Source organism: Scyliorhinus torazame, chromosome 2 (assembly GCF_047496885.1).
Source record: "Scyliorhinus torazame isolate Kashiwa2021f chromosome 2, sScyTor2.1, whole genome shotgun sequence".
Classification (NCBI taxonomy): Eukaryota; Metazoa; Chordata; class Chondrichthyes; order Carcharhiniformes; family Scyliorhinidae; genus Scyliorhinus; species Scyliorhinus torazame.
The window spans coordinates 99866712-100989572 of record NC_092708.1 but is presented as its reverse complement, the minus strand read 5'-3'; the positions used below and the strand labels follow the sequence as shown (position 1 = coordinate 100989572).

At 48.5% G+C, this 1122861-nt stretch overlaps 4 protein-coding genes across 17 annotated transcripts; 3 read left to right on the top strand and 1 right to left on the bottom strand.

The window, feature by feature from the left end:
* Window positions 1-93239: 93239 nt before the first annotated feature.
* c2h7orf57 (chromosome 2 C7orf57 homolog) lies at window positions 93240-349882 on the top strand. Of its 5 annotated transcripts, none has more exons than XM_072475015.1 (9): window positions 93240-93388; window positions 180167-180232; window positions 197192-197374; window positions 202708-202807; window positions 214334-214487; window positions 222666-222802; window positions 270529-270644; window positions 275422-275572; window positions 349473-349882. In XM_072475015.1, exons 2-9 carry the CDS (start codon window positions 180202-180204, stop codon window positions 349531-349533), a joined length of 933 nt encoding a protein of 310 aa, XP_072331116.1. In that variant the 5' UTR covers window positions 93240-93388; window positions 180167-180201; the 3' UTR covers window positions 349534-349882. The 5 variants fall into 5 exon arrangements, with proteins under 5 accessions (XP_072331116.1, XP_072331099.1, XP_072331131.1 ...); XM_072474998.1 differs by having other exon boundaries at window positions 270523-270644; XM_072475006.1 differs by lacking the exon at window positions 93240-93388 and adding an exon at window positions 116028-116046 and having other exon boundaries at window positions 270523-270644.
* A 63423-nt stretch (window positions 349883-413305) lies between these two features.
* Window positions 413306-437412, top strand: LOC140390080 (uridine phosphorylase 2-like). Of its 3 annotated transcripts, none has more exons than XM_072474970.1 (8): window positions 413306-413421; window positions 413561-413652; window positions 413856-413973; window positions 422953-423111; window positions 428695-428809; window positions 432022-432231; window positions 432503-432649; window positions 434835-437412. In XM_072474970.1, exons 2-8 carry the CDS (start codon window positions 413591-413593, stop codon window positions 434981-434983), a joined length of 960 nt encoding a protein of 319 aa, XP_072331071.1. In that variant the 5' UTR covers window positions 413306-413421; window positions 413561-413590; the 3' UTR covers window positions 434984-437412. The 3 variants fall into 3 exon arrangements, with proteins under 3 accessions (XP_072331071.1, XP_072331080.1, XP_072331087.1); XM_072474979.1 differs by having other exon boundaries at window positions 413313-413384; XM_072474986.1 differs by lacking the exons at window positions 413306-413421; window positions 413561-413652; window positions 413856-413973 and adding an exon at window positions 414365-414454.
* On the bottom strand, window positions 434830-736380 carry LOC140390043 (coiled-coil domain-containing protein 148-like). 8 transcript variants are annotated; one of them, XM_072474916.1, is made up of 16 exons: window positions 736241-736380; window positions 716703-716762; window positions 706442-706563; window positions 641970-642073; window positions 594518-594600; window positions 589340-589503; window positions 578973-579068; window positions 572625-572788; window positions 547395-547533; window positions 537248-537454; window positions 509824-509964; window positions 495804-495922; window positions 491156-491273; window positions 489000-489140; window positions 459571-459728; window positions 434830-434965 (listed from the first exon to the last, which is right to left on the bottom strand). In XM_072474916.1, exons 2-15 carry the CDS (start codon window positions 716755-716757, stop codon window positions 459582-459584), a joined length of 1800 nt encoding a protein of 599 aa, XP_072331017.1. In that variant the 5' UTR covers window positions 716758-716762; window positions 736241-736380; the 3' UTR covers window positions 434830-434965; window positions 459571-459581. The 8 variants fall into 8 exon arrangements, with proteins under 8 accessions (XP_072331017.1, XP_072331000.1, XP_072331031.1 ...); XM_072474899.1 differs by lacking the exon at window positions 434830-434965 and adding an exon at window positions 437632-440347; XM_072474930.1 differs by lacking the exon at window positions 434830-434965 and adding an exon at window positions 437632-440209.
* A 113-nt stretch (window positions 736381-736493) lies between these two features.
* Window positions 736494-1064568, top strand: pkp4 (plakophilin 4). Its single transcript, XM_072474888.1, is given in 23 exon segments — window positions 736494-736680; window positions 818520-818651; window positions 852949-853061; window positions 868288-868325; window positions 891835-891960; window positions 892123-892319; window positions 895571-896141; window positions 926557-926748; window positions 939488-939704; window positions 950916-951048; window positions 962665-962878; window positions 976639-976822; window positions 977790-977907; window positions 982873-983044; window positions 983047-983063; window positions 990262-990435; window positions 1003135-1003285; window positions 1011237-1011432; window positions 1012946-1013030; window positions 1013121-1013247; window positions 1046441-1046572; window positions 1048048-1048121; window positions 1063600-1064568. Coding segments are annotated over 22 exon segments (3531 nt in total). The 5' UTR covers window positions 736494-736680; window positions 818520-818600; the 3' UTR covers window positions 1063849-1064568.
* Window positions 1064569-1122861: the final 58293 nt, after the last annotated feature.

The following is a 1122861-nucleotide window of genomic DNA, read 5'->3' as shown; positions in this document are numbered from 1 at the left end:
AATCACTGGAAGTCGGAAACAAAAACATAAAAAGCTGGGAAACTACTCATCAGAAAAATCAGCATCTGTGTAAAGAACAGATAAGTTAACATTTCAGCTACAGCCATTTTGTTTTAAAAAGGATTTTTCATTTTAAGAAATAAGGCAAATATCCTTTTTGGCAGAAATCCAGTCATATTTATGCAATCAAGGGCAGCATGGTGGCTAGTGGTTCGTGCTGCTTCCTCACGGCGCCAAGGTTCCAGGTTCGATCCCGGCTCTGGGTCACTGTCCGTGTGGAGTTTGCACATTCTCCCCGTGTTTGTGTGGGGTTTCGCCCCCACAACCCAAAAGATGTGCAAGGTAGGTTTATTGGCCATGCTAAATTGCCCCTTAATTGGTAAAAATGAATTGGATAATCTAGATTTTTTAAAATCTATATATACAATCAAGACACTGCTTTGGGGAAAAGTGCAAGGTTGAATGCGCTTCCTCTGAGGATCCCTCCTCCTCCTCAGAAGCAACTAGCCGCCTGTATTTCCAGCTCTTTGCTCTTTTGCCTGCATGATCTGCATGAGAGAACAGATAGATTGAGGCATTATGGGCTTCCCATTGCAACAATCTAATCATGCCGACTGTGGAGCTCCATGTGTCCAGTGGTGGGAACATGAGTACCATTACTTGTGTGTTCCAGATGCACCCTTCGGCCCTGTACATGTCCACACACCACCTTGAAGGTGTACTCCTAGCTCACCATCAATGATGCATCAGCCACCATTCTGCCCCACCAGCTCCAAGGTCTCCTTTTTACGGGCGTCAGATTGGACAGAAATGATGCCCAGTCAGCGTTTTGGCTCATTCCTTTTTGGATTAGGCTGTCTTCACCTGCTGATTACCACCTACCCCTCCCCTCAGCTAATGAATCAATACTCCTCCATGTTGAACACCAATTGGAAGAAGAACTGACATTGGCAAGAGCACAGAATGTACTCTTGGTGGGGAGGCGTCAATGTCCATCACCAAGTGTGGTTCAATGTCAAATGTTCTTTTTCACAGAAATCCAGTCATATTTATACAATCAATGTCTGGATTGTGGTCTGTGTTAGCTCAGCATTTTCCTTCAGTTATCAATTTATAATTACATCATTTTAAGGTGTGGCATTGATTTTTCTTTTACTCTCCTCTCAAACAGTTTGCTTTTGAGACACAATGTAGAGGAAGAAGGGGCAGAGACACACTTGGTCCCTACAGCAGGTGTAGGTGTGGAGATATAACTGATTCATTTTATTTGCATAATAATAGTTTCTTTGTCTCACTTCCTTCTCTCATTGCCAGTGAGGTCCTCATTTGAAGATGTACCCAAAAGAAAGAAGTCTTGGGCCTTTCAGAGAGAGGCACTGGACAAAGGCACGAAACAAACAGTGAATCCATTTAGACAACCTGAAAAGGAACCGTCAAGTCTTGGCTGAGAGTTCTCCATACATAGAAGCTAGGAGCAGGAGGAGGCCTTTTGGCCCTTCAAGCCTGCTCCGTCATTCATCACCATCATGGCTGATCATCCAACTCAATAGCCTAATCCTGCTTTCTCCCCATAGCCTTTGATCCCGTTCTCCTCAAGTGTTATATCCAGTCGCCTCTTGAATATATTCAAAGTTTTAGCATCAACTACTTCCTGTGGTAATGAATTCCACAGGCTCACCACTCTTTGAGTGAAGAAATGTCTCCTGATCTCTGTCAGAAATGGTTTACCCTGAATCCTCAGACTGTGACCCCTCGTTTTGGACACACCCATCATTGGTAACATCTTCCCTGCATCTACCCTGTCTAGTCCTGTTAGAATTTATAAGTCTCTATGAGATTCCCCTCTCATTCTTCCGAACTCCAGCCAGAACAATCCCAACTTAGTCAATCTCTCCTCATATGACAGTCCCGCCATCCCTGGAATCAGTCTGGTAAACTTTCGTTGCACTCCCTCGAGAGCAAGAACATCCTTCCTCAGAGAAGGAGATCAAAACTGTACACAATACTCCAAGTGTGGCCTCACCAAGGCACTGTGCAATTGCAGCAACACACCCCTGCTTCTATACTCGAAACCTCTTGCAATGAAGCCCAACATACCATTAGCCTTCTTTACCGCCTGCTGCACCTGCATGCTTACCTTCAGCGACTGGTGCACAAGGACACCCAGGTCCCGTTGCACACACTCCCCTCTCCCAATTTACAACCATTCAGGTAGTAATCTGCCTTCTTGTTTTTGCTTCCAAAGTGAATACCCTCACACTTATCCAAATTATACTGCCATTGATTTGTCCACTCGCCCAACCTGTCCAGATCTTGCTGTAGGATCCCTGCATCCTCGTTGCAATTCACCCTCCCACCTAATTTGGTATCATCTGCGAACTTTGAGATGTTACATTTTGTTCCCTCATCCAAATCATTAATAAATATTGTGAATAGCTGAGGTTCCAGCACCGATCCCTGTCGTACCCCACTAGTTACTGCTTGCCAATTTGAAAAGGACCCATTAATCCCTACTCCTTGTTTCCTCTCTGCCAACCAGTTTTCTATCCACCTCAATACATTTCCCCAATGAAAATGAAATGAAATGAGAATCGCTTATTGTCACAAGTAGGCTTCAAATGAAGTTACTGTGAAAAGCCCCTAGTCGCCACATTCCGGCACCTGTTCGGGGAGGCTGTTACAGGAATCGAACCGTGCTGCTGGCCTGCCTTGGTCTGCTTTCAAAGCCAGCGATTTAGCCTGCTAAACAGCCCCATTTACAATCCCATGCGCTTTAATTTTGCAGAATAATCTCTTATGCGGGACTTTGTCAAACGCCTTCTGAAAGTCCAAATATACCACATCGACAAGGGGCAATTTAGCGTGGCCGATCCACCTACCCTGCACATCTTTTGGGTTGTGGGGGCAAAACCCACGCAAACACCTGGAGAATGTGCAAACTCCACATGGGCAGTGACCCAGAGCCAGAATCGAATCTGGGATCTCAGCGCTGTGAACCCAGCAGTGCTAACCCACTGCGCCACCATGCTGCCCTGATGGTCTAGAATGTCCTATGACCTTTATGGCAAGGATCCTTTCTGAAGCAGAATGCAACTACACCCAGATTGCGAAGGCGGGCTTAGCAGTTATATTCAGTGTGAGGAAATTCCGCCATGTTGCTAACTTTTGGTTGGCTCTTAAATGTTGCTCGTTGTGTCTTTACTTAATTTGCTCTGTTTCTATAACCTTTGCTCTAGAGTCGCCAGGTATCTTTATGATACCACCACGAGGTTCAAGTTCAAGTGCTGATCAATAACTCAATACACCAGTTAGTATGTTTCAAATCAAAACACATTTATTATACACAGTCAATCACTACTCATGTATAAAACTCTACTTACTAGCCTATCTCTAACTCTAAAAGGCCTATACTTAGCTTTGGAACAGGCCCACCACGTCAGGGGAACAAATGGCCTTTCATTCGATTCTGAATCTGCAGGCTTCAACGCTGGTATAGACTGGTAGCTAGGAGCGCCTATCTCGTAGCGTGCGTTGACTGGAGACTTACTTGGTTGGTGCAGCTACTAGGCGGGTCACGGTCAAGGGTTGTTTCGAGCTGCTGAGAGACCCTGCCAAGAAGGACGATTTGAACTTGGGGACTCTATTTTATAGTCCCCAGGGGCTTCACGCCCTTTTGGACGCAAATGCCAGAATACCGGCCTCTTTCGGCTCCTGCATTCCCGGCTCCCCTGCAACCCCAAATATTGCGAACCCCCAGCCCGGTTTGACCCTGGATCCTACCACCCTCGAAACCGTCCTCGCTACGCCCTTCCAAAATTCCTCCAGTGCTGGGCATGCCCAGAACATATGGGTGTGGTTTGCTGGGCTCCCTGAGCACCTAACACACCTGTCCTCACCCCCAAAAAACCGTCTCATCCTTGTCTCGGTCATGTGTACCCTGTGCAGCACCTTAAACAGTATGAGGCTGAGCCTCGCACACGAAGAGGAAGAGTTCACCCTCCCAAGGGCATCTGCCCACGTCCCCTCCTCGATCTCCTCCCCCAACTCCTCCTCCCACTTACCTTTCATCTCCTCCACCGAGGCCTTCTCCTCCTCCTGCATCACCTGGTATGTTGCGGAGATCTTCCCCTCTCCACCCCACACCCCCAAGAGCACCCTGTCCTGTACCGTGCGTGGCAGCAGCAGCGGGAATTCCACCACTTGCCGCCTGGCAAATGCCCTTACCTGTAGATACCTGAAGGTGTTCCCCGGGGGGAGCCCATACTTCTACTCCAGTTCACCCAGGCTCGGGAACTTCCCATCCACAAACAGGTCCCCCAACCTTCTTGTCCCTGCCCTGTGCCACCCCGAAAACCTGCCATCTATTTTCTCTGGGACAAACCGGTGGTTCCCCTGTATCGGAGTCCACACCGAGACTCCCACTTCCCTCCTGTGCCGCCTCCATTGCCCCCAGATTTTGAGGGTAGCCGCCACCACCGGGCTCGTGGTATACCTCATTGGAGAGAGCGGCAGCGGCGCTGTTGCCAGCGCCTCCAGATCCGTACCCTCACAGGACGCCGTCTCCAGCCTCTTCCATGCAGCCCCCTCCCCCTCCATCACCCACCATCACACCATCACTGTATTGGCGGCCCAGTAGTACCCACAGAGGTTGGGCAGTGCCAGCCCCCCCCATTCCTACTCCACTCCAGGAACACCCTTCTCACCCTCGGAGTCCCTCGCGCCCACACAAACCCCGTTATGCTCCTGTTGACCCGGCTAAAGAAGGCCTTCGGGATAAGAATGGGGAGGCACTGGAACAGGAACAAAAGCCTTGGGAGCACCGTCATCTTGACTGACTGATAGGGTGGATGTAGGGAAGTTGTTTCCATTAGCAGGGGAGACTAGGACCCGGGGGCACAGCCTTAGAATAAAAGGGAGTCACTTTAGAACAGAGATGAGGAGAAATTTCTTCAGCCAGAGAGTGGTGGGTCTGTGCAATTCATTGCCACAGAGGGCGGCGGAGGCCGGGACGTTGAGTGTCTTTAAGACAGAAGTTGATAAATTCTTGATTTCTCAAGGAATTAATGGCTATGGAGAGAGATCGGGTAACTGGAGTTAAAATCAGCCATGATTGAATGGTGGAGTGGACTTGATGGGCCGAATGGCCTTACTTCCACTCCTATGTCTTATGGTCTTATGGTCTTATGACTGCACCCTACCAGCGGCAACGCGTCCCACCTCTTAAATTCCTCCTCCATTTGCTCCACCAGCCTCATGAAATTAAGTCTATGCAGGGCCCCCCAGCTCCTGGCCACCTGGACCCCCAGATACCTGAAGCTCCTCTCCGCCCTTTTTAGTGGGAGCTCGCCAATCCCCCTCTCCTGGTCCCCTGGGTGAACCACAAACAACTCGCTCTTCCCTATGTTGAGCTTGTACCCTGAGAAATCCCCGAACTCCCTGAGGATCCTCATTACCACCGGAATTCTCCCCACCGGGTCCGGCACATATAGCAGCAAGTCGTCCGCATAGAGCGACACCCTATGCTCCTCCCCATCCCGCACCTGTCGTGCTGGGTGTTCTGGTTCACAAACAAGCCAACAATACTGGAAGTGGTGTAACGCTATTTTATTAACTGTTCAACTATGCTAACATACTGTAAAGGTGGGTATAAGCAATACCAGCTTAACTGTGGACCCTTTCCTATCACTAGCTATGGTGAGGCACTCAGCACATGGTGAATGTCTGTGATGCAGGCTGTGAGCTCTGTGCTCTGAGCTGGCTGCTGCTAGAATGAGCGGGAACTCTCCTGTCCTCTGTCTTTATACTGCTTGTGCTCTCACTGGTCATTAGCTGCGGTGTTATGTATGCTGGTTGATCCTACTGCATGTCCATCAGTGTGTGTATGTGATTGCACCAGAATGTACTGATGTATATTATGACATCCCCTTTTTTACAAAGAACATGTGCCTATGTGAGAATAAATAACGTGTAATGAGTGTATCTGATCATGTGTGTGCAGTATTTACATAACTATGTGCATGAGGCTAGTCTATATACACGGGAAGGTGCCTGGTGCAGAGAAAAGAAAAACAAGGTTTTACACCAACAACAAAACTAATAACGAATGCTATAAACAAACTACTGAAATGCTGAAACAGGATGAAAGAACAAAGCATTGAGTCCAACATTGTAAGGCTCATAAATCAAGTCTCTGATGTGGGCGACGAATTCGGGTTGACCGCTTCAAGGGTGGGTCAGGAGCCACCGGCTGAGAATCGGGCCTGGCGACGGCCAAGTGAGGAGGATGCAGAGTATCCGGAAGCTCTAGAAAGTCCAGGTCGGGGACAACAGGAGGGCGTGGCACCGGTGGAGGATCGCTTAGCGAGCGTGGAACCAGACGAAGGGCACGCCGATTGCAGCGGCGAATGGAGTCATCAGGCAGACGAACCAGGAATGAACGGGGAGCCACCAGCCGAAGAACCACAGCAGTCGCAGACCAGCCACCCTCCGGAAGATGGATTCGGACGTTGTCACCTGGCGCCAGAGCAGGAAGATCAGTCGCCCGAGCGTCATGCGCCACCTTGTGCTGCGCGCGAGACTGTTGCATCCGATGAACGACCGGAGCATGGTCGAGGTCTGGGACGTGAATGGACGGTACAGTGGTCCTGAGGGTGCGACCCATCAGCAGCTGGGCTGGTGACAGGCCCATGGACAGTGGAGCCGAGCGATAGGCCAGCAAGGCTAGGCAGAAGTCGGATCCTGCATCAGCAGCCTTGCAGAGGAGCCCTTTTCTGCTTTGCCATTTGACTGGCGGTGCAGGGGACTGGACGTCACGTGTACAAAGTTGTACCTGCTGGCGAAGTTAGACCATTCCTGGCTCGCGAAGCAGGGGCCATTGTCTGACATCACAGTGAGTGGGATGCCGTGACGAGCAAAGGACTCTTTGCAGGCACGGATAACAGCCAATGACGTGATGTCGTGCAGGCGTACAACCTCGGGATAGCGGGAAAAATAATCAACTATGAGAACATAGTCCCTGCCGAGCATATGGAACAGGTCCACGCCTACCTTAGACCGAGGGGACGTGACCAACACATGGGGCTGAAGGGTCTCCCGTGGTTTGGCCGGCTGGAACCACTGACAGGTGGGGCAATTGGTGCGTCGGATCCACTCCAGGAGCTATAACAGAACCAGTGACATTAGGGACCTAGAAAGCTCGAAAAATATTCTCCAGCTCATATTGTCCCTCTTTCCATATGAAAGTGAAGTCTGATGAACATAAAGAGGAGTGCAGACTGAGCTGCGGAGGAATTTCTCCACTTGGAGGGTGGTGAATCTTTGGAATTCTCTACCCCGACGACTGCGGAAACTCAATTGCTGAAATCAGTGGATTTCTGGATACTAATGATATCAAGGGACAGTGGGGAAAGTGATGTACAGGCAGATGATCAGCTAGGGTCAGTTTGAATGGCAGAGCAGGTTCAATGGGCTAAATGGCCTTCTCCTGCCTGCCCCTGTGGGAGACCATTTTGTGAAGGTAGCTTGCCATGCCATTTACGGAACATGTGACGATGTGGTGGGCGATGAAAGCATGTTGTTGATCATGCATGATGTTACAAATTCAGCTGTGACAAAAATAATCAAGGCAAAGTTGATTCTGGGGACATATTCTTCCGTAATGAAAGACTTTTCTTGGTTGCCATTTTATTTTGTACCTCGACCCTCCTTTTACGGATGTAATGCGGAGGAACAAACATGGCTGCCAGCCACCAACCAGAATTGGCTGACCCCGGATTGACACGTGGTTACTGTGCCTAACTACAAAACTCCTTTTATTGCCAATGTTTTCCGTTCTGGAAACTGAGGAAATCCCATCTCTCAGCAAACAATGAAGTTCCTCAATCATGTAAAAGGTAAGTTTGCCGGTGTGATGGGAAGAGAGAATGTTGCCTAACGCAATCTCCTGAAGCCTTCAGTGTTGACTTTGAGGGAATCAGAAAGGAATTTACTAAGTTTATTTTTTCCCCAGAGGGAATCAGAAAGGAATTTACGGAGTTTATTTTTTCCCAGAGAGTGTTTCCCTTTGGTTTTTGCTTGCCTCAGGTCATTAGATGATTAAGGGGTAAATTGTGTATGTAGTTACACCTATCTGGATGAGGTAAGCTTTTCTTTTGTAGCATTGTAAATGATTAAAGAGGCAATGGGGATGGTCTTTGACTGCTGACACATTTCTAATGTGATGTGCACTGTCGTCTCTTTGGTAGTTATTTAAGTCTAGTCTGTGCTACTTGGATTTCTTTCCAACCCCAGAGGTCAGCATTGCAGCATGCCCGAGATAAAGCACGATCTTTGCTGTTTCCAATATCAGCCGATGTTTGTTTTTCCATCTCCTTTGGCAAGAGGAGTATTTGGCAATGACTCCTGCAGCAGTCAGGTTTGCTACCTCCCACTATAAGGGGGCAGATTGCTGGAAGGAGGGCATACAACAAACAACTGGCAAGCTGACCTGCTTGGCATCCCACCACATTTATTTCTTTTCCTCTCAAAGCATCAGCTTGAAATGATCCCTAATGGTAATAAAGGCAGCTTGGTGCAAAAAGATATTAAAAAGCAACTGGCACCAAGGCTCACAAAAGCTGAAGGGAAGCTCAAAAGAAAATGATAAGTCTGTTAAAATCTGTAGGCCTTTTAAAGGCCTGCCTAAATTAAAAATAAAAGCAAAATGCTGCAAATCTGAAATAAAAGCAGAAAACGCTGGATTATTTTCTGTTTTATTTCTGAATGAATGTTGTGTATTGCTGACAAAAAAGAGACAAGCTTTCAAAGTTTTTAACCTTGCACTCTTCAGGACAGATGCAAGAATACCAAATTTCAAGGGGAGAAGCAATTTATACAGCGTGAGAAAAGGGTGCTGATTAGTTGCCGCTAAAAATGCTGTGTAAATTGAACCTTCCAATATAAAGGTGGAAACCAATCTAGAATGCCAGAAAATAGATAGACTTGCAAAGTAAGAACAAATTTCAACATTGCAGTGAGCACATGTTGTACTTTAGGGCCGCTGATGAGTTACAGTTTTGCTTCCAACTATTCCAGATTTTATCATTTGAGTGCATATATGTCTGTGCAACAATTGGGAGGGAGATTTCCCATAAGAATCTGAAGAAGCGGATTTGTGGAATGATATTTGGGGTGCTTCTCCAGCCTTTTTATGAAGCACACCTTTCAGTTTCAAGGAGACAAACATCTCTATGATTCTCAAATTCTGGTCATGCGACTGTGAAGAAACTTTTACACGTACGTCAGTAGCCAGCTTCTCGTAATCCTCCATTAGCTGCTCATTTTCCTGGTTAACGGCCAGAACTTTGCAGATTCTATTGGCTGCCGTTTCCGCCTGGAGAGAGGAGAAAACAAAAAGGACACAAATCTTGGTTCACACACAGGACATTAAAAAAAATCCCTCTGGTCTGGTTTTCATACTTCATGATCATTAAGAAGACAAGTATTTTCATTGCAACTAGTGAGGCTTCTACAACACCAGAAATCTCCTTTAGCAGTGCAAGCATAGAATGAGGAAGTTAAACTTGCAGAAGTCGGATCCTGCATCAGCAGCCTTGCAGAGGAGCCCTTTTCTGCTTTGCCATTTGACTGGCGGTGCAGGGGACTGGACGTCACGTGTACAAAGTTGTACCTGCTGGCGAAGTTAGACCATTCCTGGCTCGCGAAGCAGGGGTCATTGTCTGACATCACAGTGAGTGGGATGCCGTGACGAGCAAAGGACTCTTTGCAGGCACGGATAACAGCCAATGACGTGATGTCGTGCAGGCGTACAACCTCGGGATAGCTGGAAAAATAATCAACTATGAGAACATAGTCCCTGCCGAGCATATGGAACAGGTCCACGCCTACCTTAGACCGAGGGGACGTGACCAACACATGGGGCTGAAGGGTCTCCCGTGGTTTGGCCGGCTGGAAGCACTGACAGGTGGGGCAATTGAGCACAGTGTTGGCAATGTCCTCATTTATGCCAGGCCAGTAGACAGCCTCTCGGGCCCTCCGTCGGCACTTCTTTACGCCGAGATGACCCTCGTGCAGCTGCTCTAAAACCAGGTGATGCATGCTGTGTGGGATCACGATGCAGTCCAGCTTCAGGAGGACGCCATCAACGACTGCCAGATCGTCTTGAATATTATAGAACTGTGGGCATTGTCCATTGAGCCATCCGTCAGTCACCTGACGCATCACACGATGTAGCAGGGGGTCAGCCGCAGTCTCACGGCGAATGTGGGTTCGGCGTTCATCCGTGGCCGGCAGATTGGCAGCCGTGAAGGCCACATGGGCGTCTACTTGGCAAACGAACCCCTCTGGGTCGGACGGAGTGGTGACTGCCCTGGACAGAGCGTCGGCTATGATCAGCTCCTTTCCCGGTGTGTACACGAACTGGAAATCGTATCTCCGGAGCTTGATCAGAATGCATTGTAGGCGAGGGGTCATGTCATTGAAGTTTTTTTGGAAGATGCCGACCAGCGGGCGATGGTCGGTCTCCAAAGTGAACTGGGGAAGGCCATACATGTAGTCATGGAACTTGTCGACACAGGTCAACAGGCCTAGGCACTCCTTCTCAATTTGCGCATAGCACTGCTCTGTGGGGGTCATGGCCCGTGACGCATAGGCAACAGGGGCCCATGACGAGGCGTCATCTCATTGCAGGAGCACCGCCCCAATGCCAGATTGGCTAGCGTCCATTGATATTTTTGTCTCCCTTGCAGGATCGAAAAACGCCAATACCGGAGCGGTGGTCAGCTTGACCTTGAGCTCATCCCATTCACGCTGGTGTGGGAAGCCACTGGAAGTCCGTCGTCTTCCTAACTCGGTTGCTGAGAGCCGTGGTGTGGAAAGCGAGGTTAGGGATGAACTTTCCTAGGAAGTTGACCATTCCTAAGAACCGGAGCACCGCCTTCTTATCTGCCGGCTTCTGCATGGCCGTGATGGCTGCCACCTTGTCCGCATCCGGCCACATACCCAACCGGGAGATGTGGTCTCCCAAAAACTTGAGTTCGATCTGGCCGAAAGAACATTTGGCTCTGTTGAGGCGCAGGCCTTGGTCCCGTATTCGCTTAAAAATGCACTGGAGGCGACTGATATGCTCCTGCGGGGTGGTGGACCAGACGATGATGTCGTCCACATAGACGCGCACACCCTCAATGCCCTCCATCATCTGCTCCATGATGCGGTGGAACACTTCAGATGCTGATATGATTCCAAATGGCATTCTATTGTAGCAGTACCTGCCAAATGGGGTGTTGAAAGTACACAGCTTTCTGCTGGACTTGTCCAATTGACTCTGCCAGAAGCCCTTTGATGCATCCAGCTTGGTGAATATGTTGGCTCGAGCCATCTTGCACGTGATCACCTCACGCTTGGGGATAGGGTAATGCTCCCACATGATGTTACGATTTAAATCCCTTGGGTAGATGCAGATCCGGAGCTCGCCGGAAGGCTTCTTGACGCACACCATGGAACTGACTCAGTCGGTTGGTCCGTCACTCTGGAAAGCACTCCTTGGTCCTGGAGGTCCTGCAGCTGCTGCTTGCGGCGGTCCTTGAGGGGAGCTGGGACTCTGCGAGGTGCATGAACCACAGGCGTGGCGTCCTGTTTGAGCAGGATTTTGTATGTGTAGGGAAGTGTGCCCATGCCTTCGAAGACATCTCGGTGTTGAGTGATGATGGCACTTAGTTGCGCCCTGAAGTCCGCATCCTGGAAGTCAGACGTGTCCTCTGGAGAGAGGGAATGTACGCGCTGCATGAGGTTGAGGAGCTTGCACTCCTGTGCGCCTAGCAGGGAATCCTTTGAGGAGCCCACGATCTCGAAGGGTAGGGTGACTTTTCGCGAGTTGTGCGTCACCTCGAGTTGGCATGACCTGGTGGCGGGGATGACGTTACCATTATAGTCGACCAGTTGGCAATTGGATGAAAGTTTGTTGGATCGACCCCCAGGGTTTGAAATGCTGACCATGCGAGGATATTGGCGGAAGCACCAGTGTCCAGACGGAATCTGATCTGGGATCGGTTGACCATCAGGGTGGCACACCACTCGTCGTCCGGATCAATGCTGTGCACCAACAGTGGCTGGTGCTTTCGATTCGGGGACAGCCTGTTCTTGGTTAGGACAGCGACTCGAAAAGGCTCCCTGTCCTGGGTGTCACTGGTTGGCATGAAGTCAGGATCGGACTCGGTGAAGGTGGGTTGGATTGCCCGAACATTCCTGCGAGGCTGGTTAAATCGTTGCGAGTTGGCAGGCTGGGCTGCTCGGCAGCAGGCAGCATAGTGGCCAGGCCTGCCACAGCGTAGGCACTGTCACGATTTTGCAGGGCGTTGCCGCTTTAAGTGGGCGGAGCCACATTTGCCGCACATCATGACGTCAGTGCATTTGTTGCGCCACCGCGCATGCGAGGTACGGTCTTGCGTGGTGCGGGTCTGCGCATCACGTTCCTCCACGTCACCGTCCCCTCGTTTGGCACATACAAGCGCGGGAGGCCTCGGAAAGCGCGCAAAATGGCCGCCCTCCTCCAGACTGCGGCCCGGGAGGTGTTCGATCGTTTGGACCCGTTCAGCCTCATGGGGCCCTTGCCGCGCTGTTTCAGCTGCCTGTATGTAGGAGTACCGGCTAGTGGCATTCTCAGCAGGACACAGGTCTCGATGGCAGTCGCTAGGGTTAGTTGCTTAACTTTGAGGAGCTGCTGACGCAGGGTGTCCGACGTGACCCCAAAACAATCTGGTCGCGTATCATGGAGTCGGAGGTGGGCCCGTAGCCACAGGATTGCACGAGGATGTGGAGGTGTGTTAAATAGGATTGGAAAGTCTCGTCCTTACCCTGCAAGTGCTGCAGGAACAGGTACCTTTCGAAGTTTTCGTTGACTTCAACACTGAAGTGTGTGTCGAATTTGAGGAGCACCGTCTTGTACTTAGTCTTGTCCTCGTCGTCTGCGAATGTCAGGGAGTTAAAGATGTGGATGGCATGTTGCCCTGCCGTGGAGAGAAGAGGGGCTATCTTCCTGGTGTCCAATGCATTCTCCCTGTCCGTGGCCTCGAGGAAGAGCTGGAAGCGCTGTTTAAATAGCTTCCAATTTACCCCGAGATTGCCAGCGATGCGGAGCAGCGGCGGCGGGTTGATGTTCTCCATGCTGTAGGATGCCGGAATGCTGAGAAGTTGCAGGTAGGTCTCACTAGTGCTAGATTGCGGCCACTCCTTGTACCATGTCGTGTTGGGTGTTCTGGTTCACAAACAAGCCAACAATGCTGGAAGTGGTGTAACGCTATTTTATTAACTGTTCAACTATGCTAACATACTGTAAACGTGGGTATAAGCAATACCAGCTTAACTGTGGACCCTTTCCTATCACTAGCTATGGTGAGGCACTCAGCACATGGTGAATGTCTGTGATGCAGGCTGTGAGCTCTGTGCTCTGAGCTGGCTGCTGCTAGAATGAGCGGGAACTCTCCTGTCCCCTGTCTTTATAGTGCTTGTGCTCTCACTGGTGATTGGCTGCGGTGTTATGTATGCTGGTTGGTCCTACTGCATGTCCATCAGTGTGTGTATGTGACTGCACCATAATGTACTGATATATATTATAACAGCACCAACCCCCTCCAGTTCCTCGACTCCCTCAGTGCCATAGCCAGGCATTCAATCGCCAGTGCGAAGAGCAGGGGGGACAGGAGACACCCCTGCCTCCTCCCTCGACCCCCTCTTGTTCGTGGCCACACTCGCCATCAGGACCTCATACAACAGCCTAACCCACCTGACGAACCCCTCCCCAAACCCGAACCTCTTCAGCACCTCCCACAAGTACCCCCACTCTACCCTATCGAAGGCCTTCTCAGCGTCCATCGCCACCACTATCTCCCCCTCCCTCGTTGGCATCATAATAATGTTCAGGAGCCTCCGCACATTCGCGTTCAACTGTCTCCCCTTCACGAACCCCGTCTGGTCTTCGTGGATAACCTGCGGCACCCAATCCTCAATTCTCGTGGCTAAGACCTTCGCCAGCACCTTGGCATCTACATTTAACAACGAAATCGGCCTGTAAGACCCACACTGCAGAGGATCCTTGTCCCGCTTCAGGATCAAGGAGATCAGTGCCTGGGACATCGTCCCTTGCCTCATTGAAGGTCCTAACCAGCAACTGGCCCAACAGGTCCACATATTTTTTGTAGAATTCGACCGGGAAACCATCCGGCCCCGGGGTGCCTTCCCCGCCTGCATGCTCCCTATCCCTTTGGCCAGCTCCTCCAGCCCAATCGGGGCCCCTAATCCCGCCACCAGTCCCTCCTCCACCTTCGGGAACCTCAATTGGTCCAGAAAGCGGCCCATCCCTCCCTCCTTCAGTGGGGGCTCGGACCGATACAGTTCCTCATAAAAGTCCCTGAAGACCCCATTGATGCCAACCCCACTCCGCACTACACTCCCTCCCCTATCCTTAACTCCCCCGATCTCCCTAGCTGCGTCCCGTTCCGAAGCTGATGCGCCAGCATCCGGCTTGCCTTTTCCTCATATTCATAAACCGCCCCCTGGGCCTTCCTCCACTGCGCCTCCGCCTTCCTGGTGGTCAACAGGTCGAATTTGGCCTGGAGGCTACGCCTCTCCCTCAACAGTCCCTCCTCCGGCACCTCCGCGTACCTCCTGTCTACCCTCACCATCTCCCTACTCATAATAAAAAAGTTGATCCGGGAATAAGCCTTATTGACATGTGAGAAGAATGAAAATTCCCTAGCCTCCGGCCTTGCACATCTCCAAGGGTCCACCTCTCCCATCTGGTCCATAAACCCCCTCAGCACATTAGCCGCCGCCGGCCTCCGACCCGTCCAAGACCTGGAGCGGATCAGTGCCGGATCCAACACCGTGTTAAAGTACCCCCCCCCATTATCAGGCCCCCCACTTCTAAGTCCGGGATCCGACCCAACATGCGCCGCATAAAACTCGCATCGTCCCAGTTTGGGGCGTACACGTTGACCAGCACCACCCTCTCCCCTTGCAGCTTACCACTTACCATTACGTACCTGCCACCATTGTCTGTCACAATGCTCGACGCCTCGAACGACACCCTCTTTCCCACCAAGATCGCCACCCCCCGATTTTTGGCATCCAGCCCTGAATGAAACACCTGACCTACCCACCCCTACCTCAATCTTACCTGGTCTGCCACCTTCAGGTGTGTCTCCTGGAGCATGACCACATCTGCCTTCAGCCACTTCAAGTGTGCGAACACCCAGGCCCGCTTAACCGGCCTGTTCAGTCCCCTTACGTTCCAAGTTATCAGCCGGATCAGGGGGCTACCCCCCGCACCCCACGCCCGGCCCGTTCCCCACGGCGGCAGACCCCCATCCCAACCCCCTCTACTCGCTCCAGCTCCCCCTTGACCAACCACTCCTAGCTGCTTTGCGCCCCCCATTGCACTCCCGCAAGTCAGCTGACTCCTGCTGACCCCGGCCACTCCCGCCTCTCCTTTGACTCCTCCCATTGTGGGACTTCCTCTCCCCCTCCATTACCCACCAGCAGGCTCTTCGCCTCCCCCTTCCATCCCAAGCACGGGAAAAAAAAACGCGCTTCCCCGCCCCGGCCCCACCCCCTCCAGCCTTCGGCGTGGGAAAAAGCCCGCACTATCCACCTGCCCGGCCCCGCCTCCTTTGGCGCAGCTCCTTTTACAGGCCCAGTCCCCTCACCCCCGACTTCAGCCTCACCCTCCCCCGCGGGGCCTCTTCCCCCCTACCGACCATCCACCCCCTACTCCGTTTACTTGCCCCCCTCCAAGAGCCCACCCGACAGACCCAACCAAAACAGTGCCCAACCCACCCTAACCACCCACACCGAATCAAAAAGAAACAAGAACAAAGAACCCCCCCTTAAAATGTGACACAGCAACACAATCCCCGACCATCCCCACGCCCGACCCCCCATCCCGACCCTCAGTTTGTGTCCAGCTTCTCGGCCTGAACAAAGGCCCACGCCTCCTCCGGGGACTCAAAATAATGGTGCCGGTCCTTGTAGGTGACCCACAGTCGCGCCGGCTGCAGCATGCCAAACTTCACCCCCTTCCTGTGCAGCACCGCCTTCGCCCGGTTGTACCCGGCCCTCTTCTTCGCCACCTCCGCGCTCCAGTCCTGATATATTTGAACCTCCGCGTTCTCCCATCTGCTGCTCCTCTCTTTCTTGGCCCCTGAGTATGCACTCCCAATCAGCGAACCGATAAAACCGCACCAGCACCGCCCGCGGCGGCTCGTTAGCCCTGGGCCTCCTCGCCAGCACTCTATGGGCCCCTTCCAGCTCCAGAGGCCCCTGGAAGGACCCTGCTCCCAACAGCGAGTTTAACATGGTGACCACATAGTCCCCCACGTTCAACCCCTCCAGCCCCTCCGGGAGGCCCAGGATCCGCAGATTCTTTCGCCTCGACCGGTTCTCCATCTCCTCGAACCGTTCCTGCCATTTCTTGTGGAGCGCCTCGTGCGCCTCCACCTTTACCGCTAGGCCCAAGATCTCGTCCTCGTTATCAGAGATCTTTTGTCGGACCTCGCGGATCGCCACTCCCTGGGCCGTCTGGGTCTCCAGCAGCTTATCAATAGAAGCCTTCATCGGCTCCAGCAGGTCCGCTTTGAGCTCCCTGAAGCAGCGCTGGATAACCTCCTGCTGCTCCTGCGCCCATTGCATCCACGTTGCCTGATCCCCGCCTACTGCCATCTTGCTCTTCTTCCCTCGCATTTTCTTTGGGTTCACCTCCACTTTTTTAGTCGTCCCGTTCCTGGTCCAAGCCATACACTGTCAGGGGAATGTTGCAGTCTTCTTCCCACACCGGGAAATGTCGAAAAAATGCCGTTGGGGGCCCTGAAAAGAGCCCAAAAGTCCGTTCCAAGCGGGAGCTGCCGAACGTGCGACTTAGCTCTGCATCGCCGCAATCGGAAGCTGTCATTACTGGGCCTGTTAAGGGAAGATAAGCCCATACCGCCCATTGCATCGGCAAGGGTGTAGCGTTGTGCCCGGCTGTTGCCAGCTTACCACTGTGCTTTCCAGCACCGGCCTGGGATGCAAATTTAAAATGCAGATGTACTAAGTCGCCTGCCCCGACTGTAGCCATCTGGGATGGCCACTTCCCGATCACAAAATGGACACTTTGCAAAGATTGCACGGAAAATGGTCAATACTGAGAAAACAAGCAGGTTCAGAGCATGTCTGTATATTGGAGCCGCAGCTCCCAGACAAGACCAAAACTGTAGGCCCATTGGCATACTAATGCCCATCTCCGGGAACAAAAGACTAACATTTGAGTAACCGATACTAAGGCAGACACCCCGGCGCCAGAGGAGACCGAAACAAAGCAGGCCAACGGCCCCCTAGGACACGCCCGGCCATCAGGGCACCCACCCCCTTATTGGACAAGATCAATATGAATGATCAAGAAAGGCCCAATTGATTGGGGCCAAGTTCAAGGCCCGCCCAAAAGAGCACGAAGCCCCTTTGGGTATAAGAAGGAGCCCCCAAGAGAGAATCGTTCTCTTGGACCTGGCTCTCACCGAGGAGAGACCTGTCCACCAGCTGTACCAGAAGCAAGTAAGTCCAAGGTCAACGCTCGCTACCAGACAGACGACCTTAGCTGTTCTCCTTTATCAGTTCGACCCCAGCAGCCTCAGAACCGAACAACGGCCATTGTTCTTCTGACTGAGTAGGCGCCCGAAGCTAAGTATAGGCTTCAGCAGTAGTGATAGTTTAGTCTGTAGAGTTTTGTGCATGAGTAGATTTAACTGTGTGTGTAAATAAATAAGCATTGACTTTGAACTAATTGACTGGTGTATCGAGTCTTTGATCAGTATTCGGTTTTGAACCTTGTGGCGGTATCAAAAGATACCTGCCGACTCTGGAGCAAACGTAATTAGAATTAAGGAAGGCGACCATATTGACCGGCATATTCAGAGCCAAGCAAAGAGAGCAACATTTACTGGCGACCTCTGACGGGACTCGACCTAGAAGTGGCCTAGTCACTCCGAGAGAACCCAAATTTGAATTGGAGTCCAATTGGAAACAGAAAAACCACAAGTGTGAGAACGATACTGATCAAACCTCCGAGATTCGGAAGTGTGTTAATGCATGCATACTAACAGGGATATAAGGTAAACCTGAGAGATTTTGTTGCGTAAAACTGTCGGGAGTTTTGTAGGCCAGAAAATAGAGTAAGCTTTACATCACCACTTTATCACCCACTGTTCCAAATTCTGGAGAGAACCCAGAGATAGAGAGAAAATGGCAATGAAGGCAATGGAATGCCTTATGAACCCCCAAGAATTCGAGGTCGCAGCGACTAGTAGAGTAGGACAGTGTCCCATATGGGAAGAAGAGATCAGGAAATATCTCAAAGGGACAGGATGGCCCCTTTGGAATGAATTCTGCACCAATGACAAAACAGGTTCTGGGAGTATAGGACATACTTGGTGGGAGAACCTGTCAGAGATTCATAAGAAGAGCTTGGGGAAAGCTCACAAGCTGATGGCAATCGTGTCCTGCTTGGCACAATTGCGAGGCACAGAGGAGGTCGTTAGGGCGCTCCATAGAGAGATTGAGGAGAGAGACAGAAATAGTGAGGGAGATGTGAGCGAATTTGAGAAGGAGAATAAGGAGTTAAGAGAACAGTTAGCAGCGAGGGACAGAGAGGTGGATGATGCCAAGTGGGCACACCAGTCTTGTCTCGCCCATTTGAGTAGTTTTCAGAGCCAGTACGATAAGGCCTACCAGGACACGCAACGCGCGGTCTTGGTAAGACAAGAAACCGAGCAACAGGTAGAGCAATTGCAGAAACAGTGCAATGATTTAAAAGCAGCCCTCCGAGCGCTCCACACTTCCACGACGGAACAAAGGCAGAGCTCCGTAGATCACGCAAAGTGCCGGAAGCAAATTGCAGAATCGCAATCTCTGCTTTCTGTCCAGAGTGGGTTTTAAAGTACATTTGGACCCCAGTTAAACAAGAAAAACAGCCCCGATTGGCAGGAGTTAAATGAAACTGCCCACAGATACGTACATGGGACATGTACGCAAGTAAAACCCCAAAAGAGAAAAGCACCCCAACCCCCGACTGAACAGGCAGAACACACCCCCATGAATCCTGTAACCACACACCGCAGGGCCGCAGCAGAAGGAAACGCAGATTTCCTATGCACAACCCCATTAACCGTGACCCAATTACGGGACGCGTGTGGAAAAATTACACCGTTCCTTCCCACATCAGACCCCCACCAGTTTTTTGCTAGAGTTAAACAGCAGGCTACCATGTACAGCCTGGACAAAAAGGAGCAAGTGAAGCTCACAGTTTTAAGCCTCGACCCTTCAGTCGTGGCAGCCCTTCCCGACCCACAGAATGTAGGAGGAGGCACACTCCAAGAAATGCACACAGCGATCCTGGATGCGATCGGCTATAACAGAGGAGACCCCGTGGAAGGCCTAAACAAGTGTAGGCAAAATAAAACAGAGCACCCCACAGCATTTGCTGGACACTTGTGGATACATTTCACAGCAGTATTTGGAGAGTTAGCCCGTGCCCATTTGTCCGCGGATAATATGGCCAAATGGACTTGAATCCTAGTCTCTCTTGCGACAGAGGCAGAACAGAGAGCTTGCGCAAATTACGACCCCTCAGACAAGGCCCACAACGAGAAATGAGTTTTGAAAAGATTGTCCCGCTCTTGGGAACAATCCGTCCAAGGCAAAACCGCATTTGCAAAACCAGAGGAAGAGTAGGCAGACATGTATCCAGTTAGGACACACCAGAACCCCGCATCGATAAATAAGGGCAGGAACAGCCCACCGCAGCCTAAATCCCAGGAATGCTACAATTGTGGACAATTAGGACACTATGCACGAGAGTGCAACGCGCCCCAAAAGCAGCAGAGAAACCAACAGACAGGCACCCTAAATAAGAATAGGGCAAAGCCAATCCATAGTGTTAGCGCCCGTTCAGAGAACGCAGACATGAACGGCACCGACTGACGGTGTTCGGGCTCCCCAACTTGGGTCTGCGACACCCTTTGGGACAAGTCCGATAGACCGGTAGTAGCAGGCAAAGTCCGGGGACACCCCGTAGAATTTCTTTGGGACACAGGAGGGCCCCGCACCTCGCTCAATTCCTCCACGATGTTTCAGCGAGACACGTGGCCCACAACAGACACCATCACACTCAGCGGCTTTACAGGCCATTTACAACAAGGACACATCACAGCCCCTGTAGTGATACAAATAGGGAACATTATGAATAAACACCCCGTAGTTTTGGTCGATCTACCCCAGACAGCTGAACACATCCTAGGAATCAACTTTCTGAGCTCCCATACCTCTCATTTGATCCGGTAAATAAATGTGTATGGAGAATGGCAAAGGCAGCACGAGCCCCCGCCACGCTCACAGTTGGAGAGTATGCTAACAGAATCAGCGCAGTAGGAGACTTCTGGTTCGACCCTCGAGCCATTAGTCAGGACAAATAGGTTAGGGAAGTCCTGCAGCAACACAAAGCAGCATTTGCACAGCACAAGCACGACTGTGGCAAGATAGCTGGCTTGGTGAACATTACAGGTCCCGACCCCAGACCCCAAAAGCAGTACGGTTTTCCCCAAGAAGCAGAGGGAGAGATCTCCAAAGTAATAGAGAGTCTGCTTGATCAAGGCGTACTCCGATCAGTAGCCTCCACAAATAACGCACCAATTTGGCCCGTCAGGAAACCCAATGGATCAAGGCGACTGACCATTGATTACCGGGAATTGAACAAAGTAACCCCAGTAGCAGCTCCCACCATAGCCACGAGTCCCGAGACCATGCTCAAACAGGGACTCCAGTCAAATTTTTTTAGGTTTTGGACATTAGCAACGGCTTTGGTCCATTCCATTGGATAAAGCGTGCCAATTCAAATTCGCCTTTACATTCCAGGGACAACAATATACGTGGACGTGCCTTCCACAACTCTCCCTCCATTTTCCACTGACAGCTGGCAAATGGACTCGCAAAATTTTCCCGACCCGATTGTCTGGTCCAGTATGTAGATGATTTGCTACTACAGACAGACACAAAAGGAGAGCACATTTCACTTCTCGCCGAACTCCTAGGACTCCTAAAATAGATTGGATGTAAAGTCAACCCCAAGAAGGCCCAGATTTTGCAGGAAAAAGTGATTTACTTGGGTACAGTAATCACTCATGGTAAACGCGAGATCGAGCAACAGAGACTTGACTCGATCGTCAAATTGTCCCTTCCCCATAATGTCTCAGCCCTCCGGTCATTTCTAGGACTGGTTGGCTACTGCCGAAACCATATCGACGGTTTCGCCACAAAAACAGCGCCCCTATCCGACCTTGTCAAGAAACAGGCACCTTGGGAATGGCTTCCACAACACACGGATGCCGTGGATGCTTTAAAGAGAGCCCTCAGCATTACAGGTCCCAGATCCACTTTCCCCATACGCAATCGAAGTAGCAAGCACCGACCGAACCCTTTCGGCCGTGCTCCTCCAGGAATGCCATGACCGATTAGGCCCCGTGGCATACGCCTCACGTGTGTTAGATCCCGTCGAGCAAGGATTTTCTGCCTGCGAAAGGCACCTGCTCGCAGTTTTTTGGGCAGTACAGTACTTCGCCTACATTACAGGACTCAACCCCATCACCATACTCACTGAACACACCCCAACACAGCTATTATTAGACGGTCGACTTAAAGATGGCACAGTCAGCCAAATCCACGCAGCCTGTTGGACCCTTCCTTTACAGGGATGGGACATTACAGTTAAAAGAACCAAGACCCACACTTTCCTAGCCGACAATTTGCAATATGCAGGTACCCCACATGAGTGTGAGATTATTACCACAAACCATAATTCAGGCCCATTTATAAGTCAGCTCCCAGGAAAGCAGGTAATATACCCAGGAGACCCCAACCCACAGACATGTGCGCACCCCTGAAAATTTATGTGGATGGCTCCTCCACAGTTTTGAATGGAAAGAGAATCACCGGTTGCCGCATTTATGTAGAGGACGTGCAGGGAGGCGCCCTAGAAGAGATTTCATTAAAGTTGCCAGGGCATCTAGGCTCGCAGGCAGCAGAACTGGCAGCCATAGCGTATATTGTAGATCACCCCAACTCGATTCCGACCCCTGCAGACATATATTCGGACAGTTTGTATGTCTGTAATAGTTTAACATAATTCCTACCCCTGTGGGGAACTAGAGGATTCATTTCCGCAGACGGAAAGCCACTATCCTCAGTCCCATTACTCTGGCATATCCTAGAGACAGCTAAAGTTTAGAATGTCCTATGACCTTTATCTCAAGGATCCTTTCTGAAGCAGAATGCAACTACACCCAGATTGCGAAGGCGGGCTTAGCGGTTATATTCAGTGTGAGGAAATTCCGCCAGTATGTATACAGTAGAAGATTTGACATAGTGACTTACTACAAGCCATTACTGGGCCTGTTAAGGGAGGATAAGCCCATACCGCCCATTGCCTCGGCAAGGGTTGTGCCCTGCTGTTGCCAGCTTACCACTGTGCTTTCCAGCACCGGCCTGGGATGCAAATTTAAAATGCAGATGTATTAAGTCGCCTGCCCCGACCCAAGAGCCGGTACCTCAGGAGATCATTTTATCCCTAAACCTGCTAGACACGATACCAGTGCCCATGGGGCACATCAGCAGCTGGGCACAAAGAAAACTTATTATTTCAAAGATCAAACAAATGATACAGTCTTGCCGATGTTACGAACAGTCTGAACAGCTGAGGCCGTTCTTCCCTTGTCAAGACACGTTGACATGTGAAGACGGCATGATTCTGTGGGGATCACGGGTGGTCGTCCAGCCTCAGGCCAGGGTGTCCCTCCTTTAAGAGTTAGAATCACCCACCCATGGCAGACAAAGACAAAGTTGTTGGCGCATGGTTACGTCTGGTGGCCAGGCATTGACAAAGCCATTAAGAACCAGCAGCACGGTGGCACAGTGGTTAGCACTGCTGACTCACGGCGGCGAGGTCCCAGGTTCGATCCCGGCTCTGGGTCACTATCCGTGTGGAGTTTGCACATTCTTCCCGTGTTTGCGTGGGTTTCGCCCCCACAACCCAAAAGATGTGCAGAGTAGGTGGATTGGTCATGCTAAATTCACCCTTAATTGGAAAAAAATGAATTCGGTATTCTAAATTTATATTAAAAAAAGAACCAGTACGAAAGTGCCAAATGCAGCAAACTTTGCTGCCTTCTGCCACCCTTCGCCCCTGGGAATTGCCAGATTGTCTGTGGACCAGGGTACATGTTGATTATGCGGGCCCGTCCCTGGGCAAGATGTTTTTGGCTCTGGTAGATGCCCACTCAAAGTGGCTATCAGTTCAAGAGATGGGGACCACAACCTCGGCGGCCACGGTCGATGCCTTGTGCCGGGTGTTTGCCATTCATTGTTTCGGACAATGGCACCCACTTCACCGTCAATGATTTACAGTGTTTTATGAGAACAAATGTCATACGACACACGAGGACAGCCCCCTGCCACCTAGTGTTGAACGGTCTGGTTGAGAGGGCTGTCAAACTTTTAAGAATGCCATGAAAAAGTAATCCTATAAACCACTTCACCAGAGGTTGGCTAATTTTTTGTTGTTGTACAACTCAACCCCTCATCCAACCACATGGGTCCCAACCGCTGAGCTGCTCATAGGCCGTCAGTTGAGAACCCAACTGGATCATATATTTCCAAATTTGGCAGGAAAGGTGGAGGCACGTCAGGCCTCCCAGAAGAGTCTGCTGTCAGAGCAGAGAGGTGTCAAGTCATTCTGGGCAGGGCACCCAGTTTTGGTCCAGAATTTTGCTGCCGGTTCGCCTTGGTTGGAGGACAGGTTGTGGCCCAGTGGCCCAGTCAGGGCTGGTGTCTTATGATGTCACTGTTAATGGCAAGACAGTCAAAAAGCATGTCAACCATGTGAAGAGTCAAGGGATGGCGACCCCCAATGTGGAGTCAACAAGTTCAGCGAGCTTGAATACTCTTGTAACTCAGTCTGGCCAAGGGGAGTCTGGGACTCCTGTTTCTGTTCAACCTGCTTCGATTGTCGAAGCCAGTGAGGCAAGTTAACCTGTCGTCGAAGTGTGCCCTTCTGAAGTGACATTGACTGTGGATCACTGGATCACCCAGGAGTGCCGAGCCTGTGGCTGGGCTATGGAGGTCCAGGAGGACCTGGGGTTCTCCCGACCAATTGACTTTTTGGTGGACACTCTTTCAGTGGTTGTTCTTGTTAACCTTTGTAACGTTTGTACATTGTTTTGGGGTAGTATGTTAAGGGACCTAAGAGGGGAAGGGATGTGGTAGCATGGTCCCTTTTAGGGGGCTGGCTCCACGGACCACGTGATCAGCTCAGGGTCAATCGCGGGGCAGCGTGCAAATCCGGGCCAATGGGGCGTTTGCGCAGGCACTGGGAGCAGGACCCTGTGAAGTGTGGACCAGGGAGCTGAAGTGTAAAGACCTATTGTATTATTCTGTGCCTGTTAGCTAACTGCCTTTGCCTTTCATCAATAAACCCCTTTGTTTGCCACTGGAAGCCTCCAGTGTATGTCTTAAGCTACCACATCCAGCTAGGAAGAACTATTGGAGTCTCCAGGTGCTTCCCCTCCCAGCTTTGCCACTGCTGCATAGAGCTCATGGACAAGGCAATTGCGTGCATCTTCAGCAATCACTGACTGGTCTGCTGGATCTCCATGAGGGTGACCAACCTCTCGGTGTAAGAAGCCAATCACAGACATGCCAGAGACATGGCAGCACGCACGACCTGCATGGACTCCTCCATCATCTGCACGTATAATCTCTGACAGCTCTGTCAAATTTTCCCTTACCTCATGCTGCAGTTGCAACATTTGATGTGTTACTAGTGATTTCAGAGGTACCCCCTAACCTTCTACAGTCCTAACCTTCTACAATCCTTTGACTGTAATTGGCCTCGACTCTCTGAGCCTCCATTAGCTGCTCTGCAGTGCTCCCAGGTTGTGTGTCCAAAGCTATGTATAAAAGGGTACCCACTGCTTTGGGAGAAAGTGCAAGGTTGAATGTGCTTCCTCTGAGGATCCCTCTTCCTCCTCCGAAGCAACCAGCCGCCTGTATTTCCAGCTCTTTGCTCTTTTGCCTGCATGATCTGCATGAGAGAACAGATAGATTGAGGCATTATGTGCTTCCCATTGCATCAATCTAACCATGTCATGTGGAGCTCCATGTGTCCAGTGGTGGGAACATGAGTACCATTACTTGTGTGTTCCAGATGCACCCTTCGGGCCCTGTACACGTGCACACACCACCTTGAAGGTGTACTCCTAGCTCACCATCAATGATGCATCAGCCACCATTCTGCCCCACCAGCTCCAAGGTCTCCTTTTTACGGGCGTCAGATTGGACAGAAATGATGCCCAGTCAGCGTTTTGGCTCATTCCTTTTTGGATTAGGCTGTCTTCACCTGCTGATTACCACCTACCCCTCCCCTCAGCTAATGAATCAATACTCCTCCATGTTGAACACCAATTGGAAGAAGAACTGACATTGGCAAGAGCACAGAATGTACTCTTGGTGGGGAGGCGTCAATGTCCATCACCAAGTGTGGTTCAATGTCAAATGTTCTTTTTCACAGAAATCCAGTCATATTTATACAATCAATGTCTTGATTGTGGGGCAAAATTCTCCGTTATCAGCGCAAAGTCCGCCGATCGGCGCAAGAAACGGCGCAAATCCGACTTGCGTCACGTCGGAAAAATGGGTCGAAAGTCTCCGGCCCGAAATGGGCTAGCAGCGACGTAACGGGATCCGCGCTTGCGCACGTGGTTCACCCCGTGCAGCGTCATACGCGCCACACGGCGTGGCGGCTCATAAGGCCGCGCTGCTCCCCCCCCACCCGACCAGAACACCCGACCGGAACACCCGACTGGATGGCTGGCCGCCGCTCAGCCCCGAGGTTCGAGTCACGGGATGTGGAGGCGCTCCTGGACGCAGTGGAGCAGAGGAGGGACGCCCTGTATCCCGGGCACGGCCGCAGAGTTGCCCCACGCCACAGCCGGCGCCGGTGGAGGGAAGTGGCAGAGGCCGCCACCGCTGCGGCCCTGACACCACGGACAGGCACCCAGTGCCACAAGAAGGTGAACAACCTCGTCAGAGTAGGCAGAGTGAGCCTCCCAATATCCCCCCTCCCCCATATCCCCATATATCCCCTCCCCCATATCCACCATATCCCCCTCCCCCATACCCCCCTACCCCATATCCCCCATATTCCCCCTCCCCATATCCCCCATATCCCCCTCCCCATATCCCCCTGACCCACATCCACCTCCCCCATATCCCCCTCCCCATATCCCCCTCCCCATATCCCCCATATCCCCCCTCCCCCATATCCCCCCTTCCCCATATCCCCCCTCCCCATATCCCCCCTCCCCCATATCCCCCATATCCCCCCTCCCCATATCCCCACTCTCCCATATCCCCCATATCCCCCCTCCCCCATATCCCCCATATCCCCCTCCCCCATATCCCCCCTCCCCATATCACCCCTCCTCCATATCCCCCCTCCCCATATCCCCCTCCCCATATCCCCCCTCCCCATATCCCCCCTCCCCCATATCCCCATATCCCCCTCCCCCATATCCCCCCTCCCCCATATCCTCCTCCCCCATATCCCCCTCCCCCATAACCCCCCTATCCCCCCTCCCCATATCCCCCTCCCCATATCCCCCCTCCGCCATATCCCCCATATCCCCCCTCCCCCATATCCCCCATATCCCCCTCCCCCATATCCCCCATATCCCCCTCCCCATATCCCCCCTCCCCCATATCCCCCTTCCCCCATATCCCCCTCCCCCATATCCCCCCTCCCCCATATCCCCCCTCCCCATAACCCCCCCTCCCCATATCCCCCCTCCCCATATTCCCCCTCCCCCATATCCCCCATATCCCCCCTTCCCCATATCCCCCTCCCTCATATCCCCCTCCCCCTTTTCCCCCAATCCCAATATCCCCCATATCCCCCTCCCCCATATCCCCCTCCCCCATATCCCCCCTCCCCATATACCCCATATCCCCCCTCCCCCATATCCCCCATATCCCCCCTCCCCCATATCCCCCCTACCCCATATCCCCCATATCCCCCTTCCCCATATCCCCACTCCCCCACATCCCCCATATCCCCCCTCCCCCATATCCCCCCTCCCCATATACCCCCTTTCCCCATATCCCCCATATCCCCCTCCCCATATCCCCCTCCCCCATATCACCCCTCCCCATATCCCCCATATCCCTCCCTCCCCCATATCCCCCTCCCCCATATCCCCCATAACCCCCCTCCCCATATCCCCCCTCCCCCATATCCCCCCTCCCCATATCCCCCATATCCCCTATATCCCCCCTCCCCCATATCCCCCATATCCCCCCTCCCCATATCCTGCCTCCCCATATCCCCACTCCCCCATAGCCCCCTCCCCCATATCCCCTCTCCCCCATATCCCCCCTCCCCATAACCCCCTTCCCCATATCCCCCCTCCCCATATTCCCCCTCCCCCAAATCCCCCCTCCCCCATATCCCCCTCCCTCATACCCCCTCCCCCATATCCCCCCTTCCCAATATCCCCCATATCCCCCCTCCCCCATATCCCCCCACCCCCATATCCCCCCTCCCCCATATCCCCCCTCCCCCATATCCCCCATATCCCCCTCCCCATATCCCCATATCCACCCTCCCCCATATCCCCCACCCCCCATATCCCCCCTCCCCCATATCCCCCCTCCCCCATATCCCCCATATCCCCCCTCCCCATATCCCCCCTCCCCATATCCCCACTCCCCCACATCCCCATATCCCCCCTCCCCATATCCCCCCTCCCCATATCCCCCCTTTCCCCATTTCCCCCATATCCCCCCTCCCCCATATCCCCCCTCCCCCATATCCCCCCTCCCCATAACCCCCCTCCCCCATATCCCACCTCCCCCATATCCCCCTCCCCCATATCCCCCTCTCCCCATATCCCCCCTCCCCATATCTCCCATATGCCCCCTCCCCCATATCCCCCCTCCCCCATATCCCCCCTCCCCCATATCCCCCATATCCCCCTCCCCATATCCCCATATCCACCCTCCCCCATATCCCCCACCCCCCATATCCCCCTCCCCCATATCCCCCTCCCCATACCCCTCCCCCATATCCCCCCTCCTCCATATCCCCCCTCCCCATATCCCCCCTCCCCCATTTCCCCCATATCCCCCCTCCCATATCCACCCTCCCCATATCCTCCATATCCTCCCTCCCCATATCCCCCTCCCCATATCCCCCCATATCCCCCCTCCCCCATATCCCCCTCCCCATACCCCCCATATCCCCCTCCCCATATCCCCCTTCCCCCATATCCCCCTCCCCATTTTCTATATCCCCCTCTCCTCCATATCCCTCATATCACCCCTCCCCATATCCCCCATATCTCCCCTCCCCATATCACCCTCCCCCATATCCCCCCTCCCCCATATCCCCCCTCCCCATATCCCCCCTCCCCATGTCCACCCTCCCCCATATCCCCCATATCCCCCTCCCCCATATCCCCCCTCCCCCATATCCCCCTCCCCATATCCCCCATATCCCCCCTCCCCATATCCCCCCTCCCCATATCCCCCTCCCCATATCCCCCCTCCCCATATCGCCCCTCCCCCATATCCCCCCTCCCCCATATCCCCCCTCCCCAATATCCCCCATATCCCCCCTCCCCATATCCCCCCTCCCCCATATCCCCCCTCCCCCATATCCCCCATGTCCCCCCCTCCCCCATACCCCCCTCCCCCATACCACCCACTCCCCCATATCCCCCCACCCCCATATCACCCTCCCCATATCCCCATAGTCCCCTCCCCATATCCCCCTCCCCATATCCCCCCTCCCCCATATCCACCCTCCCCCATATCCTCCATATCCCCCTCCCCATGTCCCCCTCCCCCATATCCCCCCTCCCCATATCCCCCATATCCCCCCTCCCCCATATCCCCCTTCCCCCATATCCCCCTCCCCATCCCCCATATCCCCCTCTCCTCCATATCCCCCTCCCCATCCCCCATATCCCCCTCTCCTCCATATCCCTCATATCCCCCCACCCCATATCCCCCATATCTCCCCTCCTCATAACCCCCATATCCCCCCTCCCCATATCCCCCATATCTCCCCTCCCCATAACCCCCATATCCCCCCTCCCCCATATACCCCGTATCCCCCCTCCCCCATATCCCCCATATACCCTCCTCCCCATATCCCCCCTCCCCCATGTCCCCCTCCCCCATATCCCCCATATCCCCCTCCCCCATATCCCCCCTCCCCCATATCCCCCATATTCCCCCTCCCCATATCCCCCATATCCCCCTCCCCATATCCCCCTGACCCACATCCACCTCCCCATATCCCCCTCCCCATATCCCCCTCCCCCATATCCCCCATATCCCCCCTCCCCCATATCCCCCCTCCCCCATATCCCCCCTCCCCATATCCCCCCTCCCCCATATCCCCCATATCCCCCCTCCCCATATCCCCACTCTCCCATATCCCCCATATCCCCCCTCTCCCATATCCCCCATATCCCCCTCCCCATATCCCCCTCCCCCATATCCCCCATATCCCCCCTCCCCCATATCCCCCTCCCCATATCCCCCCTCCCCATATCCCCCCTCCCCCATATCCCCCATATCCCCCCTCCCCATATCCCCACTCTCCCATATCCCCCATATCCCCCCTCCCCATATCCCCCATATCCCCCTCCCCCATAGCCCCCTCCCCATATCCCCCCTCCCCCATATCCCCCTCCCCATATCCCCCTCCCCCATAGTCCCCTCCCCATATCCCCCCTCCCCCATATCCCCATATCCCCCTCCCCCATATCCCCCCTCCCCCATATCCCCCTCCCCCATATCCCCCTCCCCATAACCCCCATATCCCCCCTCCCCATATCCCCCTCCCCATATCCCCCCTCCGCCATATCCCCCATATCCCCCTCCCCATATCACCCATATCCCCCTCCCCATATCCCCCATATCCCCCTCTCCATATCCCCCTCCCCATATCCCCCCTCCCCATAACCCCCCCTCCCCATATCCCCCTCCCCATATTCCCCCTCCCCATATCCCCCATATCCCCCCTTCCCCCATATCCCCCTCCCTCATATCCCCCCTCCCCCATATCCCCCAATCCCAATATCCCCCGTATACACCCTCCCCCATATCCCCCCTCCCCATATACCCCATATCCCCCCTCCCCCATATCCCCCATATCCCCCTCCCCATATCCCCATATCCCCCCTCCCCCATATCCCCCCTCCCCCATATCCCCCCTACCCCATATCCCCCATATCCCCCCTCCCCATATCCCCCTCCCCATATCCCCACTCCACCACATCCCCCATATCCCCCCTCCCCCATATCCCCCCTCCCCATATACCCCCTTTCCCCATTTGCCCCATATCCCCCTCCCCATATCCCCCCTCCCCATATCCCCCCTCCCCATATCCCCCCTCCCCCATATCCCCCCTCCCCCATATCCCCACTCCCCCATATCCCCCTCCTCCCTATATCCCCCTCCCCCATATCACCCCTCCCCATATCCCCCATATACCCCCTCCCCCATATCCCCCCTCTCCCATACCCCCCTCCCCATACCCCCTCCCCCATATCCCCCTCCCCCATAATCCCCTCCCCATATCCCCCCTCCTCCATATCCCCCTCCCCCGTATCCCCCCTCCCCCATTTCCCCCATATCCCCCCTCCCATATCCCCCCTCCACCATATTCCCCCTCCCCATATCCCCCCTCCCCCATATCCCCCTCCCCCATATCCTCCATATCCCCCTCCCCATATCCCCCTTCCCCCATATCCCCCCATGTCCCCCTCCCCCATATCCCCCATATCCCCCCTCCCCATATCCCCCCTCCCCATACCCCCCATATCCCCCCTCCCCCATATCCCCCTTCCCCCATATCCCCCTCCCCATATCCCCATAACTCCCATCCCCATATCCCCCCTCCCCCATATCCCCCATATCCCCCCTCCCCCATATCCCCCATATCCCCCCTCCCCATATCCCCCCTCCCCATGTCCCCCCTCCCCCATATCCCCCGTATCCCCCCTCCCCATATCCCCCCTCCCCATTTCCCCCATATCCCCCCTCCCCATATCCCCCCTCCCCCATATCCCCCCTCCCCCATATCCCCCCTCCCCCATATCCCCCTCCCCATATCCCCATATCCCCCTCCCCCATATCCCCCCTCCCCCATATCCCCCATATCCCCCCTCCCCATATCCCCCCTCCCCCATACCCCCCCCATATCCCCCACATCCCCCCTCCCCCATATCCCCCTCCTCCATACCCCCCACTCCCCCATATCCCCCCACCCCCATATCCCCCTCCCCATATCCCCCATATCCCCCTCCCCATATCCCGCCTCCCCATATCCCCCCTCCCCCATATCCCCCCTCTCCCATATCCTCCATATCCCCCTCCCCATATCCCCCTCCCCCATATCCCCCTCCCCATGTCCCCCTCCCCCATTTCCCCCATATCCCCCTCCCCATATCCCCCCTCCCCATATCCCCCTTCCCCATATCCCCCTCTCCTCCATATCCCTCATATCCCCCCTCCCCATATCCCCATATCTCCCCTCCCCATAACCCCCATATCCCCCCTCCCCCATATCCCCCCTCCCCCATATCCCCATATACCCCCCTCCCCATATCCCCCCTCCCCATATCCCCCTCCCCATATCCCCCCTCCCCCATATCCCCCTCCTCATATCTCACTTCCCCATATCCCCCGTCCCCCATATCCCCCCTCCCCCATATCCCCCATATCCACCCTCCCTCATATCCCCCCTCCCCCATATCCCCCTCCCCATATCCCCCATATCCCCCTCCCCATATCCCCCCTCCCCCATATCCCCCTCCCCATATCCCCCTCCCCCATATCCCCCATATCCCCCTCCCCCATATCCCCCCTCCCCCATATCCCCCCTCCCCATATCCCCCCTCCCCCATATCCCCCCTCCCCATATCCCCACTCTCCCATATCCCCCATATCCCCCCTCCCCATATCCCCCATATCCCCCACCCCAAAATGTCATGGACTCAGAGTGGGACGAAGTGCACGACAACGCCACTGCTGTCACCAACACCCTCCACCATCGCAGAAACACTCACTTCGGTTGGGCACTTTATTGATGAGGCGTCTGGTACACTCACTGGTGCGCACAACACAGCCGTCCCGGTACAGCAGGTGGAGGTAGGAGCAGCAGAGGGGCTGGGCGGTCGGAGGGCAGCCCAGCCCAAGCGAACATCTGCCGCCCAGATGGATCCTGGGTTCCTGGAGTTACCACACCCACACATAGATCCGATGCAACCACCGACCCGGAGACGAGCGAAGAGGGTGACGGCCGGCTTGCGGCGGCTGCAGTCGCAGGTGGAGGAGTCTACCCGCGTCCAGGAGCTGGAATTGGTGCCGGTCATACGTGCCACCCAGGCCGACACCGCACAGGTGGCGTCCGCGGTGGAGGCAATGGGTGCGACGGTGTCAGACATGGGGAATGGTTTGCAAGGCCTGGGGCTTTCCGTGCAGGTGGCGTCTGTGGCCCAGGACATGGCTGCCCTCTCACAGGAGGCCATGAGCCAGCGCCAGATGGCAGAGGCGCTCAACACCATAGCCCAGTCTCAGCAGGCCATAGCCCAGTCTCAGCAGGCCATGGCCCAGTCTCTACAGGCCATGGCCCAGTCTCTGCAGGCCATCGCTGAGGGCATCGGCGCCAGTGGCCATGTGCGAGCCGGCGTCGCACTGTCACAGACAGGGTTTGCCAACCCCCTGGGCTCCATGGCTGCAAACCTGCAGACCCCTGTCGATACCAGCACGGGCCTCCAGGACTGGCAGCGCCAGATGTCGGGGGGGCGTTGGATGGCTAGTCCGTTCGCATCCCCCACCCATGTAGAGGCCTGCGGGCCATCGGGCACCGCGAGGGAGGAGGAGGTGGTGTGGTCCGTCCCGGCTCCCCCTGTAGGGGAGGCCCCGGTACACCGCGACACCTCGGACTCCGCCCCTTCCGTCCCAGGTGCATCGGGTGGGCAACGGGCAGGACAGGCTGGCAGCTCGCCATCCCAGTCGCCCGGGCCGCAGCCTGGCCCATCTAGGCCAGGACGCCCCAGGAAACGGCCGCCAAAGAGATCCAGTGTCAGAGGGCAGGAATCACAGGAGTCCACCTCCAGTTCTGCTGTACCGTCTGGGGAACCACGTCGACGTAGTCAAAGGGCCCGTAAGGCCAAACAATTAGACACTGAGTAAGTTGGCACGGGTGCAGGGCGCAGATGAGTTTTAGGGGCTGGGGCACGTGCATGAACTCCTTTGGTTATTAAAGTCAATGTTACACCTACAGAAGCTGCCTTTGTGCTCTGTCCAAAGCGTGCGGGGGTGTCATGTACGTTGAGCGCAAGTGTGTGTGTGAGGGGTGGTCTTACCTCAGCCCCAGGCGAGTCTGCCCCCTTCCCCCTGGGCTGCCATCAACATCTCCCGGGCAGAGGACGGGACCGTGCGCTGCAGTGTCACAGCCGCATGCAGGGATGGTCCGGGTGGATGGTGGTACTGTGGCCATGGGTCAGACATAGTCCAACGATGTGGAGCCAGGAGCTCATCGCAGGGTGGGTTGTCATCATCGTCCATGGCCTGCAATAGACACGCGTCCACCCGCAACTGTGTAAGCCCGGCCCGTTGTGCCGCAGGTGGATCGGCAATGGGGGGGTGGTGTGCATGCGGGTGGGGTGGGTGGGGTTGGGGAGGGGGGTGAGGGTGCTGGGTGGGTGGATGGGTGGGGGGTGTGGGTGGTCGGCTGTTGCCATGGTGTGCGGTCTGTGGCCATACTACCCGATTCCCACGCCCATCTAGTCAGTGAAGCGGGCGGCTATTAGTCTGTCCCGTGCCCGCTGGGCCAGCCGGTAACGGTGGACAGCCACCCGCCTGTGTCTACCCCGTCTGCCCTGACCATTACCCCCATCCCCCTCATCTGGGGAAGACTGGGCCTCTTCCTGCTGCTCCTCCACTCCTCCCTCCTCTGCCTGCGGCACATCGCCCCTCTGCTGGGCTATGTTGTGCAGGACGCAATGATGCGGCCGACCCTATCTGACCGATACTGGAGGGTGCCCCCAGAGAGGTCCAGGCACCTGAAACGCATCTTCAGCACGCCAAAGCACCTCTCTATCACTCCCCTTGTCGCTACATGGGCATCATTGTAGCGGTTCTCTGCCTCATTGCGTGGCCTCCGTATAGGCGTCATCAGCCACGATTGCAATGGGTAGCCCCTGTCGCCCAGCAACCAGCCCCTCAGCCGGGGATGGCATCCCTCGTACATGCCGGGGATGGATGACCGCGACAACAAGTATGAGTCGTGTACACTGCCTGGGTAACGGGCGCAGACGTGCAGGATCATCATGCGGTGGTCGCAGACCACCTGTATGTTCATCGAATAGGTCCCCTTCCTATTGGTGAACACGGCCCTGTTATCTGCAGGTGGCCGCACCGCGACGTGCATCCCATCAATCGCGCCCTGGACCATAGGGAACCCGGCCACGGCAGAGAAGCCCACAGCCCGGGCATCTTGGCTGGCCCGGTCCACAGGGAAGCGGATGTAGCGGTGCGCCATGGCATATAGGGCATCTGTCACTGCCCGGATGCACCGATGTCTGCGATATGCCGGACAGGTCCCCACTCGGTGCCTGGAATGACCCAGTTGCATAAAAGTTCAGGGCCACCGTAACCTTGACGGACACGGGGAGAGGGTGTCCCCCGCCAGTGCCACGCGGTGACAGGTGTGCCAGCAGGTGGCAGATGTGTGCCACAGTTTCCCGCCTCATCCGGAGTCTCCTCCTGCATTCCCGGTCTGTGAGGTCCTGGTATGACTGCCGGGGCCGGTACACACAGGGCGCCCTCGGGTGCCTCCGTTGCCGTGGGGCCGCGACGTCCTCCTCCCCCTCCTCGTCCTGTCGGTCAGGTGTCCCTCCAGCCTGGGCGGCTGCCGCCTGTCCCTCTGCGGCAGCCTGCGCCGCCTCTCTGGCACGCTCCTCCTCCTCCTCCTCCTCATCCAGGGCAACATAGACATTAGCGGCTGCCGCCACGGCGGCCAACATCGCTGGATGATCGGAAAACATGACGGCCTGGTGGGGGGGAGGGGAACGACGACATGTCATCATTGCCCATATCCCCATCTCCCCCCAGCCAGGTGGCATGGACCGCATGGGTCCAGCTGTTGGAGGCTGGCACCTGGCCAGGTGGACCAACTCACTTGCCCTCGCATCCCCCTCCCCGGCACGGACCCACCATCCCCCTCCCCGGCACGGACCCCCCATCCCCCTCCCCGGCACGGACCCCCCCAACCTCCTCCCCGGCACGGACCCCAACCTCCTCCCCGGCACGGACCCCCCATCCTCCTCCCCGGCACGGACCCCCCCCCAACCTCCTCCCCGGCACGGACCCCCCCCCATCCCCCTCCCCGGCACAGACCCCCCCAACCTCCTCCCCGGCACGGACCCCCCCCCCAACCTCCTCCCCGGCACGGACCTCCCCAACCTCCTCCCCGGCACGGACCCCCCCAACCTCCTCCCCGGCACGGACCCCCCCCAACCTCCTCCCCGGCACGGACCCCCCATCCCCCTCCCGGCACGGACCCCCCCCAACCTCCTCCCCGGCACGGACCCCCCATCCTCCTCCCCGGCACGGACCCCCCATCCTCCTCCCCGGCACGGACCCCCGTCCCGGCACTCCCCCGGAGCCCAGCCCACTCTAAACACCCCCCCCCCCCCCCCCCCCCCGCCGCACACACACACACACATCTCAAGACACACCTCTCCCCACACATTCAGACTACGGCCACGCCATCGCCTGCCCAGAGCCAACCCCCCAGGCCGTCACTCACCTCCACGCTGGTCGCCGTGAACCTGGAGCACAGGTTCACGCCAATGAAAAGGAGGTTTAATTTACGTCGACGTGAACGGTCATCACGTCGACGGGACTTCGGCCCATCCGGAAGGGAAAATATCGGCGTCCGCGGTGGAGGCAATGGGTGCGACGGTGTCAGACATGGGGAATGGTTTGCAAGGCCTGGGGCTTTCCGTGCAGGTGGCGTCTGTGGCCCAGGACATGGCTGCCCTCTCACAGGAGGCCATGAGCCAGCGCCAGATGGCAGAGGCGCTCAACACCATAGCCCAGTCTCAGCAGGCCATAGCCCAGTCTCAGCAGGCCATGGCCCAGTCTCTACAGGCCATGGCCCAGTCTCTGCAGGCCATCGCTGAGGGCATCGGCGCCAGTGGCCATGTGCGAGCCGGCGTCGCACTGTCACAGACAGGGTTTGCCAACCCCCTGGGCTCCATGGCTGCAAACCTGCAGACCCCTGTCGATACCAGCACGGGCCTCCAGGACTGGCAGCGCCAGATGTCGGGGGGGCGTTGGATGGCTAGTCCGTTCGCATCCCCCACCCATGTAGAGGCCTGCGGGCCATCGGGCACCGCGAGGGAGGAGGAGGTGGTGTGGTCCGTCCCGGCTCCCCCTGTAGGGGAGGCCCCGGTACACCGCGACACCTCGGACTCCGCCCCTTCCGTCCCAGGTGCATCGGGTGGGCAACGGGCAGGACAGGCTGGCAGCTCGCCATCCCAGTCGCCCGGGCCGCAGCCTGGCCCATCTAGGCCAGGACGCCCCAGGAAACGGCCGCCAAAGAGATCCAGTGTCAGAGGGCAGGAATCACAGGAGTCCACCTCCAGTTCTGCTGTACCGTCTGGGGAACCACGTCGACGTAGTCAAAGGGCCCGTAAGGCCAAACAATTAGACACTGAGTAAGTTGGCACGGGTGCAGGGCGCAGATGAGTTTTAGGGGCTGGGGCACGTGCATGAACTCCTTTGGTTATTAAAGTCAATGTTACACCTACAGAAGCTGCCTTTGTGCTCTGTCCAAAGCGTGCGGGGGTGTCATGTACGTTGAGCGCAAGTGTGTGTGTGAGGGGTGGTCTTACCTCAGCCCCAGGCGAGTCTGCCCCCTTCCCCCTGGGCTGCCATCAACATCTCCCGGGCAGAGGACGGGACCGTGCGCTGCAGTGTCACAGCCGCATGCAGGGATGGTCCGGGTGGATGGTGGTACTGTGGCCATGGGTCAGACATAGTCCAACGATGTGGAGCCAGGAGCTCATCGCAGGGTGGGTTGTCATCATCGTCCATGGCCTGCAATAGACACGCGTCCACCCGCAACTGTGTAAGCCCGGCCCGTTGTGCCGCAGGTGGATCGGCAATGGGGGGGTGGTGTGCATGCGGGTGGGGTGGGTGGGGTTGGGGAGGGGGGTGAGGGTGCTGGGTGGGTGGATGGGTGGGGGGTGTGGGTGGTCGGCTGTTGCCATGGTGTGCGGTCTGTGGCCATACTACCCGATTCCCACGCCCATCTAGTCAGTGAAGCGGGCGGCTATTAGTCTGTCCCGTGCCCGCTGGGCCAGCCGGTAACGGTGGACAGCCACCCGCCTGTGTCTACCCCGTCTGCCCTGACCATTACCCCCATCCCCCTCATCTGGGGAAGACTGGGCCTCTTCCTGCTGCTCCTCCACTCCTCCCTCCTCTGCCTGCGGCACATCGCCCCTCTGCTGGGCTATGTTGTGCAGGACGCAATGATGCGGCCGACCCTATCTGACCGATACTGGAGGGTGCCCCCAGAGAGGTCCAGGCACCTGAAACGCATCTTCAGCACGCCAAAGCACCTCTCTATCACTCCCCTTGTCGCTACATGGGCATCATTGTAGCGGTTCTCTGCCTCATTGCGTGGCCTCCGTATAGGCGTCATCAGCCACGATTGCAATGGGTAGCCCCTGTCGCCCAGCAACCAGCCCCTCAGCCGGGGATGGCATCCCTCGTACATGCCGGGGATGGATGACCGCGACAACAAGTATGAGTCGTGTACACTGCCTGGGTAACGGGCGCAGACGTGCAGGATCATCATGCGGTGGTCGCAGACCACCTGTATGTTCATCGAATAGGTCCCCTTCCTATTGGTGAACACGGCCCTGTTATCTGCAGGTGGCCGCACCGCGACGTGCATCCCATCAATCGCGCCCTGGACCATAGGGAACCCGGCCACGGCAGAGAAGCCCACAGCCCGGGCATCTTGGCTGGCCCGGTCCACAGGGAAGCGGATGTAGCGGTGCGCCATGGCATATAGGGCATCTGTCACTGCCCGGATGCACCGATGCACCGATGTCTGCGATATGCCGGACAGGTCCCCACTCGGTGCCTGGAATGACCCAGTTGCATAAAAGTTCAGGGCCACCGTAACCTTGACGGACACGGGGAGAGGGTGTCCCCCGCCAGTGCCACGCGGTGACAGGTGTGCCAGCAGGTGGCAGATGTGTGCCACAGTTTCCCGCCTCATCCGGAGTCTCCTCCTGCATTCCCGGTCTGTGAGGTCCTGGTATGACTGCCGGGGCCGGTACACACAGGGCGCCCTCGGGTGCCTCCGTTGCCGTGGGGCCGCGACGTCCTCCTCCCCCTCCTCGTCCTGTCGGTCAGGTGTCCCTCCAGCCTGGGCGGCTGCCGCCTGTCCCTCTGCGGCAGCCTGCGCCGCCTCTCTGGCACGCTCCTCCTCCTCCTCCTCCTCATCCAGGGCAACATAGACATTAGCGGCTGCCGCCACGGCGGCCAACATCGCTGGATGATCGGAAAACATGACGGCCTGGTGGGGGGGAGGGGAACGACGACATGTCATCATTGCCCATATCCCCATCTCCCCCCAGCCAGGTGGCATGGACCGCATGGGTCCAGCTGTTGGAGGCTGGCACCTGGCCAGGTGGACCAACTCACTTGCCCTCGCATCCCCCTCCCCGGCACGGACCCACCATCCCCCTCCCCGGCACGGACCCCCCATCCCCCTCCCCGGCACGGACCCCCCCAACCTCCTCCCCGGCACGGACCCCAACCTCCTCCCCGGCACGGACCCCCCATCCTCCTCCCCGGCACGGACCCCCCCCCAACCTCCTCCCCGGCACGGACCCCCCCCCATCCCCCTCCCCGGCACAGACCCCCCCAACCTCCTCCCCGGCACGGACCCCCCCCCCAACCTCCTCCCCGGCACGGACCTCCCCAACCTCCTCCCCGGCACGGACCCCCCCAACCTCCTCCCCGGCACGGACCCCCCCCAACCTCCTCCCCGGCACGGACCCCCCATCCCCCTCCCGGCACGGACCCCCCCCAACCTCCTCCCCGGCACGGACCCCCCATCCTCCTCCCCGGCACGGACCCCCCATCCTCCTCCCCGGCACGGACCCCCGTCCCGGCACTCCCCCGGAGCCCAGCCCACTCTAAACACCCCCCCCCCCCCCCCCCCCCCCCCGCCGCACACACACACACACATCTCAAGACACACCTCTCCCCACACATTCAGACTACGGCCACGCCATCGCCTGCCCAGAGCCAACCCCCCAGGCCGTCACTCACCTCCACGCTGGTCGCCGTGAACCTGGAGCACAGGTTCACGCCAATGAAAAGGAGGTTTAATTTACGTCGACGTGAACGGTCATCACGTCGACGGGACTTCGGCCCATCCGGAAGGGAAAATATCGGCAGGCCGAAAATCGGCTGCCTTGCGCAGACCCGTGCCATTCTCCGACGGCAGCGGCGCCATTAACGCCCCGCCGACTTTTCTCCCTTCGGAGACTTCGGCAACCGGCGGGGGCGGGATTCACGGCAGCCAACGGCCATTCTCCGACCCTCTGGGGGGTCGGAGAATGACGCCCCAGGTCTGTGTTAGCTCAGCATTTTCCTTCAGTTATCAATTTATAATTACATCATTTTAAGGTGTGGCATTGATTTTTCTTTTACTCTCACCTCAAACAATTTACTTTCGAGACACAATGTAGAGGAAGAAGGGGCAGAGACACACTTGGTCCCTACAGCAGGTGTAGGTGTGGAGATATTATGCAAATAAAATATAATAGTTTATTTGTCCCACTTCCCTCTCTCATTGTCAGTGAGGTCCCCATTTGAAGATATACCTAGAAGAAAGAAGTCTTGGGCTTATTCAGAGAGAGGCACTGAACAAAGGCATGGAACAAATAGTGAATCCATTTGGAAAACCTGAAAAGGAGTTGCCAAATCAAGGCTGAGAGTCCTCCAGTCTGTATAATGTTCTGGCCTGAGGAATTTACTTATCTGTAACCTCCCAATGTGGTAGTGTGGCCCCTTTAATGGGGGAGGGCTCTACAGAACACATGACTGGCTTAGTGGCCAATCATGCACAAACCCCTGCCAATGGGAATTTTGTGTGGGACCATGGGAACAGGACCCTGGGCAGTGTGGACCAGGGGGCTGAAGTGTGAAGACTTGTGTAGTGTTCCGTGCCTTTTACTTAACTGCTTTGCCTTTCATCAATAAACCCATTTGTTACTACTGGAAGCCTCCAGTGTGCGCCAAGCTTGAAAGCACCGGGGAGATTTTGAAGATCATTGGGAATTCTAAGACCCCAGTGACCTACAAAGGGCAGGCCAATCTGCATTTGGTTTTCATGGAAGGACATAGACCCAATCAGTTGGGAAGAGACTGGTTCCAGAAGATTAGGCTCAACTGGCTGAAAATCTTCAAAATATCTGACGGTGTCCTCTAAGATGTCTTGAGGAGGTAGGAAGAGGCCTTCCATCAAGAATTGGGCCGAATTAATGGCGTAAAAGCCAAGATATTTGTCAATACGATTCGCCAGCCAGATTCTTCAGAGCCAGACCAGTGCATTCGCATTGCATCAGAAGGTAGAGGCAAAGCTAAAAGGATTGGAAGAGCTGAACATAACCAAGTCGTTCAATTTTCAGAGTGGGCGCATCACCAGTGCCTGTCTTTATACCTGATCAGTTGATAAGGATTTGTGAGGACTGTAAACTGACGACAAATCAAGACATCCAGGTCAATTGGTATCTGATTCCCCGAATTGAAAACCTCTACCCCAAGCTGGTGGGTGCCTCACTTATTCAAAATTGGACCTCAGTCATGCCTACCTGTAATTATAGTTGGATGAGGAGTCTCAGAGGTTTGCTACAATCAATTTTCTGCATTGGAATGAAGTGACAGTTCACTTAGTGAGTCCAAATTGCTGTGGTAACATGCACTTTTATGTGCAGTGGATAGTGACAGTAAATGCATCAATTTTCTTCCCGTCACATGGCTGACCAGGAATCTTTCCAACTCTTACCTGCTATTGGCATGAGTTAGAAAGATATGCAGGTTGATACTTAACTAGTTTAGCTGTGTTATGAACACCACTTCCTAGGCCATCAAATCCTGGGGTGGGACTTGAACCCAGAACTCCTGGCTCGGAGGCAGGTCACACTCGCTGCACTACAAGACCTCCTGGTGAAATTGTTGCGATGTTTCTGGAAATCGTGCAAGAATGAATGGATGGGGGCCAGGTTGTCGTTGAGATATATTTCAAGCAAACCCTTGAAAAAGCTAATCATAAAATAAATTATAACAAGCTATCTGGGAAAGGGAATGTGAGTGGTTTAATTTAACAATTATATGCATCCGCTTTTCCCAGTTGGTAGCACCCCTGTCTCTGAGTCAGAAAGTTACAAGTTCAATACTAATTCCAGACTTGGTGGTCTTGTGGCGCACTGGGTAGCGGCCCTGCCTCTGAGCCAGAAGCTCCGGGTTTGAGTCTTACCCCAGGACGTGTTGTCCAAGGAAGGTGGGTTTTTAACCCAGCCAAACAGGTTGAGTGTCAACCTGCAAATCCTTCCTACATGCCAATAGCTGGCAGGAAGAACGGGAGATACTGCTGGTCAACCATGCTTGATGCAGAGTGGCGCCCCTCAAGCTATAAGCCTCTGGCGGCAGACTAGCAACCTGTTCCAAGAATAATCAGCTGTGGAAACAGACAAAAGTCTTTCTTAGTGCACCATGGTGCAGGAAGATAGTTGGAATTCCAGATTTAAGTATGCAATCCAGCTGACACTCCACTACACATGTCAATCTAGAAGGGTAACAAACAGTTTAAAAAATAAATAATTTACAGTACCTGTGGTAGTATGTATTGGGGGTCAGAGCTCAGGATCATTCCAGAATGCCTGAGGATCAGCCCCCACGCAGTGAATGCGGCAGCAGCCTTCAAACACTGGCAGACTGGCTTCGAGGCCTACATCAGGACGACCCCCGGCCGAGTCTCAGACGAACAAAAACTGCAGGTCCTGCACTCGAGGGTGAGCACGGAGATTTTCACCCTCATTGAAGACACCGACGATTTCCAGACGGCGTTCACAGCACTGAGAAGTCTCTACGTTCGCCCAGTTAACCAAATCTACGCTCGCTACCAGCTCGCGACGAGACGGCAAGCTCCCGGAGAATCGATGGACGAGTTCTACGCCGCGCTGCTGATTTTGGGACGAGCCTGCAGCTGCCCGTCGGTGAACGCAAATGAACACACGGACATGTTAATGCGCGATGCTTTTGTGGCAGGTATGCAATCCTCCCAAATCCGCCAAAGACTTCTAGAAAAAGAGTCGCTAGGACTCTCAGAGGCACGGGCCCTAGCAGCCTCCCTAGACGTGGCCGCGCGTAATACCCGCGCCTACGGCCCCGACCGCGCGGCAGACCATTGGGCCCCGTACGTACCCATCATGGGAAACCCCCTAACCCCCTCCCGGACGCCCCGCAGGCGCAGCCGCTCTGGGTCCCGACTACCGCGGTCCCGGGAGAACTGGGAGCCCTGCACGCCGCCTACGCTCCCCAACCCCCCTTCCCGCAGCCCACGTATGACCCGCCGCCAGCGCTATCGCTTTGGGTCCCGGCCAACACTCCGCACGGAGAGGAGGGGGTTTTTCGCGTCCCTAACGCCACCCTAACCCCCGTCCCGCGCCCCACGCCTGACCCGCCGGCGCCACCTACTTGGACCCTGACCACCGCTGTCCCCGGCGAGGGAGCTCCGCACGGTCCCAGCGCTCGCGGCCCCACGCCTGACCCGCCGGCACCGCCGACTTGGGCCCCGACCACCGCTGTCCCCGGCAAGGGAGCTCTGCACGGTCCCAGCGCTCGCGGCCCCACGCCTGACCCGCCGGCACCGCCGACTTGGGCCCCGACCACCGCTGTCCCCGGTGAGGGAGCTCCGCGCGGTCCTAGCGCTCGCGGTCCAAGAACTCGCGGTGAGGGAGCTCCGCGCGGTCCTCGCGCTCGCGGTCCTAGCGCTTGCAGTGAGGGAGCTCCGCGCGGTCCTAGCGCTCGTGGTCCTAGCGCTCCCCAGACCCCCCAGCACACCATGTGCGACCCGCAGACGCCGCCATTTTGGGTCCCAGCCACCACGAGGGGAGGAAGGGCGCTGCCATCTTGGACCACCCCAGACCTGTACGACGCATGGGGGCGGCCATTTTGTCCACCCCGCCGCCATCTTGGATGGCAACAACGGACCCCACCCCACTACTACAACCACGGCTCGCTTCGGTTACGCTCGATCAGGCTCGGCCCCGGACACTGCAGACGACGACGACAACGGTCCTAATTAACGGCCACGGGACGCCATGCCTAGTCGACTCCGGGAGCACGGAAAGCTTTATACACCCCGACACGGTAAGACGCTGTTCCTTGACCACCTATCCCAGCGCACAAAAGATTTGCCTAGCTGCAGGATCCCACTCCGTACAGATCCAGGGATTCTGCATAGTTACCCTAACGGTGCAGGGAGGGAGTTCAAAGACTACAAACTTAACGTCCTTCCCCAACTCTGTGCCCCCACCTTGCTGGGATTAGATTTCCAATGTAATCTACAGAGCCTTACGTTTAAATTCGGCGGCCCCATACCCCCACTCACTATCTGCGGCCTCGCTACCCTCAAGGTGCAACCCCCGTCCTTGTTTGCGAACCTCACCCCGGATTGCAAACCCGTCGCCACTAGGAGCAGACGGTACAGCGCCCAGGACCGGACCTTCCTTCGGCCCGAAGTCCAGCGGCTACTAAAGGAGGGCATAATCCAGGCCAGCAATAGTCCCTGGAGAGCGCAGGTGGTAGTAGTGAAGACAGGGGAGAAACAAAGGATGGTCATTGACTATAGCCAGACCATCAACAGGTACACACAACTAGACGCGTACCCTCTCCCCCGCATATCCGACATGGTCAATCGGATTGCCCAGTATAAAGTCTTCTCCACCGTGGACCTCAAGTCTGCCTACCATCAGCTCCCCATCCGCCCAAGTGACCGCAAGTACATAGCCTTCGAGGCAGACGGGCGATTATACCATTTCCTACGTGTCCCTTTTGGCGTCACAAACTGGGTCACGGTCTTCCAACGGGAGATGGACCGGATGGTTGATCAACATGAGTTATGGGCCACGTTCCCGTATCTCGACAATGTAACCATCTGCGGCCACGATCAGCAGGACCACGACGCCAACCTCCAAAAATTCCTCCAGACCGCCAAAGCCTTGAACCTCACGTACAACGAGGACAAGTGCGTTTTTAGTACCGACCGGCTAGCCATTCTGGGCTACATAGTACGCAATGGGATAATAGGCCCCGACCCCGAACGTATGCGCGCACTCATGGAATTTCCCCTCCCGCACTGCCCAAAAGCCCTGAAACGCTGCCTGGGGTTCTTTTCGTACTACGCCCAGTGGGTCCCCCAGTACGCAGACAAGGCCCGCCCCCTAATACAGACCACGACCTTCCCTCTGTCGACAGAGGCTTGCCAGGCCTTCAGCCGCATCAAAGCGGACATCGCAAAGGCCACGATGCGCGCCATCGACGAGTCCCTCCCCTTCCAGGTCGAGAGCGACGCCTCCGACGTAGCTCTAGCGGCCACCCTTAACCAAGCGGGCAGACCCGTGGCCTTTTTCTCCCGAACCCTCCACGCCTCAGAAATCCGCCACTCCTCAGTGGAAAAGGAAGTCCAAGCCATAGTGGAAACTGTGCGACATTGGAGGCATTACCTGGCCGGCAGGAGATTCACTCTCCTCACTGACCAACGGTCGGTAGCTTTCATGTTCGATAATGCACAGCGGGGCAAAATTAAAAACGACAAGATCTTAAGGTGGAGGATCGAGCTCTCCACCTTCAGCTATGAGATCTTGTACCGACCCGGAAAGCTGAATGAGCCGTCCGATGCCCTATCCCGTGGCACATGTGCCAATGCACAAATTGACCGCCTCCAAACCCTCCACGAGGACCTCTGCCACCCGGGGGTCACTCGGTTTTTCCATTTCATCAAGTCCCGCAACCTCCCATACTCTTTAGAAGAGGTCCGTACAGTCACAAGGGACTGCCACATCTGCGCGGAATGCAAGCCGCATTTGTTCAGGCCAGATGGAGCGCACCTGATTAAGGCTTCCCGCCCCTTTGAACGCCTCAGTCTCGATTTCAAAGGGCCCCTCCCCTCCACCGACCGCAACGCATATTTTCTTAATGTAGTGGACGAATACTCCCGCTTCCCTTTTGCCATTCCCTGCTCCGACATGACCGCGGCCACAGTCATTAAAGCCCTGAACAGCATCTTCACACTGTTCGGTTACCCCGCATACGTCCACAGCGACAGGGGGTCCTCTTTCATGAGTGACGAGCTGCGCCAGTTCATGCTCAGCAAGGACATAGCCTCAAGCAGGACGACCAGCTACAACCCCCGGGGGAACGGGCAAGTAGAAAGGGAGAACGGCACGGTCTGGAAGGCCGTCCTACTGGCCCTACGGTCCAGGGATCTCCCAGTTTCACGGTGGCAGGAGGTCCTCCCGGACGCTCTCCATTCCATCCGGTCGTTATTATGTACAAGCACTAATCAAACGCCACACGAGCGTCTCCTTGTCTTCCCTAGGAGGTCCTCCTCTGGAACGTCGCTGCCGACCTGGCTGGCGGCCCCAGGACCCATCCTGCTCCGAAAGCATATGCGGGCACATAAGGCGGACCCGTTGGTCGAAAGGGTTCACCTCCTCCACGCAAACCCCCAGTACGCCTACGTGGAGTACCCCGACGGCCGACAGGACACGGTCTCCCTGCGGGATCTGGCGCCCGCCGGCACCACGCACACCCCCCCGACACCATCAACCCAACCGCCCCCCTTCCTGCCACCGCCGCACCCCGCGACCGCCCCCTTCCCAGGAGGATCAGTCCCCCTCCCCTTTGCACCGACAGCTGAAACCGTACGGCTCCTGGAGGCGACAACACTGGTACAAGCACCACCACCACCGCCGGGGCCGAGGCGATCGACACGGACGACCAGACCGCCCGACCTACTCGTGGCGTCGATGTAAAACAAAGGTGGACTGTTCAAAGAACATTTTGTTTTTTCCTATACCCTCTGTAAATAGTTGCAACAGGACGGAACTGTCCAATACTGTACTACCATGTGAATGTTCTATCCTCCCAGGACCAGCCCTGTAAACCCTTACCACCATACGAAGCATCACCCCGCCGGGTTCATTTTTGACAAGGGGTGAATGTGGTAGTATGTATTGGGGGTCATGTGGGACTGGAAGCCCTAATGTCATTGGCTGACAGATCCCGGGTCCTGGTTGGCCGTTGACCTCAAGCTCCGCCCTGAAGGCGAAGTATAAGAAGCCGGTGTCTTCCCCCGCAGGCCAGTTTACTATCGGGCTGCTGGGGAACAGACACGCTTAATAAAGCCTCATCGACTTCACTATATTCGTCTCATGGAGTCTTTGTGCGCTACAGTACCCAATTCATTTATTCCAATTAAGGGGCAATTTAGCGTGGCCAATCCACCTACCCTGCACATCTTTGGGTTGTAGGGGCGAAACTCACGCAAACACAGGGAAAATGTGCAAACTCCACACGGACAGTGACCCAGGGCCAGGATCGTACCTGGGACCTCGGTGCTATGAGGCAGCAGTGCTAACCACTACGCCACCATGCTGCCAGCTAACAAACAGTTAAAGAAAAGCTGACAACTCATTGAAAGCGAACACAAGAATGGTGCCGACATGTAGAAACAAATAGGCTTCACAAGTATCTTGCCTCAAACTTGAGGTGTACACAACAATCCTTCATTTGAATTGGAGGAATAAAAAACACATTGTACACGAAAGACTGAAAAGAAAAGTCAAATATTAAAGCCGCATAATTGTTGGTACAAATCTAGGATGGCTTGAGGCACAATCACCCTGAAAAATGCTGGGGTTTTTTAACATTACACGATGCATTCTATTAACTTTGAGCACTTCTGTATTTAATAACTTTTTTAACAAACATTTTATTAAGGCCTTTATGGTTTTATAACAACAAAAGATACAAATACAAATGTAAACATAGTTTAGTGCGTAACACATCCCCCCATCACCCAACGCTCCCGCCTAAGCTAGACAAAAATATCCGAATTCCCCCTACCCACCCCTGACTCCATAACCCCCCCCTTATTGAATCTGCGAACAGTTTAGTTTTCTCCGAAGAAGTCGATAACCGGCTGCCACCTCCGAATGAACCCTAACGTTGATCCTCTCAGCGTGAACTTAATTTTTTCAAGCCTGAGAAACCCAGCCATGTCGCTAATTCATGCTCCTGATTTCAGGGGCTTTGAGTCCCTCCATGCTAGTAAGATCCGTCTCTGGGCTACCAAGGAGGCAAAGGCCAAAACGTCAGCCTCTCTCGCCCCCTGGACTCCCGGGTCTTCCGACACTCCAAACATCGCCACCTCTGGACTCGGCACCACCCTCGTTTTTAGTACCATGGACATGACATCGGAAATCCCTGCCAGAATCCCCTAAGCTTTAGACATGCCTAAAACATGTGAACATGGTTTGCGGGCCCTCTTGCACACCTCACACACCTATCCTCCACCCCAAAAAAACCTGCTCATCCGGGCCACCGTCATGTGTGCGAGGTGAACCACTTATAATTGTATCAGGCTGAGCCTGGCACATGATGAGGACGTGTTGACTCTGCTCAGGGCATCCTCCCACAGACCCGCCTCTACCTCCTCTCCCAACTCATCTTCCCATTTATGCTGTATCTCACCAATCCAGGTTTCCTCCCACTCCATAAGTTCTTACCACAAATTGGAGCCCACACCGACGCTCCCTCTACTCCCATATGCTTCCGCCACAGTCCCCAAACTCTCAGGGCCGCCACTACCACTGGGCTTGTGGAATACTGGGCCGGCGAGAACGCCAGAGGAGCCGTTCCCAATGCCCCCAAACCTATGCCCTTACATGAGTCCGCTTCCACCTGCTCCCACACCGCCCCCGCCCCCAATACCCATTTCCTAATCATGACTCTCTTTGCTGCCCAGTAGTTGTTCCTAAAGTTTGGCAATGCCAGCCCTCCCCCACCTCGGCTCCACTCCAACAACACTTTCTTTACTCACGGGGTTTTACCCGCCCACACAAACCCAGAGATCACCCTGTTCATCCGCTTAAAAAAGGCCTTTGGTATAAAAATAGGGAGGCACTGGAAAACAAACAAAAATCTCGGGACAACCGTATTTTTACGGTCTGTACCCTCCCCGCCAGTGACAGCAGGAGCATGTCCCACCTCCGAAAGTCCTCCTTTATTTGTTCAACTAATCGGGCCAGATTTAATTTATGTAGCTGCACCCATCTCCTTGCCACCTGAATACCTAAGTAGCGAAAACTCTCTCCCACCACTTTAAACGGCACCTCCTCCAGTCTCCTCTCCCACCCCCTCGCCTTGATCTCAAAAACCTCACTTTTACCCATATTCAATTTATACCCGAGAACCGTCCAAATTCCCCTAAGATTCACATAATCTGCCTCATCCCCCCTAACGGGTCAAAAATAGGAGTAGGTCACCTGCATATAACGAGACCCTGCCTTCCAACCCCGGACTAGCCCGACCAGCCCCGGACTAGCCCCTTCCAGTCCTTTGACGCTCTCAGCGCCAGCGCCAATGGCTCTATAGCCAAGCCAAACAACAATGGGGAGAGGGGACATCCGTGCCTTGCCCCCCAGTGCAGTCTAAAGTAGTGCCAACTCACCCGGTTCGTCCGCACACTCGCCACCGGTGCCTGATACAGCACCCAAACCCAGTCAATAAAGCCCATCCCAAACCTAAACCGCCCCAGGACTTCCCACAAATAATTCCATTCCACCCGGTCAAAGGCCTTCTCCGCGCCTATAGCGACCACCACCTCTGCCCCCCACCCCCTCGGAGGGCATCATGATCACATTCAGGAGCCTTCTAACATTGGTCGTTAGCTGCCTGCCTTTGACAAACCCCGTCTGGTCTTCCGCTATCATCCCCGGAACACAATCCTCTAACCTTGAGGCCAGAATTTTGGCCATCAATTTGGCATCGACATTCAGTAGGGAGATTAGTCTGCATGACCCACATTGCTCTGGGTCCTTCTCCTGCTTCAGGATCAATGAGATCGAAGCCTGCGACATTGTTGGGGGAAGAACACCCTGCTCCCTTGCCTCACTAGCAGCGGGCCCACCATCCCAGAAAACCTTTTGTAAAATTCCACCGAGTGGCCGTCCGGTCCCAGGGCCTTGCCCAACTGCATGGCCTCCATAGAACATAGAACATAGAACGATACAGCGCAGTACAGGCCCTTCGGCCCACGATGTTGCACCGAAACAAAAGCCATCTAACCTACACTATGCCATTATCATCCATATGCTTATCCAATAAACTTTTAAATGCCCTCAATGTTGGCGAGTTCACTACTGTTGCAGGTAGGGCATTCCACGGCCTCACCACTCTTTGCGTAAAGAACCTACCTCTGACCTCTGTCCTATATCTATTACCCCTCAGTTTAAAGCTATGTCCCCTCGTGCCAGCCATTTCCATCCGCGGGAGAAGGCTCTCACTGTCCACCCTATCTAACCCCCTGATCATTTTGTATGCCTCTATTAAGTCTCCTCTTAACCTTCTTCTCTCCAACGAAAACAACCTCAAGTCCATCAGCCTTTCCTCGTAAGATTTTCCCTCCATACCAGGCAACATCCTGGTAAATCTCCTCTGCACCCGCTCCAAAGCCTCCACGTCCTTCCTATAATGCGGTGACCTGAACTGTATGCAATACTCCAAATGCGGCCGTAGCAGAGTTTTGTACAGCTGCAACATGACTCCTGACTCCGGAACTCAATCCCTCTACCAATAAAGGCCAACACTCCATAGGCCTTCTTCACAACCCCATCAACCTGGGTGGCAACTTTCAGGGATCTATGTACATGGACACCTAGATCCCTCTGCTCATCCACACTTCCAAGAACTTTACCATTAGCCAAATATTCCGCATTCCTGTTATTCCTTCCAAAGTGAATCACCTCACACTTCTCTACATTAAACTCCATTTGCCACCTCTCAGCCCAGCTCTGCAGCTTATCTATGTCCCTCTATAACCTGCTACATCCTTCCACACTGTCGACAACACCACCGACTTTAGTGTCGTCTGCAAATTTACTCACCCACCCTTCTGCGCCTTCCTCTAGGTCATTGATAAAAATGACAAACAGCAACGGCCCCAGAACAGATCCTTGTGGTACGCCACTTGTAACTGAACTCCATTCTGAACATTTCCCATCAACCACCACCCTCTGTCTTCTTTCAGCTAGCCAATTTCTGATCCACATCTCTAAATCACCCTCAATCCCCAGCCTCCGTATTTTCTGCAATAGCCTACCGTGGGGAACCTTATCAAACGCTTTGCTGAAATCCATATACACCACATCAACTGCTCTACCCTCATCTACCTGTTCAGTCACCTTCTCAAAGAACTCAATAAGGTTTGTGAGGCATGACCTACCCTTCACAAAGCCATGCTGACTATCCCTGATCATATTATTCCTATCTAGATGATTATAAATCTTGTCTCTTATAATCCCCTCCAAGACTTTACCCACTACAGACGTGAGGCTCACCGGTCTATAGTTGCCAGGGTTGTCTCTGCTCCCCTTTTTGAACAAAGGGACCACATTTGCTATCCTCCAGTCCTCTGGCACTATTCCTGTAGCCAATGATGACATAAAAATCAAAGCCAAAGGTCCAGCAATCTCTTCCCTAGCCTCCCAGAGAATCCTAGGATAAATCCCATCAGCCCCCGGGGACTTTTTCTATTTTCAGCCTGTCCAGAATTGCCAACACCTCTTCCCTACGTACCTCAATGCCATCTATTCTAATAGCCTGGGTCTCAGCATTCTCCTCCACAACATTATCTTTTTCCTGAGTGAATACTGACGAAAAATATTCATTTAGTATCTCGCCTATCTCTTCAGACTCCACACACAACTTCCCATCCCTGTCCTTGACTGGTCCTACTCTTACCCTAGTCATTCGCTTATTCCTGACATACCAATAGAAAGCTTTTGGGTTTTCCTTGATCCTACCTGCCAAATACTTCTCATGTCCCCTCCTTGCTCGTCTTAGCTCTCTCTTTAGATCCTTCCTTGCTACCTTGTAACTATCCATCACCCCAACTGAAACTTCACACCTCATCTTCACATAGGCCTCCTTCTTCCTTTTAACAAGAGATTCCACTTCTTTGGTAAACCACGGTTCCCTCGCTCTACGCCTACCTCCCTGCCTGACCGGTACGTACTTATCAAGAACACGCAGTAGCTGATCCTTGAACAAGCCCCACTTATCCAGTGTGCCCAACACTTGCAGCCTACTTCTCCAACCTATCCCCCCCAAGTCACGTCTAATGGCATCATAATTGCCCTTCCCCCAGCTATAACTCTTGCCCTGCGGTGTATACTTATCCCTTTCCATCACTAACGTAAACGTCACCGAATTGTGGTCACTGTCCCCAAAGTGCTCTCCTACCTCCAAATCCAACACCTGGCCTGGTTCATTACCCAAAACCAAATCCAACGTGGCCTCGCCTCTTGTTGGCCTGTCAACATATTGTGTCAGGAAACCCTCCTGCACACACTGTACAAAAAACGACTCATCTAATGTACTCAAACTATATCTTTTCCAGTCAATATTTGGAAAGCTAAAGTCTCCCATAATAACTACCCTGTTACTTTCGCTCTTATCCAGGATCATCCTCGCCATCCTTTCCTCTACATCCCTAGAACTATTTGGAGGCCTATAGAAAACTCCCAACAGGGTGACCTCTCCTTTCCTGTTTCTAAACTCAGCCCATACTACCTCGGAAGATGAGTCCCCATCTAGCATCCTCTCCGCCACCGTAATACTGCTCTTGACTAGCAGCGCCACACCTCCCCCTCTTTTGCCTCCTTCTCTGAGCTTACTAAAACACCTAAACCCCGGAACCTGAAACATCCATTCCTGTCCCTGCTCTATCCATGTCTCCGAAATGGCCACAACATCGAAGTCCCAGGTGCCAACCCATGCTGCCAGTTCCCCTACCTTGTTTCGTATACTCCTGGCATTGAAGTAGACACACTTCAAACCACCTACCTGAACACTGGCCCCCTCCTGCGACGTCAAATCTGTGCTCCTGACCTCTATACTCTCATTCTCCCATACCCTAAAACTACAATCCAGGTTCCCATGCCCCTGCTGCACTAGTTTAAACCCCCACAAAGAGCACTAACAAATCTCCCCCCCAGGATATTTGTGCCCCTCAGGTTCAGATGTAGACCATCCTGTCTGTAAGAGGTCCCACCTTCCCCAGAAAGAGCCCCAGTTATCCAGAAATCTGAATCCCTCCCGCCTGCACCATCACTGTAGCCACGTGTTTAATTGCTCTCTCTCCCTATTCCTCATCTCATTATCATGTGGCACGGGCAACAACCCAGAGATAACAACTCTGTTCTAGTTCTGAGCTTCCATCCTAGCTCCCTGAAAGCCTGCCTGACATCCTTGTCCCCTTTCCTACCTATGTCGTTAGTGCCAATGTGGACCACGACTTGGGGCTGCTCCCCCTCCCCCTTAAGGACCTGGAAAACACGATCCGAGACATCACTTACCCTTGCACCTGGGAGGCAACATACCAAACGTGAGTCTCTCACGCTCCCACAAAATCTCCTATCTGTGCCCCTGACTATCGAGTCCCCAATTACTAATGCTCTGCTCCTCTCCCCCCTTCCCTTCTGAGCAACAGGGACAGACTCCGTACCAGAGGCCCGTACCCTATGGCTTACCCCTGGTAAGTCGTCCCCCCCACAAGTATCCAAAGCGGTATACTTGTTTCTCAGGGGAACGACCGCAGGGGATCCCTGCACTGACTGCTTCTTCCCAGTCCCTCTTACAGTTACCCATCTATCTCCAATCTTTGGTGTAACTAATTCCCTGAAGCTGCTATCTATGACCCCTTCTGCCTCCCGAATGATCCAAAGTTCTTCCAACTCCAGCTCCAGTTCCCTAACTCGGTCTTGGAGGAGCTGGAGATGGCAGCACTTCCTGCAGGTAAAATCAGCAGGGACACTAACGGCATCCCTCACCTCAAACATCCTGCAGGAGGAACATTGCACTCCCTTCCCTGCCATCCCTCTAACTTTCAACCAAGATCTGGCTAACAACTAAATTTAAAAATAATAATAATAATACAATATGGTACTTACCTCACACCAATGGGTTTTATTATTAGGTTAGAGGAGGAGGGCAGGTGGGAGACACTACACGTGTAGTGTCTCGGGTTTCTTCTCCACCAGAATTTATTGGTGAGGGACTTCCCAGAAGTCCGCGGGTCGAACTTCCTGGGCGTCATTCTCCGCCGGCGGGAGTCTCCGTTCTGCCGGCGCTCGGGGGTTTCCCGACGGCGTGGGGGTGCCCCACAATGGGAAACCCCATTGACCGGCCGGTGTTACGGAGACTCCCGCCGGCCGGTCGGGGCAGAAATGTGGCGGGGCGGGTTGGAGAATTTCGCCCCCTGTTCCCGCCTTAAAAATAAAATATTTTGACTTCCGGGTGCGGCGATGACCAGCTGAGTCGCACGTTTCGGCAGCTCCCTGTGAAACGGACTTTTGGGCTCTTGATAGGAGCCCCAACGGCAATTTTGACGGCTAAAAATACTGTGCGGTAAACCAGAAGGGAATCCCCCCTGGATACGGATGGAAAAAGGAGGAGAAAGTGGCCAGATTGCAGTGGATCCTTTAGAACAGCGGCAAGGAAGGCAAGCAAAAACCAAGATGGCGTCGGAAGGTGGCAGTTTAACATGGGGCCCTGAACAACAAGAGTTCTTGAAATGCTGTGTGGAAGAGATCAAAAAGGAAATGAAGAAAGAGCTGTTGGCCCCGATACTACAGGCGATCGAAGGGCTAAAGGAGGAACAAAAGACCCAGGAGCGGGAGCTTCGGGTCGTGAAGGCAAAGGCAGCCGAGAATGAGGACGATATACAGGGCCTGGTGGTGAAGACGGAGACGCAGGAGGCACATCAGAAACGATGTGTGGAAAGGTTGGAGGCACTGGAAAACAACGCAAGGAGGAACAACCTGAGGATTCTTGGTCTTCCTGAAGGTGTGGAGGGAGCGGACGTCGGGGCATATGTGAGCACGATGCTGCACTCGTTAATGGGAGCGGAGGCCCCGGCGGGTCCGTTGGAGGTGGAGGGAGCATACCGAGTGATGGCGCGAAGACCGAGAGCAGGAGAAATTCCCAGAGCCATAGTGGTGAGATTCCTCCGTTTTAAGGATAGAGAAATGGTCCTTAGATGGGCGAAGAAAACTCGGAGCAGTAAATGGGAGAACGCGGTGATCCGCGTTTATCAAGACTGGAGTGCGGAGGTGGCGAGAAGGAGGGCGAGCTTTAATCGGGCCAAGGCGGTGCTTCATAAAAAGAAGATAAAATTTGGAATGCTGCAACCGGCAAGTCTGTGGGTCACATATCGAGGGAGGCACCACTACTTTGAGACGGCGGATGAAGCGTGCACTTTTATTGTGGAAGAAAAACTGGAATGAGCGGGTTATTAAAAAGAACGTTCGAACAAAGTGGTGGGGCGAATGTGGGGGGCAAAGAGGGGTTTTATGTACTAATCCTGCGATGTGGTAACTTTTCTCTCTCCCACAGGTGGTGATGGGGGGAGGAGGGGAGGTGGAGGAGATGGGGCGTTGGCCATTGGGGGCGGGGCCAAGGGAGAAGCGCGGGCTTGGTTCCCGCGCTATGATAATCATGGCGGGAATAGAGAAGCAGGAAGGAGGGGGCGTCGCACGGTGCGAGCCGAGGTCACGGGGGGAAGCCGAGGTCAGCCAGAGTTTGCTGACTTCTGGGAGCAACATGGGGGGAGTAATTACGCTAGCGGGGGATCTAGCGGGGGGGGTGGGAGGGGGGAATTACTGGGTTGCTCCTGCTGGGGAGAGGGGGGAGCTGGTATGGGAGAAGATGGGCGGGGGGGCATCGCCTGGGGGAGATACAGCTGCGTGGGAACCGGGTGAGGAGCTGGAAAAAGGTGATGGCTAATCGACAAGGGGGGGGGGGGGGGCGGTAGGAAGCCCCCCAACTCGGCTGATCACGTGGAACGTGAGAGGGCTGAACGGGCCGATAAAGAGGGCACGGGTACTCGCACACCTTAAGAAACTTAAGGCAGATGTGGTTATGTTACAGGAAACGCACCTGAAACTGATAGACCAGGTTAGGCTACGCAAAGGATGGGTGGGGCAGGTGTTCCATTCGGGGCTAGATGCGAAAAACAGGGGGGTGGCTATATTAGTGGGGAATCGGGTAATGTTCGAGGCAAAGACTATAGTGGCGGATAACGGGGGCAGATACGTGATGGTGAGTGGCAAACTACAGGGAGAGACGGTGGTTTTGGTAAACGTATATGCCCCGAACTGGGATGATGCCAATTTTATGAGGCGGATGCTAGGACGCATTCCGGACCTAGAGATGGGAAAGCTGATAATGGGGGGAGATTTTAATACGGTGTTGGAACCAGGGCTGGATAGGTCGAAGTCCAGGACTGGAAGGAGGCCGGCAGCAGCCAAGGTACTTAAAGATTTTATGGAGCAGATGGGAGGTGTAGACCCGTGGAGATTTAGTAGACCTAGGAGTAAGGAGTTCTCGTTTTTCTCCTATGTCCATAAAGTCTACTCGCGAATAGACTTTTTTGTGCTGGGTAGGGCATTGATCCCGAAGGTGAGGGGAACGGAGTATACGGCTATAGCCATTTCGGATCACGCTCCACACTGGGTGGACTTGGAGATAGGGGAGGAAACAGGAGGGCGCCCACCCTGGAGAATGGACATCGGACTAATGGCAGATGAGGGTGTGTGTCTAAGGGTGAGGGGGTGCATTGAAAAGTACTTGGAACTCAATGATAATGGGGAGGTCCAGGGGGGAGTGGTCTGGGAGGCGTTGAAGGCGGTGGTTAGGGGGGAGCTGATATCAATAAGGGCACATAAAGGGAAGCAGGAGAGTAAGGAACGGGAGCGGTTGCTGCAAGAACTTTTGAGGGTGGACAGACAATATGCGGAAGCACCGGAGGAGGGACTGTACAGGGAAAGGCAAAGGCTACATGTAGAATTTGACTTGCTGACTACAGGCACTGCAGAGGCACAATGGAGGAAGGCACAGGGTGTACAGTACGAATATGGGGAGAAGGCGAGCAGGATGCTGGCACACCAATTGAGGAAAAGGGGAGCAGCGAGGGAAATAGGGGGGGTGAGGGATGAGGAAGGAGAGATGGAGCGGGGAGCGGAGAGAGTGAATGGAGTGTTCAAAACATTTTATAAAAAATTATATGAAGCTCAACCCCCGGATGGGAGGGAGAGAATGATGGGCTTCTTGGATCGGCTGGAATTTCCCAAGGTGGAAGAGCAGGAAAGGGTGGGACTGGGAGCACAGATCGAGGTAGAAGAAGTGGTGAAAGAAATTAGGAGCATGCAGGCGGGAAAGGCCCCGGGACCGGATGGATTCCCAGTCGAATTCTATAGAAAATATGTGGACTTGCTCGCCCCGGTACTGACGAGGACCTTTAATGAGGCAAAGGAAAGGGGACAACTGCCCCCGACTATGTCTGAAGCAACGATATCGCTTCTCTTAAAGAAGGAAAAGGACCCGCTACAATGCGGGTCCTATAGACCTATTTCCCTCCTAAATGTAGATGCCAAGGTCCTGGCCAAGGTAATGGCAATGAGAATAGAGGAATGTGTCCCGGGGGTGGTCCACGAGGACCAAACTGGGTTTGTGAAGGGGAGACAGCTGAACACGAATATACGGAGGTTGTTAGGGGTAATGATGATGGCCCCACCAGAGGGAGAAACGGAGATAGTAGTGGCGATGGATGCCGAGAAAGCATTTGATAGAGTGGAGTGGGATTATTTGTGGGAGGTGTTGAGGAGATTTGGTTTTGGAGAGGGGTATGTTAGATGGGTGCAGCTGTTGTATAGGGCCCCAGTGGCGAGCGTGGTCACGAATGGACGGGGATCTGCATATTTTCGGCTCCATAGAGGGACAAGGCAGGGATGCCCTCTGTCCCCATTATTGTTTGCACTGGCGATTGAGCCCCTGGCGATAGCGTTGAGGGGTTCCAAGAAGTGGAGGGGAGTACTTAGGGGAGGAGAAGAGCACCGGGTATCTTTGTATGCGGACGATTTGCTACTATACGTGGCGGACCCGGCGGAGGGGATGCCAGAAATAATGCGGATACTTGGGGAGTTTGGGGATTTTTCAGGGTATAAATTGAACATGGGGAAAAGTGAGTTGTTTGTGGTGCATCCAGGGGAGCAGAGTAGAGAAATAGAGGACCTACCGTTGAGGAAGGTAACAAGGGACTTTCGTTACCTGGGGATCCAGATAGCTAAGAATTGGGGCACATTGCATAGGTTAAATTTAACGCGGTTGGTGGAACAGATGGAGGAGGATTTCAAGAGATGGGATATGGTATCCCTGTCAATGGCAGGGAGGGTGCAGGCGGTTAAGATGGTGGTCCTCCCGAGATTCCTCTTTGTGTTTCAGTGCCTCCCGGTGGTGATCACAAAGGCTTTTTTTAAAAGGATTGAAAAGAGCATCATGGGTTTTGTGTGGGCCGGGAAGACCCCGAGAGTGAGGAAGGGATTCTTACAGCGTAGCAGGGATGGGGGGGGCTGGCACTACCGAGCCTAAGTGAGTATTATTGGGCCGCTAATATTTCAATGGTGAGTAAGTGGATGGGAGAGGAGGAGGGAGCGGCGTGGAAGAGATTAGAGAGGGCGTCCTGTAGGGGGACTAGCCTACAGGCTATGGTGACAGCCCTATTGCCGTTCTCACCGAGGAACTACACCACAAGCCCGGTGGTGGTGGCTACACTGAAGATTTGGGGACAGTGGAGACGGCATAGGGGAAAGACTGGAGCCTTGGGGGGGGTCCCCAATAAGAAACAACCATAGGTTTGCCCCGGGGGGAATGGATGGGGGATATGGAATGTGGCAAAGAGCAGGAATAACGCAACTGAAAGATCTGTTTGTGGATGGGAAGTTTGCGAGTCTGGGAGCGCTGACCGAGAAATATGGGTTGCCCCAAGGGAATGCATTCGGGTATATGCAACTGAGGGCTTTTGCGAGGCAACAGGTGAGGGAATTCCCGCAGCTCCCGACACAAGAGGTGCAGGACAGAGTGATCTCAAAGACATGGGTGGGGGATGGTAAGGTGTCAGATATATATAGGGAAATGAGGGACGAAGGGGAGACTATGGTAGATGAACTAAAAGGGAAATGGGAAGAAGAGCTGGGGGAGGAGATCGAGGAGGGGCTGTGGGCAGATGCCCTAAGCAGGGTAAACTCGTCGTCCTCGTGTGCCAGGCTAAGCCTGATTCAGTTTAAGGTATTACACAGGGCACATATGACTGGAGCACGGCTCAGTAAATTTTTTGGGGTGGAGGATAGGTGTGCGAGGTGCTCGAGAAGCCCAGCGAATCATACCCATATGTTTTGGTCATGCCCGGCACTACAGGGGTTTTGGATGGGGGTGACAAAGGTGCTTTCAAAAGTAGTAGGAGTCCGGGTCGAACCAAGCTGGGGGTTGGCTATATTTGGGGTTGCACAAGAGCCGGGAGTGCAGGAGGCGAGAGAGGCCGATGTTTTGGCCTTTGCGTCCCTAGTAGCCCGGCGCAGGATATTGCTAATGTGGAAAGAAGCCAAGCCCCCGGGGGTGGAGACCTGGATAAATGACATGGCGGGGTTTATAAAGCTAGAGCGGATTAAGTTCGTCCTAAGGGGGTCGGCTCAAGGGTTCACCAGGCGGTGGCAACCGTTCGTCGAATACCTCGCAGAAAGATAGACGGAATGGGAAAAAGAAGGCAGCAGCAGCAGCCCAGGATCGGGGGGGGGGGGGGGAGGAGGAGGAACCAGAAGGACTCTCAGGGTTGTTAATATATACTGTATAGTATGTATAGGTCGTTGCTACAGATAATTATATATTGGACTGTTAAATTATATTTTTGGAGAGTGTTACTTGTGATAAGGCAGTTGCCAATTAGGGCTAGTTTTCATTTTTGTTATTTATTATTTATTCATTTTTTGTTTATAAAATAGGTCATTGTTATTTGTGTTGTTATAATATTGTGTAAAGGATGCACAATGTACTGTGTTGGTTGACCAAAAATTTTCAATAAAATATTTAATAAAAAAAATTAAAAAAAAATATTTTTTAAAAATACAACAGCAGCAAAGAGGAACAGAAACGGGACCAGGTAAGTGTTTACTTAAATGCTCACCCACCAGCACCCCCGCACTCCGCTCCCGCTGAAACTCCAAGAGATGCTCCTGTTCGGTAAGTTATTTTAAACTTCAATACTCACCCACCAGCAGCCTCTGTACTCCGCTCCCGCTGAAACTCCACGTGATTGCCCCTGCAAGGTAAGTTATTTTAAACTTCAATACTCACCCACCAGCAGCCTCTGTACTCCGCTCCCGCTGAAACTCCAATCCCTCTACTACTTCCACAATCCCGATCGGGTCTCCTAACCCCTCCCCCAACCCTTCCTCCAAATTCGGAAACTTCAACTCTTCCAAAAACTGACTCATCCCCTCCACCCCAGCTGGGGGCTCCGACTTGTACAGCCAACTGTAAAACTCCTTGTATACCCCGTTCACCCCCATTGGGTCCAAGACCGTGTTTCCCCCTCTGTCCTTCACTCTTCCTATCTCCCTGGCTGCCTCCCTTATCCTGAGCTGGTGTGCTAGCATCCTACTGGCCTTCCTACCATACTCATATATCACCCCTTTCACCTTCCTCAACTGCCCCACCGCCTTCCCTGTGGATATCAGACCAAACTCCATCTGCAGCTTCTGCCGCTCCTTCAACAACCCTGCCTCCGGGGCTTCAGAATACCTTCTGTCCACCTGGAGTATCTCCCTAACCAGCCTATCCATGCCCGCTCCACCTTCTCCCAATGAGCCCGTACCAAAATTAGCTCCCCCCTAACCACTGCCTTCAGCAACTCCCACACCATTGCTGCCGAAACTTCCCCCGTGTCATTTATCTCCAAATAATTCCCGCACACCCCCACATCCGCTAATAGTCCTACATCCAATCTCCATTGCGGGCACTGACCCTCCTCCTTGCTCACCCGTAAATCTACCCAGTGTGAGGCATGGTCCGACACAACAATCGCCGAATACTCCACCACTCCCTCCAGCAAAGCCTTGTTCAATTGTTCAAAATGAAAAAATCAATCCGGGAATACACTTTGTGAACATGGGAGAAAAAAGAAAACCCCTTCGCTCTTGGCCGTCCGAACCTCCATGGATCTACCCCACCCCATCTGTTCCATAAACCCCTTTAGCTCCTTTGCCGCGGCTGGCACCCCCCCTGCCTTGAACTCGACCGATCCAACCTCGGACCAATGACCGTATTAAAGTCCCCCCCCCATGATCAACCTATGCGAGTCCATGTCCAGAATCTTCCCCAACACCCGTCTAATAAACTCCGCGTCGTCCCGGTTTGGTGTGTAAATATTCCTAATACCACCGGCATCCCCTCCAGCTTCCCACTCACCATAACATACTTGCCCCCTGAATCCGCCACTATATTCCCTACCTCAAATGACACCCGTTTATTTATTTACTTATTTAAAAATGAAATTTAGTGTACCCATTTCATTTTTTCCAATTAAGGGGCAATTTATTGTGGCCAATCCACCTAGCCTGCACATCTTTGGGTTGTGGAGGCGAAACCCACGCAAACACAGAGAGAATGTGCAAACTCCACACAGCCAGTGACCCAGAGCTGGGATTGAACCTGGGACCTCAGAGCCGTGAGGCAGCAATGCTAACCACTGTGCCACCGTGCTGCCCTGACACCTGCTTAATGATCAAGATCTCAGACCCCTGAGTTTTAGAGTCTAGCCCCAAACAAAATGCCTTCCCAACCCAACACTTCCTCAACCTAGTCTGATCCACTACCCTCCGTGTGTCTCCTGTAGCATTGCCACGTCCACTTCAAAATCTTCAAATCAGCGAGCTCTCTTGACTGGCCCATTCATCCCTCTCATGTTCCATGTGATCCCCCCCCCCACCCCACGCCGATCAACCATCACCCTTCTTAGGCAAGCCTCCAGCTCGCGTCCCGCACCTCCTCGGGTGTTCACCATCATCGACCTCCAATTTGTCTCCAAGCGCCAGTCTCTCCTCTGTCAGCAGAACAGTTCCCCCACCCCCCCTCCCCGCCCACTAACAAAATAACAATCCCAACCCCCCATAACAAACTGATCACCTGCTCGTCCCCCACTGCGCCTCCGTGAGCTAGCCCGTCCAGCTAGCCTAGTAGCCCCCGCCTATGGCACCAAGCATCCTACCCCCCACTGATCTCCCTCCCCCGCTCGAACATACATATGCAAAACATAACAATCCCCAACAAATACAAAGAAGAAAATTTCACCCACCATCTCCCATTAAGAACAAAGTTAACCCACATACAAAACTGAGCAATGGCCCAAAGATTGGTACAAAAACCAAACATACAAAACCCAAAGAGAAAATAAATTTAGCAGCATAGGCACAGAGATACTCGCCCCCAAGTTCAACGTCCTCCATTACCTGCCAGTCCCCTTTCCTTAACAAAGCTCATCGCCTTATCCGGCGATCCAAAATAAAGTTCTTGACCCTCGTACGTGACCCACAAACGAGCTGGGTACAACATGCCGAACTTCACCCCCTTCTTGAAGAGGGCTGATTTAACTTTATTGAGCTCGCCCTTTTGGCCAGTTCCGCAGCCAAGTCCTGGTAAATGCGCAGCTCATTATCTTCCCATTTACAGCTCCTCGTCTGCCAGGCCCACCTCAAGATCTGTTCCTTGTCCAGGAATTGGTGCATCCGTGCCACCATTGCCCTCGGCAGCTACATTCGCGGCTTCCTCATAAGTGCCCTGTGCGCCCTGTCCACCTCCAAGGGTCGAGTAGACGCACCTTTCCCCCAGAAGCTTCTCGAACATAAACGCCACATATGTCTCTGCGTCCAATCCCTCGATGCCCTCCGGGAGGTCAACGATCCTCAGGTTCTGCCTGCGCGACCTATTCTCCAAATACTCCACCTTCACTTGCAGCGTTTTCTGGTGGTCACTTGTCAGCCCCATCTCCGCCACCATCGTGGTTAGCTGGTCCTCGTGCTCAGCCACCGCCTCTTCCACCTTCTGGATCGCCTGGCCCTGGGCTTCCAATCTTTGCTCCACCCGGTCAATCCCCCTCTTAATCGGGTCCAGGTAGTCTTGTCTTTGCTTGGCAAAACTCTTCTGAAGGAATTCCACCAGCTGCTGCTTTGACCACTGGGCCGACAATCCCAGTCCCTGAACCTCCGCCATGTTTTCCTGTGCTGCAGGCTCCACTCGCTTCTTTGCCCAATGATCTCTTCTTTGCAGACTACTTCTGATCCACAAATCCATAAACTGGTGAGGGATTCCTCTCCTCTACCTCACCAGCCTCCTATTTTACTGATCAAATCCCCCATAAGGCGGGGAAAAAAGCCCCAAAGGTCCACCACGAGCGGGAGCTACTAAATAAGTGACCACTCACTCCATGGCCGCCACCAGAAGTCTTCTGTATTTAATAATTTACAGATTATTTTTGAGAAAGTAAGAACGATATTTGGATTTTGAACAGAATCCTTACTGAAAGTTCACTCTCCTACACCTAATTCTCCCATGTCCCAGATCATGACAACACTACACCCCATCTACTGTTAGTGATTAGAAATATCGCACTCCAATCAGTTTCCACACTTTCACAAAGATATTAGTCTAGAAATTGGGGGTCAGTATTTTCATTGGCCACATTGTTTCAGGGGTCACCCACCGGAAGTGACTGGATCAATTAATTAGAACATCTAAGACCATAAAACATAGAAGTGCATGTAGGCCAATAGGCCCATCGGGTCTGCTCCCCCATTCAGCGAGATCATGACTGATCTGATGTGATAATCCTCAAATTCACTTGCCCGCCTCAAATCCCTTACTGATTAGAAATCTCTCTATCTCAGCCTTGAACATCCTTAATGACCCAGCCTCTATCGCCATCTGCTGTAAACAATTCTACAGATTCACCCTTTGAGAGAAGAAATTTCCCCTTATCTCTGTGACTCCTTCTGAAATTATGCCCTCTGGTTCTAGACTCTCCCCACAAGGGGTGGCATTGTGGGCTGTTTAACTTCCTACTGGGGCCAGGGGACTTTAGAGAGTACATGAGAAGGCATTGATGTATTCCAAATGTTCGAAACATTGATCTGGGTGTGTGGACAGCATTTTGGTAGAGACAGGGAATAAGTGTTTCAAATACGACATGAAACTTGCAGCTGCTTAAAGTATGGCAGCACTGGAAGAAGGTGTACAACTGGGAACAGAAGCCATAATAGAGAGATCAAAAAAGAGAGACTTCAGCTTCAGGCAGTCTAAGGCCATATTATCGTGAAGAGATTAGAAGAGGGAGGATTTACTGTTTGACTTTAATTCTCCAAACATGATGGGGTCTGAGATTTCCATAGTTGTATTTGGGAAGAAAGCAAACAATCAATATCCAGTTATCTTTATCTTCCATCAGAGGAGAAGGTTTCCAACAATAACCATAAGTCACAGTTTACCAACATCCAACACTTGACACCATAGGAAGCTGACTCAATGGGCTGGATTCTCCATTATTGGGACTATGTCAAAACTGTGGAGTTTTACTTCCGGTTGCGGCTATGCCTGGGTAGGTCGCACGTTCACCAGCTCCCGCCGTGAACTGACTTTTGGGCCCTCTTGAGGAGCCCCAGCGGAACTTCGACGACGATTCCCGGTGTGGGAAGGCAGCAGTAAGGTTCCCCCAGCATTGCATGGAGTGGGCCAGGAGTGGAGCGGTCATAAAGTGATCTTGGAGAAGAGAGGAGATCAGGCGCGAAAAAGTAAGATGCTGGCAGGAAGAGACCAGGCAGCGTAGGCACAATGGTCGCGGGAGCAGCAGGAGTTCCTGAAAAGCTGCTTTGCGGAGCTGAAAGCAGAGACGCTGGCCCCAATGAAAGCGTCGATTGAGAGGCTGGTGGAGACCCAGATGGCTCAAGGGACGGCGATTAGAGAGGTGCAGCAGAAAGCCTCTGAAAACGAGGACGAGATCCTGGGCCTAGCGGTGAAAGTGGAGGTGCACGAGGCGCTGCATAAAAAGTGGCAGGGAAAGTTTGAGGACCTGGAGAACAGGTCGAGGAGGAAGAATCTCCGGATTCTGGGTCTCCCTGAAGGTGTGGAGGGGTCCGACATCGGGGCATATGTAGCCACGATGCTGAATACGCTAATGGGCGTGGGAGTCTTCCCGAGGCCCCTGGAGCTGGATGGGGCTCACAGAGTCCTGGCAAGGAGGCCTAAGGCAAATGAGCCGCCAAGGGCCGTAGTGGTGAGGTTTCAGCGCTTCAGGGACAGAGAGTGCGTCCTGAGATGGGCGAAGAAAGAACGGAGTAGCAGGTGGGAGAATATGGAGATCCGCATCTACCAAGACTGGAGTGCAGAGCTGGCCAAGAAGAGGGCAGGATTCAACCGGGCCAAGGCAGTTCTCCACCGAAGGGGGGTGAAGTTCTGCTGTTGCAGCCAGCGCGATTGTGGGTCACTTTTCAGGACCGCCACCATTATTTCGATACGCCGGAGGAGGCGTGGACCTTTATTCAGAACTAAAAATTGGACTCAAACTAATGGTTTGCTGTGGGTTTTGGGAAAGCCGGGGAGTGGGAAGGGGAGATTGGATGTGATATGTATGTTTTAATGGGCATGGGTATTGTTTTGGAGGGGCTGTTCCTCGTGTTCGAAGGGGGGAGGGGGGGCAGGAGGCCCTGGGTCGTTGGAAATTGGGGAGAGGCTGCAGGAGGAAGGAGCTGTGCCACAGGGGGCGGGGCCAGCCCAGGTAGAAAATCGCAGGCTTTTTTCCCACGCTAAAGAAGGGGGGGCGTGGCCCGAGGGGAGGGGCGGTGCCAGAGGGTTGTCCGTATCGACCTGAAGGGGGAGGGGGGACTTTGACGGGGAATCTAAACGGGGGATCGGTGGCAGAGGCGGGAGCGGCTGGCGTCAACAAGAGTCAGCTGACTTACGGGAGTGCAATGGGGGGAGCAAGGGGGCTAGACAGTTTTCTAGCCGGGGGGGAGGGGGGGGGGTGGACTGGGATGCTGCTGCATTGACCGAAGGGGAGCTGGAGGTAAGAGTGAGAGTTGGGGAGGGGGTCCTCCGCCTGGGGGACTGGAGATGGCGGGAGGCGTGGGCACGTGGCTGGCCTAAGAAAGGAGATGGCTAGTCGGCAGGGTGGGGGGACCGGCAGTCCCCCGATCCGGCTGATCACATGGAACGTGAGGGGCCTGAACGGGCCGGTCATGAGGGCCTGGGTGTTCATGCACTTAAAGGGACTGAAGGCAGACGTTGCGATGTTGCAGGAGACGCACTTGAAAGTGGTGGATCAGATCAGGCTGAGAAAGGGATGGGTGGGGCAGGCCTTTCATTTGGGGCTGGATGCGAAGAATAGAGGGGTTGCAATCCTGGTGAGTAAGCGGGTGTCGTTCGAGGCGCTGAACATTGTGGCTGATAATGGGGGTCGATATGTGATGGTGTGGTAGGCTGCAGGGGACCCGGGTGGTGCTGGTGAATGTGTATACCCCAAATTGGGACGATGCAGGGTTCATGAAGCGCATGCTGAGTTGGATCCCGGATCTGGAAGCGGTGATGCGACCATCAATTCACTCGAAGACACGTGGAGAAGTAAACCATGGTTTTAATCAGCTTAGAACTGAGCCTGCCTGTGACCGGTACAACACTGAAGGTGGCCCCGCAGGTCAGCAGCTCTTATACTTCCTGTAAAGGGGGTGGAGCCATGGGCAGAGCCCATACATGCCCCAGCATATCCCCTGTGGGTGAAGCCACACAATCGCCCATAGGTAGAGCCCACAGGGTTAATAACATAACACAGTGCACTGGTGAATTATCAGTAATTATACATTCACCACATTCACACCCTGTTTAAAAATGAAGTCCGGCGGGGGTGATGGGCTCATAGACTCAGTCGGTCTGGTGCCCGGATCGTACGTTGCGACTGCCGAAGCACTGGTGTTGCAGCCGCTTCGGGTGGCTGTGGAAGTGGGTCCGGAGCAGGCACAGGCGTGGACTCCGGGAGCGGCTCTTCCGGAGCTTCATTCCTGTGGACCGGTGCGGCGGGTGGAAGGGAGCGCGGGAACCATATGAGGTGGGGGTGCTGAACATGGGAGGTTGGACGGGACACAGTGTGAGGGATGCAGTAGTGGTAGTGGTGTTGGAGCCTGCGGGCGCCAGGTCCCGGAGGGAGACTATATCTTGCCGGCCATCGGGGTGTTCGATGTACGTATAGTGTGGGTTGGAGTGCAGGAGCTGGACCCTCTCTACCAGCGGGTCGGTCTTATGGCTCCGAACATGTTTTCGGAGGAGGACTGGACACTGTGTCATCAGCCAGGGCGGAAGCAAGGCCCCTGAGGTAGCTCCCCTAGGGAAAACAAGGCCCCTGAGGTAGCTCCCCTAGGTCATGAGGAGTCTGGTTTGTGGCCGTGCAAAGGAGGGACCTAATAGAGTGGAGCACATCGGGGAGGACCTCCTGCCAGTGAGAAACTGGGAGATTCCTGGACCGCAGGGTCAGTAGGACGGTCTTCCAGACCGTTGCGTTCTCCCTCTCCACCTGCCCGTTTCCCCTGGGGTTATAACTGGTAGTCCTGCTCGAGGCGATGCCCTTACTGAGCAGGTACTGACGCAGTTCGTCGCTCATGAACGACGAACCCCTGTCGCTGTGGACATAACTGGGGAAACCAAACAGGGTGAAGACACTATGCAGGGCTTTAATGACAGTGGGGGTGGTCATATCAGGGCAGGGGATGGCAAACTGGAAGCGGGAGAACTCATCTATGATGTTAAGGAAGTACGTGTTGTGGTTATTGGAGGAGAGGGGCACTTTGAAATCGATACTGAGGCGTTCAAAGGGCCGGGATGCCTTTACCAGGTGGGCCTTATCTGGTCGATAGAAGTGCGGCTTACACTCCGCGCAGATTTGGCAGTCCCTGGTCATGGCCCTGACCTCCTCGGTGGAGTAGGGCAGGTTGCGGGCCTTGATGTAATGGGCGAGCCGGGTGACCCCCGGGTGGCTATCGAGGATAGCCCGCAGTCAGTCATCTTGCACGCTGGCGCATGTGCCGTGGGACAGAGCATCTGGGGGCTTGTTGAGCTTCCCAGGACGATTTCCTATATCGTAGTAATAGGTGGAGAGTTTGATTCTCCACCTCAAGATCTTATCATTCTTGATCTTGTTCCACAGCGTATTGTCAAACATGAAGGCAACCGATCGTTGGTTGGTGACGAGGGTAAACATCCTACCAGCGAGGTAGTGCCTCCAGTGCCGCACGGCTTCCACAATGGCTTGGGCTTCTTTTTCGACCGAGGAGTGTCGCATTTCGGAGGTGGTGAGGGTGCGTGAAAAAAACGCTACCTGTCTGCCTGCTTGGTTGAGGGTGGCAGTGAGAGCGACCTCTGAGGCATCGCTCTCCACCTGGAAGGGGACGGACTCGTCCACCGCGCACATCGCAGCTTTGGCGATGTCCGCCTTGATGCAGTTGAAGGCCTGGCAAGCCTCGGCTGCTAGTGGAAAGAGGGTGGCCTTAAATAGTGGGCGGGCTTTGTCTGCATACTGGGGGACCCACTGGGCGTAATAGGAGAAAAATCCAAGGCACCTCTTCAGGGCCTTGGGACAGTGAGGGAGAGGGAGTTGTAGGAGGGGGCGCATACAGTCAGGGTCGGGCCCTAGGACCCCGTTTTCCATGACGTAGCCGAGGATGGCAAGCCTGGTTGTACAGAAAACGCATTTCTCCTTGTTATAGGTGAGGTTGAGTTTTTGGGCGGTTTGGAGAAATCGGTGGAGGTTGGCGTCGTGGTCCTGCTGATCATGGCCGCAGGTGGTGACATTGTCCAAGTACGGAAATGTGGCCCGCAGCCCATACTGGTCCACCATTCGGTCCATTGCTCGTTGGAACACCGAAACCCCGTTCGTGACGCCAAAGGGGACCCGGAGGAAATGGAAAAGGTGGCCGACTGCCTCAAACGCCGTGTAGTGGCGGTCCTCCGGGCGGATTGGGAGCTGGTGGTATGCAGACTTCAGATCCACCGTGGAGAACACCCGGTAGTGCATGATCTGATTTACCATGTCTGCAATCCGGGGAAGGGGGTACGCATCGAGTTGCGTAAACTGGTTAATGGTCTGGCTGTAATCAACCACCATCCGGAACTTTTCCCCGGTCTTGACAACCACCACCTCAGCTCTCCAGGGGCTATTGCTGGCCTCTATGACCCCCTCCCGCAAGAGACGCTGGACCTCGGACCTAATGAACGTCCTGTCCTGCATGCTATACCGCCTGCTTCTGGTGGCTACTGGCTTGCAATCGGCGGTGAGGTTTGCAAAGAGGGCGGGGGTGTGTCGATTTTTAGGGTTGCGAGGCTGTATATGGTGAGCGGGGGCAGGGGCCCCCGAACTTAAGAGTTAGGCTCCTGAGGTAGCACTGGAAGTCGAGTCCCAAAAGGAGAGGAGCGCAGAGGTCTGGCAGCACATACAGTTGAAATTTGGCATACTCAGCTAGGATATCGCTAGGGTTGCAGTAGTGCACCCTTGGATTTTCACCGAGTGCGACCCAGAGGTGAGAGATATGGTTTGTTGCGTCGGGAATATTGGGAGCGAGCAGCGTCTTACCATGTCCGGGTGAATAAAGCTCTCTGTGCTCCCGGAGTCGAAAAGGCAAGGTGTCTCGTACCCGTTAACTCGGACGGCCATCATGGAGCTTCGGAGGTGCTTAGGTCGCGACTGGTCCAGGGTGACCACGCTGAGGTGTGGGTAGCCGGCGGCGTGATCGGAGGTGCTGGGGCGGCCCCGCAATGGCTGTCCGTGTAGGTCGTACGCGTCGAGCGGCGTAGCAGATGGCGGCCAAGATGGCGGTCCCCATGGATCGCACGTGGCCGGCCGCACGGGGTAAGATGGCCAAGAAGGCGGCCCCCATGAGTCGCACATGTTATGCGGAGGCGGATTCGGCAGACACGCTGCCACCTTGCGGGGTCTGCGGGCCTGTGAGTCTGTGGATCGGGTCTGTGAGTTCGAGTTCTTAGGCCTGGCCAGGCAGACCTTGGCGAAATGTCCTTTTCGCCCGCAGCTGCTACAGTTCGCGTTGCGGGCCGGGCAGTGCAGTCGGGGGTGTTGGGACAGGCCGCAAAAGTAGCAGGGTGGCCCCCCATGATGGGCGGGCGGCCGCGCGGCACCGGCCTGGGGTAGTCTCGGGTCGGGGGCCCACGAGGGGGTCACGTGATCGTCCGGGAACGCAGTAAGGCTCTGAAAAGCGGCCTCCAGAGAGGTAGCCAGTTTTCCTGTGTCGTCCAGGTCCTGGGCCCCTTTTTCGAGCAGGCGCTGTCTCACATAGTTCGATCGGACCCTCGCCACGTAAACGTCTCGGACGGCGAGCTCCATTGTGCTGAGTGGCCGTAACGGCCTGGTAGTTACAGATGCGCGCGAGGCTTTGAGGTCGCGTAGGTTGTCATCTAGCGACTCCCCGGGGTGCTGGCGGTGAGTGGTGAAGACGTGTCGCGCGTAGACCTCGTTCACAGGCCGCACATAGAGGCGTTCGAGTAGTGCGAGGGCCTCTGTATAGGAAGCGGCTTCGTCGAGCTGGACAGAAATGCGATGGCTCACCCGTGCGTGGAGGAGGCTCAGCTTCTGTTCATCAGTGACGGATGGCGTAGACGACGCGGCGAGATAGGCCTTGAAGCATCGAAGCCAATGTGAAAACATTTCTTTCACCTCCGCGGCCTGTGGATCAAGTTCCAGTCTGTCAGGTTTGAGGGCTGATTCCATAGTAGCATTTTAAGCTGATTAAATTGATGCGACCATCAATTCACTCGAAGACACATGGAGAGGTAACCGTGGTTTTAATCAGCTTAGAACTGAGCCTGCCTGTGACCGGTACAACACTGAGGGCGGCCACGCAGGTCAGCAGCTCTTATACTTCCTGTAAAGGGGGTGGAGCCATGGGCAGAGCCCGTACATGCCCCAACATATCCCCTGTGGGTGAAGCCACACAATGGCCCATAGGTAGAGCCCACAGGGTTAATAACATAACACAGTGCACTGTGAATTATCAGTAATTATACATTCACCACAAGCGGGGAGTCTGATAATAGGGGGGGGGGAGGTATTCAGGGATTTCTATGGGAACCTGTATAAGTCAGAACCCCCGGAGGGGGGGAGGGGATGCGGCGGTTCCTGGACCAATTGAGGTTCCCGAGAGTGGAGGAGGGGCAAGTGGAAGGCCTGGGGGCCCCGATTGGGATAGAGGAGCTGGTTACGGGGTTGGGGAGCATGCAGGCGGGCAAGGCCCCGGGGCCTGATGGGTTCCCGGTCGAATTTTACAGGACGTTTGTGGATCTGCTGGGTCTGCTGCTGATGAGAACCTTCAACGAGGTGAGGGAGGAAGGGATTCTCCCCCCGACAATGTCTCGGGCGCTGATCTCGCTGATCCTTAAGCGGGACAAGGACCCGCTGCAGTGTGGCTCGTATAGGCCGATCTCGCTCCTTAATGTAGATGCCAAGTTGCTGGCAAAGGTCCTAGCCACAAGGGTTGAGGATTGTGTCCTGGGAGTGATACACGAGGACCAGATGGGGTTCGTGAAGGGCAGGCAGTTAAATGCAAACGTGCGGAGGGTCCTGAATGTGATTATGATGCCCTCGGAGATGGGGGGGGGGGAGGCAGAAGTGGTGGCGGCGATGGATGCGGAGAAGGCCTTTGATCGGGCGGAGTGGGAGTACCTATGGGAAGTGCTTGGCAGGTTTGGGTTCGGGGAGGGGTTCATAGGGTGGGTCAAATTGTTATACCAGGCCCCCGGTGGCGAGCGTATTTATGAACCGGCGGAGATCAGAATATTTTAGGTTGTACCGGGGGACGAGACAGGGGTGCCCCCTGTCCCCTCTGTTGTTTGCTTTGGCAACTGAGCCGCTGGCCATGGCGTTGAGGGAATTTAGAAACTGGAGGGGGTTGGTCCGGGAGGGGAGAAACATCGGGTCTCGTTGTATGCTGATGACCTGCTTTTGTACATCGCAGATCCAGTGGAGGGGTTGGTAGAGGTCATGCGGATCCTTAGGGAGTTTGGGGGCTTCTCAGGCTACAAGCTTAACGTGGGGAAGAGTGAGCTCTTTGTGGTGCATGCGAGGGGCCAGGAAAGGGAGCTGGAGGAGCTGCCGCTTAAGAGGGCGGAGAGGAGTTTCCGCTATTTAGGTATTCAGGTGGCCAGGCGTTGGGGGGGCCCTACATAAGCATAATTTGGCGTGGTTGGTAGACCAGATGGAGGAAGACTTTAGGAGATGGGACGTGTTGCGCTCTCCTTGGCGGGCAGGGTGCAGTCCGTTAAGATGACAGTCCTCCCCAGGTTCCTGTTTGTGTTCCAGTGCCTGCCCATTCTCATCCCCAAGGCCTTTTTTAAGCGAGTAAGCAGGAGCATTATGGGGTTTGTATGGGCAAGTGAGACCCTGAGGGTCAAGAGGTTGTTTCTGGAGCGTGGTCGGGACAGGGGTGGGCTGGCGCTACCGAACCTGTGTAGTTATTACTGGGCAGCCAATGTGGCAATGATTCGGAAATGGGTAATGGAGGGAGATGGGGTGGCAAGGGAAAGATTAGAGGCGGCGTCATGCGTGGGCACTAGCTTGGGAGCACTGGCGATGGCACCTTTGCCGCTACCTTGTCAAAGGCTTTGCTAAAGTCCATGTAGACAACGTCTACTGCACTGCCCTCATCTACCTTCTTGGTTGCCCCCTCAAAAAACTCAATCAAATTTGTGAGACATGATTTTCCACGCACAAAGCCATGCTGACTGCCCCGAATCAGTCCTTGCCTCTCTAAATGCTTGTAGATCCTGTCTCTCAGAATACCTTCTAGCAACTTACCTACTACAGACATTAGGCTCACCGGTCTGTAGTTCCCAGGCTTTTCCCTGCTGCCCTTCTTAAACAAGGGCACAACATTCGCTACTCTCCAATCTTCAGGCACCTCACCTGTGGCTGCCGATGATTCAAATATCTCTGTTAGGGGACCCGCAATTTCCTCCCTAGCCTCCCACAACATCCTGGGATACATTTCATCAGGTCCCGGGGATTTATCTACCTTGATGCGCTTTAAGACTTCCAGCACCTCCTCCTCTGTAATATGCACACTTCTCAAGACATCACTATTTATTTCCCTTAGTTTCCTAACATCCATGCCTTTCTCCACCATGAATACCGATGAGAAATATTCATTCAGGATCTCACCCAACTCTTGTGGCTCTGCACATAGATGTCCTTGTTGATCCTTAAGAGGCCCTACTCTGTCCCTAGTTACTCTTTTTCCCTTTATGTATCTGTAGAAGCTCTTTGGATTCTCCTTTGCATTATTTGCCAAAGCAATTTCCTGTCCCCTTTTTGCCCTCCTGATTTCCCTCTTAACTCTATTTCGACAATCTCTATACTCTTCAAGGGATCCACTTGATCCCAGTTGTTTATGTACGTCATATGCCTCCTTCTTCTTTTTGACCAGAGTCTCAATATCTCCAGTCATCCAGGGTTCCCTACTTCTACCAGCCTTGCCCTTCACTCTAAAGGGAATGTGCTTACCCTGAACCCTGGTTAACACATTTTTAAAAGCCTCCCATTTACCAGCCGTCCCTTGGCCTGCCAACTGTCTCCCCCAATCTACCTCTGAAAGTTCCTGTCTGATACCATCAAAATTGGCCTTGCCCCAATTAAGAATTTTAACTCTTGGGCCAGACCTATCATTCTCCATAACTATCTTAAAACTAATGGAGTTATGGTCACTTGTCCCAAAGTGATCCCTCACTAACACTTATTGATCCCTCACTATCTTATTGAAACATATAAGGTCCTGAACGGACTTGACAGGCTGGAGGCTGAAATGATGTTTCCCCTGAAAGGGGGACTACAAATAGGAGACAAAATCCCATTGACTTTGGCATGCCGGTGGGTGGGGCCGTAAACGTATGCCCATTGAATATTCTTAGGCTCAGTTATAGGGGTGGAATGGGGTCAAAGGTAGACAGGAATGTAGAGTTCAGGCCACAGTGAGAGCCGTCATGATCTTATCAAATGGCAAAACAGATTTGCGAATGGTCTACTGCCCTTAATTTATGTGTTCTCTGAGGGCATCACAGCTTGTTCCTAACTTGTGGAATTAGTTTTTGAAAAAATCTTTTTTATTCTTTGCATTTTCTTCATTTTCATCAAGCTAACAACAAAATAAAAACAAACAATCCCCAAAACAGCCCCATCAATATGCAGTCTGATACATCCATCCGTACATTCCAAATAGAAGTTAACAACTTCGCCCCCTACCCCCCCCCCCCCCCCCCAGCTCAAATTAGGGTCAAGAATTCCAGTAGGTTCCCCCGCCACAATATCACCTCCCCCCTCACAAACACCTTCAGGGCCTCCCATACTTCCACAGTACAGTTAAATCCTCCATACTCCTCAATCACTTTCCCGATCGTATCCCAAAAGCTTCGGTCCCCCAACAACTCTGCATCCATTCTCCATCCCAGCTTCTTGGCTACCCCTCTCTCCAGGACCACATCCGCCCAATGCGGCACATGGTCTGAGATCGCTATTGGTGAATACTCTGATTCCCTAATCCCAGCCAGCAACGCCTTCCCTATCCTCACATGTACTTTGTGAACGGGGGAGAAGAATGAATACTCCTGCTCCCTCTGGTGCAAAAACCTCCACGGGTCCACCCCGCGCGCGACTGTGATCTGTCCATTCTCGGCCCTTGCACCATATTGCAATTCCCTCCTACTAATAGCTCATGTGTGTCCAAGTCCAGGATGGTGCCACCCTCCTTACAAACGCTGCATCCTTCCAGTTGGGGCCATATACACTCGCCAGTGCCTCCAATCTCCCCTCCAATGCCCCTGCACAATCACATATCTACCCCCCTGGTCAGCCGCCACCGTCTCCGTCTGGAAACTCACCCTCTTGCCCACCAACACTGCCAACTCCCTGAGCCCCACTATCAAATCCCGCCCTTCCTAAGCCTCACCTGGTCCTTTACCCTCAGGTGGGTCTCTTGTAACATAACTACACTCGATCTCTTCACCGCTGCCCCCCCACCCCCACCCCCACCCCCTCCCCCCCCCCCCCCCCCCCACCCCCCCAAAACTCTCAGGTTCCACGTTACTAATTTGACCGGGTGTCTCTCACTGCCCTGCCCCTCCTATCGGCCTTCATCATAACACTGGGCCCTGCCCACTGGGCCTGAGCTGCGCCCACTCTTTGTTGCCATCGAATCCCTCCCCCCGCCTCCCAGAATCCCCCCATCCACTTCCTCTCGAAAACACCTCTCCCATTATCCATCCCATCCCCCCACCTTTCACACCTCCCAGGCCCATCGAAACCTATTCGACCAGGCTCCAATGACCACAGCCCCTCCCCTAACCACACTCCTGTTCACTAGCCAACTTAAGCTTGCGAGTGTGGAGGCCCCTTCCCAGCCCCCTCCCTTCCTCTCTGTTCCCTCCCCCATGCCCAGTCTCTAAGAACAAATACCTCTTCGATAAACAGCTAAGCAAACCAAGTGAAACACACGAACCCCAGAAAACCGCCATCTCGAAAATCCCAACAGGCAACTTCCGAAACAGGCAACTTCACAGCCTTAAATCACTGATAAAAAACAAGAACAGAACTATATACAACCTTCCACCACCCGACACTCCATCCAAGACCAGACCACCAGTTCCATTTCCCATTTCTGCCCCAATCCTTCTATACTGTGCCGCCCGCCGTCAGTCGGCCGAAGGCTGCCTACCTCCTCGCCAGCTCCACGGTTAAGTCTTGATATTTCCGTATCCCAGCTCCTGCCCACCTCACCTTCCGCTTCTGTTTTGCCCAACTCAGGACCTTCTCCTTCACATGGTGCCTGTGAAAGTAAATTATTACCTTCCTTGGCGGTTCATTTGCCTTTGGTTTAGGCCTCAACAACCGAGGAGCTTGATCCAGTTCAAACCGGGTGTCATGCGAGAGTACCTTTAAGAAATGGGTGTTTAAGAATTGTACCTTTAAGAATTGGGTGTTTATCAGTGATGTCAGAATGTGGGTGGAGCTGGGCATCCGTCAGCTTTTTACTTTTGTTTTGGGCTGTTTGTTGCAGGGTGTGTTTTAGTTTTGTTTTCAGTGTTGGAGCTGAAGTCAGACAAAGCAGCTGTACTGCTGTTCTCTCTGCCATGAAAAGACTATCTCTTGATCATTTGGTGAATTCAGAATTATAAATGTTTTCAGTAGTGACTTTAACCTGATGTGCTTCTATTAAAGGTTATATTTTTTGTAAGTCTTCTGGATGTTAAAAGGACAGCGTAAGCATTACTTAGTGTTGTACTCTTTGGGGGTTGTATTTGAATTAATGGTTGCTAAGATGTTCACTGTTTGTTTTAAAAAGAATAACTTGAGTTCATAGAATAAACATTGTTTTACTTTAAAAAATACTTTTCCATTTCTGCTGTACCACATCTGTAGAGTGGGCTGTGTGCTCCCCATACCACAATCTATTAAAAGTTGTGGGTCAGGTGAACTCCATGATACACTTTGGGGTTCTCTAAACACTGGCCCATAACAAATTGGGGGCTTGAGGGGGATAAAAGTCTATCTATTGGATTGGCTTAGTGAACTTAAAGTGAGGGGTGAGCATATTGTGGTTGGTTTTCAGGTGTGGTATTCTAGTTTAAGTAGGGAGTGTGTTGTGGACAATGGCTCTTTCAGAGGCTATGAAGTTTTTGGGGATGGAGACGGTCACACGCAGTACCTTACGGACAGAGACTAAAAGCAGACTGTTAGATTTGGCAAAAACATTGCAGTTAACATTACCTGACAAAATGCGAAAAGATGAGGTAATTATGGTGGTGGCTAACCATTTAAAGTTGCCTGAGATACAGTTTGACTCATTGGAAATGGCAAAAACTCAGTTACAAATTAAACAAATGGAACATGAGAAAGAATTAAAGCAGCTTGAAGAAGAACAAGATAGAGAGGAAAAAGAAAGAGAGGGAGAGGAAAAAGAAAGAGAAAGGGAGATACAGATCAGGGAAAAAGATAAAGAGAGAGAGTTTGAACTTCAGAAAATGTCCATGAAACATGACAGTCAATTAAAATTGACAGGCGTAAAGGTAATCGTACAGTTGGATGATAGTGATAAGGATAGTGAGAAAGAGCGTCATAGTCAAAGGCTTGGTGGGGATCTATTTAAATATGTCCAAGCATTGCCAAGGTTTGATGAGAAGGAGGTAGAAGCCTTTTTCATTTCATTTGAGAAGGTAGCTAAACAAATGAAATGGCCACAGGACATGTGGGTATTACTGATTCAAACAAAGCTGGTAGGTAGGGCTAGTGAAGTGTTTACATCACTATCAGAAGAGGTATCTGAGTCGTGTGAAGAGGTGAAAAAATCCATCTTAGGTGCATATGAACTAGTGCCTGAAGCTTACAGACAAAGGGTTAGAAATTTAAGGAAAGAATTTTGTCAAACATACATGGAGTTTGAAAGGGTCAAACAGAGTAATTTTAATAGGTGGATAAGGGCTTTGAAAATAGACCAAATGTATGACGCTCTCAGAGAAATTATACTTTTGGAGGAGTTTAAAAATTCAATTCCTAATGTAGTGAGAACTCACGTGGAAGAACAGAGGGTTAAAACTGCAGGATTAGCAGCAGAAATGGCAGAGGATTATGAATTAGTTCATAAATCAAAGCTTGGTTTCCGACATCAGTTTCAGTCTGTGAGGGATAGAAACAGGGTAAGACAGTGGGGTTTGTTAAAGTGGTAAAGGAAAGCCCAAGTGAAGCGAAGGAGGTGCAAAAGATTGTACAGCCTGATCAAGAGGTGATTGATAAGAAGGTGCCAGATCTCTTTAAAGAATTTACTTGTGTGGGTAAAGTTTACTCCTGTGTATCAGAAGGAGCAGGTAAAGAAGTCACAATTTAAAGAGACACGGGAGCTAGTCAATCTTTGATGGTAAGAGATGAGGAATTATGTAGTTTGGGAAGAATGTTGCCAGTAAAGGTGGTAATATGTGGAATTCAGGGTGAGAAGAGTAGTGTTCCATTATATAAGATAAGGTTGGAAAGTCCAGTGAAGATTGGTGAAGTGGGAGTAGGAGTAATAGATAAACTATCTTGTCCAGGAATATAGTTTATCTTGGGTAATGATATAGCTGGATCGCAGATGGGAGTGATGCCTACTGTGGTTGATAAGCCAGTGGAAAATCAGACAACTGAAGTGTTGAAGGACGAATATCCTGGGATTTTTCCGGATTGTGTCGCAAGGTCGCAAAGTCACAGGTTAAGACAAAAGGAGAAATCAATGAGTGAAGATGAAGTTGAAGTGCAATTATCATAAACGATTTTTGATCAGATGGTTGAAAAAGAACAAGAACAGGTGGAGGATGAGGCGGATATTTTTAGTTCAGGAAAATTGGCAGGGTTACAACAGAAAGATGTAGAAATAAACTGGATGTATCAGAAAGCATACATGGAAGAGGAATATGAGTGTATAACAGAGTGTTATTACCGTAAAAGTGATGTCTTGATGAGAAAATGGAGACCTTTACATATGCAGGCAGATGAAAAGTGGGCAGAAGTTCATCAAGTAGTATTGCCGGTAGAGTATAGAAAGGAGGTGTTGCGAGTTGCACATGAGGTACCAGTGGGAGGTCATTTGGGAATAAGGAAAACTCAAGCTAAAATACAAAAACATTTTTATTGGCCTGGACTACATAAAGATGTCGTTAAATTTTGTCAATCATGTCACACATGTCAAGTGATAGGGAAACCTCAAGCAGTGATAAAACCAGCGCCCTTAATACCCATTCCAGCATTTGAGGAACCTTTTACAAGGGTCATAATTGATTGCGTAGGCCCACTTCCTAAAACAAAAAGCGGGAATCAATATCTTTTGATGATAATGGATGTGTCTACTAGGTTTCCAGAGGCCATTCCAGTACGTAATATTACAGCTACAAAGATTGTGGAGGAGTTACTTAAATTCTTTACTAGATATGGACTACCCTCAGAAATACAATCGATCAAGGATCAAATTTTACCTCAAGGTTATTCAAAGAAGTTATGGATAGCTTTGGAATAAAACAATTTAAATCAACTGCGTACCATCCAGAATCGCAGGGAGCGTTAGAAAGGTGGCATCAGACATTAAAGACAATGTTGAGAGCTTATTGTCAAGATTATCCAGAGGATTGGGATAAAGGAATTCCATTCGTACTGTTTCCCAATAAGGGATGCACCTAATGAGTCAACCAAATTTAGTCCTTTTGAACTAAGTTTTGGTCATGAGGTAAGAGGACCACTTAAATTGATTAAGGAAAAAATGGTGAGTGAGAAATCAGAACTTACATTATTGGATTACGTGTCAAATTTTTGGGAACGATTAAATAGAGCAGGTGAATTGGCCAGACAACATTTAAAAGTTGCACAAAATGTGATGAAACTGGTAGCGGACAAGAAATCCAAAGTTCGTAGTTTTGCCAGTGGAGATAAAGTTTTAGTGTTGTTACCAGTGGTAGGTGAACCTTTAAAAGCAAAGGCTTGTGTACCTTATCAGATTGAAAGGAAATTAAGTGAGGTGAATTATGTGGTAAAAACACCAGATAGAAGGAAGACTCACCGAGTGTGTCATGTGAATATGCTTAAAAGGTACTTTGAAAGGGAAAGAGAGAAAAAGGAGGAGGTTTTAATGAGTCTAACTCAAAGTGATGAACCAAATCCAGATGACTGTGAATTTGACATACCTCAAATTAAATTGGAAAATGAGGATGTTCTTAAAAATTGGGATAAATTGTTGAGTTACCTTCCAGAGGAAAAACGGACTCACCTAAAAGAGTTATTGATATCACGTGGACAAGTTTGTGGAGATAAATCGGGAAGTACTAAAATGGCTATACATGATGTAGATGTGGGAAATGCTGTTCCAATCAAACAACATCCATACAGACTTAACCCTTTAAAATTGGAACATGTTAACAAAGAGATTGAGAGTATGCTTAAAAATGGCATAATTGAAATAGGTTGCAGCCAATGGAGCTCACCCATTGTGATGGTACCTAAATCAGACGGTACCCAACGGTTGTGTGTGGACTATAGAAAGGTTAATGCAGTTACAAGAACGGACTCTTATCCTATATCATGTTTGGAGGATTGCATTGAGAAAGTGGGACAATCAGCTTTTATTTCCAAACTGGATTTACTTAAAGGTTACTGGCAGGTACCTTTATCCGAAAGGGCAAAGGAGACTTCAGCTTTTGTGACTCCAGATGGTATATACCAATTCAAAGTTATGCCATTTGGCATGATAAACGCCCCAGCCACATTTCAACGGTTAACTAACAAAGTCGTTTCAGCATTACCCAATTGTGCGGTATACATCGACGATCTGGTAATTTTCATCCAGACATGGAAAGAACATTTAAAACATCTGATGGAGTTATTCGGTCAATTCAGGAGGCGGATTTGGTGGTAAACTTCGCCAAAAGTGAATTTGGAAAAGCTCAAGTCACTTTTCTTGATGGTACAATCGGACAGGGTCGAATGGTCACACGGGATGTGAAACCAACAGTTATTGAGGAGTTTCCGATACCCTCAAGACGAAGAGAAATAATGCGATTTCTTGGCATGAGTGGGTTTGATCAAACATTTGTGCATAAGTTTTGTAGCGTGATTGCTCCACTGATGGACTTGCTGAAGAAACATTAAAAATTCCAGTGAACAGCGGAGTTTCAACAGGCATTTGACTGCCTGGAAGCTGTGATAACCAATGCTCCGGTGTTGGCGAATTACAAGGGACTCTGTGATCAGATTGAACTAAAGTATCTGACTTTAAAGAAAAATGCCGATGAGTAGAGAAATGGACGGATCGTGCAGAGACCTTTTTGTTCAAAGAGACTTTCAATCGAGAAGGATTCCAGTTGGAGGAAAAACAAAAAGATGGACTATATTATTATACCTGTTTGCGTGTGTTGTTTTTTTGAACCAAAAAATATATATTTAATGTGTGCATTTCTTGAAGGACAGTGAAAAGGTGAAAAATGATACGATCTTGAAGTTGACGGTTTATTTTTTTTTCTTGGGGGGAGGTGTCATGTGAGAGTACCTTTAAGAAATGGGTGTTTAAGAAATGTACCTTTAAGAAATGGGTGTTTATCAGTGATGTCAGAGTGCGGATGGAGCTGGGCTGTCTATCAGCTTTTTACTTTCATTTTAGGCTGTTTTTGATGCAGGGTGTGTTTTAGTTTTGTTTTCAGTGTTGGAGCTGAAGTCAGACAAAGCAGCTGTACTGCTGTTCTTTCTGCCATGAAAAGACTATCTCTTGATCATTTGGTGAATTCAGAATTATAAATGTTTTCAGTAGTGACTTTAACCTGATGTGTTTCTGTTAAAGGTTATGTTTTTTGTACGTCTTCCGGATGTTAAAAGGACAGCGTAAGCATTACTTAGTGTTGTACTCTTTGGGGGTTGTATTTGTATTAATGGTTGCTAAGATGTTCACTGTTTGTTTTAAAAAGGTTAACTTGAGTTCATAGAATAAACATTGTTTTGCTTTTTAAAAAACGTTTCCATTTCTGCTGTACCACATCTGTAGAGTGGGCCGTGTGCTCCCCATACCACAATCTATTAAAAGTTGTGAGTCAGGTGAACTCCATAATACACTTTGGGGTTCTCTAAACCCTGGCCCATAACACTGGGAGAGATCTTCCCCCTCCCCCAGTAGCTCCACCAACATCTTGGCAAAGTACTCAGTCGGCCTCGGGCCCTCCACCCCTTCGGACAGACCCACAATTCTTAAGTTCTGCCGCCTAGGCTTATTTTCCAGGTCCTCCACCTTCGCTCTCAGTCCTTTGTTGGCCTCCACCACCCTCTGCAGCTCCTTGCCCATCAAGGTGAACTGGTCGCTGTGCTGAAACAAAGCCTCCTCCATCCCCTTCAACTTCTCTCCTGCACCTCGGCCGATGTCTTAGACACCGCCACTTCCACCGGGGCGATCGCCTCCTCCACCAATACATTCATTGCGGCCTTCATTTCCTTCCTCATCACCTTGCCAAACTGTTTCTCAATTTCCCCGACCTTCACCTCGGTCATCGTCTCTGCTGTGAAGGGCGCGGCCCCACCCAGCGACCCAGCCTCCACCATCTTGCCTCTTGTCAGGCTGACCCACTCGCTCGACGGCGAACCTTCGCTTGCACCCTTCTTCCCAATGACTTTCTTCTCATTTTTAGATATCTCCCTCGTTCTTTCTGTCTTCCTGCTCCTGTTTGTCTAAAAATTGCCCTGGGACCAGGCAGTAAATTGCAAAAAAATGAGCCTTAAGCAGGAGCTACCCAACATGTGACTTCCACCTACATGCCGCCACCGGAAGTCCGCCTTGTGGAATTAGTGAGGAGTTTCCGAGCAAGAATTATTCAGAACATAATTACAAGAACAAACAATGAGTCTTTAATTTATTAAATATAGTTCACTAACGTCTAATTTACTGGCCAATGCTACTTACTCATACAAAGTAATACATGGGCTGATGTTGGTAAAGGGTGTTTTTTTATAATTCAGTTAGTGTGGAGGATCACTGGAATAATTTATTAGACCAATAATTTATTGATGAACAGCTAAGAGAGAGTCAAAAGAGACTTATAATTTATTTAATATTGTACCCTGAAGGGTTGGGAAGGGTATTAATTAACTTACTGGAGAGCTTCACAGGAAGACTGTGGGATGAACGTTAATGGTGAACATTATATCAAAGTCACTGCGAGCTGGAAGGAGTAATTTTATTATTTTTAAACTTATTAAGTGTCTTCAGCAGACAATTAATTACAAGCACAGTACAAGTCCCAAGGTAAACAGGGGTGGCTGACTGAATTAATCCAAAGTAAGGAGCACTATATTCAAGGCAAAATAATAAATTGCATAAAGCAACACTCAATAAATTCCAAGGCATGGCGTGCAATGACTGTGAGCTAGGCGGGAGCCACTATAGGGTTTACTGTCCTAACATAATATACCAGGCTACAGGAGTAACCTCATACATCAATAATTTACTTTACCAGTGTAAGAAAATTGAGCTGCACAAGCTCACATATAGATTGAAATACCTTATAGCTTGTACTGATCCACTGTGTGTACTGATCCACTGTGTAACCTAACAGCCCACTAACATACAGGAGGTCTTGTAGTTCCGCGGGTACTGTCCTTGCCTTTGATTGGGTTGAATTCCCCCTCCAGCGCTTGTAAGTATCAGAAGGTGCCTTCATTCATCATACTGTTCAATAGCATGATAATCAGCCGGCTAATTCTTCCAATTATTCCCCATTATTCCCGCAAAAGAAAAAAAAAATGCTTGAAACTTAGAAACAAACAAGTTAAACTATTCAGTTATTTTGGAGCTACTTGTATCATTTCTCTGAAACAGGAAATGTTCATTAATAAGATTAATGGAGATGATGTGCGTTCAGTATCAATGCAGATTTCCTCTTTCCAGCAATATTCTTTATATCTGCAAAAATAAAGGGTAGAAGAGAAAGGAGGCAAACGTGCCACATACCTCATTCCATCAAAAATGGGAAAGCTAACTAGCCACGAATCATGCATTTTGGAGTGATAACAAAGTGAATAGCAAGCCTCCGCTAAATCCACATCTAATCTGGGATAAAGGGACGCACACTGTACATTATAAAAGCCTTCCCTACATTGAAGAAGTGTAGCATCAACTGGGAGAATAGGTGTGCTAACATCAGCGTCCTTGAAGGAGCCAAGAGCACCAGCATCGAGGTATGATCAATCAAACCCAATCCTGTTTGGCCGGCCTGGTGCTTAGGATGCCAGAGTCCCGACTGCCAAAGCAAATCTTCTTTGCCCAGCTCAAGGAAGGCTCCTGAACAAGACGAAGACAAAGGAAGCTCTTCAAAGACACCTTAAAAGCTTACCTCAAGAAATGCAACATAAGAACATAAGAACTAGGAGCAGGAGTAGGCCATCTGGTCCTTTGAGCCTGCTCCGCCATTCAATGAGATCATGGCTGATCTTTTGTGGGCACAGGTCCACTTTCCGGCCCGAACACCATAACCCTTAATCCCTTTATTCTTCAAAAAACTATCTATCTTTATCTTGAAAACATTTAATGAATGGCTGGTTTAGCTCAGTGAGCTAGACAGCTGATTTGTGATGCAGAACAAGGCCAGCAATGCAGGTTTAATTCCCGTACCAGCTTACCCAAAAAGGTGCCGGAATGTGGCAACTAGGGGCTTTTCACAGTAACTTTATACTTGTGACAATAAAAGGTTATTATCATTATTTAAGTAGCCTCAACTGTTTCACTGGGCAGGGAATTCCATAAATTCACAACCCTTTGAGTGAAGAAGTGCCTCCTAAACTCAGTCCTAAATCTACTTCCCCTTATTTTGAGGCTATGCCCCCTAGTTCTGCTTTCACCCACCAGTGGAAACAACCTGCCCGCATCTATCCTATCTATTCCCTTCATAATTTTACATGTTTCTAGAAGATCCCCCCCGCATCCTTCTAAATTACAATGAGTACTGTCCCAGTCTACTCAACCTCTCCAATAATCCAACTCCCTCAACTCTGGGATTAACCTAGTGAACCTCCTCCAGTGCCAATACATCCTTTCTCAGGTAAGGAGACCAAAACTGAACACAATACTCCAGGTGTGGCCTCACTAACACTTTATACAGTTGCAGCATAACGCCCCTAGTCTTAAACTCCATCCCTCTATCAATGAAGGCCAAAACTCCATTCACTTTTTTTAAAAAATAATTTTTATTCACATTTTCACAAAATATCAACAAAATACAGAAAGAAAAGAACAGACCCCCCCCCCCCCCCCCACCCCCACACCCATATACATAAATAATAAATTAACAGCCTTCATCAACACAAAAGCAAATATACACACCCACTGAAGAAGAACACCCCCCCCCCCCCCCCCGGGTTGCTGCTGCTGCTGACCATCTTCTAACGCTCTGCCAGGAAGTCTAGGAACGGTTGCCACCGCCTGAAGAACCCTTCCACCGATCCCCTTAAGGCAAATTTCACCCTCTCCAATTTAATAAACCCCGCCATATCACTGATCCAGGATTCCACCCTTGAATCCTCACATCCTTCCACTGAAGGAGAATCCTTCGCCGGGCTGCCAGGGACGCAAAGGCCAGAATACCGGCCTCTTTCACCTCCTGCACTCCCGGCTCCTCTGCCACCCCAAATATTGCGAGCCCCCAACCCGGCTTGACCCTGGAACCTACCACCTTCGACACCATCCTCGCTACATCCTTCCAAAAGTCCTCCAGCGCTGGGCAAGCACAGAACACGTGGGTGTGATTCGCTGGGCTCCCTGAGCATCTAACACACCTGTCCTCGCACCCAAAGAACCGGCTTATCCTTGCCCCAGTCATGTGAGCCAAATGCAGCACCTTAAATTGTATGAGGCTGAGCCTCGCGCAAGAGGAGGAAGAGTTCACCCTCCCCGGGGCATCCGTCCACGTCCCCTCATCAATCTCCTCACCCAACTCCTCCTCCCACTTACCCTTTTGCTCCTCCACCGAGGCCTCCTCCTCCTCCTGCATCACCTGATACGTTGCCGAGATCCTCCCCCATCCAACCCGCACCCCCGACAGCACCCTGTCCTGGACCCTGCTTGGCGGCAACAGTGGGAACTCCACCACCTGCCGCCGAACAAACGCCCTGACCTGCATACATCTGAAGGTGTTCCCCGGAGTGAGCCCAAACCTCTCCTTCAGCTCACCCAGGCTCGCGAACTTCCCGTCCACAAACAGGTCCCCCATCCTTTTAATACCTACCCTGTGCCAGCTCAGAAACCCTCCATCCATCCTCTCCGGGATAAACCAGTGGTTCCCCCGAATCGGGGACCACACCGAGGCCCCCACCTCCCCCTGTGATGTCCCCATTGCCCCCAAATATTGAGGGTAGCCGCCACCATCGGGCTCATGGTATACCTTGCTGGAGGAAGCGGCACCGTCACCAGCGCCTCCAGGCTCGTGCCCACACTGGACGCCATCTCCAGCCTCTTCCATGCCACCTCATCCCCCTCCATCACCCACTTACGCACCATCACCACGTTGGCGGCCCAATAATACCCACAGAGGTTAGGCAGCGCCAAACCCCCCCTTCCCTGCACCATTCCAGGAACACCCTTCTCACCCTCGGGGTCTTCTGCGCCCACACAAACCCCATAACGCTCCTGTTAACCCGCCTGAAGAAGGCCCTAGGGATCAGGATGGGGAGGCATTGGAACAGGAACAAAAACCTTGGGAGCACCGTCATTTTAACTGATTGCACCCTACCCGCCAGGGAGAGTGGCAGCACGTCCCACCTCTTAAACTCCTCCTCCATCTGCTCCACCAGCCTCGTGAAGTTAAGCTTATGTAAGGCCCCCCCAGCTCCTAGCCACCTGGACCCCCAGGTACCTGAAACTCCTCTCCGCCCTTTTTAGCGGAAGCTCACCAATCCCCCTCTCCTGGTCCACTGGGTGCACTACGAACAACTCGCTCTTCCCCAAATTAAGCTTGTACCCGGAGAAATCTCCAAACTCCCTAAGGATCCTCATCACCTCCGGCATTCCCCCCACCGGGTCCGCCACATATAGCAGCAAATCATCCGCATAGAGCGACACACGATGCCCCTCCTCACCCCGCACCAGCCCCCTCCAGTTTCTCGACTCCCTCAACGCCATGGCCAGGGGTTCAATCGCCAGCGCAAAGAGCAGGGGGGACAGGGGACACCCCTGCCTCGTCCCCCGGTGCAGCCGTAAATACTCTGATCCCCTTCTGTTCGTGGCCACCCTCGCCAACGGGGCCTCATATAGCAGCCTCACCCACCTGACGAACCCCTCCCCGAACCCAAACCTTTTCAACACCTCGCACAGGTACCCCCACTCCACCCTATCAAAGGCCTTCTCCGCATCCATCGCCGCCACTATCTCCGTCTCCCCTTCCATCGCCGGCATCATTATAACATTCAAGAGCCTCCGTACATTAGTATTCAACTGCCTCCCTTTCACGAACCCCGTCTGATCCTCGTGTATGACCTGCGGCACACAGTCCACTATCCTCATGGCCAAAATCTTTGCCTGCAACTTTGCATCTAAATTTAAGTGTGGGCCTATATGACCCACACTGTAGGGGATCCTTGTCCCACTTCAGGATCAAGGAAATCAGCGCTCTAGACATCGTCGGGGGCAAAGCCGGTCCAGGAAGCGACCCATCCCTCCCTCTTCCAGTGGGGGCTCGGACCGGTACAGTCTTCGTAGAAATCCCTGAAGACCCTATTGATACCACCGCACTACGCACCATGCTCCTCCTCCATCCCTAACTCCCCCGATCTCCCTAGCTGCCTCTCGCTTCCGAAGCTGGTGCGCCAGCATCCGGCTCGCCTTTTCTCCATATTCATATACTGCCCCCTGCGCCTCCGCCTTCCTGGTGGTCAACAAATCAAACTCAGCCTGGAGGCTACGCCGCTCCCTAAGCAATCCATCCTCCGGGGCCTCCGCGTACCTCCTATCCACCCTCACCAACTCCCCCACCAACCTCTCCCTCTCTCTCCTCTCCCCCCTCTCCTTGTGTGCCCTAATGGAGATCAGCTCTCCTCTGACCACCGCCTTCAGCACCTCCCAGACCACCCTTACTTGCACCTCCCCATTGTCATTAGCCTCCAGGTACCTCTTTATACACTCCCGGACCCGCCCGCTCACCTCCTCGTCCGCCAGCAACCCCACCTCTCAGCGCCACAGCGGGCGCTGGTCCCTCTCCTCCCCCAACTCGAGGTCCACCCAGTGCGGAGCATGATCAGAAATGGCTATCGCCGAGTACTCCGTATCCTCTACCCTCGGAATCAGCGCCCTGCTCATGACAAAAAAGTCAATCCGGGAGTAGGCCTTGTGGACATGGGAGAAGAATGAAAATTCCCTGGCCCCTGGCCTCGCATGGACCACCCCTCCGATCTGGTCCATGAACCCCGTGAGCACCTTGGCCGCCGCCGGCCTCCTGCCCGTCCTAGACCTAGAGCGATCCAATGCTGGGTCCAGCACCGTGTTGAAATCCTCCCCCATTATCAGGCCCCCTGTCTTCAGGTCCGGAATCCGGCCCAGCATACGCCGCATGAACCCCGCATCATCCCAATTCGGGGCATATACATTGACCAACACCACCCGCTCCCCCTGCAGCTTGCCACTTACCATCACATACCTACCGCTATTGTCTGCCACAATGCTCGACGCCTCGAACGACACTCTCTTCCCCACCAAGATCGCCACCCCCTGATTTTTTGCATCCAAACGCGAATGAAACACCTGCCCTATCCACCCCTTTCTCAATCTTACCTGATCCGCCACCCTCAGGTGTGTCTCCTGAAGCATGGCCACATCCGCCTTCAGCCCCTTCAGGTGTGCAAACACCCGGGCCCGCTTGACTGGCCCATTCAGTCCCCTTACATTCCAGGTTATCAGCCGAATCAGGGGGCTACTCACCCCCTCCCCCGCCGACTAGCCATAGCCCTTCCTAGGCCAACCATGTGCTCGCGCCCCCCGCACGACCCGTTCCCCACAGCGGCAGACTCCCGACCTCCTCTACCAACTCCAGCTCCCCCTTGGCCATTCCAGCAGCAACCGGTTCCCCCTCCCCCCAGCAAGGTCCCCCCCCCCCCCCCAGCTGCATTGCTCCCCCCGTTGCACTCCCGTAAGTCAGCTGACTCCTGCTGACCCCGGCCACTCCCGCCGCTTGTCCACTAGCAGGATCTCATCCATTCCATTCTCAGCGCGGGAGAAAAAGCCTGCACTTCCCAGCTCCGGCCCCGCCCCTTCAGCCCTAAACGCGGGAAAAAGCCCGCACTTTCCACTCGCCCGGCCCCACCTCCCCTGGCGCAGCTCCCTTTCCAGGCCCAGTCCCACTATCCCCAACTCAGCCACCCACCCCCCCCCCCCACCCCCCAGGGCCCCATCTCCCCGACCGACCATCAACCCCCCCCTAAGCAGTTTACCTACCACCCCCACGAACTCACCCGGCGGACCTGATCAAAACAATGCCCAATCAACCCCCAAAAAACAAAGAACACCCCCTCGAAACACAACCCAACGATCCCCAACCATCCCTCCACCGCGACCCCTCGTCCCCGACCCTTAGTCCGAGTCCAGTTTTTCGGCCTGAACAAAGGCTCACGCCTCCTCCGGGGACTCAAAATAATGGTGTTGATCCTTAAAGGTGATCCACAGACGCGCCGGCTGCAGCATACCGAACTTCACCCCCTTCCTGTGCAGCACTGCCTTCGCCCGGTTGTAACCTGCCCTCTTCTTCGCCACCTCCGCGCTCCAAACCTGGTAGATCCGGACCTCCGCGTTCTCCCAACTGCTGCTCCGCTCCTTCTTGGCCCACCTTAACACATACTCTCGATCAGCAAACCGGTGGAACCGCATTAGCACCACCCGCGGCAGCTCACTGAGCTTGGGCCTCCTCGCCAGCACTCGGTGGGCCTCCTCCAGCTCCAAGGGCCCCTGAAAGGCCCCCGCTCCCATAAGCGAATTCAGCATGGTGACCACGTAGGCCCCCACGTCCGATATCTCCAGCCCCTCCGGGAGACCCAGGATGCGCAGGTTCTTCCGCCTCGACCGGTTCTCCATCTCCTCGAACCTCGCCTGCCATTTCTTGTGCAGCACCTTGTGCGCCTCCACCTTCACCGCCAGGCCCAGGATCTCGTCCTCGTCCTCCGAGACCTTCTGCCGGACCTCCCGGATCGCCGCCCCTTGGGCCGTCTGGGTCTCCAGCAGCTTATCGATTGAAGACTTCATCGGCTCCAGCAGCTCTGCTTTCAGTTCCTTAAAACAGCGCTGGAGAAGATCCTGCTGCTCTTGCGCCCACTGCCTCCACGCTGCCTGGTCACCGCCCGCCACCATCTTGGTCCTCCTCCCTCGCACCTTTCTTTGCTTCAATGCCACTTTTATAATCGCCCCACTCCCGGTCCAATCCATACACTATCGGGGGAATGTTGCTGTCCCCTTCCCACACCGGGAAACGTCGAACAAGCACCGTTACGGGCCCAAAAAAGAGCCCAAACGTCAGTTTTTAGCGGGAGCTCCGAACATGCGACTTAGCTCCACCTAGCCGCAACCGGAAGTCCTCCATTCACCTTCTTAATCACCTGTTGCACCTGTGAACTAACTTTTTGCGGCTCATGGGCTAGGACATCAAGGTCCCTCTGCACAGCAGCATTTTTGAATATTTTATCATTTAAATAATAATCTCTTTTGCTGTTATTCCTACCAAAATGGATAACCTCACATTTGTCAACATTGTATTCCATCTGCCAGACCCTAGCCCATTAACTTAACCTATCCAAATCCCTCTGCAGACTTCCAGTATCCTCTGCACTTTTTGCTTTACCACTCATCTTAGTGTCGTCTGCAAACGTGGTCCCCAACTCCAAATCATCTATGTAAATTGTAAACAATTGTGGGCCCAACACTGATCCCTGAGGGACACCTCTAGCTACTGATTGCCAACCAGAGAAACACCTCTCGGAAACATTGCCAAGTGTGCAGTCGGCAATGTGGGTCTAGAATTGGGCTCATCAGCCATGCAAGGACCCACAGAGCTCATGACCAGAGATATGGAGTTTATTAGGTGGACAATCATACTTCTTAGCGAGTGATTACTGAAGAAGAAGTAGTGACCAGATCACTGAACATCTTGGTCGCATTAAAAAAATCTGCACATATTGTTTAATTGAAACCTTCCTTTGATAAAACCATTCGTTACCAATTAAGTACAATAATAAAAGGTATGAAAGTACATAACAGGTCCATCAACATCTGTAAAGGCTAATATTTCAGATGTGAACTTTTCCAGCATTCTCGATTTTTACTACGATTTCCAGTCATTGCGGGGATTTTTCTTTTCATTTCTAAAACCGCGAAGCAGATTTTTCCAGAACTTTCGGAACAGTTGATTGACTATGTTGACAAATAAGATAAATCTGTGGCTGTCACACAACAATTGGGGTATTCCCTGAGACAACATAAGGGTATGGACCTGAATTTCTAAGATAGCTGGGGCTCGGCTCCTGTCATCTGAAGAGTCAGTAAAGAATACATCCCCTCTGACTCCGAGAACCTTGTTGCCATTTTATTCGCTGACAAGCATTGATTGGCATAAGGTGGGAATTCTGCCCCTCAGTTGGGAGGAAGTTCCACGTTCTGATGAAGGCCCCACCCCCAGCCTAAGATTGACCTTTCTTCATATCTGGTCCCCCCCACTCCCCATGTTGTCATCTGTCCACCAACCTAAAGATTGAGGAACAACAAGATCAATTAAAGGTCAGGAGCCTGATTGACTGATCTGCATGCCTTGTAGTTATGAGAGCAAGGCTGTTATCATCCCTCCCCCAGGCTCCCTGACCAATCAGAGAGACAGGCGGGATGATGTGTCTAAACTAGCAATGAAGGATCTCTATTTGAAGGCACCCTGGCAGGACTCACAATGGCAGCAGGAAACAATTGAGCGTGACAGAGCAAAGACCTGCAATATGGATGGAAGGCATGGAAAGCCTTCTAACTTCTGGGTTACGATCGCTGCACAGACCTCCCCCAACACCCGCAACTCCCCAGGGGACTCCCATGCTCTTTCACCCGACCCCCCCCCCCCCCACACACACACTTATCAAGAATGTCACTAGTAATGCTTAAAAAATATTCAAAAACTGCTATCTGGACTAATATATTTCCTAGTCTAATACCAGGAGCGGATGGGTTGTCTTATGAGGAAAGGTTGGACAGGTAAGGATTGTAGCCACCAGAGTTAAAGAGTAAGAGGCGACTTGATCATGTCTTTAAGGTCCTGAGAATTCTAAACAAGGGGTCGCTCATTTAAGACAAAGGAAAGGAAAAAGAAAATCCTCTCAGAGGGTTGAGAGTCTTTGGAATTCTCTTCCTCAAAAGGCAGTGGAAGCAACGTCTTTGCATATTTTCAAGGCAGAGCTAGATAGACCCTTGATTCACAAGGGGGTGAAAGATTATCAGGGATAGGCAGAAATGTGGGGTTGAGGTTACAACCAGATCAGCCATGATCTATTTGAATTGCAAAGGAGGCTTGAGGGCCTAGTGCCTACTCCTGCTCCTAATTGGTATGTCTGTATGTATGTTTGTATTATGAAAGTTAAGGTTGAATGTTTTTGCACTTTATTTTTTAGTTTCTGCACTGTTTATCTGATTTTTGCTCCATGTGTTTTGCGCTTTTAAGCATCACAATAAAATTTGAAACTTACAATGCAGTCTAGTCAGTTATATTTGACCAGCCCACGGCACACAAAGACACATTGCTATTTTGTTCATTTATTAGTGGTATTTATGTGAATGGAGTGAGTGAATTAAATTTCTAGATTTTCCTTTGTGCAGATTTTGAATTCTTAGTTGCAACGTGACTTCTATATTTTAAAGGGTGGTCCTTTGACTGTTTATCCATAAGGGATGCCTTTCCCCCCCATATTTTGTAGGGCTGCTTGTGGGAGAGTGACCATGGGAGTCTCAAAGTCGAGTGTGAGGTTGTACAAATTATAGAGTCATAGAATTTACAGTGCAGAAGGAGGTCATTCGGCCCATCGAGTCTGGACCGGCCTTTGGAAAGCGCACCCAACTTAAGCCCACACCTCCACCCTATCCCCGTAACCCAGTAACTGCACCGAACCTTTTGGACACTAAGGGACAATTTAGCATGGGCCGTTCCACCTAACCTGCACATCTTTGGACTGTGGGAGAAAACCGGAGCACCCGGAGGAAACCCACGCAGATATGAGGAGAAAGTGCAAACTCCCCACAGTCACCCGAGGTGGGAATTGAACCTGGGTCCCTGGAGCTGTGAGGCAGCAGTGCTAATCACTGTGCCACTGTGCCGCCCCGAGTCATAGAGGTTTACAGCATGAAAACAGGCCCTTAGGTCCAACTTCTCCATGCCGCCCACTTTTTACCACTAAGCTAGTCCCAATTGCCCATATTTGGCCCATTTCCCTCTATACCCATATAACAGTCTAAATGTTTCCTGAAAGACAAAATTGTACTCGCCTCTACTACTGCCTCTGGCAGCTTGTTCCAGACATTAACCACCCTCAGTATGAAAAAATTGCCCCTCTGGACCCTTTTGTATCTCTGTCCCCTCACCTTCAATCTATGACCTCTTGTTTTAGACTCCCCTACCTTTGGGAAACGGTGTTGACTATCTACCTTATCTATGCCCCTCATTATTTTATAGACCTCTATAAGATCACCCCTAAGCCTCCTACGCTCCATCTGATGAGGATAGGAGCCTTTGACCGATACAAGGAGGGGCTGGAGACACAAAGTTGTGGAGGTGTAACTAAGTAGTCTTTGTGGATAGGGCAAAGGATTAGGATGGCAAAGTACCCTTCCAGCTCACAGATCACATTCTCCCTCCATGGCATTGTTCACCTCTGTCTTCCCCATGCAGAAACCTGATCACCTCTGGACCTAACTATTCCGACACCCACTTTGCTGGCTTCCTTTCCAACACCCACTTGGACAACACCACGATGTCCAGCTCCGATCCTCCTCGAAATCCTGCACATCTGTCACTCCCATATTCTCACTGCATGGAACCCCCGACACAATACGCTTAAAAATTCTTGTCCTCTTTAAATTCACTCTTACTTTCTACCAAACATTGACTTTCCACCACCCTCTCACTCTCTGGGACTCGCTCTCTAAACTTTTCCTGAGTGCAGAGAAGCCAGTTCAAGTGTTGCTTGTTGCTCATTCCACGGGGGGGCGGAGGACGGATCATGTGACCGGCTGGGGAAGCAAGATTGTAACATTCTGGTTGCCACGGTCACGGCTTGGCGTTCCTATGGTGACATCCCGGCAGTTGCGACTGAAAACATTTGGCGAAGTGGTGGTTTCAGACGACGATCGCCCTCCAGCTCCAGGCAAAGGGACATCCCTCCCCCGATCTGGCCGACCGCAGGTAATGTTTGTGGTGGCTGCAGTGCCCGGGCTGGAGCCCTGGCTTCCCCGCAGAGAACAAGGCTCCAGCCAGGGGCAGCGACTCGGCGGGGGGGAGGAATCATTACAAACTGTCGCTGGGAGGAATGTCGCTGCTCACCTCCTTACGTAGTCAATCCTTCCTTGCGATTTTCCGCAGCTGAAGGCGGTAGGGACCAGAAATATCCCATGCTGGATCTAGGATTGGTGTGTTCAATTACTACCAGGAAAAAGAAACAGCTGGGCTGTGAGGCTCCCGTTGTTGAATAGTCTGTTTATAGTCGCAAATTATAGTGGCTTGGACCAAATTGCAGAGATACTCACCTTCGTCTATAAAGGAGAAATGAAGTGCCTTCAGGATAAAAAGGAGATAGGGCAAGAGACAGCACGGTAGCATTGTGGATAGCACAATTGCTTCACAGCTCCAGGGTCCCAGGTTCGATTCCCAGCTTGGGTCACTGTCTGTGTGGAGTCTGCACATCCTCCCCGTGTCTGCGTGGGTTTCCTCCGGGTGCTCCGGTTTCCTCCCACAATCCAAAGATGTGTAGGTTAGGTGGATTGGCCATGCTAAAATTGCCCTTAGGTGTTGGGTGGGGTTACTGGGTTATGGGGATAGGGTGGAGGTGTGGACCTTGGGTAGGGTGCTCTTTCCAAGAGCCGGTGCAGACTTGATGGGCCGAATGGCCTCCTTCTGCACTGTAAATACTATGATAAGAGCTATGAACTTAAAGGGAGAAAGATAAAAAAGCATGTCCCCAGGACGCTTTGAAGCACTTCACACCCAATTAATCACTTTTGAAGTTCAGTCATTTGTAATGTAGACCAATGCAGCAGCCGATTTGCACACAACATCCCACAAATAACAATGAGATCAGTTGCATTTTGGTGATAATGGTTGAGAGATAAATGTTGGCTTAGAACCCCTACCCTGCTCTTCACATGGTGCCATCATGGGGTCTCTTACATCCATTGGAGGAGGCAGACAGGGCTCCAGTTTAACCTCTCGTGCATCCCACTGCTGATGCATTATTGTGTCTGAGCTTCTGAGAAGTGGATATCAGAGTCAGATTGCCACTCTCCTATTTTCTCACCTTAATTATCCAACTGCTGTTTTCTCACCCGCCGACCTTCCGACTCAGACCAGGCGAGAATCGTCCAGTGCAGCATGTCCCTGAGGACTTGTGCTGAGGGCTGGAGAGTCAGAGGTATGGAAGCCCCCCTTTTTTATGGCACTAGCTGCCCGAAAGCAGGTACGTTTGAAGGTCCATCTTCAGAAGCCAGGGAGAAGGTAGGTTTGCAAGGTGAGTGGTTAAGATTGAGGGGGGGACGTCTGTTGGTCAGGATGAGTGGGTCCGGGTGGTCAGTGGGGGAGTGGGGGTCAGGTGGTCAGTGGGGAGGGAGGGTTGGATGGCCACTGGGGGGTCAGCAGGATGGTGGGAGTTGAGTAGTTGGTGGGAGGGGGGGGGGGTTGTTGGGGAGATGGTCCAGGTTGTGGTTGAATGGCCAGTGGGGTCAAAGGGGTTGGGTTATTAATGGGAGGTGAGGTCAGTGGTTAGGGGAGTCCCATGGGAGTGGGGGGAGTCCTGTGGGAGCTGGTACTATAGTTACCCATGACCGAAAGTGGTTTCAATTCTTCTAACTTTTCCTGGGTAACTATTCTAGTAAGACAGTCAGAACCATTCAATGTTTACGATTTATCTTACCGTCCCCATGAAGGGGGAAGCAGTTACGTAGTGGTATTGTAGCTGGACTAGTAATCCAGAGACCCAGGGTAATTAGCTGGGGACCTGGGTTCGAATCCCACCAGGGCAGTTGGTGGAATTTGAATTCAATAAAGATCTGTAAATAAAAGTTTAAAGCTGACCATGAAACCATTGTCGATTGTAAAAACCCATCTGGGTCACTGATGTCCTTGAGGGAAGAAGAAAATCTGCCATCCTTACCCGGTCTGGCCTACATGTGACTCCACACCCACAGCAATGTGGTTAACTCTTAAATGCCCTCAGGGGTGCGCAATAAATGCTGGTCCAGCATCCCACAAACAAATAAAAAGAAACAACTTTTTAAATTTCTAGCTAGCTTTCTCTCACACTCTAATTTCTCCCTATTTATTTTTTAGGTCATTCTTTGTTGGTTTCTATATTCTGTCCAATCTTCGAACCTGCCAGTCATCTTTACGGAATTGTATGCCTTTTCTTTCAATTTGACACTACCTTTCATTTTCTTGCACGGTAGCACAGTGGTTAGCGCTGATGTTTCACAGTGCCAGGGTCCCAGGTTCGATTCCCGGCTTGGGTCACTGTCTGTGTGGAGTCTGCACGTTTCCCCTGTGTCTGCGTCCTCCGGGTGCTCGGGTTTCCTTCCACAAGTCCCGAAAGATGTGCTGTTAGGTAATTTGGACATTCTGAATTCTCCCTCAGTGTATCCAAACAGGCGCCGGAATGTGGCGACCATGGGATTTTCACAGTAACTTCATTGCAGTGATAATGTAAGCCTATTTGTGACAATAAAGATTATTATATTAAATTTAGAGTACCCAATTATTTTTTCCAATTAAAGGGCAATTTAGCGTGGCCAATCCACCTACCTGCGCATATTCGGGTTGTTGGGGTGAGACCCACGCAGACACGGGGACAATGTGCAAACTCCATACGGACAGTGACCCGGATCTTTCATTTTCTTAGTGAATCAATAATGTTGCATCCTTCTCAAAGAGTCTTTCATCTTTCTCACTGGAATGTTTCTTTGCGGAGTGTTATGGAATATCTCCTTAAATGTCTTCCACTGCATCTCTGCTGACATACCCCTTAACCTAATTTCCCAATTCACTTTAGCTAACCCCGCCTTCATACGCTGAGAATTTCCTTTATTTAAGTTTCAAACATGGGCGGCACGGTGGCGCAGTGGTTAGCATTGCTGCCTACAGCGCCGAGGACCCGGGTTCGATCCCAGCCCAGGTCATTGTCTGTGTGGCGTTTGCACATTCTCCCCATGTCTGCGTGGGTTTCACCCCCACAACCCAAAGATGTGCAGGTTAAGTGGATTGGCCACGCTAAATTGCCCCTTAATTGGAAAAAAAAATAATTGGGTACTCTAAATTAATTTTAAAAAGATAAATAAATAAATAAAAAATGAATAAGTTCAAAACATTAACCTTTGACCCACTTTTCTCTTCCTCAAACTGAATGTGAAATTCAATTATGTTATGATTACTGCCACCTAAGGGCACCTTTACTGTAAGGTCATTAATTAATCCTATCTTGCACATTACCAGGTCTAGAATAGCCTACTCTCTGGTTGACTCTAAAACATACTGCTCTCAGAAACCCTTGTGAAACACTCTATGAACTCATCATTTAGGCTATCTTTGATTTATCCAGTCTAAATGTGGATTTAAATCATCCTTGGATGACACGGTAGCAGATTGGTTCGCACTGCTGCCTCACAATGCCAGGGACCCGGATTCAATTCGGCCTTGGGTGAATGTGTGGAGTTTGCACGTTCTCTGCGTGGGTTTCCTCCAGGTGCTCCGGTTTTCTACCACAATCCAAAGAAGTACAGTTTAGGTGGATTGGCCATGCTAAAATTGCTCCTTAGAGTCCAAAGATGTGCAGATTAGCTGGGGTTAAGGGGATAGGGTGGGGGAGTGGGTTTAGGTAGGGTGCACTTTAAGTGGGTCAGTCCAGACGCGATGGGCCGAATGGCCTCGTTCGGCACTGCCGTGATTCTATGGGATAATTATCGCCATGCCTTTCTCACAAGTCCCCATTATTTCTTCCTGTAAACCCTGTCCTATAGTGTAGTTACTGTTCGGGGACCTAGAAACTATGCTGACAAGAGACTTCTTTGCTATTTCTAATGTCTACTAAAACTGATTCTACATCTTGATCTTCAGAATTCATCATTCACTATTTTGGCAATGTCATCCTTAATTAACAGAGTTACCCCACAACCTTTTCCTGGCTTCCTGTCTTTTTGAAATGTCGTGTACCTGTGAATATTCAGGTCTCAGCCTTCATCATCTTGTAGCAATGGCTATCAGATCATACATGAGTGGATGAGTGCAGCTCCAACAAGGCCCTGGCCTTATCTGATGGTGCACTCTTGAATTAGCACACTTTGCCCCTTCCTGTCATGCACTGATTATCATTACCCATATTGCTACCCTACTCTCTTGCCTTGTCCTCTCCCTTTAGTTTTACATTTTCCGTCACTTGATACCTTACCCACACTATTTAGTTTGAAGCCCTCATCAGTGCCCTAGTTATGCGACTCACAAAAACACTGGTCCCAGCATTGTTTAGGTGAAGACTGCCCCAACGGTACAGCTCCCATTTTCCCAGTACTGGTACCAATGCCCATTTCTCCCATACCAATCTTAACCACTGCATTTAATTATCTAATCTTATTTATCCCATGGCAATTTGCTCACAGTTCATGTCACAGTCCAGAGATTATTACCTTTGAAGTTCTGCGTTTTAATTTAGCCCTCCCCCAGTTGCTCAAGCTCCTGATACAAAGCCTCTTTCTTAGAATTGTCTATGTCAATGGTACCTACCTAGACGCTGACAACTGGATCCTCGCCCTCCCATTGCAAATTCCTCTTCAGTCCAGAGCAGTAGTTCCGGATCCTGGCACTAGGAAAGCAACACAGCCTTCTGGACCCTTGCTCTTGGCTGCAGAGAACTGTGTCTATCCCCTGACTATACAGTCCCCTACTATCATTACATTCCTATTTATTCCCCCCGCTTGAATGCTTTCTGTATCACAGGACCATAGTTAGTTCACTCATCTACCCTTTGGTGAGTTTAGCTTACTTGGCTGGACAGCTGGTTTGTGATGCACAGCTATGCCAGCAGCGTGGATTCGATTCCCATACCGGTTTGGGTTTCCTCTGGGTATTCCGGTTCCACCCACAGTCCAAAGATGTGCAGGCAAGGTGGATTGGCCATGCTATATTGCCCCTTAGTATCCAAAAGGATGGGTTGAGTTCCAGGGATAGGGTGGGGGCTGTTTTGGAGGGTCGGTGCACACTCAATGGGCTGATTGGCCTCCTTCATATAATGAAGGGAATAGCTAGGATAGATGCGGGCAGGTTGTTTCCACTGGTCAGGGAAAGCAGAACTAGGGGGCATAGCCTCAAAATAAGGGGAGGTAGATTTAGGACGGAGTGTAGGAGGAACCTCTTCACCCAAAGGGTTGTGAATCTCTGGAATTCCTTGCCCAGTGAAGCAGTTGAGGCTCCTTCTTTAAACGTTTTTAAGAAAAAGATAGATGCCTTTCTAAAGAATAAAGGGATTCGGGATATGGTGTACGGGCCGGAGAGTGGAGCTGAGTCCACAAAGATCAGCCATGATCTCATTAAATGGCGGAGCAGGCTCGAGGGGCCAGATGGCCTACTCCTGTTCCATGTTCTTATGTTCTGCACTGTAGCGGTTCTATGTTCAGACTCCACTTTCATCCACACAAGCTCCAAGAAACTCAAACCTGTTGGCCAATTGCAAGGACTGAGGCTCTTCCACTTCTACCTTCTTGATGCCAAGATTGTTTCACTTGCATGAATCACCTTCCTGTCCTGATCATGGACCAAATCAGAAGACCCTCGCATAAAGGGTGTGACTGTCTTCTGGTACTAAGATTACAGGTGCCTTTCCCCTTTCTTTCTGCAGCACAGTGTCTGAAGCTCAGCCTCCTGCTCATTAACTCTGAGCTGAAGTTCCTCAAGATGTGGACACTTACTACTGCAGTGTGATACATAGATACATAGAAGATAGGAGCAGGAGGAGGCCTTTTGGCCCTTCGAGCCGCCTCTGCCATTCATCACGATCATGGCTGATCATCCAACTCAATAGCCTAACCCTGTTTTCTCCCCATAGCCTTTGATCCCATTCTCCCCAAGTGTTATATCCAGCCGCCTCTTGAATATATTCAATTTTTTAGCATCAACTACTTCCTGTGGAAATGAATTCCACAGGCTCACCACTCTTTGTGTGAAGAAATGTCTCCTTACCTCTGTTGTTATGGGTCAGGGTTTAGAGAACCCCAAAGTGTATCATGGAGTTCACCTGACCCACAACTTTTAATAGATTGTGGTATGGGGAGCACACGGCCCACTCTACAGGTGTGGTACAGCAGAAAAGGACAGGTATTTCTTAAAGCAAAACAATGTTTATTCTATGAACGCAAGTTAACCTTTTTTAAAACAAACAGTGAGCATCTAAGCAACCATTAATTCAAATACAACCCCAAAGACTACAACACTAAGTAACCCTGTAAGCTGTCCTTTTAACATCCAAAAGACTTAACAAACCTTCAAACAGGAGCACATTAGGTTTACATTCAATACTGAGACCTTTTACAATTCTGGGTTCACCAAATAATCCATAGATAGTCTTTGGATGGCAGAGATCAACACTACAGCTCTTTGTTTAAACTTCAGATGCAGCTCACTGAAAAACACAGACACACCCAAGCTTTTCTCAAACTGAAACTAAAAAGCAGAAGTAAAGCTCAGCTCCACCCACACTCTGACATCACTACAGTAACATGAGCAGCTCCATTACTTAAAGGTACATTTCTTAAACACCCATTTCTTAAAGGTACTCTCACATGACACCTCCCCCCAAGAAAATAAATTAAACCATCAACTTCAAGATGGTTTCATTTTTCACCTTTGCACTATCCTGTAAGAAATGCACACATTACACATACTTGTTCGTTTCAAAAAAACAACACACGCAAACAGGTATAATAATATAGTCCATTTTTTTTTATTCTTCTTTGTCCAACTGAAATCCGTCTCAATTGACAGCCTCTTTGAACAAGAAGCACGATCCGTCCCATTTCTCTACGCCGCGGCATTTCTCTTTAAAGTCAGATACTTTAGTTCAATCTGATCACAGAGTCCCTTGCAATTCTCCAACACATGCACATTGGTTATCACAGCTTTCAGGCAGTCAAATGCCTGTTGAAACTCCGCTGTCCATTGAAATTTGTTATGCTTCTTGAGCAAGTCCATCAGTGGAGCAATCATGCTACAAAACTTTAGCAAATATTCGATCAAATCCACTCATGCCAAGAAATCGTATTATTTCCCTTCGTCTTGAGGGTATCGAAAACTTCTCAAGGAAAGTGACTTGGTTTCTCCAAATTCACTTTTTGCTAGATGTAAACCGCACAATTGGGTGCTCCTGAAACGACTGTGTTAGTTAACCGTTGAAATGTGGCTGGGACGTTTTTCATGCCAAATGGCATAACTTTGAATTGGTATATACCATCTAGAGTCACAAAAGCTGAAATCTCCTTCGCCCTTTTGGATAAAGGTACCTGCCAGTAACCTTTAAGTAAATCCAATTTGGAAATAAAAGCGGACTGTCCCACTTTCTCAATGCAATCCTCCAAACGTGGGATAGGATAAGAGCCCGTTCTTGTAACTGCATTAACCTTTCTATAGTCCACACACAACCCATTGGGTACCGTCTGATTTAGGTACCATCACGATGGGTGAGCTCCATTGGCTGAAACCCACTTCAATTATGACATTTTTAAGCAAACTCTCAATCTCTTTGTTAACCTGTGCCAATTTCAAAGGATTAAGTCTATATGGATGTTGTTTGATTGGAACAGCATTTCCCACATCTACATCATGTATAGCCATTTTAGTACTTCCCAATTTATCTCCACAAACTTGCCCATGTGATATCAATAACTCTTTCAGGTCAGTTTGTTTTCCCTCTGGAAGGTAACTCAACAATTTATCCCAATTTTTAAGAAAATCCTCGTCTTCCAATTTACCTTGAGGTATGTCAAATTCACAGTCATCTGGATTTGGTTCGTCACTTTGAGTTAGAATCATTAAAACCTCCTTTATCTCTCCTTCCCTTTCAAAGTACCTTTTAAGCATATTCACATGGCACACTCGGTGATTCTTCCTTCTATCTGGTGTTTTTACCACATAATTCACCTCACTTAATTTCCTTTCAATCTGATAAGGTCCACAAAACCTTGCTTTTAAAGGTTCACCTACCACTGGTAACAATACTAAACTTTATCTCCACTGGCAAAACTACGAACTTTGGATTTCTTGTCCGCGACCAGTTTCATCACATTTTGTGCAACTTTCAAATGTTTCCTGGCCAATTCACCTGCTCTATTTAATCGTTCCCTAAAATTTGACACGTAATCCAATAATGTAATTTTCGATTTTTCACCCACCAATTTTTCCTTAATCAATTTAAGTGGTCCTCTTACCTCATGACCAAAAATTAGTTCAAAAGGATTAAATTTGGTTGACTCATTAGGTGCATCCCTAATTGCAAACAGTACAAATGGAATTCCTTTATCCCAATCCTCTGGATAATCTTGACAATAAGCCCTCAACATTGTCTTTAATGTCTGTTGCCACCTTTCTAATGCTCCCTGCGACTCTGGATGGTACGCAGTTGATTTAAATTGTTTTATTCCTAAGCGATCCATGACTTCTTTGAATAACTTTGAGGTAACATTTGATCCTTGATCCGATTGTATTTCTGTGGGTAGTCCATATCTAGTAAAGAATTTTAGTAACTCCTCCACAATCTTTTTAGCTGTAATATTATGTGCTGGGTTGGCCTCTGGACACCTAGTAGACACATCCATTATCGTCAAAAGATATTGATTCACACTTTTTGTTTTAGGAAGCAGTCCTACGCAATCAATTATGACCCTTGTAAAAGGTTCCTCAAATGCTGGAATGGGTATTAAGGGCGCTGGTTTTATCACTGCTTGAGGTTTCCCTATCACTTGACATGTGTGACATGATTGACAAAATTGAACTACATCTTTATGTAGTCCAGGCCAATAAAAATGTTTTTGGATTTTAGCTTGAGTTTTCCTTATTCCCAAATGACCTCCCACTGGTACCTCGTGTGCAACTCGCAACACCTCCTTGCGATACCCTACCGGCAATACCACGTGATGAACTTCTGCCCACTTTTCATCCACCTGCATATGTAAAGGTCTCCATTTTCTCATCAAGTGAGCAGCACGGTAGCATTGTGGATAGCACAATTGCTTCACAGCTCCAGGGTCCCAGGTTCGATTCCAGCTTGGGTCACTGTCTGTGTGGAGTCTGCACATCCCTCCCTTGTGTGCGTGGGATTCCTCCGGGTGCTCCGGTTTCCTTCCACAGTCCAAAGATGTGCAGGTTAGGTGGATTGGCCATGATAAATTGCCCTTAGTGTCCAAAATTGCCCTTAGTGTTGGGTGGGGTTACTGAGTTATGGGGATAGGGTGGAGGTGTTGACCTTGGGTGGGGTGCTCTTTCCAAGAGCCGGTGCAGACTCGGTGGGCCGAATGGCCTCCTACTGCACTGTAAATTCACACTGTAAAGGGGCTGGTTTAGCACACTGGGCTAAATCGCTGGCTTTTAAAGCAGACCAAGGCAGGCCAGCAGCACGGTTTAATTCCCGTACGAGCCTACCCAAACAGGCGCCGGAATGTGGCGACTAGGGGCTTTTCACAGTAACTTCATTGAAGCCTACTCGTGACAATAAGCGATTTTCATTTCATTTCATTTCAAATTCTCTGATAATTCTATGATAATCTATGACATCACTTTTACGGCAATAACACTCTGGTATACACGCAGATTCCTCTTCCGTATATGCTTTCTGATCCATCCGTTTTATTTTTACATCTTTCTGTTGCAAGTCCGCCAATTTTCCTGAACTAAAAATATTCGCCTCATCCTCCATCTGTTCTTGTTCTTTTTCAAACACCGGATCAAAAATCATTTCTGATAATTGCACTTCAACTTCGTCTTCACTCTTTGATTTCTCCTCTTGTCTCAACCTGTGACTTTGCGACCTTGTTACTACACAATCCAGAAAAATCCCAGGATATTCATCCTTCAACACTTCAGTTGTCTGATTTTCCACTGGCTTATCAACCACAGTAGCATCACTCCCACCTGCGATCCAGCTATGTCATCACCCAAGGTAAACTGTATTCCTGGACAAGATAGTTTCTTTATTACTCCTACTACCACTTCACCACACTTCACTGGACTTTCCAACCGTACCTTATATAATGGAACATTACTCCTCTCACCCTGAATTCCACATATTACCACCTTTTCTGGCAACATTCTTCCCAAACTACATAACTGGGGCTGTTTAGCACAGGGCTAAATCGCTGGCTTTGAAAGCAGACCAAGGCAGGCCAGCAGCACGGTTCAATTCCCGTAACAGCCTCCCCGAACAGGCGCTGGAATGTGGCGACTAGGGGCTTTTCACAGTAACTTCATTGAAGCCTTCTTGTGACAATAAGCGATTTTCATTTTTTTCATTTTCAACTCCTCATCTCTTACCATTAAAGATTGACTAGCTCCTGTAGCTCTTAAAATTGTGACTTCTTTACCTGCTTCTCCTGATACACATGAGTAAACTTTACCCACACAAGTCTGGCACCTTCTTATCAATCACCTCTTGAACAGGCTGTACAATCTTTTGCACCGCCTTCGCTTCCCTTGGGCTTTCCTTTACCACTCTAACAAACCCCACTGTCTCATCCTGTTTTACCACATCAGCCTTCCCAGTGCTTTTCTTCAAGCACCAACACTGTGATTTTACATGGCCTAGTTTATTACAGTGAAAACATTTGAAACTTTTCCTTTCTTTTCCAGTGAAATAATTTTCACTGTACCTCGGTACACGTGACAATAAACAAATCCAATCCAATCCAATCCACCCTCCAGGATTTCTTTTTTAAGCTGAGGTACACTCTCCTTATTATCTCCCATCAGATCACCTTTACCTTTACCACTTGAGTATTTCTCATGTCCACAGTTTCTATCCCTCACAGGCTGAACCTGATGTCGGAAACCAAGCTTTGAGTTATGAACAAATTCATAATCATCTGCCATTTCTGCTGCTAATCTCGTAGTTTTAACCCTCTGCTCTTCCACATGAGTTCTCGCTACATCACAAATTGAATTTTTAAACTCCTCCAAAAGTATAATTTCTCTGAGAGCTTCATACGTTTGGTCTACTTTCAAAGCCCTTATCCACCTATCAAAAACACTCTGTTTGAGCCTTTCAAACTCCAAATTCTGTCTTTAAATTTCTAAACCTTTGTCTGTAGGCTTCAGGCACTAGTTCATATGCACCTAAGATGGATTTTATTACCTCCTCATACGTCCCAGATACCTCCTCCGGTAGTGATGCAAACACTTCACCAGCCCTACCTACCAGCTTTGTTTGAATCAGTAATACCCACATGTCCCGTGGCCATTTCATTTGTTTAGCTACCTTCTCAAATGAAATGAAAAAGGCTTCCACTTCCTTCTTGTCAAACCTTGGCAATGCTTGAACATATTTAAATAGATCCCCACCACGCCTTTGATTATGACCCTCTTTCTCACTCTCCTCATCACTATCTTCCAACTGTACGTTTCACTTTACGTCTGCCAATTTTAACTGACTGTTACGTTTCATAGCCATTTTCTGAAATTCAAACTCTCTCTCTTTTTCCCTTTCCTCTCTATCTCTTTTTGTTCTGCTAGGGCTACTTTTTCTTTGTTTCTTTCTTCTCTCTCTTTTTCCCCGATCTGTATCTCCCTTTCTCTTTTTCTTTCATTGCATATTCAAGCTGCTTTAATTCTTTTTCATGTTCAAGTTGCTTAATCTACAACTGGATCTTTGCCATTTCTAATGAGTCACACTGTATCTCAGGCAACTTTAAATGCTTAGCCACCGCCATAATTACCTCACCTTTTCGCATTTTGACAGTTAATGTTAACTGCAATGTTTTTGCCAAAGCTAAAAGTCTGTTTTTAGTCTCTGTCCGTAAGGTACTGCGTGTGACCATCTCCAACCTCAAAAACCTCTGAGCCTCTGAAACAGCCATTGTCCACAACACACTCCCCACTTAAACTAAAATACCACACCTGAAAAGCAACCACAATATGCTCACCCCCTCACTGTCTTTAAGTTCACCAAGCCAATCCAATAGATAGACTATTATCCCGAACGAGCCCCCAATTGTTATGGGTTAGGATTTAGTGAACCCCAAAGTGTATCATGGAGTTCAACTGACCCACAACTTTTAATAGATTGTGGTATGGGGAGCACATGGCCCATTCTACAGGTGTGGTACAGCAGAAAAGGACAGGTATTTTTAAAAGCAAAACAATGTTTATTCTATGAACGCAAGTTAACCTTTTTTAAAACAAACAGTGAACATCTAAAACCATTAATTCAAATACAACCCCAACGACTACAACACTACGCTGTCCTTTTAACATCCAAAAGACTTAACAAACCTTCAAACAGGAGCACATTAGGTTTACATTCAATACTGAGACCTTTTACAATTCTGGGTCTTTGGATGGCAGAGATCAACATTACGGCTCTTTGTTTAAACTTCAGATGCAGCTCACTGAAAAACACAGACACACCCAAGCATTTCTCAAACTGAAACTAAAAAGCAGAAGTAGAGCTCAGCTCCCCCCACACTCTGACATCACTCCAGTAACATGAGCAGCTCCATTTCTTCAAGGTACATTTCTTAAACACCCATTTCTTAAAGGTACTCTCACATGACACTGTCCGAAATGGTTTACCTTGAATCCTCAGGCTGTGACCCCTGGTTCTGGACACACCCATCATTGGTAACATCTTCCCTGCATCTACCCTGCCTAGTCCTGTTAGAATTTTGTAAGTCCCTATGAGATCCCCCCTCATTCTTCTGAACTCCAGCAAAAAAAATCCCAACCTAGTCAATCTCTCCTCATATGACCGTCCCGCCATCCCTGGAATCAGTCTGGTAAACTTTAGCTGCACTCCCTCAAGAGAAAGAACATCCTTCCTCAGAGAAGGAGACCAAAACTGCACACAATACTCCAAGTGTGGCCTCACCAAGGCACTGTACAATTGCAGCAACACATCCCTGCTTCTATACTCGAAACCTCTTGCAATGAAGGCCAACATACCATTAGCCTTCTTTACCGCTTGCTGCACCTGTGTGCTTACCTTCAGCGAATGGTGCACAAGGACACCCAGGTCCCGCTGCACATTCCCCTCTCCCAATTTACAACCATTCAGGTAGTAATTCAGGTTGATGTGATGTGGAGATGCCGCCGTTGGATTGGGGTGAGCCCAGTAAGACGTCTTACAACACTTGGTTAAAGTCCATCTGGCCTGGGCTTGCAAAATCCTACCAACTGTCCTGGCTTGAGACAATTCACATCTCTTTAACCCGGGGTTACCCCTATATCTGGATCTGTAAACACTTAATTAACTGCAAATGCTCGCATTCTAAGCATTGTCTTGCATCTTTGAATTTGTCTCTATATGTGTTTCTGGAACACACCTCTTCATTCACCTGAGGAAGGAGCAGTGCTCCGAAAGCTAGTGTTTGAAACAAACCTGTTGGACTTTAACCTGGTGTTGTAAGACTTCTTACTGTTTAGGTAGATGATCACACTGACATCCACCAGTTGCCACAAGTTGTAACACGTCACCTGCCCTGCCATTTTTAAGGCATTTTAATTGACTAATTAATGACACATAACTTCCTCAGAATGGCAATCTCCAGCGCATTGACACTATTGATGAACTCACCCAAAGTGGGATTCCTAAGCCACTACCTCCCATTCTTCCTCACTCAGACTGGGTGAGACAGGAGCAGTGGCTTCATCAGCGAGGAGTAACTCGGGAACAGTGAGGTAGCTGCCATAAAGGAAATGTTTAAAGGGACAATTAAACGGTAAGTGGTTCAGACAATGGGGTGGGGGGTGTTGCTAACTTTTGGTTGGCTCTTAATTTGTAATTTGCTCTGTTTGTTTAACCTTTGCTCTAGAGTCGCCAGATATCTTTATGATACCGCCACAAGGTTCAAGTTCAAGTACTGATCAATAACTCAACACACCAATTAGTAAGATTCAAATCAAAACACATTTATTATATACAGTAAGTCACTACTTATGCATATAACTCTACTTTCTAGACTATTTCTATCACTAAAAGGCCTATACTTAGCTTCGGAATTGGCCCACCAGGTCAGGGGAACAAATGGTCTTTCGTTCAGGTCCTGAGTCTGCAGGATTCAAAAGCTGGTATGGACTTGTAGCTAGGAGCGCCTATCTCGTAGCGAGCGTTGACTGGAGACTTACTTGGTTGGTGCGGCAGCTGGGCAGTTCACTCTCAGGGGTTGATTCGCGTTGTTGAGTGACCCTGCCAAGAAGGCCGATTTGAATTTGGGGGCTTTATAGTCCCCAGGGGCTTCCCGCCCTTCGGGGTGGACCCCGTACCTGGTTCCAAATGATTGGACTGCGTTCCGATCACTTGGATCGATTTCTCCAATACTGGAGTTGTTCCCTGATCACTGGGCGGTCCCTATATGTCCGTTGGCCTTCCTTTGTCTTGGCTCCTGCTGGCACCGAGGAGCCTGGCTTGGCCTTATTCACCTGAAGTGTATCAATTGTGCCTGGGAATCGCTCATTACTATGCAGATGGCTGCTGGTTTCAGTGCTGTCTGGTTTTGGCAAGTTCCAATACACAGGATTTCTGCACTTGCTCGTTTTTGCCTGTGTTGGCTGAATTTCCCTTTAGTCTTTGCGGTTCTCCATTTTAAGACGGGAAGTGGCCAACCCAGGTGGCTACACTCCCTCCTTGTGATCCCTAACGCAAAGCGTGAAGGATCACGTAACTGCGTTGTCTTCACTCCCTGACCCAGCGAGCATTCTTCCATGGCCTCTACACTGACCATAACTATGCAGTAAAAATTTTAACTAACAATTTCTAAGTGGCGCTATGTCAGACAGGGACAAGCATTACAACACAAAAGAAAACTGTACCTCTAACTGTCCTCAATAAACTACACCCACTAAAACATTCAGTCATATTAACTTCCAAAACAATACAAAATTAGAGCAGCATTCACATTTTTCCTCTGGCTTGGCAGTCAAGCACAGGGGTGTACAATATTTCCATTTCTTTATTTACAAAGGTGCAACACAAATGATCTTTATTGTAGATCAAGGGGTTCGGGGGCGTGGTGAAAACCGAAAATAGGGGATCTCATTCTGTATATCGGGGTGCGAGAGCGGTAGGCTCTCCTTCGCCATTTCCTCATGTGGATAGTCATTTTTTTTTAAAACCGGATATTCTGGACAAGACACACTTAAAAAATACTGAAACAGTGCGATCCGTCTCGCAGGCTGTGCGATTTACCATGCAAATGATTGAGGATGTAAATAGCATAGGGATGGAAACCTAAGGGTTGCCGGAAATCAAAACAAAACTTTTTGAATCAAGAGTGCCGAAATGAGGTGCGTATGGGCCGCGACGGGTAAGAATTGGATGGAATCCCCGGGTAGGACGGTGACCGATGCTGTGTGTGCTCTACCCGAGCGTAGCTGGCCAGAGGGGGGTCCTCAGGCAGGGCGGAGATCAATGCCGTTTCTCCACTGCCTGAGCAACCGGCAAGAACGGGCAAGAAATGTAGTCATCGTGGGGGGTTGCTGTAAAGGTTCTACCGTCGAACCAGAAGAGCAGTTATGAACGGGGGTCTGGCAAACTCTCAGCAGTTTCTGCCGATAAGCGTGTTGGCAAGTTTTCACAGGTTTTTGCCGACAAATATGGCGTGTGGCCGTGGAACTTCCGAGTATACAAACAACACTTAACAATAACACTAACACACAAACATTGAACAACATGCTGCAGGTTCCATCAGAAAGGACACCGTTTCTCCCAAGCGGTTCCTTTTTAAAACATCATCTGGACACCTCAGTTATCAGTTGCGAACAGGGTCGCAAAGGGGTTCCCGGTTTGGGAGTCAGACTCAAAGTCATCCTCTTCTCCCAGGTGCCATACTCTCGAATGTATAAGGGCTGATAGGGCTGCATGGTGCGATTTGGGGTCCATCTCGTCGTTCCGGACGAGCCTGTGTGAATTGTCACGGTGCCAGAAAGTTGCATCTAATTCTGTGGGGACGGAGTCGGGGTCGTAATCGTAGGGCGGTGGTCTTTGGTGGAGTTTGTTGAGGAATGTTCAGGGGCAGCACGGTAGCCTTGTGGATAGCACAATTGCTTCACAGCTCCAGGGTCCCAGGTTCGATTCCGGCTTGGGTCACTGTCTGTGCGGAGTCTGCACATCCTCCCCGTGTGTGCGTGGGTTTCCTCCGGGTGCTCCGGTTTCCTCCCACAGTCCAAAGATGTGCATGTTAGGTGGATTGGCCATGATAAATTGCCCTTAGTGTCCAAAATTGCCCTTAGTGTTGGGTGGGGTTACTGGGTTATGGGAATAGGGTGGAGGTGTTGACCTTGGGTAGGGTGCTCTTTCCAAGAGCCGGTGCAGACTTGATGGGCCAAATGGCCTCCTTCTGCACTGTAAAATTCTATTCTAATGTGATCAGGAAGGGATCACTCAAATCGTGTTCAGATTCGCTGGGTGTGGGTCCTGTTGCATGGGGATAGTAGGGAGACGTGCTGTGGCTATTGTCTGTATCACAGTCGCTGTCTCTGCTCCTGCTGTCTGTGGGCATTCCGGGGCGGAGTCTAGAGTTCGGGGGTGGAGTCGCGGGGGAGTCCGTGGATGGGGTGCACGTGTTGAGGGAGGGTAGGGATACTTTGGCTGTGGGCGGGGCGTGGTCTGCTGCGTCGAGCATGACGTGATGTGTGTGGTTTGACTGTAGACCATATGCCTTAAGCTTGTTAATATGGAACCACGCAATCTTTCCGTTGGGGGACTTAATTTTATAGACGGAGGGGCTTACTTTGTCCACAATGAAGTACGGACCCGAATATTTAGGTGACAGGAATGTGCTGGGGTTATAGATGGAGAGCATGACCTGCTGTCCTACCTCAAACTCAGTCGCATGTACTGTCTTGTCGAAACAGGCCTTGCTCTGTTTCTTTCTTGTGCCTAATCTTACTGCGGCTGCGAGCTGAGCCGTTTTCATATTTTCAACTAACTGTTTGACTGCGTTCTCGTATGTGAAGCCCGTCACTTCGAGGCTGGTCAAATCCAATCCTAATAAAAATTCTATGCCTTTCATGGGGCGTCCGGTCATGAGAGTGTGTGGGGTGTATCCTGTGGATGTTGAAACCGTATTTCTCAAAAACATCAGCGCAAAAGGGAGGACTGAATCCCAAGTGGTGTTGTTTTGTTGGACCATTTTTCTGAGGGTGGCTTTTAGGGTCTGATTCATGCGCTCCACGATACCACTTGACTGGGGGTGGTATGCGATGTGGAATTTTTGGGTAATGCCAAATATCGTGAGGACATTCTTCATGACACATCCCGTAAAATGGGAACCTTGGTCGGATTCAATGCTGCGGGGGAGTCCCCATCTCGTAAAGATGTGGTGGGTTAAAATCTTGGCTGTGGTCTTTGCCGTGTTCGTTCTGGATGGGAATGCCTCTACCCATTTCGTAAACGTGTCTATGACAACTAATACGTACTTGTAACCATTTCTGCAAGGGGGCAATGGTCCTATAAAATCGATCTGGAGGTTAGTCCAGCGGCCATTAACGGGGCGGGAGTGACTAAGCTGAGCCTTCTTTGCGATTCTGTCCGGATTGTTCTGGGCACAGATAAGGCAATTCTCAACGTAGTGCGTTACATCTTCTTTTAAACTTGGCCACCCACAGAGCTGCCTGAGGTGGGCTGTAGTGGGATCAATTCCCTGTTGTCCATGACTGTATTGGAATAAACAAATAAGTTGATTCCTGTCCTGTTCAGGAACCACATAAAGGGTGTCTTTTAGGACCACACTGTCATGTGTGGTCAGAGCGTTTTTAAACCTATCATAGGGGGCTGGATAGTTTCCTTTCAAGATCTCCCTGAGATTGCTATCCTGCTTCTGGGCCTGCACTAAATCCTCGATTTTAGTCTGCGAGACCTGAACTGCATTCACTGGTGCGCTTTTGGGGGGTGTCCAAAAATATCCATGCCTGGAACCTGCTTTGGCCAGTCCGTTGGCTTTTACATTTCCAGGGGGAGAGGAACGGTGGTGACTGCGAACTTTAACAATTCCAAATGTCCTGTCCTGTGCTTTCTCTAAAATGTGGCGGAGCAATGGGGCTGAAGGGAGGGGTTTTCCATCTGCGGAAACAAATCCTCTTGCTATCCACAGGGGTAGGAATCCTGTAAGGCTGTTGCAGACATAGAGGCTGTCCGGGTATATGTCTGCTGAGCTGGAGAAGGAATCTGGGTGATCTATAATATACGCAATGGCTGCTAGTTCTGCCGCCTACGTGCCTAAGTGGCCTGGTAGCTTTAAGGAGATCTCTTCTAGGGCGCGTCCCTGCGCGTCCTCGACATATATGCCGCATCCTGTAATGCGCTTCCCTTCTAATACTGTGGAATAACCATCCGCATAAATCCTTAAGGGTTCGCACGTGTCTGTGGGCTGGGGGCTATGGGGTGAACTACCTATCTTTCTGGGGGGTGTTTTCGCAATAAAGAGGCCTGTGTTGTGGTGCGGTGAGATGATTTCACATTCGTGGGGGGTGCCTGGGTATTGAAGGTTATCGGTAAGAAAGTGTGGGTCTTGGTCCACTTAACGGTGATGTCCCGTCCCTGCAAAAGAAGGGTCCATCTAGCTGCTCTAATTTGGCTAACTGTACCGTCCTTAAGTCATCCATCTAGTAAACGTTGGGTGGGGGTGTGCTCCGTGAGGATTGTGATGGGGTTTAGTGCGGTTATGTAGGAAAAATATTGAACTGCCCAGAAAACTGCGAGCAGGTGCCTTTCACGGGTTGAAAATCCCTGCTCCACAGGATCTAAAAGTCTGGAGGCGTAAGCCACGGGTCTTAACTTCGTGCCGTTCCTGGAGCAGCAGGGCCGAAAGGGTGCGGTCTGTGCTAGCTATCTCTATAGCATAGGGGGAAAGCGGGTCTGGAACTTGTAGTGCGGGGGCTGCAATGAGGGCTCTTTTCAAAGCATCCACAGCATCCGTATGCTGCGGAAGCCAGTCCCAAGGAACTCCTTTCTTTAGGAGTTCCGAGAGGGGTGCTGTCTTGGTGGCGAAACCGTCAATATGGTTTCGGCAGTAGCCAACCAGTCCTAAAAACGATCGTCGGGCTGAAACATTCTGGGGAAGGGTCAATTTGGCAATCGAGTCAATTCCTTTGTGCTCAATCTCGCGTTTACTGTGCATGCTAATCGTACCCAAATATACCACCTTATTTCCCAAAATCTGGGCCTTTTTTGGGTTTACTTTGCAACCAATCTGTTGTAGGAGTTCCAGGAGTTCGGACAGAAGCTCGATGTGCTCTGCGTTGGTGTCTGTCTGCAGTAATAGGTCGTCCACATACTGGACCAGACATTCGGGGCGAGAACATTTTGACAAACCATTTGCCAGCTGTCGGTGGAAAATGGAGGGGGAGTTGCGGAATCCTTGTGGAAGGCATGTCCACGTGCACTGCTGACTTTTAAAAGTGAAGGCAAATTTGTATTGGCACGCTTTTGCCAATGGAATGGACCAGAGTCCGTTACTGACGTCCAAAACCGTAAAGTATTGGCACGCTTTTGCCAATGGAATGGACCAGAGTCCGTTACTGACGTCCAAAACCGTAAAGTATTGTGAGTTGAGTCCCTGTTTGAGCATGGTCTCGGGACTTGTGGCTACCATGGGGGCTGCGGCGGGGGTGAGTTCCTGGTAATTGATGGTCAGTCGCCATGATCCATCGGGCTTTCTCACTGGCCAAATCGGGGCATTATTAGTGGAGGCTACTGATCTGAGTACGCCCTGCTCTAATATGCTGTCGATAACTTTTGAGATTTCTCCCTCTGCCTCTTGGGGAAATCCGTATTGCTTTTGGGGTCTAGGGTCAGGTCCTGTGATTTGAACGGAACCAGTCATCCGGCCACAGTCGTGTTTGTGGGTCGCGAATGCTGTCCTGTGCTTCTGCAGAACTGCCCTAACCTGCTTGACTGTGCTAATCGTGGTCGGGTCAAACCAGAAATCGACGACTGCGCTCGTCTTGTTTGCGTATTCACCTATTGTGAGCGTTGCGGGGGCTCTTGCGGATTTTGCCATTCTCCAAACACATTGGTTTACCGGATCAAATGAAAGGTGGTGGGAGTTCATAAAGTCAATTCCCAAAATGTGTTCTGCTGTGCGGGGTAGATCGACTAAAACTATGGGGTGCTTTGTCGTTATATTGCCAATCTGAATGGGTACTGGGGCTGTGACGTGTCCCTGCTGTGAGTGGCCTGTGAAGCCGCTGAGGGTGATTGTGGCTGTCGTGGGCCACGTGTCTTTCTGAAACATGGTGGAGGAATTAATTGTGGTGCGGGACCCTCCTGTGTCCCAGAGAAATTCGATGGGCTGTCCCCGTATCTTTGCTGCAACTACTGGTCGGCCGGACCTATCTCAAAGGGTGTCGCAGACCCAACTGGGGGAGCCCGAACACAGTCAGTCTGTTCCGTTCAGGTCTGCTTGGTCTGTACGGGTGCTTACACTATGGACTGGCTTTGCCCTGTTTCTATTTAGAGTGCCTGTCTGCTGGGCTCTCTGTGGCTTTCGTGGGGCATTGCACTCTTGTGCAAAGTGTCCTAATTGTCCACAGTTGTAACACTCCTGTGGTTTCTGTGGGGGGCTGTTCCTGCCTTCATTTACCCATGCGGGGTTCTGTTGCGTCTTAACTGCGTGGATATCTGCCTCTGCCCGCTGTTCTTCGGGTTTCTTAATTACGGGTTTGTTTTGGACAGATTGCTCCCAGGTGCGGGACAATCTTTTTAACACCCATTTCTCATTGTGGGCTTCCTCTGAGGGGTCATAGTTGGTACAGGCTTTTTGTCCTGCCTCTGTGGCATGGAAGATAAGGGTGCAGGTCCATTTGGCCATACTGTCTTGGGACAAATGGGCGCGGTCTAAATTGCCGAAAATGGCTGTGAAATGGATCCACAGGCGTCCAGCAAACGCTGTGGGGTGTTCTGTCTTTTTCTGCCTGCACTTATTCAGGCTTTCTACGGTGTCACCTCTGTTGTAGCCGATCGCATCTAGGATCGCTGCGTGCATCTCTGCAAGGGTGCCTCCTCCTACATTCTGTGGGTCGGGAAGGGCTGCTACGACCGAAGGGTCTAAACTCAAAATTGTGAGCTTCACGTGCTCACGCTCATCCAGGCCGTACATGGTCGCCTGCTGCTTTACTCTAGCAAAGAAGTGGTGGGGGTCTGAGGTGGGGAGGAACAGTGTGATTTTCTCGCACGCGTCCTGTAATTGGGTCACGGTTAAGGGGGTAGTATAAAGAAATTCTGTATCTCCGTCCGATGTGACTGTGCGGTGGGTGGTTACTGGATTCATTGGTGCCTGAACTATCTGTGATGTGGGGGGTTGGGGTGCTTTTCTCTTCTGGGGCTTTTCTTGTGCACATGTTCCCTGAACATATCTATGCGCGGTCTCATTTAATTCTTCCCAATCCGGGCCATCTTCTGCATCTAACTGGGATCCAAAGGTGCTGTGGAATCCATTCTGAACTGAAAGCAAAGACTGCAGTTCTGCAATTTGCTTCCTGCACTTCGCATGATCTAGTGAGCTCTGTCTGTGCTCCGTGGTGGTAGCATGGAGTGCTCGTAATGCTGCTTTCAGGTTGCTACACTGCCTTTGCAATGCCTCTACCTGTTTCTCTGTTTCCTCTCTTACCCGGACTGCACATTGCGTGTCCTGATAGACCTTTTCGTATTGTGTCTGGAAGCTGCTTAGGTGCGCCAGACAAGACTGGTGTGCCCGCTTGGCATCATCCACCTCTCCGTCCTTTGCTGCTAACTTCCTTCTCAACTCTATGTTCTCTTTCTCAACCTCACTTACATCGACCTTGCTCATTCGATGTACTCCTTCTATCTCTTTACGGAGCGTCCAAACGACCTCCTCTGTGCCTCGCAATTGTGCCAGACAGGACACGATTGCCATTGGCTTGCGAGCTTTTCCCAAGCTTTTCTTATGAATTCCTGACAGGTTCTCCCACCACGTATGTCCTATACTCCCGGGTCCTGTTTACTTATTCTCACAGAATATTCTCACAGAATTCACTCCAAGGAGCCATCCTTTCCCTTTGAGGTACTTCCTGATTGCCTCTTTCCAAACAGGACACTGTCCTTCTCTGCTGCTGGTCGCTGCGACCACAAATCCTTCAGGGTTCATGAGAGGTTGCATTGCCATCTTTCCTCTCTAAATACTCTCTTAAAATTTGGAACGAGGGTTACTAAGGCGGTGCTGTAATTACGGGTACGGCTTTCACTATTTTCCAGAATACAAACTCCCGACAGTTTATCGCAACAAAAATCTATCAGTTTTACCTTATAGCCCTGTTAGTTACGCATTCATTAACACACTTCCGAATTATGAGGATTGATCAGAACTGCTTGAATACTTGTGGGTTTTTTCTGTTCCCAATTGGATTCTAATTCAAATTTTGGGTTGTCCCGGAGTGGTTAGGCCACTTCTAAGTCGGGTCCCATCAGGATGTCGCCAGTAATATGTTGCTAACTTTTGGTTGGCTCTTAATTCGTAATTTGCTCTGATTGTTTAACCTTTGCTCTAGAGTCGGCAGATATCTTTCTGATACCCCCACGAGGTTCAAGTTCAAGTACTGATCAATAACTCAACACACCAATTAGTAAGATTCAAATCAAAACACATTTATTATATACAGTAAGTCACTACTTATGCATGTCACTCTACTTTCTAGACTATTTCTATCACTAAAAGGCCTATACTTAGCTTCGGAATTGGCCCACCAGGTCAGGGGAACAAATGGCCTTTCGTTCAGGTCCTGAGTCTGCAGGATTCAAAAGCTGGTATGGACTTGTAGCTAGGAGCGCCTATCTCGTAGCGAGCGTTGACTGGAGACTTACTTGGTTGGTGCGGCAGCTGGGCAGTTCACTCTCAGGGGTTGATTCGCGTTGTTGAGTGACCCTGCCAAGAAGACCGATTTGAATTTGGGGGCTTTACTTTATAGTCCCCAGGGGCTTCCCGCCCTTCGGGGCGGACCCCGTACCTAGTTCCAAATGATTGGACTGCGTTCCGATCACTTGGATCGATTTCTCCAATGCTGGAGTTGTTCCCTGATCGCTGGGCGGTCCCTAAATGTCCGTTGGCCTTCCGTTGGCAGTCCATGAGGTGGGGAGGAAGGGTCAAGCCAGCGGGGGCAGGGCGGGTGGCAGTCAGAAAGGGGCAGTTGCACTGGAGGGGGTGGTGTCAGGTGCGGGGGCAGGGCAGGGGTGATGTGGTGGGTGCCTTGGGGGGGTTGTGGGTGTGGGGGATTGTCTCATGCGAGGTGGGGTCTGGGTTTCTTAAGCAGTTCCTATGGAGCTGGAAGGTTTTTGTTTCCGTTTAACTCTTTCAGAGTAACTATCAGGGTAAAACTGGCAAAACCATCCGAAATTAGTGATTTAATTCACTTCTGTCAGTTGGATCCCAGCCCAGCACAATTGCTCAGATGATGTTATTGCTTCAGGGCAATTGCCCCTACGTGGGAGCTTTCTAGAGACATTCCCCAGTGCATCATAGGGTATCCCCTAAATTTGGCACGGGGGGAACCAGGAAGTTATGAATCAATGTCTTTTAGTGAAGGAAATCTGCTGTCGAACGCGGGTTCTGACTGGCTGCTGGTAGATAACCGAAGTCTCTCTCTGTTCGCTGTTTTAACCTTCTTCTGTTGAAGTTGCGCTGTTTTAAAGAAAATATATTGAAGTTTTGCATTTTAACAAACAAAGCATCAAAACTATAGGCATGATGTAGCACAGCAAGAAAAGAAAGGCTTAACATGCATGAATACAGAGGGGAACAGGAGAATAGCAGTACAACTGGGTCAATACAGTCTTTAGTTGCCACTATAAACCCCACTAGAGAACAAGGGAGAACCAGGATAAGGCCGTGACAACATGGTGAAATTGTGCACACCTTCCCACGCAGCAACTGCTCGTAATCACCATGAGAGTTCAGGACACAAACATATATCTACCTCAACTCCAGCAGTGCCAGAGGCACCAATGATATTGCCCCACCTCATTCCATCCGATACCAGACTCGTCTATACCCCTGCAGGATCCAAGCACAGATTCGTTATACCTTTAAAAAAAGATAGAAAATTTGCAAGACCAAGATTCTAAAAGGACGTTGCATGTATACCACACAAAACACAACACAATCCCAGTTTCAGGCCCAGCACAGAACCAACATCATTCCATACATTTATACAGAGAGGATCAGCAGCAACATGTTCAGATTATGATCAGTGCCGTCAATGGCTCCCAACAACACAAAAAGGAAGAAGAACTACCAGGAGCGGGTCACAGGATAACAAAGGATCAGGAACCAACCATGGGCTTTGTGGTAATACCAGGTATTGCAGTACCTGAGGGGTGGATGCCCATTGGCCAGACCTAGGAGTCTACCATTGGCCAACGTACGTAGCTCCGCCCTGAGAGGCGGGGTATAAGAACCCATGCCGTCCCAGCAGCCTTCACGTTCTGTATCGGAGCTGCTGGGTACAGTTCTAGCTGATTAAAGCCGATTAGTAAGACTCCCCTCGTCTCACGAGTAATCGATTGTGCATCAATTTAATCAGCTATTACTTCTGAAAGGATGGACCTCCGCATCAAGCCGGAGTGCCTTCAGCTCAGTCCCCACGCAGACAACTCCGCTGGTATTTTTAAGCACTGGCTGGCGTGTTTTGAGAGCTTCATCGACACAGCCGCCGACACCCCCACGGAAAGGCAGAAGATGCACCTTCTACGCTCCCGAGTCTGCCCTGCAACCTACCCTCTGATCGAGGAGGCGGAGAATTATGCTGCAGCTATCACGCTGCTAGAAGGACATTACATCCGTCCTCTGAACCAGGTCTACGCCCGTCACCTGTTGGCAACTAGAAGGAAGAGCCCTGACGAAACACTGGAGGACTTCTATCGGGCTCTACTAGTGCTGGGCCGGAACTGCGGCTGCCCGCCAGTCACGGGGAATGAGCACACGGAACTTTTAATTCGGGACGCTTTCGTGGCAGGTATGTCTTCTCCCGCCATCCGCAGAAGGCTCCTTGAAATGGACACGCTGGGCCTCACGGAGGCACGGGCCCTGGCAGGGTCTATGGACGTTGCGTACAAAAATTCACTGGCCTTTGCTCCCAGGCGCACGGCACCCCCCTGGGCTGCGTGGCACCCTGTCGCGGCAGCCCCCCAGGCTTTCCCGCTAACCCCGCAGGCCTACGCCGCTAGACGGCCCGTTTTCACCGCCGGGCAATGCTGCCTCTTCTGTGGCCAGGCGAATCATCCGCGCGGGCTGCCCGGCCCGCACCGTCACCTGCAAAGGGTGCGGCAAGAAAGGCCACAATGTCGCGGTCTACCAGGCCCGCGCCGTGGCAGAGGTCGCCAGCGACTATCATCAGCCTTTGTTCCAGGTCCCGGCCGTCCAAGGCTCACCTCCGCCCTCCTACCCACAGGCAACGTGCGACCCACGGGCGCGGCCATTTTGCCCCCCGGCCACCACGCTGGGTGGATGGGCGCTGCCATTTTGTCCCTCGCCGACGCCATCTTCTGTATCCCCGGACTCCAAGTGCAACCCGTGGCTGATGCCATCTAGGATGGGGCCTCAAGCCCCAGCGCTGCTGACTCCACGCTGCCTGACCGGAACTCCCCCTTGCTACAGCTGGCCTCCGTTACCCTGAACCGGCCTCAGGCCCCCAGCACCGCGACTCCACGCTGCCTGACCAGAACTCCTCCTTGCTGCAGCTGGCCTCCGTGACCCTGGACCAGAGTCGGCCCCGGACGCTAGCGAAAGCCACCACAACGATCGCTATCAACGGCCACGTGACGTCGTGCCTGATCGACTCCGGGAGCACGGAGAGCTTCGTCCACCCCGACATGGTAAGGCGCTGTTCCCTTGTCACCCATCCCGTAAACCAACAAATCTCCCTGGCCTCCGGGTCACATGCAGTGGAGATAAAGGGGTTCTGCCTAGCGAACCTCACTGTCCAAGGCAGGGAATTCCGCAATTTCCGCCTGTACGTCCTGCCGCACCTCTGCGCAGCCACCCTCCTTGGGCTGGATTTCCAGTGCGATTTGCAAAGCCTGACCTTTAAATTTGGCGGCCCTATTCCCCCCCTTACTGTCTGCGGCCTCGCGACCCTTAAGGTCGAACCGCCTTCCCTGTTTGCGAACCTCACCCCGGATTGCAAACCCGTCGCCACCAGGAGCAGACGGTACAGTGCCCAAGACCGGACCTTCATCAAGTCCGAGGTCCAAAGGCTGCTGAAGGAAGGTGTCAGCGAAGCAAACAACAGCTCCTGGAGGGCTCAAGTAGTGGTGGTAAAGACCGGGGAGAAACATAGGATGGTCATCGACTATAGCCAGACCATCAACCGGCTTATGCAGCTGGACGCGTACCCTCTCCCCCGTATAGCCGACCTGGTAAACAGGATTGCGCAATACAAGGTCTTCTCCACGGTGGATCTCAAGTCTGCCTACCACCAGCTACCCCTCTGTAATAGTGACTGCAAGGACACTGCCTTCGAAGCAGATGGGCGGTTCTATCACTTTTTAAGGGTTCCCTTCAGTGTCATGAATGGGGTCTCGGTCTTCCAGCGTGAGATGGACCGAATGGTTGACCGGTACGGCTTACGCGCAACGCTCCCGTATCTTGATAACGTCACCATCTGAGGCCATTACCAGCAGGACCACGACACCAACCTCCGAAAATTTCTCCAGACCGCGCACCTCCTTAATCTGACCTACAATAAGGAGAAATGCGTGTTTAGCACTGACCGTCTAGCCACCCTAGGATACGTAGTGCGAAATGGAGTCAGAGGCCCTGACCCTGAACGCATGCGCCCCCTCATGGAGTTCCCCCTCCCTCGTTGCCCCAAGGCCCTAAAGCGTTGCCTCGGCTTCTTTAGCTATTATGCACAATGGGTCCCTAATTACGCAGAAGGCTCGACCCCTGATCCAGACCGCAACCTTCCCCCTGTCGACCGAGGCCCGCCAGGCCTTCTGCCGCATCAAAGCGGACATCGCAAAAGCCACGATGCGCGCCATCGACGAGTCCCTCCCCTTCCAGGTCGAGGGCGACGCGTCCGACGTAGCTCTGGCGGCCACCCTCAACCAAGCGGGCAGGCCCGTGGCTTTCTTCTCCCGCACTCTCCATGCTTTGGAAATTCGCTACTCCTCGGTCAAAAAGGAGGCCCAGGCCATAGTAGAAGCTGTGCGACACTGGAGGCATTACCTGGCCAGCAGGAGATTCACTCTCCTCACGGGCCAACGGTCGGTGGCGTTCATGTTCGAAAATGCACAGCAGGGCAAGATTAAGAACGACAAGATCTTGCGGTGGAGGATAGAATTCTCCACCTTCAATTACGAGATCTTGTACCGTCCGGGGAAGCTAAATGAGCCTCCTGATGCCCTGTCCCGCGGCACTTGTGCCACAGCACAAGTGGACCGCCTCCGATCCCTCCACGAGGACCTCTGCCACCCGGGGGTCACTCGTTTCTTTCATTTCGTTAAGACCCGCAACCTGCCCTACTCCATCGAGGAGGTCAGGACAGTCACCAGGGACTGCCAAATCTGCGCGGAGTGCAAACCGCACTTCTAACAGCCAGAGAGGGGGCACCTGATAAAGGCTTCCCGTCCCTTTGAATGCCTCAGCATGGATTTCAAAGGCCCCCTCCCCTCCACCGACCACAACACGTATTTCCTTAACGTGATTGACGAATACTCCCGGTTCCCATTCGCCATCCCCTGCCCAGACATGATCACAACCACCGTCATCAAGGCCCTCCAGGGTATCTTTGCACTGTTCGGTTTCCCCGCGTACATACACAGTGATAGGGTCCTCCTTCATGAGCGACGAACTGCGTCAATTCTTGCTCAGCAAAGGCATCGCCTCCAGCAGGACGACCAGTTACAACCCCCGGGGAAACGGGCAGGTAGAGAGGGAGAACGGAATGGTCTGGAAGACCGTCCTGCTGGCCCTTCGGTCCAGGAATCTCCCAGTCTCCCGCTGGCAAGAAGTCCTCCCAGTGGCCCTTCACTCCATTCAGTCGCTGCTCTGTACTATCACAAACCAGACACCTCACGAACGTCTCCTTGTCTTCCCCAGGAAGTCCTCCTCCGGGACCTCGCTCCCAATTTGGCTAGCAACACCCGGACCCGTCCTGATGCGGAAACATGTGAGGGAGCACAAGTCGGACCCGTTGGTCGAGAGGGTCCACCTGCTGCATGCCAACCCCCAGTACGCCAACGTAGCGTTCCCTGACGGCTGCCAAGACACGGTCTCCCTTCGGGACCTGGCGCCCGCCGGAGCCCCACGCGCACCCGCACCATTGCCCCCACCTTCCCCGCAGCACCTGACCGGAGGGTCAGTACTGCCGCCGCCCCTACTCAGCGCCGAATAGGCACCGACGCCCCCTACAGGTGCCCCTGCCCACTTTTCGTCCCAACAGCACCGCCTCGGGGTGACGAAGCTGCCAGGGAGGAAGACACCATGTTCCTGTTCCCGGATCCACAACCGCCGTGGCCTATACCAGGATCACCGCCGAAGCCCAGACGCTCCAGAAGGACAACCAGGCCACCCGATCGCCTGATTGCTGCACCATTAAACAATAAAGACTTTCTCTGTTACCCTCGACATCATGGTACCTACAATACCTGGTCCTACCATGCCAAAGGCGACAGTAACACTGGCCATCACCCCGTTGGGTTCTTTTTTTAACAGGGGGTGAATGTGGTAATACCAGGTATTGCAGTACCTGAGAGGTGGATGCCCATTGGCTAGACCTAGGAGTCTACCATTGGCCAACGTACGTAGCTCCGCCCTGAGAGGCGGGGTATAAAAACCCATGCCATCCCAGCAGCCTTCACTTTCTGTATCGGAGCTGCTGGGTACAGTTCTAGCTGATTAAAGCCGATTAGTATGACTCCCCTCGTCTCACGCGTAATTGATTGTGCATCAGGCTTGTATTCCCCTGGCGCACGCCCACTATCATTGATGAAAAAGAGAAAGAAACTGCTCAATCGAACAAGAAAGCACGCTGACCATAAGGGGGGCGGGGGGCAACAGCATATCAACCAAAGTACAGAAGATGGCTCAACCCTAGACCCCTGTATGCAGTAGAGTCCTCTCAGGATGTCCCGAATAAGTGACTTTGAGAATGGACTTCCCAAGTTCCAAGGGGCAACAGAATATCAGCTACCGCACTGGACTTAGCCCAGTTTACCCTGACACACAAAACATAGCATTCCCAGGACATCCAGCACACTCCAAAACCAATACCCCAGCTGGCCCTACACCTCATCAATCACACCCAGGGCAGTGCACCTCCTCCATTACTACTAAAAAAGGATTACTCCAGCCCTAGCCGGGGATACCCCATCACTGAAGAAAAGAAGAATCATCATCATAGACCAGAGAATAAGGGAAAACCAGGATAAGGCCATGACAACATGGTGAAATTATGCACACCTTCCCACGCAACGACTGCTCGTAATCACCATGACAGTTCCGGATAAATCTTTCGTGCCATGTTCGGGCACGCACAAATATATATCTCCTTCAACTCCAGCAGTCCCATCTATTGACTCTGTCTACACCTCCCGCAGCCTTGGGAAGGTGGGCAGCATAATCAAAGACCCCTCCCACCTGGGTTATTCTCTCTTCCAACCTTTTCCATCGGGCAGAAGATACAAAAGTCTGAGAACACGCACTAACAGGTTCAAAAACTGCTTCTTCTCCGCTGTTACCAGACTCCTGAATGATCCTCTTATGGACTGAACTAATCTCTCCATGCATCTTCTCTACTATGTAGCACTACACTCCATAAGCTTCACCCAATGTCTATGTCTATGTAATTACATTGTGTACCGTATGTCCTATGTTTTTCATGTAGGGCGTCATGGTGGCACAGTGGTTAGCACTGTTGCTTCACAGTGCCAGGTTCGATTCCTGGCTTGGGTCACTGTCTGTGCGGAGTCTGCACGTGCTCCCTGTGACTGCGTGGGTTTCCACCGGGTGCTCCGGTTTCCACCACAAGACCTGAATGACGTGCTTGTTAGGTGAATTGGACATTTTGAATATATAGTATATCATTATGACATTATAGAATCACACGAGGAGGATAAGATTAAGTTAGAATGACATTCGTCTTTTTCCTCCTTGAATAACACAAGGGCTCAGAACTTCCATAGAATGGCATTCCCAGCAAGATTACCACTCCGTTCCTTTTTACTTACCTTAGTTGAGAGCAGCACATATCTCACCTGGACCTCGTGGTGTGGGGAGGATAGTCTTGGTGCGGGGTGGGGAATCAGAGGCAGTCAGGGTGGGAGGATAATTGGAAGGTCCAATGGGGGGGCGGGGGTTCAGGTATTGGGGCGGGGTCACTATTAAGGCTGCCCAGGTGTCAGAAATGGTTTTAATCCTTCTAAATGTTCCTGAGTAACTCTGAGAGAGTCAGAACCAATCAAAATCTCTGTTTTAAATCTGAATATCGGATTCCAGGTATAGGATAATGGCCCATTGGAAGTTTGAACTTCCTGGGCAATTGCCATGCAATCTTTGCTTGGGGACCTCCAAGGGGTCCACCAGCACACCTTCTTGGTTACCTCCAGGTACTAACACCTGGGGAACAGAAGTTCTGGACCATTTGGCAATGTTGCTGGAAAATTAAATTTCCTTTTAAAAGAACAGTTGTACTAATGTAAAACATTTATTTGTAACATGTTTCTTGTAACTCTGGCCTTGTATGGCAAGGACACCAGTTATCTGTGTTAATTGCTCTATTACACAATCAGCTTTTTGCTTATTCTGATATCTCTCATCTCCACATTAACTGTGGCGAATCATAATGATTCACAGTTCCACTGTGTCAAGTGATTTATGCTTTTTATATCAGCCCAGGCTGTGATTGCTGACAGGTTATTCAGTGAAGCGAAGCATTACACCTCATCTTAATTCTGCCCACGTCCAATGTTCACTCTTTCTAGAAAGGGGAAATGGCTCATGTACAGAAATAGGGCTGGGGCTGATTTTAAAATTTTCCCCTAACTGAGCAGGAGTGCGAGGTTAACTGCAACACTCTGATTATTATGCTGCTGTGATAATCTAAATAAAGTAGCACATAGTGGAAATAGAATCTGAGATCGTCCTGACCTGTCCAGCACAGCATGGGCAGTTGAGGGAGCATTATCTTTCTATTATGTGGCAAATTCGGAATCTTAGAACAACAGTAGCCAATTAGTAAATTTGAATGGGGCAGTGAGAAGAGGAAATGGGCCATAATTTGGTATAGGAGCGAATCAACCAGCATCTGACATGAGTTAGACTTGTTCTTATATGTCAGGGTTTTAAAAATCTTTGCGTGGCAAGCAGCTGAATGTATGAGCTAATAACATTGAAGGAAACTAGGCATCTAGAGTCTGAGTGAACAGGGCAAGCAATTATGAATATCAGTGTTATTGTCACCAGACTAATAATCTGGAGCCCAGGCAAATGCTGTGGAGACACAGGTTCAGTACTATTTTGGCAGCTGGTGGAATTTAAATTCAATGAATAAATCTGGAATTAGAAAGTTAGCCCCAGTAATGACGACCATGAAACTATCATTTTTCGTAAAAGCCTATCTGGATCACTCATGTCCTTTGGGGAAGGAAATCTGCCATCCTTACCTGGTCATCCACACATGTGACTCCAGATCCACAGCAATATGGTCAACTCTTAACTGCCCTAGCAAGCCGTTTAATTCAAGCGCAGTTCGGGGTGGGTAACAAATACTGTTCTTGGCAGCGATCTGCACGTCTCATGAAAGAATAGCTTAAAGCAAATTAATTAGATTGATTTGTGAAATTGGCAGATTTAAGGACTGGGAAGGAAGTGTAAATTGGAAAGGATGAGAATTAGCGAAGACAATGTCAAATCAGATACAGAAAGAGATAAAAAGAGAGAAAGGATGGATGGATTAAGAGAAAGAAACCCAGGAAAAATACACATTTTAAAATTGTTTTAATTTTACATTTGTATGTACCTCTGTTGGTAGCATCCTTGCCTCTGGGTCGCAGGGTTGCCACTCAAGAGCTTGAGCACAAAAATCAAGGCTTGCATGCAGTGAAGTGCTGAGAGGCAGCTGAACTGTCAGAGGTGCTGTCTTTTGGATGATACGTTAAACTGAGGCCCCATCAGTTTGCTCTGATGGATGTAAAAAAATCACAAGACACTATTTTGAAGAAGCGCAGGATAGTTATCTCTGGCCAATATAATAACATTGGAACAGGCGGCATGGTGGTGCAGTGGTTAGCACTGCTGCCTCACGGCACCTAGGACCCAGGTTCACTCCCGGCCCCGGGTCACTGTCCGTGTGGAGTTTGCACATTCTCCCCATGTCCGCGTGGGTCTCACCCCTTACAACCCAAAGATGTGCAGGGTAGGTGGATTGGCCATGCTAAATTGCCTCTTAATTGGAAACATTGGAATTTAAAAAAGAAAGAACATTTGAACATAAGAAATAGAAGCAGAGGTGGGCCATTCAACCCCTTGAGTCTGCTCCACAAGTCAATAAGATTATGGCAGATCTGATGTGTCCTTAACTCCGTTCTCCTGCTTGTCCTGATAACCCTTGACTTCCTTGTCAATCAAAAATTTGTCCAACTCAGCCTTGAATATATTCAATGGCCCAGCCTCCAGTTCTCTCTGGAGGAGAGCATTCCAAGCACTAATGACCCTTTGAGAGAAGAAATTCCTCCTCAGTCTTAAATGAGATCCCATATTCTGAAACTGTGTCCCACTGGTTTTAGGTTTCCCACAAGGGATAACAAACTCCCAGCCTCCACCCAGTAAAGCCCCCTCAGAATCCTACATGTTTCAATAAGATCACCTCTCATTCTTCTAAACTCCAATGAGTATATATCCAACCTATCCTCATTAAACAACCCCTTCATCCTAGGAATCAGCCTAGTGAATCTAATCTGAACTACCTCGAAAGCAAGTATGTCCTTCCTCAAGTGAGGTAACCAAAACTGTGCACCACACTCTAGGGCAGAATTTTCCATTCAGAAATCTAAGTTCAATGCTGGGAGGAGAAGTTGGAGTGTTTTTCACTAGGGTGGGCTGGTGGGATGGCTGACCATGCACAATCTTGCACTGGTCAGCTCGATACTTGTGCATCTGTGTGGAGCGTAAGAAATCTTGCAGCAGAGGTGGGCAGAAAGTTGCTTTCCTTGGCATTATCTAGTGGGATCGAGGGTTGGGCACTGTATTTAAAGGACACTTTGTATGTCTCCCAGGTCTGGCCTCCACTCTGCCCTTCCACCCTGACCCCCCCACCCTTCCAGCCTTTGCACAGTTTGTGCTACCAGCAGCCGAAATGAGTCAAGCTGTGAGCAGTCCTATTCCTTCTGCCAAAGTGGACAACCTCATATTTTCCTACATTATACTGCCAACTTTTTGCCCACTCACTTAACCTATCTATATCCATTTGCAGAACCTTTATATCCTCCTCACAATTTACTTTCCTGCGTAACTTTATATCACCAGAAATCTGGCTATAATATAGTCAGTCCCTTCATCTATGTCATTAATTTATATCATAAATTGTTGAAAGCCAAGCATCGATCGCTGTTGCACTCCACCAGTTACAGTTTACCACCCTGAAAATGACCCATTTATCCTGACTCTCCATTTCCTGTTAGTTAGTCAGTCCTCTGTCCATGTTCCTATATCAACCCAACTCTTGTGTGTAACCCTTTTCTCCCTCAATCAACATCACAAAAACAAATGTCTTTGCCATTGTCACTTTTGTGGGGGTTTGCTGTGCGCTACATAAATGCAAGAAGTTTTTTAAAATTCCTCCAACTCCAATTAAAAGCTGAAAAGAATGAGATAATTAATTTTCAGTGCCAGAGACATTGATTGGCACTGACTGACATTTATTATGCCACTAAAAAGATCTTTAGACTTTAAATGGTCGACTTACCTTTCCGCGGTGAGTTTAGTTCATATCTACTATGCAAGTGCAGCAGCTTGGGGCATTTCAATGGTGAGGCAGAGAGCGAGCGGACATTTTTGCAAAGTTAACACCAGAGCAGCGCATCTAGTACATCAGCATTTGGATTTCCACTTCTAACCTCGAATTGGCCCTTGCCTGAACTTGCTGTACCATTTGTATATTAATAACATCGAGAGCCATTAGCGAATTGTGCATCAATATGTTTTTCAAATGGATTTTGTTACAGGCTTCAGATCTGCCTCAGATATTTTCTTGTGTACAACAGCCAGATCACTTTGGTACCAGAGCCAATGATAAGGTTGGAGTGCCTTATGTTCAGCAATGTGCTCACAGTGCCGAGGACCTGGGTTCGGCCCCAGCCCCAGGTCACTGACCGTGTGGAGTTTGCACATTCTCACCGTGTCTGTGTGGGTCTCACCCCCAAAACCCAAAAATGTGCAGGGTATGTGGATTGGCCACGCTAAATTGCCCCTTCATTGAAAATAAATTGGATACTTTAAATTTATAAAAGAAAAAAAAAAATTCAGTCATGTGCCCATACTGCACAAGGTTGATATTTTTAAATATATTTGTTCTTGGGATCTGAGTGTTGCTGGCAAGATCAGAATCCTTGCCCAACCCCAATTGCTCTTGAGAAGGTGGTGGTTGGTTGTCTTGTTTTAAAAAAATAATAATTTAGAGTGTCCAATTCATTTTTTCCAATTAAGGGGCAATTTAGTGTGGCCAATCCACCTAACCTGCACATCTTTGGGTTGTGGGGGTGAAACCCACCAAACGCAGGGAGAATGTGCAAACTCCACAAGGACAGTGACCCAGAGCCGGGATCGAACCTGGGACCTCTGCGCCGTGAGGCAGCAGTGCGATCCACTGCGCCACCGTGCTGCCCGTTAGTTGCCTTATTGAACAGTTCCAGTCTATGTGATGCAGGTATGCCCACAGTGCTGTTAAGAAAGGAGTTCCAGGATTTTTACCGATTGATAGTGAAGAAACAGCAAAAAAACTCCACGTCAGGATGATGTGTGGCTTAGGGGGGAGCTTGCAGGTGGTGGTGTTCCCATGCATCTTCTGTCCTTTGTGGTAAATGTTGCAAGTTCAGAAGGTGCTCTTGGAAGAGCCTTAGCAAGTTGCTGTAGTGCAAATTGTAGATGATACACATGGCTGCCACTGTGTACCAGTGGGGAAGGGAGTGAATGGTTAAGGTGTTGCATAGGGTGGGAACGATGAGTGTTTCCCACTGTGGAGGCCGATGGGAAAACACATCAAATCTTCCAGCCCCGACCTCATCAATAATGCAGCCGGATATTTGGTGCCGTACTCTGTGGCAGGGCAGGGCTGATGGCGCATAGCCTGCTGTCCTATCTAGGCCCCCAACATACTGGCCCACCATTGAAGAAAGAAGGTGGACCAACAGAAAATGGGGACGGATCTTAGGGAACACTCTGAGACTGGAAGATTGTCCCCTCCAGGACACTGAATTGGGAAAGTCCATCTTCCCCCCACACACTGCTGTGGTGTTCCAGGCTCCAGGGTTGCAGACGGCCTCCATCCTGAATTCAGGAGGCAGCCCTGTCATTGTTCAGATGAGTCCTGACATCTGCATGCAACCTTGCTCCAGATGTGTTTCACACCAACTTGTTTTCCTGATGGCGCTGTGGAGAATCAAGCTTGGGTGGTCAGGCTGTCATCTGTATCCCATTAGCAGGATGCAAATGAGACTCACGCCGACCTCCAGGAGGTTTCCTGATTCTCCATGGTGGGCACCAGCAGAAGATTCTGTGGGAAATTTTGGTTCTCTAGACAAATTCCACCCCTCCCCCCGCCCACCCCAACCTGTCCCTGAACCCGCCGGCGGAGACATGGGAGAATTCTGCCGTATGGGTCACTCACAGTCATTGTCCATGCGTGGCTGATGTATTCTGGATGGAGCCTTACTGGCTTGTTTGGGGGAAGGCAGTGAGCACCAATGATGAAAGGACAGTTCACAAAGGTGCTGTGTGTGCTGATCCTAACCAACAAAGGCCAAAGGCGCAATTTGTGCAGGATTTCACATGAGATGGTGATGTTAAAGCGGCTGTCGGACAATCAGTGCTGATGTCCCATGTACTGGTAATGTGTGACATAACCCTTAAACAGCCAGATGTCCTTGGAGAGTTTGAGTTAGGTGTGAGGAGAAGGCTCACTTACTCTGGCGGAGCGGTTGAGATCAATCATCCTCTTCCTGCACTGCAGGGCGGTTCTCCTTTGGGGCCCACAAGCGCCAAACTCCCTAGCAATCTCCTCCCGGGCCGACATGGTTATGTCTATTGACCTACGGTACTCATCTCTTGGAGCCTGTCTTGGACAGGCTGAGGTGTTTGTCCAGGGAGGTCTGGCTGAAACATGGTGCAGATGGTTTTGTTCCTTTGAATCCATTCTCACTGAGATGACCAACCCTCACCTGCGCTGCAGAGAGTGAAAGTGTGTGTGGGCTCCATTTAAATATGGCACCAGGACCTTCAACTCCATAAGGATAAATCAGTGCCTGATCTGCCACGTGATTCGGCGAGCTCCCAGCTGATGCATTAATAATAAGCTGAAATATATACGATCTGGTGCTAGAACCCGTCCTTCAACCTAATGGGAATCACACAAAGCTTAACCCCGCCATTGCATTTAGCCTCCAAAGCAGAAAATTCCACCCAAAATCTTCTTTAACGTAAAAAGATCAATAAGCCCAAAATTGGACAGACTTTATTGAACAGGATTTTTTAGATGCCGATGGGAGTGAGAGTGGAATCAGGCAGACTAATTCTGCAGTTACAACATTTGTGGGTGCCTGGACCTTTTCGGCAGAAACTGAGCTTAATTTCTTTAAAAAATCTTCCTCTTTGTCCTCCCTTGGCCAAGAGCCCTTTCTGAAGTTGTTTCTCAGAGCTCTTCCTGGGGTTTTGTACACAAAATGGCTGTTTTCAGCCTGTCTGTATACAGTTCAAAAACTTAACAAATCATGTGATCTGGACCAAACATCAAATCATCATCAAAATTACAAAGTGATAATCTAGTTTAGCAATCCAAAACCCTTTTATCAACTGCAGTGTTGCCGCAGGGGCCTCTGTTTTCACACCTTCAGGGAAAGCCACTCTCTATTTGAGGACTCATTGCCCCGAATTTTCCACCCCCCAGCAGTGGTGTTCGCTGTGTTTTCATCAATACGTGTTCGGCCGTCACTTCACTATAGTTACTGATCATTAGCTTTTGCTTGAGCTTTACAAGGAGGATAAAGTGATTCCACCCATTGCTTCCACGCAAATCCAGCGCTGGGCCCTACAACTAGCCGCCCACGAATATTTTTTTGCACACAGGCCGGGGACTCAAATTACGAATGCGATGCACTGAGCCAGTTACCTTTGTCGACTTGCCCCTTATTGACCCCCAGGACGATTGAGGTACTATCAACTCTGAATTCCATGGACTTCTTGCCTGTCACGGCATCGCAGATCCGTGAGTCGATCCAAATGGATCCGATCCTATCAAATGTTCGGCAAATGGTCTTATACAGTGGACAGCGTTGCCAGCTCCCAGGCGAATTAAGGGCATTTTCCTCCAAGCTGTCTGAGTTCAGTGCAGAGGATGGTATCATGCTGTGGGGTACGGACCTGGTTGTCTCAGACAAAGGACAGGAGTTGATCTTGAAAGACCTCTACGCCGGTCATCCAGACGTGTCCATGATGAAAATGCTGGCATGTATGGTGATCGGGCCTCAACGCAGTCATTGAGAAGATGGCCCAACAATGCTCCGTTTGCCAAGAGCATCAGAAGTGCCCGCCAGCCAGTCATGGGTGCGGTTGCATGCTGTCCGTTTCAGGAGTCCATGGTCCTCTTGTTGATTGACGCCTATTCAAAGTGGCTTGAAGTATACAAGATGGTGGGAACCACGTCCTGGGCAACCATCGAGAAGTTATGTTTATTGTTTTGCAGGCTCAGTCTCCCTGAAGTACTTGTCACTGATAATGTCACTCATTTCACGAGTGAGGAGTTCTCCAGGTTTCTGAAGGAAATGGGGTGTGGCATATTCATACCTCCCCATATCATTCGGCTTCAAATGGGTTAGCGGAGCGAGCGGTGCAAACATTTAAATTGGGCCTCAAGAATCTTTGGGATTGATGGACACTTGGCTTTCTGCACGCAGTGATTGGGGTAGCACCTGCGGAGCTACTGATGGGCCAGAGACTTTGTACTCGCTTTAGCATGATTTTCCAGTCAAGGTGCGAAAGTGCGTCACAACCAGGAACAGCAAGGGCATTGCTTCACTCGACGTAACCTTCCACGCACTTTGTGCCAGGTGACTCGGTGTTTGTTCGAAACTTCGCCGATGGCTTCCAATAGATCTCCGGCGTTTTCCCTCGCCAGACAGGGCTGGTCTCTTACCACGTGCAAGCACAGAACATAGAACATTACAGCGCAGTACAGGCCCTTCGGCCCTCGATGTTGCGCCGACCTGTGAAACCACTCGAAAGCCCATCTACACTAATTATCGTCCATATGTCTATCCAATGACCATTTGAATGCCCTTAGTGTTGGCGAGTCCACTACTGTTGGAGGCAGGGCATTCCACGCCCTTACTACTCTCTGAGTAAAGAACCTACCTCTGACATCTGTCTTATATTTATCTCCCCTCAATTTGAAGCTACGTCCCCTCGTGCTAGACATCACCATCCGAGGAAAAAGGCTCTCACTGTCCACCCTATCCAATCCTCTGATCATCTTGTATGCCTCAATTAGGTCACCTCTTAACCTTCTTCTCTCTAACGAAAACAGCCTGAAGTCCCTCAGCCTTTCCTCATAAGATCTTCCCACCATACCAGGCAACATTCTGGTAAATCTCCTCTGCACCCTTTCCAATGCTTCCACATCCTTCCTATAATGCGGCGACCAAAATTGCACGCAATACTCCAAATGCGGCCGCACCAGAGTTTTGTACAGCTGCAACATGACCTCATGGCTCCCAAACTCAATCCCTCTACCAATAAAAGCTGACACACCGTACGCCTTCTTAACAACCCTCTCAACCTGGGTGGCAACTTTCAGGGATCTATGTACATGGACACCGAGATCTCTCTGCTCATCCACACTGTCAAGAATCTTACCATTAGCCCAGTACTCTGTCTTCCTGTTATTCCTTCCAAAATGAATCACCTCACACTTTTCTGCATTAAACTCCATTTGCCACCTCTCAGCCCAGCGCTGCAGCTTATCTATGTCCCTCTGTAACTTGTAACATCCTTCCGCACTGTCCACAACTCCACCGACTTTAGTGTCATCTGCAAATTTAGTCACCCATCCTTTGAAGCCCTCCTCCAGGTCATTTATAAAAATGACAAACAGCAGTGGCCCCAAAACAGATCCTTGTGGTACACCACTAGTAACTGGACTCCAGTCTGAACATTTCCCATCAACCACCACCCTTTGTCTTCTTCCAGCTAGCCAATTTCTGATCCAAACTGCTAAATCTCCCTGAATCCCATGCCTCCGTATTTTCTGCAGTAGCCTACCGTGGGGAACCTTATCAAACGCTTTACTGAAATCCATATACACCACATCAACTGCTTTACCCTCATCCCCCTATTTGGTCACCTTCTCAAAGAACTCAATAAGGTTTGTGAGGCACAACGTACCCTTCACAAAACCGTGTTCACTATCTCTAATCAAATTATTCCTTTCCAGATGATTATACACCCTATCTCTTATAAACCTTTCCAAGATTTTGCCCTCAACTGAAGTAAGGCTCACTGGTCTATAGTTACCGGGGTTGTCTCTACTCCCCTTCTTGAACAAGGGGACATCATTTGCTATCCTCCAGTCTTCTGGCACTATTCCTGTAGACAAAGATGACATAAAGATCAAAGCCAAAGGCTCAGCAATCTCCTCTTTAGCTTCCCAGAGAATCCTAGGATAAATCCCATCCGGCCCAGGGGACTTATCTATTTTCACACTTACTTGTTACTAAGGGGAACGACCACAGGGGATCCCTGTACTGACTGCTTCCTCCCAGCCCCTCTCACCGTCACCCATCTATCTTTATTCTTTGGAGTAACTGCATCCCTGAAGCTTCTATCTATAACCACCTCTGCCTCCCGAATGATCCGAAGTTCATCCAGCTCCAGCTCCAGTTCCCTAAAGCGGTTTCTGAGGAGCTGGAGATGGGTGCACTTCCCACAGATGAAATCAGCAGGGACACTGACGACGTCCCTCACCTCAAACATTCTGCAGGAGGAACATTGCACTACCTTCCCTGCCATCAAAGAATTTACAGTGCAGAAGGAGGCCATTTGGCCCATCGAGTCTGCACCGGCTCTTGGAAAGAGCACCATACCCAAGGTCAACACCTCTACCCTATCCCCATAACCCAGTAACCCCACCCAACACTAAGGGCAATTTAGCATGGCCAATCCACTTAACCTGCACATCTTTGGACTATGGGAGGAAACCGGAGCACCCGGAGGAAACCCACGCACACACGGGGAGGATGTGCAGACTCCGCACAGACAGTGACCCAAACCGGGAATCGAACCTGGGACCCTGGAGCTGTGAAGCAATTGTGCTATCCACAATGCTACCGTGCTGTCCATCCCCTCTAGATGAAAAAAAGAAAAAGAAAGAGCTTACCTGTTATTCACTCCCCTTCTCAGCAAGCACTCACTCAGCAACCTCTGCGCTCTGCACGATAACACCTGAGGGAAAATAAAATAAAAACTACTTACCAGTCATCAGCCAATCCCTTACCTGCAGGCTGTGATGTCACGGTTCAACTTCTTCCTACTTCTACCTGCCCTCGAGCCTTTACAGCGGTTGTTTGTTTTTTTTGGTTAGAGGAGGGGGTAGGGAGGAAAACACTGAAGAAGTGTTTCCGGTTTAAGTGTCACTTGACAACAGCTCCTCCACAAACCACCATCAAGTTAGGGTGACCACAACGGAGGTATGCAAATTTCCCCCGCAATAGCCAATCAGCAGCACTGCTATACTGCCCTCTGCTGGATGTTTATCTTCACTTGAACAGCTAGGGTTTCTTGTTCAGGTACACCTTCAAGTTAGGGTGACCACAATGGAGGTATGCAAATTTCCCCCGCAACAGCCAATCAGCAGCTCTGCTCTACTGCCCTCTGCTGGATGCTTGTCTTCACTTGAACAGCTAGGGTCTCTTGCTCAGATACACCTTCAAGTTAGGGTGACCACAACGGAGGTATGCAAATTTCCCCTGCAACAGCCAAATCAGCAGCTCCGCCCTACTGCCCTCGTATTATGCAAAACCTTGGCCACATTAGGTCCAAGTGACCACTTCCTTGTCTTCAGATGCTTCTTATACAACCTATCTACCAGCGGAACCCCAAGGAGGTCAAGGCGCTGCGATGCCTGAGGTCATCGACTCTCACTCGAAGATAGAAACGCAGGAGGTCTCCAGTGGAGAACCCTTGGATCAACAGCCTCAGGAATGGCAGCCACCACGACGTTGTGCTGGAAGCAGCGTTCACCTTCTAGATGAACGCCGCCCAATCCAGCACCTCGGGTGCATGACACCCAGCAAGACGTAAAAGGGTCCGGTGCCCTCCTTCGCCATGGTCTTCAGAGAATTCTTCAGACTTTGGGTGGAGAGGAATGTTATAACCCACAAGGGTCGGACAAGATAGGGATGATTACCCTGTGGATCCTTCAGAATAAGAAGGGGGCAGGGATCCTTTAGAAATGTTTGCTTTGTATAAATAGAGTTGGCCAGTAAGGCACTGACTAGAGAAGAGTCAGTAGGGAACTATTTGAGCGATATATGTCGAGTGCCGAGTGGATGATCCATCTTGGTCTCCTCCGGAGGTCTCCAGCATCACAGATGTCAGTCTTCAGCCAATATGATTCACTGTACGTGATATCAAGGAATGGCTGAAGGCACTGGATACTGCAAAGACTATGGGCCCTGACAATATTTCGGTAATAGTACTAAAGACTTGTGCTCTAGAACTTGCCGCACACCTAGCCAAGCAGTTCCAGTACAGCCGTGTAGCGCACAAAGACTCACGAGAGACGAATAGAGATGAAGTCGATGAGGCTTTATTAAGCGTGACTTGTTCCCCGCAGTTCAGTAGCTGACTGGCCTGCGGGGGAGAACTCCAGGTTCTTATACTCCGCCTTCAGGGCGGAGCTAGAGGTCAACAGACAACCAGGACCCGGGATCTGTCAGCCAATGACACACGGCTTCACAGTCCCACATGACCCCTAATGCATACTACCACATTCACCCCTTGTTAAAAATGAACCCGGCGGGGTGGTGCTTCGTATGGTGGTAAGGGTTTACAAGGCTGGTCCTGGGAGGAAAACTTTTGCATGTACAGAGGTTTTTTTTGTTTTGAACTATTTACAGTAAAAGGGGGAAAAGGAAAACGTTCTCGTTACAGTCCACAATATAGTAGTGTTACATTGATGCCACAAGTCGGTCGGGCGGTCTGGTCGTCCTCGTCGATTGCCTCGGCCCCGGTGGTGGTGCTTGTTCCCGTGTTGTCGTCTCCGGGAGCCTTACGGTTTCTGCTTCCGCTTCACTTCTGGTCGGACCTGGGAGGAGGACTGATCCTCCTGGGAAGGGGGCGGTCGCGGGGTGCGGCGGTGGCAGGAAGGGGGGGGGGTTGGGTGAATGGTGTCGGGGGGGGTGTGTGTGTTGCCGGCGGGCGCCAGATCTCGCAGGGAGACCGTGTCCTGTCGGCCGTCGGGGTACTCCACGTAAGCGTACTGCGGGTTCGCGTGGAGGAGGCGAACCCTCTCGATCAACGGGTCCGACTTGTGCGCCTGCACATGTTTTCGGAGCAGGATGGGTCCTGGGACTGCCAGACAGGTCGGCAGCGACGTTCCAGAGGAGGACTTCCTGGGGAAGACAAGGAGGCGCTCATGAGGCGTTTGGTTAGTGCTAGTACACAGTAGCGACCGGATGGAGTGGAGAGCGTCCGGGAGGACCTCCTGCCACCGTGAAACTGGGAGGTCCCTGGACCGTAGGGCCAGTAGGACGGTCTTCCAGACCGTGCCGTTCTCCCTCTCTACTTGCCCGTTGCCCCGGGGGTTAGAACATAGAACATAGAACAATACAGCGCAGTACAGGCCCTTCGGCCCACGATGTTGCACCGAAACAAAAGCCATCTAACCTACACTATGCCATTATCATCCATATGTTTATCCAATAAACTTTTAAATGCCCTCAATGTTGGCGAGTTCACTACTGTAGCCTCACTACTCTTTGCGTAAAGAACCTACCTCTGACCTCTGTCCTATATCTATTACCCCTCAGTTTAAAGTTATGTCCCCTCGTGCCAGCCATATCCATCCGCGGGAGAAGGCTCTCACTGTCCACCCTATCCAACCCCTGATCATTTTGTATGCCTCTATTAAGTCTCCTCTTAACCTTCTTCTCTCCAACGAAAACAACCTCAAGTCCATCAGCCTTTCCTCATAAGATTTTCCCTCCATAACAGGCACCATCCTGGTAAATCTCCTCTGCACCCGTTCCAAAGCCTCCACGTCCTTCCTATAATGCGGTGACCAGAACTGTACGCAATACTCCAAATGCGACCGTACCAGAGTTCTGTACAGCTGCAAAATGACCTCCCGACTCCGGAACTCAATCCCTCTACCAATAAAGGCCAACACTCCATCGGCCTTCTTCACAACCCTATCAACCTGGGTGGCAACTTTCAGGGATCTATGTACATGGACACCTAGATCCCTCTGCTCATCCACACTTTCAAGAACTTTACCATTAGCCAAATATTCCGCATTCCTGTTATTCCTTCCAAAGTGAATCACCTCACACTTCTCTACATTAAACTCCATTTGCCACCTCTCAGCCCAGCTCTGCAGCTTATCTATATCCCTCTGTAACCTGCTACATCCTTCCACACTATCGACAACACCACCGACTTTAGTATCATCTGCAAATTTACTCACCCACCCTTCTGCGCCTTCCTCTTGGTCATTGATAAAAATGACAAACAGCAACGGCCCCAGAACAGATCCTTGTGGTACTCCACTTGTGACTGTACTCCATTCTGAACATTTCCCATCAACCACCACCCTCTGTCTTCTTTCAGCTAGCCAATTTCTGATCCACATCTCTAAATCACCCTCAATCCCCAGCCTCCGTATTTTTTGCAATAGCCTACCGTGGGGAACCTTATCAAACGCTTTGCTGAAATCCATATACACCACATCAACTGCTCTACCCTCGTCTACCTGTTCAGTCACCTTCTCAAAGAACTCAATAAGGTTTGTGAGGCATGACCTACCCTTCACAAAGCCATGCTGACTATCCCCGATCATATTATTCCTATCTAGATGATTATAAATCTTGTCTCTTATAACCCCCTCCAAGACTTTACCCACTACAGACGTGAGGCTCACTGATCTATAGTTGCCGGGGTTGTCTCTGCTCCCCTTTTTGAACAAAGGGACCACATTTGCTGTCCTCCAGTCCTCTGGCACTATTCCTGTAGCCAATGATGACATAAAAATCAAAGCCAAAGGTCCAGCAATCTCTTCCCTGGCCTCCCAGAGAATCCTAGGATAAATCCCATCAGGTCCCGGGGACTTATCTATTTTCAGCCTGTCCAGAATTGCCAACACCTCTTCCCTACGTACCTCAATGCCATCTATTCTATTAGCCTGGGGCTCAGCATTCTCCTCCACAACATTATCTTTTTCCTGAGTGAATACTGACGAAAAATATTCATTTAGTATCTCGCCTATCTCTTCAGACTCCACACACAATTTCCCATCCCTGTCCTTGACTGGTCCTACTCTTTCCCTAGTCATTCGCTTATTCCTGACATACCTATAGAAAGCTTTTGGGTTTTCCTTGATCCTTCCTGCCAAATACTTCTCATGTCCCCTCCTTGCTCGTCTTAGTTCTCTCTTTAGATCCTTCCTCGCTACCTTGTAACTATCCATCGCCCCAACCGAAACTTCACACTTCATCTTCACATAGGCCTCCTTCTTCCTCTTAACACGAGATTCCACTTCCTTGGTAAACCACGGTTCCCTCGCTCGACGCCTTCCTCCCTGTCTGACCGGTACATACTTATCAAGAACACGCAGTAGCTGATCCTTGAACAAGCCCCACTTATCCAGTGTGCCCAACACTTGCAGCCTACTTCTCCACCTTATCCCCCCCAAGTCACGTCTAATGGCATCATAATTGCCCTTCCCCCAGCTATAACTCTTGCCCTGCGGTTGTAGCTGGTCGTCCTGCTCGAGGCTATACCGTTGCTGAGCAGGAACTGGCGCAGCTCGTCACTCATAAAGGAGGACCCCCTGTCGCTGTGGACGTATGCGGGGCAACCGAAAAGTGTGAATATGGTGTTAAGGGCTTTAATGACTGTGGCCGCTGTCATGTCAGGGCAGGGGATGGCGAAGGGGAAACGGGAGTACTCGTCCACCACGTTCAAGAAGTATATGTTGCGGTCGGTTGAGGGGAGGGGCCCTTTGAAATCCAGACCAAGGCGTTCAAAGGGACGGGAAGCCTTGATCAGGTGCGCACCATCCGGCCTGGAAAAGTGCGGTTTGCACTCTGCGCAGACGTGGCAGTTCCTTGTGACTGTACGGACCTCCTCCACAGAGTAGGGGAGGTTGCGGGACTTTATAAAGTGGTAGAACCGAGTGACCCCCGGGTGGCAGAGGTCCTCGTGGAGGGTTTGGAGGCGGTTAATTTGTGCGTTGGCACATGTGCCACGGGATAGGGCGTCGGACGGCTCGTTCAGCTTTCCGGGACGGTACATGATCTCATAGTTGAAGGTGGAGAGCTCGATCCTCCACCTTAAGATCTTGTCGTTCTTAATTTTGCCCCGCTGTGCATTATCGAACATGAAGGCTACCGACCGTTGGTCCGTGAGGAGAGTGAATCTCCTGCCGGCCAGGTAATGCCTCCAATGTCGCACAGCTTCCACTATGGCTTGGGCTTCCTTTTCCACTGAGGAGTGGCGGATTTCTGAAGCGTGGAGGGTTCGGGAGAAAAAGGCCACGGGCCTGCCCGCTTGGTTAAGGAGGCGTCGCTCTCGACCTGGAAGGGGAGGGACTCGTCGATGGCGCGCATCGTGGCCTTTGCGATATCCGCTTTGATGCGGCTGAAGGCCTGGCAAGCCTCTGTCGACAGGGGGAAGGTCGTGGTCTGTATTAGGGGGCGGGCCTTGTCTGCGTACTGGGGGACCCACTGGGCGTAATATGAAAAAAACCCCAGGCAGCGTTTTAGGGCTTTTGAGCAGTGCGGGAGGGGAAATTCCATGAGGGGGCGCATGCGTTCGGGGTCGGGGCCTAGTATCCCATTGCGCACTACATATCCCAAGATGGCTAGCCGGTTTGTGCTAAACACGCACTTGTCCTCGTTGTATGTGAGGTTCAAGGCTTTAGCGGTCTGGAGGAATTTTTGGAGGTTGGCGTCGTGGTCCTGCTGATCGTGGCCGCAGATGGTCACGTTGTCGAGGTACGGGAACGTGGCCTGCAACCCGTGTTGATCAACCATTCAGTCCATCTCTCGTTGGAAGACCGAGACCCCGTTTGTGACGCCAAATGGGACCCTTAGGAAGTGGTATAATCGCCCGTCTGCCTCGAAGGCTGTGTACTTGCGGTCACTTGGGCGGATGGGGAGCTGATGGTAGGCGGACTTGAGGTCCACGGTGGAGAAGACCGTATATTGGGCAATCCGATTGACCATGTCGGATATGCGGGGGAGAGGGTACGCATCTAGTTGTGTGTACCTGTTGATGGTCTGGCTATAGTCTATGACCATCCTTTGCTTCTCCCCTGTCTTTACTACGACCACTTGTGCTCTCCAGGGACTGTTGCTGGCCTGGATTATGCCTTCCTTCAGTAGCCGCTGGACTTCGGACCGAATGAATGTCCGGTCCTGGGCGCTGTACCGTCTGCTCCTAGTGGCGACGGGTTTGCAATCCGGGGTGAGGTTTGCAAACAAGGATGGGGGATCAACCTTGAGGGTTGCGAGGCCGCAGATAGTGAGTGGGGGTATTGGGCCGCCGAATTGAAACGTTAGGCTCTGCAGGTTGCACTGGAAATCTAATCCCAGTAATGTGGGCGCGCAGAGTTGGGGAAGGACGTAGAGCCTGTAGTTTTTAAACTCCCTCCCTTGCACCGTTAGGGTCACTATGCAGAAGCCTTTAATCTGTACGGAGTGGGATCCTGCAGCTAGGGAAATCTTTTGCGCACTGGGACGGATGGTCAAAAAACAGCGTCTTACTGTGTCGGGGTGGATGAAGCTTTCCGTGTTCCCGGAGTCGACCAGGCATGGTGTTTCGTGCCCGTTTATCAGCACCGTTGTTGTCGTCGTCTGGAGCGTCCGGGGCCGTGCTTGGTCCAGCGTCATTGAGGCCAGACGTGATCGTAGTGTTTGAGCGTCTTCCTCGAACCCCGTGGAGCCGTCGACACTGGGGTCCGTTGTTGCCGTCCAAGATGGCGGCGGGGTGAACAAAATGGCCGCCCCCATGCATCGCACATGGCTGGGGGGTCACAAGATGGCGGCGGGGGTGGACAAAATGGCCGTCCCCCTGCGTCGCAGGTCTGGGGGATCCCAAGATGGCGGCGCCCCCTCCTCCCCTCGTGGTGGCCGGAACCCAAAATGGCGGCGCCTGCGGGTCGCACATGGGGCGCTGGGGGGGTTGGGGAGCGTCAGAAACGCGCAGATCGCCTTGTTCTCCGGGGACAGCGGTAGTCGGGACCCAAACTGGTTGCGCCTGCAGGTCGTACATGGGGCGCTGGACAGCGGTGGCCGGGACCCAAACTGGTTGCGCCTGCGGGTCGTACATGGGGCGCTGGGGGGGTTGGGGAGCGTTAGAAGCGCGCAGGAATCCTTGTTCGCCGGGGACCGCGGCGACTTCCCGGGACCGGCACACAGCCGCGAAATGGCCCTTTTTCCCGCAGCTCTTACAAGTCGCTGTGCGGGCCGGGCAGCGCTGCCGGGGGTGTTTCGCCTGGCCGCAGAAATAGCAGCGGGCTCCCCCGGGACGACTTGGTGTGCAGAGGAGATTCACTAGGTTAATCCCAGAGCTGAAGGGGTTGGATTACGAGGAGAGGTTGAGTAGACTGGGACTGTACTCGTTGGAATTTAGAAGGATGAGGGGGGATCTTATAGAAACATATAAGATTATGAAGGGAATAGATAGGATAGATGCGGGCAGGTTGTTTCCACTGGCGGGTGAAATCAGAACTAGGGGGCATAGCCTCAAAATAAGGGGAAGTAGATTTAGGACTGAGTTTAGGCAGTGCATCTTGTAGGCGGTACACACGGCTGCCACTGTTTGTCGGTGGTGGAGGGTTTGAATGTTTGTGGAAGGGGGAGCAATCAAGCGGGCTACTTTGTCCTGGATGGTGTCGAGCTTCTTAGAACATAAGAACTAGAAGCAGGAGTAGGCCATCTGGCCCCTTGAGCCTGCTCCACCATTCAATGAGATCATGGCTGATCTTTTGTGGACTCAGCTCCACTTTCCGGCCCGAACACCATAACCCTTAATCCCTTTATTCTTCAAAAAACTATCTATCTTTATCTTAAAAACATTTAATGAAGGAGCCTCTACTGCTTCACTGGGCAAGGAATTCCATAGATTCACAATCCTTTGGGTGAAGAGGTTCCTCAGTTACTCGCCAAGGTTCCTTAGACAACACCTTCCAAACCCACGACCACTACCATCTAGAAGGACAAGAGCAACAGATACCTGGGAATCCCACCACCTGGAGGTTCCCCTCCAAGTCATTCACCACCCTGACTTGGATATAGACCACTGTTCCTTCACTGTCGCTGGGACAACATCCTGGAACTCCCTCCCTAACAGCACAGTGGGTGTACCTACACCTCAAGGACTGCAGCGGTTCAAGAAAGCAACTCACCACCATCTTCTGAGTGGCAACTGGGGATGGGCAATAAATGCTGGCCTAACCATCGACGCCCATATCTCGTAAATTAATTTTTAAATATATAATGGTTATAGTAAAATAAAGTAAGTTTTTGTTTTCAATCAACACGGTGTGGACTCTTCGTGTTCCTTACAAAACGTGACAACATTGCAGTCAAATAAAAAGTTCAGGTGACTCTTAGCAGCCATCTTTAAGGTTTCTTGTGTCCATTTAAAAAGAAAGATTAATTTTTTTTCACAAAATCTATCTCAACAGCTGGCTTGTAATGCAGAACAAGGCAGCAACACGGGTTCAATTCCCGTACCAGCCTCCCCGAACAGGCGCCGGAATGTGGCGACTAGGGGCTTTTCACAGTAACTTCATTGAAGCCTACTTGTGACAATAAGTGATTCTTAGTATTATGTTTGTGACTGACCAATTAATCTTGCTAATGAGCTCATTGTCAAGGCGTTGAAGGCCAATTTGAAAATCTGGTGGGGTTGCGCAGGTAGCACATGGGGTCAAGGAAAGTTCAAGTGCATGCAGGTGGCAACACAGTGGGGAGCCAGCCTTCGCTGCACCATCACATTAGATGAGCTGCTGAAAGGAAGCACAGCTGACAGGAACACAGAGGAAGAGGTCTGTGCATGCTTGGGCAATGGAAGGAGTAGTGACCCTCCTGGCATCGTGGGGCCACGAAAGGAAGAGGTAGAATCCAGAAGTGTTGTGATTGCAGCTGAGTGCAAGTTAGACTGCAGCCGGAGATGAGATCATGATTCTAAGATATTGAGTCGAGTGACGCGAATCAACACCCTCAGCAGCAGACACAGAACCTGTGCATGAGGAGGGCAGAGGAGAGGAATAAGGACCCGAAGGCAACAGAAGCCAAACCACCACTGAGGAAGAAGCTACTCAGCCAAGTTGGAGGACCAGTGATAAAGGAGACTGTGCCTATGTAGGCAGATGGCCAATGAGATTTGTGCCATCTTCGTGGAAGACCTCACAGGCACAAAGGACAGTGATATTTTCCCTCCTTGCAGGACCTAATACATTACACCCATATAACCATCAAGATGCCACGTGAGTGGGCCAGTGAGATTCATCACCAGCAAAACCTTCTACTCCCTCAGTGTTCAGCTAGTTTGCGACCACAACAAGGATTTCCTGCATGTGTGTGCTTACTATCCTGGCAACTACCGTGACATTGTCATCCTCTGCCAATCCAGAATGCTGAAGCTCTTCATTCCACCAAACAAATTCTAGGAGACAGGGATTATCCCTTGAAGAGATGGCTATTCATCCTTTTACACAGCCACTAGACATAGCAACACAGGCACAGTAACTGAAGCCAGTAGACCACCATTGGGCTTCCGCAGATGGAGTCCCACTGCCTAATCCAGTAGGCTGGCGCCTTGCAGGACTTGGAGAGTGGCGAATGTTGTGCCCCTGTTCAAAAAAGGGACTAGGGATAACCCTGGGAATTACAGGCCAGTTAGTCTTACTTCGGTGGTAGGCAAAGTAATGGAAAGGGTACTGAAGGATAGGATTTCTGAGCACCTGGAAAGACACTGCTTGATTAGGGATAGTCAGCACGGATTTGTGAGGGGTAGGTCTTGCCTTACAAGTCTTATTGAATTCTTTGAGGAGGTGACCAAGCATGTGGATGAAGGTAAAGCAGTGGATGTAGTGTACATGGATTTTAGTAAGGCATTTGATAAGGTTCCCCATGGTAGGCTTATGCAGAAAGCAAGGAGGCATGGGATAGTGGGAAATTTGGCCAGTTGGATAACGAACTGGCTAACCGATAGAAGTCAGAGAGTGGTGGTGGATGGCAAATATTCAGCCTGGATCCCAGTTACCAGTGGCGTACCGCACAGATCAGTTCTGGGTCCTCTGCTGTTTGTGATTTTCATTAATGACTTGGATGAAGGAGTTGAAGGGTGGGTCAGTAAATTTGCAGACGATATGAAGATTGGTGGAGTTGTGGATAGTAAGGAGGGCTGTTGTCAGCTGCAAAGAGACATAGATAGGATGCAGAGCTGGGCTGAGAAGTGGCAGATGGAGTTTAACCCTGAAAAGTGTGAGATTGTCCATTTTGGAAGGACAAATATGAATGCGGAATACAGGGTTAACGGTAGAGTTCTTGGCAATGTGGAGGAGCAGAGAGATCTTTGGGTCTATGTTCATGCATCTTTGAAAGTTGCCACTCAAGTGGATAGAGCTGTGAAGAAGGCCTATGGTGTGCTCGCGTTCATTAACAGAGGGATTGAATTTAAGAGCCGTGAGGTGATGATGCAGCTGTACAAAACTTTGGTAAGGCCACATTTGGAGTACTGTGTACAGTTCTGGTCGCCTCATTTTAGGAAGGATGTGAAAGCTTTGGAAAAGGTGCAAAGAAGATTTACCAGGATGTTGCCTGGAATGGAGAGTAGGTCTTACGAGGAAAGGTTGAGGGTGCTAGGCCTTTTCTCATTAGAACGGAGAAGGATGAGGGGCGACTTGATAGAGGTTTATAAGATGATCAGGGGAATAGATAGAGTAGACAGTCAGAGACTTTTTCCCCGGGTGGAACAAACCATTACAAGGGGACATAAATTTAAGGTGGAAGAAATAGGAGGGATATCAGAGGTAGGTCTTTACCCAGAGAGTAGTGGGGGCATGGAATGCACTGCCTGTGGAAGTAGTTGAGTCGGAAACATTAGGGACCTTCAAGCAGCTATTGGATAGGTACATGGATTACGGTAAAATGATATAGTGTAGATTTATTTGTTCTTAAGGGCAGCACGGTAGCATTGTGGATAGCACAATTGCTTCACAGCTCCAGGGTCCCAGGTTCGATTCCGGCTTGGGTCACTGTCTGTGCGGAGTCTGCACGTCCTCCCCGTGTCTGCGTGGGTTTCCTCCGGGTGCTCCGGTTTCCTCCCACAGTCCAAAGATGTGCAGGTTAGGTGAATTGGCCAATGATAAATTGCCCTTAATGTCCAAAATTGCCCTTGGTGTTGGGTGGAGGTGTTGAGTTTGGGTAGGGTGCTCTTTCCACGAGCCGGTGCAGACTCAAAGGGCCGAATGGCCTCCTTCTGCACTGTAAATTCAATGATAATCTATGATTAATCTAGGACAAAGGTTCGGCACAACATCGTGGGCCGAAGGGCCTGTTCTGTGCTGTATTTTCTATGTTCTATGTTCTATGACTCTTCAATGAACTCGGTAAGCAGTATTCTCCATAACTAGGGGTCATCGTCCGGAATTAGAACATAGAACATAGAATGATACAGCGCAGTACAGGCCCTTCGGCCCACGATGTTGCACCGAAACAAAAGCTATCTAACCTACACTATGCCATTATCATCCATATGCTTATCCAATAAACTTTTAAATGCCCTCAATGTTGGCGAGTTCACTACTGTTGCAGGTAGGGCATTCCACGGCCTCACCACTCTTTGCGTAAAGAACCTACCTCTGACCTCTGTCCTATATCTATTACCCCTCAGTTTAAAGCTATGTCCCCTCGTGCCAGCCACTTCCATCCGCGGGAGAAGGCTCTCACTGTCCACCCAACTAACCCCCTGATCATTTTGTATGCCTCTATTAAGTCTCCTCTTAACCTTCTTCTCTCCAACGAAAACAACCTCAAGTCCATCAGCCTTTCCTCATAAGATTTTCCCTCCATACCAGGCAACATCCTGGTAAATCTCCTCTGCACCCGCTCCAATGCTTCCACGTCCTTCCTATAATGCGGTGACCAGAACTGTACGCAATACTCCAAATGCGGCCGTACCAGAGTTTTGTACAGCTGCAACATGACCTCCTGACTCCGGAACTCAATCCCTCTACCAATAAAGGCCAACACTCCATAGGCCTTCTTCACAACCCTATCAACCTGGGTGGCAACTTTCAGGGATCTATGTACATGGACACCTAGATCCCTCTGCTCATCCACACTTCCAAGAACTTTACCATTAGCCAAATATTCCGCATTCCTGTTATTCCTTCCAAAGTGAATCACTTCACACTTCTCTACATTAAACTCCATTTGCCACCTCTCAGCCCAGCTCTGCAGCTTATCTATGTCCCTCTGTAACCTGCTACATCCTTACACACTGTCGACAACACCACCGACTTTAGTGTCGTCTGCAAATTTACTCACCCACCCTTCTGCGCCTTCCTCTAGGTCATTGATCAAAATGACAAACAGCAACGGCCCCAGAACAGATCCTTGTGGTACGCCACTTGTAACTGAATTCCATTCTGAACATTTCCCATCAACCACCACCCTCTGTCTTTCAGCTAGCCAATTTCTGATCCACATCTCTAAATCACCCTCAATCCCCAGCCTCCGTATTTTCTGCAATAGCCTACCGTGGGGAACCTTATCAAACGCTTTACTGAAATCCATATACACCACATCAACTGCTCTACCCTCGTCTACCTGTTCAGTCACCTTCTCAAAGAACTCGATAAGGTTTGTGAGGCGTGACCTACCCTTCACAAAGTCATGCTGACTATCCCTGATCATATTATTCCTATCTAGATGATTATAAATCTTGTCTCTTATAATCCCCTCCAAGACTTTACCCACTACAGACGTGAGGCTCACCGGTCTATAGTTGCCGGGGTTGTCTCTACTCCCCTTCTTGAACAAAGGGACCACATTTGCTATCCTCCAGTCCTCTGGCACTATTCCTGTAGCCAATGATGACATAAAAATCAAAGCCAAAGGTCCAGCAACCTCTTCCCTGGCCTCCCAGAGAATCCTAGGATAAATCCCATCAGGCCCCGGGGACTTATCTATTTTCAGCCTGTCCAGAATTGCCAACACCTCTTCCCTACGTACCTCAATGCCATCTATTCTAATAGCCTGAGTCTCAGCATTCTCCTCCACAACATAATCTTTTTATTAGGGGCCATAGTTTGAGGATAAGGGGTAAACCTTTTAGGACTGAGGTAAGGAGTAATTTCTTCACCAAGAGAGTGGTGAATCTGTGGAAATCACTGCCACAGAAAGTAGTTGAGGCCAAAACGTGATGTAATTTCAAGAAGGAATTAGATATAGCTCTTGGGGCTGAAGAGATCAAAGGATATGGAGGGAATGTGGGATCAGGATATTGAACTTGATGATCAGCCATGATCATAATGAATGGCTGAGCAGGCTCAAAGGGCAAAACGGCCTCTTCAGGCTTCTATTCTCTCTGTATGTTTCTATGTACATGGCCCATCAGAGACATCGAAAAAGCTGACACAGCTCATCAGAGGAAGAGAAGGAAGAAGAAGAGGAAGGTGCAGAGCAGAGGTGTGCCCAAGCTTTGCCGTGTAGTAGTCAGGGCCAACACAGGACTTAAGGTCTTGTGAGAACATCTTCAGTGTCCTGGAATATCTCATTCCAGGCATGTTATAGCTGAGCCTTCCAACCCAGGAGGGCAGCATGTTCTGGAACTAACTTTGAACAGGATCGGTGAACACATCCATTGTAAACACAGCCTTGAATAGATTCACTTTTCCCTGTAAACGGTGGAGAAGCTCTGGCATGGATGAGAGATCTCTGTCTCTCTGCTTGCTGACCTCTGGCTTCTTCTGCAATCCAAAATGGCTGCCACAATAATGGCTGCCTCATGCCTTTAAATCTGGCCCTCACTTGAGGAATTGGTCCTGTGCACGCTAATAGGGCATCAACCCCACACTCCAGCCAATTAGCAACCCACAACAGGCAAAATTGTGGAAGTGGGTACTACTCATTTTGTATTTATCTAGATGCACTAAGAACTGTTTTGGAGCATCTGAGACATACAGCACAGGACCCTGCAGAATCCTTTGACATCCTCAGTAGAAATATTGGACAAGTATTTGATATAATGTAGTTCTACAGCAGTCGTGGCATCAGTGACATCTGTACCCATCGTATTGAAAGAGAATCCACCTCCTCATTAGTCAGTGCATCTAAACTTTTGGATTCTTTGACCACTAACCTTCAAGTTTATTTCCAACATTTTTTAAAATCATTTTCAGGATCAGCAACCACAGAACAAGAAATGATCAAGAGTTTAATTGGGTCTCCAGGGAATTGGTGTTCTGTAGTACTCCGAAAACTCTCTTGACAGTGTTATTGCATTAAAGAATTTCATCCGGTAGATGGCGCCAACCTCATAAAAGTGCAACATGACAGCAATCTGAACTACCACTGATTAGATGTAGGGCAGAATTTCCCCCTCATTGCACTAAGTGTGGCGGTGGATGTGAAAGTTAGCATTTTACCCAGCAGCACAATGGCGGGTTTTGAGCCGTCTCGTCCCCACTTCCTGCCTTATTAATTATGCACACGGGGGAAACACGCCGGATTGCAGATGGATGGCCACTGATTTACCTTCCCCATCGTGAGCTCACCAGTTCCTCACTTCAGGCGCCATATTTAAACAGCACCCATGCACCGCTTTTTCAATCTCTGCAGCCCAGGACTGCTATGGACGAGAGAGATGGCCCCAAAAAGGATGGCACTCTAATTCAGTGATGCCTCCCTAGAACGCCTGCTGAGCGCTGTTGAGGCCCTCCGCTATGTCCTCTACCCCTCTGATGGATGGAGGAGGTCCACCAACCTCGCCACTCTGGCTTGCGAGGCAGTGTGTGGCAGTGGTGTTCAGTGTCAACGCAGCACAGAGGAGGTTGGCCACACAGTGCAAAAAAGAGGATGCATGATCTCATCCATGCCACCAAGCTAAGTCACTAATTTCATCACTTAACTCACTCACTCACCAGCCCATCATACATTCACAGGGATCTCACACACTCTCAGGTCGAGGGACATCACCACTCACTGTCTCACACACATTTTCACATCTCCATATGGCCTCATATTCTCTGCAGCTTGCATCTGCATCATCCATTCAAGCCTGACATCCTTATCATCTGCCCTGGCATACGTCCTGCTCACACTCTCCATCGGTCTCAGTACAGGACAGGCTTGCACACAATTGGAGGGAGAGGTCTCAGACTGGGGGTAGATTGGCTGAAATCAAGGTTTTCACTCCCTGAGCTTGTCAGAGAGGATGTGGACTTTGCGAGAATGGTGAGGTGGGTGGGTGATGCACACCCAAGTGAGGGTCCTGCACCACCTCATCCCTCAGAAAACAAACCTGTGAGTGCAATGTCCCGTTCTGAATGGCCTGCCACGGACTAATTATCTCTCTTTCAAAGGCACCGCTGAAAGTGCCCGCGGAAATCCACAAGCCAGGCCCTCTGCTCCAGCCCTGGTGACATTTTGAATGAGGAAGCAGACAGCACCATAGAAGACCCAACACAGCGCTCACCCAAACCCTCCAGCAGCACAGTGACACACACCTCGGTGGGGTGTAGCTGTAGAGCAGCCTCGGGGTCACAACCTGGTCAGCACAGCACACAATCTGATCCACAGCAGGCTGAGGCAGGGACTTCAGAGTTCGTCAACACTCAGAGGACTCGTGGAGGCCATGATTCTGCTGAGTCTGAGTCTAGATTTGGTCACAGCTGAAGCTGCAGTGACAATCATGGAAACCTCAGGAAGGGATGTCAGCTGCACCCCTCAGATTTCAGTGTAGATATAGGAGTTTGTGTGCGTTCAGTCTGAGGTAATATCACTGGCATGCCAACATATCGAGGTCAACACTGGAAGATGGCATCTGCCATGGAGACTTTGGCCCACGATATCAGTTCTGCACTGCACCAGGAGGTGCAGTCCATTACTGTAGGCATTGGTGGCATCTATCAGTGGACATCGCAGACATCTTCAACTTCTCTTTACAACAATCTGAGGTCCCAATCTGCTTCAAGAAGACGACCATCATCCCTGTACCAAAGAAAAGCCAAGCAGTGTGCCTTAATGACTATCGTCCAGTGGCTCTGACATCCATCATTATGAAGTGCTTCGAAAAGTTAGTCATGACACGAATCAACTCCAGCCTCCCGGATTGTCTTGACCCACTACAGTTCGCCTACCGCTGCAACAGGTCCACAGCAGACGCCACCTCCCTGGCCCTGCACTCAACCCTGGAACACCTAGATAACAAAGACACCTATGTCAGACTCCTATTAATTGACTACAGCTCAGCCTTCAACATCATTATTCCTACGAAATTCATCTCCAAACTCTGTGGCCTGGGCCTCGGCTCCTCCGTCTGCGACTGGATCCTGAACTTCCTAATCCACAGGCCACAATCAATAAAGGTAGGCAACAACACCTCCTCCACGATCATCTTCAACACCGGTGCCCCACAAGGCTGTGTCCTCAACCCTCTCCTATACTCATTATACACTTATGACTGTGTGGCCAAATTCCCCTCCAACTCGATTTTCAAATTTGCTGATGACACCATCGTAGTGGATCGGATCTCAAACAATGACGAGACAGAGTACAAGAATGAGATAGAGAATCTGGTGAACTGGTGTGACGACAATAATCTCTCCCTCAATGTCAACAAAACGAAGGAGATTGTCATCGACCTCAGGACGCGTAGAGGAGAACATACCCCTGTCTACATCAATGGGAACGAAGTAGAAAGGGTCGAGAGCTTAAAGTTTTTAGGTGTCCAGATCAGCAACAACCTGTCCTGGTCCACTCATACCGACACTCTAGTTAAGAAAGCCCACCAACGACTCTACTTTCTCAGAAGACTAAGGAAAGTTGGCATGTCAGCTACGACTCTCACCAATATTTACAGATGCACCATAGAAAGCATTCTTTCTGGTTGTATCACAGCTTGGTATGGATCCTGCTCTGCCCAAGACCGCAGGAAACTACAGAAGGCCGTGAATGTAGCCCAATCCATCACGCAAACCAGCCTCCCATCCATTGACTCTGTCTACAATTCCCGCTGCCTTGGAAAGGCAGCATAATTAAGGACCCCACGCACCCTGGACATACTCTCTTCCACCTTCTTCCATCAGGAAAAAGATACAAAAGTTTGAGGTCACGTACCAACCGACTCAAGAACAGCTACTTCCCTGCAGCCATCAGACTTTTGAATGCACCTACTTCGTATTAGTAACATTACATTCTGCAGTCTCTCCTTCCTTCCCGATGTACGGTATGCATGTTTGTACAGCATGCAAGAAACAATAATTTTCACTGTATACTAATAAATGTGACAATAATAAATCAAATCAAATATGTGAGAGGGGTGTGGAGCACCTTGATCTCATTCCAGTTGCCCCTTCTCCTCAAGGAGTCAGCCAGAGGCCCTTGTGCACCCCTTTGGGAAGAGGACCAACAGCTGGACACCCAGGCAGGGCCCATCCACCCAGGTGACTTTGGGAATGTCCGGCCGATCTCAATCCCCTCTTCCTGTGAGCCCTTCACTTCCGGCTCCACAATCCGAGGGGGTTGCAGCTGCCCCACAGGAGGACACCCAAAGCAGGCCAGAGCCCTCCAAGTCTCGGCCTTCCAGGCCTCAGCCTGCCATGGTCTTCTCAGACAACAGAACAATGCCATCAGCAAACTGTCTCCACCTGCTGTGGGTGTCAGGGATGTACCAAGACATAGCAGCAGGGTTCAGAAAGTTTTTTTAAAAAGATTTCCAAATAAGAGGCAACTTTAGCATGGCCTATCCACCTACACTGCACATCTTTGGGTTGTGGGGGTGAGACCCACGCAGACACGGGGAGAATGTGAAAACTCCACATGGATAGTGACCCGGGGCCGGGATTGAACCCAGGACCTCGGCACTGTGAGGCAGCAGTGCTGACCACTGTGCCATTGTGCTGCCCAAGGGCTAGGGAAGTTAAGAAATATTAGGAGCATAACAGTGGCCTGAGTGTTCACCACATTTATGTAAATTCACACATGTAAATAGAATCACGCCCAATTCACACCTCTTGTGTATTCCACCTCTTTATTATGAGCTGTGATGCTATCAGTCAGGTTACACACCATGGTCCCTCTCCCAATTTATCATAAATGTTGCTGTCATGAGCTTCCATATAACCACAGTGTGTGGCCATTCGCAGAACATTCCTGACATCAGTAATGCCTCGTCCTTCCTGTAAAATATGCTTGTGGAAGGAATCTCATTCACATGTTTTGTAGGGTGGTGTCATGTTCATTCTTGGCCGTGTAAGATTGAGGCAGAGGTGTTCTCCTATCTTGTCTGCATTATTGAAGAATGCATAGAATCCCTTCAGTGCAGAAGTGGGCCATTTGACCCATCGAGTCTGCACTGACCCTCTGAAAGAGCATCCTACCTAGGCACATTCCCCCATCCTATCCCAGTAACCCCACCAAACCTGCATATCTTTGAATACTAAGGGGCAATTTATCATGACCAATCCACCCAAACCTGCACATCTTTGGACTGGGACGAAACTGCAGCACCCGGAGGAAATCTACACAGGCATGGGGAGGATGTGCAAACTCTACACAGTCACCCAAGGCTAGAATTAAGCCCGGGTCCCTGCCGCTGTGAGACAGCAGTGCTAACCACTGTACTATAGGAGGGATGTGTTCATGCTCGGTGAAGCGTCATATACCCTGGAACTCCATGTTCTCTCTGTCTTCCAGCAGTTGTTTCATGCTTTGAGCCCATACTCAGAGCTTGTGTGTGCTCCTGTCTGCCACCACATACTGCATATCCGACTTTTCAAGTGTACATCTGTTAAGCTGACCAGTAAGTGGGAGTACCTTTCCACTCAAGGTACCAAAGCTCTGCCCCTCAACCACGTTGTTGTACTGGCGCTCGTACCTACAACCTTGAACATCTCTCACTCTGTAATTGTCTGTACTGCGGGCACAAGGCTCTCACCATAATGTAGGGATGCAGCACAGTGTGTCCCTTCACCTAAAGACTCACCGAGGGCAGTGATGCTAATTCCAAATGTTGATTTTTGATGGTCAGTAAAGCCTTTGAGCTTGCTCTGGAAGTGCATATTATTGTTTTAGACAATGAGGAAGGGAGCAATGGGATAGGAGTGAGATGCACTGAAGCTGAAGTGTGCTCTTTATTGGCAATGACGGTGTCTGAGCATTTGGAGTTCGCAAGGGCCAGGGCTGGCCACAAGGACACAATGTCTATGTTAAAGAGGAGGCATTTTAATGTCTAGCAGGCAGGCGTTTGAACGTCGGCATCCTCAGGTGGTCCCCAGTGGAGCCATGGAAAGAGCCACTCGTGTAGAAGTTACGGGTGGCGGTGAATTTCAGAGCCACTGGAAATGGGTGTCCCCAGTGCCAGTTACATCAACTCCTGCAGCATGTGGTAAATATGCACTACAAGATGTGCAGAGGCGTCAGCGACACTGTCTCTCTCTCTCACTCACCTGCAGAAATGATGTGCATGTTCTGTACAACCTCGGTCTTGCAAGCCACCTACGTATGATGTTTCTGATCCGCTGAATCCAAGGGGCCCTGCGTTTTCATTGAAGGGCTCCCAACATATCTCAGCTGTGCATTTTCCCTCATTTGACAATGCACAGTTCAGTTTCATAGATTATCATAGATTATCATAGAATTTACAGTGCAGAAGGAGGTCATTCGGCCCATCGAGTCTGCACCGGCTCTTGGAAAGAGCACCCTACCCAAGGTCAACACCGCCACCCTATCCCCATAACCCAGTAACCCCACCCAACACTAAGGGCAATTTTGGACCCTAAGGGCAATTTATCATGGCCAATCCACCTAACCTGCACATCTTTGGGCTTGTGGGAGGAAACCGGAGCACCCGGAGGAAACCCACGCACACACAGGGAGGATGTGCAAACTCCGCACAGACAGTGGCCCAAGCTGGAATCGAACCTGGGACCCTGGAGCTGTGAAGCAATTGTGCTATCCACAATGCTACCGTGCTGCCCTTGACTCAGCTTCCCAGTGCAGTGCACCAGTCCTCAGGGCCCTCACCAGCACAGCTTCTCCTCAAATTAATTTTGCCCTGCACCATCAATGTAAGTGAGAAGATGTGGTGCTGAGGTCTCACTGCCAGACCAACTTGGACCCTTCTTGTGTGGGTATGGAAATCCTTCTCGGCGCTCTGGACGAGCTTAATGTTCCGGCTTCCCACCCTCAAAGGCCTCTCAATCGCATGGTGCTTGTGGTGGATATCACTTTGTTACCCCCTGAATATTTGGAAGTGGACGTGCCTATGCCCCGTCAGGATCTCACTCCTCCCCACCTTGAGGCCGCTTGCAAAATATGCACATCTACCCCACCCAACACCTTTGAATGCCCCACAATTACTTTTCCCCATCTGTCGGCTGCAGATGCCTCTCCTGACTGAGTGTGCCATCGGCAGCCCAGTATGAAGCTAGAAATCCCTTGAACCAATGCATGTAATGTTATGACCATGTTCTGTACACAGCATGCTGAGCATGGCTGAGATTGGCCTGACATGCCCTTCCCTCCCTGGACAGGGACAAGGGCAGTTTTGCAAGCTCAACAAAGTAAACTAAAGAGTTTCTTCAATCAGCGTCCCTCCCATTCTGGCCCCAACTCGCTTATGTCAATCTGTAGCATACTCTCTCCTAATCCTGGCACAACGGACACGTCTCCCCACCCACCGCCCCACATCCCCCACACCCTCCCCCCACCCTCCTAACATGTGTCTGAGTGCAACCTTCCTTACTCTTATCCCCCTAGTGGAGGTATTACTCTGCAGCCCCTTCCCTTGCCTCTGGCCAGTTTCCCACCTTCCTCAAGTGGAGGCCTTGCCCTGCAGGGGTAAAACCGCTCCTGCCTTACCGCTGGTCTGGTAGATAGAGAAAAGGCCTGTGACACCCCCTCTGAAAACAATGTTGTGTTCACTGCAAAGCCTGGCACCGAGTCCGAGTTGCCACAAGTGCTGAACGATGCAAGGTAGGAGCACAAACCTCAAAGTCATGAGTAAAGTGCAGGTCGACAGGTACACGTCTCATACCAGGTTAATGGAACGCCCATGTGCCCTGTTAATCCAGCTTGGGGGGGATGATTCTGGCAAGCAGCCCTTATAATGAGATGCAAATGTATTAAAATGACATTCCCAACATGCTTTGGCAGGAAATGCGGTCCGCCATTGAAGTCTGGATGGGCGATCACAATCTGGTTTTACCACGATGTAAAACACGATTTTTGGCTCCTCACAATATTTTCCCTCCCACCCACCATGACTCCTGCCATGGGAGGGAGTGGAATATCCCAGCTGTCGATTACACTTAGGTTTGAGACTAGCTAAACAAAAACTGAAGATAGGAATGTATTTAAATTCATTTCAACAAGGTAAATGATCAAATATACTTGATCCCCTAAGGGTAAAAGTTCTCATCAGCAAAGTTCAAGTACGCATGATTACTTCATAACTTGATGCAATGCTCCTGCATTCATTATGTTAACGCAATTATTTAACAACTTGAATCAGCTGTTTTAAGTAGATTGACGTCTGCACAAATAGCACACATAGGAATGTAGTATAAGTACATTACATGAACTTCAGTCAATTGGAATTTTTCACCAGCAAAGTGTTACTTGTGCAAAGAGCAGAGAATAAAGATGGGCACCATTTTGCAAATTTCACAGCTTTGAATTTATAGCACTTTGAAAAGCTCTGCCAGTGAATTCAAACATCAAAAACTAGGAATTCTCCCATTTTCAAACTAAGGCCTGCCATCGTGAGCCCTCGCCTTCACCCTACCCCTCCTCCTTGCACAGACTTCCTTCCACATTGCCCCCCTTTTCTTCGTCAGGACACCTTGGAACCTTTGTAGTGGTGACTGCATGAGCCCCACAGCACAGTGCTGTCAGGATGGGCACTGGTGTGTGTGGCACCCGGGGGAAGGAAGCCCCTGTATTCCCCGACCCCAGGCGCAGTGCTGAACTGAGATGGTGGCACAGGAGGGCCCATGGGTCCAGCAACACGATGCTGTCCATGAAGACCAGTTTGGTAAGGAGAATGAGGGCAGGAGCCGGTCTTCCCCGGCGGAGTGGTGCACAGCGCATCAGGGGCAGCACAGTACTATGGCAGAAAACTTTGTTGTGCTCACTTTGAAGTCTAGCAAACTGAGGACCACCTTGTGCACTGCCCTCTTCAGCAATCGTGTTTGATGTCAACCTATTTTCCCACTGGCTTGACACAAGAATAGAAGGCCCGATGGGACACTGATAAGCAGCTGTTTTAATGAGCATTCATGAGGTACAAATAAATATAAATGGCGTTCGTGCCATCAGCCAATGGGGTGACTGACCCGCCATTAAGCTGCCATTGGGAAAATTGCAATGTAACTTTGTGCTGGAGGGTTTCTGACTTTTAGGCGGGATTCTCCGGCCTTGCGCGCCAGGCGTCGGCGAACCCCCCTGAGGTCAATGGATTTTTCAATCGTCCACGTCTCGCCCGTAGCAATCTTGCAGCGGGTGGGGCGGAAGAATCTAGCCCTTTGGCTCTTGCCACCAAAAACGTCGTGGATGGGATGTCCTGTTGTACGCCTTACTACCAACTGGTGAGAGTCGGATGTCACATGCCAATGTCAGACGCCACCAGCTGGTTGGAGGTCGCATTGCGCACTATGTACAATATTATTCACAGGCATATCCCGTAGTTACCATGCCTTTGCAGACTATCTTACATAGAAGAACATAGATTTTAGGGCGGATGTTTGAGGGCAAATCAACATCTGACATGTGGACCGGCATGTTCCTGTGAGGAAGAAGGATAAATACGGCAATTTTCGGGAACCTTGGATAACGAGAGATATTGTAGGCCTCGTCAAAAAGAAAAAGGAGGCATTTGTCAGGGCTAAAAGGCTGGGAACAGACGAAGCCTGCGTGGAATATAAGGAAAGTAGGAAGAAACTTAAGCAAGGAGTCAGGAGGGCTATAAGGGGTCACGAAAAGTCATGGGCAAATAGGGTTAAGGAAAATCCCAAGGCTTTTTACACGTACATAAAAAGCAAGAGGGTAGCCAGGGAAAGGGTTGGCCCACTGAAGGATAGGCAAGGGAATCTATGTGTGGAGCCAGAGGAAATGGGCGAGGTACTAAATGAATACTTTGCATCAGTATTCACCAAAGAGAAGAAATTGGTAGATGTTGAGTCTGGAGAAGGGTGTGTAGATAGCCTGGGTCACATTGAGATCCAAAAAGACGAGGTGTTGGGTGTCTTAAAAAATATTAAGGTAGATAAGTCCCCGGGGCCTGATGGGATCTACCCCAGAATACTGAAGGAGGCTGGAGAGGAAATTGCTGAGGCCTTGACAGAAATCTTTGGATCCTCACTGTCTTCAGGGGATGTCCCGGAGGACTGGAGAATAGCCAATGTTGTTCCTCTGTTTAAGAAGGGTAGCAAGGATAATCCAGGGAACTACAGGCCGGTGAGCCTTACTTCAGTGGTAGGGAAATTACTGGAGAGAATTCTTCGAGACAGGATCTACTCCCATTTGGAAGCAAATGGACGTATTAGTGAGATGCAGCATGGTTTTGTGAAGGGGAGGTCGTGTCTCACTAACTTGATAGAGATTTTCGAGGAGGTCACTAAGATGATTGATGCAGGTAGGGCAGTGGATGTTCTTTATATGGACTTCAGTAAGGCCTTTGACAAGGTCCCTCATGGTAGACTAGTACAAAAGGTGAAGTCACACGGGATCAGGGGCGAGCTGGCAAGGTGGATACAGAACTGGCTAGGTCATAGAAGGCAGAGAGTAGCAATGGAAGGATGCTTTTCTAATTGGAGGGCTGTGACCAGTGGTGTTGCACAGGGATCAGTGCTGGGACCTTTGCTGTTTGTAGTATATATAAATGATTTGGAGGAAAATGTAACTGGTCTGATTAGTAAGTTTGCAGATGACACAAAGGTTGGTGGAATTGCGGATAGCGATGAGGACTGTCAGAGGATACAGCAGGATTTAGATTGTTTGGAGAATTGAGCGGAGAGATGGCAGATGGAGTTTAATCCGGACAAATGTGAGGTAATGCATTTTGGAAGGTCTAATGCAGGTAGGGAATATACAATGAATGGTAGAACCCTCAAGAGTATTGAAAGTCAAAGAGATCTAGGAGTACAGGTCCACAGGTCACTGAAAGGGGCAACACAGGTGGAGAAGGTAGTCAAGAAGGCATACGGCATGCTTGCCTTCATTGGCCGGGGCATTGAGTATAAGAATTGGCAAGTCATGTTGCAGCTGTATAGAACCTTAGTTGGGCCACACTCGGAGTATAGTGTTCAATTCTGGTCGCCACACTACCAGAAGGATGTGGAGGCTTTAGAGAGGGTGCAGAAGAGATTTACCAGAATGTTGCCTGGTATGGAGGGCATTAGCTATGAGGAGCGGTTGAATAAACTCGGTTTGTTCTCACTGGAACGAAGGAGGTTGAGGGGCGACCTGATAGAGGTCTACAAAATTATGAGGGGCATAGACAGAGTGGATAGTCAGAGGCTTTTCCCCGGGGTAGAGGGGTCAATTACTAGGGGGCATAGGTTTAAGGTGAGAGGGGCAAGGTTTAGAGGAGATGTACGAGGCAAGTTTTTTACGCAGAGGGTAGTGGGTGCCTGGAACTCACTACCGGAGGAGGTGGTGGAAGCAGGGACGATAGTGACATTTAAGGGGCATCTTGACAAATACATGAATAGGATGGGAATAGAGGGATACGGACCCAGGAAGTGTAGAAGATTGTAGTTTAGTCGGGCAGCATGGTCGGCACGGGCTTGGAGGGCCGAAGGGCCTGTTCCTGTGCTGTACATTTCTTTGTTCTTTGTATCTCTCTGTTTCAGTCTTCTCATAGGATTCAATATTCTGCAGTAAAGGGACAATTTACTTCCAGGTTTCTTGTTTTCTTTAAAGGTATTTTATTCCAAGCACATTCAACAAAATATCACAAGCTTAACACACAATTAAAGTATTCCGTTTGTACATTTTCCCGTTTTAATCCCCCCTTCCCCCCACAAAAAACATCTCCTCAAATATAGCCATGAACAGCCTCCAACGTATCTCAAAGCCCTCCTCTGACCTCCTTCGGGCAAATTAGATTTTCTCCAACCTGAGAAATTTGTACCGATCCCCCAGCCATGTCGTGACCCCCGTTGGTGTAGCCGACCTCCAATGCAAAGTATCCTTCGCGGGGCAATCAGAGGCGAAAACCACGACATCGACCCCCTTCCCCTCCAGCAGCTCTGGCACCTCAGACACCCTAAAGATTGCCACCATAGGGTCCATCATCATCTCAACCCCTACAATCCTCAATTGGGTCCCGAACACCACATCCCAAAGTTCTCCAACTCCTCACACCCCCATAACATATGAGCATGATTCACTGACTCCCTCACACACTTCTCACATCCGTCTGCTACCCCCAGAAAAAAAAAAGGCATCCGAGCCTGAGTCATGTGGACCCTGTGCACCACCTTAAATTGTATCAAACTCATTCTTGTACAGGAGGAGGTTGAGTTCACTCACCACATTACCTCTCACCAAAGTCCCCATCTCCCTCCCCAACTCCCCCTCCCACTTCCGCTTGACTCTTTTCACCAATGCCTTGTCCTGCTCTCCCAACCACCCACATATATCCCCAATCCTGAAATCCCCCACTTCATCTGGGAGCAGCATTTTCTCTAAAAGCGTATACTTGGTAGCTGAGGGAACAAAGGCAGCGCCTTACGCGCAAAAGTCCCACACCTGTCAGTACCTAAACTCATTCCCCTTGGTAACTCAAACAGCTCCTCTAGCCTAGCAAACCTCCAAAAACATGTCCCTAACCCGCCCCAACCCTCCTCCCTCCACCGCCGATACATCCTATCCATCCCACCGGTGTAAATCTATGGTTCCCACACAATGGCGTCAACACCAATATGTAACCCACATTAAAGTGCCTCCACAACTGGTTCCAGATTTTTGTAGACGACTCCACCATCAGACTCCCCATATACTACGCCAACGGGGCAGTCACCAGAGCCCTCCGGCTCATACACTTACAAGACTCCTCCCTCAACCTGGCCCAGTCCGCTCTTCCCTCTCCCACCATCGTCTCTACTTCTCCACATTCACTATCCAATGCTAATGTAACATGTTCGGGAGCACAAACACCCCCCCCCCCCTTTCCCGCCTTTGCAACAAAACCCTTTTCACCCTCGACACATTCCCTGCCCAAACAAATTCCGAGATGAGTGCATCCATCCTCCGAAATATCGGGAGGGACTGAAACACAAACAGGAATCGTGGCAGCACGTTCATTTTCACCACCTGCACCTTCCCTGCCAATGTCAGATGCAGCATTTCCCACCTTTTAAGGTTACCCTTTATCTCCTCCACCATTCCCGTTGCGTTCCACCTCTGCATTGTGGCCCACTCATGTGTTACCTGGATCCCCAGGTACTGAAATCACTCCCATGCCACCTTAAATGGCAGAGCCCCCCCCCCCACTGTAGAGGGTGCCATCTCCGCTACTCCACTACTGGGCCGATATCTGGGGTTTGGATGTCTGTGTGTGTCTCTCTCCAGCTGGCACTGAAACTTCAGAGGCCAGGGGATGTCGCACTGGGACACTTCCACTGAAGAGAGCACTGATTCAAGCCTGCCGTTTATTCCTAACCGACAGCCTGAGACTTATATCACACAGATCTCCAGACCCCTACCAATACCCAGGTGATTCTCTCTCTTGCCGGTGGTACAACCCCCACCCGGTTCCTACTCCACTAGAGTAGCTTTCCCAAGAGAGAGAATAGGACACTGCTGTTTATTTCCTAACCAGCAGTCTGTCCTGAGTGAATCGCTCAAGATGACCCTCGATTCTTGAACCCGGAATTAAGGTGAGGAGTATTTTTAACAATGACTTGGTCAGAGATCGCTGGTGAAGGATTGAAGAATTTAAACGACTCCAATTAGCATCAAATCAAGGTTTATTGTAAAACCCAGGTCAAAATCATCAACAGAAGAAACACAATAAAATCTTATGCTCTAATACAACTAAGTCTATTCAAAAGGTAATATAGCGGACACAACGAAAATTCTTACGGTTACACAGGTTTTAGCAAAATCACAAGGCACAAAACAAGTTCCCTTCCCCAAAGCCTCAACCACTATTAAAATCAAGGGAGCTTCGCAAGCTGCTGCGGGTTACTTACGGTCACAGGCTGCAGAGGTCAAGTCAGGGGTGCAGAGGTCGAGCCAGGAACGAAGAGACCCCCAATTGAAAACACAGCCCCTTTTATATTGCTTTACCTGGCTTTGTTCTGTGATCGGCCAGCCCCTTTTGCATTGAAAAGGTAAGTTTTAAAGTTCCCGCTGGTCCCGCCCCCTTTGAGCCGGTCAGAGCTGTCGAGATGGGAGTACCTCCCCTAGGTCCGCCTCCAGTCTGTTTTTTGAGATAACGAGGTTGAGCTCCCTTGAAGATTTTCAAAGACTTCCATCTGCTCCGGAGATGCTGCTATGTTGATGGGGTGTTGATTGGATTCTGCTCTGGTGGAGGCCAGGTCATTTACATTTGCATGGGGCTATGACCATCCCATTGTCCTGCTTGCATGCAAGCCTCCTGTGTATTCCCGTGCCCCTTTGTCTGTGTCTTGATGTTATCTTGTTGTCTGGCTCCTTCTTCCTTGTAGCTCCTAGGGGGGTGTTTGTAAATATTTATGTGCTTATGTCCCCACTCAGCTCAGCGGGCCAAGCCTGCTGGGAAAACTGGTTCTGTTCCCTTGGCTGGAAAGTCAGTTTACAGTCTCTGAGTTTCTCCAAAAGGGCCGAATTGCCCGAAAACCTTACAGATGCCCCTTCGATACGTCCCTACCTGCTTGGACCGTATCGACACAGGTGAAGGGCAATTATTTCCTTTTGTGTGGACCGTAGGTCCCCCCCCAACAACATGCGAAACTACAAGTCCCAAGACAGTTCCCTTAATCTAGGCTACCCCTGATTTCAATGAAAGGGAAAGACAAGACCATACTTAATTCAAGCAGACAGTAACATATACACATTTCACCGGAACCCCAAACGTAAGGGTCCCTGTACATATATCCCAGTCAAGTAACTGGGACCCGCGAATCCATACAACTATTTACAATTGCATCTGTTTATTTCATCAAGGATCCTCCTTTCTTGGCTGCACTTCGCTTCTTCCCGTTGAGGGCTCTTCATTTATCCTCCATCGTCGATACCTGCAGCTGAAAGGTTTAGTCCAACTGAGGCGGCAGCATAATGTACCCCCTGTACAACATTTCCTTTGTGGGGGCAAACACTAAACCATTCTCAGGCTCCCCCCTGGTGGTGATCGGACAGTTGTGAGGGTCGATCGGTTGGGCTGTGGGCAGGGGTCGCTTTACCTGAACCAGCAGTTCGGTAGCTTCTACAGTCATCCCTTCCCTGGGCGTTACACATCCCTCCCCACTGCGGTCAATTTATCCCGTTCCCTGGGTTCTGCCACCACCTTACAAAAGTGATTAATGCCCCTTGTGGACATGCCTTGGTAGATCCCCATGAACACAAATAAATGCCCTGGTCAGAAGCCCACCCCTTATCCCCGCAAACGGTGATCCTACCCGGTGACCCCGTGATGGTCCGTTAGGTGTTGTCCAGTCCGTTCCCAGTCCGAGGACCGATCCCTCATGTCCAGCCTCAGCTTCCTGGGCCACCACCGTCTCCCCAAAGGAACGTCCCCCTCACAGGTTGAACACACCCGCCTGCCCTCAGTCACCCTAACCCGGTCAGTCGAAGGACTCTTCTGTCTCGCCTCTGCGGAGTTCTCCCGGTCCCACCATCGCCAAGATCAGCAAACTCCACATCGTCGGGTGCCCCATCTGTAAAAACAAAACACATTCTTGCCTCTACAGCCCTACCTACCTTGAAGTGCATGGGTGCTATCCGGTGGCGGCAGCAGCTCCTGCTTTGAAGTTGCCGCAGCCTGTCTGGGGTTCTGTGTTTACAGCCCGGCTCCCCAGGGTCCTAGTGCCTGCCGCTATCCGGTGGCAGCAGCAGCTCCCGCTTTGAAGTTGCCGCAGCCTGTCTGGGGTTCTGTGTTTTACAGCCCGGCTGCACCAGGGTCCTAGTGCCTGGTGCTTCATCATTTTACCCTTGCACCAGGCGCTTCTGTGTTCCCACGATCCTAAATACTTCACACACAACTACACACTAATTAGAACTAACAGGGGGGGGAATGCTATATACAATGCCACCCGTCTCCGGGTGGCCAAATTAAAACTGTGCCCCGCTAAACTGGGGCAGTTCACCTGTTTGGTCCAATGGCTCGGGCCAGACCGTCCCCTCCCGGGGGTTCGGGCTGCCCCTTGCCTCTCCTTTCCCAACAGGGTTCGGTGATCCCTCATCGCTCCCTTCCACTCGGGCCCCCTTACTGCGGGACCGGGTGAGAGGGAGGTGTGATGGGGACCATCTTACCGGGGGCTTGGAGACCCGATTGCTCCCTCGTCCCCCGACTGGTTCCCAAGCCCAAGGTGATACCTCCACTTCCTCCGCCTCCTTAGCCTCTATACTAAGGCAGGCTACCTGACCCACAGGTAAGGGCTTGGGAATCGTTACTGTCCCTGGGCTGGGTGCTTGCAGCACGGTTGGTTTCTTTGGGACTGCCCCTTCGGGACAGCACCTTGTCACCGGTTGTGTGACCGTGGAGTCAGGGACCTCCCCCACCGTCGTTAATTCTACGGGGGGTTTCTCCACTACCACCCCCCGTCTTCCCCCCACCTTGCTCTTTCTTGTCCTTATGGGGTGGAACAATTTAAATTGACTGATGTGGCGTTCGCATGGGTCCCACCTTAAGGGATTTAAACTGCAAATAGCCGCTGAGGCAGCCTCCAGAATGGGACCCTGCACCTGGACCGGACCAGGGTCTGGGGCTAGAACTACCCCTGCGCTCCCTTTTTCCTGAGGCTGCTCCCTGGGTAGTCATACGGGTTCTTGTGGTGTGGGTGCGGGCAGGCCCTGGCCCGTTGCCATTGCCACCTGTCCCGACCCAGCTGTTAGGCTCTGCAAAAAGGCTAAAAGTTTCTTTACCTCGAAGGTTTCCGGGGCAGCTGCTCCTGCCGCCGGGGTCTGACTCTCTACTGCGGGAGCCCTCTCCTGCTTGCTAGGGTTTTTACATTCCCTCTTGAAATGCCCGGCCTTCCCACACCCGTAGCATACCGGTTTCTCGTCGGAGGTCCGGGTGCCGTCATGCTTCCACTCTCTCTTAGGGGCTGCTGGCGCGATTTCATGCACCCTACCCTTAAGGGGCTTGTCCTCACCCCTCTCCCCATTACGATATGCGAGGGTAAGTTTCCTAAGGACCTCTTCCTCATTAAGGTCCGGACTCTGCGGGTCGAACCAGTGTTCGGCTTTTGCCCTAACGTTAGGGAGACAGTTGGCAACTAGGGTCTTCAGCCAGTGGGCGGTTCTTTCCCCTAAATTCCGTCTATCCGCTTGAACCCCGCATGCCTCCATATAGACAGTCCACAGTCTGTCTGCGAACATGGTGGGAGATTCCCCTGGTTGCTGCTTGGTTTCCCCCACCCTCATGAAAGGGCTCCCCAGATTCAAGCCCATTGCCTCCAGAACAGCAGTCTGTGCTGCCGCCCAGGTGTCAGGTCTTCCCCCATTCCCAGAGGTCACTGTCCTGCATAGCTGGGCATCTAGGGTTATCAGGAGCATCTTTATTTGCTCCCCTTCGTCGCAGTCATTGATGTTGGCAGCCTGTTCCACCTCCATAAAATGCAGCGACGGATCCCCCTTTGGAGTTAGTCTGGGAACGTGGGCCACCATCCCCCTGAGCGCGGATGCCCCATGAGGAACGATAATGTCGCCCTCAACCGGTCCCCTGTTTGCCATCCCCGCCGGGGGACCATACCTTCTTTGCCTGACAGGGCACATCTGCCCTACCTGGGGTTCCTGCTCCTCCTCCCCACTGTCCAGCTCTCCTGCCTCGTTGGGTAGCCCCCCTGTCCCCGGGCTAGCTACCCATATAGGAGACGCCGCTATCTGGGGATACACTGCCGACCCCCCTTGGACTTGCCCCTGAACGTGCAGTCCGATCCCCCCCTGCCGGCCCGGACACAATCCCGGTGCCTCAGGAGGCGGTCTATTCCCCTTGGCCTTTGGGGAATCATCCGCTGCGAGGAGCACCTTGCCCCTTGGGACCCCCCCTGGACCTACCAGGTGTATCTGTCCCCTGAACTTGGACAAGGTCTCCTCCAACTCCGTTATTCGTGCCTGGCACGGTCCATGGGCACAGTCCCCTACTTCCTCGCGAGCCACCCGGTACGCTGCCTGGATGTCCCGGAACTTCCCCTCCAGCTTCCTACACTGCTCTGTACTCCGAGCATATAGTTCCTGGAGCCTCCGTTCCTTTTCTTTACCCTCCACTATCTGGCAGTGGAGATAGTCCTTCTCACACCGGTTAGACTCGCTTTCCTGTTTCATTTCTGTCATTTCTTCCCGCAGTCGTTCCGCTGCGCTAGCGCTGTCCCCTGCGCTGGCCCTCACTTCTCTCAACTCCTGCTCTAACTCTTCGACCCTATCCTCTGTCTTGACTACCTGCTCGGACAGGCAAACCAGCCAAACTGCCTTCTCCAAGTGCCTTTTGTGCGCCTTGCTTTCTGTCCATGCAGCCGCTGCCATTACCGGTTGCTCCGCATTGATCAATTCTGAGACCCAAGGTTTGGTGAGGTTGACCTTTTGCCACAAATATGAGGATATTCTCTCCTCCATTTTGCTTCGTTCCCTCACCCCCTCTGCCAAGTCACATACTCCAAACCACCGGGCTCTTGCCGCGGTCGCCATTGTAGAGGGTGCCATCTCCGCTACTCCACTACTGGGCCGATATCTGGGGTTTGGATGTCTGTGTGTGTCTCTCTCCAGCTGGCACTGAAACTTCAGAGGCCAGGGGATGTCGCACTGGGACACTTCCACTGAAGAGAGCACTGATTCAAGCCTGCCGTTTATTCCTAACCGACAGCCTGAGACTTATATCACACAGATCTCCAGACCCCTACCAATACCCAGGTGATTCTCTCTCTTGCCGGTGGTACAACCCCCACCCGGTTCCTACTCCACTAGAGTAGCTTTCCCAAGAGAGAGAATAGGACACTGCTGTTTATTTCCTAACCAGCAGTCTGTCCTGAGTGAATCGCTCAAGATGACCCTCGATTCTTGAACCCGGAATTAAGGTGAGGAGTATTTTTAACAATGACTTGGTCAGAGATCGCTGGTGAAGGATTGAAGAATTTAAACGACTCCAATTAGCATCAAATCAAGGTTTATTGTAAAACCCAGGTCAAAATCATCAACAGAAGAAACACAATAAAATCTTATGCTCTAATACAACTAAGTCTATTCAAAAGGTAATATAGCGGACACAACGAAAATTCTTACGGTTACACAGGTTTTAGCAAAATCACAAGGCACAAAACAAGTTCCCTTCCCCAAAGCCTCAACCACTATTAAAATCAAGGGAGCTTCGCAAGCTGCTGCGGGTTACTTACGGTCACAGGCTGCAGAGGTCAAGTCAGGGGTGCAGAGGACGAGCCAGGAACGAAGAGACCCCCAATTGAAAACACAGCCCCTTTTATATTGCTTTACCTGGCTTTGTTCTGTGATCGGCCAGCCCCTTTTGCATTGAAAAGGTAAGTTTTAAAGTTCCCGCTGGTCCCGCCCCCTTTGAGCCGGTCAGAGCTGTCGAGATGGGAGTACCTCCCCTAGGTCCGCCTCCAGTCTGTTTTTTGAGATAACGAGGTTGAGCTCCCTTGAAGATTTTCAAAGACTTCCATCTGCTCCGGAGATGCTGCTATGTTGATGGGGTGTTGATTGGATTCTGCTCTGGTGGAGGCCAGGTCATTTACATTTGCATGGGGCTATGACCATCCCATTGTCCTGCTTGCATGCAAGCCTCCTGTGTATTCCCGTGCCCCTTTGTCTGTGTCTTGATGTTATCTTGTTGTCTGGCTCCTTCTTCCTTGTAGCTCCTAGGGGGGTGTTTGTAAATATTTATGTGCTTATGTCCCCACTCAGCTCAGCGGGCCAAGCCTGCTGGGAAAACTGGTTCTGTTCCCTTGGCTGGAAAGTCAGTTTACAGTCTCTGAGTTTCTCCAAAAGGGCCGAATTGCCCGAAAACCTTACACCACCCATCCCCGGCCCGCAGCATTTACTGGAAACACCTCACTTTTCCCTACTTTTAATTTATAACCTGAAAAATCCCCAAACCTCTCCAGTAGGTCCATGATTCTGCCCATACAACAAAGGATACAACAGGTCATTGGCATACAATGACACCCGGTGCTCCCCCCACCCCCCCCTCACAATCCTCCACCACTCAACCGAGGCCCAAAGTGCCATCGCCAAGGGCTCAATCACTAACACAAACAACAGCGGCGACTCCGCTGCCTCGTCCCCCTATACAACCCAAAATACCCAGTGTTCTTCTCATTCCTTCACACACTTGCCACTGGGGACGCATACAACAACCAGGCCCATGCCTCAAACCTCGGCCCAAACCAAACCTCCACATAATCTCAAACAGATACCTCCACTCTACCCTATTAAAGGCCTTCTCTGTGTCCATGGACACCTATCACCTCCAGCACTCGCCCTTCTGATGGGGTAATTATTACATTTAGCCGACTAGAGGCTTTTCACAGTAACCTCATTGCAGTGTTAATGTAAGCCCACTTGTGACAATAAAGATTATTATTATTATTACTAGAGAGCTGCCTCCCCTTCACAAAGTCCGTTTGGTCCTCCAGAAACACCTCCGGCACATGTCCCGCTAACCTTCTTGTCAATAACTTTGCGAGGACTTTCATGTCCGTATTTAGCAACAACATGGGCCTGTACTTCAATGGATCCGTCCCCTTTTTCAGGATCAGTGAAATCGTCGTCTGCGCCATGTAGCCGGCAAATCCCTCTTTTCTACCGCTTCACTGAACATGTTCGAAAGGTGGGGTGGGGAGAGACCAACTCTGTCGCAAATTGCGTATAAAATTCTGCCGGGAAACCATCCGGCCCTGGCGCCTTCCCCGACTGCATCATACCAATACAATCCCTCACCTCCTTTAGCCCTAACGGCTCCCCCAAAGACTGTTTCTTCCCCTCGTCCAGCTCCGGGAAGTCCAGCCCATCCAAAAGCCGGCCGATATCAACACACCCCCCGCCCCTCCCCGCAACTCCAGCCCGGCCCTATACAGACCCTCATTAAAAAGCCTTGAACACCTCATACATATTTTCTCCGGATCTGACACCACAACCCCCCACACCATCCTCACTAGAGGAATTTCCCGCAATGCTGCCTGCCATCGCAGCTGGTGGGCCAGCATGTGACTCGCCTTCTCCGATACCCATATTGCACCTCCCTCACCCGCTGTAGCTGACACACTGCACCGCCCTACCCGTTGCCAACCGGTCAAACTGCCCCTGCAACTTCTTTTTTCCCACCAATAACTCCTTTGTGGATGCCACAGAATACCTCCTGTCCACCTCCACTATCTTGCCCAACAGTCGGATGCTCCTCCCTCCTCAACCTATCCCTGTGGGCCTTGAGCAAAATAATTTCTCCCCAAGCAACCACATTCAGAGCCTCCCAAAACGTGGCTGTTGATATCTCCCCATTCTGATTGAGCTGAACATAATTCCAAATTGCCGCCGTCACATTCCAACAGAACACCTTGTCGGTCAAAAGCCCGAACCCCGCCCTCTGCGCCTGACCCGAGCAAAGCCTCACATCTAACAAGTGCGGAGCAGGGTCCAAAATCACTATTCCCACATACTCCGCAACGTCCACCTCCATCGACATCGCCCGGCTCAACACCAAAACGTCAATCCTGGAATAAACCCTATACACATGCGAGAAGAAGGAATACTCCCTCCTGGGTGCCCAAACCTGCACGGATCCATCGTCCCCATCCTCTCCATAAACTCTCCTAGCTCTCGTGCCATTCTCGACCTCCCCATTGACCTACTTACCCTTGGCTCCAAGACACGATTGAAACCCCCGACCAATATCAGCTGGCGAGAGTCCAAGTCCGGGATCATCCCCAGTAGCCTCTTTATGAATCCGGCATCGTCCCAGTTGGGTGCATACACATTCACCAACTGGAGTCCCCACTAGCATCCCACACACTATCACAAACCTCCCTCCTGGGTCCAGCACTTCCCTAGACCTCGTGAACCCCGTTTTCTTGCACAACAATATGGCAACCCCCATTTGACTTCGAGTCAAACCCCAAGTGGAACACTTGCCCCACCCACCCCTTCCTCAACCTCATCTAATTTTTCACCCAGAGATGCGTCCCCTGCAATAACATTATGAGAGCGATTCTCCAATATTGAGGCCAAGTGTTCGCGCCGTCGTGAACGCCGTCGCGAACACTTGGCCTCAATATTGGAGAATCGCCCTCATAATGGGCGCCATGCCAACCCGCGCATGCGCAGTTGGGCCGCGCCATCCTGCGCATGCGCGGGGAACGTCTTACGCACGCCGGCCCCTCACCAACATGGAGCCGGTGTTCTGGGGCCGCATGCGGAAGGAGGTAAGCACGGGGGGGGAGGCCGGCCCGCCGATCGGTGGGCCCCGATCATGGGCCAAACCCTATCGGAGGCCACCCCGGTGAAGGAGCCCCCCTCCCCGCCCCACAGCCCCCCCCCCCCCCAGCGTTCCCGCAGAGTTCACGCCGGCAGCGACCAGGGGTGGACAGCGCTGGCGGGAACCTGTCGTGTCGTAGCGTCCGCTCGGCGCATCCGGGCCGGGGAATCGCTGCTCGCCGGTTCTCCGAGCGGCCCGGTGCGAATCTCGCGCCGCTGTTTTCCGGGGGGTGGGAGAATCGCGCGCGGGGCGGCGTGGCGCAATTCACGCGTCGCCCCAGCGATTCTCCCACCCGGCGTGGGGAGGGGGGGGGGAGAATAGCGCCCTACCTCTGCTCTTAAACTCTTCAAGTGCATGAACCCGACTTGGGACCGTTTTAACAGCCCATTTATCCACTCACAGTCCTGCCTCAGCCTGGCCCATCTCAGAATCATTTCTTTGTCCTGGAACTTCTACATACGCACAATCACCGCCCGCGTGCTGCTCCCCCACTCTTGGCCTCTGCCTCAGGGACCCATGGGCCCGATGCACCTCCAGGGCCTTGTCCAGCACTTTCTCTTCACCCAACCTGACCAGCATCCTTGCAACATATGCCGTTGCACTCGTTCCCTCCACTCCCTCCAGAAGGCCCACAGTCTGCAGATTTTGCCGGCTGGACCTGTTCTCTTGTTCCTCCACCTTTACCTGCAGCATCTTGCACATGTCCCTCAGAATCGCTATCTCCCCTTCCAGACACACAATCTGCTCACTCTGGTCGGACACCACCTTCTCCAAGTCTTGGATCATTGGCCCCTGCACCTCGAGCTCTTCTCCACCCATTCTAAGGACCCGCGAAGAGGTGCCACTATCCCTTCAATCGCTTTTGACCAGTCATTCTGCACTTCCTTACGCTGCTGCCAAAATTTGTCCTTAATGAAGCTCATCAACTGCTCCATTTGCTGCTTTCCAGTCAACGACAACCCTTCCCCCTCTGCTGCACCATGAGTCTCCTCCAACTCTTCAGCCAGGGCTCTCTCTGACTTCTGTCTACTATCTGGGTGAGAACTTATCTCCCTCCACTCTCCACACAACCTTTCTGCTGAAATTCCCCAGAGCTCGGGTATAAGGGGCCAAAACCAACGCCTTCAAGCAGGAGCTGCCCTGTTATCGACTACCCACTCCATGGCCACCACCGGAAGTCAACCCCAGCTTTCTTGTTAACAGCGTTTTTACAGAATTGGGTAACTGACCTGACAATGTAGTACCCAAGAATTAAGACAGTTGTGTAACCGCTGTTTCGTATAAACCATCGCATTTTCTTTTTTCATTCTTTTTCCCTCATTCGCACAAAGTTCTCTGGTTACTTCTTTCCATTGTCTTTGCTGTTGCTCCTTTTTTATTGTGGGCATTGCAAGAACAAGGCCACCCAGCTGGGCTGAGAATAAAGGCCTAACATCATAATATTCTCTGTCATGAGAGAATATGGCAGAGGCAATAGAGGAAATGGTAGGGTAACCTTGGAGAAAACAGCAATCAGAGCTTTGAAAGATAGGATAGCAGAAAGGGCATCAAAAATAAAGAGGGTGGAAAGGCAGAGAAGTCATGAGGCGCTGACACAGGATGTTGCTGCTCGGATAAGATGAACGCATCTTGTTGTCACGGGCTGGATAGAAAAGATGGCCTCTCCATGAAGTTCACACTTTCAATTTTACTTCAAATCGATTTGGTCACTTCTGAGTTCATTATCTAACACAATCAAACATTAACTTGCTTTTCACAATGTCTTAAATAGTAATCCTGTGGCCATACCACTGCTTAATATTGCTTTCTAGAAGTTTCATTTGCCAATAACGATCACAATACTGTCTCAAAAATAAATTATGCCCATTGTTTCTCTTGTCTTTTAACTTGGTATTAAAAATGCCAGCTTTAAAAAAGCATGGTTATAGGTGATGTCTTGGGGTTACTGACATAGAATCAAATGTCTACTATGGGTTGAAACTGTTAAAATTACCAGTGTATTCTTCGCTTCATCAAATACCGCATATGGTAATCCAAGTGCCTTTGTATTTCTAGTTTACAATTTGGGTGGGATTATCGTGCTGACTGTCAACATTAATGCCCATTCTTCAGATGGATTGAGTATAAACAGTCAGCACATTCCTTAGGCCGGCAGTTTCATTTATTTTGTTCTATTGTTGCTGTGAATCTGTAATTTGTGCTTTCATAATTTGTACAAAGTCTGTTGTATTTATTTGTTTCCAGGATAAGATTGCTTATTTTCTTCCTGAGAAGTACTTTCTCTTAAATTGCATGACAAACACTTAATGCTTAACCAAAGTGATTTGTTTGATTAAACCTTTGTAAACTGTTTGCTTACTCCTGATTTTATGTTTTTAAAAATAAATTTAGAGTACCCAATTCTTTTTTTCCAATTAAGGGGCAATTTAGTGCTGCCACTTCACCTACCCTGAACATCTTTTTGGGTTGTGGGGGTGAGACCCACGCAGACACGGGGAGTATGTGCAAACTCCACCCGGACAGTGACCCAGGGCCGGAATCGAACCCAGGTCCTCGGTGCCATGAGGCAGCAGGACTAACCACTGTGCCACCATGTTTTTTTTAATAGAGTTGACAGTGCAGAAGGAGGCCATTCAGCCCATTGAGTCTGCACCGGCCCTTGGAAAGAGCACCGCGCGTAAGCCCACCCCTCCAGACTATCCCTGTCATTCTTTAACCCCACCCAACCTTTTGTTTTGCACACTAAGGGCAATTTATCATGGCCAATCCACCGAACCTGCACATCTTTGGACTGTGGGATAAAGCCGGTGCACCCGGAGGAAACCCACGCAGACACGGGAAGAATGTGCAGACTCCGCACAGACAGTGACCCAAGCCGGGAATCGAACCTGGCACCCTGGAGCTGTGAAGCAACTGTGCTACCGTGCTGCCCCTTTGTGAACAAATCTATTCAATAGATCTGTTATGGAAAGTGTTTGATGTGGCTAATATTTGCATTAATGACGTAATGCCTACTAGACTGTTCAGCACAATGCAGAGCAAGTTTATGATAGATACAAACTTGATGTCCATTGGCATACCGTATGCAGAATGCTAAACATTTCACTTTAAGTTTCTGATGATAGGAATGACAGGCCTGCCAATGGACACTCCCCTTAGCAGTGAGAACAGAAAACATATGGGGAGCAAGTTTAAATGATCCCAGGTTGATTCATGAGTGTCGCTGTCTGAAACTCTGGGCAATCTTATTGTTTAATGATTGACAAAGCTTACAACAAATGTTATTTGTATTCATTAGTGGGATGTGGGCATAACTGGCAAGGCCAACATTTGTTGACCATCTCTAATTGGCCTTGAGAGAGTGATGGCGGGCCACCTTCTTGAGTAGAACTGAGTGGCTGCTCAGCCATTTCAGGGGTCAGTTAAGAATCATCCACATTAAGGGTGGCACGGTGGCGCAGTGGTTAGCACTGCTGCCTCACAGCGCTGAGGATCTGGGTTCAATCCTGGCCCCGGGTCACTGTCTGTGTGGCGTTTGCACATTCTCCCCGGTGCTGCGTGGGTCTCGCCCACACAAACCCAAAGATGTGCAGGATTTAAATTAAAATTCCCTAACTGCCCTAGTGGGATTTGAACTCATGTCTCTGGATCATCAGTCCAGTCCTTTGGTTTACTCGTTCAGTAATGTAACTACTGAACTACTGTACTGGAGCTGTTTAGCACACTGGGCTAAATCGCTGGCTTTGAAAGCAGACCAAGGCAGGCCAGCAGCACGGTTCTATTCCCGTAACAGCCTCCCTGAACAGGCGCCGGAATGTGGCGACTAGGGGCTTTTCACAGTAACTTCATTGAAGCCTACTTGTGACAATAAGCGATTTTCATTTCATTTTCATTTCATAAATTGTGGGAAAGACAGATTGAAGAAGGCCTTTAGTGTGGTCCAATCGCAGATGTAAGTTACTCCACCTCCATTTATTGAATAATCACATTGTTTCCCATTGTCACCACCGACCACAATGTTTCTCCATACCCCACCACCAATGCTGCTTTAGGTTCTAAGAAATCTCTGAAAGAAAGCACTCCACAATCCTAGCCTCTACTTGGCCTCAGTCCTCACACTAATACTTCAATTGCTCGTCCTGTGACGTCAGAACACATTCGAAATTCAGGCGGTAAAGGAGAGAAATTGCAAAACAGAGGATCACAGAATTGTTACAGCACAGAAGGAAGCTATTTGGTGCATTGTCTCTCGGCCTACTCTACAAAGAACATTTCACTTAGTGCCACTCTCCTGCCTCCACCCCATAATCCTGTTCCTCTTCATGTAACAGCCAAATTCCCTTTTGAATTCCGTGATTGAATCTGCCTCCGCCACACTCTCAAGTAGTGCATTCCAGTCCTTAACCACTCACTTTGTGAAAACATTTTTTCTCAGATCAAGTTTGATTCTTTTGCCAATTAGTTTTAATCTGTGACTTCTTTTTCTCCATCCTATCACGAGCGGGAACAGTTTTCTCCCGAACCACTTGGTCCAGATCCCTCATGATTTTGAATACCTCTTTCAAGTCTCCTCTCAGCTTTCTTTCCTCCATGGCAAACAGTCCCAACTTCTCCAACCTATCTTTATCCCCATCCCTGGAACCATTCTCATGAAGTTTTACTCCCTCCAATGCCTTCACACCCTTCCTAAAGGGCTGCACCCAGAACTGGACATAATGGACGCGATTCTCCGCTCCTGCGACTAAGTGCCCACGCCGTCGTGAACACCGTCGAGGTTCACGACGGCGCGAAACCGCCCCGATCCCGACCGATTCAGGGCCCGAAAATGGGCTTGGATCGGGGCTGCGAGAAACTCGGGGGGGGCGGTCGCGAAAGCAGCGTCGTCAGCACGCGCCCAGCATTGGCGGCGCATAAAAGCGGCGCCGCGTCATCCGCCGCGTAACTGCCATCACCCGCGCATGCGCGCCGGCGCCAACCCACGCATGCGTGGTTGCCGTCCTCCACGAGGCCGCCCCGCAAGAAGATGTCGGATGGATCTTGCGGGGCGCAGAGGAAAGGAGGTCCTCCTTCAGAGAGGCCGGCCCGCCGATGAGTGCTACCCCGGTGAAAGAACCCCCCTCACCCCCCCACAGGTCACCCCCCCAGCGTTCCCGTGCTGTTCCCGCTGGCAGCGACCAGGTGTGGATGGCGCCGGCGGGAAGCCTTCGTTTTGGGCAGGCCGCTCGGCCCACCCGGGCCGGAGAATAGCGGGTGTAGAAGAGAATCGCCATTTTGGGTGTCTCGGGCGATTCTCCGGCCTGCGTCGCGCAGAACTCAATGGGGCCGTTCTCGCCGCTTGGGTGAATCGCGGGAGGGCGTCGGACCGGCGTCAAAGAACAAAGAACAAAGAAATGTACAGCACAGGAACAGGCCCTCCGGCCCTCCATGCCCGTGCCGACCATGCTGCCCGACTAAACTACAATCTTCTACACTTCCTGGGTCCGTATCCCTCTATTCCCATCCTATTCATGTATTTGTCAAGATGCCCCTTAAATGTCACTATCGTCCCTGCTTCCACCACCTCCTCCGGTAGTGAGTTCCAGGCACCCACTACCCTCTGTGTAAAAAAACTTGCCTCGTACATCTACTCTAAACCTTGCCCCTCTCACCTTAAACCTATGCCCCCTAGTAATTGACCCCTCTACCCTGGGGAAAAGCCTCTGACTATCCACTCTGTCTATGCCCCTCATAATTTTGTATACCTCTATCAGGTCTCCCCTCAACCTCCTTCGTTCCAGTGAGAACAAACCGAGTTTATTCAACCGCTCCTCATAGCTAATGCCCTCCATACCAGGCAACATTCTGGTAAATCTCTTCTTCACCCCCTCGAAAGCCTCCACATCCTTCTGGTAGTGTGGCGACCAGAATTGAACACTATACTCCAAGTGTGGCCTAACTAAGGTTCTATACAGCTGCAACATGACTTGCCAATTCTTATACTCAATGCCCCGGCCAATGAAGGCAAGCATGCCCTATGCCTTCTTGACTACCTTCTCCACCTGTGTTGCCCCTTTCAATGACCTGTGGACCTGTACTCCTAGATCTCTTTGACTTTCAATACTCTTGAGGGTTCTACCATTCACTGTATATTCCCTACCTGCATTAGACCTTCCAAAATGCATTACCTCACATTTGTCCGGATTAAAATCCATCTGCCATCTCTCCGCCCAAGTCTCCAAACAATCTAAATCCTGCTGTATCCTCCGACAGTCCTCATCGCTATCCGCAATTCCACCAACCTTTGTGTCGTCTGCAAACTTATTAATCAGACCAGTTACATTTTCCTCCAAATCATTTATATATACTACAAACAGCAAAGGTCCCAGCACTGATCCCTGTGCAACACCACTGGTCACAGCCCTCCAATTAGAAAAGCATCCTTCCATTGCTACTCTCTGCCTTCTATGGCCTAGCCAGTTCTGTATCCACCTTGCCAGCTCACCCCTGATCCTATGTGACTTCACCTTTTGTACTAGTCTACCATGAGGGACCTTGTCAAAGGCCTTACTGAAGTCCATATAGACAACATCCACTGCCCTACCTGCATCAATCATCTTAGTGACCTCCTCGAAAAACTCTATCAAGTTAGTGAGACACGACCTTCCCTTCACAAAACCGTGCTGCCTCTCACTAATACGTCCATTTGCTTCCAAATGGGAGTAGATCCTGTCTCGAAGAATTCTCTCCAGTAATTTCCTTACCACTGAAGTAAGGCTCACCGGTCTGTAGTTCCCGGGATTATCCTTGCTACCCTTCTTAAACAGAGGAACAACATTGGCTATTCTCCAGTCCTCCGGGACATCCCCTGAAGACAGCGAGGATCCAAAGATTTCTGTCAAGGCCTCAGCAATTTCCTCTCCAGCCTCCTTCAGTATTCTGGGGTAGATCCCATCAGGCCCTGGGGACTTATCTACCTTAATATTTTTTAAGACACCCAACACCTCGTCTTTTTGGATCTCAATGTGACCCAGGCTATCTACACACCCTTCTCCAGACTCAACATCTACCAATTTCTTCTCTTTGGTGAATACTTTGGTCGCGGGGAATACTTTGGTCTCTTTGGTGAACTCTTTGGTCGCGGGGAAAAATGGCGCGGCAGCCGATTCTCCCAACCGGCGCTCCAACTGAAGCCAAACTAGTGTCTTATATATGTTCAACATAATGTCCATGTTCTAGTAAAGCCGAGGATACTGTGGCCGGGATTCTCCGACCCAGTGCGGGTCGGGGAATCCCCGGGAGGTCGGGGACGCGAGAATTGTGCCCCGACGCCGATTTCCCCATTCTCCGGCGCCGATTCTCGGGTTCCCGCGGGATTCCCGTCGCGCCGGTCGGGGGCCATTGACAGCGGCCCCCCCCGGCGATTCTCCGGGCCCCGATGGGCCGAGTGGCCAACGGGATTGGCCAAGTCCTTCCGGCGTTGGTTACTCAGGTCGCACATGGCGAGACCTGGAAGGTGAGTCTACGGGGACCGTCCTGGAGGGGGGGTGGGTGGTCTGACCCCGGGGGGAGGGGCCTCCACGGTGGTCTGGCCTGCAATCGGGGCCTACCGATCGGCCGGCGGGCTGGTTCCGTGGGGACCTATTTTACTCCGCGCCAGGCCCCTGTAGGGCTCCGCCATGTTGCCCGGGGGCCGGCGCGGAGAAGGGAGCCGTAGCGTGCATGAGTGGAATCACAATTTAACAAAAAAAAGAGTCCCATTTTGGTCGCCAACCATTCAGCCCATGCGCGAACTCGCGAGGGCTGTTCCGCGCTGGCTGGAGCAGCGGCGACCACTCCGGTGCCAACCTAGCCCCCTAGGAAGGGAGGCATTCCCCATTATCGGGGACCGTTGGCGCCGGAGTGGTTGGCACCGCTTTTCACACTGGTGTGGGAATATAGCCCCATTATTGGAGAATCCCACCCTGTGTGTTTTATTAACCACTGTCTCAACCTGCTCTGCCACTTTTAATGACTTCTGCACACGTACACACAGGTCCCTTTGCTCCTGTAACCCCTTTGAGTTTATTTTATATTGTCTCTCCATGCTCTTCCTACCAAAATTAATCACCTCACATTTCTTTGCATTAAACTTAATCTGCCACCTGTCTGCCCATTACATCAACTTGTCTTTTTAAGTTCTATACTGTCCCATTCACGGTTTGCAATGCTTCCAAGTTTCATATCAACTGCAAATTTTGAAACTGTAACTTGTGCACTTAGGTCTAGGTCATTAATATATATCTGGACAAACAGGGTCCCAACCCAGATCCCTGGGGGAACTCCACTATTAACCTTCCTCCAGCTTGAAAAATGTCCATTAACCACTGCTCTCTGTTTCCTGCTACTCAGCCAATTTCGTAACCATGTTACGACTGTTCCTTTTATTCCGTGAGCTACAACTTTGCTCACAAGTCTATTGTGCAGCACTGTATCAAATGCCTTTACGAAGTCCATGTACACACATTAACCCTCCTTTGTCACCATTTCAAAACAGTGTGGCAAGTTAGTTGAACAAAATTTTCCCTCAGGAAATCCATGCTGGCTTTTCTTAATTAATCCATGTGACTATTAATTTTGCCCCGTGTTATTGGGCCCAATCAAACATTCTCGTCGCGCATGAATTGGTGATGCGACAAAGCCATTAAATCTTGCGAGAGGGCTCTAACGGGATCTCACGAGACGTCACGATTTGAATCTCGCCCTCACTGGGTGGGATCCAGATTTGCATATTTAAGTGTGCAGTTAATTCACTTAAACTGTATCCCAAGGCCCGGGATCAAACACCTCAGCATGGCACCATTTATCACTGGCTTTGACAAACGTGGACCAGGCGTTACAGCATTTGAAGGGGTCTCCCAGGTGATCGGAGGCTCCTGGGTGGTTGGGCCCTGGGCAGGGTGGTACCCTGAGATTTCTGATGTCACCCGGGCACCTTGATACTGCCAGACCGGCAGGGGCACTGCCAGAGAGCCAGGCTGGCAGTGCCAAGGTACCTGGGTGCCAGGTTGCCCATGCTAGGGATCGGGCCCTTGGGTTCCCCTATGAGGTGGGGTGAGAGGATGCTTGAGGATCCCCTAAAGTTGGGGCTTTGGGATGTCCGGAGGCTGCAGTGAGGGGTTGAAAGATGTGGACGGTATTTAAAAATGGAAATGAAGGTAACTGCGGTCTTGACGGGGCACTCCCTGCTGAGGCCCTCCAAAACAATGTCCCGTTTAATAGTGGGGTCGATCAAAATGGGACTCTTTTTTTTGTTCAATCGTGCCCAATGTTTCCAGAAGTTTCCCAACCATTGAAGCTAAACTGACTGTCCAGACGTTGCTGAGCTTATCTTTACTGAAGAGGGTGCAAAGTCTGCAATTCTCCAGTCCTCTGGCACCACCCCGGAGTCGAAGGAAGGCTGAAGAATTCTGGCTAGTGCCCCCACAATTTCCACTCTCACTTCCCTCAATATCCGAGGTTGCATCTTATCCACTCCTGGTGCGTTATCAATTTTAAGTGCAGATAACCTATCCAATACCTCCTCCTTATCAATTGTAAATGTTTCTCGTGTCTGAATTACCTCCTCTTTCACCATGGTGTGTGTGGTGAATGTATTCACCATAATGCATGACACTGTAACCATTGTATCCACCTAATGTAACCTTTGACCTGGAAGTGGTGATACGAGCTGCTTCCAGGTACTGTACTGCAACCCCAGTGGGCTCCGCCTCTGGTTCCACCCTCACCGGGGCCATATATAACCTGGCCACCTGCAGGCACTCATCTGCACAACCGACTCTGGCTAGGCAGGTTCACGACTAATAAAGCCTTATGTTCACTCGCTCTCTCGGCCTCTTGGTGAATTGAGGGTATATCAGTGTGGGTAGCATCTTCTTCCTTGGTAAAGACAATGATACAGAGGTTAATAAAACATTTGTTTCTGTTACCTTCCTTTCATTTGTTGTCTTTCAATTCTGTATCCTTTATTTGAGTTTTATTCCCTTTCCCACCTCCAAAAAGGTTTTAAAAACTTTCTATTTTGTTTTTCTATGATTTTATTCAATCTGTCTTGAGTTTCATTTTTGACACATCTCCAGTTCTCACTTATTGGCCGTTTTGTTTCATTTTAAATTTGCATTTGATTCACGCAGGTAGCGAGCTGTTGACAAAGATAAATCTCCCTTTGTGAGAAGTGAGCAAGAAAACTAAAACAGATATAAATGCAGAGGATGATGCAGTCTTAAGTGAATGGTTTGAGCTTTGCTCCCAAGCTGAATACTGAATGCAATTCTTTGAATATTCAGGTCACCGAGCACAGCCTTCCCAAATATTTTAATGTACCACAAACCTTGTGCAGGGATTCATTTGAAGATTTGCAGTTTAAAATGTAAACAATCTGCAGGTATTGTGTAAATATTAAAATAAGATTTATTTTGCATAGTTCCAGGGTAACCACTCATCATCTGAAGGAGAACAATGGCTGACAGTAAAATCTTTGACCAATCTGGTAGGAAGTTTTGAAGTTTATTAGGCTATGTATATATTTCAATGTTGTAAACAATTTGTAGTGCAATAAATTCCAACTGGAATAAGTGAATTTGTAACATATCATGACTGATGTTGAAAAACACTCTATTTATATCTTTGTAAACCATTATTAATGCCATCATTACCAAAGTATGTTCTAATTACCATATTTTGCCTATTAAGCTTCATTTATATGTTCATTATCTGATGATGGATTAATACTAGCAGAGGGAATTCAATAATAAGCAAACCTCCAGCAGTGTTGAAGGAGTGTCATCGTGCTTTCAATACAAATTACACTGTTCCAGCAAAAAAAGATTACAGCATGTGTAGAATCTTTCAGTATTTCTACAACAAAGCCAAAAGCACATATTGAGCTGGATGGAGGTTTTATCTTTATTCTTTTATTTTAACCCAGAAAACTATCCACAAAAAGAGTTTAAGTTTAATGTCTGAGGTGCATTGATGCAACAAAGTTGGTTATATTATTATTGTTTTCAATTCTGACGGTTTTGTTATTTCTGGCAGTCTTTATACTAACATAATTCCTTAAAAAAAAAATTTTTTAGAGTATCCAATTATATATTTTTCCAATTAAGGGGCAATTTAGCGTGGCCAGTCCACCTAACCTGCACATCTTTTGGGTTGTGGGGGGTGAAACCCACGCAGACACGGGGAGAATGTGCAAACTCCACACGGACAGTGACCCAGGGCCGGGATTCGAACTCGGGTCCTCAGCGCTGCCGTCCCAGTGCTGACCACTGCGCCACACGCCGTCCTATACTAACATATTCCTGACATGCAGGGGAAAGAGAACCCAACTTGGAGCACAACCTGGATCGACTGGGTTTCCAGCTTCTGCACCTTGTGCCCAAATTCTGTCTAATCTTCTTTGGTGCACTGACAAATCTGAGGGTGTATCCGGGACATCCTAGGCTACATAGAACATAGAACATTACAGCGCAGTACAGGCTCTTTGGCCCTCGATATTGCGCTGACCTGTGAAACCGATCTAAAGCCCATCTACACTATTCCCTTATCATCCATATGTTTAACCAATGACCATTTAAATGCCCGAAATGTTGGCGAGTCTACTACTGTTGCAGGCAGGGCATTCCATGCCCTTACTACTCTCTGAGTAAAGAACCTACCTCTGACATCTGTCCTATATCTATCTCCCCTCAATTTAAAGCTATGTCCCCTCATGCTAGCCATCACCATCCAAGGAAAAAGGCTCTCACTGTCCACCCTATCTAATCCTCTGATCATCTTGTATGCCTCAATTAAGTCACCTCTTAACCTTCTTTCTAACGAAAACAGCCTTAAGTCCCTCAGCCTTTCCTCATAAGATCTTCCCTCCATACCAGGCAAAATCCTGGTAAATCTCCTCTGCACCCTTTCCAATGCTTCCACATCCTTCCTATAATGCGGCAACCAGAACTGTACGCAATACTCCAAATGCGGCCGCACCAGTGTTTTGTACAGCTGCAACATGACCTCATGGCTCGGAAACTCAATCCCTCTACCAATAAAAGCTAACACACCGTACGCCTTCTTAACAACCCTCTCAACCTGGGATGGGGAAATTAAACCGGGAAAGGATCAATCACCATAATCTGACTTCAAATGGCTTTACGGAAAATATTTTGAAAGCTACATACAATTTCTCTTTAACCTTTTAAGGGCTTCTGCCCCAAGTGCTGCTGCAAAATTGGTTACATTCCTAATTTAATTAGAGTGGGTGACTTTGTTGAAGCTGAATTAATGCAGAACATTCTTTCCCTGGCTAGTTAAGTCACCCTATCACCATGCTTTGGTTGTTTGTGGCTTGAAAGCCCATTCCAGCAGAGTCCAAGGACAGTGAACAGACCTGGAAATTGTAGGCCAGTGATTTTATAAATAAATAGTTTCGAATTTTGCACTAATAGCTAGTATGTGGGTGAGGTCAGCAGGACGGGTTCAATTCCCGTACGGGCTGAGGTTATTCATGAAGGCCCTGCCTTCTCAACCTTGCCCCTCGCCTGAGATGTGGTGACCCTCAGGTTAAATCATCACCTGTCAACTCTCCCCCTCAAAAGGGAAAGCAGCCTATGGTCATCTGGGGCTTTGGTGACTTTACCTTACTATTCAATGAATTATGTTAAATTCTGTGGGAGTTGGATGAGGAAACGGTTGTGTCCCCCCATGATTAACTAACATCCCAGCACACGGATATTGTTGAATGGCTCCTCCATGAGTTACCGGAGAGATGCCTTTAGGGAAGATGAAAACTGAGGATTATTTAAAACATTTTTTTGAAAAATATTTTTATTGGATTTTTTAACATTTTAAACAAAGTTACAGAGTAAGACAAGACCAAGACATGTACAAACACAAATTACAACAACAACTGTAGTTTTGATTATCATCCATAGAGAGGCCGTGCCAGGATGGGTGGAGATAAAGGGGCTGTCCTCTTGGTGCGCTCACCGCTGCGGTTGTTTTTGCCTGTTGCTCTGTGTCCATTCCGATCCCCCCCCCCCCCCCCCCCCCCGCTACCTGCCCCGCATTTCCAGTGGTGTCTTCCCTGCCCCCCCAAATCCTATTCACCTCCCCTCCCCCAACTTTCTGCTCTCCCCCCCCTCTGTCTCCTCCCTGTTTCGAGTTCTGCTCACGTGCCCTGCTCCCCCCGCAACTACTTTATTCGTTGCTGATTACAAACAGCTCTTGGAACAAGTTGGTGAACAGCCTCCACGTTTTGTGGAAGCCTTCCTCCAATCCTCTAATGGCGTATTTTACTTTCTCTAGCTTGAGAAATTCCGCCAGGTCGGACAGCCAACCTGCAGCCTTGGATGGTGCTGCTGATCGGCAGCCGAGCAAGATGCTCCAGTGGGCGATCAGGGAGGCAAAGGTTAGGGTGGCCCCCCTCTCCCCATGAAGAGCCCTGGCTGTTCTGATACCGCAACGAGTGGGCAAGGCTCCACTCTCACTTCCACAACCCTGGACATAGCCTCGAAGAAGGACATCCAGGACCCCCAAGCCTGGGGCAAGACTAGAGCATGTGGATGTGGTTGGCCAGGCCTCCCTGGCACGGGTTGGACTTGTCCTCCACCTCTGGGAAGAACCCGCTGAGTCTCGTCCTGGTTGGGTGTGCCCTATGCACCACCTTTAGTCGTGTTAGGCTCTGCCCTGTGCATGTGGAGGTGAAGTTTGCCCTGTGCAGTACTTTGTTCCTGAGTCCATCCCCTAACTCCCTGCCTCCAATTTCTCCCTTGTATCGTCCAGGGGTGAGTGTACCTCCTCCAGCAGTATTCCATGCATGTCCGCAAAGTTCCCATCTCCTAGCTCGAATGCAGTCAGTGGTCTGTCTAATAGTGAGTGTCCTGGTATCTGGGGGAATGTAGTTGTCTTTGATTTGATTGTTTCTTAGTTTTTAAAATAATCTTTATTGTCACAAGTAGGCTTACATTAACACTGCAATGAAGTTACTGTGAAAAGCCCCTAGTTTCCACATTCTCTATTTGGGTACACTGAGGGAGAATTCAGAACGTCCAAGTTCCTTCCATTTCAGAAGCTGGAACTTGTCCGTGAGTGCCTCTCGGGTTGTTACCCTGCCTTCTACGTACATGCCTCCTACCATCAGAGCCCCTTCGCCCTGTTTCCACCTTTAAAGGGAGGCGGCCATCATCACAGGGGTGGACTTCTGATTGTTGCAGATGGGTCCATAGTGGATATCTCGGTCAATCCAAAGTGGTGTTGCAGTTGGTTCCATGTCCTCAGTGTGGCTCTTACAACTGGTCCTTTTGCGTATCTGGCTGGGGGGATGGGAGTGTGGTCGTGGCCAACGCTCGGAAAGACGTCCCCATAAATAATAATAATAATCGCTTATTGTCACAAGTAAGCTTCAGTGAAGTTACTGTGGAAAGTCCCTAGTTGTCACATTCCGGCGCCTGTTCGGGGAGGCCAGTACGGAATTGAACCCGCGCTGCTGCCATTCTTTGGCATTGCAAGCCAGCTATTTAGCCCACTGTGTTAAACCAGCCCCATGCATGAAAACTTCTCCATTCTGACCATTCTGCTCCCTGTTCCTTGACCCATCCCAGTACTCTTTCTTCAGTGGCCACCCACTGAAGGTTCGGGAGGGCCAGGCCTCCCACGTTCCTCCTTTGTAGGACCTTCTTCCTAATCTTCGGGCTCTCCACCCCCCTCCCACCCCACCCCACACAAACAGCATGATTAATTTCTCAACTGTGGTGAAAAAGGCCTTGGGGATGAAGATCAGGAGGGATCTGAACAGGAAAAGGAATCTGGGCAGTACATTCACCTTGATCGTCTGCATTCTCCCCGCCAGGAAGAGCGGGAGAGAGAGCGAGTCCCACGTCTGTAGGTCTCTTTTTACCTGCTCCACAAATGCATCAGGTTTCATTTGTGGATCCGTGACCAGTCGTGGGCTATTTGGATCCTCAGGCATCGGAACTTGGTCTGGGCCAGCTTGAACAGCAGCCTCCCCCCAAGCTCTGCTACCCTCCCACCCCCGCCCGCGCCCTTGCAGGTCACAGGGAAGATTTTGCACTTGCTCAGATTGAGTTTGTAACCTGAGAAGGCTCTGAACTCTCTCAGGAGTTACATTATTCCTTCCATGTTGGCCAGTGGGTTTGAGACGTAGAGGAGCAGGTCATCCACTTAGAGAGACCGCCAGTGACTCAATTGCCAGGGCAAACAGTAGCGGGGATTAAGGGCATCCCTATTTCGTGCCCCTGTGTAGCCGGACGTATCCAGAGCTGGTGGTGTTTGTCCGTACACTCACCCTGGGAGCACTGTACAGTAGTTTCACCCCAAGAAGTGAACCCTGGCCCAAACCCAAACTGTTTCAGTACCGTTAAGAGATATTTCCATTCGGCCCCATTGAAGGCTTTTCCTGCATCCAGGGAGATGATAAGTCCGGTTTTCTCTCCCTGTTTGGGGTCTTGATCACGTTCAGCAGGCAGGATTATTTATGACTTTTCCCTTTTGGGGGAATCGCACCCTTAATTTGTGACAGCAAGTTATAAAATATCAATTTGTGTATTTGTACTTTAATATTTAATCATTAATTTTTGTGGGTTTTGACATTAAGGCTGGATTTTATAGGATGCCACAGCCCTAATGCCATCACTTCCCACCCCTGTCTTAAAGGTAAGGGAGAAAAGCCACCCAGAATCCTGACAGCTGCCCCATGGCAATTTAACGCTGGGAGCAGTGTTGATTACTTTATGTTTAAGGTGAGACGTGCATCCTTTTCCCAGGAAAAAATCCAGCCTGAAAGAGCTGCCAGCCAATCAGGTGGCAGCAGTTCTGTAGTACCTGCAGTGCCAGTGGGAGTGCTGGCCACTGCTGGGTCTACAGGCAGTCCCACCACGCAGAGAAATAAAATAAAATAAATAATCTTTATTGTCACAAATAGGCTTACATTAACACTGCAATGAAGTTACTGTGAAAAGCCCCTAGTCGCCACATTCCGGTGCTTGTTTGGGTACACAGAGGGGGAATTCAGAATTCTCAGCTGGTATGGGAATTGAACCCACGCTGCTGGCCTTGTTCAGCATCACAAGCCAGCTGTCTAGCCCACTGAGCTAAACCAGCCCCTTAAGCCAGAGTTAGTCCAGGATCAGGAGTCTTGGCAATGGGGGAGGGGAGGGAAAGTGAGGTGGGGGGTCGGGTTCAAGAGGCCAGGGGTGAGGGTGAAAGGGGAATGACCTTGGGGTAGAGGTGCCACCAATCCGCGGGCCCACAAATTAAATCTTCCCCCATCAGGACACCAGTGCTTACAGCTAAAGCTACTGGGGCTTCCTGCATGGTGTGAGCCTACACCAGCCACAGGTAAAATACCCACACGGCAGGATGAAGCCCATAAGTGGCCATTAATTGGTCACTTAGAGACCTCCAGAGCCCAAAGACGGACAAGCTGTGGATGCCAAATGACTGAGTGTCTTTCAGACAGAGATAGATAGGTTCTTGATTAATAAAAGGATCAGGAATATGGGGCGAAGACAGGAGAATGTTGATGAGAAACATGTAAGCCATGATCGAATGTCGGAGCAGACTCGATGGGCCGAAAGGCCTAATTCTGCTGCTGTACCTTATGGTCTTATGGTCTAAGCTGCCTGATACATCTCCTTTGCCATTCTCCCGTAAAATGTCAGACAGGTCATGGCTGGGTGGGTGGGTGACAGGAAGTCCACCTGCTGGATCTTACGTGTCCTGCTGCCTTCAGACCCATCAGCGGAACAGTGTAAAATTCAGCCCAAAGGGAATCAAGAGATATGAGGGTAGTGCAGGAAAGTGGAGTTGAGACGAAAGGTTATTTGTGATCTTAATAAATGGTGGAGATTGTGGGGTGACATTACTCTTCTCCTATTTCCTATGTTCTGATGTCATGGTAGGTTGTAGATTGGAACCACACCGGTAGTATTCATGCACGGTAGCATTGTGGGGGCAGCACGGTAGCATTGTGGATAGCACAAATGCTTCACAGCTCCAGGGTCCCAGGTTCGATTCCGGCTTGGGTCACTGTCTGTGCGGAGTCTGCACATCCTCCCCGTGTGTGCGTGGGTTTCCTCCGGGTGTTCCGGTTTCCTCCCACAGTCCAAAGATGTGCGGGTTAGGTGGATTGGCCATGCTAAATTGCCCATAGTGTCCAAAATTGCCCTTAGTGTAGGGTGGGGTTGCTGGGTTATGGGGTTGGGGTGGCGGTGTGGACCTTGGGTGGGGTGCTCTTTCCAAGAGCCGGTGCGGACTCGATGGGCCGAATGGCCTCCTTCTGCACTGTGAATTCTATAATGATAAATATTAAAGGACTTTGCAGTTTACTGTAAGTGTCTATGATGAGTAGTTTCAATTAATATAATGGATAGTGTGACCATTCTTTGGTAATCTGCTGAGAATGTGTGAATTTTCTATTGTGTTTGTGCCTAGATTGGTCCAGAAGGATGGTTCTGCGCCCAAGCCCAAGCATGTAAAATGATAGTGAGTGCATTGTCTGATAGAGAATGCAGCATTGTTCACTGGCCTTTTGGAGAGGCTTATACATTAGTCAGTAGGATTAAGAACAGAGCTTCAGAATTTCATGAGCAGTAGAACTTTCTAGCCTCTAAAACCATACCCTCATCCCTATGAGTAGGAAATAATCCACCCATGTCCAATCGATTCAAAAACATTGCAGATTCTGCAATAAGTTCAGAACAAAAATCTATATTTAGCAATGTTCTTTGAATAGATCGTTGTAATAACTCTTCTCGTGCTTGCTGCTGTACAGTGATTATATCCACCATGTTTATGCTGAGACTGAGTAATGTAATCTGTATTCAGATTTATATGAGTTTTTTAACCCCCCTCACAGAACCACAGCATTGTTATTGTGCAGAAGGAGGCCATTCGGCCCATCGTGCCAGTCCTGCTCTCCAATCGTGCAGTATGACTTAGTGTCATTCTCTTGCCTTTTCCCCATACACCTGCACGTTGTTTCCAATCAATCAAATAATTATCAAATGCCCTGTTGAATGCCTTGATTGGAACGCCCTCCACCACACGTCCACGCAATGAATTCCTGACCCAAACCATTCGCTAAGTGATAAACCTTTTTCTCACATCACATTTGATTCTTTTGCAAATCACTTTAAATCTGGGCCCTCTCATTCTCCACCCTTTTACGAGCGGGAAGTTTCTCCCTACCTACTTTGTCCAGCCTCCTCATGATTTTGAACACCTCTATCACACCTCCTTTTAGTCTCTTCTCTCCAAGGAAAACAGTCCCAACCTCTGCAATCTATCCTCATAACTGAAGTTTCTTATCCCTGGAATCAGTCTTGTAAACCTCTACTGCACTCTCTCTCCAATGTATTCACACGCTTCCTATAGTGTGGTACCCAGAACTGTACACAATATTCTAGCTGAGGTCTAACTAATGTCTTGTATTTCAGCATAACCTCCTTGCACATGCACTCTATGTCCCGATTAACAATACCCAGGATACTGTATGCTTTACTAACTGCTTTCTTCACCTGTCCTGCTACCTTCAACTGTCTATGTACATAGGTCACTCATCTCCTGCACCCACTTAAGGACTGTACCCCTTATTTTTTTATTGGCTGTCCATGATCTTCCTACCAAAATACATCACATCACACTTCTCGGCATTGAACTTCATCTGCCACCTAATTGCCCACTCCACCAACTTATCTATATCCTATTGAAATTCTAAGCTGTCCTCCTCACAGTTTACAATACTTCCAAGTTTCATGCCATCTGCAAACATTGAAATTGTCCCCTGCACACCTGGATCTAGATGGGGGTGCCCAGTGAAGCACGGTGGCAAAGTGGTTAGCACTGCTGCCTCACGGCGCTGAGAATCTGGGTTCGATCCCAGCTCTGGGTCACTGTCCGTGTGGAGTTTGCACATTCTCCTCGTGTTTGTGTGCGTTTCGCCCCGACAACTCAAAGATGTGCAGGGTAGGTGGATTGGCCACGCTAAATTGCCCCTTAATTGGAAAAAATGAATTGGGCACTCTAAAAAAAAGTTTTAATGGGCAAATGCCCTCGATCTCTTCACTGGGCCATTCAAACCTCAAACATTCCAGGTGACCAAACAGATAGGAGATTTCCCACCACCCCTTAATCCGGAGTCAGTCATTCCCAACAAGGGAGATCAACCAAGGGACACTGAAAAGGTCAAGCAAAAAGATCCACCCAAGATGGCCACCAAACCAAGTCAGAAGACAGGACAAAGGAGAACCACCAGACTCTGTCAGCAAACCAGCTCCACCACCTCCCAAAAGCACTATTGCCATTGAATGTGACTGTGGTGAATCCACCATTGTATTTGTATCTGTGCTGTTGCCCTTGTATTTGTATCTGTGCTATGCTGTTACATAAATTTAAGGTGAAAGGTGGAAGATATAGGAGGGATATCAGAGGTAGGTTCTTTACCCAGAGAGTAGTGGGGGCATGGAATGCACTGCCTGTGGAAGTAGTTGAGGCGGAAACATTAGGGACCTTCAAGCAGCTATTGGATAGGTACATGGATTACGGTAAAATGATATAGTGTAGATTTATTTGTTCTTAAGGGCAGCACGGTAGCATTGTGGATAGCACAATTGCTTCACAGCTCCAGGGTCCCAGGTTCGATTCCGACTTGGGTCACTGTCTGTGCGGAGTCTGCACGTCCTCCCCGTGTCTGCGTGGGTTTCCTCTGGGTGCTCCCGTTTCCTCCCACAGTCCAAAGATGTGCAGGTTAGGTGAATTGGCCAATGATAAATTGCCCTTAATGTCCAAAATTGCCCTTGGTGTTGGGTAGAGGTGTTGAGTTTGGGTAGGGTGCTCTTTCCAAGAGCCGGTGCAGACTCAAAGGGCCGAATGGCCTCCTTCTGCACTGTAAATTCAATGACAATCTATGATTAATCTAGGACAAAGGTTCGGCACAACATCGTGGGCCGAAGGGCCTGTTCTGTGCTGTATTTTCTATGTTCTATGTTCTATGTTGCCCTTGTGGGCTCCTCCTATGGGCCATTGTATGGCATTATCCATGGGGAACAAGTTGGGGCCTGTATGGGCTCCGCCCATGGCTCCCCCCCTTGAAGGGAGGTATAAAGAGCAGTCGACCTGTAGGTGGTTCTCAGTATTGGATCAGTCACAGGCAGGCACTGTTCTAAGTTGATTAAAGCTACGGTTTACTTCTACTCCCGTCTCGAGTGAATTGATGGTCACATCAGTGACCACACCCAAAAGCAAATAAACATGAGGCAAACAAAGACTTAGCCTCAAACTAAGACCGACATTTAACAAAACCAAACAAAACAAAAACTCTAAGCTCATTTTCTAAAAAACTACAATAATGAGCTGCAGCAAACCCTCCAAAACTACCACTGTTATCCAACTCCCTAGTTTTTTTTATATAAATGTTTTTTATTGGGTTTTTGAACAAAGTATATTTACAGTTATGTGCGCAGAATAAAATGTATATATATAGAAGAGAAGAGAAAAAAAAATCAAAAAACAAAATCTGGTACGATATTGTGCACTAGCTGAACAATGGAAACTCTGTAGTTAGCAATATTATTTTTAACAAATAAGTAGGCACCTGTTTGTTTGGGAGAGGGGAGAACTGGGGAGGTATATATACATTTGGATGCTGGAGAAACAATTACATTAGTTATGTCCAATACAGAGAGGGCAATACGAGAATGGATCTGGTGTTGGTGTTGTTACTTGCTTCTCCCGGACGGTTTTCGCTGCCATTGTCGTCGCGCGTTCACCTCCGCTTTGGCCGTTCGTCCCGTCTTTCGCCCGTATTTTCCTTGCTCTCTGTTACTGTATTTGCCAAGTTTGTTATCATTTCACGTGCTCTCCTTCCGGCTATCATTCCTTTGCCTCCCCCCACCGCTCTCTGGTTCTCCTCTATTGTTCCCTGTCTCCTCCCTCTTCCTTCTTCCTCCCCTCCCCCACTTCCCCCCTCCCCCCTCCCCTTCTCCTGTAGTTCGCCTTTCTTTTCTCTTAGGTTTAGATGTTCTCACCCCCCACCGGTCTATCCCTCCCTCTCACGCCTTGGCTACTTTCCCCTGATTTTTGGCTACTTGGCTATTTTTCTGCTTGTTCGTTGGCCACAAACAGGTCCCTGAACAATTGGGTGAATGGCTCCCACGTTCTGTGGAAGCCGTCGTCTGACCCTCGGATGGCGAATTTGATTTTCTCGATTTGGAGAGATTCTGAGAGGTCGGACAGCCAGTCTGCAGCTTTGGGTGGTGCTGCTGACCGCTAGCCCAACAGGATTCTACGGCGGGCGATCAGGGAGGCAAAGGCAAGGGCGTCCGCCCTCCTCCCAGGAATAGATCTGGCTGGTCTGAAACCCCGAAGACCGCCACTTTCGGGCATGGCTGCACCCTCACCCCCACCACCTTGGACACTGCCTCGAAGAAGGCTGTCCAGTACCCCGCAGGTCTGGGGCAAGACCAGAACATGTGGGCATAGTTGGCCAGGCCCCCTTGGCACCGTTCACACCTATCCTCCACCCCCGGAAAGAACCTACACATACGAGTTCTTGTTAAGTGGGCTCTATGTACCACTTTTAGTTGCATCAGGCTGAGCCTTGCACACGTGGAGGCGGAGTTGACCCTATGCAGTGCTTCGCTCCAGAGTCCCCACCCTATTTCAATCCCCAGGTCTTCCTCCCATTTCATTCTTGTTGCTTCCAGTCCGGTGTCGGCCCTTTCTACCAGTCGTTCATACATGTCGCTACAGTTCCCTTTATCTAGGATGCTTGCATCCAACTAACTCCCTCGTTAGCTGGAGAGAAAAAGGAAAAGAAATAAAAAAATATCAAGGCCCCATTTAACTTGCACGTGCCACAAGAATGCGCCAAAAGGAAACCATATATTAATGTAAAGAACAACGCTCCACAGAGTAGAGAATCTGCAGTCAAAGGCAATGACAACACAACCCCAACAAGAACGAGAAATACAAACAATGCAACATGCCTGATTTGTTATGTTGGTGTAACATAAGCGGCTTCCTTGTGGTGCACTTGACAAAGGAAGGTTCAGACGTGGAGATAACTTCAACACGTTTATTAAACTATTTACACTTCTATTACTCGGGTTCGACACTACTGCTAATCTTACTATAGCTACCCAGACTGACTAACCAGCTGCTGCAATCCACGTGGTGGGTCTAATATTGAATCAACCCTGTGCCTGTACTCACTGACTGTCTCCACTGGAAAGAGGCAGATCATGTGTCTGGTGTCCTTTATACATGGGTTGGTGTAATGCCCCCCTGTGGTCGTGTCACCTCCTTGTGTATCGTGAATGTCTATTGGCCATGTCCTATCTACTTGATCTAACCGCGTAACATAACGTACATCCCTGGGCACTGAGGGGCAATTTACCATGGCCAATTCACCGAGCCTGCACATTTTTGGACTGTAGGAGGAAACTGGAGCACCTGGAGGAAACCCAAGCAGACACGGGGAGAACATGCAAATTCCACTCAGACAATGACCGGAATTGAACCTAGGTGCCTGATGCTGTGAGGCACAGGGCTAACCACTGTGCCACCGTGCCACCCTGGGCACATTCTAGGCACAAAGAGAGAGACAGGGAGGACGGTTTCAGCAGCCTGTTTCAGTGCAGCATTGTCTTCAATGGGGCAATCTACCCACCACCCACAACTCCCACTGACCGTGGTGGCCTCTGGCTGTGTGGCTGAAGGCTATTGCTAATAGGGAATTGCCATTCACAGTAAACTGAGCACTTCACAGCTCCCAAGTGGATTCCTGTGGATAGGCATGCTACGTTGCAGGTGGGAGTTATTACCTAATATCCCAATCAGACTGTGAGACCTGGACACTTTGCCTGGAAACTGGAGACTCAACACCACAGATGCAGCAGTCAACATCCGAACAATCAGGGGCTGGGCCTCAGCACTGGGGACATTCCCGCGACTAGAGGGTAGGTGAGTGCACCGGTGAGGGAACCAACACCTGGTCCAGGTAACGTTACAGGAAGGCGTCTAGGGTACAGGGTCTGGTGCCCAGGGTCCCCCACTGTGGCCATAGGTGCTTGGCCATGGCGGGCTGGATGGCACCCTGAGGTATGGCAGGGGATGTGAGGGGGGGGACGAAGGGGGAGCCATGGAGGAATGGAGGGACCCGGGGTTGAAGCCATCGTTGGTTGTCAGTCTCTCACCCTCTATAATTCCTTCCAGATATTACACGAGATGGATGATATTTTAAACCCTGCAGAAGCTGCCCTTGCGGTGCTGCTGGCAGGCCAGGGAGCCAGACCTGGAGAAGGCAGTCCAGCAGTATCGACAGAGGCTTGAGGCAGTGGCCCTTGTGTAGGGCCCTGCCCCACAGCCTGAGGACCATCAGGGCAATGAGAGACCCAGAGGGGGAGGCCGGCGACGGCCCAAGGTGTACGCGTGTCGCTGGTCATTCGAACAGATGATGGACAGCGTGTGCCGCAGGAGGCTCCGTTTCAATAAGGGGACGTCCAGCACCTATGCCATGTCCGTGTGGACTTGGCACAACGTGGAGGAGGAGGATAGCCACTCCTGGTGGTCGTCATGGTCACCGCAGCCTTGAACCTTTACGTCTCAGGATCATTCCAGGGCTTGGGCAGGGACGTGCGGCATTTCACAAGCTGCTGTACACAAGTGCCTCCATGAAGTAACGGAATCCCTGTTTGCCCAAGCAGCTAACTTTGACCTGGACCAAGCCCAAGAGGATGCCCGGGCAGCAGGATTCTCCGCCATCGCCGGGATGTTCCAGGTCCAGGGGGGTAATAGATGGCACACATGTCATCTTGTGCACACCGTGGCATCAGGGGGTGCCCTGCGTTAACAGTAAGGGGTTCCACTGCCTGAACGTTCAGCGCGGGTGCAGCCACCATCTCCAGATCATCCACGTGGTGCAGGCTTGCCAGGGAATGTGCATGCCAGCTACAACCTTGGGCAGTCGAAGATCATTTTTTGTGATCCACCCCAGGATGGCCGGTTGGCTCGTGGAGATAAGGGATGTCCGCTGAGGACCTGGCTAATGATGCCAATATGTAGGTCAGTGACCAATGCAGAGATCTGACACCACGAGGCCCATGTGGCCACCCGGGCTGTCATTGAGCGGTGCATTGGACTGCTCAAATTGCAGTTCCGATGCCTCAACATCTCTGGCGGTGCACTGCAGCACATCCCCCGTTCTACCGAAGTCCGTGGCACCATTGTGGACCACAACCTCTGATTGTTCAACCTTCCCCAGAAAATACCCTGCAGCCACTCTGTGACATCCTAGTGCTTGGCACCAGGGAGGCAACATACCATCCCGGAGTCGCGCCTTAGGCCACAGAAACGCTTGTCTATACCTGAATCCCCTATCACTATTGCTCTTCCTTTCTTCTTCCTCCCTCCTGTGTAGCTGAGTTGTTTATAATGCCACAAACCTGGTTCAGACTGTAATCCTCTGAGGAACCAGTGCCCTCATCAGCTTACAAAATGGAAAACCGATCTGTGAGCGGGACTGCAGAGGACTCCTGTACCACCTGCCTGGTTCTCTTGGACTGCCATCGGCCACCCATTGCCTCTCTGCCTCCAGGCTCCAAAGCTGTGGCATGACCAACTCCCTGAACTTGCTATCCATGGAGCTTCCAGCCTAGAGGATGTGCCCCAGCGACACCAACCCAGGTAAATGGAACATGGCTGCTCTCTCTGGAGCCACAGATCGAACTGAATTAGATTCACCCGCTCGCTCTTCTTAGTGGTGGTTAGTGCCTCGGGGTTTTCTTCTCACCCTTCTCCTTTCTTTACAAGAGATTTGAAGATAAAAACAGCAACTGCTGGAAATACCCAGCAGTTCTGGCAGAATCTGTGGAGAGAGAAACAGAGTTAATGTTTTGATTGGAATATGACTCTCCTTCATAACTGAGGGCAGAATCTGCTGGGCACACCAACTGTGGGAAGATTGTCGAGCAGGGGAACTTAATGTGGCGTGAGGTCAAAAATCAGTTTCCCGATGGTTTTGCAATTCATTTCTTGGGACTTTAAAGGCAGGTTGAGCATCCTGATGAACAATGTCATGAAGCTCTTTTGCATGGATTAACATGTAATCCTGGGTTGTCCATTTCACAACATTGGAAATGTATATTGCGATCGGGAGGAGAATCGCGAGTAATCAAAAAATAAATGTTTGCGGCCGGTGGCGATTCCAATGCCATGCTCTGGTCCCTGACTGCTGCCAATATCGATGTTGCTGCCCTGCACCAGCAGGTCCATGCAAAACCGTCATTTCCATGGATTTAAATATAATTTGCTTGGACACTTCATGCTCCACCCTTCAGCGATGCTCAACCCCTCTGAGGCGGAAATCTCACGGGTGCGAATTACTACAAAGTATTTACAAGCAGGGCCTGGACACCATGGTTGCGAAGGGAGAGCGGGAAGCTAAAAAACACTGGAAAACCCTCAAATATTGTCGGGCTTGCTGGGGGGTGGCTTCCCAGGCCGGGAGCAGTAGCTGGGAGCGACTTGATGCCAAGTCCGTGGACTCGGGGTGACCCCTCAGGATCGGGGTGGCCTGGCCCAGTAGCCATTGCTGCAATATGTGTTTTAAATGTACCCCTTTGGGGCTGCTTACTGACCCATGACCGTTCACACTGCTGAGTGCTGCCTGTGACCCCTGAATGCTCAGAAGGCCTCTGGTCATCTGGGAGCCCACCCAGGCTGTCCCTCTGGACACCCTCATACCCTAGCTGTTTCATCAAGGTGATGGGCTTGGCCAAGCTCAATCAGGGGCCCACCCACTATTTGCACTCCTCAGAAGCACTGCCCCATTGCAGAGGAAGCAGGGGATCAGCAGAGCTCACTCCAACCAAATTACACCTTCACCGTGGCCTTTGGAACCCTCCCTAGTTCTTTGTGTAAAAAACCTGTCTCGTGCATCCCCTTTAAACCCGTGCATTCACGGGGAGAACGTACAAACTCCACGCAAACAGTCACCCGAGGCTGGAATTGAACCCGGGTCCCTTGCGCTGTGAGGAAGGAGTGCTAACCACTGTGCCACTGTGCCGCCCTAACAACCCCCCCATTGTTGCCCATCCCTAACTACCCTCCATTTGAGAGTCAATCACATTGCTGTGGATCTGGAGTCACATGCAGGCCAGACCAGGTAAGGATGGCAGATTTCCTTCCCTAAAGTGCTGAAACCAAGATGGGCTTTAACAACAATCGACAATGGTTTCATGAGCAACATGAGACTCTTAATCTGCCATGGTATGATTTGAACTAGAGGCCAGTGATAATTCCACTGCGTCACCCACATGTTGATTGTCGATGGAACCAGATGCAAAGGCGGAGTGGGGGTCTGACTGGGGCCTGCCAGCCTGGTCCCGACAATGGGGGCGAGGGTCAGGGGAACAATGCACCGTTGGGAAGACCATGAGTGGGGTAATGGTGGGGGTGGGCCTCTGTTGCCCATAGGGTGGGCCTTAAAGGAGGTAAGGGGGCCCACCACCAGGTCAAGCAGTGAAAGCTACTGAACTGCAAATTTAATGCCAGCCTATCCCTGGCACAAGTAAAATCCCAATGGCAACAGGAGGGGGTAGTGAGGTCTCCTGACGCCATCCTCACCAAGGGTAAAATTGCAGCGGGGTGAGTAGGAGCCAGTGGGTGCCAGGAGCAGTGCTCACTGCATGATGGCCAATCTCCCTCCCTGCCTGACCCCCAGTGGCTGTAAAGTCCCAGCCCATGTCTTGCAGAATGGAGTGGGAAGTATGTTGGGGAATGCGATGCCGTCTTCCTGCTTTCCTCCTCCATTTCCCAAATTTTCCGCTGGGCATACATTAGCCTAAATTTGGACCAGCATATTCAAAGGCTACAAGAACATGCTATCTTATGTATCATCCATTAATGTCTCAGCAACCTTAGGAACTATGAACTCTATGTTCTCTTGGCATCCAGCATTCCTATGGCACGTTGTTGGGGCAATTTAATATTTAAAGGGCTGGCACAGAGTTACCCCCCCCCCCCCCCCCCAGCCTACAAAATCAACATTTAAAATATAAATATATACTGCATTTCATCTGCCTCGAGGCTGCAGCTCAGATAGGTAATGGTGCACACTCGACTACTTCAAAGATTTTCTTCCTTTCCCATAATGTATTTTCTAATGTAGACCAGTATTTAAATGACCACGACACCAGCAAATTGACCAGAATCAGGGCCGGACCGTTGGATGGACAGATCTCTCAAACCACCCTAGCCTAAATGCCAGCAGGCAAGTTGGACACTTGTTCCATTTCATCTGACATTCAGGGGATTTTAAGGTAAGTTAGGTTTGTTTCTATTAATCGACAAACCTGGATGTAAAATGTCCCACAGAGATATCAAGGATATTAATGTAATTGTTGAAGTTTTTAAAATGCACTTTATTTTTTTGTTACAGAGCAATTTAAAGCTTCCATACATTTAAAAGAAGGAAATTCTAACAATAAACAACGGGAAACTTCACTGATTCCTGGTCTTGGCTACATGACGACTGGGGAGGAAAGATGCCGAGGACGGCGTAATGTTGTTTTTGATTCTGATTCTGACTATGTGAAATTGGCAAAGCGAGGGGGCATTCCAGGTAAGTTCATGGTCGTTAAAAATATACATTGCTCTCGGAATGGCTCAATGGTATTCACAATGAAGTAAGGCTTACTTCTTCCAAAAACTGCACGTGATGACGTTGAAGAGGGGTGGATGGGCCTCGAACTTCACAGTGTGGCAAAGGAACACAGAATGAAAAGGATATGGAACTAGACAGCCAGATGCTAAATAACATTGGACATGACTAGTTTCCATGTGCCACTACACACCCCTGTTCTAATTTATCCTTCTGCATTTTAGGATTTAACATTAGCGTGGTTGGTAATAGTATATATGAACCTTCTCTCTGCGATCCAACATAAGAACATAAGAACTAGGAGCAGGAGTAGGCCATCTGGCCCCTCGAGCCTGCTCCACCATTCAATGAGATCATGGCTGATCTTTTGTGGACTCAGCTCCACTTTCCGGCCCGAACACAATAACCCTTAATCCCTTTATTCTTCAAAAAACTATCTATCTTTATCTTAAAAACATTTAATGAAGGAGCCTCTACTGCTTCACTGGGCAAGGAGTTCCATAGATTCACAACCCTTTGGGTGAAGAGGTTCCTCCTAAACTCAGTCCTAAATCTACTTCCCCTTATTTTGAGGCTATGCCCCCCTAGTTCTGCTTTCACCCGCCAGTGGAAACAACCTGCCCGCATCTATCCTATCTATTCCCTTCATAATTTTATATGTTTCTATAAGATCCCCCCTCATCCTTCTAAATTCCAACGAGTACAGTCCCAGTCTACTCAACCTCTCCTTGTAATCCAACCCCTTCAGCTCTGGGATTAACCCAGTGAATCTCCTCTACACACCCTCCAGTGCCAGTACGTCCTTTCTCAAGTAAGGTGACCAAAACTGAACACAATATTCCAGGTGTGACCTCACTAACACCTTTACAATTGCAGCATAACCTCCCTAGTCTTAAACTCCATCCCTCTAGCAATGAAGGACAAAATTCCATTTGCCTTCTTAATCACCTGTTGCACCTGTAAACCAACTTTTTGCGACTCATGCACTAGCACTCCCAGGTCTCTCTGCACAGCAGCATGTTTTAATATTTTATCATTTAAATAATAATCCCTTTTGCTGTTATTCCTACCAAAATGGATAACCTCACATTTGTCAACATTGTTTTCCATCTGCCCATTCACTTAGCCTATCCAAATCCCTCTGCAGACTTCCAGTATCCTCTGCACTTTTTGCTTTACCACTTATCTTGGTGTCGTCTGCAAACTTAGACACATTGCCCTGGGTCCCCAACTCCAAATCATCAATGTAAATTATGAACAGTTGTGGGCCCAACACTGATCCCTGAGGGACACCACTAGCTACTGATTGCCAACCAGAGAAACACCCATTAATCCCCACTCTTTGCTTTCTATTAATTAACCAATCCTCTATCCATGCTACTACTTTCCCCTTAATGCCATGCATCTTTATCTTATGCAGCAACCTTTTGTGTGGCACCTTGTCAAAGGCTTTCTGGAAATCCAGATATATCACATCCATTGGCTCCCCATTATCTACCGCACTGGTAATGTCCTCAAAAAATTCCACTAAATTAGTTAGGCACGACCTGCCCTTTATGAACCCATGCTGCATCTGCCCAATGGGACAATTTCCATCCAGATGCCTCGCTATTTCTTCCTTGATGATAGATTCCAGCATCTTCCCTACTACCAAAGTTAAGCTCACTGGCCTATAATTACCCGCTTTCTGCCTACCTCCTTTTTTAAACAGTGGTGTCACGTTTGCTAATTTCCAATCCGCCGGGATCACCCCAGAGTCCAGTGAATTTTGGTAAATTATCACTAGTGCATTTGCAATTTCCCTAGCCATCTCTTTTAGCACTCTGGGATGCATTCCATCAGGGCCAGGAGACTTGTCTACCTTTAGCCCCATTAGCTTGCCCATCACTACCTCCTTGGTGATAACAATCCTCTCAAGGTCCTCACCTGTCATAGCCTCATTTCCATCAGTCACTGGCATGTTATTTGTGTCTTCCACTGTGAAGACCGACCCAAAAAACCTGTTCAGTTCCTCAGCCATTTCCTCATCTCCCATTATTAAATCTCCCTTCTCATCCTCTAAAGGACCAATATTTACCTTAGCCCTCTTTTTTGTTTTATATATTTGTGGAAACATCTTTGCTTGAACACCAAATTTTCACCTTTCAATAAATCTGAGAAAACAGCTGCAAACCTCAGCCTGAATCTTACACAGCTTATACCTAACATTATATAACCCAGCAAAGCGAGATAACAAGCGCCTTTTCACAAACACACTTCATAGTATCAAAGAATCCTTACAGTGCAGAAAGAGGACATTCGACCCATCACGTCTGCACCTCCAAAAGAGCACCCTACCTCGGCCCAATTCCACATCCTATCCCTGTAACTCCACCTAACCCTAAGGAGCAATTTAGCATGGCCAATCCACCTAAACTGCACATCTTTGGGCTGGAGCACCCGGAGGAAACCCATGCAGAAACGGTGAGAAAGTGTAAACTCCACACAGTCACCCAAGGTTGGAATCGAACCCTGGTGCTGTGAGGCAGCAGTGCTAACCACCGTGCCGCTCAGTTTCAGGACGAGTCATAACTGATGCTGGAAACAAGCTCAGAAGGGGCACATAGTGTGATCAGCTGGAAGTATACAACATTGGCCTGAGGCACACAAGAGTAATATCTGAGATATTCCAGGCGAGGAACCATGGTGTCATACATGGCTGACAACACAGGTGAACATAAAGAGGAGTTATATACAAGGAAAAGTGAAATGGGTGTGAGACTATTTGCATCATGTGTTAAACACCTGTGCCACCAATGTGACTCTAATATTGTTTTGCCTTCCTGGCCCATCGCTACGCCTTGGTGCTTCACCAAAATCCACAGCTGAGGTGGAGGCAGCCTGCTGACTACTTCGTCCTGTTGTCTGTGTGGACTTTAGCAGGCATTCTCTGGAGTGCCAAAACATGGAGTGCCCCGGCCTGCTTTGGGTCTATTGCTGTGGGGCAGCTGTACCCTCCTTGGCCTGTGGAGCTGATTCTGATGCGGTCGCAGGAAGAGGGGATTGAGATCGGCTGGACACTACGGGAATCACCTGGTTGAATGGCCATGAGGTATCCAACTGCTGGTCCTCTTCCTTATGGGTGCCCCTAACTGACTTCTTGAGGAGAAAGGGCAACTGGATTGAGATCTAGGTGTCCCACACCTTTCTTGCGTAGCCATTGATGGATGCCACCAAGGGCTACAGAATTGGGGTGCTGCTCTTGCAGCAGTGTAGGACCGAACTCCTGGATCAAGGTCTCCATGGAGGCCACTAACCTGCCAGAGAACAGTGTGTTCTTGTCTGCAATTGGAGGAATACAGCTGATATCCCTTCCTGATGTTCCTGTAATTGTCGCTGCAGCTCCAACTGATTATGACTGAGTTCGGAAGTTCGTCTTCTGACTCGGACTCAACATAATCATGGCTTCGAAGTGCCAGAAATCTCAGGTGACCCTGCCTCTCACAGTTGTGGACCAGTTTGTGCACTGTGCTCATCAGATCGCAATCTCGAGATTGCTCTAGAACTAAGAGTGTTGGGTGAGCACTGTGACTTCAAGGGTCTAAATGGTGCTGTCCTCAGCTTCCTCAACTGAGGCGTTGTCCAGGCTTGAGATGAAGTCTGAGGGCTCTGTGCACTTGGCAGAGGTGCCTATGGAAGAAAGTAGATATAATTAGTGCATGGCAGATGCACTCGATAAACATTTGATTGACTCAGTATGGTTGTCTGATAGATAAGTTGGAGCAGGATTCTCACTTGGGCAATTTGTCCGTTGCCACAAGATGGACCTACATCCTCTCCTGTCAGTTCAATCGCTCTATTCTCAAATTCTGTGTCATGCACTCCACCCCAGCATGGGACCTCTTCCTCCAATTTTGTGCTAGCTTGTCCTTCATGAAGACACTAGGAGAGAGTGTGAGCAGGATGAATGGCAGGCAGTTGATAAGGATGTCTGCCTTGTTTGGGGTCGAATTTACCCATGGACAGGATGAGGACGCGAGCTGCACAGGACATAAGCCCAGAGGGAGTTGTGCGTGTGAGAGATTAAATTGTGATATTCCTTCAGCTCTCAGTGGAATGTTATCCTGCGAGTGGCTGATGGGTTTGTGTGTGTGTGTGAGTTGAGAGTGAAGAACAGGTTGACATACCCTGGCAGAATGGCTGAGATCGCTCATTCTCTTTCTGCACTAGATGGCTGACCTCTTCTGTGAAGCATTGGCACTCGCCTCTGACACCTTCTGCCAAGCCAGAGTGGTGTTGTTGGTGCAGTCAACAAAGGGTGAGAGGACATCATGGCGATCCTCCATGGAGTCCAGTAGGTGTGCCAGAGAAGTGGCACTAAACCTCAGGGTTGCTGTCTTCTTGGCTTTTGGGTCATGTGGAGGAGTCCTGTGCTACATGCAGTGAGATTGCTGTACATAGATGCCCTTTAAATATGGCGTCTGTAATGATGTACCGATGAGCTCATGACAGGGCAGCAAATCAGAGATTGCCCGCCCCGATCCAGCATGTTACCCATGCACGCAATATTAATATGGCGGGTAGCGCACAATGCAGTGCAAAAACCTGCCATTATGGCTGACGGGACAAAGGCCAATTTTCCCGCTCCTGCACTTAAGAGCAGAGTTGGAGAAAAGTGCACTGTTGGGAAAACCCCACCCAGTGTTTGGTTGGACGGGATCTTGCAAGTCGTGGTGTTCCCATTGGATCTGTTGCATTTGTCCTTCTAGGTGGTGGAGGTCACGGGTTTGGAAAGTGCTGTTGAAGGAGCCTTGGTGAGTTGCTGCACCACGTCTTGTATATGGTACACACTACCGACACTGTCCGTCCGTGATGGAGTGAGTGAATGTTTGAGTTTTCAAGTTGTAAGTCCAAGTCTGACTGTTATTCTAACTTATAGCTTGTGGCAAGATCCCCACTTGCACTAAATTCCCAAGTACCACATTGCATTCACGCCTCATCACACTCTCACTCAGCCTTTGAAATGCTGCAGCAGAACTGAATTTTCCTCCTTCCCCAGGGTCAGTCAATCTGACAGGAGCAGCATTACCAGTCAAATCCAATCCTGCTTTGGAATGAGGGAACCAAGAGGAAATTTGAGTGAGTTAACTTCAAATTCACAATGGCTCTCGTAGCCCTAATCCACTGCTAACCCGCCAAAGGGCAGAGAACTTTGTGCACTACTTTTATAATATATTATTATTGATAATTTAGCAGCAACAATACAGGGAAATGTCTAGAGATGGGTTAAATGCATTTTTCTTTGTTTTGCTAAGATCTGCTAACTTTTGGAGGGTCGACACTAAAGTCAACATGTACTCCCTTCAAGAAACCTGAGTGGTTGACTCCTGAACCTCTACTCCAAGAAAACAATCAGTAAGTACCTACCAATTCCATCTGCACATGGCAGCAAAAACAGTGTTTCTTCATATCAATCCTGTGAAGGTGAATAGTGATGAAAGTAGAAGTAATTTTAGTGTAAGTGGATCTAACTGCTTTCACTGTGTATAAGGCCGACCCAATATTTAATGGTGTCTCCCATGAGTGGTCAAGTTGCTGCTCCTTATTCTGTCCTCTTAAAAGCTGTAACTGTATTTGGATCTAGTTTATGCTTTCTGTGGGTGCTCACAATCTGCAGTCCAAGACAAGTTGACATTTGGACCAAACTGCTCGGAGTTGCTGAGGTAGACAGTATTAAGGATGAAAACACAGCTTTCGGAAATTGAAAAATGATTTATTGCCTCAAGGTTCTCATTCCTTATATAAGTTACATACTTGCCAGGCAGTTTAGTTCATCTCCAATTTTGCCCAGACATTCTGTGGAATTATCTGCACTCCTGAACTCGAAGTGAGCATTGATTGTCGTATTTCATTGATTTGCACTCCATCTCCCAAATTCCAAACAAAAGGAGTAACTGGCTTAGAGATTTGTAATTGTATACTACAGGATGAAGGCGTGGTAACAGGATGGTTGACAAAATTGATTGTGATGGTTGCCAGAAGCAAAGATAGAATTCCCGGTTTGGGTCACGGTCTGTGAGAAGTTTGCACTTTCCCCCCCGTGTCTGCGTGTGTTTCCTCCGGGTGCTCCAGTTTCCTTCCACAATCCAAAAATGTGCAAATTAGGTGGAATGACCATGCTAAATTGCCCTTAGTGTCCAAAAAAGGTTGGGTTGGGTGGGGTTACTGAGTTAGGGGGATAGGGTGGGGATGTGGGCTTAGGTAGGGTGCTCTTTTCAAGGGCCGGTGCAGACTCGATGGGCCGAATGGCCTCCTTCTGCACTGTAAATTCTATGATATGAATTCTATGATATGAATTCAGGACATTTTAATACCACCTGCCCACTGAAAGCGGAACAACAAAAATCGGCTGGATGACTCAGACACCGATGTCTAACATAAATCCTGCTGTCTTCTGTTGTGAAACTCAACAACATAAGAGAGATGGGAGCTGCTATCTCCACAAAGTAAAGGCCATTCCAGCCCTTCTCATAGACCAGGAAAGGCAGGTGACAAGGAGATTGGCCTGAACCTGGCAGGGTCCTGCTTCATATTGCCTGGTCATATCGTAAGCCCCTACGGCAATGCTAATTGGTGGAGTGAACAGGAAAGCTATTGTGCCTTTACCAATAGAGGGGAGGTCAGTGACTGTGGCTTGAGAGAGAGAGGCAGTGGGACGGTTCGGAGGAATCAACGTATTAATCAATGTATAAAATGATGAGGGGCATAGATAGAGTGGACAGGAAGAAACCTTTCCCCTTGGTGGTGGGATCAATGACCAGTTGGGCATAGATTTAAGATAAGGAGCATGAGGTTTAGAGGGGATATGAGGAAAAAGCTTTTCACCCAGAGGGTGGTGGGAGTCTGGAACTCGCTGCCTGAGTGAGTGGTGGAGGCAGTGACCTCCATAACATTTAGGAAGTATTTAAGTGTGCACTTGCGATGCCAAGGTGTACAAGGCTATGGGCCAAGTGCTGGAAAATGGGATTAGAATAGTTAGGTGGTGAGAGGAGAGAGACACAAAAGAGTCCAGAGTGGAAATGTCTTCACACAGGGGGTAGTGAGCATCTGGAACGGGCTACCAGAGGCAGTGGTAGAGGCGGACATGATTTTGCCTTTTAAAAAGCAGTTAGACAGTTACATGGCAGAGTGGTTATAGAGGATATGGGCCAAATGCAGGCAAGTGGGACTAGCTTAGTGATAGAAACTGGGTGGCATGGACAAGCTGGGCCAAAAGGCCTGCTTCCAAGCTGTAAACATCTATGACTCCATGACTCTATGCGTAGACACGATGGACCGAAGGACCTTTTCTGTACTGTAGACATCGATGACTCTATAAACATCAGGAGATGTCTCAAGGGAGAGACAGGAAGCTTGTACTGTGCTTCAGTTATCTAGATCCCGTGTCAAAATCTCTCATTTCCTCATTTCCCATAATAATCTCTTCTGTCTCTGTTTCTAAGGAACCAAATTAGCGGCTCTCCTTTCTGTATGCTTGTAAAAGCTCTTACAGGCTGTTTTTATATTACTGGCTAGTTTACTTTCATTCTATTGTTTTTCCTTTCCATCATCTTTTTGGTCACCCTTTGTTGGTTTTCAAAAACCTCCCAATCATCTGTGTTTTTGTGTTTGGTATCCTTCAACTGCGAGAGACGATAGGAAAGCAGCCTCAGAACTTTGGTGAGGTCAGATGAGATCATCTGCTGCACTTGTTTTGATTGCTGACCACGCCAATTCCAGAAAGCCAAAGTTTGTCGCATAGAATCATTGAATTATTACAGCATAGAAGGAGGCCATTCGGCGCAACCTTAGTATGCTGACGTTTTGCAAGAGCATCGCTGCCAGCAGAAGACTTTAAGATATATAAGAGATTAAGAGATATAATCGACTTAGTAGTTTACAAACAGATTTAACTTTCAAAATACAATAATGGTTTCTTGCTCAAAGCAAAAACAGCTTACGCAGACTTTAAGAGTTAGAGTGGAAATATGAAAATACGAAATAAGGATAGCGAGTAGTTAGGTAAAAGGTACCGAGTGATCCTGGATGGAAAATGGCTGCCCGGACCTTTATGCTTAAGGAAAACCTTATCAGTCTGACTCCATCTATCCCTACCCCTGCAAAGTGCTGATTGGCTTGGATGAGTCTCAAATGCATTTGGTTGGATGGCCAGTTGTCAATCATCAATATGCAACATAGCTGTAGATATGTTGTTTTTTTAGATGCTTGTCGTGTGTTGGAATTGATTTATACTTATAATCAGCTCTGGTTTCTGCTGGTTTTTCTGCTGACTGCTATACTATTCATATTCTCAACAATGTTAGATTTGTGTTGTCATGGTGCTTATTTTGACCTTGATCAGATTGTGATAATGAAACTAATTTGAACTACTGCAAGTCTGTTCATTAGAACAATGGACAGTTTATAATGTCAATTTAACTTTTCAGTAGAAATGTTGCATTTGCTTCTAGCTAGCCTGTGGAGTTTCAAATTTTGTGCTTTTGTTACTGCAAGTTGTGTGTTTTTGTAATCTAAGGTTATGCTTGAAGTCTTATAATGAAATCCATTTTAAAATGGATTTCAAACTGTGCTTTAGTATTTACATTAAAAATGGCTAAATCAATGACCCTTTTACCTATCAGAAATAGATGGTTCCCTTCAGTCCTCCCTTTGCTAAATCAAAAGATTAAGTGAGATATATCATAACAAAATAAAAGGAAGGAGAAATGCGATAGGATAGGTAAAAGGAATTCATTCACATTGTCTTTGATGGTTTCCTTGTTTGAAAACAACCTTCGACAATAGAGCGGGCAAGCTTTGTATTTCAAGCATTACAGCAAAAATTCTTAAAGAATCATTATTGTACAATAACAATTAATCAATTAATTGAATTTGATTCTACTGATTCAGTATTAATCTTTCAGCAATATGTTAGTAATAGTCAAATAATTGATAGGTTAGTAACAGTTCAACAGTACTATTTTAGTTCTATCACATCTAAAGGTGGTGCAGTGGGATTAGTGTGAATCATTCTGATTCACAGGGCCTCTGCGTTTAGTGAATATTTGGCTAACACATTTGATCACCAGGAATCCTACTACACAAAAGAAAAAGATTATTCGCACAGTGGACATTCCTGTGGGGCCCAACCACCCGCAAAGTTTCTCCCAGATAGAGATATCTGAGGCTGCGTCAAGCTTTCTGACTTCCTTTTGAATGTGTGCTGCCAGATCTTTAACTTCTTTTGAATTATCTGGAATAAAAGTGCAACACTCCGCACCAGTCAGGGCACAGGTGCCACCTTTTTCGGCTAGCACATAATCAAGTGTCATTCGATTTTGTAGTGCCACGGTTCGAATTGCTCGCATTTCGTCAGAGATTTTATTTAGGGCATCGGTAGTATAGTAGGCTACGTTTTGTATGATGGTTGTTATTTTATTTAATTCGTTGGCTACCCTTGTTTCCCAATAAAAAGGAATAATTTTAGCATAGATTGCATCTCGTAATGCGATAGCACGTTTATTTCTTCGAGTGATTGGTTCTGATAGATAAGGGAGATGAGGGAGATAACGGATAGCAGGTACTACATATCCTAATTAGCAAGATCCTGACCAAAATTTTGGAAGCCAGGAGTATGCTTTGTCATTACAGATAAAATATGTTCCATTATAAGCCGAATATTGGTAAATGTATTCCAAGTACCAATGGTCTGAGAATGTTTTATTGTTTATGATATTCTGTATACCTTTTATTGTTTAGGATCGATCAGCTCTGTATGTTGGATTATTGGTACATTTATAGGCTGTGTTAACATCAAAATAATTAGTACAAATACTATGGCCCATCTTCATCCCTCTGGGGTCATTACTAGTGAGACGTATTGATCCTTCTTGTTTAAGAGTATTTGGGAGATTAATATGTGTAGGATTTTTATTTGTGTTATATTTAGGTTGATACCATCCTGAAAAAGTGTTTAGTGGATAACCTGAAAATTTCCATAAATTACTAAGTAGCTTTAAATAAATTTGGTACCGCGGGACTTCCGGTGGCAGCCATGGAGGAGTAGGTCGCATATTCGATAGCTCCCGCCTGTAATGGACTTTCGGACCTTTTTCCCCTGATTTTCCTTGGATTTTTTGGGATAAATCGGCGAACTGTGCTACAGTAAGGAGGATTCCCTCTCTGGTGTATGGAGAATTGGACCAGAAGTGGCCGTGTGAAATGACTCAGTCCTTGTAACCGGGTTCAGGCCGGGATCATCAGCTAGAGCGGCGTGGGCCGCTCCAGCGGCATGCTAGCCCCCTGTGGGCCGCAGAATGGGGTCCCGGAACGGGCGCCGGTGAGTGAAACATTCCCGTTTTTACGCCGGAGTCAGCACTTAGCCACCCAATGAGAGAATCCCGCCCATCTTTCCTCAAGTAACTGACAATTTTGACTTTTAATGTCATTAGTTTCTGATATTAACTGTTGAAATTTGGACTCTGATTCATTATTTTTACGCTGTAATTCGCCAATTTGGAATGATTGTTGTTGAACTTTAAAGGTTTCATTGTCCAATAATGTTTTGATCTGATCACATTTTTCAAGTTTAGATTTTGCATCTCATAATTCTTCAACAACTGCCGCTAGTTGGTCTTTAGTGGGCTTAAGGTTATGATCGTGTTTAGTTTCCACGATCAACTTTTGCTGTCTATGGAGCTGCGCCATTACTGCAAAAGACCATTTCATGCGTTTACTTCTAGTTCAACGTGGGGTTTTTCCCCAGGCCCTTTTGATGTCGTCAGTAGACCACTGTCCTTTGGGGATATCATATTTTGATTCAATTTTCGAAGAAACCTTAGACAATCCAAAATGTCTATAAATTAAAGATCTAAGATCTCCCACTATATTGTCAATAGAAACTTCCAGTACAGCCCGGCCTCCCTTAGAAATTGTGGGAAGTAGTTCTCTACTATTTGAAGGAACTAGATCTACACAGGATTGAATAACTCTTTCTTAAAAAGGTCCTTTCTAAAGGGGTCGAAGCACTAGGCGGTGCGGCTTTAAGACTGTTAATGGGTGAAAAAAGAGATTTTCTTACCCCGGTCTAGCCATTTTTCGGATAGATGTCTTTGGGTCTTCCGTCCTTCTGTGCTTCCGCTAACGGTACAATCTTCGGTCTTCCAATGTCCTCCGAATCTTTCCGATCATCTCCGACTCATTCTGATCTTTTCCGACTCTCTCCGATCGTCGACTCAGCGCTCCTCCCCTTTTGCTGTACTATGCCAACTGTTGAAATCTACCATGCCGTTTAAGTGTAGTCTCGTATACACTTTGAACTCAGTAGAAATTTAACTTACACGTCTCGGGTGCGAAATGAAATCTATTATTGTTTCAACTGATTATAATTGAGAGTTTGAGATCTTGTTGTGGTTACAAATCAAATGTTCTCAATAAAGCCCTGCCAGCAGAAGACTTTAAGAGATATAATCGACTTAATAGTTTACAAACAGATTTAACTTTCAAAATACAGTAATGGTTTCTTGCTCACAGCAAAAACAGCTTGCGCAGACTTTAAGAGTTAGAGTGGAAATATGAAAATACAAAATAAGGATAGCGAGTAGTTAGGTAAAAGGTATAGAGTGATCCTGGATGGAAAATGGCTGCCCGGACCTCTATGTTTAAGGAAAATCTTATCAGTCTGACTCCATCTATCCGTACCCCTGCAATGTGCTGATTGGCTTGGATAAGTCTCAAATGCATTTGGTTGGATGGTCAGTTGTCAATCATCAATATGCAACATAGCTGTAGATATGTTGCTTTTTAGATGCTTGTCATGTGTTGGAATGTGATTTATACTTTTAATCAGCTCTGGTTTCTGCTGGTTTTTCTGTTGACTGCTATACTATTCATATTATGAACAATGGCAGATTCATGTTGTCATGGTGCTTATTTTGACCTTGGTCATATTGTGGTAATGAAACTAATTTGAACTTCTGCAAGTCTGTTCATGAGAACAATGGACAGCTTATAATGTCAATTTAACTTTTCAGTAGAAATCTTGCATTTGCTTCTAACTAGCCTGCGGATGTTTCAAATTCTGTGCTTTTGTTACTGCAAGCAGTGTGTTTTTGTAATCTAAGGTTATGCTTGAAGTCTTATAATGAAATCCATTTTAAAATGGATTTCAAACTGGGCTTTAGTATTTACATTGAAAATGGCTAAATCAATTACCCTTTTACCTATCAGAAATAGCTGGTTCCCTTCAGCTGCACTTCTTTTCTCTTTAGTTTTCTCTTTAAGGGCGGCACGATGGCACAGCGGTTAGCACTGCTGCCTCAAAGCTCCAGGTTCCCAGGTTCAATTCCGGCCTCGGGAGTCTGTGTGGAGTTTGCACTTTCTCCCCATGTCTGCATGGGTTTCCTCCGGGTGCTCCGCTTTCCTCCCACCATCCAAAGATGTGCAGGTTAGGTGGATTGGCAATGCTAAATTGCCCCTTAGTGTCCAAAAAGTTTAGGTTGGGCTACTGGGTTATGGGAATAGGGTGAAGGCGTGGGCTTGGGTATGGTGCTCTTTCCTAGGGCCGGTGCTGACTCAATAGGCCAAATGGCCTTCTGCACTGTAAATTATATAATTCTATGAGTTGCTTATCCAATCCCAATATGAAGCCCAAATTATATTTTTGACCGCCCATTCGTAATTAGTGCATTCCAGATCTGAAAACATACACTGCATTAAAACATTTTCCTCATGTCTCCGTTCCTTCTTTTACCAAACGCCTTAAATTGAAGTCCTCTGGTTCTCAACTCTTCTGAAAATGGGAATAGTTTCCCTCTATCTACTCAATCCACACCCCTGATGATTCTGAACACCTTCTTCATATCTCCTCTCAACCTTAGCTTCTCCAGAAAAAATAGCCCAGCTTCTTCAATCTGCCCACTTAATTGGGCGGCACGGTGGTGAAGTGGTTAGCACTACTGCCTCACAACGCCGAAGACCCATTTTCAATCTCAGCCCTGGGTCACTGTCCGTGTGGAATTTGCACATTCTCCCTGTGTCTGCATGAGTCTCAACCCCGCAACCCAAAGATGTGCAGAGTAAATGGATTGGCCAGGCTAAATTGCTCCCTAATTGGAAGTTTAAAAAAAAAATCTGTCCACTTAGTCGAAGTCTCTGATCTCTAAAACCATTCTTGTAAATTTTTTCTGCACACTCTCTGAAGCCTTCACACCGGTCTGTAAGTGCAATGCCTACAATTGGACACAGTGGGCGAGATTCTCCGACCCCCCGCCGGGTCGGAGAATCGCCCGGGGCTGGCGTGAATCCCGCCCCTGCCGGTTGCCGAATTCTCCGGCACCGGATATTCGGCGGGGGCGTGAATCGCGCCGCGCCGGTTGGCGGCCCCCCCCCCCCGCGATTCTCCGGCCCGGATGGGCCGAAGTCCCGCCGCTAAAATGCCTGTCCCACCGGCGTAGATTAAACCACCTACCTTACCGGCGGGACAAGGCGGCGCGGGCGGGCTCCGGGGTCCTGGGGGGGGCGCGGGGCGATCTGGCCCTGGGGGGGCATGTGCCGTGGGGGCACTCTTTCCCTTCCGCCTTCGCCACGGTCTCCACCATGGCGGAGGCGGAAGAGACTCCCTCAACTGCGCATGCGCAGGAATGCCGTCAGTGGCCGCTAACGCTCCCGCGCATGCGCCGCCCGGAGATGTTATTTCCGCGCCAGCTGGCGGGGCACCAAAGGCCTTTTCCGCCAGCTGGCGGGGCGGAAATTCGTCCGGCGCTGGCCTAGCCCCTTAAGGTTGGGGCTCGGCCCCCAAAGATGCGGAGCATTCCGCACCTTTGGGGCAGCGCGATGCCCGACTGATTTGCGCCATTTTGGGCGCCAGTCGGCGGACATCGCGCAGATACTGGAGAATTTCGCCCAGTATTCCCATTGAGAACAAACCAGTGTTGTATGAAGGTTCATCATTATTTTTTGCTTTTGTGCTCTCTGTCTCTAAATATAAAGCCCAGGATCCCATATGCTTTATTAATCGTTTTCTCAATCTGCCCTGTGGGCAGTTAAATGTCAACAACATTGCTGTGGATTTGGAGTCATATCGAGTCTAGATCAGGTATAGATGGCAGAGTTCCTTCCCTGAAAGATAATGGGGACCAAGATAGGTATTAATGATTATTTAATTCCAGATTTGTTTAATTAACTACATTTAAAATTATTCCAGGCACTGGATGACCAGTTTAGTAATATTGTTTTTTAAAATATTTTAATTCGATTTTTAACATTTTATACATATAACCCAACAAAGCAAAACAAAACAACAAAAAACCCTGACCTCCCCCCCCCCCCCCCAACCCTCAACACCCCAATAACACTCAAAAAGAAACACTTCCCTCCCAGTAGCTGGTGGTAACCAACTCTTTAAAATGTATAAACAAATCCCATCTCTTATGGAACCCCTCACTCGCACCCCTCAGAATAAACTTCAAATACAGGAACTCCATCAAGTCCCCCAGCTACACCGAGGCACAGGGCGGAAAACTGACCTCCACACCAACAGGACCCGCCTGCGAGCAATCAGTGAGGTAAAGGCTAGAACATCTGTCCCGCTTCCTTCTCCAGCTCCGGCAAGTCGGACAGCCCAAATATGGCCCCCAGGGGACAGGGCTCCAAGTCCACGTGCAAGATCACTGAGACCCCTCCCACACCGCTCACATTTGTCCTCCACCCCTTCAAACAACCGGCTCATCCTCGACTTCGTCAGATCCGTTCTATGCACCACCTTTAGATGTATCAGTCCCAGCCTCGTGCACAAAATTGAGGCGTTCACCCTCCACAGCACCTCACATCACAACCCCTCTTCGAGCGCTGTGCCCAACTCCTCCTCCCACCTGGCCTTGGCCCCTTCCAACGACATCCTACCCTCCTCCAACATCCTCCCATAAGTTGCCGAGATGACCCCCCCCCTCCAGCCCTATCATTGCCATCACCCCTCCAACAATGAGGAAGGTGGCACCACCGGAAAAGTCGATAATACCTCCTTTGCAAAGTCCCCCACCTGGATATATCTAAAGGCCTCCCCTCACGGAGTCCCAATCTTCCCATTAACTCCTTTAAACTCCCTAATCTCTTTTCTAGAAATAGGTCCTGCATCCCCATCACACACCCCTCCTCTCAACCCCGAAAACTAGCATCCAGTCTCGCTGGCTCAAACACATGATTCCCTCGGATCGGCATCAACCTTGACCTCGCTCCTTACCTAAAGTGCTGCCAAAACTGCCTCCATATCTTCAGTGTGGCCACCACCGCTGGACTCCCCGAATACTTCCCTGGGGTGAATGGGAGCGGCGCCATTGCCAGCGCCCGCAACCCCAATCCCTTACAAGAGCCCACCTCCATCTTCACGCACAAATCCTCCGACTCCTTACCCCAACCCCGCACCTTCTCGGCACTCGCCGATTTGGAAGGGCAAGACCCCCTGACTGCTGCTCTCTCTGAAGCACCGTCTTCCGAATCCTCAGTAGCCTACATACCCAAACAAACAACAAAATCAGCCGTTCCACCCTTATAAAAGACACTTTTGACAAAAAGACTGGTAGGCACTGAAAAAGGAATAAAAATCATGGCAAAATGTTAATCTATACTGCCTGCCCGGCCTGCCAACAATAGGGGAATGCTGTACCACCTCAATAAATCCACCTTGACCCTACCCACCAGGCTTCTGAAATCCAATTTACGAAGCCAGGCCCAATCCTGAGCCACCTGCACACCCAGCCACCTAAAATAGGTAGTCGCCACCCGAAACGGCAACTCCCCCAGACCGGCTCCTGCTGCTGGAGAAACATCAGAAAATACTCTACTCTTTTCCAAATTCAACTTATAACCTGAAAACGCCCCAAATCTCCTGAGCAGCCCCATTATATCGCCACCCTAGAACTCGGGTTAGAGATGTACAACAACAAATCATCGGCATACAAAGACACCCTATGCTCCACCCACCCCCCTCACTATCCCTTTCCACTTATCCGAACACCTCAGTGCAATGGCCAACGGCTCTATCACCAACGCAAACAGGAGGGGGGACATGGGGTACGCCCTGCCACATTCCCCTATGTAACTGGAAGTACCCCGAATTCATCTTGTTCGTGCGCACCCTCACCTTCAGTTTACTATATAACAATTTGACCCACACCGCAAACTTAGCCCAATCCCAAACCTCTCCAACACCGCAAACAAATAACTCCACTCTACACGATCAAATGCCTTCTTCGCATCCAGTGCTGCCACCGCCTCCGGCTCCCTCCACTCTGGGGAGAGCACAACATTTAACAAACACTGCACATTCAAAAACAACTGCCGACCTTTTACAAATCCCATCTGATCTTCCCCAATCACCTGCAGAAGTCACTCTCCAACCTAACTGTCAACACCTTGGCCAGGATCTTGACATCCACATTTAACAGAGATATTGGCCTAAACGAGCCACACCCCACCAGGTCCTTATCCTTTTTTTTCATCAACGAGATGGATGCCTGTCCCATCGTCTCCGGGAGCACCCCCTTAACCGCAGCATCTTTGAACATTTCCACCAAGCGACACCAGCCTATCAAAGTACCCACAAAAGTCCATTTCAAACAGTATTACTTATTGATCCTTCTTCCATTAAACAATTTCTATTCCAATAAGCATCTTCTTTCACCGTCTGCCTAAAAATCACCTGTGGAATTTTTAATGAGGAAAATCTGTGGGCCTCATTTTGTATTTGTGACCATGCAACCTATCACCAGTTGGAGGATGGGAACTAAGTTACTACTTTCAACACTTGTGCCATCCGCAGTATCAAGTGTTGGGCTTGTACTCTAAATGCACCTGCTGATATTGGAGTAATGCACAATTTTAATCATCAAGTTCTCCTTCTTATAGGATAATGCAAACAAAGTTTCCAGATGACTTGCCTAATGACACAATGCCAGACTTGTCAGAAAGTGGAAATTACAAACTCTATACCCCCATCGAGACATCTGACACACATTTCTGTGAGAAGGAAGAAAATCATGGCGACTCAGGAAACAGTAAGGTACCATTACAGACCCTGTGGGTAGCAAGCCTAAAGCTGCTCCATTGTAGAGGAGAAATTCAGAGTATGTTTGTGAGCATAATAATACCTATCTTCAATAACATATGTGTCTGGGTGGTTTTGATTTTTGGGCACCTTGGATACAGTTTTGTTTCTAATGTCAATGCAGCACTTATATTTTGAATAATGGAAGGGCAGAAGACTTCTCCTTATGCCCCAATCAACATTTATCTCTCAACCACCATCAGTAAAACATATCCATGCCAGCTCTCTGCAAGAGCAACTCGGTTCCGTCCATCATTCCAGCCTTTTCCCCAGAGCCCTGCAAACACTTTCTCTTCAGATAAATATACAATTTCCTTTTGAAACTACAATTGAATCTGTCTCCACCACATTCTTCGCCAGTACTGAGGTAAAAAATTATTTACATCTTCATATCGCAATCCGAGAAGAAAAAGAACAGTGGGCCATAATGACCCAGCTCCCCAGGATCAGATTTGGAGGGGGACACCAAACATGCACTGGGGAATCCTCTCGGAACTTCACAGATAAGCATTTGCATGGCAATTGTGCTAATTTCTTCCATTAAACAATTTGTGGCAATTGCCCTGCACTGTACCATCCAAAAAAGTGATCTAAATCACTAACTTCAGATGGTTCTGCCAGGGTTGCGCTCATAGTTACTCAGAAAAAAAGTTACAATAAATAAAACCACTTCTAACATGCGTGACAGTTTTCAACACCCAGACCCATCCCCTCACGGGACTACCCTCACACCCCTCAACCAACCAGGGAACTCCCCCACCCACCACTGACTAACCACCCCCCACCACCACTGCGGTGGGCTTCACATTCTTGGCCCCATATAGAAATGTGGAACTTGAATTCATAGTGTTTGTTCAGCTCTTTAAAAGTCTTTAAACTTTTCATTTGAGAGACCTAAAAGGAAGGGTTATTGCAGCCTGTATAAAGTGCTATGCTCTCCAGTAATGTTTTTTGGTAAACAGTGAGTTGGTATTTGCTCTGACTGGAAATTGTCTTGAAGGAATTGATGAGCCTTGTAGACTCATGCCATCAGTCGAAATGCAGCCATTAACTTCAGATGCTTCAAAGATTTTTATTGTTTCAGCTGTGGGTGTCATGAGCAACAGCTCAGTAGCTCTCTCCAAGCAGTTACCTCCTTGTGTTATCAGCACTTACTGCCAAAACAAAATGCACTTTATAAATAATTCAACTAAAAACAATGTCAAAAGGTAACCCTGATTGACTTCCAATGATAGGAATGTGCTGAGAAGTCGCACATCAGGTGGCTCTCTTCCCACAAACCTGAAAAATAGCTCTTTTCACTCAAAATAGCCCCCCAACACAGAGGAAAAACATCCCCACACCTCTACCAGTAAGTAACATTACAAGAGGAAAATGCCAAACAGCAGCCGCTCCAGAGGCCGTCTGGAAACCAGGAGCAGAAAAAGCCGAGAGAAACAAACAGCCGAGCCGGTAGACACACGAGGCGGCGAAGCTCGGGCCTCACAGAGTGAGAAGGACCGGCCTGCCGGGCAAGGAGACCCCCCTCCCCTCCTCCTCCCCCCCCCCCCCCCTCCCCTCCTCCTCCTCCCCCCCCCCCCCCCCCCCCCCCCCCCCCCCCCCCCCCACACACACACACACACACACACACACACACACCAGGGGATGGGTGGAGGATGTTTCTCTCAAGAAAATTGAGAGAACATTAGGAAGAGACAAAATCAGACATCCAAGCTGGGGTCAAGGGCACAGTTATGAAAGAGCTGGCAACATGCCGAGACAAGGCGGAGAAGCGACTGGAAGCCCAGGAAAATACTATTAATGAGCTGGAAAAAGCCGCAACACACTAGGGCGATCGGAACATTGGCTGAGAGAAAGAGGTGGCAAAGCTGGCCGCGACACTGGGGAGGCTGAAGTGGAAAACCGACGACCAAGAGAACCGATCGAGGTGCCAAAACTTACGGATTGTGGGCCTGCTGGAGGGGATCGAAGGTAGGAACCGCATGGACTATGTGGCCCGAATGCTGGGCAACCCATGCTGTAGCTTCCCAACCCAACAGAAAGTGACAGAGCCCACCGGTTGCTTCGCCCAAAGCCCAGAGCCGGGGAACAGCCGAGGGCGATAATCACTAAAATGCACCCGCACCAAGACCGGGAACGAATCCTGCGCTGGGTGAGACAAACTAAGAACTGTAACTGGAAAGGTCACCGAATTCAGATCGACCAGGACATGGGGCTGACATGGCTAAGCGGCGGGCAAAATTCAACAGGGCGAAGGCCGTGCTCAGAAACGACGTAAAGTTTGGGATGCTGTACCCAGCAAAGCTCTGGGTCACATTTCAAGGCAGGGAGCACTTTTTCACGGCCCCCATGGACGCGGACATGTTTGTCTCGGAGAACAGACTAGAGAAACGGCAACAGGGGCAGTGATTAAGAGCTCTTCGGAAGAAACTTCTACTTTTTGAATTGCCAACTGTGACCCACTATGTTGAACACTTTGCGTAGGAATGTACTGCCTCATTATGGGGACGAGGTGGAAAGAGAGGAAGGCAGGAACAAGGGCAGCAGAGCGCAGGAGAAGGTGAAGGCAACGTCAGATAGGAATCTCAGGAAACGGGCAACAGCAGGATGCACAACTCGCCCTGGAGGTTGGTCACCACACTAGCGGGGAAGCTAGCATCAGGAAGCGTGCAGCAGAGAGAGGCTGCGGCGTATCACCCGCAAGGGCGAAAGCGCATGGCAAGGAGGGGGGCAGACATCGGCAACAGGGGTTCAACTGGGGGAAGAAATAGAGGGAAGGAGGGGAACAGTTACATGAAGGGGGGAGACGGGGGGGGGGGGGGGGGGGGGGGGTGGCGGTGCAGGCAGAAAATACCACAAGAGGAATACTGACTGGAACAGAGAAAGCAAGACATTAAGTTGGCTACAGCAGGCCACACGTGGTGACTTGGAACAAAATGGCACCGCAAGCAACCACTTTGGAGGGTCCCTGGACAAAGGGAAACCCTGAAGTGCAGGGACCCGGTCTCATGGTGAGAACGGTGACCGCAGCCACCTTGGACGGCCTCCTAACAAAGGGAAACCCCGGAGTGCAGGGGCACATCCCCCAGGTAAGCATGGTTAATCCCGCAGGTGGGGAGGGATAGAAACCCCGCATCAGAATAGTCACCTGGAATGTCAGGGGACTTAACGGCCCAGTGAAAAGATCCAGAGTCCTTGCCCACTTGAAAAGATTGGAAGCTGACATATTCTTCCTCCAAGAGACACATCTGAGGGGGAAGGACCGGCTGTGGGTAAGGAAGGGCTGGGTGGGACAGACTTATCATTCCTGCTACATAAGAACTAGAAGCAGGAGTAGGCCATCTGGCCCCTCGAGCCTGCTCCACCATTCAATGAGATCATGGCTGATCTTTTGTGGACTCAGCTCCACTTTCCGGCCTGAACACCATAACCCTTAATCCCTTTATTCTTCAAAAAACTATCTATCTTTATCTTAAAAACATTTAATGAAGGAGCCTCTACTGCTTCACTGGGCAAGGAATTCCATAGATTCACAACCCTTTGGGTGAAGAGGTTCCTCCTAAACTCAGTCCTAAATCTACTTCCCCTTATTTTGAGGCTATGCCCCCTAGTTCTGCTTTCACCCGCCAGTGGAAACAACCTGCCCGCATCTATCCTATCTATTCCCTTCATAATCTTATATGTTTCTATAAGATCCCCCCTCATCCTTCTAAATTCCAACGAGTACAGTCCCAGTCTACTCAACCTCTCCTCATAATCCAACCACTTCAGCTCTGGGATTAACCTAGTGAATCTCCTCTGCACACCCTCCAGTGCCAGTACGTCCTTTCTCAAGTAAGGAGACCAAAACTGAACACAATACTCCAGGTGTGGCCTCACTAATACCTTATACAATTGCAGCATAACCTCCCTAGTCTTAAACTCCATCCCTCTAGCAATGAAGGACAAAATTCCATTTGCCTTCTTAATCACCTGTTGCACCTGTAAACCAACTTTTTGCGACTCATGCACTAGCACACCCAGGTCTCTCTGCACAGCAGCATGTTTTAATATTTTATCATTTAAATAATAATCCCTTTTGCTGTTATTCCTACCAAAATGGATAACCTCACATTTGTCAACATTGTATTCCATCTGCCAGACCCTAGCCCATTCACTTAGCCTATCCAAATCCCTCTGCAGACTTCCAGTATCCTCTGCACTTTTTGCTTTACCACTTATCTTAGTGTCGTCTGCAAACTTGGACACATTGCCCTTGGCCCCCAACTCCAAATCATCTATGTAAATTGTGAACAGTTGTGGGCCCAACACTGATCCCTGAGGGACACCACTAGCTACTGATTGCCAACCAGAGAAACACCCATTAATCCCCACTCTTTGCTTTCTATTAATTAACCAATCCTCTATCCATGCTACTCCTTTCCCCTTAATGCCATGCATCTTTATCTTATGCAATAACCTTTTCTGTGGCACCTTGTCAAAGGCTTTCTGGAAATCCAGATATACCACATCCATTGGCTCCCCGTTATCTACCGCACTGTTAATGTCCTCAAAAAATTCCACTAAATTAGTTAGGCACAACCTGCCCTTTATGAACCCATGCTGCGTCTGCCCAATGGGACAATTTCCATCCAGATGCCTCGCTATTTCTTCCTTGATGATAGATTCCAACATAGAACATAGAACGATACAGCGCAGTACTGGCCCTTCGGCCCACGATGTTGCACCGAAACAAAAGCCATCTAACCTACACTATGCCATTCTTCCCTACTACCGAAGTTAAGCTCACTGGCCTATAATTACCCGCTTTCTGCCTACCTCCTTTTTTAAACAGTGGTGTCACGTTTGCTAATTTCCAATCCGCCGGGACCACCCCAGAGTCTAGTGAATTTTGGTAAATTATCACTAGTGCATTTGCAATTTCCCTAGCCATCTCTTTTAGCACTCTGGGATGCATTCCATCAGGTCCAGGAGACTTGCCTACCTTTAGCCCCATTGGCTTGCCCATCACTACCTCCTTGGTGATAACAATCCTCTCAAGGTCCTCACCTGTCATAGCCTCATTTCCATCAGTCACTGGCATGTTATTTGTGTCTTCCACTGTGAAGACCGACCCAAAAGACCTGTTCAGTTCCCAGCCATTTCCTCATCTCCCATTATTAAATCTTCCTTCTCATCCTCATTCCTGCTACAGGACAAGGGCCAAGGGGGTAGCCATACCTCTAAATAAGAGGACGGTGTTTACTGCGATGAGGATGATTACGGACTCAGGGGGATGGCACGTCATGGTCAGCAGTGTCCTTGACGGGGCATCGGTAGTACTGGTGAACGTGTACGCTCCCTATTGGGACAACACGGAGTTTACTAAAAAGACCAGGACGGAAATCCCTGACACAGATACACACCGACTAATCTTGGCGGGGGAGACTTTATCTGTGTATAGGACCCACAGACAGGTTAAATCCCAAAACAGGAAAGACCTCCAACATGACGAAAGAACTTGGCACATTCATGGAACAGATGGTGGCTATGGTCCTATGGCGGTTCACCCACCCAGGGGAGAAGGAGAGAGGGAATGCCAGTGTAATGATATGTATATTGACTGGGATGTAAAGAGTTAACAAGTTAATGATAATACTTTTGACCACTAGAGGGAACCACAGAACAGTCATATATATGATGTGACTTCGGGGATTCTGGGTTTAGAAGATGATTAGGTGATTAGAGTTAAGAGTTAGGAGAGAGCTGGACAAGTGTCAGGCATAGAGAGCAGTTGTAAACTTAAGAGTTCTGTAAGTTAGAGATTGCATAGTTTTATACAATAACCTTCTACTTCAGGAATGTGAACGAATCCTAGTTAGTCGAGTAATAAATTTATAGTTTTGTTCATTAACAAAGCTTTGTGTTCTTTAGCCAACACTATACATCCATATACATAAAGCAGAATAGGGAATACAACAGCCAGGATGCCAAAAAGACTACCGCAGAGAGTGAGAACCATGGAGGGGCCTCGGCCCCCAAACCTGCAATATTACCACTAAGCGGCAACCGCGGAGAGGGTAAAAGTGTGGATAAAAGAGCCAGAAGTCGAGTGGGTGTATATGGAGGAGGGCTTCTGCAGAGGGACCTCCCTCCAGGCTCTAGCCACAGCGGCATTTCCACCCCCACCGAATAAATACTCAACGAGCCCAGTGGTGGTAGCACGGTAGCCTTGTGGATAGCACAATTGCTTCACAGCTCCAGGGTCCCAGGTTCGATTCCAGCTTGGGTCACTGTCTGTGCGGAGTCTGCACATCCTCCCCGTGTGTGCGTGGGTTTCCTCCGGGTGCTCCGGTTTCCTCCCACAGTCCAAAGATGTGCGGGTTAGGTGGATTGGCCATGATAAATTGCCCTTAGTGTCCAAAATTGCCCTTAGTGTTGGGTGGGGTTACTGGGTTGTGGGGATAGGGTGGCGGTGTTGACCTTGGGTGGGGTGCTCTTTCCAAGAGCCGGTGCAGACTCGATGGGCCGAATGGCCTCCTTCTGCACTGTAAATTCTATGATAATCTATGAACACTCCGGTTGTGGAACCAACCACGACAGCACTTCGGACTAACCAAAATGTCCAACAAGCCCCCCCATCTGCAACAACCACAGATTCATGCCGGTGACAATGGACGCCACCTTCAAAAGGTGGAGACAGGACGGAGGGACCCTGACAGCTAGGGACTTCTACACTGACAACAGACTGACAACACTCGAGGAACTGACAGAGAAGTTCCAGCTGATGGCGGGAACGAACTACGATACATGCAGGTCAAAAACATCTTACTCAGAGAAACACATACCCACGATCACCGCAACAATCACTGCTAGAGGACCTACTGGATGAGGACATCCTAGGAAAGGGGAATTGTGGCGACATGTATGGGTGCCTATCAAGGAGGGCCAACACACAACTGGACGAGACAAGAGAAAAGTGGGAGTAGGACCTAGGGTTTGAAATAAACTGGGGACTCTGGAGCGAAGCACTGCTACAGGGTCAACTCCACCTCCACATGCGCAAGGCCTAATGCAACTAAAAGTGGTACACAGAGCCCACTTTTTTTTTGTTACATTTAAGTGTACCCAATTATTTTTTCCAATTAAGGGGCAATTTAGCATGGCCAATCCACTTAACCTGCACATCTTTGGGTTGTGGGGGTGAAACCTATGCAGACACAGGGAGAATGTGCAAACTCCACACAGACAGTGACCCGGGACACAGAGCCCACTTAACTAGAACCCAAATGAGTAAGTTCTTCCCAGAGGTGGAGGACAAATGCAAACAGTGCCAAGGAGGCCCAGCCAACTACGCCCACATGTTCTGGTCTTGCCCCAGACTTGCTGGGTTTTGGGCAATGTCCAAAGTGGTGAGGATGAGGTTGGAGCCTTGCCCACAAGTGGCAGTCTTCGGAGTATCAGAACAGCCAGATCTCTTCATGGGGAGTTGTGCCAACGCCCTTCCTTGCCTTTGCCTCCCTGATCGCCCGCTGTAGAATCCTGCTCAGCAGCGTCACCACCCAAGGCTGCAGACTGGCTGTCCAACCTATCGGAATTTCTCCAAACGCCTACTGGAAAACGAAAAACAGGAAGCTGTAATCATTCTAATTAACGTAAGCCGACTGATGTAAATAACAGGAATGGACCAGTGTTTATATATTTCTCTATTTTTTTCTTTTGTCTTCAACTCTATGTCCACGCTTATCTTTGCTCTGTCTGTTACAAAAACCTCAATAAAACTATTAAAAAAGAAGGTAACCTTAATTATTAAGGACTTTCTGATGTTGGGTGGACAGTTTTCAAACTCAGTAGCCAAGCCATTGGCTGACATTTATACAGGGAAAGAAAGAAAACTAGAGAGGCAGTTATTGAGGCCATTGTTCATTTTCAAACAGCCATCAAGCAGAGGCTTGCGAGCAAGGTCACTTGCCCATCCTTTCAGTGAGAAAAAAACATCAAGTTGAAAAATTAGGAATAGAGGAAAAGATTAAAACTAAAAATTAATGCTGACATTCTCTTTATTTATTATGATCAGTTGTTTTTAATGTTTGCAGAAATACGAAACGTTTCAAAATTATTCATTTACTTTTCCTCCTGGTGTAATGTGTTCAGTCAAGGACTCCTGAAATGTATAATAGGAGAGAACTGGACATGAATGTTCCATCTCGACTTCAAACAGAGGCCATGACATTGAGTACTGAACCAAATCAATGGACAACGCAGCCTGGTCTACCAGCTAACGCATCAAGGTAAGTGCTACAGATTATAACAGAGTGTTAAGATATCCATTACAAAATGTGAAGTAACTATAGATATCACTGATTGACTAATCAAAAATCACCAGACAATAATAGTGGAACAGTTGGCAATGTTTAATTTAATCTCAGCCTTCCTCTGGAACATCAACCATAATAGACAAATCACACTCAGTGTGGTACTTTCGGCATTCCAAACAGAGAGGATTACAATTTCTAAACTTGGGCTACATAACTGTGAAGCTCTGAAACACAGGGCTGTGCCTAACTTGCCCACTCATTGAGTAATTTGCAGCCACACTGTCAAAGAGATTAGATATGAAACGTCAGAGAGGGCGGGTTTCCATGGGCTCCTCATAAATGCTTCATCACAGCAGGTTAGATTTGCATTTTCAGAAGTCTGGAAAGTAGACCGTGCTGGTAGAATCATAGAATGCCAACAGCACAGAAGGAGGCCATTTGTCACACCATGACCATGCCAGCTCTCTGAGAGAGAGTCCCACATCCCTATCCCAGCTAGTCCCACATCCCTATCTTTTCCTTGTAGCCTGTAACTCATTTCTCTTCAGATAATTATCCATTTCCCTTTTGAAAGCCAACAATTGAATCAGTTTCCACCACACACTTAGGCAATACATTCCACATTCCACATCCAAATTGATCTCACTCCTCCTATACCACCTTTTTACTATTTATGTGCCTATAGAAGATTATTGGATTCCCTTTTATGTTAGCTGCCAGTCTCCTCACACTCCCTCTTTGCTTCTCTTATTTTCTTTTTTAATTCGCCCCAGAAGTTCTACATTTAGCCTGGTTTTCCATCTGACATCTGTGACAGTGCTCTGACTACAATGGTTGTAGCGCATAGTTGATCCGACCCCACTATTCCACAGATCGCAACATTAGTGTAAATGCTTAATTCACTCACCAAAATCGGCAATTATTTACCTTCGCTATGGTTAGATCCAGAATAAAAGAGAATTTTGAAAAAATATATTTTTATTCTCCTCCTTTTTCACATTTTCTCCCAAATTTGCACCCACCAACAATAAATAATAAGCAGTAATGAATATAATGTCAATCCCCATATCAACAACAACAATCCCATCCTCCCACCAACCCCTAAACAACTGGCCACGTGTTAACATAAACAAAGAACAAAAAAGTATCAGGAATCACCCATAGTCACCATTAACACATACAGTCCCCCTCTCCCAATCCTCCCAACTGCCCTCCCCCCCCCCCCCCCCCCCACTAATGTTCGATGTTATCCAATTCTTGAAAGTGCGTAATTTATACAAAGAACAAAGAACAAAGAAATGTACAGCACAGGAACAGGCCCTTCGGCCCTCCAAGCCCGTGCCGACCATACTGCCCGACTAAACTACAATCTTCTACACTTCCTGGGTCCGTATCCTTCTATTCCCATCCTATTCATATATTTGTCAAGATGCCCCTTAAATGTCCCTATCGTCCCTGCCTCCACTACCTCCTCCGGTAGTGAGTTCCAGGCACCCACTACCCTCTGCGTAAAAAACTTGCCTCGTACATCTACTCTAAACTTTGCCCCTCTCACCTTAAACCTATGCCCCCTAGTAATTGACCCCTCTACCCTGGGGAAAAGCCTCTGACTATCCACTCTGTCTATGCCCCTCATAATTTTGTATACCTCTATCAGGTCGCCCCTCAACCTCCTTCGTTCCAGTGAGAACAAACCGAGTTTATTCAATCGCTCCTCATAGCTTATGCCCTCCATACCAGGCAACATTCTGGTAAATCTCTTCTGCACCCTCTCTAAAGCCTCCACATCCTTCTGGTAGTGTGGCGACCAGAATTGAACACTATACTCCAAGTGTGGCCTAACTAAGGTTCTATACAGTGCCCATGAATTGTAGAACCCCTCCATCCTTACCCTCAGTTCAAACTTAACCTTCTCAAGAGTCAAGAATTCCAACAGGTCCCACCGCCACGCCAGAACATAGAACATCGAACATTACAGCACAGTACAGGCCCTTCGGCCCTCGATGTTGCACCGACCTGTGAAACCACTCGAAAGCCCATCTACACTATTCCCTTATCGTCCATATGTCTATCCAATGATCATTTGAATGCCCTTAGTGTTGGCGAGTCCACCACTGTTGCAGGCAGGGCATTCCACGCCCTTACTACTCTCTGAGTAAAGAACCTACCTCTGACATCTGTCCTATATCTATCTCCCCTCAATTTAAAGCTATGTCCCCTCGTGCTAGACATCACCATCCGAGGAAAAAGGCTCTCACTGACCACCCTATCTAATCCTCTGATCATCTTGTATGCCTCAATTAAGTCACCTCTTAACCTTCTCTCTAACGAAAACAGCCTCAAGTTCCTTAGCCTTCCCTCATGAGATTTTCCCTCCATACCAGGCAATATTCTGGTAAATCTCCTCTGCACCATTTCCAATGCTTCCACAGCCTTCCCATAATGCGGCGACCAGAATTGCACGCAATACTCCAAATGCGGCCGCACCAGAGTTTTGTACAGCTGCAACATGACCTCATGGCTCCCAAACGAAATCCCTCTACCAATAAAAGCTAACACACCGTACGCCTTCTTAACAACCCTCTCAACCTGGGTGGCAACTTTCAGGGATCTATGTACATGGACACCGAGATCTCTCTGCTCATCCACACTGCCGAGAATCTTACCATTAGCCCAGTACTCTGTCTTCCTGTTATTCCTTCCAAAATGAATCACCTCACACTTTTCTGCATTAAACTCCATTTGCCACCTCTCAGCCCAGCGCTGCAGCTTATCTATGTCCCTCTGTAACTTGTAACATCCTTCCGCACTGTCCACAACTCCACCGACTTTAATGTAATCTGCAAATTTACTCACCCCTCCTTCTATGCCCTCCTCCAAGTCATTTATAAAAATGACAAACAGCAGTGGCCCCAAAACAGATCCTTGTGGTACACCACGAGTAACTGGACTCCAGTCTGAACATTTCCCATCAACCACCACCCTTTGTCTTCTTCCAGCTAGCCAATTTCTGATCCAAACTGCTAAATCACCCTGAATCCCATACCTCCGTATTTTCTGCAGTAGCCTACCGTGGGGAACATTATCAAACACTTTACTGAAATCCATATACACCACATCAACTGCTTTACCCTCATCCACCTGTTTGGTCACCTTCTCAAAGAACTCAATAAGGTTTGTGAGGCACGACCTACCCTTCACAAAACCGTGTTGACTATCTCGAATCAAATAATTCCTTTCCAGATGATTACACATCCTATCTCTTATAAACCTTCCAAGACTTTGCCCACAACAGAAGTAAGGCTCACTGGTCTATAGTTACCGGGGTTGTCTCTACTCCCCTTCTTGAACAAGGGGACAACATTTGCTATCCTCCAGTCTTCTGGCACTATTCCTGTAGACAAAGATGACTTAAAGATCAAAGCCAAAGGCTCAGCAATCTCCTCTTTAGCTTCCCAGAGAATCCTAGGATAAATCACATCCGGTCCAGGGGACTTATCTATTTTCACACTTTCCAGAATTGCTAACACCTCCTCGTTATGAACCTCAAGCCCTTCTAGTCTAGTAGTTTGAATCTCAGTATTCTCCTCAACAACATTGTCTTTTTCCTGTGTGAATACTGACAAAAAATATTCATTTAGCACCTCTCCTATCTCCTCGGACTCCACGCACAACTTCCCACTACTGTCCTTGACTGGCCCCACTCTTACCCTAGTCATTCTTTTATTCCTGACATATCCATAGAAAGCTTTAGGGTTATCCTTGATCCTACCTGCCAAAGACTTCTCATGTACCCTCCTGGCTCTTCTTAGCTCTCTCTTTAGGTCCTTCCTAGCTAACTTGTAGCTCTCGAGCGCCCTAACTGAACCTTCATGTCTCATCTTTACATAAGCCTCCTTCTTCCTCTTGACAAGTGTTTCAACTGCTTTAGTAAACCACGGTTCTCTCGCTCGCCCACTTCCTCCCTGCCTGACAGGTACATACTTATCAAGGACACGCAGTAGCTGTTCCTTGAACAAGCTCCACATTTCCATTGTGCCCATCCCCTGCAATTTTCCTCTCCATCCGATGCACCCTAAGTCTTGCCTCATCGCGTCATAATTGCCTTTCCCCCAGATATAACTCTTGCCCTGCGGTATATACCTATTCCTTTCCATCACTAAAGTAAACGTAATCGAATTGTGGTCACCATCACCAAAGTGCTCACCTACCTCCAAATCTAACACCTGTCCTGGTTCCCAGTACCAAATCCAATATGGCCTCGCCTCTCGTTGGCCTATTTACATACTGTGTCAGGAAACCCTCCTGCACACATTGGACAAAAACGGACCCATCTAAAGTACTCGAACTATAGCGTTTCCAGTCAATATTTGGAAAGTTAAAGTCCCCCATAACAACTACCCTGTTGTTTTCGCTCCTATCCAGAATCTTCTTTGCAATCCTTTCCTCTACATCTCTGGAACTTTTCGGAGGCCGATAGAAAACCCCTAACAGGGTGACCTCTCCTTTCCTGTTTCTAACCTCAGCCCATACTACTACAGTAGACGAGACCTCATCAAACGTCCTTTCTGCCACCATAATACTGTCCTTGACTAACAATGCCACCCCTCCCCCTCTTTTACCACCTTCCCTGAGCTTACTGGAATATCAAAACCCCGGCACCTGCAACAACCATTCCTGTCCCTGCTCTATCCATGTCTCCGAAATGGCCACAACATCGAAGTCCCAGGTACGAACCCATGCCGCAAGTTCACCCACCTTATTCCAGATGCTCCTGGCATTGAAGAAGACACACTTTAAACCACCTTCCTGCCTGCTGGTACACTCCTGCAACTTTGAAACCTTACGCATGACCTCACTACTCTCAACCTCCTCTATACTGGAGCTACAATTCAGGTTCCCAATCCCCTGCTGAACTAGTTTAAACCCTCCCGAGGAGCATTAGCAAATTTCCCCCCCAGGATATTGGTACCTCTCTGGTCCAGGTGTCGATCATCCCATTTGTAGAGGTCCCACCGACCCCAGAATGAGCCCCAATTATGTAGAAATCTGAAACCCTCCCTCCTGCACCATCCCTGTAGCCAAGTGTTCAACTCCTCTCTCTCCCTATTCCTCGTCTCGCTAGCACGTGGCACGGGTAACAAGCCAGAGGTAATAACTCTGTTTGTCCTAAATCTAAGTTTCCACCCTAGCTCCCTGAATTCCTGCCTTACATCCCTATCCCTTTTCCTACCTATGTCGTTGGTACCTATGTGGACCATGACTTGGGCTGCTCCCCCTCCTCCTTAAGGATCCCGAAAACACGATCCGAGACATCACGGACCCTGGCACCTGGGAGGCAACACACCAACCGCGAGTCTCTCTCGTTCCCACAGGGGATCCCTGTACTGACTGCTTCCTCCCAGCCCCTCTCACCATCACCCACCTATCTTTATTCTTTGGAGTAACTACATCCCTGAAGCTTCTATCTATAACCACCTCTGCCTCCCGAATGATCCGAAGTTCATCCAGCTTTAGCTTCAGTTCCCTAACACGGTTTCTGAGGAGCTGGAGATGGGTGCACTTCCCACAGATGAAATCAGCAGGGACACTGACGGCGTCCCTCACCTCAAACATTCTGCAGGAGGAACATTGCACTACCTTCCCTGCCATCCCCTCTAGATAAAAAAAGAAAAAGAAAGAAAGAGCTTACCTGTTATTCACTCTACCCCTTAGGTTAAAGGAGGTGGAAGGGTGGGGGACACTACAAGTGTAGTGTCTAGGGATTAGAAACTGCCCAATTTAAATACAGGTAAAAATAAAACACTTACCCAGCAACCACTGCGCCCCACACAAAAACAGCAATCAGCTGTTATGGGCCTGCGCAAACAATTTAAATCTTTACTACTTACCCAGCAGTCACTCTGTCCTCACTCCGACTGGATTCTGCTGGAAACTCCCTACAGTAAGTTTTTTAAAACTTTACTCCCCTTCTCAGCAAGCACTCACTCACTTTCTACTTCTACCTGCCCTCGAGCCTTCCTCTCAGCTGGGATCCTTCCGGCGTTGTTTGTTTTTTTTGGTTAGAGGAGGGGGTAGGGAGGGAAACACTGAAGAAGTGTTCGGGTTTAAGTGTCACTTGACAACAGCTCCTCCACAAACCACCTTCAAGTTACGGTGACCACAATGCACATATGCAAATGTCCCCTGCAACATCCAATCAGCAGCTCCACTGTACTGCCCTCTGCTGGATGCTTGCCTTCACTTGAACAGCTAGGGTCTCATACACAGGTACACCTTCAAGTTACGGTGACCACGATGCATGTATGCAAATTCCCCCCGCAACAGCCAAGGGCATAGGGTGGAGAAGTTGCTCTGGGCTGGTTTAGCTCACTGGGCTAAATCGCTGGCTTTTAAAGCAGACCAAGGCAGGCCAGCGGCACGGTTCAATTCCCGTACCAGCCTCCCCGAACAGGTGCCGGAATGGGGCTTTTCACAGTAACTTCATTGAAGCCTACTCGTGACAATAAGCGATTTTCATTTAATTTCATTTCATTCCATCCCAACAGGATCCGCCTTCAGGCGATCAATGAAGCGAAGGCTACAACATCTGCCTCCGCACCCGTTTCCAACCTCGGTGGACCGACACCCCAAATATGGCCTCCCGAGGGCCCAGGTCCAGTTTCACTGGCATCACTTTGTGGATTACGTGCACGAGGTGGAGGCGTTCACTCTCCGGAGCACCTCACACCAGAACCCCTCCTCCATACCCTCTCCCAATTCTTCCTCCCACTTTGCTTTCATCCCTTTCAGTGGTGCCTTCTCCTCTCCAAAATAGCCCCGTAAACCGCCGACACAACCCCTTCTCCAGTCCCCCTGGCATCAGCACCTTCTCCAGCAATGTGGAGGCCAGCTCCACCGGGAAGCTCTGTATCTCCTTCCTGGCAAAATCTCGAACCTGCATGTATCTAACCATTTCTCCCTGCTTCAGCCCATACTTCTCTCCCAGCTCCTTCAATCTTGCAAACCGACCCCCAAGAAAATTTCCGGCCCACTTCCCTGGATCAAATCTGTGGTTCCCCCGAATCGGCATTTCCCTTGACTCTGCCCCCAACCCGAAGTGTTGGCGATATTCTCAATGAAGTTATTATTACCGGACTCCCTGAGTATTTCCCCGGGCCTTCAGGAGCGGCCCTGTTGCTAGTGCTTTCAATCCCAACCCCCTGCACAAACTCTCCTCCATTCTGACCCACTGTGAATCAACCCCTCTGATCCAGCTCCGCACCTTCTCCACATTTGCCGCCCAGTAATAATACATCAAGTTCGGAAGACCCAAACTTCCCCTCTGTAGCAGCACCTTTCTCACTCTGGCCTCCTTCCCTCCCCATATGAACGACGTAATCCTTCCCTCAATCTCTCTGAAAAATGCTTTTGGCAGGAAAATCATCAGGCATTGGAAAATAAACAGAAATCGCAGCAACACGTTCATTTTAGCCGCCCGTACCCGCTCGCCAGTGACAGAGGGAGACCATCCCACCTTGCCAGATCAGCTTTCACTCTCCCCACCAAACTAGAAATGTTGTACCTGCGGAGCCCCCCACACTCCTGGGCAACCTGCACTCCCAGGTATCTAAAGTGAGTGTATGCCCTACGGAATGCCAGCACCCCCACCCCTGCCCCCACCCCCGGCCGAGACACCACAAAATACTCACTCTTGTCTAGATTTAATTTGTACCCGAGAAAGACCCAAACACCCGAAGCAGCTCCAATAGTCCCCCTATTGACACACTCGGTTCCGACATGTATAAAAGCAAGTCATTGGCACATAAGGATACCCTATGCTCTATCCCCCCCCACCCCCGCACTATCCCTTTCCATACCCCCGAACTTCTTAACGCGATGGCCAATGGCTCAATCGCGAGTGCAAACAGCAGTGGGGTCATGGCACATCCCTGCCTAGTCACACGGTGGAGAGAAAAGTATCTCGAGCTGTTTGTGCGGACACTCGCCCTCGACTCCTTATATTATTTTACCCAGTTCACAAATCTTGGTCCAATCGCAAACTACTCCAGAATTGCCATCAAGTACCCTCATTCTACCCGGTCAAACGCTTTCTGGGCATCCAATACCTGTTGTCCTTCCCCTCCGCCGGTGCCATAACCACATTCAATACCCTTCTAACGTTTGAAAAGAGCTGCCTCCTTCTCACGAACTCCGTCTGATCTTCACCTATCACCTTCGGGAGGCACTCCTCCAGCCTACCCGCCAGTACCTTCGCCAACACTTTTGCGTCCACGTTTAAAAGTGATATGGGCCTAGACGACCCACACTAGAATAAAAGAGACTTTAACCAGGCTTCTTTCAATAAACTCAGAGTGATTGATTTATTATAAAACAAAACTTATTTTTAAAACAAGTTGCAAGAGCTGGTTAACACACAATTTATAAGCTGGAAGTATAATTATCTATCCCTTTTAAAATATGCCAGCATACACACATACAAACAAACTAAGGAAAAGCAAATAGGCCGGGATTCTCCAACCCGTTGCCGGCTTCCCCATTCTCTGGCGCGATTCCCACCGCGCCAGTCGGAGGCCGTTGACAGCGCCCCCCCCGGCGATTCTCCGGACCCCGATGGGCTGAGTGGCTGATGGGTTTGGCCGAGTCTCGCCGGCGTGGGATAATCACACGGCGGGTCCTGGAAGGTGAGTGTGCGGGGGACGTCCTGGAGGGCAGGCGGGGGGGATCCGACCCTGGGGAAGGGGAGGGGGGCCCATGGTGGCCTGGCCAGTGATCGGGGCCTACCGATCATCGGGCGGGCTGGTTCCGTGGGGGCCTACTTTACTCCGAGCCGGGCCCCTGCAGGGCTCTGCCATATTGCCTGGGGGCTGGCGCTGAGTAGAGAATCCCCACGCATGCACGGAAATATGCTGGCCGTAGCGCGCATGTGCGGAAATACGCCGGCCATTCCGCGCATACACGAATCACGCCGGCCATTCTGCGCATGCGCGGATCCGCGCCGGCCCTCCCGTGCCGGCTGGAGCTGCAGGAACCACGCCGCTGCCAAACTAGCCCCCTAGGAAGGGGAGAATTCCTCACTTTCGGGAACCGTTGATGCGGGAGTGGTTGGCGTCGGTTTTCACGCCGGCGTATGGACATAGTCCTATTATTGGAGAATCCCACCCATCGAGTCTCTGCAGAGATGGGCAGTTGAAGAAAAAACTTGATGAAAGGATAATATTTGCAGGGTTCTGACATTGTCGATCTGCTGCTCCTTTGTGGCACGATGGGCCATTAGTCCCAGTCGATGTCTGGAGATTTTCACCCACAGAGCTTTAATGTGGAGAGAATAGAGCCAGGTCAATCCTTCTTGTGTCAGCCTCTCGAGCTTCAAATACAGGCCAACTGCACTGAGATGAGGATTCCTAGTCAGATACTGATAACCACACTTTCAGGCAAAGCAAGGGGAGCACAAATTGGGTAGATTTCCTCCTTCTTAGTTCATTTCCAACTGAGTTCAAACAACAAGGTCAAATCTTAAAAGCTCATCTTCGTCAGATGATTTCCAGTAAATTACCAGGACCTTTGCATTTAAAACAATTTTTTTCCCCAGCCATTAAAGTATTATTGTTCAAATAAAGAAAGCCCTGGGTTCTCTGCTGGTGGGATGCTCCATTTTGCCGGCAGCCTGGGGGTGCCCCGACGGCGTGGGGCTGTCCCACAATGGGAAACCCCATTGACCCGTCGGCGTAGCAGAGCACCCCGCCGGCGGGTGAAACGGAAATGTGGCGCAGTGGGGTGGAGAATCCAGCCTCTTGCCGCCTCAAGTACTATGCTGATCAGGTGATTTCTTGGAAAAGGAATACCTCCAAAGGTGATTTATGAACTGTTTTTAAAAAATAATCCAAGGGGTGAACTCTCTGCCTCCCCAGCTGTGTACATCACATGGGTGCACTGGCAGCAGGATTCTGCATTTCTTCCGCTGGCCAATGGGATTTCCCATTGTAACCACCCCACATGCCAGGCAACCCGCGGGCGGGGGGGGGGGGGGGCTGCTGCCGGCGGAACGGAGAATCCCGCCTGCGGAGAATTTGCCCCCAAATGTCCAAACAATGCAATGCCTTTCATAGGTCATGACGAAGCCGTTGAAAGGGGGGTGGGGCAGTGCCAATGACGGGGACGGGGGCTCTGCCCCAATGCAGTGAGGGGTAGGGAGTGCCCCGATAGTTGCGTGGCAGGGGGGTGGGATGCTCTGATCATAGCATTGTGCAGGTGCCCTGCTGCTTGAGTGGAGGAGGAAGGGGCCTGATGCTCTTCGTGGGGAGGAGAGCTAAATTTAACTTTGAGATCAGGGTGCCCTCGCTCAGAAACCCAGCTTTGCCGGCTTGTTTTGGCCCTGCATTGGCAGCTTGCTGTGCGATTATTTCCAGCACTCTTAAATGGCACAGAGTGCCATTTGGTCTGGCAAGAAAGGACATCTGTGAAGCCGGCAAGTTTCACATAGATTTTCTCACCTGATCCAGAACTCTGCTCACACTGTTGTGGGCCCATTCGCTGCGGCCGCAAATCCCATTATGGCCGTGAAATCACGTGAGAGGGCCGTAACAGGATTTGCGGCAACGAGATCGCACTTTGAGATCTTCCCACCCCCCTCGTCGATGATGTAATCAGGTTCACGGCCAGCATGATTACCATGAATTTAAATTAATTTTAATATTCACAAACAGCTTAACGCCATTGCTTCCAGGTCATCGGATATTCCCCACCCTAACATTGAGTGGTGGGGGAGAGGTTGCCACTCTGTCTTCTAGGGTTGGGGGTGTTCTGCATGTGATGCATGATCAATTGCACAAAGACTTGAGTTGGGTACAACTGAGGTTTTATTGCTCTAAGATGTGTGGCCTCCCACAGCAGCTGGCGAAATGGCTGCAGCATGGAGGACACACATATTTATACTCCGCCTACTGGGTGGAGCCAGCAGGCAGGGACTACCAACGTACCTGAAGTACAGGTTCTACCATACATCACCTAATAGAGGTGCAACAGTGGTTTACCACATTCACCCCCTGTTAAAATTGAGTCCGGCGGGGGTGGTGGAGAACTATATACAACAAATGGTTTTCTTTTTTACATTTACATTCACAATATTTGATAGAGAGAAAAAAATGTCTTTTGAAGTCCAGTGGACCAGTTAGGGTTAACCGGTCCGGGGCTTTGATGTCCTGCTGGGAGCGACGTAGTGGTGCAGCGATGTCGATGCTGGTCTGATGTCCGGTGCCTCCGGGAGAGTGCCGAAATCCTCTTCATCCTCGGGCGTGGGCAGGGGGAGGACAGATGGTCCCGGGGTAGTTGCTGCTGGCAGCGCCGGGGGAGGGGAGGGTGGTGCCGGGCCGGGGGGTGGGGGGGGGGGTATGGAACCTGCTGGTGCCAGGTCCCTGAGGGAGACAGTATCTTGGCGGCTGTCGGGGTACGCCACGTAGGCATACTGGGGGTTTGCATGGAGCAACTGCACCCTTTCCACCAATGGGTCCGCCTTGTGGAGTCGGACATGCCTACGGAGCAGGATGGGTCCTGGGTCCTGGAGCTGCGAGCCAAGTGGGGAACGACACCCCGGATGTGGACTTCCTGGGGAAGGCAAAGAGACGTTCATGGGGTGTGTTGTTGGTGGCGGTGCACAGTAGTGACCGAATGGAGTGTAGTGCACCAGGGAGGACCTGCTGCCAGCGGGAGGCCGGGAGGTTCCTGGACCGGAGGGCCAGTTGGACGGCCCTCCATACCGTCCTGTTCTCCCTTTCTACTTGTCCATTTCTCCAGGGGTTGTTGCTTGTCGCTCTGCTGGAGGCAATACCCCTGCTGAGCAGGAACTGACGCAGCTAATCACTCATGAAGGAGGATCCCCTGTCACTGTGGATGTAGGCGGGGAAACCAAACAGAGCGAAGATTGTGTTGAGGGCTTTGATGACGGTGGGAGACGTCATATCGGGGCATGGGATGGCGAAGGAGAATCTGGAGTACTCATCGACCACACTGAGAAAAATACATGTTACAGTCAGTGGAGGGGAGGACAGACCTGGCAGCCCCTGGTGATTGTCCGTACTTCCTCGACAGAGTAGGGCAGATTGCGGGCCTTTATGAAATGGTACAACCGTGTGACTCCCGGGTGACAAAGGCTGTTGCGCATGGCCCGGAGTCGGTCTACTTGTGCGCTGGCACATGTACCGCGGGATAGGGCACCTGGGGGCTCGTTGAGCTTGCCGGGGTGATACAAAATCTCGTAATTGTAGGTGGAAAGCTCGATCCTCCACCTCAAGGTCTTTTCATTCTTCATCTTGCCCCACTGTGTGTTATTAAACATGAAGGCTACCGACCATTGGTCAGTGAGGAGAGTGAATCTCCTGCCGGCCAGGTAATGCCTCCAATGCCGCACAGCTTCAACGATGGCTTGGGTCTCTTTTTCGACGGATGAGTGCCGAGTTCCCGCATGAAGGGCGCGGGAAAAGAATGCCACGGGTCTGCCTGCCTGATTGAGGGTGGCGGCTAGGGCGACGTCTGATGCGTCGCTCTCTACTTGAAAGGGCAGTGTCGCGTCTATTGCGTGCATCCCTGCCTTGGCGATATCGGCTCTGATATGGCGAAGGCCTGCTGTGCCTCAGCCGTCAGGGGAAAATGGGTTGACTGTATGAGTGGGCGGGCCTTGTCCGCATAGTTTGGGACCCACTTAGCGTAGTACGAAAAGAACCCCAGGCAGCGTTTAAGGACCTTGGGGCAGTGGGGGAGGGGGAGCTCCATGAAGGCGCATGCGGTCAGGAACGGGCCCCAGAACTCCATTCTGGACCACATAGCCGAGGATGGCTAAGCGGGTCGTGCTAAACACGCACTTCTCCTTGTTGTAGGTGGGGTTTAGGAGAGTGGTGGTGCGGAGAAATTTGGCAAGGTTGTCGTCGTGGTCCTGCTGATCATGGCCGCAGATGGTGACGTTGTCTAGATACGGAAAGGTGGCCCGCAAACCGTACTGGTCAGCCATTCGGTCCATCTCCCTTTGGAAGACCGAGACCCCGATGGTGACGCTGAAGGGAACCCTGAGGAAGTGATAGAGGCAGCCGTCTGCTCGAAGGCAGTGTATGGACGGTCCGATTTATGAATGGAGAGCTGGTGGCAGGCGGATTTGAGGTCTACCGTTGAGAAGACCCGGTACTGTGCAATCTGATTGACCATATCAGATAAGCGTGGGAGGGGGTACGCGTCGAGCTGCGTGTACCGATTGATGGTCTGGCTGTAGTCCACGACCATTCTGTGTTTCGCCACAGTTTTGACGACTACCACTTGGGCTCTCCAGGGGCTGTTGCTGGCCTCGATGATGCCTTCCCGAAGCAGCCGCTGGACCTCGGACCTGATGAAGGTCCTGTCCTGGGTGCTGTACCGTCTGCTCCTGGTGGCGATGGGTTTGCAATCCGAGGTTAGATTTGCGAAGAGGGAAGGCGGAGCGACCTTTAGGGTCGCGAGGCCGCACATGGTGAGGGATGGTAGGGGCCCGCCGAATTTCAGGGTTAGGCTCTGGAGGTTGCACTGGAAGTCCAGGCCGAGTAGTAGGGCAGCGCAGAGGTTAGGGAGGACATAGAGGCGGAAGCCGCTGAATTCTACATCCTGGACCGTGAGTGTGACTGTACAGTACCCCCCGATCGCCACGGAATGGGATCCGGAGGCCAGGGAGATTCTTTGGTTGGTGGGGTGTAGCACAAGAGAGCAGCGCCTTACCGTATCCGGGTGGATGAAGTTTTCGGTGCTCCCGGAGTCCAGCAGGCAAGAGGTCACGTGTCCGTTGATTTTAACGCTAGTCGATGCTGTGGCCGGGTTGTGCGGACGAGACTGGTCGATGGTCATTCAGGCGAGTCGTGGTCGGTCGTCGTTGGTGTCGGTGATGGGGAGTCCGGGGGGCACAGGTCCTGGAATGCTGACGGTGCCCATGTGCCGTGGGGGAGACAAGATGGCAGCCCCTTTAGATCTTGAGGAGGACAAAATGGCGGCACCGCACGTGGCATGGGTTGAACAAGATGGCAACGCCCATGGACCGCACGTGTTGCTCGGAGGGGAAGATGGCCGCGGCCACAGTTGGTCTGAGGGGGAGAAGATGGCGGCGCCCACTGGCCGTGTGTGGTCCGGGGAGATGAAGATGGCGGCGCCCATTGTCCATAAACGAGGTGGGTGGGGGCGATAGCGGCGACTGCACGGGCCTGGCACACCGCGGCAAAGTGCTCCTTGCCGCAAGCCTTACAAAGGGCAGCGCGGGCCGGGCAGCGTTGGCGGGGGTGTTTCTGCTGGCCGCAAAAGTAACATCGGGGGCCCCCGTGGTTCGCTGGCTGGCGCGTGGCACAGGTGTATTGGCTGGGTAAAGCCCCCGCTGGGGCGGCCGTCTGTGGGGTCCACGATGCGTAGGAGGGGTGGGCCACGCGGCTGGGGGTGTAGGCCTGAATGTTGCGTGAGGCGACCGTCATAGAGAGCGCTAGTTTCTTTGTCTCTGCTAGATCGAGCATGATCCCTTATTACAGTTGCTGGCATATGAGGTCCGACCCAATCCCCGAAACAAACGTGTCCCGCATAATGAAATGAAAATTGCTTATTGTCACAAGTAGGCTTCAATGAAGTTACTGTGAAAAGCCCCTAGTCGCCACATTCCGGCGCCTGTTCGGGGAGGCTGGTACGGGAATTGAACCGTGCTGCTGGCCTGCTTGGTCTTCTTTAAAAGCCAGCGATTTAGCCCAGTGTGCTAAGCCAGCCCAGGAGGTTTGAATGTTCAGTGGCCTTAACGGCCTGACAGTCCCAGTCCTGGACGAGTGGGATTAGGGCCCGCCAGAAGTCTTCTATGGACTCACCAGGGAGTTGAGAGCAAGTGGCGAGTATGTGCCTGGCGAAGAGCGTGTTCGTCTTCTGAGCGTAATTCTCTTTGAGAAGCGTCATGGCTTTGGCGTAGTTTGACGCGTCCTGGATTAGCAGAAAGACGCTGGAGCTCAAACTTGAGTACAGGATCTGTATCTTCTGAGCCTCTGAGACAGGGCTGGGCGCCGAGTTGATGTATGCCTCGAAACAAGCTAGCCAGTATTGAAAGTCCTTTTTGGCATCGCTTGAATGCGGATCCAGCTGCAGGCAATCTGGTTTGATACGGAGGTCCATCTTTTGAAAATCTTAGAGCAATAAATTGATGCACGATCAATTGCACAAAGACTTGAGTTGGGTACAACTGAGGCTTTATTGCTCTAAGATGTGTGGCCTCCCACAGCAGCTGGCGAAATGGCTACAGCATGGAGGACACACATATTTATACTCCAGCAGGCAGGGACTACCAACGTACCTGTAGTACAGGTCCTACCATACATCACCTAATAGAGGTCCAACAGTGGGGGGGGGGGGGGGGGGGGGGGGGAGGGGGGTGTTGGGGGGGGGGGGGGCTGCATGTGGTGGAAGGCCTCTACTTTGTCTTTGAGGTCAGGGCACCCGATAAAATGGCACCTCAATCTCTGTGGAACTGGGCTTTCCGGCTCTATCAGGCCCCATCCTGCCAGAGTGACAGCACAAAACATGGCCCCCAGCTTTTTTTTTTAAAGTGTCAGAAGACCTGGAGTGAAAACCTGACTATGTTTCTGCGGAGAAATAACTTGGTTTTCAGTCAGAACCTGACATTTTGCCATTTTGTAGGAAAATTCCAGTAAAGGCACAGGAGTTTCTAACCCCATGGGCTGGATTCTCTGATTCTGCGGCTATGTCCGGAAGATGCGTCTGGTCTTACGACCAAAAAGCCAGTGCCGTCCCCGCACCGATCCTCCGCCCGGTGGGGTCTAGCGGCCGCACCACATAAAGGTATGTGGTGCGATATGGAACGCAAAATGGCCACATCTGTGGCCGTGCATGTGCACAGGGGCGGCCTGTGGCAGCCATGCCGTACAACATGGCGCAGCCAGGGGCGGACCTGGCATGCCAAAAAACGCCCCCCCTGTAACTCCCCTCGCCACCCCCCAGACCACCCCCCACGAGTCCCATCAGCCCCCGCCGAAGTCCATCTGCCAGCTGAATGGTTCCCCCCCCCCCCCCGCCGACTGTGGCGCCGCTGGACACAGTCCGCAGTCGCCACGCCAGGTTTATGAAACTTGAGAGGACTCGCGACCGACGACAGAGCATCGGGGAAGGACCTCAGGTGACGTCCTGAGGCCGTCCCAATGGCGAATACCGTATTCCTCGAGGAAAATCGGCGTTGCCCCCGATTTCGTCGTAAAAAGGGATTCTCTGGCCGATTGCCGTACGCGATTCCGGTGCCGGCAATCGGAGAATGCTGCCCCCTGTCTTAGGGAGAAAAGGTGGGTGAAATTTTTGGTAAAGGAAACAAAAAGTGTTGGCCGGAATTCTCTGGCCATTCCCTGGCTGGGGTGTTGGCAGTGCACCCCCACCCACAGGTTTCCCGGTGGTGCGGTGTGGCTTCAATGGAAATTCCCATTGGCAGCAGTGGGAGAATCCTGCCACCAGCGAACAGTGCGCTGCCCAGAAACACATAGATGGCTGTGAGGCTGTAGAATACCGCCTGTCATGTCCTGAGGGAAGTTTTTAATGTGAAGTTTTGTTCCTTAGGCGTGGTTGATTTTGCTATGCTGGTCGCAATTGAACGGCTACGCTGCACCCGAAAAGCAGCTCACCACGGTGCAACTTGGCTGATAGAAGCCGTGAGATTCTGCCCGAGGATCTAACCGGCTTGCTAAGCTTCTCGAGATCTAACGCGATCTCGCCAGATGTTGCGCTGCGAATCCTTCCCATGGTGGGTGGGATCACTTTTTGGCAAATCTGCGTATTAGACTGAGACAGCTAGTTTACTCTAATGTGCAGTTTCCCAAGGCACCAGAGGCATTAGGATCTATCCCCCTCGCCTCGGAGACCTCAGGCGAGCGCTGTTCAGTACTGGTCTCCACAAATGGGGACCAAATGGAACAGCACTCGCTGGGATCTCCCAGGGGATCGGAGGTCCAGGTGCTTGCCCTCTGAGCAGGGAGGTACCCTGCATTGCTGGTGCCACCTGGGCACCATGGCACTTCCAGCCTGGCCAAGGTGCCCAGGTGGCACTGCCAGCTGGCAGGAGCACTGCCAGGGAACCAGGTTGGCACTGCCAAGCTGGCATTTTTTGTGTGCCGTAGCAGTGATTGGGCCGGGGGTGCCCCTGTTGGGAGGGCCAGCGAACCCAGTGAGTTGGGGCTTGGGTCAGTCGGGGGCCAGGTCAAGAGCTCCAGAGATCAAATGACATTTAAAAATGGCGTCTCAATCTCTTCCTACACTGAGGAGTTCTGGCGAGTGGAGCTCCTCACTGCAGAAAACGGGGCTATGTGTGGCCTCGACCGCGTGTCCCCCACTGAGTCCCCCTATCTAACGCGAGTGATGTTTGATAGTGCTGTGTTTCTCGGCGTTGCGAGCACTAGAAAACATACGACTAAACACACTCACTATGAGACTTTGTTCCCATTTAGTTAAATCGCATCCACTACCAACTCATACAAGTGCCCTAAAGTATCAGAGCAGCATGCTAAACTTCCTGGTGCAGGTACACGAACAATTGTCCCAAATACTTCGCATTTCAATTCTGTGCTTCCAAGAAAAAAGTATAATGCAGAAATGACAATGGATAGCGTTAACAAGTAATGTTCAACACATTCTCATGATATCCCTGTCTTAATTCCAACAGAAGTTTAATTTATAACACCTCAATTAGCATAGCTGACAGAGACTTCGTATATGAGCATGTTTAGCATTCATCCAAAATTAAATTCTACTCAGTCAAAGCATTTGTAAATATAATTTAAAATGCACGAGGCTCAGGCACAAATCAAGAATGGAATTCTCTCCATCTGCTTGGATATCTGCAACTTCAACAGTACTCGATGCACAACAAAATCCAGAACAAAGTAGTCTGCTTGATTCACACTCATCTTAAACATTCATTCTCTTCAGGAGTCACAACCGTGCGTACGATCTACAAGATGCACTGTAACAACTCGCCACCGCTCTGTCAACAAAAACATCCAAACCGTGACCCCTACTACCTTGTTGTACAAGGGCAGCAGTAACGTGGGAACACCCCCACTTGCAAGATCTCCCCCAAATCACACACTATCCTGACTTGAACCTATATCACCGTTCCTTCTCAGAACTATATCACCGTTCCTTCTCGGAACTATATCACCGTTCCTTCTCGGAACTATATCACCGTTCCTTCTCGGAACTATATCACCGTTCCTTCTCGGAACTATATCACCGTTCCTTCTCGGAACTATATCACCGTTCCTTCTCGGAACTATATCACCGTTCCTTCTCGGAACTATATCACCGTTCCTTCTCGGAACTATATCACCGTTCCTTCTCGGAACTATATCACCGTTCCTTCTCGGAACTATATCACCGTTCCTTCTCGGAACTATATCACCGTTCCTTCTCAGAACTATATCACCATTCCTTCTCCGAACTATATCACCGTTCCTTCTCGGAACTATATCACCGTTCCTTCTCAGAACTATATCACCGTTCCTTCTCGGAACCATATCACCGTTCCTTCTCAGAACTATATCACCGTTCCTTCTCGGAACTATATCACCGTTCCGTCTCAGAACTATATCACCGTTCCTTCTCAGAACTATATCACCGTTCCTTCTCCGAACTATATCACCGTTCCGTCTCGGAACTATATCACCGTTCCTTCTCGGAACTATATCACCGTTCCTTCTCCGAACTATATCACCATTCCGTCTCGGAACTATATCACCGTTCCTTCTCGGAACTATATCACCGTTCCTTCTGAGAACTATATCACCGTTCCTTCTGAGAACTATATCATCGTTCCTTCTCGGAATTATATCACGGTTCCTTCTCCGAACTATATCACCATTCCGTCTCGGAACTATATCACCGTTCCTTCTCGGCACTATATCACCGTTCCTTCTCAGAACTATATCACCGTTCCTTCTCCGAACTATATCACCGTTCCTTCTCAGAACTATATCACCGTTCCTTCTCGGAACTATATCACCATTCCGTCTCGGAACTATATCACCGTTCCTTCTCCGAACTATATCACCGTTCCTTCTCGGAACTATATCACCGTTCCTTCTCAGAACTATATCACCGTTCCTTCTCGGAACTATATCACCGTTCCTTCTCGGAACTATATCACCGTTCCTTCTAGGAACTATATCACCGTTCCTTCTCGGAACTATATCACCGTTCCTTCTCAGAACTATATCACCGTTCCTTCTCAGAACTATATCACCGTTCCTTCTCAGAACTATATCACCGTTCCTTCTCGGAACTATATCACCGTTCCTTCTCAGAACTATATCACCATTCCGTCTCGGAACTATATCACCATTCCGTCTCGGAACTATATCACCGTTCCTTCTCGGAACTATATCACCGTTCCTTCTGAGAACTATATCACCGTTCCTTCTCAGAACTATATCATCGTTTCTTCTCGGAACTATATCACCGTTCCTTCTCCGAACTATATCACCGTTCCGTCTCGGAACTATATCACCGTTCCTTCTCGGAACTATATCACCGTTCCTTCTCAGAACTATATCACCGTTCCTTCTCCGAACTATATCACCGTTCCGTCTCGGAACTATATCACCGTTCCTTCTCGGAACTATATCACCGTTCCTTCTCCGAACTATATCACCATTCCGTCTCGGAACTATATCACCGTTCCTTCTCGGAACTATATCACCGTTCCTTCTCAGAACTATATCACCGTTCCTTCTCGGAACTATATCACCGTTCCGTCTCGGAACTATATCACCGTTCCGTCTCGGAACTATATCACCGTTCCTTCTCGGAACTATATCACCGTTCCTTCTCGGAACTATATCACCGTTCCTTCTCAGAACTATATCATCGTTCCGTCTCAGAACTATATCACCGTTCCTTCAAAGAACAAAGAACAAAGAAATGTACAGCACAGGAACAGGCCCTTCGGCCCTCCAAGCCCGTGCCGACCATGCTGCCCGACTAAACTACAATCTTCTACACTTCCTGGGTCCGTATCCTTCTATTCCCATCCTATTCATATATTTGTCAAGATGCCCCTTAAATGTCCCTATCGTCCCTGCCTCCACTACCTCCTCCGGTAGTGAGTTCCAGGCACCCACTACCCTCTGCGTAAAAAACTTGCCTCGTACATCTACTCTAAACTTTGCCCCTCTCACCTTAAACCTATGCCCCCTAGTGATTGACCCCTCTACCCTGGGGAAAAGCCTCTGACTATCCACTCTGTCTATGCCCCTCATAATTTTGTATACCTCTATCAGGTCGCCCCTCAACCTCCTTCGTTCCAGTGAGAACAAACCGAGTTTATTCAATCGCTCCTCATAGCTTATGCCCTCCATACCAGGCAACATTCTGGTAAATCTCTTCTGCACCCTCTCTAAAGCCTCCACATCCTTCTGGTAGTGTGGCGACCAGAATTGAACACTATACTCCACCGTTATATCACCGTTCCTTCTCAGAACTATATCACCGTTCCCTCTCGGAACTGTATCACCATTCCTTCTCAGAAGTATATCACCGTTCCGTCTCAGAACTATATCACCGTTCCTTCTCAGAACTAGATCACCGTTCCTTCTCAGAACTATATCATCGTTCCTTCTCGGAACTGTATCACCGTTCCTTCTCAGAACTATATCACCGTTCCTTCTCGGAACCATATCACCGTTCATTCTCAGAACCATATCACCGTTCCTTCTCGGAACTATATCACCGTTCCTTCTCGGAACGATATCACCGTTCCTTCTCGGAACTATATCACCGTTCCTTCTCGGAACTATATCACCGTTCCTTCTCGGAACTATATCACCGTTCCTTCTCGGAACTATATCACCGTTCCTTCTCGGAACTATATCACCGTTCCTTCTCGGAACTATATCACCGTTCCTTCTCGGAACTATATCACCGTTCCTTCTCGGAACTATATCACCGTTCCTTCTCGGAACTATATCACCGTTCCTTCTCGGAACTATATCACCATTCCTTCTCCGAACTATATCACCGTTCCTTCTCGGAACTATGTCACCGTTCCTTCTCAGAACTATATCACCGTTCCTTCTCGGAACCATATCACCGTTCCTTCTCAGAACCATATCACCGTTCCTTCTCAGAACTATATCACCGTTCCTTCTCGGAACTATATCACCGTTCCGTCTCAGAACTATATCACCGTTCCTTCTCGGAACTATATCACCGTTCCTTCTCCGAACTATATCACCATTCCGTCTCGGAACTATATCACCGTTCCTTCTCGGAACTATATCACCGTTCCTTCTGAGAACTATATCACCGTTCCTTCTCAGAACTATATCATCGTTTCTTCTCGAAACTATATCACCGATCCTTCTCCGAACTATATCACCGTTCCGTCTCGGAACTATATCACCGTTCCGTCTCGGAACTATATCACCGTTCCTTCTCGGAACTATATCACCGTTCCTTCTCAGAACTATATCACCGTTCCTTCTCCGAACTATATCACCATTCCGTCTCGGAACTATATCACCGTTCCTTCTCGGAACTATATCACCGTTCCTTCTCCGAACTATATCACCATTCCGTCTCGGAACTATATCACCGTTCCTTCTCGGAACTATATCACCGTTCCTTCTCAGAACTATATCACCGTTCCTTCTCAGAACTATATCACCGTTCCTTCTCAGAACTATATCACCGTTCCGTCTCAGAACTATATCACCGTTCCGTCTCGGAACTATATCACCGTTCCTTCTCGGAACTATATCACCGTTCCTTCTGAGAACTATATCACCGTTCCTTCTGAGAACTATATCACCGTTCCTTCTCCGAACCAAATCACCATTCCGTCTCGGAACTATATCACCGTTCCTTCTCGGAACTATATCACCGTTCCTTCTGAGAACTATATCACCGTTCCTTCTGAGAACTATATCATCGTTCCTTCTCGGAACTATATCACGGTTCCTTCTCCGAACTATATCACCGTTCCGTCTCGGAACTATATCACCGTTCCTTCTCGGCACTATATCACCGTTCCTTCTCTGAACTATATCACCGTTCCTTCTCCGAACTATATCACCGTTCCTTCTCAGAACTATATCACCGTTCCTTCTCGGAACTATATCACCGTTCCGTCTCGGAACTATATCACCGTTCCTTCTCCGAACTATATCACCGTTCCTTCTCGGAACTATATCACCGTTCCTTCTCAGAACTATATCACCGTTCCTTCTCGGAACTATATCACCGTTCCTTCTCGGAACTATATCACCGTTCCTTCTAGGAACTATATCACCGTTCCTTCTCGGAACTATATCACCGTTCCTTCTCAGAACTATATCACCGTTCCTTCTCAGAACTATATCACCGTTCCTTCGCGGAACTATATCACCGTTCCTTCTCAGAACTATATCACCATTCCGTCTCGGAACTATATCACCATTCCGTCTCGGAACTATATCACCGTTCCTTCTCGGAACTATATCACCGTTCCTTCTGAGAACTATATCACCGTTCCTTCTCAGAACTATATCATCGTTTCTTCTCGGAACTATATCACCGTTCCTTCTCCGAACTATATCACCGTTCCGTCTCGGAACTATATCACCGTTCCTTCTCGGAACTATATCACCGTTCCTTCTCCGAACTATATCACCATTCCGTCTCGGAACTATATCACCGTTCCTTCTCGGAACTATATCACCGTTCCTTCTCAGAACTATATCACCGTTCCTTCTCGGAACTATATCACCGTTCCGTCTCGGAACTATATCACCGTTCCGTCTCGGAACTGTATCACCGTTCCTTCTCGGAACTATATCACCGTTCCTTCTCGGAACTATATCACCGTTCTTTCTCAGAACTATATCATCGTTCCGTCTCAGAACTATATCACCGTTCCTTCTCGGTACTATATCACCGTTCCCTCTCGGAACTGTATCACCGTTCCTTCTCAGAAGTATATCACCGTTCCTTCTCCGAACTATATCACCGTTCCTTCTCAGAACTATATCACCGTTCCTTCGCGGAACTATATCACCGTTCCTTCTCAGAACTATATCACCATTCCGTCTCGGAACTATATCACCATTCCGTCTCGGAACTATATCACCGTTCCTTCTCGGAACTATATCACCGTTCCTTCTGAGAACTATATCACCGTTCCTTCTCAGAACTATATCATCGTTTCTTCTCGGAACTATATCACCGTTCCTTCTCCGAACTATATCACCGTTCCGTCTCGGAACTATATCACCGTTCCTTCTCGGAACTATATCACCGTTCCTTCTCCGAACTATATCACCATTCCGTCTCGGAACTATATCACCGTTCCTTCTCGGAACTATATCACCGTTCCTTCTCAGAACTATATCACCGTTCCTTCTCGGAACTATATCACCGTTCCGTCTCGGAACTATATCACCGTTCCGTCTCGGAACTATATCACCGTTCCTTCTCGGAACTATATCACCGTTCCTTCTCGGAACTATATCACCGTTCTTTCTCAGAACTATATCATCGTTCCGTCTCAGAACTATATCACCGTTCCTTCTCGGTACTATATCACCGTTCCCTCTCGGAACTGTATCACCGTTCCTTCTCAGAAGTATATCACCGTTCCTTCTCCGAACTATATCACCGTTCCTTCTCAGAACTATATCACCGTTCCTTCTCCGAACTATATCACCATTCCGTCTCGGAACTATATCACCGTTCCTTCTCCGAACTATATCACCGTTCCTTCTCGGAACTATATCACCGTTCCTTCTCAGAACTATATCACCGTTCCTTCTCAGAACTATATCACCGTTCCTTCTCGGAACTATATCACCGTTCCTTCTAGGAACTATATCACCGTTCCTTCTCGGAACTATATCACCGTTCCTTCTCAGAACTATATCACCGTTCCTTCTCAGAACTATATCACCGTTCCTTCTCGGAACTATATCACCGTTCCTTCTCGGAACTATATCACCGTTCCTTCTCAGAACTATATAATCGTTCCGTCTCAGAACTATATCACCGTTCCTTCTCAGAACTAGATCATCGTTCCTTCTCAGAACTATATCATCGTTCCTTCTCGGAACTGTATCACCGTTCCTTCTCAGAACTATATCACCGTTCCTTCTCGGAACCATGTCACCGTTCATTCTCAGAACCATTTCACCGTTCCTTCTCGGAACTATATCACCGTTCCTTCTCGGAACTATATCACCGTTCCTTCTCGGAACTATATCACCGTTCCTTCTCGGAACTATATCACCGTTCCTTCTCGGAACTATATCACCGTTCCTTCTCGGAACTATATCACCGTTCCTTCTCGGAACTATATCACCGTTCCTTCTCGGAACTATATCACCGTTCCTTCTCGGAACTATATCACCGTTCCTTCTCGGAACTATATCACCGTTCCTTCTCGGAACTATATCACCGTTCCTTCTCAGAACTATATCACCATTCCTTCTCCGAACTATATCACCGTTCCTTCTCGGAACTATATCACCGTTCCTTCTCGGAACTATATCACCGTTCCTTCTCAGAACCATATCACCGTTCCTTCTCAGAACTATATCACCGTTCCTTCTCGGAACTATATCACCATTCCGTCTCAGAACTATATCACCGTTCCTTCTCGGAACTATATCACCGTTCCTTCTCCGAACTATATCACCGTTCCGTCTCGGAACTATATCACCGTTCCTTCTGAGAACTATATCACCGTTCCTTCTCAGAACTATATCATCGTTTCTTCTCGAAACTATATCACCGTTCCTTCTCCGAACTATATCACCGTTCCGTCTCGGAACTATATCACCGTTCCGTCTCGGAACTATATCACCGTTCCTTCTCGGAACTATATCACCGTTCCTTCTCAGAACTATATCACCGTTCCTTCTCCGAACTATATCACCATTCCGTCTCGGAACTATATCACCGTTCCTTCTCGGAACTATATCACCGTTCCTTCTCCGAACTATATCACCATTCCGTCTCGGAACTATATCACCGTTCCTTCTCGGAACCATATCACCGTTCCTTCTCAGAACCATATCACCGTTCCTTCTCAGAACTATATCACCGTTCCTTCTCGGAACTATATCACCGTTCCGTCTCAGAACTATATCACCGTTCCTTCTCGGAACTATATCACCGTTCCTTCTCCGAACTATATCACCATTCCGTCTCGGAACTATATCACCGTTCCTTCTCGGAACTATATCACCGTTCCTTCTGAGAACTATATCACCGTTCCTTCTCAGAACTATATCATCGTTTCTTCTCGAAACTATATCACCGATCCTTCTCCGAACTATATCACCGTTCCGTCTCGGAACTATATCACCGTTCCGTCTCGGAACTATATCACCGTTCCTTCTCGGAACTATATCACCGTTCCTTCTCAGAACTATATCACCGTTCCTTCTCCGAACTATATCACCGTTCCGTCTCGGAACTATATCACCGTTCCTTCTCGGAACTATATCACCGTTCCTTCTCCGAACTATATCACCATTCCGTCTCGGAACTATATCACCGTTCCTTCTCGGAACTATATCACCGTTCCTTCTCAGAACTATATCACCGTTCCTTCTCAGAACTATATCACCGTTCCTTCTCAGAACTATATCACCGTTCCGTCTCAGAACTATATCACCATTCCGTCTCGGAACTATATCACCGTTCCTTCTCGGAACTATATCACCGTTCCTTCTGAGAACTATATCACCGTTCCTTCTGAGAACTATATCACCGTTCCTTCTCCGAACTATATCACCATTCCGTCTCGGAACTATATCACCGTTCCTTCTCGGAACTATATCACCGTTCCTTCTGAGAACTATATCACCGTTCCTTCTGAGAACTATATCATCGTTCCTTCTCGGAACTATATCACGGTTCCTTCTCCGAACTATATCACCATTCCGTCTCGGAACTATATCACCGTTCCTTCTCGGCACTATATCACCGTTCCTTCTCAGAACTATATCACCGTTCCTTCTCCGAACTATATCACCGTTCCTTCTCAGAACTATATCACCGTTCCTTCTCGGAACTATATCACCATTCCGTCTCGGAACTATATCACCGTTCCTTCTCCGAACTATATCACCGTTCCTTCTCGGAACTATATCACCGTTCCTTCTCTGAACTATATCACCGTTCCTTCTCGGAACTATATCACCGTTCCTTCTCGGAACTATATCACCGTTCCTTCTAGGAACTATATCACCGTTCCTTCTCGGAACTATATCACCGTTCCTTCTCAGAACTATATCACCGTTCCTTCTCAGAACTATATCACCGTTCCTTCTCAGAACTATATCACCGTTCCTTCTCGGAACTATATCACCGTTCCTTCTCAGAACTATATCACCATTCCGTCTCGGAACTATATCACCATTCCGTCTCGGAACTATATCACCGTTCCTTCTCGGAACTATATCACCGTTCCTTCTGAGAACTATATCACCGTTCCTTCTCAGAACTATATCATCGTTTCTTCTCGGAACTATATCACCGTTCCTTCTCCGAACTATATCACCGTTCCGTCTCGGAACTATATCACCGTTCCTTCTCGGAACTATATCACCGTTCCTTCTCAGAACTATATCACCGTTCCTTCTCCGAACTATATCACCATTCCGTCTCGGAACTATATCACCGTTCCTTCTCGGAACTATATCACCGTTCCTTCTCCGAACTATATCACCATTCCGTCTCGGAACTATATCACCGTTCCTTCTCGGAACTATATCACCGTTCCTTCTCAGAACTATATCACCGTTCCTTCTCGGAACTATATCACCGTTCCGTCTCGGAACTATATCACCGTTCCGTCTCGGAACTATATCACCGTTCCTTCTCGGAACTATATCACCGTTCCTTCTCGGAACTATATCACCGTTCTTTCTCAGAACTATATCATCGTTCCGTCTCAGAACTATATCACCGTTCCTTCTCGGTACTATATCACCGTTCCCTCTCGGAACTGTATCACCGTTCCTTCTCAGAAGTATATCACCGTTCCTTCTCCGAACTATATCACCGTTCCTTCTCAGAACTATATCACCGTTCCTTCTCCGAACTATATCACCATTCCGTCTCGGAACTATATCACCGTTCCTTCTCCGAACTATATCACCGTTCCTTCTCGGAACTATATCACCGTTCCTTCTCAGAACTATATCACCGTTCCTTCTCAGAACTATATCACCGTTCCTTCTCGGAACTATATCACCGTTCCTTCTAGGAACTATATCACCGTTCCTTCTCGGAACTATATCACCGTTCCTTCTCAGAACTATATCACCGTTCCTTCTCAGAACTATATCACCGTTCCTTCTCGGAACTATATCACCGTTCCTTCTCGGAACTATATCACCGTTCCTTCTCAGAACTATATAATCGTTCCGTCTCAGAACTATATCACCGTTCCTTCTCAGAACTAGATCATCGTTCCTTCTCAGAACTATATCATCGTTCCTTCTCGGAACTGTATCACCGTTCCTTCTCAGAACTATATCACCGTTCCTTCTCGGAACCATGTCACCGTTCATTCTCAGAACCATTTCACCGTTCCTTCTCGGAACTATATCACCGTTCCTTCTCGGAACTATATCACCGTTCCTTCTCGGAACTATATCACCGTTCCTTCTCGGAACTATATCACCGTTCCTTCTCGGAACTATATCACCGTTCCTTCTCGGAACTATATCACCGTTCCTTCTCGGAACTATATCACCGTTCCTTCTCGGAACTATATCACCGTTCCTTCTCGGAACTATATCACCGTTCCTTCTCGGAACTATATCACCGTTCCTTCTCGGAACTATATCACCGTTCCTTCTCAGAACTATATCACCATTCCTTCTCCGAACTATATCACCGTTCCTTCTCGGAACTATATCACCGTTCCTTCTCGGAACTATATCACCGTTCCTTCTCAGAACCATATCACCGTTCCTTCTCAGAACTATATCACCGTTCCTTCTCGGAACTATATCACCGTTCCGTCTCAGAACTATATCACCGTTCCTTCTCGGAACTATATCACCGTTCCTTCTCCGAACTATATCACCGTTCCGTCTCGGAACTATATCACCGTTCCTTCTGAGAACTATATCACCGTTCCTTCTCAGAACTATATCATCGTTTCTTCTCGAAACTATATCACCGTTCCTTCTCCGAACTATATCACCGTTCCGTCTCGGAACTATATCACCGTTCCGTCTCGGAACTATATCACCGTTCCTTCTCGGAACTATATCACCGTTCCTTCTCAGAACTATATCACCGTTCCTTCTCCGAACTATATCACCATTCCGTCTCGGAACTATATCACCGTTCCTTCTCGGAACTATATCACCGTTCCTTCTCCGAACTATATCACCATTTCGTCTCGGAACTATATCACCGTTCCTTCTCGGAACTATATCACCGTTCCTTCTCAGAACTATATCACCGTTCCTTCTCAGAACTATATCACCGTTCCTTCTCAGAACTATATCACCGTTCCGTCTCAGAACTATATCACCGTTCCTTCTCAGAACTATATCACCGTTCCTTCTCGGAACCATATCACCGTTCCTTCTCAGAACTATATCACCGTTCCTTCTCGGAACTATATCACCGTTCCTTCTCGGAACTATATCACCGTTCCTTCTCGGAACTATATCACCGTTCCTTCTCGGAACTATATCACCGTTCCTTCTCAGAACTATATCACCGTTCCTTCTCAGAACTATATCACCGTTCCTTCTCGGAACTATATCACCGTTCCTTCTCAGAACTATATCACCGTTCCTTCTCAGAACTATATCATCGTTCCGTCTCAGAACTATATCACCGTTCCTTCTCGGAACTATATCACCGTTCCTTCTCAGAACTATATCACCATTCCGTCTCAGAACTATATCACCGTTCCTTCTCGGAACTATATCACCGTTCCTTCTCCGAACTATATCACCGTTCCGTCTCGGAACTATATCACCGTTCCTTCTGAGAACTATATCACCGTTCCTTCTCAGAACTATATCATCGTTTCTTCTCGAAACTATATCACCGTTCCTTCTCCGAACTATATCACCGTTCCGTCTCGGCACTATATCACCGTTCCGTCTCGGAACTATATCACCGTTCCTTCTCAGAACTATATCACCGTTCCTTCTCGGAACTATATCACCGTTCCTTCTCGGAACTATATCACCGTTCCGTCTCAGAACTATATCACCGTTCCTTCTCGGAACTATATCACCATTCCGTCTCGGAACTATATCACCGTTCCTTCTCGGAACTATATCACCGTTCCGTCTCAGAACTATATCACCGTTCCTTCTCAGAACTATATCACCGTTCCTTCTCAGAACTATATCACCGTTCCTTCTCGGAACTATATCACCGTTCCTTCTCCGAACTATATCACCGTTCCGTCTCGGAACTATATCACCGTTCCTTCTGAGAACTATATCACCGTTCCTTCTCAGAACTATATCATCGTTTCTTCTCGAAACTATATCACCGTTCCTTCTCCGAACTATATCACCGTTCCGTCTCGGCACTATATCACCGTTCCGTCTCGGAACTATATCACCGTTCCTTCTCAGAACTATATCACCGTTCCTTCTCGGAACTATATCACCGTTCCTTCTCGGAACTATATCACCGTTCCGTCTCAGAACTATATCACCGTTCCTTCTCGGAACTATATCACCATTCCGTCTCGGAACTATATCACCGTTCCTTCTCGGAACTATATCACCGTTCCGTCTCAGAACTATATCACCGTTCCTTCTCAGAACTATATCACCGTTCCTTCTCAGAACTATATCACCGTTCCTTCTCGGAACTATATCACCGTTCCGTCTCAGAACTATATCACCATTCCTTCTCGGAACTATATCACCGTTCCGTCTTAGAACTATATCACCGTTCCTTCTCAGAACTATATCACCGTTCCTTCTCGGAACTATATCACCGTTCCGTCTCAGAACTATATCACCGTTCCTTCTCAGAACTATATCACCGTTCCGTCTCAGAACTATATCACCGTTCCTTCTCGGAACTATATCACCGTTCCTTCTCAGAACTATATCACTGTTCCTTCTCGGAACTATATCACCGTTCCGTCTCAGAACTATATCACCGTTCCTTCTCAGAACTATATCACCATTCCTTCTCAGAACTGTATCACCGTTCCGTCTCAGAACTATATCACCGTTCCTTCTCGGAACTATATCACCGTTCCTTCTCGGAACTATATCACCGTTCCTTCTCCGAACTATATCACCGTTCCTTCTCCGAACTATATCACCATTCCGTCTCGGAACTATATCACCGTTCCTTCTCGGAACTATATCACCGTTCCTTCTCCGAACTATATCACCATTCCGTCTCGGAACTATATCACCGTTCCTTCTCGGAACTATATCACCGTTCCTTCTCAGAACTATATCACCGTTCCTTCTCAGAACTATATCACCGTTCCTTCTCAGAACTATATCACCGTTCCGTCTCAGAACTATATCACCGTTCCTTCTCAGAACTATATCACCGTTCCTTCTCGGAACCATATCACCGTTCCTTCTCAGAACTATATCACCGTTCCTTCTCGGAACTATATCACCGTTCCTTCTCGGAACTATATCACCGTTCCTTCTCGGAACTATATCACCGTTCCTTCTCGGAACTATATCACCGTTCCTTCTCAGAACTATATCACCGTTCCTTCTCAGAACTATATCACCGTTCCTTCTCGGAACTATATCACCGTTCCTTCTCAGAACTATATCACCGTTCCTTCTCAGAACTATATCATCGTTCCGTCTCAGAACTATATCACCGTTCCTTCTCGGAACTATATCACCGTTCCTTCTCAGAACTATATCACCATTCCGTCTCAGAACTATATCACCGTTCCTTATCGGAACTATATCACCGTTCCCTCTCGGAACTGTATCACCGTTCCTTCTCAGAACTATATCACCGTTCCTTCTCCGAACTATATCACCGTTCCTTCTCAGAACTATATCACCGTTCCTTCTCCGAACTATATCACCATTCCGTCTCGGAACTATATCACCGTTCCTTCTCCGAACTATATCACCGTTCCTTCTCGGAACTATATCACCGTTCCTTCTCCGAACTATATCACCGTTCCTTCTCAGAACTATGTCACCGTTCCTTCTCCGAACTATATCACCATTCCGTCTCGGAACTATATCACCGTTCCTTCTCGGAACTATATCACCGTTCCTTCTCGGAACTATATCACCGTTCCTTCTCAGAACTATATCACCGTTCCTTCTCAGAACTATATCACCGTTCCTTCTCGGAACTATATCACCGTTCCTTCTAGGAACTATATCACCGTTCCTTCTCGGAACTATATCACCGTTCCTTCTCAGAACTATATCACCGTTCCTTCTCAGAACTATATCACCGTTCCTTCTCAGAACTATATCACCGTTCCTTCTCGGAACTATATCGCCGTTCCTTCTCAGAACTATATAATCGTTCCGTCTCAGAACTATATCACCGTTCCTTCTCAGAACTAGATCACCGTTCCTTCTCAGAACTATATCACCGTTCCTTCTCGGAACTGTATCACCGTTCCTTCTCGGAACTATATCACCGTTCCTTCTCGGAACCATATCACCGTTCCTTCTCAGAACTATATCACCGTTCCTTCTCGGAACTATATCACCGTTCCTTCTCGGAACTATATCACCGTTCCGTCTCAGAACTATATCACCGTTCCTTCTCGGAACTATATCACCATTCCGTCTCGGAACTATATCACCGTTCCTTCTCGGAACTATATCACCGTTCCGTCTCAGAACTATATCACCGTTCCTTCTCGGAACTATATCACCGTTCCGTCTCAGAACTATATCACCGTTCCTTCTCGGAACTATATCACCATTCCGTCTCGGAACTATATCACCGTTCCTTCTCGGAACTATATCACCGTTCCGTCTCAGAACTATATCACCGTTCCTTCTCAGAACTATATCACCGTTCCTTCTCAGAACTATATCACCGTTCCTTCTCGGAACTATATCACCGTTCCGTCTCAGAACTATATCACCATTCCTTCTCGGAACTATATCACCGTTCCGTCTTAGAACTATATCACCGTTCCTTCTCAGAACTATATCACCGTTCCTTCTCGGAACTATATCACCGTTCCGTCTCAGAACTATATCACCGTTCCTTCTCAGAACTATATCACCGTTCCGTCTCAGAACTATATCACCGTTCCTTCTCGGAACTATATCACCGTTCCTTCTCAGAACTATATCACTGTTCCTTCTCGGAACTATATCACCGTTCCGTCTCAGAACTATATCACCGTTCCTTCTCAGAACTATATCACCATTCCTTCTCAGAACTGTATCACCGTTCCGTCTCAGAACTATATCACCGTTCCTTCTCGGAACTATATCACCGTTCCTTCTCAGAACTATATCACCGTTCCGTCTCAGAACTATATCACCGTTCCTTCTCGGAACTATATCACCGTTCCTTCTCAGAACTATATCATCGTTCCGTCTCGGAACTATATCACCGTTCCTTCTCGGAACTATATCACCGTTCCTTCTCGGAACTATATCACCGTTCCTTCTCGGAACTATATCACCGTTCCTTCTCGGAACTGTATCACCGTTCCTTCTCGGAACTGTATCACCGTTCCTTCTCCTAACTATACCACCGTTCCTTCTCAGAACTATATCACCGTTCCTTCTCGGAACTATATCACCGTTCCTTCTCGGAACTATATCACCGATCCTTCTCGGAACTATATCACCGTTCCTTCTCGGAACTGTATCACCGTTCCTTCTCCGAACTATATCACTGTTCCTTCTCAGAACTGTATCACCGTTCCTTCTCGGAACTGTATCACCGTTCCTTCTCTGAACTATATCACCGTTCCTTCTCGGAACTATATCACCGTTCCTTCTCCGAACTATATCACCGTTCCTTCTCAGAACTATATCACCGTTCCTTCTCCGAACTATATCACCGTTCCTTCTCGGAACTATATCACCGTTCGTTCTCAGAACTATATCACCGTTCCGTCTCGGAACTATATCACCGTTTCTTCTCGGAACTGTATCACCGTTCCTTCTCGGAACTATATCACCGTTCCTTCTCAGAACTATATCACCGTTCTTTCTCGAAACTGTATCACCGTTCCTTCTCGGAACTATATCACCGTTCCTTCTCAGAACTATATCACCGTTCCGTCTCGGAACTATATCACCGTTCCTTCTCAGAACTATATCACCGTTCCTTCTCGGAACTATATCACCGTTCCTTCTCGGAACTATATCACCGTTCCGTCTCGGAACTATATCACCGTTCCTTCTCGGAACTATATCACCGTTCCTTCTCAGAACTATTTCACCGTTCCTTCTCGGAACTATATCACCGTTCCTTCTCGGAACTATATCACCGTTCCTTCTCGGAACTATATCACCGTTCCTCCTCGGAACTATATCACCGTTCCTTCTCAGAACTATGTCACCGTTCCTTCTCCGAACTATATCACCGTTCCTTCTCGGAACTGTATCACCGTTCCTTCTCGGAACTATATCACCGTTCCTTCTCGGAACTGTATCACCGTTCCTTCTCGGAACTATATCACCGTTCCTTCTCGGAACTATATCACCGTTCCTTCTCAGAACTGTATCACCGTTCCTTCTCAGAACTATATCACCGTTCCTTCTCAGAACTGTATCACCGTTCCTTCTCGGAACTGTATCACCGTTCCTTCTCGGAACTATATCACCGTTCCTTCTCGGAACTATATCACCGTTCCTTCTCGGAACTATATCACCGTTCCTTCTCGGAACTATATCACCGTTCCTTCTCGGAACTATATCACCGTTCCTTCTCGGAACTATATCACCGTTCCTTCTCGGAACTATATCACCGTTCCTTCTCGGAACTATATCACCGTTCCTTCTCGGAACTATATCACCGTTCCTTCTCGGAACTATATCACCGTTCCTTCTCCGAACTATATCACCGTTCCTTCTCCGAACTATATCACCGTTCCTTCTCCGAACTATATCACCATTCCTTCTCGGAACTATATCACCGTTCCTTCTCGGAACTATATCACCGTTCCTTCTCGGAACTGTATCACCGTTCCTTCTCCGAACTATATCACCGTTCCTTCTCGGAACTGTATCACCGTTCCTTCTCAGAACTATATCACGGTTCCTTCTCGGAACTGTATCACCGTTCCTTCTCGGAACTATATCACCGTTCCTTCTCGGAACTGTATCACCGTTCCTTCTCGGAACTATATCACCGTTCCTTCTCGGAACTATATCACCGTTCCTTCTCAGAACTATATCACCGTTCCTTCTCGGAACTGTATCACCGTTCCTTCTCGGAACTATATCACCGTTCCTTCTCAGAACTATATCACCGTTCCTTCTCGGAACTCTATCACCATTCCTTCTCCAAACTATATCACTGTTCCTTCTCAGAACTATATCACCGTTCCTTCTCGGAACTATATCACCGTTCCTGCTCAGAACTATATCACCGTTCCTTCTCAGAATTATATCACTGTTCCTTCTCGGAACTGTATCACCGTTCCTTCTAGGAACTATATCGCCGTTCCTTCTCGGAACTATATCACCGTTCCTTCTCGGAACTATATCACCGTTCCTTCTCGGAACTATATCACCGTTCCTTCTCGGAACTATATCACCATTCCTTCTCAGAACTATATCACCGTTCCTTCTCAGAATTATATCACTGTTCCTTCTCGGAACTGTATCACCGTTCCTTCTAGGAACTATATCGCCGTTCCTTCTCGGAACTATATCACCGTTCCTTCTCGGAACTATATCACCGTTCCTTCTCGGAACTATATCACCGTTCCTTCTCGGAACTATATCATCGTTCCTTCTCTGAACCATGTCACCTTTGCTTTTTTGCTTTGGTATCGGCGTGTTGTCCGCCGACTGGCGCCCAAAACGGCGCAAATCAGTCGGGCACCTTGGGGGGCCGAGCCCCAACCTTAAGGGGCCCGCGCCAGACAAATTTCCACCCCGCCAGCTGGCGGAAAAGGCCTTTGGTGCCCCGCCAGCTGGCGCGGAAATGACATCTCCGGGCGGCACATGCGCGGGAGCGTTAGCGGCCGCTGACGGCATTCCCGTGCATGCGCAGTGGAGGGAGTCTCTTCCGCCTCCGCCATGGTGGAGACCGTGGCGAAGGCGGAAGGAAAAGAGTGCCCCCACGGCACATGCCCGCCCGCGGATTGGTGGGCCCCGATCGCGGGCCAGGCCACTGCGGGGGCACCCCCCTGGGCCAGATCGCCCCGCGCCCACCCCAGGACCCCGGAGCCCGCCCGTGCCGCCTTGTCCCGCCGGTAAGGTAGGTGGTTTAATCTACACCGGCGGGATAGACATTTTAGCAGCGGGACTTCGGCTCATCCGGGCCTGAGAATCGCGGGCGGGGTGGGCTCGCCAACAGGCGCGGCGCGATTCCCGTCCCCGCCGAATATCCGGTGCTGGAAAATTCGGCAACAGGCGGGGGCGGGATTCACGCCAGCCCCCGGCCATTCTCCGACCCGGTGGGGGGGTCGGAGAGTCTCGCCCATGATGTGTGGCCTCCCACAGCAGCTGACGAAATGGCTGCGAGCTGGAGACCACACATATTTATAACCCGGCTCCTGGGCGGAGCTAGCATGCAGGGGCCACAGGTGAACCTGTAGTGCAGGTTCTACCGTACAACCTCTAATATCAGAACACAGTGGTTTACCACATCCAGTACCCCGTAAGTCTGCGGCAAGACCAGAACATGTGGGCGTGGTTGTCCGGGCCTCTTTGACACCATTCACATCTATCCTCCACGTCCAGGAAGAACCTATTCATACGAGTTCTTGTTAAGTGGGCTCTATGTACCACTTTTAGTTGCATCAGGCTGAGCCTTGAGCACGTGGAGGTGGAGCTGACCCTATGCGTGCTTCGCTCCAGAGTCCCCATCCTATTTCAATCCCCAGGTCTTCTCCCATTTCATTCTTGTTGCATCCAGTGCAGTGTCGGCCCTTTCTACCAGTCGGTCAAACATGTCCTACAGTTCCCGTTATCTAGAATGCTTGTGTCCAGTAACCCTTCCAGTAATGTCTGTCGTGGCAGTTGTGGATACGTCCTTGTCTCCTTTCATAGGAAGTTTTTGAGTTGCAGGTACCTTAGCTCGTTCCCCCTGACTAGCTGGAAATTCTGTGTCAGTCCGTCCATTGTTGCGATCCTGCCGTCCGTGTATCGGTCCCTGACTGTCAGTGTCCCTCCGTCCTGTCCCCACTTTTTAAAGGTGGTGTCAGTCAGCGCTGGTGTGAACCTATGGTTGTTGCAGATGGGAGCTTTGTCCGACATTTTGGTCAGGCCAAATTGTTGCCATAGCTGGTTCCAGGACTGGAAGGTGGCTGTCAGTGTTTTTTGGGTGGGTACGTCACCGTATCTTGTCGGAACTATATTGCCGGTCCTTCTTAGAACTATATTGCCATTCCTTCTTCGAACTATATAACCATTCCTTTTTGAAACTATATTTCCCTTTCTTCTTCGAAATATATTATTATCGCCGTTCCTTCACTGTCGCTGGGTCAAAATTCTGGAAACCCCTCCCTAACAGTGCTATGAGTGTACCTACACCACTAGAACTGCAGCGGTTCAAAAAGACAGCTCACCACTCTTCGCAGAGGCAAATAGGGATAGGCATTAAATGCTGCCCTCGCCAGGGTTGCTCACATTACGTGAACAAATAAAAAAAATTCAATATCTCTGGGAACGTGGACCTAAATGTTTTTCTGCAGCATTTACTTTTTGGGGCTGATTTGTCTGCCGAAAATGGATTGAGCTGGTACACTGTACAGTCAGCTCTGCATGTAGTGCTCGAAATTTTCCTTCTCATTTAAATAGCTGCTGGCAGATAAGAAACTTGGACTCTTTTGTGAGGGCCACGAAGAATCCAGCACGAGTTTTAAGGATACAAAGTAATAACATTTATTTACAATAACATATATATATAACAGCAGCAGCAACTTCCCTTGCTGCACACTCCTTCCTCTGTTTCCAAACTGGCCAGCTTTATTTATACTTGGAGTTTACTAATGGTTTCTCCGGCCCCCTCATTGGGGAAGCTCATACTCCCACAGGATTGTGGGATCGTCATTAGTCCCCAGCCAATGGTAAGCAGGCAGGTTATAACATCCCTCCCCCCCAAAGTCCAAGGAATCCACCGAAGACCCTGGCGAAGGAGGGCGTCAGACTCGTTTTGCCGCAGGCCGGATACCATTTGCACGCGGCGCTGGATCAGGCAGCGTGTAACGAGACGGAGACCGGCGCTTCCGTGATGAACGGCGCAACGGTTGTACATCCACGGCCCGTGGACCCGAGGATTCCCCCTCTGATGCATCCTGTGTCTCCATCTCGGAGTCAGAGTCTGCTGCCTCCGTCATATGTCAGCGTCTCTATCTCCATTCGGTTCGGTAACGACCTGCGCAGGCTTTGAGTGAGGCACCAGTGGAAGATTGTGAGAACTACCTTCCCTTGTCTCTGGTAGGAGAGCACTTTGGGGACAGTGACCACAATTCGGTGACGTTTACGTTAATGATGGAAAGGGATAAGTATACACCGCAGGGCAAGAGTTACAGCTGGGGGAAGGGCAATTATGATGCCATTAGACGTGACTTGGGGGGGATAAGGTGGAGAAGTAGGCTGCAAGTGTTGGGCACACTGGATAAGTGGGGCTTGTTCAAGGATCAGCTACTGCGTGTTCTTGATAAGTATGTACCGGTCAGGCAGGGAGGAAGGCGTCGAGCGAGGGAACCGTGGTTTACCAAGGAAGTGGAATCTCTTGTTAAGAGGAAGAAGGAGGCCTATGTGAAGATGAGGTGTGAAGTTTCAGTTGGGGCGATGGATAGTTACAAGGTAGCGAGGAAGGATCTAAAGAGAGAGCTAAGACGAGCAAGGAGGGGACATGAGAAGTATTTGGCAGGAAGGATCAAGGAAAACCCAAAAGCTTTCTATAGGTATGTCAGGAATAAGCGAATGACTAGGGAAAGAGTAGGACCAGTCAAGGACAGGGATGGGAAATTGTGTGTGGAGTCTGAAGAGATAGGCGAGATACTAAATGAATATTTTTTCGTCAGTATTCACTCAGGAAAAAGATAATGTTGTGGAGGAGAATGCTGAGCCCCAGGCTAATAGAATAGATGGCATTGAGGTATGTAGGGAAGAGGTGTTGGCAATTCTGGACAGGCTTAAAATAGATAAGTCCCCGGGACCTGATGGGATTTATCCTAGGATTCTCTGGGAGGCCAGGGAAGAGATTGCTGGACCTTTGGCTTTGATTTTTATGTCATCATTGGCTACAGGAATAGTGCCAGAGGACTGGAGGACAGCAAATGTGGTCCCTTTGTTCAAAAAGGGGAGCAGAGACAACCCCGGCAACTATAGACCGGTGAGCCTCACGTCTGTAGTGGGTAAAGTCTTGGAGGGGATTATAAGAGACAAGATTTATAATCATCTAGATAGGAATAATATGATCAGGGATAGTCAGCATGGCTTTGTGAAGGGTAGGTCATGCCTCACAAACCTTATTGAGTTCTTTGAGAAGGTGACTGAACAGGTAGATGAGGGTAGAGCAGTTGATGTGGTGTATATGGATTTCAGCAAAGCGTTTGATAAGGTTCCCCACGGTAGGCTATTGCAGAAAATACGGAGGCTGGGGATAGAGGGTGATTTAGAGATGTGGATCAGAAATTGGCTAGCTGAAAGAAGACAGAGGGTGGTGGTTGATGGGAAATGTTCAGAATGGAGTACAGTCACAAGTGGAGTACCACAAGGATCTGTTCTGGGGCCGTTGCTGTTTGTCATTTTTATCAATGACCTAGAGGAAGGCGCAGAAGGGTGGGTGAGTAAATTTGCAGACGATACTAAAGTCGGTGGTGTTGTCGATAGTGTGGAAGGATGTAGCAGGTTACAGAGGGATATAGATAAGCTGCAGAGCTGGGCTGAGAGGTGGCAAATGGAGTTTAATGTAGAGAAGTGTGAGGTGATTCACTTTGGAAGGAATAACAGGAATGCGGAATATTTGGCTCATGGTAAAGTTCTTGAAAGTGTGGATGAGCAGAGGGATCTAGGTGTCCATGTACATAGATCCCTGAAAGTTGCCACCCAGGTTGATAGGGTTGTGAAGAAGGCCTATGGAGTGTTGGCCTTTATTGGTAGAGGGATTGAGTTCCGGAGTCTGGAGGTCATGTTGCAGCTGTACAGAACTCTGGTACGGCCGCATTTGGAGTATTGCGTACAGTTCTGGTCACCGCATTATAGGAAGGACGTGGAGGCTTTGGAGCGGGTGCAGAGGAGAGTTACCAGGATGTTGCCTGGTATGGAGGGAAAATCTTATGAGGAAAGGCTGATGGACTTGAGGTTGTTTTCGTTGGAGAGAAGAAGGTTAAGAGGAGACTTAATAGAGGCATACAAAATGATCAGGGGGTTGGATAGGGTGGACAGTGAGAGCCTTCTCCCGCGGATGGAAATAGCTGGCACGAGGGGACATATCTATTACCCCTCAGTTTAAAGTTATAGGACAGAGGTCAGAGGTAGGTTCTTTACGCAAAGAGTAGTGAGGCCGTGGAATGCCCTACCTGCTGCAGTAGTGAACTCGCCAACATTGAGGGCATTTAAAAGTTTATTGGATAAACATATGGATGATAATGGCATAGTGTAGGTTAGATGGCTTTTGTTTCGGTGCAACATCGTGGGCCGAAGGGCCTGTACTGCGCTGTATTGTTCTATGTTCTATGGTCTCTGCGGCTGTAGAAATGAGCTCCGGGGGCGGGGAATCTTTTGAGGGGATAGTCTTCTGGACCGAACGTGGTCTACATGTTTGCGCTGGAGACGACCCTGGGCTTGCACCTGGTAAGATATAGGGCCCGTTTGGTGAAAGATTACACCAGGAACCCACTGGCCACCACCAGCAAAATTCCGAACGAACACTGGGTCACCGGGTGCAAACTGCCGAATCGGCCGATGCCGATAAAATCCCTGTCCCTGCCGTTCTTGTGTACGGCGTACTTTTGCGCCAATGTCCGGGAAAACCATACTAAGGCGGGTGCGAAGTCTCCGGCCCATTAGGAGTTCTGAGGGAGCTACCCCAGTCACCGCATGGGGGGTGGTCCTATACGTAAACAAAAAGCGAGCCAGTCTCGTGTCCATTGATCCGGAAGACTGCTTCTTTAGGCCTCTTTTTAATGTCTGCACTGCGCGCTCTGCCAACCCATTTGAAGCCGGGTGGTAAGGGGCAGTGTGGATATGGCGTATGCCGTTCATCTTCGTGAACCTCGCAAACTCCTCACTCGTGAATGGAGTGCCGTTATCCGTGACCAGCACCTCGGGGAGGCCATGCGTACTAAACGACAAACGCATCTTTTCAATTGTTGCGCAGGACGTTGTCCCCTGCATCTTATGCACCTATAGCCATTTAGACTGGACGTCAATTAATAGAAGGAACATGGATCCTTGAAAAGGGCCTGCGAAATCTGCATGCAAGCGTGCCCAAGGCCGCCCTGGCCATTCCCAATGATGTAGGGGCGTGGCCGGCGGAAGCTTCTGATGCTCCTGGCAAATGGAGCAGTTTTGGGCCACCTTCTCAATGTCGGTGTCGAGGCCTGGCCACCAGACATAACTCCGGGCCAACATTTTCATTTTGGTCACACCTGGATGCCCATTGTGCAAGTCTGTTAGTATCAGCTCCTGGCCTTTTTCCAGGACAATCACACGCGTCCCCCACAAGAGGATGCTGTCTTCCACGCTGAATTCTGACAGCTTGTAGGAAAATGCCCGCAACTCGCCTGGGAGCTGTCTATGCTGCCCACCATACAGGACTATGTGCCGAACCTTTGACAGGGCTGGCTCCGTCTGGGTCCACTCACGGATCTGTGATGCCGTGAATGGCAAGGTGTCCATAAAATTTAGGGTTGCAACCACCTCACCGGTCGTGGGGGTCGACATGGAGCCGGTCGATAAAGGCAATCGGCTCAGTGCGTCGGCATTTGCTATCTGCATATCTGGTTTGTGCTCCAGAGAATACTCGTATGCAGCAAGCAACAAAGCCCAGCGCTGGATCCGTGCGGAAGCAATGGGCGGTATTGGCTTATCCTCTCTGAAAAGTCCCAGCAGAGGCTTATGATCAGTCACGATAGTGAAATGGCGGCCATACACGTACTGGTGGAAGCGTTTCACCGCATAAACCACTGCCAGGCCCTCCTTCTCGATCTGCGCGTACTTTTTCTCCGCTGCTGTCAATGTGCGGGTGGAGAAAACTATCGGTCGCTCGGCCCCATTCTCCATCTTGTGGGACAGGATGGCCCCAATACCATACGGGGATGCATCACATGTGATGAGCAAAGGCTTTCCAGGATCATAGTGGGTTAGTAACCCAGACGACGACAATTGTTGCTTTACCCGCCGGAAAGCGGTTTCTTGCGGCTGACCCCAAACCCAGGTGTGATTTTTCTTTAGCAGAAGGTGCAAAGGGGCCAGCGTAGTTGCCAGATTGGGGAGGAATTTCCCGTAATAGTTTACGAGACCGAGAAAAGAACGAAGATGCGAAGTGTCAGTCGGGGCGGGGGCCTGTTGAATTGCACGCACCTTCTCTGCGACGGGGTGCAAACCTTCGCGGTCCACCCGATAACCTAGGTAGACTACTTCCTTTGCCTGAAATTCGCACTTTGTGCGACGTAAGCGGACTCCAGCCTCCGAAAAGCATCGAAGGACAGCCTCCAGATTTTCCAAATGTTCCTGCTCCGACGTCCCTGTAATCAAAACGTCATCTAAGTAGACAGCAACACGTGGTAAACCTCTCAAAATGCCGTCCATAACACATTGAAAAATTGCGCAGGCAGAGGATACTCCAAAGGGCAACCGTGTATATTCATCGGGAGGCAGGGTCCAGCTCCAACTGCAGGTAGGCGTGACTCATATCTAATTTTGTGAACGAGAGCGTGGCTCCTGGTTCGACTTGGATATGGGCTACGGCCCCTTTTATTTTCCCCAAACCAGGCTGGAATACATCTGGGTATCGTCCTAGCACCTCAGTGAACCCTTCAGAAACGGTTTGGAGGATGTGCTGCCATTGCAACCGCAAATGGCGCAACCAGTCCCGACCCAACAGGCTGGGCCCATGGCCGCGCACCACGATAAGTGGGAAACGCCCCTCCTGCCGTCCATAAACAACAGGGGTCATTGTAGTTCCTGCAATGTCCAGTGGTTCCCCCATGTAGGTGGCCAACCTGGCCTGTGAGTCGGTTAATGTAAGGGTCTGTATACCCTGCTTGATGCGGTCGAATGTCCTCTGGGCGATCACGGAGACCGCTGCGCCAGTGTCCAACTCCATCTCAAGCGGGTGGCCATTGACCCATACTGTCACCTTAATGGGGGCCACACGGGGAGCTGCCACACAATGCAGCTGCAGGCAGTCGTCTCCACGTCCTCAGGAGTAGTCGCTGCAGGTTCATCCACATGGAAGGTACAGCCCCTGGGCTGGTCCCAGTCACGGCCCCTGGGCTGGTCCCAGTTTCGGTCAGAACGACGGCGCCTCTGGCGCCCCCAGTACCGCCGTCCGTGACGGGGCCGGCGCCTACAAGTCTGACACGGACATGGCTCCTCATCCATTGGTTCGGGAGAAGGCTCCCTTCAGGGAGGAATGTCCGACGGCCACTGGCGTCGGTCCGGACGTTGCCTCGCCCAAGGTACCGCAGGAGTGCGGGGGGACGTTTTCGGGCGGAAGGGGTTGCGCCCCAAGGCATGCACTTCCATTCCCTGTAGCTCCTGCGCTCTCTCGGGACAATACTATTTGAATGGCCTGTTGAAAAGTCAATGTTGGCTCAGCTAACAACTTTCTCTGGGTGGCCACATTGTTAATACCGCAAACCAAACATTTCTGACAAGGTCTCACCATAGTCACAGTACTCCGCAATCCTGCGTAGCCTGGATAGAAAATCGGCAAGGGATTCTCCAGGGGTCCTCTCAGCGGTATTAAACCGGTAACGCTGGACTATCGTGGATGGGGTTGGGTTAAAATTTTGCCCCACTGTATTCACAAGTTCATCAAACGTTTTGGTGTCCGACGCAGCTGGGTACGTAAGGCTCCTAATCACCCCAAACGTATGCGGGCCGCAGGCGGTGAGCAATATGACCACCTGGCGCTCGTTTTCGGTGATATTGTTTGCCCGGAAATAGTAACGCATCCGTCGTGTGCACTGGTTCCAGCTTTCCAGCGCAGCATCAAAAACATCCAAACGTCCGTACAGCGGCATGGTATAATAGAAAACAACTTCCAACCTGTATCCAAGAAAAATCCAGGGAGGTGGCTTCAGCAGTGTAGACAGCGATTCACTTTAACCCTCGTCGTCAGTTTTGTGAGGGCCACGAAGAATCCAGCACGAGTTTTAAGGATACAAAGTAATAACATTTATTTACAATAACATATATATATATATACATATATATATATATATATATATATAACAGCAGCAGCAACTTCCCTTGCTGCACACTCCTTCCTCTGTTTCCAAACTGGCCAGCTTTATTTATACTAGGAGTTTACTAATGGTTTCTCCGCCCCACCCCTCATTGGGGAAGCTCATACTCCCACAGGATTGTGGGATTGTCATTAGTCCCCAGCCAATGGTAAGCAGGCAGGTTATAACAGACTCGGAGATTGACCTGTGATACACATGACTCAGGAACAGAAAATCAAACACGGCAGCAGTTCTTAAGTGTTGCAACCCTAAAGGGTAAGTTGCAGCAGTGGCTGAAATGTTGACTCATTGATCACCATGCTACTCTAAAGATATCTCGACAGCACTGCATCATTAGGTTGGCGGGACTGCTGGATGAGAAGCACCAAATAAGGGTGGCTCATTTTCATAATGAAGGCTATCCTCCAATAAAAACACAAGGGCAAGCTGCATGGAGACAGGTGTATAGGTACTGCCAACTCCTCAGGCAGCTGGCCAGAGCAGCATTTCCAGATCCCACATCTAGCTAGTGTCATTGATGCACCCATAGTGGCGCAGTCACTGGGTATTTTAGTGCAGCGAGGGTTAGAGGTCACAGACGGGCACTCTTGGCACCTACAGTGGCAGGATGGCCCCGTGGACTTTCAGTGCCTGTATTTTTAAGTGCAGTTGGCTCATTTGACCATGAAGAGGATGTTGTGACATAAACAGGGGAACGGTATCATTCTCTGGTTGATTGCATAACCATTTTTATTTGTATTAATAGTTCATGTCCAAGCAGGCATTTTATATTTGTAGAACATTATATCCATGAAACCATGTTGAACAAATATTTTTGTTAAGGAAGAATTCTGTGTAATTCTTGGCATGTGTCAGTGTCTTTTAATCTCTCCATTTTTATAGCCTACCTATTACTCCATTCTCTGTTCACTGAAATGTCTGTTAGCTGCGTGTTCTGCTGTATGACTGGAAAATATGAATATGTGTTTGTTTGGATAATAAATCCTATTTTGATAAATTTGGCCCCACTGTTTTTTCCTGATTCCATAAGGTCAGGTTTTGTTTATTAGTTAACGTTTAATATACAGTTTGGAATTATAATGCCACACATTTTATTGTGTTTAACCTAAAAAGTGATCATGGGAAACAAAACAGAAAGGTGTAGGAGGGCGGGCGGGAAATGTGTTTGTACAACATGCTACCTCAAGTCCCCAGGGGCCAGTAGCGCAATGCATGGCTGGTGCAGTGTTTGTCAATCAGAGAAACAGTACAATGTGAACAAATTTCTCCAACTAAGTGCTTGGAAGCGAGGATTTGGTGGAGTGAGAAAAACATGAAAAGAAAGAACTTCACGACTGTCAGCATTGGCTCAATCAGAGCACACTCACCTCTGAGTCAGATGATCATTAGTTCAAGCCTCGCTCCTGTTACTTGGGCCTATAATTTTGGCTAACATTCAGTGTCATCCCGAAGGGTTGCTTTACTATCAGGGGTACCATCTTTCCAATGAGAAGTTAAACCGAGACTGCCATGTCAGGTAGAAGTAAAAGATTCCATGGTACCATGTAAAGCAGGGGGATGTCCTGGCCATCACTGTCCCTGAACTAATATCCCTAAAAGGGAGTTGATGGTCATTTACCTCAATGCAGATGCAGAATGCTGCTATGCACAAACTTACTGGCAGGCTTACCTACATAATAACTGTGGTTCCACTTCAAAAGTGCTTCAATGGCTGTGCAGCATTTTGGGACATGCTGAGAATGTGAAAGATGGCATATAGAAAATGGAAAGAGGACGAGGCCAATAAGCTCCTTAATCCTGTTATTCCATTCAACTAGATCATGCCTTCTTCCATTTACCAGTCTTTTTTCCATATTCCTTGATATCATTGCCTCACAAAAATCTATCAACCTGAGCCTTGAAAATTTCAATTGATCCAGTACACACAGCCTTCTGGGGAAGCAAGTTTCAAATTCCCACTACAGTATGTTTCAAGAGGTACTTCCTGATTTCACTCCTAAATGGCCTAAATTTAATCTTATGTTTTCCACTCCCAGTGGTACCCTTCATCACCCCCAGAAAAATATTCTCTTTATCCACTCACTCAAATCCCTGAAGGCATTTACAATTATAGATTAGTTCATCCTTGAATCTTTTAAACTCAGAGGATCACAAACCTAGTTGATGACATCTCTCCTTATATCTTAATCCTTTAAACTGTGATATAAATGCAAGTTCTTTCTTACCTCCTTCGTACCTTCTAAGGTGCTTCATAGCAAATTAATTCTTTTGAGGTGTAGTCATTGTTATATAGACAAACACAGCATGATCTCTGCACATGCACCTAAAAACATTAAATGAGTTGAATCAGTGATAAATGTTGATTATGGAAAACTTGCTGCTCTTCAAATAGTGCAATGAGATCTTTAGTGTCCCCTTCATCAGGCAGACGGGAGTTCAGTGTAATGGCTTAGCAAGAGGCAGCACCTCCAACAATGCAGGGCCCCTGTAATATTTATTAAACTTCTATGCAGCTCGATTATGGGGCGGCACGGTGGCACAATGGTTAGCACTGCTGCCTCGCACGTTCTCCCCGTGTCTGCGTGGATTTCCTCCGGGTGCTCCGGTTTCCTCCCACTGTCCAAAGATATGCAGGTGGATTGGGCATGCTTAATTGTCCCTTAGGGTGAGTATATAGGTGTGGTCTTTCAAAGGAATGGTGCAAACTCAATGGACCATATGGCCTCTTTTTGTACTGTAGGAATTCTATGTGACCAAGTTGTGAAATAAACCATGAAACTTACAATCAGGGTTCAAGTCCCACTGTAGGACTTGATGGACAATGAAGGTACATTCATCACATGGCCAAACAAGTTCAGTATCAATTTGTAGGACTTTGCAACGGATGTCAATGGCAGGCGTGCGGGGGAGATTCCTGATCAATCATGTGATGGAAAGAACATTAGAACCTTGATCACTATTCATAGCTGAGGGCTACAAGACGCATGTAAAAGTGTATGTTGTCACAGCAACTTAGGCTCCTCGGATTAGCTGGATGGCTAGTATGGATGTCAACAGCAGAGGGTTCAATTCCCATTCTGGTTGGGGTAGATTCGGGACCGGTGGTGGAGATTACAGTGCTTAGGTCTGACCTGCGTTATGGGCGAGGCGTTTTCAGAACCCCAAAATGTATCATGGAGTTCAACCAACCTCTCCCTTTAATGGATTTGTTGCTTTTCCTAGCACACGGCTTTTCCCAAGGTGTGGGATTACAATTATGGACACGTGGGTTTTTAAACACAAAACACTGTTTATTCCATGAACTCAACTTAACATCTTAAATAAACATTGGATCTCTTAACACCGATTACTTCAAAGATAACTCACAAAATATTGCAACAGTAAATAACTCCTTAAAATGTTCCTTCAAACTTCCAAGAGACTTAACACCTTTAAACAGTATCTCACCAGGTTAAAGGTTTTACTATTATGAGTTTAAATCACCCAAACGATCCAGAGATGGTCTTTTATGGCAGACATGAAATGAAAAATGAAAATCGCTTATTGTCACAAGTAGGCTTCAATTAAGTTACTGTGAAAAGCCCCTAGTCGCCACATTCCGGCGCCTGTTCGGCGAGGCTGTTACGGGAATTGAACCGTGCTGCCGGCCTGCCTTGGTCTGCTTTCAAAGCCAGCGATTTAGCTCACTGCAAAACACAGACACACCCAAGCTGTTTTTAAAACTGCAAAACAAAACTGCAAAATGGCTGCCCTGACCTCAGCTCCACCCACTCTCTGACATCACTGTTTTCTTAAAGGTACATTGCTTAAACATCCATGTCTTAAAGGTACTCTCACATAATACCTGCCTTTGGTTATTCATCTGATAGATTAATGGTTTTCACTTAAATCCAACAAATTATGTAACAATATGATTGTGCTCTCTTGTAACACTGTCAATTCAAATATCTATTACTTTGTTACATGATTTCCTTTTTTAGAAGCTGGTTTCCAAAATGACTTCTAAGATGTATGTAAATTAATTTCACATTAACTGCAGTTTATATGATATGTCCTGGCTAGTTAAATCTTCTATATTATAATATACTGTTTTGGTTTTGCTAAGTTACAGATATTCACGCAGAAAGGAACCGCCAGTTAGCATGCACAAGTTGCTTAGTTTTGGCTATGCGGATGATTGGTTTTCGGAACGTAAGGATGTAAAGAGCAACAAAGAGCAAAGTATTGGTACTGTAATATTTTTTCTTTATTCATTCACAGGATGTGGGCCTTTCTGGCTAGGGCAACATTTATTTCCCATCCCTAATTGCCCTTGAGAGGGTGGTGGTGAGCCTCCTTGTTGATAGCTCAGTCCATATGGTGTAGCTACACTCACTTGCTGTTAGGGAGGGAGTTCCAGGGAGTTTGACCCAGTGACAGTGAAGGAACAGTGATATAGTTTGAAGTCAGAATGGTGAGTTATTTTGGGGAGTTCTTTCAGGTGGTGGTGTTTCCATGTATCTGCTGCCCTTGTCCTCCTCGGTGGTCGGAGGTTTGGAAGCTGCTGTCTAAGGAGTCTTGATGAGTTCCTGCAGTGCTCCTGTAGATGGTACACACTGCTGCCACTGTGCGCAGGTGATGGGTAGTAGAGGGAATGAATACTTAAGGTGGTGGATGGAATGGGGTGCAAACCAAGTGGGCTGCTTTGGCTTTGATGGTTTCAAGCTTCTTAAGTGTTGTTGGAGCTGCACTTATTCAGGCAAGCGGAGAGTATTCTGTCACACTCCTGACTTGTGCCTTGTATATGGTGGACAGAGTTTGGGGAGTCAGGATTGAATTACTTGCTGCGGAATTCCTAGCGTCTGATCAGGTCTTGAAGCCATGGTAATTATATGGCCAGTTCCAGTTCAGTTTCTGGTCAGGAAATGTTGATAGTGGGGGATTCAGTGCTGGTAACAGTGCCAGTCATATGGACATTATAATAATAACAATCTTTATTAGTGTCACAAGTAAGCTTACATTAACACTGCAATGAAGTTACTATGAAAATGGACTGCATGGGTCACTAGTTCAACACGAGGCAAGCTCTTTTGTCAAATTATACCAATAATATAACATTTGAAGCCCTTCATAGAATCATAGAATTTGCAGTGCAGAAGGAGGACATTCGGCCCATCAAGTCTGCACCGGCTCTTGGAAAGAGCACCCTACCCAAGCCTACACCTCTACCATATCCCCATAACCCAGTAACCCCACCCAACACTAAGGGCAATTTTGGACACTAAGGGCAATTTAGCACGGCCAATCCACCTAACCTGCACATCTTTGGACTTTGGGAGGAAACCGGAGCAGCCAGAGGAAACCCACGCACACTTAGAGAGAACGTGCAGACTCCGCAGAGACAGTGACCCAAGCCGGGAATCGAACCTGGGACCCTGGAGCTGTGAAGCAATTGTGCTAACCACTATGCTACCGTGCTGCCCTAATGCTACTGGACATCATGCATTGCCACCCTGTAATATTGAGCCTGGATACCTAAGGCCAGAGAAATGGTGCAATGAGAAAAGAAAGATGGGGTTGTAGGTCTTCATTGCAATGTCTTGGGATCCACAAGGTGGGCCCTCCTTAGATTCCTGGGTGAGCAATGTCCCGCCACAGCCTGTAATTCTGCTTCCTCACTTCCAAGTTAACGAAGGATAGAGGAATTCCAAGTGACACATCTATACTGTCGAAGCAAATGGGGATACCAGCCACTAATAGCCAGAAAAAAAAGCAAAAATCGCAGAATTGTTATGAGGTAGTTGCCCTTATCTATGACTTGAGTAATTTTTATGTCTGCATCTCCTCCCATCGCTAGGAAATTCAGCACTTTATAATAATAGCTTTGGGGCCAATGCAATTGGGGTGGGAACCTGGCCTAATGGACTCTAGCCATTTTGCTTCCATGTTGCACCAACAATTTAGGCCCACTTCAGGAACAGGAAGAAGAAAATCACTTAAAATTGTGAGTGTGGTCTCCGGCAGCAATCGAGGTGTGATTCCAGTCAGGTGGTTCGATGCGATCCAGATCGCAATCCACCCACACTTAGAAATTGGGTGCGATTCTCCGAGGCCGCGCCGGTTGGGAGAATCGCCGGCCGCGCCATTATATCGCGCGACGCCGGTCCGACGCCATCCCACCATCCTCCCAACCAGCGAGAACGGCCCCGTCGGGTTCTGCGCCGTGCCAGCCGGAGAATCGCCGGTACCCCCACTATTCTCCGGCCCGAATGGGCCGAGCGGCCGCTCCGACGTGACAGGTTCCTGCCGGCGCCGTCCACACCTGGTCGCTGCCGGTGGGAACTGTGCAGGAATGCTGGTGGGGGGGGCATGTAAGGGGGGAGGGTGGTTCCTTCACCGGGGGGGGCCTCCGATGGGGTCTGGCCCGCGATTGGGGCCCACCGATCGGCGGGCTGACCTCTCTAAAGGAGGACCTCCTATTCTCCACCGCCCTGCAAGATCCATCCGCCATCTTCTTGCGGGGTGGCCTCGGGGAGGACGGCAACCGCGCATGCGTCACGGCCCAGCACGCGTAAAATACACGACCCCGCTCCTAGCCCCCCGGGGGCGGGAGAATAGGGGGCTGGGAGCTGGCTCTGACGCCGGAGTGAAACACTCCGGTTTTCACTCCGGCGTTGAGACTTTGTCTCCCTTTGGGAGAATCGCGCCCATTGTTTCTGAGGTTGGGGTGAACTGTGCCCTGAATGAGATATGCAGGCCTGAAGATGTCAGCAGGTCTAGCTCCTCAGAGATCGGAAAAGGGCACCCCATTCTCAGACTAACGCACTGCCTCCATGTCTTGCCAGCAAAGACCCCATCTCTATCTCCAGCATCTGACCAACCCCCAATCGCGAGTATTAGCGACTCCTCCGGTGAGAGATACCCCAATTTGGTTTGCCAAATGTTTACTCCCAGTTCAGGCTCACACCCCCCTTCAGGCCCACCCTCCCCTTCAGGCCCCCTCCTTCAGGCCCAGCCCCTTCGCAGTGCCTGGCACAGCCAAGGTGTCAGGGGGCAGTGCCCTTCCATGTCCCCAATCACACGGGGGCTGCAATAGCCTCCAAGCACCCCCCACCCCCCTCCCCCGGGCGTGGTCATCGCATCTGTTCTCTGTTTGCGGAAACCAGTGGTGATTTGTGATGGCTTCACGTTGCGCCAGCTAGTGGGAGAATTTCAGGAGCCAGGAGAATCTGGCTTAAAACATTCTGCACATTTAAATCAAGATTTAAATATGCTAATATGATTCATGCCGGTGAAGGTGTGGAGTAGATCATGCCAGCTGGAGTGGGAAACTGATGCCAAGTACAAATCCCATTTCGGGCCTCTCCTGGAATTCTCCCGACAGTGAGATTTGCATCAGGCGCAACGTGGCCGAGAATCGCCCCCAATATTTTCTTGTCTCAATGACTTGAATTAGTCAGAAATACAACCACAAACTCCTGAGGAAGAAAACCACCATTTATAATAAGTGTTTAAGAACATCCTGAGTTGTTATTTGACAACTGACATATTCGTTACAATTGCATGTGTTGGAACATTTATAAAAGTGTAGGTTTTCACAAAGATTGTACTTTTTAAGATAGTCAATTGTCACTGCTAAAACAACAATGATCTGAAATATATTTGGCAATTTCTTAATTGACCAAATGGGTCTTGCAGCACATTGAGGGGCCGGCAGACCCAAATAGAATAACCATCCTTCCATACACTTCCTGATGCACAAGTTCCAAAGTTTCATGGCACAGATGCCTGGTCAGCTCTCAACAGTGGCTCAGAGGCTGAACCAGAGCCATCACTTTTTAAAGTTTTAAGACGGTGCGTAAAGATCGATTCATTCCAGGAGTGATAATATAAGAAATAGGGCTTGGTTATTTTATAAACCAACTTTATTGAAACAAAAGAAAAGAAAACACTATTTAAACTTTTAAACTTCAAACCTAACGGTAACATATTACATGTAGTTTCTTAACCTTAATGCACTTGTTCCCATTAAACACTATAAAAGAACATGCAGCTTTCATGCCACTTTTGCAGGCAGGCAAAAGCAATACTTGCATTTACGAAGCAACTTTTCTTCTGGTACAGACATTTGTTCAGAACCCTTTTCCAAAGCCTGCCTCAGTGGCAACTTTCATGACCTTCTCGGTCGATTTCCAAAGCTTTCTCCCTTGTAACTGTTCAGGAAAGCATTCCTTCTCTCTCTCTCTCTAAGCTCTGTCCAGCCCCTAAAACAAAGGTTCTCTGCTGGGGTTTCCAGGCTTGAACCCATCAGCGCTATCTTGGCTGTTTGATTGCCGACTCCCATAGAGCCATGCTATTGATGTGCAACTAACCTCCCATTGACGGATAGAAAGGCCACCAGACTCTAAAATGGGATAATAGCTGGTCAAACAGGAGTGGCCTGAAGAACAATGGTCTGTTTAACCCCTAAATTGCCTGTTACATTAGGGTCTCATTTCTGGACCCAATTTCCTAATATCTCCCTCACGTGACATTCATCTGTGAAGCATGTTGCTCTTGTCTCCTGCAGCTTCATATTTTGACAATATTCAAATATTGTTAAACCTTTTGCACTAAAAAGATCATCAAAAAACTTCCCTTAAAATGTCTCTTACCACCCCTGTAAAGATTGCAATCATTCCATCCGACACCATGCAACACGCTTCCAGTAAAGTGCCCAATATGGGCTGTACCCTCAAGCAAACCAAAGCTGAAAAAGGATAATTGGAAAGTCTGCTCGATAGTCACGCTCTATCTGCCTTGTCTCAGAAACAGAAATGTTTATTTTTAAAGTTATATTCTTTTCTCATCTAAATTTAAAAGTCTCCGCTCTCCAAATGTTCCTGACCTGCCCGCAATTTTAGCGGCACTAAATAATCTCGGCCAGGGATTCCTCGTTGTGTTTGTTTAACAGATATTGATTGTAAAATACACAGTTTGAACAATTCACCACGTCCCCCCTAATCTCCACATTTGGTTTCTTTAGAAAAGCATTCAGTTGCTGTGAAAGATGAGGTTTTGCCAGAGGAAAATCAGCCCTTGTATAGAGGAAAGAGAATGACTGGCATCAGAGGAAATGGAAAAAATAAAGTTACTGCAGAAAATGATTCTTTCTTCAAAATCTTTGGCGAACACAGGCAAGATGTATATTCATACATAAAAGTCCTTTGAGTGACAAACAACTTCCTTGCAAATCTACAGCCTTTACATGGCAGCAAGGTGGTGAGGGTTAACAATATATTTTCTTTTTAGTTTCTGTAGGTCTGCACAATATGTACCATTCCTAATTGCTGCTCTTATTCATGATATATAATTAGCTCTTCAAAACATGAGATTAGCATGTAGTGTCTAACTTGCCAATTTTAATCTTCCTGTGGAGGAACACACCTGTCCTTTGTTTGGCTTCTCCCTCATGCTGGTGGGACAGCATCATGTACACAATGGTGCATCTTGGTGAAAGCCTGTATTATAACCTTTACTATGCATTAGAATTCTCAGTGGAAAATAATTGTACCACCTCAACAAAACCAACCAACTTCTGTTGGCTTTGATAACACTACGTTTTATCAATGAACACTATTTTATGGGAAACTCTATGGGGACCTTGGGCATGATTCTCCGGAAAGATTTCCAAGTGTGGTAGCGAGCGGGCACAGCCGCAAGCTCCCGCTGCTTGGCCCGGAAGTCCGGCAAAGCAATACAACGTTAATTGGTCCACTTAATGAGGCCCCACAAACTTCACGCTGCAAATGAAAGCTCGGCAGCCGATTTGCCGGGACCGCGCTCGCCACCTCCCCGCTAACAAAGTTGAGCAAAACTTAAACATCACTTGCCAACCGCAATCAGCTCGCATCCATGGCGCCAAGACGACCAGCCCCAAGGTTTGGAGACCTGGATCTGGGGAGGCTCTGAGATGCGGTCGAGGCCAGCAGGGGTGTCCTGTTCCCTTGAGGGCCATGGAGAGTGAGCCACAGGGCAGCCAGTGCCGCCTGGGATGAAGTGGCAATGCCCGTCAGCTCGTGAAGCGTGACCAGCAGGGCTAGCAAGAAGGACCGACACCGGGCCGCATGCGTAAGTTGACACCCCACCCCCGCCAAAAGCTTGCAATGCAATCAACCCCCCAACCCTCCATTTGCCCCCCTCTCTTCATCCCCACAATCTTCCCTTCACCCTTCCCAACACTTCCTTCACATCACCCCACCCCTACCACTGTGAACCACACATGTGGATAACGATGCCCTTTCTGCCTCAGCAGGATAAGCTGTCCCACAATTGCCAGGAGAGGACCCAGACTGGCGGAGGGGTGACAGATATAAAAATACTCACGACCTTCGAGGAATGAGCCCTGGAGGTTACGGGGGTGGCCGAGGATAGAGCGGTCACCTATATAGAGGCCGGCGCATACCGCAGAGGTGAGGATCCACCGGTCTCCACGCAGAGAACCTGTTAATGTGAGTTGTTTTTTAAAAATGGTTTCATTGAGTTTTTGACATGCAAAACAAATATAAATATGTGCAAGCAGCAGGAGACAAAAAGAGAAAATAAAAAGTAAAACTAAAACTATTTACACATCGCTCGGCTTCAACTATTTACAGACATGCATCGTAGTCTTTTGACATTATTTGCAGTGGTGGTTGCGGTTTCCTCCATTTCGTTTCCTACCAGTTTTCTCTTTTGCTTTGTCCCTTTGGTTCAGGTTGTTGCCTCTGCCATTGGTGTCTCATACTTCTTTTGTTAGACATGGTTGGGTTCCATGTTTCCCTGCCCCCCCCTCCCCTTCCCTTGCTATATCATGGCTACCCCCTCCTGTTCTTTGGCTTCACAGTTGTTGGTTACAAGCAGGTCTTGGAACAACTGAGCGAATGGTTCCCACATTTTGCAGAGCTTTCCTCCAGCCCTCGGAAGGCAAATTTAATTTTTTCCATCTGGAGAAATTCCGATAGGTCGGACAGCCAGTCTGCAGCTTTGGGTGGTGCTGCTGACCACCAGGCATGCAGGATTCTCCGGCAGATGATCAGGAAGGCAACGGCAATGGCATCCACCCTCCTCCCCATGAAGCGATCTGGCTGCTCTGATACCCCGAAGACCGCCACTCTTGGGCATGGCTCCACCCTCATCCCCACCACCTTGGACATTGCCTCGAAGAAGGCTGTCCAGTACCCAGCAAGTCTGGGGAAAGACCAGAACATGTGGGCGTGGTTGGCCGGGCTTCCTTGGCACCGTTCGCATCTATCCTCTTCTTACAGGAACAACCTGCTCATTTGGGTTCTGGTTCAGTGGGCTCTGTGTACCACTTTTAGTTGCATTAGGTTTAGCTTTGCGCATGTGGAGGTGGAGTTGACCCTGTGCAGTGCTTCACTCCAGAGTCCCAACCTTATTTCAAATCCCAGGTCCTCCTCCCACTTCTCCCTTGTCTCCCCCAGTTGGGTGGCGGCCCCCTCTTCGCAGTCGCCCGTACATGTCACCACAGTTCTCTTTCCCTAGGATGTCCGCGTCCAGCAGGCCCTCTAGCAGTGATCGTCGTGGTGGTCATGGATACCTCCATGTTTCCCTTCATAGGAAGTTTTTGATTTGTTGGTACCTAAGTTCGTTACTCCCCCCCCCCCCCCCCCCCCCCCTCCCCAACCCCTCCGTCACCTGTAACCATTCTGTCAGTTCTTCGAGCGTTGTTAGTCTACGGTTGGTGTAAAGGTCCCTATCTGTCAGCGTCCCCTCATCCTGTCTCCACCTTTTTAAAGGTAGCGTCCATAGCCGTCGGAACGAACCTGTGGTTGTTGCAGATGGGGGCCTTGTCGGACATGCTGTCGCAATTGGTTCCATGACCCGTGTGTTGCGCCACCACTATACCGAGGTACAGTGATACAGCCTACTCGAACAGGCACTGGAATGTGGCGATTAGGGGCATTTCTTTTAAAAAAATATATATTCATTCAAATTTTTCAACAAATTTTCAACAAAACTCCCCCCACCACGAAAAACGAAACAAAAACACAACAAGCAGAAATTATACATTGGATTTCCCCCATATACAATAACCCCCATATAACAGTAAAAAATACAAATAGGGAAAACCCCCACCTTAACCTAAAGCAAACGCCACCCCAAAAGAAACCGCCTCTCCCCCCCACCCCCCGGACCCTGTGCTGCTGCTGCTGACCTCCTCCTAACGTTCCGCGAGATAGTCTAGGAACGGTTGCCACCGCCTGAAAAACCCTTGCACTGACCCTCGCAAGGCAAACCTTATCCTCTCCAGCTTGATGAACCCTGCCATGTCATTGATCCAAGCTTCCACACTAGGGGGCTTCGCATCTTTCCACAGTAACAAAATCCTCCGCCGGGCTACCAGGGACGCAAAGGCCAGAATACCGGCCTCTTTCGCCTCCTGCACTCCCGGCTCGTCCAGTACCCCAAATAATGCCAATCCCCAGCTCGGCTTGACCCGGGCGTTCACCACCTTGGACATAGTCCTCGCAAAACCCCTCCAAAACCCATCCAGTGCCGGGCACGACCAGAACATATGGACGTGATTTGCCGGGCTTCCCGAGCACCTCCCACACCTGTCCTCCACCCCAAAGAACCTACGCAACCTCGCCCCTGTCTTATGCGCTCTGTGAGTGACTTTAAACTGTATTAGGCTGAGCCTGGCGCAAGAGGAAGAATTAACCCTACTCAGGGCATCAGTCCACAGACCCTCATCTATCTCCTCCTCAAGCTCCTCCTCCCACTTGCCCTTTAACACCTCCACCGAGGCCTCCTCCTCTTCCTTCAGCTCCTGGTAAATCGCCGAAACCTTGCCTTCTCCAACCCATACACCCGAAGTCACCCTGTCCTGAATCCTCTGTGCCGGAAGCAGCGGGAATTCCCTCACCTGCCACCTCACAAACGCCCTCACTTGCATGTACCTGAAAGCGTTTCCAGGGGGCAGCCCAAACTTCTCCTCCAGCGCCCCTAGGCTCGCAAACGTCCCATCAATGAACAGGTCCCCCATTCTTCTAATCCCTGCCCGATGCCAGCTCCGAAACCCCCCATCCATCCTTCCCGGGACGAACCGATGATTCTCCCGAATCGGTGACCAAACCGAGGCTCCCACCTCGCCCCTGTGTCACCTCCACTGCCCCCAGATCTTCAGCATCGCCGCCACCACTGGACTTGTGGTGTACCTTGTCGGCGAGAGCAGCAGCGGTGCCGTCACCAGCGCCCTCAGGCTCGTGCCCACACAGGACGCCATCTCTAGCCTCTTCCACGCCGCCCTCTCTCCCTCCATTACCCACTTACGGATCATCGCCTCATTGGCTGCCCAATAATAGCCACACAAATTCGGCAGCGCCAGCCCCGCCCCCCGTCCCTGTTACGCTCCAGAAACACCCTCTTCACCCTCGGGGTCTTATTCGCCCACACAAATCCCATAATGCTCCTGCTTACACGTTCGAAAAAGGCCTTGGGGATCAAAATGGGAAGGCACTGGAACACAAAGAGAAACCTCGGAAGGACCGTCATTTTGATCGACTGCACCCTACCCGCTACTGAGAGCGGCAACATATCCCATCTTTTAAAATCCTCCTCCATCTGCTCCACCAACCGTGTCAAATTGAGCTTGTGCAGGGCCCCCCAACTCATAGCTACTTGGATCCCCAGGTACCGAAAGCTCCTTTGCTCCCTCCTCAGCGGTAGCTCATCTATCCCCCTTCCCTGGTCCCCTGAATGCACCACAAAGAGCTCACTCTTCCCGACATTGAGTTTATACCCCGAAAAGTCCCCAAACTCCCTAAGGATCCGCATGACCTCTGCCATCCCCTCCACTGAATCCGCAACATACAACGACACCCGGTGTTCCTCTCCCCCCCGAATCAATCCCCTCCATTTCCTGGACTCCCTCAGTGCCATGGCCAACGGCTCAATTGCCAGTGCAAACAACAAGGGGGATAAGGGACACCCCTGCCTCGTCCCCCGGTACAGCCAAAAGTACTCCGACCTCCGCCGGTTCGTAGCCACACTCGCCACCGGGGCTCTATATAGCAGCCTGACCTAGCTGATGAACCCCTCGCCGAACCCAAACCTCCGCAACACTTCCCAAAGATACTCCCACCCCATCCGGTCAAAGGCCTTCTCCACGTCCATAGCTGCCACTACCTCCGCTTCCCCCCCACCGAGGGCATCATGATCACATTGAGGAGCCTCCGCACATTTGTATTTATCTGCCTTCCCGTCACAAATCCCGTCTGGTCCTCATGAATCACCCCCGGGACACAGTCCTCAATTCTCGTAGCCAGCACCTTTGGCAGCAACTTAGCATCAACATTGGGGAGCGAGATTGGTCTATACGACCCACATTGCAATGGATCCTTGTCCCACTTCAAAATCAAAGAAATCAGCGCCCTGGACATTGTCGGGGGCAAGGTCCCCCCCTCCCTCGCCTTATTAAAAGTCCTCAATAGCAACGGGCCCAGCAGGCCCACATATTTCCTGTAAAATTCAACCAGGAACCCATCCGGCCCCGGGGCCTTCCCCGTCTGCATGCTCCCCAATCCTTTAACCAGCTCCTCCAGCCCAATCGGCACCCCCAAACCAGCCACCTCCTCCTCCTCCACCCTCAGGAACCTCAGCTGATCTAGGAATCGTCGCATCCCCTCCTCCCCCACTGGGGGCTCAGACCTGTACAGATCCCCACAGAAGTCCCTAAATACCTTGTTTATTCTCTCCGCACCATATTCCCCCCTCTATCCCTAACTCCACCAATCTCCCTCGCTGCCTTACGAAGCTGATATGCCAGCATCTGACTCGCCTTCTCCCCATACTCATACACCGCCCCCTGCGCTTTCCTCCACTGTGCCTCTGCTTTCCCCGTGGTCATCAGGTCGAATTCCGTCTGGAGGTTCCGTCGCTCCCTAAGTAGCCTCTCCTCGGGGGCCTCTGCATAACTCCTGTCCACCCTTAAAATCTCCCCCACCAACCTCTCCCTCTCCCTCCTCTCTCTCTTCTCCCGTGGGCCCTAATGGAGATTAGCTCTCCCCTGACCACCATCTTCAACGCCTCCCAGACTACCCCGACCTGCACCTCCCCATTGTCGTTGGCCTCCAAGTATCTTTCAATACACCCCCGCACCCGCCCGCACACCCCCTCAACCGCCAACAGTACCATATCGAGGTGCCATAGCGGGCGCTGGTCCCTCTCCTCCCCCAACTCCAGCTCCACCCAATGCGGGGCGTGGTCCGAGATGGCCGAATATTCCGTCCCCTCCACTTTTGGGATTAGTGCCCTACTCAAAATGAAAAATATCTATCCGGGAGTAGGCTCTATGGACGTGGGAAAAGAAGGAAAATTCCCTGGCCAGCGGCCTGGCAAACCTCCATGGATCCACTCCCCCCATCTGGTCCATAAACCCCCTGAGCACCTTGGCTGCAGCCGGCCTCTTACCCGTCCTGGACCTAGAACAGTCCAGTGCTGGATCCAGCACCATGTGGAAGTCCCTCACCATTATCAAGCTTCCTACCTCCAGATCCGGAATCCGACCCAGCATGTGTTTCATAAATCCGGCACCTTCCTAATTCGGGGCATATACGTTCACCAGTACCACCCGCACCCCCTGCAACCTACCACTCACCATCACATAGCGACCTCCATTATCCGCTATAATATTCAGTGCCTCGAACGACAGCCACTTCCCCACCAGTATTGCAACCCCCCCTCCCCCCGCTAGATCCTCATCTAGCCATTTTGCTCCCCCCAGGACACTCCCGTAAGTCAGCTGACTCCTGCTGACCCCGGCTTCTCCCGCCATTCCATCGACCCCCCAGTGTGAGAATCCCCCCACCCCTTGGCAGTCAGTGTGCGCTCCTCTCCAGCACCGCCCTACCGCTCCGGCCCCGGCCCCATCCTTCCCTAACGCGGGAAAAAACCTGCGCTTTCCGTCTGAGCCGGCCCCACCCCCTCTGGCGCAGCTCCTTTTTTGCGGCCTTACCCCAACTCCCCATCCCCGGGCCTCCATCCCCCCTCTTCCTCCGCGGGGCCCTGCCCCTCCAACACCGTCGCCCACACTCTCCCACAGCCCCCACATTAAATCCATTCACCCATCTGCACCCAGCACCAAATCAAAAAGAACATTCCCCAAACACAGTAAACACCCCCCCCCCACGACAAACCCTCAGTTTGAGTCCAACTTTTCAGTCTGTATAAAGTTCCATACCTTATCGGGCATCTCAAAATAGTGGTGTCGATCTTGGAACGTGACCCACAATCGCACTGGCTGCAGCATCCCGAACTTCACCCCCTTCCGATGGAGAACCGCCTTAGCCCGGTTAAAACCAGCCCTCTTCTTAGCCACCTCCGCACTCCAGTCCTGGTAAATTCAGATCTCCGTGTTCTCCCACCTGCTGCTCCGCTCTTTTTTGGCCCATCTCAGGACGCACTCTCTGTCCATAAAGCTGTGGAACCTCACCACTACAGCCCTTGGTGGCTCGTTGGCTTTGGGTCTCCTTGCCAGGACCCGATGAGCCCCATCCAGCTCCAGGGGCCTCAGGAAAGCTCCCGCGCCCATCAGCGAATTGGGCATCGTGCTCATATATGCCCCGGCATCGGGCCCCTCCACTCCTTCGGGGAGACCCAGAATCCGAAGATTCTTCCTCCTCGACCTATTCTCCAGGTCCTCAAATTTTTCCTGCCTCCTCTTGTGCAGCGCCTCGTGCACCTCCACCTTCACCGCCAGGCCCAAGATCTCGTCCTCGTTCTCCGAGGCTTTTTGCCGCACCACCCGGATCGCCGCCCCGTGGGCCTTCTGGGTCTCCACAAGCTTCTCAATCGACGCCTTCATTAGCACCAGCATTTCTGTCTTCAGCTCCGCACAGCAGCGTTTAAGGAACTCCTGCTGCTCCTGCGACCACTGCGCCCAGACTGCTTGGTCTCCACCCGCCGCCATCTTGCTTCTCCTCCCTCACACTTTCCGCTGCACCAGAATCACTTTTTTAACCGCTCCACTCCTGGTCCAATCCATTCAGTGCCGGGGGAACCTTGCTGTCACCTTCCCACACTGGGAGCCGTCAAACAATTTCCGTTGGGGCCCCGCTAAAGAGCCCAAACGTCCGTTCCTGGCGGGAGCTGCTGAACGTGCGATCTACCTTGGCATAACCGCAACCGGAAGTGACTAGGGGCTTTTCACAGTAACTTCATTGAAGCCTACTCGTGACAATAAGCAATTATTAGTATTATTATTAAGTGTTGTTCTGTTTCAAGTTCAGGCAGATCATTCCATACAGGAAAAGAAAATTCATTGGGCAAACATAAGAATATAAGAAGATAGGAACTAGGATCAGGAGTAGGCCGTCTGGCCCTTTGAGCCTGCTCCGCCATTCAATGAGATCATGGGTGGTCTTTTGTGGACTCAGCTCCACTTTCCGGCCCGAACTCCATAACCCTTAATCCCTTTAATCTTCAAAAAACTATCTATCGTTATCTTAAAAACATTTAATGAAGGAGCCTCAACTGCTTCACTGGGCAGGAATTCCACAGATTCACAACCTTTGAGTGAAGACGTTCCTCCTAAACTCAGTCCTAAATCTACTTTGCCTTATTTTGAGGCTATGCCCCATGGTTCTGCTTTCACCCGCCAGTGGAAACAACCTGCCCGCATCTATCCTATCTATTCCCTTCATAATCTTATATGTTTCTATAAGATCCCCCCTCATCCTTCTAAATTCCAATGAGTACAGTCCCAGTCTACTCAACATCTCCTCATAATCCAACCCCCTCAACTCTGGGATTAACCTAGAGAATCCCCTCTGAATGAAATGAAATGAAAATCGCTTATTGTCACAAGTAGGCTTCAATGAAGTTACTGTGAAAAGCTCCTAGTCGCCACATTCCGGCGCCTGTTCGGGGAGGCTGGTACAGGAATTGAACCGTGTTGCTGGCCTGCCTTGGTCGTCTTTAAAAGCCAGTGATTTAGCCCAGTGTGCACACCCTCCAGCGCCAGTACATCCTTTCTCAGGTAAGGAGACCAAAACTGAACACAATACTCCAGGTGTGGCCTCACTAACACCTTATACAGTCGCGCATAACCTCCCTAGTCTTAAACTCCATCCCTCTCTCAATGAAGGACAAAACTCCATTCGCCTTCTTAATCACCTGTTGTACCTGTAAACCACCTTTTTGTGACTCATGCACTAGGACATCCAGGTCCCTCTGCACAGCAGCATGTTTTAATATTTTGTTTAAATAAAATTCCCTTTTGCTGTTATTCCTACCAAAATGGATAACCTCACATTTGTCAACATTGTATTCCATCTGCCAGACCCTAGCCCATTCACTTAAACTATCCAAATCCCTCTGCAGACTTCCAGTATCCTCTGCACTTTTTGCTTTACCACTCATCTTAGTGTCGTCTACAAACTTGGACACATTGCACTTGGTCCCCAACTCCAAATCATCTATGTAAATTGTGAACAATTGTGGGCCCAACATTGATCCGAGGGACACCACTAGCTACTGATTGCCAACCAGAGAAACACCTATTAATCCCCACTCTTTGCTTTCTATTAATTAACTAATCCTTTATCCATGCGACTACTTTACCCTTAACGCCATGCATCATTGTTTTATGTAGCAACCTTTTGTGTGGCACCTTGTCAAAGACTTTCTGGAAATCCAGATATACCACATCCATTGGCTCCCCGTTATCTACCGCACTGTTAATGTCCTCAAAAAATTCCACTAAATTAGGCCTGCCCTTTATGAACTCATGCTGCGTCTGTCTAATGGGACAATTTCCATCCAGATGCTTCGCTATTTCTTCCTTGATGATAGATTCCAGCATCTTCTCTACTACCGAAGTTAAGCTCACTAGCCTATAATTACCCGCTTTCTGCCTACCTCCTTTTTTAAACAGTGGCGTCATGTTTGCTAATTTCCAATCCGTCGGGACCACCCCAGAGTCTAGTGAATTTTGGTAAATTATCACTAGTGCATTTGCAATTTCCCTAGCCATCCCTTTAAGTACCTGGAATGCATTCCATCAGGTCCAGGAGACTTGCCTACCTTTAGCCCCATTAGCTTGCCCATCACTACCTCCTTAGTGATAACAATCGTCTCAAGGTCCTCACCTGTCATAGACTCATTTCCATCAGTCACTGGCATGTTATTTGTGCCTTCCACTGTGAAGACCGACCCAAAAAACCTGTTCAGTTCCTCAGCCATTTCCTGATCCCCCATTATTAAATCTTTCTTCTCATCCTCGAAAGGACCATAGCTTTTTTAATAGCTTTCTTTGCCCCCTAAAGATTTCCCAATCCTCTTGTCTCCCACTAATCTTTGCCACTTTGTGTGCTTTTTCCTTCAATTTGATACTCTTTTATTTCCTTAGATATCCACAGTCGATTTTCCCTCTTTCTACCGTCCTTCCTTTTTGTTGATATAAACGTTTGCTGAGCACTGTGAAAAATCACTTGGAAGGTTCTCCACTGTTCCTCAACTGTTTCGCCATAAAGTCTTTGCTCCCGGTCTACCTTAGCCAGCTCTTCTCTCATCCCATTATAATCTCCTTTGAATTAGCACAAAACACTAGTGTTTGATTTTACCTTCTGACCCTCCATCTGTATTTTAAATTCCACCATATTGTGATCACTCCTCCCGATAAATATAAAATATTCAATGTAAATACATAGACACAGGCATAGGGTGAAGCATACAGGTGTGTAGTACTACTCAGTAGAGTAGTTGTGTGAAGAGATCAGATCAGTCAGGCTCCAAACTCTTTCAAGAGCACCATGATTCCTTCCATGCTGCTTTGCGGGTCCGAGATGAGAGGAGCAGGTTATTTGCAGGTTATCTGTGCTCTCTGTCTCCTCTACGGATCCGTTTCCAATTCTTTACTGTCCTAAGCATGATTATGAGTGGTTCGATCAATCGGGCGAAAAGCAGCGGGGTAACAGGCATCCTGCCTTGTGCCTCTGTGCATCTGGAAGTACTTAGAGCTGGTGGTGTTTGTCCGTACGCTCGCTATGGTAGCGTTGTACAGGAGTTTCACCCAGGCGGTGAACCCTGCTCCAAGCCCAAACCGCTCCAGTACCTCTAAGAGGGACTTCCACTCGACTCTGTCAAAGGGTTTTAATGCGTTCAGAGAGACGATCATCTCAGGTGTTATCTCCCCGGGTGGCGCCTGATGTTTGATGTCAGCTGTCTACCTTTAACAAAGCTCGTCTGGTCTTCTGCTACTACCTCTGGTACGCAGTCCTCCAGCCTTTTGGCTTGGATCTTGGCCAGTATTTTTGCGTCTGCTTTTAGCAGTGAGATAGGTCTGTAGGAACCGCACTCTGTTGGGTCTCTGTCTTTTTTAGGTATCAGCGAAGTTGAGGCTTGTGCTAGCATCGGCGGCATTGTGCCCCTCGCCAGTGAGTCTGTGAACATCTTCCGCAGGTGCGGGGCCAGTGCTATCGCGAATCGTTTGTCAAGGTCTGCCGGGAAACTGTCCGGTCCGGGCGCCTTCCCCGCCTGCATGGAGCTAATACTTTCCATGACTTCTCCCAGTTCTAGCGGTGTTTCCAGACCCTGTTTCCTGTCCTCCCCCATGACCGGTATGTCCAGTCCATCAAGGAACTGCTTCATCCCCGAGTCCCCTGTTGGGGGCTCCGAGGTGTAAACCCCCGGTAGAACGTCTTGACCTTTTCCGGCTCCGCTACTAATCTGCCTCTACTCTCCTCATGGCTATTTCCCTCATGGCTGCCTGCTTTCTCAGTTGGTGAGCCAACAGGCGCTGGCTTTGTCTCCCTGTTCGTACAGGGTCCCCCGTGCCTGGTGGAGGTGGTGCTCTGCTTTCCTCGTGGAGAACGGGTCAAAGTCCATGTGTAGCTTTTTCCTCTCCACTAGGAGCTCTATGGTAGGGGCCTCGGAGTATCGCCGGTCTACTTCCATTATGGAGTCGACTAGCTGTTGTCTCGCCACCTCTCTTCCCTATCTCTCCGTGCCTTGAAGGCTGTAATTTCTCCCCTGATCACAGCCTTCAGCACCTTGAGGGTGAAGGTGACACCTCCCCATTCTGGATCGAACTTAGGACCCTAGAGCTGTGAAGCTACTGTGCTAACCACTATGCTACCATGCTGCCCTCCCGATGCTCTCTCAGTTCTCTTGAGAGAAACATCCTCCACCCATCCCCTGTTGTGGGGGGGCTTCTCGTGCGGCGGACCGGTCCCTCTCGCTCTGGCGATGCCCAAATTTCACCACCTTGTGCGTCGGCCGGTCCATTCGCCTGGTTTGTCCAGGCTTTTTCCACTCCTGGTCTCCACTCGTCCACTGGATTGCCTGCTGTTTGGCATATTTTCCTTCTTCTGTGTTTTGGTAGAGGTGTGAGGATGTTTTGTGGTGTTAGCAGGTGCTTTTCGGGCACAAAGAGACTATTTTCCAGGTTCGTGGGAGGAGAGCCACCTGATGTGTCACTTCTCAGCACATCCCCATCACCGGAAGTCCTAAACATGAGGTGTTAATGCCATACAGACTGACTCATCCCTCCCACTGACCCCATGTCCATTCACCCACAGGTTCCCCAGCCGGGGTGGCCTCATCTCCTGCCTCCCGTGATCGGTGACATGGTGGCTCAGTGGTTAGCACTGTTGCTTCACAGCGCCAGGGACCCGAGTTCGATTCCCAGTTTGGGTCACTGTCTGTGCGGAGTCTGCACATTCTCCCTGTGTCTGTGTGGGTTTCCTCCGGGTGCTCCGGTTTCCTCCCACAAGTCCCAAAAGACATGATTGTTAGGTGAATTTGACATTCTGAATTCTCCCTCTGTGGACCCAAACAGGTGCCGGAATGTGGCGACTAGGGTTTTTTCACAGTAACATCATTGCAGTGTTAATGTAAGCCTACTTGTGACAATAATAAAGATGATGATGATTATTATTATGAGATCACTCAGAGGAGAGCTCCGAGGATGCCACAAACGATGCATTGCAGCTGTCACCCCCACCCTCCACCAACGCAGAGACACACACCTCGGTGGGCAATGTTAATGGTCAAGTCTCTGGGGTACATTCTGGTGAGCACCACACAGTCGCTGATGCACATCAGGTGGTGACAGGAACCCCCAGGCGAGTCAACAGTCGGAGGGCTGCTGGATCCCAGGACCCAGCTGGGTCCCAACCAGAAACTGAGCCTCTGGACCAGGTTATCCCAGAGCTGATGGAAACGTTAGGGAGCGGCCTGGACATTCAGAGGGAGGTGTCAGCGACACTCCAACAGATCCCTGGCAGATTGGAGCAGTCCCAGAGGCTACGGGTGCAGGAGATGTTGCCGGCAATGTGTTGCACCGAGGCCAACACTGCAAGGGTGGCAACTGCAGTGGAGAGCATGGTGCACAACAGCAGCAGCATTAGTGAAGGTGTCCAAGGCGTGGCTCAACCGATGACAGCCATGGCTGAGGGCCTCGGCAGAATGTCCGACTCAGTGGGGGACGTAGCCCAGTACAAAGCTGAACTTGATGAGGGCACTGATGGACATATCCCGGTCTCTGATGGAAATGGCCGAGGTGTTGCGGAGCCTGTCCCAGTCGCAGGTGGGCATTGCCGAGGCTATGCAGAGCGTGGCCCAAACACTGAGCCTTGCTGTGGGCGTCAACAGCAGGGTGCAGACATTGGGGAGCCGCCAGGGCTGGCAGGGCTAGATGATGCAGGGGCAATCGGGGCGTAATCCAGCTGTCCCTCCAACCTGAGTTGAACCCAAGGGCCCTATGGGTACCGACTGGGAGGTGGGGGCGCAGGGTGGCAACCCAGACACATCCTATAGACAGGCGACAGTGGCCACTAGCTCCCCCGAGTTCCACCCCTCTGATGAGGCCACCTCTCGAGGTCAACACCCGGAACAGGGTGGCACGGCTGTGCATGTGGTGCCGTCAAGTACGCCGGGGCCCCCAGAGGACGGTCGACAGGGGCACCAAAGGCCACGGACGTGGTAAGGCGCTGGCTGCCTCCACCTCTGATGTGCATCCTGGCGATGCACCTAGATGCAGCGGTAAAGCAAGGAAGGCCAAGCACATCGAGGATCACTGAGACGGCACTGGGGCAGGGGAGGAGATAGGTAGGGGCAAGGATGGGAGTGTGCGTGGGGGACTGAGGGGGAGGGGGGTTGGGGGGAGGGAGGGAGGGGGGATAATGGGGCAGCACTATCGGGAGGGAGAGTGGGGCAGTGCTGTATGACACCTCTGGCTCTTTGTTCTGCGATGCGGGCCGACCGGCAATCCCATGCCCCGTCCCCCCAGACATGGGGCCCTGCCTCCACCCCCTGTCCCCTCCACCCGACATGCCCTACCCAAGCCCACCTGGCTGCGGACATGTGCCCGGGACTTGGGCCCATCCCCTTGGTGATCAAAGGTTGGCTGCTGCATCAGTGGTGTGCCTGCCTCAATGTTCAAGCACAGTGTCCATGCATCAAGGTGTGATTGGGGTGCTTGGCAACGAGCCCCACATGCTACATGGCGATCCACATGGGATGTGTGAAGTGCTCAGTTACCCATGATTGTCAATTCCCTATTAGCAATAGCCTTCAGCCGCAAGGCCAGGGGTCTCTGTGTTCAGTGGGAGTTATGGTTAGTCCGTGGGCAAACAGGCAGGGGCTAGGGTTGCCTCCACAACAGGAACACATGGTCCAAGAGTTGGCATGGAGGACCCATGTACTGTTGCCCCCCCCCCCCCCCCCCCCCAGCAGAGCCTCCTCCCCCCAACAGAGCCCCCCCCCCAGCCCTGATAGCCCCAGCCCCCGTGGCGGCCCACCCCAAAATGTGGCTGCATGCCCCCGGTTGTCCTCCCCTCCCCACCCTGCAAGCCCAGTGTCCCTGGGTTCTTTGCTTGTGAGCGAAGGTGGCTATTAGCCTCCTCGGGTCCCCGCTGCAGCCCCTCCAACAGATTTATGATTTTAAAAAGGAATACTAATCGGTGCCAGCGTGACCACTTACTGGGGAGGGCGGCTGGATCAAGGGAGGCTGTTGGATATGGCGTAGCTCCCATTGATTGTATGGAAATAGGGCTTAAGTGGTGATTATTGGCTTTTCACCACGCCATGGTGGGATCCCGATTTCGCCTCTGGGAGCGGACCGGTTGTACCGCAAAGTGTTTGGTCACTGGCGCCGTTCTCGTTTTTGGCCTCTTCTGCTATTCACTGGCCTCGTCGCACTCCTACTCGAGCGCAATGAGGCCACTGAATTGCGCCCCTTGCTTTTCGAAATCTTTCGGCATGCATTGTGGGCAGATGCTAAATTCAACCTGTGTGCCTTCATTATTTCTTTGGAAGTAAATCAGTTTGTAGATAACATCAGAAATGGCATTAGTGTGCTGCTCGAGTCACTTTCAGTTTCTGGGAAAGGTACCTCTGGATCTCAGGGTTTAACTTACGCCTAGTTTTTAAGTGCAAATCACAAGAAGTATCGCACTCCTCGAGTTCCTTTACCGATTTTATTTTCTGTATTTTGGCCTCCATGCTCAGTGAGTGGACAGGGGAGCAGCTCTCAGGTCTGTGCCAATTTCATTCCCAATCTGAAGGCTAGGAATTCTCTAGGAGGTTTTTTGCTTTTGCCTCTGTTTGATGCCTCCCTATTTGATCACTTTTAATTAAAAAGACAAGAAATTTATACTTTTAAAAAAGCATAAAATTTTCACAAATGGATAAGGCTTCTTTCGCGATTTTCCCAAAGGGACAGTGGTGTGATGGGATACACCTCAAGGAAATTCATCCATCCAAATGCAATTACATCTGTATTATGCTGGACTGATGAAGGTGTTGGGCGTGATTATCCATCCCGCCGCGCCCGTTGTCTCGTGTGGCGCGCCCCTGCTGGTTGCGGGATCCTCCATCCCAGCAAACTGCCAATGGGGATTCCCATTGTGGGCGTCCCCACGCCATCGGGAAATCTGCAGGTGTGCGTGCGCTGCCGGCGAAGCAGAGGATCCCCCCAGTGGAGGATCCAGCGTCTTTCACATCAGACATTAAATAGAGGCCTCTCCTCTCCCAGGTGACTATAAAGGAACAATAATAATAATAATCAGTTTTATTGTCACAAGTCTGAAGTTGGGTGAACAGGAGAGTTATCCCAGTCTCCGGACCAATATTTATCCTTCAATCAACTTCACAAAAACAGACTATTTGGTCATTATCACATTATTGTTTAATGAGGGGTCCTTGCTGTGTGCAAATTGGCTGCTATCTTTCTTCCCTCACAATTGACTACACCTCAAACAAGCTTCACTCACTGTAAAGCTATGGTACATGCTGAGGTGATGAATGGTATGTAACAATGTGCCATGCATTAATGGAGGTAGTGTATCACAGCAAAGGGAAAGTCACCAGTCTCACGAATTTGGAACTGATACATTCTATTCATCCCTCTTGGCAGCAGTATGCATCATTTTAAAGATGCACATTCTTTCTTTCTATGCTGAAAATATAGAAATCTTTCTACAGTAAGTCACAGAAACTTCCTGTTGCCCTTTGAAAAACATTCCCCTGAAATTCTGCCCCTCAGAGAGGTTTTCATCAGACCTGTGCTGCCTGTGGGGTGGATTCTGCATTTGACGCTGCTCTGATTCCCTATCAGGCAGGGAATGGAGCGCGAAGGGAAAAAGGGCTTGGCGCCCGGCACAAAACCCTTTGCGATGCTCTGATCCCCCGCCAATGGCCTCAGTAGGCTACCCATCCTCACACCGGCGATAGGATACGAATCAAACATTTATGGAATTGTTAATGTCATTAACGGGCCTGAGGAACATAAGAACTAGGAACAGGAGTAGGCCATCTGGCCCCTCGAGCCTGCTCCGCCATTCAATAAAATCATGGCTTATTTTTTTGTGGACTCAGCTCCACTTACCCGCCAATGTCTCCACCCCCACAGCGGGAAATCAACCTGGTGGGCTTTGGCGCAAGTTTGGTGCAGTGGACCCCGAGGTGGGTCAAGGAGGTCAGAGCATAACAGAAGTACCCCCGAAGTCCATCGGAGGACTGTCCTCCCCCACAATGCAAATCCTGACAAGTAGGAGCATCCTCCCCCCACACACACAGCACGCACACATGAGGGTGACCCGACCACCCCAAAAGACCCCCCATCAAACCCACCCCCATCAGACCCCCATCATAGGTGTTTTCTACTGAGAAATAGAGTAAGCGACAGCACTTAGCTCCTTTTGATGTGGTGAGGAGATGTCAATCATAGCAAGAGTGTTTATAAACATTGTGGTTAGCATCAATGGAGGTGCATTCAAGCCTGAAGTGAAAGATAAATAAACTAATCCCCCCTCAGTAGTTGTGCTTGGACCAATAAAACTATCAATCACTGGCTCAATGGAAGACTTGCATTTCAAGACCTGTCAAGGGTTTTGAAGCCCTTTGAAGTGTACTTGGCTTGCAAGGAAGCCTCTGACACTTGTAACAGCCTCTGCTTTAATCATCTTTGACTGTGGCAGCAGATGTTAGGGAAGGGTAAATGAAATTGCAATGATTTTTCACTCTACTACCTAAACTGCTCTTCAGCTTTCAGACAGGGGTAACTGAGGGAGGTGTCTGATGGGGGTGGGGGTGGGGTGGGGTCTGTGGTAGGGGAATCTGTGATGGGGGGTCTCTGAGGTTCTGGTGGGGGGGGGTCTCTGATGGGAGATCTGATGAGGGGGGTCTGATGGGAGGGCGAGTTTGATGAGGCGGCTGGGGGTGTCGTTGGTGGGAGGGCTGGGTCACCCTCATGCGTGCACACTATGGGGGGTATCCGTTATTCCCATGGAGGTGGGATGAGAATGCGTCTGCTTATCAGAGAGGTGGGAAGGGGAAGGATTTGCATTGTGAGGGGAAGGGGGTTCACACAGCAAGGATTCCGAGAGAATCTGACGAGCTCCCCCCCTCCTTGCATGGATTATCTTGGTAAAAGAGAGACTCACATATCGGTCCCCACTCCTAGCGCCAGCAGAGACCAGTGGTGATTGTCCACTGGCGGGAGCACCTCGGCTCCAGAACGGAGGATCCTGGCCTGTATGTTCTGTGGTGGAAAGATGTTAAAACCTGGTAGCTGCATCCTCTGTAAATGGTGCCCAACTCTGATTAGTTCCATCCTGTGCTTGCTGCTTCTGGATAATGCTGCTTAATGGTGTACCCATGGGAATACCATTCCTGACCCTGAGATCGTCTGCCTACATTTGTGCAGTCTGAAAACAAAGTCTCTCAAAAGCTGTCAGAAGCAAGAACAGATATTAATAGTCAGAAATGTGTGAGAAACAAAGTGCTTCACAAAGTGTTTCCTAGATTTAAAGAAAAGTGTTTGACTCTCCATAACCTTCTCTCTCAAAAACTCCTCATTCCCACCAGGATCAGATTAATCCTCACAAACCTCAGCAGGTTAGTTACTCACGGTGCAAACTCAGGGCACTTACAGCTGCTACACCACTCCACCTCACTCCAATGTGTGCAGACAAGTGGCGATTCAGCCCCTGGATCATGGGCTGGCCCAGAAATCAAGATGTAACTCGTTCAAAACAATTTAATGGCAGAAATCAGACAGAAACATGTTTCCAACACCATTTGTGTTGAGGCACTGAAAATGATGGGAAAATTCCCCCATTCTATTCAATTTGTAAATAGTGATATCCCTTTTTAAAATGCTGCCCTGATCTTTCAACCCCCCTCAGGGATCCCACTCAGCCTCCGGATAACCCCACTGCACCCAATCTACCTCTTCCTCTATCCTTGAGCCTCATTCACCACACCTCTTATGGGTAAGTCACACCAGGCCAACTCCTAGCATAGGCCACCTGGCGCCTGGGCACATTGGCAGTGCCCTGCCAGCCTGGCAGTGCTACCTGGATGCCCTGGCAGTCCAGAGTGGCACTGACAGGGTGCCTGCGTGGCAGTGCCAAGGTGCCAAGCTGGCAGTCCCAAGGTGCCAGTGTGAGTGCAAAGGTACCACGCTGTTCAGAGTCCAACCACCTGAGGACCTCTAATAGCCTGGGAGACCCCCCCCCAAGTGCCGTTACACCTGATCCACGTTTGATTGGGCGAGTACTAAGCAGCACCCTGGTGAGGTCTCCCAGGCACAGCCAAATGGCTCATTTAAATATGGTAATCTGGACAACGCCCAATTCACACGTTTCGAGCGTCACAAATCTCATGAAAGGCCTCTCGCGGGATTCAACGGGCACATCACATCAAGTCAGCGTGATGAGGCAGGTAAATCGTGCCCCAAATATTTCAGCTGAGGTCTTGATCGAGGAGATTGATTTGATTATCATGTAAAAAAAATGTAGTCACCATTAACAGCAGACACTGAACCTGAGACACCTGGTATCAATGCATGAATTCAGGGCATGGTTTCACATGGTGGCCCGCTTCATGCACAAGTTTGAACAAAACCTACTCACCGCACAGGACCTTCAACCGATGTTATACACCAGATACATCGATTACATTTTTTTCCTTTGGACCCACGGCGAAGAATCATTGAAACGACTACACAATGACATCAATAAGTTCCATCCAACCATCAGACTCACCATGGACTACTCTCCAAAATCAGTTGCATTCTTGTACATACTCGTCTCCATCAAGGACGGTCACCTCAACACTTCGCTTTACCGCAAACCCACAGATAACCTCACGATGCTCCACTTCTCCAGCTTCCACCCTAAACACATTAAAGAAGCCATCCCTTATGGACAAGCTCTCCGTATACACAGGATCTGCTCAGACGAGGAGGAGCGTAACAGACATCTACAGACGTTGAAAGATTCCCTCGTACGAATGGGATATGGCGCTCGTCTCATCGATCGACAGTTCCAACGCGCCACAGCAAAAAACCGCACCGACCTCCTCAGAAGACAAACATGGGACACAACCGACAGAATACCCTTCGTCGTCCAGTACATTCCCGGAGCGGAGAAACGACGACATCTTCTTTACAGCCTTCAACACGTCATTGATGAAGATGAACATCTTGCTAAGGTCATTCCCACACCCCCACTACTTGCCTTCAAACAACCGCGCAACCTCAAACCATTGTTTGCAGCAAACTACCCAGCCTTCAGAACAGTGACCACGACACCACACAACCCTGCCATGGCAATCTCTGCAAGACGTGCCAGATCATCGACATGGATACCACCATTATACGTGAGAACACCACCCATCAGGTACACACGGTACATACTCTTGCGACTCGGCCGACGTTGTCTACCTCATACGCTGCAGGAAAGGACGTCCCGAAGCGTGGTACGTTGGCGACACCATGCAGATGCTGCGACAACGAATGAACGGACATCGCACGACAATCATCAGGCAGGAATGTTCCCTTCCAGTCGGGGAACACTTCAGCAGTCAAGGGCATTCAGCCTCTGATCTCCGGGTAAGCGTTCTCCAAGGCGGTCTTCAGGACGCGCGACAACGCAGAATCGCCGAGCAGAAGCTTATAGCCAAGTTCCGCACACATGAGTGCGGCCTCAACCGGGACCTGGGATTCATGTCGCATTACATTCATTCCCCACCATCTGGCCTGCAAAATCCTACCAAATGTCCTGGCTTGACACAATTCACACCTCTTCAACCTGGGGTTACCCCACCTCTGGATCTGTAAAGATTTAATCACCTGCTAATGCTCGTATTCCAAACATTGTCTGGCATCTTTGAATTTGTCGATATATATGTTTCTGGAACATACCTCTTCATTCACCTGAGGAAGGAGCAGCACTCCGAAAGCTAGTGAAATCGAAACAAACCTGTTGGACTTTAACCTGGTGTTGTAAGACTTCTTACTGCACTTTCTTAGTGACAGCTGCTGCTTTGAGTGGAGTCTAGGGCTGAGCTTTAGCTAGAGGCTGCAGTTAGAGGAGTAAAGGTGTATTAATTTGCTCTACTAAAGGAGCATGAGGCAAATCAGGAGCTCTGGAATGTTCTACAGGGGTTCTAACCTGGCCAGGTCCATCCCTGAGTTCTCCAATCACAGCTTCACCTTCACCCCCCCCCCCCCCACCCCCACCCCCTCAGGATGAGCCCAGTGAATCTCGCGAGATTTGCAACGCTCGAAACGTCTCACAAGATACAGTGGAATCTCGCGAGACATGGCGATCAGTATCTCGCTCTCACTGGGAGTGACCCAGATCAGCAGATTTAAATGAGCTATTAGGATCATTTAAATATGCATTTTCTGGAATTTCCCGGTGTCCGGACTTAATGGCCACACCTGCAGGATCTCGCCAGGGTGACATATAGTACTGGTCCACACAAACATGGATCAATCGTAATGGCACCTGGGAGGGTCTCCCAGGACATTAGAGGCCCCCGGCTAGTTGCGGACAAGGCAAGATGGTACTCTGGCTCACCCTCTTGCATCTGGACACCTTGGTACTGCCAGCCTGGCACCATGACGGTGCCACCCTGGTGCTGCCAGGGTGCCAAGATGGCACTGTCAACCTGAAAAAGGCACTCAGCTCCCGGGTTGGCACTGTCAGGGACCGAGCCCAGGGGGAGGAGGGAGTGTGGGGTGTTCCCAAATGCCTCCCCAAGGTTTGGGGGGGTCAAAAATGAGGTGGGGGGGGGAGCCTGAAAGGAAAAGGGGAGGAAAATATCGGGCAGCCTTCCAAAATGTCACCCCAATCCAGGAGGAACCTTTCCTGCTGGCGAGCCAAGGCCAAAAAAAAGGCAAAGTGCCGTTAAATAGCGAGGACTTTACTCGCCGCTGAGACATACCCAGCTACCGGGCCTAAAACCGGACCTAGACGTTTTTTGGTTGAATCGTGCCCACAGTCTTTTTTTTCTTTTGACCATCCTGACTTGGAACTGTATCACTGCAAAATCCCAATATTATCCCATAAATGACCCTATACTTGATATACCCATTTACGCTGCTACTGCTGCAAAGCTCCTTTGCCTACATCCATTCTGCTACATGTCAGGGGGAGTTTGTGCCTCCCTTTGCCACGGTCATAAATGGCGATGAGGCACAAAATCGCAGGAGAACCACAAAACAGGATTTGCGCCTGTGAGATCTCGCAATGCGATCGCCCCACCCTCCATCAGTGATATCATGGGGCTTCTCCCATGCAATAATGGGAACCCCATTGAAATACATTTTAATATCTTTGGAGGGCTTCCCCGCTGTATCGTCCTCCCGCACTCGGATTCCACCCCCATCAATGTTGACGTTACGTTGCAGGGTTTTCAACAGGTCGGGACACTGTGATCCCAGTGAACAGAGCCCACCGGAGGCACACAGGCAAATGCAGTCCGTAGGGGGGAGAGGGACATGTCTGGGGCAGTGGTAGGGGGGAGTGCCAAGGGGCAGTGCCACGTGGAACTTCCTTTCGGTAGGTTCATGGGCAGGGTGGGGAGTATTCCCTCTGTTTATGGGTGCGGTGTTCCCTGTGTGTGTTGGAGGACACCTTTCCCATATACCTGGTGGGGGTCTCTGTGTCTGTGGGGGGATCTTTGTTTTTCCAGTTTCTGAAAGCCCAACATTGCTGGTGGAGTGCCCTACCCACCTCCAGCATTTGTTTCAACTAAGTTTCAAAATATGACTGGAATGGCAGTCAGTGGAATGGGTAAGCTACTCACCGCTTTTCCCGCCCAAAATGTCACTTCGTTTTAAAAAATGAAGATTCCGACCCACTGTGACACATCTTCCTGCTTATTAGAGGCTTTAAAAATGATAATCATTAGTCCACGATTATTTAAAAATAAAGAACACTCATGTAATGCATAATATAGGCATAATAAACAATGGCAAGAAGTCTCAAAATACCATGTGGGATATCACTTATTCTATCAAAACCATGGGCGATATTTTACATTCCCCCGCCAGTGTGTTTTCAGACAGGAGGTGGGTCCATGAATTTCCACTGACCTCCTACCTGCCCTGACCTCTCTACAATTTTACGACGGCTTGGGCCGAGGCCGGCCAACCCACCCTGGCCCCAATTGAGACCCTCCTTGCCTTGACAAGCCAATATTTACCTGACTCTGGACTCCCGGGACTTGGGGGACTCCTTGCAGTCCTAACCTTGTCTGCTGCAGCTTCCGACGCTGCTGAGACTGAGGTGCGGAAGTCTCTCCTCCAGCTAATTCACGCACCTTTAAATGGCCGGGATGCAGCCAGTATAGGTGGCTATGCGTTGGCCACTGACGATTCGGGTGATGGGAAGGGAAACCTTGCCATCCTAAACGCCCTGGCCCATACCCATTATTTAGCATTGTTTGGAACATGATGAAACACCTTCATGTTGGTTTATTCAAAACACTGAGAGCAACAAAATGGAAAATTCACTTATACAGCTTTTAGATATTGACTTCAGATAGTACCACACTGCAGATGTCACAGTCTTTTCCTAATTTCTGTTCCATATTTAAAACTTAACCTCGATTTACATTTCTTCCATCTAATTACCTTTTATGCAAATTAAATAATTGGAATTCAAACTGTAACTCGGCCATATGCAAATCGTTTAGGCTGCAAATGGTGAAGAAAAGCAAAGCAATTGAATTGCTTTGAATTATATTTGTTAAAAACTATCATCAATCTTTTATTTCTCTCAGCACCCCTTCCCCCATCCACTGCCCCCCAGGAACTAGCTCCATTTCTAAGGTAGCAGAAAAAAAAACACGTATTTTAGCTTACCCATAAAAATGTTTGCCAGGAAAACTGACCAAACCTTTCAGCCCCTCAAAGCAAACTTGTGCTTGAGTTTACGGTTCATCTCAAACTGCCGCACTCTGTTGCTAGGCTGGTCTAACCCATAACCGCCTCATATGCCCAATTTTTGCATGTTCTTCATCCCCCTGCTCCACCCCGATAGAAAATGAAAGATAAGCATAGTAACAATTCAAGGACAGGGCAACAGACGAGGACAGGTGAAGCAATAATTTTAAACCCAAAATCAGGGTTGTTTTGAGTCCATGACTCATTTACAGTGTCCCCAGACAACACCTCACCCAGTACCACAACACCTGCCAGGTTTTGCGACCCACGCTGTTGAATGCCAGATCATTCGAGTGCTACCAGATCCCCTCCACTGCTGCTACGAACATGGACACTTCCCGCCTCTGGTTGCAAGGTCTGGGATCCCACCCCAGGAATCACTTCACTGAGGCAAACCCCACATTCCAACACAGCTGGTCTCCCAAACCTCAGATTCCGCTCCAGCACTGCCTAATCCCAGTTTGATGGTAATTTGAGAAGCAGGGAATTATTTTTTGCGGCGATTACTGTGAGGGTAGCACCCAACCAAACCTAGGGGTCCAAGGAGTTCCAGGAATTGGACCTCTGGTCTCACCTATACATTGGGAGTGAGCTATTGGCACCTGTAGGACATCCTGTGGCGCAGCGAGTCACGTCCCTGCCTCTGAGCCAAAAGCTCTGGGTTTCAGTCCCACCCCAGGAATGGATGGCCAAGGAAGATGCATTGATAACATGGATAACAGGTTGAGATGCCGACCCAGTGGAATGCGAACTAGATAGCAAGGGCAGCTACTCTCACCTCTTCTTCAATGGTCTAACTCTTTGTGTCTGGGGTAGGGCTCTGATGAGGTCTATGTGGTAGTATAGGTATTACGGTATCTGAGAGGCTAAAGTGCCATTGGTAGAACCTGTATGCTTGCTATTGGCGAGAGTGTATAATAGCTCCGCCCTGATAGGCGGGGTATAAGAACCCATGCCGCCCCAGCAGCCTTCATTCTGTACCTGAGCTGCTGGGGGAAACATCTAGCTTATTAAAGCCTTCAGTTGGACTACAACCTCGCTTTAGTGGTCATTGATCATGCATCAATTTAATAAGCTAGATTTTTAAGAAGAAAGGATGGAGCTCCAAATCAAGCCGGAGTGTCTGCAACTTAGGCCCCACGCGGCAAACTCAGCGGCAATCTTTAAGCAATAGCTGGCGTGTTTTAAAGGGTATCTCGAGACGGCCGAAAACGCACCCACGGGAGAGCAGAAACTGCAAGTCCTGCACTCAAGGGTGAGCCCGGAGATTTACACCCTCATCGAGGAAGCGGAAGACTTCGATGCAGCAATCGAGCTGCTAAAAGGACACTATATTCGCCCGGTAAACCAGGTGTACGCCCGGCACCTGCTTGCAACAAGGCGACAAACCCCTGGGGAATCATTGGAGGAATTCTACCGTGCACTCCTGGTGCTGGGAAGAAGCTGCGGCTGCCCGCAGTTTTCGGCGAACGAACACACGGAACTCTTAGTCCGGGACGCTTTCGTGGCAGGTATGCTTTCGTCACAAATCCGCCAGCGCCTGTTAGAGAAGGACACCCTGGGTCTCAGGGAGGCATGGGTCCCTGCAGTCTCCCTGGACGTGGCCTCCAGGAACGCCCGCGCCTACGTTACCGACCGCGCAGCAGCCCCCTGGACACGTGGAACCCCGCAGCGGCCGACCCCGAGACTTCCCCCGTTCACCCACAGGCCTGCGCTGCAAGGCGGCCTGGCAACCTCGAGGGGCCCCGCTGCTACTTTTGCGGGCAGGCCAAGCACCCGCGCCAGCGCTGCCCGGTCCGCGCATCCACCTGCAAGGGATGCGGCAAAAAGGGTCATTTCGTGGGGGTATGTCAGGCCCGAGCGGTGGCCGCGGTCTCCAGCGGTGAATCCGGACCGCCACCACAAGCTTCTCCACGGGCCCTGTGCGGCCAGCGGTCGCCACCACCCCCATATCCAAGGGCCACGTGCGGACCCCGGGCGCCGCCATCTTGTTCCGCGGACGCCACGCTTGAGGGATGGGCGCTGCCATTTTGTGCACCCTCGGCCATGTGCGACCTATGGGAGACGCCATCTTGGATGAACCCCCAGGACCCCAGCTCGGCCGACCACACACTGTCTGAACAGAATTCCCAACGACTGCGATTGGCCTCGGTGACTCTGGATTAGTCTCGACCACGAACACTCTCAACCGCTACGCCGACCGTTTTCATCAAGGGGCACGACACGTCCTGCCTAATTGACTCTGGGAGCACGGAGAGCTTCATACACCCCATCACGGTAAGGCTCTTTTCCCTCCTCATTCACCCTGTTAATCAAAAAATCTCACCGGCCTCCGGTTCCCACTCAGTGGAGATAAAGGGGTTTTGTGTAGCAAACCTCACAGTCCAGGGAAGGGAGTTCAAAGAGTTCCGTCCTTCCCCACCTCTGCGCGGCTGCACTCCTGGGTTTAGACTTCCAGTATAGCCTTCAAAGTCTGACCTTACAATTCGGCTGCCCGATACGCCCCCTTACTGTCTGTGGCCTCGCGACCCTTAAGGTCGACCCGCCTTCCCGGTTTGCAAACCTCACCCCGGATTGCAAACCGGTCGCCACCAGGAGCAGACGCTACAGTGCCCAGGACCGGAGCTTTATTAGGTCAGAGGTCCAAAGGCTACTGAGGGAAGGGGTCATTGAAGCCAGTAACAGCCCCTGGAGAGCTCAACTAGTGGTGGTAAAGACCGGGGAGAAGCATAGGATGGTCATCGACTACAGTCAGACCATCAACAGGTTTACGCAGCTGGACGCGTACCCTCTCCCCCGCATATCCAACCTGGTAAACAGGATCGCGCATTATAAATTCTTCTCCATGGTGGATCTCAAGTCCGCCTACCACCAGCTCCCCATCCGCACTAGTGACCGCAAATACACTGCCTTCGAGGCAGACGGGCGGCTATATCACTTCTTAAGGGTTCCCTTTGGTGTCACTAATGGGGTCTCGGTCTTCCAGCGCGAGATGGACCGAATGGTTGACCGCTACGGTTTACGGGCAACATTCCCGTATCTCGATAAAGTCACCATCTGCGGCCACAACCAGCAGGACCACGACACCAACCTCCGAAAATGTCTCCAGACCGCTAAAATCCTTAACCTAACATACAATAAGGATAAATGCATGTTTAGCACCGACCGTCTAGCCATTCTCGGCTACGTAGTGCGAAATGAAGTTATAGGCCCCGACCCTGAACGCATGCGCCCCCTTATGGAGTTCCCCCTCCCTCACTGCTCTAAGGCCCTGAAACGCTGCCGAGGGTTTTTTAGCTACTAAGCCCAGTGCGTCCCCAACTATGCGGACAAGGCCCGTCTCCTGATCCAATCCGCAGTTCTTCCCCTGTCGATAGAGGCCCGCCAGGCCTTCACCGCATCAAAGCTGACATTGCAAAGGCCACGATGCGCGCCAATGACGAGTCCCTACCCTTCCAGGTCGAGAGCGATGCGTCCGACGTAGCTCTGGCGGCCACCCTCAACCAAGCGGGCAGACCTGTGGCCTTCTTCTCCCGTACCCTCCATGCTTCCGAAATCCGCCACTCCTCAGTCGAAAAGGAGGCCCAGGCCATAGTAGAAGCTGTGCAACATTGGAGGCACTACCTGGCCGACAGGAGATTCACTGTCCTCATGGACCAATGGTCGGTTGATTTCATGTTCGATAATGCACAGCGGGGCAAGATAAAGAACGACAAGATCTTGCGGTGGAGGATCGAACTCTCCACCTACAACTATGAGATCTTGTATCGTCACGCAAAGGTAAACGAGCCTCCTGACGCCCAGTCCCACAACACATGTGCCACCGCACAAGTGGACCGCCTCCGAGCCCTCCACGAGGACCTCTGCCACCCGGGGTTCACTCGCTTTTTCCATTTCGTCAAGACCCGCAACCTGCCCTACTCCATCAAGGAGGTCAGGACTGCCACCAGGGACTGCCAAATCTGCGCGGAGTGCAAACCGCACTTCTACCAGCCAGAGAGAACGCACCTGATAAGGCTTCGCGTCCCTTTGAACGCCTCAGCATGGACTTCAAATGTCCCCTCCCCTCCACCGACCACGACACATACTTCCTCAACGTGATTGACGAGTACTCCCGGTTCCCATTCGCCATTCCCTGCCCCGACATGACCGCCACCACCGTCATCAAGGCCCTCCATAGCATCTTTGCACTGTTCGGGTTCCCCGCTTACATACACAGCGATAGGGGTCCTCCTTTATGAGCGGCGAACTGCGTCAATTCTTGCTCAGCAAGGGCATCGCCTCGAGCAGGACGACCAGTTACAACCCCCGGGGTAACGGATAGGTAGAGAGGGAGAACAGAACGTTCTGGAAGACCGTCCTACTGGCCCTACAGTCCAGGAACCTCCCATTCTCCCGCTGGCAAGAAGTCCTCCCGGATGCCCTCCACTCCATCCGGTCACTACTTTGTACAACCACCAATCAGACACCTCACGAACGTCTCCTTGTCTTCCCTAGCATGTCCTCTGCTGGAACCTCGCTCCCGACCTGGCTGGAAGCACCCGGACCCATCCTGCTCCGAAAACACGTGCGGGTGCACAAGTCGGACCCGTTGGTCGAGAGGGTCCATCTGCTCCATGCTAACCTCCAGTACGCCTACGTGGCGTACCCCTACAGCTGACAAGATACGGTCTCCCTACGGGACCTGGAGCCCACCGGAACTCCACGCACATTCCAGCCACCAGTCCCACCCTCCCCTCCACCGCAGCACCTTACAGGAGGATCGGTCCTTCCGCTGCCCCGTCTAGGCCCCCCCACCCACCGACGCCCCCCGCAGGTGCTCCCTTCCCTGGTCAGCCGTTTTCCCCACCAGCGCCGTCTAGAGGTGACGAAGTTGCTATGGAGATCAAAGCCACGCTCCCGGCATCACAGACGCCCGAGCCTCCACCGGAGTCACCACCGAGGCTCTGACGATCACAGAGGACGACCAGGGTCCCCGATCGACTGATTGCTTCATTTTAACTGTAATCTGTAAATATAAACCACCAAATGTACATAGCTACCAGACTTGTAAATAGTTACGAAACACTGCACGGAGGTATTACGGTACCTCCATAAATAATGATACCATGTTGTTATGTTTTGTAGTTTCTGGCCACCACCCCCGACGGACTTTTTTTTGACAGGGGGTGAATGTGGTATATACGTATTACGGTACCTGAGAGGCTAAAGTACCATTGGTAGAACCTGTATGCTTGCTATTGGCTAGAGTGTATAATAGCTCTGCCCTGATAGGCGGGGTATAAGAACCCGTGCCGCCCCTGCAGCCTTCATTCTGTGCCTGAGCTGCTGGGCGAAACATCTAACTTATTAAAGCCTTCAGTTGGACTACAACCATGCTTTAGTGGTCATTGATCGTGCATCAGACAGCCATATAAATAATGTAGTTAATCTACAAGAGTAGATCAGAGTTTGGGAATTCTGTGGGAATAACTCTACTCCTGATCTCCAAAGCCCATCTAAAAAGCACAAGTCAGATGTGTGAAGGTATAAACTTCATTTTCCTTATCCAACAGTCCTCAAGAAGTTTAACACTATCCAGGAGAAGCAGCCTGCTTAATTGGCATCCACCACATTCACTCTTTCCACCACTGTGGGCCATCTCCAAGATTCATTGCAGCAACTAGCCAAGGCTCTTTTGATAACATACTCCCAAACTGATGGCTTCTACCACCTAGAAGGACATGGACAGCAGCCGTATGGGAGCACCAGCACCTTCAACTACCCTCACACCCACATACCATATTGATTTGGAACTACATCATTCCTTCACTGGTACTGGGTCAAAATCCTGGACTCCCTTCCTAACAACACTAAGGGTGTAGCTGCATCACATGGACTGCAGAGGTACAAAAACACAGTTGACCAGCACCATCAAGAGCAATTAGGGATGGGCAATAAATGTCAGGCACACCAACATCCAGTGAAAATAAAAATACATGTCCACGTTGCCAGTTATTAAACAGTGGGTTTGAGAACTACACCACAGTCTCTGGACCCGATTTACCGGCTGGTTTGTGCAACAGTGAGACCGCAAAGCGGCCGGTAGGTCCCGGGAGAAGCCACCCATGGGCTTTCCGGCGGGATTTACCCAAGACCCCAAGGTGGCGGAATCAGAAGCCCGTCCAAATGTGGTGTGGTAAATTGCCGCGTGCCTACGTAGGTTTTTAATTCTAGATTTTCAGCGTCCACAGTATTTTCAATGTTATCGTAACAGTGAAGTTATGGCCGTGGAAACAAGATCGGTGTGCCCTCTGAGAGCTGGAGTTGAATACATTTGTGCTGACAGTTAACAGTTTTGAACCTAAGTAGACAAGCTCACCTGGAATCTACCAGCCTCCTGGGATTTACCGGCCTCCCCAGCGAGGCTGCAGCTGAGCACCGTTCAGTACTGGTCCACACAATGTAGCGGACCAGGCGGAAGGGCATCCCGAGGTCTACCAGGCCCCTGGGTGGCCAGGGATAGTGCAGGGTGGCTCTCTGGCCATCCTCCTTGGCATTGTCTAGCTGGCACCTTGGCACTGCTGTCCCTGGCACTGACAGGAGCACTGCCAAGGTTCCAGGGTGGCAGTGCAAGGTTGCCAGGGTGGCACTACCAAAGGTCAGGGCCCAAGGGGGGCCATGCTCATGAAAGGAGGGTTATGGGGGGGTTATAAAGGGTGGGGGGGGGGGTGCAGGGCAAAATCGTGGCTTGATCAGCTCCCCAGTTCTTAAAAAAAGATCTAAGGGCTGGGTTTTTCGGCTGTGCCCGCCGCAAGATCACCACAGACAGGTCAGGAACCATATGAAGGTCAGTTGACCGCAGGTGAGAATTTCCAGTTGCCAGGCGGGCGCGGCCAAAAAATCCTGCCCCAAGTGTCGGCTAAACTGGTGAGAAACTCCTCAGAGCCCGAAACAGTGACTAAGGGCGCGATCTTCCCAACAGGGAACAAAGCCCCCGAGCGAGACCGTTTAGCCACGTGTTTCCCAGCACTCGCACTGCCGAGGAACACATGGCTATTCAACCAAACTCACTTTGAATAAGGGGCCAGAACAGGAACGCGCGACCAAGGCCGCACAGAGACCCGGTTTTTACAATGGGGATCTCCCTGTTGTAGCAAGAGATCAGGAAGCAATTTTTAAACACCATCCCGATCTCTGAGGCCCAAAAAAGAATCCCTGATCCCAGAGTTGATGAGCTGGAGTCTGAGCTTCAAACACGGAGGCACATCCGGGAGGGGGAGACTTACCTGGACACTGTGTTTCAGGAGGCAGTCACATCTGTCAGAGTAAGTAGTTTAAATCTTGCCAGTGGCCAGGGACAGCAGGGTGTGACTGCAAGTCAGGCAGGTAAAGGGAACCAGCAGTCAGGAACTCAGGAGCCTCAGCCCTTGACCCTGTCCAACAGGTACGAGGCACTTGCTCCCTGTGTGGATGGCGAACAGGGCTGCAGGAAGGATGAGTCAGCTGACCAAGGCACCATGGTTCAGCAGGCCATTCAAGGGGAGGGAGTAAATAGGCAAGTTGTAGTTGTAGGGGATTCTATTATCAGGGGGATAGATAGTATCCTTTGTGAGCAGGATAGAGTCCCGCATGGTATGTTGCCTGCCCGGTGCTAGGGTGCGGGACATCTCTGACCGGCTTGAAAGGATACTGGAGAGGGAGGGGGAGGATCCAGTTGTTGTGGTCCATGTCGGGACCAACAACATAGGCAAGTCTAGGAAAGAGGACCTGTTTAGAGATTACAAAGAGCTAGGATTCAAATTAAAAAAACAGGTCCTCAAGGGTCATAATCTCCGGATTACTGCCCGAGCCACGTGCAAATTGGCATAGGGAGGCAAGAATAAGGGAAGTTAACACATGGCTGAAAGAGTGGTGTGGGAAAGAGGGGTTCCTTTTCATGGGACACTGGCATCAGTTTTGGGACAGGGGGGACCTATACTGTTGGGATGGTCTCCACCTGAACCGAGCTGGGACCAGTGTTGTGGCGAAAAGAGTAAATAGGGTGGTCAATAGGACTTTAAACTAAAGATTGGGAGAGAAGGGAAAGTCAGGGAACCAAGAGGTGAAGTAATCAGTGGGAGGCGTAGCTGCTTAGGAATACAAAAAAGCACGAAAAGACAAAACTCAGGAGAGGTTACGATAGTCCCCATCCCACAAAATATGACACAGTGTATGGAAAGGCTCAGTAAACCAAGGTCCACCGCACTAAGAAAACAAAAAGGGACGGTCAATAGAGAATTAAAGGTGCTACATTTAAATGCGCGCAGTATACGGAACAAGGTAGATGAGCTTGTGGCCCAGATTGTGACTGGCAGGTATGATGTGGTAGGCATCACAGAGACATGGTTGCAGGGGGTTCAGGACTGACATTTAAACATCCAGGGATTCACAACCTATCGAAAAGACAGAGAGGTGGGCAGAGGGGGCGGGGTTGCCTTGTTAATTAGGAATGAAATTAAATCAATAGCACTAAACGACATAGGGTCAGATGATGTGGAGTCTGTGTGGGTAGAGTTGAGGAACCACAAAGGCAAAAAAACCATAATGGGAGTTATGTACAGGCCTCCTAACAGTGGTCAGGACCGGGGGCACAAAATGCACCACGAAATAGAAAGTGCATGTCAGAAAGGCAAGGTCACAGTGACCATGGGGGACTTCAATATGCAGGTGGACTGGGTAAATAATGCTGTCAGTGGACCCAAGGAAAGGGAATTCATTGAATGTTTACAGGAGGGCTTTTTGGAACAGCTTGTGATGGAGCCCACGAGGGGACAGGCCATTCTGGACTTAGTGTTATGTAATGAGCCAGACTTGATTAAAGATCTTAAAGTAAGGGAACACTTAGGAGGCAGTGATCATAATATGGTAGAATTCAATCTCCAATTTGAAAGAAAGAAGGTAGAATCAAATGTAAAGGTGTTACAGTTAAATAAAGGTAACTACAGGGGCATGAGGGAGGAAGTGACGAAAATTGACTGGGAGCAGAGCCTAGTGGGAAAGACAGTAGAACAGCAATGGCAGGAGTTTCTGGGAGTAATTGAGGACACAGTACAGAGGTTCATCCTAAAGAAAAGAAAGGTTATCAGAGGGGGGATTAGGCAGCCATGGCTGACAAAGGAAGTTAGGGAATGCATCAAAGTAAAAGAGAAAGCCCATAATGTGGCAAAGAGTAGTGGGAAGTCAGAAGATTGGGAAGGCTACAAAATCAAACAGAGGATAACAAAGAGAGAAATAAGGAAAGAGAGGATCAAATATGAAGGTAGGCTAGCCAGTAACATTAGGAATGATAGTAAAAGTTTCTTTAAATACATTAAAAACAAACGGGAGGCAAATGTTGACATTGGGCCGCTCCAAAATGACGCTGGTAATCTAGTGATGGGAGACAAGGAAATAGCTGAGGAACTAAATAAGTACTTTGCGTCAGTCTTCACAGTAGAAGACATGAGTAATATCCCAACAATTCTGGAGAGTCAGGGGGCAGAGTTGAATATGGTAGCCATCACAAAGGAGAAAGTGCGAGAGAAATTAAGAGGTCTAAAAATTGATAAATCTCCGGGCCCAGATGGGCTACATCCTAGAGTTCTAAAGGAGATAGCTGAAGAAATAGTGGAGGCTTTAGTTATGATCTTTCAAAAGTCACTGGAGTCAGGGAAAGTCCCAGAGGATTGGAAAATCGCTGTTGTAACCCCCCTGTTCAAGAAGGGAACAAGGAAAAAGATGGAAAATTATAGGCCAATTAGCCTAACCTCGGTTGTTGGCAAGATTCTAGAATCCATTGTTAAGGATGAGATTTCTAAATTCATGGAAGTGCAGGGTCGGATTAGGACAAGTCAGCATGGATTTAGTAAGGGGAGGTCGTGCCTGACAAACCTGTTAGAGTTCTTTGAAGAGATAACAAATCGGTTAGACCAAGGAGAGCCAATGGATGTTATTTATCTTGATTTCCAAAAGGCCTTTGATAAGGTGCCTTACGGGAGACTGCTCAGTAAAATAAGGGCCCATGGTATTCGAGGCAAGGTACTAGCATGGATTGACGATTGGCTGTCAGGCAGAAGGCAGAGAGATGGGATAAAAGGTTCTTTTTCGGAATGGTAACCGGTGACGAGTGGTGTTGGGGCCACAGCTGTTCTCTTTATATATTAACAATCTAGATGACGGGACTGGGGGCATTCTGGCTAAGTTTGCCGATGATACAAAGATAGGTGGAGGGGCAGGTAGTATGGAGGATATGGGGAGGCTGCAGAAAGATTTAGACAGTTTAGGAGAGTGGTCCAAGAAATGGCTGATGAAAGGTCTTGCACTTTGGAAAAAAGAATAGAGGCATGGACTATTTTCTAAACGGTGACAAAATTCATAATGCTGAAGTGCAAAGGGACTTGGGAGTCCTAGTCCAGGATTCTCTAAAGGTAAACTTGCAGGTTGAGACCGTAATTAAGAAAGCAAATGCAATGTTGTCATTCATCTCAAGAGGCTTGGAATATAAAAGCAGGGATGTACTTCTGAAGCTTTATAAAGCATTAGTTAGGCCCCATTTCGAATACTGTGAGCAATTTTGGGCCCCACACCTCAGGAAGGACATACTGGCACAGGAGCGGGTCCAGCGGAGATTCACACGGATGATCCCAGGAATGGTAGGCCTAACATACGATGAACGTCTGAGGATCCTGGGATTATATTCATTGGAGTTTAGGAGGTTGAGGGGAGATCCAATAGAAACTTACAAGATAACGAATGGCTTAGATAGGGTGGATGTAGGGAAGTTGTTTCCATTAGCAGGGGAGACTAGGACCCGGGGGCACAGCCTTAGAATAAAAGGGAGTCACTTTAGAACAGAGATGAGAAATTTCTTCAGCCAGAGAGTGGTGGGTCTGTGGAATTCATTGCCACAGAGGACGGTGGAGGCCGGGACGTTGAGTGTCTTTAAGACAGAAGTTGATAAATTCTTGATTTCTCGAGGAATTAAGGGCTATGGAGAGAGAGCGGGTAAATGGAGTTGAAATCAGCCATGATTGAACATAGAACATAGAACGATACAGCGCAGTACAGGCCCTTCGGCCCACGATGTTTCACCGAAACAAAAGCCATCTAACCTACACTATGCAATTATCATCCATATGCTTATCCAATAAACGTTTAAATGCCCTCAATGTTGGTGAGTTCACTACTGTTGCAGGTAGGGCATTCCACGGCCTCACCACTCTTTGCGTAAAGAACCTACCTCTGACCTCTGTCCTATATCTATTACCCCTCAGCTTAAAGCTATGTCCCCTCGTGCCAGCCATTTCCATCCGCGGGAGAAGGCTCTCACTGTCCACCCTATCTAACCCCCTGATCATTTTGTATGCCTCTATTAAGTCTCCTCTTAACCTTCTTCTCTCCAACGAAAACAACCTCAAGTCCATCAGCCTTTCCTCATAAGATTTTCCCTCCATACCAGGCAACATCCTGGTAAATCTCCTCTGCACCCGCTCCAAAGCCTCCACGTCCTTCCTATAATGCGGTGACCAGAACTGTACGCAATACTCCAAATGCGGCCGTATCAGAGTTTTGTACAGCTGCAACATGACCTCCTGACTCCGGAACTCAATCCCTCTACCAATAAAGGCCAACACTCCATAGGCCTTCTTCACAACCCTATCAACCTGGGTGGCAACTTTCAGGGATCTATGTACATGGACACCTAGATCCCTCTGCTCATCCACACTTCCAAGAACTTTACCATTAGCCAAATATTCCGCATTCCTGTTATTCCTTCCAAAGTGAATCACCTCACACTTCTCTACATTAAACTCCATTTGCCACCTCTCAGCCCAGCTCTGCAGCTTATCTATGTCCCTCTGTAACCTGCTACATCCTTCCACACTGTCGACAACACCACCGACTTTAGTGTCGTCTGCAAATTTACTCACCCACCCTTCTGCGCCTTCCTCTAGGTCATTGATCAAAATGACAAACAGCAACGGCCCCAGAACAGATCCTTGTGGTACGCCACTTGTAACTGAACTCCATTCTGAACATTTCCCATCAACCACCACCCTCTGTCTTCTTTCAGCTAGCCAATTTCTGATCCACATCTCTAAATCACCCTCAATCCCCAGCTGCCGTATTTTCTGCAATAGCCTACCGTGGGGAACCTTATCAAACGCTTTACTGAAATCCATATACACCACATCAACTGCTCTACCCTCGTCTACCTGTTCAGTCACCTTCTCAAAGAACTCGATAAGGTTTGTGAGGCATGACCTACCCTTCACAAAGCCATGCTGACTATCCCTGATCATATTATTCCTATCTAGATGATTATAAATCTTGTCTCTTATAATCCCCTCCAAGACTTTACCCACTACAGACGTGAGGCTCACCGGTCTATAGTTGCCGGGGTTGTCTCTGCTCCCCTTTTTGAACAAAGGGACCACATTTGCTGTCCTCCAGTCCTCTGGCACTATTCCTGTCGCCAATGATGACATAAAAATCAAAGCCAAAGGTCCAGCAATCTCTTCCCTGGCCTCCCAGAGAATCCTAGGATAAATCCCATCAGGCCCCGGGGACTTATCTATTTTCAGCCTGTCCAGAATTGCCAACACCTCTTCCCTACGTACCTCAATGCCATCTATTCTAATAGCCTGGGTCTCAGCATTCTCCTCCACAACATTATCTTTTTCCTGAGTGAATACTGACGAAAAATATTCATTTAGTATCTCGCCTATCTCTTCACACTCCACACACAACTTCCCATCCCTGTCCTTGACTGGTCCTACTCTTACCCTAGTCATTCGCTTATTCCTGACATACCTATAGAAAGCTTTTGGGTTTTCCTTGATCCTACCTGCCAAATACTTCTCATGTCCCCTCCTTGCTCGTCTTAGCTCTCTCTTTAGATCCTTCCTCGCTACCTTGTAACTATCCATCGCCCCAACTGAAACTTCACACCTCATCTTCACATAGGCCTCCTTCTTCCTCTTAACAAGAGATTCCACTTCTTTGGTAAACCACGGTTCCGTTGCTCTGCGCCTTCCTCCCTGCCTGACCGGTACGTACTTATCAAGAACACGCAGTAGCTGATCCTTGAACAAGCTCCACTTATCCAGCGTGCCCAACACTTACAGCCTACTTCTCCACCTTATCCCCCCAAGTCACGTCTAATGGCATCATAATTTCCCTTCCCCCAGCTATAACTCTTGCCCTGCGGTGTATACTTATCCCTTTCCATCACTAACGTAAACGTCACCGAATTGTGGTCACTGTCCCCAAAGTGCTCTCCTACCTCCAAATCCAACACCTGGCCAGGTTCATTACCCAAAACCAAATCCAACATGGCCTCGCCTCTTGTTGGCCTGTCAACATATTGTGTCAGGAAACCCTCCTGCACACACTGTACAAAAAACGACCCATCTAATGTACTCGAACTATATATTTTCCAGTCAATATTTGGAAAGTTAAAGTCTCCCATAATAACTACCCTGTTACTTTCGCTCTTATCCAGGATCATCCTTGCCATCCTTTCCTCTACATCCCTAGAACTATTTGGAGGCCTATAGAAAACTCCCAACAGGGTGACCTCTCCTTTCCTGTTTCTAACCTCAGCCCATACTACCTCGGAAGATGAGTCCGCATCTAGCATCCCCTCCGCCACCGTAATACTGCTCTTGACTAGCAGCGCCACACCTCCCCCTCTTTTGCCTCCTTCTCTGAGCTTACTAAAACACCTAAACCCCGGAACCTGCAACATCCATTCCTGTCCCTGCTCTATCCATGTCTCCGAAATGGCCACAACATCGAAGTCCCAGGTACCAACCCATGCTGCCAGTTCCCCTACCTTATTTCGTATACTCCTGGCATTGAAGTAGACACACTTCAAACCACCTACCTGAACACTGGCCCCCTCCTGCGACATCAAATCTGTGCTCCTGACCTCTATACTTTCATTCTCCCGTACCCTAAAACTACAATCCAGGTTCCCATGCCCCTGCTGCATTAGTTTAAACCCCCCCAAAGAGCACTAACAAATCTCAACCCCAGGATATTTGTGCCCCTCAGGTTCAGATGTAGACCATCCTGTCTGTAGAGGTCCCAACTTCCCCAGAAAGAGCCCCAGTTATCCAGAAATCTGAATCCCTCCCGCCTGCACCATCCCTGTAGCCACGTGTTTAATTGCTCTCTCTCCCTATTCCTCATCTCATTATCACGTGGCACGGGCAACAACCCAGAGATAACAACTCTGTTTGTTCTAGTTCTGAGCTTCCATCCTAGCTCCCTGAAAGCCTGCCTGACATCCTTGTCCCCTTTCCTACTTATGTCGTTAGTGCCAATGTGGACCACGACTTGGGGCTGCTCCCCCTCCCCCTTAAGGACCCGGAAAACACGATCCGAGACATCACGTACCCTTGCACCTGGGAGGCAACATACCAAACGTGAGTCTCTCACGCTCCCACAAAATCTCCTATCTGTGCCCCTGACTATCGATTGAATGGTGGAGTGGACTCGATGGGCCGAATGGCCTTACTTCCGCTCCTATGTCTTATGGTCTTATGACCTCCCCACAGCCCGAACACAATATGAGAGGGTTCCCCCGATACCCACCCCATATCCCAATACCCTTGCCTGCCAACCCCAGCCCAATCATGCAACACAAAATATGCCACCTTGGCAATGCCCACATGGCACCCTGGCAGTGCCCCCCCCAGGCATGCAGCTGGGGGCCTCCAATTCGCATGGAGACCTCCAGCCTTTCCGTCTGGTCCGTTTATGGGGACCAGTACCAAACAGCGCTGACCCAAGGTCCCCAAGGCAAAGCGATTGAATCCCGAAGCCTCAGGTACCTTGGGAATCTGCACATTAGAGTAAGGATTACTGCCTTGCTCTAATATGCAGATTTGCAAAAAAGGCATCCCGCCCATTGGAATCTCCCAGCTTTCAACGGCCATGTTGCACCGCAGCAAGATGCTTTTACGACGCAGCGTGGCCAGAGGATCGCGCCCTAAGTATCATTTGATAGTGGTGGGGAACTCGCTGGCAAAACCAGTGGGAAACTCCCTGTAAAACCTACCACAAATAAACTTAGAAACGTTTCCATTAAATTCTGCCCTCTATATCTTGATGGAACCAGCTGCATGTTTTTTTTAAATTTAGAGTACCCAATTCATTTTTTCCAATTAAGGGGCAAATTAGCGTGGCCAATCCACCTAGCTTGCACATTTTTGGGTTGTGGGGGCGAAACCCACACAAACACGGGGAGAATGTGCAAACTCCACACGGCCAGTGACCCAGAGCCGGGATCGAACCTGGGACCTCAGCGTTGTGAGGCCGCAGTGCTAACCAACCGTGCGCCACCGTGCTGCCCGGTAGCTGCATGGTTTTGAAGGCCATTTTCTTTGGCTATAAGCAACCTTGGAAAAGCTGAAATACGCATTTCATAGAATCATAGAATTTACAGTGCAGAAGGAGGCCATTCGGCCCATCGAGTGTGCACTGGCCCTTGGAAAGAGCACCCTAATTAAGCCCACGCCTGCACCCAATCCCCACTTAACTTTTTGGACACCAAGGGGCAATTTAGCATGGCCGATCCTGCCAATCTTTGGACTGTGGGAGAAACCGGAGCACCCGGAGGAAGCCCACGCAGACACAGAGAGAAAGTGCAAACTCCACACAGTCACCCGAGGCCGAAATTGAACCTGGGTCCCTGCCTCTGTGAGGCAGCAGTGCTAACCACTGTGCCACAGTGTCACCCTTTGTAAATTGTAAATATTTAAAATATTTACAATTCTTTGAAAGGCTAACCGTATGGGAATACTGTTATGTGTAACTTGACCTGGTGGACACCTTTAAATACAATAGTGAAACAGTTGGATTTTTGTGACAATAAAGAAGCTTTCATAAATTACCAGATTAATTGAATACAATTTTATTAACATCAGAAGGTCTAAATTTAGGATTCCTATTCCAGTACAATGACTCCGACACAACTAAATTAAGGTTCGGCCAATTTGATTCATGTCATATGAGAAGTGTTATGGACAGTGACAACATTCTGTCTGAACTGCTATGATATGTACACCAAAGCTAGCAACCTTCAGATCCAAATTGTTCCAGTGCAGCAAGACCATTGGAATCTACCCAACAATAAGGAAGATTGCTCAGGTATGTGTTATCCATAAAAGACAGACCTATTACCTTCCTATCAGGGTCTTACCAATCATTATTGAAATTATAAAAGGAGATATCAGCTCTAAGTAACACTTACTCATCAAAACCCTGAACACCCAACTCTCTGTCTGGGTTCTAAGAGAACCACTCAGAACCAGACTGATGCACGATCAATGACCACTAAAGTGAGGTTGTAGTCCAACTGAAGGCTTTAATAAGCTAGATGTTTCCCCCAGCAGCTCAGGTACAGAATGAGGGCTGCTGGAGCGGCACAGGTTCTTATACACCGCCTATCAGGGCGGAGCTATTATACACTCTAGCCAATAGCAAGCATACAGGGTCTACCAATGGTACTTTAGCCTCTCAAGTACCGTAATACCTATAATACCACATTCACCCTCTGTTAAAAAAAAGTCCGGCGGGGGGTGGTGGCCAGAAACTACAAAACATAACAACATGGTATAATTAGTTATGGAGGTACCGTAATACCTCCGTACAGTGTTTAGTAACTATTTACAAGTCTGGTAGCTATGTACATTTGGTGGTTTATATTTACAGATTACAGTTAAAATTAAGCAATCAGCCGATCGGGGGCCCTGGTCGTCCTCTGTGATCGTCGGAGCCTCGGTGGTGACTCCGGTGGAGGCTCGGGCGTCTATGACTCCGGGAGCGTGGCTTCGATCTCCATGGCAGCTTCGTCACCCCTAGACGGCGCTGGTGGGGAAAACGGCTGACCTGGCGAGGGAGCACCTCCGGGGGGCGTCGGTGGGTGGGGGGGCCTAGGCAGGGGTGGCGGGAGGACCGATCCTCCTGTAAGGTGCTGCGGTGGAGGGGAGGGTGGGACTGGTGGTTGGGATGTGCGTGGAGTTCCGGCGGGCACCAGGTCCCGTAGGGAGACCGTATCTTGTCGGCCGTTGGGGTACGTCACGTAGGCGTACTGGAGGTTAGCATGGAGCAGATGGACCCTCTTGACCAACAGGTCCGAATTGTGCGCCCGCACGTGTTTTCGGAGCAGGATGGGTCCGGGTGCTGCCAGCCAGGTCGGGAGCAAGGTCCCAGAGGAGGACTTCCTAGGGAATACAAGGAGACGTTCGTGAGGTGAATGATTGGTGGTTGTACAAAGTAGTGACCAGATGGAGTGGAGGGCATCCGGGAGGACTTCTTGCCAGCGGGAGACTGGGAGGCTCCTGGACCGTAGGGCCAGTAGGACGGTCTTCCAGACCGTTCCGTTCTCCCTCTCTACCTGTCCGTTACCCCGGAGGTTGTAACTGGTCACCCTGCTCGAGGCAATGCCCTTGCTAAGCAGGAATTCACGCAGTTCGTTGCTCATAAAGGAGGGCCCCCTATCGCTGTGTATGTAAGCGGGGAACCCGAACAGTGCAAAGATGCTATGGAGGGCCTTGATGACGGTGGTGGCGGTCATGTCGGGACAGGGGATGGCGAATGGGAACCGGGAGCACTCGTCAATCACGTTCAGGAAGTACGTGTTGCGGTCGGTGGAGTGGAGGGGGCCTTTGAAGTCCATGCTGAGGCGTTCAAAGGGACGGGAAGCCTTTATCAGGTGCGTTCTCTCTGGCCGGTAGAAGTGCGGTTTGCACTCCACGCAGATTTGGCAGTCCCTGGTGGCAGTCCTGACCTCCTCGATGGAGTAGGGCAGGTTGCGGGTCTTGACGAAATGGAAAAAGCAAATGAACCCCAGGTGGCAGAGGTCCTCGTGGAGGGCTCGGAGGCGGTCCACTTGTGCGGTGGCACATGTGCTGTGGAACAGGGCGTCAGGGGGCTCATTTACCTTCGCGGGACGATACAAGATCTCGTAGTTGTAGGTGGAGAGTTCGATCTTCCACTGCAAGATCTTGTGGTTTTTATCTTGCCCCGCTGTGCATTATCGAACATGAAAGCAACCGTCCATTGGTCCGTGAAGAGAGTGAATCTCCTGCCGGCCAGGTAATGCCTTCAATGTCGCACAGCTTCTACTATGGCCTGGGCCTCCTTTTCGACTGAGGAGTGGCGGATTTCGGAGGCATGGAGGGTACGGGAGAAGAAGGCCACAGGTCTGCCCGCTTGGTTGAGAGTTGTCGCCAGAGCTACGTCGGACGCATCGCTCGCGACCTGTAAGGGGAGGGACTCGTCGATGGCGTGCATCGTGGCCTTTGCAATGTCTGCTTTGATGCGGCTGAAGGCCTGGCGGGCCTCTATCGACAGGGGAAAAATTGTGGATTGGATCAGGGGACGGGCCTTGTCCGCGTAGTTGGGGACCCACTGGGCGTAGTAGCTAAAAACCCCGAGGCAGCGTTTCCCGGCCTTAGAGCAGTGAGGGAGGGGGAACGCCATAAGGGGGCGCATGCGTTCAGGGTCGGGGCCTATAACTCCATTTCGCACTACGTAGCCGAGAATGGCTAGACGGTCGGTGCTAAACACGCATTTATCCTTATGATAAGTTAGGTTAAGGATTTTAGCGGTCTGGAGACATTTTCGGAGATTGGTGTCGTGGTCCTGCTGGTCGTGGCCGCAGATGGTGACATTATCGAGATACGGGAATGTTGCCCGTAAACCGTACCGGTCAACCATTCGGTCCATCTCGTGCTGGAAGACCGAGACAACGTTAGTGACACCAAAGAAGTGATAGAGCCGACCGTCTGCCTCGCAGGCAGTATTTGCGGTCACTAGTGCGGATGGGGAGCTGGTGGAAGGCGGACTTGAGATCCACCGTGGAGAAGACCTTATACTGTGCAATCCTGTTTACCAGGTCGGATATGCAGGGGAGAGGGTACGCGTCCAGCTGCGTAAACCTGTTGATGGTCTGACTGCAGTCGATGACCATCCTATGCTTCTCCCCAGTCTTTACAACCACTACGTGAGCTCTCCAGGGGCTGTTACTGGCTTCAATGACCCCTTCCCTCAGTAGCCTTTGGACCTCTGACCTAATAAAGATCCGGTCCTGGACACTGTAGCGTCTGCTCCTGGTGGCGACGGGTTTGCAATCCGGGGTGAGGTTCGCAAACAGGGAAGGTGGGTCGACCTTAAGGGTCGCGAGGCCGCAGACAGTAAGGGGGGTACAGGGCCGTCGAATTGGAAGGTCATACTTTGAAGGTTACACTGGAAGTCTAAACCCAGGAGTGTAGCCGCGCAGAGGTGGGGAAGGACGTAGAGATGGACATTTTTGAACTCCCTCCCCTGGACTGTGAGGTTTGCTAAACAAAACCCCTTTATCTCCACTGAGTGGGAACCGGAGGCCAGTGAGATTTTTTGATTAACAGGGTAGATGAGGAGGGAACAGCGCCTTACCGTGTCTGGGTGTATGAAGCTCTCCGTGCTCCCAGAGTCAATTAGGCAGGACGTGTCGTGCCCGTTGATGAGTACGGTCATTGTAGCGGTTGAGATTGTTCGAGGTCGAGACTGATCCAGAGTCACCGAGGCCAATCGCAGTCGTTGGGAATTCTGTTCAGGCATTGTGTGGTCGGCCGAGCTGGGGTCCTGGTGGTTCATCCAAGGTGGCGTCTCCCATAGGTCGCATATGGCCGGGGGTGCACAAAATGGCGGCGGCCATCCCTGAAGCGCGGCGTCCGCGGAACAAAATGCCAGCGCCCGTGGTCCGCACGTGGCCTTGGGATATGGGAGTGGCGGCGACCGCTGGCCGCACGGGGCCAGTGGAGAAGTTTGTGGTGGCAGTCCAGATTCGCCGCTGGAGTCCGCGGCCACCACTCGGGCCTGACATACCCCCACGAAATGGCCATTTTTGCCGCATCCCTTGCAGGTGGATGCGCGGGCCGGGCAGCGCTGGCGGAGTGCTTGGCCTGCCCGCAAAAGTAGCAGCGGGGCCCCTCGGGGTTGCCAGGCCACCTTGCAGCACAGGCCTGTGGGGGAGCGGGGGACGTCTCGGGGTCGGCCACTGCGGGGTTCCACGCTGCCCAGGGGGCTGCCGCGCAGTCGGGAACGTAGGCACGGGCGTTCCTGGAGACCACATACAAGGAGCATGCAAGGGCCCGTGCCTCCCTGAGACCCAGGGTGTCCTTCTCTAACAGGCGCTGGCGGATTTGTGACGAAAGCATACCTGCCACGAAAGCGTCCTGGACTAAGGGTTCCGTGTGTTCGCTCGCCGAAACCTGCGGGCAGCCGCAGCTTCTTCCCAGCACCAGGAGTGTGCGGTAGAATTCCTCCAATGATTCCCCAGGGGTTAGTCGCCTTGTTGGAAGCAGGTGTCGGGCGTACACCTGGTTTACCGGGCTTCTAGCAGCTCGATTGCTGCATCAAAGTCTTCCGCTTCCTCGATGAGGGTGTATATCTCCGGGCTCACCCTTGAGTGCAGGACGTGCAGTTTCTGCTCTCCCATGGGTGCATTTTCGGCCGTCTCGAGATTCCCTTTAAAGCACGCCAGCCAGTGCTTGAAGATTGCCGCTGAGTTAGCCATGTGGGGGCTGAGTTGCAGACACTCCAGCTTGATTCGGAGCTCCATCCTTCTTAAAAATCTAGCTTATTAAATTGATGCACGATCAATGACCACTAAAGCGAGGTTGTAGTCCAACTGAAGGCTTTAATAAGCTAGATGTTTCCCCCAGCAGCTCAGGTACAGAATGAGGGCCGCTGGGGCGGCACGGGTTCTTATACCCCGCCTATCAGGGCGGAGCTATTATACACTCTCGCCAATAGCAAGCATACAGGTTCTACCAATGGTACTTTAGCCTCTCAGGTACTGTAATACCTATAAATACCACACTGTCCAATTGAATTTCTTGTCAGTGGTGGTCCTTCCCAAGACGTTGACGGTGGGGGTTCAGTAATGGAAATGCTGTTGAATGTCAAAAGCAGATGTCTAGATTCTCCTTCTGGAAAATGGTCATTGCTTGGCACTTGTGTGGCCCAAATTTATGCAAAAAATGTTACCCATTAAAATAAATACAGTAAGTGAAAAGTATAAATTTGCATCTGTAGAGTGATTTGATCAAAGAGCAATTTTTCTTTAGTTATAACGGTGTATTTAATTTTTTTTAGAGTACCCAATTCTTTGGGCAGGATCTTCCGCCGGCAGGATGTTCGGTATTGCCGGCAACCCGGGGGTTTCCGGATGGCATGGTGCTGCCCCACAATGGGAAACCCCATTGACCGGCCGGCGTAATGGAGCATCCCGCCGGCGGGACGGGGCAGAAATGTGGCACGGCGGGAGGGAGCATCAAATTAAGGGGCAATTTAGCATGGCTAATCCACCTACCGTGCACATCTTTGGGTTGTGGAGGTGAGACCCACGCAGACCTGGGGAGAATGTGCAAACTCCACACGGATGGTGACCCGGATCTAACCATAATGATACTGTGGAGAATTTATTTTGTCTAGAGATAGCCATTTTTCTCATGAAATTTGAAGCACTCCATTAACTTAAAAGTTATCAATTTCTGTTTCTTTACAAGCAACAGAGGCTTCATTATGTTATTAAGTGGAAACAGCGAAAGCACCGGGTGAAGGGGCTAAAGCTGTGATTCTATCTTCTAAAATATTTGAGTCATTTTATTATGTTGTGTCTCAAAATACCCAACACTTGCGAGGGTCGATGTCGATATAGATCCTCTCCTTTAGCTTGCTAATGATGGGACTACAGAGCAAGAGTAATAGTAATCCCCAGAAAATTATTCACATTACTATTTGCATGTAATATACAGTGGGATAGATTTTTGTCTTCACCACCTGGATGCAGATGTGCCGAGGTGGAGTGCATACAATTTATAAAATCCATCAGATTTTCATTCCATTGATTTAAATATAGGCGAGAATCTACTGCTGTAGATTTTGGTAAATAGCAATTGATTAGAAGGTAGGAGGCAGAACTTTATGGACACTGACAGAAGAACCAGAGACGAGATGAGGAGAATTTTGTTGCACCGAAAGTTGTTACAACCTGGAATTCATTGCCTGGTGTGAAAATAGATTCAGTAATAACTTTCGGAACTGAATAGGATAGACATTTGGAAGCAAAGCGTTTGCAGGGATGTGGAGAAAGACCAGGAAAGTAGGACTAAGTGTGTAGCCCTTCCAAAGAGCTGGTACTGACAAGATGGGCCAAATGTCCTCCCTCTGTGCTATATCATTCTCTAGTCCATGGGGAGTGGCTGGGCATCCAAATAGTTTCAGGGACACTGAGACTGACAGCAGTTTGTGTAACTTCAGTGCAGGTCTCAGTAAAAAGTTTTTTTTAAATCGCAGAGAAAATTTCTATCAAACTCCAGAAATCTGAGATCAACAGAAGTGCATAATTCATGTTAAATCCAGAAAATTCATGGAAGCTGATCTTTTGCGTGAGGTGAGCAGAGCTGATTAAGTTCGCTGATTTATCTCAAAAATGGTGCAAATGATCAAAGAAACTCATGCTTAGTTACATTTTATTGAAACACTGGCATAAAAGTATTACAGGAAGGTTTTCTCAGTGAAACGAGCATAACTCTACTAGCTCCCCTTCAAAGGGGAAAGCAGTCTATGGCCATCTGGAACTAGGCAGCTTTACCTTACCTTATGCTGTAATTACCCTGAATATAAAGCCAGGAACCTTTGGACCATCCATGAAATTTGGGCTACAGCTCAGATCGAGGGGGCGTGGATGGGATCAGCGATGCGGGCGGAAAATCCAGAGGATCAGGAAATGCAATTCTCTTTGGACAGGAGAGATCGCATTTCTCCAATTTTCGCTCCCCTCTTCAGCGATGTCATGAGGTTCACGCCCACTCACTTAAAAATATTTTAATGTATTTGAATATCATTAGCAGGCCCCCGCCACATGATCCCCCCTCCCTAAATATTCATACTTCGTCGGCAAACTGTCACATTGACAAGGTTTACATCGTGTTTGACAGAATGCAATTCAGTCGTGAGGACGCCTCCGGGGGGTGCAGAGGTAAGTTGAGCCCTTGGGGTTGCGGGGGAGGATGGAGATATGCCCAGGCTGGCACTTCCAGTTTGACACAGTGCCAACCTGACAGTGCCAACTAGTGTCAGGGGCAATGCCCAAGTGGGAGCGCGTTTGGATGGGGGTTCATTCAGGTATGGTGGGGGGCTAGATCAGACACAGGGGGTTGGGAGGGAAGTGCCGGCGGTACTGCCTTGGTGGTAGTCAGGGATGGGGTATACCACCGGTGATTGCAGGGTGGGGAGGGGGATGCTGGTGATGATTGTCGGGGGAAGAAGGGAGAACCCCGATATCTCCATGTGGGGACCATTATGTTGCAGTACTGATTGAGGCACACTTTAAAGATGGCTTCCCGATCTCTGTGGAGCCGGTTGCCGGCTCTTATCAGGCCCCGTCCCACCAGAGTGTCGGTGTAAACCACGCCCACTCATTTTTTTTCTTTAAAGAGGCTCAATGTGGCGGAGGCCTTGTGGAGGGTGAATGCGCCCTCGACATGTGCAAGAAAAAGCCTCATCCAGTTTAATGTGATACATAGGGCTCATATGACGGTGGCGAGGATGGGTAGATTATTTGCGGAGGTAGAGTTTAGATGTGGTAGGTGTGTGGGAGGGGGCCCGTGAATCTCATCCAAATGTTCTGGCCGTGTGCAAGATGGAGTGGGTTCTGGCAGGGGTTCTCGGACGTGATATCCGAGGTGCTGGGAGATGATTCCAAGACCAGAGGTTGCGATATTTGGGGTGTTTTTGCCTTTGCCTCCCTGGTAGCCCGGAGACAGATCTTGCTTGGATTTAAGTGATTTCTTTTTTGTTGAAAACATGGGGTGCAGAGGGCTTCCAGAATTGTATCATATGACTCCAATTTAAATACGTTCTTCTACTATCTCTGTAAAATACTTGGTTAAAATTGCAGCCAATGGAAGCTTGTCAGACACGCACTGTAAATGGGCAACCACTGTTTTCGCTCCCCATCCACCCTGTTCTCTTTGGGCAGGCATTGTTAATCCTGGGTCTAGTAAGTATGTGAGAACTGTACTAATTCCAGGAATGGGTTGGTTGTCTTATCAGGAAACGTTGGAGATGCTAGATTTGTATCTACTGGAATTTAGAAGAGTAAGAGGCGACATGATCAAAACCTTTTTAAAAAATATATATATATTTTATTCCAAACATACACAACATCAACAAAATACACAGTCCAGCAGAGCATAGTTAACAGTTTGTCCAGTTTTCTCCCTTTTAATCCCTCCCCTCCCACCCCCCCTCGATGAACAGCTCTTCAAATAAAGTCATGAACGGCCGACACCGTACCTCGAAACCCTCTTCTGACCCCCTCAGAACGAACTTAATCTCCAGACGGAGAGTCCTCAGCAAGGACACCACTCCTGGTGGTATATCTGATAGACATCAATTCAGGCGAGACGCTGAGAAGCAGTGAACCGATGCTTTAATGAGCTAAATATGTGCCGACCTGTAGCTCCTCCCACACTGCAGGGCTGACCCAGGTCAACAGGCTTTATACCTCCACAGCGGGGTGGAGCCACAGGCGGAGCCAACAGCAGCACCAATAATAACATTCCAACAGTACAACAGCAATAACCAATAACAGAACAGCAAAATCAATAAGTATATACAACAGTGGAGATAACAATACTAATAGAACAGTAGAACATATATACAACAGCCTTACGTAGCCATACGTAGCTCACCACATTCACCCCCCGTTAAAAAAAAGTCCAGCGGGGGTGAAAGGGACTCATAAATTCAGTCTCAGGAGGATGAATTGTTCGCTGCGAACGCCTCAGCTCCGGCTGCGGCGTGGACACTGGCGTCAAAATCTTCGGCTCCGGGAGCACATCGTCCGTACAACAGGGTCCCGGATAGGGTGACGACGCAGAGGCAGGGCTACAGGAACCTGTGGGAGATGTTGGTGAAGGTGTCGGTGGGGAAGTGGGTGGGGAGGTGGCTGGGAGGGGCACGGTGATAATGGGTGCAGGGGTACCCGCGGGAGCCAGGTCCCGGAGGGAGACTGTGTCCTGTCGTCTATCGCGGTGTGCCACATACGCTTACTGAGGGTTCGCATGGAGAAGCTGAACCTGCTCGACCAGGGGATCGGCCTTATGGCTCCTCACGTGTTTCCGTAGAGGACCGGCCCAGGTTTTGTTAACCAGGCCGGGAGCGAGATCCCGGAGATCGACGTCCTGGGAAAGACAAATAGATGGTTGTGAGGGGTCTCGTTTGTGGCAGTACACAGAAGCGACCGGATGGAGTGGAGCGCGTCAGGGAGGACCTCCTGCCAGCGGGAGACTGGGAGACGTCTAGACCATAGGGCCAGAAGGACGGCCTTCCAGACCATAGCATTCTCCCTCTCCACCTGCCCGTTCCCCCGGGGGTTGTAGCTGGTAGTCCTGCTCGAGACGACGCCCTTACTGACGCAGCTCCTCACTCATAAAAGAGGAGCCCCGATCGCTATGTATATAGGCGGGGAAACCAAACAGGGAGAAAATGCTGCGCAGGGCCTTGATGACAGTGGCAGAGGGCATATTAGGACAAGGAATTGCAAACGGGAAGCGGGAGTACTCATCAACAACGTTGAGAAAGTACACATTACGGTCAGTGGAGGGGAGTGGTCCTTTGAAGTCCATGCTGAGGCTTTCAAAAGGGCGGGAGGCCTTCACCAGGTGAGCCTTGTCCGGCTGATAGAAGTGCGGCTTGCACTCTGCACAGATTTGGCAATCCCTGGTCACAGCCTTGATATCGTCAGTGGAGTAGGGCAGGTTGCGGGCTTTGATGTAGTGAAGAAGTCAGGTGACCCCCGGGTGTCAGAGGTCATTGTGGATGGCCCGTAACTGGTCTGTTTGTACGCTGGCGCATATACCGCAGGACAGGGCACCTGGGGGCTCGTTGACCTTCCCAGGGCGATACAAGATGTCGTAGTTATAGGTGGCGAGTTTGATTCTCCACCGCAAAATCTTGTCGTTCTTAATCTTGCCCCGCTGTGTGTTATTAAACATGAAGGCAACTGACTGTTGGTCGGTGAGGAGAGTGAATCTCCTGCCGGCCAGGTAATGCCTCCAGTGTCGCAAAGCTTCCACAATGGCTTGTGCCTCCTTCGCAACGGAGGAGTGTCGAATCTCGGAGGCATGGAGGGTACGGGAAAAAAAGGCGACAAGCCTTCCTGTCTGGTTGTGGGTAGTGGCCAGGGCAAAGTCAGACGCATCGCTCTCCACCTGGAATGGAAGGGATTCATCCACAGCGTGCATCGTGGCCTTGGCAATGTCGGCTCTAATGCGGTTGAAAGCCAAGCAGGCCTCAGCCATCAGGGGAAAAGTGGTGGATTTAATGAGTGGGCGGGCCTTGTCCGCGTAGTTGGGGACCCACTGGGCATAATACGAGAAAAACCCCAGGCAGCATCTCACGGCCTTGGGGCAGTGGGGAAGGGGGAGCTGGAGAAGGGAGAGCATGGCGGTCTTCAGGCCGGATAGGGAGCTGGTGGTACGCAAACTTCAAGTCTACCGTAGAGAAGACTCGATACTGCACAATCTGATTGACCATATCAGATATGCGTGGGAGGAGGCACGCATCGAGCTGCGTGTATCAGTTGATCGTCTGACTGTAGTCGACTACCATCCGGTTCTTTTCCCCGGTCCGGACGACCACCACTTGCGCTCTCCATGGGCTGTTGCTGGCCTCGATGATCCCTTCCTCCAGGAGCCGCTGAACCTCTGACCTGATGAAGGCCCTGTCCTGAGCACTGTACCATCTGCTCCAGGTGGCTACGGGCTTACAGTCTGGGGTGAGGTTCGCGAAGAGCGAGGGAGGGGCGACCTTCAGGATTGCGAGGCTACAGATCGTGAGAGGGGACAGGGGTCCCCCGAATTTTAGTGTTAGGCTTCTGAGGTTGCACTGGAAATCTAACCCGAGCAGGAGGGGAGCGCAGAGATGAGGGAGGACGTAGAGCTTAAAGTTAGTGTACTCTACGCCTTGTATTGACAGGTTTGCGACGCAATACCCCCGGATCTGTACGGAGTGCGAACCGGACACGAGGGATATAGTCTGCGAGATGGGGAGGACCTGGAGGGCGCAGCACCTTACCATTGATGCACGATCAATTGCACAAAGACTAAAGTTGGGTACAACTGTGGCTTTATTACAGTCAGATGCGTGGCCTCCTGCTGCAGCTGGCGAAATGGCAGGGCATGGAGGTCATACATATTTATACAGTTCTATGTGGGCGGAGCCAGACGGCAGGAGCTACCGGCGAACCTGTAATGCAGGTCCTACCTTACATCTCCAATTACAGTGGTTCACCACATTCACCCCCTGTTAAAAATGAGTCCAGCGGAGGTGACGTGAAAGCAATATACAATTAGTGCAATTATGTACAGTGGTAGGGAAAGAAAAGTCCATGTTGACGGTCCGGAGTCCGTCAAAGGTTCAGCCGGTCCGGTGCTTTGGTGCTTCGTTGGAAACAGCGTAACGGTGGCAGCGAAGTCGGTGCTGGCGGTGGTGGAGGTGGCACCGATGGCGGTGGTGGCGGTGCTGATGCTGGCCAGTCATCGGGGGACTCCGGGAGCGTGCCAAAGTCCTCTTCGTCCTCTTGTGTGGAAAAAGGGAGGGGGGGGTGGTCTGGTAGGGTCAATATTGGCGGCGCGGTGGGAGGTGGGGGGGCGGGGCGCATTGGTGGGGGGGGTGGTGTTGGGGTGGAATCTGACGGTGCCAGGACCCTGAGTGAGACAGTATCTTGGCGGCCGTCGGGGAACTCAACGTATGCATATTGAGGGTTGGCGTGGAGCAGGTTGAACCCTGTCCACCAAGGGGTCTGCCTTGTGGAGTCGGATGTGCCTACGGAGAAGGACTGGTCCTGGAGCAGTGAGCCAAGTCGGGAGTGACACCCCGGATGTGGAATTCCCGGGGAAGGTAAAAACACGTTCATGGGGTGTGTTATTAGTGGTGGTGCACAATAGTGACCGGATGGAGTGCAGAGCGTCAGGGAGGACCTCCTGCCAACGAGAGGCTGGGAGGTTCCTGGACCATAGGGCCAGCTGGACGGCCCTCCAAACCGTCCCATTCTCCCGCTCTACTTGCCCGTTTCCCCGGGGGTTGTAGCTGGTCGTCCTGCTGGAGGCTATACCCCTGCTGAGCAGGAACTGACGCAGCTCATCGCTCATCAATGAGGATCCCCTGTCACTGTGGATGTCAGAGGGGAAACCGAACAGAGCGAAGATGGTGCTGAGGGCCTTGATGACGGTGGCAGACGTCATATCGAGGCATGGGATGGCGAAGGGGAATCTGGAGTACTCATCGACCACACTGAGAATGTATGTGTTACGCTCGGTGGAGGGGAGGGGCCCTTTAAAATCCACGCTGAGGCGTTCAAAGGGGTGGGAAGCCTTCGCCAGCGCGCACGGTCCGGCCGGTAGAAGTGCAGCTTGCACTCCGCACAGACCTGGCAGCCCCTGGTGACTGTCCTTACTTCCTCGACCGAGTAGGGCAGATTGCGAGCTTTGACCAGATGGTACAATCGAGTGACCCCCAGATGACAAAGGCTGTCGTGTAGGGCCCGGAGTTGGTCCACTTGTGCGCTGACACATGCACCTGGGAGAGGGCGTCTGGGGGTTCATTGAGTTTACAGGGGCGATACAAGATCTCGTAATTATAGGTGGAGAGCTCGATTCTCCACCGCAAGATTTTATCATTTTTGATCTTGCCCCGCTGTGTGTTATTGAACATGAAGGCTACCGACCGTTGGTCCGTAAGGAGGGTGAATCTCTAACCGGCCAGGTAATGCCACCAATGCCGCACTGCTTCAACGATAGCTTGAGCCCCCTTTTCGGCAGATGAGTGTCGAATTTCAGAGGCATAAAGGGTGCGGGGAAAGAATGCCACGGATCTGCCTGCCTGGTTTAGAGTGGCGGCAAGGGCGACGTCTGAAGCGTCGCTTTCTACTTGGAAAGGCAGTGACTCGTCCACTGCGCGCATCCCGGCCTTGGCGATGTCTACTCTGATGCGGGCGAAAGCGTGTTGTGCCTCGGCCGCGAGGGGGAATTAGGTGGACTGAATGACTGGGCGGACCTTGTCCGCATAGTTTGGGACCCACTGAGCGTAGTAGGAAAAGAACCCCAGGCAGCGTTTGAGGGCCTTGGGGCAGTGGGGGAGGGGAAGTTCCATGAGGGGGCGCATGCGGTCGGGGTCGGGCCCGAGAAGTCCATTTTGGACAACATAGCCGAGAATGGCTAACCGGGTCGTGCTGAACACACACTTCTCTTTGTTGTAGGTCAGGTTGAGAAGAGTGGCAGTGCGGAGGAATTTATCGAGGTTGGCATCGTGGTCCTGCTGGTCATGGCCGCAGATGGTGACATTATCTAAGTATGGAAAGGTGGCCCGCAAATCGTACTGGTCGACTATTCGGTCCATCTCTCTTTGGAAGACCGAGACTCCATTTGTGACACCGAAATGGACCCTAAGGAAGTGGTAGAGGCGACCGTCCGCCTCGAAGGCAGTGTATGGCCGGTCTGACTTCCGGATGGGGAGATGGTGGTAGGTGGATTTCAGGTCAATTGTTGAGAAGACCCGATACTGTGTAATCTGATTGACCATATCAGATATGCGTGGGAGGGGGTACGCATCGAGCTGCGTGTACCGATTGATGGTCTGGCTGTAGTCCACGACCATCCTGTGTTTCTCCCCAGTTTTAACCATTACCACTTGGGCTCTCCAGGGGCTGTTGCTGGCCTTGATAATACCCTCCTTAAGCAGCCGCTGAACTTCGGACCTGATGAAGGTCTTGTCCTGGGTGCTGTGCCGTCTGCTCCTAGTGGCAACGGGCTTGCAATCCGCAGTTAGATTGGCAAAAAGGGAGGGGGACCGACCTTGAGGGTCGCGAGGCCGCAAACAGTAAGGGGGGGTAAGGGCCCGCCGAATTTGAGGGTGAGGCTCTGGAGGTTGCACTGGAAGTCCAGGCCCAACAGGAGTGCAGCGCAGAGATATGGAAGGACATAGAGGCGGAAGTTACTATATTCTACGCCCTGGACCGTGAGGGTGACTGTACAAAAGCCTCGGATCGTGACGGAGTGGGATCCGGAGGCTAGGGAGATCCTTTGATTGGCAGGGTGGACCGTGAGGGAGCAGCGCTTTACCGTATCTGGGTGAACAAAGCTTTCGGTGCTCCCGGAGTCCAGCAGGCACGAGGTCGCGTGGCCGTTGATTTTAACCGTCATCGACGCGGTGGCCAGGTTCTGCAGGCGAGATTCGGCCAGCGTCATCGAAGTGAGCTGCGGGTAGCCATCGGATGCTTCGGGTGGCGAGCGTGTGCGGTTCCGATGTCGGGATGTCCAGACACCCTGTGGGGGACAAGATTGGTGCGCACATTGTGGTGTCGGGACAAGATGGCGGCGCCCATGGTGCACACATTGCGGGGTCGGGCCAAGATGGCGGCGCCCATGGTGCACACATTGCGGGGTCAGGACAAGATGGCGGCGCCCATTGGTCGCACATGGACCCGGAGGAGAAGATGGTGGCTCCCATTGTGCGTCCGGCGTGGGGAAGGGGGCGATAGCGGGCGCGATCGCAGCGACTGCGTGGGCTGGCACACAGCCGCGAAGTGGCCCTTTTTACTGCAGGCTTTACAAACTGCAGTGCGGGCCGGGCAGTTTTGGCAGGGATGTTTCTGCTGAACCACAGAAGTAGCAGCGGGGACCCCCGGGGTGCGCGGATCGGCGTGCGCCGCAGGCGTATTGCGAAGGCAGGGCCCCGGCTGAGGAGGTCGTCGGCGGGGTCCAGGAGGGGTAGGAAGGAGTAGAAGGGTGGGCAGCGCGGCGGGAGAGATACGATTGTACGTTACGGGATGCGACCGTCATGGAGAGCGCCAAGGTTTTCGTCTCCGCCAGTTCGAGCGTGGCCCCTTCCAGCAATCGTTCTCGGATGCGGTCCGACGCAATCCCCGTCACAAAGGCATCGCGCATGAGGCGATTTGAGTCACAGTCCCGGACGAGTGGGATTAGGGCCCGCCAGAAGTCTTCGATGGACTCACCAGGTAGTTGCGAGTGGGTGGCAAGTACATGCCTGGCGAAGAGCGTGTTCGCCTTCTGCGCGTAGTGTTCCTTAAGGAGTTCCATTGATTTTGTGTAATTCGTGGAGTTTTGGATCACCGGGAACACGCTGGAGCTCAGTCTGGAGTACAGGATGTTTATCTTCTGAGCCTCCGTTGGCGCGGGGTCCGCCGCGTTGATGTAAGCCTCGAAACATGCTAGCCAGTGAGTAAAGTCTTTCCTGACGTCGAGCGAGTGCGGATCCAGCTGCAGGCGATCGGGCTTAATTCGGATATGCATTCTGTGGAAAATCTGACTGTAATAAATTGATGCACGATCAATTGCACAAAGACTAAAGTTGGGTACAACTGTGGCTTTATTACAGTCAGATGTGTGGCCTCTTGTAGCAGCTGGCGAAATGGCAGGGCACTGGAGGTCATGCATATTTATACAGTTCTCCCTGGGCGGAGCCAGCCGGCAGGAGCGACCGGCTGCCGGACATAGCTGGACCAGACTCCAGCCACATAAGTGTCCCGAATCATTAGCTCCAAATGCTCCGATGTAGAAACCGCCCGGCAGTTACAACTGCGGGCGAGTACCCTCAACTCACGAAGATACTCCGTGAGCGACTCACCCTGGCACTGACACCGCATGGTGAGGAGGTGTCGGGCGAGGACCTCGTTGACCGGCCTCACAAACTGTTCCTTGACTACATCTACAGCCTCCGTATACGAGCCCGCATCTCGGATTAACTGGAAGATCCGGTGGCTCGCCCGGGTGTTGAGGAGAGGTTGCTTGAGTGCCGGTGAAACCGCAGCAGTCGAGGATTCGAGGTAGGCCTCGAAGCAGCTGAGCCAATGCTCAAAGATAGCCGGCGCTTCAGTGGCCTGCGGGTCCAGTTCGAGACGTTCAGGTTTGAGGGCAGCATCCTTTATCAAAATATTAGCTTATTAAATTGATAGACAACAATTCAGGCGAGACGCTGAGAAGCAGTGAACCGATGCTTTAATAAGCTAAATATGCGCTGACCCAGTCAACAGGCTTTATACCTCCACAGCTGGGCAGAGCCACAGGCGGAGCCAACAGCAGCACCAATAATAACATTCCAACAGTACAACAGCAACAACCAATAACAGGACAGCAATAACAATAAGTATATACAACAGCGGAGATAACAATACTAATAGAACAGTAGAACATATATACTACAGCCTTACGTAGCCATACGTGGCTCACCACAGTATCCCACCTCCAATTCGACAGGATCCTGCACCGGGCAATCAGAGAGGCTACTACATCGGCCCCCTTTTGAATTCGCAAGTCATGTTGCAGCTGTATAGAACCTTAATTAGGCCACACTTGGAGTATAGTGTTCAATTCTGGTCGCCACACTACCAGAAGGATGTGGAGGCTTTAGAGAGGATGCAGAAGAGATTTACCAGAATGTTGCCTGGTATGGAGGGCATTAGCTATGAGGAACGATTGAATAAACTCGGTTTGTTCTCACTGGAACGAAGGAGGTTGAGGGGAGACCTGATAGAGGTATACAAAATTATGAGGGGCATAGACAGAGTGGATAGTCAGAGGCTTTTCCCCAGGGTAGAGGGGTCAATTACTAGGGGGCATAGGTTTAAGGTGAGAGGGGCAAGGTTTAGAGTAGATGTACGAGGCAAGTTTCTTACGCAGAGGGTAGTGGGTGCCTGGAACTCGCTACCGGAGGAGGTAGTGGAAGCAGGGACGATAGGAACATTTAAGGGGCATCTTGACAAATATATGAATAGGATGGGAATAGAAGGATACGGACCCAGGAAGTGTAGAAGATTGTAGTTTAGTCGGGCAGCATGGTCGGCACGGGCTTGGAGGGCCGAAGGGCCTGTTCCTGTGCTGTACATTTCTTTGTTCTTTGTTCTTCCCCGCCAGCAGCTCCGGCTCCTCTAACACCCCAAGGACCGCCACCATAGGGTCCCCAATATCCCGGTAACGTCCCAAACACCGCCTCCCAAAATCTATCCAGCTTGTTGCAACCCCAGAACATGTGATTTGCCGGTTCTGGCGTACAGTCGACTGTACCACTGGACTCCACTATACTTCCACGGGGCTAACGGCAACAGGGCCATCACCAGGCGCCGCCCCCCCCCCCTCCACCCCCCCCCCCCCCCCCCCTCCTCCCCCATCCACCACCACCACCACCAATGCCTCACCTTCTCCACGTCAAAGCCCAGTAATAATAGATCAGGTTCGGAGCGCCAACCCCCCTTTCTGTCTCAGCCTCTGCAGCAGAACCCTCTTCACCCTCAGTACCTTCTCTGCCCATATAAACTCCAAACTCTGCAATCAGTGTCTCCACCCTCTGGAAGAAGACCTCAGGGAGAAAGATCAGGAGGATCTGAAAGACAAACAGGAACCGTGGCAGCACATTCCTCTTTACCACCTGTACCCTCCCTGCCAATGTCAAGTGCAACATATCCCACCTCATGTGATCCCTCTTAACCTCCTCCACTAACACTGTTGAATTCCACCTGTACCTCATGCATCACATGAACCCCCAAATACCTAAACCACTCTCTTGCCTTCTTAACTGGTAGTATCTCCAAATTGGCCCTCCGCCCCGCCACATTCGCCGGGAACACCTCGCTCTTCCCTGCATTCAGCTTATACCCGCAGAAGGCCCCAAACCTCCCCAGCAGGCCCATTATTCTGCCCCAACTCTCTAGCAGGTCCGACAAAACAGCAGGTCATCTGCATATCATGTCACCTGATGCTTCCTGCCCACCCCTGACAATCCCTCGCCACTCAGTCAACCCCCGAAGGACCATCGCCAACGGCTCAATCGCCAGTGCAATTAACGGCGACAGCAGGCACCCTTGCCTCGTTCCCCAATATCGCTCAAAATACCCTGAACCTGTCTTGTTCGTATGAATACTTTCCACCGGGACACATACAAAAGACAAACCCATGCCACAAACTTTGGCCCAAACCAAAACCTACCCAGAATTTCAAACAGGTACCTCCACTCTACTTGGTCAAAGGCCTACTCTGTGTCCATGGATACAATAGTCTCCGGTGTCCTACATTCACCAGCCTCCTAATTTTTCTGGAGAGCTGCCTACCCTTCACAAAACCTGTTTGGTCCTCGGAGACCACCTCTGGCATGCACCCCTCCAACACCTTCGCCAGTACTTTCACATCCGTGTTCAACAAATACATGGGTCTGTACGACCCACAGTCCAATAGGTCCTTCCTCTTCTTCGGGATGAGAGAGAGCAACACCAGAGCAACAACTGGTGGGCCAACATATGACTCGCCTTCTCTCCATGCGGTATGGTAGCACAATGGTTAGCTCTGTCGCTTCACAGCTCCAGGGTCCTGGGTTCGATTCGAGCTTGGCTCACTGTCTGTGCGGAGTCTGCACGTTCTCCCCGTGTCTGTGTGGGTTTCCTCCGGGTGCTCCGGTTGCCTCCCACAAGTCCTGAAAGAAGTGCTGTTAGGTGAATTGGACATTCTGAATTCTCCCTCTGTGTACCCGATCAGGCACCGGAATGTGATGACTAGGGACTTTTCACAGTAACTTCATTGCAATGTTCATGTAAGCCTACTTGTGACAATAAAGATTATTATTATGCTCATACTGCACCCCTCTCACCCTCCACAGCTGCCCTACCGCCTTACCCGTCGTCAACCTATCAAACTGCCCCTTCAACCTCTTCCTCTCTGCCAATAACATTTTCGTGGGGTATCTTCTGTCTATCTCGACTATCTCATCTAACAGCCGCCAGTGCTCCTCCCTCCTCTTCCTATCTCTATCACCTTTAATTGAGATAGTCTCAACTCAAACCACCGTTTTCAAAACTTCCCAATACGTGGCCGCTGCCACCTCCCCATTTTGATTAAGCTCCACGTAATTCCTAACGCCATTCTCACCTTCTCACAAAATGCCTTGTCCACTAGAAGTCCCGAATCCAACCTCCACCCCAGCCTTTGCATCTACCCCAAACTACACCTCACATCCAGCCAAAGCGGCATGTGATCCAAAATCACAATTCCTGCATTTTCCACCCCTACCACCCTTATCAGCACCACCCAACTCACCAGAACAAAATATAAATTTAAGAGTACATACAACCTGAAGGCTTCTCAATTCACCGGGCGGACCACACCGCGTCATCAGGCAAAGCGAAGAGCGAAGGGTGGAGGTGTGTGCCTCCTCATCAACTCCTCCTGGTGCTTGGATGTGGCGATCTACAGCTCCCCGGACCTGGAATACCTGACCGTGAAGTGCCGCCCATACTATCTTCCATGTGAGTTCACTTCAGCCATTATCACAGCGGTCTACATCCCACCCCACGCAGAAGTAAGGAAGGCCCTGGACGAACCGTACACAGTTATAAACAACTACGAAACAGAACATCCGGAGGCCTTGTTCATCGTGGCCGGAGACATCAACAAGGCCAACCTCAAGAGTGTACTGCCAAAATTCCACCAGCACATCTCCTGTCCCACCAGGGGCGACAACACTCTTGACCACTGCTACTCAAAAACCAAGGGCGCCTACCGTTCCATCCCCCGACCGCACTTTGGGAAATCAGACCATAAGACGGTGCTCCTTCTCCCGGCATACAAGCAGAAACTCAAGCGGGAGAATCCAGCTAAGAAGGTTCTGCAGTGCTGGTCCAAGGAAACAGAAGAGCTCTTACATGATTGCTTAGAGACAGTGGACTGGTCCATATTTAAGAACTCAGTGACCAACTTAAATGAGCGTGCCACCACCGTCACAGACTTCATCAGCAAAGTGTGGACAACTGCGTCCCAAAGAAAGTAGTACGTATGTTCCCCAACCAGAAACCATGGCTCAATCACGCGATTGACTCTCTACTGAAGGACAGATCTGAGGCGTTCAAGTCAGACGACCCTGACCGATACAAGAAATCCAGGTACGACCTCCGCAAACCATCCGAGATGCCAAGAGAGAATATCAAACCAAGCTAGAGGCACAGACAGACTCTCGGCGATTGTGGCAAGGACTAAACAACATAACGGGCTACAAAGCGAAGCCGAGCAGTATCTCTGGCAGAAGCACACCCCTCCCCGATGAACATTCTATGCTCGGTTCGAGCAGGTAACCAACTATCCACTGTTGAGTGCCCCAGAAGCCCATAACTCATCCATGCCCATCATCACAGCTTCCGAAGTCAGATCGGCCTTCCTGAAAGTGAACCCTCGGAAGGCGACGGGCCAGGACGGGATCCCTGGTCGTGCACTCAGAGCCTGCGCGGACCAGGTGGCAGAGGTATTCGCGGACATCTTTAACCTGTCCCTACTCCACTCCGAGGTCCCCACCTGCTTCAAGAAGACCACCATTATACCGGTGCCAAAGAAGAACCAGGCAACGTGCCTCAATGACTACCGTCTGGGGGCCCTGACTTCAGTCGTAATGAAGTGCTTCGAGAGGTTGATCATGAAGCGCATCACCTCCATACTCCCAGAATACCTTGATCCACTGCAATTCGCATACCGTCGCAACTGGTCCACAGCAGACGCCATTTCCCTGGCCCTACACTCATCCCTAGAGCATCTCGAAAACAAGGACTCCTACATCAGACTCCTATTTATTGACTACAGCTCCGCCTTCAACACCATAATCCCAGCCAAACTCATATCAAAGCTCCAAAACCTAGGACTTGGCTCCTCACTCTGCAACTGGATCCTCAATTTTCTGACCAACAGACCACAATTAGTAAGAATGAACAACAACACCTCCTCCACAATAGTCCTCAATACCGGGGCCCCGCAAGGCTGCGTACTTAGACACATACTCTACTCCCTGTACACACACGACTGCTTGGCAAAATTTGGTTCCAACTCCATCTACAAGTTTGCTGACGATACGACCATAGTGGGCCGGATCTCGAATAACGACGAGTCAGAATAGAGGAGGGAGATAGAGAACCTAGTGGAGTGGTGCAGTGACAACAATCTCTCCCTCAGTGCCAGCAAAACTGAAGAGCTGGTCATTGACTTCAGGAAGCAAAGTACTGTACACACCCCTGTCAGCATCAACGGGGCCGAGGTGGAGATGGTTAGCAGTTTCAAATTCCGAGGGGTGCACATCTCCAAAAATCTGTCCTGGTCCACCCACGTCGACACTACCACCAAGAAAGTACAACAGCGCCTATACCTCCTCAGGAAACTAAGGAAATTCGGCATGTCCACATTAACCCTTCCCAACTTTTACAGATGCACCATAGAAAGCATCCTATCTGTCTGCATCACAGGTTGGTATGGCAACTGCTCAGCCCAGGACCGCAAGAAACTTTAGAGAGTCGTGAACACCGCCCAGTCCATCACACGAATCTGCCTCCCATCCATTGACTCCATCTACACCTCCCGCTGCCTGGGGAAAGCGGGCAGCATAATCAAAGACCCCTCCTACCCGGCTTACTCACTCTTCTAACTTCTTCCATCGGGCAGGAGATACAGAAGTCTGAAAACACGCACGAACAGACTCAAAAACAGCTTCTTCCCCACTGTTACCAGGCTCCTAAATGACCCTCTTATGGACTGACCTCATTGACACTACACCATGTATGCTTCATCCGATGCCAGTGCTTATGTATTTACATGTATACCTTGTGTTGCCCTAATATATATTTTCTTTTATTCCCTTTTCTTCCCATGTACTTAATGATCTGTTGAGCTGCTCGCAGAAAAATACTTTTCATAGTACCTCGGTACACGTGACAATCAACAAATCCAATCTAATCCAAACCATGTACACGTGCGAGAAGGAGTACTCCCTCCTTCCCGTGTTCCTGAACTTCCACGGATCCACCATCCCCATTTTATCCATAAACCTTCCCAGTTCCCTCGCCATTTTCGACTTTTCCATTGACTTGGAGCTCGCCCTGCCCACCTTTGGCTCCAACACACAGTTAAAATCCCCACCCATGATCGGCTGGTATGAATCCAAGTCCAGAATCGTGTCTGCTACCCTCTTTACAAATCCCACATCGTCCCAGTTAGGCAAATAAACGTTGACTAACACTACAAGCATCCCCTCTAACACCCCACTCACTATCACAAACCTCCGCCCCCGGATCTCGGACCTTGGGCGGCACAGTAGCACAGTGGTTAGCACAATTGCTTCACAGCTCCAGGGATCCAGGTTCGATTCCCGGCTTGGGTCACTGTCTGTGCGGAGTCTGCACGTTCTCCGCATGTCTGCATGGGTTTCCTCTGGATGCTCCAGTTTCCTCCCAAAGATGTGCAGGTTAGGTGGATTGGCCATGCTAAATTGCCCTTAGTGTCCAAAAAATGTTAGGTGGGGTAACTGGGTTACGTGGATAGAGTGGAAATGTGGGCTTAGATAGGGTTCTCTTGCTAAGGACCGGTGCAGACTCGATAGCCGAATGGCCTTCTGCACTGTACATTCCATGATTCTTCATGGCCCTACAAACCTGTTTTCTTGCCCAACAAAATGGCCACTCTGCTTGACTTCGAGTCAAACCCCGATTGGAATACTTTTCCCACCCATCCCTTCCTCAGCCTAAACTGATTCTTCACCATGAGCTGCGTCTCCTGCAAGAAAATCACCTCCGCTCTCAAACGCCTTAGGTGTACAAAAACCCGGGACTCTTGACCGGTTTGTTTAGCCCGCAGACATTCCATATCATTCTTATCGGAGGCTTACACCTCCACCCCCCTCTATTGTCCGCCATCATTCCCTCCGCTTCTGCCTCACCCAAACCCACTCTGAACCAGACCCATACAAGATGGTCCCCCCACTCCGTCCTTGACCACACTCATCTTCCAAACTGGACACATCGCACTCCACCCCCCCCCCCCCCCCCCCCTCCAACCTGGTCAACATTCACGGCCTCCTTCCCCACCACACTCCCGTTCACTAGCATTGCTTGCTAGCGTGGCTGCTGGGAGCATTGGGCATGAGGGGGGGGACTCAAATGAGCAGATTTGTAACTCAAAGTTACACACACCCCCACCCCTCCCTCCACCAACCCCATCTTAGCCTGCGCTACAGGCCCCCAACCACCCTAAATAATGACAAGACCATAAACTCAACCCAAAGGACCCCCATCAACCACACCCCTTAGATGAAAAAACACCAAAATTCATCAAATGACCTCCTCCCAAAAAACAAAAGCGATTGCCCTCTTTACAGACTTACAGCTTCTGAACACCCCCCCCCCCCCCCACCCCCACCCCTCCCACACACACAAACGCACACACACACATCAGCAACCCAGAGCAACAGTAACTCCCAACTTTTGTGGACTTAACTCCTCCATCCTGTACCTGTCCTGAGTTCTCTCGAACTCCTTAGCCAGGTCTCTCATTGTCTTCAGCCGGGTCTGATAGCCAGTAAATATGCCAATCCAGGGGAGAACTTCTTCTCTCACACTTTCTGCTCCATTTTTCTGGTGACTCTACCCAATACACGAGCGAAAAATGCCTAAACCTTCTGCACTGTAAATTCTATGATAATCTATGAATGCCTTCGAGCCGGAGCTAACCTGTGTGCAACCACACACTCAATGGCTGCCACCGGAAATCTTGATCAAAACTTTTAAGATCCTGTGGGTTATTGGCAGGTTGGATGTGGAGAGGATGTATCCTCTTGTCGGAGAATCTAGAATTAGTGGCCTCTGTTTAAAAATAAGGGGCCCCCCATTTAAGACGGAGATGAGGAGAAATCTGTTCTTTCAGAGGGTCGTGGGTCTCTGGAACTCTCTTCCTCAAAAGGCAATCGAACAGAGAACAGTACAGCACAGAACAGGCCCTTCGGCCCTCGATGTTGTGCCTTGGAAGCAGAGTCTTTGAATATTTTTAAGGAGAACTAGATAGATTCTTGATTTAAAAAGAGGGTGAAAGGTTATCAAGGACAGGCAGGAATGTAGACTTGAAGTTACAATTAAATAAGCCATGATTTGATTGAATGGTGGATCAGGGTCAAGCGGTCAAGTGGCCTACCCCTGTTCCTAATCCGTATTGTGGTGTTGGGCGTTCTGACACACAGATGAGCCAACACGGTTGTATATGGTACAACGCTATTTTATTTAAACTTTCTATGTACAGTTTTGTCTTGATACTCTGCACGTGGGGATTCCCTGTTTCTGATCTTGTAACAGGTCTTGTCCGTGTCTTTGTCCCCAGACCTACTGTCCACTAGGTGTCGTGCTCGTGCTTTTATGTGGTTGGTGTCCTTGTGTGTGATTGGTTGTGGTGTTGTGTTCTCTGATTTGTCTGTTGGTGTGTCCATCATGATGTGTGTGTTTGAATATCATGACATCCCCCCTTTTTACAAAGATATGTGCCTACGTGGTAATAAATATGATCGCGTCGTGAGTGCATCTAAGAGTGTGTGTTTGTTGTGTACAGCATGTGCATATGACGTAACTATTTACATGGGGCGATGTCGGGTGCGTCACATGAACAAGGTTGTACCATAACAGAACATGAAAGCGAACGAGAAAAAAAAACTTGAACAGTGGTCCAGTCAGACGATATCTGGAACGATAAACAACAACAGGTTATCATATAAAATTGTGTAACTTGTTAGACATATGAACGGTGTTATAAGTCCAGTCTAATGGGCTTGCGACGAGTTCGGGTTGACCACCTCAAGGGTGGGTCAAGAACCACCGGCTGATGTGCAAGCATGGCCATGGGTGGCGATGGAGAGGGCGTGATCTGCGGCAGCTCCACAAAGTCATCCTCGGAAGCCTGTTGAGGATCTGGCGTGTGCGTACTGTGTGGCTGCGAGCGTGGAAGTCGGCGAAGGGCACGCCGATTGTGGCGACGCACTGAACCATCCGGCATGCGAACCAGGAACGAGCGGGGAGCCACATGTCAGAGGACTTCGGCCGGTGCTGACCAGCCACCATACGGTTGATGGACGCGTACTTTGTCTCCGGAGGACAGGGGGGGCAGGTCCGTCGCTCGTGTGTCGTACCGACTTTTCTGGTGATCACGCTGCATTTGCATGTTCCGAAGAACCGTCTCATGGTCTGTTGTTGGTGCCAGGATGGACGGTACCGTCGTCCTGAGGGAGCGACCCATTAGTAGCTGCGCTGGCGAGAGACCCGTGGATAGCGGGGCCGATCGATAGGCCAGCAAGGCGAGGTTAAAGTCCAATCCGGCAGCAGCCGCCTTGCACAGGAGCCGCTTGGCAATGTGGACGCCCTTTTCAGCCTTCCCGTTCGACTGTGGATGTAGAGGGCTGGATGTCACATGAGTGAAACCATATGCTGCGGTGTGGTAGTATGTATTGGGGGTCATGTGGGACTGGAAGCCCTAATGTCATTGGCTGACAGATCCCGGGTCCTGGTTGGCCGTTGACCTCAAGATCCGCCCTGAAGGTGAAGTATAAGAAGCCGGTGCCTTCCCCCGCAGGCCAGTTTACTATCGGGCTGCTGGGGAACAGACACGCTTAATAAAGCCTCATCGACTTCACTCTATTCGTCTCACGGAGTCTTTGTGCGCTACAATTTATTAAGCGTGCCTAAAAAGGACTATGGAGCTCAGGATCATTCCAGAATGCCTGAGGATCAGCCCCCAAGCAGTGAATGTGGCAGCAGCCTTCAAACACTGGCAGACTTGCTTCGAGGACTACATCAGATCGACCACAGGCCGAGTCTCAGACGAACAAAAACTGCAGGTCCTGCACTCGAGGGTGAGCACGGAGATTTTCACCCTCATTGAAGACACCGACGATTTCCAGACGGCGTTCACAGCACTGAGAAATCTCTACGTTCGCCCAGTTAACCAAATCTACGCTCGCTACCAGCTCGCGACAAGACGGCAAGCTCCCGGAGAATCGATGGACGAGTTCTACGCCACGCTGCTGATTTTGGGACGAGCCTGCAGCTGCCCGTCGGTGAATGCAAACGAACATACGGACATGTTAATGCGCGACGCTTTTGTGGCAGATATGCAATCCTCCCAAATCCGCCAAAGACTTCTAGAAAAAGAGTCGCTAGGACTCTCAGAGGCACGGGCCCTAGCAGCCTCCCTAGACGTGGCCGCACGTAATACCCGCGCCTACGGCCCCGACCGCGCGGCAGGCCATTGGGCCCCGTACGTACCCGTTGCGGCAAACCCCCTACCCCCCCCCCCCCCCCCCCGGACACCCCACAGGCTTGCGCAGTCCAAACGCCGAGTCGCACCGGGGTCGCCCGCTGTTGTTTCTGCGGCCAGGCGAAGCACCCCCGACAACGCTGTCCGGCCCGCGCAGCCATCTGCAAAAGCTGCGGGAAAAAGGGCCACTATGCGGTGGTGTGCCGATCCCACGAGGTCGCCGCCATCCCGGGGCCACTGGGAGCCCTACAAGCAGTCTATGCCTCCCAACTCCCCCAGCACGCCATGTGCGACCCGCAGGCGCAGCTGCTCTGGGTCCCGACCACCGCGGCCCCGGGAGAACTGGGAGCCCTGCACGCCACCTACGCTCCCCAACCCCCCTCCCCACAGTCCATGTACGACCCGCCGTCGGCGCTCCCGATTTGGGTGCCGGCCAACACTCTCCACGGAGAGGAAGGGGTTTTTCGCGTCCCGAACGCCACCCTCACCCCCGTCCCGCGCCCCACGCCTGACCCGCCGGCGCCACCTACCTGGACCCCGACCACCGCTGTCCCCGGTGAGGGAGCTCCTCGCGCTCCTTGCGCTCGCGGCCCCACGCCTGACCCGCCGGCGCCGCCGACTTGGGCCCCGACCACCGCTGTCCCCGGCGAGGGAGCTCCGCGCGGTCCTAGCGCCCGCGGCCCTGGCACTCGCAGTGAAGGAACTCCGCGCGGTCCTAGCGCTCCCCAGACCCCCCAGCACACCATGTGCGACCCGCTGACGCCGCCATTTTGGGTCCCGACCACCACGAGGGGAGGAGGGGCGCCATTGTGCGACCCGCAGATGCCGCCATTTTGGGTCCCGACCACCACGAGGGGAGGAGGGGCGCCGCCATCTTGGACCGCCCCCGACCTGTACGACGCATGGGGGCGGCCATTTTGTCCACCCCCGACGCCATCTTGTGACCCCTCAGCCACGTGCGATGTATGGGGGCGGCCATTTTGTCCATCCCCGACGCCATCTTGGACGGCAACAACGGACCCCACCCCACTACTACAACCACGGCTCGCTTCGGTTACGCTCGATCAGGCTCGGCCCCGGACTCTCCAGACGACGACGACAACGGTCCTAATTAACGGCCACGAGACGCCATGCCTAGTCGACTCCGGGAGCACGGAAAGTTTTATACACCCCGACACGGTAAGACGCTGTTCCTTAACTACCTACCCCAGCGCACAAAAGATTTGCCTAGCTGCAGGATCCCACTCCGTACAGATCCAGGGATTCTGCATAGTTACCCTAACGGTACAGGGGAGGGAATTCAAAAATTACAAACTTAACGTCCTTCCCCAACTCTGTGCCCCCACCTTGCTGGGCTTAGATTTCCAATGTAACCTACAGAGCCTTACGTTTAAATTCGGCGGCCCCATACCCCCACTCACTATCTGCGGCCTCGCCACCCTCAAGGTGCAACCCCCGTCCTTGTTTGCGAACCTCACCCAGGATTGCAAACCCGTCGCCACTAGGAGCAGACGGTACAGCGCCCAGGGCCGGACCTTCATTCGGTCCGAAGTCCAGCGGCTACTAAAGGAGGGCATAATCCAGGCCAGCAATAGTCCCTGGAGAGCGCAGGTGGTAGTAGTGAAGACAGGGGAGAAACAAAGGATGGTCATTGACTATAGCCAGACCATCAACAGGTAGACACAACTAGACGCGTACCCTCTCCCCCGCATATCCGACATGGTCAATCGGATTGCCCAGTATAAAGTCTTCTCCACCGTGGACCTCAAGTCCGCCTACCATCAGCTCCCCATCCGCCCAAGTGACCGCAAGTACACAGCCTTCGAGGCAGACGGGCGATTATACCATTTCCTACGGGTCCCTTTTGGCGTCACAAACGGGGTCTCGGTCTTCCAACGGGAGATGGACCGAATGGTTGATCAACATGGGTTACGGGCCACGTTCCCGTACCTCGACAATGTAACCATCTGCGGCCACGATCAGCAGGACCACGACGCCAACCTCCAAAAATTCCTCCAGACCGCCAAAGCCTTGAACCTCACGTACAACGAGGACAAGTGCGTTTTTAGCACCGATCGGCTAGCCATTCTGGGCTACATAGTGCGCAATGGGATAATAGGCCCCGACCCCGAACGTATGCGCGCACTCATGGAATTTCCCCTCCCGCACTGCCCAAAAGCCCTGAAACGCTGCCTGGGGTTCTTTTCGTACTACGCCCAGTGGGTCCCCCAGTACGCAGACAAGGCCCGCCCCCTAATACAGACCACGACCTTCCCTCTGTCGACAGAGGCTTGCCAGGCCTTCAGCCACATCAAAGCGGACATCGCAAAGGCCACGATGCGCGCCATCGACGAGTCCCTCCCCTTCCAGGTCGAGAGCGACGCCTCCAACGTAGCTCTAGCGGCCACCCTTAACCAAGCGGGCAGACCCGTGGCCTTTTTCTCCCGAACCCTCCACGCCTCAGAAATCCGCCACCCCTCAGTGGAAAAGGAAGCCCAAGCCATAGTGGAAGCTGTGCGACATTGGAGGCATTACCTGGCCGGCAGGAGATTCACTCTCCTCACTGACCAACGGTCGGTAGCCTTCATGTTCGATAATGCACAGCGGGGCAAGATTAAAAATGACAAGATCTTAAGGTGGAGGATCGAGCTCTCCACCTTCAACTATGAGATCTTGTACCGGCCCGGAAAGCTGAACGAGCCGTCCGATGCCCTATCCCGCGGCACATGTGCCAACGCACAAATTGACCGCCTCCAAACCCTCCACGAGGACCTCTGCCACCCGGGGGTCACTCGGTTTTACCACTTCATCAAGTCCCGCAATCTCCCATACTCTTTAGAGGAGGTCCGTACAGTCACAAGGGACTGCCACATCTGCGCGGAATGCAAGCCGCATTTTTTCAGGCCAGATGGAGCGCACCTGATTAAGGCTTCCCGCCCCTTTGAACGCCTCAGTCTCGATTTCAAAGGGCCCCTCCCCTCCACCGACCGCAACGCGTATTTCCTTAATGTAGTGGACGAATACTCCCGCTTCCCTTTTGCCATTCCCTGCTCCGACATGACCGCGGCCACAGTCATTAAAGCCCTGAACAGCATCTTCACGCTGTTCGGTTACCCCGCATACGTCCACAGCGACAGGGGGTCCTCTTTCATGAGTGACGAGCTGCGCCAGTTCCTGCTCAGCAAGGGCATAGCCTCAAGCAGGACGACCAGCTACAACCCCCGGGGGAACGGGCAAGTAGAAAGGGAGAACGGCACGGTCTGGAAGGCCGTCCTACTGGCCCTACGGTCCAGGGATCTCCCAGTTTCACGGTGGCAGGAGGTCCTCCCGGACGCTCTCCATTCCATCCGGTCGTTATTATGTACAAGCACTAATCAAACGCCTCACGAGCGTCTCCTTGTCTTCCCTAGGAGGTCCTCCTCTGGAACGTCGCTGCCGACCTGGCTGGCGGCCCCAGGACCCATCCTGCTCCGAAAGCACGTGCGGGCACATAAGGCGGACCCGTTGGTCGAAAGGGTTCACCTCCTCCACGCAAACCCCCAGTACGCCTACGTGGAGTACCCCGACGGCCGACAGGACACGGTCTCCCTGCAGGATCTGGCGCCCGCCGGCACCACGCACACCCCCCCGACACCATCAACCCAACCGCCCCCCTTCCTGCCACCGCCGCACCCCGCGACCGCCCCCTTCCCAGGAGGATCAGTCCCCCTCCCCTTTGCACTGACAGCTGAAACCGTGCGGCTCCCGGAGGCGACAACACTGGTACAAGCACCACCACCACCGCCGGGGCCGAGGCGATCGACACGGACGACCAGACCGCCCGACCGACTCGTGGCGTCGATGTAAAACTGTTCAATGAACATTTTGTTTTTCCTATACCCTCTGTAAATAGTTGTAACAGGACGATACTGTCCAATACTGTACTACCATGTAACTGTTCTATCCTCCCAGGACCAGTCCTGTAAACCCTTACCACCATACGAAGCATCACCCCGCCGGGTTCATTTTTGACAAGGGGTGAATGTGGTAGTATGTATTGGGGGTCATGTGGGACTGGAAGCCCTAATGTCATTGGCTGACAGATCCCGGGTCCTGGTTGGCCGTTGACCTCAAGCTCTGCCCTGAAGGCGAAGTATAAGAAGCCGGTGCCTTCCCCCGCAGGCCAGTTTACTATCGGGCTGCTGGGGAACAGACACGCTTAATAAAGCCTCATCGACTTCACTCTATTCGTCTCACGGAGTCTTTGTGCGCTACATGCGGCAAAGGACGACCATTCACGGCTGGCGAAACAGGGTCCATTGTCTGACATGACAGTCCTTGGAATGCCATGGCGAGCAAATGTTTCCTTGCAGGCCCCAATGACTGCGGACGACGTCAGATCATGGAGAGGCATGACTTCCGGTAGTTTGAGAAGTAGTCTATAATAACGATGTGATCTCTGCCGAGCGCGTGAAATAGGTCAACACCCACCTTCGCCCAGGGGGACGTCACCAACTCGTGTGGTAGAAGCGTCTCCGGAGGTTGCGCCGGCTGAAACCTCTGACAGGTTGTGCAATTGAGCACCATGTTGGCTATGTCTTCATTAATACCCGGCCAATATACCGCCTCTCGGGCCCTTCGTCTGCATTTCTCGACGCCCATGTGGCCTTCGTGTAGTTGATTAAGAATCATCTGGCGCATGCTGTGCGGAATAACGATCCTGTCTAATTTCATAAGGACCCCGTCTATGTTGGTAAGGTCGTCTCGCACATTATAAAACTGGGGGCACTGCCCTTTGAGCCACCCTTCCGTCATGTGGCGCATCACTCGCTGCAGAAGGGGGTCAGTCGCCGTCTCTGCGCGTATGTGGGCCAGACTTGGATCATCAGCTGACAGATTTGCTGCTGTCAGAGTCACGTGTGCCTCAATTTGACGCACGAACCCCTCCGCATCTGGTGGTGTGCTCACTGCTCGGGAGAGCGTGTCCGCCACGATGAGATCCTTCCCCGGAGTGTAGATCAGTTCGAAATCATACCTCCTGAGTTTAAGTAAGATGCGCTGAAGGCGAGGGGTCATGTCGTTCAGGTCTTTGTTAATGATGTTGACCAGGGGGCGGTGGTCAGTTTCAACCGTAAATCGTGGCAGGCCATACACATAGTCGTGGAACTTGTCCAGTCCAGTTAACAAGCTCAGGCATTCTTTTTCTATTTGCGCGTAGCGCTGTTCGGTAGGGGTCATGGCTCGTGAGGCATATGCAACCGGGGCCCATGACGACGTGCTGTCTTTTTGCAGGAGTACCGCTCCAATACCAGATTGACTGGCGTCTGTTGAGATCTTTGTAGGGCGAGTCGTGTCAAAGAACGCCAGCACTGGTGCCGTGACCAGTTTGTGCTTGAGCTCCTCCCATTCCAGCTGATGCGATTGCTGCCAGTGGAATTCTGTTGATTTTTTTACGAGATGGCGCATATTCGTTGTATGAGAAGCCAGGTTGGGAATGAACTTCCCAAGGAAGTTGACCATGCCCAGGAATCTTAGGACAGCCTTCTTGTCAGCCGGCCGTGGCATGGCTGTGATGGCGCTAACTTTGTCTGCATCGGGACGGACCCCTGATCGTGAGATGTGGTCCCCGAGGAATTTCAGCTCCATCTGGCCAAAGGCACACTTGGCGCGGTTGAGACGCAGGCCATTTTGTCGTATGCGGGTGAAGACATGTCGTAGACGATGCATGTGTTCCTGCGGAGTGGTGGACCAAATGATGATATCGTCCACATATACACGTACCCCTTCGATGCCTTCCATCATCTGCTCCATAATGCGGTGGAAAACTTCAGATGCTGAAATGATGCCGAATGGCATCCGGTTGTAGCAGAATCTGCCAAAAGGGGTGTTGAACGTGCATAGCCTTCGGCTGGCCGGGTCCAATTGGATCTGCCAAAATCCTTTGGACGCATCCAATTTGGTAAATATTTTGGCTTGCGCCATCTCGCTGGTGAGGTCCTCTCGTTTCGGGATGGGATAGTGTTCCCGCATGATGTTGTTATTCAGATCTTTAGGATCTATACATATGCGGAGCTCGCCAGAGGGCTTCTTTACACAGACCATGGAGCTGACCCATGGCGTGGGCTCCGTGACCCTGGATAGGACCCCTTGGTCCTGAAGATCCTGCAGCTGCAACTTGAGGCGGTCTTTGAGTGGCGCAGGAACCCTGCGAGGTGCGTGAACGACAGGGATGGCGTCCGGTTTGAGTCGAATCTTGTACGTGTATGGCAATGTCCCCATGCCTTCAAAAACCTCCTGGTTGTGAGCAAGGAGGGAATGGAGATTTGCGTGGAACTCAGCATCCGGGAAGTTGGATATCTCATCTGGAGAGAGAGACATAATGCGCTGTACCAGGTGAAGGACCTTACACGCCTGTGCGCCCAGTAACGAGTCTTTTGATGAGCCGACAACTTCGAAGGGGAGTGTGGCCGTGTGCATCTTGTGAGTTATCTGTAGCTGGCAAGATCCTATGGACGGGATGACGTTCCCGTTATAATCAACCATCTTGAGCCGGGATGGCGTGATGGGTGGTTTGACCTTCATGGCCTGGAATGCAGAATATGCAATCAGGTTGGCGGATGCGCCGGTGTCCAGACGGAAGGTGACGCGCGATCGGTTGACCGTCAGGGTGGCACACCACTCATCGGCTGGATTGATGGCATTGACCTTGTTGACATCGATGACGGAAACGCGGAAGGCATCCTGGTCATCTGCATCACTTAACTGGAAGTCTTGATGCGTGGGCTGGACGGTCCTGACTTGTCTGCGAGATTGTCGGGGATGTGCAGGATCCATGGGTTGAGCCAAACGACAGTGGGCAGCATAGTGGCCCATCTTGCCACATCTGAGGCACTGTCGGTTTTTAGCAGGACATTGCCCTTTTAAGTGTACAGCTCCACAATTGCCGCACGTCATGACGTCACGGCGTTCGTTGCGCCACTGCGCATGCGCAGTGCGATCTTGCGGTGGGCGCGCTTGCGCAGTGCGTCCCTCGATGTGGCCGTTATTTTTGGCGCGCACCAGCGCGGGAGACCGCGAAAAGCGCGGGAAGCGGCCGCTGTCGTCCGGGCCGTGGGTCGGGAAGTCAGCGACGGCCTGGATGCGTTCGGCATCGTGGGCGGCCTGGCTTGCCGATTCAACGGCTGGGGGCCCCCTCCGTGCCAACTCGGACGCCTGAAATCGGGCAAAACGGCAGGTTGCATTCTCGTGGAGGACACAGGCTTCCACAGCAGACGCTAAGGTGAGGCTTTTTATTTTAAGAAGCTGCTGGCGTAGGCCACTAGAGGCAACGCCAAAAACAATCTGGTCCCTGATCATGGACTCTGTGGTGCTGCCGTAACCGCAGGACTGCGCTAGAATTCGGAGTTGCGTCAAAAAGGGTTGAAAAAGCTCCTCCTTACCTTGCAGGCGTTGCTGAAGGAGGTATCTTTCAAAACTTTCATTCACTTCAACCTTAAAGTGCTGGTCCAGTTTGAGGATGACCGTGTCATACTTGGATTGATTTTCGCCTTCTTCGAACACCAGTGAGTTGAAGACGTCGAGGGCGTGCTGACCTGCGTAGAAGAGGAGCATTGCAATCTTCGTTTCATCCGAGGCACTCTGTTTTTCGTTGGCTCGGATGTACAGGTCAAATCGCTGCCTGAAGAGCTTCCAATTGGTACCTAGGTTCCCCGCGACTTGCAACGGCTGCGGTTTGTCGGTGCGGTCCATGTCCAGAATGGCAGGTTAGTTGGCAGGTATCGATCCACTCCTGTACCATGTGGTGTTGGGCGTTCTGACACAGAGATGAGCCAACACGGTTGTATATGGTACAACGCTATTTTATTTAAACTTTCTATGTACAGTTTTGTCTTGATACTCTGCACGTGGGGATTCCCTGTTTCTGATCTTGTGACAGGTCTTGTCCGTGTCTTTGTCCCCAGACCTACTGTCCACTAGGTATCGTGCTCGTGCTTTTATGTGGTTGGTGTCCTTGTGTGTGATTGGTTGTGGTGTTGTGTGCTCTGATTTGTCTGTTGGTGTGTCCATCATGATGTGTGTGTTTGAATATCATGACACGTATGGTCATATGTACATGTACAGTAGGTTTCCAAAAGGATTCATTGGTAGTAAACCATTACTTGTTGATGCCCAGTTTAATAAAGTGTTATTCTTGTACACTAGGCCAGCAGATATTCCTCGGAGCGTGGAGAACCGTCTGCAGTCTGAAATTGCTCTTGCCTAAAACTGGAAGACGATGGGTGAAGATAGTAAATAGTTTAATGTAAAAATACTGATTGTTTATGCGGTACTGAAATTTTTATATTTGTCATCGAATTGAGATTTGAGTAAATGAATAATACATTAACATGAATGAACAAATAAAATGCTATTCTTTCACACAAAAATACTGTTACGGTTTAGATCGCCCACAATCTTTTGAACTGAACTGACATTCAGCCATGCAAATATGTATGATGTTTAAAGTTTAATTAAAAAATGAAGATGTGCTTTACCCTTTTCTTTTCAAATTGTACAAATGTTGAATTTGATTCCAGTAGTGCAGATGAAATAAATGCTGTGTAAAGATGAAATACGGACTCGATCTTGAATTTGACTGGCCTTAAAAGGCAGAGAAGAAAAAAGAGGGTGGAATTTTATAATTTTTTTCCCAACATGTTGTCTCAGGCGGGATAAGCAGAGGGCAACCCTTCAGCTGCCTTGCCGGCTTTTCCCACCAGATTGTCACACACCTTGGGTGACTTTGTGGAGTTTGCACATTCTCCCCGTGTCTGTGCGGGGGGAGTGATGGCGGGCTGTGGGCCTACGTCGAGTGCTCTTTCAGAGGGTTGGTGCACATGCGATGGGCTGAATGGCCTCCTTCTGCGTTGGGTGGACAGGAGGGATGTGGGCCAGGGACCCCACCCCACTGAGGAAAAAGCAGCTAGCGAGATTCTCAGTGAAATTAGGAGAGAAATTGAGGTCAAGTGTAACGTTTGTTTATGGTGTAATCCTGTAAAGACATAAATATTCTGATCATTTAGTTGCTTCCCCCTTTTGTGTTTTCCTGTTTTTCCCATTTGCAGTTTCCCCAGCCATGCCCCTGCTGTAGCCATAAATGAAAACAGCAGGATGTCTGCTACTCCTGAGTTAATGCTGGGAGCAGTGGGCGGGGGGGTGATCATATGAGCAGATTTGTAACTCAAAGTTAGTTTTATTTTCCACACTATAGGGAGACATCTGACCAGTGCTCATCCTCCACAACAATGCTGCCTAAGAAAGAAATAAGTTTGCTTGGTGGTTGTTTTTTTGAATGAAACGTCCTCCATATTTTGAACTCCAAACCTTTTCACACTCTGTCAGGTGTCACTGTACAAAGTTATGCATTTGTATTATATCAAGCGTGTATGCACATTTTGGGTGCTGTGGAGAACCATTGAAGCATGCACTCAAGGGAAACAACTTTACATATTCTGGTAGCGAGAACCACAGAGCAGCCATTTCAGTAACATCAAAGGGACTACATTGATTCCAGTAAGTAACTCCAGGCTTATGTTTGTGTGAAGAGGGTGATTCATTTAATCATAGAATCTATAATTTAGATGCCTCTGCCAGCTACCAAGCTGTCCAATCAGTCCGACTACCCCATCCTCTCCACACAGTCCTGGCATTTTATTCCCATAAAGAAATTATCCAATTCATTTCAAAGTTACTATTGCATCTTCTTCCTCTATTCTTCCAAGCAGTACATTCTAAATCATAACAACTAGTGAAATAAATCCTTATCTTGCCCCTGGGTTTTTTGCCAATTATCTTAAATGTCTGAGCTCTGGTTATTGTCTCTCCTGCCAATTGAAGCAGTTTTTCTTTATTTACTTTGGAAAAACGCTTCATAATTTTGAATACCTCTATTAAATCGCCTCATGACCACCTCTGCTCTCGGGTAAACAATCCAGTTTCTTTTGTTTCTCCAGGTAACTGAAGTCCTGCATTTGTGACACCATTTTAATTAATCTTCTCCTTCCCTCTCTGTGGCCTTGATATCCTTCCTGATATATTTGTGTGCAGAAATCAACACAGTACTCCAGCTGAGGCCTAACTTACGGAAAAAGATCCTTTAATCATTGAGGCAGTGAAGGGTAACAGGTTTGTGTTCTTCCAGTTCACCCCGCAAACCACAACCCCAGCAGGACAGCTGCAGAAGCTGACCCCGTGGGTTATATCAGTGGTCACTAAGAGACATCACAGTGTTCAGTCAGGGCCCTTTGGCTAGAATTACCAGTGCTGCAGGAGTGGGAAGCCAGCGGCTGCACTGACTCAAAGCAGCGTTAACAGACATGGCCCTGATTTGAAACTCATTTTAATATATGAGGAAGGTATTGCAAAACAGCGAGGCTCTGAGAATTAACAGATAGTGTTCCATCCTGCAGGTGGGCCTTCTGATCTCTCCAGTACTGCTGCCCAGTGTATTTTATATATCGAGCGACTGTTCAGTAGTATAACACCATTTACCATAGGAACCATCAAATCATATAATGCGGCACGGTATCACAGTGGGCAGCATGGTAGCACAGTGGTTAGCACTGTTGCTTCACAGCTCCAGGGTCCCAGGCTTGGGTCACTGCCTGTACGGAGTCGGCACGTTCTCCCTGCGTCTGAGTGGGTTTCCTCCGGATGCTCCGGTTTCCTCCCACAAGTCCCGAGAGACGCGCTGTTAGGTATTTTGGGCATTCTGAATTCTCCCTCCTTGTACCCAAACAGGCGCTGGAATGTGGCGCTTAGGGCAATGTTCTTCAAACTTTTTTCCGGGGACCCATTTTTACCAACCGGCCAACTTTCGGGACCCGACCCGGCCGACCTTCAGGACCCAACCCGGCTGACCTTCGCAACCCATGCCGGCCGACCATCGCGACCCACGCCGGCTGACCTTTGCGACCCGCGCTGGCCGACCAGTGAACCACCATTTTCTCTTACCTTGTTTGCTGCTGATAAAAATGGAGGAAATGGTTTTGGGTCCCTTTGGCCCTCGTACACGCTCCTCCAATGGCACCTGTTGGATGAAGGTGAAGCCTTCCGATGTCGGAAAGTATGGAGTCTCCATCTGTCCAAAGTTCTGCATTTTGTTCCGTAAAATTTTATTAAATAAAACCCCCCCCGAACATGTAATAACAAATAAAAAATAAAATAAACGAAAAAAAAATTAAATGAATTAAATAAATGAATAAAACCACCCCCCGAACTTGGAAAAAAAAAATTAATAAAATAAATGGAAAAAATAAAAATAAAATGAATTTAAAAAACCCAAACTTGTAAAACAAAAAGCTGCGACCGTTAAAAAAAATAGCGGCCACACTGCGCATGCGCGCCCGATCATCGGCGCGCATGCGCATAGTTTTGCGCATGTGCGCCGATGATTGTGCGCGCATGCGCAATGCGGCCAAATTTATTTTACATGTTCGCGGTCATTTTAAAGGTCGCTTGCAGCCGGCGTTATTAAAAGCCGGCTGCTGGGCGGGGATTTGCGCGATCGGGAGTGCTGCGAACAACGGCTCCGCGACCCTCCAATACCCACCCGAGACTCACCCACGGGTCGCGCCCCCGAGTTTGAAGAACACTGGATTCGGGGATTTTCACAGTAACTTCATTTCAGTGTTAATGTAAGCCTACTTGTGACAATAAAGATTATTATTAAGAATGGTTACAACACTGGAGGAGACCATTTGTCCCATCATGTCCATGCGGCTCTTTACAAGAACAACTCAGCTCGTCCCATTCCACTGTCCTTTCCTTGTAGTCCCACAAATACTTTCTCTTCAAGCACTTATGCAATTTCTTTTCAAAAGCCACTCAGGCAGTGCATTCCAAATCCCAACTACTTACTGTGAAAGATCTTCACATGAATGTTGATTTTTTTGCCAATCACATTAACCCGGTGTCCTTGGGTTCTGGAAGGTGATGTGTGGCACCACAAAACAATCTCTGTATTCATTCCTGTACTTTTGGGCCCTTCACAGTTGGGATGCTGTTTAGGGGGATATGATGGAAAGGTCCAGATCACGAGATCAGTGTACCGTTTCCAGTACTCGCCCAATTCAGATTGAGCGAGTGACGGCCCTTCCTCTTGCGTAAGGCTGATGCCTAGTCAATGGGAGCCTTGAAATCTATATATATGCAGTTAATTACACCCTGAAATATGAGAGAATCCATCAATGGCCCCAAAACCTACTGTCCTCTCGGCCTGACTGGCTGAATTGGTGTGAAGCCGCATATATTGCCCAATCATCAAATACGCCATCCATGACCTGCCTGATGCAGCAATGTGCTGCAGAATGGGAAATCCCCCAATGGCCCCTTGAATGATCCTGAGATTTACAAGTGAAAAAACCACTGTGGTTTTCTCAGCCACACTCAATGTGTACTCCCATTGGGTTCAGATCCTCCTCCATCATAGTGCACAGCTCCCTGATTGCCACCATGAAGAGGCACACTCTACTGCTGCTCTGACAGGAAGCAGATTCTCTGTTGGTAAACTCTCCCTGGTGGGTAGCATATTTTTTACACATGAGGCTGCTTGCATGCCCATGTACACCCTCCTTGCCTGCATCCCCCTTCCACCCTCATGAACCTCCTGCCCCTCTGGATGTTGCTACCCCACTCACTGTAGTTGAACCTCCCTCACTCATATGCTTCACCTCACTGGAAATCCCAAAGGCAGAGTTAATGGGACCCATTCTAATTTGCAGCGCTCACCTCTTGACGCTTTCTCTCCCTTTAGTCCCTCACTTATGCCTCCAGTGTGCTCACCTCCTTTGTCCAGCCTCCAATTTGTCATCATGTGCTTCATTCATTCTTATGCTCGCTATTCTGCAACACATATCGTAATGTCTGTAAACTCCAGTCAGTACTGACATGCCCCTCAGCTCCTGCCTCCTTTTAGATGGAGAGGCTCTGAAGCTCAATTCTTCACATGCGGCAGAATCTGAAAACCCCTGGAAAAGAGCCATTAATTGGCTCCTTAACAAGCTGAATTGCCTACTTGCCACCAGTAGCATTGTCTGCACCCAACAGCCTAGCCACTTCCAGCAAACCTCCGCAGCAGTGGGAATATGTTGAGGTTCTGTCCCAGTGAATTGCCCACCGGTTTTGTCAGCCTACGTGCCTCCCAGCCAGTTACCTCAGGAAAATTCTTCCCAGTGACTCACAAATACAATGAGTAAAATGTTGCCCATAATTTATTATAGCTGTTCATGCCTGGGACTTCGTTGACATTTATAAGACACAGGTTTTTGCTACTAAAATTGTGCAGCATATCCCAAGGACAGAATGAACCTCTGACATGTGTTAAGAGACCTATAGGTCCTTGACATTGTCAGTAGAGTTCATGCTTTGACAAGTCACTGTTTATAATTTGACTGGAGTTCATTATATTCAACACGAGAGTCAAAACAGTGGAAAACAGTTCAAAGAAAGACATGCTTAAATTTTACAATACATTACTCAGACCACATACTTACGTAGAGGGCTCAGATCTGGTCATGGATCACAAGAAAGATATTTGAGCCCTACAGGCTACGAAACAAAGAACCAAGAGTTTAAACCCATGCTAATCACAAACATGTGGGGACTAAACGTAATATTTCCAAATTTGCTGATCACACAAAACAAGGTGAGAATGTGAGTTGTGAGGAGAATGCAAAGAGACTTCAAGGAGATTTGGACAGTTAAGTGAATGGGCACAAACACAACAGATGGAATATAATGTGGAAAAAGATTAAGTTATCCACTTTGGCCGGCAAAACAGAAATGCAGTCTTTCTTAAATGGTGAGATATTAGGAAGTGTTGATAAGACCATAAGATATAAGAGGAGAATTAGGCCATTCGGCCCATTGAGTCTGCTTTGCCATTCAATCATGGCTGATATATTTCTCATCCCCCTTTTCCCCATAACCCCTGATCCCCTTATTAATCAAGAACCTATCTATCTCTGTTTTAAAGACGCTCAGTGATTTGGCCTCCACAGCCTTCTGTGGCATAGAGCTCCACAGATTCCTCATCCTCTGGCTGAAGAAATTCCTCCTCATATCTGTTTAAAGGATTGTCCCTTCAGTGTGAGGCTGTAGTTCTAGTCTCTTCAACCAATGGAAACATCTTCTCCACGTCCACTCTATCGAGGCTTCTCAGTATTCTCTAAGTTTCAATGAGATCCCCCCTCATCCTTCTAAACCCCATCAACTACTCTTCACATGACAAGCCCTTCATTCCCGGGATCATTCTTGTGAACCTCCTCTGGACCTCCTCCAAGGCCAGCACATCCTTCCTTGGATACGGGGCCTACAACTGCTCACAATGTTTCAAATGGGGTCTGACCATAGCCTTATGCAGCCTCAGCAGTATATCCCTGCTCTTGTATTCTTTTTTTCTTTAATTTAGAATACACAATTAATTTTTTTCCAATAAAGGGGCAATTTAGCATGGCCAATCCACCTACCCTGCACATCTTTGGGTTGTGGGGGTGAAACCCACGCAGACACGGGAGAATGAGCAAACTCCACTCAGACAGTGACCCAGAACCGGGATCGAACCTGGGACCTCAGCGCTGTGGGGTAGCAGTGCTAACCACTGCACCACCATTCTGCCCCCCTGTTCTTGTATTCTAGCCCTCTCGAAATTAATGCTAACATTGCATTTGCCATCCCAACTGCCAACTGAACCTGCACGTCAACCTTGAAAGAGAATCCTGAACCAGGACTCCAAAGTCCCTTTGTGTTTCAGATTCCCGAGACTGTTCCCCATTTAGAAAATAATCTATGACTCTATTCTTCCTACCAAAGTGCATAACCTCACATTTTTCCACATTGTATTCCATACAATGTCCAAAGCGACCTCAGTGTCCTCGTTCATGAGTCACTTAAAGCTAAATGCAGGTGCAGTTAAAATTTGGAAGGTAAATGTTATTGCAAGATGATTGCTGCAATTGTCTAGAGTCTTGGTGAGACTGCACCTGGAGTATCGTGTGCAGTTTTAGTATCCTTACCTTAAGAAGGATGTACTTGTCATAGGAAGTGTGCAACAAAGGTCCACCAGATTGATTCCTGGGTCAGCAGAGTTGTCCTATGAGGAGAGATTGAGGAGGCTGGACCAGTATTCTCTAAAGTTTAGAATAATGAGAGGTGATGTAACACACAAAATTCTTACAGGCCTCAAGAGGTCAGAAGTAGGAAGGATGTGCCCCCTAGATGAGGGTCCAGAAACAGCGGTAGTCTCAGAATTAGGGGTGGGCCATTTAACACTGAGATGAGGAATTTCTTCACTGAGAGGATGGTGAAATTCTCCATGCCAGAGGACTGTAGAGGCTCACCATTAAATTTTTGTGTCAGAGATGGAAACTGTGTTCTCAATCTTCTACCTAGCAATAACTCTGATGGTGAGAAAATATTCTGTAGTGGTGACGTTTGATAACTCAGAAGAGATAGATTAAGGTCTTTGTTTTTCTTTTAATAAATCCTGATTTATTCTTACCTTCTCTTGGCCTCTCCACATGCGACGTGAACTGACAGCATGAATGAAGCCATACTAGTTTGCAAAATTCTAGATTTGCTGAGTTGCGGGGTGCAGCCCATTGTCTGACAATACAATGTTCGAAATGTCATGTGTTGAAAAAATTATTTTGCGAGATTGAACGACTGCTTTGTCGTGACATTATGCAATCTGTTTCCTTCAATCCACTGTGAGTAGTTATCAATGACAATAAAGAAGGGTTTCCCCTTAAATTCAAATAACTCAAGTGCCCCAGGCCTTGTACATCCTGACCCACGGCTGATACCTTCGCCCCCAACGCCTCCACTGCGGTCGCCACGCATGCGGTGTTGGCCTGGGTGGCACGCATGGCCAGCACCGCCTACTGTCCCTGCAGGCAGTTCGACTACTCCAACTGAACCTGGATGGTTGCCCGAAACTCGACTGGACAGAGGCTAGTCCCTGGGGTCAGGCCGCCCTCCGACCTTCCGCCTCCTCGGGGATTCCTACCTCAATCTGACGTACCATTCCATGTATGTGGTGCGCACCAGATAGTGCCCCAGGAGCTTCTTCACTAACATGCCCAACCAAGGTGAGTGTCTCTAGGATGGTGGAGGGTGTTGGTGACAGCTGTGACAGAAAGTCAGTGTCGTGCCCTGGCTGATACTTCAGGGTCTCTCGGGCTGGCATGGAATCGCTGTTCATTGCCAATGACTCGCTGGAATCCACTTGGGGTTGGGGTCAGGGGCAGAGGAGTCCAAAAGGGCCCGCCTAATCATCAGGTGATGCTGCAAGACACAAGACATGATGCATGGGGAAATGCTTTCAGGTACATGCAAGTGAGGCCGTTTGTGAGGCAGCAGGTGAGGGAATTTCCGCTGCTCCCGGCACAGGGGATTCAAGACAGGGTGATTTTGGGCATATGGGTCGGAGAGGGCAAGGTGTCGGCAATACACCAGGAGATGAAAAAAGAGGGGGAGGCTTTGGTAGAGGAGCTGAAGGGCAAATGGGAGGAGAAGTTGGGGGAGGAGATTGAAGAGGGTCTGTGGGCTGACGCCCTGAGTAGGGTTAATTCCTCTTCCTCATGTGCCAGGCTCAGCCTGATACAGTTTAAGGTTATTCACATAGCGCATATGACAGGGGCGAGGCTGAGTAGGTTCTTTGGGTGGAGGACAGATGTGGGAGGTGCTCAGGAAGCCCGGCGAATCACGCCCATATGTTCTGGTCATGCCCGGCACTGGAGGGGTTCTGGAGGGGAGTTGCGAGAACTATATCTAAGGTGGTGAAAGTCCAGGTCAAGCCAAGTTGGGGGCTAGCACTATTTGGAGTGGCGGACAAGCCGGGAGTGCAGGAGGCGAAAGAGCCCGACGAAGGATCTTGTTAGTGTGGAAAGATGCGAAGCCCCCCAGTGTGGAAGCCTGGATAAATGACATGGCAGGGTTTATCAAGTTGGAGAGGATAAAGTTTGCCTTGAGAGGGTCTGTGCAGGGGTTCTCCAGGCGGTGGCAACCGTTCCTAGACTATCTCGCGGAGCGCTAGATGAAGTTTGGTCGACAGCAGCAGCAACCCGGGGGGGGGGGGGGGGGGGCGACATCACTTTCGGGGGGGGGAAGAAGGGGGGGACGGGGAAGGTTTTTTTTCTGGGGGGCACTTGAGCAAGAAAATACATAAATGATCCGAAAAGTTGATATGTACGGGAGGAATCCAATGTACAAAGTTCTGTATTATATTGATTTGCCATGTTTATGTCTTGCTATGCGAGTTTTCTTTTTTATTGTTACGGGGGGGGGGGGGGGGGGGGTTTGTATGGTTGAAAATTTTGTTGAAAAATTCTTAATAAACATATTTTTTAAAAAAGCCATGATGCATGATTGAATCATGGGTTGGGGTGGTGGGTGGTGGGGGAGGTGGGGTGGGGTGAGGATGGTGAGGGGGTGATGTGGGGATAGGGAGGGGGAGGTGGGGTGGTGAGGGGGTGGTCTGGGGCTGTGCCACGTGTGCCATAGGGACACTGTAACTCAGCTGGGGCTCACTTGGTTGCCCAATGCCGACCTCCGCCTAAGCGATTGCCCTCTCTCCGGGCCCACCAACCAGGACCAGTGCCCGCTGCTCCGAGACGGCGAAGGGCTGCAGTTCCGGCGGTCCCCCTCTGGTCTTCTCTCTCTCTGAAGTAATGTGCCGCCTTCTCCTCGGCGAGGAGGGTGCGGTAGGGGGTGACAGAAAGCACAGGTTAGGTAGTTGGACACATGCAGTACAAGGGATGGCCAGCTTGGTGAACAGGGCACCCGGCCATGGCAGGCGGTATGGGTGCTGGCACGTGGTGCAGGATGGAGAGTGCGTACATTGCCAGCGGGTGGGGCTCGGTCACCCTCTGGGTGTGGTGGGGGTGTTTACGAGTGTGCGGGACGTGGGTTGATGCACAGTACTACCTACTCACCCTGGCCGCATTGAGGAGTTGTGCAGCTTCTTCCTGCACTGCTATCTGGTCCTGGTGGTGGAGCCTTCATCACTCGCAGCCTCTGCCACCTGTACCCAGGCCCGTGTATGCCGGCGGGTGGCAGCCTCCTTCCCACCTGGCGAACAGGCCCATGTCTACTCCACGGTGTCCAGCAGGGTCTCGAGCTCTGCGAATGTGAACCAGCTCACAGCTCTTCATGCTGCCATCATATTGGCTGGGATGTGTGTGTGTGGGTGTGTGTGGGGAGTGGAGTGCTAATATGCGGCTGCAGCTTGTCAGCCTCTTGAGTGGCAATCCCAACGCTGCCGAATCGGACACCGTCTTTCATTGGAATCGATCGAATTCCACCTGGCGTCAATGCTGGCCCATTAACGGATCACAAATTGCTTCGGGACCGATGCCCATTTAGTGGTCGTAGAAGTCCACTGATTCAGTCCCAGCATCAACACTTAGTTTCTGAAATAGAGAATCCCACCCCATGTTTTTGGACTTGTAATAGTACTGCTCCTATCGATGACGCATCTGCTGGTCTGGGCCGTAATGTACCAAGATTTCAGAAGAGATTAAAAGTTATCTAATCCCTTTGAAAGCATTTTGTTGGTCCAGATTGCAACAGCACTGTTGACTCTGGCTGAAAAGCTGTCTCTCATGCTCGCTGACCTCTGTTAAATTCAGTTGGTGCTTGGCTCATCATCCTTAGGCGTCCTTGAAGCTCAGTCATGTTCCTGGCTTGCCGAATGTTTTGATAAATTTCAGTTTTGCAGATCAATTGTGATTCCAGTGGCTTATACTGTGTGACCAAGAAACTTAATCATGGGTTTGGCAAACTCTCATTCGGCTTACATCCCATAAGGGTCTCAGGGCTTCTCTGACCCTGTGGTCAGGCTCCTGTAGGAGTATATTGTGCATATGGTATATTACTCCTTCCAAGCCTGCTAATGTTTTTTTAAATAAATTTAGAGTACCCAATTATTTTTTCTCCAATTAAGGGGGAATTTAACATGGCCAATCCACCTAACCAGCACATCTTTGAGTTGTGGGGGTGAAACCCATGCAGACACAGGGAGAATGTGCAAACTCCACTTGGAAAGTGACCCAGGGCCAGGATTCGAACCCGGTCCCTCAGCGCCGCAGTCCCAGTGCTAACCACTGCGCCACATGCCACCCTCAAGCCTGCTAATATGTTGGACATCATTCTCTGGAAAGTTTCTGGAGCGGACAAGACTCCAAATGGCAATCTATTAAAACAATAACTACCAAAAGGCATTATAAATGTGGTCAGCAATCTGGAATCATGTGATGTGATATCATTATTAGACCAGTGTCATGTATGCTTCTGATGTTAACCCTTTACTCTGCACTGACATCCTGAGTGGACACCCTGTGGCCGTAGACGCCCCTCATGGCAGCAAGGGCCATTGATAGAAAATCAGATTTTGTGGTTAGCTATAGGTGAGATAGATAAAGGGTTAATTGAGAAATCATTAGGTGTAATTGACTAAATCATATTAACCATGAGAGTGCGGAAAGCAGACTAGCTGGGAACTAATCAGATAAGCTCGAGATTGGCCAGAGACCAAGGCCAGTGACAAAAAACTCCATTGTATACAGCTGTCTTCCCAAGCCTGGACAGTTGCGTTTCCATGGTAACTGTCAGTCAGGGTAATAATGACTTTTTGAAAACTGTGTTAATCTAATTAATGTTAGAGGCATAATTGGCAAGCCAGGGTATGGAAAATTACAGCAAAACATTTATCTCTTGAATTGACAGACAGTTTGGTCAAATTGAGTGAATTATAAATTAGTTGAAGCCAATCACAGCTGTAAAGAAGGCAAAACTTGAAGATAATGATCATATTAAAAATCACTTGTTGGGATGGAAAATTCCGTTCCGGAATCAATCTCTCACTTTCTGAAACCTATGTCTCACTGCTGCCTTTGCTAGCGCCATTTCTCTTTTGTTTTAAATCAATCCGTAACTGTGTATTATGATTTGAAGAATTACCACGAGTTGTATTTTAAACTCAACCACTGTATTCGCTAAAGACAATCAATCTGACCTAAGTTTGTATTGTAACCAAAAATTTACCAGTGGACACTAAAGCTGACAATAAAGTTCAACATAACTTTGCCAAGAAGCACGGCCTGAATTTCTGTTATTTGGGAACTAAGAAGTGATAATGCATATCCAGGGTTCCGAACAGACACAGAGATCCATCAGCCACCCTCTCAGGAACACTACCCTCGCCCTCACCAATAAACTATTTTCTTTGTACAAGGGATCGCCCAGCTTAGGGTTTTTCAAACTGTGGGTCGGGACCCATAGGTGTATCACGGGCAGGTGTCTGGTGGATCACAAAATGATCAGTCGTGCCATTGTTGTCACGGGACAAGCACCCAATGGCTGTTATTGGCTTTTGCATTGAAAATGGTGGCTGTTGCCACCGTTTACATGAAAAGAAATGAGGCTGTGTGCAGTCTTCTGGCCAGAAGCTACAGCAGAGAGGTCACATGCCCTGCACATACACTTGACATCAACTGCCCTCCATGTACTTGCTTTTGGAGCCAAACCACAGAGCAGAACTGCTTCCATTTTCCAGCTGATGACAAGAGGACTGTGAAGATGATCATTTTCTTAAAAGTAAGAGATGGGCAGAAACTCAAATCAGGAATGTACTGCAAGGATCTCACAACAGAATCAATGGCAGAGAGCTGCTCAGGAGAGTCCATGGCTGGACAAAGCAGTGCTAGTGTTAGCTCTGTTCAGATCTCTTGGGCCTCTGGTTAACACCCTACAAAGAAGAAACTTAACTCAGGAACAAAGAGGTACAAAGATGATTTCTTAAGGTATGATTTTGTCAATTGTGCTAATGCAAATAAGGAGGCAAAACCCATGTGTGTTATATGCAGGGAAGTACTGGCAAATGAGAGGAGAAGTTTTAAATTTTGAAAGAGAAGTTGTGGGTGAAAAATTCCTATTGAGATTGAGACCCCAGAGTCAGTTATCAACTGACTATGAATCTACTGCTGTACCTGACCTGTGACCCAATTTAAAAACATGACAAAAGCCCTCGAGGCTGTCAGCATTCTGGAGTAGCATCTCCCAGGAGCAACCAGTGCTGAGTAAAATAAGCATTTTGTTGCTATTGCCCTCATGACAACCTACATGCACAAGGTTGCATTTTCCATTTACATAAAGATGAAGACAGCACAAAGGGAATAGCTGGAGTCTGTATCTGATATGCGCATTGCCCGCTCCTCCTTGGAACTTGATTCATGTGAAGTTGTGAGAACCAAGCAGGCTCCCCTTTTGCATTAAAGATAAGCGAAGGTGGTGTGGGACTAAAGAGCTGACAGTCTGCCAATTGGCTGGCAGCTCCTGAAGTCAGAGCATCATCCTTAAACAGGATGGGAGTCCTGATGACAGGCAGGTAATTACCTGAGCATAGAATCATAGAATTTACAGTGCAGAAGGAGGCCATTCGGCCCATCAAGTCTGAACTGGCCCTTGGAAAGAGCACCCTACCCAAGCCCACGCCTCCACGCTATCCCTGTAACCCAGTAACTCTACATAACCTTTTTGGCCACTAAGGGCAATTTAGCATGGCCAATCCACTTAGCCTGCAATTCTTTGGACTATGGGAGGAAACTGGAGCACCCGGAGGAAACCAACGCAGACACAGGGAGAACGTGCAGACTCCGCACAGACAGTGACCCAAGCCGGGAATCGAACCTGGGATGCTGGAGCTGTGAAGTAACTGTGCTAACTACCGTGCTACCGTGCTGATACACATAAGATTGGGTCAATGCTTCCAGAAATAACCGAGGTGGAGTTGCTCCTTACTTCCAGCCAGTACGTCCTGGCGTATTAAAAATGTGGACTGTAGTATGCAATTAGATACCCAATTACATCTCATTCAACAAACATTGGATTTTTACAGTGAGGTTTTTCTTTATTCATGGGTGTGAGTGGCTCTGGAAATACCAGCATTTGATGCTCATTACTAATTGCCCCTGAGAAGGCGGTGGTGAGCTGCCTCCCTACAATCCACCTGTGCAGGTACACCCATAGTCTGTTGGAAAGAGAATTCCAGGATTTTGATCCCGCAACGGTGATGTAGTTCCAAGTCAGGATGTCGTGTGGCTTGGAGGGAAAACTGCAGGTGGTGGTGTTTTCTTGTGTGTGGTGCTGTCAAAGGGGCCTTTGTGAGTTGCTGCATTGTATCCTGTAAATGGTACACAATGCTGCTACTGTGTCAGTGGTGGAGGGAGTGAATGTTTGTGTGGCATATTCAATTGCCGTTCCAGTGGACTGCTTAGCCTTGGGTAGAGCTGAACAGCTTGAATTTTGGTGGAGCTTCACTCATTCAGGCAAGGGGAGAGTATTCCATCACAATCCTGACTTGTGCCTTGTAGATAGTGGACAGACTTTGGGGAGTCAGGAAGTGAACTCCTCGTCATATAATTCCCTCCTGTTGTAGCCATATGGCTAGTCCAGTTCAGTTTCTGGTTAATGTTGACCTCCAAGATGTTCATGGTGGAGGATTCAGCAATGGTAATGCCATTGAATGTCAAGGGGAGATGGTTAGATTCTTTGTTGTGCGATATGATCATTGCCTGGCACATATCTGACACAAATTGGCCATGCTAAATTGTCCCTTAATTGGAAAGAAAAAAGAAAAGTACAAATGTCCGGAGAGCACCAAGGTGGAGTAGGGTTAGGAAAGCTAGGATTTATTAGAATAATGGTGGCATGGGTGTTCACAAAATGTATATAATGTACGCAAATATAAATGGAATTGCACCCATTTCACATATCCTCTTCTGTATGTCTCCTTTTTATGATAAACTGCTTTGTTGTCAATCACGTTGGCACCTTTGTCCCTCCCCCACCGGCAGTTGTCACTATCATGGTTCTCCCATCTGTGCAGTGTGCTTTTATATCACCACTGTGTTTGGCTCTCTGCCACATCATTCTCCATATCCGTGATGCCTCCAACTTAATGTGAAGCTACTTGTGGAACAAACCATGTTCCCATGTTTTGCAGGGTCCTGTCATGTTTATGTTTTGCATGTGCATGATTGAGACACAGGTGTTCTATCTTGTCTGCATTCTTGAAAGGCGAAGGTGAAGTGTTCAAAGGGAATTGTGTTCACACATTGAGAATCCTCATGTATTGTGTTCTGTGTCTCAACAGGGTTTTCATGCTATGAGCCCATACTCAGAGTTTGTGTGTGCTGCTGTATTAACATTCTTACTTTCAATGCAAGAAGTGTAGCAGGTAAGGCAGATGAATTTAGGGCTTGGATTAGTACCTGGGAATATGATGTTATTGGTATTACTGAGACTTGGTTGAGGGAAGGGCAAGACTGGCAACTAAATATCCCAGGGTATCGATGCTTCAGGAGGGATAGAGAGGGAGGTAAAAGGGGTGGAGGAGTTGCATTACTGGTCAGAGATGATAGCACAGCTGTGATTAAGGAGGGCACGATGGAGGATTCGAGCACGGAGGCAATATGGGTAGAGCTAAGAAATAGGAAGGGCGCAGTAACATTGTTGGGACTTTACTCAAGGCCTCCCAAAAGCGAGCGTGAAGTAGAGGTACAAATATGTAGACAGATTATAGAAAAATGTAGGAGCAATAGGGTGGTCGTGATGGGAGATTTTAACTTCTCCAACATTGAATGGGACTCATGTAGTGTTGGAGGCGTAGATGGAGCAGAATTTCTAAGGAGCATCCAGGAGAGTTTTTTAGAGCAGTATGTAAATAGACCAACTCGGGAAGGGGCCATACTGGACCTGGTATTGGGGAATGATCCCGGCCAGGTGGTTGAAGTTTCAGTCAGTGATTACTTTGGGAATAGCAATCACAATTCCTAAGTTTTAGAATACTCATGGACAAAGACGAGAGTGGTCCTAAAGGAAGAGTGCTAAATTGGGTAAAGGCCAATTGTAACAAAATTCGGCAAGAGCTAGGGAATGTGGATTGGGAGCAGCTGTTTAAGGGTAAATCCACATTTGAAATGTGGTAGTCTGTTAAGGAAAGGTTGGTTAGAGTGCAGGACAGACATGTCCCTGTGAAAATGAGGGATAGAAATGGCAAGATTAGGGAACCATGGATGACGGGTGGAATTGTGAGACTAGCTAAGATGAAAAAGGAAGCATACATAAGATCTAGGCAACTTAAAACTGATGAAGCTTTGGAGGAATATCGGAAAGTAGGACAAATCTCAAACGGCAATAAAGAGAGCTAAAAGTGGTCATGAAATATCTTTGACTAACAGGGTTAAGGAAAATCCCAAAGCCTTTTATTCGTATATAAGGAGCAAGCGAGTAACTAGAGAAAGGATTGGCCCACTCAAAGACAAAAGAGGGAATTTATGCGTGGAGTCAGAGGAAATGGGTGAGATTCTTAATGAGTACTTTGCATCGGTATTCACCAAGGAGAGGGACATGACGGATGTTGAGGCTAGGGATGGATGTTTAAATACTCTAGGTCAAGTCGGCATAAGGAACGGGGAAGTTTTGGGTATTCTAAAAGGCATTAAGGTAGACAAGTCCCCAGGTCCGGATGGGATCTATCCCAGGTTACTGAGGGAAGCGAGGGACAAAATAGTTGGGGCCTTAACAGATATCTTTGTAGCATCCTTGAGCACGGTTGAGATCTCGGAGGACTGAAGAATTGCTAATGTTGTCCCTTTGTTTAAGAAGGGTAGCAGGGATAATCCAGGGAATTATGGACCTGTGAGCTTGACATCAGTAGGAGGCAAACTGTTGGAGAAGGTACTGAGGGATAGGATCTATTCACATTTGGAAGAAAATAGACTTATCAGTGATAGGCAGCATGGTTTTGTGCAGGGAAGGTCATGTCTTACAAACCTAATAGAATTCTTTGAGGAAGTGACAAAGTTAATTGATGAGGGAAGGGCTGTAGATGTCATATACATGGACTTCAGTAAGGCGTTTGATAAAGTTTCCCATGGCAGGTTGATGGAAAAAGTGAAGTCGTATGGGGTTCAGGGTGTACTAGCTAGATGGATAAAGAACTCGCTGGGCAACAGGAGACAGAGAGTAGTGGTGGAAGGGAGTGTCTCAAAATGGAGAAAGGTGACTAGTGGTGTTTCACAGGGATCCGTGCTCGGACCACTGTTGTTTGTGATATACATAAATGATCTGGACGAAGGTATAGGTGGTCTGATTAGCAAGTTTGCAGATGATACTAAGATTGGTGGAGTTGCAGATAGCGAGGAGGACTGTCAGAGAATACAGCAAAATATAGATAGATTGGAGAGTTGGGCAGAGAAATGGCAGATGGAGTTTAATCCAGGCAAATGCGAGGTGATGCATTTTGGAAGATCTAATTCAAGAGCGGATTATACGTTCAATGGATGAGTCCCGGGGAAAATTGATGTACAGAGAGATCTGGGAGTTCAGGTCCCTTGTACCCTGAAGGTGGCAATGTAGGTCGATAGAGTGGTCAAGAAGGCATACAGCATGCTTGCCTTCATCGGGCAGGGTATTGAGTACAAGAGTCGGCAGGTCATATTACAGTTGTATAGGACTTCGGTTAGGCCACATTTGGAATACTGTGTGCAGTTCTGGTCGCCACATTACCAGAAGGATGTGGATGCTTCAGAGAGGATGCAGAGGAGGTTCACCAGGATGTTGCCCGGTATGGAGGGTGCTAGCTATGAAGAAAGGTTGAGTGGATTAGGATTGTTTTCATTGGAAAGACGGAGGTTGAGGGGGGACCTGATTGAGGTCTACAATATTATGAGAGGTATGGACAGGGTGGATAGCAACAAGCCTTTTCCAAGAGTGGGGATGTCAATTACAAGGGGTCACGATCTCAAGGTGAGAGGGGGAAAGTTTAAGGGAGATGTGCGTGGAAAGTTTTTTACGCAGAGGGTGGTGGGTGCCTGGAGCGCTTTGCCAGCGGAGGTGGTAGAGGCGGGCACGATAGCATCATTTAAGATGCATCTAGACAGATATATGAATGGGCGGGGAACAGAGGGAAGTAGATCCTTGGAAAATAGAAGACAGGTTTAGATAAGGGATCTGGATCGGCGCAGGCTGGGGGGGCCGAAGGGCCTGTTCCTGTGCTGTAATTTTCTTTGTTTTTGTTCTATTCAATTCCTCTTGTAATAAAGGAAAGCTTTCTATTAGCCTTCTTAATTATTTGCTGTATCTGCATACTAATGTTTTGTGAGTTATGTACTAAAACATCTGGATCCCTCTGTTGGAATTCTGCAGTTGTTTCTGTTTAAGGAATACTCTGCATTTTAATTCTTCCTGCCAAAGTGAACAACTTCGCATTTTCCCACATTGTACTCCATCCGCCAGATTTTGTCCACTCAACCTCTCTATGCCAGTCTGCAACCTCCTTATGTCCTGTTCAAAACATACTTTCCTACCTATCTTTGTGCTGATGTGGAGATGCCGGCGTTGGAATTGGGTGGGCACAATAAGAAATCTTACAACACCAGGTTAAAGTCCAATGGGTTTGTTTGGAATCACTAGCTTTCGGAGCATGACTCACCTGATGAAGGAGCTACGCTCCAAAAGCTAGTGATTCCAAATAAACCTGTTGGACTTTAACATGGTGTTATAAGACTTCTTACTGTATCTTTGTGTTGTCTGCAAATTTAGTTACTATTCCTTCGCTCCCCTCATCTAAGTCATTTGAGGTCCCAGCACAGACCCGGACGGCACTCCACTCAACACACCATGGCAATCAGAAAAAAGACCAATTTATGCATTTCTGCTGTCTGCCAGTCAGCCAATTTTCAATCCATGTTAATATGTTACCCAAGTATCTTCCTTTAAGGTGGAATTGGCAGAAGATGATGGGATGTCTGTAGCCAAGAGCTGGTCAACTGCTCGAGTCCTTGTTGTGCACCTTGGAAATGTATAGAATAAATATAGAATACCAGTGGAATACAAGTAGTTTTTTTTAAGATAAATAATGCAACTGCTTCTGTTGTTAATTCATCTATTTACAATATAAAGCAAATTCAGAGATTAGTGGCAAACTGAAAGAATGGCATATGCAAAATATTTATATATGGTCAATTGCTTAAAAGTTGCCAATTGATTTATGATTCTGACTGTGGACCTCTGACACGTTAAACAAAGTATGTTTCTTTTCTATTACGTCGTTGATGTGCTTCGGTCTGTTAAGAATTGGGAATTTTAGCAAATGATTAGTTATATCTCTTAACATTTAAACCTTTGCAAATTTGGCAACAACATCAAGAAAAAAAGATGTATGCCACGACAGACTGATGGTCTTCTTACCTTTAGCTTCATCATAATTCTTCAGGTGGCTCAAAGTGCTGCTTCCACTGCTATTAAAGTGTATTTCAAGGTTAATTAGATTTCTCATTGCTAATGTTCATTAAATGCATTTAAATAGGCGACTCAATTTTCAAGCAACGTGAGACTGCACATAAACTAGGGGATGCTTCAGCTAAATGATTATATCAATACATTTTTTAATCACAATCAGATCATCTTCAATAGAAAAAAGTATGTTGGTATTTTTAACGTGGATTATTTATTAATAGAATAACTCAATGCCAATCAGATTTTTCTTTACCACCTAACCCTCCTGTGAAAGGTTAATGGCAACCATGACAGGATAATTACCACACTGCAATCCCCTTCCTCCGTTTCCTGAATTATTCAGACCATTAATGAGAGCTCTGAACTCAACATGTAGTCAACATGGGTATGGAACATTTAAATATTCAGAAACTACAGTGGGACTCCAATTAATTGGATCGCCCCATTCAATAATGGCCTTAATTGCTGTTGTTGTGCTTTCTGATGAACAGCTTGTTACAATTCAAGCTTTCCTCCAATTCTCTTTGTTCACACTCACCATGTTTTGTAATTTCATATATATGTGCAGGTCCTTTCTAATTTGAAATTTACAACACTAACTTGCACTTATAAAATAAGTTGAGAAGAGGGCATAAGGAGGCTACAAAGGGGTAGAGATAGGTTAAGTGAGTGGGCAAAGATCTGGCAAATTGAGTATACTATGGGAAAATGTGAAGTTGTTCATTTTTGCAGGAAGAATAAAACAAGAAGCATATTATCTAAATCCCGAGAGACTGCAGAGCACTGAGATGCAGAAGGTTCCGATCTGGGTGTCCTCGTGCATGAATCACAAAAGGCTAGAAAGCAGGTACAGCAATTAATTCGGAAAGCTAATACAATTTTATCACTTATTGCGAGTTGAACTGAATACAAGCATAGAGAGGTTATGCTCAGTTATACAGGGCATTGGTGGGACCACATCTGGGGTACTTTATACATTATTGGTCTCCTTATTTAAGGAAGAATGTAAATGCAGAGATGGTTTGCTAGACTAATAGCTGGAATGGAAGGATTGAGGGCGGGGTCAAGGGAAATGCCAATTCGGGGGAATCACAGATTTGAGCCAGGGATTGGAGTTTCATAGATGGGAAGAGAAGGGAGTCAGGGCACTAACGGATTTGTTTCTGGGGGGGCCGGTTTGTGGGACTGGAGGAGCTGGGGGCGAAATATGGGTTGGGGCAGGGGAAAATGTTTAGGTACATGCAGGCCCCAGATTTCACTAAGAAGGAGATACAGAGCTTTCTGAGCCTTCGCCTCACTGATTGCCCGAAGACGGATCCTGTTGGGGTGAAGGTCAGCTTCTCCGCTGTTGCTAATTTTGCCTTAGTTCAATTGCTCTGTTTTATTACCTTTGTACTTGAGTCGCCAGGTATCTTTCTGATACCGCCACGTGGTTCAAGTCCGAGTAATGATCAATAATCCAATACACCGATTAGTAAGGTTTAAATCAAAGCACATTTATTATACACAGTTGGAGGAGGTGCTGACGACAGGGGAAGTGGAGAGAGTGGTGGTGTCGGTGATTTATGGGGGATTCTGGGAGAAGAGCAGGCACCGCTGGAGGGGATTAAGCCAAAATGGGAGGAGGAGTTGGGAGAGGGCATGGAGGAGGGATTGTGGTGTGAGGTGCTCCGGAAGGTGAATGCTTCAACTTCGTGTGCGAGGTTGGGGCTGATACAGATCCTGAGAGATCTTGATGGGGTGAAGGTGGATCCCCCACTACCCGGGTCCATGCCCGAGCATCCAATAGACCCAGGTTCGCGTACTATGTTCCCAAAGGTTCCAGGCAGGTCACGTGACAGCGAAGGATTGGCCCTTATAGAGGCCTTGCCATCACACTTCTCCCTCTTAAGTTCCATTACAATTACACAAAAAGAACTCTTTTTAAAAAATATTTTTATTGAGGCATTTATATATATACATCAAACACAACCATAAAAAGAAACAAGCAAACAGGAATACAAATAACCAAAGAAAATAAATATCTAACTCCTCACTGCCCCTCCTCCCGCTCTCCACCTCCCCTCCTTCCAGCTTCGAACAGGCCCAAAACATGTAGACATGATTCGCTTGCCCACCCGCACACCACCCACACCTGTCCTCCACCCCTTCAAAAAAACTACTCATCCTGGCCACAGTCATATGTTCCCTGTGGACCACCTTAAACTGGATAAGGCTTGCACATGAATAGGATGCATTCACCCTCCTCAGAGCCTCCTCCCATAACCCAGCGTTCAACTCCCTCCCCAGCTCTTCCTCCCACTTACGCTTCACTACCCCTATCGGGGCTCTCTCCCAATCCATTAGCTCTTTATAGATTTCCAACACTCTGCCCTCACCCACCCCTGTTATTGACACCACCTTGTCCTGTAGCCCCTGTAGCAGCAGGTGGGGAAAGGTTGGCACCAGCTTCCTAACAAAATCCCTCACCTGCAAAAACTGGAACCCATTCCCGCTGGGCAGCTCAAATCCCTCCACCAACCTCTCCAAGCTCAAAATGCTGCCCCCAATGAATAGATCCCCAGACCGCTCAATCTCCACCCATCGCCACCCCTGAAACCCCCCCCCCCCCCCCCCCCCCCCCCCCCCCCCACCCAGCTCCCCCCAGAGCAACCCTATGATTCCCGCAGATCGGTGCCCAAACCAAGGCCCCCTCCAGCCTCAGGTTCTGCCAGCACTGTCCATACCCCCTCAAGGTCATCACCACTACTGGGCTTGTGGAGTACCTGGGCGGCAAGAACGGCAGAAGCGCCGTCAACAGTGCCCCCAAGCTCGGGTCCTCACAAGAGGCTGCTTCCATCCGCTCCTGTACCGACCCCTCCCCCACTACCCACTTCCTGAGCATGGCTATATTCATTGCCCAGTAATAATTCATCAAGTTTGGAAGAGCCAACCCGCCCCGCCCTCGTCCCCGCACCAGCAGCACCATCTTGATCCGCGGGGCTTTACCCTCCCAAACCACAAAATCAGTGCATTAACCCTCCTAAGAAAAGTCTCAGGGATAAAGATCGGCAGATTCTGGAACACAAATAAGAACCTCAGGAAAACCGTCATCTTTACCGACTGCACCTGTCCCACCAACGACAGTGGGAGTACATCCCACCTCCTCACATTTCCCTTCATTTGCTCCACCAACCGAGCCAAATTCAACATGTGTACCTGGTCCCACCCCACGCCACCTCAATGCCAAAATACCTGAAGCTTGCCCCCACTACTCTAAACGGCAACTCCCCAACCTCCTCTCCTGCCCCCTCGCTTGGATCGGGAAAATCTCACTCTTCCCCATATTCAATTTGTACCCCGAGAACCGGCCGGCGTCCTCCAATATGCCCATAACTCCTTCAATACCTTCCAAAAGGTTCCAAAAGGTTCGATACATAGAGCAATAGATTATCCGCTTACAGCGAGACCCTATGCTCCACCCCCACCGCACTATCCCCTGCCAATCGCTTCACAGGCTAAGCGCCATCGCTAGTGGCTCTATCACCAAGGCAAAGAGCAATGGGGAGAGTGGGCATCCCTGCCTCATCCCCCGGTACAACCTGAAATATTCTGAATTCACCCGGTTCGTCCGGGTCGATAGGCACATGAACAGACGGGTATAGAAGGGTACAGGCGGTTGGTCGAGATAGAGCACGTGGACTTTTCCGGTGGCGGCTATGGAGGAGTAAGTCGCACATTTGGTGGCTCCCGCTCTGGTCGGACTTTTGGACCTTTCCCCCGGACTTTATTCCGGTTTTAAACAGCAAATTCGAAGGCTGAGGCAATTGGGGACCGTTTCCACGCATCGGTTATGGAGAAAAGGACCAGAAGTGCACGAAAGGGCAGAAACAAGAGTCAGTCATGAGCTGTGTTGAAGCTACAGTGGGAGACAGTATGGCTGAGGGCCGGACCCCGGGTGGCAGCGCAGCGACCAACGGGCCCAGTGATGCAGGCCATTCAGGATGGCTTTGCCAGGCAGAAGTGGGAATGCTTGGACCCGATTAAAGAATCAATTGATCGGCTAGAGAGCAGACTGGACACCCAGGATCGGCCGATTCAGAAGGTGGAGAAGGCGCTGCTTGAACAAGAGGAGCATCAAACAGCGTGGAGCTGGAGGTGGGGATGCTTTGGGAACATGAGAACCGGTTCCGCCGGCAGAACTTAAGAAGTGTCGGGCTCCCGGAGGGGGCTGAGGGAGCAGACGCTGGGGCATATGTGGCGGGTATGTTCGAACAGCTGCTGTGGGAGGGGGCATTCCCCTGACTGTTGGAGGTGGACAGGGCATACCGGGCGCTTGCTAGGAAGCCGCGAGCGAGGGACCCTCCAAGGGCAATGGTGGTGAGATTCCATAGGTTCCTGGAGAAGGAATGCATTCTTCGGTGGGCCAAGCGCACGCGGAGTTGCAAGTGGGACAACAGCATCCTGCGGGTGTACCAGGACCTGAGCGTGGAGGTGGCGAGGAAGAGGGCAGGCTTTAACCAAGTCAAGGCTATTTTCTTTAAGAAGCAGGTGAAGTTCGGCCTGCTGTATCCGGCACATCTTTGGGTCACATATGAGGACCAGCATCACTATTTTGAGTCGCCTGATGAGGCGTTGGACTTTGCTAAAAAAAAAGGACTGGTGGGGGTCTGAGAACTCTTGGACTTAGAGACAACTTATTGGCCTATATTGGGCCCCTTTTTTCTGTTTTTCTGTGGGTTTTTTCCTTTTCTCCCCCTTGGTTTTTGGTGGGTTTTGGTTTCCTGCTTTTAAATTGGTTATGCCTTCTCTTCTTGTTTTGTGTCTGTTTTTGGAGCTCTGTTTAGGGAAAAGGGGGGAGGGGAAAGTCAGTTTTTCGTTTTTGGGTTTGTTTTCTCGGTAGATGTTGGCAATGTCCCTCTTGTGTTTTTATTGATGCGCACTTTTGTGGGATGGAGACATGCCTGTTTGATTTTCAGTGGGTGGTGTTTTGTTTTTGTGTTTTCTTGCTGTTGGGTGTTTGTTTGGGGATTGTTAGATGAGGGAATTTGTATGGGCGGGGGGAGGAGAGCGAGGGAACAATAGGTGGGACACTTCTTGGCGCCGGGGGCAGGGGCCACCAAGCTAGCTGGGTGAGCTAGCTCACGGAAGCACGATGGGGGGGATGTATACGCTTAGTTTACTAGATGGGTTGGGTTTTAGAGTAGTGTTGCTGGGGGGGGAGGGAGGGATGGGTTCTGCTGATGAGGGAGGGACTTCGATGGGAGGACACTGAGGATGTCGGAGTTGGGGGCCGCCGTGGGGCGGGCCGGAGGAGGCTCGGCGCATGGGCTGGAGGAGGGCCCAAGAAAGGGGATGGCTGATCGGCGGGGTGGGGTGCACTTTGCCCCCCAACTAGGCTGATCACCTGGAATGTTCTGGGGCTAAAGGGGCTGGTAAAGAGGGCACGTGTGTTTGCGCACCTGAGGGGACTGAAGGCGGACGTAGTAATGCTGCAGGAGACGCACCTTAAAGCAGTGGACCAGGTCAGGTTGAGGAAAGGCTGGATTAGTCAGGTTTTCCACTTGGGGTTGGATACAAAGAATAGAGGGGTTGCGATTCTGATTAACAAGTGGGTGGCATTTGAGGTGGGAGGAATAGTCTCGGATGTGGGAGGTCGTTGTATCATGGTTAGCGGCAAGCTGCAGGGGATGAAGGTAGTGCTGGTCAATGTATATGCGCCAAATTGGGATGACGGGGATTTTATAAAGAGGGTGCTAGGGAAGATTCCGGATCTGGATTTGCACAAGCTGATTATGGGAGGGGATTTTAATACGGTTATTGATCCAGGTCTGGGCCGGTCATGTTCAAGAACGGGCATTGTGCCAGCAATGGCAAAGGAGCTGAAAGGGTTCATGGGGCAAATGGGGGGGGGGAGTGCGGATCCATGGAGATGGGCAGCTGAGGGCGAAGGAATTTTATTTTTACTCCCACGTACATAAGGTGTATTCCCGGATTGATTTATTTGTCTTGGGTAGGGCCCTATTGGCGGGGGTGGTGGACACGGGGTACTCGGCAATTACGATCTCAGACCATGCTCCACACTGGGTGGACCTTCAGGTTAGTATGGATAGCAAGCAGCGACCGCAATGGAGGTTGGATGAAGGGCTGTTGGCGGACGAAGCGGTGTGCGAGAGGCTGAGGAAATGCATACTAAATTACCTGCAGGTAAATGATACGGGGGAGGTCTCAGCAGCAGTGGTCTGGGAAATGCTGAAGGCATTGGTGACAGGAGAGCTGATCTCGATCCGGGCTCACAGGGACAGGATGGACAGGGCATAGATGGACCGACTGGTAAAAGAGATTCTACGAGTTGAAAGGAGATATGTGGAGGCTCCAGAGGCAGGGCTTTTAAGGGAACTCTGGAGGCTACAGGCGGAATTTGGTTTGTTAACCGCCGGGAGGGCAGTGGAACAGCTTAGAAAGGCGAAGGGGGCGATTTACGAGCATGGTGAGAAGGCCAGCAGATGCTGGCACAGCAGCTCAGAAAGAGGGAGGCAGCTAGAGAAGTAGGGAAAGTTATTGACGGGGATGGGAACATAGTTGGGGACTCGGCGGGGGTGAGCAAGGCCTTTCGGGACTTTTATAGCAGGTTGTATAAGTAGGAACACCCTGCGGGGCTGGAGGGGATGAGGCACTTCATGGATGGGCTGACTTTCCCAAAGGTGGATGGGGAGCAGGTAGAAGGGCTGGAGGAGATAGTGGAGGGTCTGAAGGCCATGCAGTCGGGTAAGGCTCCCGGACCGGACCGGTACCCAGTCGAGTTCTATAAAAAGTTCTCCGGAATATTGGGGCCGGTGCTGATGAAGGTCTTTAACGAGGCTAAGGAAAGAGGGGCTCTGCCCCAGACGATGTCACAGGCCATGATCTCGCTCATTTTGATAAGGGACAAGGACCCGGAGCTATGTGGGTCTTACAGGCCAATTTCCTTGTTGAACGTAGATGCCAAACGTCTGGCCAAAATCTTGTCCTCCAGGATTGTGTACCGGACGTTATAGTGGAGGATCAGACGGAATTCATTAAGGGCAGGCAGCTGGTGGCCAATGCAAGAAGGCTGCTAAATGTGATCATGATGCCCCCGGAAGGTAGGGAGGTTGAGGTAGTGGTCGCGATGGACGCAGAGAAAGCCTTTGATCGGGTTGAGTGGGATTATTTATGGGAGGTTCAGGGACGGTTCGGATTTGGGAGGGGCTTTATTGACTGGGTCAGGTTGCTGAACCAGGCTCCTGTGGCAAGTGTACGGACAAACAGGACGACTTCGGACTATTTCAGACTGCAACGGGGGACAAGACAGGGATGCCCCCTCTCCCCACTGCTGTTTGCGCTGGCAATAGAGCCGCTGACAATTGCTCTGAGGGCTTCAAGGGGCTGGAAGGGGTTGGTCCGGGAGGAGGGGGGTGGGGGAGTGGAGCACAGGGTCTCGCTGTATGCGGATGACCTACTGCTGTACGTCTCAGACCCAATGGAGGGGATGGAAGAAATTATGGTGATTTTAGGGGAAGTCGGCCGGTTTTCGGGGTAGAAGCTCAATATGGGGAAGAATGAGATGTTTGCGGTCCAGGCGAGGGGTCAGGAGAGGCGACTGGGGGAACTGCCGTTCAGAGTGGTAGGGGACACTTTCACGTACCTGGGTATCCAAGTGGCGCGGGATTGGACCCAGCTATATAAATTGAACTTGGCCCGGTTGGTGGATCAGATGAAGGAGGATTTCCAGAGATGGGATGCACTCCCATTGTCTGGCGGGAAGAGTTCAATCGGTAAAAATGACGGTCCTCCCGAGATTCCTATTCGTTTTCCAATGCCTCCCCATCTTCACCCCCCGGTCCTTTTTTAAGCGGATCAATAAGATTATTGTGGCCTTTGTGTGGGGGGGCAAGTCCCCGCGAGTGAAGAGGGCAATGCTCGAGCGGAGTCAGGGGGGATGGAAGGCTGGCACTGCCGAATTTCAGCAATTACTATTGGGCGGCTAGCATAGCCATGGTGAGGAGGTGGCTCGTGGGTGGGGGAGTTGGCGTGGGTGCGCATGGAGGTGGCTTCTTGTTAGGGCACAAGTCTGGGGGCGTTGGTAACAGCACCTCTCCCGTTCCCGCTGGCGCGGTACTCCACCAGTCCAGTGGTGGTGGCGGCCCTGAGAGTCTGGGGGCAGTGGAGGAGACATGTGGGAGCAGAGGGGGCATCGGTATGGTCCCCAATCTGCGATAATCACAGGTTTGCCCCAGGGAGGATGGACGGGGGGTTCCGAATTTGGCGATGAGCGGGGATCGAGAGGATGGGGGACTTGTTTATAGAAGGAAGCTTCCCGAGTATGAGGGCGTTGGAGGAGAAGTTTGAAGTTTGCATTGGTGGGGGGGAATGCATTTCGATATTTACAGGTGCGGGACTGTCACTAAGGGGGGTTCAGGATTGGGTGGTTTCTAGTGGATGGATATGGGAGGGGAGTGTCTCGGACATATATAAAGTGCTTATGGGTTCGGAGGAGACACAGACCGAGGGGCTGAAGCGAAAGTGGGAGGAGGAGCTGGGGAGAGAGATAGAAGAGGGCCTCTGGGCGGACGCGTTGGGTAGGGTCAACGCGACTGCAACTTGTGCCAGGCTCAGCCTGATCCAATTTAAGGTCGTTCACCGGGCTCACATGACAGTGGCCCGGATGAGCAGATTCTTTGGGGTGGAGTATAGGTGTGCGAAGAGTGCGGGGGGGGGGGGGGGGGGCAGCGAACCATGTCCATATGTTCTGGGCATGTCCAAAACTGAGGGGATTTTGGCAGGGGTTTGCCAACGCCATGTCCACGGTATTAAATACGAGGGTGGCAATGTGTCCAGAAGTGGCGATATTTGGGGTGTCGCAGAATCCGGGAATCCAGGAGGAGAAAGAGACAGATGTTCTGGCCTTTGCTTCCCTGGTAGCCCGGAGGCACATATTACTAGCATGGAGGGACTCAAAGCCCTCGAAATCGGAGACCTGGCTTTCAGACATGGCTGGCTTCCTCTGCCTGGAGAAAATTAAGTTCGCCATGAGAGGGTCTCTGTTCGGGTTCGCCCGGAGGTGGCAACCATTCATCGACTTCCTCGCACAGAACTAATCGTCAGAAGAAGGAGGGGGGAGGGGGTTAGGTTAGCATAGATTAGGGGGGTAAATAATGGTAGGACCTGTGGGAGTGGGAGGTGGTATTTGCACTATGTTAATATTTTCCTTGTTATGTACATTGTTGATTTTGTTGATGTTACAATGCCAAAGAAATACCTCAATAAAATGTTTATTAAAAAAAAAGAGATAGGACATGTGATTGGCGCATGCTTGGAGGGCCAAAGGGCCTGTTCCTGCACTGTATTATTCTTTGTTCTTTGTCCGCCACAGGAAAGGTCATTGCGAGAATCCTCCTGAACTTAAGCGCCGTTTCTGGCCCAGCCTTAATTTTTAGGTGGGTGGATGAAAACTTGTGGAGGGGACATGTGCCTCAACCAGAAGCCCCTAATGACTGAGGGCACCCTACCTTTAAGGTCCAGTGACCTCTGGAACCCCCTCCTCTCCTGACACTTTAAAAAACATTTTTTTATCCCATCCTTAAAGATACAAAGCTAATGCGCAGTGTGGACAGGACAAATCCTCAATCCATCTCATTGGCTTGCTCCAAGAACCAGTTCAAAGTCATATTTCACAAGCGAGCCGTACAAGATCCAAGCTGACAACAAAAGGCAATGCACCTCATCTTTGGCTTGATCTGACGTTTGATCTTAGAAAAAAGGCCAAGAAGCAATGGACTTCTGATAGCTTTTTTTTCGCAGGTCCCAATACTTAGGCAGCTCCCTGCAGTGCCACTTATGGCCACAGCAGCCCTGTTGCAGGAGGGACTGGAAAACCGCCATCCAATCTGGTTGACTGGCTGCTCTCCAAAGACAGGACTTCTTCTCAAGTGAGGGACAGAAGACCTGCTTTATGCCAATCAAGCTCGTTAGAGCATAAAATAGCAGCAGGCCGTTGCCCGCTGATTAAAAATTCAGGCCATGTGGGGCTTTTTTTTGTGAAGCTTTGCATGCCAACCTTCTGAGTGGGTATCTTGGTATTTGACTACAAGTCAGTTATCATTTTCTTGGTAAATGGAAAACGTTGTCCTGTGGGCTGGGTAGTCAGGAAAACAAAAAGGTGGTCAAAAGTGCCCAGAACTGGGCAGCATGGTGGCGCAGTGGGTTAGCCCTGCAGTCTCACGGCACCGAGGTCCCAGGTTCGATCCCGGCTCTGGGTCACTGTCCATGTGGAGTTTGCACATTCTCCCCGTGTTTGCGTGGGTTCCGCCCTCCACACAACCCAAAGATGTGCAGGCTAGATGGGTTGGCCATGCTAAATTGCCCCTTAATTGGAAAAAATGAATTGGGTACTCTAAATGCTTTTTTAAAAAAAAAATTTAAAACTAAAAAAAAAGTGCCCAAAGCTGCTTTGAGTGTTTGGGTCTTTTTCGGGGTATAAGCTAAATTTAGATAAAAGTGAATATTTTGTGGTGTCTCGGCCAGGGGTGGAGGGCTACCATTCAGTAGGGCGGTGACTCACTTTAGATTTCTGGGGGTGCAGGTGGCACGGGTTTGGGGGGGGCTCCGTAGGTATAATGTTACTTGTTTGGTGGGGAGGGTGAAAGCGGATCTGGCAAGGTGGGATGGTCTCCCTCTGTCACTGGCAGGTTGGGTACAGACAATTAAAATGAATGTGTTGCCGTGATTTTTGATGATTTTTCAGTGCCTGCCGATCTTCCTGGCAAAGGCATTTTTCAAGGAGGTTGATAAGATGATTACCTCATATATGGAGAGGGGGGGGGGTCAGGATTAGGAAGGTGCTGTTGCAGAGAGGACGGCAGTCTGTGGGTTTGGGTCTCCTGAATTTACTGTATTATTACTGGGCAGTGAATGCTGACAAGATGAGGAGCTGGGCTAGAGGCGGGCTAGAGACTTCCAGTGGGTTAGAATGGAGGAGAGGCTACGCAGGGGGTCGGGGATGAGGGCGTTGGCAACAACGCCACTCCCGATGGCCCCGGGGAAATACTCAGGGAGTTCGGTGGTAGTAGAGATGTTGAAAATCTGGAGGCAGTTGCGGTTGAGGGCGGGGTCAAGGGAAATGCCAATTCGGGGGAATCACAGATTTGAGCCAGGGATGGGAGTTTCATAGATGGGAGGAGGAGGGAGTCAGGGCACTAACGGATTTGTTTCTGGGGGGGCCGGTTTGTGGGGCTGGAGGAGCTGGGGTCAAATATGGGTTGGGGCAGGGGAAAATGTTTAGGTACATGCAGGCCCCAGATTTCACTAAGAAGGAGATACAGAGCTTTCTGAGCCTTCGCCTCACTGATTGCCCGAAGGCGGATCCTGTTGGGGTGAAGGTCAGCTTCTCCGCTGTTGCTAATTTTGCCTTAGTTCAATTGCTCTGTTTTATTACCTTTGTACTTGAGTCGCCAGGTATCTTTCTGATACCGCCACGTGGTTCAAGTCCGAGTAATGATCAATAATCCAATACACCGATTAGTAAGGTTTAAATCAAAGCACATTTATTATACACAGTTGGAGGAGGTGCTGACGACAGGGGAAGTGGAGAGAGTGGTGGTGTCGGTGATTTATGGGGGATTCTGGGAGAAGAGCAGGCACCGCTGGAGGGGATTAAGCCAAAATGGGAGGAAGAGTTGGGAGAGGGCATGGAGGAGAGATTGTGGTGTGAGGTGCTCCGGAAGGTGAATGCTTCAACTTCGTGTGCGAGGTTGGGGCTGATACAGCTGAAGGTGGTGTATACGGCGCATCTCACAAAGACGAGGATGAGCCGACTCTTTGAAGGGGTAGAAAATATTTGTGAAAATTGTGGGTGGGGGGGGCCGCAAACCACGTTCATATGTTTTGGTCCTGACCAAAGCTGGAGGGGTGTTGGAGGAAGGTTTTCAGGGTAATCTCGAAGGTGGTACACATGAAACTTGAACCGGGTCCACAGGAAGCCATATTCGGGGTATTGGATCAGCAGGGGCTGGAAGCGGGTGCGGAGGCAGATGCTTTAGCCTTCGCCTCACTGATTGCCCGAAGGAGGATCCTGTTGGGGTGAAGGTCAGCTTCTCCGCTGTTGCTAATTTTGCCTTAGTTCAATTATACACAGTAATCGCTACTCATGCACAAATTCTACGTCTAAGCTACTTCTACAACTAACAGGCCTATACTTAACTTGGAACTGGCCCACCAGGTCAGGGAAACAAATGGCCTTTCGTTCGGGTTCTGAGCCTGCGGGATTCGAAGTTGGTACAGATTGGTAGCTAGGAGCACCTATCTCGTAGCGAGCGTTGAATTAAACTTACGAGTTCGATCTTCACTGCTCTGGTCACGGTCAATGTTGGTTCGTTGTTGCTGGGTGACCCGGGCAGGAAGAAGAGTTGAAGAGGAGCTGCTGAAGAGGTGAAGAGAGCGATTTGAACTTGGGGCTCAATTCTTATAGTCCCCAGGGGCTTCCCGCCTTTCGGGGCGGACCCTGTACCTGGTCCCAAGTGATTGGACTTTGTCCCAATCGCTTGGTTCGATTTTCTCCAATGCTGGAGCGGTTCCCTGATCGATGGGCAGTCTTGAGGTGGTTGTTCACCTCCTTTTGTGTAGGCTCCTGCTGGCGCTGAAGAGTCTGGTTTTGCTTTGTGTGTCTAAATGTTGCTTATTGTTCCCAGAGATTGCTCATTAGTATGCAGATGGCTGTTGTTTTGTTATGCTATTGGTTGCTGGTATCGATATTGTCTCGCCTTTCCAGAGGTAAATACACAGCCAACCTGCAGCTGCTGGTTTTTGTCTTGTTGGCTGACTTTCCCATCAGCCTTTGCCGTTCGCCATTTTAAATCGGGAGTTGGTCATTTTAAGTGGCTACACCGCCCTGTGCCTTGGCATGGCGGGGGGGATTTATTGGAGTTTTTAACACTTGAGAAAGTGAAGTTTGAGTTGAGGGGAAGGATGGAGGGGTTCTACAATTCACGGGCTTTGTTTATTATGCACTTTCAAGAATTGGATGACATCGAACATTAGGGGCGGGGGGGTTGGGGGAGCGGATGGGGGGGTTGCGGTTGGACTATGTATGTTGTTAGTGACTATGTAAGGGGCGATGGTTGATTCCAGATTCTTTTTCTTTAATGTTTGTATTTAAAAATGAAGATATTTTGAAAAAGCACAAAAACATTGAGGATAGGCATTGCTAATCTAAAGGAAATGTTGGAGAGCAAAATCTGCAAGATAAATGGGTTGACGCAAGTCACGAAATAGACAGTTTTACAAAGAAGAATGCAAGTTCCTAATAGAGGGACACCTGATTATGGTGAGTTGTAAGAAATATGAAAAAACAATTTGTTTTATATGATTGCTTTGTAATTATTTAACAAATGTTTTATAAAGATCTGGGGCGGGATTCTCTGACCCCCCCGCCAGGTTGGAGCATCGTCGGGGAGGGGCGTGAATCCCACCCAGCCGCTCTGCGCCGGCTGCCGAATTCTCCAGTGCTGGGTTTTTGGCGGGGGCCGTTGGCAGTGGCCTTCCCCGGCGATTCTCCTGTCCCCAGTGGGCTGAGCGGCTGCCCGTTTCCGGCCAGTCCCACCGGCGTGGATTAGACCAGATCCGTACCGGCGGGACCTGGCTCTGAGGGCGGCATGCGGAGTCCTCGGCGGGGCACGGCGGGATCTGGCCCCGGGGGGGTGGGGGTGGGGGGGCCATGGTGGCCTGGCCTTCGATCGGGGCCCACTGATCTGCGGGCGGGCCTGTTCCGTGGGGGCACTCTTTCCCTCCGCGCCGGCCTGTGTAAAGCTCTGCCATGGCCGGCGCGGAGAAGAAACCCGCTGCGCATGCGCAGGAATCACGGCAGCGGTTCTGGGAACACGCTGGCGCTCCTGCGCATGTGCCAACTCGCGCCGGCCAGCGGAGGCCCTTCACTCCAGCGCCGGCCTAGCCCCCGAAGGTGCGGAGGATTCTGCACCGTCTGGGCGGCCCGCGCCAGAGTGGTTCACGCCACTCTTTGGCGCCGGTACAGCCCACCCGGCGGATACCGGAGAATCCCGGCCCTGGTATTTGTTGGCTGATTATGTTAAGGGTACACAGGTGATGGGTATTTTTAAGGACTGAACATATAGTTGGCTCGTTGGTCTGGGGTTTCCACTTTGGGATTTTCATTTGGAGAAAATGCAAGAGTTCTCAGTTTCAGTTTCTTTGTCTCTGCAGGTTTGAATCACAGATTGTGTTAGTGGTTGAGATGGTCGTTAAACTCACCAGTCTTCCTCTCTTCCCTGATTGCATCTGCTAGTTCAGTTGGCTGGACAGCTGGTTCATGATGTGGGGTGGCGGCAACACACATGGGTTTAATTCCCATACCGGCTGAGGTTATTCATGAAGGCCCCACCTTCTCAACCTTGAAACTCACCTGAGGTGTGGTGACCCTCAAATTAAATCACCAACAGTCAGCTCTCAAAGGAGAGAGCAGTCTGTGGTCCTCTGGGACTGTGGCAACATTTACATTTTGCACACCTGCACCCAGGTGTCTTTGAAGAGAGATCCTGCGGTGTCCGCCTATTGTTGGCTCCTGGATGTGTTCTCCTCCTCAAAGCGATCTTTCCAGCAGCGGGTCCAAGCAGCACCAGTTACCTGCCCAGCAGAGGTGGGTAGCTCATAATGGACAATGAAAGGCTTACTGAAGGTCAAGCTGAAGACACTGCCAGGATTCTTTGAAATGACTCTTGTTGTAATGAGGAGACCTCCTCCTGGTGACAGGCCGGTTGGGCAGAAATCCCTCATTGGCTGGGCCCATTATTAAGCTGCATGATTACAAAAGATGGAGTCTATACCATTACCATGCCTGTGGCAGGGTTTCCCCTTTGCACTGATGATACAAAGAGTTGTGGGCCTTCCATATTTTCAAATCTTAGGCAGGCTACTAAGAGCACCTTTGTTTTGCGACGCCCTCTCTCTCTCTCCACTGCCTGCCTCAGCGGCACCTACTTCTCCCCAGGGGTGTTGCTGGCGCTGTAGACTCGCTGATTGCACCTACCACCTCAGAAATTTGTCCATCTTTAATTAAACAGTGAACATTGAAGTGGCCTCTTTATTTGGCCACTGCCTCCCATAAGATTCTCCCTCTGACCTCTGCAGTGTCAGGAAACAGAAATGGTCCCAAGTATGCACAGTGGTTAGCACTTCTGTCTCACAGACCGGGGTTCGATTCTGACCTTGGTTGGCTGTTTGTGTGGAGACTGTGTGGAGTTTGCACTTTCTTCCCATATCCTCCGGGTGCTCCGGTTTCCTCCCACGGTCCAAAGATGTGCAGATCAGGTGGATTGGCCATGATAAATTGCCCCTTAGTGTCCAGGGATGTGTAGGTTAGGTGGGGTTACGGGGATAGGGTGGGGGCCTAAGTAGGGAACTCTTTCAGAGGATCAGTGTAGACTCGATGGGCCAAATGGCCTCCTCCTGTGTTATAGGAATTCTATGATTCAATGCCTGAGATATTTCCTAGTACAGAAGAATTTGCCCACTATTTCAGCCAAATACTGTTTTCAATTTATATGTTCTTATGCATCCCAGCACTTTTCATAAAACAGCCTGGGATTATCGCGCTAATGGTTTTCGTGACCTACCCATTAAAATTTCAAGATCTCTCTTTTCTGTTCCAAGCCTTGGGTACCTTCCCATTTAGCACTTAATTCATATCAACCTACCCTCTGCCAAATCTCATAAGCTTTTATTCTCCTGTATTAAATTGCATCTGCCATTTCTCCACTCCGAGTTTGTAAAGATCTGTTTGCATTTGTGCACTTTAATATTCTTAATTTGCTCTGCTTTATAGAAGGCATGGAAGTGATAGACACACATGCAATTCTGCATCTCTTGGGAAATTATGTAGCTCAGCATTTTGGGAGAATAAATGGAATAAATGGAGCTCTGCCAAGTGAAAATCTATGATTTCATAGATACATAGATTCTATGTATCTATATATCTATGTATCAATGAAATCATAGATTTCCTCTCAAGGTTCTATTGAACCTATGCTTTGAGGAGGAAGATGAAAAGGGCATTGAGGAAGAAAGGAAGATACGCAAGGGCGGCAGGAATGTGCTGGTACTGACTACCCCACAAGGCCAACAAACCAGAGAGGACCTGCATGGATTTTTACTGTGGACAATGCCGGAGAAGGTTGTGCTTTTTCCCTCAAACCATGACAAACCAGGGGCGAAATTCTCCGTTATCGGCGGAAACTCCGCCGATCGGCGCAAAAAACGGCGCAAATCCCACTTGCGTCACGTCATAAAAATGGGCCGATAGTCTGCGGCCCGAAATGGGCTAGCAGCGACGTAACGGGATCCGCGCTTGCGCAGTGGTTCACGCCGTGCAGCGTCATACGCGCTGCACGGCGTGACGGCTCATAAGGCCGCGCAGCTCCCCCCCCACCCGACCGGAACAGCCGACCGCAACACCCGACTTGATGGCTGGCCGTCGCTCAGCCCCGAGGTTCGAGTCACGCGATGTGGAGGCGCTCCTGGATGCGGTGGAGCAGAGGAGGGACGCCCTGTATCCCGGGCACGGCCGCAGAGTTGCCCCACGCCACAGCCGGCGTCTGTGGAGGGAGGTGGCAGAGGCCGTCACCGCTGTGGCCCTGACACCACGGACAGGCACCCAGTGCCACAAGAAGGTGAACGACCTCGTCAGAGCAGGCAGGGTGAGCGTCCCCCATATCCCCCATATCCCCTCTCCCCCAAATCCCCCCCTCCCCCATATCCCCCATATCCCCCCTCCCCCATATCCCCCATATTCCCCCCTCCCCCATATCCCCCCCTCCCCCATATCCCCCATATTCCCCCCTCCCCCATATCCCCATATCCCCCCTCCCCCATATCCCCCCTCCCCCATATCCCCCCCTCCCACATATCCACCCTCCCCCATATCCCCCCTCCCCCATATCCCCCATATCCCCCCTCCCCCATATCCCCCCCTCCCCCATATCCCCCCTCCCCCATATCCCCCATATTCCCCCCTCCCCCATATCCCCCCTCCCCCATATCCCCCATATCCCCCCTCCCCCATATCCCCCATATCCCCCCTCCCCCATATCCCCCATATCCCCCCTCCCCCATATCCCCCCTCCCCCATATCCCCCATATCCCCCCTCCCCCATATCCCCCCTCCCACATATCCCCCATATCCCCCCTCCCCCATATCCCCCATATCCCCCCTCCCCCATATCCCCCCTCCCCCATATCCCCCCTCCCACATATCCCCCATATTCCCCCCTCCCCCATATCCCCCCTCCCCCATATCCCCCATATCCCCCCTCCCCCATATCCCCCATATCCCCCCTCCCCCATATCCCCCATATCCCCCCTCCCCCATATCCCCCCTCCCCCATATCCCCCATATCCCCCCTCCCCCATATCCCCCATATCCCCTCTCCCCCAAATCCCCCCCTCCCCCATATCCCCCATATCCCCCCTCCCCCATATCCCCCATATTCCCCCCTCCCCCATATCCCCCCTCCCCCATATCCCCCATATTCCCCCCTCCCCCATATCCCCATATCCCCCCTCCCCCATATCCCCCCTCCCCCATATCCCCCCCTCCCACATATCCACCCTCCCCCATATCCCCCCTCCCCCATATCCCCCATATCCCCCCTCCCCCATATCCCCCCTCCCCCATATCCCCCATATTCCCCCCTCCCCCATATCCCCCCTCCCCCATATCCCCCCTCCCCCATATCCCCCATATCCCCCCTCCCCCATATCCCCCCTCCCACATATCCCCCATATCCCCCCTCCCCCATATCCCCCATATCCCCCCTCCCCCATATCCCCCCTCCCCCATATCCCCCCTCCCACATATCCCCCATATTCCCCCCTCCCCCATATCCCCCCTCCCCCATATCCCCCATATCCCCCCTCCCCCATATCCCCCATATCCCCCCTCCCCCATATCCCCCATATCCCCCCTCCCCCATATCCCCCCTCCCCCATATCCCCCATATCCCCAAGTGAATCCAGCCCTAACCTTAACCTCTGCAATGCACGCGCAACCGATGGCGTGCATTCATATACCTGCCTAACACTGTTGCCTTTTACCCCTGCCACCACCCCCCCCCCCCCCCCCCCCCAGGAGAAGCGCGCACACAACAATAGGGAGCATGTGAGGACTGGAGGAGGGCCCGCTGATGAGAGGCCACTGACCGTACACGAGGAAAGGGCCCTGGAACTGGCTGGCGGACCTGACGACCGGGAGGTTGCTGATGCAGAGGTCGGGGCCCCACGAGCAAGTGAGCCACCAACAGCCCGTCCCCATATCCCCCCTCCCCTATATCCCCCTCTCCCGTATCACCTGATCACTGCCTGATGTCTAACCATGCATGCTTCATTGTGTATCGCAGGACCAAACGTCCAGGCACCCATCCCCGCAGATGCAGACCGCCCGCAGGATGCCCCTCGGAGACCACGGGAGACGGAGAGACCCGAACCCTCCAGCATGCGACGCCCGCAGGATGCCCCTCGGAGACCACGGGAGACGGAGAGACCTGGAGCAACAGGGAGACGACACCCCCGTCACGTGCGGGAGCGACCACCCAGCGATGAGGGGGGCAGCCACAGGCCCCCGTCACATCCGAGCCAGGACACCACTACCCAGGACACCACTATCCAGGACACCCCTACCCGGGACACCACTACCCGGGACAGCACTACCCGGGACAGCACTACCCGGGACAGCACTACCCAGGACACCCCTACCCGGGAAGACGAAATACCGGACAGTGACTCAGAGTGGATGGGTGGAGACGAACCCCCACCCCAAAGTGCCATGGACTCAGAGTGGGACGAAGAGCACGACACAACGCCACTGCTGTCACCAACACCCTCCACCATCGCAGAAACACTCACCACGGTTGGGCACTTTAGTGATGAGGCGTCTGGTACACTCACTGGTGCGCACAACACAGCCGTCCCGGTACAGCAGGTGGAGGTAGGAGCAGCAGAGGGACCGGGCGGTCGGAGGGCAGCCCAGGCCAAGCGAACATCTGCCGCCCAGATGGATCCCGGGTTCCTGCAGTTACCACACCCACACATAGATCCGATGCAACCACCGACACGGAGACGAGCGAATAGGGTGACGGGTGGCTTGCGGCGGCTGCGGTCGCAGGTGGAGGAGTCCACCCGCGTCCAGGAGCTGGGAGTGGTCCCGGTCATGCGTGCCACCCAGGCTGACACCGCACGGGTGGCGTCCGCGGTGGAGGCAATGGGTGCGACGGTGTCAGACATGGGGAACGGTTTGCGAGGCCTGGGGCCTTCCGTGCAGGCGGCGTCTGTGGCCCAGGAAATGGCTGCCCTCTCACAGGAGGCCATGAGCCAGTGCCAGCGCCAGATGGCAGAGGCGCTCAACGCCATAGCCCAGTCTCAGCAGGCCATGGCCCAGTCTCAGCAGGCCATAGCCCAGTCTCTGCAGGCCATGGCCCAGTCTCTGCAGGCCATGGCCCAGTCTCAGCAGGCCATCGCTGAGGGCATCGGCGCCAGTGGCCATGTGCGAGCTGGCGTCGCACTGTCGCAGACAGGGTTCGACAACCCCCTGGGCTCCATGGCTGCAAACCTGCAGACCCCTGTCGATACCAGCACGGGCCTCCAGGACTGGCAGCGCCAGATGTCGGGGGCGCGTCGGATGGCCAGTCCGTTCGCATCCCCCACCCATGTAGAGGCCTGGGGGCCATCGGGCACCCCGAGGGAGGAGGAGGTGGTGTGGTCCATCCCGGCTCCCTCTGTAGGGGAGGTCCCGGTACACCGCGACACCTCGGACTCCCCCCCTTCCGTCCCAGGTGCATCGGGTGGGCAACGGGCAGGACAGGCTGGCAGCTCGCCATCCCAGTCGCCCGGGCCGCAGCCTGGCCCATCTAGGCCAGGACGCCCCAGGAAACGGCCGCCAAAGGGATCCAGTGTCAGAGGGCAGGAATCACAGGAGTCCACCTCCAGTTCTGCTGTACCGTCTGGGGAACCACGTAGACGTAGTCAAAGGGCCCGTAAGGCCAAACAATTAGACACTGAGTAAGTTGGCACGGGTGCAGGGCACAGATGAGTTTTAGGCGCTAGGGCACGTGCATGAACTCCTTTGGTTATTAAAGTCAATGTTACACCTACCGAAGCTGCCTTTATGCTCTGTCCAAAGTGTGCGGGGGTGTCATGTACGTTGAGCGCAAGTGTGTGTGTGAGGGGTGGTCTTACCTCAGCCCCAGGTGAGTCTGCCCCCTTCCCCCTGGGCCGCCATCAACATCCCCCGGGCAGAGGACGGGACCGTGCGCTGCAGTATCACAGCCGCATGCAGGGATGGTCCGGGTGGATGGTGGTACTGTGGCCATGGGTCAGACATAGTCCAACGATGTAGAGCCAGGAGCTCATCGGAGGCGGGCTGTCATCATTCTCCATGGCCTGCGATAGACACGCGTCCACCCGCAACTGGGTGAGCCCGGCCCGTTGTGCCGCCGGTGGATCGGCAATTGGGAGTGGGGGGGTGGTGTGCATGCGGGTGGGGTGTGTGGGGTTGGGGAGGGGGGTGATGGTGCTGGGTGGATGGATGGGTGGGGGGTGTGGGTGGTCGGCTGTTGTCATGGTGTGCGGTCTGTGGCCATACTACCCGATTCCCACGCCCATCTAGTCAGTGAAGCGGGCGTCTATCAGTCTGTCCCGTGCCCGCTGGGCCAGCCGGTAACGGTGGACAGCCACCCGTCTGTGTCTACCCCGTCTGCCCTGACCATTGCCCCCATCCCCCTCATCTGGGGAGGACTGGGCCTCTTCCTGCTGCTCCTCCACTCCGCCCTCCTCTGCCTGCGGCACATCGCCCCTCTGCTGGGCTATGTTGTGCAGGACGCAGCACACCACAATGATGCGGCCGACCCTATCTGACCGATACTGGAGGGCGCCCCCAGAGAGGTCCAGGCACCTGAAACGCATCTTCAGCACGCCAAAGCACCTCTCGATCACTCCCCTTGTCGCTACATGGGCATCATTGTAGCGGTTCTCCGCCTCATTGCGTGGCCTCCGTATAGGCGTCATCAGCCACGATCGCAATGGGTAGCCCCTGTCGCCCAGCAACCAGCCCCTCAGCCGGGGATGGCGTCCCTCGTACATGCCGGGGATGGATGACCGCGACAACACGAATGAGTCGTGTACACTGCCTGGGTAACGGGCGCAGACGTGCAGGATCATCATGCGGTGGTCGCAGACCACCTGTACGTTCATCGAATAGGTCCCCTTCCTATTAGTGAACACGGCCCTGTTATCTGCAGGTGGCCGCACGGCGACGTGCATCCCATCGATCGCGCCCTGGACCATGGGGAACCCGGCAATGGCAGAGAAGCCCACGGCCCGGGCATCTTGGCTGGCCCGGTCCACGGGGAAGCGGATGTAGCGGTGCGCCATGGCATAAAGGGCATCTGTCACTGCCCGGATGCACCGATGCACCGATGTCTGCGATATGCCGGACAGGTCCCCACTCGGTGCCTGGAATGACCCCGTTGCATAAAAGTTCAGGGCCACCGTAACCTTGACGGACACGGGGAGAGGGTGTCCCCCGCCAGTGCCACGCGGTGACAGGTGTGCCAGCAGGTGGCAGATGTGTGCCACGGTTTCCCGGCTCATCCGGAGTCTCCTCCTGCATTCCCGGTCCGTGAGGTCCTGGTATGACTGCCGGGGCCGGTACACACGGGGCGCCCTCGGGTGCCTCCGTTGCCGTGGGGCCGCGACGTCCTCCTCCCCCTCCTCGTCCTGTCGGTCAGGTGTCCCTCCAGCCTGGGCGGCTGCCGCCTGCCCCTCTGCGGCAGCCTGCGCCGCCTCTCTGGCACGCTCCTCCTCCTCCTCCTCCTCCTCCTCCTCCTCATCCAGGGCAACATAGACATGAGCGGCTGCCACCACGGCGGCCAACATCGCTGGATGATCTGAAAACATGACGACCTGGTGGGGGGGAGGGGAACGACGACATGTCATCATTGCCCATATCCCCTCCTCCCCCCAGCCAGGTGGCATGGACCGCATGGGTCCAACTGTTGGAGGCTGGCACCTGGCCAGGTGGACCAACTCATTTGCCCTCCCATCACCCACCCCGGCACGGACCCCCCCCCCGCCCCAACCTCCACCCCAGCACGGACCCCCCCCCCCCCAACCTCCACCCCGGCACGGACCCCCTCCACAACCCCCAACCTCCACCCCGGCACGGACCCCCCCCCCCCCAACCTCCACCCCGGCACGGACCCCCCCCCCCAACCTCCACCCCGGCACGGACCCCCTCCACAACCCCCAACCTCCACCCCAGCACGGACCCCCCCCCCCCCAACCTCCACCCCGGCACGGACCCCCTCCACAACCCCCAACCTCCACCCCGGCACGGACCCCCTCCACAACCTCCACCCCGGCACGGACCCCCTCCCGGCACTCCCCCGGAGCCCAGCCTACTCTAACCACCCCCCCCCCCCCCCCGCCGCACACACACACAAGCCGAGACACACCTCTTCTCAGGCAATCAGTCTGCGGCCACGCCATTTCCTGCCCAGAGCCAACCCCCCAGGCCGTCACTCACCTCCTCGCTGGTCGGCGTGAGCCTGGAGCACCGGGTCACGCCGATGAAAAGGAGGTTTGATTGACGTCGACGTGAACGGTCATCACGTCGACGGGACTTCGGCCCATCCGGAAGGGAGAATATCGGCAGGCCGAAAATCGGCTGCCTTGCGCAGGCCCGTGACATTCTCCGCGGCAGCGGCGCCATTAACGCCCCGCCGACTTTTCTCCCTTCGGAGACTTCGGCGGGGGCGGGGGCGGGATTCACGGCGGCCAACGGCCATTCTCCGACCCGGCGGGGGGTCGGAGAATGACGCCCCAGATGTTGGAAGCTGACTTAAAGTAGTACCTCTGGAAGAAAGAGGCTGCAAAGAAAACAATAATACTTCGATGCTTCAATTTTCCTCTGGTGATATTAATTAAATTAAACATCAGTGCAGTACTGCAAAAGTCACAGATGCATTTTCCAGGAACATTTCTGAGTTTATTCAGCTTCACATGGATCCAGCAAAGCACAGAGTATAGTATTCGAGGAATATAGGGTATAACAATGCTCATCTGGTGACAACGAATATTTATATTATTGCTATTATATGTGTTTCTTCAAAAGATATCCACTTTGAAGAGTCCAGGTTCAGCGGCGAAATTCTCCCGAAACGGCCGATGTCCGCCGACTGGCGCCCAAAATGGCGCCAATCAGACGGGCATCGCGCCGCCCCAAAGGTGCGGAATGCTCCGCATCTTTGGGGGCCGAGCCCCAACATTGAGGGGCTAGGCCGACGCCGGAGGAATTTCCGCCCCGCCAGCTGGCGGAAACGGCCTTTGTTGCCCCCCCAGCTGGCGCGGAAATGACATGTCGGGGCGGCGCATGCGCGGGAGCGTCAGCGGCCGCTGAAAGTTTCCCGCGCATGCGCAGTGGAGGGAGTCTCTTCCGCCTCCGCCATGGTGGAGACCGTGGCGGAGGCGGAAGGGAAAGAGTGCCCCCACAGCACAGGCCCGCCCGCGGATCGGTGGGCCCCGATCGTGGGCCAGGCCACCGTGGGGGCACCCCCCGGGGTCAGATCGGCCCACGCCCCCCCCCCCCCATGACCCCGGAGCCCGTCCACGCCGCCTTTTCCCGCCGTTCAAAGGTGGTTTAATCCACGCCGGCGGGACAGGCAATTTATTGGTGGGACTTCGGCCCATCCGGGCCGGAGAATCAAGCGGGGGGGCCCGCCAACCGGCGCGGCCCGATTCCCGCCCCCGCCGAATATCCGGTACCGGAGACTTCGGCAACCAGCGAGGGCGGGATTCACGGCAGCCCCCGGCGATTCTCCAACCCGGCGGGGGGTCGGAGAATGACGCCCCAGATCTTCATCCGTTCTGAGTTAACCTGTCTCAGCTGTGGTAGCAATGAAGACACAAAATAGCTTGATCACCCTTGACTATGGATAAGAAACCTAATCAGGCTTTTCGTTTATGACTGCTGCAAGTGCTTTCAGATGAAGGCAAGGTCAGGATTAGGTATCATAATCCACATAATTAAATAATTATTTATTCACCACCAAAGCTTGGGCAATAAATGTCCATTTGATCAAATAATAATCACTGAACGATACCCCTCTCCCATCAGGAAGGATACAAAGGGTGTGGCTGAAGTGCCTATAGAAACAGAGTGCTGAAGGCAAACAGAGTGTATCTGAGTTTGGGTAAGGCTGAGTTCGGGTAAGAGGGGAGTGACAAAAAAAAAAAAAAAAATCAAGTTAATTAAGTAAAGTAATTAACTAGTTAAGGGAATTTGGTGCTCACCTGAAGGAGGTGCAGAGAAGCAGACCTGTGAGGGAGTCTCTGGAGCAACTACATCACAGCCAGCAGGTAAGTGTTTGGCTTGTAACTGGCAAGTGATTTCTCTCTCTTTGACTTTCTCCTAGCTGTGTAGTGTAGTTCAAATTTAACTTCAGGTTTAAGTCATGGCAGGAGAGCTCAGACCCGTGTCATGCTCCTCTTGTGAGATGTGGCAAGTCAGGGACCCTTCTGGTGTCCCTGACTCCTTCATCTGCAAGAAGTGTGTCCAACTGCAGCTCCTGTTAGACCGCTTGACGGCTCTGGAGCTGCGGATGGACTCACTTTGGAGCATCCGCGATGCTGAGGAAGTTGTGGAAAGCACATTCAGTGAGTTGGTCACACCGCAGATTAAAATTACTGAGGCAGATAGGGAAAGGGTGACCAACAGACAGAGGAAGAGTAGGAAGGCAGTGCAGGGATCCCCTGCGGTCATCTCCCTCCAAAACAGATTTACCGTTTTGGAAACTGTTGGGGGAGATGGCTCACCAGGGGAAGGTGGCAGCAGCCAGGTTCATGGCACCGTGGCTGGCTCTGCTGCACAGAAGGGCGGGAAAAAGAGTGGCAGAGCTATAGTGATAGGGGATTCAATCGTAAGGGGAATAGACAGGCGTTTCTGCGGACGCAAACGAGAATCCAGGTTGGTATGTTGCCTCCCTGGTGCAAGGGTCAAGGATGTCTCGGAGCGGCTGCAGGGCATTCTGGAGGGGGAGGGTGAACAGCCAGCTGTCGTGGTGCATATAGGCACCAACGATATAGGTAAAAAACGGGATGAGGTCCTACAAGCTGAATTTAGGGAGTTAGGAGTTAAACTAAAAAGTAGGACCTCAAAGGTAGTAATCTCAGGATTGCTACCAGTGCCACGTGATAGTCAGAGTAGGAATGACAGGATAGCTAGGATGAATACGTGGCTTGAGAGATGGTGCAAGAGGGAGGGTTTCAAATTCCTGGGACATTGGGACCGATTCTGGGGGAGGTGGGACCTGTACAAATCGGACGGTCTGCATCTGGGTGGGACAGGAACCAATGTTCTCGGGGGGGTGTTTGCTAGTGCAGTTGGGGAGGGTTTAAACTAATGTGCCAGGGGGATGGGAACCGATGTAGGAAGTCAGTGGGGACAGAAACAAAAGGCAGGAAGGGAGAGTGTGTAAAGCATGACCAGAGAAAGCAGGGCAGAGAGCAAGGAAGGTCTACATTAAACTGTATTTATTTCAATGCAAGGGGCCTGACGGGCAAAGCGGATGAACTCAGGGCATGGACGGGCACATGGGACTGGGATATTATAGCTATGACTGAAACATGGCTAAGGGAGGGGCAGGACTGGCAGCTCAATGTTCCGGGCTACAGATGCTATAGAAAGGATAGAACAGGAGGTAAGAGAGGAGGGGGAGTGGCGTTTTTGATTAGGGAGAACATCACGGCAGTACTTAGAGGGGATATATCCGAGGGTTCGCCCACTGAGTCTATATGGGTGGAACTGAAAAATAAGAAGGGAGAGATCACCTTGGTAGGACTGTACTACAGGCCCCCAAATAGTCAGCGGGAAATTGAGGAGCAAATATGTAAGGAGATTACAGATAGCTGCAAGAATAATAGGGTGGTAGTAGTAGGGGACTTTAACTTTCCCAACATTGACTGGGACAGTCATAGCATTAGGGGCTTGGATGGAGGGAAATTTGTTGAGTGTATTCAGGAGGAATTTCTCATTCAGTATGTGGATGGACCGACTAGAGAGGGGGCAAAACTTGACCTCGTCTTGGGAAATAAGGAAGGGCAAGTGATAGAAGTGCTAGTGAGGGATCACTTTGGGACAAGTGACCATAATTCCATTAGTTTTAAGATAGCTATGGAGAATGATAGGTCTGGCCCAAGAGTTAAAATTCTTAATTGGGGCAAGGCCAATTTTGATGGTATCAGACAGGAACTTGCAGAGGTAGATTGGGGGAGACTATTGGCAGACAAAGGGACGGCTGGTAAATGGGAGGCTTTTAAAAATGTGTTAACCAGGGTGCAGGGTAAGCACATTCCCTTTAGAGTGAAGGGCAAGGCTGGTAGAAGTAGGGAACCCTGGATGACTCGAGATATTGAGACTCTGGTCAAAAAGAAGAAGGAGGCATATGACGTACATAAGCAACTGGGATCAAGTAGATCCCTTGAAGAGTATAGAGATTGTCGAAATAGAGTTAAGAGGGAAATCAGGAGGGCAAAAAGGGGACATGAAATTGCTTTGGCAAATAATGCAAGGGAGAATCCAAAGAGATTCTACAGATACATAAAGGGGAAAAGAGTAACTCGGGACAGAGTAGGGCCTCTTAAGGATCAACAAGGGCATTTATGTGCAGAGCCACAAGAGTTGGGTGAGATCCTGAATGAATATTTCTCATCGGTATTCACGGTGGAGAAAGGCATGGATGTTAGGAAACTAAGGGAAATAAATAGTGATGTCTTGAGAAGTGTGCATATTACAGAGGAGGAGGTGCTGGAAGTCTTAAAGCGCATCAAGGTAGATAAATCCCCGGGACCTGATGAAATGTATCCCAGGATGTTGTGGGAGGCTAGGGAGGAAATTGCGGGTCCCCTAACCGAGATATTTGAATCATCGGCAGCCACAGGTGAGGTGCCTGAAGATTGGAGAGTGGCGAATGTTGTGCCCTTGTTTAAGAAGGGCAGCAGGGAAAAGCCTGGGAACTACAGACCGGTGAGCCTAACGTCTGTAGTAGGTAAGTTGCTAGAAGGTATTCTGAGAGACAGGATCTACAAGCATTTAGAGAGGCAAGGACTGATTCGGGGCAGTCAGCATGGCTTTGTGCGTGGAAAATCATGTCTCACAAATTTGATTGAGTTTTTTGAGGGAGTGACCAAGAAGGTAGATGAGGGTAGTGCAGTAGACGTTGTCTACATGGACTTTAGCAAAGCCTTTGACAAGGTACCGCATGGTAGGTTGTTGCAGAAGGTTAAAGCTCACGGGATCCAGGGTGAGGTTGCCAATTGGATTCAAAATTGGCTGGACGACAGAAGGCAGAGGGTGGTTGTAGAGGGTTGTTTTTCAAACTGGAGGCCTGTGACCAGTGGTGTGCCTCAGGGATCGGTGCTGGGTCCACTGTTATTTGTGATTTATATTAATGATTTGGATGAGAATTTAGGAGGCATGGTTAGTAAGTTTGCAGATGACACCAAGATTGGTGGCATAGTGGATAGTGAAGAAGGTTATCTAGGATTGCAACGGGATCTTGATCAATTAGGCCAGTGGGCCGACGAATGGCAGATGGAGTTTAATTTAGATAAATGTGAGGTGATGCATTTTGGCAGATCGAATCAGGCCAGGACCTACTCAGTTAATGGTATGGCGTTGGGGAGAGTTATAGAACAAAGAGATCTAGGAGTACAGGTTCATAGCTCCTTGAAGGTGGAGTCGCAGGTGGACAGGGTGGTGAAGAAGGCATTCGGCATGCTTGGTTTCATTGGTCAGAACATTGAATATAGGAGTTGGGACGTCTTGTTGAAGTTGTACAGGACATTGGTACGGCCACACTTGGAATACTGTGTGCAGTTCTGGTCACCCTATTATAGAAAGGATATTATTAAACTAGAAAGAGTGCAGAAAAGATTTACTAGGATGTTGCCGGGACTTGATGGTTTGAGTTATAAGGAGAGGCTGGATAGACTGGGACTTTTTTCCCTGGAGCGTAGGAGGCTTAGGGGTGATCTTATAGAGGTCTATAAAATAATGAGGGGCATAGATAAGGTAGATAGTCAACATCTTTTCCCAAAGGTAGGGGAGTCTAAAACTAGAGGGCATAGGTTTAAGGTGAGAGGGGAGAGATTCAGAAGGGCCCAGAGGGGCTATTTCTTCACTCAGAGGGTAGTGAGTGTCTGGAATGGGCTGCCAGAGGTAGTAGTAGAAGCGGGTACAATTGTGTCTTTCAAAAAGCATTTAGATGGTTACATGGGTAAGATGGGTATAGAGGGTTATGGGCCAAGTGCGGGCAACTGGGACTAGCTTAATGGTAAAAAACTGGGCGGCATGGACTGGTTGGGCCGAAGGGCCTGTTTCCATGCTGTAAACTTCTATGATTCTATGATTCTATGTCACGTGCTGACAAATATTCCTGGGTACAAGGTGTTCAGAAAAGATAGGAAAAGAAGGAAGGGGAGGAATGGCGTTATTGGTTAAGGAGAGCATTGCAATTGTTGGGTTGATGTACCTTTAAGAAATGGGTGTTTATCAAATAGCTGCAGTGATGTCAGTGTGTGGGTGGAGCTGGGCTGTCTTTCTCTTTCATTTTGAGCTGTAAAGCTGCTTTGTGGCTCTGTTTATGGTTTAGTTTTCAGAGTTGGAGAGCTGTATTCAAAGCAAGTAGATGTGTAATGATCTCTCTCTACAAGCTAATGAATGTCTTCAGCTCACTTGATGATTTCAAAGTAATACCTGTTTCTGGAGAGAATTTAAACCTGCTGTCTTTGTTTAAAAAGGGTTTAACTTATGGATGTTGCTAGGAAAGGTATTAAGGGTTACCTATGGAGTATTGTATCTGTGGGGTTATGTGTGTTGGTGGTTGATAAGATGTTTACTGTGTGTTTATAAAATGTTAACTGAGTTCATAGAATAAACATCATTTTGTTTTAAAAATACTTAAGGTCTCTGTTGCATAACACCTGGAGAGTGCACCCTTGTGTTCCCCATAACCAAAATCTATTAAAAGTTGTGAGTCAGGTGAACTCCATGATATACTTTGGAGTTTTCTAAACCCTGGCCCATAACAAATTGGGGGCTCATGGGGTAAAAGTCTATCTTTCGTAATTGGGTTGGCTTAGTGAACTTAACGACAGTGAGGGGTGAGCATATTTGTGTTTGATTTTCAGGTGTGGTATTTCAGTTTAAGTAGGCAGTGTGTTGTGGACTCTTTCAGAGGCTCGGACGTTTTTGGGGATGGAGAAGGTTACACACAGTACCTTACGAACAGAGACTAAAAAAGGCTTTTAGATTTGGCAAAGGCATTGCAGTTAACGTTACCTGACAGCATACAAAAAGATGAGGTACTTACGGCGGTAGCTGAGCATTTAGAATTGCCTGAGATACAGGCTGACGCATTAGAACTGGCAAAAATGCAGTTACAAATTAAACATCTGGAACATGAGTCAGAATTAAAGCAGCTTGAATACGCAATGAGGGTCAAAGAAAAAGAGAGAGAAAGAGATCGAGAGGAAAAGAAAAAGAGAGAGAAAGAGATAGAGAGGAAAAAGAAAAAGAGAGAGAAAGAGATAGAGAGGAAAAAGGGGAAGAGAGAGAGAGGAAAGGGAAAGAGATAGAGAGGAAAAGGAAAAAGAGAGAGAGTTTGTACTTCGGAAAATGGCCATGAAACATGACAGTCAGTTAAAATTGGCGGATGTAAAGGGAAATGTACAGTTTGAGGATAGTGATGAGGATAATGAGCCTGAGTGTTATAGTCGAAGACTTGGTGGGGATCTATTTAAATATGTCAACGCATTGCCAAGATTTGATGAGAAGGAGGTAGAAGCCTTTTTCATTTCACTTGATAAGGTAGCTAAACAAATGAAATGGCCACAGGTCATATGGGTATTACTGATTCAAACAAAGTTGGTAGCTAGGGCTAGTGAAGTGTTTGCATCATTATCAGAGGAGGTATCTGAGACGTATGAGGAGGTGAAAAAATCCATCTTAGGTGCATATGAACTAGTGCCTGAAGCCTACAGACAAAGGTTTAGAAATTTAAGGAAAGAACTTGGTCAACGACTTCCGGTTGCTGCTATGCGGAGCTAAGTCACACATTCGGCGGCTCCTGCAAAAACAGACTTTTGGGCTCTTTTCAGGGCCCCCAATGGCACTTTTACGACGTTTCCCGGTGTGGGAAGGAGTTTACAACAGCTCCCCATCAGTATAGGGCTTCAATTAGGAGCGGGGCGACAAAAAAGGTGGTGGTGGACCCGAAGAAGGTGCGAGGGAAGAAGGACAAAATGGCAGCGGGCGGGGACCAGTCAGCGTGGATGCAGTGGGCGGAGGAGCAGCAGGAGGGTATCCAGCGCTGCTTCAGAGAGATTAAAACGGACCTGCTAGAGCCGATGAAGGCTTCTATTGATAAGCTGCTGGAGGCACAGACGGCCCAGGGGGTGGCGATCCGAGAGGCTCGACAAAAGATCTCTGACAATGAGGACGAGATCTTAGTCCTGGCGGTAAAGGTGCACGAGGCGCTCCACAAGAAATGGCAGGAGCGGTTCGAGGAGATGGAGAATCGGTCGAGGCGGAAGAATCTGTGGATTCTGGGCCTCCTGGAGGGGCCGGACGTGGGGGCCTATGTGGTCACCATGTTGAACTCGCTGATGGGAACGGGGTCCTTCCAGGGGCTTCTGGAGCTGGAAGGGGCCCATAGAGTGTTGGTGAGGAGGCCCAAGGCTAACGAGTCGCCACAGGCGGTGCTGGTGAGGTTCCATCGGTTCGTCGATCGGGAGTGTGTGCTCAGGTGGGCCAAGAAGGAGAGGAGCAGCAGGTGGGAGAACGCGGAGGTTCGAGTATACCAGGACTGGAGTGCGGAGGTGGCGAAGAGGAGGGCCGGGTACAATCGAGCGAAGGCGGTGCTGCACAGGAAGGGGGTGAAGTTTGGCATGTTGCAGCCGGCGCGACTGTGGGTTACCTACAAGGACCGGCACCATTATTTTGAGTCTCCGGAGGAGGCGTGGGCCTTTGTTCAGGCAGAGAAGTTGGACACAGATTGAGGGTCGGGATGGGCGATTGGGGACTGCGGTTGATATGTTATGTTTATTTATTTTTTTCTCGAGGTGGGGGGGCCTTTGTATTGCTCCAGGTTTCTCTTTCTCTTTCGGGTCGGTGAGGGTAGTTAGTGCGGGTTAGGCATTGTTTTGGTTGGGTTGGTCGGGGGGGCTCTTGGAGGGGGGTAGGTAAACGGAACAGGGGGGGTGGATGGCGGTGAGATGGGGCCCTGCGGGGGAGGGGGAGGCCCGAGTCGGGGGTGAGGGGACCGGGCCTGTAAAAGGAGCTGCGTCAGAGGTGGCGGGGCCGGGTAGGTGGAAAGCGCGGGCTTTTTCCCGCGCTGAAGACTGGAGGGGGCGGGGCCGGGCGGGGAAGCGAGGGTTGTTTCCCGTGCTTAGAACGGAAGGGGGAAGGGGAGAGCCTATGGATGGGGAACGGGAGAGGAGGGTGTGCCACACAATGGGAGGAGTCGAAGGAGAGGCGGGAGTGGCCGGGGTCAGCAGGAGTCAGCTGACTTGCGGAAGTGCAATGGGTGGAGTAAATCAGCTAGGCTGGGTCCTAGCCGGGGGGGGGGGGTGGAATCAAGTTGCTGCTGCTATGGTCAAGGAGCTGGAGCGAATGGGGGGGGGGGTCGAGATGGGGGTATGCCGCTGTGGGGAACGGGCCGGGTGTGGGGTGCGGGCGCGTGGCTGGCCGAGGATGGGTCATGGCTAGTCGGCGGGGGAGGGAGGCGGGTAGCCCCCTGATCCGGCTGATAACCTAGAATGTAAGGGGACTGAATGGGCCGGTTAAGCGGGCCCGCGTGTTCGTGCACCTGAAGGGGCTCAAGGCGGATGTGGTTATGCTTCAGGAGACACACCTGAAGGTGGCAGACCAGGTAAGATTGAGGAAAGGGTGGGTAGGTCAGGTGTTTCACTCGGGGCTGGATGCCAAAAATCGAGGGGTGGCGATCTTGGTGGGAAAGAAGGTGTCATTCGAGGCGTCGAGCATTGTGGCAGATAATGGCGGTAGGTACATAATAATAAGTGGTAAATTGCAGGGAGAGAGGGTGGTACTGGTCAATGTGTATGCTCCGAACTGGGACGATACGGGTTTTATGTTGGGTCGGATCCCAGACTTGGAAGTCGGTGGCCTGATAATGGGGGAGACTTTAACACGGTGCTGAATCCGGTACTGGATCGCTCCAGGTCTAGGACGGGTAGGATACCGGCGGCAGCTAGAGTGCTGAGGGGGTTTATGGACCAGATGGGAGGGGTGGACCCTTGGAGATTTGCAAGGCCGGGGGCTAGGGAATTTTCATTCTTCTCACATGTCCATAAGGCTTATTCTCGAATCGACTTTTTCATTTTGAGTAGGGCGTTGATAGCGAGAGTAGAGGATACTGAGTATTCAGCAATAGCCATTTCGGACCACGCCCCGCATTGGGTGGACTTGGAGATGGGGGAGGTGAGGGACCAGCGCCCGCTATGGCGCTTGGAAGTGGGGCTATTGGCGGACGAGGAGGTGAGCGAGCGGCTCCGAGGAAGTATAGGGAGGTACTTGGAGGCCAACGACAACGGGGAGGTCCGGGTGGGGATGGTATGGGAGGCACTGAAGGCGGTGGGGAGGGGAGAGCTGATCTCCATTAGGGCCCACAAGGAGCGGAGGGAGCGGGGTGAGAGGGAGAGGCTGGTGGGGGAGATGGTGAGGGTAGACAGGAGGTATGCGGAGGAGCCTGAGGAAGGATTGGTGAGGAAGAGGCGTACCTCCAGGCCAAATTCGACCTGGTGACCACCAGGAAGGTGGAGGTGCAGTGGAGGAAGGCCCAGGGGGCGATTTACGAGTATGGGGTAAAAGGCAAGCCGGATGCCGGCGCATCAGCTTCGGAAGTGGGACGCAGCTAGGGAGATCGGGGGCGTTAAGGACAGGGGAGTGTGGTGCGGAGTGGGGTTGGCATCAATGGGGTCTTCAGGGACTTTTACGAGGAATTATACCGATCCGTGCCCCCACGGGAGGAGGGAGGGATGGGCCGCTTCCTGGACCAATTGAGGTTTCCAAAGGTGGAAGAGGGACTGGGATTGGGTGCCCCGATTGGGCTGGAGGAGCTGATCAAAGGGATAGGAAGCATGCAGGCGGGGAAGGCACCGGGGCCGGACGGTTTCCCGGTCGAATTGTATAAAAAATATATGGACCTGTGGGCCCGCTGTTGGTCAGGACCTTTAATGAGGCAAGTGAGGGGGGGCTTTGCACCCGACGATGTCCCGGGCACTGATCTCCTTGGTCCTGAAGTGGGACAAGGATCCCCTGCAATGTGGGTCTTACAGACCGATTTCGTTGCTAAATGTAGATGCCAAGGTGCTGGCGAAGGTCTTAGCTACGAGGATTGAGGGCCGCAGATTATCCATGAAGACCATACGGGGTTTGTGAAGGGGAGACAGTTGAACATGAATGTGCGGAGGCTTTTGAACGTTATCATGATGCCGGCGAGGGAGGGGGAGGCGGAGATAGTGGTGGCGATGGACGCTGAGAAAGCCTTCGATAGGGTTGAGTGGGGGTACCTGTGGGAGGTGCTGAAGAGGTTCGGGTTTGGGGAAGGGTTTGTCAGGTGGGTTAGGCTGTTGTATGAGGTCCCGATGGCGAGTGTGGCCACAAACAGGAGGAGGTCTGAGTACTTTCGGTTGCACCGAGGGACGAGACAGAGGTGTCCCTTGTCCCCCCTGCTCCTCGCACTGGCTATGGCACTGAGGGAGTCAAGGAACTGGAGGGGGTTGGTGCGGGGTGGGGAGGAGCATAGGGTGTCATGTTATGCGGACGACTTGCTGCTGTATGTGGCGAACCGGTGAGAGGAATGCCGGAGGTAATGAGGATTCTTATGGAATTCGGGGATCTTTCTGGGTACAAGCTCAACATGGGGTAGAGCGAGCTGTTCGTGGTTCACCCAGGAGACCAGGAGAGGGGGATTGGCGAGCTCCCACTAAAAACGGCGGAGAGGAGCTTCAGGTATTTGGGGGTCCAGGTGGCCAGGAGCTGGGGGGCCCTGCATAGGCTAAATTTTACAAGGCTGGTGGAGCAAATGGAGGAGGAGTTCAAGAGGTGGGACGCGTTGCCTCTGTCCTCGGCGGGTAGGGTGCAGTCAATCAAAATGACGGTGATCCCAAGGTTTTTGTTCCTGTTCCAGTGCCTCCCCGTGTTTATCCCGAAGGCTTTTTTCAGGCGGGTTAACAGGGGTATAATGGGGTTTGTGTGGGCGCGAGGGACTTCGAGGGTGAGAAGGGTGTTATGGAGCGGAGTAGAGATAGGGAGGGACTGGAGCTGCCCAACCTCTGTGGGTACTACTGGGCCGCCAATGCGACGATGGTGCGCAAGTGGGTGATGGAGGGGGAGGGAGCTGCATGGAAGAGGCTGGAGACGGCGTCTTGTGTGGGTACGAGTCTGGGGGCGCTGGCAACGGCACCGCTGCCGTTCCCTCCAAGGAGGTATATCACGAGCCCGGTGGCGGCGGCTGCCCTCAAAATCTGGGGGCAGTGGAGGCGGCATACAGGGGAAGCTGGGGCCTCGGCGTGGACCCCAATACGGGGGAACCACCGGTTCGCCCCAGGGAGAGCAGGTGGAGGGTTTTCGGGGTGGTACAGGGCAGGGATACGAAAGTTGGGGGACCTGTTTGTGGACAGGAAGTTCACGAGCCTGGTGAGCTGGAGGAGAAGTACGGGCTCCCCCCGGGGAACACCTTCAGGTACTTACAAGTGAGGGCGTTTGCCAGACGGCAGGTGATGGTATCCCCGCGGCTACTGCCACACACAGTACAGGGCAGGGTGCTCTCGGGGGGGGGGGAGGGGCGGTGGGTGGGAGTGGGGAAGATCTTGGAAACTTACCAGGTGATGCAGGAGGAGGAGGAGGCCTCGGTGGTGGAGGTAAAAGGTAAGTGGGAGGAGGAGTTGGGAGAGGAAATTGAGGAAGGGACGTGGGCAGATGCCCTGGGGAGGGTGAACTCTTACTCATCGTGCGCGAGGCTCAGCCTCATACTGTTTAAGGTGCTGCACAGGGCACACATGACCGGGACAAGGATGAGCCATTTTTTTGTGGTGTGGACAGGTGTGTTAGGTGCTCAGGGAGCCCAGCAAATCACACCCATATGTTCTGGGCATGCCCAGCGCTGGAGGAATTTTGGAAGGGCATAGCGAGGACGGTGTCGAGGGTGGTAGGATCCAGGATCAAACCGGGCTGGGGGCTCGCAATATTTGGGGTGGCAGAGGAGCCAGGAGTGCAGGAGGCGAAAGAGGCCGGAATTCTGGCCTTTGCGTCCCTGGTAGCCCGGCGATGGATTCTCCTTCAGTGGAAAGATGTGAGGCCAACAAGCGTGGAATCCTGGATCAGTGATATGGCAGGGTTCATTAAATTGGAGAGGGTGAAATTTGCCTTGAGAGGGTCGGTACAAGGGTTCTTTAGGCGGTGGCAACCGTTCTTAGACTTTCTGGCAGAACGATAGACATTGGTCAAAGGCAGCAGCAGCTCAGGGGTGGGGGGGGGGGGGTTACTTTATCATTGTTTTTGTTATTTACACTGAAGGGTCTGAGGGGGTGTATATACCTGTTGTGTTAAGTCGGGCTGTTAATGTTAATTTATTATTTATGTACGGGGGGGGTATGGGGGGTTGCTTTTCTAGATTGTGTTTTGTAGTTAACCCTGTTGGGTTCCTTTTTTTTTTCTCATTTCGTTATTGATATTTTATGAAAACCTTTAATAAAAAAATTTATTTTTTTAAAAAGAACTCGGTCAACCATACTTGGAGTTTGAAAGGATCAAACAGAGTAATTTTGATAGATAAGGGCTCTGAAAATAGACCAAACGTATGAAGCTCTCAGAGAAATTATACTTTTGGAGGAGTTTAAAAATTCAATTCCTGATGTAGTGAGAACTCATGTGGAAGAGCAGAGGGTTAAAACTGCGAGGTTAGCAGCAGAAATGGCAGATGATTATGAATTAGTTCATAAATCAAAGCTTGCTTTCCAACATCAGTTTCAACCTGTGAGGGATAGAAACTGGGGAAAAGAGGGATACTCAAGTGGTAGAGGTCAAGGTGATCTGATGGGAGATAATAAGGACCGTGTACCTCAGATTAAAAAAGAAATCCAGGAGGGTGGAAGAGACAAAGAACAAAGAACAAAGAAATGTACAGCACAGGAACAGGCCCTTCGGCCCTCCAAGCCCGTGCCGACCATGCTGCCCGACTAAACTACAATCTTCTACACTTCCTGGGTCCATATCCTTCTATTCCCATCCTATTCATATATTTGTCAAGATGCCCCTTAAATGTCCCTATCGTCCCTGCTTCCACTACCTCCTCCGGTAGCGAGTTCCAGGCACCCACTACCCTCTGCGTTAAAAAATTGCCTCGTACATCTACTCTAAACCTTGCCCCTCTCACCTTAAACCTATGCCCCCTAGTAATTGACCCCTCTACCCTGGGGAAAAGCCTCTGACTATCCACTCTGTCTATGCCCCTCATAATTTTGTATACCTCTATCAGGTCTCCCCTCAACCTCCTTCGTTCCAGTGAGAACAAACCGAGTTTATTCAATCGCTCCTCATAGCTAATGCCCTCCATACCAGGCAACATTCTGGTAAATCTCTTCTGCACCCTCTCTAAAGCCTCCACATCCTTCTGGTAGTGTGGCGACCAGAATTGAACACTATACTCCAAGTGTGGCCTAACTAAGGTTCTATACAGCTGCAACATGACTTGCCAATTCTTATACTCAATGCCCCGGCCAATGAAGGCAAGCATGCCGTATGCCTTCTTGACTACCTTCTCCACCTGTGTTGCCCCTTTCAATGACCTGTGGACCTGTACTCCTAGATCTCTTTGACTTTCAATACTCTTGAGGGTTCTACCATTCACTGTATATTCCCTACCTGCATTAGACCTTCCAAAATGCATTACCTCACAATTGTCCGGATTAAACTCCATCTGCCATCTCTCCGCCCAAGTCTCCAGACAATCTAAATCCTGCTGTATCCTCCGACAGTCCTCATCGCTATCCGCAATTCCACCAACCTTTGTGTCGTCTGCAAACTTACTAATCAGACCAGTTACATTTTCCTCCAAATCATTTATATATACTACAAAGAGCAAAGGTCCCAGCACTGATCCCTGTGGAACACCACTGGTCACAGCCCTCCAATTAGAAAAGCATCCCTCCATTGCTACTCTCTGCCTTCTATGGCCTAGCCAGTTCTGTATCCACCTTGCCAGCTCACCCCTGATCCCGTGTGACTTCACCTTTTGTAATAGTCTACCATGAGGGACCTTGTCAAAGGCCTTACTGAAGTCCATATAGACAGCATCTACTGCCCTACCTGCATCAATCATCTTAGTGACCTCCTCGAAAAACTCTATCAAGTTAGTGAGACACGACCTCCCCTTCACAAAACCGTGCTGCCTCTCACTAATACGTCCATTTGCTTCCAAATGGGAGTAGATCCTGTCTCGAGAATTCTCTCCAGTAATTTCCCTACCACTGAAGTAAGGCTCACCGGCCTGTAGTTCCCGTGATTATCCTTGCTACCCTGCTTAAACAGAGGAACAACATTGGCTATTCTCCAGTCTTCCGGGACATCCCCTGAAGACAGCGAGGATCCAAAGATTTCTGTCAAGGCCTCAGCAATTTCCTCTCCAGCCTCCTTCAGTATTCTGGGGTAGATCCCATCAGGCCCTGGGGACTTATCTACCTTAATATTTTTTAAGACACCCAACACCTCGTCTTTTTGGGTCACAATGTGACCCAGGCTATCTACACCCCCTTCTCCAGACTCAACATCTACCAATTCCTTCTCTTTGGTGAGTACTGAGGCAAAGTATTCATTTAGTACCTCGCCCATTTCCTCTGGCTCCACACATAGATTCCCTTGCCTATCCTTCAGTGGGCCAACCCTTTCCCTGGCTACCCTCTTGCTTTTTATGTACATGTAAAAAGCCTTGGGATTTTCCTTAACCCTATTTGCCAATGACTTTTCGTGATCCCTTCTAGCCCTCCTGACTCCTTGCTTAAGTTCCTTCCTACTTTCCTTATATTCCACGCAGGCTTCGTCTGTTCCCAGCCTTTTAGCCCTGACAAATGCCTCCTTTTTCTTTTTGACGAGGCCTACAATATCACTCGTCATCCAAGGTTCCCGAAAATTGCCGTATTTATCTTTCTTCCTCACAGGAACATGCCGGTCCTGTATTCCTTTCAACTGCCACTTGAAAGCCTCCCACATGTCAGATGTTGATTTGCCCTCAAACATCCGTCCCCAATCTATGTTCTTCAGTTCCCGCCTAATATTGTTATAATTAGCCTTCCCCCAATTTAGCACATTCATCCTCGGACCACTCTTATCCTTGTCCACCAGTACTTTAAAACTTACTGAATTGTGGTCACTGTTACCGAAATGCTCCCCTACTAAAACATCTACCACCTGGCCGGGCTCATTCCCCAATACCAGGTCCAGTACCGCCCCTTCCCTAGTTGGACTGTCTACATATTGTTTTAAGAAGCCCTCCTGGATGCTCCTTACAAACTCCGCCCCGTCTAAGCCCCAGACATGAAAAGTTTCAAATATTTTCACTGTAATGAACTAGGCCATGTAAAGTTACAGTGTTGGTGGTTGAAGAAAAGCACTGGGAAGGCTGATGTGGTAAAACAGGATAAGACGGTAGGGTTTGTTAAAGTGGTAAAGGAAAGCCCAAGTGAAGCGAAGGAGGTGCAGAAGATTGTACAGCCTGATCAAGAGGTGCCAGATCTCTTTAAAGAATTTACTTGTCTGGGTAAAGTTTACTCATGTGTATCAGGAGGAGCAGGTAAAGAAGTCACAATTTTAAGAGATATGGCAGCTAGTCAATCTTTGATGGTAAGAGATGAGCAGTTATGTAGTTTGGGAGGAATATTTCCAGAAAAGGTGGTAATATGTGGAATTCGGGGTGAGAAGAGTAGTGTTCCATTATATAGGGTAGTGGAAAGTTCAGTGAAGAGTGGTGAAGTGGTAGCAGGGGTAATAGAGAAACTATCTTGTCTAGGAATACAGTTTATCTTGGGTAATGATTTAGCTGGATCGCAGGTGGGAATGATGCCTACTGTGGTTGATAAGCCAATGGAACATCAGAGAACTGAAGTATTGAAGGACGAATATCCTGGGACTTTTACGGATTGTGTAGTAACAAGGTCGCAAAGTCACAGGTTAAGACAAGAAGAGAAATCAGAGAGAGAAGATAGAGTTGAAGTGCAATTATCAGAAACGATTTTTGGTCAGATAGTTGGAAAAGAACAGATGGAGGATGCGGCGGATATTTTTAGTTCAGGAAAATTGGCGGAATTAAAACAGAAAGGTATAGAAATAAAATGGATGTATCAGAAAGCATACACGGACGAGGAATCTGAGTGTACACCAGAGTGTTATTACTGTAAAAATGATGTCTTGATGAGGAAATGATGTCTTGACCTTTACGTATGCAGGCGAATAAAAAGTGGGCAGAAGTTCATCAAGTGGTATTGCCGGTAGGGTATAGACAAGACTTCCTAGATTGTGTTCAGGAACATTTTCTACAGCAGTGTGTGTCCAGGTGAACAAGAAAGGATCGAACTGTTTGTGGTGGTATGTATTAGGGGTAGTATGGTACCTGTGAAGCCGAGAGGCTATTGTCTGACAGGTCCCGGGTCCTGGTTGGATCTGCCGCCTGCTGGCTCCGCCCTGAGGGCGGAGTATAAGAGCTTGAGTTCTCCCAGCAGCCGCATTCTGTAACTGAGCTGCTGGGGAACAAGTCTTGCTTAATAAAGCCTCGATTGATTTCATCTCTTCTCGACTCGAGTGAGTAATTGTTGCGTTACACTGTTGAACTTGGTTCTTGAAAATGAGTTGGGTCAAGTAGATAAAGCGATAGTGGAGGAATACTTAGGAGACAGTGATCATTTTATCATAACGTTTGGGATGATGATACAAAAGGTTAATAGGCAATCCCGAGTAAAAATCATTGAGAGCCAACTTCTCTAGAGCAAAAATGGAACTGGGCTGGTTGAACGGGAACAACAGGTTGGTGGGAAATACTGTAGCTGAACAATGTGTTCCCCTCAAAATCAAAATGATCTGGACACAGTCAAGGTATGGTTCCTTAAAATGAAAAGGTAGGGCAGACAAATCCAGAGCTTCCTGGATGAAAAAGGAGATAGAAATTAACATAAGGAAGAGAAAGTATGTTTATGACACGGGGCAGGTAGAAAATACAGAGGAGAACTAAGGGGTTCTCAGAAAGTTCAGAGGGGAGGTGAAAAGCTCTTAAGAGATGTGAAGAGGGATTATGAGAAAAGACTGGCAGCCAACATGAAGAGGAGCCCCAAAGTCTTATAACGGCATATAAATAATAAAAGGTTGGTAACAGGAGGAGTAGGACATATTAGGGACCAAGGGCAACATGGTAGCACAGTGGTTAGCACTATTGCTTCACAGCGCCAGGGTCCCGGGTTCAATTCTCGGCTTGGGTCACTGTCTGTGCGGAGTCTGCATGTTATCCCCGTGCCTGTGCGGGTTTCCTCCGGGTGCTCCGGTTCCCTCTCAAAAGTCCCGAAAAACGTGCTTGTTAGGTGAATTGGACATTCTGAATTCTCCCTCAGTGTACCCAAACAGGTGCCAGAATGTGGCGACTAGGGGATTTTCACAGTAACTTCTTTGCAGCCTACTTGTGACACAAAAAAGATTATTATTAGAAAAGGGAATTTACACATGAGGTTGGGGGCATGCTGAGGTATTAAATGAATATTTTGCATAAGTCTTTACCAAGGAAGTAGATGTTACCAGAACATGGCGACAGTTGAGAAAATTCTGTCCCTCGGAGGGTTCAAAATTGATAAAGTGGTGGTGTTGAATAGACCACCAAAACTGAAAATTGACAAGTACCGGATCCAAATGAGATGCAACCAAGGATATTGAAGGGAGTGAGAGTGGAAATTGCATGGACACTGGCTATAATCTTTCAATCCTCTGTAGACTCAGAGGAGATGCCAGAGGTCTGGAGAATTGCAAATATCATGCCTTGTTCAAAAGAGGTTGCAATGATAGCCCCAGCAATTACAGACCAGTCAGCTTAACCTCAGTGGTGGGCAAGCTTCAAAAATCACATAATCACAGAATGTGATTGGGTGCATCCTAAGTGCATCCAACTGCTGCTCGTACCGACCCATTCAGTCTGTGAGGAGCTGCAGCTGCAGCTTGGAGGAAAATAGCCGCAACTTTCCTGGGAGCTGTCTATGCTGCCCACCATATAAGACCATATAAAACCACGTACCGAACCTCGGATAGGGCCAGGTCTGTCTGGGTCCATTCATGGATCCGCAATGCTGTGACAGGTAAGGAGACCAGAAAATTCAGGGTCGTGACTACCTCGTCCGTCGTGAGGATCGACAAGGGGCTGGTCATCAAAGGCAATCGGCTCAGTGCATCAGCATTCACAATTGGTGACCCTGGCTTATGGTCCAACGAATACCTGAAGGTAGCGAGCAGCAAAGCCCAGCACCGGATCCGTGTAGAAAAGTTGGGCGGAATTGGAGTCTCCTCTCTAAAAGGTCCAAGGACAGCTATCCTATTTTTTAAAAAAAATAATTTTTATTAAAGGTTTTCATAAAATATCAATAATCAATATCAAGAAAAAAGAACCCAACAGGGTTAAGTACAAAACACAAACTAAAAAAGCAACCCACCAAACCCCTCCCGCCCTGTACATTAATAATAAATTAACATTAGCACCCCGACTTAACACAACAGGTGTATACACCCCCTCAAACCCTCCAGTGTAAATAACATAAAGAAAAATAAAGTAAACCCCCTCTCCCCCGAGCTGCTGCTGCCATTGACCAATGCCTATCGTTCTGCCAGAAAGTCTAAGAACGGTTGCCACCGCCTAAAGAACCCTTGTACCGACCCTCTCAAGGCGAATTTCACCCTCTCCAATTTAATGAACCCTGCCATATCGCTGATCCAGGATTTCACGCTTGTTGGCCTCACATCTTTCCACTGAAGGAGAATCCATCGCCGGGCTACCAGGGACGCAAAGGCCAGAATTCCGGCCTCTTTCGCCTCCTGCACTCCTGGCTCCTCTGCCACCCCAAATATTGCGAGCCCCCAGCCCGGTCTGACCCTGGATCCTACCACCCTCGACACCGTCCTCGCTACGTCCTTCCAAAATTCATCCAGCGCTGGGCATGCCCAGAACATATGGGTGTGATTTGCTGGGCTCCCTGAGCACCTAACACACCTGTCCTCACCCCCAAAGAACCGGCTCATCCTTGTCCCGGTCATGTGTGCCCTGTGCAGCACCTAAAACTGTATGAGGCTGAGCCTCGCGCACGAAGAGGAAGAATTCACCCTCCCTAGAGCATCTGCCCACGTCCCCTCTTCGATCTCCTCTCCCAACTCCTCCTCCCACTTACCTTTCAACTCCACCACCGAGGCCTCCTCCTCCTCCTGCATCACCTGGTAAGTTTCCGAGATCTTCCCCACTCCCCCCCCCCCCCCCCCCCCCTCCCGAGAGCACCCTGTCCTGTACTGTGTGTGGCAGTAGCCGTGGGAATTCCACCACCTGCCGCCTGGCAGACGCCCTTACCTGTAAGTACCTGAAGGTGTTCCCCGGGGGGAGCCCGTACTTCTCCTCCAGCTCACCCAAGCTTGCGAACTTCCCGTCCACAAACAGGTGCCCCAACTTTCATATCCCTGCCCTGTGCCACCCCGAAAACTCTCCACCTGTTCTTCCTGGGGCGAACCGGTGGTTCCCCCGTAATGGGGTCCACGCCGAGGCCCCAACTTCCCCCCTATGCCGTTCCCACTGCCCCCACATTTTGAGGGCTGCCACCACCACCGGGCTCGTGGTATACCTCCTTGGAAGGATTGGCAGCGGCGCCGATGCCAGCACCCCTAGATTTGTACCCACACAGGGCGCCGTCTCCAGCCTCTTCCATGCAGCCCCCTCCCCCTCCATCACCCACTTGCGCACAATCGTCGCATTGGCGGCCCAGTAGCACCCACAGAGGTTGGGCAGCGCCAGCCCCCCCCCCCCCATCTCTACTCCGCTCCAGGAACACCCTTCTCACCCTCGGAGTCACAGCTATCCTATTTTAACCCTCATCGTCAGTTTTGTGAGGGCCATGAGGAATCCAGCACTAGTTTGCCGAGTCAAACAGAAAGTAACTTTATTCACAGCAATATGTACAAAGTACTAGCAGTTCACTACTGGTTTCCTCTGTAGCCGGTACCACACTGGCCAGCTCTATTTATACAGCTGCACTGCTAATGATTGCTTCTCCCCCGCCTCATTGGGGGAGCACAGATTCCCCAATAAACATGGGGTAACCAATGGTCCCCAGTCAATATGTTCCGGCAAGTTATAACAGAACATTTTAAACATATTCAGGTAAGTGTGCAGTTTAGTTTCTGATCTGTGTCAGATGCAACAGTTCCGATTCTGATTGAAGCTGGACAGCATGGTAGCACAGTGGGTAGGTAGCACTGTTGCTTCACAGCTCCAGGGTCCCAGGTTCGATTCCCAGCTTGGGTCACTGTCTGTGTGGAGTCTGCACATTTTGTCCGTGTCTGCGTGGGTTTCCTCCGGGTGCTCTGGTTTCCTCCCAAAAGTCCCGAAAGACGTGCTGTTCGGTAATTTGGACATACTGAATTCTCCCTCTGTGTACCCAAACAGGCGCCGGAATGTGGTGACTAGCGGCTTTTCACAGAAACTTCATTGCAGTGTTAATGTAAGCCTACTTGTGACAATAAAGTTATTTTTTTTTAAATTAAAAGATTTGGGCAGCTATTTGCTTTATTTACTGGTGCTGTGGAATGCATCGATGACCTCAATAATCTATCCACCTGACTCAAGATTTTCCCTGTGTCATGTCCTGCAGATTAATGCCTCTTAGTTTATATTGTCATTGTTTATTATCCTTTCCCAATTGCACGGCTTATACCTTGATCCAAATTAAATGATTCCTGCCATTTACCTCCCAGTCAAATTTCCCAATCTATTCAGAATTTTCTGTATTTCATCTGTTTGTTCCTCCTTTTGCTGGTCTGCTCAGTTTATTTGAAACCTGGAGAAATGTATTATTTCTCTCCCTTTTAAGTCACACATGTACAGTGTAACAGTTTAGCACTGATCTCTGAGGCAACCTCCCTGTTATGTCTGAAGAAGAATCATATTGACTTGAAACACTAACTCTCCACAGATGCTGCCAGAATTGCTGAGTTCTTCTAGCATTTTCTGTTTTCATTACCCCAGTTATGTCTCTGTGTGATGATCTAGCTCCACTTAAAATCACCCTTTGCTACAATAATATATCTGAAATACCGGAGAATATACCAGTCATAATTAAATGGTATTGTGAAATAATGAACCTGCCACCAGCTACGTCAGGAACTTTTGTGTCAATGAACTGTAAAGCTGTGTGTTTATTTTGAACTCCTTGATATTGATGTATCACCATGTACCAGGGCAGATCAAGTACTGTAAGTGACCAATGGGAAGAAATACAACACTGCTATACCCACTGTTTATCAAAGGAAAGTTCAATGCGCATAAAATAGTGAATACTGCATTGTGCCTAAGGGAGTATTAGTAGGAAAACTGGAAACCAAGAAGAACCTCCACCAAGTCCAAATGCCTGCAGTTTCTTGTACTTTACAGGATATCTTAACATTTTATTTTTAACTGTATGTTAACAGCTATTCTATATTCCTATCTAATAACTAGTCATTATTGTAAATATTTATTGAATGTTGAATTTTTCTCTTTAGAAATGATTTACTTCAACCTATTATTTTTTATAAACTTTTATTTGAATTTCTACAGATTATTTAATACATAGAGAAAGCGATCAGCATGGCGCCAATTTTAACCAATAGTGCAGAAGCGATTGTAAGCGGACAGAGAGACGATCTAGAGTGAGTACTTCCTGTTTTTTCTCAGAACTCATCATAGTCAAAGGGGAAATTGTTCCTTGGAATTTTACACTGAACTATAAGGGGTTATAAATGTGTTCTTCTAACAAGCAAAGTGGTGGATGTGCAATGTGAAACACTAGAATTGATCACTGACAATCACTTGCTGAGGAAACGGAAGTGAAAAGTTTTTTCAATGATTCCAGAAATGGCATTGTGCGAGTAAAGAACCCTCACTTGGCCTCGATGACTGAAGACTTTCTGTATCATTTTGACCTGGGAACAAAAACGCACAATCTTCAAGCAATGTTTGGAGATGTAAAGGTAAGCGGTGATTTGGGGTCGGGCAGAGTAGAATAACAGCAGAAAGCAGTAAAAATCAATCTTTACCTTAACATTCCTTTTTCTGTTGGAGAAGGAAATGAACAATAATAGTAGGGTTAATTTAATTTAATTGAGTGAGCAAATGTGTTTATTCGGCAAGCAGCAGATGATAATTGATGGCCACTATCCAATCAGCAAGAATCTATAATACTTGTCATGTGAGAGTACCTTTAAGAAATGTGTGTTTAAGAAATGTACCTTTAAGAAATGGAGCTGCTCATGTTACTGCAATGATATCAGAGTGTGGGTGGAGCTGAGCTCTGGTTCTGGGTTTTAGTTTCGGTTTGAGAAAGAGCTGGGGTATGTCTGTGTTCTTTCAGTGAGCTGCACTGCTGATGATCTCTGCCACACAAAGAGTGTGTTGTTTGTGGTGCATCCGGGGGAGCAGAGCAGGGGAATAGATGACTTACCGCTGAGGAAGGTAACAAGAGATTTCCGGTACTGAGGGATTCAGATAGCCAGGAGTTGGGGAACCTTACACCGGCTTAATTTAACAAGATTGGTGGAACAGATGGAGGAGGATTTTAAGAGATGGGACATGGTGCCCCTGTCACTGGTGGGTAGGGTGCAGGCGGTCAAAATGGTAGTCCTCCCGAGATTCCTCTTTGTGTTTCAGTGCCTTCCGGTGATGGTCACGAAGGCTTTTTTCAAGAGAATTGAGAAAAGTGTCATGAGTTTTGTGTGGGCCGGGAAGACCCCGAGAGTGAGGAGGGGGTTCTTGCAGCGTATCAGGGATAGGGGGGAGCTGGCACTACCGATATCTCAATGGTGTGTAAGTGGATGGGAGAAGGGGAGGGAGCAGCGTGGAAGAGATTGGAGATGGCGTCCTGCAAGGGAACCAGCCTACAAGCAATGGTGACGGCGCCGTTGCCGTTCTCCCCGAAAAAATACACCACAAGTCCAGTGGTGGTGGCAACACTAAAAATTTGGGGGAAGTGGAGACAACATAGGGGAAGGACGAGAGCTTCGGTGCGGTCCCCGATAAGAAATAACCATAGGTTTGTCCCGGGGAGAATGGATGGGGGATTTGGAGCATGGCAAAGAGCTGGGGTCGTGCAACTGAGAGATCTGTTCGTAGACGGGACGTTTGCGAGTCTGGGAGCGCTGACGGAAAAATATGGGTTGCCCCAAGGGAACGCATTTCGGTACATGCAACTGAGGGCTTTTGCGAGGCAACAGGTGAGGGAAGTCCCGCAGCTCCCGACGCAGGAGGTTCAGGACAGAGTGATCTCAGGGACATGGGTGGGGGATGGTAGGGTGTCGGATATATACAGGGAAATGAGGGACGAGGGGGAGATCATGGTGGATGAGCTGAAGGGGAAATGGAAAGAAGAGCTGGGGGAAGAGATTGAGGAGGGGCTGTGGGCCGATGCCCTACGTGGGGTAAACTTGTCGTCCTCGTGCGTCAGGCTAAGCCTGATACAATTCAAGGTTTTACACAGGGCGCATATGACCGGAGCACGGCTCAGTAAATTTTTCGGGGTAGAGGATAGGTGTGGGAGATGCTCGAGAAGCCCAGCAAACCACACACACATGTTTTGGTCATGTCCGGCACTACAGGGATTCTGGGTGGGGGTGGCAAAGGTGCTTTCGAAGGTGGTGGGGGTCCGGGTCGAGCCAGGCTGGGGGTTGGCTATATTCGGGGTTGCAGAAGAGCCGGGAGCACAGGAGGCGAAAGAGGCTGATGTCTTGGCCTTTGCGTCCCTAGTAGCCCGGCGAAGGATATTGCTTATGTGTAAGGAAGCCAAACCCCCGGGCGTGGAGACCTGGATAAATGACATGGCAGGGTTTATAAAACTAGAACGGATAAAGTTCGCACTAAGGGGTTCGGCTCAAGGGTTCACCAGGCGGTGGCAAACGTTCATTAACCACCTCGCAGAAAGATAAAGGAAATGGGAAAGTAGCAGCAGCAACCCAGGGGGGAGGGGGGGGGGGGGGGGGGGGGAGGGCCCGGGCGGGACCTCAGGGGTGTTTTTGTATAGATATCTGTATTAGGCTATGTATATTGGATTGTTTGATTTTATTTTTGGAGAGTTATTATTTTTGATATGGCAGTTGCCATTTAGTTTATATATTATTTATTTATTTGTTAAAAACGGCCACTGTTATTTATACTGGTTTACTGTTGTAAAAAGGAAAACCTTTGTATTGTTTTGTTTGGCCAAAAAAATTTGAATAAAATATATTAAAAAAAAAAAAATTGGCAGACATCAAGGGAAAGGTACAGTTGGATGATAGTGATGAGGATAGTGAGAAAGAGCATCATAGTCAAAGGCTTTGTGGGGATCTGTTTAAATATGTCCAAGCATTGCCAAGGTTTAACAAGAAGGAGGTGGAAGCCTTTTTCATTTCATTTGAGAAGGTAGCTAAACAAATGAAATACACAGGACTTGTGGGTATTACTGATTCAAACAAAGTTGGTAGCTAGGGCTAGTGAAGTGTTTGCGTCACTACCGGAGGAGGTATCTGGGACGTATGAGGAGGTGAAAAAAAATCCACCTTAGGTGCATATGAAATAGTGTCTGAAGCCTACAGACAAAGGTTTAGAAATTTAAGGAAAAAATTTGGTCAAACATACATGGAGTTTGAAAGACTCAAACAGAGTAATTTTGATAGGTGGATAAGGGCTTTGAAAATAGACCAAACGTATGGAGCTATCAGAGAAATTATACTTTTGGAGGCGTTTACATATTCAATTCCTGATGTAGTGAGAACTCATATGGATGAGCAGAGGGTTAAAACTGCGAGGCTAGCAGCAGAAATGGCTGATGATTATGAATTAGTTCATAAATCAAAGCTTGCTTTCCGACATCAGTATCAGCCTGTGAGGGATAGAAACTGGGGCCATGAGAAATACTCAAGTGGTAACGGTAAAGGTGATCTGATGGGAGATAATAAGGAGAGTGTACCTCAGATTAAAAAAGAAATCCAGGAGGGTGGAAAAGAAATGAGAAGTTTCAAATGTTTTCACTGTAATAAACTAGGCCATGTAAAGTCACAGTGTTGGTGGTTGAAGAAAAGCACTGGGAAGGCTGATGTGGTAAAACAGGATAAGACAGTGGGGTTTGTTAAAGTGGTAAAGGAAAGCCCAAGTGAAGCGAAGGAGGTGCAAAAGATTGTACAGCCTGATCAAGAGGTGATTGATAAGAAGGTGCCAAATCTCTTTAAAGAATTTACTTGTGTGGGTAAAGTTTACTCATGTGTATCAGGAGGAGCCGGTAAAGAAGTCACAATTTTAAGAGATACGGGAGCTAGTCAATCTTTAATGGTAAGAGATGAGGAGTTATGTAGTTGGGAGGAATGTTGCCAGAAAAGGTGGTAATATGTGGAATTCAGGGTGAGAGGAGTAGTGTTCAATTATATAAAGTAAGGTTGGAAAGTCCAGTGAAGAGTGGTGAAGTGGTAGTAGGAGTAATAGAGAAACTATCTTGTCCAAGAATACAGTTTATCTTGGGTAATGATATAGCTGGATCGCAGGTGGGAGTGATGCCTACTGTGGTTGATAAGCCAGTGGAAAATCAGGCAACTGGGGCGGGATTCTCCCCTATCCCGAATCCTCGGCACCTTCAGGGGCTAGGCCCACCCCGGAGTCGTTGGCGCCCCGCTGGCTGGCGCGAGTTGGCAGAAGCGAATCCCTCAGCGCATGCGTGGGACGCCAGCGCGTGTTGGCATCATCCCCACGTATCCGCAGAGGGATTCGCTTCTGCACCGGGAATGGCGGACCGGTACAGCCTCCGGTGCGGAACAATAGAGTGCCCCCAAGGCACTGGCCTGCCCGCAGATCGGTGGGCTCTGACCACGGGCCAGGCCACCGTGGGGGCACCTCCCGGGGCCAGATCCCCCCGCAACCCCCCAGGAACCCTGGAGCCCGTCCACGCCTCCAGGTCCCGACGGTAAGGGACCTACTCCAATTTATGCCGGCGGGACCGGCTAGATGGGCGGGACTTCGGCCCATCACGGGCCGGAGAATTTGGGTGCCTCCGGCGCCCATTGAGTCACGCCGGACCCCGCCATTCTCCGAGGCGGGCAGCGCGACTCACGCCAGGCCGGTTTTTGGGGGACTGGAGAATTGGGAGGACGGTGGGGACAGGATTCACACGGACCACCAGCAATTCTCCCACCCGACGGGGGGGTCGGAGAATCCCACCCCTGAAGTGTTGAAGGACGAATATCCTGGGATTTTTCCGGATTGTGTGGCAACAAGGTCGCAAAGTCACAGGTTAAGACAAGAGGAGAAATCAAAGAGTGAAGATGAAGTTGAAGTGCAATTATCAGAAATGATTTTTGATCAGATGGTTGAAAAAGAACAAGAACAGGTGGAGGATGAGGCGAATATTTTTAGTTCAGGAAAATTGGCGGAGTTACAACAAAAAGATCTAAAAATAAAATGGATGTGCCAGAAATCATATACGGAAGAGGAATCTGAGTGTAGATGAGAGTGTTATTACCGTAAAAGTAATGTCTTGTTGAGAATCTGGAGACCTTTACATATGCAGGCGGATGAAAAGTGGACAGAAGTTCATCAAGTAGTGTTGCCGGTAGGGTATAGAAAGGAGGTGTTGCGAGTTGCACATGAGGTACCAGTGGGAGGTCATTTGGGGATAAGGAAACCTCAAGCAGTGATGAAACCAGCGCCCTTAATACCCATTCCAGCATTTGAGGAACCTTTTACAAGGGTCCTAATTGATTGCGTAGGACCGCTTCCTAAAACAAAAAGTGGGAATCAATATCTTTTGACTATAATGGATGTGTCTAGTAGGTTTCCAGAGGCCATTCCAGTACGTAATATTACAGCTAAAAAGATTGTGGAGGAGTTACTTAAATTCTTTACTAGATATGGACTACCCACAGAAATATAATCAGATCAAGGATCAAATTTTACCTTGAGGTTATTCAAAGAAGTAATGGATAGCTTAGGAATAAAACAATTTAAATCAATTATGTACCATCCAGAATCGCAGGGAACGTTAGAAAGGTGGCATCAGACATTAAAGACAATGTTGAGGGTTTATTGTCAAGATTATCCAGTGGATTGGGATTAAGGAATTCCATTCATACTGTTTGCAATTAGGGATGCACCTAATGAGTCAACCAAATTTAGTCCTTTTGAACTAATTTTTGGTCATGAGGTAAGAGGACCACTTAAATTGATTAAGGAAAAATTGGTGAGTGAGAAATCGGAAATTACATTGTTGGATTACGTGCTAAATTTTAGGGAACGATTAAATAGAGCAGGTGAATTGGCGAGACAACATTTAAAAGTTGCACAAAATGTGATGTAATAGGTAGCGGACAAGAAATCCAAAGTACGTAGTTTTGCCAGTGGAGATAAAGTTTTAGTATTGTTACCAGTGGTAGGTGAACCTTTAAAAGCTAGGTTTTGTGGACCTTATCAGATTGAAAGAAAATTAAGTGAGGTGAATTATGTGGTGAAAACACCAGATAGAAGGAAGAATCACCGAGTGTGACATGTAAATATGCTTAAAAGGTACTTTGATAGGGAAGGAGAGAAAAAGGAGCAGGTTTTAATGATTCTAACTCAAAGTGACAAACAAAATCCAGATGACTGTGAATTTGACATACCTCAAATTAAATTGGAAAATGAGGATGTTCTTAAAAATTGGGATAAATTGTTGAGTTATCTTCCAGAGGAAAAACGAACTGACCTGAAAGAGTTATTGATATCACATGGGCAAGTTTGTGGAGATAAATTAGGAAGTACTAAAATGGCTATACATGATGTAGATGTGGGAAATGCTGTTCCAATCAAACAACATCCATATACTTAACCCTTTAAAATTGGCACATGTTAACAAAGAGATTGAGGGTATGCTTAAAAATGGCATAATTGAAGTGGGTTGCAGCCAACGGAGCTCACCCATAGTGATGGTGCCTAAACCAGATGGTACTCAATGGTTGTGTGTGGACTATAGAAAGGTTAATGCAGTTACAAGAACGGACTCTTATCCTATCCCACTTTTGGAGGATTGCATTGAGAAAGTGGGACAATCAGCTTTTAATTCCAAATTAGATTTACTTAAAGGTTACTGGCAGGTACCTTTATCCGAAAGGGGGAAGGAGATTTCAGCTTTTGTGACTCCAGATGGTATATACCAATTCAAAGTTATGCCATTTGGCCTGAAAAACGCCCCAGTCACATTTCAACGGTTAACTAACAAAGTCGTTTCAGGATTATCCAATTGTGTGGTACACATCGACGATCTGGTAATTTTCAGCCAGACATGGAAAGAACATTTAAAACATCTGATGGAGTTATTCGCTCGACTTCAGGAGGCGGGTTTGGTGATAAACCTAGCCAAAAGTGAATTTGGAAAAGCCCGAATCGATACCCTCGAGACAAAGGGAAATAATGCGATTTATTGGCATGAGTGGATTTGATCGAATATTTGTGCAAAGGTTTTGTAGCGTGATTGCTCCACTGATGGACTTGCTTAAGAAACGTCGAAAATTTCAATGGACAGCAGACTTTCGACAGGCATTTGACTGCCTGAAAACTGTGATAACCAATGCTCCTGTGTTGGAGTATTGCAAAGGACTCTGTGATCAGATTGAACTAAAGTATCTGACTTTAAAGAGAAATGCCAAGGCGTAGAGCAATGGACAGATCATGCAGAGACCTTCTTGTTCAAAGAGATTGTCAATTGGGAAGGCTTTCAGTTGAAGGAAGGAGAACAAAAAAAGAAATGGACTATTTTATTATACCTGTTTGCATGTGTTGTTTTATAAAGTATGGTGAAAAGGTGAAAACTGAAACCATCTTGAAGTTGATGGTTTTTTTTCTTGGGGGGAGGTGTCATGTGAGAGTACCTTAAGAAATGGGTGTTGAAGAAATGTACCTTTAAGAAATGGAGCTGCTCATGTTGCTGCAGTGATGTCAGAGTGTGGGTGGAGTTGAGTTCTGGTTCTGAGTTTTAGTTTCGGTTTGAGAAAGAGCTGGGGTATGTCAGTGTTCTTTCAGTGAGCTGCACTGCTGTTGATCTCTGCCAAGCAAAGACAATCTATGGATCATTTGGCGAACTCAGAATTGTAAAAAGGTGTCAGTATTAAATGTAACCCTCATGTGTTCCTGTTTGAAGGTTTGTTAAGTCTTTTGGATGATAAAAGGACAGCATACGGGTTACGTAGTGTTGTAGTCTTTGGGGGGGGGGGTATTTGATTTACTGGTTGCTAAGATATTCACTGTTTGTTTTAAAAAGGTTAACTTGAGTTCATAGAATAAACATTGTTTTGTTTTAATAAAACCACTGGTCCATTTTCTGCTGTACCATACCCATAGAGTAAGCCGTGTGCTCCCCATACCACAATCTATTAAAAGTTGTGGGTCAGGTGAACTCCATGATACACTCTGGGGTTCTCTAAACCCTGGCCCATAACATACTGCAGTGATTTCCATAACTGTATTACTCCAGTATCTCAACCGGGCTTTATTGCATTCCTCAATTTTTGAAACAGAACTAAAAAACTACATGTAAGTTTGAAATATCAGAACTTCACCTCCTTCAGGTATTATTTAATTAAATGAATATCAATTTAGATTGCTGAAATAGGCTCACTGTTTACTTTCTGTTAATGCAGTTTATTTCTCTCAGTTCAAAGTTGCTTAATTCAAATTACCTGATAATCGTGGAAGCACAGTGGTGCAGTGGATAGCACTGCTGCCTCACAGCACTGAGGACCCGGGTTTGATACCGGCCCCGGGTCACTATCTGTGTGGAGTTTGCACATTCTCCCTGTGTTTGTGAGGGTCTCACTCCCACAGCCCAAAGATGTGCAGGGTAGGTGAATTGGCCACACTGATTCCCTGCCTGAAGGCAAGAAAATCCCTTAACTACACATGTGTGGCCACTTCCCAGTTGGCGCGAACACCAAAAGTCCCAAGCTTCGATTGGCGAATTAAATGTAATTTTCATGTTTCATCACAATAGTGACTGCTTCTCATTGAGGTAAATCTTGTGGAGGTATGTTTGGCCTCCAGTACTTTCCGGATCACCTCATTCTTTTTGTTGAATCAATTTTGATGTTCACAAGAGTTATAGCCAAGGCTTCTAAAGCAGTAGAGTACACTGTAGCTTCGATGCAGTGGGCATCTATTTTTGGTCTACACAAGTGACTCTTGAGCTTTTCTGTGGGAGTTCCTTCATGGCTATCTGCTTGTGCCTTGAGACATTGAGGTGCTTCTGCACCTTCATGCTCTGAGGTCACCATGGGGGATAGATCTTGATGCTTAGCTTTGAGACTTTGATAAGATGATGTTCAGTCCTGCAGTCAGCACTGCGCATAGCTTTTGTTACCAGCGCATCCTACCTGCTCCTCTGCTTTGTCATGACATAGATTGATCCCTGTTCTATGCAAAGGCATATCATTGACTAAGACATCTTGTGATTAGGGAGGATAAAAGCTTTGGCATAGCAGCAATTAAATCAATCAATTTCTCTCTTTACTCCCCTGATAAAAGATGTGATTTATTCTTGCATATAGTTCTACATCAGTGACAACCCTCTGGTATCTCATCTAAACTCCTGACATTAGAAAATAAAGCCCAGAAATACAGGGCACGCTGTCACTGCTGGTACTCATGAATGGGCTTAAATCAAATATGAGTGCCTGTGGAAAGTTGTGAAAAGCTAGTCATAATTCAGTAGGAGAGATTTTCCTCAATTTGCATTTTCTAGTCCTGACAACCAATCTTGGTAAATCTGACTGGTTTATGGCGGGAATGACAATGGATTCATGAAGCATATGGAAGCTGATCAGCCAAACACCAATCTAAAGAGGGAATATTTGGAATTAATGCATAGTCTAAATGTGAACTGCAAAGGAAATTTTAAGTAGGGTTAAAGCATAATACTGCATATCTGTCTTAATTTAAAATCTGAAAATTAGTCCTGTATTTTTCAGTTTGTTTGTGTGGGAGGAAGTGCAAACCGGATGAAAGCTTTTGCACAGTTCATTCATATGGAACTTGGACTAAATGGAAGTGACAGTAACATAATGGATATTTGTGCAGGAACTGACAGATACAACATGTACAAAGCTGGTCCTGTGTTATCCATAAGTGTAAGTACACAAGGTTTTACAGAGGAGATTGTGTGGTTGAATTCCCTTGTCATTTGGGTACACAATCCTAATGGAACAGTTTAGTAATTTCCTTTTTTTGTGAGGAAATTCAGGTAGTAGCCTTGTCTGCCCAACTTCTGCATTTAAATGACTTCTCCCGAGTTTCATCATGCACCTGATCTTCCCGCAACCTATTCACGAAATTACTGCTGGCCCTATTTGAATGTGTCCAAGTAAAAGCCAGAGATGAAGCAATTCCACATTTTCTCAAGCTGGGCCCAGGATAAATTAGACACAGTCCAGTGATGTGCAACGGTTGTAATGGTCACCAGCTTCAGGAGCTCTTGAAATACAAGAGGGTGGAGATCTTTAAATTTATATTCCTGCAGAAAATAAATTATCCTAAAAAGGTTTTTTAACCATTCCACACACAGAAACCTTCACTTACTTCAGACTGTTTCTCACAGGGTTAGACGATCGGCAGGTTTTCTGAGACCCCATACCCCAACCCATTGCGAGAGTTCACGTTTACAAGATCACGTGTGATTCCCTATTGGAAACATTTTTTGTTTTTTTTCAAGATGGCAGTATCATGCTGTTGCAACTCCTAGTGGTGTAATCCTCATCATCGTCCTTCCCCTGTGCTGCCTTTGCTATGGTGAAGTTGTGACGTGCAGCAGGGAAGGTTGTCCTTCTGATGTATTTGGAGTAAATAGGACCCAGGTTCAATTCCAGCCTGGGATCACTGTCTGTGTGAAGTCTGCACGTTCTCCCTGTGTCTGCGTGGGTTTCCTCTGGTTTCCTCCCACAGTCCAAAGATGTGCAGGTTAGGTGAATTGGGCATGCTAAATTGCCCCTTAGTGTCCAAAAAGGGTGGGGGGGGGGGGGGGGTTACTGGTAAACTGGGATAGGGTGGGGGCTTGGGCCTATTAGAGTGCTCTTTCAGAAGGTCAGTGTAGGCTCGTGTAGGCCTGTAGTGATTCTATACTGGAGTTGACCACAGTGGGTAGGTGGAGACTAGATTCTGGTTGGTGCTAAGAAAAGGGCTCTCCGTTGGTCAAAAGGGCTCAGGACGGTGGGAGGGCCTCCTATCGACATCCTTGGGAATCAGGACAGCTGGCTGGCTCACTCACCACGTGTCTTTTTTTTGCCAATTCACCCGGCCCCGGTGGTGCCTTTAACTTTACCTTGACAACCTTGCTTCACTGGATTTGCTTATTGTCACGCGTACCGAGGTACAATGAAAAGTATTTTTCTGCGAGCAGCTCAAACAGATCATTTAGTACATGAAAATTTTTTTAAAAGAAGAGAATACCGAATAAGGCAACACAAAGTACACAATGTGAATACATAGACACCGGCATTGGGTGAAGCATACAGGAGTGTAGTATTTTTTTTAGAAAACATTTTATTGAAGCATTTATAATTTTAAAAAACCCCACAGAAACATACACAACTTACCCCTGTCCTAACTCCTAGCTACCCATATATTAGATTGCCTGCCCTTATTCTCCACTTCCATGCCTCCCCTTCCCTCCCCCACATTGCCCCCCCCCCCCCCCCGCATTTGTGGTCAGTTTTCCTTAAAGAAGTCGATGAAGGGCTGCCACCTCCGAGCGAACCCCTGTATTGAACCCCTTATGTCGAACTTAATCTTCTCTAGCCGGAGAAACTCTGCCACGTCACTGACCCACACCCCTGACTTTGGAGGCTTCGAGTCCCTCCATCCCAGCAAAATCTATCTCCGGGCCACCAGGGAGGCAAAGGCCAAAACATCGGCCTTTCGCCCCCACTGGGCTCCCGGATCTTCCGACACTCCAAATATTGCCATCTCTGGACCCGGAGTCGTCCTCCCTTCCAGGACCTCTGACATGACATCTGCGAATCCCTGCCAAAATCCCCTCAGCTTCGGACACACGCAGAACATATGTACATGATTCGCCGGAATTCCCCCGCATCTCCCACACCTGTCCTGCACCTCCTCAAAAAACATACTCATCCGGGCCACAGTCATATGAGCCCTGTGGACCACCTTGAACTGAACCTACTTCCAACTCCCACCCCCCCCCCCCCCCCCCCCCCCCAATTCGTCTTCCCACTTCCTCTTCACCTCCCCGATTGGGACCCCTTCCCACTCCATCAATTCCTGATATATTTCTGAGACCCTCCCCTCCCCAACCCCTGCTGTTGACACCGCCTTATCCTGTAGTCCCCTTAGAGAGAGGCGAGGGAAGCTTGAAACCTGCCTCTGGACAAAGTCCCGTACCTGCAGGTACCGAAATCCATTCCCACACAGCAACTCAAACTCCTCCTCTAGCTCCTCCAGGCTCGGGAAACCCTCCTCAGTGAAGAGATCCCCAAATCTCTCAATCCCTGCCCGCTGCCACCTCCTAAAGCCCCCATCCAGCAACCCCCCCGCCCCCCCCCCCGGGGTGAACCGGTGATTGTCACAGATCGGTGAGCACACGACGCCCCCTCCAGTCTCATATGCTGCCTCCATTTCCCCCACACTCTCAGGGCTGCCATGACCATTGGGCTTGCAGAGTACCGAGCTGGCGAGAACGGCAGAGGTGCCGTTAACAGAGCCTCCAGACTCGTGCCCTTACACAATGCCGTCTCTAGCCGCTCCCACACCGACCCCACCCCTACTATCCACTTCCTAACCATCAAAATATTAGCCGCCCCTAGTAATTAATAAAGTTCGGAAGGGCCAAGCCTCCCTCCCCGCGCGCTCCCACTCAAGAATGGACCTTCTTCACCCACGGGGCTTTCCCAGCCCATATAAAACACGATATCGCCGCATTAATTTTCCTAAAAAATGCCTTGGGGATAAAGATTGGGAGACACTGAAACAAAAACAGCAATCTCAGGAGGACTGCCATTTTCACAGTCTGTACCCTCCCTGCCAATGACAGCGGGAGCATATCCCACCTGCGGAAGTCCCCTTTCATTTACTCAAGCACCCTACCCAAATTTAGTTTATGAAGCTGACCCCAGTCCCTTGCCACCTGAATCCCCAGATACCTAAAACTCCTTCCCACCACTTTGAACGGCTTCACCCTCAGTCTCCTCTCCTGCCCCCTTGCCTGGATCGCGAAGACCCTGCTCTTGCTCATGTTTAGTTTATAGCCTCAGAACCGGCCAAATTTCTCAAGTATTCCCATAATTCCTGCAATCCCCCCCCAAAGGGTCTGTTATGTACAGGAGCAAATCGTCCACATAGAGCGAGACCCTATGCTCCATCCACCCCCCCCCCCCCTCACTATCCCCCGCCAAATGTTCGATGCCCACAGCGCCATTGCCAAAGGCTCTATGGCCAGGGCAAACAGTCGTGGGGAGAGTGGGCACCCCGCCTTGCCCCCCTGCACAGACTAAAATATTATGACGAGACCCGGTTGGGCCTTACATTCGCCACCGGTGCCTGATATAACAACCCCTTCACCCTCCTCAGCTGTCCCTCCGCCTTACCTGTGGACAGAAGCCCAAATTCCAGCTGCAGTCTCTGACGCACCTTCAGAAGCCCGTCATCCGGAAACTCCGCATACCTCCTGTCCACCTGTAAAATTTCGCCTACCAGCCTGTCCACCTCCGCCGGCTCAGTCTTCTCCTTATGTGCCCGAATTGAGATGAGTGCCGCCCTAATAACCGCTTTCAGTGCCTCCCACACCACCCCCGCCGAAACCTCACCTGTGCCATTGATCTTTATATATCCCCGAATGGCCTCCCTCATCCACTCCCACACCTCTTCCTCTGCTAACAGCCCTACATCTAACCTCTATTGTGGCCGCTGGGTCTTTCCTTTGTTGACTTGCAAGTCTACCTAGTGCGGGGCGTGGTCTGACACCACAATTTCTGAATATTCAGCATCCAAGCATCCACCACCTCATCCAGTAGCTTTTTGTCCAACACAAAGAAGTCTATCCGGGGAATATACCTTATGTACATGGGAGTAGAATGAGAACTCATTCCTCCTTGGCCTCCCAAATCTCCACAGATCCACCTCCCACCCCCATGCGCTCCATAATGTTCCTTTGCCATAGCTGATACCTTCCCAGACCTGGAACTCGACCGATCCAGGCTCGGATCCAGGACATTGTTCAAATCTCCCCCCATAGTCAGTTGATATGAATCCAGGTCCGGGATCCTCCCCAGCACCCGTCTGACAAACTCAACATCATCCCAGTTTGGGGCATATGTATTTACCAATACCACAGCTATTCCCTCCAACTTCCCAATAACCATAACATGTCCGCCTCTATCTTCCCCACCTCGAACGCCACCCGTTTATTGACCAGGATTGCCACCCCCCTCGTTTTAAAGTCTAATCCCGAATGAAACACCTGCCCAACCCATCCCTTCCTCAACCTAATCTGATCCCCCACCCTCAAATGTATCTGCTGCATTATGGCCAGGTCCGCCTTCAGTTGCCTCAAGTCCGCGAGCACATGGGGCCCTTTTGGATGGCCCATTCAGTCCCCGAACGTTCCACGTGACCAGCGTCCACCCCCCCCCCCCCCCCCCCCCACCCCCCGCCCCCCTCCCGCCGATCAACCATAACCTCTCCTAGGCCATTCTGGAGCCCATGTCTCGCACCTCCATGGCCCGCCCTTGGGCAACCACCGTCATCAACCCTCCTCCTCCTCCACTTTGAAAGTCCACTCCCCGTCAGCAGTCTAGTCCCACCCCCCTCAGTTACAGGACTGTAGTATTAATCAGGTCAGTCCATAAGAGGATCGTTTAGGAGTCTGGTAACAGCGGGGAAGAAGCTGCTTTTGAATCTGTTTGTGCGTGTCCTCAGACTTTTGTATGGAAAAAGTTGGAAGAGTGAGTAAGCCGGGTGGATTACGCTGCCCGCTTTTCCCAGGCAGCGGGACGTATAGATAGAGTCAATGGACGGGAGGCAGGTTTGTGTGATGGACTGGGCTGTGTTCATGACTCTCTGAAGTTTCTTGCGGTCTGCTGGCTGCCTGGCTATGAATACCAGCCCTCCGCAGCCCTGGCCTGAGGATGCATTCGCCCCTGCTCCCCTCGAAGGCTGCTTGCGTCCAAGACCAAATCGGTTGGCTGGCTGACCCCTTACCTCCCTCGTGGCTTTTTGTTTTGCCAATTGGCAAAAATGTTAGTTAAGTAAACACAGATCTTTGCCTTGATGGCTGCCTCTCTCCCTTCTAGTCAACTCAAAGTTCACCAGTGTCTTCTTGCTGCAAGGGTACATGACCAATCAGAGTCTGATGTCACTCTGCATTGCCTGCTGTTAGGCTCATTTTGAGCCAATCATCAAATGCAGAGCTATCAGGCTCTGATTGGTGTCCACAGACACCGATCGACACAGGGCCCACCCCATTGGCTTGGGCCCTCTGCCTAGGCACGGTGTCTTTCATTGGAAGTCAGCCTCTGCCTATGTGGGGAAATTTAATTGAAAAATGTTCACACTGGCAGTCTCAATGATACATATTGGCAAAATAATATTATCAAAAATCACGACAGGAAATAAGGTTTGCTCTGTACTTCCGTTCCCTCTGACTTCTAATGGTGAGGATAAAATGAACAAAATACTGATTCAAATCTCATTTCTGTTTGCAGCATGGAATGGGTGTGCCATCTATGTCAATCATGCTTCATGAACTCATCAAGTTACTTCATCATGCCAAGTGCTGTGATGTAACTATCATACGTCTGGGGACATCAGGTGGTATAGGTATGTCAAAAAGAATTTATTGGTAAAGCCCACTCCTTCAAAAATTAGGTGCAAGGGATTTAGCTAGATTAAACTTTATCGAGCAGGAAGGATGGAGTGCCACCATCAGAGCATTGGTATAGCCTAGTCTGGGAGTGAGCATGGACAAAAGTTTTAGGAACAGTGAGCTGAGATAAGTGTTGTGGTAGGTTTTATTAAGATGCTTTCTGACACCCACGTGATTCCAGGTATAGAACCTACAGGTTTGGAAGCCCAAGGGCCATCATCAGTAAGTAAGGGGAAGATAAATTCAATATGGTTCTGCAAATGAACAGTCTGGGCATGGAGGTGGCCAAAGTACAGGGTTGCAGAAGCCAAGTCTATCTTTGTAGGGCCCATGTTCCACCTGACCCCAAAAATAAGTTACTACTGGGGCCATTGCTAGATGCAGCAGGTTGCAATGGTCCAAGGAACTATATGATTAGTAATATTTAATGAGAAATAAAGGCAAGGACATTTTTGGATTCTATCTGGGATGCTTAAAATCCACCATCATCACCCACCCCCTCAGACATCACCCACCCTCTCAGAAAACCCACCCGTAATAACTCAGTTCTTGTACCCATCTTTAACAACCTTTCTTCTCCCATGCCCATGAACATCTGTACCGATCTTTCCCATTACTTCATGTTTGAACCCCTCCATTCAGGTTTCCGTGCCTGTCAGAGCACTGGAATGTAGCTGTCAAAACCACATATCACACTGCGACTGTGACCATGGTAAACTGTTCCTTTACACATTTCTTGATCTGTCTGAAGCCTTTTGACATGGTCACACTATCCTCCTCCAATGCATCTCCTCCATTGTTGTTAGTTGACCCTCCCCTTTCTTGGGTTTCCATTCTAATTTATCTCAACACAGCCAGAGAAACACCTTTAATGAGGTTCCACATCTCCATTGACAACACATTGTTCCAGCTCATCACCACTCCTTTTGACCCTTCATTGTGATGCTGTTTGTCTGACATCCAGTCCCAGATCAGTATAAATTTACTCCAACTAAATACTGAGAAAACCAAAGCCATTATCTTCATCAGTGATGCATTGGATGTATTATAAAGGATGGCCATAAATAGACTGTTCCAAGCATTTCTGAAAATATTGCACTGCACCTTTCATGTTGCATTTGACTCATGCAATTTCCTGACCATTTTGAGTCGTGAGTTATCTGTAGGGGGTCATGACTGTGGGTGGTGTGTAACGTCATGACCTTTGACATGAAAATGTGGGGCGCGATTCACCCAAAAAGTGTCTAGGGGTGGGATTTTCCTGCCGCGCCCACCCGATGGCCGGAGAATCCCACCCAAGGTCAATGGACTTTTTCATTGTCCATGTCTCGCCTGTGGCGATCTTGCGGCTGGCGGGGTGGAAGAATCCAGCTCTAAGTGTAATTTTGGCCGAGTTTGACCGGGTGATTCACTCTGGCATTTTTGGTGAGATCAAGACCAGTATTCTCTCACATTTTGTCATTTTTTTGGCGCTTGGGGAATTTCTCATCTGCAAACCTGACACTTAGAATTTCTTTCTGTAGTGGGGAACAGAATTCGCCAGCAAGACCAGTTCTTCAGAGATCAGGGCGCCGTTTTGAAAGGGTGCACCGATGTCAAAGTGAGATTGAGGGTTCCCGACACCCCCACCCATGGACAAAACAATCCCCCGGAGACATGGGCAACACCCCCACCCTCGACCCCCATCACTAAACGTTGGCATGAGCCCCCCACCATCACCCATTCATGCGGGTGACCCTTCCCCATACCAAGCCATCCTTGTAGGCATCGGGGCATTTCCCCCCCCAAGTGAGCATACCCCGCTATGCCGCCACTGAGGGCCCCCCTTTCAGCCCCCCTGCCTTTATGACCCACTTCATATGCCCCCTTTTCATGGGTATGACCCCGCTCAGGCCCTGCCCTTGGCAGTGTCAACCTATCACATAGGCACTGCCTCTGGCATCCTGGCAGTGCCTACCTGGCACTGCCAGGGTGCCACATTGGCACTGCCAGGGTGCGAAGGACAGTGCCGCTGTCCCCAATCACCTGGGGGGCACCAATGACCTCTGATTCCCCCACCCGGTATGGCCATCATGCCTAGTCTCCATTTGTGAAGACCAAATCTGCGCCAACTTTTGCAGTCTTTAAAAACACAAATATCCATAAACTAATAGAAATTATCCCAGAAGTTCATTGTTTACACAATTTCTAGGTTTTAAGAAAATGATGCATTCAAAATAGTGCAAAGGAGAGCTATGTTTCAATGAATTTTCAACAACATTAAACAGAAACCCATTATCTGCAACCAATATTTCACATTTTGAAAGACACCACAATAATGGTCATTACTGATCATACAGTGAATGGCTTCTTAGTTCTGGTTGTGGAAATTTGTAATAGATACAAATGCAAAATTTGAAATTAAACTTAAAATAACTCAGATCTTTGCTTTAAGGAAACACGTATTTTTCCCTTCATCTCCTATTAGCACACAGGTTAAATGTGAGAACTTCTGCAAACAACAAATGCTCCATGTGCATAGATGATTGAAAGCGCTGCATAAATGTTATGTTGAAAATATACAGTTAAAGCCTAAACGTTTGAGAGGAAACCCAAAAATACATTGAATAAATAAAAATTAAAAAATATTTAATTGGTAAATGTAATTATCCTGTGATATATGTTTTTAAGATTCATTTAAAATCTTACTTTGAACATTATAAATTTTAGTTAATGAGAAGAAAAGGATTTTTTTTGAGTATTCTGAATGATTCAATTTCTTCGTCAACAATGATAAACAACTATCCACACAAATTTTAAAATAAATATTTAGATAAAGAATTTCAGTATTAAAATTGACATAAAAGTGCAATGTAAAAATGGTGACAACTGCAGTGTAAATTGCATGCATATGCAAGACTTTAAAAAAGACAAAGGTAGGTTTGAATTTTACCTTGATAAACAGAAAAGGGTATATTTTGCAGGGTAAAGCTCTAGGCATGATGACTCACTAGACTGGAGTGTGGTCACAGAACCAATATCAAGCTGTGCCCTTATTTCAAGGTTTTATGCTGAGAGCTTCATCTGGAATATTTAATCTGAAAAAGTGATCATGTGTGACACCTTAAAATACTGTATTAAGTGTCTTAATTGGCATATTATTATTGAACTGATGCTTATTCTGCAGGTTTGGAACCTGGGACTGTGGTTATTACAGGTACAGCAGTAGATTCATTTTTCCAACCTCAATTTGAACAAGTGGTTCTGGGAAAAATAATTAGTCGAAGCACTGAACTGGACAAGGATCTAGCGCAAGCATTATTGAACTGCGGCAATGAGATTGCTGATTGTCCGACTATCATTGGAAACACAATGTGCACCAACGATTTCTATGAAGGTAATTTTTGTTTAGACCACAAGACGTACTCTACAAACCTAGCCTAAACAAGCAACCATTTTTCCTGAAAAATAGAGCAATAAAACACTTTAAACCTCCATGAACAATGTAGTATGTTATTTTTGGTGATAGCACAGCAGCTAAGTATGTAACCCAGTCTTGATCCCATGGACAACATAATCATTTAATTAAATTTTTAAAGAATTCATTGCTCACTCGTTCACAAATTAATTCATAACACTTGACAAAATCATATTGTTCTTTGTTGCAGGGCAAGGACGTTTAGATGGTGCTTTATGCTCATTTTCAAATGAAGAGAAACTGGAGTATTTGAAAAAGGCATATAAAGCTGGTGTCAGAAACATAGAAATGGAGTGTACCGTCTTTGCTGCTATGTGTCATAGCTGTGATCTAAAAGGCAAGCATGCTTCAAAATTTATAAGCGTAAGATTAGCTGTCAAATTCTAATTCATTACCTTGAGAAATTGGAAAAATCTGATCCTAGTTAGTTAAATTCCTGAAGCCCTATAAGGTTTTGATAAGTTAAATTATTTTTATACATTCTGGCTCTTCCTTTCTTCTCGATTGGATATCAAACAGTTCTCCCCAAAATACTACTAAATCAAGGCATTAAATTGACTGACTTAAGAACAAAACGTGCTTCTTTTATTCTTATCGAATTTCTCACATTGATCGCAGACACAAACTTGCCTGTGAAAATTATTATTGTGGCCAATCGAAGTAGAAAAAGTGTGGTTCCAAATACCAGCAAATGAAATATGAAAACATTCATTGGATAAGAGGCAGAAAGAAACCTTACACACCTAAATTTCAAGCAATTTGTCTTTTGCAAATGTTAGAGGGTGGAATTCTCCAATAATGGGGCTACATCCCCACGCCCGTGAAAAAACGCACAAGAATCACTCTGGACTTATCTGGAGAAAGTCCAGGGTGATTCTCCGATTTGCAGGGGGCTAGCAGGGCCCCGGAGTGCTCTTTACAGCTCCGGCTGCCGATACGGGACCCTGCACTTCCGGCCGAGGGTCTGTGTATGCGCACAGCGGCGGCCTGCATCAGTCGTCCCGCGAGACATGGCTGGCCTACACCGCGGACCGGCACCAAGAAGATAGCCCCCCCCCCCAGATTGTGCGTGCCCATGGATCGGTGGCCCCTGATCGGTAGCCTAGCCATCCTGGAGGCCCCCCCCGTGAATGATCCCCCGCCCCCCCACCAGGGCGGCCGCGGACTGAGTTCCCGCCGGGTGGAACCATGAGAGAACCATGCCGTTGGGAACTCGGCCAGCTGCACTCGATGAATCGCTGCGGGGGCCTCTTTCAATGGCGCCCGACTGGCGCCGCGTCGACCACACACGCCCGATTGGTGACGATTCTCCGGGGACCGGAGAATCGCGGGTGCGGCTTCGGACCCGATCTCAGGTTTGATGCCCATTCTCCGCGCCGAGCACAATTTCGGCGCAGAGAATCCCGCCCAGCGTTTTTCATCAACTAATATCACCGAGTCTTTTATTTGAGCATTTTGGCATTACTCTAAGGGTAGATATTAAGAGGTAGGTTTTAAGTTGTGCTCCAGGAGAGCTTTGGCACTCCAGCTGTTGCGGGATCCGAGGGCTGCATATGATGGCTGTGCACCTGTTTCCTACTGAACTCCAGTTCTATGGTCTATTGCATTTTGTTTCCGAGAGCTTGTACCTATTTCATGCCACAGCCTCTCCAAGGTGCCAGGTTTCATCCAAAACAAAAAATGATCAAAGCTGGTACACACATGGGGTTTTCTCCCTTTTTCTTCTGTGGCCCTTTGAAGTCGGAGCAAGATGTGGCCCACAGAACAAGTGGGAACTTTGCACGTGGTTTTATTTGCAATTGTTAAAGTTTTGTTTCTGGAAAGTGATTTTTGGACAGTTTTCCTATCTTTCCAATTTTTTTTGAAGCTCAAATTTTACGATGTTAACCCTATGTGGCAGATCTTGATGCTGACAGGAGTGGATACCACTCTTTGTTTTGTATGATCAGCTAATTATCATACCTGTCTCCCATTGTCTGCAGAAATCAGGCATGCACAGGGAATGTGTTTATCATAGGCATGGCATGCGTGGCCTAGTGGCAAATTAAAGAACTGGAATTCTGGTTAAAAACCTTTCACCCTAAATACTGAAACAACTGAGGAAGTGGCAGTGAAGACTGCTTGCTTCAGATGCATGTATCAAATCATTTGAAGGTTCCTTTTGCACTCACCAGGTTACTATGGCTTTGTTGGCTGGGGAAAATAACTTTTTAGTACTTTTCCAATAAAAGCTGCTAGGATCAAGCAATGTCTCTGTACTCTCAGGTTCTGCCCATGTGGTGCTGAACAGGCAACGCCAAAGGCTGTTGACATCTGTGCTCAAGGTTTAAGTGCACTTTGAATTCAGATAGTTTAATAACATCCAATACAAAAGAGCAAAAATCTGTAAGCATTTAAATATTTTATCTACAATACAAAACAACTAGTATTAAGTTATTCAAGTTCTAATTATTTGGGAAATTACATAAAATTAAAATATTTTAAATGTGAGAAAATTATCAAATGTATTTTTTCCCTCTCAGCTGCTGTCGTCTGTGTGGCTTTATTAAATCGATTTGATGGTGACCAAATCACAACTCCTCATGAAGTTCTGCTTGAGTACCAAATGCGTCCACAGAAATTGGTGTCGATGTTCATAAAAAAACAGCTTGGGCTGTTAAAATATAATTGAAATGGTATCAGTGCAAACAAAAGTGTCTCAGACTGTAAATAATAGAAAGGATAAAATTCATGGTTCATAAGAATCTGGTCAAATATCTAAACTTAATTGAGATAATTTGACATTCACTTTGTTTCATCCAAAATTTGAAATGTGTTACACGGCCTGAATATTTTTGCCATTCGTGGTGCGCACTTAGTAGACTCGGAGTTGGGCACAAAACGCTCCAGGCCACGGTTGACCCTAAAGCGTAACTTCACACTGTCTGGTCAATCAGCCAGCAGCCAGGGTGAAACTTGTTCTGTGAAACGCTGTTGGGGAGGATGAGAAGAGGGCGGGCACTGAGAAAAGGGAGGGTGCAGGCTGGGGCTTCCAGTGTGCTTCCTTAACGGGCCAGCCACTATGCTGCTGTGTCAGGGATCTTCTGACCCATGAAATATAAATATCAATGGAAAAACTATGCCACGAGTGTCTAAGCTGCACAATCATACACAAATCTCAGTTCCCAGACATACTGGTTAATGTTATTTGAGCCCTGACTTTTCACCCCAATCAAGGTTGAGGCTTAAACATAATGGCTGCCTTGCCAATTGGCCTGCCCAGCAACCATAAAGGGAGATAGGCAACATAAAATTCCAGCCAATTGTTGTTTAATTCATTTAAATAGGCTTTTTGATTGTCAGTGGAAGCACTTCCGACTCTTGTGCATACCTGACAACCAAAATATTGCACGAGCGCATGATGGCTTTGGGATGTACACCCAACATCTTCTCGTACAATTTCACACACTTCTGGGTTGTGCGTGTACCCAAACTTTGGGCATGACATTTTGGCCATAAATTCATAAAAATGCCATGGATTGCATTGTATTAAGTTGACTTTTGAAGCCTCCAAAAATCTTTCCAAAAACGGGTCAATTTATATGTCAAACATAAAATGCGAACCACCGTTGTGGGTGGCCGTCATTTAGAAATGTGAACCCCCCCCACAGTAATTCATATTAACGCGGCACCGTTTATTTAATTAATTAATTATACAAATATACCTTTAAACACAATTAAGCATTTCATAAGTCAAGTTCATTTCCTTCAGCATCCAATGCAGAGTTCATCTAATTCACTCTGAGTCACTTTGGCTATGGTATCAGTGGAAGGATCCCACTCTGAATCAGATTTGGCACTTACGCTTTCAGAATCATCCCTCCATAACAAATCACCTTCCTCTCCATCCATGGAATTGGATAGTCCACATTTTTTCTACAATCTGATGACACTCTGTGCACTAATAGCATCTCATGGTTTGATGCTGAAACTTGTTAGGAACGAGAGATAATTTTAAGTTTAAGCTTTAAGTTTCATTAAAATTTTCCTATTGTGTTAAGGGGGATCTTGAGTTTTGCTTTCACTTTTGAAAAGCTGCCTGTAAGTCTGAAGCTTTCTTTGTATACCTGCATTTTTAATAAGGTTTTGGAACTCATAAAGTAGAAAAAACTGGGCTGTTGTTGAGCAATAAGGTACACACACAGACATGGAGAAACAGCAAAGTAGCTTTAGTTCAGTTGGAAGTGGGTTCCAGGAGAAGTCGGACAGGAGAGAAAATTGCAGAAAGCATTTCTCAAAAGAACAGAAGAAGGGGATCTTCTAGTCAAAGGAAAAGAACAGGAATCCGAAAATAGGTCCTGTTCAGTGAAGCTAAAGGAGCAGAGAAGAAGGCTCCAAATTAAAGAGAGAAAGCTGCAGGAAGCAGACTTAAAGCAAAGTAGAATACGAGAGGCCAGGGATCCAAGGAGACAGCCACAGATCTGTAACTCTTTACCACAGACCTGTGAAGCAGACGTGTTCTATTACCATGGATGAGTATCTGAGACAGAGAACGAAAGGTGAAGCTTGAATACATGTGGGGAGATGAAAATGAAAATTGTTTATTGTCACAAGTAGACTTCAAATGAAGTTACTGTGAAAAGCCCCTAGTCGCCACATTCCGGTGCCTGTTCGGGGAGGCTGATACGGGAATATTGGAAAGAGAAGTCAAAACCCTGGAGGTGGATCCTTTTTGAAGGTGATCAACAGAAAAAGTGTCATTTGGGAGAAGATTCCAAAGTGAGTTCTTTAGGTGCTGAGATTGGAAACCCTTGGGAGAAAGATGGAGTTCAGTGAGACTGGTTGGCTGGCAATGTGACAAGCATCTAGGGGGAATTGATGAGAGTTTGAGGTGGCATCTGTCACTTAGGTTTGGAGTATGGTGTGTCTCATCACTGGTCCGTCTATGGGTTCACATAGACTGTGTACATACTGTGAACATTAGAGTATAAGTTAGACTTTATAACTTTTGTTATCCTTTCAAATTTGTATATATTTTTTAAGATTATTGGGCTGAATGTGCCATGTAATATAGTTAACTTTTCCTTGTTTAATAAATGTATTATTCTTTTGTTAACAGTTCATCAGCTGACTCCTGTGATTCTTTTTAGAAACTGCCCTCCATGTTTCTAAACAAAAAATAAAATAAAAGTTAGGATGTATTACGACCCCCTGCCCCAGGGTGCGGTCAATTCTAGGCGCCTTGACCCAGAGTTGCAACACAATTGAATAAACCAATAATTCTTAGAAAAATACCCAACGTCTTTGGCCCTTAGCTGTCCAATAATTACAGTCACCAGGTTTGTAAATTTAAACACAATTACTTTTTATTTATAAGAACTATAATGAAATATGCAGCAAATACAATTGGTTAACAATGAACTAATTCCTAAACCCCCGCCCACACTTTAACTTGTCCCCCATTCTCTACAGACACTTACACATACACAAGATAAACAACCACATAGGGGAAGAGGGAGGTGAAAATAATAAGTAAAGTTTGTTTCAGATGCTTTCAAACACAGAAACACTTTTGTTTCAGATTTTTTTTCTAGCACACCTTCCTACAAGGTTTTCAGTTCGAGATTTCTGTTTCCAGTCTGTAATGATTGCCACTGTAGATTTGTTCACTCGGGTTCTCTGTAGGTTCAGAAATACAACAGCTCACAGCATTTCTGGAGGGAGAAAAAGAGAAAAGAGAGAGCAGGCACTCACAGCTCCTTCTTCCTTGAGCGTCCAGGTCTCCACTCGGCTTTCTTTAGGTCTCTAGAAAGCATCGCACTCAGGCAGGGTCCAATCACCACCTTTTACTGGGCAGAATACTGCCTTTTGGCCAACTCATTGACCACCAGCCAACCAATCAAACCAAGTCCCATCCCATCTCTCGGGTGCCACAAAGTCTGAGTTCTGTTGTTCGAAAACTAGCACCATATACTATGTTGCAACTTTTTGAATTCCTCATTCTCTCTGCTGCTTAACTTAAGATACATGTCCATTAGGAATCCATGGATAAAAATGATAACCGCATAAAAAATAAAGAAAGGGGAAATAAAGGAATCAACAGGGAAGACCAAGGCTATGGGTCAAGTACTGGCAAATGGGATTAGGTAGGCAGATCAGATGTTTTTCATGCGTCAGTGCAGACTCGATGGGCCAAAGGGCCTCTTTGATGCTCTATTATTCTGTGATTCTGTAAAGGACTCTTACAAACCTTCCTCCTTAAAAGAAATGAAATGTCAGGGCACAGATGTTTCATTTTCAGGTATGCAAGACATAAATCACAAACACATATCCATCCATCCCCGTTATGTAAGTTCTCTTCCCAAGTCTCTACATTGGTAACGGGTCAGTCCTTAAATGTGTGACAAAGCATCCGCAATCACATTATCCTTTCTGGGAATGTGTACAATTTTAACATTGAACTGTTGTAATAATAAACTCCAATAGAATAATCCTGCATTCCGGGTTTTTTAAAATTTTCTATAACCGCAAGCGGGTTATGGCCGATATAAGCTTTGTTTATTGTCATGTAGGACATATACTTCAAAATGCTGAAGCGCTAGTAGCACTGCCCCTACCCCCAGGTCACTGGCATTTGTGGCCATTTTAAATAGTCTGAACAGTCCAGGGTGGCCAGCACCAGCTCGCTCACTAACATGGCCTTCAAACGCCCAAACTCTACTTGGTGCTCTGTCAACATCAGAGTTTTCGCTTGTTTCCACAACACACCCAACATGCGCTGTATTTCAGCCTCTAACTGAGCCAGTCTCCATGGTTTTAGTTGAGACGGATATGACTTTATTGATTCAGAGTTTCTCATGTCTACTTCATGACTAGTTAACAGAATGCACCCTTGTGTTTCCCTACAACTCTGTCCATATTTTTCAAGTATCTTCATTATATCGTTTCGCTGTACTTTAAAAAAAATTATTTTGGAGTACCCAAATCATTTTTCCAATAAAAGGGCAATTGTGCGTGGCCAATCCATCTACCCTGCACATCTTTGGGTTGTGGGGCGAAATCCATGCAAACACGGGGAGAATGTACAAACTCCACACGGACAGTGACCCAGAGCCGGGATCGAACCTGGGGCCTCGGCGCCGTGAGGCAGCAATGCTAACCACTGCACCACCGTGCTGCCCTTTCTCTGTTCTCCTTCGGCTGATAGGTTTGCATCTTTGGTTTTAGGACTCCCTCTGATATCTTCAAACAGTGCCTTGTTTTCACAATCTTCTTCAAAATCAAAGAAAACGTGCTTCCCTTGGGCAGGTTTCTGATTGTCCAAATTATAGAGTTTCTTCTGCATTCCTGCCTCTTTCTGTCTCTCGTGTTTTGTGGCCAATCTTTTCTGATCGTCCAATGAATGTTTACCAAAATTTTGAGGATCTTCTGCAGCCAAACTACAAACAGTATTGTCAATGCTGAGGGAGATACCTGGTTCATTTTTAATCAATAAACAGTCTTCAACCATTCCAGCTTTACATTTTCTCTTTTCCTTCATATTGTTACTTTCAGCTACAGTAAAGCTGAGGGTTTAATCTTCGCAAAGTTGGTTAGCTTTATATGCACCATTCTTTGTTTTACAGCTTTTACCTTCTCATCAGAGACTTTATAATCACAGCTCTATTCTCCATTTAGTAATACAGACTGAAACAATTTATGCTTTCCAGATTTCAAATCTTCTTCTTTACTTATAGAATCGGAGGGCAACACATTGTTGGTTCCAAGAACTTTGTTTTTTCTGAACAGATCTGGTTGCAGAAACACTGCACGGTTCTTCATCCACTTTCCTCCTCATTTTCAAAAGGAATTGATCACTGATTATTTAATCTCGTTTGCTATTTTCTTCCTTTACCTTGCTTGAAGAGACACTGTGGGCCTTTAAAAGGATGTGGGTTAATTAACCGTTTGCTTGGTGTCACTTCACAGTCATTGCTGTCTTCATCCTGAATATCTGATGCCATGCTACTATGTATATTTTCCTTCAAAACAGGCATGCTCTGGGAAATGTTTGCACCTGCAGTGAATGGAAATAGGCTTACTGCAAGAGGCTGTAACAATCTGTTCAGAAATACAGCAGCTCACAGCATTTCTGGAGAGAGAGAGACACACAAACCCACGACATCTCTGGCAGGGCATACATGAAATCACTACAAAGCAAGGCCAAGCGAAATCTCTGGGATTGGAGCATCCCTCTCCGATGAACTGAACAAGTTTTATGCCCGCTTCGAACAGTCAGCCAATACATCAGTGCCACCTGCCCCAACAGCCCTGATTGATTGATTTGATTTATTGTCACATACCGAAGTACAGTGAAAAGTATTTTTCTGCGGCCGAGGGAATGTACACAGTACGTACATAGTAGACAAAGAGAATAATCAACAGAGAACATTAACAAATGGTACATCGACAAACAGTGATTGGTTACAGTGTGGAACAAGGGGCCAAACAAAGCAAATACATGAGCAAGAGCAGCATAGGGCGTCGTGAATAGTGTTCTTACAGGGAATAGATAAGTGCAAGGGGGAGTCGTTGGACACACCCATATCCACTATTACAGCCTCGGAGGTAAGAGCTGCCTTCTTGAAAGTAAACCTGCGGAAAGCGACGGGCCCCGACGGAATCCCTGGGCGAGCACTCAGCGCCTGCGCTGAACAGCTGGCGAGTGTATTCGTAGATATCTTCAACACCTCACTTCTCCGCTCCGAGGTCCTCACCTGCTTCAAGAAGACCACCATACTACCAGTAGCAAAGAACAACAAGGTAGCGTGCCTCAATGACTACCGACCGGTGGCCCTGACCTCTGTTATCATGAGATGCTTCGAGTGGCTGGTCATGAGACGGACCAACGCCAGCCTCCCAGATGGTCTCGATTCATTGCAGTTCGCCTACCGTGGCAACCAATCCATAGCAAATGCTATCTCTCTGGCCCTACAATCAATACTCAAGACGACACAAAGGTTGGTGGAATTGCGGATAGCGATGAGGACTGTCAGAGGATACAGCAGGATTTAGATTGTTTGGAGACTTGGGCGGAGAGATGGCAGATGGAGTTTAATCCGGACAAATGGGAGGTAATGCATTTTGGAAGGTCTAATGCAGGTAGGGAATATACAGTGAATGGTAGAACCCTCAAGAGTATTGAAAGTCAAAGAGATCTAGGAGTACAGGTCCACAGGTCATTGAAAGGGGCAACACAGGTGGAGAAGATAGTCAAGAAGGCATACGGCATGCTTGCCTTCATTGGCCGGGGCATTGAGTATAAGAATTGGCAAGTCATGTTGCAGCTGTATAGAATCTTAGTTAGGCCACACTTGGAGTATAGTGTTCAATTCTGGTCGCCACACTACCAGAAGGATGTGGAGGCTTTAGAGAGGGTGCAGAAGAGATTTACCAGAATGTTGCCTGGTATGAAGGGCATTAGCTATGAGGAGCGGTTGAATAAACTCGGTTTGTTCTCACTGGAACGAAGGAGGTTGAGGGGAGACCTGATAGAGGTCTACAAAATTATGAGGGGCATAGACAGAGTGGATAGTCAGAGGCTTTTCTCCAGGGTAGAGGGGTCAATTACTAGGGGGCATAGGTTTAAGGTGAGAGGGGCAAGGTTTAGAGTAGATGTACGAGGCAAGTTTTTTACGCAGAGGGTAGTGGGTGCCTGGAACTCGCTACCGGAGGAGGTGGTGGAAGCAGGGACGGTAGTGACATTTAAGGGGCATCTTGACAAATACATGAATAGGATGGGAATAGAGGGATACGGACCCAGAAAGTGTAGAAGATTGTAGTTTACTCGGGCAGCATGGTCGGCACGGGCTTGGAGGGCCGAAGGGCCTGTTCCTGAGCTGTACATTTCTTTGTTCTTGTTCTATCTCGACAACAAGGTCAGACTGCTGTTCATAGATTACAGCTACGCCTTCAACACCATCATCCCGACAAGACTAATAACCAAACTCTGCAACCTTGGTCGTGACCCCTCCTTGTGCAGCTGGATCCTTCACATCCTCACCAACAGACCGCAATCTGTCAGGATAGGTAACAGCACCTCCTCCACAATAGTCCTTAACACCAGGGCCCTGCAAGGATGTGTGCTCAGCCCCTACTGTACTCCCTATACACACATGACTGTGCGGCAAGATTCAACTCCAATTCAATCTATAAGTTTGCAGACGATACGACTGTGGTGGGTCGTACCTCAAACAACATTGATTCAGACTACAGAAGGGAGGTAGATCACTTGGTTGCATGGTGTACCGAAAACAACCTCTCTCTAAATGTCAGAAACACCAAGGAACTGGTCATCGACTTCAGGAAACGTAGTATGACACCCTGCCCCCGCCCACATCAATGGCTCAGAAGTGGAGATGGTCGATAGCTTTACATTCCTGGGGGTCACCATCACCAATATTCTGTCCTGGTCCACTCACGTTGATGCAACAGTCAGGAAAGCCCAACAACGTCTCTACTTCCTACAGAAGCTAAAGAAATTTGGCACGTCTGCATCGACCCTCACAAACTTCTACAGATGTGCGATAGAGAGCATCCTATCCGGCTGCATCACAGCCTGGTATGGCAACTGTTCGGCCCAAGATCGCAAGAAACTGCAGAGTGTGGTGAACTCAGCCCAACGCATCACACAAGCTTGCCACCCCCACATTGATTCTGTATCCACCTCCCGCTGCCTCAGGAAGGCAGATAGCATTGTCAGAGACCCCTCACACCCAGGCTTTGCCCTCTTCCAGACCCTTCCACCAGGCAGAAGATACAGAAGTCTGAAGACCGGCACATCCAGACATAGTAACAGCTTCTTCCCCACAGCTACCAGACTCCTCAACGACTCTTCCTTCGACTGATCTGTTCCCTGTAAGAACATATTCATGACACCCTATGCTGCTCTTGTTTGACCCTTGTTCCGCACTGTAATCAATCACTATTTGTTGATGTACCATTTGTCAATGTACACTGTTGATTATTCTTTTGTCTACTATGTACATACTGTGTATGCTCATTAGGCCGCAGAAAAATACTTTTCACTGTACTTCGGTACATGTGACAATAAATATCAATCAATCAATCGAGGGAGAGAGAGAGAAGAGAGAGAAGAGCAGGCACTCACAGCTCCTTCTTCCTTGAGTGTCCAGGTCTCCACTCTGCTTTCCTTAGGTTTCTGGAAAACATTCCACTGAGGTAGGATTCAATCACCACTTTTTACCGGGCAGAATACTGCCTTATGGCAAATTCATTGGCCACCAGCGAACCAATCAAACCAAGTCCCGTGCCATTTCTCAGGTGCCACAAAGTCTGAGTTTTGTTGCTCGAAAAAATAACAGTGTTGCAACATTTTGAAGCTGTTTGACTTAAAGATACTTGTCCATTAAGCATGTATAGATCGAAATGATAACAGCAAAAAACATAAAGGGGAAATAAGGGACTTAATAGGAAGGACCCTAATAGATCAGGCCATTTTCCACCCTGGGATTTGACTTGTCCCGTAGCAACATCAGCTAGGATCATAACAAAGCACACAAAATATCAAGTGGGGCACCGTGTATATTTCCACTCTTAGTAAAGTTTTTTGTCTGTCAACCATCTACCTACTCTAAATGGTGCAAATGTGGGCCAGGATTCTCTGTTGGTTGATGTCGAAAGTGGGAAATGTGATTGGTTCTGACGCCAAAATCGAGGCGGGCGCTGATTTGACATCAAATCACAATTCTCCGTCACTTCGACAGCAGCGTCAATGTGGTCTGGAACGCATGTACAGTAAACACCCTTTGCATATTATTAGTGGGCCTGAGCCGGTATTCTCCGGGGCCTCCGTGATTCTCCGCCTCCGGTGAGCCAAGTTCCCAACAGCGCAGTTCAATTGTGCTTTTAAAAATCATGAAACCAGCGTTGTGGCTGCTGAGGGAGAGAGGGTACCAAAAGAACAAAGAAGAACAAAAAAAAAATTACAGCACAGGAGCAGGCCCTTCGGCCCTCCAAGCCTGCGCCGATCCAGATCTTCTATCTAAAACTGTCACCTATTTTCTAAGGATCTGTATCCCTCTGCTCCTTGCCCATTCATGTATCTATCTAGATACATCTTAAATGGCACTATCATGCCCACCTCTACCACCTCCACCGGCAATGCGTTCCAGGCACCCACCACCCTCTGCGAAAGAACTTTCCACGCATATCTCCCTTAAACTTTTCCCCTCTCACCTTGAACTTGTGACCCCTAGTAATTGAGTCCCCCACTCTGGGAAAAAGCTTCTTGCTATCTACCCTGTCTATACCTCATGATTTTGTAGACCTCAATGAGGTCCCCCCTCAAACCTCCGTCTTTCTAATGAAAATAATTCTAATCTACTCAACCTCTCATCAAAGCTACCGCCCTCCATACCAGGCAAGTTCCTGGTGAACCTCCTTTGCACCTTCTCCAAAGCATCCACATCCTTTTGGTAATGTGGCGACCAGAACTGTACGCAGTATTCCAAATGTGGCTGAACCAAAGTCTTATACAACTGTAACATGACCTGCCAACTCTTGTACTCAATACCCCTTCTGATGAAGGAAAGCATGCCGTATGCCTTCTTGACCACTCTATCGACCTGCGCAGCCACCTTCAGGGTACAATGGACCTGAACACCCAGATCTCTCTGTACATCAATTTTCCCCAGGGCTTTTTCATTTACCGTATAGTTCATTCTTGAATTGGATCTTCCAAAATGCATCACCTCGCATTTGCCCGGATTGAACTCCACCTGCCATTTCTCCGCCCAACTCTCCAATCTATCTACATTCTGCTGTATTCTCTGACAGTCCCCTTCACTATCTGCTACTCCACCAATCTTAGTGTCATCTGCAAACTTGCTAATCAGACCACCTATACCATCCTCCAGATCATTTATGTATATCACAAACAACAGTGGCCCCAGCACAGATTCCTGTGGAACACCACTGGTCACAGTTCTCCATTTTGAGAAACTCCCTTCCACTACTATTCTCTGTCTCCTGTTGCCCAGCCAGTTCTTTATCCATCTAGCTAGTACACCCTGGACCCCATGAGACTTCACTTTCTCCATAGGCCTACCATGGGGAACCTTATCAAATGCCGTACTGAAGTCCATGTATATGACATCTACAGCCCTTCCCTCATCAATCAACTTTGTCACTTCCTCAAAGAATTCTATTCAGTTGGTAAGACATGACCTTCCCTGCACAAAACCATGTTGCCTACCACTGATAAGCCCATTTTCTTCCAAATGGGAATAGATCCTATCCCTCAGTATCTTCTCCAGCATCTTCCCTACCACTGATGTCAGGCTTACTGGTCTATAATTATCTGAGTTATCCCTGCTACCCTTCTTAAACAAGGGGACAACATTAGCAATTCTCCAGTCCTCCGGTACCTCACCCGTGTTCAAGGATGCTGCAAAGATATCTGTTAAGGCCCCTGCTATTTCCTCTCTCACTTCCCTCAGTAACCTGGGATAGATCCCATCCTGACCTGGGCACTTGTCCACCTTAATGCCATTTAGAATACCCAACACATCCTCCCTCCTTATGCGCACTTGACCTAGAGTAGTCAAACATCCAACCCAAACCTCAACATCCGTCATGTCCCTCGCCTCGGTGAATACCGATGCAAAGTACTCGTTAAGAATCTCACCCATTTTTTCTGACTCCACGCATAACTTGAGTGGGCCAACCCTTTCTCTAGTTACCCTCTTGCTCCTTATATATGAATAAAAGGCTTTGGGATTTTCCTTAACCCTGTTTGCTGAAGATATTTCATGACCCCTTTTAGCCCTCTTGATTCCTCGTTTCAGATTGGTCCTGCATTCCCGCTATTCTTCAAAGCTTTGTCTGTCTTCAGTCACCTAGACCTTATGTATGCTTCCTTTTTCCTCTTGGCTAGTCTCACAATTTCACCTGTCATCCATGGTTCCCTAATCTTGCCATTTCTATCCCTCATTTTCACAGGGACATGTCTGTCCTGCACTCTAATCAACCTCTCCTTAAAAGCCTCTGACATTTCAAATGTGGATTTAGCTTCAAACAGCTGCTCCCAATCCACATTCCCCACCTCCTGCCGAATTTTGGTATAGTTTGCCTTCCCCCAATTTAGCACTCTTCCTTTAGGACCACTCTCGTCTTTGTCCATGAGCACTCTAAAACTTACGGAATTGTGATCACTATTCCCAAAGTAATCACTGACTGAAACTTCAACCACCTGGCCGGGCTCATTCCCCAACACCAGTTCCAGTATGGCCCCTTCCCGAGTTGGACTATTTACACACTGCTCTAGAAAACCCTCCTGGATGCTCCTTACAAATTCTGCTCCATCTAGACCTCTGAAACTAAGTGTATCCCAGCCAATGTTGGGAAAATTAAAATCTCCTATCACTACCACCCTGTTGCTCCTACATCTTTCCATAATCTGTTTACATATTTGTACCTCTATCTCATGCTCGCTTTTGGGAGGTCTGTAGTACAGCCCCAACATTGTTACCGCATCCTTCCTATTTCTGAGCTCTGCCCATATCACCTCACTGCTCGAGTCCTCCATAGTGCCCTCCTTCAGCACAGCTGTGATATCCTCTCTGACCACCCCTTTTACCTCCCTCTCTATCACGCCTGAAGCATCGATATCCTGGAATATTTAGTTGCCAATCATGCCCTTCCCTCAACCAAGTCTCAGTAATAGCAATAACATCATACTCCCAGGTACTAATCCAAGCCCTAAGTTCATCTGCCTTACCTACTACACTTCTTGCATTAAAACAAATGCGCCTCAGACCACCAGTCCCTTTGCGTTCATCATCTGCTCCCTGCCTACTCTTCCCCTTAGTCACACTGACTTCATGATCTAGTTCCTCACAGACTTTAGTTACTACCTCCTTACTGTCCACTAACCTCCTCATTTGGTTCCCATCCCCCTGCCACATTAGTTTAAACCCTCCCCAACAGCATTAGCAAAAGCACCCCCAAGGAAAAGTGGTCAACATCACCATAGTTTGCTGACAGTTGTGCCACTGGACAGCGGGCTTCTGCCAGGGCCAGTGGGGAGTAGCCAGCAGGTGGGCTGTGTGGTCAGGGTGGCACAGAATACCATTGCCACAGCTGGAAAGGCAGCCATGCAGCTGCGCACACCGCTGACAGCCCACTGTAATCTTATGGCCACGGAACGTATGGGTCCCCCCCCACCCAAGTCACTCCTTTAGGTGCCCTCTGGCCCCAGCCAACCCATCACTGTATGGGCGCGCTCCAGCAGAGCCAGTGCTATCTTGTTGGGATGAGTGTGTGTGGGGATTGTAATGTGCATATGCGGCTACAGTTTGTCAGCCTCCCAACTGTCAATCATGGACCCGGCGAATCCCACACCGTTTTTCATTCAAATCGATAGTGTTCCACGTGCACTGGTGCTAGCCCCTCCACAGTCGCTGAATTGGTCCAAGTTCGGTGCCAGTTTTGTTGTCGTGAAAGTTCACGAATTCTGCGCCGGTGTCAACATTTTGTCTCAGGAACGGAGAAACCCGCTCATGATCTTTAAATGATTGTTGAACTATGCATCCAATGGTTGAACCACGGATGTTAGACCCCTGGTATAATTGCAATGTGAACATTATTTCTTCATGGGTACTTCTTTATCTCATCAGTTATATGGGATCTGAATAGTCTCCACACTAATTCTTACACTGATTCCACGCATCATAAGAAGACCATAAGAAATAGGGGGCAGGGTTCTCCGTTGTGAGATCACCTTGCTACCTCTGCCAGCGAGGACGAAGAATTTGGCGCTCAGCCAAATCTCCATTCACTGCAGCGAGATTGGAGCATCCGCCGGCGTGAAGGCACGTGGAATCAAAGTCAGGAACAGGAGCAGGCCATTCAGCCCTTCTTGCCTGCTCCGCCATTTAATAAGATTCTTATATTCCTTTTTGCTCCACACTCTGGATTCTTGTAAAACATGATGAGAGGTTTATTAAGGGTGTTGCTCATACAATCAAGATGGTGAACTGCTCAAAACCTGCACACTCTACTGACGTCACTACATATCACAGGATGCAGGACCAGCATAAATGTATTCCCAGATGCACAACAAAGGTCATTGCTGATCAAACACTTACTAAGTCCACTTTCCTGCCTTCTTTCATAACCTTTAATTCCCCTACTGACTAAAAAGCTATTGCTGTCAGCCGTGAACATGTTCAGGGATTCGGCATCCACAGCTTCCTGGTATAAAGAATTCCAAAGATTCACCACTCTTTGAGAGAAGAAATTCATCCTCAATTCCGCCTTAAATGAGGACCCACTTATTCTGCGACTATGCCCTCTGGTCTTCCACTCTTCCACAAATGGAAATATCTTCCCAACATTTACCCTGTCTAGCCCCCTAAGAATCTTATATGCCTCAATTATATGACCTCTCTTTCATCTAAACTCCAAGGAATACAGATCTTTCCTCATATGGCAGTCGCTCCATATCTGCGATCTAGTAATCCTCCTCTGTAATGTCTCCAATAATAATGCATCTTTCCTCAAATAAGGAGACCAGAACTATACACAGTATTCTAAATGTGGCCTCACTAGGACCTCACAATTGCAGCAACATCTCATTACTTTTATAATAATCATCTTTATTGTCACAAGTAGGCTTACGTTAACACTGCAATGAAGTTACTGTGAAAAGCCCCTGGTCGCTACATTCCGGCGCCTGTTCGGGTACACAGAGGAAGAATACAGAATGTCCAAATTACCTAACAGCATGGGCTGGATTCTCCGTTTCAGGGACCATGTCCCCACGCTGTCGTGAAAAGTGTGGTCTTTTACGCCAGAAAAACTGGTGTCAAAAGGCCACTGATTCACAGCCTTGCCAGGGGCTAGCTGTCGTGGAGCTTGCAGCTCCAGCTGCCAATACGGCCCCCCCGCACTTCCAGGCCAGAAGCTGTGCATGCGCTTGGCGGCGGCCTCCAGCAGCCGTTCGTGCTCCATGGCGGAAACAGACTGTGGAAATAGTGTCCCCGATCGGCCACATGCCCGACCCGAACCACCCGCTCAAAAATACTCCAGTCCCAAATGAGCCCCCTAATGGCGGTGGGTGGGTACCAGGCAGCGTGGATGCAGTGGGCGCAGGAGCAGCAGGAGGTTATCCAGCGCTGCTTCAGGGAGATTAAAGCGGACCTGCTGGAGCCGATGAAGGCTTCTATCGACAAGCTGCTGGAGACCCAGACGGCCCAGGGGGTGGCGATCCGCGAGGTCCGACAAAAGATCTCCGACAACGAGGACGAGATTTTAGGCCTTGCGGTAAAGGTGGATGCGCACGAGGCGCTGCGCAAGAAATGGCAGGAACGGTTCGAGGAGATGGAGAATCGGTCGAGGTGGAAGAATTTGCGGTTTCTGGGCCTCCCAGAGGGGCTGGAGGGGTCGGACGTGGGGGCCTATGTGGTCACCATGCTAAACTCGCTGATGGGAGCGGGGTCCTTCCAGGTGCCCCTGGAGCTGGGAGGGGCCCATAGAGTGCTGGCGAGGAGTCCCAAGGCTAACGAGCCGCCACAGGCGGTACTGGTGCGGTTTCATCGGTTCACTGATCGGGAGTGCGTGCTTAGGTGGGCCAAGAAAGAGAGGAGCAGCAGGTGGGAGAACGCGGAGGTTCAAATATACCAGGACTGGAGTGCGGAGGTGGCGAAGAAGAGGGCCGGGTACAATCGGGCGAAGGCGGTGCTGCACAGAAAGGGGGTGAAGTTTGGCATGCTGCAGTGGGTCACCTACAAGGACCGGCACCATTATTTTCAGTCCCCGGAGGAGGCGTGGGCCTTTGTTCAGGCTGAGAAACTGGACACAAACTGAGGGTCGGGATGGGTTGTCGGGGATTGCTGTTGGGGGGTGTTACACTTTTAGGGGGGGGGTTTTGTTCTTATTTCTGTTTGGTTCGATGAGGGTGGTTAGGGTGGGTTGGGCACTGTTTTGGTTGGGTCTGTCGGGTGGGCTCTTGGAGGGGAGTAAGTAAATGGAGTGGGGGTGGATGGCCGGTAGGGGGGATGGGGCCCCGCAGGGGAGGGTGAGGCCCGAGTCGGGGGTGAGGGGACTGTGCCTGTAAAAGGAGCGGCGGCAGAGGTGACGGGGCCGAGCAGGTGGAAAGCGCGGGCTTTTTCCCATGCTGAAGGCTGGAGGGGGCGGGGCCGGGGTGGGGAAGCGAGGGTTGTTTCCTGCGCTTGGGATGGAAGGGGGAGGCGGAGAGCCTGTGGATGGGTAATGGAGGAGGAGGGTATGTCCCACAATGGGAGGAGTCGAAGGAGAGGCGGGAGTAGCCAGGGTCAGCAGGAGTCAGCTGACTTGCGGGAGTGCAATGGGGGGAGTAAAGCAGTTAGGAGGGATCCTAACTGGGGCGGGGGGTGGGGGGGGGGAAACCGGGTTAGAACATAGAACATAGAACAAAGAACATTACAGCGTAGTACAGGCCCTTCGGCCCTCGATGTTGCGCCGACCTGTGAAACCACTCTAAAGCCCAGCTACACTATTCCCTTATTGTCCATATGTCTATCCATTGACCATTTGAATGTCCTTAGTGTTGGCGAGTCCACTACTGTTGCAGGCAGGGCATTCCACGCCCTTACTACTCTCTGAGTAAAGAACCTACCTCTGACATCTGTCTTATGGTCAAGGGGGAGCTGGAGCGAATAGAGGGGGTTGGGATGGGGGTCTGCCGCCGTGGGGAACGGGCCGGGCGTGGGGTGCGGGCGCGTGGCTTGCCAAGGAGGGGTTATGGCCAGTCGGTGGGGGAGGGGGCGGGTAGCCCCTCGATCCGGCTGATAACCTGGAATGTAAGGGGACTGAATGGGCCGGTAAAGCGGGCCTGGGTGTTCGCGCACCTGAAGGGGTTGAAGGCGGATGTGGTCATGCTCCAGGAGCCACGCCTGAAGGTGGCAGACCAGGTAAGATTGAGGAAGGGGTGGGTAGGTCAGAGGCGCGATTCTCCACTCCCACGCCGGTTGGGAGAATCGCCTGGGCCGCCAAAATTTCCGGGGACGCCGGTCTGACGCCCTCCCGCGATTCTCCCAAGCATCGGGAACGGTCCGGTCGAGTTTCGCGGGCCGCAGGCCGGAGAATCGCTGGAGATACTGAAAATGGCGATTCTCCGGCACCCCCGCTATTCTGAGGCCCGGATGGGCCGAGCGGCCAGGCCAAAACGGCGGGTTCCCCCTGGCTGCAGTCGTGGGCGGTGCGTGAACGCTGAGGGGGCGGCCTGTGGGGGGGCGAGGGGGGATCCTGCACCGGGCTTCACCTGGAATGTGGGGTGGCCCGCGATCGGTGCCCACCAATCGTCAGGCCGTCCTCTCTGAAGGAGGACCTCCTTCCTTCCGCGGCCCTGCAAGATCCGTCCCCCATCTTCTTGCGGGGCGGACTTAGAGAGGACGGCAACCACGCATGCGCGGATGACGCCCGTTATGCGGCGCCGGCCGCGTCATCTATGCGGCGCCGCTTTTACGCGGGCGACAAGGCCTGGCACGTGTAGATGACGCGGCCCCGATCCTGGCCCATTGTCAGGGCCTGAATCGGTCGGGACTGGGGCCGTTCCGCGCCGGCGTGAACCTCGATGGCGTTCACAACGGCGCGGCCACTTCGCCGTGGGAGTGGAGAATCCCGCCCCAGGTGTTTCATTCAGGGTTGGATGCCAAAAATCGGGGTGTGGCGATCTTGGTGGGAAAGAGGGTGTCGTTCGAGGCGTCGAGCATTGTGACAGACAATGGCGGCAGGTACGTAATGGTAAGTGGTAAGCTGCAAGGGGAGAGGGTGGTGCTGGTCAATGTGTATGCCCCAAACTGGGACGATGCGGGTTTTATGCGGCGCATGTTGGTCGGATCCCGGACTTGGAAGTGGGGGGCCTGATAATGGGGGGGGACTTGAACACGTGTTGGATCCGGCACTGGATCGCTCCAGGTCTAGGACGGGTAGGAAGCCGACGGCGGCTAAGGTGCTGAGGGGGTTTATGGACCAGATGGGAGGGGTGGACCCTTGGAGATTTGCAAGGCAGGGGGCTAGGGAATTTTCATTCTTCTCGCATGTTCATAAGGCTTATTCCCGGATCGACTTCTTTATTATGAGTAGGGCGCTGATAGCCCAATATGTGGACCCGTTGGGCCCGTTGCTAGTTAGGACCTTCAATGAGGCAAGGGGGGGGGGGGGCTTTGCCCCCGACGATGTCCCGGGCACTGATCTCCTTGATCCTGAAGTGGGACAAGGATCCCCTGCAGTGTGGGTCTTACAGGCCGATTTCGTTGTTAAATGTAGATGCCAAGGTGTAGGCGAAGGTCTTAGCCACGAGAATTGAGGATTGTGTGCCGCAGATGATCCACGAAGACCAGACGGGATTCGTGAAGGGGAGGCAGTTGAACGCGAATGTGTGGAGGCTCCTGAACGTTATTATGATGCCGGCGAGGGAGGGGGAGGCGGAAATAGTGGTGGCAATGGACGCTGAGAAGGCCTTCGATAGGGTAGAGTGGGGGTACTTGTGGGAGGTGCTGAAGAGGTTCGGGTTTGGGGAGGGGTTTGTCAGGTGGGTTAGGTTGTTGTACGAGGTCCCGATGGCGAGTGTGGCCACGAATAAGAGGTCTGAGTACTTTCGGTTACATCGAGGGACGAGGCAGGGGTGTCCCCTGTCCCCCCTGCTCTTCGCACTGGCGATTGAACCCCTGGCTTTGGCACTGAAGGAGTCGAGAAACTGGAGGGGGCTGGTGCGGGGCGGGGAGGAGCATAGGGTGTCGCTCTTTGCGGATGACTTGCTGCTATATGTGGCGGACCTGGTGGGGGGAATGCCGGAGGTAATGAGGATCCTCAGGGAGTTCGGGGATTTCTCAGGGTACAAGCTCAACATGGGGAAGAGCGAGTTGTTCGTGGTTCACCCAGGGGACCAGGAGATGGGGATTGGCGAGCTCCCACTAAAAAGGGTGGAGAGGAGCTTCAGGCACTTGGGGGTCCAGGTGGCCAGGAGCTTTTTGCTTATTTACCCTGGGGGATCTGAGGGGGTGTATATATTTGCTATGTTTGCTTTGTGTTAACCCGGGGTGTTAATTTATTATATATGTATGGGGGGAGGGGGCACGGGGGTTGTTTTACTTTGTTCTGTATTTAATTCTATTGGGTTTCTTTTTCATTCTGTTGTTGATATTTTGTGAAAATCCTAATAAAAATTATTTTTAAAAAAAACAAAACAGTTACTTGTGTTTTTGTTGCTATTTAATGATGCATCACTGGAAACTGGTCATTTTGGCATCAAGGTCTCGTGGTAGTCTCTGAGCAATCTTGGGTCTTCTGTTGCAATACCAGCCTTTTTCTTTCATAAAGCTCACTAGCTATTGGCATGAAATCTTTGCTGGACTCAAGGTTTGATTTGGCGCACAAAGTGCAATAGTCATTGCATTTCTGGTGACAATGGAATCATTCCAACAATTTCCAAGGACCCATTCCAATCCATGATTCTTGGATTGAATTAGATTGGATTTGATCTATTGTCACATGTACCGAGGTACACTGAAAAGTATTGTTCTGCTTCTTATTCTTAAGATCAGTCCAATGGCTGGTCCCTCTTCTGATGGCACATTAGGTCTTGCCCTTTTGTTCTTCTACAATTCTCACACCAGTTTTTCATTGACACCGAATTCCGTAATTTGTAGCAGTTATTTGAAAAGTTAGCAAATGTTTCAACTTTTAGCTTCAAAGCAGCTTAATACTTTTTTTTGTTGTTGGAGGAACCATTCCAGTGCATCACTCATCATGCCATGAATGGTCTTCTCTGTGTGGGCATGTCTTAAACTGCAACACATCACCTTCACAATGCAGGAAAGTTTCAGTACCTTACAGTTATATAAATTGTACATGAAAATTGATCTTGTTACCTGTGATATGATTATCAATGACATGCCAAATGCCTTACTAATCTCAATTTATTTCTGCTGCATTAATGACAAAACCCAATTTTTAAATATAGCAGGTCCCATTTAGCATATTTTCACAATTGCTGCTAAATATCTGGCAAAATTAATATTTTTAATTACATGTAAATGTAGTTACTTTTATATGCTTTTATGTTCATGTAAAATAAAGTATGTTTCACTCTAAATATGGGAAATATATGCACCATTGCATACAAAATATGCTTTCAGCTAATGAAATCCTTAAGGTCACATATAATACAATAATTCTACTAAATATTTGAAAATGAAAACAAATATGTAATAATATTCACAGTATTCAAAACCCTTTCATATTCAAATCCTGCTGAAACAGGATTCAAACATTTACACACAAGATTTTAAAAATCCAAAATACAAGATACTGCAGATGCTGGAAATATGACAGAGAATGGGAGGAAATCCTGAGTGGGCTGACAGCATCTGTGGAGAGAGAAATAAGGTTAACAGGTGCAATCTTGAGTCTCCCCATGGTGAGTTTGGTGACAGGGGTGCATTTAATCACATGGGAGGGTGGCAGATGGGGACCCTACCACCTTCCCACCCGCCCCGATTAAGTGCATGGTGTGAAGGCCCCTGGTCAGCTTTCCAACTCAATTGAGGACTCAATGCCCACTTAAAGGGCTCATCCTGCTACTGGTATTAACCCAGTGGCGAGTGGGGTCTCACCATTTGGAGAGTGTGACGAAAAGACCCTGGCATGTTTACTTACATACGCCCAGGTGCACCTTGTTCAAAGGTACTCAGTGACTGGCTGAAGGACCCGGCTTCAGGAAGCGGGGCCCACTGAGAGTCATACCTGCCTTGCCTGCTGTACCCTCTGTCCCCTTTCCCTGTAACCCATACTCCATGATTCTTTTCTGCCATCACTCACCTGTACCTGGTCCCTCCAAAGCCTCAGGTGAATGTAGTGCCAGCAGCAGCTGACATTTCCCAAGTACAGAAAAACTGCCAGCCTCTGATTGTCTGCCAGTTCCCGACAGAAGGCATTTCCAGTTCTGGTGGCCTTTGATGCTGGGAGCAGGCCCCAGCACTGGCTTGCCTGAGTGCCACAACATGTAATTGGCCTTTGTGAGAAGAGTGACACAGGGGTCTCGCCAACTTCAGCCAGCAGCCGAAACCCCAATCATCTGGGATTCTGCCCACTATTTCAGGATGTGACCTTTCATCAAAATGGTAATGGGATGAAACGTTAACACAGCTTCCCTCTCCACAGACAGCTTCCATTCTGATGCAATGCCATTGACCTGAAACGTTAACTCTGGCAAGATATTTTCCTCATTCTAGGCTGTCCTGCTGCTAGCACTGTAATTGGGCCCTTAGCCCTCGAAAATGGACAGCATTTTTTTGTCTACTATGTGCGTACTGTCCCTTGGCTGCAGAAAAATACTTTTCAATGTACTTCGGTACATTTGGCAATAAATCAAATCAAATCAGGATCCTGAATGGAACATTATGGCCACAACTTGACCTGTCATCCAATTGAAGATGGTGGTGGGCCTTTCAGAGCTGCTGGCCTAATCAGATGGCCAGCAGCTTGGCAGCAGTGCCAATAGAGAAAACAAAGGTGTCTCTATATCGATGCACTGTCAAAAACCAGGTAGGATTTTTATTCAATATGTTGGTGCCAGCAAAGCAGGCCCAAGTAAATGGAGGAGTGAACCCTCCAGCAGTGTCGTCAGAATCAATGGAAGTGGCCATTGCCACTAGGGGGCGGCTCCATGGGCTGTGGAGCTGATGCAATAGAACGCTTCATCCATGCCCCCTTCCTGCCCATTCTGCCATAATCTGTCCACAAATCTCAGATTCTGACATCCTACTTGCATTCCTTTCCCCAGAACTACTCTCCTGGTTTCTACATCATTCGTTTAGGATTTTTTAAGCCTTACCTAGTGGTACTGCCATTTTAATAATCTTCATATAAACCTGCAAGTTCCCTCCGTTTCTGCACTTTTCTACAATTGACCTTCATCAGCCAGGTTGTTCACCTATCTATATTCCCCTGAGGTCTTTCCTAACCTTTGTCAAGATTCGCCATCATCCTTCAATTTGATGCCATCAGCAATTTTTTATATTATTCCACAAATTCCTAAATCCAGATTATTTATACAGCAAACAAGACCAGCCTGCTTTTAATTTAATTTTATCATTAATAAGAGCAGCACTTATACATTTCTATTCCAATGAACTCCTTTTATTCCCTGCCCTTGGATCTCTTTCCTTGTAACCATATTTCCCTTAATTCAACATGTTTTGCCATGTAATGCCTCTTAAGTGATGCCACATCAAATTATTTTGAAAATATACATAAACTGCATTTTAATTTTTTTTGTTAGTTTTTCAAATAATTCAGTAAGGTTTGCGAGCTTGAGTAATTAGATCTGTATTACCTCATACTGTGTTGCCTTGGCGAATTGCCTCTACACCCCTTCCAGTGTAATCACATACTTCCTACTACAATTTTCTCTACCCCATTCCATTGGTCCTGATTTAAGTTCTCAGTAAAAGATCCTAGGCAGCGTCCTAGTGAATCGCCTCTGCACCCCTTCCAACGCAATCACATCCTTCCTATAATGTGGCGACCGGAATTGCACACAGTACTCCAGCTGTGACTTCACCAAAGTTCTGTACAACTCGAACATGACCTCCCTGCTTTTGTAATCTATTCCCCGATTGATAAAGACAAGTGTCATATATACCTTTTTGACGACCCTATTAACCTGCCCTTCTGCCTTCAGAGATCTATGCACAAACATGCCAAGGTCCATTTGTTCCTCAAACATCCCAGTGTCAGGTCATTCATTGAATACGTCCTTGTCAAATTTCTCCTTTCAAAGTATATTACCTCACACTTTTCAGGGTTAAATTCCATTTGCCACTTTTCTGCCCATTTGACCATCCCGTCTATATCTTCCTGTAACCCAAGTGACTCAACCTCACTGTTAACCACCCGGCCAATCTTTGTGTCATCCACAAACTTCCTGATCCTACCCTCCACATAGTCATCTATGTCATTTATATAAATGACAAACAATAGGGGACCCAGCACAGATCCCTGTAGTACACCACAGGACAATGGCGTTCTGTCACTGGCAGCAGTCTGTCATAATAATAATCTTTATTGTCACAAGTAGGCTTACATTAACACTGCAATGAAGTTATTGTGAAAATCCCCTAGTCGCCACATTCCAGCGCATGTTTGGGTACAGGGAGGGAGAATTCAGAATGTCCAAATGACCTAACAGCATGTCTTTCAGGACTTGTGGGAGGAAACCGGAGCACCAGGAGGAAACCCACGCAGACACGGGGAGAAAGTGCAGGCTCCGCACAGACAGTGATCGAAGCAGGAATAAAACCTTGGTCCTGGCGCTGTGAAGCAACAGTGCTAACCAATGTGCTACCATGCCGTCATCACCCTTTGTTTCCTACAGCTGAGCCAATTTTGAATCCACCTTATCAAGTTACCCTGTATTCCATGTGCATTTGCTTTCTTTATAAGTTACCCATTTGGGACCTTGTCAAAAAGGCTTTGCTGAAATCCATGTAAACTACATCAACTGCTCTACCCTCATCTACACACCTGGTTACATGCTCAATAAAGTTCAATCAAATTTGTTAGGCATGACCTCCCTCTGACAAAGCCATGCTGACTATTCCTGATGAAACCTTGCATCTCCAAGTGGAGATAGATTCTCTCCATCAGAATTTTCTCCAATAGTTTCTTTAACACTCTCGCGAGACTCACTGGTCTGTAGTTCCCTGGCTTATCTCTGCAGCCTTTCTTAAATAGTGAGACCACATTAGCTGTTCTCCAGTCCTCTGGTGCCTCCCCCGTGGCCAAAGAGGAATTAAAAATTTGGGTCAGAGCCCCTGCAATCTTCTCCCTCGCCTCCCACATCATTCCGGGACACTTTCATCTGGACCTGGAGACTTGTCCACTTTTAAGCCTGCCAGCACCTCCAATACCTTGTCACTCCCTGTGACAATTTGTGCAAGAACCTCACAGTCTCTCTCCTCGAGTTCCAAAGCTATCTCCACATTCTTTTGGTGAAGACAGATGTTAAATATTCATTCAACGCCCTACTTATATCTTCTGTCTCCACCCACAGATTTCCCCCTTGGTACCTAATGGGCCCTACTCTTTCCCTGGTTATCCTCTTCCCATTGATATACTTATAGAATATCTTCGGATTTTCCCTACTTGTGCCAGCCACAGCTTCCTCATATCCCCTCTCCTGGTTGCTTTCTTAATCTCCATCCTGCACTTTCTGTACTCCATTAATGCTTCCATTGATTTGTTCTCCTTGTACTTGCTAAAAGCTTTTCTTTTCCTTCTCATCTTTTCTTGAATGTCTCTGGTCATCCATAGTTCTCTGAGCTTGTCATTCTTTCCTAATACCCTCGAGGGAACATATTGGCCTGTACCCTCCCTATTTCCTTTTTGAACACCTCCCACTGCTCTTCTGTAGATTTTCCCACAAGTAACTTTTTCCAGTCTACCTTGCCCAGATATTTTACTAAAATCTATCTCCCACCCCCCTCCCCCCAATCCAAAAGCTTTTTTTGCAACTTGTCTATTTCTTTGTCCATAACAAACTTAAATTGTATCATGTTGTGGTCACTATCCGAAAGTGCTCCCCCACCAACACATCAACCACCTGTCTGGTTTCATTCACCAGAGTTAGGTCCAACACTGCACTGTCCCTTCTTGGACCCTCGACATACTGAGCTAAAAGTTCTCCTGCATACATTTTAAGAACTCCACTTCATCTAAGTCTTTAACACGATGACTATCCCAATTATTGTTGGTAAAGTTCAAATCATCTAATATAATGACTATTATTATTTTTACATACCTCTGCGAATTGCGCACATATTTGTTCCTCAATTTCTCTGGGGGGGTGGGGGGGGGAGGGTCTATAATAAACACTTAGCAATGAGGCTGTCAATTTTTTATTCCTAAGCTCTAACCACAAGGCTTCATTTGATGCCCTCTCCAAGATATCATCTCTTCTTTCTGCAGGAACTGACTCCTTAACTAACAATGCAATGCCTCCTCCTCCTCTTTAGCCCTCTCCTCTGTATCGCCTGAAGATTCTATATGCCGGGATGTTGAACTGCCAATCCTGCACCTCCCTCAACCACATCTCCATGATAGCTGCTACGTCACAATTCCATGTGTCAATCCTCACCCTTAACTCACCCGTTTTACCTGTTGCAGATAACTGGAAGACATAAACTAGGTGCTAATTTACATGATAAAATAACTGAGTTAAAAAATATTGCAAACCTTGAGTAAAGTCAGTCCTTAAAAAGAGTAGATTCCATATCTCTCCTTGGAGGTCTCGCTGGAGGTATCTGTGATAAAACCTCTCTTGCATAAAACGTATTGTGCAGTCCTGCTTCTCGTAATGCTTGTTCAATTCGAACACGAGGGTCAGCTACTACCTGCTCAGACAGAAATGTGTGTACAGTTTTTTATGTTCAAATGTTAAATATGATTGTTAGAACTTTAGCAACAAAACTTTATTTGAGTCAGAAATCCATGGGGTGAGATACTGGCAGTATCTGGGGTGTCAGTAGGAGAGCAGCTCACTCAGACAAAATTATCAGGTGCTTGTTCTGGTACAGGCACTTCTGGGTACTTTAAAATAAAGAAGGCTGTTTAGGCAGGTATCAGAGGGTGCATGTTGAGTGATGGGACTGTACCCCAGCAGTGTAGCCAGTTAAAATGGCTAACTCCCGATTTAGAATGGCTAACTCCCGATTTAAAATGGCGAACGGCAAAGGCTGATGGGAAAGTCAGCCAACAGGACACAAATAAGCAGCTGCGGGTTGAGTGTGTATTTACCTCTGGATAGGCCAGACAAGATTGATACCGGCAACCATCAGCATAACAAAACACCAGCTATCTGCATACTAATGAGCAACCCCCGGGAACAATGAGCAACATTTAGATACATAAAGCCAACCCAGACTCGTCGGCGCCAGCAGAAGCCTACACAAAGGGAGGTGAACGACCACCTCAAAACCGCCCATCGATCAAGGAATCGCTCCAGCATTGGAGAAAATCGAACCAAGTGATTGGGACAAAGTCCAATCACTTGGAAGGTACAGGGTCCACCCCGAAAGGCGGGAAGCCCCTGGGGACTATAAGAATAGAGACCAAGTTCAAATCGGCCCTCTGCTTCTCTTCTAGACCGGGTCACTCAGCAACACGAACCAACCCTTGACAGTGACCGGTCCAGCCATCGCTGAAATCGAGTAAGTCTTACTTCAACGCTCGTTACGAGATAGGCGCTCCCAGCTACCAATCTGTACCGACTTCGAATCCCGCAGGCTCAGAACCCGAACAAAAGGCCATTTGTTTCCCGGACCTGGTGGGCCAGTTCCAAGTTAAGTATTGGCCTGTTAGTCGTAGAAGTAGCTTCGACGTAGAATTTATGCATGAGTAGTGATTACTGTGTATAATGAATGTGCTTTGATTTAAATCTTACTAAGCGGTGTATTGGATTATTGATCATTACTCGGACTTGAACCACGTGGCGGTATCAGAAAGATACCCGGCGACTCAAGATCAAAGGTGATAAAACAGAGCAATTAAACTAAGGCAAAAGTTAGCAACATTTATTTGGCGACATCCTGACGGGACCCGATCTAGAAGTGGAAAACCACTCCGGGAGAACCCAAGAATTTGAATTAGAGATCCAATTGGAAACAGAAAACCACAAGTGTTCAAGCAGTTCTGATCAATAGTCATAATTCGGAAGTGTGTGTATGCATGCGTAACTAACAGGGCTATAAGGTAAAACTGATAGATTTCTGTTGCGTCAAAACTGTCGGAAGTTTGTATATCGGAAAGTAGCGAAAGCCGTACCCGCATTTACAGCACCGCCTTAGCTCCCCCGTTCCAAATTTAAAAGAAGCATTCGGATAGGAAAGATGGCAATGCAGTGTCTAATGAATCCTGAGGAATTTGCAGTTGCAGCGACCAGCAGCAGTAGAGTGGGACAATGTCCCATTTGGGAGGAAGAGATCAGGAAATATCTCAAAGGGAAAGGATGGCCCCTTTGGAATGATTTCTGTGATAACGAGGAAGCAGGTCCCGGGAGTATAGGACATACTTGGTGGGAGAACCTGAGCGAGATCCACAAAAAGAGCTTAGGGAAAGTTCGCAAGCCGATGGCAATCGTGTCCATAAGACCATAAGACATAGGAGCGGAAGTAAGGTCATTCGGCCCATCGAGTCCACTCCACCATTCAATCATGGCTGATTTCAACTTCATTTACCCGCTCTCTCTCCATAGCCGTTAATTCCTCGAGAAATCAAGAATTTATCAACTTCTGTCTTAAAGACACTCAACGTCCCGGCCTCCACCGCCCTCTGTGGCAATGAATTCCACAGACCCACCACTCTCTGGCTGAAGACATTTCTCCTCATCTCTGTTCTAAAGTGACTCCCTTTTATTCTAAGGCTGTGCCCCCCGGGTCCTAGTCTCCCCTGCTAATGGAAACAACTTCCCTACATCCACCCTATCTAAGCCATTCATTATCTTGTAAGTTTCTATTAGATCTCCCCTCAACCTCCTAAACTCCAATGAATATAATCCCAGGATCCTCAGACGTTCATCGTATGTTAGGCCTACCATTCCTGGGATCAGCCGTGTGAATCTCCGCTGGACCCGCTCCAGTGCCAGTATGTCCTTCCTGAGGTGTGGGGCCCAAAATTGCTCACAGTATTCTAAATGGGGCCTAAGTAATGCTTTATAAAGCTTCAGAAGTACATCCCTGCTTTTATATTCCAAGCCTCTTGAGATGAATGACAACATTGCATTTGCTTTCTTAATTACAGACTCAACCTGCAAGTTTACCTTTAGAGAATCCTGGACTAGGACTCCCAAGTCCCTTTGCACTTCAGCATTATGAATTTTGTCACCGTATAGAAAATAGTCCATGCCTCTATTCTTTTTTCCAAAGTGCAAGACCTCGCACTTGCCCACGTTGAATTTCATCAGCCATTTCTTGGACCACTCTCATAAACTGTCGAAATCTTTCTGCAGCCTCCCCACCTCCTCCATACTACCTGCCCCTCCACCTATCTTTGTATCATCGGCAAACTTAGCCAGAATGCCCCCAGTCCCGTCATCTAGATCGTTAATATATAAAGAGAACAGCTGTGGCCTCAACACTGAACCCTGCGGGACACCACTCGTTACCGGTTGCCATTCCGAAAAAGAACCTTTTATCCCAACTCTCTGCCTTCTGCCTGACAGCCAATCGTCAATCCATGTTAGTATCTTGCCTCGAATACCATGGGCCCTTATTTTACTCAGCAGTCTCCCGTGAGGCACCTTATCAAAGGCCTTTTGGAAGTCAAGATAGATAACATCCATTGGCTCTCCTTGGTCCAACCTATTTGTTATCTCTTCAAAGAACTCTAACAGGTTTGTCAGGCACGACCTCCCCTTACTAAATCCATGCTGACTTGTCCTAATCCGACCCTGCACGTCCAAGAATTTAGAAATCTCATCCTTAACAATGGATTCTAGAATCTTGCCAACAACCGAGGTTAGGATAATTGGCCTATAATTTTCCATCTTTTTCCTTGTTCCCTTCTTGAACAGGGTGGTTACAACAGCGATTTTCCAATCCTCTGGGACTTTCCCTGACTCCAGTGACTTTTGAAAGATCATAACTAACGCCTCCACTATTTCTTCAGCTATCTCCTTCAGAACTCTAGGATGTAGCCCATCTGGGCCCGGAGATTTATCAATTTTTAGACCTCTTAGTTTCTCTAGCACTTTCTCCTTTATGATGGCTACCATATTCAACTCTGCCCCCTGACTCTCCTGAATTGTTGGGATATTACTCATGTCTTCTACTGTGAAGACTGACGCAAAGTACTTATTTAGTTCGTCAGCTACTTCCTTGTCTCACATCACTAGATTACCAGCGTCATTTTGGAGCGGCCCAATGTCTACTTTTGCCTCCCGTTTGTTTTTAATGTATTTAAAGAAACTTTTATTATCATTCCTAATGTTACTGGCTAGCCTACCTTCATAATTGATCCTCTCTTTCCTTATTTCTCTCTTTGTTATCCTCTGTTTGTTTTTGTAGCCTTCCCAATCTTCTGACTTCCCACTACTCTTTGCCACATTATAGGCTTTCTCTTTTGCTTTGATGCATTCCCTAACTTCCTTTGTCAGCCATGGCTGCCTAATCCCCCCTCTGATAACCTTTCTTTTCTTTGGGATGAACCTCTGTACTGTGTCCTCAATTGCTCCCAGAAACTCCTGCCATTGCTGTTCTATTGTTTTTCCCACTAGGCTCTGCTCCCAGTCGATTTTCGTCAGTTCCTCCCTCATGCCCCTGTAGTTACCTTTATTTAACTGTAACACCTTTACATCTGATTCTACCTTCTTTCTTTCAAATTGGAGATTGAATTCTACCATATTATGATCACTGCCTCCTAAGTGTTCCCTTACTTTAAGATCTTTAATCAAGTCTGGCTCATTACATAACACTAAGTCCAGAATGGCCTGTCCCCTCGTGGGCTCCATCACAAGCTGTTCCAAAAAGCCCTCCTGTAAACATTCAATGAATTCCCTTTCCTTGGGTCCACTGGCAGCATTATTTACCTAGTCCACCTGCATATTGAAGTCCCCCATGATCACTGTGACCTTGCCTTTCTGACATGCACTTTCTAGTTCGTGGTGCATTTTGTGCCCCTGGTCCTGACCACTGTTAGGAGGCCTGTAAATAACTCCCATTATGGTTTTTTTGCCTTTGTGGTTCCTCAACTCTACCCACACAGACTCCACATGATCTGACCCGATGTCGTTTAGTGCTATTGATTTAATTTCATTCCTAATTAACAAGGCAACCCCGCCCCCTCTGCCCACCTCTCTGTCTTTTCGATAGGTTGTGAATCCCTGGATGTTTAAATGCCAGTCCTGAACCTCCTGCAACCACGTCTCTGTGATGCCTACCACATCATACCTGCCAGTCACAATCTGGGCCACAAGCTCATCTACCTTGTTCCGTACACTGCGCGCATTTAAATATAGCACCTTTAATTCTCTATTGACCGTCCCTTTTCGTTTTCTTAGTGTGGTGGACCTTGGTTTACTGAGCCTTTCCAGACACTGTGTCATATTTTGTGGGATGGGGACTATCGTAACCTCTCCTGAGTTCTGTCTTTTCGTGCCTTTTTGTATTCCTAAGCAGCTACGCTTCCCACTGATTACTTCACCTCTTGGTTCCTTGACTTTCCCATCCCCTGTCCTGTGTCCTGCTTGGCACAATTGTGAGGCACAGAGGAGGTTGTTAGGACGCTCCGGAAAGAAGTTGAAGGCATACATCGGATGAGTCAGGTCAAAAAGGTAGAAAAGGAGAATTTAGACTTGAGAAGGAAATTGACAGCAAAAGATGGAGAGGTGGATGACGCAAAAAGGGCTCACCAGTCTTGTCTGGCGCACTTAAGCAGCTTCCAATCATGTACGAAAAGGCCTATCAGGACACGCAACGTGCAGTCCTGGTACAAGAAGAAACGGAAAAACAGGTAGAGGCATTACAAAAACAGTGTTGTGACCTCAAGGCAGCATTAAGAGCACTCCATGCTGCCACCACAGAACAAAGACAAAGCACATTAGACCACGCAAAGTGCCGGAAGCAGATTGCAGAGCTGCAATCACTGCTTTCTGTTCAAAAAGGTTTTCAGGACACCTTTGGAGAAAAATTAGATCAGGAAGACGGCCCTGATTGGGAAGAGTTGAATGAAACAGCGCAGAGATATGTTCAGGGAACATGTATGCAGGGAAAGTCACAAAAGAGAAAAGCGCCCCAACCCCCCACACAGCAGATAGTTCAAGCTCCAATGAACCCAGTAACCACCCACCGCACAGCCACATCGGACGATGCGGAATTTCTATATTCCACCCCCTTAACAGTGACCCAATTACGGGACGCGTGCGATAAGATCACACTGTTCCTCCCCACCTCAGACCCCCACCATTTCTTTGCCACAGTTAAACATCAGGCGACCATGTACAGCCTGGATGAGCGAGAGCATGTAAAGCTCACAGTTTTAAGTTTAGACCCGTCAGTAGCAGCAGCCCTTCCCGACCCACAGTATGTAGGAGGAGGCACCCTTGCAGAAATGCATACCGCGATCCTGGATGCGATCGGGTATAACCGGGGTGACCTCGTAGATGGCCTCAACAAATGTAGGCAAAAGAAATCTGAGCACCCCACAGCGTTTGCTGGACGCCTGTGGATTCACTTTGCAGCAGTCTTTGGAGACGTAGACCGTGCCCATTTGTTCCCAGACAACATGGCCAAATGGACCCGCATCCTTATCTCCCATGCCACAGAAACAGGACAGAAAGCCTGTACGAGTTATGATCCCTCAGAGGAGGCCCATAACGAGAAGTGGGTAGTGAAAAGATTGTCCCGCGCTTGGGAGCAATCTGTTCAAAGTAAACCCACAGTCCAGAATACCGAGGAAAAGCAGGCCGGTGCAGATATGCAGTCAGTAAAGACAACACACCACGACCCAGCATGGGTGAATGAGGGAAAGAACAGCCCCCCACCCAAGTCATAGGAGTGTTACAACTGCGGACTGCCCCTAAAAAGCCACAGAGAGCCCAGCAGACAGGCACTCTGATTAAGAAAAAGACAGAGCCCATTCATAGCGTTAGCGCCCGTTCAGATCAGACGGACTTGACCGGAACGGACTGACGGTGTACGGGCTCCCCCAGTTGGGTCTGCGACACCCTTTGGGATAGGTCCAGGCGACCGGTAGTTGCAGCAAAAATTCGGGGACAGCCCATCGAATTTCTCTGGGACACAGGAGGGTCCCGCACCACAATAAATTCCTCCACCCTGTTTCAAAAATACATGTGGCCCACTGCAGCCACTATCATCCTCGGCGGCTTTACAGGCCACTCACAGCAGGGACACATAACAGCCCCTGCACCCATTCAAATCGGTACCATAACCACCAAGCACCCCGTAGTTTTAGTTGACCTGCCCCACACAGCAGAACACATCCTGGGAATCGATTTCATGAATTCCCACCATCTTTCATTCGATCCAGTCAACCAGTGTGTCTGGAAGATGGCAAAATCTGCAAGAGCCCCCGCAACGCTCAACATAGGAGAGTATATGAACAAAATTAGCGCCGTCGGCGAATTTTGGTTCAACTCGACCACGCTTAGTACGGACAAGCAGGTTAGGGCAGTTCTGCAAAAGAACAGGGCAGCATTCGCGACCCACAGACACGACTGTGGACGGATGACTGGCTCTGTACAAGTAACAGGACCTGACCCTAGACCCCCAAAACAGTACGGATTTCCCCAAGAGGCAGAGGGAAAAATCTCCAAGGTAATAGACAGCTTGTTAGAGCAGGGTGTACTTAGATCAGTAGCCTCCACTAATAATGCCCCGATTTGGCCAGTGAGAAAGCCCGATGGATCATGGCGACTGACCATCGATTACCGGGAACTCAACAAAATCACCCCCGCAGCAGCCCCCACAGTAGCCACAAGTCCCGAGACCATGCTCAAGCAGGGACTCAATTCCCGATTCTTTACGGTTTTGGACGTCAGTAATGGATTCTGATCCATTCCATTGGCAAAGGCGTGCCAGTGCAAATTTGCCTTCACCTTTAGAGCACAGCAGTACACGTGGACATGCCTGCCACAAGGCATGTATATATATATAAAGTGATATATTTGGGAACAATTATCACACACAGTAAACGCGAGATCGAGCATAAAAGGATTGACTCGATTGCTAAATTGCCCCTTCCCCAGAACGTTCCAGTCCTCCGGTCGTTTTTAGGACTGATTGGCTACTGCCGAAACCACATTGACGGTTTTGCCAGCAAGGCAGCACCCCTCTCAGACCTCCTAAAGAAGGGAGCCCCTGGGAATGGCTTCCGCAGCATACGGATGCTGTGGACTCTTTAATAAAAACAGGCACTCATAGCAGCCCCCGCACTACAAGTTCCAGACCCGCTTTCCTCTTACGCCATAGAGGTAGCGACCACAGACCGCACCCTTTCAGCCGTGCTCCTCCAGGAATGGCACGACCAGTTAAGGCCTGTAGCTTATGCCTCCAGACTTTTAGATACTGTGGAGCAGGGATTTTCAGCCTGTGAGAGGCACCTGCTCGCAGTATTCTGGGCAGTCCAGTATTTTTCGTACATTACCGGACTGAACCCCATCACAATTCTCACCGAACACACCCCACCCAATGTTTACTGGACGGACGGTTCAAGGACGGTACAGTCAGTCAAATAAGAGCAGCGAGATGGACCCTTCTCTTGCAGGGACGGGACATCACTGTTAAAAGGACAAAGACACACACATATTTAGCCGACAATTTACAGTACCCCGGAACCCCCCATGAATGTGAGATTTTCTCTCCACACCACAACACAGGCCCCTTTATCGCTAAAACACCCCCCAGAAAGATAGATAGTTCAACTCAGAGCCCCAGCACACGGACACGTGTGAGCCCATAAAGATCTATGTGGATGGATCTTCCACAGTCTTGGATAGGAAGCGCATAACAGGTTGCGGTATCTATGTCGAGGACGCCCAGGGACGCGCCCTCGAGGAAATATCGTTAAAACTACCCGGACACTTAGGCGTGCAGGCAGCAGAGCTCGCGGCCGTCGCATATATAGTTGAGCACCCAGATTCCTTCCCCAGCCCAGCAGACATATACGCGGACAGCCTCTATGTCTGCAACAGCCTCACGGAATGTCTGCCCCTGTGGAAGGCAAGAGGATTTGTTTCCGCAGACGGAAAACCCCTCCCCTCAGTCCCATTGCTCCGTCATATTTTAGAAAGAGCCCAGAACAGGACTTATGGGATAATCAAAGTCCGCAGCCACCATCGTTCCTCCCCCCCGGAAATGTGAAAGCCGAAGCACTGGTTAAAGCAGGTTCCAGACACGGAGATTGTTGGACACCCCCTGAAGGCGCACCAGTGAGTGCAGTTCAGGTCTCACAGACAAAGATCGAGGATCTAGTGGAGGCCCAGAAGCAGGACAGCAATCTCAAGGAGATTGTAAAAGGAAACTATTCAGCTCCTTATGAGAGGTTTAGAAATGCACTGACCACAGTGACGGTGTGGTGTTAAAAGACACCCTTTATGTGGTTCCTGAACAGGACAGGAATCAATTGATTTGCTTGTTCCATGACGGTCATGGACATCAGGGAATCAATCCCACTACAGCCCATCTCAAGCAGCTTTGTTGGTGGCCGAATTTGAAGGAAGATATAAACCATTACATAGAAAATTGTCTTATCTGTGCCCAGAATAACCCGGGCAGATATGCCAAAAAGGCTCAACTCAGCCACACCCGACCCGTTAACGGCCCCTGGACTAACCTCCAGATTGATTTTATAGGACCATTACCCCCTTGCAGGAATGGCTATAAATATGTGCTTGTGGTGATTGACACATTTACAAAATGGGTGGAAGCATTCCCAGCCCGCACAAACACTGCAAAAACCACAGCCGAGATTTTGACCCACCACATCTTTACAAGATGGGGACTCCCCCGCAGCATTGAATCAGACCAAGGTTCCCATTTTACATTACGTGTCATGCAGAACGTCCTCACGATATTTGGCATCACCCAAAAATTCCACATCGCACACCATCCACAGTCGAGTGGTATCATGGAGCGCATGAATCGGACCCTAAAATCCACCCTCAGAAAAATGGTCCAGCAGAACAACACCACTTGGGACTCAGTCCTCCCTTTTGCGCTGATGTTTATACGTAACACAATTTCGACTTCCACAGGTTACACCCCACACACCCTCATGACCGGACGCCTCATGAAAGGCACAGAATTTTTATTAGGTTTGGATTTGACCAGCCCCGAAGTGACGGCCCTCACACACGAGGAAGCAGTAGAACAATTAGTGGAAAATGTTAAAACGGCTCAGCTAGCAGCCGCAGTAAAATTGGGCACAAGGAAGAAACAAAGCAAGGCTTGTTTCGACAAGACAGTGCATGCAACTGAGTACAGTATCGGACAGCAAGTGATGCTCTCTGTATATAACCCCGGCACATTCCTGTCACCAAAATACTCGGATCCGTGGATCCGTATTCCATTGCGGACAAAGTAAGCCCTTCCGTTTATAAAATAAAGTACCCCAATGGTTAGACTGCGTGGTTTCATATTAACCAGCTGAAGGCATATGGAACACAGTCGAACCACGCACACTACGTCATGCTCGACGCAGCACACCACACCCTGCCCACAGCCAACATAACCCTACCAACCCCCACCACGTCCAGCCCAGCCATGGACACGACCTTGACTCCACCCCCGAAATATACACTCTGCCCCGGAATGCCCACAAACTGCAGCAGCAGAGACAGCGACTGTGACTCAGACAATAGCCACAGCACGCCTCCCTACTATCCCCATGCAACAGGACCCACACCCGACTCCGACTACGATCCAAGTGATCCCTTCATGATCACTTTCCTGAACAAACCCCACCACCGACCACCGAACCACACTGACGACCCCGATTTTGTCCCCACACAGCTAGACACCAATTACTGGCACCGAGATAACTCGTTCCGACTCTTCCGCAACGATGAGTGCGACCCCACCTCACACCACGCAGCCCTTTCAGCCCTGATACACACAAGAGTTTGGCACCCGGGAGATCTGGCTCCCAAACCGAGAACGCCTTTGCGACGCTGTTCGCAACCGAGAACCGAGGTGTCCAGATGATGTTTTAAAAGGAACCGCTTGGGAGAAGTGTTGTCCTTTCTGATGGAACCTGTGTGGTGGTATGTATTAGGGGTAGTATGGTACCTGTGATGCCGAGAGGCTATTGGTAGACAGACACTGGGTCCTGGTTGGATCTGCCGCCTGCTGGCTCCACCCGGTAAGGCGGAGTATAAGAGCCCGGGTTCTCCCAGCAGCCGCATTCTGTAACTGAGCTGCTGGGGAACTAGTCTTGCTTAATAAAGCCTCGATTGACTTCATCACTTCTCGACTCATGAGTAATTGGTTGCGCCACAATTTATTAAGCAGACTTAAAAAGACTATGGAGCTCCGGATCGCTCTGGAGTGTCTGCGAATCAGCCTCCATGCAGCAAACTTAGCGGCCGTATTTAAACCCTGGCTAGCATGCTTCGAAGGATACCTCTGAACGGCCCCCGGCCGGACCACGGAAGACCAGAAAATGCAGGTCCTGCATTCCAGGGTGAGCCCGGAGATCTACACGCTCATCGAAGACGCGGAGGATTTCCCGACGGCGCTCACCATGCTGAAAGGGGTCTGCATTCGGCCCATAAACCAGGTCTGCGCACGCCACCAACTTGCGATGAGATGGCAAATCCCCGGAGAATCGCTGGACGAGTTCTACAGCGCGCTGCTGATATTGGGAAGGAACTGCAACTGCCCGTCGGTGAGCGCAAACGAGCATACGGAGCTCCTAATCAGGGATGCTTTTGTGGCAGGTATGACTTATTCTCAAATTCGCCAGAGACTGCTAGAGAGAGACTCGTTAGGACTCACGGAGGCACGGGCCCTTGCGGCCTCCCTCGACGTGGCCTCACAAAATGCCCGCGCCTACGGCCCTGACCGCACAGCAGCCCCTTGGGCTCCGTGGACCCCCGTTGCGACCGACTCCCCGGCACCCCGCACCCCTCCGCAAGCCTGCGCGGCCAGAGCACCAGACCATCCGGGTGGGCCCCGCTGCTATTTTTGCGGGCAGGCGAAACACCCCCGGCAGCGCTGCCCGGCCCGCTCGGCCATCTGTAAAAGCTGCGGCAAAAAGGGGCACTACTCAGCGGTGTGCCAGTCCCGAGGGGTCGCCACAATCTCCGGGGGAGAATGGGGACAGCAGACTCAACCCCCACAACGATCCATGTGCGCTCAGCGGGCGCCGCCATTTTGGGTCCCGGACATCACGCGGGGAGGATGGGTGCCGCCATCTTGTGACCCCCCCACCCCGGCCACGTGCGATCCATTGGCGCGACCATTTTGTCCGCCCCCGACCGTGTGCGATCCATGGATGCCGCCATCTTAGCTGATCCCAGCATAGGACCCCAGCATAGACGGCTCCACGGGGTCTGAAGAAAACGCCCCGATGCAACAACCACGACTGGCTTCAGTGACCCTGGACCAGTCGCGGCCCCGGACGCTCCAAACGGCAACAACAACGGTGCTGGTCAACGGGTACGAGACGCCATGCCTGATTGACTCTGGGAGCACGGAAAGTTTTCTCCACCCGGATACGGTAAGACGCTGCTTTCTTTCCATTCGTCCGAGTACCCAAAAAATTTTCCTGGCAGCGGGATTCCATTCCGTAGAGATCAAAGGGTTCTGCATTGCGAACCTAACGGTGCAAGAGAGGGAGTTTAAGAATTATCGGCTTTATGTCCTTCCCCACCTCTGCGCTCCCACTCTCTTAGGGTTAGATTTCCAATGTAACCTCCAGAGCCTAACGTTCCAATTCGGCGGCCCTATACCCCCACTCACTATCTGCAGCCTCGCGACCCTCAAGGTTGAACTGCCTTCCTTGTTTGCGAACCTCACCCCGGATTGCAAACCCGTCGCGACTAGGAGCAGACAATACAGCGCCCAGGTTCGAACGTTTATCCGGTCTGAAGTCCAGCGGCTGCTGAAGGAAGGCATAATCAAGGCCAGCAATAGTCCCTAGAGAGCCCAGGTGGTAGTTGTGAAGACCGGGGAGAAGCAGAGGATGGTTGTAGACTATAGTCAAACCATCAATAGGTACACGCAGCTCGATGCGTACCCTCTCCCCCGCATATCCAACATGGTCAATCAGATTGCACAGTACAAGGTCTTTTCCACCGTGGACCTCAAGTCCGCAGACCACCAGCTCCCCATCTGCCCGAGTGACCGCAAGTACACGGCCTTCGAGGCAGACGGGCGGCTCTACCACTTTTTAAGGGTCCCATTTGGCGTCACGAACGGAGTCTCAGTCTTCCAACGGGAGATGGACCGAATGGTTGACCAGCACGGTTTCATAGAATTTACAGTGCAGAAGGAGGCCATTCGGCCCATCGAGTCTGCACCGGCTCCTGGAAAGAGCACCCTACCCAAGGTCAACACCTCCACCCTATCCCCATAACCCAGTAACCCCACCCAACACTAAGGGCAATTTTGAACACTAAGGGCAATTTATCATGGCCAATCCACCTAACCTGCACATCTTTGGACTGTGGGAGGAAACCGGAGCACCCGGAGGAAACTCACGCACACACGGGGAGGATGTGCAGACTCCGCACAGACAGTGACCCAAGCCGGAATCGAACCTGGGACCCTGGAGCTGTGAAGCAATTGTGCTATCCACAAGGCTACCGTGCTGCCCACATGGGAATGTGGTTTGCGAGCCACATTCCCATACCTCGACAATGTGACCATCTGCGGCCATGACCAGCAGGACCACGACGCCAACCTCCGCAAATTCCTCCAGACCGCTAACACCCTGAACCTCCCCTATAACGAGGAAAAATGCGTGTTTAGCACCAACCGTCTGGCCATCCTGGGATACGTAGTGCGTAATGGAGTGATAGGCCCCGACCCTGAACGCATGCGCCCCCTTATGGAATTTCCCCTCCCCCACTGCTCCAAAGCCCTGAAACGCTGCCTGGGCTTCTTCTCGTACTACGCCCAGTGGGTTCCCCAATACGCAGACAAGGCCCGCCCGTTAATCCAGTCCACTGCCTTCCCCCTGTCGACAGAGGCCCGCCAGGCCTTCAGCCGCATCAAAGCGGATATCGCAAAGGCCACGATTCACGCAATCGACGAGTCCCTCCCCTTCCAAGTCGAGAGCGACGCATCCGATGTAGCTCTGGCGGCCACTCTCAACCAAGCGGGCAGACCCGTGGCCTTTTTCTCCCGGACCGTCCATGCCTCAGAAATCCGCCACTCCTCAGTGGAAAAGGAAGCCCAAGCCATAGTGGAAGCTGTGCGACAGTGGAGGCATTACCTGGCCGGCAGGTGATTCACTCTCCTCACTGACCAACGGCCGGTAGCCTTTATGTTCGATAATGCACAGCGGGGCAAAATCAAGAACGACAAGATCTTGAGGTGGAGGATTGAGATCTCCACCTATAACTATGAGATCTTGTATCGTCCCGGAAAGCTGAACGAGCCGTCCGATGCCCTATCCCGCGCGGCACATGTTCCAACGCACAAGTAGACCGCCTCCAAGCCCTCCACGAGGACCTCTGCCACCCGGGGGTCACTCGATTCTACCATTTTGTGAAGTCCCGCAACCTCCCCTACTCTGTTGAGGAGGTCCGAACAGCCACCAGGAACTGCCAAATCTGCGCAGAGTGCAAACCGCACTTTTTCAGGCCAGATGGAGCGCACCTGATAAAGGCTTCCCGACCCTTTGAATGACTCAGTTTGGATTTCAAAGGCCCCCTCCCCTCCACCGACCGCAACGCGTACTTCCTAAATGTGGTGGACGAATACTCCCGTTTCCCCTTCGCCATCCCCTGCCCCGACATGACCGCGGCCACAGTCATTAAAGCCGTCGGCACCATCTTTACACTGTTCGGTTTCAACGCGTACATCCATAGCGACAGGGGGTCCTCCTTCATGAGCGACGGACTGCGTCAGTTCCTGCTCAGCAAGGGCATTGCCTCGAGCAGGACGAGCAGTTACAACCCCCGGGGGAACGGTCAGGTAGAGAGGGAGAACGGTACGGTCTGGAAGACCGTCCTACTGGCCCTACGGTCCAGAAATCTCCCAGTTTCCCGTTGGCAGGAAGTCCTCCCGGATGCCCTCCACTCCATCCGGTCGCTGCTGTGTACCACCACTAATCAAACGCCTCACGAGCGCCTCCTTGTCTTCCCTAGGAAGTCCTCCTCCGGAACGTCGCTGCCGACCTGGCTGGCAGCCCCAGGACCCATCTTGCTCCGAAAGCATGTGCGGGCACACAAATCGGACCCATTGGTCGAGTGGGTTCACCTTCTCCATGCAAACCCTCAGTACGCCTACGTGGCATACCCCGACAGCCGACAGGACACGGTCTCCCTGCGGGACCTGGCGCCCGCCGGAACCACACATGCCCCCCCAACACCAATCACCCCCTCCCTCCCACCGGTGCATCCTACTGCCGCTCCCTTCCCGGGTGGATCGGTCCTCCTCCCGTGCCCGCCCAAGCGTAAGGTAACAGGGACAAACAGCGCAACACTCCCAGAGACGACAGTGCCCTGCCCGAGCCAGCACCTGCACCACCACCGGGGCTGAGACGATCGACGAGGACGATCAGGGCACCCGCTCGACTCGTGGAATCCGTGTGACAAAACAAAAATCTGGAAATAATTCTGACAAAACCTGTAAATAGTTAACTGTTGAGATCAATGCATAGCCACTGTATGAAAATAATTCCAGGACCAGCTTTGTAAACCCCTACCACCATGCGACCCACCACCCCGCCGGGTTCCTTTTTAACAAGGGGCGAATGTGGTGGTATGTATTAGGGGTAGTACGGTACCTGTGATGCCGAGAGGCTATTGGTAGACAGACACTGGGTCCTGGTTGGATCTGCCACCTGCTGGCTCCACCCAGTAAGGCAGAGTATAAGAGCCCGGGTTCTCCCAGCAGCCGCATTCTGTAACTGAGCTGCTGGGGAACAAGTCTTGCTTAATAAAGCCTCGATTGACTTTGTCACTTCTCGACTCGTGAGTAATTGGTTGCGCCACAACCTGCAGAATGTTTTATGTTGTGCGTACGTTTGTTAAATGTTGTATGTCCGACAGGAGAATTTTTTCTCACTGCCCCACGCCTATTCGGCCGAAACCTCTGAGGACTTGCCTACAGAGACTCACCATTGCCAGACACTAGTTCAGCAGAAACCTCTGAGAGCTTGTCTGCAGAGACTGGTTACGGAACCAGATGCCCGTTCGTAACTACCCTTCTGGTTCGAAGGATAGAACCACTACGGCAGCCCCACCACGATGACTACATTTTTTGCCCGTTCTTGTCGGTTGCTCAGGCAGTGGAGAAACAGCTTGGGACCCGCCCTGCCTGGGAACCCCCCTCTGGTCAACTACGCTTGGGTAGGAGAGACACGGCATTGGTAGCCATCCTACCCGGGGACTCCATCCAACTTGTACCCTTTGCGGCCCATACGCACCTCATTTTGGCACTTTCAGTTCAAAAAGTTTTGTTTTGTTTTGGTAACCTTTAGATTGCCAACCACATGCTATTTACATCCTGCAACATTTGGATGGTAAATCAGCACTGGTTCATTATTGGGAAGTGTACCGTGTCCTAAAATTTGTTTTTTGAAAAAAAATGAGGGAGTCACACATAGTGACCAATTATAAAAGGAGTAATTGGCATTACAGGACAGACACACTAGCGTACAAGATATTAAACAAAGATAGTTACAGACACTATGCTTGTTTCCACAGAACTCCAGAAGCTCCAGGACCGGAGAAGAGAAGAAAAGGAAAGAGAAGAGCCATGAGGACTTCCTTCATGTGCATCACCCCCATGATTTTGGACATTTGGTTGCGCGTGAATGCGAATCCCATGATTTCAAGCCCTCCAGCTGTTAATGTTTCACTTCCCCGCAGTACCCAGAGCCCAGTCACCAGCGACACTACAGCATCTTGGTGTGCCAGGTTTATAACCTGGTACTCCCTGTCCTATGTAATAGAAACATTACTAGCATTAGCGATGCTCTGCTGCATTGTGCAGACTATGCGTCTACGGAAAGGGAGAAGGAGAGCCTACCGCGCTCGAATCCCGGTATATAGGATCAGATCCCCTATGTTCGGTTACGACCAGACCCCCGACCCCCGCGATCTATAATAAAGTGCAGTCACTTGCGATTATTGTAAATAAAGAAATGTAAAGAACTTTTCATGAGCAAATTGTATGATCCTGAGCTTGACTGCCAAGCCAGGAAAGATTGTGTATGAAATGCTATGATTTTGTTGTATGATTGAGGAAGGTAGGATAATGAAATGTTTAAATGAGTGTTGTGTATTGAGAATAGTTAGAGGTTCCCAGTTTATTGTTTTGTAATGCATGTCCCTGTTTGACATAGCGCCCTTAGAATTGTTAGTTAAAAATGTTTTGCATAGCTATAGTCAGTGCAGAGGCCATGAAGGAAGTGTCCCCCTCAGGTCAGGGAATGGAAAGCAACATAGTTATGTGATCCTTCACGCTTCGCGTTAGGATCACAAGGAGGGAATGTAGCCAGTTAAAATGGCTAACTCCCGATTTAGAATGGCTAACTCCCAATTTAAAATGGCGAACGGCAAAGGCTGATGGGAAAGTCAGCCAACAGGACACAAACAAGCAGCTGCAGGTTGGGTGTGTATTTACCTCTGGAAAGGCCAGACAAGATCGATACCGGCAACCATCAGCATAACAAAACACCAGCTATCTGCATACTAATGAGCAACCCCCGGGAACAATGAGCAACATTTAGATACATAAAGCCAACCCAGACTCGTCGGCGCCAGCAGAAGCCTACACAAAGGGAGGTGAACGACCACCTCAAAACCGCCCATCGATCAAGGAATCGCTCCAGCATTGGAGAAAATCGAACCAAGTGATTGGGACAAAGTCCAATCACTTGGAAGGTACAGGGTCCACCCCGAAAGGCGGGAAGCCCCTGGGGACTATAAGAATAGAGGCCAAGTTCAAATCGGCCCTCTGCTTCTCTTCTTGACCAGGTCACTCAGCAACGCGAACCAACCCTTGACAGTGACCGGTCCAGCCAGCGCTGAAATTGAGTAAGTCTTACTTCAACGCTCGCTACGAGATAGGCGCTCCTAGCTACCAATCTGTACCAACTTCAAATCCCGCAGGCTCAGAACCCGAACAAAAGGCCATTCATTTCCCTGACCTGGTGGGCCAGTTCCGAGTTAAGTATTGGCCTGTTAGTCGTAGAAGTAGCTTAGACGTAGAATTTATGCATGAGTAGTGATTACTGTGTATAATAAATGTGCTTTAATTTAAACCTTACTAAGCGGTGTATTGGATTATTGATCATTACTCGGACTTGAACCACGTGGCGGTATCAGAAAGACACCTGGCGACTCAAGAGCAAAGGTGATAAAACAGAGCAATTAAACTAAGGCAAAAGTTAGCAACAGCAGGAAGACGGCATTATTATTCCAAGGTAATTAAATGTAATAATAATATGGCCTGCATAATGTAGGAAGCTGTTAGATTCTAAAAATATTTTTGAAAGTATCAGGTGACAATTCTGTGATTATATGCATCTCTCGACCTCCGGTGGTGGCCATGGAGTGAGTGGTCGCACATTAGGTGGCTCCTGCCCGAAGTTGGAATTTTTGGTCCTTTACGCCCATTTTGCGGGGTGTTACGCAGGTGGGAAATGTAGGAACAGTGAGTCTCCTTCTGCAGGGAATGTCTATGCCCTACCAATTGACGAGTGCAATAAGGGCAACGCTCAGACCAGGAGTGCTCTCGAGGTGTGACAGAGGAAAAGATGGTGGAGAGCTGTATGGCGTCGCTGCCCGCACAATGGCCAACGGAGCAACTAGTGGAGTTTTTGATGGCTAAATTCCAGCAGCAGAGGAAGGAGGCCTCAAAAGACTTGACGAAGGTAGAAGAGCCAACCCGAGCTGCCCTAGAGCAAGTGGAGCAGAGGTTGGAGGCGCAGAATGCGTCACTCTAGAAGGTGAAGGAGTCGGTGTTCGACCATGAGAGTCGGTTGACCTCATTGGAGGCTGAAATGTTGATGATGGCGGAGGACCAGAAGAAGCTGCGGAGGAAGCTGGACAACTTGGTGTGGCACAGTTGATTAAGGGGGGATGGCGGCCATGGAGGTGGGTGGGGTGTGGGCCTGGAGGAGCTCATCAAACAGCGGATATAGCTGATCGGGATGGGGTGGGAGCCTTAGTCCTCCAACGAGGCTGATCACCTGGAACACTGGGAGACTGAAATGGCTGATCAAGAGCCTTGATTGCTCTTTGTGCACTTAAAGGGCTTGAAGGCAGACATGATGTTCATGCAAGAGACTCATTTAAAAGTTGCAGATCAAACAAAGTTGAGCAAAGGTCGGGTGGGGGAGGTGTTTCATTCAGGGTTGGATATGAAGATGAGGGGGTAGTGGTGCTGGTTAGTAAGAAGGTGCCGTCTTCAGCTGGTAGCATTGTGGAGGATCCTGGGGGCAGATTTGTCATGGTGAGCAGGAAGTTGGAGGAGGCACCCATGATGTTAGTGAATATATATGCCCCCAACTGGGACGATGTACAATTTGTGAAGAAGATGTTCTGGACTTGGACACACACCGATTGATTATGGGGAGGGATTTCAATACGTTTCTTGATTCAACGGTAGATTGGTTGTGTCCTAGGTCCCTTAAGGTGTTGGCGATGGTGAGGGAACTGTTAGGATTTATGGGGCGAATGGGATGGGTGGGCCCGCGGCGGTTTGGGAGGGCGAAGGAATTCTCGTTCTTTTCGCATGTTCAACGGGTGTATTCTCAGATCAAATTGTTTGTACTGGATAAGAGGTTGCTGGCAGGTGTGGCTGGGACAGAATATTCGGCGATCCTGGTCTCAGACCACACACTGCATCTGATGGACTTGTGCATGGAGAGAGAGGGTTCCCAGTGGCCGCAGTGGGGGTTAGATGTTGGGTTGTTTGCTGATAAGGGGGTCTGCAAAAGGATAGGGGTAGCTATACGAAATTGTGTGGAGCTAAATAGGATGGTTTCTGCCTCCGTAGTGTGGGAAGCGTAGAAGGCGGTGATCAGGGGTGAGTTTATTTCGAGTGCGCATACAGTGAAGGGGGAAGCAGCTAAAAAGGCAACGATTAGTGGAGGTCATTCTGGAGGTGGATCAGAGGTACTTGGCAACCCTGTTAGAAACTAACTGATGTTAGTTTCTCTGCTGTTTGGCCTTTCACATCTTTTGCTCTCTTTGGGGACTGCCATTAGCACTCTTTCCCCTTGGTTTCTGTGGCCATTTGTACCCGGTTTCCCTGGGTTTCTGTGGCTATGACTCATCTTTCATTCTCACTCCACAGTATAAATATTTCCCACTTTCTCTGTCTGTTAGCTTTGACAGAGTCATCGGACTCGAAACGTTAGCTCTTTTCTCTCCCTACAGATGCTGCCAGACCGGCTGAGAGTTTCCAGCATTTTCTCTTTCGTTTCAGATTCCAGCATCCACAGTAATTTGCTTTTATCCTAGTAAACATGTACGTGCCCAACTGGGATGACATGGAATTTATAAAGAAGACCATGGCGGAAATCCCCGACATAGTCAGAACAGAATACTCTGCGATCGTAATATCCAACCTCGCTCCACATTACATGGATGTGAGGTTGGAGACGGGCCATGCCCAACGCCCACACATGGAGTTTGGACAAGGTCTTCTGCCAGAAAACATCACAGGCCATAGGCCAGTATGTTCCAAACAACTGGAATATGTATCTCACCTTCTGCGTTCTGGGAGGCACTGAAGGCTATGATTAGGGGAGAAATTATAGCCTAAAAGGCTCATCGAGATAAGGAAGAGAGGGTGACAAGGCAACAACTGCTCAACTCCATACTGGAGGTTGACGGAAGATACTCTGAGGTCCCGAACGTAGAGCTTCTAGCGGACAGGAAAAGGCTACAAATGGACTTTAACCTGCTATCCACCAGGAAGGCAGTGCAGCAGCTCTGCCAGATACGGGGGACCTTTTATGAGCGCGGAGAGCAGACTAGCCGCCTGCTGGCTCACCAGCTGAGAAAGCAGGCAGCCACAAGGGAAATAGCCCAGGTGAAGGTGAGCAGAGGTGGACAGGTAGCTGAACCAAAAAAGGTCAACAAAACGTTCAAGGCCTTCTACCGGATACTGTACACCTCCAAGCCCCCCGATGGGGACTCGTAGACAGATGACACATAGATTGGTCAGGTGATTAATGGACAGATAAGTGACAGATGGAATTTAACCCTGAAAAGTGTGAGGTGATACACTTTGGAAGGAGTATTTTGACAAGGAAAGGTCTGACACTGGGAAGTTCTGAAGAAAAGGGACCTTGATGTGTTTGTCCATAGATCTCTGAAGGCAGAAGGGCAGGTTAATAGGGCGGACAAAAAAGCATATGGGACATTTGCTTTTATCATAAATTACAAAAGCAGGGAGGTCATGATGGAGCTATACAGAACTTTGATGAGGCCACAGCTGGAGTACTGTGTGCAATTCTGGTCGCCACATTGATTTTCTTGCCGAAGGCATTTTTTAGAGAGATTGAAGGAATGATTACCTCGTTCATGTGGGGAGAGAAGGTGGAAAGGTGCTGCTACAAAGGGGAAGGCAGGCAGGGGGTTTGGGTCTTCCGAACTTGATGTATTATTAATGGACGGTGAATGTGGAGAAAGGGGGGAACTGTGTCGGAGGGGTTGATTCCCAGTGGGTCAGAGTGGAGGATAGTTTGGATAGGGGGTCGGCATTGAAGGCGCTAGCAACAGTGCTGCTCCCGATGGCCCCGGGGAAATACTCAGGGAGTCCGTTAATAATAGCTTCATTGAGAATTTGGAGGCAGTTTTGCCAACACTTCGGGTTGGGGGTAGGGTCCAGGGAAATGCCGATTCGGGGGAACCACAGATTTGAGCCAGCGAAGTGGGACGGAAATTGTCTGAAATGGGAGGAGAAGTGGATTAAGACACTAAAAGATTTGTTTCTTGGGGGTCGGTTTGTAGGATTGAAGGAGCTGGGAGCGAAGTATGGGCTGGAGCAGGGGGAAATATTTAGATATATGCAGATTCGAGATTTTGCCAGGAAGGAGTTACAGAGCTTCCCGGTGGAGCCGGCCTCCACATTGCTGGAGGAGATGCTGACGACAGGGAAATTGGAGAAGGGGGTAGTGTCGGCGGTTTACGTGGCAATTTTGGAAGAGGAGAAGGCACCACTGGAAGGGATGAAAGCAAAGTGGGAGGAAGAGTTGGGAGAGGTATGGAGGAGGGGTTCTGGTGTGCGGTGCTCCGGAGAGTGAACGCCTCCACCTTGTGCGCGAGGAAGGGGCTGATACAGCTGAAGGTGGTATACAGAGCACACCTCACGAGGGCGAGGATGAGCCGGCTCTATGAGGGTAGAAGATGTGTGTGAACGATGCGGGGGGGGGGGGCAAATCACGTTCTGGTGAAAAGACTGCCACTCTCGGACATGGCTCCACATTCACTCCCACAACCTTGGACATTGCCTCGAAGAAGGCTGGCCAGAATCCAACAGGTCTAGGGCATGCCCATGTGTGCGTGGTTGGTCGGGCCTCCCTGGTACCGTTCACATTTGTCCTCCACCTCCGCGAAGAACCTGCTCATTGGGTTCTTGTCAAATGCGCTCTGTGCACCACTTTTATCTGCATGAGAATAGGTCCCGCCGGCAGAACTTGAGAACCATTGGTCTCCCGCAGGGGTCCGAAGGTGCGGACGCAGGGGCATACATAGTGGGCATGTTTGAGAAGCTAATGGGGGATGGGACGTTCACCCAACCCTTGGAGGTGGACAGGGCTCACAGAGCGCTGGCGAGGAAGCCGCGTGTAGGGGACCCCCCCGAGGGCAATGGTGGTGAGATTCCACAGGTACCTGGACAAGGAGTGTATCTTACGGTGGGCCAGGCAGACACGAAGCTGTAGGTGGGAGAACAGCATCCTGCGTATATAGCAGGATCTGAGCGCAGACGTAGCCAGGAGAAGAGTAGGGTTCAACCAAGTAGAGTCGACTCTTTTCACGAAGAAGGTGAAGTTTGGACTGCTGTATCCGGACTGTCTTTGGGTTACTTCTGAGGAGTAACATTTTTACTTTGAGTCGCCCGAGGAAGCGATGGACTTCGCCAGAAGGAAAGGGCTGGCAGTGGACTGAGATGTTTGAACTTTGCAGTAGCGTTAATGTTAAAAAAGTTTTCGTTTTTGGACTATATCTGGAATGACTTCTGTATTGATCCTGGGGCTGCCGCATATTTGTGTAAGTTAAAGTTTGCATTTGCACTGATGGGGGATGGAGGTGTGAATTTTCGATGTGGGGTTTTTGCTTTTCTTTGTGTTCTTTTTGGTCAACTGAGCTGGGATTTTCTTTTGCATATGTGTGGCCGAGCAGGGGGAGGGGGGGAGGGGGGGGGGGGGCGCAATAGGTGGGAAAATGTCTGACGCCATGGGCTAGCTGGGCGGGCTGGCTCACGGAAGCGTAGTGGGGGGTGAGCAGATGTTATGCTTGTTGAAGTGGGCGGTTTGCATAGTGCTGTTATTGGGGGGAGGGGAGGGGGGAACTGTTCTGCTGATGGGGAGGGACTTTTGCTGGGGGACAAAAGGGAGGTCGGGGATGGAGGCTGCCTGGGGGCGGGCCTGTGAATGCGCGGGGCGCGAGCTGAGGACTGGCCCAAGAAAGATGATGGTTGATTGGCGGATGGGGGGGGGGGGGGCGAGAAGCCCCCCCAACCAGGCTGATCACATGGAACGTTGGAGGGCTAAATGGGCCGGTTAAGAGGGCACGCGTGTTCGCGCATTTGAGGGGATTGAAGGCGGACGTGGCAATGTTGCAGGAGACGCACCTTAGGGTAACCGATCAGATTAGATTAAGGAAGGGATGGGTCAGACAGGTATTTCACTTGGGGCTGGACTCTAAGACTAGAGGGGTCGCGATCCTGATTAATAAGCGAGTGTCATTCGAGGCGGGAAGAATAGTTGCGGATGTAGGAGGCCGTTACATCATGGTTAGTGGGAAGCTGGAAGGGCTGCTGGTGGTACTCCTGAATGTGTACGCGCCAAATTAGGATGATGTGGAGTTCATAAGGAGGATGTTGGGGAAGATCCCGGATCTGGATTCGCATAAGTTGGTCATGGGGAGTGGGACTTCAACACAGTCATTGACCCAAGGCTAGACAAGTTGAGCTCATGGACAGGCAGGGTGCCAGCAATGGCAAAGCAGCTAAAGGGGTTTATGGAGCAGATGGGGGGAGTGGACCCATGGAGGTTTGGGCAGCCGAGAGTGAAGGAGTTCTCCTTTTACACACACGTGTATAAAGTGTACTCCCGGATTGACTTTTTCATCTTGAACAGGGCTTTACTGACGGGGGTAGTGGACACTGAGTATTCAGCGATTGCGGTCTCGGATCATGCCCTGCACTGGGTGGACCTACAGGTGAGCAAGGAGGGTGGCCAACGCCCGCATTGGAGATTGGATGTTGGACCGTTAGCGAATGAGAAGGAAGTGGGTGGAGGGGGGGGGGGTCGATGTGGGAGCGAGTGAGGTGGCATCATGTAAGGGCACGGGTTTGGGGGCATTGGTAACAGCACCTCTGTCGTTCCCGCCAGCATAGTACTCCACCAGCCCCGTGGTAGTGGCAGCCCTGAGAGTCTGGGGCAATGGAGGAAACATGTGGGAGCAGAGGGAGCATCGGTCTGGTCTCCAATCTCCAATAGCCATTGATTGCCCCGGGGAGGCTGGACGGAAGATTTCGGAGATGACAAAGAACAGGGACCGAGAGGATGGGCGATCTGTTTATAGAGGGGAGCTTTCCCAGCCTGAGAGAGCTGGACGAGAAATTTGAATTGACGGATGGGAATGAGTTCAGGTATCTGCAGGCGCGAGATTTCCTACACAGGCAGGTCACAACCTTCCCGCTCTTACCACCAAGGGGGATTCAGGGCAGGTTAGTTTCCAGAAGGTGGGTGGGAGGAGGGAGGGTTTCGGACATTTATAAAGAACTCATGGGGTCAGAGGAAACGCAGCCCGAGGAGCTGAAACACAAATGGGAAGAGGAGTTAGGAGGATACAGGATGGTCTCGGGTGGATGCGTTGAGTAGAGTCAACGCGTCCACAACATGTGCCAGGCTCAGCCTGATTCAGTTTAAGGTCATTCACCGGGCTCACATGATAGTGGCCCGGATGAGCAGGTTCTTTGGGGTAGAAGACAGGTGTGAAAGGTGTGGGGGAGGACCAGCGAACCATGTTCATATGTTTTGGACATGCCCGAAGCTCAGGGGATTCTGGCAGGGGTTTGCGGATGTCATGTCCAAGGTGTGAAAAACAAGGGTGGCTCCGAGTCCAGATGTGGCGATTTTCGGAGTGCCGGAAGATCCGGGAATCCAGGAGGAGAAAGAGGCAGACGTTCTGGCCTTTGCCCCCTTGGTAGCCCGGAGACGGATATCATTAGCTTGGAGGGACTCAAAGCCCCTGAAGTCAGAGACCTGGCCTACTGACATGGCTAGCTTTCTCTGTCTGGAGAAAATCAAGTTCGCCTTGAGAGGGTCAATGTTAGGGTTCACCCGGAGGAGGCAGCCGTTCATCGACTTCTTTAGGTAAATTTAACTGTCAGCAGAGAGGGGGGGGGGGGGTGGTTTAGGATCTAGTTGAGTTTAGATTAGTGTGGGAGAAAGGTGGGACCTGTGAGGGAGGAAGATGGCTTTTGCACTATGTTTATATTTGTATGTACTCTGTTTCTTCTGTTATTGTTATAAAATCATAAATACCTCAATAAAATGTTTATTTAAAAAAATGTAAACTTTAATAAAAATATATATTTTTAAAGGATTATATTCATTGGAGTTTAGAAGAGTGAGAGGGTTCTCCCAGAAACTTCAAAAATGTTAACAGGATTAGACAGAGTAGATTCAGAAAGAATGTTCCCAATGGTGGGGGAGTCCAGAACTAGGGTTCATCGTTTGAGGATAAGGGGTCAACCTTTTAGGACTGAAGCGAGGAGAAATTTCTTCACCCAGAGAGTGGTGAATCTATTATTATTATCTGTGGAATTTACTTACACAGAAAGTAGTTGAGGCCAAAGCGTTGTGTAATTTCAAGAAGGAATTAGATATAGCTCTTGGAGCTAAAGAGATCAAGGGATATGGGGGGAAGGCCGGATTAGGGTATTGAACTTGATGATCAGCCATGATCACAATGAATGATGGAAAAGGCTCCAAGGGCCGAATGGCCTCCTCCTGCTTCTATTTTCTATGTTTCTATGTTACGTTTCCAAAGTTACCACCCCGGCGCTGTAGGATAAAATCTTGTCCGAGGATGAGATAAGAGGGAAGGATCTCGGACATGTATGGGGAGTTGATGGAGAGAGGGCGGTCTTCGGTGGAGGAAATAAAACAGAAATGGGGAGAGGAGCTGGGGGGGAGGGGTTGTAGAGGGCAGGCTATTGAATGAGGCCCTGCGGAGTATAAACGCATCCCCCTCATGAGCAAGCCTGAGTCTCATCCAGTTCAAGGTGGTGCATAGGGCACATGATGGAGTCAAGGATGAGTTGATTCTTTCCAGGAGTAGAGGTTAGATGTGGGCAGAGAGCAAGGGGACCAGCAAATCATTTCCACATGTTTTGGGCATGTCGAAGTTGCAGGGGTTTTGGGAGGCCTTCCGGCCACAATGTCAAAGGTGCTAGGGGTGAAGATGGCTCCGAACCTGTGGGTGGCAATATTTGGAGTTTCGGAAGATCCCAGAGTGCAGGTGGGGAAAGACGCTGGCGTGTTGGCCTTTGCCTCCCCAATAGCCCGGAGGCAGATACTGTTAGGGTGGTGGGACTCGGAGCCACCTAAAGTGACAGTGTGGCAGAGCAACTTGGAGGAGTTTCTGCACCTGGAAAGACAAAGAGATGTCGATAAGGGGTTTGTCTCGTGTTGGAGGTTGTTCATAGCCTTCTTGAAAAAGTGGTGAAACGTCAGCGGGGACGGGGGATATAGGGGAGTGGGGTTCTGGGCAAGGGTTCTTTTGTTATTACAGTTGGAAAGTGGGGCCGGGGCAGGAATGGAAGGGTTTGGGTGTTTGGAGTGTGATTTGTGGGGGGGGTTTCTGATGTATGTGTCTTTTATTCTGTATAAAATCTAAAATGCCACGAATAAAAATACTTTAAATGCATTTCTCATCTCCTACTCCCATGCAAATCACCCCAGGCCCCTATGTGCCATGCTGAGGTGGCAGAAAGGCAGTTCCTCTGGTGGGGGGTGTTCTAACACTGGCTCTCTGCTCCCGAGGTGATCAAGGTGCTACCGCAATGTCCTTTTGCTCGTCTTTGCTTGGTAGGAGACTGGTCCGGTCTGTGGACCACTGTCCCTGGAATCCAACAGGCTCCCGCCCCAACGTTTTGGACATAAAATGCGTCCCCACAGCATTGTCCGTTAGTTAATGTCCGCCTTCACCGAACTTGCTTCTGCAGGTCCTGACTGTGTTGTGCTCTCCTGCCAATATCGGGGAACATGAGGCTAATGCAGATCCTGAGCCTCCGGCCCATCAATACATCAGCTGGTGCTACGCTGGTAGTGGCATGTGGCGTGGGATGCTAACTGAGTAAAAATCATGCAAGTTTTGTTTCCACACATCCCGTCTAGCACAATGATTAGCACTGTTGCTTTATAGCACCTGGGACCCAGGTTCAATTCCCGGTTTGGGTCACTGTCTGTGTGGAATCTGAATGTTCTCCCCGTGTCTACGTGAGTTTCCTCCGGGTGCTCCGATGTACTCCCACAAGTCCTGAAAGACATGGGACTGGATTCTCCACACCCCGCCGGCGAATTTGTGGCCGGCCCTGTGGCGGAGAATCCATTACACCACACGGAATTGGGACCGGCACTGGTTCCCCGATTCTGCGGCCGCCGAAAAGCGGCGTACTCAGAGAGTACGCCACGCTGCCTAGCACCTACCTGGGGCCATTGCTGGAGGTCCGCTCCGCCATTCTCCGCCCCGACCGGATACTAGCATGGCGGCTGCGGACTCAGTCTGCGACCACCCTGGTCGGGGCAGGCCGATCGGAGGGCAGGGGTCCTGGACACAGTCCAGAAATTTTTGGGTGGGCGGTCAGTGTCGGGCATGCAGTCGATCGGGGGTCTATTTCCAGTGTCCAGCTCCATGGTCCGAGTTCGCCATGGAGCACGGTGATAGTAATCAACTATTTCCCGATAGATCCGATAGGTAAAAAGGCTATTTTAATGTAAATATTAAGGCCCAGTTTTAATACCCATGTTAAAATAAGGATTTCAGCACTCATAACCTCAGGTCATGACAAAACACATAACTTCAACAGAAGCACAAAAACCTGACACATGCATAAACTAATTGTAGATTAAAACAACATTTTTGCTGAGAAAATGAAAAAGCTATTGTTCTGATGAACATATTTTCAAAGTTAGTTTGACATTAAGAAATAAGCTGTACCAGTAATCAAGATCAAGGTCAAGTAAGCACCATAGCAATATGAAGGCACCATTGTCCAGAATGTGGGAAAGCAAAGTCAGCAGAAAACCAGTAGAAAGCAGTCTTGATAATCGCACAAAATCGCATTCCATAGCATACACAAATATGCAAACATGAAACATTCAGAACTTATGTTGCACATTAAGGATTGACAGTAAGCATCGAATCAAATGTATTTGATTCTCACCCAAACCAATTAGGACGACATAGAGGTGTGGACAGATGGCTTCAGACTGATAAAATTCTCTTTAAACATGATGGTCCACACGGCCATCTTTATTCCAGGATCATTCTATACTTTGATCTAACTACTCGCTATCTTTATTTTCATATTTTCATTTTTCCACTCTAACTCTTGAAGTAAACGCAAGCTGTTCTGCTGTAAGCAAGAAACCATTTCTGTATCATTTTGAAAGTTAAACTGTGTATAAGTTACTTCCTTTGCTAGCTGGACTTTATTGAGAATAGATTTAAGTTTCTCTCAATTGTAATCAAATAGAGGCAACAAAAGATTCTTATTTGCATCCGAGACGTTTAACTCAAATTTCTACTGAGTTTTAGTGTTGCAAGACTTCACTAGATCCGCATGGTAGATCTCTTCACACGGTGCGGCCGCTGGAGTCCACTTGAAGTGAACGCCCACCTCAGAAAACTGGAGGACTTCCTCCAGGTTGCTCAGGACCTCCCTTTCCATGGCTCCGGTGATGAGAATGTCGTCCAAGTAGACTGCCACATGTGGCAGACCTCTGGGGAAGTTCTCCATGACGCATTGGAAAATTGCGCAAGACGGTGATATTCCAAATGGCAACACTGTATTTTCATAGAGGTCACTGTGGCTACTAAAGGGAAGGAGGAACTCGTGGGGCAGCATTATGACACAATGGTTAGCACTGCTAACTGACAGCGCCAAGGACACGGGTTCAATTCTGGCCCTACTGCCTGTGTGGAATTTGTATGTTCTCCCTGTGTCTGCGAGGGTGCTCCAGTTTCATTCCACAATCCAAAGATGTGCAGGTTAGATGGATTGGCCATGCTAAATTGCCCCTTGGTGTCTAAGGATGCGCAAGTTAGGTTACAGGTTTACACTAGGGCAGGGTGGCCTCAGTCCGGTGCTTTTTCAGAGGGTCAGTGCAGACTCGATGGGCCGAATGGCCTCCTTCTGCATTGTAGGGATTCTATGATCCTTCTCCTTCTGTAAGACCATCCTTAAAATACAAGTTTTTGAGCAGCTTTTCATCACCCTTTCTTCTTTAGCACAGCTTTTTTTTAATAATGCGTCTGCGAAGTAGCTTGGGACATATTTCTAAGTTAAATATCTGTGTTTATATATTCTATAGAATTGCAAATTACTATTGCTAATCTAAAGCGCAAAAGCTAGCAGGACAATACTGTAAGGAAATAGTACAAAGATTTTGAGAAAAAGTCCAGTTGTTTAATTTTAAATAGTGGCCGCTGGAGTTAATCTACCACACATATAGCCTGAACAAGCAGTATTTTATATCATGGAAATGCGAATGTACTATACCTGTTTATCAGTGTACGTAGACAAATAAAATAGTGGCTTTTGGGGGAGAAATTCTTCTTGTGTCCCAATTCCAATTCGAGCTTTTGATGCTTCTGTGTCACTCATCATCCTGACAGGATCAAATTGAGCAGTGACAGCAAACTGTGAAAACAATTTACCTATGAGTTTCAATTCAGTGACTATGATATTTACTTGCTATGTGCTCTATAAATATAGCATTTCAATGGTTTATTGGAATCATAAGTTATAGAGTCAAAAGAGTCCACAGCACAGAAACGGCCCTTCAGTCCATCGCATCTTCGCCAGTCAGGAACAACAACCTAACTATACTAATTCCATTTTCCAGAACTTGGCCCATAGCCTTGTATAGCTTGGCATTGCAAGTGCACATCTAAATACTTCCTAAATGTTAAGAGGGTCTCTGCCTCCACCACCCTTTCAGGCAGCGAGTTCCAGACTCCCCCCACCCTCTGGCTGAAAAACTTGTTCTTCACATCCCCTCTAAACCTCCTACCCCTTACCTTAAATCTATGCCCATTCTCATTGATCCCTCCACTCAGGGGAAACGTTTCTCCCTGTCTACTCTATCCATGCCCTTCATAATTTTATACATCTCAATCATGTCCCCCTTCAGTCTCATCTCATCTACTCCAAGGAATACAACCTCAATCTATCCAATCTCTCTTCAGAGCTAAAACTCTCCAGCCCAGGCAACATCCAATAAATCTCCTCTGCTTTGCACCCTTTCAAGTGCTAGCACATCCCTCCTATAATGTGGATCCCAGAACTACACACAATACTTTACCTGTGACCTAACCAACGTTTTATATAGTTCTAGCATAACCTCCCTGCTCTTAAACTCTATGCCTCGGTTAATAAAGGAAAATATACTATATGCCTTCTTAACCACTGTATCCGCCTGCTCTGCTACCTTAAGGGACCGATATACACACACAACAAACTCCCTCTGATGGTCGGTGCTTCCTAGGGTCCTGCCGTTCATCATGTATGTAATTGCCTTGTTTATCCTGTAACGTATGTCACCGGACACATATCCAAATTGAATTCTATTGGCCACTGATCAGCCTATCTGACCAGCCCGTCTATATCCTGTTGTAAAGGAAGGCTATCATCCTCACGATTTACCACCCATCCTGCATTCATGTCTAAATTATTGATAGAAACCACAAACAGCAAGGTCCTCAACACTGATCCCTGCGACACCCCACTGGACACAGACTTCCAGAGGGAAAAACACCCCTCGACCATCACCCACTGCTTCCTGCCACTCAGCCAATTCTGGATCCAATTTGTTAAATTTCCTTAGATCCCATGGGCTTTTACCTTCACTATCAGTCTCCCATGTGGGACCTTATCAAAAGCCTTGCTGAGTTCCAAGTAGACTGCATCAGATACATTTCCCTCATCTACATACCTGGTCACCTCTTTGAAAAATGTAATCAAATTGGTCAGATATTACCTCCCCTTAACATAACCATGCTGACTATCGATTAATTCCTGCTTCTCTAAATGCAGATTAATTCCGTCTTTCAGAATTGCTTCCAATAGTTTCCCCACCACTGAGGTTAGACTGACTGGCCTGTAGTTTCCTGGTTTATTCCTTCGGCCCTTCTTGAATAATGGTACCACATTGGCTATCCTCCAGTCCTCTGGCCTGGGCATGACTCTCGCCCCCAGATGGTTGTACTCGGCGGGGACCATTTGTCAGGTCCTCATTTGGAAAAAGCGATTGTAAATACTGGCAATATGACATCACGCCAGCAGGGGGGAAACATGGCAGGATGATACTGCAAGTGAGCCCTCTAATGATTCACTAATATATGGCGGTGGGGTTCCTGACCTGTCATGACGGGACTCCTGTGGTATTCTCCATCCCCACCAACTTTCCTGCTCGCCAAAATCGTGGATGGAGAATCCCAGCTCCCATGAAAAAAGAAAATCAAACTACGCATCTTAATGTCTGTGTGAGGCTTTGATTTGTTGTCCTCACACACAAATTCAATTCAGCATCTTAGTTGGCTGACTGGTTAATGTACATGTTTCACCATCATGCATTTATTTGAAATAAAATTAATTAAATAAAAATAAGACTTTATGCGAGTTCAAGAATTTGATGTAGAAAAATAAATCAGTACCTTTTGCCAGTAAGCATCAAGATGTTTTTGTCGTTCTTCTTCCTCTTGCATTTGTTGCAAAATGAATGCTTTCTTTTCTAGACGACGTTTCTGCAGCAACTCCTGTCTGTGTTTCACTCTATCATTAACAATACAATATATAGTTAGCACTTATGCAATCTCCTGTTAATAAATTCAATGATAATAAGTCAGTTATGTTGCCAGCTAGTGAAATAGATGTCAGCCATTCAAACAGTTATTTACCTCCTGCCCAGGAAATAGACATTTGTATTTGGTATGGTTCTCTTGTCAGTAATCAACGTTTCTTTATATTCCTTCTGTGTGGATGATAGTGTTTAGTGGAGAAGTTGTTTTCAAGGCAATCCCAAAGATTTTTTCCACTATCTGATTTAATGATTTTGGTTACATTGGAGTAGGGCATCTCAATAAACCTGTTCAATTTCACACATGATTAAATATTTCTCCAAGCTATTAAGTGGCCCTTGAATCACTGATCTCGGCCACATCCTGAAATGCATGCTCAATGCAATTAACACTTATAATTTTTTGACCAAACCAATCATCTTTTTCCCCATTTGAAAAAAACAATCTCAATATGGTGGAAATTAAAATACAGGTGGAGGTGAGAAGGTAAATCAAACATTAGTGTTTTGTGCTTAAACAAAGGAGATTATAATGGGATGAGAGAAGAACCAGCTAAGGTCGACTGGGAGTAAAGACTTTATGGTGAAACAGTTGAGGAACAGTGGAGAACCTTCCAAGCGATTTTTCACAGTGCTCAATAGAAAGAGGGAAAATTGACTGTGGATATCTAAGGAAATAAGGGAGAGTATCAAATTGAAGAAAAAAGCATACAAAGTGGCATAGATTAGTGGGAGACTAGAGGATTGGGAAATATGTAGTGGGCAACAGAAAGCTACTAAAAACGCTATAAAGAGTAAGATAGATTATGAGAGTAAACCTGCTCAGAATATAAAAACAGATAGTAAAAGTTTCTACAAATATATAAAACAAAAAAGAGTGGATAAGGTAAATATTGGTCCTTTAGAGGATGAGAAGGGCGATTTCATAATGAGAGATGAGGAAATGGCTGAGGAACTGATCAGGTTTTTTGGGTCGGTCTTCACTGTGGAAGAGACAAATAACATGCCGGTGACTGATGGAAATGAGGCTATGACAGGTGAGGACCTTGAGACGATTGTTATCACTAAGGAGGTCGTGATGGGCAAGCTAATGGGGCTAAACGTAGACAAGTCTCCTGGCCCTATTAGAATGCATCCCAGAGTACTAAAAGATATGGCTTGGGAAATTGCAAATGCACTAATGATAATTTACCAAAATTCACTAGACTCTGGGGTGGTCCCGGCAGCTTGGAAATTAGCAAACGTGACACCACTGTTTAAAAAAGGAGGTAGGCAGAAAGTGGGTAATTATAGGCCAGTTAGCTTAACTTCAGTAGTAGTTAAGATGCTGGAATCTATCATCAAGGAAGAAATAATGAGGCACCTGGATGGAAATTGTCCCATTGGACAGACGCAGCATGGGTTCATAAAGGGCAGGTCGTGCTTAACTAATTTAGTGGAATTTTTTGAGGACATTACCGGTGCGGTAGATAACGGGGAGCAAATGGTTGTGGTAAATCTGGATTTCCAGAAAGTTTTTGACAAGGTGCCACACAAAGGGTTGCTGCATAAGATAAAGATGCATTGCATTAAGGGTAAAGTAGTAGCATGGATAGAGTATTGGTTAATTAATAGAAAGCAAAGAGTGGGGATTAATGGGTGTTTCTCTGGTTGGCAATTAGTAGCAGTGGTGTCCCTCAAGGATCAGTGTTGGGCCCACAATTGTTCACAATTTACATAGATGATTTGGAGTTGGGGACCACGTGCAATGTGTCCAAGTTTGCAGACGACACTAATGAGTGGTAAAGCAAAAAGTGCAGAGGATACTGGAAGTCTGCAGAGGGATTTGGATAGGTTAAGTGAATGGGCTAAGGTCTGGCAGATGGAATACAATGTTGACAAATGTGAGGTAATCCATTTTGGTAGGAGTAACAGCAAAAGGGATTATTATTTAAATGATAAAATATTAAAACATGCTGCTGTGCAAAGAGACCTGGGTGTGCTATTGCATGAGTCACAAAAAGTTAGTTTACAGGTTCAACAGGTGATTAAAAAGACAAATGGAATTTTGTCCTTCATTGCTAGAGGGGTGGAGTTTAAGACTAGGGAAGTTATGCTGCAACTGTATAAGGTGTTAGTGAGGCCACTCCTAGAGTATTGTGTTTAGTTTTGGTCTCCTTACCTAAGAAAGGACGTTCTGGCGGTAGAGGGTGTGCAGAGGGGATTCAGTAGGTTAATCCCAGAGCTGAGGAGGTTGGGAAACGAGGAGAGGTTGAGTAGACTGGGACTGTACTCGTTGGAATTTAGAAGGATGCGAGGGGATCTTATAGAAACATATAAAATTATGAAGGGAATAGACAGGATAGATGTCGGCAGGTTGTTTCCACTGGCGGGTGAAAGCAGAACGAGGGGGCACAGCCTCAAAATAATGGGAAGTAGATTTAGGAGTGAGTTTAGGAGGAACTTCTTCACCCAAAGGGTTGTGATCTATGAAATTCCCTGCCCAGTGAAGCAGTTGAGGCTCCTTCATTAAATGTTTTTAAGATAAAGATAGATAGTTTTTTGAAGAATAAAGGGATTAAGGGTTATGGTGTGCGGGCCAGAAAGTGGAGCTGAGTCCACAAAAGATCAGCCATGATCTCATTGAATGGGGGAGCAGGCTCGAGTGGCCAGATGGCCTACTCCTGCTCCTAGTTCTTATGTTCTTATGTTCCACAGTGGGAAACAAACTGCATTGAAAATTGATTAGAAAAATAAAGAGCACACGATTCAGCGGACAAAAGTTAAAGTCCGCTTTGGGGCGCACTTGGCGGGGTGCTTCTCGGCAGCGCTGAGAATCACTCCGTTATTCAACGGTACTTTGCCATGTTTTATGGCCTTTGGGAATTTCTCCCCATCGAAGTCACACTTTATGCGATTTTAGCTGAGCTCACCAGCAGGAACGGCTTCTCGAAGTTAGGGCCACCATTTTGAACGGCAGCTCCGATCTTTCCCTCCCGCTCCAGGCTTCCGCCCACCTCCCATGCTTTATTGACCTTGTTGAGGCCCCTGGAACCCCCTCCAATGGGCTAGGCCCCCCCCCCCCCCGGTCTAACCACTTGTGGTGCCAACTTGGCAGCTGGGCAGTGCTACCCGGGCACTCGGGCAGTGGCAGGTTAACAATGCCAGGGTACCTGGGTGACACTGACAGGGTGCCAGGCTGGGGTGTCAAGGTGTCCAGGTGCCAGGGTACTACCCTGCCCTGTCACCAACCACCTAGGGATCTACAATGGCCTGCAAGATCCCCCGAGGTGCCATCACACCTGGTTCACATTTGTGGAGACCAGTGCTAAACGGCACCCTGTCGAGGACTCGCATGCGCGGCCATTGACTTCTGGGCGCCGGGTGAAAGTCGCTTTGGGTACTTAAATGAGCCTAATGGCTAATTGAATTCTGCAGACCTGGGTATTACCCAGTGAGGATGAGATCCCGGTTGCTTCGGTAGAGCGAGTCGGGTGAGATGTGATCGGCCGGTCTCCCGGCACGGAAAACGGTTTGGGGTGCTCCCGGGATTCACCTGGCGCGCCAGATCCGTGCCGGGCAAACATCCCAAAATCTTTTACTCCATTGATTACTAAAGAGAGAAAAGGCCAATCACATCCCCATTGAGAAACTTGGGGCGGTATTCTCTCCCCCCACACCGGGTGGGCGAATCGCCGGGACGCCGCGCGAGTAGCGGCACGACACCCTGACACCTGCACGCGATTCTCCCACCCCCCAAAACCAGCGGCGCGAGAATTGCGCCGGGCCGCTCGGAGAATCGCTGCAAACGGCGAGCGGCGATTCTCCGGCCTGGATGGGCCGAGCGGCCGGGAAACAAATTGACAGTCCTGCCGGTGTCATTCACCCCTGGTTGCTGCCGGCGGGAACTGTGCGGGAACGCTGGGGGTGCGGCCTGTGGGGGGGGAGGGGGGCTCCTTCACCGGGGGGGGGGGGGGGGGGGGGGGGCCTCCGATGGGGTCTGGCCCGCGAGCGGGGCCCACCGATCGGCTGGCCGGACTCTCCCTCTCCGGGCCTACCTCCTTCCGCGGCCGGCCCCAGAACCCCGGCGCCATGTTTGTGATGGGCCAGCGCGCGTAAGAAGTTTGCCGCGCATGCGCAGGATGGCGTGGCCCAACTGCGCATGCGCAGGAATGAGCTGCCCCAACTGCCCATGCGTGGATTGGCGCAGCGCCCATTTGGCACTGCGTAAGGATGCTGGAGCAGCGTGAACCGCTCCAGCGCCGTGCTGGCCCCCTATGGGGCCGGAATAGGTCATGCCCGGGCCCTGTTCCCACCGTCATGAAACGCGACGACGTTCACGGCGGCACGGGCACTTAGTCCCGGGAGCGGAGAATCCTGCCCAAGGTCTATGTGCATCTCTATAGTGCGACAGATAAATTTGAATTTTGGTATGTTGTTCACAACAGAGGTATAAGCAATCGCCTTGAAAAACAAAGACATGGAGAAGGGAGCATTTAACTCAAGAACTAACAAATCATCCTTACCTTTCTCTGTCCTTTTCAGCTTGCTCTGCCATTTCATTTTTCAATTCTTCGAGTCTCTGCTTGTGCCTTTGTTCTAACTCTTCCCTTTTCCATTGCTTCTCAGCATAGTATTGCTTAATCTAAAGACAGACAGATGAACCTTTTAGGTTGAGTGAAGTAAAATAGAACTTCAGTGTCACAGTGACCTTGGCGACTGCAAGTAGGAGACAGCCATGGAGGCATCAGGTCATTGTCAGACAAAATACAAATGTCCAAGACCAAGTGCCTGGATAGGCACTGCCTCCTACAGCCCCAGCTCTTTATCATTTGTGGGTAGCTGACTCTTGGGAAATACAATTGATGTCTTCGGCAGTGTCTTCTTCCCTTGCACCCACTCAAAGTACTCCTCTGGCCTCCTCTTAACCAAGAGCAGAAACTCCTCCTTGTTACTCTGCCCAATGTCAGAGTATCCTGCTCTCACCTGACATCCCTCCTCTGCCACTTACTGGTTCACCGGGGTTGCCTTCTGCCCACCTCTAATGCCCTAGTGAATCCAGCAGCCTCATATTCTTCTACAGTGCCCAACCAATCACTGTTCACATATGTAAGCCTCTCAGTACCATCAATGGCAACTCTGGGTCACTGGTTGTGCAGCTAAGATTAAATTTCCATTTCTCACAAATAGTGATTGCTGCATCCATAACCACCCATGGAGAGAGCTATCTACTGGCAGCAATTGAAAGGGTTAATTGGTTAAGGGAATCAGCTCGAACTGGTCTCTGCCGTACCGGGACTCAGCCAGTTCAGAACATGTAAATTCAAACACCGGGTGCGTCTAGCACTGAGTGCAGCTTTGGACAGAGTGTGGAAGTTTGGTTTGAAGAGGGAGTTTGGTGAGGAAGGGAGGGTTGTACTCCTTTACTTTTCAAACATTTTTCACCCTGTAGGAATTGGTTTCTGCTGTTCTACAGGAGAGGAGGTGAGCTGTTGGTGAGTAACTGATGAATATTCAGTATGTGGTCACGGTCTATTTTCCGGAGATTTAAATTTGTCCTGCAGTTTGCCTTGAGATTAATTAATATCCAAAAGAAAATAAATAATTGAATAAAATAATTAAGTAATTAGTTAAAGATCATAAATATGGCAGAACAAGTGATATGTCAAGGCTGCAGCACAAGAGAGTTATGGATACTAGTGTTATCCAGGGCAAGCACATCTGCAGTAGCGTGCAATTCTGGTCACCGCATTATAGGAAGGATGTGGAAGCATTGGAAAGGGTGCAGAGGAGATTTACCAGAATGTTGCCTGGTATGGAGGGAAGATCTTATGAGGAAAGGCTGAGGGACTTGAGACAGTTTTCGTTAAAGAGAAGAAGGTTAAGAGGTGACTTAATTGAGGCATACAAGATGATCAGAGAATTGGATAGGGTGGACAGTGAGAGCCTTTTTCCTCGGATGGTAATGTCTGGCACGAGGGGACATAGCTTTAAATTGAGGGGAGATAGATATAAGACAGATGTCAGAGGTAGGTTCTTTACTCAGAGAGTAGTAAGGGTGTGGAATGCCCTGCCTGCAACAGTAGTGGACTCGCCAACACTAAGGGCATTCAAATGGTCATTGGATAGACATATGGACGAAGAGGGAATAGTGTAGATGGGCTTTAAAGTGGTTTCACAGGTCGGCGCAACATCGAGGGCCGAAGGGCCTGTACTGTGCTGTTATGTTCTATGTGCGGTTTGAGGTGCTTCGACTCAGTCATTGAGCGGGAGGCTGGGCTGAGGACAATGCCACACATCAGGGAGGGAGAGAGTTACCAGGATGCTTTGTTTCAGGAGGCAGTCACACACCTTAGGAAAGAACTTTCCAGTTTGGAAAGTGGTCAGGGACGGAGAGTGAAGAGCTGCACGGTGGCACAGTGGTTAGCACTGCTGCCTTTCGGCGCTCAGGACCCGGGTTCGATCCCGGCCCCGGGTCACTGTACATGTGGAGTTTTCCCATTCTCCCCATGTCTGCATGGATCTCACCCTCACAACCAAAAGATGTGCAGGGTAGGTGGCCGGGTGCGGCTATGCAGAGCTAGGTCGCATATTCGGCAGCTCCTGCTTGGAACGGACTTTTGGGCTCGTTACAGGGCCCCCACGGCATTTGTTTGACATTTCCCGGTGTGGGAAGAAGGCTGCGATATTCCCCCGACAGTGTCCCCCAGGAAGGGTATGTCTCTTGGTTGCCAGACACACGCAGAAACAGTAAAAGATTTGGCTGCAACTGCAGGATAAACAGGGCCTCTTCCAGCATGCAGGCGGGGGAAGGGCAAGCTTAAAGCTGCAAGCTGACCTGAGGGCCTGTATCAAAAGTGAATTCTAGCAGCAGAGGGAACAACTGTGAAAAGACCTCATCAAGGCCACTGAAGGGACTTCCGGTTGCGGTGATGCCTAGCTAGCCGCACGCTTCGGCGGCTCCAGCTCCGACGGACCTTCGGGCTCTTTTAAGAGCCCCAACGGGGAATTTTTCGACCACGCAACCCGGTGTGGGGTGTGTGAGAAGGGAGTCCCCCCCCAAACGAAGGAGGAAAAAACCGGCGGCGGCGGCTGCAGCGCGAGGAATCGTCGACCAAAGGGTCAGAAAGAGAGAAGTACAAGATGGCGGCGGAGAAAGCGCAGGCGACATGGGGGCCTGAGCAGGATGAAATTGTGAGACGGTGCGTGGAGCTGCTGAAGAGGGAGGTGCTGACCCCGTTGCTACAGGCAATTGAGGGGCTCAAGGAGACATTAAAGACCCAGGAGACAGAGCTCCGTGTGGTGGAGCAGAAGGTGACAGATATTGAGGACGAGATCCTGGGCCTGGCGGTTAAGACACAGACGCACGAGGCACTTCATAAAAAGTGTACTAAAAGGATCGAAGCCCTAGAAAATGGAGCGCGAAGGAAGAACCTTCGGATACTGGGTCTCCCTGAGGGTGTGGAAGGAGTGGACTGTGGAGCGTACGCAAGTACGATGCTGAGCTCACTGATGGGTGCTGAGGCCCCTACGGGCCCCTTGGAGGTGGAGTGGGCAAATCGGATTCCGGCGAGAAGACCAAAAGCGGGAGAACCACCCAGGGCGATAATCGTGCGCTTTTACCGCCTTAAGGATAGAGAAGAGGTCCTGAGATGGGCTAAAAAGGTGCGGAGTAGCAGATGGGAGAATGCAGTGGTACGGGTATACCAGGATTGGAGTGCGGAGGTGGCGAGAAGGAGGGCGAGCTTCAACCGAGCCAAAGAGGTGTTGCATAAAAGGAAGGTGAAGTTCGGGATGCTGCAGCCGGCAAGACTATGGGTCACGTATCAGGAGAGACACCATTATTTCGAGACGGCGGAGGAAGCATGGACCTTCATCAAAGAAGAGAAATTGGATCGGAACTTAGGGACTGATGCTGCAGGAAATGTTATTGTTAATGTTACGGTGGAAGTTAATTGAGAAGTAAACAGGGAAGGGGGGAGACATTGGGGAAATGTGGGCGCCGGTGAGGGGGGAAAGACGGGACATAGTTGGAGAATGGGAAAGGGGAGGGGGAGGGGAAAGGGAGCTGCGCCATAAGAGGCGGGTCAGGTAAAGGGATGTTCCCGCACCAGAAAGAATAAGGCGGGAAGACAGGCGCAAGGCGGATGGGAGTTCCCCACACGGGGGGGGGGTCGAGGAGTGAGGAGGAGTAGCTGGGGTCAGTTGAAGTCAGCTGACTTACAGAAGTAATATGGGGGGAGCAATCATGCTAGAAAGAGATCTAGCGGGGAGGGGGGGAGGGAGGGGGAGGGGGGGGGGGACAAGTGGGTTGCTGCTGCTGAAATCCAAAAGGAAATGGCTAAAGAGTGGGTGGGCGGGGATGGTGTGCGACGCTGGGGGAGCGAGCGGGAGCGCGGAGGCGGGATATGAGACTGGCCTAGAGAAGGTAATGGCTAGTCGACACGGGAGGGGGGCAGGTAGCCCCCTAGTGAGGCTGATCACGTGGAACGTGAGAGGCCTGAACGGACCGATAAAAAGGGCCAGAGTGCTCGCGCATTTGAAAGGACTAAGGGCAGACGTGGGTATGCTCTAAGAGACGCACCTAAAGGTGGCGGACCAAGTTAGGCTAAGGAAAGGATGGGTGGGACAGGTGTTCCACTCAGGACTGGACGCAAAGAATAGAGGGGTGGCCATTTTGGTGGGGAAACGGGTAGCATTTGAAGCAAAGAACATCGTAGCAGATAGCGGAGGTAGATATGTAATGGTGAGTGGCAGGCTGGAGGGAATGGAGGTCGTGTTGGTTAACGTGTATGCCCCAAACTGGGACGATGCGGGATTTATGAGACGGATGCTGGGGCGTATACCGGACCTGGAGGTAGGAAACTTGATTTTAGGAGGGGACTTTAATACGGTGCTGGACCCGGGGCTAGATAGATCCAGCTCAAGGACCGGAAGAAGGCCGGCAGCGGCCAAGGTACTTAAGGGGTTTATGGACCAAATGGGGGGAGTGGATCCATGGCGATTTCTTAGACCTAGGGCTAGGGAGTTTTCCTTCTTCTCCCATGTCCATAAAGTGTACTCCCGGATAGATTTTTTTGTTTTGGGAAGGTCGTTGATCTCTAGGGTGGAAGAAGATGAGTGCTCAGCCATAGCGGTTTCGGATCATGCCCCACATTGGGTGGACCTGGAATTAGGAGAGGAAAGGGAGCAGAGAACACTCTGGCGATTAGATGTGGGACTGATGGCGGATGAGGGAGTGTGTGCAAGAGTGCGGGGGTGTATTGAGAGATATCTGGAGGTCAATGACGACGGCGAGGTCCCTGTGGGAGTGGTATGGGAAGCACTAAAAGCGGTGGTCAGAGGAGAGCTGATCTCCATTGGGGCCCACAAAAGGAAAACAGAGGCCAAGGAAAGGGAAAGATTACTGGGGTAGATTTTAAGGGTGGATAGGGAATTTGCAGAGACCCCGGAGGAGGAATTGTACAGGGAGAGGAGACGACTCCAGGCGGAATTTGACCTTCTGACCACCAGAAAGGCGGAGGTACTGTGGAGGAAGGCACAGGGGAGGAGGTATGAATATGGGGAAAAGGCGAGTCGCCTGTTGGCTCATCAATTGCGAAAGAGGGCAGCAGCGAGGGAGATAGGAGGAATTAGAGACGAAAGGGGAGACACGGTGCGAAGGGCAGGAAAGATAAATGAGGTATTCAAGACCTTCTATGAGGAACTGTATAGGTCTCAACCCCCAGAGGGAGAGGAGGGGATGCGGCAGTTCCTGGACCAATTGAGGTTCCCGAAAGTGGAGGAGCGGGGGGGTGGTAGGCCTGGGGGCACCGATTGGGGTGGACGAGGTTATTAAGGGACTGGGAAGCATGCAAGCAGGGAAGGCCCCAGGACCAGACGGGTTCCCGGTGGAGTATTACAGAAAATATGTAGACTTGTTGGCCCCGTCGATGGTGAGGACGTTCAATGAGGCCAGGAAAGGGGAGACTCTACCCCCGACGATGTCGGAGGCGACGATATCGTTAATTTTGAAGAGGGATAAAGATCCGTTGCAGTGCGGGTCCTATAGACCCATTTCATTATTGAACGTGGACGCCAAATTGTTGGCAAAGGTACTGGCATCGAGGATAGAGGACTGTGTCCCGGGGGTGGTGCACGAAGACCAGACAGGGTTCGTAAAAGGGAGACAACTGAATGTTAACGTGCAACGACTATTAGGGGTGATAATGATGCCCCCAGTGGAGGGGGAGGCAGAGATAGTGGCGGCAATGGACGCAGAGAAGGCATTTGATAGGGTGGGGTGGGAGTATTTATGGGAAGTGTTAAGGAGGTTTGGGTTTGGGAATGGGTTTATTGGCTGGGTTAGACTTCTTTATGGGGCTCCAACGGCAAGCGTAGTTACAGGTCGACATAGATCGGAGTATTTCCGACTATATAGGGGAACAAGACAGGGATGTCCGCTGTCTCCATTGTTGTTCGCGTTGGCAATTGAATCTCTGGGCATGGCGTTGAGAGACTCCAGGAAATGGAGAGGGGTGATTAGAGGGGGAGAAGAACACCGAGTCTCGTTATATGCGGATGACCTATTGTTATACGTGTCGGACCCAGCGGGGGGGATGATAGAGGTTATGCGAATTTTGAGGGGGTTCGGGGATTTCTCGGGGTATAGGCTAAACATGGGGAAGAGTGAATTATTTGTGATACATCCAGGGGACCAGAGTAGAGAGATAGAAGGCTTGCCTCTAAGGAAAGTGGAAAGAAACTTCCGATACCTGGGGATTCAGATCGCTAGGAGCTGGGGAACCTTGCACAGACTTAATCTGACACGGTTGGTAGAACAAATGGAGGAGGACTTCAAGAGGTGGGACATGCAGCCTCTATCGCTGGCGGGCAGGGTGCAAGCAATTAAGATGATGGTCCTCCCGAGGTTCTTATTTGTATTTCAATGTCTCCCTATACTAATCACCAAGACCTTTTTTAATAAAATAGACAGGAGCATCACGAGCTTCGTGTGGGCAGGGAAAGTTCCGAGAGTAAGGAGGGGGTTCCTTCAGCGTAGTAGGGACAGAGGAGGATTGGCACTACCGAACTTGGGCGATTACTATTGGGCCGCCAATGTGGCAATGATACGTAAATGGATGATGGAGGGTGAGGGAGCGGCGTGGGAAAGACTGGAGAGAAAGTCCTGTAAAGGGACGAGTTTAGAGGCGCTGGTGACGGCGCCGCTACCGATCTCACCTAAAAGGTTTACCACGAACCCGGTGGTGGCGGCAACATTGAATATCTGGGGACAGTGGAGGCGACAGAGAGGGGTGCGGGGAGCCCTGGTAGGGTCCCCAATCAGGAACAACAATAGGTTCGCCCCAGGAAGAATGGATGGAGGATTTCAGAGCTGGTACCAGTTGGGAATTAGGAGGGTGGGAGATTTATTTATAGATGGGACTTTTGCGAGCTTGGGAGCATTGGAGGAAAAGTATAAATTGCCCCGAGGAAATTTCTTGAGATATATGCAGGTGAGGGCATTTACTAGACAACAGGTGAGGGAATTTCCGTTGCTCCCGACACAGGGGATACAGGACAGGGTGCTTTCAGGGGTGTGGGTCGGAGAGGGCAATGTGTCAGAGATTTACCGAGAGATGAGGGAAGAGGGGGAGGAGTCGGTGGGCGAATTAAAAGGAAAGTGGGAAGAAGAACTAGGGGAGGAGATAGAGGAGGGTATTGTGGGCTGATGCCCTAAGCAGGGTAAATTCCTCTTCCTCATGCGCCAGGCTTAGCCTGATTCAATTTAAGGTGCTACATAGAGCACACATAACGGGAGCAAGATTGAGCAGGTTCTTTGGAGTGGAGGACAAATGTGGGAGGTGTGGCGGGAGCCCGGCAAACCACGCACATATGTTTTGGGCGTGCCCGGCACTGGAAGGGTATTGGAAGGGAGTGATTTCGCGGGTGGTGAAGGCCCGGGTCAAACCAGGCTGGGGGTTAGCTCTATTTGGAGTTGCGGAAGAGCCGGGAGTGCAGGAGGCGAAAGAGGCCGACGTTGTGGCCTTTGCGTCCCTAGTAGCCCGGCGCAGGATCCTACTCATGTGGAAGGAGGCGAAACCCCCCGGACTGGAGGCCTGGGTAAATGATATGGCGGGGTTCATTAAACTGGAGCAGATAAAGTTTGCCCTGAGAGGATCGGCTCAAGGGTTCACCAGGCGGTGGCAGCCATTTCTCCACTACCTAGGGGAACGTTAGAGGGAAGACAGATGACCAGCAGCAGCAACCCAGGGGGAAGGGGGAGGGAGGGGGAGGGGGGGTGGGGGTTTTAGTTTAGTTTAGGTCAAAGATAAAGGGGTTTTGTTACTTGTGAGGAGCAATTACTTGTGTATTGTTAAAAATTTCTGTATTGTTATTGTTGCGTTTGCTTTGTAAGAGGGGAAAAATTGTTGTTTGGGAAAAAAATTTCAATAAAACATATTTAAAAAAAAAAAAAGATGTGCAGGGTAGGTGGATTGGCCATGCTAAATTGCCCCTTCATTGGAAAAAAATAATTGGGCACTCTTGAATTTATCTTTTAAAAAAGGGACAGAGAATGTGACTACAGCTGAGGCAGTAGATTGTCATCTGTATGTAAAGGGCAGCACGGTAGCATAGCGGTTAGCGCAATTGCTTCACAGCTCCAGGGTCCCAGGTTCGATTCCCGGCTGGGTCACTGTCTGTGCGGAGTCTGCACGTTCTCCCCGTGTGTGCGTGGGTTTCCTCCGGGTGCTCCGGTTTCCTCCCACAGTCCAAAGATGTGCAGGTTAGGTGGATTGGCCATGCTAAATTGCCCTTAGTGTCCAAAATTGCCTTTAGTGTTGGTTCAGTGGGGTTACTGGGTTATGGGGATAGGGTGGTCTGGGCTTGGGTGGGGTGCGCTTTCCAAGGGCCGGTGCAGACTCGATGGGCCGAATGGCCTCCTTCTGTACTGTAAATTCTGTAATGTTCTGTAAATAATAATATATGTATAACTGTTGTAGTTCCAGCATCCGACCAGCAGGTGGTGCGAGTATGCAGGCACGTGACCCGAACGCACCATGTCTTCCAGGAGAAGGTGTTAGTAAGGAGTTTGTAGCACTCGATATTAGAGTAGCTCTGTAGTATCTTAGTGTAAGTTAGTGTTAGACCATTATTTCCAACTGCATTGATCTTAGATATTTTCGTAATTGGTTAGTGTAGTGTAAGTAATAAATAACTTTGTTTATAAAACAAAGTCTAATGTTCTTTGTTCCCACTACAATATCAAAATTCAACATCAGCCCAATCAAAGAACATTACATCTAGCTCAAGGGACCACATAGTTAAATTTAATAAGTATTTATTTTAATGTAATTAATTCATACTAAATTTAATTTAATGGAGCTTGCAGAAAGTGTCATAGACAGGAGTTATAGAGATATGGTCACACCCAAGGTGCAGGCAGACAGATGGGTGACCATTAAAAAGGGCAGGCAATCAGTGCAGAATCCCCCGTGGCTGTCCCCTCTCTAACAAGTATACCGTTTTGGATATTGTTGAGGGGGATAGCCTATGGGGGAAAACAACAGCAGTGGCCAGAGCAGTGGCACCAAGGCTGCTCTGTTGTTCAGCAGGGAGGGTCAAAGCGCAGAAGAGCAATAGAGATAGGGGACTCAATAGACAGAGGCACAGATAGGCACTTGTGTGGTATGAAAAGACTCCAGGATAGTGCGTTGCCTCCCTGGTGCCAGGATCTGTGATGACACTGAACGGCTGCAGGGCATCCTGAAGGGGGAGGGTGATAAGGCAGAGGTCATGGTACATGTTGGTTCCAATGACATAGGTAAATAGAGGGATGAGGTCTTACATCAAGAATTTAGGGAGTTAGGCAATAGACTAATCTCTGGATTACTCCCAACGGCACATGCTAGTGAGTACAGAAATAGGAGAATAGCACAGATGCGTGGGTAATTGCAGGAGGGAAGGTTTTTGATTCCTGGACCATTGGGACCGTTTTGGGGGAAGGTGGGATCTGTACAAGTGGGGCTGTCTACATCAAAGCCAGAGCGGGACTAACATCCTTGCTGGCAGGTTTGCTAGTGCTGTTTGGGAAGAGTTTAAACTAGTTTGGCAGGGGGAGAGGACGAAGACTGATAGCAGAATAGGGACACAGTATAACATAGAAAAGCAATCAGGTCAGAGGGAATACAGCGGTAGTAAGTTTCGAGGGATTAAGACAAGGCTTGATGGCCTCTACTTTAATGTCAGGGGTATTAAAGGTAAAACGGATGAGTCAAGGGCGATGACTGACCCGTGTAATTATGATATAATAGCTATCACAGAGACATGGTTGAGTGAGGGGCAGGAGTGGCAACTCAACATCCCGGGATATAGAATCTTCAGGCAAGAAAGAGGAGGGGGTAGAAGAGGAGGAACATTGCATTATTAGTTAAGGAGGCAGTTACTGCAGTAAGGAGAGATGATATCTTGGGGGGGGCATCAAGGAAAGCTTTGTGAGTAGAGTTTAGGAATAAACAACAGACAGCAACATTGCTAGATGTTTATTATAAACCCCCAGATAATCAGCGGGAAAATGAGGAGCAAATATGTGCGCAATTTGCGGAGGGTGTAAAAATAATGAGGGTAATTATGTTAGGTTTCAACTGTCCCAAAATTAACTGGGATAGCCATCATGTTAAGGGCTTAGATGGAGCAGAGATCTTAAAATGTATACAGGAGAACCTTTTTAGCTCAATATGTAGAGGATTCAACAAGGGATGTTGCAGTGCCAGACAGATGGTTGATGTGTTGGTGGGGGAGCATTTTAGTGATAGAACCACAACATGCTTCAATTTAAATTTGTTATGGACAAAGAAATAGACAAGTTGCAAAAAATGGTTTAGGATTGGGGGAGAGTAGATTTTAACAAAATATAGCAGGATCTGGTCAAGGTAGAACTGGAAAGAGTTACTTGTAGGGAAACCTACAGGAGAGACGTGGGGGGCGTTTAAAGATGGGGAGCGTACAGGCCCAATATGCTCCCTCTAGAGTAATAGGAAGGTGTAACAAACCCAGAGAACCATGGATGACCAGAGACATTCAGGATACAATGGGAAGGAAAAAAAGAGGCTTTTAACAAGTATAAGGGGAGCAAGTCTGCAGAGGCAATAGTGGAGTACAGAAAGTTCAGGATGGAGCTTAAGAAATCAATTAGGAGAGCAAAGAAGGGGGGCGGGATTCTCCCAATACGAGTCTAAGTGCCGACACCGGAGTAAAAACCGGAGTGTTTAACTCCAGCGTCGGCGCCCGTTCCCAGACCCCATTCTGGGGCTTCCTTGGGGCTGGCAGGGGTGTGGCGCGATTTGCGGGGACGGGGCCTCGGCGTAAAAGATGTGGCGCCTTGGGTCCCGCACATGCGCAGTTGGGCAGGCGCCAACTAGCGCATGCGCAGTGGCCATCCTCCCCCAGGCCGCCCCGCACAAAAATGGCGCAGGGATATAACATTGCCGGCAGAGGAAAGGAGGCCCGCCGACAGAGAGGCCGGCCTGCCGATCGATGGGCCCCGACCGGGGGCCAGACACCATCGGAGGCCCCCCCCGGTGAGAGAGCCTCCCTCCCACCCCCACAGGCCCCCCCCCCCCCCCCCGCCCCCGCAAGCGTTTCCGCAGAGTTCCCGCCAGCAGCGACCAGGGGTGAACGGCGCCGGCGGGACTGTCGTGTCGGAGGACCATCCGGGCCGGAGAATCGGCGGTCCCGCCGATTCCAGCGGCTTGCAGCCGGCGCCGCACCAAACGCGCCTGCGCAAATGGCGCTGATTCTCCGCACCTCGGAGAATCGCGCACCAGCGTCCTGGCACGGTTGTTCCGCTTCTCTGGCCCGGCGCGGGGCTCGGAGAATCGCCCCCGGGATATGAGAAAGCTCTGGCTGGTAAAAGTGGTGAAAATCTAAAGATATTCTATAAGTTTATCAATGGGAAGAGGTTAACCAGGGAAAGGGTAGAGCCCATTAAGGACCAAGGGGAAAATCTGTGGGTGGAGCCAGTGGACATTGTTAGGGTACTGAACAAATATTTCACATCTATCTTCACCCAAGAGAATGAGGAGGTAGTTTATGGAACTCGGGCAGAGAGATTGTGAGGTCTTGCCACCAAATTTGATTGAGTTTTTTGAGCATGTAACCATGTATATAGATGAGGGTAGTGCAGTTGGTGTAGTTTACATGGATTTTAGTAAAGCCCTTGACAAGGTCCAACATAGGAGACTTATTAAGAAGGCAAATGCGCATAGGATACAGGATAGGTGGATTCATAATTGGCTTAGAGGTAGGAGACAGAGGGTCATGATAGACGGCTGCTTTAGTGTCTGGAAGCAAGTGACGAGTGGCGTACCACAGGGATCCGTACTGGGCCTCCTATTTTTTGTCATTTATATAATTTTTTTGAGGGGGTGGGGAGGTTGTGTTTTTTGTATCCTTTGCATTTTTTTTGTATTTTTTGTAATGTTGGTACTTTTTGTATTTCTTGTATTTGGTATTTTTGTACTGGAGTTTAATTGCTGCTTGTTTCGGAAGGGGGCCCTTCAGTGTTTGAGGTACAGTGTTGAATAATGTTTAGTTTTAACGCTGGTTATGTTCTGTGCAGTGCATGAGAGGTTGATGTGGGTCAGGTGGGGCAGTTCCAGAATGCTCTGCAGGGGGCTATGTTGGGATGATGTTTCTCGTTGTGCGTTGGGTGTGGGATAAGGGGGAAGGGCCGAGACTGAGATTTGGAGAGAAGGAGCAGGGAGGTGCAGGCCGGATGGGTAGAGGGGGGTGGGATGGTGAGTTTTTTGGGGGGGCCTTTGGGTGGGAATCGCCACATTAGCAAGGAATGCAAGTGAACGGAAGTGAATTGGGGGTGGCTGCCGTGGTTAGCCAGTGTGACCCGGTGGGGGAGGGTGAGGCGATGTGGCAGTTATGGAGGATGAGTTTGGTTATGGACAGGGCGAGTGAGCCATTTTGGGTGGGCTCGATTCAGAGTGGGGATGGGAAGGGTGGAGCCTAAGTGTAATGATGGCAGACTCAAGGGGATAGGGGATGTGAAAGCCTCCAGTGCGAACTGTGAAATTGAATATCCGCGGGCTAAATGAGCTGGTTAAAGGAGGTGAGGAGACACTTTAATTTCGGTCACATGTCGGTGTTAACGCCATTATGCGGGAACCATAGGTTCATGCCAGGGGGGACACGGTGATAGATAGGATGTATAGGCGGTGGAGGAATGAGGGGCTGCAGCAGGTTCGGGAAATGTTTTTGGAGGGGCTGTTCGCTGGGCTAGAGGAGCTGCGGGAGAGGTTTGAGTCACCAAGGGGCACGGGCATGTGTGGGACTTTGCGCGTAAGGAGCTGGGAGCTGCCTTTGTTCCCTCAGGTGCCGGAGTATATGCATCTGAAGAAAATGCTGCTGCCGGATGAGGTGGGGGGTTGCAGGATTGGGGATATATATGGGCAGTTGAGAGAGCAGGACAAGGCATTAGTGAAAAGTATCAAGCAGAAGTGGGAAGAGGAGTTGGGGAGGGAGATAGGATGGGGACTTTAGTGTGAGGTAACTTGGCAAGTGAACTCAACCTCCTCCTGCACAAGAATGAGTTTGATACAATTTAAGGTGGTGCACAGGGTCCACATGACTCAGGCTCGGACGAGTGGGTTTATTCCGAGGGTAGCAGACGGATGTGAGAAGTGTGGGAGGTGGTCAGTGAATCATGCTCATATGTTCTGGGGGCGTGAGGAGTTGGAGATGTTCGGGACCCTATTGAGGATTGTAGGGGTTAAAGTGAAGCTGGACCCTATGGTAGCAATCTTTGGGGGTGTCGGTGTTGTCGGAGCTGCTGGAGGGGAAGGCTGCTGATGTCGTGGTCTTCGCCTCTCTGATTGCCCAGCGATGGATACTTTTGAATTGGGTGTTGGCTACATCCACCGAATCGGGGGTCGCGGCATGGCTGGGGTATCGGTATAAATTTCTCAGGTTGGAGACTACCAAATTTGCCTTAAGGGGGTCAGAGAATGGCTTTGAGATACGTTGGAGGCCGTTCATGGCTATATTTGAGGAGCTGTTTGTCGCGGGGAGCAGGGGGTATTAAAAAGAGAAAATGTACAAACTGTACACTTTCATTGGATGTTAAGCTTGTGTTTTATTGTTGAATGTGTTTAGAATAAAATATCCTTTAAAACAAAATCAATCAATCACACTGTTGCAATTGATATGCCAGTAAAAGAAAGCTTCAATAAAGGTACATCGCTAGTTCCATTGTTTTAAATTTAACAACCCATAGCAGCAGATTATGTAATGTCATTGTGCTCAACAAGCTACTAAAATGGGGCTAATTTAAAGTTATGCTGCAGCCATTTGAATTTTTGCAGCATAACAATGTTCGTCTTCAAAGGCTAATAAATGCTGTAATAGTGAGTCTTTTTGAGATGTTACACCAAGAGCTATGAACAGAATCAGATTTCAATCAGAATTTTTAAAAAGTAAATTGACTGCCATTAATTACAAGACTAGGAGGAATGGGTGGGCCGCCAAACTCAACTTTCTGCATTTTAGAGATCTTACTTTTTCTTTATCGGTGGCTCTGCGGCACATTTCCTTTTCCCTTTTCTTTCTCTCTTGCTCTATTTCTCTTTCCCTTTTCTGTGCAGCAATAGCTGCTTCCAGTCGAGCCATTTCCTCTTGTTGTGCACGCATTTGGCGAACCTAGTGAAAAGTACAGTTCTGTTATATATATTATAAAGTAAAATCAACCGCTTGGACAACACAATAGGCACCCTATGGAACAATATTGAACAGCTAAACAAATCTATGAATCTCCATAATTATAAACTTTTTAAAATTTTGTTAAATCCAGAGCCCAGTAAACCTAAAATCATCACATCACAGGTACATAACCAGGTGAAAGAAATGCAAGAAACATAGCCTAGATCATGGCAACAATCAGTAGAATTGGCTAAAGTGAAACAATTGGAAATGTAGCAAAAAGAAAAATAAATGCAGCTAGGCAGAAAGACAAGAGCAAAAGAAATGGAGATGGAAATGAGGAGGTTGGAATTATAGATAGAGATGAAAAAGAAAAACAGAGGAAAAAGAAAAAGGGGAGAGAAAAAAAAGAGGAAAGGGAAAAAGGAGGGGAAAAAGAACAAGACAAGGAGGAAAAAGAAAAAGAGATGGCGGAATTCTCCGTTCCTGAGACTAAGTATTGAAGCCAGGGCAGGATTTGTTAACTTCCGCGACAGCAAAACTGGTGCCGCACCTAGACCGATTCAGCAACGGTTAAGGGACTAGCACTGGCCCAAAATGGAACACAATCAATTCCAATGAGAAATGGTGCCGGATTCACGATTGACACCCAGGATGCTGACAAGCTGCAACCGCATATACACACTTCACTCCACACACACAATCCAGCCAACAAGATAGCAGCAAGACATGCAGGCCCACGATTCACCGACGGCGAGCTTCAGATCCTCCTCGATGCAGTGGTGGAGAGGCAGGCCACCCTGTATCCCAGGCCTGGAAGGAAGCTGCCAACCACCGTTCACCGTGCCTGGGTCCAGGTGCCAGAGGCGGTCAACACCACCAGCAACACCATCCGGAACCCCACCAGTAGGGTGGTAGAACTCCCATCCTGCACCACATGCCAGCACGCATATCGGCCGCCATGGCCAGGTGCCCTGGTTACTGAAACCACAAGTTACACACCCCCTGGGCTGCATGCGTCAGTCTGTCTAACACTGTGCATTTTCTGCTCCCCCAAGGGTGAAGGTCACTCATAACCACAGGGAGTGAGAGAAAACTGGAGGGAGACCACCTGCGGCCCCTCACCGCAGCAGAGCAGAGGGCCCTGGGTGTGGTTGGCGGGCCCGAGGAAAAGGCAGTTGCTGGGATGGATCACAGAATTTACATTGCAGAAGTAGGCCATTTGTCCCATCGGGTCTGCCCCGGCCCATGGAAAGATCACCCTTCCCAAGCTCACACCTTCACCCTATCCCCTTTTTTAAAAAAAATATTTTATTAAGATATTTGAAAGTTTTTACAATAATAATAACAATGACATAAACATGGTATAATAAACATTTCCACCCCCAACCCAACCTTCACACACCCCAACCATAAAACAACAATCTGGCCCCCCCTCCCCCACTCCCTGCCCTTGTAAAACTGCATCTGCTGACATTTTAATTTTCCCCAAGAAAGTCGACGAACGGCTGCCACCATCGGGTGAACCCAACCATTGACCCTCTTAAGGCGAACTTTATCTTCTCGAGACTGAAAAACCCAGCCATGTCACTAACCCAGGTCTCTACACTCGGGGGCTTCGAGTCCCTCCACAGTAACAAGATTCGTCTCCGGACTACCAGGGAGGCAAAGGCAAAGACGTCGCCCTCTTTCATCCCCTGAACTCCCGGCTCTTCCGACACTCCAAGGATCGCCACCTCCGGACTCGGCACCACCCGTGTTTTTAATACCGTGGACATTGCCTTAGCAAAACCCTGCCAAAACCCTCTAAGCTTTGGGCATGCCCAAATCACATGGACATGATTTGCTGGGCTTCCCACGCACCTCGCACACCAGTCCTCTACCCCGAAAAACTTGCTCATCCTAGCCACTGTCATGTGTGCCTGGTGGACGACCTTAAATTGTATCCGGCTAAGCCTGGCACATGATGAGGAGGTATTAACCTGCTTAGGGTATCCGCCCACAGACTCGCCTCTATCTCTCCTCCTAGCTTGTCCTCCCACTTGCCCTTAAGCTCCTCCACCGCAGTTTCCTCTGCCTCCGAGAGCTCCTGGTAAATATCCAACACCTTCCCCTCTCCCACCCAGGTATTGGAGACTACTCTGTCCTGTATCCCCCATGGCGGCAGCAGCGGAAAGACCGGAACCTGCTTTCTCAGGAAGTCTCGCACCTGCAAATACCTGAGCCCATTCCCTGCAGGGTTTATCCTCCAAGCCCTTACCGTCATTTTCATGGTCTGTACCCAGCCCATCAGTGATAGCGGAAGCATGTCCCATCTCTTAAAGTCCCCTTTCATTTGTTCTACCAGCCGGGATAGGTTTAACTTGTGCAGTGCCTCCCATTCCCGGGCCACCTGGATTCCCAGATACCGAAAGCTCTTTCCTACCATTCTAAGCGGCAGCTCTCCCAAACTCTTCTCCTGTCCTCTTGCCTGGATTGCGAACATCTCGCCTTTCTCCATGTTCAATTTATATCCTGAAAAATTGCCAAATTCCCCCAGGATTCGCATTACTTCCCCCATCCCCTCCAACGGGTCTGAAATATACAAGAGCAGGTCATCTGCGTAAAGCGAGACCCGGTTCTCCACCCCCCCTCCCCCGAACCAGCCCTTTCCAGTTCCTAGAGGCTCTTAACGCCATGGCCAATGGCTCTATGGCCAGAGCAAACAGTAATGGGGAGAGGGGGCACCCTTGCCTCGTCCCTCGGTGTAGTTTAAAATACCCCGACCTCAGCCAGTTCGTACGCACACTCGCTACTGGTACCTGATAGAGCAACCGAACCCAGTCAATAAAGCCCTCACCAAACCCAAACCTTCCCAGCGTCTCCCACAGGTAATTCCACTCCACCCGATCAAAAGCCTTCTCCCCATCCATCACTACCACCACCTCCACCTCTTCTCCTTCTGAGGGCATCATAATAACATTTAAAAGCCTTTGAACATTGGCCTTGAGTTGCCTGCCCTTTACAAATCCTGTCTGGTCTTCCCCTATCACCCCCGGGACACAATACTCTATCCTTGTGGGCAGTATCTTAGCCAGCAGTTTGGCGTCCACATTCAGTAGAGAAATTGGCCTGTATGTCCCGCATTGCTCCAGATCCTTCTCCCGTGGTCAGATAAGAAGGAAAAATCGAGTAGAGAAGGCACGTGTAAAACCCACAGCACAGAAAAACATGGCGGAGGTGCAGGGTACTGGCTCAGCGGCCGAGTGGTCAACGGAGCAGCTGGTGAAATTTATTCAGGAGGGTTTCGGCAAGCAAAAGGAGGATGGTCTAGACCCGATCAAGGCATCGATCAACCGGGTGGAGCAGGGGCTGGAAGCCCAAGGTCAGGCGATCCAGATGGTTGAGGAGAATGTGGTCGAGCATTCTAACTGAGCTGGAGTTACAGGTGGGATTGATGAGGGATCAGCAGAAAAGGCTGCAGAAGAAGGTGGAGGACCTGGAGAACAGGTCCCGTCGACAGAATTTGCGGATAGTTGGCCTCCCTGAGGGCTGCAAGGGAACGAATGCAAGGGTATGTGGTATATGCTCGAGAGGTTAATGGGTGACGGGGCGTTTGCCCAATCCTTGGACGTGGATAGAGCGCACAGAACGCTTGCGAGGAGGCCACGTGTGAACGAGCTGCCAAGGGCGATGGTGGTGCGAATGCACCGGTTCCTGGATAGGGAACAGATTTTACGGTGGGTCAAGCAGACATGGAACTGCAAGTGGGAGAGCAGCATGCTGCACATCTACCAGGACCTGGGTGCGGATCTGGCCAAGAGAAGAGCGGGATTCAACTGAGTAAATCGGCTGTTTTCAAGAAGAATGTGAAGTTTTGACTGCTTTATCCAGCTCATTTATGGGTCACCTATGAAGAGCAGCAACTTTATTTTGAGACGCCAGATGAGGCGATGGACTTTGTTAAAAGTGCAGGGCTGGCAAGTGACTGAGATCACTGAACTCTCGAGACGGGTAATGCTGTATCCATTTTGTTAAAAGATATTCTCGCTTTTGCACTCTTTGTGAAATGTTTTTTTAATATTGACTCTTGGGCTGTTGCTCAATTTTGTAAGTTAACTTGGTGCTGGTGGGGGAAGGGTGGATGGATCTTTTCTTTGTGCTTGGTTGAACTGTGTTTTTTTTTTAATGTAGTGCTTTGTGTAACAAGGGGCTATTTCTGTTTCTAAAGTTAACTTTGTTTTATTGGGAGTTGGGTGGAGGGAGTTTTCTTTTTCTACTGTTTGTTTTCTGGGGACTGTGATATTTTGCATATGTATGTCCAAGCCGGGGGGGGGGGGGGGAGGAGGAGGAGGAGGAGGAGGAGCAGCAGCAGCAGATAGGATGTCTGGTGCCATGGGCGGGAGCTGCCAGGTCAGCCAGCTCACGGGAGCACAGTGGGGGTCGAGCAGGTGAAAAGTTGGATATGGGGGGATTAGGTTTTTGGTGCTGTTACCAGGGAGGGGGGAGGGAGGGGGAGAGCTGCTCTGCTGACAGGGGAGGAACTGTTACTAGGGGACAAATGGGAGGTCGAGAACGACAGATACCCGAGGGCGGGCTCGAGGAGGCGAGGGATGCAAGCGGGAGGCTGGCCTAAGAAGGGTAATGGCTAGTCGGGGAGGGGGGGGGGGGGGCAGGTAGCCCCCAACTAGGCTGATTACTTGGAACATCAGAAGGCTAAATGGGCCGGTCAAAGGGGCTCGCATGTTCGCACATCTGAGGGGATTGAAGGCGGACGTGGCAATGCTACAAGAGACACACCTAAAGGTTATAGATCAGATTAGATTGAGGAATGGGTGGGATTGGCCAGATATTCCATTCAGGGCTGGATTCTGAGACCAAGGGGGTTGCGATCCTGATTAACAAACTGGTAGCATTTGAGGCAGGTACAATTGTGTCAGATACGGGGAAAAGGTATATAATGGTGAATGGGAAGCTGGAGGTGATGCGGGTGATACTTATGAACATCTATGCACCAAACTGGGATGATGTGGAATTTATGAGGCGGGTGTTAAGGTCCCAGACCTAGAGTCACATAATCTGATCATGGGGGGAGACTCCAACCCTGTCATTGATCCAGGATTGGACCGGTCAAAATCTAGGACAGGAGGGAGGGAATTGATGGGATTTATGGAGCAGATAGGGAGAGTGGACCCATGAAGGTTTGGACAGCCAAGGGCGGATGAGTTTTCTATTTTCTCCCATGTCCACAAGGTACATTCTCGGATCGACTTTTTTATTCTGAGCAGGGCTCTACTGCCTGGGGTGGTGGATACCGAGTACTCGGCAATCGCGGTGTTGGATCATGCCCTACATTGGGTTGATCTACGGATTGGTATGGAGAGGGCAGCGCCCGTTATGGAGGCTGGATGTGGGGTTATTAGCAAATGAGGCGGTCTGAGGGCGGGTGAGTAAGTCCATCCAGAACTATCTGGAAATAATTGATACAGGGGAGGTCTCGGCAGCAACGGTGTGGTAAGCTCTGAAGGCAGTGGTCAGACGGGAAATAATTTCGATACGGGCCCACAGATAAAAGGTGGAACGAGCAGAGAGGGATAGGTTGGTTGGGGAGATACTCCAGGTGGATAGGAGATATTCGGAAGCCACGGACTTGGGGTTACTGAAGGTGCGGTGGAGGTTACAGGTGGAGTTTGGCCTGTTATCTACAGGGAAGGCGGTGAAACAACTGAGGAAGGCAAGGGGAGCGGTGTATGAATACAGGGAAAAGGCAAGCAGAATGTTAGCGCACCAGCTTAGGAAAAGGGAGGCAGCCAGGGAAATAGGGAGAGTAAAGAACAGAGGTGGGAATGCGGTACTGGACCCAGTGGGGGTAAATGAGGTGTGTGGTAGTATGCATTAGGCGTCATGTGGGACTGTAAAGCCGTGATGCCATTGGCTGACAGATCCCGGGTCCTGGTTGGCTGTTGATCTCTAGCTCCGCCCTGAAGGCGGAGTATAAGAACCAGGGCTTCTCCCCGCAGCTCCAGTCTGTTGCTGAACTGCGGGGAACAAGTCACGCTTAATAAAGCCTCATCGACTTCATCTCTATTCGTCTCTCTCGTAAGTCATTGTGCGCTACAATTTATTAAGCGTGCTTAAAGGACTATGGAGCTCAGGATCACCCCGGAATGCCTGCGGATCAGCCCCCACGCAGTGAACTCAGCAGCAGTTTTTAAACACTGGCAGGCTTGTTTCGAAGGCTACCTCCGAACGGCCCCCGGCCGGATCACAGAAGACCAGAAACTACAGGTCCGGCACTCAAGGGTAAGCCCGGAGATTTACCCTCTCATGGAAGACGCAGAGGATCTCCCGACGGCGCTCGCAGCACTAAAGAGCGTCTACGTTCGCCCAGTGAACCAGGTCTACGCACGCTACCAACTCGCAACGAGACGGCAAAGTCCCGGAGAATCGCTAGAAGAATTCTATGCCGCGCTGCTAATTTTGGGACGGGGCTGCAGCTGCCCGCCGGTAAACGCGACTGAACACACGGACATGTTAATTCGCGATGGGTTTGTGGCAGGTATGAACTCTCCCCAAATCCGCCAAAGACTGTTAGAAAAAGAGTCGCTAGGACTCTCAGAGGCACGGGCCATCGCAGCTTCCCTAGATGTGGCCTCGCAAAACGCCCGCGCCTACGGCCCCGACCGCGCGGCAGCCCCTTGGGCTCCGTGGACCCCCGTCGCGACAAACCCCCCCCCCCTCCCTCACAGGCTTGCGCGGTTAAGACGCCAGACCATCCCGGGGGGGCCCGCTGCTATTTCTGCGGGCAGGCGAAACACCCCCGGCAGCGCTGCCCGGCCCGCACAGCGATTTGCAAGAGCTGCGGCAAAAAGGGCCATTTCGCGGCTGTGTGCCGGTCCTGGGGGGTCGCCGCTGTCCCCGGAGAAGAAAGAGTCCAGCGCATCCCAAACGCCCCCCAACCCCCCTAGCGCCCCATGTGCGACCCGCGGGCGCCGCCATTTTGGGTCCCGGCCACCACGAGGGGAGGATGGACGCCGCCATCTTGTGACCCCACAGCCATGTGCGATGCATGGGGGCGGCCATTTTGTCTACCCCGGCCACGTGCGATCCGTGGGGGCGGCCATTTTGTCCACCCCCGGTCGCGTGCGATTCATGGACGCCGCCATCTTGGATGACAACAAAGGACCCCAGCATCGACAGCTCCACGGGGTCCGAAGAAGACGCTGAGACACTGCGACCACATCTGGCCTCGGTGACGCTGGACCAAGCACGGCCCCGGACGCTCCAGACGACGACAACAACGGTGCTGATCAACGGACACGAGACACCATGCCTGATCGACTCCGGGAGCACCGAAAGCTTCATCTACCCCGACACGGTAAGACGCTGTTTTTTGACCATCCGGCCCAGTACGCAAAAGATTTCCCTAGCTGCAGGATCCCACTCCGTAGAGATCAAAGGGTTCTGCATAGTGACCCTAACGGTGCAAGGGAGGGAGTTTAAAAACTACAGGCTCTACGTCCTTCCCCAACTCTGCGCGCCCACATTACTGGGATTAGACTTCCAGTGCAACCTGCAGAGCCTAACGTTTCAATTCGGCGGCCCAATACCCCCACTCACTATCTGCGGCCTCGCAACCCTCAAAGTTGAACCGCCGTCCTTGTTTGCAAACCTCACCCCGGATTGCAAACCCGTCGCCACTAGGAGCAGACGGTACAGCGCCCAGGACCGGACATTTATTCGGTCCGAAGTCCAGCGGTTGCTGAAGGAAGGCATAATCCAGGCCAGCAATAGTCCCTGGAGAGCACAGGTGGTAGTAGTAAAGACAGGGGAGAAGCAAAGGATGGTCATAGACTATAGCCAGACCATCAACAGGTACACACAGCTAGATGCGTACCCTCTCCCCTGCATATCCGACATGGGAAATCGGATTGCCCAATATAAGGTCTTCTCCACCGTGGACCTCAAGTCCGCCTACCACCAGCTCCCCATCCGCCCAAGTGACCGCAAGTACACAGCCTTTGAGGCAGACGGGCGACTATACCACTTCCTAAGGGTCCCATTTGGCGTCACAAACGGGGTCTCGGTCTTCCAACGGGAGATGGACCGAATGGTTGATCAACACGGGTTGCAGGCCACGTTCCCGTATCTCGACAACGTAACCATCTGCGGCCACGATCAGCAGGACCACGACGCCAACTTCTAAAAATTCCTCCAGACCGCTAACGCCTTGAACCTCACATACAACGAGGACAAGTGCGTGTTTAGCACAAACCGACTGGCCATCTTGGGATATGTAGTGCGCAATGGGATAATAGGCCCCGACCCCGAACGCATGCGCCCCCTCATGGAATTTCCCCTCCCCCACTGCTCCAAAGCCCTGAAACGCTGCCTGGGGTTCTTTTCATATTACGCCCAGTGGGTCCCCCAGTACGCAGACAAGGCCCGCCCGCTAATACAGACCACTACCTTCCCCCTGTCGACAGAGGCTCGCCAGGCCTTCAGCCGCATCAAAGCGGATATCGCAAAGGCCACGATGCGCGCCATCGACGAGTCCCTCCCCTTCCAGGTCGAGAGCGATGCATCCGATGTAGCTCTAGCGGCCACCCTTAACCAAGCGGGCAGACCCGTGGCCTTCTTCTCACGAACCCTCCACGCCTCAGAAATCCGCCACTCCTCAGTGGAAAAGGAAACCCAAGCCATAGTGGAAGCTGTGCGACATTGGAGGCATTACCTGGCCGGCAGGAGATTCACTCTCCTCACTGACCAACGGTCGGTAGCTTTCATGTTCGATAATGCACAGCGGGGCAAAATTAAAAATGACAAGATCTTAAGGGGGAGGATCGAGCTCTCCACCTTCAACTACGAGATCTTGTACCGTCCCGGAAAGCTGAACGAGCCGTCCGATGCCCTATCCCGTGGCACATGTGCCAACGCACAAATAGACCGTCTCCAAGCCCTCCACGAGGACCTCTGCCACCCGGGGGTCACCCGGTTCTACCATTTTATAAAGTCCCGCAACCTCCCCTACTCTGTGGAGGAGGTCCGTACAGTCACCAGGAACTGCCACATCTGCGCAGAGCGCAAACCGCACTTTTTCAGGCCGATAGAGCGCACCTGATCAAGACTTCCCGCCCCTTTGAACGCCTCAGTCTGGATTTCAAAGGGCCCCTCCCCTCCACCGACCGCAACACATACTTCCTGAACGTGGTGGACGAGTACTCCCGTTTCCCTTTCGCCATCCCCTGCCCCGACATGACAGCGGCCACAGTTATTAAAGCCCTTAGCACCATATTCACACTGTTCGGTTGCCCCGCATATATCCATAGCGACAGGGGCTCCTCCTTCATGAGTGACGAGCTGCGCCAGTTCCTGCTCAGCAAGGGTATAGCCTCGAGCAGGACGACCAGCTACAACCCCCGGGGGAACGGGCAAGTAGAGAGGGAGAACGGCACGGTCTGGAAGACCGTCCTACTGGCCCTACGGTCCAGGGATCTCCCAGTTTCACGGTGGCAGGAGGTCCTCCCGGACGCTCTCCACTCCATCCGGTCGCTGCTGTGTACCACCACTAATCAAACGCCCCATGAGCGCCTCCTTGTCTTCCCCAGGAAGTCCTCCTCCGGAACGTCGCTGCCGACCTGGCTGGCGGCCCCAGGACCCATCTTGCTCCGGAAACATGTGCGGGCGCACAAGTCGGACCCGTTGGTCGAGAGGGTTCACCTCCCCCAAGCGAACCCGCAGTACGCCTACGTGGCGTACCCCGACGGCCGACAGGACACGGTCTCCCTGCGAGACCTGGCGCCCGCCGGCAACACGCACACCCCCCCGACACCGATCACCCCCTCCCTGCCACCGGCGCACCCCGCGACCGCCCCCTTCCCGGGAGGATCAGTCCTCCTGCCATGTCCGACCAGGAGTGAAACAGAAGCAGACACCGAAAAGCTCCCGGAGACGACAACGCTGGAACAAGCACCTGCACCACCACCGGGACTGAGGCGATTGACAAGGAAGACCAGACCGCCCGCTCGACTCGTGGCATCGGTGTAACACAAGAATGTTGTGGGACTATAACGAGAATGTTCTGTTCCTCTCACGAATATTGTAAATAGTTCACAAACCCGGTACATAGCCCAGTGTAGGGCAAAGTATAGGGCACTGTAATGACATGCAAAAAAAAAATTATTTTCCTCCCAGGACCAGCCTTGTAAACCCCTACCACCATGCGAAGCACCACCCCGCCGGGTTCATTTTTAACAAGGGGTGAATGTGGTAGTATGCATTAGGGGTCATGTGGGACTGTGAAGCCGTGATGCCATTGGCTGACAGATCCCGGGTCCTGGTTGGCTGTTGATCTCTAGCTCCGCCCTGAAGGCGGAGTATAAGAACCAGGGCTTCTCCCCGCAGCTCCAGTCTATTGCTGAACTGCGGGGAACAAGTCACGCTTAATAAAGCCTCATAGACTTCATCTCTATTCGTCTCTCTCGTAAGTCATTGTGCGCTACAAGGTATTTAAGGACTTCTGCAGTAAATTATACGAGTCGGAACCCCCGGCTGGGTTTGAGGGGATGAAGCAGTTCTTGGGGCAGTTGAGGTTCCCGAGGGTGGAGGAGGAACTGGTGGAAGGGCTGGGAGCCCCAATTGAAATTGAGGAAATAATGGAGGGGCTGGAGGGCATGCAGTAGGGCAAGGCCCTGGGACGGACGGCTACCCGGTGGAATTCTAAAGAAGTTCTCGGAGATATTGGGCCCACTGCTGGCGAAGGCACTTAATGAGGCAAGGGAAAGGGGATTCCTTCCCCCAACAGTGTCGCAGTCCTCGATTTCACGGATTCTGAAACGGGAGAAGGACCCTGAGCAATGCGGGTCATACAGGCCAAACTGCTGGCTAAGGTGCTGGCCACAAGGATAGAGGACTGTGTCCCGGGGATGATAGGGGAAGACCAGACGGGATTTGTAAAGGGCAGGCAACTCATGGCCAATGTTAGAAGGCTCTTAGACGTTATCATGATGCTCTCAGAGGGGAGTGGGGGGGGAATGGAGGTGGTGGTTGCGATGGATGCGGAGAAGGCTTTTGATCGGGTGGAGTGGAATTATTTGTGGGAGGTGTTAGGAAGGTTTGGGTTTCGTCAGGGCTTCATTGACTGGGTGCATTGCTGTATCAGGCACCAGTAGCAAGTGTGCGCACGAATCGGTTGATGTCGGGCTATTTTAAACTGCAGCGAGGGACAAGGCAAGGGTGTCCCTCTCCCCTCTGTTGTTTGCTCTGGCCATAGACTTTGGCGTTAAGTGCTTCTAGGAACTGGAAAGGGCTGGTTCGGGTGGGGGTGGAACACCAGGTCTCGCTTTACACGGATGACCTGCTCCTGTTAGAGGGGATGGGGGAAATTATGCGGATTTATGGGGAATTTGGCAGATTTTCGGGGTATAAATTGAATATGGGGAAAAGCTAGATGTTCGTGATCCAGGCGAGAGGGCAGGAGAGAAGACTGGGATGTGGAGGCTTTGGAGGGATGCAGAAGAGATTTACCAGGATGTTGCCTGGTATGGAGGACATTAGCTATGAGGAGAGGTTGAATAAACATGATTTGTTCTCACTGGAACAAAGGAGGTTGAGGGGCGACCTGATAGAGGTCTACAAAATTATGAGGGGCATAGACAGAGTGGATAGTCAGAGACTTTTTCCCAGGGTAGAGGGGTCAATTACTAGGGGGCATAGGTTTAAGGTGCGAGGGGCAAAGTTTAGAGGAGATGTACGAGGCAAGTTTTTTACACAGAGGGTAGTGGGTGCCTGGAACCTGCTGCCGTAGGAGGTGGTGGAAGCAGGGACGATAGTGACGTTTAAAGGGCATCTTGACAAATACATGAATAGGATGGAAATAGAGGGATACGGACCCCGGAAGTGTAGAAGATTTTCGTTTAGACGGGCAGCATGGTCGGCGCAGGCTTGGAGGGCTGAAGGGCCTGTCCCTGTGCTGTACTTTTCTTTGTTCTTTGTTGGGAGAGCTGCTGTTTAGAATGGTAGGAAGAAGCTTTCACTAACTGGGAATCCTGGTGGCTCAGGAATGGGAGACATTGCACAAGTCAAACCTGTCCCGACTAGTAGAACAAATGAAGGAGGACTTTAAGAGATGGGACATGCGACCGCTATCACTGGCGGGGATGGTACAGACCGTGAAAATGACGGTCCTCCCCAGATTCCTGTTTGTCTTTCAGTGCCTCCCCATCTTCATCCCGTGAGCCTTTTTTAAACGGGTGAATAAGGTGATTTTGAGCTTTGTCTGGGCGGGTAAAACCCCGCGAATGAAGAAAGTATTGTTGGAGCGTAGTCGGGGGAAAGGTGGGTTAGCGCTGCCGAACTTTTGTAACTACGACTGGGCGGCTAATATAGCCATGATTAGGAAGTGGGTAGTCGGCGTGGGAGCAGATGGAGGCAGCGTCATGCAAAGACACCAGTTTGGGAGCACTGATAACGGCACCTCTTCCGTTCTTGCCGGCCTGGTACTCCACAAGCCCAGTGGTAGTGGCGGCTCTGAGAGTCTGGGGGCAGAGGAGGAAATATAGGAGAGCGGAGGGAGCGTCGATTTGGGCCCCGACCTACAACAACCATCGGTTTGTACCGAGTAGACTGGATGGAGGGTTCTGGAGATGGTAGAGAGCAGGAATTGAGAGGATGGGAGATCTATTTATAGATGGGAGCTTCCCTAGCTTGATGGCTTTGGAGGAGAAATTTGAATTTCCAGCAGGGAATGAGTTTAGATATCTGCAGGTATGGGATTTTCTGAGGAGGCAGATTCCGGCCCTCCCACTCCTGCCATCACGGGGGATACAGGACAGGGTAGTTTCCAGAACATGGGTGGGAGAGGGGAAGGTATCAGATATCTACCAAGAACTTATGGAGTCGGAGGAAACTCCGATAGAGGAACTAAAGGGCAAGTGGGAAGATGAGCTCGGGGGAGAGATAGAGGCAGGTCTGTGGGCAGATGCTTTAAGTAGGGTTAACACATCCTCATCTTGTGCCAGGCTTAGCCTGATACAATTCAAGGTAGTCCACCAGGCACACATGACGGTGGCCCGGATGAGCAAGTTTTGTGGGGTAGAGGACAGGTGTTCGGTGTGCGCGGGAGGTCCAGTAAATCATGTCCATATGTTTTGGACATCCCTCTATTTCCATCCTATTCATGTATTTGTCAAGATGCCCTTTAAACGTCACTATCGTTCCATGCCCGAAGATTAGAGGGTTTTGGCAGGATTTTCCGAAGGTTATGTCCACAGTACTTAAAACACGAGTGGTGCCGAGCCCAGAGGTGGCGATCTTTGGAGTGTCGGAAGAGCCGAGATTCCAGGGGGCGAGAGAGGCCGGCGCTTTGGCCTTTGCCTCCCTGGTAGCCCGGAGACGGATACTGTTAATGTGGAGGCATTCAAAGCCCTGAAATTAGAGACCTGGGTTTATTGTCTTACTGTTAGGGGTGCGAAGAATGGGATAGGGATGGAATTGTTTTATGTACCATGTTTATGTTGCTGTTATCGTTATTATTATTATAAAAACTACTAATACCCTAATAAAATGTTTTTTAAAAAATGAAACCTAATTCTAATTTAATCTCAATAATTTATATGCATCTCAGATACCAATTCCGACTACAAAATTGAAATCGGCACATGGTTAATGTTGAATCACTGTGGTATTACTAACCTATCTTTTGTGGTCTCTGTTAGTATTCCTGGTGGTTAACCCCATTTACTAAGTATTGACATTCTCAATGTTTAGGTTCAAATGCTACAATTTCTAAGTATGTGACATTTCTTTGATGAAAGTCTCATGCGGTCATTCAGCCACTTTTATGGATCTGGATTGGTAGTTGAGAAAGTAAACCTGAATGTAGCAGAAATTGGTTGATCTACATCAGAATCTGCATTGTTTATTTATGCTGGGCAGCAAACAACAGGCAGTTCCTTGACAAGCTGTTAAGGTAAAGGCGTTAGAATTTGTCTGGTGCTTTGAGAAATATCTGTTGGAATGCTGATTTAAGTGTCCTTACACTATTTAATTTGTTATTTGTTTTCCATTCACAGAACTGTTTTCATTTTGATCATTTTAAGCGCTTTGACAAGGTGTCAAGGCTTGTTAGAAATTCACAGCTGTCAACGTCATATAAAAGTGGTTGTCATATCCATGACTAAACTGGTAAACAATGTCTACATAGATTTTATGTTTTACCTCACCTAAAGTCAAGGAGACAATAACAAATTTCATAATATATGCAACAATATAGGCTGAGGTAAAGTAGATATAATTTAAACTTTCATATGCTGTAGTTGATTTAAATGGGCAGTTACTATACCAAAATATGACAGAACTGCTTTGAATTTGTGACATATACTATAAACAAGTCTTTATATAATATTAGTTGATCTTCCATGGGGTTGCAGAAACAACTGAACTTTAAGCATTCTTCAGGTGAGGCTGAGTGGGTGGTGTGGGGTGAGGTAGCGTGATTGGCAGGATAGGGGATAATTAATTTAATTTTAATAATCTTTATTGTCACAAGTAGGCTTACATTAACACTGCAATGAAATTACTGTGAAAAGTCCCTAGTCGCCACATTCCGGAGCTTGTTCGGGTACATGGATGGAGAATTCAGAATGTCCAATTCACCTCACAAGCGTGTCTATCCGCACAGACAGTGATCCAAGCCGAGAATCGAACCTGGGACCTTGGCGCTGTGAAACATCAGCACTAACCGCTGTGCTACCGTGCACAGGCTGTACCAAAGTAATTCAATTCCCATTTTAATGTTCCAGATTTTGATTTTATTTTTATGCAATAACAATACTTTGACAAAAGTTAAAGTACTTTGGGAACTAAGTAGAGTTGGCTGCAATAAAGAAGCTTCTCTGCGTAACAGGTTAAAGGAACTGAAATATGTCAAACTGAGGCATACAATGTTACTTATTGCAGCATATCAAATTTACCCAGGCAGTTTCTATGACAAGTGTCAATATAGAGATTTAGAATGAAAATGTTAATACATGTGCAGACATAAGAATCAAGATTTTACCAGTTGATGCCCTAGGAACACGGGACGCTTAGCATAAGTGCACTCTTCAAGTAAAGCAAGCTGGGAATAGGTGATAATTGTTGCAAATAAAATGAAGTCTGCATTTCAAAGTTATACATTTGGTCTGTTTTTATACACTTTCTTTGTAAACTTCCCCAAAGTAGTAGTACTGCAAGTGGTTTGAGTTGGTAGAATTGGCTGTCTTTCGTATTAGACAGGGGAAAAGGTTAATCTCAAAAATCAAGCAAAATTAGGTTAAAATGCAAAATGGCAGGCTTGCAAAACATAACTTTTTAAAAAATATATTTTATTGAAAATTTTTGGTCAACCAACACAGTACATTGTGCATCCTTTACACAATACTATAACAACACAAATAACAATGACCTATTTTATAAACAGAAAATGAATAAATAATAAATAACAAAAATGAAAACTAACCCTAATTGGCAACTGCCTTACCACAAGTAACACTCTCCAAAAATATAATTTAACAGTCCAATATATAATTATCTGTCGCAACGACCTATACATATTATACAGTATATATTAACAACCCTGAGAGTCCTTCTGATTCCTCCTCCCCCCCCTCCCCCCTCCCCCCCCCCCCCCCCCCGCCCCCGATCCTGGGCTGCTGCTGCTGCCTTCTTTTTTCCATTCCATCTATCTTTCTGCGAGGTATTCGACGAACGGTTGCCACCGCCTGGTGAACCCTTGAGCCGACCCCCTTAGGACGAACTTAATCCGCTCTAGCTTTATAAACCCTGCCATGTCATTTATCCAGGTCTCCACCCCCGGGGGCATGGCTTCTTTCCACATTAGCAATATCCTATGCCGGGCTACTAGGGACGCAAAGGCCAAAACATCGGCCTCTCTCACCTCCTGCACTCCCGGCTCTTGTGCAACCCCAAATATAGCCAACCCCCAGCTTGGTTCGACCCGGACCCCCACTACTTTTGAAAGCACCTTTGTCACCCCCATCCAAAACCCCTGTAGTGCCGGGCATGACCAAAACATATGGGTATGATTCGCTGGGCTTCTCGAGCACCTCGCACACCTATCCTCCACCCCAAAAAATTTACTGAGCCGTGCTCCAGTCATATGCGCCCTGTGTAATACCTTAAACTGAATCAGGCTTAGCCTGGCACACGAGGATGACGAGTTTACCCTGCTTAGGGCATCTGCCCACAGCCCCTCCTCGATCTCCTCCGCCAGCTCTTCTTCCCATTTCCCTTTTAGTTCATCTACCATAGTCTCCCCTTCGTCCCTCATTTCCCTATATATATCTGACACCTTACCATCCCCCACCCACGTCTTTGAGATCACTCTCTCCTGCACCTCTTGTGTCGGGAGCTGCGGGAATTCCCTCACCTGTTGCCTCGCAAAAGCCCTCAGTTGCATATACCTGAATGCATTCCCTTGGGGCAACCCATATTTCTCGGTCAGCGCTCCCAGACTCGCGAACTTCCCATCCACAAACAGATCTTTCAGTTGCGTTATTCCTGCTCTTTGCCACATTCCATATCCCCCATCCATTCCCCCCGGGGCAAACCTATGGTTGTTTCTTATCGGGGACCCCCCCCAAGGCTCCAGTCTTTCCCCTATGCCGTCTCCACTGTCCCCAAATCTTCAGTGTAGCCACCATCACCGGGCTTGTGGTGTAGTTCCTCGGTGAGAACGGCAATGGGGCTGTCACCATAGCCTGTAGGCTAGTCCCCCTACAGGACGCCCTCTCTAATCTCTTCCACGCCGCTCCCTCCTCCTCTCCCATCCACTTACTCACCATTGAAATATTAGCGGCCCAATAATACTCACTTAGGCTCGGTAGTGCCAGCCCCCCCTATCCCTGCTACGCTGTAAGAATCCCTTCCTCACTCTCGGGGTCTTCCTGGCCCACACAAAACCCATGATGCTCTTTTCGATCCTTTTAAAAAAAGCCTTCGTGATCACCACCGGGAGGCACTGAAACACAAAGAGGAATCTCGGGAGGACCACCATCTTAACCGCCTGCATCCTCCCTGCCAGTGACAGGGATACCATATCCCATCTCTTGAAATCATCCTCCATTTGTTCCACCAACAGCGTTAAATTTAACCTATGCAATGTGCCCCAATTCTTGGCTATCTGGATCCCCAGGTAACGAAAGTCCCTTGTTACCTTCCTCAACGGTAGGTCCTCTATTTCTCTACTCTGCTCCCCTGGATGCACCACAAACAACTCACTTTTCCCCATGTTCAATTTATACCCTGAAAAATCCCCAAACTCCCCAAGTATCCGCATTATTTCTGGCATCCCCTCCGCCGGGTCTGCCACATATAGTAACAAATCGTCCGCATACTCTGGTGGGGCCATCATCATTACCCCTAACAACCTCCGTATATTCGTGTTCAGCTGTCTCCCCTTCACAAACCCAGTTTGGTCCTCGTGGACCACCCCCGGGACACATTCCTCTATTCTCATTGCCATTACCTTGGCCAGGATCTTGGCATCTACATTTAGGAGGGAAATAGGTCTATAGGACCCGCATTGTAGCGGGTCCTTTTCCTTCTTTAAGAGAAGCGATATCGTTGCTTCAGACATAGTCGGGGGCAGTTGTCCCCTTTCCTTTGCCTCATTAAAGGCCCTCGTCAATACCGGGGCGAGCAAGTCCACATATTTTTTATAGAATTCGACTGGGAATCCATCCGGTCCCGGGGCCTTTCCCGCCTGCATGCTCCTAATTCCTTTCACCACTTCTTCTACCTCGATCTGTGCTCCCAGTCCCACCCTTTCCTGCTCTTCCACCTTGGGAAATTCCAGCCGATCCAAAAAGCCCATCATTCTCTCCCTCCCATCCGGGGGTTGAGCTTCATATAATTTTTTATAAAATGTCTTGAACACTCCATTCACTCTCTCCGCTCCCCGCTCCATCTCTCCTTCCTCATCCCTCACTCCCCCTATTTCCCTCGCTGCTCCCCTTTTCCTCAATTGGTGTGCCAGCAACCTGCTCGCCTTCTCCCCATATTCATACTGTACACCCTGTGCCTTCCTCCATTGTGCCTCTGCAGTGCCCGTAGTCAGCAAGTCAAATTCTACATGTAGCCTTTGCCTTTCCCTGTACAGTCCCTCCTCCGGTGCTTCCGCATATTGTCTGTCCACCCTCAAAAGTTCTTGCAGCAACCGCTCCCGTTCCTTACTCTCCTGCTTCCCTTTATGTGCCCTTATTGATATCAGCTCCCCTCTAACCACCGCCTTCAGCGCCTCCCAGACCACTCCCACCTGGACCTCCCCATTATCATTGAGTTCCAAGTACTTTTCAATGCACCCCCTCACCCTTAGACACACCCCCTCATCTGCCATTAGTCCCATGTCCATTCTCCAGGGTGGGCGCCCTCCTGTTTCCTCCCCTATCTCCAAGTCTACCCAGTGTGGAGCGTGATCCGAAATGGCTATAGCCGTATACTCCGTTCCCCTCACCTTCGGGATCAACGCCCTTCCCAGCACAAAAAAGTCTATTCGCGAGTAGACTTTATGGACATAGGAGAAAAACGAGAACTCCTTACTCCTAGGTCTGCTAAATCTCCACGGATCTACACCTCCCATCTGCTCCATAAAATCTTTAAGTACCTTGGCTGCTGCCGACCTCCTTCCAGTCCTGGACTTCGACCTATCCAGCCCTGGTTCCAACACCGTATTAAAATCTCCCCCCATTATCAGCTTTCCCATCTCTAGGTCCGGAATGCGTCCTAGCATCTGCCTCATAAAATTGGCATCATCCCAGTTCGGGGCATATACGTTTACCAAAACCACCGTCTCCCCCTGTAGTTTGCCACTCACCATCATGTATCTGCCCCCGTTATCCGCCACTATAGTCTTTGCCTCGAACATTACCCGCTTCCCCACTAATATAGCCACCCCCCTGTTTTTCGCATCTAGCCCCGAATGGACCACCTGCCCCACCCATCCTTTGCGTAGCCTAACCTGGTCTATCAGTTTCAGGTGCGTTTCCTGTAACATAACCACATCTGCCTTAAGTTTCTTACGGTGTGCGAATACCCGTGCCCTCTTTATCGGCCCATTCAGCCCTGTCACGTTCCACGTGATCAGCCGGGTTGGGGGGCTTCCTACCCCCCCCCCCCCCTTGTCGATTAGCCATCCCCTTTTTCCAGCTCCTCACCCGGTTCCCACGCAGCTGTGTCTCCCCCAGGCGGTGCCCCCCCGCCCATCCCCTCCCATACCAGCTCCCCCCTCTCCCCAGCAGCAGCAACCCAGTAATTCCCCCCCTCCCACCCCCCCCGCTAGATCCCCCGCTAGCGTAATTACTCCCCCATGTTGCTCCCAGAAGTCAGCAAACTCTGGCCGACCTCGGCTTCCCCCCGTGACCTCGGCTCGCACCGTGCGACGCCCCCTCCTTCCTGCTTCTCTATTCCCGCCATGATTATCATAGCGCGGGAACCAAGCCCGCGCTTCTCCCTTGGCCCCGCCCCCAATGGCCAACGCCCCATCTCCTCCACCTCCCCTCCTCCCCCCATCACCACTTGTGGAAGAGAGAAAAGTTACCACATCGCAGGATTAGTACATAAAACTCCTCTTTCCCCCCTTTTTAACCCCCCTCTTCGCCCCCCACATTCGCCCCACCACTTTGTTCAAACGTTCTTTTTAATAACCCGCTCATTCCAGTTTTTCTTCCACAATAAAAGTCCACGCTTCATCCGCCGTCTCAAAGTAGTGGTGCCTTCCTCGATATGTGACCCACAGTCTTGCCGGTTGCAGCATTCCAAATTTTATCTTCTTTTTATGAAGCACCGCCTTGGCCCGATTAAAGCTCGCCCTCCTTCTCGCCACCTCCGCACTCCGGTCTTGATAAACGCGGATCACCGCGTTCTCCCATTTACTGCTCCGAGTTTTCTTTGCCCATCTAAGGACCATTTCTCTATCCTTAAAACGGAGGAATCTCACCACTATGGCTCTGGGAATTTCTCCTGCTCTCGGTCCTCGCGCCATCACTCGGTATGCTCCCTCCACCTCCAACGGACCCGCCGGGGCCTCCGCTCCCATTAACGAGTGCAGCATCGTGCTCACATATGCCCCGACGTCCGCTCCCTCCACCCCTTCAGGAAGACCAAGAATCCTCAGGTTGTTCCTCCTTGCATTGTTCTCCAGTGCCTCCAACCTTTCCACACATCGTTTCTGATGTGCCTCATGCATCTCCGTCTTCACCACCAGGCCCTGTATGTCGTCCTCATTCTCGGCTGCCTTTGCCTTCACGACCCAAAGCTCCCGCTCCTGGGTCTTTTGTTCCTCCTTTAGCCCTTCGATCGCCTGTAGTATCGGGGCCAACAGCTCTTTCTTCATTTCCTTTTTGAGCTCTTCCACACAGCATTTCAAGAACTCTTGGTGTTCAGGGCCCCATGTTAAAATGACACCTTCCGACGCCATCTTGGTTTTTGCTTGCCTTCCTTGCCGCTGTTCTAAAGGATCCACTGCAATTCGGCCACTTTCTCCTCCTTTTTTCATCCGTATCCAGGGGGGATTCCCTTCTAGTTTACCGCACAGTGTTTTTAGCCGTCAAAATTGCCGTTGGGGCTCCTATCAAGAGGCCAAAAGTCCGTTTCACCGGGAGCTGCCGAAACGTGCGACTCAGCTGGTCATCGCCGCACCCGGAAGTCGCAAAACATAACTCATGGCATAACAGTACCACCAATTGTTGGGAAAGCCAGGTACATGAAAGCGGCAACACCGCATGATCTAGTCGTGGCTCGGCCATGAAATTAGATGGGTCCATAAAAGGGACCACACTGAGAAGGATGCTCAACCACTGGCACACATGTGCCATCAGGTGAGCAGAGGTTGCAGGGAGAGTGATCTGAACATGCTCAAATAGTGTGAAGGGTGGAGATGACCCTGGAATCATGGGGTCATCAAGAGGAGGATCGAGTGTCCCAGAAATTATTGTGAGTGTAGCTGAACGAAAGCAAGACAATAGCAGGCTAAGGAACTAGGATTTCCAGAAATTGAGTCAAATGGTGAAGAGGGTCAACGTTATCAGCAGCAGATGGAAAGCCCTGGACACAGAGAGGGATGAGGAGGGGGATGAGTGGCAGGAATGCAATTGAGGCCATATCTGCAGTATAGGGTGTACTGCTGAAAAAGGAGCTACCTGGACATGTTGGAGAACCACTGCCACAAAAGACTGCACCAAAAAGGCTGATGGTAACTGAGATTTGCACCCTCAGAGAGGAAGACCTTACATCTTACTGCACTGCAGTCAACATGCTCTGTTGATAATCTTCAAAGTTGCCTGAAACTACTTCCTCTCTGGCTCTTCCAAAGATCAGCTGTAGAACTTAATGGTGTCTCGCAAACAGAAATCATCAATTGTAGCCATCTGGTCATCAAGCAGCGGAGTAAACAGCCAGTGACATTTATCAACTGGAAAGGCTTCTGCTTGCTCAACATTCTTCTGATCTGCAAAAGCTTCCTGCGTATGTGCGCTCAGTATCCTGGTAGTTAGCAAGATGCCTCCAGCCTACACCGGTCGACTGCCACAGCTCTTCATTCCGCCACCCAAACTGTGTGGATGGATGCTAGAGGACAAGGGATATTCCTCGAAGAGATAACTATTCACACTTATAAGTGTTATACCGTCAATTCACTGTGAGACCATGAGAACGAGCGAACATTAGGCTTTAATATCCATGAACTCGCCTGCCAGAGTCAGTTGTACAAATGAGTGCCACCCACAGATGGCCGGACTATATATGGCGGCGAGGGCGGAGCCAGAGGCGGAGCCCACCGGGATTCCAGTACAGTACCTGGAAGTAGCCCGTATCATCACTTCCAGGCCATGGGTCACATCATTATACAGGCAGTACAGACAGCTCATGCATTAGGCGAAATACATTCACCACAATAAGTAACCCCAACACAGAACCACAGAGGTCCTAATACCAAATCAATCTTCTCACAAGGACCACCATCGGGCAGCTGTTTAAGCTTCTGGAGATGCAGTTTCAGTGTCTGAACCTGTTGGATGGCTCCCTGAAATACATTCCTGCAGAGGTCTCATGCATCATGGTGGTCTACTGTGTACTCCATAACATGGTCCTCCAGAGAGGCATGGATCTTTAAGAGGGTGAGATACTTGAGCTACACAGCCCGTTGGGAGAAAAGGAGGAGCCAAGGGTGGAAGAATAAAATTCAGGACAGAGAGATGCCCAGTCTGTGTAAGGAGGTGACCAGGGCCTACATAGGACTCCAGGGTCTTTTTGGAATGCAACTGATGCACTATCAATTACCACAAAGCCGAGAGTAGTGGAATAATCGAGACTTTATTGAGCAAAGATGTTGTGCCTCCTGTAGCTGCTACCAGAATGGCTGCAGCACTGGCGAGCACACACATTTATACACCACCTGCTGGGCGGAGCCAGCAGGCAGGGATTTACCCATGTACCCCTAGTATATGTGTCTTACCGTAATACATATAATACAGCGAGTGGTGACTACCACATTCACCCCCTGTTAAAAAGGAGTCCGGCGGGGGTGGTGGAAAAAAAATGTACACGTTCAGTGTGTCGGGGGCCTTGATCCTCCCCTGTGATCGCCTCAGTCCTGGTGGTGATGTGAGCGCCGACTTGATCACCTGTGACTCCGGGAGCGTGTTGTCCTCGTCTTCGTCACCCCTGAGTGGAACCAGTGGGAGGACGGATCCTTCTGGGGCGGGGGCTGCGGTGAGGTTCGCTGGAGGGAGGGTGAGTGGCATAGGGGTGAATGAGGCAACCGGAGGGGGAGGTGGGGGGGTGTCAGGTCGGGGGCCGTGGGTGGGAATCCAGCGGGTACCAGGTCCCGGAGGGAGACTGTGTCTTGGCTCCCGTCGGGGTGCGCCACGTAGGCGTACTGCAGGTTCGCGTGTAGGAGGTGGACCCTTTCGACCAAAGGGTCTGACTTATGGGTCCACACATGCTTGCAAAGGAGGACGGGTCCAGGAACTGTCAGCCATGTTGGGAGTGAGACCCCGGAGGTGGGCTTCCTGGGGAAGGTAAAGAGACGTTCATGGGGGGTTTCGTTAATCGCGGTGCAGAGGAGTGATCGGATAGAGTGGAGTGCGTTGGGGAGGACCTCCTGCCAGCGGGAGACCGGGAGATTTTTAGACCGCAGGCCCAGCGGGATGGCCTTCCAGACCGTCCCGTTCTCCCTCTCCACCTGCCCGTTTCCCCAGGGGTTGTAGCTGGTCGTCCTGCTCGAGGCAATGCCCTTGCTGAGCAGGAACTGATGCAGCTCATCACTCATAAAGGAGGATCCCAGATCGCTGTGGACGTAGGTGGGGAAACCGAACAGAGTGAAGATACTGTGGAGGGCTTTAATGACCGCGGCAGAAGTCATATCAGGGCATGGGATAACGAAAGAGAACTGGGAGTACTCATCGACCACGTTCAGAAAGTACGTGTTGCGGTCGGTGGAGGCGAGGGGCCCTTTGAAGTCCATGCTGAGGCGCTCAAAGGGGCGGGAGGCCTTCACCAGGTACGCTCGATCGGGCCGGTAGAAGTGCGGTTTGCACTCTGCGCAGACCTGGCAGTCTCTGGTGACGGTCCTGACCTCCTCAATGGAGTAGGGCAGGTTGCGCTCCGTGCCGGGCAGCGCTGCCGGGGGTGTTTGTTCTGCCCACAAAAATTGCATTTGGGCCCCCCAGGGTTGGCCGGCTGCCACGCGGCGCAGGCTTGCGGTGAGCTGGAATCAGTAGCTGGTGGGACCCACGATGCCCATGAGGGTGCCGTGCGGTCGGGGGCGTACGACTGGACGTTACAGGAGGCCACTGTTAACGAGTTCGCGAGCTGCCTGGTTCCCGCAAGATCAAGCGTACCCCCTTCCAATAGGCGCTGGCAGACGTACGCAGACCTCATGCCCGTAACATAAGCGTCTCGGATTAAAGGTTCTGTGTGCTGGACTGCCGAAACTGCCTGGCAGTCACAGTTCCTCCCCAGGATGGGCAGGGCACTCCAGAAATCGTCTCGTGGACAGGTGGTGCCTGGCGTATAGTTGGTTGACTGGCCGAACGTAATGTCCCTTCAGGAGCTCCATTGCTTCGGAGTAATTGGGCAAATCCCGGATCAGAGGAAAAATGTAAGGGCTCACACGTGAATAAAGGACCTGGAGCTTCTGCACCTCCGAGGGTTCCTCTACGGATGTTCGGAGGTACCTTTCAAAGCAGGCTAGCCAGTGGTCAAAAGCGGATGTAGCATTGGCTGCTTGAGGGCTCAGCTGCAGGCGACCAGGCTTGATGCGAAGATCCATCGTTTTAAAAATCTTTGCTCAATAAATTGATGCACTATCAATTACCACAAAGACGAGAGTAGTGGAATAATTGAGGCTTTATTGAGCAAAGATGTGCCTCCTGTAGCAGCCACCAGAATGGCTGCATCACCGGCAAGCACACACATTTATACGCCGCCTACTGGGCGGAGCCAGCAGGCAGGGATTTACCCATGTACCTCTAGTATATGTGTCTTACCGTAATACATATAATGCAGCTAGTGGTGACTACCACATCCACTAACATCATGTAATGTCTGATCAAGGCACATTTCAGCAAAGGTCTTCTGAGCCAGGAGGACAGCATTATCTGGAACTCACTTTGATCTGCCTGTGAGAATACTTCCATTGAAGATGAGTCTTGAATGGATCCACTCTCACTGCCAATACATTTTATAAATCTGTCCAGTGGTTTCGCTGCCCCCATTCAAAAACCTTGCTTCTACTCACAACTCCATTTCCTCTTTCCAGCCTCGCCATTAAAGAAAGGAAACTGACACATCTGGATTCATTTGTCAATATTTACGAGGTGTTCCAAAAGTAGCAAAATACACATTCCAAGAGATCCAAGTTGCAGCAAAACACTCAAGTGCTCTGCCAAACAAAGTGGTCACCGCTCTCAGCCACTTCTACATGGTGTACCCTTGTAGCCATGGATGAGGTGGAGGCAGTCTGCTTGCTTGTGTCTGCTTGTAGCTGAGATGCACATCGTGGTCATTCTCATCATGGAGGTGCCAATGGGGGTACCTCCGGACCTGCTATACCAGTGTCACTGAATGGGTAGTCTCTGTCACAGGGCCCTGCCATATAGTCAGAGGACTAAGAAGGCCAATGGTGATAATGCCACCTGAGGGGAGGCTTCTTCATCCTAACTGGTGACTGCCTCAGTCCTTAGATGGTACACCTGATGGCTGAAGGGGTGCAACTGGTATCCACTTCATGTAACTTTGTGCCACCAGTGCCACTAACCAATCCATGCTACAGAACATTGAATAAGCCGGTTGCAGAAACGTTGAGGGCTGTAATGATCTTCACGGCCCCTGGTAGTGGGTGTCTTCCTCCTCCACGGGGTGCCAAGTCCGCGAGGACATGGCACAGGTGCTGCACATGCTGTCCGTCATCTCATCATAGAATCATAGAATTTACAGTGCAGAAGGAGGCCATTTGACCCATCAAGTCTGCACCAGCCATTGGAAAGAGCACCCTACGCAAGCCCTCGTCTCCATCCTATCCCCTTAACACAGTAACCTCACTTAAACCTTTTTGGACACAAAGGGAAATTTAACATGGCCAATCCAACTAACCGGCACATCTTTGGACATCGAAAGACCAACGACGCCTGTACACCTTGGGCCGTCGTTCGCCTCCCCCTTGGGTTCCTCCTCGGCCCGATGGGCAGCCTGGTCTTCAGGGTGCGCACATGGGATGCCGCCTCCAGCCAGCTTGTCGCTGCTGTCTTCTCTGGTGTCTGGCCACCTGGGTTTCCACCAGTAACATGATAGCAGCTGCTGTGGGACCTACACTACCATCTATTTTGGTATCTAGAAGGAATTGGAGAAGGAGATAGACCTACAATCCGTTAGGACTTCCATCCTGGGACCCTCAAAGTCCCCAAGCCTCCCACCCTTATGTGATCGCCGTCACTCAGAGTGCCATCCAGAGTGCTGGCAAACCTTGCTCTGCACATTCACCCCCGACCAGAACCGGAGCCTCTAAACCCCAACCTCAGCTGGAACATTAGGGAGGGCATGCTCAGGTGCCGTCCCCCGATCAACACACTTACCCTTTGGTCTTGGGAAGATCCCCACTGCCGAAGTCCTGCTCTTTAGTGTTTGGTTGTTGGCAGCTGCCTCTATGGTGCTGACGCTCCTAGCATTCAGTCACACTGTTCAGGCAGCAAAGTTTGATTGAAATGCTATGCACTAATCATCCTCTGAGACATAGCACGTGTGCCTTCGAGATGCCACATGAGAGCTGAGGAGTGTGAAATGCTCTCAAAACTAAAAAGGTCAATTCCTCATTTGAAATATCTTTTAGCTGTGAACCTAGAGGCTGTTCACAGTCAAAGGATGTTAAAGTGACTTCCAGCATAGAACAAAGAGCAGGGCTGTATACTGGAATTGTTTAGCAGGACAGACAGCCTGCAGCTGTGCTGGCCTGTGTTACGGGTCTCCACAATATTTAAGGATGGCTTGCAAGCTTCAGAGTTGCGAAGCCCCTCCCCCCACTGCCCCCAGCCCAGGGGCAGCCCCCGATCTAGCATGCTTCAGCAGCCCCCCGGACGCCATAGTCCCCTGAGGGGTGAAACTCAGGCAGCGCAGCACTGTGGGGTGGTGGGGGTCCGGGGCGCGGGAGTCGGCCGAAGGGGGGGGACTATTTTGCAGTCCGGAACGCTGCAGGCCGCCATGCGCATGCGCGGCCATGGACCCGGCAATGCTCCAGGCTGTATCGGCAGCCAGAGCTGGGAATTGGTGGCCGTTTTGCACCAATTGGTGGCGTGGGGTCTCCCAAACGCAGAATCCAGCCCTATGACTCAGATTTAGGTTGGAATTCTCCGTGTATTCACATTGGCGGGATTCTCCAGTCCTGCCGCAGTGAATGGAGTTTTAGTTGAGCGCCAAATTTCCCGTTCTCGCTGGCAGCTGTGACAGGGCGAACTCAGAGGATCCCAGCCTTAGTAAAAATTCAAAACATGAAATACCTTCACGTAACTTTATCTTGGTTTATTCATTGTCAGAAAGTCATCTCAACACTGAAAATTAAATCTGTAAATAGTTAAACCACTAAATATCACTAGATCAACCACTGTGGAAGGAATGGTGAATGAAGTGGCCAGATTAGAGGAGGATAAGGAGAAACAAATTATTTTAAATATTTATACAAAGTAAATATACAGAAAAAATCCAGTTGGTCAGCAGCCAGATTGTGATGTCTGTATAAATCAATGTTTCTGCTTACCTTGTGGCTTAATTCAGCACAGATTTCCTGCTGCTTCTGTCTGTCATTTGCCAGCAACACGTCAGCCGCATGAGCAATATAGGCTTCAGCAAATATCATCACTGTCTTCATCAGCAGGTCTTTCTTGTCACGGGTCCAGTTCTGAATCAGAACCTTCCTGTGCTCTTTCTTAAATTGAAATCCATCCCATAATCTCCAGTGGTCAATCTAGAACAAAGATTTTATTACTTTCTCAATAAAAATCCATCTTCTCTATATTGATTAATAAGGGGATCAGGGATAAGGCAGGAGAACAGGGATGAAGAAAATATCAGCCATGATTGAATGGCAGAGCAGACTTGATGGGTCGAATGGCCTAATTCTGCTCCTATGTCTTATGGTCTTATAGTGTTTTCTTAAACTGTGTTGCAAAAACCTTAAAAGGAATATATGCTAATGATATTTAATTATTTTGAACATCAAGTTGAAGGATGAAATACTTTATTACTCTTCTAACTCAATGTAAGGTAGTCCAAACTCAAGCCTTCTTTACACTACTCCAATAATATGCATTCATCCTAGTTTCCAGAAGAGTAACGTGATACTACAGCATGGAATATTCATATTCATTATATAATAAATAAAACATTTGAGACGCTCTTTTGCTATTAACACCTGTAAACTGGTGAAAGTTCCCAGTCAAAGTAGGTGGGAATTCCATTCGGTTATTAACAAGTGGGGAGATGCAATGGATGTCCCTCATAAGCTTTTCTCGCAGAATATTAAGTTTAACCCATATTCTGGAAATCCACCCCTTTTAACATTTGTTTTATCTTCACTACTTTCATACAATGATCACTCTAGGCGGAATTCAATGGAAAAATTTCTAAGTTCATTTGTGACGGGTTTTTCAGGGAGATTCCTGCCGGCTCTGCCAGCGAGTTCCCCACCGCTATCCAATGACACTTAATCACTTTTTTGGGCCCTGGTGAGCTTCTCACCAGTTTAGCCAATTCTTTTCAGTACACGGGAGCTGAACTCAGAGATCGGGCTGTCATTGTAAGGGTGCCCCGAACTCTTAAGTGAGCTTGTGGGTCCACCCCCACCCATGGAAAATGTCACCCCCTACACACATGGGGGACGATTCTTCGGAACATTTCTAAGTGTGGTAGCGAGCGTGAATTGTAGCGCGTTTCCCAGCGCTTTGCCCAGCAAGGCTGGCAACGCTATTCAACATTAATTGGTCCACTTAACGATCCCTCACAGACTTCTCGCTCGAAATAACTGCTCGGCAGCTGATTCACCGGGATCGCGCTCGCCAGCCCCATGCTAACAAGGTCGAGCGGCACTTAAGCTGCACTTGCTTGGCCAACACCAGTCAGCTCGCAACAATGGTGCCGAGGAGACCAGTCCCAAGATTCAGGGATGCTGACCTGGGGAGGCTCCTGGACACGATAGAGGCCAGGAGGGATGTCCTGTTCTGCTGGGGTCCCGCAGGGTCAGCCACAAGGCAGCCAGTGCTGCCTGGAATGAGGTGGCGGGCAGTGTGACCAGGAAGGTTGGTCTCCAGTGCCGGAAGAAGATCAATGACCTACACTGGACAACACAAGTGTGTAGACACCAAGGTCCCTCTCCCAATGGAGCATCCCCCCCCCCATCCCCTAGGCAACGCCCAACCCTCCCTTCACCCCTCCCCCTTCAACCCTCTCTCCACTCACCCCTTCAACCCTCCCTCCATCCCAACCCTCCCTCTATACTGGCGGTGGCGTGCCAAGCTTGAGAATCTTCATCTCCTTTGAGGAGTGGGCCCTGGAGGTGACCAGGCTGGCCGAGGACAGATCAGTCACCTACGTGAAGACTGGTGGACACCACAGAAGTGAGAAACCACCGGGCTGCAACCGGAGGACCTGTCAAACATGAGTACTGATTGCCTTACTGACTGACTCATCTCTCCTACTGACCACATGTCCATTCTCCTGCAGGCCCTCCAGCACTCGGCGCCGGCTCATCCTGGGCGATACCGTCTCCTGACTCTGAAGAGAACATCTCGGAGGAGAGATCCGAGGATACAACTGTTATAGTTGCGGCACAGCTGCCATCCCCATCCTCCACCAGCACAGATACACACACACCTCAGTGGGAAATGTTAGTGGACAGGCTTCTGGGGCTCAATCTGGGGAGCACCACAATGCTGATGATGCACATCAGATGGAGGCAGGAATCCCCAAGCGAAACAGCAGTTGGAGGCCCTTTGGATCCCTGGACCCAGCTGGGTCCCAGCTTGATACTGAGCCACTGGAACTGGATTACCCGGAGCTGATGGAAATGATAGGGAGCGGCCAGGACATTCAGAGGGAGATGTCAGCGCCAGTCCAGCAGATCCTTAGCAGATTGGAGGAGTTTCTGAGGCTACGGGTGCAGGAGATGGTGCCGGCAATGAGTGGCACCGAGGCCAACACTGCTAGGGTGGCGACCGCAGTGGAGAGCCTGGTGCACAATGTCGGCACCATGATTGAAGGTGTCCAAGGCGTTGCGCAGTTGGTGACGGCTATGGCTGAGGGTCTTGGCAGAATATCCGACTCGTTGGGGGGGTCACCCAGTACCAGGCTGCCCTTGATGAGTGAAAGATTTTGATTAATTGATTCATTGGATTATTTGGTGCATTTAAGGATTGATTGAGTATATGGCTAGAGAACAGAATTATTCAAAACACCCTGGCCGGGATTCTCCAATCCTGCGGCCAAGTTCGGACCCCGCCGTGAAACGCAGCACGAGCCACTCCGGCGTCAACGGGCCTCAACTGGCAGCTAATCACCCCTTCCTAGAGGGCTAGTATGGCGCCGGAGTGGTGTCCTCAGTTGCTGCGCCCAAAAGCCGGCGCGAGTCCGCGCATGCGCACCACAGCCGGTGCGAATTCGCGCATGCGCGTGGGTTCCCGTCTCTGCGCTGGCTCCCGGGCAATATGGCGAAGCCCTACAGGGACCTGGCACAGAGGAACATAGGCCTCCACGGAACTAGCCCGCCCGCCGATCGGTAGGCCCCGATCGCGGGCCAGAACACCGTGGAGGCTCCCCCCGGGGTCGGATCCCCCTGCCCCCCCACCAGGGTAGCCCCCGTAGACAGAAATCCGAGGTGCCACCGGGTGGGATCATACGTAACCCACGCCAGCGGGACTCGGCCAAACTCGGCGGGCATTCGGCCCGTCGAGGTCCGGAGAATCGCCGGGGGGGGGGGGGGGGGGGGGGAGACGATTTCAACGGCCCCCGACTGGCGTGGCGGCGATCCCACGGGCGCCCTAAAATCGGCGCCGGAGAATCGGCGAGCTGGCATCGGGGCGGCGTGGCGTGCCGATTCTCCAACTCGGCGCGGTGTCAGAGAATACCGGCCCCTGTCTCCAAAAGGATAGTCACTGTTGCAGATAATGAGTAAAATATTGAACTTTGGCAGAAATTCAGACATTGTTTCATAAAATGTTTCATAAAATGTTTCATGTAATGAATAGACCATTGTATTCTAGTGCTTTTTAATGAGAGTGTAGCAGGTGGCGGAAAGCGTCATAGATCGCAGTTATGTAAATGTGGTCACACCCAAGGTGCAGGCAGAGAAATGGGTGACCACCAGAAAGGGCAGGCAGTCAGTGCAGGAATCCCCTGTGGTTGTCCCCCTCTCGAACAGGTATACCCCTTTGGATACTGTCGGGGGGGATAGCCTATCAGGGGAAAACAGCAGCAGCCAGAGCAGTGCCACCACGGCTGGCTCTGATGTTCAGAAGGGAGGGTCAAAGCGCAGAAGAGTAATAGTAATAGGGGACTCTATAGTCAGGGGCACAGATAGGCGCTTCTGTGGACGTGAAAGAGACTCCAGGATGGTATGTTGCCTCCCTGGTGCCAGGGTCCAGGATGTCTCCGAACGGGTAGAGGGCATCCTGAAGGGGGAGGGCAAACAGGCAGAGGTCGCTGTACATATTGGTACTAACGACATAGGCAGGAAGGGGCATGAGGTCCTGCAGCAGGGGTTCAGGGAGCTAGGCAGAAAGTTAAAAGACAGGACCTCGAGGGTTGTAATCTCGGGGTTACTCCCTGTGCCACGTGCCAGTGAGGCTAGAAATAGGAAGATAGAGCAGCTAAACACGTGGCTAAACAGCTGGTGTAGGAGGGAGGGTTTCCGTTATCTGGACCACTGGGAGCTCTTCCGGGGCAGGTGTGACCTGTATAAGAAGGACGGGTTGCATCTAAACCGGAGAGGCATAAATATCCTGGCCGCAAGGTTTGCTAGTGTCACACGGGAGGGTTTAAACTAGTATGGCAGGGGGGTGGGCACGGGAGCAATAGGTCAGAAGGTGAGAGCATTGAGGGAGAAATAGGGAATAGGGACAGTGTGGCTCTGAGGCAGAGCAGACAGGGAGAAGTTGCTGAACACAGCGGGTCTGGTGGCCTGAAGTGCATATGTTTTAATGCAAGAAGTATTACGGGTAAGGCAGATGAACTTAGAGCTTGGTTTAGTACTTGGAACTATGATGTTGTTGCCATTACAGAGACCTGGTTGAGGGAAGGGCAGGATTGGCAGCTAAACGTTCCAGGATTTAGATGTTTCAGGCGGGATAGAGGGGGATGTAAAAGGGGAGGCGGAGTTGCGCTACTGGTTCGGGAGAATATCACAGCTGTACTGCGGGAGGACACCTCAGAGGGCAGTGAGGCTATATGGGTAGAGATCAGGAATAAGAAGGGTGCAGTCACAATGTTGGGGGTTTACTACAGGCCTCCCAACAGCCAGCGGGAGATAGAGGAGCAGATAGGTAGACAGATTTTGGAAAAGAGTAAAAACAACAGGGTTGTGGTGATGGGAGACTTCAACTTCCCCAATATTGACTGGGACTCACTTAGTGCCAGGGGCTTAGACGGGGCGGAGCATCCAGGAGGGCTTCTTAAAACAATATGTAGACAGTCCAACTAGGGAAGGGGCGGTACTGGACCTGGTATTGGGGAATGAGCCCGGCCAGGTGGTAGATGTTTCAGTAGGGGAGCATTTCGGTAACAGTGACCACAATTCAGTAAGTTTTAAAGTACTGGTGGACAAGGATAAGAGTGGTCCGAGGATGAATGTGCTAAATTGGGGGAAGGCTAATTATAACAATATTAGGCGGGAACTGAAGAACATAGATTGGGGGCGGATGTTTGAGGGCAAATCAACATCTGACATGTGGGAGGCTTCAAGTGGCAGTTGAAAGGAATTCAGGACCGGCATGTTCCTGTGAGGAAGGATAAATACGGCAATTTTCGGGAACCTTGGATGACGAGAGATATTTAGGCCTCGTCAATAAAAAAAAGGAAGTATTTGTCAGGGCTAAAAGGCTGGGAACAGACGAAGCCTGCGTGGAATATAAGGAAAGTAGGAAGGAACTAAAGCAAGGAGTCAGGAGGGCTAGAAGGGGTCACGAAAAGTCATTGGCAAATAGGGTTAAGGAAAATCCCAAGGCTTTTTACACGTACATAAAAAGCAAGAGGGTAGCCAGGAAAAGGGTTGGCCCACTGAAGGATAGGCAAGGGAATCTATGTGTGGAGCCAGAGGAAATGGGCGCGGTACTAAATGGATACTTTGCATCAGTATTCACCAAAGAGAAGAAATTGGTAGATGTTGAGTCTGGAGAAGGGTGTGTAGATAGCCTGGGTCACATTGAGATCCAAAAAGACGAGGTGTTGGGTGTCTTAAAAAATATTGAGGTAGATAAGTCCCCAGGGCCTGATGGGATCTACCCCAGAATACTGAAGGAGGCTGGAGAGGAAATTGCTGAGGCCTTGACAGAAATCTTTGGATCCTCGCTGTCTTCAGGGGATGTCCCGGAGGACTGGAGAATAGCCAATGTTGTTCCTCTGTTTAAGAAGGGTAGCAAGGATAATCCCGGGAACTACAGGCCGGTGAGCCTTACTTCACTGGTAGGGAAATTACTGGAGAGAATTCTTCGAGACAGGATCTACTCCCATTTGGAAGCAAATGGACGTATTAGTGAGAGGCAGCATGGTTTTGTGAAGGGAAGGTTGTGTCTCACTAACTTGATAGAGTTTTTCGAGGAGGTCACTAAGATGATTGATGCAGGTAGGGCAGTGGATGTTGTCTATATGGACTTCAGTAAGGCCTTTGACAAGGTCCCTCATGGTAGACTAGCACAAAAGGTGAAGTCACACGGGATCAGGGGTGAGCTGGCAAGGTGGATACAGAACTGGCTGGGCCATAGAAGGCAGAGAGTAGCAATGGAAGGATGCTTTTCTAATTGGAGGGCTGTGACCAGTGATGTTCCACAGGGATCAGTGCTGGGACCTTTGCTCTTTGTAGTCTATATAAATGATTTGGAGGAAAATGTAACTGGTCTGATTAGTAAGTTTTCAGACGACACAAAGGTTGGTGGAATTGTGGATAGCGATGAGGACTGTCGGAGGATACAGCAGGATTTAGATTGTTTGGAGACTTGGGCGGAGAGATGGCAGATGGAGTTTAATCCGGACAAATGTGAGGTAATGCATAAACCACATGCGCCCCAAGTGAGGACACCCCGCTTAGGGGTCCCCTCTTCTTCAGGCCCCCCAAATCCCCCTTACAGCACCCGTCCCCCTCCAGGAACCCCACCCATCACCCCCAACCTCCCAGATGCCTCTAATTACCTGCCCTGCACACCTCACCCTTCAAAGTCCCTCCAACCTTCTTTCATGGCATGGCCTCCCTCGGGCCATGGCCCTTGGCAGGGCCACTGGTACACTGACACCTTTGCACTCCCACCCTGTTACCTGGGCCGTACTCCTGCCAGCTTGGCAATGTCCCCGGGCACGTTGGCAGTGCCAGGGTGGCAATTCCAAAGTGCCAGCTGAGGACTGTCAAGGTGCCCATGCCTGACCACCAGGGGCCTCCAATGGCCCATGGGACCCCCTGGAGCCATTCCGCCTGGTCCAGGTTCTTGTGGACCAAGACAAATTAGATTAAGAGAGGTCGGTAGGTCCCAGGTAGGTCGGCCTTAAGTAGGTTTAAAACCTACTTTAGTAAACACCGTTTGTTCCCACACCTTTCGGGTGGAGTTCCGATTCCGATGCCTCGCTGGACTTGGTTGTATCCCGCAAAGTGCGGAGGCCTCTCCCTGCATTTCCCGCTGCTTTGTGCTCTCGCTCGAGTGCAACACACCCACTGAATCGCGCCCTCTGTGTGAGGACAATGGGCACGATTCGCTGAACTTGAGTTAAAGTCCACTGAAAGGCGTGTTTGACGGGATGTTTCTCGGTGCCTGCAGTATCGAGAAACATCCAGCTATTCAATGGCACTTTGCTAGATTTTGTCTTTGGGAGGATTGTCTCCGCCGAGGCCGCACTTAGAGGGTTTTCCTGCTGCCGAGTCTTGCAGATCTGTGCATCATTTTGTCCGGCTGCCCTGATCTTTCACCCCCCCCCCACTTCAGGCCTCCCCCCATTTCTTTGACCCTGCTCTCACCCCCTGACCTAAGGGAAGCCCCAGGAACCACCCACCTCAACCCCCCCTCTACCTGGCAAGGCCCCCCATGCCCAACCCCAGGCAATGCCTACCTGTCACCTGGCACCCTAGCACTGCTATCCAGGCATGCTGGCAGTGTCCTGGCATCCTGGCAATGCCACCCAGGGTATTCTGGAAGTGCTGGGGTGGCACTGTCAGGGTTCCAGGGTGGCACTGCCAGTGTAGCATTGCTAGTGTACCAGGCTGGCAGTGCCAAGGTGCCCAAGTTCCAGAGGGCGTGCCAGTGTGCCAGCTTGCCCTGTCTCTGACCACCCGGGAGCCAACAATGGCCCGGCAGATCCCCCCCAGGTGCCATTAAACCTGGTACATATTTGTGTCGACCAGTACTAAACGCGCCATAGGCGAGGTCTTCCAGGCGCAACCGTTGAGTCCCGGGCGCTGGGTGAATCCGGTGAGTGCATATTTAAATGCACCTAATTGATCATTTAAATATGCTGATTTGGATCACACCCAGTGAGGGCAGGATCCAGATTATGATGCCTCGCGTGATAAGGCTTCATCCCACCACTAGGTCATGCTCGACGAAGCCCCTAAATCGTGCCCAACTTCTCCTGATTTCAGTACCAAATTTTACTTCTGCTAATTTGAACCGGTGACCTCTTATTCTGTTCTCAGAGCAGTAACCGGTTTATCTTTTGTATACCATTGATAGAAACCTACTTTATTATAGTTAATAAAGGTTTAAGAGAAGATATGATTTAGTGATAATATACTATTAAAAATCATATAATAAGCCATGACAGCAGAAAATGCTGAGAGCATGGGGAAAGATCTGACAATAATAATAATAATTGCTTATTGTCACAAGTAGGCTTCAATGAAGTTACTGTGAAAAGCCCCTAGTCGCCACATTCCAGCACCTTCGGGGAGGCCGGTACGGCAATTGAACCCGCGCTGCTGGCATTGTTCTGCATTACAAGCCAGCTGTTTAGCCCACTGCGCTAAACCAGCCCCAAGGCTAAGGAAAGTCAGTATTCAAGCTGACTATCCACATTGCTGAATAGACCTATTGTTATCATTACTGGGTAAACATCCCAGTTCTTGAGAATATGGTGGGAAACAGGTGGTCCGATCACACCACATTATAGAAACATAGAGAAGTTTTCCCATGCCATATTATCTCTTAAACCTTGATAGACAGACATTTTGGTCAATTAGATGAATAATAATTATTTTAACCCAATCACAGTCAGAAAGGGGACGGAGCCTAAAAGAGATGATGATTTCTTTAAGAGACTGGGAGAAAACTTTTGTGCGCTCTCTGAATTCATCTTTTTTAAAAAATGTAAAAGTTTTGAGTACCCAATTCATTTTTTCCAATTAAGGGTCAATTTAGCATGGCCAATCCACCTAGCCTACACATCTTTTGGGTTGTGGGGGCAAAACCCACGCAAACACAGGGAGAATGTGCAAACTCCACATGGAGAGTGACCCAGAGCCGGGATCGAACCTGGGACCTCGGCGCCATGAGGCAGCAGGGCTAACCCACTGCGCCAGCATGCTGCTCTCTGAATTCATCTTTAACCCAATCTTTGGAACCTATTTCTACTTTGCTTTGCAAATGGCTATTTACTTTCGTTTCATTTTTGTATTGTGCATTTTGATCTGAAGAAATTACCTCGAACTGAATTGTATCTTGAATTCAACTCAACCATCTGTATTTGCGTTGGACAAACAACTTTTTAGGTTCTGTATTCGTATAAAATTTGACTTGATCAAGAGATTTTGAAACTGACATAAATAAAGATATACTTGACTTCACCCAAGAAGCTCTGTACGATTGATATATAGTGTGGCGACTCATAAATATATTAACAAAATACAGATCCATCAACGATCTAAAATACCTCTCTGCCTATAAGCTGGACTCATTGCTCATAGACTCCCTACAGTGCAGGAGGAGGCCATTCAGCCCATCGAGTCTGCACCGACCCACTGAAAGAGCCCCATTCTATCCCGTAACCCAGTAACCCCACCGAACGTTTTGGATATTAAGGGCAATTTAGGATGGCCAATCCATCTAATCTGGACATCTTTGGAATGTGGCAGGAAACCGGAGTACACGAAGGAAACCCGCGCATACATAGGAGAAAGTGCAAACTCTACACAGACAGTCACCCAAGGCCGGAATTGAACCCAGGACCCTGGCTCTGTGAGGCAGCAGAACTAACCACTGTGCTGCCATCAAGGTTCATTTAATGAGCACTTCATGATTTTAGCGCAGATCTACTGTTTTGGCAATATATTTCAGCAGCTTGACAGTAAATGGAAATGTTAAGTACGGAGTCTCCAGGTACCTCCAGGTCCTTCTATTTCACCTGTAACTACTTCAATATCATTCATGGAGAATGTTTCAGTTCTTATTTATTACTTCAAATTTCATACTCTTATCCATATTGAATATTATTCTGCTAAATTTCACCTAACCAGTTTCATAGGTCTTTAGTTGATTCTCTTCAGATTCAAATACCTTCTCAGTTAGGGATTTGTTGCAAATTAGTCAGTTTTCTGGAAAAGCTCACTGAACATTTCAAGGACCTCAACCAGTTAAATGTTGCTTATCCCAACAAAGAGAAAATTATCTTGGAGTAACATTTTGCAATCCCACACTCCTCCGCATTCAAAATAAGGGATTTACCAGTTCTTGCTTGGATTTGTGTGGCAGCAGCCTCAATAGCATGTCCATGTACAGCATGTTTCGATTCTGTGTCTCATGACAGTACAGATCTACAATAACTTGAAAAGTCAAATGTTCATCTTCAGTCCATCCACAATTCCTGAAAAAGGAGAAATGCCCTTAACTGCAAACCTAAACATGATGAACTTAATTATTATTGCAATATAACATAATTGGATTTTAATTTGATGCATTTATAATGTTTTAACAATGAAGGAAGTCTTCCCAGGAAGCCAATTCTCATCTTTAAAAGGCCTCTTTGTAGGTTCCCTCATGAGTTTGGGTCAGGATTGAGCAGTAGCCACTGCTGGAACTACAGACAGTACCTGAAGAAGGAGTGATGGAGGCCAGAATGAAAGTTAAGTCGAGGATTTCGATTGAGTACTTGAAGTAAATAAATTTGCAGGGCTGTGGGGATAGAGTAGGGAAATGGAAACAATGGGCTGAATGGCCTCCTTCTGTGCCATAAATGACTTTGCTGCTACTGCCTTTCCACTGCCCAATTCTGAGATCAGAAGTTGCCTGGAGTGAAGTGTAAGGTCCACCTACTACAAACTCTCCTTAGCTGGCAGTGTAGCATCAATTTCTCCTATTAGATTTATTGTCACATGTACCATGGTACAGTGAAAAGTACTGTTCTGCGTACAGTCCAGGCAGATCGTTCCATACATGAAAAAAACATAGAACATTCGATAAGTACCATAATGTAAATACATGGAAATCGGGTCAAGCATACAGAGTACTGTGCTACAACAGTACAGAAGATGCGTTGAGAGATCAGTTCAGTCCATAAGAGAATCATTCAGGAAGCTGGCCAGAATCAGAAAAGTGCTACTACAGAGAGGAAGGCAGGAAGGGATTTGGGTCTTCCGAACCTGATGTATTATTACTGGGCGGCGAATGTGGAGAAGGTGCGGAGCTGGGTCAGAAGGGTTGACGCCCAGTGGGTCAGAATGGAGGACAGTTTGTGTAGGGGGTTGGGATTGAAGGTGATAGCAACAGCGCCATTCCCGACGGCCCCGGAGAAATACTCAGGGAGTCCGGTAGTAATAGCTTTGTTGAAAATTTGGAGGCAGTTTCGCCAGCACTTTGGGTTGGGGGCAGGGTCAAGGGAAATGCCGATTCGGGGATTTGAGCCAGGGAAGTGGGATGGAAATTTTCGGAGATGGGAGGAGAAAGGAATTAGGACACTAAAAGATTTGTTTCTTGGGGGTCGGTTTGCAGGATTGAAGGTGCTGAGAGCGAAGTGTGGGCTGGAGCAGGGGGAAATATTTAGATACATGCAGGTTCAAGACTTTTTCAGAAAGGAGATACAGAGCTTCCTGGTAGAGCCGGCCTCCACATTGTTGGAGGAGGTGCTGACGACAGGGGGGCTGGAGAAGGGGGCAGTGTCGGCGGTTTAGGGGGCTATTTTGGAAGAGGAGAAGGCACCGCTGGATGGGATCAAGGCAAAGTGGGAGGAAGAGTTAGGAGAGGGTATGGAGGAGAGGTTCTGGTATGAGGTGCCCTGGAGGGTGAACCCCTCCACCTCGTGCATGAGGTTGGGGCTGATACAGCTGAAGGTGGTATATAGGGCAAACCTCACAAGAGCGAGGATGAGCCGGCTCTTTGAGGGGGTAGAAGATGTATGTGAACGTTGCGGGGGGGCGGGGGGGGGCCCACAAAACACGTTCATATGTTTTGGGCCTGTCCAAAGCTGGAGGATGACTGGAAGGAGGTTTTTGGGGTAATCTCTAAAGTGGTGCACGTGAAACTCTGCCCGGGCCCTCGGGAGGCCATATTCGAGGTGTCGGGTCAGCGGGGTTGGAAACGGGTGCGGAGGAAGATGTTGTCGCCTTCGCCTCATTGATCGCCCGAAGGTGGATCCTGTTGGGATGGAGATCAACCTCTCCACCCTGTGCCCTGGCGTGGCAGGGGGACCTGCTGGAATTCTTGACTCTTGAGAAGGTCAAATTTGAACTGAGGATGGAGGGATTCTACAATTCATGGGCGTTAATCATTATGCACTTTTGAAAATTGGATTACATTGAACATCGGGGGGGGGGGGGTTTAAAAAGGAGAATCATTCAGGAGCCTGGTAACAGCGGGGAAGAAGCTGTTTTTGAATCTGGTAGTATGTATTTGCGGACTTTTGTATCTTCTGCCCGATGGAAGAATTGGAAGAGAGAATAACCCGGATGGGAAGGGTCTTTGATTCTGCTGCCTCCTTTTCCAAGGTACCGGGAGGTGTAGGCAGAGTCAATGGATGGGAGGCAGATTTGTGTGATTGACTGAGCTGTGTTCACGACTCTCTGTAGTTTCTTGGGCTGAGCAGTTGCCATACCAAGCTGTGATGCAGTGAGATATGATGTTTTCTATGTTACATCTATAAAAATTAGTAAAAGTGAATGTGGACATGCTGAATTTCCTTAGTTTCCTGAGGATGTATAGGTGCTGTTGTGCTTTCTTGGTCATAGCATCAACGTGGATGGACCAGGACAGATTGTTGGTGATATGCACACATAGGAATTTGAAGCTGTCAACCATCTCCACCTCGGCACCATTGATGCAGTCAGGAGTGTGTACGATACTTCACTTCCTGAAGTCGATGACCAGCTCCTTCGTTTTCCTGATGTTGAGGGAGAGATTGCTGTTGTTACACCACGGTTCTCTATCTCGCTCCTTTACTCTGACTCATAGTTGTTTGAGATCCGACCCACTTCCGTTGTGCCATCAACAAGCATGTAGGTGGAGTTGGAGCCAAATTTTGCAACACATTTGTGTGTGTATAAGGAGCATAATATGGGGCCCTGAGTATAATACACAGCCTGGGTATACATACCCAGGGGCTAGTTTAACACACTAGGCTCAATCGCTGGCTTTTAAAGCAGACCAAGGCAGGCCAGCAGCACGGTTCGATTCCCGTACCAGCCTCCCCAAACAGGTGCCGGAATGTGGCGACTAGGGGCTTTTCACAGTAACTTCATTGAAGCCTACTCGTGACAATAAGCGATTTTCATTTCATTCATTTCATTTGTGGGGCCCCGGTATTGAGGACTATCGTGAGGAGGTGTCATTGTTTATCCTCACTGATTGTGGTCTATGAGTCAGGAAGTCGAGGATCCCGTTGCAGAGGGAGGACCAAAGTCCTAGGTTTTACATCAATCTTATTCTGGGGATCTCTGACATTCAGGAACAATTAAGCCATCAAGCAGGCTAAGTAGCCAATCTGCTTGCAAACCAGGAAGTGAAAAATGTTGATTATCATCCATGTTTTAATCATTTTACAGAAAGCAAAATAAAGATTGGGACATGCAAATGAGATTAAGGTAGAAAGTGAAATATCATAAACAAACTTTCAAAAAAAAAAAAATCATTATTTTAGAGGTCTATAAAACCTTTATCGTGGAATGGAGGATATGATACCCCCGATTTTTAACATTAGTTTTTCAATGTCTGAGAGGTTGTTCAGCAGTAATTATGACTTGGTATGCATTAAACATTCAGCTATTCCTCATTAAACAATATTAATAGTTTCAGTGGTTTTTACAGTAAGAAACATGTGTTGAAGTTCACATCCAATCTCTGATTCTGAGCTGATTGCATCTGCATAGGTTGCAACAATGTACCCTGTGGAGGAATAGATTATTAATGGCACAACTTACAGATTTCCAAATTTAACTGTACATATGTGGATGCCAGCAATATTAATGACGATGAAAGCTAACAAGCTAACAGTTTCATCGCCATTGCAACTGCAAATTCTGGGTCCTTGTTTACCTGACTGTTTTAAGGATGCACCTATTGTAATACAAACAGAGACATTCCATCTGACACCCCCTCCAGGCTAATCCTGGAGCAACGTTATTATCGCAGAGACGATGGGTTGAAATTTCGATTGTCAATGGGGCCATGAACAGGTGCGATGCGAGCACAATTTGAATATGACATTTCCAGAGGGTGCACTGGATGCCAGCACCTTTGGAAAGTGATGCAATTTTCAATGGCATGCTGTGGGAGCAGTGAGTGGCTGGAAACTACCATGCTGTCAAACAAAGTGCCAAACTGTGGAGCTAGTTAAAAGATCTTTTTGGGCCAGTTTCAGATTGTCAATCGGCAGGCATGGGGAGCTCGTAATGTCTGGGACACCAGGGTGAACCTGGTATGCAGACAACAGGCACAATGGAAGCACTGGTCAACTCCGTTAAAAGTTGGACAATTGTGCTCAGCTACTCAACCAGGTGCACAGAGCTTTGACAAAGAGTCATCCAAACTCAAACCGTTAGCTCCGTTCCCTCTTCACAGATGCTGAGATTGTCCAGCATTCTCTGTTTTCATTTCAGATTCCAGCATCCGCAATGATTTGCTCTTATACAACGAGTTGTCGTGGCTCATGCTGAGAGTCATGTCTCAACAGTGAGAGGTGGAGTTCCTAAGAGGGTATCAGGCTGCTGGCACCACCTAGGCAGCAGAGGCTGGCCAAGGAAGCCTTGCTGCACAAACCGCTGGCAAGTCAGTGACTGGAGATGGGAAAAGGCTACTCTGACATTGCATGAGTAGCAGGTAGTAGCATGTTGAGGAGCAGGTCAGAAGGAGCAGAGAGTGGGACTGCAAGCAGGCCAGGAGGAGCACAGAGAGGGACTGCAAGTAGGCCAAGAGAAGCAGAGAGGCGGACTGCAAGCAGGCCAGGAGGAGCACAGAGAGGGACTGCAAATAGGCCAAGAGAAGCAGAGAGGCGGACTGCAAGCAGGCCAGGAGGAGCACAGAGAGGGACTGCAAGTAGGCCAAGAGAAGCAGAGAGGCGGACTGCAAGCAGGCCAGGAGGAGCACAGAGAGGGACTGCAAGAAGAAGGCAATAGCCAAGACTTTGGGAGCACTACACAAAAGTCAGCTACCTTCAATGACAGAGCGCCAGTGCCGGAGGAGATTGGGTCTATCCGGGCAGATGATCTTGGACATTTGCACTCTGGTCCACAATGACAGATGCCTCGCGGGCCCAATGGCAGTCCCGACTTGCAACCACCAAGGTCAATGTTGCCCTGAACTTTATGCATTTAGGTTGTTGTAGGGTTCAGTCACAGATCGAGCTGTCATCTTACAGTTGGCAATTCATCACATCATCAGGCAAGACATGAATGACCTATTCTGAGGGACAGGGGAATGCATATATTATGAGGCAGTTGGGCCAGCACAAGCACAGACAGCATTGAGCTTTGCCCCATCATTGGATTCCCCTAATTTCACTAATTGCTGCTGAGCTATCAAGGCAGTAATGGACCAGCCAGCCTGATTCCGCACCACAAAAAGCTTCCACTCACTGAATGCCTGGCTGATCTGTCACCTGTGAAGCACATCCTGCAGCTATGTCCTCTGTTCCTGGGCAACTGTCGGGATTCCTGCCTCCTCCAAGAGTTCCAGGTACCGTACTTCTTTAGGCCAACCAACACACTGAGGATGGATGCAAGGGCAGCATGGTAGCACAATGGTTAGCACTGTTCTTCACAGCTCCAGGGTCCTAAGTTCGATTCCCGGCTTGGGTCACTGTCTGTGTGGAGTCTGCACGTTCTCCCCGTGGGTTTCCTCCGGGTGCTCCGGTTTCCTTCCACAAGTCCCGAAAGATGTGCGATTAGGTGAATTGGACATTCTTAATTCTCCCTCTGTGGAAGCCGGAATGTGGCGACGAGGGTTTTTTCACAGTAACTTCATTGCAGTGTTAATGCAAGCCTTCTTGTGACAATAAAGATTATGGGCGAAATTCTCCGGTATCGGCGCGATGTCCGCCGACTGGCGCCCAAAACGGCACAAATCAGTCGGGCATCGCGCCGCCCCAAAGGTGCGGAATGCTCCGCATCTTTGGGGGCCGAGACCCAACCTTAAGGGGCTAGGCCCGCGCCGGACGAATTTCCGCCCCGCCAGCTGGCGGAAAAGGCCTTTGGTGCCCCGCCAGCTGGCACGGAAATGACATCTCCGGGCGGCGCATGCGCGGGAGCGTTAGCAGCCGCTGACGGCATTCCCGTGCATGCGCTGTGGAGGGAGTCTCTACCACCTCCGCCATGGTGGAGGCCGTGGCGAAGGCAGAAGGAAAAGAGTGCCCCCACGGCACAGGCCCGCCCGCGGATCGGTGGGCCCCGATCGCGGGCCAGGCCACCATGGGGGCACCCCCCGGGGCCAGATCGACACGCGCCCCCCCCAGGACCCCGGAGCCCGCCCGCGCCGCCTTGTCTCACCGGTAAGGTAGGTGGTTTAATCTACGCCGGCGGGACAGGCATTTTAGCTGCGGGACTTCGGCCCATCCGGGCCGGAGAATCGCGGGGGGGGCCCGCCAACCGGCGCGGCGAAATTCCCACCCCCGCCGAATCTCCAGTGCCGGAGAATTCAGCAACCGGCGGGGGCGGGATTCACGCCAGCCCCGGCGATTCTCCGACCCGGCGGGCGGTCGGAGAATCTCGCCCTATATTATTATCAAAGGTTACTCTCTGGCCCCACCCGGTAGCCAGATATGAAACAAAGAGATGCTACAATCAAAGCCATCTTCTAATACAGGCCTGCACTGAGCAGACCATTGTATATTGAAGTTGCACTTCCGTTGCCTCGGTCCAGTCAGGTGGTACCCTCCAATACAAGCCAGTCAGAGTGTCCCATTTTATGATTGTCTGCCTGCTCCACAAAGTGACTATACAAAGAGGCCTGCATGGAACTGGATCAGAAAGAAGGAATGAAACACCATTCTTCCTTGGAGATGGACGTGGATGAGGAAGACAAAGGACATGCTGCAGATGAACTCAGTTCCTCAGCATTGAAGGGAGACCACCAATGCCGTCACAGGCCTCACAGTGATCAGCTGGTTGGCATGGCCACTAGAGCCAATCTGATTTGGCAACATTTCATAGACTCCCTACAGTACAGAAGGAGGTAAATTGGCCCATCGAGTCTGCACCGACCCTCTGAAAGAGCATCCTACCCAAGCCCACTCCTCTGCCCCATCTAACGTAAGGGGTAATTTATCATGGTCAATTCACCTAACCTTCATATCTTTGGACTGTGGGAGGAAACAAGCACCCGGAGGAAACCCACGCAAACACGGGCAAACTCCACACAGACAGTCACCCATGGCTGTAATTGAACCCGGGTTCCTGGCACTGTGAGGCAGAAGTGCGAATCACTGTGCCACCGTGCCACCCAACTGAGGTCTCCCAGGCTGAGGGCAGGTGACTGAAAAACTCAAATATTAATCAGACAGCAAAATTATCTAGCTTGTACACGCATCTGGATAAGCCCATTGCCACTTAAAGACATGAACATGGGTCTCCACCATCACATGGCAGCACGGTAGCATAGTGGTTAGCATAACTGCTTCACAGCTCCAGGGTCCCAGGTTCGATTCCCGGCTGGGTCACTGTGCGGAGTCTGCATGTTCTCCCCATGTGTGCGTGGGTTTCCTCCAGGTGCTCCGGTTTCCTCTCACAGTCCAAAGATGTGCGGGTTAGGTGGACTGGCCATGCTAAATTGCCCTTAGTGTCCAAAAAGATTAAGTGGGGGTTGCTGGGTTGCGGGGATAGGGTAGATACGTGGGCTTGAGTGGGTTGTTCTTTGTAAGGGCCGGTGCAGACTCAATGGGCCAAATGGCCTCCTTCTGCATTGTAAATTCTATGATTCTATATTGCCTTATATCACCATCACCCAAAGAGAAAAGAAAGAAATAACTTGATCCAGGTTATCCATCAAGTGTAACTACCAGTGTGGTGCTTTTTGTTCACACCACTCCTACAATATGCTCACCCTGTGGCTTTAGAAGTGAGGACACAGTCGAGGCTCCACTATACCTTCAAATGACTAAGATGCCTGTGGTTTCCATTCATAAGTTGGATGCACTAGAGGGGGCTCCTCCATAGGCTGTACCCTTATGGGGGAAGCCGCTGAGATAGGGCCTAGTGCAGGGATGGTTCCTGTATCGGAATGGCTAAGGAGGCAAGAGCATCTCCTGAGAGGTGCCCCCTGAGAGGCGCCCCCCCCTCCCTCATCAGCCTCTTCACCTGCTTCCTGGTCACACCACAGCTGCTGACCTCCTCTGCCAACTTTGTCCTTTGCATTTCCTCAGTGGGGTAGGGTTTCAGCAGGCCCAGTCTTGGCTGCTGCTTGCCTTTACAAAGGGTCCTCCAGTTCTATGTCCCACCTCCAGGCTGTTCCCAGCACCACCAACTGGGTGTTGAACCCACCCTGAGCTAATCAGCTCACCTGAATTTGAAATTGAGTCACACCAGTGATGCTAATGTGAGGTGGGGTCAGGACCTGGGATTGTACTGGTGGGAGGATCCTGAACCAGAATTGAAAATCCAGCCAAGGGGTTACAAAATATCCTTTTTCTCCCTTTTTAGTTGGGAACTAAATAAGTACAATTGAAAATAAATTAATCCAAAGAGATTTTTAAAAACCACGTTTACCATAACATGCTATTTTAATACCATGGGCTGGATTCTCCGCAGCCTCGCGCCAAAATCACGTTTGGCACGGTGGCAGAGAATCGACCTTTACGCGAGAATCGGGCCCTGCGTCGCTCCCGTGATTATCCGTTTTGTGAGGGCCATGAAGAATCCAGTACAAGTTTTAAGGATACTGTTATAACCTGCCTACTGACGATTGGCTGGGGACTAATGACTATCCCACAATCCTATGGGAGTATGAACTTCCCCAATGAGGGGGGCGGAAAAACTCCTACTATAAATAAGCTGGCCAGTCCAGGAACCAGGAGGAAGGAGAAGGTAGCAAGGGAAGTTACTGCTACTGCTATGTATATATTGTTATAGTAAATAAACTTTATTATTTTGGATCCTTAAAACTCGTGCTGGATTCTTCGGGGCCCTTACAAAACTGGCGACGAAGGTAAAAGTGAATAGCTGTCTACACTGCTGAAGCCACCTCCCTGGATTTTTGTTGGATACAGGTTGGAAGTTGTTTTCTATTACACCATGCCTCTGTACGGACGTTTGGATGTTTTTGATGCTGCGCTGGAAAGCTGGAACCAGTACACACAACGGATGCATTACTATTTCCGGGCAAACAATATCACTGAAAACGAGCGCCAGGTGGTCATATTGCTCACCGCCTGTGGGCCGCATACGTTTGGGGTGATTCGGAGCCTTACGTACCCAGCTGCGCCGGACACCAAAACGTTTGACGAACTTGTGAATATAGTGGGGCAACACTTTAACCCAACCCCGTCCACGATAGTCCAGCGTTACCGGTTTAATACCGCTGAGAGGACCCCTGGAGAATCCCTTGCCGATTTTTTATCCAGGCTACGCGGGATTGCGGAATACTGTGACTATGGTGAGACCTTGTCAGAAATGTTACGCGACCGTTTGGTTTGCGGTATTCACAATGCGGCCACCCAGAGAATGTTGTTAGCGGAGCCAACATTGACTTTTCAACAGGCAATACAAATAGTCTTGTCCCGAGAGAGCGCAGAGCGAGGAGTACAGGAGCTACAGGGAATGGAAGTGCATGCCTTGGGGCGAAACCCTTTCCGCCCAAAAACGTCCCCCCGCACTCCTGCGGTACCTTGGGCGAGGCAACGACCAGACCGACGCCAGTGGCCATCGGACATTCCTCCCCGAAGGGAGCCTTCTCCAGAGCCAATGGATGAGGAGCCATGTCCGTGTCAGACTTGTAGGCGTCGACCCCGTCGCGGACAGCGGTCCTGGGGACGCCAGAGGCGCCGTCGTTCCGACCGAAACTGGGACCAGCCCAGGGGCCGTAACTGGGACCAGCCCAGAGGCCGTACCTTCCGTGTGGATGAACCTGCGGCGACCACTCCTGAGGACGTGGAGACGGAGGACGACTGCCTGCAGCTGCATTGTGTGGCAGCTCCCCGTGTGGCCCCCATTAAGGTGACAGTACGGGTCAATGGCCACCCGCTGGAGATGGAGTTGGATACTGGCGCAGCAGTCTCCGTGATCGCCCAGAAGACATTCGACCGCATCAAGCAGGGTATACAGACCCTTACACTAACTGACTCACAGGCCAGGTTGGCCACCTACACGGGGGAACCACTGGACATTGCAGGAACTACAATGACCCCTGTTGTCTATGGACGCCAGGAGGGGCGTTTCCCACTTATCGTAGTGCGTGGCCATGGGCCCAGCCTGTTGGGTCGGGACTGGTTGCGCCATTTGCGGTTGCAATGGCAGCACATCCTCCAAACAGTTTCTGGAGGGTTGACTGAGGTGCTAGGACGATACCCAGAGGTATTCCAGCCTGGTCTGGGGAAAATAAAAGGGGCCGTAGCCTGTATCCAAGTTGAACCAGGAGCCACACCGCGCTATTTCCGGGCGCGCCCAGTGCCTTACGCTTTGCTCGAGAAGGTAGAAGGGGAGCTCACTCGTTTGGAGAGTTTGGGTATTATCAGGCCCGTCCGTTTTGCTGACTGGGCAGCACCAATTGTGCCAGTAATGAAGCCAGATGCCACAGTTCGCTTGTGTGGCGACTATAAACTTACAGTGAATACAGTTTCCCGACTCGACCGATACCCAATGCCTCGCATAGAGGATCTCTACGCGAAACTTGCAGGCGGACTCTCATTCACAAAATTAGATATGAGTCACGCCTACCTGCAGTTGGAGCTGGACCCTGCCTCCCGACCATATGTAACAATTAACACACACCGGGGCGACTTCCGGGTGCGGCGATGACCAGCTGAGTCGCACGTTTCGGCAGCTCCCGGTGGAACGGACTTTTGGGCTCTTGATAGGAGCCCCAACGGCAATTTTAACGGCTAAAAACACCGTGCGGTAAACCAGAAGGGTGTTCCCCCTGGACACGGGTGGAAAAAGGAGAGGAAAGTGGCCGGATTGCAGCGGATCCTTTGGAACAACGGCAAGGAAGGCAAGCAGAAACCAAGATGGCGTCGGAAGGTGGCAGTTTCATATGGGGCCCTGAACAACAAGAGTTCTTAAAACGCTGCGTGGAGGAGATAAAAAAGGAAATGAAGAAAGAGTTGTTGGCCCCGATATTACAGGCGATTGAAGGGCTGAAAGAGGAACAAAAGACCCAGGAGCAGGAGCTTCGGGTCGTGAAGGCGAAAGCAGCAGAGAATGAGAACGATATACAGGGCCTGGTGGTGAAGTCGGAGATACAGGAGGCACACCAGAAACGATGTGTGGAGAGGTTGGAGGCACTGGAAAACAACGCAAGGAGGAACAACTTGAGGATTCTTGGCCTTCCTGAAGGTGTGGAGGGGGCGGACGTCGGGGCATATATGAGCACGATGCTGCACTCGTTAATGGGAGCGGAGGCCCCGACAGGTCCGTTGGAGGTGGAGGGAGCATACCGAGTTATGGTGCGAGGATCGAGAGCAGGAGAAACTCCCAGAGCCATAGTGGTGAGATTCCTCCGTTTTAAGGATAGAGAAATGGTCCTTAGATGGGCGAAGAAAACTCGGTGTAGTAAATGGGAGAACGCGGTGATCCGCGTTTATCAAGATTGGAGTGCGGAGGTGGCGAGAAGGAGGGCGAGCTTTAATCGGGCCAAAGCGGTACTTCATAAAAAGAAGATAAAATTTGGAATGCTGCAACCGGCAAGACTGTGGGTCACATATCAAGGGAGGCACCACTACTTTGAAACGGCGGATGAAGCGTGGACTTTTATTGTAGAAGAAAAATTGGAATGATTGGATTATGAAAATGAACGTTTGGACAAAGTGGTGGGGCGAATGGGGGGGGGCGAAGAGGGGTTTTATGTTTTAATCCTGCGGTATGGTAACTTTTCTTTCTCCCACAGATGGTGATGGGGGGAGGTGGGGAGGGAGAGGAGATGGGGCGTTGGCCATGGGAGGCGGGGCCGAGGGAGAGGCGCGGGCTTGGTTCCCGCGCTATGATAATTATGGCGGGAATAGAGAAGCAGGAAGGAGGGGGCGTCGCACGGTGCGAGCCGTGATCACGGGGGGAAGCCGAGGTCAGCCAGAGTTTTCTGACTTCTGGGAGCAACATGGGGGGAGTAATTACGCTAGCGGGGGGTCTAGCAGGGGGGGGGGGGAGGGGGGAATTACTGGGTTGCTGCTGCTGGGGAAAGGGGGGAGTGGGTACGGGAAAGGATGGGCGGGGGGGCACCGTCTGGGAGAGATACAGCTGCGTGGGAACTGGGTGAGAAGCTGGAAAAAGATGATGGCTAACCGGCAAGGGGGGGGGGGGGGGGGGGGGGGTGGGAAGCCCCCCAACTCGGCTGATCACGTGGAACGTGAGGGGGCTTAACGGGCCGATAAAGAGGGCACGAGTACTCGCACACCTTAAGAAACTTAAAGCAGATGTGGTTATGCTACAGGAAACGCACCTGAAACTGATAGACCAGGTTAGGTTGCGCAAAGGATGGGTGGGGCAGGTGTTCCATTCGGGGCTGGATGCGAAAAACAGGGGGGTGGCTATATTAGTGGGGAAGCGGGTAATGTTCGAGGCAAAGACTATAGTGGCGGATAACGGGGGCAGATACGTGATGGTGAGTGGCAAATTACAGGGAGAGATGGTGGTTTTGGTAAACGTGTATGCCCCGAACTGGGACGATGCCAACTTTATGAGGCGAATGCTAGGACGCATCCCAGACCTAGAGACCGGAAAGCTGATAATGGGGGGAGACTTTAACACGGTGTTGGAACCAAGGCTGGATAGGTCGAAGTCCAGGACTGGTAGGAGGCCGGCAGCAGCCAAGGTGCTTAAGGATTTTATGGAGCAGATGGGAGGGGTGGACCCGTGGAGATTCAGTAGACCTAGGAGTAAGGAGTTCTCGTTTTTCTCCTATGTCCATAAAGTCTATTCACGCATAGACTTTTTTGTGTTGGGTAGGGCATTGATCCCGAGGGTGAGGGGAACGGAATATACGGCTATAGCCATTTCGGATCATGCCCCATACTGGGTAGACTTGGAGATAGGGGAGGAAACAAGAGGGCGCCCACCCTGGAGAATGGACATGGGACTAATGGCGGATGAGGGGGTGTGCCTAAGGGTGAGGGGATGCATTGAAAAGTACTTGGAACTCAATGACAATGGGGAGGTTCAGGTGGGAGTGGTCTGGGAGGCGTTGAAGGCGGTGGTTAGGGGGGAGCTGATATCAATCAGGACACATAAAGGGAAGCAGGAGAGTAAGGAACGGGAGCGGTTGCTGCAAGAACTTTTGAGGGTGGATAGACAATATGCGGAAGCACCGGAGGAGGGACTATACAGGGAAAGGCAAAGGCTGCATGCGGAATTTGACTTGCTGACGACAGGCACTGCAGAGGCACAATGGAGGAAGGCGCAGGGTGTACAGTATGAATATGGAGAGAAGGCGAGCAGATTGCTGGCACACCAATTGAGGAAAAGGGGAGCAGCGAGGGAAATAGGGGGGGTGAGGGACGAGGAAGGAGAGACGGAGCGGGGAGCGGAGAGAGTGAACGAAGTGTTCAAGACATTTTATAAAAAATTGTATGAAGCTCAACCCCCGGATGGGAGGGAGAGAATGATGGATTTTTTGGATCGGCTGGAAATTCCCAAGGTGGAAGAGCAGGAAAGGGTGGGACTGGGAGCACAGATCACGGTAGAAGAAGTGGTGAAAGGAATTAGGAACATGCAGACGGGAAAGGCCCCGGGACCGGACGGATTCCCAGTTGAATTTTACAGAAAATATTTGGACTTGCTCACCCCGCTACTGACGAGGACCTTTAACGAGGCAAAGGAAAGGGGACAACTGCCCCCGACTATGTCAGAAGCAACGATATCGCTTCTCTTAAAGAAGGAAAAGGATCTGCTACAATGCGGGTCCTACAGACCAATTTCCCTCCTCAATGTGGATGCCAAGGTCCTGGCCAAGGTAATGGCAATGAGAATAGAGGAATGTGTCCCGGGGGTGGTTCATGAGGACCAAACTGGGTTTGTGAAGGGGAGACAGCTGAACACGAATATACGGAGGCTGTTAGGGGTAATGATGATGGCCCCACCAGAGGGTGAAACGGAGATAGTAGTGGCGATGGATGCCGAGAAAGCATTTGATAGAGTGGAATGGGATTATCTGTGGGAGGTGTTGAGGAGATTTGGGTTTGGAGAGGGGTATGTTAGATGGGTGCAGCTGTTGTATAGGGCCCCAGTGGCGAGTGTGGTCACGAATGGACGGGGATCGGCATATTTTCGGCTCCATAGAGGGACAAGGCAGGGATGTCCTCTGTCCCCATTACTGTTTGCACTGGCGATTGAGCCCCTGGCGATAGCGCTGAGAGGTTCCAAGAGATGGAGGGGAATATTTAGGGGAGGAGAAGAACACCGGGTATCTTTATATGCGGATGATCTGCTACTATATGTGGCGGATCCAGCGGAGGGGATGCCAGAAATAATGCGGATACTTGGGGAGTTTGGGGATTTTTCAGGGTATAAATTGAACATGGGGAAGAGTGAGCTGTTTGTGGTGCATCCAGGGGAGCAGAGTAGAGAAATAGAAGACCTACCGTTGAGGAAGGTAACAAGAGACTTTCGTTACCTGGGGATCCAGATAGCTAAGAATTGGGGCACATTGCACAGGCTAAATTTGACGCGGTTGGTGGAACAGATGGAGGAAGATTTCAAGAGATGGGATATGGTAGCATTGTCAATGGCAGGGAGGGTGCAGGCGGTTAAGATGGTGGTCCTCCCGAGATTCCTCTTTGTGTTTCAGTGCCTCCCGGTGGTGATCACGAAGGCTTTTTTCAAAAGGATAGAAAAGAGTATCATGGGTTTTGTTTGGGCCGGGAAGACTCCGAAGGTGAGGAAGGGATTCTTACAGCGTAGTAGGGATAGGGGGGGGCTGGCACTACCGAGCCTAAGTGAGTATTATTGGGCCGCTAATATTTCAATGGTGAGTAAGTGGATGGGAGAGGAGGAAGGAGCGGCGTGGAAGAGATTAGAGAGGGCGTCCTGTAGGGGGACCAGCCTGCAGGCTATGGTGACAGCCCCATTGCCGTTCTCACCAAGGAACTATACCACGAGTCCGGTGGTGGTAGCTACACTGAAGATTTGGGGACAGTGGAGACGACATAGGGGAAAGACCGGAGCATTGGGGGGGTCCCCGATAAGAAACAACCATAGGTTTGCCCTGGGGGGAATGGATGGGGGATATGGAATGTGGCAAAGAGCAGGTATAACGCAATTGAAAGATCTATTTGTGGATGGGAAGTTCGCGAGTCTGGGAGCGCTGACTGAGAAATATGGGTTGCCCAAGGGAATGCATTCAGGTACATGCAATTGAGGGCTTTTGCGAGGCAACAGGTGAGGGAATTCCTGCAGCTCCCGACACAAGAGGTGCAGGACAGAGTCATCTCGAAGAAATGGGTGGGGGACGGTAAGGTGTCGGATATATATAGGGAAATGAGGGATGAAGGGGAGACTATGGTGGACGAACTAAAAGGGAAATGGGAAGAAGAGCTAGGGGAGGAGATCGAGGAGGAGCTGTGGGCAGATGCCCTAAACAGGGTAAACTCGTCGTCCTCGTGCGCCAGACTAAGCCTGATTCAGTTTAAGGTATTACACAGGGCACATATGACTGGAACACGGCTCAGTAAATTTTTGGGGGTGGAGGATAGGTGTGCGAGGTGCTCGAGAAGCCCAGCGAATCATACCCATATGTTTTGGTCATGCCCGGCACTACAGGGGTTTTGGATGGGGGTGACAAAGGTGCTTTCAAAAGTAGTAGGAGTCCGGGTCGAACCAAGCTGGGGGTTGGCTATATTTGGGGTTGCACAAGAGCCGGGAGTGCAGGAGGCGAGAGAGGCCGATGTTTTGGCCTTTGCGTCCCTAGTAGCCCGGCGCAGGATATTGCTAATGTGGAAAGAAGCCAAGCCCCCGGGGGTGGAGACCTGGATAAATGATATGGCGGGGTTCATAAAGTTAGAGCGGATTAAGTTCGTCCTAAGGGGGTCGGCTCAAGGGTTTACCAGGCGGTGGCAACCGTTCGTCGAATATCTTGCGGAAAGATAGATGGGGGAAAAAAGAAGGCAGCAGCAGCAGCCCAGGACTTGGGGGGGGGGGGGGGGCGGGGGGGGGGGGCGCCCTGAGACAAGGCAGTTGCCAATTAGGGCTAGTTTTTATTTTTGTTATTTAATATTTATTTATTTGTTGTTGTTTTCTTTTGTTCTTGTTTAAATAAAAAAGGTCATTATTATCTGTATTGTTATAATGTTGTGTAAAGGATGCACAATGTACTGTGTTGGTTGACCAAAAATTTTCAATAAAATATTATTTTAAAAAAAAACACACACCGGGGCCTGTATGAATATACACGGTTGCCCTTTGGAGTATCCTCTGCCTGCGCAATTTTTCAACGTGTTATGGAGGGCATTTTGAGAGGTTTACCACGTGTGGCTGTCTACCTAGGTGACGTGTTGATTACAGGGACGTCGGAGCAAGAGCATTTGGAAAATCTGGAGGCTGTCCTTAAACGCCTTTCGGAGGCTGGAGTCCGTTTACGTCACACAAAGTGCGTATTTCAGGCAAAAGAAGTAGTCTACCTAGGTTATCGGGTGGACCGCGAGGGTCTGCACCCCGTCGCAGAGAAGGTGCGTGCAATTCAACATGCCCCCACCCCGACTGACACTTCGCATCTTCGTTCTTTTCTCGGTCTCGTAAACTATTACGGGAAGTTCCTCCCCAATCTGGCAACTACGCTGGCCCCCTTACACCTGCTGCTAAAGAAAAATCACACCTGGGTTTGGGGTCAGCCGCAAGAAACCGCTTTCCGGCGGGTAAAGCAACAATTGTCGTCGTCTGGGTTACTAACCCACTATGATCCGGGAAAGCCCTTGCTCGTCACATGTGATGCATCCCCGTATAGTATTGGGGCTGTCCTGTCCCACAAGATGGAGAACGGGGCCGAGCGACCGATAGCTTTCGCCTCCCGCACATTGACTGCAGCGGAGAAGAAGTACGCGCAGATCGAGAAGGAGGGCCTGGCAGTGGTTTTCGCGGTGAAACGCTTCCACCAGTATGTGTACGGCCGCCATTTCACTATCGTGACTGATCATAAGCCCCTGCTGAGACTCTTCAGAGAGGTTAAGCCGATACCGCCCATTGCTTCTGCACGGATCCAGCGCTGGGCTTTGTTGCTTGCTGCATATGAGTATTCTCTGGAGCACAAACCAGGTATGCAGATAGCAAATGCCGACGCACTGAGCCGATTGCCTTTATCGACCGGCCCCATGTCGACCCCCACGACCGGTGAGGTGGTCGCAACCCTAAATTTTATGGACACCTTGCCTGTCACGGCATCACAGATCCGTGAGTGGACCCAGACGGAGCCAGTCCTGTCAAAGGTTCGGCACATAGTCCTGTATGGTGGGCAGCATAGACAGCTCCCAGGCGAGTTGCGGGCATTTTCCTCCAAACTGTCAGAGTTCAGCGTGGAAGACGGCATCCTCTTGTGGGGGACGCGTGTGGTTGTCCCGGAAAAAGGCCAGGAGCTGATATTATCAGACTTGCACAATGGGCATCCGGGCGTGACCAAGATGAAAATGTTGGCCCGGAGTTATGTCTGGTGGCCAGGCCTCGACACCGACATTGAGAAGGTGGCCCAAAACTGCTCCATTTGCCAGGAGCATCAGAAGCTTCCGCCGGCCGCGCCCCTACATCACTGGGAATGGCCAGGGCGGCCTTGGGCACGCTTACATGCAGATTTCGCAGGCCCTTTTCAGGGATCCATGTTCCTTCTACTAATTGACGCCCAGTCCAAATGGCTGGAGGTGCATAAGATGCAGGGGACAACGTCCTGCGCAACAATTGAAAAAATGCGTTTATCATTTAGCACGCATGGCCTCCCCGAGGTGCTGGTCACGGATAATGGCACTCCATTCACGAGTGAGGAGTTTGCTAGGTTTACAAAGATGAACGGCATCCGCCATATCCGCACTGCCCCTTACCACCCGGCTTCAAATGGGTTGGCAGAGCGTGCAGTGCAAACATTCAAAAGAGGCCTAAAGAAGCAGTCTTCCGGATCAATGGACACGAGACTGGCTCGGTTTTTGTTTACGTACAGGACCACCCCCCATACAGTGACTGGGGTAGCTCCCGCTGAACTCCTAATGGGCCGGAGACTTCGCACCCGCCTTAGTATGGTCTTCCCGGACATTGGCGCAAAAGTACGCCGCACACAAGAACGGCAGGGACCGGGATTGTCTCAGCATCGTCCGATTCGGCAGTTTGCGCCCGGTGACCCAGTGTTCGTGCGGAATTTTGCTGGTGGTGCCCTGGGGTAATCGTTCGCCAAACTGGCCCTATATCGTACCAAGTGCAAGCCCAGGGTCATCTCCAGCGAAAACATGTAGACCACGTCCGGTCCAGAAGATCATCCCTGCAAAAGATTCCCCGCCCCCGGAGCTCAGTTCAACAGCGGCAAAGACCAGAAACAAGGGAAGGTAGTCCTCCAAATCTTCCACTGGTGCCTCACTCCAAGCCTGCGCAGGTCATGACGGGACCGAATGGGGACAGAGACGCTGACATGACAGAGGCAGCAGACTCTGACTCCGAGATGGAGACACAGGATGAATCAGAGGGGGAATCCTCGGGTCCACAGGCCGTGGATGTACAACCGCGCCGTTCATCACGGAAGCGCCGGTCTCCGTCTCGTTATACGCCGCCTGATCCAGCGCCGCGTGCAAATGGCGTCCGGCCTGCGGCCAAACGAGTTCGACGCCTTCCTTCGCCAGGGCCTACGGTGGATTCCTTGGACTTTGGGGGGGAGGGATGTTATAACATGCCTACTGACGATTGGCTGGGGACTAATGACTATCCCACAATCCTATGGGAGTATGAACTTCCCCAATGAGGGGGGCGGAGAAACTCCTACTATAAATAAGCTGGCCAGTCCAGGAACCAGGAGGAAGGAGAAGGTAGCAAGGGAAGTTACTGCTACTGCTATGTATATATTGTTATAGTAAATAAACTTTATTATTTTGGATCCTTAAAACTCGTGCTGGATTCTTCGGGGCCCTTACAAAAGATACAAAGTAATAACATTTATTTACAATAACATATATATATATAACAGCAGCAACTTCCCTTGCTGCACACTCCTTCCTGCTGGTTCCAAACTGGCCAGGTTTATTTATACATGGAGTTTACTATGGTTTCTCCGCCCCCCCTCATTGGGGAAGCTCATACTCCCACAGGATTGTGGGATTGTCATTAGTCCCCAGCCAATGGTAAGTAGGCAGGTTATAACACTTCCCTCCCCCCCAAAGTACAAGGAATCCACCGAAGACCCTGGCGAAGGAGGGCGTCGGACTTGTTTTGCTGCAAGCCGGACACCATTTGCACGCGGCGCTGGATCAGGGGGCATGTAACGAGACGGAGACCGGCGCTTCCGTGATGAACGGCGCAACGGTTGTACATCCATGGCCCGTGGACCCGAGGATTCCCCCTCTGATGCATCCTGTGTCTCCATCTCGGAGTCAGAGTCTGCTGCCTCCGTCATGTCAGCGTCTCTATCTCCATTCGGTTCTGTAACGACCTGCGCAGGCTTTGAGTGAGGCACCAGTGGAAGATTGTGAGAACTACCTTCCCTTGTCTCTGGTCTCTGCGGCTGTAAAAATGAACTCCGTGGACGGGGAATCTTTTGAGGGGATAGTCTTCTGGACCGAACGTGGTCTACATGTTTGCGCTGGAGACGACCCTGGGCTTGCACCTGGTAAGACATAGGGCCCGTTTGGCGAAAGATTACACCAGGAACCCACTGGGCACCACCAGCAAAATTCCGAACGAACACTGGGTCACCGGGCGCAAACTGCCGAATCGGCCGGTGCCGAGAAAATCCCTGTCCCTGCCGTTCTTATGTGCGGCGTACTTTTGCGCCAATGTCCGGGAAAACCATACTAAGGTGGGTGCGAAGTCTCCGGCCCATTAGGAGTGCTGCGGGAGCTACCCCAGTCACTGCATGGGGGGTGGTCCTATACGTAAACAAAAAGCGAGCCAGTCTCGTGTCCATTGATCCGGAAGACTGCTTCTTTAGGCCTCTTTTGAATGTCTGCTCTGCGCGCTCTGCCAACCCATTTGAAGCCGGGTGGTAAGGGGCAGTGCGGATATGGCGTATGCTTTCATCTTCGTGAACCTCGCAAACTCCTCACTCGTGAATGGAGTGCCGTTATCCGTGACCAGCACCTCGGGGAGGCCATGCGTACTAAACGACAAACGCATCTTTTCAATTGTTCCGCAGGACGTTGTACCCTGCATCTTATGCACCTCTAGCCATTTAGACTGGGCGTCAATTAATAGAAGGAACATGGATCCTTGAAAAGGGCCTGCGAAATCTGCATGCAAGCGTGCCCAAGGCCGCCCTGGCCATTCCCAATGATGTAGGGGCGCGGCCGGCGGAAGCTTCTGATGCTCCTGGCAAATGGAGCAGTTTTGGGCCACCTTCTCAATGTCGGTGTCGAGGCCTGGCCACCAGACATAACTCCAGGCCAACATTTTCATTTTGGTCACACCTGGATGCCCATTGTGCAAGTCTGTTAGTGTCAGCTCCTGGCCTTTTTCCGGGACAATCACACGCGTCCCCCACAAGAGGATGCCGTCTTCCACGCTGAATTCTGACTGCTTGGAGGAAAATGCCCACAACTCGCCTGGGAGCTGTCTATGCTGCCCACCATACAGGACTATGTGCCGAACCTTTGACAGGACTGGCTCCCTCTGGGTCCACTCACGGATCTGTGATGCCGTGACAGGCAAGGTATCCATAAAATTTAGGGTTGCAACCACCTCACCGGTCGTGGGGGTCGACATGGGGCCAGTCGATAAAGGCAATCGGCTCAGTGCGTTGGCATTTGCTATCTGCGTACCTGGTTTGTGCTCCAGAGAATACTCGTATGCAGCAAGCAACAAAGCCCAGCGCTGGATCCGTGCAGAAGCAATGGGCGGTATTGGCTTATCCTCTCTGAAAAGTCCCAGCAGAGGCTTATGATCAGTCAAGATAGTGAAATGGCGGCCGTACACGTACTGGTGGAAGCGTTTCACCGCAAAAACCACTGCCAGGCCCTCCTTCTCGATCTGCGCATACCTTTTCTCCGCTGCAGTCAGCTATCGGTCGCTCGGCCCCGTTCTCCATCTTGTGGGACAGGACGGCCCCAATACCATACGGGGATGCATCACATGTGACGAGCAAAGACTTTCCAGGATCATAGTGGGTTAGTAACCCAGACGACGACAATTATTGCTTTACCCACCGGAAAGCGGTTTCTTGCAGCTGACCCCAAACCCAGGTGTGATTTTTCTTTAGTAGAAGGTGCAAAGGGGCCAGCGTAGTTGCCAGATTGGGGAGGAACTTCCCGCAATAGTTTATGAGACCGAGAAAAGAACGAAGATGCGAAGTGTCAGTCGGGGTGGGGGCATGTTGAATTGCACGCACCTTCTCTGCGACGGGGTGCAAACCTTCGCGGTCCACCCGATAACCTAGGTAGACTACTTCCTTTGCCTGAAATACGCACTTTGTGCGACGTAAACGGACTCCAGCCTCCGAAAGGCGTCTAAGGACAGCCTCCAGATTTTCCAAATGTTCCTGCTCCAACGTCCCTGTAATCAAAACGTCATCTAAGTAGACAGCAACACGTGGTAAACCTCTCAAAATGCCCTCCATAACACGTTGAAAAATTGCGCAGGCAGAGGATACTCAAAAGGGCAACCGTGTATATTCATACAGGCCCCGGTGTGTATTAATCGTCACATATGGTCGGGATGCAGGGTCCAGCTCCAACTGCAGGTAGGCGTGACTCGTATCTAATTTTGTGAACGAGAGTCCACCTGCAAGCTTCGCGTAGAGATCCTCTATGTGAGGCATTGGATATCGGTCTAGTCGGGAAGCCAAATTCACTGTAAGTTTATAGTCGCCACACAAGCGAACTGTGGCATCTGGCTTTATTACAGGTACAATGGGTGCTGCCCAGTCAGCAAAACGGACGGGCCTGATAATACACAAACTCTCCAAACGAGTGAGCTCCCCTTCTACCTTCTCGAGCAAGGCGTAAGGCACCGGGCGCGCCCGGAAATAGCGCAGCGTGGCTCCTGGTTCGACTTGGATACGGGCTACGGCCCCTTTTATTTTCCCCAAACCAGGCTGGAATACATCTGGGTATTGTCCTAGCACCTCAATGAACCCTTCAGAAACTGTTTGGAGGATGTGCTGCCATTGCAACCGCAAATGTCGCAACCAGTCCCGACCCAACAGGCTGGGCCCATGGCCGCACACCACGATAAGTGGGAAACGCCCCTCCTGGCGTCCATAAACAACAGGGGTCATTGTAGTTCTTGCAATGTCCAGTGGTTCCCCCGTGTAGGTGGCCAACCTGGCCTGTGAGTCGGTTAATGTAAGGGTCTGTATACCCTGCTTGATGCGGTCGAATGTCCTCTGGGCGATCACGGAGACCGCTGCGCCAGTGTCCAACTCCATCTCAAGCGGGTGGCCATTGACCCGTACTGTCACCTTAATGGGGGCCACACGGGGAGCTGCCACACAATGCAGCTGCAGGCAGTCGTCCTCCGTCTCCACGTCCTCAGGAGGTAGTCGCCGCAGTTTCATCCACATGGAAGGTACGGCCCCTGGGCTGATCCCAGTTACGGCCCCTGGGCTGGTCCCAGTTTCGGTCGGAACGACGGCGCCCCAGGACCGCCGTCTGCGATGCGGTCGGCGCCTACAAGTCTGACACGGACATGCCTCCTCATCCATTGGTTCTGGAGAAGGCTCCCTTCGGGGAGGAATGTCCGACGGCCACTAGCGTCGGTCCGGACGTTGCCTCGCCCAAGGTACCGCAGGAGTGCGGGGGGACGTTTTTGGACGGAAGGGGTTGCGCCCCAAGGCATGCACTTCCATTCCCTGTAGCTCCTGCACTCCTCATTCTGCGCTCTCTCGGGACAATACTATTTGAATGGCCTGTTGAAAAGTCAATGTTGGCTCAGCTAACAACTATCTCTGGGTGGCAGCATTGTTAATACCGCAAACCAAACAGTCACGTAATATTTCTGACAAGGTCTCACCATAGTCACAGTACTCCGCAATCCTGCGTAGCCTGGATAAAAAAATCGGCAAGGGATTCTCCAGGGGTCCTCTCAGCGGTATTAAACCGGTAACGCTGGACTATCGTGGACGGGGTTGGGTTAAAATGTTGCCCCACTATATTCACAAGTTCATCAAACGTTTTGGTGTCCGGCGCAGCTGGGTACGTAAGGCTCCTAATCACCCCAAACGTATGCGGGCCGCAGGCAGTGAGCAATATGACCACCTGGCGCTCGGTTTCGGTGATATTGTTTGCCCGGAAATAGTAACGCATCCGTTGTGTGTACTGGTTCCAGCTTTCCAGCGCAGCATCAAAAACATCCAAACGTCCATACAGAGGCATGGTATAATAGAAAACAACTTCCAACCTGTATCCAACAAAAGTCCAGGGAGGTGGCTTCAGCAGTGTAGACAGCTATTCACTTTAACCTTCGTCGCCAGTTTTGTGAGGGCCATGAAGAATCCAGCACAAGTTTTAAGGATACAAAGTAATAACATTTATTTACAATAACATATATATATAACAGCAGCAACTTCCCTTGCTGCACACTCCTTCCTGCTGTTTCCAAACTGGCCAGCTTTATTTATACATGGAGTTTACTAATGGTTTCTCCGCCCCCCTCATTGGGGAAGCTCATACTCCCACAGGATTGTGGGATTGTCATTAGTCCCCAGCCAATGGTAAGTAGGCAGGTTATAACAATCCGGTCCCTGGAGAATCGCTCGCGGGCGAATTACAAGGCGCGGCTGGGGGGGGCCATTGCCAGAGGCCCTCCCAGCAATACTCAGGTCCCAACCGGTCGAATTCCCGACGGCGTGGTTCTAACCACTGTCGTTTTGGGTGCTCTGCTACACAGACGAACCAACACGGTTGCGGAAGGTACAACTCAGTTTTATTACTAACAATATTAACATTTGTAAACTGGTTACTGCGGTTCGTTCATTACCCTCTACCCTGTGGATCCAGCCCTAACACTATCTTGGAGAGGCACTCAGCACATGGTGAATGTCTGAGTGGCTTGGTGTGAGCTCTGTGCCCTGAGCTGTCGCCTGCTGGAATGAATCGGAAGTGTCGTGTTCCCCCTTTTATAGTGTGTATGCTCTTGCCTGTGATGTTGCGTGTGTATTGATTGGTCCGTTGATCTGTCCATCAGTGTGTATGTATGTTTGCACCATGATGTTTATCTGAATATCATGGGAACCACGTCTTGCCGGTCGGGGGCGGGGAGGAAAAAGCACGCCGGGGGGGCCTTATGGGCAGCCGGAGTGGCGATCGGGTGGGTCAGATGGAGCAGCGTGGGGCAGTTTGGTGGGACCTTGTTTGATGGTCCAGGTCCGTTGGCTGAGTCTGCCATCGCTTTCAGCGCGGCTGCTGGAGGTCACCACGAAGTGCATATGCATGGACTCGGGACCAGAAGAGCGGGGGCCTGTATCTGGAGCCAAAGCTGTGTGAACCTCAGCGGGCCCCTGCCAGCCCCCTGCAGATAAGTGAATAGCTCTTTATTTTTTTCAGGAAAGTCTGGAGTGAAATGCTAGCGTTTTTACACCGGCGAGGGGACATCGCCCCATTTTTGGAGAATCCAGCCCCATATTTCTATAGAATTAAGCTGTGGTATTACATTGCAACAAGCATTTATGTTTTGGAAGCATTTCAGTACAGCATCCTTTTTTCAACTTCTAGTTTGGCTCTGTAGCTTTTTAATAAAATCTATTGCAATATCAATACTTACAATTTGGGAAATATTGTTGTTTCATTTATAATGAATCACAATGAAGAATCTGAATTATCTACATGCTTATGGAAGAAACCCCTAATTAACTAAAACAGAAATGGCATCTAAGGGAGTATATAAATCTGCAGAAAAATATGTGATAGTAAGTCAAGAAGTCAACAGAATATATATTGCATTGTTCTGGAGACACAATGCAGAACTAATTGATTTGCTGTCATCCTGTCTAAAATCATCCTAAATAGCAACCTTAGGATCGATGGGTGGGAGATTTTTTTAAAAATCATCTGCCAATCACCTGATTTTCAGGATGAATGGGGTGTAGGCAAATGAAAATCTCTCCCCATTTCATACGATTATGTAAGCACACCTACTGCAGCATCAAGAGTGTTTCCATTTATATAGCAGGAAGATAGTTTGTACATTGACTTCATAACTGATTCTTTCATAGCTGTTATTTTACCTGTCTGTAAATTTAAGTTGATGATTGATATTCTCTAGCTGAGATTTGTATTTTGCATTCAGGTTCTGGAACTCCTGCAGAACAGAAGCCTTCAGGTCAGGGTATGGGCATTCCAAGTAATGTATATCTTCTGGAATTTCATCAAGATGAGGGGGGATTTCTTCCTGATTATAAAAGAAAAGAGAGGAAATCATGAATACTAATATGCCACTATTTAATTACCTCCATTTCCAATAATGCATAATAATTGGTACTATAATAATAATTCTAATAATTGATACAATTTGAAATAGTACCAATGAAGTCAATCCTCCTGTGAGTGTGAAATTTGCAAATGAAAACTACAATGTTAGTTAGTGCAGATTTCTTAATTCGTGAATGTAGATTTATGGTTACTCGTTCATAAGGTCTAAAGTGCATTTCCACAAAACTTTAGTTATATATTAAATCAACATTTAAAATATGCAAATGTGGATTCATAATGTTTGCTGTTTGGGATTGAATTCTGATGTGCACTTTGCTTGCTCAGCTTCAGTGAATATTGTTATGATCCCTATGGAGGAACTGTAAACCAAAATAACTACATTTATCGAACAACCCCCAAATGGAGAAATCACCAACAATATTCCACTTTTTGTAGCTTTTACTTTAAACATGAATCCGAACCAACACAAGTTAATCATGAATTAAAGGAAAATGATACTTAAAAAAGGTAAATTTCACATTAAATAGTTGAAACAACAAAGATACATATTACACAACTACAAACACCCACATAATTTCTGTACAAATGTAGCACCATGTGCAATTTCAGTCTATCCCACTTAATTGATTCAGCCCTTGAGTCACATTCACCAGGAGACATATTCCATCTGAGGATCCCAAACAGAGAACTGACCATTCTTTGCTGGCTTCACCTCACATGAATTCTATGTGTTCCTCTTTCTGTCTCTGTCAGCTCTTTTTTGTGTCTGCCACGGCTTCCATATCTTAGCTGCCTTCCTGTTAGTACTGCTTCCAGATCAAGGGTCACTAGGTCTCATGGACCAGTATTTCTCATTATTCAATATGTGGCCACCTAAAATGGGCACCCGCAAGGATCGATGGGAAATTTGGCCAAAGCCAGAGCACAGACAAAATATACAAGATATGCATATACAAAAGCTGCAGCTCAGACTTTTGCAGAAACTGCCACAGGAAAAAGGCCGTTAAACCGTCATCCCGGGGCAATGGGCTCCAGATAGAAACTAACAATAAGTGGTAGACATGGTGGCATCTGTTTTCTTTATTTGAGAAGGCCTATGTGCCTCTGACACTAATGGCCATGGCTGACCGGGACCCCCCCCCCCCCCCCCCCCCCAGCCATCAAGGTGGCAACCCTTAATTGGTTGAAATCGATCAGAGTGATCGAGCCCTGACCGATCCATTGGACCTTCACCTGGGACTGCCCAAAAGCACACAAAATTCCCAAAGGATAAAAGGTGCTGCGCAGCCCACCACTCGCTCTCTCGACTGCAGCTTTCGATAGCCAACAACAACGGTGAACCCTTCATCAGCCAAGGGGAAGACCATCCACGCCATCCACAGAAGGAACCAGAGCCGAGGACACAGATGACCAGCAACAGACATCCAGCGCTGCCAAGACTACAGGATTCAGATAAGGCCATATCGGCTCTGTACTTGCAGTCACCCGCAAGTTAAGTTAAGGTCTTTCTAGTGTATTAGTTTAGAGTTCAACTTGTATGTGTGTGTGATTGACTAATATTAACTTTGTATGTGTGTAATAAAATCTTATTGTATTCAGCAACTTGTGGTCATTTGTCCATCATTTATGGGTTAAATATAATGTGGTTTAGATGGTACAACAAAGAAAAGTACAATTGATCCTATTAGAATTGATGCGAACGTGAACAGTGCTTTTCAAACATTCTCAAAAGCAATTACAGTTCCACAGACATTTTAAAGAAATTACAAATTTTTCCTACTGTACTGCATCTAGGTCAAAGGTCATTACAGTTCAAAGTTATGTTCCGCCTGTGTAAAGAAGCTCCGAGGAGCAAAAGCAAAAAATATTTGACTTTCATCGATATTAATTTCTGGAGATTTGTCATTTCTTAAATTAAGATTTTGCATCAGAGTAGGTCTGGAATGTTCATGCGCAAGTTAAAAAGAGCCAAATATTGTCTGTAAAACAAGACAGTTGTTAAAAATGTTACCCTCCACTCAATATTTAGAGTTTGGAGGCGGTTTCTTGCAGCCGCTTTTCAGATTTTCCAAATTTGAGGAGATTGGGCATGACCTCAAAGGTCATCTATCAAATGGCACTGGTGCATTTGGAACTTTCGCAGAGAGAAGCACATAAAAATAATGAGCAAGGTATTTTTGTATCACTCCAGCTCTGGGTAGAGCTCAGGAATAGGAAGGGTGCTGTCACAATGTTGGGGGTTTACTACAGACCTCCTAACAGCCAGCGGGAGATAGAGGAGCAGATATGCAGACCGATCTTGGAAAGAAGCATAAACAATAGGGTTGTCATGGTGAGTGATTTTAACTTTCCCTATATTGACTGGGACACACTTCCGGTTAGAGGCATGGATGGAGTAGAATTTGGAAGGAGTGTCCAGGAGGGTTTCTTGAAACAATATGTAAATAGCCCAACTCGGGAAGGGGCCATATTAGACCTGGTGCTGGGAAATGAGCCCGGCCAGATGATCGAAGTTTCAGTAGGAGATCATTTCGGGAACAGTGATCATAATTCTATAAGTTTTAAGCTGCTTATGGAAAAGGACAAGAGTGGTCCTCAGGTGAAGGTGTTGGACAAGGGGAAGGCTAATTGCAACAGCATTTGGCAGGATCTGGAGAGTGACTGGCTGTTTGAGGGAATATCAACATCCGGCATTTCAAATGTCAGTGATTAGAATTCAGGACCGAAGGCTCAGCCTGATACAAGTTAAGGTGCTGCACAAGGCACACATGACCGGGGAAAGGCTAAGTCGTTTTTTTGGGAGTGAGGACAGATGTGCGAGATGTTCGGGGAGCACAGCAAACCACACCCACATGTTCTGGGCATGTCCAGCATTGGAGGAGTTCTGGAGGGGTGTAGCGAGGACGGTGTCAAGGGTAGTGAATTCCAGGGTTAGGCCTAGCTGGGGGCTCGCAATATTTGGAGTGTTGGACGAGCCGGGAGTGCAGGAGGCGAAAGAGGCCAGTATTCTGGCCTTTGCATCCCTGGTAGCCCGGCGAAGGATTCTGCTTCAGTGGGAGGATGCGAGGCCCCTAAGCGTGGAATCCTGGATTAACGACATTGCAGGGTTTATTAAATTGGAGAAGGTGAAACTTACCTTAAAGGAGTCTGTGGAAGGGTTCTTCAGGCGGTGGCAGCCGTTCGTAGACTTCCTGGCGGAGCGTTAGAAGATGGTCAGCAGCAGCAGCAACCCGGGAGGGGGGGTAAGTTCGTGGCTGGTAGGGGATGCACTATTGTTTACTGTTTAACGTGTATTTGTTTATTTGTGCACTTTTGTTCTTGTTGTTTTATTATTTGTGTAAAGGGGGGGGGGGTTCTATTTTTCTGTTGTGATAATCTGTGAAAAATTTTGAATAAAAATAATTTTTTTAAAAAATGCATGTACCTGTGCGGATGAAAGATAAGGGTGGCAAGTATAGGGAATCCTGGATAACAAGGGATATTATGAATCTTGTCAAAAAGAAAAGGGAAGCATTCGTAAGGTCTAAAAGGCTTAGGACAGATGAAGCCCTTGAAGAATATAAAGCAAGTAGGAAGGAACTTAAGGTAGGAGATAGGAAGGCTAAAAGGGGTCATGAAATGTCAATGGCAAACCGGATTAAGGAAAATCCCAAGACGTTTTATACATATGTAAAGAGCAAGAGGGTAGCCAAAGAAAGGGTTGGTCCATTCAAGGATATTGGAGGGAATCTATGTATGGAACTCGAGGAACTGGGAGAGGTACTAAATGAATATTTTGCCTAGTATTCATCAAAGAGAAGGACTTGGTGGATGAGGAGTATAGGGTAGAGTGTGTAGATATTGTGAGTCATGTTGATATTAATAAAGAGGTGTTGGACATCTTAAAAAGCATTAAAGTAGATAAGTCCCAAGGGCCTGATGGGATATATCCCAGAATACTGCAGGAGGCGAGGGAGGAAATTGCTGGAGCCTTAACAGTAATCTTTGTATCCTCATTGGCTACACGTGAAGATCCAGAGGCCTGGAGAGTAGCCAATGTTGTCCTTTGTTTAAGAAGGGCAGCAAGGAAAATCCAGGAAATTATAGGCCGATGAGCCTTATATCAGTGGTAGGGAAATTATTGGAAAAGATTCTTAGAGATAGGATTTACTCACATTTGGAAACAAATGGACTTATTAGTGATGGACAGCATGGTTTTGTGAAGTGGACATCGTGTCTCACTAATTTGATCGAGTTTTTCGAGGAAGTGACAAAGGTGACAGATGAGGGAAAGGCAGTAGATATAAATGGACTTCAGTAAAGCCTTTCACAAGGTACCTCATGGTAAACTGGTACAAAAGGTGAAGTTACATGGGATCAGAGGAGATCTGGCAAGTTGGATACAGAACTGGCTTGGGCACAGAAGACAAAGGATAGCAGTAGAAGGGTGATTTTCTGAATGGAAGGCTGTGACTAGCGGTGTTCCACAGGGATCAGTTCTGGGGCCTTTGGTGTTCGTGGTGTATATAAATGATTTTGAAGAAAATGTAGCTGGTCTGATTAGTAAGTTCACAGATGATACAAAAATTGGTGGAGTTGCAGATAGTGAAGAGGATTGTCATGGGATACAGCAGGATATAAACTGGTTGGAGTCTTGGGCGGAGAAATGGCAGGTGGAGTTTAATCCGGACAAGTGTGAGGTAATACACTTTGGAAGGTCCCATGCATATAGGAATTACACAATAAATAGTGGAACTCTTGTGAGTACTGACAGACAGAGAGATCTGGGCGTGCATGTCCACCGATCGCTGAAAGTGGCAATCCAACCATGTGGATAAGATGGTCAAGAAGGCATACGGCATGCTGGCCTTCATCGCTCAGGGCATTGACTATAAAAATTGGCAAGTCATATTGCAGCTGTACACGACCTTAGTTAGACCTCATTTGGAATATTGTGTACAATTCTGGTCGCCACACTACCAGAAGGATGTGGATGCTTTGGAGAGGGTACAGAAGTGGATTACTAGGTTGTTGCCTGGTATGGAGGGCATTAGCTATGAGGAGAGGTTAGATAAACTCGGTCTGTTCTCACTGGAACAACGGAGGTTGAGAGGCGACCTGATAAGAGTTCTTCAAGGTTATGAGTGGCAAGGACAGAGTGGATAGTCAGATGCTCTTTGCTAGATCAGTCGAGTCAAGTACTAGGGAACATAGGTTTAATGTGCGTTGTTACGGGAGAGGCGTTTTCAGAACCCCAAAACGTAACATGGAGTTCAACCAACTTCCCCCTTTAATGTATTTGTTGCTTTTCCGAGCACCCGGCTTGTTCTCCAAGTGTGGGATTACAATTATGGACAGGTGGGTTTTTAAACACAAAACAATGTTTATTCCATGAACTCAACTTAACCTTTAAAATAAACATTTGATCATTTAACACCCCTTACTTCAAAGATAACCCCGAAAATATTACAATACTAAATAATCCTTCAGTTATTCCTTTCAACATCCAAGAGACTTAACACCTTTAAACAGAAACACATTAGGTTAAAGGCATTACTTTTATGAGTTTAAATCACCCAAATGATCCAGAGATAGTCTTTCATGGCAGAGATCACAGCAGATCCAGTGTGGGTTTTGCCCCCACAACCCATAGATGTACAGGGTAGGAGGATTGGCACGCAAAGTTGGCCCTTAATTGGAAAAAATGAATTGGGTACTCTAAAATAAATTTAAAACTCAACCAAAGCCATGGGTATTAATATAAAATCTATTTTCCACAGTGTTGAGACTCTAGATCAAGGGGACTGGAATCGACCACACACTAGCAGCCCAGGGTGTCGTTACAATACCAACTTTTAATAACTGAGGAGAATTGCTTCCATGCAGTCTGGTTCATCACGGTGCCATGAGCTGTGACCATGCAAAGATAACTGTAACTAACCTGCATCATAGAAACACCATTCCACTCCAGGTTCTCTAATACTTTTCCAAGAATGAAAGGAGCTAATTCAGAATTTTAAATGGTGTCTGTGCGAAGAAGATTTGGAGTAGGTGACTTTTCACAATTTGCATGAGCCCAAAAGCACACAATGCTCTAATTCCAATGCTTCAGCACTAGAAGCCTAGAAAGTGTGCTCTCTTGTTCTTTATATAAAAACATTTACCTCAAATTCAATATTATTGATCTGTTCTTCCAAGGTGCTTCTCTCTCGTTCAAGCTTGTCTGTAATGACCTTCTGTTGGTTTCTTACACATTCCACCTAATTTCATAAAAGATTAGGAATTACATGTGCTTCATGAGTTACTTGTGCAAATAGCATAAGAAGAGCAAGCGTTAAGAAATTACAGCTCAATTATTTTCCCCTTATAATACTTTATTGGAAATATTGCAAAGCGTTGGCTGGCATTAATGTTTTCTTCATTCTTAGGTAGATCTGAAGGCAAACATAACTGGGCCAAAATTTGCTATCAGTTAAACTTGCCCTTATATGATGTGGAGATGCCGGCGTTGGAAGTCTTACAACACCAGGTTAAAGTCCAACAGGCTAAATCGCTGGCTTTGAAAGCAGACCAACGAGGGCCAGCAGCACGGTTCAATTCCCGTAACAGCCTCCCCGAACAGGCGCCGAAATATGGCGACTAGGGGCTTTTCACAGTAACTTCATTTGAAGTCTACTTGTGACAATAAGCGATTTTCATTTCAGGTTTGTTTCGAACACTACTTTCGGAGCACTGCTCCGAGGCCCAGTAATGATATGCCAACGCCAATGTCTTCACCTGAGGAAGGAGCAGTGCTCTGAAAGCTAGTGTTCGAAACAAACATGTTGGACTTTAACCTGGTGTTGTAAGACTTCTTACTGTGCTTTCCCTTATATGTTTAGGGTTTAAATGTTTTTGCAAGGCAAATTGCTAAATATGCAAGATGATAATGGCGGATTGAAGAAAACAGTGTAGCTGGGATCTGATTGAACGAGGCAAGCAAGTGTTTATCTCCTGAAGCAGTCAAATTGAAGGATTGTCAAACTAACCATGCAAGACTGAAAGAAATAGTGTAAATTAGAACGGTGGATTCAGTATCAAATCACACACAGAAAAAGCAATAAAAAGGGAAATAATTATGAAAGAACAAAAAACAGATTCAAAAAGTAAAAACATAAAGATTCTTGGGCGAGATTCTCCGTCGGCTGACGCCAGAATCGGGAAATTCAACTGGGTGGAGAATCGGTTCTGACGTCGAAATCACGGCGGGCGATTTCACGTCAAATCGCAATTCTCCGTCACCTGGACAGCTGCGTCAATGTGTTCCAGAAAGCACGTACAGTAAACGGCGTTGGCATATCATTAATGGGCCTGACCCGGTATTTCCCAGGGCCTACACGATTCACTGCCTCCAATGGACCAAATTCCTGACGGCGAGTTTCACTTGTGCTTTTAAAAACTATGAAACAGGCGCCGTGGCTGCTGAAGGGGAGAGGGGGGTATGGAAAGTGTCCAATATCGCCATAGTTTGCTGACAGTTGTGCCGCCGGTTAGGGGGCTTCTGCCAGGGCCCGGGGGGAGTAGCGGGGGGCTGGCCAGGAGATGGTTGTGGGGTCAGGGTGGATGGGCATGGAGCGCCATTGCCGCAGCCTACAAGGCTGCTCACGCTGCTGAATGCCCATTGTGAACCTAGGGCCATGAGTCGTATGGCTATCCCACCAGGCCACTCCTATAGGTGCCCTCTGGCCCCAGCAACCCATCAGCCATATGGGCACACTCCAGCGCAATCAGTGCCATCTTGTTGGCTGGGATGGTGTATGGGGGGAGTGAAGTGCGTATATGCGCCTGCAGCTTGTCGGCCTCCTGAGAGTCAATCGCAAATCCTGTGAATCTAGCACCATTTCTCATTGGAATCGATTGTGTTCCACATGGCGCCGGTGCTAGCCCCTTAATAGTCGCTGAATCCATCCAGGTAAGGGGTCAGTTTTGCTGTTGTGGAACTCCAGGAATCCTGCATCGGCGTCAACACGTCTCAGGAACAGCGAATCCAGCTGCTTAACTTTGACTTTTAAAAAATCTCCAACATCAATTAGTACCTAAATAAATTAGACCCCATGCTTTTAATATTTGATTTTCATTGCAAGCAAGATTGATTGGCAGTAATTATTTGGGTGTTCATTTGAGAGAAAACAATGGTGTATGGTAACGTCACTGGACTAGTAATCCTGAGGCTCAGGCTAATACTCTTCGGATTGGGGTTCAAATCCCACCACAGCAGCTGGTATTGAAAGCTGGTCTTGTTAATAATGGCCATGTCAAAAAGCAGTGATTGGTGTCAAAACTCATCTGGTTCATTAATGTCCATTTAGAGCAGACACCTGACTCCAGATGCAGCAATACAGTTGACTCTTAACTCCCCTTCAGTTCAAGGGCAATTGGGGTGGGCAATAAATACTGGCCTTGCCAGTGACATCCACATTCCATTAACAAAAAAAAAGTCATCACATCTGATTAGAAACCTGCGACGAGTGCTGGGACCCTTAATGTTTGTTATATACATAAATGACTCGGATGTTAAAGTAGAAGGTATAAATAGTAAGTTTGCAGATGACCCAAAAATTGGTGGTGTTGTTGATAGTGAGAATGTCTAGGCTACAGGCTACAGACTGATATTGATTAGCTAGTAAATTGGGCAGAGTAATGGCAGATGGAATTTCATCCTGATAAGTGTGAGATGATGCATTTTGGGTGGGCTAATAAAGGTAGGATATGCACTTTGGGCGCGATCAAAGCAAATTTGTTCTAAATGTGGTAGCGAGCAGGGAACATCGGGTGTTTCCCGACGGCTGACCTGGCGAGGCCATTATCGGTATCTAACGTTAATTGGGCCACTTAATGATGCCTCACGGGATTTATGTCGCAAATGACTGTCCCACGAGGTGATTTGACAGGACTGCACCTGGCAGCTCCCCACTAACAAGGGGAGCAGCACTTAAACCAATCCCACAGAGTAAACCCCAGACAGCTCGCAGCCATGCCACCGCGCAGGCCGGCACCGCGGTTTGGGGATGATGACCTGGCCAAGCTCATGGACGTGGACAAGTCCAGGAGGGATACTTTATTCTCCCGCGGAGGTCAGAGGGTCAATCACAGGGCAGCCAGTGCCGCCTGGGAGGCAGTGGCAGTGGTTATCAGCTTGGGGAGTGTCACCAGGAGGATGGCCACCCAGTGCTGCAAAAATCACAATGAATTCCACTGGGCCACAGAGGTGAGTTGGCATTGGCACGCTGGCACCGGTCCCGCTTGCCATTCCCCCTCCCCCACCAGCAACTCTGTATCTGGCACCAGCCCGCACAATGGCCAGCACACCATGGAACTTGCCAGCGCTCCCGACCCAGTGCTGCCCATGCCTGTCCCACCCCCACGAAGCATGCAGCGTTCGGCTCACAATGCCTCCCTCCGTGTCCCCACAAGAGAAGTTGCTGCACAATCGGCAGGAAAACCCAGCCAGGCAGTGGAATGAGCCCTGGAGATTGCAGGGGTGGCCAAGGCCAGATCGGTCACTGCCGTCGAGATCGTCCTGCACCGCAGATGTGAGTACTCATCGGCCCCCACCCAGATGGTCTGTCACACGCGAGTTGTTCATGCCATGCATGATGACCTTTCCCTCTCACTGACCACATGTCCCTTCTCCCACAGGATCTCCACCGGATGGTGCCAGTCCATCCAGGGCGGTCCCTCCCCCTGCCGTTGAAACGAACACCTCGGAGGAGAGCTCCGAGAATGGCACTGTCAGGGCATCACCATTGTCATCCCCACCTTCCACCAGCACAGAAACACACACCATGGTGGGTCAATGTAGTGGACAGGCATCAGAGGCACATTCTGGTGACCACCTCACAGTTGCTGATGACATCAGGTGGAGACAGGAATGTCCAGGGGAGATACCAGTCAGAGGCCTGCTGGATCGCAGGACCCAGCTGAGTCCCAGTTAGATTCTGAGCCAATGGACCAGGCTATCCCAGAGCTGATGCAGTCATGGGTGTGGCCGTGAGATTCAGAGGGGGGTGTCAGCGACACTCCAGCAGGTCCATAGCCGATTGGAGGAGTCCCAAAGGCTAAGGGCGCAGGAGATTGCACCGGCAATGTGTGGCACCAAAGCCAATATTGTGCTTGGGTGGTGACCACAGTGGAGAGCCTGGAGCACGACGTCAACACCGTCTGTTGTGGTGTGCAAGGCGAGGCTCAGTCCATGACGGCCATGGCTGAGGGCCTAGACAATATGTCCAGATGCGGAGGTGAGAAGCAAGTGATTTAGAGGGGACCTGAGGAAACATTTTTTCACCCAGAGGGTGGAGGAAATACAAAGAACAATACAGCGGTACAGGTCCTTTGGCTCTCCAAGCCTGTACTGGTCATGATACCAACCTTTGCCAAAACCCTCAGCACTTACTTGTGCCGTATCCCTCTATACCCATCCTATCCATGTATTTGTCAAGATGCCTTTTGAATGGCGTTAATGTACCTGCTTCCACAGCCTCCCCTGGCAACGCGTTCCAGGCACTAACCACTCTCTGTGTAACAAAACCTGCCTCGCACATCTCCTTTAAACTTTGCCCCATGGACCTTAAACCTATGCCCCCTGGTGACTGACCCCTCCTCCCTGGGAAAGAGTGCTTGCCCATCCATTCTATCTATGCCCCTCATAATCTTGTAGACTTCTATCAGGTCACCCCTCAACTTCTGTTGTTCTAATGAAAACGGTCCGAGTCTATTCAGCTGCTCCACATAGGTAACACCCTCCAGACCAGGCAACATCCTGGTAAACCTGCTCTGCACCCTCTCCAATGCCTCCACAGCCTTCTGGTAGTGTGGTGACCAAACTTGTGCGCAATATTCCAAGTGCGACCTTATCAAGGTTTTATACAACTGCAGCATGACTTGCCAGTTTGTATTCGCGATGCCCCGTCCAATGAAGGCAAGCATTCCGTATGCTCTCTTGACTACCTTGTCCACTGGTGTTGCCACTTTCAAAGATCTGTGGATCTGCAAGCCCAGATCTCTCTGGCTTTCTATATTAATAAGAGTTTTGCCATTTACGGTATATTTCCCCTCTATGTTAAACCTACCAAAATGCATTACCTCACATTTGTCTGGATTGAACTCCATTTGCCATTTCTCTGCCCAAGTCTCCAACCTATGTATGTCCTGCTGTATCCTCTGACAATCCTCAACAATATCTGCCACTCCACCAACCTTGGAGTCACCCGCAAACTTACTAATCAGGCCAGCTACATTTTTCTCTAAATCATTTATGTATACCACAAACAACAGAGGCCCCAACACAGATCCCTGTGGAACACCACTAGTCACAACCTTCCATTCAGAAAAACACCCTTACTGCTACCCTTTGCCTTCTGTGACCGAGCCAGTTCTGTATCCATCTTACCACCTCACCTCTGATTCTGTGTGACTTCACCTTTTGTACCAGTCTGCCATGAGGCACCTTGTCAAAGGCTTTACTGAAGTCCATGTGAACAACATCTACCGCCCTCCCCATATAAATCATCTTTGCCACCTTCTCAAAAATCTCGATCAAATTAGTGAGACCCGACCTCCCCTTCACAAAACCATGCTCTCTTTCGCTAATGAGTCCATTTGTTTCCAAATGGATATAAATTCTGTCTCTGAGAATTTTCTCCAATAATTTCCCTTCTACTGACGTGAGGCTCACCGGCCTATAGTTTCTTGGATTATCCCTGCTACCTTTCTAAAACAGCGGTACCACTTTAGCTATTCTTCAGTCCTCTGGGATCTCACCTGTAGCCAATGAGGATACAAAGATGTCAGTCAAGGCCCCAGCAAATTCCTCCCTTGCTTCCCTCAGTATTCTGGGGTAAATCCCATCCGGCCCAGGCGATTTATCTACCTTAATATATTTTAAAAGATCCAATACCTCCTCATTTTCGATGTCAACATGACCCTACCCAAGAATCTTTTTCCACAAAGACCAGTGGTGGGATTCTCCGCTTGCTGACACTGAAATCGCGATTGGTCGGAGAATAGCCTCCAACGCCAAAATCGCGGTAGGCGCTGGTTTGACGCCAAATCAGGATGCTCCGGCACCCCAAAAATGGCATAAGTGCATTGCTCGGCATTTAAGTACAGTAGGCATATCATTAGCGGGCCTGACACTTCACCGCCTCCAATGGGCTGAGTTCCAGACGGCATCATTCACTTGTGGTCTCAGAAATCGTGGACCTGGCGTCGTGGCTGCTGAGCAAGAGAGAGAGGAGGTAGGACACGGAGTGGAGTGACTGCGGGATGCCGACCCGTACATTGGCCGTGCTGACTGGGGGGGGGGCCCTGGCAGAGCCAGGGGAGGGAGGGAAACAGGCCGAGCAGCCGGGGTTCCGCCCCCACAAACTGGGGCCATTACCGCCATTACGGCGACCATCTTGATCCGCACCCACTGACCACCCACCCTGGCCCCTGGTTCTACACAGTGACACCGATCGTATGGGTGCAAGATGCCCTGCGACCGCATGAATGGGAGCCGCTTGGACAGGAAGGGGAAGCTGCAGCAGCAGAGCCGACTGCAGCAGAGCGCCCAGCAGAGGAACGGGCTGCAGAGGAACGGCCAGCAGAGGTTTGGGCTACAAAGGAACAGGCTGCAGAGAGGCAGGTGGCGGCCGCACAGACTGGAGGGCCGGCTGCCCAACAGACCAAGGAGGTGCCAAGGAGGCGCCGCATAAGGCCTCGTGTGAATGGGCGCTGCCTGTCATTTGAGCACCTGCCAGACTGGACATGCCATCGGAGACTCCGGATGAACAGGGAGACAATGCGGCACATTTGCCAGATGATGGCACACCTGGCACCGCGGGAGTATGGGGGAAGGACACTCGCTCCCGGTGACCGTCAAGGTGAGAGCCGCTCTGAACTTCTACGCGACGGGATCTCAAAAATCTTGGCACACAGGTGCATCCACGCCGTTAGAGGCCCTATATGCCCAGGCGGAGCAATACATCCATTTCCATGTGGACCGAGCCCACCAGGATGCCGGGGCAGCGGGGTTCGCCGCCATCGCCGGAAAACCCAGGTCCAGGGGGCGATTGACAGGATGCATGTCGCCCTATAGGCACCGGCAGATAACAGGCCGCTGTACACAAACGCAAAGGGGTACCACTCAATGAACGTCCAGGTGGTCTGTGTCATGCATGCGTCTCTGCGCCCGAAATCCTGGAGGTATGCACGATGCCTTCATTCTGCCACACTCAGCGGTCCCTGACATGTTCGAGGGGCACACCCCTCATGCTGACGGGTTGGCTCCTGGCTGACAGGGGTTACCGCTGCGGCTGTGGCTGATGACACCTATCCGGATAGAGACTCGCTACAACAACACACATACAGCGACCAGGAGTATGATCGAGGGGTGCCTCTGCCTCCTGAAGATGCGCTTGAAATACCTGGACCACTCTGGAGGGGCCCTCCAGTACAAGGCTGAGAGGGTCGCCCGCATCGTGGCGGCCTGCTGCATTCTTCACAACACGCAGCAGTGGTGATGTGGTGGCGGAGGAGGATGAGGAGGAAGGGCAGGAGGATGTGGGAGAGGAGGACGATGAGCAGGACATGGATCCAAGTAGGTAGGGGAGGCCGCACGATGTGTGCGCCAGGGCCAACGCGCACGTGATGCTCTGATCACCTCCAGATTCACCGACTAGGAGGGACAGGGTGGAAGGAGGGGTGCCGGCCAGGGGCACGGAGACCACATCCTAAACCCACACCCCCTCACTTCTCACACTGTCAAACCATCCGCTTGCACACCCCTCCGTGAGACATACCTGCGGTGCTACGAGGCTGGGGGTCCTGGGTTGGCAGTAACAGCGGGTCTGGTCCATGATGACAATCCGCTCTGCGATGAGCTCTGGTGCATTGCATCGGATGACGTCTGAGTCATGCCCATGGTTTTACCGTCCACCTGCCTGCGAGCTGGCCAGTCCATCACACAGTCCCATCGAAACCCTGGGGTGGGGGTGCTGGGGAGAGAGGGAGGGCGGGGAGCATAGTCCTCCCCTAATGCGTGCACTGGTTTCCCCCCCCCCCCACACCCCAATGCATGCAGAGGTGTCGTTCCCCCCCCCCTCCGCCTCCCCCCCCCCCCCCCCCCCCCCGGCCTCCCTCCCTCCCCCCCCCGACCCACCCCCCCCCCTCCGGCCAGCCTGGACCAGCCCACCCCCATCAGACAGAGCACTGGGGCAGGTTGTAACGGTGGTAACAGGTGTTTAATGTGAACAGGTGGTTATTGTGGACCATCTCCATCTGGGACTGCAGCACATCATGCTGCGACTATGCCACCACCCTGTGGGTCTGTGCCACATCAGCCAGTGACTGGGCCACCTCCCTCTGGGAATGGGTCACATCGCCCAGTGCCTGCGCAGCACCAGCCAGCCTGGGCAATGCCGCCGGCGTTCCCAGCCATAGCCTGTTGTGACTGGGCCATGCTGAGGGGCGCCGCTGCAATGTCCAAGTGGCTCTGCCACATGGCTGCCTGTGAGGCAGCAGCCCTGCAGGTGCTGGATGCTCGCCGTCATACCCTCTTGTCCGCTCTCTGATGGCATCTGCACTGTGGCTGAGACTGGATGTTCCAGAACCCTGAGACACGTCTGGACGGCAGCTGGTTCCTGGGGCATGACCTGCCCTCTGACCGTCCGGCCCCTTGGGTGCTCCTACCTTCACCTGCTGTACTGGATGAGGTGTGTGGTGCGCACCAGGTAGTGTCTGCGCAATGCCGGCCAGCGCCTGTGCAATGCCGCCGACGTTCCCAGCCATAGCCTAATGTGCCCAACCGAGGTGATAGCCTCTGGGATGGTGGAGGGTGTCGGAGACAGCTGTGACGGAAAGTCAGTGTCATCCTCCGATCCGAGCTCCGGGGTGTCCTGAGTCTCGGGCAGAGGGCTGGTGTTCAGGCTGCTCTCCTCGTCAGTACTCGGCATGGAAACATAAGAACTGGCATAGGTCAATTAAAACATGGCTGATTCCTTCCTCAACACCAATCACCCGTCCTTGTACCATATCCATAAATATCCTCATCAAAGATCTCTCAATTCCAGTTTTTAAAATTTCAAATGACCTAGTCTTCACAGTTTTCTAGCGAGTTCCACAGTTCCAAGGTTGTTTGTTTAATGGCCTAGCTTCAATTTTAAGATTATGCTTTCTTGTACTGAATTCCACATATTGGAGGGAAATAATGAAAATGGCTTATTACAACAATTTATTAGGGCAGATAGTGGTTTCTGAAGGGATCTTTATAAGGGGTTAAATGATTACATCAAAAGGGAATCTATGTAACTTACTAAAGGGACTTTTAGAGGGCTATATATATATATGTATATAGCTGTATTAGGAAACGTTAAGTAAAATTCCACAACCAGCTGGTATCAGTGGTTTGAATGTCTCGTGACCTCTGTATAGCCTTCAAGCTGGTAGTGCAAGACCAAGTCTGGTAGCAACAAGAGATTAGGAGGAGCCTCTCAGAGATATGAAAGACAGATAATTTGTGAAACAACAGATACCCTGCCTCATGAAAATCTACAAATTGTTTAATGTGAACCTAAATAGGCAGTGTTAGAATTTAAACAATATACCAGCTACATGACTTTCACTGTATAAAAATCTCAAGGTTTTTCAGCTGGGTAGGGTCCGGCTTCAGAGACACTACCCCAATGCATCGGCAAAATAAACAATCGCTCTGTACCTGAGTCTCCTGAAATTATTTTGTATAATAATCTGCTCGACAACACACACAAAGCAAAATGTCCTTAAACTGGTATCATCTTGGTGAATCTATACTGTTTTCCCTCCAAGGCCAAAATACCTTTCCTAATGTCGGTGCCCAAAATTAAACAGATCACTCCAGATGGAATTTGTTATAACCCTCAGGTAGGTCACAAGATCAGGACCAGCAGATTCCAGATGACCTCCTCCGAGTTCCCCGAGGTTTCCCCCTTGAGAGCTCAGCTCTATGGTATAAAAACCCCGGCCTGGGAGCAGTCAGGAGGAGGCCTTTAGAGGGTTGGAGTGTGTAATATTGTGAATAAATAGAATCTTTATTTTCTATCTGGCTGATCCATGTGTGCTGCTTTAGCGGATTCTACAGAATCTGGCCAAGGCTCTGTATAACTGAAGCACCACTTCCTTACTCTGAATTCTAAACCCCTCGAAATAAAGGCCAACATTCCATTCACTTTTTGAATTATATTTTGTACCTGCGATAATGGCTTGGTTTATTTGCGTGCATAAACACTTAAATCTCTTTGTCCCCATAGCTCCTAGTCTCCCATCACTAAGAAAATATTTTTGTTCTTCTCAGATCCAAAATGGATGACCTTATACTTGCCCATGTTAAACTCTGTCTGGCAAAGTTTTACCCACTTACTTTTTCTGTCTACGTCGCTTTGTAATTTTGTCGGTAAAAACTGTTCAATGATTTGTTTCTAAACTTCAAATGGCATGAAGCTTAAAGTAGAAAATGTTACATTTGGTTGTGTCATACCTGCTGCAGTATCTGGATGGAATTAAATTCATCTTGCTGGTCTATTTGCTTTAAGGGACAATGCTGCATTTCAATCAGTCTTTGTTTCAAGTCTTTCTTCAATTGCAAGATTGGCTCTATAGTAGCTGTTCTAAAAGCTTCCTGGTCTTCCTGCAACATTGCACCTTAAGTTAAAGAAAAATTCCCAATAGATATTATTTTTTGTAAAAGATAGAGTTCATAGAATTGCAGTTTACAACAGAAAAGTAAATAAAATACATAAAATTATTTTGTGTCTTAAATCCTTTAAGTTATATTGTACCATTCTCATATGAAATCATCAACAAAAAACATGAACAAGAAACTATTCAATTATGATTTAAATTATTTTACAAAACAGATGATGGACTGATATACAGTTTTCAGACTTTTTTTATTCTTTCATGGAATGTGGACATTGTTGAAATTTCTTTGGTCCGATCTTACACGGCTTGGTTCGTTGAAGAGCTCAGTTTACCATGGGTTTTCAAAGGTGTAGACTCAGCTGAAATCTTGCCCTTCAATACTTCCAGTTCAGCTTTGATGTGAACATTTTTCTGTAACATAGTTACCTTTGGCTTGTGCATTTCATTGCACTCACAAGGTCAGCAACCACCTTGTGGATTACTTGAATATTATCCTCGTCTCGCTGGGGTCTTCTATCTCCCTATGGGGTCTTTTGTTTCTTTCTCTCTGGGGTCTTATCTGCCCTTTCTCTGTTGGTATGTTCAGCCTAAGCTTTAGATTTACTCCAGCTGGGATGAGTGGTCATTCCATCCCATCTACTGTCTGGAACTCGATCTTCCTTTTTGCCATTTCATTGGACTGTCAGACTAATTTGTCCTCTTGGTATGAGTACTGTGCCATCATAGAGCCTTAATCTTACTTTTGAGTGCTTAATTTTCACATTGCCATGTTGAACCACTTCATGCAGCTCTATGAAGTTAGTTATGTTGCATGACGCACCAGCAACTATTTGACGCTTCTTGTTCACATGATACAATTAGGACCGCACAGGGAAAGTAACAGTCACAAACCATTTGTCGCCTAAGGACTTGACTGAACCAATTTGTTCTACCATGTGTAGCTCTTCTTCACACTCACCTGCTGAAATCTCTCCAGTGGCCATCTGTATGAGCTTGTTTTTTTTTTCTGACCAAGCACTTGTGTGCAAAATGATTTTGCTTCTTTCAGTTAAAACATTCTTTCCCCATACAAGGCAGTCGTTCCACGACAGTATATGCATCCTGCCCTTTGTCTATGTTTGCTCAGTTGTTTTGCTCAGAATGCCCCTCAGCATAATGTACCTCCTGCTCTGCTCTGCCATATATATTCTCTAACTGTTGTTTCACAACTTCTACATTTCAACACGTCTGTTGCTTTCTTTAGCCGATGTTGGGGACGTCCAGAACTAGGGGTCATGGCCTAAGAATGAGGGGCAAGCCATTCAGGACTGAGATGAGGAGAACTTCTTCTCTCAGAGTTGTGAACTTGTGGAATTCTCTAACACAGAAAGCTGTTGGGGCCGGTTCATTGGGTATATTCAAGAGGAAACTGGACGTGGCTTTTGTGGCTAACGGGATCAAGAGGTATGGAGAGAAAGTGGGAGTGGGATATTGAATTTGCATGATCAACCATGATCATATTAATTGTGGTGCAGGCTCAAATGGCTGAATGGCCTACACCTGCATCTATTTTGTTTCTATGTTTCTATCAGTTTCCGATCTTTCAGTAGACTTGCTCTCATGCCTAGAAATAATCTATCTTTAATCAGGTCATCTTTTAGTTGTCCAAATTCACAGATTCTGCTAACTGCTGGGACATACCATTCAATGGTCTCATTTTCACTTTGAACTCTAGTGTTGAATACATAACTTCAGCTGTAACATTGACATGAAAAGAGTCCAGTCAGTCAATATCCAGTTAATGTATGTTCGGTGGCCTTGTCTGGCAGAATTCCTTGACTTGGTCCAGGCAACCCGGTTGCAGGTTGATGATGCAGCAAAGCATTGTTGTATTCTGGGAATTAGTTCACTCTGTAGTTGAAATACAGAACTTTTTCTGGGGACCCGACTTTGGGAGAGATAGAGGCCGGAGGCAGGCAGCTTAATCTGTAGTCCAGATTTCTCCTCTGTTGTTAAAACTCAACTGAAGATAGAATTCAAAGCTGTATGATAAAGCAATTCAAACAGCTCAAGTCTCGATCTTGTGACAGGGTGGTTTTGGGCCAAGCCAATCAGCTAACAAAGTACTTAAGGATCCTCATTAAAATCCATTGTATTTTGAGTGGGTAACTGTGGAGCCATTAGCACAATGTTGGAGATGAGGATTCCCAATAGCTCTTCCTTTGTCCAGAGCTGGTTAGTACAGACATCTCATCTACTTGTCCCTTGTGCTGGCTTGGCTTGGCTGGAATATTCATACGAGTCACATTCCAGGAGGTTGGTGAGTTAACCTTTGTCCAGGGAATGACTTAGAACCTTCCAGAACCACCTCTTGTTACCAGCTGCAGTCATTTTATCAGCCCAGCAATTGTCCATTAAAAAAAAACTTAAACAAGAGTGTCTGGAAGAGAAACTAATTTTTAAGCTTTTTTTCTTTGTGCCTTTTTGACATGACACTCCCAAAACTTAACACTTCACACTTCTCTGCATTAAATTTCAACTACCTTATGTCTGCCCATTCCATTAGCCTGACTATGTCCTCTTGGTCTATTATCATCTACCTCACAGTTCACAATATTCCAAGTTTTGAGTCATCTACATTTTAAAATTCTATCCTGCACACCCAAGTTCAGATCATTAATATAAATCAAGAAAGCCTATTACTGACCCCTGGGGAACTCCACTGTGTACCATCCTCCAATCTGAAAGAAAACGTTTCCCATTACTTTCTATTTCCTATCATTTTAAAATTATGAGGGGCATAGACAGAGTGGATAGTCAAAGGCTTTTTCCCAGGGTAGAGGGGTCAATTACTAGGGGGCATAGGTTTAAGGTGCGAGGGGCAAGGTTTAGAGGAGATGTACGAGGCAAGTTTTTTACACAGAGGGTAGTGGGCGCCTGGAACTCGCTGCCGGAGGAGGTGGTGGAAGCAGAGACGATAGTGACATTTAAGGGGCATCTTGACAAATACATGAATAGGATGGGAATAGAGGGATACGGACCCAGGAAGTGTAGAAGGTTTTAGTTTAGACGGGCAGCATGGTCAGCACAGGCTTGGAGGGCCAAAGGGCCTGTTCCTGTGCTGTACTTTTCTTTGTTTGTTCTTTGTTTAGACAACTCCATCACTGCGGCCACTGTTCCATTTGTTCCATGGGTTTCAACTTTGCTGATAAGCTTGTAATTGGCACCTTAGCAAACCCATTTTCAATATCAACGACATTAGCTTCATTAACACACTTGAATTTTTCAATGAAGTGACAATTGATTTAGTTTAACACAATTTGCTCTTGACAAATCCATGCCAGGTTTCCTTAATTAATTTGGTGCTGGATTATTGTTTTACAAGCTTCCCCACCATCAAGGTTAAATTGACTTGTTATACTCCGCTGATCCAGTCCCATCACCAGTCCACGATATGCCAAGGTCAAAGCATCTGCATCACCCACCGCCCAGTGGGGCATGCCGGTTTGTTGAGTCATCCTTGTCATCGGTGTTTTTAACTTCTTCTTTGTCTGCTCCTCATCTTCATCGTCTTCATCATTCCCCATGGGTGTCTTCGGACTTTGAGGGGGGGGGGGGGAAAGTGTTGTAATAACTTGCACAGGTCACATGGGGCTGGGTTGATTGTTTTCCCCATCTTCGCTTTGGGGGCCTTGGAGATCGGGCCTTGGAAATGGCGTCCCAATCTCTTGCTACACTGGGGAGTTCCGACGAGCAGAGCTCCCCACTGTACAAAACGGAGCCATGTGCAGCCTTGGCCGAGCATTCCTCGTTCAGGCCCCTTATACAATGCGAGTTGCATTGAATAGCCATGTGTTTCTCGGCGCTGCAGGCACCGGGAAACATGCAGCTAAACGCACTCGCTATGGGACATTGTTCCCGTTTGGTTAAATCAAGCCCTTCGAAATTTATTTTAGCACTGGGGAGTTGAATTCGGAGATCGGGTTGCCATTTTGAAAGGGTGTTCTGAGCTTTAAGTGAGGTTGTGGATCCCTCACACTCCCCACCCATGAGCAATGTCACCCCCCCACATACATGGGCACTACCGCACACCCCCTCATGTGAGGACAACCTGCTATGGATCCCTGGTTCCTCCCACCTCTTCAGGCCTCTCCCCAGTCTCTTAGAGGTCCCCTTACTCCAGGACACCCACCCATCCCCCCCAATTTTCCAGAGGCCCCTACATACCTGCCCTGCACCCCCCACCTTTAAACCCACACCTCCACCCACCTTTCATGGGCATGCCCCCCCCCCCGTGCCCTGACCCTTGACAGTGCCACCCTAGAACCCAGGCACTTTTTTACTGTCAGCCTGACACCATGGAAGTGCTCCTGCTACATTGCCAGTGCCATCCAGGCACCTTGGCATTGCCAGGGTGGCAGTGCCAAGGGGCCAGCTGGCTGTGCTAAGGTGACAGCATTCCTGTAGGGAAGGCCACTGACCCACCCCGCACTGTCCCTGACCAGCCAGAGGCGTCTGATGGCTCAAGAGACCCCCTGGGTGCCATTTCACCTGGTCTACATTTGTGAGGACCAGTACTGAATGGTGCCGGGCTGCAGCCTCGTTAACGAGGCTGGTAGATCCCGGGAGGCTGGTAGATATCGGATGAACTCACCGGAGGTTTAAACCCTACTTAGGCGCATGCCTTTTGGTCGCATCCCTTTTGGATGGGATTCCGATTCTGACCTGGGTACATCCCGTGAGGCGTGAAGGCTGTCAGGAAGCCCACAGGAGACCTTTCCTAGGATCTACTGGCCACGTTGCGCTTGAGTGAGAGTGAGAGCGCAACACGGCCAGGAGAGCACTTCCCATGTTTTGATAAGAGCATTCTGAAATTTCAGTAAACAATGTGAGCAGCATTCTCCCCGTGTCTGCGTGGTTCTCAGCCCCACAATCCAAAGATGTGCATGTTAGGTGCATTGGCCACGCTAAATTGTCCCTTAATTGGAAAAAAAATTGGATACTCTAAAGTGAGCAGCGTATGAATTACACGTACCATATTCTTTCATTTCAAAATAGAAACCATTTTCAGTGCTTCCATCTTCAAGTAATTTCTGAAGCTGTGATTCTATCTTTTGCCTTTAAAAAGAAAAATCACTAAATTATATAGTCATATGGCTGTATTACTTACAATAGTATTTATTAATTTTATCATGCATTTTACTGTCATACAATACTCATTTATGGTATCTTCAGGTCAGTTGTTATCACCCACACAGGCCTAATGGGGTAGGGATGATCCACAACCTCGTGGAGCTTGCGGAATATGAGCTCCCCCGATAAGAGGAAGGGGAACCTTAACAAGGTTCATGTGTCGTTGTATAAATAGAGTCGGCCAGTCAGGCACTGGCTAGAGAAGACCCAATAGGGAACTACTGGAGCTGAACATAATACATAACATGTTAAATAAAGTCACTTTTATTTTTCTCTACAACTCGGTGTGGACTCATTGTTTTTCCTTACAAAACAGTAAAGGTTGCTTAATAGTAAGCAGGGCCAGGATCTTGGCTGATGTTGCACTCTGTAACTCAGAAGTGTTGAGGGCTATCATTAGGTTTTGTTCTATTTATATATTGATATTGAAAAATGTTTTTGAGGTTGTTTCTCTCTTTCTTCCCTCCTGACTGATAAATATACGGCGGGATTCTCCATCCAGCAAAGCTGGAATCACAAAATATGATTGGGCGAGAATCGGGCATGAGCCGAAAATCGTGGCCGACGTTGAGGTTCTTTCTCTCTTACTTCCCTCCTGACTGATAAATATAGGGCGGGATTCTCCATCCAGCAAAGCTGGAATCACAAAATATGATTGGGCAAGAACCGGGCGTGAGCCGAAAATCGTGGCCGACGCCAGGCGCCTGACGGAATGCCATACCTCAGCAGCGACGTCAATGCATTCTACTCCTCAAGTACAGTAAACACCATTGGAATATCATTAACGGTCCCAACCTGGTATTCTCTCGGGCCGGATGGGGTCCATAGAGCGCATTGCTGGCATGGGTAGGGCCAGCCACCGGTACCCGTGCCAGCAGGGACGGATTCCGGGGCCAGAGGGGCATTGACAGGGACAGGCATGCAGTGCGGAGGACAGAGTGCAAGAGGGAACGGCCAGAGGTGGTTGTGGGGATGAAAGAGAGGGGGTGGGGAAGACAAACATGCGGGGGCAGGGGCTGCAGTGCAGGCCAAGGCCACCGTGTAGCCCATTGGATCTGGTTTGGCACCATGCTAACATGTATGCCTTTCACCCCCTGCAGACAATGGACTTCGGAATCCAACCAGGGAAGATAGCCTTCATCTTGGGGGATGCTCTGAGGTTGTACAAGCAGGACCTGCTCGGGGAGGACCCTGCAGCAGCGGAGGGTGCCCCAGAGGGACAGGAGCCAGCCGGTAAGGATGGAGAACCAGCTGCCCAACAGGCCGTGGATGAGGTGGGAAGAAGGGGCCGCAAGGCCTCGTGTGTACTGGCAGCGCCTGTCGAGGACCTGCCGGACCAGACGTGTCGTCAAAGGCTCCAATTGAAAATGGGACCATGCAGCATATCTGCAGGATCATGGATCCGCGCCGTCACAGAGGCCCTGTATGCCCAGACGGCACAATATATCAAATTAAGTATGGACCGAGCCCACCAAGATGCCCAGCGCATGAGGGACTGGTCTTCACAAACCAAAAGGGCTTTGATTCGATGAATGTGCAGCTGGTGTGTGATCATGAGCTGCGTATCATGCACATCTGTGCCCAAGGCAGCGTGCACAACGCCTTCATCCGGCACACTCAACAGTCCCTGACACCTTTGAGGGGCACCACCAAGTGAGGGGTTGGCTCCTGGGCAACAGGGGTTATCCACTGCAGTCATGGCTGATGACACCTGTCTGGAGGCCACAGACCAACGCGGAGACCCGCTACAATGACTCCCATGCCGCGACCAGGGTAGTGATTGAGCGGTGCATCGGCATCCTGAAGATGCTGTCAAGTGCCTAGACCACTTTGGAGGGGCCCTCCAAAATAGCGCTAGGAGAGTCTCCCACATCGTGCTTGCCTGCTGCGTGCTCCAAAACATTGCACAGCAGAGAGGTGACATGCTGGAGGAGGAGAATGGACACCAGGCCTGGTACGACAAGGATGTGGAGGAGGGTCAGGATGGGCAGGTCATGAGGCCTGGGCAGGCACAGGAGACAGGACAACATGTGTGCCAGGTTCGCCACGCACGGAACACTCTAATCGCCTCCAGGTTCACTGACTAGGGGACCTGGCCGACGGCACAAACATCCCAACCCACCCCACACATCCCCACGCCCCCACCACCCTGTGGGCCGAACACCCCTTCCCATGACCATTCTCCCTGCACCACCCCACCTGACACCCACCCCACCCTGCAATCCCCTCCGTGATTCCTACCTGCCTCCTTATGGGGCGCGGGCCCTGGGTTGGTAGTAACAGCGGGTTTGGTCCATGGGATGGAGGATGATGATGACCAAATCTGCGATGAGCTCTGGTGCTCCGCATTGTTTGACAATGTCTGACTCCTTCCCATGGTAGCACTGTCCACCATCCACTGGAGTGATCCCTGCATGCGAGCTGGCCAATCCATCATGCGGTCCCATCAAACCCTTGGGGTGACGGAGGTGGGGACAGGGTGCGGGGAGGGAAGGGGGAGAGTAGTGAGGATGGGGAGAGGCACCAGGGAGACATGCAACGTCCGACCAGGGGGCCCCAGCCTGCGCACACCTCCAATATCTGCCCATCTCCACCCCCTCACCCCTAGCACTCCCTCTGCAGCCAGCCCAGCGCTTGCATCCTTCTGAAAGAACACTGAGGCAGGTTGGAACTTTTGTGCACTGGTGTTTACTTTGAACACAACAGGTGAACATCTCTATAATGGTTTGTGCCCTAGACCCGAACGCTATCCTGCGTGCTGCACCTGTGCCAACTTAACTGAATTCTACCTTTCTGGCCTTAAGGGCCCTAATGCTATGTTGAGGTGGATCCCCAGATGGTACATCAGGGTGGAGGCAGCCTGTTGCGATTCCCGGCCTGTGACATGGGTCCCCTTCGGTGGCGGTTGCCTGGAGAGACCGGGCCTGGATGGGCCCAGCAGTCGCTCGGGTGCCCGAGGTGATGTGGTGCCACCCTGTTCTGCCGCTGCCGATCGGATGCACCAGAGACAAGGAGAGTGGGGTGGGGTGCGGGTGCTGTGGTGTTCCAACACCTCCCTTGCGGAAGTCACCGGCCTGAGCCCCATCACCTCCTCCTCCCTCGTGGTGCCCTATGGCCCCCAGGCTACTCCTTGGGACGGGGTGTGACCGGAGTGAACACCTGGCTGTCCCCCACCACCTAGTGTTGCCAGTCCTGGAGGCCCACTCTCGTCTCGCCCCGGGTCTCCATGCTTGTAGCCATGGAGTACAGGTACTGCGCCACCTTCCTCTGGGACATCACTCTGTGACTGTGCCACCTCCCTCTGGGACTGGCTCAGATCAGCCAGCGCCCGGTCAATGCTGTTGACTCCCTCAGCCATAACCCGTTGTGACTAGGCCAAGCTCTAAAGCCCCGCCTCAATGTCCAGGTGGCCCTGTTACATGGCTGCCTGTGTCAGGGCTGACCTGTCCTGTGCCTCAGCTACCACCCGCACAGATTGCCCCGAATCTTGGACACCATGACTCATGGCTAATACCTTCGCTCCCAAAGCCTCCAGGCGCACGTTACCCGTGCGATGTTGGCCTGGGTGGCACGCATGTTTGGTACCGCCTCCTGCCCCTGCAGGTAGTTCAACTGGGCCTGCAAGCGCCGGATGGCTTCTGGCAGCTTCTCATAGAACATACAGTGCAAAAGGAGGCCATTCGGCCCATTGAGTCTGCACCGACCCACTTAAGCTCTCACTGCCACCCTATCCCCGTAACCCATCCTAACCTTTTTGGTCACTGAGGGCAATTTATCATGGCCAATTCACATAACCTGCACGTCTTTGGACGTCTGCACGTTCTATGTTCTTTGGACTGTGGGAGGAAACCGGAGCACCCGGAGGAAACCCACGTAGACACGGGGAGAACGTGCATAATCCAGCGGGGAATCGAACCTGGGACCCTGGCGCTGCAAAGCCACAGTGCTATCCACTTGTGCTACCGTGCTGCCCTCCTGTCGTCCCTAGCTCTGTGTCTGCATCTCCATTATCAATGGCACTACCCTTTCCAGAACCCAAGAACTGTCTGGACAGCAGCTAGTCCCTTGGGTTGGGCCGTACTCCGACACTCCGCCCCCTCGGGGGTTCCTACCTCCACCTGATGTACTGCTACATCTGTGTGGTGCACACCAGATAGTGCCCCAGGAGCCTCTTCACTAAAGTGCCCAACCAAGTTGAGTGTCTCTGGGATGGTGAAGGGTGTTCGAGACAACTGTGATAGAAAGTCAGTGTCATTCCCAGACTGGTGCTCCAGTCTTGGGCTGGCATTTGGGGGCTTTCTTTGCTGTCCGTTGCCACCTCATCGCTGGAATCTGCTGATTTCTGAGTTTCCTGATCAAAGTGAGAGGGGGTGATGACAACCCACACCAATCTGTTTCAGCTCCACTATTTAAAGTGATCCTATGAGGGTTAGAATTGAAGGTTTGTCCAGTTGTCATAGCAGACTTGGACATGCATCGGCTGATTATGGGTGGGGGATTTCAATACGATTATAGAACCAAGCAAGGCCCGGTCAAGCCCAAGTCGTCAAGGGTGTGAGCAGTGGCAAAGATGGGGATTTATGGAGCACCTGGGGGAGGGGTGTGAGGGGGGGGGGGTGTCTTGAGTTTGGAAGGACGATGGCGAAGAGGTTTTCATACTCCTCCCATGTCAAAGATTATCATGGAACTTACAGTGCAGAAGGAGGCCATTTGGCCAAGTCTGCACCAGCTCTTGGAAAGAGCACCCTACCCAAGATCAACACCTCCACCCTAGCCCCATAACCCAGTAACCCCACCCAACACTAAGGGCAATTTTGGACACTAAGGGCAATTTATCATGGCCAATCCACCTAACCTGCACATCTTTGGACTGTGGGAGGAAACCGGAGCACCCGGAGGAAACCCACGCACACAAGGGGAGGATGTGCAGACTCCGCACAGACAGTGACCCAAGCCGGAATCGAACCTGGGACCTTGGAGCGGTGAAGCAATTGTGCTATCCACAATACTACCGTGCACCGGGTGTAGTCCCCGATTGATTTTTGTCATGCCAGATAAGACGTTACTGGTGGGGGTGGTCGACTTAAGAGTATTCGCCGATTGTGGTTTCTGACACGCCCCGCACTGGGTGGATTTGCGCATGACCCGGGGGGCCAATGCCCGCACTGGCGGTTGGATCTGGGACTATTGGCAGATGAGGAGGTGTGTGAGCGGGTGAGGGAGGAGGGGGGGGGGGCTGGAGTTCATTTCATTTCGGGCAGTTACGGAGGGCCAGAGGGGCAGTGTATGAGTACGGAGAGAAGGCGAGCAGGATGTTGGCCCATCAGTTGAGAAAGCAAGAGGTGGCGAGGGAGATTGGCAGAGTGAGGGATGATAAGGGTCAGATGGTGATGGACACGGAGGGGGTGAATGGCGTGTTTGAGGTGTTTTATAGAAGGCTTTACAAGTCTGAGCCGCTGGCAGAGGGGAGGGGATGCGACGGTATTTGGACGGGTTGGAGTTGCCCAATGTAGAGGAGGGGCTAGTTCAGGGACTGAGGGCCCTAATTGGGCTGAGGGAGATGATGGATAGTACGGGGACGATGCAGGCAGGCAAGGCCTAGGGCCGGATGAGTTCCCAGTGGAATTTCACAAAAGGTTTGGAGCAGACCTCGGGCACTGCTGGTGAGGGTGTATAATGAAGCAAGGGAAAGGAGAGAACTCCCCCCAACATTGCCACAGACCTCCACCTCCCTGATATTAAAGAAGTATAAGGATCCGGAGAAGTGTGGGTACCGTCCAATATTACTGAATGTTGGCGCCAAGCAAAGGTGTTCTCCTCACGAATTGAGGACTATGCCCTGAGGTTGATAGACGAACATCAAATGGGTTTTTTGAAGGGGAGGCAGTTGACGGCGAATGTGAGGTGGCTGTTTAATGTAATCATGATGCCTTTGGAAGGGCAGGAGGTGGAGGTAGTGATGGCGATGGGCGCGGAGGAGGCGTTCAATCAGGTGGAGTGGGAGTATCTACTGGAGGTGTTGGGGCAGTTCGGGTTCGGGCAGGGGTTTGTGGATTGGGTCCGGTTGCTGTATAAGCCGGCAGTTGCGAGTGTGCGGGCGAACCGAGCGAGTTCGGGGTATTTCGGGCTGCATCGGGGACGACACACGGGTGCCCCTGCTCCCCGTTGCTCATCGCCTTGGCCGCTAGCAATGGCGCTTAGAACGTCGAGGGACTGGAGAGGAATTGAGCAGGGGGTCCACGAGGGTCTCATTGCATGCGGATGACCTGTTGCTGTATATTTCAGACCCGTTGGGCAGTATTGGAGGCATCATGTGGATATTCAAGGAATTTTTCAGGTTACAAGACCTGTAACCGGGAAGAGCAAGGTGTTCCTGATTAATACTAGAGGGCAGGAAAGGAGGTTAGGGGAGTTGCTGTTTAGGGTGGTGGGGGAAAGCTTTAGTTATTAGGTATCCAAGTGATGCGGGGCTGTGCGCAGCTGCACAAGTTGAACCTGGCTCGGCTGGTGGAGCAGATGATAATGGATTTCCAGAGTGGGATGTGCTGCCAGTAAAAATGACGGTGCTGCCAAGGTTTCTGTCTGTGTTCCAGAACCTCCCAATCTTCATCCCCAAATTGTTTTTTAAGAAGCTCATTACGCGATCTCTGGATTTGTGTGGGCTGGGAAGACCACTGGAGCGGAGGTGACAATAGACAATAGAACATTACAGCGCAGTACAGACCCTTCGGCCCTCAATGTTGCGCCGACTTGTGAAACCAATCTAAAGCCCATCTACACTATTCCATCATCATCCATATGTTTATCCAATGACCATTTAAATGCCCTTAATGTTGGCGAGTCCACTACTGTTGCAGGCAGGGCATTCCACGCCCCTACTACTCTCCGAGTAAAGAACCTACCTCTGACATCTGTCCTATATCTATCTCCCCTCAATTTGAAGCTATGTCCCCTCGTGCTAGCCATCACCATCCGAGGAAAAAGGCTCTCACTGTTCACCCTATCTAATCCTCTGATCATCTTGTATGCCTCTATTAAGTCACCTCTTAACCTTCTTCTCTCCAACGAAAACAGCCTCAAGTCCCTCAGCCTTCTCTCATAAGATCTTCCCTCCATACCAGGCAACATCCTGGTAAATCTCCTCTGCACCCTTTCCAATGCTTCCACATCCTTCCTATAATGCGGCGACCAGAACTGCACGCAATACTCCAAATGCGGCCGCACCAGAGTTTTGTACAGCTGCAACATGACCTCATGGCTCCGAAACCCAATCCCTCTACCAATAAAAGCTAACACACCATACGCCTTCTTAACAACCCTATCAACCTGGGTGGCAACTTTCAGGGATTCATGTACATGAACACCGAGATCACTCTGCTCATCCACACTACCAAGAATCGTACCATTAGCCCAGTATTCTGTATTCCTGTTACTCCTTCCAAAATGAATCATCTCACACTTTTCTGCATTAAACTCCATTTGCCACTTCTCAGCCCAGCTCTGCAGCTTATCTATGTCCCTCTGTAACCTGCAACATCCTTCCGCACTGTCCACAACTCCACCGATTTAAGTGTCATCCGCAAATTTACTCACCCATCCTTCTACGCCCTCCTCCAGGTCATTTATAAAAATAACAAACAGCAGTGGCCCCAAAACAGATCCTTGTGGTACACCTCTAGTAACTGAACTCCAGGCTGAACATTTCCCATCAACCACCACCCTCTGTCTTCTTACAGCTAGCTAATTTCTGATCCAAACCGTTAAATCACCCTCAATCCCATGCCTCCGTATTTTCTGCAATAGCCCACCGTTGGGGAACCTTATCAAACACTTTACTGAAATCATAATACACCACATCAACTGCTTTACCCTCGTCCACCAGTTTGGTCAGCTTCTCAAAGAACTCAATAAGGTTTGTGAGGCACAACCTAACCCTTCAGAAAATCGTGTTGACTATCCCTAACCAAATTATTCCTTTCTAGATGATTATAAATCCTTTCGCTTATAATCCTTTCCAAGACTTTGCCCACAACAGAAGTAAGGCTCACTGGTCTATAGTTACCGGGGTTGTCTTTACTCCCCTTCTTGAACAAGGGGACAACATTTGCTATTCTCCAGTCTTCTGGCACTATTCCTGTAGAGAATGACGACAGAAAGATCAAAGCCAAAGGCTCTGCAATCTCCTCCCTAGCTTCCCAGAGAATCCTAGGATAAATCCCATCCGGCCCAGGGGACCTATCTATTTTCACACTTTCCAGAATTGCTAACACCTCCTCCTTATGAACCTCAATCCTGTCTAGTGCAGTAGCCTGTATCTCAGTGTTCTCCTCGACAACATTGTCTTTATCCTGTGTGAATACTGACGAAAAATATTCATTTAGCGCCTCTCGTAGCTCCTCGGACTCTACGCACAACTTCCCACTACTGTCCTTGACTGATCCTACTCTTACCCTAGTCATTCTTTTATTCCTGACATACCTACAGAAAGCTTTAGGGTTATCCTTGTTCCTACCTGCCAAGGACTTCTCATGGCCCCTTCTGGCTCTTCTTAGCTGTCTCTTTAGGTCCTTCCTGGCTAACTTGTAACTCTCAAGCGCCCTAACTGAACCTTCATGTCTCATCTTTACATAAGCCTCCTTCTTCCTCTTGACAAGTGATTCAACTACTTTAGTAAACCACTGATCCCTTGCTCGACCTCAGTCTTGGGCACGCCCAGAACATGTGGACGTGATTCACAAGCCTCCCCGCACACCACCCACACATATCCCTTCAAAGAACCTAGGGAGGGGGGGAGGGGGTGATGGTGCTGCCGAATATGATGAATTACTACCGGGCGGTGAATATTGCTGTGGTTAGGAAATAGGTCTTGAGGGAGGGGTTGAATGGAGGCGGTATCGTGTAGGGGAACATGTTTGCGAGCTTTGTTGTCAGCGCCTCTACAGTTCTCGGCAGCCAGGTACTCCGTAAGCCCAGTGGTGGTGTCGGCCTTAAGAGTGCAGGGGCAATGGAGGTAGAATTTGGGCTGGAGGGTGCCTCGGTGTGAGCACCGATCTGCGACAACCTTAGGTTTACGCCGGGGGGCGGCTGGATGAGATGTTTCGGGGGTGGTGGCAGGTAGGGATTGAGCGATTTGGCAATCTTTTTGTAGTGGGCAAATTTGCAAAGTTGGAGGACCTGGAGAAAGAGTACGAGTTGCCCAGGGGGAACGGCTTTAGATACCTACAGGTCCGAAACTTTGTAAGGAGAGAAATGCCGTCCTTTTCTTGGCTGCTGCCCCTGAGGTTGCAAGACAAGGTGCTGTCGAGGGATGAGATCTGGGAGGGGAAGTTGTCCGATGTTGATAAGGAATGGATAGATTGGGAAGGAGCCCTGGTGGGGGACGTAAAGCGTATGGGAGGAGGAGATGGGAGACAAGGTGATACATGGGACGCATTTGATGGGAGCAATGATGAGTAGGTTCTTTGAGGGGATAGAGGATATGTGTGGGTGATGTGCAGGGAGGCTTGTGAATCAGGTCCACATGTTCTGGGCATGCCCAAGACTGAGAGGGTTCTGGCAGGGGTTCGCAGACGTGATGTCTGAGATGCTGGGAGTGGAGGTAGTCCCGAGTCCAGAGGTGGCGATATTCGGGGTGCCGGAAGATCTAAGAGTTCAGGGAGTGAGAGAGACCAACGTTTTGGCCATTGCCTGCCTGATAACCTGGAGACAGATTTTGCTCGGGTGGCAGGATGGAGCCGCCAAAGCGGGGGTGTGGATGAGCGACCTGGTGGAATTCCTGAGGCTGGAGAAGGTTAAGTTCATTTTGAGGGGGTCAGTGGAGGGGTCTACCTAGGCGTGGAAGCCGTTTATTGATTTCTTTAAGGGGATTTAAGGGTTCAGCAGCAGTGGGGGACATGGGGGTGTGGCTAAGGGGGTTAAAATGGGGAAGGTGGGATGTGCGAGAGCATAATTTCCCTGTATCCCATGCCCCCTGACTTTCTGAATGAGCCTACCATGGGGAACCTTATCAAATGCCTTACTGAAATCGATTTACACCACATCCACTGACCGACCTTCATCAATGTGTCTCGTCACATCCTCAAAGAATTCAATGAGGCTTGGGAGGCATGATCTGCCCCTCACAAAGCCATGCTTCTATCTTTAATCAAACAATGTTTTTCTAAATAATCATAAATCCTATCTCTCAGAATCCTTTCCACTATTTTGCTCACCACAGACGTAAGACTGACTGGTCTGTAATTCCGAGGGATTTCCCTATTCCCTTTATTGAACAGGGGAACAACATTCGTCTCTTTCCAATCATCCAGCACTATTCCAGTGGAGAGTCAGGACGCAAAGGTCATCGCCAACAACGCAGCAATCTCTTCCCTTGGGTAACCTTGGGTATATCCTGTCTGACCCAGGTGACTTATCTATCCTGATGCATTTCAAAATTTCCAGTACATTCTCCTTCTTAATATCAACCCGTTCAAGTTCACGCAGTTCTCAAGAGCAACAAGATCCCTCTCTCTAGTGAATACTGAAGCAAAATATTCATTTAGGGCCTCCCTACATCCTCAAACCCTAGGCCCAAGTTCCCTCCACTATCCCTGATCTGCCCTACCCTCACACTGATCATCCTCTTATTTCTTACGTAAGTGTAGAACGTCTTGGGGTTTTCCCTAATCCTTCCTGCCAGGGCTTTTTCATGCCCCCTTCTAGCTCTCCTCAGTCCATTTCTCAGTTCCTTCCTGGCTACCTTGTAACCCTCGAGAGCCGTGCCAGATCCTTGCTTCCTCGACCTTACATAAGCTTTCTTCTTCCTCTTGGCTAGAACCTCCACTTCTCTTGTCATCCAAGGCTCTTTCACCTTACCATTCCTTCATTATCTCAGTGGGACAAAACTATCCAGCACTCGCAACAAGTGCTCCTTAAACAACCCCCACATAACTGTCGTGCATTTCCCTGAGAACATCTGTTCCCAATTTATGCTCCTCAGCTCCTGTCTAATAGCAGTATAATTTCCCCTCCGGCAATTAAATACCTTCTCATACAATCTGTTCCTATCCCTCTCCATGACTGGTAAAAGTCCAGTAAGAAGTCTTACAACACCAGGTTAAAGTCCAACAGGTTTGTTTCAAACACTAGCTTTCGGAGCACTGCTCCTTCCTCAGGTGAATGAAGAGGTATGTTCCAGAAACATATATATAGACAAATTCAAAGATGCCAGACAATGTTTAGAATGCGAGAATTTGCAGGTAATTAAGTCTTTACAGATCCAGAGATAGGGGTAACCCCAGGTTAAAGAAGTGTGAATTGTCTCAAGCCAGAACAGTTGGTAGGATTTCGCAAGCCCAGGCCAGATGGTGGGGGATGAATGTAATGCGACATGAATCCCAAGTCCCGGTTGAGGCCGCACTCATGTGTGCGGAACTTGGCTATAAGTTTCTGTATGGTGATTCTGCGTTGTCGCGCGTCCTGAAGGCCGCCTTGGAGAACGCTTACCCGGAGATCAGAGGCTGAATGCCCTTGACTGCTGAAGTGTTCCCCGACTGGAAGGGAACATTCCTGCCTGGTGATTGTCATGCGATGTCCGTTCATTTGTTGTCGCAGCGTCTGCATGGTCTCGCCAATGTACCACGCTTCGGGACATCCTTTCCTGCAGCGTATGAGGTAGACAACGTTGGCCGAGTTGCACGAGTATGTACCGCGTACCTGGTGGGTGGTGTTCTCACATGTAATGGTCGTATCCATGTCGATGATCTGGCACGTCTTGCAGAGATTGCCATGGCAGGGTTGTGTGGTGTCGTGGTCACTGTTCAGAAGGCTGGGTAGTTTGCAGCAAACAATGGTTTGTTTGAGGTTGCGCGGTTGTTTGAAGGCAAGCAGTGGGGGGTGTGGGGATGACTTGGCAAGATGTTCATCTTCATCGATGACATGTTGAAGGCTGCGAAAAAGATGCCGTAGTTTCTCCGCTCCGGGAAAGTACTGGACGACGAAGGGTACTCTGTCGGTTGTGTCCCGTGTTTGTCTTCTGAGGAGGTCGGGGCGGTTTTTTGCTGTGGCGCGTTGGAACTGTCGATCGATGAGTCGAGCGCCATATCCCGTTCGTACGAGGGCATCTTTCAGCATCTGTAGATGTCTGTTACGCTCCTCCTCGTCTGAGCAGACCCTGTGTATACGGAGGGCTTGTCCATAGGGAATGGCTTCTTTAATGTGTTTAGGGTGGAAGCTGGAGAAGTGGAGCATTGTGAGGTTATCTGTGGGCTTGCGGTAAAGCGAAGTGCTGAGGTGACCGTCCTTGATGGAGATGAGTGTGTCCAAGAATGCAACTGATTTTGGAGAGTAGTCCATGGTGAGTCTGATGGTGGGATGGAACTTATTGATGTCATCGTGTAGTCGTTTCAGTGATTCTTCACCGTGGGTCCAAAGGAAAAAAATGTCATCGATGTATCTGGTGTATAACGTCGGTTGAAGGTCCTGTGTAGGAGGAGGTCTTGTTCAAACTTGTGCATGAAGATGTTGGCATATTGAGGTGCGAATTTGGTCCCCATGACTGTTCCATGCGTCTGGATGAAGAACTTGTTGTCGAAGGTGAAGACGGTGTGATCCAGAATGAAGCGGATGAGTTGCAGAATTGCGCCTGGAGATTGGCAGTTGTCGGTGTTGAGTACTGAGGCTGTTGCAGCAATGCCGTCATCATGGGGGATGCTGGTGTAGAGTGCCGAGACGTCCATTGTGACAAGGAATATTCCTGGTTCAACTGGTCCATGGGTGTTGAGTTTCTGAAGGAAGTCCGTCGTGTTGCGACAGAAGCTGGGCGTACCTTGTACGATGGGTTTCAAGATGCCTCGATGTAGCCAGAGAGGTTCTCACACAGGGTCCCATTGCCTGAAACGATAGGACGGCCTGGTGTGTTGGCCTTGTGTATTTTCGGGAGGCAGTAGAGATCTCCAATGCGTGAAGTACGTGGGATGAGAGCACGTAGGGTGCTCTGAAGGTCTGGGTCCAAGGTCTTGATCAGTCTGTTAAGTTGGCGGATGTGTTCCTTGGTCGGATCAGTCTGTTAAGTTGGCGGATGTGTTCCTTGGTCGCACTGCCGATCTCTCGGTCTGCTGTTCCGGTTCATTGGTAGTCTCCTTGGGTTCGCTGTCAGCCTCTTGAGGTCTGTGGAAGAATTCCCGGAGCCTCATTCACCTGATGAATTCCTCTGTGCCTGCCGCGAGACTGATGGGATCCATTTTGGTGGTGGTGCAGAAATTGAGCCCTCTGCTGAGGACTTCGATTTCGCCTGGTTGAAGAGTATAGTCCGACAAGTTGACAATAGATGGTAAAAGTCAAGGAGTTGTGGTCACTGTCACCGAAATGCTCTCCCACCGAGACATCTGGGGCGCAATTCTCCCGAAACGGCGCGATGTCGGCGACTGGCGCCCAAAACGGCGCCAATCATGCGGGCATCGCGCCGCCCCAAAGGTGCGGAATGCTCCGCATCTTTGGGGGCCGAGCCCCAACATTGAGGGGCTAGGCCGGCGGCGGAGGAATTTCCGCCCCGCCAGCTGGCGGAAACGGCCTTTGTTGCCCCGCCAGCTGGCGCGGAAATGACATCTCCGGGCGGCGCATGCGCGGGAGCGTCAGCAGCCGCTGACAGTTTCCCACGCATGCGCAGTGGAGGGAGTCTCTTCCGCCTCCGCCATGGTGGAGACCGTGGCGGAGGCGGAAGGGAAAGAGTGCCCCCACGGCACAGGCCCGCCCGCGGATCGGTGGGCCCCGATCGCGGGCCAGGCCACCGTGGGTCACCCTCTGGGGCCAGATTGCCCCGCACCCCCCCCGAGGACCACGGAGCCCGCCCACGCCGCCTTGTCCCGCCGTTCAAAAGGTGGTTTAATCCACACCGTCGGGACAGGCAATTTATCGGCGGGACTTCGGCCCAACCGGGCCGGAGAATCCAGCGGGGGGGCCCGCCAACCGGCGCGGCCTGATTCCCGCCCCCGCCGAATATCCGGTGCCGGAGGCTTCGGCAACCGGTGGGGGAGGGATTCACGCCAGCCCCCGGCGATTCTCCGACCCGGCAGGGGGTCGGAGAATGACGCCCCTGATACTTGGCCTGGTTCATTGCCAAGCACCAAATCCAATATGGCCTGCCTCTAATCGGCCAATCTACATATTGAGTCAGGAATCCTTTCTGGACACACCTGACAAAATCTGCTCCATCTAAACCATTTGCACTAAGGAGGTTCCAGTCAATATTTTGGACAAGCTGAGTGAATGGGTAAATGCATGGCAGATGCAATGTAATGTGGATAAATATGAGGTTATCCATTTTTGTATGAAAACCAGGAAGGTAGATTTTTTAAAATATGTTTATTGAAATGTTTTCTTTATAAACAAAATAATATAAAACAATTAACCCAAGTTACAATATCAAAGAACAAGACAGACAAGCAAAAGCACAAAATAACTTAATCCTCCAAAACTAAACTAAACCCCTTAACAACTACGGTGACTAGCTCTTTAAAAAAGGAAATAACTGACTGCCATCTCAGTTGGAACCCTTCTACCTACCTACCACCTGATGGTATATTTAACCTTCTCTAACTGCAAGAATGATATGCAGTCACCCAACCAAACTGAGTCACAGGGCGGAGTAGGATTCCTCCACCAAAGCAGAACTCGCCTCCGGGCTGTTAACAAAGCAAAGGTAAGGACAAGCGCCTTCACCCTAGTGTGGAGCACCTGTGAGTCTTAAATAGCCACCAGCAGACATGACTCCAAATAGACATTGAGTATAGCTGACATGGTATAGAAGAAAGAGGCCCATAAGCTTACTAACTTGGGACAAGACGCAGGACATATGAGTTTGGTTAGCTGGCCTCCGAGAACGATTTCGGCGTGAGAACAGCTGGTGAGTCAGTTTCAGCGGGAGCAGTGCGGAAGTGGTTGCTGGGAGGTAAGTCTGTCCTTTAAAAGCACTTGTCTGTGCAGGGGCAGGCCAGTCGATTTCGGCGTGAGAACAGCTGGTGAGTCAGTTTCAGCGGGAGCAGTGCGGAAGTGGTTGCTGGGAGGTAAGTCTGTCCTTTAAAAGCACTTGTCTTTGCAGGGGCAGGCCAGTCGATTTTCGGCGGGAGAATCAGCTGGTGAGTCAGTTTCAGCGGGAGCAGTGCGGAAGTGGTTGCTGGGAGGTAAGTCTGTCCTTTAAAAGCACTTGTCTTTGCAGGGGCAGGCCAATCGATTTCGGCGTGAGAACAGCTGGTGAGTCAGTTTCAGCGGGAGCAGTGCGGAAGTGGTTGCTGGGAGGTAAGTCTGTCCTTTAAAAGCACTTGTCTTTGCAGGGGCAGGCCAGTCGATTTCGGCGTGAGAACAGCTGGTGAGTCAGTTTCAGCGGGAGCAGTGCGGAAGTGGTTGCTGGGAGGTAAGTCTGTCCTTTAAAAGCACTTGTCTTTGCAGGGGCAGGCCAGTCGATTTCGGCGGGAGAATCAGCTGGTGAGTCAGTTTCAGCGGGAGCAGTGCGGAAGTGGTTGCTGGGAGGTAAGTCTGTCCTTTAAAAGCACTTGTCTTTGCAGGGGCAGGCCAGTCGATTTCGGCGGGAGAATCAGCTGGTGAGTCAGTTTCAGCGGGAGCAGTGCGGAAGTGGTTACTGGGAGGTAAGTCTGTCCTTTAAAAGCACTTGTCTTTGCAGGGGCAGGCCAGTCGATTTCGGCGGGAGAATCAGCTGGTGAGTCAGTTTCAGCGGGAGCAGTGCGGAAGTGGTTGCTGGGAGGTAAGTCTGTCCTTTAAAAGCACTTGTCTTTGCAGGGGCAGGCCACTCGATTTCGGCGTGAGAACAGCTGGTGAGTCAGTTTCAGCGGGAGCAGTGCGGAAGTGGATGCTGGGAGGTAAGTCTGTCGTTTAAAAGCACTTGTCTTTGCAGGGGCAGGCCAGTCGATTTCGGCGTGAGAACAGCTGGTGAGTCAGTTTCAGCGGGAGCAGTGCGGAAGTGGTTGCTGGGAGGTAAGTCTGTCCTTTAAAAGAACTTGTCTTTGCAGGGGCAGGCCAGTCGATTTTCGGCGGGAGAATCAGCTGGTGAGTCAGTTTCAGCGGGAGCAGTGCGGAAGTGGTTGCTGGGAGGTAAGTCTGTCCTTTAAAAGAACTTGTCTTTGCAGGGGCAGGCCAATCGATTTCGGCGTGAGAACAGCTGGTGAGTCAGTTTCAGCGGGAGCAGTGCGGAAGTGGTTGCTGGGAGGTAAGTCTGTCCTTTAAAAGCACTTGTCTTTGCAGGGGCAGGCCAGTCGATTTCGGTGTGAGAACAGCTGGTGAGTCAGTTTCAGCGGGAGCAGTGCGGAAGTGGTTGCTGGGAGGTAAGTCTGTCCTTTAAAAGCACTTGTCTTTGCAGGGGCAGGCCAGTCGATTTCGGCGGGAGAATCAGCTGGTGAGTCAGTTTCAGCGGGAGCAGTGCGGAAGTGGTTGCTGGGAGGTAAGTCTGTCCTTTAAAAGCACTTGTCTTTGCAGGGGCAGGCAAGTCGATTTTCGGCGGGAGAATCAGCTGGTGAGTCAGTTTCAGCGGGAGCAGTGCGGAAGTGGTTGCTGGGAGGTAAGTCTGTCCTTTAAAAGCACTTGTCTTTGCAGGGGCAGGCCAGTCGATTTCGGCGGGAGAATCAGCTGGTGAGTCAGTTTCAGCGGGAGCAGTGCGGAAGTGGTTGCTGGGAGGTAAGTCTGTCCTTTAAAAGCACTTGTCTTTACAGGGGCAGGCCACTCGATTTCGGCGTGAGAACAGCTGGTGAGTCAGTTTCAGCGGGAGCAGTGCGGAAGTGGTTGCTGGGAGGTAAGTCTGTCCTTTAAAAGCACTTGTCTTTGCAGGGGCAGGCCAGTCGATTTCGGCGGGAGAATCAGCTGGTGAGTCAGTTTCAGCGGGAGCAGTGCGGAAGTGGTTGCTGGGAGGTAAGTCTGTCCTTTAAAAGCACTTGTCTTTGCTGGGGCAGGCCAGTCGATTTCGGCGTGAGAACAGCTGGTGAGTCAGTTTCAGCGGGAGCAGTGCGGAAGTGGTTGCTGGGAGGTAAGTCTGTCCTTTAAAAGCACTTGTCTTTGCAGGGGCAGGCCAGTCGATTTCGGCGGGAGAATCAGCTGGTGAGTCAGTTTCAGCGGGAGCAGTGCGGAAGTGGTTGCTGGGAGGTAAGTCTGTCCTTTAAAAGCACTTGTCTTTGCAGGGGCAGGCCAGTCGATTTCGGCGGGAGAAAAGCTGGTGAGTCAGTTTCAGCGGGAGCAGTGCGGAAGTGGTTGCTGGGAGGTAAGTCTGTCCTTTAAAAGCACTTGTCTTTGCAGGGGCAGGCCAGTCGATTTCGGCGTGAGAACAGCTGGTGAGTCAGTTTCAGCGGGAGCAGTGCGGAAGTGGTTGCTGGGAGGTAAGTCTGTCCTTTAAAAGCACTTGTCTTTGCAGGGGCAGGCCAGTCAATTTCGGCGGGAGAATCAGCTGGTGAGTCAGTTTCAGCGGGAGCATTGCGGAAGTGGTTGCTGGGAGGTACGTCTGTCCTGTAAAAGCACTTGTCTTTGCAGGGGCAGGCCAGTCGATTTCGGCGGGAGAATCAGCTGGTGAGTCAGTTTCAGCGGGAGCAGTGCGGAAGTGGTTGCTGGGAGGTAAGTCTGTCCTTTAAAAGCACTTGTCTTTGCAGGGGCAGGCCAGTCGATTTCGGCGGGAGAACAGCTGGTGAGTCAGTTTCAGCGGGAGCAGTGCGGAAGTGGTTGCTGGGAGGTAAGTCTGTCCTTTAAAAGCACTTGTCTTTGCAGGGGCAGGCCAGTCGATTTCGGCAGGAGAATCAGCTGGTGAGTCAGTTTCAGCGGGAGCAGTGCGGAAGTGGTTGCTGGGAGGTAAGTCTGTCCTTTAAAAGCACTTGTCTTTGCAGGGGCAGGCCAGTCGATTTTGGCGGGAGTGGAGCTGGCTGGTTAGTCAATTTCAGCAGGAGCTGAGAAATTTTTTTTTTTTTAAATTAGTGTTTTAGGCGGGAACAGGAAGTCGACCCGCGGACGTCTGGGAAGACCCTCACCAATAAATTCTGGTGGAGGGGAAACCCGAGACACTACACGTGTAGTGTCTCCCACCCGCCCTCCTCCTCTAACCTAATAATAAAACCCATTGGTCTGAGGTAAGTACCATATTTTATTATATTATTATTAATTTTTATAAAAAATTTAATTTAGTTGTTAGCCAGATCTTGGTAGAAAGTTAGAGGAATGGCAGGGAAGGGAGTGCAATGTTCCTCCTGCAGGATGTTTGAGGTGAGGGATGCAGTTAGTGTCCCTGCTGATTTTACCTGCAGGAAGTGCTGCCATCTCCAGCTCCTCCAAGACCGAGTTAGGGAACTGGAGCTGGAGTTGGAAGAACTTCGGATCATTCGGGAGGCAGAAGGGGTCATAGATAGCAGCTTCAGGGAATTAGTTACACCAAAGATTGGAGATAGGTGGGTAACTGTAAGAGGGACTGGGAAAAAGCAGTCAGTGCAGGGATCCCCTGCGGTCGTTCCCCTGAGAAACAAGTATACCGCTTTGGATACTTGTGGGGGGGACGACTTACCAGGGGTAAGCCATGGGGTACGGGCCTCTGGCACGGAGTCTGTCCCTGTTGCTCAGAAGGGAAGGGGGGAGAGGAGCAGAGCATTAGTAATTGGGGACTCTATAGTCAGGGGCACAGATAGGAGATTTTGTGGGAGCGTGAGAGACTCACGTTTGGTATGTTGCCTCCCAGGTGCAAGGGTACGTGATGTCTCGGATCGTGTTTTCCGGGTCCTTAGGGGGGAGGGGGAGCAGCCCCAAGTCGTGGTCCACATTGGCACTAACGACATAGGTAGGAAAGGGGACAAGGATGTCAGGCAGGCTTTCAGGGAGCTAGGATGGAAGCTCAGAACTAGAACAAACAGAGTTGTTATCTCTGGGTTGTTGCCACGTGATAGTGAGATGAGGAATAGGGAGAGAGAGCATTTAAACACGTGGCTACAGGGATGGTGCAGGCGGGAGGGATTCAGATTTCTGGATAACTGGGGCTCTTTCTGGGGAAGGTGGGACCTCTACAGACAGGATGGTCTACATCTGAACCTGAGGGGCACAAATATCCTGGGGGGGAGATTTGTTAGTGCTCTTTGGGGGGGTTTAAACTAATGCAGCAGGGGCATGGGAACCTGGATTGTAGTTTTAGGGTAAGGGAGAATGAGAGTATAGAGGTCAGGAGCACAGATTTGACGTCGCAGGAGGGGGCCAGTGTTCAGGTAGGTGGTTTGAAGTGTGTCTACTTCAATGCCAGGAGTATACGAAACAAGGTAGGGGAACTGGCAGCATGGGTTGGTACCTGGGACTTCGATGTTGTGGCCATTTCGGAGACATGGATAGAGCAGGGACAGGAATGGATGTTGCAGGTTCCGGGGTTTAGGTGTTTTAGTAAGCTCAGAGAAGGAGGCAAAAGAGGGGGAGGTGTGGCGCTGCTAGTCAAGAGCAGTATTACGGTGGCGGAGAGGATGCTAGATGGGGACTCTTCTTCCGAGGTAGTATGGGCTGAAGTTAGAAACAGGAAAGGAGAGGTCACCCTGTTGGGAGTTTTTTATAGGCCTCCTAATAGTTCTAGGGATGTAGAGGAAAGGATGGCGAAGATGATTCTGGATAAGAGCGAAAGTAACAGGGTAGTTATTATGGGAGACTTTAACTTTCCAAATATTGACTGGAAAAGATATAGTTCGAGTCAATAGATGGGTCGTTTTTTGTACAGTGTGTGCAGGAGGGTTTCCTGAAACAATATGTTGACAGGCCAACAAGAGGCGAGGCCACGTTGGATTTGGTTTTGGGTAATGAACCAGGCCAGGTGTTGGATTTGGAGGTAGGATAGCACTTTGGGGACAGTGACCACAATTCGGTGACGTTTACGTTAATGATGGAAAGGGATAAGTATACACCGCAGGGCAAGAGTTATAGCTGGGGGAAGGGCAATTATGATGCCATTAGATGTGACTTGGGGGGGATAAGGTGGAGAAGTAGGCTGCAAGTGTTGGGCACACTGGATAAGTGGGGCTTGTTCAAGGATCAGCTACTGCGTGTTCTTGATAAGTATGTACCGGTCAGACAGGGAGGAAGGCGTCGAGCGAGGGAACCGTGGTTTACCAAGGAAGTGGAATCTCGTGTTAAGAGGAAGAAGGAGGCCTATGTGAAGCTGAAGTGTGAAGTTTCGGTTGGGGCGATGGATAGTTACAAGGTAGCGAGGAAGGATCTAAAGAGAGAGCTAAGACGAGCAAGGAGGGGACATGAGAAGTATTTGGCAGGAAGGATCAAGGAAAACCCAAAAGCTTTCTATAGGTATGTCAGGAATAAGCGAATGACTAGGGAAAGAGTAGGACCAGTCAAGGACAGGGATGGGAAATTGTGTGTGGAGTCTGAAGAGATAGGCGAGATACTAAATGAATATTTTTCGTCAGTATTCACTCAGGGAAAAGATAATGTTGTGGAGGAGAATGCTGAGCCCCAGGCTAATAGAATAGATGGCATTGAGGTACGTAGGGAAGAGGTGTTGGCAATTCTGGACAGGCTGAAAATAGATAAGTCCCCGGGACCTGATGGGATTTATCCTAGGATTCTCTGGGAGGCCAGGGAAGAGATTGCTGGACCTTTGGCTTTGATTTTTATGTCATCACTGGCTACAGGAATAGTGCCAGAGGACTGGAGGATAGCAAATGTGGTCCCTTTGTTCAAAAAGGGGAGCAGAGACAACACCGGCAACTATAGACCGGTGAGCCTCACGTCTGTAGTGGGTAAAGTCTTGGAGGGGATTATAAGAGACAAGATTTATAATCATCTAGATAGGAATAATATGATCAGGGATAGTCAGCATGGCTTTGTGAAGGGTAGGTCATGCCTCACAAACCTTATTGAGTTCTTTGAGAAGGTGACTGAACAGGTAGACGAGGGTAGAGCAGTTGATGTGGTGTATATGGATTTCAGCAAAGCGTTTGATAAGGTTCCCCACGGTAGGCTATTGCAAAAAATACGGAGGCTGGGGATTGAGGGTGATTTAGAGATGTGGATCAGAAATTGGCTAGCTGAAAGAAGACAGAGGGTGGTGGTTGATGGGAAATGTTCAGAATGGAGTACAGTCACAAATGGAGTACCACAAGGATCTGTTCTGGGACCGTTGCTGTTTGTCATTTTTATCAATGACCTAGAGGAAGGCGCAGAAGGGTGGGTGAGTAAATTTGCAGACGATACTAAAGTCGGTGGTGTTGTCGATAGTTTGGAAGGATGTAGCAGGTTACAGAGGGATATAGATAAGCTGCAGAGCTGGGCTGAGAGGTGGCAAATGGAGTTTAATGTAGAGAAGTGTGAGGTGATTCACTTTGGAAGGAATAACAGGAATGCGGAATATTTGGCTAATGGTAAAGTTCTTGAAAGTGTGGATGAGCAGAGGGATCTAGGTGTCCATGTACATAGATCCCTGAAAGTTGCCACCCAGGTTGATAGGGTTGTGAAGAAGGCCAATGGAGTGTTGGCCTTTATTGGTAGAGGGATTGAGTTCCGGAGTCGGGAGGTCATGTTGCAGCTGTACAGAACTCTGGTACGGCCGCATTTGGAGTATTGCGTACAGTTCTGGTCACCGCATTATAGGAAGGACGTGGAGGCTTTGGAGCGGGTGCAGAGGAGAGTTACCAGGATGTTGCCTGGTATGGAGGGAAAATCTTATGAGGAAAGGCTGATGGACTTGAGGTTGTTTTCGTTGGAGAGAAGAAGGTTAAGAGGAGACTTAATAGAGGCATACAAAATGATCAGGGGGTTGGATAGGGTGGACAGTGAGAGCCTTCTCCCGCGGATGGATATGGCTGGCACGAGGGGACATAACTTTAAACTGAGGGGTAATAGATATAGGACAGAGGTCAGAGGTAGGTTCTTTACGCAAAGAGTAGTGAGGCCGTGGAATGCCCTACCTGCTACAGTAGTAAACTCGCCAACATTGAGGGCATTTAAAAGTTTATTGGATAAACATATGGATGATGAGTGTTCCGGGTGCGGCGATGACCAGCTGAGTCGCACGTTTCGGCAGCTCCCTGTGAAACGGACTTTTGGGCTCTTGATAGGAGCCCCAACGGCAATTTTAACGGCTAAAAACACCGTGCGGTAAACCAGGAGGGTGTTCCCCCTGGACACGGATGGAAAAAGGAGAGGAAAGTGGCCGGATTGCAGCGGATCCTTTGGAACAACGGCAAGGAAGGCAAGCAAAAACCAAGATGGCGTCGGAAGGTGGCAGTTTCATATGGGGCCCTGAACAACAAGAGTTCTTGAAATGCTGCGTGGAGGAGATAAAAAAGGAAATGAAGAAAGAGTTGTTGGCCCCGATACTACAGGCGATCGAAGGGCTAAAGGAGGAACAAAAGACCCAGGAGCAGGAGCTTCGGGTCGTGAAGGCGAAAGCAGCCGAGAATGAGAACGATATACAGGGCCTGGTGGTGAAGTCGGAGATATAGGAGGCACACCAGAAACGATGTGTGGAGAGGTTGGAGGCACTGGAAAACAACGCAAGGAGGAACAACCTGAGGATTCTTGGCCTTCCTGAAGGTGTGGAGGGGGCGGACGTCGGGGCATATGTGAGCACGATGCTGCACTCGTTAATGGGAGCGGAGGCCCCGACGGGTCCGTTGGAGGTGGAGGGAGCGTACCGAGTTATGGTGCGAGGATCGAGAGCAGGAGAAACTCCCAGAGCCATAGTGGTGAGATTCCTCCGTTTTAAGGATAGAGAAATGGTCCTTAGATGGGCGAAGAAAACTCGGTGCAGTAAATGGGAGAACGCGGTGATCCGCGTTTATCAAGACTGGAGTGCGGAGGTGGCGAGAAGGAGGGCGAGCTTTAATCGGGCCAAGGCGGTACTTCACAAAAGGAAGATAAAATTTGGAATGCTGCAACCGGCAAGACTGTGGGTCACATATCAAGGGAGGCACCACTACTTTGAGACGGCGGATGAAGCGTGGACTTTTATTGTCGAAGAAAAACTGGAATGAGTGGATTATGAAAAAGAACGTTTGGACAAAGTGGTGGGGCGAATGGGGGGGGCGAAGAGGGGTTTTATGTTCTAATCCTGCGGTATGGTAACTTTTATTTCTCCCACAGGTGGTGATGGGGGGAGGTGGGGAGGGAGAGGAGATGGGGCGTTGGCCATGGGAGGCGGGGCCGAGGGAGAGGCGCGGGCTTGGTTCCCGCGCTATGATAATTATGGCGGGAATAGAGAAGCAGGAAGGAGGGGGCGTCGCACGGTGCGAGCCGTGGTCACGGGGGGAAGCCGAGGTCAGCCAGAGTTTGCTGACTTCTGGGAGCAACATGGGGGGAGTAATTACGCTAGCGGGGGGTCTAGCGGGGGGGGTGGGAGGGGGGAATTACTGGGTTGCTGCTGCTGGGGAAAGGGGGGAGTGGGTACGGGAGAGGATGGGCGGGGGGGCACCGCCTGGGGGTGATACAGCTGCGTGGGAACTGGGTGAGAAGCTGGAAAAAGATGATGGCTAACCGGCAAGGGGAGGGGGTGGGAAGCCCCCCAACTCGGCTGGTCACGTGGAACGTGAGAGGGCTCAACGGGCCGATAAAGAGGGCACGAGTACTCGCACACCTTAAGAAACTTAAAGCAGATGTGGTTATGTTACAGGAAACGCACCTGAAACTGATAGACCAGGTTAGGCTGCGTAAAGGATGGGTGGGGCAGGTGTTCCATTCGGGGCTGGATGCGAAAAACAGGGGGGTGGCTATATTAGTGGGGAAGCGGGTAATTTTCGAGGCAAAGACTATAGTGGTGGATAACGGGGGCAGATACGTGATGGTGAGTGGCAAATTACAGGGAGAGATGGTGGTTTTGGTAAACGTGTATGCCCCGAACTGGGATGATGCCAACTTTATGAGGCGAATGCTAGGACGCATCCCGGACCTAGAGACGGGAAAGCTGATAATGGGGGGAGACTTTAACACGGTGTTGGAACCAAGGCTGGATAGGTCGAAGTCCAGGACTGGTAGGAGGCCGGCAGCAGCCAAGGTGCTTAAGGATTTTATGGAGCAGATGGGAGGTGTGGACCCGTGGAGATTCAGTAGACCTAGGAGTAAGGAGTTCTCGTTTTTCTCCTATGTCCATAAAGTCTATTCGCGCATAGACTTTTTTGTGTTGGGTAGGGCATTGATCCCGAAGGTGAGGGGAATGGAATATACGGCTATAGCCATTTCGGATCATGCCCCACACTGGGTAGACTTGGAGATAGGGGAGGAAACAAGAGGGCGCCCACCCTGGAGAATGGACATGGGACTAATGGCGGATGAGGGGGTGTGCCTAAGGGTGAGGGGATGTATTGAAAAGTACTTGGAACTCAATGACAATGGGGAGGTTCAGGTGGGAGTGGTCTGGGAGGCATTGAAGGCGGTGGTTAGGGGGGAGCTGATATCAATAAGGGCACATAAAGGGAAGCAGGAGAGTAAGGAACGGGAGCGGTTGCTGCAAGAACTTTTGAGGGTGGACAGACAATATGCGGAAGCACCGGAGGAGGGACTGTACAGGGAAAGGCAAAGGCTGCATGTGGAATTTGACTTGCTGACTACAGGCACTGCAGAGGCACAATGGAGGAAGGCGCAGGGTGTACAGTATGAATATGGGGAGAAGGCGAGCAGATTGCTGGCACACCAATTGAGGAAAAGGGGAGCAGCGAGGGAAATAGGGGGAGTGAGGGATGAGGAAGGAGAGATGGAGCGGGGGGCGGAGAGAGTGAATGAAGTGTTCAAGACATTTTATAAAAAATTGTATGAAGCTCAACCCCCGGATGGGAGGGAGAGAATGATGGATTTTTTGGATCGGCTGGAAATTCCCAAGGTGGAAGAGCAGGAAAGGGTGGGACTGGGAGCACAGATTACGGTAGAAGAAGTGGTGAAAGGAATTAGGAACATGCAGACGGGAAAGGCCCCGGGACCGGACGGATTCCCAGTTGAATTTTACAGAAAGTATTTGGACTTGCTCGCCCCGGTACTGACGAGGACCTTTAACGAGGCAAAGGAAAGGGGACAACTGCCCCCGACTATGTCTGAAGCAATGATATCGCTTCTCTTAAAGAAGGAAAAGGATCCGCTACAATGCGGGTCCTACAGACCAATTTCCCTCCTAAATGTGGATGCCAAGGTCCTGGCCAAGGTAATGGCAATGAGAATAGAGGAATGTGTCCCGGGGGTGGTTCACGAGGACCAAACTGGGTTTGTGAAGGGGAGACAGCTGAACACGAATATACGGAGGCTGTTAGGGGTAATGATGATGGCCCCACCAGAGGGTGAAACGGAGATAGTAGTGGCGATGGATGCCGAGAAAGCATTTGATAGAGTGGAATGGGATTATCTGTGGGAGGTGTTGAGGAGATTTGGTTTTGGAGAGGGGTATGTTAGATGGGTGCAGCTGTTGTATAGGGCCCCAGTGGCGAGTGTGGTCACGAATGGACGGGGATCGGCATATTTTCGGCTCCATAGAGGGACAAGGCAGGGATGTCCTCTGTCCCCATTACTGTTTGCACTGGCGATTGAGCCCCTGGCGATAGCGCTGAGAGGTTCCAAGAGATGGAGGGGAATACTTAGGGGAGGAGAAGAACACCGGGTATCTTTATATGCGGATGATCTGCTACTATATGTGGCGGATCCGGCGGAGGGGATGCCAGAAATAATGCGGATACTTGGGGAGTTTGGGGATTTTTCAGGGTACAAATTGAACATGGGGAAGAGTGAGCTGTTTGTGGTGCATCCAGGGGAGCAGAGTAGAGAAATAGAAGACCTACCATTGAGGAAGGTAACAAGAGACTTTCGTTACCTGGGGATCCAGATAGCTAAGAATTGGGGCACATTGCACAGGCTAAATTTAACGCGGTTGGTGGAACAGATGGAGGAAGATTTCAAGAGATGGGATATGGTAGCACTGTCAATGGCAGGGAGGGTGCAGGCGGTTAAGATGGTGGTCCTCCCGAGATTCCTCTTTGTGTTTCAGTGCCTCCCGGTGGTGATCACGAAGGCTTTTTTTAAAAGGATAGAAAAGAGTATCATGGGTTTTGTTTGGGCCGGGAAGACTCCGAGAGTGAGGAAGGGATTCTTACAGCGTAGTAGGGATAGGGGGGGGCTGGCATTACCGAGCCTAAGTGAGTATTATTGGGCCGCTAATATTTCAATGGTGAGTAAGTGGATGGGAGAGGAGGAGGGAGCGGCGTGGAAGAGATTAGAGAGGGCGTCCTGTAGGGGGACCAGCCTGCAGGCTATGGTGACAGCCCCATTGCCGTTCTCACCGAGGAACTACACCACGAGCCCGGTGGTGGTAGCTACACTGAAGATTTGGGGACAGTGGAGACGACATAGGGGAAAGACCGGAGCATTGGGGGGGTCCCCGATAAGAAACAACCATAGGTTTGCCCCGGGGGGAATGGATGGGGGATATGGAATGTGGCAAAGAGCAGGAATAACGCAACTGAAAGATCTATTTGTGGACGGGAAGTTCTCAAGTCTGGGAGCGCTGACCGAGAAATATGGGTTGCCCCAAGGGAATGCATTCAGGTACATGCAATTGAGGGCTTTTGCGAGGCAACAGGTGAGGGAATTCCCGCAGCTCCCGACACAAGAGGTGCAGGACAGAGTCATCTCAAAGAAATGGGTGGGGGATGGTAAGGTGTCGGATATATATAGGGAAATGAGGGACGAAGGGGAGACTATGGTGGACGAACTAAAAGGGAAATGGGAAGAAGAGCTAGGGGAGGAGATCGAGGAGGGGCTGTGGGCAGATGCCCTAAACAGGGTAAACTCGTCGTCCTCGTGCGCCAGGCTAAGCCTGATTCAGTTTAAGGTATTACACAGGGCACATATGACTGGAACACGGCTCAGTAAATTTTTTGGGGTGGAGGATAGGTGTGCGAGGTGCTCGAGAAGCCCAGCGAATCATACCCATATGTTTTGGTCATGCCCGGCACTACAGGGGTTTTGGGTGGGGGTGACAAAGGCGCTTTCAAAAGTAGTAGGAGTCCGGGTCGAACCAAGCTGGGGATTGGCTATATTTGGGGTTGCACAAGAGCCGGGAGTGCAGGAGGCGAGAGAGGCCGATGTTTTGGCCTTTGCGTCCCTAGTAGCCCGGCGCAGGATATTGCTAATGTGGAAAGAAGCCAAGCCCCCGGGGGTGGAGACCTGGATAAATGATATGGCGGGGTTCATAAAGCTAGAGCGGATTAAGTTCGTCCTAAGGGGGTCGGCTCAAGGGTTCACCAGGCGGTGGCAACCGTTCGTCGAATATCTTGCGGAAAGATAGATGGGGGAAAAAAGAAGGCAGCAGCAGCAGCCCAGGACTTGGGGGGGGGGGGGGGGATGGGGGTGGGGGGTGGGGGGGGGGTATAGCCTGTGACAAGGCAGTTGCCAATTAGGGCTAGTTTTCATTTTTGTTATTTAATATTTATTTATTTGTTGTTTTTTGTTTATATAAAAAAGGTCATTATTATCTGTATTGTTATAATGTTGTGTAAAGGATGCACAACGTACTGTGTTGGTTGACCAAAAATTTTCAATAAAATATTTATTAAAAAAAAACATATGGATGATAATGGCATAGTGTAGGTTAGATGGCTTTTGTTTCGGTGCAACATCGTGGGCCGAAGGGCCTGTACTGCGCTGTATTGTTCTATGTTCTATGTTCTATGTTCTAACAACACTCACGCCTGTCCTCCCCTCCAAAGAAGAATCTGCCCATCCTTGCCTTGGTTAAATGAGCCCTGTGCACCACCCTGAATTGAATCAGGTTAAGCTGAACACATGAGGATGTGGAGTTGACCTCGCTCCAGAATAGGATCCAATTCATCCTCCCATTCTCCTATTTCACCTTTACCTCATTCAACAGAGCTGACTCCACTGACAGGATCTGTCCATATGTACACACCGGTCCCCCCACCAGACAAAATCCAAAATTCTCTTCAACAGGGATACAAGTGGTGCCAAGGGGAAAGAGGGAAAAGCCTTCTGTGAAAAATTGTGAATCTGAAAGTATCGGAACAGACTTGAACCAGTGAGTTAAAATGTCTCTGACAATTCTTTAAAGCTGACAAACCTTTCCTCCACGAACATGACTCCAAATCTCTCCAAACTCTTCCCCTCCCATGACCTAAATGTGAATCCAAACCCACTGGCAAAAAAGGGTGATTCTTGCAGATGGGGGCTAGCAAAGACACTGAGTTTAAAATGCAGTCTGAACTGCTTCCCAATTCTCAGGGTGGAAACCACTACCGGATTCAAGGAGAACCTGACCAGAGAGAACGGGAGCGATGTGGCTACTGTTGCACCAAGGTTAGAACCCTTACAGGAAGTCGCCTCCCTTTCCCCCCATATGGAACCTGGATCACTGATCCACCACAGTACCTTATGAATACTGGCCGCCCAATAGTAAAATAATAAATTGGGTAAAGTCAAGGCTCCAGATTGCCTCCTCTCTATACACCCTACAGATCCTTCAGGTCTTACCCACCTAAATAAACGACGACATTAATTTAACTTTGACAAAAAAGAACTTGGGGAGACATTGAAAGAAAAAAAAAATGCCAGGAGCACATTCATTTTAATAGTCTGCACCCTGCCCACCAAGGACAGGGAGAGGTTATCTCACTTCTGTAACTCAGGTTTGACACCCTTAACCAGACTAGTATAATTTAATTTAAGGAGCGAGGCCCAATTATGCGCTCCCCAGATTCCTGGATAATGAAAGCTAGATCTGGCAAAGCAAAAAGGCTCCCCACCCTGGGGGAGTAACTGGGAAGCATTTGCTCTTATCCAAATTCAACTTATACCCGGAGAAGGAGTGAAAACTCCCAAGCAGCTTCATTATCTCATCCATAGTGGATACTGGGTCCGTGATATAAAGAAACATGTCTTCGCGTACAAGAACACTCGATGCTCCACCTGTCCCCAACTTATCCCCGTCCACTTACTAGAAGATGTGAACGGAAGGGGTTTTATTGCCAAAGCAACAGGAGCGGAGACATTGCACATCCTTGCCTTGTGCCCCTATTCAGCAGAAAATAACCAGAATTCAAAAGGTTTGTGTGAACACCAGCAGTGACGGCCCTACACAATAAACAAATCCAGAATGTAAACTTTTGTCCAAATCCAAACCTCTCAAGGATCTTACAGAGATATTTCAACTCCACTCTATCAAACACCTTTTTAGCTTCAAGGAAATAATCACCTCTGGTTCAGGCACCGTAAGAGGGGAGGGAGGAGAGGGGGAGTGACGATAACATTTAACAGACAACGTATATTGGCCAACAATTGCCAATATAAAAAGCCGGTCTGGTCTTCTGAGATCACCTCTCGGAGGCAGGGCATCGACCGCAGTGCCAGCACCTTAGTAAGTAACAGTGGGCAGCATGGTGGCACAGTGGGTTAGCCCTGCTGCCTCACGGCGCCGAGGTCCCAGGTTCGATCCCGGCTCTGGGTCACTGTCCGTGTGGAGTTTGCACATTCTCCCCGTGTTTGCGTGGGTTTCTCCCCGTGTTTGCGTGGGTTTCGCCCCCACAACCCAAAGATGTAGGCTAGGTGGATTGGCCATGCTAAATTGCCCCTTAATTGGAAAAATGAATTGGGCACTCCAAATTTTTTTTTTAAAACTTTAGTAAGTAACTTAGCGTCTGCATTTAAAAGTGAAATAGGTCGGTACAACCCACACTTGTCTTTCTTAAGGATGAAGGAAATAGAGGCCAGTGCAAGTGTAAAGGGCAATGATGCCCGGGATAAGGAGTCGTAAAACATCAAAAACAAGAGGTACCAATTGCTTCACAAACTTCTTATAAAAAACTCAATGTAGAACCATCAGGGCCATGAGCTTTGCCCGTCTGCATAATTTCCTCTGGGCCCAATGGGGATTCCAATCCTTCATGCCTCCCCGTATTTGCATGGGTTTCGCCCCACAACCCAAAGATGTGCAGGGTGGGTGGATTGGCCACGCTAAATTGCTCCATAATTGGAAAAAATAAATTGGGTATTCTAAATTTATTTTTAAAAAAGATGTCCCCATCAATGGTTGCATCATGATTTAGGAGTTTTGTCCAGTGAACGGTAATGTTTTCTGACTCTCATGACTCTTTATTCCACACCAGTTTGAGGCCTAGGGTATTGGGTCCATATATTGACTTGGTGGCACTGAATAAGCCCGAGTATCATGCTGGTCATTGAGGAGTTGCAGCTCCTTAGCTTTCTCAGTCCACCATTGGTTTTTGATTTCCCTAGTTCTTCTTTGTATCTTCGCCTTGGCTAATTGACGAGCTCTCATCTTTGCCTTGCTGGTTATGCGGCTTACTTCTTCCATCGGGCAGGAGGTACAAAAGTCTGAGAACACGCACTAACAGATTCAAAAACAGCTTCTTCCCCGCTGTTACCAGACTCCTAAATGACCATCTTATGGACTGACTTGATTAATACTGCACTCCTGCATGCTTCAGCCGATGCCGGTGTCTATGTATTTACATTGTGGACCTTGTGTTGCCCTTTTATGTATTTTCTTTTTATTTTATTTTATTTTCATGTACTAATTGATCTGTTTCAGCTGCTCGCAGAAAAATACTTTTCACTGTACCTCGGACATGTGACAATAAACAAATCCAATCCATTCTTTTGACAAGGTGCCACACAAAAGGTTGCTGCATAAACTAAAGATGCATGGCATTGAGGGTAAAGTGGTAGCATGGGTAGAGGATTGGTTAACTAACAGAAAGCAGAGAGTGGGGATAAATGGGTGTTTCTCTGGTTGGCAACCTGTAACTAGTGGGGTCCCTCAAGGATCAGTGTTGGGCCCGCAGTTGTTCACAATTTACATAGACGATTTGGAGTTGGGGACCAAGTGCAATGTGTCAAAGTTTGCAGACGACACTAAGATGAGTGGTAAAGCAAAAAGTGCGGAGGATACCGGAAGTCTGCAGAAGGATTTGGATAGGTTAGGTGAATGGGCTAGGGTCTGGCAGATGGAATTCAATGTTGCCAAGTGTGAGGCTATCCATTTTGGGAGGAATAACAGCAGAATGGATTATTATTTAAACGGTAAGATGTTAAAACATGCTGCTGTGCAGAGGGACCTGGGTGTGCTGGTGCACGAGTCGCAAAAAGTTAGTGTGCAGGTGCAACAGGTGATTAAGAAGGCTAATTGAGTTTTGTCTTTCATTGCTAGAGGGATGGAGTTCAAGACTAGTGAGGTTATGCTGCAATTGTATAGGGTGTTGGTGAGGCCGCATCTGGAGTATTGTGTTCAGTTTTGGTCTCCTTACCTGAGAAAGGACATATTGGCACTGGAGGGAGTGCAGAGGAGATTCACTAGGTTGATCCCAGGGTTGAGGGGATTAGATTATGACGAGAGGTTGAGTAGACTGGGACTGTACTCATTGGAGTTTAGAAGGATGCGGGGGGATCTTATTGAGACATATAAAATTATGAAGGGAATAGATAGGATAGATGCGGGCAGGTTGTTTCCACTGGTCGGGGAAAGCAGAACTAGGGGGCATAGCCTCAAAATAAGGGGAGGTAGATCAAGGACGGAGTGTAGGAGGAACCTCTTCACCCAAAGGGTTGTGAATCTCTGGAATTCCTTGCCCAGTGAAGCAGTTGAGGCTCCTTCTTTAAACGTTTTTAAGAAAAAGATAGATGCCTTTCTAAAGAATAAAGGGATTCGGGGATATGGTGTACGGGCCGGAGAGTGGAGCTGAGTCCACAAAGATCAGCCATGATCTCAGGGCTCGAGGGGCCAGATGGCCTACTCCTGTTCCTAGTTCTTATGTTCTTATGTTCTAATCTTATATCATTTTACCAAGTGCAGAGTGATTTCCTATTCTTGTCAATGAGGTCTTGGATGGTATGGTCGTTCTCGTCAAACCAGTCTTGGTGTTTCCTGGTCTTATACCCGATGGTTTCGTCACAGCTTGAGATGATGGCTGTTTTCAGCTCTTTCCAATTTTCCTCCAGTCCATTAGAATGGACACTTTGGAGATTTTGGAGAAGACATTGTTGGAAGTTCACTCGCATGCTTGGCTCTTGAACCCGCTCAATGTTGATCTGTTTCTTCAAATTCCACTTCTTCTGGTGGAGTTAGATGGTGATAGAGGAGCAGATGAGTCAATGGTCAGACAACTGCACTGGTCTGGTCATTGCTTTGTGATAAGGGCATCTTTTGGTCCGGAGATCGGACAATGACAAAGTCGATTATGTGCCAGTGCTTTGATCATGGAGGTCTCCAGGAGTCTTCAACTTGTCCTTTTGGCAGAACAGTGCGCTAGAAATGACAAGCTGGTGTTCTGTGCATTTGGCGAGCAGGAGAACATCATTGGAGTTGCAATTCCCAACACCTTCCTTTCCGGTCATTCCTTTCCAAATTTGGGAGTCCTTTCCACCCTGGCGTTGAAGTCCCCAAGGAGGATGAGCTTATCTCCCTTAGGAACATTGGAAAGTCTGGTGCTCAGGAAGGGGTAGAAGCCTTTTTTGGACTCATCATTGGCGTCAAAGGTTGGGCGTCGGCACTGCTGGTCCACAGCAAGTTGCATTTGGGGAGGTCATGAGGCACTCGTTGATGCGACATGGAGCTCCAACAGTTGGCTGATGAGTTTGTTCTTGAGGGCAAAACCAAATCCATGTACCCTGGGCTGATCCTCGGGTTTTCTTCTCCAGAAGAAGGTGTAACCACCGGCACCTTCCCTCGGCTGCTGTTCACCTGCTCTTTGGGTCTCTTGTAGGACAGCGAGGTCAATGCCCGAGTTCACTGGCAACAAGGACAGTTCTCCATCCCAGTCAATTGTTTTGCTTATTATCCAGGAGGGGTTGTACATTCAAGGTTTAACTCTGATTTTCTGATCCCGGGTGGATGAGCCTGCTGGATGCAGTTTTCCAGCCACGTTGGGGACAGAACAGACTATTTTTAGGGCACTTTTTCTAGCTCTATCCCCATTCGGGTTGAGCAGAGTAGACTCTGAAGAGGGTTGCTCAGTCGTGAAGAAAGCTGCCAACGCGCTTTCCTGGTCCTATTCCAAGAGCGAGATGACTAAATCAATCCTGACCAACCATGTGCCGGTCCAAAGCTAGTGACTTCCACATATAACAATCCTGTCCCTGTCATCTCTCGCCGATCACTGTAGGGCTTGTCTGTGTGGGGGTGTGCTAGTTCCTCTTGGTAGACACTTGGTTCATGACTTCCTTTAACATGGACATGCCGTTGCACATCTGCAGACACACGGTTCTTGACGGAGGGTAGGTCCAGTTCCAGCGGTAAGGAGCCTCGATGACTGGAGATCTCCCTATTCCTGCAACGTTCATCTGCCATCAGGGCCGTTGATGCCATATGAATATCTTCCCCCTGATCCACCGTTGAGGACTTGCTTTAGATAGCGTTTTCTCTGGTTCCTCCCTTCTGACCTTACCATCATGGGTGACCATCATGGGTGACCCTGCCAGCTTAAGACTCCTGACAGCATTGCTCTCAGTATCAATGGAACGTTCAAACCTCTCCACCACGGCAAGGTGGCAATCCAAGGAAAGGACCTGGACAATATCCAGACATGCTAGGCAATGACCATCTCCATCCAACAAGATAATAATAATATTAATTATTGTCACAAGTAGGCTTACATTAACACTACAATGATGTTTCTGTTTTATCATTTATTTTACTGGTTCTGTTCTATTTTATTTTCAATTTTAAAATGGCTGATATGTACTTAATTATCCGTGGGAAACAGAGGGATTATTCTTTGAACTTGGCTTTAATGAAGTATGTGGATTCAACATTCTAATTGGAACTGTCGCCCAGATTTTTTAAATCAGCGTTATCTTAATACGCGTTAGAAAATCTGTGTCTGCATGTCAAACTGCATCATGTTATTATGCATGGTGTTCCAGAGAGTGTGGTTTGAAACTGTTGTTATACTGGAAGGTTGCCTAGCTGGTCATAGAATCATGTTTAAGAATTTTCCGTAAAAGGAGCTGCAATAACTTTTTGCAAAAGGACCTTTTGATCTGTACTGTAGGTATATAGTTTGGTGGTTAATTTGGCATAAACTTGATTAACAACCCTAACTTCAAAAGAAATAATACTTCAAAAGAACTCTGCGCTGAAGAGAAAGCTAAGTGTGGGAAAGGTTTATTAACTATGGAACATCTGGAAGAAACCAATAACTTGCTGGATTTGTGGTAAAATCAGAAAGGTTTTTAGCCCAATGATTGCAAACGATTTTGGAAAGTGTTAACTGATTTTTATGAACATGTATTCTTACTTTGGACTCGGTAGTTGCTTCTCATTCTTATTATTTATTTATGTATTTTTAAAAATATTTTTATTGAGGCATTTATGAACATATACATAAAACACAACCAAAACTAAGAAAAGGAGAACAAACAGGAAGTCACATAACCAATAAATAACACCCCACCACTCCACCCTCCCTGCCGTTCCCCTCCACCCACCCTGCCTCCCTCATTTTTACCCCTTATAACCACCTACCCCACTACTGCTGACTTCTTAACTATCTTTGAAGAAGCCAATAAACGGGACAAACCCCCCACAGACCCGCTCAAGGAAAACTTAATCTTTTCCAGTTTCAGGAATTCCACAAGGTCGCTTACCCACACCCCTGGTTTTGCCAGCCCCAAGTCCCTCCCTTCCAACAAAACGCGTCTCCGGGCTACCAGGGAAGCAAAGACCAAGACATCGGCCTCTCTCACTCCCTGGACTCCTGGGTCTCCTGACACTCCGAAAATTGCCATTTCTGGACTCAGGACAACCTTCACCTCCAGTATCTCAGACATAACATCAGCAAACCCCTGCCAGAATCCCTCCAGTTTTGGACAAGCCCAGAACATGTGAACATGTTTCGCGGGTCCCCCGCACACCGCCCACACCTGTCCTCCACCCCCTCATTTTGGCCACCGTCATATGTGGCTATGGACGACTTTAAATTGAATGACGCTAAGCCTTGCACATGAAGAGGATGCGTTCACTCTTCTCAGAGCCTCCTCCCATAACCCAGCCTCCATCTCCCCCTCTCCCAACTCTTCCTCCCACTTCCGCTTAGCTTCTCCGATTGGGACACCCTCTCAGTCCATCAATTCTTCATAAATTTCCGACACCCAACATTCTCCAACTCCCGGTTTTTGACACCACATTGTCCTGCAGCCCCGGGGGCAGCAGGTCGGGAAAGAACGGCACCTGTGACTTCCGGGTTGCGGCGATGCGGAGCTAAGCCGCGAGATCCGGCAGCTCACGCGAAAACGGACTTTTGGGCCTGCTAACGGAGCCCCAACGGCACTTGAAAAAAAAAAAAACCCGTGGGAAAGGAAGGAGAAAGTCCCCTACAGACCTGCATGGATCGGACCCGCAGCGAAACGGCGAAAAAAGCAGCCCTGGAGCAGTGGGAGAAGAAAGAAGAAAAAAACAAAATGGCGGCGCCCACGGACAGAGAGGAGATGAAAGAGTTCATCAAGTGCTGCTTCAAGGAGCTGCGTAAGGAGATGATGGCGCCTATACTGGCAATGGTTGAAAGACTTGGAGCAACCCAGAAAGCCCAAGAGGTGAAGATCCAGGAGATCCAGGAAAACGTGAGTGAGAACGACGACGAGCTCGTGGGCCTGGCGGAGAGAGTGGAGCGGCACGAGGCGCTGCACAAGACGTGGGTGGGAAGACTTGAAGACCTGGAGAACGGATCAAGGAGAAACAACTTGAGGATCCTGGGTCTCCCAGAAGGAGTGGAGGGGGCCGATGCCGCGGCATATGCGGGCACAATGATCGGGACGCTGATGGGTGCAGAGGCCCCCCCCCCCGGGATTGCTGGAGCTGGATGGGGCGCACCGAGTGCTAGCGAGGAAGCCCAAGGCAAAAGAGCCGCCAAGGGCGATGGTGGTGAGATTTCACCGGTTTACGGACAGAGAGAGGGTCCAGAAATGGGCCAAGAAGGAACGGAGCAGCAAGTGGGACAATGTGGAGATCAGAATATACCCGGACTGGAGCGCGGAGGTCGCTAAGCGGAGAGCGGGTTTCAACCGGGCCAAAGCGGTGCTGCATCGGAAAGGAGTGAAATTTGGAATGTTGCAGCCAGCGCGACTGTGGGTTACACATAATGGCCAACACCACTACTTCGAAACGCCCGAAGAGGCGTGGACCTTTATACTAGCTGAAAAATTGGACTCTAATTGAGGGTTTGTGTGGGAGGGGGGTGTTTGAGGGTTGAAGTATGATGGTTGTTGTACATAGGGGGTCAACCACGCGCAGGAAATGCTATATGGGCTGGGGGAGAGGGACAAGGCCACGACAGGAGCTGCGCCATGGGGGGCGGGGCAGGCTTTGGAAAGCATGGGGTTGTCTTTCCCGCGCGCGGCAAAAAAGGCGGGAAGGGGAACAAAGGAATGTACATTGATTGGGAGATTCCCACACACGGGGGGGGTTAAAGGGATGGCGGGGGAAGCCAGGGTCAGCAGGTGTCAGCTGACTTACGGGAGGGATATGGGGGGAGCAAAAAAGCTAGATGGGGGTCTAGCGGGGGGGGGGGGGGGGGGGGCGGGGGGGAGGGGGGGGAGGGGGGGGGAAAGGGTTGCTACTGTACTGGCCGAAAGAGAACGGGACACAGAAGAGGTGGCTGGGACGGGGGTCCCCCAGCTGGGGGACTGGAGAGTGAGGGAGACGCGGACAAGGGACTGGCCCAGAAAAGGAGATGGCTAGTCGGCGTTGGGGGGGGGGTGAGAGTCCCTCCAATCCGGCTGATAACGTGGAACGTGAGGGGCCTGAATGGGCAGGTGAAGCGGGCTCAAGTGTTCGCGCACTTGAAGGGACTGAAGGCAGACGTGGCAATGCTCCAAGAGACACACCTGAAGGTGGCGGACCAGGTCAGGTTACGAAAGGGATGGGTAGGACATGTATTTCACCGGGATTGGACGCAAAAAATAGAGGGGTGGCAATTCTGGTGGGAAAGCATGTGTTATTTGAGGCCAAGACTATCGTAGCGGATAATGGAGGGAGATATGTGATGGTGAGTGGTAGGTTGCAAGGGACGTGGGTGGTGTTGGTAAATGTATATGCCCCGAACTGCGATGATGCGGGATTTATGTAGCGCATGTTAGGGCGCATTCCGGACCTGGAGGTAGGAGGACTGATAATGGGAGGGGACTTCAATACGGTGCTGGACCCAGCACTGGACCGCTCCAGATCAAGGACGGGAAGGAGGCCAACGGCGGCCAAGGTACTTAGGAGGTTTATGGATCAGATGGGGGGAGTGGACCCATGGAGCAAGACCGCAGGCCAGGGAATTTCCTTTTTTCTCCCATGTGCACAAGGCTTACTCCCGGGTAGATTTCTTTGTACTGGGCAGGGCGCTCATCCAGAGAGTGGAGGGGACGGAGTATTCGGCCATAGCCGTTTCGGACCATGCCCCGCACTGGGTGGAACTGGAGCTGGGAGAGGAGAGGGACCAACGCCCGCTGTGGCGGCTGGATGTGGGATGCTGGTCGATGAGGTGGTGTGTGGGAAGGTGAGGGGGTGTATTGAAAGGTACTTGGAGGCCAACGACAACGGGGAGGTGCGAGTGGGGGTGGTATGGGAGGCGTTGAAGGCGGTGATCAGGGGAGAGCTGATCTCCATCAGGGCTCATAGGGAGAAGATAGAGGGAATGGAAAGGGAGAGGTTAGTGGGGGAGATCTTGCGAGTGGACAGGAGATATGCAGAGGCACCGGAGGAAAGATTACTTGGGGAAAGGCGACGGCTCCAGACAGAGTTTGACCTGCTGACCACGGGCAAGGCGGAGGCACAGTGGAGGAAGGCGCAAGGGGCGACTTACGAGTACGGGGAAAAGGCTAGTCGGATGCTGGCGCGCCAGCTCCGTAAGAGGGCGGCAGCGAGGGAAATAGGGGGAAATCAAAGATGGAAGGGGAGCCACGGTTCGAAGTGCAACGAAAATAAATACGCTATTCAAGGACTTCTATGAAGAGCTGTACAGATCCCAGCCCCCAGTGGGGGAAAGGGGGGTGAGGCGATTCCTGGACCAGCTGGGGTTCCCGAGGGTGGAGGATCAGGAGGCGGTTGGTTTGGGGGCACCAATTGGGTTGGAGGAGTTGAGTAAGGGTTTGGAGAGCAAGCAGGTGGGGAAGGCCCCGGGGCCGGACGGGTTCCCGGTGGAATTCTATCGAAAATATGTGGACCTGCTGGCCCCGCTACTAGTGAGGACCTTCAACGAGGCAAGAGAGGAGGGAACCCTGCCCCAGACAATGTCGGAGGCGACAATCTCCTTGATTCTAAAGCGAGACAAGGATCCACTGCAATGTGGATCGTACAGGCCGATTTCGCTCCTCAATGTGGATACTAAGCTATTGGCGAAGGTACTGGCCACTAGGATTGAGGACTGTGTCCCGGGGGTGATTCACGAGGACCAAACGGGATTCGTAAAGGGCAGGCAGTTAAATACCAATGTGCGGCGGCTCTTAAATGTGATAACGATGACATCGGAGGAGGGAGAGGCGGAGATAGTGGCAGCTATACCTCTGGGAGGTATTGCGCAGGTTTGGGGTCGGGGGAGGGTTTATTAGATGGGTTAAGCTCTTTTTCAGCGCCCCGGTGGCGAGCATAGTGACGAACCGGCGGAGGTCGGAGTACTTTCGGCTGTATCGAGGGACGAGACAGGGGTGCCCCTGTCCCCCCTGTTGTTTGCATTGGCGATCGAACCCTTGGCCATATCACTTAGGGAGTCTCAGAAATGGAGGGGAATAGACCGCGGGGGAGAGGAGCATCGGGTATCGCTATATGCGGATGACCTGCTGCTATACGTGGCGGACCCAATGGAGGGGATGGTGGAGGTCATGCAGACTCTGAAGGAGTTTGGAGAGTTCTCGGGCTACAAGCTTAATGTAGAGAAGAGTGAGCTTTTTGTATCACAGGCAGGGGACCAAGAAAGAGGGATAGGGGACCTATCGCTGAGGAGGGCGGAGAGGAGTTTTCGGTATCTGGGGATCCAGATAGCCAGAAGTTGGGGGGGCCCTACATAAACTGAATTTGACGAGGGTGGTGCAGCAAATGGAGGAGGATTTTAAAAGATGGGACATGCTCCCGCTCTCGTTGGTGGGTAGGGTGCAGTCGGTCAAAATGGTGGTCCTTCCGAGTTTTGTTCGTGTTTCAGTGCCTCCCCATCGTGATCACCAAGGGCTTTTTCAAGAGAGTAGGTAGGAGTATTATGGGGTATGTGTGGGCAAATAAGACCCCAAGGGTTAGGAGAGGGTTCTTGGAACGCAACAGGGACCGAGGAGGGTTGGCTTTGCCAAACCTAGAGAGTTACTACTGGGCAGCAAACGTGGCGATGATCCGCAAGTGGGTCATGGAGGGAGAGGGGGCGGCATGGAAGAGGATGGAGATGGCGTCCTGTCAAGGAACGAGCCTGGGGGCGTTGGTAACGGCACTGCTGCCGCTCTCGCCGACAAAATACACAAGCCCGGTGGTGGCGGCAACACTAAGGATCTGGGGCCAGTGGAGAAGACACAGGGGTGCAATGGGAGCATCGGTGTGGTCCCCGATCAGGGGTAACCACCGGTTTGTCCCGGGGAAGATGGACGGGGGGTTCCAAGGCTGGCATCGGGCGGGGATAAGAAGAATGAGGGACCTGTTCATTGACGGGATATTTGCGAGCCTAGGGGCACTGGAGGAGAAATTTGAGTTACCCCCGGGAAATGCATTTAGATATATGCAGGTGAGGGCTTTTGTAAGGCGACAGGTGAGGGAATTTCCGTTGCTCCCGGCACAAGAAGCTCAAGATAGGGTGATCTCGGGGGCATGGGTCGGGGAGGGCAAGGTGTCGGAAATATACCAAGAGATGAAAGAAGAGGGGGAAGCGCTAGTAGAAGAATTGAAAGGTAAATGGGAGGAGGAGCTGGGGGAGGAGATTCAGGAAGGGCTATGGGCGGATGCCCTGGGTAGGGTTAATACCTCCTCCTCGTGTGCCAGGCTCAGTCTGATACAATTTAAGGTGGTTCACAGAGCGCATTTGACGAGGGCGAGGCTGAGTAGGTTCTTTGGGGTAGAGGATAGATGTGAAAGATGTTCAGGGAGCCCGGCGAACCATGCCCATATGTTTTGGTCATGCCCGGCATTGGAGGGGTTCTGGAGAGGTGTGGCGGGAGTAATATCCCAGGTGGTGAAAGTCCGGGTCAAGCCAAGCTGGGGACTAGCAATATTTGGAGTAGTGGATGAGCCGGGAGTGCAGGAGGCGAAAGAGGCCGGAGTTCTGGCCTTTGCGTCCCTAGTAGCCCGGCGAAGGGTCTTGCTATTGTGGAAGGAGGTGAAGCCCCCTAGCCTGGAGGCCTGGATTAACGACATGGCGGGGTTCATAAAATTGAGAGAATTAAGTTTGCTTTGAGAGGGTCTGCACAGGGGTTTTACAGGCGGTGGCAACCGTTCCTAGAATATCTCGCGGAGCGTTAGAAGAAGGTTGATCAGCAGCAGCAGCAACCGGAGGGGGGGGGGGGGGGGGGGGGGGGGCGTGGGGAACGAGAGATTGTTTGAGGGGATGGACGAGCGGGAGATAGCATAGAGGGTGGGGGGAAATGGTACATGCAGCCAAGAACCAGTGTATAAAGCTATGTAAATATACCATCTTGCCATGTATATATCTTGCTCAGGGAGATTTTGCGTTATTTTGTTACGGGGGTGGGGTTACTGTTTGTGAGGGGGAAAATTGTGTTGTTAAAAAACCTTAATAAAAAATAATTTAAAAATAAAAAGAACGGCTCCTGTTTCCTAACATAACCCTATACCTGGTTTAGCTCAGTGGGCTAGACAGTTGGTTTATGATGCAGGACAAGGCCAGCATCGCGGGTTCAATTCCCGTACCAGCTGAGAATTCTGAATTCTCCCTCTGTGTACCCAAACAGGCGCCGGAATGTGGCGGCTAGGGGCATTTCACAGTAACTTCATTGCAATATTAATGTAAGCCTTCTTGTGACAATCAAGGTTATTTATTTTATTATTATTTACCTGTAAGTACCGGAACTCATTCCCACTGGGCAGGCCATACTCCCCTTCCAGTTCCTCTCGGCTCGAAAAGCTGTCCCCCAGAAATAGGTCCCCAAACCATTCGCTCCCCATCCGCTGACATTCCTGGAACTCCGTTTCCAGACCCCCCTGGGGCAAAGCTGTGGTTCCCACAGATCGGTGCCCAAACTGAGTCACCCTCCAGCCCCAGGTGCTGCCGCCACTGCACCCACACCCTCAGGGTTGCCACCATCACCGGGCTCGTGGAGTACCTGGCTAGGGAGAATGGCAGAAATGTCGTCAACAGTGCCCGTAAGCTAGTGCCCTTACAAGAGGCTGCTACCAACCGTTCCTACACCAGCCCCTCCCCCACTACCCACTTCCTATCTATGGCCGTATTTGCTGGCCAGTAGTAGTTCATTAAACTTGGCAGGGCCAGCCCGCACCTGCCACCCCCCCCCCCCCCCCCCCCCCCCCACCGCCCGTTCCAGCAGCACCTTCTATTTCCCTCCCCAAACCCTGAAATCAGGGCGTTAACTTTCCTAAAAAAGGCCTTTGGGATAAAAATCGGACGTTCTGAAGAACAAATGGAACCTCAGGAGCACCGGTATTTTCAGTTTGCACCTGCCCTATAAGCGGGAGAACATCCCACCTCTTAAAATCCCCCTTCATCTGCTCAACCAATTGCGCCAAGTTCAATTTGTGCGAATGTTCCCATCCCTGCGCCACCTGAATGCCCAAGTGTCTAAAGTTCATCCCCACCACTTTAAACGGCAGCTCGCCCAGCCTCCCTCCTAGCCCGTTGTTTGAAACCTCACTCTTTCCCATGTTTCATTTATACCTGGAAAACTGGTCGAACTCTTCCAAGATGTTCATAATCCCCCTAATGTCACCCAAACAGGTCCGAAATGTAAAATAGCAAATCGTCTGCGTATAACCAAACACTATGCTCTGCACCCCCAGCACTATCCTTTCCAACTCCTTAATGCTCTATGCGTCATTGCCAGTTGACTCTTGTTGACTCTATCAACAAGGCAAAAATCAACGGGGAGAGTAGGCATTCCTGCCTTGTCCCACAATGTAATCCAAAAAAACCCTAGCTTACCCGATTCGTCCTTACACTTGTTAACGGCGCCCTATATAACAACCGGACCCAATCCACAAACACCTGTCCAAACCTGAACCGTCCCAGGACTTCCCACAAATATTCCCATTCTACCCGATCAAAGGTTTTCTCTGCATCCATAGCGACCACCACCTCCATCTCCTGTCCCAACGGGAGCATCAGGGGTTGGTTTAGCACTGTGGGCTAAACAGCTGGCTTGTAATGCAGAACAAGGCAGCAGCGTGGGTTCAATTCTCATACCGGCCTCCCCAAACAGGGGCCGGAATGTGGCCACTAGGGGCTTTTCACAGTAACTTCCTTGAAGCCTACTTATGACAATAAGCGATTATTATATTATAATCACATTTAATAAGCGCCTGTCGTTCACCAACAAATGCCTCCCCTTTACAAATCCTGTCTGGTCCTCCCCTATCATCCCTGGTACACAGTTAACGATCCGCGAGGCCAAGATCTTTGCAGCAGTTTGGCATCCACATTTAGCAGCGAGATCAGGCGATAACACCGATAATCATAGAATTTTATCATAGAATTTACAGTGCAGAAGGAAGCCATTCGGCCCATCGAGTCTGCACCTGCTCTTGGAAAGAGCACCCTACCCAAGGTCAACACCTCCACCCTATCCCCATAACCCACTAACCCCACCCAACGCAAAGGACAATATTTGGACACTAAGGGCAATTTAGCATGGCCAACCTACATAACCTGCACATCTTTGGACTGTGGGAGTAAACCGGAGCACCCGGAGGAAACCCATGCACACACGGGGAGGATGTGCAGACTCTGCACAGACAGTGACCCAAGCCGGAATCGAACCTGGGACCCTGGAGCTGTGAAGCAATTGTGCTATCCACAATGCTACCGTGCTGCCCTAAGATTCGGGTCCTTATCCTTCTTCAGAATTAAGGATATCAAGGCCTGCGATAGCTTAGAGGGACGCTCCCCCTTCTCTCTCACCTCATTATATGGCCCTACCAGCAGGGGACCCTGATCCCCCGAAAGCTTCTTATAAAATTCCACCGGGATCCGATCCGAACCTGGGGCTTTCTGTGCCTGTATCACCTCCATATCCTCCAGCACCTCCACCAGTCCAATGGGTGCCCCAACCCCTCTACCAAATCCTCATCCACTTTGAGGAATTCCAGCCCATCCAAAAAACTCCGCATTCCTCCTCCCCCATTGGGGTCTCTGATTTATATGGCCTCCTAAAAAATGTCTCAAACGCCCCATTCACCTCCACCGGGTCCATGACTACCCTACCCCTCCCATCCTTCACCTTTCCGAACTCCCTCGTCGCCTCCTGTTTTCTAAGTTGGTGAACCAACATCCTGCTCGCCTTCTCTCCATATTCATACACTGGCACTCCTTAATTGCCCTCTGCCTTCCCCGTCGGCACCAATCCAAACTCTATCTGGAATTTCTGTCACTCCGACAAGCCTGCCTCCGGGGCCTCCAAATATCTCCTATCTACCCACAGGATCTCCTCCACAGCCTTGCCATCTCTGTCCACTCCATCTTGTCCCTGTGCACCCGAATCGATATCAGCATCCCCTGAACACTGTCTTAAGTGCCTCACATAGCGTAGCAGCTGATACCTCCCCCATGTCATGCAGCCCTCAACCGCTCGCACAGCTCCTCTGCTAATGTCCCATGTCTAATCTCCAGCGTGGGCGCTGCCCACCCTGGTTCACTTGAAAGTCCACCCAGTGCGGCGCGTGGTCAGAAATCACGATCATCAAGCATCCAGAGTAGACCACTCCCGCCAGCAGAGTTTTATCCGCCACAAAGTAATCGATCCGCAAATACACCCCGTGCACATGGGAGAAGTACGAAAATTCTTTCACCCTTGGCCTCCCAAACCTCTAGGGTTCACCCCCCCATGCGTCCCATGAACCCCCGTAGCTCTTTCGCAACCGCCAACACCCTCCCCGACCGCAGGCTCGACCGGTCCAGTCTCGGCTCAATGACCATATTAAAGTCACCCCATAATCAACCGGTGCAAGTCCAGGTCTGGGATCTTCCCCAACACGTGCCTTATAAATTCAACATCATCCCAATTTGGGGCATAATCATTCACCAAAACCACTGGCATTCTCTCCAGTTTCCTGCTCACCATCACAAACCTTCCTGCCGGATCTGCCACTATGTTCCCCACCTCAAACGCTACCCGCTTATTTATTAGCACCGTCATTCCCCGCGTCTTAAAATCCAATCCCAAATGAAAAATCTGTCCAACCCACCCACTCCTCAGCCTAATCTGGTCCCCAATCTTCAAATGCGTCTCCTGAAGAAATGCCACATCCGCCTTTAAACTCCTCAGATGTGCGAACCATGCGCGAGCGTTTGACTGGCCCATTCAGCCCCCTCACATTCTATGTGACCAGCCTAGTCGGGGGTGACCTTAGGCACTTGAACTCATAGTTTATAGCGATGCGTCCTGTGCAAATTTATGTGATGGGGTTTCAAGCGCAGGAGGCTTTATATAATTTTCCTTTTGAGGAACAATGGTAAATGTTGCCCTCTTGTGTGGAAAACAAAGAAAATAAGGGGAGTGGTTAAAAGCACTTTGGCTGCTGTGATGTTAAGCCTTGTAGAGGTGGTGGATATGGCCTTTTACATATCTCAGATATTGACGGAAATTTTGGGATTAGGGGATTTGGGTAATATACCTATTGAATATCACATTGACAATAAATCCCTGTGGGAAAATGTGCACTCTACAAAAAGTGAAAAAAGGTTAAGGATAGACATCGCAGGTTTGAAGCAGATGTTGGACAGAGGGGAAATAGCAAAAAATAAATGGGTTGACAGTAGCTATCAATTGTCAGACTGTTTTACAAAAAGAGGGGCTAGCTCATAGAAACTCTTGAATATTGTTAATGAAGGGCACCTGTTTCTGTGACTGTTTTTTTTTCTTCCATGAGAAAAAAAGAAGGGGGGAAATTGTGTGTGTGTTTTTGAGTTTCTTGTAATTTTGTTTTCACCTAATTATTTTTTTTTCTCCAAGGAAGGGGAGACTGTTAAGTAATAGGTTAAGAGACATTCCAATTAGTTTTTACAATGTGGGTCTTAATTCAGGTCAAAAGACCAAAGTTCCAGGAGTCACACTCAGCCTTGTGTCAGTTGTCCTCCAGTGGCCTTGACAATAACTATGGATACCCAGTCTTTGGACTTCCATGCTGACTGCAAGCATGTTGCCTTGAATGCCATAGCCAATGCATTGGCTTGGAGGCTTGTAGGTCCCATGCTGCCTCTGCACAGCAGATGTGGCCATTTACATTTTGACCCTACATCCATTCTGACATGCCTCTGTAAGGATCAAATGCCAATTAAGATCATTTGCACTGCAACACCCATAAGTAATGGATTCTGACCTTGCTGAGCACCATTGGCAAAGGAGCCAAGCACCATTGGTAAAGGAGCCAAGCTTTATTGTGCATTAGATCCTCAAGTCATGCACTCAGCTCAAATTGCTCTCCATGATTTGAGCAGGAGAGTTACAGGAGTCTACTTCAAATGGCCAAGAATTGCTCTGCTGAACTCCTCCTACACATCCTGAGACATTCCCATCTCCACCAATTACGTTCCAGCTTGTTTTCGAACTGTCTCATTGTAAGGTGACCTCGATAATGGTGCTGCTGGCCTTTGTCTAGGAGATCAGCTTCTAACATCCCCATTACCTAACACGTCCCTCCCAACCTCTTCCATACTCACCGCCTACTAATTCCTCTTTTATCCAGCCTCCCATCATTATCCAAGTGGCTATTCCTGTTCTTCCCCCAAAACCCTTTAGTATTGATGTCCCCATATCCTTTGGTCAACCTGGTCCCTCCCATTCTCAAGACCACATTCAGCCTGACTTTCCAGGATTCCCCTCACTGGTATTGCTTCTCATGTCCACCCTTGGCTCAGCATGTGACACAGGCATGAAATGAAAATGAAAATGAAAATGAAAAGAAAATCGCTTATTGTCACAAGTAGGCTTCAAATGAAGTTACTGTGAAAAGCCCCTAGTCGCCACATTCCGGCGCCTGTTCGGGGAGGCTGGTATGGGAATTGAACCGTTCTGCTGGCCTGCCTTGGTCTGCTTTAAAAGCCAGCGATTTAGCCCAGTGTGCTAAACCAGCATCCTAAATCCCTCAGCAACACTCTTAAAAGGTAGCCAAAAGTACTACCCATTTGTCTTGAAGTTGCTAATGAAGCTTGCTAGGTGCACAACACTAGCATACAGTTGGGAAACAAACCATTCTAATTATTCGCTGGCGAGACACTTAGGGCGGGATTCTCCACCCCCACGCCGAAGTGGCCGCGCCGTCGTGAACGCCGTCGAGGTTCACGACGGCGCAGAACGGCCCCGGTCCCGACCGATTCAGGCTCTGACAATGGGCCAGTATCGGGGCCGCGTCATCTACCCGCGCCAGTCCTTGCGTGGTTGCCGTCCTCTCTAAGTCCGCCCCGCAAGAAGATGGCGGACGGATCTTGCGGGGCCGCGGAAGGAAGGAGGTCCTCCTTCAGAGAGGACGGCCCGACGATCGGTGGGCACCCCACATCTGAGGTTCGCCCCGGTGCAGGATCCCTCCTCGTCCCCCCTCAGGCCGCCCCCCCAGCGTTCACCCACTGCCCACAACTACAGCGACCAGGTGTGGACGGCGCCGGGGGGAACCCGCCGTTTTGGCCTGGCCGCTCGGCCCATCCGGGCCTCAGAATAGCGGGGGTGCCGGAGAATCACTATTTTGGGTGTCTCCGGCGATTCTCCGGCCTGCGAAACTCGACCGGACCGTTCCCGCCTCTTGGGAGAATCGCGGGAGGGTGTCGGACCGGCGGCCCCAGAAATTTTGGCGGCCCAGGCGATTCTCCCAACCAGCGTGGGAGTGGAAGGATAACAAAGTTCCGGCGAGTTGGCCTTTTAATGAGAATTCATGCACATGTGGTTCCCAACATGGATCATAATGAAACTTGACCTGCCTTTAAACAGCCATCAAAGTCAGGGTGCAACAAAATTCCAAACTAATCTCCCCCTGGCAGGTAGTTAGTTTTTTCAATCATGCCAAATTTACTGCCCCTGTCTGCCATAATTCCTGTCACTGGCGAGATTGGAAAATTCCACCCATGGTATTTAATTAATGGAAATACAAATGTATTGTTAAAATATGCTTGTGAGACTCATTGAAAAATGTATCTTAAAGGAACATTCCAGACGTTAATTCTTACCTTATTTCCATCACTCTTGGCTGCTCCTGCCACCATACCCGTTGATGCTGCTTAATCAGCGTATGTTCCTTGTTAAAGTTTGCTGTTTGTAAGATTTTTTGAATCTATATTTATAATAAAAAGATTAAATCAGTAAGTTTCCCTCATTGGTCAATGAACAAAGCGCACTGGGTACTGAGTTACGCAAATCAAGAATTTCTGATCGGTACTAAATTATCTGACCTCAAGCAACAGTAAGAACTTTGCATTTGGCAAGGGAAGGGAAGAAAAAGTGTCAGCCAAGCTTTTGTCTTTAACCAACCACTTGTGAAGCTTTAATATTTGGGCATTAGTTGAGGCCAGAATCACACACAACACTGATACTCCAATGTGGCTTATTGATCTTTAATGTCAAAGCACTCAGACATGAAGAATAGTGTCATGTGAGGCAGGCATGAAGATATTGGGAGGGACTTTCCGTTCCTGTTTCCGCAGAGCTGGACCGACAATGGGCGGTGGAAAAACTGGTGGGAACCCCAAATTGATTTTCACGCTGACATAAAAGCATGGGACAATTAGCCTCAATCCCCCCCCCACCGGGCCTGTGATGTAGTGAGAATCCCAACATTCAACATCAGGAAGCCCAGTACAATAAATTGACATCTAATTGTCAATCTCACCCCCCCCCCCCCCCCCCACCCCCCCAGTTACATGACACTGATGTGAATTACGACAGGTCTCCCAAGTCATGCACCTGGCGAGCAGAAACTGTCAGAGGAGTTCAGGTGAGCGCATCATTCAGGGGGTTTCGACAGCCGGAAAGTCGGGGGACTCAAAGACCATGGAGAGGATAAAACTTTTTTTCGTTCCGCTCCTGAAAATTTAAATTAAAAAAATATATATCCCTGGGTCTTCACCGCATACGTGACCGAGATGCTGGGCAACTTAGTGGGGAGGAAAACTTTCCCCAAACCACCAGAAATGGACAGAGCACACAGGTCGCTGCGCCCAAAATCCAAGGCCGGGGATCAACCGAGGGCAGTTAGAGCTAAACTGCACCGGTACCAAGACAAGGAAGCAATCCTGCGTGGGCCAGACAAAACAAAATCTGCCAATGGGAAGGACACAACATTAGGGTTTACCAAGACATTGGCACAGACCTAGCCAGGAAAAGGGCCAAATTTAATAACGTGAAAGCAGCTCTTTACAAGAACGGCGTACGTTTTGGTATGCTGTACCCAGCGAAACTCTGGGTCACATACCAGAACAAAGAGTACTTCATCACAGCCCCTGCCAAAGCAAACAAGTTTGTTGAGGAATGCGGGCTGGAAAACCCATAGCAAGGGTAGAAATAAGGGCCTCTGGCACCCACCTAAGAAACATGAAAGCCGATATAGTCTCCCTCCAAGAGACACACCTGAGAGAACAACACCGACTGCGGGTAAGAAAGGGCTGGGTGGGACAGATCTACCAATCCTGTTACGGGACGAGAGCCAGGGGGGTGGCAATACTGATCAGCAAGAGGACGATGTTTAGGGTGACAAAGATGGTTACGGACCCAGGGGGACGGTACAGCATGGGCAGCGGGGCCCTGGACGGGGCACCGGTAGTACTAGTTAACGTGTACGCGCCCAACTGGGACGACACGAACTTCATCAAAAGGACCATGGCAGAAATCCCCAATATAGCGACGCACCGACTAATCATGGGGGGGGGGGGACTTCAACTGTGTAGAGGACCCAATGACTGACAGATCAAACCCCAAAACAGGGAAAACCTCAAACATGTCAAAGGAACTCGGTCGTTTTAGGAACAGATGGAGGCGGTGGACCCCTGGAGGTTCACCCACCCAGGGGAGAAGGAGTTCTCCTTCTTCTCCCCAGTACACAATGCATACACAAGAATTAACTTCTTTGTGGTGGGGAAAACGATGCTTCCGGGGCTGGTCAAAGCGGAATACTCCGCAATTGTGATATCCCACCACGCTCCACATTACATGGACGTGAGGTTGGAGACGGGCAGGGCCCAACACCCCACATGGAGATTGGGCACTGCCCTACCAGCAGACAAGGCCTTCAATGAAAATATATCGCAGACCATAGCAGGGTACACGGAGAACGACCAAAACGGGGAGGTCTCACCCTCCACGTTCTGGGAAGCTCTAAAGGCCGTACTAAGAGGGGAAATTATCGTCTTTAAAGCACGAAGAGATAGCGAGGAAAGGGTGGCTAGGCAGCAGCTGGTCGAGTCCATACTGGAGGTAGATCGTAAATACTCCGAGGCCCCGACTGTAGAGCTCCTGGCGGAGAGGAAAGAGCTACAAAGGAACTTAGATCTGCTCTCCACTAGGAAAGCAGTGCACCAACTCCGCCAGGCACGGGGGACCCAAACGAACACGGAGACAAAGCCAGCAGCCTGTTGGCACACCAGCTGAGAAAGCAGACAGCCACCAGAGAAATTGCACAAATCAGGGATACCAGAGGCACATTTGAACAGAACCAGAAAAGATCAACAAAACCTTTGAGGCCTTCTACCAAGGGCTGTACACTTCAGAGCCCCCAACAGTGGAGTCCAGGATGAAACGGTTCCTTGATGGACTGGACATACCAGTCATGGGGGAGGGCAGAAAACAGGGCCTGGAAGCACCATTAGCACTGGGAGAGATCATGGACAGCATTAGCTCCATGCAGGCGGGGAAGGCGCTGGACCGGAAAGGTTCCCGGCAGACTTCTACAAAAGATTTGCGACAGCACTGGCCCCGCACCTGCGGGAGATGTTCACAGACTCGCTGGCTAAGGGCACACTGCCACCCACGCTAGCACAGGCCTCAATCTCGCTGATATCTAAGAAAGATAAAGAATGTGGGTCATACAGATCCATCTCACTGCTAAACGCAGATGCCACAATACTGGCCAAAATCCTAGCCGAAAGGCCAGAAGACTGCGTACCAGAGGTGGTCGCAGAGGACCAGACGGGCTTTGTCAAAGATAGGCAGCTAACCTCGAACATCAGGCGCCAGCTGAACGTGATAATGACCCCATCCGGGGAGAACACCAGAGGTGATTGTCTCCCTGGACGCAGAAAATGCCTTCGACAGGATCGAATGGAAGTACCTCATAGAGGTACTGGAGCGGTTCGGGCTTGGAACAGGGTTCACCTCCTGGGTGAAACTCCGATACAACGCTCCTATGGCGAGCGTACGGACAAACAACACCAACTCCCGATACTTCCAGCTGCACAGGGGCACCAGACAAGGATGCCCACTGTCCCCGCTGCTGTTCGTTCTAGCGATCGAACTATTAGCAATCGCTCTCAGAGCAGCAAAAAGCTGGAAGGGGATCCGAAGGGGTGGCAGAGAGCACAGAGTCTCACTCTATGCAGATGACCTGCCCTTCTACATTTCGGACCCACAAAGCAGCATTGACGGAATCATCGCGCTCCTGAAAGAGTTTGGTGCCTTCTCGGGCTAAAAATTCAACATGAGCAAAAGTGAGATCTTCCCGGAACACCCACAAGGAAGGGGGCAGAACTAATGGGACTGCCATTTAAACAAGCCCAACACAAATTCCACTACCTAGGGATCCAAATAGCCCATGACTGGAAAGGGATCCACAAATGGAACCTCACCATGCTGACAGAGGACGTCAAAAAGGACCTGCAAAGATGTAACACACTCCCACTCTCCCTCGCGGCGAGAGTCCAGACAATCAAAATGAATGTGCTGCCCAGGTACCTCTTCCTACTTAGATCCATCCCGATCAACCTGACGCAACTCAAAGTGGTACATAGAGCCCACTTAGCAAGAACTCGACTGAGTAGGTTCTTCCCGGAGGAGGAGGACAGATGTGAGCGGTGCCAAGGAGGCCCAGCCAACCACGCCCACATGTTCTGGTCTTGCCCCAGACTTGCTAGGTGCTGGACAGCCTTCTTTGAGGCAATGTCCAAAGTGGTGGGGATGAGGGTGGAGCCTTGCCCAAAAGTGGCGGTAAGCACGGTAAACGACAACAAACTCGGCAAATACAGTACCAAGAGCAAGAAAATACGGGAGAGAGTCGGGACGAACGGCCGAAGCGGAGGTGAACGCGCAACAACAATGGCAGCAAAAACCATCAGGTAGAAGCAAGTAACAACACCAACACCAAATCCATTCTCGTATTTCCCTCTCTGTATTGGACATAACTAATGTAATTGTTTCTCCGGCACCCAAATGTATATACACCTCCCCAGTTTCTCCCCCTCCCCCACGAACATGTGTCTACTTATTTGTTAAACGTAATATTGCTAACTGTACAGAGTTGCTGTTTTTGAGTTGGTGTACAATATCTTACCAGTTTTCTTTATATTTCATTCTGTGTACGTAACTGTAAATATACTATGTTTAGAAACCCAATAAAAACATTTAAGAAAAAAAAATTCAGGCGGTTTCGAACTGCTCTGAATTCACCTGCAAGGAATTGGACCTCCAGCCACACCAGCTATCAAGCCCTGTCCACACACCCTGCTAAAAAGTCTTTACTTTGAAGGAATCTGCAGTTAATCGGTCTTTAAACCAGCCACCTAAATTTACCTGAACATCAATTCCAGAATGGGAAAAGCTCCCTTACTGAACTCGCCAAGACATGTGAACAGCTAACTATTCGGTTTGGTTTTAATATTTGTAAAAGTGCATTATTATCTTTAATTGTATCTTTCTTGAGTGCGTATTGCGTGACTGACATAGCGATAAACCTTTATGGGGTGAGTATGTGAATAATACTTTTTAAAATGCACAAAAGTCTGCTGCTGGCAGCTTTTAAATTGACTGCACACTAACGGAGGATTGGGAACACATATCAGTCCTAAATTACACTGATTAAAGGACAGAAAGGAAAGGGAATTTTGGTCCTCTATCCATAACAACGACCACTAAAGTAAGACAACAGAGGAACTGTACATGAGTACTATTCAAAGCCTTCAAGGGAGGAGAAAATTAAAATAGTGAAACATTTTAGTATGCAGGAGCACAGTGGTTAGCACTGTTGCTTCACAGCCCCAAGTTCGATTCCCAGGTTGGGTCACTGTCTGCATGGTCTCCCTGTGTCTGCGGAGGTTTCCTCCGGGTGCTCCGGTTTCCTCCCACAAGTCCCGGAAGACGTGCTGTTAGGTAATTTGGACATTCTGAATTCTCCCTCAGTGTAACCGAACAGGCGCCGGAATGTGGCAACGAGGGAATTTTCACAGTAAATTCATGAAGTGCTTTTTTAAAATTTAGAGTACCCAATTCATTTTTCCAATTAAGGGGCAACCTGCACATCTTTGGGCTGTGGGGGTGAACCCCACTCAAACACGGGGAGAATGTGCAAACTCCACACAGACAATGACCCAGAGCCGGGATTGAACCTGGGAACTCGGCGCCATGAGGAAGCAGTGCTAACCACTGCGCCACCATGCTGCCCTGATTCATTGAAGTGTTAATGTAAGCTTATTTGTGACATTAAGGATTATATTATTATTATTTTTTGTGAGGGCCACGAAGAATCTAGCATGAGTTTGTAGAATTGAAATAATTAACTTTATTTTCAATTACATATATATATATATATATATATATATATAAATACAACAGCAGCAGTTACTCCCTTCCTGCTCACTCCTCTCTAGCTGGCACCATACTGGCCAGCTCTATTCATGCAGCTGACTCTGCGAATGATTTCTCCGCCCCCCCTCATTGGGGAAGCTCCTACTCGCTGAGGATTGTGGGATTGCCATTAGTCCCCAGCCAGTAGTAATAACACAGGTTAAAACATCCCTCACCCCCAAAGGTCGAGGGATCCACCGAAGACCCTGGCAAAGGAGGGCGTCGGACTCGTTTTACCGCTGGCCGAACACCATTTGCACGAGGCGCTGGATCGGGTAGCGTGTATCGAGAATCAGAACGGCACTTCCACAATGAACAGCGTAACGGTTGTACATCCATGGGCCGTGAGACCGAGGACCCCCTTGGAGGCATCTTGTCGGATTCGGAGTCCAATTCCTCCATCATCTCAGCGTCCCTATCTCCAGATGGTTCTGCAACGACCTGCGCAGGCTTTGAGTGCGACGCCAGAGGAAGATCGTGAGGATGATCCTCCATTCTGTCTGGTCTCAGCGGCTGTAGAAGTGAGCTCTGAGGGCGGGGAATCTTTGGAAGAGGCGGTCTTCTGGACTGAACGTGGTCTACATGCTTGAGCTGGAGTTGACCCTGGGCTTGCACCTGGTAAGACATAGGGCCTGTGGGACTGTCGACAAAAGATAACACCAGGGACCCACTGGGCACCACCAACAAAATTTTGAACGAGCACCGGGTCACCAGGTGCAAACTGCTGAATCGGCCGATGCCAAGAAAGACCATGCCCCTGCCGTTCTTGAGTGCGGCGTAGTTTTGAGCCAATGTCTGGGAAAACCATGCTAAGGTCTGAAGTCTCCAGCCGATTAGGATTTCCGTGGGAGCTACACCAGTCACCGCATGTGGAGTGGTCCTATACGAAAATACAAAACAAGTCAGTCTAGTGTCCATAGACCCGGAAGATTGTTTCTTTCGGCCCCGTTTGAACGTCTGCACTGCGTGCTCTGCCATACCATTGGAAGCCGGGTGGTATGGAACGGTGTGGATATGGCGTATGGCGTTCACCTTCATGAACCTCGCAAACCCCTCACTTGTGAAAGGAGTGCCATTGTCCGTGACGAGCACCTCGGGGAGGCCATGCATACTGAAAGACAAACGCATCTTCGCGATCGTTGCGCAGGACGTTGTGCCTACCATCTTATGCATCTCTAGCCATTTCGATTGGGCATGGATTAGTAAAAGAATAATGGATCCTTGAAAAGGGCCGGCGAAATCCGCATGCAAGTGCTCCCAAGGCCACTATTCCCAGTGATGTAGGGGAGCGGCCAGCGAAAGATTCTGATGCTCCTGGCAAATGGAGCAGTTTTGGGCCACCTTCTCAATGTCGGCGTCGAGGCCTGGCCAGCAGACATAACTCGAGGCCAACATTTTAATTTTGGTCACACCCGGATGCCCATTGTGCAAGTCCTTTAGTGTCAGCTCCTGTTCTTTTTCTGGGACGACCACATGCATCCCCACAAGAGAATACAGACTTCCACGCTAAATTCTGACAGCTTGGAGGAAAATGCCCGCAACTCTCCTGAGAGCTGTCTATGCTCCCCACCACACAGGATTAGACCATAAGACATAGGAGCAGGATTAGGCCATTCGGACTATCGAGTCTGCTCCGCCATTCAATCATGGCTGATATATTCTCATCCCCATTCTCCTGCCTTCTCCCCATAACCCCTGATCCCCTTATTAATCAAGAACCTATCTATCTCTGTCTTAAAGACACTCAGTGATTTGGTCTCCTCAGCCTTCTGCGGCAAAGAGTTCCACAGATTCACCATCCTCTGGCTGAATAAATTCCTCCTCATCTCTGTTTTAATGGATCGTCTCTTTCATCTAGATGGTGTCCTCTGGTTTTAGTTTTTACTCCAAGTGGAAACATCCTCTCCACATCCACTCTATCAGGCCTTGCAGTATCCTGTAAGTTTCATGCCTCATCCTTCTAAACTCCAACGAGTACAGACCCAGAGTCCTCAACCGTTCCTCATACGACAAGCTCTTCATTCCAGGGATGATTCTTGTGAACCTCCTCTGGACCCTTTCCAAGGCCAGCACGTTCTTCCTTAGATACGAGGTCCACAAAACCGCTCACAATACTCCAAATGGAGTCTGACCAGAGCCTTATACAACCTCAGAAGTACATCCCTGGTCTTGTATTCTAGCCCTCTTGACATGAATACTAACATTGCATTTGCCTTCTCAACTGCCGACTGAACCTGCACGTTAACCTTAAGAGAATCGTGTACAAGAGCACCCAAGTGTCCCTTTGTGTTTCTGATTTCCTAAGCATTTCCCCATTTAGAAAATAGTCTGTGCCAAAATTCCTCTTTCCAAAATGGATAACCTCACACTTTTCCACATTGTATTTCACTTGCCACTTCATTGCCCACCATCCTAGCTTGTCCAAATCCTTCTGCAGCCCCCTTGCTTCCTCAATACTACCTGTCCCTCTACAGATCTTTGTATCATCTGCAAATTTAGCAACAGTGCCTTCAGTTCCTTCGTCCAGATCCATTAGTGTATATTGTGAAAAGTTGTGGTCCCAGCACAGTCCCCTGAGGCAAACCAGTAGTCACCGGCTGCCATCCTGAAAAAGACTACTTTATCCCCACTCTCTGCCTTCTGCCAGTCAGCCAATCCTCTATCCATGCCAGGATCTTACCCTTAACACCATGGGTTCTTAAACTTATTTCACAGTCTCCTATGCGGCACCTTGTCAAAAGCTTTCTGGAAATCTAAATTTCCAGAAAAGAGAACCACTGGTTCTCTTTTGTCTAATTTCTTTGCTACCTCCTCAAAGAACTCTAACAGATTTGTCAGACATGACCTCCCTTTGACAAAGCAGTGCTGACTCAGTCCCACTTTACCATGCACTTCCAAGTACCTCACAATCTCATCTTTAATAACATCTGTGCCAAGCGCAACACAGCTATTAGTTGTGCCCAATGTGTGAATTGTCTTAGCTGCTGTGGTGGAATTTGTCGTAGGTGTCAAAACGTGAGCAGAGTTTTCTGAGTAGGTTGTTGGATTTGGATTGGCTGAAAGTCTCTTCAATGACATGGAACCTTTTAATAAAAATATTTCTTTTTTCAGCTTTGTAGTTACAGAGCATCATCCAGGCAGAGAAAAAGCTCGAGGAAGAGCGGTGTAATTGTAATGTTGGGTTAACATGGTTGAGGTGGGTGTTCTACTGAGTGCATCTTCACTCGTTCAACCCTTGTAACCCTGGTAATATTCTGGTGAATCTGCACTGCATCCCAGGAAATGCATCCTTTGTATTGTATCAAATCCAAAACAATACACAATCCTTCAGATGTGGTCTAATCAGAGCTTTCTATAGATGGAGCAAAATGTCCTTTTTATATTCTATCTGCTCATTTATACTTCAGTATCTGTACCCATGGGCACTGAAATCTCTTTTAAACTTCACTATCCCTTTTTTTTCACTATTTAAAAAAAATACCCTAACTTTTTATTTTTTGGTCTAAAATTGATGGCCTCACATTTCCATCATTGACATCTATTTTTTTTCAAATTATTTTGCAGGGAGTCGTTGGCTACGTCAGCATTTTTATTGCTCATCTTTAATTTCCCTTGAGAAGGTGACGGTGAGCCACCTTCTTGAATCTTTGCAGTCCATGTGGTGCAGGTGCACCCACAGTGCTGTTAGACAGTGAATACTGGGATTTTGACCCAGTGATATACGATGGTGTGTGACTTGGAGGGGAACGTGCACGTGGTGGAGTTCTCATGAATCCGCTGCCCTTGAGCTTCTAGGTGGTGGAGGGTGCAGGCTTAGAAGGTGCTATGTCTGCTATATTTTTCTCCACTTGCTTAATCTATCACTGTCTCTTTGTAATTTGATGCTATCTTTCCTACTTATTGCACCACCAATCTTTCTGTCGCTGTAAACTTAGATATATTGTGCTCTACTGTGTTATTCAAGTCATCAATAAATATAATGAAAAGTTGAGGTCCAGCAAAGATCATTATGAGATGGCACTAGTTACTTGTTTCCAATTCAAGTAGATGTCCATTATCCCTACTGGTCTTCTACCTGCTAACCATTCTTCTAACCAGGTCAATAATTTGCCTTCAATTCCATAAAATGTGATTTTTAAAAAAAACTTAGAGTACCCAATTAACTTTTTCCAATTAAGAGGCAATTTAGCGTGGCCAATCCACCTAGCCTGCGCATCTTTGGGTTGTGGGGGCAAAAACCCACGCAAACATGGAGAGAATGTGCAAACTCCACACGGACAGTGACCCAGAGCCGGGATCGAACCTGGGACCTCGGCGCTGTGAGGCAGCAGTTCTAACCACTGCGCCATGGTGCTGCCTATTAAAATTTAATTTTAACTAAAACTCTCTACCATGGAACTTTATCTAATCCCTACCCTCTTTACCCAGAGAGTAGTGGGAGCATGGAATGCACTGCCTGTGGAAGTAGTTAGGTCGGAAAGATTAGGGACCTTCAAGCGGCTATTGGATAGGTACATGGATTATGGTAGAATGCTGGGTGTAGAATGATTTGTTCTTAATCTAGGACAAAAGTTCAGCACAACATTGTGGGCCGAAGGGCCTGTTCTGTGCTGTATTTTCTATGACTCTAAAACCTTAACAATGACCGAAGGCAGGCTAACTGGCCTATAATTTCCCATCATCTGACTCCCTCCCTTCTTAAAAAGTGGTATTATATTAGCCACTTTCCAGTCCTCTGGGACCATTCCTGCCTCCAGTGATTCCTGAAAGATCACCACCAATGCCTCCACAATCTCCTCAGCTATCTCTTTTAGGACCCTAGGGTGTAGTCCATCTGGTCCAGGTTATTTATCCACCTTCAAACCTTTCAGTTTCCCCAGAACCTTCTCCATAGTGATGACCATTGCACTCACCTCTGCCCCCTGGTTCTCCTGGAGCTCTGGTATCCCACTGGTATCTTCCACCGTGAAGACTGATGCAAAGTAACTATTCAATTCATCTGCCATTTCTTTGTTTCCTATTACTACTTCTCCAGCCACGTTTTCCAGTGGTCCAATGTCTATTTTTGCCTCTCTCGTACCTTTTATATAGTGAAATAAACTCTTCCTATCTTCTTTTATATTACTAGCTAACTTGCACTCATATTTCATCTTCTCTCCCCTTATTGCTTTTTTAGTTGTCCTCTGCTCGCTTTTAAATGATTCCCAATCCTCTGGCTTCCCACTAAACCTCGCCACTTTGTACGCTTTTTCTTTTGCTTTTATACTGTCCTGGACTTCCCTCGTCAACCATGGATGCCTTGTCCTGCCCTTAGCATGTTTCCTCCTCCTTGGGATGGATTTCTGTTGTGCCTCCCGAATAACCCACAAAAACTCCTGCCATTGCTATTCCACTGTCTTCCCTGCTAGTCTCCTTTTCCAATAAACTCTGGCCAGCTCCTTCCTCATGTCTTTGCAGTTACCCTTATTTAATTGTAATCACCCTTATTTAATTGTAAGACTGTTGAATAAGTTCAGAGCCCATGGTTTTAAGGGTAAGCTTGTCGTATGAGGAACGGTTGAGGACTCTGGGTCTGTATTCGTTGGAGTTTAGAAGGATGAGGGCGGATCTTATTGAAACTTACAGGATACTGCAAGGCCTGGATAGAGTGGACATGGAGAGGATGTTTCCACTTGTAAGAAAAAGTGACATCTGACTCCAGCTTCTCCCTCTCTAACTGCAGGGTAAATTCTATCATATTGTGGTCACTGCGCCCTAAGGGTTCCTTCACCTTAAGATCCCTAATCAAGTCTGCCTCATTACATTACCAAATCCAGAATTGCCTGTTCCCTAGTGGGCTCTACCACAAGCTGCTCCAAAAAAACATCTCTAAACACTCCACAAATTCCTTTTCTTGGGATCTACTACCAACCTGATTTTCCCAGTCCACGTGCATATTGAAGTCGCCCATGATTATTGTGATATTGCCTTTTTTACATGCTTTCTCTATCTCCTGATTTATTTTCTGCCCCACATCCTGACTATTGCTAGGGGGCCTGTACATAACTCCCATCAGAGTCTTTTTACCTTTGCGATTCCTCAACTCTACCCACAGAGATTCTATGCCTTCTGGTTCTATATCCTTGTTATCGATTTAACGTCATTCCTTACTAACAATGCAACCCCGCCCCCTTTTTCCACCTGCCTGTCCTTTAGATATGACACATATCCTTGGATATTTAGATCCCAGCCCTGATCCCCTTGCAGCCACGTCTCTGTGATGCCCACAACATCGTACCGGCCAATTTCAATGTGCGCAAAAAGCTTATTTACCTTGTTCCGCATACTGCGAGCATTAAGGTACAATACCCTCAGCCCTGCATTGACCATCTCCCTTCTCACACTTGTCACCTTTTTTGTTCTGCATGAGGGTGATGTTCTATTATTTTTGTTCTCTATTTCCCCTTCAGTTATGACACCTTCTAAGCTAACGCTCTGGTTCCCACCCCCTGCCATATTCGTTTAAATCCTCCCGAGTGACACTAGCAAACCTCCCAACCAGGATATTTATGCCCCTCGAGTTTTGATGCAACCTGTCCTTTTTGTATAGGTCGCACCTGTGTCGCACCTTTGACAGGACTGGATCTGTGATGCCGTGACAGGCAAGGAGTCCATAAAGTTTAGGGTTGCAATCACCTCACCAGCCGTGGGGGTCGATCGGCGCCCGTCGACAAAGGTGATCGGCTCAGTGCATCGGCATTCTCTATCTGGGTCCCTGGTTTATGCTCTAGAGAATACTCGTAGGCAGCGAGCAACAAAGCCCAACGGTGGATCCGTGTGGAAGCAATGGGCGGAATTGGCTTATCCTCTCGGAAAACTCCAAGCAGAGGCTTATGATCAGTCATGATAGTGAAGTGGTAGCCATAAACATACTGGTGGAAGCGTTTCACCGCAGAGGCCACTGCCAGGCCCTCCTCCTCGATCTGCGCGTACTTCTCTTCCACTGCAGTCAATGTGCAGGAGGCGAAAGCTATCAGCTGCTCGGCTCCATTCTCCATCTTGTGGGACAGGATGGCACCAATACCATATGGGGATGCATCACACGTGATGAGCAAAGGCTTTTCAGGATCATAGTGGGTTAGTAACCCAGACGACGACGTCAATTGCTGTTTCACCCGCCAGAAAGCGGCTTCTTGCGGCTGACCCCAAGTCCAGGTGTGATTCTTCTTTAACAGAAGGTGCAATGGGGCCAGCGTAGTTGCCAGGTTGGGAGGAACTTCCCATAATAGTTTACGAGGCCGAGAAAAGGCCGAAGATGCAAAATGTCAGTTGGGGCCGGAGCCTGTTGAATTGCACGCACCTTCTCTGTGAGGGGTGCAAACCTTCGCGGGCCACCTGATAACCACTTCTTTCGCCTGAAAGACGCAGTTTGTATGACATAAACGGACTCTAGCCTCTGTGAAGCGTCTAAGACAACCTCCAAATTTTCCAAATGTTCCTGCTCCGACGTCCCCGTAATCAAAACATCGTCAAAGTAAACAGCGACACATGGTAAACCTCTCAAGATGCCCTCCATGATGCGTTGAAAGATAGCGCAGGCAAAGGATACTCCAAAGGGCAACCGTGTAAATTCATACAGGCCCCATTGTGTATTAATAATTATATATGGCCGGGAGACTGGGTCCAGTTCCAACTATAGGTAAGTGTGACTCATATCTAATCTCGTGAACGAGATTCCGCCTGCAAGTTTTGCATAGAGATCTTCTATATGGGGCATTGGACGTCGGTCAAGCCGGGAAGCTGTATTCACTGTAAGTTTATGGTCGCCGCGCAAGCGAACCGTGGCATCTGGCTTCATTTACCAGTACAATTGGTGCTGCCCAGTCAGTGAAACGGACGGGACTGATAATACCCGAGGACTCCAAACAAGTGAGCTCCACTTCTACTCGAGCAAGGCGTAAGGCACCGGGCGCGCCCGGAAATAGCGCGGCGTGGCTCCTGGTTCAACCTTGATATGGGCTACGGCCCCTTTTATCTTCCCCAAACCGGGCTGGAATACATCTGGGTACCGTCCTAGTACCTCTGTCAACCCTCTAGAACCTGTTTGAAGAATGTGCTGCCACTGCAGCCGCAAATGGCGCAATCAGTCCCGACCCAACAGGCTGGGCCTGTGGCCGCGCACCACGATAAGCGGGAAACACCCCTCCTAGCGTCCATAAGCAACAGGGGTCATCGTAGTTCCAGCAATGTCCAATGGCTCCCCCGTATAGGTGGCCAACCTGGCCTGTGTATCGGTGAATGCAAGGCTCTGTATACCCTGCTAGATGTGGTCGAATGTCCTCTGGGCAATCATGGAGACCACTGCGCCAATGTCCAACTGAATCTCAAGCGGGTGACCATTGACCCGTACTGTCACCTTAATGGGGGCTGCACGTTGAGCTGCCACACAATGCAGCTGCAGGCTGTCGTCCTCCATCTCCACATCCTCAGGAGTGGTCGCCGCAGGTTCATCCAAATGGAAGGTACGGCCCCTGGGCTGGCCCTAGTTTCTGTCGCAACAGCGGCGCCTCTGGTGTCCCCAGGACCAGCGTCCATGATGGCATCGGTGCCCACAAGCCGACATTGACATGGCTCCTCATCCATCGGTTCTGGAGAAGGCTCCCTTCAGGGAGGATCGTCCGGCGGCCACTGGCATTGATCCAGATGCCGCCCCGCCCAAGGTACGGCAGGAGTGCGGGGAGACACTTTTGGACGGAAGGGGTTGCACCCCAAGGCACGCACCTCCATTTCCTGTAGCTCCTGCACTCCCTGTTCTGCGCTCTCTCGGGACAATACTATCTGAATGGCCTATTGAAAAGTCAATGTCGTCTCGGCTACCAACTTTCTCTGGATTGCCGCGTTGTTAATACCGCAAACCAAACCGTCACGTAACATTTCTGACAAAGTCTCACCATAGTCACAGTACTTTGCAATCCTGCGTAGCCCGGATAGAAACTCAGCAAGGGATTCTCCTAGGGTCCTCTCTGCGGTATTAAACCGGTAACGCTGGACTATCGTGGACGGGGTTGGGTTAAAATGTTGCCCCACCAAGGTCACTAGTTCATCAAACCTCTTGGTGTCCGGCACAGCTGGGTAAATAAGGCTCCTAATCACCCCAAACGTATGCGGACCACAGGTGGTGAGCAAAATGATCACCTGGCAGTCGTCTTCGGTGATGTTATTTGCCTGGAAATAGTAACGTATCCGTGGTGCGTACTGGTTCCAACTTTCCAACGTAGCATCAATAAGACATCCAACGTCCATAAAGAGGCATGGTGCAACAGAAAAAAAACTTCCAACCTGTATCCAACAAAAATCCAGGGAGGTGACTTCAGCAGTGTAGACAGCTAACCACTTTAATCTTCGTTGCCAGTTTTGTGAAGGTCACGAAGAATCCAGCACAAGTTTGCAGAATCGAAATAAATAACTTATATACATACAACAGTGGCAGTACTCCACTACTGCTCACTCCTCTCTAGCTGATTTCTCTGCCACCACCCCCCCCCCTCATTTTGGAAGGTCACACTCGCTAAAGATTATGGGATTGCCATTAGTCCCCAGCCAGTAGTAATCAGGCAGGTTATAACATTATTATTTACAATTCTTTCTTCCCTATCTCTGTAAATTCCTTCAGCCTCGTAATGTTTTCCTTCAATTTTGTTTTCAACTGATTTCCTTCGCTTCCACCGTTGGTGGTTATAACTTTGGCTGGGCTGCCGAATCCTTAGGATATGTCATTCCTTCCTAAACTCTGCCTTGCTTTTTCTCTCACCTCCCTTCAGAAGTTCCTTAAAGCCTGACTCTTCAACCAAGCTTTTGTTCACCTTCTTTAAAAAAAATATTTTATTCAGGCATTTGTATAAACAAACAACAAACAGAACAAATAAAAGCAGAAGTGAAATTGTACAACACAATAAATAACCAACATCCACACCCCATCGCCTTCCCTTCCCGCCTTTTCTCTTCTTAACCACTTTTTAAATCTCCTGACACCTCAATCCTCCTTAAAGAAGTCAATGAATGGCCTCCATCTCCAAGCGAACACATCAACCGACCCCCTCAAGATGAACCTGATCCTCTCCAACCTCAGGAATCCCCCAGGTCGCTCACCCACACCCGCGGACACCAATCCAAACTCCATCTGGAGCCTCTGCCTCTCCCTCAACAATCTTGCCTCCGGGGCCTCCAAATACTTCCTGTCCACTCTCAAAATCTCTTCCACAAGCCTTGCCATCTCTGCCCATTCCGCCTTCTCCCTATATGCCCGAATCAAAATAAAGGCCTCCCGAATCACCGCCTTAAGTCCCTCACACAGCGTGGCAGCCATGACCTCGACCGTGTCGTTCAGCTCCACGTACCCTCGAATGGCAGCCCTTACCTGCTCACACACGTCCTCATCCGCCAACAGCCCCACATCCAGCCTCCACTGCGGGAACTGCACCCCCCCCCCCCCACCCCCCCCACCCTCCCGGGTCCACTCGCAAATCCACCCAGTGCGGCGTGTGGTCTGAGATCACAATCGCCGAGTCGGCCAACTCCGCCAACAACATCTTGTCCACCACAAATAAGTCAATACGGATGTGCACTCTTTGCACATGGGAAAAATACGAAAATTCCTTTGTCCTCGGCCTCCCAAACCTCCATGGGTACATCCCCCATACGCTACGTAAACTCCTTCAGTTCCTTTGCCACTGCTGACACCTTCGCCGATCTCGGGCTCGACCGGTCCAAACTTGGCTCAATGACCATGTTGAAATCCCCCTACCATTATCAACCGGTGTGGCCTGAGGGTCCAAGACAGGAATCATTCCCAGCACCCTCCTCATAAACTCCACATCATTCCAAATTGGGGCATAAATGTTTACCAGGACCACCGGCATCCCCTCCAGCTTCCCACTAGCCATCACGTACCTTCTCCCCGAATCTGCCAGAATGCTCCCCACCTCGAACACCACCCATTTATTCACCAGCACCCCAACCCCCCTCGTCTTCAAGTCTAGACCCGAATAGAAGACCTGCCCAACCCATCCTTTCCTCAGCCTTGTCTGATCCCCAATCTTTAAATGCATCTCTTGTAGAAAACCATGTCCGCTTTCAGACTCCTCAGGTACACAAACAAACGTGATCGTTTGACTGTCCCATTCAGCCCCCTCACATTCCACGTGAAAAGCCTGGTTGTGGGACTCCTCCCCCTCCCCCTTCCCTGCCAATCAACCATACTCCTTTTTGGGCCAGCCGCCGGCCTATGTCACAAGACCCTCCAGGATCACCCTCAGATATCCACCGTCATCACTCCCTTTCCAACTGCACCTTAACAACCACACCGTTGTCAGCATCCCCTCCCCCAAACAAAACAACAACCCCATCCCCTCCCCTGTACCAACCAACTGACCACCACACCACTGTGCTCCTATTAGCTAGCCTGCCCAGCTAGCATGGCAGCCCCCGCCCAAGGCCCCCAAACCTCCTGCATCCCTGATTCCCCCCCCCCCCCCCCCCCCCCCGCGTCCACACTCCCTCAACAAACAAAGAAACAGGAAAAAGGTGCTCCCTAACACCCCGCCACCAAACCCAGCTGTGGTGATATGATTAAGGGCTGTATCACAGATGGATGGTGTGCGACCTCCAACCAGCAGGTGGTGGTGCAGACACACCAAGTGGACTCAAGACCAAGGTCATGTGACCAGTTATTCCCATTTAAGGGGTGACCCACCCAGCCATCTTCAGAAGTGGATTGAGAGAGTAATAAGACATACAAGTGACTGGTCGGTGCTCGGTGCAGATTCCAGAGGAGTAATAAGCAGACTCCATGATAACGTGCTCTGTAACAGATTGCTATCTTACCACACGAGACTCAATAAAAGATTCTGGATGCACAAGTCAAAGTGTTTGGTGGATTCCTTCATAAGGTATAAAGGACCATACACAAAACCAGCGAAACATTTCAAAGGGGAAAAAGCTCTCCAAAAACAACCAAAAGAAAACACCTCCTTGAGGCACGATCAATTTGGCTGGAGACGAAGTTGAATTCAAACTGAGGCTTTATTAGACTGAGGCTTTATTAGTCTCTGAAGTGTGGCCTCCTACAGCAGCTGACGAAATGGCTGCGAGCTGAAGGCCACGCATATTTATAACCTGGCTCCTGGGCGGAGCTAGCATGCAGGGGCCCAGGTGAACCTGTAGTGCAGGTTCTACCGTACAACCCTTAATATAGGAACACAGTGGTTTACCACATTCACCCCTGTTAAAATTGAGTCCGGCGGGGGGGGTGGATAACTATATACAATTCGCAATCTTTAATATTTACAGAACAGTGGAAAAAAAAGTCTCTGGTCATCCGGTGGGCCGGTCAGAGGTTCAGCCGGTCCGGTGCCTTGATCGTCCTCTGGGATCGACAAAGTGGAGCCGGCGATGTTGGTGCTGTCGTGGTCGAAGTTGACTCCGGGAGCATGCCGAAATCCCCTTCAACAACGGGGGTGGGCAGGGGGAGGACGGACAGTCCTAGGGGGGGTGACGGGGGCGGTGTGGGGGCGGAACCTGCTGGTGCCAGGTCCTTGAGGGAGACGGTATCCTGGCGGACGTCGGGGAACGCCACGTCGGCGTACTGTGGGTTTGCATGGAGCAGGTGCACCCTTTCCACCAACGGGTCCACCTTGTGGAGCCGCACATGTTTACGGAGAAGCACGGTTCCCGGAGCTGTGAGCCAAGTTGGGAGTGATACCCCTGATGTGGACTTCCTGGGGAAGGCAAAAAGACGTTCATGTGGTGTACTGTTAGTAGCAGTGCAAAGTAATGAGCGAATGGAATGTAGTGCATCAGGGAGGACCTCTTGCCAGCAGGAGGCCGGGAGATTTCTGGACCGTAGGGCCAGCTGGACGGCCCTCCATACCGTCCCATTCTCCCTTTCTACCTGTCCGTTTCCCCGGGGGTTGTAGCTCGTCGTTCTGCTGGAGGCGATACCCCTGCTGAGCAGGAACTGACATAGCTCATCACTCATGAATGAAGATCCCCTGTCACTGTGGATGTAGGCGGGGAACCTGAACAGAGTGAAGATAGAATTAAGGGCTTTAATGACGGTGGCAGACGTCATGTCGGGACATGGGATGGCGAAGGGAAAACGGGAGTATTCATCGATCACACTGAGGAAATAAGTGTGTCGGTCGGAGGAGGGGAGGTGGCCTTTGAAATCCACGCTGAGGCGTTCAAAGGGGTGGGAGGCCTTCATCAGCTGCGTGCGGTCCAGCTGGTAGAAGTGCAGTTTGCACTCCGCACAGACCTGGCAGTCCTTGGTGATCGTCCTTACTTCCTCGACGGAGTAGGGCAAATTTTGTGCCTTAATGAAGTGGTACAACCGAGTGACCCCTGGGTGACAAAGGCTGTCGTGCAGGGTCCGGAGTCGGTCTACCTGTGTGCTGGCACATATACCTCAGGATAGGGCATCTGGGGGCTCGTTGAGTTTGCCAGGGCGATACTTAATCTCGTAGTTATAGGTGGAGAGCTCGATTCTCCACCGTAAGATTTTGTCATTTTTGATCTTGCCCCGCTGCGTGTTGTTCAACATGAAGGCTACCGACCGTTGGTCAGTGAGGAGAGTGAATCTCCTGACGGCCAGGTAATGCCTCCAATGTTGCACATCCTCAACGATAGCCTGGGCCTCCTTTTCGACGGATGAGTGCCGAACCATGGAGGGTGCGGGAAAAGAATGCCACGGGCCTGGTTGAGGGTGGCGGCAAGGGCGACGTCCGATGCATCGCTTTCTACTTGGAAAGGAAGTATTTTGTCTACAGCGTGCATTCCAGCTTTGGCAATATTAGCCCTGATCCGGGCGAAGGCCTGTTGGGCCTCGGCCGTCAGGGGGAAATGAGTGGACTGTATGAGTGGGCGGGCCTTGTCCGCAAAGTTTGGGACCCACTGAGCGTAATACGAGAAGAACCCCAGGCAGCGTTTGAGGGCCTTGGGGCAGTGGGGGAGGGGAAGCTCCATGAGGGGGCGCATGCGGTCGGGATCGGGCCCCAGAACTCTGTTCTGGGCCACGTAGCCGAGGATGGCTAAGCGGTTTGTACGCAACACACACTTCTCCTTGTTATACGTGAGGTTAAGGAGTGTGGCGGTGCGGAAACATTTAGCGAGGTTGGCATCGTGGTCCTGCTGATCATGGCCGCAGATGGTCACATTGTCTAGGTACGGAAATGTGGCCCGCAAGCCGTACCGGTCGACCATTCGGTCCATCTTCCTTTGGAAGACCAAAACCCCATTGGTGCCGCCGAAGGGGACCCTAAGGAAGTGATATAGCTGGCCGTCTGCCTCGAAGGCAGTGTATGGCCGGTCCGATTTGCAGATGGGGAGCTGGTGGTAAGCGGATTTCAGGTCCACCATTGAGAAGACCCGGTACTGTGCAATCTGGTTAACCATGTCAGATATGCGTGGGAGGGGGTACGCGTCGAGCTGCGTGTACCTATTTATGGTCTGGCTGTCGTCCACGACCATTCGCTTTTTCTCCCCAGACTTAACTACTACCACTTGAGCTCTCCAGGGGCTGTTGCTGGCCTCGATGACTCCCTCCTGAAGCAACCGCTAGACCTCGGACCTGATGAAGGTCTTATCCTGGGTGCTGTACTGTCTGCTCCTGGTGGCGACGGGTTTGCAATCTGGAGTTAGATTAGCAAAGAGGGAAGGAGGATCGATCTTTAGGGTCACGAGGCCGCACACAGTGAGGGGTGGTAAGGGTCTGCCGAATTTAAGGGTCAGGCTCTGGAGGTTGCACTGAAAATCCAGGCCAAGGATAAGTGCAGCGCAGAGGTTAGGGAGGACGTAGAGGTGAAAACCGTGGAACTCTGCGCCTTGGACTGTGAGCGTGACCATGCAGTACCCCCAGATCGCTACGCGATGGGATCCGGAGGCCAGGGAGATACTTTGATTGGTAGGGAGTACCTTAAGGGAGCAGTGCCTTACCGTATTTGGATGTACAAAGCTCTCGGTGCTCCCGGAGTCCAGTAGGCAGGATGTCACGTGGCCGTTGACTTTCATGCTGGTGGATGCGTTGGTCAGAGTGGGTGGTCTGGACTGGTCGATTACCATGGATGTGAGTCGTGGTTGATCATCGGGTAGTGAGGCGGCCACTGCGTCGGGGTCCTGAAACGCCATTGGTCTCCGTGTGTAGCGGGGTGGACAACATGGCGGCGCCCAGAGGTCCTGGAGGTCACAGAATGGCGGCGCCCATGGAACGTACGTTCCTGGGGTGGAGCAAGATGGCGGAGCCCATAAAATGGACGTGTTGTGCGGGGGAGAAGATGGCGGCGCCCATTGCTCGCACATGGCCTGGGGAGGAGGGGAGGATAGCGGCGCCCGTTGTCCGTGACCGGGGGGGGGGGCGACCACTGCTGCTGAGCGGGCCTGGTGCGGGGGAGAAGATGGCGGCGCCCATTGCTCGCACATGGCCTGGGGAGGGGGGGGGGGGGAGGTTAGCGGCGCCCACTGTCCTTGACCGGGGAGGGGGCAACCGCTGCCGCTGAGTGGGCCTGGCACACAGCTGCGTAGTGGCCCTTCTTCCCGCAGGCCTTACAAAGGGCAGCGCGGGCCGGGCAGCGTTGGCGGGGGTGTCTTTTGGCGGGGGTGTCAAAAATAGCATCGGGACCCCCCGGAGATCGCTGGCTGCCGCGTAGCACAGGTGTACTGGGTGGGTAGTGCCCCCGCTGGGGCGGCTGCCTGTAGGGCCCATGAAGCGTAGGAGGAGTGGGCCGAGCGGTTGGGGGCGTAGGACTGTACATTGCGCAGGAAAGCGCTAGTGTTTTAGTCTCTGCGAGGTCGCGCGTGGCCCCTTCTAGGAGCCGCTGCCTGATAACATCGGACCCAATCCCAGTTACAAAAGCGTCCCTCATAAGGAGATCTGAGTGCTCCTTAGCTGTAACATCCTGGCAGTCACAGTCCCGGACTAGTGGGGTCAGGGCCCTCCAGAAGTCCTCGATTGACTCAACAGGTAGTTGAGTACACGTTGCGAGCGCGTGTCTGGCGAAGAGCGTGTTCGTCTTCTGCTCATAACTTTCTTTGAGTCGAGTCATAGCGTCAGCGTAATTGGGCGCATCTTGGACCAGCGGGAAGATTTTAGAGTTGAGTCTGGAGTACAAGATTTGAATCTTCTGAGCCTCTGGAACAGGGGTCGGCGCCGCGTTGATATACGCTTCAAAACAAGCTAGCCAGTGCTGCAAGTCCTTTCTGGCGTCGCTTGCGTGTGGATCCAGCTGCAGTCGATCTGGTTTAATCCGGAGGTCCATCTTCTGAATCAGAGACTAATAAATTGAGGCGCAATCAATTTGGCTGGAGACGAAGTTGAATTCAAACTGAGGCCACGCATATTTATAACCCGGCTCCTGGGCGGAGCTAGCATGCAGGGGCCCAGGTGAACCTGGAGTGCAGGTTCTACCGTACAACCCTTAATATAGGAACACAGTGGTTTACCACACTCCTCAAAAGTTCAATGTCGGGGGGTGTTACGCACTGAATTATGTTTACATTTGTATTCGTATCATTTGTTGTTATAAAACCATAAATGCCTTAATAAAATGTTTGTTAAAAAAAAATTTAATGTCCTCCTCCTGCCAGTCCATTGTCCCTCAAAAACTCAATCGCCTCCTCTGCCGTACAAATAGTATTCTCGATTCTGGAAAGTCACCCAGAAGCGGGCCGGGTACAGCACTTCAAACTTCACCCACTTCTTGAAGAACCTTGACCCGATTGAACCCGGCCCTCCTGTTCACCAGTTCTGTGCACAGGTCTTGGTTCACCCACAGCTCGTTCCCCTCCCAGGTGCATACCCTCCTCTGCCCCACTCACCGAAGAGTCTTCTCTTTCTCCAAGAAGCGGTGCAACCGCACCACCATCGCCCTCGGCAGCTCGCCCACCTGCGGCCTCCTCATCAACGCCCTATGCGCTCGGTCGACCTCCAGACGCTGGTCAAAGGCCCCCTTACCCATCAGCTTCTCCAGCATTTTGGCCACAATCGTGTCAGCCTCCACACCTTCGATGCCTTCGGGCATCCCCACAATCTGCAGGTTTTGCCTTCTGGAGTGGTTCTCCAGATCCTCCACTTTCTCCTTCAGCCTCTTATGGGTCTCCCGCATCACCCCCACGTCGATCACCAACGAGGCAAGCTGCTCGTCGTGCTCCCAACCACCTCCTCCACTTTCCGAATGGCTCTGGGAGTCCAGTCTCTGCTCCACTTGTTCAATTCCTGCTTTGAGCTGCTCTACCACCTTGGTCAGGTCCTCCAGCGCTTCTCTTTTCTGCTGGTTGAACTTCTCATTTAAAAAGTCCACCAGCTGCTCCGTTGACCACTGCGCGGGCAGAACAGGCCCTTTGCCCTCCGCCATCTTAACCTGTGGCGCACCTCAAAGACTTTCCTGCTCCAACAGCTTCCTTCTTCTCGACCCTCTCCTAGTTCGTGGATCACATCAAAGGATTTACACCTTCTCCTGGCACTCCTACAACTCTTTCCATCCAAAATTCCACCCCTCAGATGGGGAAGGACTGCAAAATTCCACCTTGAGTGGGAGCTACCAAATGTGCAACCACTCCATCCATAGCCGCCACCGGAAGACGTCCTAATATCTTCTTTTATGGGATTTTAATGTTAAAGGTTCTATATAAATGTAAGCTGTTGTAAAACATTGTTTTAATTTAACATTTACAAAACCAAAAGTTGCAAGCTGCAAAGAGGGTTACAAACACAACTGCTTGCAAGTAGTTACTGGATTTGAGCAGATATAGCACATGCCTAGATCAGACAATGTAATTGGAAAGACGTCTGGGAATTTAGTTGTTACTATCTGAAGTTAAGACATTTTCTACCCTTCACCTCTGTTATGTCTACTTTCTACTGTTATATCTGGTCATGCAGACCCCCAGGAAATGCCTTTAGATATATGCAGGTGAGGGCTTTTGTGAGGCGACAGGTGAGGGAATTCCCGTTGCTCCCGGCACAAGAAGTTCAAGATAGGGTGATCTCGGGTGTATGGGTCGGGGAGGGCAAGGTGTCGGAAATACACCAGGAGTTGAAAGAAGAGGGGGAAGCGCTGGTAGAAGAGTTGAAGGGTAAATGGAAGGAGGAGCTGGGGGAGGAGATCGAGGAAGGTCTGTGGGCTGATGCCCTAGGTAGGGTTAATTCCTCCTCCTCGTGTGCCAGGCTCAGCCTGATACAATTTAAGATGGTCCACAGAGCGCACTTGACGGGGGCGAGGTTGAGTAGGTTCTTTGGGGTAGAGGACAGATGTGGAAGGTGCTCAGGGAGCCCGGCGAACCATGTCCATATGTTTTGGTCATGCCCGGCACTGGAGGGGTTCTGGAGTGGAGTGGCGGGAGCAATATCTCAGGTGGTGAAAGTCCGGGTCAAGCCAAGCTGGGGGCTAGCAATATGTGGAGTAGTGGACGAACCGGGAATGCAGGAGGCGAAAGAGGCCGGCATTCTGGCCTTTGTGTCCCTAGTAGCCCAGCGAAGGATCTTGCTAATGTGGAAGGAGGCGAAGCCCCCCAGCCTGGATAAATGATATGGCTGGGTTCATAAAGTTGGAGAGGATTAAGTTCGCCTTGAGAGGGTCTGCGCAGGGGTTCTACAGGCGGTGGCAACCGTTCCTAGACTATCTCGCGGAGCGTTAGAGGAAGGTCGGTCAGCAGCAGCAGCAACCATAGGGGGGGGGGGGGGGGGGGGGGGACACGTCCTGGGAGGGGGGGGGAGGGGGGACTGCCTGGGAGGGTGGATTAGCAAGAGATAACATGAAGGGTTGGGGAAACTGGCACGTACGGGTGAGGGCCAGTGTACAAAGCTGTGTAAATATATCATTTTGCCATGTATATATCTTGCTCTGCGCGATTTCTCGGTTTTTTTTGTTACGAGGGGGGTGGTTATTGTTTGTAAGGGAGAAAAATTGTGTTAAAAAACTTTAATAAATATATTTTTTTTAAAATAAAAATATCTGGTCATGCAGAAAGTTTTATGAGTTGCTCCTAGGCTTCCATCAATGATAGTTTGAGCACAAGGAAAATTATGAGGGCTTTCCAGGATAACTCCCATGTCATTCTTCCCTGCCTACCTTTTTTGGGAAACTGTCAAGCCTTTCCTCAGCTCTCTTTCACCTCAACAACACAAATTAAATCTGGAACTCAGCGGGATAGGGGCATCCAATTTGCTTCCAAACACTCCACTACAGAGTGCATTAGTGATCTACACAGTTACACCCTCATTACTATAAATTGACTTTTTAAAACCTTCCTATTACAAAAAGTACAAAATGTAATATTTTATCCAACATATATTTTAACATCAACATGTCTCAGAATTATTTAAACTGCTAATAAATTTTGCTTATCAGAGTTAAAGGCCACACAAAACATTGATAATCTTTTGGCATTGAATCAGGAATTGGTATGGATCACTGCATTGCACATAGACATATTGTTAAAAGTAAACCATGTGTGGAAGGTTCTATTAATCCCTGAAATAGCTACTCAGCATTGTATACAACAATATGCCCACACCAACTGACTAGCTCTGTAAAATGGAATTATACAGACACTGTAAATTAATCAGTAATTAAATTTGCAGTTTTATTTAAACAACCAAAGGATCAAATTTATAGTCAGAATTTTACATTACTCAGGCAGGCATGTGCCCAACCTGGAAGCATGTGAAATTGCGCAGGAAGATGTCAGGCGCACATCATGATATTATTGCACACTTGTGATATGCTGTTCGACAGACATGTGCAAAAGTTGGAAGCACCCGTTGGCAATCAGGCAGGAAATTTAGCCCATTAAGGGGCCAAATTAATGCAATTTTACATGGCCCATCTGCTTTTATGGTTGGCCGATTGGCCAAGTGGCCTTTATGTTTTAGCTGCAACCTCGATCCAGGGCGGGGTGAAATGTCAGGGCCAAAATAAAATGACAAAAGGTGTCTGGGTACTGAGGTTTGAGCTTGAATGTGCTGCCTAGACATTCTTTCCAGCTTTCCTTCATTGCAATTTACGTTTTACAGGTCTGCAGCTCCCTGACAGCTTTGCAGCGGCTGTCCCATGAGGGGGTACATTAGAAGTGCCAGCCCACGTCCTCCATTCCCTCTGTGCCCGGCCTCTTCCCAACTTCCTCAGCACCGCTGAGCCTTTCCCAATGCACGTTTCATGCTGGCTGTCCGTTAATTGGCCACAAGAGTGAAAGTGCCTTCTGGAGCCAAACGCGCATTTCGTGCCCAATTCTGAGGCCCACCAAGTATGCACACCCAATGGGCATAAAAATTAGGCCCGTATAACCTACTTTATAAAGGTTTTTATTTATTATGTTTTTACCCTGCTCTATGAGAAGGTGCAGGAATGACCTACTACCATTACTATACAAATATTAATTTTGAACCATTCATAAGAAGGTGCACAGGTACACCATTGTTTGACTTGTCCTTTGGATTTTCCTTCTCTTCTTCTGGTTGGCAGTTCGTCCTGACATGTAAGCTTGGATAAATGATTGGGAGGCAAACCCAAATTCAGTCACACTATGAAAGGATGTATTTTCCAATTTTCCGGGCAGCCCGGTAGCCTTGTGGATAGCACAATTGCTTCACAGCTCCAGGGTCCCAGGTTCGATTCCGGCTTGGGTCACTGTCTGTGCGGAGTCTGCACGTCCTCCCCGTGTGTGCGTGGGTTTCCTCCGGGTGCTCCGGTTTCCTCCCACAGTCCAAAGATGTGCAGGTTAGGTGGATTGGCCATGATAAATTGCCCTCAGTGTCCAAAATTGCCCTTAGTGTTGGGTGGGGTTACTGGGTTATGGGGATAGGGTGGAGGTGTTGACTTTGGGTAGGGTGCTCTTTCCAAGAGCCGGTGCAGACTCGATGGGCCGAATGGCCTCCTTGTGCACTGTAAATTCTATGATAATACCTTGAAGTATTATCACAAAGTTTTCAAATTTTTTGTTCGTTCATGGGCCGTGGGCATTGCAGGCTGTGCCAGCATTTATTGCCCATGTCTAATTGCCCTTAGACATGAGTTAAGACAAGAGTCAACCACATTGCTTTGGTCTGGAGTCACATGTAGGTCAGACCAGGTAAGGACAGCAGATTTCCTTCCCGAAAGGACATTAGTGAATCAGATGGGTTTTTACAGCAATCGGCAATGGTTTCATGGTCATCATTAGGCTGTTAATTCCAGGTTTTCGGGATTTGAACCTTGGTCACCAGAGCATTACTCTGGGTCTCTGATTTATTAGTCCAGTGACAATGCCATTACGCCACCACCTCCCCTCAACCAATTACGTTTGTAAAGGTGCATTACATTAATTAATAATCTTTATTATTATTGTTTACATTAACATTGCAATGAAGTTACTGTGAAAATTCCCAAGTCGCCACACTCCAGCGTCTGTTCGGTACACTGAGGGAGAATTCAGAATGTCCAATTCACCTAACAGCACAACTTTCGGGACTTGTGGGAAGGAACCGGGTGAGCACCCGGAAGAAATTGAACAGATTATTGAATAAACTTATAAGAGCATCAAAAATGTTATATGCTTATGCCTGAAGGTTGGTACTGCGGACAAGGCGACTCATACACTATTGTAATCTATGCTCAACTCCCAAACAATCATATTAAAAGTTGACCTGCTCATATCAATTTTGTCAGATTTTAAATTACTTTCACTGTTGTACTTGCATCAAAAAATGGATGATAGGATTAGGTGAAAGAGTAGAACAACTCAAAGAAGCATTTTATTTTATACATTCAAAACTTCAAAAATATATTGGTCTAGAGCAAATCCATTGGAAAGAAAGTAGAAATAACTGAAAATAGTCATTACTGGAACATGGTTATATCATGGGTGGCACAGTAGCACAATGGTAAGCACCGTTGCTTCGCAGCGCCAGGGACCCGGGTCCGATTCCCGGCTTGGGTCACTGTCTGTGTGGGGTCTGCACGTTCTCCCTGTGTCTGCGTGGGTTTCCTCCGGGTGATCCTGTTTCCTCCCACAAGTCCCGAAAGACATGATGTTAGGTGAATTGGACATTCTGAATTCTCCCTCTGTGTACCCGAACAGGTGCCGGAGATTGGGGCTTTTCACAGTAACATCATTGCAGTGTTAAAGTAAGCCGACTTGTGACAATAAAGATTATTACTATATCATAAGGTCTTTTGAAAGGCGAGGGTTTCCATGAATGGTGGGAACTGGAGTGCATAGTTGACATGGATGATAACATTATGATTTGACACATTAAGTTTCATTTGGTTTTATTCATAATTTGAAATTGGTTGTGTGTGCCCCTTTAAAAAGGGAGCACTTGTTTTAACTGATTTTGAATCAGTATTCAAAATTGGCAGTTAAAAGATAGGGAAACTGTAGAAGATGCTATTACAACAATAGTAAAAGGAGGTATAAGCAAAGAAAAGAATGGTGTACTCATAACCATTTTAAATTGATACGCATATGTAATTGATTAAGTTATAATAAGGGAAAGCAATCAGCAGAGACGCTGCTGCCTCAGGGCGCCAAGGACCCAGGTTTGATCCCGCTCCCGTGGCACTGTCCGTGTGGAGTTTGCTTGCACATTCTCCCAGTGTCTGCGTGGGTCTCATCCCCACAATCCAAAACGATACGCATGGCTGGTGGATTGGTCACGCAAAATTGATCCTTAATTGGAAAAAAAGAATTGAGTTCTCTGAATTGATATTTTAAAAAATCACCAGAGACCCAATTGAATTGAAAAATAAGAGAGAACTTAAATTGCAGTGGAATTGTCTATCGGCCTCTTGCTAATGGCCAAGTGAGCAAATGTATTAATTCAGAGACTAGAGAGGTTTTAAGCACGGGTGGAATTGTTTCAATGGAGAGTTTAATTTTCATTTAGATTGAGAAATGCAGAGTATCTCAAGTCAGTGACTAAGCATTTTTTAGTCGATTAGAGAGACCCAACAGGGACTTCCGGCGGTGCGATGTGAAGGGAAGTTGGCTGCCCTGGAAACCAGACCTTGCTACCTTTTTTCCTGACGCCACAGGTTTTTAATTTACTGAAAAAATTCTGAAATTATCTGGATAGCGTTCCCTCATTCTTGTGATGCTCAGGAGAGGCAAAGACGGAAAATAATCGACCCGAATTTCGACGATAGGCTCAAACTCTGAAGCACTTCCTCCTCTGCCTCGCACGTCTTTTGGAAGGAGTTGGCGCTTTAATGGGCAAGAGAGCACCGGGATTTTACATGGGAAGGCCAGTCTGTCAGATTGTACTGGGACATGAGTGCAGACCTAGAAATGATTTCCCTAAAACAAAGTGAAATCTTCCCTGTACAAGAATGGAGTTAACTTCAGGATGATTTGTCCAACCCACCCTCGTGTAACATTCCATGAAAAGGACTATTTTTTTTACTTTCCGGGAGATGCGGACTCCTTTGTCCAGAAGCTCAATTTGTGCTCCGTTTAATCTGATCTATAGCTCATTGAATGAGCACTTTTCAAGTCTGTTGTTTGGATGTCTTTTAGAAAATATTTTATTGCGGCATTTATCATTTTAACAATTTTCAACATCAAATTTCAACAAAAATACAACAATATAACCAACACCCCCCGGCCCCCCAAGCACAAACCCCAGCCAACATGGCTTCACAAGCATTTCCACCTTCCCCAGCCACTCCTCCGTTGGTTCTCCTGCCCTTGCTCATCTCTCCCATGCCTCCCCTCTCCCCCCGCCCCCTACTGACAGCTGAATTTTTCTCACAGCAGGCGATGAACAGCTGTTATCTCTGAGCAATACCCTGCACCGAACCCCTCAAGGCAAATTTAATTTTCTCAAGTCTGAGAAACCCCACCATGTTGCTAACCCACACCCCCGACTTCAGAGGTTCCGAGTCCCTCCATCCTAGTAAGATCCGCCTCCCGTCCACTAGGGAGGCAAAGGCCAGGACATCGGCCTCTCTCACCCTTTGGGCTCCCGGGTCTTCTGACACACCAAAGATCGCCACCTCTGGACTCAGAACCACCCTCACTTGCAAGACCTCTGACATGACGTCAGCAAATCCCTACCAGAAACCCCTCAGTCTCGGACAGCCCAAAACATATGGGCATGGTTCGCAAGACCCCCGCACAGCGCCCACACCTATCCTCTACCTCCTCAAAGTTAAAGGGTTTATTGTAGCTCATGATAATTTTTAGAATGAACTTAGAATTTGTATTGAGTTGTGTTTTGTTATTTGTAGGTTTCAGGTTGTTATTATTCGCCACCGTTCCATTTGCTTTTGGTTGTGGTTATGTTCGACGGCGATGGCGCATTTGGGTTGGGGAGGGAAGGGGGTAGGTTTTAGTTTCAGTTTGCTGACGGTGTTCAGTCACCTGACTTGGCTCAGTGGCAATCTTGGATTGAACTTCTCATAAGAACATAATAAGAACTAGGAGCAGGAGTAGGCCATCTGGCCCTTCGAGCCTGCTCTGCCATTTAATGAGATCACGGCTGATCTTTTGTGGGCACAGCTCCACTTTCCGCCCGAACACCATGACCCTTTATTCTTCCAAAAACTATCCATCTTTATCTTGAAAACATTTAACGAAGGAGCTTCAACTGCTTCACTGGGCAGGGAATTCTATAGATTCACCCGTTGGGTGAAGAAGGTTCTCCAAAGCTCAGTCCTAAATCTACTTCCCCTTATTTTGAGGCTATGCCCCCTAGTTCTGCTTTCACCCGCCAGTGGAAACAACCTCCTTGCATTTATCCTATCTATTCCCTTCATAATTTTATATGCTTCTATAAGATTCCCCGCATCCTTCTAAATTCCGAGTACCGTCCCATTGCACTCAACCTCACCTCATAGTCCACCCCCCTCAACTCTGGGATTAACCTCGTGAATCTCCTCTGTGCACCCTCCAGTGCCAGTACATCCTTTCTTAGGTAAGGAGACCAAACCTGAACACAATATTCCAGGTGTGGCCTCACTAACACCTTATACAGTTGCAGCATAATCTCCCTAGTATTAAACTCCATCCCTCTAGCAATGAAGGACAGAACTCCATTCACCTTCTTAATCACTTGTTGCACCTGTAAACCAACTTTGTGCGATTCGTGTACTAGGACACCCAGGTCTCTCTGCACAGCAGCATGTTTTAATATTTTATCATTTAAATTATAATCCCTTTTGCTGTTATTCCTACCAAAATGGATAACCTCACATTTGGCAACATTGTATTCCATCTGCCAGACCCTAGCCCATTCACTTAAACTATCCAAATCCCTCTGCAGACTTCCAGTGTCCTCTGCACTTTTTGCTTTACCACTCATCTTAGTGTCGTCTGCAAACATGGGCACATTGCACTTGTTCCCCAACTCCAAATCATCTATATAAATTGTGAACAATTGTGGGCCCAACGCTGATCCCGGAGGGACACCACTAGCTACTGATTGCCAACCAGAGAAACGCCCATTAATTCCCACTCTTGGCTTTCTATTAATTAACCAATCCTCTATCCATACTACTACTTTACCCTTAACGCCATGCATCATTATCTTATGCAGCAACCTTTTGTGTGGCACCTTGTCAAAGACTTTCTGGAAATCCAGATATACCACATCCATTGGCTCCCCGTTGTCTACCGCACTGGTAATGTCGTCAAAAAATTAGTTAGACACGATTTGCCCTTTATGATGCTGCGTCTGTCCATTGGGACAATTTTCATCCAGATGCCTCGTTATTTCTTCCTTGATGATAGATTCCAGCATCGTTTCTACTACCGAAGTTAAGTTAACTGTCCTATAATTACCCGCTTTCTGCCTACCTCCTTTTTTAAACAGTGGTGTCACGTTTGCTAATTTCCAATTCGCTGGGACCACCCCAGAGATTAGTGAATTTTGGTAAATTATCACAAGTGCATTTGCAATTTCCCTAGCCATATCTTTTAGTACCCTGGGATGCATTCCATCAGGGCCAGGAGACTTGTCTACCTTTAGCCCCATTAGCTTGCCCATCACTACCTCCTTTGTGATAACAATCGTCTCAAGGTCCTCACCCGTCATAGTCTCATTTCCATCAGTCACTGGCATGTAATTTGTGTCTTCCGCTATGAAGACCGATCCAAAAAACCTGTTCAATTTCTCAGCTATTTCCTCATCTCCCATTATTAAATCTCCCTTCTCATCCTCTAGAGGACCAATATTTACCTTAGCCACTCTTTTTTATTTTATATATTTGTAGAAACTTTTGCGATGTTTTTATATTCCGAGAGGATCCCTAATTATGAGATCATTAATCAATCCTGTCTCATTACACAGGACCAGATCTAGGACCGCTTGTTCCCTCGTAGGTTCCATTACGTACTGTTCTCGGAAACTATCGTGGATACATTCTATAAATGCCTCCTCAAGGCTGCCTTGACCAACCTGGTTAAACTAATCGACATGTAGATTAAAATCTCCCATGATAACTGCTTTACCATTTCTACATGCATCAGTTATTTCTTTGTCTATTGCCCGCCCCACCGTAATGTTACTATTCTCACTTTGTCTTCTCAGTACCCCTTATTTAACATCCCTCCTTGGCAATCCGACTGATTACCTGGAACTTTAGGAGTTTGAATGGCCCTGTAAAACGATCAAGAGCACCCATGCATCTGAACAGCCTAAATCCTGATTTATTTATTTTTTGCAAGAAACTAATTTACATGTTAAAGATCAGACCAGGCTGCGCAAAATTTATTATAATAATCTTCATTATTGTCACAAGTAGGCTCACATTAACACTGCAATTAAATGACAGTGAAAATCCCTTGTCGCCACACTCCGGCGCCTGTTCAGGTACACTGAGGGAGAATTCAGAATGTCCAATTCACCTTAGAGCAGTCTTTTGGGACTTGTGGGAGGAAACCGGAGCATCCGGAGGAAACGCACGCAGACATGGGGAGTTCGACAGGCAGTGACCCAAGCTGGGAAGCGAATCTGGGACCCTGGCGCTGTGAAGCAACAGTGTTAATCACTGTGCTACCATTTGCATGTTCTCCCAGTGTCTGCGTGGGTTTCCTCCGTGTGCTCCGGTTTCCTCCCACAGTCCAAAGATGTGCAGGTTAGGTGGATTGGCCATGCTGAAATTGCTCCTTAATGTCCAAAGGTTAGGTGGAGTTACAGGGATCGGGAGTGGGCGTAGGGAGAGTGCTCTTTCAGAGGGCTGATGTGGGCTCAATCGGTCGAATGGCCTCCTTCTGCACTGTAAGGTTTCTATGATTGGATTCTAAAAGATGGGTTGCGCAAGTTTTTCATTCTTATTTTAATAGCAGGGCCAAGGGATTTTAATCAATACGATTCTCCTCATCCCAGATTATTGCTCACCCAAACGGTCGATATATAATCGTATGCAGCTCCCTATTGAACACCCTTGTGGTTCTGGTGAATGTCTATGCCCCTATTTGGGATCATACAAATTTCATCAACTCTTTGTTTTCTTCCCTCCCCAACCTTAATACATATCATCTTATTTTAGGAGGCGACCTGAACCGTGGGCGAAATTCTCCGGTATCGGCGCGATGTCCGCCGACCGGCGCCAAAAACGGCGCTAATCAGTCCAGCATCGCACCGCCCCAAAGGTGCGGAATCCTCCGCATCTTGGAGGGCCGAGCCCTAACGTTGAGGGGCTAGGCCCGAGCTGGACTGATTTCCGCCCTGCCAGCTGGCGGAAAAGGCCTTTGGTGCCCCGCCAGCTGGCGCGGAAATGACATTGCCGGACGGCGCATGCGCGGGAGCGTTAGCGGCCGCTCACGGCATCCCCGCGCATGCGCTGTTGGGGGAGTCTCTTCCGCCTCCGCCATGGTGGAGACCGTGGCGAAGGCGGAAGGAAATGAGTGCCCCCACGGCACAGGCCCGCCCGCGGATCGGTGAGCCCCGATCGCGGGCCAGGCCACCATGGGGGCACCTCCCGGGGCCAGATCGCCCCACGCCCCCCCCCCCCCCCAGGACCCCGGAGCCCGCCCACGCCGCCTTGTCCCGCCGGTAAGAGAGGTGATTTAATCCACGCCGGCAGGACAGGCATTCTAGCAGCAGGACTTCGGCCCATCCGGGCCAGAGAATAGCGGGGTGGGGGGGCCGCCAATTCCCACCCCTGCCAAATCTCCGGTGCCGGAGAATTCGGCAACCGGCGGGGGCGGGATTCACGCCAGCCCCCGGCGATTCTCCGACCCGGTGGGGATCGGAGAATCCATCCCTGTATTCTGGACAAAAATTGGATCGATCAAAACCCAAATCTTTTGTCGCATTGGGGATGGCTAGGGCTTTGCTTTCCTTCGTGGCTCAGATGGGAGGGGTAGACCCGTGGCACTTTTTGTATCCGAACAACAGGGATTTCTCCTTTTTCTCTCATGTTCACCATGTGTACTCTCACATTGATTTTTTTCATTCTGGATCGGGCTCTCCTCCCATCGGTAGTACTCAGCAATTGTAATCTATGACCACGGCCCACACCTAGTTGAACTATTTCTGGAGTCTGGCCCAAAGTCCACCCTGAAGGTTGGATACTACTTTGCTGGTCAATCAGGAATTTTGCGAGTGCCTGTCCACCTCTATTGATGACTACATGAAATTAAATAGGTCCAACTTCATCTCCCCTTCCACGTTGTGGGATGCTCTTAAGGCCATCCTTAAGAGGGGAAATTATTTGTTACTGTGCACATATGCTAGAAAAGATGAAGAAATTAGAGCAGAGGCTGGAGGGCTCCATTTTAGAGGTGGATCACCAGGTAGCACTGTTTCTTCACAGCTCCAGGGTCCTAGGTTCGATTCCCGGCTTGGGTCACTGTCTGTGTGGAGTCTGCACGTTCTCACTATGTCTGCGTGAGTTTCCTCCGGATGCTCCGGTTTCCTCCCACAAGTCCCAAAAGACATGCTGTTAGATGAATTGGACAGTCTGAATTCTCCCTCTGTGCACCTGAACCGGCGGCGGAATGTGGTGACTGGGGGCTTTTCACAGTAACCTCATTGTAGTGTAAATGTAAACCTGCTTGTGACAATAAAGATTATTATTATCCCACACCGGAATTATATGCAAGCTGACAAAAGGTTCAGACCCAGCTTGAGTGACTGTTCACCAACAAGACCGTACATCTGCTACAGCGCTACAGGGTTAGTTTCTATGAATATGGTGAGAAGGCCAGTCGGCTTTTAGCACGCCAACTTAAACACCAATCAGCCTCCTGGGAGATCCCCCAGATATTCAACCCGGGCGGCAACTTTGTTTCCGCTGCTCTCCAGGTTTATGTGGCTTTTACATCTTACTGTACCTGTGTAAATCTGAGCCTCTGCAGACAAGTCGATCATGGCTGATTTTCTGCACAGCCTGCCCATACCATCTGTCGAAACAGTCAAGAGATGTGAGTTGGATTCCCCATTACACCCTGAGGAGGTTTTAAAATGTATTGGTTTTATGTAGGCTGGTAAGGCCTCTGGCCCAGGTGGCTTTTGATCGAATTCTGTAAGAAATTTTTGGAACAGCTTACACCTTTGCTGGCACATATGTTCAACAATTTCTTATCTCACAGTTCATTTCCTCCAACCTTTACTCAAGCCTCTATTTCCTTGCTCCTTAAGGAAGACAAAAATCTGACAGAGTGCAGACTGAGAGATGTTAAACTGCTCACTAAGGTTCTAGTGCTCTGGCGGTTGGAACTTTGCCTTCCCACCATAATTTCAGAGGATCAAACAGGCATTGTAATGGCCGTCAGTTATCAGCAAATATACATTGCCTTTTGAATGTCATACTTTCTCCCTCTCCTGCACCCAAGCCAGAGGTGATAGTATCTTTATATGTAGAGAAAGCATTTGACAGGGTAGAATGGGACTATTTGTTTGAGATTCTTCGAAAATTCGCATTTGGTCAAAAATTTGTGTCATGGGTCCATTTGTTGCACAATGCCCCTACTGCCAGTGTACACACAAATACTTTACACTCAGACTATTTCCCCTTGAATACGGCACAAGGCAGGGCTGCCCACTTTCTTCACATTTATTCGTCCTGGCAATAGAGTCTATCTCTAAAGCCTCTAGAGCTTCCAAGCAATGGCGGGGTATCGATCAGGATAGGATGGAACATCGTGTATCGCTTTATGCAGGTGGCCTACTTTTATATAATATCCAATTCCCTCCATCAGTGGCATAACGAAGACACTTAATAGTTTTGATTCCTTCTCTGGCTATAAATTAAATTTAGATAAGAGTGAATGTTTTCCGATCAACCCCTCTGGGAGACAAGCCCATATGGGCAAGTTATCCTTTCACCTCTCCAGTACAAGTTTTTGTTAATCGGTGGTCAGGGTGGCCCACAATTGGGCCTCACTCCACCAATTGAATTATTCCAGCCTGATCAACAATGTTACAATGGATCTACAGAGATGGAACAACGTTCGTTTATCTTTGGCTGGCAGGATTGAAACAATAAAAATGAACATACTCCCTAAATTTTCTTTCAATGCCTCCCCATTTTCTTGCCCAAATCCTTTCTAATCAAGGTTAATAAATTGATATCCGCCTTTATCTGGGTGGGCAAAAATCCCAGAATCCGCAGCATTCTACTCCATAGGGAAAAGCAGGGAGGGAGGTTGGCCCTCCTAAACTTATTGTGCGGGATTCTCCGTCGGCTGATGTGAAAATCGCGATATGGGATTGGGCAGATAATCGGTCCTGACACCAAAATTGTGGCGGGCACCAGGCGAATGCCAGAATGCCATGCTCCAGTGGCTCAACAATGGCGTCAATGCATTCTACACCGTACGTATAGTAAACGTCGTTAGCATATCATTCATTAGCGGGCCTGACCCGGTATTCTCCGGGGCCTCCACGATGCTCCACCGGGGGGAATTACCAACTGCGTGATTCACTAGCGGTTTTAAAAATCGGGATACCGGCGCGGTGGCTTATGGGGGAGAGAGTGGAGTTAGGACATGCAGAGGAACGACCGTGGACTGTCGATCCTGCCGTTGGCAGGGTTGGCTTGGTGGGGGACCTCCGCAAAGCCCGGGGGGGGGGCAGCCAGGGGGGGGAGGTGACGAGGGGATGCACCTTAAGAACGGGGTGACCCCCCCATGGGACAAAGGTGTCCAGGCACAGACTGTCATTCCACGGCCTGTGGTTGCGCAGAGTGCCACCGACCATATGGGTGCTCCCACCCCCCCCCCCGACCCCTTCGTCCACACCACAAACTCATTCACCCCTTCTGACCAGCAGCCACCCTTTAGTGGGGCAGCACATGGCCCACCCAAGGTCATGTCCATAGCAGTCCCTGCAGGAGGCCACCGGACGGGGGCCGCGGAACACACCGCTGGCATGGGTAGCGTCAGTCACCAGTCGACACTTAATCTCTGAAATGGAAAATCCCACCGATTGTTTTATTACTGGGCCGCCAATATCCATAAAATCTTACTCTGGATCAGTTATCCCGGTTCAATCTGGGACCAAATGGAGGCTCACTCTTGCACTACATCCATTCTCCTAGCCATAGTTAATAATAATATAATAATTGCTTATTGTCACAAGTAGGCTTCAATGAAGTTACTGTGAAAAGCCCATAGTCGGCACATTCCAGCACCTGTTCGGGGAGGCCGGTACGGGAATTGAACCTGCGTTGCTGGCATTGTTCTGCATTGCAAGCCAACTATTTAGCCCACTGTGCTAAACCAGCCCCTGCACATTGCCCTTTTCTCCTGCTAGATTTTCCTCAAAACCAGTGGTGATCTCCCCTCTTAGAATCTGGAAACAGAACCGACAACGTGTTGAATCCCTGTCCTTGTCGTCACTGGCCCCTATCTGTAACAACCACCTTTTCTTACACTCAGAGCTGGACTCAAACATAAACTTGTGGAAATTGAAGGGACTAAGGGCACTTTGGTAACCTGTTCACAGAGGGGAGGTTTGCCAGCTTTAGAGAATTAGAAGACAAATTTCAGCTACCCAATTCAAGTCTATTTTGCTACTTTTAATTTTACGATTTCACCTGTTCAGCTTTCCTTTCCTCTGGCTCCACCTTCCACCTTACTGGAGCGGATTCTTTGCTCGGCTCAGCTGGGTAGGGTTGAATCCTCTATAGCTACATTCTCTCATCCGATCGCTCAGCGGGCTGGGCACTATTCTCCAGGCCCGCATGATTCTCCAGTCCTCTGAACTGTGAATCACTGCAGGTCTTGACCCTGTGGCCCAGACGCAGTGAATCTCACCATGGGCCAAGGGAATAACTCTTTAAGGGTTGCCCCCAAAGTCCACCTGAGAGCCATCCTCCTCCCCAGAATGCAAGACCTGGCCACCCCACCCCCATCAGACCCCCCCCCCCCCCCACCAGAGACCCCCTAAATAAGGAAGCCCCCAGAGACCCCTTGAATATGGAGATCCCCCAGAAACCCCTGAAATAAAGACCCTCCAAATATAGAGACCCCCCACAGACCCCCTAAATAAGAGGATCTCTTTATCTAGGAGGTCTCTGTGGGGTCTCTTTATTAAGGGGGTCTCTGTGGGAGGGGCGTTGGGTCACCCCCATACTGGGGGGGCAGAGGGGGGAACCTAGAAAGTCCAGGGGTGGGGTTGACTTGAGCTGCGCGGGGCGGGGGGGGGGGCTGAGAGGGGCTGAATTGCAATGCAGGGGTGGCTATCGCGGGGCCTCACAATTGGGCTGCTCATTCAAAATGGTAGCCGGATAGCAGGATTCCCTAGAGAATCCTTCTCAATCCTATCCATAAATATGCATGGCTAAAGATGAGCACAAATCAGGTGCAATTCAGCTCTGGCGGGAGAACATAGTCTCAAACGGAGAATTTTTGCCTCTAGACACCATCAGCAGTTAGGGCTGTTAGGCATAGAGTTTAAGGTATTTACGTTTTCTTTGTTTTGTTTGTAATATTGGGATAATTTCCTTTTGTTGTTATATTTGCAATAATTCTTGTTTTATACTGTACCTGTTTTGCATTGAAAATGTGTTTGTTGCATTATTCATAAGAAATTAAACCTAATGAAAATATTTTTAAAAACAGAGACCCCACATGGATTTATAAAAGGTCATGCCCGAATCTAATTGAAATTATTGAGGAAGCAGCTAAAGCAATAGACAAGGGAGTGTCTATGGAATGGGTCATGAAATTCATGGCAAACTAAATATAATGCAAAGAACAAAGAAAGGCAATACAAAATTAGTTTTCTCCTGTTTTAAATGTTTTAAAAGAAATTTAGAGCACACAATTCATTTTTCCAATTAAGGGGCAATTTAGCGTGGCCAATCCACCTCCGCTGCACATCTTTGGGTTGTGGGAGCGAAACCCACGCAAACATGGTGCGAATGTGCAAACTCCACACGGGTAGTGACCCAGGGCCGGGATCGAACCTGGGACCTCAGCGCTGTGAGGCAGCGGTGCTAACCATTGCGCCACCATGCTGCCCATAAGACAATACAAAATAAAGGATAAAATACTAAATTGGATGAAGGAGCCAGAGGGATGATGAAATTCTTAAAGATGGCAGGTAATATTGATAAGGAGGTTAAGGCAGGTCATATTGACAAGGTTCTTAATAAGGCCTTATTAACCTGGGATGCTGGGCTTCATAAATAGAGCCATAAAGTACAAAAACAATGAAGTGATGATGAACCTTTTATAAAACACTAGTTTGATCTGAACTGAATAATTCTATCCAATTCGGGAAAGCTTACATTAAGAGTCACATGTTCCCATTGATGGAGAGTTCAAAAACCAGAGACACTGGTTTAAGATGTTTGGCAGAAGAACCAGAGGTGATATGAGGGTCGCAATCCTCCCAAAAGATGACTCAGGGCGTGATTCTCCAGCCTCGTTACGCTCTCGCTCGAGTGAAACAAGGCCGGTAAATAATGGGAGAAGCCAAAAACGAGAACCGCGCCAGGCGCCAAACAGTTTGTAATGCAAATGGTCCACTCCCGTAGGCGAAATCGGGATCTCGCCGTAGCGTGCCGAGAAACCAATTATCATCATTTAAGCCCCATTTCCATATAATTAACGAGAGCCACCCCATATCCAACAACCTCCCGTCATTCATTGGCCTCCCCAGCAAGTGGTCACGCTGGCACCGATTAGTACTCCTTTTTAAAAAGGTGAACCTGGCAGAAGGGCTTCAGTGGGGAGCCGAGGAGGTGAGTAGCCAACTTCGCTCACAGGTAGAGCCCGGAGGTGCTGGGCTTGCCACCCTAGCGTTCGGCAGGGGTGGGGAGGGGAGGTGCTGAGGGGGCAAACAGGGGCCAACCATGTGCGGCACCACCATGCCAACCCCTGGTTTTGGTGTATCCGTTCTTGGGGCAATCTGTGGCAAAGTCTGTCTGCCCCATCCATAACCCCCACCGACTGCTGAGGCCTCTGGCTGTGCGGCTGAAGGCTATTGCTAATAGGGAATTGGCAAATGTGGTTAAGTGAGCACTTCACACAACCCAAGTTGATCCCCATGTGTGGGCGGACCATGTAGCATGTGGGAGTCATTGCCTAGCATCCCAATCACACCTTGATGCCTGGACACTGTGCCTGAACACTGCGGGAGACAACACCACACATGCAGCAGCCAACATCCGAACACCCAGGGCACATGTCCACAGCCCGAGAATGGGTGAGTGCTATGGGGAGGGGCTGATGCCTGGAGAGATGGGCCAAGGTTTCGGAGATCGGCCCGCATTGCGGAAGAAGGTGACAGAGGCATCATACTATTTGTGCACAAAGGTGTTTTTAATGAGTTTGACAATTCCCCACCCTCCTGATGGTGCCACCCCCCTCCCCCACCCCCAGCCCCCTCACCCCCTATTACTCCACCCCACCCGGTGCCCTAAGTGATTCTCGATGTGCTTTGTCTTCCTAGCCCTATCACTACATCTAGGTATGTCCGCAGGATGCACATCTGAGGTGGAGACAGCCAGCTTCTTACCACGTTCTGTGGCCTTCGATGCCCTTGGTGGGTGCGCTCTGGGGGCTCTGAGGTCGGAGGGTCCCGGCTCAATTGTCGGCCGCACGTGCACAGCTGTGCCACCCTGTTCCATGTGCTGGTTGTGAGGCGCGGCCTCATCAGAGGGGTGGAACCCGGGGGAGCTGGTGGCCAACATCCCTACTCCATGATACGGGTCCGGGTAGGCACACAGCACCCCCTCCTCCCGCTCGGTGTCCATAGGGCCCTGGGATTCACATTGGGACGGAGGAGCAGCTAGTTCAAGCCCCGGCTGTCCCTGCATCATCTGGCTCTGTCAGCCCTGGCGGTTCCCCATGGTCGCACCATCATGTCGACGCCCTCAGCGATGCTACTCAATGACTGGGGCATGCTCTGCAGCGCCTCGACAATGCCCACCTGCGACTGCACTGCTAGGGTGTCCAGGTGCCAGGAAGAGTGTCAGGGCACTCTGACCCGGATATCCAGGAGGCTCTAATGGCCTCCGTGACCCCCCGGAATGGCCATTACGCCTGGTCTCTGCTTGTAGAGACCAGTACTAATCGGCGCCCGAATGAGGCCTCGCAAGTGCGGCCAGTGCCGGGAGAATGCGGTCTCAAGCAGGCTGCACATATTTAAATGAGCCAAATGGGCCAGGCGCCATGGGTCTGGTGACTCGCATGCGGTTTTATGCCCAGCGCAAAGCCCAATTTAGGCATCTAATGCAATGCTCCTTGCGCACTCAGATTGGCGCTGGGCGCAGCATGGTGGTAAAATCGCACCTGAGGGGGAAAATATTTTACATAGTGGTTAGGATCTGGAATGCATTGCCTGAGAGGGATTATTGGAGGCAGATTCAATCTTGGCTTTTACAAGGGAATTGAATAGCTATCTGAAAAGAAAAACATTGCAGGGCTACAACGAAAAGGCCGGGGAGTGGAAAGGGCCATGTAGCTCTTACAGGGAGCTAGCACGGACAACACAATTTCCTCTCCTGCTATAAACTTTCTATGGTTCTGTAGCACTTATATGAACATGTGGTAGAACATAGAACACAGAAAATACAGCACAGAACAGATCCTTCGGCCCACGATGTTGTGCCGAACTTTTGTCCTAGATTAAGAACAAATCATTCTACACCCAGCATTCTACCATAATCCATGTACCTATCCAATAGCCGCTTGAAGGTCCCTAATGTTTCAGGCTCAACTACTTCCACAGGCAGTGCATTCCATGCTCCCACTACTCTCTGGGTAAAGAGGGTAGGGATTTGATAAAGTTCCATGGTAGAGAGTTTTAGTTAAAATTAAATTTTAATAGGCAGCACCGTGGCGCAGTGGTTAGAACTGCTGCCTCACAGCGCCGAGGCCCCAGGTTCGATCCCGGCTCTGGGTCACTGTCCGTGTGGAGTTTGCACATTCTCCCCATGTTTGCGTGGGTTTTCGCCCCCACAACCCAAAGATGTGCAGGCTAGATGGATTGGCCACGCTAAATTGCCTCTTAATTGGAAAAAGTTAATTGGGTACTCTAAGTTTTTTTTAAAATTACATTTTATGGAATTGAAGGCAAATTATTGACCTGGTTAGAAGAATGGTTAGCAGTTAGAAGACCAGTAGGGATAATGGACATCTACTTGAATTGGAAACAAGTAACTAGTGCCATCTCATAATGATCTTTGCTGGACCTCAACTTTTCATTATATTTATTGATGACTTGAATAACACAGTAGAGCACAATATATCTAGGTTTACAGCGACAGAAAGATTGGTGGTGCAATAAGTAGGAAAGATAGGATCAAATTACAAAGAGACAGTGATAGATTAAGCAAGTGGAGAAAAATATAGCAGACATAGCACCTTCTAAGCCTGCACCCTCCGCCACCTAGAAGCTCAAGGGCAGCGGATTCATGAGAACTCCACCACGTGCACGTTCCCCTCCAAGTCACACACCATCGTATATCACTGGGTCAAAATCCCAGTATTCCCTGCCTAACAGCACTGTGGGTGCACCTGCACCACATGGACTGCAAAGATTCAAGAAGGTGGCTCACCGTCACCTTCTCAAGGGAAATTAAAGATGAGCAATAAAAATGCTGACGTAGCCAACGACTCCCTGCAAAATAATTTAAAAAAAATAGATGTCAATGATGGAAATATGAGGCCATCAATTTTAAACCAAAAAATAAAAAGTTAGGGTATTTTTTTTAAATAGTGAAAAACTAGGGATAGTGAAGTTTAAAAGAGATTTCAGTGCCCATGGGTACAGATACTGAAGTATAAACGAGCAGATAGAATATAAAAAGGACATTTTACTCCATCTATAGAAAGCCCTGATTAGACCACATCTGAAGGATTGTGTATTGTTTTGGATTTGATACAATACAAAAGATGCATTTCCTGGGATGCAGTGCAGATTCACCAGAATATTACCAGGGTTACAAGGGTTGAACGAGTGAAGACGCACTCAGTAGAACACCCAGCTCAACCATGTTAACCCAACATTACAATTACACCGCTCTTCCTCGAGCTTTTTCTCTGCCTGGATGATGCTCTGTAACTACAAAGCTGAAAAAATAAATATTTTTATTAAAAGGTTCCATGTCACTGAAGAGACTTTCAGCCAATCCAAATCCAACAACCTACTCAGAAAACTCTGCTCACGTTTTGACACCTACGACAAATTCCACCACAGCAGCTAAGACAATTCACACATTGGGCACAACTAATAGCTGTGTTGCGCACGGCACAGATTCATGCGAGACGGTTAGGTCACAGGATCTAACTGACTCCCCAGTGGGAGATGACGCAGGCACACTTTAGCACACCTATTTAAAAACAGAACCTAACGCAATTACTGCTATGGGGACCCGAGGCGATGAGTAGCCATTTTCAAAATCGGGCATGCAGCCCAGGAGCACTGGAGCTGCTGCCCCAGTGCTTTGGGACGGGGAGATGGCGGGTGGTGCCTAGTTGGGATAGGCGCAATCGATGGGGGGTCGCCCTGGGCCGGGGGGGGTGGGGTGAGGGGCTCAGTGCCCGCGAGTCCTATAGGCCATCCCCCAGATTATATGTACCCATAACAGGGGCAACTACAGCTGCTGCCCGTGTCCCAGCGAACACCTCCAGGGCAAAGCCTGTCCATGGTAATATGGTGCAGGTTACTTCAACTCCCCCTGATTGTGAGCAGCCTTTGGCTGCACAGCTGAAGGCTATTGCTAATACAGAATTGGCACTGTTAGTTATGTGAGCACATCACAGGTGCAGGTTGTGTTTGCAGCTGCTTTGTGGCTGCAAATGCCTGAGGACTGCGGTTTTCTTCCTCTTCTGTAACCGGAGAGATGGAACACTGGGCTAAGGAGGACGTATGAGTCTAGAAGGCAATCCGGTCCGAAGCAAGAAGCTGCTGTGGGACCTGGTACACAGCGTTGATCCAAATGACACCGTTGAAGAAATGCTTCCACAGATTGCTGATGTGTCTGTTGCTGCTGTGTTGATTGCTGCATGTAACTGGCACGTCACCACAGGATAAACACGCTAGAAGTCAAGGATGTTCAACTGCATCCTGTGCGTCAGTAGAATATGTGGATGCCAGGATTTGGTTCTGGTGAGAATGGGCCGTGTAGGCGGGTCTGCACATCTGCGGCTCCTGGATGGAGGGTGGCACCTATACGTGGGACAAGTAACACACTGATGGACAGATCCTTTCTTCGCCAAAATTCTGGGCACAATAACACATTTTCAGGCTTATCGTCCGTTTTTGTTGAGGAACCTGTGATGGGTGATACCGGGTGGTTTCTTTTGTGAAAATGAGCTGATAGCTTTGTATTGGTACCAATATGGAACGATTATATTTTCTTGTTGTTTAATGGTTAGTGTGATAAGTTAGGAAGTAGATTTTCAGATCTTTACTGTTGATTATTTAATAAACAAAATATTATCAAGTGGATTCTCGTGGGTAAAGTGCCATGCCTCAGATGAGTGTTGTTGCCTCGCATTCTAGCTGTCAGCATTCTGGTGTAGTGTCTCCAAGGAGTACCCAATGCTGAGTAAATCAGCATTTTGTTGCGCTATTGCTCTTCACAACGACCTACATTTTCGAGGTTAGATGTTCCGTCCTCACAAATATGAAGAAAACACAAGTGAATCGGCTGAACTCTGCACCTGATATGCACTATGCTCTCTCCTCCTGTGAACCTGATTGGCAAGGATCAAGCAGGCTCGCCTATCGCATTAAAGGTAGGCGAAAATGGGTGTTTTCAGAAGGCCAGCCGGTGTGGGTCACGAAGATCGGCTGGCATGGGTCGCAAAGGTCAACCGGTTGGTAAACGTCGGTCCAGGGGAAAAACGTTTGCAAAATACTGATTTAATGTATTAGTAGATAATTGTTGAGGAAATTGATGGGATGGAAGGCAGATAAATCCCCAGGGCCTGATATTCTACAGCCCAGAGTATTTAAGCCAGTGGCCCTAAAATTATGGATGCATTGGTGGTCAACTTACAAGATTCTATAGACTCTGGAACAGTTCCTACAGATTGGAGTATAGCTAATGTAGTCCCACTATTTAAAAAGAAAACAGGGAATTATGACCAATTAGCCTGATGTCAGTAGTGGGGAAAATTCTAGAGTCCATTATCAAAGATTTAATAGCCGAGTACTTGGAAAACAGTGGCAGGATTGGACAGAGTCAGCATGGATTTATGAAGGGAAAACATGCTTGACAAATCTACTGCAATTCTTCGAGGATTTAACTAGTAGAGTAGCCGAGGGGGAGCCATGGATGTGGTTTAGTTTGTCTTTCAAAAGGCTTTCGACAAAGTCCTACATAAGTGTAAGATTAAAGTGTATGGGATTGGGTATAATGTATTGAAATGGATAGAAAACTAATTGGGAGACAGGAAACAAAGAGTAGGAATAAATGGGCCTTTTTTGCAATGGCAGGCAGTGATTAGTGATGTACCACAGGGAACAGGGCTAGGACCTCAGCTATTCACAACATATATTAATGAGTTACATGAGAGAGTGGGAGAGATGCGTCAGTATGATTTCGACAAGTTGAGTGGACAACTGCATGGCAGGTGCAGTATAATGTAGATAAATGTGAGATTATCCACTTTGGTAGCAAAAATAGGAAGGCAGATTGTCTGCATGGCTATAGATTGAGAGAGGGAAATGTGCAACGATGTCTGGGTGTCCTTGTACACCAGTCGCTGAAAGTAAGCATGCATGTAAATTAATAATTGACTCGGAGGTCTCAAAAGAATTTTTCACCTACGGCTTATGAAGAAAGTAAGGAGGTGTGGGATAGAGGGAAATTTGGCCAATTGGATAAGTAACTGGCTGTCACATAGAAGACAGAGGGTGGTGGTGGATGGAAAATTTTCAGACTGGAGACCAGTTACCAGTGGTGTACCACAGGAATCAGTGCTGGGTCCTCTGCTATTTTTTGTTTTTTAAATATGTTTATTCAAATTTTTCCAACAAAAGTTTTAACAAACAACCCCCCCCCATAACGAAAAGAAGAAAGAACACAAACACCACAATCAAAAATAATAAACTACTTATACATTGGGTTTCTCCCGCATATATTAACCCCCCCATATAACATTCTCAGACTCGTTCCTTTACAGGACGCCATCTCCATCCTCTTCCATGCTGCCCCCTCTCCCTCCATAACCCACTTGCGGATCATCGCCACATTTGCTGCCCAGTAGTAGCTCCCCAGGTTTGGCAGCGCCAACCCTCCTCGGTCCCTACTGCGTTCCAGGAACCCTCCCCTTACTCTCGGGGTCTTATTCGCCCACACAAACCCCATAATACTCCTGCCTACTCTCTTAAAAAAGGCCTTAGTGATCATGATGGGAAGGCACTGAAACACAAACAGAAACCTCGGAAGGACCACCATTTTGACCGACTGCACTCTACCCGCCAGTGAGAGCGGTAACATGTCCCATCTTTTGAAATCCTCCTCCATTTGCTCCACCAACCTCGTCAGATTCAGTTTATGTAGGGTCCCCCAACTCCTGGCTATCTGGATCCCCAGATACCGAAAGCTCCCCTCCGCCCTCCTCAGCGGTAGGTCCCCTATCCCTCTTTCTTGGTGCCCCGCCTGTAATACAAAGAGCTCACTCTTCCCTACATTGAGCTCATAGCCCGAAAACTCCCCAAACTCCCTTAGAGTCTGCATGACCTCCACCATCCCCTCCATTGGATCCGCCACGTACAGCAACAGGTCATCCGCATATAACGACACCTGATGCTCTTCTCCCCCTCGGACCACCCCCCTCCATTTATTAGACTCCCTCAATGACATGGCCAATGGTTCGATCGCCAATGCGAACAACAGGGGGGACAGGGGGCACCCCTGCCTCGTCCCTCGGTACAGTTGAAAGTACTCCGACCTCCGCCGGTTCGTCACTACACTCGCCATCGGGGCTCTGTAAAGGAGCTTAACCCAATTGATAAACCCTACCCCGAACCCAAACCTGCGCAGCACCTCCCAGAGGTACTCCCACTCTACTCGGTCAAAGGCCTTCTCCGCGTCCATAGCTGCCACTATCTCCGCCTCTCCCTCCTCCGATGGCATCATTATCGCGTTTAAGAGCCTCCGCACATTGGTGTTTAGTTGCCTGCCCTTTACAAATCCCGTCTGGTCCTCGTAGATTACCCCCGGGACACAGTCCTCGATCCTCGTGGCCAGCACTTTTGCCAGCAACTTTGCATCCACATTGAGGAGCGAGATCGGCCTGTACGATCCACATTGCAATGGGTCCTTGTCCCGCTTTAGGATCAAAGAAATTGTCGCTTCCGACATTGTCGGGGGCAGGGTCCCCTCCTCTCTTGTCTCATTAAAGGTACTCACCAGTAGCGGGGCCAACAGGTCTGAGTACTTCCGGTAGAACTCCACCGGGAATCCGTCCGGTCCCGGGGCCTTCCCCGCCTGCATGCTCTCCAAACCCTTGCTCAGCTCCTCCAACCCAATTGGTGCCCCCAAACCAACCACCTCTTGCTCCTCCACCCTCGGGAATCTCAGCTGATCTAGGAATCGTCTCATCCCCTCTTCCCCCACTGGGGGCTGGGATCTGTACAGCTCTTCATAAAAGGCCTTGAATACCTCGTTTATTTTCGTCGCACTCCGAACCGTGGCTCCACTTCCATCTTTGACTCCCCCTATTTCCCTCGCTGCCATCCTCTTACGGAGCTGGTGTGCCAGCATCCGACTAGCCTTTTCCCCATACTCGTAGGTCGCCCCCTGCGCTTTCCTCCACTGTGCCTCCGCCTTCCCTGTGGTCAACAGGTCAAACTCCATCTGGAGCCGTCGTCTTTCCCCCAAGTAATCTTTCCTCCGGGGCCTCTGCGTATCTCCTGTCCACTCTCAAAATCTCCCCCACTAACCTCTCCCTTTCCATACCCTCTGTCTTCTCCCTATGAGCCCTAATGGAAATTAGCTCTCCCCTGATCACCGCCTTCAACGCCTCCCATACCACCCCCACCCGCACCTCCCCGTTGTACCTTTCGATACACCCCCTCACCTTCCCACACACCACCTCGTCCGCCAGCAGTCCCACAACCAGCCACCACAACTGGCGTTGGTCCCTCTCCTCTCCCAGCTCCAGTTCCACCCAGTGCGGGGCATGGTCCAAAACGGCTATAGCCGAATACTCCGTCCCCTCCACCCTCGGGATGAGCGCCCTACCCAGAACAAAGAAATCTATCCGGGAGTAGGCTTTGTGTAAGTGGGAGAAGAAAGAAATTCCCTGGCCTGCGGCCTTGCAAACCGCCATGGGTCCACTCCCCCCATCTGATCCATAAACCCACTAAGTACCTTGGCCGCCGCCGGCCTCTTTCCAGTCCTTAATTTGGAGCGGTTCAGTGCTGGATCCAACACTGTATTGAAGTCCCCTCCCATTATCAGGCCTCCTATCTCCAGGTCCGGAATGCGCCCCAACATGCGCTTCATGAATCCTGCATCATCCCAGTTCGGGGCGTATACGTTTACCAACACCACCCACGTCCCTTGCAGCCTACCGCTCACCATTACATATCGCCCTCCATTGTCCGCTACAATAGTCTTGGCCTCAAATGACACCCGCTTTCCCACCAATATTGCCACCCCTCTATTCTTCGCGTCCAGTCCCGAGTGGAATACCTGTCCTACCCATCCCTTTCTTAACCTGACCTGGTCCGCCACCTTCAGATATGTCTCTTGGAGCATGGCCACGTTCGCCTTCAGTCCCTTTAAGTGCGTGAACACTCGAGCCATCTTCACCGGCCCATTCAGGCCCCTCACATTCCACGTTATCAGCCGGATTGAAGGGGCTCTCACACACCCCCCCCCCCCCCCACGCCCCGCCGACTAGCCATCTCCTTTTCTGGGCCAGTCCCGTGTCCACGCCTCCCTCACCCTCCAGTCCCCCAGAGAGGGGACCCCCGTCCCGACCACCTCTTCTGTGTCCCATTCCCTTTCGGCCAGTGCAGCAGCAACTCTTTTTCCCCCCCTTCCCCCCCTCCCCTCCCCCCGCTAGACCCATCTAGGTTTTTTGCTCCCCCCATGTCACTCCCGTAAGTCAGCTGACACCTGCTGACCCCGGCTTCCCCCGCCGTCCCATTGACCTCCCCGCGTGGGAGTCTCCCAATCCATATGTATTCCTTCGTTCCCCTTCCCGCCTTTCTTCCAGGAAAAAACCCCGCGCTTTCCAAAGCCCGCTCCGCCCCCTCTGGCGCAGCTCCTGTCGCGGCCTTGTCTCTCTCCCCCAGCCCATGTAACATTCCTGCGCGTGATTGACCCCCTATATACAACCATCACACATCAAACCCCAAAACATCCCCCCCACCCTCACAAACCCTCAGTTAGAGTCCAACTTTTCGGCTTGTACAAATGTCCACGCCTCTTCAGGCGTTTCAAAGTAGTAGTGTTGGCCCTTGTATGTGACCCACAGTCGCGCTGGCTGCAGCATTCCGAATTTCACTTCTTTCCGGTACAACGCCGCTTTGGCCCAGTTGAAACCCGCTCTCCGCTTTGCAACGTCCGTGCTCCAGTCCGGGTATATTCGGATCTCTGCATTGTCCCACTTTCTGCTCCGCTCCTTCTTGGCCCATCTCAGGACCCACTCTCTGTCCGTGAACCAGTGGAACCTCACCACCATCGCCCTTGGCGGCTCATTTGCCTGGGGCTTATTCGCCAGCACCCGATGTGCCCCGTTCAACTCCAGCGGCCTCGAAGGGGCCTTCGTGCCCATCATCGTCTCGAGCATCGTGCTCGCGTATGCCCCGGCATCAGCTCCCTCCACTCCCTCAGGGAGACCCAGGATTCGCAGATTCTTTCTCCTCGACCTGTTCTCCAGGTCTTCGAGTCTTCCCGCCCACCTCTTGTGTAGCGCCTCGTTCTGCTCCACTCTCACCGCCAGGCCCACGAGCTTGTCCTCTTTCTGACTGACTCTTTTCTGTACCTCCTGGATCTTAGCTACGTGGGCCTTCTGCGTGATCCCAAGTCCTTCAATTGCCGAAAGCATAGGCGCCAACATCTCTTTGCGCATCTCCTCGCGCTGCTCCTCGAAGCAGCGCTTGATGAACTCCTGCAGCTCCCCTTTGTCCCTGGCCGCCGCCATTTTGTTTTCTTTCCCTCGCTTCTCCCGTTGCTCCAGTGCCGCTCCTTTGGCCGTTACACTTCTGATCCGTTTCATAGAAGTTGGCAGTGTTTGCTTCACCAGTCTGCCCCCAAAAGTCTATGGAAACTCCTGAAAAAGGTCTGAGAGTCGGTTCCAGACGGGAGCTGCCGAATGCACGACCTACTCCTCCATGGCCGCCATCAGAAGCCTCGTCCCCGCCTCTTCAATAGCCTTGGTAGATTCTTTCACAGTTGTTCCCTCTGCTGCTAGAATTCACCTTTGATAGAGTCAAGTCAGATTGCAGCTTTAAGCTTGCCCTTCCCCCGCCTGCATGCTGGAAGGGACCTCTGTCTATTGCTGCAGCTCAAGCCAAATCCTTCACTGTTTCTGCCGGGTCTGGCAGCCAAAAGACACAACATTCCTGGGGGACACCATCAGGGGAATGCTGCAGTCTTCTTCCCACACCGGGAAATGTCAAACAAATGCCGTGGGGGCCCTGTAAAAGAGCCCAAAAGTCCGTTCCAAGCGGGAGCTGCCGAATATGCGACCTAGCTCTGCATAGCCGCAACCGGAAGTCGAGGACCATCATTTTAACCGACTGTACCCTGCCCACTAGCGAGAGTGGCAGCATATCCCATCTTTCAAAATCCTCCTCCATCTGCTCCACCAACCGCATCAAATTAAGCTTGTGCAGGGCCCCTCAGCTCCCAGCCACCTGGATCCACAAGTACCGAAAGTTCCTTTCCGCCCTCTTCAACGGTAGGTCGTCTATCCCCCTTCCCTGGTCCCCTGGATGCACCACAAAGAGCTCACTTTTCCCGACTTTGAGCTTATAGCCCGAGAAGTCCCCAAACTCCCTTAGGATCCGCATGACCTCCACCATCCCCTCCACTGGATCTGCCACATACAGCAACAGGTCGTCTGCATACAGCGACACTCGATGTTCCTCTCCCCTTCGGACCAACCCCCTCCATTTCCTGGACTCCCTTAGTGCCATGGCCAAAGGCTCAATTGCCAATGCAAACAACAAGGGGGACAGGGGGCACCCCTGCCTCGTCCCTCGGTACAGCCGAAAGTACTCCGACCTCCGCCGATTCGTAGCCACACTCGCCACCGGGGCTCTATATAGGAGCCTGACCCAACTAATAAACCCCTCCCCGACCAAAACCTCCGCAACACTTCGCAAAGATACTCCCACTCCACCCGGTCGAAGGCCTTCTCCGCGTCCATAGCTGCCACTACTTCCGCCTCTCCCTCCACCAATGGCATCATAATCACGTTGAGGAGCCTCCGCACATTAGTGTTTAGCTGCCTGCCCTTTACAAATCCCGTCTGGTCTTCATGAATAACCCCAGGGACACAGTCCTCAATTCTCGTAACCAGCACTTTTGCCAGCAACTTAGCATCAACATTGAGGAGCGAGATCGGTCTATATGACCCACATTGCAGTGGGTCCTTCTCCCGCTTCAGAATCAGCGGGATCAGCGCCCCGGACATTGTTGGGGGCAGGGTCCTCCTCTCCCTTGCCTCATTGAAAGTCCTCACTAACAACGGGCCTAGCAGGTCCACATATTTCCCAGAAACTCGACCGGGAACCCATCTGGCCCCGGGGCCTTCCCCGCCTGAATGTTCCCCAATACTTTAACCAGCTCCTCCAACCCAATTGGCACCCCTAAACCAGCCACCTCCTGCTCCTCCACCCTCGGGAACCTCAGTTGATCCAAAAATCGTCGCATCCCCTCTTCCCCCGTTGGGGGCTCAGATCTGTACAGCTCCTAATAGAAGTCCTTAAATGCCTCATTTACTCTCACCGCACTCCGCACCGTATACCCCTGCTATCCTTAACTCCACCTATCTCCCTCGCTGCCACCCTCTTACGGAGCTGGTGTGCCAGCATCCGGCTCGCCTTCTCCCCAGACTCGTACGTCGCCCCCTGTGCTTTTCGCCACTGTGCCTCTGCTTTCCCTGTGGTCAACAGGTCAAACTCCGTCTGGAGGCTTCGCCGCTCCCTAAGTAGTCCCTCCTCGGGGGCCTCTGCATATCTCCTGTCCACCCTTAAGATCTCCCCCACCAACCTCTCCCTGCCCTCTCTCTTCTCCCTGTGGGCCCTAATGGAGATTAACCCTCCCCTGACCACTGCCTTCAACGCCTCCCAGACTACCCCCACCTGCACCTCTCCATTGTCATTGACCTCCAAGTATCTCTCAATGCACCCCCGCACCCTCCCGCACACCTCCTCATCCGCCAATAATCCCACATCAAGACGCCACAGCGGGCGCTGGTCCCTCTCCTCTCCTAACCCCAGCTCCACGCAGTGCGGGGCGTGGTCTGAGATGGCTATGGCCGAATACTCCATTCCTTCCACTTTCGGGATTTGCGCCCTACTCAAAACAACAAAATCTATCCGGGAGTAGGCTCTATGTACATGGGAAAAGAATGAGAATTCCCTGGCCAGTGGCCTAGCAAACCTCCATGGATCCACTCCCCCCATCTGGTCCATAAACCCCTTAAGCACCTTGGCCGCAGCCGGCCTCTTCCCCGTCTTGGATCTGGAGCGATATAATGCTGGATCCAGCACCGTGTTGAAATCCCCCCCCCATTATCAAGCTTCCTGCCTCCAGGTCCGGAATCCAACCCAGCATGCGCTTCATAAATCCGGCATCGTCCCAGTTCGGGGCGTATACATTTACCAGTACCACCCACACCCCCTGCAACCTACCGCTCACCATCACGTATCGACCTCCATTATCCATTACAATAATCTTGGCCTCAAACGACACCCGCTTCCCCACCAGTATTGCAACCCCTCTGTTCTTCGCATCCAGTCCCGAATGGAATACCTGTCCTACCCATCCCTTTCTCAACCTGACCTGGTCTGCCACCTTCAAATGTGTCTCCTGAAGCATGACCACGTCTGCCTTCAGTCCCTTTAAGTGCACGAACACTCGGGCCCTCTTAACCGGCCCATTCAGGCCACTCACATTCCAAGTTATCAGCCGGATTGGGGGGGCTTCTCACCCCCCCGCCCCCCCACCCCACCCCCTGCCGACTAGCCATCTCCTTTTCTAGGCCAGTCACGTGCCCGCGCCTCCCGCACCCTCCAGTCCCCCAAACGGCGGACCCCCGCCCCGACCACCTCTCCTATTTCCAGTTCCCCATTGGCCAATGCAGCAGCAACCCTATACCCCCCTCCCCCCGCTAGATCCATATCTAGCTCTTTGCCCCTCCCGGCCCGGCCCCCTCTGGCGCAGCTCCTTTTGCGGCCTTATCTCAACTCCCCCATCCCCAGGCCTCCCCTCCCTCCAACACCGGCGCCCACACTCTCCCACAGTCTCCCCATCAAATCCCTTCACCCATCCCCATCCAGCACCCAACCAAGGGAACATTCCCTACACGTATTTAAAACCATATATACAGCAGACATCCCCCCCACAACCACAGACCCTCAATTTGTGTCCAACATTTCAGTCTGTATAAAGCTCCAAGCCTCCTCAGGCGTTTCAAAATAGTGGTGCCGATCTTGGAATGTGACCCACAATCGCGCTGGCTGCAGCATACCGAACTTCACCCCCTTCCGATGGAGCACCGCCTTGGCCCGATTAAAGCCAGCTCTCTTCTTGCCACCTCTGCACTCCAGTCCTGGTAGATTCGGATCTCCGTGTTCTCCCACCTGCTGCTCCGCTCTTTCTTGGCCCATCTCAGGACACACTCTCTATCCATAAAGCGGTGAAACCTCACCACTACAGCCCTTGGTGGCTCATTGGCCTTGGGTCTCCTTGCCAGGATCTGATGAGCCCCATCTAGCTCCAGGGGGCTCGGGAAGGCTCCCGCGCCCATCAGCGAATTGAGCATCGTGCTCACATATGCCCCGGTATCGGGCCCCTCCACTCCTTCGGGGAGACCCAGAATCCGAAGATTCTTCCTCCTCGACCTATTCTCCAGGTCCTCAAATCTTTCCGCCCACCTCTTGTGCAGCATCTCGTGTGCCTCCACCTTCACCGCCAGGCCCAAGATCTCATCCTCGTTCTCAGAGGCTTTCTGCCGCACCTACCGGATCGCCGCCCCCTGGGCCCTCTGGGTCTCCACTAGCTTCTCAATCGCCACCTTCATTGGCGCCAGCATTTCTGTCTTCAGCTCCTCAAAGCAGCGTTTAAGAAACTCCTGCTGCTCCTGCGACCACTGCGCCCACACTGCTTGGTCTCCACCTGCCGCCATCTTGCTTTTCCTCCCTCGCACTTTTCGCTGCTCCAAGATCCCTTTTTTCACCGCTCCACTCCTGGTCCAATCCATATACTGTCGGGGGGACCTTGCTGTCACCTTCCCACACTGGAAGCCGTCGAACAAGTGCCGTTGGGGCCCCTCTAGAGAGCCCTAAAGTCCGTTCCTGGCGGGAGCTGCCGAACGTGCGACCTATTCAGGCATGGCCGCAACCGGAAGTTCGGTCCTCTGCTATTTGTGATTTTTATCAATGACTTGGAGGAGGGGGCTGAAGGGTGGGTCAGTAAATTTGCTGATGACACCAAGATTGGTGGAATAGTGATGAGGTGGAGGGCTGTTGTAGGCTGCAAAGAGACATTGATAGGATGCAGAGCTGGGCTGAAAAATGGCAGATGGCGTTTAACCCTGATAAGTGCGAGGTAATTCATTTTGGTAGAAAAAATTTGAATGCGGATTACAGGGTCAACAGCAGGGTTCTGAGGAATGTGGAGGAACAGAGAGATCTTGGGGTTCATGTCCACAGATCTCTGAAGGTTACCACTCAAGTGGATAGAGCCGTGAAGAAGGCCTATAGTGTGTTAGCGTTTATTAACAGGGAGCTTGAGTTTAAGAGCCACGGGGTTATGCTGCAACTGTACATGACCCTGGTGAGACCACATTTGGAGTATTGTGTGCAGTTCTGGTTACCTCACTATAGGAAGGATGTGGAAGCATTGGAAAGGGTGCAAAGGAGATTTACCAGGATGATGCCTGGTTTGCAGGATAGGTCTTGTGAGGAAAGGTTGAGGGAGCTAGGGCTTTTCTCTTTGGAGCGGAGGAGGATGAGAGGCGACTTAATAGAGGTTTATAAGATGATGAGGGGGATAGATAGAGTGGACATTCAGAGACTATTTTCTCGGGTGGATGTAGCTGTTACAAGGGGGCATAACTATAAGGTTCAGGGTGGGAGATATAGGAGGGATGTCTGAGGTAGGTTCTTTACTCAGAGAGTGGTTGGGGTGTGGAGTGGACTGCCTGCTGTGATAGTGGAGTTGGACACTTGAGGAACTTTCAAGCGGCTATTGAATAGGCACATCGTGTCATTCTGGTGTGCTCTGAGTGGGATAGCTTGATCTTGGTTTCGGACAATGCTCGGCACAACATTGAGGGCCGAAGGGCCTGTTCTGTGCTGTACTGTTCTATTCTATTCTATTCTAATCAAACTTTGTGGCCTGGACACTGCCTGGCCCTGGAGGTGTCAGCACCACAGAGGCAGCAGCCAACAGTCAAACACTCTAGAGCTGGGCTTCAGCATTGGGGATAACCCCATGACCAGAGGGTGAGTGTGTGGACCAGGGGAGCGTACCTGAGCTCACTTTACCTAATGTTCCTGACAAGGGTCTAGGGGTGGGGTCTAGGGGCCCCTGCAATGGCCAGGGTGTATGTGCAGGGCGGGGTCTCCTAACACACCTGGCTCATTGGATGGCACTATGAGAGAAGGCATTGCACGTAAAGGTGGGGGAGGCTTGGGGGCTTTGAGGATCCCGGGGTGGAAGCCCTGACTGATTGTTGATCTCTCGACTTATCCAATTTCTTACAGATAAAATAGGATGGATGGTATTGTCAACCCCGCAGCGGCAGTCTGCGCGGTGCTGGTGAGAGCCCAGGTGGCCAGACGCCCGAGAAGGCGGCAGCAGCATCAACGCAGGCTCAAGGCAGCACGCCATGTGCAGGGGCTGCCGCACATCCAGCTGCCCACCTGGCCAGGGAGAGATCTGGACGGGGAGGCCAGCAACAGCCCAAGGTCTACAAGCGCTGCTGGTCTTTCGAGGAGATGTTGGAAAGCATGTGCCGCAAGAGACTCTGCCTGAACAAGGGGACGATGCGGCATCTGTGCCATATCCTTGCGGACTTGGTACCCCATGGAGAAGGATATCCGCTTTCGGTGGCCGTGAAGGTCACCGCAGCCCTGATCTTTTATGCCACCAGTTCATTCCAGGGCTCGTGCAGGGACTTGTATGGCATATCACACCCTACAGCCCACAAGTGCATCCATGAAGTCATGGATCCCCTATATGCCCAGGCAGCTGACTATATAAACTTCGAGCTGGACCAAGCCCATCAAGATGCCCGACAGCAGGATTCTCCGCCATCGCCAGGATACTTCAGGTCCAGGGGGTAATTGATGGCACATGTCGCCATGATGCACACTGGGGCATCAGGAAGGGGTTACATTCTCTGAATGTTCAACTCATATGCGACCATGTGCAGAGTTGGAGGATGAGCCCGGGGTGACCCGCTGGACCTGGGTAAGGAGGACAGGCAGCAGCAGCGGGGGCAAGGCTCCAGCATGCCTGGAGGTCTGGAAGGCCCTCATCCTCGCCCGCTTCTCATAGGATGAGGCTTCATCCATCATCTCACCTCCTCCCCTCCACCCCAGTCGCCCTTCCCCGCAGAGTCCCCACTTCCTCTCGCAGTCCTCCCTTCCCCCTACCCCATGATCACCCCCTTCTTCCACTGGCTACCCCATCCATCCACCCATGCATCCCATATTCCACCCCTCTCCTGCTATGCGGAGTAAAGTGACAGAGGCTTCATATGTACCAGGTGTAGAATGTTTTAATTGTGCACTTACAAAACCGTAACTGTCCTGAGTTAACGATGGTTCCACCCTGTTCTGCCGCTGACCTTGAGATGCACCCGGGTAAGGAGGGAGACCGCCATGGGAGGCTCTGGGTCGGCCTCCAGTTCTCCCTCCTCCCGGTCGGTACCCGTGGGGCCTTGGACACTCCATGGGATGGAGTGGTAGCTGGTGTGAGCACCAGAGCCCATGCGTCATCCAGCCCTGCCATTCCTGGCGCTTCCCAATTGCCTACACCATGGTGTCGACGCCCTCAGCGCTGCTAATGAGTGACTGGGACATGCTCTGGAGTGCTTCGGCATTGCCCACGTGTGCCTGGGACATGCTCCGCAGCGTCTCGGCAATGTCCACTTGTGTCTGGCACACGTCTCCTAGAGACTGGACATGCTGTCGAGGCCCTTAGACAAGACCGTCACTGATGGAGACACGCCTTGGACATCACCACTCGTGACGCTTACGTCGTGCTCCAGGCTTTCCACCACGGTCGCCACACTAGCAGTGTTGGCCTCAGTGCCATGCATGGCTGGCGTCATCTCCTGCACCCGTAACCTTTGGGACTCCTCCAATCAGATATGCACTCACTGGAGTGTCGCTGATATCCCCTCTTGTATCTCACACCCGTGTCCTAGCCTCTGCGTCAGCTCCAGGATAACCTTGTCCTGAGGTTCGGCATCTGACTGGGACCCAGCTGCATCTTGGGATCCAGCAGATCTCCGACTGCTGACTCCCTTGGATGTTCCTGTCTCCACCTGATGTGCATCAACAGCTGTGTAGTGCTTACCAGATTGTGCCCCAGAAGCCTATCCACTAATGTCATGCACCGAGGTGTGTGCCTCTATGCTGCTGGAGGCTGGGGTGACAGCTGTGATGGAGGCATCGTCGGAGCTCTCCTCCCAGGTGTCCACACCCTAGCTGATTCTGCGAGAGAAAGGGCATGTGGTCAGTGAGAGGGAAGGACCATTTGTCCGACATGCACAGCTCACTTGAGATAGGTCACTTAGGTGAAGGGGCAGTGGATCCTCACCTCTGCGGACGTCGCGCCACCCACCTGAGTCCTTTCCTGTCTATATGTGACAGCTTCTCCAGCATTGTAAGCCGCACACCTTATGCATGGGGGGGTAGGGTAGTCTATGGCATGCAACATATGTGGGCACCGCTGATGGCCATGGGTGGGTTGTGCTGTTGGGTGCCAGGTGCGGTATTATGCTGGGAGTGGTCCCAGACGCCAACCCGTGGGAGTGGTCCCAGCCGCCAAGTCGCAGGCAGGACCGATGCCTGGGGGCCAGAACTTCCCTATGCGGCCCAGTGGAGGTCGTTCATCTTCCTGCACTGGACTGAGGTCCTCCTGGTCATGCTGCCCGAACTAACAGCAGATGCCACGGCCTCTCAGGTGGCATTGCAGCCCTGTGTCTGATCCGCCGACCCCCTCGGGGGAACAGTGTGTCCTGTCTCGCCTTCCCGGTGACCAGCAGCTTGGCCAGTTCGGCAACCCGAAGCTTGGAGCAGACCTCCGTGGTGGCATGGCTGTTTGCAGTCTGGAATGTGTTCGGAGGGAGCAGTTTATGTGCTGCTGCTCCTTGTTAGCGGGGAGCTGCTGGGCAAGGTCCAGCAGCTGGTGGGACGGCCATTTCCATCATGATGCCCATGGGGGATCATTTCCGTCCCCAACTGACGTGAGATACTGGCCCAGTCTCACCGGGTCAGCCGTCGGGAAACACCCAGGAAGTCGTAGCGGCTGCCGCACAACAGCTTCTCCTGTTAGATCGCGCACAATGTAAAAGCAACTCAGAATTCTAAGAAAAAGTAAATTTGTTCTTTCTCTCAATAGATCCTTAAAAAAAATTCTTGATCCATACATTCACTAAAAACTAATCAGTTATTCCTTGGGACATACCCTATCTGTGTACCAAGTTTCACTGAAATCTGTCCATTAGATTTTGAGCTACATCTCTCACAGACTAACAAATATGGATGAAACCACCTTCAGTGGCGGACGTAATAATGAAGAGATATTACATAAACGAGGCTTGTGTTTCCTGGAATATTGAAAATTTAGGGGTATTTTGAGGTTTTTAGAATTTTGTAAGTAATCAATAGGTAGAAAGAGAGAAATCTTTTTTGTTTGACCAAGACAACAGGGCTTAGCCTTAAAATCAAAGCTAAACCATTCAGAAGACAAACCAGGGTTCATGCAAAGGGTGGTAAAAGCAGTGAACTATCTCCCACAAAAACCTGGATGTGCCTAAAGAGAACTATACACAGAAATTATAATTCATGAGGACAGTAATGCCACAATGTGCAATCTCCTGACCTTGAAACCACTTTCATGACTGGGGCGGCGTTATCAATGTCTCTCAAGTAAACTGCTGCCTTGGATTTTCTGCTATTAATTCTTCTTAATTGAGATCTTAAAATACACAATAGATCTCACAAACAGAGGTCCACAGCTGTATTATGCAGGTGAAAAATACTACTCATTGTCCATGCCCGTTATTATTTCTTCATGAGAAGCAGTCATATACACTTATACTGACTGACTAGATTCTTCAAATAATTGATGCTATGATGTGTGGCACTAACCCAGACTCTCAATAGAATTTTCATAATCAGAAAGTGGTTTCACTGCATGAGCTTGCAGTTGATCTGTCACCACAGATACAGAATCGTACATGTTTATGCTCACTACCATAGTATCCGTTGCAATTTCTTTGCTTTACAACAATCAGTGATGATAACATTATTTAGTTGGCTGAAAAATTAGATGTTTGATTGATCGGGAACTGGCGCAGCAGCTCCTGGTGAGCTAAAACACCTTAGTTACATTCTTAAGAAGAATCAGATTTAACTAGAAACAATGACCACGATCCGCAGGTGCAAATCATGTAATGCCCACTAAATCCCAGCTTCTTTGGGTCCCATGATCCTCATGAATTATAATTTCAACATCTTTAAATATCACAGCTGTACTGGGAGAGGTCACCTCGGAGGGCTCATACAGCGAGGCAATATGGGTAGAGCTCAGGAAAAGGAAGGAGGTAGTCACAATGTTGGGAGTTTACTATAGGCCTTACAACAGCCAGCGGGAGATAGGGAGACAGATATGAAGGCAGATTTTGGCAAGATGTAAAAGTATCAGGGTTAATATGGTGGGTGATTTTCCCTATATTGACTCACTTAGTGCTAAGGGTGTGGATGGGGCAGAGTTTGTAAGGAGCATCCAGGAGGGCTTCTTGAAACACTATGTAGATAATCCAACTGGGAACTGGACCTGATATTGGGGAATGACCCGGCCAGGTGGTCAGTGTTTCAGCAGGGGAGCATTTTGGGAACAGTGACCACAATTCAGTAAGCTTTAAGGTAATGATGGCTAAAGATAAGTATAGGTCCTCAGGCAAAGGTGCTAAATTGGGGGAACAAACAAACAACAAAGAACAAAGAAATGTACAGCACAGGAACAGGCCCTTCGGCCCTCCAAGCCCGTGCCGACCATGCTGCCCGACTAAACTACAATCTTCTACACTTCCTGGGTCCGTATCCCTCTATTCCCATCCTATTCATGTATTTGTCAAGATGCCCCTTAAATGTCACCATCGTCCCTGCTTCCACCACCTCCTCCGGTAGCGAGTTCCAGGCACCCACTGCGTAAAAAACTTGCCTCGTACATCTACTCTAAACCTTGCCCCTCTCACCTTAAACCTATGCCCCCTAGTAATTGACCCCTCTACCCTGGGGAAAAGCCTCTGACTATCCACTCTGTCTATGCCCCTCATAATTTTGTATACCTCTATCAGGTCTCCCCTCAACCTCCTTCGTTCCAGTGAGAACAAACCGAGTTTATTCAACCGCTCCTCATAGCTAATGCCCTCCATACCAGGCAACATTCTGGTAAATCTCTTCTGCACCCTCTCTAAAGCCTCCACATCCTTCTGGTAGTGTGGCGACCAGAATTGAACACTATACTCCAAGTGTGGCCTAACTAAGGTTCTATACAGCTGCAACATGACTTGCCAATTCTTATACTCAATGCCCCGGCCAATGAAGGCAAGCATGCCGTAAGCCTTCTTGCCTACCTTCTCCACCTGTGTTGCCCCTTTCAATGACCTGTGGACCTGTACTCCTAGATCTCTTTGACTTTCAATACTCTTGAGGGTTCTACCATTCACTGTATATTCCCTACCTGCATTAGACCTTCCAAAATGCATTACCTCACATTTGTCCGGATTAAACTCCATCTGCCATCTCTCCGCCCAAGTCTCCAGACAATCTAAATCCTGCTGTACCCTCCGACAGTCCTCATCGCTATCCGCAATTCCACCAACCTTTGTGTCGTCTGCAAACTTACTAATCAGACCAGTTACATTTTCCTCCAAATCATTTATATATACTACAAAGAGCAAAGGTCTCAGCACTGATCCCTGTGGAACACCACTGGTCACAGCCCTCCAATTAGAAAAGCATCCTTCCATTGCTACTCTCTGCCTTCTATGGCCTAGCCAGTTCTGTATCCACCTTACCAGCTCACCCCTGATCCCGTGTGACTTCACCTTTTGTACTAGTCTACCATGAGGGACCTTGTCAAAGGTCTTACTGAAGGCTAATTACAACAATATTAGGCAGGGGCTGAAGAATGTAGATTGGGGGCAAATGTTTGAGGGCAACATCTGGCATGTTGGAGGCTTTCAAGTGTTAGTTGATAGGAATTCAGGACAGGCACGTTCTTGTAAGGATGAAGGATAAATATGGCAAGTTTTGTGAACCTTGGATAACGAGAGAAATCGTGAGCCAAGTCAAAAAGAAAAAGGAAGCATTTGTCAAGGCTAGGAGGCTGGGAACACACAAAGCAACTGTGAAACACAAGGAAAGTAGAAAGAAACTTAAGCAAGGAGTCACGAGGGCTAAAAGGGGTCACAAAACGTTATTGGCCAGCAGGATTAAGGAAAATCCCAAGGCTTTTTATATGTATATGAAGAGCAACAGGGTAGCCAGGGAGAGCATTGGCCCACTCAAGGACGGGGTGGGATTCTATGTGTGGAGCCAGAGGAAATGAGCGAGGTATTAAATGAGTATTTTGTGTCAGTATCACCAAAGAGAAGGACTTGGTGGATGATGAGTCTGGGGAAGGGTATGTAAATAGTTTCGGTCATGTTGAGATCAAAAAGGAGGTATTGGGGGTCTTGAAAAACATTAAGGTAGACAAGTCCCCAGGGTCTGATGGGATATACCCTGGAATACTGAGAGAGGCAAGGGAAATTGCTGGGGCCTTGAGAGAAATCTTTATGTCCTCACTGGCTACAGGGGATGTCCCAGAGGATTGGAGAATAGCCAACGTTGTTCCTTTGTTTAAGAAGGGTAGCAAGGATAATCCAGGTAATTACAGGCCGGGGTGCCTTACGTCAGTGGTAGGGAAATTATTGGAGAGGATTCTTCGAGACAGGCTTTACTCCCTCTTGGAAATAAGTGGACCTATTAGCGAGAGGCTACATGGTTTTGTGAAGGGGAGGTCGTGTCTCAGTAACTTGACCCAGTTTTTCGAGGAAGTGACACAGATGATTGATGAGAGTAGGGCAGTAGATGTTGTCTACAGGGACTTCAGTAAGGCCTTTGACAAGGTCCCCCATGGCAGTCTGGTACAAAAGGTGAAGTCACACTGGATCAGAGGTGAGCTGACAAGATGGATACAGAACTGGCTCGTCATAAAAGTCAGAGGGTAGCAGTGGAAGGGTGCGTTTCTGAATGAAGGGTTGTGACTAGTGACGTTCCTCAGGGATCAGTGCTGGGACTTTTGCTGTTTGTTATATATATAATGATTTGGAGGAAAATGTAACTGGTTTGATTAGTAAGTTTGCAGACGACATAAAGGTTGGTGGAATTACAGATAGCGATGAAGACAGTCAGACGATGCTGCAGAATACAGATGCGTTGGAGACTTGGGCGGAGAGATGGCAGTTGTAATTTAATCTGGACATAGTGGAGACCATGGCGAAGGCGGAAGGAAAAGAGTGCCCCCACGGCACAGCCCCGCCCATGGATCGGTGGGCCCCGATCGCGGGCCAGGCCACCGTGGGGGGCACCCCCCTCCCCTCCCCCCCCCCCCTCCCCTCCCCCCCCTCCCCTCCCCTCCCTCCCCTCCCCCCCCCCCCCTCCCCTCCCCTCCCTCCCCTCCCCCCCTCCCCTCCCCTCCCCTCCCTCCCCTCCCTCCCCTCCCCCCCCCTCCCCCTCCCCTCCCCCCCCCCCCCTCCCCCCCCCCCCCCCCCTCCCCCCCCCCCCCCCCCCTCCCCTCCCCCCCCTCCCCTCCCTCCCCTCCCCCCCCCCCTCCCCCCCCTCCCCTCCCCCCCCCCCCCCCCCCCTCCCCCCCCCCCTCCCCCCTCCCCTCCCCTCCCCCCTCCCCTCCCCCCCCACCTCCCCCCTCCCCTCCCCTCCCCTCCCCCCTCCCCCCCCCCTCCCCTCCCCCCCTCCCCCCCCCCCTCCCCTCCCCTCCCCCCCCTCCCCCCCTCCTCCCCTCTCCCCCCCTCCCCCCTCCCCTCCCCCCCCCTCCCCTCCCCTCCCCCCTCCCCCTCCCCCCCCTCCCCTCCCCCCCCCTCCCCCCCTCCCCTCCCCCCCCTCCCCCCCTCCCCTCCCCCCTCCCCCTCCCCCCCCTCCCCTCCTCCCCTCCCCCCCCTCCCCCCCTCCCCTCCCCCCTCCCCCTCCCCCCCTCCCCTCCTCCCCTCCCCCCCCCCTCCCCCCCTCCCCTCCCCCCCCTCCCCCCCCCTCCCCCCCCTCCCCCCCCTCCCCCTCCCCCCCCCCTCCCCTCCCCCCCTCCCCCCCTCCCCTCCCCCCCCCTCCCCCCCTCCCCTCCCCCCCCCTCCCCCCCTCCCCCCCTCCCCTCCCCCCCCCTCCCCTCCCCCCCCCTCTCCCCCCCCTCCCCCCCCTCTCCCCCCCTCTCCCCCCCTCCCCTCCCCCCCCCTCCCCCCCCCTCCCCCCCCCTCCCCCCCCCTCTCCCCCCCCTCTCTCCCCCCCCCCTCTCCCCCCCCCCCTGAGACCAGATCGCCCTGCCCGGAGCCCGCCCACGCCGCCTTGTCCCGCCGGTACGAGAGGTAGTTTGATTCTCGCTGACGGGACAGGCATTCCAGCAGCGGGACTTCGGCCCATCGCGGGCCGGAGAATCGCCGGGTGGGGCCCGCCAACCGGCGCGGCGCGATTCCCACCCCCGCCGAATATCCGGTGCCAGAGAATTCGGCAACCGGCAGGGGCGGGATTCACGCCAGCCCCCGCCGATTCTCCGACCCGGCAGGGTGTCGGAGAATCCCGCCCCTGTTTTCTGCAAATTCATGTGGAGAGATGTGCAGAAATGGTCATCTGAGATACACAAATTGATGCCTGTCCTATAATTATTTGATGAAAGAAATAAAATTGAGAACTTGCCACAAAGGGAAATAATCAATACACAAATAGAGGTTATTTTTGCTATACTGTTATTTATCTTTGGCTATAACTGGTCATGATATAGGTTATTGTTAACTTTGCACGAAAATGCTTTACCTTACGATCGGTATCAAGACACATCATCTTTTTAGCTTCAGCAAGAGCCTGAAGTTGTTCATAGTCAACTGGTTTGTACTTCTGACTTCCAAGGCCATTTCTCATTCTTATTACCAGCTTCTCTAATAGAAAATTATAAAAACATAAAAACTATCAATGCATGCTCAGGATTCATTGTGCAAGGGAAAACAAAGTGTATGAGCAAATAAAAAGTAAACAATTATGAGTTTGTGATTAACATCTTAATTCTTCCAATTAATACTTAACCTTATATAGCATCATAAAACAGTTACAGCACACAAAGAGACCATTCTACCTGTAGCGTCCATCTCTGCAAGAGCAACTCAGCCAGTCCCCAAATCCCCTGCCTTTTCCTCATAGCCCTGCAAAATTTATTTTCTAAGATAGTTAACTAATTTCATTTTGAAAGCCAAGACAAAATCCACCTCCATCCTGCTCTCAGACAATGTACTCCAGATCCTAACCACTCAGTGTCTAAATAGGGCAGCACGGTAGCATTGTGGATAGCACAATTGCTTCACAGCTCCAGGGTCCCAGGTTCGATTCCGGCTTGGGTCACTGTCTGTGCGGAATCTGCACATCCTCCCAGTGTGTGCGGGGGTTTCCTCCGGGTGCTCCGGTTTCCTCCCACAGTCCAAAGATGTGCAGGTTAGGTGGATTGGCCATGATAAATTGCCCTTAGTGTCCAAAATTGCCCTTAGTTTTGGGTGGGGTTATGGGGATAGGGTGGAGGTGTTGACCTTGGGAAGGGTGCTCTTTCCAAGAGCCGGTGCAAACTCGATGGGCCGAATGGCTTCCTTCTGCACTGTAAATTCTATGATAATCTATGAAAAAGCTTTCCTCCTGTTGCCTCTGGCAAATCACTTTAAATTGGTGTCCTCTGGTTCTCGACCCTTCCACCAATGAGAATAGTTTCACCCTATCTACTCTGTCCCGACCCCTCATCATTTTGAACTTTCCTATCAAATGTTCTTTCAACTTTCTCTTCTCTGTCTTCCGGTGGCAGTACGTAGAGGAAACATGCAAATGAGATGGCTCCGGCCAGGCTTTTGCTTTTTCAGCCCTTTTCACCCAATTTCAGGGGGTACTTTTGCTTAATTGCCTGATCGATGGTATAAGGTGCTCAAATACAGGCCAGAAGTACCAGGGCAAAGAAAGTTGAAGAAGCAAATTTGTTGATGGAATCGGAGGCTCCTCGGGGCTCTTCAGTGGAGAAAATGGCAGAGGCAGCTGTTGCAACTCCATCCACTCAACTAACGGCTGGGATGTTTGCCGGCATCTTGGCGGCAGAATTCGAGAAGCAAAGGCAGTCAATAGAAGGGGCCCTGGCTCCCATTCAATTGGTGCTGGTGAAATCCAACGAGTTGGTAAAAGCACATGGCGCTGTGATAAAGGGAATGGAGGTGGCTCCCTTTCGAGGCATAGCGACCAGATTGCCTCTCTGGATCTGATATGTTGCTTATGGCCAGTGTGAATAAAGCACTGGAGGCCGAAGTGGACCATCTGGAGAATTGTTCCGGGAGGGAGAATATCAGATCATGCGGTTGCCAGAGGTAATGGAAGGCCCAACACCCACATCATTCTTTTTGTAGATGTTTGGGAAGATGGTGTGGGAGGGTGGATTCACACCACCTCCCGAGCTGGATCGAGAGCACCAGACACTCCGGCAAAAGCCTTGTCTCAACAAACAACTTTATGCTGTTATTGTAAAGTTTTATAGCTTTAAGGCCATTTTTCTTTATCCTTTGTAAGACCCTGAGAAGCCTTCTGTCATGCTAGTCACGTGTGGACCCCCATATTATCATGTCATCCACATAGACCTGGACGCCTGGTAACCCTTCAACTATGTTCTCAATGGCACGATGGAAGATCTCTGATGCTGAGATTATGCCGAATGGCATCCTCAGGAAACAATTGCGCCCAAAGGGTGTGTTAAATGTGCACAGCTTTGCTCTTGCTTTGTCCAGCTTGAGCTGCCAGAAGCCTTGTGATGTGTCCAGCTTGCTGAAACGTGTTGCTCCAGCCATCTCGCAGCTTATCTCCTCCCTCTTGTAGCCACCTAAAATGGCTGATTCCCGATTAAAATGGTCAAACCCCGATCTAAAATGGCGAACAAAAGAGGCTGATGGGAAAATCAGCCAACAGGACTCAAACAGACAGTTGCAGGCAAAACAGTGTATTCGGCTCTGGGGAAGTCAGCCCAGACCAATACCTGCAACCATTAACAGCACATCAATCCAGCCATCTGCATAGTAAGCAGCCATCCCCGGGAACAATTGCTACACATTAGCAACATAAAGCCGATCCAGACTTTTCGGCGCCAGCAGTGGCTGAGACAAAGAAAGGTGGACGACCATCCCCCGATCAAGGAATCGCCCCATTATTGGAGCATATCGAACTCAGTGATTGGGACCAAGTCCAATCACTTGGGACCAGGGTCAAGGTCCGCCCCGAGAGGCGGGAAGCCCCTGGGAACTATAAAAATAAGGGGCCAAGTTCAGATCGACCCTTCTTCTCCTGCTCGCAACCTTTGAGACCGTTCGACGAAGAAACAAGTAAGTGTTACTCCAGCGATCGCTACCAGATAGGTGTTCCAGACTATCGACTCGTACCAGCCTTTTTGAATCCCGCAGGCCAGACCCAATTCGATAGACCATTCGTTTCCCTGACCTGGTGGGCCATCATCAAAATTAAGTATTGGCCTTTAGTGGTAGGTAATAGTCTAGAGTAGGATTATTGTGTAAGTATTTATTGCTGTATATAATAAATGATCGTTGATTTAACTTTTACTAAGAGGTGTGCTGCATTATTAATCATTACTTGAGCTTGAACCACGTGGCGGTATCAGAAAGATACCTGGCGACTCGTGAGCAAAGGTGACAGAATTAGAGCTAATAAAACTAAGGCTAATAAGAGCAACACTCTTCAGAATCGGGTAGTGCTCTCTCTTGATGTTAAGGTTCAGGTCTTTGGGGTCCTTCATATCCATAGGTCATTGTTCTGCTTTTTAAAAATAAATTTAGAGTACCCAATTATTATTTTTTTTCCAATCAAGGGGCAAGTTAGCGTGGCTAATCCACCTAACCTGCACATCTTTGGGTTGTGGGAGTTAAACCCATGCAGACACGGGAAGAATGTGTAAACTCCACATGGACAGTGACCCAGGGCCGGGATTCGAACCCGGGTCGTCAGCACTGTAGTCCCAGTGCTAACCACTGCGCCACGTGCCGCCCTTTTGTTCTGCTTTTTGACACACATCATAGAGTTAACCCAGTCAGTAGGTTCCTCTATGCATCTGATAACTCCTAGATCCGTCATTCTGTCCAACTTGGCCTTCAGTTTGTCCTTCAGCGGAGCAGGTACCTGGTTCGGCGCAAGTACAACTGGCTTCGCATTCTCATTCAACTGGATGTAATACGTGAACTGCAGAATGCTAAAGCCTTGAAATATCTCCAGAAAGTTCTTTATGATAGATTCTAAGGACGCATGCTGGTGGGGTGCCATGCGTTCTGCAGTGTAAACCCTCTTAATGAGCCCAAGCGCTTCTCACGTTTCCACTCCTGTGAGCGATTCGCACTCTGCCTCCACTATGGAAAATATAATAATGCATGTTCTGTCTTTAATAGTTACTGCAAGCTCAAATGCTCCTAAAGTTGTGATCTGATGACCATTATAGTCCTTCAGTAGTACTGACCGACGAACCATTTTCGGTTTAATCTTTAGCACTTTTAATGATGACAAAGTGATAAGGTTGGCCTTTCCTCCCGTGTCGAGCTTACATTTGATTAGCGTGCTATTAACCATCAACGGAATCACCCATCTATCTTCTATGGTACTCCCATCCACATCACTATGGCTGCAAATGGTAAGGAAAAATTAGCAATTTGGCTGTTAGGACTATTCGTGTCCTCAGTCAACATCATGTCCACAGCAGCCAGGTCATCGATGCACATCTCATTAACTAAGTTAACTGGTCCTGTTTGGTCATCTGTTGGATGTTAGAGACATCGCCTAGCAAAGTGATTTGTTCTGCCACACTTGCAACACACCTGCCCAAGTGCGGGATATCGCTGTGGCAAATTGCTGGCACAAAATGGTGGATCTGGTCATCAACTTAAAATGGCCGTCCGCACTGCGACCACATTTCTTTTTTGACTGTGTCACAGTGCTTATGGTGCTGGTGTCTTCTGCCATATTGATGCCAAAATGTTTCAGATTGAGCTGTGCAACCAACTCGCAGGCATGACAAATATTGACAAGCATTTTCCAGTTGAAGCTCATCTTCCTGTAATAGTCTCTCGCGTACCTTGTCATTTGATATCCCGAACACTATCTGATCGCGGATCATTGACGACTTTAAAGTACTAACGTTGCACAACTGTGCCTTCAACCAAAAGTCGGTTAGAAAACTATTGAACGATTCACCCGCCATCTGAATGCGCGTGCGAAAGAGATGACCCTCGAATGCTTCATTTTTCTTTGGGGCGCAATTGTGATCAAAGTACTTTATTACGTCATCAAAGTTCTTGCTTTCCGCTTCACTGTCGAACACGAAGATATTATATAAAAGCAAATTACTACAGATGGTGGAACCTGAAGCCAAAAGAGAAAATACTGGAAAATCCCAGCAGGTCAGGCAGCATCTGTAGGGAGAGAAAAGAGCTAACATTTTGAGTCCAGCTCTGCAGCTCCACAGCTAAATTCTCTACAGTTCGGGGATGGCCTACCAAGGCACTCAAAGACTTCACTTTTAAAGCTGTTTCTCTCTTGTTTTGTTGGTTCAGTATCGATCGCGCATCCCCTTGTTGTGGGACACTTACATCATCGAGCTTAAAACAAGTTTGGGTTCAATTTCCATTGTCGACCAGGCGAAAGAGCCTAAGATGCGATCTCCAACAGTTTACGCATGCGACCACACGTGCGACCGCTCAATTACATGCTGCAGCGCAAGTCCCAATCCTATTTCCATTACCCATGTTTTCTACTTCTTTTGTGCTAAACCCCAATGCATAATGGTCAACACAAATGCAAACTATTCAAGCCGAAACAGCCAAGTAGTTTACCTTCAGCAATGAGTAAGGTGTTGATTTAATGGATATTAAAACTAGGACTATTAATACTAGTCTATTCCAAATGCAATTTTATAGTCGTTTACTTTAGACTTTAAAATCTCGGTATAAAATTGTCTTATATTCAACCAGCTTTAATAATAATAATTGCTTATTGTCACGACTAGGCTTCAATTAAGTTACTGTGAAAAGCCCCTCGTCGCAACATTCCGGCGCCTGTTCGGGGAGGCCAGTACGGGAATTGAATCCGCGCTGCTGGCATTGTTCGGTATTACAAGCCAGCTATTTAGCCCATTGTGCTAAACCAGCCCCTTTAGGTTTCACAAGAGTAATGGCTGCAAATTATTTGTATGTTCACTAATTTTGTTTTTATTTTTATTTTCCGATATTTACTTAAAACTTTGACTTCAACAAATCAACTCCAGATTTTACACTAGGCGTGGTCAAATGGCCACCCTGCGACTGAAAGGTGGCGCACCGTGGCATAACGTAGGCGATAGAAGCTGAGAGACATGCTCCCAGGATCTACTCGACTCGCAACGCCTTGCGAGATCTAACACAAGTCTCACTCCAATATGCAGTTCCCTGAAATAACCAAGGCGTTGGGATCTATTCCCTTTGCTTTAGAGACCTCAGGCGAGTGCTGCTCAGTACTGGTCTCCACAAAGGAGGACCAGGCAGAAGAGCACTCGTGGGCATCTCCCAGGGGATCTGAGGCTGCCAGGTGCTTGGCTTCTGGGCACAGTAGTACCTTGGCAGTGCCAGGCCGGCAGTGCCACCGAGTTGCCAGCCTGGAACTGCCAAGGTGTCTGGGTTGAACTGCCAGCCGGTAAGGGCATTTCCAAGGTGCCAAGAAAAACAAAATTACTGAACATACAAATAATTTGCAGCTATTACTCTTGTAAAACCTAAAGCTGGTTGAATATAAGACAATTTTAAAGACTATAAAATTGCCAAGGTGCCAAGCTGGTACTTTTCACGTGGCAGCGATCAGGCCAGGATGCCCTGACTGGGTGTTGGGGGGAATGCTGGGGGGCAATTCTGGATTTGGTGATGTGCAATGAGGCAGAATTGATTAGGGAACTTAAGGTGAAGGAACCCTTAGGGAACAGTGATCACAATATGATAGAATTTACCCTGCAGATTGAGAGGGAGAAGCTGGAATCAGATGTAATGTATTACAATTAAATAAGGGTAACTACAAAGACATGAGGGAGAAGCTGGCCAAAGTGGATTGGAAAAGGAGCCCAGCAGGGAAGGCAGTGGAACAGCAATGGCAGAGGTTTTTTGGGGCTTATTCGGGAGACACAACAGAAATTCATCCCAAGGAGGAGGAAACATGCTAAGGGGAGGACAAGGCATCCATGGCTGACGAGGGAAGTCAAGGACAGCATAAAAAGCAAAAGAAAAAACATACAAAGTGGTGAGGATTAGTGGGAAACCAGAGGATTGGGAGCCTTTAAAAGTGAGCAGAGGACAACTAAAAAGCAATAAGGGGAGAGAAGATGAAATATGTGTGCAAGCTGGCTAGTAATATAAAAGAAGATAGGAAGAGTTCTTTTCAATATATAAAAGGTAAGAGAGAGGCAAAAATAGACATTGGACCACTTGAAAATGTGGCTGGAGAAGTAATAATAGGAAACAAAGAAATGGCAGACGAACTGAATAGTTACTTTGCATCAGTCTTCACGGTGGAAGACACCAGTGTGATGCCAAAGCTTCAGGAGAATCAGGAGGCAGAGGCGAGTACAGTGGCCATCACTAAGGAAACATTTCTGGGGAAACTGAAAGGTCTGAAGGTGGATATGTCACCTGGACCAGATGGACTACACCACAGGATTCTAAAGGAGGTAGCTGAGGAGACTGCGGAGGCATTGGTGGTGATCTTTCAGGAATCATTGGAGGCAGGAAGGGTCCCAGAGGACTGGAAAGTGGCTAATGCAACACCGCTGTTTAAGAAGGGAGGGAGGTAGAAGATGGGAAATTATAGGCTGGTTAGCCTGACTTCAGTCATTGGTAGGATTTTAGAGTCCATTAATAAAGATGAGATTGCGGAGTACTTGGAAGTGCATGATAAAATAGGACTGAGTCAGCACGGCTTTGTCAAAGGGAGGTCATGTCGGACAAATCTGTTAGAGTTCTTTGAGGAGGTAACAAGGAAGTTAGACAAAGGAGAACCAGTGGATGTGATTTATTTAAATTTCCAGAAGGCCTTTGACATGGTGCCGCATAGGAGACTGTGAAATAAATTAAGAGCCCATGGTGTTAAGGGTAAGATCCTGGCATGGGTAGGGGATTGGCTGACTGGCAGAAGGCAGAGAGTGGGGATAAAGGGGTCTTTTTCAGGATGGCAGCCGGTGACTAATGCTGTGCCTCAGGGGTCTGTGCTGGGACCACAACTTTTCATAATATACATTAATGCTCTGGAAGAAGGAACTGAAGGCACTGTTGCTAGGTTTGCAGATGATACAAAGATCTGTAGAGGGGCAGGTAGCATTGAGGAAGCAGGCGTGCTGCAGAATGACATAGGCAGGCTAGGAGAGTGGGCAATAAAGTGGCAAATGAAATACAATGTGGAAAAGTGTGAGGTTATACACTTTGGAAGGAGGAATTTAGGAATGGATTATTTTCTAAATGGGAAGATGCTTAGGAGATGCTTAGGAAATCAGAAGTGCAAAGGGACTTGGGAGTTCTTGTTTATGATTCTCTTGAGGTTAACGTGCAGGATCAGTCGGCAGTTAGGAAGGCAAATGCAATGTTAACATTCATGTCGAGAGGGCTAGGTGTCCCTCAGGGATCAGTGTTGGGCCCACAACTGTTCACAATTTACATAGATGATTTGGAGTTGGGGACCAAGGGCAATGTGTCCAAGTTTGCAGACGACACTAAGATAAGTGGTAAAGCAAAAAGTGCAGAGGACACTGGAAGTCTGCAGAGGGATTTGGATAGGCTAAGTGAATGGGCTAGGGTCTGGCAGATGGAATACAATGTTGACAAATGTGAGGTTACCCATTTTGGTAGGAATAACAGCAAAAGGGATTATTATTTAAATGATAAAATATTAAAACATGCTGCTGTGCAGAGACACCTGGGTGTGCTAGTGCATGAGTCACAAAAAGTTGGTTTTCAGGTGCAACAGGTGATTAAGAAGGCAAATGGAATTTTGTCCTTCATTGCTAGAGGGATGGAGTTTAAGACTAGGGAGTTTCTGCTGCAATTGTATAAGGTGTTAGTGAGGCCACACCTGGAGTATTGTGTTCAGTTTTGGTCTCCTTACTAGAGAAAGGACGTACTGGCACTGGAGGGTGTGCAGAGGAGATTCACTAGGTTAATCCCAGAGCTGAAGGGGTTGGATTACGAGGAGAGGTTGAGTAGACTGGGACTGTACTCGTTGGAATTTAGAAGGATGAGGGGGGATCTTATAGAAACATATAAGATTATGAAGGGAATAGATAGGATAGATGCGGGCAGGTTGTTTCCACTGGCGGGTGAAAGCAGAACTAGGGGGCATAGCCTCAAAATAAGGGGAAGTAGATTTAGGACTGAGTTTAGGAGGAACTTCTTCACCCAAAGGGTTGTGAATCTATGGAATTCCTTGCCCAGTGAAGCAGTAGAGGCTCCTTCATTATATGTTTTTAAGATAAAGATAGATAGTTTTTTGAAGAATAAAGGGATTAAGGGTTATGGTGTTCGGGCCGGAAAGTGGAGCTGAGTCCACAAAAGATCAGCCATGATCTCATTGAATGGTGGAGCAGGCTCGAGGGGCCAGATGGCCTACTCCTGCTCCTAGTTCTTATGTTCTTATTATGTTCTAATACAAGACTAGGGATGTATTTCTGAGGCTAGATAAGGCTCCAGTCAGACCCCATTTGGAGTATTGTGAGCAGTTTTGGGCCCCGTATCTAAGCAAGGATGTGCTGGACTTGGAAAGGGTCCAGAGGAGGTTCACAAGAATGATCCCTGGAATGAAGAGCTTATCGTATGAGGAACGGTTGAGGACTCTGGGTCTGTACTCGTTGGGAGTTCAGAAGGATGAGGGGGGATCTTATTGAAACTTACAGGATACTGTGTGGCCTGGATAGAGTGGACGTGGAGAGGATGTTTCCACTTGTAGGCAATACTAGAAGCAGACGACACCATCTCAGACTAAAGGGATGATCCTTTAAGGCAGAGATGAGGAGGAATTTCTTCAGCCAGAGGGTGGTGAACCTTTGGAACTCTTTGCCACAGAAGGCTGTGGAGGCCAAATCACTGAGTGTCTTTAAGATAGATTTTAGATAGGTTCTTGATTAATAAGGGGGTCAGGGGTTATGGGAAGAAGGCAGGAAATTGGGGATGAGAAAAATATCAGCTTTGATTAAATGGCGAAGACTCGATGGGCCGAGTGGCCTAATTCTGCTCCTATGTCTTGTGGTTTTATGGGCTTCGGGATCCCCTCATAGAGAGTTGGGGCTTGGCGGAGTCAGGGGTCACGTTGAGGGGTCCAGAGATCAGGACACCATTTTGATCTCTTGCTACACTGAGGAGTTCCGGCGAGTGGAGCTCCTCAATGCAGAATATGGGGCTATGTGCAGCCTCGGCTGCGCATTCCCCGCTGAGGCCTCCTAATAAACCCAAGTTATGAATGATAGTGTTGTGTTTCTTGGCTCTGTGAGCGCCGAGAAACACACAGCTGTATGCGCTCACTATGGGACTTTGTTCCCGATTTGGTCAAATCGTGCCCAACTTCTTTGACAGGTTGGCTCAAAGGTTCAGGCAATTCAGAGTTTATAATCTGAAAAAATGCGAGAAAGTTTTTCAACATACACCAAGAGAACAAACCTTTCGATCGATTGCAATTGGGAGCAAGAACATTGGCTTACTCTTCCCCTGGTTAATGCCAGTTGTAGTCCCCTTATTGTCATTTGCTCAAGATCAGCTGGGTCAGAGCAAATTAAATTTCAAACCTGAAACCTTTGGTCTGTATAGCTCAGCTGCACACCACCTGTACCAGCTGAAACATCAGAGTCAGAATTGGGAAGGTGGAATATTTTTGTTGACCAATGGTAGAGCGTTAGCTCAGTTCAGATCACCTAACTCTGCACTGATGAGGATATCAAACCTGGATTGCATGGGTCACATTAGCTGGGTAACTGGGTGAGTTATTATAAGAAAGCATTATTGTACTATACCTGCATCTTCTGCTCTATGATTTGTGATGAATATTCGAAGATTTCGTCCGCTCATTGTTCCTATGGGAAAAGTAGTTCACTTTAGTTTTATATATTATTAAACATCATTTTGTGAACGAAAATACTCTATATGAGGAAAGTTGAAGTATAAGTTAACAATAAAGTATACTCATTTTTGAAATTAAGTAATCAATTCTTTGTCATTTAAAGTCACAATTCAGAAGTTGACAAAGGGTCATTGACTTGAAATGCTGGGATTTTAACTTATTCAATGCCAGGCAAAAAGTTAAATTCAGATTTTACTCTATTTCTCTTCACAGATGTTGCCAGATCCGTTGAGCATTTCCAGCATTTTCTCTTTTAATTAACTTATCTGTTCTTGTAGAAATGACAGACATGCTAAGTGCTATCAGTATTCTCAGATTTTTTGTTTCTTTTAACACCATCATGTTGATTGTTTTCCTGTCCTTTCACTCACATTGTCAATGTAAGTTAAAATGAGTTCAGTTGTTTTTACTGTTCGCAATACTTTTCTTGCAATTTGAAAGTTTTGACCAATAATGTCAAATTATGCAGCCAATTGATAAATCTGTTTTGGCAGACAGGTTTTCAAAAGATATTGGAGAGGGATCAGGGAGAAGAGACTTGGTTTAGCAGTCTTCTCCAATGAACAAGTGAATCTTACAGCCCGAGAGCATCTCCAGTTGAATCCTTGGTCTTTGATGGGTTAGCAGCTACAACCTCAACTACAAATTGCATTTAATGTGGCAAATGTTTTACAGTGCTTTCCAGGAGAGTAAGTAGACAAAAAAATTGACACCAAGGGCAGAACTTTTCATTCTCTGCACAGAGTGCTGGCTGAGGCAAGAAAACCAGCGTGCAGCTCACAGGCTGCACAACCAGCTTCTCTCTCCAGATAATCCAGAATGTGGAGATGCCGGAGTTGGACTGGGGTGAGCACAGTAAGAAGTCTTACAACACCAGGTTAAAGTCCAACAGGTTTGTTTCAAACACTAACTTTCAGAGCACTACTCCTTCCTCAGGTGAATCCAGCACACAGAAGGTGTGACCCATGCTGTCACGCTGGCCAGGAGGGTGGGACGGGACCAGAAAAAGCAGGCAACCGGGAATCCCGAGATCTTCAATAGACAACGCAGGAACCGCCTCCACATGGATATGGAGACCCCCCCTCCACTCCATGGACACAGGGGACACCCTCCCCACCCCACAGACACAGACACCCCCCCCCTCCCACAGAGCTCCCCAGAGCTTCCTGACACTTCCCCCGACATCATGGCACTACCCCCTAGGGTACTTACTGTGAACATTTGAATATAAGATAGATTTTGTAATTGTGTTATCCTTATGAACCGGTGTATATGAATCTGGGGCTGGTTTAGCACAGTGAGTTAAACAGCTGGCTCGTAATGCAGAACAATGCCAGCAGCGCGGGTTCAATTCCTGTACCGGCCTCCCCGAACAGGCACCGGAATGTGGCGACTATGGGCTTTTCACAGTAACTTCATTGAAGCCTACTTGTGACAACAAGCGATTATTATTATTATATCTGTAAAGGTATAGTTGGGGTGAAGGAGTAGCTCATTTTTTCCTGTTTATTAAATGTTTTTTCTTTTGTTAAAAGCTCATCAGTTAACTCCTGTGCCTCTGTTCAGTAGCTGCCCTCCAAATTTCCAAACAAAAAATAAAAGTTAGGATCGATCAAACCAGATTCCACCCTGGGACCTGACTTGTTCAATAATATCAGCTGGGGTCATAACAAATACAATTCATCAAAATGCTATTAGGTAATTTGGAAATTCTGAATTCTCCCTCTGCATACCCGAACAGGTGCCGGAATGTGGCGACTAGGGGCTTTTCACAGTAACTTCATTGCAGTGTTAATGTAAGCCTACTTATGACAATAAAGATTATTATTATTACAAGGGGGGTATTTTGAGACTATTTTGCCCATTGAATGCTACGTAGGTAACCATTCCCTGTGGGATAATGTACATTCAACAAAGACTGTGACTGAAAAAAGGTTAAGGGTTTACTTTGTTCGTATAAAAAGATGGTAGAAAAAGAGATTGGCAAGATAAAATGGGTTGAGCAAGTCAGATTCCTTTACAAAAAGGAATGCTGGCATAAATAAATTACTGAAGGTCCTAGAAGTTTCATAGAATTTACAGTGCAGAAGGAGGCCATTCGGCCCATCGAGTCTGCACCGGCTCTTGGAAAGAGCGCCCTACCCAAGGTCAACACCTCCACCCTATCCCCATAACCCAGTAAACCCCACCCAACACTAAGGGCAATTTTGGACACTAAGGGCAATTTACCATGGCCAATCCACCTAACCTGCACATCTTTGGACTGTGGGAGGAAACCGGAGCACCCGGAGGAAACCCACGCACACACGGGGAGGATGTGCAGACTCCGCGCAGACAGAGACCCAAGTCGGAATCGAACCTGGGACCCTGGCGCTGTGACGCAATTGTGCTATCCACAATGCTACCGTGCTGCCCTTGTGGGACATCTTGTATTATGATGTGATACATAGAATATGTAAAAATCATTTCTTCTCTTTTCTTCAATTTGTCTTTCAATATTGTTTGCATGTTATAAAGTTTTACTTTAAAGAAAAGAGGGGAATCTGTTCATGGTATGTTAGTTGTGCTATCATGTTTAAGGATACACAGGGTGACGAGCATTGAGCACATATGAAAAAGACTGCAGGGATCCTGGGTGTTGGCTAGGGAGAAGGCAGGCATATGTAATGTTGCATTTGTAACTAAATCTAGCGTTAAGTAAAAAGATTAGTGTCTAGTTTCTTACTTCATTATTTGGCTTCAGAATGAATTAATGCCTACATTGGCAGAGAGGTGAAAGGAATGTTGTCGATGGAGCACAACTGGTTAGGGTTAAATAGTAATGATGTGAGGCTTGCAGAAACAATTTTGGTGTTTGCATGATATGTTTGTGAATATTAACATATTACATTTGGCACACTATAATATTTGATAGTTTTTTTGTGCAATTGCACAACCATGCTGTCCTGGCAGGATGATGTGACAATGAATTTTACATCTAACCCTGAAGTTGTCTTGGAACATTTTGAACTAGCAGCAAGGTGCTGCAAATTAACAAACACACAAGTAATGAGTTAGCATTTTCACAAGAGGAGGAAGAGAAGGGCGGAAGTTAATACGAGAAAAAATGCACAGGGTGAAGACACTGACGGGATTATGCATCATATAAAAGCAAAATACTGCAAATATTGGAAAACTGTAAGAAATAACAGAAAATATTGAAAATAATCAGTGGATCAAACAGTAATAGAGTTAACGTTTAAGGTTGATAACCTTCCATCAAACCGGAAAGTGTTAGAGATGTTACAGGTTGCGGGGAATGGGGAATCGGTGATAGGAATGAGGACGAAGGGCTGTGTTAGATAAAAGGCTGGAGATTACATGACAAATGGGATGAACGTGCAAGGCAAAAGGAAATGGTAATAGGACTAGAAATAAAAGATGTGTCCAGAGGAGGTGTAAATCGGACAGCAGAATCATCACTGACGAATGTGATATAAAATAGTTACTTTAGAGATATTAGTTAATGTAATGTAGAAATAAGCCACTTTGATTCTGGCAGGTAGAGACAAAGGGATTTGAGACCGCATGGAAAAAGCAGGAAGAGGTGTGTCTATGAGAGTGATGCTGCATTGATAGGGGCCGGAGAAAGGGATTGGAAGTGAGCCAATCAGAATAGATCAAACAAGTCAGGAGGGACATAGGATGACCTATGGGTGTCGAGTATGTGAAACTTGATGCCATTTGAATGTATGAGTACTGATCTCTTTGTCTGGGAACTTCACTTAGTTCCCGGGACTGCAGACAGCAACATGTTGTCTGTATCACTGTGGACTAGGTAGCTTGCAAGCTGAATAAAATAACTTCTTTTTACTTGCAAATCCATCTCGACTTTTATTGAGGCCAGACTGACGGAGAAAGAAATTTGGGAATCAACATTTGGTGCCGAAAACCGGGATTTCTCAGGGCGATCCTGATCCAATTGCAAAATCAGAATTAGACTGATTATGAACAGGAGGATGGGGTACAAAGGGCCCTCAATGTAGAACTGGAAAACGACCGCGCATTGATTGTTCCCCTCTTCTTATCGTCTGATTAGTCTGGTCACTCGCGGTTGGCACAGAAAGACCGCCTCGACGAAATCACAGGTCAGTCTGGGGATTAGCAATTTAATTGATGGGATTTCATATTGTTGTTTCGGCTTGGGTTAGGGTTTTGGGTTGATGTGACATCTCAAATGATGATTCAATTCCAAGTATAAGGGTTCAGAGGCTGATGGGACTTCAGTAATGAAGGTTCAGTCTATTATATGGGTTCAGGGTCTGATGGGACTTCAGTAATGAAGGTTCAGTCCAGTATAACTGTTTTTAAATCTGAAGATGGTTCAACTCTATGTGTGAGTGTTTTAAATATATAGTTGATTAAGCTAAAATTGTCTCCTTGGACTGTATTGGCGAAAAATGCAGTTCCGAGGACTAGTTGAGATTGTGGGGAATGCTGCATATTGGTTGAAGCAGAAGTCTCTCAAAGGGTTAACAGCAGCAGGCAAAGTTAAACACAGACAGTGCTTCTAACTCAGGCCTTGAGATAACAGCACCAGTCGCTAGTGTAATCGGATACCTTTCCTTTGAACACCAGCAAAGTTACGTTTTGAATTAATTAAAGGAAACCAGTGGGTTTCTCCACCTCTTTGATAAAAGTTATTATTTTCGAAAGCAATTGATTGAAATTGCCAGAATCTTAAGTTTTACTTACTTGAAATAAGGTTTATCTCATTTTATCTAGAGATTAATAGAAACTTAAAGAAGATCATGGACACCATTTTAAAAAGTGTCAATCTGGAGATGATAGTTGATTTTGCTAATACTTATGTGTATGTAAAAGAAAAAAAACTTGTTAAAAGAAAAATTGTTAAGATAAAGAAATAATTAAGTTGTAAATGTTATCCAAGTTTGTGTTAAGCAAATTGTAAATTTAGTTCTGAGTTGAGATCAGAGCTAAGCTTGCAAGTTGCAGTAATTCAATTTGAATTTTCAAACATTTTTAAGTTTAAAAAAAAAAAGCGCAAGTAGAGGAAAGGCGCGGGTCAAACAAGAGATGAGCTACGTAGTTCAATGGCTGGCCTTGAATTGACAGAAAAAGAAAAATTCAATAATTTGGAAAAGTAAGCATATCACCTAAGTCTCTCCAAACTAAGCAGAAACCACAAGATTCGGGAACAAAGGAAGCTGAAACAACTTCTTTTGAAGAGAAAGAACTCCCCCTAGTGACAGGGAGAGACGTTGAAGTCTTGGAACAACCAGGGGAAATAGCTAGAGTGCCCCCTGGTGACATTCGGAGACAGTTACCGATTAGGAAGATGCGAAACCCCGACCCAGTGACTGCGGGAGCGAACCCCACGATAGACGTTTACTTCCCATGGACACCCAGTGAGATGATGGCTATTATGTCTACAATCCCAGATAGAAAAAATCTCCTGCTGCCTTCATGGATTCCTTGAGAACTACCATCTCAATTTATCAAGCTGATTCAAGGGACCTCTGGGCCCTAGTCCAGCAGATTTTAACCCCAGCAGAGTACCGCAATTATCTTAACCACCTGAATTATGCTAGTCATGCCGCACTCCAGCAGGCCTATGCGTTAGACGACGATAGAAGGACACAGATCTTGAATGCGTTGAATAGCACATTTCAAAGGCCCATAAATCTTTCTGTTATCTTAGACCTAAAACCTAAGAAGACTGAAGAGCCAGAGGAATTTCTGGAGCGTTTTAATGAAATCTACCGGGGGCAGTCAGGCGATTTGCTGTATCAAAATGGTCAGAATTCCCCTCAATACTGTGCTATGTTAATGCATTGCCTACCACCTTCTGTGGTTACTGCTGTGAAATGTAATAACATGAATTGGACAGAGACCGACCCTTCCCAGATGGCAAGGGCAGTCAGATTTTACTGGAAGGAGGGTGTAGGCCAAGAAAGAGGCTCAGTTACAAAGGTTAAGACTGAGTATGCAATGAAAAAGGATGATCTGCGACCCCAACAAGCGGCAGAAATGGTAGTTTACCAGCAGGAGCCCCAATATAGTGACTTTGGGTGGGTGGATCAGCGAAGAGGAGGATACCAAACCCACCCAAAGGGACCCTCACCCCCTTTTTATGGCCCACCGAACGAATCAATAGCTCTACAACCGCAGCCCCCTCTGAGGGGCCATTGGTCTACTGGAAGAAGAGGACGGGGCAGCCATGTCTTCTGTGCAATCAGCACTTAAATTACCATTATCCGACCACACGCAGCAATTGTCAGGGTTCCAAGGACAGGTGTGTGAGTATCCTATTTCTGAACCTGTGACAGTCACTTACGAGAATAAGTCTGCAGATCATCAGTTTGTAGTGACTACTGGATTGGACTGTAACTTGTTGGCCCGAGATTTACTGTGTATCTTCCAGCTACAGCTAGAATGCGGAGATGAGGGGGTAACGGTTACATCATGGAGGATGAGACAACAGTGCTATATTTCTATCACCCCCCAGTGGTGGACGTTAGACGTTGAACAGTCACTGCATCACATTACCCTGGCCTATGACAGAACTGGACGAAACAGGGAGTTGGAGGACAAATACCGGCCATTACTTGAGACCGAATGGCCAGTCAAGGTTACAGCCACAGTCACGGGAAAAGAAGGTACAGCCGATTTTGTTACAATATCACCACACTTATGGCCACAGTCAGCTTCGGTAAGCCCTCATATTACACGTCAGGTCCATGACCAGTACCATGCCAGGGATATGGGGCGAATGGTCAGGAGGGCAGTGGATCATTCGGATCCAACAGACTACGCACTTCAAGTCATGCCGGACGACACTACCATAAAATATTTTGAGGTCCCTGAAACGATTAACACTCGACTGCAGCATCACAGGGGACATGATGTGTTGGAATATGTCAATCCACAGGTCTGGGCGGAATACCCATCACAAGTGGGAAAGACAAATGTTACACCTATTAAGGTGATGATTAAGGATCATGTAAAGCTACCTTCCATTCGACAATACCCCCTGAAATCTCAAGCTGCTCCATCAATAGATAAATTAATTCAAGAGCTGTTGAAACAGGGTATTTTGGTCCCTTGCCAATCAGAATGTAACACCCCCATACTTGCTGTGCCTAAACCAGCCAAACCAGACCAGTACCGATTAGTACAGGATTTACGTTCAATCAATGCCATTGCATAGCCATTACATGCTCTCACCCTCCAACAGGATATTACGGTGTATAGCTCCCACTCGGTCATCGCACTACTGAGGCAACTGCAGACTCAGCATCTTACCGCAGCTCGTCAGAATAGGTATGAGATATACCTTTTGAACAATCCACGTCTGACATTTAAATACTGTACCACTATCAATCCAGCCTGTTTTCTTAGTGGTCCCCCTGTCCATGAAGACGCACCTGGCCACGACTGTTTAGCCTTGATTCAGGAAACTACCACAATAAGGGGCGATTTGAGTGACATTTCGTCAGAACAACCTGACATGATTATGTGTGGTCAAATATCCCACCGGGGTTTAGTTAATGACCTACTGCAGGCCCTCCTTATGCCCGCGCAGATTTCCGTTATTAAATGCGCTGCCCACACGAATGGTACAACCCCAGTTGACGTTGGTAATGAACGAGCAGATTGTGCAGCGCGAACAGCCGCGCAAATTCAGCAAGTGATGGTGCCTAAGATGTTAAGTCAGACTAAACGATCTACTATAAATATGTCTGCTTCTGACAAGTCAATGCCAACCATCCAAGACGTCATAAGGTTACAGGAGGACGCTCCTGAGAGTGATAAACAAATGTGGAAACGGTTAGGTTGCACATATGATTCTGTTTCCTCTTTATGGACCACGCCTGCACATCAGACTTGTATGTCTGATGTGCTGGCTTTATGGGTCATTGAATGTGTACACTTTGCAACTCATTGTGGGGCTCGAGGGACTAGTGATTTGTTGCTGGACACTTGGTGGCACCCTAAAATGCAGGGGTTGGCCCAAAGTATCAGTAATCGGTGTTTGATTTGTCAGCAATATAACACCGGAAAAGGTATCCCTTGTGGGAAGGGGCAAACCCCGTTGCCCAGTGGTCCCTTTGAGACGCTCCAAATGGATTACATTGAGTTGGAAAGGTGTCAATGTTATAAATATGTTTTGGTCATTGTGGATGTGTTCAGCAGATGGGTTGAGGCGTATCCGACTATCGATAATAAAGCTGCTACTGTGGTTAAAGTCTTGATGAGGGAAATCATTCCCCGGTACGGTATACCAGCTCAGTTAAGTTCTGATAATGGGCCTCATTTTATTGGACAAATTAACAAGGAGTTTTGCTCCCAGTTGGGCATACGCCAGCAGTTACACTGTGCTTACAGACCGCAGGCGGCCGGGTTGGTTGAGAGACACAATCAGACCCTCAAAACTAAATTGGCTAAATTAAGAGCAGACACGGGACTGACATGGCTTAAGTTGCTCCCCGTTGCCCTCTTCCAGCTGCGGGTTACACCTGCGGGACCGGCCCGGCTCTCTCCCGCCGAGATTCTTTATGGCAGGCCTCTTAGAACTCCCTGGAGCCTGCAGGTTCCCAGACTGGTTCAGTTTCATCAGATGACTGAAGAAATGACCACCTATGTTCTAGCCCTCACGCAAGTGCTCAAGGAACTCCATGGCCAGGTCCGCGCGGCTCACCAGCCATTGCCCCCAGTACCTAGCTCACTTTCAGTCCAGCCCGGTAGTTATGTCATGGTCAAAAATTGGACTAGGAAGGGGTCGGAGCCGCGATGGGACGGGCCCTTCCAAGTTCTCCTTACCACCCCCACAGCAGTTAAAGTAGAGGGGCGAAGTGCTTGGGTCCACCTACATCACTGTAAATTGAGTCCATCTCCACTACTGTAAAAGGTCGGATACTAACCTGCCTCCCTTCTCCAGTGCTATTTTACAGGTGTGGAGCATGATGGAGTGGCTACGCATCGTCTGTCTGATATTTGGCCTCACTTCGCTTGGCGTGTTATTGGCGATGGACATGGAAAAGGGGAATATTATGTATCTGTGTAGCCCCAACCAATCTACAAGGTTACATCACCTCTGCAAAGGTGATGTTCTTCGCTGCCCCCATATACGAGGACATGGTATCGACTCATGGAAGGTCATCAAAGTTAAGGAGAATGCAGGAGTCATGAAGCAGTTGCACCGGTCCTGGCGATGGGAAGGGAACATTATATGGACATTGCCTTGTTTTCGGAATACATGTAAATTCGATTTTGGATGTGTTAAGAGTGGTACAATAAAGGTAAAATCAGGCTGTCAGAAGAGTGTAGGAAGAGGCTATGAGAAAGAGAAAGGGACTAGAGAGAGGACGGGGCGTATGAGAAGGGAGGTACAGCTAGAACGTAGGTTACCGGGAGATACACTTAAGTTAATTAAAGGCCAAACTGAGGAAAACCCGGGTAGTATGAATCTCTTCTACCAGATTTACCACCGCTTGTATGGCCAGGGTCGGGTTGTCTGCTACCCAAACCCCGCAGCGGTGTCTAGGTTATTTTCTGTTTCACCGCTTTGGGGCACTCCCCAAACGGTGGTTCATTGTCAGCATTCCGAACCACTGCCCGATCAGGTCACTCTTCCTTACGATCCGGGTTCAGCACCACCAGCTATTTGCCTTCCCCTTCCTCGGGATAATTCCCATTCACAGTACGATAGGCTGCGACGGTGGAGGGCGTACATACCTAGCCACTTCACTCCCAATAGGGATTCCCGGTCGTACGAGAATTGCTTCAGCAGTGAAGGATATGGCTGTTTGCTGGTAGAGGTGGACACAAATATAACATGTCTGTTTCCCACCTGTACGGACAGGAGGTGCCATATCACCCAGGCGTCTGGCCAATGCGTTTGTTACAACACCACTTGCGTTCCATTGAACGCCGGCCTCCAGCTCCTCTGTGGCTGGGCGAATGTCTCTCATATCACTGTTGGGACTAGGGCTTTCCGCATTGCTGGGCGGCCCGAATGGGCATTTCAAAGTTGGATAAACTGGGCTACTGGGGGGTCCTTACGCAACCGATATGCTGATTGTGATGCTAGCCTGCACACGGAACAAGGATACTACTTTTTATTTAATGGTACAGCGACCAACGTTTTGTCACCCCCATTTCCCCGCCGAATTGCTATAGGGACTCTAGTCCCTACCACAGTCCCCTGCCCTTCGGCGTGGAACTTGCATAATCAGTTAGCACGCCGGGCAGTCTCTGCTGAATTTTGCAAGAAATGGAAAAAACCTCAGGTTCTTGCACCCAACCGGGGCCACTCAGCCGGGTGGGGCATTCTGAGCGTATTGACACTGGGAGGTGTGGGGGGTTCCTTGGCTGTCAGTGATCGGAATTATTTTATTTGCGGCCTTACCATCTTGGGAAATGAAACCTTGGGAGCCCTCGGGGCAATAACCAAGGAGTTGTCTCAGCTACGGTTGTTTGCAATGCAGAACCGGTATGCTCTTGACTATCTTCTGGCCCGTGAGGGTGGGGTATGCGCCATAGTACAGGGCAAGTGTATCATGGGAGTTCAGGACTTGACCGCTAACATCACTAAATTTATGGATCGCATACGGGATCACTTAGACGGGATGCAGGATCCTGGCTCTTGGGGTAACTGGGGATTTGGAGGATGGAAGGACTGGTTGATAAATATGGCCATGTATCTAGTGGTAGCTATCGGCTGCATCTTTGTGGGCCTGGCCATCCTTAAATGTGTGATGGGTAGAATGCGGGGTGCACTGGATCAGATCAACGCCCCAAAAACTTAACTGTTAAAATCCATGAGGGTGAGGCAGATGAAGGGGGGCTAAGACAGGAATTGGAAATGCAGCGACGGATCTTTTTAGATGAGGAACCGTAGCTATGGATTGGATAGTTCGGTTATCATGGAATGATAAAAGGAGGGAATGACGAATGTGATATAAAATAGTTACTTTAGAGATATTAGTTAATGTAATGTAGAAATAAGCCACTTTGATTCTGGCAGGTAGAGACAAAGGGATTTGAGACCACATGGAAAAAGCAGGAAGAGGTGTGTCTATGAGAGTGATGCTGCATTGATAGGGGCCGGAGAAAGGGATTGGAAGTGAGCCAATCAGAATAGATCAAACAAGTCAGGAGGGACATAGGATAACCTATGGGTGTCGAGTATGTGAAACTTGATGCCATTTGAATGTATGAGTACTGATCTCTTTGTCTGGGAACTTCACTTAGTTCCCGGGACTGCAGACAGCAACATGTTGTCTGTATCACTGTGGACTAGGTAGCTTGCAAGCTGAATAAAATAACTTCTTTTTACTTGCAAATCCATCTCGACTTTTATTGAGGCCAGACTGACGGAGAAAGAAATTTGGGAATCAACAATCACCACATCTGCAATCAGGAAAGATTGAGGGCAGAGGTTATGCTATGAAATTGTTGACCTTCGTGTTGAATCCCAAAGGTTGTAAAGTGTCTAATCCAAAAGTTCCTCAAATGGACCTTGTGCTTCATTGAGAAAGTAAAGAACAGAAAGACAAGAGTGGGAGTGGGCTGTGAATTAAAATGATAGGCAAGTGGAAGCTCAGCATCGCGACTGTGGACTGAATGGAGGTGATCTGCAATGTGGTTATTGAGTATATGTTGGTCTCCCCAATGTAGAGACCACATTGTGAGCAGATAATAATGCAATAAATTGAAAGAAGTACGGGTGTCATACCCGCACAGGACTTATGTAGTGGCAATGATTAAACTTCCTATGAGTCTCGCTGAATACGAGCTACCCCGTTACAGGGGGTTGGGAACCCTAAACCATGTATAGCTAAACTTCTGAATAAAGTTGGCCAGTTTGGTTACCGACAGAGTGGAGAGAGCTGGCTGGGATATTTCATGCCATGTAAATAATAGTTATTGTAATAAAACTTTCTTTATTTCTCCAACGCAGTGTGGACTCTCTTTGTGGTCTACTAAACAGGTGATGAGGATGGGATTACTCATCCAAGCTGTCCGAGTTTAGTGTGGAGGATGGTGCCCCGCTTTGGGGTACGAGTGTCATTGTCCTCGAAAAGGGCCACAGTTTGATCCTGCAGGACATCCACAACAGACACCCAGGGTTGTCAAAATTGAAACTATTAGCGCGCAGCTACGTCTGGTGGTCATGCCTGGATGCTGACATTGAACAATTGGCTCAACAGCATTCCATCCGTCAGGAGCACCAAAAGTTCCCGCCAGCCGCACCCCTCCACCTTTGGGAATGACCAGGGTGGCCATGGGCGCAGTTGCATGCCGATTCTGTCGGGTCGTTTCAGGAGTTAATGTTCCTCCTCCTAATTGCTAATTGGCACCCATTCTAAATGGTTCGATGTCCACAAGATGGGGGCAACTACCTCTAGGGCTACGATCAAAAATCTGGGATTGTCTTTTTGTACCCATGGTATACCCGAGGTGTTAATCAAGGACAGTAGCACACCTTGTTCGAGCGAAAAGTTCCCGGGGTTTCAGAAGGCCAATGGGGTACAACACATTTGGACTGCCCCATACCCTAACCCAGCTTTGAATGGGCTAGCGGAGAAGCCGTCTAGACTTCAAACGCAGATTACAAAAAATGTCTTTGGCGTCAATGAACACTAGGCTAGCCTGGTTCCTGTTTTGTTAGAGAACCACCCCGCACGCCGTGACTGGGGTGGCCCGGGCTGAGATGCTGATCGAATGGAAACTTCGGACCTGCCTTTGTATGGCCTTCCCTGACAGCGGCGGGAAGGTGCTCCACAACCAACACCTGCAAGGGCATTCTCCCGTTCACGTCAACCGCCCAGGCTCTTTGTACCAGCTGACAGAGTCTATGTCCAAACCTTTGCAGACGACGCCCAGTGGGTCTCCGGGCCGTAATCCGCCAGATAGGGCCGGTTTCCTACCAAATCGTCCAGGGCTGAGTAATGCGTAAGCAGTGGATCACATTAGATCCAGGCGATCTTAGTAAAATTCCTCGCAAACAAAAAGTTCTTGTCCAGCCAATCCTGATGCTCGAGCGGGCCAGATCAGAACCCCAAGGGAGTCAAGACGATTCAGAGATGGAGACCCAACCGTTGATGGTCTCCGACAGAGAATCCACAGAGCAGCAGCCTCTGGCAGAGATTCAGATTCGGCATTCCAGTCGGAAGCGACATTAACCCTCCTGGTATACACTGCCTGATCCTGCGCCGCAAGTGCATGACGTACAGCTGGAGACAAACGAGTTTGGCGCCCTCCATCGCCAGCCATCGGAGGATTCTTTCGAATTTGGCAGGGTGGGGGGGGGGGGGGGGGGGGGTTGTCATAACCCGCATGGGACTTACTAAGTGGCAGTGATTAAACCCATCTGTATAAAGTCGGGCAGTTTGGGTACCGACAGAGAGGAGAGACCCGGCTGGGATTTTTTGTGCCGTGTAAATAATAGTTATTGTAATAAAACCTTATTTATTTCTACAACTCGGTGTGGACTCCCTTTGTGGTCTATTAAAATGAATAAATCACAGTTTCATCTGGAAGGAATGGGTGTGGCCTTGGACAGTGAGAAGGGAGGGGGTAAAAGGCCAGCTGTTGCCTCTCCTCCGCTTGCATCAAAAAGTGCAGTGAGAAGGAGAGTCAATGTTGTGGTATGATTGAGGAGCAGGTCAGAAGGTTGCAGAGGGAACAGTCCCTTTGGAATGCTGAAAGGGGAGGGGTTGGAAATATGTGTTTGGTGGTGACATCAGGCTGGAAGAGGGGGAAATGGAAGATGATGATCCAGTGAATGGGGGGGGGGGGGAGGTTAGTGAGAACGAGCGATTGTCCAAATGAGTTCATCTTAACCATTGCTTCCTTACCTGAATAGTCAACAGCCTAATAATTAGACTGAAAGTTTTGCATGAAACTTATTATCAACTAAACCTTCAGAGAATTGAATAAAAAGTAACTTTAAATTTACACCCGTAGTTTCAAAGTAGCACAGTGGTTCACACTGTTGCTTCACAGTGTCAGCGACCCTCGGGTTCGATTCCCAGCTTGGGTCACTGTCTATGCGGAGTCTGCACGTTCTCCGTGTCTGCGTGGGTTTCCTCCGGGTGCTCCAGTTTCTTCTCACAAGTCCCGAAAGACGTGCTTGTTAGGTAATTTGGACTGTCATGATATGCAAACATGCAACAAATGAACACTCAGAATAGGACACAACCAATGGGCAGTCAGAGGTGGCATCATCACAAGGGGGCATGACATAAACACTATAAAAGGGATGAGGCACTCACACCCTGCACCTTTCCACAGACAGACATCTAGAGAGTTAGACAGGGTTGATCAGCAGCATCACACCCCAGCACGTGGCTTAGAGCAAGCTGGTACAGTTAGACTGAGTTACTACAGTTAGATTAGCAGAGAGTCGAACTCATTTGAGAACTGTGTTAATAGTTCAATAAACACGTTGAACTCATTTCAGAGTCTGGAGCATCCTTTAGTTAAGACTGCATCAAGTAGCAGCCTGTGTTATCCAAAGCAGCATTACACAACATGATACCAGGAGTGACTGTTCAATCTAGTTAGGTCAACTCAGCAAGATCTGTGACAACTAGCTACTGAACACAGGCACAATGGACAAGATTCAGGCTCCTCATCAGCTCAGGACCACCAGCAATCTTAGTGCCAACTGCTGATCATTCAAGCAGAAATTTCAACTATACGTGGAAGCATCCAACCTCAATGGCACGACCGATGCTCGGAAGATAGCTCTTCTACTCACCACTGCAGGTGACCATGCGATAGAGATCTTCAACTCCTTTCACTTTTCTGAAGGGCAGGACAAAACAAAGTACCAAACCATCCTGGACAAATTCAACAGCCACTGCGAGGTGGACACCAATAAAATCTTCGAGCGCTACGTCTTCAAGCAGAGGATGCAAGGTAAAGACGAATCCTTCAACTCCTATCTAACTAACCTTAGACTGCGAGCGCAATCCTGCAACTTCGGTGATATCACTGACTCCATGATCAGAGACCAAATCGTTTTTGGAGTCCACTCTGATCCCCTGAGAGAGCAATTGTTGAAAATCAAGCACATGACCCTGCCAGTCGCGATGAAACGTGTACTGTGCATGAGCACTCTAAAAATCGCTATTCACAGTATAAAACAGCAGAAAGTGAAAAACAAGCCTCCCACGAGGTGGAGTGTGTTCAGGCCATCTCCCGGATGCAGCTCCTCCACACTGACGAAAGCAGCCATTTTGCATGCTCTTCCCGGGGTCGACGCATGTGCAATACGATCGGGAACACGAAGCGGCCGAAAACCGCACTGCGCAGATGCAGATGTCCGAGAACCGCACCGCACATGCGCAACGATGCACTGGGCGTCATGACACCGATGTCAGGACATGTGCGAACTGCGGCATCGCCCATTTTTAAAAAAAAACTGCCCTGCAAGAGGCAAACGCTGTTTAAACTGTGGGAAACCAAATCACTATGCAGCCCTGTGCAGATCTGCACCACCAGTTAGGAGCCAGCGCTCCCAATTCTGACAGTGGTGCATCAGAAGTATGCAACACCGAATGCATGACTGATCCAGGCAGTGCGACGGATCCAGATGATGAATATCTGGACAACACTTACCGAGTGTGCATTATTACGAAGTGCGAATACGCCACACCGGACACATCGCGATTCCAATCAATCTTGGCCGTGGATTCCAAGGACAAATGGCATGCAGTGATGAAGGTTAACCAGTGCCCCATCCAGTTCAAACTGGACACAGGTGCCTCCGCCAACCTGATTTTGCAGGTGGACTAAGCCCCCCACAATCCTTCCAGCTGCCTGCAAACTCCTGGACTACAATGGAAACGCCATCAAGGCACTGGGGTCCTGCCATCTGCAGGTGTCCAGCCGACACACACAAGCAAGCTTACGCTTCGAGATTGTTGAACCAGACAGGGCGTCCCTGCTAGGTGCGCACGCCTGCAAGTAACTGAACCTCATTCAAAGGGTCTACATCACGACGCCGTCCCATTCGGATCTTCAGGCCAGCATCAACGACATCCTAACCCAGTACACAGATGTATTTAGCGGGATGGGCACACTGGCGTACGAATACAAGATTCTACTGCGGCCTGATGCCAAGCCAGTGGTCCACGCACCACGACGTGTCCCTGCTCCACTGAGAGAGCGCCTGAAGGCAGAGCTCACGAGTCTACAATAAAACGGCATCATCTCCAAGGTCACTGAACCAACCGACTGAGTCAGCTCGATGGTGTGTGTAAAGAAGCCTTCGGGGGACCTAGTCATCTGCATTGACCCCAGGGATCTAAACAAAAACATTATGCGGGAACATTACCCCATCCCGAAGAGGGAAGAAATCACGAGTGAGATGGCACACGCGTGCTTCTTCACAAAATTGGACACATCCCAAGGATTTTGGCAAATCCAACTTGAAGAATCCAGCAGAAGGCTCTGCACCTTCAACACATCTTTTGGCAGATTCTGCTACAACCGAATGCCATTTGGCATCATCTCGGCATCAGAGATTTTCCATCGGATCATGGAACAGATGTTGGAGGGAATAGAAGGGGTTCTTGTCTACATTGACGATATCATAATCTGGTCCACAATCCCAGAGGAACATGTGTTGCGACTCAAGAAAGTATTCTGACGCATACATTAACATGGCCTCAAGCTAAACAGGTCCAAGTGCTGTTTTGGGACATCCACGCTGAAGTTCCTGGGCGATTAGATTTCGCAACACGGTGTGCGCCCAGACACAGACATAATTAAAGGCATCGAGGCAATGAAAGTCCCCGAGGACAAGAAGGCAGTACTGCGCTTCCTGGGAATGGTCAATTTCCTTGGCAAGTTCATCCTGAATTTGGCCACACACACCACGGCCCTACGCAACCTGGTGAAAAAAATCAACCGCCTTTGAGTGGAAGGCGGAGCATCGAACAAAGTGGCTGGAGCTGAAAGCCAAGCTCACCACTGTACCCGTCCTTGCATTCTTTGACCCAGACCGAGAGACCAAGATATCCACAGATGCGAGTCAGGATGGCATAGGGGCGGTGTTGCTTCAAAGAGGCGACACGTAATCCTGGGTACCAGTAGCATACGCGTCACGGGCAATGACACCCACTGAGACCAGATATGTGCAGATTGAGAAGGAGTATTTAGGTCTTCTCACCGGCATCCTCAAATTTCATGATTATGTCTACGGCTTGCCAACATTTACTGTTGAGACGATCATAGGCCTCTGGTCCACATCATCCAAAAGGACCTGAACGACATGACGCCTCGTTTGCAGAGAATTCTGCTCAAACTCCGGAGATATGATTTCAATTTGGTGTACACACCTGGCAAGGAGCTCATCATCGCCGATGCATTGTCCCGTTCCGTCAACTCATCCGGTGAACCACTGGAGATCATCCAGCACATTGAATTGCAGGTACAACTGTGTGCAAGCACTCTCCTGGCAACAGATGAGAAGTCGTTCTCATCCGAGAAGAGATGGCCGAAGACCCCCTGTTGCAGCGAGTCATCCACAACCTCAGCAATGGCTGGCAGAAAGGGCAATGCAGTCAATTCTACAACGTCAAGGATGAGCTGACGCTGATCGACGGCATCCTGCTCAAGCTGGACAGGATAGTCATCCCGCTACGTCTCCAGAGCATGGTGCTGCGGCAGATTCATGAGAGACACCTGGGCGTAGAAAAGTGCAGACGCAGGGCCCTGCAAGCTGTTTACTGGCCCGGCATCAACCAGGACATCACGGACATGGTCCTGAACTACGAAACCTGTCAGAGGTTCCAACCAGCGCAGAGCAAGGAGACGCTCCAACCACATGACCAAGACACCTCTCCGTGGTCCAAGTTGGCATTGACCTATTCCACGCGAATGGTCGCAACTATATCTTAATCATCGATTACATTTCAAACTATCCTGAGGTGCTGAAGCTGCCAGACCTCACCGACCAAAGCATGTAAAGAGACATTCTCACGGCATGGCATCGCGAACACCGTCATGAGCGACAATGGCCCGTGCTTCCACAGTCGAGAATAGTCCACATTTGCCAAGAGCTACAATTTCAGGCATGTCACCTCCAGTCCGCACTATCCGCAGTCCAATGGCAAAGTCGAAAAAGTGGTGCACATCGTTAAGCAGCTCATCCGCAAGGCCTCGGACTCCGCTTCCGACATACACCTTGCACTACTTGTGTACCGGCGACTCCCTTGTCCACTGGCATGTCGCCAGCTCAACTGCTGATGAACAGGGACCTGCGGACGACGCTTGCAGCCATACACCTGCCCAACCTTGATCACCTCCCGGTGCTGCAGAAGATGCAGCAGCTTCGCGACAGCCAAAAGCAGGGCTATGATGCACATGCCACCGATCTGGACATGCTATCCCCGGCAGACACGGTCAGGATCAAGATGCCGGATGGTGGGTGGTCTGCTCCGGCTGTCGTTGATCGACAGGCCGCGCCCCGATCCTATGTCATACGTATGGCTGATGGCTCCATTGTGCAAAGGAATCGAAGGGCACTGTGAAAAGTTGCTTGCCCACAACCACTTTCCCCTCCATTTCCACATGTTGAATTGCCACCTCCAGACACCTCGAACTACGAGGCCACCAGTCGTCCTCTCACTCGCCTGTCACGACACCGTCATCCCCTCCACCATCTCTCCAGCAGTCGACGAAGATCAGACGCAAGCCTCAGAGACTGGACTTATGAGCATTTGCTTTGTTTGTTCTGTTCTGTATTCCTCAGTCAGTCATATTAGGCAGACACATTCACATGTATATACATTTTTAAAAAGGGGAGATGTCATGATATGCAAACATGCAACCTATGAACACTCAGAATAGGACACAACCAATGGGCAGTCAGGGCACTCAAGTGGCATCACCACAAGGGGGCATGACATAAACACTATAAAAGGGATGAGGCACTCACACCCTGCCTCTTTCCACAGACAGACATCTAGAGAGGTAGCCAGGGTTGATCAGCAGCATCACACCCCAGCACGTGGCTTAGAGCAAGCTGCATCAAGTAGCAGCCTGTGTTATCCAAAGCAGCATAACACAACATGAACATTCTGAATTCTCCCTCTGTGTACCCGAACAGGCGCGGGGGGATTTTCACATTAATTTAATTGGAGTATTAATGTATGCCTACTTGTGACTCTAATAAAAAATAATTATTAATAAGTATCAATTCAGTATACATGGCAGAGAAACGATCACTGGCAAAGGTCACAATGGGACATCTTGGCTGAAAGATTTGGCGTGGTTTCAAAACGCTGATAGGAGTAAGTAAATTCACGTAAGTAAATAAATTCTGGAGAGAAAAAAAATCCAGTTTACTGGGAAAAGTATTTTCACAATGTTTCCTACTTTAATGTCTACACTGTCACAATTTTAACTTACACCTGGGGGATCCCGGCGGCTGTGGTCCTTTCCCAGAGGCGGTTTCTCAGTGCCTCGGGCAGGTGAGCTCGCTGTCGGAATGGTGGCTTCATTCACCTTCCCATCTTGCCGAGGCCGGCGGGGCGGGGGGGATTGTTGACAGGCGACGCCGTGTTGGCAACCAAGTACACGCTCCCCCATTGGCTTAGTTTGCAAGGGGAGCGGCCCAATGGCAGCGAGGATAGCTACTGGGCTGACCAATGCGACCCAGCCGTGCCCGGGAGCAGGGCGGTGACGCAGCGGGCGGCGATCGGTTCTGATTTTCCTTTCACGCTGAAGTTGGGAGATGTGAGAGTGGAGGGGAAAGGAAAGAAAATAAATGTGCTGTGTGAACGGGGATTCCGTTCCCTTCTAATCTTCCATGGTACCCTTTACGAAATCAGGCGCGGTCAGCCGGAGCAGTAAGTGTTTCAGTGTGAGTGTGTGTGTGTGAGAGTGAACAGAGAGCCTGGTTCTCGGGCAAACACAGGTGTGCACAACCCCAGGGGCAGGGGAAGGTGGGCAACGTTTTCGGGTGAGCGAGGTCCGGAGTTGGGGGTGATTTACTCACCTTCAACCGCCCCCCCCCTCCCCCTACTCTTTTCCCTCGTTTCTATGCGAACAGTTATTTGGGAAGGAAGGGGACGAAACGACCTCCATCACCATTTGCTGTCTATTGTTCTTGAAGATGAAAATCCGAGGCGAGAATGCTCCCGATGTTGAATTTCAATTCAAATGATGGTTTTCGCGGCGTTCCTCCACAGTGGAGTGTTTCACTTGAATAAGTATTTCCTGCAGTGAAGGTGTGGCGGCAATAGAGCGAAGGTTTTGCGTTTAAATATACGGCGTTTCGATTCTGTGTCCCTTTGCTAAGTCTTTTCTTTCCCCGCCCCTTGTTTAGTATATTTGTTTTCGCTCCGGGAACCATGGAATGCGACCACTATTTACAAAACAATTGAAGGGTTGACCATTTGTTTTGCATCATTATGAAGAAGAAATACGCCTTTGCGCCAGTGTGTGCTGCATTGGCTATACTGGCCTGTCGAGAATACGATCCCTGATTGTGAGTGGTGATAAAACCGTCCTTGTGCGGTAATTGGGCGTTACCAAATCTCCGTGTACGACTACTTTGTTTAACTTTTAACTGGGTTGTAGATTTGTTGTGTTAATAACGAACACACTTCATAATTGCTTAAAATCTGACGTTCTTTAAAAAAAAATAGTCATTCCATGCGAGTTACAACAGACTTACGATCTTTAAAACCAGAAGTATAACATTAAATGTATTCCGATGAGTCTGACAATCCTCTGAAATTGGCTATCGAAAGGCATTTTGGAAGCGTGATTCCAATTTGGATCATTTAAATGAAAATGTGGTCCGACCTGACTGGACCTTCACGTATCTTGTTTCTTTGTCAAAAGCGCACAAAATTATTTCGTGGAGCAGGAGTATTTTTCTACATGGAATTTTACTGAAACCTGAGTTTTTGGAAGACTATTTGCCCGCTTGAACATAACATGTTGCATTTGTCAAATTAACCCATTCATTGTACTGTATTTATACTGCTTGCTCTCTCCGGGTACTTAGATTTTTCTACAGAGAGTTCAAATAGTTTGGATCACCAGAATATAGTTTGGCCCCAAATGGAAACAAATTAAATCTTGCATGCCTCTCTTGTAGTTCAAAATGATGAAAAACTGCAGGAATTGAAGGATAAGGGGCCATTTGGTAAATTGTTCCCCCCAGTCAAGATATGCAATATTAATTGCTTTCTAAATTCAACTTGCCATTCAAGCAAACATTTTAGTACTGTTGGATTAGAGAAGTGTTGAAAATGTTATTGAGAGCAAAGAAAATGAAGACTGACTTTTACAGTACTTTGCTAGTCTGGTGTTTGTACTTAACATGAAGTATTTGGATTCAGTGACTAGCCAAATAGTATTATTTACAGCAGGATTCCACAAGCAAATGAGAAGTAGTACAACATCTACAGCACTGAAACAACCCATGTGACCCAACTGGTTATGCCAGTGATTATAGTGCTGCCTTTCCGTACTAATTACTACCCACCCAACCCTAGTCTAAATAGGTATAGGAGTAGGCCATTTAGCTCCTCAAGCCTGTTCTCGGCCTTCTCATGTATTTATTGAGCTTCAATCGCTCCATGTGGCAGAGAGTTGCACATTTCACCACTAACTGCCTAATGTCCTCCTGTATTTTTGATCTGCAAATGAGACAAGAATTTAACAAAAATTGTACGTCGGTGAACAAGGTTATTGCAGGGGATAGAAGTTAAAAATTTAATTAAAAGTTCTTTATTTGAATGCATTAAGCATCTAATAAAATAGCTGAACTAATGGCAAAAATAGAGGTTTGGATCTAAAAACCATTACAGTGACATGGTTGCATGATGATCAAGATTGGGAAATAAATATTCCAGGGTGTACACTATTTTGGATAGGTGAAATGACAAAGGAAGAGTGGTAACCATGATAGTGTTAAAGGATGACCATCAGGATTGAGATCTGGCCTCAAAATCAAGAAATAGAATCTGTATAGTTGAACAAAAAATAGCAAGAGTCAGAAAACACTGGTTGGAGTAGTTTATAGCCCTCCCCAACAGTATTCATACCATAAACAAAAAAATATTGTCTTCAATGTAATAATTGTGGGCAACTTAAATATTATTGATTGGGACATTGGCAAGAGTGATCTAGAAGATTAATTTGTACTATGTTTTTGTGATAGTTTTTTGAGCCAATACTTTTTGGAGCCAACTTGGGATGAAGCTATATTGGATTTGGTATTGTGCAATGAAGCAGGGTTAATTAGTAATGTCATAGTAAATGATCAACTGGGGAATAGTGTTCATAACCATTGAATTCCAGTTTAAATTTAACAGTGACATTCCAATCACAAACAAGGACCTTATACTTCAAGCCAATTATTCGAGTATTTCTGAAAAAGATGTTAAAGGTTTTGTCTTTCACTCATCAGGACAATTCACAGGAATGGCAAATGTAAAGGGAACAACGCATGAGAAGCGATTGCTGATTAATTGGGAAGTGCACGCTAGTAAAGGCGTTGGCATGGAAAACGCACCAGTTAACTGATTGTTACCTATCAAACTTGATTTAAATTTGAATCCAGCAAGTTGACTCTGGTCATGCATTGCCCTAGGGAATGAAACCGAATGGCTGTCAACTATTTTGTTTAGTTGAAAACCATGCAATGTTTTTTGTCTGCAAAGGACAGCGCCCTTGTGTGTTAATGCATCTTCTAGCATGAGGAAGTGCGCTACATGCTTGACCGATAAACTTAGTCGTTGTTAGTGTACTTAGCACACAGGATTGTTTAGCAAATGTTGTCCAATCACAGAATCACACTGGGGATGGTCAGTTGTGAACCGCTGAAGTGGCCTGCTCTTTGATAAGATATGCTGCACATTGGGGCTAAAAGAGGGTTAGAATATTGCAGCCATATTGGCACTGGAGGGAGTGCAGAAGAGATTCACTAGGTTGATCCCAGAGTTGAGGGGGATTAGATTATGACGAGAGGTTGAGTAGACTGGGACTGTACTCATTGGAGTTCAGATGGATGCGGGGGGATCGTATTGAAGCATATAAAATTATGAAGGGAATAGATAGGATAGATGCGGGCAGGTTGTTTCCACTGGTCGGGGAAAGCAGAACTAGGGGACATAGCCTCAAAATAAGGGGAGGTAGATTTAGGACGGAGTGTAGGAGGAACTTCTTCACCCAAAGGGTTGTGAATCTCTGGAATTCCTTGCCCAGTGAAGCAGTTGAGGCTCCTTCTTTAAACGTTTTTAAGAAAAAGATAGATGCCTTTCTAAAGAATAAAGGGATTCGGGGATATGGTGTACGGGCCGGAGAGTGGAGCTGAGTCCACAAAGATCAGCCATGATCTCATTGAATGGCGGAGCAGGCTCGAGGGGCCAGATGGCCTACTCCTGTTCCTTGTTCTTAAACAAAAAAGTAACAGTCTAAGGATTTGGGGATGTTTTAAAAACTAGCAAGGGGCAACAAGAAAGTTGATAAGGAGAAAAAATAGAATGCATAAACTAGCCAGTAATTTTGCAAGTACGTAGGAAGGAAGAGAGTAGCTAAAGTTAACATTGGTCTATTAGAATCAGAGACAGATGAAATTACCTTGGGGCAGACACCAATTTCATTCCAGCAATAGACAGTAAACTAGGAGCTAAAAAAAGAGATGTTGATATTGGAGACATTTAAACTAAATTGTGACAAATCTCTGCCTGCATCGTACATAGAACATACAGTGCAGAAAAAGGCCATTCGGCCCATCGAGTCTGCACCGACCCACTTAAGCCCTCACTTCCACCCTATCCCCGTAACCCAATAACCCCTCCTAACCTTTTTGGTCACTAAGGGCAATTTATCATGGCCAATCCACCTAACCTGCACGTCTTTGGACTGTGGCAGGAAACCGGAGCACCCGGAGGAAACCCACGCAGACACGGGGAGAACGTGCAGACTCTGCACAGACAGTGACCCAGTGGGGAATCGAACCTGGGACCCTGGTGCTGTGAAGCCACAGTGCTATCCACTTGTGCTACCGTGCTGCCCTTAAGCCCGTACATTACTGTAATGCCCGTACATTAAGCAATGCATCTGATTATGATTTAGTCGATGTACCAATACGATCAGTAAATTGTTAATTCCTACTTTTTATAAGTACTACATTGAGTGCGTTAGTGGATTGCATTGCAAAAATCTTCAACACAATTACACAGCAAATCCCACCATAGCTTTGTGCACAGCTTATGTTTTATTTCCAGTTACCTGGGCAGCTATCAATCACTTTAATCAATGTGGCCATTCCTTGAATCTCTCTCTACCTGTTCCACCTTTCCCAATGTCACTTTTAATCTTTGTCCCTGATGGAAATGGGACAACCCCTCCTCTTACCCTCATTTTCCCTCACTCCCAATATATCCATGTCACTTGAAAATTAACTTGCCTACCGTGGTCCTCTATTTGCCACAATACCTCTACAGCCATTGATTTTCTTGACTTCAGCTCCATCTTTACCTATGTTCCCAACAAACCTCTCTCCAAACTCTCAAAAAACAATGATTGTTACCATGGTGTATTATTCCCTCCTTGTGCTCAGTGGTTTTGGTAACTTTCTCTATCAGATTGGACCAAGCATTACAGTAATGGCATTTCTGCCAGGCCGCCCTCCTCTCCTCAACCACATACTGCTTCTGACATAAGATCAGATTCCATATGTAAGATGATAGCCAGGGTTTCTCCACCACCTTAATGCCTCCACTGCTGTGCTGTTAAACTGCTTGTCCATTATTCAGTCATAGCTGAACTGCAATTTCCTATAATTTAAACATCACGGAAACCAAAGCCATATTTGGCCCCACCGTGAGCATTTTACTGTGTCCCTGTTTTTGCAACTTTGCTGTGCTGCTATGTTGTCACAAGTGCTTACATGGACTGTAAGGTGCTTTGGGAAATTGGATTGTGAATTGCACTACATAATGCAGCTTCATTGTTTCTTACCTGTAGCTTCCATCTCACTTTGGTAGGGCTCATTTAATTCTGTATTCTGAAAAGCTACCTTGAATGTTGTAGCAAATGTATGAATTCAAGATTTATTTCAGCTTGGAAAAACTGCCTGTGATAATTAGAAGACTTTACAGTTAGCGGTGGTGCAACAGAACCCACTGCTGACCCCTGGGAACTGCCTACAAAGTTCTAGAAGTCTTTGGCATGAACTTCCCCTTGCCCAATAGCAGTTTAAATCTGGTGCCAAGTCAAAGGGATCTTCAGGTATGCAGCAGTGATGTCAGCAAGCAGGATAATCACATTGAAGTATTCAGTGGATGAGTCAGTAAGTTAAAAGTGATTTATCCTTCGCTTAATTTAAATTTTCACAGCCAAATAAATAATTGGATTAATATCTAAATTAAAATATCCATGGAAAAGTGGAATGTTACAATATTAGGAAATTAGATATTCTGTAAATAAAACTAGCTTTTTTTCAGGGATAGTCAGGGAGTTTGGCAGAAATTGTGAACCATTCAAAACCCAGTTAGCATTGCCTTGGGGTAGCACTCTGGAGGTTTGGGAGGTGTGGAGGGGAGGAACCTGAACAGCATGCCCGCTGGAGGAGCATCAAATCACTGGCAGTAACTTTGAGATTTCTGCATTTATCTGTATGTGCAGACAATGGAAGTGCCATCAGTTTCCTGATATTTTCACCATCATTATCGGGGCAAAATTTAGGCCACTGTGCCTTTTAGCTATATCTTGTATCTCTTTCTCGCCATCTTTTTCTCTGTCTGTGAATCACCCTTTGGGAGTGTGAATCAAGGCAAGTTATCACCTCGTGTTTTGTTCTAGGTATGAGTATATAATAATTTTGAGTATTGACATCAATTTAGGATTGGGTACATTTGTATTATATCCTTCATGAGGAACCTGTGCTTCCCTGTTTGGAATGTGACTGCCAGTATTAGCATGCCGTGAGCATATTAAAATGCTCAAGTTCCTGCTTGCCACTGTTCCCGAAGGTGGAAAATGCAGGAAAAAACAATTCTCTCAATTTCTCAAGCTTACGGTACAGTTAGTCAGCACAGTTCGGTTTGTCGTCTTCTTGTCGCTCCTCCTCTTCCTCTCTCTCCCCCACCACCAAGTGCTTGCTGCAAACTTCAGGTGAGTAAATGTTGCCAACTGTTTTGCCTGTAGCGTTTTATTGAATTCTTAGAATACTTTCACCTCTAACAACGAACACCTTTTCCAAAGAATTAGATTGCTAAACGTGTTTCAAATTTTAGATGGATTTATGTTGTCACCACAAGTTTTTTTAAAAAGTAAGCTTTCCTAACCCCAGGTCCCTACTCTGATGACCTGCAATTATCCAGCACATCTAATATAGTCAAGAATCCTAAGGCATTTCACAAGAGAATTATGAAATCAAATTGGATACCCAGCCAGATATGACACTGTTAGGACACATGTTTGGCAAAGACATGGGTTTTGAGGAGAGCCTTCAAGGTGAAGAACGAAGGAAGGAATGGGGAGTGGGGCAAAGGAAAAACCTTAAAGAAAAATCTCGAATTTGAAAATAATGAAAGTGGTTAGAATTGGGTAACTGAAATTAGTCAGCCAGCTTCTCAATGGGTGAATTTCCCCATTACCAATTGATCCCCAAAAGGCACAAGTCCTCTTGCCCCCCCCCCCCCCCCCGGGGACTTTAACGATGGCCGCAAGCCTGAAGGCAAGAAGAGGTGATTACCGCAAATTGGGGCTGAAGAAAGGGAGAGATGAAGAAAGGAGCGGAGTGCTGTGGACTCTGGGACACTTAAAACCACCGAAATAAAAGTAGAAAGCAATTTATTGTCCATAATAAAAAAAACTATTTGGGCAGAAAAATGGAGATACATTGAAAGAAAATGAAATTTGGGAAGCACATTCACCATGATTGTTTGAATCCGACCTGCCAGGGTCAGAGGGAGGCTACACCACCTCTGCAGATCTGCTTTGGCATTAATTTGTGAAGTGATGCCCAATTATGGGCTACACAAATCCCCCAAATAACAAACTGGTGTTAGACAGAATGGCAGTTAATTAAGTTGAGGTCCTCTAGCAGGTGGGTTCACTGGAAAACACCCACATTTAGTCTGTAACCAGAAAAGGTACCAAATGTAGAGTGTCCTCATTATGTTGTCTATGGAGGGAGTCCGGTCTGCAATGTGCAGAAGTGGGTCGTCTGCATAAAGCAATAACCCAATGCTGCACTCCCATTTTGACAAATAGCCCTCCACTGACTCAGTGCTATCGAGTGGGGCTCGATAGCAACTGCAAAGAGTAGTGGGGAGAGAGGACAGCCTTGTCCAGTGCCCCTGCTCGGAATGTGTTCTCAGAATAGTGTTTGTACGAATGTTGGCCTTGGAGTACCACAGACGAATCCAGGAGGCACCTTTAGGGCCGAATCCAAATCTCCCCAGGGTGGGCTATCAAATGTTTTTTCTACATTTAAAGACACTATAACCTCTGGTTGTGGAGGGGAGAGGACGATGTTTAAAAGGTGCTGAAGACTTCGATGGCTGCCATGGAGTGAGTGGTCACACATTTGGTGGCTTTACCCCCCAAAGTTTTTTTTTGGCCCTTCCCCACTGGAATACAAACAAAGAACAAAGAAATGTACAGCACAGGAACAGGCCCTTCGGCCCTCCAAGCCCGCGCCGACCATACTGCCCGACTAAACTACAATCTTCTACACTTCCTGGGTCCGTATCCTTCTATTCCCATCCTATTCATATATTTGTCAAGATGCCCCTTAAATGTCCCTATCGTCCCTGCTTCCACTACCTCCTCCGGTAGCGAGTTACAGGCACCCACTACCCTCTGCGTAAAAAACTTGCCTCGTACATCTACTCTAAACCTTGCCCCTCTCACCTTAAACCTATGCCCCCTAGTAATTGACCCCTCTACCCTGGGGAAAAGCCTCTGACTATCCACTCTGTCTATGCCCCTCATAATTTTGTAGACCTCTATCAGGTCGCCCCTCAACCTCCTTCGTTCCAGAGAGAACAAACCGAGTTTATTCAATCGCTCCTCATAGCTTATGCCCTCCATACCAGGCAACATTCTGGTAAATCTCTTCTGCACCCTCTCTAAAGCCTCCACATCCTTCTGGTAGTGTGGCGACCAGAATTGAACACTATACTCCAAGTGTGGCCTAACTAAGGTTCTATACAGCTGCAACATGACTTGCCAATTCTTATACTCAATGCCCCGTCCAATGAAGGCAAGCATGCCGTATGCCTTCTTGACTACCTTCTCCACCTGTGTTGCCCCTTTCAATGACCTGTGGACCTGTACTCCTAGATCTCTTTGACTTTCAATACTCTTGAGGGTTCTACCATTCACTGTATATTCCCTACCTGCATTAGCCCTTCCAAAATGCATTACCTCACATTTGTCCGGATTAAACTCCATCTGCCATCTCTCCGCCCAAGTCTCCAGACAACCTAAATCCTGCTGTATCCTCAGACAGTCCTCATCGCTATCCGCAATTCCACCAACCTTTGTGTCGTCTGCAAACTTACTAATCAGACCAGTTACATTTTCCTCCAAATCATTTATATATACTACAAACAGCAAAGGTCCCAGCACTGATCCCTGTGGAACACCACTGGTCACAGCCCACTAGTTAAATGGTGTGGTGTTTCAGGGCAAAAGGTGTACGAGTGCCCAGGGAAGGTAATACTTTCTGGTGGGACTCATGTATGGATCAGTGGATGAGAAGTGCCACAAGAAAGAGCAGCTGGAGCAGGAATGTTTTCATGGTGAGCTGCAGGTGGAGATGGTGGAAGGCAAGGGACCAGCACTGCCCACCCAGTGGTCAACGGAGCAGCTGGTGGAGTTTCTTTTTAAATAATAAATTCCAGTAGCAAAGAGGATTTGGCCACGGTGGTGGAATTGCTTCGGGTGGTGATTGTACGTGTGGAGCAGAGGTTCAAGGCCTGGTAATTCAGAAGGTGGGGGAGCATGAGAATCGGCTGGCCTCGCTGGGGATGGTGTTGGAACAGCCAGAAGAGGCTAAGAGAAATTGGAGGACCTTGCGAACCGCTCCAGGAGGCAGAATTTGAGCATTGCCGGGATGTCTAAGGGCATTGAGGGAGCGGAGGCCGCCAAATATGTGGCGGGAATGCTGAAGAGGTTGATGGGGGAGGGGGCCTTCGACCGGCCCTTTGATGTGGGGCAATTGCTGAGGAGACGGCTGCAGGTTGGGGAACCGCCGAGGGAGATGGTGGTGAGGCTGCATTGATTCTTGGACAAAGGAGAAATTCTGGAGTGGGTAAGACAGGCCAACAAATGCACCTGGGAAGGGAGTGAGCTGAGGATTTATATGGACCTGGTTGCGGAGCAACCGAAGCGGAGGGCCGGGTGCAACCGGATAAAGGCAGCCCTGCTTAAGGGGGTGAAGTTCAGGTTTTTGTGCCCTATCCACTTATGGGTGACACACCAAAAGCAGAAATTTTATTTTGACCTGCCAGAGGAGGCGATGGACTTGAGAGAGGAGTGTGAGAACATTGAACTTTGGAGAGGAGCTTTGTGTTCGTTGAGGCATTTGGGGTGGGTTTTGATGGGGGAGCGGTGATGGTGAGTGTACATGTTTCTCTTTTGTTGATGGTTGGGAGGATTGGAGGGGTGAGGTGAAGATTGAGGAATTGGACGGGGCCACCATGCTTGCTGGGCAGGCTAGTTAGTGGAAGTGGTATGGGGTTGCCGGGGGGAGGGTGGTGTTTTTTTTTTTTTTTGTTTGGGTGGGTGGGTGGGGGAGGGATGTGGAGAAGGAAGGGTTGCTGACATGGGTGTGGTTGGTGTGGCACAGTTGGGAAGGGAGAGATGCCGGCGTACTACAGAGGACGGGCCAGGAGGAGTGTGTGATGCAATCTGGGGGCTGACTTAAAAAGGGATATGATTGATGGGGGGAGGGAACCAGGCTGGTCAGGTGGAAAGTGAGTGGCCTGACGTGAACTAGTTAAATGGTAGTGTGTGTTCATGCATCCAAGGAGTCTGAAGGTGGATGTTGTGTTTTTGCAGGAGACCCGGGGATCAGACTAGGCTGGGGAAGAGATGGGTTTTCTACTCTGGGCTCGACGTGAAGACTAGGATGGTGGCTTTCTAGGTGGGGAGCATGTGGCAGATCCAGGGGGTAGGTATATGATGGTCAGTGGGAAATTGGAGGGAATGCTGGTGGTCCTGGTGCATATGCCCCAACTTTGGATGGAGGGGGGGGGGGGGGGGGGGGAGATTTGAATACAGTCCTGCACCCAGGTCTGGATCAGTTGAGTCCTAAGTTGTTGAGACGGTCAGCAGTGGTGAGAGAGTTGAGGGGGTTCATGGAGTGCATTTGGGGGGGGGGGGGTGCAGAATAGTTTGAAAAACACTGGGCATAGGGGAGTGGATTTGAGGGCTCTGTTGTTGGCACCTCTTCCATTCTTGCCGGCCAGGTACTCCCAGTGGTGGTGACCATACGACATAGGAGCAGAATTAGGCTACTCAGCCCATCGAGTCTGCTCCGCCATTCAATCATGACTGATATTTTTCGTATCCGCATTCTCCTGCCTTCTCCCCATAACCCCTGATCCCCTTATTAATCAAGAACCTATCTATCTCTGTCTTAAAGACACTCAGTGATTTGGCTCCACAGCCTTCTGCAGCAAAGAGTTTCACAGATTTGCTACCCTCTGGCTGAAGAAATTCCTCATTTCTGTTTTAAAGGATCATCCCGCTAGTCTGAGATGGTGTCCTCTGCTTCTAGTTTTTCCTACAGGTGGAAACATCCTCTCCACGTCCACTCTATCCAGGCCTCGCAGTGTCCTCTAAGATTCAATAAGATCCCCCTTCTCCCCCCCCCCCCCCTCATCCTTCTAAACTCCCAACGAGTATAGACCCAGAGTCCTCAACTGTTCCTCCTACGACAAGCTCTTCATTCCAGGGATCATTCTTGTGAACCTCTTCTGGACCCTTTCCAAGGCCAGCACATCCTTCTTTAGATCCAAGGCCCAAAACTGCTCACATTACTCCAAATGGGGGTCTGACCAGAGCCTTATGTAACCTCAGAAATACATCCCTCGTCTTGTATTCTAGCCCTCTCGACATGAATGCTAACATTGCATTTGTCTTCCGAACTGCCGACTGAACCTGCACATTAACCTTAAGAGAATCGTGAACAAGGACTCCCAAGTCCCTTTGTGCTTCTGATTTTCTAAGCATATTCCCATTTAGAAAATAGTCTATGCCTCCATTTCTCCTTCCAAAGTGCATAACCTCCCACTTTTCCACATTGTATTCCATTTGCCACTTCATTGCCCACTCTCCTAGCCTGTCCAAGTCATTCTGCAGTCCACCTGCTTCCTCAAAACTACCTGCCCCTCTACAGATCTTTGTATCATCTGCAAACTTAGCAACAGTGCCTTCAGTTCCTTCCTCCAGATAATTAATGTATGTTGTGATCCCAGCACTGACTCCTGATGTACATCGCTAGTCACCGGCTGCCATCCCGAAAAAGACCCCTTTATCCCTACTCTCTGCCTTCTGCCAGTCAGCCAATCCTCTATCCATGCCAGGACCTTACCCTGAACACCATGGGCTCTTAATTTATTTAACAGTCTCCTATGCAACACCTTGTCAAAGGCTCTCTGGAAATCTGAATAAATCACATCCACTGGTTCTCCTTTGTCTAACTTCCTTGTTACTTCCTCAAAGAACTCTAACAGATTTGTCAGACATGACCTCCCCTTGACGAAGCTGTGCTGACTCAGTCCTATTTTATCATGCACTTCCAAGTACTCTGCGATCTCATCTTTAATAATGGACTCTAAAATCTTACCATTGACCGAAGTCAGGCTAACCGGCCTATAATTTCCCGCCTTCTGCCTCCCTCCCTTCTTAAACAGTGGTGTTACATTAGCCACTTTCCAGTTCTCTGGTCCAATGTCTAGTTTTGCCCCTCTCTCACCTTTTTATATATTTGGGAAAAAAACACTTCCTATCTTCCTTTATATTACTAGCTAGCTTGCACTCATAGTTCATCTCTCCCTTTATTGCATTTTTTAGTTGTCCTCTGCTTGCTTTTAAAAGCTCCCAATCCTCTGACTTCCCACTAATTCTCGCCACTTTGTATGCTTTTTCTTTAGCTTTTATGCTGTCCTTGACTTCCCTTGTCAGCCATGGATGCCTTGTCCTCCCCTGAGTATGTTTCCTCCTCCTTGGGATGAATTTCTGTTGTGCTTCCTGAATAACCCCCAAAACCTCCAGCCATTGCTGTTCCGCTGTCTTCCTTGCTGGGCTCCTTTTCCAATCAACTGGCCAGTTCCACTGTCTTCCTTGCTAGGCTCCTTTTCTAATCAACTTGCCAGCTCCTCCCTCATGTCACTGTAGTTACCCTTATTTAATTGCAATACAGTTACATCTGATTGCAGCTTCTCCCCCGTCAAACTGCAGGTTGTGGTCACTGCTCCATAAGGGCTCCTTCACCTTTCCCTAATCAAGTCTGCCTCTGCATACAAAATGATCAGGGGGTTGGATAGGGTGGACAGTGAGAGCCTTCTCCCGCGGATGGAAATGGCTGGCACGAGGGGACATAACTTTAAACTGAGGGGTAATAGATATAGGTCAGAGGTAGGTTCTTTACGCAAAGAGTAGTGAGGCCGTGGAATGCCCTACCTGCTACAGTAGTGAACTCGCCAACATTGAGGGCATTTAAAAGTTTATTGGATAAACATATGGATGATAATGGCATAGTGTAGGTTAGATGGCTTTTGTTTCGGTGCAACATCGTGGGCCGAAGGGCCTGTACTGTGCTGTATTGTTCTATGTTCTATTACACATAACCAAATCCAGAATTGCCTAGTCGGCTCTGTCACCAGCTGCTCAAAAAAAAACCATCTCTTAGACATTCCACAAATGTGTAGGCGTTAAGGGTGTGGATTCAGGCAGGCAGGTGGGGATTGAGCATTTTCTGGACTTGTTTATAGGGGCTGGAGGAGATAGAAAAATTTGTAGGGCTGGAGGAGTTTTATGAGCTGCCCAAAGAGAATGGCTTATAAGTACCTGCAGGGGAGGGATTTTGTGAAGAGAGGTGCCGCCCTTCCTGGGGCTGCCGCCTCCGGTGTTGCAGGATAAGTTGTCGGACGACGAAATAGGGGAGGGGAGGATGTTGGATATATACAAGGAATTGTTAGGGAGTAGAGGAGCTGTGGGTCGGGCTGAGTGTGGGGGCCTAGCGGAGAGTGAACAAGTCCTCGTCATGTGAGAACAAAGAACAATACAGCACAGTAACAGGCCCTTCGGCTCTCAAAGCCTGTACCGGTAATGATACCAACCGTTGCCAAAACCCTAAAGCTTCATCCAATTTAAAGTGGTGCTTAGAGCCCACGTGATGGTGGCGAGGATGAGCAGGTTCTTTGCAGGGGTGGAAGACGGGTGTGGGTGGTGCACAGGGGTCCCCACGAATCATATCCACGGGTTCTCGGTGTGTCCAAGACTCGGGTTCTCCGATGTTATGTCCAAGGTTCTGGGTGTGGTGGTGGCCCCGAGTGCGTAGGTGGCGGAATTTGGGGTGTTGGAAGACCTAGGAGCCCCGAGGGGGATACAGAAGGGCCGATGTGTTGGCCTTTGCCTCCCTGATAATTCGGAGACCGATTCTGTTGTGTTGGAGGAATTCTGAGCCGCCAAAGGCAGGGGTGTGGGTGAACTACCTGGCATAATTTCTGAAGTTGAAGAAAATCAAGTTTGTTTCGCAGGGGTCGGTAGAGGAGTTCGCTCGGAGGTGGAAACCGTTCATTGATTTCTTCAAGGGGATTGAGGGCTCGGTGAGATCGGGGTTGTGTAAGGGGGTAAAAATTGGGAAAGCGGGAGGTGGTGGGGTGTTGGTATCTGGGTAGGTTGGAGATCTGTGGCTGTTTGTTAAGGTTGATGTGGTGTTTTTATACTTTGTGGTGTGCTGTGTGTGAGGAATATTGGTTGACAACTGTCGGATCTTCACACAGCCCGTCTGATCCTCTGATAACATATCTGGGAGACGAGGCTCTAACCAGGACGCCAGGACCTTAGCCAGCAACTTAACTACCATATTCAAAAGTGAGATGGGTCGGTACGACCCACATTCTACTGAGTTCCTGTCATCCGAACAAAGAAATTGAGGTTGAGTAAGGGTTGGGGTAGTGAACCCCAGACAGTGGGCCGATAGACTTGTCCATTATTAAAGGTATGAGCTGCTCCAAGAACTTCTTATGAAACCACCTGGGAAGCCATCAGGACCCAGGACTTGGCCAGACTGCAGCTGCACAATGCACTTCAATATCTCTCCCAGTTTGTATCGATCCAATCATTCCATTTTCATGGTGTAAACCCCAGTGAACCACAGACCATAATATAACGACCATTAGGATCATCTATAACCTGAGGAGGAGAATTGAACAAGTGTGAAACAGAATTTGAATTAAGTATTGAATAGAGGAGTTTACTTCTGGAGAATCAAAAACGTGGTCCTTCTCCAAAAAGCGGTCCTTCTCCCCAATAGTCACATGGTGGCAAGCTGGGTACATCATGCCAAACCTAACTCCTTTTTGGTATTGGATAGACTTCACCCTGTTGAAGGTTGCTCTTCTCTTTGCCAGGTCCGTGCTAGTAAATTCTGATGAACTGACCCTACCAGTTTATCTCCTGGTGCTCCCTTGCCCAACGAAGGATCGGTTCCTTTATAAAAGCTGTGAAACCGGATATTGACGCATGTGGTGGTTCTCCAACATGAGGCTTCAGCTGCAGGGAGGGATGAGCTTGGTCTAACTTGGAGGGACGCAAACAACCTTGCCCACCATTTTGTATAAAGTGCTTGTAAAGCAATCAGTAGGAGTGCAGTCCTCCATCACCTCCGGTAATCCCACAATGTGGACATTTTGCCTTTGTGATCAATTCTCAAGGTCGCTTTTTTGGCCTTCAGATTTATGTTGGTTTCAATTTGTGAGGTTATGTTCGCTCCTAAGAGGGCAGCATGGCACAGTGGCTAGCACTGCTGCCTCACGGCTCTGAGGTCCCAGGTTCAATTGTGGCTCTGGGTCACTGTCCGTGTGGAGTTTGCACATTCTCCCCGTATTTGCGTGGGTTTTGCCACCACAAACCAAAGATGTGCAGGCTAGGCGGATTGGCCATACTAAATTGCCCCTTAATTGGAAAAAATGAATTGGGTACTCTAAATTTAAAAAAGAACTTGGCTTCTAAGTATGTGATCCAATCACTATGATCCGACAGGGCCATTTCAATGCCTTTCAACGTGGTACCACGGTTCAACGATTTCACTCATTTTCTCCAGCTTTAAATTCGTATGGGCCACTGCTTCGTGGATGATTTTCTTTTTAAAGCATCAATCACCAAACTTTGTCGATGCTTTTCTAATTCCATCACCACTATGTGGCCACTGTCAGCGGTGTGGTAGGTAGGGGAGAAGGAGAGCCCACCCCGCCATCTTGCTTTGCACAGAGCCTTGTGATCCTCAGAATCTGACCATTGATTCTGGCCCCAAACCTTCCTGCTTTTCTCTTCTGGGCATCCTTTGTGTCGTCTTAGAGTTTTAAAAAATTTAGTATATCCAATTAAGGGGCAATTTAGCGTGGCCAATTCACCTACCCTGTACATCTTTTTGGGTTGTGGGGGTGAGACCCACGCAGACCAGGGGAGAATGTGCAAACTCCACATGGACAGTGACCTGGGGCTGGGATCGAACCCAGGTCCACGGTGCCGTGAGGCAGCAGTGCTAGCCACTGTGCCATCCCCATATACAGAGTTATTAGGTTTTTTAAGTTGATTCGACTGCATTTATTTAAAAAAAGAGCCTCCAAGTGAGAATAGAAAAGGCAAGAGCATGCCATTCAGTTGGATGATGGAAGGAGTGTTTTGAGGATGGTGTGGCTGTAGCCTGATCAAGAAGGATGAGGAGTGTTGTGTTCCCACGGTCAATAGTGTCATTTGTGACATTGAAAAGGACAGATGTCCACCTGGCTGGCGTGGTTCAAACCAGCGTTATTGGACAGATTGCAGATTTGAGGTGACTGTTGTGGAAACGGGGGTTGGAGATGGGATGCGAGTTTGCAAGGGTGTTGTTATGGATCCGAGAATACATCCCTGTTGGTGAAGTGTCAGGTGATCTGTAGCAGTGTGTATTTGTACAGGCTTCCGTTCTCCATCTTGGATTGTATGAGCAACATTGCTAATAAAACCTCTCAATGGATTCTTAACGTCTTTGTAAGAATCCAGAGCATGGGCACCTCCATACCTTTTTTCTCTCATAGATATAACAGACGTAAAGTCAAGGGTGTGTTTTTTGAGAATGAAGAGGTGTTGGCAGATTTGCAAAGGAGGGGGGTTGGTACCAGAAGAGAGGAAGCTGCAATTTTGGTTTAGTGCATGCTTCATTTCTTCGGGCATCAGAAATCCTTTCCATGTTGCCATGTTAGCTAATCAGCTGATTTAATGAATTTCATCAAGTTTTGATATCTTGGAATTCCAACTTGTCCATTGTATAGCATGTCAATTCAAAGCTTCCCTGGTGCTGAATGTCAGTGGCTAGTCTCTATAAAAGTCTGCACAACTGAGTATTGGGCTACAACATAAAATGAGACGGTATCGAAATGATAACTAATACACTATTATTAGCAGCATGATGATGGCACAATGGCTAGCACTGTTTTTTTAATTTAAATTTAGAGTACCCAATTATTTATTTTTTTCTCCAATTAAGGGGTAATTTAGCGTGACCAATCCACCTAACCTGCGCATCTTTGGGTTGTAGGGGTGAAACCCATGCAGACATGGGTAGAATGTGCAAACTTGACATGGACAGTGACCCAGGGCCGGGATTCGAACCCGGGTCCTCAGCGCTGCAGTCCAAGTGCTATCCACTGCGCCACATGCCACCCTAATGGTTAGCACTGTTGCTTCACAGTGCCAGGGACCCGGGTTCGATTCCCGACTTGGGTCACCCTCTGTGCAGAGTCTACGTTCTCCCCATGTCTGCGTGGGTTTCCTCCGGGTGCTCCGGTTTCCTCCCACAAGTCCCAAAAGACATGCTGTTAGGTGAATGAGACTAGGGACTTTTCACAGTAACTTCATTGCAGTGTTAATGTAAGCCTACTTTTGACACTAATAAAGATTATTATAATGGCAAATCTAGTGCCTGATTTACAGGTTATTCACTTGTCATTTGGTCACAGGAAATCCGAAAGCTGTACGTTAGAACTTGAGCAATGCCGGAAGATCTTTTTAATGTGTAAGCTTTGACTTATTTGCATTGGCAATTGTTTTGCAAGCCTTGTGTATAAAAGAACAAAGGCTACAAGTGGAGCTTGGAGAAGAGCCATAAGGATGGCAGATTAGTTAAGAAATAGCTCTGTGGAGTAAAGGGTTTATTTTTAAAGGTATAGAATTCACAGAAAATTGTTACGGGGATAGGGGAATGGGCCTGGTCAGGCTGCACTTCCAAGTATGCAGTTCTGATCTCCAGGACACATGAAGCAATGAAGAGTGTGCAGAAAATTATACAAAGGTGGTATCAGAACGAATAACTATTGGCGAAGATTGAATAGGTTGGGACTTCTTTCCTTAGGCCTTAGAAAAGAGGAGACTCGGAGGACCTGCTGGTCTTTAAATTCAAAAAAATATATATTTTAGGTCCCCCCCCACCCCCGCCCCCAATTATTTTAACGAAGTCAATGATGCAAGACGATACTATGACTTTGCATACTTGCATCATTGACTTTGGCTATGTGTTTCTGGAACCCACCTCTTCATTCTCCTGACTAAGGAGCTGCGCTCTGAAAGCTAGTGATTTGAAACAAACCTGTTGGACTTTAATCTGGTATTGTAAGACTTCTTACTGTGTCCACCCCAGTCCAACGCTGATATCTCCACATCAAAATGGATAAAGAGAGGGAAGAGCGTCAAAGGCTGATAGATGAGATGTTGGTGGACAGGAGGTACATGGGGGATGCAGATCCGGCACTTTTGGACAGCAGGAGGGATCTACAGGCTAACTTTGATAGGTTGTCCACGTGGAAGGCAGTGTGCCAGGCGAGTATGGCAGGCCAACTTCAGAGGGAGGTGGCGGCGAGGGAAATTGGCCAGGTGTGAGATAGGAGGAAATTGGTGATGGCCCCAGACCAGATTAATAAGGTGTTTAAGGAGTTCATGAAAATTTGTATAGGTCTGAGGTCACCGGGGGAGGATCAGGGGATGCGGGAGTTTCTGGACGGGTTGGAGTAGCAAAGGCTGGAGGAGGAAGACAGGCCACACTGGAGAGATTGGTGGGGGACAGGAGGCGATTAAAATGAATGTGTTGCCACGATTTCTATTTCAGTGCCTGCTGGTCTTTTTGCCGAAGGCATTTTTAAAGGAAGTGGGCAAGTCGATCACTTCGGGGGGTAGACAGGATTAGGAAGGTGGTCCTGCAGAGAGGGTGGCAGGCGGACATCCTAAACTTATTAGATCACTATTGGGCGGCGATTGCCAAAAAGGTGAGGGGTTGGGCTGGAAGGAGAGTCCCAGTGGGTTAGAATGAGGGGGGTCTGTGTTGGGGGTCAGGGTCGAGGGTGTTAGTAATAGCGCCGCTCCCGATAGCCCCGGGCAAGTACTCTGGGAGTCCGGTGGTCGTGGCAACACTGAAGATTTGGAGGCAGTTGAGACAGCACTTTAAGCTGGGGTCAGGGGTGATGCCGATTAGGGGGAACCACATGTTTGAGCCAGGGAGGCTGGGTGGGAGGTTTCGGAGATGGGCGGAGAAGGGCATTAGGGTATTAAAAGACCTGTTCCGGGGGGGGGGGGGGGGGGAAGAGAGAATATGTTGTGCAAGGTTGGAAGAGTTGGGGGAGATATATGGACTGTGGGGAAGTCTTAGGTACCTGCAGCTCCAAGACTTTGCTAGGAAGGAGGTTCAGAGCTTCCCGATTGCGTCGCTGATTCCCTCATGGTTGGAAGAGGTATTGACGGCAGAAGAATTGGGAAGGGGATGGTGTCGGCGATCTACGGGAGGATTTTGGGAGCGGACGAGGTGTCCATGGAGGGGGTTAAAGCCAAGTGGGAGAAAGTTGGGGGAGGTTATGGAAGACTGTTTGTGGTGTGAGGTGCTCTAGAGAGTGAACACCTCAACCTCGCGTGCAAGGTTGGGGCTGATACAGCTGAAGGTCGTGTAGGGCTCACCTCGTGAGGGAGAGGATGAGCTGACTCTTGGAGGGAGCAGAGGGCGTGCGAGTGTTGTGGAAGGAGCCCTGCACACCATGTACATATGTTTTGGTCCTGTTCGTAGCTGGAGAAGTATTGGAGGGAGGTTTTTTCGTATCATCTTGGCGGTATGACAGGTGAACTTGGAACCGGGCCCCTAGAAGCCATTTTCCTTGGTGTACGACCGACCTGAGCTGCAGGCGGGTGTGGGGGAAGATAAGCCTTCGCCTTGCTGATTGCCTGTAGGCGAGTTCTGTTAGGGTGCAGGTCAGCTTCTCCACCCTGTGCCTCAGTTTGGCGGGGTGTTCTTGAATTTATGACTCTTGAAGGTGAAGTTCGAGCTAAGGTGGGTGAAGGAAGAATTCTACAATTCATGGGGACTGTTTATTATGCTCTTTCAAGAATTGTTTGCCATCGAACATTAGGTGGGAGGTTGGGCTATTGATGTTTTCAATCGCATTGTTTATTGATTGACTGTTAATTTTCTTTTCCACCTGGAATGTACGGGTGGATGGTTAGGTCTGCGTATTGAATGGAGTGCTGTTTTTGTGTGGGAGTTTGGTTTTGTATTTGTTTGTTCCTTTTGATGTTTATTTGATGAAAATGTTAAATGAGGAGAATAAAAAGATTTAAATAGAATAAAAGGATTGACCCCCACTGTTTGATGAAAAGGATACGAAAGAAAGCTTCCCCACCCACTCCAATTTTAAATGCTCGTTTCCCAAACCTTGAAGTAAGGCTCCTCTCAAGAATGAGAGAATCTTTTTCCTTTTGATAGTGTGCTGGATACCCTGTACATGCCATGAATAAAAGATTAGCCGCTGCCATTAATTGGGCAACTGAAGAATAAGATTGGATTTTCTTCCCACAATTGGGGTCTTCATTACCCCACCTAACCCACTTTAGACCAGAGGCACCAGTAGTATCTCCAAACCATTCCTTTCAGCGATAGAATATCCATATTAAGAACTCGGTGACCAACCTAAATTTTTTTTTTTTTAATTTATTATTCAATTTTTCAATAATTTTTACAAACCACTACAAAAAGAAAACAACAAAAAGCATAGTAATAATTCAGAAAACAACTTAACAAATGAGCAAAACAAGGTGGGGAAGTGACCAACCTAAATGTGTGTGCCACCACTGTCACAGACTTCATCACCAAATGTGTGGATGATTGCGTGCCAAAGAAAGCAGTACGTACGTTCCCCAACCGGAAACCTTAGCTTAATCGGGTGATTGACTCCCCACTGAAGGGCTGGTCTGAGGCCTTCAAGTCAGGCGACCCTGACTTTTAGGAATCCAGATACGACCTCCGAAAAGCCATCCGGGATGCCAAGAGAGAATATCAGACCAAGCTAGAGTCACAGGCTAGCATTACAGACACTCATCTGTTGTGGCAAGGCCTAAACAACATAACGGGCTACAAAGCGAAGCCGATCAGTATCTCCGGCAGCAGCACACCCCTCCCCGATGAAATCAATGCATTCTATGCTCGGTTTGAGCAGGAAACCATCGATCCGTTGTCGAGCGCCCCAGCAGCCCAAAACACACCCATACCCACCGTCGCAGCTTCCAAAGTCAGAACGGCCTTCCTGAAAGTGAACCCTCGGAAGGCGACGGATCCGGATGAGATCCCTGGTTGCGCACTCAGCCTGCGCGGATCAGCTGGCAGATGTGTTCGTGGACATCTTTAAGCTATCCCTACTCTGCTCTGAGGTCCCCACCTGTTTCAAGAAGACCACCATCGTACCAGTGCCAAAGAACAACCATCCGGTGGCCCTGACATCAATCATAATGAAGTGCTTTGAGAAGTTGGTCGTGAAGCGCATCAACTCCAAACTCCTAGAACGCCTAGATCCACTGCAGTTCGCATACTGCCGCAACCGGTCCACAGCAGACGCCATCTCCCTGGCCCTACACTCCTCCCTAGAGCATCTCTACAACAAGGACTCCTTCATCAGACTACAATTTATTGACTACAGCTCCGCCTTCAACACCATATTCCAGCCAAGTTCATAGCAAAGCTCCAAAACCTAGGGCTTGGCTCCTCACTCTGCAACTGGATCCTTGACTTTCTGACCCACAGACCACAATCAGTAAGAATAAACAACACCTCCTCCTCAATAGTCCTCAATACCGGGGCCCCACAAGGCTGTGTACTTAACCCCCTACTCTACTCCCTGTACATGAACGACTGCGTGGCAAAATTTGGTTCTAACGCCATCTACGGGTTTGCTGACGACACGACCATAGTGGGTCGGATCTCGAATAACAACGAGTCAGAATACAGGAGGGAGATAGAGAACCTAGTGGAGTGGTGCAACGACCTCAATCTATCCCTTAATGCCAGCAAAACTAAAGAGCTGGTCATTGACTTCAGGAAGCAAAGTACTGTACACACTTCTGTCTGCATCAATGGAGCTGAGGTGGAGATGGTTAACAGCTTCAAATTCCTAGGGGTACGCATCACCAAAAATCTGTCTTGGTCCACCCACGTCAACGCTACCACCAAGAAAGCACAACAGCGCCTATACCTCAAGAAACTGAGGAAATTCGGCATGTTCACACTGACTCTTCCCAACTTTTGCAGATGCACCATAGAAAGCATCCTGCACCATAGAAAGCATCCTATCTGGCTGCATCACAGCCTGGTATGGCAACTGCTCGGCACTAGACTGCAAGAACCATCAGAGTCGTGAACACAGCCCAGTCCATCTCACAAACCCACCTCCCATCTACACCTCCCGCTGCCAGGGTAAAGCGGGCAGCATAATCAAAGACCCCTCCCACCCGGCTTACTCACTCTTCCATCTTCTACCGTCGGCAGGAGATACAAAAGTCTGAGAACACGCACGAACAGACTCAAAAACAGCTTCTGTGCTGTTACCAGACTCCTAAATGACCCTCTTGTGAACTGGCCTCATTAATACTGCACTCCTGTATGCTTCACCCGATGTCTATGTATTTGCATTGTGGACCTTGTGTTGCCCTTCAGGTATTTTTTTCTTTTCTTTTCGTGTACCAAATGATCTGTTTGAGCTGCTCACAGAAAAATACTTTTCACTGTACCTCGGTACATGTGACAATAAATATATTCAAATTCAAGATGACCTGTCTGTACCAAAGTAGGATGGAATCAACAACACAACACCTTGGAGAATGAGCCCGGCCAGGTTATTGGGGAATGAGCCCGGCCAGGTGGTAGAAGTTTCAGTAGGGGAGCATTTTGGGAACCGTGACCACAATTCAGTAAGTTTTCAAGTGCTGGTGGACAAGGATAAGAGTGGTCCTAAGGTGAATGTGCTAAATTGGGGGAAGGCTAATTATAACTATTATTAGGTGGGAACTGAAGAACCTAGATTGGGGCCGGATGTTTGAGGGTAGATCAACATCTGACATGTGGGAGGCTTTCCGATGTCAGTTGAAAGGAATTCAGGACCGGCATGTTCCTATGCGGAAGAAGGATAAATACGGCACATTTCGGGAACCTTGGATAACGAGAGATATTGTAGGCCTTGTCAAAAAGAAAAAGGAGGCATTTGTCAGGGCTAGAAGGCTGGGAACAGACTAAACCTGTGTGGAATATAAGGAAAGTAGGAAGGAACTTAAGCAAGGTGTTAGGAGGGCTAAAAGGGGTCACAAAAAGTCATTGGCAAATAGGGCTAAGGAAAATCCCAAGGCTTTTTACACGTACATAAAAAGCAAGAGGGTAGCCAGGGAAAGGGTTGGCCCACTGAAGGACAGGCAAGGAAATCTGTGTGTGGAGCCAGAGGAAATGGGCGAGGTACTAAATGAATACTTTGCATCAGTATTCACCAAAGAGAAGGAATTGGTGGCTATGGAGTCTGGAGAAGGGGGTGTAGATAGCCTGGCTCACATCGAGATCCAAAAAGACGAAGTGTTGGGCGTCTTGAAAAATATTAAGGGAGATAAGTCCCCAGGGCCTGATGGGATCTGCCCCAGAATACTGAAGGAGGCTAGAGAGGAAATTGCTGAGGCCTTGACAGAAATCTTTGGATCCTCACTGTCTTCAGGTGATGTCCCGGAGCACTGGAGAATAGCCAATGTTGTTCCTTTGTTTAAGAAGGGTAGCAAGGATAATCCACGGAACTACAGGCCGGTGAGCCTTACGTCTGTGGTAGGGAAATTACTGGAGAGAATTCTTCGAGACAGGATCTACTCCCATTTGGAAGCAAATGGACGTATTAGCGAGAGGCAACACGGTTTTGTGAAGGGGAGGTAGTGTTTCACTAACTTATATAGTTTTTCAAAGAGGTCACAATGATTGATGCAGGTAGGGCAGTGGATGTTGTCGATATAGACTTCAGCAAGGCCTTTGACAAGGTCCCTCATGGCAGACTGGTACAAAAGGTGAAGTCACACGGGATCAGGGGTGAGCTGGCAAGATGGATACAGAACTGGCTAGGTCATAGACGGCAGAGAGTAGCAATGGAAGGGTGCTTTTCTGATTGGAGGGCTGTGACTAGTGGTGTTCCGCAGGGATTAGTGCTTGGACATTTGCTACTCATGGTATATATAAATGATTTGGAGGAAATGTAACTGGTCTGATTAGTAAGTTTGCAGACGACACAAAGGTTGGTGGAATTGCGGATAGTGATGAGGACTGTCAGACGATACAGCAGGATTTAGATCGTTTGGAGACTTGGGCGGAGAGATGGCAAATGGAGTTTAATCCGGACAAATGTGGGTAATGCATTTTGGAAGGTCTAATGCAGGTAGGGAATATACCGTGAATGGTAGAACCCTTATTGACAGTCGGAGATAATGATGTACTGGTCCACAGGTCACTGAAAGGGGCAACACAGGTGGAGAAGGTAGTCAAGAAGGCATACGGCATGCTTGCCTTCATTGGTTGGGGCATTGAGCAAAAGAATTGGCAAGTCATGTTACAGCTGTATAGAACCTTAGTTAGGCCACACTTGGAGTATAGTGTTTATTTCTGGTCGCCACACTACCAGGAGGATGTGGAGGCTTTGGAGACAGTGCAGAAGAGATTTACCAGCATGCTGCCTGATATGGAGGGCATTAGCTATGAGGAGAGGTTGAATAAACTTGGTTTGTTCTCACTGGAACGATGGAGGTTGAGGGGTGACCTGATAGAGGTCTACAAAATTGAGGGGCATAGACCGAGTGGATAGTCGGATGCTTTTTCCCCAGGGTAGAGGGGTCAATTACTAGGGGGCATAGGTTTAAGGTGCGAGGGGCAAGGTTTAGAGGAGATGTACGAGGCAAGTTTTTTTTTTTTTTTTTTTTTTTTTTTTTTTTTACACAGAGGGTAGTGGGTGCCTGGAACTTGCTGCCGGAGGAGGTGGTGGAAGCAGGGACGATAGTGACATTTAAGGGGCATCTTGACAAATACATGAGCAGGATGGGAACAGAGGGATATGGACCCAGGAAGTGTAGAAGATTTTAGTTTAGATGAGCAGCATGGTCGGCACAGGCTTGGAGGGCCGAAGGGCCTGTTCCTGTACTTTTCTTTGTTCTTGGTTCTTTCTTCCCACAATAACCAAGAAGAAATCCCAATAGATCTAGGGGGAAATTCCTCATTAATGCTGAGGGCCTGTTGGATTATCCCTAGGGTCATACCATTCATTATCATCTGGATACTTTCTCCAGAACAAGAAGAAAATGTAGGCCAACAGGAAATCTGAATCTAATGTGCCCCCCCCTCCCCCTACGCATTTTGGACCCACCCAGGAAGACCTGGACCCACAATCACCCACCCTTTGCCAATGGTGCCACTTAGTTCTGCCATAATTAGCACTTGGATGGTAGAAGAAAAACAACAGGTAAACAGATAAGTACATGGCATAGCTACCATGATGAGGGGCCTGGGATGAAAACCATCCCTTCGCCTCAAAGCTGGAATATGATGCGCCCTTTCTAATTCTAAACAGCCTTCGCATCCAGCTTGAGAAAACATGGCAGCCAGTCAGGGGCCTTACCCTCTACACCTTTGAGCAGACCCAACAATTCCAGTATTCTTTCTGTTACCTCTGTTCTCCCAAGTCCTCTACCATGCCACTCAACCAGTTTTCCCAGTATTTAATTCTTACCTCCAAGGAAGCATCATGTTCAACATGTGAAGTTCTCTCCTCTGTTATCAAGCTTCTTAATGGTGCTTTGCAACTTGGCCTCATGAGCACACAGATTCTGGGTTAACACATCGAGAGTTTGATCAATCACTTGGATTATGTCAGCAGTCGTCATTTTCACCACTTCCAAGAGTGTGGGATCAAGAGACCCCCTGATGTTCAGGCTGCCACATTGAACGGGCGCTCTACCTGGCTGTCCTTCTGAGTGGCAGATTTCTTGACTCTTTTTTTTGGCATATTCTTATCAATATTAATATTGAAATCTTCCAGAGATATAACAGCATATATTAATTCCAGGCTTAAGTAGAAAAAGCATCGGGCAGTCGGGATAAATGATGGATTATAAGTGAGTGGCACCAGAGCCCCAAAGACCATAAGACATAGGAGTGGAAGTAAGGCCATTCGGCCCATCGAGTCCACTCCACCATTCAATCATGGCTGATTTCAACTCCATTTACCCGCTCTCTCTCCATAGCCCTTAATTCCTCGAGAAATCAAGACTTCATCAACTTCTGTCTTAAAGACACTCCACGTCCCGGCCTCCACCGCCCTCTGTGGCAATGAATTCCACAGACCCACCACTCTCTGGCTGAAGAAATTTCTCCTCATCTCTGTTCTAAAGTGACTCCCTTTTAGTCTAAGACTGTACCCCCGGGTCCTCGTCTCCCCTGCTAATGGAAACAACTTCCCTACGTCCACCCTATCTAAGCCATTCATGATCTTGTAAGTTTCTATTAGATCTCCCCTCAACCTCCTAAACTCCAATGAATATAATCCCAGGATCCTCAGACGTTCATCGTATGTTAGGCCTACCATTCCTGGGATCATCCGTGTGAATCTCCGCTGGACCCGCTCCAGTGCCAGTATGTCCTTCCTAAGGTGTGGGGCCCAAAATTGCTTACAGTATTCTAAATGGGGCCTAACTAATGCTTTATAAAGCTTCAGAAATACATCCCTGCTTTTATATTCCAAGCCTCTTGAGATGAATGACAACATTGCATTTGCTTTCTTAATTACGGACTCAACCTGCAAGTTTACCTTTAGAGAATCCTGGACTAGGACTCCCAAGTCCCTTTGCACTTTAGCATTATGAATTTTGTCACCGTTTAGAAAATAGTCCATGCCTCTATTCTTTTTTCCAAAGTGCAAGACCTCGCACTTGCCCACGTTGAATTTCATCAGCCATTTCTTGGACTACTCGCCTAAACTGTCTAAATCTTTCTGCAGCCTCCCCACCACCTCCACACTACCTGCCCCTCCACCTATCTTTGTATCATCGGCAAACTTAGCCAGAATGCCCCCAGTCCCATCATCTAGATCGTTAATATATAAAGAGAACAGCTGTGGCCCCAACACTGAACCCTGCAGGACACCACTCGTCACCGGTTGCCATTCCGAAAAAGAACCTTTTATCCCAACTCTCTGCCTTCTGCCTGACAGCCAATCATCAATCCATGTTAGTACCTTGCCTCGAATACCATGGGCCCTTATTTTACTCAGCAGTCTCCCGTGAGGCACCTTATCAAAGGACTTTTGGAAGTCAAGATAGATAACATCCATTGGCTCTCCTTGGTCTAACCTATTTGTTATCTCTTCAAAGAACTCTAACAGATTTGTCAGGCACGACCTCCCCTTACTAAATCCATGCTGACTTGTCCTAATCCGACCCTGCACTTCCAAGAATTTAGAAATCTCATCCTTAACAATGGATTGTAGAATCTTGCCAACAACCGAGGTTAGGCTAATTGACCTATAATTTTCCATCTTTTTCCTTGTTCCCTTCTTGAACAGGGGGTTACAACAGCGATTTTCCAATCCTCTGGGACTTTCCTTGACTTCAGTGACTTTTGAAAGATCATAACTAACACCTCCACTATTTCTTCAGCTATTTCCTTTAGAACTCTAGGATGTAGCCCATCTGGGCCTGGAGACTTATCAATTTTTAGACCTCTTAGTTTCTCTAGCACTTTCTCCTTTGTGATGGCTACCATATTCAACTCTGCCCCCTGACTCTCATGAATTGTTGGGATATTACTCATGTCTTCTACTGTGAAGACTGACGCAAAGTACTTATTTAGTTCCTCAGCTAAGTCCTTGTCTCCCATCACTAGATTACCAGCGTCATTTAGGAGCGGCCCAATGTCTACTTTTGCCTCCCGTTTGTTTTTAATGTATTTAAAGAAACTTTTACTATCATTCCTAATGTTACTGGCTAGCCTACCTTCATATTTGATCCTCTCTTTCCTTATTTCTCTCTTTGTTATCCTCTGTTTGTTTTTGTAGACTTCCCAATCTTCTGACTTCCCACTACTCTTTGCCACATTATAGGCTTTCTCTTTTGCTTTGATGCATTCCCTAACTTCCTTTGTCAGCCATGGCTGCCTAATCCCCCCCTCTGATAACCTTTCTTTTCTTTGGGATGAACCTCTGTACTGTGTCCTCAATTACTCCCAGAAACTCCTGCCATTGCTGTTCTACTGTCTTTCCCACTAGGCTCTGCTCCCAGTCGATTTTCGTCAGTTCCTCCCTCATGCCCCTGTAGTTACCTTTATTTAACTGTAACACCTTTACATCTGATTCTACCTTCTTTCTTTCAAATTGGAGATTGAATTCTACCATATTATGATCACTGCCTCCTAAGTGCTCCCTTACTTTAAGATCTTCAATCAAGTCTGGCTCATTACATAACACTCAGTCCAGAATGGCCTGTTCCCTCGTGGGCTCCATCACAAGCTGTTCCAAAAAGCCCTCCTGTAAACATTCAATGAATTCCCTTTCCTTGGGTCCACTGGCAGCATTATTTACCCAGTCCACCTGCATATTGCAGTCCCCCATGATCACTGTGACCTTGCCTTTCTGACATGCACTTTCTATTTCGTGGTGCATTTTGTGCCCCCGGTCCTGACCACTGTTAGGAGGCCTGTACATAACTCCCATTATATGTTTTTTTGCCTTTGTGGTTCCTCAACTCTACCCACACAGACCCCACATCATCTGACCCTATGTCGTTTAGTGCTATTGATTTAATTTCATTCCTAATTAACAAGGCAACCCCGCCCCCTCTGCCCACCTCTGTCTTTTCGATAGGTTGTGAATCCCTGGATGTTTAAATGCCAGTCCTGAACCCCCTGCAACCATGTCTCTGTGATGCCTACCACATCATACCTGCCAGTCACAATCTGGGCCACAAGCTCATCTACCTTGTTCCGTACACTGCGCGCATTTAAATATAGCACCTTTAATTCTCTATTGACCGTCCCTTTTTGTTTTCTTAGTGTGGTGGACCTTGGTTTACTTGGCCTTTCCATACACTGTCATATTTTGTGGGATGGGGACTATCGTAACCTCTCCTGAGTTTTGTCTTTTCGTGCTTTTTTGTATTCCTAAGCAGCTACGCTTCCCACTGATGACTTCACCTCTTGGTTCCCTGACTTTCCCTTTCCCCCCCCCCCCCCAATCTCTAGTTTAAAGTCCTATTGACTACCCTATTTACTCTTTTCGCCAGAACACTGGTCCCAGCTCGGTTCAGGTGGAGACCATCCCAACGGTATAGGTCCCCCCTGTCCCAGAAATGATGCCAGTGTCCCATGAAAAGGAACCCCTCTTTCCCACACCACTCTTTCAGCCACATGTTAACTGCCCTTATTCTTGCCTCCCTATGCCAATTTGCTCGTGGCTCGGGCAGTAATCCGGAGATTATGACCCTTGAGGACCTGTTTTTAAATTTGAATCCTAGCTCTTTATAATCTCTAAACGGGTGCTCTTTTCTAGACTTGCCTGTGTTGTTGGTACCGACATGGACCACAACAACTGGATCCTCCCCCTCCCTCTCCCTCTCCAGTATCCTTTCAAGCCGGTCAGAGATGTCCCGCACCCTAGCACCGGGCAGGCAACATACCATGCGGGACTCTTTATCCTGTTCACAAAGGATAATACTATCTATCCCCCTGATAATAGAATCCCCAACAACTACAACTTGCCTATTTACTCCCTCCCTTGAATGGCCTGCTGAACCATGGTGCCTTGGTCAGCTGGCTCATCCTTCCTGCAGCCCAGTTCACCATCCACACAGGGAGCAAGTGCCTCATACCTGGTGGACAGGGTCAAGGGCTGAGGCTCCTGAGTTCCTGACTGCTGGTTCCCTTTACCTGCCTGACTTGCAGTCACACCCTGCTGTCCCTGGCCACTGGCAGGATTTAAACTACTTACTCTGACAGGTGTGACTGCCTCCTGAAACAGTGCCCAGGTAAGTCTCCCCCTCCCGGATGTGCCTCCGTGTTTGAAGCTCAGACTCCAGCTCATCAACTCTGAGCCGGAGCTCTTCGAGCAGCCAACACTTACTGCAGATGTGGTCGCTGCAGCTCACAATGGGATCTGCCAGCTCCCACATCAAGCAGCTCAAGCACATCACCTGACCAGCCATCACTAATTAATTAATTAGTTTAATTTAAGTTTACGAGTTTAGCTGTGTTTTTTCTAAAGTTTGGGGTAGATTTGCTATCAACCAATCAGATCACAGCTTCCCTCTGACGTCACTTTTGGGGGGAAAAAAATGGAAAACGAAGTTGCAGTTAGATTTTTATACTCAGGGACTGCTCCTCCTCCTCCGAACGGCTCCCGAAATTAGGCCCAGAGAAAGAGAGAGAACAAAACAGTCGGGAAAAAGCACCTTCTCCCACTCTTCAATGAATTACCTCACTGCACCAAATTACCAAATTCTCACTCTGTCTGTGTCTCACTCAGGCTGTGTCTCCTTGACCAGCGCAATGCATACTAAGTGTGCTTTCTGTCTGTCTTTTATACAGACTTTAGGATGACTCACACTAAAACTTCAAAGAGAAGAATACAATGTGTATCTTTGTGCCCCTTAACAGGCCTCAGGTGACTGCCAGATAACTGCCCCTCAGCAATTAGGGTGGGGGCAGCTTCAGCCAATCAGACACTAATCTACACTGCACTTTTAACTGAAAAACAACAAAATTAGATTAACCACTTACCTTTCCTGGCTACCTCACTGCACTAAATTACCAAATTCTCACTCTGTCTGTGTGTCTCTCACTCAAGCTGTGTCTCCTTGACCAGCGCAATGCATGGAAAAGCAGATCCTCCCACACTCATCATATGACCCCAGGGTCTTTAAATTAGTAAGTGGCTAGGCAGGATTACTGTGGAGCGATTGCAAAAGTAGGGGTGATGAATTCAAGATAGTTACTAAAATCCACTAAAATGAGAAATTTATTAAGTCTGGTTAAATGTGAAACCTGCTGCCACATATGGCTGAGGCAAATAACTTTTGACATTTTTAAAAGGAAAGATAATTACATGGAGACGCAATAGAATGGCTGGGGAAAAAAGTTGTGTTTCCCCCTGTGAAAATAGGCATTGTCATCCATTTGCATTAGTGCCATACTGCAATGGACAAGCTGAAGACATGTATTGCCATTGAAGCTAACTGACGTGTACTTCAGCTTTTATTCCCTCATTATGACTTCTGCCAGGGCATGATGGCTACCAGAACCCATCATGTGCGTTTGTCTGCACATGCCCAGAAAACGTAAAGCTGAATTTTGGCAATAATGGAAAATAGACGCACAAATTTAAGTTGCCACCAGAATTTGAGGTGAGATAAAACATGATCTATATATTTAGTATCCCATGGAATTTTTTTAAATGCCTAAGGAAGTCTAGCAGTTTTCGATCCATTGTTAATGTTTGTGTCCAGTTGTTTCAGTAGCTTAAGCAGCAGGAATGTGAAAATCTGCTCTACATTTTAAAGGGAGTTTGACGTCTCTGGTACATGTTTGATTGAAATGGGGACATGCCATTGTAAAAGATACAGCTAAAGGGAATTGTCCAGATGAAACTGGTATTGTATGATCTGAATACAATAGTCCTTTCTGGTTCCCAAAAAAGGAGAGGAACCAAATGGAGAGAAAAGTATCGCACTGAGGTTGTAGGAATAAATGGAGTTCTGATCTCCGCGCTTGCAATGAGATCAGAGGTAGGCAGCACAAATGTACAAGCACCAGACAAAGTCTTTCTCCTCCCTCCTACCATCTGAAAAATGAATAATTTCCACATTTTATGTAACCTCTAGCATTTTTTGGGTGCCAATTATGCAGGATGGTCTACATCTGAACCCGAGGGGCACAAATATCCTGGGGGGGAGATTTGTTAGTGCTCTTTGGGGGGGGTTTAAACTAATGCAGCAGGGGCATGGGAACCTGGATTGTAGTTTTAGGGTACGGGAGAATGAGAGTATAGAGGTCAGGAGCACAGATTTTACGTCGCAGGAGGGGGGCCAGTGTTCAGGTAGGTGGTTTGAAGTGTGTCTACTTCAATGCCAGGAGTATACGAAACAAGGTAGGGGAACTGGCAGCATGGGTTGGTACCTGGGACTTCGATGTTGTGGCCATTTCGGAGACATGGATAGAGCAGGGACAGGAATGGATGTTGCAGGTTCCGGGGTTTAGGTGTTTTAGTAAGCTCAGAGAAGGAGGCAAAAGAGGGGGAGGTGTGGCGCTGCTAGTCAAGAGCAGTATTACGGTGGCGGATGGGATGCTAGATGGGGACTCATCTTCCGAGGTAGTATGGGCTGAGGTTAGAAACAGGAAAGGAGAGGTCACCCTGTTGGGAGTTTTCTATAGGCCTCCAAATAGTTCTAGGGATGTAGAGGAAAGGATGGCGAGGATGATCCTGGATAAGAGCGAAAGTAACAGGGTAGTTATTATGGGAGACTTTAACTTTCCAAATATTGACTGGAAAAGATATAGTTCGAGTACATTAGATGGGTCGTTTTTTGTACAGTGTGTGCAGGAGGGCTTCCTGACACAATATGTTGACAGGCCAACAAGAGGCGAGGCCACGTTGGATTTGGTTTTGGGTAATGAACCAGGCCAGGTGTTGGATTTGGAGGTAGGAGAGCACTTTGGGGACAGTGACCACAATTCGATGACGTTTACGTTAGTGATGGAAAGGGATAAGTATACACCGCAGGGCAAGAGTGATAGCTGGGGGAAGGGCAATTATGATGCCATTAGACGTGACTTGGGGGGGGGGGGGGGGGGAGATAGGTTGGAGAAGTAGGCTGCAAGTGTTGGGCACACTGGATAAGTGGAGCTTGTTCAAGGATCAGCTACTGCGAGCCCTTGATAAGTATGTACCGGTCAGGCAGGGAGGAAGGCGTAGAGCAAGGGAACTGTGGTTTACCAAAGAAGTGGAATCTCTTGTTAAGAGGAAGAAGGAGGCCTATGTGAAGATGAGGTGTGAAGTTTCAGTTGGGGCGATGGATAGTTACAAGGTAGCGAGGAAGGATCTAAAGAGAGAGCTAAGACGAGCAAGGAGGGGACATGAGAAGTATTTGGCAGGTAGGATCAAGGAAAACCCAAAAGCTTTCTATAGGTATGTCAGGAATAAGCGAATGACTCGGGTAAGAGTAGGACCAGTCAAGGACAGGGATGGGAAGTTGTGTGTGGAGTCTGAAGAGATAGGCGAGATACTAAATGAATATTTTTCGTCAGTATTCACTCAGGAAAAAGATAATGTTGTGGAGGAGAATGCTGAGACCCAGACTATTAGAATAGATGGCATTGAGGTACGTAGGGAAGAGGTGTTGGCAATTCTGGACAGGCTGAAAATAGGTAAGTCCCCGGGGCCTGATGGGATTTATCCTAGGATTCTCTGGGAGGCCAGGGAAGAGATTGCTGGACCTTTGGCTTTGATTTTTATGTCATCATTGGCTACAGGAATAGTGCCAGAGGACTGGAGGATAGCAAATGTGGTCCCTTTGTTCAAAAAGGGGAGCAGAGACAACCCCGGCAACTATAGACTGGTGAGCCTCACGTCTGTAGTGGGTAAAGTCTTGGAGGGGATTATAAGAGACAAGATTTATAATCATCTAGATAGGAATAATATGATCAGGGATAGTCAGCATGGCTTTGTGAAGGATAGGTCATGCCTCACAAACCTTATCGAGTTCTTTGAGAAGGTGACTGAACAGGTAGACGAGGGTAGAGCAGTTGATGTGGTGTATATGGATTTCAGTAAAGCGTTTGATAAGGTTCCCCACGGTAGGCTATTGCAGAAAATACGGAGGCTGGGGATTGAGGGTGATTTAGAGATGTGGATCAGAAATTGGCTAGCTGAAAGAAGACAGAGGGTGGTGGTTGATGGGAAATGTTCAGAATGGAGTTCAGTTACAAGTGGCGTACCACAAGGATCTGTTCTGGGGCCGTTGCTGTTTGTCATTTTTAACAATGACCTAGAGGAAGGCGCAGAAGGGTGGGTGAGTAAATTTGCAGACGACACTAAAGTCGGTGGTGTTGTCGACAGTGTGGAAGGATGTAGCAGGTTACAGAGGGACATAGATATGCTGCAGAGCTGGGCTGAGAGGTGGCAAATGGAGTTTAATGTAGAGAAGTGTGAGGTGATTCACTTTGGAAGGAGTAACAGGAATGCGGAATATTTGGCTAATGGTAAAGTTCTTGGAAGTGTGGCTGAGCAGAGGGATCTAGGTGTCCATGTACATAGATCCCTGAAAGTTGCCATCCAGGTTGATAGGGTTGTGAAGAAGGCCTATGGAGTGTTGGCCTTTATTGGTAGAGGGATTGCGTTCCGGAGTCATGAGGTCATGTTGCAGCTGTACAAAACTCTGGTACGGCCGCATTTGGAGTATTGCGTACAGTTCTGGTCACCGCATTATAGGAAGGACGTGGAGGCTTTGGAGTGGGTGCAGAGGAGATTTACCAGGATGTTGCCTGGTATGGAGGGGAAACCTTATGAGGAAAGGCTGATGGACTTGAGGTTGTTTTCGTTAGCGAGAAGAAGGTTAAGAGGAGACTTAATAGAGGCATACAAAATGATCAGGGGGTTAGATAGGGTGGACAGTGAGAGCCTTCTCCCGCGGATGGAAATGGCTAGAACGAGGGGACATAGCCTTAAACTGAGGGGTAATAGATAGAGGTCAGAGGTAGGTTCTTTACGCAAAGAGTAGTGAGGCCGTGGAATGCCCTACCTGCAACAGTAGTGAACTCGCCAACATTGAGGGCATTTAAAAGTTTATTGGATAAGCATATGGATGATAATGGCATAGTGTAGGTTAGAAGGCTTTTGTTTCGGTGCAACATCGTGGGCCGAAGGGCCTGTACTGCGCTGTATCGTTCTATGTTCTATGTGATGTTTGGTCGAGACTTAGACTTAATTGCTTGGTAGCTTCTACATGTTGCTTTTTGATCATAGCTTTTGTAACATTTTTGGTTGCGATCTAAATTCGCCAGTAGTGTCATCTTTCAAACTTGATAAGAGAAAAGCTTGGATGAAATGTATAAGAACATAATTGAACTTACATGCTTAAAACTAATACTGTGACAACTTCACTTTGATTTTGTTTTGTTGCTGGAAAGCATTAAAGCTGTTTGCCAGCATTTCTCGTTCACGCAGATTAATGGATCCTAGATCTTGGCTTTGAGATTAGAATTTGTTGCAGCAAATGTCATATGAATTTTGCCTTGCGAAAATAAAGCTGACAACTTAAATACAACATGGCCAATCATAAAGTTATTTGATATCCAGTGATATTTGCCATAAATTCTATTGAATCAGATGTCAGCTCAGTCATGTGATCAGTGTTAGCTGAATGTTGACCTCTTATTCAGGAACTCTTGCTGATGCGGGGTTATACGTTAACTTTTCTATATAGTGCATACAGTATATATTGCATCTAATCTTTGGGTTGTCTTGATGTTCATTGTTAGCTAAACTATTCAGCTAATATTTTTTTACTCCTTTATCAGTGTTGCAAAGCCAGAGCTAGTGTGGACAGGGGCAAACCCCTAATCCAGCTCCTTGCCTGCTCCAAAAATCAATTCAAATTGAATCCAATTCATGGTCCCTACAAGAGAGTTATATCAAATCCAGGCATTACACCTGACCTCACGCTCATCTTCGCCATATTTCACACAGGATGATAGAAGAAGTCGTCATTGAGCCCAATCATATTGTTATCCAATATTCACGATGGTTGCGGGACCTCTGAATTTGGCTTGCAGCCTCTGCTTTTGGTGTTTAGCATTAAACTTCATTAGGTTGTTCATTCATTCTAAGCTATGTCTGATGCTACTCCTGGCAATCTTCTCTCCAATCTCTATTTACCATAATTGAGTACTTAATTTCAGGAATGAAGGAGTAACAAGGTTGCATAGTGTGACACTTTTTCGGAGCAGGTGAGCACCAGTTATTCGATGTCATATAGGTCATGAATCATGCTTCAGTTAGTATTCCTACTAGGTGCAAACAAAAATATGCAATGGCCATTTGACACCATTGATCAGATACCAGTTGGATATCAGAGGCCAGTGCCCAGTCTTCTAGTTGTTCATGTGGTGCATTTAGTTTTTGGTATCTCCACATGTTGTGGTTATTGAGATTGGTAATTTACATGGTTGGTAGTACACTGGCTTTCCTGGCGGCTCAAGCATTCATGACTCATTTGTCTACTTTTTCTTTGAGTGTTTTTATTCAGTTTTCACACTTTGTATTTCACAACTCTTCTGTTATATGTTACACTTTACATAACCGTGCCAATGAGAGGAAAAAAAACAACTAAACAAAGAGCATGAAATACAAGGTGGTAAAAAGACAGGCAGAAGTCAGTACAGATATTTACATTTGCTTTCCCTCCTGCTGTGGCTGTGACTCCCCTTTGAATGGCACACTTTTTGTTGCAGTTCCCAGTTTGGCCCGGACACACATTTACAGATGTTTATCTACATTCTTCCCCCCCCCCTCCCCCCCCCCCCCCAACTCTATTGTTTGCTGTCTACAAACTGAACCTGGAACAGATTGGTGAATGGCTTCCATGTTCTGTAGAAGCCCTCTTCCGACACTGACAAATTTTATTTATGCCTCCATCCTCACTCCCACAACCCTGGACATTGCCTCAAAAAAGGTCATCCAGTACATGGTGAGTCTGGGGCAGGCTCAGAACATGAGAATGAAGTTGCCCAGGCCTCCATGGTACACTGCACTTGTTTTCCACCTCTGGAAAGAACCTACTCATTCAGGTTCTGGTTCGGTGCGCTCTGTGCACCATTGTTAGCTGTGTTATGCTGAACCCTGTGTGTGTGGAGGTGGAGTTTGCCCTGAGCAGTGCTTTGATCCAGAGCCCACCCCCCTATTTCTATGCCCAGTTCCTCCTCTCATTTTTCCCTTTTACAGGGCGGAGTGTACCTCCTCCGATAGTCATCCGCACAAGTCCCCACTGTTTTCCTTCCCTACGTTGTCCACGTCCAGCAGTTCTTCGACTAATCAATGTCCTGGGGTGGAGGTATGTCATTGTTTCCTTCTGGAGGAAGTTTTTGATTTGTATGTGTCTTAGCTCATTTCCTTTTGGCAACGGAACTTCTCCATGAGATACACTAGAGTTGCTACTCTATTGTCTGTGTTCATGTCCCTAACGGTCCGTATCCCCTCGACATTTCTCCACCTTTTGAAGGTGGCATCCATTATTGCAGGAGTAAACCTCCACGCAAATGCCATGTTTAGCTTGACTACGTTCTTGAAGAAAGCTGTGGAGCTGTAAATCTGGAGGGATCTGAACAGGAAGAGGAAACTGGGCAGTACATTCATTTTGATTGTCTCCACTCCCTGCCGTGGGAGTGGGCCCCATCTCTGCAGGTCTGCTTTGACTTCCTCCACCAGACTTGTCGGGTTCCATTTATGGATCTCTGCCCAGTCATGGGCTATTTGGATCTCCAGGTAGTGGAATTTGGTTTGGGCTTGTTTGAACGGTAGTCCCTCCAGCTCTGTCCTTCATCCCAGCGGGAAGATCTCGCTTTGTCCCGGTTGAGTTTGTAATCCGAGATGGCTCCAAACTCCTTTCAGAGTTTCATTATCCCTTCCATGCTGGCCTGGGTGTTTGAGATGCAGAGGAGCAGATCATCTGCAGAGTGAAACTCTATGCTCTCTGCCCCCCATTTGGATACCTCGCCACTCCATCGCCATTCTGAGGGCGGTTGCCAAAGCAAACGGCAACAGGGATAGCAGACATCCCTGCCTCGTCTCTGTGCAGCTGGAAATATAGCGCTGGTGATGTTTGTCCAGATGGGAGCCCAGTACAGTGGTTTCACCCAGGAGGTGGACCCTGGCCCGAGCCCAAACTCTTCCAGTTCCTAGGAGGTACGTCCACTCCACTCTGTCGAAGGCCTTTTCTGCGTCCAGGGAGGTGATCATTTTTGGTGCTTTCTCCCCAAATGGAGTCATTATCACATTCCGCCTGATGTTCGATGTTAGCTGCCCGCCCTTTAAAAAAAACCCATCTGGTCCTCTGCATGTACCTCTGCCATGCAGCTCTCCAGCCGCTTTGCCAGGGCCATTGCCAGGATTTTTGTGTCTGTGTTGAGCAGTGAGATGGGCTTGTAGGACATGCATTCCATTGCATTGGGTATCGGCAATATTGAGGCTTGTCAGTGTTGGTGGCAGGGTGCCCCTAACTAGCGGGTCGACGAACATCTCCTACAGGTGTGAGGTCAATGCTGGCATGAACGTTTGGTCAAATACACCAGGAAGCCATCTGCCCTGGCGCCTTGCCTGCCCACATGGAGTTGATGCCCTCCATGACTCCTCCCAGTTCTAATGGTGCTTCCAGGCCCCATCACCTCCTTGCCCCTCACAACAGTCATGTCCAGTCCATCGAAGAAATGCTTCATCCCTGAATTCCCCCCCTGGGGGGGGCGGGGGGAGAAAGAGAAGCTCGGAGGGGTACAGCTCCCGGCAGAAGGTCGCAAAGGCCTGGTTGATCCTTTCTAGCGTGGCGACTAACCTGCTGCTGCTGTCCCTAACCTGGGCTATTTCCCCCATGGCTGTCTGCTTGCTCAGCTGGTGAGCCAGCAGGCGGCTGGCTTTGTCTCGGTGTTCATAGAAGGTCCCCCGTGTCCGCTGGAGCTGGTGCACTGTTTTAAGAACATAACATAAGAACAAGCGGGAGTAGGCCATCTGACCCTTCGAGCCTATTGCGCCATTCAATGACCTCATGACTGATCTTTTGTGGACTTAGCTCCACTTTCCCGTCCGAACACAATAACCCTTTTTCCTTTATTCTTCAAAAAACTATCTACCTTTATCTTGAAAACATTTAATGAAGGAGCCTCAACTGCTTCACCGGGCAGGGAATTCCATAGATTCACAACCCTTTGGGTGAAGACGTTCCTCCTAAACTCAGTCCTAAATCTACTTCCCCTTATTTTGAGGCTATGCACCCTAGTTCTGCTTTCACCTGCCAGTGGAAACAACCTGCCCGCATCTATCCTATCTATTCCCTTCATAATTTTATATGTTTCTATAAGATCCCCCCCACATCCTTCTAAATTCCAACGAGTACAGTCCCAGTCTACTCAACCTCCCCTCGTAATCCAACCCCCTCAACTCTGGGATTAACCTAGTTAACCTCCTCCAGCGCCACTATGTCCTTTCTCGGGTAAGGAGACCAAAACTGAACACACTACTTCAGGTGTGGCCCCACTAACACCTGATATAGTTGCAGCATAACCCCCCTAGTCTTATACTCCACCCCACTAGCAATGAAGGACAAAGTTCCATTTGCCGCCTTAATCACCTGTTGCACCTGTAAACCACCTTTTTGCGACTCATGTACTAGGACACCCAGGTCCCTCTGCACAGCAGCATGTTTTAATATTTTATCATTTAAATAATAATTCCACATGGAGAGAAGGTCAAAGTCCATTTGTAGATTCTTCTCTGCCAGTAGCTCTACAGTTGGGGCCGAGGAGTACTACTGCTAGTCCACCTCCAGTATGGAGTTGACCAGCTCTTGCCCAGCCTCCCTCTCCTTCCTATCTTTGTGCGTGCCTTCTATGCAATAATTTCCCCCCTTGTCACTGCCTTCAGCGTTCGTGGAGGGTGAGACCTCCCCATTCTGTTTGTTAACATACTAACAAACCCATGTATGGTCTGTGATATCTGTTCACGGAGGGCCATGCCCAGCCTCCATTGGAGGGGGGGGGGGGACGGTTGTGCGTGGCCCATCTCGTACCTCACGTCTAAGTAGTGTGGAGCGTGGTCTGAGATCAAGATTGTGGAGTACTTCGCTCCTGCCATCCCTGGAACCACCACTTTCCCCACAATGTAGAAGTTGATCCTCAATATATACTGTGTACCTGGTTGAAGGAGAACTCCTCCCCCGAATGTGTGAACCTTTATGGGTCCACTGGCTCCATCTTTTCCCCCGGTTTTTGGGGTTTTATCTGTCTGTCTCTGTCCATGGTGTAATGTTTGTGTTGGATGGTCTGATTTATATTACAAGAACACTTTTTGTAGCTAAAGCTATAAACGATTCATTAACATTAACTGTGGGTCAACCAGATACAAAACAACAGATGAATAACTGTATTAACATGCACAAGCAACCTCTCTCTTCCCTGCTGTCGTCAGTCTGAGGTCACCTGACTCTAACATTCACTTGTATACTAATGAGACTCCTAGTGGTCAGTCAGTGAATTACAACACGACCATGATAACACTACACATGGGCCCTGTATGTAGTTAGTTTCTCTCTCTTTCTCTTCCCCCCCCCCCCCCCCAATGATGAGCCAGTGTGTGTCCATGTCGGAGATTTCCGTCATGGTTTCTTCATGAATTCTGCATTGGCCCAGTTGGGAGCATACACATTTACAAGGACCGCTTGTGCCCCTTTCAATACACCACTAACCATGATGTACCGTTCCCCCTTGGTCTGTAACTGTCATCATCGCTGTCCTCTTATTGAGCAGTATGGCCACCCTCTAGCCCTTATCCTGTAGCACGAATGGTACGTCCGTCCCACCCAGCTCTTTCTTGGCCACAGTCGGTCTTTCTCCCTCAGGTGGGTCACCTGGATGAAGACTTTGTCGGTTTTCAGGTGGGCGACGACTCTGGATCTTTTGGCTGAGCTGTTAAGTCACCTGATGTTCCAGGTGATTATTCTGCCCCCCCAACCCCCTTGCAGGATCAACCATACTTACCTTGTGGGTGCGCCTCTGCACTCCGTGGCTTCCCTTTGGTAGGGAGCAATCCAAGATGACCGTGGTCACCGCCCTCATCATGTGGCTGTGCCCCTGAGCTCCAGGGTTTCCCTTTGTCCAAGGGACACTCAAGATGGCCAGCATCAATGTGGACTGCTCCTGTACTCCGGGTTTCCCTTGGTTTGAGGGCTGTCCAAAGTGGCTGTTGTGGTGCCTTTGTTTGCCATGCTGCCATAGCCAACCGACTGCCCGTCCCTTGCCCCCCCCCCCCCCCCCCCCCCAGCGTCTCTGTTCTTTCCCGACACCCACCCGCCCTTTCCAGGACTCCTTGTAGGATGATCAGTGCCTCCGCTACCCCCACTTTCACTGTCGCCATCATTTCAAGTTTGATGGCATCCTTGAACTCTCAAGTTCTTGTGTTAGGAATTCCCTCCATTAGCTCATCGGGAGGTAGCCAGGCATGTGCTCTGGCAATCCATCACGTCCGGCTGTGGCTGGAACCTCGTCGCCCCGCATGTTTGCCATCGCCTCTGTCATTTCTTCGGCTCCTCGGGTTGTTGTTGCTTGGCATGTTTCTTTCATTGTGGTGGTTTAGATTTTGATTTATTGTCACATGTACTGAGGTACAGTGAAAAGTATTCTGCGTACAGCCCAGGCAGATCACTTCATACATGAAAAACATGGATACATAGACATCGGATGCAGCATATGGAACAGAGAAGATGCGTAGAAACATCAGTTCAGCCCACAAGAGGGCCATTTAGTCAGCCCATAAGAGTGCCATTCAGGAGTCTGGTAACAGTGGATAAGCTGTTTTTGAATCTGTTGGTATCTTCTGACAGAGAACCTGGGTGGGAGGGGTTATTGATTATGCTGCCCGCTTTCCCAAGGCAGCGGGAGGTGTAGACAGTCAATGCATGGGAGGTGGGTTTACGTGATGGACTGGGCTGTGTTCACGACACTCGTTTCTTATAGTGTGTGTGTGTGTGTGCCTTGTTGTCCAGATTCTACAGAATGAGTGTAGGTAGGACCAGGAAGATGGCATTTGCTGTCGACTGATTTATGGGCGGCACGGTAGCACAGTGGATAGCACTGTTGCTTCACAGCACCAAAGTCCCAGGTTCGATTCCTGGCTTGGGTCACTGTCTGTGCGGAGTCTGCACATACTCCGTGTCTGCGTGGGTTTCCTCTGGGTGCTCTGGTTTCCTCCCACAAGTCCTGAAAGATGTGCTGTTCGGTGAATTGGTCATTCTGAATTCTCCCTCCGTGTATCCGAACAGGTGCCGGAGTGTGGCGAGTAGGAGATTTTCACCGTAACGTCATTGCAGTGTAAGCCTACTTGTGACAATAAAAGATTATTATTATGGCAGTAGGCGAATTGCAGTGGTTCAAGGAAGTCTGGAAGGATGGAGTTGATGTGTCACATGACTTCCCCTCTCAGCACTTTAGGGCCACAGGTCAGTAGTCGTTATGGCACGTTGCCTGGTACTTCAGGACCAATAAGATAGTGGTCTTCTTGAAGCAGGTGGGAGAAGTGGAAGATGTCTGCAAATACACCTGGCAATTGATCCGTGCAGCATGTCTGTCAGGGCCCGTTGCTTTCTGTGGGTTCACTCTCAAATGCCAATCTAACTTCTGAGGCTATGGGTGTGTTTGAAGCTGCTGACGCAGTCGACAATGGTTTGTTCGTTTCCTGCTCGAAACGAGCATCAAATGCATTGACGTCATCGGGGAGGGGTGCTCTCTTGCCAGAGCTTCTACTCTGCTTTGGAGCCTGTTATATTGTTTAAGCCTTGCTACAAGCGACAAGCGTTTGTGTTGTTAGCCTGGGACTCTTGGCGTCGCTTTGTGAAGATCGTACCTAAATTCCTTGTATAGGTCAGGGGCACCCATCTTGAACGCCTCAGACCAGGACTTCAGTAGGGAGTGGATCTCCTGGTTAAATCATGGTTTCCAGTTGGGGAACACACATACTACCTTTGGCATGCAATCTTTGACACGCTCACTCATTGAATTCTGTGACGATAGTGGCATACTCGCCCACATTGACCATTGAGTTCTTGAATATGGAACAATCCACTGACTCCAAGCAGTCGTGTTAAGAGCTCTTCCGTGGCCTCTTAACCGGATCATCTGGCTTACGTTTCTGCTTCTATGCCGGGAGAAGAAGCATCGCCTTGTGGTCCGATTTTTCTTTTTCTGAACTGTGGTCGGGGAATGGAGCAAACTCCTTGATGTTTGTGTAACAGTGGTCAAGGATTTTAGGGCCACTGGTGGGACAGGTGATGTGTTGGTGGCATTTTGGCAGTACACTCAAGGTTGGCTTTGTTGAAGCCCCTGGCTACGATGCACAAGGCCTCTGGGTATTCCATTTCACGGTTGTTTATAGTAGTGTACAATTCATCAAGTGCCTTCTTCCCTTACACCTGGGGTGGGATATAGCCGCTATGATGATGGCAAAAGTGAACTCCACCTGGAAGGTAATATGGGTGCCACTTTAGTCAGGTATTCCAGGTGCGGGGAGCAGTAGTTCACCAGGGTCGCCACGTCTGAGCACCAGGAGGGGATGACAAGGAGGCAAACCCTTTGCCTTGCCCAATGACGCCGTGCAGTCCATCTGGTGAATTGAGAAGTCCTCTGGTTGTATGACATTGTTCAGTGAGGCAGGAGTGAACACATAGTCGTGTGTCTCTTCCCTCTGAAAGGTCAGTCTGGTGTTAAGTTCGTTCAGCTTGTTTTCGATCGCTTGGACGATTTGCCTGGAGTATGCTGGGGAGAGGAGACTTGCAACTGCGTGTCTCACCTGCAGACCGGTGCGTTTCCCTTGTTTCCTAGGTCGGCGGCTGCTTCCCGGAATCCAATGAGAGAAGCATGACCTTGTGGAAGGTAAGTGGTTGCATCTGGAAGGGTCCTGGGCTCTTGTTGTGATTTCAGGGTCACCGGGGGGGGGGGGGGGGGGGGGGGGGGGGACCTGTTCATGATCTGGTCAGGTCCCAGGGCTCCATGAGGATGTGTGTTCCTTTTGGCTTCTGTTCGGGTCCTCGCGTGGGGTCTTTGCTGTTTTGGGGGTGTTTAGGCTGTGTTTGGGTCGCTAACAGGGCCTTGCTTGGTCGGGCCAGGTCATGTGGTCAGATCCAGCACCGGTGGCCTGGTCCACACTGCTGAGATTGGGCCTTGGAGTAGGCCTGGTCAGACGTCTGTCTTCCTTTTCTCCTTCAGGTGAGTTGGGATGCTGGGCGGCCACTCCAGTTTGGGAGCCGGGCCGGGCCTTTTCATCCGGCCCCTTCCACTTCCAGGTTGAGGTTAGGTCGCTGGTCGGGGCATGTGGGTCAGAGGATCTCCAGACCTGCAAGTAAGCATAAAAGAACATGGTTAGAGGTTATATTTAATGTTCGATTTAAGGTTTAAAAGGTTAGAACCGTTATAAAAGGTGTAGGAAGAGGGTCTGTGAGAAAGAGCTCAGAGTGTCGCCACGCTCTGGCACCATCTTGTTGCTGTAGAAGAATGGGGGTCTTCCCCTGGGTTTAGCGGGCTGTTTTGCGTTAAAAGTGCCTAATTCTGAGTTCCCAGGACAGCCAACTTTTGTGCATCTGCTCAGCACATCCCTGTCACCGGAAGTCATGTCTACTCCAATTCTATTGTAAGATGTCTAACTGTATGTCAGCAGAATATTTTAATCTTTGGCAATTAGGTTGGCCTGGATTGAAAATATGTGGCCACACCATATTGCCAGAGAGTATTGACATGTTAGTTGTGGAATCCATGGATCTGCATAGGTGAATCTCTAACATGTTAATCATTTGCAGTTGAATTTCCCTTGACGTTAAGTCTTGCTTCATCTCCTAGAATTTGAATTGTCTATTCCTGGAGCTAAGAACATAAGAACTAGGAGCAGGAGTAGGCCATCTGGCCCCTCGAGCCTGCTCCGCCATTCAATGAGATCACGGCTGATCTTTGTGGACTCAGCTCCACTTCCGGCCCGAACACATTAACCCTTAGTTTTTTTTAAGAATAAAGGGACTATCTATCTATCATAGAAACATTTAATGAAGGACCTCAACTGCTTCACTGGGAAAGGAATTCCATAGATTCACAACCTTTTGGGTGAAGAAGTTCCTCCTAAGCTCAGTCCTAAATCTACTTCCCCTTATTTTGAGGCTATGCCCCTAGTTCTGCTTTCACCCGCCAGTGGAAACAACCTGCCCGCATCTATCCTATCTATTCCCTTCATAATTTTATATGTTTCTATAAGATCCCCCCCCACATCCTTCTAAATTCCAATGAGTACAGTCCTAGTCTACTCAACCTCTTCTTGTAATCCAACCCCTTCAGCTCTGGGATTAACCTAGTGAATCTCCTCTGCACACCCTCCAGCGCCAGTACATCCTTTCTCCGGTAAGGAGACCAAAACTGAACACTGTACTCCAGGTGTGGCCTCACTAACACCGTATACAATTGCAGCATAACCTCCCTAGTCTTAAACTCCATCCCTCTAGCAATGAAGGACAAAACTCAATTTGCCGCCTTAATCACCTGGTGCACCTGTAAACCAGCTTTTTGCGACTCATGCACTAGCACACCCAGGTCTCTGCACAGCAGCATGTTTTAATATTTTATCATTTAAATAATAATCCCTTTTGCTGTTATTCCTACCAAAATGGATAACCTCACATTTGTCAACATTGTATTCCATCTGCCAGACACTAGCCCATTCACTTAACCTATCCAAATCCCTCTGCAGACTTCCGGTATCCTCTGCACTTTTTGCTTTACCACTCATCTTAGTGTCACCTGCAAACTTGGATGCATTGCACTTGGTCCCCAACTCCAAATCTCCTATGTAAATTGTAAACAATTGTGGGCCCAACACTGATCCCTGAGGGACACCATTAGCTACTGATTGCCAACCAGAGAAACACCCATTAATTCCCACTCTTGGCTTTCTATTAATTAACCAATCCTCTATCCATACTACTACTTTACCCTTAATGCCATACATCTTTATCTTATGCAACAACCTTTTGTGTGGCATCTTGTCAAAAGCTTTCTGGAAATCCAGATTTGTTATGTTCTAGGTGTAACATAAGCCTCTTCCTTGTGGTGCACTTGACAAAGGAAGGTTCAGACATGGAGATAACTTCAACACGTTTATTAAACTATTTACACTTCTATTACTTGGGTTTGACACTACTGCTAATCCTACTATAGCTACCCAGACTGACTAACTAGTTGCTGCAATCCACGTGGTGGGTGTAATATTGAATCAACCCTGTGTCTGTACTCACTGACTGTCTCCACTGGAAAGAGGCAGATCATGTGTGTGGTGTCCTTTATATACGGGTTGGTGTAATGCTCCCCTGTGGTCGTGTCACCTCCGTGTGTATTGTGAATGTCCATTGGTCGTGTCCTATCTACCTGATCTATTGGTTGAGTGTGTGTCACTGGTGCTCCCTCTAGTGTCTAGCTAGCCTACATGCATTTACATTGATGCACATCACCCCAGACCTCGCCAGCAACACCCACACCCCAGAATGTATTTTCCAAAAGTCTGTTAGAAAGGCCTGCTTTACGTAAAATGTTAATTTAGATTGGCTAGAATGCATCCAAAGATAATCTTTATTGCCACACGTAGGCTTACATTAACACTGCAATGAAGTTACTGTGAAAATCACCTAGTCGCCACATTCCGGCGCCTGTTCGGGTACACAGAGGGAGAAATTCACCTATCAGCACGTCTTTCGGGACTTGTGGGAAGAAACCGGAGCACCCGGAGGAAACCCATGCAGACACTGAGAACGTGCAGACTCCACACAGACAGTGACCCAAGTAGAATTGAACCTGGGTCCCTGGCACTGTGAAACAACAATGCTAACCACTGTGCTACGGTGCTGCCCTTGAGGGAGGTAAAGGGGGGGAAGTGTGGAGGATACAGTGCTGGTGCCAAAGGACTGGGACATTGCAAATTTTCACTTGTTCAAAATAGGCTGCAAGGATAAATCCAGCAACTACAGGACAGTCTTAATCTTGTGGTGGAACAGCTATTTAAAAAAAAAAAAAATTCTGGGACAAAGTTAAATATGTGGAACGAGTGTGATTAAGGAAAGCCAGAAGGCATTTATTTTTAAAGGCAAACAGTGTTTAACTGAGGTAACCTAGCTGTATATTGACTTCCAAAAGATATTTCTAATTGAACTTTAATGAAGAGCAATGCAAGAGATATCTTTCAGAACAAAAGGAAATGGGTGACAAAAGGAAATGGCTTACTTGGGTGGCACGGTGGTACTGCTGCCTCACAGTGCCAGAAACCCGGGTTCGATTCTGGCCTTGGGTGACTGTCTGTGTGGAGTTTGCACTTCTCTGCCCCTCTGCGTGGGATTCACCCGGCTGCTCCTGTTTCCTCCCACTGCCCAAAAATGTGTAGGGTTAAGTGGATTAGCCATGCTAAAATTGCCCTTTGGTGTCTCGGGATGTGCAGGTTGGGTTGTGGGGTTACACCAGGGTAGGGTGTGCCTGGTGGGGTGCTCTTTTAGAGGGTCAGTGAGGACTTGATGGGCTGAATGGGCTCCTGTAATGTAGGGATTCTATTATATTTCTAATATACATCTAAAAGTAAAGCAGGAGCATGCAGTCATAAGGGGAGAAAAGTTGAAATGGGAGTTGGAAGAAAAAAGGTGGTATCAGGCAAATGTGTGTTTATCAAGGAAAGCCAGCACTTATTTGTTAAAGGCAAAATCATACAAATAAGGAGCAGGAGTAGGCAACTCAGCCTCTCGAGTCTTCTCCGTCATTCAATAAGATCCTGTTTGATTTGATTGATTTCAGATGAATTAAGTTGAGTCTTTCTCTTCTAAACTCCAGCAGATACAAACTTAGTCTGTGTAACCTTTCTCCTCATCAGACAACCTGCCTATTCTAGGTACTGGTGCAATGTGGATGCATTTACACCATATGGACTGCAGAAATTCAGGAAGGCAGCTCACCACCCCCTTCAAATTAACGTTGGCTTTTCCAATGATGCCTACATCAAGAACGAATAAAAGAACTGTAGCATCAGGACATGGTCAGAGCCCATACAGATGCCAACTTGAAACAGTATCATTTTACTTTTGAGGACTAGATCAGAGGCTGACTTCAGTAGTTGGCTAGAATGGTTACAGCACAGGAAGCCACCATTAAGTTGTCATACCAATGCTGGCTCCCTGCAAGAGTAAGTCAGCTGCTACTCACTTCCCTGCCCTTTCCTTATAACCCTAAAAATGTTCTCTCTGCAGGTGGGAATTTATTTATTTTTTAAAAATATGTTTATTATTCTCCTTTTTCACATTTTCTCCCAAATTTGCACCCACCGACAATAAACAATAAGCAGTAACGAATATAATGTCAATCCCCATATCATCAACAACAATGCCATCCTCTCACCAACCCCCAAACAACTGTGCGCATGTTAACATAAACAAATAACAAAAAGGAATCAGGAATCACCCACAGTCACCATTAACACATACAGTTGCCCCCTTCCCCCCACTAATGTTCGATGTTATCCAATTCTCGAAAGTGCATAATGAATAACGTCCATGAATTGTAGAACCCCTCCATCCTCCCCCTCAGTTCAAACTTAACTTTCTCAAGAGTCAAGAATTCCAACAGGTCCCCCTGCCACAGGGCACAGGGTGGAGAGGCTGCTCTCCATCCCAACAGGATCCGCCTTCGGGGGATCAACGAGACGAAGGCAACAACATCTGCCTCCGCACCCGTTTCCAACCTCGGCTGGTCCAACACCCCGAATATGGCCTCCCGAGAGCCCGGGTCCAGTTTCACGTGCACCACTTTAGAGATTACCCTAAAAACCTCCTTCCAGTCGTCCTCCAGCTTTGGACAGGGCTAAAACATATGAACGTGATTTGCGCCTCCCTCCTCCCCCCGCAACGTTCACACACATCTTCTACTCCCTCAAAGAGCCGGCTCATCCTCGCCCTTGTGAGGTGTGCTCTATATACCATCTTCAGCTGTATAAGCCCCAACCTCGCGCACGAGGTGGAGGCGTTCACTCTCCAGAGCACCTCACACCAGAAACCCTCCTCCATACTCTCTCAACTCTTCCTCCCACTTTGCTTTGATTCCTTCCAGATCCCTTTCTCCTCCTCCAAAATAGCTGTGTAAACAGCCGACACTTCCCCCTTCTCTAGTCTCACTATCGTCATCACCTCCTCCAGCAATGTGGAGGCTGGCTCCACCGGGAAGCTCTATCTCCTTCCTGGCAAAATCTCGAACCTGCATGTATCTAAACATTTCCCCCTGCTCCAGCCCATACTTCGCTCCCAGCTCCTCCAATCCTGCAAACCGACCCCAAAGAAACAAATCTTTTAGTGTCTTAATCAGGTGCGTATATAATTCACTTTTTTGAAAGCCAAAATTAAATCTGCCTCCACCCCACTCTGGCAGTGCCCCATTCCAGATCCTAACCACTTGTTGCATAAAAATGTTTTTCCTCCTGTTGCTGTTGGTTCTTTTGCCAGTCACCTTAAATCAATATCCTCTGGCTCTTGACCTTTGTGCCAATGCAGTTTCTTCTAATCTGTTTAGAATCATGATTTTGAGCACCTCTAGCAAATCATCTTCAACTTTCTCTGGAGAACTCTCTCTGCTTCTACAAGCTATCTAGATAACAGAAGTACTTCAATCGCTGGAGCCATTCTCAAAGTGTGATGCCCAAAACTGAAATATTCCAGTCAAGGTAGAAGCAGCATTTTGCAAAAAAAATTGGCATGACTTCCTTTTTTTTCATTCTCAATGCCTCAACTCCTAAGGCTCTGGGTCTTTTATACTTAACACACTCAACTTGTCTGCCATCTTCAATTATTTATCCACACGTCCCCCTTGATCTTCTGTTCCTGTATCCACTTTAGAAACATAGAAAATAGGATGATGCCATTTGGCCCTTTGAGCCTGCTCCGCCATTCAGTATGATCATGGCTGAGCATCCAGTTCAATAGCCTGGTCCTGTTTTTCTCCCAAATCCTTTGATCCCCTTCCCCTAAGTGCGATATCTTAAACATACAATGTTTTGGCCTCGACTACTCCTTGTGGTAACTAATTCCACAGGCTCACCTCTCTCCGGGTGAAGAAATTACTCATCATCTCTGTCCTAAATAGTCTATCCCATATCCTCAGACTGTGACCCCTGGTTCTGGGCACACAAGGTACGATAAAGACGCCATCGTCCCAGAAGACCATAGACTGCTTTCTACTTTTGAGCGGGAGAGCTGACTTGTGATTTAACCTGAGGATCACCACCTCTCAGATGAGGGGAAAGGTTGAGAAGGTGGGCCTTCATGAATAATCTCAGCCGGTGTGGGAATTGAACCCATGCTGCTGGCCTTGCTATGCATCGTGAACTAGCTGTCTAGCCAAGTGAGCTAAACTGGCAGCCACCTGTAACCATGTTATAATCCATAATCCCATTGTTAATTTTATATTCTCCTTTGTTACCTCTTCCATATGAGCACATTTATCAAACGGGATCACGTCATGCAGGCACGGAATAGTGGTGTTTCTGTGGGCTCTGGTGCTACTCATCATTTAATCTTCGCATTTATCATGTTTGCGCAGAACATAGTACTTAATCGGGGAGTGAATTTTGGTGGGTGGTGTTGAAAAAATTCTGAGGAATCCTTAAAATAATCATCAAGAAAGGGGAGAAGCCTGATGCAACTGGGGTGCAGCTGACTCCTCAAAAGGCAACTTGATCCTTGAGTGGCCTCATGATCTTGCACTCTTTAAGGCATTGTAGATGATGACTGCATTGATAAAACTCTGCTTGTTGGCACAGAATGTGTGATTATGAAACTGAGATGTAGAGTGCTGATAAGTGGCTCGATAAAACAGAGAATCCCGATGGTCAAGAATGCAACTTCCTCAGCTGCATTCCCAGGAAAACCAGCTTCAACGAATGTTAGATATCCTAGAGAACAGAGGCCGAAAAAAAAATGCCTGGGTTGTCAATTTGCCAGAAGGAGTGGAGGGTAAGCTCCCTATTAAATTTGGTGAGAGCTGGCTGCCATGATTTTTTTTTTAAAAACTGGATATGAAATCTGGGCATATTAAGTTGGAAAGGACACACCATAGTGTAGCATCATTTCATATTGCCTTAATCTGACCAAAATGCATCAGTTCTTCTCTGCATTAAATTTCACCTGCCACATCCACCAGCCTGCTTATGTCCTTTTGAAATCCATCACTACTCTTCATATGGCAACACTTCTAAATTGTTTTGTTTTTTTGCCTCCTCTGCAAATTTTTAAAACTGCCCTGCAAACTCTATTTTAAAATCTAGAAAAGCAGTGGCCCCAGTACCAGCCTGTGGGGAACCCATGTTATTACATGGGATTGAACTTTGCTGACAACTCATTTATATGGCACTTTTATCAAATACCTTTTGGAAGTTCATAGATATTTTATCAGCCAAATTAGTTAATAGGGCGGCACGGTAGCACAGTGATTAGCACTGTTGCTTCACAGCGCCAGGGTCCCGGGTTCGATTCCCGCTTGGATCACTGTCTGTGTGGAGACTGCATGTTCTCCGTGTCTGCGTGGGTTTCCTCCGGGCACTCTGGTTTCCTCCTACAAGTCACAAAAGACATGCTGTTAGGTGAATTGGACATTTTGAATTCTCCCTCAGTGCATCCGACTAGGGGCTTTTCACAGTAACTTCATTGCAATGTTTTTAAAATAAATTTAGAGTACCCAATTATCTTTTTCCAATTAAGTGGCAGTTTAGTGTGGACAATCCACCTACTCTGCACTCCTTTGGGTGTGGGACGAAACCCACACAGACACGGGGAAAGTGTGCAAACCACCCATGGACAGTGACCCAGAGCCGGGATCGAACCTGGGATCTCGGCGCCGTGAGGCAGCAGAGCTAATCAGTGCACCACCGTTTATTATGAGGGGCAAGTGATACACTGCTGCCACCATATGCCAGTGATCGAGCAAGTGAATATATCAAGGTGGGGCTGAGGTTTTATCTTGGATGGAGTAGAGCCACTGGAGAGTGCAGCCCAGGCCAACACCAGGGTAATGTTGAATGAGAATTCCTCCATTCTTTAATTTTAAAGTTAGTTCAGGCATCTGAGCCTTATTTGAAATTTGGTGCTGAAGTAAAGCTTGTTAACCTTTCATGTTAACCAGCTTGCAGTATATGAATGCACACTTGATTCTGTGGTTGAGCCAGTTGAGGGACTCCTGGAGATTTGTATAGGAGAGCATTAGTTGACTTAGTGTGACTCCTAACCCTTAAATGTAGCTCTCTGACACTGTTTTCAAATCCTACAATACCCTGAAAAATGCCCTTGGTCAACAGAGGTTCACAATGACCAAGATTTAAATTAAATAGGAATGTGTTCTGAAATGAGTAAGTAGTAGTTGCCTAATGTATGTCCGGATGAAAATGCCTCGACATGTTACCACATTGCTCAAGGCAGCTTATTCTAAGTTGTAATGTTTTACTACAGCCCTTCCCTCCTTAGTCGCTCCCAAAATATGTAGTGGCCATTGATAAGTCCATGGTTCTATGTAATTGCAGGATATGGATTACTGTGACTAATGTACTGTAAATTCATTTAAATGTACCTTAGTAGTAGGATGTGAAAAATAATTTGTGCAGTGACATTACCAATACTTGAGTCATAATGCAAGTATTTTCTATCGTTCCAAGCATCTAAGTACTTAGCAGTCACCTGCCTTTTTTCCAAATTGATAAATGATGCACTAAAATTCTTGATGCATTAGTGATGAAGGTTGTCAGAGAATTCAGCAGGATAGAGATAGGCTACAAAATTGGGCAGAGAAATGGCAGATGGAATTTGACCCAGACAAATGTGAGGTGATGCATTTTGGTAGATCCAATTCAGGTGAGAGCGATAAAATAAATGGTAGAACCATCAGGAGCATAGGCACAGATCTGGGCGTGCAGGTCCACAGATCCTTAGCACAGGTGAAAATGGTGGTAAAGAAAGCAAATGGCATGCTTGCCTTCATCGGATGGGTCACCGAATATAATAAAAGTTTGCAAATTATGTTAGTTACATAGAACGTTGGTTAGGCCACATTTTGAATACTGTATCCAATTCTGGTCACCACACTACCAGAAGGACATGGAGGCTTTGGAGAGAATGCAAAAAAGTTTTACCAGGATGCTGCCTTGTATGGAGGGTATTAGCTCTGAGGAGAGATTCAATAAACTGGGATTGTTTTCCCTAGAGACAGAGGCTGAGGGGCGACCTGATAGAAGTTTATAAAATTGAGGGGTATACATAGGGTGAATAGTTGGAGGCTTTTCCCAGGGTGGAAATGACCATCACACGGGGGCACAAGTTCAAGGTGAGGGGGGATAGGTTCAGTGGAGATGTGCGTGGGTTGAGGCAAATACGTTAGCGACCTTTAAGACTTATCTAGATAGACACATGAACAGACGGAGTTTGGAAGGATATAGACCGTTGGTCTAGATAGGATGCAGCTGCAGCATGATTTTTATACTCCATGCCTCTAACCAATGAAGGTTGGGAACTTCTCAGCCATCACGACTGGGCTCCTCACACTGTTCACCCGAACCCACTAAGGATGGACGACAGGCCATGCAACAGGGACTCAACCGTACGGAGGCAGGATTCCACCAGAGACTGTATTCTCTGGTGTATGAACCTCCTTGTGCTGCACCACCACCTCCATAAAGATGCCTCTCGCCTTCTGATATTGGGCTTTAACGTCTGCACCACAGAGGCTAAATTCTCGGACAGATCACCTTCATCGCTAGCAGCCATCATCCATCGGTGTGCATTGCATCTTTAGGGTGGGAAATCTCTCAAAGGCAGCTGTGCTGACCAGGCCCCATCCCAACCGCCATGAATCAACAAAGATCAAAGTATATTGTCTTGACTCAAGTGCTGAAAAATTAATAAAAGCCAAACAAACTGAAAAAAGACAAAAGTGATGTGCCCTAGGATACAAACAAAGATTGAAAGATGAGCAGAGCTGGAACTCGCAAAAATGCAGTCGCTCCTGTGCTCATGGTTTTGATCATTTTGACATGGCCATACTTCATGAGCAGTTTTCTCACAAGCACACCTTGAAGAAAGTACACAAGTAATGTTCAGGATCGTTTAGATAAGATCTTGGTACTGAAGGTGTGGAAGTAGTTGGGAGGTCAGCGGTGTAGGGTGAAGGTCTGATATGCGAGATGTCTCTAACAAATCTATGCTGACTAATTAATCCACACTTGTCTGATACCACCTTTTCTCCAATTCCCATTTCAATCTTTTCTCCCCCGTTTGACTACTCTCTTTTGCTTATGACGCAAGTCTTGCTTTCGTAATGAATTTCATTTGGTTCTTGCATCAATTGTAGCACAAGAGACTTCAAGTTGTTAGGAATATTAGTACATCATCCCATGTAATCTCTTCTTTGCTCCCTGCCCCTCAATCAAGTTTGAATTTTCACCTTGTGATTTCATAAAGCAACATTCAGAGTTTGTAAGATTATTAGGTTACTGACCAGAATATTAATTATTCAAATCTAACTTTAAGAACCTGCCTTGGTAAAGTGTAAGGCTTAGAAGGACGCAGTGTAGAAAAAATGCTACGGTGGAAGAACTCTGCAAGTTGGTCACGTTTTTTTGCTTACTGTAGCAAAAAGCTGAGACCTTGAAGGCTGTCTTTGCAAAATTGCTAGTGTAGGAATGGAACGTAGATTTCTCTCTCTGAGATAAAGGACAGGATGCAAAAGCCTTGAGACACAGTGGTAAATACAAACACCATTACAACATACAAAGTTCAGAACAGCCACAAAACTATTGCTGGTTGGTCAAGAAAAACATGATCAACACAGGCTGAAAATGATTGTGGAAAGGTAGAGGTTAATTAGGTCAAGGTAATGGAACTCCTGATCAGATTTACCTAGAAAATGCGAACAGACATTAGAATCCCTCAATTGCTTTGAAAAAGTGACGTTTAAATTATAAAGGACAGCATGCAGGTGCACCAGTGAGTCTGGCAGCATCTGGGGAGAGTGGAAGAGTTTTAAATATATATTTTATTCCAAACACAGTCAAATACAAATAACACCTCCAAAATAGACATGTCACACATTTGTCAAACCCCCCAACCCCGCTTCTGACCCCCTACGGGTGAACTTAATCTTTGCCAACCACAGGAATTTGTACAGACCCCCCCCCCCCCCCCCCCCCCAAACCACACTGCAACCCCAGACGGCGTTGCAAACCTCCAGTTCAGTCCTATCCGTCGCCAGGCAATCGGAGGCTAAGGCCACAACATCGGCCCCCTTCCCCTCCAGCCTTGCAATTCTGACAGCCCCATAATTGACACCAAAGGGCATGGCCTCATCCCAACCCCCACTATTCCTGACTGTCTCGAATACCACCTCCCAAAAATTCTTCAGTTTTCCACAATAATAATAATCTTTATTAGTGTCACAAGTAGGCTTACATTAAAGCTGGGGATTGAATAGCTACAATGAAGTTACTGTGAAACTCCCCTGGTCGCCACACTCCGGTGCCTGTTTGGGTACACTGTGGGAGAATTCAGAATGTCCAATTCACCTAACAAGCACGTCTTTTGGACTTGTGGGAGGAAACCGGAGCGTCCGGAGGAAACCCACGCAGACATGGGGAGAACGTGCAGACTCGGCATAGACAGTCATCCAAGTGGAAATCGAACCCAGGTCTCTGGCGCTGTGAAGCAACTGTGCTAGCTATTGTGCTACCATGCCATGTCGTTTGCCAGCGCGCCCCACCCATATGCATCTCTTCATCCCTGGGAAAAATTCACTCATCTGGGTATGTCATTTTGACCCCAAGCATCACCTTGTGTATAAGGCTCATCCTCAAGAGGAGATTGAGTAGACCCGAAGCATTATTTCACTCCAGGTCCCCAACACCATCTCAAACCCCAGCTTTTTCCCCCCACTTCTGCTTTATCCCTACCATTACCGCCCTCCCACCACCACCACAGATTTTAAAAAAATTAATTTACAGGATATAGACGGCGCTGGTTATGCCAACAGATGTAGCCCATCCTGAGTTGCCCTTCAGAAGGTAGTGAGTTTCTTTCTTGAACTGCTGCAGTCCTTCAGGTGTAGGTGCATCCACTTTGCTGTTAGGGAGGGAGTTCCAGGATGTTGCCCAGCAACTTGGAGGGGAACCTCCAGGTGTTGGGGTTCCCACGTATCTGCTGCTCTTGTCCTTCTAGATGGTAGTGGTTGTGGGTTTGGAAGGTGCTGCCTTAGGAACTTTGGCGAGTTTCTGCAGGGCATCTTCATCATAGAATTTACAGTGCAGAAGGAGCCCATTTGGCCCATCGAGTCTGCACCGGCTCTTGGAAAGAGCACCCTATCCAAATTCAACATCTCCACCCTATCCCCATAACCCAGTAACCCCACCCAACTCTAAGGGCAATTTTGGACACTAAGGGCAATTTATCATGGCCAATCCACCTAACCTGCACATCTTTGGACTGTGGGAGGAAACCGTAGCACCCGGAGGAAACCCACGCACACACGGGGAGAATTTGCAGACTCCACACAGATAGTGACCCAAGCCGGAATCGAACCTGGGACCCTGGAGCTGTGAAGCAATTGTGCTATCCACAATGCTACCGTGCTGCCCACGGTAGAGGGTACACACCTGCTGCCACTGCATCAGTGGTGGAGGGAATTGAATGTTTGTGGAAGGGGTCACAATCAAGTAGGCTGCTTTGTTCTGGATGATGTCAAGCTTCTTGAATGTTGTTCGAGCTGCACTCATCCAGTCAAGTGGAGAGTATTCCATTGCACTCCTGACTTTTGCCTTGTAGATGGTGGACAGACATTTGGAGGGGGTCAGAAGATGAGTTACTCGCTGTAGGCTTCCTAGTCTTTGACCTGCTGTGGTAGCCACAGTATACATTTGGCTCGTCCAGTTCAGTTTCTGATCCATGGTAACCCCCAGGATGTTGATTGTGGGAGATTCAGCGATGGTACTGCCATTGAATGTCATGGGGCGATGGTTAGATCCTCTCTTGTAGGAGATGGTCATTGCTTGGCATTTGTGTGGCACAAATTTAACTTGCCACTTGTCAGCCCAAGTCTGGATATTGTCGCGGTCTTGCTGCACTTGGGACATGGGCTGCTTCATTATCTGACGAGCCGCAAATTGTGATGACCGCTGCGCAGTCCTCAGCAAACATCCCCTCTGCTGACCTTATGATGGAAGGGAGATCAGGAAGCAGCTGAAGATGGTTGGGCCAAGGACACTATCCTGAGGAACTCCTGTAGTGATGTCCTGGAGCTGAGATGATTAACCTCCAACCACCACACCCATCTTCCTTTGTGTCAGGTATAACTCCAACCAGGGGTGAGTTTCCTCCCTGATGTCCATTGACTCCAGTCTTGCGAGGGCTCCTTGATGCCATCCTCTGTCAAATGTTGCCCTAATGTCAAGGACAGTCACACTCACTTCGCCTCTGGCATTTGGCTTGTTTGTCCATGTTTGAACCAAGGCTGTAATGAGGTCAGTAGCTGAGTCACTCTGGTGGAACCTAAACTGAGTATTCATGAGCCGGTTTTTGCAGAGTAAGTGGAGCTTGATAGCACTGTTGAAGACTCCTTTCATCACCTTTGCTGATGGGGGAGCAGACTGATGAGGCGGTAATTCGCTGGGTTAGATTTGTCCTGTTTCTTGTGTACAGGACACAACTGGGCAATTTTCCACATGCCAGGTAGGTGCCAGCATTGTACTGGAAAAGCTTGACGAGGGGAGCACAAATCGTCAGTACTATTGCCAGAATATAGTCAGGGCCCCATAGCCTTTGCAGGATCCAGTGCCTACAGCTGTTTCTGGATATAATATGGAGTGAAGTGTATTGGCTGAAGACTGGGATGTGATGCTGGGGACCTCTGGAGGAGGCCAAGTTGGATCATCCACTCGGCACTTCTGGCTGAAGATGGTTGTGAATGCTTCAGCCTTGTCTTTTCCACAGATGTGCTGGGCTCCTCCATCATTGAGGATCGATATGCCTGTGGAGCTGCCTCCTCCAGTGAGTTGTTTAATTGTCCACCACTGTTCACTGCTGATTGTGACCTCAACTCCACATTCTACATTACTCTCAGTAACCTTTTACACTCCAGAATCTATCTACCTTTCCTTAAAGATATTCAATGACCCTGTCTCTTCCACTCTAAGCTAACTAGATTGTAGTTTCCTGTTTTGTCTCCCTTTTTTTAATAGGGGAGCCATATTTTCCAAACTGATTGGGCTTTTCCAGAATCTAGGGAATTTGCACATTCTTATGCTGCACATTTACACAGGGATTTCCCCTGTCCACCTCTTCTACCACACCAGCCTCTATTCAACAGATCATCCTTTCCCATTTCTTCCACCTCTGGTGTGATGCCACCATCAAGTACATCTTAGGGCTCCTTCCTTTTTAAAAAAAAAAAAAATACATTTGGAGTGCCCAATTCTTTTTCTTCCAATTGAGGGGCAATTTAGAATGGCCAATCCAACTACCAGGCACATCTTTGGGTTGTGGGGGTGAAATCCATGCAGACATAGGGAGAATGTGCAAACTCCACACAGACAGTAGCCCGGGCTGGGATCGAACCCGGGTCCTCGGTGCTGGAGGCAGCAATGCTAACTACTGCGCCATTGTGCTGCCCTTAGCTACTCCCTTTTCAGCATTCCAAAGGGACTGCTCAATCTGCAACAACCTGGTCTGCGCCCCAGTCGCTATAACGCCCTCTCCCTTTTAATGCAAACTCAGGAGATGCTTTTTTAACCCCTTCCTTCTCGTTGTCCTTTCTTCTGTCTTTTCAAGTTTAACAGCAATTTACTTGTGCTTTGAATTTAATATACAATATTAACTGCTTACGATGTGGTGCCCTCTCATTTGAGAGACCAATCTTATTGAGTGATCATTTTTTTCAACACCTCAATTCAACCTGTGGGTATGACCTAGAAGTTCCAGTCATGGGTGGTATGTGACACAGCGGTTAGCACTGGGACTGCGGCGCTGAGGACCCGGGTTCGAATCCCGGCCCTGGGTCACTGTCCATGTGGAGTTTGCACATTCTCCCCATGTCTGTGTGGGTTTCACCCCCACAACCCAAAGATGGGCAGGTTAGGTGGATTGGCCATGTTAAATTGCTCCTTAATTGGAAAATAAATAAATAATTGGGTACTCTAAATTTATATTAAAGGAAAAGAATTCCAGTCGCCTGTCATTTTAATTCTCCACCGTACTCTTACTCCTGACCTTTCTGTTCTTGGCCTGCTACTGTGTTCTGATGCAAGCTTGAGGAACAACACCTCTGGCAGTCATCTTGGCTAATCTTCCTGTCCAACTCATCCCTCCAGCTGCTGACCTTTGACTCTGCAATCAGTTCAGGTCTCATCACCTCTCCACACACAGAACATAGAACATACAGTGTGGAAGGAGGCCATTCGGCCCATCGAGTCTGCACTGATCCACTTAAGCCCTCACTTCCACCCTATCCCAATAACCCATCCTCCCCTTTTTGGACACTAAGGGCAATTTATCATGGCCAATCCACCTAACCTGCACATCTTTGGACTGTGGGAGGAAACCCACGCAGACACTGGGAGAACGTGCAGACTCCGCACAGACAGTAACCCAGTGGGGAATCGAACCTGGGATCCTGGCGCTGTGAAGCCACAGTGCTATCCACGTAACCTTGTGGATTACGTGTTCACTTATGAACAAGGCCTGTGGCATCCATGGACTTTGTAAGATCGCAATAATGCCATGGCCTTAATGGTACCTTAATGATACCTTCCCCCTGAATGATGACACCCTACCTGACTATATTGTCCACTACTTGCCACAAGATTACACCTTGGCCCGATGACCTCCACCTCTGGCACTTTGTGCTCCTTTGAGCACCTTGCTTTGCTCCATCCCTTGTACAACTCTGAGTTGCCAAGTTCACTTTCTTAACTGCTTTGCTCCCTTCGCCTTTGCGTGGAATGACTTCTCTCCTTCGGTAATATAAATGTTTATCTCAACTCATCATGTGTTCTCTCCTTTAAGTTTACTGCCCCTCTTATCCTCCCTAATCACTCCTGCCATGGAAACTCTCCAATCTATATTCATGGCCACTCTGTTGTCTCTGCTACTCCCATGGTTTAAATCACAGATGAGGCCATCTCTAATCTCTTATCATCCACCACTCAAACACATTCCTCTTCTCCACCTTGCCTCCCGGTAACTATCATAGAATATACAGTGCAGAAAGAGACCATTCGGCCCATTGAGTCTGCACCAGCCCTTGGAAAGAGCATCCCACTTAAGCCCATGCCTCCACCCTATCCCTGCAAACCAGTAACCCCACTTAACCTTTTTTGGACACTAAGGGCAATTTTTCCCTGGCAAAAACACTATTCTCTCAAGTCTCAACTGTACTTTCAAAATCCCAAGTAGATTGCCTTTGGCCCTCCATTTGACGCAACATTTCTGCAGTTACTGCTTTACTCACCTATGCCTTTGTCCTAAACCCCAACAAAACGATTACTCTCACCCTGGCCATTCTGACCATTTTCCCCGGTACAGCCTTTGTCTCTGCTCCCTTGTGTTATGGGCCAGGGTTTGGAGAACACACAAGTATATCATGGAGTTCACCTGGCCTACAACTGTTTATAGATTTTGGTTATGAGGAGCACAAGTGTCTACTCTTCAGGTGTTGTGCAACAGAGGCCTTAAGCACTTAAATCCAAAACAAAGTTTATTCTACAAATTCAGTTAACATTTTATAAACACAAGCATTTTTATCAACTGCAAACATCCCCCCCCCCCCCCCCCCCACACACACACACACACCCAGCTACAGTTCTCTAGAAGAATGTACCCCTCAATAACTTCCTTTTACTGTTTTTACTCTAGGAACAACATCCATAAATCAGACAATCCCTTTTTCCACAAAACAGTAGGTTTGAATTCTTTGCAGAGAGCAGGTGTCACTTTTAAATTATCAAGTGATCTGGACACCTTTTAATATCTAGAGAGAGAGAGAGACCAAAATAAACCTTTGTCTGAATGCAGCTCCCAACTATCAGGTGCTGGTTTAGCACCGGGCTAAATCGCTGGCATTTAAAGCCGACCAAGGCAGGCCAGCAGCACGGTTCAATTCCCGTACTCCCTGAACAGGTGCCGGAATGTGGCGACTAGGGGCTTTTCACAGTAACTTCATTTGAAGCCTACTTGTGACAATAAGCAATTTTCATTTTCATTTCATTTCTAAACCGAAAGTAAAACACAGATCCACAAACAGCTCCCAGCTCAAAACGAAAGTTAAAGCCAGAACAGCCCAGCTCCACCCGCACAATGACATCACTGAAGCTATTTGATAAATGCACTTTTTAAAAAAAAAATGTATTCAAATTTTTCAACAGATTGTCAACAAACCCCGCCCCCCCCCCCCCCCCACACACCAAAAAGAAAGAAACAAGAACATAATCAAAAATTTTACATTGTATTTCCCCCATATACAATAACCCTCCATATGACATTTAAAAACACCAATAGGGGAACCCCCCCCCGCCCCCCCCCCTCGGACCCTGAGCTGCTGCTGCTGACCTCCTCCTAACACTCCGCGAGATAGTCTAGAAACGGTTGCCACCGCCTGAGGAACCCCTACACAGACCCTCGCAAGGCAAACTTTATCCTCTCCAGCTTGATGAACCCTGCCATGTCATTGATCCAAGCTTCCACACGAGGGGGCTTCGCATCTTTCCACAGTAACAAAATCATCCGCCGGGCTACCAGGGACGCAAAGGCCAGAATAGCGGCCTCTTTCGCCTCCTGCATTCCCGGCTCGTCCGTTACCCCAAATAATGCCAACCCCCAGCTCGGCTTCACCGGGCTTTCACCACCTTGGACATAGTCCTCACAAAGCCCATCCAGTGCCGGGCACGACCAGAACATATGGACGTGATTTGCCGGGCTTCCCGAGCACCTCCCACATCTGTCCTCCACCCCAAAGAACCTACACAACCTCGTCCCTGTCATGTGCGCTCTGTGAGTAACTTTGAACTGTATTAGGCTGAGCCTGGCGCAAGAGGAGGAAGAATTAACCCTACTCAGGGCATCAGCCCACAGACCCTCATCGATCTCCTCCCCAAGCTCCCCCTCCCACATGCCCTTTAACTCCTCCTCCTCTTCCTGCAGCTCCTGGTATATCACCGAAACTTTGCCTTCTCCAACCCATACACCCGAAATCACCCTGTCCTGATTCCCCTGTGCCGGGAGCAGCGGGAATTCCCTCACCTGCCGCCTCACAAACGCTCTCACATGCATGTACCTGAAAACGTTTCCCGGGGGTAGCCCAAACTTCTCCTCCAGTGCCCCTAGGCTCGCAAACGTCCCATCGATGAACAGGTCCCCCATTCTTCTAATCCCTACCCGATGCCAGCTCCGAAACCCCCCATCCATCCTTCCCAGGACGAACCAATGATTCTCCCGAATCGGGGACCAAACCGAGGCTCCCACCTCGCCCCTGTGTCGCCTCCACTGCCCCCAGATCTTCAGCGTCGCCGCCACCACTGGACTCGTGGTGTACCTTGTCGCCGAGAGCGGCAGCGGTGCCGTCACCAGCGCCCTCGGGCTCGTGCCCACACAGGACGCCATCTCTAACCTCTTCCGCGCCGCCCCCTCCCTCCATTACCCACTTACGGATCATCGCCACATTGGCTGCCCAATAATAGCCGCACAAATTTGTCTATCCCCCTTCCCTGGTCTCTTGAATGCACCACAAAGAGCTCACTCTTCCTTACGTTGAGTTTGTTCCCCAAACTCCCTGAGGATCCGCATGACCTCCGCCATCCCCTCCACTGGATCTGCCACATACAGCAACAGGTCATCAGCATTCAACGACACCCCCCCGGACCAGTCCCCTCCATTTCCTGGACTCCCTCAGTGCCATGGCCAGAGGCTTAATTGCCAGTGCAAACAACAAGGGGGATAGGGGGCATCCCTGCCTCGTCCCCCGGTACAGCCGAAAGTACTCCGACCTCCGCCGATTCGTAGCCACACTGGCCACTGGGGCTCTATATAGCAGCCTGACCCAACTGATGAACCCCTCCCCGAACCCAAACCTCCGCAACACTTCCCAAAGATACTCCCACTCCACCCGATCAAAGGCCTTCTCCGCGTCCATAGCTGCCACTACCTCCGCTTCCCCCTCCACCGAGGGCATCATAATCACATTGAGGAGCCTCCGCACATTTGTATTTATCTGCCTTCCCTTCACAAATCCCATCTGGTCCTCATGAATCACCCCCGGGACACAGTCCTCAAATCTCGTAGCCAGCACCTTCGCCAGCAACTTAGCATCAACATTGAGGAGCGAGATAGGTCTATACGCCCCATAATGCAGTGGATCCTTGTCCCGCTTCAGGATCAAAGAAATCAGCGCCCTAGACATTGTCGGGGGCAAGGTCCCCCCCCTTCCTCGCCTTATTGAAAGTCCTCACTAGCAACGGGCCCAGCAGGTCCACTTATTTCCTGTAGAATTCAACCGGGAACCCATCCGGCGCCGGGGCCTTCCCCGCTTGCATGCTCCCCAATCCTTTAACCAGCTCCTCCAGCCAAATCGGTGCCCCCAAACCAGCCACCTCCTCCACCTCCACCCTCGGGAACCTCAGCTGATCCAGGAATCGTCGCATCCCCCACTCCCCGCTGGGGGCTCAGACCTGTACAGATCCCCATAGAAGTCCCTAAATACCTTGTTTATTCTCACCGCACTCTGCACCGTATTCCCCCCCCTATCCTTAACTCCACCAATCTCCCTTGCTGCCTCCCTCTTACGAAGCTGATGTGCCAGCATCCGACTCGCCTTCTCCCCATACTCGTACGTCGCCCCCTGCGCTTTCCTCCACTGTGCCTCTGCTTTCCCCGTGGTCAGCAGGTCTAACTCCGTCTGGAGGTTCCGTTGCTCCCTGAGTAGCCCCTCCTCGGGGCGCCTCTGCATACCTCCTGTCCACTCTTAAAATCTCCCCCACGAACCCCTCCCTCTCCCTTCCCTCCCTCTTCTCCCTGTGGGCCCTAATGGAGATTAGCTCTCCCAGCACCTTCAGCTCCTCCCAGACGACCCCCACCTGCACCTCCCTGTTGTCGTTGGCCTCCAAATATCTTTCAATGCACCCGCCCGCACATCCCCTCATCCGCCAATAGTCCCACATCAAGGCGCTGGTCCCTCTCCTCCCCCAACTCCAGCTCCACCCAATGCGGGCCGTGGTCCGAGGTGGCTATGGCCGAATATTCCGTTCCCTCCACTTTCGGGATTAGCGCCCTACTCAAAATGAAAAAATCTATCCGGGAGTAGGCTCTATGGACGTGGGAAAAGAAGGAAAATTCCCTGGCCAGCGGCCTGACAAACCTCCATGGATCCACTCCCCCCATCTGGTCCATAAACCCCCTGAGCACCGTGGCTGCATCCGGCCTCTTACACGTCCTGGAACTAGAACGGTCCAGTGCTGGGTCCAGCACAGTGTTGAAGTCCCCCTCCCCTCCCCCTCTCTTCCCCCCCCCCCCCCCAAATTATCAGTTTCATAAATCCGGCATCATCCCAATTCGGGGCATATACGTTCACCAGTACCACCCGCACCCCCTGCAACCTACCGCTTACCATCACATATCGACCTCCATTATCCACTACAATATTCAGTGCCTCAAACGACACCCGCTTCCCATCCAGTATTGCATCCCCTCTGCGGTTCGCATCCAGCCCTGAATGAAAGACCTGCCTGATCTGCCACCTTCAGATGTGTCTCCTGGAGCATAACTGCGTCTGCCTTCAATCCCTTTAAGTGCGCGAACACCCGGGCCTTCTTGACCGGCCCGTTCAGGCCCCTCACATTCCAAGTTATCAGCCGGATTGGAGGCCCCCCCCCCCCAACTAGCCATTCCTTTTCTAGGCCAGCCACGTGCCCGCGCCTCCCGCACCCTCCAGTCCCCCAGGCGGCGGACCCCTGCCCCGACTACCTCTCCTACTTCCAGCTCCCCTTTGACGACTGCAGCAGCAACCCTGTTTTCCCCCCCCTCCCCCCTCACCCCGCTAGATCCACATCTAGCCATTTTGCTCCCCCCCCCCCCCCCCATGACACTCCCGTAAATCAGCTGACTCATACTGACCCCAGCCTCTCCCGCCATTCCACCGACCCCCCAGTGTGAGAATGCCCCCTCCCCTTGGCAGTCAGTGTTCGCTCCTCTCCAGCAACCCCCCCCGGCCCCACCCCCATCCTTCCCTAACGCGGGAAAAAGCCCGCGACTTCATGAGCCGGCCACGCCCCCTCTGGCGCAGCTCCTTTTTGCGACCTTACCCCAACTCCGCAACCCCGGGCCTCCACTCCCCCCTCCTCCTCCTTGGGGGCCTGCCCCTCCAACACCGACGCCCACACTCTCCCACAGTCCCCACATCAAATCCATTCACCCATCCCCACCCAGCACTCAAACCAAGAGAACATTCCCCAAACGTAATAAACACAGTAAACATCCCCCCACGACAAACCCTCAATTTGAGTCCAACTTTTCAGTCTGTATAAAGTTCCATGCCTCATCGGGCATTTCAAAATAGTGGTGCTGATCTTGGAACGTGACGCACAATCGCGCTGGCTGCAGCATACTGAACTTCACCCCCTTCCGATGGAGCACCGCCTTAGCCCGATTGAAACCAGCTCTCTTCTTAGCCACCTCCGCACTCCAGTCCTGGTAAATTTGGATCTCCGTGTTCTCCCACTTGCTGCTCCGCTCTTTTTTGGCCCGTCTCAGGACACACTCTCTGTCCATAAAGCGGTGGAACCTCACCACTACAGCCCTTGGCGGCTCGTTGGCTTTGGGTCTCCTTGCCAGGACCCGATGCGCCCCATCCAGCTCCAGGGGCCTCGGGAAAGCTCCCGCGCCCATCAGCGAATTGCTCGTGCTCATATATGCCCCGGCATCGGGCCCCTCCACTCCTTCAGGGAGACCCAGAATCCGAAGATTCTTCCTCCTCTACCTATTCTCCAGGTCCTCGAATTTTTCCGGCCACCTCTTGTGCAGCGCCTCGTGCGCCTCCACCTTCACCGCCAGGCCCAAGGTCTCATCCTCGTTCTACGAGGCTTTTTGCCGCACATCCCGGATTGCAGCCCCTTGGGCCTTCTGGGTCTCCACAAGCTTCTCAATCGCCGCCTTCATGGCGCCAGCATTTCTGTCTTCAGCTCCTCAAAGCAGCGTTTAAGAAACTCCATCTGCTCCCGCGACCACTGCGCCCATGCTGCTTGGTCTCCACCCGTCGTAATCTTGCTTTTCCTCCCTCGCACTTTTCTCTGCCCCAGGATCACATTTTTAACCGCTCCACTCCTGGTCCAATCCATATAATGTCGGGGGGACCTTGCTGTTACCTTCCCACACTGGAAGCCGTCGAACAATTGCCGTTGGGGCCCCTCTGGAGAGCCCAAAAGTCTGTTCCCGGCGGGAGCTGCCGAACGTGCGACCTACCGAGGCACAGCCGCAACCAGAAGTCATAAATGCACATTTCTTAAAGGGACATTCCCATGACAAGCGTCTAGGGGATGCAGACTTAAAAGGAAATGGGAGATAACCTTTTTAACTGTCCATTTCCAAATCTAGCAGTGACCACTTTAAAGAACAGCAGTTTCTACTCTTGTCTGCCAAAACTACGCAGCCAGATCATCCTAGAATGCAAAGATAACCTCTAGCTGTTTTTTCTTGAGTGCAGCTTGTCTTCGTAAATCCCTCTGCCCTGTCCCCTCGCCTCCAATAATGCGAGGATCTCATAGATTTATTTGTTACTAAGATTGAGACAATCTGTTCCGCTGCACCTGCCATCCCTCCCATCTGCTAGCCCTCATGGCCGAACTTCCTTAAAACTCCCTTCCCTAGCCCTGAGCATTCATCTTAAGTTTTACCTTAAGTTCTACCTATCTCCTCCCATCATGACATCTGAGTTCATCTTGTACATGTGACCCACCTTTTCCCTTGATCCTACTCCCACTAAACTGATTACCAGAGCCCCATGTTTTTTGATAACCGTTCCCTCTTCAGTGGTTCTTCCTCTTTCCTTTAAATCTGCCACCATCAATCTTCTCATGAAAAAAAAAACCCTCGACTCCTCGGCCCATGCAAACTACCATCCCATTTCCATCTCTTTCCTCTCAAACCCTTTAACATGTTGTCATCTCCCAAATAACAATCTTTATTGTCACCAAGTTCCCATCTTGCCCAGAACTCTTGAGTTCCTCCAATCAGAATTCTGCCTCTGCCACAGTGCTAAAATGCTGCTCTTGAGGTCACAAATAACATCCTATGTGATAGTGATAAAGTTAAACTTTCTTCCTCATCAGTCAGCAGCCCACAGTTTATCCCATCATCCTCCTCCAGAATCTCTCCACCTTCATCCAGCTAGGTGGGACTGCTCTAGTCTGTAGCCAAATAATTATTTTCCAATGGCTTCTCTCCTTGCTCTTGCACCATTACCTCTGGTGTCCTTAAAGGATCAATCTTTGACCCCTCCTATTTCTGATCTGCAAGCTGTCCCTTGGCAACATCATCCTAAGGCACAACTTTAGTTTCCACATGGATGTCGAAAACACCCAGTTCTATCTCATCATGATCTCTCTTGATAACTCCACTGTTAAATTGTCGGACAGCTTATCTGACAGTATTGAATGAGCAGAAATGTCTTTCAATTAAATATTGGGAAGATTGAAGCCATTGTTTTTGGTCCCTAATCTAAAATCCCATTCCCTAATTACAGATTGCACCCATTTCCCTGGCAACGGTCTGAGATTACGGCAGTCTTGTTTGCAATCTTGATGTCCCCTCCTATTTCTGCCAACTCTTAAGACTACCTGTTTCTACCTCCTGTCACATTGCGCAACTTTACCCGTCTCAGCTCACCTACTGAAACTCTCGTCCATGTCTTCAATGCTCAACCGGTCTCCCACTTTGCACACTCTAAACCTGAGGACATCCAAAACTTGCGCCTTTAACTTGCAAGTCTGTTCCTCTATCCAAAGTCCTTGCTGACTTAACATTTAACTCTCTGTTTAGCAGCACTTTGATTTAAAATGCTCACCTTTTCTAAATCCTTCCACGGCCTTCAACATTTTGAAATATCTGTTCGTCCCTTGTAAACATTCTTGTTTAAAAAAAAATATATATATTTTTTAGTCCAATTTTTACATATTTTCATCAACCCCCCCCCCTTGCAGAAAAAAGAAAAACAAAGAACACCTAAATAAACATCTTACCACTACATCACGAATTCCCCAATATACAAACCCCCCATTAAGCAATAATAAACACAGCAGAAAACACAGTGCACCCCCCCCCCCTCTGGGTTGATGCTGCTGCTGACCACCTCCTAACGCTCCGCTAGAAAGTCTAGGACGGTTGCCACCGCCTGAAGAACCCTTGCACAGACCCCCTCAAGGCAAATTTTACCCCCTCCAATTTAATGAATCCTGCCATGTCGCTGATCCAGGCTTCCACGCTTGGGGGCCTCGCATCTTTCCACTGGAGCAGAATCCTCCGCCGGGCTACCAGGGACGCAAAGGCCAGAATACCGGCCTCTTTTGCCTCCTGCACTCCCGGCTCGCCTGATACCCCAAATAGTGCTAACCCCCAACTCTGCTTAACCCGGGTGTTCACCACCTTAGACACCGTCCTTACAATGCCCCTCCAGAACCCCTACAGCGCCGGGCACGCCCAGAACACGTGGCTGTGATTTGCTGGGCTCCCCGAGCACCTCACATACCTGTCTTCCACCCCAAGGAACCTGCTCAGCCTCGCCCCTGTCATATGCTCTCTGTGAAGAACCTGAAATTGTATCAGGCTAAACCTGGTGCAAGAGGAGGAAGAATTAACCCTACCCAGGGCGTCCGCCCACGCACCCTTGTCGATCTCTTCCCCAAGCTGCTCCTCCCATTTACCCTTTAGCTCCTCCACCGAGGTCTCCTCTTCCTCCTGCATCTCCTGGTAGATCGCCGAGACCCTGCCTTCTCCAACCCACACACCCGAGAGCACCCTATCCTGGATCCTGCGTGCTGGAAGCAGCGGGAACTCCCTCACCTGCCGTCTTATAAATGCCCTTTCCTGCATGTACCTGAAGGCATTTCCTCCAGCGCCCCAAGGCTCGCAAACGTCCCATCTACAAACAGGTCCCCCATCCTTCTAATTCCTGCCCTGTGCCAGCTCAGGAACTCTCCATCCATTTTCCCCGGGACGAACCGATGGTTCTCCCGGATTGGGGACCAAACCAAAGCCTCTACCTCACCCCTGTGGCGTCTCCACTGCCCCCAAATTTTCAAAGTCGCCGCCACCACCGGACTCGTGGTGTACCTAGTCGGCGGGAGCGGCAGCGGTGCTGTCACCAGCGCTCCCAGACTCATGCCCACACAGGACGCCATCTCCAGCCTCTTCCACACCGCCCCCTCCCCCTCCATTACCCACTTGCGTATCATCGCCACATTGGCAGCCCAGTAATACCCACACAGATTAGGTAACATTAACCCTCCTCTGTCCCTACTCCACTCCAGAAACACCCTTCTCACCATCGAGGTCTTTTTCGCCCACACAAATCCCATGATGCTCCTGCTGACCCGCTTAAAAAAGGCCTTCGGGATCAGGATGGGGAGGCACTGGAATACAAAAAGGAACCTCAGGAGCACCGTCATTTTCACCGACTGCATCCTACCGCCAGGGAGAGGGGCAGCATATCCCACCTTTTAAACTCCTCCTCCATCTGCTCCACCAGTTACGTCAAGTTGAGCTTGTGTCGGGCCCCCCAGCTCCTGGCCACCTGGATCCCCAGGTACGGAAAACTCCTTTCCACCCTCTTCAATGGAAGCTCGCCTGTCCCCCTTCCCTGGTCCCCTGGGTGTACCGCGAAGAGCTTGTTGCTAACTTTTGGTTGGCTCTTGATTCGTAATTTGCTCTGTTTCTATAATCTTTGCTCTAGAGTCGCCAGGTATCTCTATGATACCGCCACGAGGTTCAAGTTCAAGTACTGATCAATAACTCAACACACCAATTAATAAGATTCAAATCAAAACACATGTATTATTCACTACTCCTGCATAAACTCTACACTATTCTCTATCACTAAAAGGCCTATACTTAGCTTCGGAATTGTCCCACCAGGTCAGGGGAACAAATGACCTTTTGTTCGATCTGAGTCTGTAGGATTCAAAAGCTGGTGTGGACTGATAGCTAGGAGCACCTATCTCGTAGCGTGTGTTAACTGGAGACCTACTTGGTTGATGCGGCAGCTTGGGCAGTTCACTCCAGGGTTGATTCACGTTGCTGAGTGACCCTGCCAAGAAGGACGATTTGAACTTGGGGGGCTTTACTTTATCATCCCCAGGGGCTTCCCGCCCTTCGGGGCGGACCCCGTACCTAGTTCCAAGTGATTGGACTGCGTTCCAATCACTTGGATCGATTTCTCCAATACTGGAGTTGTTCCCTGATCGCTGGGCGGTCCCTGTGTCCGTTGGCCTTCCCTTGTCTTGGCTCCTGCTGGCACCGAGGAGTCTGGCTTGGCCTTATTCACCTAAAGTGTTTCAATTGGGCCCGGGATCGCTCATTAATATGCAGATGGCTGCTGGTGTCAGTGCTGTCTGGGCTTTTGCAAGTTCTAATACACAGGATTTCTGCACTTTGCCTGTGTTGGCTGAATTTCCCTGTAGTCTTTGCGGTTCTCCATTTTAAGTCGGGAAGTGGCCAACCCAGGTGGCTACAAGCTCACTCTTCCCCACGTTGAGCTTGTACCCGGAAAAGTCCCCAAACTCCCTGAAGATCCACATCACCTCCGGCATCCCCCCCTCCCCCACTGGGTCCGCCACATACAGTGACAGGTCATCGGCATACAACGAAAACCGGTGTTTCTCTCTTTTTTCCCCCCCCCCGGACCAGCCCCCTCCAGTTCCTGGACTCCCTTAGAGCCGTAGCCAAATTCTCAATTGCCAATGCAAATAGCAAGGGGGATAGGGGGCACCCCTGCCTTGTCCCCTGGTACAGCCAAAAGTATTCCGACCTCCTCCGATTCGTGACCACACTTGCCACCGGGGCTTCGAAAAGTAGCCTAACCTAACTAATGAACCCCTCCCCAAACCCAAACCTCCTCAACACTTCCCAAAGTGTAGCGGGATCCCCTTTTACCTCCACCACCGTGGGCTTCTACCAGGCTTGGCACCCCGTCGTCCAAGCCCCACCACTGCCCGGGTGATCCTCTCTCTCGCCGGTGGATTTGCTACCACCTGCGCCTGCTTCACCTTAGCAGCGCGCCCAAGAGAGAGAGAAAAGGAAAACCTTTGCCCACCTGTACCTGGCAGCCTTTCCTGAGTGAGCGGGTTCGAATCGCCCAGGGATTTCCCTCAGTTCTCGACACCGGATTTATGGTAAGGAGTATTTTAATAGAGTGACTTGGCTAGAGCTCGTTGGTGAGGGATTGAAGGAATTGAGACAGACTCCAATTCCAAAATCCAAACACATATATTTATTTATTGCCATGATCAACCACCACCAAATACAGAAAACACACAATTATCTTATACTTTAATGACTATTACTATGGAAGGAATACTATCGCAGCACAACGTAAAACTTACATACACAATTTTAGCAATCTTTTAAAAAGGCAAAATAGGAGCATGCACCCCCTTTCCCCAAAGCCTCAACCACTATGTAAGTCCCGGGAGCTTCGCAAGCAGCTGCGGGATACTTGCAATCCAAGGCTGATGTTGTGGGAGCAGAGAGTTCAGCACGAGCAGAAGATCCTAAGAGATCGAATGGCTGTTTGACCACCCTTTTTATAGTCCAAAATCCAAGTTTTTTTTTCGCTCCAGTCCAGCTTTTGTGTGAGCATGTCAGTTAGCATTTCAAAGTTCCTGCAGGTCCCGCCCCTTCTCCTGATAGGTCCAGGTAGCCAGCTCCAGTCTCCGGGCAGTTTCCCTCCAGGGTAAACTGCTTCCTGCCCGCTCCATTGTCCTGGGAGATCGCAGTCTTCCACACCTCGTTAAGAAGATGGGATTTTCGAGTCTGCCATTCGCTCGAGATTGCTGCCATTATGACCTGATTATGCTGATGGATTTTTCAGCTCCGATGGAGACAAGGTCATTATCATATGTAAGGAGTTCTTACCAACACATTGTTTCTTGGCTGGGGGAGTTTCAGGGCTATTAGCATTCCCATTGTGCTCTTTGCTGATCCAATTAGTGCTGTCTGGCTACTGATGAGTTGTAAGTCCAGTGGGGGGTTGCTGCAAACATTCCTTTCACACTCCCAGACAGCCCTGCAAGCCAAGCTTGCTGGGAATAATTTCGCCAAGAAAGGTGTTCATTTTATAGTTTGAGTTTAAAGTCCGGTTTCACAGTTCAAGGGGACCAGGGGTTGCCCGAGATTCTTACAAAAGGTACCCCCACTCCACCCTATCGAAGGCCTTCTCCGCGTCCATCACCGCCACTATCTCTGCTTCCCCCTCCACTGCAGGCATCATGATTACGTTAAGGAGCCTCTGCACATTGGTATTCAGCTGCCTCCCTTTCACAAAACCCACCTGGTCCTCGTGAATCACCCCTGGGACACAGTCCTCGATTCTGGTAGCCAACACCTTCGCTAACAGCTTCACGTCCACGTTGAGGAGAGAGATTGGCCTATATGACCCACACTGTAATGGGTCCTTGTCTCGCTTCAAGATCAGCGCCCTGGACATCGTCGGGGCTAGGGCCCCCCCTCCCTCGCCTCATTGAAAGTCCTCACTAATAGAGGGCCCAGCAGGTCCATGTACTTCCGGTAAAATTCCACCGGGCACCCATCTGGCCCCGGTGCCTTCCCTGTCTGCATACTCCACAGCCCCTTAGTCAGCTCCTCGAGCCCTACCGGTGCCCCAAGCCCAGCCACCTGCTCCTCCTCCACCCTCGGGAGCCTCAGCCGATCCAAAAATCGACGCATCTCCCCCCCCCTCTTCCGTCGGGAGCTCAGCCCTATACAGCCCCTCATAAAAGTCTCTAAATACCCCATTTATTCCCACTGCACTCCGCACCATGTTCCCCCTTTATCCCTAACTCCCCCAATCTCCCTCGCTGCCTCCCACTTCCGAAGCTGGTGTGCCAGCATCCGGCTAGCCTTCTTCCCGTACTCATACACCGCCCCTTGCGCTTTCCTCCACTGCACCTCTGCCTTCTTGGTGGTCAACAGGTCGAACTTGGCCTGGAGGCTTCGTCGCTCCTTGAGTAGTCCCTCCTCGGGAACCTCTGCTTACCTCCTATCCACCTTTAAAATCTCCCCCACCAATCTCTCCCTCTCCTCCTTCTCCTTGTGGGCCCTACCCACCCCTTTCTCAGCCTAACCTGATCTGCCACCCTCAAATGTGTCTCCTGGAGCATAACCACATCTGCCTTCAGTCCTTTAAGATGCGCGAACATGGGCCCTCTTGACCGGCCTGTTCAGGCCTCTCTCATTCCAAGTTAACAGCCGGATCAGGGGGGTTTCCCGACCCCCCCCCCCCCCCCCCCCCCCTCCCCCCCATGCCGCTTAGCCATCCCCTTTTCTAGGCCAGCCATGTGCCCGCGCCTCCCGCACTCTCCATTCCCCCCAGCGGCAGAACCCCGCTCCGACTCTCTCTCCGAGCTCCAGCTCCCCTTTGGCCAATGCAGCAGCAACCCAGTTCCTTATAAACATTCTCAATCATCATTCCTCAATCATTGTTTGCTGGGCATTCGGTTGCCTATGCCCCAAGCTCTGAATTCCCCCTCAGCCTCTCTACCTTCCTTTTCTCCTTTAAGAGACTCTTTTTAAACCTACCTGAAATAACACAAAATGCAGGAATAGCTCAGCAAAGATAAAGCTTCAAGATCATTTGACTCTTCTTCATACAGACTCAAAAACTTTAACTATGTTTTTCTCTCCATTTTTGCTGCTAGACCTGCTGAGTTTTTTCAGCATTTTCTGTTTTAATTCCTTAAACCTACCTGATTGATCAAGGTTTTTGCCATCTGACCAATACTTCCTAGTGTGGTTTGGTAACTTTTGTTGTTTTGAAACATGCCTGTGAGGCACTTTGGGATGTTTCAATATATTAAAGGTGCTATATAAATTCTGTACTCCACCAGGGAGTTCAGTCTTTTTAGATCATGATCTAAAGTCCACTTTTTTCACGTTTCTTTGCTGACTTGTTTTTCCCCTTATTTCTCTAATTTCTCTTACTTGCGTTTGAACGATACCAATAGTGTCATTCATGCCTTCTCTTGTCCCATTGCCAGTTCCTTTGGCCTTGTACCATGAACTCTTTGGTCAGTTTCGCTGTCCTTTTTGCATTGTTTTCTGCTACTTTATCAAATGTCTTAAAATCCAAATAAACATGTTCATTACCTCATTCAATCTTTTACGTCATCAACTAATTCAACCTGCCTTCAGTCCATGCTGTCTGCCCCATATTAACCCATCTTTCTAAGCAACAAATATTTTTTTCCTTTGCAAAGGTCCATAATAGTTTTCTCACCTATGTTTGACTGACTGGACTCTTTTTGAATCTGTGTGCAAACATTATAATCTTCCACTCTGGCACCACTCAAGTATCTGAGGATTATTAATATTGTGGTCAGGTGCTTCTGCTCTTGCCACCATTGCTTCCCTCAACAAACTAGGATACATTCCATCTGTGCCGGGCAACTTTGATGCCAACTTATTTAGTGCCTTTTCTATTTATGTTTATTTGTCCTATACAGTGTTTGTTTTTCTTTGACCCAAATGGCGTGTAACTTCTGAGCTCCCGTGCATTGTAACAGGGGGTTACCCCAAAGCTGTGGTGGGCACCCAAGTCCCCAGGTAAGCATTGCATTGCAATTGCCTGGAAATCGCGAACTTCAGATGGTCCTGACTGTCTTACAGTAATAGTTACCCAGAAAAAGTTAGAATTTGAACCTACAGTTCTGGTCCTGCCACCCCCTCGCTTACGACTTTCTTTTCCCAAGCTTCTCAAAGTGGCTGAACCATTAAACATCCGCCTGCTTTACAACAGGTACTGCTGTAAGGGTGGTGTTGCTTTCTTTACCTATGACTCTCCTGCCCTCAAAAGGCCTCAGGACCCTGCTACAATAAGCAGTTCTCACCCAGCTGAGTTGGAAGGTTGGTTAGAAATTAGTGACTGGAGTTCAGGGTTTATTGGCGGGCGTGGCAATCCAAAAGACCATAAGTTATAGGAGCAGAATTAGGCCATTCGGCATTGATTGATTGCCACTGCATGGAAGTTATCGCGTGCATTTCTTCATTGCAACATTAACTTCACCCTCTTTTGTGAAGACACATGCACAGTATTTATTCAGTATGCCATGCTCTCGGCCTCCCAAGAATGTTTCCTGTCTGCTGCTCAATATTACGATCCCAAATCGGACCCCAACAGTGGCTAGGATATTGAACCGAAACCCCAATATTTTAGTTTATTTTAAGACCGTGTGGAAAGAATGTTTCGTTCCAGGAGTGATTGCACAAAAAATAGGACTTTGGTATTTCTTTAAAAAGACTTTATTATGAATGCATTATAGCACGGTGGCACAGTGGTTAGCACTGCTGCCTCACGGCGCCTAGGACCCAGGTTCAATCCCGGCTCTGGGTAACTGTCCGTGTGGAGTTTGCACATTCTCCCCGTGTTTGCATGGGTTTCGCCCCCACAACCCAAAGATGTAAAGGCTGGGTGGATTGGCTACACTAAATTGCCCCTTAATTGGAAAAAATGAATTGGGTACTCTAAGTTTTTTTTATTTTTTAAAAAATTATGAATACGTTATTAAACTTTTAACTTCACATCTGGAAAGGATAGCTTATAATTACCACTGACCATAACTATTTCCGTGACACAAATGTTTGGATCCTCACTGTCTTCAGGTGGTGTCCCGGAGGACTGGAGAATACCCAATGTTGTTCCTTTGTTTAAGGGTAACGAGGATAATCCAAGGAATTACAGGCCGTTGAGCCTTACGTCAGTGGTAGGGAAATTACTGGAGAGCATTCTTCGAGACAGGATTTACTCCCATTTGGAAGCAAGTGGACGTATTAGCGAGAGGCAGCACGGTTTTGTGAAGGGTAGGTCGTGTCTCACTAACTTGAAAGAGTTTTCGAGGAGGTCACTAAGATGATTGATGCACGTAGGGCAGTGGATGTTGTCTATATGGACTTCAGTAAGGCTTTTGACAAGGTCCCTCATGGTAGACTAGTACAAAAGGTGAAGTCACACGGGATCAGGGGCGAGCTGGCAAGGTGGATACAGAACTGGCTAGGTCATAAAGGCAGAGAGTAGCAATGGGAGGGTGCTTTTCTGATTGGAGGGCTGAGACTAGTGGTGTTCCTCAGGGATCACTGCTGGGACCTTGCTGTTCGTAGTATATATAAATGATTTGGAGGAAAATGTGACTGGTCTAATTAGTAAGTTTGCAGATGACACAAAGGTTGGTGGATTTGCGGATAGCGATGAGGACTGTCAGAGGATACAGCAGGATTTAGATTGTTTGGAGACTTGGGCGGAGAGATGGCAGATTGAGTTTAATCCAGACAAATATGAGGTAATGCATTTTGGAAAGTCTAATACCGGTAGGGGATATACAGTGAATGGTAGAACCCTCAAGAGTATTGACAGTCAGAGAGATCTAGGTGTACAGGTCACTGAAAGGGGCAACACAGGAGAAGGTAGTCAAGAAGGCATATGGAATGCAAGCCTTCATTGGCCGGGGCACTGAGTATAAAAACTGGCAAGTTGCAGGAGTGTACCGACAGGCAGGAAGGTGGTTTAAAGTGTGTCTTCGTCAATGCCAGGAGCATCCGGAATAACTTGTGGCATGGATTGGTACCTGGGACTTCGATGTTGTGGCCATTTCGGAGAAGTGGTTAGAGCAGGGACAGGAATGGTTGTTGCAGGTGCAGGGGTTTAGATATTTCTGTAAGCTCAGGGAAGGTGGTAAAAGAGGAGCAGGAGTAGCATTGTTAGTCAAGGACAGTATTACGGTGGCAGAAAGGACATTTGATGAGGACTCGTCTACTGAGGTAGTATGGGCTGAGTTTAGAAACAGGAAAGGAGAGGTCACCCTGTTAGGGGTTTTCTATAGGCCTCCAAAAGGTTCCAGAGATTTACATAGATTTACATAGAATTTACAGTGCAGAAGGAGGCCATTCGGCCCATCGAGTCCGCACCAGCTCATGGAAAGAGCACCCCACAAGGTCAACACCTCCACCCCATCCCCAGTAACCCCACCCAACACTAAGGGCAATTTTGGATACTAAGGGCAATTTTTCATGGCCAATCCACCTAACCTGCACATCTTTGGACTGTGGGAGGAAACTGGAGCACCCGGAGGAAACCCACGCACACACGGGGAGGATGTGCAGACTCCGCACAGACAGTGACCCAAGCCGGAATCAAACCGGGGACCCTGGAGCTGTGAAGCAATTGTGCTATCCACAATGCTACCGTGCTGCCCCTTTATGCACGGTGTAGAGGAAAGGATTGCAAAGATGATTCTGGATTGGAGTGAAAGCAACAGGGTAGTTGTTATGGGGGACTTTAACTTTCCAAATATTGACTGGAAACGCTATAGTTCGAGTACTTTAGATGGGTCCGTTTTTGTCCAATGTGTGCGGGAGGGTTTCCTGACACTATAGATAGGCCATTGAGAGGCGAGGCCATATTGGAGTTGGTACTGGGTAATGAACCAGGACAGGTGTTAAATTTGGAGGTAGGTGAGTACTTTGGTGATAGTGACCACAATTCGATTACATTTATTTAGTGATGGAAAGGGATAGGTATATACCGCAGGGCAAGAGTTATATCTGGGGGAAAGGCAATTATGATGCGATGAGGCAAGACTTAGGATGCATCGGATGGAGAGGAAAACTGCAGGGGATGGGCACAATGGAAATGTGGAGCTTGTTCAAGGAACAGCTACTGCGTGTCCTTGATAAGTATGTACCTGTCAGGCAGGGAGGAAGTGGTCGAGCAAGGGAACCGTGGTTTACTAAAGCAGTCAAAACACTTGTCAAGAGGAAGGAGGCTTATGTAAAGATGAGACCTGAAGGTTCAATTAGGGCGCTCGAGAGTTACAAGTTAACTAGGAAGGACCTAAAGAGAGAGCTAAGAAGAGACAGGAGGGGACATGAGAAGTCTTTGGCAGGTAGGATCAAGGATAACCCTAAAGCTTTCTGTAGATATGTCAGGAATAAAAGAATAACTAGGAGATAGGAGAGGTGCTAAATGAATATTTTTCGTCAGTATTCACACAATGTTGTCGAGGAGAATACTGAGATTCAGGCTACTAGACTAGAAGGGATTGAGGTTCATAAGGAGGAGGTGTTAGCAATTCTGGAAAGTGTGAAAATAGATAAGTCCCCTGGGCCGGATGGGAGTTCTCCTTGGCTTCTCTGGGAAGCTAGGGAGGAGATTGCTGAGCCTTTGGCTTTGATCTTTAAGTCATCTTTGTCTACAGGAATAGTGCCAGAAGACTGGAGAATAGCAAATGTTGTCCCCTTGTTCAAGAAGGGGCGTAGAGATAACCCCGGTAACTATAGACCAGTGAGCCTTACTTCTGTTGTGGGAAAAATCTTGGAAAGGTTTATAAGAGGTAGGATGTATAATCATCTGGAAAGGAATAATTTGATTCGAGATAGTCAACACGGTTTTGTGAAGGGTAGGTCGTGCCTCACAAACCTTATTGAATTCTTTGAGAAGGTGACCAAACAGGTGGATGAGGGTAAAGCAGTTGATGTGGTGTATATGGATTTCAGTAAAGCATTTGATAAGATTCCCCACGATAGGCTACTGCAGAAAATACAGAGGCATGGGATTCAGGGTGATTTAGCAGTTTGGATCAGAAATTGGCTAGCTGGAAGAAGACAAAGGGTGGTGGTTGATGGGAAATGTTCAGACTGGAGTCCAGTTACTAGTGGTGTACCACAAGGATCTGTTTTAGGGCCACTGCTGTTTGTCATTTTTACAAATGACCTTGAGGCGGGCGTAGAAGGATAGGTGAGTAAATTTGCAGATGACACTAAAGTCGGTGGTGTTGTGGACAGTGCGGAAGGATGTTACAAGTTACAGAGGGACATAGATAAGCTGCAGCGCTGGACTGAGAGGTGGCAAATGGAGTTTAATGCAGAAAAGTGTGAGGTGATTCATTTTGGAAGGAATAACAGGAAGGCAGAGTACTGGGCTAATGGTAAGATTCTTGGCAGTGTGGATAAGCAGAGAGATCTCGGTGTCCATGTACATAGATCCCTGAAAGTTGCCACCCAGGTTGAGAGGGTTGTTAAGAAGGCGTACGGTGTGTTTGCTTTTATTGGTAGAGGGATTGAGTTTCGGAGCCATGAGGTCATGTTGCAGCTGTACAAAACTGGTGCGGCTGCATTTGGAGTATTGCGTGCAATTCTGGTCGCTGCATTATAGGAAGGATGTGGAAGCATTGGAAAGGGGAGCTGAGGAGATTTACCAGAATGTTGCCTAGTATGGAGGGAAGATCTTATGAGGAAAGGCTGAGGGACTTGAGGCTGTTTTCGTTAGAGAGAAGAAGGTTAAGAGGTAACTTAATTGAGGCATACAAGATGATCAGAGGATTAGATAGGGTGAACGGTGAGAGCCTTTTTCCTCGGATGGTGATGTTTAGCACGAGGGGCCATAACTTTAAATTGAGGAGAGATAGATATAAGACAGATGTCAGAGGTAGGTTCTTTACTCAGAGTAGTAAAAGCGTGGAATGCCCTGCCTGCAACAGTAGTGGACTCGCCAACGCTAAGGGCATTCAAATGGTCGTTGGATAGACATCTGGACGATAAGGGAATAGTGTAGATGGGCTTTAGAGTGGTTTCACAGGTCGGCGCAACATCGAGGGCCGAAGGGCCTGGACTGCCTGTAGTGTTCTATGTTCCAGCTGTACAGAACCTTAGTAAGGCCACACTTGGAGTATAGTGTTCAAATCTGGTCGCCACACTACCAGAAGGATGTGGAGGCTTTAGAGATGGTGCAGAAGAGATTTACCAGCATGTTGCCTGATATGGAGGGCATTAGCTATGAGGAGAGGTTGAATAAACTCGGTTTGTTCTCACTGGAATGATTGAGGTTGAGGGGCGACCTGATAGAGGTCTACAAAATTATGAGGGGCATAGACAGAGTGGATCGCCAGAGACTTTTTCCCAGGGTAGAGGGGTCAATTACTAGGGGTCATAGGTTTAAGGTGCGAGGGGCAAGGTTTAGAGGAGATGCACAAGGCAAATTTTTCAGAGGGTAGTGGGTGCCTGGAACTCACTGCCGGAGGAGGTGGTGGAAACCGGGACGATAGTGACGTTTAAGGGGCATCTTGACAAATACATGAATAGGATGGGAATAGAGGGATACGGATCCCGGAAATGTAGAAGATTTTAGTTTAGACGGGCAGCATAGTCTGCGCAGGCTTGGAGGGTAGAAGGGCCTGTTCCTGTGCTGTACTTTTTTTTGTTCTTGCTTTGTTCTTTATACATTTCCCCATTAAACAACAAGAAAAGAAACATAACGGCTCTTAATCTATCTTAAAAGTATCAGGGCATAGAGTGATACTTGCTTTATAAAACAGATTTGGTTATGGTTGGAACCTCTTCAGACTCGTCTTTAAATAGCTGCTTCAACTAGATTGTTTCAGCCTCTTCCTTGTCTTCAGACAAGACTGCTCTGCTTTGAAATATTACTTTTTTAAAAAAACTATCCTACTGGGAAAGACTTGTAGATTCCAAGTCAGCCAGATCAGAATTTAGCCTCTCCAAACTCTCTGCCTTTCTGGGCTCCACCAGCAATGACCTCATCTCCCCAAGCTGAAAAACAAACCATCTCTGCAGGCTGCAAAAGCACATCAATGCCCCATGGACCTCCAAAGTCAATTCAATCCTTTGCTATTTACCAGAAGCAAAACAAACCTTTTAGAAATCATGACTACTGCAGCCAAAAAATATACCCTTGTCTTTTAACTCTGAACTTGTCCCAATATTCCTAAAATCCTCCAATTGTCTCACTAGCATAAGCCATTCTGTTAACTATTCTTTTTTGTTTGAGATTTCCGTTCCTTATGTTCGCCAATCTTTTCTCCTTTTCGCTTTCTTGTTGCACGCTATGTATTCTCCCTGGCTGTCTATTGTATTCTGTATCATAAATGGGTCCACAATAGAATTGGAATAAGTCAGTAGGGTTATTTTCATAATGTGCTTGATGAAATTTGGTTGGGTATGATGTGGAATTTCCCTCGATTAGCTGTACTCTATTATAGTGCAAAATGACCGCCTGAATAAATATTCAAAATATTATCTCCGGCAGGGCGATCCAGTGGCTTAGTGGTTAGCACTGCTGCCTCATGGCACTGAGGATCCGGGTTCGATTCCGGCCCCGGATCACTGTCTGTGTGGACTTTGCACATTCTCCCTGTGTTTTTGTGGGTCTCGCGCACAACCCAAAGATGTGCAGGCTAGGTGGATTGGCCATACTAAATTGCCCCTTAATTGGAAAAAAAACCAATTGGGTACTCTAAATTTATTTTTTAAAATGAGCTCAGGAGCATTTGAAATAAGGAAAAAACATCTTTTAAAAAAAATTAAAATCATTGCTATTCAGGGATGTTGAAAGAATTGAAAAATTGGCAATTTTTGGACGAAAGCTGATGGCAGGAATCAAATGGAAAATCTCTAAATTGCTAAATAGGGAGGGCAACAATGAATTTGTGTACCAAATTGTTGAAACGTTGATATTCAGGCAACGTTTCCCTCTGTTACTAGAACACAAACAGAAAATATAAGAAATACTTGGGTCTGTCAGCATTTGCTGAGAACCGATGAGTTAACATGGGCTTGGAAGGATATACAAAATGTTCTGTGCTGTAAGTGTTAACTCAACAAATCTTTCTATGCTTGCTAACCTGCATGTTTGTAGCATCTTCAGGTTTTTTGTTATTAGAAATTGACTGTTTTCCCCACTAGTTGCTATTGTCAATATTTTTAGATGTGGGAAAGGAGGAATGAGCGGTCACAGGGCAAGTGCAAGGGAAGTGGCACAACCTACCATTAGTACAAGAATGATGGGTTGAATGCTAATGCTTTCCTCTTTCATAATTGTTTTAAGATATTTTCTTTCATGTTCCTGCTGTGAGAGACGGCGAGCAAACCAGAATGAGTTTTCCTGTTAAATTAATTGTTGTTGTTAAAAATGTGCATGCTTGTCTAGGCATGATTGCGAGGAAGGTGGTAACTAAGACTATTTCTAAGTTGTTTTTTTTTTTGGTATGTTTAGGTAACATGTCAACTACTGACAAGTTCTTATTGATGGAATAGTGGCTGCTGCCCATGTGGGTAACCTCCCACTGATCCAGCCATGGAGTCTGAGACCACAGCAACCACCATTTTGGCTTCGGTGAAAGAACAGGTACAGTAGATCGAATTCTACTTAATGATTTTAACATTTTCTGCTCTGAGCATAATACAAATTTCAATTTTGATCAGCTGAATTATTCTGGCTGATTCAATTTTGTAGACTGGCGACCTGAGAAACTTAATGGTACTATAATCATTAATTCAAATTCCAGTTTACTTGGGATCAAAATTAATCTGTAGGATGTTTTAAAATCATGGTTATATGTCTGTGTGCACTGTCTCACTGATCATTTTGTACTTTTACAGGGCTCTAGCTGCAACATGTGCCTGTTGAATTTGCTTTCTTTCATTGTTCTTATTCCTAACTTTTTTCTCATGTGTTTTTTTTGTCTCATTTATTATGTGATGTTTGATATAGAAGTACAGTAAAGCAAGTTTATACTTCAGATATGTATTTATCTAGAAGAATAGAAGTTTGTAAGTAAAGTTAACTGCCATGCAAGCTGCTAGTTCATAATTGTTACATACTTGAACATGTGACAATAAAACTAAAATTTGCAACATGTCAGTCAGCATCGGGCAGGGTTGCACCCAAATCATTCAACCGTGATTGTGCTTCAAGGCATTTTCTGTTTCTATTTCAGAATTCCAGTATTTGTGCTTTTCCTTATACCTGCTAAATTACATCATTTTTCGGCATATAAAATGTTTCCACTCTTTACTTTCCTCTGTGCTTTTACCATCTTGCCTGAAATTTGTGTTTCATGCAGTAGCATGTTTCTGTGGCTACGAGCAGTTTGATGCTTCAGTAAAGTAATTCTTCATATGTGAGCCTACCTGTTTAAGTACCAGCTGACTTAATTTATTCAATATGAATAAATTTGCTTTTCCGGTGCTGGACGGCAGCTAGCAACAGCTGGTAAATTATCGTCCCCTGTCCCTCTTTCCCAATCAAAAATGATGAGACAGTTGTAACTAGTAGACAACTGCTTCAACGACCTAGCTCACCACCCACATCAATGTGGGTTTGTTAGTTCAGTAACTCTCAAGTAATGTATTTTTTTCATAGTGCTCCTGAAACAGCTAAAATTTGCTGTATTCTTTTGTAGGCATTTCTATAATATTTTTGCTCTTAGTGGTTTTGAAGAGAAGTGATCACCTTTCTTTAGGAGCAATATTATGGGCCAGGGTTTAGAGAACACCAAAGTATATCATGGAGTTCACCTGACCCACAACTTTAAATAGATTTTGGTTATGGGAGCACAAGGGCCCACTTTACAGGTGTGATGCAACATAGAGCTAAAGTATGTTTAAAACAATACAATGTTTATTCTATGAATCCAGTTAACATTTTATAAACACACAGTAAACATCTTAACTGCAGACACTGATGCTTTCCCAAATACAATATTCTATAGGTAACCCTTAATAACATCCCAAACAACATCCATAAGTTAAATCCTTTGTAAAATAAAGACAGCAGGTTTAAATGCTCTACAGAAACAGGTATTACTTTGAAATCATCTATGATCTGGAGACATTCTTTAGCTTGTAGCGAGAGAGATAATTTTACAGATGCTTGCTTTAAATGCAGCTATTCCCCCCTGAAAAAGAAATAATAGAACCCAGTGCTGGTTTGATAGGGCGCCTGGCTCACCCCCCCCCCCCCCCCCCCCCCCCCCCCTGCCCTCATGATCCCTCCTTTCCCCCTGTTCCGGTGCTGTCTGTTAATCCCTCAGTGAGAGGAAATGTGCATGAAGGAAAAGTTTATTTTAAAAAAAAATTCAGGAGTTGCCGCAATTGATCTCTGCTGTTTTTGGATGTTTTTGATAAATGGAATACAAATAAAAACTTAAAACTTTTTTTATAACACACTGCAGCTGCCAGCTCAAAATGAAAGTGAAAGACAGACAGACAGCCCATCTCCACCCACACACTGACATCGCTGCAGCTATTTGATAAACACCCATTTCTTAAAGGTACATCCATCTGACACCCCAACCCCCCAGAACAAATAGCCAATCAACTTCGAGATGGTTTCATTTTTCACTTTTTCACTTTCCTTTCAGAAATATTGACAGTGAATATACGCTTTTTTTTAACGAAACAAAACACGCAAACCGGTATAATAACATAGTCCATTTTAGTTATTCTTCCTCCAACTAGAATCCCTCTTGATTGACCGTCTCTTTGGACAAGAAGGTCTGCACGATCCATCCATTTCTCTACGCCTCGGCATTTCTCTTTAAGGTCAGACATTTTAGTTCAATCCGATCACAGAGCCCCTTGTAATTCTCCAACACAGGAGCATTGGTTAACACAGCCTTCAGGCAGTGAAATGCCTGTTGACACTCCGCTGTCCACTTAAATTTGCTACGCTTCAGCACGTCCGTCAGTGGATCAACCATACTGCTAAAGTTCGGTACAAATTTCAGGTAAAATCCACTCATGCCAAGAAATCTCATTGTTTCCCTTCTTGTCGAGGGTATTGGAAACTCCCCAATAACTTTTGTTTTCACATCCCGTGGGACCATTCGACTCTGTCCGATTGTATGGCCAAGGAAAGTGACTTGGGCTTTTCCAAATTCACTATTGGCTAGGTTTACTGCCAAACCCGCCTCCTGAAGTCTGTCGAATAACTCCATCAGATCCTGTAACAACTTTGTTAATTAACCGTTGAAATGTGGCTGGGGTGTTTTTCATGCCAAATGGCATAACTTTGAATTGGTATATACCACCTGGAGTCACAAAAGCTGAAAAATCCTTTGCCCTTTCGGATAAAGGTACCTGCCAGTAACCTTTAAGTAAACGAAAGAGAAAATGCTGGAAAATCTCAGCAGGTCTGGCAGCATCTGTAGGGAGAGAAAAGAGCTAACGTTTCGAGTCTGATTACACTTTATGAAAGCTGGCTAACTTTTCGAGTCCAATGACTCTTTGATCTTTTCTCCCCCTACCAATGCTGCCAGACCTGCTGAGATTTTCTTGCACTTCTCTTTTGTTTCAGATTCCAGCATCTGCAGTAATTTGCTTTTAACCTTTTAAGTTAAATCCAGTTTGGAAATAAAAGCAGATTGTCCCACCTTCTCAATGCAATCCTCCAAACGTGGGATAGGATAAGAGTCCGTTCTTGTAACTGCATTAACCTTTCTATAGTCCACACAACCGTTGGGTACCGTCTAGTTTTGGTACCATCACTATGGGTGAGCTCTATTGGCTGCAACCCACTTCAATTACGGCATTTTTAAGCATATTTTCAATTTCCTTGTTAACCTGCGCCAATTTCAAAGGGTTAAGTCTATATGGATGTTGTTTAATTGGAACAGCATTTCCCACATCTGCATCATGTATAGCCTTTTTAGTGCTTCCCAACTTATCTCCACAAACTTGCCCATGTGATATCAATCACTCTTTCAGGTCAGTTCGTTTTTCTTCTGGAAGGTAACTCAACAATTTATCCCTATTTTAAAGAACATCCTTGTTTCCCAATTTAATATGAGGGATGTCAAATTCAAAGTCATCTGGATTCAGTTCTTCACTTTGAGTTAGAATCATTAAAACCGCCTCCTTTTGCTCTCCTTCCCATTCTAAGTATCTTTTAAGCATGTTCACATGACCCACTTAGTAAGTTTTCCTTCTATCTGGCGTTCTTGCCACATAATTTACCTTACTTAATTTCCTTTCAATCTGATATGGTCCACAAAACCTTGCTTTTAAAGGTTCACCTACCACTGGTAGCAATACTAAAACCTTATCGCCACTGGCAAAACTACGAACTTTTGCTTTCTTGACCGCTACCCGTTTCATCCCATTTTGCGCAACTTTTAAATGTCGAGCCAATTCCCCTGTTCTATTTAATCATTCCCTAAAATTTGACACTTATTCCAATAATGTAAGGTCCAACTGCTCACTCACCAATTTTTCCTTAATCAATTTAAGTGGTCCTCTTACCTCATGACCAAAACTTAATTCAAAAGGACTGAATTTGGTTGACTCATTAGGTGCATTCCTAATTGCAAACAGTATGAATGGAATTCCTTTATCCCAATCCTCTGGATAATCGTGACAATAAGCCCTCAAAATTGTCTTTAATGTCTGATGCCACCTTTCTAACGCTCCCTGCGATTCTGGATGGTACGCAGTTGATTTAAATTGTTTTATTCCTAAGCTATCCATAACTTCTTTGAATAATGAGGGGGAGGAGGAGCGGGGATCATGACCTATTCCCCAAGGAACATCCTGAAAGCTGAAGGCCTCAAAGACCACGAGTAGAAAAGAAGTGGGTTGCAGCCAATAGAGCTCACCCATAGTGATGGTACCAAAACTAGACGGTACCCAACGGTTGTGTGGACTATAGAAAGGTTAATGCAGTTACAAAGTTGTTTTCTCCTGAAAACTTGAAGGTAGCAGCGGGGGCGGAGCCAAGCAGAGGCCGAGGCGGCAGGCCCGAAGCCAGGGCGTAATGTAGGTGAGATGAGGATGGCTCCCGCCTAGAATTTTGTAAGACTGAAGCCCGGTCCCAGGGAAATTCTGGAGGTATACAAAAAAAAAAGAGAAAGAAGTTTTAAAGAAATTTGAGATTGAAAAAGGAAGGAAGAGTGAGAAAAAGGAAAAATAATAAGCCGTTAAAGGATGCAAAAAGCAGCGTCGAGGAAGGGAGGAAATGCGGGCTCGCCGTTGAATGAGAAGACGAGCAAAAGTGCTGACAAGATGGCGGAGGCCATACCGCATGGTGGGGCCGCACTACTTACAGTGGAGAAGATGACCGAGGTGATGGCGGTGGAACTAGAAAAACAGCTTGCACATGGGGGCTTTGAGGAAGAAGATGGCGGTCACATTGAAGTCATTGGTGGAGGAGGCAATCGCCCCGGTGAGAGTAGACATTGCCCAAGGTGAGCGAACTGGGCGAGAAGATGAAGGAAATGGAGGAGGCCGCGTCGCAGCACAGTGACCAGCTCGCCTCGATAGGGGATGAGCTGCGGAGGGCGGTGGAGGTCAACAGATGGCTCCGAGCAAAGCTTGAGGACTTGGTGAACTGCTCGAGGCAGCACAATCTAAGAATTGTGGGCTTGCCCAAAGGGATAGAGGGTCCAAGGCCAACAGAGTACTTGGCTAAGAAGTTGTCGGAGCTGATTGGGGAGGGTGAGAACCCCTCTCAGTATGAACAGGACCGAGCTCATCGGCCGTTAAGGCCGAAGCCCAAAGTGAATGAGTCGCCAGCCAAGAGCAGTAATCATCTGTTTCCATAAGCACTGCATGAAGGAGAAGGTGTTAAGCTGTGCGAAGCAGAAGCGCGAGGTGCGGTGGGATGGTGCCGGAGTTCAGATCTACCAGGACTTGACTGTGGCGTTGGCAAAAAGACGAGCGGCGTTCAGGCGAGTGAAGGTGGCACTGTACAAGAAGGGGGTGCGATTTGGTATAGTATACCCGGCAAAGTTGAGGGTGACGTATGGTGCCAAAGACTTTTATTTCGACACAGCGGAGACGGCTGAGGCATTCATGAGGGCAGAAGGCTTAGGACAGATGTGAGGAGCGGAGCTGGAAGAGAGACTGGACTGCGATTGGGGAGCTGGAAAATGTATAATTTTACAACTTTCTTTTTACTGACATGTATTGTAATTTACTTCTCTTCACATTGTTACAGAGTTTAAGTTATTAGTTGGGTTGATTGGCATTCTGTGTTGCGACGGTTATATCTTAGTTTAGAGAATTGTATGGGTTGGATTGCTGTTTTTGTTTTTTCTTCCTCTGGGACTGGGTGGGAGGGGACGGTATAGCGTGGCGGGGGGAGCCACCCGCGCTAGCTAACTAAAGTCGGCTAGTGAACGGAGGTGAGAGGAGGGCTGCGGACATTGGAGCCTGGTTGGCAGGTTTTGATGGGCCTACGAGGCCAGCGATTTGGGGGGGGGCGGGGGGGGGGGGGGGGTTGATGCTGGGAGATGTTTTTTCGAGAGGAAATGGAGGGGGGGGGAGGGGTTCAATGTTAATAATAGATCGGGGCGGGACAGGCTTATGGGGCAGGGCCTGGTGGTATGATGGTGGATAAGAGGGGAGGGGGGGGGGGGAAAGAGACCCCCAGTTAGGATAGTCACGTGGAACGTGAGGGGGTTAGGAGGTCCGGTTAAGGGTGCTTGCGCATCTTAAAAGTTTGAAAGCAGATGTAGCAATGCTGCAGGAGACTCACTTGAGGGTGAAGGACCAGGTGAAACTTTAAAAGGGCTGGGTTAGCTCTTTTAAAGGACCAGGTGTTTCACTCTGGACTTGACGGAAGGGCTCGAAGGGTAGCGGAAATGGTCAGCAAAAGTGTATCCTTCCAGGTGGAGAAGGTGGTGGCAGATCAGGGGGGTAGATATGTGATTGTGAAAGGGGCGCTGGAGGGGAAGTTAGGGCACTGTTAAGTGTATATGGCCCCAATTGGGATGATGTGGGATTCGCAAAGAGGGTGTTTGGGGTCATCCCCAACTTGGACACACACAAACTGATAGTGGGGCGGGGGGAGAACTGGAACTTGGTGCAGGAGCCAAGGGTGGACAGGTCACGGCCGCGCTCACTGGTCCCATCGGGTGGGGCGAAGGCGTTAGCTGAGCTAATGGGGAGGATGGACCCTTGGAGGTTTCTGCACCCGAGGGAGCGGGAGTACTCGTTTTTCTCAGCAGTCCATAAGGTATATTCGCGGATCGACTTTTTTGTGGTGGCGAAGGCTTTGTTGGCTGGGGTTAAGGGGTCGGAATACTCGGCAATTGCAGTGCCCGATCATGCTCCCCATTGGGTGGATATGGCGCCGGAGAAGGGTGTAGCGCAGAGGCCGAAGTTAGATGTGGGACTTTTGGGGGACCAAGTGTTCTGTGACAAAATTGAAACGGTGATTAAAGAATATGTAGGTTTCAACTGTAAAGGTGAGTGTCGGAAGGCGGTCGTCTGGGAGGCTCTACAGGCGGTGGTGAGGCGGGGGCGGGGGGAGGAGTGATCTCGTTTAAGGCCAGAGTGGATAAAGAGGAGAGGTTGGAGCGGCAGAGGGTAATAGATGAGATGTTGGAGGTAGATAGGAGTTATGCAGAGGATGGGGACCCAGCAAAGCTGGAAAAGCGGAAGGAACTACAGGCGAGCTTTGACCGACTATCTACCAGGAAGGCAGTGCGCCAACTGAGACAAGCAAGGGGTGCAGTTTACGAACATGGAGATAAGGTGTCTGTTAGCATGTCCGCTCCAGAGGGAAGCAGCGGCAAGGGACATTGTGGAGGTGAGGGATAGGGCAGGGAAGTTGGTGGCGGCGCCAGATCTGATTAACAGGGTTTTTGAGGAATTTTATGAGAGGTTGTACAGGTCAGAGCCACCCGGGGGAGATCGTGAGATGCAGGAATTTCTAGATGGGTTGGAGTACCCGAGGTTAGGGGAGGGGGACAGGGCTATAGTGGAGAAGGAGCGATAGTGGAGCAGGAGATAAATGATGCGATTGGGTGGAAGCAGTTGAAGGTGGCAGGGCCGGATGGGTTTCCGGTGGAATATTATAAAAAATTCAAGGATAAGCTGGCACCCCTGATGGTGGGGATGTTTGAAGAGGCGATAGGGAAGGGGATGTTGCCACAAACCTTGGGGCAGGCATCGATTTCCCTGTTGCTCAAAAAAAGATAAGGATCCGACGGAGTGGGGGGTCATGTAGGCCCATATCACTTCTGAATGTGGACGCAAAAGTATTGGTGAAGGTACTGGTGGGTAGGCTGGAGAAGTGCCTCCCGAAGGTGATAGGTGAAGATCAGACGGGGTTCGTGAAAGGGAGGCCGCTCTTTTCAAACATTAGAAGGGTATTGAACGTTGTTATGGCACCGGCAGAGGGGAAGGAAACCGAGGTGGTTGTGGCATTGTACGCTGAGAAGGTGTCTGACCGGGTAGAATGGGGGTACTTGATGGCAGTTCTGGAGCGGTTTGGGATTGGACCAAGATTTGTGAATTGGGTAAAGCTGCTATATAGGGAGCCGAGGGCGAGTGTCTGCACGAACAACATCAGCTCGAGATACTTTTCTCTCCACCGTGGGACTAGGCAGGGATGTCATATGTCATCTCCCCCCCCCCCCCTGCTGTTTGCACTCGCAATTGAGCCGTTGGCCATCGCATTAAGAAGTTTGGGGGTATGGAAAGGAATAGGGGGGGAAGGGGGGTTAGAGGGTGTCCTTTTATGCCGGTAACTTGCTGTTGTACGTGTCGGAAACGAGTGTGTCGATAGGGGGAATATTGAAGCTGCTTCGAGTGTTTGGGTCTCTCTGGGTACAAGCTGAATCTAGACGAGTGAGTATTTTGTGGTATCTCGGCCGGGTGGGGGGGGGGCTGCCATTCCGTAGGGCAGGGACTCGCTTTAGGTACCTGGAGGTGCAGGTTGCCCGCGAGCGTGGGGGGCTCCGCAGGTACAACATTTCTAGTTTGGTGGGGAGAGTGAAACCTGATCTGGCAAGGTGGGCTGGTCTCCCTCTGTCACTGGCGGGTCGGGTACAGGCGATTAAAATGAACGTGTTGCCACGATTTCTGTTTATTTTTCAATGCCTGCTGATTTTCCTGCCAAAGGCTTTTTTCAGAGAGATTGAGGGAAGGATTACGTTCATATGGGGAGGGAAGGTGGCCAGAGTTAGAAAGGTGCTACTACAGAGGGGAGGCAGGCAGGGGATTTGGGTCTTCCGAACCTGATGTATTACTACTGGGCTGTGAATGTGGAGAGGGTGCGGAGCTGGGTAAGAGGGGTTGATTCACAGTGGGTCAGAATGGAGGAGAGTTTGTGCAGGGGGTTGGGATTGAAAGCACTAGCGATAGCCCCGGGGAAGTACTCGGGGAGTCCAGTAGTAATAGCTTCATTGAGAATTTGGAGGCAGTTTCGCCAACACTTCGTGTTGGGGGCAGGGTCAAGGGAAATGCCGATTCGGGGAACCAAAGATTTGAGCCAGGGAGATGGGATGGAAATTATCGGAAATGGGAGAAGGGGATTAAGACACTGAAGGATTTGTTTCTTGGGGGTCGGTTTGCAGGATTGAAGGAGCAGGAAGCGAAGTATGGGCTGAAGTAGGGGGAAATGTTTAGATACATGCAGGTTTGAGATTTTGCCAGAAAGGAGGTACAGAACTTCCTGGAGGAGCTGGCCTCCACATTTCTGGAGGAGGTGCTGACGACGGGGGGACTGGAGAAGGGGGTAATGTCAGCGGTCTACAGAGCTATTTTGGAGGAGGAGAAGGCACCGCTGGAAGGAATCAAAGCAAAGTGGGAGGAAGAGTTGGAAGAGGATATGGAGGAGGGGTTCTGGTGTGAGATGCTCCGGAGAGTGAATGCCTCCACCTCGTGCGCGAGGTTGGGGCTGATATAGCTGAAAGTTGTACACAGAGCATACCTCACGAGGGTGAGGATGTGCCAATTCTTTGAAGGAGTAGAAGATGTGTGTCAACGGGGGGGTGCGCTAACCACGTTCATATGTTTTGGTCCTGTCCAGAGCTAGAGGATTACTGGAAGGAGGTTTTTAGGATAATTTCTAAAGTGGTGCACGTGAAACTGGACCCGGGCCCCCAGGAGGCCATATTCGGGGTGTCGGACCAGACAGGATTGGAAACAGGTGCGGAGGCAGATATTGTAGCCTTCGCCTTGTTGATTGCCCGAAGGCGGATCCTGATGGGTTGGAGGGCAGCCTTTCCACCCTGTTCCCTGCGTGGCAGGGGGGGCTATTGGAATTCTTGACTCTTGAGAAGGTTAAGTTTGAACTGAGGGGAAGGATGGAGGAGTTCTACAATTCATGGGCATTATTCATTATTCACTTTCAAGAACTGGATAACATCGAATATTAGTTTGGGGGGGGGGGGGGGGGCGATGGGTGATAATGGTGGCCATGGCTGATTCCTGATTCCTTTCTGTCAGTTGTTTATGTGAACATGTGGGCAAATGATTTGGGTTTGGTGGGAGGATGGGATCGTTGTTATCGATATGGGGATTGACATATTTGTTACTGATTACTATTTATTACTGATTATTGTTTATTGTTGGTGGGTGTAAATTTGGTAGAAAATGCGAAAAAGGAGAATAAAGAAATAATTTAAATAAAACTTCTTTGAATAACCTTGAGGTAAAATTTGATCCGATTGTATTTCTGTGGATAGTCCATATCTAGTAAAGAATTTAAGTAACTCCTCCACTGCTGTAATATTACGTACTGGAATGGCTTCTGGAAACCTACTAGACACATCCATTATAGTCGAAAGATATTCATTCCCACTTTTCGTTTTAGGAAGTGGTCCTACGCAATCAATTAAGACGCTTGTAAAAGGTTCCTCAAATGCTGGAATGGGTATCAAGGGCACTGGTTTTATCACTGCTTGAGATTTCCCTATTACTTGATGTGTGACATGATCAACAAAATTTAACTAAATCTTTCTGTAGTCCAGGCTCATAAAAATGTTTTTGGATTTTAGCTTGAGTTTTCCTTATTCCCAAATGACCTCCCACTAGTACCTCATGTGCAACTCGCAACACCTCCTTTCTATACCCTACCGGCAATGCCATTTGATGAACTTCTGCCCACTTTTCATCCGCCTGCATATGTAAAGGTCTCCATTTTCTCATCAAGACATCATTTTTACGGTAATAACACTCTGGTATACACTCCGATTCCTGCTCCGTGTATGCTTTCTGGTACATCAGTTTTATTTCTATATCTTTCTGTTGTAACTCCGCCAATTTTCCTGAACTAAAAATACCCACCTCATCCGCCACCTGTTCTTGTTCTTTTCTAACCATCTGATCAAAAATTGTTTCTGATAATTGAACTTCAACTTTATCTTCACTCTCTGATTTCTCCTCTTGTCTTAACCTGTGACTTTGCGACCTTGTTACTACATAATCCGGAAAAATCCCAGGATATTTGTCCTGCAACACTTCAGTTGCCTGATTTTCCACTGGCTTATCAACAACAGTAGGCATCACTCCCACCGGTGATCCAGCTATCACTACCCAAGATAAAGTGTATTCCTGGACAAGTTAGTTTCTCTCTTACTCCTACTACCACTTCACCACTCTTCACTGGACTTTCCAACCTTCTCTTATATAATGGAACACTATTTCTCTCACCCTCAATTCCACATATTACCACCTTTTCTGGCAATATTCTTCCCAAACTACATAACTCCTCATCTCTTACCATTAAAGACTGACTAGATCCCGTATCTCTCAAAATTGTGACTACTTTACCTGCTCCTCCTGATACACATGAGTAAAAGCAAATTCTTTAAAGAGATCTGGCACCTTCTTATCAATCACCTCTTGATCAGGCTGTACAATCTTTTGCACCTCCTTCGCTTCACTTGGGCTTTCCTTTACCACTTTAACAAACCCCACTGTTTTACCACATCAGCCTTCCCAGTGCTTTTCTTCAACCACCAACACTGACTTTACATGGCCTAGTTCATTACAGTGAAAATATTTGAAACTTTTCATGTCTCTTCCACCCTCCTGGATTTCTTTTAATCTGAGGTACACTCTCCTTATTATCTCCCATCAGATCACCTTGACCGTTACCACTTGAGTATTTCTCATGGCCCCAGTTTCTATCCCTCACAGGCTGAAACTGATGTTGGAAAGCAAGCTTTGATTTATGAACTAATTCATAATCATTTGCCATTTCTGCTGCTAACCTCGCAGTTTTAACCCTCTGCTCTTCCACATGAGTTCTCACTACATCAGGAATTGAATTTTTAAACTCCTCCAAAAGTATAATTTCTCTGAGAGCTTCATATGTTTGGTCTATTTTCAAAGCCCTTATCCACCTACTAAAATTACTCTGTTTGACCCTTTTAAACTCCATGTATGTTTGATCAGGTTCTTTCCTTAAATTTCTAAACCCATGTCCTGTGGTCATTTTATTTGTTTAGCCATCTTATGAAATGAAAACGGCTTTGATCTCCTTCTCATCAAACCTTGGCAATGCTTGGACATATTTAAATAGATCCCCACCACGCATTCGACTATGACGCTCTTTCTCACTATCCTCATCACTATCATCCAACTGTATGTTTCCCTTTACATCTGCCAATTTTAACTGACTGTCATGTTACATGGCCATTTTCTGAAGTTCAAACTCCCTCTCTTTTTCCCTTTCCTCTCTTTTTTTTTGTTCTGCTAGGGCTATACTTTCTTTGTTTCTTTCTTCTCTCCTTTTCTTTTTCCCTGATCTGTATCTCCCTTTCTCGTTTTCTCTCATGTCGTATTCAAATTGCTGTAATTCTTTTTCATGTTTGTGTTCGAGTTGCTTGATTTGTAACTGATTTATCTCAGGCAATCATAAATGCTGAGCTAGCGCCATTGTTAAGTAATGGGTTAAGAGACATTGCAATTAGTTGTCTCATTTATGTTACGTATCCATTAATTGACACTGATATGTAAAGGGGCTTCAGGTGGCCTCTGTCAGGTGATGTATACTGAGATTTGTGCAAAGGCTGTTGGAAGGAAATAAATGCGTGTTTGTGATAAAGGAACAGAACTTTAGACTCTTCATATCATAGCAACTAAAACGTCAAACACCATAAGTACCTCTTCTGTTTGTGTGCTGTCAGGTAATGCTAATTGCAATGTTTTGACAAATCTAAAAGCCTTTTTTTTTTTTACTCTCTTTGTAAGGTACTGCGTGTGACCTTCTCCACCCCCCAAAACCTCCGAGCCTCTGAAAGAGCAATTGTCCAGAACACACTCCCTACTTAAACTGGTATACCACACCTGAAAAGCAAACACACATATGCTCACCCGTCACTGTCTTTAAGTTCACTAAGCCAACCCAATCACGAAAGATAGACTTTTATCCCGTGAACTCCCAATTTATTATGGGCCAGGGTTTAGAGAACCCCAAAGTATATCATGGAGATCACCTGACCCACAACTTTAAATAGATTTTGGGAGCACAAGGGCCCACTTTACAGGTGTGATTCAACCGAGCTAGCTAAATTATGTTTAAAACAAAACGTGTATTCTCTGAATCCAGTTAACATTTTATAAACACACAGTAAACATCTTATCAACTACAAACACTGATACTTTCCCAAATACAATATTCTATAGATAACCCTTAACTTCCCAAACAACATCTATAAGTTAAATCCTTTTTAAAATAAAGACAGCAGATTTAAATGCTCTACAGAAACAGTTATTACTTTGAAATCATCAATGATCTGGAGACATTCTTTAGCTTGTAGCGAGAGAGATCATTTTACAGCTGCTTGCTTTGTATGCAGCTAGCCACCTCTGAAAACGAAACCAAAAACGCACTGCAGCTGCCAGCTCAAAATGAAAATGAAAGACAGACAGCCCATCTCCACCCACACACTGATATCACTGCAGCTATTTGATAAACACCCATTTCTTAAAGGTATCATCCACCTGACAAGTCTACGCATCAAATTTACTGTTGGACTCAACGTGGAAGACTTGAATTTATTAAACACCATTTGGCCCAAGGCACTTCAGAGAAAGAATACACCAAAAATACATAATTGACCAAAGAAGCTATTGCGAGAAGTGACCAATTAATTGGACAAAGATGGCCTTGAAACAAAAGAGAAAAGTTGGAGAGAGTTTTTGGGGAGCAACCGATTGTGGGGATGAGACCACTGAGGGGAGAGGGATGAAGCATGAGTGGCCAGAATAGGAGGGAAGTTTTTATGTGGAGGAGTGGGGAGGATTGTAGGACTGCCAGGAACTTGATATGTTTAGCGACATATTTGAAGAATTTAGCACCAATGTGAAAATTTTGAAATGAAGACGTTGAGAGTCTGGGATCCATTAGAAGTCAGCGAAGTGTGATAGTCAGTAGGCTAAATTTGGTGTGGGTTAACATATGATCAACTGAAGTTTGCAAACAGTAGAGGATGGGATGTCAACAACAATGAGCAGCTTGTACCATCTTTTTAACAATGAGATAGTCACAGGTACTTTACAGTGCCATTTTAAAGCTAACATGATGCCAAGCCATATTAGATTAAATGACCAAAGGTTTGGTCAGAGAGTAGGCTTTCAGGAGCCTGTTGAGGAAAGAAGTATAGTGAAGAAATTCCAAAGATTGAGGCCCCAGGCAACTGATGGCATGGCCACCAATGATGGGGCAATTATAATTGAGAATGCACAGGAAGCCAGAATTAGAGGAATGCAGATATCTTGATTTGGGGGTAGGCGGAGAAGAAGCATTACGAAGATGCATTTGAGACCAGGAAAGAAATTGAAAATAGCGTGAGAATTTCAAAGTCAATATATATCACTAGGAGCCACTGTGGTAGTGAGTACAGAGGTGAAAGGGGAACAGGACTTCATGCAAGTATGGGCTGGTTTAGCACAGTGGGCTAAACAGCTGGCTTGTAATGCAGAATAATGCCAGCAGCGCGGGTTCAATTCCCGTACCGGCTTCCCCGAACAGGCGCTGGAATAGAACAAAAAGAACAAAGAAAAGTACAACACAGGAACAGGCCCTTTGGCCCTCCAATCCCGCGCTGACCATGCTGCCCGTCTAAACTAAAATCTTCTACACTTCCTGGGTCCGTAGCCCTCTATTCCCATCCTACTCATGTATTTGTCAAGGTGCCCCTTAAATGTCACTATCGTTCCTGCTTCCTCCACCACCTCTGGCAGCGAGGTCCAGGCACCCACTACCCTCTGTATATATAAAAAAAAAAAAATTTAAATTTTTTTTTTTAAAAAACATGCCTCGTACACCTCCTCTAAACCTTGCCCCTCACAACTTAAACCTATGACCCCTAGTAATTGACCCCTCTACCCTGGGAAAAAGCCTCTGACTATCCACTCTGTCTATGCCCCTCATAATTTTGTAGACCTCTATCAGGTCGCCCCTCAACCTCTGTCGTTCCAGTGAGAACAAATAGAGTTTATTCAACCGCTCCTCATAGCTAATGCCCTCCATATCAGGCAACATCCTGGTAAATCTCTTCTGCACCGTCTCTAAAGCCTCCACATCCTTCTGGTAGTGTGCCGACCAGAATTGAACACTATACTCCGAGTGTGGCCCAACTAAGGTTCTATACAGCTGCAACATGACTTGCCAATTTTTATACTCAATGCCCCGGCCAATGAAGGCAAGCATGCCATATGCCTTCTTGACTGCCTTCTCCTCCTGTGTTTCCCCTTTCAGCGACCTGTGGACCTGTCCACCTAGATCTCTCTGACTGTCAATATTCTTGAGGGTTCTACCATTCACTGTATATTCCCTCCCTGAGTTATACCTTCCAAAATGCATTACCTCACATTTGTCAGGATTAAACTCCATCTGCCATCTCTCCACCCAAGTCTCCAAACGATCTAAATCTTGCTGTATCCTCTGACAGTCCTCATCGCGACCTGCAATTCCACCAACCTTTGTGTCGTCTGCAAACTTACTAATCAGACCAGTTACATTTTCCTCCAAACAAGCACTGATCTCTGCAAAACACCACTAGTCACAGCCCTCCAATCAGAAAAGCACCCATCCATTGCTATTCTCTGCCTTCTATGACCTAGCCAGTTCTGTATCCATCAAACGTGGCGACCAGGGATGTTTCAGTGACTTCATTGAAGCCTACTTGTGACCATAAGCGATTATTATTAAGTTAATCTCGGACTGTTGCCGTGGAGATGGATGAAGTCTATAATTAAGGAACAGTTTGTGGGGGCTGACAAGGAAGTATTCGATGAATGGCCTGATGTTGGGAGTTCCGAGGAACAAAGGAACTTTGGCATGTTTATCCATCGATCTCTGAAGGCAGGACAGGTTAATAAGGTGGTGAAAAAGGCACTTGGAACATTTGTCTTTATCAATCGAGGCATAGGTTACAAAAGCAGGTAGGTTATAGAATTTTTTGGTGCTGCCACAGCTGGAGCACGGTGTGCAATTCTGCTCGCCACTTTATAGGACGGATGTATTACACTGGAGCGGGAGTATAGGCGATTCACCAGGATGTTGCCTGCAATGGAACATTTAAGTTATGAAGAGAGGTTGGATATGCTTGGGTTTTCGCTGGAACAGAGAAGACTGAGGGGTGACCTGATTGAGGTGTACATGATTGAGGATATGAACAGGGTGGATAGGGAGTAGCTGTTCCCTTTAGTTGAAGGGTCAATCACGAGATGTTGCAAGTTCAAGGCGAGGGCAGGAGGTTTTTTTTGGGGGGGACGGATGCAAGGAAAAAACCTTTCTCCCAGAGGGTGGTGATGGTCTGGATGCACTGCCTGCGGTGGGTTGCTTCACATCCTTTAAAACGTATCTAGGTGAGTACATAATATGTCATAACATTCAAGGCTATGGGCCACCTGCTGGCAAATGAGATTAGGTAGGCAGGTCAGGTGTTTTTCTTGCGTCAGTACAGACTCAATGGTCTGAAGGGCCTCTTCTGGACTGTATTATTGTGATTCTGACTTTTCCATTGTTTAATTGGAGCAAATCTATGCTCATCCAGTACTGAATGTTGGATAGTTTAGTTTGATAATTTAGCAACAGTGGTGAAATCTAGAGATGGTGGTGAGGTATAGCTAGGTGTCATCCATGTACATGAGAAAACTAGCACGATGCCTTCAGATGTAACCTAAAGGGCATCATGAGGGTGAGAAATAGGAGGGGGCCAAGGATAGATGTTTGGGCTACACCAGAGGTAATGGTACAGGAGTAGGAAGAGAAGACATTGCAAATGATTATCTGGCTATGATTTGGATGAGCCTGGAACCAGAGGAGAACAGCCCTACCCAGCTGAACAATAGTGGAGAAGTGCTGGAGGAGGATGGTGTGGTACTGTCAAAGGCAGCAGACAGCTAGGGAAGGACTGGGGAGGGGGTGGGCAGGGAAAGTCTGTATTTGTCATGTCCACATGGATGTCATTTGTGGCTTTGATCAGAGCAGTTTCTGTACTGTAGCATGTGCAGTGACCTGATTGGAGGAATATGCAGTGGTTGTCTAGCAATGTGTAATAAGTGGATGAAAGTTTCAGCAGCACATCGCCTGAGTTAAGGATGCAGACAGTTGATGTTTCAAAGATGGAAGTGGAAGACTTGTGATGGAAACTGTTATCCAAATATTTCTGGGGGCACAAAGAATGACTTCCTAGTATTCAGAGGAAATTGAAGCTCTCCCAAGACTGTCAAACAGTAGAGGTGGTCGAAGATGGAGATCACTAATTTTGGAAGCTGATTCCGATGCGCGGAATGTGTTGCCAAAAGACAATGTGTTTAAGGAAGAGGTTGGGGTCGAGGATGGGGTGATGGAAGGGAATGGTGGAAGGATAAATCAGTGCTGAAAATTCTACGGCTACAACTGGATAATTGAGAGCAGTTAACACTCGAGTAGAGAGCTGAAGAGAAGCATTAGAGGAGAATGGTGTAGCCAGTGGTGTAATAGCAGCTGAAGAATGGCCATGCTTGATGGTCACCAGTCATCACTCTTGACCACTGCTACTCAAAAATCAAGGGCGCCTACCGTACCATACAACCTGAAGGCTTCCCAATTCACCGGGCGGACTGCACGGCATCATCAGGCAAAGCGAAGGGTGGAGGGGTGTGCCTCCTCATCAACTCCACCTGGTGCTTGGATGTGGTGACCCTGGCAACCTACTGCTCCCCAGACCTGGAATACCTGACTGTGAAGTGCCGCCTATATTATCTTCCATGTGAGTTCACTTCAGCCATTATCACAGCGGTCTACATCCCACCCCAGGCAGAAGTGAGGAAGGCGCTGGACGAGCTATACACAGTTATAAACAACTACGAAACAGAACACCCGGAGGCCTTGCTCATCATGGCCGGAGACTTCAACAAGGCCAACCTCAAGAGTGTACTGCCAAAATTCCACCAGCACATCCCACCAGGGGCGACAACACTCTTGACCACTGCTACTCAAAAATCAAGGGCGCCTACCGTTCCATCCCCCGACCGCACTTTGGGAAATCAGACCATAAGACGTTGCTCCTTCTCCCGGCATACAGGCAGAATCTCAAGCGGAAGAATCCAGTTAAGAAGGTTGTGCAGTGCTGGTCCGAGGAGACAGAAGAGCTCTTACGTGACTGCTTAGAGACCGTGGACTGGTCCATATTTAAGAACTCAGCGACCAACTTAAATGAGTATGCCACCACCGTCACAGACTTAATCAGCAAATGTGTGGACGACTGCATGCCAAAGAAAGCAGTACGTACGTTCCCCAACCGGATACCATGGCTCAATCGCAAGATTGACTCTCTACTGCAGGACAGGTCTGAGGTGTTCAAATCAGACAACCCTGACCTATACAAGAAATCCAGGTATGCCCTCCGCAAAGCCATCCGAGATGCCAAGAGAGAATATCAAACCAAGCTAGAGTCACAGACAGACTTTCTGTGGCAAGGACTAAACAACATAACGGGCTACAAAGTGAAGCCAAACAGTATCTCTGGCAGCAGCGCACCCCTCTCCGATGAACTCAATGCATTCTATGCTCGGTTCGAGCAGGTAACCAACAATCCGCTGTCGAGTGCCCCAGCAGCCCATAATTCACCCATACCCACCATCACAGCTTCCAAAGTCAGATTGGCCTTCCTGAAAGTGAACCCTCGTAAGGCGACGGGTCCAGACGAGATCCCTGGTCGTGCACTCAGAGCCTGCGCGGATCAGTTGGCAGAGGTATTCGAGGACATCTTTAACCTGTCCCTACTCCACTCCGAGGTCCCCACCTGCTTCAAGAAGACCACCATCATACCGGCACCAAAGGAGAACCAGGCAACGTCCCTCAATGACTACCATCCAGTGGCCCTTACTTCAGTCGTAATGAAGTGCTTCGAGAGATTGATCATGAAGCGCATCACCTCCATACTCCCAGAACGCCTTGATCCACTGCAATTCGCATACCGCTGCAACCGGTCCACATCAGGTGCCATTTCCCTGGCACTACATTCATCCCTAGAGCATCTCGAAAACAAGGACTCCTACATCAGACTCCTATTTATTGACTACAGCTCCGCCTTCAACACCATAATCCCAGTCAAGCTCATATCAAAGCTCCAAAACCTAGGACTTGGCTCCCCACTCTACAACTGGATCCTCGATTTTCTGACCAACAGACCACAATCAGTAAGAATGAACATCAACACCTCCACAATAGTCCTCAACACCGGGGCCCCGCAAGGCTGCGTACTTAGCCCCCTACTCTACTCCCTGTACACACACGACTGCATGGCAAAACTTGGTTCCAACTCCATCTACAAGTTTGCTGACGATACGACCATAGTGGGCCGGATCTCTAATAACGACGAGTCAGAATACAGGCGGGAGATAGAGAACCTAGTGGAGTGGTGTAGCGACAACAATCTCTCCATCAATGCCAGCAAAACTAAGAGCTGGTCATTGACTTCAGGAAGCCAAGTACTGTACACACCCCTGTCAGCATCAACGGGGCCGAGGTGGAGATGGTTAGCCGTTTCAAATTCCAAATTTGCACATCTCCAAAAATCATCTGTCCTGGTCCACCCACGTCGACGCTACCACCAAGAAAGCACAACAGCGCCTATACTTCCTCAGGAAACTAAGGAAATTTGGCATGTCCACATTAACCCTTCCCAACTTTTACAGATGCACCATAGAAAGCATCCTATCTGGCTGCATCACAGCCTGGTATGGCAACTGCTCGGCCCAGGACCGCAAGAAACTTCAGAGAGTCGTGAACACCGCCCAGTCCATCACACAGACCTGTCTTCCATCCATTGACTCCATCTACACCTCCCGCTGCCTGGGGAAAGCGCGCAGCATAATCAAAGATCCCTCCCACCCGGCTTACTCGCTCTTCCAACTTCTTCCATCGGGCAGGAGATATAGAAGTCTGAGAACATGCACGAACAGACTCAAAAACAGCTTCTTCCCCACTGTCACCAGCCTCCTAAATGACCCTCTTATGGACTGACCTCATTAACACTACGCCCTGTATGCTTCATCCGATGCCAGTCCTTATGTAGCTACATTGTATATGTTGTGTTGCCCTATTATGTATTTTCTTTTATTCCCTTTTCTTCTCATGCACTTAATGATCTGTTGAGCTGCTCGCAGAAAAATACTTTTCACTGTACCTCGGTACACGTGACAAACAAATCCAATCCAATCAACGATATTATTTACAACTTGATTTGGGTAATTTTGGTCCCGTGGGAAAGATAGAAAGCTAAATAGAGAAATTCACTCGGAGTTTCAGGAGAGATGGATAAAAATCTGACAAGTGACCATGCATTCAAAAAATTTGGGGATTAACGCAAATTGAAATTCGCTAGTATTTTCCATCAGTGAAGTGGGTTTTTTTTTTTGAAGAATGAGGTGATGCAGCAATTTTGAAAGGGAAGGGCCAATTCCTGAGGAAAGAACATTTACATTGTTAGGGCTAGGTAGAAAAGTTAGCTGTTTAGTAGGAATGGCATTAAGGAAGTAGAAGGTTGGCCTAATGCACAAGATGTGTTCAAACGACCTGGAAGGAAGATGGAGCTGTGGTTTGGGCTCTTTTTTTTTTTTTTTTGCATGGCAGTGGTGGTCGGGTGACTTCCTGAGGAATTTGCTTTGATAAAGCAACAGAAGCAGTTGAATGAATTGGTGACAAGATCATGCACCCCTCATGCTTAAGAGGTGAAGTTGGAGAGGTAGTGGAGAGAAGCTTAAAGGCAGGATTATTAGTGGAGGAAAGAAGCCTTGGGTTATTCTTGGCCTCCAAAAAGGTAGCTGTTTTGAAAAGAAAAATGAGGCTGGGAAGAACTTAGTATGGCAATAAATGGCTAATGTAGGATCCAGGACGAGAAATGAAACCATTTTCAATTTGTAAAACTGAAGATACTTTGGCAAAACTACAGATAAACCTGGCTCTACCCCTTAATTACATGACAAGGCATACTTCGGTCTTCATGAAGATTTCATATGGCCTGCTTATTCCAGACTTGGCACCATACCTCTATTGTTCTGCACCACTGGGATCCTGCATTAGCCATCCAGCTGTAAACAATATTACCTCACTTTCTTTACTGCCCTTTAATCGCAACTTTAGCAGACATACTACCTGTATGTAATATGTAACTTAAACCAGGCTGCAACAAATATTAAATATATAGAAATTTCTTACATTCACCACACTAAGCCACTTATACCCTATCCTATTGGATTTGGTGGTGATGGATGCCATGTGAGGCATCGGCTAGGAAAGATGGGAGAGGGTAAAAATATTTTGCTGGGTACAAGGACACTCGAGTGGTATGGAATTAATTGAACAAGTCAGCAACAAGAAAGCTCTTGTGATGGAATGGGGGAAATAATGGATGTGAACATAAACTAAGGGGCAAGGTACAGAAAGTAGGGCAGCAGGGAGGTGCAGTGGTTAGCACTGCTGCCTCACGGCTCCGAGGTCCTAGATTCGATGCCGGCTGTGGCTTACTGTCCATGTGAAGTTTGCACATTCTCCCCGTGTTTGCGTGGGTTTCGCCCCCACAACTCAAAGATGTGCAGGGTAGGTGGATTGACCACGCTAAATTGCCCTTTAATTGGAAAAAATTAATTGGGTTCTCTAAATTTATTTTTTAAAAAGGTACAGAAAGTAACTAGACCGACAAAAGTAAAGGGGTTGAGGACCAGTAATTGTCATAACTGGTCAGTAAAATGACCAGGTGAAACAATATTCCCTGAGAACAAACCCATCACAACCAGAGCTGAAGGTCAGTACAAACAGACAGATTTTTGGAATGCAGAGAGCAGGGCTGAGGGAATTTAGAATTTTAATACTGTCTGGATGGATTAAGGTTGGTAAATGTAAAGAACGGAGAACAAAGAAAACTCCAGAACAGGAACAGGCCCTTCGGACCTGCAAGCCTGTGCCAATCATGATGCCCTCACTTTAAAAAAAACACACCTGCTCTTACTCAGTCCGTATTCCACTATTTCCTTCCTATTCATGTACCCATCCAGATGCCTCTTAAATATTACTAATGTGCTTGCTTCCACCACATTCTCTGGCAGCACATTCCAAGCACCCACCGGTGAGTGAAAAACTTACCTTACTTTCTCCCTTTCACCTTGAACCTGTGCCCTTTGTGATTGACACTTCCACCCTTGGAAAAAGCCTCTGACTATCCACCCTGTCTCTGCCTCTCAATTTTGTAGACCTCTATCAGGTCTCCCCTCAGCCTCTGTCTTTCCAGTGAAAATTTTCCTAGTTTAGTCAACCTCTCCTCATAAGAAGCACGGTAGCATGGTTAGCACAATTGCTTCACAGCTCCAGGGTCCCAGGTTCGATTCCCGACTTGGGTCACTGTCTGTGCGGAGTCTGTACGTTCTCCCCGTGTGTGCGTGGGTTTCCTCCGGGTGCTCCGGTTTCCTCCCACAGTCCAAATATGTGCAGGTTAGGATGATTGGCCATGCTAAATTGCCCATAGTGTCCAAAATTGCCCTTAGTGTTGGGTGGGGTTACTGGGTTATGGGGGTAGGGTGGAGGTGTGGGCTTAGGTAGGGTGCTCTTTCAAAGAGCCGGTGCAGACTCGATGGGCTGAATGGCCTCATTCTGCACTATGATAAATAATATCCTCGAAACCAGGCAACATCCTGGTGAACCACCTTTGCATTCTCTCCAAAGCTTCCACGTCCTTCTGAGAATGTGGTGACCAGAACTACACTGAATACTCCATATGCGGCCTAACCAAGGTTTTATATAGCTGCAACATGATTTCCCAACTCCTGAACTCCATTCCCTGGCTGATGAATGCAAGTATGCCGAATGCCTCCTTAGTCACCTTGGCCACCTGCGCTGATACTTTTAGGGAACTGTGGACCTGCCCGCCCAGATCCCTCTATATGTTAATGTTCCTAAGGCTTCTGCCATTTACAGTATAATTCATACCTAGATTTGGTCCTCCAAAATGCATCACCTCTCATTTGTCCGGATTACTGTGTCCAAGTCTCCAATCTATATCCTGTTGTATCACCGGCACTCGGCACTATCAGCAACTCCGACAATCTTAGTGTCATCCGCAAACTAACTAATCAGACCATCCACCATTTCCTCCAGATCATTTTTATATACTACAAACAACAGGAGTCCCAGCACTGATCCCTGCGGAACACCACTAGCTACAGATCTCCATTCAGAAAACACCCTTCCACTGCTACTCTCTGTCTTCTATAACCAAGCTAGTTCTGTATCCATCTAGCCAGCCCACACCAATCCCATGTGATTTTAGTTTTTGTACCAGTCTGCCATGTGGGACCTTGTCAAACACCTTACTAAAGTCCATATAAACTACATCAACAGGGCAGCATGGTGGCGCAGTTGGAAGCACTGCTGCCCCACGGCGCTGAGGACCCAGGTTCGATCCCGGCCCCAGGTCACTGTCCGTGTGGACATCCCCGTGTCTGCATGGGTCTCGCCCCACAACCTAAAGATGTGCAGGGTAGTGGATTGGCCACATAAATTGCCCCTTAATTTAAAGTTTTTTTTTAAAAATTGGTCACTCAAATTTTTTTTAAAAACTACATCCACAGCCCTTCCCTCACCAATTTTCTTTATCCTCTTCAAAAACTCAATTAAGTTGGTGAGACATGACATTCCCTGTACAAAGCCATGCAACCTGTCACTAACTCGTCCATTTTCCTCCAAATGTGCATATATCCTGTCCCTGACTATCTTTTCCAAAAGCTTCCCCTCCACTGTTATCAGGCTCACCAGCCTATAATTTGCTGGATTATCCCTGCTTTTTTTAAATAACGGAATGTCATCGGCTAATCTCCAGTCCTCTGGCACCTCGCCTGTGGTCAAAGAGGATGTGAATATATCTGTTTAGGCACCAGTTATTTCTCCCCTTGTCTCCCGCAATAACCTGGGATTGATTCCATCCGGCCCCAGGGACTTGTTGACCTTAATGCAATTTAGGCTACTCAACACTTCCTCCTTTGATATATTGATTTTTCTCAAGAGACACCTAACCTTGACTCCAGATCCGTCATGTCCTTCTCCCTGGTGCATACCGATACAAAGTACTCATTAAGAATTTCACCCACTTCCTGTGGTTCCACGCATCTCTTCCCTGCATTGTCCTTCAGTGGACCTACTCTTTCTCTTGCTCCCCTCTGTTTCCCAATATATGCATAAAAGGCCTTGGGATTCTCCTTGACCATGTTTGCTAAAGACATTTCATGGCCCCTTTTAGCCCTCCTAATTCCACATTTAAGTTCCTTCCTACTTTCACTGTACTCTAGGGCTTGGTCAGTTTTTAGATGCCTAGACTTATCGTATGCTTCCTTTTGACTAAGCTTACAATTTCCCTTGTCATCCATGGTTTCCGAATCCTGCCATTTCTATCTTAATTTTTTAGGGGACCTGCCTGTCCTGCACTTCAATCAACTGGCCCTTAAACCCTCCCACATGTCAGATGTGGATTTGCCCTCAAATAGCTGCTCCCAATCTAATTTGAATGTAATTGGCCCTTGCCCAATTAAGCACTCTCGCCCGCTGGCCACTCTTGTCCTTATCCAAGACTACCCAAAATCTTATGGAATTATGGTCGCTAAGCCCAAAATGCTCCCACACTGAAACATCAATCAGCTGGCCTGGCTCATTCCCCAATACCAAGTCTGATATGGCCCCCTCTCTGGTTGCATTGTCAACATACTGTATCAAAAAGCCGTCCTGGACACATTAACAAATTGCTCTCCACCCATGCACCTGGTTGTAAGGGATTCCCAGTCAATAAAGTTAAAGTCGCCCATCACAACTACCCTGCTTTTTTTTCACACCTTCTCAGTATCTGACTGCACAACTGCACCTCTGTCTCCTGCGGTCTATAGTACTCTCCCAACTGTGATTTCACCCTAACTTATTCCTGAACTCCACCCATGATGCCTCACTACAAGATCCCTTCAATGTGAACACGCCTGTCATCTGCTCCCTGATCAGCAATGCAACCCCCCTTTCCTCCTCCCTCTTCCCCCCCCCCCCCCCCTTTAATTTTCCCCTTCTGTCCTTTCTAAAACAAGAATATCCTGGCATGTGTGGCTTCACAGCGCCAGGGTTCCAGGTTCGATTCCCCGCTGGGTCACTGTCTGTGTGGAGTCTGCACGTTCTCCCCGTGTCTTCGTGGGTTTCCTCCGGGTGCTCCGGTTTCCTCCCACAGTCCAAAGTCGTGCAGGTTAGGTGGATTGGCCATGATAAATTGCCCTTCGTGTCCAAAAAAAAAAGGTTAGGAAGGGTTATTGGGTTACGGGGTTAGGGTGGAAGTGAGGACTTAAGTGGGTCGGTGCAGACTCGATGGGCCGAATGGCCTCCTTCTGCACTGTATATTCTATGTTCTATGTTAAACTGCCAGTCCTGTCCCTCCTTTGTCTCTGTAATTGCAATTACATCATAGTTCCATGCAGTAATCCAGGCTCTCCGTTCATCTGTTTTACCTGTTGTACTTCTTGCATTGAAACAAATGCACTCCAGGCCCACAGTCCTGCTGAGCCCTGTGGCTTCCCTCTGCCTGCTCTTACTCTGTGCTGTGTTTATCTCAGTCTCACTTTTTTCCCCCAGTCTCTACACTGACTGGCCTGCTGTTCCGGTTCCCACCCCCCTGTCACATTCGTTTAAATCCTCCAGTTCAGGTGCAACCTGTCCTTGTACAGGTCCCACCTTCCCCAGAAGACATCCCAGTAATCCATCTATCTAAAGCGTCCCTACTATATCTGCTCGTTAGCCAAGTAACAAGGAATGTTATGATCACTGTGAAGCTAGCTAAAAGATTAAAATAATTATTTCACCACTGTCAATTATTCCAGAAATAAAAGCTTTCAAGACAACAGCAGTGTGACCTTCGGGTTGCCAGTTTGCATGTGGAGAAAGTGTAGTCCTGGGGGATTCTATACTTGGGAAAGTGGATCACTGTGGAGTTTTTTTAAGTTACAAGATCCTGATCACACTGAAGCTAGCAATATATATATTTATTTATATATATATATATATAAATATATATATATATATATATATATATATTGAGCAACGGTGAGAAGGAATACTCAAAAAAGGTAAGAAGGGACTCTATCTTAATCCACAAGGTGTAAACTAAGGGGACAATTATAGGGGTTGTAAAAATGCACTTTCAGGGACTCCACTGAACACAAAGGATTTATTAACAAGAAATGTAAAACTGCACACCTGCAACTAGCTCCCAAAATGTGGCCTGCCTGAGAGGACTTCACTCTCTGCGGTGACTCTGCATTTGGTCCCTCAGGCCAGGTAATCCTTGATCTCTGATGTTGACCTCAAATGGCAATCATCACAGAAGTGTGTAAATTTATATGCATAAGTACTGCTTCAACTCCAATGGAAAATTGCTGTGTTTGGTTAGGAATTTCAGTTGACAAAAAAAAATCTGACTCCAGAATAAACTGGATCCTTTTGATGTGGATTGCATGGCAGTCATTTACTCGTATGGACGTAATGTTTCACATGTGCTTATACTAGTCCTTCAAAAGGCAGATAGTTAAATTAAAGGAGGGAAATGTAATGTCATGTGTATGTTGATCAAGACCAGAGCTTGAAAAATAAAATGCTGGAATTGGATGCTGCTGTGAGAGTAGGGAGCTATATGATTGGAATATCAAAACCCAACTCGGAGGATGGGATTGAATACATCTTTCAAGTGTATGCTCAGTTCAAGAACAAAGTGAAGATGAGTAAAATTGGCTCAGTGGGAGGAAAAGCTGCAAATTGGATTGGATGTGTTTATTTGTCACGTGTAGTAATAATAATTGTTTATTGTCACAAGTAGGCTTCAATGCCGTTACTGTGAAACGCCCCTAGTCGCCACATTCCGGCGTCTGTTCGGGGAGGCTGGTGCGGGAATTGAACCCGCGCTGCTGGTCTTGTTCTGCATTACAAACCAGCTGTTTAGCCCACTGTGCTAAACCAGCCCCTGGGTACAGTACCATGGTACAGTGAAAAGTATTTTTCTGCGAACAGCTCAACAGATTATTAAGTACATGAAAAGAAAAGGAAATTAAAGAAAATACATAATAGGGCAACACCAGGTACGCAATGTCACTACATAACACTGGCATCTGGTGAAGCATACGAGTGTAGTGTTAATGAGGTCAGTCCATAAGAGGGTCGTTTACGAGTCTGGTAACAGCGGGGAAGGAGCTGTTTTTGAGTCTGCTCGTGCGTGTTCACGGACTTTTGTATCTCCTGCCTGATGGAAGAAATATGAAAAATGAACTCTCAAATAAAAATTCGATGCAACTCTAGATTTGCTACTGACGGCACCAAATCTTGGGGCAATTTACTCTCTGATGAGGAGAAATTGGTGTGGAATAACAAATTATTTTAATTGAGAGCCCAATTTAAACGAAATCAAATAATTCATCAGTTAAATGTAATACTTTAGCGCAGGGCTAAATCGTTGGCTTTTAAAGCAGACAAAGGCAGGCCAGCAGCACGGTGCAATTCCCGTACCAGCCTCCCCGAACAGGCGCCGGAATGTGGCGACTAGGGGCTTTTCACAGTAACTTCATTTGAAGCCTACTTGTGACAATAAGCGATTTTCATTTCATTTCATTTCATTCATTTTCATTTTCATGTGTGCCAAGGAACCATTATAGGTAATGCTTATCTTGACCCGGCATTCCGTAATGATTGTGTACAGGAAATGTAAATTGTAATGTCCGTGGGAAACAGCAGTCATAGAATAATCCAAGTTTAATGACATGTGACGTTCAGGTGTACCAATGATCAGGTATACAATTTTGAGAAGAATTTTAATGTAATGAAATAAGTGAACTACGAAAGCAAATTATCTGGAGGAGATATTGAACACCTGAGTAAAGGACAAATATAGCATCTTTTTAAAACAGCATTGCTCTCAATGCTGTTGAAATATATAATCTGTAATGCTCAGGCTAAATAACCATCACATTAAATGTATTAACAAACTAATTTAAAATGTACAAAGAAATCCTGCAGGGACAAAGGTGTATGGAAGCATGCAGCAACAAGTGTCGTAATCAGAATGGCAGAGATGTCCAGGGAAAAACACATTGGTGGCAGTAAACGTTGGGTGCTTGTTTAGTGGAAATGTAGTTGAGGGAGCAGATGGTGGATTTAATGGACAAGATGTGCTGGAGAAGGCTTAAGAAAGAAGATGATTCTGGACCCAGGTTTAGCAGAGCAATATATAACAATCCTTGCTGTACTACAACAGTAGGCACTATTTCAAGAAGTGAAAAGAACCATGGACAATATAAATGCGCTTATATTCTGAATAATTGCTGCTCCTGAGTATTCATGCTATTTGAGTGCAATTTAAAAATTATTTGTGTGCACTTTCTGGTGTGAATTTACTCCCCATATCTGAATGTGAATTCATTTAGAGTTCCTTTTCCATCTGCCAAAGTTGTTTTCCCAGTATACTAGTAACAGAAGTGAGCCCCCCAGGGCAGTTTGTATCTTTATACAATGAAGATCTGGTAAAGTTTTAAAAATGAATGGTCAATTAGAAACTTAGTAATTGTCTGTAGTTTTTGGAGATATAATGAGCCACCTTGTGGTATTAAATCTGTAGAACAAACATACTATTGGACATTGATTTAGGTTACAAAAACAGAACAGACTTATTAAAAATAGCAGTTAAATAGTAACAAGATGGTACAGATTGTGGAAATTTATGGAACATACCTGTTCTTATTTGTCATTAATTGGCAATCTAGTTTGGGGAAATGGAAAAATTGTTGCTGCGCTCAGGTAAATTTTGTTTGGGACATTAATAAAGGATGGCTTTCTCTGCATCAGCTGTGCTATACCTGTTCAGAGTGTGCTTAGCTGTCATCAGTCTCTGGCAAAAGTGCCATTTCCCAACAGTACTTTAGGAAATAAATGTTGGCTACCAATCGGAGACTGGTAGTAACAGTGTTCGTTTGCAGCTGACAGTGCTTTGTTTATGCTACTTGACTTGCAGAATTCCACTCGTGCCTGTGAGTTGTTTTGAGAATTTCATTGGGACTGTGCTCCTTGCATTCAACATATTAATGCATGTTCTGGAGAAGTTTATACATTAGCTAAAAGGATCCCTTGAGCGCATGGAAAATTGTTTAACACTATACTGGACTTGTATTCCATGTAGTATCAAGCTCAGTTGGTGCTGTGCTGCAAAATGAACTTGAATCTCTGGTTCAGAAATGCACTGGAGTCTAGAACTTAATACTAGAGAAGCAGGAACTGCATTTTAGCGATTCATGTTGCAGAATAAATCTACTGTTTCCATTATAATACAATGAACAAAGCCCTTTAGAACATAGAACAATACAGCGCAGTACAGGCCCTTCGGCCCACGATGTTGCACCGACATGGGAAGTCAAAAAACAAAAGCCATCTAACCTACACTATGCCATTATCATCCATATGCTTATCCAATAAACTTTTAAATGCCCTCAATGTTGGCGAGTTCACTACTGTTGCAGGTAGAGCATTCCACGGCCTCACCACTCTTTGCGTAAAGAACCTACCTCTGACCTCTGTCCTATATCTATTACCCCTCAGTTTAAGGCTATGTCCCCTCATGCTAGCCATTTCCATCCGCGGGAGAAGGCTCTCACTGTCCACCCTATCTAACCCCCTGATCATTTTGTATGCCTCTATTAAGTCTCCTCTTAACCTTCTTCTCTCTAACGAAAACAACCTCAAGTCCATCAGCCTTTCCTCATAAGATTTTCCCTCCACACCAGGCAACATCCTGGTAAATCTCCTCTGCACCCGTTCCAAGGCTTCCACGTCCTTCCTATAATGAGGTGACCAGAACTGTACGCAATACTCCAAATGCGGCCGTACCAGAGTTTTGTACAGCTGCAACATGACCTCATGACTCCGGAACTCAATCCCTCTACCAATAAAGGCCAAAACTCCATAGGCTTTCTTCACAACCCTATCAACCTGGGTGGCAACTTTCAGGGATCTATGTACATGGACACCGAGATCCCTCTGCTCATCTACACTTCCAAGAATTTTACCATTAGCCAAATATTCCGCATTCCTGTTATTCCTTCCAAAGTGAACCACCTCACACTTCTCTACATTAAACTCCATTTACCACCTCTCAGCCCAGCTCTGCAGCTTATCTATGTCCGTCTGTAACCTGCAACATCCTTCCGCACTGTCGGCAACACCACCGACTTTAGTGTCGTCTGCAAATTTACTCACCCACCCTTCTGCGCCCTCCTCTAGGTCATTTATAAAAATGACAAACAGCAATGGCCCCAGAACAGATCCTTGTGGTATGCCACTTGTAACTGTACTCCATTCTGAACATTTCCCATCAACCACCACCCTCTGTCTTCTTTCAGCTAGCCAATTTCTGATCCACATCTCTAAATCACCCTCAATCCCCAGCCTCCGTATTTTCTGCAATAGCCTACCATGGGGAACCTTATCAAACGCTTTACTGAAATCCATATACACCACATCAACTGCTCTCCCCTCGTCTACCTGTTTAGTCACCTTCTCAAAGAACTCGATAAGGTTTGTGAGGCATGACCTACCCCTCACAAAGCCATGCTGACTACCCCTGATCATATTATTCCCATCTAGATGATTATAAATCTTTGCCCATATATTTGTAATGATTCACAACAAAATTTTAATCAATCTGTTATTTGCCTGAAGGCGGCACGATGGCGCAGTGATTAGCACTGCTGCCTATTGCGCTGAAGACCCAGGTTCGATCCTGGCCCCGGGTCACTATACGTGTGGAGTTTGCACATTCTCCTAGTGGCTGCGTGGGTCTTGCCCCAACAATCCAAAGATGTGCGGGTATGTGGATTGGCCACGCTTAAATTGCCCCTTAATGGAGAAAAAATGAATTGGGTACTCTAAAATTTAAAAAAAAATAAAAAAAATTCTGTTCAACAAAACTGTTTGAATTTAATATCTCATTATTATTTAGATGATATTTAGAATTGTACAGCAGTGAACATTTGCAGATAACACAAAACTTGCAAGTATTGTAAACTGAAGAACTTTTAAAGGACTTGAACAAGTTGATGGAGTGTGCAGATCGGTCATTAAAGGTGGCAGGACAGGTGGAGAAGCGGTTAATAAAGTATATAATATCCTGGGCTTTATTATTAGGGGCATAGAGTACAAGAGCCAGGGAGTTATGCTGAACTACAAGACCTTAGCTGGAGTATTGTGTACTGTCCTGAGTGCCACATTTTATGAATGATGCGAATGCATTGGACAGTGCAGAAGAGATTTGCAAGAATGGTTCCAGGATTGAGAAACTTGGGGAGGTTGGAACTCTTCTCCTTGGCGAGAACAAGGCAAAAAGGTAATTTGATAGAGATGCTCAAAATCATAATGGCACTGCACAGAATAGATGGGGCGAAACTGTTGCCAATTGCAAAAATTTCAAGAATTCGAGGGCACAGATTTAAGGTGATTTGCAAAAGAAGCCAATGTGATGCACAAAACAACACAGCTAATGGTTTGGATCTGGAATGTTCTGACTGAAAGTATGGTGGAAGCAGGTTCAATCAAGGCATTCAAGAGGGCAATAAATAAGTACATGAATAGAAACAATGTGCAGGGGTACTGAGAAAAAGCAGAGGAATGTTACTCATGGTGCTCGTTTGGAGAGCTGGTGCAGATGTGGTGGGCCAAATGACTTCTCCAGTGCTGTTAACAGTCCTGTCATTCTCTGATTACTGCTACTTCACAAATTCAACTTTATTTAAGACAAAATTCCTTATTTTTGTTCCATAGTTATGTGAGCATTTCTCTAGTAATCAAAACTGTGCAGGAAGGACATAATCTTCTGGTGAAAAGATAAGTCCTTTCAGTATGTGGCTGAATTTCAGTTGGATCGGTACAGTTGTAGTTCCTAATGTATTGCAATCTTTACCAATTGATCACTAATGTTAATGTGTTTGGAAAGGGAAAAAAGCTTAAATTACTAAAGTTCTTAAGATCTATGATTTTTGTACTTCAGACTGTATTTTTCTGTTTAAATGAGTGTATTTTAAACATTGTGTTTTAAGTACTATCGGCTGATTTCCTCTGAATCCTGAATTTATTCAATAGGGACACCTTCGTTATTGTTTGAAATTGCCTTTATCAGCTGATTCCTGCTGTTTGCCTAAAACAAACGAGTGAACAAAATGTCGCTGGTTGTTAGCATTTCTGTAGAATTAGTTGCAAGTTGAGTAGCTTGTGTTGGCAGCAGAATTGTACAAATAAACAAATATTTTTAAACACCAGCCTACAAATACATTTTGATTCAAAATGTTCGGTTTCGCACTACATAGTGTCGTGTTGGGTGTTCCGATACACAAACGAACCAACACTGTTGTAGATGGTACAACTCGGTTTTATTATTCTGTACAATAATAATTATTAACTTCTGGCTGAGGTTCGTACTTCACCTGCTAACCTGTGGACCCAGCCCTAGCACTATCTTAGTGAGGCACTCAGCACATGGTGTATGTCTGAGTGGCACGCTGTGAGCTCTGTGCTCTGAGCTATCTCCTGGTAGAATGAGCGGGAACTGTGGTGTTCCGTGTTTTATAGTGCATGTGCTCTCACTGGTGATTGGCTGTGATGTGTGTGTGTGTTGGTTGGTCCATCTACCTGTCCATCAGTGTGTGTGTGTGATTGCACCATGATATGTTAATATGGATATCATGACATAGTACATTGAATACTGAATGGATAAAAACATGGTTAATATTTTGAGACATTGGCTTACTTGTCACAGCTGCAGTATTGTACATGTGGCTGCAGAATTTAACCCTTAATTTCTTGTACATTTATTTACTGGCTTGGAATAAGTGTAACTGAAAATTGAATTTGTACAATATCCAAACATTTATTTTGTTTAAGTATACCAAATACCTGTAGACACTTATCAAGCAAATTAGAAGGTGTTTAATGCTCACGGTTTTAAAAATAAATATGGTTATGTTTCTGCAATTTGAGTGGGTGCTTTTGTTTTCCAAAAAATATGCCTTTAAGTAACACAACGGTATCGCTGTTGTCACTGTTCTTTTTTGATGCATCCAAACTTTGTAGTTTTTTTTTTAAATTGCAGATGATTTTTACCTAGTAGTTGAACTGATTAATCAGACTAGTTGAGAAATAAGAACTATACATTTGCTGTGACTCTTAGTGATGCAACTGATCATGTAAATATGATTTGCAGTTCCACAAGGGCATTTAGAAAAGACTTATAATCACGTTCAAAGATTGTGCAAAATATTCTACAGAATTAAATTCTGTCTTTATCATCATTCATCTTGTACTGAAAGTGTGAGGAATTGAGTTCATCTTCAAACACCCCAAGAACAAATCACATTAAGTAAGGTGTGTGCTAACCAGATTGTAAAACCTCTATAGTCCAGATCTGATTATATCTGAGGGGAAAAAATTATACATTCAGTTAACTTTAATCTTAACTGTCTTGAATTGGTTGGGCTTGAAGCATTTTGCATGTAATGCTTGTCATTATCCAGCATGTAACTATACTGTACATAAGCATGTGGTGTTGTTAAATTGCTAGGCAACAGCTAATTTTAACTAAATTCGGCTGGATTTCCTGCAAAGGCCGAAATGCTGCACATTGCTTTCTTTTATACATACTCATTATGGGATCCTATATTAACAACATCTTCAGATTGTAAGCAGAGCATTCATCTCTCTCCAGAACAGTTTACATGTGATCAGTTTTATTGGGGAAGGGTGCTATTATGATGTAAAGCTATGCTGCTGAATCTGGCCAATGAAGCAGAGAGAAAATTCTCTCGAGCCCAAAGTAAAAAAATAGCAGGCAGTGCATGCCACAGTGGCACGAGTACAGGTTAGCTAAATTGTGCATTGAAAAGAAAAAGAAATTACTGAAAAACACGGAGGAAAAACATTGGGCAATGATGGACAATGTATTTTATCTTCCTCCGTAAAAGACAGAATGGAAGGAGTTCTGTGTTCAAACCACCATTTCATCACTTCATGCTGCAGTACTAGTAATTGTTGGAACTCTGGGAAGGATTGCTGAAATATACGTGTACAGGAGCATAAGTAAATGGCCGTAAACCTTTTGCAAAGGTCTCTGAAGATCTGAGTGCAAGAAACTAAGATGTTGCGACATGGATTCGAAAGAGGCATAGTGTTCTTGCTGAATGATCTAAGAGAAAAGCCTTATTTTGCCACAAGCTGTTTCTTTATGCTGATGAGTGGGAGGGGCAAGATGTAAGAACTGTTTTTTTTCTCATCGAACAAAGTAGAATGCTGCCATTTAAAGTAAAACTAAAACTGATTTTGGGATGGAATAGACTTGAATCTTGTGTACATAATATAGTTTTTTAACCTTTTGCAGGAGCTCCAGTTTGAAAGGCTTACAAGAGAGCTCGAGTTGGAACGGCAGATTGTTGCAAATCAGCTAGAAAGATGCAAGCTGGGAACTGAATCACCAAGTGTCGCCAGTATCAGGTAGAGGCCTGCGTTTTCACTTTTCCATTAATTACCTGAAAGATATCAACGAGTTCTTCCCATTTCAAATAGATTTCTTAGAATTAACAAATTATTTTCTATTTGTGGTTAATTTATTCTGTTGTGTAAAAGAAAATATGGGCATCAATGGTAAAGTGTAATCTGTGCATTAAAATCATTTTAAGCTGTCTGAATAGTTTTTTCTTAATCAAATTAATCAAATGTTCATTCTCAAATGATATGCTGCCCATCATTAATACAATACGTTGTTGAGGTGTTTTTAGCAATGCAATCAATTTTGTTTTAATTTTGGATTCCTAGTTACGAAGCAAATTAGTGCAGATTTTTTCCTTTTTTTAAATTAAAAGTAAATTCAAAAGTATTGAAATTGGACTTGTGGTTAAACATGACCTTGTGTGCTATGCTTGTATGGGTACTTTTTTTTTCACCAGGCCATTAGAACAATTGCTAACTGGCAAATTATTGTTACAGTCAGCCTTGTCCTGAAGGAGAAAATTTAACCACAAAGTTGGGATAAAACACATCAAAGTCTGTATTATGATCATCTGTTTTTAAAACAGGAAGTGCAAAATAATAAAGATGGTATATAATAGGACTATAAAAATAAGTGGATTGTTTCAACTAACATTTCTTGAAGCTAGTAGTGCTTCAAAGATGGAATATGATTGACAATAGGAGCATTGTGAGAAAAGACAGCAGTGGTTCTTATAACCATGTCAGCTCAGAAACCTGTTGGCCTAGCCATCTCTGATATTCTGGTACAGTATTATATACAGTGCTCCCTTATGCAGATTAAATGTTTTGATGATCAGGGTGGCATTGACAAAATATTGAATGAGTACCTTGTGCTAATTTATGTCACTCTTGAATAGCAAAAATCCTAAAGGGTGTTCACAATAGCAGCAGCCTGCGATCCAGTTAGTTCTGCTGAAAGGCCAGCTATGCATTTACATTTGCTTCTGTAGATCAGATTCAGAAATTTACAGAAGCAATACTACATAATTTCAAACAGGGTGACAGTATGCCATCACAAATGCAGCTAGTTTGTCGGGGACAAATACATGGAATTCTGCATGCATGTTTTGTTAATAACAGTAATTGAATCATTAGCAGTTCTACCATTAATTAAATCCTAGTGAGATTACTGGCCTAACACAGGTTTTCTGATTGATTTTTTTATTATAAATATTTTATTGAAAATTTTTGGTCAACCAACACAGTACATTGTGCATCCTTTACACAATATTATAACAACACAAATAACAACGACCTATTTTATAAACAAAAAATGAATAAATAATAAATAACAAAAATGAAAACTAACCCTAATTGGCAACTGCCTTATCACAAGTAACACTCTCCAAAAATATAATTTAACAGTCCAATATATAATTATCTGTCGCAACGACCTATACATATTATACAGTATATATTAACAACCCTGAGAGTCCTTCTGGTTCTTCCCCCCCCCCCCCCCCCCCGATCCTGGGTTGCTGCTGCTGCCTTCTTTTTCCCATTCCATCTATCTTTCTGCGAGGCATTCGACGAACGGTTGCCACCGCCTGGTGAACCCTTGAGCCGACCCCCTTAGAACGAACTTAATCCGCTCTAGCTTTATAAACCCTGCCATGTCATTTATCCAGGTCTCCACCCCCGGGGGCTTGGCTTCTTTCCACATTAACAATATCCTGCGCCGGGCTACTAGGGACGCAAAGGCCAAAACATCGGCCTCTCTCGCCTCCTGCACTCCCGGCTCTTGTGCAACCCCAAATATAGCCAACCCCCAGCTTGGTTCGACCCGGACCCCCACTACTTTTGAAAGCACCTTTGTCACCCCCATCCAAAACCCCTGTAGTGCCGGGCATGACCAAAACAAATGGGTATGATTCGCTGGGCTTCTCGAGCACCTCGCACACCTATCCTCCACCCCAAAAAATTTACTGAGCCGTGCTCCAGTCATATGCGCCCTGTGTAATACCTTAAACTGAATCAGGCTTAGCCTGGCACACGAGGACGACGAGTTTACCCTGCTTAGGGCATCTGCCCACAGCCCCTCCTCGATCTCCTCCCCCAGCTCTTCTTCCCATTTCCCTTTTAGTTCATCTACCATAGCCTCCCCTTCGTCCCTCATTTCCCTATATATATCTGACACCTTACCATCCCCCACCCATGTCTTTGAGATCACTCTGTCCTGCACCTCTTGTGTCGGGAGCTGCGGGAATACCCTCACCTGTTGCCTCGCAAAAGCCCTCAGTTGCATATACCTGAATGCATTCCCTTGGGGCAACCCATATTTCTCGGTCAGCGCTCCCAGACTCGCGAACTTCCCATCCACAAACAGATCTTTCAGTTGCGTTATTCCTGCTCTTTGCCACATTCCATATCCCCCATCCATTCCCCCCGGGGCAAACCTATGGTTGTTTCTTATCGGGGACCCCCCCAAGGCTCCAGTCTTTCCCCTATGCCGTCTCCACTGTCCCCAAATCTTCAGTGTAGTCACCACCACCGGGCTTGTGGTGTAGTTCCTCGGTGAGAACGGCAATGGGGCTGTCACCATAGCCTGTAGGCTAGTCCCCCTACAGGACGCCCTCTCTAATCTCTTCCACGCCGCTCCCTTCTCCTCTCCCATCCACTTACTCACCATTGAAATATTAGCGGCCCAATAATACTCACTTAGGCTCGGTAGTGCCAGCCCCCCCTATCCCTGCTACGCTGTAAGAATCCCTTCCTCACTCTCGGGGTCTTCCAGGCCCACACACAACCCATGATGCTCTTTTCAATCCTTTTTAAAAAAAAAAAAAGCCTTCGTGATCACCACCGGGAGGCACTGAAACACAAAGAGGAATATCTGGAGGACCACCATCTTAACCGCCTGCACCCTCCCTGCCAGTGACAGGGATACCATATCCCATCTCTTAAAATCCTCCTCCATTTGTTCCACCAACCGCGTTAAATTTAACCTATGCAATGTGCCCCAATTCTTGGCTATCTGGATCCCCAGGTAACGAAAGTCCCTTGTTACCTTCCTCAACGGTAGGTCCTCTATTTCTCTACTCTGCTCCCCTGGATGCACCACAAACAACTCACTTTTCCCCATGTTCAATTTATACCCTGAAAAATCCCCAAACTCCCCAAGTATCCGCATTGTTTCTGGCATCCCCTCCGCCGGGTCTGCCACGTACAGTAGCAAATCGTCCGCATACAAAGATACCCGGTGTTGTTCTCCTCCTCTAAGTACTCCCCTCCACTTCTTGGAATCCCTCAACGCTATCGCCAGGGGCTCAATCGCCAGTGCAAACAATAATGGGGACAGAGGGCATCCCTGCCTTGTCCCTCTATGGAGCCGAAAATATGCAGATCCCCGTCCATTCGTGACCACGCTCGCCATCGAGGCCCTATACAACAGCTGCACCCATCTAACATACCCCTCTCCAAAACCAAATCTCCTCAACACCTCCCACAAATAATCCCACTCCACTCTATCAAATGCTTTCTCGGCATCCATCGCCACTACTATCTCCATTTCCCCCTCTGGTGGGGCCATCATCATTACCCCTAACAGCCTCCGTATATTCGTGTTCAGCTGTCTCCCCTTCACAAACCCAGTTTGGTCCTCGTGGACCACCCCCGGGACACATTCCTCTATTCTCATTGCCATTACCTTTGCCAGGATCTTGGCATCTACATTTAGGAGGGAAATAGGTCTATAGGACCCGCATTGTAGCGGGTCCTTTTCCTTCTTTAAGAGAAGCGATATCATTGCTTCAGACATAGTCGGGGGCAGTTGTCCCCTTTCCTTTGCCTCATTAAAGGTCCTCGTCAATACCGGGGCGAGCAAGTCCACATATTTTCTATAGAATTCGACTGGGAATCCATCCGGTCCCGGGGCCTTTCCCACCTGCATGCTCCTAATTCCTTTCACCACTTCTTCTACCTCGATCTGTGCTCCCAGTCCCACCCTTTCCTGCTCTTCCACCTTGGGAAATTCCAGCCGATCCAAGAAGCCCATCATTCTCTCCCTCCCATCCGGGGGTTGAGCTTCATATAAGTTTTTATAAAATGTCTTGAACACTCTATTCACTCTCTCCGCTCCCCGCTCCATCTCTCCTTCCTCATCCCTCACTCCCCCTATTTCCCTTGCTGCTCCCCTTTTCCTCAATTGGTGTGCCAGCAACCTGCTCGCCTTCTGCCATTAGTCCCATGTCCATTCTCCAGGGTGGGCGCCCTCCTGTTTCCTCCCCTATCTCCAAGTCTACCCAGTGTGGAGCGTGATCCGAAATGGCTATAGCCGTATACTCCGTTCCCCTCACCTTCGGGATCAACGCCCTTCCCAGCACAAAAAAGTCTATTCGCGAGTAGACTTTATGGACATAGGAGAAAAACGAGAACTCCTTACTCCTAGGTCTGCTAAATCTTCACGGGTCTACACCTCCCATCTGCTCCATAAAATCTTTAAGTACCTTGGCTGCTGCCGGCCTCCTTCCAGTCCTGGACTTCGACCTATCCAGCCCTGGTTCCAACACCGTATTAAAATCTCCCCCCATTATCAGCTTTCCCATCTCTAGGTCCGGAATGCGTCCTAGCATCCGCCTCATAAAATTGGCATCATCCCAGTTCGGGGCATATACGTTTACCAAGACCACCGTCTCCCCCTGTAGTTTGCCACTCACCATCACATATCTGCCCCCGTTATCCGCCACTATAGTCTTTGCCTCGAACATTACCCGCTTCCCCACTAATATAGCCACCCCCCTGTTTTTCGCATCTAGCCCCGAATGGACCACCTGCCCCACCCATCCTTTGCGTAGCCTAACCTGGTCTATCAGTTTCAGGTGCGTTTCCTGTAACATAACCACATCTGCCTTAAGTTTCTTAAGGTGTGCGAGTACCCGTGCCCTCTTTATCGGCCCGTTCAGCCCTCTCACGTTCCACGTGATCAGCCGGGTTGGGGGGCTTCCTACCCCTTTTTCCAGCTCCTCACCCGGTTCCCACGCAGCTGTATCTCCCCCAGGCGGTGCCCCCCCACCCATCCCCTCCCATACCAGCTCCCCCCTCTCCCCAGCAGCAGCAACCCAGTAATTTCCCCCCTCTTCCCCCCCCCCCCCCCCCCGCTAGCGTAATTACTCCCCCCTCTTCCCCCCCCCCCCCCCCCCCCATGTTGCTCCCAGAAGTCAGCAAACTCTGGCCGACCTCGGCTTCCCCCCGTGACCTCGGCTCGCACCGTGCGACGCCCCCCCTCCTTCCTGCTTCTCTATTCCCGCCATGATTATCATAGCGCGGGAACCAAACCCGCGCTTCTCCCTTGGCCCCGCCCCCAATGGCCAACGCCCCATCTCCTCCACCTCCCCTCCCCCCATCACCACCTGTGGAAGAGAGAAAAGTTACCACATCGCAGGATTAGTACATAAAACTCCTCTTTCCCCCCTTTTTAACCCCCCTCTTCGCCCCCCACATTCGTCCCACCACTTTGTTCAAACGTTCTTTTTAATAACCCGCTCATTCCCGTTTTTCTTCCACAATAAAAGTCCACGCTTCATCCGCCGTCTCAAAGTAGTGGTGCCTCCCTCGATATGTGACCCACAGTCTTGCCGGTTGCAGCATTCCAAATTTTATCATCTTTTTATGAAGCACCGCCTTGGCCCGATTAAAGCTCGCCCTCCTCGCCACCTCCGCACTCCAGTCTTGATAAACGCGGATCACCGCGTTCTCCCATTTACTGCCCCGAGTTTTCTTTGCCCATCTAAGGACCATTTCTCTATCCTTAAAACGGAGGAATCTCACCACTATGGCTGTGGGAATTTCTCCTGCTCTCGGTCCTCGCGCCATCACTCGGTATGCTCCCTCCACCTCCAACGGACCCGCCGGGGCCTCCGCTCCCATTAACGAGTGCAGCATCGTGCTCACATATGCCCCGACGTCCGCTCCCTCCGCACCTTCAGGAAGACCAAGAATCCTCAGGTTGTTCCTCCTTGCGTTGTTCTCCAGTGCCTCCAACCTTTCCACACACCTTTTATGGTGTACCTCGTGCATCTCCGTCTTCACCACCAGGCCCTGTATGTCGTCCTCATTCTTGGCTGCCTTTGCCTTCACGACCCGAAGCTCCCACTCCTTTGTCTTTTGTTCCTCCTTTAGCCCTTCGATCGCCTGTAGTATCGGGGCCAACAGCTCTTTCTTCATTTCCTTTTTGAGCTCTTCCACACAGCATTTCAAGAACTCTTGTTGTTCAGGGCCCCATGTTAAACTGCCACCTTCCGACGCCATCTTGGTTTTTGCTTGCCTTCCTTGCCGCTGTTCTAAAGGATCCACTGCAATCCGGCCACTTTCTCCTTTTTTCATCCGTATCCAGGGGGGATTCCCTTCTGGTTTACCGCACAGTGTTTTTAGCCGTCAAAATTGCCGTTGGGGCTCCTATCAAGAGCCCAAAAGTCCGTTTCACCGGGAGCTGCCGAAACGTGCGACTCAGCTGGTCATCGCCGCACCCGGAAGTCGGTTTTCTGATTGATGATTGCCGTCATGTTGCCTATTTTTTAATACTAATTCATTAATTATTACAAATAGGAGAGCGTGGCAAAACTGTATCTTACACACTCAGGTTAGAGCTTCATAACATTGGACTAGCTCTTCTACATGGACAGCTTCCCTTCTACCTCCACTTGTCAAATTGCTCCTAAATTAGAGCTGGCAGCACCCATCTTAAATGACAATCTGAAAGCAGAGAGAGTGCTCAGCCACATAGAACAGTACATGACAACATCATTTTCAGAAACTGATTAAAGCTTCATTTTCATTGATGGCATCTTTCAGCATTTCGATAAATAATCCCAGCATAATCAAATGTGCTCATAATTTCATTTCTTGATGCCCAGAATTATTGTTTGCACCTCAGTACTGGAATGAAAACCAGGACAATTTCAGACCTAATTATATATTACATTTTATATATATATTATATATATATATATATATATGTGTATATATATATATATGTATATATTTTTTTTTTTTACAAATAACTCCTTGTGTATTTATTTTGGAATATTTATGATCCAAAATGCTTTTTTTACCCTCTTGTTTGCATTCTAAAACACAACTTCCATACTAATACAGAATATATATTCAGGCATAAAAATCTGAATCTAATATGCATGTAATGTTAAAAATTATGATTTTTTGATGTCACAACCTCCATATTTTAATGAAACATGATCTTATAAAAACTGTGTTTGCTGCAAATGCTAAAATGTTAATTTCCTACTCTAATCCTGTCCTTTGGCTTAGTTTCTTCTGTTTTTAAACATTTACTTTGCCTGATTTCTTTCTGCATAGAATAAAATTGTGCATTCTGGGCTTCTGAAAAGACACTGGGCAAGCACTGAAAGTATTTGCAAGGCTACATAGAAATCATGGAGGAGTGGGACGAGCCACATTGCTCTTGCTGAGAGCTGGCATGTCATTATTGATCTAATAGTTAGATTGACGAGGGGACGTGGACGGATGCCCTGGGGAGAGTGAACTCTTCCTCCTCTTGTGCAAGGCGCAGCCTCATACAATTTAAGGTGCTGCATAAGGCTCACATGACCGGGCCAAGGATAAGCTGGTTCTTTGGGTGCGAGGACAGGTGTGTCAGGTGCTCAGGGAGCCCAGCAAACCACACCCACATGTTCTGGGCATGCCCAGTGCTGGAGGACTTTTGGAAGGGTGCAGCGAGGACGGTGTCGGGGGTGGTAGGATGCAGGGTCAAACTGGGCTGGGGGCTTGCAATATTTGGGGTTGCAGGGAAGCCGGGAGCGCAGGAGGCGAAAGAGGCCGGTATTCTGGCCTTTTGAGTCCCTGGTAGCCCGGCGAAGGATTCTTCTTCAGTGGAAGGATGCGAGGCCCCCAAGCGTGGAATCCTGGATCAATGATATGGCGGGGTTTATTAAATTGGAGAGGGTGAAATTTGCCTTAAGGGGATCGGTGCAAGGGACTTCAGACTGTGGCAACCGTTCCTAGACTTCCTGCCAGGGCGTTAGGAGATGAGCAGCATCTTAGCAGCATAAGTGGGTGTGTATATTTGCCTTTGTGTTGATGAAGGCTGTTAATTTATTATTTATGTATATGGGGGGGTGGGGGGGGTTGTTCTTTTCTTTCTGTATTTTGTTGTTGATATTTTGTGAAAATTTGAATATAAATTGTTTTTAAAAAAAAAACCTGATCTAATAGTTACAGCAAAGAAAGTGATCACTCTATAATTAATCTGAAGACCAACAAATCAGCTGAGCTGTGGACCAAATACAAAACGAAAAATCATATACTTAAGGAATACATAGAATTTATGGCACAGAGAGGCCATTTGGCCCAACCAATACATGCTCCACTTAAGCCTCCTACCATTTTTCCCGCATCAAAATCTACCACTTGTAATACCATTTTCTTCTCCCTCAAATGTTTGCCGAGCTTCTCCTTAAATGCATCTATACCTTTACTTCAAACACTCTGTCGTAACAGTTTCTTAGCAGTCCCTCGGTGAAACATTTTCTTGGTGACTATCTTGTATTGATGTCTCTAGTTATGCTTATCCCCACAGGAGGAAACATGTTTTCTGTATCTACTTTTCCATAATTTTAAAGACGTCTATTAGGTCACCTCTCTGCCTTTTTTTCCAAGAGAAAATAGTCATAACCTGTCAGTCCTTTCCTGACATGTATGCACCCTTGTGAATCTCTGCAAAGTGTCACCATATCTTATTAAGACAGTCTTTGACAAAGGTTTAATACAGGTTTAGCATAACTTTGCATTTCAATTCTATCCCTTTGGAAATAACATTTAGTGGCTATGCTAACCTGTGGAACTTTTAATGTTTGGTGTATTTCTACTTTGAGACCCCTTTGTTCCTCTACCTAGACTTGCACCTTCCAAGTGATAAGTGATCTCCCTATTCTCAACCAAAATGTACCACCTATGTTGAACTCTATTTGCCAATTATTTATCAGTTATGCAATTTTGTATAGAAGTCCTCCTCTGTATTAATTATCTCCCCCCTCCTATTGGTGTCATCTACAAATTTGTAGATTGTGCTTTACATTCAAAGCCCAAATTATCGATGTAAATTGTGAACAGCAACAATCCTAGTGTTGATCATGTGGAAAACCGCTTCCCATCATCTGTCACTCTGAATAGCTATCCTTTAATCTCACACTTCGATATGTAAAGAAGCCACCTAGTAATCCATTTTGTCACTCGTTCACTAACTCAACATTCTGACATTAATTAGTCTGTTTATTAAAGGCCACATCCAGATAAATTGCGTCAACTACATTACCATTATCGACACGCTCTTGGTCAGTCTGTCATACACGGTCGGTCAATTTCACTGGTCCTTTAAACTTACCTGCTTTACGGCAGCTGGTGCAGTAAAAGAGGTGACTACCCTGGAGCCTGCGGGAACTTTTTTGAAGCTGCTCCAACTGTCAGAGGCTTCAGTGCAGTTTTCAATAGCAGGCCAGTGCACTTTTAAGTCTTGTAATTCCAGCAAGCCATCACTTTTTGTCACTTGTTGGAATTATGGCTCGTGGTCTCTGCACCTCTGGTTAGGAAAGACAGGGTTGTGCAGTGTTCATATCATATAATCCCTACAGTACAGAAGGAGGCCATTCAGCCCATCAAGTCTGCGTCAACCCTCTGAAAAAGCACCCCACCCAGGCCCAATCCGCCGAATTATCCCCATAACCCTACTTAAGGAGTAATTTAGCATGGCCAATCCACCTAACCTGCACATCGTAGAATCATAGAATTTACAGTTCAGAAGGAGGCCATCTCCCACATCTTTGGATTATGGGAGGAAACCCAAGCACCCAAAGGAAACACGCAGACACGGGAGGCTGTTCACACAGCCACCTGAAGTTTGAATAGAACCCGGATCCCTGGTGCTGAGGCAGCAGTGCTAATCACCATGCCACTGTGTGCCAAATAGACTTGCTTCTAATTGTCCCAGAAATCAATTTTTGCAAACATGCTTTAAGCAAACTGATGGTAGTCAACACCCAACTATGACCAACCTTTGTTGGAATGAGAAACTGTTTGCTAATAGCTATTTAAGACCAAAACGAAAGTGAGAAATTCTGTTGTGTATACTTCATAGCCTATCTGAATTTGACATGGGCGCTATTCTGCGGAATGATTTCAAGTCTGGTAGAAAGCGGGAACTGCCTCGAGCTTCCTGGCGCTCGGCCCAGCGAGGCCAGGAACGTTGTTCAACGTTAATTGGTCCACCTAACGAGGCCCCACGGGTTCCTCGCCGTAAATGAAGGTTTGCCAGCTGATTTGCTGGGACCATGTTCCCCGCTAATCAGGTTGATCAGCATGTAAATGCACAGCCAACCCCCTCTCGGCTAAGGCGCCAAGAAGACCGGCCCCAAGATTCGGCAACACAGACATGGGGAGGCTCCTCGACGCGGTAGAAGCCAGGAGGGATGTTCTGTTCCCCAGAGCGTCCCAGAGGGTAAGCCACAGGGCAGCTGGTGCTGCCTGGGTCAAGGTGACGATGCCCATAAGCTCGGGTAGTGTGACCTCGAGGACTGGACTCCAGTGTCGTAACCTACACCAGGCAGCATGAGAGAGTTGACACCAATGTGCCGACCCCCCCCCCTCTCCCCAACACACACACAACACCTTCCTTCATACACCAACACCCCCTTCAAACGATGCTTGTGGCTATTGATGCCCTCCGTCTCCGCAAGAGAAGCTCTCCCAAAATCGTCAGGAGAGGGCCCAGACTGGAGGAGGCATGCTGGACTTGGAAAATCCTTACCACCTTCGTGTGACGAGCCCTAGGGGTGACGGGGATGGCCGAGGACAGAGCAGTCACCAACACAGGTGCAGATCCACCGGGCCCCACCCAGAGGGCCTGTCAAATGTGAATTGTTATTGCCATACTGACTGACCCATCCCTCCCACTGACCACAGGTTCATTCTGCAGCAGTCCTCCTGCCAACGGCAGCAGCCCATCCCTGGTGGCCTTCTCCTGCCTCATAGGAGACCACCTCAGAGGAGAGCTTCGAGGAAGACGCGATCGATGCGTCACAGCTGTCATCCCCACCCTCTGCCAGCACAGAGACACACCCCTCGGTGGGAAACGTTAACGGTCAGGCTTCTGGGGCACAATCTGGTGAGCACCACAAAGCTACTTGTGCACATCAGGTGGAGGTAGGAACCCCCAGGCCCCAGCCTAATGTGGAGTCTCTGGTACAGGCTTACCCGGAACTGATAGACGTTGGGGACGGAGTAGTCAGTGACACCACAGCATGTCCATACCCAATTGGAGGGGTCCCAGAGGCTAAGGGCGCAGTAGATGCCACTGGCAATGCGTCTCCTTTAAAATAATTTGATATGTTGACCATATTGTTGACTAAATTGTATATAGCAAAGATTTCCTTTGTAAATCTTCCTTTTGAACTTCAACTTTTTGTAAGCTTGTCTCATTTACTGAGGCACCTGACATTGCGGATTTGCTACGTTCTTCTCCGCATAGCCTCTAGTATTAGAATATCTCCCGTGTGTCCTTGTGCCCAGACTTAGATATGATACTATGCAGTATTGTATGACGAGTACTGTATAGTTTGACCCCCTTGACTTGAATTCTGCTGTTTTGGCATCTTACGCAGCACTTTTCTTTTTGGACTTTGAATGCTGCTATTCAATGGTTGAATCTAAAACTCCATTAATAGTGTTGGTGCCAGTGATTGTTTTTTGTTTTTTATTTTTCCTTTTGTATATTTCTCTTTGATTTCACCTGGCATTTTCTCCACACTTAACGACATTATGCTACATTTGTTTTCTTGTTTGGCTTCTTTACTCTTTAACCATTTTCTTGCATACTGCAGCACACCGGGGGCGTCATTCTCCGACCCCCCGCCGGGTCGGAGAATGGCCGTTGGCCGCCGTGAATCCCGCCCCCGCTGAAGTCTCCGGCACCAGAGATTGGGCGGGGGCGGGAATCGGGCCGCGCCGGTTGGCGGGACCCCCCGCTGGATTCTCCGGCCCGGATGGGCCGAAGTCCCGCCCAGAAATTGCCTGTCCCGCCAGCGTAAATCAAAGCTGGTATTTACCGGTGGGACCAGGCGGCGTGGGCGGGCTCCGGGGTCGTGGGGGGGGGGGCACGGGGCGATCTGACCCCGGGGGGTTGCCCCCATGGTGGCCTGGCCCGCGATCGGGGCCCACCGATCCGCGGGCGGGCCTGAGCCGTGGGGGCACTCTTTCCCTTCCGCCTCCGCCACGGCCTCCACCATGGCAGAGGCGGAAGAGACTCTCCCCATTGCGCATGCGCGGGAAACTGTCGGCGGCCGCTGACGCTCCCGCGCATGCGCCGCATTTAACAAGCGCCATTTCCGCCAGCTGGCGGGGCGGAAATCCCTCCGGCGCCAGCCTAGCCCCTCAATGTTGGGGCTCGGCCCCCAAAGATGCGGAGCATTCCGCACCTTTGGGCCGGCGCAATGCCCGTCTGATTGGCGCCGTTTTTGGCGCCAGTCGGCGGACATCGCGCCGTTGGGGGAGAATTTCGCCCCTGAAGTCCATACAGATTTGTTCAATGCTGCTGGGCTTCGTGTACTCCCAAGATTTCATCATTCTCTCTTACATTTCGTATCCACAACACACCTTATGTCCAAGATGGTGATGACCGTGCCCATGTTGTTTTAGCTTTGTGACATTGATCTCCAGCTGGTTTCAGGCAGAGCTTTTCAGTGTCTCAAATGCAGCATCGGCTTTTGAGTATAAATCTGGAGAAGCAATGTTTATAAATGCTGTATTGGATTGGATTTGTTTATTGTCACGTGTACTGAGGTACAGTGACAAGTATTTTTCTGCAAGCAGCTCAAACCGATCATTTAGTACATGAAAAGAAAAAAGAAAACACATAAAAGGGCAACCAAGGACCACAATGTAAATACATGGACACCAACATCAGGTGAAGCAAACAGGAGTTAAGGTTTGAGCTATTGAATCCTACTTGTAGATGTCTGGACAGTTGTGATAGTGCCACAGTTGGTTTTCATATCTGAAAGTTGCTTAATTTGCATTGAAAACTTCATGTGCCCAAGCTGATGCCATTGGTAATCTCTTCAAATCAGATTTTCCATTTGATGCATTCACAAGGTATTGAATAGCAGAAGAATAGGAACAATTCTATAAAAGGCACTATGATCGAGAACTCTCAGGTGTGAATTTGTGGAAACCGATTTAAATGCCCACATGAAACAAATAAATGCTAGTTACCTGGATCTTTCCAACTGTTTGCTATACCTTGACTTTGTGGTAGGATAGGTTAATGTTGTACATTCTGTTCTAAACCACTTTACTAACCACTGCATGGAGGGTTTTGACTGCCAGCATACACCCAACCTTTTCTCCCACATTTGGCCAGCTTCCTGTGTTCCCCCTGCTCCTGTTCCCCTTTGTGTAAGACTTATTTTAAAAATTGATTTCTTTCCCTGTAGTCCAAGGGTTGCCAACATTTTCCAGCGTGAACCCTTTTGACCTCCCCAGAGTACGGAGAAACATTCTTAAGGATTATTATACAATGGGTATAAACATGCAAAAATAATCTTAGATGTTTTTATGTCTTCTATTCTTCTATGTATGCATTTATAATGATAATTGTTATTCAACAAATACTTCCACGCTTTTGTTACTTTTAATGGGAGCACCCTTTCACGCAAGCAACATTCACCCCCCCCCCCCCCCCCCCGCCCGCTTAGCTGAACTAGCGTTTTATATGGATTTAGCATAATTTTATATGGAATCAGCATAATTTTCTGTCTCTTAATAAAAGCAAATTACTGTGGATGCTGGAATCTGAAGCCAAAAGAGAAAATGTTGGAAAATTTAAGCAGGTCTGACAACACGGTAGCATAGTGGTTATCACAATTGCTTCACAGCTCCAGGGTCCCAAGTTCGATTCCCGGCTTGGGTCACTGTCTGTGCGGAGTCTGCACGTCTCCCCGTGTCTGCGTGGGTTTCCTCCCACAGTCCAAAGATGTGCAGGTTAGGCGGATTGGCCATGCTAAATTGCCCTTAGTGTCCAAAAGTACCCTTAGTGTTGGGTGGGGTTACTGGGTTATGGGGATAGGGTGGAGGTGTGGGCTTGGGTAGGGTGCTCTTTCCAAGAGCCGGTACAGACTCGATGGGCCGAATGGCCTCCTTCTGCACTGTAAATTCTATGGTTCTATGATCTGTTAAGGAGAGAAAAAGGCGCTAGCATTTTGAGTCAGATGACCCTTTAGCTTTGACAAAGGTTCATTTGGACTTGAAACGTTAGCTCTCTATTCTCTCCTTACAGATGCTGCCAGACCTGCTGAGATTTTTGAGCATTTTCTCTTTTGGTTTCCTGTCTCTTGAGCTCTTGTATTAAAAAAAAAAAGAACAGGATTTGTCATAATTTTCTGGCTCTTAACTCTGCTTAAATTTGTAAACACCAGGATCTCATCTGCTTCAATTAGCTCCTTTGTTAACCCACCCTACATTACACTACGTCTCCAAGCTTGCTTTCTCTCTACTGCTATTTTCACCATTTACAATGCTGCACAATTTGTGTCGTCTCATTGTTCCTATCAACTCCTCACTACTATATTTCCAAGTTTTGTCACATGCAGGTTTGAAAGTTTTACTCTGTAATCCATCTCAGTCCTTGTAGCCCATCTATTCAGCTCATCTGCTCAGTCATCCACCACCTGCATCTCTTACCCAACTCCAATCACACAATTGCCTCTCTTTGGGCAGTGTTCGCCGAGTACCTCATTTCCTCATGCTCCCTACCTCCATTACATCTCGACCATACCCTTTTTTGTCAATGTTCTCAAGTTATTGCCATCCTATTCTTGCCTCACCCCACCGCTCTGAGTCATTTTACTGTATCAATAATGGTAAATAAATGTAAGAAATTGTCATCACCATCCAATATCTAGGTCTAAAGTCAGAATTGTTCTGTTATTAATTTGTGCATTGGTGAAGTATTTTAATGAAGTGTCTGATGACCTCAAAATGTAAGAAATTGGATTATTGCAAAAACAGGCATCAAGTAAGGTTCAATGGAAAGGTTTCCACAAATGTTTTTCAATGTCAATAGTAATATGCATGTCTTGTGCATGAAAATGCAAGTTTACCTGTTGAGTTACAAATATTGGTAATGTATAGATTGTGTGAAATAACATTTCTTTCCCTTTTCTGCCAGCAGCTCAACTGAAAAATCCTTCTACTGGAGACCAGCAGGTATTACGACTGTGTGATTTATAGTTATCATTTTTATTTGTACTTCCTCTTGTCTGTATGTAAATATAGATAACTAATTTACAATGCAAAATTTAATTCTGTATTTGTAACATGCATTCATCATTTGTTTAATTTGGTTAAACAATCTAGGCTTCAACTCTTTGGAATGATACTTTAAGACCTGATTGGTGATGGGGGTGCAGGTACTGGGGTGAAGAGCAGTCATTCTTCCTTTTAGTTGGAAGTTGATCGTACTTTTTTTTGCTCAACTGTTAAGAAACCTAAAGTGCTCATGCATCTATTTGTAGTCTTGAAATCACAAGGAGGAATTTTCAATGTTTTACAAATTCGTAACAAAAAAAAGTAGAAAGGTACAGCACAAATGAATAGTCATTACAATTTTGGGAACACAAAAAAGGGTTGATTCAGAGTACCCAACATGTTCCTTCCACGGATAAAGAAACTGTCTGTACCCAATAGGGTACAGAAAACAATGATCAAGGAACAAAACAATACCCCAAGAACCCCAGTGCAAAGGGGAATCAACTAGCACAATTTAAACTCTTCTCCAGACCCAGATCAGGCAGCCCTGAGGATGTGGGAACAGTGGAGGCAGCGCATGGGTTTTTTTTTTGGGGGGGGGGGGGGGGTTGGGGGATGGTGTGGGCGCCGATATATGATAACCATCGGTTTGCTCCGGGGAGGCTGGGCGGGGGTTTTGGCGGTGTCAGCGAGCAGGATCAAGAGATTTGGGGATCTCTTTATTGATGAGGGCTTCCGATTTTGGACGAGCTGGAGCAGGCATTTGAGTTGCCAGGTGGGAATGGGTTCCGGTATCTGCAGGTGAGGGATTTTGTGTGGAGGCAGGTTTCGACCTTCCCGCACCTGCCACCTCGGGCTGCAGGATAAGGTGGTGTTGAGAACAAGAGTAGGAGAGGGGAAGGTCTTGGAGATCTAGAAGGAGCTGATGGATGGGACGGAGCTCCGATAGGGGAGGTGGAGAAAGTGGGAAGAAGGGCTGGGTGGGGAGTGGGCGGCAACGTTTTGGGAGGAGGCTCTGAGGAGAGTTAATGCATCCTCGTCATGCGCGAGGCTCAGCCTGATACAGTGTAAGGTGGTCCAAAGGTCACACAAGACTGGCCCGGATGATCAGGTTCCTTGAGGAAGTGGAGGATAGTGCGGGCGCTGTATGTGGGGTCCTGTGAACCATGTCCATCTGTATTTGACATGTCCGAGGCTGAGGAGTTTGCTGACGTCATGTCAGAGGCCTTAAAAGTTAGGGCGGTGCCGAGTCCAGAGGTGGCGATCTTTGGTGTGTCGGAAGACCTGGGAGTCCAGGGGGTAAGAGAGGCTGACGTCCTGGCCTTTGCCTCCCCGGTGGCCCGGAGACTGATCTTACTAGGTTGGAGGGACTCTGAGGCCCCGAAGGCGGGGGTATGGGTTAGAGACATGGCGGGGTTTCTCAGTCTCGTAAAAAATTAAATTCGCCTTGAGGGGTTCATTGCAGGGGTTTGTTCGGAGGTGGCAGACATTCATCGACTACTTCAAGAAAAATTAAGCTGTCGGTGGGGGGGAGGGGAAGGGGAGGCATGGGAAAGACGAGTAAGAATAGGAGAACCAACTGGTTGGGGAAGGTGGCATTCCCTGTGTAAGCCATGTTGGCTGAGCTGTGTGCTTGGGTTTGTTGGTTATATTGTTATGTTTTTGTTTCTGAAATTTGATGTTTAAAATTGTTTAAATTATAAATGCCTCAATAAAATATTTTCTAAAAAAAGAAAACTGAACCAAAGTCAGAGATTGAGGGGTGATTAAGAACTTTATCAAAGAAGTACATTTTGGCTAGCATTTGAGAAGAAAATTTGGGATAGCATGTTCTCTTTGAGCTCATGTTACCCATGAGACCCAACTCCTGTGCACTGACTCTATTCTCATTGACCAGAAGAGCATTTGAGTTGGAGTCTGGAGATGGTAACTTGATGGAAGAAATTCCAACTCTTGTGGGGAAAAATGGGTACACATTTGGGAGGTGACATGAGGAAGTACAGTGGAATGAAAAGGTAAGTTGGATGGTTGGGTAGTGAGCAAGAATATAGTCCCAATCACCCTATCAAACAAGTCTACATGCTCTTGCACTTGGGTGGGAGAGGCAAGAGAGAGGGGCTTAATGACAGGTTATAGAGAAAACAAGCTAGAGGTTATCTTTACATTCCAGGATGATCCTGGATACGAGTGTGGTTTTATTGGTTGAGCACAAGATCGGAGAGATCGATAGGTTCTTGATTAATCCGGGGTTATGGGGAGAAGGCAGGACAATGGGGGTGAGAAAATATCAGCCATGATTGAATGGCGGGGCAGACTCGATGGACCAAGTGGACTAATTCTGCTCCTATGCCTTATGATCTTATGGAGTGCTAGATGTGGTCCTGCCAGAGTTGGAGAAAGGTGACTAAAAGTTGCGTGCCAGATAAAATTCCAGTTTCTGTCCTTTACGGTTCTCAAGTTCTTCAGGGGAATGACCAGAGTGGGGAAGAGTTAGGGACATGTTTAATCAAAGGCCATGGGCGGGATTCACCGACCCTCCGTGGCAAAATTATCCAAAATATGTTCCCACGCCGGCAAGCGATTCTCCGGTGACTGGAGAATTGCCGACAGTTGCGCACGTGCGCGATCAACGTGGCGCCGGCCGGGGGCGGTTGAAAGCGGCCCCCGCGGCAATTCTCCACGCTCGATGGGCTGAGCCCCGCTGGCGTGGTTCACGTGGTCCCTCGGCGTTTTGGCTGTGGGGGGTGCCCTGGTGAGGAGGGGCATCAGGATTGGACTCCGGGGGGGTCTATGTCCCACCGCGCCGGGCCCCTGTCGGATGCCACCATGTTGCGCGGGGCTGGCGCAAGCGTAACTGCAGGGCCCCGCCGGCAGCCGGAGCTGCGGAATGCACGCCGGGGCCCTTCTGGCCCCCTTGAAGACTGAAAATCACCCTGGACTTTCTAGGAAAAAGTCGGAGTGATTCCTGCCCATTTTCCGGCGGGCGTGGGGACTTAGTCCCCAGAAGGGTGAATCCTACCCTATATTTTGAAATGGTACTTTTGTTTATTTCCACCTCCCTGACTTGAAAACACTGGCACCAATTATACACAGTTTAGCTTGAGATTAGTTACTTCCATGCAGAATTTTTATTAGTTCCAGAATTCCAGCAGGCACAAGCAAAGATAAAGGGCATAAATGAGATTGAATTCAAATTGACTAAATACTTCCTCATGCCAATAGTATGATGATTGACCTGACCACAATAGTATGATGATTGACCTGACCACATTAGCTTTCTGCAGCAGTTGATCCAAATCTATTTTGAGTAACAATAGGTTGTATTCTAATCCTTTAGTCTGTAATAACTAAATGTATTTGTATTCTCTATGCAATACTTGCAAATGAGAAGTTATTGACCCAGATTTAATTGTATATTCTGTATCTGTAGGTCACTAAATGTGGCAGTCTATTCTTTTTGCCTATGGCAAAATTTACCAATGCCTTTTCCTTTCTCCAAAGAGTCCCGATTAATAGTTACATCATAGTTTTGTGTGTACATAACACATGCCACAGCATACCTCCATAAGTCAACTTGACATTTATGTAAATTCCACTGCAGTGAAGTAGAAATCACAACCCTCCATTTGAGAAGTAAATTTCCTGTCATTTTGAGGTTTGTGGTTGATTATTTTTGAAAATGTTAATTTTGGAATGATTGGGAGGGAGGAAGGATGTGTATAAAATTTCACTAAACAATTGACTTCCGATTGGGGCCATGGAGGAGTAGGTCTCACATTTGATAGCACCTGCCTGTGACGGACTTTTGGACCTTTTTCTCCCGTTTTCCCCCCGGATTTTATTGGATGAATTGGTGGAGAGTGAGACAGTGAGGAGAAGTCCCTCTCCAGTGCATGGAGAATTGGACCAGAATTGGCCGTGTGAGAAGACACAGTTTTACAAAAAACACGTGAGCTGGCAATGCGGGAAGACATGGCGGGAAGCAGGGCCGTGGGGAGATGGCACGGTGGTCAGCGGAGCAGCTGGTGAAGTTTTTTGAAGAATGCTTCGCCAAGCTTAAGAAGGACATGCTGGACCCGATCAAGGCTGCAATTGGTCAGGTGCAGAATCAAGAAATCCACGGACGTGCGATCCAGGAGGTGAAGAAAAAGGTGTCTGAGCACAAGGAATACATAACCGTGCTGGAGACGAAGGTGGAAATGATGAAAGACTGTCAGAAAAGAATGCAGGAGAAGCTGGAGGACTTGGAGAACAGGTCCAGGAGGCAGAACCTGAGACTCGTCGGCCTCCCTGAGGGCAGTGAGGAATCTGATGCGAGGGCCTATGTGACAAACTTGTTGGAGGAGTTGATGGGGGCTGAGACGTTCCCTTGGCCCCTGGAAGTGGATAGAGCGCATAGAACCCTTGCGAAGAAGCCCCGAGCGAACGAGCCGCCTTGGGCGATGGTGGTACATATGCACCGGTTCCTGGACACTGAACACATTCTGCGGTGGGCCAAGAAAGAGCGGAGCAGCAGGTGGGAGAATTGTGAGCTGTGCATTTGTCAAGACCTGGGTGCGGAGTTGGCCAAGAGGCGAGCCGGGTTTAATCAGGAAAAATCGGCCCTCCTTGAAGTGGGTGAAGTTCGGGATGCTGTACCCAGTGTGTCTGTGGGTCACATATTAGGACCGGGAATTCTACTCTGAAACACCAGACGATGCATTGATTTTCATTAGGGAAAAAAAACTGGATGTGAACTAAAGACACTGGAGTCTTGGGGAGAATATTGCAATGGTGATTTGTTGATGATCACTTTTGTACTGGTTTGAATAAGTAGTGTTATTCAACTACTCAACTATTCAACTAGTGTTATTCAAGGAAGGGGCTGTTTAGCACAGGGCTAAATCGCTGGCTTTGAAAGCAGACCAAAGCAGGCCAGCAGCACTGTTCGATTCCCGTAACAGCCTCCCCGAACAGGCGCCAGAATGTGGTGACTAGGGGCTTTTCACAGTAACTTCATTTGAAGCCTACTTGTGACAATAAGCGATTTTAATTTCATTTATGTGCAATATGGGGCTGTTTCGAGATCTAAAATTAACTTTGTTTTACTGTGAGCTGGATGGAGGGCGGGGGGTGGTTCTGTGGTGGTTTTTCCACGTTTTTTCTACAGTTCGTTTACTAGGGAATGTGATACTTTGAATATGTACGTCCAAGTGTGTGGGGGGGGGGGGGGGAGGGAGAGAGAGAAGAGAGAACAATGGGGAGACGTTCAGTTTGGTGCCATGGGCGGGAGCTGCTGGGTCAGCTGGCTCACGGAAGCACAGTGGGGGGGCGAGCAGGTGATGAGCGTGAGCTTGATATGGGGGGTTGGGTTTCTGGTGCTGTTACCGGGGAGGGGGGAGCTGCTTTGTTGACTGGAGGAATTGCTACTCGGGGACAAATGGGAGGTCTGGGACGGCGGATGCTCGAGGGCGCCGGGGACGCGAGTTGGAGGCTGGCCTAAAAAGGGAGATGGCTAGTCGGCGGAAGGGGGGCGTCGTCGAGTCCCCTGGCCAGGCTGATTACATTGAACGTTAGACGGCTGAATGGGCCGGTCAAGAGTGCTCGCGTGATCACGCATCTGAGGGGGCTGAAGGTGGACGTGGCAATGTTACAAGAGACACACCTAAAGGTTACAGACCAACTAGATTGAGGAACGGGTGGTTGGCCAAGTATTCCACTCGGGGCTGGACTCAAAGACCAGGGGGGGTAGCATTTCTGATTAATAAACGGGTGGCATTCGAGGTAGGGAGAATCGTGTCAGACACGGGGGGGGGGGGGGGGGGGTTACATAATGGTGAGTGGGAAAAGCTGGAGGGGATGCGGGTGGTACTCGTGAACATGTATGCTCCGAACTGCGACGATGTGGAATTTGAGGTGGGTGTTGGGTAAGATCCCAGACTTAGACTCACATAACTTGATCATGGGGGGAGATTTTAACACAGTCATTGATCGGAATTGGACCGGTCAAAATCCAAGACAGGGAGGGTGCCAGCCGCGGCAAAGGAATTGAAGAGGTTTATGGAACAGATGGGGAGAGTAAAGGAGGTGCGAGGGAGTTTTTTTTTCTCTCACGTTCACAAGGTATACTCTTGGATCTACTTTTTTGTTCTGAGCAGGGCTCTGCTACTGGGGGTGGCGGATACTGTAATCGGCAATCGCAGTATCGGATCATGCCCCACATTGGGTGGATCTACGGGTTAGTTTGGAGAGGACAACGCCCACTATGGAGGCTGGATGTGGAGTTGTTAGCAGACGAAGCGGTCTGGGCGAGTTAACAAGTCCATCCAGAACTACCTGGAAACAAATGATACAGGGGAGGTCTCTGCAGCAACGGTCTGGGAAGCTTTGAAGGCAGTGGTCAGAGGGGAATTAATCTCGTTACGGGCCCACAGAGAAAAGGTGGAATGAGCTGAGAGGGATAGGCTAATTGGGAAGATATTCCAGGTGGACAGGAGATACTCTGAAGCCCTGGATGTGGGGTTACTGAAGGAGAGGCGGAGGTTACAGGTGGAATTTGGGCTGTTGACTGCAGTGGAACAGCTGAGGAAGGCGGGGGGGGGGGGATCTATGAGTATGTGGAAAAGGCAAGCAGAATGTTAGCGCACCAGCTCAGAAAAAGGGAGGCGGCCAGGGAGATAGGGAGGGTAAAGAGTAGAGGTGGGATCAAGGTCCTGGACCCAGCGGGGGTGAATGAGGTGTTTAAGGACTTTTACAGCAAATTATGAGTCAGAACACCCGGCTGGGGTGGAGGGGATGAGGCAGTTCTTGGGTCAGTTGAGGTTCCTGAGGGTGGATGAGGATCTGGTGGAAGGGCTGAGATCAGTTGAGATTCCTCAGGATAGATGAGGATAAGAACATAAGAACTAGGAACAGGAGTAGGCCATCTGGCCCCTCGAGCCTGCTCCGCCATTTAATGAGATCATGGCTGATCTTTGTGGACTCAGCTCCATTCTCCGGCCCGTACACCATATCCCCGAATCCCTTTATTCTTCATCTATCTTTTTCTTACAAACGTTTAAAGAAGGAGCCTCAACTGCTTCACTGGGCAAGGAATTCCAGAGATTCACAACCCTTTGGGTGAAGAGGTTCCTCCTACACTCCGTCCTTGATCTACCTCCCCTTATTTTGAGGCTATGCCCCCTAGTTCTGCTTTCCCCGACCAGTGGAAACAACCTGCCCGCATCTATCCTATCTATTCCCTTCATAATTTTATATGTCTCAATAAGATCCCCCCACATCCTTCCAAACTCCAATGAGTACAGTCCCAGTCTACTCAACCTCTCGTCATAATCTAATCCCCTCAACTTTGGGATCAACCTAGTGAATCTCCTCTGCACTCCCTCCAGTGCCAATATGTCCTTTCTCAGGTAAGGAGACCAAAACTGAACACACTATTCCAGATGCGGCCTCACCAACACCCTATACAATTGCAGCATAACCTCACTAGTCTTGAACTCCATCCCTCTAGCAATGAAAGACAAAACTCGATTAGCCTTAATAATCACCTGTTGCACCTGCATACCAACGTTTTGCGACTCGTGCACCAGCACACCCAGGTCCCTCTGCACAGCAGCATGTTTTAACATCTTACCGTTTAAATAATAATCCATTCTGCTGTTATTCCTCCCAAAATGGATAGCCTCACACTTGGCAACATTGAATTCCATCTGCCAGACCCTAGCCCATTCACCTAACCTATCCAAATCCTTCTGCAGACTTCCGGTATCCTCTGCCCTTTTTGCTTTACCACTCATCTTAGTGTCGTCTGCAAACTTTGACACATTGCACTTGGTCCCCAACTCTAAATCGGTCTATGTAAATTGTGAACAACTGCGGGCCCAACACTGATACTTGAGGGACCCCACTAGTTACAGGTTGCCAACCAGAGAAACACCCATTTAACCCCACTCTCTGCTTTCTGTTAGTTAACCAATCCTCTACACATGCTACCACTTTACCCTCAATGCCATGCATCTTTAGTTTATGCAGCAACCTTTTGTGTGGCACCTTGTCAAAAGCTTTCTGGAAATCCAGATATACCACATCTATTGGCTCCCCGTTATCTACTGCACTGGTAACGTCCTCAAAAATTCTACCAAATTAGTCAGACACGACCTACCCTTTGTGAACCCATGCTGAGTCTGCCCAATGGGACAATTTCCCTCCAGGTGCCCCGCTATTTCCACCTTAATGATAGATTCCAGCATTTTCCCTACAACCGAAGTTAAGCTTACCGGCCTATAATTACCCGCTTTCTGCCGACCTCCTTTTTTAAACAGTGGTGTCACGTTTGCTACTTTCCAATCCTCTGGGACCACCCCAGAGTCTAGTGAATTTTGATAAATTATCACTAGTGCGTTTACAATTTCCCTAGCCATCTCTTTTAACACTCTGGGATGCATCCCATCAGGGCCAGGAGACTTGTCTACCTTTAGCCCCATTAGCTTGCCTCCTTAATGATTACAATCATCTCAAGGTCCTCACCTATCATATCTTTATTTCCATCTGTCACTGGCATGTTATTTGTGTCCTCCACTGTGAAGAGTGACCCAAAAAACCTGTTCAGCTCCTCAGCCATTTCCCCATCTCCTATTATTAAATCTTCCTTCTCATCTTCCAAAGGACCAATATTTACCTTAGCCACTCTTTTTTTGTCTTATACATTTGTAGAAGCTTTTACTATCTGCTTTTATGTTCTGAGCCAGTTTACTTTCATAGTCTACCTTACTCTTCTCTATGGCTTTTTTAGTAGCTTTCTGTTGTCCCCTAAAGACTCCCCAGTCCTCTAGTCTCCCACTAATTTTTGCCACTTTGTATGTTTTTTCCTTCAATTTGATACTCTCCCTCACCTCCTTAGATATCCACGGTCGATTTTTCCCCTTTCTACCGTCTTTCTTTTTTGTCGTTATGAGCCTTTTCTGAACACTGTGAAAGATCGCTCGGAAGGTTCTCCACTGTTCCTCAACTGCTTCACCATGAAGTCTTTGCTCCCAGTCTACCTTAGCTAGTTCTTCTCTCATCCCATTGTAATCTCCTTTGTTTAAGCACAAAACACTAGTGCTTGATTTTACCTTGTCATCCTCCAACTGTATTTTAAATTCCACCATATTGTGGTCGCTCCTTCCAAGAGGATCCCAAACTATGAGATCATTAATCAATCCTGCCTCATTACACAGGACCAGATCTAGGACCGCTTGTTCCCTTGTAGGTTCCATTACATACTGTTCCAGGAAATTATCCCGGGCACATTCTATAAACTCCTCCTCAAGGCTGCCTTTACCAACCTGGTTAAACCAATCGATACTGTTTTTTATGTCTTTGTTATGAATCCTAACACCTTGATCAGTAACTTTTCGCAATTTATTTTTCCTCTTACCCTTTCTCCTAATTTTCCTTGTCTTTGAACCCCTATCTCTACATAATAACCTGTCGCGTAACCTGCTGCCTTGATCTCCATTAACCATTATACTGTCCATAGCTTTACACTTCCCTTCCCCCCAACTTGCTAGTTTAAAGTCCTTGTGACCAACCTATTTATCCTATTCGCTAGAACACTGGTCCCAGAATGGTTCAGGTGAAGACCGTCCCAACGGTACAGGTCCCTCCTGCCCCAGTACTGATGCCAATGCCCCATGAAATGGAATCCCTCTTTCCTGCACCACTCCTTTAGCCATATGTTAACTTCTCAAATTTTCTCAACCCTATGCCAATTGGCACGTGGCTCGGGTAGTAATCCAGAGATTATAACCCTGGAGGACCTGCTCTTTAATTTAGTCCCTAGTGGTTGATAATCCCCAAACAGGTCCTCTTTCCTAGTCTTACCTATGTTGTTAGTCCCAATGTGGACCACAACAAATCTGGTGGAAGGGCTGGGAGCCCCAATTGAAATTGAAGAACTAATGGAGGTGGTGGAAGGCATGCAATCTGGCAAGGTCCCGGGGCCGGTCGGCTACCCGGTGGAATTCTATAAGAAGTTTTCGGAGATATTGAGCCCACTGCTGGTGAGGGCATTTAATGAAGCAAGAGAGAATGGAGTCCTCCCCCAACAATGTCGCAGGTCTTGATTTCATTGATCCTGAAACGGGAGATGGATCCGGAGCAATGCGGGACATACAGGCCAATTTCTCTACTGAATGTGAATGCCAAACTGCTGGCTAAGATATTGGCCACAAGGATAGAGGATTGTGTCCCAGGGGTGATAGGGGAAGACCAGACGGGGTTTGTAAAGGGCAGGCAACTCACGGCCAATGTTCAAAGGCTCCTAAATGTTATTACGATGCCCTCGGAAGGATGGGAGATGGAGGTGGTGGTCACGATGGACGTGGAGAAGGCTTTTGATTGGGTGGAGTGGGATTACCTGTGGGAGGTGCTGGGAAGGTTTGGGTTTGGTGAGGGCTTCATTGACTGGGTGCGGTTGCTCTATCAGGCACCAGTAGCTAGGGTGCATACGAACTGGTTGAGGTTGGGTTATTATAAACTACACCGAGGAATGAGGCAAGGCCCTCTCTCCGCTACTGTTTGCGCTGGCCATGGCATGAAGAGCTCTAGGAACTGGAAAGGACTGGTTCGGGGGGGGGGTGGGGAGCACCGGGTTTCGCTTTACGCAGATGATTCAGACCCGCTGGAGGGGATGGAAGGTATGCGGATCTGGTGAATTTGGTAATTTTTTGAGGTATAAATTGAACATGGGGAAAAGCGAGATGTTCGTGATCCAGGCGAGAGGGCAGGAGAAGAGACTGGGAGAGCTGCCGTTTAGAATGGTAGGAAGGAGCTTTCGATATCTGGGAATGCAGGTGGCTCGGGAATGGGAAGCACTGCACAAGTTAAACCTATCCCAGCTCGTAGAACAAATGAAAGAGGACTTTTAAGAGATGGGACATGCTCCCGCTCTCACTGGCGGGGAGGGTACAGACCGTGAAAATGATGGTTCGACCCAGATTTCTGTTTGTCTTTCAGTGCCTTCCCATGTTAATCCCAAAGGCCTTTTTTAAATGTGTGAATAAGGTTATTTTGGGCTTTGTGTGGGTGGGTTAAACCCCGCGAGTGAAGGAAGTGTTGCTGGAATGCAGTCGGGTGGAGAGGGGGATTGGTGCTGCCGAACTTTTGTAATTACTACTGGGCCTAATATAGCCATGATTAAGAAGTGGGTAGTGGGGGAGGGGTCAGTGTGGATGCGAATGGAGGCAGCATCATATAAAGACACAAGTTTGGGAGCACTGATATCGACACTTCTCCCCTTCTCGCCGGCCCGATACTCCACAAGTCCGGTGCTGGTGGCAGCTCTGAGAATCTGGGAGATATAAGAGAATGGAGGGAGCATCGGTTTGGACCCCGATTTATAATAACCATCGGTTTGTACCGGGTTGGCTTGATGGTGGGTTCCGGAGATGGTAGAGGGCAGGATTTAGGAGGATGGGGGAATCTATTTATAGACTGGAGCTTCCCCAGCTTGAAAGCCTTGGAGGATAAATTTGAATTGCCAGCAGGGAATGGGTTTAGGTATCTGCAGGTACAAGACTTTTTGAGAAAGCAGGTTCCAGCCTTTCCGCTGCTGCCGCCACGGGGGATAGAGGACAGAGTAGTCCCCAGTACATGGGTGAGAGAGGGGAAGGTATCAGACATCTACCGAGAACTTATGGAATCAGAGGAAACTCCGGTGGAGGGGCTAAAGGGCAAGTGGGATGAGCTCGGGGGAGAGATGGAGGCGGGTCTGTGGGCGGATGCCCTAAGCAGGATTAACACATCCTCATCGTGTGCCAGGCTTAGCTTGATACAATTCAAGGTAGTCCACCAGGCACACATGACGGTGGCCCGGATGAGCACGTTTTTCGGGGTAGAGGACAGGTGTGCTGGAAGTCCAGCAAATCATATCCACATGTTTTGGGCCTGCCCAGAACTTAGAGGGTTTTGGCAGGATTTCGCTTGGGCGATGTCCACGGTACTCAAAACACGGGTGGTGCCAAGTCCAGAGGTGGCGTCTGGAGGTGCCGATCTTTGGAGTGTCAGAAGAGCCAGGAGTTCAGGGGGTGAAAAGAGGCTGACGTTTTGGCCTTTGCCTCCCTGGTAGCCCGGAGACTAATCTTATTAGTCCCGTGTCCGTCCGTCCCGTCCCGTGTCCCCCCCCCCCCCCCCCCCCCCCCCCCCCGTCCCCCCCCGTCCCCCCGAGTGTAGAGACCTGGGTTAGTGACATGGCTGGGTTTCTTAGTCTCCAGAAAATAAAGTTTGCCGTAAGAGGGTCAATGGTTGGGTTCACCCGGAGGTGGCAGCTGTTCGTCGACTTTCTCGGGGAAAATTAAAATGTCAGCAGAAGCAGAATTCAAAAAAGGAGGGGGGGCAGACTTTTATTTTATTGTTGGGGGTGTGCGAAGATTGTGATGGGGATGGAAATGTTTATTGTGCCATGTTTATGATGCTGTTATTGTTATGGTTATAAAAATTGCAAATACCGTAATAAAAATATTTTTTTTAAAAATCATTCACTAAAACAATTGATTATGTTTAAACAGCATCGGAATTTTATGGGACCACTGAATTTCCCGATTCTGATGCATGCATTTGCCTCACTGATGGACTGAGTGCAGGTTCTGCTGGGATGGGGAGCGTCTGCTCCACCTAGTGCCTCGGTCAGGTTGGGTGACCTAATGGCTTTATTACACCTGGAAAAGGTCAAGGATAGAGTCGAGGGATTGGTGGGGGAATTTACCTGAGGTGGCAACTATTTATCTCTCACTTCAAACATCAGCTGTTAGGGGGACGGAGGTATTGTTTATGGGTGGAGTTAGGGGTGATACAGGGAGGATTTAATGTAGCTCTTGGGCATTTTTCTATATCTCTAATTTCTTGTGTTAATGCGACAATTGTACCACGTTCGAATAATTTTCACAGATTTTGTGTTCTGGTTCAGTTTGTGTTTATTAAATATGAAACTTGCAATAAATTTTTTTTAAAAAAGATATACAATTGAGGCAAGCTGAGTATAGAAGCTGCAGTAGGGATAGTTTATAAAAAAAAAAATGAATGAGAGATGAGGAGTGTGGGAAGAGATTACTGGCGAACCTACAGGGGAATGGCGAAGCCTTTATGAATAGACAAATAGTGTAACAATGGAAAGGATGAAGGAGCTGCGCTTAGAAAGCTAGTGATTCCAAGCAAACTTGTTGGACTTTAACCTGGTGTTGTAAGACTTCTTATTGTGCCCACCCCAGTACAACGCTGACATCTCTACATCATGAGTAACAGGATAGACATGAGTAACAGGATAGACGAAGAAAGGTGTCAAGGTCAACCATTTTGTGGCTACCTCCAAAGAAGGAAATAAGGAGTTTGCAATGGAACTGTCTGAGAAACATAGTTGAAAATGTGGACCAACAGCCAGTGAATTTTTTTGTCAATTTAAACTTTGTGCAACACAACCTCTTCGACATTGGTGCCTGGCTTGTGTGAAATATATGATCGCCCAAAGATGATCCAAGGACACCAGAACTTGGAATTATAGAATTTAATCACCTACCATTGTATTGTGCATAACCTTGCAATACCCTGCTATGGAACATGATTAAAGCTATTCTGTTGATGAAAAATTTCAGTCTGCCATTTTTTCTTCCCAATTAAGGGGCAATTTAGCATGGCCAATCCACATATCCTACACATCTTTGGGTTGTGAGGGTGAAACCCATGCAGACATGGGGAGAATGTGCAAACCCCACACGGGCAGTGACCCGGGATAGAACCTGGCTCCTCAGTGCCGTGAGGCAGCAGTGCTAACCACTGTGCCACACTGCCACTCATACTCAGCCATTTTTAATGAAAATCACAATATTGGGCTTGAGCCAAGCAGCCAAGAGAGGTACCAGAGGCAGCATTATCAGTGAGATGAACAAAAGGTCTCATCCTAGCATGTCACTTTTCCTAGTTGGCCAGCAGCCACATGATCCCAGTCAGCCAGCCCTTTCGCACCTGCTTGAGAATCTTGTCGACTTCCAGGTCTGCCAACAGGAGCCCTGTCTCCTGAACTAAGTTCAACCTTTTGAGCCAGTGGTCTCGGGCACAGTAATTGCCATTTTACACCCATGGACTCTAAACTGGGTTAGAATTGCCTATCCACATAGCTGTTTTAAATTTGAAACTGTGTGGAATTGCTTTAATAGATTACAACTAATTTAATTCATTTAAGTGCTGATGCCCCGATACTTTGGGTAAGCACCCTGCTACCTGTTACAGCACAAATTCTTACTGACCAGAAGGTCCATATTTGATTTTTGGCCTATATGGGGCTAAGTGATCCCAACCATGGCAACACTTTGGACCTTGGAACTAACCTCAATGCATGCTGCATTCCTTTCCAGTGATCCCTGATGTAAAAATGCATATCTATGGAAAACAAATGAGAGCAAAATACATATACATTCCTAGATGAGTTGACTGCTAATGATCATTTTTTTATGCAATAAGAATGGATACTTGGGCTTGAATTTCTCACCCATCAGCAGATATTCCTGGCTGCAGTCTGCCCCGGAGCACAATTTCACACCAGCTGACCAATTACTGGGCAGCCAGTGTGAAACGTGCTCTGTAAGGCTGGGTGCTGCAAGGGACGGTGAACACTGAGGAAAAGGGAGCCTGTAGGCTGGCGTTTCCCATGGAAGGGGGAGGGGGAAGAAGAGAGAAAGAGAGATGCTGAAAAATAAATATCTTATGTTTGAACTATGCCACATGTACCTAGGAAGCCCAATCATACACAAATCTCAGTCCCCAGACACATTTTGTTAATTTCATTTGAGCTCTTGACCATTCATCCGCCTTTCATCCCACCCTGAATCGAGGTTGCAGCTTAAAATATAAATCCTGCTTTGCCAATTGGCCCACCTGCCAACTGTAAAAGCTGATGGACAACACAAAATCCCAGTCAATTGCTGTTTAAATATTGGCGGGTGTGCTTAGTGCTTCCCACTCATGCCGCACCCACCAACTGAAATATCGCGCAGGGACATCTGGATGACCTTGTGCGATTTTATGTGCTTCCGCATTGGGTGCATGCCCAAACTTTATACTGAGAATTCTGGCCTTGATCACCTTGCCCATGAGTGATTCCACAACAAGGATGTGTTCAGAATGGAAGAAAACTGGCACAACCAGGATAGTCACGTTAAACATTATGTGGAATCTATTGCAGTTGCAAACGTTTTGTGCATTTTTAATAATACTGCCCGTATGATTTGCTAGGTGCCTACACATTTTGTATTGAGTCTGGCCATTAAATGAAGCCTTTATAAAAATTCAGACTGATGTGGAACATTTTAACTTCCTGGTTGATAAAAGTGCGGGCTATCCGTGCAGGAGTTAATTTAATGTCTTTGGATTGCCCACTCTGTGGTCTAAAATCACAGTTCTCCTGGCCCTTCACCCCGCCCCAATTATATGTGAAAAGCCTGTTCTGGCTAGAGTTTCCGGTTCAGCTGAGGCGCTTTCAGCGAATTGAACTCTTAAAAGAGAAAAAGTGAAATGTTCTCTTGATCAAATCATCAACAAAGAGAATAATGGCACTTTTGAATGTAGAATGTCGATTGAATTTGCATTTCATGCAATTAATATTTCTGCATTGTTGTGCAACTTTGACAGTTGACCATGATTAGAAAAAAACTAATATTATGGTGTTACCCGTATTATGGTATTCAATTTATATGCAGTCTCTTTATATTTTCATCTTTTGAATGTTGAATCAAAACCCTGGAAATTCCCACATTTTCTGACCCATCCAAGATTTTTCAATCGCACAAATAAATCAATGTGCATCCAGAGCTGTAGCTCACAAATCAAATGTGTGATTATTAGGGGTTGTTTAGCACAGGGCTAAATCGCTGGCTTTGAAAGCAGGCCAGCAGCACGGTTCACTTCCCGTAACACCCTCCCCAAACAGGTGCCGGAATGTGGCAACTAGGGGCTTTTCACAGTAACTTCATTGAAGCCTACTTGTGACAATAAGCAATTTTCATTGAATCTGTTATAATCCTTGTTGATATTCTGGAGAAGTCAAATTACAGGATGGAACCGTGGAAGATATTTACAAAGCAAATTCACAAAGGTCTGCTGCTGATCTTTTAAACAAAAAGATAAAACCTAACGAGACAACAGAAAGTTAGAAAGCACCAAGAAAAAAATATTCAAACTCTCATGATCCCTTTTATCCCAGCAATACTAGACCCGACACTCCAGTGAAGTGGTACCACTATTTCCACACTACAGGTGGAGCTGGTTCAGTTGCAAAGAATTTTATATTCCAGTAGACTTCTAAACATTAATTTAAAGCCGTTCTACAATTGGTGTCACCCTTGAGATCCAGAAAATTCTCACTTACTCACTTTTACTTTGACTTCAGAGCTGAAACTAATTTCTCCGTCAGGTATCCATTTTAGTTGGAGTCTGAGACCTTTATCTTCTTTCAATGGCATATGTATACCAACTGATCTCCCGTTGCTAGGCAACAGTAACATTTTTTGTCTTAGCTTCCCTATACTCCACTCTTCACTCGAGTTTGTAAAATCTTATTTAAAAATACACGTTACCAATAGACTTGCCGTTTCCATCTCCCAAAACTCTAAACTGAAACTAAAAGCCAGGTTTGATCTGAATGCACAAATAAAAAATATAAATTAAACATGAAGCTATACCTTTTTCCTAAAACCCACATACGATATAACGTACTAAAAACTATATCTCAAACCTAATAAATCTTGCAGCTCAGAAGTGAGCAATTTGGCTTTTTTAAAAATAATAAAATCTTTTTTATTGTCACAAGTAGGCTTGCAATAACACTGCAATGACATTTCTGTGAAAATCCCCTAGTCATCACACTAGGGTGCCTGTTCGGGTACGCTGAAAGAATTCAGAATGTCCAATTCACCTAACAAACGAGCTTTTCGGGGACTTGTGGGGGCGGAGCGCCTGGAGGAAACCTATGCAGACAGGGGAGAATGTGCAGACTTTGCACAGACAGTGACCCAAGCGGGAATCGAACCTGGGGCCCTGGCGCTGTGAAGCAACGGTGCTAACCACTATGCTATCATGCTGCCCATGTTTTGTGCCTGTGCTGGCTCTTGAAAGAATTGTCCAATTTAGTTCCATATGTCACCTATTTGTGTTTTTGAAAGTTCATGATAAATTTGATTCAAGTATTTTCCAGATCCTCATAAACCTCTGAAATAATTTATCCTCGTGCCCAACCCCATTGTTCTCTTACCAATTATCTTAAATCTATGACTTCCTGTTATAGACCCTCTTGCCAGAGGAAATAGTTACTCCTCCTCCATTCATAAAATTGAATACCCTTGTTGGTCACCCCTCAACTACGAAGGAGAACTATCCCAGCTTCTCCTGTCTGCCTATATAATGGAACTCTGGTGCTTCATTAACCTCTGTACCCTTTCCAAGGCTTTTACATACCTTGGGTGTGTTTCCCAGGATTGGACGCACTACTTCAGTTGAGGCCAATCCAGTGATTTATATAGGTGTAGAATGACTTCCTTGTCATTACATTCAATGCCTCTATTTTTAATCCAGGTATCCCATACACCTCAACTTGCCCTAACACCTTCAACAGATTTATGAACATGAGCTTGTGAGCTCCCTTTCCTGTTACCCCATCAAAATTGGACAATTATGGGAGCCGGTTTAGCTCACTTGGCTAGACATCTGGTACATGATGCAGAGCAAGGCCAACAGCACCGGTTCAATTCCCATACTAGCTGAAGCTTTTCAACCTTTCCCCCTGCCTCTGGTTAAATCACCACCAGTCAGCTCTTCTCCCTCAAAGGGGAGAGCAGCCATTGGTCATTCTTGATTATGATGACTTTATATCATTGTTCGGGGTGGCACAGTGGTTAGCACTGCTGCCTCACAGCTCCAGGGTCCTGGGTACAATTCTGCCCTCTGGTGCCTGTGTGGAGTTTGCACTTTCTCCCCGTGTCTGCGTTGGTTTCCTCCAGGTGCTCCGGTTTCCTCCCAAAGTTCAAAGATGCAGGGTTAGGTGGATATCTTTTTATTAAAACAGTACAAGGCCAAACGGTACAAACGCTAATCGTGTTGGAGAAACAGGGTACCCTCCTCTCAGTACCAACATATGGGGAGGGGGCGGGTAGGATTATTAAAACAGTTCACAACACAGTTGTACTAAAAACAAACTGTACAAACTTTGAGCTGGAGAGACCAGATTCCATCACCTCTGTACCAACAGAAGGGAAAGGAAGTGGGGGTGGAGGTGAGAGAGGGGAAAGGAGGGTGGTGGGGAGGGACATGGTCAGGGTGTTGGTGGAGGGGGGCCTAATAGGACGCGGCCTGAAATATCTACGGAGGCAGAAAAACAAAAGAACCTTCAATTATGATGTGCCAGATTCCGGGAGTCCCCAAAATGGTGGCAGAGGTGCCCGAAGACAGCGGTTGGGACAGATGGTCTTCCAAACTAACCCGCTAAGAACCCAAGAAGCAGGAGGTTATCTCTGTCCCTCTCCCCTGATAAATTGAACAAGTCCAGGATGCTAAATTGTACTGGGTAGAATGGGCCCTCTCGGGTCCTATCCGACCCCAAAGCACTCTGCTCGGGGGGGCAGTGGAAGCTCCTGGGATTTCCTCACTATTCCTCTGCCTCTTTTCTTTCGGGGACTGGGCTTGACGTCTATGGGAATGAACCTGGAGTGACGCCATTTGCGGGGGAGAAGGTCATACACCGGGGAAACCTCTATCTCTGGTGGCCCCTCCAGGCTGACTCCTTGTCCCTCAATGCTTCTCTCCAGAATTTGTGGCTGGGACAGAGCACCCTCTGGTTCGAGGTTGTGCACCTTACTACTGTCACCCACAGGGGCCTGCACAGAAGTATCACCGGGCCTGGCATCTGGTGCCGAAATGTCAACAGGCTGAGGGTGTTGTGGGGTGATGTATAACAGCTGCACCTGCGTCAGTAGCCAAGGGCACTGGGTCAGTCAGGGTCAGAGAGTCAAAAGGATCCGAACCTGACCGCTGGCGAATCGCCCTGTTGGTCGTTTTCTCAGCTTTCCGGTCATATGGGTGCCCCCTCACCGCCGCCCCAGCAGCCGAGGTGTCAGTGGCCGCCGCCATGGCTCCCCCCAATGGGGGGTTAGTTGCAAGGCCAGTGAAAGTTGAGGGAGCGGCGGCCCCATCAGCGGCAGCCTTAAGAGGTGGGACAATCTTTTCTAATATTCTCCCCCACCTTCTTGCAGGCGTGGCACCGCATGCCACCCGCGGACCAGAAGATATGGTAGGTTTTATCCCCAAAAGAGATCTCAAAAGCCCCTTCCAGGACCTCCTCCCGGGCCAGGCAAAAGACCTAGTGCCGGAAGAAGAAAATATGCTTGAGGGTAGGGATTGGCCATTCTAAATTGCCCCTTAAGTGTCCAAACATTTAGGTTGGGTTACGGGGATTGGGTGGAAGCGTGGACTTAAGTAGGGTGCTCTTGCCAAGGGCCTGTGAAGCCTCGATGGGCCAAATGGTCTCCCTCTGCACTGTAAATTCTATGATTCTAGGAATTATAAAAACAGTACATCTGCCTCTTTAGGAAGGACAGGTGCATCACTTGCAATTTAATGAGGATAAATGTAAGCTCCCATGTCTCTGTCTCTTCTGTCCTCTGACGTAGCTAACCTGGTTACTATTTACTATGTTGGCAAGTTTAGTATCATCTCCAAAATTGTACAACATTTAATAATAATAATAATAATAGCTTATTGTCACAAGTAGGCTTCAATGAAGTTACTGTGAAAAGCCCCAAACATTTAAGCTTAACTCCAATCCATATATAAGAATAGCGTCACAGTCCAAATATTAACCCCTTTGTGCATACTTTTCTCCAGTCAGGAAAACATCTGTCCATCGCTATTTCTGTGTCCTATCCTTTATAGCCAATTATATGTTGGTTATTACTATCTCATTCATTCTGTGTGCTTCTATTTTCTGAATATCTCTTCTGTGCTTTTGACCATCTATGTATAAACATCTACAACACTTGGCTTCATCAATCCTTTTTGTTACATAGTACACTTGAAATTGGTATAAGGCTGCATTAGGATCTGATTGGTATGGTGGCTCATCTTATTAAAAAGTTGAATACGCTACAATGGCAAATGTAATTTTGAAACATACCACACCAAGATATAATGTGCACAGCCCTAACTCTTGTGTGCATGTCCAAGGTCTCTTGGAATGGGATTTACTGGGAAAATGTGGCTTTTGCATTTCTTTCCTAATCACCTGTGCTATAGTCAACCACCGTGTCAGAAAAAGGTGATTTGTAATGTCCACAACAGTGACATCAAGTGGGTTAAGTAATGAACTATTAAGAATTTTCTGACAGGTTCCAATTATCTTTGCTTAATAATTTTCCGAATAAAATGAAGGTTGGAACCAGCATGGTTTTTAAAAATATTTGTTCATGGGATGTGGGTGTCACTGGCTAGGCCAGCATTTATTGCTCATCACTAATTACCCTTGAGACGGTGGAGGTCTTCTGGTGATGGGGATGTGCTGAGCAGTTACACATCAGGTGGCTCTCCTCCAAAAGATAGGCAATTTTATTTGAATTTAGCCCACAAAAATCGGACTAGAACATCCCCATATCCTCAACAATTCGAGAAGGTGAGGTGGAGGTGAGCCAGCTTTTGAAATGCTGCAATCCGTCTAGTTTAGGTACACCCATGATGCTGTTAAGGAAGGAATTCCAGGATTTTGACCCAGCTACATTGAAGGGATAACAATATAGTTCCAATGCGGGATGGCTTCTAGGCCATCGTGGTGGTGCTCCCACACATCTGCTGCCCTTGATCTTGTAGGTGGCAAGGGTGATGAATTTGTGAGGTACTTTTGAAGGATTCTTGAGTTGCTGCAGTGCATTTGTGATGCTACACACGGCTGCCACTGTGCATTGGTGGTAAAGGGATTAGATCAGTAACGTGCAACCAAGACTAGTGAATCGGCCGCATGATTGGCCCTGCATCATGTCCGTGGGCCGCATGAGTGAAATTAGGCATTTGCGTTAACCACTACCCCCCATGTATAAGTTGAAGTACATGTAATAGTTGCCAAATATTTCAACCAGTTACAGAAGATGCTGAAATGAAATAAACATTCATCTATTAATAGAACTGTCATGAACTTCAATTGGCAAAAACAAATGAAATATTTAGGCTTACATTATTATGTGACTTATGGTTGGATCTGTCCTCCCAAGTTTTCTTAGATAGGGACTCAGCAATGTCCAGATGTTTCGCAATTCAGCATGTTTGATAATTACCACTTGGTTTTTAAACCCAGCAAATAAAACATCTGCCGATTCAATTATGCATTCTTTCACCAGTTCGCCATCTGAGAATGGCTTTCCATTTAAAAAAAAATTTTTTTGCAAGTAACCAAGCATTATGAAAGCTAGCCAAAGTCACAGCATCATTCTCGCTTCATGCTTGTCTACATGTAATGCTTGTCTAAGTACCTGCCTCTGTTTTCATGACTTCCATTAGATTTGTAAACTGTTGAGCATGTTGGGCAGAATCTACCAGAAATTCTTCCGTGAGAGGGAATGGCATGTTTCATAATGTCTGTTAACATTATATTTGTTGGAACTGCTATCACCTTGCAAATTAAGCACAGTGATTTCCCTTTCTGTTGCATAACAAAATAATTAAGCGCTCAACTCTCTTTTACCATTCTGTCCTCCTTACCGATTCTTCTTATTTTTTGATTATTTGCACAGTGGTTAGCACTGCTACCTCACAGCGCCAGAGACCCGGGTTCAATTTCAGCCTTGGGTGACTATGTGGAGTTTTCACTTTCTCCCTGTCTGTGGGTTTCCTCTGGGTGCTCCGGTTTCCTCCCACAGTTTAAAGATATGCAGGTTGGGTGGGGTTATGGGGATAGGGCATAGGGCAGGGAGTGGGGATAGGGCATAGGGCAGGGAGTTGGCCTAGATGGGGTGCTCTTTCAGAGGGTCCATGCAGATGCGATGGGCCGAAAGGCCTCCTACACTGTAGGAATTCTGTGGTTCTTTGGTTGTTCTTGCTCTGCATTTTTGATTTTGCACTTGATTCACCACTTCAACGCAAGTGAAATATTAGGCAGGAGCAAAGTGGATAACTGACAAAACATCAATAGCACGAAGCACAACCTCCCTGCACTTGCATTTTCAGAATGCCCTGCTGTTTGATCAGTAGGAATTGCAGCATCGCAATCCTGGCAATGCGATGCCAAACCTGGAATGAACTAGCGGCACGATTCCTCTGCATGGTGAATAATAGTCAGTGGGCTGCACTCAGCCCTGATGGGCTGAATGTGGCCAGTAGGCCACAGGTTGCCCACCATTGTATTAAAGGCTCAATGACACTATTGAAAGAAGAGAATGAAAGTTCTTCCTGTGTTCTGATTAATCAGTCATTTATGTGATTACTATTTATGGAACCTTGCTTTATGCAAGTTAGCTGCTGTTGTTTACCACCAGTGACCAAACATAATTGTCTGTGAAGCACTTTAGAACATGAATAAGTTACTATTTATATGGTGATAGGTAACATGTGTGGAGTGATTTTCATCCACTGCTGGGGAGTTTTCAGTGTGAATGAGGTGATTGACAGATTTTCAAATTATTATTCTATTATTCATGAGACCTATCCAGATTTTTCAGTTGGCCATTTTTTATTCTTTGAAGGGATATAAGCATCATTTGCAATGCCAACATCTGTTGCACATCGCAGCACGGTAGCATTGTGGATAGCACAATTGCTTCACAGCTCCAGGGTCCCAGGTTCGATTCCGGCTTGGGTCACTGTCTGTGCGGAGTCTGCACATCCTCCTTGTGTGTGCGTGGGTTTTCTCCAGGTGCTCTGGTTTCCTCCCACAGTCCAAAGATGTGCAGGTTAGGTGGATTGGCCATGATAAATTGCCCTTAGTGTCCAAAATTGGCCTTCGTGTTGGGTGGGGTTATGGGGATATGGTGGAGGTGTTGACCTTGGGTAGGGTGCTCTTTCCAAGAGCCGGTGCAGACTCGATGGGGCGAATGGCCTCCTTCTGCACTGTAAATTCTATGATCTAAACGCCCTTGAAAAAGCCCTTGAATTGATGAACAGCATTCCTACCTGAACCTAAAATCATTAAACTGAGGTCCTATGTCATGTGTAGTGATTTGTTTTAATTTCTGTCTGCCACTGGGTGAAGCATACGCTCCAATTGTTGGCAGTGTGCTTTAAATAGCCATTCAGTGGTCCTCAAAGGAACTCCCATGAGGCAATTCAGAAAAATCACATGGATCACATAGTCTGAATCGTAGTTAACAAATTGCAAACTAATGTTGGATCAGCATAAATAATGCAATTGAATGAACTTTTTATAGAAAAGTACTAATCTTTAAAGTTTTTGGCTTAAAATGAGTTCTAAAGCATGTAACTCTTCTTACAGATGAACCAATAGGAGGAAGTAATAGACGCAGAGTTTCTGAAAACTCACATCCCCAGTCTTTTAATATCGAAGCAGGTCGTGAACAGTTGCCAACTCACACATCCGAACAAACTTCTCTTCATGAAAGTGAGGGTCTGTTGTATATGTGAATTTTTAAGTAGTACAAATACCAGCCTTTTCAGATCCTGTGTTTTGAAAGATCTTTATTATGAAAAAAAACGTACTTTGACTTATCCTCAGTTCATTAGTATTGTAACCAGCTATAATTTTTCTGCTTCAACTGTGCAGGATCTATTGGAAACTCACGAAGCTCAACACAAATGATCTCCTATTCTGATAGTGGTTACCAGGAGGCAGGCAGTTATTACAACAACCAGAACTTGATCAAGACCAACCCAAGAAACCTACAGGAATCTGTTCAGAGCAGCATCAACAGTAATCATCTAGTGCGAAATTCTAGGCCAGAAGGACAGACTGTTGGCCAGGTACTATGTTTCTTAATAAATATTTTTATTAAAGTTTGCATTTTTACACTACAAGAAATGGATGAAACGGTTATAATTTACATGTTCCTTTTCGGCACCCCCCCACCCCTGCCTCGCCCCTTTTCTGCTGTCTCCAGGTCCTATCCTAGGTCCTCCCATCACCGTAGATGTTTGTTTTGGCATTTGTTTTACTCATAGCTTTGTGCTGGGCCCTCTGGTCCCCTTGTCTGTCTCTCCCTGGGTTCTCCTTTAGGGTTTTCTCTGGTCTTTTCCCCCCTGTTGCCCCCCCCCCCCTTAATTCCTGTCTGTGTTCTGTGGCTCCGATGGTTCCCGTGCACCATTCCCCCGTTCTATCCATTGTTGGCTTTAATCGGGTCTTGGAACATGCTGATGAATGGCCCCAAGCTTTGTGGAAGCCAACGTCCGACCAGCGGATGGGGCATTTGATCTTCTCCAGATGGAGAAATTACAATATATCTGCAACTGTGGGTGGTGCTGCTGGTCGCCTGTCAAGCAGAATTCATCAGTGGATGATTAGGAAAGCAATTGCAAGGACGTTGACTTCTTCCCCATATGAAGTTCTGGCTGGTAAGATACCCCGAAGACTGCTACTCTCGGGCACGGCTCCACCCTCACCCCACAACCTTGGTCTTTGCCTTGAAAAAGGCTGTCCAAAACAAGTCCAGTCTGGGGCAAGCCCTGAACATGTAGGCATGGTTGGCCAGGCCTCCCTGGCACCAGTCACATTTGTCCTGCACCTCCAGGGAGACCCTGCTCATTCGGGTTCTCGTCAGGTGTGCTCTGTGCACCACTTTAAAGTTGCATGAGATTTTGCCTTGCGCGGGAGGAGGTGGACTTGGCCGTATTCAGCGCTTCGCTCCAAAGTCACCCGCCCCTGCCTCCTACGTCAATCCCTAATTCTTCTTCCTATTTCTCTCTTATTCCAGTGGGAAACGTGTTATTTTTAAAAGTCGTCTGTATATGTCCCCGTAGTTCCCTTTTTCCTCTGCGAACACCTCTGGTACGCAGTTCTCCAGGCTCTTGGCCAGGACTTTTGTGAGTATTTTTGCATCCACAATGAGCAGTGAAATGGGTCTGTATGATCCACATTCTGTTGGGTCTTTGTCTTTTTTTAGTATCAACAATATGGTGGCCTGTGTTAGCCTTGGTGACGGGGTACCTCTTGCTAGCTAGTCTACGAACATCTCCCGCAGGTGCGGGGCGAGAGCCAGTGCGGATTTTTTGTAGAGGTCCGCCGGGAACCCATCGGGCTCTGACGCCTTCCCCGCCTGCACGGAGTTAATGCTCTCCATGACCTCTCCCAATTCTATTGGTGCTTTCAGGTCATGATGCCAGTCATGGGAGACACCCCTGTCTGGTGTCTCCCATGACCGGCATGTCCAGTCCATCGAGGAACCGCTTCATCCCAGAGGGCTTCAGCCCGTCAGGGGGTTCAGAGGTGTACCGGTCCCTGTAGAAGGTCTCAAGTGCTTTGTTGACCTTTTTTGGTTCAGCTACCAGTCCACCTCTGCTGTCCATTACCTGGGCTATTTCCCACGTGGCTGCCTGCTTTTTCAGCTGGTGAGCCAGCAGGCGACTAGCCTTCTCATAAACGGTCTCACATGCCTGGCGGAGTTGGTGCACAGCCTTCCTGATGGACAGCAGATTAAAGTCCATTTGTAGCTTTTTCCTCTTCGCTCTACGGTCGGGGCCTTGGAATACCGTCTATTGACCTCCAGGATGGGAGTCGATCAGTTGCTACCTAGTCGCCCTATAATTGTAGGCTATAATGCCTCCCCTAATCACTGCCTTCAGTGCCTCCCAGAACGTGGAAGGTCGGACTTCCCCGTTCCAGTTGTTTGTAACATAGTCGCCTATGGCCTATGATGTTTTCTGGCAGAAGACCTTGTCTGTCAAGAGGGCCGTGTCCAACCTCCATCGGGAGGCATAATGCGGAGCGTATACCAAACAACAAAAACTTCCTAACCTCCACAGCTCATTTCCATGCCTATGTTAGCCTGTTCACAGTTGAAAATGTAAATAAATGATCTTAAACTTTAAACCTATCCTTGGATCTTTGATCTGAAAAGTAAATGGATACTTTAAAACTGCTCTTATTTATCAATAGCCTTCAACCTTCTCTGTTCTGGGGAAATTACATGAATAATGTAACCCCTCAGACAAACCTTTCGATAGTTAATGATTCCATTGATTAACTTCTAGTAACTCATCATGGCTCCACAAACATAACACAAATTTGATCTGTAATTACCAAAGGCCCGTCTCCTATCCCTCAAGCCAGATAGATGCTCTTTACCCTACATTTAAAAATTGCAATTTTGAAATCTAAAATTATACGCATTTGTAACAGTACACTAGATACACTAGTTTTGAAGAGTTACTAAAGCATTGCACAAACCTCCTGAAGTGAAATTGAGAATTTCTAAAATCACTATGCGTATGTGTATTTGGATATTTAATCCTTAGCTTTCAGTCTCTGTTCATCTGAGCGAGGGCAGACCTGCATCTAGGCGGCACACCATTGTTGCTTTAAACCTGTTGTTAGGAAGACCAACCCTGGTCATTTCTGGTCTTTCCCATCCTATCATGAGGTACTTCATCTCCAGTAGGTGTCTCCCTACAGCAATGCAAATGAGATTAGGAATTTAGTGGATTTGGGAGTTGGCCTTACTGTCACTCCATGGCACAGCTTCCTCATGCATTGTTTTCTTTAAATTCATATATCTTTTTTGGCAGCAGCTGACCATATGATTTGCTCTGTGTTTGTGTTTCTGCTGATGTTTTGAGAAGCAGACTTTCATGGTAATCTACAAGTCCAACATAGTTCATGAAGATATGTGTAATAATTCTGTGTATCTAATGCCAACTTCAAGTTTATTAATTGAATATAGAAAAATCCAAAACTTTTCCCACCTCCAAGAAGATGAATTACTAATCTTGACTAGATGTCTTGGATATAATACAGGAAACTGATGACAAAGGGGCACATTCCTACATTGCTCAGCTTGATTGGAGGTTGCACAGTGTGGGTTTGATAACATCTACATATTTGTCCACAGATGGCATTCCACCTTGTTAAGGGAAACCATGCGGATAGGAAGGATGAGGATTATATTAAAGGAGTAAAGCTTTTTTGGAAAACAGAAATGCCTTATTAACCAGGTGTCATGTGTATACACACCTTTATCTTTTTGAAACATTGATAATTCATTTGTCTTTTTTTTAAACAGGGTCCTATGAATGTTGCGGTTACAACCAATAGGGCAATGAGAAGAGTTAGTTCAGTTCCATCCAGAACACAGTCGCCAGCTTATGGTACTGGAATGTCGCCATCGAGGGGATCACTGAGAACATCTCTAGGAAGTGCTTACGGATCACCAGCGTTAACTGAACCTCGGTCCAGTAACTCCACAGTGTATTTGTCTTCAACATTGCCAGCCCAGCGAGCAGGCTCTCCACATACTGCACAGAGATCGACATCACCAGCTACAATTAGACGAATGGGTTCAGTTACAAGACAACCCACTAATTCCAGCAGAGCCACCTCTCCATACCAGACTTTGGGTTCTTCATTGAGACTGGGCTCGCCCCTCACTTTAGCAACCGCGCAAACAAGAGTAAACTCTCCACCTCAAGTTCAAACCGGATCATCATCTCCTGCACGGTCCACTATGACTGCTGTCCCTCAACGCATGACGGCACCACTACAAAGATCCCATGCCATTGATGCTGATTTTTATTGTCTCCAGTCACCAGAAATCTATGAGAGGATGGTTCCACCACGACCAGACAGCCTTGCAGGTCTGTTTTGTGATAACAAAATGTTCAACACTTTTCAGGCAAAAGTTTATTTTGGTGGGTAAATGGTATGTAATCTAAACTGCTTCTGCTGGCATTTAATTTGCCACGCATGTCCGGTGTTTAAAATCCTGGTCTTTAGCCTTACCTCATAAATGCCCTGAAAACTTTATTTTCTCCACTCCTCATTCCCAACCATTTCCATGCTCCTCATCCCTGTGATTGACTCTTCTATACCCTTTGTTCCACGTTGCTAATCCCACTAATCCAAACTTGTATTCCGTGTTTTTTTTAAAAAATGAATTCCAGAGTAATTGAAATATTGCAATGCATAAGCAGTAGTGTATATAAATAACATGGGAGTCTTATTTATTTCATGGATGTTGTATTCGAAAGTTATTGACTGAATAATATTATCTGAATACTTGTTATTTTCTGCCTTTAAAATAAATTGAACATTGAAGGAAACAACACTATTCCTTCCTCAAGGGGGAAAATAAATAATCAAATGATGACTTACTAAACCCCATATGGTGCAGTTCCGTCACGTGTATAGAAGAATAAGGTAACCTGCCATCCCCAGGGGAGTGTTTTTCAGTCAGTCTGAGTTGTAAATTACTTCTTGTTAAATTTCACATCTGCTACCTACTCAAAATCCATCATTGTTTTACTTGTTTATTTTTGCAAATATCAAAAACCACGAAAATGGTCACATTGAGGTCAAACTGAAGTCTGATTTCCAGCTATGACTTTGCAGTAGATTTGATATTCCTTTCACTTCGAAGTTGAATTAATTTAAAGTTTTTTTAAAAAATTGTTAATAGAATGGTTTTGATTGTGCTAAAGAAACACTGCGCTACGAGACCGTACAATATTATGCTCCTGCACAGAACTGAAAAGACATCTCACCTTCTTTAAAATTCAGCTTTTTAACCTCAGGATAAAATGCTGTCGTCACCAAGACTCTGCCATCTGCTGGGCTCAAAGAACAGCAGATTGTGGTAGGACCAAGGTTCGATCAAGACCCTGCCTAAATTCAATTTCATTCATGGAAAGTGCAGCTACGGTGGAATCCCAATGTGGACACTACCCATGATGACTATTGAAAGGTGTGGGACAGGTTCATAATTGAACTTTTTTTTTGTAAAATGATTATATCCAGTGAGTAACTGAGCAGTGCAGATCAGAACTAATCCTGATTCCTTGGATGATGGGGTTGTATTATGAGGAAAGATTGAGCATATACACATTGGAGTTTAGAAGAATGAGAGTTGATATTATTGAAGTACTGATTCTGAACAGGCTAAACAGGATAGAAACTAAGGATGATCCCCCTCACGGGGGTGGGGGGAGGTGGAATCTGGAGCTCGGGGTTCTTGTTTCAAAATAAAGGAGTCTCCTATTTAAGATCGAGAAAAGAACAAACTTCTTTTGGGGTTATTAGCTTTTGGAATTCTCTACCACAGTGAGCAATGGAGGCTCGGGTCACTGAATATATTCAAGGCTAAGTTGTTTTGATCTATAAGGAAGTCAAAATTCAGGTACCCATTATCCTGCAGGGTAGCTTTGATGTGCCCTATTGTTACATCAAGCTTTACACAGTGAGCAAATGGCTCAGCTCCTATTCATGAGATTGCCAATAGAGGCCAATCTTCTAGGTTGTGGTGTTGTAGGAATCCTAACACATATATCGACAAGCGAAAGTAGGCTTGCGGTAGACAGTAGAGAGCCCATTGGCAGAATTCTGGAAATAAAGGCAAGCTGTCAAAGCTTTTCATCCAGCACTCATCAAGATAGATGCAAGGCGAGCTTTAATCGGGCCAAGGCGGTGCTTCATAAAAAGAAGATTAAATTAGGAATGCTGCAGCCGGCAAGACTGTAGGTCACATATCAAGGGAAGCACCACTACTTTGAAACGGCGGATGAGGCGTGGACATTTATTGTTGAAGAGAAATTGGAATAAGCGGGTTATTAAAAAAGAACGTTTGAGACACAGTGGTGGGGCGAAGAGTGGGGAAAAAGGGGGGAGAGATGATTTTTATGTTGTTAATCCTGCGACCCGGTAACTTTTCTCTCTTTCACAGGTTGTGGGGAAGGGAGGTGGAGGAGCTGGGGGCGTTGGCCATTGGGGGCGGGGCCAAAAGGGAAGCACGGGCTTTGTTCCCGCGCTATGATAATTATGGCGGGAATAGGGAAGCAGGAAGGAGGGGGCGTCGCACGGTGCGAGCCGAGGTCACGGGGGGAAGCCGAGGTCGGCCAGAGTTTGCTGACTTCTGGGAGCAACATGGGGGGTGTAATTACGCTAGTGGGGGATCTAGCGGGGGGGGGTGGGAGGGGGGATTTACTGGGTTGCTGCTGCTGGGGAGAAGGGGGAGCTGGGATGGGGTGGGCGGGGCGGGAGGGCACCGCCTGGGGGGGACACAGCTGCGTGGGAACCGGGTGAGGTGCTGGATAAAAGGGGATGGCTAATCAACAAGGGGGGGGGGTAAAGAGCCCCCCAACCCGGCTGATCACGTGGAATGTGAGAGGGCTGAACGGGCCGATAAAGAGGGCACGGGTACTCGCACACCTTAAGAAACTTAAGGCAGATGTGGTTATGTTACAGGAGACGCATTTGAAACTGATAGACCAGGTTAGACTACGCAAAGGATGGGTGGGGCAGGTGTTTCATTCGGGGCTAGATGCGAAAAACAGGGGGGTGGCTATACTAGTGGGGAAGCGGGTAATGTTTGAGGCAAAGACCATAGTGGGGGCAGATACGTGATGGTGAGTGGCAAATTACAGGGGGAGGCGGTGGTCTTAGTGAACGTATATGCCCCGAACTGGGATGATGCCAACTTTGAGGCGCATGTTAGGACGTATCCCGGACCTAGAGGTGGGGAAGTTGGTAATGGGTGGAGATTTTAACACGGTGCTGGAACCAGGGCTGGACAGATCGAGGTCCAGGACTGGAAGGAGGCCGGCAGCAGCCAAGGTGCTTAAAGACTTTATGGAGCAGATGGGAGGAGTAGACCCATGGAGATTTAGCAGACCTAGGAGTAAGGAGTTTTTGTTCTTCTCCTATGTCCACAAAGTTTATTCGCGAATAGACTTTTTTGTTTTGGGAAGGGCGTTGATCCCGAAGGTGAGGGGGACGGAGTATACGGCTATAGCTATTTCGGATCACGCTCCACACTGGGTGGACTTGGAGATAGGGGAGGAAAAAGAACGGCGTCCACCCTGGAGAATGGACATGGGACTAATGGCGGATGAGGGTGTGTGTCTAAGGGTGAGGGGGTGTATTGAAAAGTACTTGGAACTCAATGATAATGGGGAGGTACAGGTGGGAGTGGTCTGGGAGGCGCTGAAGGCAGTGGTTAGAGGGGAGCTGATATCAATCAGGGCACATAAAGGAAAGCAGGAGGGTAGGGAACGGGAGCGGTTGCTGAAAGAACTTCTGAGGGTGGACAGGCAATATGCGGAGGCACCGGAGGAGGGACTGTACAGGGAAAGGCAAAGGCTACACGTAAAATTTGATTTGCTGACAACGGGTACTGCAGAGGCACAGTGGAGGAAGGCACAGGGTGTGCAGTACGAATATGGGGAGAAGGCGAGCAGGTTGCTGGCCCACCAATTGAGGAAAAGGGGAGCAGCGAGGGAAATAGGGGGAGTGAGGGATGAGGAGGGAGAGATGGAGCGGAGAGAGTGAATGGAGTGTTCAAGGCATCCTATGAAAGATTATATGAAGCTCAGCCCCCGGATGGGAAGGAGAGAATTATGTGTTTTCTGGACCAGCTGGAATTGCCTAAGGTGGAGGAGCAGGAGAGGGTGGGACTGGGATGAATAGGATGGGAATAGAAGGATACGGACCCAGGAAGTGTAGAAGATTGTAGTTTAGTCGGGCAGTATGGTCGGCACGGGCTTGGAGGGCCGAAGGGCCTGTTCCTGTGCTGTACATTTCTTTGTTCTTTGTTTTCTTTGTTCTTTGGGAGCACAGATCGAAATGGAGGAAGTAGTGAAAGGAATTAGGAGCATGCAGGTGGGGAAGGCCCCGGGACCGGATGGATTCCCAGTTGAATTTTACAGGAAATATGTGGACTTGCTCGCCCCGCTACTGATGAGAACCTTTAATGAGGCGAGGGAAGGGGACAGCTGCCCCCGACTATGTCAGAGGCAACGATATCGCTTCTCCTAAAGAAGGAAAAAGACCCGCTGCAATGCGGGTCCTATAGGCCTATTTCCCTCCTGAACGTAGACGCTAAGATTCTGGCCAAGGTAATGGCAATGAGGATAGAGGATTGTGTCCCGGGGGTGGTCCATGAGGACCAAACTGGGTTTGTGAAGGGGAGACCGCTGAATACGAATATACGGAGGCTGCTAGGGGTTCATTCCGGCGCCTAGCTCCACAGGGAGAATTCGGAATCTCCAATTCACCTAACAAACACATCTTTCGGGACATGTGGAAGGAAACCCACGCAGACAAAGGGAGAACATGCAGACTCCACACAGGCAGTGACCCAGCGGGACTCGAACCTGTGAAGCAACAGTGCAAACCACTGTGCTACCGTGCCACCCATATGAAGGACAGCATTCCATTAGCCTTTTTTGAATATTCTCTCTATCCGTTCATAATATTTTGATCCATGTACCGTGACCCCAACCTCTTAGGACTTCTAATATTTCAAGCTTTTAGTCATTTACAATGTAACCTGCTCTAACCTTCTTGGGTTAAAATGTGGATGCCGACATTGAAATCCATTGCTGCAGTTTTTCCCATTCACAAACATAAAGACCAAGATTGCTTTGCAATATTCTTTTGTCTCCATTGCATACAATGTCACCTCTCTTTGCCATAGCAAATTTGGACCTGTGACTTTCTATTCCATCATTTATCTCATTGATAAATAAGGTAAGATCATTTTTGGCAATACTCATCACATATTACCAATTAGAGTACTTGCTGATTATCTCCACAATGTCATTGACATGCAGCCAATTTCCTAACCGGGTCACTAAAATAACTGCTCTTGAGATCAAGGCAGCATTTGAGGCAAGTGTGTGTTCAAGAAGCCTGAGCAAAGTTGAATTGAAGGGGAATTAGAGGGAAACCTCCCCACTAGCTGGAGTCATAGTGGGCACAAAAGAAGATGATGTTGTCTTTTGGAGGTCAATCACCTCCATCCCAGAACATCGCTGCAGGTGTTCCTCAGGGCAGTGTCCTAGGCACAGCCATCTTTAGCTGCTTCACCTGACTCCACAAAACCTATCCACCATCTATAAAGCAAAAGTCAGGAGCATGATGGTATACTCTCCACTTACCTGGATGAGTGCAGCTTAAACAGTACTCTAGAAGCTTGACACCATCCAGACCAAAGTGCCCCATCATTCATTCCCGTAACCACTGGTGCACAGGGGTAGCAATGTGAATGATCTACAACATGAACTGCAGCCAAGGATCCTTCAACAGAAACTTCCAAACCCGAGACCGTTTCCACCAAGAAAGAAAAGGGCAGAGATGCATGGGAAAACCCCACCTGCAAGTTCTCTTCCAAGCCCCACACCATCCTGACTTGAAAAATATATTGCCACTCTTTCACTGTTTTTGGATCAGAATCCCCTTGAAATCCCTTCATAACAGCACTGTAGGTGTGCCAAATAGGTGGACCATAGTAGTTCAAGAAGGAAGCTCATCATCACCACCTCAAGAGTGGGCAATAAATGTCCTGGGTAGCAATGCCCACATTCTGTGAATTAATAAACATGTAAAAATAATTTCATGACCTCAACATTAGCTAATAGTGTCTTATGATTGACTTTATCACATGCCTTCTGGAAGTCTATATACAAAACATGCAGACATTCCCAGTCTACTACTTTAATCGCCTCCTTTAAAAAGAGTCAGTCAGATTTGACCAACCCTTTACAAATCCATGCTTTCTCTCTCTAACCAACAGAAAATGTTCAAGCTGTTCAGTTGCCCTATCCTCAGTAATAAGAAAGTACTTGCTTTGCTTACCTCCGTTATAGACTTTTGCATTATCCTTAACAACCAATGTTAGGCCAAATTTTCTATAACTCTGGTTTTCCACTCTCATCTTTCTCAGATAGAGGGGTGACATGCACAATTTTCCAATCTAAAGCAATGATCCCTACATCAAAAGCATTTTGGAAGATCATAGTTAGGTCACCTGCAATGTTCTCCTCTGGTTTTCAAAGCCTGGGATTGTCCTTGGGAGATTTGTCATTCTTTAGTGCCATTTTTCATCTTTATTTTGCTCTCAATTTAGGTGGGTCCTTATCCCTGATTCATTGTCGGCTTCCTTGAGATGTCTGGCATGCTAACCCCTTCCACTACTGTAAAACCTGATGCAAAGTTTAGCAAGTCTGCCGTTTGCTTATTTCATTGTCACTGTCATCATTATCTGTTTTTTACGGGGCCAAAGTGTGCCTGACCACTCTTTTCCTGATATTTTTGTTTAAACAAAGTTTTTGTTATCACCCTTTGATGTTCTTTGTATCTCCTCCAAACACCCGATTGATGTATTTCTGGGTGCTCTTTCTTTCAGTTCAATGTTATCTCTTGTTCTGTTCTACATTAATTATATTTTGGATACTAAATTTTTTGGGATACTGACCGCTAATCTTAGCTCATTTTACCCATTAATTGACTTGTGGTACGATCCCAGTTGATATAACTGGACAGGAAGATCCCAGAATGAAACCCTGGCTCGAAAGACTAACTTTTTACATTTTTAAAAATAAAATGTGGAGGAACAGAGTCACAAGACCGCTAATTAGTTTAAACAAAACGTTTATTAAACATAGAAAAATTGGATTATAATACATTGCTCCTTTAGTTTCCCCACCCTCTTAGCATAACGACTATACACAGATTTAAAGATTAACATGGACTACAAAGTACATTTTGAATTACAGTGGTCTCTTTAAGCACACAAGATGACTGTGGTCAAATACATGCACTCCATGCTGAACCCAAGTTAGTGTCAGTAGATTTATCTACAGAATTCCCCCAGATGATTGTCACATGAGAGTTTCCAAAATCCTCTCCCAAGAACACACTTTAAAATCTTCTCTCATAAGTATGCTTCCCTTCGTAGTTTGCATTCCCAAATCCAGACCAGGTTATCCAAAAGACACGTTTAAACAAAGCTTCCGCTCCAACAGCTCAAAAATGTTTCACACTGGTTCTCAGGCAGGCAAAATACCGATTCTCAGGCAGGCTAATAGATAATGGTATCCGCCTCCTAATTGTTGAAATCCTTGCAACTATTCAGTTAGGCCTGCTCCCTCACCACTACTTTGACAGCTTCCTGATCCAAGGTGTCATGGTCTATGTGCTGACTGATTTTCCAAAAGCCTTTTTCTTATCCTCCTCGGGGAACAAGTACATTTTACTTGTTGGGACGATTATTTTCAACAGATTCTTGTTCTTATCTCCTAAAAGCAAATTACTGCGGATGCTGGAATCTGAAACAAAAGAGAAAATGCTGGAAAATCTCAGCAGGTCTGGCAGTATCTGTAGGGAGAGAAAAGAGCTAACGTTTCGAGTCCGATGACTCTTTGTCAAAGCTAACAGACAGAGAAAGTGGAAAATATTTATACTGTGGAGTGAGAATGAAAGATGAGTCATAGCCACAGAAACCCAGGGAAACCGGGTGCTAATGGCCACAGAAACCAAGGGGAAAGAGTGCTCATGGCAGGCCCCAGAGAGAACAAAAGATGTGAAAGGCCAAGCAGCAGATAAACTAACATCAGAGGGTGAACTGTAGATGTGGGGGGAGGGGAAGGGAGAAGCAAAGAGGAGAAAGGGTAAGGAAAGGTGGATAAGATGGGGGGTGGGGTGGGGGGGGGGATTATTTTATATTAAGAAAGACAAAAAAGAAAGAAATGGTAAAAGACAGTTAAAATGAAATGGGATGAAAACAAATGGGTCGAGGTGGGGTAAAGCTAATCATCTGAAGTTGTTGAATTTGATGTTGAGACCGGAAGGCTGTAGCGTGCCTAACCGGAAGATGAGATGTTGTTCCTCAATGCAAACTGGCACCAACCCATATAAGGAAATATTAAGTCAGATATCCAAAAGCTTGGGAAAACAGGTAGATTTTCAGAAATGTCTTGAAGGAGGCAAGGCAGGTAGAGAGCAGAAAGGTATAGGGAGGGAATTATAGATCTTTTTTCCAGATCTTGCGGTCTTGGTGACTAAAGGCACAACCACCAGTGGTGGAGCAGTTGTGATTGGGAATGCACACAAGAGCCCAGAAATAAAGGAGCACAGGCATTTCTGAGGCTTGTGGAATTGGAGGAGATTATGGAGATGATGAGGGGCATGCATGTATGGATTTGAAAACCTGGATGAGAATTTTAAAATCAAAATATTTTTTGACCGGAAGCCAGTGTTGTTCAGCTCACACACACGGATGATAAGGGAACAGGACTACCGAGTTAAAATATGGCAGGAGAGTTTGGTATGACCTCAAGCTTATAACGGGTAGAATGTGGGAGAACAAAGAACAAGGAAAGGTACATCATAGGAACAGGCCCTTCGGCCGTCCAAGCCTGCGCCGACCATGCTGCCCGTCTAAACTAAAATCTTCTGCATTTCCGGGGTCCGTATCCCTCTATTCCCATCCTATTCATGTATTTGTCAAGACGCCCCCTTAAACGTCACTATCGTCCCTGCTTCCACCACCACCTCCGGCAGCGGGTTCCAGGCACCCACTACCCTCTTGTGTAAAAAAACTTGCCTCGTGGATCTAAAAATTCATTGCATCAGCCGGGAATCGAACATGGGCCTCGCCGCGGCAGGCGAGAATTCTACCACTCTACCACTGGGAGACTAGTCAGAAATGTGTTTGAATAGTCAAGTCTAGAATAAAGTCTTGAATGATTTTCAGCAGCAACAGGGGACAGTAATAACTATAATCCTGAGGAAAGATTGAATAAAATGCGTTTATGCGCCCTCTGGAGTTTAGAAGAACGAGATCCGTTCTTATTCTAACATTAGATTTTTGATAGACAAGGGAGTCGAAGGTCATTGGGGGCAGACAGTAAAGTGTAGTTGAGACCATGATTAGACCAGCCATGATCAAGGGCAGAGCAGAATTAAAGGGCCAAATGGCCTACTTCTGAAGTCCAATGTTCCTATGAGATCCTGAGATTGCCGAGGTAGATGCTAAGAGGATGTTTGCTGTGACTGGCGTATCTAGAAATAGGGAGCATAACCTCGCACTAAGGAGATAGAGCAAGAACTAGGAGCAGGAGTAGGCAATTCCGCTCCCTCAAGCCTGCTCTGCCATTCAATACGATCATGGCCGATCTCAACTCGGTCTGATCTCCACCTTCCTACCTGCTCCAGATAACCCTTCATCCCGCTACTAATTAAAAACCGATCTATTCCTCGCGTTTGTTTAGAGTTCCGATGTTCCAATAGGGAATTCCACAGATTCACGACCTTTGAGTGAAGTAATTCCTCTTCATTTCTGTTTTAAATCTGCCATCCCGTAACCTAAAACAATGGCCTCTCATTCTAGCATGTCCAAAATGACTCATTTCTATAGGTGTAGCATCGAAAGCATCCTATCTGGCTGCATCACAACTTGGTATGGTAACTGCTTGGCCCAAGACCGTAAGAAACTACAGAGTCATGAACACAGCCCAGTCCATCGTGTGTGCCCGTCTCCCAACATATTGACTCTGTCTACACCTCCTGCTGCCTTGGGAAAGTGGGCAGCATAATCAATGACCCCTCCCACCCAGGTTATTCTCTCTTCCACCCTCTTCCATCGGCAGAAGATATAAAAGTTTGAGAATACACACCAATAGTTTCAAAAACAGCTTCTTCCCTAATGTTACCAGACTCCCAAATGGCCCTCTTATGAACTGAACTGATCTTTCTACGCATCATTGCAGTTGTGACACTATATACTATTTACTACGCCCGCTGTCTATGTTGATGTACTTTCATTATGTATCTTTATGTATTTATCGTATGTTCTATGTTTTCATGTATGAAGCGATCGGCCTGAACTGTATGCAGAATAAAACATTTCACCTCGGTACACATGACTTTAAATCTAAATCTACTTCTACCCTGTTAATCCCCTTTAGCATCTTGTATACCTCAATTAGATCTCCTCTCATTCTTGTAAACTCCAGCGGGCATATGCCTAAACAGCTCGACCTCTTCAAAAACAAATCCTTCATCTCTGGAATCAATCTAGTTAACTTTCTCCGAACCATCAAATTTACATCCTTCCTCATGTAAGGAGACCAAAACTATGTACTCCAGATATGGTCTCACCGATGCCCTATACAGTTACAACAGCACTTTGCTACTTTTATACTCTATTCTATTAACAATAAATGCCAAAATTCCATTTGCCTTACTTATTACCTGCTGCACTTGCATATTAACTTTCTGCAATTCGTGCACGAGGGCATCCTTATTTCTCTGCACCAAAGCACTGTTTTGGTTTCCCTCCATTTAGATAATAGGTTGCCTCTTTATTCCTCTGGCCAAAATGGATAACCTCACACTTATGCACGTTAAATTCCATCTCTAAATTTTGGCCCAGTCAACTAACTTATCCATATCCATTTGTAAATTTCTTATTTTTTTTATTGCAACTTGCTTTCTCACCAGATGGTTATTTCTGACTCAGATGAGAAGGGTTGTGAACCTTCAAAGTTTTCTACCCCTAGTTAAGGTTTTCATTTGCGCTGTTGGGGGATGGAGGTGTACTTGTTTTGATCTTGTTGTTTTTCTGTTGGGCAATTGTGTGGGGATTGTTTAATGTTGGAGTCTGTTTATATGAGCGGGTGGGGAGGGAACAATAGGTGGGAGACTATCTGGCGCCGGGGGTGGGGGCCACCAAGCTAGCTGGGCGAGCTAGCTTTCAGAAGTGCAGTGGGGGGAGGTGCATATGTTTGGTTTAGTAAAGGGATTGGGTTACAGTGTATTGTTACTGGGAGGGGGAGGGGGGGAAGAATGTTCTGTTGACGAGGGAGGGACTTGGGCTGAGAGACACAGAGGAAGTTGGGGGCAGGGGCTGCCTGGGGATTGACCGGTGGAGGCACGGAGTACGGGTTGGAGGCGGGCCTTAAAAAGGGGATGGCTGATCGGCGGTGGGGGGTGGGGCGCAATGAGCCCCCCAACTAGGCTGATCACATGGAATGTTCGAGGGTTAAATGGGCCAGTCAAAAAGGCACGTTTGTTCGTGCGTCTTAGGGGATTGAAGGCGGAGGTGGTAATGTTGCAGGAGACGCACCTTAGAGTAACGGACCAGGTTAGACTGAGGAAAGGCTAGATTCAAAGACTAGAGGGGTCGCGATCCTGATCAATAAGCGGGTGGTGTTTGAGGCGGCTGAATAGTCTCGGACGTGGGAGGTCGGTACATTATGGTCAGTGGGAAGCTAGAGGGGGTGCAGGTGGTATTCGTAAATGTGTATGCGCCAAATTGGGATGATGTGGAGTTTATAAACAGGATGCTGGTCTCGCACAGGTTGGTCATGGGAGGGGACTTCAACACAGTTATGGACCCTGGCTTGGACCAGTTAAGCTCGAAAACGGGCAGGGTGCCAGCAATGGCAAAGGAACTAAGAGGGTTCATGGAGCTGATTGGGGGGGGGTGGATCCATGGAGATTTGGGCAGCCGAGGGTGAAGGAGTTCTCCTTCTACTCACGCGCACAAAGTGTATTCCCGGATTGATTTCTTTATTTGGAGCAGGGCCTTACTGACTGGGGTGGTGGACACTGGGTATGCGGCAATTACAATCTCATACCATGCTCCGCATTGGGTTGACCTGCAGGTTAGTAAAAACAGTAACCAGCGCCCGCATTGGAGGTTGGATGTGGGACTTTTGGCGGATGAAGGGGTGTGCGAGCGGCTGAGGAAATGTATTCAGAGCTACCTGCAGGTCAATGACACGGGGGAAATTTCGGCAGCGGTGGTCTGGGAAGCACTGAAGGCGGTGATCAGGGGGGAGTTGATCTCGATCCGGGCCCATAGGGAGAAGGTGGACAGGGCAGAGAGAGACCGACTGGTAAAGGACTGCCCCGGGGTGTATGGACAGGGGGTTCCGGTTATGGCGGAGAGTGGGGATTGAGAGGATGGGGGATATGTTCATAGAGGGGAGCTTTCTGAGTATGAGGGCGCTGGAGGCGAACTTTGGGTTGGCGAGGGGAAACTAATTCAAGTATCTGCAGGTGCGGGACTTCCTTCGTAAACGGGTATCAACCTTCCCGCTCCTGCTAAGGGGGATTCAGGACAGGGCAGTTTCCAGAGGGTGGGTAGGAGAAGGGAGCGTCTCGGACATTTATAAGGAGCTTATGGGGTCGGAGGAGACGCAGACTGAGGAGCTGAAGCGCAAGTGGGAGGAGGAGCTGGGAGGTGAGATAGAGGATGGTCTATGGGCAGACGGGTTGAGTAGAGTCAACTCGTCCACAACATGTGCCAGGCTCAGCCTGATACAATTTAAGGTTGTTCACCGGGCTCACATGACAGTGGTCCGGATGAGCAGATTCTTTGGGGTGGAGGACTGGAGCGCAAAATGTGCGGGAGGACCGGCGTACCATGTCCACATGTTTTGGACATGTCCGAAGCTTCGGGGATTTTGGCAGGGGTTTGCGGACATCATTTCCACGGTGTTAAAAACAAGGGTGGCGCTGAGTCCAGAGGTGGCGATTTTCAGGGTGCCAGAGGACCCGGGAATCCAGGAGGAGAAAGAGGCAGATGTTCTGGCCTTTGCTTCCCTGGTAGCCCGGAGAAGGATACTATTAGCTTGGAGGGACTCCAAGCCCCCGAAGTCGGAGACCTGGCTATCAGACATGGCTAGCTTTCTCTGTTTAGAGAAAATCAAGTTTGCCTTGAGAGGGTCACTGTTAGGGATCACCCGGAGGTGGCAACTGTTCGTCGACATCTTTGCGGGAAGTTAATGGTCAGCAGGAGGGGGGCGGTGGTAGTTTAGATTAGAGTAGGGGGTCAATAAGGGTGGGACGTGTATGAGAGGTAAATGGTGTTGCTAACTTTGGTTGGCTCTTAATTCGTAATTTGCTCTGTTTCTATAATCTTTGCTCTAGAGTCGCCAGGTATCTCTATGATACCGCCACGCGGTTCAAGTACTGATCAATAACTCAACACACCAATTAGTAAGATTCAAATCAAAACACATTTATTATACACAGTAAATCACTACTCATGCATAAACTCTACTTTCTAGACTATTCTCTATCATTAAAAGGCCTATACTTAGCTTCGGAATTGGCCCACCAGGTCAGGAGAACAAATGGCCTTTTTGTGCTTGATCTCGCGTTTACCGTGCGTGATAATCGTACCCAAATATATCACTTTGTTTTCCAAAATCTTGGCCTTTTTGGGGTTTATTTTGCATCCGATTTTCTGTAGGAGTTCCAGGAGTTCGGACAGAAGCTCGATGTGCTCTGCCTTGGTGTCTCTGCAGTAATAGGTCGTCCACATACTGGACCAGACATTCGGGGCGAGAATATTTTGATAATCCATTTGCCAGCTGTCGGTGGAAAATGGAGGGGGAGTTGTGGAATCCTTGTGGAAGGCATGTCCACGTGTACTGCTGTCCTTTAAAAGTGAAGTCAAATTTGTATTGGCACGCTTTTGCCAATGGAATGGATCAGAATCCGTTACTGACGTCCAAAACCATAAAATATCATGAGTTGAGTCCCTGTTTGAGCATGGTCTTGGGACTTGTGGCTACCGTGGGTGCTGCTGGGGGGGTGACTTTGTTGAGTTCCCGGTAATCGATGGTCAGTCGCCATGATCCATCGGGCTTTCTCACTGGCCAAATCAGGGCATTATTAGTGGAGGCTACTGATCTGAGTACGCCCTGCTCTAATAAGCTGTCGATAACTTTTGAGATTTCTCCCTCTGCCTCTTGGGGAAATCCGTATTGTTTTTGGGGTCTAGGGTCAGGTCCTGTGATTTGAACGGAACCAGTCATCCGGCCACAGTCGTGTTTGTGGGTCGCGAATACTGTCCTGTGCTTCTGCAGAACTGCCCTAACCTGCTTGTCTGTGCTAATCGTGGTCGGGTCAAACCAGAAATCGCCGACTGCGCTAATCTTGTTTGCATACTCACCTATTGTGAGTGTTGCGGGGGCTCTTGCGGATTTTGCCATTCTCCAAACACATTGGTTTACCGGATCAAAGGAAAGGTGGTGGGAGTTCATAAAGTCAATTCCCAAAATGTGTTCTGCTGTGTGGGGTAGATCGACTAAAACTATGGGGTGCTTTGTCGTTATATTGCCAATCTGAATGGGTACTGGGGCTGTGACGTGTCCCTGCTGTGAGTGGCCTGTGAAGCCGCTGAGGGTGATTGTGGCTGTAGTGGGCCACGTGTCTTTCTGGAATATGGTGGAGGAATTGATTGTGGTGCGGGACCCTCCTGTGTCCCAGAGAAATTCGATGGGCTGTCCCCGTATCTCTGCTGCAACTACTGGTCGGCCGGACCTATCCCAAAGGGTGTCGCAGACCCAACTGGGGGAGCCAGAACACCGTCAGTCAGTTCCGTTCAGGTCTGTCTGGTCCGAACTGGTGCCTACACTATGTATGGGCTCTGTCCTATTCTTATTCAGAGTGCCTGCCTGCTGGGCTCTCTGTGGCTTTCGTGGGGCATTGCATTCTCGTGCAAAGTGTCCTAACTGTCCACAGTCGTAACACTTCTGTGGGGGGCTGTTCCTGCCTTCGTTCACCCATGCGGGGTTCTGGTGCGTTTTCACCACTTGGATGTCTGCTCCTGCCTGCTGTTCCTCAGGTTTCCTAACTGCGGGTTTGTTTTGGACAGATTGCTCTCAGGTGCGGGACAATCTCCTTAAAACCCATTTCTCATTATGCACTTCTTCTGAGGGGTCATAGTTGGTACAGGCTTTTTGTCCTGCCTCTGTGGCATGGGAGATAAGGGTGCGGGTCCATTTGGCCATACCATCTTGGGACAAATGGGCGCGGTCTAAATTACCGAAAACGGCTGTAAAGTGAATCCACAGGCGTCCAGCAAACGCTGTGGGGTGTTCCGTCTTTTTCTGCCTGCACTTATTCAGGCCTTCTACCGGGTCACCTCTGTTGTAGCCGATCGCGTCTAGGATCGCTGCGTGCATCTCTGCAGGGGTGACTCCTCCAACATTCTGTGGGTCGGGAAGGGCTGCTACGACTGAAGGGTCTAAGCTCAAAACTGTGAGCTTCACGTGCTCACGCTCATCCAGGCCGTACATGGTCGCCTGCTGCCTTACTCTAGCAAAGAAGTGGTGGGGGTCTGAGGTGGGGAGGAACGGTGTGATCTTTTCGCACGCGTCCCGTAATTGGGTCACAGTTAAGGGGGTGGTATAAAGGAACTCTGCGTCTCCTTCCAATGTGACTGTGCGGTGGGTGATTCGTGGGAACCTGATCTGTCTGCTCAGTGGGGGGTTGGGGTGCTTTTCTCCTTTGGGGCTTTCCTGGCGCACACGTTCCCTGAACATATCTATGCGCGGTTTCATTTAACTCTTGCCAATCAGAGCCGTCTTCCTCATCTCATTTGGATCCTAAGGTGCTCTGGAACCCATTTTGCACCAAAAGCAAAGACTGCAGTTCTGCAATCTGCTTCCTGCATTTCGCATGATCTAATGAGCTTTGTCTGTGCTCCGTGGTGGCAGTATGGAGTGCTCTTAATGCTGCCTTTAAATCGCTGCACTGCTTTTGCAATGCCTCTACCTGTATCTCTGTCTCCTCTCTTGCCAGGACTGCACGTTGCGCGTCCTGATGGGCCTTTTCGTACTGGGTTTGGAAGCTGCTCAGGTGTGCTAGACAAGACTGGTGTGCCCACTTGGCATCATCCACCTCTCCGTCCTTTGCTGCCAACTTCCTTCTTAACTCTGTCCTCTTTCAAGGGGGCGTGCGCTGCATGCTGACGTCACGCCGCAGCCGCTATATAAGGCCGGCCCGGAGGACGGCGCCGGCCTTTTGCGTCCCGGCGCCGGCGGAAGGAGCGGGAAGGCGGCGGGAGGAGTGGCGATGTCACCGAGACCCGCAGCAGCGAAGAAGACGCCTGTGCACCTTAAGGGCAGGAAGAAACCCGTCTGGAGATTCACCCTCAACCTGTCCAACCCGGTGGAGGATGGCATCCTGGACTGCAGCAACTTTGGTTCCTTTCCCTAGTCTGTACCTAGGGTTTCCTTCCCTAGTGTCCCATGGTTTTGTTTTCCATGACGGGAGCAGTTTCTGCGGGAGAAAGTCAAGGTCGGCGGGAAGGCGGGAAACTTGGGCAATGTCGTCCAGATCGAGAGTCTGAAAAACAAGATTACTGTCACCTCGGCCAAAAAGTTCTCCAAACGATACCTGAAGTACCTGACCAAAAAGTACCTGAAGAAGAACAATCTGCGAGACTGGCTGCGGGTCATCGCCTCTGATAAGGAAAGCTACGAACTCCGCTACTTCCAAATCAGTCAGGATGAAGAGGAGTCTGAGACGGAGGATTGAAGGGGGCATCTGGGTGGGGGGTTAGTGTATAATAAAAGTGTGGTTTTCAGAAAAAAAGAAAAAGAAAACTCTGTCCTCTTTCTCTATCTCTCTAACATCGACCTTACTCACTCGATGTGTCTCATCTATCTCTTTGCGGAGCGTCCGAACGACCTCCTCTGTGCCTCGCAATTGTGCCAAACAGGACACGATTGCCATCGGCTTGCAAGCTTTTCTTATGGATCTCTGACAGGTTCTCCCACCAAGTATGTCCTATACTCCCGGGTCCTGTTTCCTCATTATCACAGAATTCACTCCAAAGGGGCCATCTTTTCCCTCTGAGATATTTTCTGATCTCTTCTTCCCAAATGGGACACTGACCTACTCTACTGCTGGTCGCTGCGACCACGAATTCTTCAGGGTTCTGAGGCATTGCATGGCCTGAATTGCCATCTTTCCTCTCTAAATACTCTCACAATTTGGAACGAGGGATACTAAGGCGGTGCTGTAATTACGGGTACGGCTTTTGCTATTTTCCGTAACAAAAATCTATCAGTTTTACCTTATAGCCCTGTTAGCTACGCATGCATTAACACACTTCCGAATTATGAGGATTAATCAGAACTGCTTGAACACTTGTGGTTTTTTCTTTTCTCAATTGGATTCTAATTCAAATTTTTGGTTTCTCCCGGAGTGGTTAAGCCACTTCTAAGTCGGTTTCCGTCAGGATGTCGGCAGTAATATGTTGCGAACTTTGGTTGGCACTTAATTCGTAATTTGCTCTGTTTCTATAATCTTTGCTCTGGAGTCGCCAGGTATCTCTATGATACCGCTACGACGTTCAAGTTCAAGTACTGATCAATAACTCAACACACCAATTAGTAAGATTCAAATCAAAACACATTTATTATACACAGTAAATCACTACTCATGCATAAACTCTACTTTCTAGACTATTCTCTATCACTAAAAGGCCTATACTTATGTAAGGCTGAGGAAACAAGGTTCAGACAGGGCATTGGAGGGATACAAGATAGCCAGGAGGGAACTGAAGAAAGGGATTAGGAGAGCTAAGAGAGGGCATGAACAATCTTTGGCGTGTAGGATCAAGGAAAACCCCAAGGCCTTTTACACATATGTGAGAAATATGAGAATGACTAGAGCGAGGGTAGGTCCGATCAAGGACAGTAGCGGGAGATTGTGTATTGAGTCTGAAGAGATAGGAGAGGTCTTGAATGAGTACTTTTCTTCTGTATTTACAAATGAGAGGGGCGATATTGTTGGAGAGGACAGTGTGAAACAGATTGGTAAGCTCGAGGAAATACTTGTTAGGGAGGAAGATGTGTTGGGCATTTTGAAGAACTTGAGGATAGACAAGTCCCCCGGGCCTGACGGGATATATCCAAGGATTCTATGGGAAGCAAGAGATGAAATTGCAGAGCCGTTGGCAATTATCTTTTCATCCTCACTGTCAACAGGGGTGGTACCAGGGGATTGGAGAGTGGCGAATGTCGTGCCCCTGTTCAAAAAAGGAACTAGGGATAACCCTGGGAATTACAGGCCAGTTAGTCTTACTTCGGTGGTAGGCAAAGTAATGGAAAGGGTTCTGAAGGATAGGATTTCTGAGGATCTGGAAAGACACTGCTTGATTAGGGATAGTCAGGGGTTTGTGAGGGGTAGGTCTTGCCTAACAAATCTTATTGAATTCTTTGAGGAGGTGACCAAGCATGTGGATGAAGGTAAAGCAGTGGATGTAGTGTACATGGATTTTAGTAAGGCATTTGATAAAGTTCCCCATGGTAGGCTTATGCAGAAAGTAAGGAGGCATGGGATAGTGGGAAATTTGGCCAGTTGGATAACAAACTGGCTAACCGATAGAAGTCAGAGAGTGGTGGTGGATGGCAAATATTCAGCCTGGATCCCAGTTACCAGTGGCGTACCGCAGGGATCAGTTCTGGGTCCTCTGCTGTTTGTGATTTTCATTAATGACTTGGATGAGGGAGTTGAAGGGTGGGTCAGTAAATTTGCAGACGATACAAAGATTGGTGGAGTTGTGGATAGTAAGGAGGGCTGTTGTCGGCTGCAAAGAGACATAGATAGGATGCAGAGCTGGGCTGAGAAGTGGCAGATGGAGTTTAACCCTGGAAAGTGTGAGGTTGTCCATTTTGGAAGGACAAATATGAATGCGGAATACAGGGTTAACGGTAGAGTTCTTGGCAATGTGGAGGAGCAGAGAGATCTTGGGGTCTATGTTCATACATCTTTGAAAGTTGCCACTCAAGTGGATAGAGCTGTGAAGAAGGCCTATGGTGTGCTCGCGTTCATTAACACAGGGATTGAATTTAAGAGCCGTGAGGTGATGATGCAGCTGTACAAAGCTTTGGTAAGGCCACATTTGGAGTACTGTGTACAGTTCTGGTCGCCTCATTTTAGGAAGGATGTGGAAGCTTTGGAAAAGGTGCAAAGAAGATTTACCAGGATGTTGCCTGGAATGGAGAGTAGGTCTTACGAGGAAAGGTTGAGGGTGCTAGGCCTTTTCTCATTAGAGCGGAGAAGGATGAGGGGCGACTTGATAGAGGTTTATAAGATGATCAGGGGAATAGATAGAGTAGACAGTCAGAGACTTTTTCCCCGGGTGGAACACACCATTACAAGGGGACATAAATTTAAGGTGAAAGGTGGAAGATATAGGAGGGATATCAGAGGTAGGTTCTTTACCCAGAGAGTAGTGGGGGCATGGAATGCACTGCCTGTGGAAGTAGTTGAGTCGGAAACATTAGGGACCTTCAAGCAGCTATTGGATAGGTACACAGATTACGGTAAAATGATATAGTGTAGATTTATTTGTTCTTAAGGGCAGCACGGTAGCATTGCGGATAGCACAATTGCTTCACAGCTCCATGGTCCCAGGTTCGATTCCGGCTTGGGTCATTGTCTGTGCGGAGTCTGCACGTCCTCCCCGTGTCTGCGTGGGTTTCCTCCGGGTGCTCCGGTTTCCTCCCACAGTCCAAAGATGTGCGGGTTAGGTGAATTGGCCAATGATAAATTGCCCTTAATGTCCAAATTGCCCTTGATGTTGGGTGGAGGTGTTGAGTTTGGGTAGGGTGCTCTTTCCAAGAGCCGGTGCAGACTCAAAGGGCCGAATGGCCTCCTTCTGCACTGTAAATTCAATGATAATCTATGATTAATCTAGGACAAAGGCTCGGCACAACATCGTGGGCCGAAGGGCCTGTTCTGTGCTGTATTTTCTATGTTCTATGTTTTTATACTTAGCTTCGGAATTGGCCCACCAGGTCAGGGGAACAAATGGCCTTTTGTTCGATCTGAGTCTGCAGGATTCAAAAGCTGGTATGGACTGGTAGCTAGGAGCGCCTATCTCGTAGCGTGCGTTGACTGGAGACTTACTTGGTTGATGCGGCAGCTTAGACAGTTCACTCAAGTGTTGATTCGCGTTGCTGAGTGACACTGCCAAGAAGGACGATTTGAACTTGGGGACTCTACTTTATAGTCCCCAGGGGCTTCCCGCCCTTCGGGGTGGACCCCGTACCTGGTTCCAAGTGATTGGACTGCGTTTCGATCACTTGGATCGATTTCTCCAATACTGGAGTTGTTCCCTGATCGCTGGGCGGTCCCTAAGTGTCCGTTGGCCTTCCTTTGTCTTGGCTCCTGCTGGCACCGAGGAGTCTGGCTTGGCCTTATTCACCTTAAGTGTTTCAATTGTGCCCGGGGATCGCTCATTAATATGCAGATGGCTGCTGGTTTCAGTGCTGTCTGGGCTTTCGCAAGTTCTCATACACAGGATTTCTGCACTTGCTAGTTTTTGCCTGTGTTGGCTGAATTTCCCTGTAGTCTTTGCGGTTCTCCATTTTAAGTCGGGAAGTGGCCAACCCAGGTGGCTACAATGGCTTTTGCACTATGTTTATGGTTTCATGTACATTGTTTATTTTGTTGTTGTTACTATACCAAAAATGCCTCCAGAAAATGTTTATTAAAAAAAAAACGTTTTCTACCCTTAAAGGGCTGTGAATGCTAATCATTGAGTATACTCAAGGCTGGAATCAAAAGAGTTTTGGACTTTAAAGTTGAGTTGAGCTCAAGGATCAGATTTGATCTTATTTAATGGTGGCGATATAGTCTCTTCCTGTTCCTAATTCTTAACGTTCTTACAGTTCTTTCCCCTCAATGAATATTTTTGTTTCACTTGCAGTAAACCTCACAAGCATTATTGTAAACATCATTACATTTCAACATTCAACACTACTCTCTAGAAGTTCTCCCATGCTTACTTTATTTCGCTGTTCTGAATCATTACAAAAAAATATTGTATCTAGAAGTGGTTCCTTGGTCTTCTTGCCCATTGGGTCAGATAAAACTCTTGTACATACTGTTTAAAGATCCATCCTTTTCTACCTTTTCATTAATTCCCTTTGTGAGTTTATTTGGACGTAGTTTGATTTATTTTTACTCATTTCACAGATTTGCCAACAAACTGCTGCCCCTTCTGTTCCTCCATTGTTGATTTTGTGGTCTACTACTAATAGCAGGACTGATTCCTTCTATCTCAAATCATGTGGATTATGTTTCTATCTGTTATTGGTAGTAGCAAGAATGTACACAACTGTTATTCAAGATTAGCATTGATGCCCCACCACCTTCACCCTTGCCAATTGCTGATGATTTGTACATTGATTTGTCAGTCACAAAATACTTGGTTATTTTTTAAAACTCCTACTTTATCACGTATTTTACTGCTATTTCCTATAACCTCTTCTGTTTCCTGATCATTTTATCTCGTTTGGTACACTCGGCACTCAAACCAGTGAGCACCCCCGCCCCAAACACACCCAGTCGATTGCTAGTTTAGAATTCTATTTATCCTTTATGCTAGGACTTTGGTCCCAGTTTGTTCAGGTTTAGCTTATTCCTGTCCTAGAACTGGTTCCAGTACTCCATGAATTTGTGACCATCTTTCCCATGCCACCCTTTTCTGTCATGCAATTATTTTCCAGGCTATTTATCCCAATTCGCATGTGGCTCAGGTACGTTCTCAAAGTCCTCGTTATTAGCCTACCTCCTGATACTCCATTAGCAGGATATCCTCCCTGTTTTTTCCTATGTCATTGGTTCCAACAATAATCACAGTAAATAGTTCTTGCCTCAGGCTCCTCTCACCTTTCGAGTTCCTTTCCAACCACTTTGAAATATCCTGGCACTGAATAGACAACATTCCCACTAAACTCATCGCAACTGCAGAGGATACCCTTAATTTCCCAAATAATTGAAACACATGACTTGAAACCTTATCATTCCCCTTTTCTTTGCCTCTTTTAATTACCTCCTGTTGATAATGTCTTGGTTAGAATTTTGACCATCTTCTTCAGTCTTCCGCCTTATCTCTATAATGTGGAGATGCCGGCGTTGGACTGGGGTGAGCACAGTAAGAAGTCTTACAACATCAGGTTCAAGTCCAACAGGTTTGAATCCACCTGAGGAAGGAGCTGTGCTCCGAAAGCTAGTGATTCGAAACAAACCTGTTGGACTTTAACCTGGTGTTGTAAGATTTCTTACCGTGCTCATCTCTGTAAGCAGCGAGACTGCCATACCTGCTGGAGAGGATCAACTTCTACAGTTCCTCCTGATCTGGAAGGGAAGAGTAAAACTACAAGATGTATAATGGTTAATTGGTTAATGGGAACCAAAGCAGCAAGATTTGCATGTGAGGAGAAGGTAGAGGTTAATGGGATGAACAGGCAGGGCCAGTCTAATGACTTTGGAGGGGATGGGAAACATAAAAAAATTAAAATGTAACCGTGATTGTGGGAGTGAAAGTTGGGGATGAGACTGAGTGTTGTCAGAGATTAATAAGGAGGTCAGAATGTGTGAAAAGTGTTTTGCACAAGAAAATCCTGCAAGGGAAAGATAAATCAGTTGGACATATTTAAAAGCCTTGCGCCTAAATGCATACAGTATTTGAAATACCATCAATGAGCTGATGACACAAATAGAGACAAATGGGTACGATTTGGTGGGGACTATGAAACATGGAGGACTGGGACTGTGAGTTGATAATGGTACTCAGTATTCCGAAAGGATAGACCGGATGGAACAAGAGGTGGAGTTCCTTTATTGGTTAAAGATGACACCAAGGCTGTATTAAGAAATTATATTGGCACTAAGCCAAAATGTTGAATCGACCTGGGCGGGAAATAAAAAATACAACGGAAAGACTCCTTGCTAGGAATAATTTACAGGCCCCAGAGCAATACTCCCATAGTGGGGCATGGTATGAACCAAGAAATAAAGAGGGCTTGTGAGAAGGGCTCAACGGTAATCATGGGTGATTTTAATATGCACATTGACTGGATTAATCAAATTGGCAAGGATAGCCTTGAGGGAGATTTCATAGTGTGCATGAGGGATTGTTCCTTCGAACAATATGTTATGGAGCCAACCAGGAGACATGCTATTTCAGATGTAGTATTATGTAAGGAAGAAGGTTAATAAATAGTCTTATCGTTGAGGATCATCTTCGAAGGAGTGATCACACTTTCAAATTCAGATGAGCAGTGCCATACTAGAGTTCTAGATTTGGGCAGAGATAATTATACAGGCCTGAGGAAAGAGTTGGCCCAAGTAGACTGGGTAAAAATAATTGAGGGTAGGACAGTTGAGGAACAATGGCGGATATTCAGGGAGATATTAAATACCTCTCAATTAAAGTATGTTCCTGAGAGGAAGATGAATTGTAAAAGGCAGAAAACATTCCATGGCTAAGCTAGGAAATCAAAGAAGACATAAAGGCATAAACTAGATCATACCATATTGCAAAAGCTAGTGGTAAGCTGGAGAATTGGGAGAACTCTTAAGATTCAGCAAAAGGCTACTAAAAATGAAGTGCTAAGATGAACTACGAAAGAAAACTAGCAGAAAACATGAACACTGATACCAACAGCTTCTATAAGTACATAAAGAGGAAGAGAATAGCTAAAGTAAATGTTGGCCCTTCAGAGGACGTTACTGGTGAGGTAATAATGGGGAACCGGTACCGAGATGGCGGAGGCATTGAATTTTGCCTCTGCCTTCTCGGTAGAAGATAATAAAAAATTCCCCCAAATTACAGTTAATGCGGAGGGACTTGGTGCAATAACCATCATTAGGGAGATGGTATTGCATAAACTAATGTGAAATAAAAAAAACTGAAAATCGCTTATTGTCACAAGTAGGCTTCAAATGAAGTTACTGTGAAAAGCCCCTAGTCGCCACATTCTGGCGCCTGTTCGGGAGGCTGGTACGGGAATTGAACCGTGCTGCTGGCCTGCCTTGGTCTGCTTTAAAAGCCAGCTCTTTAGCCCTGTGCTAAACCAGCCCCATTAAAGGCTGATAAGTCCCCGGGACCTGAGGCCTGCACCCTCGGGTATCAAGGGAGGTGGTAAAAAAGATAGTGGATGCATTGGTTATGATATTTCAGAATTCTCTGGATTCTGGAAGGGTCCCAGTGGATTGGAAACCTGCTAATCTGATACCCCTATTCATCTATCCAAAAAGGGAGAGAGACAAAAAGTAGGAAACTATGGACCGGTTAGCTTGACCTCCGTGGTGGGGAAGTTGCTGGACTCTATCATTAAGGTGGAGGTAACTGAACATTTGGAATAACAAACCTCAATCCAGCATTGTCAGCATGGTTTGAGGACGTAACCAGCAAGATGGATAATGGAAAACATGTGGTTGTGGTATATCTAGACTTCCAGAAGGCTTTCAACAAGGTTCCGCATAAAAGACTGATCCAAAAGGTGAGATTGCAGGAGATTGGGGGTAGAGTACTGAGTGTCTTTAAGACAGAGATAGATAGGTTCTTGATTAATAAGAGGATCAGGGTTTATGAGGAGAAGACAGGAGAATGGGGATGAGAAAATATCAGCCATGATTGAATGGCAGAGCAGGCTCGATGGGCTGAGTGGCCTAATTCTGCTCCTATGTCTTATGGTCTTACTAGATTGGATTGAGGATTGGGTGACTGACGGAAAGCAGAGGTTCAGGATAAATGGGTCCTTCTGGCTGGCGAACTGTAACTAGTGGGGTGCTGCCGGGGTCAGTCCTTGGACCTCAATTGTTTACAATCTATATAAATGATCTGCAGGCAGGGACAAGAGTGTAACATAGCAAAATTTGCATATGATACTAAAATAGGTGGGAAAGCAGTCAGTGAAGAGGAGATAAAAGAGTTATAGACGGACATAGATACGCTTGGTGATTGGGCCAAAATTTGGCAGATGGAGATTCATGTAGATAAGTGAGAGGTTATCCGTTTTGGCCGAAAAAATAGAATTATCTAAATGGAAAGCAGATTCAAAATGCGTCTGGGCAGAGCGATCTGGGTTTCTTTGTTCATGAATCGCAGAATGTTGGTATGCAGATACCACATGAAATTAAAAAGGCAAATGGAATGTTGGCATCAGCAAATAGAATATTGCAAAAGGACTAGAGTATAAAAGTAGAGAAGTGTTGTAATTGTGTAGGATGTTGGTGACACCACATCTGGAGTATTGTGTCCAGTTTTGATCTTTTGGAGGCAGTTCAGAGACAGTTCACCAGATTGTTTCCGGGGATGAAAAGTTTGACTCATGAGAGATTAAACAGTTTGAGTTTAGTCTCGCTGGAGTTTAGAACAATGAGAGGGGATCTGATTGAGGTGTATGAAGTACTAATAGGGATTGATAAAGTAAACGTAGACCAAAAGTTCCCCCTTTATAGGGCAATTAGAACGAGAGGTCACAGATGAACTACTTCTCGCAGAGGGTGGTGAATTTGTGGAACTCGCTGCCCCATAGTGCGGTGGAATCTGAGTCATTAAATGGATTCAAGAGGGAGATAGATACATTTCTGATTTTTTTTAAAACGGGTTTAAGCGATTTGGGGAACAAGGAGGAAGGTGGATTTGAGACTGGGAAGCGATCAGCCCTGATCTGATTGAATGGGGGAGGAGGCTCCAAGGGCTGGATTGCCTACTTCTCCTAATTCCTATGATCTGTCATTACTCGGTTCCCTGTAGCTTTATCAGCGGTCAGCCTTGACTCCATAATACCACTTTTGTGTGCAAGAGTCAGGAGATGCATGTTCATCTCCCACTCCACAGGCGAGTGCTAAATGAACTAACTTCGTGGAAGTGCCATCTTTCAGATGAAATGCTATACAGAGGCATGTCTGTCTTTTAGCTGAGTACAAAGATCCTGGCCGTCTCGGGCGCGGGGTGGTGGGGGTGGGGACCGCCACGCTGCTCCGACGCCGGGCTGCTGATTCTCCGGCAACCGGAGAATCGGCGCCAATCGCGCGCGGTCGCCGTGGCGCCGGTCGGGGGCCGTTGAAAGCGGCCCCCGCGGCAATTCTGCGCGCTCGATGGGCCGAGTCCCGCCGGCGTTATTTCCGTATGGTCCTACCCGGCGGGACCTCAGCGTCCTGGTTGGGGGGGTGGAGGAGCCGACTCCGGTGGGGGGGGTGGTCGTCCAACCGATCGGCGGGCACGCTAATTCCGGGGCCCCTTAGGGCTCTGCCATGTAGCCTACGGGCCAGCTTTTGACGCCCAAGCAGCGCACAGCACTCCGGCGCCTTTCTAGCCCCTGAGGATGGGGAGAATAACTGGGCCTGGAGGCCCGTTGACACCGGCGACGCTCGCGCCGTTTTTGACGCCGACGTCAACACTTGGCCGGGATTTCGGAGAATCCCGGCCCCAAACCAGTATTTAAAGTAAAGCAGGCCGATTCTTGTTTGCTAGGATATTAACATTTATCTGGCAATCAACATCAATTAAACTAAATTAACTGGTCATTATTAAATTACCATTTGTGCAGTCTTGCTAAGTGCAAATTGGCTGCTACATATCACTACATTATAACAGTGACTATGCTTCCAAATGCATAATTGGCTCCGCACACTTGGGGACATCCTGATGTCATGAAAGATGCTATATAATAATAATCGCTTATTGTTACAAGTAGGCTTCAATGAAGTTACTGTGAAAAGCCCCTAGTCGCCACATTCTGGCACCTGTTCGGGGAGGTTGGTACGGGAATTGAACCCGCGCTACTGGCATTGTTCTGTATTACAAGCCAGCTGTTTAGCCCACTGTGCTAAACCAGCCCCTCTTAGTGTCCCATGACCTGCTTAATCCCAGGTTATGACACTATCTTTTCTCTCTTTTGTATCCGTATCTCTGGTCTTCCTGAGCTCTGAAGAGAACTATCTCTATTCTATCTGCCTCAGTGTTTTAATATCACTAACTCGATGGCACTGAGCCAAAGTAACACAGGCCATCTTACTAGTGTCTCCTACTGGTTAAACGTTTCCCTAGACCGTTCAGCTCAATAATTTTCTCATTAAATTTCCAAAATTGGAAGTTGTTAACAGCACAGCCAGAGAGGCTTGAGCATCTCGGGCTTGAGTGTAAGGGCTACCAGCTGCGTAGGCTCCACTCTGAACTCAGCCTTAAAAAAGGAGTAAGACATTGTTACGATCCTATTTAATGTTATAACTGGATGGGAAGATCTCAGAATGGAACCCTGACTCAAAAGACCGTAACTTTTGTTTTGTTATGCTCTTGAAGTAGCATAAACTGCTTCCTTGATGTGCACTCTGTCAAAGGAAGGTTCAGACTTGGAAATGGCTTTAACACGTTTATTAAACTATTAACAATTCTCCCACTTGGATTTGGCGCTACTGTTAATCCTACTATAGCTACTCAGACTGACGAACCAGTCTGCTACAATCCACGTGTTCAATCAACCCTGTGTCTGTACTCTTGAGTGGCTCCACTGGAAAGAGACTGAGCATATGTGATGTGCCCTTTTATATGGGTTGGTTTAATGCCCCCCTGTGGTAGTGTCACCTCTGTGTGTATCGTGAATGCCCATTGGTCGTGTCCTATCTTACTGACCTATTGGTTGACTGTCTGTGTGTCATGTCTCTGGTGCTCCCTCTAGTGTCTAGCTAGGTGTAGTGTATGTACATATTAACCCTTTGTGTACTTACAGTGAAGTATATCACCACAACTTTTACTTTATTTTATAAAACTTGGCGGAATAGAGTCACAGAATCAAATTAGAAAATAAACATTTCTCAAACATGAAAAAATTGGATTATAATGCCTTTACTCTCCCCTTAGTTTAACAAATACACACAGATTATAAGATTTACACTGGTTACAAAGTACATCTTAAACTCCAATGGTCCCATTCAAAAGTCCCATTAAGCACATACGGGCAGGCACCAGAGTGTGGCAACTAGGGGATTTTCACACTAACTCCATTGCAGCATTAATGTAAGCCTACTTGTGACAATAACAAAGATTGATTGTACATAACACTGCAATTAAGTTATTGTGAAAAGCCCCTAGTCGCTACATTCTAGCACCTGTTCGGGTACACAGAGGAAGAATTCAGAATGTCCAATTCACCTAACAGCACGTTTTCGGGACTTGTGGGTGGAAGCCGGAGCACCCGGAGGAAACCCACGCAGACACGGAGAACGTACAGACTCCGCACAGACAGTGACTCAAGCCAAGAATCGAACCTGGTACCCTGGCGCTGTGAAGCAACAGTGCTACCATGCCGCCCCTTTTGAGACAGACCCTGCGGATACAATACAGTTTCGTAGCATCTATAATCTCAAGCCTTTTAGAATTTTACATATTTCAATTAGATCACCCTTCATTCTTTGAAACGCCCATGAATATAGTCCCAGTCTGCTCCATCTCTCCTCATAGGACAATCTCCTCATCTCGGGAACCCATCTAGTGAAACTTCTTTGCACTCCCTTTAGGACAAGTATGTCCTTCCTTGAGTAAGGAGACGAAAACTGCAGCCAATATTCCCAAGTGTGGCCTCACCAATATAATTGTCGTAAAATTTATTGATCTTATACTTCAACCCCTTTGTAACAAAAGCTAACATACCATTTGCCTTCCTCATTGCTTGCTGTTAACTTTGTGATTCATGTACAAGGCATCCTGGCCCCTCCTGAATGAATATATTTTCCAGTCTCTCCATTGCCTTATTATTTTTCAGACCATAATGTATGGCTTCAGACTATGTCCTGTTGTGTTCCATCTGCCTTGTTCTGCTCACCCAACCTACCCATCCTCCTCCTATTTGCACCCTCCTTATTAATTACTTTCCCATCTTAATAAATCAGCTGAAGCATTGTCATATACTTTGTTCTGTTCTTTGACTGTGTAAGTTAATGTGGGTGAATTCAGAGCCAATGCAGGTACAGAAATAGAAAGGAAAAGAAAGATTGGGTTGAGTGAGCGAAAAAGATGTAGAAGAAAAGTAACATTTGTTTAAATTTGGGTATTCTTAAAATCTCTAACGATTATTATGTGAAAGAATGAGACTCCACAATTATACTAATTAATCTTCAGTGCCATAGATGTGATTGAAAATATATTGATTATCGTATTGTTAAAAGGATACTTGTACTTGCAATGACTTGATTTGACTTTTGCGAGTTCAATTTGTATCTACCATGCAAAAAATGAGGCAGAGAATTAAATGCCAGTTCCAAAACTCTAATGGCAAAATAGTACAACTGGCCGTATCTCTTTGATATTGGCTTTTAAGCCTGCAGCTGCGCTTTTCAATTTTCTGTACCAATTTTATATAATTACCGGTGAGCGCCATTGCCTCACCTTATTTTGATGCACATTCTGACTCATAGATATGTTTCAAAGCTGTGGTCATTTAAAATTGTGATACTGTGCATTAATGTCCACCTTCTACAGAGCCAACATAACGTTTGTGCTACGATCATCTACTTTGTATGCTTAATTACTGTATACAACATTTACTACTGCATTTTAAGTGATAATTAATTCATTTCAATAAACTCTAATTAACAAATTGATTTTAGTTTGATATCTTGTATCCAGTTTAGAATTTTGTGACTAAATAGTTGGACCTATCTTTGTTTCTGTGGCTCCACAGTCTCCCCCGTCTGTCATATATGTCGATGCCCTTTGCAATTCTTCCTTCATTAGCGTTGCCTGGGCCAGCAGTCTGATTTCTTTTCACCCTACCTCCTCACTACTTTTAAATCCTCTCCCCAGATTTTACTTGGTGAGTAGGAGGGACTGTTGGCAGAAATACACATCAATGAATTTGTGGGTTTTACAATGAATGTGCAGAAAACTAACTTAAGCGGCTAGCAAAATCTCCCCTGTGTTTTGGCAAGCACCTGACAGTTCTCCACACTGAAGTGTGTTTATCCTTGAACTTAGGATGGGGAAAAAAGGCAGCTAGCTTCTTATCTAGTAATCATATTTTTATGATATTATGTGTCTGTTCATTGAGTATATACTCCTGTTCCAAGTGCCCAATCTCAAAATTGAAGTACAATTAGAATGCTTTAAATCTAGATTATTGATGGGAAAGTTCATTCAATGGAGGCAGTTTATTTACTTCTGCATCGTATTACATGAACTTGTACCTCATTCTTATTATGTTTACGACATAGAAATAGACCATGAGGCTCTATTGGTTTATGCTCCGCCCAAGCCTCCTGCCTCTCTTCATTGCATAATTAAGTATATGCTTCTGATCCTTTCTCATTCACACTTCTGCCAGTCACCTCAACTAACCCTATATTTATAACGTCCACTTTTGGACTCTTTTTTCCCCCACCCCCCCCCCCGGCAATTCGTGCTTGTATTTTCCGAGAATAAAGTGTACCGCATTTATTACATAGATCAGATTACACCAGTACATCATATATCAATCAATAAGGATATTTAAATTAACAAATAAACTGAACTACTAGGCAGCAATTATTAATGAGTGCATTTTATTTACAGTATTTTATTACAATGCGTAATCTTGTGACATTAGAAAAAGTGCATTTTTATTTTTAAACAATTGTTTATACAGAAATGTGCCTTTGATTCAATGAACCGTAGATCTTGTTGTTTTTCAGGATTGCGTAGTTCATATGCCAGTCAACACAGTCAGCTGGGACATGAATTGCGTTCTGCCATGTCTCCTGATTTGCATATTACTCCCATCTATGAAGGAAGAACACTTCAAAGCCCAGTTTATCGCAGCCCCAGCCATGCAGGCGTTGAACTTCTTCATGGCGCTCAAACAGCAGTGTTTCGTACGGGATCAGGTAATGAATTTGTGTGTTTCTTTTGTCTTCAGCATCAAGAAAAAACATACTACTGAAGAAAATAGCTTTACTCTGAATTATTTGGCAGTCAGCTCTTTGAATATGCGTTTAATATGAAGTGGGAACAAAAATATTGATCTGATCAACTAAAATAACTAAATAAAAAAGTGTAATAGTAAAATTGTAGATTTATTGGAGAATGTAAGTTAGCGCGTTGCCCCGCTCCTGCAGGCCACTGATCCCTGATTCCCCGAGACACTGCACCGGCGCTTGCCTGTCCTTCACGCCTCCCAACTGCTGCTCTGCTCTTGCTCGGGTGGCTGGGCCTCCAGCTTTGACCCTTGACGACCGAATGCGCTCCTGGCTGGCTGTCAGGACTGGTGGCCTCTGTCCTTTTTGGATGGTTGCCCGCTCGCCCTCCTCAGCCCTGTCCTGGAGGTAGAGAGTCGCTCTGCTGCTCCCTTCGGCCTTTGGCCAGCCTCGCTGAAGGCTTCGCAGGCTCGCATCCCAATATTAGACCAGCGACCTCACTTTTGACCTGGGCTTCCTGCCAGACCAAATGTCAGAAACCTGGCTACTGCTTTTCTCCTTCAGTCAATGAAAGTTCAGAAATTTCACACCAATTCACGAGATCTGTGTCTGAACTGCTCGAAGTCCCCACCACCTCTCAAAGGCTGACAAACTCTTTTCCTTCTCTAAAGGGGAGTCAAACCCTTGTTTAAGAAGGGTAGCAAGGGTAATCCAGGTAATTACAGGCCAGTGAACCTTACTTCAATGATAGGAAAATTATTGGAGAGGATCCTTCAAGACAGGATTTACTCCCACTTGGAAATGAGTGGACGTATTAGCGAGAGGCAACATGGTTTTGTGAAGGGGAGATAGTGTCTCACTAACTTGATCAGAGTTTTTTCGAGGCAGTGATGAAGATGATTGGTGAGGGTAGGGCAGTGAATGTTGTCTACATGTACTTCAGTGAGGACTTTAACAAGGTCCCTCATGGCAGACTGGTACAGAAGGTGAAGTCGCACAGGATCCAAGGTGAATTGGCAAGATGGATACAGAACTGGCTCGGTCATAGAAGACAGAGGGTAGCAGTGGAAGGTTGCGTTTCTGAATGGAGGGTTGTGACTACTGGTGATCCCGGGACCTTTGCTGTTTGTAATATATATATATAAATGATTTGGAGGACAATGTAACTGGTTTGATTAGTAAGTTTGCGGACGACACAAAGATTGGTGGAATTGCGGATAGCGATGAGGACTGTCAGAGGATGCAGCAGGATATAGATTGGTTGGAGACTTGGGCGGAGAGATGGCAGACTGAGTTTAATCCGGACAAATGTGAGGTAATGCATTTTGGAAGGTCTAATACAGATGGGAACTATACAGTAAATGGCAGAACACTTAAGAGTATTGATAGGAAGAGGGATCTGGGTATACAGGCTCACGGGTTACTGAAAGTGGCAACGCAGGTGGAGAAGGTAGTCAAGAAGGCATATGGTAGTCCTGCCTTCATCGGTCAGGGCATTGAGTTTAAAAATTGGCAAGTCAAGTTGCAGCTTTATGGAACCTTAGTTAGGCCGCACTTGGAATATAGTGTTCAATTTTGGTTGCCCCACTACCAGAAGGATGCGAAGGCTTTTGTGAGGGTACAGAAAAGATTTGTTGCCTGGTATGGAGGGCATTAGCTATGAGGAGAGGTTGAAGAAACATTGTTTGTTCTCAATGGAACAACGGAGGTTGAGGGGCGACCTGATAGAAGTCTACAAGGTTGAGTGGCATGGATAGAGTGGATAATCAGAAGCTTTTCCTCAGGGTGGAAGAGTCAATTACTAGGGGGCATAAGTTTAAGGCGTGAGGGGCAACATTTAAAGGAGATATACAAGGAAGGTTTTTTACGCATCAGTATTCACCAAAGAGAAGGAATTGGTGGATGTTGAGTCTGGAGAAGGGTGTGTAGATAGCCTGGGTCACATTGAGATCCAAAAAGACGAGGTGTTGAGCATCTTGAAAAATATTACGGTGGATAAGTCCCCAGGGCCTAATGGGATCTACCCCAGAATATTGAAGGAGGCAAGAGAGGAAATTGCTGATGCCTTGACAGAAATCTTTGGATCCTCACTGTCTTCAGGTGATGTCTCGGAGGACTGGAGAATAGCCAATGTTGCCCCTTTGTTTAAGAAGGGTAGCAAGGATAATCCAGGGAACTACAGTCCGGTGAGCCTTACGTCAGTGGTAGGGAAATTACTGGAGAGAATTCTTCGAGACAGGACCTACTCCCATTTGGAAGCAAGTGGACGGATTAGCGAGAGGCAGCACGGTTTTGTGAAGGAGAGGTTGTGTCTCACTAACTTGATAGAGTTTTTCGAAAAGATCACAAAGATGATTGATGAAGGTAGGGCAGTGGATGTTGTCTATATGGACTTCAGTAAGGCCTTTGACAAGGTCCCTCATGGCAGACTGATACAAAAGGTGAAGTCACACGGGATCAGAGGTGAGCTGGCAAGATGGATACAGAACTGGCTAGGTCATAGAAGGCAGAGAGTAGCAATGGAAGGGTGCTTTTCTGATTGGAGGGCTGTAACTAGTGGTGTTCTGCAGGGATCAGTGCTAGGACCTTTGCTTTTCGTAGTATATATAAATGATTTGGAGGCAAATGTAACTGGTCTGATTAGTAAGTTTGCGGACGACACAAAGGTTGGTGGAAATGCGGATAACAATGAGGACTGTCAGAGGATACAGCAGGATTTAGATTGTTTGGCGACTTGGGCAGAGAGATGGCAGATGGAGTTTAATCCGGACAAATGTGAGGTAATGCATTTTGGAAGGTCTAATACAGGTAGGGAATATACAGTGAATGGTAGAACCCTCAAGAGTATTGACAGTCAGAGAGATCTAGGTGTACAGGTCCACAGGTCACTGAAAGGGGCAACACAGGTGGAGAAGGTAGTCAAGAAGGCATACGGCATGCTTGCCTTCATTGGCCGGGGCATTGAGTATAAGAATTGGCAAGTCATCTTGCAGCTGTAGAGAACCTTAGTTAGGCCACGCTTGGAGTATAGTGTTCAATTCTGGTCGGCACACTACCAGAAGGATGTGGAGGCTTTAGAGAGGGTGCAGAAGAGATTTACCAGGATGTTGCCTGGCTACGAGAGGTTGAATAAACTTGGTTTGTTCTCACTGGAACGAAGGAGGTTGAGGGGCGACCTGATGGAGGTCTACAAAATTATGAGGGCCATAGACAGAGTGGATAGTCAGACTTTTTCACAGGGTAGAGGGGTCAATTACTAGGGGGCATAGGTTTAAGGTGCGAGGGGCAAGGTTTAGAGGAAATGTACGAGACAAGTTTTTTTTTTTTTTTTTTTTTTTTTTTTTTTTTTTTTTTTTTTTTTACACAGAGGGTAGTGGGTGCCTGGCACTCGCTGCCGGAGGAGGTGGTGGAAGCAGGGACGATAGTGACGTTTAAGGGGCACCTTGACAAATACATGAATAGGATGGGAATAGAGGGTTACGGACCCCAGAAGTGTAGACGATTTTAGTTTAGACGGGCAGCATGGTTGGCGCAGGCTTGGAGTGCCGAAGGGCCTGTTCGTGTGCTGTACTTTTCTTTGTTCTTTGTACGCTGGGGGTTGTGGGAGCCTGGAACGCGCTGCCGGGGGAGGTAGTGGAAGCCGATACGATAGTGACTTTTAAGGGGCATCTTGACAAATACATGAATAGGATGGGAATAGAGAGATATGGTCCCCGGAAAGGTAGGGCGTTTTAGTTCAGACGGGCAGCACAGTCGCTGCAGGCTTGCAGGGCTGATGGGCCTGTTTCTGTGCTGCAATTTTCTTTCTTCTTGTTCTTAGGCCCAAAAATCAGATAATTTAGCGCTGTCAAGGCTTTGATTCGTGTTTCCACCACAACAGTCACCTCTCCATATCCATATGCCCCCCTCCTGAGAGGTTTGATATCCGACATGCTTGGATTTTTAATTGTAATGTAATAAAAGCCTAATTTGAATTGCTTTGTAATAAGTACTCACAAAATGGACAATGTTAGTACCAAAGGATGCATCGTGTGGATTTTGCAATGTAAAACTATAATTATGGAAAAGTATTTGTAGAATTAAATGAAACCTCAACTCTATTTAAGAGCTTGAGCATTTAGTCACCTTATTCACAAAGCAAATCCTCCTATTCTAAACCATCTGTGATTTGTTCAGGAAATTGTTCAGCATACATTGTAAAGTGAAGTTGGGGGAGGAGATTTGGTGGGGGGAGGGGTGATGTTGGAAAGATATTGGTTTCTCCAGGTTTTTTTTTAAAGAAGGCAAAATAGGAAAAATTTAAGGTAATCTGGCTGTGTCAACATGGTTTTGTGAAAGAGTTAACTAATTTATTGGAGTTCTTTGAAGAAGTAACTCATGCCATGGATAAAGGGAAACCTTGATGTGTTGCACTAAGATTTACAGAAGGCATTTAGTAAGGTGCCATGTCAAAGGGTATTGTGAAAAATGAAACCTCATGGTGTAGGGGGTAACATATTGGCATTAACCGGAGACTGGGTAGCTAACAGGAAACAGTAGGCATAAATGTGTCATTTTCTGGTTGGCACGATGAGTGCTGCAGGGATCAATGTTGGGGCCTCAAACTTTCCAGAATTGATATAAATGACTTGGATGAAGTTCTCCCCTCATTCTTCTAAATTCCAATGAGTATAATCCCAGTAAACTCAGTCTCTCTTCATAAGCCAGTCCTCTCAACTTCAAAATCAACCTCCTCTGCACCCCTCCAGTGCCAGTACATCCTTTCTCAAGTAAGGAGACCAAAACTGTACACAATACTCCAGGTGTGGCCTCGCCAGCACCCTATACAGCTACAAAACCTCCTTGTTTTTAAACTCCATCCCTCTAGCAATCAAGGACAAAATTCTATTTGTCTTCTAATTACCTGCTGCACCTGCAAATCAACTGTTTGTGATTCATGCACAAGGACACCCAGGTCCTTCTGCACAGCAGCATGCTGCAATTTTCTACCATTTAAATAATAGCCCATAATATCTAGTACATTGCTGAGACCACATCTGGATTACTGTGTACTGTATTGGTTTTCGTATTTAAGGAAGGATATAAGTGCAAGAGATTTTAGTTGATCCTAATACCTGGAACGGGCCGGTTGTCTTATGAGAAAAGGTTAGACAATCTAGGTTTGTATCCATTGGAGTTTTAGGAGTTTTGAAACACAAGATCCTGCAGAGTATTGACAAAGTAGATGTGACGAGGTGGTTCCACTTGTGGAATAATCTAGAACTTGGGGTCACTGTCTTAATGGGCGACCCCTTTTAAACAGATTAGAAGAATTTATTTCTGAATGTTGTCTTTGGAACTCCCTTCCTCAAAAGATGATAGAAGTAAGAGTCTTTGCATTGTCAGGAGATAGAAATAATTTAAGTAGTCTATATATGTGCTGCGTGTCAGAAATAAGGTGAAGTCTAAGCTTGATTCGTGTTTGTCTGCTAAGGGTTAATGCTTCAGTTTCACTTCATGTTGAATAAAGATGCCTGCATATCAACAAGTTCAGTTTCACTTTAAATTTTGGCTGCATTGTAATTAAGGGTTTACAACGTAAAAGCAATTACATGGGTAAGGAAAGCTGTTACATAGCAACCAGAGGCTCAGTGAAAAGCAGTAACATTTGAGTTCAATTGGAACCAGATACCCAGAAGAAAGAAGCTCTCAGAGAAACTGCCAATACTGGCAGGATAATGCAGATGGACAGAAAGCAAGATCCAGAAGCTAGAGAACAGTCAAAATTTGGGGAATGAGAGTTCCAGGAAGTTAGAGGAACAAAGCACAGAAATCTGGAAATAGGCTTTGTTCTGTTAAGTCAGGAGCAGAGAGAGGCTCCCAGTAAAAGACAAGGCTGCACGGTACAGACCTAGAGACATTAACTAGCAAGACCCAGACATCCAAGATAGTCCTAAGGTTGGTGACACCTTAACACAGTCTGTGAAGCGGTGGTGCTCTGCTAGCATGACTGGGTACCTGAGAGATTGCGTGGAAGCTTGTGGTGATCGGGCAGAGGAATACCAAAAGGAGAGGTTCAAATCAAGGATGTGAATCCTTGGTTAAGGCATCCAAGAGAAAGCATTGCTTGGGAGAAGATTCCAAGATGTGTCCTTCGAGAATGGAATTTATGAACCCCATATGAAAGTCAGAGTTCCAGTGAAAGTCAGACAGCTGGCTAAGGTGTGGACTGAAGAGGAATGGGGAGGTTGCAGGCCTTGGGCTGGGACTACCATGCTAGCTGAGAGGGCTAGTTAACGGACGTGAAGTGGGGAATCGTCAGGAGGAAAGCGGGGGGTGGGGCGGTCTAGAGTTGGTTCTTTGTTTGCGGGTGGAGAGGGAGAGGGTTGCTCACATGGGTGTGGTTGGTGTGGCGCATTTGGGAAGGGAGAGATGGTGGTGGATATCAGAGGGCAGTCCTGGAGATGCACGTGACGTGGGTCTGGGGGCTGACCCAAGCAGGGGTATGACATTTTGGCAGCAGAGGGGCGGGATCACATGTGTTCATGCATCTGAGGAGTCTGAACGCAGACATGGTGTTTTTACAGGAGTCACACCGGAAGTTGAGGGGTCAGACAAGGCTGAGGAGGGGATAGGTGGGATAGGTGTTCCACTAGGGGCTGGATATGAATACAAGAGGAATGGCGGTGTCGGCTCAATAAGAGGGTGGCGTTTGAGGTGGGGAGCATTGTGGCCAATCCGGATGGTAGGTATATGGCAGAGGTAGGTAGATTCTTGATGGTGGGGGGGGGCTAAATGGGATAGGTAAAATGTGGGGTTGAGGTTACAATCATATCCGCCTGTTATAACCTGCCTGAATACTATCGGCTGAGGACTATTGGGTATCCCAGAACTCTTGAGCTCCCCCAATGAGGGGGGGGGGGGCGTGGAAATCATTAGCAGTTTCACCTGCATAAATAGAGCGGGCCATAAGACATAGGAGCAGTATTAGGCCATTCGGCCCATCACGTCTGCTCCGCCATTCAATCATGGGCTGATATTTTTCTCATCCCCATTCTCCTGCCTTCACCCCATAACCCCTGATCCTCTTATTGATCAAAATCTATCTATCTCTGTTTCAGGGGTTATGGGGAGAAGGCAGGAGAATGGAGATGAGAAACGATCCAAAACGATCCTTCAGACACCTCATAATCTTTTCTAACTTCTGAAATTCAGTTCCATCCTTTTTGAAAGAAAAAAGCATACAAATAGCTGTGAAATAACATTATTCTCAACTAAATTGATTAAACTACCTAAATTGCATTGGACAAAGCAGCACAAATGGTTCTTTTGTAAAGCTGGATGCATGTCTAGCATTGCACATCAGGATCTCTTCTATGAATTCTTAAATAATTATTTATTGATATGGAACCTTGTCAACAGTTTTCTGCATATGAAGCCAAATGGATCCAGACCTTTCTTTTGGTTTTGGCATCGATCCATCCAGTACTAAAGAAGCAGTGATGAAATTTTGTACCCTCCCATGGAATTACACTTCATGTGATGATGAATTGCTTTGCATCACAATTGCCTCCATTTCAGTTACACTCCATGTACAAAAATCTTGCTTTGCAAAAGTGGGCCAACTGTTTAGTGTATAGCAGGAAGAAAATGGCAAAGTGGAAGAGATAGAAAGGAAGGAATCAGAAAGACAGCTGGGAATTGGAAAGACGGCTGATGATCAGAGCCTTTCAAAATTTTACTGTGGCATGGCAGAGTATTCCTGGGTATGGTATTGCATAGTCAGTTGTGTGCTCAAACATGTAACTGCACTACTGAATGGACAAAACTTCTATATTTCTTCTATATCTGTTCTCTGCAGTTCACAAGATTGCATCTGCAGTACCAGAGGCTGCAGTCCATCATTCATTCTAAGGTGGTGCTGCTGATATGCTGTCATTACTGCTGCTGATCTTTAGATACTTGGTGAATACCACCTGCTTGGATAATAAAACTTTAATATTTGCAGGTCCAGGGAGCAATAACATCAGAAAGAGTTCATTCAATTGCTTGACCATGTTAAAAAGTTTTGTCCACACACATTTGACATTGATACTCTAATGCGATTGATCTTCCAGCCCTGTCACCACTACCTGTGGTCTTTGTCAACGACCCCACATTTTGATTTCTTCACTGTCACTTCATTTTTCACACTCTGAATGCTCAAATAAGTTAACATCATGTATGCAGACTAAAACATCCCATTACCTCTGAAAAAGCAGTTCAACTTTAACCTTTATGAAGCATTGTCCATAAATGATCGTCTTTGGACCTCTCTCCAAGGTGTTGACACTTGGTGCATAACAAGAGGTAGTTTTGTGCTGTTAGCCCATGTGCTCAAGAACTGGTTTGGGACTACCCAAAACTTATTTTGCATTGGATCCCTTACAGCTTTCTGTCCCATCAATCCAGGGTAGATTTGAATATTTCTGTCCCATCAATCCAGGGTAGATATGAACATGTTTTTGAGGTGAAACCCCATCCAACATATTCCACCACCTGATTCCCCTCCTTTATTTTGTTTAGTCTGTGAATTGGCAAAATGCACAGTAGTGTAGAAGATATGGTAAATAGCTAGTGAGCTAGTGGCCTGAATGAAAAATCAATGGAATGTGAATTCTATTTACACATAGCCTGTCTAAATCTCCATGAAACCTCTTTGCAGGGCAGAACAGTAGCACAGTGGTTAGCACAATTGCTTCACAGCTCCAGGGACCCAGGTTTGATTCCCAGCTTGGGCCACTGTCTGTGCGGAGTCTGCACGTTCTCTCTCTGTCTGCGTGGGTTTCCTCCGGGTGCTCTGGTTTCCTTCCACAGTCCAAAGATGTGCGGGTTAGGTGGGTTGGCCATGCTAAATTGCCCTTCGTGTCCAAAACAAGGTTGGGTGGGGTTACGGAGATAGGGTGGAGACCTGGGCTTGAGTCGGGTGCTCTTGCCAAGGGCCGGTGCAGACTCGATGAGCCGAATGTAAATTCTATGATATCTCGGAAATTGAAAAGCTGGTATCAGTAAAAGGGATTAAATGTAATATTTGCAAGTTTGCTGATGACAAAACGAGGTGAGAATGTGAATTGCGAAGAGGATACAAAGAGGCTTCATTTTATTTTATAAATTTAGAGTACCCAATTAATTTTTCCAATTAAGGGCCAATCCACCTACCCTGCACATCTTTGGGTTGTGAAGGTGAAACCCACGCCAACACTGGGAGAATGTGCAAACTCCACACAGACAGGAACTCAGGGCCAGGATCGATCCTGGGACCTCGGTGTCGTGAGGCAGCAGTGCTAGCCACTGTGCTGCCTTGCAAAGAGGCTTCATGGAGATTTAGACAGGCTATGTAAATGTGCAAGAACAAGCGGATGGAATATAAAGTGGAAAAATGTGAAGTTATCCACTTTGTTAGGAAGAACAGAAATGCAGAGTATTTATTGAAAGGTAAAATATTGATGTCCAAAAGTAACTTTGTCCATGAGTCATCAAGAGCTAACATGAAGTGCAGCAAGCTATTTTAGTACAGGAGTAAAGATGCAATTGTATAAACCTTGGTGAGACCCTAACCACAGTATTGTTGAGTTTTGGTCTCCTTACCTAAGGATATACGTGCCATAGATCAGTGTTGTTCAAACCTCTTTTCTCAGGACCCATTTTTGCCAACTGGTGGACCAATGGGACACATACCGGCTGGCCTTCTCACTCTGAATGCTTTTTCCATTTATATACAAAGCTTTTAGGCTTGTCTTTTTTGACATTTTTAATCATCCTAACTTCTCTTTGTACAGTAGCTCTATTTGCCTCTTGTCCTTGACTACCCTGTTCACCGAAGGGGCTGGTTTAGCACAGTGTGCTAAATCACTGGTTTGTAATGCAGAACACAGCCAACAGCGCGGGCTCAATTCCCGTACCAGCCTCCCCGAACAGGCGCCGGAATGTGACGACTAGGAGCTTTTCACAGTAACTTCATTTGAAGCCTACTTGTGACAATAAGCAATTTTCATTTCATTTCATTTTGGGGCTGGTTTAGCACAGGGCTAAATCGCTGGCTTTGAAAGCAGACCAAGGCAGGCCAGCAGCCCGGTTCAATTTCCATACCAGCCTCCCCGAACAGGCGCCGCAATGTGGCGACTAGAGGCTTTTCACAGTAACTTCATTTGAAGCCTACTTGTGACAATAAGCAATTTTCATTTCATTTTTGCATTTTGCTGTTCTTTCTTTTATTACTGTCCTTGTTTCTCTTAGCCTTGTTACTCTGCCTCGGTTATCAATCCCCTACCATTCTAGTGGGATGTTGGAAATATTGAACTTTTCCCACAAACTGTTAAAGTGGGGTTAATGAGAAATTTTCAAACTGAAACTGATCAGCTTTTGCTTAGTAAGTGTTTTCAGGATTATAAAACTGAGGTGAGTAGATGGAGTTAAAATACAGACCAGTCATGATCCCATTAAATGATAGAGCAGACATGAGGAAGAATAGTTTATTTCTGTTCCTATATTCTAATCGTCCTAATTGAACACGTTTTCAAATTCACGCCCAATCTGTACATGTTGCCTATTAAAGCTAATTCCTTCACACCTTCATAAAGAAAAACTATCTGGAGGGAGCTGAAATTCTGTGTCGTCCTTTTGTTGAGACCATTATTAACTCATTAATGACAGTCTTTGATCCTGAACTAGAATTCTACACTCAACCCAGCTCCCAGTAAATGTTGAGAATAATTAAGGTATCCAATCTGATCTGCAATTCCTGGATAAATATCAGTCAGTGCTCCGGATGATAACCCCACAGCTGGCATGTCTTCAGCACAGCGCCATGAGATCACGTACGACAGAATGAGATGGTGGACTTGTGGTTGGATCCCATCCCAAAATCTTGTCACAATTATTTCTCAAATTAAGCAATCGGTTGCACGAAAACACAGCAGTTAAAATTCCTCCTTGACCATGAGGAAAGCAAGGGAGGCATTTACGAAACAAAATCCTTCAACTAAGACTTTACCTTAAGTTCTCTCGAGGTCTGAGTGGGGAGATCTTATGACAGGAAACAAGGACCTGGAAATCCGGCGCTGAGACCTGACACACACACACAGCGACACTTCTGACCCGCACTTTGAAAAACCCTGCCATTGATAAGTCATTGCAATTCTCTACCCAAGAGGGCCGTGCAAGCTCAATCATTCAGTATATTCAAGACCGAGATCAATGGATTTCTAAATAGAAGCCCAAGTAAGCCACTCTATTGCATGAATTATCACCACCCTCTTCTTGGAACAACTGTGGATATACAGTAAATGCTTATCTTGCCATTAATGCCCAATTAATCCCAAGAATTAATTGGAGAAGTTATATTTATTTATTTTCAATTAAAATGGGACATTCGTCTGGGGTTAATCTCACGAAAATAGAGCCAAGATGTGAACAAGTCTTTACGAAAGGGAACAGAATTTGAGAGAAACACAGTGGTTAGCATTGTTGCTTCACAGCACCAGGGACCCGTGTTCAATTCCCAGTTCGGTCACTATCTGTGCATAGTCTGCTCGTTAACTGGAATCTTGACCGGGAATAGCTGCAGGTCATGTGAGATTAACATTTCTCTGGAATAGAACCCAGAGGAAAATGATTATTCCCACACATAATTTTAGCTGAATTTCTGTGCTGCACAGCAGATGATGATGAGTAAACTATTAAATTTAACAAATTTATAGACCTATCCAAGATTGAGGACAGATGGGATGGTTACTGGGAAATAATCAAACAAGGGATTAAAAGATAATTTTTTTAAACTTATTTTCTTATGGGACGTGGGCGTTGCTGGCAAGACCAGCATTTGCTGAAAATGCCCAATTGCCCTTGATTTGAGTGGTTTGCTAGGCCATTTCAGAGGGCATTTAACAGTTGAACATTGGTGTGGGTCTGGAGTAGCGTGCAGGGAAGACCAGGTAAAGATAGCGGGTTTGCTTTCCTAAAAGGGAGATTAGTGAACCAGATTAGTTTTTACAACCACTGTTTAATGGTCGCTATTAGTGAGACTAGCTTTCAGTTCCAGATTTGGTAGGATATGGTAGGATTTGAATCCAATCCTCCAAAGCATTAGTCTGGGCCCCTCAGTTAGTAGTCCAATGACATTACCACTACACCACCGCCTCCCTTCCTTTAATGCGGTTGAATCTACAATTGTGTTGTAAACACAGTAACAATGGGATTTAGTCCGCACTTTTTTTTTAACTCATTCATGGGATGTGGGCTTTGCTGGCCAGGCCAGCATTTATTGTCCATCCCTAATTGCCCTTCAACAGTGTGGCTTACTAAGACATTTAAGAGGCAACAACATGGATAATGTATGATAGGGGGAGGTGTGCAGAATGACTGCTTTCGTGTATGTTGATGAATGAAACTTGTAACCGTTAGAAGTCACAATGTTATGAAATCTGTGTATCAATATGCATAAAAGTATACTCTATTGGTTTCTAAGCACGTAATGACATAAGGTGGGATTCTCCTTCTATGTGTGATGGTCATAATTTTTAATCTGTTTCTATTAAATTCACCCTGATCAATTTGTTCAGGATAAATGAGCCAATATTGTTGCTTGGATCTATTATAGAAAATGTGCTTAAAAATCATTGTTACAACATTTTAGATTTATATCCGCAAGATTAGTACAGTTTTGAGATTAACAATTTTTTTACATTTTTAGCCATTGGAAACCTGCAGAGATCAGCCAGTCAGCGCAGCACCATGACTTACCAAAGAAATAACTTTGCTCTAAATTCATTGGGTAATTACAGTGATCCATTCAGAGCAGTTCAATACCGACCATCTGAATCTAATTATTCCAGACTTCATTATACCATTCCAGCTGATGAAGCTACAACAAGGTCTCCATCGATTGACAGCATTCAGAAGGATCCAAGGTGAGTATCATTAGGGTTGGCTTGTAGAACTGTGTTGTAGGACACTGTTTACCTTATTAACTGAAGCTGCTTTTATGTTGGTTTTGTTGTAGTAAACTATAGCCAATGAACAAGAAGATTGATTAGTAAATCCAACTTCTCTATCCTCCCACTAAATCTGATATAAATTCTGCACATCTCAAAAGATAAATTGAAGATGAGGCAGCTCATCCATTAAATATATCTCACTTCTGATGAAACAAGGAGTAAGGCTTGGGCACAATTTTGTGAAGTTTGGTGAGTGCAAGAGTTCAGTGTAATGGGGAAGGAGGTGCTCTTCTACTGTTTTCAGCCTCCAGTAATTTGGTGAGTTTTCTTCCTTTGTATCCAAGCTAGGGGAGTGAAAATCGACTTGTAAGCCGGTGCACAGTTGAGTATCCACGATAGAGGACAATGTGTAAATAGCTGCATAATTGAAAACCTAAAGTTTTAAATAACCCTTAACTGCCTATAGGAGAACACGGCAAGGATCTAATTGGTGATTAAAAGTATATAATTGGAGGGCGGCATGTGACGCAGTGGTTAGCACTGGGACTGGGGCGCTGAGGACCCGGGCTCAAATCCCGGCCCTGGGTCACTGCCCGTGTGGAGTTTGCACAATCTCCCCATGTCAGCGTGGGTTTCACCCCCACAACCCAAAGATGTGCTGGTTACGTGGATTGGCCACGCTAAATTGCCCCTCAATTGGGGGAAAAAAAATAATTGGCTACTCCAAACAGTATACAATTTTACATTCTACAGTAAGGTTAAGGCGTGGCAGGACAGCCTGGCCATGTGGGACATCCCTCCTGTGGTATGTGGGAAGTTGGGTTCCCATCAACTGACCTTGATGAACATGTCTGCAGGAAATGTCATCTGCTGCTGAAACATGAGCTCCGGGTTTCCGAGTTTGAGCAGCTGGAGTCACTGGCACATCTGTGAGGATGAAGATTACATGGTTAGCATGTTTAGGGACGTGGCTAACACCATAGGTTAGAAGCACGCAGACAGAGAGTGGGTGGCCACCAGAATGTCTAGATAGTGCAGGAGTCTTCTAAATCTGTCTCACTCACAAACTGGTTGTCATTTTTGGACACAGATGAGTGGTTCCTCAGAGGTATGTAGCAAGAGCCTAGTTTGGGACACCACTGGTGGCTCAGCAGCACAGGTGGGAAGGAAGAAGAACGGAAGAGAAATAGTGCTAGGGGATTTGATAGGAGACCAGACAGGCGATTCTGTGGCCGTAGATGTGACTCCAGGGTGGCGTGTGTTGTCTCACTGGTGCCAGGGTCAAGGATGTCACAGAGTGGCTGTGGGACATTCTTAAGGGGGAGTGTGAACAGCCAGAGGTAGTGGCCCACATTGGTACAAATGGTAGAAAGACGGATTAGGTCTTGAGACTTGATTTTAAGGAGCTAGATAAGACAGTTGAAAAACAGGACCTCCGCAGGAGAAACCTCCAAATTACCCCTAGTGCCACACGCTAGCGAGCATGGAATTCTGTTTTTTTAATTTTAATTTTAGACTACCCAATTCATTTTTTCTAATTAAGGGGCAATTTAGCTTGGCCGTTCCACCTGGCTAGCACATTTTTGGGTTGTGGGAGCGAAACCCACGCAAACACAGGGAGAATGTGCCAGAGCCGGGATCGAACCTGGGACCTCAGCCCGTGAGGCCGCAGTGCGAACCCACTGCGCCACCGTGCTGCCTTGCGAGCATGGAATTCTGAGGGTGGAGTTGATGAATATGTGGTTGGCGCAATGGTGCAGGAGGGAAGGTTTCAAAATCCTCGGGCATTGGGATTGATTTTGGTGGGCGGTGGGGGTTGTCAGATCCTGTATAAGATGAACAGTTTGCACCTCAATTAGGCCAGGTCTGATGACCTTGCAGGAGGTTTGCTAGTACTGTTGGGCAGGGTATAAATTAGTTTGGCGGGGGGGTGGGAACCTGAGGGTTGATTCAGATGGGGTGAAATCAGAAATGGCAGGCACAAAATTAATGAGCGAGTCTGGAAGACAAAGGGAGATTAAAGAATGAAAAAGAAGAGTTTAGCAGTGCTCAAGGGATTGCATACTTCAATGCAATGAGTATGGCAAATAAAACAGATGAGGGCACAGATAGAAATGTAGCAGTATGATATCCTAGCTATTGCAGAAACGACTTAAAAAGGAACAAGAATGGCAACTCGACTTTCATGGTTAAAGTTTTCAAATGAGAAAGCGAGGAGACTAAAATAGAGGGGGTGATCGCAATTTTGGTTAGAAAAGTAATTACAACTGTGAGGAGGGATGATATGTTGAAAGGGCCATCAATTGAGACTGTGTGGAATGAGCTTGGTAGCAAGAAAGTCATGCTACTGGGACTGCACTCAAGACCTCCTAACAGTCAAAGGGAGACCAAAAAGCATAAATGCAGGCAAATCTCTGAGAAGTGGGACGGCACGGTGGCACAGTTGTTAGCACTACTGCCTCACAGCGCCAGGGACCCGGGTTCAATTCCGGCCTCTGGTAACTGTCTCTGTAGAGTTTGCACTTTCTCCCCGTGTCTACATGTGTTTTCTCCGGGTACTCCGGTTTCCTCCCACAGTCCAAAGATGTGCAGGTTAGGTGGATTGGGATTGGCCATGGTAAATTGTCCCTTAGTGCTCAAAGATTAGGTGGAGTTACTGGTTTATTGGAGAGTGGGCCTAGGTAGGGTACTCTTAGTCGGTGCAAATCTGATGGGCAGAATGGCCTCCTTCTGCACTGTAGTATTCTATGATTCCATGAAGTGCAAAATCAATAGGGCAATAACAAAAGGGGAATTTTAACTAAAATGAATTGAACATAGAACATTACGGCGCAGTACAGGCCCTTCGGCCCTCGATGTTGCGCCGACCTGTGAAACCACTCTAAAGCCCATCTACACTATTCCCTTATCGGCCATATGTCTATCCAATGACCATTTGAATGCCCTTAGTGTTGGCGAGTCCACTCCTGTTGCAGGCAGGGCATTCCACGCTCTTACTACTCTCGGAGTAAAGAACTCTCGGGATGCAAGAATAAGGGAAGTTAACATGTGGCTGAAAGAGTGGTGTGGGAAAGAGGGGTTCCTTTTCATGGGACACTGGCATCAGTTTTGGGACAGGGGGGACCTATACCGTTGGGATGGTCTCCACCTGAACCGAGCTGGGACCAGTGTTGTGGCGAAAAGAGTAAATAGGGTGGTCAATAGGACTTTAAACTAGAGATTGGGGGGGAAGGGAAAGTCACGGAACCAAGAGGTGAAGTAATCAGTGGGAAGCGTAGCTGCTTAGGAATACATAAAAGCACGAAAAGACAGAACTCAGGCGAGGTTACGATAGTCCCCATCCCACAAAATATGACAGTGTATGGAAAGGCTCAGTAAACCAAGGTCCACCACACTAAGAAAACGAAAAGGGACGGTCAATAGAGAATTAAAGATGCTATATTTAAATGCGCGCAGTGTACGGAACAAGGTAGATGAGCTTGTGGCCCAGATTGTGACTGGCAGGTATGATGTGGTAGGCATCACAAATACGTGGTTGCAGGGGGTTCAGGACTGGCATTTAAACATCCAGGGATTCACAACCTATCGAAAAGACAGGGAGGTGGGCAGAGGGGGTGGGGTTGCCTTGTTAATTAGGAATTAAATTAAATCAATAGCACTAAACGACATCGGGTCGGATGATGTGGAGTCTGTGTGGGTAGAGTTGAGGAACCACAAAGGCAAAAAAACCATAATGGGAGTTATGTACAGGTCTCCTAACAGTGGTCAGGACCGGGGGCACAAAATGCACCACAAAATAGAAAGTGCATGTCAGAAAGGCAAGGTGACAGTGATCATGGGGGACTGCAATATGCAGGTGGACTGGGTAAATAATGCTGCCAGTGGACCCAAGGAAAGGGAATTCATTGAATGTTTACAGGAGGGCTTTTTGGAACAGCTTGTGATGGAGCCCATGAGGGGACAGGCCATTCTGGACTTAGTGTTATGTAATGAGCCAGACTTGATTAAAGATCTTAAAGTAAGGGAACACTTAGGAGGATGTGATCATAATATGGTAGAATTCAATCTCCAATTTGAAAGAAAGAAGGTAGAATCAGATGTAAAGGTGTTACAGTTAAATAAAGGTAAGGGAGGAACTGACGAAAATCGACTGGGAGCAGAGCCTAGTGGGAAAGACAGTAAAACAGCAATGGCAGGAGTTTCTGGGAATAATTGAGGACACAGTACAGAGGTTCATCCCAAAGAAAAGTAAGGTTATCAGAGGGGGGATTAGGCAGCCATGGCTGACAAAGGAATTTAGGGAATGCATCAAAGCAAAAGAGAAAGCCGATAATATGGCAAAGAGTAGTGGGAAGTCAGAAGATTGGGAAGGTTACAAAAACAAACAGAAGATAACAGAGAAATAAGGAAAGAGAGGATCAAATATGAAGGTAGGCTAGCCAGTAACATTAGGAATGATAGTAAAAATTTATTTAAATACATTAAAAACAAACGGGAGGCAAAAGTAGACATTGGGCCGCTCCTAAATGACGCTGGTAATCTAGTGATGGGAGACAAGGACTTAGCTGAGGAACTAAATAAGTACTTTGCGTCAGTCTTCACAGTAGAAGACATGAGTAATATCCCAACAATTCCAGAGAGTCAGGGGGCAGAGTTGAATATGGTAGCCATCACAAAGGAGAAAATGCTAGAGAAACTAAGAGGTCTAAAAATTGATAAATCTCCGGGCCCAGATGGGCTACATCCTAGAGTTCTAAAGGAGATAGCTGAAGAAATAGTGGAGGCATTAGTTATGATCTTTCAAAAGTCACTGGAGTCAGGGAAAGTCCCAGAGGATTGGAAAATCGCTGTTGTATCCCCCCTGTTCAAGAAGGGAACAAGGAAAAAGATGGAAAATTATAGGCCAATTAGCCTAACCTCGGTTGTTGGCAGGATTCTAGAATCCATTGCTAAGGATGAGATTTCTAAATTCTTGGAAGTGCAGGGTTGGATTAGGACAAGTCAGCATGGATTTAGTAAGGGGAGGTCGTGCCTGACAAACCTGTTAGAGTTCTTTGAAGAGATAACAAATAGGTTAGACCAAGGAGAGCCAATGGATGTTATCTATCTTGACTTCCAAAAGTCCTTTGATAAGGTGCCTCACGGGAGACTGCTGAGTAAAATAAGGGCCCATGGTATTCGAGGCAAGATACTAACATGGATTGACGATTGGCTGGCAGGCAGAAGGCAGAGAGTTGGGATAAAAGGTTATTTTTCAGAATGGCAACCGGTGACGAGTGGTGTCCCGCAGGGTTCAGTGTTGGGGCCACAGCTGTTCTCTTTATATATTAACGATCTAGATGACGGGACTGGGGGCATTCTGGCTAAGTTTGCCGATGATACAAAGATAGGTGGAGGGGCAGGTAGTATGGAGGAGGTGGGGAGGCTGCAGAAAGATTTAGACAGTTTAGGAGAGTGGTCCAAGAAATGGCTGATGAAATTCAACGTGGGCAAGTGCGAGGTCTTGCACTTTGGAGAAAAAAGAATAGAGGCATGGACTATTTTCTAAACGGTGACAAAATTCATAACGCTGAAGTGCAAAGGGACTTGGGAGTCCTAGTCCAGGATTCTCTAAAGGTAAACGTGCAGGTTGAGTCCGTAATTAAGAAAGCAAATGCAATGTTGTCATTTATCTCAAGAGGCTTGGAATATAAAAGCAGGGATGTACTTCTGAAGCTTTATAAAGCATTAGTTAGGCCCCATTTAGAACAGTGTGAGCAATTTTGGGCTGGACACCGCAGGAAGGACATACTGGCACTGGAGCGGGTCCAGCGGAGATTCACACGGCTGATCCCAGGAATGGTAGGCCTAACATACGATGAACGTCTGAGGATCCTGGGATTATATTCATTGGAGTTTAGGAGGTTGAGGGGAGATCTAATAGAAACTTACAAGATCATGAATGGCTTAGATAGGGTGGACGTAGGGAAGTTGTTTCCATTAGCAGGGGAGACTAGGACCCGGGGGCACAGCCTTAGACTAAAAGGGAGTCACTTTAGAACAGAGATGAGGAGAAATTTCTTCAGTCAGAGAGTGGTGGGTCTGTGGAATTCATTGCCACAGAGGGCGGTGGAGGCCGGGACGTGGAGTGTCTTTAAGACAGAAGTTGATGAAGTCTTGATTTCTCGAGGAATTAAGGGCTATGGAGAGAGAGCGGGTAAATGGAGTTGAAATCAGCCATGATTGAATGGTGGAGTGGACTCGATGGGCCGAATGGCCTTACCTCCGCTCCTATGTCTTATGGTCTAACCTACCTCTGACATTGAGGGAACAAAATTCTTACGGTGCGTTCAGGAGAACATTTTTGGACCAGTATGGAGTAAGTCCCAAGAGAGGGTGCCGTTTTATGTAATGCAGCTGGGAGGGGCAGAAGTGGGGAGCATTTTTGTGGCAGTGATCATAATTCAGTTAGTTTAAGCATAATTGTGGAAAAAGGCTAAGATAAAACGGGTGAATTTCTAATTTGGGGTTCAGCCAATTTTATTTGCTGAGAAGTGATATAGCAAAAGTGGATTGCAATTTGAAGGTAAATCAGTGCCAGAGCAGTGGGAAATAGTCAAAGAGATTCAGAGTAACCATGGTCCCATAAAAAAGGGTGAGGCGGCCAAATACAGAGGCCCTGGATGTCAAGGAGCTTACAGGGCAAGCGTGGGCGGGATTTACTGACCAACTCACTATGTTTTTCGGCAGCGGAGGTAGCCCGCCAGCGTGATTTACTGACCCCACCGTTGTCAATGGGATTTCTTGGTGTCTACACACCTCATCGCCAGGTAACCCATGCGCCAGCGTGGGTCCAGAATATCCTGTCAGCATGAATAGCCAGAGCAGCACGATAGCACAAGTGGATAGCACTGTGGCTTCACAGCGCCAGGGTTCCCAGGTTTGATTACCCGCTGGGTCACTGTCTGTGCGGAGTCTGCGCGTTCTCCCCGTGTCTGCGTGGGTTTCCTTCGGGTGCTCCGGTTTCCTGCCACAGTCCAAAGACGTGCAGGTTAGGTGGATTGGCCATGATAAATTGCCCTTAGTGACCAAAAAGGTTAGGAGGGGTTATTGGGTTACGGGGATAGGGTGGAAGTGAGGGCTTAAGTGGGTCGGTGCAGACTCGATGGGCTGAATGGCCTCCTTCTGCACTGTATATTCTATGTTCTAGATCGCGCTTCTTGTATCTGACACCAAGACTCAATACTACAGAGAGCCGAGAGTAGTATAGTATAGTAAAAGAAATTATGAAAGTAAAGAGATGGTATGAAAGAATTTCACGGTGAACCCAAAGGTGTTTTATCAATACATTAAGAGTAAGATGATCACTAAACAAAGAGTATGACCCATAAAAGATCCATGTGTGGAGATAGAAGATATGGTGTATTTCTTAATGTTAGTTAATGAATACTACAAAAGAGGGAGACGATGTAGACATTGTAGTTGAGAAGGAGGAGTGTGAAGAAGTATTAAGGGGATTTGCCTCCTTGAAGGTGAATAAATCAACAGGGACGGAAGAAATGTGTTAAAAGAAGCCAGGGAGGAAGTAGCAGAAAGCCTGACCATCATTTTGCAATCCCCACTGGATACAGGTGTGTTGCCAGAGGATTGGAGATCTGCTAATGTTGCACCTTTGTTTAAAAATAATTCCAGGCCCGAGTCTCATTTCCGTAGTGGAACATAGGAACAGGAGTAGGCCATTCAGTCCCTCGAGCCTGTCCTGCCATTTAATGCGATCATGACTAATCTGTGGTCTAACTCCTTGTGCCTGCCCCTGCCTTTGGCCCATATCCCTTAACATCTTTGCTTCACAAAAATCTTATCTCCGATAAAAATTTAACAACTAATTTAGCTTCCACTGCTGTTTGTGAGAGTTTCAAACCTCTGCCGCCCTTTGAGTGAAGAAGTGGGCAAATGAGTGAAGAAGTGGACAAATTATTGGAATCCATTCTGAGGGGCAGGATGAACTGTCACTTAGAAAGGCACAGATTAATCAAAGACAGTCCACATGGATTTATTAAGGGGAGGTCGTGTTTGACTAAATTTTTAAAAAAAAGTTATAAACTTAGAGTACCCAATTCATTTATTTCTAATTCGGGGCAATTTAGCGTGGCCAATCCACCTACCCTGCACATCTTTGGTTGTGGGGCGAAACCCACACACGCACGTGGAGAATGTGCAAACTCAACACGGGCAGTGACCCAGAGTCGGGATCGAACCTGGGACCTCGGTGCTAACCACTGCGCCGCCATGCTGTCCTGTGTTTGACTAACTTGATTGTATTTTGAGGCAGGAACGAGGAGAATTGATGAGGGTCGTGCAGTTGATGTCTGCAAGAATTTTACTAAGGCTTTTGACAAGTCCCACATGGCAGACTGGTTTTAAAAAACAAAGTTCATGGGATCTAGGGGGATTTAGCAAGCTGGATACAAAATTTGCCCAGTGGCAGGAAACAAAGGCTCATTGTTGACCGGTGTTTTTCTGACTCAAAGGCTTTTCCAATGGTGTTCTGCAAGGCTCAGTACAAAGTACCCTGGACTTTGGTGTATATATTAATGATTTGGATGTATGTGTAGGTGGAAAGAGTTTGCTGATGACACAAAGATGGGCTGCATGGTGAAGAGGATAGCTGTAGTCTGCAGGAAGATATCAATGCAGTGGTCAGATGGGCAGAAAGGTGGCAATGGAATTCAACCTAGAAAAGTGTGAGGTAATGCATTCAGGGAGCTCAAACATGGCAAAGGAATACACGGTAAATGGAAGAATACTGAGAGATGTAGAGTAAGTGAGGAACTTTGGAGTGAATGTCCATAGATTCTTGAAGGTAACAGGACAGGTTGATGAGATGGCTAAGAGGGCATCTGGAATTATTTTATTTTTTAGCCAAGGCAGAGAATACAAGAGCAAGGAGGTTATGCTTGAACAATATAAAATATTAGTTAGGCTGTTTGCCTATCTGGTCACTTCATTCTAAAAAGGAAGTAATTGCACCATGGAGGGTACAGAAGAGATTTACAAAGGTATTGCCAGCGCTGGAAAATTGCAGATATGAAAGTTGTTCTCCTTGCAACACATTAGGCGATGGGGAGATTTGATTGAGGTGTGCAAAATTTTGAGGGGGCTGGATAGAGTCCACGGGAAGGGCCTTTTTACCTTGGCAAAGAGATCAGTGACTAGGATTTAAGTGATTGGTAGAGGCTTTCCCAAACAAGAAAAACCTACCTTACGAATTGTAAGTTGTGCAGAGTCATACAAATGTCAGACCATAGACTGCTCTTCCCCTTAGAGAGAGAGAGAGAGAGAGAGAGAGATGACTAGTGGTGATTTAACCTGAGGGTCACCACATCTCAGGTGAAGGCAAGATTGAGAAAGTGGGCCTTCATGAATAACCTCAGTTGGAATTGAGGAGTCTGCAAAGGGAAATAGATAGGTTAAGTGAGAGGGCAAAAAATTGGCAACTGGAGTATAATGTGGAAAATGTAAACTTGTCCTCTTTGGCACAAGGAATATAAAAGTAGCCTATTATTTAAATAGAGATTGCAGAATCTGAGGTACACAGATCTGGGTGTTTTGGTACATGGATCACGCAATGTTGGTATGCAAGTGCAGCAAGGGGTTCAGAAGGCAAATAGAATGGTGTTTATTGCAAGATTATAAAAATGGGATGTTTTGCTACACTTGTACAGTTGGTGCAACCACACCTGGAGTACAGTATACAGTTTTGGTCTCCATATTTAAGAAAGGATATGCATTTCATTGGAAGCAGTGGAGAGAAAATTAACTCAACTGATTCCTGGGATGAGGATGTTGGGGCCCATGGAGCTTGAGAATGAGAGATTATCTTATTGAAACATTCAAGATCGTGAGGGACTTGACAGGGTGAAAAGGATGTTTGCTGTTATAGGAGAGACCAGAACAAGGGAACACAGATTAAAAATAAAGTGCCTCCCATTTAAGACTGAGATGAGAGTTTTTTTCTCCACAAGGATCTTAGTCTGTGGAATTCTGTTCCTCGGAGAAAAATGGGAGTTGAGTTATTGAATATTTGTACGGTTGAGTTAGATTTTTGACTGACGAGAGTCAAAGGATATGGAAGGTAGGCAGGAAAGCGGAGGACACAATCAGCTCAGCCATGATCTTATCGTGGAGCAAGCTCGAGGGACCAAATTTTCTACTCTTGCTTCAAATTGATATGTCTGTATCCATTTATCTAAATCACTTCAATGAACGCTTGGGTAATATAAAGGAAATATAAGCAATTGCAAACACAATTAACACTTTCTGCATTAGTGTTACCAGAGTGCAGAGTTCCAAATTTGATGCATTCCTATGGGACCAAAGAGTAAAAACTATTTCAAGCAATAATTACACATTACTGGGCAGAACGTACTTTTGTTTCAAAGAGGAGCTAAATTATTGAGCCAGCACTTGGGTACAATGGAGATAAGAGTGCCTGAAAATTTCCTTGCAGACCAGGCCTGCTGAGCCTACAGCACTGATAAAAATTTCGCTAACAAGGAGAGTACATTTCTAGAAGGAGTTGTCTTGCTTGTCTGCCAAAAAGCCCAGAAAACCCTGCAGAAACTCCAGTGAAACCCCGGTAATTTTGTGTCCAAAGAAGATACAAGTAGGTGTTGGTGAGCTTGCATTTGAGATCAGTATCAAGGAAAATTTAAAAATATAAACTGTAAAACTGCGGGTCCAAATCAGAAATGCAATGGAATGAATGCTGAGAGATAAAATCTCAATTAGAAACACATTTGAGCTTTAATTGAGCAGTATATGTCCTTTTTATACTGAGGAGAGTCAAATGGGGACCTCTGACAAAACAAATGATTCCCCAAAACCAATTAAAATTAGCCAAGTTGCTACCTTCGATGAGGAGGCTTGAATGCCAAACAGCTGATTTTATACAGACAGATGCAATTTGCCTTGAAAAAGTAGGTCATTTTTGAAGAATGCAGATGCATTCCCATCGCAAATTTAAAAACTAAAATGTTAATACTTTGTACAAGTCCTAATGCACTGGGCAACAAGAAATGTGATTCCATTTTGCTGAAATAGTATTTTGATTTTGCCACAAAGACTTTTTTTACTTTAAAGTTTGAAAATGTTTATCAAAGAGATTTACTGAAAAGTGATTTTCTCATTCACTTTTTAAATCAGAGAGTTTGCTTGGCGTGACCCGGAGTTGTCAGAAGTGATTCACATGCTTCAACATCAGTTTCCTTCAGTTCAGGCGAATGCAGCAGCCTACTTGCAGCACCTCTGTTTTGGCGATAATAAAGTGAAAACTGAGGTATGGTGGAGAGCATTTCTATTTCATTTTTGAGGCGAGCTATAAAAGAGTGCAAGCACATGCACAACAAATTGAAATATCTATTTGAATTACAAAACTACAGCATTTCTAATAACCTGCACACTGAATCCTTTGATGCAAAAGGAATCATCTTGAATTATGCAAGTAATTTAGTGTGGCAATTATGAACTGAAATTGCTACTTTTACTGTTAATTGTTCTTAATCTACACTATTTATAGTTGAAATTTGAGAATCCTCCTGATGCATGCCTACTTACCTTCACAATGTTAATTATTTGATCCACTCCTGAATTGGCATTGGAAAAAAATAACTGTGTAAGAATTAACTTTGTTCTTTAGGGCGACACGGTGGTGCAGTGGTTCGATCCCAGCCCCGGGTAACTGTGTGGAGTTTGCACATTCTCCTCGTGTCTGCGAGGGTTTCGCCTGCACAACCCAAAGATGTGCAGGTTAGGTGGAATGGCCATGCTAAATTGCCCCTTAATTGGAAAAAATAATTGGGTACTCTAAATTTTCTTTTAAATAAAAAAAATATTAACTTTGTTCCAATTAGGGGCAACATGGTGGCACGGTGGTTAGCACTGCTGCCTCACGGCACCGAGGTCCCAGGTTCGATCCCGGTCCTGGGTCACTATTCGTGTGGAGTTTGCACATTCTCCACATGTTTGCGTGGGTTTCACCCCCACAACCCAAAAAAGGTGTGCAGGCTAGGTGGATTGGCCTCTTTAAATTGCTCCTTAATTGGAAAAATGATTTGGGTACTCTAAATTTATGAAGAAACAAAAACTTTGTTCCCACTAATTCCCGATCCCAAACAGATATATTTCCCATTTAGTTAGGCTTTCAACATAAAAACAAAACAAAAAGGTGTGGAGAGTAAGGACAGGGATTCAGACGAGCAAAGTTTGAGGAGGGACCAAATGCTTAGTTTAGGGGATAGATTTGAAGGAATAGTTCAGTGTCACAATGCTGAAACAGCTATAATCAAAGTCTCAAATGATATCTTCTGGCTGATCATGGTGCACTATGTCTTCTCGACTTCTTTTCCAGCATTTGATGCAGCCAACCACATCCTCTCCAGTGCTTCTCATAGCCAAAACACCTGCAGCAATGACTTCACTTCCCAACACAATCGGAATACCCTAAAGATTTATCCTTGAACCCCCCTCCTTTTCCTCATCTACATATTCTCTTTCAGCGCCTTCGGTGCCATCAGCTGAAGCATCCATCAGGTTTCACACAAACTTTGGCAGCATATAGATCTTTCGGTCCACCTCTCGACTCCTCCACTCCCTGTGTACTGTTAATCTGCTATCCAGTTTTGATAAACATGTTTCCTAGAAGTGGCAGAATTACCAAGCTTTCTCTGACCCCAAAACAAAATTCTACCATTTCGGGAAATTTGTGGAAGAGAAACAGCACAGTCATTTCAGGTCAATGACTGTCATCAACCTGAAGGGTTAACTGTTTTTAAATCAAAAGACGTTGATCTGTGTGTTTGCTACATTTCCTGTTTTGATCTGATCCATTAGTTGTAGGATCATTTATTTGTGTCTTCTATAGCATGCCACTTCTGCTGTTTTGCATGCATGTATTCCTGTGTTGTAGCTTCGCCAGGTCAGCACTTTTGGTGCTGCTCTCGACATGCTCTTCTACACTTCTCTTTGAACTAGGTTTTGTCACCTGGTATGAAGGATATACAGATTGTGCTGGAATACAGTTCTGCTTTTGCTTGTCACCAGTAGTCCCTCATGAATGCTTGGTTTTGAGCTGCTAGATTTGTTCTTAACCTGCCCTCCTTAACATGACGGCAGTATCACAGAATATAGTAGTGGTTATCCTCAGGCTGAAGACAGTTCTTGGACTCAATCTGTCCATTGCTAAGGGTGCAATGTTTACGGCTGATGCCAAAGATGGTAGTTTTGTTCTTTTCCAATATTGACTATATCCCCAATACAACTTCAGGATGAGTTATAATTTGCTGGGGCTATATGAAGGGAGTTGACTAAAATCCTTAGCTGGAGCAGGGAAGTTGATTAAAGAGGATTTCCTGCCTGCTGAAAGACCCTTGCCTAGCCTTGGCAGATAAATGGCTTTGTGTATTTTCTTTGATTCCCTGATAGTACTGTTGGAAGAATTGAAGTTTGTTCTGTTCAAAAAGATCATGGAATGATTACAACACACAAGGAGACCATTTAGTAACTCATGTTCATGCTGGTCCTCAGCAGGTGCAATTCAGAGACTGCTAATTCTCTGCCATTTCCCCCTATCCCTGCAGACGTTCCTTGTAAATGATGATCCAATTCCATTTGAATGCCTGAATTGATCTTGACCCCACGGGCAGTGCATCCAGATACTAACCACTTTCTGCAATTAAAAAATATATTGTTTTCCTCATCACCATTGCTCTACCAATTACCTTAAATATGTGCCCTCTGGTTCTTCCACCAGTGGAAGCAGTTTCTCCCTAGTTAATTTATCCAGACCCCTCACATTTTGCATACCTTTATTAAATCTCCTCTCAGCCATCTTTTCTCCAAGGAGAACAGTCCCAGTTTCTCCAATCTGTCTGCATAATTTAAGTTCCTTATCCCTGGATACATTCGCCTGAATCGTTTCTGTATCATGATATCCTGTAATGTTCTTACTGTGTGGTGCTGATAGAGACACAATACTCCACTTGAGGATTAAACAACATCTTATGCAGGCTTAACATAACTCCCTTGCTGCCATATTCTTAATGCCCTTGTAAAATCTCTTGTTCTATCTTCTAATAGGAGAGTTGACAGTCCGGTTGATTGGAGGTGGCCAAAATACAACTTTATTGCTAATTATTCACTTTAATACACTTGCATAAGAACTAAGTCAAAACTTAGAAATAACCAGTATATAATTTGGTCAAATACATGGCAAAGGAAATCATTAATCATACACGCATAAAGAAATTATTCCAAACACAAACAAACAGATAGATGATTCAAGAATTCGGGAAGGCATGAACTCAGAAATGAGTCCTTGACCACGAGGCCTTACTCTTAAAGGAATCCTTATCTGTGGTCTAGTCCCTCATTTACTCTCGTTGGTTTCTAATTCTCAGCTGAGACCTCCTGGTTCGTTCAAATAGATGTCTGTTACTTAAGAGGACAAATTATTAATTAAACATTGGCCATTACTTATGATTGGCATATATCCGTCAAGTGTAATTAAATGTCTTATGTGTAGCGCCTTACGAGAATGGGATTATCGTGCCACGGCTAGCCATCAACCTTGCTGTAGCTAATGATTTGATACATTCCTGTTACTAAATGTACTGGAATACATTTATATGAAACATTCGGCGAAATAATAATGTCTGGATTTCTGCAGATGTAACCCTAAAGTTCAATAGTTTATTCATTATCTAAAACAATGACTATCTTCACACTCATGACCTTTTGAATAATTCCATTCTCTAGCTATGCACTCAATCAGTGCCTAAAGACATCAAATAAATTAATGACAATAAATCATTAACCTATAAGCCCCTTTTGCCAAAGCCAAGCATGCCATATGTTTTATTAATGGCTCTCTCAACCTGTCCAGCCACATTACAATGATTTATGCACCCAGGTATAAATGCAGCACCTTTAGAATTGTACCTTTTATTTTACGTTGCCTCTCTTCGCTCTTCCTAACAAAATGCCACTCATCTGCAGGTGTCCAAATACCAACTCCAGGGGACTTCACTGTAAATCTTTTTACAGTCTGAAAAATAAACATTCACCACTACTGTTTCCTGTTACTCAATTTTATATTATTTGCTGTTCTCCCTTTCATTCCATGCATTATAACTTTGCTTCCAAATAAGGTTGCCAAATCTGATTACATGGATTTCTGCAAGTTTCATCACATGACCTTCTGCTCCATTGACCGTTGTAACACAGCCATCTTTGTGCACTTCCTTCCCAAACCAAAAGATTCTTCACTAGCTGATCGCTCAATCTTTGAGATCAGTCAAACAGCCTTTTTTCAGTAAAACAGCCCTTTTCCTATAATTTTCATTAATAAACCAGAAGTGTTCAAAGAAAATAAAAGAAATGCACACTTTTGTTTAAAGCTCTGATTTTACTCCTGAGATGCTTGCCCCATTGTTCTGAAAACCTAACCAGGCCAATCGTTTGTGTTTAGGCAGCATTTTATCAAATGCCTTTTTGAAGTCCATCCACATCATAGATTTCATAGAATTTACAGAGCAGAAGGAAGCCATTCGGCCCATCGAGTCTGCACCAGCCCTTGGAAAGGGCACCCTACCTATGCGCACACCTCCACCCTATCCCAACAACCCCACCTAACCTTTTTGGGACATTTAGCATGGTTAATCCACCTAACCTGCACATCTTTGGACTGTGGGAGGAAACCGGAGCAACTAGAGGAAATCCACGCAGTCACGGGGAGAACGTGCAGACTCCGCACAGCCAGTGACCCAAGCGGGAATCGAACCTGGGACCCTGGCGCTGTAAAGTGAGAGCGCTAACCACTGTGCTACCGTGCCGACTATTACCTTTACCAACCTCTCTGTTGCCTCCTCAAGCAAGTTAGTAAAGCGCAGTTTACTCTCAACAGATCATGCTCGTTTTCCTTAATTAATTGCCAGGCTTCTCAACAAGCTTGCATAAATGTGTTAATTTCACTCTACTGTCTATATTAATTGGAGGCATCTGCTAATGGTTGGAAAATTTATGGATATTCAATGTTATTTTCAGTCATTTTATTCAAGAATTTGCATCAACAATCAAAATAAATGAAAGAAGTAAAATACAACATAATAAATAACCAACTCCCACTCCTCCTCCCCCGCTGCTGACACCTCAATCCTCCTTAAAGAAGGCAATGAACGGCTTCCACCTCCAAACGAACCCATCAACCGACCCCCTCAGGAAAAACTTGATCTTCTCCAGCCTCAGAAATTCTGCCAGGTCGCCCACCCACATCCCCGCTTTAGGTGGTCCGAGTCCCTCCACCCAAGCAAATTCCGTCTCCGGGCTATCGGAGGCAAAGGCCAAAACATAGGCCTCTCTTGCCCCCTGGACTCCTGGGTCTTCCGACACCCCAAACATCACAACCTCTGGACTCTGGGCCACCTTTACCCCCAACACCTCGGACGTTGCATCCGTAAACCCCTGCCAGAACCCCTTCAGCTTCGGACATGCCCAAAACATATGGACATGATTCACGGGCCTCCCGCGCACCACCCACACCTGCCCTCTATTCTCTCAAAGAACCTACTCATTCTCGCTATCGTCATTTGTGCCCTGTGAACTACTTCAAACTGAATAAGACTGAGCCTCACACACAATGAGGACGCATTCACCCGCCGCAGAGCCTCCTCCCACGACCCAGCTTCCCCCCCAACCACCAGCTCCTTCTCCCACTTCCGCTTAATGTCCCCCACTGGGGCCCCCCTCCCAATCCATCAGCTTCTTGTAGACCTCGGATAGGTTTCCCCTCCCCATCTCCTCCCTCGACAACATCTTGTCTTGCAGCCCCAAGGGCGGCAACCCGAGAAAGGACGGCACCTCTCTCCTCACAAAATCCTGGACCTGCAAGTACCTGAAATCATTCTCCCTGGGCAGCCCATACTCTTTCTCCAGGTCCTCTAATTTTGCAAAGCTACCCCCCTACGAACTGGTCTCCGAATCGCTCAATCACTGCCTGCCACTACCGCCGAAACCCCACATCAAGCCCCCCGCGCACACACACACACACACACACCCCTCCTCCTCTGCGGGTGCAAACCGATGATTATCACAGATCAGTGCCCACACCGAGGCACCCTCCAATGCTCAAATGCCGCCTCCACTGCCCCCATACTCTCAAGGCTGACATGACTGGGCTCACGGAGTACCTGTCCGGCGAGAAAGGCAGATGCGCCATTAGCAATGCCCTACAAGAGGCCGCCTCCATCCGCCCCCATACTGGCCCCTTTCCCCACTACCCATTTCCTAACCATAGCGATGTTTGTCGCCCAGTAATTCCATTATATTCGGCAATGGCAGCCCTTGCTCCCAATCCAAAAAACCCTTTTGACCTGCGGGGTCTTCCTTGCCCATACAAACCCTGAGATCAGCGCATTAACCTTCTTAAAGAATGACTTCAGGACAAAGATCGGGAGGGTCTGAAATATGAACACGAATCCTCTTCACTGTCTGCACCCTTCCCGCCAAGACAGTGGCAGCACATCCCACCTCTTAAAGACCCCCTTCATCTGCTCCACCAGCCGAGTCAAATTTAACTTGTGTAACTATGCCCAACCCCGCATCACCCAAATGCCCAAATATCTAAAGCTCGCCTCCAGCACCTTAAACGGCAGCTCCCTTAACCTGCTCTCCTGCCCTCTGGTCTCAATCGGGAAAGCTTTGCTCTTCCCCATGTTCAACGTGTACCCTGGGAACTGGCCAAAGTCCTCTAAAATCCCCATAATGTCCCCAATGGGTCCGAAATATATAACAACAGGTCGGCCGGGTACAGTGAAACCCTGTGCCCCCCCCTCTGCCTGAACCCAAGCCGCCCCAGCACCTCCCACAGATACTCCCCACTCCACTCGGCCGAAGGCCTCTCCGCGACCATCAAGACTGCCATCTCCACTTTCTGCCCCTGTGGGGGGCGTCATAATCACATAGAGCAGTCTCCTCACATTTGCTGACAACTGTCTCCCTTTCACTAACCCGATTTGGTCCTCACCTATCCCTCCCGGGACATAATTCGCAAAGCCAACATCTTCACCAACAAGTTAGTGTCCAAATTCAACAATGATATCAGACAGCACAATCCACACTGTTCCGGATCCTTATGCTTTTTTAATATCAGGGAAATGGGTGCCTGCGACAGTATAGGGGAGAGTTCCCCCCTCCCTAGCCTCATTGTCTGCCTTCACCAGCAATGGACCAGGTCCTCCTCAAACGTTTTTTAAAACTCCATCAGGAACCCATCCAGGTCCGAGACTTTCCCTGCCTATATCGCCCCATGCTCTCCTTCACTTCCCTCAGCTCAATAGGGACCCCCAATCCCTGCACCAACTCCTTGTCCACCCTGAGAAACTCCAACCCATCCAAGAACAACTGCATTTCCAGCCCTCCCTCAGCGTGGGGCTCCAACTTGTACAACCTCCTATTGAAATCCTCAAACACCCCATTCATCCTCACCTGGTCCAGCACCACCCTTACCACTCTGCCAATGTCTCTCACCGCCTCCTGCTTCCTCAGCTAGTGGGCCAACATCCTGCTCGCCTTCTCTCCATACTCGTATATTGTCCCCCGGCCCTCCGCAACTGCCCCACCGCCTTCCCTGTGGACACCAATCCGAACTCGCCCTCAACAACCCTACCTCCGGGCCTCTGAATAGCTCCTGTCCACCCTCATAAATCTCTTCCGCCATCCTTGCCATCTCCGCCTTTTCCTTATGTTCCCGAATTGAAATAAACTCCCCCGAACTACTGCCTTGAGTGCCTCCTACAGCATGGCGGCCGTGACTTCCCTGTATCGTTCAGCTCCACATACCCCTGAATTCCAGCCCTCACTCACTCGCAGACCTCCTCATCCGTCAACAACCCCACATACAGCCTCCGCTGCGAACGCTGCCACCACCCCCAACCCCCGGTCTACTCACATATCCACCTAATGCAGCACGTGGTCTGAGACAACAATCGCCACATACCCTGCCAGCAACCCTTTGTCCACCACAAAAAAGTCAGTCCAGGAGTACACCCTGTACACATGGGAGAATTCCTTTGACCTCAGCCTCCCAAATCTCCACGGGGCCACCGCCCCCACCATGATCACCCGGTGCGAGTCCATGCCAGGGATCTTCCCCAGCACCCGCCTCATAAAATCCACATCATCCCAATTAGGGTTATAAGCATTCACCAGGACCACCAGCTTCCCACTAACCATCATGCATCTCTTCTCTGCTTTCCCTTAGTTTGCATCCAAAATCCAGTGCAGGTTTTGAAAATGATACTTTCAAACAAAGCTTTCCCTCCACTTTTACTAATGAATGCAGTCCAGGACTTCACACCAACTGCCTTCGGATGTCTTTGTCTTGACTTCTGTGCAAACTGCTCACAATTGTTTAATTCCCAGATGGTATTAAAATGACTTCAAATGTTTCATCAACCTAGTAAGCCTGCTGTCCTACTTTAAATCTAGTTACTGCATTGTCTTGTTACTCAGAACACAGTGTTTACTCTTCCTTGAATTCTTCTGAATAATGCCTTGGTCTGTGTTCACTTAACTGCAGACTTTTTAGACCGTGTTCCTGTTCCAATTCCCTGGTTATTTAGATGTAACTTGTACTTTAGGAAGCCAGCCTCTTTGCTCCCATCCCGTCCAGTCTTTCTTCTGGCAGATTCGAGGGTTGTTCACTCCCGAGATCCTGTCTCCAACTGCTCTCGAATTACCAAAATTAAGATGTTTACCTTACAAGGACCTCCAGTTGCTAAGCAACACCTACATGTTTTATGCCTTTTATTTACTTTTTACACTGTAGCCCCCACTAAGCACAAGAAACACAGTTGGAACTTAACCAAACCCCACGCATACAAACACCTTTGTCCAGCATGAATCTAACTACATGTTTTACCCTTCCAGGCACAGAAACATTAAATTAAACCCACTTATAACTATACCTTATTTCTAATGTTTACCAATACAAATATAAATCTCTTAACTACCATTTTCCTAACACATTGGGCTAGTATATACATACATGTGATATTTATTATATACATGTATCACATATATATGTGTGTGTGTGTGTGTGCACAAACACGCCAAAATTAAATTGAGGTAAAAGAAAATGAGCTCCACAGCAAAAACAACACTTGTTTTTTTTTAAATTTAGAGTATCCAATTATTTTTATCCAATTAAGGGGCAATTTAGTGCTGCCAATCCACCTACCCTGCACATCTTTGGGTTGTGGAAGTGAAACCCATGCAGACACAGGAAGAATGTGCAAACTCCACACGGACAGTGACCCGGGGCCAGGAATGAACCCGGGTCCTCAGCGGCATGTGGACTATGGGAGCTCGACTCCTCGGTGGCATGAGGACTATGGGAGCTATCCACTGCGCCACTGTGCCGCCCAACAACACCTATATTGATACAATGTCTGTAACATAATAAAATATTCCAACGCACTTTACCGAAGCGCTAGTTAGCAAAATTTTACATCATATGCCGATATTAGGAAAGGGCGCCAGAAGCATGGTCAAAGAGGTAGATTTAAGGCAAATCTTAAAAGAACAAATGAGAGATGGGGGCAAAGGGGTTTGGGAGGGAATTCCAGAGCTTATGGCCTAGGCAACTGAATGCATGGCCACCAAAGGGAGAGCAATTAAAATCGGGGCGATGAGTATAGATATGTTGAAGGGGTGGCATGGTGGCAGAGGGGTTAGCATTGCTGCCTCATGGTGCCATTCTCCTCGTATGTTTATTGGTTTGCTCCGGATTCCTTCCATAGTCCAAAGATGTGCAGGCTAGGTATTTTGGCCATGCTAAATTGCCCCTTGTGTCATAAGATGTGCAGGTTAGGTGGGGTTATGGGCTAGGGTGGGCAAGTGGGTCTAGGTAGGGTGCTCTTTCAGAGGATAGGCGCAGACTCGATGGGCCACATGACCTTCTGCACTGTAGGAATTCTACGGTTCTAATTTTATGATTTCAACACTAGGAAATCAGACATGAGGAGGAGTGAGGACATGGAGGGATTGGAATTGTAAGATTGATGTGTTGCTTAACTGGGGGCTAATGTAGGTAGGCAAGCATAGGAATTATGTTTTGTTATGAGTAAAGACTCGGGCAGTATAGTTTTGGGAGACCTCAAGTAAAGGAGAGTAGAATGTGAGGGTCAGTCCAGGGGTACATTGCAATAGTCAAGTTTAGAAGTAACGTTAAGCACTGATGGAGGGCTTCCACACCATATGAGCTGAGGTTTGAGCAGAGTTGGCTGATGCTATGGCGATGGAAATAGGTGGTCTTGCACATATCTGATCAGAAGATCATGTTGATCAAATCTGACACTGAGGTTTGCAACAGTCTAGTTTGGCCTCTGGCTGGATGGAGTTAGTAGCTAACAAATTTTGATCCAGTGGGCTTAGGGAAGGGAGGGACACAGCAGAGACAGCTCTCAATCTTGGTAGCAAAGACATCACGATGAGAGCATAATCATAGCTCTCATTACTTTGATGTTTCGAATCATTGGCTATAATTTTAATACAATTTCAAAACCAGATTGTTTTTTGCCTCCACTTACTTTGCACTAGAATTAAAAGTAGTAGTGTGAAAGAATGTCTGAATGGCTCTTGTTGGAATATTGAGAGCATTGACTTGTCAGTTATACTACTACTGCTCTAAATGCTTTAAGATATTGTGCAGAAGCTCTCTGTCTATTTGCAGACCTTACCATGCAATAATAGGATTTGCTGCAGAGTTGCTCCACTCGATATCCCTGTATTGCCCCCTAGGTATGCAAACTGTCAAACTTGAGTACGTTTTAATAGTCTAATTGGGAGAGTTCAGCGTTGAACTTGGAAGTATTCAATTTGAGTAATATTACTATTTGTAAGATTGATGTGTTGCTTAACTGGGGGCTAATGTAGGTAGGCAAGCACAGGAATTATGTTTTGTTATGAGTAAGGACTCGGGCAGTATAGTTTTGGGAGACCTCAAGTAAAGGAGAGTAGAATGTGAGGGTCAGCTTTTAATACATAAAAAATACTTGTCATATGTTTTAAACATTGGGTATTTCAATTAAAAAGTTCTATTTACTATGATGATGCGCAAATTATCAAACTGTCTCCAATCCTACTTGAGTCATTATCAGTGATTAATTATGTAAATATTAGTTTTGAAATGTTATAATTTAAAAATAGTACCAAATACTGATACAACATTCCGTGATTTTGAACAGGAGGTTCATATGAGTTGAGGATATTGATCATTCCGTTTATGGGCATGGTCACAAATAAAATCTTATATTTGTCTACAAAGAAGGGGGTGAGGGGGTTAAAGTTTCTATTAGACTGCTTTTACTGTTCTCTTGGTGACCAATTAGTTTTACTTTGGAATAAGTCTCAAAAAGGATGGTGTATGGTGGAGGAAAATATGCTATTTTAGGAAAACACTGGAAAATATATGGCAATACCTGGGAGCCATTTCAGCTTGAGTGCCTGTCCAGTACCTTGCAAATTATGCCCCGCAACATATGAAACAATGCAATTTGTCTGCTGGATTGTTAATATGGTATTTAACAGGGTAAGAGAAATTTGAATGTTACATTTTGCCAGTATTTTTCATCTCCCTCAGACCTGAATACCTTGAGGAGAATTGGATAGTACAAATGGTACAAATAGTGGCTTTTTGCAAGTACAGTCGTCTTGACTTTCATATTTTGTACTTTTTTGCTGGGTGTGCGTAATACCTCCATTAATTAGAGCCATGAGTTCAAGAGAGCTGTATCTTGTTTGTGGGATTAATAATGCCTATTTTTTAATTGTATATTTCTATCTCCAGTTTAAAAATCTTAAAGTATTCTGAGCAGTGTATCTTGCTTATTTGTTCAAGGTGTGCATATTGGGTGGAGTTAAACACTTAGTTGATCTACTGGATCATAAAGTCCTTGAAGTTCATAAAAATGCATGTGGTGCACTTCGAAACCTGGTTTATGGGAGAACAACTGATGAGAATAAAATAGCTGTAAAAAATGCCGGTGGAATCCCAGCCTTGCTGCGTTTGTTGCGGAAAACTGTGGATGCTGAAATGAGGGAGCTCGTTACTGGTGAGTGTTAACATATAATTAAAGTTCATTTGACTAAATTAATCCATTGTGGCTAAGAAATTATTATTTATGAAGTGATTTTGCACCAACTGAGATTCCTGCACTTTGTCGACAAGGACTCAAACCTACATCCTATCTGAATTGTGTATGTACTTCTGTACCATAGCATGTAGCCCATGTAGTTAAAGCCATCTGAAGACAGCTTTTGGTCAATACATAATTTTAAAATAAGGCAATTATATGGTTTGTACAGTAACATGAGCAGTCATATCACTACTTGTAATTGGTAAGTGCACTTATTGATATGGGGATGTTTATAGCTCGAGGTGTTCCACCCTCCCAAGACATGGTAGCATCGTTGAAGAAAATCAGTCTAAATCAAACCAAGTATTTTACTGACTTTATTTTTAACTATGTTTTGTCTAGTGTGTTTCAGTGGAATAAGATTCTGATTGTGATGATGTAACTTTTTATGAAAAATTGCCTTCACCCACATCTAATATACTCCTGTAATTCTATAGTACAAGAAGGAAATATGCCTGGCCTCCTTTATATTCTCTCTTTTTCTGTTTCATTAAACATTAGTTTTAGTTCTTTTTGAATAGGAAGCATTTCTCGACTTGTAATTTTGTCTTTTTGCTGAAGCTTTCAACTTGCTATGACAGACATTCCTTGAGTGTTGGCAGTAGCTATGCAGTTACAAGTAGCAGCTAACCAGATGGGAGGACCAGAATCTCTTGAATTCAGGACCACCATTTACAGACCATGCACTGCTACTTGATATATCACAGGAGATTTGCCTTCAGTATTTTTGTTTCGTTGCTTCTGCGCTTCACTTTCTTACAACTATACATTTTTCCTGTTGGCACACATGCTGTGTAATGATTTTGTTGTGACTTGCAATACTTGGTGAAATCTAAAATAACATGTGCCTGCATTACTTTTGATAGGTAATGCTGTTACAACTTCTTGCATTACTGTTATACTTGCTTTTCAGTTCTCCCACATAGTCCACCTGACATTTTCTTTATCAGCCTTTTTAACTGGTAAGTTTTATTTTAAATTTTATCTGTTTTTCCTTATTTTAAATTTCATTTATGATCTAACACCTTACTGCCATTGCCTGTGACCCTCTGCTAGACTTGTGTTCTCTCTTGCTTTTATTACTGTCCTCAACTTTACTGCACTCTTCTCCAGCGCCCTGATGCTTTTGTCCCTGCTGACCTCTGGCACCCTTTGTGGACATTACATTTTTTAAACCTTGTCTTGGACTTAGCCCATTGCTTTCCTGCTCTGTCTACCTTCATGCACCACAGCTATGGGCATACTAATGAAACAGACAAAACAACATCTGGAAGAGCGAGAAAGGAAGGACTGAAGGTGGGAGTTAAGCGTGTAAGAGAAAGATCAGCTGAGGGGAATGGACTCTATAAGCAATGTCACAGGAAATCTGCTTGTAGCAGATTTAATGGAATTCAAGATTAATCATCCAGCAAAATGCAACCAAATACACTCTTATAAAATTGCCAAGAAAGGTTTTAAGAAAAATGTGATTAAAAAAATTTTAATTTAATCTCGTCATGTACATAATTCATCTTTATAAGGGAACTATAAAGGAAGTATGATTATGAAACCTCTCAAAAGTAGCAGAAACTTCTAGCAATTTTACTTTTATTGTAGAAATTTTTACAGTACCTGAATTCAAATGTATGGGCACAATTCAACCACGTTGTTATACCCAGCGCGGATCGGGGTGTGCTAGGTAAATAGCAGGCTGCGATTCAGTCACCATATTACAGCTGGCGCGAATCTGGGCAGGCCGGGTAAATAGCGGGAAAGGCCAAAATGAAAGTTTGCACCTTCCGGCTCACGTCCAAAAATGGCGAGCATATCATTAACCCCTATTTGCATTAATTTCAATTTAATCTCATTAGCAAGATTGAAGTCCAATACAGCGGCCATCCAGGAATTACCTGACTCGTCAGCGTGAAATCACACAAGCGTCATTTAGAAGCGTCATTTAGCATTCCATTTCCATTTTCTGGCATGGAGGTCAAGGGCACTGGAGCTGCCGTTGAGGGGGTAGGAGGAGAAGTGTGTGGTGGTGGTTGAGATTGGTTGGGGGTTTGGGGGAGCTTTTTCATCTGTGAAGCCTTCAAGCCATCTTTAAGTATTGTGGAGACCAATAGCAAGGGCAAGGTGCAACATGTCTATCCCACCAAATACTTACAGGCCAGATCCTCGCTGTGCCTTCAGTGCTGAAATTCGATTTCACTCCATTTGACTGTGACATGCCTGAACAGTTGAAGGCTACTCTTCACATTCCTCAACTCTCAGGTGCCTACTCCAAGGTACTCATGCCATGCCTCAGAAGATGATTATACCATAAGATATAGGAGCAGAATTAGGCCAGTCGGCCCATTTGTTTGCTCTGCAATTCGATCATGGCTGATCTGTTTCTCATCCCCATTGTTCTGTCTTCACCCCATAACCCTTGATCCCCTTGCGAATCAAGAAATCCCCTTATTAAACAAGAAGACCAGATTTGTGCTTGACTTGATGTTACCTACAGGGCTACAGACCTATAGCTGGAAGGTGGAATAGACAGAATAGGTCTTTCTTAGAAAATAAGAATTAGGAGTAGGCAATTTAGTGCCTTGATCCTGCTCTACCGTTCAGTAAGATCATGACTGGTCTCACCATGGCCCCAACTCCACCATTCTTCCCGTTCTCCTGGGGAAGTATTGTGGCACAGTGGTTAGCACTGCTGCCTCACAGCACCAGGGACCCGGGTTCAGTTCCGACCTTGGGTATCGTGTGGAGTTTGCACATTCTCTCCATGTCTGCAAGGGTTTCCTCCAGGTGTTCCAATTTCCTCCCACAGTCCAAAGATGTGCAGGTTGGATGGATTGGCTATGCTAAATTGGCCCCAAGTGTCCACAAGTTAGGTGGGGTTACAGGGATAGGGCAGGGATTGGTCTTTCATTAGGTCAGTGCAAGGTGGTCTTTCATTAGGTTAGTGCAGACTTGATGGGTCAAATGGCCTCCTCCTGAACTATGATAACCCTTCAACCCATTACCAATTAAAAATCTGTCTAACTCATCATTAAATTTGCTCACTGTCCCAGCATCCACCACACTCTGGGGTAGCAAATTCCACAGATTCACGATCCTTTGGGAGAGGTATTTGCTACCCTTTATCCTGTGACCTTGTGTCTAGAATTCCTCAAGAGGAAGCATCCGCTCCAAGTCTACCTTATCCATACCTTTTATTATCTTATAGGGCAGCATGGTAGCATAGTGGTGAGCACAGTTGCTTCACAGCTCTATGGTCCCAGGTTCGATTCCCGGCTTGGATCACTGTCTGTGTGGAGTCTGCACGTTCTCCCCATGTGTGCGTGGGTTTCCTCCGGGTGCTCCGATTTCCTCCCACAGTCCAAAGATGTGCGGGTTAGGTGGATTGGCCATGCTAAATTGCCCTCCGTGTCCAATTTAAAAATAGGTTAAATAGGGTTATTGGGTTAAGGGGATGGGATGGAGGAGGTGTGTGCTTGAAGGGGGGTGCTCTTTCCAAGGGCCGGTGCAGACTCGGTGGGCCGAATGGCCTCCTTCTGCACTGTAAATTCTATGACTATATGCCACAATTTGTTCTCCACCTCATTCTTCAGAGGGTTGGTGCAGACTCGGGTGGGCTGAATGACCTCCTGCTGCATTGTAGGAATTCTGTGGATTTCATGGATCTTTTTTCAGATGCTATGCCCTCAGAGTGCATTATACTCCAATTCTGTTCGAACCTGTTTATTCTTTCATGCGTTTTGCAAATGAAACCAAAAAAGTGTGTTTTTTTTAGGACTTTTCAAAGTCACAATTTATTGAAGTCTGTTTCCCACCCATCCAAGCAACAATGACTGCCTCTTGTCTTTATTGTTTTAGCTTTAGTCCTTCCTCTGTGAGATTCTTGGTTCTTTATCCCCTGACTCAAATGCTGCTCCCACCATTAAGCTGGCTCCAGGAAATTCTGTTTCCTCTGTCGTGCCAAGTCATTTTCCTCTCAGTAACTCTTTATATAGCCGAACTCTGTCTAATATATAAATGCTTCTCTGGCCACATTCCAATGTCTCGTATATTCCTGGACCTAATACAAGAAACTGATTTATTCATAATCCTTATGCCATCTTCAGCTTCATGCCACCTTCAGTCGCATACGTATGCTGTTTTATCTATCATGTAACCGTTTTCATTTTTATTCATTTTACCAAAGCTGCCAAAGTTCAGTTTTTCAGAATTCTTTCTTCATGTACTGGAAATATATTATCTTTCATGATCTCTTCTGTATCTCCATTGTGTTGCAATTAGGACTAATTGCACAGTCTCCAGAACCATATTTTAATTCCTGTACTATTATAGATACAATGAGCCAAATGGTCTCTTGGTGTAAACGTTTTTCAAGATCTATTCTGAAACAAAAACATCCCAGAGACTAGAATAACTGGTCAGTGCAATTCGAGGCCACGGTGAAAAATTTGAAACCGCACGGAATAAGGGGACATATGGAGAGCAGACAGCAAGTGAGCGAGATGTAGACCAAGTGCAAAGTGGGGAATTTGGTCCACATGAGCATTTGGTACAGGGGGAAAGAGGTACTACTTTTTCAACCTTTTTCAGCCTCCAGTAGCTGTAGAAGACATGAGTTGCACACCAGAAATAGTATGGAGAGACAGCGGTGAGAATTTGAAAGAGCTAGGGTGGGGGTTGAATCTCAGGATTCAGGACATTCTGAAGAAAATCAAAGTGTGATGTAACGGGAAAGAATGCAAGTGATTGGTTGGTGAGCATTTTCTCTATCACTCTCCTCTAAACTAAGGGATTTTAATTGGGGTAAGTGTTACATTAATTGAAATAATATAAGCGCAGACAGGACAAGGAGCATTAATTAAAATGTGATTAATGTTTTGAATAATTAATTAAACACCGAGTGGATGGCAGCTGTAACATGTGGGAGCTGGTGAATGCCTATGTGATCCATCGCACCCACAGATGTAACTATCTGTGGCTTGAGGAACTCCAGTCACAGTTAATGAACTGGAGGCCAAGCCTCCAACATTGCAATGCATTCGGGAGGGCGGAAGTTACCGAGATCTTGGAGTGGATTCTCCGATTTGCAGATTAAGCGTTGACTCCGGCATGGGAACAGTGGGGTTTTGCGGCAGTAAAAATGGCGCAAAAGCTGGACTGATCATCCGTCTGGTGGGGGGCTAGCAGCCGCGCATCGTAAAGCCCCTGGCTTTACCTGCGGTGAAAACCGGAGAATTGCAGGGTCCGTGGCCACACATGCAACATGGAGCTGGCTGTGTGCGGACACGGCCTGCCAAAAACTGCCCCCCTGTAACCAGCCTCGCCACCCCTGGACCACCCCCCACCAGACCCTGCCTAAGGACCCCTGCCAGCGGAACAGCCCCCCCCCCCCAACTGTAGAGGTGCTGAACTCAATCCGCAGCCACCACGTGGGGTCCACAAGAAACAAAAAGGTTGTGTTCCACGCAGTAGGGAACTCGGCCCATTGGGGGAGGGCCTTGGGTGACATCCTGAGGCCGCCCCGATGGCGTGCGGCATACTCTTTGAGCACGCCGTTTTTGAGGGGGTGGACAATCGCAAAAGCGCCGCTGCCCCCAATTTTGGCGCAAACTGTGATCCTCCAGTCAATCGCCGAACGCTATTTCGGCGACCAGAGAATCCCACACCTGTAACAGGAGGGGGTTACACCCATTAAGATAGGGTCTTTTGATTTGATCAGGGACAAGATGGTGTGAATGCTTGAGGCAAGTATGGGGATTGAGAAGCTAGAAGTGAAGACTCCTCAGCCCTTTCAATTGTCCAGCACGCTTGAAGTTTTTCCAGTTTGTGTGGAAAAAGAGCGGTGGCTGCAAGTTTGAAGCAAACTGGCCATGACACAGTGGTGCAGGGAGCCGTTCAACTGGAGGCGTTGTAAATAGTGTAGCTCGGGGAATGGATACGGTTCGCTACAGCCAAGGGTAAGACTCCAGAAGGCTGTATTGCCTGCCCAGTGTCAGGGTTCAGGACATTTGCTGTGGGCACTAAAGGAACTTGGAGTGGGAGGGGGAGAATTCAGTTGTGGTCCATGTAGGTACCAACAGCATAGATAAGACTAGGAAAGAGTTTCTGCTTGGGGCATAGGAGCAGCTAGGAGCTAAATTTAAAAAGTAGAACCACAACAGTAATGATCTCTATTATTCCTGAACCAAGAGTGAATTGACAAAGATTGGTGTGGAAATGGGTTTCAATTCATGGGGCACCATGGAGGAAGTGGGTACTATACTGTTGTTATGTCCTTTACCTGAACCATGCTACGACCAATGTTCTGGGCGGTACCAGGGTGATAGACTGGAATTTAGCCTAAATAGTGTGGAGCAAGGGATCGTGTGAGAGGATATATGGTGAAATAAAGAGAAATGGCAAGGAAATAGAGCAGGGGAGAGGCATAGGTAATAATAACCAAGTTTGGCAGGAAAGGCAGAGCAAAGGGTCTTAAAAATACACCAGTTGATAAGGCCAGAATTTGCAAGAATGGTAAAAAGACAGAATTAAAGATTGCATCTGCATGTGCGCAGCATTTGTCACAAAAAGATGAATTGATAGCACAAATAGAATGCGTGACCGAATAGCCACTTCAGAGAGGTGCCCAAGGCCGGGACCTAATTATTCAAGGATATTTGACTTTTCATGCAGCATAGGAAGCAAGGAAACAGTGGTGGAGTAGCTCTGTTAATTAAGGATGGCAGTGCACAAATGACAGATCACCCTCGTTCAGTTTAGGTAGAGATAATAGCAAAGGGAAGAAGTTACCTGTGGAGTACTTTATATGTCCCATAACCATGGCTACACTGTAGGACAGAATGTACAGGAAGAAATAATGGGGGCTTGTATGAAAGGTACTGCAATAACCATGGGTGATTTTAATCTTGTTAGTTTGGCAGATAGGCAAAGGTAACCTGGAAGATGAGTTCATGGTGTATTTGGGATATTTTCTTAGAGGAGTATGTTCTGGAGCCAACCAGGAACAGGTTGTTTTAGACCTGTTAAAGGCTTCCACGGGTATATGAAAAGGAAAAGAATGGGCAGCACTGTGGCATAGTGAGTTAGCACTGCGGCCTCACGGCGCCAAGGTCCCAGGTTCGATACCGGCTCTGGGTCACTGTCCTCGTGGAGTTTGCACATTCTCCCCGTCTTTGCGTGGGTTCCGCCCCCACAATCCAAAAGATGTGCAGGGTAAGTGGATTGGCCACACTAAATTGCCCCTTAATTGGAAGGAAAAAAATGAATTGGGTACTCAAAATTTATTTTTAAAAAGGAAAAGAATAACTAAAGTGAGCCTTTTCTCCTCCCAGCCACTGGTCACCCTGATCCAGGGAATTTTCCTCCCAGTTTATACTTTGTTGTTTTCCAGTGCCCTCTTCATTACAACACCAGCCAGCCTAAGCAGGAACTTTCAAGCACTTGTACCAATTGAACGTCTGTCAGGTTTGGTGACCCACTAACTATGTGCTTAGTTTATGAGGGCCTAGGTGATCAGAGAAGGAGTGTCCTGGTGGTCCCATGATCTGACCGATCTGTCTGCAGACACTGGCACATGGACTCGCCTTGTGGTGATTTTTATCACTGACTATATTACTGTCTGAGATGATGTACTATTTTCTCTCTCTAAAGCTGGCTCTTAATATATTTTTCATACAAGATATTTGTTTAGACGGTCTCTTTTTTGCTCTACAATGCAATCCTTCCAAATGTGTTGTCTCCACTTAATAAAATAAATGTACCTGTTGCATTAAAAAAAATTGTGATCCAACACTAGCAAAGTTGCAAATCTCAGCTTGGGGTTGCATCTTGGGTTATGGAACAAGAATCACTGCAGCTTCTACTTTTCATTATTATGTAGTGATCTCTGCTGGTAATTTCAAGTTATTTATTATGTTATGGGCCAAGGTTTAGAGAACCCCAAAGTGTATCATGGAGTTCACCTGACCCACAACTTTTAATAGATGTGGTAGAGCAGAAATGGAAAAGTATTTTTTAAAGCGAAAGAATGTTTATTCTATGAACTCAAGTTAACCTTTTTAAAACATACAGTGAACATCTTAGCAACCATTAATTCAAATACAACACCCAAAGACTACAACAGTAAGTAAACCTTTAAGCTTTCCTTTTTAACATCCATACGACTTAAAAACACCTTTTACCAGAAGCACATCAGGTTAAAGTCACAACTACTGTTATTAGTTTTAAATCACCAGGATCGATTTACAGTCCTTAGATTACAGAGAGAGATTCATACACCTTCTGGCTGTGACTGCAGCTCCAACACTGAAAACGAAATTAAAACACACCCTGCAGCCTGCTCAAAAACGAAAGTAAAAAGCTGACCGACAGCCCAGCTCCACCCACTCTCTGACGTCACTGTAGTAATAAACACCCATTTCTTAAAGGTACTCTCACTACAGGTATTTATATACACACCCATTTATAAACACCCATTTCTTAAAGGTACTCTCACATGACAATTGGGTAAAAAAAACAAGCCTCCAACAAGAACAGTGCTCAGTGTCTAGGTTCATACATAATGACTACTTCACCAAGTTACTAATGGGTGTTACTAACCATCTGATCAGTAAGTTTGCAGACGACACAAAAATTGGTGGCGTTGCGGATAATGAAGAGGATTATCAGAGGGTACAGCAGGATATAAAAAAAAATTTAATAATATTTTTATTCTCCTTTTTCACGTGTTCTCCCACATTTGCACCCATCAACAATAAACAATAATCAGCAAGATATGTCAATCCCCATAATAACAATGATCCCATCCACCCACCAACCCCCAAACATCAGCCCGCATGTTTATATAAACAAATGACAAAAAGGAATCGGGGATTACCCGTAATCACCCTTAATCTACACAGCCCCCAACTAATGTTCAATGTTATCCAGTTCTTGAAAGTGTATAATAAATATAGCCCATGACCTGTAGAAGCCGCCTGAGCTTCCCCTCTGTTCGAACTTAACCTTCTCATGGGTCAAGTATTCCAACAGGTCCCCCTGGGCACTGGGTGGAGAGGCTGCTCTCCATCCCAGCAGGATCCGCCTTCGGGCGATCAACGAGACAAAGGCTATATCTGCCTCCGCTCCCGTTTCCAACCCTGGCTGATCCGACACCCCGAATATGGCCTCCTGGGGACCCGGGTTCAGTTTCACATGCACCACCTTGGAAATTACCCTAAATACATCCTTCCAGTACTCCCCTAGCTTTGGACAGGACCAAAACATATGAACGTGATTCGCGGGCCCCTGCCCTGCAACACTCACACACATCCTCTACTCCTTCAAAAAATTGGCTCATCCTCGCCCTCGTGAGGTGCGCTCTATATACCACCTTCAGCTGTATCAGCCCCAACTTCGCACATGAGGTGGAGGCATTCTCTCTCCGGAGCACCTCACACCAGACCCCCTCCTCTATAACCTCTCCCAGCTCTTCCTCCCACTTTGCTTTGATCCCTTCCAGTGGTGCCTTATCCTCTTCCAGAATAGCTCCGTACACCGCTGACACTGCCCCCTTCTCCAGTCCCCTTGTCGTCAACACCTCCTCCAGCAATGTGGAAGCCGGTTCCTCTGGGAAGCTCTGTATCTCCTTCCTGGCAAAATCCCGAACCTGCATGCACCTAAACACTTCTCCCTGCTCTAGCCCATACTTTGCTTCCAGCTCCCTCAATCCTGTAAACCGGCCCCGAAGAAACAAATCTTTTAGTGTCTTAATCCCCTTCTCTTTCCATTTCCGAAAACTTCCATCCCACCTCCCTGGCTCAAATGTGTGGTTCCCCCCGAATCGGCATTTCCCTTGACCCTAAACCCAACCCGAAGTGTTGGCGAAACTGCCTCCAGATTTTCAATGAAGCTATTATTACCGGACTCCCTGAATATTTCCCCGGAGCTATCGGGAGCGGCGCTGTTGCACGTGCCTTCAGCCCCGACCCCCTGCACAAACTCTCCTCCATTCTGACCCACTGAGAATCAACCCCTCTGACCCAGCTCCGCACTTTCTCCACGTTCGCCGCCCAGTAGTAGTACAACAGGTTCGGGAGACCCAAACCCCCTGCCTGCCTTCCCCTCTGTAGCAGCACCTTTCTCACTCTGGCCACCTTCCCTCCCCATATGAATGAGGTAATCCTTCCCTCAATCTCTCTGAAAAAAGACGATGGCAAGAAAATCGGTAGGCATTGAAAAATAAACAGGAATCGCAGCAACACATTCATTTTAACCGCCTGTACCCGACCCGCCAGTGACAGAGGAAGGCCATCCCACCTTGCCAAATCGGCTTTCACTCTCCCCACCAAACTAGTGATGTTGTACCTGCGAAGCCTCCCCCACTCCCGGGCAACCTGCACCCCCAGATACCTAAAATGAGTCGCTGCTCTATGGAATGGCTGCCCCCACCCCCGGCCGCGACACCATAAAGTACTCACTCTTGTCCAGGTTCAACTTGCACCCAGAGAAAGACCCAAGTACCTGCAGTAGCTCCAATATTCCTCCTATCGACGCACTCGGCTCCGACGCATACAGCAGCAAGTCGTCGGCATTTAAGGACACCCTATGCTCTATCTTCTCTTCCCCCCCCCCCACCCCCCCACCCCCGCACTATTCCATGCTCCCGAACTTCTCAATGCGATGGCCAACGGCTCAATCGCAAGTGCAAACAGCAGGGGGGACATAGGACATCCCTGTCTTGTCCCACGGTGGAGAGAAAAGTATCTCGAACTAATATTATTTGTGCGGACACTCGCCTTTGGTTCCTTATACAATAGCTTTACCCAGTTCACAAACCTTGGTCCAATCCCAAACCGCTCCAGCACTGCCATCAGGTACCCCCATTCTACCCGATCAAACGCCTTCTCGACGTCCAATGCCACAACTACCTCTGTTTCCTTTCTTTCCGCCGGTGCCATAACAACGTTCAAAACCCTCCTAATGTTCGAAAATAGCTGCCTCCCTTTATGAACCCCGTCTGATCCTCCCCTATCACCTTCGGAAGGCACTCCTCACAGCAGGATATAAACTTGTTGGAATATTGGGCTGAGAAATGGCAGATGGAGTTTAATCCGGACAAGTGTGAGGTAATGCACTTTGGAAGTTCCAATGCATGTAGAAATTACACAAATGGTAGATCTCTTGCGAGTACTGACAGGCAGAGAGATCTGGGCGTGCATGTCCAGCGATCACTGAAAGTGGCAACGCATGTGGGTAAGGTGGTCAAGAATGCTTACAGCATGCTGGCCTTCATCGGTCAGGGCATTGAATATAAAAATTGGCAAGTCATGTTACAGCTGTACAGGACCTTAGTTACCTTGGGGGCTGGTTTAGCACAGTGGGTTAAACAGCTGGCTTGTAATGCAGAACAAAGCAGCAGCGCGGGTTCAATTCCCGTACTGGCCTCCCCGAACAGGCCCCGGAATGTGGCGACTAGGGGCTTTTCACAGGAACTTCATTGAAGCCTACTTATGACAATAAGCGATTATTATTATTAGGCCTCATTTGGAATACTGTGTACAATTCTGGTCACCACACTTCCAGAAGGATGTGGATGCTTTGGAGAGAGTACAGAAGCGGTTTACTAGGATGTTGTCTGGTATAGAGGGCATTAGCTATGAGGAAAGGTTAGATAAACTCGGTCTGTTCTCACTGGAACGACGGAGGTTGAGAGGCGACCTGATAGAGGTCTACAAGATTGAGTGGCATGAACAGAGTGGATAGTCAGATGCTCTTTCCTAGGGTAGGAGAGTCAAGTACTAGGGGACAGATTGTCATGTGAGAGTACCTTTTAAGAAATGGGTGTTTATAAATGGGTGTATATATAAATATTTGTAGTGAGAATACCTTTAAGAAATGAATACCTTTATTATTGCAATGATGTCAGAGAGTGGGTGGAGCTGGGCTGTCTGTCGGCTTTTTATTTTTGTTTTAGGCTGTTTACTGCAGGGTGTGTTTTAGTTTAGTTTTCAGTTTTGGAGCTGAAGCCAGACACAGCAGGTGTACTGTTGATCTCTCTGCCATGAAAAGACTATCTCTTGATCATTTGGTGAATTCAGAATTATAAATGTTCTCAGTAGTGAATGTAAACTTAATGTGCTTCTGGTAAAAGGTGTTTTAAGTCTTATGGATGTTAAAAGGAAAGCTTGAAATGAAATAAATCGCTTATTGTCACAAGTAGGCTTCAATGAAGTTACTGTGAAAAGCCCCTAGTCGCCACATTCCGGCGCCTGTTCGGGGAGGCTGGTACGGGAATTGAACCGTGCTGCTAGCCTGCCTTGATCTGCTTTCAAAGCCAGCGATTTAGCCCTATTGTCAATAGCCCAGATTGAGCCAGACCCACGGGCACCCAGAGATTCTGCTGTTACCTTATATGGAAACGGGTTACATGCAGCGCACAGCACCAGAGATGGGACACCTGGGGCAACTGAGGTGTCCTGTCAAACGGCCATCTCCTGGATCATTGGGTGCTGAGACTCCCACCGGAGGCATTAGTGTTGTATTCTTTGGGGGTTGTATATGAATTAATGGTTGCTCAGATGTTCACTGTATGTTTTAAAAAGGTTGACTTGAATTCATAGAATAAACATTGTTTTGCTTAAAAAAATACTTTTCCATTTCTGCTGTCTCACACCTGTAGAGTGGGCCGTGTGCTCCCCATACCACAATCTATTAAAAGTTGTGGGTCTGGTGAACTCCATGATACACTCTGGGGTTCTCTAAACCCTGGCCCATAACAATAGGTTTAAAGTTTGTGGGGAAAAGTTTAGAGACTCATGAATAGAACCCCAGTTTCAGATCTCCTTCTCTATGTGGGCCGTCTACTGTCTAGTTGGGTTGTATGTGACTATCAAGGTCAAAAGGTTAGAGTGACTGCTTGATCCTATTACTGAGAGGAGGTGTGCCGTATTGCATTCCAAAAACCTAATGACATTTAAGATGGACGACAACATGGAGGAATCTAATGCAAAATCCAAGTGAAAATGTGATTTAGGATTTGCTTTTCATATTTTTTATGAAAAGGTTTGAGTGTAATTTGGGATTTCGTATTTCATTAACCCTGGCTATTCTGGTAGCTATCAACAACAATTATTTCACCTCTGCCATGTACTAATTAAGAATTTATTTTGCAGTTTCTTGGGGTTGTATACATTTGAGCAACTAAAATGAACATCTGCAATCCGAGCTTTCAATCGCCAAAAAGTAACTGGAAATTAACACTGATCTCTGTTATTGTCAGCATTTTAAGGAAAGAGATAACTAATTTAAATGTTGAAATTTTGCACAATATTTGTCGGGTTCTCCCATAACTGTCCACCATAACTGCCGCAGAGAAAACTCTGAGAAATAGCATAACTAGTCATTAGCTATTTCACCAGTGTATATACCCAAATTACAGTGGGCAATCGAGAATTCATGTTGAACTTCTACTCAAGTTTCTCTTTAGTCAACTGTGGATTGTTTCTTATGAACAAGAAAAGGACCTCTGGTCCATTCAGCCTGTCCCATGCATTGTGATATTTTGTGTATCTCAATGCGTAGACTCGCCATCCCATTCAGGACTAAGATTTGAAAGTTGTTTACTCTTAGGGAGAGGGTAATAAAAGCTCTGCAGTTATCAAGCTAGTAAGTGCTGGGAAATTAAAATACGTTGCAATATGTTTTAGGAGTCCTCTGGAACTTGTCTTCATGTGATGCAGTGAAGATGCCAATTATTCGTGATGCTCTAACAACTCTCACAAATAGTGTGGTGATACCTCATTCTGGGTGGAGCAGCTCCTCTTTTGATGAAGACAGAAAAGTGAAATTCCACACTTCTTTAGTTCTGCGAAATACTACCGGATGTCTACGGTAAGTAAATTATCCTCCTCAGCCCAATGGTCATAAATATAGAAACATATTGCGCCGTTGCTAAAACAAAATATTTTCGTACCAAACAAGATAAAATGCGCCGTACCGGCCTCCCCAAACAGGCGCCGGAATGTGGCGACGAGGAGCTTTTCACAGTTGCTTCATTGAAGCCTACTTGTGACAATAAGTGATTATTATTATATTATATTGAAGAATTGAAAGTAAAAAGCAGTTTTAAGTATTCAAGTACAAAAATTTTCCATTTTCAAAGAATTGATTTTTCTAGGTAAGATGAAATATTTTTAGTTTTAAAATAGTTTTTGTTTGGTTTCTCACTCATTTTCTCTGCCACTTTTCCCCTCTTTATGACCACTCAACAAGATGTTAACTCTCCTAGAGTTCAATTCCATGGGTAATCAATGCCTTGAACAAGTGCTATTCTTCATTTATGGAAAGTGTCTAATTTGGTTATCTTTAATTCAATGAAATGTTTATAATTATTGGTACGTGTTGAATAAACTAGGATTTTTTCACTGGAAAGACTGAGGCTGTAGGGAGACCTGATAGAAGTCTACAAAACAATGTGAGAGGTATAGGCAGGGTGGATAGTCGGAGGCTTTTTCCAAGGGTGGAAGTGTCAATTACAAGGGGGCACAGGTTCAAGGTGAGAGGGGGAAAGTTTAAGGGAGATGTGCGGGGTAGGCTTTTCACGCAGAGAGCTGTGGGTGCTTGAAACACGCTGCCAGAGGATGTGTGGAAGCAGGCACATTAGCAACATTTAAGAGGCTACTGGATGGATACATGAATAGGGGGGAAATAGAGGGATATGGACCGAGTAAGGGCGGAAGGATTATTTTAATTTGGGGCATCATGATCGGCATAGGCTTGGAGGGTCAAAGGGCCTGTTCCTGTGCTGTACTTTTCTTTGTTCTTTGAGCCATGTTTTAACAAATTTGCCATTTTACAGAAATCTTAGCTCTGCAGGAGAAGAAGCTCGAAAGAAGATCCGATCTTGTGAGGGGTTGGTGGATTCGTTACTATATGTTATCCAGATGTGCGTTAACACTGCAGATTATGATAGCAAGGTTTGTGATTTGCTTACTTTTTAAAAAATATATCTTTATTAAGAATTTTTCAAAACAATATTTTTCCACCTTACAAACAACCCCCCCCCCCCGTAACAAAGAAGAAAAAAAAGAACTCGCGTGGCAAGACATGAACATGGCAAGTCAATAAAATACAGAACTTTGTACAATGGATTCTTCCCGTACATGTCAGTTTCCAGATCATTCATGTGCTTTCTTGCTCACATGCCCCCCACAGGTACTCCCCCCCCCCCCCCCCCCCCCCCCAACCCCTGGGTTGCTGCTGTCCGATCTTCATCTAACGCTCCGCGAGATGGTGTAGGAACGGTTGCCACCGCCTGTAGAACCCCTCAAGGAAAGCTTTATCCTTTCCAACTTGATAAACCCAGCCATATCATTTATCCAGGCCTCCACGCTGGGGGGCTTCGCCTCCTTCCACATTAACAAGATCCTTCGCCGGGCTACTAGGGACGCAAAGGCCAGAATGCCGGCCTCTTTCGCCTCCTGCACTCCCGGCTCGTCCACTACTCCAAATAGTGCTAGCCCCCAGCTTGGCTTGACCCGGACTTTCACCACCTTAGATACTGTTCCCGCAACCCCCCACCAGAACCCCTCCAGTGCCGGACATGACCAAAGCATATGGACATGGTTTGCCGGACTTCCTGAGCACCTCCCACATCTGTCCTCCACCCCAAAGAACCTACTCGGCCTCGCCCCTGTCATATGCGCTCTATGAACCATCTTAAATTGTATCAGGCTAAGCCTGGCACACAAAGAGGAATTAACCCTACTTAGGGCATCAGCCCAGAGCCGCCCCTCAATCTCCTCCCCCAACTCCTCTTCCCATTTACCCTTCAGCTCCTCTACCAAAGCCTCCCCCTCTTCTTTCATCTCCTGGTATATCGCCAACACCTTGCCCTCTCCGACCAATACGCCCAAAATCACCCTATCTTGAATCCCCTGTGCCGGGAGTAGCGGAAATTCCCTCACCTGCCGCCTCACAAACGCCCTCACTTGCATGTACCTGAAAGCGTTTCCCGGGGGTAGCCCAAACTTCTCCTCCAGCGCCCCTAAGCTCGCAAACGCCCCGTCAATGAACAGGTCCCCCATTCTTCTAATCCCTACCCGATGCCAGCTCTGAAATCCCCCGTCCATCCTACCTGGGACAAACCGATGGTTGTCTCTGATTGGGGACCACAGCGAGGCTCCCGTCGCACCCCTGTGTCGTCTCCACTGCCCCCAGATCTTCAGCGTTGCCACAAACACCAGGCTTGTGGTGTACCTTTTCGGCGGGAGCGGCAGCGGTGCCGTCACCAGCGCCCCCAGGCTCGTTCCTTTACAGGACGCCATCTCCAACCTCTTCCACGCCGCCCCCTCTCCCTGCATCACCCACTTACGGATCATTGCCACGTTGGCTGCCCAATAATAACCACCCAAATTCGGCAATGCCAACCCTCCTCTATCTCTGCTACGCTCCAAGAACCCCCTCCTTACGCGGGGTCTTGCTCGCCCACACAAATCCCGTAATGCTCCTGCTCGATTTGCTTAATTTAATAGTAATTTTACTCATTCTGTGAATTTGATTTGATGTACTGCAAAATTCTTGTAAAACAATCACTGAATTTAATTTAAAGCCTGTGACCGTTTTTTGTCTTCCTACTTTTCCCACCTAGTGTCTACTTTTCTCTTGAAGGCACTGAGTTTTGTGAATAGATAATCATAGGCACTAGCAGCACTTCAGAGTAATCACATTTTCAACCTTTTTTATAGTCTTCCAATTTTAGATTTTTATAACTGAAACTATCTCATGAGATTAGAATATAATAAATAAAGAATTATTATGTAAAATAATTTTCTAACTATATCTCCGTCTCTAATGGGTCAGGAACACATGCTAATGCAATGATAAAGATTCTTGTTGATCCCTTGACTGAAGGGATATAGCCTTGACTTTCTCAAATATCACCGGCACCGCTCCATAATGGCAGATGCAAAATACACTTTGCAATGTAGGATAGCACAATTAGAAATAAATAAATATGATGATATAACCATTCCAGAAATGTATTGCAAATTGACCACGGTGGAAATGGAATATTCAAGTGTAATAGACATTCCGGGAGACAGGGAAATGAGATGGGGTAGCTCTTTTAATAAAGTACAAGAATCATAGAATACCTGCAGTGCAGAAGGAGGTCATTAGACCCATTGAGTCTGCACCGACCCTTTGAAAGAGCACTGTAGCCATGTCCACCCCCCCGTCCACCCTTCCCTATCCCTGTAGTCTAACCTACATCCCTGGACACTAAGGGGAAATTTAGCATGGCCAATAAACCTAACCTGCACATCTTTGGACTGTGGGAGGAAACCAGAGCGCCCGGAGGAAACCATGCAGACATGGGAAGAACGTTCAATCTCCACACAGTCACCCAGAATTAAACCTGGGTGCCTGGTGCTGTGAGGCAGCAGTGCTAACCACTGTGCTGCCTGATCATTCTTAAGTAAGGAATCTAAGGATGGTATCAAATTGAAAGGAAAGACCTATAGTGCGGTGAAGATTGGGTAAATCCAGAAATCAGCAAATAATGATGAAAAAATTAGAGGGAGAAATTAGAATAGGAGAGTAAATTAGCAAGTAATAAAAGCAGACAGCAAGAGCTTCTGCAAGTATATAACAAGGTAGAGCTAAAATAAATATTGGTCCCTAAAGAATCAGTGCATATGTGAAAAATGATCATGGCTCAGAAGATGAAAATATACAATCAGTTTGAGAGGACATGAGAAATAACAAGGGAATGAAGTCACCAGTGGAATCATTTATAAGCCCCCTAACAGTCGCTACATTGTAGAACAGGGTAAACATCATAAAATAATGGGGACTTGTAAGAAAGGTACTGCAATAATCATAGTTGATTTTAATCCTTTAGATTGGACGAATCAAATTGGCAAAAGTAGCCTGGAGGATGAGTTCATAGTGTACTCAGGACAGTTTCTTAAAACAATACGTTTTCGTACCAACCAGGTAATAGGCTATTTTAGAGATGGTAATATCTAATTAGACAATATTAATTAATCTTTTAGTTAAGGATCCTCTATGCAAGAGCGATTGTTACATGATAGAATGCTGTTCCAAACAAATGAGAGAAATGTGGGTGCATAGTTCGTGCCTTAAGGCAAGTACAAAGGAATGAAAGCGGAGTTGGTAACAGTAGATTGGGAAAATAGGTTAAAAGATAATACAGTAAGTAAGCAGTTGGAGACATTTTAAGAGGATATTGTATAATTGTCAACAAGGGCATATTCCATTGAGAGAGCCTCTGCGGGAAGGATTCACCATCATCCTTAACTAAGGAATCGAAGAATGGTATCAAACAGAAAGAAAAGACCTATGGCGCAGTGAAGATTGAGTAAACCCAGAAATCAGCAAACAATGATGAGAAAAGGGAGAAATTAGAATAAGAGAGTAAATTAGCAAAAAATAAAAGAACAAACAGCAAGAGCTTCTACAAGTATCTAAAGTAAATATTGGTCCCAAAAGGATGAGACTTGGGAATTAATAAGAAGAAACAAAGAAATGGCAGAGACTTGAACAAATATTTTCTTCCTGTCACCATGGTAGAGGACACGGGCATCCCAAGAACAGTAGAGAATAAAAGGGCAAGATGGACTGAGGCAGAAATTAAAGCAATCACCATCACTGGAGAAAATGTATTTGGAAATTTAATTGGACTAAAGGCAGACAAGTCCCCTGCATCTATCTTGAAGATCTTAAGGAGTGGCTGTTGAGAGAGAATCTTTGCACTTGTTGTGATCTTCCAAAATTCCCCAGATTCTGAGAAGGTCCCAGCACACTGAAAGACCACAAATGTAACACCTCTCCGAGGTGTTGGAGGACATTGAAAGCTGGGAACTATGGGATGTTTGCCTAACATCTGTCTTGGGGAAATTGCTGGAATGCATTATTAAGCAAGTAGCAGCAGGACATTTAGAAAACCAAAATACATTTGAGAAGGATTCAACATGTTTATGAAAGAGAAAGCATGTTTGACAAATTTATTTGAGTTCCTTAAATATGTAACACAGAGGTTGGATAAAGGAGAGCCGGTAGATCCATAGAACCCCTACAGTGAAGAAGGAGACCATTCGGGCCCATCGAGTCTGCACCAACCCTCTGAAAGAGCACCCTACCTAGGCCCAATCCCCTACCCTATCCCCGTATACCACCTAGAGGCCATTTAGCATAGCCAATCCACCTAACCTGCACATCTTTAGACTATGGGAGGAAACCACAGCACCCGGAGGAAACCCACGCAGATACAGGAAGACTGTGCCAGCTCCACACAGTCACCTGAGGTCGGAATCAAACCCAAGTCTCTGGTGTTGAGGCAACAGTGCTAACCACTGAGCCACCGTTTTCTCTGTGCTAATGTTTTCCCTTGTGGAGGAATCTACAACTCTGGGTTGAGTTTCAAAACCAAGGACCTCTCGTTTGAGATGAGGACAAATTTCCTCTTGAGGTTCATGAATCTTATGAATACTCTGCCTGAGAGCAGTGGAGGCTGGATCATTGAATATATTCAATGCTGAGTTAAGATATGTTTTTGATCTACAAGGGAGCCTAGGTTTATTGAGGGCAGGCGGGAAAGTGGAATCGAGGCCATAATCGGATCAACCATGATCTTATTGAATATCAGCAGGGTTGAGGTGACAAATTGCCTGCTGCCGCTCCTATTTCTTATGTTCTTATGAAATGTCCCTTTTACTATTTTGTAATCCCTACACTAAGTTGGAGTTGAGTTTTCATGGGAAGCTCCATGGAAAACTTGTCCGTGAAGTGTAGCTAAGTTTAGATGCTAGGAATCTAAAGAGGTTCTGTACCTTTACTGAGGCAAAAGTTGATAAAATGACAATGTTCATTAAATATGACTGATGTAAATGGCATTCTAACTATGTTTGTTGATTTAGACTGTGGAAAATTGTGTCTGCATCCTGAGAAACCTGTCCTATCGCTTAGAGCTAGAGGTTCCACAAGCTCGACTGATGGGAACAAGTGAGCTTGATGGATTACTTGGTAGCGACTCTCCTAATAAAGATGCTGATTCTGGTTGCTGGGGTAAGAAGAAGAAAAAGAAAAAAAAGAACCCCAGGAAGATCAGGTAAAAGTTTGCCTTCCACTAAAACTATGATATGATTTGTAACTTAGTCTAAATGGGATCTGAAGCACCAAACAAAATTAATGAATATTGTAATAAATTGAGGGGCAAGGTGATAGTCTTTAGAACATACAGTGCAGAAGGAGGCCATTCAGCCCATCGAGTCTGCACCGACCCACTTAAGCCCTCACTTCCACCCTATCCCCGTAACCCAATAACCCCTCCTAACCTTTTTGGTCACTTGGGGCAATTTATCATGGCCAATCCACCTAATCCACCTAACCTGCATGTCTTTGGACTGTGGGAGGAAACCGGAGCACCCGGAGGAAACCCACGCAGACACGAGAATGTGCAGACTCCGCAGAGGCAGTGACCCAGCGGGGAATCGACCCTGGCGCTGTGAAGCCACAGTGCTATCCACTTGTGCTACAGTGCTGCCCTTTAGAATGACAACAAACTCGAACTGACTGTAAACATAAAATAGTCCCTGTAATGCGTGGCTTGAGGTGTTCACTGGAAAATCTGGAGTTTGCAAGAAGGTGCCAAAGTTGTGGTGGATGGAGCATTTTACATGAAGGGGAAATGCAACAAAGTACAATAAACTTGCAGGATGGATGTGTAATTGGCAAATTAATGTCAATATGGATAATGGTGAGGTCATGCAATTTAGTGGAAAGAATAAAGAGGCCACATCCTGCTAGGGTAATAGTTTAAATGGGATCGAGAACAAAGGGATCTAGAGGTACCCAATCAAACTACAAATTAGTGGCACAGGACAATAAGGCTATTCATAACAAGTAAAACACTCTGGTTAATTTCTAGAATGATAGAATTGAGAAGCAGAGAAGTTCATTCCTTGGTTAGATCACACTCTGAGTACTGTGCATAGTTCTGGTCTCCATGATATAAAATGATATAGAGACATTAGAATTTTAAAGTGCAAAAGAAGATTTGCAAGGATGATACCAGAATTGGGAGAATACAGTTATTCGGAAACTGAACAGGACGAGGCTCATTTCCAGGAAAGAGAACACCTACAAAATGTTTAAGGTCGCGAGCGTTTAATAGGGTAGACGTAAAGATGCTTCCAATTGCGGGTCCAAAGCTCGGGACCTCAAACTTAAGGTAATCGCTAATAAATCCAATGGGAAATTTTGAAGAAATGTCTTTACCCAGAAAATTCCATGAATGTCATTGTGTTATCATTGGAGTGATGGAGGTGAATGACATCATTGCATTTAAGCGAAAGGCAGATAAGCACATCAAAGGGAACGGAATAAAAGGGTACAAAGAAATGTACAGCACAGGAACAGGCCCTTCGGCCCGTGCCGACCATGCTGCCCGACTAAACTACAATGTTCTACACTTCCTGTGTCCGTATCCCTCTATTCCCATCCTATTCATGTATTTGTCAAGCTGCCCCTTAAATGTCACTATTGTCCCTGCTTCCACCACCTCCTCCGGCAGCGAGTTCCAGGCACCCACTACCCTCTGTGTATAAAAAAAAAAAAAAAAAACTTGCCTCGTACATCTACTCTAAACCTTGCCCCTCTCACCTTAAACCTATGTCCCCTACTAATTGACCCCTCTACCCCGGGGAAAAGCCTCTGGCTATCCACTCTGTCTAGGCCCCTCATAATTTTGTAGACCTCTATCAGGTCGCCCCTCAACCTCCTTCGTTCCAGTGAGAACAAACCGAGTTTATTCAACCGCTCCTCATAGCTAATGCCCGCCATACCAGGCAACATTCTGGTAAATCTCTTCTGCACCCTCTCTAAAGCCGCCACATCCTTCTGGTAGTGTGCCGACCAGAATTGAACACTATACTCCGAGTGTGGCCCAACTAAGGTTCTATAGAGCTGCAACATGACTTGCCAATTCTTATACTCAATGCCCCGGCCAATGAAGGCAAGCATGCCGTATGCCTTCTTGACTACCTTCTCCACCTGTATTGCCCCTTTCAGTGACCTGTGGACCTGTACTCCTAGATCTCTCTGACTTTCAATACTCTTGCTTGAGGGTTCTACCATTCACTGTATATTCCCACCCAGCATTAGACCTTCCAAAATGCATTACCTCACATTTGTCCGGATTAAACTCCATCTGCCATCTCTCCGCTGAAGTCTGTAACCAATCTCTATCTGCTGTATCTCCTGACTGTCCTCATCGCTATCCGCAATTCCATAACCTTTGTGTCATCCGCAAATTTACTAATCAAACCAGTTGCATTTTCCTCCAAAGCATTTATATATATATACTACAAACAGCAAAGGTCCCAGCACTGTTCCTTGTGGAACACCACTGGTCACAGCCCTCCAATTAGAAAAGCATCCTTCCATTGCTACTCTCTGCCTTCTATTACCTAGTCAGTTCTGTATCCACCTTGCCAGCTCACCCCTGATCCCGTGTGACTTCACCTTTTGTACTAGTCTACCATGAGGGACCTTGTCAAAGGCCTTACTGAAGTCCATATAGACAACATCCACTGCCCTACCTGCATCAATCATCTTTGTGACCTCCTCGAAAAACTCTTATCAAGTTAGTGAGACACGACCTCCCCTTGCTACCCTTCTTAAACAGAGGATCAACATTGGCTATTCTCCAGTCCTCCGGGACATCACCTGAAGACAGTGAGGATCCAAAGATTTCTGTCAAGGCCTCAGCAATTTCCTCTCCAGCTTCCTTCAGTATCCTGGGGTAGATCCCATCAGGCCCTGGGGACTTATCTACCTTAATATTTTTAAGACACCCAACACCTCGTCTTTTTGGATCTCGATGTGAGCCAGGCTATCTACACACCCTTCTCCAGACTCAACATTTACCAATTCCTTCTCTTTGGTGAATACTGATGCAAAGTATTCATTTAGTACCTCGCCCATTTCCTCTGGCTCCACACATAGATTCCCTTGCCTATCCTTCAGTGGGCCAACCCTTTCCCTGGCTACCCTCTTGCTTTTTATGTACGTGTAAAAAGCCTTGGGATTTTCCTTAACCCTATTTGCCAATGACTTTTCGTGACCCCCTTCTAGCCCTCCTGACTGCTTGCTTAAGTTCCTTCCTACTTTCCTTATATTCCACGCAGGCTTCGTCTGTTCCCAGCCTTTTAGCCCTGACGAATGCCTCCTTTTTCTTTTTGACGAGGCCTACAATATCTCTCGTTATCCAAGGTTCCCGAAAATTGCCGTATTTATCCTTCTTCCTCACAGGAACATGCCAGTCCTGAATTCCTTTCAACTGACACTTGAAAGCCTCCCACATGTCAGATGTTGATTTGCCCTCAAACATTCACCCCCAATCTATGTTCTTCAGTTCCCGCCTAATATTGTTATAATTAACCTTCCCCAATTTAGCACATTCATCCTAGGACCACTCTTATCCTTGTCCACCAGCACTTTAAAACTTACTGAATTGTGGTCACTGTTCCCGAACTGCTCCCCTACTGAAACTTATACCACCTGGCCGGGCTCATTCCCCAATACCAGGTCCAGTACCGCCCCTTCCCTAGTTGGACTGTCTACATATTGTTTTAAGAAGCCCTCCTGGATGCTCCTTACAAACTCCGACCCGTCTAAGCCCCTGGCATTAAGTGAGTCCCAGTCAATATTGGGGAAGTTGAAGTCTCCCATCACCACAACCCTGTTGTTTTTACTCCTTTCCAAAATCTGTCTACCTATCTACTCCTCTATCTCCCGCTGGCTGTTGGGAGGCCTGTAGTAAACCCCCAACATTTTGACTGCACCCTTCTTATTCCTGATCTCTAGCCATATAGCCTCACTGCCCTCTGAGGTGTCCTCCCGCAGTACAGCTGTGATATTCTCCCTAACCAGTAGCTCAACTCCGCCACCCCTTTTACATCCCCCTCTATCCCGCCTGAAACATCTAAATCCTGGAACGTTTAGCTGCCAATCCTGCCCTTCCCTCAACCAGGTCTCTGCAATGGCAACAACATCATAGTTCCAAGTACTAATCCAAGCTCTAAGTTCATCTGCCTTGCCCATAATACTTCTTGCATTAAAACATATGCACTTCAGGCCACCAGACCCGCTGTGTTCAGCAACTTCTCCCTGTCTGTTCTGCCTCAGAGCCCCACTGTCCCTATTCCCTAGTTCTTCCTCAATGCTCTCACCTTCTGACCTATTGCTCCCGTGCCCACCCCCCCTGCCATACTAGTTTAAACCCTCCCATGTAACACCAGCAAACCTCGCGGCCAGGATATTTATGCCTCTCCAGTTTAGATGCAACCCGTCCTTATATAGGTCACACCTGTCCCGGAAGAGCTCCCAGTGGTCCAGATAACGGAAACCCTCCCTCCTACACCAGTTGTTTAGCCACGTGTTTAGCTGCTCTATCTTCCTATTTCTAGCCTCATTGGCACGTGGCACAGGGAGTAATCCCGAGATTACAACCCTCGAGGTCCTGTCTTTTAACTTTCTGCCTAGCTCCCTGAACTCCTGCTGCAGGACCTCATGCCCCTTCCTGCCTATGTCGTTAGTACCAATATGTACAACGAACTCTGCCTGTTGGCCCTCCCCCTTCAGGATGCCCTCTACCCGTTCGGAGACATCCTGGACCCTGGCACCAGGGAGGCAACATACCATCCTGGAGTCTCTTTCATGTCCACAGAAAACGCCTATCTGTGCCCCTGACTATAGAGTCCCCTATTACTATTGCTCTTCTGCGCTTTGACCCTCCCTTCTGAACATCAGAGCCAGCCGTGGTGCCACTGCTCTGGCTGCTGCTGTTTTCCCCTGATAGGCTATCCCCCCCGACAGTATCCAAAGGGGTATACCTGTTCGAGAGGGGGACAACCACAGGGGATTCCTGCACTGACTGCCTGCCCTTTCTGGTGGTCACCCATTTCTCTGCCTGCACCTTGGGTGTGACCACATTTATATAACTGCGATCTATGATGCTTTCCGCCACCTGCATGCTCCTAAGTGCATCCAAATGCTGCTCCAACCGAACCATGCGGTCTGTGAGGAGCTCCAGTTGGGTGCACTTTCTGCAGATGAAGCCATCCGGGATGCTGGAAGCCTCCTGGACCTGCCACATCTCACAGTCAGAGCACTGCACCCCTCTAACTGATATTGCGGCAATTAATTAGTAAATTAAAATTAAAAGTTTTTTTTTAATTTTATTAAAGTTACCGTTAACTATCTGTTTCCTAGCACTAGATTTCTAATATAAATGTGAAAGCTAAATATAGTACTCTCCGATCTCTGGTTTGGATACCCCTCTAAATTATAATTAAGTAATTATGTTTAATTAGTTACCAATGCTTAATTTTTTTAATTTAGTGTAGATTCCCAACCAGCCACTCGGGTCACAGCTTTTCTGCGATGTCACTTCAGTTTTCCCCCCCCCCCCCCCCCCCCCCACACACAATTTTAAAAAGGTATAAAAGTAAAAATCACTTACTTACCTTCTGAGGGTCTTCGATGTTCTCCGGTTCTCTCCCTGACAGAGACTGCTCCTCCTCCCCCGAACGGCTCCCAAAACTAGGCCGCAATCTTTTTAAATCTCCACTCTGACTCACAGCTCCTGCTCTTTTTAAATCTCCGCCTGTAGTGATATGCATTAACAAGTGTGTAAATATGTATAGCTTCCGACCAGTCTGTGTCAGGCAAGTAGTGGCACGTGACACTAGCTTGGGGGAGTCTTGAGGAGAAATCATCGTGGTCAGTTGTGTTTGTATTAGCTCCAGTTTTATAGCATTAATTTCATACCCACAGTTTATTATACTGTAATAAAATTAACTAGTCGTGGAACTAGATGTTCTTTAGTACGCCAACTCAGTAATTGTCTCTGTACAAGAACATAACCAGTGCTTTGGGGTTTGATGAAGAGAGGCAAGAGAAGATTTCTGTGGATCACAAACGGTGGTACAGGGCAGCTCAGCCAAGGGACCCCTTTCTGTGCCATAGGGGTCATTATCACTTAAAAATTACCTGGTCATTCATCCTATTGTTGTAAGTGGGATCTTCATGTGTTCAAATGGCTGCTGTGTTTACCTACATTGCAACAGTGATTGTGCTTAAAAAGTACTTTGCACGTGAAGCCGTTAGAAACATGCTGATGTTAGGAAGAAAATTATTTAAATGCAATTTCATTCTTTGATGTACCAAAATATTGCAAGGAACTTTTATAGAAGGAGCAGTGGACAATTACAGTGGATTATTTTAATTAGATACTACTGAGAGCGGTAGCATAGTGGTCGCTTTACTGGACTAGTAATCCCCTGATCCAGACAAATGACCTGGAGAAATTAATTCAAAAGGCACTGCAGGAACTTGGAATTATAAATTTAGTTGACTAAGTAAATCTAGAATAAAAAGCTGGTATCAGTAATGTTCACTATATAACCACCGGATTGTTGCAAAAATCAATGGAGTTCGCAAATATACTTTAGGAAGTCATCCGTACCTAATCAGACCTATATATGACTCCAGGATGCATCTTAACTGCCCTCTGAAATGGCCCTGCATGCCACTTATTAAAATGAAATGAAAATTGCTTATTATCACAAGTAGGCTTCAATGAAGTTACTGTGAAAAGCCCCTAGTCGCCACATTCCGGCGCCTGTTCAGGGAGGCTGGTACGGGAATCGAACCGTGCTGCTGGCCTGCCTTGGTCTGCTTTAAAAGCCAGCGATTTAGCCGAGTGTGCTAAACCAGCCAGTGAAGTGGTTCACCAGCACCTTATGGTCAATTAAGAATGGGTAATAAATTCTGCCTTGCCAGAGACATCCACATCCTGTGAATGGGTAAAAGAATTGTGACATTTTGTGAATCTCTCATTTTTTATTTTTCCTCCTAAAACCTTGTAACCTGTGTTATCCTTAAAATTTGTGTACAGTTGTGAAGATGAGTGGAAGTGAAGGAGTATTGTATTATAGCTCAAACCTTTCAGTTTAATAAATATTTTTGTTGTTAGAAGCTAATAAGTATCTCTGTGACTATGTTCATCCATGTTTTCTTGAAGAAAAGTAAAAATTAAGGTCTTTTTGAGTCAGGGTTCCATTATGGGATCTTACCATCCAGTAGTCACATCGACTAGGAACTTAACAATAATGTGAATTAAGCAATGTAAGTAACACAACCAAGTGGTATGATTTTCGGCAACTAAATTATTGACTTTCAAATGTGCGTATAATGTAATTAAATGCACCTGCTGCTTTTAAGCCAATACTTTTTATTTACAGTGGGATGGAGTAGGTCCAATCCCTGGATTTTCTAAATCTCCAAAAGGAGTTGAAATGTTGTGGCATCCATCAATTGTGAAACCATATCTCACTCTTCTTGCTGAAAGTTCAAACCCAGCTACATTGGAAGGATCTGCTGGATCTCTACAAAACCTATCAGCAGGAAACTGGAAGGTATGTCCAAAATGTATAATGTATAATAATCATTGATAAGTAACAAGTTATACACGTTTGTGTTCATCAAAGTAAGTAAAGCCCTTCCTCAGAATTACAACACTTTTTAACCATCTTTGGAGCCCACATTCGGTATTTGCTGTCCTAAATCAGCTTTTGTCGATTCGGGTACAGGCGGAATGAGTTCTCCCGCAACCTTTGACAGGCATTACCTACTGCATTAATGCTTCTTTCCATTTTCTTTCCAGTGGCAATTCTCAGCCAATTACAAAAAAGTTACAAACATTTTGAGTTCATGCCACTGCATAGGGTTGACCATAGAATTTTGCATCACAAAGATGACCATTTGCTGTGCTGGTTCAGCGTAGCACGGTGGTGCAGTAGTTAGCACTGCTGCTTCATGGCGCTGAGGACCTGGGTTCGTTCCTGGCCCCAGGTCACTGTCCATGTGGAGTTTACACATTCTCCCCCATGTCTGCATGGGTCACCCCCATAACCCAAAAAAAAGATGTGCAGGGTAGGTGGATTGGCCATGCTAAATTGCCCCTTGAGGGGAAAAAAGAATTGGGTAATATAAATTTTCACAAAGATTTTAAATGTCTATGCCAGCTCTCTAGAAAAGGGTTTCACTTGGTTCCATTCCCTTGCCCTTTCCCATCACCTTCTGAATTTAAATATGGAACTTGCATTAAGTATAAATATTGGTAGGCGGTATGGTGGCGCATTGGTTAGCACTGCTGTCTCACACGCTGAGGACCCGGGTTTGATCCCGGCCCCGGGTCACTATCCATGTGAAGTTTGCACATTCTCCCCGTGTTTCCATGGGTTTCACCCCCACAACCCAAAAATGTGCAAGCTAGGTGGATTGGCCAAGCTAATTTGCCCTTAATTGGGGGGGAAAAAAGATTTGGCTATTCTAAACTTTTTTAAAAAAGTATAATTATTGGCATGGACCAGTTTGATCAAACGGTCTGTTCCTATGTTATTTTCTATTTAAGTTTAAATTCAGTGTAATTTTTCTTTTTTTAAAAGTAATTGCAGATCGTGCTTCCAGCACCTTTCTGGTAAAACATTTCAAGACTGTATATAAAAAAAAACTCTTCTTTCATTTGATGATCTTAAATTTGTCAACCTAGTTGCCAATTCCTCTTTCAATGGCATAGTTTTCCCCAAATTTCATGGCAGACGATGACGCAGTGGTTAGCACTGCTGCCTCATGACGCCGAGGACCCGGATTCAATCCCGGCCCCGGGACACTGTCCGTGTGGAGTTTGCCAATTCTCCCCGTATCTGCGTGGGTCTCACCCCCACAACCCAAAAGGTGTGCAGGATAAATTGTGCTAAATCCATGCTAAATTGCCGCTTATTTGGGAAAAAAAATAATTGAGTACTCAATTTATTTTTTTAAATGTTTTCCCCAAATTACTTTAACATCTCTTACCTCTTTTTATTTGAAGAAAAAATGTCTAGCCTATTCTCATAACTACCATCCCATCACCTTTACCCTCATAATATTCTTGACATCCCTTGTATAGTAATGTAAACCTAAACAATATTAAAACTACAGCCGAATCAATTAATTGTTATAGATTTGGCATTGCTATTATCTCTCTTCATCCTGTATCCCTGTTTATAGAACCTCGAATCCCACATGTTTTAATAGTTTTTCAACTTCTTCTCCCACTTTTAATGTCAGAAGAGGGAGCGTTGCAGCTCTTTGGGCTGAGCTGGATTTAACATGAAAGGGTGATGTGACAATCCATTGCATTTCCCAGGCTTTACCAAAAGTACAAGCTTCCAAAAGAAAGGTTTGAGCGTTCTAAATAAAAATGCCATTATGTTGGTCTGATCATGTGCTTGTCGCTTTTTTAATAGAAAATATTAATGGCCTAGATTTTACAATGAGTGGCAACACTGACTGCTGACATGAATAAACCTCTGCATGACTCTACCGCGATCCTGGTCACAAGAATTTTGGCTCCCTTGCAGTTGGAGTCCCTCCCATTGTAGATTACAACGATGGTCAGCAGTGAGGTTACAACGATGGTCAGCAGTGAGGTTACAACGATGGTCAGCAGTGCAGACGGGTTCAGTTGAAAAAGACAGGCAATTGAGGGTGTGACTCTGGAAAAAAAAAAGTTGCAACAGTGAAACAAAATTGAGGGAAACAGACAATAAAAAAAAATCACATTCATAAAAATTAATTTTAAAAATTGAAGATATAACCACTTTTAATATGTGCTATGATTTTGATCAGAAGTCATCCTAAAAAATGATATTTTAAAAGTCTAATAAATCATGCTTGAAATGTAAAATCTATGACTTTTTAACAGAATTATCAGATTTTGTGACGTTTTCATGTTGAAAAATATTAAATCAATCCATTTGAACTTTTAAAAGGGCGTGGGCTTCGGTGCCAATTGTTTGTAAATTGAGGGGAGAGCCCTTAATCCTAAGAATACCAATGCAAAATTTAAAACGATGATTAACATGGAATTGGTGGGCAGTTAGCCTAACTATGCACTCATCCTATCATTTGAAATAACAAAACTTCAGAGTAGGATGATTGATCCGTGACAGCTATATGATTACCACACTCCAAAATGGGTGCACTTAGAAGTTGTGGAGCCTCACCGGTGTGTAGTAGCGATCATTATATGTGTCATCACTCAGCACTGTGACATCTGGCCCATTAATTTGAGTAATTCATTGCCCTAATCCCATAGCTGTGTGGAATTGGTGTGACTGTCCTCCTTAAATGTATGCTGTTGAAACATTTTGTCTTGTTTCTGAACAATATTACCTCGCAACTAGAATTGAGTTTGCACCATAGTGGGAAGTTTTTATTTAGGACATATGAACATGTCTTCATTCTTTTTTCAATGCTGTCTGAATCTAGCAGTATCAGGTTTGTATGACTATTGCATAGTCAATACTGTTGCAGATTCATTTTGTGCTTCCCTTCCCCTTTCCCTATTCGTACTTCGCACAGCTCAGATTTACATTATATATTCAGAAGTGTTAATTTAAAGCAAATTTCAGACCATGCAATTGGTAACCTTTTCCATATTACGTGTTTATTATAAAGCGGATTGATAGGGGGGTATTCTGTTGAAACCTCAAGTTTGTCCTCAATTTAGTCTGTCTGTATTGTTGACTTTCATCTTCGAATGCCCAGTATTTCAACTTCAGGTCAACAGCAGAACTAAAAATGTGCATGTGGCATGGAAACCATACTTAGTCACTTGCATAAAGCCACCGGAAATCACCAGATCCCACCATTCCAGTCAACATGTCATAAAATCAATAAAGCACCATTCTTTGCATTCCATATTATGGCTACTCAGTCTAGCTATTATATATTAAGTTCTGTATCTTCCACCTATATAGTGCATCTAGGCATCAGGAAAGGCTGCAGCTGGGAGAGGCAGACGTTATGTGGAAGCAATGCAAACTGAGCAGGGAACATTGATACCTGAAGAATGAATGAAAGGAAAGGTTAGGCAAATTTTTCTTCTCTGCAGAAGGTTGTTAGGACTTGTACTGCTTTACCTGTAACACTGGTGGAAGCAAAATTTGTAATCTATTTTGAAAGGAAAGCAGATGAACAGTTCAATCTGAAAGGATATGAGGAAAAGTGAAGAATTAGAGACACAGTACAGACACAATGGGGCAAATAGTGTTCTCCTATGCTGTACGATTCTATGATACCACTCATTAAAATAGTTGAGGCTGACTAGGGGGAGTTGCTGGGAAGCTATCTCAAATGAGAATTCTGGCCATTTGTTCTTTGCTTTCCTAACTCAGAACCATGACGCCAATGCAGTGTTCCTACTTTGTTTCACTTGAGAAGAGGTAACCAAAGGACATACTTGGTCTGCTTGGCGTAGATATTCACTAAAATTAGTTGCACCTATATTTCATCTTTAGTTTCAAAGCACCAGAGTTGACTCAAGCCATTTGTTGAATTTTTGACCAAATGAATCTCTCGCGGCAGTCTTCACTGGGTTGAAATTAAGCTGGTATTAGCAAATTCCATCGCATTGGTGTGTCGTTTATTGTGTGAAATATGTATTTGCATTGCTAGAATTTAAACAGTTTATTGGCTTTGTACTGGATTTTTGCTGCTGGTAATGCTGTGATACTGATATGTCAATGAAAATATGGAAAATATTTATTGTGTTAATAGTCTACACCTGCAACATAAATGTAAAAGTTAATTGCAGTGTCAAAATGCATCAAAAATAAAATATTAGCATACCTGTTCTAGATGCATGTTTTCCTTAATCTGAATGCAATGTTTAACCACAAGGACTAACAGATATTTTAAATTGAAAACTTCTGTACACACATCCATGAATGTATTTGTGCGTGTGTGTATATAGCTTTAGCAGAAATATTGGAATAGATTTTCCTTTTGTCGGCCAATTCCAAGTGGTTACTTACTGTTATTGATATTACCGGAATGGCAGAGTGCTATTAACACTCCATAGCTTTACTCTGATCCAGGTTGCGACTCGGGCAGATGTAGGCAGCACACTAGTGGTTAGAGTAGAAATTTTAAAGTAAATTTAATGGGATGGGGGAAATTAATGGAAAGTGTCACAATTGGGGAATGTAATTCAAAAAACATTTTGAAAGCCTCAAATTATTTCAACCCACTGTAAGGCTCAAAAATCATTTCAACCCATTGGAAGCCTTGGCCAAGGTCCATGGAGTAAGGAATTAAGAAATAATAAATACAAATGAAGGGGAAGGAACCCCACATGCAGGGTTAGGGATTATAGCCAACTGGCACGATCACTGACGGTACCAACAATACTTGGACCTGGGGGCTTCCGGTGGCATTATGTAGGGGGAAGACGTGCACGTGGCGGCTCACACTAGAGTACTGCGCTTTTAGCCCTTTTCTTTTAATTCCAGGGGGTATTTTCTTAAGAAAACCCACATATTTAATGATGCAAGGATCCTATATAGGTTTGGGGGGGGGGGGGGGGGGGTGGGGGGGGGGGGGGCAGAAAGTAGAAGTTTATCAACAGAGTCTGGGCTCATTGAGGAAAAAAATGATGGAGGCAATCTCTGGGGCTCCAGCTACTCCACTATCAGCCAAGATGCTTCCAAGCACCATGACAACAGAATTTGAGAAAGACTGGGGGGTTGTGTCGGGGGGCCTCCAGAAATCAATGGAAGATGCCTTGACTCCCATCCGAACAGCTTTGGAGAGGAGCAACGAAACGTTGAAGACCCATGAAGCCACAATAAAAGTGGAAAGGCCATTTCGAGGCATAGTGGCCAGATTGCCTCACCGGAAGCAGAGCTATCTCTGGTGGCAGAAGCAAATAAATCACTCATTCCAGGAGGCAAAACGTCTGAATTTTGGGGCTGCCAGAGGGGGTGGAAGGCTCGACTCCCAAGAAGTATTTTGCGGAGATAGAACATAGAACAGTACAGCACAAAACAGGCCCTTCGGCCCTCGATGTTGTGCCCAGCATTGTCCGATGTTCGGGAAGATGATGGGGGAGGTGGATTCACATGCCCCCTCGAATTGGGCCGATCCCATTGTACACTCTAGCTGAAGCCTCGCCCTTAGGAATCACCGTGTGTGGTAATTGGGAAGTTTCATAGCTTCAAAGAAAAACGGGTCCTGAAATTGGCGAGGGAGCATCGCGATTACAAATGGGAAGGTCATGCCATCTGCGTCTACAAGGACGTGGGCCAGAGATTGCAAAGAAGAGGACAGCATTCAACAAAGCCGAGGCCAACGTACTGCCAAGGTTCCTCTTCCTGTTTAGGTCCTTCCCGATCTTCAGCCCCAAGGCCTTTTTCCAAAATATAGACAGGCTAATCATGGCGTTTGTGTGGTGGGGGCAAAAACCCGAGAATTCCCAAGCCGACACTGCAAAGAGGGAAAGAACCTACAATACTACCACTGGGCAGCAATGGCAGAAAACATGAGGGGCTGGGTACAAGAACCCGACATAGATTGGGTACAAATGGAGGAGGCATCCTGTAAAGGAACAACCCTCCGAGCCCTGGCCACAGCAGCAATCCCATCCTCCTCAACAAGGTACTCAACGAGCCCAGTGGCAGCGGCCACACTGAGAACATGGACCCAGTTGAGATAGCACTTCGGGATAACAAAAATGTCCCTTATGGCCCCCATCTGCAGCAATCACAGATTCCCCCCAGCTATGCTAGATACCACCTTCAAAAGATGGAGGCGGGAGGACAGGAATTGAAACACCTCCAAATAAAGCACTTCCTCCCCAAAGAGACAGATGGGTACCCCGGGGCCCCAGAAAGCACACTACTAGAGGACCTGATAGGCACAAGCAGCGAGAAGGGGGGGGTTATGTGGGAAAATATACGGACAGCTACTGGACAGAGCCCGAACACCACTGGACGGGACCAGACAAAAATGGGAGGACGAACTGGGGTCAGAGATAGGATGGGGACTCTGGAGCGAAGCACTGAGCAGGGTGAGCTCCACCTCCTCCTGCGCAAGGCAATGCAGCTCAAAGTGGTGCACAGAGCGCACCTGACCAGAACCCGAATGAGCAGGTTCTTCCCGGAGGTGGAGGACAAATGTGAAGGGTGTCAGTGGGGTCCGGCCAACCACACCCACATGTTTTGGGCTTGCCCCAAGCTTGCTGGGTTCTGGACAGCCTTCTCCGAGGCAATGTCCAAAGTTGTGAGGGTGAAGCCATGCCCAATAGTGGCAATCTTCGGGGTATCTGAGCCGCCAGAGCTACACATGGGAAAGGGGGCCAAAGCCCTTGCTTTAGCTTCCCTAATCGGCTGGCGATCGGCAGCACCACCCAAAGCTGTAGACTGGCTCTCTGACCTCTCGGAATTTCTCCGCCTGGAGAAGATTGAGTACATCATCCAAGGGTCAGAGGAAGGCTTCCTGGATGCTTGGGGGCAGTTTGTCGGCCTGTTCCAAAACCTGTTCGAGGCCAGCAACAAGGAGTAAGCCAGGGAAAAGAAAAAAAGATGAAGAACCAAAAGATTGCGCAACCCGGGGGGGAGGGGAGAAAAATGGGGAAACCACAAGAGAAGAGGAAGGGTGCTGAAACCAATGGGGGAAGGGGGGGGGGGGGGGATATCATAGACCAATCCAGAGGGCAGCAAAATACGTAGTTTGTCAAATGAAGGACAAAACAAACCTCTCTGTAAAATAAAGCAAATTAGCGCGGGCAGGAAAAATGTAATGTATATAAGTAACAACTGTTTATAAATATGAGAAAAGCCAATAAAAAGATTTTCAAAAACAAAACCAAGCCAAGGCCGCCCTGTACAAAAGTAGAGTCCGGTTTGGGGTGGTGTATCCAGCACGGCTAAGAGTAACCTTTGAGGGAAAGGATGATTATTTTGATGCTCTGGGAGGCGGACTCCTTTGTAAAGAAACATGAGCAGGGCGAATTGGCATGTTGAATTGTTGACTTGTTGGAGTTCCATGTTCATGTTTACATTTCCTGTTTTGTTGGGGTTGAATTTTTACAGTTTGGGTTTAGATTTGGGGTTTCATTTTATGTGGGGTTCTGTTCTAATTGTTATGAAAATATATAGCTCCCTGTTGGGGTACAATGTTTTACGGTGTTTTTATATTTTGGGTTTTTTGTAATCATTTTGTAATAATTTTTCTTCACTCTCAGTGTGAGCCACCCTGCTAATTGAAGAGTTAGCTAACTGGCATGGGCAAGCTGGGCCAAAGGGCCTGTTTCCATGCTGTACACATCTGTGGAATGGTATTGAGGAGTTGATTGCAACTCATTATAGTAGTTCTGTTTTCGATAAGAGCTTAGTGTTCTTGTTTTGTTTAGGTTTATTAGAAGTAGGTTTTAGTAGTTTGTGTTGCCTTGCTTTTATCTATGCATATTTGGGTGTGGCTTTGTCTTGAGGGTGAGGACGAGAGGGGGGTGGGGGTAGTTTGCTGATGCTGACTGCAGGTTTTTCTTTGTGCAGTCAAGTGAGTTTGGTAGCCATCTTGGGTGGGCCTGGTTGCTGTACTTCTATGTGTCTGTTGGATTATCCCTCTTGGTAGAAATGGCTGACTCCTGATTGAGGGGAGTGGTGGAGGCCTCCAATTCATTTGGTCATCTGGAATGTTAGGGGGCTGAACGGCCCAGTGAAAAGGTCGTGGGTATTTGCTCATCTTAAGAATTTAAATTCCGAAGTGGTGTTTCTGCAAGGAGACTCACTAGCTGGTCAGTGACTAGACAAGGTTGCAGGCTTTGATGGTAGGGTCCGGGTGCGGCAATATTAATCAATAAAAGGGTTCCGTTTTCTGCCGCTAAGCTCTTGACTGACCCCAATGGTAGATATTGCTGGAATAAAATCCTGGAACTCCCTCCCTAATTGCACAATGGGTGTACCTACACCTTGAGGACTGCGGCAGTTCAAGAAGGTACCACTTTCTGAAGGGCAACTAGGGATGGGCAATAAATGCTGGCCTAACCAGCGATGCCCACATCCCGTAAATTAATATTTTTTAAAAAGATGTTCAGAAGACCAGACAGGCTTCGTTAGGGGTTGGCAATTGTCGACAAATATACATCATCTGTTAAATGTTGTCCTTTTCCCTCCTCAGTGCCCAAACGGAGGTGATTGTCCCCTTAGATGCCGAAAAGATGTTTGATAGAGTGAAGTGGGAGTACCTCTTTGTGTTTCTTAGGAGGTTTAGATTTGGATAAAAGGTAATGTCCTGGATTTGTTTACTTTATGGGGCCTCCACTGCTAGTTTTGCACGAATGCTTTGAATTCTGGCTACTTTCTGCTGAGGCACAAGGCAGGGATGTCCATTGTCTCCGCTCTTGTTTGCTTTGACAATAGAATCGCTCGCCATAGTGCTGAGATCTTCTGTTAAGTGGATGGCTGGAGTATAGGGTGTCCATGTACGCAGGTGGCCTGCTTCTTACACTGCAGACCCAGTATCCGCTATGGGGATATAATGAAACTGCTTGGGAGTTATGGCTCCTTCTCTGGATGTAAGTTGAACTTGGATAAGAGCGAATGCTTCCCGGTTAACCCCTGGGGAAAAGAGCCTATCTGGGGACATTACCTTTTCATCTCATCAGAACTAGCTTTTGATATCTGGGTATCCGCGTGGCCCATGATTGAGCCTCGCTTCACAAATGAAATAATACTAGTCTGGTTAATGGCGTCAAATCTGTCTTACAGAAGTGGGACATCCTCTCCCTGTCCTTGGTGGACAGGATTGAGATTATTAAAATGAATGTGCTCTTTTTCAATGTCTCCCCACTTTTCTCTTCAAGTCTTTCTTTGTCAAAGTTAATAAATTAATGCCCTCACTTATTTGTCTGGGTAAGACTCTTAAGGATCTGTGGGTGTTGCTCCAGAGATAGACGGTCAGGAGGCTTTGTTCTACACAATTTTACTTCTGGGCAGCCAATATTCAGAAGGTACTGTTGTGGTTCAGTGACCCATGTTCCATATGGAGACAAACTAAGGTGAGCTCCTGCAAAGTTTCTTGCTTTGGTGCAATAGTAACCACATCATTGCATTTCTCTCTGTAAGATTTTCCCTGAATCCGGTAGTGATGTCCACTCTGAGAATCTGGAAGCAGTTCAGGCAGCATTTTAAGTCCTGTTCCATGTCTTTGCTAGCCCCCATTTGCAACAACCACCTTTTTCTGGCAGCGGGTTTGGACTCTAAGTCATGGGAGGGGAAGCGCTTGAAGATGGGTTGGTAACTTGTTTGTGGAGGAAAGGTTTTCCAGCTTTAAGGAGCTGTTGGAGAAATTTCAACTGCCTGGTTCCATCAGATACTTTGAGATTTGCGATTTTTCACAAGGCTTTTTCCCCTTGGCACCACCACCCACCCTCCCTGTTGAAGAGGATTTTGTCTTTGGCCGGGTCTGATGGGGGAACGTGCATATACCGCCAGATCCTATCAGCAGAGTCAACTCCAATAAATGAGATGGTGAAATGGGAGGAAGGCGAGCTGGGTCTATTCTGGATGATGAGGAACGGAGTGAGGCACTTCACAGGGTCAACTCCATATCCTTTTGTGCTAGGCTTAGTCTGATCCAATTCAAGGTGGTGCACAGAAAGCATCTGTCTATAGCAAGGATGAACAGATTCTTCCCTGCGTGGAGGACATGTGTGAGCATTGTTCTCGGAGGCTGGCTAACCACATTCATGTTCTAGTCTTGTCCCAAATTAGCTTTTGGGTCTCGTCTTCAACATCATGTCAGAGATACTCAATGTTGATTTGGAGCCGTGTCTGTTGGTGACCGTTTTCGGGTTGTCAAACCCACTGGTGCTCCAGAAGGTTGGTGACCTTTGCCTCATTAATAGTCCAGAGACAAGTTCTGCTTGCGTGGAAGTCTCCTAGCCCACCCAGTGCCTCAGTTTGGTTGGGTGACATCATGTCATTCTTACATGGAGAAGGTCAAGTACATCATTAGGGGATCAGTAGAAGGGTTCTACCTAAGATGGCAGCCATTAATTTATTTTTTAAAAGAGCCAGTTAACTTCCGTTCTTAAGGAGTTTAGTAGTTTGGGGGGTTAAGTTAATAGGTGCGTTTTCTTGTTAATCATGTTATGGGTTTATTGTGTAACCTTGCTTGGTTCTTTTGTATGATTTTGTTTTTTAATGAAAATCTTTAATAAAACATTAAAAAAACATTATATGGACATTAGCATTAAATGGTACAGCTTGACAACTGACTTCCCAGTGAAGACCGTTCTATCTGGACCTTATCGGGTAGGAATAACAGTTCCTATACATACGGTTTCTGGTACTGTGGATATTGACTGACACCCCATTATGTAAGAGGTTCAGAGGTGAGACAATACATTTTTGTCAGGGATACGCTTGATATGTTGTATTAGGTTAGTGGTATTAAGACTATTTATTGAGCAACAAAAGATATACTTCATAAAAGATATACTTCGCAAAAGGAGGTAGTCGATATCCTCGTTCAGGAAGTTCTTATTCCCACAGATCCTAGGGGCTGCAGGTGGCTCATAACTTCTTTTCTTTTTTCTCTCCCTATGTCTTCATATCTACCTACTGAACTTTTTATCCACTGTAGCCAGGGCTTCTGTTGTTTTCTAATATTACTGTTATACTTTGATCTTGTCATTCCAATTGTCAATGGTCATGGACACTTGAACAGGATATCCTCAACACCTAAATCTTAACTTGTTCCTCTAAAAAAACATTTGCTGGACTTAATAACCCTTACACTTGTTCAGTGACAGCTCTGAAGTCCATTGATCGGTATATTTCGAAGCATATCCTTTGATAGCAACTGGTAACGTCATTTGGATATCTGTCCCAACTTCCCTTTTGCCATTCACACAATCAATTCATGTTATAGTTGCATGGGTCATATGTCCTAAGCATGCATTTAGAATTAGCCCTTCATCTACCATGATTTCACACAAAATGCACATAAAAAGAAACTTTAACACAAGAATTTTTAAAATGCCAGAAGTATAAAAAGGCTGGTGTTTCTTACAATTATGCCTTCTATCATTAAGTTTCATAAAGTATGACAAGTTGTAACTGTGGTGCTTGTGAATAACAACTTAATATAAGTATTGCTGAAAAAATAGACATGCAGTCATTGATCAGCAAAAACGTAAGAATACCAGATTTCAAAGAGGGCAACAGTTTATACGAAATGAGGAAAGGGTGCTGATTGGTTGACATGTTGCTGGAACTAGGGAACTATTGTCCCCACACTTCTGTTTCTTTTGCCTGCAGAGGGCAGGCATAATGATTCAATAACATGATTAGTCAGAACTTCATGTGAATCTATGCCATCAGTCCAACAGTTCTTGGCACATTGGATGAGCTGATCTTCATGAGGTCTGAAGTGCTCAACAAGGGACAAAATGTCAGATGTTCTGTCAAAACCAATGGTTTGGTCATCTTTCTGACCCTTTAAAATTATCCATGTGTTCCTCAGCAGCTACAGCTCTTAAACTGTTTGTATGGATTATTATTTAGAAGAAGCGTAGACTCCCAAGTAAAGATCAGAAAAATTGCAGGAGAGGTTGTTAAAATTATGATGGAAATGTACAAGGGCAGAGATCTGGAATTATTGGACCCTGTGCCTTTTTCTGGCTTTTAACACACATGCCCACTCATGTTACTAAAACAGGGATATCACCCCGATTGTGTAGAACTGCTAAACACAAGTTTGAAGGCTTGCTGTTCAATAGAACTACAATTTAAAGGATTAAGAAAAAATAAAATGTAACTATTTGATTATATTTTTAAAGATGAGCAAAAATTGCACGTAATTAATATGCTCTATTCTTGCACCATCCCTTGATTTTTGATTATCCAAACTATTAATCCCCAATTTGCTGTGGGATCTTAATTGGATAATAGCCTTCATTGGTTAACTCTGTTCCATCAGCTGAGGTGAACAAGAACTTCTCTTTCATTAATGTATTTGATCAGGTATCTTGAAACATATCACAACAAGGCATAATAATAGAGTTTTTATTTTTTAGAAAGCTAGATGGGAGACAGGAAAGTGTTGGATGATCATCAAAGTGGTTTTCTCACCTTGGGTATTTTGTATTTAAAGGTAGCTATTGTGGGCAAAAATAGCCTGATGCTTAAAGACACAGGTGAACAAATATTTTATAGTGCTTCAGTCCTAAGTTTCCAAGTTTTGATCGAATTAACTTTCATTTTTTCCCCTCCTGATATCAGTGGGCAGCGTATATACGCGCTGCAGTCAGAAAAGAGAAAGGCCTTCCAATCCTTGTGGAACTTCTGAGAATGGACAACGATCGGGTTGTTTGCTCTGTTGCTACTGCCTTGAGGAACATGGCCCTTGATGTACGAAACAAAGAACTTATAGGTATGTGACAATTAAACATTGTTTCACAAGACAAAAAGGTTTGGGTCCAGATTTTGCTTGAAGAATAATGGTGAGAAATCCTGCTGTAACCTCTGCATCTGAGTGGCTTTCAATCAAATTAACTGTAGAACATTACTATTATTTGTCCTGCTCACTGATGATCTGTAGAGGGCCTCACACTGGATCAGACAGCCGATCACAGTACCTGAGCAACTGTCAACTCAGTGAATTGTGAATCACAGAACACATTTCTGGCTTGGTTTTTACACTTCAAGACTGTTTATTTAATGAACATTACATTCTGAGTAAAAAAACAACTGCTTAAAATGCACTATAGTTCATCAGCATTTGTAAGAAGATTGCTGTTTTAAGTACATACCTTTAATTGTTTTTATTTTAAAAAATGTTTTCATGTATTTTGTTACAAACGTGTGTTTTTTTAAAAAAACAGTAACATACACAACAACACACTCAACAATCGCAATCCATAGTTTGTACAATTTTTACCCCATCCCCCATGACGAACAGTTCCTCAAACATTGTCGTGAACAACCCCCACAGTGTCTCAAAGCCCTCCCCCAACCCCCTCAACTCAAATTTGATCTTTTCCAACCGCAGAATGCCATAAACATCCCTTAGCCAGGCCGCCACCCCAACAGCGTATCCAAACTCCAATTCAGCAAGATCCTTCGCTGGGCAATTAGAGAAGCGAAGGCCACAACATCGGGCCTTTCCCCTCCACAGGCTCTGGCAATTCCGATACCCCAAAGATCGTCACCATTGGGTCCAGCCTGACCTCTACAATTTTGGACAGTATCCCAATTACCGCTTCCCTGTACCTCTCCAGCTTTTCACAACCCAGAAAATGTGAGCGTGATTTGCCGGTCCTCGACTGCACTTCTTGCACTCGTCCGCACTTGAAAGAACCCACTCATCCTTGTCCGAGTCATATGCATCCTATGCACTACTTTGAACTGGATCAAGCTCATTCGCGCGCAAGAGGAGGTTGAATTCACCCTGAGCCTCACACCACAGACCCCAGTCTATTTTCCATCCCCCCCCACCCCCAAGCTCCTCCTCCCACTTGCACTTGATCCTCACCAGTTGCTCACCCGTCTCCCCCAACCACCCATATATATCCCCAATCCTACCCTCTCCCGACTTGTCCGGGAGCAACAGTTTCTCCAATAGAGTATACCCCGGCTGCCATGATATGCAGACATCTCATTACTAATGAGATACAAACAGGCAGCTAATGAACACAAGATAACAGGACATAACCAATCAGCAGGCAGGACACTTGGGGGTGGTTTCCCACTAGAAAGGCAAGAGGCACTCACACTCCACCTCTTTCCACTGGGGACATCTACAGAGTGAGTCGGGGATATAGCACGTGGCTAAGAGCTAGCCTGGTTCAGTCAGACAGAATAATCACACTTGGGTTAGCAGAGAGTTGAACTCGCAGAGAACTGTGCTAACTGTGTGACAGGTTCAATAAATCAGATTGAACTAACATCAAGGTCTGGAGTATCTTTCAGTTAAAGCTGCATCCAGTTGCAACCCATGTTATCTCAATGTGCTTAACACGACACCGGCAACCTGGGAAACTCCCTCCGCTCCTTTCTTGCAAAGTCCCTCACCTGCGTATATCTAAATGTACTGCCCCCTCAGCAACTCAAACCTCTCCCGCAACTTGTCCAATCCGACAAACTACCCTTCCAGATACAAGTACTTCACGCTCTCCAGACCGGACTAGAGAGAGGACGGGGCGTGTGAGAAGGGAAGTACAGCTAGAACGTAGGTTACCGGGAGATGCACTTAAGTTAATTAAAGGCCAAACTGAGGAAAACCCGGGTAGTATGAATCTCTTCTACCAGATTTACCACCGTCTGTATGGCCAGGGACGGGTTGTCTGCTACCCAAACCCCGCAGCGGTGTCTAGGTTATTTTCTGTTTCACCGCTTTGGGGCACTCCCCAAACGGTGGTTCATTGTCAGCGTTCCGAGCCATTGCCCGAGCACGTCACTCTTCCTTACGATCCGGATTCAGCACCACCGGCTATTTGCCTTCCCCTCCCTCGGGATAATTCCCATTCACAGTATGATAGGCTGCGACGGTGGAGGGCGTACATACCTAGCCACTTCACTCCCAATAGGGATTCCCGGTCGTACGAGAATTGCTTCAGCAGTGAAGGGTACGGCTGTTTGTGGTAGAGGTGGACACAAATATAACATGTCTGTTTCCCACCTGTACGGACAGGAGGTGCCATATCACCCAGGCGTCTGGCCAATGCGTTTGTTATAGCACCACTTGCGTTCCATTGAACGCTGGCCTCCAGCTCCTTTGTGGCTGGGCGAATGTCTCTCATATCACTGTCGGGAATAGGGCTTTCTGCATTGCTGGGCGGCCCGAATGGGCATTTCAAAATTGGATAAACTGGGCTACTGGGAGGTCCTTACGCAACCGATATGCTGATTGTGATGCTAGCCTACACACGGAACAAGGATACTACTTTTTATTTAATGGTACGGCGACCAATGTTTTGTCACCCCATTTCCCCACCGAATTGCTAAAGGGACTCTAGTCCCTACCACAGTCCCCTGCCCTTCGGCGTGGAACCTGCATAATCAGTTAGCACGCCGAGCAGTCTCTGCTGAATTTTGCGAGAACTGGAAAAAAACCTCAGGTTCTTGCACCCAACCGGGGCCACTCAGCCGGGTGGGGCATTCTGAGCGTATTGACACTGGGAGGTGTGGGGGGTTCCTTGGCTGTTAGTGATCGGAATTATTTTATTTGCGGCCTTACCATTTTGGGAAATGAAACCTTGGGAGCCCTCGGGGCAATAACTAAGGAGTTGTCTCAGCTACGGTTGTTTGCAATGCAGAACCGGTATGCTCTTGACTATCTTCTGGCCCGTGAGGGTGGGGTATGCGCCATAGTACAGGGCAAGTGGATCATGTGTGTTCAGGACTTGACCGCTAACATTACTAAATTTATGGATCGCATACGGGATCACTTGGACGGGATGCAGGATCCTGACTCTTGGGGTAACTGGGGATCTGGAGGATGGAAGGACTGGTTGATAAATATGGCCATGTATCTAGTGGTAGCTATCGGCTGCATCTTTGTGGGCCTGGCCATCCTTAAATGTGTGATGGGTAGAATGCGGGGTGCACTAGATCAGATCACCGCCCCAATCACCGAGAAAAAAATTTAACTGTTAAAATCCATGAGGGTGAGGCAGATGAAGGGGGGCTAAGACCAGAATTGGAAATGCAGCGACGGATCTTTTTAGATGAGGAACCGTAGCTATAGATTGGATAGTTCGGTTATCATGGAATGATAAAAGGAGGGAATGACGAATGTGATATAAAATAGTTACTTGAGAGATACTAGTTAATGTAATGTAGAAATAAGCCACTTTGATTTTTGCAGTTAGGGACAAAGGAATTTGAGACCGCATGGAAAAAGCAGGAAGAGGTGTGTCTATGAGAGTGAGACTGCATTGATAGGGGCCAGAGAAAGGGATTGGAAGTGAGCCAATCAGAATAGATCGAACAGGTCAGGAGGGACATAGGCTGACCTATGTCCGTCGAGTATGTGAAACTTGATACCATTTGAACTGATTTTGCAGAGATCCCTTTGTCTGTTAGTTCAGTCGTTTTCTGGAGTGTAAGAGGCAGGATGTCCTGTTACATTTCTGTAAGATGATTCAAGCTTGCAAGCTAAATAAATAACTTCTGTTTACGTGCGAATCCGTCTCAACTTTTATTGAGGCCAGACTGACAGAGAAAGAAATTTGGGGATCAACACCGGCAACCTGGGAAACTCCCTCCGCTCCTTTCTTGCAAAGTCCCTCACCTGCGTATATCTAAATGTACTGCCCCCTCAGCAACTCAAACCTCTCCCGCAACTTGTCCAATCCGACAAACTACCCTTCCAGATACAAGTACTTCACGCTCTCCAGACCCACCTTCTTCCGCTTCCCGTACGTCCCAGCCACCTTCCCCGGCTTAAACCTCCAATTTAAGGTGCCTCCTCAACTGATTCCACACCCTGACCGTTGACTGTACCGCCAGGCTCTCCGTATACTTCCCCGGGGCTAACGGCAGCGGAGCCATCACCATTGCCCTCAAACTGGATCCCCATCCCCCACTCACCATCACCTCACCTTCTCCACATTCGATGCCCAATAGAAGTGCAGCAGGTTCGGGAGCGCCAACACCCTTTTCTGCCTCTGTAACAGGGCCCTCTTTACCCTCCGCACCTTCTCCACACATATAAACTCCGAGATCACTGTCTCCAATTTCCAAAAGAAGGCCTTCGGGAGGGTCTGGGAAACAGACAGGAACCTTGACAGCACATTCATTTTCATGCCCTGCACCCTCCCTGCCAGTGTCAGGTGTAGCATGTGCCATCTCTTAAAAGATCTAATCTCCTCCACCAACGTTGTCAAATTCCACTTGTGCATCGTAGCCCATTCCCTCGTCCCCTGAATCCTCAAATACCTGAACCTTTCCCTAATTACCTTAATTGACAACATCCCCTAATTGGCCCCCAGCCCTGCCACATTCACCGAAATACTTCGCTCTTCCAGTTGTTCAACTTGTATCCAGAGAAGGCCCCAAACCTCTCCAATATTCCCATGATCATACCCATATACTCCAGCGGGTCCGACACAAACAACAGCAAATCATCCGGGTACAGTGACATCCGGTGCTCCCTGCTCGCCCTCACAATCCCCTGCCACTCCGCTGACACCCTGAGGGCCATTGCCAAGGGTCAATCACTAGCGCAAACAACAGCGGACACACCTGTCTCGTACCTCTGTGCAGCCCATGAACTCATCCCTTTCATAACTAAACGTGCCACCGGAGCTACATATGCATTTAGGTGAATTGGACATTCTGAATTCTCCCTCAGTGTGCCTGAACAGGATCTGTTGGAATGTGGCGACTAGGGGATTTTCACCGTAACTTCATTGCAGTGTTAATGTAAGCCTACTTATGACAATAATAAAGATTATTATAAATAAAGATTATTATAACAAGCGCACCCATGCCACGAACTTCGGGCCAAACCCAAACCTACCCAAGATCTCAAATAGATACTCCACTCCACCTGATCAAAAGCTTTCTCTGCATCCATAGAGACAATAACCTCCTTCACCCATCCCACCAATGCGTCATAACTATATTTAACAGCCCCCGATATTACTGGAGAGTTGCCTGCCCTTTACAAAACTCATTTGGTCCTCTGCCACCACCCCTGGCACACATTCCTCCATCCTTCCCACCACCAACTTAGCCAGCACCTTCACGCCTGTGTGCAACAACAAAATGGGCCTATATGACCCACGCTCCAACAGATCCTTCCCCTTCTTCGGGATTAACGTGTTCGATGCCTGCGTCAGTGTCTCTGGCAGCTCCCCCTTCTCCAGTGCCTCACTAAACATCCCCAACAAACACGGTGTCAACTCTGTTGCAAAGGCCCCCCCCCCCCCCCCCCCAAAAAAAAAAAACCCGGAATGCTACCAATCACCTCCCTCAGCCCCAGCGGCTTCTCCAATGCCTGCCTCCTCTCTTCCTCCAACTTTGGAAACTCCAATCCGCCCAGGAACTGTCCCATATCCCTTTCCTCTCCACCCGGCTCCATCCTATATAACTTGTAGAGCCCCCAGAACATCTCATTTATCCCCTGCTGGCTCTGACATTACCTCCCGCTCTCTATTTGCACTTTTAAATTTTCCCTGGACATGGCCTGCCTCCTCAGCTGATGGGCCAGCACGCAGCTCGCCTTCTCCCCATATTCGTATTGAACCCCCCTCGCCCTCCTTAACTGCTTTCCCGTCGTCAACCTATCAAACTGCTCCTGCATCCTCTTTGTCTGCGCCAGCACCTCTTTAGTGGGGGTCCCCACGTAACTCCTGTCCACCAACTATATCCAACTGATGTCCATGCTCCTCCCGCCTGTCCCCGTGTGCCTTCACTTCGGACCACCGCCTTCAATGTATGACCACCCTGCATTTGTAATCAATGCCTCGATTGGTAAGAGCAAGTGTCACATATGGGACAGCAAGGTAGCACAGTGGTTAGCACAGTTGCTTCACAGCTCCAGGGTCCCAGGTTCGATTCCCAGTTCGGTTCACTGTCTGTGCGGAGTCAGCACGTTCTTCCCGTGTGTCTGCGTAAGTTTTCTCTGGGTGCTCGGGTTTTCTCCCACAGTCCAAAGATGCACAGGGTAGGTGGATTGGCCATGATAAATTGCCCTTCGTGTTCAAAAAGGTTAAGTGGGGTTACTGGGTTACAGAGATAGGGTGGAGGCGTGGGGTGCTCTTTCCAAGGGCCGGTGCAGACTCGATGGGCCAAATGGCCTCCTTCTGCACTGTAAATTCTATGCCTTTATCATCACCCTATTAACCTGCTCTTCTGTCTTCAAGAGATCTATGGACAAACACGCCATGGTCCCTTTGTTCATCAGGACTTCCTAGTGTCATCCCGTTCATTGACTACTTCCTTGTCAAATTACTCCTTCCAAAGTGTAGTAATAATAATGGTAACTTATTGTCACAAGTAGGATTCTGAAGTTACTGTAAAAAGCCCCTCGTCGCCACATTCCGGCGCCTGTTCGGGGAGGCTGGTACAGGAATTGAACCCGTGCTGCTGGCATTGTTCTGCATTGCAAGCCAGCTGTTTAGCCCACTGTGCTAAACCATAGAACATAGAAAATACAGCACAGAACAGGCCCTTCGGCCCACGATGTTGTGCCGAACCTTTGTCCTAGATTAATCATAGATTATCATTGAATTTACAGTGCAGAAGGAGGCCATTCGGCCCTTTGAGTCTGCACCGGCTCTTGGAAAGAGCACCCTACCCAAACTCAACACCTCCACCCAACACCAAGGGCAATTTGGACATTAAGGGCAATTTATCATTGGCCAATTCACCTAACCCGCACATCTTTGGACTGTGGGAGGAAACCGGAGCACCCGGAGGAAACCCACGCAGACACTGGGAGGACGTGCAGACTCCGCACAGACAATGACCCAAGCCGGAATCGAACCTGGGACCATGGAGCTGTGAAGCAATTGCGCTATCCACAATGCTACCGTGCTGCCCCTGAGGTATCACCTTACACTTTTGCAGGATTAAGAAGGAAGATGTATCTTTATTTAAAATACTTTTCTATTGATACAAATTGTACTCACGATATTCCTTTAATATTTTAGAAACATCAATTTGGTTGGTGCACTCCCTCACTAGTCAGTCTCACTCTTGGGATCACTCCAGTGACACTAACTTAAAGTAAAGAGGAACAAAGAGAATTGCACCATGAACTGGAGTGAAAGAAAAGGTGGAGAAAAGGTGTATTCGAATGACTGACAGCCATAAGCAAATTAGTAATTCGATTTTGCATTAAGGAATTTTAAGAATTATCCTTAATAACCCAAGGTTTCTCCAAGAAATAAGGGAAACATCCACAGTCCAATCAATCTGGTATATTGTGTATACTTGCAGCCTTGGAACTGGTTTGGTACAGTGGGCTAAATAGCTGGCTTGCAATGCAGAACAATGCCAGCAGCGTAGGTTCAATTCCCATACCGGCCTTCCTGAACAGGCGCCAGAATGTGGCGATTAGGGGCTTTTCACAGTAACTTCATTGAAGCCTACTTGTGACAATAAGTGATTATTATTATTATCATTATTATTATTAAGTTGCAATAGCCTTTGCCATTGTACTATTAGTGCAGCTACATGCATGAAGTATATATTCTGTTCGAGGAGGGGAGGGATTCTTTAGGCGTTTTCAGCTTCTTTAAGGCTGTGGTTTGCTTTTGTTCATTCCGAAGGTTGACTTGCCTACAATGGAAAGAACCACATAGCACTGAAGTCAAATGGAATGGCAGTACAACCAATATTGTATAATGATTCTATATCCACTTTTTCCCCAGGCAAGTATGCAATGCGGGATCTTGTGCATCGTCTTCCAGGGGGTCCGACACTGATTATGCTTTCTGATGATACTGTTGCTGCAGTTTGTTGTGCTTTACATGAGGTTACTATTAAGAACATGGAGAATGCCAAAGCATTAGCTGATGTTGGAGGAGTTGAGAAACTTGTAAATATTACAAGGGGGAAAGGAGAAAGGCAAGTATACAACTGGGAAACATGTGATTAAATATTGTATTTAGCATCATTCCCAATGTATCTTTTACATGTGATGGTGGTGTGTTTCAATTAAATGCGTGAAATTAGGTACTATTCTTGGTCTTCCATTCCCAATACGAGATGCCTCGCTGTGGCCCCTGAGAGATTTTTTTTTTTTTTGTCCCTTTCAATGTATGTTGGGCAAAGTTGTGCATTACCCTGTCTGTTTTTAATATGTGGCCTGAGAGTACTTGATGCAATTTTGCTGCAAGGTGATGAAGATAGCCCTGACCATTTCCATTGTCTCGTCTGGAATGATGGTGCCAAATTGTACAGTGGCGCCCTGGCCAAACAGACATCACTCAACAACCAGTACAGGTGATTTTTTTTTTAGGCTGTCAACTGACTAAGGCATGAAGGAATGCCAAAATACAAATCACTCTATGCTATAAAAGTTTCCCCATCATAGAATCCATATCTGTAGAATCACTACAATGCAGAAGGAGGCCATTGAGTATACAACAACCCTCTGAAAGAGCACCCTACCTAGGCCTAATCCCCCATAAACCCACCTATCCTGCATGTCTTCGGACAATTTACCATGGCCAATTCACCGAACCTTCACATCTTTGAACTGTGGGAGGAAACTGGAGCACCTGGAGGAAACCCACGCAACACTGGGAGAACGTGTAGACTCCGTATTGGCAGTCACCTAAGGTCGGAATCGAACCCTGGTCCCTGGTGCTGTGAAGCAGCAGTCCTAACCACTGTGCCTAAATGAAAAGTCAACACTCTGAATATAACCAGTTAGGTAATTGCCTGTCGGGCGGGGCTTTCAATGGCATTAAATTAACGCGGCTGTCTCAAAATGAAGTTATTTGCTCTTTGCCAGCACACCGAGAGTACTGGATATACAAAATAGCTATCAAGAATGCAGCAAAATGTGTCTTTAATATGGGATTGCATATTAGCTTCGGGGTTTTCACAGATTTAGGTGTTGTTCATTGAGTACTTAGTTCAGGGACTACCACCTATTCATGGATAGATGGCCAGTAAGAGCCAAGAAAAATTCAAGAGAACTGTTTAGGCATTTGCTGCCTTCAGAAATAGTAAAGGAACACCTTCACATGAGCACAATCCTTTAGCCTATCCTAGATCTCTTCTATCTTTCAAAAGAACTTACATTAACACTGCAATGAAGTTACTGTGAAAATCCCCTAGTCACCACACTCCACCTGTTTGTGTACACAGAGGGAGAATTCAGAATGGTTGGGGGGGGGGGGGCGGGGATGGCAGAAACTTAAAAATGGCAATCGACTCACGCTTACAGACGGAACTGAAATATTGAAATGGGAACAGGAATGGGCTGTATGGCCCCTCAAGCGACCTTCTGATTGAAGTCATTTCCTTTCTGAATTTTTATTCTGGAAAGACTGTTGATTGAATTGGATACTGTTTGATGGATTGAATTGACGGATTTTAATATTAATGCTTAGTTTTGTACTTCATTAAGGTATTCGTTGAAAGTGGTTAAAGCAGCAGCTCAAGTATTAAACACACTGTGGCAATATCGTGACCTTCGCAGCATTTATAAAAAGGTAACTCTCAATACATGATCGTTTTGATTGGAAATCAATGTTCTAACCAACATATTTTTCCCCATATGATTTTTTTTTTTGTGTTTGCAGGATGGTTGGAATCAAAACCATTTCATTACACCAATTTCTACTTTGGAACGTGACAGACATAAATTCTCCACATCCCACCCATCCTTATCAACAACCAATCAGAATATGTCACCTGTTCTCCAATCTGGTGAGTCGTTTATGGCTAACTAAAGAAATAAAATGTTGTAATTCCAACAGACTTGTATACCAGTAGGTATATAACAATAGATATATTTTGTAATAATGAGTGCTACATCACACAATTGCTAATTGAAATTTATATTTCCATTAATGTTTCAGACCTTGGAATCAAAAATACAATTTCTAAATTTATGAAAGATGCCAAATTTTTGGGTAGGGGAGCGTAGCGGAGGGAGTGGTAGTTACGAACAAATTACAGGAGGACGTTGATGAAGTTGCTGAATAGACAAATAATTGGCAAATGAAAGTTGACAAATGTGACGCATTACATTTTGGTTGGAAGAATAGGGAGATCAAATAGGTTGCCACACAAAAGGTTGCTGCATAAAGTAAATATGCATGGCATTGAGGGTAAAGTGGTAGCATGGGTAGAGGATTGGTTAACTAACAGAAAGCAGAGAGTGGGGATAAATGGGTGTTTCTCTGGCTGGCAACCTGTAACTAGTGGGGTCCCTCAAGGATCAGTGTTGGGCCCGCAGTTGTTCACAATTTACATAGACGATTTGGAGTTGGGGACCAAGTGCAATGTGTCAAAGTTTGCAGACGACACTAAGATGAGTGGTAAAGCAAAAAGTGCAGAGGATACCGGAAGTCTGCAGAAGGATTTGGATAGGTTAGATGAATGGGCTAGGGTCTGGCAGATGGAATTCAATGTTGCCAAGTGTGAGGCTATCCATTTTGGGAGGAATAACAGCAGAATGGATTATTATTTAAATGGTAAGATGTTAAAACATGCTGCTGTGCAGAGGGACCTGGGTGTGCTGGTGCACGAGTCGCAAAAAGTTAGTGTGCAGGTGCAACAGGTGATTAAGAAGGCTAATCGAGTTTTGTCTTTCATTGCTAGAGGGATGGCGTTCAAGACTAGGGAGGTTATGCTGCAATTGTATAGGGTGTTGGTGAGGCCGCATCTGGAGTATTGTGTTCAGTTTTGGTCTCCTTACCTGAGAAAGGACATATTGGCACTGGAGGGAGTGCAGAGGAGATTCACTAGGTTGATCCCAGAGTTGAGGGGATTAGATTATGACGAGAGGTTGAGTAGACTGGGGCTGTACTCATTGGAGTTTAGAAGGATGCGGGGGGACCTTATTGAAACATATAAAATTATGAAGGGAATAGATAGGATAGATGCGGGCAGGTTGTTTCCACTGGTCGGGGAAAGCAGAACTAGGGGGCATAGCCTCAAAATAAGGGGAAGTAGATTTAGGACGGAGTGTAGGAGGAACTTCTTCACCCAAAGAGTTGTGAATCTCTGGAATTCCTTGCCCAGTGAAGCAGTTGAGGCTCCTTCTTTAAACGTTTGTAAGAAAAAGATAGATGAAGAATAAAGGGATTCGGGGGTATGGTGTACGGGCCAGAGAGTGGAGCTGAGTCCACAAAGATCAGCCATGATCTCATTAAATGGCGGAGCAGGCTCGAGGGGCCAGATGGCCTACTCCTCATGTTCCTAGTTCTTATGTTCTTATCACTTATTACTTGGAAGGTGCAAGTTAAGGTAGGGGAGATGATCAAAGGGATCTCATTGTAAGAGGTATATCAATCACTAAATGTTGTGCTACAGGTTCACACAGCCGCTTTTTTTTTAAAGCAAGCAAAGTACTAGAATTTATTTCTAAAATTGAAAATGGGGATGGTGTGCCAAACCAGTATCAAATCTTGGTTAGACCACCTTTAGACTGCTGCAGGATATATTTATTTCAGGGGATGTGGGCGTCGCTGGTAAGGCCAGCATTTGTTGCCTATCCCGAATTGCCGTTGAACTAAATGGCTTACTAGGCCATTCCAGAGTTGGGTACAGGTGGTAGATTATCTTTATTAGGGCATTAGTGGGGCTTCCGTTTGCTGCTATGCAGAGCTAAGTCACACGTTCGTCAGCTCCTGCTTGGAATGGACTTTTGGGCTCTTTTCAGGGCCCCCAACGCCCGGTGCGGGAAGAAGATTGCAATATTCCCCCGACAGTGTATGGCTTGGACCAGGAGCGGGTCGACTAAAAAAGTGGTGGTGAACCCAAAGAAAGTGCGAGGTAAGAAGAGCAAGATGGCGGCGGGCGGGCACCAGGCAGCGTGGATGCAGTGGGCGCAGGAGCAGCAGGAGGCTATCCAGCGCTGCTTCAGGGAGATCAAAGCAGACCTGCTGGAGCTGATGTAGGCTTCTATCGACAAGCTGCTGGAGACCCAGACGGCCCAGGGGGTGGCAATCCGCGAGGTCCGACAAAAGATCTCCGACAACGAGGACGAGATCTTAGGCCTTGTGGTAAAGGTGGAGGCGCTCCACAAGAAATGGCAGGAACGGTTCGAGGAGATGGAGAATCGGTCGAGGCGGAAGAATTTGCGGATTCTGGGCCTCCCGGAGGGGCTGGAGGGGTCGGACATGGGGGCCTATGTGGTCACCATGTTAAACTCGCTGGGGCCCCTGGAGCTGGAAGGGGCCTATAGAGTGCTGGTGAGGAGGCCCAAGGCTAACGAGCCGCCTCGGGCGGTGCTGGTGCGATTTCATCGGTTCGCTGATCAGGAGTGCGTGCTCAGGTGGGCCAAGAAAGAGAGGAGCAGCCGGTGGGAGAACGCGGAGGTTCGAATATATCAGGACTGGAGTGCGGAGGTGGCGAAGAAGAGGGCCGGGTACAACCGTGCTGCACAGGAAGGGGGTGAAGTTTGGCATGCTGCAGCCGGCGCGACTGTGGGTCACCTACAAGGACCGGCACCATTATTTTGAGTCCCCAGAGGAGGCGTGGGCCTTTGTTCAGGCCGAGAAGCTGGACACAAACTGAGGGTCGAGATGGGTGGTCGGGGATTGCTGTTGATGTGTTACATTTTGAAGGGGGGTTCTTTGCTCTTGTTTCTTTTTGGTTCGGTGTGGGTGGGTTGGGCACTGTTTTGGTTGGGTCTGTCGGGTGGTCTCTTGGAGGGGGGTAAGTAAATGGAGTAGGGGTGGATGGCTGGTAGGGGGGGGATGGGGCCCCGCGGGGGAGGGGGAGGCCCGAGTCTGGAGTGAGGGACTGGGCCTGTAAAAGGAGCTGCGTCAGCGGTGGCGGGGCCGGGCAGGTGGAAAGCGCGGGCTTTTTCCCGTGCTGAAGGCAGGAGGGAGCGGGCCTGGGGCGGGGAAGCGAGGGTTGTTTCCCGCGCTTGGGATGGAAGGGGGAGGCGGGGCTGGATGCCAAAAATTGGGGGAGTGGCGAGCTTGGTGGGAAAGAGGGTGTCGTTCGAGGTGTCGAACATTGTGACAGACAATGGCGGCAAGTACGTAATGGTAAGTGGTAAGCTGCAAGGGGAGAGGGTGGTGCTGTTCAACGTGTACGCCCCAAACTGGGACGATGCGGGTTTTATGCGGCGCATGTTGGGTCGGATCCAGGACATGGAAGTGGGGGGCCTGATAATGGGGGGGGACTTTAACACGGTGTCGGATCCGGCACTGGATCGCTCCAGGTCTAGGACGGGCATTAAGCCGGCGGCGGCTAAAGTGCTAAGGGGGTTTATGATGGGATGGGTGAACCATTGGAGATTTGCAAGGTCGGGGGCTAGGGAATTTTCATTCTTCTTGCATGTTCATAAGGCTTATTCCCGGATCTACTTTTTTATTATGAGTAGGGCGCTGATAGCGAGAGCAAAGGATACCGAGTATTCGCGATAGCCATTTCGGATCACGCCCCGCATTGGGTAGACATAGAGCTGGGGCAGGAGAGGGACCAGCGCCCGTTGTGGCGCTTGGAGGTGGGGCTGTTGACGGACGAGGAGGTGAGTGAGCGGATCCGAGGAAGCATAGAGAGATACCTGGAGGCCAACGATAACGGGGAGGTCTGAGTGGGAATGATATGGGAGGCGCTGAAGGCGGTGGTTAGGGGAGAGCTGATCTCCATTAGGGCCCACAAGGAGAGGAGAGAGCAGAGGGAGAGGCTGGTGAGGGTAGACGGGAGGTATGTGGAGGTGCCTGAGGAGGGACTGTTGAGGGAGAGGCGTAGTCTCCAGGCCGAATTCGACCTGTTAACCACCAGGAAGGCGGAGGCACCTTGGAGGAAGGCCCAGGGGGCGATTTATGAGTATGGGGAAAAGGCAAGTCGGATGCTGGCGCATCAGCTTCGGAAGCGGGACGCAGCTAGGGAGATCGGGGGAGTTAAGGATAGGGGAGGGAGTGTGGTGCGGAGTGGGATTGGCATCAATGGGGTCTTCAGGACCTTTTATGAGGAACTGTATCAGTCCGAGCCCCCACTGGAGGAGGAAGAGATGGGCCGCTTTCTGGACCAATTGAGGTTTCCGAAGGTGGAGGAGGGACTGGTGGCGGAATTGGGGGCCCCGATTGGGCTGGAGGAGCTGGCCAAAGGGATAGGAAGCATGCAGGCGGGGAAGGCACCGGGGCTGGATGGTTTCCCGGTCGAATTCTACAAAACATATGTGGACCTGTTGGGCCCATTGCTGGTTAGGACCTTCAATGAGGCAAGGGACGCAGCTAGGGAGATCGGGGGAGTTAAGGATAGGGGAGGGAGTGTGGTGCGGAGTGGGATTGGCATCAATGGGGTCTTCAGGACCTTTTATGAGGAACTGTATCAGTCCGAGCCCCCACTGGAGGAGGAAGAGATGGGCCGCTTTCTGGACCAATTGAGGTTTCCGAAGGTGGAGGAGGGACTGGTGGCGGAATTGGGGGCCCCGATTGGGCTGGAGGAGCTGGCCAAAGGGATAGGAAGCATGCAGGCGGGGAAGGCACCGGGGCTGGATGGTTTCCCGGTCGAATTCTACAAAACATATGTGGACCTGTTGGGCCCATTGCTGGTTAGGACCTTCAATGAGGCAAGGGAGGAGGCGGCTTTGCCCCCGACGATGTCCCGGGCACTGATTTCCTTGATCCTGAAGCGGGACAAGGATCCCCTGCAGTGTAGGTCTTGCAGACCGATTTCGTTGTTAAACGTAGATGCCACGGTGCTGGCGAAGGTCTTAGCCACGAGAATTGAGGATTGTGTGCCGCAGTGATCCACGAAGACCAGACGGGGTTCGTGAAGGGGAGGCAGTTGAACGCGAATGTGCGGAGGCTCCTGAACGTTATTATGATGCTGGCGAGGGGGGGGGGAGGCGGAGATAGTGGTGGCGATGGACGCTGAGAAGGCCTTCGATAGTGTAGAGTGGGGGTACTTGTGGGAGGTGCTGGAGAGGTTTGGGGAGGGGTTTGTCAGGTGGGTTAGGCTGTTGTACGAGGTCCCAATGGCGAGTGTGGCCATGAACAAGAGGAGAGTCGATGCAGGGGTGTCCCCTGTCCCCCCCTGCTCTTCGCATTGGCGATTGAACCCCTGGCTATGGCACTGAGGGAGTCGAGGAACTGGAGGGGGTTGATGCGGGGTGGGGAGGAGCTTAGGGTGTCGCTCTATGCGGACGACTTGCTGCTATATGTGGCGGACCCGGTGGGGGGAATGCCGGAGGTAATGAGGATCCTCGGAGTTCGGGGATTTCTCAGGGTACAAGCTCAACATGGGGAAGAGCGAGTTGTTCCTGGTTCACCCAGGGGACCAGGAGAGGGGGATTGGCAAGCTCCCACTAAAAAGGGCGGAGGGGAGCTTCAGGCATTTGGGGGTCCAGGAGGCCAGGAGCTGGGGGGCTCTGCATAGACTTAATTTCACGAGGCTAGTGGAGCAAATGGAGGAGGAGTTCAAGAGGTGGGACGCGTTGCAGCTGTCCCAGGCGGGTAGGGTGTAGCACGGTAGCATTGTGGATAGCACAATTGCTTCACAGCTCCAGCGTCCCAGGTTCGATTCTGGCTTGGGTCACTGTCTGTGCGGAGTCTGCACATCCTCCCCGTGTGTGCGTGGGTTCCTCCGGGTGCTCCGGTTTCCTCCCAAAATCCAAAGATGTGCAGGTTATGTGGATTGGCCATGATAAATTGCCCTTAGTTTCCAAAATTGCCCTTAGTGTCCAAAATTGCCCTTAGTGTTGGGTGGGGTTACTCGGTTATGGGGCTAGGGTGGAGGTGTTGACCTTGGGTTGGGTGCTCTTTCCAAGAGCCGGTGCAGACTCGATGGGCCAAATAGCTTCCTTCTGCACTGTAAATTCTCTGAAACTCTATGGCGGTGCTCCCAAGGTTTTTGTTCCTGTTCCAGTGCCTCCCCATTCTTATCCCGAAGGCCTTCTTTAGGCGGGTCAACAGGAGCATAACTGGGTTTGTGTGGGCGCGAGGGACTCCGAGGGTGAGAAGGGTGTTCCTGGAGCGGGGTAGGGATGGGGGGGGGGGGGGGGGGGGGGAACTGGCACTGCCCAACCTCTGTGGGTACTACTGGGCCGCCAATGTGGCAATGGTGTGCAAGTGGGTGATGGAGGGGGTGGGGGCTGTATGGAAGAGGCTGGAGATGGCGTCTTGTGAGGGTACGAGTCTGGACGCGCTGGCAACGCGCCGCTGCCGCCCCCGCCAATGAGGTATACCACGAGCCCGGTAGTGGGGGCTACCCTCAATGTGGGGGCAGTGGAGGCGGCACAGGCGGGAAATGGGTGCCTCGGTGTGGACCCCAATACGGGGGAACCACCGTTTGTCCCAGGGAGAATAGATGGAGGGTTTTTGGGGTGGCACAGGGCAGGGATATGAAGGTTGGGGGACCTGTTTGTGGATGGGAAGAGCCTGGGTGAGCTGGAGGAGAAGTATGGGCTCCCCCGGGGAACACCTTTAGGTATTTACAGGTAAGGGCGTTTGCCAGGCGGCAAGTGGTGGAATTCCCGCGGCTGCTGCCACGCACAGTACAGGACAGGGTGCTCGGGGGGGCGGGGGGTTGGAGAGGGGAAGATCTCTGCAACTTACCAGGTGATGCAGGAGGAGGAGGAGGCCTCGGTGGTGGAGTTGAAAGGTAAGTGGGAGGAGGAGTTGGGAGAGGAGATCGAGGAGGGGACATGGGCAGATGCTCTTGGGAGGGTGAACTCTTCCTCTTCGTGCGCGAGGCTCAGCCTCATACAGTTTAAGGTGCTGCCGAGGGCACACATGACCGGGACAAGGATGAGCCGGTTCTTTGGGGGTGAGGACAGGTGTGTTAGGTGCTCAGGGAGGCCATCAAATCACACTCGTATGTTCTGGCCATGCCCAGCGCTGGAAGAATAATTTTGGAAGGGCGTAGCGAGGACGGTGTCGGGGGTGGTAGGATGCAGGGTCAAACAGGGCACGCAATATTTGGGGTTGCAGGGGAGCCGGGAGTGCAGGAGGCGAAAGAGGCCGGTATTCTGGCCTTTGCGCCCCTGGTAGCCCGGCGAAGGATTCTTGTTCAGTGGAAGGATGCGAGGCCCCCAAGCGTGGAATCCTGGATCAACGATATGGCGGGGTTTATTAAATTGGAGAGGGTGAAATTCGCCTTAAGGGGATCGGTGCAAGGGTTCTTCAGGCGGTGGCAACCGTTCTTGTATATCCTGGCAGAACGGTAGACAATGGTCAGCAGCAGCAGCAACCCGTGGGGGGGGGGGGGGGGGTCTGTTTTATTTTTGTTTGTTTACACTGGGGGATCTGAGGGGGTGTATATATTTGCTATGTTTGCTTTGTGTTAATTTGGGGTGTTAATTTATTATTTGTATATAGGGGGGAGGGGGGCACGGGGGTTGTTTTATTTTGTTCTGTATTTAATTCTATTCGGTTCCTTTTTCATTTTGTTGTTGATATTTTGTGAAAACCTCAATAAAAATTAATTTTAAAAAAAAATTTGGGGTGTTAATTTATTATTTGTATATAGGGGGGAGGTGGGCACGGGGGTTGTTTTATTTTGTTCTGTATTTAATTCTATTCGGTTCCTTTTTCATTTTGTTGTTGATATTTTGTGAAAACCTCAATAAAAATTAATTTAAAAAAAAAAATTAGGGCGTTAGTGAACCAGGTGGGTTTTACGACAATCAATGATAGTTTTATGGTAACTATTACTGAGACTATCTTTCAATTCTATATTTTATGAATTGAATTTAATAAGTTCCTCAACTGTCACGAAAAGACAGAACTCAGGAGAGGGTACAATAGTCCCCATCCCACAAAATATGACACAGTGTATGGAAAGGCTCAGTAAACCAAGGTCCACCACACTAAGAAAACAAAAAGGGACGGTCAATAGAGAATTAAAGGTGCTATATTTAAATGCGCGCAGTGTACGGAACAAGGTAGATGAGCTTGTGGCCCAGATTGTGACTGGCAGGTATGATGTGGTAGGCATCACAGATACGTGGTTGCAGGGGGTTCATGACTGGCATTTAAACATCCAGGGATTCACAACCTATCGAAAAGACAGAGGTGGGCAGAGGGGGCGGGGTTGCCTTGTTAATTAGGAATGAAATTAAATCAATAGCACTAAACGACATGGGGTCGGATGATGTGGAGTCTGTGGGTAGAGTTGAGGAACCACAAAGGCAAAAAAACCATAATGGGAGTTATGTACAGGCCTCCTAACAGTGGTCAGGACCAGGGGCACAAGATGCACCACGAAATAGAAAGTGCATGTCAGAAAGGCAAGGTCACAGTGATCATGGGGGACTTTAATATGCAGGTGGACTGGGTAAATAATACTGCCAGTGGACCCAAGGAAAGGGAATTCATTGAATGTTTACAGGAGGGCTTTTTGGAACAGCCTGTGATGGAGCCCACGAGGGAACAGGCCATTCTGGACTTAGTGTTATGTAATGAGCCAGACTTGATTAAAGATCTTAAAGTAAGGGAGCACTTAGGAGGCAGTGATCATAATATGGTCGAATTCAATCTCCAATTTGAAAGAAAGAAGGTAGAATCAGATGTAAAGGTGTTACAGTTAAATAAAGGTAACTACAGGGGCATGAGGGAGGAACTGACGAAAATCGACTGGGAGCAGACCCTAGTGGGAAAGACAGTAGAACAGCAATGGCAGGAGTTTCTGGGTGTAATTGAGGACACAGTACAGAGGTTCATCCCAAAGAAAAGAAAGGTTATCAGAGGGGGGATTAGGCAGCCATGGCTGACAAAGGAAGTTAGGGAATGCATCAAAGTAAAAGAGAAAGCCTATAATGTGGCAAAGAGTAGTGGGAAGTCAGAAGATTGGGAAGGCTACAAAAACAAACCGAGGATAACAAAGAGAGAGATAAGGAAAGAGAGGATCAAATTTGAAGGTAGACTAGCCAGTAACATTAGGAATGATAGTAAAAGTTTCTTTAAATACATTAAAAACAAACGGGAGGCAAAAGTTGACATTGGGCCGCTCCAAAATGACGCTGGTAATTTTGTGATGGGAGACATGGAAATAGCCGAGGAACTGAATAAGTACTTTGCGTCAGTCTTCACAGTAGAAGACATGAGTAATATCCCAACAACTCCGGAGAGTCAGGGGACAGAGTTGAATATGGTAGCCATCACAAAGGAGAAAGTGCTAGAGAAATAAGAGGTCTAAAAATTGACAAATCTCCGGGCCCAGATGGGCTACATCCTAGAGTTCTAAAGGAGATAGCTGAAGAAATAGTGGAGGCGTTGGTGATGATGTTTCATCAGTCACTGGAGTCAGGGAAAGTACCAGAGGATTGGAAAATCGCTGTTGTAACCCCCCTGTTCAAGAAGGGAACAAGGAAAAAGATGGAAAATTATAGGCCAATTAGCCTGACCTCGGTTGTTGGCAAGATTCTAGAATCCATTGTTAAGGATGAGATTTCTAAATTCTTGGAAGTGCAGGGTCGGATTAGGACAAGTCAGCGTGGATTTAGTAAGGGGAGGTCGTGCCTGACAAACCTGTTAGAGTTCTTTGAAGAGATAACAAATAGGTTAGACCAAGGAGAGCCAATGGATGTTATCTATCTTGACTTCCAAAAGGCCTTTGATAAGGTGCCTCACGGGAGACTGCTGAGTAAAGTAAGGGCCCATGGTATTCGAGGCAAGGTACTAACATGGATTGACTATTGGCTGTCAGGCAGAAGGCAGAGAGTTGGGATAAAAGGTTCTTTTTCGGAATGGCAACCGGTGACGAGTGGTGTCCCGCAGGGTTCAGTGTTGGGACCACAGCTGTTCTCTTTATATATTAACGATCTAGATAACGGGACTGAGGGCATTCTGGCTAAGTTTGCCGATGATACGAAGATAGGTGGAGGGGCAGGTAGTATGGAGGAGGTGGGGACCTTCAGAAAGATTTAGACAGTTTAGGAGAGTGGTCCAAGAAATGGCTGATGAAATTCAACGTGGGCAAGTGCGAGGTCTTGCACTTTGGAAAGAAATAGAGGCGTGGACTATTTTCTAAACGGTGACAAAATTCATAATGCTGAAGTGCAAAGGGACTTGGGAGTCCTAGTCCAGGATTCTCTAAAGGTAAACGTGCAGGTTGAGTCCGTAATTAAGAAAGCAAATGCAATGTTGTCATTCATCTCAAGAGGCTTGGAATATAAAAGCAGGGATGTACTTCTGAAGCTTTATAAAGCATTAGTTAGGCCCCATTTAGAATACTGTGAGCAATTTTGGGCCGGACACCGCAGGAAGGACATACTGGCACTGGAGCGGGTCCAGCGGAGATTCACACGGATGATCCCAGGAATGGTAGGCCTAACATATGATGAACGTCTGAGGATCCTGGGATTATATTCATTGGAGTTTAGGCGGTTGAGGGGAGATCTAATAGAAACTTACAAGATAATGAATGGCTTAAATAGGGTGGACGTAGGGAAGTTGTTTCCATTAGCAGGGGAGACTAGGACCCGGGGGCACAGCCTTAGACTAAAAGGGAGTCACTTTAGAACAGAGATGAGGAGAAATTTCTTCAGCCAGAGAGTGGTGGGTCTGTGGAATTCATTGCCACAGAGGGCAGTGGAGGCCGGGACGTGGAGTGTCTTTAAGACAGAAGTTGATGAATTCTTGATTTCTCGAGGAATTAAGGGCTATGGAGAGAGAGCGGGTAAATGGAGTTGAAATCAGCCATGATTGAATGGTGGAGTGGACTCGATGGGCCGAATGGCCTTACTTCCACTCCTATGTCTTATGGTCTTATGGATTTCAACCTGTGTCACCGGAGGATTAGCCTGGACCTCTGGATTACCAGTCCAGTGATATTACCACACTCCATGAGGAAAGCAGTGCACCAACTCCGCCAGGCACGGGGGTCCCTGTACGAACACAGAGATAAGGCTAGCCACCTGCTGGCTCACCAGCTGAGAAAGCAGGCAGCCATGAGGGAAATACCACAGATCAGGGATAGCAGAGGCAAATTAGTAGAGGAGCCAGACAAAGTCAACAAGGTATTTCAGACCTTTTTACCGGGACTGTACACCTCGGAGTTCCCAGCCGAGGACTTGGGGACGAAGCAGTTCCTTGATGGAATGAACATGCGAGCCGTGGGGGATGACAGGAAGCACCGTGTGTATTGTGAGGGATCATGTAGAGTATTTGCTCAATGTAGGCGTGGGCGCTGGGACCAGATGGTTTCCTGGCTGATGTCTACAAAAGATTCATGACAGCACTGGCTCCGTACCTGCAGGAGATGTTCACAGACTCGCTGGTGAGGGGCACCCTTTCGCCTACGCTAGCACAAGCCTCACGGTACCAGTGGTTAGCACTGTTGCTTCACCGTGCCAGGGTCCCAGGTTCAATTATTATATTATCTCCCCTTAACTCATACTTTATCTACTCCAACCGCAGTAAGTCGTACAGGTCACCCAACCAAGCCGCTACCCTCAGTGGCGATGCCGACTGCCACTCTAGTAGAATTCGCCACCGTGCAATCAGAGAGGCAAAGGCCACGACATCGGCCTTCCTCCTCCATGAGCTCCAGCTTCTCTGAAACCCAAAATGTCGCCACCAAAGGGTCCTGGTCCACCTCCTCCTCCACTACCCTGGCTAAGACCGCAAACACTCCCTCCCAAAATCTTTCCAATTTTTCGCAACCCAAAAACATGTGCGCGTGATTCGCTGGCCCCCACCCACACCTCTCACACTCCCCCTGAAAGAACCCACTCATTCTCGCCCGAGTCATATGCACCCTGTGCACCACCTTAAACTGTATTAGGCTCATCCTTGCACAAGAGGAGGTCCCGTTTACCCTAAGCAGTGCCTCACTCCATACTCCCCAATTTATCTCCCCTCCCAACCCCCCTTCCCATTTCTCCTTGATCTTCACCACCAGCTCACCTCCCTGCCCCGCCAGCCACTTGGAGATATCCCCAATTCTTCCCTCCCCTTCCACATCCGAAAACAGCAGTTGCTCCAGCAGGGTGTATCCCAGCAACCTAGGGAATCCCCTCCAGGCTTTCACACACAGTCTCTAACCTGCAGATACCTGAACTCACTACCTGTCGGCAGCTTACCCCCTCCCTTAGCTCCTCCAGACTGGCGAACCTTTCCTCCAAATAGGAGGCCCTACTTCCCTACACCTGAATACATTATCCATCCCCCCTCCCCCCACCCCAACTTAAACCCATGTGTCTCGCACAGCGGCGTTAGCACCGACATCCCTTCCATCCTAAGATGCCTCCGCAACTGATTCCATATCTTCACCTTGGACTGCACCACCGGGCTCCCTGAATACCTACTCGGAGCCATTGGCAATGCTGCCGTCACCATAGTCCTCAAACTAGACCCCTTACAAGATTCCTCCTCCTCCATCCTAACCCATTTCACCCCTTCTCCTTCCACCATCGCCGCACCTTATCACATTCGCCGCCCAATAATAATGAAACAGGTTCAGCAACGCTTAAACCCCCCCCTCCCTGCTGCCTCTGCCTCTGTAGCAGGGTCCTCCCCTCGGCGCCTTCCCCGTCCAAACAATTTCCGAAAGAAGGCCTTTCTGATAAAGATCGGGAGAGCCTGAAAAATAAACAAGAACTCTGTAGAATATTCATTTTCGCCATTTGGACCCTCCCCGCCAACGTCAGGTGCAGTGTATCCCACCTCTTAAGATCCTCCCTGGCTTCCTCCATCAGCTTTGTTAAGTTCCACTTATGGAGCCCTGTCCGATACTGGCCAAGATTCTAGCCAAAAGGCTGGAAGACTGCATACCAGAGGTGGTAGCAGAGGACCAGTCTGGCGTTGTCAAGGGTAGACAGCTAACGGTGAACATCAGGAGGCTGCTGAACGTGGTCATCGCCCTGGATGCTGAAAAGGCCTTCGACAGAGTCGAATGGAGTACCTCAATACAGGTACTGGAGTGGTTCGGGCTGGGAACAGGGTTCACCGCCTGGGTGAAACTCCTGTATAGCGCTCCCACGGTGAGCCTGTGGACAAATACCACCAGCTCTTAAGTACTTCCAGCTGCATAGAGGCACAAGGCAGGGATGCCTGTTATCCCTGTTGCTGTTCACTTAGCGATCGAACCATTAGTGATCACGCTTAGAGTGGCAACGAATTGGAAGGGGAGGCAAAGAGCATAGAGTCTCGCACTATGCAGATGACCTGCTCCTCTACATCTCGGACCCACGAAGCAGCATGGAAGGAATCATGGCGCTCTGGAAAGAGTTTGGCGGCTTCTCGGGCTACAAACTTAACCTGCGCAAAAGTGAGATCTTTCCGGTGAACCCGCAAAGGGGCAGAGCTGGAGGGACTGCCATTTAAACAGGCTGGACACAAATTCCGCTACCTGGGCATCCAAATCGCTCACAACTGGATAGGGATCCACAAGTGGAACCTGACCAGCCTGACGGAGGAAGTTAAAAAGGACCTGCAGAGATGGAACACCCTCCCACTCTCCCTGGCCGGGAGGGTACAAACGCTCAAAATGAACGTACTGCCCAGGTTCCTCTTCCTGTTTAGATCCAACCCAATGGACATCCCCAAGGCCTTTTTCAACTCACTGGACAAACTGGTTATCGTATTTGTGTGGGCCAGGAACAATGCGAGGATCCCAAGGAGAGTACTGGAGAGAACGAGATCCATGGGTGCCCTAGCCCTCCCAAACCTGCAGTATTACCAATGGGCAGCGACGGTGGATAGAATTGAGGGGTGGATAAAGGAATCAGAAGCCGAGTGGGTGCTCGAGGAGGAGGGCTCCTGCAGAGTGTCCTCCCTCCGGGCACTCGCCACGACAGCTCTCCCATCCTCACCTAATAAGCTCAGTTTGGAAGAAACATTCCAGTCATGGAACCGACTGCATCTGCTGACATTTTAATTTTCCACGAGAAAGTCGACGAACGGGTGCCACTCGTGAACCCGACCATTGACCCTCTTAAGACGAACTTTATTTTCTCGAGACTGAGAAACCCAGCCATGTCACTAACCCAGGCCTCTACATTCGGGGGCTTTGAATCCCTCCACATTAACAAGATCTGTCTCCGGGCTACCAGTGAGGCAAAGGCCAAGGCGTCGGCCTATTTCGCCCCCTGAACTCCCGGAGATCCTTTTCTCCATAAACCAATGCGAGGAAACAGTGCCCAGCTGGGGGCCCCGATCGGGCTGGAGGTGATAGCGGAGGGTTTGAAGGCCATGCCCGGGTAAGGCCCCGGGACCGGACGGGTACCCAGTCGCGTTCTATAAAAAGTTCTCTGGAATATTGGGGCCGGTACTGTTGAAGGTCTTTAATGAGGCCAAGGAAAGAGGGGTTTTACCCCCCAGACGATCGTAGGCCATGATCTCGCTCATTCTGAAAAGGGACAAGGACCCGGAGCTGTGTGGTTCTTATAGGTCGATATCCTCTAGGATTGAGGACTGTACTGGACATTATAGGGGACCAGACAGGGTTCGTTAAGGGTAGGCAGCTGGGGGCCAATGTAAGAAGGTTGCTAAACGTGATCATGAAGCCCCCGGAAGGTAGGGAAATTGAAGTGGTGGTTGCGATGGACGCGGAAAAAGCTTTCGACCGGGTCGAGTGGGATTACTTATGGGAGGTGCTGGAGCAGTTCAGATTTGGAAGGGGCTTTGTTGACTGGGTTAGGTTGCTGCACCGGGCTCCGGTAGCTCGTGTACGGACAAACAGGACGACTTCGGAATATTTCAGGCTACACCGGGGGACGAGACGGATGTCCCCTCTCCCCACTGCTGTCTACGCTGGTGATAAGAGCCGCTGGCAATTGTTCTGAGGGCCTCGAGGGGGGGGCTGGAAAGGGGTTGGTCCGGGAGGAGGGGCGGAGTACAGAGTTTCGCTGTATGCCGATGTCTTACTGTTGTATGTTTCAGACCCAATGGAGGGGATGGGGGAAATTATGCGAATCTTTTGGGAATTCGGCCGGTTTTCGGGGTACAAGCTTAATATGGGGAAGAGCGAGTTGTTTGTGGTTCAGATGAGAGGTCAAGAGAGGCGACTGGGGGAACTGCCGTTTAGAGTGATAGGGGACAGTTTTAGGTACTTGGGTATTCAGGTGGTGAGGGATTGGGACAGGCTACACAAATTGAACTTGGCCCGGTTGGTGGACCAGATGAAGGACGATTCCCGGAGATGGAATGCGCTCCCGTTGTCTTTGGTAGGTAGGGTGCAGTCGGTAAAAATGACGGTCCTCCCAAGGTTCCTTTTTGTTTTCCGGTGTCTCCCCATCTTCATCCCGCGGTCCTTTTTTAAGCGGATCAATAAGATTATCGTTGGCTTTGTGTGGGGGGCAAGCCCTCGCGGGTGAAGAGGGCAATGCTCAAGCGGAGTCGGGGGGATGGTGGGCTGGCGCTGCCGAATTTCAGTAATTACTGCTGGGCGGCTAACATAGCCATGGTTAAGATGTGGCTGGTGGGGGGTGAGCTGGCGTGGATGCGCATGGAGGTGGCTTTGTGTAAGGGCACAAGTTTAGGGGCATTGGTGATGGCGCCCCTGCCGTTCCCGCCAGGGTGCTACTCCACCAGTCCAGTGGTGGTGGCGGCCCTGAGAGTCTGGGGGCAGTGGAGGAGACATGTGGGAGCAGAGGGGGCGTCGGTGTGGGCCCCAATCTTTGACGATCATCGGTTTGCCCCAGGGAGAATGGACGGGGGGTTCTGAATTTGGCGGAGAGCGGGGATTGAGAGGATAGAACATAGAACATTACAGCGCAGTACAGGCCCTTCAGCCCTCGATGTTGCGCCGACCTGTGAAACCACTCTAAAACTCATCTACACTATTCCCTTATCGTCCATATGTCTATCCAATGACCATTTGAATGCCCTGAGTGTTGGTGAGTCCGCTACTGTTACAGGCAAGGCATTCCACGCCCTTACTACTCTCGGAGTAAAGAACCTACCTCTGACATTTGTCTTAGCTTTAAAGCTATGTCCCCTCATGCTAAACATCACCATCCGACGAAAAAGGCTCTCACTGTCCACCCTATCCAATCCTCTGATCATCTTGTATGCCTCACTTAAGTCACCTCTTAACCTTCTTCCCTGTAACGAAAACAGCCTCAAGTCCCTCAGCCTTTCCTCATAAGATCTTCCCTCCATACCAGGCAACATTCTGGTAAATCTCCTCTGCACCCTTTCCAATGCTTCCACATCCTTCCTATAATGCGGCGACCGGAATTGCACGCAATACTCCAAATGCGGCCGCACCAGAGTTTTATACAGCTGCAACATGACCTCATGGCTCCGAAACTCAATCCCTCTACCAATAAAAGCTAACACACCGTACGCCTTCTTAACAACCCTCTCAACCTGGATGGCAACTTTCAGGGATCTATGTACATGGACACCGAGATCTCTCTGCTGATCCACATTGCCAAGAATCTCACCATTAGCCCAGTACTCAGTCTTCCTGTTATTCCTTCCAAAATGAATCACCTCACACTTTTCTGCATTAAACTCCATTTGCCACACCTCAGCCCAGCACTGCAGCTTATCTATGTCCCTCTGCAACTTGTAACATCCTTCCGCACTGTCCACAACTCCACCGACTTTAGTGTCATCTGCAAATTTACTCACCCATCCTTCTACGCCCTCCTCCAGGTCATTTATAAAAAATGACAAACAGCAGTGGCCCCAAAACAGATCCTTGTGGTACACCACTAATAACTGGACACCAGTCTGAACATTTCCCATCAACCACCACCCTTTGTCTTCTTCCAGCTAGCCAATTTCTGATCTAAACTGCTAAATCACCCTGAATCCCATGTCTCTGTATTTTATGCAGTAGTCTACCGTGGGGAACCTTATCAAACACTTTACTGAAATACATATACACCACATCAACTGCTTTACCCTCATCCACCTGTTTGGTCACCTTCTCAAATAACTCTAAGGTTTGTGAGGCACGACCTACCCTTCACAAAACCATGTTGACTATCTCTAATCAAATTATTCCTTTCCAGATGATTATACATCCTATCTCTTATAAACCTTTCCAAGATTTTGCCCACAACAGAAGTAAGGCTCACTGGTCTATAGTTACCGGGGTTGTCTCTACTCCCCTTCTTGAACAAGGGGACAACATTTGCTATCCTCCAGTCTTCTGGCACTATTCCTGTAGACAAAGATGACTTAAAGATCAAAGCCAAAGGCTCAGCAATCTCCTCCCTAGCTGCCCAGAGAATCCTAGGATAAATCCCATCCGGCCCAGGGGACTTATCTATTTTCACACTTTCCAGAATTGCTAACACCTCCTCCTGATGAACCTCAAGCCCTTCTAGTCTAGTAGCCTGAATCTCAGTATTCTCCTCCAGTATTCACAGTCTTTTTCCTGTGTGAATACTGACAAAAAATATTCATTTAGCACCTCTCCTATCTCCTCGGACTCCAAGCACAACTTCCCACTACTGTCCTTGACTGGCCCTACTCTTACCCTAGTCATTTGTTTATTCCTGACATATCTATAGAAAGCTTTAGGGTTATCCTTAATCCTACCTGCCAAAGACTTCTCATGTCCCCTCCTGGCTCTTCTCAGCTCTCTCTTTAGGTCCTTCCTAGCTAACTTGTAACTCTCAAGCGCCCTAACTGAACCTTCATGTCTCATCTTTACATAAGCCTCCTTCCTCTTGACAAGTGTTTCGACTGCTTTAGTAAACCACGGTTCCCTTGCTTGACCACTTCCTCCCTGTCTGACAGGTACATACTTATCAAGGACACGCAGTAGCTGTTCCTTGAACAAGCTCCACATTTCCATTGTGCCCATCCCCTGCAGTTTTCCTCTCCATCCGATGCATCCTAAGTCTTGCCTCATCGCATCATAATTGCCTTTCCCCCCCCCAGATATAACTCTTGCCCTGCAGTATATACCTATCCCTTTCCATCACTAAAGTAAACTTAATCGAATTGTGGTCACTATCACCAAAGTGCTCACCTACCTCCAAATCTAACACCTGTCCTGGTTCGTTACCCAGTACCAAATCCAATATGGCGCCTCCTCTCGTTGGCCTATCTACATACTATGTCAGGAAACCCATTGGACAAAAACAGACCCATCTAAAGTACTCGAACTATAGCGTTTCCAGTCAATATTTGGAAAGTTAAAGTCCCCCATAACAACTACCCTGTTGCTATCGCTCCTATCCAGAATCATCTTTGCATTCCTTTCCTCTACATCTCTGGAACTTTTCAGAGGCCTATAGAAAACCCCTAACAGGGTGACCTCTCCTTTCCTGTTTCTAACCTCAGCCCATACTATCTCAGTAGACGAGTCCTCATCAAACGTCCTTTCTGCCACCGTAATACTGTCCTTGACTAATAATGCCACCCCTCCCCCTCTTTTACCACCTTCCCTGAGCTTACTGAAATATCTAAATCCCGGCATCTGCAACAACCATTCCTGTCCCTGCTCTATCCATGTCTCCGAAATGGCCACAACATCGAAGTCCCAGGCACCAACCCATGCCGCTAGTTCACCCACCTTATTCCGGATGCCTCTGGCATTGAAGAAGACACACTTTAAACCATCTTCCTGCCTGCCGGTACACTCCTGCAACTTTGAAACCTTACTCATGACCTCACTACTCTCAACCTCCTGTATATTGGAGCTACAATTCAGGTTCCCAGACCCCTGCTGAACTAGTTTAAACCCTCCCGAAGAGCATTAGCAAATTTCCTCCCCAGGATATTGGTACCCCTCTGGTCCAGGTGTAGACCATCCCGTTTGTAGAGGTCCCATCGACCCCAGAATGAGCCCCAATTATCCAGAAATCTGAAACCCTCCCTCCTGCACCATCCCTGTAGCCACGTGTTCAACTCCTCTCTCTCCCTACTCCTCGTCTCGCTATCACATGGCACGGGTAACAACCCAGAGATAATAACTCTGTTTGTCCTAGATCCCACCCTAGCTCCCTGAATTCCTGCCTTACATCCCTATCCCTTTTCCTACCTATGTCGTTGGTACCTATGTGGACCGCGACTTGGGGCTGCTCCCCCTCCCCTTAAGGGTCCCGAAAACACGATCCGAGACATCATGCACCCTGGCACCTTGGAGGCAACACACCAACCGCGAGTCTCTCTCGTTCCCACAGAATCTCCTATCTATCCCCCTAACTATGGAGTCTCCAATGACTAATGCGCTACTCCTCTCCCCCCCTTCCCTTCTGAGCAACAGGGACAGACTCTGTGCCAGAGACCTGTACCCCATGGCTTGCCCCTGGTAAGTCCCCCCCCCCCCCCCCCCCCCCCAAACAGTATGCAAAGCGGTATACTTGTTACTATGGGGAACGACCACAGGGCATATTCTTCGGAGTAACTACATCCCTGAAGCTTCTCTCTTTGACCACCTCTGCCTCCCGAATGATCCAAAGTTCATCAGCTCTAGTTCCCTAATGCGGTTTCTGAGGACCTGGAGATGGGTGCATGAAATCAGCAGGAACACTGACCGGCGTCCCTCACCTCCAACATTCTGCTGGAGGAACATTGCACTACCTTCCCTGCCATCCCCTCGAGATAGAAAAAGAAAGAAAGAGCCTACCTGTTATTCACTCCCCTTCTCAGCAAGCACTCACTCAGCAACCTCTGCGCCCCGCACGATAACACCTGAGGGAAAATAAAAGAAAAACTACTTACCAGTCACCAGCCAGTCCCCTTACCTGCAGGCTGATGGGGAACTTGTTCTTGGCAGGTAGCTTCCCGAGTATGAGGGCACTGGAGGAGAAGTGTGCATTGGCTGGGGAAATGAATTCCAATATTTACAAGGTACGGGATTTTTTTTTTAATAAATGTTTTATTAAAGCTTTTCCAAACAACGTTTTTACATAACAAAGATAGAAGTACAAATATAATAATGAAAATAAAAATAAACAAGAATTATTAAACAAAACAAGGTTGGTGTTGTCTTCCTATAAAACTTACACTATATCAACAGTCCCCGTCCCCCCCAAACCAGGATGCCGCTGCTGCTGACAATTACTGCTCCCCTAGAAAGTCAAGGAAAGGTTTCCACTGCCGGGGAGAACCCCATCAAGGACCCTCTCAAGGCGAACTTTATTCGCTCCAGGCTGAGGAACCCCGCCATATCGCTAACCCAGGTCTCCACACCCGGGGGTTTCGAGTCCCTCCACATTAACAAGATCTGTCTCAGGGCTACCAGGGAGGCAAAGGCCAGTACCTCGGCCTCTTTCACTTCCTGCACTCCCGGATCCTCCGACACCCCAAATATCGCTACTGTTGGACTCGCCTTCACCCGAGTGTCCAAAATCCTAGACATCACCCTCGCAAACCCCTGCCAGAATTCTTTCAGTGCCAGGCATGCCCAAAACATATGGGCATGGTTCGCCGGACGCCCTGCACACCTCGGGCACCTGTCCTCCACCCCAAAAAGCCTACTCATTCTTGCTGCCGTTATATGCACCCGATGCACCACCTTAAACTGAATTAAGCTGAACCTGGCACATGATGAGGAGTTCACCCTGCCCAGGGCGTCGGCCCACAGGCCCTCATCCAGCTCCTCACCCAGCTCCTCCTCCCACTTGCCCTTCAACTCCTCCACTGAGGCTTTCTCCACCTCCTGCAGCTCCTGATATATGTCCGACACCTTCCCCTCCCCTACCCAGATGCCAGACACCACCCTGTCCTGGTTCCTACGCGGGGCAGCGGCGGGAATGTCCCCACCTGTTTTCTAAGAAAGTCCTGAACCTGGAGGTACCCCGCATTCCCCGGGGGCAGGCCGAACTTCTCCTCCAGCGCCTGCATGCTGGGGAAAACCCCGTCTATAAACAGATCCCCCATCCTCTTAATACCTGCCCTATACCAGCCTTGGAACCCCCCATCCATCCTACCTGGAGCAAGTCTATGGTTATTCCGTATCGGGGTCCACACAGAGGCCCCCCCTCCTCCTGCCTGTGTCTCCTCCAGTGCCCCCAATCCCTCAGTGCCGCCGCCACCACCGTACTTGTGGTGTATCGCGCCCGTGAGAACCGCAGCGGAGCCGTGACTAGTGCCCCTATCATAGAATTTACAGTGCAGGAAGGCTGGTGCCTTTGCATGACGCCACCTCCATGCCGCCCCTCCCTCCCATCATCCACTTCCTAATCATGGCCACATTAGCCGCCCAATAATAGCTGCAGAAGTTCAGCAGAGCCAGTTCTCTCTCTCTCTCTCCCTCTCTCTCTCCCCTCGCTCTCTCCCCCTCGCTCCTCGCTCTCGCTCCTCTCTCTCTCTCTCTCTCTCACACACACACACACACACACACTCTCTCTCTCTCCTCTCCTCTCTCTCTCTCTCTCTCTCTCTCTCTCTCTCTCTCCTCTCTCTCTCTCTCTCTCTCTCTCTCTCTCTCCTCTCACACACACACACACACACACACTCTCTCTCTCTCTCTCTCTCTCTCTCTCTCCTCTCTCTCTCTCTCTCTCTCTCTCTCTCTCTCTCTCTCTCTCTCTCTCTCCTCTCTCTCTCTTTCCCCCCCCCCCCCCCCAACCCCAAGAATGCCCTTTTAACTCGCGGGGTTTTATTCGCCCACACAAATCCGGTAACATTCCTATTCGCCCGCTTACCCGCTTAAAAAAGGACTTGGGGATGAAAATGGGGAGGCACTGAAATACGAAGAGGAACCTGGGGAGAACCGTCATCTTCACAGTCTGCACCCGTCCTGCCAGAGAAAGCAGGAGCATATCCCACCTTTTAAACTCTCCCTCCATCTGCTCCACGAGCCGGGTTAAGTTGAGCCTGTGTAGGGCATCCCAGTTCCCTGGCCACTTGTATCCCCAAGTACCAAGTCTCCTCTCCACTATCTTGTGCGGGAGCTCCCTCAGTCTCTCCTCCTGGCCCCTAGCGTGGACCACGAGCAGCTCGCTCTTCCCCACGTTCAATTTATACCCCGAGAAGCTCCCAAAGTCCCTCAGGATCCGCATGACCTCCCCCATCCTCTCTAGCGGGTCCGAAATGTACAAAAACAGGTCATCCGCGTAGAGGGAGACCCGGTGTCCCCCCCCCCCCCCCCCCCCCCCTCCCGCACCAGCCCCCTCCAATCCGTTGAAGTCCTGAGCGCAGTGGCAATGGTTCAATTGCCAGGGCAAACAGCAACGGGGACAGGGGACACCCCCCCCCCCCCCCCCCCCCCCCCCTCCGAGGGCATCATAATTTTCAGGAGCCTCCTCACATTCGTGTTCAGCTGCCTGCCCTTAACGAAACCCGTCTGGTCCTCCCCAATCACACCTGGGACAGAGTCCTCTATTCTGGTTGCCAGAATTTTTGCCAACAGTTTGGCGTCACATTCAGGAGCGATATCGGCCTGTAGGACCCACACTGCAGCGGATCCTTCTCCTTCTTCAAGATAAGCGAAATCAATGCCTGCGACATCGTCGGAGAGAGGGTCCCCCTGTCGTTTGCCTCATTGAAGGTTCTTAGCAGGAGCGGGCTCAGTAGCTCCGAGAACTACTTATAAAATTCTACAGGGAAGCCGTCCGGGCCCAGGGTCTTGCCCGACTGCATGCTTGCCAGCCCCCTGACTACCTCCTCCAACTCAATTGGGACCCCCAATCCCTCCACCTGCTCCACTTCTACCCTCGGGAACCTCAACCAGTCCATAAACTGCCTCATCCCTTCCCCCTCCCCAGGGGGTTCCGACTCGTATAACTTCACGTAGAACTCCCTGAAGACTTCATTGACCCTCTCTGGGCTCAGCACCATGTTGCCCTCTTATCTCGCACTCCCCCAATCTCGCTAAGCTGCCTCCCTCTTGCGCAGCTGGTGCGCCAGCATCCTACTCGCCTTCTCCCCATACTCGTAGACTGCCCCTTTCACTTTCCTTAACTGCGCCTACGCCTTCCCCGTGGTCAGCAAGTCGAACTCCGCCTGAGGTTTCCGGCGTTCATTCAGCAACCCCCCCCCCCCCCCCCTTGGGGCCTCCGCGTATCTCCTGTCTACCCGGAGTATCTCTCCCACCAGCCTCTCCCTCTCCGCCCTCTCCTTCTCTCTGTGGACCTGATGGAGATTAACTCTCCCCTAACGACCGCCTTCAAAGCCTCCTACACCACTGCCACCGTTACATCCCCTGTGTCATCCGCTCCCACATAGTTCTCAATGCTCCTCCCTATCCGCCCACACACCTCCCCATCCGCCAGCAGCCCCACATCCAGTCTCCAGAGAGGGCGCTGACCCCCTCCACCCCCAGCCGCAGGTCCACCCACTGCGGGGCATGGTCCGAGACCGCAATGGCCAAGTATTTAACCCCCTCCACCCTCTGGATCAGCGCCCTACTCAGCACAAAGAAGTCTATCTGCGAATAGACTTTATGGACTTGGGGGAAAAAAAGGAAAACTCTTTCGCCCTTGACCGCGCAAACCTCCACGGGTCCACACCCCCCATCTGGCCCATGAATTCCCACAGGGCCCTGGCCGCGCCGGTCTCTTTCCCGACCTGGACGTGGAACGGTCCAAAATCGGGTCCAAGACCGTATTCAAGTCCCCTCCCATAATCAGGTTACTTGACACCAAGCCCGGGATCCTACCCAACACGTGCCTCATGAAGTCCGCATCGTCCCAGTTTGGGCATACACATTCACTAGCACCACCCGGGCCCCTGCAGCTTGCCACTCACCATTATGTACCTGCCCCCCCCTTCTCCACCACAATACTCCCCACCTCAAATGCCACTCCTTTACGAACCAAAATTGCCACCCCTCTGGTCTTTGAGTCTAACCCCGAGTGAAACACCTGTCCCACCCATCCTTTCCTTAGCCTCGAGCTGGTCCGCGAGCTTTAAGTGCGTCTCTTGCAACATGGCCACGTCCGCCTTCAACCCCTTTAAATGCGAGAACACGCGGGACCTCTTGACCGGCCCGTTCAGGCCCCTCACGTTCCACGTGATCCGCCTGGTCGGGGGTTTGGCCCCCCCCCCCCCCCCCATCCTGCCGACTAACCATCTCCCTTTTTCGGCCAGCCATGTGCTCCCGATTCCAGCCCTCCCCTCGGCGGCCCCCCAACCCGACTCTCCATCCATTCCCCTCACCTGGCTCCCCTTCAGTCAGCACAGCAGCACCCCTTCCCCCAATCCCCCCACCCCCTCTGCCAAGCATCCGCTTAGCTCTGATTTACCCCCACTATACTTCCGTGAGTCAGCACACCCATGCTGACCCCGGCCGCTCCCGCCCCTATATGCCGACCCTAAACATGTTGCCTCCTTCGGGCCACCCGACCCCCCCCCCACACATACACACACACACAGGGTAGAGGGGCAAGCACAACCGGGACCTTCCCGTGCACCGGACAACCCGTCCCCTAAACTAAACCCCTGAAAAACAAAACCACCAACCAAACTAGAGCAGACAAGCAAATAACCTTATGCTTTACCCGCCATCTTACCCCGGTCCACCCCCACCCGCACATTTCACCTCCATACAACTGTCCCTTAGTTCAGGTCCAGCTTCTCGTGCCTGATGAACGACCACGCCAATGGCGCCTGTCCTGGTATGTTATCCAGAGTCTCGCCGGATGGAGGAGCCCAAACTTCACCCCTTTGCTGTGGAGGACCGCCTTAGCCCGGTTGAACCCCGCACGCCTCCTCGCCAACTCAGCTCCCAAGTCCTGGTAGATGCGGATCTCGCCATTCTCCCACTTACTGCTCCGCTCTTTCTTCGCCCAAAGAACAAACAAAGAACAAAGAAATGTACAGCACAGGAACAGGCCCTTCGGCCCTCCAAGCCCGTGCCGACCATACTGCCCGACTAAACTACAATCTTCTACACTTCCTGGGTCCGTATCCTTCTATTCCCATCCTATTCATATATTTGTCAAGATGCCCCTTAAATGTCCCTATCGTCCCTGCCTCCACTACCACCTCCGGTAGTGAGTTCCAGGCACCCACTACCCTCTGCGTAAAAAACTTGCCTCGTACATCTACTCTAAACCTTGCCCCTCTCACCTTAAACCTATGCCCCCTAGTAATTGACCCCTCTACCCTGGGGAAAAGCCTCTGACTATCCACTCTGTCTATGCCCCTCATAATTTTGTATACCTCTATCAGGTCGCCCCTCAACCTCCTTCGTTCCAGTGAGAACAAACCGAGTTTATTCAATCGCTCCTCATAGCTTATGCCCTCCATACCAGGCAACATTCTGGTAAATCTCTTCTGCACCCTCTCTAAAGCCTCCACATCCTTCTGGTAGTGTGGCGACCAGAATTGAACACTATACTCCAAGTGTGGCCTAACTAAGGTTCTATACAGCTGCAACATGACTTGCCAATTCTTATACTCAATGCCCCGGCCAATGAAGGCAAGCATGCCGTATGCCTTCTTGACTACCTTCTCCACCTGTGTAGCCCCTTTCAGTGATCTGTGGACCTGTACTCCTAGATCTCTTTGACTTTCAATACTCTTGAGGGTTCTACCATTCACTGTATATTCCCTACCTGCATTAGCCCTTCCAAAATGCATTACCTCACATTTGTCCAGGTTAAACTCCATCTGCCATCTCTCCGCCCAAGTCTCCAGACAATCTAAATCCTGCTGTATCCTCAGACAGTCCTCATCGCTATCCGCAATTCCACCAACCTTTGTGTCGTCTGCAAACTTACTAATCAGACCAGTTACATTTTCCTCCAAATCATTTATATATACTACAAAGAGCAAAGGTCCCAGCACTGATCCCTGTGGAACACCACTGGTCACAGCCCTCCAATTAGAAAAGCATCCCTCCATTGCTACCCTCTGCCTTCTATGGCCTAGCCAGTTCTGTATCCACCTTGCCAGTTCACCCCTGATCCCGTGTGACTTCACCTTTTGTACTAGTCTACCATGAGGGACCTTGTCAAAGGCCTTACTGAAGTCCATATAGACAACATCTACTGCCCTACCTGCATCAATCATCTTAGTGACCTCCTCGAAAAACTCTATCAAGTTAGTGAGACACGACCTCCCCTTCACAAAACCGTGCTGCCTCTCACTAATACGTCCATTTGCTTCCAAATGGGAGTAGATCCTGTCTCGAAGAATTCTCTCCAGTAATTTCCCTACCACTGAAGTAAGGCTCACCGGCCTGTAGTTCCCGGGATTATCCCTGCCACCCTTCTTAAACAGAGGAACAACATTGGCTATTCTCCAGTCCTCCGGGACATCCCCTGAAGACAGCGAGGATCCAAAGATTTCTGTCAAGGCCTCAGCAATTTCCTCTCCAGCCTCCTTCAGTATTCTGGGGTAGATCCCATCCGGCCCTGGGGACTTATCTACCTTAATATTTTTTAAGACACCCAACACCTCGTCTTTTTGGATCACAATGTGACCCAGGCTATCTACACCCCCTTCTCCAGACTCAACATCTACCAATTCCTTCTCTTTGGTGAATACTGATGCAAAGTATTCATTTAGTACCTCGCCCATTTCCTCTGGCTCCACACATAGATTCCCTTGCCTATCCTTCAGTGGGCCAACCCTTTCCCTGGCTACCCTCTTACTTTTTATGTAAGTGTAAAAAGCCTTGGGATTTTCCTTAACCCTATTTGCCAATGCCTTTTCATGACCCCTTCTAGCCCTCCTGACTCCTTGCTTAAGTTCCTTCCTACTTTCCTTATATGCCACACAGGCTTCGTCTGTTCCCAGCCTTTTAGCCCTGACAAATGCCTCCTTTTTCTTTTTGACGAGGCCTACAATATCACTCGTCATCCAAGGTTCCCGAAAATTGCCGTATTTATCTTTCTTCCTCACAGGAACATGCCTGTCCTGTATTCCTTTCAACTGACACTTGAAAGCCTCCCACATGTCAGATGTTGATTTGCCCTCAAACATCCGCCCCCAATCTATGTTCTTCAGTTCCCGCCTAATATTGTTATAATTAGCCTTCCCCCAATTTAGCACATTCATCCTCGGACCACTCTTATCCTTGTCCACCAGTACTTTAAAACTTACTGAATTGTGGTCACTGTTACCGAAATGCTCCCCTACTGAAACATCTACCACCTGGCCGGGCTCATTCCCCAATACCAGGTCCAGTACCGCCCCTTCCCTAGTTGGACTGTTTACATATTGTTTTAAGAAGCCCTCCTGGATGCTCCTTACAAACTCTGCCCCGTCTAAGCCCCTGGCACTAAGTGAGTCCCAGTCAATATTGGGGAAGTTGAAGTCTCCCATCACCACAACCCTGTTGTTTTTACTCTTTTCCAAAATCTGTCTACCTATCTGCTCCTCTATCTCCCGCTGGCTGTTGGGAGGCCTGTAGTATACCCCCAACATTGTGACTGCACCCTTCTTATTCCTGATCTCTACCCATATAGCCTCACTGCCCTCTGAGGTGTCCTCTCGCTGTATAGCTGTGATACTCTCCTGAACAAGTAGCGCAACTCCGCCTCCCCTTTTACATCCCCCTCTATCCCGCCTGAAACATCTAAATCCTGGAACGTTTAGCTGCCAATCCTGCCCTTCCCTCAACCAGGTCTCTGTAATGGCAACAACATCATAGTTCCAAGTAGTAATCCAAGCTCTAAGTTCATCTGCCTTACCCGTAATGCTCCTTGCATTAAAACATATGCACTTCAGGCCACCAGACCCGCTGTGTTCAGCAACTTCTCCCCGTCTGCGCTGCCTCAGAGCCACACTGTCCCTATTCCCTAGTTCTCCCTCAATGCTCTCACCTTCTGACCTATTGCTCCCATGCCCACCCCCCTGCCATACTAGTTTAAACAGGACTTGCTACCGGTCTGTCAAACGATGAAACCGTATCACCATCGCCCTCAATGACTCATTCACCCTCTACTTTCTGGCGAGGACCCTGTGCACCCCATCCAGCTCCAAGGGCCGCGGGAAGGCCCCCACGCCCATCAGCGTTCCCAACATCGTGGTCACGTACGTGTTCGCATCCGCCCCCTCTGCTCCTTCGGGAAGGCCCAGGATCCGCAGATTATGGCTCCGAGACCTGTACTCAAGGTCATCTAGCCTCTCTTGCCATCTCTTATGTAGCGTTCACCTCCAGGCCCAGGATCTCGTCCTCATTCTCCACCACCTTCCTCCTCACCTCCTTGATCTCTCTTCTCCTGCGCTTTCTGGGCCACCACAATCTTCTCCATAGAGGCCAACATCTCTGTTTTAAGCTCATAAAGCAGCTTTTTAAGAATTCTTGTTGTTCTTTGGCCCACTGGGCCCACACCTCCCGACCTTCTCCGGATGCCATTTTGTCTTCCCGGACCTTCTCTACCTTCCCCGTGTTTGCACATCTGCCGGTCCCACTCCTCGTTCTCTCTCTCTCCATGCAGCCCCAGGGGGAATCTCTCCCGCGCCCGTTCCCACACCGGTCTCAACTTCCAAATGCCACCGTCGACCCGTTCAGCGGCCCGAAATACCGATCTTGGCGGGAGCTGCCGTGAACATGCGACCTAGCAGGTCATGGCCGCCGCCAGAAGTGGGGTACGGGACTTTTTGCGGAAACAGGTACCAACTTTCCCGCTCCTGCCGCTAAGGGGGATTCAGAATAGGGTGGTCTCTAGAGGATGGACAGGGGAGGGAAACATCTCGGACATATATAGAGAGCTTATGGCTTTGGGGGAGAAGCAAATCAAGGAGCTGAAGCGAAAGTGGCAGGAGGAGCTGGGAGGAGAGATAGAGGAGGGCCTCTGGGCAGACACATTAGGAAGGGTCAATACTACCGCAACATGTGCCAGGCTCAGCCTTATCCAATTTAAGGTTTTTCACTGGGTTCACAGGACAGTAGCCCGGATGACCAGTTTCTTTGGGGTGGAGGACAATTCCCTGATGGCAATACAAATTTATCCTCCAAGGCTTTCAAGCTGGGAAAGCTCCCATCTATAAATAGATCCCCCATCCTTCTAATTTCTGTCCTTTGCCAACTCCGGAACCCACCATCTAGCCTACCCGGTACAAAGCTATGATTATTATAAATCGGGGTCCAAACCAATGTTCCCTCCATTCTCTTATATCTCCTCCATTGCCTCCAAATTCTCAGAGCCGCCACCACCACCGGACTTGTGGAGTATCGGGCCGGCGAGAACGGAAGAGGTGCCGTTATCAGTGCTCCCAAACTGGTGTCTTTGCATGACGCCGCCTCCATCCGCTCCCATGCCTCCCCTTCCCCCACTATCCACTTCCTAATCATGGCTATATTAGCCGCCCAGTAGTAATTGCATAAGTTCGGCAGCGCCAACGCACCCTCACCCCGATTGCACTCCAGCAACACTTTCTTCACTCACGGGGTTTTACCCGCCCAAACAAAGCCCAAAATAATCATATTCACCCGCTTGAAAAAGGCCTTTGGGATTAACATGGGAAGGCACTGAAAGACAAACAGAAATCTGGGGAGGACCATCATTTTCACGGTCTGTACCCTCCCCGCTAGTGATAGCAGGAGCATGTCCCATCTCTTAAAAGTCCCCTTCCATTTCTACCAACCAGGATAGGTTTAACTTGTGCAGTGCCTCCCATTCCCGGGCCACCTGGATTCCCAAATATCGAAAGCTCTTCCCTACCATTCTAAGCGGCAACTCTCTCAGTCACTTCTCCTGTCCTCTTGCCTGGATCGCGAACATCTCGCTTTTCCCCCCCATGTTCAATTTATACCCTGAAAAATTGCCAAATTCCCCCAAGATTCACATTACATCCCCCATACCCTCCAACAGGCCCTTGCTTTTCCTGATGTATATTAATGACCTAGACCAGGGATTTTAAAACCCACCCGCGGGTCGCGGGCCGGTGTCAGGAGGTTGGCTGAACAATCGATTGTGGCGTTCCCAATTGCGGAACGAAGTCCCCAGTGGCTGGAACCGGCTTTTAGAATAATCTTTATTGTCACGAGTAGGCTTACATTAACACTACAATGAAGTTACTGTGAAAAGCCCCTAGTTGCCACATTCCGGCGCCTGTTCAGGTACACTGAGGCAGAATTCAGAATGTCCAATTCACCAATGCCAGCCGCTTTGAGGGGGCGGCGCGAGGCTGGGCTGTGTGCTGGTCACCAAGTGCACATGGAGGGGTGGGGACAGGGGCTAATGGACGTCCACGTGGGCATGCAATGCTAACAATTGTGGCCCCAGCTTGAAGCTCTGCTCTGGTGCTAGTGCTTGGCTCGCCCCCGCCATCATTCGGCAGTATGTGACCTACGGCTCCGTGCTCAAGCTGTTCAATGGCCTGCACGACATCCACTTACACTCCCACGACGTGAAGTACTGGTCAGAAAGTGGTCTGTGACTGGGATGGATGCAGCTACTGGACAGTGAGAGGGAAGTCAAGCCAGGTTTGATGGCGAGGAATACTGATCAAACGACGCCAGTGAATACAGCTGGCATATGTCAACACCGGAAGATAAACAAGATTGTATTTTTTTCTATACTTGTTTGCATCTCTAAAGAAATGGGAATATATTTAAAGCAAAGTTGGTGTGTAAATGTAAGGATGCACATGTTCAACTGAAATTGTTTTAATTTTCATTAATAAAAAGTCATTACGTGGAAAAATCAGGTATTGGAAATAAAGATTCCAAATTTTTTTACAAAGCCAGCTGCAAACGGCCTTTAAATATGAACATTCAAGTCTTTACGGCAGAAGCAGCGGCAGAGAGAAGGTCACACCCCACGCACATACACTGACGCCACATGCCCTGTAAATCCATGCTTTGGGTGCAAAATTATGGAGGAGAGATTCCTTTGTTTTGAAGCTGCCAGCAACCATCAAGTGTGAAGAACTGAAGATGAATTATTTTGCATTAAGGAAGCGAGGGCCAGAGATACAACAGGCCAGGATCTCACAATTGAATCTGCTAGAGTGAGCTTCTCAGGAGAGTCCAGGGCAGGACAAAACCGTGCTGGTTTAAGAAGAAACTGAAATCGGGAACAAAGCAGTAGAAAGATGATTTCTTGGGATATGCTTTAATTGTGCCAATGCAAATCAGGATGCAAACATGTGTGTTACATGCAGGGAAGTACTGGTAAATTAAAGTTCAAAACCCTCAAATCTTCAGCGGCATTTGAAGACTAAGCATGGCGAGTACAAACCTCTTGATTATTTTCAAAAGATGCAGCGAGAACTTATATCGTCAACTGAAATCCTTAGCAGAAATGTAACATTGAATGACAGAGGAAGTGAGATCATGAGGACCAAGCAGGCTCACCTGCCGCATTAAAGGTAAGCAATAATGATGTGTCGCTGAGGTCGGCCGGCATTGGTCGCGAACGTCGGCCAGTGTAGGTCCCGAAGGTCCGCCAGTTGGCAAAAGTGGGACCCGGGCAAATAAAGTTTGAAAAACACTGACCTATACCTTGATGCATTATTTCAAAGTTTGCAGGTTATGTGAAACATGGAGCTGCTGTGAATGATGAGGAGGATAGAATAGAATTTCAAAGGGACATAGACAAGTTAGTCAAATTGGCGGACATTGACAGATGAAGTTCAATTCTGAAACATTTGTGATTTATTTTGGTAGGAGGAACGTGGAGAGATGACATAAAATAATGGGTAAGGGTACGATTCTAACGGTGTTGCAGGAACAGAAGGACTTGAATGTATATGTACCTATGTCATTGAAGTGGTAGGACAGGTTATTAAGATTGATTAATAAAACAAAGTATTTGTAATAGAGTACATTTTTTTTTAAAAAAGTATTGTAGGTTTTATTTAAAGGGCGTCAAGAGTACAAGAGCAAGGAGGGTATGATGAACTTGTATAAGACACTAATCTGATTGTCTCCAGTTCTGGGTGCCGCACTTTTGGAAATATTGGAGAGAGTGCAGAAAAGAATGACAAGAATGGTTCCTGGGAAGGGGAACTTCAGTTATGAAGATAGATTGGAGAAGTTAGGACTGTTTTCCTTGGAGAAAACAATGCTATGGGGAGATGTGAAAGAAATATTCAAATCACGAGGAGTTTGGACGAAATAGACAAAGAGAAACTGTTCCCATTCATGAAGAGGGGAAGGGGGCTAGGGAAACGGCATACCACCCTGGAAAACCAGATTGGCTGGTTGGACATGCTCTACTTTTGACTTGCCCACAGCCATAAAGTGCTGCAAGACGGACTAAACAGGGTCAAGTGGGACTCTTGTCCCTCATTGTCTAGGAAGAGCTGCCCTCTGGAACTGCCAGTCAATCCGATTTGGCCAACAGCTTCATCAGTCCCGGCAGTGACAGGAAGGTGTCAGTGGCCATTGCTGGGACTGCAGAAGACGGTGGAACTTTTAGGTAAGTTAGGGAGAGGTGTGGGGGGTGGGTTTAAGAGAGGATGTGAGTAGAAAGGAAGGGGAGTTCCACTTTTGGGTGGGGTGACCCCACGAATGCCAAAAGACAATGCCTGAACAGCACGCCAGCTTGCCCATTAAACACTAAAAACAGCTGCTTCCCACTCCCGCGCAGCTGCCAAGGGCAAACATTTTATGGCATGGACAGCATTATTATCAGTTAGCTTGATAACAAACTTAATTCTCATTTAAATATGACACCGGGCTGCCAATTTCAGCCAGAAGGAAGAGATTTGTGATGGGTGGCAACTTGTTGGTCCACTTGTCACAGAATAAACAGAGGATCAGAGGCCCTCCTGAGGGGAAGATGGAGGTCAGAACAATCGTGAACAGGCTATAATTTGGGCTAGGGGACTAGTAAATGGTGGAGGGCCCTCCACCTTAATCACAGACCTTTTGTTTTCTTCCCATCTGTTATCACTATCTTTATTCATCTGTAACGCAAAGTAAAATGAAGCATTAACCCTACCTACTCTCCACAGAAGCTGCCTGACCAGAGTATTTCCAGAATCTTTTCCAGTCCCTACAGTATCTTGTCAAAGTTATCCCTCAACAGATGTTTTTACTTTTTTTAAATGGGTTATCTCGTCATCATTATTTCCAGTTTGTGGAATTTTGCTGTGAGCAATTCGGCTGCCACACTTCGTACATAAAAATTTAACATTGATTGTCTTGAGGTTTTAAAAGGTGCTGAGTAAATGCAAGATTTTCCTTGAATTTTAGTTTTTGATTTGGTATGAATATAATATCTTGTTCACAGTGGCTAGCACAACCTCTTCACCAGCACTCTTGGGAATCAAGGAACAACGTTCTAACTATGAGAAAACAAAGACACCTATGCAATATTACAACAGCCAACGAGACAATATGACACACACAGATTTAACTATAGGTAAGGAATGGAGTGATTACAGTTTTGTTTATAAAGTCAGGTATTATTTGAAGTACTAAATGTGTCATTTTTAACAATTAGAACTTTTCCCGTCCGCATTTGGTCTGCAAACTGATTAAAAATCCAAATTTCAGTTTTGGATTTATTTCTACAAATTAGGTACTTACAATATCATGATAGCATTGGAGTGAATTGAAATTATAGATAAAACCAAATTTAACATTTGTAAAGGTATATAAGTACATTGCACGACAGTTCAAATTTGACATTCCATAAATGTTTTCAATACAGCGTGTGGCACTCTGAGGTGTCTCTCTACATACATTTTACGTCAAATATACAACCCAAGGGTTTTACGAGTTTGAACCATTCAATGTATTATGCGGGGTGGCCTTACACTGTCACTTGCTCATGGGGGTTTTGCAGCAGTTGCCCCAAGCTTTAGTGCATCCTTCAGCACATAGTCCTGGACATTGGAGAGTACCAGCCCCCATTGTGTGTCGCCAACCTGAGACCCATTCCCAGACTTCAGATTTTAGCTTTGGTGCAAACCAAAACCACTTCATACTGATGCTAACATTGTAATGTAGATATTTCTATTCTGTTTGTTTTGCAAAATGATTTTCCAACAAACCTGGCTTTAAAATACCAAGCACTATGAAGTAAATTTTGTTTTGAAACCTATCTTTTGGTGAGGCATTCATGGTTCAGAGAATTAAAATTTGAGCAGAGGTGATATTGTACTGGAGTGTTTATTTTGACAGCACCTGGCAGGAAACCTTTTATTAGGCTTTATCACGTGTACAAAATCTTACATACTTCAATTTTCTCCAGCATTTTGTATTCAGATTTACTCTCTATTCAGTGTAAACAAAGAACAAAGAAATGTACAGCACAGGAACAGGCCCTTCGGCCCTCCAAGCCCGTGCCGACCATACTGCCCGACTAAACTACAATCTTCTACACTTCCTGGGTCCGTATCCTTCTATTCCCATCCTATTCATATATTTGTCAAGATGCCCCTTAAATGTCCCTATCGTCCCTGCTTCCACTACCTCCTCCGGTAGTGAGTTCCAGGCACCCACTACCCTCTGCGTAAAAAACTTGCCTCGTACATCTACTCTAAACTTTGCCCCTCTCACCTTAAACCTATGCCCCCTAGTAATTGACCCCTCTACCCTGGGGAAAAGCCTCTGACTATCCAATTTTGATGTGCAACACTGCTGAACTTTCAGCCCTAATTAGAGTTCAAGTGTAACATTACAGTCGTCATTAGGTTTACCATTACAGTTACCGAACTGTTTACATCTGAAATTACACATTCTTATTTGAAATTCAATATGGCATTTCATCTTTTCTTTTCTAGTGCTTTCCCATGATTTATTTTTATAACCCATACTCCTTTAGCTGAGTAATTGTAAATGCAAGTGCAATGTATCTCTTTTCCATGTTAATTACAATATATTGTTATGTAGGTTCCAGTAAGCCTTCACCTATTTACATTGGTTCCTATTCTTCACCAGCAAGAGAGGAATCTAGACGACTTCATGTAAGTATTGAATACTTCTAAGAGAAAATATAAGGTGGCCTGAGCATTCCATAAATCTTGAGAGCACACTGACTTTGTACCTTTTTAATTTGGGTTAATCTGAGACAAATAATTATGGTCTTGTTTTTCTAGAACTGTTGAGTTTTATGAAATGAGATTATGCAGCTTCAGTTCTCAGTATTTGGTATGAATTAATCAATAGAAACAATTAGTATTCAGAATTTCAAGAAATCTAAATATTATATTGATGTAGTAGGAGGTTTCAGTCAGTAATACATTTGCTGGACAGTATCAGTTGAGTACACAATATCACACTTGGTATATAGGAATTTGTGACAAGATCTTGAATGCAAGCTTCGTTTTCCAATTGACAAGTGCATTAATTTCAGTTTTGTTTTTTCTCCATAACATTGTTTTCCTCTGGTGGATGAAAATAATTGAAATTGCCAGTTGTTTAGTCCCTGATTTTATATTGGGCATCTACAATCAAATACAACTCTTCCTGCAACTTTTACAAATTGATACAGTTGTTACAAATTCAGGTTTTCCTTGTGTGCCTTATCTACTTTAGTGGCACTGCTTACTCCTGTTAGGGAGGGAATTCCATAATTTTGAGCCAGCAATTGTGATAGTAGTTCCAAGTCCAGTATGAAGAGAACATGGAGGTGGTAGTGTTCCCGTGCAGATGTAGAGATCGTAGCTGTGGAAGAAGCCTTGGTGAGTTGCTGCAGTGCATCTTGTAAATGGGCCGTGCTGCTGTGCATCTTTGCTGGAGGGAGTTTTTGATGTTGGATGGGATGCTGATCAAGTGCGCTGCATTGTACTGAATGACATCCAGCTTCTTGAGTATTGTTGGAGCTGTGCTCATCCAGGCAAGTGGAGAATATTCCATCACACTTCTGACTTAGGCCCTGGAGAAAGATGGTGGATAGGCAGGAGGTGAGTTTGCTGCAGAAGAATTCCAGCCTGCTGTAGTCACAGTATTAATATTGTGTAAGGATCCTACCTGTTTATTCCCTTATTTCCCCGTTTATTTTTGCTATTACCTTTTTGATCCACTGATGAGTAATGGGGCTGTGACTTTAGTTCAGCCTGTATCTTTATGGCAAAGAAGCAGCCTGTATCATCCTTTAATTCAAATAAACAGATTCTGGAAGACTTCTGTTTTAGACTGACATCAGTGAAGACTCTTGTGGCAAGTGGCCAATGAATGGGCCCAGGAGGCTGTGCCCTACCTGGTAACAGGTGGTGATTGTATATTAGCTCACTGGAATGTTTTTCAGAGCCACGAGGTTTCATTGTAGTTTCATTTTCAATTCTGCAAGCTGGATGGACGAATCTAACCAACTCTCTCCAGGAATATCCAATTAATTCCCACCAAAAGGCCACTTGTAAGAACACCTCATTCTGCAGAACTGGCTGTACAAATGGAATCCAGAATCTGATGTCTCTCTCTCAGCACAAAAATAGGCTGATGTGCAGCTAGAGCCCTCTCCTGGAAAAGCTGAGTAAGATATACTGCCTGCTAAGCCGAAAGAAGATCACTACATGCTGTATTCCAGAGACTTTAATCCACACGCATACTGTGAAGGAAGTGCACTAAAGGACTCATTATCTGAAGCAAGGACTCTTAACGTTTCACCTTAATTCCTATTATTTGGCCACCTCTCTCCCCCCCCCCACCCCTTCTGTGTTTATCTGTCTTGTGTATGTAGGTAGAGGATGAGGCAGATAAACGGAAGTCAGGTATTAGCTCGACATTAAGCAGCTGTGTTTATGGTATATCTCATATTCATTCTGGTTATAAATAAACAGTAATTGTGTTGCAACTTACAAACCTGGTGACTAATTATTGGGCTGCCAAGGTCCAAGGATTTTCAGGGATTTTAGTAAGAATTATTGGTTAATTCAGTTGTGTTCTCTCCGGGGCATGTGGGACTGGAATTGACTGCGCTCTTGCCCAGAGTGGCATAACGATTGTTACAATCCAGTTATGATCCATCGACATTGAAAGAGAAATCAAAGCACTTTGTTTTAACCAATAGAATTACATAACAAGGTTTCACTTTTTTTTAAAAAAACTTTATTGTATATTAAAATTAAACAAAACAGGACAAATAGAGCAAGGGAATAGTGATGAATGGCAGGATCCGGGGAAGCACCGAGGATCACAGGGACCTTAGTTTGCAAGTACAGCGGTCTCTTAAGGTAGCAGAGCAAGTGGATGCAGTGGATAAGAAGGCATATGGTATACTTGCCTTTATTAGCCGAGGCATAGAGTTTATGAGCAGGGAGGTTATGCTGGGTAAAACATTGGTTCGGCCACAGCTAGGGTATTGTGTGCAGTTCTGGAATCTACATTAAGGAGGGTTGTGATAGCAGGGGAGATTTACTCGGATGAGTAAATGCCTGAGCTGGAGAGTATTAGTTAGGAAGAGAGATTGGATAGACTGGGGTTGTTTTCCTTGGAATAGAGGAGACCTAATATATGAAAGGTAAGAGAGGCAAAAATAGACATTGAACCACTGGAAAATGAGGCTGGAGAAGTAATAATAGGAAACAAAGAAATGGCAGAGGAACTGAATAATTACTTTGCATCAGTCTTCACGGGGAAGACACCAGTAGGATGCCAGAGCTCCAGGAGAATCAGTGGGCGCAGGTGAGTGTAGTGGCCATCACTAAGGAGAAGGTTCTGGGCTAACTGAAAGGTCTGAAAGTGGATAAATCACCTGGACCGGATGGACTACACCCCAGGGTTCTGAAGAAGATAGCTGAGGAGATTGTGACTGCATTGGTGGTGATCTTTCAGGAATCACTGGAGGCAGTGAGGGTCCCAGAGGACTGTAAAGTAGCTACTGTAACACCGCTATTTAAGAAGGGAGCGAGGCAGAAGACGGGAAATTATAGGCCGTTTAGACTGACTTCAGTCATTGGCAAGATTTTAGAGTCCATTATTAAAGATGAGATCGCGGAGCACTTGGAAGTGCATGATAAAATAGGACTGAGTTAGCATGGCTTCGTCGAGGGGAGGTCATGTCTGACTAATCTGTTAGAGTTCTTTGAGGAGGTAACAAGGAAGTTAGACAAAGGAGAACCAATGGACGTTATTTATTTAGATTTCCAGTAGACCTTTGACAAGATGCTGCATAGGAAACTGTTTGAGCCCTTGGTGTTAAGGGTAAGATCCTGGCACGGATAGAGGATTGTCTGACAGGCAGAAAGCAGAGAGTGGGGATAAAGGGGTCTTTTTTAGGCTAGCAACCGGTGCCTCGGGGTCGGTGCTGGGAACAGAACTTTTCACAATATACATTAATGATTTGGAAGAAGGAATTGAAGACACTGTTGTTACGTTTGCAGATAATACAAAGATATGTAGAGGGACAGGTAGTATTGAGGAAGCAGGGGGGCTGCAGAAGGTCTTGGACAGGCTAAGAGAGTGGGCAAAGAAGTGGCAGATAGAATACAATGAAAAAGGTGAGGTTATGCACTTTGGAAGGAGAAATGGAGGCATGGATTATTTTCTAAATGGGGAAATGCTGAGGAAATCAGAAGCACAAAGGACTTGGGAGTCCTTTTCACGATTTTCTTAAGGTTAATGTGCAGGTTCAGTCTGCAGTTAGGAAGGCAAATGCAATGTTAGCATTCATGTTGAGAGGGCTAGAATACAAGAGCAGTTATGTATTTCTGAGGCTATATAAGGCTCTGGTCAGACCCCATTTGGAGTATTGTGAGCAGTTTTGGGCCCTGTATCCTAGCAAGGATGTGCTGGCCTTGGAAAGGGTCCAGAGGAGGTTCACATGAATAATCCCTGGAATAAAGATCTTGTTGTATGAGGCACAGTTGAGGACTCTGGGTCTATACTCGTTGGAGTTTAGAAGGATGAGGGAGTATCTTATTGAAACTTACAGGATACTGCGATCCCTAGATAGAGTGGACGTGGGGAGGATGTTTTGACGAGTAGGAAAAACTAGAACCAGATGGCACAATCTCAGACTAAAGGGACGATCCTTTAAAACAGAGATGATGAGGAATTTCTTCAACAAAGGGCGGTAAATCTGTGGAACTCTTTGCCGCAGAAGGCTCCCCCAAAACAGCCATGAACATCCCCCACCTTGCCTCGAAACCCTTCACTGAACCTCTTAATTCATACTTAATCTTTTCTTATCAAAGAAAGTCACAGAAGTCCCCTTGCGGAGGAAGAGGTCGCATTTACCCTTCGTAGCGCCTCGCACCATATTCCCTAGTTTATCTCCTCTCCTTAGTCTTCATCACCTCACCTCCCTGCACTCCCAGCCACCTGTATATATCTCCAATTCTACCCTCCCCTCCCGCATCTGGAAGCAACAGTCACTCCAGCAGGGTGCACCTTGGTAACCTGGGGAACTCCAAACTTTCCGTGCAAGGTCCCTTACCTGCAGGTACCTAAACTCACTTCTTCTTGGGAGCTCTACCCTCTCCTTCAGTTCCTCTATACTGGCAATACCTTCTTCCGGGTACAGATCCCTCAACTTAACCAACCCCACTTCTCTCTACTTCCTATGTATGCCATCTATCTCCCCCCTGGCTCAAAACCGTGGTTTTCACAAAACGGTGTTATCACCGACACCCCCTCTATCCTAAAGTGCCTCCTCAGCTGATTCCAGGCCTTCACCGTGGACTGCACTACAGGACTCTCCCGAGTGTTTCCTTGTCGCCATTGGCAATGCCACAGTCACTATAGTCCTCAAGCTGGATCCCCTACAGGATTTTTCCTCTATCCTAGCCCATTTATCCCCATTCTTCCCAACACCGTCTCACTTTCTCCACGTTCACCGCCCAGTAATAATGTAGCAGGATCTTCAACGCCAATCCACCCTTCTGATTCTGTCTGTAACAGGGTCCTCTTAACCCTTGGCACCTTCCCTGCCCATGCAAAGCCTGAAATAATCATATCCAGTTTTCGAAAGATGATCTTTTCGAAGAAGGGAATTTTCACAGTAACTTCGTTGCAGCATTGTGAGCCGACTTGTGACAATAATAATGATTATTACATATAACAGGCATACCCATACCACAAACTGCAGACCAAACCCGGTCCTTCCCAGGACCTAGACAGGTACCACTACTCCACCCGGTCAAATGCCTTCTCCGCGCCCATGGACATGGACACCACTATCCCCGGCATCTGGGCTCTCAACAGGGGTCATGATCACATTTAACAGCAGCCTTATATTACTAGAAAACTGCCTGCCGTTTATGAAGCCTGTTTGGTTCTCCGCAACCACCCCCGGGACACAACTTTCCATCCTTCCCACCACCAACTTAGCAAGCACTTTCACATCCGTATTTAATAATAATCTTTATTATCGTCACAAGTAAGCTTAAATTAACACACCAATGAAGTTACTGTGAAAATCCCCTAGTCGGTACACTCCGGCGCCTGTTCGGGTACACTGAGGAAGAATTCAGAATGTAAAATTCGCCTAACAGCACGTCTCTTGGTACTTGTGGGAGGAAACCGGAGCACCCGGAAGATACCCACGCAGACGCTGGGAGAACGTGCAGACTCCGTACAGACAGTGACCTAAGCCGGGAATTGAACCTGGGACCCTGGCATTGTGAAGCGACAGTGCTAACCACTGTGCTACCGTGCCATAACAAAATGGGCCTATATGATCCACATTCCAATGGGTCCTTCCCCTTTTTTGTGTTATTGTGCATGGTCAGAGATTCCCGCTTATTCTACCACCTCCAGCCCAGAGCAGGCTACATTGTCACGAAGAGTAGCCTGGTTTTAATTTATCTGGGTGTCTGCTGAGAACATTAGTTTCAGTTTGCACCTTAGGCAGTTTGCAGCTCACTAAAACACAGCAAAAGTAAATTACAGTTAACAAAGTATGTGCTCTCACACATCAGTTGTTTATGGGAGAAGATTTTAACTGTCCTAGAGCCAAGGATAGATAGGTTGAGCCCCAGGTCAATGGGTAGAATATGAATGGCAAAGGAGCTGGGTGGGTTTATGGAAAAGATGGGTATGGTGGGCCCATGGTGCTTCTTGAACCCAGGGGGAAGGAAGTATTCCTTTTTCTCACGTGTGTGTATAGGGTGTATTCACAAATCGACTTTTGATTAGTGTGGAGGGGGCAGAAAACGACCTTTAGATTAATTATGTAGAGGAGAGCACATTGTGAGCAGCAAATACAGTCGACTAAATTGAAAGAAATGAATTGCTCCTTCCCTGAAATTGTGTTTGCGTCCTTGGGACAGCGAAGAGAGAGGAGGTAACGGGGCAGATGTCGCACTTTCTGCAATTACATGGGAATGGGTGATGGAGTGATCACTCCCTGCGGAAATCTAACAAGGGAGTTAAAGGGAAGGTGTGTATAGTGATTTTTATGCTGGGGTTAGCGGACATGACGGAGGATGATCCTTTGAATGTGGCAGCTGGTGGGTGAAGAGAAGGGGAAGGAAATTTACCATTAATTTTAAAAGTGTTTTCTCTGACCTTTCCCTCTCTGATGCTGAACTTTCAGTCCTCAGGAAAGGACTTGGTTTCATCTCTTTACGCCCTTGCCTTAATGAATTTTGGGCTTGACGCAATGTTGAACATGTCTTCTATTCTCTATGTTTACTTCTTTCAGCAGGAAGAGGTCCTCTCCACACGCAACCCCCGGCTATTCAACGGATCCTTTCACCTGCCACTCCAATGTTCTCCCTCTACCTGGGCCACCCCCTCACGCCTCTCATCTTCACTTGATCTTTTCATTGAGAACTGTTTGTGTGACATCAGTTGTCTTAATTTTTCTGCACCTCTCACCCACTCCAACCCGTTTCCTCCTGAATTTTCGGCATTCCATTCCCTCGAGTCCAATCCCTGAATTTGTTAATAAACCTGCTGAAGGGTGATGCTATTGTTGGCTGGTGTATGTACTGACCTCTACCTTACAGAGGATGGGTGCCAGCTCTGACTGTTCTTCCTCCTTCCCTGGATCGTGACACCACCACTGAACATCCACCATTGTTTTCAGGATTGCCATTGACCTCATCTTCTCTAGAGAAATTAGATATTTTCTTTCCACCCCCACCCCACGCAGCTTACAACATCAGTCTCCCAACCCAACACAGCCTGTTTCTGGCTCCTTCCCAATATCCACAAACAGTACTGTCCTGGTAGACCATTATTTCAGCCTGTTCCTCCCCACTTAACACATTTCCTCCTTTATTTGACTCTATTGTTTCTCCCCTTGTCCAATTTCTTCCCACCTATATTCATGAATCCTCTGATGTCTTACGTTATATCAACAATTTCCCGATTCCTGGCCCCAATCAGCTCCTTTTCACTAGGGATGTCCAGTCCCTTGACACCTCCCAGTGCCAAACAGGATGGTCTCATTCTTGCTTGAATAGAGGCCTGAACAATCCTCATCCAACACCAACCTCCTCCGCCTGGCTGAACTTGTGTTCTCATTGTACATTTGCTGCTTTAACTAATCTCACTTTCTTCTCCTTTAACTAATCTCACTTCCTTCTCCTTTAACTAATCTCACTTCCTCCAAATAAAAGGTGTGGCCATGGGTACCCGCATGTGCCCCAATTGCCCCTGTCTTTTTGTGGGGTATGTGGAACATTCCTTGTTCCAGTGCTACTCCGGCCCCCTCCCACAACTTTTTCTGGTAAATCGATGACTGTATCTTTTCCGCTTTGTGCTTAAATCTGAACCTGGACAAATTCATAAATTTTGCTTCCAATATTCATCCCTCTCCCACCTTCACGTGGTCCATCTCCAATAATTCCCTTTCTTGATTTTTCAGTCTTCACTTCTGGTGATGGACTATCTGCCAATATTTATTACAAACTCAGTCTCTCAGCTACCTCAACTACACCTACCTACATCCTGCTTGCTCTCAGGACTCTGAAGATGGTTGGCCTAAGAAACTGTCCTGAGAATCTTCTCTTTTAGTGTACACAATTACTTTTTTTCAATTAAGGGGCAATTTAGCGTGGCCAATCCACCTACCAGGGAGGGTGAATTGTGACGAGGATGCAGGGATCCTACAGCAAGATCTGGACAGGTTGGGCGAGTGGGCAAACCAGTGGCAGATGCAGTATAATTTGGATAAGTGTGAGGTTATTCATTTTGGAAGCAAAAGCAGGAAGGCAGATTACTACCTGAATGGTTGTAAATTGGGAGAGGGGAGTGTGCAGCGGGACCTGGGTGCCCTTGTCCACCATTCGCTAAAGGTAAGCATGCAGGTACAGCAGGCTATAAAGAAGGCTAATGGGATGTTGGCCTTCACTGCAAGAGATTAAGTATAGAAGCAGGGATGTGTTGCTGCAATTGTACAGTGCCTTGGTGAGGCCACACTTGGAATATTGTGTGCAGTTTTGATCTCCTTTTCTGAGGAAGGATGTTCTTGCTCTCGAGGGAGTGCAGCGAAGGTTTACAAGACTGATTCCAGGGATGGCGGGACTGTCATATGAGGAGAAATTGACTATGTTGGGATTGTTCTCGCTGGAGTTCAGAAGAATGATGGGGATCTCATAGAGACTTATAAAATTCTAACAGGACTAGACAGGGTCGATGCAGGGAAGATGTTACCAATGATGGGTGTGTCCAGAACCAGGGTTCACAGCCTGAGGATTCAGGGTAAACCATTTCGGACAGAGATAAGGAGACACTTCTTCACACAGAGTGGAGAGTGGTGAACCTGTGGAATTCATTACCACAGGAAGTAGTTGATGTTAAAACGTTGAATATGTTCAAGAGGCGGCTGGATATAGCACTTGGGGAGAATGGGATCAAAGGCTATGGGGAGAAAGCAGGATGATCAGCCATGGTCGTGATGAATGGCGGAGCAGGCTCGAAGAGCCAAAAGGCCTCCTCCTGCTCCTATCTTCTATGTATCTATGTACCAGGCACATCTTTGGATTGTTGGGGTGAGATCGACATGGACAGTGACCTGAGGCCGGGATTGAACCTGGGTCCTCAGTGCCATGAGGCAGCACTGATAACCACCGTGCTGCCCTCTGAGAAACTTCCTACAGCGATGTCCAGGAGATGAGATGACTAGCTTCCGGCAACCATTTTCCTTTTGTGCTAGATATGACTCCAACCAGTGGTGATTTTCTCCACCCCATTTCCCATCAATTTGCTTGGGCTCCATGGTTGTTGTCCAGGGCAGTCACTCTCTGATTACCTCTGGAATCATCTCTTTTATCCATGTGGAGTTGAGTTTAAAATTAGATCAGCTTTAATCTTGTTGAATGGCAGAGCAGGCTCGAGGGGCCAAGTGTCCTACTCCTGTACCTAATTTGTATTTTTGTATATATATATATATATATGTGAGTTGCCGCAGAATTTCCAGCCTCTGCCCTGCTTTTGTAGCTACAGTATTTGTATGGCTGGTCCAGTTCAGTTTCTGGTGAATGGTAACCCCCACGTTGTTGGTAGTGTCGATTCAACAATGGCATTACCATTGCTGCATATTGACACTGACTGTTTCAGTATCTTGAGGAGACACAAATGATGTTGAACATTGTGTGAACATCCCCACTTCTGACCTTATGTTGGAGGAAGGGTTATTAATGAAGCAGCTGAAGATGGTTGGGCCTAGGATCTCATCCTGAGGATCTCTTGCAGCGATGTCCTGGGACTGAGATAATTGACCTCCAACAGCCACAGCCATTTTCATTTGTGCTAGGTTTGACTGCAAACAGTGAAGACGTTTTGCCTGATTCCCATTGACTTAGTTGTGCTGACTCCTTGATGAGTTACGGCACAAGGAAGTGCTGAGAGTTTTGGCCAAGGTTGGTATCATTACCGGTACAGGCTTGAAGGGTGGAAGGGCCTGTTTCTGTGGTGTATTGTTCTTTGATCTTGGAGTAGGTCATTCGCACATTTGAGCCTGAACCACCATTTAGTATGACCATGGCTGATCATGCAAATTCAGTATCCCACTCCCGCTTTCTCTCTATACCACTTGATCCCTTTAGTTGCAAGGGCCACATCCGGCTCCCTGTTTAATATATCCAACAAACTGGCTCCAACAGCTTTCTGTGGTAGAGAATTCCACAAGTTCACAACTCTCTAAGAGAAGTTGTTCTTCCTCATCTCAGTGCTGAATGGCTTCCCCGTATTCTTCGAAAGAAGTCTTACAACACAAGGTTAAAGTCCAACAGGTTTGTTTCAAATCACTAGCTTTCAGAGGGCAGCTCCTTCATCAGGTGAGTAAAGAGGAGGGCTCCACAACCACACGTATATATAGACAAAGTCAATGATGCAAGATGTTACTTTGAATGTGAGTCTTTGCAGGTAATTAAGTGTTTACAGGTCCAGACGGAGCAACTGGTGAGAGGGATAATCACAGGTTAAAGAGGTGTGAATTGTCACAAGTCAGGGCAGTTAGTTGGATTTTGCAAGCCCAGACCAGATGGTGGGGTGTGAATGTAATGAGGCATGAATCCAAGGTCCTGGTTGAGTCCGTACTCGTGCGCTACAGCAACAAACAAAAAAACGCACCGACCTCCTCAGAAGACAAACACAGGACACAACTGACAGAATACCCTTCGTCGTCCAGTACTTCTCCGGAGTGGAGAAACTACGTCTTCTTCGCAGCCTTCAACACATCATCGATGAAGATAAACATCTTGTCACGGCCATCTGCAAGATTTGCCAGATCATCGACATGGATACCACCATTACACGTGACCGTACCAGGGACGCGGTACATACTCGTGCGACTCGGCCAACATTGTCTACCTCATACGCTGCAGGAAAGGATGTCCCGAGGCGTGGTATATTGGCAAGACCATGCAGACGCTGCCACAACGGATGAACGGACATCGCGCAACAATCACCAGGCAAGAATGTTCCTTTCCAGTCGGGGAACACGTCAGCAGTCAAGGGCATTCAGCCTCTGATCTTCAGGTACACGTTCTGCAAGGCAGCCGTCAGGACGCGTGACAACTCAGAATCGCTGAGCAGAAACTGATAGCCAAGTTCCGCGCGCATGAGTACGGCCTCAACCGGAACCTTGGATTCATGTCTCATCTCCACCATCTGGCCTGGGCTTGCAAAATCCTCCCAACTGTCCTGGCTTGAGACAATTCACATCTCTTTAACTGTAATTATCCCCCTCTCCAGTCGCACCGTCTGGACCTGTAAAGACTTAATTTCCTGTAAAGACTCGCATTCAAAGTATCATCTTGCATCATTGACTTTTTCTATATTTATGGTTGTGGAGCCTACCTCTTCACTCACCTGATGAAGGAGCTGTGCTCCGAAAACTAGTGATTCCAAACAAACCTGTTGGACTTTAACCTGGTGTTGTAAGACTGCTTACTGTGCCCACCCCAGTCCAACGCCGGCGTCTCCACATCATGGCTACCCTTATTCTTAGGCTGTGACCCCTAGTTCTGGGCATCCCCGACATCGAGAAAATTCTTCCCACATCTAGTCTGTCCAGTCCCATCAGGATTTCATGTTTCTATTAGAGCATCCCTCATTCTTCTGAACTCCAGTGAGTATAAGTTCAGTCGATCCAGTCTTTCTTCATACATCAGTCCTGCCATCCCGGGAATTAGCCTGGTGAACCTTCATGCACACCTTCAATAGCAAGAATGTCCTTCCTCAAACTAGGAGACCTGCACACAGTACTCGAGAAGTGACCTCACCAAGGTCCTGTATAACTTCAGCAAGACATCCCTACTTCTATTCTCAAATCCTCTCGGTATGAAGGCCAGCATGCCATTATCTTTCCTCACCACCTGCTGTACCTGCATGCCAAGCTTCAGCGACTGTTCCACCATGACACCCAGATCTCGTTGCACTTCCCCTTTCCTAAATTTCCACCATTGAGATAATCTTGTCTTCCACCAAAGTGGATAACTTCACATTTACCCACATTATATTGCATTTGCCAAGTATTTGCCCACTCAGCCAGCCTGTCCAAGTCACCCTGCAGCCTCTTTGCGTCCTCCTCACAGCACACACTGCCCCCCAATTTAGTGTTGTCTGCAAATGAGGCGATATTGCATGCACTTCCTTCATCCAAATCTATAATGTATATTGTGAACAGCTGGGATCCCAGCACTGAACCCTGTGGTACCCCACTAGTCACTGCCTGCCACTCTGAAAAAGGACCCGTTTATTTCCACTCTCTGCTTCCTGTCTGCCAACCAGTTGTCTATCCACGTCAATACATACCCCCAATATCATGAACTTTAATTTTCTCACTAATCTCTTGTGTGGGACTTTGTCAGAAGCCTTTTGAACGACCAGATACACAACATCCACTGGTTCACACTTGCCCATTCTACTAGTCACATCCTCAAACGAAAACCCAGAAGATTTGTCAAGCACAATTTCCCTTTAGTGAATCCATCCCGATTTGGACCGATCCTGTCCCCGCTTTCTAAATGCTCAGTTATTTCTTCCTTAATAATTGACTGCAGCATTTTTCCCACCACCGATGTCAAGCTAACCAGTCTATAATTCCCTGTTTTCTCTCCCTCCTTTTTTAAAAAGTGGGGTTATATTAGCTACCTTCCAATCCTGGAAAAATGCTGTAAATACAGAATGCTGTAAAAATGATCACCAATGCATCCACTATTTCTAGGGCCACTTCTTTAAGTACACTGGGATGCAGAGCATCAGGCACTGGGGACTTGCTGGGTTTTAATCACATCAATTTTCCCAATACAATTCCTTGACCTATAAGGGTTTCCTTCAGTTTTTCCTTATTGCTAGACTCTCTGTCCCCTAATATTTGCGGAAGGTTATTTGTGTCCTCCTCAGTGAAGATAGATCCAAAGTATTTATTCTAACTGTAAGCAGCCTACATTTGTCTTCACCAGTCTTTTTTTCTTTACACATCTATAGAAGCTTTTGCAGTCAGTTTTTATAATTTCTGCAAGCTTACTCTCGTATTCTATTTTCTCCTTCCAAATTAAACCCTTTGTCCCTGCTGAATTTTAAATTTCTCCCAGTCCTCAGGCTTACTGCTTTTTCTGGCCAATTTGTATGCCTCCTCTTTGGCTTTAACTCTGTCCCTGATTTCCCTTGTTAGCCATGGTTGAGCCACCTTTCCAGTCTTACTCTTTTGCCAGACAGGGATGTACAATTGTTGAAGTTCATCCATGTGTTCTTTAAATGTCTGCCATTGCCTATCCAACGTCAACCCCTTAAGTATCCTTTGCCAGTTTATCCTAGCCAATGCATGTCTCATACCACCAAAGTTAGCTTTCTTTAAGTTTAGGACCCTAATCAGACTTAACTGTCATTCTCCATGTTCATGAAGAATTCTACCATATTATGGTCACTCTTCCCTAAAGGATCTCTCACCACAACGGTGCTAATTAATCCTCTCATTGCACAATACCCAGTCTAAGATGGCAGGCTCTCTAGTTGGTTCCGTGACATATTGGTCGAGAAAGCCATCTGTTATTCCAGGACATTCTGCTCCATCGCATTGCTGCCAGTTTGATTAGCCCAATCAATATGCAGATTGAAGTCACCTATAGTAACTCTGTACCTTTACTGCATCTCTAATTTCTTGTTTGATGTAATCGCCATCCTCACAATTACTGTTTGGTGATCTGGACACAACTCCCACTAACGTTTTTTGCCCTTTGGTGTTCCGCAGCTCCACCCATACTGATTCCACATCGTCCAGGCTAATGCCCTTCCTTACTATTGTGTTTATCTCCTCTTTAACCAGCAACGTTACCCCATCTCGCTTTCCTTCTATCTTTCCTGAATATTGAATACCTCTAGATGTTGAGTGACCATCCTTGGTCACCCTGGAGCCAGGACTCCATAATCACAATTACATCCTATCCGTTCATGCTTGTCAGTGCAGTTAATTCATCAATCTTATTACAAATGCTCCTCGCACTGAGACACAGACCATTCAGGCTTATTTTTTGAAATGTATTGCCCTTTAAGAATTATGATGTAGTGAGGCCCTTTTTGATTTTTGTCTTTGGTTTCTCTGCCTTCCACTTTTCCCTTTGTTGCCTTTTGTTTCTGTCTCCAGCGACTTCCTGCATCCTTCTTGAAAAGTTCATAGAAACCAAATTTGCACAGCCCTTGCATTAAATAGCCAATGAAGGTTGGAGCCCATCCTTTTCCCAGACCACGAATACCATCTTCTTTCACAGTGATAGAAAACCCTTTGAGATGTTCTGGTATTTTCCAGGATTCACCTGGATGCCGCACTTTACCAAATTCAAGGGCACAATAGCAGTGTGTGTTAGACCACAACTCCGGTTTCCATCCCCCTGCCATTTAAATTTAAAGCCTCCCCAACAGCACTAGCAAACACTTCCCCCTAGGACATTGGTTCCAGTCCTGCTCAGGTGCAGAACATCCGGATTGTACTGGTTCCACCTCCCCCAGAACAGTTGCCAATGTCCCAGGAATTTGAAACCCTCCCTCTTGCACCATCCCTCAAGCCACGTATTCATTTTAGCTATCCTGCCATTCCTACTCCGACTAGCACGTGGCACTGGTAGCAATCCTGAGATTACTACCTTTGGAGGTCCTACTTTTTAGTTTAATTCCTAACTCCCTAAATTCAGTCAAATGCTCCTTGACATCAGGAACAGTCACACTCACCTCACCTCTGGAATTCAGCTCTTATGATGTTTGGATTAAGGCTGCAATGAGATCAAGAGCTGAGTGGGCCTAGTGGAGCCCAAACTGAGCATCAGTGAGCAGGTTATTGCCTCTTAACACTGTTGATGACTCCTTCCTTTGCCTTTGATCAAGAGTAGACTGATGGGTTTGTAATTAGAGGGTTGGGTTATCCGATGTTTTATGGACAATTGCTCGGCAGTCAACACCTGTAGAACCAAGCAATGAACCACAAAGTCAAGATTAAGTGGGAATTAGGTTGTGTGTATTAAAGACAGGAATACATATTAAATCTATTAAACTCACTGTTGCCTCACAGTACTGAGGTTCCGGGTTCGATCCCAGCCCCGGGTCATTGTCCGTGTGGAGTTTGCACATTCTCCCCGTGACCCCCACAACCCAAAGATGTGCAGGGTAGGTGAATTGGCCACGCTAAACTGCCTCTTAATTAGAAAAAAGAATGAGTACGCTACATTTATTTTTAAAATATCTATTAAACAAATGAAATTTCCTTCTCGACCCTCGTACCAAATATAATATTTGTCTATGAAAAATCCATGGCAACAAATTTTCTAATTGCTTTGTTCACAAAGTTGTTTACTAACTGGACAGCATTTACTAAAAGGAAAATGTAGCTTGGATAAGTAAAAACAGAAAATTGCAGTTTCTGGATGATCCATCCCATATAACTACATGTATAACTGACATGTTATGAAATCAACATGAACTCACCCTCTGCATTTATTCCAGTTTTTAAAAAGATTTGTATCTTATTTGGCAACATTAAAAATATATTGATATACTAGCATCTAATTCATGGCCATCTGTTAACTCTGCTTTATTAATTTTAATCTTTTATTACAGCATCCACAGATGTACTATGCCCCAGAAGAATCAAACAGAAGAAATTATGATACGTATAGAATGTATATGCAGTCTCCACACCGCTATGAAGACCCCTATTTTGATGACCAAATGCATTATCAAACAGCAACTGATTATACATCACAACATGGACTTAAAACGTCAACTAACTATGTAGACTTGTATTCCACTACACGGCCGCCTTACAGAGCAGACCAGTACCCAGGATCCCCAGACTCCTGGGTTTAATACTTGGGAGGCAAAATTTTAAAAAAATATTTTTGCTCTCTTTCTAAGAGATTTGATTGTAAGTGATCATGATGTAAAAGATTTCTGGTGGAGACAATGTGAATGTAATCTTAAGGAAGGAATTCGGGATGTGCTTTTTAACAAGAAAATCAAAGAAGGAACTGCAAAGGAAATTCGATGGGGAGAGTCTTTTAACTCTTGTGTCTAGATGTTAGATTTCTTATGTGTAGCTCTTGTAACTTGGTGGAGGTGTGGGCCATGTGATGAAAGGTTTGAGGTGGAAGAAAGTAATTTGAGAATGAGTGGGCCAATGAAATGTGAAACTTTTGTGAATAAAGTCCTACTCTTGGTTTGTACAGACATTTTAAGTATATGCCCTTTTAGTTTAATTAAAATAATGAGCCTTCAAATTATGTATTCCATTTCCCCTTGTAAATTTGCTTTCTTTTGGTGTAAATATGGAAGTGCCATATGAACAAGGATTGCTGTCATTTCTGAAAGCAGTATCCTGTATTGAAAATGTTTAAAATCCAGGTGTCATACAATAGATGAATTGTTCTAAATGACAATAAGTCACATTTTGTTTTAAAGGAGTTTTGTAATTTCAAATAATATGCATTTCCCAGTAAACTGGATACTTATTTTTCCATTCCCATTCTGTGGCTAGTTTCACTGCCATTTGCTATATGCATTTATAAATAAATGTGATCATTACCTTCACTGAGGTTTTTTGCTCAAGTTTGTTTTTACCATTCAAGGTACAATTGATGGATTTGCTACCTAGATGCTCGTGTTTATTAATCTGGTGCTACCAGATTGCAAGATTCTCTTTTTTAACATAGGATTCGAACCAGCATTTTGCTTTTGGTGCTATCATTCTGCATTCGTCTTTAGCTTTCCTTCTCTTGGCCTTCTAATTTTGGTTTATAATTTTTTACATCTAATTTTACGTCCTTAAAACAACTAGTGGCAAGTTTGGTTCAGTGCAGTAATTTCCAAACAAATTGCTTCAATATTCTTGGTGGCAGAGCCTTCAGTTGCTAGATTATGTAGGTTTGGGCAAGAATTCACCATTGTGTATTTTCTTGGAATGTTCAAGTGGGAAATTAGGTTCTGCAGCCTTCGTCCTCCAAATGTAGCAGGTGCTGCTATTACATACCAGTAAAATGAAGGTTGTAGTCATATATGATGTGTTTTTCATGTCACTTTATTTGTGTATACAGTTGATGCCTTTCTTTCCTGAGAAAGACACTAAATTAATTGAGTTTGAGTAATATCCTTATTGGTGTGACAGTTGAGAATGAAACAATGCTGCAGGATGTGAGAAGTAAGTTCTATGTCACTGTAAGCAAGGTGCTTTATTATGCAAAGAAAAATGGGAAGATTGTTTTAAGATTAAAGCAGTCTCAAATCCATTTTCAGTGAAGTTAGGCAACAGACAAAAAGACTCTTGCATCAAAGCTCTGAATGGGACTTGATTCCTCATCCGAGCTACTAGACTATCTTTTGCTCTGTAACCTAAACTTTTCTCTAGCCAATTCATGCTGCCTAATTTCCTTCTCTCTTTGAAACTCTGTCCTCATCTTTTCCCTCCCTTTCTAACTTCTCTCTATGGAGTCAAGTTCAAGCTTTCACATTTCAATTTCTTTTTCTATTTCAAGCTGATTTATTCACAATTGAATTATAGCTAATTTAACGGAATTGCTATTTAGATTAACTATTTTTCTTCCAATCCCAGGTGGTGCACTATTACTTCATTCATGTCTGCTTTCTTAGCTCCTGCTCTTAACTCTTCTGCTAATGCCATTAAACTAGCCTTTAGTTCATAAGTTCATAAGATATAGGAGCAGAATTAGGCCATTTGGCCCATCAAATCTGCTCCACCATTGTATCATGGCTGATATGTTCCTTGTCTGCTACCGACAATGTTACAGACCAAGAGCTGGTTGGCGAAATCAGCCAGAGCATCCCCTTCCTAGAAGACATGATCTAGGAGCGGGAGTAGATAATTTAGCCTCCCAAACCTAACACCCTCAAATGTGATCATGGCTGATCCTGGCCTCAACTTCACTGTCCTGCCCGTTCTCTATAACCCTTCAACCCATTACCAATTAAAAATCTGTCTGCATCCACCCCTCTCTGGTGTAGCGAATTCCACAGACTCCCAACCCTTTGGGAGAAGTAGTTTTTCCTCAAATCTGTTTTAAATTTGCTACCTCTTATTTAAGATTATGACCTCTCGTTTTAGAATGCCCCACAAGAGGAAGCATCAGCTCCACGTCTACTTTATCCATACCTATTAGCATCTTGCACATCTCAATTTGCTCTCCCCTCATTCTTCTAAACTCTAGAGAGTATAGGCCTAAACTGTTCAATATCTCCTCATAAGACAAACCCCTCATCTCTGGAATCAATTGAGTGAACCTCCTCTGAACTGTCTCCAATGCTATAAATGCCAATATTCCATTTGCTTTCCTTATTATCTGCTACACCTGCATGCTCGTTTTCTGTGACTCATGCATGAGGACACCCAGATCCCTCTGCATCGGAGCATCCCAAAGTCTCCCCATTAAGAAATTAAGTTGCCTTTCCATTTTTTCAACCAAAATGCATTACCTCACACTTATCCATGTTAAACTCCATCTGCCACATTTTGGCCCACTCTCCTAACCTATCTATATCCATTTGTAATGTTCTTATTTCCTCATTGCAACTTACTATCCCACCTATTTTTGTATCATCTGCAAATTTGGCTATAGAATCTTCTCTCCCTGTATCCAAGCCATTAGTATATAGCTGGGGCCCAAGAACCGAACCCTGTGGCACCCCACTAGTTACATCTTGCCATCCAGAAAAAGACCCATTTATGCCGACTCTGTCTCTTGTCCGTCAGCCAGTCTTCTATCCAAGCTAATAAATTACCCCTAATCCCATGTGATCTAACCTTGTGAATTAACCTTCAGCGCAGCACAATATCAAACGCCTTCCGGAAGTCCAGATATACTACATCTACAGGATCTCCATTACCTACTTTGCTTGTTACATCTTCAAAGAACTCTAGCAAATTCGTCAAACTTGATTCACCCTTCGTAAAACCATGATGGATAGCACTTTGGCTTTCTAAATGTCCTGATATTACATCCTTGATAATTGAATCTAACAATTTTCCAACAACAGATGTTAAACTAACTGGTCTGTAATTTCTCACAGCTTGTGTAGAAGAGTGTAGTTTAGTCGGGCAGTATGGTCGGCACGGGCTTGGAGGGCCGAAGGGCCTGTTCCTGTGCTGTACATTTCTTTGTTCTTTGTTCTTTGTTCCCTCCCTTTTTGAATAAGGGCATCCAATCCACTGGAACCTTTCCCATGACCATGGAATTTTGGAATATCATAACCAATGGATCCACTAGCTCTGCTGCCACTTCCTTTTCCACCTTAGGATGTCAATCCCAAGAGTTTGTTGAATACCATTTCCCTACTGATGCTGACTGTTCCAAGTTCCACCCTTTCTATTACCTCTGAATTGCCCGTTGGAATGGTACTTTTGTCCTCCACCGTGAAAACCGATGCAAAGTATTGATTTAGCATCTCTCTCCAATCCCTCCACTCCCCAAATGTGGCATCTAACTTTGCCAGTTCGATCAAATGGTTCATACAAATAGGGGCCTACCTTGACCCTGACCCAGCTTGAAATGCTGACAGTTGCCTCGATATTTTTAAAGTGGAGGCAACCACTGGGTTTGAAGAGTACTTTGCCGGAGCAAAAGGCAGACACGCCATCTCCAGCATCCCCAAACTGGACCCTCAGCACAACCCAGACTCTAACCGCACCCTGGTAGACCCCCGGGTCTCCTTACCATTCCAAAACTTCCTGGTTGGCAGCCCACTAGTAAAAACATCAAATTTGGCAGTGCAAGCCCCATCCCTCCCCACTCCACCCGATTGACTATTCCTCTGCAGGACCCCCCCTCCGAATCCTTGGGGGTTTTCCCTGCCCATATGAAATTGGATATAAACCACTCAATCCCCCGAAAAAATTACTTGGGTAAAAATACTGGAAGACACTGAAGTAAAAACTGGAACCTTGGTAATATGTTCATTTTGATGGACAGAACAAACAAAAATAAACTTTTACTATCAAAGTTCAGAAAGATGAAACAATTTACAATATATATCTTGTACTCATAACATTCCAGGTCTGAATGAGGTACATGTGAATTAACAGGCAAAGTGTGGTAGAATACAACACACTACACAATAAATGGCAGATGTTACCAAAACTGATTTCTATGGATTTCTCAACAAGCCACATAGACGCACTGAAGCTTCATCTTTCTATATTTTCTTTTTTTTAAATAGATTTAGAGTACCCAATTATTTTTTTTCTCAATTAAGGGGCCATTTAGTGTGGCCACTCCACCTAACCTGCATATCTTTGGGTTGTAGGGATGAAACCCACGCAGACACGGGGAGAATGTGCAAACTCCACACAGACAGTGACCGGGGCCAGTAAGCTTCATCCTTCTTACAAGGGTTTCCAATCTCCACTTTTGAAGGTCTCGCCTTGGAATTCTCTCCAAAAGCCGCTCCCACTCTGACAGCTTTAACAACAATCCACCTCACAGGATTTGAATCTTGTCTTCAGAGATTCTTTTCTCCCGTATCACAAAGCATACTCCTCTTACAAGCTCAATTTCAAACCTTGGGCTGTGCCAAGCAGAACACCGCTGCTCCAAAGGGATATTTTTGCCCCAAACGTCTGTAGAATAGAATCTCCTTTGGTTACCTTCTCCGCTCTTCAGGGCTTCTCTCGTGCCCACTTCACTTAACATTTTTTCCCTGTAGCACTTCCTTTTATTTGGAGCCCATGTCCCTGTTCCTTTCTTTTAACTTAATGAGACCTAGGTCTGTCCCCTGGCTTTAATCCCTTACCTAGGACATCTTTTTTTGGGCCACTCCCGTCCCTGGTTTGTGACCTTTCCCTGGGGCAACTAATTTACTCATCAGATCATCTGACCTGCCTTTTTTGTGCCATTCTTCTGCACAGAGCCAGTCCTTGGCCTAAATAACATAACGGTGTAATATTGTGCATATGCGGCCATTTTCCAACCAACGCAATGCACAAAAGGTGCAAAGATCATCAGGAATGGAAGTTCCTAAACCCTGAACTAAAGAAGATGAGTTTAGATTTCATCACACAGTTCATCCTTGCAATCACGTTCTTATTTCCTAAGATCATGTCTCTTTGAAGTACTTCACATTGGGCCATAAGGAATCCATTCATCCCATTGTGTCTTTGCTGACCAGTCCAAAACTAATCTCACTGCGCTATTCCTTTTATGTAAAAAGCTCCTCCCACCCCCTTCCCAACTACTGACATCTTAACTTCTCTCGAAGAAGTCGTCGATAAACAGCTGCCACCTCCGGGCAAGCCCCTCCTCAGAGCCTCCATAGGCAAACTTTATTTTTTCTAGCCTGATAAACTGCCAGGTCACTCCGAGTCCCTTCATCCTAACAATGCCCATCTCCGGGCTACCAAGGAGGCAAAGGCCAAGCCATCGGCCTCTCTTTCACTTTCTCCCAACCCGGACTCCTGGGTCTTCTGACACTCCGAAGATGACTCGGGACCACCTCCACCTTCAGGACCTTCGACATAACTTTAGCAAACCCCTGCCAGAATCCCCCAAGCTTCAGACATGTCCAAAACATGTGGATGTGATTCGCGGTCCCACCCGCGCACCGCCCACACCTACCCTCCACCCCTTCAAAAAAACTACTCATCCTGGCCACAGTCATATGTGCCGTGTGGACCACCTTAAACTGGATAAGGCTAAGCCCAACGCATGATGAGGATGCATTCACCCTCCTCGGCCTCCTCCCACAGGCCAGCCTCCAACTCCCTACCCAACTCCTCCCACTTGCTCTTCACTACCCCTATCGGGGCTCCCTCCCAATCCATCAGCTCCTTGTAAATAAATTTCTGACACCTTCCCCTGATCTTGACACCATCGTGTCCTGGGATGGCAGATGAGGAAAGGACGGTACCTGCTTCCGGACAAAGTCCCTCACCTGCAAATGCCGGAACCCATTCCCCCTCCAAAAGCAGGCGCTGCCGCCACTGTCCCCACACCCTCAGGGCCGCCACCATCACCGGGCTTGTGGAGTACCTGGCAGGCGAGAACAGCAATGCCTCCAAACTCCTATCCTTGCAAGAGGCTCTGTCCGCTCCCATACCAACTCCTCCCCCACTACCCACTTTCTCACCATTGCTATAATCACCACCCATTCATGAAATTCTGGAGACCCTTCCGCTCCAGCAGCAGCATCACCCGCGGGGCTTTGCCCATCCAAACAGACCCTAAAATCAGCACATTCATCCTCCTGAAAAAAGCCTTAGGAATAAAAATCGGGAGGTTCTGGAACGCAAACAAGAACCTCGGGAGAACCGCCATCTTCACCGATTGCACCCATTTCGCCAGCGACAACAGGAGTACATCCCACCTCCTAAAATCCCCTTCATCTGTTCCACAAACCGAGCCAAATTCAGCTTCTGTAGCTGCTCCCAGCCCCGCACCACCTGAATACCTAGATATCCAAAGTTGCCCCCCCCCCCCCACCAATCTAAATGGCAACTCCTCCAGCCTCATCCCCTGCCCCCTCCCTTGAATCGAAAAAACCTTGCTCCCCCATATTCAATTTGTACCCCCCAAAAACATCCAAATTCCTCCAAAATACTCCTAATCCTCCCAATACCTTCCAATGGGTTCGAAATAGAAAGCAGCAAGTCATCCATGTACAGCGAATGCACAAAAAGGCCTGTCCTGGCAAGCCCATTGTGACCGCATGCTCTTGCCCCACCGAACCTATTTCCTGTTATCTTGACTCCATCCTCACTCCTCTGGTCCATTCCCTCCCCACCTACATCCGGGATTCCTCTGATGCCCTGCGTCATATTGACAGCTTCCAGTTCGCGGGCCCTAACCGCACTCTATTGACCATGGATGTGCGATCCCTCTACACCTCCATCCCTCACCAGGATGGCCTGAGAGCTCTTCGCTTCTTTCTTGAAAAGAGGCCCGGACGATTCCCATCCACCACCACTCTCCTCTGCCTGGCTGAACTCGTTCTATCTCTCAACAACTTCTCCTTTAACTCACCTCACTTTCTCCAAATCAAAGGTGTAGCAATGGGTCCTAGCTACGCTTGGCTTTTTATGGGGTATGTGGAACATTCCTTGTTCCAGGCCTATCCGGGTCCCCTCCCACAACTCCTTTACCGATACATTGACGACTATTTTGGTGCCGCGTCATACTCTCTCCCGGATCTGGAAAAATTCATCAACTTCGCTTCCAGTTTCCACCCCTCCATCACTTTCACCTGGTCCATCTCAGACACTTCCCTTCCCTTCCTTGATCTTTCTGTCTCGATTTCCGGCAATAGACTATCCACTAATATCCACTACAAGCCCACTGACGCCCACAGCTATCTGGACTACAACTCTTCGCACCCTACACCCTGTAAGGACTCCATCCCTTTCTCTCAACTTCTTCGCCTCCGTCACATTTGTTCCGATGATGCCACTTTCCAAAATGGTGCTTCGAAAATGTGTTCCTTCCTCCTCAACCATTATTTCCCACCTACAGTTGTGGACAGACCCATGAACAGTATGCAGTCCATCTCCTGCGCCCCTACCCTGCCCGCCCCCCCCCCCCCCCCCCATCCGTCCCAGAACAAGGATAGTGTCCCCCTCTCATTTCACCCAACTACCCTCCGTATGCAAAGCATAATCCTCTACCATTTTCGCCATCTCCAGCATGATGCCACCACCAAACACATCTTCCCTTCACTCCCGCTGGCAGCATTCCGCAGAGACCGTTCCCTCCGAGACAATCTAGTCCACTCCTCCACCATATCCAATACCTCTCTCATCACCCATGGCACCTTCCCATGCAATCGCAGAAGGTGTAACACCTGCCCCTTTACCTCTTCCATGCTTAACATCCCAGGCCCAAAACACTCATTCCAGATTAAGCAGCGTTTCACTTGCATCTCTTCCAATTTGGTCTACTGCATTCGCTGCTCCAATGTGGTCTCCTCTATATCGGAGAGACCAAACGCAGACTGGGTGATCGCTTTGCTGAGCATCTTCAGTCTGTGCGCATTCAGGACCCTGACCTTCCTGTTGCTTGCCATTTCAACAAAAGACCCTGCTCCCATGCCCACATGTCTGTTCTTGGCCTGCTGCAATGTTCCAGTGACGCTCAACGCAAACTGGAGGAACAACATCTCATCTTTCGGTTAGGCACGCTACAGCTTTCCGGTCTCAACATCGAATTCAACAACTTCAGATGATCAGCTCTACCCCACCTCGACCCATTTGTTTTCATCCCATTTCATTTTAACTGTCTTTTACCATTTCTTTCTTTATTAATATATATTTAATTCTCCCCCCCCCCCCCAATCTTATCCACCTTTCTCCTCCTTGCTTCCCCTTTCACCCCCCCCCCCCCCCCCCCCCCCACATCTACAGTTCATCCTCTGATGTTAGTTTATCTGCTGTTTGACTTTTCACATCTTTTGTTTTCTCTGGAGACTGCCATTAGCACTCTTTCCCCTTGGTTTCCTTGGACATTAGCACCCGGTTTCCCTGGGTTTCTGTGGCTATGACTCATCTTTCATTCTCACTCCACAGTATAAATATTTTCCACTTTCTCTGTCTGTTAGCTTTGACAAAGAGTCATCGGACTCGAAGCAAAGAAAAGTACAGCACAGGAACAGGCCCTTCGGCCCGCCAAGCCTGTGCCGACCATGCTGCCCGTCTAAACTAAAATCTTCTACACTTCCTGGGTCCATATCCCTCTATTCCCATCCTATTCATGATGTGGAGATGTCGGCGTTGGACTGGGGTGAGCACAGTAAGAAGTTTTACAACACCAGGTTAAAGTCCAACAGGTTTGTTTCAAACACTAGCTTTCAGAGCACTGCTCCTTCCTCAGGTGCTCTTCTGAGGAAGGAGCAGTGCTCCGAAAGCTAGTGTTTGAAACAAACCTGTTGAACTTTAACCTGGTGTTGTAAAACTTCTTGCTGTGCCCATCCTATTCATGTATTTGTCGAGATGCCCCTTAAATGTCCCTATCGTCCCTGCTTCCACCACCTCCGGCAGCGAGTTCCAGGCACCCACTACCCTGTGTAAAAAAAACTTGCCTCGTACATCTCTAAAACTTGCCCCTTGCACCTTAAACCTATGCTCCCTAGTAATTGATCCCTCTACCCTGGGAAAAAGCCTCTGACTATCCACTCTGTCTATGGCCCTCATAATTTTGTAGACCTCTATCAGGTTGCTCCTCAACCTCCGTCGTTCCAGTGAGAACAAACTGAGTTTATTCAACCGCTTCTCATAGCTAATGCCCTCCATACCAGGCAACATCCTGGTAAATCTCTTCTGCACCCTCTCTAAAGCCTCCACATCCTTCTGGTAGTGTGGTGACCAGAATTGAACACTATACTCCAAGTGTGGCCTAACTAAGGTTCTATACAGCTGCAACATGACTTGCCAATTCTTATACTCAATGCCCCGGCCAACGAAGACAAGCATGCCGTATGCCTTCTTGACTACCTTCTCCACCTGTGTTGCCCCTTTCAGTGACCTGTACACCTAGATCTCTCTGACTGTCAATACTCTTGAGGGTTCTACCATTCACTGTATATTCCCTACCTGCATTAGACCTTCCAAAATTCATTACCTCACATTTGTCCGGATTAAGCTCCATCTGCCATCTCTCCACACAAGTCTCCAAACGATCTAAATCCTGCTGTATCCTCTGACAGTCCTCATCGCTATCTGCAATTCCAGCAACCTTTGTGTCGTCTGCAAACTTACTGATCAGACCAGTTATACTTTCCTCCAAATCACTTATATATACTACGAACAGCAAAGGTCCCAGCACTGATCCCTGCGGAACACCACTAGTCACAAACCTCAAATCAGAAAAGCACCCTTCCATTGCTACTCTCTGCCTTTTATGACCTCGCCAGCTCTGTATCCACCTTGCCAGCTCACCCCTGATCCCGTGTGACTTCACCTTTTGTACCAGTCTGCCATAAGGGACCTTGTCAAAGGCCTTACTGAAATCCACAAAGACAACATCCACTGCCCTACCTGCATCAATCATCTTTGTGACCTCTTCGAAAAACTCTTATCAAGTTAGTGAGACACGACCTCCCCTTCACAAAACTGTGCTGCCTCTTGCTAATACGTCCGTTTGTTTCCAAATGGGAGTAGATCCTGTCTCGAAATAATTTCCCTACCACTGATGTAAGGCTTACCGGCCTGTAGTTCCCTGGATTATCCTTGCTACCCTTCTTAAACAAAGGAACAACATTGGCTATTCTCCAGTCCTCCAGTGAGGATCCAAAGATTTCTGTCAAAGCCTCAGCAATTTCCTCTCTAGCCTCCTTCAGTATTCTGGGGTAGATCCCATTAGGCCCTGTGGACTTATCTACCTTAATATTTTTCAAGACGCCTAACACCTCGTCTTTTTGGACCTCAATGTGACCCAGGCTATCTACACACCCTTCTCCAGACTCAACATCCACCAATTCCTTCTCTTTGGTAATACTGATGCAAAGTATTCATTTAGTACCTCACCCATTTCCTCCGGCTCCACACACAGATTCCCTTGCCTATCCTTTTTGGGCCAAACCTTTCCCTGGCTACCCTCTTGCTTTTTATGTACGTGTAAAAAGCCTTGGGATTTTCCTTAATCCTATTTGCCAATGGCTTTTCGTGACCCCTTTTAGCCCTCCTGACTCCTTGCTTAAGTTCCTTCCTACTTTCCTTATATTCCACACAGGCTTCGTCTGTTCCCAGCCTTCTAGCCCTGACAAATGCCTCCCTTTTCTTTTTGACAAGGCCTACAATATCTCTCGTTATCCAAGGTTCCCGAAATTTGCCGTATTTATCCTCCTTCCGCACAGGAACATGCCAGTGCTGAATTCCTTTCAACTGACATTTGAAAGCCTCCCACATGTCAGATGTTGCTTTATCCTCAAACATCTGCCCCCAATCTAGATTCTTCAGTTCCCCCCTAATATAGTTATAATTAGCCTTCCCCCAATTTAGCACATTCACCCTAGGACCACTTATCCTTGTCCACCAGCACTTTAAAACTTACTGAATTGTGGTCACTGTTCCCGAAATGCTCCCCTACTGAAACTTCTACCACCTGGCCGGGCTCATTCCCCAATACCAGGTCCAGTGCAGCCCCTTCCCTAGTTGGACTATCTACATATTGTTTTAAGAAGCCCTCCTGGATGCTCCTTACACACACTGCCCCATCCAAGCCCCTAGCACTAAGTGAGTCCCAGTCAATATTGGGGAAGTTGAAGTCTCCCATCACAACAACCCTGTTGCTTTTACTCCTTTCCAAAATCTGTCTACCTATCTACTCCTCTATCTCCTGCTGGCTGTTGGGAGGCCTGTAGTAAACCCCAACATTGTGACTGCATCCTTCTTATTCCTGATCTCTACCCATATAGCCTCGCTGTCCTCTGAGGTGTCCTCCCGTAGTACAGCTGTGATATTCTCCCTAACTAGTAACGCAACTCCGCCACCCCTTTTACATCCCCCTCTATCCCACCTGAAACATCTAAATCCTGGAACGTTTAGTTGCCAATCCTGTCCTTCCCTCAACCAGGTCTCTGTAATGGCCACAACATCATAGTTCCAAGTACTAATCCAAGCTCTAAGTTCATCTGCCTTACCCGTAATACTTCTTGCATTAAAACATATGCACTTCAGGCCACCAGACCCGCTGTTTTCAGCAACATCTCCCTGTCTGCTCTTCCTCAGAGCTTTACTGGCCCTATTCCCTAATTCTCCCTCAATGTTTTCACCTTCTGACCTATTGCTCCGGTACCCACCCCCTGCCATACTAGTTTAAACCCTCCCGTGTGACACTAGCAAACCTCACGGCCAGGATATTTATGCCTCTCCAGTTTAGATGCAACCCGTCCTTCTTATACAGGTCACACCTGCCCCGGAAGAGATCCCAGTGGTCCAGATAATGGAAACCCTCCCTCCTACACCAGCTGTTTAGCTGCTCTATCTTCCTATTTCTAGCCTCACTGGCACGCTCTTCTGCGCTTTGACCCTCCCTAACATCAGAGCCAGCCGTGGTGCCACTGCTCTGGCTGCTGCTGTTCTCCCCTGATAGGCTATTTCCCCCCCCCCCAACAGTATCCAAAGCAGTATACCTGTTCGAGAGGGGGCAACCACAGGGGATTCCTGCACTGACTGCCTGCCCCTTCTGATGGTCACCCATCTCTCTGCCTGGATCTTGGGTGTGACCGCGTCTCTCTAACTCCTATCTATGACACTTTCCGCCACCTGCATGCTCCTAAGTGCATCCAATTGCTGCTCCAACCGAACCACGCGGTCTGTGAGGAGCTGCCATTGGTTACACTTGCTGCAGATGTAGTCGACTGGAACGCTGGAAGCATCACAGATCTGCTCTTAGCTCTTTTCTCTCCCTACAGATGCTGCCAGGCCTGCTGAGATTTTCCAGCATTTTCTCTTTTGTTTCAGATTCCAGCATCCGCAGTCATTTGCTTTTATACAGCGAAACTCTCTGCTCCACCCCCCGCGTACTATCCCCTACCATTCCCTTGACGCCCGCAGCGCCATTGCCAATGACTCTATAGCCAAGGCAAAGAGCAATGGGGAGAGTGGAATCCCTGTCTCGTCCCCGATGCAGCTGAAATATTCCGAGCTCTCCCGGTTCGTCCACACACTCGCTACCGGCGCCCAGTATAATAACCGGAACCAGTCCACAAACCCCTGCCCGAACCCAAACAGCCCCAGCACTCACAAATAGTCCAACTCCACCCGGTCAAGGGCTTTCTCCGTATCCATGGCGACCACCACCTCCACACTTCGTCCCTCCGGGGGCATCATTATCACATTCAACAGCATCATGTTGGCCGGCTGATGCCTCCTCTTAACAAACTCCCTCTGGATCTCCCCTATCACCTCAGGCATACAAGGTCCTCAATCCTTGAGGCCCAAATCTTGACCAGTAACTTAGCATCCACGTTTAACAGCGAAATTGGCCTGTAGGACCCACACTGCTCCAGATCCTTGTCTCTCTTTAAAATTATGGAAATAGAGGCCTGCGATAACATTGGGGGGAGCACCTCCTGCTGCCTCATCTCATTGAACGCCCTTACCAGCATGGGCCCGAGGTCCCACAAAAGCTTTTTGAAAAATTCCACTGGAAACCAGTCTGGGCCCGGGGCCTTCCCCGCCTGCATCATCCCCATACCCTCCACCAGCCAAATGGGGCTTCCAGCCCCTCCATCAGGTGCTCCTCCACCCTCGGGAACTCCAACCCCTCCAAAACATGCCTCATTCCCTCCTGGCTGGGAGCTCCGATTCGTACAGCCTCCTATAAAAATCCCCACACACCCCATTCACCCCCCACTGGGTCCAAGACCACATTCCCTCCCCTATCCTTCACCTTCCCGATCTCCCTCGCTGCCTCCAGCTTCCTCAATTGATGTGCCTTTGAGAAGGTGACCAAACAGGTGGATGGGGGTAAAGCAGTTGATGTGGTGTATATGGATTTCAGTAAAGCGTTTGATAAGGTTCCCCATATTCATAAACGCCCCCTTAGCTCTTCTCAACTGCCCTACCGCCTTACCTGTGGATAACAACCTAAACTCCATCTGCAGTTTCTGCCGCTCACTCAGCAATCCCGCTTCCAAGGGCCTCCGAATACCTCCTATCCACCTGCAAGAGCTCTTCCACTAACCTCGCTATCTCCGCCTGCTCCGTCGTATGCCTGTGTGCCTGTATCGAAATGAACACCCCCCTCACTACCGCCTTCAATATCCCTTCCAATTACCCACTCACCATAACGAACCTCCCTCTGGAATCTGCCACAATGCTTCCCACTTCAAAAGTTATTTATCAATACCGCTATCCCCCTCGTCTTCAAATCCAATCCAAAATGAAATACCTGAGAGAAAACAACACCACCAACATTCAAAAACCAAAAACAAAGAAAAGAGCAACCACCCATCCCCCACAACAGTACACAGGGCAATGGCCCCAATGAGAAAAAAACCCACCTCCTCCACAATTCAATGTCCTCCTTCTCCTGCCAGTCCATTGTCCCTCAAAAACTCCATTGCTTCCTCCGGCGTCCCAAAATGAATTTCACGGCCATTGTAGGTCACCCAGAGACGGGCTGGGTACAGCATTCCAAACTTCACTCCCTTCTTAAACAGGGCAGCCTTCACCTTGTCGAACCCCGCTCTCCTCTTGGCCAGCTTCGCTTCCAGGTCTTGGTACTCTCGAAGCTCACTGCCCTCCCAGATACATCACCTCGTTTGCCAGGTCCACCTCAGGATCCGCTCCTTATCCAAAACCCGATGCAGCTGCACCACCATCGCCATCGACAGCTTGTTACCCTGCGGCTTCCTCATCAGTACCCTGTGCGCCCGGTCCACCTTTAGAGGCAGTTCAAAGGCCCCCTCTCCCAGCAACATCTTGGCCACGTATGAGCCAGCTCCCTCAGTGCCCTCTGGCAACCCCACAATCCTCTGATTCTGCCTCCGGGACCGGTTCTCCAAATCCTCCATCTTCTCCTCAAGCCACCTCTGAATATCCCGCATCACCCCCATCTCGGTCGCTATTGAGCTGAGCTGCTCCCCCACCGTCTCCTCCACCTTCTGGATCACCTGGCTCTGAGCCTCCAGCCTCATTTCCACCCGGTCGATCCACGACTTAATCGGATTCACCGACCTCGCCAGGTCCTCCAGAGTCTCCTTTTTCTGATGGGTGAACTTCTCATGCAAGAAGTCCACCAGCTGCTCCATAGACCACAGAGACGTTAGGGCCGGATCCTTATCCTCCGCCATCTTCATCTGTGTCGCAGGAAACGTTTCTCGCTTTAACTTCTCCTTTGGTCCCAACTGACCTAACCACCACCCTTCCCCCTCCCACCTCTCCCTTTCAAACAGCCAGCCCACCCAACCAACTCCCGAAAATTCAGGCAATGGCAATGTGATAACCACGGAGACATGAGCAGGAAGATTGGCATAACTTATTTATAACACAGAAGTAAACCCGCTACCATGGTAAAAAGCAATAGAGTCCCGACTGGCAACTATCAACAATGCCGGTCCAAGTTAGGGTCAACATTTAAAGGGCTCAGTTAATGATTCCAAGCTGGGCAGGCCTCCGCCTGCTACTGATAGTCCCACATGGAGATATATTAGTGATCCCCTGTGGTCTTCGTGGGAGTTATCACAGGTAACTCCCACACTGGTGATGGTGGGGAGCCTACGATGGTAATACTGTTGAATGTCATGGGGAGATGATTGGTTTTTCTCTTGTTGGAAATGGTCATTGCCTGGCACTTGTGTGATGTGAACGTTAATCATCACATATCAGCCCAAGCTTGAAATGTTGTCCAGGAAAGTGTGAAAATAGTTAAGTCCCCTGGGCCGGATGGGATTTATCCTAGGATTCTCTGGGAAGCTAGGGAGGAGATTGCGCATCGTGGCCTTTGCAATGTCTGCTTTGATGCGTCTGAAGGCCTGGCGGGCCTCCGTCGACAGGGGGAAGGTTGTGGACTGGATTAGGGGTCGGGCTTTGTCTGCGTAGTTAGGGACCCACTGGGCGTAATAACTGAAAAACCCAAGGCAGGGCCTTGGGGCAGTGAGGGAGGGGGAACTCCATAAGGGGGCGCATGCACTCAGGGTTGGGGTCTATAACTCCATTTCGCACTACGTAGCCTAGACGGTCAGTGCTAAATACGCATTTATCCTTATTGTACGTTAAGTTAAGGATTTTCACGGTCTGGAGAAATTTGCGGAGGTTGGTGTCGTGGTCCTGCTGGTCATGGCCGCAGATGGTGACGTTATCCAGATACGGGAACGTTGTGCATAAGCCGTACCGGTCAACCATTCGGTCCATCTCTCGCTGGAAGACCGAGACACCATTAGTGACACCAAATGGAACTCTTAAAAATTGATAGAGCCGCCCATCTGCTTTGAAGGCAGTGTACTTGCGGTCACTATTACGGAGGGGTAGCTGGTGGTAGGCGGACTTGAGATCCACCGTGGAGAAGACCTTATACTGTGCGATCCTGTTTACCAGGTCGGATATGCGAGGGAGAGGGTACGCGTTCAGCTGCGTAAACTTGTTGATGGTCTGACTGTAGTCAATGACCATCCTATGTTTCTCCCCGGTCTTTATCACCACTACCTGAGCTCTCCAGGGACTGTTGCTCACTTCGATGACCCCTTCCCTCAGCAGCCTTTGGACCTCTGACCTGATGAAGGTCCGGTCCTGGGCACTGTACCGCCTGCTCCTGGTGGCGACGGGTTTGCAATCTGGGGTCAGGTTCGCAAACAGGGAAGGCGGGTCGACCTTAAGGGTCGCGAGGCCGCAGACAGTAAGGGGGGGTATAGGGCCGCCGAATTTAAAGGTCAGGCTTTGCAAGTTACATTGGAAGTCCAACCCCAGGAGGGTAGCCGCGCAGAGGTGCGGCAGGACACAAAGGCGGAAATTGTTGAATCTCCTGCCTTGGACAGTGAGGTTCACTAGGCAAACCTCTTTACCTCCACCAAGTGTGACCCAGAGGCCATGGAGATCCTTTGGTTTACAGGGTGGGTAACAAGTGAACAGCGCCTTACCGTGTCGGGGTGAACAAAGCTTTCCGTGCTCCCAGAGTCAATCAGGCAAGACGTCGCGTGGCCGTTGATGAAGACCGTCGTTGTTGCTGTTGCAAGTGTCCGAGGTCGACTTTGGTCCAGTGTCACCAACGTCAGATGAAGCAGTTGCGAGTTCTGATCGGGCAGCGTGTAGTCGGCCGTGCTGGGGCCCTGGGGCCCCATCCAAGATGGCATCTCCCATGGGTCGCACATGGTGGCCGGGGATGGACAAGATGGCGGCGGGGATGGACAAAATGGCGGCGCCCACGCATCCAGCGTGGTGTCCGCGCCCGTGGATCACACGTGGCCCTAGGATAGGGGGGTGGTGGTGAGCGCTGGCCGGCCGGGGCCTGAAGGGGGGGTTGCTGCGGCGGTCTGGAGTCGCTGGACACCGTGGCCACGGCGCGGGCCTGGCAGACCCCCACAAAGTGGCCCTTCTTGCTGCACCCTTTGCAGGTGGCGGTGCGGGCAGCGTGGGCGCGGATGATTCGCCTGCCCGCAGAAGAAACAGCGGGGCCCGGCGGCGTTAGCGGGCCATCTCGCCGCGCAGGCCTGCGTGGTCAGGGGGAAGGTCTGTGGGGCTTCCACTGCGGGGTGCCACGCAGCCCAGGTGGCCGCCGTGCGGTCGGGCGCATAGGACTGCGCGTTTTGGGAGGCTACGTCCATGGACCCTGCCAGGGCCCGAGCCTCTCTAAGTCCCAGGGTGTCCTTTTCTAGGAGTCTTTGGTGGATCACTGAGGAGCTCATACCTGCTACGAAGGCATCCCTGATTAAAAGTTCCGTGTGCTCGCTCCCCGAAACTTGCGGGCAGCCACAGTTTCGGCCCAGCGCCAGTAGCGCCTGGTAGAAATCCTCCAACGATTCCCTGGGGCTTTGTCGTCTAGTTGCAAGCAGGTGACGTGCGTAGACCTGATTTACAGGGCGGATATAATGTCCTTTTAACAGTTCGATCGCGGCATCATAGTCTTCCGCCTCCTCGATAAGGGTGTAGATCCCAAGGCTGACCCTTGAGCGAAGGAGATGCATTTTCTGTCCTTCTGAGAGGGTGCCTCCGGCCGTCTTGAGGAAGCCTTTAAAGCACGCCAGCCAGTGTTTAAATATTGCAGCCGAGTTCTCCGCGTGGGGGCTGAGTTGTAGGCACTCCGGTTTGATTCGTAGATCCATCCTTCCAGCTTAAGTCTAGTCGATTAAATTGATGCACGATCAATTACACTCTCGACGAAGTGATTTCATAACTGAAGGCTTTAATCGACTAGAACTTGTTCCCCAGCAGCTTCGGTACAGAAAGTGAAGGCTGCTGGGACGGCACCGGTTCTTATACTCCTCCGCCTGTCAGGGCGGAGCTACGTAATACAGCCAATGGTAAACTCCTAGGTTTAACCAATGGTCATTAGCCTCTTAGGTACCGCAATACCTGATAATACCACAACATATAAACAAGATTTCTACTGACCTTCCACTGAAGTTAAGGCAACCAATCAGGCGAATCCATCAAGAAACATCCCAGAAACATGGCTGGAGCTTCCAATATTATTTAATTGCTCATCATCCTTGTACATCATTAGGCGAGAAATCATTACATTTCAAAAATCTTTTAAATACCTTTAGTCTTTTCTTTTGCTGTGGATATGTCTGCTTGGGTAATAGAACAAACAACACAGTACGGTACAGCACTGGAACAGGCCCTTCGGCCCTCCAAGCCTGCGCCGACCATGGTACCTGCCTAAACTAAAACCATCTGTATTTATGGAGTTTGTATCCTTCCATTCCCACCCTATTCATATATTTGTCCAGATGTCCCTTAAAGGCCACTATCATACCTGCTCACACCACCTCCCCAGGAGCGCGTTCCATATATTTACCACCCTCTGTGTAAAAGACTTGCCTCGCACATCTGTTCTAAACTTTTCCCCACGCTCTTTAAACCTATGTCCCCTAGTACTTTACTCTCCTACCCTAGGAAAGAGCATCTGACTATCCACTCTGTCCATGCCACTCATAATCTTGTAGACCCCATTCAGGTCGCCTCTCAACCTCCGTCATTCCAGTGAGAACAGACCGAGTTTATCTAACCTTTCCTCATAGCTAATGCCCTCCATACCAGGTAACATCCTGGTAAACCACTTCTGTACCTTCTCCAAAGCATCCACATCCTTCTGGTAGTGTGGTGACCAGAATTGTACGCAATATTCCAAATGAGACCTAACTAAGGTCCTGTACAGCTGCAACATGACATGCACATTTTTATATTCAACGCCCCGACTGATGAAGGCCAGCATGCCGTATGCCTTCTTGACCACCTTATCCACATGCGTTGCCGCATTCTGTGATCGGTGGACATGCACACCCAGATCTCTCTGCCTGTCAGTACTTGCAAGAGTTCTACCATTTATTGTGTAATTCCTACATGCATTGGATCTTCCAAAATGCATTACCTCACACCTGTCTGGATTAAACTCCATCTGCCATTTCTCCGCCCAAGACGCCAACCAGTTTATATCCTGCTGTATCCCCTGACAATCCTCTTCACTATCTGCAACTCCACCAATTTTTGTGTCTTCTGCGAACTTACTAATCAGACCAGCTACATTTTCTTCCAAATCATTTGTATACATCATGAACAACAAAGGCCCCAGAACGGATCCATGTGGAACACCACTGGTCACAGCCTTCCATTCAGAAAAGCACCCTTCTACTCTATTTTCTGTGCCCAAGCCAGTTCTGTATCCAACTTGCCAGCTCTCCTCTGATCCCATGTGACTTCAGCTTTTGTACCAATCTACCATATGGTACCGTGTCAAAGGCTTTACTGAAGTCCATGTATACAACATCTACTGCCTTTCCCTCATCTATCATCTTTGTCACAGCCTCAAAACACTCGATCAAATTTGTGAGGCATGACCTTCCCTTCACAAAACCATGATTTCCATCACTAATAAGTCCATTTCTTTCCAAATATGAATAAATCCTATCTCTACGAATCTTTTCCAATAATTTCCCTACCACTGACGTAAGGCTCATCGGCCTATAATTTCCTGGATTATCCCTGCTGCCCTTAAACAAAGGACAACATTGGCTACTCTCCAGTCCTCTGGAACTTCACCTGTAGCCAATGAGGATACAAAGATTACTGTCAAGACCCCAGCAATTTCTTCCCTTGCCTCCCGCAATATTCTGATCCTGGGGATTTATCTACTTGAATGCTTTTTAAGATGTCCAACAACTCCTCTTTATTAATATCAGCATGACTCAGAATATCTGCACACACTACCCTATACTCCTCATCCATCAAGTCCTTCTCTTTGGTGAATACTGAGGCAAAGTATTCATTTAGTATCTCTCCCATTTCCTCTGGTTCCATACATAGATTCCCTCCAATATCCTTGAATGGACCAACCCTTTCTTTGGCTACCCTCTTGCTCTTAACATATGTATAAAACGTTTTAGGATTTTCCTTAATCCGGTTTGCCAATGACATTTCATGACCCCTTTTAGCCTTCCTATCTCCTACCTTAAGTTCCTTCCTACTTGCTTTATATTCTTCAAGGGCTTCAACTGTCCGTAGCCTTTTAGACCTTACGAATGCTTCCTTTTTCTTTTTGACAAGATTCATAATAGCCCTCATTATCCAGGGTTCCCCGTACTTGCCACCCTTATCTTTCGTCCTCACAGGTACATGCCAGTCCTGAATTCTAATCAACTGACATTTGAAAGCCTCCCACATGCCAGATGTTTATATTCCCTCAAACAGTCTCGCCCTGTCAATACTCTCCAGATCCTGCCTAATGCTTTTGTAATTAGCCTACCCCCAGTCTAACACCTTCACCTGAGGACCACTCTTGAGCTTTTCCATAAGCAGCTTAAAACTTACAGAATTATGATCACTGTTCCCGAAATGATCTCCTACTGAAACTTCGAGTAGGGCCAGGCTCACTTCCCAGCATCAGGTCTAATATGGCCCCTTCCCGAATTGGGCGGTTTACATATTGTTTCAAGAAACCCTCCTAGTTGCTCCTTACAAATTCTGCTCCATCCATGCCCCTAGCAGTCAGTGTGGCCCAGTCAATATAGGGAAAGTTAAAATCACTCACCATGACAACCTTAATGTTTATGCATCTTTTCAAGATCTGTCTGCATATCTGCTCCTCTATCTCCTGCTAGCTGTTAGGAGGTCTGTTGTAAACCCCCAACATTGTGACAGCACCCTTCCTATTCCTGAGCTCCAGATTGCCTCGCTGCCTGAACCCTCCAAGGTGTCCTCCCTCAGCACAGCTGTGATATTCTCCTTAAACAATAATGCAACTTCCCCCACCCCTTTTGCAGTCCCCTCTATCCTGCCTGTAGCATCTAAATCATGGAATGTTTAGTTGCCAATCCTGTTCCTCTTTCAACCAAGTTTCTGTAATAGCAACAACATCATAATTCCACATACTAATCCAAGCTCTAAATTCATCTGTCTTAACTGAAATACTTCTCGCATTGAAACTAATGCACTTCAGCCCACCAGCCCCGCTGCGTTGGCCAACCACTCCCTGCCTGCTCTTCCTCTTAATCTTACCTGCCTTAGTCTGTAGCATTCAACAAAGAACAAAGAACAAAGAAATGTACAGCACAGGAACAGGCCCTTCGGCCCTCCAAGCCCGTGCCGACCATACTGCCCGACTAAACTACAATCTTCTACACTTCCTGGGTCCGTATCCTTCTATTCCCATCCTATTCATATATTTGTCAAGATGCCCCTTAAATGTCCCTATCGTCCCTGCCTCCACTACCTCCTCCGGTAGTGAGTTCCAGGCACCCACTACCCTCTGCGTAAAAAACTTGCCTCGTACATCTACTCTAAACTTTGCCCCTCTCACCTTAAACCTATGCCCCCTAGTAATTGACCCCTCTACCCTGGGGAAAAGCCTCTGACTATCCACTCTGTCTATGCCCCTCATAATTTTGTATACCTCTATCAGGTCGCCCCTCAACCTCCTTCGTTCCAGTGAGAACAAACCGAGTTTATTCAATCGCTCCTCATAGCTTATGCCCTCCATACCAGGCAACATTCTGGTAAATCTCTTCTGCACCCTCTCTAAAGCCTCCACATCCTTCTGGTAGTGTGGCGACCAGAATTGAACACTATACTCCAAGTGTGGCCTAACTAAGGTTCTATACAGCTGCAACATGACTTGCCAATTCTTATACTCAATGCCCCGGCCAATGAAGGCAAGCATGCCGTATGCCTTCTTGACTACCTTCTCCACCTGTGTAGCCCCTTTCAGTGATCTGTGGACCTGTACTCCTAGATCTCTTTGACTTTCAATACTCTTGAGGGTTCTACCATTCACTGTATATTCCCTACCTGCATTAGCCCTTCCAAAATGCATTACCTCACATTTGTCCAGGTTAAACTCCATCTGCCATCTCTCCGCCCAAGTCTCCAGACAATCTAAATCCTGCTGTATCCTCAGACAGTCCTCATCGCTATCCGCAATTCCACCAACCTTTGTGTCGTCTGCAAACTTACTAATCAGACCAGTTACATTTTCCTCCAAATCATTTATATATACTACAAAGAGCAAAGGTCCCAGCACTGATCCCTGTGGAACACCACTGGTCACAGCCCTCCAATTAGAAAAGCATCCCTCCATTGCTACCCTCTGCCTTCTATGGCCTAGCCAGTTCTGTATCCACCTTGCCAGTTCACCCCTGATCCCGTGTGACTTCACCTTTTGTACTAGTCTACCATGAGGGACCTTGTCAAAGGCCTTACTGAAGTCCATATAGACAACATCTACTGCCCTACCTGCATCAATCATCTTAGTGACCTCCTCGAAAAACTCTATCAAGTTAGTGAGACACGACCTCCCCTTCACAAAACCGTGCTGCCTCTCACTAATACGTCCATTTGCTTCCAAATGGGAGTAGATCCTGTCTCGAAGAATTCTCTCCAGTAATTTCCCTACCACTGAAGTAAGGCTCACCGGCCTGTAGTTCCCGGGATTATCCCTGCCACCCTTCTTAAACAGAGGAACAACATTGGCTATTCTCCAGTCCTCCGGGACATCCCCTGAAGACAGCGAGGATCCAAAGATTTCTGTCAAGGCCTCAGCAATTTCCTCTCCAGCCTCCTTCAGTATTCTGGGGTAGATCCCATCCGGCCCTGGGGACTTATCTACCTTAATATTTTTTAAGACACCCAATACCTCGTCTTTTTGGATCACAATGTGACCCAGGCTATCTACACCCCCTTCTCCAGACTCAACATCTACCAATTCCTTCTCTTTGGTGAATACTGATGCAAAGTATTCATTTAGTACCTCGCCCATTTCCTCTGGCTCCACACATAGATTCCCTTGCCTATCCTTCAGTGGGCCAACCCTTTCCCTGGCTACCCTCTTGCTTTTTATGTAAGTGTAAAAAGCCTTGGGATTTTCCTTAACCCTATTTGCCAATGACTTTTCATGACCCCTTCTAGCCCTCCTGACTCCTTGCTTAAGTTCCTTCCTACTTTCCTTATATGCCACACAGGCTTCGTCTGTTCCCAGCCTTTTAGCCCTGACAAATGCCTCCTTTTTCTTTTTGACGAGGCCTACAATATCACTCGTCATCCAAGGTTCCCGAAAATTGCCGTATTTATCTTTCTTCCTCACAGGAACATGCCGGTCCTGTATTCCTTTCAACTGACACTTGAAAGCCTCCCACATGTCAGATGTTGATTTGCCCTCAAACATCCGCCCCCAATCTATGTTCTTCAGTTCCCGCCTAATATTGTTATAATTAGCCTTCCCCCAATTTAGCACATTCATCCTCGGACCACTCTTATCCTTGTCCACCAGTACTTTAAAACTTACTGAATTGTGGTCACTGTTACCGAAATGCTCCCCTACTGAAACATCTACCACCTGGCCGGGCTCATTCCCCAATACCAGGTCCAGTACCGCCCCTTCCCTAGTTGGACTGTTTACATATTGTTTTAAGAAGCCCTCCTGGATGCTCCTTACAAACTCTGCCCCGTCTAAGCCCCTGGCACTAAGTGAGTCCCAGTCAATATTGGGGAAGTTGAAGTCTCCCATCACCACAACCCTGTTGTTTTTACTCTTTTCCAAAATCTGTCTACCTATCTGCTCCTCTATCTCCCGCTGGCTGTTGGGAGGCCTGTAGTATACCCCCAACATTGTGACTGCACCCTTCTTATTCCTGATCTCTACCCATATAGCCTCACTGCCCTCTGAGGTGTCCTCTCGCTGTATAGCTGTGATACTCTCCTGAACAAGTAGCGCAACTCCGCCTCCCCTTTTACATCCCCCTCTATCCCGCCTGAAACATCTAAATCCTGGAACGTTTAGCTGCCAATCCTGCCCTTCCCTCAACCAGGTCTCTGTAATGGCAACAACATCATAGTTCCAAGTAGTAATCCAAGCTCTAAGTTCATCTGCCTTACCCGTAATGCTCCTTGCATTAAAACATATGCACTTCAGGCCACCAGACCCGCTGTGTTCAGCAACTTCTCCCCGTCTGCGCTGCCTCAGAGCCACACTGTCCCTATTCCCTAGTTCTCCCTCAATGCTCTCACCTTCTGACCTCTTGCTCCCGTGCCCACCCCCCTGCCATACTAGTTTAAACCCTCCCGTGTGACACTAGCAAACCTCGCGGCCAGGATATTTATGCCTCTCCGGTTTAGATGCAACCCGTCCATCTTATACAGGTCACACCTGCCCCGGAAGAGCTCCCAGTGGTCCAGATAACAGAAACCCTCCCTCCTACACCAGCTGTTTAGCCACGTGTTTGTCTGCTCTATCTTCCTATTTCTAGCCTCACTGGCACGTGGCACAGGGAGTAATCCCGAGATTACAACCCTCGAGGTCCTGTCTTTTAACTTTCTGCCTAGCTCAATTCCCTCAATTATTTCTCCCGCTGACCTACTGCTCTAGTTCCCACCCCCCTGCCATTCTAGGCAGTTCAATCTGTTTCTCTGCCTTCCACTTTTCTCCTTTCTAGCCTTTGTTTCCATCCCCTCTTAACTACCCTCTGATTTCCTGCATTGGTTCCCATCCCCCTGCCACATTAGTTTAAACCCTCCCCTACAGTGATAGCAAACAACCCCCCTAGGACATTAGTTTGAGTCCTGCCCAGGTGTAAACCGTCTGATTTGAAATGGTCCCACGTCTCCCAGAATATGTCCAACTCTTCAGCCATTGTTTCTCCAAAAATTAAACAACAGTTTTGGTATATGTATCATTGCACTTTTAAAAATTTTGCCCAATATTTCCAATGATTTGGATTTTTTTAAACAATTTTTCAAGGTGCTCTTTAACTAATTTGAAACATATTCATATAAAGTGGTAAATAATGTTCGTGCTGAATCTTGCCTTCATAATATACAAATACCAGAAATTGCAGCATGGGTGTAAAACATACAAGACCTGTTAAGAATCTATTGAGAACTTTGCAATCCTAATAATTGTGATAGAAGTCGCTGTCCCTATTGAAACAACTGTGACCCATGGAAAGACATGTGGTGGAATTCTCCCATTTTTACACTGTGTTATGGTGGAGGTGGGAATGTGGAGTGTTTCCCACTGCTGCGGCCGGTGGGAAAACACACCTAATCTTCTGGCCCCAACTTCATTAATTTTGCACCTGGATGTTTTACGCCATATTCAGTGGCGGGGCAGGCTGGATGACGCATAGTCCGCTGTTGTGTCCGGGTGCCATGTTGAGAAGGCGCCTAACATCAGTGACCTAAATTCAAGAAAGAAGGTGGATCTCCTGAAAATTAAGATAGATCTCTGGAAGCACTCTGAGACTGGAAAATGGACCTCCTGAGAAACAAGATGGATCTCCAGGAACTCCTGAGGCTGGAAGTTGGACCCCCTCCAGGCCACCTAATCTGAAAAGTCCACCTGGAGATGCACCCCGACCCACTGCTATGGTGTTCCAGGGCCATGGGGTGCGGGTATCCTTCATCCTGAACTCAGGAGACATTTTGTCTTTTTTGGTGGAGAAACATGCCCAACATTTTTGTCATCGTGTTAATTGCTCGCTTTAAGCAACCTATAATGCAATGCTATTGTTTTCTGATAAGATCTGTTTTTTATCACTGCTTTGTGGGACACTGGCATTTATACTGTTTTGTTGGATTTGTACAATATTGGTGTATAGGTACAAAAGCACAAATGGCTTCAAATTCCATGGTGTCATTAATCGTTTTCTTGTGCCCTAACCTGGGACTTCTGGCCAGCAATGCTGTCCAGCACTAGCTCCATTTAAATTGCCATTTGCATTTCTGTAATATACCTATGACATAAACCAGGTTACTTGGATAATTGTTTAACAGCTAAGAGTCGCTAAAAATTGCTGCAAGCAGCAGGGTGACATTAAACGAGTCGGAAATTGTGAGTTAATTTTCCTGCACTTGTAAGGCTGACTTGTGTCTGATTTTTTTAAAATTCCAATTAAGGGGGAATTTTAGCGTGGCCAATCCACCTACCCTGCACATCTTTGGGTTGTGGGGGCGAGACCCACACAGACACGGAGAATGGGCAAACCCCATATGGACAGTGACTCAGGGCCGGGATCGAACCGGGTCCTCGGTGCCGTGAGGCAGCAGTGCTAACCAGTGCACCATCTGATTTTATGCCATTTTGAAAATACATCTAGAAGCTGAGGACCCTGGCATTACATGATGGCAAAGGACAATGCAGAATTTCAGATCAGCTGTAGCAAAGGAGAAGAATATTATAAAATCAAATATGACACCAAGCCACATAAAGAGATATTAGGTCAGATGACCACAAGCTTGGTCAAAGAGGTAGACTTTATAGAGTATCTCAAAGGAGGACCATGAGGCAGAGCAATGTAGGAAAGAAATTCCAGAACTTGGGGTTGATGCAACTGAAGACCACCAATAGTGGAGCAATTAAAATCGGCAATGCACATTAGAGAAACATGGAAAATCAGATGGCTGTGGGACTGGAGGAGATTACAGAGTTAGGGAAGGGGCAAGTCCATGGAGAGATTTGATTTGATTTGATTTATTGTCACATGTACTGAAGTACAGTGAAAAGTATTTTTCTGCGGCCGAGGGAACATACGCAGTACGTACATAGTAGACAAAAAGAATAATCAACAGAGAACATTGACAAATGGTACATCAACAAATAGTGATTGGTTACGGTGCGGAACAAGGGGCCAAACAAAGCAAATACATGAGCAAGAGCAGCATACTGCGTTGTGATTAGTGTTCTTACAGTGAACAGATCAGTCCGAGGGGGAGTCGTTGAGGAGTCTAGTAGCTGTGGGGAAGAAGCTGTCCCTATGTCTGGATATGTGGGTCTTCAGACTTCTGTACCTTCTGCCTCATGGAAGGGTCTGGAAGGAGACAATGCCTGGGTGGGAAGGGTCTCTGATAATGCTGCCTGCCTTCCTGAGGCAGCGGGAGGTGTATACTGAATCAAAATGGGGGTAGCAAGCTTGTGTGATGCGTTGGGCTGAGTTCACCACATTCTGCAGTTTCTTGCAATCTTGGACTGAGCAGTTGCCATACTAGGCTGCCGGATAGGATGCTCCCTATCGCACATCTGTAGAAGTTTGTGAGAGTCGATGCAGACATACCAAATTTCTTTAGCTTCTGTAGGAAGTAAAGAGGTTGTTGGGCTTTCTTGGCTGTTGCATCAACGTGAGTGGACCAGGACAGATTGTTGGTGATGGTGACCCCCAGGAACTTAAAACTATCGACCATCTCCACTTCGGAACCATTGATGCAGATAGGAGTTTGTGACGTGCTACGCTTCCTGAAGTCGATGATCACTTCCTTGGTCTTTCCAACATTTAGAGAGGTTGTTTTCGGTACACCATGCAACCAAGTGATTTATCTCCCTCCTGTACTCTGATTCGTCGTTGTTTGAGATACGGCCCATCACAGTCGTATCATCCGCAAACTTATAGATTGAGTTGGAGTTAAATCTTGCCACACAGTCATGTGTGTATAGGGAGTACAGTAGAGGACTGAGCACACATCCTTGCGGGGCTCCGGTGTTGAGGACTATTGTGGAGGAGGTGCTGTTGCCTATCCTGACAGATTGCGGTCTGTTGGTGAGGAAGTCGAGGATCCAGCTGCACAGGGAGGGGTCAAGTCCAAGATTGCGGAGTTTGGTTATTAATCTTTTCGGGATAATGGTGTTGAAGGCGGAGCTGTAGTCGATGAACAGCAGTCTTATTTAGGGGTCCTTGTTGTTGATGTGTTCGAGTGTTGATTGTAGGGCCAGGGAGATAGCATCTGCTGGGGACCGGTTGCGGTGATAGGCAAACTGCAGTGGATCGAGACCGTCTGGGTGAATGGCAGTGATCCGCTCGAAGCATTTCATGATAATGGACGTCAGGGCCACAGGTCAGTAGTCACTGAGGCACGCTACCTTGTTCTTCTTTGGTACTGGTATCATGGTGGTCTTCTTGAAGGAGGTGGGGACCTCAGAGCGGAGGAGTGAGGTGGTGAAGATATCTGCGAATACAATCGGCAGCTGGGCTGCACAGGCTCTGAGTGCTCGCCCAGGGACTCCGTCGGGGCCCGATTCACTTTCAAGAAGGCTACTCTTACGTCTGAGGCTGTAATAATGGGTATGGGTGTGTCCAGGGCTGTTAGGGCGGGTGGCACTGATACATTGGCTAACTGCTCAAAGCGGGCATAGAACTTGTTCAGATCATCGGGTAGGGATGCTCCAGGCCCAGATATTCTGTCTGGCCTTGCTTTATAGCCTGTGATCTTGTGCAGGCCCTGCCATAGTCGCTGTGGGTTAGTGTCGTTGGCCTGGGACTCTAGTTTGATGCGTTATTGTCTTTTTGCATCCCTGATGGCTTTCCGTACATCGTACCTGGATTTCTTGTATAGGTCAGGGTCGTCAGACTTGAACGCCTCCGACCGGAACTTCAGCAGTGAGTGAACCCTTTGGTTGAGCCAGGGTTTCCAATTGGGGAACACCCGTATTGTCTTCTTTGGTACACAGTCCTCGACCCACTGATGAAGTCTGTGACGGTGGTTGCGGACTCGTCCAAGTTAGCTGCCTCGGCCTTGAATATGGACCAGTCCACAGACTCCAAACAATCGCAGAGAATGTCCTCTGATGCCTCGTACCAGCACTGCACAGTTCTTTTGACTGGCTCAGCACGCTTGAGTTGCTATTTGTAAGCCAGAAGTAGGAATACCGACTTGTGGTAGGATTTGCCAAAGTGTGGTTGGGGAATGGAGCGATAGGCACCTTTGATGCTCGTGTAGCAGTGGTCCAGGGTGTTTGCACCTCTGGTGGTGCAGGAGATATGTTGATGGAGTTTGGGTAGAACCTTCCTGAGATTGGCCTGTTTGAAGTCTCCAGCCAAGATTGTCAGGGCTTCGGGGTGATTTGCTTCTTGGTTGTTGATGGTGGAATGTAGATCATCAAGTGCTTTCTTCACTTCCACCTGGGGTGGGATGTAGACTGCTGTGATGAGTACAGAGGTGAGTTCACGTGGGAGGTAGAAGGGGCGACACTTCACGGTTAGGTGTTCTAGGTATTGAAAACAAGAATATGTATTTTACATTCAAAATATTGTTTGACTGGGAAGTCAATTTAGATCAGCAAGCATAGGGTGATCGGTGGACAGGACATGATGTAAAATGAGACACAGGCAGCAGAGTTTGGGATGACCTCGAGTTTACAGAGGGCAGATCAGCCAGGATTTTGTTGCAATAGTCGTGTTGAGAGGTAACAAAGGCAGGGATGAGGATTTCAGCAACAAATGAGAGAAGGGCAAAGTCGGAAGGAAGGCTGCTGAATATCAATGGCAGGATACCACAGAAAAACATTGTCAGTGCCAGGTAGGAACATCGAACATAGAACATTACAGCGCAGTACAGGCCCTTCGGCCCTCGATGTTGCGCCGACCTGTGAAACCACTCTAAAGCCCATCTACACTATTCCTTTATCGTCCATATGTCTATCCAATGACCATTTGAATGCCCTTAGTGTTGGCGAGTCCACTACTGTTGCAGGCAGGGCATTCCGCGCCCTTACTACTCTCTGAGTAAAGAACCTACCTCTGACACCTGTCTTATATCTAACTCCCCTCAATTTAAAGCTATGTCCCCTCGTGCTAGACATCACGATCTGAGTAAAAGGCTCTCACTGTCCACCCTATCCAATTCTCTGATCATCTTGTATGCCTCAATTAAGTCACCTCTTAACCTTCTCTCTAACGAAAACAGCCTCAAGTCCCTCAGCCTTTCCTCATAAGATCTTCCCTCCATACCAGGCAACATCTTACCATTAGCCCAGTACTCTGTCTTCCTGTTATTCCTTCCAAAAGGAATCACCTCACACTTTTCTGCATTAAACTCCATTTGCCACCTCTCAGCTCAGCACTGCAGCTTATCCATGTCCCTCTGTAACTTGTGACATCCTTCCGCACTGTCCACAACTCCACCGACTTTAGTGTCATCTGCGAATTTACTCACCCATCCTTCTATGCCCTCCTCCAGGTCATTTATAAAAAGAAGTGGTAATGGCACGGATTACTGCTACTCTCACCCTCAGAATTTCATACTAATGTAGAAAGAAGTTGAATAGCCCGACAAGCACAGACAAGGTAACTCACCGGCTAATGTGCTTTTGCCTTGCTTCGGTACCAACATTCTCTAAAATTAGTAACTTTTAACATAATCTTTCACATTGTCCTGAGGGGGTCATAACTAGGGCAGGGTTTTTCAAATTGCGGGGCACGACCCTAGGGTGGGTCACAGAGTGATCAGCCGCAGTGTTCCCAATCAGGGGAGAAGTGTCCAATGGATGCAACTGGCTTTTTTTCAACAAACATTTTATTAAGGCATTTATGGTTTTATAACAAAAGATACAAATACAAATGTAAACATAATTCAGTACGTAACACCCCACCAACCAACAACAATACCCAGCCAGCATTACTTGTACATACAATTCCCTAGTCCCTCCATCTCCTCTCGCTGATCCCGCCTAAACTAAACTAACTCACCCTACCCCCCTCACTCCCTAACCCCCCCTCCCCCTTTATTGTATCTACTAACAGTTTAGTTTTCCCCGAAGAAGTCGATAAACGGCTGCCACCTCCGGACGAACCCTAACATTTAAACTCTCAGAACGAACTTAATTTTCACAAGCCTGAGCAACCTGGCCATGTCGCTAACCCATACCCCCGATTTTGGGGGCTCCGAGTCCTTCCAAACTAATAAGATCCGTCTCCGGGCTACCAAGGAGGCAAAGGCCAAAACGTCAGCCTCTCTCGCCCCCTGGACCCCCGGGTCTTCTGACACTCCAAAGATCGTCACTCTGGACTCGGTGCCACCCTCGCTTTTAACACCGTGGCATGACATCAGCAAACCCCTGCCAGAATCCCCTTAGCTTCAGACATGCCTGTGGTGATATGCATCACTGTAAATACACAAGGGGTTAATGCAAATATACTAAGACTAAATAAACACTAGAGGGAGCACCAGAGACATCATGACACACTCACATTCAACCAATAGGTCAGTAAGATAGGACACGACCAATGGGCAGTCAAGACACCCAGCGGTGACACTACCACAAGGGGGCTACCCATATAAAAGGACAGGGCACATGCTCTTTCTCTTTTCCACAGGCAGAGTGACAGAGGCAGATCAGGAAGCATCACACCCACCGCATGGATTAGAGCAGACTGGTTAGTTAGATTGAGTTACTATAGCAAGATCAGCAGGAGAGTCGAACCCAAGTAGGAGACTTGTTAACTGTTCAATAAATGTGTTAAACCTATCTCAAGTCTGAACCTTCCTTTGTCAGAGCATACATCAAGGAAGCAGCATAACACAACAATGCCCAAAACATGTGGACATGATTTGCGGGCCCTCCTGCACCTCGCACACTTTGCCTGTACCCCAAAAACCTGCTCATCCGGGCCACCATCATACGTGCCCGATGAACCATCTTGAATTGTATCAGGCTGAGCCTGGCACATGATGAGGACGTGTTGACTCTACTCAGAGAATCCTCCCACAGACCTGCCTCTAGCTCCTTACCCAGCTCATTTCCCACTTGAACTTCACCTCCCCCTATCTTGGTTCCCTCCCACTCCATAAGCTCTTTATAAATTTCCAAGACCTTCCCCTCCCCCGCCCCCATTATAGAAACTACCTTCTCCTGTATCCCATGAGGCGGTAGAAGCGGAAAGGTCGAAACCTGCCTTTGTGCAAAGTCCCTCACCTGCAGATACTGAAACCCATTCCCTCCCGGCAATTCAAACTCCTCCTCCAAATCCTCCAAACAAGGAACGTTCCCATCGATAAACAGATCCCCCAGCTTCTCAATCCCTGCTCTCTGCCACCTCCAAAATCCCCCATCCAACCTCTCCGGGACAAACCGGTGACTGCCACAAATTGGAGCCCACACCGACGCTCCCTCCTCTCCCATGTGCTTCCGCCACTTCCCCCAAACTCTCAGAGCCACCACCACCACCGGGCTTGTGGAAAACTGGGCCGGCGAGAATGGCAGAGGTGCCGTTACCAATGCCCCTAAGCTTGTGCCCCTACATGATGCCGCCTCCAACTGCTCCCATACCGACCCCTCCCCCACTACCCACTTCCTGATCATAGCTATATTTGCCACCCAGTAATAATTCCTAAAGTTCGGCAGGGCCAACCCTCCCCCTCGAATCCACTCCAACACCACTTTCCTTACTCGCGGGGTTTTGCCTGCCCACACAAACCCAGAGCATTAACCCTCTTAAAAAAGGCCTTTGGTATAAAAATAGGGAGACACTGGACAACAAACAAGAATCTCGGGAGAACCATCACCTTTAGGTCTGTACCCTCCCCGCCAGTGACAGCGGGAGCATGTCCCACCTCCGAAAGTCCTCCTTCATTTGCTCAACTAACTGGGCCAGATTTAATTTATGTAACTGTTCCCATGCCTGTGCCACCTGAATTCCTAAGTATTGAAAACTCCCTCCCATCACTTTAAACAGCAACTCCCTCAGCCTCCTCTCCTGCCCTCTAGCCTGGATCACAAAGACCTCACTTTTACCTATATTCAATTTATACCCCGAGAACTGGCCAAATTCCCCTAATATCCGCATAATCTCTTCCAGCCCCCCTAGTGGGCCAGAAACATACAGGAGTAGGTCATCCGCATACAATGAGGCCCTGTGCTCCCCACTCCCCACACACCACCCCCACCCTGGACTAGCCCCTTCCATCCATTTGATGCTCTCAGCGCCATTGCCAATGGCTCTATAGCCAAGGCAAACAACAGTGGGGAGAGTGGCCATCCCTGCCTCGTCCCCCGACTTAGTCTAAAATAGTCGGAGCTCACTCGGTTGGTCCGCACACTTGCCACTGGCGCCTGGTACAGCTACCGGACCGAGTGTACAAAGCCCTGCCCAAACCCAAATCGCCCTAGGAACTCCCACAAATTCCACCCGATCGAAGGCCTTCTCCGTGTCCATAGCGACCACCACCTCCACCTCCCTCCCCTCAGAGGGCATCATGGTGACATTCAAGAGCCTTCTAACGTTGGCCGTTAACTGCCTCCCTTTGACAAATCCTGTCTGGTCTCCCTCTATCACCCCCAGAACACAATCCTCTATCCAAAGGCCAAAACCTTGGCCAGCAATTTGGCATCGACATTCAGTAGGGAGATTAGTCTGTATGACCCGCATTGTTCTGGGTCCTTCTCCCGCTTCAGAATCAATGAGATCATTGTTGGGGGAAGAACACCCCGTTTGCTAGCCTCATTAAATGCCCTCACCAGTAACGGACCCAGCACCCCAGAAAACATCTTCGAGAGTTCCACTTCTTGCTGCAGGCATTGCAAAGGGCACTGCGGGCCGGGCAGCATTGGCGGGGATGTTTTTGCTGCCCACAGAAATAACATCTGGGGCCCTCGGGGTTGGCTGCCTGGCGCGTGGCACAGGCGTAGGATTGGCTGAGTGGGGTCCCCGGTGGGGCGGCCGTCTGCGGAGTCCACGATGCGTAGGAGGAGTGGGTCCCGCAGCCGGGGGTGTAGGTCTGGATATTGCGCGAGGCATGCGCCCCCTCATGGAACTCCCCCTTCCCCACTGCCCCAAGGCCCTCAAACGTGCCTGGGGTTCTTTTCTTACTATGCCCAGTGGGTCCCAAACTATGTGGACAAGGCCCGCCCACTCATCCAGTCCACTCTTTTCCCCCTGACGGCCGAGGCTCAACAGGCCTTCAACCGTATTAGGGCCGACATCGCCAAGGCCGTGATGCACGCAGTTGACGAGATGTTATCCTTTCAAGTGGAGAGCGATGCATCAGACGCCGTTCTAGCCGCCACCCTCAATCAGGCAGGCAGGCCCGTGGCATTCTTTTCACGAACCCTTCATGCCACCGAAATTCGACACTCCTCTGTCGAAAAAGAGGCCCAGGCCATCGTTGAAGCTGTGCGGCATTGGAGGTATTACCTGGCCGGCAGGAGATTCACTCTCCTCATTGACCAACGGTCGGTAGCCTTCATGTTTAACAACACATAGCGGGGCAAGATCAAAAACGATAAAATCTTGCGGTGGAGGATCGAGCCCTCCACCTACGACCACGAGATTTTGAATCGCCCCGGTAAGCTCAACAAGCCCCCTGATGCCCTATCCCAAAGTACATGTGCCAGCGCACAGGTGGACCATCTCCAGACTCGGCACGACAGCCTTTGTCACCCAGGGGTCACCCGGTTGTACCACTTCATCAAGGCCCGCATACTGCCCTACTCCGTCGAGGAAGTACGGGCAATCACCAGAGATTGTCAGGTCTGTGCGGAGTGCAAACCGCACTTCTACCAGCTGGACCGCGCGCGCCTGGTGAAGGCCTCCCGCCCCTTTGAATGCCTCAGCGTGGATTTCAAAGAACCCCTCCCCTCCACCGACCGTAACACATATTTTCACAGTGTGGTCGATGAGTACTCCAGATTCCCCTTCGCCATCCCATGCCCCGACATGCTGTCTGCCACCGTCATCAAAGCCCTCAACACCATCTTCGCTCTGTTCAGCTTCCCCGCCTACATCCACAGCGACAGGGGATCCTCATTCATGCGTGATGAGCTGCGTCAGTTCCTGCTCAACAAGGGTATCGACTCGAGCTGGACGACCAGCTATAACCCCCGGGGAAATGGGCAGGTGGAGAGGGAGAACGGGATGGTCTGGAGGGCCGTCCACCTGGCCCTACGGTCCAGAAATCTCCCGGCCTCCTGCTGGCAGGCGGTCCTCCCCGATGCATTGCACTCCATTTCGATCGCTCCTATGCACTGCGACTAACGACATACCCCATGGGCATCTCTTCACCTTCCCCAGGAAGTCCACATCTGGAGTGTCGCTCCCGACTTGGCTCGCAGCTCCAGGACCTGTACTCCTCCATAAGCACGTACGACTCCACAAGGCGGACCCGTTGGTTGAAAGGGTGCAGTTCACGCTAACCCCCAGTATGCCTACGTAGCGTACCCCGACGGCCGCCAGGATACTGTCTCCCTCAGGGACCTGGCACCAGCAGGTTCCCCACACACACACCCCTCCGGCCCGGCACCACCCTCCCCTTCCCCGGCGCACCCAGCAGCAACCCCCCCCGGGACCATCAGTCCTCCCCCTGCTCACACCCGAGGATGAGGAGGATTTCAGCACGCTCCTGGAGTCACCAAGGACCAGACCGACACCGGAATCGCCGCTACCACTGCATCGCTCCCAACGTCAGATCAAGGCCCCGGGCCGTCTAAAACTGTAATTGGTTCGGGACTGTTAAAGCACCATGTACTGGGCTCCAAATTGTTTTTGCCTCTGTATATTAAAACTTGTTCTGTATATGTTTTCCCCACCCCTGCCGGACTCAATTTTAATAGGGGGTGAATGTGGTAATCACCACTGTTGTATATATTAGGAGATGTGTGGTAAGGCCCTGTACTACAGGTACCGGGGGTAGTCCTTGCCTGCTGGCTCCCCGTACAGCAGCCATTTCGCCAGCTGCTGTAGGAGGCCACACATCTTAGTGTAATAAAGCCTCAGTTGTATTCAACTCTCATCTTTGTGCAATTGATCGTGCATCACCCACCACCTTCCATGTGGATATCGGACCAAACTCCATCTGCAGCTTCTGCCGCTCCTTCAACAACTGCGCCTCCGGGGCTACCGAGTACCTTCTATCCACCTGGAGGATCTCACTAACCAGCCTATCCATCTCTGCCCATTCCATCTTCTCCCTATGAGCCCGTACCAAAATCAGCTCCCCCTAACTACTGCCTTCAGTGCCTGAAAGTAACTGAAATTGGGAACAAAGCAGTTATCCAGATGATTTCTTGAAGTATGGCTTTGTTAACTGTGCCAATGCAAATCAGGATTCAACGATGATGTGTCTATGCAACGAAGTACTGGCAAATGAAAGTTTAAAACCCTCAAAACCTCAAAGGCATTGCCTTGCCTGTAACAGCACATTAAAAACACGCCACAAGTCCATGAGGCTGTCAGCATTCTGGAGTAGTGTCTCCAAAGTGTATCCAGTACCAATTAAAACAAGCATTTTGCTTGAATGTAGGCGCTTCACAATGACTTACATGTGCGAGGTTGGATTTTCTGTCCTCACAAAGATGAAGATAGCGTAAAGGATCCGGCTGAACTCTACATCTGACATGTGCATTGCTTTCGCTTGGAAGGAGATCATGAGGGCTAAACAGGCTCACCTGTCGCATTAAAGGTAAGCAAAAATGGTGTGTTGTGATGGTTGGCCAGCGGTGGGTCCGTGGGCAGCAGAGTCACTGGAGAAAAAGTTTGAGAAGCTAGGGTACTTCCTATTTGACACTGAGCGGATATTTCTGGGATGAAAGAAAATGAGGTGAGGTGGGAATAGAGATGAGTAAACTTCATGGTGATGATTTGTGCTGGTGTGTGATCAAAGGGATACTATCGTCTTTTAAGTGCTGTAAACGGCAGAAAATAAGTAATTAGCCCCAGTCCACAAAAGACCATAGGCGTCTCCATTTGATGAGAAAATACTCCATGTGTCATATTAAATGGGACGGAACCAATCGAAGAGGGGTTTCTATCTCCAATCTTTCCAAATTCCCTGTGGAAACTAAGCTTATCAGGAATTTCTACTGTGTGATGATTTGAATGTAATTGTCATTTTTAATTATTTTATCTACAGTTTAATCAAGTGAGGTTGCTGTGTGGAGACGCACATCAAATGATAATGACTCCCTCCATTGTTTAGCAGCATACTCAAATGAGAACGCACAGCTGCTTCGAGTCAGAAAAAATAGTTTAAACGTGGAGGGAATTAGTTGTAAGTAGTTTCTTGGCGCTACAGTTAAGAGGTTGGTTGGAGTAAAGTGGGTAGGTGAGAATTTTTTAATACATTAAAATATAAGCTAACTAGCCTGGTTTCGGTTCCCAGTATTTTTTTTTTTAAACGCCTTGGTCTGTTTTCCCCCCGCAGAAATCAAACTGCAGCTTCCATGGCTGAGTTAGTCAACTTTCATGTTCAAACACGGAAGTGTTGGACACTACGTTTAAATGCAAATATTGTTTTTAATGGGCGTTTTCTCGCCTTGTCGTTTTTAAATTTGCTTTTCGTTGGAATGTTACATTCCCCACTCTTTAAAATGTTGTTGTTCAAAATTTGACCAGAATTGCGAAATTCATGACGTAAATTCTCGATTGGGGGGGGGCGGTGTGGAGTCGGAGAGAAAAGGCAGAAAGTTGATATTGACTTGTAATGTGGTGCAAGTACGTTTTGGTGAATTTTTATGTATGCTTTATTGATTACGACATTACTGAAAGTCTGCAATTATGGTCTTCAAATTCAGCAGTAATTATTGAATGTTGGTATCGGTGTTATTTGGGGGAATATGCGAGCGAAGGGACTTACTCTAGCTTGGATTTTGGCCACAACGCTTTTACCCTGAATCCCACAACTTTTAGTTTGCTAACCTTCCATCAGAAATGTATCCAGTATCTTTAGGAAATCCTTGAGTACCCCACTGTCGGTTTAACACGAACTGGCACAATTTCTAACTTCAAAATTAAAGGAGGTAATGATGAAGAGAAAAGTGGTCATAACTTTCCGTCAGTGACAAACCGCTGTACTTTTATTTCTGCATTTGAAACATCTCCGATTTTCAGGTTAATTGCATATTGTAGCACAAAATGATGAACTTGCACCTTGGCCTCAAACTATAGCTGTTTTATTTCATGAATATTTTTCGAGTTTTTCACTTCACAAATTTGTTTTCAAACTTCAGTATTGAATGATGTGTACTACTTTGCCTAATCTGTTGTCCAACAGAAGCTAAATAATTACAATGTCAATCCTGAGGTTTTTTTTTTTTTTATTGGTTATTACTGCAATACCTGTAATCTGTTTTTTTTTTTTGGATCTGAGTATTGCAAACCGTTGTCAACTGCCCCAGCAGCCTCTGACACGCCCATACCTAGTGTCACAGCTTCCGAAGTCAAATCTGCCTTCTTGAAAGTGCACCCTCGGAAAGCAACAGGTCCCGACAGAGTCACTGATCGTGCACTCAAATCCTGTGTGGACCAACTGGCGGGTGTGTGTGCGGACATAGGATCATACAATTTACACTGCAGAAAGAGGTCATCTTCAATCCTCTTTACTCTGTTCCAAGGTTCCCATCTGCTTCAAGAAGACCACCATCATACCAGTACCAAAGCAGAACCAGGCAACCTGCCTCAACGACTACCATCCAGTAGCCTTGACATTTATCATTATGAAGCGCTAAGAGAGATTGGTCATGAGAAGCATCAATTCCATACTCCCAGAATGCCTTGATCCACTACAATTCGCATGCCGCCACAGCAGACGCTATCTGTCTGGCCCGACACTCATCCCTGGAGCATCTTGACAACAAGAACTCTTACGCCAGACTCCTATTTATTGACTACAACTCTGCCTTCAACACCATAATCCCAGCCAAGCTCTTATCAAAACTCCAAAATCTAGGACTTGGATGCTCCTTCTGTGACTGGAGCCTTGACTTCCTGACCCATAGACTACAACATCAGGGCCCTGCAAGGCTGAGTACTTAGCCCCCTCCTATACTCTCTCATGTGAGGGTACCTTTTTAAGAAATGGATGTTTTAAGCAATGTACCTTTAAGAAATGCAGTGATGTCAGTGTGGGTGGAGGTTGGTTTTAGTTCAGCCATTTTGAAGTTTTTAAATTTCAGTTTGAAAAGAGGTGTGTCTGTTTGCAGTGAGCTGGATCTGCTGTGATCTCTGCCATGAAGGACTATCTCTGGATCATTTGGGTGATTTTAAACTCTTAATAGTAAAGCCTTTAACCTGACGTGTTTCTGTTTTAAAGGTGTTAAGTCTCATGGATGTTGAAAGGAATATGAAGGATTATTTAGTGTTGTAATATTTTCGGGGTTATCTTTGAAGTAAGGGGTGAGATCCAATGTTTATTTAAGAGGTTGAGTTCATGGAATAAACATTGTTTTGTAATTAAAAAAACATTTGTCCATAATTGCTGTATCACAGCTGGAGAACAAGCAGTGTGCTTGGAAAAGCAACAAAATACATTAAAGGGGGAGGTTGGTTGAACTCCATGATACATTTTGGGGTTCTGAAAACTCCTCTCTCATAACAACTCCCTATAAACACACCTGTGTGGCAAAATACAGCTCTGTAGTGGGTCGGATCTTGGAATAGTGATGAGTCAGTACAGGAGGGGGGATAGAGAACCTAGTGGAGACAACGATCTCTCCCTCCATATCAGCAAAACTAAGGAACTGGTCATTGCCTTCAGGAAACAAGTATTGTACATATCCCTGTCTGCATCAATGGTGCTTGAGGTGGAGATGGTGCACGTCACCAACAATCCGTCCTGGTCCACCCATGTTGATGCCATGACCAAGAGCACCACAGTGCCTATACGTCCTCAGGACACTTGAGGAAATTTGGCATGTCCCTGACTCCTACCAACTTTACATAGAAAGCATCCTATCTGGCTGCATCATTGCCTGGTATAGCAGCTGCTCAGCTCGAGACTGGAAGAAACTAGAGAGTCTTGAACACAGCCCAGTCCATCACACACCAAAGCCTCCCATCCATTGACGCTGTCTACATGGAGGCACAGTGGTTCGCACAGTTGCTTCACAGCTCCCAAGAGTCCCAGGTTCGATTCCCGGCTTGGGTCACTGTCTGTGAGGAGTCGGCACATTCTTCATGTCTGCGTGGGTTTCCTCCCACAGTCCACAAGATGTGCAGGTTAGGTGGTTTGGCCATGCTAAATTGCCCTCCGGTTACGTGGATAGGGTGGAGATGTGGTCTTAAGCGATGTGTTCTTTCCAAGAGCCGGTGCAGACTCGCTTGGGCTGAGTGGCCTCCTTCTGCACTGAAAATTCTATGACCTCCCTCTGCCTTGAGTAAGCAGGCAGCAGCATAATCCAAGACCCCCTCTTCCATTTGGCAGGAGATACAAAAGCCTTGAGAACATGCACTAACAGATTCAAAAACCTCTTCTTTCCCGCTGTTACTAGACTCCTGAATGACTCGCTTATGGATTAGCTCATCTCCACACTTTCTCTACTGAGTAGTACTACACTCCATATGCTTCACCTGATTGTCTACTTGCATTTGTGTGTATCTGTACATTTGTGTATCTGTATATTCTATGTTTTTTTCATGTATGGGATGATCTGTCTGGATGGAAGTGTAATCAAATATAAGGCAAGCATTTGGTTTACAGCACATCAAGGTTGAATCCAAGCCGCCTATAATTAAGAGTTCCATGAGTATTTGTACCATCAAGGTTTGACTTCTTAAGCCACAAAGGAGGCAATTTGATCCCAAGTCTGTACTGAATTAGTTATGCTCAGCTGTAACGATAAACAGATTTTTCAAATTGCTTACTGCTAGTTACCCGTCATCTGCCCAGCAATTATTTTGTGGCTATCTGAATGTGGAATACAGCTCCCTTACCCACGTACATGCACCCCCAAGGAAAACTATCCACTGATGCTAGAATTTATGTGAATAACCATTTGGGTGAAGCCCAGAGCTGCTTGTGTCTGCAGTTTCCAAGGGGACACCTGTTACTGCAACGGTTAGAAAACACTAGTTTGTAAGCCCCCGTTACCGCTAGGTGTAGTGTATGTACATTAACCCTTTGTGTACTTAGTGATGTATATCACCACACCGTACTCAACGGTTAAATTACTCAGATCGCTGGCTTTGAAAGCAGACCAAGGCAGGCCAGCAGCACGGTTCAATTCCCGTACCAGCCTCCCTGAACAGGCGCCGGAATGTGGTGACTAGGGGCTTTTAACAGTAACTTCATTTGAAGCCTACTTGTGACCAGCGATTTTCATTTCATTTTTCATAAAAGGACACATCACACATGCTCAGTCTCTTTCCAGTGGAGACTCTCAGTGAGCACAGACACAGGGTTGATTGAAACACATCACTCCCACCACGTGGACACTGGTTAGTCAGTCTGAGTAGCTATAGCAGGATTAACAGTAGCGTCGAATCCAAGTAGGAGACGTGTTAAGAGTTCAATAAACGTGTTGAAGCTATCTCCAAGTCTGAACCTTCCTTTGTCAGAGTGCATGTCAAGGAAGCAGCTTGTGCTACGTCAAGAGCATAACAAAAGATACTGGATATGCACTTGCATATCTAAGCTGCAGAGGAATTTCGTACCCTACTGTGACATTTGCAGCATGAAATTCCTGCAGCTTGCCTAATGTACAATGAACCTTCTTAGTTATGCATAAGGTTGACCATTCTGTTATGGAAACTAACCCTCTTGGAGGATAAATGTGGTTGGGTATGAAGCAGAATTGGTGTGAAATAGCACTTGCAGCGGATAAATTAGGACCAGAACAACAGACCAGTGAGGAGAACAATTGCTTATTGGTATGGGGAAACGAGAAGAATCTCGTTCATCGGAGTTCAAAAAATGGTGGAATATTGATTAGTTAAATACAACTTTCTAATGTAAAATCACATTCCCACCTTGTGGAGTGAATAATTGAAAGATGCTCTGATTATTTGAGGGACAATTGACAGCGAACTTGGTAGAGACTCTTTGGGCTGAATGCGAGCAGGTAGGTGTCTTGTTGCTGTGTGGGTCCACTCTAAGGTATGTTGAAGTGGCACAATTTATCTCTTTTAGTTCTACTCTTGTTTGCCTCGACAAGCTTCCACTTTTACACATGAAGAAATGTTGTGAGATTATACTTCCATGTAAGGTATGGGTAAGTTGTTGTCATCTTGTCCACAGCCCCTCTCCTTCACCAACTGTACCACCAAAATTGTAATTCCTTCCACATAGAGCATTTGAATTCCAAAGTTAGTTAATTCAAGAGCTGGATTTTTCTTCAATGTAGCTGTTATCGAAAAACTAAACTATATAAATTTGCCATTTTAACTGAATTATTGGAGGTTTGGTTTCATTGATAAAACTTGTTTTATGCAGATTTAAACTGATTCTTTGACTCCGTATCTGAGCTGGTTTCTTCAGCTAGCTAAATGTGGATTCTAAATTTGTAGGTGGTGTTGAAAATCATATTATTTAGTAACAACATCAAGCAGGAAGTTGAATTTCTAACGCTGATATATTTCTTGACATTGTGACCTTCAAATGTCATTGATCCTGCAAATGAAGGTGCTTTTATTTTGGTAAATTTAACACCTTTCTTCTCCCCAAGCACTTTACAGATATTCACTATCTCCTTGCATTGAATGGCTTTTATATTCTTTTTTTTAAACCAATTTTAATGAGGTATTTTTGGCATAACAAACAACCACAGTACTAAAACAATAGAGTACAAAGAACAGTAATCAAAAAAAACAGCTGCCGACATCCGCCCCTCCAAGGCCCGCCTGTTTAACCCCCTACTCTATACTACCCTAAACCCACCCCCTGATTAACTATTCTAAAACCATTTAATTTGTTTGTCGTTTGATGTGAAATTAATTATGTATTGAATGGACGTTTATTTTTTTTTACTCCCAAAAGGTGGTAGAATGAAGGTTGCCACAAAAGAAGAGGAAAGTGGAAGAGCTGAGAAAACCAAGAAATGTTTTCAGAGGTAAATGGTACTTGTACCTTCTGATTTTTGTGCTTGAGCAAATACACATTGCAGATGAAAATATTATGCCCATGGTCATTTAGTCCTGCAACCAATAGTTAATTGGGGCATGATAACGAGGTTGGATCTTGTTGAATAGAACCATAGAAAAGTTAGTGCAGAAAGAGGCCATTCAGCCCGCTGTCAGCGCCAGCCAAAGAAAAAAAACTAGCTGCTCATTTCAATCCCATTTTCCAACACCTGATCGGCAACCTGTAAGATTACAGCACTCCAGATGCAGATCTATGTTTTTTTTTTCAAATGAGATGAGCATTACAGCCTCAACCATCAACTTGGGCAGTAAATTCCTGGCACCCACTATCCTGCGCATGAAGAAGTCTTTCCTCTTGTACCAATCAACTTGAATCTGAGCCCTCAGCTCGGGGAAACGAGTCTTTCCCGTCTACCCTGTCTCAGCCCCTAGTATGTAGAAAGCAATTTTTCAATGAATCCATCGGAGAACAGAATCAGTCCTTCCTCTTGTATCAATCACCTTGAATCTGAGCCCTCAGCTAGGGGAAACGAGTCTTTCCTGTCTACCCGGTCTCGGCCCCTAGTATGTAGGAAGCAATTTTTCAATGAATCCATCGGAAGACAGAATCATTCTTCGTGACACTACAACAAATTTTCCTATTCATTGCGATGCACGTTATTTCTCAAACCATACATCTAACATGATAGAAAGTTCTATTGTATGATTCCAACTATGTCCCATGCTGTCTTGACATTAGACTATTGGTACTTTGACCACTACTGAATTATCTGTTGGTGGTTGACATGGAATTGAATATCAGGAAATTGTACCTTGCTGGTTTTGAATTAGAGTTTGACATTTTTAGTGAGTGATATCCCTCCCAATTGAAATTTAAATGGCTTTGAATGTTTTTCACAATCTCTCATAGTTCGGTTCATCCTGCAGTTCAATCGCTTTGTGGGAGATTAGTCATATTTGCTTCATGATTGATTTGGACTTGAGTTTTTAGACCTAAAGTCAACTGATTGCACTTTCCTGAGATGGAATTGCTTTTTAAATATTACCATTCAGAATTTGGGTGTTGCCCATTTTATGTAAGTGATCTCTGAAACTATTGTAATTGCATGGAGGAATTAGCTTGTCTTAAGTTGGGAACTTCCTCTGGTGCCTGAGACCAATTAATAATACAGCAGCAAATAACTGGATGATTAAATTCTATATTACTTGTAGGAAAATCTCCCTTGAATAATTTGTGGGCCATTATTGATCCTATGATGCTTGAAAAATGCCAAATGGAGCAATCTGTTTTTAACACCGGCTTGGCTGCAGTTAATATATTTAGCAGGTGAATGCTGGTGCCCAAACATGAATGTTTATATATTTCACATTTCCTCCATATAGGATACAGTATAATGATATGGGAACTCTGGAAGGCTGTCCTGATGTTGCACCCGTTTTATAATCTAAATTTTTGCAGGTTTTGCTTTCAGTCCATATGTAATTGTGACTTGTATACAATGTCCTAATAAAATGGTTGGAAACATTGCAGGCCATTTAGTCCAACATTTTATGCTGAACAGAGAGGAGGTTTCAGGCTTGTTTTCTTTATCCTTTCATATATTAAGATGGCTGCTATATAGCTATTCACTCCTGGAAGCAGTCTCTTGTTCCTTCACTATACCCAACCACTCTCTTGGCTTTTGCATCATGAAACCTTTAGAGTATCCAATTATTTTATTTTTTTCAATTAAGAGGCAATTTAGCGTGGCCAATCCACCTAACCAGCACATCTTTGAGTTGTGGGGATGAAACCCACGCATACACTGGGAGAATGTGCAAACTCCACACGGACAGTGACCCAGGGCTGGGATTCGGACCCAGGTCCTCAGTGCCGTAGTCCCAGTGATAACACTGTGCCATGTGCCACCCCGTCATGAAACCTTCCTGCCCTCACCACCCAATCACCCTTTTCCTCCTGGCTCTTTCTGCTTTCTCAAACTATTATATGGTCACGTGAGGCAGGCTCAGGAGTAGCTGCTTTTCCATGGGTTCTGGCGCTCCTTGCTTATCTGTCGTGTATGTTGCTGGAAGGTTTTGGTAAAAATATGCCAAAAAAAAGGGAAGCAATCCAGAGGGGGTAGCCAGATTTGGTGAGGGTGGAGCTCATATGGAAGCCTGACCCTCAGGAGGTCTCCCTGCCCCGTGCTCTCCGGGGTGTTCTCGGAAGTGGTGAAAATTATGGCTACGGACATTATTCGATATAAGGCCAAGTTGCTAAGCACCATTCTCAGAGGTTGATGATACGGGAGGAGAGAATCTTGCATGAGAAATGGGATGCTTGCTTTGTGGAGGCAAGAATTTAAGTGGCATGGTGGAGGACTTGGAGAACTGAGGTCGCAGTTTTTTCAAACTCGATACAAAGGAGGCTGGGTGTTTCAAATTGGAAAGGGTGCAGTGAGGCTAGGGCATAGTTTTCATCCCAGGCCCCATCATTTGCTTTCACAGCCTTGACCATAAGGACTTGGAGACGGCAAGGCGAGGTGGAACCTGGCTCAGTGGGAGAGTGAGCATTTCTTTCTTCCAGGACTTCACGGGTCAAGCAGAACCGTGTTCTCAAGCAGCCAATCACAGACAGCAAAGCAAGAAGTAAAAACGTGCAAACTAAGGGGATGTACAAGGGAGGAGCTGAAATTTCAGGCTCTGGAAAAACAGTGGCCTAGATTTTCGGATGGAGTTAGTGGCAAACCTTTTGAGGCATTGGGACCCCTTTCTAGGTCCCAGCGTGCCCACCTACTTACCATGGACTTTCAAACTTCCCAGTGAGAAAAGAGGCACTGCCTGTATCCCACTTGAATGCCCCTCAACCTTTTGTGGTTGTAGACTTGGTTTTGCATGCCCTGAACCTGTCAGATTTGCTCCAGAATGCCAGTTGGTGTGGTGTATTTGAATTATCTAAAGACAATAAGATGTCACCTATCAGGGTTCCGACACAAGATGGGTGCTCTGGTGTTGGTGGGTGATATTTCAGCATGAACAGATGATTCACTAACAGGAAAGTAGTGATAAATGTGTTATTTCAGGTTGGCAAACTAAGTGGGTATTTATAATCTACATTAATGACTTGAATGAAGGGACCAAGTGTACTGTAGCCAAAATTGCTGCTGATACAAAGATAGGCAGGAAATTGTGAGGAGGATACGTAGTCTGCAAAGAAACATGGAGCCAAGTAAGTAGGCAAAAAATTGGCAGATGAGTATAATGTGGCAGGAAAAATAGAAGCAGAATATTGACTGGTGAGATTGCTGAATGCTTTGCTACAGAGGGATCTGGCTGTCCTTGTACATGAATCTCAAAACTCTCTCTCATGCAAGTAATTAGGACAAATTGAGTGTTGCCCTTTCATTGTTTGGAAGATGGAGTATAACAGGGAAGTCTTATTACAACTGTACAAGAGCATTGAGACTACATCTGGAGTAGTGCACAATTTTAACCTCCAGGAGTGAGATAATCATTGGAAGCAGTTCAAAAAGTTGACTAGGCTGATTCTTGGGTTAATTTTTCTTGTCACAAGTAGGCTTACATTAACACTTCAATGAAGTTGCTGTGAAAAGACCCTAGTTGAGGGGCTTGTCTTGTGAAAGACTAAGCAGGATGGGCCTGCTTGGATATGAGGAGGAATTTCTAGAGAAGATGGAATTATTTTCCACCGAGAACAGTGAAGGTGGGTTCCTAGATTATATTCCAAGCTGAGTTGAGGATGTCTAGTGTTATAGAGGGCAGGCAGGAAAGTAAAGCTAATGCTACAATTGATTCAGCCACGATCATCTTGAAAGGTGGAAAAGGCTATGGGTGTTTTGCTCTTATTGTTGATCACAGACTCTGTACTGGGTTGGAAAACAGAAGCTCTTTGCCACAAAGCATTTAAGTAAGCTTGCTAAAAAATTATACCCCCTCCACCCCTATTGTGCACTTGTAAACATATGAGCCTGCTATTATAAAAGCTGGAATGTATCCAAGAGCCCCAAATAAATTTGACAACAGAACTGCTAGTCTCGGTAGCTGTATAAATTGAGAAAATATTCAAGCAATTGAAAGTTTAAAAGAAAAACTAATTGCTGCTACTCCTTTCAAGGCTACACTTGCAATACTGTAGAATATACTTGGTTATTTCATTAAGCACTTGAATTCATTTCAAGACTTTCATGTTACTTGAGTTATACAAACTCATAAGAGCAAAATTAATATTTTAAAGCCCAAGGACCTCAAACGCCATAACATAGCAGGCTGTTAGACTTTAAGGTGCATTCTTTGTGATACTGACAGCAAAGGGAGTATAGATCGCCCCTACCTCATGCTGCCTTCTCTGGTTGCATTCTACAGTCGGGCCAGGAAGTCCCTAAAGCTCCAGCATGACGCAGATTTTATCACTTTCAATGAAGAGCACCTTGGATGTGGAGCTAACTGGAAAATCTGGGCTTGTCACTTTGGGAATGTGAAATAATAATAGTAATCGCTTATTGTCACAAGTAGGCTTGAAATGAAGTTAGTGAAAAGCCCCTAGTCGCCACATTCCGGCACCTGTTCGGGGAGGCCAGTACGGGAAATTTTAACGTGGAAAGGCCAGTTAGGCTATTCAGCAGAAATTATGAACTTGGTATGCTACTTATTGGGCCAGGTGACCAACACCCTGCTCAAATGGCATAATGGTAACAAACACTGGCAGTTTCGCCAGCATTATTGCAAATCTACATTTGTAATTTTTCATTTCCATCAATCTGCTGAATGTTGCTACCAAAGTTCAGTTTTCTGAGGTATCCCAATCTCTCCCTACCATAGCCTGAGCATTTAGTCCAGTCTTCAGTATCTCTACTACAAAAAAACTCTTATGGTGCCTTGAACAATGGGAACAGCCCAAAGTACTTTCAGGAGTGTATAAAGCAAAATTTAACATTTGAAACGTATGCAGATATTGGGGCGGATGCCAAACACTTTGCTCAAATGGGTAGGTTTGAAATGAGTAATGGTCAATACAACACAGGAGACCATTTCTCTCGCTGAAAGAGGAGGAGGAAAGAAGCTGAGGGTTGGGGAGGAAATTCCAGAGTTTATATCCTTACCAGCTGAATATCTGAAGGTGGAGCAATTAAAATCATAGATGTCAGAATTGGAGGGGCACCGATATGAAGGTTATGGGCCTGGAAGGATATTGGCGATGGCAAGAGGCAAGGCCATGGAAGACATTGAAAACAAGCATTTTGAAATAGAAGTGTTGCTTAAGCAAGACCTAATGTAGGTCAGTAAGGACTTTCGTAATGGCTGAACAGACTTGGGTGAGTTTTTGTCTTCGGTTTTCTTGGCTTCTCTATATGGATCATTAATCTTCAACCATGTAACTGTGTAAGTTTTCTTTGCAGTACTGCTATCAACTTGTCAAAAAGGAGCTTTATCTTGGCTAAAACAATTGATAAGGTGAGTAATTGGATTCTATTGAAGGTATTTTTAATTCAAAAGAAAGTTGAGTCTACATGTGCACTTCCATTTTTTGAAAAGCTTTTTTTTTTTAGAAATGCACATTTTCTGAGCTTTCCATTTGATTAATGAGTAAGTAAATATTGGATTGGTCTTTCCCTTCCTTTTCTCCTCATCCCATTATAAATTGCACCCAAAATCACGCCAGTTGCAGTATCCCTGAGTTTTGACCAAATATGCACATCATAGAACAGAAACTGAGATGAGCCAATGATGTGCATTGGGCAGTTTTATTCATTAAAAAAAGATGATTATTTTAATGTTAAACAGAGCTTGTCAAAAGTCAGTATTGTCTATCAATACATAACCTGTAACCAATTTTCAAAGATTTTTAAAAATATAAAACCTTTTCAGTTACATTGGGGTACACCAGTCAACTAACCATTTATGAAATTAAACTTTTAAAAACTTGCACCCAGATCTAATTACTTTTCCGTTTTACAAGTTGACAAAAGGCCTATTATATCCAATTAGCACAGTATTTAAGCATTGCAACATGGACCAAATTTAAATTTTTATAAAGATGTCCATCGCACTTGCATCTAAAATCTTTTCCTTACCAATTCCCCATTTACTTTAAAGGGACACATGTTCACCTTTGCAGCAGATTAATGAATTGTACATTTATTTAACTTGATGTTCCAAGGTAACCGTTGACTCTAATCTTCCCAAAGCAAAAGTCAGAGTCAGAAGTGTCATAAAAGTGTTTGCCTGGTTTGAGTGTAGCACAGCAAAGGGATAAAGCAACTGACGCCCTATTGACCACCTTAAATTTTCACACTCTCTCTACATTGGCTGCATTTGTGGTCTAAGGTGCATTGTAGCCAGCCAAAGCTGTTTTAGTCTTCCATATGTGAAGAAAAAGGGCACGAGGCAAATTGCATGTTCCTTACCAAGGCCTACACCATCCTGACTTGGAAATGTATTGCCATTCCACCTCTGTCTTTCCAAATCTAAAGTCCAGCAAACCATTTAATTGCTACTTTGGGTAAAGGAGGGAAGAAAGGAAGTAAAACTCCCACCTGTGGGTGGATAGTTGGCTGGAATTCTGCTGGCATGGGCAATATGGGTGCCACAAGTAGAAACTTGCAAAAAGCTAAGTCCTTCCAGTGATCCTGAAAATGCCACTTCAGATGCAATCACTGGATTGTGCATGTTGCTTTTAAAATTCCTTGGCAATCTGGCAGTGATTTAATTTGTTTCCACAATATGCACAGCAGTTCGGGGCATATGCCTGGAAAATAAATTGCCTTTTGATCTTGTATTCCTAAACAAACTCTCTTGCAAAGAAATTCTTCACATGCTGATAACGTGCTTTTATTCCATCCTTAGCTGAGTCGTAAATTTCCACCAGAAATTACACTGCAAAAACCTCAGCTGCCTTTGACGAAGATTCCACTACCAAGACAACTTCGCACCATTCACCAGCCACGCAAATGTTGAAAGAAGTTCAATCACAAGTGGATAATTATATAACCTGTGACGGCCGCCATGCAGATTTAGAATCAATAATGAGAAATGCCAGCCTTTTCCAAAACTGCACAATGCTACAGCTCCTTGCATGTATCCTTAAAGTGTAGAAATATTCTTTACCAAATGAAACATTAGTCCAACATGTATCTGTTGTCTTCTGGGCTAATTGATCTATTTAAAATATTCAAAAAGTATAGCGGCTTTTACAAATGGAAAGCAAACTTGTTACCATTCTAATCTTCAAAGAACTAAGTGTGTAAGTAGCACTTGTTACATAGATGTTTGATAGGATATTCGATTTATGGTTTGGCTTGTACATGGTGATTTAAGGAACCAAAATGAGGATGAGCTGTGTTTACCCTGCCATATAGGTAATAAACTTTGATGCATTCACAATGGTGCTTGTTTCTCATTTGCTACTTAATACCTCCACCCCTTAAAAATATCAATTTATACGACTTTAAAATGTCTTTTCATGGTATTCAAATTGGATGCATTCTCTCCCAACACTGGATACATTAATGCCCTTTTGGGGAAGGAAATCTGCCATCCTTACTAAGTCTGGCCTACATGTGATTCCAGGTCCACAACAATGTTGTTCACTTATAACTGCCCTCCTGAAATGACCCAGTAAGCTACCCTGTTCAAGGGATGGGCCAACAACTATCTTACCAATGATGCTCGTTAGTTCAAATCATGGATGTAACCTGTTGGCTGATTGGTTAAAAGGTCTGAATATTTTGGATGTTGAAGCAATTTTTCATTAAAATTCTCCTACAATTTACTTGAACACATTGTGCAGATATTTATAGTTTGGTGGAACTACATACACATTGACATGAGAGCTTATCTTTAGGATGTGATGTACCATAGTAAATAGGAGCAGTAGGAAAGGAGCAGGCAGAAGCCATTCGGCTCCACCATTCATTGATTATCCTACTCCATAGCCTGATCCCACCAGATTTTCTCCACAGACATGCACATGATTAGGCCTTGGTGCTTTGTGAAAGTGAATTCCAATTTTTCATCTCCATTCTAAATGATCTACCCCATATCCTCCACCCAGACTGGTTTTGGGGACACCCACCATTGGGAACATACTTCTTGTATCTAGTCCTGTCCAAATTTTGTAGATTTCTGATCTTGCCTGCAGCCAGAGGCCCCCCCCCCCCCCCCAGCCTGCTGACTTCAGTGAATACAATCCGAACTGACTTGACTCTCGTACCTTAGTCCTGCTCCATCCCGGGAATCAGTTTGGTAAACCTTCTCTGCACTCCTTCTAGAACAAGGACATCCTCAGATAGGAGACCAAAACTGCATGCACCATGCCATGTGTGCCTCACAAAGGTCCTTTTTTTTTTTTTTAATTCCTTTATCAGATTTACAAAGCCAGAGCTCCGTGTGGACAGGGGCAAATCCTTAATTCAGTTCCTTGCCTGCTCCAAAAAACAATTCAAATTGAATCCAATTCATGGGCCCAAAAGAGAGACATACCAGATCCAGGCATTACACCTGACCTCACGCTCCATTTAGCCTCAAGGCCGAGAAGCGATCAACAAGGTCCTTTATAATTGTAGCAAGACATCCCTGCTCCTACACACTAATCCTCTCGCTATGCACGCCAACATACCATTTGCTGCCTTTGCCACCTGCATGCTTGCCCGGCAACTGGGGTACGAGGACACCTAGGTCTCCTTACACATTCCCCTCCTTATTTGATTTGATTTATTGTCACATGTACCGAAGTACAATGAAAAGTATTTTTCTGCGGCCAAGGGAACGTACACAGGACATACATAGTAGACAAAAAAAATAACCAACCGAGTATAACAATGATTGGTTACAGTGTGGAACAAGGGGCCAAACAAAGCAAATACAAGAGCAGCATAGGATGTTGTGAATAGTGTTCTTACAGGGAACAGATCAGTCTGAGGGTGAGTCGTTGAGTCCAGTAGCTGTGGGGAAGATGCTGTTCCTATGTCTGGATGTGTGGGTCTTCGACTTCTGTATCTTCTGCCTGATGAAGGGTCTGGAAGAAGGCGAAGCCTGGGTGGGAGGGGTCTCTGATAATGTTGTCTGCCTTCCTGAGGCAGTGGGAGATGTAGACACAATCGATGCGTGGGTGGCAAGCATGTGTGATGCGTTGGGCTGAGTTCACCACACTCTGCAGTTTCTTGCGATTTGGGGTCGTACAGTTGCCATTCCAAGCTGTGATGCAGCTGGATAGAATGCTCTCTATGCCACATCTGTAGATGTTTGTGAGAGTTGATGCAGACATGCTGAATTTCTTTCGCTTCCATAGGAAGTAGAGACGTTGTTGGACTTTCTTGACTGTTGCATCAACGTGAGTGGACCAGGGACAGACTGTTCGTGACGGACCTAAAGCTATCAACCATCTCCACTTCGGAGCCATTGATGCAGTTGGGAGGAGGAGGGTGGGGGGGGGGGGGGTGTCATGCTACTCTTCCTGAAGTTGAGGATCAGTTCCTTGGTCTTTCCACCATTTAGAGCGCGTTTGTTTTCAGTACACCATGCAACCAAGTGATTTATCTCCCTTCTGTAGTCCGATTCGTCATTGTTTAAGATACGACCCACCACAGTTGTGAACAGAGCCCAGTCCATCACACGAACCTGCCTCCCATCCATTGGCTCTGTCTACACCTCCCGCTGCCTGGGGAAAGTGTGCAGCATAATTAAAGACCCCTCCCACCTGGGTTATTCTCTCTGCCAACCTCTTTCATCGGGCAGGAGATACAAAAGTCTGAGAACATGCACTAACCGATTCAAAAAGAGCTTCGTCCCTGCTGTTACCAGACTCCTGAATGACTCACTTATGGACTGAACTGATCTCTTCACACCTTCTCTACTGAGTAGTACTGCACTCCAAATGTTCACCTGTTGCCTGTGTATTTACATTGTGTATTTATGTATGTCCGTCCTATGTTTTTTTTCATGTATGGAATGATCTGTCTGGACTGTAATCCGAACAATACTTTTCACTACCTCGGTACACGTGACAATAAAACAAATCCAAAATCTAAATCATCCCTTTAAGTCACGTTTCCTAGTCCATCTTCACCAATTCTCGCCTCATATCATTCATAGTTTCCTTTATTTAGATTCAGGACCCTAGTCTCAATCAATTATATCACTCTCCACCTTGATGAAAAATCCTGGGGTTTTCACCACTCAGTTGCCAATGATTCCTTTTCATTATACAAAACCCAGTCTAGGATGGCCTGTTCTGAGTTGGTTCTGACTTATCCTGTACGCACTCCAGGAATTCCTCCGCAACAGTATTGTGACTAATTTGATTTGCCCAATCTATATGCAGATTAAAATTACCCATAATTATAGATGTTCCTTTATTGCATGTGTCTCCAATTTCCTGTTTAATGCCATTCCCAACATCACCACTACATTTAGGGGGTTTACATACAGCCCCACTAAGGTTTTCTCAGCTCTAACCATATAGATTCCACATGCTGGAACTAATATCTTTCCCTCTTGTGTTAATCTCAGTAACCAGAAATGCAACTCGACAACCTTTTCCTTTTTGTCTGTCCTTCCCAAATAGTGAATATCCCTGAATGTTCGATTCCCATCTCTGGTCATCCTGCAGCCATGTCTCTATAATCCCAACTATTTTATACCTGTTTACATCTATTTGTGTGATTAAGTTATCCACCTTAATGCAAATTCTCTGCAGGTTAAGGCCTTGAGACTTACCTTTTTAACATCGCTTGTCCTGTTCCCACTATTGTTCACTGGCCCTTGGTTTCTCTGCCTATCATACCTTTTGTTTTTGTCCTTGATTCCCCCTCCTGATTTCTTGCGTAGGTTCCCACCTCCTGCCATTTTATTAAACCCTGCCCAACCACTCTCGTACTCCCCCTAGGACACTTGTCCCAGTCCTGCCCATGTGTAATCCGTCCAGTTTTTCTACCTCTGAACCTGTCCCAATGCCCCAAAAATCTGAAACAACCCCCTTCACACCATCTCTTCAGCCACATCATCTGATATATCCTGCCAATTCTACTCTTTTTTAAAAAATATATTTTATTCAAGATTTTTTGGCCAAACATAACAGCACATAGCGTTTCCTTTACACAGCAATAAAACAATATAAATAACAATGGCCAGTTTCAAACAAGTAAATAAATAGAACAAAATCAAAAATAAAACTAAATGGCAATTGCCTTGTCCAAGATAAATACTCTCCAAAAATACAATCCAATATACAATTACATATACCAACTACCTATACATATACAAAAACATCCCTGAGAGTCCTTCTGATTCCTCCCCCCCCCCGGGTTGCTGCTTCTGTCTTCTTCTTTTCCATTCCCACTATCTTTCTGTGAGGTATTCGACGAACGGTTGCCACCGCCTGGTGAACCCTTGAGCCGACCCCCTTAGAACGAACTTAATCCGTTCCAACTTTATAAACCCTGCCATGTCCTTTATCCAGGTCTCCACACCCGGGGGATTGGCTTCCTTCCACATTAACAATATCCTGCGCCGGGCTACGAGGGACGCAAAGGCCAAAACATCAGCCTCTCTCGCCTCCTGCACTCCCGGCTCTTCTGCAACCCCAAATATAGCTAACCCCCAGCTTGGTTCGACCTGGACCCCCACCACCTTCGAAAGCACCTTTGCCACCCCCACCCAAAACCCCTGTAGTGCCGGGCATGACCAGAACATGTGGGTATGATTCGCTGGGCTTCTCGAGCATCTCGCACCCCTATCCTCTACTCCAAAAAATTTACTGAGCCGTGCTCCAGTCATATGCGCCCTGTGTAACACCTTAAATTGTATCAGGCTTAGCCTGGCACACGAGGACGATGAGTTTACCCTACTTAGGGCATCAGCCCACAGCCCCTCCTCAATCTCCTCCCCCAGCTCTTCCCATTTCCCTTTCAGCTCATCTACCATGATCTCCCCCTCGTCCCTCATTTCCCTATATATGTCTGACACCTTACCGTCCCCCACCCATGTCTCTGAGATCACTCTATCCTGCACCTCCTGCGTCGGGAGCTGCGGGAATTCCCTCACCTGCTGCCCCGCAAAAGCCCTCAGTTGCATATACCGAAATGCATTCCCTTGGGGCAACCCATATTTTTCCGTCAGCGCTCCCAGACTCGCAAACGTCCCATCTACAAACAGATCTCTCAATTGTGTTACCCCTGCTCTTTGCCATGCTCCAAATCCCCCATCCATTCTCCCCGGAACAAACCTATGGTTATTTCTTATCGGGGACCGCACCGAGGCTCACGTCTTTCCCCTGTGCCGTCTCCACTGCCCCCAGATTTTCAGTGTAGCCACCACCACCGGGCTTGTGGTGTATTTCTTCGGTGAGAACGGCAACGGCGCCATCACCATAGCTTGTAGGCTAGTCCCCCTGCAGGACGCCCTCTCCAATCTCTTCCACGCCGCTCCCTCCTCTTCTCCCATCCACTTACACACCATTGAGATATTGGCGGCCCAGTAGTACTCACTTAGGCTCGGTAGTGCCCGCCCCCCCCTGTCCCTACTATGCTGCAAAAATCCCCTCCTCACTCTCGGGGTCTTCCCGGCCCACACAAAACTCATAATACTCTTCTCAATTCTTTTGAAAAAAGCCTTCGTGACCACCACCGGGAGGTACTGAAACACAAAAAGGAATCTCGGGAGGACCACCATTTTAACCGCCTGCACCCTCCCTGCCAGTGACAGGGACACCATGTCCCATTTCTTAAAGTCCTCCTCCATCTGTTCCACCAACCGCGTTAAATTTAGCCTATGCAATGTACCCCAATTCTTGGCTATCTGGATCCCCAAGTACCGAAAGTCCCTTGTTACCTTCCTCAACGGTAAGTCCTCTATTTCTCTGCTCTGCTCCCCTGGATGCACCACAAACAACTCACTTTTCCCCATGTTCAATTTATACCCTGAGAAATCTCCAAACTCCCCAAGTATCCGCATTATCTCTGGCATCCCCTCCGCCGGGTCCTCCACATATAACAACAAATCATCCGCATACAGAGATACCCGGTGTTCTTCTCCTCCCCTGAGTACTCCCCTCCACTTCCTGGAACCCCTCAATGCTATTGCTAGGGGCTCAATCGCCAGTGCAAACAATAATGGGGACAGAGGACATCCCTGCCTCGTCCCTCTATGGAGCCGAAAATATTCAGACCCCCGTCCATTCGTGACCACGCTCGCCATCGGGGCCCTATACAGCAGCTGTACCCATCTTATATACCCATCTCCAAAGCCAAATCTCCTCAGCACCTCCCACAAATAATCCCACTCCACACTCAAATGCTTTCTCGGCATCCATCGCCACCACTATCTCCGCTTCCCCCTCTGGTGGGGGCATCATCATTACCCCTAGCAGCCTCCGTATATTCGTATTCAGCTGTCTCCCCTTCACAAACCCAGTTTGGTCCTCATGGACCACCCCCGGGACACAATCCTCTATCCTCATTGCCATTACTTTGGCCAGAATCTTAGCGTCCATGTTCAGGAGGGAAATAGGCCTACAGGACCCGCATTGCAGCGGGTCTTTTTCCTTCTTTAGGAGGAGCGATATCGTTGCCTCTGACATAGTCGGGGGCAGCTGCCCCCTTTCCCTCGCCTCATTAAAGGTTCTCATCAGTAGCGGGGCCAGCAAGTCCACATATTTCCGATAAAATTCAACTGGGAATCCGTCTGGTCCCGGGGCCTTCCCTGCCTGCATGCTCCGAATTCCTTTCACTACTTCCTCCGTTTCAATCTGTGCTCCCAGTCCCACCCTCTCCTGCTCCTCCACCTTAGGAAATTCCAGCTGGCCCAGAAAACACATCATTCTCTCCTTCCCATCCGGGGGCTGAGCTTCATATAATCTTTCATAGAATGCCTTGAACACTCCATTCACCCTCTCCGCTCCCCGCTCCATCTCTCCCTCCTCATCTCTCACTCCACCTATCTCCCTCGCTGCTCCCCTTTTCCTCAGTTGGTGGGCCAGCAACCTGCTCGCCTTCTCCCCATATTCGTACTGTACACCCTGTGCCTTCCTCCACTGTGCCTCCGCATTACCCGGAGTCAGCAAATCAAATTCTACATGTAGCCTTTGCCTTTCCCTGTACAGTCCCTCCTCCGGTGCCTCCGCATATTGCCTGTCCACCCTCAGAAGTTCTTTCAGCAACCGCTCCCGTTCCCTACCCTCCTGCTTTCCTTTATGTGCCCTGATTGATATCAGCTCCCCTCTAACCACTGCCTTCAGCGCCTCCCAGACCATTCCCACCTGGACCTCCCCATTATCATTGAGTTCCAAGTACCTTTCAATACACCCCCTCACCCTTAAGCACACCCCCTCGTCCGCCAATAGTCCCATGTCCATTCTCCAGGGTGGAAGCTGTTCGTTTTCCTCCCCTATCTCCAAGTCCACCCAATGTGGAGTGTGATCCGAAATAGCTATAGCCGTATATTCCGTCCCCGTCACCTTCGGGATCAGCGCCCTTCCCAAAACAAAAAAGTCTATCCGTGAATAAACTTTGTGGACATAGGAGAAAAACGAAAACTCCTTGCTCCTAGGTCTACTAAATCTCCAGGGGTCTACTCCTCCCATCTGCTCCATAAAGTCCTTAAACACCCTAGCTGCTGCCGGCCTCCTTCCGGTCCTGGACCTCGATCTGTCCAGCCCTGGTTCCAGCACCGTGTTAAAATCTCCACCCATTACCAGCTTCCCCGCCTCTAGGTCCGGGATACGTCCTAGCATGCGCCTCATAAAGTTGGCATCATCCCAGTTCGGGGCATATACGTTCACTAAGACCACCGCCTCCCCTTGTAATTTGCCACTCACCATCACGTATCTGCCCCCACTATCCGCCACTATGGTCTTTGCCTCAAACATTACCCGCTTCCCCACTAGTATGGCCACCCCCCTGTTTTTTGCATCTAGCCCCGAATGAAACACCTGCCCCACCCATCCTTTGCGTAGTCTGACCTGGTCTATCAGTTTTGAATGCATCTCCTGTAGCATAACCACATCTGCCTTAAGTTTCTTTAGGTGTGCGAGTACCCGTGCCCTTTTAATCGGCCCGTTCAGCCCTCTCACATTCCACGTGATCAGCCGGGTTGGGGGGCTCTTTACCCCCCCCCCCCTTGTCGACTAGCCATCCCCTTTTTTAATCCAGCTCCTCACCCGGTTCCCACGTAGCTGTGTCCCCCCCAGGCGGCGCCCCCCCCGCCCCGCCCACCCCACCCCATACCAGCTCCCCCTTCTCCCCAGCAGCAGCAACCCAGTTAACCCCCCCCCCCACCCCCCCCCGCTAGATCCCTCACTAGCGTAATTGCACCCCCCATGTTGCTCCCAGAAGTCAGCAAACTCTGGCCGACCTCGGCTTCCCCCCGTGACCTCGGCTCGCACTGTGCGACGCCCCCTCCTTCCTGCTTCCCTGTTCCCGCCATAATTATCATAGCGCGGGAACAAAGCCCGCGCTTCCCTTTTGGCCCCACCCCCAATGGCCGACGCCCCCAGCTCCTCCACCTCACTCCCTCCCTCCCCCATAACATGGGGAAGAGAGAAAAGTTACAGGGTCGCAGGATTAACAACTTAAAAATCATCTCTCCCCCCTTTTCCCCCCTCTTCGCCCCCCATATTCGCCCCACCACTTTGTCTCAAACGTTCTTTTTTATAACCCACTTATTCCAATTTCTCTTCGACAATAAATGTCCACGCCTCTTCTGCCGTTTCAAAGTAGTGGTGTTTCCCTTGATGTGTGACCCACAGTCTTGCCGGCTGCAGCATTCCAAATTTGACCTTCCTTTTATGGAGCACCGCCTTGGCCCGATTAAAGCTCGCCCTCCTTCTCGCCACCTCCGCACTCCAATCTTGATATACGCGGATCACCGCGTTCTCCCACCTACTGCTCCAAGTTTTCTTTGCCCATCTGAGGACCATCTCTCTGTCCTTATATCGGAGAAATCTCACCACTATGGCTCGGGGAATTTCTCCAGCCCTCGGTCTTCGCGCCATAACTCGATAGGCTCCCTCCACCTCCAACGGACCCGTCGGGGCCTCCGATCCCATTAACGAGTGCAGCATCGTGCTCACATATGCCCCGACGTCTGCCCCCTCTGCACCCTCGGGAAGACCAAGAATCCTTAAATTCTTCCTCCTCGCATTATTCTCCAGCACCTCCAGCCTTTCCACACACCTTTTATGATGTGCCTCGTGCA

Coding starts and splice junctions, on each gene's coding strand:
- LOC140390043 (XM_072474916.1), bottom strand. CDS start 716,757: ATGAGCGGACGAAATCTTCGAATATTCATCACAAATCATAGAGCAGAA. Junction 706,564..716,702: donor TCATAGAGCAGAAGATGCAG/GTATAGTACAAT, acceptor ATTTTCTATTAG/AGAAGCTGGTAATAAGAATG. Junction 589,504..594,517: donor TTTTGAAATGAAAGAATATG/GTACGTGTAATT, acceptor CTTTAACTTAAG/GTGCAATGTTGCAGGAAGAC.
- c2h7orf57 (XM_072474998.1), top strand. CDS start 180,202: ATGGCTGACAGTAAAATCTTTGACCAATCTG. Junction 180,233..197,191: donor TAAAATCTTTGACCAATCTG/GTAGGAAGTTTT, acceptor TTTTTGTTACAG/AGCAATTTAAAGCTTCCATA. Junction 202,808..214,333: donor CTACTCCAAGAAAACAATCA/GTAAGTACCTAC, acceptor TCCTTCTTATAG/GATAATGCAAACAAAGTTTC.
- LOC140390080 (XM_072474970.1), top strand. CDS start 413,591: ATGGCGCCAATTTTAACCAATAGTGCAGAAGCGATTGTAAGCGGACAG. Junction 432,232..432,502: donor CACCAACGATTTCTATGAAG/GTAATTTTTGTT, acceptor TCTTTGTTGCAG/GGCAAGGACGTTTAGATGGT. Junction 432,650..434,834: donor TCATAGCTGTGATCTAAAAG/GCAAGCATGCTT, acceptor TTTCCCTCTCAG/CTGCTGTCGTCTGTGTGGCT.